This window comes from Castor canadensis, chromosome 14 (assembly GCF_047511655.1).
Source record: "Castor canadensis chromosome 14, mCasCan1.hap1v2, whole genome shotgun sequence".
In the NCBI taxonomy this organism is placed as follows: domain Eukaryota; kingdom Metazoa; phylum Chordata; class Mammalia; order Rodentia; family Castoridae; genus Castor; species Castor canadensis.
This window is the reverse complement of record NC_133399.1, coordinates 60256740-61410172: the sequence shown is the minus strand read 5'-3', so window position 1 is coordinate 61410172 and position 1153433 is coordinate 60256740. Positions and strand designations below refer to the sequence as shown.

Here is a 1153433-nt window from a genome sequence, read left to right as displayed (position 1 = left end):
AACAGAAAACAACAAACAGAAGATTAATCTCAGAACTTGAAGATGAAATGGCAATTAAAAGAAAAACTGAAGAACTATTAGGTAAACAACTCAAGACTTGTGAAAAGAAAATGCAAGAACTCACTTACTATGTCAAAAGAACAAACCTGAAAATAATGGGCATTGAAAAAGGAGAATAGGTGAAAGCAAAAGGAATGTGTAATATATTCAACAAAATAATAACAAAAAATTTCCCAAATCTAGAGAAAACAATGCCCATTCAGGTACAGGAAACCTCCAGAACACCAAACAGACTAAATTCCACCATCAAAAGACACTGATTGGCAAGCTGGATTCAAAAGGAAGATCCAGACATCTGCTGCCTAGGAGACCCACCTCATCAACAGAAATAAGCACTGGCTGACAATGAAAAGCTGGAAGAAGATTTACCAAAGCAATGGTTCCCAAAAACAAGCAGGGGTAGCAATACTTATTTTGGACAAAGTAGACTTCAAACTTACATTGATCACACAAGATAAAGAAGGACACTCCATACTAATAAAAGGGGAAATACACCAAAAGGAAATAACAATTATCAACCTATATGCACCCAACGTCAATGCACCCAATTTCATCAAACATACTGTGAAGGTCCTAAAACCATATATAAACTCCAACACAGTGGTAGTGGGAGACCTTAATACCCCCTATTACCAATAGATAGGTCATCCAAACAAAAAAATCAATAAAGAAATCCTAGAACTAAATCATACCATAGATGAAATGGACCTAGCTGATGTCTACAGAGTATTTCATCCAACTTCTGCACAGTAAACATTCTTCTCAGCAGCCCATGGAACCTTCTCCAAAATTGACCATATCTTAGGGCACAAAGCAAGCCTCAGAACATATAAGAAAATAGAAATAATTCCATACATTCTATCTGACCACAATGAATTAAAAAACTAGAATTCAAACAGAAAAACAACAGTAAAAAACATGAAAACTATTAGAAGTTGAACAACACATGGTTCAATGATCAATGGGTCATTGTTGAAATAAAAGAGGAAATTAAAAGTTTCCTAGAAGTTAATGAAAATGAAAACATGACCTACCAGAACCTATGGGACAAGCAAAAGCAGTCCTAAGAGAAAAGTTTATAGCCATGAGTGCATATATTAAAAGGACAAAAAGATCCCAAATCAATGACCTAACAATACAGCTCAAACTCCTAGAAAAACAAGAACAAGCAAATCCCAAAACAAGCAGAAGGAAAGAAATAATTAAAATAAGAGCTGAAATCAATGAAATCGAAACCAAAAAAAACCATACAAAGAATCAATGAAACAAAAAGCTGGTTCTTTGAAAAAATCAATAAGATTAACAGACCCCTGGCAAACCTGACTAAAATGAGGAGAGAAAAAAATCCAAATCAGTAAAATCTGAAATGCAAAAGGGAAGATAACAACAAACACCATGGAAATCCAGGAAATCATCAGAGACTACTTTGAGAACCTATATTCTAATAAATTTGAAAATCTTGAAGAAACGGACAGATTTCTAGAAACTTACAACCACCTATAAATGAAATGAGAAGATATTACTCACCTGAATAGATCTATAACACAAAAAGAAATTGAAACAGCAATCAAGAGTCTCCCAAAAAAGAAAAGTCCAGGACCTGATGGATTCACTGTTAAATTCCATAAGACTTTTAAGGAAGAACTAATAATCCAACCCTCCTTAAATTGTTCCACAAAATAGAAAGGGAAGGAAAACTGCCTAACATATTTTATGAAGCCAGTATTACACTTATCCCAAAACCAGGCAAAGGCACCTCCAAAAAACAGAACTATAGGCCAATCTTCTTAATGAACATTGATGCAAAAATCCTTAATACAATAATGGCAAACTAAATTCAACAACACAACAAAAAGATCATTCATCATGACCAAGTAGGCTTCATCCCAGGAATGCAGGGGTGGTTCAACATATGAAAATCAATAAATGTAATACACCACATTAACAGAAGCAAAGACAAAAACCACTTGATCAATTCAAGATGCAGAAAAAACCTTTGATAAGATCCAACACCATTTCATGATAAAAGCTCTAAGGAAACTAGGAATACAAGGAAAGTACCTCAAATTATAAAATCTATATATGAGAAACCTACAGCCAGCATTATACTTAATGGAGAAAAACTGAAACCATTCCCTCTAAAATCAGGAACTAGACAAGGGTGCCCACTGTCCCCACTCCTATTCAACATAGTACTGGAATTCCTAGCCAGAGCAATTAGGCAAGAAGAAGGAATAAAAGGAATACAATAATAGGTAAAGAAACTGTCAAAATATCCCTATTTGCACAAGATATCATCCTATACTTTAAGGACCCAAAAAATTCTACACAAAAGCTCCTAGACACCATCAATAGCTATAGGAAGGTAGTAGGATATAAAATCAACATAGAAAAATCATTAACATTTCTATACACTAATAATGAACAAACTGAGAAAGAATATATGAAAACAATTCCATTTACAACAGCCTCAAAAAAAAATCAATACCTAGTAGTAAACTTAACAAAAGATGTGAACGACCTATACAAGGCAAACTATAAACTCCCGAAGAAAGAGATTGAGGGAAATTATAGAAAGTGGAGAGATCTCCCATGCTCATGGATTGGTAGAATCAACATAGTAAAAATGGCTATACTACCAAAAGCAATGTACATGTTTAATGCAATTCCCATTAAAATTCCAATGATATTCATGAAAGAGATTGAAAAATCTACTGTTAAATTTATATGGAAACACAAGAGGCCATGAATAGCCAAGGCAATTCTCAGTCAAAAGAACAATGCTGGAGGTATCACGATACCTGACTTCGAACTATATTACAAAGCAATAATGACAAAAACAGCATGGTACTGGCACAAAAACAGACATGAAGACCAGTGGAACAGAATAGAGGACACAGATATGAAGCATACAACTATAACCAACTTGTCTTTGACAAAGGAGCTAAAAATATACAATGGAGAAATAGCAGCCTCTTCAACAAAAACTGCTGGGAAAACTGGTTAGCAGTCTGCAAAAAACTGAAACTAGATCCATGTATATCACCTTATACCAATATTAACTCAAAATGGATCAAGGATCTCAATATCAGACCCCAAACTCTAAAGTTGATACAGGAAAGAGTAGGAAATACTCTGGAGTTAGAAGGTATAGTTAAGAACTTTCTCAATGAAACCCCAGCAGCACAGCAACTAAGAGATAGCATAGATAAATGGGACCTCATAAAACTAAAAAGCTTCTGTTCATCAAAAGAAATGGTCTCTAAACTGAAGAGAACACCCACAGAGTGGGAGAAAATATTTGCCAGCTACACATCAGACAAAGGACTGATAACCAGAAAATATAGGGAACTTAAAAAACTAAATTCTCCCAAAACTAATGAACCAATAAAGAAATGGGCATGTGAACTAAACAGAACTTCCTCAAAAGAAGAAATTCAAATGGCCAAAAAACACATGAAAAAATGCTCACAGGATTCCAAGATGGTGGATAGAGGTAGGAAGCAGAAAGCGAGCATCCTATACTGAAATCTTGGAGAGATGCTGGAGACACACTTTGCAGGCATAATCACTGAGAAAAGGCATAACTTTGACCTCTCCACACCTCCAGCCGGTGCAGAGAATCTCCACTTCACGTTAAACGGAGAAACGAGAAGGGCCCCCAGGGCCGCCAGTGGCCGGTGCCCATACGGCTTGGGAAGACGCAGACCAGGTGAGCTTCGCGGTACCACGGTACTCCCACAGACAAGCCTGGGCCAGAGCAGCACAGCCCCCTGGAAAGACTGACCTCCACCCAGGGAAAAAAAAAGAGAAACTGAGTAATAAGCAATAAGAACATTAAGACATGCTGGAAAGAGGGTGGGGCGACCTGAGCGCTGAAGATTGGGGGAAGGGAATCCTTCCCGGGACTGTAAATAAACAAGTCGGGCGGGCCGGAGAGCCTCTGGCAGGAGCGGGGCATGCACCCAGCAACCAGGAGCGGGGAAGCTTGTGAGAGTGGAGGAGGGAAAAAAACTCCACAGGAGAGGAGGGAAGACCCACTTCCCACGTGAACTGTAAATAAACATGGTGGCTGGCAGTAGCAGCAGCACCGCCCAGTAAGCAGGAGCAGGAAAGCTTGTGAAAGTGGCAGTGGGAGGAAAACTGCACAGGAGAGGGGGGAAGACCCACCTCCCACATGAACTGTAAATAAACACATAGGCCTGACAATGCGGGGGCAGTGTCACCTTTCCCAGTGCTTGGAAAGGGGAAAGCCTGTAGCAGAGGCTCCCGCACAGGAGAACTCTGAACAAACAAACCCTGTGGGACCAGGTGAGTGCTAAGCTCACCCCAGAGATCTGCATAAATAATGCCGCCAGCTACAGCAGGCTGACAGCAGCAGGCAGGCAAGCCACAGTTGCAGATACCACTCTCAGAACTGTCTCCAGACTATTTTTTTTTTCTTTTTCTCACTACCTTTGATGAAAGAACAACTGAATTACACCTGCAAGCCGAAAAACTTACTGAAACTGTATTGCATTTGAACTGGGGACACTTGGTGGGGCTGTTTTGTTTTGTTTTGTTTTGTTTGTGTGTGTGTGTGTGTGTGTGTGTGTGTGTGTGAGTGTGTAGTTTTGTTCTACTTTATGCATCCCCTTTGATGAGACAACTACAGAACAAAATCTGAGGCACCAACTCCAGGAATGGAGATTGAGACAGACACCCAAATTATTAAGACTGAAACTGCATTGCATATAAACTTGGAAGTTTTTTGGTTTTTTTGTTTTGTTTTGTTTTGTTTTTTAATTTTCTATTTTCCATTTTATTTTAATTCATTTTTATATATAGATATTACTTTCATTTACTTATTTTTTATTTTTTTATCTTTGATTTTCAATCCTCTCTCTGTCTCTCTAATGTCTGTTCAGCTTACTGTCGATTAATACACTAACACTCCCTGTTTATACCTTTGAAACTCTCTTGTCTGATACCTTGTTCTGCTTTCTCCCTCTTGTCTGTATATTTGTTTTCCCCTTTTCTTTAACTTCTTGCTTTCCATCTCAACTCACCCTTCCATTCTAAATATTATCATTATTATTATTACAAGCTAGAAAATACTTAATTGCACACAGTACAGGGATAGTAACAACACCAAAGACAATGACGGGAAGACAGAAAAAACAGGGAAATCAGTTTCCCCACAGCAAAAAATTAGTACAGGAACCAGAGGGGAATGAAGAGAACAGAAACTCAGATCCAGACTCCATCAAAATGAAGATAAACTATGCCAAAGGACCCAATGAAGCCCACAAGAATAATTTAAAAGAAGACATACTACAAGTACTCAATGAGAATTTTATAGAGATGATACTGGATAGGGTCAACCAAAATGTACAAGAGACACTCAAGAAATTCCAAGACAACAAAAATAGAGAATTTGAAAAAGCAAAAGAAGAAATAAAGGAAACCATAGAAGCACTGTATAAACACCAAAGTGAAAGAGAGAACACAATGAATAAATGGGTAAATGAACTCAGGACAAAAATAGACAACATTAAGGAGGAAAACTGCCAGGATATGGAAAACCTCAGAAAAAAGAACGAAACAGAACTGCAAAACAAAACGGAAGGCCAATCCAGCAGAAGAGAACAAACAGAAGACAGAATCTCAGAACTTGAAGATGAAATGGTAATTAAAGGAAAAACCGAAGAACTATTAATTAAACAACTCAAGACCTGTGAAAAGAAAATGCAAGAACTCACTGACTCCATCAAAAGACAAACATGAGAATCATGGGCATCGAAGAAGAAGAAGAGGTGCAAGCGAAGGGAATGCGTAATATATTCAACAAAATAATAACGGAAAATTTCCCAAATCTAGAGAAAGATATTCCCATACAGATGCAAGAGGCCTCCAGGACACCAAACAGACCAGATCAAAATAGAACTACTCCATGACATATCATCATTAAAACAACAAGTTCAGAAACTAAGGAAAGAATATTGAAGACTGTAAGAGAGAAAAAACAAGTAACATACAAAGGTAAACCCATCAAAATCACAGCAGACTTCTCAACAGAAACATTAAAAGCAAGAAGAGCGTGGGGTGAGATCTTCCGGGCACTGAATGAAAATAACTTCAACCCCAAGATACTCTACCCAGCAAAGCTATCATTCAAAATAGATGGAGCAATAAAAGTCTTCCATGATAAGCAGAAACTAAAACAATATGTGACCACAAAGCCACCATTACAAAAGATTCTGCAAGGGATTCTGAACACAGAAAGTGATACCCAATTTAACCATGAAAAGGCAGGCAGCACCAAACCACAGGAAAAGAAAAAGCAAGACAGTAGAGAGTAACATCAAGTTAGGTACACACAATCAAACCTTCAAACAACTAAGACAACTAAATGGCAGGAATCACCACATACCTATCAGTACTAACAATTAATGTTAATGGACTTAATTCACTCATCAAAAGACACCGTTTGAAAAAATGAATTAAAAAAGAAGATCCAACAATTTGTTGCTTACAGGAGACTCATCTCACGGACAGAAACAAGCACATGCTTCGGAAGAAAGGCTGGAAGAAGATTTACCAAGCCAATGGCCCCCCAAAACAGGCAGGAGTAGCAATACTTACCTCTGACAAAGTAGACTTCAAACCTACATTGATCAAATGAGATAAAGAAGGACATTCCATACTAATAAAAGGGGAAATAGACCAAAAGGAAATAATAATCATCAACCTGTACGCACCCAATGTCAACACACCCAATTTCATCAAACATACCCTGAAAGACCTAAAAGCATATATAACCACCAACACAGTGGTTGTGGGAGACTTCAACACTCCATTATCATCAATAGATAGGTCATCCAAACAAAAACTCAATAAAGAAATCCAAGATCTAAAATATGGAATAGATCAAGTGGACCTAGTAGATGTCTACAGAACATTTCATCCAACCTCTACACAATATACATTCTTCTTAGCAGCCCATGGAACCTTCTCCAAAATAGATCATATCCTAAGGCACAAAGCAAGCCTCAGCAAATATAAGAAAATAGAAATAATACCGTGCATACTGTCTGATCACAATGCAGTAAAAGTAGAACTCAACAACAAAAGTAAAGACAAAAAACATGCAAACAGCTGGAAACTAAATAACTCATTACTTAATGAAGAATGGATCATTGATGAAATAAAAGAGGAAATTAAAAAGTTCCTGGAAGTCAATGAAAATGAAAACACAACCTACCGGAATCTATGGGACACAGCTAAGGCAGTCTTGAGAGGAAAGTTTATAGCCATGAGTGCATATAGTAAAAAGATTGAAAGATCCCAAATCAATGACCTAATGATACATCTCAAACTCCTAGAAAAACAAGAACAAGCAAATCCCAAAACAAATTGAAGGAGAGAAATAATAAAAATAAGAGCTGAAATCAATGAAATAGAAACCAAAAAAACCATACAAAGAATTAATGAAACAAAAAGTTGGTTCTTTGAAAAAATAAACAAGATCGATAGACCCCTGGCAAACCTGACTAAAATGAGGAGAGAAAAAACCCAAATTAGTAGAATTAGGAATGCAAAAGGGGAGATAACAACAAACACCATGGAAGTCCAGGAAATCATCAGAGACTACTTTGAGAACCTATATTCAAATAAATTTGAAAATCTAAAAGAAATGGACAGATTTCTAGATACATATGATCATGCAAAACTGAACCAAGAGGAAATTAATCACCTGAATAGACCTATAACACAAAATGAAATTGAAGCAGCAATCAAGAGTCTCCCCAAAAAGAAAAGTCCAGGACCTGAAGTCTATCAGACGTTTAAAGAAGAACTGATACCAACCCTCCTTAAACTGTTCTACAAAATAGAAAGGGAAGGAAAACTGCCAAACACATTTTATGAAGCCAGTATTACACTTATCCCAAAACCAGGCAGAGACACCTCCAAAAAGGAGAACTATAGGCCAATCTCCTTAATGAACATTGATGCAAAAATCCTCAACAAAATAATGACAAACCGAATTCAGCAACACATCAAAAAGATTATTCACCACGACCAAGTAGGCTTCATCCCAGGGATGCAGGGGTGGTTCAAAATACGAAAATCAATAAACGTAATAAACCACATTAACAGAAGCAAAGACAAAAACCACTTGATCATTTCAATAGATACAGAAAAAGCCTTTGATAAGATCCAACATCATTTCATGATAAAAGCTCTAAGAAAACTAGGAATAGAAGGAAAGTTCCTCAACATTATAAAAGCTATATATGACAAACCTACAGCCAGCATTATACTTAACGGAGAAAAACTGAAACCATTCCCTCTAAAATCAGGAACCAGACAATGATGCCCACTATCCCCACTCCTATTCAACATAGTACTGGAATTCCTAGCCAGAGCAATTAGGCAAGAAGAAGGAATAAAAGGAATACAAATAGGTAAAGAAACTGTCAAAATATCCCTATTTGAAGACGACATGATCCTATACCTTAAAGACCCAAAAAACTCTACTCAGAAGCTTCTAAACATCATCAATAGCTATAGCAAGGTAGAAGGATATAAAATCAACATAGAAAAATCATTAGCATTTCTATACACTAACAATGAGCAAATGGAAAAAGAATGTATGAAAACAATTCCATTTACAACAGCCTCAAAAAAAATCAAATACCTAGGTGTAATCCTAACAAAAGATGTGAAAGACCTCTACAAGGAAAACTATACACTTCTGAAGAAAGAGATTGAGGAGGACTATAGAAAGTGGAGAGATCTCCCATGCTCATGGATTGGTAGAATCAACATAGTAAAAATGTCAATACTCCCAAAAGTAGTCTACATGTTTAATGCAATTCCCATCAAAATTCCAATGACATTCATTAAAGAGATTGAAAAATCTACTGTTAAATTTATATGGAAACACAAGAGGCCATGAATAGCCAAGGCAATACTCAGTCAAAGAACAATGCAGGAGGTATCACAATACCTGACTTCAAACTATATTACAAAGCAATAATGACAAAAACAGCATGGTACTGGCACAAAAACAGACATGAAGACTAGTGGAACAGAATAGAGGATTCAGATATGAAGCCACACAACTATAACCAACTTATCTTTGACAAAGGAGCTAAAAATATACAATGGAGAAATAGCAGCCTCTTCAACAAAAACTGCTGGGAAAACTGGTTAGCAGTCTGCAAAAAACTGAAACTAGATCCATGTATATCACTCTATACCAAGATCAACTCAAAATGGATCAAGGATCTTAATATCAGACCACAAACTCTTAAACTGATACAGGAAAGAGTAGGAAATACTCTGGAGCTAGTAGGTTTAGGTAAGAACTTTCCAATGATACCCCAGCAGCACAGCAACTAAGAGATAGCATAGATAAATGGGACCTCATGAAGCTAAAAAGCTTCTGTTCATCAAAAGAAATGGTCTCTAAACTGAAGAGAACACCCACAGAGTGGGAGAAAATATTTGCCAATTATACATCAGACAAAGGACTGATAACCAGAATATATAGGGAACTTAAAAAACTAAATTCTCCCAAAACTAATGAACCAATAAAGAAACGGGCAAGTGAACTAAACAGAACTTTCTCAAAAGAAGAAATTCAAATGGCCAGAAAACACATGAAAAAATGCTCACCATCTCTAGCAATAAAGGAAATGCAAATTAAAACCACGCTACGCACACCCATGTTTATTGTGGCACTATTCACAATAGCCAAGTAATGGAAACAACCAAGGTGCCCCACTACTGATGAATGGATCGAGAAAATGTGGTACTTGTACACAATGGAATTTTACTCAGCCATGAAGAAGAATGAAATCTTATCATTTGCAGGTAAGTGGATGGAACTGGAGAACATCATTGTGAACGAGGTCAGCCAGGCTCAGAATACTAAGAATCGTATGTTCTCCCTCATATGCGGACTTTAGATCTAGGGCAAATGCAGCAATGTTGTTGGACTTGGATCACATGACAAGGGGAGAGTATATACAGGAGATACAGGAATAGGCAGAAAACCCAAAACATGAAAGTATTTGATGTCCCTACTCCAGAGAAGCTAATACAGAAACCTTAAGGTGACAAAGGTTAACATGAAAAGGGGATCAGGAACAAGTGTAAAGATCATTTAGAGATGAATCAACATAGGTCATAACACATGAGTAAATGAAAGCAATGCTAGGAATATTTCTGTATAGCTATTCTTAACTCAACTAGCAAAAACAGTTTGTCTTCCTTATTATGCTTATGTCTTTTCTTCAACAAAATTAGAGATAAGGGCAGAACAGATTCTGCCTGGAAGTGAAGCAGGGGAAGGGGGGAGGGAGACTGGGGAGACATGACCCACACAATGTATGCACATGTGAACAAATAATAAAAAAAAAATCTTAAAGAAATAAAATAAAATAATTCAGGTTACAAAAAAAAAAAAAACATGGGACAGTGCAAGTCAAAGCACTGAGATTCAAGAGTTATGCTAATGCAGTTTTTAGAGTTCGTACATGATCTCAAAAAGAAATAAAGGAATAGGAAAGAACAGAAAAGAAGTAAATGCTCAATTCCCATCAAAATTCCAATGACATTCATTAAAGAGATTGAAAAATCTACTGTTAAATTTATAAGGAAACACAAGAGGCCACGAATAGCCAAGGCAATACTCAGTCAAAAGAACAATGCAGGAGGTATCACAATACCTGACTTCAAACTATATTACAAAGCAATAACAATAAAAACAGCATGGTACTGGCACAAAAACAGACATGAAGACCAGTGGAACAGAATAGAGGATCCAGATATGAAGCCACACAACTATGAGCAACTTATCTTTGACAAAGGAGCTAAAAATATACGATGGAGAAATAGCAGCCTCTTCAACAAAAACTGCTGGGAAAACTGGTTAGCAGTCTGCAAAAAACTGAAACTAGATCCATGTATATCACCCTATACCAAGATTAACTCAAAATGGATCAAGGATCTTAATATCAGACCCCAAACTCTTAAGTTGATACAAGAAAGAGTAGGAAATACTCTGGAGTTAGTAGGTATAGGTAAGAACTTTCTCAATGAAACCCCAGCAGCACAGCAACTAAGAGATAGCACAGATAAATGGGACCTCATAAAACTAAAAAGCTTCTGTTCATCAAAAGAAATGGTCTCTAAACTGAAGAGAACACCCACAGAGTGGGAGAAAATATTTGCCAATTATACATCAGACAAAGGACTGATAACCAGAATATACAGGGAACTTAAAAAACTAAATTCTCCCAAAACTAATGAACCAATAAAGAAATGGGCAAGTGAACTAAACAGAACTTTCTCAAAAGAAGAAATTCAAATGGCCAGAAAACACATGAAAAAATGCTCACCATCTCTAGCAATAAAGGAAATGCAAATTAAAACCACGCTAAGATTCCACCTCACCCCTGTTAGAATAGCCATCATCAGCAACACCGCCAACAACAGGTGTTGGCGAGGATGCGGGGAAAAAGGAACCCTCTTACACTGTTGGTGGGAATGTAAACTAGTACAACCACTCTGGAAAAAAATTTGGAGGCTACTTAAAAAGCTGGACATCGATCTACCATTTGATCCAGTAATACCACTCTTGGGGATATACCCAAAAGACTGTTACTCCAGAGGCACCTGCACATCCATGTTTATTGCGGCACTATTCACAATAGCCAAGTTATGGAAACAGCCAAGATGCCCCAGCACAGACGAATGGATTAAGAAAATGTGGTATCTATACACAATGGAATTCTATGCAGCCATGAAGAAGAACGAAATGTTATCATTCGCTGGTAAATGGATGGAACTGGAGAACATCATTCTGAGTGAGGTTAGCCTGGCCCAAAAGACCAAAAATCGTATGTTCTCCCTCATATGTGGACATTGGATCAAGGGCAAACACAACAAGTGGATTGGACTATGAGCACATGATAAACGCGAGAGTACACAAGGGAGGGGTGAGGATAGGTAAGACACCTAAAAAACTAGCTAGCATTTGTTGCCCTTAATGCAGAGAAACTAAAGCAGATACCTTAAAAGCAACTGAGGCCAATAGGAAAAGGGGAACAGGTACTAGAGAAAAGGTTAGATCAAAAAGAATTAACCTAGAAGGTAACACCCACGCACAGGAAATCAATGTGAGTCAATGCCCTGTATAGCTATCCTTATCTCAACCAGCAAAACCCCTTGTTCCTTCCTATTAATGCTTATACTGTCTCTACAACAAAATTAGAGATAAGGGGAAAATAGTTTCTGCTGGGTATTGAGGGGGGGGAGTGGGAGGGGGTGGAGTGGGTGGTAAGGGAGGGGGTGGGGGCAGGGGGGAGAAATGAACCAAGCCTTGTATGCACATATGAATAATAAAAGAAAAAAAATAAAAAATAAAAAATAAAAAAATAAATTAAAAAAAAAAAAAAGAAGTAAATGCTGCTGTGGTGTGTCTCCATCTGAGCACCCAGCCCACCTAACCCCAGCTTTCTGCATGTTTGTCTTCTGTCTTTTGTTCTTTCTGCAAGCTCGAGAGTGGTCTAGGTAGAATAATACATGTAGATGGAGTCTCTCTCTCTCTCTCTTTCTCTCCCTCTCTCCTCCCTCCCTTTATGCCCTGCCTTATTCCACCAGGGAGGGGGGATGTGGCAAAGGGGAGAAGAGGTATGAGGTGCAGGGGCTACAGGGTAACAAGGCCATAATGTGTGTAAAGTTGTAGTCTAATCGTTTGGAGGGAGGGTGTCACTGTCAGGAATTGCAGAGGGATAGGAAGGATGTAGATAATGTGTAAAGTTGGTATAACTTGCCAGTGAGTGGTGAGTTTGGAGAAGGTAGGGATAGTGGGGGGAAAGGGAGGGTGTGGAGAGGAAGATAAGGAGAAGAAAGAAAGAGAGAAAATAAATGAAAAAATGGAGGTTTAAGCAAGATATTTGGACAGAATGGAAGAGGGAGCTAGGTAACAACAAATTTGAAAAACTTAAAAATTAAAATACTAGTATATATGTATAAAATATTGTCCAAATTTCTTCCTTGTTACTGAAAGGAATGCATTCCCTCTCAATTCAGTGTGTGTTCTGGACTCTTTCCTGTGATTTTTAATCCAGGTGCTGACACTTTTGACAGGGGCTTTTTCTGTTTCTCTGCTCCTTCTTAAGGTTGGTATGCTAGGCTGTGTGGCAGTGGATGGTGTCCTCCCTATTGGACAGCATTGGCGGGGGATTGCTCAGGGTGTTTGATCCCAGGGTTTTCTTGGTGGGATGGGCCATCTGGTATAGGTAGGTTGTTTAAAGTGGTTCTAGTGAGGAGCTGGGATGTGAGTAGTCACCACCCCCTACTGCCCACAGGGCAAGCCTGGGAGTTAGAATTGAGCTTTTTGGTCAACTGTTTTTCTCTTGGAAGTCTGTCAGTTTTGGCTCACTGCCAGCTTTTCCAAGGTGGTGGAATATTTTGTTTTCACCAGACTGTGGCTGAGTCACCCACCTCCACCCAGCCTGGAGTGTGGAGCTCCACTGAGCCTGGAGCTCAGTGTTCTGCCCCACCCCCATGAGGAAGAAGTGAAATTTTCCCTTCATTTATGGCCACTAGTTTTTTTGGGAGAAGGAGGGGGTACAATCTACCCACCAGCTGCATTGGACTATGTGGTTCCCTCCAGAGCAGATGATGTGTCACACTCACCTGGCAGTGTTGCAGTTACACTCAGTGAAATCAAGTCAGCTCCAAGATGGCTCACACAGACAGCAGTCTGTGCATGACTTATGGTGGGTCCAGGACATCCCAGCATAACTCCTTCTGAAATTCTCTGCATTGTCGTTTTGAAAGAGAAAAGAAGCGCCCCCCCCAAAAGAAAAATGGTAGGCATGCTACTGCCAGTCCATAGCATCCAGGCTTTTGGGGCTTTATGTGTTATTAAAAGCTACTTTAAGGGTCAGTTGTTGTATTTTATGAGCATCCTATGTATTGGTGGTATCAGTTGGCAAAAAAAATCTGAGTTACCTGATCCTTGCTACCATGAAACTGAAGTATTCTTTTGAAATCGTGGAGTTCAGAGTCCCAGCATCCTTCAGCTATCAGCCATCTTGGTATTAAAAAGATGGAAATTCAACTTTAATTATGCATTCTGTGGGAGTCTACACAGTTGATTAATCCTTCCTGAGTCCTTGGAGCCTCCATTGTTAAAAGTTGTACACTCTGTAACTCGTCATGAAGCACACAGAATGATACAAATTATTGAAGAATATTGGTGCAGTGGCTGTTCTAAAATTGACAAGATATATCATAATCAAATATTTGGTTTTCCAAAATCATCCATGGATGATTTTGATAATGTCTGCTACCTGATGGGTCATTTAAGTGTTTACAGAATAATTTTATTTAGTCACCACCTTCCTGGGGAATGTAAGATATGAATATGTTCTTGCAATAGTCTGTGTTTTGTGGTTGTTATAGAAAGCTAATACTGTAACAGTAGAAAAAAGTTAGTCAATAATGTCTGTCTTTCATGGACAATTCCTGGAGAAATCTCCATCAGAAATATCTATTTTACTGGACAAATTATAAAGTGATTAAATAAATAGCACAATTGTAATGTCATTAACCATACCACTCTCAGTTTTCTGGAAAGGTTGACTAATGGATTAATGGAATTTTTAAAACTGAAAATGAAACCAGGCGGTGGTGGCTCATGCCTGTAATCCTAGCTACTCAGGAGGCAGAGATCAAGAAGATTGTGATTCAATGCCAGTCTGGGGAAATAGTTCATGAGACCCTATCTTGAAAAAACCATCACAAAAATAGGGCTGGTGGAGTGACTCATGATATAGGCCCTGAGTTCAAACCCCAGTACCACAAAAAATAAAAAAAACCTGAAATTGTCAAAGGTGACTGAAATGTTTGGATGGATTACCATAACTAAAGGTTGTGCCACTGTCCTTGACTGTATGGTGATGAGAAAACTCTCCCTAAACCGTCTGAGATTTTAATAGTCTATGAAATAAACTGACAGTAGTCAGATTAACAACAGAAAAGGTAAACAAATGTATTGTAAGCACAGGGGCATTTCATGAAGAACAAGTGTATAACCCCAAACCCAGTGAGATCCAGCTTCATATACCTTCTTCACTAAAGACAGGGGTGGAAGTTTGTAGGCAATTTATGGGAGAGTAAGTGATTTGGGGTTAAGATGAGCAGGCCTTAAGAGAAGAGGCTGATTACCTGTGACTAAGTTTGTCACTGTGTAGTGTCAACTTCCAGTCTCCTTTCCTGTGATCTGAGCTAATCTTCCCTGCTTGATGGGATTCCTGGGGAAATGACCAACAGTGATTCACAGTGGAGTTCCTTTTGAAGGATCTGTTTTTATGTAGAAAGGGGGAGCTGAGATAACACCTCTGCCTGCATTTTCTGCTTCCCATGTGCCCTGAATTCAAAGTAATCATCATACTAAAGTGTCATATTTTGGTGTGGAATTTTCTGATTTTCTTTCATGACAACCACATAGTTCCAGTATAAAATATAATATAACCTCTTATGAAATAGTTTATGGCTTATGCTCCTTTTTTAAAAAGTTTTGGCTTTAACTAAGACTTATGCTTTAGCAAAAACAAAAACAAAGCATTGCAGTTGTTGGGTTTATGAAGATAAGTTAGTTTCTGTTGATGAAAGATTCCAGTGGGGTTCCTGAAGGCTCAATCTTGAGGATAGTGGAGTACCAGTAGTAGGAAATTTGAAACTAATCCATAAATTGTAGGAAATCTTGAACTTTGTGGCCAAGACTTCTCATGGGTTACAAATGGCAAAACTCACCCTCCAAACGGTGATGGTAATATTCATGTTCAACACAAAGGTTCATTGGAACATCATGTAGCTTTAGGTCCCTACTTTATTTATTTTAAGGACACATGTAAGGTATTTAATAAAAGTGAATGTTTTACATCTCTTTCTCCTGATTTTGCTACTAGAGAAAGCTTACATAAACGGTAGCTGAGATGGGTATATTGTTAGACACTGACACGGAATACATTAAGGAAATTTCTCCAGAAAGAACACAAGATATGTTTATGGAGCAGCCTACAGTTGATTTTTAGATACCACAAGTGATGAATGACAAGTTGGCTCTTCCAAATCTTTTTTTTTTTTTCCTTAGAGGTACTGAGATTTGATCTCAGCGTCTCAGTTAAGAAGTTCCTCAGTCCACTGAGATAATATCGACCTCCTGGTAGTCATCATTATAGCCCTTTGGTGAACCATATTTTCTAAAGTCTGAAATGTTTGTAGGCAGCCATCCATTGGACATTGAATCATTTCATTTTAACTGGATTAGCTAAAACATAAAAAATGATTCAGCCACTGTGACATCTTGACTTGTAAATTCCATACTAAGATCAAATAAGTTTATTATAGTGACAGAGAATGGCATCAATGTCCAAGGTTCTGGTCAATTTCAAAATGGAGAGGCTGACCACATGTGGGGAACAGTTAAATTAATCTAAATTTGGCCTGAAGAGACCTCTGCATTTTAAATCCTCCTGTAATGAAGTGCAACGTAACTTAGCACATAAGCTAGTTGAAAACCTAATGCAAAATTATGCCTTTGAAATAAACCACATGTCTCAGCTACATATAGCAGTCAGTCACAGACAGCCAACCAATCAGGTCATGTTCAAAGGAGGCACATGCCAAGTTGTAACCAATCAAATTATTTCTGTCTCACTTTCATTTTCTGTCCATAAATACTATTTATTCACATTGTGAGACAAAGCTCTCTAAATATCTGTTGTTCTCAAGGCTGTCAAATTCACAAATCTTTCTTTGCTCAATGAAATTATGATAAATTTAATTATTCTAAGGTTTCAACCTTAACATAGTTATAACCTTATATTCTTGCAGCTGATTTCTACAAATAGTGACAATAGTATCATTAATTGGGGTCAACAGTAAAACAACTACACATATAATTTTCTTTTATAAAATATCAGCCTTAAAAATGTAATGATCAATAAGAGAATTGGAAAATATTTTGTTTAGAATCTTTAATAGGCTAATATCAGCTGATGAAGAGGAATAAAGGTTTCCTTTGTTTTTTTTTTTTAATAATATATTCTACAATGGATTATGCAAAGCACATCATTTTCATGGAGTTGATGAAAGGTAAATAAATTAGTGAAGATGTGTGTACTTCAATCAGGAAGACTAGTACTTGGACAGGTGTAAAGGCAGAAAGTCAACCCCACATTTTTATTTCCTTAAGTTTTCTACTAATTGTGCAAATAGATGAATATTGTCAGCACCTAGTTAGAAAATGACTTTGACTTTACAAAGTTCAGGACAGTAGACCTGATTGATGAAGCAAGGGAAAACTAGATCCTCTGTGTTCGGTAGTATTTGTACTTTCACATTATTCCCCCCCAGGTGTGTGGGCCAACCAAGGCCTTTGGTTTCTCCTACACATTGTTCTAATACCTGACATTTTGTGGTTTTAAGATTTATAATAAAATTTAAGTAGAATAAAATTCCTGGAGTTCTTAATATATTTCTGTGTTGACAAATTTTATTTCTATTACTTGCTAATCATGTTAAACCTGTTTGAGTAATCTCTTGCTCTTTGATATGCTCTGAGGATAGAAGTGATATCAGAGCATCAGTAACCTGTTGATAATGAGTTAGAGGAGAAACTGGTCCTTAAGGACCACAAGGAAAATTTACATTTTAATGATAGTTATTGCATTTTCCTAATTTTAAAGATATTAATTATTCCTCTGAAAAACAATATGATCTTTAACTGTAATTGTTCATATTCCTACTTTATAGGTAACTTGATACTTTGATTCAACAAGTCTGAGTTGGGTCAAGGACTTTTGTGACTTTAATAAATTCTCCAGGTGATATTGAAGCATAACAGTTTTCAGAACCAATTTTGAATAATACATGCTTTCTTGTTATAATGTGTGTGTATATATATATATAATGTGTATATATATATACACACACATATATACACACACATATATACATACACATGCATACATTTTAATAGAATATTTTGGAGCATATTCTTAAGTTAAAAAATAACTCTTTGAAAGCATGATTATCAATGTTCTTTCAATTTCCCATGATATGAATAGATCATAGAGTATAAAATAGTTCTTTATGTTTAATATATATCTATTTTAATTTTACTATTACAAATTATGTGACAATAAACATTTCCTATAAAGCCCTTTTGACCTTCTGATACATTTCTTCAAATAAATTCCTTGAAATAATATTACTAATTTTTTTTTCATTTTTAAAGTCTTAAAGCATGTTGTAAATTATTTTCTAGGAAAGTTTTAGTAGTTTATACTAATAGTTATAATATTGCTCTTCTGACCCTACTTCACCAATTTTAAATGTTATAATTATTTTTATCATTGCTAATTTGACAGCTAAAATCTTATTTCCCGTGTTCTTAATTTGCATGTATTTGCCTATAAAGGTTAACATTTTTTCCTATGTTTATGGACTTGTGGTATTTTTTCTTTAGTATGCTGTCTGCTTGGATACCTTTTCAAGGCAGAGTTAAAGGTCCTCTGATAACTACAGATTGCAGCGATTTTTAAATCCCACCAGCGCATCTAACTCTTCTCCTTCCTCTCACCTTTTAGATCTAACTAATGAATGCAAATGGGTTCCCAGGCAGTCATGCCAAGGTTACAACTGAGAAGGTGTTCTCCAACTCAAAAATGTTAGAAAGGAATCAGCTCTCATTTTCAGTGCCCTTCTCTTTGCCTTGCACTGCCACAGGCAGGAGAGAAGCCAGGGCCCTAACACTGTGCACTCCTGGTGAGTCTCTATCACTTATGCGACACTTCAGCTCACCACCATTGAAGGTGAAGACCATCAAGATGAATCTCCTTAATCCTCTGTCCTCTTCTGTGACGACCAGAAACTCAAGACTCCCTCCTCCTCTGAACTCTGTCTGTGCCACCTTCCCTAATCTAAAGCCAATCTTCTGCTCTTTCTCAGCTTCTGACGCCTGTTCAGTGAACCTCCTAAACTGTGTCCCTTCCTGCCCCCAGCCATTTCTCTTATTTTCATGTCCTCTGAATGCTCTGGTTTCTGTTTGCCTGTGTGGCTCAACAGGAAGAGCAAAGCTGTTCTTTTACCCAGTTTGGTGTCCACTTTTACTCTCCCACACTGTACAATCTTTCATTCTCCTCCAAATTCCCAGTCTCTCCATCAGTTGTGAAAACTCTTAGCTATGAAGCTTATGGCAGTCCTTCAGGCCTCCTCATTGTGGAGGTCATGGACATTGTTGAGTGAGTTTGCTTACTCTCACACCCTAATTATTTGGGCTTATGGCTTGCTCAATACTAGTCATGATTAATTTTGGTGATTTCAATACTTTTTTAACCTTATCTCACATACTCTTGACTTTCTCACTTCAGTGACGTTGCTCTGCTCCTAAACTTAGCTACTTTCTCTGAATTACTTAAATCTCAATTTTACTAATAACTACATTCTCTCCATTTCCTCTATTTCAAGAATATCAACTTCTGATTTTTACCTTCTACATTTCTAGTTCACTCCATCTATGCAAGCTGATTAACCATTCCTAGAAACCTTGAAACATACAACTCATTGAACTTACAGAATTTTCACAGAAATTTATACCCTTAATGTCAACAATTCCTTCTTTATTCAGTTTAAATTCTATATTCTAGTGCTGTCTAGTGCTATAATGTGTGTTTGTGCTTACTCTAGCTTAGATGTGCCAACCCCCACATTCATACCTGCAGAGTCATGAATGTAATGCTCATTGACACAGATCACTGAAATGAAGTAATCATTTTGCCATACATAAAGTATTACTGGGCCCATAGCTCCTTCTACTCTATGTATAAGCTGTGCTGTTTACAGTCATCCCTTTTTGTACACATTAGATCCCAAGTCTAACAATCACTTGATCTTCCCAGCAGCTGTCAACTCTGTGTCTTGCAATACCAAGTTTTCCTTCTCATCTGAATCATTTCCATGCTTAACTTTTATTTTTGTAGTATTGGAGATCAAAAGCAGGCCCTCATGCATGCTAGGCAAGCACTGTACCACTGAGCTACCTCTCCAGTCCTTGGTTTTTTTGAATCAGAGGCTTACTATGTAGCTCAGGCTAGACTCACACAATCTTCTTGTTTCCACCCCTCAGAGAAGGATTATAAATGTGCATCACCACACCTGAAACTATTTCTTTTATTGGTTCTCAGGACACTGAACAGCAGCCCAATGTGCTGACCTCTTGCCCACACTCTTTGCCACTTTTGCATATTGGTTATTTTGAGACATAAGAAGAGCTCTCTGCTAGGTGTACAGAAGGATTCTTAATCACCAGAGACAATTTTAGAGCCTTAGGTGTCTGAAAACAGCATCAGATGAATCTACACAAACCACCTAAGTATCCTTTATCTGTCATTAGTTTCCCCATTTATTTGTGTTCTCACAATTTGCTCTTTCTAAATACTCTTAATCCTCTTTCTTTTTCTTGTTCTCTCTCTATAAAGTTATTGTTCTTTGCTAAGATGCTATATAAACTCACATTCCAACCACCCCTTTAAGATAATCATCACTGAGGGATCCCATGTGTATATGTTGTATTCATAAACTTCTTCCTGCTTTTCTCTTGTTAATCTATCTTTTGTCAGTTTAATTTGAAGGTCCATAGCCAATGAGCCTAAGACGAGTAATGGGAAATAATGGAAAAGTCTTTTTATTCTTCACTACAACACTCATTCTTAGTTTTCCTCCAATCTTCACTGACCATCTCTTTTACTGGCTCCTTCCCATCACGCCAACCTGTTACTTTGGATCCTGTAATGCTCAGACTTTGGCTTGCTTCTCTCTTCTACATATACATGTTATTAGACCCCAAAATTATTTCTTCAGCCAGATATTATGCCTAAACAAAGGAATCAGCAGTTTAACTCCCTAACTGAACTGCCAATATCGAAAACACTTCATTTGTGGTTCAGATTCCCATTTATGCTGTCTCTCCTATAGTTCCCACCTTTCCAGTAATAAAAGCAAATTCAAAAATAAGGATAGGTATTAGAGGATAAAAATTTCATGTTTTTAAATCAAGTAAAAGTTCAAAAATAAAAAAATTAAAAGCCCACTAAAATTAAAAGGTTAAGAGTTAATAATAAAAAAGATGAAAAAGATGAGATTTAGAATAAGAGATAAAGAGTAGGAAGCCAATGAGATAAAAGGTTAAACACATAAAAGAAGAGAAAATAAAAAATTAAGATAAAAGGCTAAAGCCCATGAGAGAAAAAGTTAAAAGATGTAAAAGAAAAATAGATTAAGGATTAAGAATGGAACAAGGAACTTAAAATGTAAAGTTGAAAAATGTTAAACTCAAAAGGTAATGAGCATTAGGAGAAAAATGTTTTTAAGTAAAAATGAAGCTGGGAAGTTTGAATATTACAGAAACAGGTAGCAGTTGGCCTAGCACAAGAATTTGCTGTAACATGTTTCATAGGCATTCCTAAGCACAACCCTTTAAACCAACAGCTGCCCTCCTGAGTCTTATGTACAAAAAGCTGCACAACTCAGTAAAGCAGTTCTCATAGTACAAACTGAGTCTTATTTACATAAAGTAACAGTGGGGCTGAGCTTTGAGTTGTCATAGTAGCACAGTTTGTCTCCTGGAACATTCTAGAGTTAAAAAAATGTATGAACTCAATATTCATCACCCACATTTGTCTTTTGTGTTTATTTTGAAAAGTATTTTTGCATTTATTATTTCTCTTTGACCTTTCTTTATACATGAAGTAGGTACAGACAATTTACATCTTCAAGAGAAAACAGGTTTCCAGAGCTTGGATGCTAACAGAGTTGGCAAGCATGGAGTCCTGGAGCATCATCCTATGAGGAAAGAGCACTAAATGAGAACCTAGTGCTTCTGAAACTGAGAGACATAAAACCATGTGTGTTAACACTCAAAAAACAATAGCAGGACTCAGAGTAGCTAAAAGGAAGCCTTTCACAATGTTTACAACAAAGCCCATGTGCTCGACCTGTGTTGGAGGACTCTGTGAAGTGCTTTAGCAAGAAAGAAGACTGTAAGGTCCTCCATGCCATTTCAATATAATCCCTTTCCTATTTTCTGCTTGCCTTGCCATATGCAATCTATCCCATAGCCATTTGTGCAGACACCCAGTGACCTTGCCACTGCAGGTAAGAAATGAGAAATTTTGAGGGCAGCTGCACTCCCAGGATTTTCATGGCCTTGGCATAAAAATATTAAGTGCAATTGCTTCCTGAGCAGTGAACTGGTGAGGAAGGTTTGCAGAGTGCTATGAGCCACAAAATCACCTTCCTGCCTACAAGGGGCTATACCAGCCTCAGAGGTCACCATAGTCTGTAAGTACCAAGGATGGCAAAAGAAGAATTATCACTTCCTGAAGCATCATTAGAGAGTATCCTCCCTTCTGGGCTTTCCAGACTTCATGTGTGAGAAAGAGAGAGAGAGAGACACACACAGAGAGAGAGAGAGAGAGAGAGAAAGAGAGAGATTGTCTAGTTTCTACTGACCTTTGAAAGGTACATTTTATTACAAAAACATGACTTTAGAAACCACTTTAAATTTGAAAGAAGTATCATTCATTGGCAAACCAGGGTGTTTGATATTGGAAAGTTTCTGGAAGGAGTAGACCAGGATAAGCATGTAATCTCCAGCCTATACTTCTAACAATTACAAATTTCCTTAATATACTGATTTAATTTTTCTTGCTTTGGAAGTGTTAGAAGACAGAAGTGTCTGGGTATGAATGGGAAAAGCTAACAAGGGCAGCAAAATAAAGACAGCAAGACCTTATAGTTAATAGAGGAAGACACATAGGCATTGATAGAGAAACAAGAATGTCATAGAACCTAAAATGTCTCTCTTGTAGCTCTTGTATAGTGGACTTAAGTTCCTTCTGACCTTTTCTTTTTCCATCTCTTTTTATTTTCTGGCCTTTAAAAAGTTACACTCATAGCTTCCTTCTAGCTGTCAGGTAGTAGCAGGAGGGTATGACCATTCATTCATATGTCTTTCATTTAATAGATATTATTTAGTGCCTGTTATATGCCACCCTAGACACAATTACAATAGAGATCTCCAATTACAATAAATATAAATATTGCTGTGTTATAATAAGTCAAGTATGATAGAAAGGAAATGTAGCACCTTCTCAGAGAAATGCTGGCCCAAGCTTCCTTTGTTAAGATAACATCTGTAGCTGTTAGTTGACTACAAAGCCAACCAGTATTATCCCCTTTCACTTTGCAGGGGGAAAGATGTTCGAATAGTTCTTGTTCATCACTTTTTGTCAGTTTCTTATTCACTTAAATATTGGCTCTGTTAGCAGAAAAGTTGCAACTGACATTTCCTCTGTCCAATGTTAATCTATGGATGACCTCTATGTTTAAAGGAAAAGATAATATATAGTAAGAAGTGACCACATGAAGCAATTCATAATTCATGTCAAATAAAATATAAAAACAAAAAGATTTGCTCTAAATCCTGTGCTTTTAAATGAAACTCGTTCTGCTATTGAACCACGTTACAGAGGCTCGGGATTTACACTATAGGACAGTAAATTGTGAAATTTTGACACCAGAATATTGTCATGGTGTGTGAGCCTGGACTAAATGACAGATGTTAAAAGAAATCCAAGAGATGAGTTGGTCTACCATTTCAGAAGACATCACAAAGAATACCCAGGGATGTACACATTCACCAAGATGGGGACACCTCCAGAAATGTCAAAGAAACCCACATGAAGGGGAGAAGAACCGGAGGAGTTCTCCGCATAGCTTTCCCTGCATTTAGTTTCTATTGTGAGAAGATACATGCTGAAAAACAATCCTGGTAGGAAATTTGAATTCTACAGGCCTCTCAGGAGCCTTAGTTGCTATTCTCAAGAAAAGGAGAACATACAAACTATATGGGAGATTATAATTTTTTGATATAAGAGTTGTTATGTTTCAAATGTCTCTATGACATAGACATTGATCAATTTGGTTGGAACTGCAGTTCTTTTTTTAGGGAGGAGAGACTCAAATATAGCTTTGGTGCCTGATTATTTGTGTTCAGAATGCCAGACAAAAAAGACAGACAATGAGAACCTTTGGCTTTAACATGAATCTAACCTTGTCCTTTAAAAGGATCTCTAGCCCATGCCTTCATAAATGAGAACCTGCTGGTGAACAAATAGAAAAAATGTTAGTATTATAGGACAGGCCTTTTTTTTTTTTTTTGCCAAGTAGAACTAAGGAAAAGACTATTTGAGCCAACCCTTTCATACATCAGATATACTTTTGTCATCTACTTCCAAGTTCAGCAAACCAAGGATAGAAGTCAAGAACTAATGAAGTAAACAAATTAGTTCTAATGAGACTATCACCTTATTTACAACCTGATTTGAAGCAAAAGTAATTGATATAACACCTAAGAATTAGGAAAGGCTCAGAATACTATTTATGTCTCACTGGTTTCAAAAAAAATATGTATATGTAATGACAAAAGAAACACGGTTTGGCTTAATCAGGAGACTTTTGTTGTTCTTTCACAGTCTTTTCTCAAGTGTTACAAGGACAGGTTCTGAAGGTTTAATTAGAGGAGGGACTCAGCATGACATATTTGTGTCTTAGTTGGATGCAAAATCTCACCTAATTCCCAACATTGTTTGATAATAAATATTTAACATGAAGCCATGCAGAGATGGAAAGTAGTCAACTCAGGAGAAGATGTGGCATACCAGACCAATAGTTAAACCAAATTACTACATCTTGCAATTTGAGGCAGCAAATTTATAAATGAACTGACAGAAACATGGAACTACCACACAATGAGCAGTGAGGCTGGAAAATACCCATCTGCAGGCTGAAATTATTTTCATTTCAACATGTATCACATGCATTTTCACTTAGGGAGGCATTTTCCTTGAAATATGTGAAAGCATTTTATTTAAACATAGCTCACACTTAATCATGTATAAATGTATATGACATTACAAGAAATAAGTCCAGATAACAGGGATTGGCTTTTAAAGTAAGGGCTGTTTGTGTCATACCTGACACAGGTAAAAGGACATGTCAAACAAGATGAAACTCCCTTGGGGACTCCCATGCTCTTGGTGAGTCTTTGGCTCTTGTTCAGAATCTTCTCAAATGCGGGTCTTATCCAATTCCGTCTTGCTGTCATGGCTCATTCAGAAATTTGAAGATAGGAGTCAGGATTATACAGGGTTCTAATTACCATTCTCCAAAAGACAAACTTGTAAATAAGTTAATAAATAATTAAGGGAGATTTCTTGAAAAGCTATTTGCTTACCATTTGTCATGCCATTTGAGTTCTCTTTTCAGTATACTAAAAGAGCCTCTAACTTTAAGGCCAGGCATGTCTTTAATTCCTAAAAAGCAAAGATAGTCCTGTATCTGTGTGGTATATGGCATTTCCACTCATTGAATTTCCTGAAGCAAGGAAATCATAAATACATACCAATTATAAGACCGGTTATGATGTTTTGCAAGGATCCAAGCTATTCCTGCTTCTGCTAGCTTTTTCTCTTTCATCCCTTTGCCCTTTCTCTTTAAACCTTTCTCCATAAAAGGAGACTGAGTCTGATCTCTTGGGGTGATTATTCTTTCTAATGACAAAGGAAAAGACAGCAGCATCCAGTCTCCTTCCCACCCTGTCCCCCACCTCCTTATTGTTCATGTCCCATGAGGGATCTAATTGTCTAACATGATTCAGTTATGAATCCACTAAGGGAGAGCTTAGGGAAGGCTGCCTCTTTCTACTTAAAATTCCTCAGCTACACACACATTCTGGCAGACTCTTGTGAAATAGAGCAGATTCAATTCATTTAAATTAGAGTCTTTCTCCTTCCCTCCTATAAAAAATAAATAAATAAAGGCAAAGTCACTCAATGTAAGTGACATTTAGCTAATAGTGACCATGACTACTTAAACCTTTGTAAGCTACCAACACTATTCTTTTTAGTTTTAAACACGGGTTTAAAGATCAGTCAGTACACACAATTTATGTTGGAAAGATTTAATACTTTTTGCAGCATCTAAATAATGCAGAGGAAAATTAACAGTAATAATAATAACAGGAGGTGACATACTGGGTCAGACATTTTCTAAAAACTTTACCTACAAGTCACCTGATATTCACAACCATCCTGGGTGATGCATCACATCATCCCCATTTAACACAGAAGGAAATTGAGAAATGTTGAGTTACTTGTCTGGGTGTGGTACAGGCAGTGTGTGAACTCTGGTGGAAGTCTCTAGAATCTGAGCCTAAAATGAAATGAAGAAAATGAAAACATCTTTGAGGGAGAACAGAAAATGTATCTATCAGATTGGGCAATAATTAAACAAATAAGTACACAACTGCCTATTTTTCATTACTGGAAAAGAGATGGCCAAGATAAACACCATCCAGAGTCCAGGTTTCTCCCTTCCAGACTTAGTGGAACATTATATGTGTGTGTGTGTAGGGGAGAGTTCTGGTGTTTAAGACAGGGTATCCAGAATCCAGAGAAGGAATGAAAAGAGCATGAAGCAAGGTGGCTTCCTGTAATAGAGATGAGCTTATGCAGAATTAATTCAAGCTGAGAGTCAAATTCATAGACAGCCTAGCAGAGCAATAGAAAACAATACCTAGAAAATCCCAGAAAGGAAAAGGGAATAGCATGCTGGGATCTTCCCAATATGCTGATAAGTGGGAGGAAGGCCTTCTTCCACAGTAAACCTGACCTTTGACTAGAGCGATTTGGGAGAGATAGGTTCAGCTGCATCCACAATTGTGAGCTACCAAGGTTCAGGCTACAATAAAGAGGATGAACCAACTCAGGTTGTAATACATATATACATGGAAATGTCACAAGGAAACTCCCTGTCTAGCTAGCTTAAACAAGCAAAAATGCTATTTTTTTTCATTTACAAAACTGGAGAACAGGAGGACAGAACAGGACCTACCTGGTGGTTGGTGCCAGTGAGAGTGGGGAGGAGGCAGGGAAAAGGTGTGGGAGGGTGAATATAGTACAGATACTGTGTGCACATGTACATAAATGGAAAAATGATACCTGTAAAAACTATTCCAGGAATGGGGGGAGGTGGAATAAAGGAGGGGGTGAATGCAATTATGACTTCTTTGATATATTGTAAGTACATTTCTAAGTGCCACAATGTACCCCCATGCAGAACAACAACAACAACAAAAGATTCAGGCTTCACTATTCCCAGAGTGTTTTTCTCTGCTGCCTATTGTCAACAGAAGTCTGAGTCATTCTATTCAAATGTAAATCAGAACTTGTGACTTTCCTGCTCCAATTCCTCCAAGGGCTTCCACTCTGGTGTACTTATTGTACTCCAATACGCCACAAATCTGTTTGTCTCAGGGCCTTTGCACCTTCTGTACAACTTGCTTTGAATTCTGTTCCTTGAAATATTAGCAATACTTATTTTCTCTCCTCTTTACAGTCTCTGCTCAAATGCCCCCTTGATTTGAGGCTTTCCTCCTAAAGTAGTCTCTTTTGTCTGCTATGTGTTGTCCATACATATTACACTTGGTACATTGTCTATTTATTTTCGTTGTTTCTTCCCACCTGAACACAAGACTCATAATGACAGTCACTTTATGGTCTTTATTGCTGTATCTCAAGCACGCAGTAAGCACTCAGTAGTAATTGATGACTGAGCAAATGTATCAGGAATTGCTGAGACATTTCAGTCATGGGCAATGAAACTCAAAGGTAGAGAAAGACTCGTTTTATTAGCTTAGCAGTAGAACACTGAAAGCCCTTGGGCTGAATTCAGTCCTTTGCCATTGTTGGTTTTATTTGCACAGCAATTTTCCAACAATATCCCTTCTCCAGCAGACCATTCACCCACAGCTATGTCCCCCAAATCAAGGCCAAGTGTTAGTTGCCATGTATCATTGTTACTACAATGTTGTATAAATTAAGACAGAGATCTATTCCTCTGTATCCATGTCTCTGTCAACAGCAGGGAAACAAAAGATTAAGTGCACCTCATGATTCAAGAAAAATGAGAGAGAGAACATATTTCTTTGTAGAAGTGAAGACATTGCTGATGTCTAAAATGCCAGCATTGGGCCACCTGTGTCATGTATATTACTTATCTGATACCCAAACCCAACAAGACAAGGGGAAACAGTTCAATGACCTTAGGTTAAGGAATCTTGGTTGAGTACTGGTGTCAAGATTTTTTCTTTTGCATTCACTTCTTTTTTGTTATTTTTCATCCTCATTTCCTAGAAAAATGTCTATGGAAAGAACTCTATCCCATTTAACAGAAGGAAATTTGTAACTGACCACTAAGCGCTATGTGCTTTGAGCAATGTTAAATGTCTTATACTTATTAGCTAACTCAATCTTCCCAACAAACCTACACAATGATAATAATTATTACTCCATTCCATATTAAGGAATTCCATATTGAGGCACAGCTATAAAAAAATTAACTTTTCAAAAGCAACAAAATTAGAAAATGGCAGAGCCAGAATCTAAAACCAGGACTCTCTAGATCCAATCTCCCTTCTTTTAATCACCTAATTTAATTGCCTTCACTATAACGTTACTGCAGAGTATCCCAACCCAGCTGGGCACTATTGACATACAGAAAGGAGGTAAGGCAGTTGGTGGGTGCAGTGGAGGTGTCCTATACTGGTAGGATGTTGAGCAGCATCCCTGCTCTCCGCTCACTAGATGCCAGTAGTCCTCCCCTTTACCCAATTGTGTCAACCAAAAATTTCTCCAAACATAGCCAAATGTTCCCTGGGGAACAAAGCAGCCCTTGTTTGAGAAACTAAGATCTGTTTGTCATGTCTTGGCCAATCTAATTACAAGACTCAGGGCCAAAAGCAAAGGTAGCAGTAACATTTTATAAAAATTTGTGTATAAATTTTTTTGAGAAATAATTTAGGACAGTCCCCAAATGTGGCCTATGACAAGGAATAAACTGAGAGAGAAGGGGGTAGGGGGACAATAGTGATTGTCAATCCATTCTCATCATGAATTTCCTCCTCTCAGGCAATCGTGATGTACTCTCGAACAGAAGCACTCACAGTACTAATCTTGATTTCAGTACGAGCCACAGGCAAAGATTACTTGGAAAGCTAATAGGGAAAAAAAAAAAAAGCAAAAAATACTAAAATAGCCTAGCAATGCGCTCGACATTTACTTGGCTTTTTAAACACATGTATTAATTGAGAAACTTTTTGGTTTGGTTTTTAAATAGAATTAAAACATGCATTTTAAAATTTCACTTTAGGAAGGATGTTTTTCTGACATCAAAAAACTTGTAAGCAAAAGAATAAAAAACCAAAATTCTGACCCTTCCTGCCTAGCTTCCCTTCTGTATGACTACTGCTTAAGTGCCTGTACTTAGAACTGCAATTGTATGGTGACCTTCGTCATGGAATAAGTGCACCATGTTTTTCAAGTGTTTGGCTCAGCAATAACTCAAGGTAATAAGTGTTATTTCAGTTTGATTGAGCAATGGTGGCTTCTGGATTTAGTGTTAGTTGTAAGAATTAGATTCAGTAGTATATTTATATTTCATAAAAATAAATATTTATTGAAATACCTTAAGGAGGTTTCTAGCTATACAACAAGGAGAAAGCAATTGGTAGAGAACATTGAAATATAGCTAGGGTGCCTTTTGTGTATATTTGAGTATGCCTTGCCTTTACTAAGGGAAAAATAATAGCATAATATGGTTTAGCAAAATAATATTTATTATTTCACAACTGCTTGACAGGTAGCATATGTGCAAGAGTGCTAATGGGAGACACAGTGGCTTAGAAAAAGCCTTTGCTTATAAGTAACAGAGGCCATCTCAAACTGGCCTCATAAAGGACATTTATTAGAACTGTTCTCAGGTGCTGCACAAAGTCCAAGGGTACTATTAATAACCAAGACTCAGGAAGATGGAGGCCAGAGTAGTATTGGGATCCTGACAGCTTGAGTCCAGCACCTTTCCTGGAACTCTTATGCTTGTGTGACTTAGCCCCCAGTTTCTAGGTCTGGGAATCTCATTGGCCTTTCTGGGGTCAAGGTCTAATGCTTGGGGAAATTAGCCCCATGAAAGAGGTCCTTAGTAGAAAGGAAGCTTTGTGGGACAGACTGCTGGAATATAAGATGGCTCTTCGGGAATAAAGTCCAAATATATGGTGAAATATACATCTGGGATTATGATTTTTGAGATAGAGGACAAAATGAATGTGATAAGGGAAGACAGGGACTCAGAACCATGAGAACACAACATCATGGTAAAGATCAGGATCTCTGAAGCAAATCTCTGAATTCAAATCCCAACTCTGCTGTATGCTTGTTAAGCAACATTAAGCAAGTCACTTGGCCATGCTTCAGTTTCTTCATCTGTAAAAGGACATTGGTACTATCTGACAGAGTAACTGTGACAATTAGATAAGTTAGTATATCAAAAGTGTTTAAAATGCTGACTCATCATAAATGCTGGATAAGTGTTTGCTAGTGTTGACATGTTGAAGATGTGACCCAGTTGTGGCCAATACTGTACATAACCTTAGGTCTTGATCCTTGCTCAACTTTAGCTCTTATTAAGCCCAATTTTGAGTGTTCTTCCCAAAATTTCAAAACTGCACTCTGAATAAACCAGATGAAGAATTGATGGTTGGATGGAGATAGATAGGAGGTAGATAGATAAATGATAGATAGATGATAGATAGATAGATAGATACAGAAGAAGCTTTCATGACAAGGCAAAGTATATACATAATGTAATATATATAAATTAATAAAGTCATTGTTAGGCATCTCTGATCTTTCCTCTACTTCCTCTACAGTTTCAAAGTTCTTCCTCCTCCCATGCATGTTTTGAAGATCTTTCTAATGGCTCTAGCAATTCAACTTGACTCCAAGTTTGCACTCTGCAAAGGGTATAAAAATTAAAAACACAACTGTTACACAGACTCACACTCTACCCCATGGGGCCTATCCAAGTATCCATATACTAATAAAATATGTCAAGTTTTGTACTGGGCTCAGAGAGAGGAAAGGGGCAGAATGCTGGGGAGGAGAGATTTTGCAGTTGTAGAAAGCTAAATTTTTCTTCATATTATTTCAGTTTTGTGGATATATAAAACCTTGAGTGGAGAAAGCTGGCATAGATATTTGGAGTATCCCTGAATTAGGGTAAGGGAAAGGGTGAGTGTTAGGAGGGTCCACTGGAATATAACACCCACTGTGCTGGCTAAAAGGAGACAATAAAGAATGGAATTGAGCACTCAAGTTTTGGCATGTTACAGGATCCTTTTTAACTGCAGTTTTAGCTGTAAAGTAGGAATGAATAACATACACCTCATGGTGTTGTTTTGAGCATTAAATAATGCAATACATGTGCAGTACTCAGAACAATGCTTGCACATCACAAGAACAAGCTACATATAACGCTGATGATTCATTATGATTACTATTATGTTCCCTAGAATTAATGTGCCTGTCTATGAAGCAAAAGCTCTAGGGGCCTGGGTAATGGGAGATGTGGTATATAAGCTTATTAAAATTCTAAAATGGTGTAGGCAATAGGTATTCTTATCTGATATTTACAGTTATGAAATTGTAAGCCTATATATAGATTCCTGTGATTGCAAAAAGATGTAATAAGAGGTAATTTTTTACCTGAAGTGATAAAGAGATGAAAAAATATAAGAGGTGGTGTGGTTTGAGGAATAATCCCAATATTCTGCTCTTTCATACACAGTGGCCTCAGACTACTGGAACTCAGGGCATCAAATTCTGCTTACAAAAGCATTTAAGGGACCCAGTGAAAGGTGAGCCATAGGTTAAAACCATACATGATGCCTCCTGAGCACAGCAGTGGTCTCATCTTCATCATCATCCCAATCCACTCCCTGACTTCAGTGCTTACCTGCTGAGTAGCTCTGGGCACATTGATTTAATAAAATACCAGATGCTAGAGTCAGCATTTCATCCTCTCAACCTTGTGAAGGGTGTATTATCATCCGCATGTACTGACAATAGAACTGGAGCTCAGAGAGATATGTGCTCCTCCTAGATCACACAACTGAGCAGTAAAAACATGATTTAAGCTCTGAACTTTCTTCCATCATAATATTTTCAACATTGTTTTTTCTGGGGAGACAATAAACAAGAAAAAGAAAAACCTCCTAGTGCTTCTCATTGCGGAGAAGTCATTAGATTGGCATTTCAGTTCCTGCAAAGATCTCATACCTATTCCCCTTTCAAACTTCTTTCCCACTTGTTTTTTATGATTGTCTTATCTCTGGTCCAGTCAGAATCCTCTGTCTGGGTCTCTGAACTTGCTACATGTTTGGCCCTTGATCTTATTTCCATACCTAGAATAACTTCTCACTGCCACATCTCCCCAATCAAATCTTTTCTCACTTCCAAACAGGAATAAGTTTTTTCCTCCTCTTAGTCACTGTGGCATATTCTTTGTGTTTCCTTAAAAAATTTTTAATTTATTAGTTATAAAATAACAGTTGATGTGTCTATATTATCCATGAAAACTTTTTTATTTTTGGCAGAACTGGGGTTTGAACTCAGGGCCTCATTCTTGGTAGGCAGGCACTCTTACCACTTGAGCCACTCTGCAAGTCCCCCATGAAAACTTCTTAAGAGGGAATCCCACCTTATAAGTCTCTACAATGCTTAAGATATGTAGTTTCTGAAGCCTATAACAGTCTCAGATATAAGGTCAGTCACTGATTGCCTTTGTCATTGACTGAGAAAATGGGCATAGAGATCACTTCCAGAGGCAGAGTGGTAAAAGAGTCAAATATACTATTGAATACTCAGTTATGGTACCACCTGGGTTACTCTACACTTGCAGGGCTAGGTGATGTTCTTCAGGCATGATCTGAGTTCAGCTAGTACACAGGGAGGGTGCCAGGTCTGGGAACCCAAGAATGGAAAGGAGAGTGGCTCTTCTTACTGACATCTGGCAACCAACTAGAAGTTATTGGATTCCCATGGTCAGTACATTGGATTCTTCTTATTTGTATATAATATCAAGGTGACATAATAAGAGTTTCATTGACCTGAAGGTTAAGATTGACAAATGGTCACTTTGGGGTCCTCATGTACTGAACCAATAGCCAAGGAGTTGCTAATATATTTTCTATTGTGGCATTTACAAAAGTTATTACAATATAACAAATATATCACACTTGAATTTGCCCCTGATCATCAGGGGAAAGAGTTACTATTCCACAGCAGGGCATAAAACATGACTGGAACCCAAGAGATTCTCTGGGGAACCTCTTAGTAACCTTATATCCCTTAGTAGAAGTGTAACACACCCAAAGCTATGCAGTCATGGTTTCATGATTGGTTACAAAACTGAGAATTGGATTATTTACATTTTTTCATTGCATCAGTATACACACACAAGTCATTTTCTATCTGAAATCACTTATGTGTATAGTAGTTAACTCTGTAACTCAGATTTAGGTTGAAGAATATCAAAAAGATTGTGACTTATCCATCCCATCCTCCCCTAGGCGGGGACAGTGCTGATGTCCCACTCCAGGGGCCACACTCCATGTTAATTCACTACCAACAGGAGATTATGAGATGGCAACTAGAGGGAGGAAGCAGAAAGCATGCTTCCTAAAGTAAAATCTTGGAGAGATGCTGGAGATACACCTTGCAGGAAAAAAACACCAAGAAGAGGCAAAACTCTGACACCTACACACACCCAGCCTGCTCATAGCATCCCCACTCCATGTCAAATGCAGAAACCAGGAGGGCTCCTGTGACACCAGACACCAGCGCCTAACCTGCTTGCAAGAAACAGACCACCAGGTGAGCTAAGCAGTATGTGGTACTCCCACAAACAGCCCTGGGCCAGATCAGCATAGCGCCCTGGAAAGACTGACCCCCACCCAGGGAAAAAAAGAGAAAACAACAAACTGAATAATAAACAAGCAGCTGAAAAAAAAAAAAAGACACATAGCAAAGAGGGTGGAGCGCTTGGAGCTCCAGAGAGTGGGGAGGGCCGCTCCCTAATGGAACTTGAACAAACAAGCAGGCCAGAGAAGGTGGGTGTGGCACCACCTCCCCCAGTGTGCTTGGCGAGGGGAAGGTTTCCAATGGTGGCTAAAGTGTGGCATGCTCCACAAAAGAGTGGGGAAGGGCACCTCCCCACATGAACTCTAAATAAAAATAAAGACTGCAATTGCAAAAGGCAGGTAGGGCTGTATACTGGAGAAAACAAAAGGGGCATGTGTCCAGGAGAACTCTAAATAAACAAAGCCTGCAGCAGCAGATGGCTGACAGTAGGAGGCAGGTGAGCCATAGCCTCAGATAGACATTCACAAAACTGTCTCCAGACTCCCATGTTTTGTTTTTTTTTTCTCTCTCTTCCCTTGATGAGACAACAACACTGGATGCTGAAGGACTAACTGAAACTGTTTTGCATTTGAACTTGGGATTTTGTTTGTTTGTTTGTTTTGTTTTTTTATTTTTCCCCTTTAATGAGAAAATGACAGAACTACTTCTCAGACACTGAGAAGTCTTCAGGACTGGAGACTGAAGGACTAACACCAAAATTATTAAAACTGAAACTTTATTGCATTTGAATCTGGGGATTTTTTAAAAAATTATTATCCTCTCTCTGTCTCTCTAATGCCTGGATACTGTTGATTAGTACACTATCTCTCCCTGCTTATTTCTTTGACTCTGTTTTTTTATGTTTGTTTGGTTGGGTTTTTTTGTTTGGTTGGTTTGGTTTTTTCCCTTTTTCTTTACATTCTTTGCTTTCCCTCTCCTCTCACTCTTCCATTCTAGATATCACCATTGTTATTATTACAACATGACAATACTGAATTACACACAGTACAGGGACAGTAACAATAGCAAGAGCAATGATGGGAAGATGGAAAAAAGAGGGAAACCATTTTCCAACCAATAATAAATTAGTACAGGAACCAGAGGGAAATGAAGAAATCAGATACCCAGATCCAGACTCCAACAAAACAAAGATAAACTATGCCAAAGAACCTAATGAAGCCCACAAGAACACACAGAAAAAAGAAATCCTGCAAATAATCAATGAGAATTTTCTAGAGATGATACTGCTTTTGGTCAACCAAAATGTACAGGAGACACTCAAGAAATTCCAAGACAACAAAAATAGAGAATTTGAGAAGGCACAAGAACAAATAAAAGGAACTATAGAAGCATTGTATAAACACCAAAATGAAACAAAGAAAATGATAAATAAAGAGATAAGTGAACTCAGGATGAAAATAGACAATATTAAAGAGGAAGGGACTCAGGATATGGAAAACCTCAGAAAAAAGAATGAAACAGAAATGCAAAAAAAAATGGAAGGCCAATCCAGCAGACTAGAACAAGCAGAAGACAGAATCTCAGAACTTGAAGATGAAATGGTGATTAAAGGAAAAACCAAAGAACTATTAGTTAAACAACTCAAGACCTGAGAAAAGAAAATGCAAGAACTTACTGACTCCATCAAAAGACCAAACCTGAGAATCATGGGCATTAAAGGAGAAGAGGAGGTGCAAGGAAAAGGAATGCATAATATATTCAACAAAATAATTACAGAAAATTTCCCAAATCTAGAAAAAACTATTCCCATACAGATATAGGAAGCCTCCAGAACTCCAAACAGACCTGACCAAAATAGAACTACTCCATGACATAGTATCATTAAAACAAGTACAGAGACCCAACAAAGAATATTGAAGGCTATAAGACAAAAAACAAATAACATACAAAGGTAAACCCATCAAAATCACAGCAGACTTCTCAACAGAAACATTAAAAACTAGAAGAGCTTGGGGTGAGATCTTCTGAGCAATGAATGAAAATAAATTCAACCCCAGGATACTCTACCCAGCAAAACTATCATTCAAAATAGAGGGAGCAAAAAAGTCTTCCATGATAAGCAGAAACTAAAACAATATATGACCACAAAGCCACCACTACAAAAGATTCTGCAAGGGATTCTGCACACAGAAAGTGAAACCCAACATAACCAGGAAAGGACAGGCAGTACCAAATTACAGGAAAAGAAAAAGCAAGAAAGCAGAGAGTAACATCGATTTAGCTACACAAATCAAACCCTCAAACAACTAAGACAACTAAATAACAGGAATCACCACATGCCTATCAATACTAACGCTTAATGTTAATGGACTTAATTCCCCCAACAAAAGGCATCATTCGACAAACTGGATTAAAAAAGAAGATCCAACAATTTGTTGTTTACAGGAGACCCATCTCATCAATAGAAATAAACATAGGCTTAGGATGAAAGGCTGGAAGAAGATTTACCAAGTCAATGGCCCCTGAAAACAGGCAGGAGTAGCAATACCTACCTCAGACAAAGTAGAATTCAAACCTACCTTGATCAAATGAGATAAAGAAGGACATTCCATACTAATAAAAGGGGAAATACACCAAAAGGAAATATCAATTATTAACCTATGTGCACCCAATGTCAACGCACCCAATTTCATCAAACATATCCTGAAGGACCTAAAAGCGTATATTAACTCCAACACAATAGTCATGGGTGATTTTAACACCCCACTATCCTCAATAGATAGGTCAACCAAACAAAAAATCAATAAAGAAATCCAAGATCTAAAACATACCATAGATCAAATGGACCTAATTGATGGCTACAGAAAATTTCATCCAACTTCTACACAATATACATTCTTCTCAGCAGCCCACAGAACCTTCTCCAAAATAGATCATATCCTAGGACACAAAGCAAGCCTCAGCAAATATAAGAAAATAGAAATTATACCATGCATTCTTTCTGATCACAATGCAATAAAACTAGAATTCAACAACAAAAATAAAGACAAAAAACATGCAAACAGATGGAAACTGAATAATTCATTGCTTAATGAACAATGGGTCATTGATGAAAGAAAAGAGGAAATAAAAGGTCCCTGGAAGTTAATAAAAATGAAAACACAACTTACCAGAACCTATGGGACACAGCAAAGGGAGTCCTGAGAGGAAAGTTTATAGCCATGAGTGCATATATTAAAAAGACTGAAAGGTCCCAAATCAATGACCTAATGATACATCTCAAACTCCTAGAAAAACAAGAACAAGCAAATCCCAAAACAAATAGGAGAGAAATAATAAAACTAAGAGCTGAAATCAATGAAATAGAAACAAAAAAAAATACAAAGAATTAATGAAAAAAAAAAGTTGGTTCTTTGAAAAAATAAACAAGATTGATAGACCCCTGGCAAACCTGAGAAAAATGAGGAGAGAAAAACCCCAAATTAGTAAAATCAAAAATGCAAAAGGGAAGATAACAACAAACACCATGGAAGTCCAGGAAATCATCAGAGACTACTTTGAGAACCTATATTCAAATAAATTTGAAAATCTAAAAGAAATGGACAGATTTCTAGATACATATGATCATCCAAAACTGAACCAAGAGGAAATTAATCACCTGAATAGACCTATAACACAAAATGAAATTGAAGCAGCAATCAAGAGTCTCCCCAAAAAGAAAAGTCCAGGACCTGATGGATTCTCTGCTGAATTCTATCAGACCTTTAAAGAAGACCTGATACCAACCCTCCTTAAACTGTTCCATGAAATAAAAAGGGAAGGAAAACTGCCAAACACATTTTATGAAGCCAGTATTACACTTATCCCAAAACCAGGCAAAGACACCTCCAAAAGGAGAACTATAGGCCAATCTCCTTAATGAACATTGATGCAAAAATCCTCAACAAAATAATGGCAAATCGAATTCAGCAACACATCAAAAAGATTATTCACCACGACCAGGTAGGCTTCATCCCAGGGATGCAGGGGTGGTTCAACATACGAAAATCAATAAACGTAATAAACCACATTAACAGAAGCAAAGACAAAAACCACTTGATCATCTCAATAGATGCAGAAAAAGCCTTTGATAAGATCCAACATCATTTCATGATAAAAGCTCTAAGAAAACTAGGAATAGAAGGAAAGTTCCTCAACATTATAAAAGCTATATATGACAAACCTACAGCCAGCATTATACTTAATGGAGAAAAACTGAAACCATTCCCTCTAAAATCAGGAACCAGACAAGGATGCCCACTATCTCAACTCCTATTCAACATAGTACTGGAATTCCTAGATAGAGCAATTAGGCAAGAAGAAGGAATAAAAGGAATACAAATAGGTAAAGAAACTGTCAAAATATCCCTATTTGCAGATGATATGATCCTATAACTTAAGGACCAAAAAAACTCTACTCAAAATCTCCTAGACACCATCAAGAGCAATAGCAAGGTAGCAGGATATAAAATCAACATAGAAAAATCATTAGCATTTCTATACACTAATAATGAACAAACTGAAAAAGAATATATGAAAACAATCCCATTTACAATAGCCTCAAAAAAAATCAAATACCTACATGTAAGCCTAACAAAAGATGTGAATGACCTCTACAAGGAAAACTATAAACTTCTGAAGAAAGAGATTGAGGAAGATTGTAGGAAGTGGAGAGATCTCCCATGCTCATGGATTGGTAGAATCAACATAGTAAAAATGGCTAAACTGCCAAAAGCAATCCACATGTTTAATGCAATTCCCATAAAAATTGCAATGACAATCATCAAAGAGATTGTAAAATCTACCATTAAATTTATGTGGAAACACAAGAGGCCACAAATAGCCAAGGCAATTCTCAGTCAAAAGAACAATGCTGTTGACAATACCCAACCTCAAACTACATTACAAAGCAATAGCAATAAAAACAGTATGGTACTGGCATAAAAACAGAGATGAAGACCAGTGGAACAGAATAGAGAACCCGGATATGAAGCCACACAACTATAACCAACTTATCTTTGACAAAGGCACTAAAAATATATGATGGAGAAAAGACAGCCTCTTCAACAAAAACTGCTGGGAAAACTGGTTAGCAGTCTGTAAAAAACTGAAACTAGATCCATGATTATCACCCTATACCAATATTAACTCAAAATGGATCAAGGATCTTAATGTCAGACCCCAAACTCTAAAGTTGCTACAGGAAAGAGTAGGAAATACTCTGGAGTTAGAAGGTATAGGTAAGAACTTTCTCAACGAAACTCCAGCAGCACAGCAACTAAGAGATAGCATAGATAAATGGGACCTCATGAAGCTAAAAAGCTTCTGTTCATCAAAAGAAATGGTCTCTAAACTGAAGAGAACACCCACAGAGTGGGAGAAAATATTTGCCAACTATGCCTCAGACAAAGGACTGATAACCAGAATATATAGGGAACTTAAAACACTAAATTCTCCCAAAAGTAATGAACCAATAAAGAAATGGGCAAGTGAACTAAACAGAACTTTCTCAAAAGAAGAAATTCAAATGGCCAAAAAACACATGAAAAAATGCTCACCATCTCTAGCAATAAAGGAAATGCAAATTAAAACCACACTAAGATTCCACCTCACCCCTGTTAGAACAGCCAACACAGCAGGTGTTGGTGAGGATGCGGGGAAAAAGGAACCCTCTTACACCGCTGGTGGGAATGTAAACTAGTACAACCACTCTGGAAAAAAATTTGGAGGCTTCTTAAAAATCTAAACATAGATCTGCCATATGATCCAGCAATCCCACTCTTGGGGATATAACCAAAAGAATGTGACACAGGTTACTCTAGAGGCACTTGCACTCCCATGTTTATTGCAGCACTATTTACAATAGCCAAGTTATGGAAACAGCCAAGATGCTCCACTACTGATGAACAGATTAAGAAAATGTGGTAATTATACAGAATGGAATTTTATGCAGACATGAAGAAGAATGAAATGTTGTCATTCGCAAGTAAATGGATGGAACTGGAGAACACCATTATGAGTGAGGTTAGCCTGGCCCAAAAGACCAAAAATCATATGTTCTCCCTCATATGAGGACATTAGATCAAGGGCAAACACAACAAGGGGATTGGACTTTGATCACATGATAAAGCGAGCACACACAAGGAAGGTATGAGGATAGGTAAGACACCCAAGAAACTAGCTAGCATTTTTTGCCCTCAATGCAGAGAAACTAAAGCAGATACTTTAAAGCAACTGAGGCCAATAGGAGAAGGGGACCAGGAACTAGAGAAAAGGTTAGATCAAGAAGAATTAATTTAGAAGGTAACACACATGCACAGGAAATCAATGCGAGACAACTCCCTGTATAGCAATCCTTATCTCAACCAGCAAAAACCCCTGGTCCTTCCTATTATTGCTTATGCTCTCTCTTAACAGAATTAGAGATAAGGGCAAAATAGTTTCTGCCGGGCAGCGAAGGGCTGGGGGAGGGCAAGCGAGGGGCTGGGGGAAGGGGGGAGAAATGACCCAAACATTGTATGCACATACGAATAAAAGAAAAAAAAAGATTGTGACTTCATAAGAAAATTGAATATCACCCAATGTGGATACACAATCATCACGTTGGCAGTAAGACCACTCTTCCTAGATGCTGCTTCCAGCCAATGTCTAATCATAGCAGAAACATAGGCAGGTGTCTCTGAGAGACATGGGATTCCTCCAATGACCAGTCTTGGCTTGATGTTTCCCTGACACCAGGGTAAACATTCTTTAGACTGCAAGGTGATGTACATCATTTCCGCCAAACCTTGCTTTCCTCTGTTCCTTTAATATTGACCAGAATAGCAACATGCTCTAGTGAGTCCTTCAACCATCCGCAGCACCGTCTCTATTTTCTCTAATTAAAAAACGCACATTTACTTTCATCCTGGAATCCATTTCTTATAGGACCTGGACTGATATATTCCCAATTCTAAAATTTCTGTAATGCAGAGTGGAAGCCAGGGGCTACCTATCCAAGATGGGCCCTCCCTGCATTGGTCTGGGTTAGAGTTTACCTAGGTAAGTAACTTGCATTGCATTTGGGAGGCTGAATTGAGGGGATTTCACTGTACTTTTGAGGTCATAATAGGTACATGCAAGGACTTCAAAATCTTCTCTGTGAGCTCCTTTTGCAGGAAAATAGGGGGATTTTTCCCAAAGAACTAAAATTTGCAGTGGTTTATCAAATTATTCCAAAAAACAACTAATTTATTGTTTCAAGGATAGAAGAGAATGTGCACAAACAGCTCATTTTTGTTTCCCTAGAAAACAACTTAATGACTTATCAAAAGAAGAGATCATATAAGATAGGATAGGGGGAAGGAATCACAAGGAAGTTAAAACATATTCATATCTTTAGGGAATTCAAATTAATTTTATATGAAAGTAAATCCGTGAAAGCAAATAAAGTTTTAAAATATAGGGACAAAATTCATAGTCTGAATTAAACTCATAAAACGTCAGGAAGCACCATATGGTGCTATAACCAGATTTATTTGTCTTAGGACAGTGGTATAGGACCATCAGATGAAGAAATGTGACTCTCTCCAAGTTGTTCCCCCATGTGTACACTTCTCTCTTTCTAATGATTTATAAATTAAATATGCATACACATGCTTTAAGAGAAGATTCTTATACTTCTTTCTTTGATGTGAATCATTTTATTCCATGTCAAAGAAAAATACAGTATCTATTCCATTGCTAATTTAGGACAAGGCAGTATTTGAGAAAAGAATAATACTTACAGCTATGTTGGAAATCTAAACAAGCAAAAAGTTACCTTTGGAAACCTTCATTGCTGGGAAATGGATTATATTTATGTTTCATGCTTCATTTTTTTTCCTCCCAACTGAAACATTAGGAAATTTCTCCAAACAATCTGCCCTGTTATTCTAAAAACACTTCAATGCTTGATACATCATTCTTCAGACCTTGACCTCAGAAAAATCTCTTCCTTTTTCTTTTCTTTAACTTTTCACTTCAAAACAGGTTAATATTACCAAGGAAAACAGTTTTAACTTAAAAACTCAGTATTTAATAGGTTTGGTGAATTATATTACATATAGTACTGGGCATCTACTACTCAGAAGATGTTTGTTTCTCATGAAACCCTCTTGGGGGTGTTTCAGAGATTAATGTCATCATCATGGACTTCAAAGATGCAGAAGTATGAAATTTATAACTCATTTAGCTAACTGTTTTCCTGGTACAAAACCCATGCTGTTTAAATAGTAAATGTCGATTGTGATAAGTTTAGTCACTTGGTAAGCCTATGGAGGCTATAGTTCCAAAGGAGGGATCTACTATCACAAATCACATAGGTCCCAGTGCCAGATATGCAGATATAGATTGAATAAGTGCTTTCTTTTCAGTCTACTTCAGCAAAGATAATCCAAAGCAGTTTACGTTCAAGAGGCAGGGACAGCCATTCACCTTAGAGATTTGTGATCTCTTTAGTTCATTGTCTGGAGGAGATTGAAAATTCTAGATAACCTGCAGGACCACGTTCATTAATTTAGGAACAGTTTTCTTCATTTATCTTGCTTATTTCCTGCTATTACCTTCTTTGCCTACATAAGACACATTCATGCAGAAGATAAGAGAATCCTGATGAACATCCAGAGCTTATTGCATTGCTAAAGCTTCTGATGGCCCACTGGTAGCAGACAGATCAGAAATGTCCTTCTACAGGGAAACAAATCTCTGTATCTGTACTATCCACCCAAACAAAGAGGCACAAAATTTGAGAAGTCTTTTTGGATTCTGAAAGACAACATAAACATCATTTGAATGCATTGGTCTAACCAATGCTCTGGATGATCTAAAACCCTACCTGTTTTGAGTGGAGTCTGGAGTAAAAAGAGGTTGCTGTAGGATCATACAACAGTGCAAGTATCCTGACACTAGAATCTTATGACCCAATAAGCCCAAAGATATTAGAAGTTACATACAGGTGATTTACAGAGTTCCTAGAAATTTAGAGAGTTCCTAGGCTTTTAAAGAGTCACACTGTTTGTTCCTAGAGATATATCTTCTTTGGGCCCTGATAGAGAATGAACACTTGACCGTGGGTACTTAGTGACTCTCAAGTCTAAACTTCTCTTCAAGGACTGGAAGCAAATGGATACCAGGCATCATGAATTCACAGTACATGATGAAGCAATTTTCAATTCATAAATAGAAATTGCATATATAAAACCAAATCCAAGATTGATCAAAGTTACAAATCAAGTACAATAGCAGGTGGATCAAATCCTCTTGGCACCTATTTCTTCTCTGTTATTACCTATCCCTTGACCCTCACATATGACCAGTTAATAGAAGTGGAAGATGCTTTGACGTGGCTTATGGACAGGTATGAAGAATATGCTGGAAACAGTTAGAAGAGATGGTTGCTTCATTAGCTCCACATAAAAGGTTGTCTCTAAAATGCTAAAAGGAAATCCTCGCAGTATGAAGAATGTTGAATGGGAATGGTCTGAGTGTTTATTTTATTAAAGAATATATTTAATATTTTGTATCTTCATATTGAGCAAATCTCCCCAATATCTTTTTAATAGAATGAATTTTGATTGATGAGCAATAACTCATATTTTCTATTTTCAGAGATCTGGAACAAGATTGATTGGTTGCTGATATAAAAGACTTAGGGAGAGGAATATATTTAGGTTTCTTCAAATGAGCAGAGAATGAAAAGATATTTGTATCTTATGCAAATGCCCACCAGAAGGGATCTGTTGCAGAGGAGGTGGCCAACATGACCCATTTGCTAAATGTAAGCTGGAGTCTTTCCCTAACTACCCTATATAGTCCTCAAAGTATCCATTTTAAAAGTAGCCATATTGATGGATATAGAGGTTGATCTTGAGTACAACAAAATGGACTTCACTGAGGTTTATCACATTACGGACAACACTGACTGCCAAAAAGCTGCCAACATCAGGAGCAAATCTCACACCCTAATACTGTATTACTGTCTAGAAAAAGCAGCCATATACCAGATGACAGATTACATAGGCTCTATTTCCATCATGGAAGATAGGCAGTAACTTATCTCTAATCAAATTCAAGCTGAAGGTGTTATTCTAAATGATGTCGAGTATGTCTTAAATGTGTAGACAATGTATAGTTATGTCAAAGTGAATAGGTCTCAGAATCAGGAGATACCAAAGGAAGAAGTCATACTCATTGTAACACCTAACACTAAAAAGATTTCTATGTCCTTTCCTCATTTTTGCATGCAATGTGTTGGGAGTACCTATTATCCAAGAAAGAAATGCTTCCCCTTGGAAACAAGTCATATTTCTACTAAATTGAAAACCGAAATTGTCTTGTGGCCATTCTTTGCCATCTTTCTACTTGACTAGTAGGTAGCAAAGGTTATCCCTTTTACTGTGGGATGATTCATTCAGATTACTGAGAGAATTAGATAAATTATAGACTCCATTGAAATTCATCAGATTCATTTGGATGTTCTTAACCAATCATACTAGCCAAAAAGAAATTGAACCCAGAAAAATCAAGATCTCCAAGGACACAGCTTTTGTGAAAATTCTATTTTGATTCACCCCATCTGGTAAAGAATTCCATTTAAAAAAACTCTAGACAGATAGCAAAGTGATTGTGAAATTTAAAACCTCCTGACAGATAATGAAGTGATCATGAAATTAGTGACAGAAAAAGCAAACTTTGATCTTCAACATTGGTCTTAAGAGCAACTGTAGAAACGAGGACTATTGCATGTATATTTTATTTCAATTAGTTGATTTTTCAGTGGCTCTTCCTTTCTCATTCTTTTGCACAACACACAGCAGACTAGTGCGGGATAACATTTTAAGCTTCATGTGGAGATTATTATACTAATCTGTGCTGATGTATTAAAAGATAAAACCTCTTCTTGCCATCTCTTGATTCTTGGATCTACTCAGTTTGACTATGGGTTGAAATAACTAAACATTGACCATATACTTAAGTTAAAGGAAATCCTAAACTCAAGAATAACTTAGGCCCATTAAAACTTCAAAGCATTTGTTTGAGCAGACAGATATCATGAAGCAGGCAGCTCCAGATTGCAGGCAGCTTGGGACTCCACCAAAAGTGTGAAGTTTTGTATAAAACACAACAAAACATTTGGTTGTTTAAAGGAGAGCAGTACCCTTATTTGGTTTGTTCCAATGGAAAGTCACTAGTTAGAGGTCAACTGGTAGTGAAAGCTTAAGTTTTCTTTTGCCATTTACATAGAAGTCCCTGTGGGGTAACTTGTAAGGGAACTCATGAACTCCTCAGTTCAATGGCCTCCGAATTGACTAATTTAGTGTTCAATGGCTTATGGGGGTTTGTTTCCTCTTTGAGGGACACACAATGTCATCAAGATAAAATAACAAGAATTGGTAGAGAGGAGACAAAATGGATGGACAAGGCTAAATAATCTCATTTTGCCACCCTACCTATTCACCCTATCAATTTCATTCTTCATCATTTCTACTCTGCTCATTGCTCAAGAAGGTTAAACTCTATGAACAGACTGAGCTCTTTTGCCTCTGATTGTGTTCAACCAATCATAGATAACTACAGGACATCACAGGGCAGGTGATGATTTATGCTCTAGATATTTTACCATCACGCAGGGGACTGGTAGAAGCTGCATTCTTCAAAAGAAGACTACATTGCCTTCTAGGCATAAATCCTCACCCAGTTTTGGTAACCACTCACTATCTATTCTTATTCAGTTGAGATGATAACTACTTAATCAATGCAAACTACTTCATCAATGCCTCATGGTTTTCATTAACCCTCTCAACATGTTTGCAAATTGTTTTCCTTAAATTATCTTTAATTATGCCTTTTCAATGTGCCATTTATTTTCTGTTGTAATTCCAACTAGAATAAATTCCATGCTTCATCCATTCTGGAATTCTTTGTTTATTTTCAGTTCTTTCTCTGTCTTAGCTCTATAGTTTGCTTAGGCTTTTCGTTTTGCCTGAAAGATTATCCTCCAAATCACACAATTAATATTAAGTACACTGTAATTGCATATCTGTCCATAAACTAAGCTCCATATGCAAAATGAGTACATCCATCTTACCTATCCTCATATCCCCAGCATATCCCACAAAGCTTGCCTTAAAACAGGTATTCAATCAATATCTGTAGTTATTGCTTTCATTCTCTGCACTACTCCAGCTAGAAAATGTTATCTTATAACATTTTTAATAAAAGAGTTTTGCAAAGAGAAAGTGTTGACAAATCATTTATGTAATCTATCCTGTTTTCATACAACATATTCTCAATTCGACTGAATTTCACCCTATTTGCACCTGAGATAAATGCTTCCCTGCTTCTAATACTAACTGAAGCTTTCATAGTAAATGGAGTATGTGATGATGCACAGCATACAGATCAGGATTGGAAGGTTTGGGGCACCCAAATAAGAAATAAAAAGGAGTAGGTTGACTTCCGGCTTCAGCTTTAAATGTAAAGATCATAAAAATTGTTAGTCCTGTCTTTTACAATTAAAAACTGACCAAATGGAAAAGCAATGACTTTTCTTAATCCAATCAGAGAGCTAAATTTATAAGACAAACTTTCAACCTAAAATCTGGAGAAACAGGCATCACAAGAGATTTACAGAGATCTGTAGAACCAAACACTAGTAAGAATTCAGAAAGTGAGAAACTCCTGGGAATTGCAGTTCTAAGAGAGCTCCCAGAATTTTCATGGGATTTACCTCCAGAAACCTATTAGTTTCTATGGTGAATATCTAAGAAAAAAGTTTCTTTCAGTATGAGGGGAAAAGTATTTATTTGAAATATGCTCAAAAATATTCTCCATAACTACTCTTCATGGAAAGACTTTTCCAAACCTTTATTCTATATGGAGAAGGGCATTATTTTCACTGTAAGCCATTTTATTTTCCTTTATTACTTAAGCGGGGAATAAAGCTATACCAATAGAGAAATACTTGTGAAGATTACAATCCAAAGACACAGGAACATTGAAAGCCTGAGATTAAATTATAATATTATAGAATATGTTCTCTCTCTTACTTACAAGCACACCAATTCATGATTAAAAAACAAAAACAAAACAGAACAAAAACTCCTTACAACATGGTACTAAAAGTCCTAGCCAGAGAAATTAGTCAAGAGAAAGAAAGAGCACCCAAATTCCAAAAGAAGTCAAACTATTCCTTTTTGCAAATGAAATGTTCTTCTATATAGAAAAACCTAAAGACTCCACCAAAAAAAAAAATAACTGTTAAAGTAACTCAGTAAAGTTGCAAGATTCAATATCACATACAAAAATCAGTAGTATTGCTACATACTAATAGTGAACAATCTGAAAAACAAATCAAGAATGCAACCCCATTTATAATAACTCCAAAAAATGGTGCCTAAGAAAAAAATTTAACCAGAAAATAAAAAAACAACCTCTAGAAACTTATAAAACACTAATGAAAGAATTATGAGAGGACACAAAAAGATGAAAAGACATCTCATCTTTATTGGAAGAATTATATTGCTAAATGTACCCACAGTAATCTACAAACTCAAAACAATCTCTGTCAAAATACTAATGACAATCTTCACAGAAACAGGAAAATGAAATCCCCTAAAATTTGTAGGGAAACACAGAAGACCCTGAAGTAGTCAGAGTAATCCTGAACAGAAAGAATTAAGCTGAAAGCATCACAGTATTTACCTTACAAACATGCTCCAAAGTTGTAGTAACAAAAAGTGTAGTATGCAAAAAAACAGATATATAGGTCATTAGAACAGAACACAGAAATGCAGAAATAAATTCAATAAATTCATGTATTTTAAGCCAGCATATTTTCAATGAAGTCACCAAGAACATCTACTAGGTGGGCTTGTAGAGTGGCTCAAGTGGTAGAGCATCTGCCTAGAAAGTATGAGGCCCTGAGTTCAAACCCTAGCAAAAAAAAAAAAACCAATATCCACTGATAAAAATACTGTTTCTTCAACAAAACTGGGGAAAAGAAACTTGGGAAACTGAATATTTATATACAGAAAGTTAATCTAGATTCCCATCTTTCAATAGATACAAAATCAACTCAAAATGGATCAAAGACTTAAACTTAACACCTAACACTATGAAAATACTGTAAAAAAATACAAGGGAAATGCTTCATTGGTCTGAGCAAAGATATTTTTTAGCTACCACCCCAAAGGCATAAGCAGTGAAAACAGAAATACACAAATGAGATTAAAACAAATGAAAAAGCTTCTGTGTGCATAGCACAGGAAACAATCAACAGAGTGAAGGAATAGCCTATATGGTGGGAGAAAATAACTGTAAACTATTTATCCTTCTAGGGACTAATATCCAGAATATTTAAGAAACAACTGTGAAAACATGAATAATTCAATTTAAAAATTGGCAAATGATCAGAATAGACCTTTTTCAAAAGAAACTAAATAACAATGGCCAATAAGTATATGAAAAAATGTTTAAAATCACTAATCATTAGGGAAAGGAAAATCAAAACCCCAATGAAATAATGTCTCAAGTTAGAATGGCTACTATCAAAAATTACAACAAATGCTGATGAGGGTATGGAGAAAGCAGCATTCTCATTCACTGTTGGTGGGAATGTAAATGAGTACAAGCATGTGGAAAACAGGATGAAGATAATGTTTATAAGAAAACTAGAAATAGAACTATCATGTGATCTAATAATTCTACTACTACCTATGTATCCAAGGAAAGAACATCAGTAATATCAGAGATATCTGCACTCCCACATTTATGCAGCACTATTTACATAGCCAAGATATGGAATCAACCTAGCTGACCACGGATGGATAAAGAAAATGTAGTACATGTAACAATGAGCTATTATTCAGACACAACAAAGAATGAAATTGAGTCAACTGTGGCAACATGGATGAAACTGGAGGATGTCTTATTAAGGAAAATAAGCCAGGCACATAAAGAAAAATAATGTTCACACTTGCTTATGGAAGCTAAAGAAGCTGTGATCTAATAGAAATAGAGAATAGAATAATGAGTACAGAGGCTGGGAAGAGGGGAGAGAGGAATGGAGGAAGGATGGCTAACAGATCTAGGAGTGCAGCTGGACAGGAGGAGTAACTTTCAATGTTCTGTAATACAGTAGGATAACTCTGGCTGACAACATCAAGTCATGTATTTCAAAATATCTAGTAAAGAGGATTTTGAATGTTCCCAACATGACAAAATGATAAATATTTTAGGTGATCAATACACCAATTATCCTAATCTAATGACTGCATGCTGTATATGTGTATTGACATATCACACTAAATCCTATAAATATGTACAACTTTATGTATCAATTAACATATTTTAAATATTTTTCAAATCTCCCAATATCCACAAACATCCTACAGCTTGTGTCATACTCAGTATTGTTGAGATACTAACTTTATCATCTAAAATCATTAACAAGACAATGACATCCTTTCTTGTCATTCCAATTCAACAAAGTATTTAAAGGCCTAGTTATTTCCATTAAACAAGAAAAGGAAATAAAGAATGGCAAGGATGAAATAAAATGTCATTGTTTCCAAATGATAAGATTGTCTATGTAGAAAATCTCAAAGAATTATCAAGACTACTCATGGAACTAATAAGTGTGACAAGGTTGCAGGACACATATAAATATGCTAAAGTCAATGGTTTTACTATGCACCCTAATAAACAATTAGAACTTCAAATAAAAGAAAAATACCATTTACAAAGCACAAAATTAAGTGCATTAGTACAAATCTAATCAAATATGTAAATTTTGATGTCAAATCTATAAGACTGATTAAAAAATCAAAGACTATCTGAATAAATGGAGAGAGATTTTGTGTTCATGAGTTGGAATAATCAGTATTATTAAGATGTCATTTTTTCATAACTTGATTTAGGAATTTAATGCAATCCATCAAAATCCCTGGATTGTGTTTAAAACTGATTTTAAAGTTTATATGGGAAGACAAGAGACTTGAAACAACTAATAAAGTAGTGACTAGGAAGAATAAAAGTGGAATACTCACACTGCCTGATTTCACATACCATAAAGCTACAGTCCTCAACATAGTGTGGTTTTTGGTCAAAGAATACAGATAAATCAATGAAACAGAATGGAGATGGAAATGCACCCAAATATAGTCAATTAATGTTTAACAAAGGAGGACAAACAATTCAATGAGAAAGGACAGTCTTTTCAACAAGGTGCTGGAATTATAGAAAACTCATATGCAAAAAACAAAAATCTAGAAAAATCTAGGGGAGAGACGATGGGGGGGCAACGTAACTAATGTACAATGTGAGTCTAGTCATAATTGTCACTATGAACCCCCTCCACTACATAATGAATATATCCTAATAAAAATTACATTAAAAGTATCTAGGAAAAGATCTAACATCACTCACAAAAATTAACTCAAAAGTTTGGTAACAGCTCCAGTGCAGTCTGAGATCAGTAGACTTTCAAATTCTTTGTGTCCCACAGGGAAGAATCCATTGCAGGATACACAGGTGTAAGTGGAGTTAATTAAAAGTTAGGAAAAGGAAATACAAAAGGGAGCATTGTGGGCTTAGGTGGACTCTGTAGGCAGAGAGTGCTGCTTCTCTTCACTAGGTGCTTTTAAAACTTATGCTAATCTAGGGAAAGTGAAGAACCAGGTGATTTTCATCCAATAATCAATCAGCAGGGCAGGGCATGGATGGTTCCCTGCTCGGCCAGGTGAGGGCGGTCCCTGAGCCAAAGCATGGTTAATGTGAGTTGTAATATTTTTTTTATGAGTCCCTAACTTTCCCTAATTTTAGCTTGCCTCAAATTCATAAACCTAAATGTGAAATGCAATATATGTAATCACTAGAATAAAGTAGGAAATCTAGAATATTTTGGGATTGATGATGACTTTCTAGACATAACATCAAAAGCAAGATCCAAAACCAAAAGTAAGTTGGACTTTATTAAAATAAAATCTTCTGCTGTATAAAAGATGATGTTAAGAGAATAGAAACATACCCATAGACTAAAAGTAAACATTTTCAAAATATATAGCTAACAAAAGGACTTGTATCTGAAATTTACAAAGAACTCTTAAAAGTCAACAGTAAGAAAACAAACAACCCAATTTAAAAATGGGCAAAAGTCCTAAGCAGACACATCACAAAAGATATACAGGTGGCAAATAAACATATGAAAAGATGTTCCCCATCATTTTGTTTGGGAATTGCAAATTAGAACAACAATGCAATACCACTAACACCTATTAGAATGGCTAAAATCCCAAACACAAAAATGGACAATATCAACTACCAGGAAAAGCTTGGAGAAAGCAACTCTCATTTAATACTAGTGGAAATGTAAAGTTCTACAGTCACTTTGGAAGAGTTTGGCAATTTCTTACAAATCTAAGCATAGTCTTACACATAAGATCCTGCAACCATGCTCCTAGATATTTGCCCAGCTGATATGAAAACTCATTCCTGCTCTAAAACCTGTGCTTGAATCTGTATACCAGCTTTACTCATGATCACCGAATGTGCTTCAGTGCATGAATAGACCCACCAACTGGTACAGCTATACAATTGAATATTATTCAGCAATAAAAAGATATAAGCTATCAACCCATTAAAAAAAAAGCAAGTGAATAAAGTCAGTCTGAAAAGGCTATATGCGCTATGATTTTAATTATATGACATTCTGGAAAAAGTAAACCCAGCAAAGACAAAAAAGCAAGAAAGGATTTTTAAAAATCAGTAGTCCCAGGATTTTGGGGGGAAAGAGGAGAAAGATTGGATAGGTGAAGCCCAGGAGATCTTTTTAGGGCAGTGAAACTATTCAGTATAACACTGTGATGGTGAATAAATGACACTATGTATGTTGACACCTATAGAATTTTGCAACACTTGAGGTGTGCAAATTAAACAGGTAACACTTAGGAGGTTGGGAAAATTCCAGGATGGAATGTACCTGTGACCAGAAAAAAAAAAACCAGCTGTATTGCAAATGTATCAAATGGCTTCCGGTAGAAGATAGAAAAAGTGCTGACAAGTAACTCTGGAAATGACAGAAATTTGTAGAACAAAGTCAGAGGAGACTAAATATAAGAATTGAATTCTGGTTGACGATGTTGTTCCACAGAGATAAGGATTAGTGATTGCAATGCTTCTTTCTCCATGTCTGCCAGAATCAAATGATTAAATAAATTCATGTTGAATAGTAAAAACCAGGTTTCTCACCTTCTGATTGGGAAGTTACCGACCCAATGGGACAATTTATGTGGCAATGGATTAGCACTGGAGACACCAGTATGCACTCACATTTAGCTCAGTATAGACACAGATAGTTGTGTATTTATACATATGTATATGTCTATGCCTACACACCTGTAATTCTCTTTCTGTTAGCTGACAGGCTGTCAAAGCAAGGACATCAGTAGCAAAGAGCCCTCCGAGTGCCTGGACCTTGATTTCTGAAACCACTCTCCAATTAAAGGAATAAGACCAACTGTGACAAGTGGCTGAATCTAGAATCAGGTTCGAAAGTAGATAACATGAATTCCAGGTAACTAATGTAGATATCCTGTTCCCCAGGAGATGGGGTCCAATTTCCTCTCCTTGGGTTCAGGTTGTGCATACTTGCTTCCTTCCAAGAAGTGAAGTATGGAGCAGAGGAGAGGTGAAAACTTTGCAGTGAGAAGCCTGGCAGACACTGCCACAGGCAGGTGACATGCTCAGCCTCAGCAGGAAATGCTGTGTTGCCTGTGCATTCACTCCACAGGATGCAATGACGAAGACACTTTATCTCAGGGGTCTTCTCAAGAACACATATGCTAGTTCAGTCTTGGGGAAAACATCAGACAAATCCCAGTTAAGACAGATCTATAAAATACAAATACCTGATCACTGCTCCTCAAATCTACCAAGGTCATCAAACACAAGGAAAACCTGAGGACCTCTTGCAAGGAGAGCAGCATGGAAACATAACGACTAAACAGTATGAATAGTATGTGGGGTCCAGGACTGATTCCTGGAACAGAAAGGAACACATTTGGAAAAGACTAAGGAAATTTGATTAAAGTATGGACTGGCCAAATTAATACAAAATAAGCCAATGATTAATTATTAATTATCAACAAATGTAATAAATTTCACTTTCAAGTCTTTATTCATAGTAATGTACTAATATGAAATACTGTAGTTTTCTTCTTCTGTAATTTTAAGTTCTTTCTTTAAAGTTAAGACTCATCCTTTTAACCAATCCTGGTCCTACTATTTTTTTTTTTAATTACTAGGGTTTGAACTCTGGGCCCACACTTACTAGACAGGTGCTCTATCACTTAAGCCACACCCTCAGCCCTTTTTTGATTTTTAGATATTTTTTGGACAGGTTTCATGCTTTTTTGCAAAGGGTAGATCTAAAACTGAAGTTCTCCTACCTAGGCCTCCCACATAGCTGGAATTACAAGTGCGTACCACTATACCCAGCTTGCTTGTTGTGATCTCACTAACTTTTTCTCAGGCTGGCTTGGAACCACAATCCTCCCAATTTCTTCCTAGCTAGTAGCTTGGGTTACAGGCATGCACTACCATACCCAGTGTTCTTACTATTGTAAATCACAGTGACCTCTCACTCTAAGGATTCAGTGATAGATTAGTTGCCACTATGTACATGTTATTACTTTCTCTCCATTCTCTTTGTGTCTATCTTAGCTCTCTGAAATGATCTCAAGGATTGTAAACTTTGTAAACTTGTCTTTGTGAACTTACTTTATCTAGCAATTGTCTTTCAATATAAGTCCTGACTCAAGGTTTGAAGCAATTGAAATTTGTTAATTAATTTTAAAAATCATAAGTTATGTGCCCCAAGAAACCATTTCAGGCTCACGAGTATGTCTATCATCAGATCCTGTTTCTTCAGTGTATGACTTACTGGTTTTGAGATTTATCGAACTGGCAAAGATGAATTAATCTTTTCTTTCAAAGGACTTCACAGTTGCAATATGATTGAAATACAAAAGCTCAACTCCAGTCCCTTCACAGGCCAAATTCTGCTAATCATTTCAGTCTTGTCTCCTGACGTTCTTCCACATTGATCTCATGCTTGAAACAAAAGAAATAGCTTGGTTTTTTGGGGAGGTGGAGAGGACAAGGTAGATCTCCATGCTCTTCCTTAGCACTATGTGAACTTCACTTGGCTCAAACTGCTTCCTCAATGAAGCCACTTCCAACCCTTTACTTCCTTCCCCTAGTAATAGACACATTTTCCCAGTGTCTCTGTTTTTATGCACCTTACCACACTATTTCAAAGCAACCATTATCATATACATTATGTTGATGTAATTGTATTTACTTATGTATCTTTCCTACATTGTGAGATTCTATATTTCTTTATCTTCCTAGCTAATCACATAGTAGAAGCCACATAGTACACCTTTAAATAAGGATTTATTTATTAGGAAAATGAATTAATGAATATGAACATAGTTTGTACAGTAAAAAGTATATTCCGTCAGGAATGATTCCCAATGGCCCCAAATCTATGGGAAGTTAACATTGTTATTTTCTGTAACATTCCAGAAAATGCCAATTTTCCTGAGAAATGCTTCAGGGAAACTCCAACTGACCTTCTCTTTGGAGGATCTGACACCTGAAGCATATATTCCATGGATATTAAGTGGTGGATATGGCCTTTTTTCATTGCTTTACCTTGTAATTTCTTCGTTACTTTATTACTTTATGCTTTCTATGAGTATTTTATATTCTATAATTCACCTGTGCTGAATCAGCATCTCATCCTACTCTCTGCACAAATTCTGAACAAACTTCAGTTTGAAGCACAGATTCTTTCTTTCAGTTTCAAGCTCCCTTTGACATTCTGTATTTTACAAGAATTTGAACTACCACCTGAGAAAGTGGACTTATTTCTCACATGCTTCCAACCTAGCAAATGGAATTTGCAAACACATTGGTCAAGTGGTTGACAGCTGGTCTAGACACACATATGAGCAGATAATTACTTTCAAGAGGTGATTTGGTATCACAGAAAGGCAAATCTGCATTTAGCACACACTTGGAGGGCACACAGACTGTGTGCAGGTGTCACTCTAAGCTCTGGGACTTCACAGCACCTGCCCAACACTTTCATTTCACACAAGGGAAAGCAGAGATCTAGATGGGTAACTTAATTCTCCCTAATCATCAGGCTAATTTACTGAAAGAGGAAAGACTAGAAAGTTAGTTCTCCAAGATCAGCCCATCACTGTGCTTTCTCAATGTGAAGTGTCTCATAAAGTTCTCTAAAAGGAAAAGCCTACTCTTTGCAGAACTGTCCTTGGTACTGTAATGCCACCATCCAATCCTTAAGCTAAAGTCCCTCTTCTTTCTCCAATTCTCCTGTGAGAAGTAAGAAAATAAAATTAAAATCTATAATACCCTAGAATAAACTATAGGAAGACAACTGGAACAGCATAGAAAAACTGGGCACCTGGAAGAGAAACAGATAATAAAAAGTGAGACTAGGGAGCAAAAAGGAGCAACCTAGGTGATGCACTGAGGCAGATATATGCCAACTGCCTTGCAACTTTGCCTGGGGCCAACATGGCTTGTGTTAGAATGAGGCAATTAGCTGGCTGAAGTCTGAGCTCTTGGTTCCTCTGTGGGAATATTTCCCTAAGGTTTAGATATTTCATATTTCTTCTTTTAGCAGGTAGACTTCATAAAAAACTCACCTGTGACCCCAAGTTTGCTGCTGATTAATAAGAGCATCCACTCTGGAGTCCAAAAACAGTGTTTCAAGTGTTGATTGCAAAGCTCTCCTTTGCATAGTCAGAAACATCAGCAGGAAGAACACTTAAGAAGTCTTTTTAAATTGTCAGAAGAAATATGAATAAGTGAAAAAGCTTCTGTTAATAGACATCCAAAAAACAGCTTAGCCTAGCTGCCTGAATTCTTTGCCCATAAATTGATAAGGAATTCTAAGCAGACCGTGGGTCATCAGAGAAAAGAAGCATTCTGGAAGAGCTAAAGGTCATACTTTATAGGACAGTGCTTGGCAGGTGGCCACATGGCCGACCACATGGTAGTTAGCAAAGAATATGTGAGAGAAGGGACCGAAATGCTCATACAATGCACTTTAGAAAGAGGTCATTTTCCTCCCACTGATGTTTTCATAGAAACATCAGCTACTAAAATAAGGACCACAAATGGTGAGACTGGACCCTGTAAACTCAGCTTACAGAAAGTCCCATGAGCATCAGTGCACAGTAGCTGCTGCTAATGACTCTTACTCAAAGCATTTGGCATCAGACCATGGTGGCAGAAAAGGCTTTGGTGGTGAAAGAGGTTGACAAATTAATCCTGTGTTGTTTGCTCTGTCGTACTCCCTCAGAGTCCCTGCTTCAGTTCTGAATGAGCCCTTCTCTGAAAGAGTCTGGGTACATTCAGAAGCTCAGTTTACAAGAGGACAAGAAAGATGAATCGGATACCATTTGGTACCATTTCAGTTAGAAATGCAAACTTGTCTCCCAAGGGAGAATTACTTGTCAAAAAAAGAGGGGAGAAGATTTATTCTCTGAACTGCAGTCTGTGTACATATTAGGAGTTTTCATTAGAAATATAACACTGGACAATTCTGAATTAAAAATAAACCTGCAAGATGTTTGGTATTCTGCTGAAGCTAAACCTATATTTAGTTTCACTTACTTGTGTATTTATTTCTTTAAACTGTTAATTGTAGAAGCATTCAAACAGAACACCTAAAAAAGAGTACAACAAGGGACAAAAATAGCTATTGTTATCAATCTTATTTCAGCTTTTTTCTCCTGTGACTCTTCTGATCTCCACTGGGTTGTTTTAAATCAAACCTCAGGCATCGCATCATTTTGTAATAAATGATTTGTCTTTGCATAACCTCTGTCTCCTAAGGTGTGTTTAGATGGCATGGAATGTTGTGGCCGGCTCTGCTATGGATCAGATGTGTGTCATTAGATAGAGCATCCTCTTCTCTGTGCCTTTCCTTTCTTGACAGGGACTTGCCTAAGAACTTCTGATTTGGAAGCTTAGGAGCACAGAGACAAGAAGAGAAACCAGGTGATGGCTGGTGCCTGTTTTCTTCCCACGACTGAATTGGTATCTCTTGTGTTTGATTAAAAAAAGAAAATATATTGTACAATTTTCATTCCAGACTTCATGTGGCTGTATATGGGTTAAGAGCTAATGCCTAGAGTTGTTGGGGAACATCAAGAACACTGAGCTCTTACAGGCCTACAACAAATGCAGCAAAATTATAGGACATGAATCACTAAGGGGAGGCCATGCATAAGAGGGATAAGGCAAGGGAAGGAAACCAAAAACTTGAATGTGGTTGATGTACCCATGGTACAGGAGTGAATATAGAAATCTTAAATTGGCTGGGGCCACCATGGAAAGGGTAGTAGGAAGGAGTGAAGAAGACTGGTAGAGATGAACCATTTGGGGCTGTAATACATATATGCATAGAAAAAACATAAGGAATCTCCCTGTGTAACTATCTTTATCTCAAACTAGCAAAAATGTCATGTTTTTGTAATTATGTTTTATGTTTTTTCTTCTACAAAATCAGAGAACAAGAGAGCGAAACAGTTCTGCCTGGGGTAGGTGGGATTGGCACTACTGATTACTAGTAGGAGTAGGAAGGAGGTGAGGAAAGGGGCAGGAGGGTGAATATGGTGCAAATAATGAATATGTGTGGATGTAAATGCAAAAATGATACCTGTTGAAACTGTTCCAAGAATTAGGGGAAGGGAGGATAAGAGAGCAGTGGAGGGGGTGAATTTAAGTATGATATATTTGATACATTGCAAGAACCTTTGTAAATGCTATAGTGTACCCATACCCAGCACAATAATAAGAAGAAATGAACACTAAGCTCAAGTCCTTAATATAAAATGGCACAGCATTTGCCCATAACTTATACACATCCTCCCACATATTTGAAATCATTCCTAGATTACTTTCAATACCTAATATGATATAAACGCTATGTAAACAGTTGTCATACTGTACTGTTAGGGACTAATGACAAGAAATAAATGTTCAAGGTAGACAAAATTTTTGTGCAAATATTTTTAATCTGTAGTTATTTGAATCCATGGATAGAGAAAGCAGAGAGCCAACTATACTGCTTTGGGGCTACTGTGTGATATGAGGCTTAGAAGAAAGTACTCTTCTGATTTTTGAATGGAACTCAGCACTACTCTGACACTGAGATTGATATAAAATCTAGAAATAACTTCCACGGCATGACTTAGGAATTTATACATGGGGCACTTTGAGCTTTGGCAAAAAAAAAAAAAGGAATTAATTTTCTGATTTACTGATTACTTCATTTATCATTCAGTTCCTGATTCTTTTATATGTAAGAAATTGTTTTAAGTCCTTACTATGGGCCAGGTTCTGTTCATGTTACTGGAATCATTGCAGAAATAAAACTAAAACAATGTTTTGCTCTTATTTTTATAGAGAAAAACAACATGTCCTAACTATGTAGTATAATGCCAGGTAGATCAATGCTATAAAACTCAAAGTAAGCAAAATTAAGAGGATAATAGACAGTCAGAGGGTGGTCTTTTATGCAGAGTATATATGCAAGGCCTCTATGAGAAGAAAAAGCCTGAACAAAATGTGGGGAAAGACATGCACAGGTATGGGTGAAGAATATCTGTATGAAAAGAACAGCAAATGCAAACTCTGACGTTTAGTGAACCTAAGTATGTCCAAGAAAAGAAAGGTCAGTGTGATAATGATGTAGTGATCAAAAAGGAGAATGATGGAAGGTGAAACCAAAGAGGCAGGCAGATTCCATCTGTGGGTCTCAGGAGGCCACAATAGCAAATTCCTTATTTGTGTTCTGTGCAAGGCCTCCACACTGCATACCAACATTCATTTCCCAGTCCACACAGTGGTTAGTGCATTCTGAATGGTCGTGGACTATGGGTTCAGGCTGGAAGTTTTGAACAAGGGAATAACAATATTTTTCTGGAATTTTTTGGGGGGGAACTTGGGTTTGAACTCAGGGCTTCACATTTGCAAAGCATGCACCATACCAGTTGAGCCACATCTCCTGTATATTTTGTTCTGGTTATTTTGAAGATGTTTTGCAAACTATTTGCCCAGGCTGATTTCAAGCCATGATCCTCCCAATCTCAGTCTCCCAGGTATCTAGGATTACAGAAGCCACCAGCCCCCAGTCCTGTTCAGATTTCTAAAAGGAGACTATGGATTCTATGTTGTGAACTGATTGCAGGATCAGACAATGAAAACATACAAACTTTATTCAAAGCCACTGGAATAAATCAGCAAGAGATGAGGGAGCTAAGCCTAACCAAAAGAGAGTGAGATCTGATTGAAATTAAGCTCCTTAAACATACAGATCCAGTAAGACTTGTTGACAGATCAGGTGGATATCAGGTGTGAGGGAGAGAAACCCTGGTATTTGGGGTCTGGCCAACTGGTAAATAGCAGTGCCCTTTACCAAGATGAAGAAAAGTTGATTTGGAAATAATGCAGACACTTTTAATAGCTACCAAACCATCATTACTTTTCCTATTTCTTCTTCATCATCTATTTATGCCTCTATAGAGATCTTTTCTATAAGTAAGCAAAGGTATAATATCATTCCCCATATCCTATTTTCTTCTATCATATCTTTTCCTTAGACCTTCCTGACTCTACATGGTCTGGATTTCCCAAACTGCCTTTCTTATGCTCTGATATCAGAGCTTCAGCTGGATTTTGAAATGGGCAGAGACTGGAGCATAAGAGGAAGGAAAATCGTTATGTTCCTTCCAAGCTCTCTGTCTTAGGTGGCATCTCTGAAAGAATCAAGGACTGAGCACTTCAGCATGAGGACTCTACTTAGTTCAACAAGGGAAGATGGGTCCAGAAAAATGGACTGAGATGGAAAATTCAGAGAAAAGGAGGAACCCCAAAAGAGTATGTTGTATCTTAAATCAAAACAAAAAGCTTTTGCAAGAGAGAATGGTTAACTATGTCATAGGCTGAGCTGAGAATTGAAGTGAGAAAATAAGAACGATCTATTATGTTTCATGTTGGTTGCAAGAACAGCATGAGTGGATTGGAGATAAAAGCCCAATTGGGAAACATTGGGGAAAGCTGTAAGATGTAGAAAAAAAGAGTTGGTAAGTTTTAAGGGAAACAGAAATGTAGCATGGCTTGAGAGGAGTATAATATTTGAAGCAAGAATTTTCTAAAGATGGAAGATATATTAGAAATCTCTCCAAGTATATAAAACAGGGGTACTTTCTTCAATAGTTTGGGGTTTTCATTGTAGAGGCCTTTTACTTCCTTTAATAAGTCTATTTCTATACATTTTTTGAAGTTATTGGAAATGGAAGTATTTCCCTATATTCTTTCTCAGTCTGTTCATTGTTGAGATATACATATATATAGAAAGGCTACTAATTTTGTACATTGATTTTGTATCCTGCTACTTTGCTGAAGGTATTTATGATGTCTAGGAGTTTTGGGGTGGAGTTTTCTGTCTCTTCAGTAGAAGATCATGTAATCTACAAATATGGATAGTTTGAATTCTTCCTTTCCTATTTGAATTCTTTTATTTGTTCTTCCTGACTTATTGCTCTGGCTAGGATTTCCTAGACTATGTGGAATAAGAGTGGGGAGAGTATGCATCCTTGTCTCATTCCTGACTTTAGAGGAAATGATTTCTGTTTTTCCTCATTTAGTTTGATGTTGGCTATAGGCTTGTCATATATAGCCTTTACTATGTTGAGGTACATTCCTTCTATTCCTGGTTCCATCAGTGCTTTCATCATGAAAAGGTGTTGAATTTTGTAGAAGGTTTTTTCTGCATCTATTAAGATGATCATGTGTTTTTTGTCTTTGCTTCTGTTAATATACTGTATTACATTTAATGGTTTCAGTATGTTGAACCATCCCTGCATTACTGGGATGAAACTAACTCGATCGTGGTGTATGATCTTTTTGATAGTTGTTGAATTTGGTTTTCCAGTATTTTATTAAGGATTTTTACATCTAAGTTCATTAAAGAGATTGGCCTATAATTCTCACTTTTAGTTGTGTCCTTGTCTGGTATTGGGATGAGTATAATACTGGCTTCATATAATGAGTTTGGCAATGTTCCTTCCTTTTCTATTTCATGGAAAAAATTTGAGGAGTGTTGGTTCTTCTTTAACAGTGCTGTAGAATTCAGCAGTGAATCCATCAGGTCATGGAATTTTCTTTTTTTGGGAGACTCTTTATTGCTGCTTCAATTTCATTGCTTGTTTTAGATCTATTTAGATAATTTATATACTCAGAATATGTTTGGTGTACTTTCTGTATAAGAATGAACATAGAATTTTTAAATCTGTTGAAATCACCAAAAGAAGAGGACTAAGATACAGAGGAGAAAAATAGAGGGGATAAACCAATCCAGGTTATAATACATATACATGGAAAGGTTACAATGAAACTCCTTGTATAGCTATTTTAACTCAACAAAAATGCCTTTTTTCAAAAATGGAGAAGAGGAGGGTAAAACAGGTCCTGTCTGGAAGTTGGTACCAGTGGTGGTGGTGGGGGTGGATATATAAGGAAAGTTTGTAGGAGGGTGAATGTAGTGGAAATATTAGGTACTCATGTATGAAAAAGGAATAATGAGAAATACTGAAACTATTCTAGGAATGAGAAGTAGGGGTGGGACAAAGGAGAATGATGGAGGGGGTGAATTCAACTATGATATATTATAAGAACTTTTGTAAATATCACAATGTATCCCCAGTACAACAATAAAGAATAAATTAATTTTTAAAAAAAGTGAAGGCACTCATAAGTTACATTGTTTGGGCCAACTACTTTCTTCTTCCTTCTCAATAAACACAAAGGAAAGGCAGCTATTACTAGAACCCAAGTTTGTGGTCACTTGTAGAACTGGACCTGTAGTAGTTATACCTTTGTTAGAGTGGACCCCAACAGACCTAGCCTCTACTTGATATGGCCATTATTTTAGATTCTTCTAGCTGCTGCCTCAATATTGAGTTGGGAAATCTTGCACTGATCAGTGATTTTCACTATCTCTATATATGTGCTACTGTTTAGATGGTTCATGTACTTCAAAGGCCCAGGTGTTTAAGACTTGATCTTTTGGGTGGCACTTTTGGGAAGTTGTAGAACTTTGGTAGGTAGGACCTAGTGGGAGGTCTCCAGGATCTTGGAGGTATGCCTTTGAAATGGGCTGTGAGAACCCATCCTCTTCTTTCTTTTTTGTTTCCTGGCCATGAGATTAGCATTTTGCTCCACCATGTGCTTACCGCCATTATAATCCAGCACCTCATCAGAAGCCCAAAACAATGAGTCTGTCTGATCTTGGATTGGAGCCTCCAAATTTGGAAGCTGAAATAAATCTCCTCTCCGTGTAAGTTAATTATCTCTAGTATTTCATTATAGTAATGGAAAACGGACTAACACAATATGAGTCAACCCTAGGAACCCTTAAAAAATACTGGTGCTTAGACTATATCCCAAACTGATGAAATCATAATTTCTAAAGCAGGGAGCAAGGCATTGGAATTTTTCTAAAAAGACCCATCCAAAATTCTAAACTATAGCCAAGGTTGAGAACCACTGATCAAATTTGCATTGCAAATAGAGCTGAAATTCTCATTGTAAAAACTGCCTTGAATCTAAACCTAAGTTATCCATCATAACAACAAATGGTGAATGCCCCAAACCTCTCTGTACTATTGAATTAATTTCCTTAATGAAATAGGCTGCCTGTAAGCCCTATCTCTTTAATGCTGTTTTGAGGTTATGAAAACAAAAGATGAAAAGCCCAGAAGCAAAATTCTCCTCACTTCCCTTACCACAAACAGAGTAATTAAGTGATGCAGTTAGCCACATGGTATTGAGAGACATATTTTCCAGGATACCATAGGTCAGAACTGAGGGGAGGTAAAGAGATATATGCTAGGCACATAGAGTGAGGAATTAACACATCTGATCTCTTTTCAAACCACTAAAATATCCTTCAGAGCAGCTAATGTTTGCCTTTCTCTGATTTGGCTTATATCATGTACCTCATAATTAGAAAGTCTCCCTTCCTTGGAGCCTGAAACATTTGTCACTTTTAGGGAATCAAAATCTTGAGTCTGTGGATCAGAAATAAGCCCCTGGTCTTTTACTGAGAATCCTGCATTCCGGGTAAGTAATTTCTTGAAGCAGCTGGGATTTAGTCAGTGTTCTTAGTTATAATTAAATGATAAATCTTCATGTGGAAGGCATCCAATACCAAATATGTCAGTTCCATCGAAGCAGAATAGAGCTCAAGATACATTTACCTAGGAAAATGATTCCACTTTGGAAAACTATATTCTCCCGTCAGAAGCCAGATGACAAGCCATTGCCTCCAAAGAGTCAATAAGAAAAAGGCTCCTTAGTGGCTGCTAATGCATCTTTCACTCCCTGCATCCATGCACTTTTCCAGAAATAATGAGTGGCTCCTTCTTGTGTAGCATTTCTTTACTGACAGCAATATCCCTGGTGTCCACAGTGGCTTAGTCCTCAGTGCTCAGTTAGGGATGGCCATCCAGAGTGCTTGGCTGGAATGTGAAGCACTTCCTGTGGCACATAGATCATTCTTCCTTTCACAACTGTCACGTATGCTCTTACCAAATCATTTCGCTAAATATTTATTAAATGCCCACCATGAGCTGGGAATGTGGGAGTTACAACCCTGACTGTACCCTTTTGGTTCACTTGTCCATCAGGCATTGGGAGTTCATTAAGATGAGGAGAGGTTAGAGTGAGTGATTCAAATGCTTCTTTCCAAATTGAAAATGATATGTGTGTTAATATGTTTATATAGAATTCTGTTCAACTCACTTCTGTACCCTATGTGTACTAGCACAAAGTACTATAAATACATATGCTCCTTAGCTTTTAATGAGGTTGTATCCTAATAATCCCATCCTAAGTTGAACAATACCCTAAATTGAAATGCATTTAATATGTTTAACCTATAGAGCATCATGTCTTAGCAACACAGTCCACTGGGGAGTCAGATGTTTACCCTTATGAGGGAGTGGATACCCCAGCCCAGCATCATGAGACAATATATTAGTGTGTATCACCAGCGAAGGGAAGGATCAAAGCTTGATTACAGTTTTTACTGAATGCATTTTACTTTCATACCATCATAAGGTATAAAAACTTTAAATTGAGCTGTTGTAAGTTAAGGACAGTCTATGGGAAGGTTCCATAAGCAAACATATTCCCATGAATAAAATAATTAACTGTGGTCATTGAAAATGCATGACTTAAAAGTTAAAAATACTAACACATGATTTCTTCCTGTGTACAGAACACTACATAAATAATTTAGTCCTCACAATAAATAAGTTCTAAATATTAAAGTTTTCATTTTTTCAGGTAAAAAACTTGAAGGCATATCGAGACCAAGTAACTCATCAAAGCAGCCACAGCTAGTAAGGAGCAAAGTGAGGGCCCATCCATAGGCTCTCTAGGTTCAGTGTTACTCCACAAACCTTGCAGTCTTGCAGGACTAGCAAGCTAGGGTTTGATTTGAACTAGCACTGTTCTTAGTAAGGCAACATGGGCTCCTAGAGAGTTTTGTCTTTGGGGTCTGATAGGTCTAGCTGTAGCACTTGTAGTTTTGTGACCATGGGCAACTTCATGGGCCTATCAAAGTCTCAATTCCTGACAAAGACTGTAATAGGCCTATTTTGTAAATGAAAAAACTGGTGCCTGTCCCCATCACGGAGAAAGCCACTTACCCCATACGTGCAATTCTGAAAAAGAGTCATAAAAGATCTAAGTACCTCATAAGGTTGTAAGGGTAAATTGTATACAAATGTCTCTCATTATATCTGTATCTTTTTATCTATCTCTCTCTTTCTTTATACATATATATATACATACATATGTGTATATAGATACATATATACATCTGTCTATCTATCTATATATACATATACATATTATATATATCTTTATGTATAGTATATATATTTATATATAATGCCCAATATTCAATAAGTACTATATCAGTGTAGGTTATTATATTGCTATAGATGATAACATTATTATTGAGCTTTTCTACACATTAAATGTTTTTAATCCTGTCTCAGGCCCACTCTTTGTTCTAACAATAACTTATACCTTCTGTTGTCTACCCAAGGGTTCATTCCAAAAATTCCTCATTATTTGTCCTACATCCATCTTTCTACTGATTGTTTTAATCAGCATTCAAAGATGCTGTTATTTCTCATATTTAAATTTTTTTTACTTTATCGTTTTTATATTTACTCACCTGTGTATACATTGTTTGGGCCATCTCCCCCATACCCCCTGCATTTCTCACATGTTAAAGGAACAATTTTTCCCATTTTCATCCCAGTTCACCTCTTCTTTCTGCTTTTGTTATAGCAACATTTTTTTTTAAAGTTCTCTGTGTTCATTGTTGCCAGTTTTTCTCCTACTGTCGTTCTTCTTTATTTTCAAATATTTTATTGTGGTAAAATACACACACAACAAAATTTACCATTTTAGCCACTTGAAGTGTATATTTCAATAATATTACGTACATTCATAGTGTTGTACAACCATCATCACAATCCATCAGCAAAAAGTTCTCATCTTGCAAGACTGAAACTTTATCACCATTAATAATAACTCTGTATTTCCTTTGAGCCCTAGAGCTGGAAAGAACCATTCTTCTTTCTGTCTCTATGATTTTGATTACTATGGTTTTACTACCTCATATAAATGAAATCATATGGTATTTGTTGATTTGTGATGACTTTTCTTCACAATGTTCATCCATGTTGTAGCCATGTCAGCTTCTTATATTTGATGGTTTGTTATTAGGTACATAAATGTTTATGGATATTATATCTTCTTATAGTATTGAATTTTTTGTTCATTTATTATGTCCTTTGTCTCTTATAACTTCTTTTCATCCAAGTATATTTTGTCTGATACTAGTATAGTCAGCCCTGCTCTCATTTGGTTACTATTTGCATGGAATATTCTTTTCCATCCTTTCATTTTGACAGTGTTTTGGTTTTCAATCTAAAGTAGGTTTTTTATAGTCAGCAGATGGTTGGATGGTGGTTTTGTTTGTCTTTGTTTTGCTGTGTATCCCAGGCTGGCCTCAGACTCATGATTCCCCAGGTCTCAGTCTCCCAAGTGCTGGGATCACAGGCCTCTGCCGTCATGCCTGACTTGGATAATGTTATTTTATCCACCTGGCCCATGTTTATGTCTTCATTGGAGAGCTTAGTACATTAATGTTTAATCACTGTTAAGGAAAGGGCTGCCTCTGTAACTTTATTATTGTTTTCTTTGTATCTTGTGTATACCTGTTCTTCGTCCCTCATTTCCCACATTATTACCTTCTTTCGTATTTGCTGTTTTTTTCAGCGAAACGTTTGCATTCTATTCTCATTCTTTTTGCTTATATTTTTTGCTGTCACCATGGAGGTTACATTTAATATTCTGAAGTTTTAACCCTCTAAATGGAATTTATATCAGCTTAATTTTTGTGTGTTTGTGATACTGTGCATTGAATCCAGGGCCTTGTTTGTACTAGACAGGTATTCTGTGAGCCCTTTTGCTTGTCTTTTGTGTTTGTGATAGGGTCTTTCTAACTTTGACTAACCTGTCCTGGAACTTGTGATCCTCCTGCCTCTGCCTCCCAAGTAGGTGGAATTATAGGCATATCCTCCACACCTGGCTTATATCAGTTTAATTTCAGTAATGTATAAAACTTCTGCTCTTGTACAGCTCTGTATCTACCACTTTTGGTTATTGATGTCACAAAATTACATATTTATGCATTACATGTCCAAAATAAACTAATCACTGTTTTTATAATGTATTAGTTTCTTCAATTATGTAAAACATAAAATGTGTAGTTATAAAACAAAGTTACAATAATAGACTAATATTTTTAACGTATTTGATGCTGAGACATGTTGAAAATAAAAAAATGAAGATATAAACCTTTTTTTTACAAAAAACTAATTTTTATAATTGCTTCCATGTTTATCCTTGCAGAGACATTAGTTATTCATATGACTTTGAGTTACTGCCTAATGTCCTTTCTTTTAAATCCCTAGGACACCTTTTAGGATTTCTTTCAGGGCAAGGCTACTGGTAACAAACTCCTTTAGCTTTTTATTATCTGGGAATTTAATTTCTTCCTCTCTTTTGGTGGTTGTGGGGTTTGAACTCAGGGCTTTGCACTTGCTAGGCAGGTGCTCTATCACTACAGCCATGCCTCCAGCTCGCCCTCACTTTTGAAAGAAAGTTTTATTGGATATAGGATTCTTGGTTGGAAGCTTTGTTTTTCTTATTACTTTAAATATAGAATCCACTTCCTTATGGACTCCAAACTTTCTGATGGGAGATCTGGTGATAATCTTATTAAGAAGCTGTTTTTTTGTAATGGGTCACATCTCTCTTGCTGCTCTCAAGAGTTTCTCTTAAGGTTTTGGTTTTCAACAGCTGAATACAATCCATGTCAGTGTGAGTTCATCCAATTAAAGTTCTTTGAACTTCTTGAATGTTTATATTCATGTCTTTTATCAAACCTGTGAAGTTTTCAGCTACTATTTCTTCAAATAATTGAAATTGAATATCTTTTATGTGCTCTTGTTATTTTGGTGGTACTAGGATTTGTACTCAGGGCTTCACACTTGCTAGACAAGTGATCTACCACTTGAGCCACACTCTTAGTCCAAGAAGCCTGGACCATGATAGTGAAAGTGCCAAATCCTTGACCACCAGGAAGCATCTTCCATGTGTGGTAAAGTATCAATCAAAATCTTTGCTCATTTATTATTTGGCTGCTGTTCACCTCAAGGCAGTCACAAAACAGACAGGAAGGGACTAGAGCAAGATACACCTTCAAAGGCATGTCCCCACTTCCTCCAACTAGGCCTGACCTTCCACAGTTCTACCACCCTCCAATAGTCTATTCAAATTTTGAATCCATCCATTATCCATTAATTAGTTCAGAGCCTTTGTGTGCTAATTATCTCTTTAAATGCCCTCACAGATCCACCCAAAAGTGTGCTTTACTAATCTCCTAGAGGTATCTCAATCCAATAAAGTTGAAAACCAAGATTAACTATTATAGACTGTTAGTTCATTCTTACTGAATTTTGAGAGCTCTTTGTATATTTAAGACAATAGCCTTATAGCAGATATGAGGTTAGCAAATATTAGTTCTCCCAATTTATGATGTTTTTTATTTTCTTAATGGGTCTCTTGAAAAGAAATATTTCATTTAAATGAGTCTAATGTGTTGATTTTTTTTTATGATTTGTGCTGTTACCATTTAAGAAATTTTTCTTAGCCAAGGTAACAAAAATTTTCTAAGTTCTCTTCTAGAAAATTTGTAATGTTAAATTTTATGTTTAGAACTATGATTCATTTTGAGTTAATTAGGTAATTAGTATCATCTTAAAATTCTGTTTCCTTTGCCAAAACTCAGTGATAATATGAATTTGGATCAACTTCCAGATCTGTTATGTCCTAGAAATCTATGTCTCTTTGTTTCTAGCGATAGGATCCAATTGTTGCATAGCAGAAAGCCTTAATATCAAATAGTGTGTAAATCTCCTAATGCTTTTCTTCTTTTAAAAAAGTTCTTTCAATCCAATTAAATAGTTTGTCCCCACAGTCATAATAATCTCAGAGAAAATGAAAAAATTAATAACTCATAATAATACTAAAATGATTAATTCATACTAACAAATCTAATAAGAAAGATTTAGAATTTAGATGCAAAAAAGTATAAAATATAAGGACAAAATGAGAATCCTGAACTATGTAGAGATAAACTATTGTCCCAAATTTGAATATTTTTAAATTATATTATTGTTGTACTGGGAGTACATTGTGACATTTACAAAAGTTCTTACAATATATCATCATTGAATTCACCCCCTCCATCATTGTCCTTTATCACACCCAATCCCCATTCTTAGAATAGTTTCAACATGTCTCATTTTCCATTTTCATACATAAGTATATAATATTTCCACTGCATTCAACATCCTTCACCCTTTCCTTATGTCTCCCTGCCCCTCCCACTGGTACCAACCCCAGACAGGACTTTTTTACCTTCCTGTTCTCTGTTTTTCAAAAAAAGTCTTTTTGTTTGCTTAAGATTGCTCAGTTTTATAAGTCACAAATATCTAAATTTGAATGCATTTCAAATTTCACTGACTCTGAGTGAGTAGAGGGAAAAATTGATGACATTTGGGGGATAGTATTGGGGATGGTGAAGGCCTTACAGCTGCTAGCAGTCATTCTACCTCTTGAACCATGTCCCCAGTCCTTTCTGTTTTAGTTTGTATTTAAGACTGGGTCTCATGCTTTTGCCCAGGCTGACCTCAGAATGCAATCCTCCTACATCTGTCTCCCAAATAACTGAAATTATAGGAATGAACCACCATGTCTATGTTGTTTATGAGTTAGAGTTTCACTAACTTTTGCTTGGGCTGGTCTTGAACCTCAATTCTCCTATCCTTGCCTCTCTAGAAGCTGGATTTACAGATGCACCCCACCACTTCTTGCCCCTCAATTAAATATTCCTGATGTTCCAGTAATAGCCAAAGATATTGCAAAAAATAATTGTGTTTGTATAATGATATCTGTGTATATACATGTTTATAATTTGCTAGAAACTAAAACTTATTGTGAAGTAATTGTTAAAGTTTTTTCAGCCATTTTAGTTTCTTTTTTTTCCATATAAATTTTAGAATCAAATTGTCTACAAAAAAATCTATTGAGAATGTGTAAATCAATAAATAAATTAGGAGGTTGACATTGTAACACTACTGAATCTTCTAATGCATAGTATATCTTTCCATTTATTTAGATCTCATTTAATAACTCCCAGCAATGTTTGGCAGTTTTCAGCATATTGATCTTGTCCATATTTTATTGGACTTATACCTCAGCTATAGTGACGTTTAGTGATATTGTAAAAGGTACCTCTTAAGTTTCCAATTTTTATTGTTAGTATGTAAAATTGAAATGATTGTTGCCTATTAACCTACAATTCTGCATATTTGCAAAACTCATTGGCTAGTTCAAGTATGTTATTTTGTCTTCATGGGGCAATTACATTGTGCATGAATAGAAGTTGTTTTATTTCCTCATTCACTATTTGTATTGCTTTTATTTCTTTTTCTTGTCAATACTTCATTAGAAAAGAAACAGGCAAATTAAATGAACAAAGTTTTTTCAAAGGAAGAAGTCCAATAGCCAAAAAAAAAAAAAAAACCACAGGGTTGCTCAACAACCCTGGCAATAAAAGAAATGCAAATCACAACCACACTAAGATTTCACCTCACTGCTGTTAGAATGACTACCATCACGTACACAAACAACAACCAGTGTTGGTAAGTCTACAAGGGAAAAGGAACCCTCATACTCTGTTCTGAGGAATGTAAATTAGTACAACTACTATGGAAAACAGTATGGAGTTTCAACAAACTAAAAATAGAACTGCCCTGTAGTCCAGTAATTCCACTTCTAAGGATATACCCAAAGGAATGTAAGCCAGGTTACAATAAAGGCACCTACACACCTATGTTTATTGTAGCATTATTCACAATAGTTAAGTTGAGGAAATAGCCAAGATGCCCCACCACTGATGAATGGATTAAGAAAATGTAGTATTTATATACAATGGAATTTTATTCAACCATAAAAAAAATGAACTCTTGTCATTTGTGGGTAAATGGATGGAACTGAAGAACATTATCTTAAGTAAAGTTAGCCAGGCACAGAAAACCAAAGACTATTTCTTTTCTCTCATATGTAGAATATAAACCTAATATAAATATAAATAATATTATGAAAAACAGGTTACCACAAGGGGAAGTCACATACAAGAGAAGGAGGGAAAAGAAGGAAGTTGAGAAAGTGAATATAGTTGATGTACTACCTATATAAAAATGAATATAGAATGTTTAAAACTGTTGAAATTACCACAAGAAGGCAACTAAGGTAGAAGGGAGAAAGCTAGAGGGCATGAACCAATTTGGATTATAATACATATATACATGGAAATGTCACAACGAAACATCCTGTATAATTATCTTAAATAAACAAAAATGTCACTGTTTTTTATAAAAGTAGAGAATAGGAAGGCAAAATAGGTCTTATCTTGGGGGGGTAAGTATCAGTGGGGGGGAAGAAATAAGGAAGGTGAACAAGTGGAAACATTATGTACATGTGTATGTAAATGGAAAAACGAGACCTATTGAAACTATTCCAGGAATGGGGGAAGGAGGAATAAAGAAGAATGATGGAAAAGGTGAATTCAGCTGTTATATATGATAAGAAACTTTATAAATGTTACAGTGTACCCCCCATACAACAATAATAAAAATAAATTATAAAAGAAATAATGTCAAATTTTATTAAAGGATTTATCTCTATCTATTGACATGATAATTTTTGAAGTTACCAAACTATTCTTTGATTTTTGGATAGACTTTCTATACACAATGCTGAAGGATATCTAAGTTCTATCTGATTTTGTAGCCTCTCAGTGAACATATCTTTTTTCCTTCTTTTCTGTATTTATACAGGATATAATTTTTTCCATTCTTATTAAAGTTACATAGAGAATTAGTACATTTTGACATTGTCATTTTGTTATTATTTGTGTAAGTTGCAGTATTGATTAATTTATATAACTGAATTCTCCAAAAAATACATTTCATTGGATATGACCTCTAACATTAACTTAGAATAGTGTTGCTTGAGGGATTCCAAGATGGTGACTAGAGGGAGGAAGCAGAAAGTGTGCTCCCTAAAGTAAAACCTTGGAGAGATGCTGGAGATATACCTTACAGGAAAAACCACCAAGAAGAGGCAAAACTTTGACTCCTCCACACCCCCAGCCCACACATAGCATTCCCACTCCAAATTAAACGGAGAAACCAGGAGGGCTCCCATGCCACCAGACGCCAGCAACCAGACCGCTTGGGAGACGCAGACCACAAGGTGAGCTAAGAGGCACACGGTACTCTCACAGACAATCCTGGGCCAGATCAGCATAGCCCCCTGGACAGACCGACCCCCACCCAGGGAAAAAAGAGAAACTGAGTAATAAGCAATAAGAACAATAAAGACACATTGCAAAGAGGGTGGGGTGCACTGAGCACCATGCAACTGTAAATAAACAAGCTGGCCAGAGAAGAGAGGAGTGGAGACACCTGCCCAGCAACCAGGAGCAGGAAAGCTTGTAAAAGCGCTGGTGGGAGGAAAACTCCACAGGAGAGGGGGGAAGGCCCACTTCCCATGTGAACTGTAAATAAACATGCCGGCCTGAGAAAGCGAGTGTAGCGTCACCTCCCCCAGTGTGCTTGGAAAGGGGAAAGCTTGTAACAGTGGTGGTCATGCCCAGGAAACTCTAAATAAACAAAGCCTGAGGGGCTAGGTGAGTGCTAAGCTCACTCCTGAGATTTTCATAAATAAAGCCTCCAGAAACAGCAGGCTGACAGCAGCAAGCAGGTGAGCCACAGCCTCAGATAGCCATTCACAGACCTGTCTCCAGACTCTCTTTTTTTTTTCCTCTCTCTCTTCCTTTGATGAGACAACAACTGAACTACACCCACATGCTGAAAAACTTACTGAAACTGTATTGCATTTGAACTTGGGACATTTTGTGGGGTTTTGGTTTTCTTATTTTTTTTGTTTTTTGGGGGTTTTTTTGGTTTTTTTCCCCTTTGATGAAAAAAACAACAGAACTACTTCTGTGACACCATCTCCAGGATTGGAAGCTGAGGGACTAACACCAAAATTATTAAGACTGAAACTTTATTGCATTTGAACTTGGAGGTTTTTTAATTTAATTTTACTTTATTTTATTTTTCAATCCTCTCTCTGTCTCTCTAATGCCTGTTTAGCTTACTATTGATTAGTATACTATCTCCCCATTTATATCTTTGAAACTTTTTTGTTTATTTGTTTGTTTTGTTTTCTTACTTGTTTGTTTATTTGTTTTTCCCTTTTTCTTTAACTTCTTTGCTTTCCCTCTCCTCTCACTTTTCCATTCAAAATATCACCATTGTTATTATTACAAGCTAGAAAATACTTACTTGCACACAGTACAGGGACAATAACAATACCAAGGGCACTGATGGGAAAACAGTTTCCACACAGCTAAAAATTAGTACAGGAACCAGAGGGAAATGAAGAGAACAGAAACTCAGATCCAGACTCCAACAAAATAAAGACAAACTATGCCAAAGAACCCAGTAAAGCCCACAAGAATAACCTAAAAGAGTAAATCCTACAGGTAATCAATGAGAATTTTATAGAGATGATACTGGATATGGTCAACCAAAATGTACAGGAGACACTCAAGAAATTCCAAGACAACAAAAAGAGAGAATTTGAGAAAGCACAAAAAGAAATTAAAGAAACCATAGATGCACTGTATAAATACCAAAGTGAAACAAAGAACACAATTAATAAAGAGATAAATGAACTCAGGAAGAAAATAGACAACATTGAAGAGGAAGGAACTCAGGATATGGAAAACCTCAGAAAAAAGAACAAAACAGAATTGCAAAACAAAATGGAAGGCCAATCCATCAGAATAGAACAAACAGAAGACAGAATCACAGAACTCGAAGATGAAAAGGTAATTAAAGGAAAAATCAAAGATCTATTAGTTAAACAACTCAAGACCTGTGAAAAGAAAATGCAAGAACTGACTGACTCCATCAAAAGACCAAACCTGAGAATCATGGGCATTGAACAAGAAGAAGAGGTGCAAGCAAAGAGAATGTGTAATATATTCAACAAAATAATAACAGAAAATTTCTCAAATCTAGAGAAAACTATTCCCATACAGATGCAAGAGGCCTGAAGAACACCAAACAGATCAGACCAAAATAGAAATACCTCACAGCATATTATCATTAAAACAACAAGTACAGAGACCTGACAAAGAATATTGAAGGCTGTAAGAGAGAAAAAACAAATAACATACAAAGGTGAGCCCATCAAAATCAGAGCAGACTCCTCAACAGAAACATTAAAAGCAAGAAGAGCTTGGAGTGAGATCTTCAGGGCACTGAATGAAAATAACTTCACTCCTAGGATACTCTACCCAGCAAAACTATCATTCAAAATAGATGGAGCAATAAAAGTCTTCCATGATAAGCAGAAACTAAAACAATATGTGACCACAAAGCCACCATTACAAAAGATTCTTTTCTGCACACAGAACATGAAACCCAACTTAACCATGAAAGGGCAGGCAGCACAAAACTACAGGAAAAGAAAAAGCAAGAAAGTAGAGAGTAACCTCAACATAGGTACACACAATCAAACCTTCAAACAACTAAGACAACTAAATGACAGGAATCACCACATACCTATCAGTACTAACAATTAATGTTAATGGACTTAATTCCCCCATCAAAAGGCACAATTTGATGAACTGGATTAAAAAGGAAGATCCAAAAATTTGTTGCTTACAGCAGACCCATCTCACTGACAGAAATAAGCAAAGGCTTAGGATGAAAGGCTGGAAGAAGATTTACCAAGTCAATGGCCCCCCAAAACAGGCAGAAGTAGCAATACTTCTCTCTGACAAAGTAGACTTCAAACCTACATTGATCAGACTAGATAAAGTAGGACATTCTGTACTAATAAAAGGGGAAATAGACCAAAAGGAAATAATAATTATCAACCTGTATGCACCCAATGTCAACACACCCAATTTCATCAAACATACCCTGAAGGACCTAAAAGCATATATTAACTCCAACACAGTGGTTGTGGGAGACTTTAACACCCCATTATCATCAATGGATAGGTCATCCAAACAAAAAAATCAATAAAGAAATACTAGATCTAAAATATACCATAGATCAAATGGACCTAGTTGATGTCTACACAACATATCATCCAACTTCTACACAATATACATTCTTCTCAGCAGCCCACGGAACCTTCTCCAAAATAGATCATATCCTAGGGCACAAAGCAAGCCTCAGCAAATATAAGAAAATAGAAATTATACCATGCATTCTTTCTGATCACAATGCAATAACACTAGAATTCAACAACAAAAATAAAGACAAAAAACATGCAAACAGACCAGTGGAACAGAATAGAGGACCCAGATATGAACCCACACAACTATAAACAACTTATCTTTGACAAGGCGCTAAAGATATACAATGGAAAAAAAACAGCCTCTTCAACAAAAACTGCTGGGAAAACTGGTTAGCTGTCTGTAAAAAACTGAAACTGGATCCATGTATATCACCCTATACCAAGATCAACTCAAAATGGATCAAGGATCTTAATATCAGACCCCAAACACTAAAGTTGATACAGGAAAGAGTAGGAAATACTTTGGAACCAATAGGTTTAGGTAAGGACTTTCTCAATGTAACCCCAGCAGCTCAGCAACTAAGAGATAGCATAGATAAATGGGACTTCATAAAACTAAAAAGCTTCTGCTCCACAAAAGAAATGAGCTCTAAACTGAAGAATCCACCCACAGAGTGGGAGAAAATATTTGCCAGCTACACATCAAAGGACTAATAACCAGAATACATAGGGACTTAAAAAACAAAATTCTCCCAAAACTAAGGAACCAATAAAGAAATGGGCAAGTGAACTAACCAGAACTTTCTCAAAAGAAGAAATTCAAATGGCCAAAAAACACATGAAAAAATGCTCACCATCTCTAGCAATAAAGGAAATGCAAATTAAAACCATACTAAGATTCCACCTCACCCCTGTTAGAATAGCCATCATTAGCAACACCACTAACAACAGGTATTGGCGAGGATGCAGGGAAAAAGGAACTCTCTTACACTGCTGGTGGGAATGTAAACTAGTACAACCACTCTGGAAAAAAATTTGGAGGCTACTTAAAAAGCTGGACATCGATCTACCATTTGATCCAGCAATACCACTCTTGGGGATATACCCAAAAGACTGTGACCCAGGTTATTCCAGAGGCACCTGCACACCCATGTTTATTGCAGCACTATCCACAATAGCCAAGTTATAGAAACAGCCAAGATGCCCCACCACTGACAAATGGATTAAGAAAGTGTGGTATCTATACACAGTGGAATTTTATGCAGACATGAAGAAGAATGAAATGTTATCATTCGCAGGTAAATGGATGGAATTAGAGAACATCATTCTGAGTGAGGTTAGCCTGGCCCAAAAGACCAAAAATCGTATGTTCTCCCCTATATGTGGACATTAGATCAAGGGCAAACACAACAAGAGAAGTGAACTTTGATCACATGATAAAGCGAGAGCACACAAAGGAGGTATGAGGATAGGTAAGACACCTAAAAAAAACTAGATAGCATTTGTTGCCCTCAATGCTGAGAAACTAGAGCAGATACTTTAAAGAAATTGAGGCCAATAAGAGAAGGGAACCAGAAACTAGAGAAAAGGTTAGTTCAAGAAGAATTAATTTAGAAGGGAACACACATGTACAGGAAATCAATGTGAATCAACTCCCTGTATAGCCATCCTTATCTCAACTAGCAAAAACCCTTGATCCTTCCTATTATTGTTTATACTCTCTCTTCAACATAATTAGAGATAAGGACAAAATAGTTTCTGCTGGGTAGCGAGGGATAAAGGGGAGTAAGGGAAGGAGCAGGGTGGGGGGTGGGGGGAGAAATGACCCAAACATTGTATGCACATATGAAAAAAATAAAAATTAAAAAAAAAGAATAGTGTTACTTAACAGGTATTTTCTTACTTTATACCCAGTGTTAAAGACAAAATATTGAATCTTACACTATTAATAATTCATTTTTATATTTTTCAACAATTTTTCTTTACTCATTGTTTTCTGGGAGTTTTTATCATGAATCAGTATTAAGTTTTAATTTTTTGCATCTACTGACTTTAGTTATGTCTTTGTTCTTCAGGATCTGGAGTTTTCTTTGTGTAGATGCTTTTCAACTTATGATGGGGTTACATCCTGATAAATCTATCATAAGCTAAAAATATCATGAGTTATTTAATACATCTAATCAACTCAACAGCCTACCTTAACAACACAGTACCCTGCAGAGTATCAGCTGTTCATCCTCACAATGATGTGATCAGCTGAGAACTGTGGCTTGCTGCCCCTACCCAACATCACAGGAAGTATCAAACCACATACTATCAGCTCAGGAATAGATGAAAAATTGAAAGTATCACAATCATTTAATTTGTCTTTTACATGAAAAATTAAAGCATACCCCCCAACAAAAAGATTTATACACTAATATTCACAATAGTTTTATTCAGAACACACAATCTGGAGACCTCTCTTTTGTCATCAGTAAGTGAATAGTTGAATAGTAAATAGTTGAATAGTTGAATAAGAGATACTAACATATGTTAATCTCAAAAACATTAAACTGTAAAAATGTTTTATTAAACAGTACATGAGGTATAAACTTCTAGAACAGACAAAACTAATCTGTGGTGGAGAAAAATCAGATCAGTGATTGTACATCAAGGAAAGAATGTAGATATTGATGAGGAAGATACATGAAAAAACATTCCAGGGGAATAAAAATTGTCTGTATCATGAAAGGGATTTGTCTTTCAGAGATATATGCATCTCTTACCCCATTACCTGGTATACTAAACTTTCGGGCATTTCATTATATAAAATTTTTACCTTAAACACTATAAACAAATGTTGAGCACTAGTTAATGATAAGCACACTCAGGTATTTAGAGGAACCTAAATGTTATAACATGCATATCAATAATTAGTTTAATATTTACTCAGTATACAACCAATTTTAAAGCACATCAATAAATTTAGATAGATTTGGGGATAAACCATGGAACAGATAGATGGATAGCTATATGAGAAAGAAAATATATTTACTTATGGAACCTATATGGTGAATATATGCATGTTTTTATACACTTCTATATTGCTCTATGCTTAAAACTTTTTTATAGAATAAGAAAAAATGTAAATAGAATAATTATTTTTTAAAGATCTCCCTATTCATTCAACATAATTGACCTGTTTTTGGTAAAATTGGAATCCCATTTTCTTTACTAACTTATAATAATACATATAGTGTCTACAAAGAAATTTTTATGTATCTCTTTAAATTACATTTCTTATTATGCAGCAGATGCAAACTGTAGTAAGGACCAAAGCATTACTTATAAGGAAGTCCACATGATTATTTCCTTCCACCAAGCATGAAAGTGGGCATCCTACAGAAATGCTCATGGAGCTCCTACTTTCCTGCATAAACTGTGTTGTTACGTCTGTTGGCTATTAGAACTCTAGCCATAGGATCTAAACACCTTATATTGAAATGTTTTTAGCAAAGCATCCTTTGCATCATGGAATTCTCCAGTTGAAGGGCTCTGAGTTCTTCAAGTAGAAGGGAAGTGATACCAATTAACACTTTAGTCTGATCCCTGGTTGTAAAACGAAGTGCTGACATTATACTTCAAGTTTGATTGCAATTTGTAACAACTGATCAGTGATTTTTCAAAGTAAGTCTTGTGAAAAGAAATAGAAAATTTTCTTTTTAACTTCCCAATGACAAATTCAGACGTGAAATGAAAAGATTACCCATGTTGGAATAAATTACATTATGCTGATAACTGCACTAATTGTGAACTTTGTGGGTACTCCCCATTATCTTCCAAGGACATTCCAAGGGAATGCCTTCTTGTAATATGGAAGCCTTCTGGATTCTATTCTACTTTTTCTTCTCTCTATTATCCAACTTCTACTATGTCCTCAGTGTGATACACAGAGTAATGCACAAGAACATGGCTTGGTAATATTGAAAAGTAGTTTCCACTAATAATATATCAATGCCCTTTCATTCACATAGTGCCTTACTATTTCAATGTGCTTCTGAAATATGCATTATACTAAAACTTGATAAGCTGACCCTGCCTGAAGCACTAGTTCTCAAATCGTTCAAACACAGCTGCATGAAAATCATCTTCATTGCTAACATTAAAATTTATGCCATCTACTCAAACAGAAATTTGCAAAATGGTGCTCAGAATCATTATCCATCTATCAATGGATAAATTAATCAGTCAAAAATATAAATATCTAACCCAGGTACAGTAACTCAAGTCTGTAATCCTAGCTAGAGGGGAGGCTGAGTTTGGGAGGATCATGTTAGAGGCTAGCCCAGAGAAAAATTTCATGAGACCCCATCTCAACCAATGACTGAGCATGATGGCACACACCTGTCATCCCAGTTACATGGGAAGCACAATTAGGAGAACTGTGGTCCATGCTGATCTGAGGATAAAGTGAGACCCTATCTCAAACATAACCAACATCAAAAGGGCTGGCGGAGTGGCTCAAATGATAGAGCACCTGCCTAGCATGTGCAAGGCCTTGAATACAAACCCCATTATCATTTATATTATATATATATGTATGTATATATACATATAAACTTAAAGTGATCTCACTCAATGAAGTTTAAGAATCATGGTGTTCTTGCTAATTCTGCATATTCTTGGCATGAGAATCTTGGTAGAAAGTTATAACTAGGTTCCACCTGGTTGAAAATGCGATTCACAAAAATGCATAGGGAACCTTTGAACTTTGGAATTGATAGGCATCAAAAAGGATTAATGGAAACATTGTAATATCCAGAATAGTATGACTTTATTGGAGTATGTGCCTATGGAAACGAGAGAGATTAGAGTGAAAATCAAGATAAAGATAAGCAATAGTTAAAGTAAAATCTAACATGATCTGGTTAAAAGTCCAAATTCCTTCTTCCTAGAAATTGTAACAGTTCTAACCAAATGAAATCTTTTGTTTGGTCAAGGGCTTTCTTTTCTATGCATTCTGGGATCACACTTCGTTCTCTCTGATTTTCAAAGAATAGTGGCTTTTATTATATCAGCTATGAAATTCCAGTGTTGGAAAATAATTCTCCATAGTTCTCTTATGTTTCTACATATCTTGCAGCAAATGCAATAACTGTTTTCATTCTGAGCTATATTTGCAAGAAGTTTTCTATAGCACACGTCCTCAAAAAATAGAAAGTATGTCTTCCTCGTTAGTGAAGGGCAGGTTTGCTTAGAGCCCAGAATACACTTAGGTTTTCCAAACTCATTATCTCTCTCCTGTAATAAAACCCACAGCATATATGGGTGTCACCTGGCTCTCTTCACATCACCTGAGAGAACTAGGGATGGGAATTCTAGTGCAGGAAAAGGTCAGTACTCTGGCTACAACTAGCACTGTAATTAACTGCTTTTTGTCTCTAGCCTAGGTCACATGCCTTCTAGCACCTTCTATGAGTCTGTGGCAGGCTAATTAATTAGCTTGGAAGTTGGGTGAAATCTCAGCTGCTTCACAGTTTTTGACAGTCTGTTGTACAACATTTTTAAGTTCCTCTACTTACTAAAAGTTTGGACTAAGCAGAAAGCCAACAACTTTATCTGTAAAACTCTAGTTATCTCTGCTGGTAATTTATGGAATTCCAAGAGGCTCCAACTGCTTCAAAGAAACACTCTGAAAAATCCCTTCTCCGGGTAATTTGTAAAAGCCAAACTTGGCACCATCTCTCTTTTCACTAGGTCTACATTACCTCTCCTGAGAGTCCTGATATGTGTTCTTCTGAAGAAAAACACTGGCGTTTTCTTCCAACATAGCCTCTGAATATGCAGCAGCTTCTAGATTGAAGCTGAACAGAATCATGTTCTCCCATTGATTTTAGAACTGACTTCCTCAATTTCTAATAAATCTGATCTCAGCTGTTTATGTAATTTGGAGAAGGAGGAGGAAAGTAGGGATTCCTGACCAATTTCATTTCTGTGGTCTCTATTTAGAAGTTCTGAATACATTTGTTTTATTTTATTCCTTATTTTTATGTAAATCTAGTATTACAGGCTTAAACAGTTTTAAAGTTGAAAAAGATCTTAGAAGTTATTTATTATGCACAACCTCCCACACAAAGCAGGTATATGCTCTACACAAACTATAAACAGCCATTGTAAGTATTGTACAGTGGTGGGAGCTTGTGGGGTTCATTTATTGGAATTAAATTGAATTTTAAGCTGTTTAGCAGTACCTGTTCATACTCATAATAAGTCCTGTATCCCAATCATCTCAACCCATTTAGTCCCAGACCTCCTTCTGGAGCCAACACTGATTTAATCTATTCCTTTTTTGGTAACATAAGCAATATCCTCCCTGACTTAAACTTATCAAATTATAACAATTTTTTAAAAATAATATGGCTTCAAAATATTTGGTTTTTTTCTGACAAAATCCATACTAAAATTCACTTTGCACTTTTTTAGTCTACAATAGCTATTCAGTGGAACTTACTACAGCATTAGCCTTTTTCTGCAGATATTCCATAGTGTTGATTTATATTACATTCACAGTTAACCAGAACTGCCAGCTCTTTTTCACATGAATTTCTAACATCCAGGTTCATTATATTTTAAATTCACACAATCGATTTTTTTTCTTTTTTCTAAAGTAATCTAAACACATTGTGCTGTTAGTTCACTCGATTTTACTCCATATTTCTATCTTCATAAAATTCTTTTTGAATGGTCTTTCTGTAATCAAAGTTATTGGCACCTTTCCCAAGTTTTATCATTTAGAAATCTGAAACAAATGCCTTTTGAACCTCTATCTAGTCATTGATTACAACATCAGATAGAACTGGGCCAGTTAAAAAATACCCTTTGATGTTCAACTTTAAACTTCTCTTAGTTGACATTATTGTAAACATCTATATTTTCTATGTGTAGTTACATAAAAGGCTTCAAATTTATCTTATTATATAGTCAAGTAGGATTCATTTATTTATCTTACTCAAAAACTACAATGATTTGAGGTACTTTAATCAGTTTGGCTGAAATTTGAAAAAGTTGATTTTTTTAATTTTAAGAATTATATTTATTGTAGAAAGGTTCAAGTACAAACACAAAATACTGCTAGTTCACCCAAGTACAAAGCTTGTCTAAATCAGAATTAGTCTATTATAGTCTGCAAAATAATGTACAGAGAAAGAAGCTCAGATAAAGCACACGGCTTCAGCACTATAAGAAAATAGATAACACAACTGGCCTTTAATCAACTGCACAGAGAGGAGTCAACACTAACTACCAACAAGCTGCTATTATCCTTCTCATCATTTCTAAATATTGTATGTAGACAACAGGGCTAAGTCTGCAAAGAGTCCATGGAAAAGAGAACACAGGACACACAGTAAGCAAGCAAAAATCACCACTGAAAGAAAATTCCAACATGGAACACAAGTCTGAAACCTGACACTTGAACGACCCAGCTATAATTAAAGAATATAAAAATATACAAGTCTGAGATGGAAATTTTGGATAAATATTAATTCTGGGGGAAGAAAGAAGGCAAGTAGAAAGGGGAGGGACATATTTTATAAGCTGTAATAGTAAAGGCAAAGAAGGAATTAGGAGAAAAATTATGGCTTTTGAAGGAATGAAAACAAGCAACAAAGTGCATGGATCTGTTCTTTCTACTATACCCACCAACATCAGTTTTCCATTTAAAAAGTAACTTCATTAAATTAACAAAAAAGTGTGCTTCTGAAATAACAACACTATTCATAAAATGAACAAAATAAAATTAGCCTATCTCCATATAAATCTACTATAAGATAAAAATAGAAAATAATCAGCAGTGAGTCTGATGAAACTCCTCCAGAAATAATTTTAAAGCCAAAGAAAACTAACAGAAAACAGAAAACAATATTCTAAAAGAAGCATTTTAAGGTAGTACTTATATAATAAATCTAACATTTAAGAAAAAACTTAATAAAATAACAAGAAAGGAAGTAGGTTGATCTCAATCAACAAAGAAATTAAAGAAAAAGACATAAAGGAGGATTAAGGTAAAAGACAATTAAGTAAGAATGGAATTAAATGAAAATTTAACAAGGGAATTAAATAGGAACAGATTAAGAAACAATGAAAAAGAGACAAATATTTTAAATGTGTCAGAAAGAATGTGATTAAAATGGAATACAAGGCAAGGAAGATCTAACATAAAGATAACTGAAGTCCCTGAAGAAGATTCTCAAACAATATGACAGAAGCTAAGTATAAACTCTAATCCAGAGAGTTCTAATTTTGGCCACAATGAAGTAAGCAAGGACCTGTCTTGACACCTAGAATACAGTAAAATATATACCACAGCTATTTGCCTATATTGGAGCTCATGTAGTAAAGGACTATAACCCATGAGAGTAGATTGCTCCGTATTGGTGTTCCAGCAAAGCTTTGTGGTCTCCAGTGGTCCTAGTTCCTTTGCTTATCACCACTTATAAAACACACACAAGGAAACCTGGTTTAAAAGCATGAGAGGGAAATCTTAAGAGCAAAATTGAAGCACCATTTTTTTGTTGAGACAGGGTGTCCCTACATAACCCAGACTGACTTTGAATTCACAATACTCCTGCCTCAAACACCTGAGAGCTGGGATTACAGGCATATATCTGACAAAACATCAGTATTTCAGAACGTAAGGGAGACAATTTTTTTCATGGGTCCAGACATACTGTCTATGAGACTAAAAAGACATTATTCCTCTGAAGAAGACAGTAGAACTTACAATCATCTTAGCTACAATGTCCACTTAACAATGAAAAATTATAAGGCATACAAAAAAATAAAACCCAAAGTGCAACCCATACAGAGGAATAAGGGTAGTCGATGAAGACATTATGGATGGAAGCAGATGTTGGACATAGTAGACAAAGACTTGAAAGTTTCTATTACAAATATGTTCAAAGAATTAAAAGAAAATAAAGAATTAGAGTGAAGATGATAAAAGTGAGTAAGAAGTACAAAAAGACAAAAAACTTTTAATAGAATACAAATCATTTAATTATAAAATCCAATAACAGAAATTAAAACTCACTAATTGGTGATCTTACACTACTTGATTTTGCCATAGAAATAGAGAGTAAGGTTCAGTCTAAGTAAATATATTAAGGACAATGAAACAGAAAAGAGACTATTGAAGTAAACCTACACTTTTATGAGCATTAAATCAAACTCTCAAGACCAACTGATCTGTGAAATAGAAGGGTTTACCAAGCCCATTCAAATGCCAGCCAGGAAAAGGACCAGGTCCGGGAATAAGCGCCCCATCTACCAGAAGCAGGGCTAGGTAGCAGCTGAAACCAAGTGGAACTAAGATCCAAGAGCATACTTACAATAAAATTTGAGGAAGGAACACACCAATTTTTTACCCTGAGTTTTTGTTGGCTATAGATGTGTACAGTGGTCTATGTGAAATAGGGATAGTCCATACAGAAGAGTACTTGTAATTTCTGGATTGGTTGAGGGTAGTAGTCTGAAAAGTACTTTTGTAACCTTCAGTAGCATGGGCCCTGAGTCAAGATTTAACATATAATTGAAACATGGAAAAGTATTTTTGTTTCGTTTTGTTTTTGTTTGGTTGTGGCACTGGAGTTTGAACTCAGGGTCTTATACTTGCTAAACAGGTGCTCTTATCACTGGAGCCACTCCACCAGCCTTTTTGTTTTGCTTTGCTTTGTTTTGTTTCAGGTCAGAACAGTTAACTGATTAACTTCTGTCTCTTTGTCCAAGACACAAAGATAATTCCATGACAGAAAGGATGATCTTCCAGCCAAAAATGCTTAGACAACTGGAACTAAGGACAACCTAAGCGTCACATCATACATCAACTTAATTAAGAATAATAGATTTTTGCAAAAATGAAAACTGAAAAACTTCTAGAAGGTAACAACAAAGATAACCTTTGTGACCATGGGTTAGGCAGAATTCAGACTCCTCAGACACAACTCAGAAAACAGAAGGATAAAATTAAAAATAGATTAATTAGATTTCATCAAATTTTAAAATGACTGCTAGTCAATATAAGCCAAAGTGAATGGGGTAAGCCACCACAAAAAAAGAAAAAAAATCACAATGCATATATGTAAGAAAGGAGTTGTATTCTGAAAACATTTGTTTTAAATTTTATACCTCAATAATATAAAATACAATTGGACCCCTGAAAGTTGGCAACAGATTTGAACAGAAACTTCAGGGATGAAAAGCTGAATTATTGATTGAACAATAATTACGATAAAAGGCATTCAACATCACTAATGATCAGGAAAATTCAAAATAGAATGACAATTAGAAAACACTATACACCTACTATAATGGCTTAAGAAAAAGGGTGGGGGGGGGCAAATCTGGAAATATAAAGTGTTGCTGAGGAGGCAGTGAACCCATACTCTGTTGCTGATAACAAAATGCTTCAAGAGCTTTGTGAGTTTAATAGTTTCTTATAAAGTTAAATGTATGCTCACTGCATGATACAGCAATTTCCCTCTAATTTTTCCAAGGGAAACAAAAACATGTTCACACTAAGACTTGTCCAAAATATTCACAGAAGGCTGATCTAATAGCTAAAATGGTAAGCAACACAAAATGTCTATCAATGGGTAGATTCTCAAACTCACTACACGCAAAATGGAATATGATTTGTCAGTGAAAAGGACAAATAAACTAAGGACACATGCAACAGTATGGAAAAACAGAACCATGCTGAGAAAGACAACTAAGACCAACTAGAATCTAGAAATGGTATAGCTCATATCACATGACTGAATGTGTATGAAATTCCAGAAAAGTCAAGTCTAACCTATCGCAAGAGAAATGAAATCAGTTGTTGCTTGCAGCTAGGGAATGGGGTGGTGAGAAGGTGGGAGTGTGCTGGGGGAAAGCCATCACCTGAAAGGGGGTGTGGGGAGCTTCCTTGAGCTTTGAACTCCTACCACTGGATTGTGGCACTGAATGGCTCATGAGTTACACAAACATATACGCTTACCAGAAGTCATCTCTTCATATTGTTTTTACTGTTGTGCTAGGTGTGGGTACATTGTGGCATTTACAAAAGTTCTCACAATATATCAAACATGTCATACTTGAATGCATGCCCTCCGCTATTCTCCTTCATACCCTTATCCCGCATTCCTGGAATACAAACTCCTCATTTTTAATGGTTGAATTTTAATGTATGTAAATTATTTCTCAGTACAGTTCAGTTAGAGAAACAAATCAAGAAAAATTTCTTGAAATAAAAGACTTGCACTTAAACAATAGAAGGCTCACTAAGTCTGTGGAAAAATTGGGTTTGAATTTTCTGAACTCTGTGACATATCCTCGTAATGTTATTATAAATTAAAGACAATGAAAAAAGTCTCAGAATTTGCACCCTGAAAGAACAAGATAAGAGAACATAACATGGGCGTAAACTCCTCAAAATCAACTTAAGAAACAAGGCAACAGTGAAGCAGCATTTTTAAGAAATTTAAAGAAAGAGTGAGCCAAAATGTAATCCCCAACTACATTGCTGTTCAAATACCAAGGCTACAGATAATGAGTTTATGACAGAAAGGACCTGGCCTGCTCTTCTGAGACTTTCTAGAGGAAACTACCTGAGAATGATTTCATCTAATTGAAAAAGAATGTGGAATTTTGGGCAAAATACTGATGGTAAATATTTAATATGTTCAATTATAAATGTATTTCCAAAACAAGGATAAGGAGGCTGGATGCAGTGGTTTATGCCTATACTGCTAGCTAGTGGGAGATTGGGAGGATTGCTGTTGGAGTCCAACCTTGGCAAAAAGTTGGCAAGACCCTATCTCAACAAACATGCTAGGCATGGTGGTATACGCCTATGATGTCAGCTATGCAGGAGGCTGTAGGTAGGAGAATCACAGACTGAATGCAGCCCCAAGCAAAAGTGTAATAAGGCCCTTCCTGAAAAATAACTAAAGCACAAAAGAACTGGGCACGTGGCTCAAGTTGTACATCATCTGCCTAGCAAGCGAGGCCATGAGCTCAAACCCTAGTACCAAAAACAAAGATAGAGAAAAGGATGGAAGAATAGTACATAACATATAACTCCATAAAGTATAAAGGATTCATCTTAAAAATGGAAAAAGGGAGATGAAAACGAAAAAAGTAAAATAAATGTATTAATTCCTGGGTAGAAAATCAATCATGTAAAACTGACAAACTGAATAATAAAAGATAAAATAAGACAAGGAGGAAATAAGGGTATTAAAAAAGGTAAAACTGAACAAAACACTTCTAATAGACTACAGTAAGCTTTTTTGAAAAAAGACCAGAGAAGATTATATGAAAATAATACTCATGTTTTAATTTCCAGGAAATAGTCAATGGTCCAATGTTAACTAGAATTCTTTCCAACTCTTCTTTCTCTCTCTTCCTCCCTCTCAGTCTCCTCCTTCTCCTCCATCTCTTCTTCTCTCTTTTCATCTTTCTTTTTTCTCTTTAAAGTACTCACTCTCTATACATATTATCGGCACATTTCAATTATTGAAATATGCTACCAAATATTCACTAAAAACACGACTTTTAGTAAATAATCCACACAACAGATACATTGATATATTAGTTCTAAAATCCTGTCGGCTCATTCTGTTTTGATAAGCAAATATGCATGCATGTACTCATTCATTTAACATGCCTTAGTTGCAAAGCACACATCTAGGAGCAGGGCAGAAGTTTCCCTACCTAGGAGGGCAGGTAAGCAAATAATGATGTGTGATTAATGTTAATGTGAAAGTTGAGAGAACATAGGAGCAGGCTACAAGGCAATTTCTCTCAATCTTGAGTTTGAGCCTAGTTTAGGCATCCCTGTAGAAGGAAGTAAAATTTTAAAATGAGGTATGAATAATGTGAAATAGCCGTGAGAATAGGAAATTGGACCATCCAATTATACTTCTGAAGTTCTCCTTTTTTCTATCACTTCTAATGGTACCATATTTCTTTGACTTTTTTCCTCTCTCCAAAGGGGAATATGTATTCACTTTTTAATTTTACAGGTTTTGAAGCTTTTTCAAAGCATGTTAAGCCTATTTTTTTGTCGAATGATCACTGGCAAGGATGGTAATGGTGTCATATTTCCCTTATGTTAAGATAAGAAAGTATCTTTTATTCTTTTTTGTTACTCCTCTTTTTGAGTTTTCTTGTTGTAAACTGGAACTTTAGATTCCTATATTGTAAAGAATAATTTTTTTCATCATATATCTTCTTTACTGAATTGTTTTGGACAGTTTGTACATTTTATAAGCATTTTAATGACTATTAGCTCTATGTGTAACTCCATTGTTGATAACATCAGGTGTTTTATACTATGACTTGTCCATTTTTGTGTCTTATGTTGACTAGCTTTTTATTTGGCTGCAGTGTTTTAAATTTTTTTTCCAGAAAAGTGGTGTCTTTATTGATACTTTATATATATATAGAAAGGGAGATTATAGTAATTTTATCAACAAAAAAATCTGGGTTTTGGCAAGATTTGTTCTTGAAAAATATGAAAGGGGGATGAGGAAGAACAATAAAGGGGGTAAATCTAGCTTAGATATATTGTGAGCACATATGTAAATATCACAATGTACAACTATTATATGCTAATAATAAAGGAATCAGTTTAAATCAGTCCAGAATAGGCAAAAAATTAGAGTGGTAGAAGGATAATTTCTGGTTCCCCCAAGGATGCAACACTAGAGAACGAGGGGTGAGGCTGAAGGATATGGTGTGGGCATTCGGTTTGAGATAATGAAAATATTGCAAAATGTATAGAGGTGATGGCAACACAAATTTGTAAATAAACCAAAAAGCCATTGAAGTGTACACTAAATGAATGGTGTCACTTTTGATTTCTATCACAATAAGGTTGTTTAAAAAAAGAATTGGCACATTCTTTTTACTGTTCAGTAGTCAATTTTCTAAAGTGTATCTTCTTTCACTGAAACTAGAGACATCCTTTTACTTATCTCCAGGCTTTTGACATCTCTTCTCTTCATCCTGATTTCAAACTCAAAGTATGAACGAGATTAAAATCACATTTCACTCCGACCTAGCTGGAGAAATGAAGATTGTGAGATCATTTCCAAAATTTACTCCTTGTTTGACTTTGCTTTTATCTGCATTGCTCATGTCTGATGTCATGCTCTCTCCACCCTCCCACTCCTCAGCCAAACAAGCTCTTAGGAATGGATCTGACCAACTAATTCATGTTCTTGTATAAAGGCTTATCTTATGACCCCCAGGAAACATCACATTCTACAGACACTTGATTACAATAGCCAAACCCTTAGTCCAAAAACTTAAAGTTAAAAGAAAAAGTTCTAATAGTGGAATTTAAGGCAACCTAAGAGATCGGAGAAAAGTTTGAAAATACAAGGAAATTTTCAAGTAGCCTGAAATCAGGACACACATGTAGCTGCCAGTTACGCCTCCTGCCAAGGCTGGTTCTTCCCTGCCTGGGTTTTTACTTCCACCCTCTGCATTATAAATCCAGGGCTGTTGTTTCTCCAGAGAGCTCCTCCTTCCTAACCTGGGTAGCTAAATGGCACCTTTATATTTAGGTGGCTTTTCATCCTCTCCCTCATGGGCCTCTCCTCTACAAATTATAGATGAAAGTTGTTTAAGGCCAGCAATAAGAGGAAGGCAATAAGTTCAAATAATTCCTTTTTCATTTGTCTTACTTTATTGAAACCTTTTATGAACTTTGGTATTTTTCTTCTTTTTGACTAAAAGAAGGCTAAGAATACTTAAAATTTCACACAAGAGCTGGATGTGGGGTGCAAACTTGTGAGTGTAGCACTCTGAAGATTACAGCAAGAAGACTGAACTGTATAATGAGACCCTGTCTCAAAAACAGAAAGGAAAAAGAAAAAAAAAAGCAAACTATTCAGACAAGAAGCCTTAGAAAGAAAACTATCACTGAAAGAAACATGCTTTAAAAAATAAGATTACTAGTATTCTAAGAACATTTCTAAGTCACTAGAAGGAAGAAGGACAAAAACCCACGTGAAGATGTCTTTAAATTACCTCACCATGAAATTAATGTGAATGATGCCATGCAGCCAGCATCATCCTAAAAGGGAAAAATGAAAAAAGTGAGCAAGTGACCATGAGCTTCAGAGGAGCCATTGCCCCAAATCCAATGCCAGGGCTGCATCAGTACAAACCATCAATACCACTAGTGAAGAACCATTTGGAGGAAAAATGACTCTAACTCCTGGTAAACTGCTGCTGTCTAACCACTAAAAATGTAATCTTCAGCATTTTTTGGTCTATCCTAATACTCCTTTGCATCAATAAGGGAACCTTCTTGTTTTTTGTGTTCCTCCTCTTCCTCCAGTCAGTGTTGTTCTGGGCATCAGTGTTGTTTACTGTGGTGTCTCACACTCAACAGTATATCTTCCTGCTTCCTTTGTCTTTGTCACGTTTTAGGTGGGTATCAGAAAGTTCTCTAAGACTTTTACTTCTAACTCATATCCTCTCCTAGTGGCAAATATTCCCACAGGACCCTCTCCCAGACTTTCTCTGGTGATGCTGTTGAATGGAGTGGCTACTTCCCTGCCTCCACTGAACAGGTGGTCCACCACACCCCCAGGGTCTTTCTCCCTCTCAATTGCACACAACTCCTCCTGTGCTGATAAAGTTTAGCTTAACTGCCTAAGAAGAACCTTAGCTTTGTTTCCCTGCCCTTCTGCAGTTTTTCAGGGAGGCACAAGTGTCAGCTGTTGAGACGGATTTTAATTATTGACTCATCAGGCTTGGCCTTCCCAAGAGAAAGGGAATCTACTTTTTCACATTTGTGCTATTGAGGGCAATGTCTATGATATGATAAATAAATAACAGCACATGATGAATGGCTGATCCTCTGTAGGCCACAAGAGAAAACTTCTGTCAAACCAGCTATGCTTTTTCCCCCTTTAACAAGGTACGGTCTCTGTAGCAGCCACAGCTTCTGCTAGGGAACAGGAAGCAAGGGCTTAAAGCACCCATTTATTCCTACACTCTGAAGAGGAGGGTGGCAGGCTTAATAAATCCTAAATTGTAGGGCTTGTCTATTTTCCTCCTTTTTCTGGACAAAGAACGAAAGTGAGATTCCCTCTACAAACTTAGATCCGTGACCTTGCTTCATCATTGCAGGACTCCTGGCATCCCACTGTCTCCGTTCTTTCTATTTCCTTATCTATAAAACAGACATAATTACCTCATTCTGCCTGTACTATATCAGTTATGAGGCCCCATAAAATAATGTTTGAAAAATGTAAGAACATAAATGTTAGTTAGCATCAGTATTAGCAAGTATTTTCTCTTTTCTCATTCTTTTATTTGACCTGTTTTCTTTTCCTTTTTTTTTTTTTTTTAAGGCTTTCTGAAAGCTGGGGTTGTGTTTGCTAACTGCTGCGTTCCCAGTCCCTAAAACAGTGAACACATGCTGAACTCTCATTAAATCTTTAAGAAATAAAGAAGGGGAGATTCCAAGATGGCGGCTAGAGGTAGGAAGCAGAAAGCGACCCTCCTATAGTGAAATCTTGGAGAGACGCTGGAGACACACTTTGCAGGCATAATCACCGAGAAAAGGCATAACTTTGACTCCTCCACATCTCCAGCCGGCGCAGAGAATCTCCACTTCACGTTAAACGGAGAACCGAGGAGGCCCCCGGGGCCGCCAGTGGCCGGCGCCCATACGGCTTGGGAAGACGCGGACCAGGTGAGCTTCGCGGTACCGCGGTTCCCCCACAGACAAGCCTGGGCCAGAGCAGCATAGCCCCCTGGACAGACTGACCTCCACCCGGGAAAAAAAGAGAAACTGAGTACTAAGCAATAAGAACAGTTAAGACACGCTGGAAAGAGGGTGGGGCGCCCTGAGCGCTGAAGATTGGGGGAAGGGAAGCCTTCCCGGGACTGTAAAGAAACCAGCCGGGCAGGCCGGAGACGCTCTGGCGGGAGCGGGGCGCGCCAGCAACCAGGAGCGGGGACGCTTGTGAGAGGAGGGAAGACCCACTTCCCACGTGAACTGTAAATAAACACGCAGGCCTGACAACGCGGGGCAGTGTCGCCTTTCCCAGTGCTTGGAAAGGGAAAAGCCTGTAGCAGAGGCCCCCCTCCCCCGCACAGGAGAACTCTGAGCAAACAAAGCCTGTGGGACCAGGTGAGCGCTAAGCTCACCCCAGAGATCTGCATAAATAACACTGCCAGCTACAGGCTGAGAGCAGCAGGCAGGCAAGCCACAGTTGCAGATACCACTCTCAGAACTGCCTCCAGACGCTTTTTTTTCTTTTTCTCCCTACCTTTGATGAGAGAACAACCGAATTACACCTGCAAGCCGAAAAACTTACTGAAACTGTATTGCATTTGAACTGGGGACACTTGGTGGGGCTTTTTTTTTTTTTTTTCTTCTGTGTGTGTGGGAGTGTAGTTTTGTTCTACTTTATGCATCCCCTTTGATGAGACAACTACAGAACAACATCTGAGGCACCAACTCCAGGACTGGAGATTGAGACGGACATCCAAATTATTAAGACTGAAATTGCATTGCATATAAACTTGGAAGTTTTTTGGTTTTTTGGTTTTTTTTTTAATTTCCTATTTTCCATTTTATTTTAATTCATTTTTATAAATAGATATTACTTTCATATACTTATTTTTTATTTTTTTTATCTTTGATTTTCAATCCTCTCTCTGTCTCTCTATTGTCTGTTCAGCTTACTGTCGATTAGTACACTAACACTCCCTGTTTATACCTTTGAAACTCTCTTGTCTGATACCTTGTTCTGCTTTCTACCTCTTGTCTGTATATTTGTTTTCCCCTTTTCTTTAACTTCTTGCTTTCCATCTCAGCTCACTCTTCCGTTCTCAATATTACCATTGTTATTATTACAAGCTAGAAAATACTTAATTACACACAGTACAGGGACAGTAACAACACCAAGGACAATGACAGGAAGACAGAAAAAACAAGGAAACCAGTTTCCCCACAGCAAAAAATTAGTACAGGAACCAGAGGGGAATGAAGAGAACAGAAACTCAGAGCCAGACTCCAACAAAATGAAGATAAACTATGCCAAAGGACCCAATGAAGCCCACAAGAATAATTTAAAAGAAGACATACTACAAGTACTCAATGAGAATTTTATAGAGATGATACTGGATAGGGTCAACCAAAATGTACAGGAGACACTCAAGAAATTCCAAGACAATAAAAATAGAGAATTTGAAAAAGCAAAAGAAGAAATAAAGGAAACCATAGAAGCACTGTATAAACACCAAAGTGAAAGAGAGAACACAATGAATAAATGGATAAATGAACTCAGGACAAAAATAGACAACAATAAAGAAGAAAACAGCCAGGATATGGAAAACCTCAGAAAAAAGAACGAAACAGAACTGCAAAACAAAACGGAAAGCCAATCCAGCAGAATAGAACAAACAGAAGACAGAATCTCAGAACTTGAAGATGAAATGGTAATTAAAGGAAAAACTGAAGAACTATTAATTAAACAACTCAAGACCTGTGAAAGGAAAATGCAAGAACTCACCGACTCCATCAAAAGACCAAACTTGAGAATCATGGGCATCGAAGAAGGAGAAGAGGTGCAAGCGAAGGGAATGCGTAATATATTCAACAAAATAATAATGGAAAATTTCCCAAATCTAGAGAAAGATATTCCCATACAAATGCAAGAGGCCTCCAGGACACCAAACAGACCAGATCAAAATAGAACTACTCCACGACATATCATCATTAAAACAACAAGTTCAGAAACTAAGGAAAGAATATTGAAGGCTGCAAGAGAGAAAAAACAAGTAACATACAAAGGTAAACCCATCAAAATCACAGCAGACTTCTCAACAGAAACATTAAAAGCAAGAAGAGCATGGGGTGAGATCTTCCGGGCACTGAATGAAAATAACTTCAACCCCAGGATACTCTACCCAGCAAAGCTATCATTCAAAATAGATGGAGCAATAAAAGTCTTCCATGATAAGCAGAAACTAAAACAATATGTGACCACAAAGCCACCATTACAAAAGATTCTGCAAGGGATCCTGCACACAGAAAGTGACACCCAACTTAACCATGAAAAGGCAGGCAGCACCAAACCACAGGATAAGAAAAAGCAAGACAGTAGAGAGTAACATCAAGTTAGGTACACACAATCAAACCTTCAAACAACTAAGATAACTAAATGGCAGGAATCACCACATACCTATCAGTACTAACACTTAATGTCAATGGACTTAATTCACCCATCAAAAGACACCGTTTGACAAAATGGATTAAAAAAGAAGATCCAACAATTTGTTGCTTACAGGAGACTCATCTCACCGACAGAAATAAGCATATGCTTAGGATGAAAGGCTGGAAGAAGATTTACCAAGCTAATGGCCCCCGAAAACAAGCAGGAGTAGCAATACTTATCTCTGACAAAGTAGACTTCAAACCTACATTGATCAAACGAGACAAAGAAGGACATTCCATACTAATAAAAGGGGAAATAGACCAAAAGGAAATAATAATCATCAATCTGTACGCACCCAATGTCAACGCACCCAATTTCATCAAACATACCCTAAAAGACCTAAAAGCATATATAAACGCCAACACAGTGGTTGTGGGAGACTTTAACACTCCATTATCATCAATAGATAGGTCATCCAAACAAAAACTCAATAAAGAAATCCAAGATCTAAAATATGCAATAGATCAAGTGGACCTAGTAGATGTCTATAGAACATTTCATCCAACCTCTACACAATATACATTCTTCTCAGCAGCCCATGGAACCTTCTCCAAAATAGATCATATCCTAGGGCACAAAGCAAGCCTCAGCAAATATAAGAAAATAGAAATAATACCGTGCATACTATCTGACCACAATGCAGTAAAAGTAGAACTCAACAACAAAAGTAAAGACAAAAAACATGCAAACAGCTGGAAACTAAATAACTCATTACTTAATGAAGAATGGATCATCGATGCAATAAAAGAGGAAATTAAAAAGTTCCTAGAAGTCAATGAAAATGAAAACACAACCTACCGGAACCTATGGGACACAGCTAAGGCAGTCTTGAGAGGAAAGTTTATAGCCATGAGTGCATATATTAAAAAGATTGAAAGATCCCAAATCAATGACCTAATGATACATCTCAAACTCCTAGAAAAACAAGAACAAGCAAATCCCAAAACAAATAGAAGGAGAGAAATAATAAAAATAAGAGCTGAAATCAACGAAATAGAAACCAGAAAAACCATACAAAGAATTAATGAAACAAAAAGTTGGTTCTTTGAAAAAATAAACAAGATCGATAGACCCCTGGCAAACCTGACTAAAATGAGGAGAGAAAAAACCCAAATTAGTAGAATCAGGAATGCAAAAGGGGAGATAACAACAAACACCATGGAAATCCAGGAAATCATCAGAGACTACTTTGAGAACCTATATTCAAATAAATTTGAAAATCTAAAAGAAATGGACAGATTTCTAGATACATATGATCATCCAAAACTGAACCAAGAGGAAATTAATCACCTGAATAGACCTATAACACAAAATGAAATTGAAGCAGCAATCAAGAGTCTCCCCAAAAAGAAAAGTCCAGGACCTGATGGATTCTCTGCTGAATTCTATCAGACCTTTAAAGAAGAACTGATACCAACCCTCCTTAAACTGTTCCATGAAATAGAAAGGGAAGGAAAACTGCCAAACACATTTTATGAAGCCACTATTACACTTATCCCAAAACCAGGCAAAGACACCTCCAAAAAGGAGAACTATAGGCCAATCTCCTTAATGAACATTGATGCAAAAATCCTCAACAAAATAATGGCAAACCGAATTCAGCAACACATCAAAAAGATTATTCACCACGACCAGGTAGGCTTCATCTCAGGGAAGCAGGGGTGGTTCAACATACGAAAATCAATAAACGTAATAAACCACATTAACAGAAGCAAAGACAAAAACCACTTGATCATCTCAATAGACGCAGAAAAAGCCTTTGATAAGATCCAACATCATTTCATGATAAAAGCTCTAAGAAAACTAGGAATAGAAGGAAATTTCCTCAACATTATAAAAGCTATATATGACAAACCTACAGCCAGCATTATACTTAACGGAGAAAAATTAAAACCGTTCCCTCTAAAATCAGGAACCAGACAAGGATGCCCACTATCTCCACTCCTATTCAACATAGTACTAGAATTCCTAGCCAGAGCAATTAGGCAAGAAGAAGGAATAAAAGGAATACAAATAGGTAAAGAAACTGTCAAAATATCCCTATTTGCAGACGACATGATCCTATACCTTAAAGACCCAAAAAACTCTACTCAGAAGCTTCTAGACATCATCAATAGCTATAGCAAAGTAGCAGGATATAAAATCAACATAGAAAAATCATTAGCATTTCTATACACTAACAATGAGCAAACGGAAAAAGAATGTATGAAAACAATTCCATTTACAATAGCCTCAAAAAAAATCAAATACCTAGGTGTAAACCTAACAAAAGATGTGAAAGACCTCTACAAGGAAAACTATACACTTCTGAAGAAAGAGATTGAGGAAGACTATAGAAAGTGGAGAGATCTCCCATGCTCATGGATTGGTAGAATCAACATAGTAAAAATGTCGATACTCCCCAAAGTAATCTACATGTTTAATGCAATTCCCATCAAAATTCCAATGACATTCATTAAAGAGATTGAAAAATCTACTGTGAAATTTATATGGAAACACAAGAGGCCACGAATAGCCAAGGCAATACTCAGTCAAAAGAACAATGCAGGAGGTATCACAATACCTGACTTCAAACTATATTACAAAGCAATAACAATAAAAACAGCATGGTACTGGCACAAAAACAGACATGAAGACCAGTGGAACAGAATAGAGGATCCAGATATGAAGCCACACAACTATGAGCAACTTATCTTTGACAAAGGAGCTAAAAATATACGATGGAGAAATAGCAGCCTCTTCAACAAAAACTGCTGGGAAAACTGGTTAGCAGTCTGCAAAAAACTGAAACTAGATCCATGTATATCACCCTATACCAAGATTAACTCAAAATGGATCAAGGATCTTAATATCAGACCCCAAACTCTTAAGTTGATACAAGAAAGAGTAGGAAATACTCTGGAGTTAGTAGGTATAGGTAAAAACTTTCTCAATGAAACCCCAGCAGCACAGCAACTAAGAGATAGCATAGATAAATGGGACCTCATAAAACTAAAAAGCTTCTGTTCATCAAAAGAAATGGTCTCTAAACTGAAGAGAACACCCACAGAGTGGGAGAAAATATTTGCCAATTATACATCAGACAAAGGACTGATAACCAGAATATACAGGGAACTTAAAAAACTAAATTCTCCCAAAACTAATGAACCAATAAAGAAATGGGCATGTGAACTAAACAGAACTTTCTCAAAAGAAGAAATTCAAATGGCCAGAAAACACATGAAAAAATGCTCACCATCTCTAGCAATAAAGGAAATGCAAATTATAACCACACTAAGATTCCACCTCACCCCTGTTAGAATAGCCATCATCAGCAACACCACCAACAACAGGTGTTGGCGAGGATGCGGGGAAAAAGGAACCCTTTTACACTGTTGGTGGGAATGTAGACTAGTACAACCACTCTGGAAAAAAATTTGGAGGCTACTTAAAAAGCTGGACATCGATCTACCATTTGATCCAGCAATACCACTCTTGGGGATATACCCAAAAGACTGTTACTCCAGAGGCACCTGCACATCCATGTTTATTGCGGCACTATTCACAATAGCCAAGTTATGGAAACAGCCAAGATGCCCCAGCACTGACGAATGGATTAAGAAAATGTGGTATCTATACACAATGGAATTTTATGCAGCCATGAAGAAGAACGAAATGTTATCATTCGCTGGTAAATGGATGGAATTGGAGAACATCATTCTGAGTGAGGTTAGCCTGGCTCAAAAGACCAAAAATCGTATGTTCTCCCTCATATGTGGACATTAGATCAAGGGCAAACACAACAAGGGGATTGGACTATGAGCACATGATAAAAGCGAGAGCACACAAGGGAGGGGTGAGGATAGGTAAGACACCTAAAAAACTAGCTAGCATTTGTTGCCCTTAACGCAGAGAAACTAAAGCAGATACCTTAAAGCAACTGAGGCCAATAGGAAAAGGGGACCAGGAACTAGAGAAAAGGTTAGATCAAAAAGAATTAACCTAGAAGGTAACACCCACACACAGGAAATCAATGTGAGTCAATGCCCTGTACAGCTATCCTTATCTCAACCAGCAAAACCCCTTGTTCCTTCCTATTATTGCTTATACTCTCTCTACAACAAAATTAGAGATAAGGGCAAAATAGTTTCTGCTGGGTATTGAGGGGGGGAGCGGGAGGGGGTGGAGTGGGTGGTAAGGGAGGGGGTGGGGGCAGGGGGGAGAAATGAACCAAGCCTTGTATGCACACATGAATAATAAAAGAAAAATGAAAAAAAAAAAAAGAAATGGAAAAAAAGGCAGGGGGATACTAGTGGGGAGGGAGGGTGAAGGAAGGAGATTAAGGTGGACAGTATATGGTTGATGAAACAGATCTAAGAAACCTTGTATTGCAATTGCTTTGGGTGGGGTGGGGAGGGGACTGAGGGGAGAGATAAGGGGGGAAATGCAAATAATGTACAATATAAGTCTGATTGGAATTGTCACTTTGAATCCCCCATGTATAATGAATGTATCCTAATAAAAAATTTTATAAAAAAAGAAAAAAAAAAAATAAGAAATAAAGAAGGAAGTAATAAAAATATGAACTATGTGTCTATCCCACCCTCACATACTGTGGTTGACACTGAATATTGTACAGGTGAATAAAATAGGCATCAACTCTACTTTTGTGAAATTTACAATTTCATGGAACATAAAGAATGCTTAGAGTACAGATTCCAAGTTTCCCTTAAGTTGGACAGGATTAGAAGAGATAAGAGAAAAGAAAAAAATATAACACAGTCAAGATCCAAAATGAAGTGAAGTTTTGAAGCAGGTGTCAGAATCCAGCTTTCTCTTTTAAGTTTAAAATCCTCCTCTTCTTTCCTTTCTTGTCTACTGGTCTCCTTCTGATTGTCCCCCCAATGTCAGTTCTGCTCCTCCCTGATTTGCAAACTTATGCCAGTGACTCTCCTAATACTAATGCACTTCTTAAACTAGTATTTTTGGAGTTGATAATATGCATTTCAAGAAAAGTAGATTTTGATGTTCCCTGAGTGTGTAAAATACTCAGTTAAATAATGTTAAGCAGGATGGCATTGAATCTGTAGATAAGTTCTGTATGAATTGAGCACAAAGTCTTCCCATCCATGACTATGTCTGTCTCTCCACTTCCTTAAGTCTGTTTAATTTCATTTGGCAATGTTTTGTAGCTTTTACTACAATCATGTACTAAATGTATCTGTTAAATGTATTTATAAATACATTGTATTTCATGCTGTTTAAAATATTTAATTAAATTTTCAAGTTTACTAGTGTTTAGGTAATTTTGTATATTGACATTTTATTTTCTGATTTTGACAAATGTATTTATAATTGTTTTTATAAGTCCTTTAAGATTTTGTATTATCATGTCATCTAAGAATAAAGTAAATTTATTTCTTCAGTAAATATGACTGTCGTTTCCCTCACATTGGCTCAGAAGCCAATAAAGTAGCTTCCTTCTAGCCCTAGTTTAGTGAGTTTCTACTGAAATAACTGATGCATTGTACTAATTTCTATTCTGCATCTTATGGGATGGCCATATATTTTTCCTTATTCTGTCAATATGTTGAAGTACATTGTCTTTCAACATACCTATATGTCATATATATGTATATATATAAAACGAGAAGAAAAAGACATTTCATAATGATGAACATATCAGTTCTCCAAAAAGACACACCAATCATAAATATGTATGTGACTAATATAAATTTTGTAGATATATGCTATGTAATATATAACAGATGAGAATCTATTGTATATATATATTTGTATTATATATATGTATATTGATGAGTTAAATTTGCAAGTATATTTTCAAAGTTTGGTGTTTATATTCATGGTGAATATTTGTGTGGAATGTGTTTATTTTGGGGATATCATTGTCAGGCTTTGTTATCAGCATTTTGATACCATAATTAAACAACTTGGTGTTGTCTACTGTATTTTCTCAAAATACTAGTCTAAGATTGATAGCATTACTTTCTTAAGTATTTGATAAAATTTATCACTAAAGCAATCTGGACCTGGAATTTTCTCTGTAAGACAATTTTTTACTTAAAAATTTTTAAACTCACCAAAATGAATACAAAATTAAACAAAATCTTCAGTCATATACCCACTAGAATTTTTCTCTTGGTTTTATTTTTGCTTGTTTTTTAAGATAGGGTCTCACTACTTGGCTTACACTGGCCTGGAACTCATGACCCTCAGCGCTCCACCTGAGTGCTTGGATTGCCAACCACCAAGCTCAGTTCAGTAAATTTTAAATTTTAAGAAATTCTTTAGTCTGAGCTGCAAAATTTAATGATATATAATTATTTCTCATATTCTCTTAGTACCTTTTAATATCTGTATACATATTCTGATATACCATACTACTAGTAGGAAGTAGTTTTGAAGAAACAACTTTTAGCATTGCAATTTTCTCATTTTTTTTCAATTTCACTGATATCTTTCATGTTTCTAATTGCTTTGTATTTACTCTGCTCTTCTTCTAGCTTCTTTAAGTGTACCTATGGATCTTGATATTAGACCCTTTCTATCTTCAAATGTAAACATGGAATTCTACAAGATTTCTTCTAAGCATCTACTACTCATTTGAATATTGCAAATTTTCATTTCAATTTAATAAACTTATTCCTAATATTTCGTATGGTTTATTCCCTGGTCTCGTTATTACTAATTTGTAATTTAATCCCATTATAATCAGAGAATACACATGACAAAATTTCAGTGTTTTAGCCATATTAAAATATTCAACTTTTTTGCCATATAGAAATACCTAAATGTTTTTTGACATATTGACCCTTCTTTTATAACTCAGAATATAGTGTATTTTGATTAATATATTAAGTAAACTTGAATAGAACATATATTCAGAGGGGTATGTAGTGTTCTTCAGAGCATTTGTAGCCTCCTGATTCTTTGTCCAGTTCTAGACATTACAGAGATGGATATTAATATTTCTAACTGAATATATGGATTTTTTTCTCTTTTTAATGCAGTCAGTATGTACATGGTGTATTTTTAAACTGTTATTTCATATACATATTCACGATTGCCATGTCTTCCTGGAGAATTGATATATTCATCGTTACGAAATGCCCTTTTCTTCTCTTATAATATTCTTTATCTCAATCTACATTATCTGATGTTAATTCAGCCACTCTAGCTTTCTTAAGATTACTGGCATGCTCACACAGTATCTAATATAGCCACTCTACCTTTCATATTGCTAACATTGCATGTTTTTCCATTATTTTTTAACCTCTCATATTCCTCATCTCTAAGTGTGTTGTGTATTGCTGGTGACTTGGAATGAGACCTGATTACTTTTCAACTGGGACAATATCTTCTTTTAGTTGAAAGTTTAGTTTATCTCCATGCAGTATAATTACTGATACAAATGAAATTTTTTATTTGTTCTCTCTTTTTCCCATTTTTGAAACTTTGTCCCCATTTCCTGCCTTTTTTGGTTAACTCAATATATTTTAGAGTTCTATTTTCATATGCCTATTAACCTTTAATTCTATACTTTTTTCATTTTATTTTTAGTGATTATGATTTAGAGAACACAATCCAAATCATTAATTTTTCAGATCACTTAGAGAACATTTTTAAGTAACCATTTAAATTGTATAAAAATTGAGAGGAAAAACTAATCTTATATTTACACACATATTCACCATTTTCAAATTATTTCTTTCTGAAGATGGAAGTTTACAACACTCTAGATTTCTCTCAGGCTAAAGAATTGCTTTTACATTCCTTTTTTCCTTTGTATTTAAATTTTTAATTGCAATAATATTTGTCCTTATTTATGGGTTTCAGCATTATAATTTGACACATGTACATAATGTGCATACTCAAATCAGGTAATTAGTGTTTACATTTGCTTATCTCTAAGATACTTAAATATTAAGAATGAACCCTCTCACTACCTAATATCCTCTAAGGTAGAGATCTAATTTTACTGGGAATTAAGCAAGTTTAAATAAGTCAAATTATTATTTTTTTGGTGGGGCTGGGGTTTGAACTCAGGACTTTGAGCTTACAAAGCAGGTGCTCTACCACTTGAACTATACCTCCAGTCAATTTTTCTCTGGTTATTTTGAAGATGGAGCTCTCTCAAACTATTTACCCAGGCTGGTCTTGAATCTCGATCCTCCCCATGTTAGCCTCCCAAGTAGCTAGGATTACTGGTACGAGCCACCCACCAGTACATGGCTAATAAATCAAATTATTTTTCTGGCTAAATGTAGTTAACTAGTAGGAGTTCACTCTCAGGATAACTGACATTTCATTTTTATCTGTTCTTTTATTCCAATGGAAAATTCAACTTTTAGATGTTGGGAAATTATAAGTTATCCCTACTTTATCTTTTGTATCTTAAACAAGGTCAAAAATAAACAATGTTTTTAATGTTTACTTGTTATTTCTTAGTTATTATGTCATTGTTTATCAAAGGCTATGAACTTCCTCTGACAATCTTGATCTTTTGAGGGGTTCACCACAAGGTCTAATCAAAATTTAACCTCTCACCAATGCTCAATAAATACTCATTGTTTTATTAAGTCCAGATTAAAATATTGAAATCAATTTTATTGCTAACAAAATGATAAACATTCACCAATAGCATTTTTCTCTATGTCTCTTTCTAAAAGGCACAGCACCTTGCTGAGAGTTTTTGCAAAGATGAGGTGCTGGGTTCACAATGGAGGTAATCTCAGGCTTAGGGACTTACTCTCTCAGGGAGACAAACCACCTTTTCTTTGAGACAAAGTTGAGAAAGAGGAAGCCAAGCAAGATAACTGCCAAATGAGATCCTATTGTGATTTTCTGCTCACAGACATACCAGTTGAATAGCTATTCATGCACAAAACTACCTTCAGGAGAACTAAGGAAATCAGGTGAGACCATATGCCTGTGTTTAGTATAACAAAATGAAAATGCACATTGTAGGAAGGAGGAGAGTTACTGTGTCACCTCTCCCCTGAGTCCAGCAGTCCAGCAGGGAGCGAGCAGCCCTTAGACTTGAAACCCAGTACCAGCCTCTGCACAGTGATGCCCAGTGCTGGGCAAAGCCCCTAAACCCCTACTGCCAGGCCAATAACCAGGTACCTAACTGTGTTAGACATTAGGTCAGCTGACTGTACACACCATCCCTCACCTTATCTCAGGTGTTAGAGCAAGGAGCAAGACCCCCCCACCTCGGGGGAGCAAGAGGCAGAGATAGCATTGGGCTTTGCCTCAAAGCTCAGTACTGTTAGGTGTCAGCTGTTAGGACCAGATCCCCTTCCCCTTGCAGGTGGCTCACTGGAAACTCCCCACCTGACCCAAAGAATGACAAAGGAACAGTTTTAACCTTTATCTCCAAGCACCAAGGACAGTTGAACAAGTGACTAACCATAGCTTATCTTCCTTAGTTGCCCACCAATGGCATTCCTTAGTGACCCACAAGAAAATTTTCCCACCCAGCAACCTTCTTGATACTTTTCTTCCAGCTTTCCTTGTATCTACCCCCGGTCTGTAAGTGGCAATGGGCTCTAGCTTCTGCTAGAGACCCAGCTCCACAGGCTCTCTTTTCCGAATAAAACCTGCGCTGATGTTAAGCTGACTTCCACCTGTCCTTCCATGATTCTCTTCAGCCTAACAAGTACCAGGTCTGTGATCATGAGACCAGCACTGGTAGAAACAGAAGACCCTGCACAAAGGCTAGAACTCACAGACAGCATGTCTAAACCAGCCCCAGCCTCAGGCCAGGGTGCTGATAGGACAGACTCATGTTTTGGCCCACATGAGTTCCAGCCTTGGATTAGGGCTGGGGCATACCCATCCACCTCCCAGTACTGGCAGACCCTGTGCCTGTGAGACTCAGAGCAACTCAGTTTAGTGCCAGCAATGCTGGATTGTCTCTACCACCCATCCCCCAACCTTGGGCAGGAACAGCTGTTACCAAGCCAGTGCTCGAAGATAGGGCTCTGGCACTGCCCTGATGTCAGGCAGAGACCTGCATCCCAGTGAGACAGAACTTTTTTTGTGCATGTGTGTTACTAGGGTTTGAACTCAGGGTGGTCCACTACTTATACCACATCCCCAGCCCTTTTTTTCTTTTAATTATTTTTTTATAGAGTCTCATATTTTTGTCTTAGAGTGAAATTCTCCTACCTATAACATCCCATGTAGCTGGGATTACACAATTGAACTACCATGCCCAGTTTGTTAATTGAGATAGGGTCTTGTCAACTTTTGTGTGCGTGTGTGTGTGTGTGTGTGTGTGCATGTGTGTGTGTCTAGTCTTACCTGGAACCATAATCCTCCCTAATCTCTTTCTCCTGAGTAGTTGCAATTATAGGCATTCATCAGCAGGGACAGATCCATATTTACTCTTCATCACCACCAGTTGTCACATGGGCCTTGTGTCTGTAAGACCCAGGTGAGAACAGCTTAGCATCAGACTAGATGGCAATGGGACTGTCTTCACCAACACTACCCCAACCTCAGGCAGCACAGCATAGTGCAACAGCACATTTGCTAGGGGTGGGTCAAGGTAACAAGCATAAGACTTTTCCCTAGAACTTAGTGCAGAGTTGGTGAAACCTAACTGGGCAAATCCTGAGGATCCCTATCCCTAGGCCGGCCTGCTAATGAAGCCTCCAGAAAAGCTCATGTGCCAGGGGATAATACACTGCCCATCTATCAATCTGGTATTCTACTGGCATCACATGTGGGTGGTTGCAGTGGTCTTTAGCCATGAAACCATAGCAGTGCTGTGCTGGTCTTGGCAGCCTATGGGCTCAGGTTGTGATAGAGATTGGTGGCCACAGGTGTGACATAGGAGTTTGGAGGTGGCCCACCTACAATGAACCTGTCTAGAGCTGGAAAGAATCTTGCAGTGTCAGACCACAGGCTGGTAACTGTAAACAAGGAATCACTTCCACTCTAGCCCCAAGGTGTGGCTTATGAAGACAGACTACTCTTTTGAGGTACTCCTGTTTTGTTTTATTTTTTTCTGAATAATACACTACAGTGCATTTGTTTTATTTTTTTCTGAATAATACACTACAGTGCATTTACTCCTGGTAAGTGTGGACACCTATGTTCCTATAGGTGCTGAAATAAGGGAAGTGACTATAGGCAGCCAAGTAGCCTGCTCAGAATTTCTGAAAAGGCAAGCACAAACAAAGCCAGATTAGGAAGACTTGATAAATGCCTAATCCTTCAATGCCCAGTCAATGTTGCACACCAGAAAGTATCAAGGGCTTTCAGGAAACCATGACCTTACCTAATACTCAAAATAAGTATGAAAGAACTCTCAGAGAATTAAAACAAGAAACTGAAGAAGCATAAAGAAAACACAGATAAATGTTTCAATACTCTAATGTAAAAACTTAATGTGGAAACAATTTTTAAAACTCAAACAAAAATCCTTTAGCTGAAAAATACACTTAAGGAAATTTAAAATGTGATAGAAGTTATTGATAGCATGATAACTCAAACAGAAGGAATTAGTGAGTTTGATTTGAAAATACACAGTTGGAAGAGAAAAAAGAGAATGAAAAGGAGCAAATAAAGCTTATAGGAACTTTGCAACAGTATTAAAAGAGCAAATAGGTAGAGATTAGGTTCCAAGAAGGACTTGGAATGTCAAAGGGGTACAAAGTTTATTCAAAGAAATAATAACAGAAAACATCCCACACTTACAGAAGCATATAAATATACAAGTACAGCAAGGTCAAAAGTCACCATCTAAATTTAACTCAACCATGTCTAGCCCAAGGCATCTTATAATCAAGTTTCCAAAGATGAAATGAAAAGAAAATTATTCAAAGCTGCACAAGAAAAGAAACAAGTAAACATAGAGGTGTCTTGATTCTCCTGACAGACTTCTCAGAAGAAACCCTACAGGCCAGAAGAGAATGGCAAGAGCTTTTCACAGTACTGAAGAGAGAAAAGTAAACTGAGACTACTGGACCCAGCAAAGCTATTCTTTAGCAATGATGAAGGAATAAAATCATTCTCAGGAATCAGAAGTTGACAGAATATATTTCTAAAAGAAGTTCTTTGAGCTGAAGAAATGACACATTAATAAGTAAGAAAAAATAGAAAGGTATAAAACTCACTGATAAGAGTAATTATGCAAAATTAAGAATGCTTTACTATTATAAGTGTGGTGTATAAACTGTTCATATCTTAAGTATGAAGACTAAAAATCTAACACAAATAATAACATACATTAATATGTTAAAAGTTAAGTAATATAGAAAGATATGAAATGGAGTATTCAAAATGTGGGAAGGGATGGAGTACAAGTGAAGAGTTTTCTTATTAACATATTTTATCTTGGTCTTTTGCTTGTGATCTTTATAATGATGTTAAGTTGCTATCACTTAAAAATAACTTGTTATAATCAAAGATGTATTCTAACTCTCATGGTAACCCCAAAGCAAAAATCTTAAACAGATAAACCAAATATAATAAAGGGATCACAACTTTGTGTTTAATTCACTTAATTCACTTAAACACAAAGAAAGACACTAAAAATTACTAAAATTACAGGGCTGAGGGTGTGGCTCAAGGTAGAACACCTGCCTGGCAAGAACAAGGCCCTGAGTTCAAGCTCCAGTACAGAAAAAAAGGAAAAAGTCATTCAATGGCTATAGTATGACCATACCTATCAATAATTAGTTGGAATGAGATTGGATTAAATTCTTCAATGAAAAGATATAGAATGACTGAATGGATCAAACTATATATTGCCTACAAAAAACTCACTTCACATATAAGGAGACACATAGACTGAAAGTAAAGGGATGGAAGAAGATAATCCATGCAAATACAATTCAAAAGAAAAGCAGACAAGTGGCCACATTTCTATCAGATAAAATAGACTTAAAATTGATAAGAATAAAATAGCCATCTCAAGCAACTAGAAAAACAAGAAAGAAACAAATTCAAAATTAGAAGGAGGGAAGAAATTGTGAAGCTTTGAGAAGAAAAAAAATGGAATGGAGACAAACTCTTAGATAGACGTTTTTTAAAAAGCATAGGGAAGACTCAAATAAAATCAGAGATGAAAAGGGAAACACTACAACTGACACCATAGAAATACTAAAGATCATTAGAGATTATTGTAAACAATTGCATGCCAACAAATTTGATAATCAGAATAGAAGACAAACTCTCAGGCATACACACCTTATCAAGATGGAATAATGATGAGATAGTATATTTGAACAAAACAAAATAAATAATGAGATTAAATCAGAAAAAAATCCTTTATTATAACTAATAAAAATCCTCTATTATAACTATAACTATAATAGAGGGTTTGTCACACTTTCAGAACTGTGACAAAATATCTGACCTAAAAACTTAGGAGAGGAAAGGTTTACTTTTGGCTCGTGATTTTAGATCATCATGAAATTACCATAGCAGAGAGAGTATGGCAGAACAGCTCACATAGAAGCAGTCAGGAAGCAAAGAGAGAATGTCTTTCTCATTTTACTTCTTTTATTACATCCAGGCTCCCACCCTATGGGATGGTGCCCTTCCCATTCAGGGCAGGTCTTCCCTCCTTACTTAATCTTCTCTGGAAAAACCCTCACAGAGGTGATATTACTAATTTCCTGGAAACTTCTCAATCCAATCAAGTTCACAATGAAGATTAACCATCGCATTCCCCCATCAAAGAAAGAAGCAGATGGTTTAGCTGCCAAATTCTGCCAAACATTTAAGGAATTAATACCAATTCTACTTAAATTATTCCACAAAACAAAAAGAGGCCAGCATTACCCCTGATACTAGATAAGGATAAAACAAAAGAAAAAATAATTAACATATATGCAAATATCCTCAAAAAGTACTATCATCTAAATCCAACAGGACATTAAAAAGCTTATTAACTAAAATTGAAACACAATGCATCTGTATGTGAAGATAATATAACACAAGGCACTGCAAGCTATTGAATAATAGGGGAGCAGGGCAATAGAGAAAGCATAAGTAATAGGGGGGTTAATCTGATTAAAACAAATACACATATTAATAACCGAGGAGAAAATCCCTGGAACAATAAATATACACTTAAAAAATGAAGAACAGGAAAGTAAAACAGGTCCTGTTCATGGGTGGGGGGTAAGTATGAGTGGGAGGGGGAGAGTAAAGGAGGGCAAATATGGGGATGCATTTTGTGTTTATGTATGAAAACAGAACAATGAAACTTGTTAAAATTGTTCTAAGAAGGAGGGATGAGGGAGAATGATGGAGGAGATGTATCTAATTAAGATACATTGTAAGCACACATAAATGTCACAATGTATCCCCCCTTTGCAGCTATTATATGCTAATAAGAAAAGAAAAAGAAAGAAAATGGGATTTGTTACCACATTTGTGTTGGACATATTTTTTATTATAATATAACCACCATGCTAAATGTCTCTCAATACAAACCTCGATTTGGGATATCTGTAAAAAAATAAATATACAGATAGATAAATAAGTAAAACAGTAAAGATAAGAAAAATTTATTCACTGTGACTAAGTGTGATTCATCCCAGGGAAGTAAGGATGGTTCAATATATATAAATCAATAAATGTGATAGCATACATCAACACAATGAAGGACAAAAACCATATGTTCATCTCAGTTGATACAGAAAGGCATTCAATAAAATAAACTTCAACATGCTTTCATGATAAAAGTGCTGAACAAATCAGGCAATGGTTACTCACATCTATAATCCTAGCTATCTGAGAAGCTGAAATTGGGAGAATTGACATTTGAGGCCAACCAAGACAGAAAGTTTGTGAGACCCATCTCAACAGAAAAAAAGTTGAACATAGTGGGATCCTCCTAGACAGGAACAGGCAAAAAGTGAGCTCCTATCTTAAAAATAACCTGAGAAAAAAGGGCCAGAGTTGTGGCTCAAGAGTTACAGTGCCTACTTACTAAGCACAAAGCCCTGGGTTCAAAGCTCACTACCACCAAAAAAAAAAAAAAACTGAGCAAATTAGGCATATAAGTAATGTATCTCAACATAATAAAGGCCATGTATAATAAGCCAAAAGCTAACATTACACTGAATGGGGAAAAGCAGAAAGTTTTCTTTCTAAGATCTAGAACAACATAGGATGCCCACTTTCACCTGTTCAGAGCAATCAGGCAAGAGAAAGAGATTTTTAAGAATTGGGTAGAAAGCCCAATTGTTAGTGTTTGCAGATGTCATGTTCTTATATATGTAGAAAATGTAAAAAGAAAAAGAAAAACTCCACCAAGAAAAACCGTTAGAGCAAATAAATGAATTTAGCAATGCTGTAGGATATAAAATCAAACATGCAAAGTTAGTGTTGCTATATGCCAGTTGCTGAATTACCTGAATTAAAAACCATGAAAGCAACCACAACCTTATTTACAATAGCTTACAAAAAATACCTATGAATAAATTTAGTCAGAGGTGAAAAATCTCTATAATGAAATTTCTAAAGCAAAAACAGACAAACAAATGGGATTACATTGAAATAAAAGCTTCTGCACAGCAAAGGAAACAATCAACAGTACAGAGAAAGCCTACAGAATAAGACAAAATATTTTCAAACTACACGTCTGACAAAAGGTTGATATACAAAATTTGTAAGGAACTCTAAAACACTCAACAATAAAAAAGCAATCCAATTTCAATTGGGCAATAGATCTAAATAGATATTCCTCAAAAGAAAACATACAAATGACCAAAGGATCCGTGAAAAAAATTAATGCCTAATGTTACTTATCAAATCAAAATCATAATGAGAAATCCCCTCACCTCAGTAAGAGTGGCAATTATCAAGAGGACTAAAAATAGCAAGTGCTGGAAAGAATACGGAGAAAGAGGAACCTCTGTACACTGTTGTGGAAATGTAAATTAGTACAGCCATTTTGGAAAACAGTATAGAAATTCCTCAAAACATTAAAAATAGAACTATAATATTATCCACTAATCTCACTCTTGAGTACATATCCAAAGGAAATGAAATTGGTATGTGGAAGAGACAATTACACGCCCATATTTATTAAAGCACTATTCACAACTGTCAAGAAATGGAAACCTAAAGTGTCCATCAACTGATGAATGGATAAAGAAAATGTGGTACTCATACACAATACAATAATATTTAGCCATGAAACACTCCTATTTCTGACAACATGGATGGAATTGGAGGTCACTACAGTAAGTGAAATAAACGAAGCACAGAAAGACAAGTACTGCATGATCTCAATCATATGTAGATTGCAAAAAAGTCAATCTTAGAGAAGTGAAATGTAGAATGGTGGTTAACAGAGGCTGGGGGGAGTGGGAAGGGTTAGAGAAAGGTTGGTAAATGGGTACAAAGTTACAGTTAGATAGGAGTAGGAAGTTCTGATATTCTGTTGCACTGTAGGATAAATAGGATAATGAGTATGCACTGTACATTACAAAAAGCTAGAAGAAATAATTTTGAAAGTTTTCACTATAAATAATAAATGTTTGAGGAGATAAATGTGTTTAACATGATTTCAATTATCCAAAAATATTTATGTATCAAACATTACATAGTACAACATTGATATGCACAACTTTTATGTTTTTATGTTTTCAGTTAAAAATAAACTTTAAAAATTTTGAATCTTACCTGGTTTTGAAAAAAGGATAAGCCCACCAAACAGAGGTAGGAGAGGAAAGATCAATTAGAATTCAGTATGAGTCCTAAAAATACATGTTGAAAAAGGAACAAGGCATTTAAATAAAAATTGAACTATTGAACCATGTAAGGGGCCCAGACTCTCAGTCCTGACTGGATCTTGGAAGAAAGTCCATTTTTTCACTAAGCAGAGTTTCAGAAGCCAAAACAAATAAAGCTTACTCATTCCTTCTTAACTCTCATTCCACCATCAGGACTGGACCTTCCTTGGGCTCTTCCTCAAGATAGGGATCTCACTGGTCCATTTTCCTATCAGAAGTCAACCCTTCCCTAAACACCCTTTCGCTTTATCTAGTTCATTAGCATTCAAGGCAATCAGAAGGTTAAATTACACAGAACAAACAGCAGTGACTGGTGCACATGTAAAAGGAGGAAGAAGTATCCCTGAAGGGCAGAGATGGCAGGGCTGGTAATTTTGTGAATTGTATCATTAATAAAATATATTTTATTCTATTTGATGTTGACTTAGGAAGGTTCCTATGTGATGATTACATTTTTAAGCATTCAATTTTTTTATGGCTTTACCGAAGGCTAAAAAGAAATCTAATACAAGATTCAAAAAGACTTAGGTGAAATGCACATTAAAATTTTAGTTGTGTCCTTTTAGGAGTTTTTAGGAGTAATAAATTTAAAGCTACCAAAGACAGATAAAAACATAACTATTAAACTATTGCATAACTCATAATGGGAAACAAACCAAAGAAAAGTGTGATGGTTCTATATTTTAAATTCAAATTCATTTTAGAAATCTTTATTTCCTCTATTGATAAAATTTAAAGAAGATTTGTGTTCAAGAAAAAAGACAACCACTTTATTATTGGCAATTGAGAGACAAGTTTATATCGTCTTTTTATAACTCACAAACCTACAAGAGTTCTTTGCCATAAATTAATTATGAAGTCCTTAATCTGCATAATTACAGCTTTGTTGTACCTTTTATTTTTGAGAATACTGTAGAAAACTGTATACTAAACATTTGGAAGAAGGTAAACTTGGCATCAGTCTGAGAAATATTGTCTATAACTCCAAGTGTGCAAAGGATTCTAAGGATGAATTGAAAGGAACAGGATGGAAATTGGACAGCTGCCCTTCTGTTCTAAAATCAGACCTCCAAAATGCAAAATTGCTATTTTAATTCCAAACAATTACAAACCTGTCACATATTTGTTTTTCTATTTCATAATCCCACATTTAATGAGTTCCCTCCATGTGCAAGATCCTATTTTGAGTAAGATATACGCAAAAATAACAAGACAGTTATCTCTAGTTGGTAATCTATAGGTTAAATAAAGAACATTTGTGCATATAGGCTAAATAAAGAACATTTGTGCACAAATGTCTATGCTATCACATGGAATGGAATGTTGCACTAGCAAATAGCAAAACTCAAAAGGATTTCCTAGTAGAAAAATGGACCCTATGTCAAACATGAATGTTGTGGATACAAAAATGCCTGGATTCAAATACTCAATCTGCCAACATGCTGTTTGAATTTGGGGAAATTACTTATCTTTTCTTACTTTAGTTTTTTCAACTGCAATATTTGGGAAGAACAGTTTTATCAATATAGGTTGTTGTGAGGATTAAAGAATATATGCACATAAAACTTAATCTAGAGCATGGTATGCTATAAATTTTCAATAAATAATGGATATTTTAATTATTAAGCACGAAGTGTATCATTATTCACACATCAGACACACCTTCCATTAGGTAGAAAAATCAGTAGAAGGCCAATAAAATATATTAATGCTGTATGCATGAATAGAATGAACATGGATCTCCCTATTGATGGAACTTAGTAAAAGGAGAAAGAAAATATATACATGTGCACATACACACATTCACACACACACAGATGAAAATTTATGGAAGAGGATAAATTCCAAAAATAAAAATAAGGGAAGGTAATTAAAGACATGGAAGATTACAATTCTGAATGATCATGGGAAACATCACTGATGATGCATTTCAATAAATACCAGAAGTAAGAAAGAAAGCAAAGTGTATATCTGTTAGGTGAAGTATTCAAGGAACTAGAAACAGAATGTACAAGAAGTCAGGTATGGCTAAAGCAGAACAGGTGAAAGAGAAGTAGCAGGAGGTGAGATCTGAGAGGCAATGTTGAGACTAATTGTGTAGGACCTTCTAGTCTCTTGAAAGTCTCTTGTTTGCTTTGAGTTGGATGGCTCTTAAGTTGGATGGGAAGCTATGAGAGAGTTGGGAGCATAGAAGCGACAGGATCTGACCTACATTTTAACAGCCTCATTCTGGTTACATATTAAGAATAGATTTAGGTTGGACAAAGAAAGAAAGAGGGAGACAAGTTATCAGGATAAAGTAATAATTCAGGGAAAAGAAAATAGATACTTGGGCAAGAGACTATCCAAGGGACTACTACAATAATGGAGGATTCTGAATATATTTTGTAATACAAGTTCCCTGACAGATTTCTGTAAGCAAATGGAGGCATGCAGTCACTATTAACTGAGACAGAGAAGAGAACAAGTAAAGTATGTTTGGTTTGGGTCAAGTTAAAATATGAAATACCTATTTCCCCAACTGGAGAACCAGGTTTCTGGATAATATCATTAAATAAGTGTGGATACACTGGAGTAATAGTCCACCTAAAAGGCAAAAAGATGAAGTAGGAGGTTAGGTAAAGAAGAAACAAAGAATTGTGATACCTGGGAGTTAGGTAAGGAACATATTTCCAAGCAGAAAGACTAATTGATTGTATTAAATACTACTATTACATCAGGTAAGGTAGCCAGGAGTTGATAATTAGATCTAGCAACATGGAGGACTTGGGTGAATTTGATAAGAGCAATTTCAGTGAAGTGTTACAGTGAAACACACTACTTGAATGGATCTAAGAGGAAATGGGAGGATCCTAGTTGAGGCAAAGGAAAAGCCTCTTTCAGCACTTTTTTAAGTAAAAAAAAATACAGAGGATAGCTGAAATAGCTAAAAGGGATGTTGAATTAAGAAATTTATGAGAGTTGGAAGGATGCATTAAAAAGAAAATTATTAATGATGGGTGTGAGGGGAAATTACTTTAGTGGTGTTCTTAGGAAGAGAGGATGAATTCTAATTCTAGGAGTGCATAGCCTGGTAAAAGAGTTTGGAAAACATTACGAAAACTTTATTTTGATTATTTCTATATTCTCAAAAATTAGGAAGAAACTGGAAACTGAGAATGTTTAAGACAGAGGAAGTTATAAAACATCTTCTAGAAGGGTGCTACTTTTTCCTAATCTTTAGCAGCTATAATGAGCTGTCTAGTGTTGTAGGAACTGTCTGCCAAGCAAGCTTGTTATCTAGTTATTTCAAGTTGACATTCTCTCTGTTGGCTGAGATGGCTCAAAATCTTATTCTTGCCACTGCAATGTTTGTTGATAATAAAGATCATGGTTTCATATCCTTGGCTCCTATCCGCAGTGTCTGGTTTACAGTGGACATTTAATCGATACTTACTAAATTAATAGATATTATAGGAAATTATTGTATTAGCTGACCTTTAAAATATATATGTGTGTGCTGGAGGTGTGTATCATACTGGTTCCTGAAGCCCTCCTAGCAGTACATATCCAGTGATATCCAAAATACTGTCTATCTCCTAAACTTGAAAATTATGCTGCTTATTAGGGAATATTGTAACAGTCCACCCTCTATGATCATTTAGATTTGGAAATAGTCTTTTTATTGATCTGTATCCTAGGGCAGAGATTTCAATAGTTCCTAGTCTACTATCATTATGAATACTTTTGATGCAGAAAAAAGACCACACTATTTGAAGTCAGAGAGATTGTACTTAGAAATTGAGTCTTATTTGGAAAATTATTTGAGCATTCACATAAACTGTGGCTCCAGGCTGTGATTATGTATTAAATGAAATATTATGGCCCAGATCAAGGTTAGTACATAGTGAGCATTCAATAACTTATAGCTTAGTGACCTATTGCTTAGACATGATTTTTAAGACAAGTTGTTATCATTAAAAGTGGATAACTTAGAGACCAAAAATTACCTTAGACTATATTTTGAGTGAGTATTGTTTTATATAAATGTAAGATTCACATGCATCCAGTGACCTAGGGGGAAAAGATTGTAATCAGACGTTGAATAAGGCCAGCCAACATCAATGGATGGGATTAAGCAAGTAGGTAAACTAAAGAACCCCAAAGAGGAAACGGCTTCTCACCATCAAAAACCACAGAGGCTTCTGCAGGTATTTGGAACAGAAAGAAAATTATGTCAATGAAAGGTAGCTATAGACTGGTTGAACCAATATTTTAATGGTTCAAAGTATACAAAGCAGTGATAGAAACCTGTAGTGGGGTGACTATATTTCCTCTTCCTTTGTCATGATGCTTCGTTGGTTTCCTAGACAATTCTGCCAAATTCAAGTTAGTTTTAATCTGAAAATTTAAAAAACAAGAAACAAATTAATCTTATTTTATGTTAGCTTTTGAATTAGGTCCTGATAATATTACACTAATGTTACCCACATATAATCTATTAGGAACTCAAAGAGAAAAACCAATATCCCACTGTCTCTTTTAACTGACTCCTTTGAGTGCTCAAAGTTTCAATGAAGCTCTTTGTCCTAAAGAAACCAACCAAGATCAAACTTCTGACCCAATTTCAATGAATTTTCAGTTAATGCTTTTTTATTGTTTTGGAGGTATTGGGGTTTGAACTCAGAGCCTAACGTTTGTTAAGCAGGTGTTCTGCCACTTGAGTCACGCCTCCAGCCCTTTTTACTTTAGTTATTTTCTTGAATAGGGTTTCCCATTTATGCTCAGGTAAGCCTGGACTATGATCCTCCTAATTATACTTTGTGTGTAGCTGTGAATAACAGGTACCCTGATTTTTATTTGTTGAGATGGGGTCTTGCTGTTTGTCCGGGTTGGCCTTGAACCACAATTCTCCCAATCTCTGCCTCCTAAGGAGCTAGGACTATAAGTGTTCCACTTGTGTAATACTTGCACCGAGCTTTTTCCCCAGAATAATCTATAAAGAAAATAATAGCTGATATTTTTATTCCCTCTTTGGAAAAAAATGCTACCCTTGCTCATCTTCCTAGAAAACCTGTAAGTTCTTCTTAGATTAGTACTGTTTTCTGCATGTTTTATGCTTTTTCATAACACTCAGTGCAGTGAGTAGACTGATGATTGATGGATTGATTAGTTACCCCCAAAATCCCACATTTTATAGTGAGCAGTGACCCCAGAATGAAGATCCATCTGTCACAGGTAGACTTCCCATGTCCCTGTGGCACTAAGCATGGCATTTCTATTTTACTTATTTGACATATCAATTTCTTATCAGCCTTATTGGTATAGTAGTATACCAATACTACTATTGGTATTTCATTGTCCTTCACATTAGCTTTTCTTGCCCTTACTTAGAAACTTTAGAAGTGATTTTTGTTTGTTTGTTTGGTTGGTTGGTTTTGGTTGAAAATGCCCAGTCTGTAAAAATTTAAATTTTATACAAAACAAAAAAAGGCACTTGGCATAAAAACTTTACTTGACATCTCTTTCCCTCTACTATTAGCATCACCTCATCTGTTCTATAACAGTTATTGTGTTCTATAACAGCAACTATATTTAGGGTCTTGGATTATTTCCACTCTTAAAAGTAAAGAAAATGCTAACTGTGCCAAAGGCTAAGCATCATTTAATTACACTTTTTAAAAAATGTTATAGGCATTAAAAATACTTAAACCATAAGGTGAACTTCAGGAAAGCAGCAAGATTAGGCAGCACAGTGTTCCAATTCAATGAGCAGCAGCCTGGGTTTAAAGAATATAAGTGAATGAAGAGAATATGTGATTAAAATGTCAGCCCTGCGAATGGTCAATTACTTTTCCAAAAAATATACTAATAGAGTTTCTCAAGCACTTTATTGTGCCTCTTATCTTCATAATCGCCTTTCTTTGGAGGCTAGTAAATTCTTCAATGTGGTTTCCCAAGTAGTTTATTACTATTGAAATAGAGGTAAGCCTTCAAAAATCATGTAATTATTATTTGAAAACCAAAAGGTTGAATCTGCTGTTCTGGTTTTTCTTCCTAATAGGAAATTTCAGTTCTAAGAATTTCAGCATGCTATTTTCTGCCCTAGAAGCTTAATAGACTAAAAAAAATGGTGTGGAAAACTGGGAAAGTGGGGTAGAAATGACTCAAATGTATTGGTTCTATACTGAGTGAAGTAAAAGTAGATACACAGATTAAGCCCAAGCTTCAAAGAGCTCACTACCATATCTTTTCTTAAGTTTTTCTGGTATCAAGCTCCCCAGCATCACTCACCACCCCTATCCATCTGTTCCAATGAACTACTTCTGAGTTAGTGTTTTTAAGACTTTGATTTTATTAGCTATCAGTTCAACCACTGAAAATATATATATACCTAATACCACCAGTGAGTCAGTTATTGTGCTACAGAAAAGGAATAGAGATGTGAAGTAATACATGATAGTTTTCCTAAAACAAATACAACAGAGCCCTGGATCAAGGAACACCTGACTCTATCCAGAGAAGCCATCAAAAGCAACATAGATAAAGACACTTGGATTTCTACATAAGAAATGAGCAAGAGAGAATTCCAAGATGGCGGCTAGAGGTAGGAAGCAGAAAGCGACCCTCCTATAGCGAAATCTTGGAGAGACGCTGGAGACACACTTTGCAGGCATAATCACCGAGAAAAGGCATAACTTTGACCCCTCCACATCTCCAGCTGGTGCAGAGAATCTCCACTTCACGTTAAACAGAGAAACGAGGAGGGCCCCCGGGTCCGCCAGTAGTCGGTGCCCATACAGCTTGGGAAGACGTGGACCAGGTGAGCTTCACGGTACTGCGGTTCTCCCACAGACAAGCCTGGGCCAGAGCAGCATAGCCCCCTGGACAGACTGACCTCCACCCGGGGAAAAAAGAGAAACTGAGTAATAAGCAATAAGAACAGTTAAGACACGCTGGAAAGAGGGTGGGGCGCCCTGAGCGCTGAAGGTTGGGGGAAGGGAATCCTTCCCGGGACTGTAAATAAACAAGCCGGGCGGTCCAGAGAGCCTCTGGCGGGAGCGGGGCGCACACCCAACAGCCAGGAGATGGGAAGCTTGTGAGAGGAGGGAAGACCCACTTCCCACGTGAACTGTAAACAAACATGGCGGCCGGCAGGAGCAGCAGCACCGCCCAGTAAGCAGGAGCAGGAAAGCTTCTGAAAGTGGCAGTGGGAGGAAAACTTCAGAGGAGAGGGGGGAAGACCCACCTCCCACATGAACTGTAAATAAACACGCAGGCCTGACAACGCGGGGGCAGTGTCACCTTTCCCAGTGCTTGGAAAGGGGAAAGCCTGTAGCAAAGGCTCCCGCACAGGAGAACTCTGAACAAACAAAGCCTGTGCGACCAGGTGAGTGCTAGCTCACCCCAGAGATCTGCATAAATAACACCAACAGCTACAGGCTGAGAGCAGCAGGCAGGCAAGCCACAGTTGCAGATACCACTCTCAGAACTGCCTCCAGACGCTTTTTTTTCTTTTTCTCCCTACCTTTGATGAGAGAACAACCGAATTACACCTGCAAGCCGAAAAACTTACTGAAACTGTATTGCATTTGAACTGGGGACACTTGGTGGGGCTTTTTTTTTTTTTCTTGTGTGTGTGTGTGTGTAGTTTTGTTCTACTTTATGCATCACCTTTGATGTGACAACTACAGAACAACATCTGAGGCACCAACTCCAGGACTGGAGATTGAGACGGACATCGAAACTATTAAGACTGAAACTGCATTGCATATAAACTTGGAAGTTTTTTGGTTTGTTTTTTTTTTTTTAATTTTCTATTTTCCATTTTATTTTAATTCATTTTTATATATAGATATTACTTTCATTTACTTATTTTTTTTTATCTTTGATTTTCAATCCTCTCTCTGTCTCTCTATTGTCTGTGCAGCTTACTGTCAATTAGTACACTAACACTCCCTGTTTATACCTTTGAAACTCTCTTGTCTGATACCTTGTTCTGCTTTCTCCCTCTTGTCTGTATATTTGTTTTCCCCTTTTCTTTAACTTCTTGCTTTCCATCTCAGCTCACTCTTCCATTCTCAATATTACCATTGTTGTTATTACAAGCTAGAAAATACTTAATTACACACAGTACAGGGACAGTAACAACACCAAGGACAATGACGGGAAGACAGAAAAAACAGGGAAACCAGTTTCCCCACAGCAAAAAATTAGTACAGGAACCAGAGGGGAATGAAGAGAACAGAAACCCAGATCCAGACTCCAACAAAATGAAGATAAACTATGCCAAAGGACACAATGAACCCCACAAGAATAATTTAAAAGAAGACATACTACAAGTACTCAATGAGAATTTTATAGAGATGATACTGGATAGGGTCAATCAAAATGTACAGGAGACACTCAAGAAATTCCAAGACAATAAAAATAGAGAATTTGAAAAAGCAAAAGAAGAAATAAAGGAAAGCATAGAAGCACTGTATAAACACCAAAGTGAAAGAGAGAACACAATGAATAAATGGATAAATGAACTCAGGACAAAAATAGACAACAATAAAGAAGAAAACTGCCAGGATATGGAAAACCTCAGAAAAAAGAACGAAACAGAACTGCAAAACAAAACGGAAGGCCAATCCAGCAGAATAGAACAAACAGAAGACAGAATCTCAGAACTTGAAGATGAAATGTTAATTAAAGGAAAAACCGAAGAACTATTAATTAAACAACTCAAGACCTGTGAAAAGAAAATGCAAGAACTCACTGACTCCATCAAAAGACAAACTTGAGAATCATGGGCATCGAAGAAGGAGAAGAGGTGCAAGCGAAGGGAATGCGTAATATATTCAACAAAATAATAACGGAAAATTTCCCAAATCTAGAGAAAGATATTCCCATACAGATGCAAGAGGCCTCCAGGACACCAAACAGACCAGATCAAAATAGAACTACTCCACAACATATCATCATTAAAACAACAAGTTCAGAAACTAAGGAAAGAATATTGAAGGCTGTAAGAGAGAAAAAACAAGTAACATACAAAGGTAAACCCATCAAAATCACAGCAGACTTCTCAATAGAAACATTAAAAGCAAGAAGAGCGTGGGGTGAGATCTTCCGGGCACTGAATGAAAATAACTTCAACCCCAGGATACTCTACCCAGCAAAGCTATCATTCAAAATAGATGGAGCAATAAAAGTCTTCCATGATAAGCAGAAACTAAAACAATATGTGACCACAAAGCCACCATTACAAAAGATTCTGCAAGGGATCCTGCACACAGAAAGTGACACCCAACTTAACCATGAAAAGGCAGGCAGCACCAAACCACAGGATAAGAAAAAGCAAGACAGTAGAGAGTAACATCAAGCTAGGTACACACAATCAAACCTTCAAACAACTAAGACAACTAAATGGCAGGAATCACCACATACCTATCAGTACTAACACTTAATGTAATGGACTTAATTCACCCATCAAAAGACACCGTTTGACAAAATGGATTAAAAAAGAAGACCCAACAATTTGTTGCTTACAGGAGACTCATCTCACCAACAGAAATAAGCATATGCTTAGGATGAAAGGCTGGAAGAAGATTTACCAAGCCAATGGCCCCCGAAAACAAGCAGGAGTAGCAATACTTATCTCTGACAAAGTAGACTTCAAACCTACATTGATCAAATGAGATAAAGAAGGACATTCCATACTAATAAAAGGGGAAATAGACCAAAAGGAAATAATAATCATCAATCTGTATGCCCCCAATGTCAACGCACCCAATTTCATCAAACATACCCTGAAAGACCTAAAAGCATATATAAACGCCAACACAGTGGTTGTGGGAGACTTCAACACTCCATTATCATCAATAGATAGGTCATCCAAACAAAAACTCAATAAAGAAATCCAAGATCTAAAATATGGAATAGATCAAGTGGACCTAGTAGATGTCTACAGAACATTTCATCCAACCTCTACACAATATACATTCTTCTCAGCAGCCCATGGAACCTTCTCCAAAATAGATCATATCCTAGGGCACAAAGCAAGCCTCAGCAAATATAAGAAAATAGAAATAATACCATGCATACTATCTGACCACAATGCAGTAAAAGTAGAACTCAACAACAAAAGTAAAGACAAAAAGCATGCAAACAGCTGGAAACTAAATAACTCATTACTTAATGAAGAATGGATAATTGATACAATAAAAGAGGAAATTAAAAAGTTCCTGGAAGTCAATGAAAATGAAAACACAACCTACCAGAACCTATGGGACACAGCTAAGGCAGTCTTGAGAGGAAAGTTTATAGCCATGACTGCATATATTAAAAAGATTGAAAGATCCCAAATCAATGACCTAATGATACATCTCAAACTCCTAGAAAAACAAGAACAAGCAAATCCCAAAACAAATAGAAGGAGAGAAATAACAAAAATAAGAGCTGAAATCAACGAAATAGAAACCAAAAAAACCATACAAAGAATTAATGAAACAAAAAGTTGGTTCTTTGAAAAAATAAACAAGATCGATAGACCCCTGGCAAACCTGACTAAAATGAGGAGAGAAAAAACCCAAATTAGTAGAATTAGGAATGCAAAAGGGGAGATAACAACAAACACCATGGAAGTCCAGGAAATCATCAGAGACTACTTTGAGAACCTATATTCAAATAAATTTGAAAATCTAAAAGAAATGGACAGATTTCTAGATACATATGATCATCCAAAACTGAACCAAGAGGAAATTAATCACCTGAATAGACCTCTAACACAAAATGAAATTGAAGCAGCAATCAAGAGTCTCCCCAAAAAGAAAAGTCCAGGACCTGATGGATTCTCTGCTGAATTCTATCAGAACCAACACCAACCCTCCTTAAACTGTTCCACGAAATAGAAAGGGAAGGAAAACTGCCAAACACATTTTATGAAGCCAGTATTACACTTATCCCAAAACCAGGCAAAGACACCTCCAAAAAGGAGAACTATAGGCCAATCTCCTCAATGAACATTGATGCAAAAATCCTCAACAAAATAATGGCAAACTGAATTCAGCAACACATCAAAAAGATTATTTACCACGACCAGGTAGGCTTCATCCCAGGGATGCAGGGGTGGTTCAACATACGAAAATCAATAAACGTAATAAACCACATTAACAGAAGCAAAGACAAAAACCACTTGATCATCTCAATAGATGCAGAAAAAGCCTTTGATAAGATCCAACATCATTTCATGATAAAAGCTCTAAGAAAACTAGGAATAGAAGGAAAGTTCCTCAACATTATAAAAGCTATATATGACAAACCTACAGCCAGCATTATACTTAACGGAGAAAAATTAAAACATTCCCTCTAAAATCAGGAACCAGACAAGGATGCCCACTATCTCCACTCCTATTCAACATAGTACTGGAATTCCTAGCCAGAGCAATTAGGCAAGAAGAAGGAATAAAAGGAAAACAAATAGGTAAAGAAACTGTCAAAATAACCCTATTTGCAGACGACATGATCCTATACCTTAAAGACCCAAAAAACTCTACTCAGAAGCTTCTAGACATCATGAATAGCTATAGCAAGGTAGCAGGATATAAAATCAACATAGAAAAATCATTAGCATTTCTATACACTAACAATGAGCAAACGGAAAAAGAATGTATGAAAACAATTCCATTTACAATAGCCTCAAACAAAATCAAATACCTAGGTGTAAACCTAACAAAAGATGTGAAAGACCTCTACAAGGAAAACTATACACTTCTGAAGAAAGAGATTGAGGAAGACTATAGAAAGTGGAGAGATCTCCCATGCTCATGGATTGGTAGAATCAACATAGTAAAAATGTCTATACTCCCCAAAGTAATCTACATGTTTAATGCAATTCCCATCAAAATTCCAATGACATTCATTAAAGAGACTGAAAAATCTACTGTGAAATTTATATGGAAACACAAGAGGCCACAAATAGCCAAGGCAATACTCAGTCAAAAGAACAATGCAGGAGGTATCACAATACCTGACTTCAAACTATATTACAAAGCAATAACAATAAAAACAGCATGGTACTGGCACAAAAACAGACATGAAGACCAGTGGAACAGAATAGAGGATCCAAATATGAAGCCACACAACTATGAGCAACTTATCTTTGACAAAGGAGCTAAAACTATATGATGGAGAAATAGCAGCCTCTTCAACAAAAACTGCTGGGAAAATTGGTTAGCAGTCTGCAAAAAACTGAAACTAGATCCATGTATATCACCCTATACCAAGATTAACTCAAAATGGATCAAGGATCTTAATATCAGACCCCAAACTCTTAAGTTGATACAAGAAAGAGTAGGAAATACTCTGGAGTTAGTAGGTATAGGTAAGAACTTTCTCAATGAAACCCCAGCAGCACAGCAACTAAGAGATAGCATAGATAAATGGGACCTCATAAAACTAAAAAGCTTCTGTTCATCAAAAGAAATGGTCTCTAAACTGAAGAGAACACCCACAGAGTGGGAGAAAATATTTGCCAATTATATATCAGACAAAGGACTGATAACCAGAATATACAGGGAACTTAAAAAACTAAATTCTCCCAAAACTAATGAACCAATAAAGAAATGGGCACGTGAACTAAACAGAACTTTCTCAAAAGAAGAAATTCAAATGGCCAAAAAACACATGAAAAAATGCTCACCATCTCTAGCAATAAAGGAAATGCAAATTAAAACCACACTAAGATTCCACCTCACCCCTGTTAGAATAGCCATCATCAGCAACACCACCACCAACAGGTGTTGGCGAGGATGCGGGGAAAAAGGAACCCTCTTACACTGTTGGTGGGAATGTAGACTAGTACAACCACTCTGGAAAAAAATTTGGAGGCTACTTAAAAAGCTGGACATCAATCTACCATTTGATCCAGCAATACCACTCTTGGGGATATACCCAAAAGACTGTTACTCCAGAGGCACCTGCACATCCATGTTTATTGCGGCACTATTCACAATAGCCAAGTTATGGAAACAGCCAAGATGCCCCAGCACTGACGAATGGATTAAGAAAATGTGGTATCTATACACAATGGAATTTTATGCAGCCATGAAGAAGAACGAAATGTTATCATTCGCTGGTAAATGGATGGAATTGGAGAACATCATTCTGAGTGAGGTTAGCCTGGCCCAAAAGACCAAAAATCGTATGTTCTCCCTCATATGTGGACATTAGATCAAGGGCAAACACGACAAGGGGATTGGACTATGAGCACAGGATAAAAGCGAGAGCACACAAGGGAGGGGTGAGGATAGGTAAGACACCTAAAAAACTAGCTAGCATTTGTTGCCCTTAATGCAGAGAAACTAAGCAGATACCTTAAAGCAACTGAGGCCAATAGGAAAAGGGGAACATGTACTAGAGAAAAGGTTAGATCAAAAAGAATTAACCTGGAAGGTAACACCCACGCACAGGAAATCAATGTGAGTCAATGCCCTGTATAGCTATCCTTATCTCAACCAGCAAAAACCCTTGTCCCTTCCTGTTATTGCTTATACTCTCTCTACAACAAAATTAGAGATAAGGGCAAAATAGTTTCTGCTGGGTATTGAGGGGGGGGAGTGGGAGGGGGCAGAGCCGGTGGTAAAGGAGGGGGTAGGGGCAGGGGGGAGAAATGAACCAAGCCTTGTATGCACATATGAATAATAAAAGAAAAATGAAAAAAAAAAAAAAAAGAAATGAGCAAGAAGGGTAAGGCGCCCCTTTAGAGAGAACAGCAACAACAAATGCACAAGGCATGAAAGAAAATCGTGCATCATGCATGGCAGGGTGCATAGGGGAAGGATAGGGATTAAAACAAATAAAAAATATGACCTAGCTACAGGTTGAATTTTGTGGAGAAAATGATGTGAACACTTACTCTCATGGGCAACTGTAGGTAATAATAGAGTGAAGGAAATAAATTAGAAAGCCGTCAATATGTTTGAAAAGAGATGATATAGGCCTTTGTGAAGGCAATGGAAAAGATAATATGAAGAGGAAAGGGATCAAAAAGATAATAGTTAAGTTCACAGAGTCGAGTTATACTGGGAGATAAAAAAGAAGGACACCAGGGGGGCTCTCTAGTTTCAAGCGTAGACTTCTGGGTCACATAAAGTGCCTTTAATAAAATTGAGACTGTAGAAGAAAGAGCATGCCTGAGAAAAAGATATTGCTCAGATTTAAACATGGTTGTTTTGAGTTATTTGTGGAGTATTTCAAGCTTTGATACCTGGCTGCAATTAAATATATATGCCAATAATTCAAGAAAAAGCTCTGATGTGGAAACTTAGATTCTTGGAGCGTTAAGACAAGGTACTAATCAGGGCTGAGTGTTTATATATGAGGCATTCAGGGTCTACAATAGTTTGGATCTTGAATGTCCCTCAAAGCCCCATATAATAAGACTTGGTCCCCAAGGTGTTGGAACTTTTTAGAGGTGGGGCCTAATGGAAGGTCCTTAGGTCATTGGGGGTATACACTGGAGGGCAATTGTGGGTATCCATCTCCTTTCTCTTTTTTTTTTTTTGTCCTCTGTACAACTCCACCATGGTCTTCTGTCATGTGCTGCCTTAGTATAAACCTAAATGACCCTCCAAAACTGTGAGCCAAAATAAACCTTTATCTCTATAAGTTTATCACCTCAGATATTTTGTAATAGTGATGAAAAATTGACTAACAAAAGGCCCTTGCCAACACTCCTCAAACTACAATTCTTCCATTATCTATGATTATGGTCCAATCAATTCATTTCCTACAGAACATATTCTTTTCACTATCTCAATGCAAAACTTACACATTTTCCTTCATGTTCTTCTTCATACTTTTGCCACCTCTTTTCTGAAAACTTGGTGTATACTAGATTGTATACAGTATAATGACATTTCCATACATGCACCTAACATGCACAGATCATACCCATCCCCTTTATTACTCTTTCTTATTGCTTCTACTCCCTCCTCCTTTTCCTTTCCCCTTCCACTTCCATACTAGCCCCCTTTTACTTTCATGACTTTGATTGTTCAGCTTTGCTTTGTTTCCCCCTCACTTCCAAAAATGAGAGAAAGTATGTAGTGCTTGCATTTGTGGGATTGCTACTACCACCTTTTAAAAAATACTCTTCCTCTTTTGACTCTCAACAAAAAGTATTCTATAATGCTAATAATCCTTTAAAATAATTCTGTGTCACTCTTGGTTTGGGAACATTTTCATGGTTAGTTCAATCACATTAATACTCAAGCCTTCTTTGGAATTCAAGTAGGTTACACTGTCTATCTCAACTATTAGTTATTTATTTCTTAATGAACATTAGTTCACAATTTTATACTAATTTATATTGATGCATAAATTTAATGTACATGTTTGTAATATGTGTAGAAATATTTTTATCAATTTTCCAAGATTATTATTTTTAAAGCCAGTGATTCATATACACTATAGTATAATTATATTATATATAATGTACTTAATCACTTACATATCAGTTAGGCAACAAATACTTGCTACCAGCTTTGTGATAAATATATTTCAATAAATATAATATTAATGATATCTGTGATGCCTCTTTAAAGATCTGTTGGGATGTTCAAATGAAATAATTTATGAAAAGTACTTTGTAATTACAAAGTGATTAATAAATGTAAGAATATCATGATGTCAATGAAACAATAAGTATGTAAGCATCACATGTGTTATAATATCCTCTATGCACAATGAATGATTATAAGACATTGTGGAATTACCTTATGAAACATTACAGGACATGAGGAACAGTGCTTCAGAGGCTTCCACTCTTTGCTTTTAAGAGCAAGAAGTCTATTTTACAAAGTGGTGGAAACTTTTGTGTTCTGAACTAACAAATCAGAAGAAAAAAATCAATGTCAGGATTACAGTCATCCTGAAGAGTGCCATGTGAATTATTCCCTCCTCAGAATTATGTTTAAAAAAAGAGGCTCCACTTGTAAACATTCTTTAGAGAATAGAAATGGCTGTATAAAATGATTTTGAAAAATAAGAAAGTTGAAAGTTTATACTCCCTGACTTCTAGATTTATTATAAAATTTTAGTAATGACTATACTGTGGTATTGGCATACTATAAGAGAAAATATTTGGAACTGAATAGATCATCCAAAAATATACTCACACTCACGTGGTCAAGTAAGTTAATATGCTAATACACTTTTTGGAATAGTTTTCAACAAATGTGCTGCAATAATTGTACACCATATGTAGGAAAAGAACCACATATTTTGTACCACATAGTTTGTGCTGAAATTAAATTAAATTGAAATTCATCACTGGCTTAAATGTAAGAATTAAAAGTCTCAAACTACTACAAAAAAACAGGAAAATATCACAACATTTTAAGATAGGATGCAAAAGCCATGAATTATAAGTGTAATAATTAAATATCGGGATTAATCAAAATTAAACACACTTTTGCTCTTCAAAAGACATTACTATGAAAGTGAACTGCCAAGCTACACTCTCAGAGAAAACATTTGCAAAACATTTCTGATGAATGTCTTAAATCTAAAATGTAGAATTCTTATAAATTATTAAGAAGATAAAAAACCCAATCTAAAAACTGGGTAGAAAATGAATATATCACATACATTTCCATATATCACAAAGATATTGGTGATGAACAATTACAAGAAAATATACTTAGTATAATAGGTCATTAGGAAAATACAAGTTCTTATCACAACAAAATATTGCTACATACTTACAGAAATGGCTAAAATTTAAAATGCCTTACAAATTCCTGGGAAAGCAACTGGACTCACATCAATTGCAGAATGTAAAATGGTGTAATTGTTATGGAAAAATGTTTAATGGTTTCTTAAAGAGTTAAAATTAGACATAATATAAAATCAATTTATTCCATTCCTACGTATTTGCACAAAAGAAATGAAAGTACATGCCCAAGCAAAAGACTTGTACATGTCCATATTTGTAACATGAAAAAAACTAAAAACAATGTGCCAATCAATACATGAATGGATAAACCATTTTCTACATATCTATATATCTATATGATGACTAGTCAGCAATACAAAGGAACAAAATATTGATACATATCACAACATTAATTTTTCTCAGGATGACTAACCTGAGTGAAAGAAACCAGGTATTAAAGAGTTCATATTATATAGAGAAAAACCCAAAGTACCCTGTAGGGACAGAAAGAAGATTAGTTGTTGCCTGGCATTAGGAGTTGGTTAGATAATAAGAAGAAAAGAGTTACAAAGAGGCATAGGAAATTTCAAAAGGATGATAGATACATTCATTACCTTGACTATAATGTGAATATACATATCAAAGCTGATCTCATTATGCAGTTATATACACTTTGCTTATCAAGTATCAACTATATACCAACAAAACCATTAAAAATATTAAAAGCTAAATCACAATACTTTTTTTAGTTTTTAAGAAAGTGGGAACTGCCAAAAGAATTTCTTCTGCGTTTATAAGCCACCTACTTTGCTTCATATTTCACTTTCATATTCCGTATTGTGTTGGGTCACTGAGTGAGGAGAGCCAATACATTATCTAGAGACCAGGCAGGGCATGAACTTATCTCTCTAGCTCCATACACTATGGCCCAGGATGGGACTGTGCTTGGGTGAGGAGCCAAGAATTCATTTCTGTCAATAAGTCAGAAAGCATTACTATCAGTATTGATCATGTACTTTCACTGGCAAAGTCCTTTTTGAACAAACCACATTTTTACTAGAATATATTAGAAGCCATTTCTTGCCACAGGCTCACCATGGTACACTTTTTCCAGCCCCTTTACAAAGGGAAACCTGAACTTTTCCTGCCATCTGTAACTTCATTTTCTGATATGTGTGTGTTCAGGTGCATCAATAAATTACAGAGTCAGGTGCATCAATAAATTACAAAGATGTATCATATAGACCATAATAAGAGGTATAGCAATCACTTACAAAGGTAACCTGAGCCATTTCAGTACTAAGCAGTATCACTGGAATTCAGTTGAAGATGGAAGGTTCTATATGTCCAAGAATGAAGGAACTTAGTTCCCAGAGGAGAAAAAAGAGGCTTATCAAATAGGAGTCTCACTGGCTCCTTATCATCACCGGGCCTTCTTATCCTCATGCTTTGGGAAGATCACCTTTAGCCTCAGCCATGAGTCAATCCTTACCATGTGTAGCAGTCTTTCAGGGGATATCCCACCAGAAAGGAGCAGTGTGTCTTAAATTTATTTTTTCTGCATTAAACCTTGTATCAACATTAAGCACTTAGGTAATTACTGAGTTTTAGGGCCCCACCATTTGAGTTGCTATGTGTTAAGTCCTATGATTTAATTTTCTGGATTATCTGATTATGTTTCAATTCACTTCTGTGAATATTCACCAAACCCTACTCTACACTTTAAACTAAAGAATCAGCTGGAATTTTATCAGTTCATGAAAATAGCAATCTAGGAAATACATTAGCCTTGATCTCGATGAACTCATTTCTATTTTTTTTTCATTTTTCTTTTATTATTCATATGTGCGTACAAGGCTTGGTTCATTTCTCCCCCCTGCCCCCACCCCCTCCCTTACCACCCACTCCACCCCCTCCCGCTCCCCCCCCAATACCCAGCAGAAACTATTTTGCCCTTATCTCTAATTTTGTTGTAGAGAGAGTATAAGCAATAATAGGAAGGAACAAGGGGTTTTGCTGGTTGAGATAAGGATAGCTATACAGGGCATTGACTCACATTGATTTCCTGTGCGTGGGTGTTACCTTCTAGGTTAATTCCTTTTGATCTAACCTTTTCTCTAGTTCCTGGTCCCCTTTTCCTATTGGCCTCAGTTGCTTTAAGGTATCTGCTTAGTTTCTCTGCATTAAGGGCAACAAATGCTACCTAGTTTTTTAGGTGTCTTACCTATCCTCACCCCTCCCTTGTGTGCTCTCGCTTTTATCATGTGCTCATAGTCCAATCCCCTTGTCGTGTTTGCCCTTGATCTAATGTCCACATATGAGGGAGAACATGCGATTTTTGGTCTTTTGGGCCAGGCTAACCTCACTCAGAATGATGTTCTCCAATTCCATCCATTTACCAGCGAATGATAACATTTCGTTCTTCTTCATGGCTGCATAAAATTCCATTGTGTATAGATACCACATTTTCTTAATCCATTCGTCAGTGCTGGGGCATCTTGGCTGTTTCCATAACTTGGCTATTGTGAATAGTGCCGCAATAAACATGGATGTGCAGGTGCCTCTGGAGTAACAGTCTTTTGGGTATATCCCCAAGAGTGGTATTGCTGGATCAAATGGTAGATTGATGTCCAGCTTTTTAAGTAGCCTCCAAATTTTTTTCCAGAGTGGTTGTACTAGTCTACATTCCCACCAACAGTGTAAGAGGGTTCCTTTTTCCCCGCATCCTCGCCAACACCTGTTGTTGGTGGTTCGATGAACTCATTTCTAAAATGGGAGACTCATCACCATCTTCTTACTAATGCTTGTCCAGTACCTGATTATTGTTTGGCTCTAAGCAACTCCTCCAGGGGCCAGGCTCTGCTATTGCCCCCAAATTCTTGCTACCATACTAGAGATCAATTAGACTCCCTTGGGCACTGATCCATAGTGTGTGTGTGTTCCTAAAGCTTGGACATTTGGTGTGGATGATTGGTAACCCAACTTGGGGTCTTATCTTCAGTTAGTTGTCCATCCCTGCCTTCTTTATCCTCCCTAACAGCTTGTCATAAATGTTCCATAATTCTTTGCATCTAATCATCTATGGCTATGAAACTCTAAACATTATTAACTCACTATGATATCATTTTGGCTCATTTTGATATTAAAGTACTGTTCTTGACTTGGCACAAAATCAGGAAGAGCATCCAAAGTAACTGTAAATATCAAGGACTAAGAACTTGAATCCTGGGAAGAAGCAAAACAGACTACGATTTTTACTCAAATATAAAAATAGAAAGAAACTGGACACTGGCACCTCATGTCTGTAATCCTAGCTACTTGGGAGGCTGAGATTGGGAGGATTATGGTTTGAGGGCAGTGCTGGCAAATAGTCGCAAGACCCCATCTCCAAAATAACCAGAGAAAAATGGACTGGAGGTGTGGCTCTAGTGGTAGAATGCCTGCTTTGCAATCACAAAGCCCTAAGTTCAAAACCCTAATCACCACAAAAAAAGAAAAATACTGTTTTATAAAATTGTAGAATCTGGTCTTGCTCATTGAAAGAAAAAGAAAGGAAATCATAGAAAAGGAGAGTTTGAAAATGCTGAAGGATAGCATTAATCTGTGGAAGTTATTCCTAAAGAAAGAGAAAGGATTATGATCAAGTGCATAGGAAAAGCACTGGCAAAGATGAGGAACACAATTTTATGTAATACTGGGACAGGTAGAGAAAAGAACAGGAAGAACCTTGATACCTTCTGAGATGCTGAAGAAGGTACTGGAAGTCAAGTCAGAGGTTTTGATTCTGCCAGCCTAAGAGGTCTCGTTAGGGCCTTCAAATGACTTGTGGAGGAGTTGGGAATCTAGGAAGTTAACCACAGAGTAATGTAGAATAGTTTCTGTAGAAGTTTTCTGTCATCTCACCCAGATATGTTTAGAAATTCTCCCTTATATGAAGTTTAGCTGTCCACTGTCTCAGATACAGCTAATCAATTTTACTTAAAAAATATTAAATCACAAATTCCAGAAATAACCAATACATGTTTTAAATGGCACGCCATTCTAAGCAGCATGATGAAATTACTCACCACCACTCTATCCTTTGTCCAGAGTATCTATGCTGTGTATGTTATCTGCCTAGTAGTCACTTAGTAGGTATCTTAGTTATACATTGACTATTCCAGCATGGGAACACTTGTGTTCAAGTTACTGTATTTCACTTAATAATGGGTTCAAAGTACAGGAAAAATGATGCTGGCAATTCGGATATACAAAAGTCATCCAGTGCTTCCTTTTAATTGAAAAGGTGAAAGTTTCTAACTTAATGTAGAAAAAAAAAGTTGTACACTGAGGTTGGTGAGAGCTACAATATGATGACATATTTTTTAAGTGAAAGACGCTAATCACAAACTTTTTAACTGTATGTTGTTATAATTGATCTATTATTGTTAGTTTTTGTTAATTTCATTCTGTATCTAATTTCTAAATTAAAGTTTATCTTAGGTATGTCCATATAGAAAAAATAGTGTGTGTGTATGTACACATACATTCAGTACTACTGAAGTTCCAGGCATTCAGCAGGGAGGGTCTTAGATCATATCACTTATCCATAACTATTGCAGATGGATAAATTGAGGGATTTCTGAGCAGCAGAGAAGACCGGACTCTGTTTGCTTAGCATGAAATTGCAGTGGACCCAATTATCTTAGTTTTGTGACTGTTTTTGTCTACTGCTGACAACCCAGTTGGAGGAGAAGAGGCAATGTTTGATGAGGTTATCCAAGGTTAGGGATCTAGAAAGTAAACTCAGCAGAAGGTTGGGAGTGGCAGTGGGAGATTCTAAGGTCCTAATGAGGTGTCACTGAATTGTCTGGTCAGGAATTTCTTGTTTTGGAACCTGCAACTACCTGCTACTGGGAGAGTGTTAGGGATTAGAAATTATGAAGTCAGTGAAAAGCATGTCAACAAGAACAATGGATTAGATAAGGACTTGACAAGAAGGTGACAGAACAAAGAAGCATCTTATTAATCCTAAACTGAACCATGATAAGGTCTCTTGGGAATTCTATTATATGGCTAAGTGGAAGGAATATGAAAACCAAGACATTGGCAAAAAACAGAATTGAGAGCAAAGTCTTAGGAGAGACATTATAGTCATGGAAGAAGATGGAGAAATGCTCTGGATATAGAAAGATGAACATAGTCAGTCACCTAAGGATGCTAAAGCAAATGGCACAAACCTCAAAGATAGGCAAGTTACCAAGTGAAACCATAGTCTGGAAGAATCCACAGCAATGAGGGACTTTTTAAAATTCTGATTCCATCACCTTTGCCACAGAGTTGTCAAGAAATGACAAAGAAGATTTCATTGGTAAGGAATTCAGAAAAAATAATGTCATTGGAGGTAGCCAATTGTCAATTAAAGCAAAGAGAGGAAGGACAATAATGGAAAAGTTTTGAATCATAAGGAAATTTCCACATAATACAATTTAAAGAAGATCCAGAAGAGAAGGAAAATGTAGAGCATTCCTAAGGCTAAAAGAATTTAACGTGAAAGAAAGAAATGGAATGCAGAAGGCAGGAAAAGAAGATTTGCAAGCAAGACGGTAAGTGATGATTATTGACATGAGGGTGAAGGGAGTGAACAGAAAACATGCTGGAGAAAATGTCCCCTAGATGTTTAAGATTTCACTATCTTAACAGAGTACATTGGTTTAACATGTTGGTAGTCCCAGCTACTCAGGAGGCCCAGGCAAGAGAGAGGATGAATCAGGAAGATCACTTGAGCCCAGGAGTTCCAGAACAATCTAGGCAGCATAGTATGACACCCAATTCCTGTCTCCAAAATTAAACCAAGGAGGAGGAAGAAAAGAGGAGGAGGAAAGGGGGGGTAAGAGGGATAGAGTGAAGGAAGGAAAGAAGGGAGGGAGGGAGAAAAGGGAGAAAGGAAGGAAGGGAAGGAGGGCGGGAGGAAAGAAGGAAGGAAGAGTTTAATTCTACTTAACTCTTCTTCACTGAACCATGACTTTTTGACATTACTACTTGCAGATAAGACTTCATGACTGAAAAATCAAAGATATCATCAAATGTTAGTGGAGAAGAAAAAGGTTTAAGATTTTTAAAGTAAAATGAGAAAGAAATTTAAAATTCAATCAATTTTTATAGAAAGGACACTGAACATAATACAGTTAAATAACTTGTCCAAACTTCCTCAGCTTGGAAACAGAGTTTATGTCTTTCAGTCATAACACCCCTAATTAACTGTCCATCCAATGACTCGTATTTTTAAATGACTCACATTTTAGCCACACCTCTACTACACTAGCATTCTTTATTTTTAAACACTAATTGCCTATATCACAAAAAGGCAGGGAGTGTGAATTTTTCTGTGCCTCTTGTGAAAGGGTAACTTAATCTGGGGTTGTATCCTAGTAATACAGCATGAGGCCTCGTTTCTTTTACTGAGTAAAATAATGGAGTGAATCTTTGATTTGAATTTAAGATTCTTACATTGTTCACTGGCAATTTTTATCAAAATCTTAATGTTTCAAACAACTATGGTTTTCTCTCTTAACTGCTCTTTTTCTTTTATTTCTTACATTCCCTATAGAATACTATGCAAATCATAGACTGAGTTGGCCAATTATCAAGGTAGTTCCTCTTTCTGAGTCTTTAGGTCATTTATATGTGAAATTTAGACATGCTACACTATTGCTTAAATCTAAAGGGAATGTAAGAGTTTGCTATGAAATATTTTGTCTTTCCTATTCTCTACCCTTTTCCAAAAGTTCAAAATGTAATAATTTCCCTCACCAATGTGAGTTTAGAAGTCTATTAGTTCTGAAATGTGTAGCAGATAAAATTTATCTTAAGGTCATACTACAGTAACAAATAACCCCAAACAGCAATTTATTTTTAGTACAAGTTACTCAAAGTCCACTATATGTCTGGATGATCTTGAGGACTTTCTTCTATGGAAAGCTTAGCATTTCAGACTACTCTGGTCCACAGCATCTCTGCATCAGCTATGTGATCAAGATCTCTGGGTGAACCAGAAATTTAAGCACTAGAAATGAAATGCTTTGCAGAAAGTGGTGTGCAATACTTTCCCTCACATTATATAAGCTAGACAAGTCCTATGGAACTACAGAATGTCAAGGAGTAGAAAAGTGGAACTCTTCTACATCTCTTGATAAAAGAGCTAGTTAATGGGGAGTAGCTGAATTACCCACCATGGATGGAAACATAGCATTTATATTCCATTTTTTTCCATTTTAGGTGCTCATAATAACTGGTAATAATTCAATCATCTAGCCTTTCTTATATTAACATGCTATTAAAATATTTGCAATAATACACAGCTGCTCTTATTTTGGCTTAAATGTTAGCTAAGGGGAATTTGTTGCATTTCAAATTGTTGTAAACAGAGAATATGTAAGGTTCATATTCTCTGCATATACTTTCAAATTCCTATGGCTCTACTCTTCATGGGGTTGAGTTTATCTATTGTTTTTTCATTGATTTGATTTTTTTTCTTTGATTTTTCTTTTAAAGCATATATAGGTTCTAAAAGTCATTTATCCAATGTGAGAATTTGTTGTATTGCATTATATATATTAAAATAATTTAAAAATATTATTCTTATCTAGCCTGTTGCTCCATGCTGTATTTAGGAAAAGGCTCTGGTCAGTTTTATTTCAAAAAGAAAGCAGAAATGAACATCAAGAATAAAAATCACACACTAAATATTTTAATTGCTCACCATCCATGTGACAAAATTAACCAAAATTTAATCAAAATTAGTAAAGCTGGGATAGGATTTTTGCAATTATGCCTTGGGATTTCCCTGAAGATGCATCTTATCACTGTTTCCTTGCTTCTTATTTATTTGCAGTTTACCTAAGGATAGATAGAGACATACACCAGAAGCCTGCCAAGGTATAAGGGGAGTTTTCCCAGCATGCTTCATACTAAAGTTAGCAGATAAAATAATTAATCTACATGTCCTCTCCAGGCCCTTTTTCATACAGTATGCTCATTGCTAAGTGAACAAGTGGGATCCATGATTCTGGACCTTTGGGCACAGTGGATTTGATAAGGAACCGAAGGGATAAGGGACCAAGTGACCTTGAAGACAATAAGACTGAATATCTGTCTGCCATGGAAATGTTGATGGCTTTCTAAGTCTTACTCTAGAACACTCTGAATACCAGCTGTATTCCCCTTTCTGGGTCGATAAATTCTGCTTTAACTTTTAAATACATGATTTTTTTTCATGTTTGTTTTGATTATGGTATTTTCCAAATACTCCTGATGGAAACACTACAAATGTGCTTGGCAAACAGTATTTACAATAGCTAGTAACAATTTTGAAGATTTACCAGGCTTCAGAAACTATCTTAAGGGCTTCATATACACATCTACACATGAGTTTTTCAATTGTCACAACTACCTAAGATAGTTGCTAATTTATCTCCAAATTAAAGATAAATAAGCCAAAATACAGACTGGTTAAATTGCCTGACAAATCTCACAGAGCTAGTAAGTCAAAAAGCCAAACATCACCAAACATATGAAGTCTGGCTCTAGAGTAAGTGCTTTAGCCACTGTGACATAGTGCCCAGGTGGGAAGTAATGCACAGTGTCTCTCTGCTTCGATTTATGTGCAAGAAGACTGGAAGCAGAAAATGGTACTTCAGAGAAGTTCCAAGTGGAAAAACACCCAGAGTAACAGTTTTGGGAAAGAGAAAGTGTCAAGTTCTGGAGATACCAGGGATCCGTGTTCAGAGGCCAGAATTCTCCATCTATTATTTATTATTCTCCATGAAATAAAGTAGATTTAGATAACTAGAACTATATCCTTTATATTATTAGTAAACTCTGAGTGTCATAGTTACTGGCAAAGATTAGATAGATGATAGACAGGCAGATAGTTGATGATAGATAGATAGACAGATGGATAGATAGATAGATAGATAGATAGATAGATAGATAGATAGAGTTTTATCACCAGCTTACTTCAACTTGAATTAATCTCTACCACTTCATTACCAGAACTGAACACACTAAGCGTCCTTCTATGTGAGCAGATTTCTACAAAAATATTGCCACAAGTCATGCTTCTAATTTCCTCCTCCTTGAAAAGAAGCATCAGATATATTGTAAAGTGTGGATGATTTTAAGCAAAGCACCTTTTGTTACTTCAATCATAGTCTGTTCCTTTGGGGGAAACACTTAGCATGACTCATAGTACCTGCTGGTGCTGATTACCTTGGGCTATATAGGAGGTAAAATAAAAATGATCAGATTTATAGGGCCATAAATAAAAAGGATGCAGAAAGAAAATCATCTGGAATAAATGGCTAAATGAGGACATGGCAAATGCCCAGTAGTGATGTGTTGAAGCTCAGCAGTGCTTCCAGGTGTATACTTCTCATGAAAGTAAAACAAAATGTCCTACATTCTAGGCAGCAGGAAACAAATCAGTGACCCTGCAGGGAGAAATGATTGTGATTGCTCTGGTACTTAGGTCTAGAAGTGACAGGTGAGTCAAAACCATTACAGGATGTTGAAAATGCCTTAATATTAGCAGATACACATAAAGTTTGGCACCCAGCTTGGAATAAAGAAGACAATATTAAAGTGTGCATGTACAAAGTCTTCATAGAAGACTACTGAGAAATATAATTCATTTTTCCTTCTACCAGTGAAATCAGCATGCTTTTTTTTTATTGGAGACTGGAATCGTGGACAACTAGTCGTGCAACAAGTGTCACTCTTTTTGTACCTCCAGGACTCCATATACTTTGTACTCCAGTTTGGGAATTTCTTAAACACCATAACCCTATAGTAACCCTTATTGCAATAATGTCCCTTCTTCATCAAATTGAAATTTTGTTGAGGCAAATTTAAAGGATTGTCTGTCAATTTCACTGGAAGGGGAATAGATATATTATCCTATACTATTTCATAATCTGTAATTTCCTCATTTGTTAGATTCTTCCATTATTAATCTAGGTTAGGGATTTCCAACATTAGGAATATAAGATTCACTTGGAGAGATAAAACTTTTATACAAATTTAAAGAACTGTCTCCAGTACCTTTGAGTGGAGTATAGGAATCTTAATTTTTTAACCATGATTTAGCTAATTTCTATGCAGGCTCCCAAGGATTGACTTTGGGACTCCCCAGAAGTCACCATATTTGCTGGTGTCCATTGCTTAGGAATAACCCTAGTCTGGGTTCTACTTACAACCAGCTTGGATTTTGATTCAGAGAATACCTTGAGAAAAAAACAATGGAACAACAGAAGTATACATATCAGGCCAACGATGTATTCATCACCATCCATGGGTTGGCTGTCCTTACATTGGGAAGCAAGTCTCCCTTCAATCTGTAGAGAATATTAAGAACAAGTTCCTAGGAAGATGGGGTTTCTTTGATGGCTAACAATGACCCTTGTTCTAAGTGCAAATTCTTCATACATCTTAAATACACTTATTCTAGTGGTGAGAATATCACTTATTTACAATTAGAGAGCCAAGATTCTTTAAGGAAGTAAGTTGCAAATGGTACATATTTTGTTTATGGCCTGGAAGTCACAGAGAAAAGTTATCTTTCATTGATGCTATTGCTTATTTATGCTAGACATACCAACACATTACAATATATTTTTGTTGTTGTTCCTATCAAGTCTCATACAGTTCCACTTTTGGGGTGCATATGATCTAAATCTCAAAAGGAAACTTGTAAGAGTTCAGTCAATTGTCAAACAACTATATATCATTTGGCTGAACTTGCTCTCTGTGTCCATATTATTTTTTGAGACCAGAATTTTCACCCTAGTACATATGAAAACATAGATCTACTACAAAACTACTATTTTATAAATATTTCATAGTAAAATGGATGAGGTGAACTAATACACAGAATTTCAACTAAAAATTTCCCTATTTTTCTAAAATCTTATAAAACCCTCAATTTACACAATCAGGTAAAAAGTGACCTCCTAATGCTAGGGGTTAGGGGAATCAAACCATGTCGGAAACTCATAAATACCCCCAGTGAAGTGAGGAAGGTCTCTTTTAAGACCTTTTGAATAGAGAACGATAGGTCATCAACAATATCGAAATACGTAACATTTGTGAAGGTGGAGGATATAACAATATGTATTGAAAGTTGTCAAATAATGGGGGATGGTAGGGAAGAAGCAAGGGAGAGTAATGGAAGGGGTTGAACTAACCAAAGTAAAGTACACTTACAAGCAGGGATACATCAAGAAACCCCTTTGAACAGTGACTTAGAAATTTATAATGAAAGACAGGGGAGTAAATTAGGTACAGCGTAAAGGCACACTTGTGGGAAGGGGTGGGGAGGGGGAATGGAGGAGATGTATGTGAGGGAATATGGTTGATAGATTTCATATACATATATGAAATAGAACAATGAAACCTCTTGCAATTTCTTTAAGTGGGGCAGGGAGGGAGTTGAGGTGAGAGATGGTGGGGACAATATAACCAATGTTTAATATAAGCCTATTTGGAATTGCCACAGTGAATCTCCCCTTACAATGAATATATCCTAATAAATAAAAATAGAAAGTAGATATTCTGTCTGGTTAAGTTTTTAATCTCTGACTGACAATAGGTGATAGATGATAGATAGATAGATAGATGATAGACAAAGGATCCAAAATAAATCAAAGAGGAAATATTTTTAGCTCTTAAATTGATTGTTTGGCCAACATTTAAAGTAAGTATCTGTTAGGACCTTTGGGAGCAATTTTTAAAAATAAATACTTAAATATTGCTTCCTATTTGTCTAAAGTGATCTTTCACCTTAAAGTGTAGTGAGGTTCCTGAATGTCAGTGCTAGTTCTTTGATGGGCAACAATGACCCTTGCCTCTTCCATTTAGATGATATTCCCCAGTAATACATCACATCTGACACTTAAGCCTTTACAAGTCAATAGAAATACAGGCCAGTGGGAAAAACAAATATGCAAAGAATGCAATCACTCTGGATTAAGGAAAGATCAAGTCTTTTTTAAAAACATTTTTATTAGTCTATAATATTTACACAGGGATTCCCATCTATGTATTTCTCTGCTCTTTATCTTTTCCTTTGAGCAAGTTGTAACATTTCACCAGTTCTCTTATTAGTAATGAGTTAAATAAAATGTTTTCATGTATTTAAAAAAAACAGTTATACAGAGAGTATCATTGGGACAATTCCTATACACATATCTTATACCCTGATTAGGTTCATCCCCTCCATTGTTCTCCCTCCTACCCCACAGGGAAGTCTAAGTCTTCACATAGCCTGACGTTTAACATTTGCCCAAAGCTTATAAGTCAGAGTGGATATACCATCAGTATATTGCCTATAATAAACTTTAATGACACTGTTTTTTGCAGAATAGTGGGATACTTCATGCAATTGACTTTCTTGTACACCAAATATGGGGTACAAAACAGAATCTTGGAGTATGAGAGTATATTAGGAATTTGTAGATAATGGTCTCTGATATTCCCAGTCTATAGCTGAAGAAAATAGATCCAGAGAGGATTGTCACTCTGCAAATACAACACGATTTAGAGATTCTGTTGTCCTACCACTACATGGAACTTTCAGTTCTCTTTGTTCCAGCTAAGCAGCTTCTATATTCTCTAAGCACCAACTCACAAGCTGCATACTAACAAGACTTTGTTCTCATGATGCACTGTGTATGTATACAATAGACTAACAGTATGAAATAATTGGTAACAGAAGCACTGCCTTAAATATCTTTTAATTGCAACTATAATGCATTGTAGACAGAAGTCACTCACAAAAAAATCATTCAAATGATTTGCCCAACATCTGCAGCTAGCCATGAGGAGAACCACTGATTCATTTGTTCAACTCTCTCCAACTTGTATTCTTTATTCTTCATGATATTTGCTCAGAGATTGTGGAATTGCCTCTGTCTATTATACTTTTCTTAGTATAAGAATATATCTAGAAAATGTATAAAGTATTGAAAAGACTTTGCACCATGTATACTTTGTTTTTAGTGACACTGAATCTCATTTTTATGTAAAAGATAACAAGGCCTTGTGATTTAGACAGCATAGGATTAAAATGCTGGTTCTGCCTGTCTACTTATGAAATTATTCCGTTTATTTAATTCTTGAATGAGATTATGTTCGAAAAGCATGGACAAAGAGTAGGCATTTTGTGACATTTAGTCTTCTCCTGTAATTAAATGCTTCATAATTTCCAGTTTTGTAGCACACATTATTTTGTTTGAGTCTTAATACAGCTCTGTTAGGTGGGCAAGAGAGATATTATTGTCTAATCATAAACAAAGAAAAGTGTATGCTTGAGACATGTTTCTGAGTAAGTAAAATCTGTCACTTTGTGCATCTATCAACACATTCTTCATCCAGTGTCAAGAATCAAAGTTAGATTTTTTCCATGTGCTTAAGTATGAAATAAACACAAGCATTCCTTTCTATGGATATCCACCGATTGTCCCCAAAGCATTTGGATATCTTGTGGAACATTCCTCATGTAGTAAGAAGATGGTAGTAATAATACTAAAGAGCAATGTTTCTGAAGATTCCTTTAAGCAAAGTCTGTAGTGAGGGAGAATTACATTCACCTTTAAACAAGGCACAAAACTAGGAACCGGCCACAGATCTTTAAATGGGCTTTCATGAAAATGGGGGGGGGGGGGTTGTGAATAAATACATGTTTGACTAAAGCTAGAACAGAACAGAGACTACAGTTCCATAACCCAATTTTCATTCCTTTAATTGGTACCCACATAGAAGAGGTATGCTCTTGCTACATGGGTATGGATGAACCCCTAAACTCACAGCCATCCCTGAGTGAAACTGCATTCTCCAGGAAGTCTCTATTTCACAAAGGTGTGGCTAGTATACACATGAACGTGACTCTAGAATTGACCAATAATGGTGGTACTTTGTCAACCAAACGGAGTATTATAGGATGCCTCTGAATCCCCATTTCCTCTGTGAATATGGTAATTGTTTGACCTTCCCAAAAGGTGCTCATAGCAAAAGAATCTCAGTTGTTTTTTGAGAACATAACATGGGCTTCTCCATTAACCCCTTGTTATTCTTTCTTCTTAATTTCACCTTTTTTTAAAAAAACAAAATCCTACATTCCTTCTTTCCAAGCCTTGGAATAAAATGTATTTGGCTTAAATAACATATTTAGACTTCGATCATTTAAGACTTAGATCATTTAAGCATGATCCTGGAAACCCCTAAAGTCTTCTCCAAATGCTAAAGTTCATAGAATCTATCACTTTATAATTGCTCTGCCATTGTTTCTTCTCCATTTATCTTCTATACCCAGAGGTTTTGGATATCTGGAGTAAAAAACAGAGTGGCTATGACAGCACTGGTCTACTGGGAGCTTCTGGTCTTAGGGAGCAAGGTTTCTGCTATTTGGAATATGATCCTAAAATAAAGTCAATTTAGATGTACAACTTCCTTATATCCTTTTATCAAAAGTAAATTTCTCATTTTATAATATTTTTAGATTTGTAGAAAAATTGCAAAGATAGTTCAGTGACTTTTCATATACCCCAAACTCAATTCCCCTATTATTAATATCCTACATTATTATTTCAAATTTGTCACAAATAATGAACTAATGTTGATACAATTAACTACTGATATAAATTATACTAAATCAACATAAATTGGTATTCATATAAAATTTAAAAGTCATCAAGAAAATATTTGAAAATTGAATACAACATATTAAAAAGATCATACATCATGTTCAAGTTGGATTCATTTCCCAGAATGCAGAGATGCTCCAACATAGCAAACTGATAAATGCAATATACCATATAAGCAGAATTAAGGACAAAAATCACATAATCATTTCAAAAGACACAAAAAAAGTCCTTTGTGAAATTCCGACATCTCTTCATGATAAAGATTTTGAAGAAACATAATAAAAGCTATATATGATAGGCTTATAGTCAATACTAGACTGAATGGGGAAAAACTGGAAGCATTTCTTCTAAAATTAGGAATGCTACAAAGTTGTCCTGTATTACCTATCTTATTTAATATAGTGCCTAAAAGCTTAGCCATGGCAATAAGGCAAGAGAAAGAAATAAAAGGGATGGGTTGATGGAGTGGCTCAAGTGGTACAGCAACTGCCTAAGAAAGCATGTGGCCCTGAGTTCAAACCCCTCAAAAAGTTAAAGAAAGCAAGAGAAAGAAAAGAGAGGAAAGAGAGGAAGGAAGACAGGAAGGGAGGGAGGAGAGAGGAAGGAACAGAAGGAGGTAGGGAGGAATGGAGGGAGGGAGGAAAAGAATCAAATTGTTCTTGTGTGAGATAATATGATATTATACTTATAAAACCCTAAGACTCCACCAGAAGACTCTTAGATCTGAGAAACACATTCAGCAAAGTAGCAGGATACAAAATCAATACATAGCAATCAATAGCTTTTGTATACAGCAAAAACGAGTTCACTGAAAAAAGAAATAAAGAAAAAAAAAACTCTACTCACAATAGTCTCAAAAAATAAAATACCTAGGCACAAACTTAACCAATGATTTTAAAGGCAATAAAAAATTTTAAAGCAAAGGGATTAAGGTAAAAAGAAATAAAACAGAGAAGATAAACCAATTCAGGTTATATTATATGCATACACGGAAATGTCACAGGAAAACTCCCTGTGTAGGTATCTTAAACAAATAAAAAAGTCATTTTTTTTTTTTATTTACAAAATCAGAGAACAGGGAGGCTGAATAGGTCCTGCCTGGGAGGGATGGTACGGTGGAGGGGAGGAAGGGCATGGGGCAGGGGGTGAATATAGTGCAAATTCTGTGTACACATGTAGGTAAATGGGAAAATGGTATCTGTCAAAACTATTCCAGGAATGGTATGGGAGGAGGGGAGACAGGAGAATGAGGGAGGAGGTGAATTCAAGTATGATATATTTGATATACTGTAAGAACATTTGTAAATACCACAATGTGCCCACACTGAGCACAACAATAAAAAATAATTAATTAATTAATTAAAAACTTTAAAACACTAAAGAAAGAAATTGTAAAAGACACCAGAAGAGGGAAAGACTTCCTTTGTTCATGGGGCAACAGAATAAATATTGTTAAAATAGCCACATTATCAAAAGTTATTTAGAAATTTAATGCAACCCCCATTGAAATTCCAATAAAATTCTTTACAGAAATAGAAAATAATCCAAAAATTTATGTGGAAACACAACAGGCCCCAAGTAGCCAAAGTAATGCTGAGCAAAAGAGCAATGTTGGAAGTTCCACAATACTTCAAGCTATACTACAGAAACTTAGTGACAAAAACAGAATGGTACTGAAACAAAAACAAATTTGTAGATAGACCAACTGGATTTTATGGAATATTTATGGTACTTGGGGATATATTCCAATACTACATTATTTTCTTGTCCAAGTTGTTCCAGCTTTGGCAATTTCTCATATTTTAAAATAAAATTTTCTATAAATATTTGTAGAATATCTACTATGTATAAATATTATGCAAAGACCAAAGAGATATAAATTGAATTATTGATTTTGTCTTCAAAGAACTAGAATCTGTTAAAGGGAAGGAATCTCATACAACTAGCCTTCATGAAAGCAAGATATTGGCAATCCTAAACTTGAACCCTAGATTTACAAATTAATAGCCTTGTGACACTGGAAAAGTCATGCAGTCTTTGTAAGATGAAGAATATCCTTAAAACCAAAAATTTACTTCATATGAGTGCTTAGAAGCCCAAGTCAAAATCAAGTTAAATTGAAAGATGGTGGTAGGTTATCAAGTTAAGAACTTGACTTGGGAGTCAAACTGCCTTGAATCATGCCCTGTATTTCCCACTACTGGCCCTGAGACAAGCTAGTGACCCTCTGAGTCTTAAGTTTTCATCAACAATGAATTAAGAAAATGGGAAAAACAGAAGTTTGCATAGCTTGTGGAGTTATTGAGGAGTCTGACATGTTCACTCTAAGTTTCTTATTTCTTCTAGAATATTAAGAGGCACTATTGGAGGAAGAATTTGTATCTGGAGATGTCACAGGCATATTTGTGATATTTAAAGTTAGTGTCAGAGGTAAGGCCAAAGTTCTGAAGAAGAAGTGAGAACTTATCAGGAGCCGGTATTTGTAAGGCTTTGTGTAGTGATTGCTTGAGCTCTACAAAGCCTAGATTCTCCTTAGCATATGAAAACTCACATTCTGAGACTCCAGAAGTAGAAATGCAGAAGCGGCAAAAGGTTGTAGGAAACTCTGTTCTATCTCCGCTCTCAAAGCACAGGGAGCTAGCATGAAATAGCTGTTGCTGTAAGGGTCTGTCTCTCCATGAAATCTAAGCTTCTTGAAGATAGGCTCTGTATGATGATAGCCTGAGCTCCTAACATCAAATAGAGTAGACACTTAAAAAATTTTTGCTTAACAATGAATGACACATAACAGATTTTTTAGTGTTTACTGAAATTTAATGTCCAATACATAAGGTTCTTTACAATGAAGCAACGAACATTGACATCAAATGACTTTCATTCATTATTGAAGACTCAGAGGTGCAATGTTGAACACTTAAAAAGCAAATTGACTTAGATACCTGTTTCTCTGGATTCCGGTCTCATCAGTTTCTTTTCTTGCAACAATTAGGGCTATTTGATCCTTATTCAAATGCAGTCCTATCTGGGGTTTTGGGTGAGACTGATGCGGTCTTTACTGAAATGGAGAAACTTAAGGAGTTAGGAGACAGATGACTCAATGGAGTACCTTTTCCACCTGACTACTGGACATTTTCTGAGCTTGAAGCCTAACTTTAATCATAGGAATTCTGCCTGATTCTTGAAGCTCAAACCAAATCTTTTCTGGTTTTAGACACTGGGTCCCTGATTTACTATTTCTTTATCCAGTAATAAAGTTATTTTAGGACCAGGATTGCTTAAATCACATCAACATGTAGAATTAGAATATTACTCTACTAAAGTAAACCTGAGTCTGAGACATGCATTCCACATCTCTTTGAAAGTGAGCAGTAACCTATGAGATAGTCTAGATCCACATAAAAGAACAGTTCCAAAATTCTTGGACACAAACTTTAGATCTCAGTCCACAGAGATCTGCTTATTAACTCTGGAAACACACGAATGGGCTTCCTTTTACTTCTTGCATCTGAAGAACCTAATTTGCCTGTCCCATTATGGAACTGTTTGTCTGCCTCTTCTCTTGCATATCTGCAATGTTATAATCACCCCACTCCCTTTATATAGAGACGTGACACAAATTGCAGGAGCTCAAGGTCCTAGTTCTGACACTGTCTAGTTTTAAACTTTGGTCATATTCACTGTCTCTCCTTTCTGGACCTCATTTTACTCATCTTAAAAAATTAAGCAGATGGACTGGCTTACCTTGGTTTTCTTAGATTTCATCCTTCTTGGACATGTATGTTTCACTGCCCTAAAAACCTATTAATTCCAATAAATAGGACTTCCTCACCTTAAGCCCACCTCTCCTTGTGCTGTAACTACTTTCTATACAGTTTTGAGGATCCACCCAAGACTCTTAGTAATTACATTAAAAATAAATTTCTCAAAATGTTATTGGTTAATGCTACATTAGTAGTGTCTTCTCAAAATAGGAATTTGACAAATAAAATTTCTTTCATTTATTTTCTCCATGTAAAAATAGTCTCTACTTTTCCACTGGGGGAGATATTTTTTCTATGCAAATATAATTTACAAACTATTAGTAACTTCAAACAGGTCTTTCTATCCACCAGAAGCCGAATGTAGAAGTGAGAATCTTTGAGATTTCCTTCTTTGCAATAGAGTTCTCTTTTCCCAAAGGCTAATAAAAAAGTTTAAGTAGCAATAAATTCCATTCTCTTAGGAGAAATTAATAGTCAATTGTGACCAAAAACATTGTTTGAAAATGCTAAAATATACTCAGATATTTGTTACTAGGAATCTTTTGCCCAAAATTTGAATACTACTTAGCATGGACTTCAAGAGACTTGATCAGTTCTCCTTGGAACTGCATGGACTTGGCTTTCTATTAAGATTTAGTTATATAAATTATTATGAAGCTACACAGAGAATATAACAAAAGAGAATTGAACTTGGTAACCTCACAGCCATGCCCTCATTTCTGAGAGGTTGAGCATGTGTGGCAATTGTGGGATGAGAATGACAGGACACAGAGTGGGTGTTACTGTTGTTGCTGTAAATCTCCTTTTTTTCTTTTTCTTTTCCTTTCTTTTCTTCATTTCTTCTCCTATGGAAATGGAAGAAGACCAATCAAATAAGAAAAGCGAAGACTCTTTTTTTGCACAATAAGAGATTTATTGGGCCTTACAAAAGAAATCAGTGTCGGTGCATATTTTGAGAAATGAAGTAAAGGCTCTTAGTGACTCACCATCGGTGCTCAACCTGTTACATCCTAAATGGTAAGCACTCTGGAGGCAGGGATTGTGTCTCGTTCTTTGTAGAGCTGGAAATATAGTAGGCTTTCAGTAAATACTAAGCAAAGACTCTTTATTCAGAGCTTGCTATGCCAAGGGAATCAGCTACCATCACTAGTTTTTGTCAGCAGAAAGGCAAGAAAGCTTTTAGTTAGGAGAAAGGTATGTAATGATTGGAGTTGTTGCCATGGAGAAGATGGAGATGGGTTAACTGGAAACAGGACATCTTATGTTATTGATTACTGAGTGCATATTTGGCCTTCTCTGATTGGTCTTAGGTTAGAAGTAGAGGCAAAAATTAGGGAAATGAACACTTATTAATCAAGTCCTGGCCATTTTTAATGGATTGTTACAGCATTTATTGTCTAGCTTTCTGGATTGTTACTAGAGACAGCAATCTGGCTTCCTACAAGTCTGATTTGTAGTAGGCTGGCTTCCTGGGCTGTTCATTACAGATAAGGTAAGTTTCCTGAGCAGGTTATTGCAGCCTGTCAGCCAAAGTTCTGTTTTCATGTATAATCTAGTCATTGTTCATTTCTATATTCAACCTGTCTATTCCCTTCAACTTTGTTTTATCTCATTTACTCCAAATCTTTGTCTCATTTTTTCCTTTTTATCTTCTTTACGTTGGTGTTTTCTTGCAGAGCCCAATACAGATTGGGAAAGGAAAATGTAGAATGTAGCCAAGGTTCAATGTGTAAGAAAACAGATTTTGTTAATTCACATCAAGCTCTGAACAGCTCTTGTCTTAAATAAAGGATGGAAAATTTGGACAATTTAGTGATTCAAAATGTGCAATAAAGTTTGCTTTTATGATCAAATATTAAATGCCATGTTGCTATTTGGCTATATTCAAATATAACATTAAAATGCTTTTCTATGTAAGTTTCCCAGAAAATAGAAATTTTAAATTTGATTCAGTATCTTTTGGAGGTGAAAATGAGCTGAACATGCTTGCTTCTCTTTTCTAAGCCTTGTCAATGCAGGGAACTATTTTGAGATACGACAACAGAAAAAATTAGCACAGCCTCCAACATGACTTCCAAAACATTTAATCTTATTCATTTTAGGGACTATGAATTGAGATTAAATGTGACCAGTCAGCCTAACAATGCTTCCTCTTTGAAGATGTATTCAGATCCAAACAATTAAGTTCTAAAGAAAGTGGATATTTTCTATTTTCTTGGAATGTCATCAAATGGAGCAATAAGCCTAAGAGTTCATGAAATCATGAGAAACTCATTTAAATTAAGAACTAGAACTAAAATTTTCATAGGAGATCTATTCCTATGTGCTAAAGACCTATAATTAAGCTACCAGGAATATATAACTATTTAATGCTTATTGTAGTCTTGCTAGGTTTGTGGGTCAGATTTTATTGTGTGAAGTTTATTGTCAATGGGATTCTTCCTCTCTTCTTGATGTTTTAAAAGCCATTTGGGCATAGATGCCTTTAATAGTAAACACCTGTGGTATCTTCTTCCATATGTTCTATACCCAACAAGCACAGTATTTTTCCAAGAGAAGTGAATGTTGCTATGGGTCTCCATACTCAAGGAGAAGGCAGATAGGTGAGGCACCATATCACAACAGCCTCCTTCTGAACAAATGTACCCAAGAACAGCATTTTTGAAGGTGATCCAGCTGTGCAAGCTGAATCACAGTAATTTTACTAATGCATCCTGTCCTGAATTTTAAAAGCCTGGTGAGTCACCCCTTATGGCCAATTGCTTATATTATCAAGCAGAACAGAAATGTATTTACATATATTGGCAAGACCCATTGCTATATGTACCAAACTAACAACCCTTCAAACTTCACATGGACAAAAGAAATGCACATATATCCAATTTTTTCCAAATTTGTGCTGGAAAATACAAAATTAAAATGTTGACAGTTGGTTTCTATCTCTTATTTTGTGTCTGTTTTGTTCTTCCATGAAAGAAGTTAACTAATACCCATGAATGTGAAGGTGAGCCAAGAATGTGGCTAAGTTGTGTGATATATTAAAATACTATACACATGAAAATATGAGACATTATCTTTGCACAGCTTACAAAGAAAATGTCATTCCATTAATTCACAAGAGATGGGGAGTGGACTAAATTCTCTCTGGACTGTACAGTGAGTCTAGAAAGTTTTCAACTATATGAGAGCCAGATTTATATGAGACAACTTAGTGTCCATTATAAAAAAATAGCAATGTTATTGTGTTTGAAAAGAGAAAGTATTTTTTTCCAGGAAACAATTGCATCTCTGTTCCCATGGCCATTCTGTACTGTTACCTTCATCACTCATCATTTATAGTACACGGTACTTTTTATCTTCAGAACATTTGGTGCATTTTATCAAATTTCCTACACATCGCTAGAAGGGAATGGCCTATAACATACTGGATGCTACACAGCACTTTTGAAAAGTATCTTGGGATTTCATTTAATGGTCATCAATTAATTAGAATAGAACATTTATATTTATCATCATCTCATGACCAAGACTCAAAAGTATTTGCTTATAATAAAATCCAAGGAATGGATGTGATTTTTTTCTTATACTCTGCTTCTTTGAGGCATGCCGTATTTCCTCATGATGCCCTTTATATGTTTGCTCTGTGCCCACAGCATCTTTGGGTATAGTCATCAAACACCTAATATAGTGTCTGAACACTTCGCACTAAGTGTCCATAAGGCAATGGTTCTGCATAAACAACATGACTAAAATGAAATGTTAGATAATGTTTTCAGTGTCAGACAATCCAAGAGCTGGGGAATCTTCAGGAGCTACAGATTTAAATAATGTACTCTTTTGGCACATGTTTGAACACTTCCATCAATACATAGTTTGTCAATGCAGATTATAAATTCCAAATACCCAATCCTGAATGCCATAATCCTGAATGTTTAAATCCTGAAAGATGAAATTTTTGAAAACTTCAATTTCCATAAAAAATGCTGTAGATGAATAGAACTTAGACTCTGGAGGAAAGGCTGGCCATGCAACAAACAATGACAAAAACTTCAGTATCAATATGTCATTTTTCTGAATTAGCATTCTTTCCAGCTGATAAAATTCTAGAAGCTTTGACTTGAACCAAAGCCATATGGACCTGGAGAATTCAATAAAGTTACTCATTGGCTCAAAATAATTATGTGCTGTAGGATGAGAAGACCTGCAACAGTGCTGCTGTTTGATCGCCAGTATTGCTACCTCCCAATTTTGATCTATGTATGGAATGCAGAATGGATTTCTGTCTGCCCAAGGACACCATGAAAGCAAAGCACAGGACACAAGAAATCTTAGTAGGGAAGGCTTATGTCAGTGTAAATTATAGAATAATCTCAAAAAGACCTGAACCACTTAAAAATGTAAATGTATTTTTCAATGATAGCTATACCCTATGATTTAAAAAGCAACTATGCATCATAATGCAAGACCTCAAAATATAATTAATGATGATAAAAGTCTGTCAGTTTTTATGAACTACCTCTACTCTGTCGCCCATAGTCTATCCCTCTGATACAAGTTTTCATACACTGAATGATTTTTTTTTATTGCTGTGCTGAGTTGGGGTACATTGTGGCATCTACAAAATTCTTACAATAGAGCAAATATATGGTACTTGAATTCACCTCCTCCATCATTCTCCTTAATCCCTCCTCCCCCCATTCCTGGAATAGTTTCAACAGGTATCATTTTTGCATTTACATACGTGTGTACACAGAATTTCCATCCTATTCATCTTCCCACAACCTTTCCTCACTTCGTACCCCCTCCCACTGGTATCAACCCCCCAAGATAGGACTTGTTTTGCCCTCCTCCTGTTTTCTGACTTTATAAAAAACCAAAAAGAGGGGGAATAACATTTTTGCTTATTTAAGATAGTTTTGCAGAATGTTTCCTTATGACATTTCCATGTATATATGTATTATAACCTGAATTGGTTCATCTCCTCTGTTTTTCTTCTTTCTACCTTAGTCCTCCTTCTTATGGTGATCTCAACAGGATTAAAAATTCTACATTCATTCTCATATAGAAAGTACATCAACCATATTCACCTTAACTTCCATCTTTTACCATCACTCTCTTGTATGTGATCTCCCTTTAGCGTGACCTGTTTTTCATAACATTTCTGTATTTGTATTAGGTCAATATTCCACATACGAGAGAAAACATTAACATTCTGAACCTGGCTAATATTACCTGGCTAAGTTGATGTGCTCCAGTTCCATCCATTTACCTGCAAATGACAAAATTGTGTTCTTCTTTGTGACTGGATAAAATTCTATTATATATAGATATCACATTTTCTTAATTCATTCATCAGTAGTGGGATATCTTGGCTGCTTTCATAACTTAGCTGTTGTGAGTAGTGCTGTAATAAACATGGGTGTGCAGGTGCCTTTATTGTAACTTGACTTACATTCCTTCAAGCATAACCCCAGGGGTGGTATTGCTGGATCATATGGCAGTTCTATCTTTAGTTTTTTGAGGAGCCTGTATATTGTTTTCCATAGTGGTTGTACTAACTTACATTCCTACCAACAGTGTATAAAAGTTCCTTTCGCCCCACAATCTCACCAATATTTGCTGTTATTTATATTCTTGATGGTAGCCATTCTGACAGAAGTGAGGTAGAATTTACATGGTTTTGATTTTTATTTCCCTTATGGCCAGGAATGTTAGCATTTCTTCAAGTGTTTTATAGCCATTTGGACTTTTTCCTTTGCTAAAGGTCTGTTCAGTTCATTCTCACATTTCTTTGTTGGGTCATTGATTTTTTTTATGAGTTTAGTTTTTTTTGAGCTCCCTATATATTCTGGTAATTAATCCCTTGTCAGATATATAGCTGCCAAAGTTTTCCTCCCATTCTGTAGGCTGCCTCTTCAATTTAATGACCCTTTCTTTTGTTGTACAGAAGTTTTTAATTTCATGTAATCCCATATTTGTCAGTCCTTTCTCTTAGTTGCTGAGCCATTTGCCTATGCCTATTTTTTAGGAAGTTACTGCCTATGCCTATTAATTCCAGTGTGCTTCCTGCTCACTCCTGCACTAGCATAAAGTTTCAGGTCTTATATTAAGGTCCTGAATTCACTTTGGGTTGATACTTGCACCAGGTGAAAGACATGGATCAAGTTTGAGTTTCCAATTTTCCTAGCAACATTTGTTGAAAAGGTTGCCTTTTCTCCATTATATGTTTTTGGCACTTTTGTCAAATAATGAGAAGAGAAATTACCCAAATTAATAAAATTAGAAATGAAAAAGGGGAGATAACAACAAACACCAAGGAAATCCAGGGGATCATTAGAGACTACTTTGAAAACCTATATTCAAATAAATTGAAAATCTAGAAGAAATGAAAAAATTTCTAGACACATTTCACCATTCAAAGTTGAACCAAGATGATATTAATCACCTAAACAGATCAATATCAGGCAATGAAATTGAGGCAGCAATAAAAAATCTCCCAAAAAATGAAAGTCTAGAACCTGACAGATTCACCACTGAATTTTACCCAGACCTTTAAAGAGGAAATAATACCAACACTCCTCAAACTTTTTCATGAAATAGACACTGCCAAACTCATTATATGAAGGCTGTATTATGTCATCCCCAAACTGAACAAGGAAACAAAAAAAAGAATTATAGGTGAATCTCTTTAATAAACATAGATGCAAAAATCCTCAATGAAATTTTGGCAAACCAAATTCAACAGCATATCATACACCATGATCAAGTCTGTTTCATTCCTGGGATGCAGAGATGGTTCAATATGTGCAAATCATTAAATGTAATACAGCATATTATCAGAAGCAAAGACAAAAACATCATGAAATTTCAATAGCTACAGAAAAAACCTTTTACAAAATTCAACATCCTTTCATGGTGAAAGCACTGATGGAACTAGGAATAGAAGGAATGTACCTCAACATAGTAAAGACTATATATGACAAGCCTACAGCCAAAATCAAACTAAATAGGGAAGAACTGAAACCATTTCCTCTAAAGTCAGGAATGAGGCAAGGGTATCTCTAGTCTTATTCAACATAGCCTCAGAATTCCTAGCTAGAGAAATAAAACAGGAAGAAGAAATAAAAATTGGAAAGGAAGTAGTCATACTATCCCTATTGGCAGATGACATAATCTTGTACCCAAAAGACCTAAATAACTCCATCAAAAAAACTCCTAGAAACCATAAGTCTCACTGTAACAGGATACGAAATCAATTTACAAAAATCAGTAGTCTTTCTATAGATCAACGATGAACAGACTGAGAAAAAATATAAGAAAATAATTCCATCTACAACAGTCTCAAAAAAATGAATACCTAGAAGTAAACTTAACAAAGGATGTGAACGTCCTCTACAAACAAAACTATAAACCATTGAAGAAAGAAATCAAAGAAGACTACCGAAGATGGAAAGATCTAATATTACGAAAATGGTTATATTACCAAAGCAATCTGCATGTTCAATACAATTTCCATCAAAATTCCAATGGCATACACCATAGAGATTGAAAAATTAACCCTAAAGTTCATTTGGAAGCACAAAAGACCTCAAATAGCCAAGGCAATACTGAACAAAAAGAGCAATGCTGGAGGTATCACAATACCTGACTTCAAATTATACTACAGAGCAATAGCAATAAAAACAACATGGTATTGCACCAAAACAGATATGAAGACTAATGGAGCGGAAAAGAGGACCCAGATACGAATCCACACAGCTACACCCACTTGATTTTTGACAAAGGTACCAAAATATATGATGTGTTTGTTTTATTGTTTTTTCTTGTTTTATTATCATATTATTATTGTAGTGGGGGTACATTGTGACATTTACAAAAGTTCTTAAAATATATCATAGTTGAGTTCTTTCCCATCCATTCTCCTTTATTCCTTCTCTTCCCATTCCTGGAACAGTTTCGACAGGTCTCATTTTTCCTTGTTCATACATGTGTACATACTATTTTCACCATATTCACCCTCCTACACCCTTTCCCACTGCTACCAGTCCCCAGACAGGACCTGGTTTACCCTCCTGTTGAAAAAAAAAAGACATTTTTGTTTGTTTGTTTTAGATACTTATAGAGGGTGTTTCATTGTGACATTTCCATGTATATATGTATTAAAATCTGAATTGATTCATCCCCTCCATTTTTCTCCTTTCTACCTTAGTCCTCTTCTTATGGTGATTTCAACAGGATTAAAATTCTATATTCATTCTTTTATAGAAAGTTGGGGTTTTTTATTTGTTAATCTTTTCCACTGTTTGATATTTAACACTATTTTTAATTAGTTTTTACTACTTTAACTATAGAAATTATGAGGTGTAGTATAATGATTCAACTGTTGTATGTAATGAATACTGATCAAGTCAAGGTAATGGTTCTTTCTTTATCATTAATTTCTGACTGGAGCCAGTGAGTTTCTTCTTTAATTGATTAACAAAAAAGATATTGGGTTATTGTAAAGTATAGTCACCATACTTTACTGTAAAACACTAGAATTTATTCCTTCTATCCAGCTGTATTCTAGAATACATTATCCAATCTCCCTTCCCCTCTCCCCAGCCCTTCTCAACCTCTAAGAATGCCTATTTTATATTCAGCATGTGATTAGTCACTTTTCCCAGCACAACTTATTGAATAGGCTGTCCTTTCTCCAGTATGTGTTTTCATCAACTTTGTCAAAAGACAGCTGGCTGTACTTGCATTGTCACTTTGAGCACCTGCTTTTGTTCTATTGGCTTATGTCCTTTATGCCAATACAATGCTGTTTTTATTACTATTCTTTTGCAGTCTATTTGAAAAATCAGTAGTGTGATACCTCCATTGTTGCTCTTTTTGTTCAGGATACCTTTAGCTATTCATGGTCTGTTGTGCTTCCATAATAATTTTAGGATTATTTTTGTACTGTGAAGAATTTTATTGGAATTTTGATAAGGATTGCATGGAATCTGTAAGTCATGTTGTATACAATGGACATTTTAATAATATTAATTCTTCTTTTTGTATTATCTTCAATTTTCTTCATCAGTTTTTTAATTTGGGCTTTTCATTTTTTTTGTTACATTTATTCCTAGGTGGGGGGATGGTTTTATTTTTTGTTTGTTTGTTTGTTTTTGTTTGTGACAGGGTCTCGCTACATTTCTCAGGTTGGACTCAAACTAGCAATTCTCCTGCTTCAACCTCCAGAAAGGTGGAATTGAAGGGTTCACCTATGTGCCTAATTCCTGACAATTTTTTGTAGCTATTACAAATGGAATTGCTCTCCTGATTTCTTTCTTAGTGCTATTATTATTTGTTTACAAAATGCTGATTTACATATCCTAATATAGCCTGCAATTTTGCTGAATTTGTTTATCAGTTCTAATAATCTTATGGGGGGATTAAGTTTTTCTATATAGAAGGTAATATTTTCCTCAAAAAGATATAATTTAACTAATTTAACTTCCTTCCTTCCTACTTCTATGCCATATCTATGCTATATATATATATTTGTGACACTGGAGAAGGGCTTCACTCTTGCTTGGAAAGCACACCACCACTTCAGCCAATCCCCTAGCCTTGTTTTTGTTTTTGAGGCAGTGTCTGGCTAACTTTACTCGGTCTGACCTCTAACCACAATCTTCCTGCCTCTGCCTCCCAGGTAGCTGGGATTATAGAAAGGCACTATTATTCTCATCCTTTTATTTGTTTATCTTGCTTAATTTTTCTGGCTAAGACTTCTAGTTCTATATTGAATAACAGCAGGAAGAGTAGATGTCCTTGTCTTGTTCTAGATTTTAGAGAGAAAGACATCAGCTTCTCCTCATTTAATATGAACCTGGCTGTAAGTTTATCATATATATTTATTATGCTAGGGCATGTTCTTTCTATTTCTAATCTGTTTAGACTTTTTACATGAAAGGATGTTGAATTTTATCAAATATCTTTCTTCTTCTACTGAGATAATCATATGATTTTTGTCTTTGGGTTGATATAATGTGTTTATTGGTTTCTATATGTTGAACCACCACTACAAATAATCAAAGGATCAATTCAATAAGAATTGGGTGCTAATTCTAAAGCACCCAATTTCATAAAACAAACATTATCATATCTGAAGGAAGAAATAAAAATCCAATACAAAAAATTGTGACTTCAATACTGGACTTCCATCAATATACAAATAATCAGAGTCAAATTATACTGCAGACCTGCAGACACTTCATTTCACCCAAGAGCTACCTAATGCACATTCTTTTCATCAGCAAAGGAACTAGAACAGACCATTTATTAAGCTACAAATTAAAGGTCAACAAGTTTTCAAAATTGAAATCATGTCCATCTTCTTTGACTACATTAAATAGAGAATTAAAAAATAAAAGAAACTGTAGAAATTATGTAAATCCATGAAAACTGAGCAACATGTTACTGAATGAGCAATGGGTGAGAAATGAAAAGGAAAACTTAAAAATTCATGAAACAAATGCAAATGAAAACTCAGTATACCATAAATTATGGGATACAGTAAAAGCAGTACTGAGTGGGAAGTTTATAGCAACAAAACATTTTTCAAACACTTAAAAATTAAATAACCTATGGATCCAAGATGAAGTACTTATGGGAATCCAAAAGTACATAGGATGAAATTAAAATGGAATTAAAACGTATCAACATTTATGGGACACAGTAAAACCAGTGCATAATCATGGAAATTAATGAAATCAAAACAGTAAAACAATTCAGTAAGTAGCTGGTTATTTGAAGATTAATGAAATTGACAAACCTCTAAGAATAATATCAGAGTTTATCAGAAGAATAAGAAAACATTAATTGCCAATATTAGGAATGAAACAGTGGACATAACTACAGACTGTTTTGATATCAAAAAGGATAATGGAATATTATGAGTAATTCTACACATATGAAAGCTTAGATAAAATGAACCAATTCCTCAAAAAAGCATAAGCAATTCTAAATTGGCTACACAAAATAGAAAATCTGAATATCCATATTGAATAAGGATACTGAATTTGTCATCCAAAAACTCCTCTGAAAGGAATTTCCATGCTCCAAATGATTTCTTTGGAGAATTTTGACATTTCTAAGGAAGAAATGACACCAATTCTACTCAATCTTTTTCAGAAAATAGAGTAGGATGAAACACTTTTCTATTCATCTTATGAATCTACTGTTTTCTTAAATTCAAAACCAGACAAAAATCACAAGAAAATTGTAGCCCACATCTTTCATGAATATAAACGCAGCGATCCTTAGAAATATTAATAAATGGATTTTTAAAATACATAAAAATAATTATACAACCAAGTTAGATTGCTATGCTGTTTTAATGTTTGAAAATAAATCAAATCAGTTAGCATACTTATGATTAAAGGAGAAAAATTACATTGTCATATCAATCATTTACAAAATGCAACACCAATTCATGTTAAAATATGTCAGAAAGAACAATGGGATTGGACTATGAGCACATGATAAAAGCAAGAGCACACAAGGAAGGGGTGAGGATAGGTAAGACACCTAAAAAATTAGCTAGCATTTGATGCCCTTAATGCAGAGAAACTAAAGCAGATACCTTAAAAGCAACTGAGGACAATAGGAAAAGGGGACCAGGAACTAGAGAAAAGGTTAGATCAAAAAGAATTAACCTAGAAGGTAACACACATGCACAGGAAATCAATGTGAGTCGATGCCCTGTATAGCTATCCTTATCTCAACCAGCAAAAACCCTTGTTCCTTCCTATTATTGCTTATACTCTCTCTACAACAAAATTAGAAATAAGGGCAAAATAGTTTCTGCTGGGTATTGAGGGGGTGGGGGGAGAGGGAGGTGGCAGAGTGGGTGGTAAGGGAGGGGGTGGGGGCAGGGGGGAGAAATGAACCAAGCCTTGTATGCACATATGAATAATAAAAGAAAAAAAAATATGTCAGAAAGCTAGGAATAGAAGAAAACTTTCTCAATGATTGTCTCTGTAAAATATGACAAGGAATTTACAATAAAATCTTACAGAATTGATAAATGAATTCCATAAGTTTGTAGATAAATAGTAAACATACATAACTCAATTATGTTTCCATAATTGAGTATTCCATAATACTAGCAATGACTACGTGAACATCAAGATGATAAAATCCAATGTCATTTATAATTACACATGAAAGATAAAATTAGTGTTAGTAGTTATAACTCACACTATAACTACTCTGAAAACTACAAAGCATAAGTTTTTAAAAATCAAAGGAGTCATAAATGGGCCTAATACAACAGTGATATCAATTCTCTACAAATTAACATTCAGGTGTAACACAATGTCCGCCAAAATGCCAGAATTTTTTTTGTAAATATAAACTAGATCATTCTAAAAGTTAATGAAGAGGTAAAGGCACCAAATAGCTAAGTCAGCGTGGTAAAGACCATAGTGGGGGACTCAACATACCCAATTTAAAATTTTCAATATTCTTTAAAAATTATAGAACAGGTAGTATGGGTGGAGAGACATCACAAACCAATGAGTTAGAATATACAATCCAGAATTAGACTCACACAAATACACCCATTTGATTTTTGAGAATGGTGGTAAAACAATTTAATAGAGGAAAGATTGAGTTCTTGAAAAATGGTTTTGGAGAAATTGAACATCTATAGACAAATAAAAAATGAACCTGACCTGTCTCTCTATATTTACATATTATCTCAAAATTGATTGTGTACTTAAATGTAAAACTGTAAAACATTTAGGGGAAAACAGAAAATCTTTAGTATCTAGGGCTAAGGGGAAAAGTTTTTACACTAAACACCAGATTTATTGTCAACCAACGGAAACAGTAATGAATTTGACTTCATAAAAACTAAAACTTTTTGGGCTGGGGTGCAGCTCACGTGGTATAATATGCCTCCCTAAACAAGTATAAGGCCCTGAGCTCAAACCCCAGAACTGCCAAAAAGTACAATCAGAACCATAAGCTCTGTGAGAAACCCTATTGAAAGGTTTAAGAGACAAGTAACAGAGGGAATAAATATTTACTATATCTCATACAATATTGCTATCTAAAATACATACAGAGCTCTCAACTCAACAGTTCTGAGATAAATGATAGCAAAAATCTATTTAGAAAATTAGTCAAAGCCATGATGAGATATTTCATCAAAGCAGACATGTAAATGGCAAATAAGCAGAGTAAGATGTTTAAGATTATTGTCCATTAAAGAAATGGAAGCTAAAATTACAATCAAATATCACTACATATCTACCAAAAATCTAGTAAGTGTGTACTTGCTAATAAAAACATATGCTAATAAGGATCCATAGAAACTACATCACTATGCATTCCTGGGAGGAATATACAATTATATAGACAGATTGGAAAACACTTTGACATTTTCTTTAAAAACTACACATAGAGCTACCATGCAGCTCATCAGTTGCATTCCTGGACATTAACATCAGAGAAATAAAGATACGTCCATAAAAAATTATTTACAATTGCCCAGTTCTGAAAACGAATATGTAATTCCACTTATATAACATTCTCTGAGTGACAAAATTCTGGCTTTCTTATGGTTATTCTTTCCATAGACATCTTTTCTCATCTTTCTGCTTTCAACATATGTGTATATATGAGTTAAACTGTCTCTTGAAAAGCAGAACATAGTTCATATTTTTAATTCAATCTGACAATCTGTGTATTATGAAATTACTGATATGCTTGGGCTCAAATCTGTCACATTATTGTTTGATTTTTTTGTTTTAGTTTTCATCTGTTTTCTTGCTACTTTTTTCCTGTGAGTTGTTTGAATTTTTTTAGAATTCCATTTTTATTGCTCTATGTAGTAGTTTCAGCATATTTCTTCTTATAACTTCAACTGTTACATTATATATACTTAACTTCTTAGTCTACAAATGTTACTATTTTACTAAGTTTGAGTAGAACGTATGAATCAAACATCAATATATTTTCCTTTTATAATATAATTGTCAGCTATTTCTTCTATGTCTATTTACATCCACATCAAATAGGTTCCTTTGTCATTGCCTTTCTGTTTAGAGTTCCTTTAGCAATTCATTTAAAATAGGACCAACAGCAAAAAGTTCTCTTAATTTTCCTTCATGTGAGGAAGTCTTGAGTTTCACCTCATTCTTAAGAAAATATTTTCACTGAATACAGAATTTGGGTTAGAATTCCTTTTCTTTTCATACTTGAAAACTTTGTTCCCCATGTATCTGGCCTTCTTTCTGACGAGCAAGCTGAATTGTTTTCTCCTTTCAATAGATAAATTTTTTTCTCATTGTTTTTAAGATTTCCTCTTTGCCTTCAGTTTTTAGAATTATCATATAGCTTTTAAATTTTTATTTTATTTTTAATAGGCGATTAATTATATATATATTTATGGGATACAATATGTTTCTTGCTGTTGATTTCACACTATTAGAGTTTTCTCAACCTCTCAAATCTATGAGTTATGTGCTCTGCCATATTTGGAAGTTCTCCTTCCTTCCTTCTTTCCTTCCTTCCTTCTTTCCTTCCTTCTTCCCTTACTTCCTTTCTCCCTCCCTCCCTTCCTTCCATCCTTCCTTCCTTCCTTTCTTCTTCCCTCCCTTTCTTCTCCTCCCCCTCCTCCTCTTCCTCCTCTCTTTCTCTCCATCCTTCCCTTCAGTCCACTCTTTCTTCTTTTATTATGTTTTGGTAATTTCAATTGTTCTGCCTTCAAGTGTACTACCTTCCTCCACCTCTTCATTCTTCTATTAAGGTCATCTATTGAAATTTTATTTGAATTATCATATTTTAGGTACATGTTTTCCCATTTAGTTATTTTTATTTCTTTATTCAGATTTTCTATTCCTTTGTTCAACATTCCATTTTTTCATCTGTTTTCAGCATTTTTATAATTGTTTCTTAAAGCTCATTGATGGTTGCTTGTCATGGTAAGATCACTTAACTCTATCATCTCAAATTTGGTGTCTATTGATTGTGTTTTTATGCAAGTTGAAGTCCTTAATTTTTATCATTGAAAGCTGAAGAGCATTTCCATATTATGTTATAAGACTTTAGCTATTATCTAAAAGTTCTATTCCGCTTTCTATGGTATTGCTCTGGCAAAGAAAGATGGGGAGAATATAACATGGCTACCAGATAGGATGGATGGAAATTTCTTTACCTGGAAAACATTGACATGCAGGTAGAGAATGGGGCCCTACATTACTGATAGGTGGGGGTAGGAGTTCTAGTTCCCCACTAGGGCTCCATTGATACCACCCAGACTGGGGCAGGAATAGTGCTTTAGTGTGGCCTCTCTTGTAGTCTGCACTAATATGACAATGGTGACTTTATAAGTCTATGGTGATAAAAGTCCTGAATTTCTACTAGGACTTCTAATAACATCTGAGCAGGAAAAGAGTAAGATGACTCATTCTTTCTGTGTGAGAGGGTAGAGGAAAAAAATATATCCATTCTCCCCATGTGGCCTCTGATGACCTTGATCATCTTGTCTTCATCTTATTATAATTTACCACTTGAAGATAAAAGCCCAACTTTCTACTCAACATTTTTTAACACCACAGTACTTAAGGGATGGGTTACCACATTTCAGCTTAATGATGATAGAAGTTTAGGATTTCCATTCGACACGTTGTTGGCTTGGATCATAAGGAAGCCATAGTGATTTTTCTGATGTTTGAATAGTGATTATGTCTACAAATTTTCAGTCTTGTTATGCTGTTTCTTTCCAGTCATTTGGCTGGAGAGAAAGCTTTTCTTGAGCCTTTTTGCTTTTGTCTGTCTGCTTTCTGAAAGTTGCTGATCCAAGTCTAGGTCTATGGAACAAAAGAAAAATTAGAGAATTCACCATTGTGTTGTTTACTAGGTAGAGATTCCTAGATACTCAGCTTGTCCCCCAAACTACGAGGGCTTTTGTATGTTTGCTTTGTACATTATGCCCACTGTGTTTTTGGTTGTTCTCAGTAGGAGTGATGGGAAAAGCATGTCTGCTCTATTTGCTTGTCAATGGGAATTCTTTAAATTTCTTTTTTAATCTTCTTAAAGTGCATATAGCCAAGAGAAATGAATATGTATAGAGGAGCTTGGTATTCTTTTATAGTCTACTTACCAAAGTTGGACTTTCATTCTGTTTTTAAAATATAACACGTTTTGTCCATAGAGTAATATTCACAATGGAGAAGGCTGAAGAAAAAAATTAATCTTTACTTTTATTATTAAATCAGTATTATGGTGTTGACAAATTCCTGTATCTCCTGGACAACAGGATTATTCTTTCTTTGGTCTTCTGTTTTAAGGTAATTTTCAATACATAAATTTACTTTTTGTTAGCATTTTAGGGATTTCATGTGTTTCAATCTTATTTATAGTATTCTTCATTTTTAAAAATTTTTAAATTTTACATTAACATTTCTTCAGTGTCCTCACGCATTCTGCCTACTGATTATAGCTTTACCAAGTTATTATACCATTATTAATTTTAAAATGATGTGAAGATTGATTTTAGATTTAGGTATTCATAAAACATTTATTTATAAAATACAGTGAAGACACAGAAAAAAGATAATGAAAAACTTCATAGGTTTTGGAGTCTAATAAAAGAGAGAAACAAGAAGAAAGTAAATGAATGAAAGTAAATACTAACTACTTATTTCAGTGAATGTTTTATATGATTTTAAAATATAGAATAGTTGAGAATTAAAGGGTAAATTGACCTGGGAAGTTATCGAGGAAGACTTTACAAAGAAGCAACACTTAAACTAGGACCTAAAGGAAAAATAGAAGTCAACTATCACCCTCCATCAGGGAAATCCTCATAAAAACCACAGAGAGATGCTATACACCCCAGTTAGAATGTGTGTTATCAAAAATGACTACATATACCAAGTACTATCCAGCATGTAGAGAGCAGGGAGCAAGTGAACACTGTTGGTGGGAATGTAAATTGACATAGGCATTTATGGAAAATAATATGGTTCCTGAAAAAAGCAAAAAATAAAACTTTGATAAGATCCAACATCCTACTTCTGGGTATATACCCAAGGAAATGAAATCAGCATGTTAAAAAAGATACTTGTACTCCCATATTTATTGCAGCACTCACGATAACCAGGCTAGGAAATAAAACTAAATGCCCACCAACAGACAAATAAAGAAAATGTGGCATATATGCACAATGGAATACTATTCACGAAAGGTATGAAATCCTGCCATTTGTGACAACATGGATGGACCTGGAGGATACTATGTTAAGAGAAATAAGTCAGGCACAGAAAAACAAATACTGCATGATCTCACTCATATGTGAAATCTATAACAGTTGATCTCACAGAAATTGAGAATAAAATGATTGAATTGGAGTAAATTACACTCACAGCATTCTGATACTCCCTTCCAGGGAATGTTTTCAGTTTGTTTTTCTTCATCTTTTCAAGATAGTGTTCATTACCAGAAGCTGGGAAGATTACGGACAGAGGAGATGATGTGTCGACAGGTGCAATGTTACAGTTAGGAGTATAAATGTTGGTGCTCTATAATTATAATACTATATAAAATAATAAATTATATATTTCAAAACAGTTAGAAGAAAGGGTTTTGACTGTACTTACCATAAAGAAATGATAAAAGTTTAAGGTGATGAATATATTAATTACCTTGAGTTGATCATTATCTAATATATACATAAATCAAAACATCACATTGCACTTCATAAATATGTGCAAATATTATGTGTTGATCAGAAAATAAACAAGGAGTCAATCTTGCAAAGAGCCAGCTGAGAGTGTTCCAGGCAATGAAAGACAAGAGAAAAAGGACAATAGATCATAAATGACATTGAACTGGAGTAAATGATCCCACGCATTCTGATATCCTTTCCAGGGACCTTCTCAGTTTGTCTTTCTTCATCTTTTCAAGACTGTGCCTCAGTTTAGCATCATGTGCTAATGTGCAGAATATGACCAAGCACCAGGATTTGACAATGCCACTTTCCCTGCTATTACAGAGGCCTCTGACCAATGGCTGACAATTCATGCCAAGAGGCCTCTGACCAATGGCTGACAATTCATGCCATCTGAAGTAAAAAACCTGAAAACAGCAACAGTTTCTAGCTTATCCAGTCTCCAAAGCACAAGGCCCAAAGAAACTAAATGAAAAAGGAGTATTATGGTGAAACATTTACAGCTTAGAAACCAAATGCTAGACTTCTGGTCCAATTCTGACATGCCTCAATTTCGTATATGTACAGCTCTTGTCTTTACTTGGGAAATCATTATTTTCTCCCAGGAAAGTCAAAAACCTTAGAGGTAGCAAAGGCCTTTGAAATTCATAATGCAGCTCTCTTAGCTTCCATCCTCAGACAGCTACGACGCCTCACAACTGTTATACTTCATACCTGCCCTGTCTATGCTCCCTGAAATTCAAGCTAGAATAAATGCTAACTAATTAGTCTACATGTCTACATATAGTATTTGTAAACATAATAAACATGCACTGTTTAAAAATGCAACTGAAAATTGTTGTGTAAGTGCTTTGATTTCCTCAGAAAGCTATGCATATGCCAGGAAATGATAATGTTACATAAGATGAAGTCAAATAGTTACAGCTTCTCTACCTCGGGGAACACCTCTGCTGAAGTCAGAATTAAGCAGCACTTGCCTCTAGAAAATAAGACATAGAGAGCATTTTCATCTTCATAAAGCTGAGCATCTTTCCAAAGAGGAATAAGACTTGACAAGAGGGAAAGCATGGAAGAGATTTGTGTTTAAGTGATCCAAACACCAACTGTCAGCCTCAAAGGAAAATAGTATGAAAGACAGAAATAAAAATGAATGATGACTTAATCAGGACGTTATTAGTAAGGGCACTGAAAATTTTAACTATACTATTCATAATTTTTTCTCTTTTCCAGAACCAACACAAACTCTATAGTCAAACATATGGATCTTAGAAGAATTCAAATTGACTTTGTATCTCTGAGACTGTTTTTAATTTTTTGACTTTGGCAAGAAACAAATAACTTGACACAGCTTCTAGCAAGCCCATTTGGCCTTTCACTCTCTCTCTCTCTCTCTCTCTCTCTCTTTCTTTCCTCCTCTTCTCTCTCTAAACATATCCCAAAACATGTTATGTGAGTTCCATGAAAAGTTAAAGACATCTCCAGGGACAAAAAAGATTTTTTGTTAAGTTAAATGGAAAGTATTGAGTGAAACAAAATTTCATGTAGCTTTTCCTACAGTGAGCTTGGGCCCAGCCCCACTTGACTAGAGAGTATCTGGAGGCAACCAGGGTTCTTGAAGCATAACACACCCAGAACACCAGGCACTTTAGTCAAGCTGCAAAATCAAGTCACAATTCCTGAAAACCTGTGAGAACAAGAAAATTCACTTTATTTCTCCTTTCATGTTACAAAAATATTCCACAAAATGTTAGTCCGATATCCTTTACCAGCTTGGGTGCCCAGCTTTGTGCTCTGGTCACTTTCAGAAGCAAGGATGACCTATTCTTTCTTCTCTTTTAAGCTCCTACAAAGCATGTACACTACAAAATGATAACCTAATAGACTTTTCCTTTAGCTCATTTATTCACATGTGCATACATTGTTTGGGTCATTTCTCTCTCCTGCCTCCACCCCCCTGCCCCCTCTCTTCCAGGCAGAACCTGTTCTGCACTTTTCTCCAGTTCCATTTGAAGAGTAGAGATAAGCAATAATAAGAAAGACATAGCATTTTTTCTAGTTGAGATAAGGATAGCTATACAGAGAGATTCCTAGCATTGCTTCCATGTACAAATGTGTTACAACCCAGGTTGATTCATCTCTAACTAATCTTTATACCGGTTTCTGATCCCCTTCTGTTGACCTCTGTTGCTTTAAGGTTCTGTATTAATTCCTCTGGAGTGGGGACATCAAACGCTTTCATGTTTTGGGTTTTCTATCTAACCCTATACCTCCCCAATATGTTCTCCCTTTGTCATGTAGTCCAAGTACTACCTAATTGCTGCATTTGCCCTAGATCTAAAGTCTGCTTATGAGGGAGAACATAGGATTTTTGGTCTTCTAAGTCTGGTTAACCTCGCTCAGAATGATGTTCTCCAGTTCCATCCATTTACTTGCAAATGATAAGATTTCCTTTTTCTTCATGGCTGAGTAAAATTCCATTGTGTATAAATACCACATTTTCTTGATCCATTCATCAGTAGTGGGTCATCTTGGCTTTTTCCATAACGTGGAATAGCACTGCAATAAACATTGGTGTGCAGGTGCTTTTGGAGTAACCTGTGTCAAATTCCTTTAGGTATATCTCCAGGAGTGGGATTGCTGGATCATATGGCAGATCTATGTTTATATTTTTAAGAAGTCTCCAAATTTTTTTCCAGAGTGGTTGCACCAGCTTGCATTCTTACCAGCAGTGTACCAAGTTCCTTTTTAACCCACATCCTCATCAACACATATTGTTAGTGGTGTTTTTGATGATAGCTATTCTAACAGGGTGAGGTGGAATATTAGTGTGGTTTTGATTTGCATTTCCTTTATGGATAGAGATGGTGAGCATTTTTTTCATGTGTATTTGGCCATTTGAATTTCTTTTTTTTTGAGAAAGTTCTGTTTACTTCAGTTGCCATTTCTTTATTGGTTCATTGATTTTGGGAGAGTTTAGTTTCTTAAGTTCCCTGTATATTCTGGTTATCAGTCCTTTGTCTGATGTATAGCTGGCAAATATTTTCCCCCACTCTGTGGATTGTCTGTTCATTTTATAGACCATTTCTTTTGTTCTACAGAAGCTTTTCAATTTTATGAAGTCCCATTTGTCCATTCTTTCTCTTAGTTGCTGGGTTGCTGGGTTCTATTGAGAAAGCCCTTGCATATAACTATTACTTCCAGAGTGTTTCCTGCTCCTTCCCACACTAACTTCAGAGTTTCTGGTCTGATATGAAGGTCCTTGATCCATTTTGAGTTGATACTAGTACAGGGTGATAAACATGGATCTAGTTTCAGTTTCTTGCAGAAGGATAACCACTTTCCCCAGCAACATTTGTTGAAGAGGCTGTCTTTTCTCCACCATATATTGTTGGCACCTTTGTCAAAAATAAGGTGAGTATACTTATATGGTTTCATATCCGGGTCTTCTATTTTGTTCCACTGGTCTTCATATTTATTTTTGTACCAGTACCATGCTGTTGTTATTGCTATTACTTTGTAATATAATTTGAAGTCAGGTATTGTGAAACCTGAGTATTGCCTTGGCTATTCATATATGGAATTGTTTCCATATACTCCTTCTCAGTTTGTTTGTTGTTGGTGTATAGAAATGCTAATGATTTCTGTAAGCTGATTTTGTATCCTGCTACCTTGCTATAGCCGTTTATGGTGTCTAGGAGTTTTTGGGTAGACTTTTTTAGATCTTAAAGTGTAGGATCTTATCATCTGCAAATATGGATATTTTGACAGTTCCTTTACCTATTTCTATTCCTTTTATTTCTTCTTCTTGCCAAATTGTTCTGGCTAGAAATTCCAGTACTATGTTGAGTAGGAGTGGGGATAGGGGGCACCATTGTCTAGTTCCTGATTTTAGGGGAAATGGTTTCAGTTTTTCACCATTAAGTATGATGTTGGCTGTAGTTTTGTCATATATAGCCTTTACAATGTTGAGGTACATTCCTTCTATTACTAGTTTTCTTAGAGCTTTTATCATGAAATGGTGATGGATCTTGTCAAAGGCTTTTTCTGCATCTCTTGAGATTATCAAGTGGTTTTTGTCTTTTCTTCTATTAATGTGCTGTATTACACTTATAGATTTGCATATGTTGAACCACCCCTGCATCCCTGGGATGAAGCTGACTTGGTCATCATGGTGGATGATCTTTCTGATGTGTTGTTGGATTTGGTTTGCCATTATTTTATTAAGGAATTTTGCAACGATGTTCACTAAGGAAATTGGCCTATAGTTCTCCTTTGTAAAGGTGTCTTTGCCTGGTTTTGGCATAAGTGTAATACTGGCTTCATAAAATGAGTTAGATAGTTTTCCTTCCCTTTCTATTTCATGGAACAATAAGGAGGGTTGGTGTTGGTTCTTCTTTAAACGTCTGATAGAATTCAGCAGAGAATCCATTGGGTCCTGGACTTTTCTTTTTGGGAGGCTCTTGATTGCTGCTTCAATTTGTTTTTGTGTTATAGATCTATTCAGGTGATTAATACCCTCTTGGTTCAGTTTTGGATGTTCATAAGTATCTGGAAATCTGTCTATTTCTTCAAGAGTTTCAAATTTATTGAAGTATAGGTTCTCAAAGTAGTCACTGATGATTTCTTGGATTTCCGTGGTGTTTGTTATCTCCCCCTTTGCTTTTCTGATTTTACTGATTTGGGTTTTTTCTCTTCTCATTTTAGTCAGGTTTGCCAGGGGTCTGTCAATCTTATTTATTTTTTCAAAGAACCAGCTTTTTGTTTCATTGATTCTTTGTATGGTTCTTTTTTGTTTCTATTTCATTGACTTCAGCCCTTATTTTTATTATTTCTCCCTTTCTACTTATTTTAGGATTTGCTTGTTCTTGTTTTTCTAGGAGTTTGAGAGATAGCATTATTCATTGATTTGAGATCTTTCTGACCTTTTAATATGTGCACTCATGGCTATGAACTTTCCTCTTGAGACAGTCTTTGCTGTGTCCCTTATGCTCTGGTAGGTCATGCTTTCATTTTCATTATCTTCCAGGAAACTTTTTATTTTCTCTTTTATTTCATCAGTGACCCATTGATCATTGAGCAATGCGTTGTTCAGCTTTTAATTGTTTGCATGTTTTTTACTATTATTTTTGTTGATTTCTAGTTTTAGTGCATTATGATTGGTAGAATGCATGGGATTATTTCTATTTTCTTATATTTGCTGAGGCTTGCTTTGTGCCCTAAGATATGATCAATTTTGGAGAAGGTTCCATGGGTTGCTGAGAAGAATGCATATGGTGCAGAAGTTGGATGAAATATTCTGTAGACATCAGCTAGGTCCATTTCATCTATGGTGTGATTTAGTTCTAGAATTTCTTTATTGATTTTTTGTTTGAATGACCTATATATTGCTGTGATAGGGGGTTATTAAAGTCTCCCACTACCACTGTCTTGGAGTGTATATATGTTTTTAGGTCCTTCAGAGTATGTTTGATGAAATTGGGTACATTGACATTGGGTGCATATAAGTTGATAATTGTTATTTCCTTTTGGTGTATTTCCCCTTTTATTAGTATGGAGTGTCCTTCTTTATCTCATTTGATCAATGTAAATTTGAATTCTGTTTTGTCCAAGACAAGTATTACTTCCCCTGCCTGTTTTCAGGGGCCACTGGCTTGGTAAATCTTCTTTCAGCCTTTACACTAAGCCAGTGTTTATTTCTGTCGATGAGGTGGGTCTCCCATAGGCAACAGATTGTTGGATCTTCCTTTTTAATCCAGTTTGTCAAAGGTGTCTTTTGATGGGGGAATTAAGTCTGTTAACATTCAGTGTTAGTATTGATAGGTATGTTGTGATTCCTGTCAGTTAGTTTTCTTTGTTGTTTAATGGTTTGATTGTGTGCAGCTGAATCAGTGTTACTCTCTACTTTCTTGCCTTTTCTTCCCTGTGGTTTAGTTTTGCCTCCCCTTTCATGGTTTTGTTTGCTTTCACTTTCTGTGTGCAGAATGCCTTGAAGAATCTTTTGTGGTGGCTTAGTGGTCATATATTGTTTTAGTTTCTGCTTATCATGGAAAGCTTTTATTGCTTCATCTATTTTGAATGATAGTTTTGCTGGGTAGAGTATCCTAGGGTTGAAGTTATTTTCATTCAGTGCCCAGAAGATTCCATGATCTTCTTGCTTTTAAGGTTTCCATTGAGAAATCTGCTGTGATTTTGAGATGTTTACCTTTGTATTTTTTTTCTCTCTTACAGCCTTCAGTATTCTATCTCTATTCTGTATTTGTTGTTTTAATGATAATATGTCATAGTTCTATGGGGTAGTTCTATTTTGGTCAAGTCTGTTTGGTGTCCTGGAGGCTTCCAGGTACCTGAATGGGCAAAGTTTTCTCTAGATTTGGAAAATTTTCTGTTATTATTTTGTTGAATACATTACTAATTCCTTTTGCTTGGACCTCTTCTCTTTCTTCAATGTCCATGATTCTCAGGTTTGGTCTTTTGATGGAGTCAGTGAGTTCTTGCATATTCCTTTCACTGGACTTGAGTTGCCTGACTAGTAGTTCTTCAGTTTTTCCTTTAATTACTACTTCATCTTCAAGTTCTGAAATTCTGTCTTCTGCTTGCTCTAGTCTGCTGGAGTGGCCTTCCATTTTGTTTTGTATTTCTGTTTCATTCTTTGTTCTGAGGTTTTCCTTTTCATGGGTCACTTCCTCTTTAATATTGTCATTTATCTCTGTATTTATGGTATTTTCTGTTTCACTTTGGTGTTTATTTAGGACTCCTATGATTTCATTTATTTGTTTTTGTGTTTTCTCATATTCTTTACTTTTGTTGTCTTGGAATTTCTTGAGTGCTGCTGTACATTTTTGTTGACCATGTCTATGAAATTCTCATTGATTACTTGCAGAATTTCTTCTTTCAGAGTATTCTTGTAGGCTTCTTTGGGTTCCTTGGTATAGTTTATCTTTCTTTTTTGGATTGTGGACCTGGATATCCATTTTCTTCATTTCCCTCTGAATCCTGTACTAATTTATTTTGGGGGGGAGAATGGTTTCCATCCCTTTTTCGTCTTCTCATCTTTCCACATGGTATTGTTTCTGTCCCTGGTCATTGTGTAACTTAGTATTAGCTAACTTACAACAGTAAAATTAACAAAACCAAGAAAGAAGGAGAAAAAAGAACAAGAAAAAGAAACAAAAAAATACCTGGTTCAGGAACAGTAGAATTTTAGTCTTAGTAGCTCTGGTGTTCTTTAGCATCCAGTCTTGCATCGCCTAGGCAGGTTTGGAGCCAGCATCTGGTGGTGCTGGAACCCTCTTGTGGCAAGTGGTGGCCTGGTGGTCCTGCATGGCAGGGGTCCATTGGGCCAGCGGGCAGCGGTCTGGCGGGCCTGTGGGATAGGGGCCTGGCAGTGCAGTGACCTGGCAGGCCAGTAGGTGGTGGCTCAGAGGGCCTGCAGGACAAAGGCCAGCAGAGCAGTGGCCTGTGGACCACAAGCGGTAGTCTGGCAGGGCTGTAGGGCAGGGGCCTGGTAGACCAGCAGGCAGTGGCCTGGCAGGCTTTTGGACAGGTAGTAGCCCACTTTTTCTTTCAATGCATCATGGAGTGGAGAAGCTAGGAGTTCAGGGTGCCAAAGTTTCAGCTCTTCCTGGTGCTTTACCTCAGCCAAGTGTGTCTCCAGCATCTCACCAAGCTCCCCGATTCCCAGAGCTCATGCAGTCAGCGTCTGTGTCCCAGTCACCATTTTGGATCCTCTCCCCTAATAGACTTTTGAATACCTTAGAGAAAGTATGAGGGATCTGACCTTCAATACTCTTTGAATTCTTTTTTCTTTTTAAAAACTATGATTAGCAAAGCTATGCTCATTGTGAAAAATTCACAAAATTACGAGATGAATATTAAAATCATATAACTTGATATTGTATATAATTATCTTTTTTGTGGTACTGGGGTTTGAACTCAGGGCCTTCACCTTAAACCACTCCACCAGTCCTGTTTTTGTGATTTTTTTTTTCAAAATAATTTCTCATGAGCTACTTGCCCAGACTGGCTTCGAACTGTGATCCTCCTGATCTCTACCTCTTGAGTAGCTAGTATTATAGGTGTTGCCACTGGCACCCAGCATAAAATTATGTTAAAGTTTATATTATGTCACAAATGATTAGCAATATTCCAGAAAGCCATGAAAGAGAAGAACAGATATGAAGATGATGTAGGAATTTGCCTTACAGACACAATAATTTAAAATTCACTGTAGTATAATCAACATAATAATGGATTAGATAAGACATAAAGATTATTGGAGCCAAATAGAAAATCCAAAATATATCCAAGAAAATAAAATAATTTAATATCTGACAATGGAATATTGTAACTCAGTGGGAAAGATATTTATTTGATAAATATCTATTTACTAAAGACCGAAATATCTATTTCTGTCTCTACAGATTTCACTATACTGGACATTTCAAATAAATAAAATCATATCATATGTGGACTTTTGTAACTGACTCTTTCACTTAGCATATTACTTTCAAGCTTATGAACATTATAGCTTGTATCAGTACTGCATTAATATACATAAATAAATATAATATACCCTGTCTTATGCATCAGTTAGTGGACATGAAAGCTGTTTCAATTTTAATATCAATATCATAACATTGGATATCTCAATAGTTTCTTAGATATGGCCACAAATCACAAGTAACAAAAGGGGAAAATTAGATACTTTGGGCTTCACCAAAATTAAAAACTTTGTTCTTTATAGGATACAGCCAGGAAAATAAATAGATGTCACATAGAATGGGAAAAATATACGTAAATCATACATCTGAGAAGGGATTTGAGTATAGGATATGAAAACAGTCTTTCAACTCAACAATAAAAAGATAATTCAATTAAAAATGGGCAAAGGATCTATTTGGACATTTTTTCCCATGAAGGCATATAAATGGACAAGAAGCATATGAAAATATGTCAACATGATTAAACATTAAGAAAATGAAAATGAAAATCACAGTAAGGTACTAGTTCTATTTGAAAATTGTTTTGGCTATTTTGAGTTCTTGCATTTCCATATGGATTTTAGGATCATCTTTTGAATTTCTACAAAGAATCCACCTGGATTCTTAAGGTATTGTCTTAAATCTATAGATCATTTTGAACAGTCTGCTACCTTAACAACATTAAGTTTCCCAATCCATAAATGTGGGTTTTTTTTCAATTTATTTAGACTTTCTTTAATATATTTTTTCAGGCTCTAAATCTGACACATATTTTATGAAATTTATTCTTGAATATTTTATTACTGTTGATGCTTTCATAAATGGAATTATTTCTCAATTTCAATTTCATATTCTTCATTGCAACAGTATAGATGTATTATTGATTTTTTTTGTTGGGTTTGTTTCCTGCAATCTTTCTGAACTTGTTAATTCAAGCAGATTTTTAGTGAATTTCTTAAAATTTTCTAGTTACATGACTGTGTTGTCTATGAATAGTTTTACTTCTTCACTTCAAATTCTGTTTATTGCCTAGTTGCCCTAAACAGAACCTCCAGTATAAAGTTGAATATAAGTAATGAGAGTAAATATCCTTGTCTTGCCCTGATCTTATGGGTAAAGCATCTAGAATTTCTCCATCAGTGTGCGGTTGCCTATGGGTTTTTTTTTTCATTTTTCTTTTATTATTCATATGTGCATACAAGGCTTGGTTCATTTCTCCCCCCTGCCCCCACCCGCTCCCTTACCACCCACTCCGCCCCCTCCCTCTCCCCCCCCAATACCCAGCAGAAACTATTTTGCCCTTATCTCTAATTTTGTTGTAGAGAGAGTATAAGCAATAACAGGAAGGGACAAGGGTTTTTGCTGGTTGAGATAAGGATAGCTATACAGGGCATTGACTCACATTGATTTCCTGTGCATGGGTGTTACCTTCTAGGTTAAATCTTTTTGATCTAACCTTTTCTCTAGTACCTGTTCCCCTTTTCCTATTGGCCTCAGTCACTTTAAGGTATCTGCTTTAGTTTCTCTGCGTTAAGGGCAACAAATGCTAGCTAGTTTTTTAGGTGTCTTACCTATCCTCACCCCTTCCTTGTGTGCTCTCGCTTTTATCATGTGCTCATAGTCCAATCCCATTGTTGTATTTGCCCTTGATCTAATGTCCACATATGAGGGAGAACATACAATTTTTGGTCTTTTGGGCCAGGCTAACCTCATTCGGAGTGATGTTCTCCAATTCCATCCATTTACCAGCGAATGATAACATTTCGTTCTTCTTCATGGCTGCATAAAATTCCATTGTGTATAGATACCACATTTTCTTAATCCATTCGTCAGTGCTGGGGCATCTTGGCTGTTTCCATAACTTGGCTATTGTGAATAGTGCCGCAATAAACATGGATGTGCAGGTGCCTCTGGAGTAACAGTCTTTTGGGTATATCCCCAAGAGTGGTATTGCTGGATCAAATGGTAGATCGATGTCCAGCTTTTTAAGTAGCCTCCAAATTTTTTTCCAGAGTGGTTGTACTAGTCTACATTCCCACCAACAGTGTAAGAGGGTTCCTTTTTCCCCGCATCCTCGCCAACATCTGTTGTTGGTGGTGTTGCTGATGATGGCTATTCTAACAGGGGTGAGGTGGAATCTTAGCGTGGATTTAATTTCCATTTCCTTTATTGCTAGAGATGGTGAGCCTTTTTCATGTGTTTTCTGGCCATTTGAATTTCTTCTTTTGAGAAAGTTCTGTTTAGTTCACCTGCCCATTTCTTTATTGGTTCATTAGTTTTGGGAGAATTTAGTTTTTTAAGTTCCCTATATATTCTGGTTATCAGTCCTTTGTCTGATGTATAGTTGGCAAATATTTTCTCCCACTCTGTGGGTGTTCTCTTCAGTTTAGAGACCATTTCTTTTGATGAACAGAAGCTTTTTAGTTTTATGAGGTCCCATTTATCTATGCTATCTCTTAGTTGCTGTGCTGCTGGGGTTTCATTGAGAAAGTTCTTACCTATACCTACTAACTCCAGAGTATTTCCTACTCTTTCTTGTATCAACTTAACAGTTTGGGGTCTGATATTAAGATCCTTGATCCATTTTGAGTTAATCTTGGTATAAGGTGATATACATGGATCTATTTTCAGTTTTTTGCAGACTGCTAACCAGTTTTCCCAGCAGTTTTTGTTGAAGAGGCTGCTATTTCTCCATCGTATATTTTTAGATCCTTTGTCGAAGATAAGCTGCTTATAGTTGTGTGGCTTCATATCTGGGTCCTCTATTCTGTTCCACTGGTCTTCATGTCTGTTTTTGTGCCAGTACCATGCTGGTTTTTTTGTTATTGCTTTGTAATATAGTTTGAAGTCAGGTATTGTGATACCTCCTGCATTGTTCTTTTGACTGAGTATTGCCTTGGCTATTCATGGCCTCTTGTGTTTCCATATAAATTTAACGGTAGATTTTTCAATCTCTTTCATGAATGTCATTGGAATTTTGATGGGAATTGCATTAAACATGTAGATTACTTTGGGGAGTATCGACATTTTTACTATGTTGATTCTACCAATCCATGAGCATGGGAGATCTCTCCACTTTCTATAGTCTTCCTCAATCTCTTTCTTCAGAAGTGTATAGTTTTCCTTGTAGAGGTCTTTCACATCTTTTGTTAGGTTTACACCTAGGTATTTGATTTTTTTTGAGGCTATTGTAAATGGAATTGTTTTCATACATTCTTTTTCCATTTGTTCATTGTTAGTGTATAGAAATGCTAATGATTTTTCTATGTTGATTTTATATCCTGCTACCTTGCTATAGCTATTGATGATGTCTAGAAGCTTCTGAGTAGAGTTTTTTGGGTCTTTAAGGTATAAGATCATGTCGTCTGCAAATAGGGTTATTTTGACAGTTTCTTTACCTATTTGTATTCCTTTTATTCCTTCTTCTTGCCTAATTGCTCTGGCTAGGAATTCCAGTACTATGTTGAATAGGAGTGGAGATAGTGGGCATCCTTGTTTGATTCCTGATTTTAGAGGGAATGGTTTCAGTTTTTCTCCGTTAAGTATAACGCTGGCTGTAGGTTTGTCATATATAGCTTTTATAATGTTGAGGAATTTTCCTTCTATTCCTCGTTTTCTTAGAGCTTTTATCATGAAATGATGTTGGATCTTATCAAAGGCTTTTTCTGCATCTATTGAGATGATCAAGTGGTTTTTGTCTTTGCTTCTGTTAATGTGGTTTATTACGTTTATTGATTTTCGTATGTTGAACCACCCCTGCATCCCTGGGATGAAGCGTACTTGGTCGTGGTTAATAGTCTTTTTGATGTGTTGCTGAATTCTGTTTGCCATTATTTTGTTGAGGATTTTTGCATCAATGTTCATTAAGGAGATTGGCCTATAGTTCTCCTTTTTGGAGGTGTCTTTGCCTGGTTTTGGGATAAGTGTAATACTGGCTTCATAAAATGTGTTTGGCAGTTTTCCTTCCCTTTCTATTTCATGGAACAGTTTAAGGAGGGTTGGTATCAGTTCTTCTTTAAAGGTCTGATAGAATTCAGCAGAGAATCCATCAGGTCCTGGACTTTTCTTTTTGGGGAGACTCTTGATTGCTGCTTCAATTTCATTTTGTGTTAGAGGTCTATTCAGGTGATTAATTTCCTCTTGGTTCAGTTTTGGATGATCATATGTATCTAGAAATCTGTCCATTTCTTTTAGATTTTCAAATTTATTTGAATATAGGTTCTCAAAGTAGTCTCTGATGATTTCCTGGACTTCCATGGTGTTTGTTGTTATCTCCCCTTTTGCATTCCTAATTCTACTAATTTGGGTTTTTTCTCTCCTCATTTTAGTCAGGTTTGCCAGGGGTCTATCGATCTTGTTTATTTTTTCAAAGAACCAACTTTTTGTTTCATTAATTCTTTGTATGGTTTTTCTGGTTTCTATTTCGTTGATTTCAGCTCTTATTTTTATTATTTCTCTCCTTCTATTTGTTTTGAGATTTGCTTGTTCTTGTTTTTCTAGGAGTTTGAGATGTATCATTAGGTCATTGATTTGGGATCTTTCAATCTTTTTAATATATGCACTCATGGCTATAAACTTTCCTCTCAAGACTGCCTTAGCTGTGTCCCATAGGTTCCGGTAGGTTGTGTTTTCATTTTCATTGACTTCCAGGAACTTTTTAATTTCCTCTTTTATTGTATCAATTATCCATTCTTCATTAAGTAATGAGTTATTTAGTTTCCAGCTGTTTGCATGTTTTTTGTCTTTACTTTTGTTGTTGAGTTCTACTTTTACTGCATTGTGGTCAGATAGTATGCACGGTATTATTTCTATTTTCTTATATTTGCTGAGGCTTGCTTTGTGCCCTAGGATATGATCTATTTTGGAGAAGGTTCCATGGGCTGCTGAGAAGAATGTATATTGTGTAGAGGTTGGATGAAATGTTCTGTAGACATCTACTAGGTCCACTTGATCTATTGCATATTTTAGATCTTGGATTTCTTTATTGAGTTTTTGTTTGGATGACCTATCTATTGACGATAATGGAGTATTGAAGTCTCCCACAACCACTGTGTTGGTGTTTATATATGCTTTTAGGTCTTTCAGGGTATGTTTGATGAAATTGGGTGCGTTGACATTGGGGGCATACAGATTGATGATTATTATTTCCTTTTGGTCTATTTCCCTTTTTATTAGTATGGAATGTCCTTCTTTATCTCGTTTGATCAATGTAGGTTTGAAGTCTACTTTGTCAGAGATAAGTATTGCTACTCCTGCTTGTTTTCGGGGGCCATTGGCTTGGTAAATCTTCTTCCAGCCTTTCATCCTAAGCATATGCTTATTTCTGTTGGTGAGATGAGTCTCCTGTAAGCAACAAATTGTTGGATCTTCTTTTTTGATCCATTTTGTCAAACGGTGTCTTTTGATGTGTGAATTAAGTCCATTACATTAAGCGTTAGTACTGATAGGTATGTGGTGATTTTTGCCATTTAGTTGTCTTAGTTGTTTGAAGGTTTGATTGTGTGTACCTAACTTGATGTTACTCTCTACTGTCTTGCTTTTTCTTATCCTGTGGTTTGGTGCTGCCTGCCTTTTCATGGTTAAGTTGGGTGTCATTTCTGTGTGCAGGATCCCTTGCAGAATCTTTTGTAATGGTGGCTTTGTGGTCACATATTGTTTTAGTTTCTGCTTATCATGGAAGACTTTTATTGCTCCATCTATTTTGAATGATAGCTTTGCTGGGTAGAGTATCCTGGGGTTGAAGTTATTTTCATTCAGTGCCCAGAAGAACTCACCCACGATCTTCTTGCTTTTAATGTTTCTGTTGAGAAGTCTGCTGTGATTTTGATGGGTTTACCTTTGTATGTTACTTGTTTTTTCTCTCTTACAGCCTTCAATATTCTTTCCTTAGTTTCTGAACTTGTTGTTTTAATGATGATATGTCATGGAGTAGTTCTATTTTGATCTGGTCTGTTTGGTGTCCTGGAGGCCTCTTGCATCTGTATGGGAATATCTCTCTCTAGATTTGGGAAATTTTCTGTTATTATTTTGTTGAATATATTACGCATTCCCTTCGCTTGCACTTCTTCTCCTTCTTCGATGCCCATGATTCTCAAGTTTGGTCTTTTGATGGAGTCAGTGAGTTCTTGCATTTTCTTTTCACAGGTCTTGAGTTGTTTAATTAATAGTTCTTCGGTTTTTCCTTTAATTACCATTTCATCTTCAAGTTCTGAGATTCTGTCTTCTGTTTGTTCTATTCTGCTGGATTGGCCTTCCGTTTTGTTTTGCAGTTCTGTTTCGTTCTTTTTTCTGAGGTTTTCCATTTCCTGGCAGTTTTCTTCTTTATTGTTGTCTATTTTTGTCCTGAGTTCATTTATCCATTTATTCATTGTGTTCTCTCTTTCACTTTGGTGTTTATACAGTGCTTCTATGCTTTCCTTTATTTCTTCTTTTGCTTTTTCAAATTCTCTATTTTTATTGTCTTGGAATTTCTTGAGTGTCTCCTGTACATTTTGGTTGACCCTATCCAGTATCATCTCTATAAAATTCTCATTGAGTACTTGTAGTATGTCTTCTTTTAAATTATTCTTGTGGGGTTCATTGGGTCCTTTGGCATAGTTTATCTTCATTTTGTTGGAGTCTGGATCTGAGTTTCTGTTCTCTTCATTCCCCTCTGGTTCCTGTACTAATTTTTTGCTGTGGGGAAACTGGTTTCCCTGTTTTTTCTGTCTTCCCGTCATTGTCCTTGGTGTTGTTACTGTCCCTGTACTGTGTGTAATTAAGTATTTTCTAGCTTGTAATAATAACAATGGTAATATTGAGAATGGAAGGGTGAGCTGAGATGGAAAGCAAGAAGTTAAAGAAAAGGGGAAAACAAATATACAGACAAGAGGGAGAAAGCAGAACAAGGTATCAGACAAGAGAGTTTCAAAGGTATAAACAGGGAGCGTTAGTGTACTAATCAACAGTAAGCTGAACAGACAATAGAGAGACAGAAAGAGGATTGAAAATCAAAGATAAAAAAAATAAAAAGTAAATGAAAGAAATATCTATATATAAAATTGAATTAAAATAAAATGGAAAATAGAAAATTAAAAAAAAAAAAAACTTCCAAGTTTATATGCAATGCAGTTTCAGTCTTAATAATTTGGGTGTCCATCTCAATCTCCAGTCCTGGAGTTGGTGCCTCAGATGTTGTTCTGTAGTTGTCTCATCAAAGGGGATGCATAAAGTAGAACAAAACTACACACTCATACACACACACACACAAACACACACACACACACACACACACACAAAAGCCCCACCAAGTGTCCCAAGTTCAAATGCAATACAGTTTCAGTAAGTTTTTCGGCTTGCAGGTGTAATTCGGTTGTTCTCTCATCAAAGGTAGGGAGAAAAAGAAAAAAAAGCGTCTGGAGACAGTTCTGAGAGTGGTATCTGCAACTGTGGCTTGCCTGCCTGCTGCTCTCAGCCTGTAGCTGGTGGCGTTATTTATGCAGATCTCTGGGGTGAGCTAGCACTCACCTGGTCCCACAGGCTTTGTTTGCTCAGAGTTCTCCTGTGCGGGGGCCTCTGCTACAGGCTTTCCCCTTTCCAAGCACTGGGAAAGGTGACACGGCCCCCGCGTTGTCAGGCCTGCGTGTTTTATTTACAGTTCTTGTGGGAGGTGGGTCTTCCCCCCTCTCCTCTGAAGTTTTCCTCCCACTGCCACTTTCAGAAGCTTTCCTGCTCCTGCTTACTGGGCGGTGCTGCTGCTCCTGCCTGCCGCCATGTTTGTTTACAGTTCACGTGGGTAGTGGGTCTTCCCTCCTCTCACAAGCTTCCCTGCTCCTGGTTGCTGGGTACGCGCCCCGCTCTCGCCAGAGGCTCTCCGGCCCGCCCAGCTTGTTTATTTACAGTCCCGGGAAGGATTCCCTTCCCCCAATCTTCAGTGCTCAGGGCACCCCACCCTCTTTCCAGCGTGTCTTAACTGTTCTTATTGCTTATTACTCAGTTTCTCTTTTTTTCCCCGGGTGGAGGTCAGTCTGTCCAGGGGGCTATGCTGCTCTGGCCCAGGCTTGTCTGTGGGGGTACCACAGTACCGCAAAACTCACCTGGTCTGCGTCTTCCCAAGCCGTATGGGCGCCGGCCACTGGCGGCCCCGGGGGCCCTCCTCGGTTCTCCGTTTAACGTGAAGTGGAGATTCTCTGCACCGGCTGGAGATGTGGAGGGGTCAAAATTATGCCTTTTCTCGGTGATTATGCCTGCAAAGTGTGTCTCCAGCGTCTCTCCAAGATTTCACTATAGGAGGGTTGCTTTCTGCTTCCTACCTCTAGCCGCCATCTTGGAATCCACCTATGGGTTTTTCACAGATGACTTTTTGACAGGTTAAGGAAATTCCCTTCTAATCTTATTATGTGAAATTGGTTTATACTGAAAAAGTGCTGGATTTTTATCAACTACTTTTTTTGTGTTTGGTGGGATGATAATATGAGCTTTGCTTTTTATTCTACTACTAGAATATATCAATTTTCAACTGTTAAAACAACCTTGCATTTGTTGGTTAAGTCTCACTTGGTCATGGTGCATAATCTCTTTTATAGTCTTCCTTATTTCATTTGCTAGTATATTGTTGAGGATATTTATATCAATATTTATAAGACAATTTTTTGAACCTAGGATTTCACGTTTGCTAGGTAGGCACCCTACCACTTGAGCCACTCCACCAGCCACACAAGAGGTTTTTTTATACTTTTCCTTTTTTCTTTTGCAGGAATATCAGATAATAAGTTTACATAAATAGGTATCAGATTATAAATTTAGAAGTGTTGTTTCCTGTTCTATTTTTTGGAATAGTTCATGAACATTGGTGTTTATTTTTCCTTAAATGTTTGCTAGAACTCTAAAGAGTATTGCAGCCTTTCATGCAGTAAAAGTGGCCATAGTAAAAACAGACTCAAACTCAGCTTAAGTCTACAATGTTTTTACTAAATCACCCACAGGAATGACTTGACAAAAGAAATATGCCCATTTCCAGGTGTAAATGCTTCTTAACAGGGTCTCTACTGTTCTCTAACATTAAGCCAAATATTACATTACACACAGAAAAGGCAAGAAAACACAACCTATTTGTCAAACTAAAATGCAACCAGAGAACCAGACAGAGATGACACAGTTTGCAACTATTAGGCAGTGACTTAATAATAAAAACTCCAATAAGTATGTAAGAGAATAATTATTAAAACTATAAAAATATGTCTAAAAAGGGTTAACTTGGGCAGAAAAAGAACAGCTGCTAGACAAAATACAATAAAATACCTACTAGTTAAGAAGAAAAAAAAGTACTACTAGAGATAAAAAATACCTTTGATGAAAAAAGTCAAATAAAGAATCATTCACTTTGAAGACAGACCCATAAAGGATAGTGCTGAAACAATTGGCCATTGGTATCTATGCCGCATACGATACATGAGAAGTAATTTGAAATTGCTTATAGACCTAAGTTTGAAAGCTAAAACTAGTCAAATTCTAGAAGAAAATATTGGGAAACCTTTATGATCTTGGGGCTCTTATGTTGGACAGAAAAAGCATGAAAAATAAAAGAAAATATTGATAAAATAAACATCATCAAAATTATACATTTTACTGTTTGAAAGACATTATTAAAAAACATGAAGGACAAACCACAGAAAGAGAAAAAAATACTTGCAGAACACAAAGAACCAACAGCTATAACAGATAAGGAAGGTTCATAATTCAATTGTAAAAAAAGATGGCGGCTAGAGGTAGGAAGCAGAAAGCGCCCCTCCTATAGTGAAATCTTGGAGAGACGCTGGAGACACACTTTGCAGGCATAATCACCAAGAAAAGGCATAACTTTGACTCCTCCACATCTCCAGCCGGCGCAGAGAATCTCCACTTCACGTTAAACGGAGAACCGAGGAGGCCCCCGGGCCGCCAGTGGCCGGCGCCCATACGGCTTGGGAAGACGCGGACCAGGTGAGCTTCGCGGTACCGCGGTTCCCCCACAGACAAGCCTGGGCCAGAGCAGCATAGCCCCCTGGACAGACTGACCTCCACCCGGGAAAAAAAGAGAAACTGAGTACTAAGCAATAAGAACAGTTAAGACACGCTGGAAAGAGGGTGGGGCGCCCTGAGCGCTGAAGATTGGGGGAAGGGAACCCTTCCCGGGACTCTAAATAAACGAGCCGGGCGGTCCGGAGAGGCTCTGGCGGGAGTGGGGCGCGCCAGCAACCAGGAGCGGGGATGCTTGTGAGAGGAGGGAAGACCCACTTCCCACGTGAACTGTAAATAAACACGCAGGCTTGACAACGCGGGGCAGTGTCGCCTTTCCCAGTGCTTGGAAAGGGAAAAGCCTGTAGCAGAGGCCCCCCTCCCCCGCACAGGAGAACTCTGAGCAAACAAAGCCTGTGGGACCAGGTGAGTGCTAAGCTCACCCCAGAGATCTGCATAAATAACGCCGCCAGCTACAGGCTGAGAGCAGCAGGCAGGCAAGCCACAGTTGCAGATACCACTCTCAGAACTGCCTCCAGACGCTTTTTTTTTCTTTTTCTCCCTACCTTTGATGAGAGAACAACCGAATTACACCTGCAAGCCGAAAAACTTACTGAAACTGTATTGCATTTGAACTGGGGACACTTGGTGGGGCTTTTTTTTTTCTCTTCTGTGTGTGTATGAGTGTAGTTTTGTTCTACTTTATGCATCCCCTTTGATGAGACAACTACAGAACAACATCTGAGGCACCAACTCCAGGACTGGAGATTGAGACGGACATCCAAATTATTAAGACTGAAATTGCATTGCATATAAACTTGGAAGTTTTTTGGTTTTTTGGTTTTTTTTGTTTTTTTTAATTTTCTATTTTCCATTTTATTTTAATTCATTTTTATAAATAGATATTACTTTCATATACTTATTTTTTATTTTTTTATCTTTGATTTTCAATCCTCTCTCTGTCACTCTATTGTCTGTTCAGCTTACTGTCGATTAGTACACTAACACTCCCTGTTTATACCTTTGAAACTCTCTTGTCTGATACCTTGTTCTGCTTTCTCCCTCTTGTCTGTATATTTGTTTTCCCCTTTTCTTTAACTTCTTGCTTTCCATCTCAGCTCACTCTTCCATTCTCAATATTACCATTGTTATTATTACAAGCTAGAAAATACTTAATTACACACAGTACAGGGACAGTAACAACACCAAGGACAATGACAGGAAGACAGAAAAAACAAGGAAACCATTTTCCCCACAGCAAAAAATTAGTACAGGAACCAGAGGGGAATGAAGAGAACAGAAACTCAGAGCCAGACTCCAACAAAATGAAGATAAACTATGCCAAAGGACCCAATGAAGCCTACAAGAATAATTTAAAAGAAGACATACTACAAGTACTCAATGAGAATTTTATAGAGATGATACTGGATAGGGTCAACCAAAATGTACAGGAGACACTCAAGAAATTCCAAGACAACAAAAATAGAGAATTTGAAAAAGCAAAAGAAGAAATAAAGGAAAGCATAGAAGCACTGTATAAACACCAAAGTGAAAGAGAGAACACAATGAATAAATGGATAAATGAACTCAGGACAAAAATAGACAACAATAAAGAAGAAAACAGCCAGGATATGGAAAACCTCAGAAAAAAGAACGAAACAGAACTGCAAAACAAAACGGAAGGCCAATCCAGCAGAATAGAACAAACAGAAGACAGAATCTCAGAACTTGAAGATGAAATGGTAATTAAAGGAAAAACTGAAGAACTACTAATTAAACAACTCAAGACCTGTGAAAAGAAAATGCAAGAACTCACTGACTCCATCAAAAGACCAAACTTGAGAATCATGGGCATCGAAGAAGGAGAAGAAGTGCAAGCGAAGGGAATGCGTAATATATTCAACAAAATAATAACAGAAAATTTCCCAAATCTAGAGAGAGATATTCCCATACAAATGCAAGAGGCCTCCAGGACACCAAACAGACCAGATCAAAATAGAACTACTCCACGACATATCATCATTAAAACAACAAGTTCAGAAACTAAGGAAAGAATATTGAAGGCTGCAAGAGAGAAAAAACAAGTAACATACAAAGGTAAACCCATCAAAATCACAGCAGACTTCTCAACAGAAACATTAAAAGCAAGAAGAGCGTGGGTGAGATCTTCTGGGCACTGAATGAAAATAACTTCAACCCCAGGATACTCTACCCAGCAAAGCTATCATTCAAAATAGATGGAGCAATAAAAGTCTTCCATGATAAGCAGAAACTAAAACAATATGTGACCACAAAGCCACCATTACAAAAGATTCTGCAAGGGATCCTGCACACAGAAAGTGACACCCAACTTAACCATGAAAAGGCAGGCAGCACCAAACCACAGGATAAGAAATAGCAAGACAGTAGAGAGTAACATCAAGTTAGGTACACACAATCAAACCTTCAAACAACTAAGATAACTAAATGGCAGGAATCACCACATACCTATCAGTACTAACACTTAATGTTAATGGACTTAATTCACCCATCAAAAGACACCGTTTGACAAAATGGATTAAAAAAGAAGATCCAACAATTTGTTGCTTACAGGAGACTCATCTCACCAACAGAAATAAGCATATGCTTAGGATGAAAGGCTGGAAGAAGATTTACCAAGCCAATGGCCCCCGAAAACAAGCAGGAGTAGCAATACTTATCTCTGACAAAGTAGACTTCAAACCTACATTGATCAAACGAGATAAAGAAGGACATTCCATACTAATAAAAGGGAAAATACACCAAAAGGAAATAATAATCATCAATCTGTATGCACCCAATGTCAACGCACCCAATTTCATCAAACATACCCTGAAAGACCTAAAAGCATATATAAACGCCAACACAGTGGTTATGGGAGACTTTAACACTCCATTATCATCAATAGATAGATCATCCAAACAAAAACTCAATAAAGAAATCCAAGATCTAAAATATGCAATAGATCAAGTGGACCTAGTAGATGTCTACAGAACATTTCATCCAACCTCTACACAATATACATTCTTCTCAGCAGCCCATGGAACCTTCTCCAAAATAGATCATATCCTAGGGCACAAAGCAAGCCTCAGCAAATATAAGAAAATAGAAATAATACCGTGCATACTATCTGACCACAATGCAGTAAAAGTAGAACTCAACAACAAAAGTAAAGACAAAAAACATGCAAACAGCTGGAAACTAAATAACTCATTACTTAATGAAGAATGGATAATTGATACAATAAAAGAGGAAATTAAAAAGTTCCTGGAAGTCAATGAAAATGAAAACACAACCTACCGGAACCTATGGGACACAGCTAAGGCAGTCTTGAGAGGAAAGTTTATAGCCATGAGTGCATATATTAAAAAGATTGAAAGATCCCAAATCAATGACCTAATGATACATCTCAAACTCCTAGAAAAACAAGAACAAGCAAATCTCAAAACAAATAGAAGGAGAGAAATAATAAAAATAAGAGCTGAAATCAACGAAATAGAAACCAGAAAAACCATACAAAGAATTAATGAAACAAAAAGTTGGTTCTTTGAAAAAATAAACAAGATCGATAGACCCCTGGCAAACCTGACTAAAATGAGGAGAGAAAAAACCCAAATTAGTAGAATTAGGAATGCAAAAGGGGAGATAACAACAAACACCATGGAAGTCCAGGAAATCATCAGAGACTACTTTGAGAACCTATATTCAAATAAATTTGAAAATCTAAAAGAAATGGACAGATTTCTAGATACATATGATCATCCAAAACTGAACCAAGAGGAAATTAATCACCTGAATAGACCTCTAACACAAAATGAAATTGAAGCAGCAATCAAGAGTCTCCCCAAAAAGAAAAGTCCAGGACCTGATGGATTCTCTGCTGAATTCTATCAGACCTTTAAAGAAGAACTGATACCAACCCTCCTTAAACTGTTCCATGAAATAGAAAGGGAAGGAAAACTGCCAAACACATTTTATGAAGCCACTATTACACTTATCCCAAAACCAGGCAAAGACACCTCCAAAAAGGAGAACTATAGGCCAATCTCCTTAATGAACCTTGATGCAAAAATCCTCAACAAAATAATGGCAAACCAAATTCAGCAACACATCAAAAAGATTATTCACCACGACCAGGTAGGCTTCATCCCAGGGATGCAGGGGTGGTTCAACATACGAAAATCAATAAACGTAATAAACCACATTAACAGAAGCAAAGACAAAAACCACTTGATCATCTCAATAGTTGCAGAAAAAGCCTTTGATAAGATCCAACATCATTTCATGATAAAAGCTCTAAGAAAGCTAGGAATAGAAGGAAAGTTCCTCAACATTATAAAAGCTATATATGACAAACCTACAGCCAGCATTATACTTAACGGAGAAAAATTAAAACCATTCCCTCTAAAATCAGGAACCAGACAAGGATGCCCACTATCTCCACTCCTATTCAACATAGTACTGGAATTCCTAGCCAGAGCAATTAGGCAAGAAGAAGGAATAAAAGGAATACAAATAGGTAAAGAAACTGTCAAAATAACCCTATTTGCAGACGACATGATCCTATACCTTAAAGACCCAAAAAACTCTACTCAGAAGCTTCTAGACATCATCAATAGCTATAGCAAGGTAGCAGGATATAAAATCAACATAGAAAAATCATTAGCATTTCTATACACTAACAATGAGCAAACGGAAAAAGAATGTATGAAAACAATTCCATTTACAATAGCCTCAAACAAAATCAAATACCTAGGTGTAAACCTAACAAAAGATGTGAAAGACCTCTACAAGGAAAACTATACACTTCTGAAGAAAGAGATTGAGGAAGACTATAGAAAGTGGAGAGATCTCCCATGCTCATGGATTGGTAGAATCAACATAGTAAAAATGTCCATACTCCCAAAAGTAATCTACATGTTTAATGCAATTCCCATCAAAATTCCAATGACATTCATTAAAGAGATTGAAAAATCTACTGTTAAATTTATATGGAAACACAAGAGGCCACGAATAGCCAAGGCAATACTCAGTCAAAAGAACAATGCAGGAGGTATCACAATACCTGACTTCAAACTATATTACAAAGCAATAACAACAAAAACAGCATGGTACTGGCACAAAAACAGACATGAAGACCAGTGGAACAGAATAGAGGACCCAGATATGAAGCCACACAACTATGAGCAACTTATCTTTGACAAAGGAGCTAAAAATATACGATGGAGAAATAGCAGCATCTTCAACAAAAACTGCTGGGAAAACTGGATAGCAGTCTGCAAAAAACTGAAACTAGATCCATGTATATCACCCTATACCAAGATTAACTCAAAATGGATCAAGGATCTTAATATCAGACCCCAAACTGTTAAGTTGATACAAGAAAGAGTAAGAAATACTCTGGAGTTAGTAGGTATAGGTAAGAACTTTCTCAATGAAACCCCAGCAGCACAGCAACTAAGAGATAGCATAGATAAATGGGACCTCATAAAACTAAAAAGCTTCTGTTCATCAAAAGAAATGGTCTCTAAACTGAAGAGAACACCCACAGAGTGGGAGAAAATATTTGCCAACTATACATCAGACAAAGGACTGATAACCAGAATATACAGGGAACTTAAAAAACTAAATTCTCCCAAAACTAATGAACCAATAAAGAAATGGGCAGGTGAACTAAACAGAACTTTCTCAAAAGAAGAAATTCAAATGGCCAGAAAACACATGAAAAAATGCTCACCATCTCTAGCAATAAAGGAAATGCAAATTAAAACCACACTAAGATTCCACCTCACCCCTGTTAGAATAGCCATCATCAGCAACACCACCAACAACAGGTGTTGGCGAGGATGCCGGGAAAAAGGAACCCTCTTACACTGTTGGTGGGAATGTAGACTAGTACAACCACTCTGGAAAAAAATTTGGAGGCTACTTAAAAAGCTGGACATCGATCTACCATTTGATCCAGCAATACCACTCTTGGGGATATACCCAAAAGACTGTTACTCCAGAGGCACCTGCACATCCATGTTTATTGCGGCACTATTCACAATAGCCAAGTTATGGAAACAGCCAAGATGCCCCAGCACTGACGAATGGATTAAGAAAATGTGGTATCTATACACAATGGAATTTTATGTAGCCATGAAGAAGAACGAAATGTTATTCGCTGGTAAATGGATGGAATTGGAGAACATCATTCTGAGTGAGGTTAGCCTGTCTCAAAAAACCAAAAATCGTATGTTCTCCCTCATATGTGGACATTAGATCAAGGGCAAACACAACAATGGGATTGGACTATGAGCACATGATAAAAGCGAGAGCACACAAGCGAGGGGTGAGGATAGGTAAGACACCTAAAAAACTAGCTAGCATTTGTTGCCCTTAATGCAGAGAAACTAAAGCAGATACCTTAAAGCAACTGAGGCCAATACGAAAAGGGGAACAGGTACTAGAGAAAAGGTTAGATCAAAAAGAATTAACCTAGAAGGTAGCACCCACGCACAGGAAATCAATGTGAGTCAATGCCCTGTATAGCTATCCTTATCTCAACCAGCAAAACCCCTTGTTCCTTCCTATTATTGCTTATACTCTCTCTACAACAAAATTAGAGATAAGGGCAAAATAGTTTCTGCTGGGTATTGAGGCGGGGGAGAGAGAGGGGGCGGAGTGGGTGGTAAGGGAGGGGGTGGGGGCAGGGAGGAGAAATGAACCAAGCCTTGTATGCACATATGAATAATAAAAGAAAAATAAAAAATAAATAAATAAATAAATAAAAATAAAATGTCAATCCTATCAGGTCACTGAAAAAGTCCCCTTCCTATATTCTAATGTAAAGAGTAATCCTCTTAGGGTATCTTCTTTTTATGGCTTACTTTTGCACATAACTCTTTTAATTCCATCTAAACATAAGTTACAGAGTCTGTTTTTCTTCTAGTTAAATGTCATCAATTCAGTTCTTAGTAAAATTTCTCAACATATTTATTTGTGATGCCAGTTTTGTCATACAATAAATCCATTATACCATTATCTATTTTTTAACTATTTACTGTGAAATCAGTCTTTCTGTTCATTTGCAGGCCATTATCACATTGTTTGTTTTATTATTATTGATTTCTCATTATGATTTGTAGTATATTACAGTACCTGGTATTATAAATCTTCCCTGATAACTTTCATTATTGAAAAAATCTTGAACATTGCATAAAAATTGTGCAAGATTCTCAGCCTTCTTATTTTCATAGAAATATTCTTTATTCATACTTTCAATGCCACAGCAGACATTGTGAGATTTTTCAAGGCCCTTGCATTTAAACATAGTGTAAATGAAGTTGGCATCTTTAAAATATTTGGTCATCGTGTCTAAGAATGAAGTGGGTTTATTTAATTAATTCCTGACCATTTCGATATCACATCAATGTTATTTCTAACAGAGTGGTTCTCACTAACTTGATCTTCTCTCTTCCAGTGACCTTACCTTCCTCCCTGTGTCAGTAACAACCAGTTGTACCATAGGCCTTCCATCCCAACAATGACATCTCTTCTATATCCACAGTTTTAAGCACTCCCTCCCCTCTTTTCAATTCATGCTTTTAACACAGCAACACCAAAGGTCTTTTTTAAATTTAGTTTTATTTTTTAATGAGCATATATTAATAATATGAGAGGGTTTCCTTGTGATAATTCCATACATGCATACAGTGTACTTTGAACATGCTCACCCCCTCTATTAGATCCCCATTCTTGTCCTCTCTTCTCCCCTTTTAAAAAAGTGTTGGTGGCAAAGTTAGAGATAAGGGCAAAATAGTTCCTACCTGGTAGCGAGGGGGTGGGGGGGAAAGGGAGAGGGCAGGATAGGTAAGGGAGGGGGTGGGGGAAGGGGGAAGAAATGACCCAAACATTGTATGCACATATGAATAAAAGAAAAAAAATTTTTTTAATGAATAAAGAAATAAATAAATAAAATGAAAAAAAATAAAATTAAATTAACAAGTATTGGTGGGTTGCATTATGTTGTCTTCATACATTATGTATATGAATGTATGTGTATATGTGCATATATGTGTGTGTGTAAATATATACACATATGTATACGTAACATACTTCAATCTTCTTCACCCCTCAGTAGATCCTTAACCCCATCACCTTTTCACTTTCCTCTACCCTCCTAACATCATCACTTTCACTTTTGTGCAGTTTAGATACTACATTTACTTTGTTTTATTATTATTCTCTTATATTGATGTACTCAATTCATTTGCTTCTCTCTACACTCATCCTATCCACCTGGAAACCCTAACCCTGATTAATTTCATTTTTCTTCTTGCTCATACCAGCACTCATGCTGCAGGGCATGTTTGAGGAAAGCATATACTGGCCAATTATCCAAATCTAAATTCACAATCACCATTCTCAAAGGGCCTAGTGTCACTTGGCAATCCTACTTTATTTCCCTGGTCCATTTAATCCCCAACTCACCTCATCATTTATTTCACAAATCTCTTTCAATTCCAATGTATCTTCTCTTTCTTCCTTACTTTCGGTCAATGATTTGGCTTTCTTTTTCAAAAAGAAGAGAGGAAAAATTAGAAAAGGTCTTCCACATGCTTCTATCTGTACAACATCACCTGCATTTGTACCAATATTCTGTCTTCCACTCTGTCATTCAAGCAAACTATGTGTGGTTTTCTAAAATCATCTCTTTTAACTATAAACTCAATTCTATCTCCTCTTGCCTACACAAGGACATTGATCCACTCATTGTCTCCATCTCTCTTGCATCACAAAATTCCTCCTTTCTTTTTCATTCAAATCAGTATATGTACTGTTAAAATGTTATATATTATAACATGTTATATAAAAAATTTTAAGCATTTTTTTAAAATGTTATATTAACTTCAGTTCCTCTTTCACCAAAAACTTCATTTATCTACTCCTATTTATGATCTTGAATTTTCCTCCCCTCCATTCTGCTTGGAACTACTCCAATTCTGCTTTAACTCCTACATTCAATCAAGGAAAGGAGATCTTATCAAGGCCACCAAGGACCCCCATATTGTTAAATTGCATACTCAATTATCTTACCCAGTCTATCACCAGAATATTACTGAATGACCACATTCACCACGCTGATTCTTCATGCTTTTTAAGTTGGTTTTCAATTTAGCACAGGTCCTTTTTAGAGCACAGGCTTATTTTTTATCTACCCCTCAAAATACAAGTTCTTCATCATGTTTTAGCCATGTTCAGTTCCCTTCCTTGGTTCTCTTCTTTATCTATACTTTCAACCTTGATAATCCCCTAGTTTCAAAGCTTCTTAATAGGATGAAACATATAAAATTGCTGTTGTTTTTAATAAAAAAAATCATCAAGTGTTATCAGTTGCGTGTAGTTTCACCTATATCCCATCTACATGTTGCCAAATGCCATTCAGAGGTCCTTCTAAATCCCAGGCTACACAGCCAAATGCCTACTTTACATCTCCCTTCGCTGTTGAATAGGTTTCTCCACCATCCATAACTGAACCTGCTCCTTTCCACCAAACCACTCCTTCCTCAGGCTAGTTCAAATAAATTGATGGGCATTCCAAACTTTTAGTTTTCCAAAACAAAAAACTGAGTCATCCCTCATTGCTCTCATGCTCTCCTTCCCTAGGCTGCCAAAATAAAAAAAAAGAAAAGACAGAAAGTTTTATTGCTTTCAAACTATATCCAGAATTCAACTCTCACTCCTCATGTATTAATCTGAGCTTCCATCATCTCTGTCCTGGGCCATACACCTCCCTCCTAAGAGGGAGTAGTAGTCTTACTCCCTACAGTGTGCTCTCAACAGAGAAGCCAGTCAACTTTTTAGAACATAAGTTAGACTATTTCATGTCCTTTCTCCAAACTGCTGTTGACCTCTCACATTTGTCAGAACAAAAGCTACCTTCAGTGTATTGATCTTTAGCACCCAACCATCATGGTTTCCCAAGACTTTACCTCCTGACTCTATTCCCCCTCCCTCATTGGGTTCCAGCTGTTACAGTTCTTCAGCCTGGAATGCTCTTCCATTTTGGTCAAGAGGTAAACTCCAGCACATACTTCAAACACCTTTCTTAAATGTTACCTTCACAGTGAGGCCCACTCATTCCACCAACCCACCCTCCAAATTCACCATGACATTCCCAATCTTTGTGATTCTATTGAACTTTTTTCATTATACCATCGTGCTAGTCACCTTCTAACACACTACCCAATGTCCACTTTCATTATAGTTATGACTTAGTTTTTAACCTCCTCATATAAAAATTCATAATCCCAAGACTTTTATGCTTTGGTTATTATTGTATCTTAAGTACAAAGAATGTCTGGCATAGGCTAGGCATGGTGACGCTTGCCCGTGATCCTGACTATGTGGGAGATATAGAGAGGAAGATCTTGGTCTGAGGCCCACCCCAGGTAAAGCTTCAAGATTCTATCCAAAAACTAACTAGAGCAAGAAAGGGTTGGGAGTGTGGTTCAAATGGTAAAGTACCTACCTGCCTAGCAAGCACAAGGCCCTGAGTTCAAATCCCTGTACTGCCAAAAAATGTCTGACACACAGTAAGCAGATAATAAATAAATATTTGCTATCACAATAATGCATTTTTTCTTTCATTTTAAAAATTTTTACCAACATATTAGAAAAATCTATTCAACCTTACTTCCTGGCTTGCTTGACAAAAACTATACTGTCCATATAAAATTGAAGATTTTGGGCTGGGGTATGATTCAGTGGTAGAGCACTTGCCTGACATGCATATGGTCCCTAGGTTCAATCTTCAGCACTACAAAAAAAAAAAGTGACAGTTTTGTTTCTCCAATTAACACCCATAATTTTTGAGGGGGGGGGGTTACTGAGGATTGAACTCAGGGTCTCACACTTGAGCACTGTACCACTTGAGCTAAACCCTCAGTCCTCTGTGTTTCAGATAAGGTCTCATACTAACTTCACCCAGAATGGCCTTAGACCCTGATCCTCTTACCTCTGCCTCCAGAGAAGCAGGGACCACAGGTGTGCACCACCACACTCAACCAATCTTCACTTATATGTATATTTTCCTTTCATGCGTCTTTGCTTTTTGTCTTTGGAACCAAAATGCTTGTCCTATATCTGAGCCATCAGCTGTGTTTTTGTTTTGTTCTGTTGGTTTTATGAGACTGTTTTGCCATGTCTCCTGCATGAGGCATGATCTCACTATGTAGCCCAGGCTAGCTTCAAACTGATGCTCCTCCTGCCTTTGCATACAGGCAGGTACCCACTGCATTGCCACTCACATTTAAACTAAAATTGTAACCATGTTTATGGTGACAATTCATAATACAAAGTTTCTCTAATAACCACAGGTTCCCTAAATCCAGCTTTATCAGAGATGAAATTACTTTAACTGTTGTTTTTTCTCTCCTCTTAAACTTTTTAGCTGACATACTAAATTGATGCAGGTCACATGATTCACTGGAATATGAATTCGCCATCCATCTTGATACATCCCAATTCAATGTGTCAGCTGAATTCATTTTCAAAAGCCCTGCAGCTTAGCAAAATTGCAGCGTGGCCCAGGTTGGATGCTAACTTTCTAGCTATTACAAGGAAAGGGCTGGGCCCCTCACCACCAAGCGCTGAATGCCATCCCTTACAATAGCACTCACCATTCTACAGTGAATATGGCTCCTCCATCCAAGACCTCTTCCAGTTTCTGTTTCTACAGTAACCACAAAAAACCTCATATTATAAAGTGACCTCATACAATTTGCCTTCTCACTCACAGACCTCAAGACTGGCGAAGAATGCAGCATTTATGCGTGCCAGGAAACTCTGGTTCTCTTCTACTTCAAGAAACAGCATTTTCTCTAGACATCCAAAATGAAAGATGTGTAGCTAATAGAGTGCTTTTCTGTAAGAAAAGCAGATATTGCATCTGAAATGGTCACCTACTGACTCCAGATTTACACACAAAAGGTCAGTGTCTCTTTGCAACAACAGCAAAAATTACTTTAAAGAACAATTTTTATGATGTGATGTCTAATTATATGTATTAACTTGGCTATGCCATAGTACTCAGATATTTGGTCAAGCACTAGTCTAGATGTCACAGTGAAGGTGTTTTTTTAGATTAGATTAACATTTAAGTAATCAGGTTGCCTTCCATAAGGTGGGTGAGCGTCAACCAATCAGTAAATGACCTTAAGAGAAAAAAGAACATCCATTCTCAGAGAGAATTCTGCCTATTGTCTGCGTTTGGACTCAACCTACAAAATCAACACTTCCCAGGTCTCCAGCCTCCCAGCTTTTCCTGCAGTCTGAATTTGCTAGTCTTGCCAGCCTCCACATTCATGCAAGTCAATGAACGTTCAAAATCAGAGAGCTGTCTCTCTCTGATATACATCGTGTCAGTTTTGTTTCTCTGAAGAACCCTGACTAACATACATGATCACTAAGAAAAAGCTTCAGGTTTGGGAATCAAGATGATGGGGTCGATCTAACCAATGTATAATGTAAGCCTATTCAAAATTATCATAATGAATCCCCCCTTACAATGAATATGTCCTAATAAAAATAAAAATAAAGAAAATGCTTCAAAGTTTGTGTGAAGAAAAGTTAAAATGTGTTATTTTCTGTTGTCTTTTCATAGAATGAAGTAAATTTTGTGTTCATGAACCTTGCTTTCATATTACATCACATTTTTTCATGTTATTAGCACAGTATCTTCTTGTAGACGAATGGGCATTAAATAGCTTTGCTCTCATTTTACTTTGGTTTCTTTTAGGTTTTCTTTTCAGTTGTGTTGTTTTCTTGATATTCCTTTTGTCTAATGATAAGGAAAAACTGAAGTTCACATCTGGATAGTATAAATACATAAAAATAAAACATCCATTAAACAATTCCTTCCTAAATAAATTAATTCTGAGTTTTTAGCCCATATTGCTGATATTGTCTCCTTAATGCTTAAGATTAAACTATATTTGTATCCTTCCCCAACTATAAGGGAAAAATAAATCTTCATCTTATTCCCCCAGTTTCGTTTTTATGTAAGGTAGTTGCCATATGGACATGTTAAAAATCACATCTAAAATTATATGCATGCAGATGTTGCACAAATACTGACTTTAAAGAAATATATTTTTCTGAAAATCTGGAACATCAGACATGTCCCATCTTTATTTAATGGAACAGTCTAAACCCTGCTAAAATTATGACTTTCATGATTGATTATATTGTTGATCAAACCAAAGCTATTCTGGCATTAACATCTGTTAATCAACCAGATGTTCTCTGTGGTCTCTGACTGAAGAAGACTCTTTCCCTGCTAGTCATGAACTAATGCGAAACAGGGTTTTCTTGCTGTTGTTGCAAGGAACTCTTCTCAGAACTGAATAATGAACAATATAAATTCAAATAAATGAACGATAGATCTCTTTATATTTATACTGTGGTATACTAGAGTTGAACACACAAAACCTGTGTTTGTCCTTGGATTAATAAGTATGAGTCACTTTGTGACATCAATTCCAGTCTTATTTTAAGGAAGCATATTTGACTCTCTTTCAGTGACACATCTGCAACACAAAAAAGCAAACTGTTTGTAAAGCACAGCTCTTTACCTATTTTATAATTCAATCTCTTACTCACTCTTGGCTTATCCAAATAAAATGTCAACATGTAAATTTGCCTGACATTAATGCCAAACTCTCACCAGGTGACTCATAATCAAAATCTCATTTTTTATATTCATGCAATTTTTTCTAAAAAATGCTCCAACAAACTTATCCTTATACCCTTGAATAAAAGAGAAAAGAGATTGAAGAAATGAAAGAGCAAAGAGAAAAAGGAAAGGGTGTGGTAGAAAGGAGGGAAGAGGAGAAGAGATGGAGGGAGGAAGAGAAGGAGGGAGGGAGAGAGGGAGGAAAAAAGAGAAGGAAACCATAATCGTTGATTTGTTCTTATACCTAAGGATATCTTAAATCAATCTAGGGCCCAAAGTTTTTCCTAAGTGTGAGGTTAGAAAAGTATTTGCATTTTTGCTATCTTCCCTTATGCCTCAATACATTTGTAAAGTGCACCTGTGTTCTGCTTTAGATATACCTACAGGAACGCTGGAAGTCAGCATAAGCTGCAGAGCAGTTAGACTTAGAAGTCTAAAGGGAAAAGAGTAATGGGCAATGCCAAGGACTGGCCTTAGAGTTATGGGAAGGCTAGGAGGTAGTTGCTCACTCTTTATCCCTGAATTACTTTGCCAGTAAGGAGCACACCAGCCTGCACTCACTGCTCATCTTCCATTCCAGTCCACTCCCTACATCTGAAACCTTATCCAGATTGAACAGCCCAGACAAGGGCAAAGCAGGACTGATTGTGCCCCCCCAAGACAGATCATGTAGTGTGTTGTTAATACCACACTACAACTGCACTGTTCTTGATACCATGTTCTTGTCTTTATATTGTCTCATTTTCATCCTCACATCAAACTTGTAAGCTAAGCATTGCAACATTGACTTCATAGCCAAGGGAGCTAGGACTCAGAACAGTCAAGAGACCACACCAAAAGCTGACATTTTACAAGGAAGTTATAACTCTAACCTGGGACTTCAAATCTCAAATTAGAGGATTTCTTTCTCTATTCTCCAGAGCAAAAGAGGTGTTTCATGGAAACAACCATGAAAAGCAAGAAGGGATGAGAGATGAAGAAGCTGCCATTTCTTCCTATGTATCACATACTCTGAGACTAAAATACACAGACTCATAGACTTACACTCTATGCTCACAAATCCAAGATGCTGGGTCCCTGATTTGGAGTAGGAGGGTAGATGTCTCCAGAGACAGTAGTATGGCCATTTCACAGTTGTTTGTCTCTTGTATTCATGGAGAATGAAGGACAAATGATGGATTTTTACACATGAAACAACTGTTGAAAAAAGAAAAGGCCAAAACAGTTTCAATTTGTGCATAAGTCTTGCCCTTTGGGACAATTACTGACCTTTTCTGAAGCCACTCACAGTGTTGAGCTGTGTGCAGCTGTGCTTCACCTCAGAAAATCACAATGAGGACTAATAACAGGTTTCTTAGTGGTAGGGGGCTGGAGAAACTTTGATTTTGCAGCAGGGACCTGGCAGACTGTTTCCATTCCTGACTATTTCTTGCCTTGTGCCATGGCACAATATTCCAGGGTTAGAAAAATCTAGCTTTTCAAGTGAGTACTCAGGGAGAAATCTTTTCCTTTCCTATCTAAATAAGTCTCTAGCTCCATCCAAACCAACTGGGTACCTGTCACATTGTCCTTTTCACAAGAAGACCCTAGATTTATATTATAATAAAAGATCAAGGTGTTTGGACCATAATTCCAAAAGACACACTCCTGAATGTCATCATCCTGAAAGTTGAAATCCTGATAGATGAAAATCCCTAAAATCTAAAATCTGGAAATATCAAAATCCCCAAAATACAATTCTTGAAAAAATTCTTTCAAAGACATTTCTGTACATTTTAAAGGTGATTTATCTGAAAAACATGCCCCAAAGCAAAATCTATAAATTCATGTTACTCTGATTGGTAATTGTGCGCACTCAGCTTTATAATTTCTGTAATCTCAAATACCATGACCATCAACCTAAGCCATTTGACCAGATTTATCAAAAAACATGATGGGACCAGGAACAGTGGCTCACGCCTGCCTATAAGCTCAGCTGTTTGGGGCAGAGATAAGAAGATTATGGTTCAAAGCCAATCCCAGACCAAAAAAAAAACCATGAGACAGTAGAAAACATAACTAAAGCAAAAAGAGTTTGGTGTGTGGTGATAAGTGCCTGCCTAGCAAGTTGAGGCCCTGAGTTCAAACCTCAGTTTTGAAAAAAAAAGATGACAGATCACCACAACCCACACAATCACCCAAAGCATCAAGAGTTCGAGAAATTTCATCTTTCACAAATGTAAATATATAAAAATGATGTCTCTTCATTTACTGAAAAATTTTCAACATTTTACATACATGCACAATGTATTCAAAGTGACACTTTCACATTCAAATTTGCAAAAAGTACATAAAACAAATAAGATTTCTTTAAAAACTTTTTACATAATCTATACCTCCCTTATCAGAAACTATGCAAAGATGAAATACACAACATAGTGAACTGTAAAAAAAAAATCATGCTGGTGATTTTAAAAAGTGGGAAAAAACTGAAAGAAGAAGAAAAGAAACAAAACAAAGTTGAAAGGAAAATTCAACATATGAAAAGTATATTACAGGGATCATGAGGAATCACACCTAGGTAGTTGTGAGAGCTGGCCAACTTTCAAAATCATTTACTACCTTTTGAAGTCTTGCATTGTGATGAATACTTCCTTTTTTTCCCTTCTTTTTATTTTTCTTCTGAGGGCTTGGATCTCCTCAGAGATAGTTCACACTGATTTTCTGAGTGGCAGATCTCCCCCACCTCATCTACTCAGACTCACACTGTGTTATCCTCTGAAAATACCCTTGCAGACACACCCAAAATAATGTTTCCAAGGTCTCTAAATATTCGTTCCCCCTACATGATGCAATTCCCTGGAAAAACTGAAGAGACACTAATCAATCCCCCAAAATTTGGCTTCTTATCTCTCTTTCATAGCCTTTTTTTCAATGGGAATTGTGATTTTTGGAATTTGGGGTTTCAGGATTTCAACATTTGAAATATTTCAGAATTTCGATATGGGAATTTAAACTAGAGATTTTGATCTTGTGAAATTTTAACATTCATGATGATAGCATTCAGAATTGTGCTTCAGATTATGATTTGTACCAAGGAGAAAGGTAATCCAGGAGGTCATCTGGTCTATCCCACAGTTGAGAAATGAAGAATTTCTCTAGTTCACAGTCTGGCCTCTGATACCTTCCTACATTCTACCTACTGTGATAAAAATTCTTCAGCCAAGTTGCCACACAAAGAAACTCATTTCATTTTTCTAATCCCCTTAAAACTTTAGTTTGGACAGATACTATGGAAATTCTGAAAAGCAAACTCAGCTAATTTTTTAACAAGGTTCAGCCCACTCTTAGACTTAGTCCCTCCAAGATTAATATACTTTGGGGCCCCTTTCTTACAGCATCCTGATAAGCTACATAGCTTTGTGATTATGAAGTATGTTGCCTGGGGATATAAGAATTTTTGTTCAAATACAACTTTAGCACTTATTAACCAAAATTTTGTTGTTGTTTTAATGAGGATAAGTTTAACTAACATTTAGGGAAATTGTAAAGATTGGAAGAGTAACATATGCACGTAGCCTAGCACAGACCAAGTGTTTAATCAATGGAAACTAAAAGTATAGGAATGTAGGTATACTATGTACACTACAAAGAAAATTAAGGAATAAATTCCATATACTTAAAAAATGAAATGAAAAAAATCTTCTAAAAAAGAATTCCACTGCAATGATTTGTTTTCAAAATTCTTTCTTAAATGTAAATGGTGTTAGAAATGTTAATATGGCTAAAATATTGCATTCCTAGTGTACTTGCATGTCTTCGGTCTCTCAGCTCCCATCCCTGACCTTGATGTTAACTATTCTAATTGAACTTCGGAATGGTTGCTATCGTTTGATCTTGAGCATCCCTCAAAGGCCTGTATGTTAAAGGCTTGGTTCCCAGGGTGGTAGAACTTTTAAGAGGCAGAGTTTATTGGTAGTTCTTTAGGTCTTTGGGAGCATGACCTTGAAGGGGATTTTCAGAATTAAGACCTTTCCTCTCGCAGTCTTTTGCTCCCTGGTTTTTTATGTAAGTGGTTTACTCCACAGATTGCTCCCACTATGATGTGTTGCCTCATCACAGGCCTAAAAGCCCAATCATAGACTGTAGCCTCCTCAACCATAAGCCAAAATAAACCTTTACTTTTCTGTAAGTTAATTATCTCCAATATTTTGATATAGTGATAGAAAACTGACTCACAAAATGTAATTGGCTTGAAGGAACAAGGTAGAAGCCAATCAGGACATGGAAAGCAAAGCTCTCTTCACACAGAGCTTCAAAATTTAAAGAACTTGCATTCTTGTATACTCAATGTGCAATTCAGAGCAATGTCAGGTTGATTTCCCAAAGGGTAGAATTCAGTGTTCTAATCATCACGCATATGGAACACAGACTCAAGTATTTGAAAAAGAGAGCAAGGCTAGAATGTATTCCTTGTTGGAAGTTAATTAAAGTCGTAGTGAAACAGGCCATAAAACACTGTCTGCAGTCAACTAATTCTTCTAGAGCAAGTGTGTTGATTTATCTTGCTTCAGGTGCATATATTTTTTCAAGCTTATTTTTCTCCTTGAATTAAGAGAGAAAACAATTCTGCTACTCAAGTAAACAAGAGAGGCTTTTTCTGTGAAAACTTATCAGGGACATTAAAAATTGGAAGTTTCAGTGTATACTGTTGGTCTTTTTCAGTGTGCCCACTTCAGGCTACAGATAAATGGAACAAAACAATTTTCCTCTATTTTATTTAGCCTGTGCAGTTTAGTAAGGCTCTGGTTATTAAATGCTCACACAGTCATTTATAGAACAAAATCATTCTCCATTTATTTAAGGCATCTAGGACACAAGCTAGATGTGAGTTAGGTGGTTTATACGGGTTTAAATACACAAGCCAGGTATTCCCTGTTCACAATCTCTTTTCCTCTCTGCACCAACAACAAAGTCTGACTGACAATGAGTTCTGAACGTTTGCTGAAAGAATGCACAAAATTTCATTGTCATTTTCTAAACTGTTTGTGCTAGGTTTTTCTCTTAGTATTTTCAGTAAGACTCAAGCAACAACTAGATGCTCCAAGCTGATTTTTCTTTTTCCAAAGTTTCATGCAAAGAGCTTCCTCTGAGTCCACACTTCACATATATCTGTCTTAATCACCTGACTGCTCTTCTGTTGTCTAACTAGCATTCACATGTACAGATAATTCACTATGTGTCCCCGTGTGTTTTATAATCAATAATGATTTTTAAATCTTAAAAGAGTGCTAGGATGTAGGTACTAACATTATCCTCATTTTATGAATGAGGAAATAAAGTTTGGTGAATTTTAAATATTTGATGAGAGGAGAAATAAGGCAGAGCTCATTTCTTTTTTTTTTCAGCTTTATTGCAGTATGATTGATAAATAAAAATTGTATATGTTTAAAATGTGCAATATGATATTTTAATATTGTGAACATTGTAAAATAATTCCCACTATCAAGATAATTGATTCACCCATCACCTTACACAGTTACTTTGTTTTAATATAGAGAAAACACTTGAGAACTATTTATTGTCTTAGAAAATTTCAAGTATATAGTGCAGTATTTTCCCTGATGTGCAGGGGACATGTTCCAAGACCACAGTGGCTGTTTTAAACCCCAAATGGTGCCAAATCCTGTAACTTAAGCCTTTTCCATCAAGTACTCAAACTTAAACCTCCAAAACTGTTGCTGTAACTTTTGCAGCAACAAAACTAGCATTGATTTCTTTTATCTTCTTCACAACTTCATGGACATTGGTATCATCATTAATGTGGTCTTAGCAACTTCAGTGTATCAATCAGTTTTCCATTGCTGTGACAAAATACCTGAGAAGACAATTTACACAGAGAAAAGATTTATTTCATCTCACGGTTTCAGAAGTTTGAAGCCATGGTTGGTTAATTGGCCCTGCTGCTTTTGGTCCTGTGGTGAGGCAAAACATTATGGCAGAGGTAATGTGTGGCAGGGGAGGCTTCTCACCTCTTGGTAGTCAGGAAACAAGAAAGAGAGATTGGAGGAAGGGTTTGGTAACAAGACAGAGCTCACAAAGGCATGCCCCTGAGGACAAACTCCATTCAACTAGGTCCTATTTCCTAAGTTTCTGTCACCTCCCAATAGCCCATTATATTATGAACTCATTACTGGATTAATCCATTGATAAGGTCAGAGCCCTCATGATCCAGACACATCCCAAAAGCCCCACCTCTGAACACTGTTGCACGTGAACCTTTGGGAGACATTTCACATTCAAATTTTTCACTTAAAAGAAGCATTTTATGGTTTTTTTCAGTGCATACAAATTTCTAACATCATTACCCTTGCTCTTCTGGACCATTATTAAGTAAAATAAAGATAATGACAAGGACTGTGATACTATAACAGTAGATATGATAACTGAGATGACTATTAAATGACTAATAGGAGGGTAACATTACAATGTGGATATTCTAGCATTTCATTATAGTGACACAAAGCTGACTAATACAATATACCAATGTATTTGAAGTTAATAATAACTTCAATCATATACATACTTTTACTCCTTCCTTATATCTTATTTTTGGATATAGCAGTTTATAAATTATAAAATTTATAACCATGTATCTATCAATAAGTTATTGCAGGTATATAGTTAATTTCAATATTTTTATCCTTTAACCATATGCTAGAGTTATAAATTATATACTATCATTACAACTATCATTATCTTAATTTGACTGTGCATTACCTTTACCAGTGAGTTTTATTCTTTCATATCTTCTTAAGTTACTAATTAACAGTCTTTTGTTTCAGCTTAAAGAACTCTTTATTAGCATTTCTTATAAAGCAAATTTACTTCTTAAGCGTCTCTTTATCTAAGGAAGTTTTTATATCTTCCTCAGTTCCTTTATCTAAGGAAGTTTTTATAGCTTCCTCAGTTCTGAAGGACAGATTTACCATGTAAAGTATTCTTGATTGGCAGGTTATTTTCTGTTTATTTGCTCTTTCAGAGATTTGAATGTGTTTTCCAACTCTCTCTTAGTCTATAAGATTTCTAATGAGAGATCCTCTAATACACTTACTTCATTTCTCTTGTATGTGATACACTTCTTTTCTTTTGTTGCCTGCAAAATTGTCTTTGTCTTTCATTTTCAACAGTTTGATTATAATGTGTATGATGAAATCTTCTTTGATGGAATCTAAATGGAAATCTTTGAATTTTGCACACTTCTATGTCCACTTTTTCCCAAGATTTAGGAAGTTATCAGCCATTATTGAAATAAGAGTTCTGCCCCTTTCTCTCCCACAAAGCAAATTTTTATTTTTATGATGTTCCATAAATAGAATAGGTCTTCATTCCTTTTCCTCCTACAATTGGATGATTTAGTATAACCTATTACTGAATTCACTTCCTTCTTCTGTTTGATTACGTTTGCTACTGAAGCTCTCTATTGCACTTTTGGTTTAGTCATTGTGTTTTTCAGCTCCAAAATTTCTGTATGGTTCTTATGTTTTTATCTTTGCTGAGCTTATCATTTCATTCTTGGACTTTTTATATAATTAAATTATCTGTGTTCTGTTCTGACTTGCTGTGCTACTTTTGAACAATTATTTTGAATTCTTTATCTAACAACTCATGAATCTCCAAATCTTAAATGTTGGTTACTGGAAGTTCATTGTGCTGCTTTTGTGGTGTCATATTTCTCAGATTTTTTAAAAACACCCTGGTAACCTTATACAGGTGTCCATATATTTGAACAAGAAATCTCCAACTCCAGACTATTGAATAGGTTTGGTAAGGAAAGACCTTTACCTATCATGGAGAGGTGTAGTGGCTGGAGCCACAATGGCCCTGGAATTAGTGACACAGAGCGCCATGTACAGAAACGTGCAATAGCTCTTGCTCCGGGTAAACACTGTGTCTCAGCACAGTATTTGGAGCTGAGGTCCATGACATCACACATAGTTCTTTGTGACATGATGTGACATGGTGGCTTTGAGAGACATTGAGGTCTTCAGTGGCACCTCTGGCTTCAGTATTAAGGTACAAAAGCAGACAATAACAGAGAGTGGGGCCTGTTACACACACAGATTTGGCTACAGTGGCTAGCTACAGACATACACATGGCAGCAGGGCTGGCTATAATGATGAGCGTGATTGCAAGGGCTAAGACCACAGAAGAGCCAACTGCAGGATCATGCCACATGATAAGGGCTAGTAGCACATATGCTCAAGGCTGTAGAAGTTGAGACTACATATATGCACCTGCAGCTGCAGGGGCCAGTTGTAGTAGCAAGCACAATGGTTGGTGCAGCTCACAAAGCAAAAGGACAACTGCCAGAATGCATGCAGCAGTGGGTGCTGGGTGATGTGGATTATATGGATGCCAGTGCATGCTCACTTGCAGGGAGTGAGTTACCATTGTGGGGGCCAGCTGTAAATGAAAGAGTGGCAATGTGAAGTCAGCTACATGAGTCGCAGCCACCAATTTGCTCACACACACTGCAGAGACCTGCAACAGAAGTGAGGACAGTGGGGAAATCAGAAATGCAGACCAGGGTCTGCTGCATATGCACACATAGCTGCATGTTCATATACAGGTGCACACAGAGTGTAGAGACTGATCTGCAATGTGGACTCGAACCATTTGTAGGAATATACATGCTATCTTCACCAAATCCCTGACTAGGGATGCTATTGAGGCAGAGTTTGGGTAACTACAGGAAGAGAAATGGCTTATGGTTAGTGGTTCAGACAGCTAGAGATTCAGAAGGCAGAAAAAAATGGAGCTTTCAATGGAAAAGTTGGGGGGAAGGTGGTCTACTGCTGCTGTACTGGTTGTTGGTTTGCTCAGAGACAAAAGCACTGGATTCTTCTGTGGATCAGGCTTCTAGAGTCTGCAATGACTACATGTGGAATCTTTAGCAAGAAGAGCAGCAGGGGATACACAAAAGCTATCACAGATACTGGAGTCATCAGCAGAGAAGACTGGCAGGTCCTCTGAGGACCTGGTGCCTCCAACCACATGACTGATAGTGACAGCCCCAGTCTTTCTTTGTCTCCAGCTGTTTTCATCCACTTTGTGCTACTATTGCAGAATGCAGCAGAGTGGATAATTTCTGAACAACTGAAGTCCATTTTGGATGCTTAGAAGTTCAAGATCAAGAGGCTCCATCTGAATACAGGTCATTTTGCTGTATCATAATGTCACAGAAGGTACCATGCAAAAGAGAGAGAGAGAAAGAGAGGCCAAATTCATGCTTTTATCAGGAACCCAGTCCTTTGATAGGCAGTTATTCCTGTCATAATAACATTAATCCAGTTGGAAGGGCAGAGCCTTCATAATCTCTTCAATGCCCAACCTCTTAAATGTCCCACTTCTCAATGTTAGTGCATTGAGGATTATGTTTCTAATGCATGTAGTTTGGAAGATGCAGTCAAATCAAGGTACCAGCTGTCTCCAGATGTCTCAGTTATGTCAGTCTCCCCAATTGTCTGGGTGCAATTAAACTGACATGGACCATTCAAGAGGTGCCCCCAAAAGACTGAAGAAGCTGGAGTTTCCAACTCACTCTCCTTCCCTATAAGGGGAACTAAAAGCCAAGAATTTCCCTGTCCACACACTGATAGTACTGCCTTAGGAGATGGGATAATGGAGGTGAAATGAGCCTGTTTTCCTTACTTTCCATGAGTCATTATTCCCACGGGCGGGGGGCTCTTAATTAGCCTCCTAAACTCTCCCCTAGACCTACTTGTATTTATGGATAACGGTTCAATTGCTCTCATTGGAAGCGATGACATCTTCTGATGAGACTCCTCATTTCTTCATTATTATACTATGTTACTGTCACTAATAACATGACTGTTATTAGTGAAGAGAAGAGGGATCTGGAAAACACTGAGTCAAACTTCTTTGCTTCACATATTGGGAAAATAAATCAGATTAAATGTTTAGTCCAAAGTTCTGGGTATAGACTGATTTAAATTAGAAAGAAGATCATCGGAGATTCCAAGATGGCGGCTAGAGGTAGGAAGCAGAAAGCGACCCTCCTATAGTGAAATCTTGGAGAGACGCTGGAGACACACTTTGCAGGCATAATCACCGAGAAAAGGCATAACTTTGACTCCTCCACACCTCCAGCCGGCGCAGAGAATCTCCACGTCACGTTAAACGGAGAACCGAGGAGGCCCCCGGGCCGCCAGTGGCCGGCGCCCATACGGCTTGGGAAGACGCGGACCAGGTGAGCTTCACGGTACCGCGGTTCCCCCACAGACAAGCCTGGGCCAGAGCAGCATAGCCCCCTGGACAGACTGACCTCCACCCGGGAAAAAAAGAGAAACTGAGTACTAAGCAATAAGAACAGTTAAGACACGCTGGAAAGAGGGTGGGGCGCCCTGAGCGCTGAAGATTGGGGGAAGGGAATCCTTCCCAGGACTGTAAATAAACGAGCCGGGCGGGCTGGAGAGGCTCTGGCGGGAGCGGGGCGCGCCAGCAACCAGGAGCGGGACGCTTGTGAGAGGAGGGAAGACCCACTTCCCACGTGAACTGTAAATAAACACGCAGGCCTGACAACGCGGGGCAGTGTCGCCTTTCCCAGTGCTTGGAAAGGGGAAAGCCTGTAGCAGAGGCCCCCCTCCCCCGCACAGGAGAACTCTGAGCAAACAAAGCCTGTGGGACCAGGTGAGTGCTAAGCTCACCCCAGAGATCTGCATAAATAACGCCGCCAGCTACAGGCTGAGAGCAGCAGGCAGGCAAGCCACAGTTGCAGATACCACTCTCAGAACTGCCTCCAGACGCTTTTTTTTTTTTTCTCCCTACCTTTGATGAGAGAACAACCGAATTACACCTGCAAGCCGAAAAACTTACTGAAACTGTATTGCATTTGAACTGGGGACACTTGGTGGGGCTTTTTTTTTTTTCTTCTGTGTGTGTATGAGTGTAGTTTTGTTCTACTTTATGCATCCCCTTTGATGAGACAACTACAGAACAACATCTGAGGCACCAACTCCAGGACTGGAGATTGAGACGGACATCCAAATTATTAAGACTGAAATTGCATTGCATATAAACTTGGAAGTTTTTTGGTTTTTTGGGTTTTTTTTGTTTTTTTTAATTTTCTATTTTCCATTTTATTTTAATTCATTTTTATAAATAGATATTACTTTCATATACTTATTTTTTATTTTTTTTATTTTTGATTTTCAATCCTCTCTCTGTCTCTCTATTGTCTGTTCAGCTTACTGTCGATTAGTACACTAACACTCCCTGTTTATACCTTTGAAACTTTCTTGTCTGATACCTTGTTCTGCTTTCTCCCTCTTGTCTGTATATTTGTTTTCCCCTTTTCTTTAACTTCTTGCTTTCCATCTCAGCTCACTCTTCCATTCTCAATATTACCATTGTTATTATTACAAGCTAGAAAATACTTAATTACACACAGTACAGGGACAGTAACAACACCAAGGACAATGACAGGAAGACAGAAAAAACAAGGAAACCATTTTCCCCACAGCAAAAAATTAGTACAAGAACCAGAGGGGAATGAAGAGAACAGAAACTCAGAGCCAGACTCCAACAAAATGAAGATAAACTATGCCAAAGGACCCAATGAAGCCTACAAGAATAATTTAAAAGAAGACATACTACAAGTACTCAATGAGAATTTTATAGAGATGATACTGGATAGGGTCAACCAAAATGTACAGGAGACACTCAAGAAATTCCAAGACAATAAAAATAGAGAATTTGAAAAAGCAAAAGAAGAAATAAAGGAAACCATAGAAGCACTGTATAAACACCAAAGTGAAAGAGGGAACACAATGAATAAATGGATAAATGAACTCAGGACAAAAATAGACAACAATAAAGAAGAAAACAGCCAGGATATGGAAAACCTCAGAAAAAAGAACGAAACAGAACTGCAAAACAAAACGGAAGGCCAATCCAGCAGAATAGAACAAACAGAAGACAGAATCTCAGAACTTGAAGATGAAATGGTAATTAAAGGAAAAACTGAAGAACTACTAATTAAACAACTCAAGACCTGTGAAAAGAAAATGCAAGAACTCACCGACTCCATCAAAAGACCAAACTTGAGAATCATGGGCATCGAAGAAGGAGAAGAGGTGCAAGCGAAGGGAATGTGTAATATATTCAACAAAATAATAACGGAAAATTTCCCAAATCTAGAGAGAGATATTCCCATACAAATGCAAGAGGCCTCCAGGACACCAAACAGACCAGATCAAAATAGAACTACTCCACGACATATCATCATTAAAACAACAAGTTCAGAAATTAAGGAAAGAATATTGAAGTCTGCAAGAGAGAAAAAACAAGTAACATACAAAGGTAAACCCATCAAAATCACAGCAGACTTCTCAACAGAAACATTAAAAGCAAGAAGAGCGTGGGGTGAGATCTTCCGGGCACTGAATGAAAATAACTTCAACCCCAGGATACTCTACCCAGCAAAGCTATCATTCAAAATAGATGGAGCAATAAAAGTCTTCCATGATAAGCAGAAACTAAAACAATATGTGACCACAAAGCCACCATTACAAAAGATTCTGCAAGGGATCCTGCACACAGAAAGTGAAACCCAACTTAACCATAAAAAGGCAGGCAGCACCAAACCACAGGATAAGAAAAAGCAAGACAGTAGAGAGTAACATCAAGTTAGGTACACACAATCAAACCTTCAAACAACTAAGATAACTAAATGGCAGGAATCACCACATACCTATCAGTACTAACACTTAATGTTAATGGACTTAATTCACCCATCAAAAGACGCCTTTTGACAAAATGGATTAAAAAAGAAGATCCAACAATTTGTTGCTTACAGGAGACTCATCTCACCGACAGAAATAAGCATATGCTTAGGATGAAAGGCTGGAAGAAGATTTACCAAGCCAATGGCCCCCGAAAACAAGCAGGAGTAGCAATACTTATCTCTGACAAAGTAGACTTCAAACCTACATTGATCAAACGAGATAAAGAAGGACATTCCATACTAATAAAAGGGGAAATAGACCAAAAGGAAATAATAATCATCAATCTGTACGCACCCAATGTCAACACACCCAATTTCATCAAACATACCCTGAAAGACCTAAAAGCATATATAAACGCCAACACAGTGGTTGTGGGAGACTTTAACACTCCATTATCATCAATAGATAGGTCATCCAAACAAAAACTCAATAAAGAAATCCAAGATCTAAAATATGCAATAGATCAAGTGGACCTAGTAGATGTCTACAGAACATTTCATCCAACCTCTACACAATATACATTCTTCTCAGCAGCCCATGGAACCTTCTCCAAAATAGATCATATCCTAGGGCACAAAGCAAGCCTCAGCAAATATAAGAAAATAGAAATAATACCGTGCATACTATCTGACCACAATGCAGTAAAAGTAGAACTCAACAACAAAAGTAAAGACAAAAAACATGCAAACAGCTGGAAATTAAATAACTCATTACTTAATGAAGAATGGATCATCGATGCAATAAAAGAGGAAATTAAAAAGTTCCTAGAAGTCAATGAAAATGAAAACACAACCTACCAGAACCTATGGGACACAGCTAAGGCAGTCTTGAGAGGAAAGTTTATAGCCATGAGTGCATATATTAAAAAGATTGAAAGATCCCAAATCAATGACCTAATGATACATCTCAAACTCCTAGAAAAACAAGAACAAGCAAATCCCAAAACAAATAGAAGGAGAGAAATAATAAAAATAAGAGCTGAAATCAATGAAATAGAAACCGAAAAAACCATACAAAGAATTAATGAAACAAAAAGTTGGTTCTTTGAAAAAATAAACAAGATCGATAGACCCCTGGCAAACCTGACTAAAATGAGGAGAGAAAAAACCCAAATTAGTAGAATCAGGAATGCAAAAGGGGAGATAACAACAAACACCATGGAAGTCCAGGAAATCATCAGAGACTACTTTGAGAACCTATATTCAAATAAATTTGAAAATCTAAAAGAAATGGACAGATTTCTAGATACATATGATCATCCAAAACTGAACCAAGAGGAAATTAATCACCTGAATAGACCTCTAACACAAAATGAAATTGAAGCAGCAATCAAGAGTCTCCCCAAAAAGAAAAGTCCAGGACCTGATGGATTCTCTGCTGAATTCTATCAGACCTTTAAAGAAGAACTGATACCAACCCTCCTTAAACTGTTCCATGAAATAGAAAGGGAAGGAAAACTGCCAAACACATTTTATGAAGCCACTATTACACTTATCCCAAAACCAGGCAAAGACACCTCCAAAAAGGAGAACTATAGGCCAATCTCCTTAATGAACATTGATGCAAAAATCCTCAACAAAATACTGGCAAATCGAATTCAGCAACACATCAAAAAGATTATTCACCACGACCAGGTAGGCTTCATCCCAGGGATGCAGGGGTGGTTCAACATACGAAAATCAATAAACGTAATAAACCACATTAACAGAAGCAAAGACAAAAACCACTTGATCATCTCAATAGATGCAGAAAAAGCCTTTGATAAGATCCAACATCATTTCATGATAAAAGCTCTAAGAAAACTAGGAATAGAAGGAAAGTTCCTCAACATTATAAAAGCTATATATGACAAACCTACAGCCAGCATTATACTTAACGGAGAAAAATTAAAACCATTCCCTCTAAAATCAGGAACCAGACAAGGATGCCCACTATCTCCACTCCTATTCAACATAGTACTGGAATTCCTAGCCAGAGCAATTAGGCAAGAAGAAGGAATAAAAGGAATACAAATAGGTAAAGAAACTGTCAAAATATCCCTATTTGCAGACGACATGATCCTATACCTTAAAGACCCAAAAAACTCTACTCAGAAGCTTCTAGACATCATCAATAGCTATAGCAAGGTAGCAGGATATAAAATCAACATAGAAAAATCATTAGCATTTCTATACACTAACAATGAGCAAACGGAAAAAGAATGTATGAAAACAATTCCATTTACAATAGCCTCAAAAAAAATCAAATACCTAGGTGTAAACCTAACAAAAGATGTGAAAGACCTCTACAAGGAAAACTATACACTTCTGAAGAAAGAGATTGAGGAAGACTATAGAAAGTGGAGAGATCTCCCATGCTCATGGATTGGTAAAATCAACATAGTAAAAATGTCGATACTCCCAAAAGTAATGTACATGTTTAATGCAATTCCCATCAAAATTCCAATGACATTCATCAAAGAGATTGAAAAATCTACTGTTAAATTTATATGGAAACACAAGAGGCCACGACTAGCCAAGGCAATACTCAGTCAAAAGAACAATGCAGGAGGTATCACAATACCTGACTTCAAACTATATTACAAAGCAATAATAATAAAAACAGCATGGTACTGGCACAAAAACAGACATGAAGACCAGTGGAACAGAATAGAGGATCCAGATATGAAGCCACACAACTATAAGCAACTTATCTTTGACAAAGGAGCTAAAAATATACGATGGAGAAATAGCAGCCTCTTCAACAAAAACTGCTGGGAAAACTGGTTAGCAGTCTGCAAAAAACTGAAACTAGATCCATGTATATCACCCTATACCAAGATTAACTCAAAATGGATCAAGGATCTTAATATCAGACCCCAAACTCTTAAGTTGATACAAGAAAGAGTAGGAAATACTCTGGAGTTAGTAGGTATAGGTAAGAACTTTCTCAATGAAACCCCAGCAGCACAGCAACTAAGAGATAGCATAGATAAATGGGACCTCATAAAACTAAAAAGCTTCTGTTCATCAAAAGAAATGGTCTCTAAACTGAAGAGAACACCCACAGAGTGGGAGAAAATATTTGCCAACTATACATCAGACAAAGGACTGATAACCAGAATATACAGGGAACTTAAAAAACTAAATTCTCCCAAAACTAATGAACCAATAAAGAAATGGGCAGGTGAACTAAACAGAACTTTCTCAAAAGAAGAAATTCAAATGGCCAGAAAACACATGAAAAAATGCTCACCATCTCTAGCAATAAAGGAAATGCAAATTAAAACCACACTAAGATTCCACCTCACCCCTGTTAGAATAGCCATCATCAGCAACACCACCAACAACAGGTGTTGGCGAGGATGCGGGGAAAAAGGAACCCTCTTACACTGTTGGTGGGAATGTAGACTAGTACAACCACTCTGGAAAAAAATTTGGAGGCTACTTAAAAAGCTGGACATCGATCTACCATTTGATCCAGCAATACCACTCTTGGGGATATACCCAAAAGACTGTTACTCCAGAGGCACCTGCACATCCATGTTTATTGCGGCACTATTCACAATAGCCAAGTTATGGAAACAGCCAAGATGCCCCAGCACTGACGAATGGATTAAGAAAATGTGGTATCTATACACAATGGAATTTTATGCAGCCATGAAGAAGAACGAAATGTTATCATTCGCTGGTAAATGGATGGAATTGGAGAACATCATTCTGAGTGAGGTTAGCCTGGCTCAAAAGACCAAAAATCGTATGTTCTCCCTCATATGTGGACATTAGATCAAGGGCAAACACAACAAGGGGATTGGACTATGAGCACATGATAAAAGCGAGAGCACACAAGGGAGGGGTGAGGATAGGTAAGACACCTAAAAAACTAGCTAGCATTTGTTGCCCTTAATGCAGAGAAACTAAAGCAGATACCTTAAAGCAACTGAGGCCAATAGGAAAAGGGGACCAGGAACTGGAGAAAAGGTTAGATTAAAAAGAATTAACCTAGAAGGTAACACCCACGCACAGGAAATCAATGTGAGTCAATGCCCTGTATACCTATCCTTATCTCAACCAGCAAAACCCCTTGTTCCTTCCTATTATTGCTTATACTCTCTCTACAACAAAATTAGAGATAAGGGCAAAATAGTTTCTGCTGGGTATTGGGGGGGGAGCGGGAGGGGGTGGAGTGGGTGGTAAGGGAGGGGGTGGGGGCAGGGGGGAGAAATAAACCAAGCCTTGTATGCACATATGAATAATAAAAGAAAAATGAAAAAAAAAAAAAAAAAAGAAAGAAGATCATCCAAATTCAAGTCTATTGATTTTTGACATATGTATAATTAATAATCTATGATGTAATGAAGTTTTAAAAAACTGTTCTTTGCTAATGCAAGTTCCATTTTTTTCCTATTCTCCTGACCCTTTACCTCTCCTGCTCTTCTCAATCAGAGCAAATATTTCTGTATCTCCATCAGACTTCATTTTCTCACCCTTCTTTCTTTAACCTCTCCCCTGCAGTATTTGAGGGTTTTGACCTTTCCTTCTTCACGCTTTGCTCTACTGTGGCTCCCTAAACTGTCTTTTCTCCAGATTTTTTTGCATATATGTATCCTACTTCTATCTCCCTTGCTTCTTTTTCCTTTGCCACTCCTGATTTTATCTTGGCACCCTAGGGTTCATCTTTGTCTCTTCTATTCTCTCTGTCACAACCTCGTTTTTACTACCTCCTTTCTACTTCCACATAATTAACTCCACACTGATTTTCAAACTCAGATTTACCACTACCTGTAGAATATTTCAACCAGGACGAGATACACATATAACAGTGACTCAGCATGCCCAATGTTGCACTTTTTTTTCTCTTTCCCATCAGACTTGTTTTTTAGTTTTCGTTTCTGATTCACAGCATTAACCTCTAATGACAATTGCAGCAGAAACTGGCTAATTGTCTACCAACATCTAAGTTCTCTTCCTTGCTATCGCACTGCTAGACTTGATTTTCTAACTCCCTGGAAAGTTATAGATATGGATATGGATCATATGACTGGCCTCCGTCCAGTGGAAAATGTAAAGGCAATGTACATCCCTTTTTGGGACTGAGTCTAAAGCCTTGTGGAATATTCTAGTCTGTATTTCTCTGCTTTATCTCATTTGTTGGCCAGACACAGAGGTTCCAGTACAGTAATTCAAAACTGCTCAAGGTTGTAGAACACAAAGCAGAAGAAGTCAAATCCCTGAGTGACTCTATAGAACAAAGCTGGACACTCCTCCATCACCCCTCATTAGACTGTGATTGTGGAAGAAATAAATCCTTCCTGTGTTCAGTCACTGATTTTTTTTTTTTTTTTTTTGGTGGAGGGAGATTAATCATGAGAGAAATTAGCTTACTCTGGCCCAACACCATCACATAGGCAAGCAACTTTAGTTATTCAAAATTCTCAATGGTTCTGCCTTTGTATCAGTATTTTTAAGTTTCTCCATTCTGCCACTATTTTCCCAGAATATTTGCTCCAATTTTAAACTCATGTTCTCCTACCTTTTGTTAGGACTAATGAAATTTGTTTCATGTGTTCAGTGTTTCAAATATTTTGTCTGATTTAACTCTTTCCTCTACTGTCTTACCTTACCAAACAGAAGTCAACACCTAAAATCATTTCATGGCCTTATACCACTGCTATAGGAGGAAAATCCAAATTCTCTAATATGACATTCAAGGTTTTTTGACAATCTTCTTTTCTACATTTTTAAGTTTCAAAACATTTACCATTTTACTTAAGATATTGACTTTTTCCACAACTTTATATATTCTGTTTATGAGCACATATTTATAAACAATTATGACTTTTTTCTGCTATCAAAACTCTTCATTTTCAAGGTTCAGTGTCATACAGTGACATTCCAAGGTCAGAATTGATTCCTATATAGAATAGCTACATACAATATTCTGTCACATTGTTTACCTTAGCTCTGAATATGTTTGTCTTACCATTATTTTGAGACGGTTTTTAAGCTCAGTACCAAAGTCTTTTTCTGGTGTTTATTTCATTCTTCGTTAGATCAAGATTTGTACTTAGAGGAAGTACCAAATAAACATTTGGCAAATGGTTGAGGAAATGAAAGAATACACACACGCAGTGTCAAATGCATTTTATATATAAGACATGTTGCTAGGCACTGGTGTTTACAAAAATGACTCACAGTATAGTCTCTACTTTCAAAACAAAGTCTAATGGTTACTCAGAGTATATTTCAACTGATCAAAGATTTATTGTTGTTTTTCTACAGCTGTTCATTTATCTCAACTCTTTGAAGAGGTTGGAGTTCAAAGCTGCCTTTTACTTTTTTCATAGTTTATGACATATTTTAAGCTTTTCTGAAATTAAGATGCATAAAACCACTTACCTTTGAAAATGTGTAAGAGATCAAAGTAATATATCTCTAGAGAGTACACTTAAGAATAAAGGGCAGAACTATTACCATATAATCATTTCAGTTGCATCTCTCTTTGAAAACCAAAGGAATCTTTCTTTGCTTTCCAGACTATTAGTGTACCACCAGTGTACCACTCACTTATCAATTAGTTGCTGCCTCATTTAACATTCTCTGTTGCTGCCTACCAATGTTATTTGTGCTTCTGTTATCTAATTTCAATATGCATATATTTTCTCTACTTGCTAGATTTTTAAATTCCTTATGCATAAATTTTTCCTTAGAAATTAGCATTCTGCTCCATATAGCATACAAACAATAATTTAATTTTTTACTTTGTTTTAAATTTTAGGATACACAGTGAAATACATGTTTCTTGTATTTTCTTCAGGAGAGGAAGGAGAGGAGTGTCATTTTCTTGCTTAGTTTGGTTAATTTAACTCTATTTTATGTTTGCTGCTCCTTACTCCTTTAATCAAGGTACTTGACTGTAGTAAGCCTTACTTGATATATTTTGATTGAATAAGGCCATTTAGTGGGTAAAAGGAATCATCTTGTGATTCATAGTATTTTGCTCAGAACTTGAGTAGTTTAGCATGCATGGTTCTAGAATTGGTTCTAAGGAACAATAAAGAGGAGAAGAAAAGATTCATTCTGTATTAATAGTAATAGAGTTTAAAGCCAAGTCTGATTTAAAATCAGAACTTTTTACTGCTCTGTGTGAGGGTATAGTCCACTATTATTTTATCATCATTAGTTATTAGACAGTGAGGTTAACTGTCTATCCTGTAAGAAAGTAATTTGTTTCCTTCTTGTCTATCTTCTTGCCTTAGATTCTTAGAGTCATATGTGATTTCAGTGAGGAAGAGTAAGCAAATGGGGGGGCTCCTGTTGGATCCTTGAGCTTATTTAGTTATAAATAAATAATATATAATATAATAATATAATAATGAGAATTATATTTCTATGGTGGCAATAAACCTGTTCCAACTTGCATGTGAGTGCACTAACAAGAAAAGAAGAAATGACTCTATGTAGATCTTACTTGGAACCCCAAAATGATCCATCTGTCTTCCTCTCCACTCATTTTGAATTTGGGGAGAAAAGGAGACATGGCCAATGGGAAGCAGTGGCGAAATGAGAACAACAATGTGGTTAAGTATTTCTCTTTCTCTTCTCTCCCATCACAAAGACAAATGCAGCAACTCCAATCATATTTGCAATGAAGAATCAAGGAAATATTGATATTCAGTGTTCTGACTTTTCAGTTCAATTCAATTCTGATTTTTTTTGTAAAGCAGCTCCGTTCCAACACGAATGCCTTCTGAACATCCACTAAAAATCCAAGTATCCCACTAGCATCATCCTGCTGAAGACGTGTGGGTGGACAGTTTTATATTTTGGAATGTCTGTAGGCAACCTGCTCATTAGGCCTCTGAAATCCCCAAACCAGGAAGAGTTTGCAGAAAGGAGCTCCTTAATGGAATGTTCAAAGCTCATTACTTTTAAGGAGGTCCTTCCCATAACCACTTGGCAGATAAAAAAGGGAAAAGGCTACTGAGAGGGCTTCCAATGAGTACACATCTTTGTTAGTATTTATTAGTAGCATGAAGGTTGAAATCAGCAACCATTTCTCTTCATTTCACCTGCAAATCCTCTCATGGTCTTTTTGTGTGTGAGAGTTAATTTCTAGAGCCAGCACTAAGCTAACGCACAATGACAACTTCTCCCTCAGCTCTGCTTGGGGACCATGCAGTGTCGGGCTCAAAATGACATTCTCATGTCCTATTGCCTTTTTTGCAGTGAGGAGCAATATAGCCAAACTTACTGAAATCTGCCTCGAAGGCAATTTGCATTGGTCGGTCCCCTGCTGCTTGTTACCGATAGGTGGAGCTGCTGCAAAGCAGATTAATGCACAGCGCTGCAGGATGGCTCTGCAGAGAGCTGAGGGACCTGTCTGCTCTCCAGCATGCTGGCCCAACCAAACTGTCACCCTAAAGACGTTCCTCACTAAGCAGGGGACTCACACATAAATTATAACAGCATATTTGCACAGGACCAAGCTTGACATATATTTCAGTACATTTAGACCTCTTTAAAATCATTTCCGGATTCTTTTCCTTAAGTGAATTTCACTATGCTTTACCTCCCCAAAATATTTTCAAATATTCCTTACATTTATAATTCCTTCAGCAAATTCTACTGTTTAGCATTCTTGTTGACTGTCTTATTATATGAGAAACAATGCTTCACTTTTTTCTCCACTTCCTTCTCCTTGTCTGGGCATTGTACTTTTTGGCTTTGAGAATAAAACTATCTAAACACAGTTTCTGCAGCAAAGAATAAAAAAATCAAAACTATACAAAGTGTGTGTATATATATATGTATATATATAATCTGTTCAGGTTTTAGTCATTATATGACTTTTTCTGTCTTAACAGAGGAAATAAAGTCATTTTATTGAGATGATGTGCATAAAGGGAAGTCAAATTGGCAGCAACAAGTTGACCTTCAGGCCTTTTCATCAGGATGGGTTGGTTGATGCTACAGGGAAGCAGGGAGAAAATAAATGCTAAATAAGACTCCTTACCTGTCCTCTTTGGTTGTCCACCAATTGTGGGGATTCATGTAGTGGGTGATGTTGGGATTCAGCTTCCTGGAATTGTGATGCCATGGGAAAAACAATACAGACCTGTACAAACTTCCAAACTTACAAGACATCTCTGAAATTGCGTCTTAGAAAAATGACTCAGAGCCTTCCAACATTGGTCTTAAGGAGTTTTTCTTATACTTCTGACATCAATTTCCAATGACACCCAGTGCAACTTCTCCCTTAATTCCCTTCCTCAAGAAGCTACTAAACTGAACTACTCCAGACATAAGCCATATGCTTTCTACATGATTAAATGAAAATAGTCAAATGTTAGTTTCATTTCAGGGAGGACAATAAAAACTGGGCACTGAGCATACTTTGACAGCACAGGTCCATACTGAAGTTATCACAGCTCACTTGGTCTCAACTTGTTTTATTCCAGGGGAGTTTGTTTATTGCTGCCACACCCAGCTTTTATAAGAAGGATTATCCTCTCAGAAATAGCAAGCACATGCAATTCAGTGTTCTGTGCATTTGCACAGACACTCTTTTTTTTATTTTTTTTATTTTTTGGATGATACTGGAGTTTGAACTCAGGTTTTGTACTTCACTCAACTGCTTGAGCCATGCTTTCAGCCCACAAGCACTCTTCAAGTATTCAAAATTAACCAAATTTTCATAATTACTATTTTATAATATCTAGTTTCAGGAAGTTTGCCTTTTCCTATATTAGGTAAATAATGCATTTCCATATAAGAGAAATGTGAAGGCATCAGGGAAATGGCTCTGCACCCATGGCCCCCATCCCAATGGAAAATTATTGAACTGTAAATCCAGTTCAATCCTAAATCTCCTACAGCTACACCCTAAGTTCAGTTTTGTTCCCATGCATGGTACTATCTGTCTCTCCATATAATGCTTTTTAAACTAATTCATATTTTTTTCAAGAAAGTGTTATTTTATCTACCATTTCTGAAGATAAAGAATACTTGATACCCAATTGAATTATTTTTTTCTAAATGGTACAAACATTTTTTAAAGACACTTTCCAGTACACTTTTCATAGCCACAGAGAATTTCCCTTTGTTTTTTCCCTTTTTCTCTTCTGTCTTCTTCTGTTCCTTTATTCTTCATTTGCCTCATCAGAAAAGCGAGATGGATGTTTGAGCCCACTCCAACAGGTTCTTGTACACTTGCTGGTCAGGCAAGAGACTTTATAACCTGAGAGCCAGTGAAAGACTGCAGCTTTCTTAAAATCTTATTTTCTTTGAACAACACATTCCAAAGTATTGCTTCAAAATTGTTCTCATGATTTCTGTTCAGTTCTTAGTAGGGCATATTAAATTTTAAGGTAGTGGTTATCAAACAAACTCTTCAAAATGTTTCGCCTCAATCACAGAACAATAGTCTTAATAATATCTATTACTCTCTAAAATTATCTTAATTATTTGTAACATGTTTATGTTCTCTTTCCTACAACTAAATGGAATTTATATATATTTTTAAAAACACTAAAATAATGCTTGAGACATAGTAGGGACTCAAAAAAATAATTATGATAGATAGTAAATTGGAAAAACATTATCCCACACAATCTGGCATTGTAGGTAGAAATCATATAAAGATTTAATTAACTACCATTTATTATTGGCACTAATGCAAAGTGGTATAGCCACTTTGGAAACCAGTTTTCCAGTTTCTTGTGAAGAGAAGCAAACACTTAAACCATGTGTGGCACCTAACAATCCCACTTCTAGGTAAGTATTCAAGCAAACTGAAAAAAAAAAAAACTTTTGTAAATTTTTAGCATGTTAATTCATAATTATACAAAACTGGAAAACATCAAGATGTCCTTCAGCAGTTGAAGGAACAAGTAAACTGACACATCCAAACAATGGAATACTACTCAACAATAAAAAGGAATGTACTATTGTTTATTCAGTTCACACTGCTAAATGAAAGAAACCATACTCAAAAGGTTATACATTGTACATTCCACTTATGTGACATTCTTGAGAAGCCAAAACTGAAGTTGTTTGAGGGATTTAAAGAATAGAGTGGTTGACTCCAAGGTCATACCCAGGGATTTTTAGGGAGATATGATTATTCTATCTGGTCCTGCATGATTCTATGTATTTGGCAAACCTGTGGAGTTATAGTCCACAAACAGTAAACTTCACCCCATGAAAATGAAAGCAGGCAAGCTCAAAGGGACAAGGGGATTCAAACTGAGAAATGAATCTGAAAATATTGCAAATATGTGAGGAAACCTCATACAAGGAAGTGGGACAAAAAGTGAGCTGACCTAAATAGGTTTGGTAAATAGCATTTTTAACTGGAAACTATAAGACTAAAGACAAAAAAAAAGAACTTATATAAACACCATAGTGTGACTGGAGTGAGTCATTATGTGTGTGTGTGTGTGTGTGTGTGTGTTACTGGAGTTTGAATTCAGGGCCTTGCCCTTGCCAGGCAGGTGCTCTATCACTTAAGCCACACACTTACGTCCTTCTTTGCTTTAGTTATTTTTCAGGTAGGGTCTTATGTTTTTGCCCACCTCAGCCTCAGATCCCTCATCATCCCACCTAGAGCCTCCCACCTACCAGGGGTGACAGGTGCACACCACTACTCAGCTTGTTGGTTGAGATGGGGTCTTGTGAACTTTTTGTGTAGGCTGACCTTGAACTGCCACCCTCCCAATTTTCATCTCCCAGGGACCTGTGATTACTTGAACCACCACACCTGACCTCCTGTGTTGATTATTTTTTTTAAGAATGCAGGTGAACTCTGGAAAAAAATTTGGAGGCTACTTAAAAAGCTAAACATTGATCTACCATTTGATCCAGCAATACCACTCTTGGGGATATACCCAAAAGACTGTGACACAGGTTACTCCAGAGGCATCTGCACACCCATGTTTATTGCGGCACTATTCACAATAGCCAAGTTATGGAAACAGCCAAGATGCCCCACCACTGACGAATGGATTAAGAAAATGTGGTATCTATACACAATGGAATTTTATGCAGCCATGAAGAAGAATGAAATGTTATCATTCGCTGGTAAATGGATGGAATTGGAGAACATTATTCTGAGTGAGGTTAGCCTGGCCCAAAAGACCAAAAATCGTATGTTCTCCCTCATATGTGGACATTAGACCAAAGGCAAACACAACAAGGGGATTAGACTATGAGCACATGATAAAAGCCAGAGCACACAAGGGAGGGGTGAGGATAGGTAAGACACCTAAAAAATTAGCCAGCATTTGTTGCCCTTAATGCAGAGAAGCTAAAGCAGATACTTTAAAAGCAACTGAGGCCAATAGGAAAAGAGGACCAGGAACTAGAGAAAAGGTTAGATCAAAAAGAATTAACCTAGAAGGTAAGACACATGCACAGGAAATTAATGTGAGTCAACTTCCTGTATAGCTATCCTTATCTCAACCAGCAAAACCCCTTGTTCCTTCCTATTATTGCTTATACTCTCTCTACAACAAAATTAGAAATAAGGGCAAAATAGTTTCTGCTGGGTATTGAGGGGGTGGGGGGAGAGGGAGGGGGCAAGAGTGGGGGGTAAGGGAGGGGGTGGGAGCAGGGGGGAGTAATGACCCAAGCCTTGTATGCACATATGAATAATAAAACAATTTAAAAAAAAGAATGCAGGTTAAAATCCTAAAACTAAAGTCATGTACCCCAAGATAAACATTTTGGTCAAGGATAGACCACAAATACAATGCTGATCCCAGAAGACTGCATCGCCTTTTGACATTATGGCCTATGTTAGTCTGCAAGGACACTCTGTGATGGTCACACCAGGACCAAATGGGTAGAGAAGTCAAAACTGACAGTGGATAGCACTGTGAGCGAGGACATTATGAAGAGGTAGTAGATTACAAACTGAGGGCTGAAAGGTGCTCCAAATTTGGAGGTCTAGAATGTAAAAGTGCAACATGAACGGAGTTGTGGCAGCAGAAATCCACAAATGGGGTTAAGTGAGCCGAGAGCAAACCAGTCCACTGAGTCTTGGGCTCAGAAGGAGAGTTAGTAGAGCCAGGTTGCAATATAGACAGTTAGTGATTTAGTTATTATAATACTTATTTCCTAAATGAAGCTATACATTAACCTCATATAAAAGAGTGAGCTCCTTTCATTAATCTAGACATTATGTCATCAAATCAGGTAATTACTAAAAACATAGGGTTTGCTTACATTTGGTTAGGGTTTTTTTTTTTTTTTTTTTTTGCACTACAGCTAACTGTCTTAAGTTTTTTCTAAAACAGTTTTAGAAACATCAGTGTTAGAAGGGAAGGCTAGATGAGGAAGCTGTAGTCAATGAGTCTGATTAAACTCTTATTACTTGGTGTAAGAACACCAAATAGTGTGGGTTTCACTGGATTGCTGTTTTGTTGTCTTTACATTTTACTCTTTTTAAAATTTTTATTATTATTATTGCTGTGCTGGGGTTACATTGTGGCATTCACAAAAGTTCTTACAATATATCATAGTTGAATTCACCCCCTCCATCGTTCTTCTTTATCTTCTTTCTCCCCATTCCTGGAATAGTTTCAACATGTCTCACTTTTCCATTTACATACATGTATACACAATTTTTGAACCACATTCATCCTCCTCCACCCTCTCCCCACAACCTCTCCCCTCCCACTGGTACTAAACCCCCAGATAGGATAGGACCTGTTCTGTCCTCCTATTTCCTGTTTTTAATTGTCAGTCAGACTCTTCCAAGTACTCCAGGACCACTATCCTCAGATACTGGCTACTCTTCTCTCAAGCTAGCTCCCACCCCAAAGACTTTTTTCTCTCTTTGTGAATGAGGGATTTGAGCCGTCTTTACTGGACATGTGACTAGTATTTTCCATATGGTTTAAACTTATTTTTGTTATTGTGTCTGCCTAGAATGACAAAGGCATGGTGTCTTTCATGTCTCTTTATCCTGTCTAGAGAGCTTCCTATGGTACTCAGAAGCCCTCTGTGGTGTTCTTCAGTGAGCAGTGTTATTTCCCCTTCGACATTTTATGAGAGAATCACAAGCTAAGTCCTCTGGGGGGCTAGTTAGTTGAAGTTAGACTAATGATAGGAACTACAGATGAAGCAAGGAAGCTAATTCCCTTCACACTCTTTGTTTCATTGACAATCATTAAATGCTTCTGGCAAAGTGTTTCCAAGTATCAATCCTGCCATCCAAATGCAAACACAGTTAACCCTCCTCATTGCCCTTAGTCCTTAGGCGCACACACACACACACACACACACACACACACAATACAATTCACCTTCGATTACTGAAGAATCAAGCCTAGAAACAATTGTCTGGTTTTGGAGAGGAAAATTATTTCTTTCCTGCTGGTAATAAAATGTGCAAAAATATGCCTAAAAATCTGTCTTCTAGAATTCAAAGTTGCTCAAGCCAGGGTCTCTGCTAGTAACAAATTACTAGAAGGTGCCAAGCTCAGGTGGAATTTTCCACAGTTTAAGGTAGGCCAGAGAAGTGTCCTATTCAAACTCTATACTAACGTCTGGACAGTAATTCACGAAGTAATCATGGAAAGTATTTATTTTACCACTACCACCTTGCAATGTGACTAAATCTGGATTCCTTTTAATGTTTTGTTCTTAAAATTAATTCTGGGCAGCTCAGAGAGCAGTAAAGATTAACTCCTGCCTGACAAGAGTGTCTTATTGTCGAGTTTGGCAGGAAAAAATTCCCTAGTGTATGGACTTAATTACATGGAAAATACAGACTGTTAAGGTTTAAGCCTTAGAATCAGTTTGGTTTAATCCAGCAAGAAAAAATAAATGCCATTTAATCCACACAAAACTAACAGCATGCAAGAATGTGAATTTGGTGTCAAAGAGGGATCCCTGCCTGAGTCCCAGAGGATATAGGGGAAGCCCAGGTTACTATAAACTGAGAGCTGTCATCATCTTCTGCATCCCCTGCCAGAGACCATGACCCTTTTCCAGAGGCACTCCATCCCCTTTACAGAGCAGTGCAAAGCCCCAGTCAGGGCTTAGTCCTAGAGAGTCAAAGGCTTGTTTACAAAAGTGGTTTTCATCCTGTGGACACCTCAGCTTCTGAAGGGGAAAGGACTGTGTCTAGTGTTGATTTTCCCTTGCTTTGCTGTGCTGATCAATTCACCTGCATGAATTCTCTTAGCTATCCCCATGCTCCCAAATTCTTTCTCCCTGGCACACACACACACACAACACCTGCAACCTACTGGAACTAAGTCCCTTAAAAAAGTAAGACAGCTGCCTCTTTCTTTTGCACAGTACAGGAAAACTGCCTGCTCCTTCTCATAAATTCTGTTTCATTTCAACAAGAAAGTGCACTTTCTCTCTGACTCTGTCTCACACACACACACACACAGACATTTTCATACTTTCAGCCTGTGATCAATAGGAGGGCACTCTTCTTAGAAAAGTTGCAGAATTGGTCTCCCAAGCCTAGGAGGCAAGGGAAACTGGCAAAGCTTTTCCCGGAAGACCCATCAGGGTGAACAGCATGAAGTCTGGTTTCAGTCACTGAGAAAGCCAGGGAGCCTGTCTGAGTGGAGCCTCACGGTCACTGCACCAGCTGAACTTGTTACAAGTTGTCTTGACATGATAGCTTGACATTAGATAAATAGATAACCAGGACAAAAAAATCACCAAGCAAAATAATTGCAGCTGACAGAGAAGAATAGTGTGACATTTCTGCATCCCCCAAACTCCTTTTCTAAGAAATCACTCTGTGCCAGCAAAAAAGTCTCAAAATTAAAGACTGATAAGGTTACAGGACTTTATTTTCTCCGGGGAAAAAGGAAAACAGTCAAACAAAAATGTTTACTAGGAAAACAATACTGTAGTTTCTTTCACACCTCAAATGAGAAACTCCAAGATCAATTTACAAAGAAAATCTTGCTTTTCTTGTGAATTAAGAACTCTATAGATGAAAAAAATCCTTTTGATTTCAATGTCTTCATAGATATGAGAAGCAGCTGACATTCTGGAAGGCTCCACCTGTTGGGGATATATTCTGTCCAATTTCTTTGGGTAAAATGATCTCTTCCTTTTTTATACATGCCCCGTCCATTTTCTCCTCCCTCATGCTTCAGCAAATACAAGCAGTATTCTGTTATCTGGCTCTGCTTCAACTTCTCCTTTGTCATCTGGCTCTTCTTCAACTTCATGTCCAGTTCTAACCTGAACAACGTCTAATCCTACATATTGAAATCATGTTCTTCGCTTAAAAATAAAAGGAGTATTAAACATTGAAATACGATAATTCCTATAACTCTGCTCATTACAATTATCCTTTATAGACTCAATAATCGCCTTCTTTCACCCTGTTAATTTTCTTTTCTTTCTTGGGCTATAGCTCAAGAATTCACAGAAGTCAGAAGAAATAGAGTTCCTGCCTTCTTGGGAGAAATGTGTTCTTGGATCTTTCTTTCATTGTGGGTCCTCTCATCCTTCCTACCTGGCTCTCTTTACTTGATGGCTTTCTCCTCTCTGGTGCTCTCCTATTGAAAGAAAGATGTTTGTCCTAAAATGAAAGGGTGATCTCCAAAATCAGATGTTATCTGATAAAGGCAGAGAAGAGCACTTATGCTACGTAATGCACTAATTTTTTCCCTTGTAATAAGCATATGACACACATCATTGACTTTAAGTCACCAGCAAGAAAGTTGGGGTACCAGTCTTTATGGAACTCATACACTGCTGAGAGGAGAGATTGACCCCACACAAATTCTTTTTTTTTTTCATTTTTCTTTTATTATTCATATGTGCATACAAGGCTTGGTTCATTTCTCCCCCCTGCCCCCACCCCCTCCCTTACCACCCACTCCGCCCCCTCCCTCTCCCCCCCTCAATACCCAGCAGAAACTATTTTGCTCTTATCTCTAATTTTGTTGAAGAGAGAGTATAAGCAATAATAGGAAGGAACAAGGGTTTTTGCTGGCTGAGAAAAGGATAGCTATACAGGGCATTGACTCACATTGATTTCCTGTGCGTGGGTGTTACCTTCTAGGTTAATTCTTTTTGATCTAACCTTTTCTCTAGTACCTGTTCCCCTTTTCCTATTAGCCTCAGTTGCTTTAAGGTATCTGCTTTAGCTTCTCTGCATTAAGGGCAACAAATGCTAGCTAGTTTTTTAGGTGTCTTACCTATCCTCACCCCTTACTTGTGTGCTCTTGCTTTTATCATGTGCTCATAGTCCAATCCCCTTGTTGTGTTTGCCCTTGATCTAATGTCCACATATGAGGGAGAACATACGATTTTTGGTTTTTTGAGCCAGGCTAACCTCATTCAGAATGATGTTCTCCAATTCCATCCATTTACCAGCGAATGATAACATTTCGTTCTTCTTCATGGCTGCATAAAATTCCATTGTGTATAAATACCACATTTTCTTAATCCATTCGTCAGTGGTGGGGCATCTTGGCTGTTTCCATAACTTGGCTATTGTGAATAGTGCCGCAATAAACATGGGTGTGCAGGTGCCTCTGGAGTAACCTGTGTCACAGTCTTTTGGGTATATCCCCAAGAGCCCACACAAATTCTTGTTACTACCAGGCCTCCTCCCTCTGCTCCACTGCGCTTCCTCCTAAGGTTAATAAATGGGTGGTAAAGTCTAGTAGGAAAGATCTAGGAAATATGAAACTGGAAATTTTTATTTTGTTTCCCTTTTTAAATCCTTAAAAACTGCATTTATATTGTTTAAGCTTCAGTATTTAATGTGATGTTGAAATAACAATAGTGGAAATGAGTTGTGTAAAACAATCTCTAGAAACTAATACATGTATTTTTTAATTATAAGAAAAATAGGGAGAAATTTACTCCTCTTTAATCATCATCTTGATTTGTTTTGTCTAATGCCACAATAAAGAAAAATGACCATGCTGAAAGTCAGAAACTTAATAAAAAAGGAAACATGAATCCAGCCCTTTAATTACAAAAGTAAATGGAATTTTAAAGGTATACCATGGATGATGAAAATCTTTCCTGTTGGGAAAAGAAACCTAGTATACATTAGTAATAAGAACAAGAAATATTCTTAAACTCTTAACTCTGTTTTTGTATAGTCCATCTACAAATACACATAGACAAAAAGACAAAGATTTATCACCTACACAATCATACAATTATACAACTCAATTCATTCATAATGTGGATTAAAATCATGTCTATAGAAGAAGAATCTTAAGAATCATATACAATAAAATCTATATAATAATCAACACATAACATCTAACTTAATTCTCTTGTTATTTGCTTATTATTTTTATTACAATATTTTTCATAGATAATAAGAATCTGTTAAAGGGAGGAGGCAAGAGTGGATTAAGAACGTAGTATAGATGGGTGATTTGATCAAAGTATATTATACTATGTATATAAATATCACAATGAAACCTCTTTGTACAATTAATTTATTCTAGTAAAAACTTTTAAATAATCTGAGAGTTCATACAAAGACCAGATGAATACCTACCACAGCAGTATTATAAATAAATTCTATAAAAAGTAGAAAGGAAATAGTCATTTATTGCATAAATATGTATATATGTGTTTGTGTCTGAGTACATGTGTACAGCCTTTATATCAGGGATTGCCTAACTACATATAAGGGCTAAATCCAGCCTACTGCCCATTTTGTTAATAAAATTTTATTGGAACACTATCAAACTCATTTGTTTACATATTGTCTTTGGCACACACAATAGCGGAGTTAAATAATTGCAAAAGGGGCCATCTGACCTATTAAAAGCCTAAACTATTTACTATTTGACCCTTTATAGAAAAAATGATACATAACATACAACTATCAGTTTTTGTAGGACTGAGTTTCATTAAGGATCTCTCCTGAAATTATTACAACAAATTATGGAGTTAATCCTATAAATTGATAAGCAGGTAAATGCATATGCTTAAATAACTTCTGTGACTATATTTCTGTTCATGTCACAACTGAGAAATTAGTACATACATATATATAACCTTATAAGATGGACATGTGTGTCCATCTCTGAGAGATGGTGTGATAGCCTTTTAAATAGAGAGGACGTCAAGTCATTGTCAGGAGATTGGCTTTGCTACCTGGACAAATAGTATGTAAAGCAATTACATGTTGCTTTATCAATGTGCCAACTACCTGAAGTGCAGATTCTTCTCAAAGCAGAATCTAGATTATCTCTTCGAAACTCATGAAAAAGAGTAGGAATGATTGGAATCGCCGCAGGTAGCATAAGGCAGGGCTCATCATCCATTCTTTCTCCAGTCTATATTCTATCAAGTACACTCATAAGGAGAACAGAAAATTTAGGTTGTATTTGTTTCATGCCCCATCAGTTTAGCAATTACCAGAGAACATCTTTTTTTTATTCATGTGTGCATACAATGTTTGGGTCATTTCTCCCCCTTCCCCCCACCCCCTTCCTTACCCCCTCTCCCTCCCTTACCCCCCCTTATCTCTAATTTTGTTGAAAGAGAGTATAAGCAATAATAGGAAGGACCAACTGTTTTTGCTAGTTGAGATAAGGATAGCTATACAAGGAGTTGACTTGCATTGATTTTCTGTACATGTGTGTTACCTTCTAAGTTAATTCTTCTCAAACTAACCTTTTCTCTAGTGCCTGGTCCCCTTCTCCTATTGGCCTCAGTTGCTTTAAAGTACCTGCTTTAGTTTCTCTGTGTTGAGGGCAATAAATGCTGTCTAGTTTTTTGGGTGTCTTACTTATCCTCATACCTCCCTGGTGTGCTCTCGCTTTATCATGTGATCAAAGTCCAATCTCCTCGTTGTGTTTGCCCTTAATGTCCACTTGTGAGGGAAAACATATGATTTTTGGTCTTTTGGGCCAGGCTAACCTCACTCAGAATGATGTTCTCCAATTCCATCCATTTACTTGCGAATGATAACATTTCATTCTTCTTCATGGCTGCATAAAATTCCATTGTGTATAAATACCACATTTTCTTAATCCATTCGTCAGTAGTGGGACATCTTGGCTGTTTCCATAAATTGGCTATTGTGAATAGTGTTGCAATAAGCATGAGTATGCAGGTGCCTCTGGAGTAACCTGTGTCACAGTCTTTTGAGTATATCCCCAAGAGTGGTATTGCTGGATCATATGGTAGATCAATGTTTAGATTTTTAAGTAGCCTCCAAATTTTTTTCCAGAGTGGTTGTACTAGTTTACATTCCCACCAGCAGTGTAAGAGGGTTCCTTTTTCCCCACATCCTCACCAACAACTGTTGTCAGTGGTGTTGCTAATGATGGCTATTCTAACAGGGGGGAGGTGGAATCTTAGTGTGGTTTTAATTTACATTTCCTTTATTGCTAGGGATGGTGAGCATTTTTTCATGTGTTTTTTGGCCATTTGAATTTCTTCTTTTGAGAAAGTTCTGTTTAGTTCACTTGCCCATTTCTTTATTGGTTAATTAGTTTTGGGAGAATTTAGTTTTTTAAGTTCCCTATATATATTCTGGTTATCAGTCCTTTGTCTGATGTGTAGCTGGCAAATATTTTCTCCCACTCTGTGGGTGGTCTTCAGTTTAGAGACCATTTCTTTGTTGAACAGAAGCTTTTTAGTTTTATGAAGTCCCATTTATCTATGCTAACCAGAGAACATCTTTAGGGCATCAAGGATTACTAAACCAGTCCAACAGAGAATTGGTCTGGATTGGGGGCTTTGCCCACCTGATGACATTTGGAGTCTACTTCTTTTCTGTACTTGCTTGCCTTGTCAGCTCAGTCTGGTTTTCACGTTACTGGTCCTCATGATGGTTTCAAGGCTTTTCTTTCTTATACAGCTTTTGTCATCTTCTATATATTACACTATCTTGGTATTTCAACTCCTCTTCAACCTCATTACAGGGACTGAATGAGATTAATTCTCACTGCTTCTCCAGAGAAGCCACTCACCACTAGCTCCTGCCAGTCTTCAGCCCTTTGCTGGTATCACACCAAATATGTTAAACTTTTTTCACTAAATTAAAATTTAACACTACATTCTTATTTTTACTTAGGGTCAATGGAATAAATGTCCTCATGAAACAGGTTTCTGCATTTCCTTGAAAGGTTGCTTTTGAAGGAATTGTTCATTTGTTAATTTGGAACTATAATAACAGGATTTGGTATAGGTTGTTGTTCAAAGAAATTAGTATCAGAAATAGAGAAATTTTAACCTTTCTGACTTGTTTGTTTGTTTGATCTTGTTTCATATCTGGAAACTCAACATTAAATATAACATTTCAGGGTAATTACAGCCAAGGCCACATATCTACGAGAAATTTTGCTTATTTTTCTACAAAAATCACACATCTAAGAGAAGCATGAAAACAACCCCAAACTGCCTATTTCTTATTATGAGATCTTTCTGACATTTTTTGTACTTATGATTTATAGATAAATTAGACTTAGAATTGACATATCGCATGCTATCAAAAACTATCACTATTTTTATAAGCATGTGATTGCAACTCTAAACATGTTTGAAAAAAGATTACATGTTTGTGAAAATCATGGAGATAAAACCAAGTGCTTTGAAATCTATGTATTGTTACAGAGATTCAAGGACATGGTATATTGGTATTTTGGTTTAATAAAGATATAAAAATGAAAAAAGTAGTCCACCTATAACTTATGGCTATTGTATGAGGTAGGGGTTAGATCCTGCATGCAATAAACAGTGTTTGTTTGAAAGAAACTGGAATCTTTTCTGTGCTTTAATATAAAATTCACTATCGTTCCTTATGGTTGTGGCCACTGAGTGGTACCACCTACGTGCTTCACTTGGGGTCTGTTATGGGATTATAGTCAAGTGGCAATGACCAGAGGCTTTTTCCTTCCATGTGTGGTACCCAGCTTGGGCTGGCTGCACTGCTTGAGCATGTCTTCTCTCTTGCTCACCCTTTGCATGCAAACTCACCATGGTGTCTCCTTCACAGCATGGCAGTTTCAGAGTTGTAACTTCTCATGTGGCTACTAGCTTCCTCCACACAAGTGTAACAAGAACTTAAAATTTTTGAAGTGATTTAAAGAGTAATAATAATAGTTCAATGAGCATTTATTCTCATGCCAGATACTATAAATACAATTCCTCATGACAATAGTGATATCCTGAAAATAGAGTGCACTATTCCTACCTAAAGGTGAAGAAACCAAAGTTCAGCCTAATTGAACCTGTTGATGTAGCTTAAAATGGGCAATCTGAAGTGTTCTTCCTCTAAAACCCATATCCTTTCTCTTACAGTGAACCATCTCTCATTAAAACATGAAAAGTTAGAGGAAAATACAACTGGCAAATAGCAAAACAATAACAATAAAGTAGCCAGGAATGCATTATGCATTACACCATATGTGATTAATAGTCACATTAAAATATAGCCAAATACTGTAGAAGTACTATGAGAAAAAATTTCTTTCATGATCCAGCATTTCTAAGGATCCTTCTTATAGGAAGATGAGTGTTCTAAGTTCTAAAAAGACTTAAGATAATTCAGCAAGGCATACCCTTTAGCATTTGTTTAGCAGAAATTTTTGCTTACTTCAAAATTCTGTTAAATATATTTTCCCTCATATAGATATTAAAATTCCAGATCTGCATGAGGCAGAGCAGATAGAAATTTTTAAGTGGCTTGGGTAATAACTCTTCATCATCTAGATATTTTTGCTGATTTCCTTTTACTGTATTAGATTATAGGACCATTATTATTTAATTCTAAAAGAGAGTCCAATCATCTGATTAAAGCAGAAAGGAAGGATTATTTCATTACAAGAGGCAGTTGTACTTTCCTTCATAGGGATAATGATGCTCACAATGCTAAATTGACTGAGTATTTTCTCTGCTGGTTGCAGACAAAGAGAGATGAGTTTTGTGCAACCCTAAAATGCACTTCCAACTTTGCCTCATGTTTGCCAAATATGTTACTACCAAGTTGAAAGAGAGAGACAGAGAGACAGAAAGAGAGAAATGAGGTGAGCTTCTGTGGGACAATCAGTAAATTCACCTTCATGGATTGACCAAATCAAGCAAAGAGGGCCCATGACAAACCAGGTAACAGAGCCTTGTGATGGGTTTGCAAATTGGAATCCCATAGGACTTTTGATTGTGTATAAATCTAGAGTTTACACCATTTGCCAGAACTGAGGGAATAACATTGAGTGGATTACAACTTCCTTAAGATTTCTATGGCATCAATGATTTGGCTCAGCAGAAGGAATAATTCCATGATACTTTCAGGTACCTAGATTCTCAGCTCTTGAGGGCAGGGATATAGTGAAGACCATGGCATCCTTCTAGGTTTCTAAGTTAGTGCTTATTCAAATTGTGTTTGCTTCAGAAATGGCACATTATTGGAGGAGAAAACAAGAGAATAAAGAGGGAATTCAAAAAACAAAAACAGTTAACCTGAAAAAGTGCACACTATAGACATCTTCCCGCTGTACACTTCCCTCTATTAATAGCCCACTCTTGCAGTTGGCTTTACCCCAAGTCATGCTCTGAACTTGCTTATGTTCTTTTCACTGCCATTTTGTTTAGTGGTACTGAGGTTTGAAATCAGGACTTTGTGCTTGCTAGACAGGTGCTCTACCACCCAAACCATGCCTTCAGTCATTTTTACTCTGGTTATTTTAGAGATAGGGTCTCCCCTTTGCACAGGCAGGCATGGATCGCAATTCCCTCCACAGCTGGGATGACAGGCCGTGCCATCATGCCCACTTGCTTTTCATTGAGATGGGGGTCTCACAAACTGTTTTGCTTGGACTGGCAGAGAATTGTGATCCTCCTGATCTCAGCCTCCCACATAACTTGAAATGACAGGCATGAGCCCCCAGCACTTGGCTTTTCCCTGCCCAACTCATCTGTCTTCCTCCAGGAAGACTTCTTAAATCTCTCATGCACTCTGTTTACAGTTCCATCATCTTACTGGAATGGTCTTTTGGAGACATCGCTTTGTTACATTTGGCTCAATGTGCTCATTAAGAAAAAAGATTATTCTTATTTCTCTGTTAACCTGAATTTACATCATATACTTTGAACTCAGTACTATTTTTTTTAACTGAAGAGAAAAAATAGGGATGAAAACTGAACTGAAAAGTGAGAATGGATCCCCATGAAGAAAACAAGAGTGCTGGATGTCCCAGGATGTACAGTCTACATCCCTTGGGAATGGTTTCTTGCATAGGGATTTGTTCAACACACCTTCATGTTGCCTCAGGAAAGCATGGCTGTATTTTTTGAGCTTTATAAAGTTCAAAAATCCTATAAGACATAATTGGGATTCCCATAAATAATTGAATCTGTCTCACTTCTCCTAGGAGTCACAGGAAGAGGCAAGAGGAAAGAGGTAGAAACTGATACAAACAGAAGACTTCCTCAGGTCTCAGTGCTAGCGTGGGAGTTTCTGGTTATCACCAGAGAAGCATGAAATCCAGAAAAGCAGACAGAATGGTCTGACACCAAACTGAAGTGATGTGCTATTCTGGCACAGGGGGAAAGAGAACAAGCCGGAGAGGTTCAGTATAAATGGAAAGGAATCCAAGTTAATTTCCTAGAAGAACAGACAGGATTTGAGATTTGCTTGGATGGGCCAGACCAGAAACAGTTACAGGCTGAATGGGTAGTAAGCTGGCTGCCAGGCTCTGGTTTCCAGAGATGGCCAACATACGCTGATACAGAAATGGCAGAACAGAAATGATGAAGCCCAGCATGCTGGCTGCTCCTATGAATGATCTCAACACTGATCTGTAGATCACAAATTTACTGAAGACCAGCAGGAAACAAAATGGGTATCAAAGCCCCCCTAAGGTTATCTGATCAATTCAGAAGGCAGGGAAGCAATGGGATGCAGTTGATAGTGCTCCAAAATCAGTGAACCATTATTTGCTTCTCCTGGGGGAAGAGGAGATGGTGCCAACATGAAAGGATGGGAAGGCATTTCCTTCACTCTCAAGCTGTGAAGCCATAAGGAGCCCAGTTCCAGCCTTGCTGCTCCTATGTTATTAGCATTAGGTCTGCAGCAGTAGATGGTGCTGATGCTTCCTGTTGACTTGAAAGAAAAAAGTCAAAGAATTGCATCATCTTTCTTAGCTTCATCATTAGTGAACCTGGATTAAGTGAGGTTTCGGTTTCTTTAAGTCAAAGATTATCCAAGGGAGCTAGGCATGTGTCTGGCTTGCCCTGAACTGTTGAGAGAAGCTCCTGAACAGAAGAGAACAATGAATTGCAGTTCCCAACTGCACAGTGAATGTTTCCTATTAGCTCACTATCCTTTGCAGTAAATCAGCTTACTCTCCATTACAATAGATGGCAATAGTGCATTACTTGTCAGCAGCATACTGCAATAATAAGGCTCTTTCAGAAAGCCTCTCAAATACAGATAGTGATGTCTATGGAGTAATAGCATTGCTCTTAAAGAGAATTTGAGCAAGCACTCCACAATAAGGCCAGATCCAGTATTTCAACAGGAGGTTCCCTGAATTTTTTAGCATTGTGACAAGAAGTGTATTGAAAAAAGCATAACAAGAATTCATGATTTAATTAAAAACTCTTTAAGAAAGAGGGGTTCTATTAATTCTGCAACAGAAATATAGTCTCCAAATTTTTTGATGCCTTCAAAAACTGCAAATTATCAGGTTGAGTCTAGTACTAACTACAATGCCTGGCTTCAAAGTCGGTCTCTACAGTTTACCAGCTATGTTGCCACAGGTAGGTTACTTACCCCCGTCAGTACTACAGGTTTGTAATGAAGGTGATAATGGTACTCTCTACACAGGATTGTGGGTTAAATGAAACAATACCAACATCCGAACATTCTCACAACAATGCCAGTAACACAACTATCTGGTAAGTGCTTTTTGTGGTCTTATGCCCAACCTTCTAAGTTTCTGACATTGTAGAGCCAGATGCTCCATTGAATTCAGACTACTTATGGGACTATCTGCTCCTTGGTTCTTGCCCTTCCCCTCATGCCCATGTAGATTTTAATGCTCAGAAAATATTCCAGGTGGATTGAATTTTGAGCTTCCCAAAGAAAGAAAGAAAGAGACCAAAGTCAGCTTGTCCCCACCGGGTTGGCAAAGATCTGAGGTAGCTCTAAGGCATCGCAGAGAACAGTTGAAAATCACATTGTCAGCCTGAAATACATCAAAGGTCTTTGCTGGCTTGAGCCCCCCTGGAGAGAATCCCCATTCAGCTCAGACTCTGCAAAGTCAAGCTTGTCCCTGTTAGGAAGGGAACTCACTCACCATTCCATATGACAGTTTGTAGTAGGCCCTTAATAAGAAAGAAACCATGACAGTAATAACTCCTCTTCACCCACAAATAGTGTTCTGTTAAGGACATCTGTCACCATCATCATCATTGAGACAAATTCTGATGTTACTTTGTGCTGTGGAAAACCCAACAAAGCTTTTCCCTTTGCAGCTAATCGGTGGATATCTCACTTAAGTTGTGGACATTGAGGAAGTCCACCAGCAGTAACAAGCTCTCCTGCCCCTGTGCTCTGTGGGTGTTGCTAAGTGTGGAGAAAGAACCGAGTCACGCACTTCGAGTTATACTTCTTGTGTTTAATTATATTTCATTAACCAGAACCATGCCTGTTTAAAATCCACATTCAGTAACATCCTTATTATTCCTCTTAGATGGGTGATTAATGTGTCCTCTCCTTCCCCAAAGGACCCTGCAGACTTTGAGGCTGTGACTGACCTCTCCTTGTTCCATGGCTGCATCAAACCACTCCTGATATATATCATCCCACAAGCTTTGAATAATTCAGCTTGTTAGTGACCAGGGGCAGTGGCTTCTAAAAATATGAAGTTTCATTATGTTTTCTCATTGATGTCAGACCATGCTATGGGGCAGGGTATTTTTACACAGAAAGAAACAGGTTGATAACAGAAGATGGGTTTCTAAAGCCTTCAGAATTGACAAAGGTCAAACCAAATGGAGCCTTTTCTTCCTTATGATTTCTCAGTAGATCTCAATATTCTGATTAGCTAGGAAGAAACAAAATTTCTATGCCTGATTACTCCAAAGCAATGAGCAAGTTAAAATGAAATCTTCAATCAAGCCAAGCATGATTCCCAGTATAAATGATAAGTGCCAAAACTCTGCCTCTACTTGCATTGGTGTTTATGCCTATAGATTGGTTACTATCACTAGTATGATATGCCTCATATCTTCATCACACTGCAGAAAAAGATTGGATCAATGGTAAAATGTTCAGAGTCATTAAACCAGCCAGAAATTTTCTAATTAGATCTATCCACTTGATGGTGCACACCTATAATCCTAGCTATACATAGGAGGACCCTGGTCCAGCCCAGCCCTGGGCAAAAAACACAAGATCCTATCCGAAAAACAACTTTATAAGTAAACAAGGACTGTTGATGTGGCTCAAGTGATAGAGGCCTGCCTAGCAAGCACAAAGTCCTGAGTTCAAATCTTAGCACCATATAATAATGATAACATAAATGAACCCAATTCCATGAAAAACTGATATATAGATATTATGTATCACACATATTCAATATATATAAAGGGGTCAAAAGGTCGATGTTCTGAAGGCCTGAAAATAAGAACAGAAACTTAGATGAGTAGGTAGACTTGTTGACAATTAATAGCTGAGTTTCATACCCTATCATCTATCTGCTTGTGTTCACTGAGCCTCCACCACCACTTCACTTCTTCAAGCCTCCATTTCTCACCTCTACAATGACACTAATAATATTTGTATCTCACAGGTTGTCCTAAGAATTAAATGAACTAATCCACAAGTGACATTTACCCTAGTATCTATCAAACATTAAAGCCTTAATGAGTGATGTGATGATGGTGGTTCTTATTTTATTAAACATTTCCATATATGAGATTTCCTTCTCCATTTCCTTGCTCTTGTTCCTCATCTCTAAAAGGACAGAAATATTTTAGAAATAGGTCACTACCAGCAAGAATAAGCTTCCATTGTCTAAAGTCTCCACTCTAGAAAGAGTTAGTATTCAGGGCAAGAGACAAAACTTTCCACAGAGGATGAAAAAAGAAAAGCAAGAGGTGAATGAAGGCTCTATTTATTAAAAGGAGTAGAAAAGGAAGGGGAAGTCTTAACTGGGGGTAGAGTGCCAGGAACACAGAGCTGCCTGTCTCTGGACCTATGAGAGATGAACTTGTTTATCACCAAATGGAGACCCAAGGAAAATGATAAAGATCATATTCATCTCACTTCCTGGACGGACTCTAATTGACTTCCTGTAAGAATGGATTCTTTGGGTAATGGAACAAGGCAATACCGTTTGGGTATGAAGGACACAAGATTACGTAAAGTGTCTTAGTTGATTGCCATTGTCACACCCTGAGGTATCTAACGTTATCCTCCACATTTAGTAGGTAAAGTAGTGGTTAATTCATATTGTTTTGAGGCCACATTCATTTCTGAGTCTCCAATGAAGCTCTCATCTTCTCCCTAGGAAAGGTCTTAGGCATGTAGAATGTCATAATGAACAATTTATGGAGGCCTGGCTATAAAGTTCACTTAGGAATAATACAAAGAATCAGTATTGCTCCAGAGAGTAGAGTATGCTCTCCTTGTATACACTTAGTATGTCTTTCTTATTCAACTGGAGGTGTTTTCCAATGGAAAAATAAATACATCTCTGCTCTGGGTCAAGTATCGTACAAACATTATCTCAGCTAATCTTTATAACATCCTAGAAGAAGAATTGTGATCCACAATTTACATATGAAACAGATAAAGTAGAATTATGTTACCCTTCCCAAGATCTCAGAGCTTGTGATTACAAACCCAGAATCTGAACACAGGCTGTCTGGCTTAACTCCTGTGTGCTCGCTCCTTCACTCTCATAGACAGCTTGAGCTGCCATAGCAAAACACCACAGACTGAGTGACTTAAACAATAGAAACTCATCCCTCAAAGTTCTAGGGGCTGAGAAGTCCACAATCAAGGCACCGACTGATTTACTGCCGGCTCAGGGCTCCCTTCCTGGCTAGCTGAGGGCCACCTTCATACAGTGTCCTCCTGAAATGAAGAGAGAGCTCTTGTTATTCCTCTTCTTACAAGAGCACCAACCTTCTCAGATTAGGGATCTTCCTTGTGACCTCACTTAATCTTTATTACCTCCTCATAAGCCCTTTCTACAAATACAGCCATATTGGAGGCCAGGGCTAGAGTTTTCCACATATGAAATAAGTCCATAACATACACCATTCCTCATCTAAACAGAAGTGTGAGATTGATATCATTTGCACCAATATGTCAGAGACAGTAGATTTTTTTTATGTTGTTCAACTGCAGAGAGGCATCTTTGCAGGTAACTTTTGCAATCCTAAGTGGCTGATTTCCCATCAAAAGAAACCCCATGCTAAATTAGTAGCATCCTCTGGACCTACAAGAGTGATTTTCTTGCTTCAAGTCAGCATGTGGTTTCCATAGGCTGGGGCTCCTGACATACTGGGAATCTTATGTCAACATTGATATATTATAGAACCTTCAATGTCTAGGTCTCATTGGGTAAGTGAAGTCTTGTATTTCTATTCCAGGGGAACTAACTAGTCTTTACAGGCTGGAAGTTGAGAGTCTATGCTCTTGGGATTTTCAGGTACCTTTTGATTATATTAAGAATCAGCTTCATGAGAGACAGAAGGTAGAAACAGGTGGGCCCATTTTGTACCTACCTTTCCACCTTCACCCACCCAAAGAGGCTTCAGTTGAATAAATAACAGGAAACCTTTGACCTCTCCTCTTTGCATTAATCTTTCCTGACATGTGAGCTCAGCAATCATTAACATTTCAAGAGATCCTCTTCATCTGTTCAATCGGTGGATGTGATGAGAGCCACCATGCCTCCCTCTGTGACTTCTGAAATGCTGACCAGCCTCACTCACTTTTCCAGTTATTTTACCATAAGCCAGAAAAGGATCCCTAAATAACCTCCACTCTCCCATCTTGTTTTGTAAAAGATATAGAATATATGAATGCACTTAGCAACTTGTATTTTAGTATTTATTTTGTTAACTTATATTTTATTATTTATTCCCTGGCAGAGATACAAATTGATACATACTCTAGGAATTATGTGATTATTGAAATATTGAGGTGATTTATCCCATGCTTATTCTACTATCATGTTTTATTAATAAACCTAAAAATGATGGGACCTAATATTTATTTTGTCCTTACTATATGCCAGTATTATATTTAAGTGCCTAAAATGGCTTATAAAACCTTTGATACTTGTAACAGCTGAATATGGCATATACCATTGTTATCCCCTTAAATGGATGAAGAAAATGAGGTTAAGAGTTGCAATGACTTGCCCTGTAATAGACAGCAAGAGGTGGCAAAATCAGGATTTGAATCTAGATGGGTCCAACTCCAGACTCTATGCCTGTGGTCACCAGATTCACATAATCCACTGATCTAACATCTTTCCTTTCACAACTTCCTTTTTACTTTTTTCCCCTTTTTGTACATTATAGTAGTGTTGGTGATTGTGACCTATTGAAGCACTGAGGCGTTCATTTATTGAACCAATATTTATTATGACTCATGATTGTATAAAAACAATTTCAACTAGTAGAGAAGAAAGAAAGAAAAAAGTGGGTATATGAATATTTCTAAATTCTCCCAAATTATTTCTTTCTCCACATCTTATATGTTAAGTGTAATCTATGTGCTATCTTCAATAGAGATTGTAGTTTTTTCTTATCAACCCGTTTTAAACTATGTAGTGCTGTGCAAAACAGTGAATAAGATGTTTTAAAGACCACCTTGGGTAACTTTCCTATAATGTGTGAATCTAAAATATTCCCCACTAAACCCACAATTTTCAATATAACCAAGCTGTTAAATTGCCTCTCTGGGAGTCAAAAATTACTATTGATTTGATTTCCTTTGTTTTCTTAAGCAAGTATAAAATATTGCTGCTTTCTGTTTAATCCTTCCACTATTGCCATAGCTCCCTCCTCACTTCTAAAACTACACAATTTTCAACCACAACTACTCGCAGAAACATTAACTTTCAAAGTGTGGGTAAAAGTTACATATTCTAGTATTTAAACTGGGATCCTTAACTCTATTTGGGAGCTTTCCAGCCACAGGTTAAAACAAAACAATAGCAATAAGCAAGCAATGGTAAAGTTTCTGCCTGGTAGCGAGGGGGTAGGGGGGAGAGGGAGGAGGTAGGGGGGATAAGGCAGGGGGGAAGGGGGGAGAAATGACCCAAACATTGTATGTGCATACGAATAAAAGAAAAATAAAGAGCCAAGAGCCATTCTCTTCATCTTCTTTTCATGACTATATATTTATCTGTCAAGCAGTTATTCTGACATTGCCTTAAATGATAGAAACCAGAGACTGATTTTTTTTAAAGTTTTTTTATATCTGAATAAGACAATATGAAAAAAGGCAAACCTTTGTGTTATGAAAATTTGTCATAGAAGTAACACTCATTTGGAAGAAGTTGGAATTGAGATCTCCCTTTCCATATTATGTCAGAGTTACTTAAAATTAGAAGTGAGCAAGTTCTTAATGATGAGAGTTTCTTCCCCTGAACATAGATCATGACACAGCTAAGTCAAGGGAATATCAAGTGGAGATAATTCCTCTCCATTGCACAGCAAGTAAAGTATTATAAGGATTTATAACACTTCTTAAATAACTGAGTCTGATAGTTCAAGAGATTGAGTTTGATTAAGTACTTAGAGTCTTAGATATGTACTTGCTGAAAAAATGCAGTGATTTGATCAAAAGTTTCTCCTTGAGATTTGGTCAGTTTTGAATGTCTGCATTGCTTTGTTTTAGATTATTCTTCTATTGTCTCTCAGAGTTGGTTTAGACATATACTAGCATGGCTTTGTTCTGTATGGTTTTACAAATGCAAAGCAAGTGACTTCATCATAGTTGACATGAACTATACATTACTAAATGAAAGCACATGCAATTCCAGTGATGAAAAATAAAAAGTTACTCAGAAACTTCTGACATAAATACATTCACTTAAAACTCACATTCTCACAACACAACCTAAACTTGAAATATAAAGTAAATTGATGGATACAGAAAACTTTGACTTTATTCATATCGAATGAGATTAAGAGACTTAAACTAAAAAGGACTAGCACCTACTTTTCAAAGTGATTCTTTAACCCAAAATATTTTCACTGAGCTTTATATGCCTGAAATTATTTTCATATTGAGATAAATCGGAGCACTTGAATAAGTAATGAGTTGAATAGTGGTAACCATGATATTTTGTGGAGAATTTTAGACTTTAGATGATACTTATGTGGATGTTTATAACTATGAAACATAGCCAGGGAAATTAATTTGCCTTCTTTTTATGAAGACATCTTTATTATTGTATACATGTGATGGGATGGAATGTGAATGACCTGCGGTTGATGAAGAGGGCTTTAGGTTAAGGCTGAAGTTCTAAGACAGTCACAGCATCATGTTACCATTTCAGCAAGGTTTCATGGCCATTTTAGAATCTCTCTCCACCCCACGAACTTCTGCCTTTTCTGTTATACTAATTCTTAATCTTGATACTTCCATCTTTCTTTCTTCTCCTCCATTTTTAAACCTTCTAGCTTCTAAGTCAAGAATATTTCTTTCCTATTATCTCCTAAACTACCTATCAATTAGACTGTCTAAGAAAATATGTATTTATCATTTTTAGCTTCCTACTATCCCACAGCAGGTGATTACAAATAACTTTTGAAATGCCCAGCATTACAAGGAGTGATTTCTACTTACTTTGCAGAGAAATTCCAGCTCATTCAGCATTAATTCTTAGCTTCATTTCCTTTTTACTTGAAAACAAATGCTTTCAATCATCTTAGTGTTTTAGCCTGCCTGCGTGTCACCATAACCCCTCCTCCCTCCTGTCTTGGAGGATGGGTATTGTTGACCCCATAGTCTTTTGCATCTCTCAAGAGTCTGTTTCTTTACTTTTACAGTTTTATTGAGACAAAAATAGCCCATAAAATTGTATATATTTATAGTGTACAGTGTGATGTGTTGATATACACACACATTGTGAAATAATTATAATAATCAAATTAATTAACATATCCATCACCTCACATAGTTATCTTTTGGGGTATATATACTGACAGCAAATTTCAGATATGCAGTACAGTATTAGGTATATTTACTGTGCTTCACACCAGATCCCACTCATTCTCCCTAACTGAATCTTCATACCCTTTGACCAACATCTCTCCACTACCCTCATCCCCAGCCCCTAGCAGTGACCATTTGTCCTCTCTGCTTCAACAAGTTCCACTTTTTAAGATTCCACATATATGTGAGATTGTGCAGTATTTGTGCTTCTCTGCCTGGCTTCTTTCACTTAGTATAATGTCCTCTAGGTTCATCCATATTGTCACAAATGACAAGATTTGCTTTTCTTTTAAAAGCAAAATAGTTTTCCATTGTGTATCTGTGTATGCAGGCTGTGTGTGTCACATCTTCCTTGTCCTCTCATCCCTCAATGGATACTTTGGATATTTGGGTTGATAATCTCTCTATGTTGAATAATGGGAGTTCAGATCTCTTTGAAGTATTGGTTTCATTTCTTTCACACATATACCCAGTAGTAGTATTGTTGGATCATATTGCAACTATATTTATAACAATTTGAGAGACTTTCATACTATTTTCCTTAATGGCTGTACCAATTTAATTTCTACCAACAGTATACAGGGTCTCCCCTTTATCTACATCCTTTCCATTGCTTGTTACTTTTTGCTTTTTAAAAATTTCTGTTGGCATTTGTATGTCTTCTGTATGTCTTCTTTGGAGAAATATTCTCATCTTTTTCATATTGCTATTTCCTTGCTATTGAGTTGTTTAACTTATATATTTTGGATATCAACCCCTTATTAGATTATCATTTGCAAATATTTTCTCCAATTCTGTAGATTGCCTCTTTGCTCTGCTGATTGCTTCCTTTGTTGTGCAGAAGCATTTAGTTTGATACAATTCCATTTATCTATTTTTACTTATATTGATTGTGTTTAGGGAGCTCATATCCAAAATAATCATTGCCCAGACCAATGTTAAGAAGATTACTCCTATGATTTCTTTCAGTAGTTTTGGAGTTTCAGTTCTTAACATTTAAATCTTTTACCCATTTTTCAGTTAATTTTCATATGTGATATGTGTAAAACTCCAATTTCATTTTTCTGAATGTGAATATCCAGTTTTTCAAACAGCATTTATTGAAGAATCTGATTTTGGCCATTATATATCCTTTACACCTTTGTCTAAGATCAACTGACTGTAAATGCATGGATGTATTTCTAGATCTCTATTCTGTTCCATTGGTCTGTATTCTAGTTTTATGCCAGTACCATGTTTTGATTACTATAGCTTTGCAGTATATTTTGGAATCAGGTAGTGTGATGTCTCCATTTTGTTCCAACTTAAAGTGGAACAAGAAAACACAAGCCTCGGGGACAGGTGCAACCTTGTAAGAGACCTGACCTGGTAGTTGGTATGAGGAGCAGCAGTGAGCAAGTAAGTGAAATGGCAAAAGGTCTGGGTGAAGAAGGTACCAGAAAGCACTACAAAAATGTTCTTCCTGAGGTTAAAGTCTGTATCCTAAGGTCTAGAAGCTGAAACACAGCTGGGCAAATGCAGAAGACTCAGCAAATGGAAAACAGGAACATGTCTCCCAGCTGTTCACAAAGTGAGTCAAGCAGCCTGCTTATATAGACAGAAGAGGGAAGGACAAGGATGTCTACACCAGTCATGACATTCCCCTCATGTTTGTAACAATTATTATACTGTCCACTATGCAAATGAAGGATTATGTTTATATCAATCACAGGTCTTCTGTTGAGCCAAAGTGCCCTCCTCCTCTGCCTTGGGTAGAAGTGATGGTTATGGTGGCAAAAGTCAACATAAACTGCATGCTTCTGGAGCTAGAGTAGTTCTTTGGGTCTTAACACGAGGCAGTCCAGCTTACTGCTTGGCAGTCCTTTGTTCAAGTTAGTCCAGTCTGGAGAAGGGTATAGCAGCTGTCAACTAGGGACTTACATGTTCCCAGATCCCAACATCTCAGCATATTTAAAAGAAAAATACTTTCAGAAGGATGCGTACAACAAAGGCTTAATCAGAAACCGTGATTTAACAGTGCCCCAGGAAGAGGTGGGTTCCTACCATCTGTTTCACCAAGAAAAGTTACAGAAAGGGCTCAGGAATTTGGCTGATATGTAAAGGCATTTTGTGAAATATCTGTGAAACAGGTCCCATGAAAACAGCCACCTGTGCTTTAAGAGTTGGTGACAGAAACCCTCCTGTATCACACTTATTTAAAGGGAGAAGTGTGTTGAAAAGTCATGTACAACTGTTATACTAAGAGTAAATAGACTGTTTCTCTGGCAGCAAAAGATAGAAACGTAAGTTGTAAATATTTCTGCTTGCCTCCTACATCCCCATTCCCGTCCATCACCAAAACCTCCTACAAATAGGTGATCCAGAAAAGTCTAATCCATTTAACCTTGAGTCATAAAAGAACAGTGGTGCAGAGTCCACATGAAAGTACTATTAAAGATGTGTGGAAAACCAGTAAAACTTTCCAACAAGAAAAAAGTACTCGAAAAATATTGCCAAGTTGTAGCTGAAGATTTAGTCAACAATCCCACCATGAAAATGAGTTATGAAGCAATCACTACAAGAAGGAAGACCACAAAGCAGAAAAATAAGAGCTCAAGGGGAAAATGGCCACACAATAGAGACTAGTGAAACATGAGCTGACAAAATTCAGAGAAGGGAGAGAAAGAAGGCAAAGGAATTACAGAAATGAAGACTGTGGGGAAAGAAGGAGAGCAGCTTCTGCAACTGCCAATAGACAACATAAAGGGAAAAAGTAGACAGAAATTAAGAAATGACACACAAAATAAAAATAAAGATTTATAATGAATATAGAGAACTCAGGAAAAGGAGCCACGAGCTCTGAGCTCTTAGGTGTCTATTTTCTTGAGGCCTACATACTCATATTTGGACTTCTTAAAAGCAAATAACAAAGGAAATGGAAAAAAGCAAAGTTTTAAAATGTAATTCAACATTTTTTTTTCTGAAAATAAAAAAGCTTTGAGCTTATGTTTTTTTCTCAGAGAAAACTGACCAGAACATTCAAAAACATGATGCATACTGTTAAAATTATCGAATGCTTAAAGATAATGAAGCAGTTCTTCAAAAAATAATAAAGTCATGTCTATGAAAAAGAAGTCTCCATAAGATCGAGCTACCACGATATTTCTCTCTCTACTCCTATAACCAGTGCCAGTAGACATTGAAGCCGAACTTAGACATACTAGAGGTAAAAAGACTGTGAGTCAAGGATTTTATATATAGCCAAGAATAAAAATATTAGAAAATCATATATAAAATCTATAGACAAGTAGTTTAAAATGGAAAAACTCCGAGAATACTTTTTCCATAAATTCTACTTGAAGGAGTAGTTATAGGAATTTTATCCAAACAAGAAATAACTGAGGAAAGCTTAGCAAAAGACTGGCACTGAGCAATTAACACATGTTGCTACAACTATGGAGGAGAGTATACTGGAATAGTATGAAAACACAAAGTGGCTTAATACCATAGAAATAAAACAAGCAACAAAATGAAGACCAGAAAAGGGGTTAAGAGGATATATGTGAAGCAAAATTGCCAATGTCTCATCTTTAGTAGCTAAGATTCACAGAGCAAGGGGCCAGGTATGCCTGTAAACCCAACTACTCAGAAGGTATAGGTAGGAGGACTGTGGTCCAAGGCTGCCTTAGGCAAAAGATGGAGACCCTCTCTGAAAAATAAACAAAAGCAAAAAGGGCTGGAGGCATGGCTCAAGTAGTAGAAAGTTTGCCTAGCAAGCATGAGGTCCTGAGTTCAAAACCCCATACCACCAAAAAAAAAGGATCAAAGAGTAATTAAAGCTGGCAAATCAAATAGAAAAATAAGCACAGTTAAAATTATGGCAGTAAATACTGAGGAAAATCAGTGTTGAGGGAATTGGGTGGATCAGAGTACAAAGAAGACAGGAGAAGGTAGAAAGAAAACAGATGATGCTCTAAGTTTTCTACCACTCACAATGGGTGGTTTGTGGTACTAGGTATGACTATAGTATGAACTGCCTGAAAATGCAGACTTTTAAAATACAGGGGATATCTAATTTTTAAATATGCACAATGAATGACAAATATGCATATTTGCTTATATTTGCCTAAGGAAAAATCAGGAAAAGACCACAGGAATTTGATGCACATAAACTCCAAACCAGAGAAAATGGGCTTGTCCTGGTGGAACATCCCACTTTTATCTTGGTCCCCCCAAATATATGATCAGTAAAATTTTATTTTCATTTTCAAAATAGAAATTTAAATACTTAAAATAATTGCAATCCAAATGCAAAATATCCTCAGAAAACTGCTCTTTTGTATCTTCACACTACCATTCTGCTCCTTTTCCACATAACTTAAACTTTATCATTAATAAAAGTACCAATAAATTCCATCAGCTTTCTCTACTTCCTCACTATCTTTTGCTTAACACATATCAGCAATTCATCTCCCAAGGTCACCAGTGATCTCATGAGGACAAAGCTATAAAGATTAACATTATTAATTCATCTACTTTTACTTAACGATTACGCACAATGCCGCAGTCAAATCAAACATTGGTGAATCAACTTCTTTTTTTTTTGAGACAGGGTATTGATATGCAGCCCAGGCTGGCCTCAAACTTGTGATTCTCCTGCCTCAGACCCTGCTAGTGCTGGGGGTACAGGCACACACCACCACACCAGTTCTAATTGACTTCATTTTTGACAATGTTATGGAGGCTTGATGTTTAAAGAAAGCTAGAATTAAAACATTTTTTTTTAGTAAATGATAATTTATATTTCTTTTTTACTGTTCATTATGTTTTGATTTTTGGTAGTTTGTTAATATTAAATTGACTTTTTATTTACTTGTTTATTTAGTAGTAACAGAGTTATAATTCAGGGACTCACATTTGCTAGGCAGGCACACTACCACTTGAACCCTTTTTTGCTTTTAGTTATTTTTCCAATAGGGTCTCACATTTTTGCCCAAGGCCATTTTCACACCATGACTTTCTACCTATGCCTCCCACATAACTGGGATTACAGATGTACACCATCAGACTAAGCTTATTTGTTGATATGGGATCTTACTAAAGTTCTGCCTAGGCAAACCACAATCCTCCTAATCTTCCCCTTCTGAGTACCTGTGATTACAGGCATGAGCCAATGTACCCAGTCTGAATAATTTTGAATTTTGAAATCTGTTTTTAATAAGAATATTATTTTTTGATTCTATTTTTTTTACAAAGTTTATAAGTATAAATGAGATGTATGGTTACACAAGGCTTCGTAAAGTTTCTATGCCCCAATTGAAGTGTAGCAGTTAACATACTGTAATTCAACCACCCCTATTCTTACCACACGGTGTCTGCTTATGGGGGTTCCTTAATCCTTCATCCCACGTTCTCTTCTTATGTCCTCACCGCCCAAACACCCACCAGCTTTGAAAGTGTTTGCTGTTGAATGAGCAAGCAAAGATCATTGGTATGACCTCTGGCTAAAGCCAATTCCATTTCTAGATTTAGTTGATCAAAGAGAACCCGAACTTGTATTTTGTCAAGGGAACACTCATTTTCATGACAGAATTGAAATATAATGTGTTTTATAAATAAAAAGAACATATAACCTGCAAAATGGCCTTTGTGTTCCTGTCAGAACCAGATCTTACCTCATCATGTTAATTCCAGAGCAGAGGCAAAAGAAAACAGACTTAAAATGTGCTATAATCCATAGTGAAATTACTAATCCAGCTTCTTTTATTATTGACTCTGCTAAATGCAAAAAGTAGTACAGTCAATTGAAAACAACAATGCTTTACATTGCTAATATATGCTAAAAGCAAGATGATACACATGATACCTTTATCATGTGGTGTAAGGGATGTGTGTGCAAGTGGAGGTTTTGCAAACTGTCCTTTAAACAGCCAGTGTGAAACTCTACTAGAATTCAGAAGAGTAATCTTTCACTCAGGTAAATCAAAAAATCATTTTAATCTGGCAAAACCAGTCACAAACAAAGAAGAACAAGTAAATAGCCTGCAATCCCAGCTACATGGGAGGTGAAGATCTGGAGGATTTTGGTTTGAGACCAACCCCAGCAAAAAAGATCCTATCACAGCAAACAAGCCAGCGTAGTGGTCATGCCTATAAACCCAGCTACATGGGAGATATACAGAAGAGTCCTGGTTCGAAGCCAGCCCCAGAAAAAAAGCAGGAGATACCCTATTGGAAACAATAACTGAAGCAAAAAAATGAGCTAGGGGCATGGCTCAGGTGATAGAGCACTTGACTAGCAGGCACAAGGTCCTGAGTTCAAACTCTAGTATGGAGCACAAAATCACTAGGAAAAACCATAAAACAACACAATCACTGTGTAATGAACTTCAGTTGTACTTACCAGATACTTCACATCCGTGCATTTTGGGCACTTTCCCAACAGGAGATCCTGGCATGACAGATTGTCTTCCTGGGTTCATGAAAGAGGGGTTCTCCACAGGACTATCACTTATCTAAGGAAGAGGAAAGTACATGTTTGTGTGTGTGAATGTATATGCATATATACATGTCATGCACATGTATTTGTGTATTGATCAAGCTAAATTTTTTGAATATTTCTTGTATAACCTAGATTTTAAAATCATCTGTATATATCATGTAATTATAAAACAAAATTAAACTTTTAAAAATAAATAATTACAACATGAAGTTCTTTTTTTTTTTTTTTTTTTTTTGGTGTTAGGCTCAAACCCATGGCCAAGCAAATGCTAAGCAGGTTCTCTACCACTGAGGTATACCCCAGCCCTGTAATTCAATTTTTGACATAACCATTCAGAGAGGAAATATTTCAAGGAACTTTAAAGCCCAGTAATTTGTTGTATCTCCATAGTTGGATAGATCCTAAGGGAAACAAACTGTAAGATAAAAAAAAGTTGCTCTTTTCAGTAATCATATCACTGGTGGTAATGTTATATTATTATGAGGCCATTGTGTGTGGTGTGAAATAAATGAATGATTATGTTGGTATTTTTGAGAAGTAAAATTTGGGCATGGGATGAAAGGAACAGTGATGAAAGATCAACAGTAAGTAAAATCTCTGTCCTCCTGATTTTTGATTGAAAGTATCAGCATAAACTCAATGCATTTTATCTTTTAGAAAATAGATGTTTCCTAGCTCTGCCTATTCAAAAGGCTCAAAAACCATGAATGGATAATGGTAGATAATTCCTGTAGTACCCAATTTTCTTGACACATTAACACCAATGGAAAAGAGCCAGGGTTTCTTGGAAAAGGAACTGCTACCAAGCTAGAAGATATGTTTTGGATGATCTTCAAAATAATCAGGGAGGTTAGCTAAGAAAGTGGGTGGGGCCTAAAGGATACAAATTGTAGAGCATTTCTACACTAGAAAACAAGGATGCTGTGTGAGATGACTGTTCTGTGTCAGAAGAACCTGGGCTCCAACAGGAACAGGTACTCAGTGGTAGAAATTGAGGCAATTTGACCATGAATAAAGATGGGAACTATAGTGGATTGAAAAATATTGAACCATTTAAATCCATGAGTCCATAATGATACTCAAAAGTCAGTTATCACCTTTGTAAAATATTAAGACTCATTATTTTGAACACTTAGATCAAAGAAAACAATCAAGCATTTAACCATTAAAAAATATTCCTTAGTGTAACCAACTACTTGGAGTTTAGATTTCCTTTATAGAAGTATTCATACTACCAATGAAGGATGGAATGACAGCAGGAGGATATCTCACTTCTGCAACCTCAAAGAATTGGTGCAACCAATTGGTGATTTTTTACATCAGGTTTCTCTACCTCCTCACCATCCTCTACTTACCAAATAAATATTTGCAACTGATCTCCCAAGGTCACTAATGATCTCATCAGACAAAGCTACAAAGATTAATTTTGTTAGTGTACCTACCTTTATTTAACAGCTATGCCCAATGCAATAGCTACATCAAATGGTGATGAGAAAGGAAACTGGAGGTTATGGGCCTCCTACTGGAAGAACATACCACCATCTATGAAGTCATCTGGCAAAAAAAAAAAAAAATCCAACCTAACTATGATAATTAGCAATGTACATGAAATACAGAGACCAACAAAACATAAGACAACTTTACAGAGACAAATTCTAAAGGAAAAAATTATCGAACTCTAGACTAACAATAACAAAAATAGGAAAACAGGCAAGAAAAAAGAGGGACAATAAGTGACTCAAAAATTGTAAGAGATATTAGATGTGTATTGACCTGCACAATTTAAGAGCCTTGTTTGGATTCTGATTCAATAAACAATGACTGAAAATAACATAGACGATGTAAAAAGTGAGTTGTGTATCAGAGGCTGACGGTTTGTATGAACATTCACTCCACCTATCACAGAAGTCAGAGCAAACTCTTCTCCAGGCTGCAAAGATTTCCTAAGTTCTGTCTGAGGACATTTCTGTCCCTGGTAACAGACTAGAAGCCTCAGGAAGATAGTTCTCAATCCATGAAGTGCATCAGTCAGAGGACACTGTCCACTACCTTGGTCTTCTGCAGAGTAATTCTAACATGTGCCCTACACAGTGTCTCCAAGCATCCCCAGTGGGACTGTGTCCCACTGCGCAGAACACATTCTCTGCACTACCATTCCCTTCACTTGCTCTCTTTCCTCCTTTCTTAAAATGCTCTGTGTCACCTCCCAAGGTGGTGTATAATGGCATCGAAATGTTTGTCTCAGAGTCTTTTTTTTATGGGTGACCCAGGAAAAAGCACTGGGATCTTTATCATTATAAACTTTTATTTTCCAGAAGTGATTATAGTGTTGATGGTATGTTTTAAAAGAGAACTCCTTTTAGAGATCCTTTCTTAAATATTTACAGATAAAATTACATTGAATCTGAGATTTATTTCAAAGTAATGTGTGAAAAGGTGACTGAAAAATTGGGTGGAGTTATACAGGTGCAAAATTAACTGTGATTTGATAATTGATGGGATGGTTACACAAAGGTTCATTATACTGTTATTGCTACTTGTACATTTCACGTTTTTAATAAAAATTTTTATAAAATTAAGTCTACAATAAAGGAATCTCTGGATGGAGTTCAAGAAAGTAATAATAATAGTTGCTTCCAGGAAGAGCCACTAGCGGCAGGGAGAATATGGTGGAAAGCAAATTTTTCATGGTGCAATTTAAAAAATTTTTTGGAAGTTTGACTAAGAGAAAGTGTTACATTTTAAAAAGGAAGAAAAAACTCTCTTTTTTTCTCATTTTTTATTATAATTTTGCATTAATTAGAAGTCAGTCTTTAATATATTACTACCTAACTCTAATCTATTATATAATTTTTAAAATTTTTTATTATTATTGTTATGCTGGGTGGGGGTACACTGTAACATTTACAAAGCTTCTGACACTGTATCAAATACATCATACTTGAATTCACCCCCTCCACTACTCTCTCATCCCCCTCTCTCCTAATTCCTGGAACAGTTTCAACAGGTATCATTTTGCATTTACATACATCTGTATTCATTATTTGCACCATATTCACCCTCCTTCCTCTTTCCCCACCATCTCCCCCTTTCCACTGGTGCCAACCCTCCCCCAAGGTAGAACCTGTTCCACCCTCTTGTTCTCTGATTTTGTAGAAGAAAAAACATAAAACATAATTACAGAAACATGGCACTTTTGCTAGTTTGAGAGCCTATTGGCAAGAGGCTATCACCAAAACCTTTTAACACATCCTTAAAGTTCCTATAGAATCTGGTCTACATCTACCTCTCAAGTCCTAGCTCTTTATAAGTTGGCTCAAGCACAATGTTGTTGTTTTTGTTCTTTGTTATTGGCAATCTCTCTCCTCAAAGCCTTCGTACTAACTAGCCCTTCGTCCTTAGGGAAGCATTCTCTAATCCCAGACCTAAGTTCTCATTTCACATACACTAATGGGATTTTGTTCCACTGATGATCACAATTGTGGTTTCATTGCTGCTATATGACAACATGAATAGCAGCTACAATTTTAGTCTACAAATACAGCTGTGTAAGAAACATGTCTTTTTACAATGTCTCTCTCCCTGATTAAAACTTCGTCTTAGTCAGTTACTTAATAAGTTACTTGATTTTAATAAGGTACTCTATTTGCCATGTTTACTTTGGAAACTCCAGAAATGGTAGACATTCACTTGATATTTATTTGATGGAGAACAATGAATGGATGGACAGACAGACTGATAAAAGATTAAATAAGTAAGTGAATGGATGCATTCATGAGAGGAATCTTTATAATTCTGGCCACCATTTTTATTGACCAGCTGAAGGTATAATTAACACAATTGCTCTGAGTGCTATAAGTAATAACATGTCTAAGTGATTTATAAATACCGAGAATATTTGAAATCTACATCTGTACTTTAAGTCAGGTAAAAGTTAAAATAAACATGGAAGCCATGCAAGAAATTTTGTCACAAGAGGTAAAATGCAGACTACAGAATGTTCATGGAAGAGGAAGACTGTGTTGCCTTGGAAGTCCAGAGGCCTTCGTTTGGCAAGTGAATTCTCCTACATCAATACATCTTTCACTCCAGGATCTGTCTATCCACTTGAAATGTAGCCTTCTCTGGGTTCAAGATGAGATGCTCATAAGTGAACTATTCATATTTGCAGTTCATTTATTCTGTGCTTGTTCAAAGTCAGGAATGTTTTCAGGAATTTGAGCCCCTCTGATACTGATTTGCACTACTTCAGCTTTCAGAGGAAATATATGTGTCACCAAGAGCGTCATTCTTCTTGTACCTGGAAGGAAGCAACTTTGTTTATTTTACTTTATTTTGTTTTACTTTATTTTATGTCTTACTCGGTAACCCAAGCTGGCGTTGAACTCACTATATAGCCCAGGCTGCCCTCAAACTCATGATGTTCCTGCCTCAGCCTCCTGAGTGCTGGCATTACAGGAATATATCACCATGCCTGGCAATTTTAGAATGAATAAAAATAGGCTTCAGACCTGTGTGTGTGTGTGTGTGTGTGTGTGTGTGTGTGTGTGTGAGAGAGAGAGAGAGAGAGATCATACACACCCACGTTGCATATGTCCATCATTTCTTTTTCAAATTGCCATGAAAGACTAGGTCTGTTTCACCAGGCAGGGTTAATTAAAAGAAAAGTGATGGGCTCTCCACTCACATAATTCCACAATAAACCTTCCTGGGCATAGACACTCAATGTAGGCTGGCATTCCCAAGAAGAGTTTTCCTGCACTATGGCTTCCCTCTTCACAGGACAACCCAGACATCTCACACTACAAGCGATATGGATCTGGGTGCCAGCAGTTTGCAGAAATTGCCTGGAAATACTTGCTGCCCAGAACCCAGAACTCTTGAGAAGATGCATTGCCTCTGAAGAAATTCCATGAATCCCGTAAGAATCTGACCTTGGGTGTAGTCCCTCTAGCTTGGAAAAAGACCCAAAAAGACCCTATCTTAACCTACTCAAGCTAGTTCCTTGTCCAGACCACATGAAGGAATCATTTTTAAATAACCTTGCTTCTTGTGTCACACAAAACAGCACTAGTATATCTGCCCCAAGTCATCCCAAGTTGACAGGGACATTAAATAGAGAAAACTAACAACAGGCCTACTTATACTACCAAAATCAACTAAAAAATATAAGTTGACTGAAAAATACGCTTATATAACAGAATCTCCCTAGGCTTTTCGTACCTATGGATTTCAGTTCAACATAACCTAAAATTCTCTGGTTTTTCTCATACTTATATAATACCATTGAAGATATATGTATTTGCCTGACCATGAAATATTCTCTCATTTTTATATAGAAAAGAGAAGCAGGGTGCTTAGAAGTGAATGAAGACTTTGAAACAAAGAGTACCAGAATGAAACAAAATGCCAGCAGGAGGTCATTCTGAAAATGAGGTTGATGCAGGCTGGTCTGTTGAGAGCTAGAACATGGAAACTAGTGTGTGACATGTGAAGGCAGATATGTCTTATTCCGAACTAGAAGTGATTGGCATAGGACTTGCAGTCCAGAGTCAGCAAGATGAGTGAGTTCTTTTCCCTGAGGGCTTGCCACTCTGCCTTTAGATGTAGCAAAAGGAACATTTCTTCATTGGTAGCCCTTTACAGAAGCAAAATTATCACAAAAGCACAGAAGCAGCATAGACATTGTAAGCATTTAAGGAGGGTCTTTTAAGTTCTAAGAAAAGACTTTGTGAAAAGTTCTTGGTGCAAAAAAATATATTATGTGCTTATGAAAGCTATTTTCTATTAATAAGAACTTTACCTACTTTTTTTTATCCTTATAGTAGGTATAAGTTGATCCTCACATGCCAAGCTGTATTTTAACTTTATTAAACAGAAAACAAACAAAAGCACCTTTCTGATGAGATAAAATGTGTCATTTCCCCTCTTAGCGCATTGCAATGATGTGCAGAATCCTTTTTCTCTTTTCCTACCAGGCAACCACACTCCTGACTCAGCTACCAAAAATCAGTTGATTTGCCAAGCTGAACTCTGCTTTCAAAGATGATCCAGAAGTACTACTGGAAGTTCTGTGTCTTATGATGTGTTCTTAAAATGCTTAAACCCAGACTTTCTGCCTATGATTACACTAATGCTTTCATTCTCATATTCATCTACATCTGCTTATTTATTCAAATAAGAATACTGATCTTATTTGATCTTATGATTAAAATGAAGCCTTCTTTAAATTTTGTCATCTTCAACTGTCAATTCCAAACCAAAATAGACCTATTCCATCTTCTTCCCCAAATAACCAGTTCTGATTCTTCAATTATATATTCTCATAGTATATAGTGGTTCTATTGTGCACTAAAAATCATCATTAAATCTTTTAAATGTAATTTTGAAAGGTCCTCCTCCTTCCAATTAGAACATAAGTTGAGGTGTTAAAGAGTTACTTCTGTTGCACCTAGGATAGTGTTTGATGCAAAATATATATTTAATAAATATCTCTTGTGTGAGAAAGTAGATTACATAAACTTCAAGTGCAGTTCTTCACGTTTCTGCTCACACTTAATCATGGCTTAGAGGGAAGTAGTTGCCAAATTGTGCCTGATTGAATTTCTTGCCTTTTATTCAGTCATTCAGGCACAAGTATTGTGAGCTTGGTGTTTGAAACATTAAGAGTTGCACAGTCATTGAATTCTATAATCCTCCATTATACAAAGGGATAAGCAGAGCTGTCATTGTGTTTGTGGTTCTTCTTCACACATGATCCACATGTATGGAGAGATTTTTCTATGGGGAAAACCTGTAACCAAAGCATGAACATGAAGCTGTTAACTGAATCCAAACAAGGCCCAGTCACATTCCCATCATGGTGAACACCTGCTGGAGTTACCCCCACAACAGTCAAAGGCAGATCTTTTTAGCAGTGATATTACCATCTACTTCATTCCCACTCTCCATCTGAGTTGGATCGTTTATCATCTTGACAAGTTTTACACCAGCAATTGTGCCTGCTCACTAGAGAACATGCACGCTCATGAATTATTATCATATCAGTGAGTACCAATGCAAAAGGGCAGTACTAAATGATGATTTGACTCAAAGTAGACATTTTTTAGGCCCTTGTTACTCTGAGGTCCTAACTCAAGGTAGCAGTCTACTAATGCAAAGCTTGTCCTTTCTGCTGCATGAAGGAAGAAGAAACATTGTAGATACAATTTTCCTTTCATATATATATATATATATACATATATATATATAAAACCTATACTATATACAAATTATAACACATATATAAAATATCTACATATAAATATAAAATACCTATATACAAGTCCTAACATATATACACATCTATATTTATATATTCTGGTGATGAATTTCAAATAGCCAATCAGTAGGCTTATGTTTTTTATTCGATTGCTCAATTCTGTAACTGAGCACCTTGGAATGCTTTGCATCATTTAATTACATGCTGGTAATTAAATAACTACATTCAGGGAGGAAAAAAACACCAAGCAGATGTCTTATACTCAAGGAATGTCATATTTGCACTGCAGATTAAAAACAACTGTATTAGCTTAAAGTAGAAGATATATGTTTAGCAAAATCTTTCCCATGCTGTGTTTATGCTTTTCCTCAAACTTTACATACTCTGTGCCAGAAGTGTTTTTCTATTTCACGCCTAAAACCTCTTCTAAGCTGTCAGTAAATAATCGCCTTTTCTTTGTAGATAGCATGGTGGCTGCGTATCCGAAATGAATAGGTCACTTCATAACCACTACCCAACCACCCTTATTCCCTCCTCATATGGTGATTTGCAGTTCACACTTCTCAAGAAACAGAATCCACTTACACAAAGACTCACACATAATACAAATCAGTTAAATTATTTTTACCACAAGGCTTTGCTCTGACTTGTTTCTCCACATTTGAAATTCTGCCCTTATATTTATTTTTGTGAGTGTGTTTTATTTATGTCATGGATATCATGAAAAACACTAGATGATAGGGACACTGCCTGCCTTGTGGGATTTTGTTGTTGTTGTTTGGTTTTGGTTTTGGTTTTTTGGTGGTACTGGCATTTGAACTCAGGGACTCACGCTTGTACCACTTGAGCCACTCTGCCAGCTCCTACCTTATGGTTAAAGTTTCCAATGTATTTTCTATACCACACCAACAGCAATGTTGGAAAGTAGGAAAGGCTGTGGCAAGTTAAATGCTGTTATGCGCCATCATGTTCATTCTTTGACAGAATATTTAATCAATGAGCAATCTAAGTGCTTTAAGTTGTGATGTGATAAACACATTGACAACATGAAAACCAAGAGCATGTAGTTCATTGTTGAAATAAAATTAAATAAAATACCACTGTAGTGTACAGTGCTTTGGTATAAGCCCTAATTATAGTTTTCTTTAATGGATATAATTGATATAGGTATATTTTTATATACAATAGTCTCCTTGAGGCAGGATTAAGGGAATCTCCATCTCCACTTAGAAATTTAGGTATAAAGTTGAAAAACATTCTATGCTAGCATTTTAACTTGAGAGAGTCAACATATATTTGTGATTGATTAGTCATTATAAGAAATCTTTAATAAGAAAATAGTTCAACTCTGGGTGATGAGATTAGAGGTATCTTTGAAATCATTTTATGTATACATTATTTGGGAGTGTGATGCCATCATGATTTTCAATGATTCAACAAGAACTAAGAAAATGAATCTGAAATAAAAAGAATTTGCCGATGCATTTTCATGTCCTGTAGCACCCAGGATAGAGGATGTTTCTATTGGCCCCCTAGTTACATTGACGAAACAACCTAGAATGAAGAATGGAAATTTATTATGTGATAATAATGTATTTCAGGTATCTCTCAAGGTCTCCCTCCTCAATTCTCTGCCATTAAAACAAATACTGACTATAGAATAGGGTCTACTAACCAGAACTCTCTCACAAACTGTGCATCACCATCCCACAACAACAAGTAAAATTATTTATTTAGCTATCCCTATTATCTCATTGTAGTAATTAAGTATTCTTGTCTGAAAATTTCATGCAGTTTGATGAAATAATAAATTCTTTAAAATACCAAGGTAAGTCAAGATTTTGTCTAGCTCTGACAATAATAAAGTAGAGATTATTTTTGTAGCCATGCCATATGTTGGATGTCAACTTCTTTCCATCCAATTTAGCAAAATTATTATTTAGTCTCATGCTTGTTAGTAAGAACATAATCAAAATGCTTATAAATAACAGGGTCTTTACCAAGGCAGATTTTAGTTTCTGTATCTTCAACTCATTTGTTCTAAACTTCAGAGTCAATATTCAAAAATTTCTCTAATACTTCCAGGTACAGAGGCCCATGCCTGTAATCCTCACTACTCAAAAGACTGAGGAAAATAGTTCTCAAGACCACATCTCAACCAATAAAATCTGGGTATGGTGGCACATGCCCAACATCTCAGCACAAAGTATAAATAGGAGGATCCCTGTCTACCCACGTGTAAACATGAACCCTATAAAAAAAGAAATGTTCTAATACCAAGCATTTCTTCATGATGAGATTCATCATAAAAATCAGCATCTTTGCATTTCTGTACACAACACGGACATCTCACAATGAAACAGGTAAAAAAAAACACCCATGTCTGTAGAGCCCTCTTTATAGGAGTGGAATCAGGGCAGTGTTAATTCTAACAGAATGACTATAAATTCAATGGGGGATAATTTACCACATGATACAGCCTCAAAAAAAATTTTTTGTTGTTGTTATTTACATCAAAAATACCATTTTACAAATGAGTTAAAAACAAAGCCTAAGTTATACATTCAGTATATTCTTCATTATTTGGCCTAAGTGTGATAGGGTACCCTCCATCATCTGAGATTCTGGCACTGTTTGCCAGTAAACTTTTTGTCATGTAGTCTATGTCCATATCTTGTAGGGTTTGGTTTTGTTTTTTTTTTTTTTGGCAATACTGAGGTTTGAACTCAGGGCTTTGTGCTTGCTAAGAGGGTGCTCTCCACTTGTGTTATGCCCCCCAACACTTTTTGCTTCAGTTATTTTTTAGAAAGGGTAATGGACTGTGATTCTCCTATCTATAACTACAACGTAGCTAACATCATTGGTGTATGCCACCAATACAGCTTGTTCTTTGGGATAGGGTCTCACAAACCTATTTTCCTCAAACAGTAATCCTCCCATTTCTGCCTCCCAAAGAGCTGTGTAAGCCACCACATCTGGCTAATATCTATACTTTTTAAGTACCTAGATAATTACCTGCATCTAAGCATGAAAGATATCCTTGCCTTCAGGAAAGATGTGGTGAGGCCTTGTTAGGCACATACTAGTTTTAGCATTAAAGATTTAATTCCTGGTCTGGTGGCTCATGCCCATAACCCCAGCTACTTGGGAGGAGAGGAAGATCGCAGTCCAAGGCTGGCCCAGGGAAAAAGTGTGAGAGCTTGTGTGAAAAATAACCAAACCAAAACAAAAAGGACTGGTGCCATGATGCACCTGTTAAAGCACTTGCCTAGCAAGCACAAGGCACTCCCTGGGTTCAAATGCCAGTACCACCAAAAGAAAAAGAAATTTTTTTTTTAAATAATAAATGTTTTACCTCAATGTATTGACCCATGGAAGAAGCATCTAGAAAATCTGGTCATTTGTGAGATAATAGAAATATGTGCATGATTCAAATTTATGATTTCACAGATTTAGAGAGCTGAAATTTAATATTAGTGTTATTTAACATAATATCCTATCATTAATCTTTAAGCATTGCTCATTGATCTGGAGCATTGATCATGTTATTAAAATACCAACTTGAATTATTTTCACTGTATGTAATAAAAAAGTCATTCTGAGACCAGAAAAGAGGTTTGCAATTGAGACTTAGATTTACCTGCCAACAAGTAGGATACCAGAGGAGTAGGGAGGAACTGGACCAAACCACCAAATAATTTTGGAGAAAACCCATAAGATCTCAGACTACTTGGTTTCTCTGTGAAAACAGATAAAGGCAATATCCATATCTGTTTCTGAATGCTTTATTTGAAATTAAAAGTAAAATCATTTTGATGTTCAAATATGAAAAATTCAAAAATATGTAAAATTAAGATGTATGTAGGAAAAATGATTTAGTACATAAGCTCTAAAATCAAGGAAATAACTTGCTACTATTCAAATTATTAACAAGTTTTTAACTTCTAATAATAAACTTAAGCTTTTAGAAATTCAATTTAGTCTTTTAATTTATAGTTTGCATAGCACAATGTGTACTTATAAAATTCAGTCATTTTAAGAAGGCTTATGGAATAGTGCAACCATCATGGCAATCTAGTTCTGAAGCAATTTCAAAATGTCAGGCTCTTACCACATGTGCGTTTATAGGCATGCCTTGCTTCCACCCCTAGCTCCAGGAAAGCACTGAGAAAAGACATCTTGAAGGATGATTGCTAGGTTGTATGTTTAAAACTTGCTAAACTTTTGAGAAAAATGTCAAAGTGTGCTTCAAAATAGCTGTATCTCCCAGGAGAATAGGAAAGTTCCAGTTTCTCCATATTGCTACCAACATTTGATAGCAGCAATCCTTTTACATTGTATCCATTATAATGGTTATTCAATGGTGTTTCATTGTGGTTTTAACTTTCATTAACACTCAATACACTTCTGTGTGCTTATTGGTCATTTTTAAATATGTGTGTGTAAACATTTAAAAATGGGAAATGGTTTGATCACTTATCACCATACATTTGACTCACAACCTCTGCAATAATGAGTTCATGAAGCTAAACCTATGCACAGCTTCTGTAGCAATTGGCCCAGAAAGATCAGGAATTGGTCATGGTTGCCAGTTGTCTTCATTTTTGCCTGTGCTGTCAAGTCAGTACCAAATAGAGAAAGCCAGATATGCTCCCAAACCTGTGACATTGTGTGCCTCATTTCCAGTGAGTACATTAGTCACTTTCTCATTGCTGTGACAGAATACTAGAGAGAAACAATTTAGAAGGAAAGATTTATTTGGTTAATGGTTTTGGAGGTTTCAGTCCATGTGCTTGGGCCCGTGATGAGGTGAAACACAATATGGCAGGACTACCTAGCCAGAGGCTGCTCCTCTCCCGGGTCTGAAAACAGAGAGACAGAAAGGGGCCCTCGGCAAGATAATCTCCCAAGGGTATGACCCAGTGAACTGCTTCCTCCATGTTGGCCCCACCATCTAAAGTTTCCAGAAAACTCTAAAAAGAGCACCATTAGCAGGGAACTAAATCTGCAATACATGAGCCTTCTTGGGGACGCATTACTTATATACCTGACCAGCACACCTCCATCTTCTCCATGCCAATAATCTCTCATAAAGCATACCTGAAAACTTTTCTTTCTCCAATGTAAAGATTTCACAGTCCTCTACTTGTCTTTCAGTCTCAGTCAAACTCATCTGATGGTGGTTGACTCTCTTGCTATAGATAACTCTCAATAAAGTCTGGGGTTTTTTTATTGTCTTTCTTTTTGTTTTTGAGTTGACTAAGTAACTTCAAATTTTCATACACTTGTTTTTTAATCTGATTATTCTGTGTTCCTTATTGTGGATATAAGTTTACAATCAAATACATGGTTTGGAAGTACTATATCACAGTAACATATTTAATTTTCTAATGGTGTCTTTTGAAAACTTAAAGTTTTAAAATTTGACAAAGAGCAGTTTGGCTATTTTTTCATTAATGGGTCAGACTTTTGGTGCTATATAATAGAATCTTTGCTTAACCCAAAGTTAAATAATTCTCTATATTCTTTTAGAAATGTTAGAATTTTAGTCCTCATACTTATTTTTACAATTTATTTTGAGTTAATTTTTATGTATTGTGCTAGGTGATGAACCAAGTTGTTTTGGAGGGTGTTAGGTTTTTTTCTATGTATGACTATTCAATTATTACAAAGCATTCATTGAATTATCATCTTTTGCTTATTTAATCTTACCAAAACTCAATTGGCCACAAATGTATCATTCCGTACACATTGTAGAACTAACTTGTTAGTTTTTACAAATAAATTTATTGGAATTTTAGAGGGTTAAATATATAGAGAGATTTGGAGATAATTTTATTGTGTAGATTGTTCACTGTCTGTGTATAAAAATACAGTTTTTAGGAGGGTTGGGGATTTAGCTCAGTAGAAGAGCACTTGCCTGGCAAGTGTAAGGCCCAGAGTTTGGTCCCCAGCACCGAAAAAAAAAAAAAAGACAGTTTTTAGTATGGTCATATGTACTATAATCCTGTAGATTTGTGGATAATTTCATTGGCAAATTGTTTACTGGCAACATATAAAATATAATTTTTAATATGCACATACTGTTGACTTACTATACTCACTTATAAGTTCTAGTTACATTTTCTCAATAGAATCTGTATTTTTTTGTATATAAAATCATACCATTGAGATGATCTATCCTTTGCAATGAGTTTTTATTTTTTATTTCACTAACTATAACCTTAATTACATTATTAAATATAAATGATAAAATTGGATATCCTTTCTGGGCACAGTGGTACAGATCTGGAATCCCAATATTTGGGAGACTAAGACAGAAGAATTGGGAGTTTGGGCTAATAGTGAGAACTGACTGAAAGAAAGAAAGGAAGAGAGAAAGAGAGAGACACAGAGAGAGAGAGGAAGGTAATTTCCTTGCACTTTTCCTTATTGTAAGAGAACAGAGCTGGATCTAAACCTGTAGTGTGTGATGATGGTGTGGTTTTGTTTTTACAGCTGTCTTCCAACAGTTTGAGGAGATTCTCTGCTATTCCTAGAGTATTGAGATGTTTCATTGTGAATAAATGTTTGTTCTGATTTCAATTTTAAATGTCCCCTAAAGCCGTTGGTTCTATTGGAGTGGGACCTCATGGGAGGAATTTAGATTCCCTTGAAGGGGATATTGGAACTCCAGACCCTTCCTTAACTGCGAGGTGAGAAGCTTCCTCTGCCACCGGCTCCCAGAATGGTGTACTGGCTGCCTGAAGGCCCTGAAGCAACAGGGTCCTCAAATCTGGACTGAAAAATCCAAAACCATCAACTAAAATAAACCTTTTCTCTGTATAAGCTGATTAACTAGGAGATTTTTTTGATGGTAACGAAAGCTGATAATGAAGGACTTTATAAAGTGCTTTCTTTCTGTTTTGGTAAAATACACAAAACAGGAAATTTACCATTTTTGGTGCACAGTTCAGTTGCATTAAGGATATTCACATTCTTATGTAATCATTACCACCATCCTTCTCCAGGACTGAAACTTCTCTAACTGAAACTTCATACTAATTTTAAAAATAATTCTCCATTTCATTGTTTTCTCAGCCTATGACAACAAGTATTTTATTTTTACCTGTGTGACTTTTACTACTGTAGGTACCTCATGTAAATGGAAATACAAAATATTTGTCCCCTTGTTTCTGGCTAATTTTATTAGAAAATGTCTTCAAGGTTCATCCATGCTGTAGCATCTGTCAGAAACACATTTATTTTTAAAAGCTAAATAATATTCCACTCTGTGTATCTACCACATTTGGTTTATCCATTCATCTCACAGACATTTGGATTTCTTTCACCTGGTGGCTACTGTGGATAAAGTTGATATGACCAAGGGTGTGCAGATATCTGTTTGAGTGCGGTTTTAATTCTTTGGGTATACACCCAGAAGTAGAACTTCCGAATCATATGATAATGCTATTTTAATTTTTTTGAAGAGTAACCATAATGTTTTCAATAACAGCTGCAACGTTTTGCATTCCCACCAGCTATGCACAAAGCTTCTAATTATTCCACATCCTCCCCAACAATTGTTATTTTTTGGTATACACATCTGTGTATATTTAATAATAGTTATCTTAATGAGTGTGAAGGACTATTTCATTGTGATTTTGATCTCCATTCTCTATTAATGATATTGAGCTCTTTTTTATGTGCTTATTGGTTATCTGTACACCTTCCCTGGAGAAATGTCAGTTCAAGTCCTTTACCCCTTTTTTTGTATTCTGCTTATGACATATAATTGTATAATTTTCTGTATTCTTTTTTCTGTTATTCTGTTTATGATATATATAATTTATATATTTCTCTCTAGTCTGCTTATGATATATGTAAATTGCAAATATTTTCTCTCATTCCAGAAATTTCTGTTATACTTTGTTGATAGTGGGTTGGTGAATAAAAGTTTTTAATTTGGATGAAGTCCAATTACTACTCCTCTTTTGTTGCAATATCAAATAAATCATTGCCAAATCGAATACCATGAAACATTCCTCGTATGTCTCAGTTTTATAATTTTATGTCTGATGCTTATATCTTTGATCTATTTTGTGTTGATTTTTCATGTCCTGTAAGATTAGGGTCAAAGTTCACTCTGTTGCATGTTGCTGTCCAGTTTTCCCAACACCATTTGTCAAAAAGTCTGTGCCTTTGCCTTTGAATTATCTTGGAAACTTTTCCTGAAAATCACTTATCTACACATGTGAGGATTTATTTCTAGGTCCTTCATTCTACTTTATTGTACTATATTGTTTGACCTTTGACAATACCACACTGTATTAATTCATGTAACTTTATAGTAAATTTGGAAATCAGGAAGTGTGAAAATATATTTCTTTAAGATTATTTTGACTCTTTGGGGCTCCTTCAGATTCCACTAAAATTTTACAAAGGATTTTCCATTTCCTATTGCAAAAATGTCAATGAAATCTTGAGTAGGATGTCAATAATTTTGCAGGCTACTTTGAGTAGTATTGACAACATAATATTAAGTCTTCTGATGAACGAACATGAGATGTCTTTTCTATTTGTGTCTCCTATCATTTTTTTCAGTAATGTTTTGTAAGTTGGAGTATACAATTTTTTCCCCTTTAGTTTTTATTGTCTGGTGCTTTTTGATACTGTTATAAACTGAATGGTATTATTATTTTCCTTTTTTCATTTTTTACTTTTAGTGTACAGGAACAGAACTTCTTTTGTGTTTTTTATCCTGAAAATTTTCTGAGTTTGATAATTAGTTCTGTCAGTTTTTTGTGGAACATTTAGGATTTTCCACATATTAAATTATGTCATTTATGAATTATGATAATTTTATTTCTTGCTTTTCAATTTGGTACATTTTTTCTTTTTCTTGCTTAATTGCTCTAGCTAGAATTATTTAATTATGTTGAATTAAAGTGGTAAAAGCAAGCAACTTTATCTGATTTTAGAAGACTTTCACCATTTCATTGTGATGTTGAGAGTGAGTTTTTTATATATGGCCATGGCCTAGAAGGAACTCTCTTTCATTTGTTTCATCTCATTGTCTGCAATTACTTTTGTTGAGTGTTTTTTTTTTAAATCACAAAAGGACTTTGAGTTTTGTCAAATGAGTTTATTAGATCAATTGAGATGATCATGTCTCATGTCCTGCACGAGTTTGTTATAGAATCCTAACTGGGGGCAATGGGAGATGCTGGAAAAGACAACAGACAGAAGACAAAACATTCATAAAGCTGGGGCCAGGTAGGCTGGGTGCTCTGATGGAGACACACCAGCCCCCATTACCTCCAGTGAGTATTATATACAGTTGCAACACCAGGTGGAGAGACAGGTCTGGGGTGTGACATTATAATCCTCGGGAACAAGAGAAAACTGAACGTAAACATTTTAGGAAAAATAGCTGCATCTTCCCCACTTCTGCAGCTGAGGCTGTGCCAATTCAAGCATGCAATTTATTGGGCATAACTATGCTTGCTCCCTTCTGTGATTTGGGGCTATGCTAAACTCAAACCCACAGCTTACTCTATACACCTGTCAGCTCCCAACAATCATGTGTCTTTTTGTTCTCCTTCATTCTGTAAATATGTCATAAATACTGATTTTTGTAAGTTGAATCATCCATGCATGGCAGAAATAAATTCCACTTGAAAATGCTAATCCTTTTAGTATGCCATGGATTCAGATTGCTGGTATTTTATTAAGGATTCTTAAGCAATATTTTCAAGGCATTATTGATCTATGGTTTTCTTGGAGCGTCTTTGTCATGCTTTGGCACCATATAGATGCAGGATTCATATAATGAGTTAGGAAAATATTCCCTCCTTTTCCACTTTTTGGAAATGTTGGTGAAGGATTGATGTGCATTAATTGAATATTTGTTAAAATGTACCAGTGAAGCTACATGGTCCTGAGCTTTTCTTTGTTGAGAACTTTCAGATTATTACCTCAGTGTCCTTACCAGCTATATGTATTTTCAGATTTTCTGTTTCTTCATGATTCAGTCATAATAAGTTGTGTGCTTTTCTCTCACATATTCCTTTGTTATTTTTTGTGAAATTGGAAATTTTTTCCTCACGTTCATTTCTGATTTAACTGATTTGAGTGTTTTTGTTTTCTTATTCATTTTAGCTAAAAATCTGCCAATTAAAAAATATATTTTCAAAGAACCATCTCTTTGTTTTACAATTTTTAATTGGTTATCTGTTGTCTATTTTGTTAATCTCTGCTTTGTCTCCTAATTTTTATTAATGTTACAACTATAAAATTTCCCCTTAGTATTATTTTTGCTAATTCCTGTGAATTTTGGCGTATTATGTTTTATTTTCTTTCATCATAAGATATTTTCTAATTTTGGTTAACATTGTTTCTTTAGCTCATGCCTAGGAGAGAGTTCTTTAATTTCCACATATTTATAATTTTCCTGTTTTCTATCTGTTATGATTCTTATTTTTATTTTGGTGAAATTTTAAATTACATTTTGTAGGATTTTAATATTCTGACATTTCTTGAACTTGGTTTGATGCCTAACCTAGTATTTATCCTGGAAATGTTCCCATGCACTTGAGAATAATATTCTACTATTGAAAGGAGGAATGCTTTGTTGAACTGTATTAGATACAATTGGTCAGTAGTATTGCTCAAGTCCCTTATTTTTTTACTGATCTTGGATCCAGTTGTAATATTCATTATTGTAAGTGGCATACTGAAGTCTTCTACTATTATTGTAGAACATTTCTCACTGCAAATCTGTCAATATTTACTCCATATATTTAGTGCTCCAATATTTGGTACATATATGTTTATAATTGTTAAAAATTCTTGCTGAGTTCATTTTGTTAATATATATAATGTCCTTTATCTACCGTTACACCTTTTTGAGTTGATGTCTCTTTTGACTCACATAAATACAACCTTCCCTCCTATCTTTTGCTTATCATTTCCATGAACTACCTTAATTTGTTCTCCAATGTTTGCACTTTCAACTTAGATACAAAGTATCTTGTAGACTATATAAAGTTTAATTCTATTTTAATATCATTCTGCTAATCAATTTATTTGATTGGGGAGTTTTACTCATTCACATGAAAGCTATTTTTATATAGAATATTTACTTTTGTCATTTTGCTATTCATTTTATGTGTCTTTCAGCTTTATTTTCTTAATTATATTTTCAGTAGGCTCTTTTTCTAGTTTAGTTTTATTTCTGCTTTTGCATTCAACTCCTCCATTACTGAGACAGTTTATTGTATTTGATTTCCTTTTTTCAAACATAGTTGTCTTCAATTCTTTGAATAATTTCATAAACTACTTTGAAAGCTTAGTCTGCTAACTCCTACCTCTGGGACCAATAAGAGTCAGTTTCTATTAACTTTTTTTTTTCTTAGTATAAGTCACACTTTTCTGTTTAATTCATGCTTCCTAAATTTTGATTAAAAATTGGACCTTTAAAATATATTGTAGTAACATCTCTTATTTTTCTGTTTTCTTTCTTCTCTTTTGTTTATTTTGTTTTTAATGTGCTGTTTTGAATTAAGCTGTGAAATATGTCTTCCACTTACTGCAGCTGATATTTCTGCTAGCTTTATTCTTCATACTGGTTCCTAAACATTTGCTCCTGGGTCTGCACAGCTAAGTGATCAGCCAGTATTTTTTGTGTGTGTGTGTGGGGATTATACTCCAACACCTACATTTTGATATTGTACTCCAGTACTCTGCAATTGAGTCTATTTTGTGGTTTGAGGAAACTATTAAAATTTAGAAGGAGTTCTCACTGGGCTCTAATTTTTCCTAGATTCTCTTGGGTCTTCTTAACTCATATGTATAGATTCTCAGTCAGTTAGGTATATGTAGAAAACTGATTTCAGTATTTCATTGTCCCCACATTTCCAGAATCTACCATTAATTTCTGGGTGGTTGTGTTTGCTGCACTTAGGATCTCAATCTCAGGATGTTAAGAGTTGAGTTGCAGAAGTTTCCTATTCACTTCCTACAAAGTTTGCCTCTTAAAGCTGATAATGGTCCAAGATTTTGCCTCTTCCAAAAATTGGCTTTGCCAATCTGGGAGCAAAGCTGTTAGGACTTTTGTTCAGTTTTATACCTGTAGAGTTACCATTCCTGCCCTTCAAGATGGGGAAGGTGTAGGAGAATTCCCAGGCAAGAAGTCCACTGTTTCACACCCTAACTCTTCAGAATTTTTCTTTTCATGTTGACTCACTTTTCCCCATTTTCAGAACTCTTAAATGAATCACTTTGTTCAATTTTAAACTTTCTTTTTAAAGATAGGACTCACTGCAAAGGCAGAAGTTTGTCTTCTGTGGCAACTGTTGAATTCTTTCAGATTTTTTTTGAATTTTATAGCCCACCAAAGTAAGGTAGATAAAACATTATTTCTATGGGTTATACTCCGTTTTAGTTCTTACTTCCATTTTTAGAAATACAGCCAAGCAAGCTTCTATAAACCTCTGCTTTTGGGCAGCTATGTTAACTACAAACTTTTTCTGAATGGCCCCCTTTTACTAATTTTGCCCTGGATTATAGGCACATGGAGGAGACTATAACATTCTGCTAACAACAGAACACTGTGCAACCTTTCTGAGGAAAATGATCCATTCAGTCTTATTTCATGTTTATGTTGGTTTTTGTCTCCCAGCTTTTTTTTTCTTGTTTCATGTTTTCAATTATTTTCAATTTTGAAATATTGTTAAAGACTTATTTAAATTTTATAAACAAAAACTATAGTATCTGAAGTTCTCAGTTACTGTCATTTGTAGCTGGTTAATTTGTTGATTCTCACCACATGTGGTTTATTTCCAGGCATTTGTCATACTAGATTTTATGTTGGAAAACCCAGAGTGCAAACATTAGCACTCAAAAGAAGACATACTTTTTCTTCTGTCATATATTCTGGGACACTGCCCATTTACTACAAGTTAATTTCATGGTTTCAGTTTTCCTGTAACCATGCAGGTAATATAATTTTGACTTCAAATCCTATAGTCAAGAAGGTCTCTTTAAAAATTCTCCATGTGTTGACTCTGCAGATAAGTAGAAAATTCTAGCTCTCATCTTCAGTAATATTCTACTACTCTAGTAACCATATTCACATGCATATCTTGTTATATTCCTCCCCTTTCTGAAGACCCACAAATATGCCTTGGTCTCCAGAGTTAGCATTCAAACACAAGCCTGTAAGTTATGGAGTTTGTCAAATCCCTTAGAACTTTACAGCTTCACAGTAAGCTTAACTTTCTGATTTCCAGATCTTTATTTTTGGCCCCTGAATTTTCTCCTTGATTTTAAAGACACTAGACACGCATCAAATGTGCTTATAATATTTTATGTAGCATTTCTAGCATTTTTCTTTCTGTGCTACAAAGAGAAGTCTTCAGATTAGATTTAATAATTTTTAATGTTGAGTTCTGGGATTTTCTAAGTAGAAAATTATGGATGTGTAAATAATGTTTATTCCCTGGTCTAATTTCTGATAACTATAAATTTTTAAATTATGTATTACATTATCTGAATCATTCAGAGTCTTGTTAAGTAGTTAAGAGTGATCATATTCTAGCTCATTCACAATTTTAATGAAAATGACATATTTTGCTTTGTAACTTTGGCTCTGGTTTGGAACAGTTATCAATCATAAGAATGTTCTATTTTTTATAGTTGAATAATTTTTAGTAACAAATAAGTGCAAAATGTAGCAAATATCTTTTGGCACCTCTTAAAATGACTGCAAAGTTGCAGATATTAAAGTGGTAAAGTATTTTTGCTGATAAAGTGACACCTGTTATTACCTCAGGGGAGAAGCTTCATGCTAATAGAAGCTGTGCTCCCAGTATGTCAAACCATGACATGGCTTTGGTTTACCAAGAGATACAGCTCACACAGACTGTGGATGGATTAGACAATTCTCAGAGAAGAAACAGAAGATTAGCTTCAATGGTGGATAGCAATACCCATGACCTGCAAGTTTTTGTCCTACAACTTATCAAGATGTGATCTGCTTAGATCCCCCTCTTGCTGTAAACAAAATAACATGGGATCTTGAAGTACTGAAATCTGGGAGTGTGCCTGAGAACCATATGATGCATGTTTCTAAGCAGAACAAAAAGCACAAATCTGTAACAGGGAGTCATATGGCCAAACAAGAAAATATGCCCAACATAGTATGTGAGGGCTCCTTATCTTCCTATAAGGAAAAGACCCAGCCCTGAGGTTACTCCTATACACAAATATATATATACATAATGCATCTGATTTAGAGCTTGTGTCTATATGTAGTACTTATATGGTATATATATTATACATCTAAGTATTTGAATTATGCTGGTGTTATAACTGGAATTTTTTAAAAATTTGTAATAGAATATTGAATGTAAAAGAAATTCAGCTCATTTTTTAAAATTGTTTTATTATTCATATGTGCATACAATGCCTGGGTCATTTCTCCCCTGTGCCCCCACCTCCTCCCTTACCACCCATCCCGCCCCCTCCCTCTTCCCCCCACCTCCTCTATACCTGGCAGAAACTATTTTGCCCTTATTTCTAATTTTGTTGAAGAGAGAGTATAAGCAATAATAGGAAGGAATAAGGGTTTTTGCTAGTTGAGATAAGGATAGCTATACAGGGAGTTGACTCACATTGATTTCCTGTGCATGTGTCTTACCTTCTAGGTTAATTCTTTTTGATCTAACCTTTTCTCGACTTCCTGGTTCCCTTTTCCTATTGGCCTCAGTTGCTTTTAAGGTATCTACTTTAGTTTCTCTGCGTTAAGGGCAGCAAATGCTAGCTAATTTTTTAGGTGTCTTACCTATCCTCACACCTTCCTTGTGTGCTCTCACTTTTATCATGTGCTCAAAGTCCAATCCCCTTGTTGTGTTTGCCCTTGATCTAATGTCTGCATATGAGGGAGAACATAGGATTTTTGGTCTTTTGAGCCAGCTAACCTCACTCAGAATGATGTTCTCCAATTCCATCCATTTACCAGCGAATGATAACATTTCGTTCTTCTTCATGGCTGCATAAAATTCCATTGTGTATAGATACCACATTTTCTTGATCCATTCATCAGTAGTGGGGCATCTTGGCTGTTTCCATAACTTGGCTATTGTGAACAGTGCTGCAATAAACATGGGTGTGCAGGTGCCTCTGGAGTAACCTGTGTCATAGTCTTTTGGGTATATCTCAGGCTCATTTTATTTATTGGAAAGATGTAAACATGAATAAAGTTGGTAATCTCTTCCTATTTACAACTTTTTTCCATTGTATTCCCATACCTTTTATACTTATAAAAATATACATATATTTTACATATTTAATTTGTTTTATTATTTTTGTTAAAATGGGATCACTCCATATTATTCATGACTTAAGTTTCTTTAATTAATAATATAATATGTATATCCCTTCAAATATTTCTCTATATACACATACACATATTTATATATAGATAGATGGTGGATAGATAAATGATTGATAGAGTCCATCAAAGATATTTAATAATTATATAACAATATGGACAAGAAAGTGCAATTTATTCAAATTTTACTCAGGAATTTATTCATATGTGTTTATAAGTCTTTTGTTTAATTTTTATTTATTCTTTAAAGCAGTAGATATATTTGTGTATATTAATTATATACAAGTTGGTTTACATTTATAGGATAAACTTATAAAAATAGGAGTTACTTTAATATGTATCCCTATGAAATTTTTGGTAAGATTACAGCAATTCAAACTCCCAGAAGTAAAATAGAAATGACCATTTCTTTATGTTATCTTCATTACTATATCATTGTATTATGGGTGAAACAGTGTAGTAATGTAAAATGTAATAGCCATTTCCTAATAAAAATTGTAGAATATGATGTAACTAATGAGATTGATCACTTTTTCATGTGTTTTTTGTTCTTTTTTGATAATTGCCTTTTTTAAACTAACTTTATCATATTATTTTGCCATGCAAGTTGCCAAAATTTGTGTGTTTTGAAGTTATGATGTTTTGATATAATTTGTAAAATAGTCATTATATTGAAGTATAATTTATATATTGAAAAGTAAATAAACTTTCATTTTACAGTTGCTTTCTCAAAAAGTGAGCACAGTCATTGAAGCCATGAGTCAGATTAAGAAACAGATCAACAACAGCAGCTAAGAAAAACTATCTACTCCCTTTCTTTATTCACTGTGCCTTTCCCCATGACTGAAGATAAACTCACTTTTTACATCATGGACTAGTACAGTTGGTTTTTAAAGTTTATGCATATATGTATATTTAAATATATATCCATGTATACATTGGACACATATTGTTGTATGTCATCAATGCACACAGCAGTTGTACATTCATCTTACTAAATATGTCATCTTTTCATTGCTTTTTTTGCCTATTTTATATTTATCCAAATTTGTACTTCCATTAATTTGGATCTTTTGATCAATTTCCTTTGTTTATATGAAAATGTTTATTTTGATGAAAACTTTCCTTTAGTATAGAATTTAAGTTGCCATTTTCTTCAGTTTTTGGATATACTCTTCCATTGCTTTCAGACCCTCATAATTTTGTTGAGATTTCAGCAGTTTTACTATCATCTACCATTTGTTTTCACTACTTCCTTAAAACTGTTAATTTCTGTTCTCTTTTTACTTAACAATTTCACTTGAAATTCATAGGTGTGGCTTTCATTTCCATCCTGTTTCATCTTTATAACAATTTTCAAATCTTTTTCTTAATGCATTCCATTGATTATAGAGAAATTTTAGGTACTATCTCTTCAAATATTCCACTTGCCCTAATCTTTTCTTTTCTCCTGGTTTCAACATTACAAATTTAAACCTTTAAAATCTAATATGTATCTTTTACTGTTTTCTCTATTTCTTTTTGTTTGTTTGCTTGTTTCTCAAGACTTTATTCTGTATAGTTCTTCTAGCCTATCATCCACATCACCATTTATGTCTTCATCTGTTTATTATAATTTTACCTGTTCAGTACATTTTTACTTTCAATTATTTTTTTAGAATCTACATCTCAGATTATTTTTATTGTTCCTGTTTAAAATAATCATATTAAGAACACATTTATATGTGCTTGGTAAAGCATATTAATCTTTTGTGTGTGGAAAATTCTTTTAAATGTTCCTACTATAGATTTAATTGGATAAATTTTATATTGGTGGTTGATGCATATGAATACTCCACAGTCTTAAGCTATCCATAATGACAACATGAAATCTGTTGTCATCTGTATCTTTCTAAGCATTATATACTTTTCAAAACAAAGCAGATAATTTTATTTTTTTTTTTTTTTTTTTTATGATACATATCTTTTAATACAACGAAACAATCAAAGCAGATAATTTTAATCTTTGATATTGTCATATCACTATGATGTATCAAGATGTGAACTTATTTTTACCTAATGTAGTTAATAACTTGAGTGTATATTTCAGTTACATAAATATCTGCCTATTTTTTGCTTTTCTACTTTATAAAAATATTTTATTGTTACTTTGATAAATGGGAATTTTTTATGAGTTTTTTTCTTAGTAAGCCATGATCTTTTTTTTTTAAATCAAGTGTTCAAACCTCCTGACAACTTTGATAATTTCCCTCCCCAGAATTAAATCTAAACTGGTGGTTTTTAAAATTAGCATATATTACTTGTCCAGGTGGGATTCATTGTTACATTTACACATGTGTTTACACTGTATCTTAATTAGTTTCACCCCCTCCATCATTATCCCTCATCCCCCCTCACCTACCCTTTTAGAATAATTTCAACAGATATCATTGTTCTACTTTCATATATGTATACAAAGTACATCAACCATATTCACCCTTCTTCACCTTCTCTTTTTATCTTCCCCCCTCCCACCGATACCTACCCCTGGACAGGACCTGTTTTACCTTCCTGTTCATCTTTTTTTTTATATGTACGTTAATTTTTCAAGGGATTTTTGCCTTGGTATTTTGCACATGTATATACCATACTTTAATCAGATTAAGCCCCTCTATTTCTTACTCTTTCTCTATCACCCAATTGAAATTAAATTATACTGGAATACACTGAACGTATGTATAAAGATAGTATAATGAAATGCATTGAAAGATGTTGACTAATAGGGGAGCAAGGCAATACCTATGTCTTTAATCTTGGATATTTTTCTATCCCTTAAAATTATTCCTCCATCATTCCTTTTATTTTATTTTTAAAGTTCCTATTGAATGTTTATTAGAGCATCTTAATCTAGTCTCAAATGCTCTTAAATGTTTTAAATCATGCTTGCATTTTTCTTCTATTCTGAGGTCTTGGTCAGTATTATCTTCAGATTACTAATTCTCTTTTCATCTTTGCCAGCCTCCAGCATTGTGTTTATTATTTTCAAAGATAGCATTATCCACTCAAGATTTCCACTTTTTCTTATTTCCAATATTTGTTTCATTTCAGTTTGCTTAGCTTTAATTTTTATTTACTCTTTATACAGTAAATGTAGTTATTCTATTTACATTTAGAGCAATCCAAAGAAATACATTTTAAAAATCTATGATTTTTTTCATGAAGAGTGAATTGCCATTCAAATTCTAATCTTATTTTTCTCAATTTTTAACTTTATATTGTATTACATTTAGGATATTGATTAGTATGACTATTCTGGGGTAGAGAATTCTTTTTCTGCTCCCCTCCCTTCATCTCCATTATCTTTCTCCTTATGTGATTAACATTCTCTGGAGTGCAGATTTGTGGCTGCCTTAATATAGACCCAAAGCCCAAAGACTAAAATTAGGCTTTATAAAAGTCATTCAGGACTACTGAGTTGTCCTTATTCCTTGAGGAACAATTATTTAATAAACACACAGGTTCTTTTTTTTTTTCTTTCTTTTATTATTCATATGTGCATACAAGGCTTGGGTCATTTCTCCCCCTTGCCCCCACCCCCTCCCTTACCACCCACTCCACCCCTCCCTCTCCCCCCCACCTCCTCAATACCCAGCAGAAATTATTTTGCCCTTATTTCTAATTTTGTTGTAGAGAGAGTATAAGCAATAATAGGAAGGAACAAGGGTTTTTGCTGGTTGAGATAAGGATAGCTATACAGGGAGTTGACTCACATTAATTTCCTGTGCGTGTGTGTTACCTTCTAGGTTAATTCTTTTTGATCTCACCTTTTCTCTAGTTCCAACACACAGGTTCTAGAGAGACTATTTCAAATTATAATTTGAAACTGTTAGATATTATCTATAGCTAGGTATCTTAGTACAATCAAAATGCTATAACAAAATACCATAAATAGATAGTTTATAACAGAATTTTTTTGCTCATAGTTCTGGAGGCTGTGAAGCCCAAGATCAAAGCACTAGCAGATTTGTTGTCTGCTGAGAACCTATTTCCATAGATTGGCTGAAGTTTTTTCAGGGTCTACTCTTGAACTGTATAATTCTACTTCAATTTTTGCTTCAAATTGTACAACTGGACCTGGTATGCCATTTGCATAGAACCATTTATTCCTGTGTCAGTGTATTTTGCCTTCTTTTCTCAGCAGAGTAATACATTGTCAGCAGTTTGAGTATAGGAGAATAAAATGAGTTCTACCTTTATTTTCTGTTTGGATTGGCTTCTCACTGAAGCACCAATGACGATCCTGGCCTTTTAATGATTCCCATCATTTACTCTAGAACTGATCATCTTTCTCTAGGGAAGTTGGTTCTTGAATTCGGATGAAGTCATCCTAACACCTGATAAGATGACTACATTATGTGGTTGAATCAAATTTCAAATGGAATTCTCTTAAATTTTATTTTCAGTAAAATACTTCTTAACACGTAAAACAGATCTTTTCTTCTTCAACAGGCATGGCAGCCATTTACTAATGAATGCTCTTAAATCTACTGCCTGAGCCTTAAGACAACAAATTATAAATTTTTTTCATATAATGATAGAGAAAAAGGAAATAGGTATAACAGGATTTGAGCAAGAAAAGTAAAACCTTATTTAAAAATTGAAAAAGATTTTGTTTGTTAAGCTAGCTTCTTCTATTTGTACATCTTCAATTAGAATTGAGTTAACAGTTACTTAACAGTCCCTGCTTTGAGGAACTACTGAATAAGTCATCCTTTCCTTAGTCACAGGGATTAATTTGTAATATCTTACTTCAGAAGAGATGTTAACTGAAGAGAAGAAGGAAAAGAAGAAAATGAAACATAATGGAAAGGGAACTTGTATTGCTTGTCTCTTTTGCTTTAATTTCACAGAGCTATTCTTTTCTCTGCTTGGTGATTTCTAGATGGTACTTTCACAAGTGGCATGTTATAACTAAAGTCTGTTAGATAAACTCTTATAACTATATATCAAACTTCCTTAAATTGGGTATCCTACCATCCTATTTGTTGCATTTTGTCCTAGAGGTCAAATCTCTCTTTTTTCTTTTGGTTCTGGTATTCCAAACAGGCAATATCGTCCCTGTTCTGGTCTTTAACTTTGATGGTCAGATAATCTCTGACAGCACACATTTGTTGTTTAGCTCTTGATTTGGCATAAGATGGGTAGTGTTATAAAAATATGTTTGTTGGACTATTCACTTCACAAACTGGAAAGTAACATCTAACCCTACCCTTTTCCAACAGTTTGCTCTGAGTAGTTTTCGTTTCAGACAAGCATTCTTTTATCTCATACTTTTAAAGAATGGAGTTGTTGGAATGTGAATTTGTTCCACTTGTCAGATTTTTGCCTCTTTCTTCTATTCCTGACCAGAACCCACAGGGTGGTTCTACTTGGAGAGAGCTGTGTGGCTCATCTGTGTGGTCTAGTGGAGGTTACATTGTAGCCACATGGCCTTTATGGCTTCAAAATTCTCTTTAATTATCTTTGATGTCTCTTTGCTTGTCCTCTCTACCCATCATCAGGCACAATGCCTAACAAGAGGGACAAATGAAAGAATGAGTGAGCTAAATGAATGAATACTGCCCCAAGATGAGATGAAAAAGGACAGAGACAAGACTAAGAAGTAAAACCTCAACATAAACACACATATCCAAAAGGTTTGGCAGTTTTCATTTGACAGTAAGAATAGAAAGTTATTGGGCTATTCTTGAGCTACCACAAATACCACCAAGTGCTGGAATGTGGAAGTTGTTACACTTCTAATGCTAAAGGCCAAGGTGATGTCACTCAAGGGTTACATGTTCTGCTGTCGTCAGAGGCTGCATCTTTTATGAGTTATCATATCATCTTTTCTCATCACAGTCAGTATATTATTTTGTAAGCACTAACACATTAATTTTACTGCCAAACAATTGTGTTTCTTTTTATTATTTTTAAAGTTCTTTCATTCATCTGTGTCAGCAGTTGTAGCTGAAATTTGGAGATGCCTGATTTCAGGAAGAATTCCCAGGGTACAAAAGGGGAAGGCACACTTGCCATGTCAGGAAAAACCCATTTAGTTAGAGCCTTATCTTGGTACCCTGCTGCCCTTTTAAAACAAATGTATTGGATTTTTGCACTTTATTGCTGCTTCATAGCCCAATCTCTAAAATAGACCTCTCTAATTTTGTCTCTGTGTGAGAGAGTTTACTTAACAAGCAATCCCATATTGCCTTTAACACAGAAGGTTGTTAACCTGGATTATTGTACACACAGAGAACATCACGTGTGAACTACTCACAGCTCCCTAGCTTTCAACATCCGTTTTATTCCTTCTGCTTCCAGCAGGTTCATGAATCATGAGCTGGGCCATGAGCACACAGTGGTGAATAAAATTCAGCGTGCTTGCAGTAAGTTGCATGCGTTTGTGAAATGTGCTGCTCTGATTGAACAAGACTGTCCTGGGGAAATGACTGGCACAGAGTATTCCCAGTGGAAAAATCACTTGTAAAATATCTCATTTAATTGTGTTGCCAGTTCACCAATTGAAATTGCCAGCTCCTGCCCTTTCGTTCAGTTGATTTTTGGTCTTTGCTATTTTTTATTATAATCACACAATTAATAGAGACAGTGGGGTTTTTTTTAATCAGAAACATCTAGAAATTGCAGAATTAGAAATAGATTATTAGTTGGGTCTTCAGTAGTAGAGACAGGCTCAGGGAAAAGAAAGGCCACAGTGCTAGCATTTTAAATAGGGAAGATTACCCCTCCATGATCCATGACCAGGGGAAGAATTGTGTATTCACATTAAAATTCCTAGAAATATTAATTCTCAAAGCAGTTATAACTAATATTCTTCACTCAAACCACAAGGTTAGGTCAGTTAGGATGCAGCAACGTATTGTGGAGTTATTTTCACCTCTTCTTCCACTAAATCTTTCAATGGTCCCAAGCCCATGTCTTCTCCTTTTCACCTACATCTGTATTCTATTCCCAAGGGTTGTGAGCTCACTGGCTTCTAACATTTTGCTCTTGTTGATATTTTATTTTATTATTTTTTGGCAGCATTGGGATTTGAATTCAGGGCCTCATGCTTGCTGGGCAAGCGCTCTATTGCTGGAGCCACTCCTCTAGCCCTTGTTCATATTTTAAATGAGGCGCTTACTGCTCCCATGGTTTAGGGCAGTGAAAAGACTTATTTCTTTTTTGAACGATTTCAAGCCTAAGATCCTTTCTTCTGAGTGTCTGTTTTATTTTCAGTAATGTTGACTCAAAAATGCAACCTCTTTGCCATTTTTCATAAAGAAGTCACTCACCTCTGTAAGATTAATAATGATTTGGAACTCCAAGGAGGAAGGCCAATCTTAGTCGGCAAGTCTTTCCATGCACTCCAAAGCTCCCCTCCAACTTCCTCATCAGCTAGAATGAGTTCTTTCCCCTGCTCATGTAGAATATTTCTACCTTTTGAAAAACTTTCCCTGGAGTTTTACCACTTATGCCAAACTTTTTTTTCTAGGTAAATATAGAACTCTTAAGTATAGTAAACCACCTTTGAAAAAATACTCTACTCTGAAGTGCAATCTCTCCAGATTCAAACTCTATCTTCCCTCCAGTTTTGACTCAAATGTTTTCTACTTTTTGTGACTGATTGGGCTACAGATGATTAAAAGGCAACGCAGGTAGAAACTTTCCCCTCTTTTCTTTATGGAGAAAGTATTAGAAAATTGACATAGTTGATTCAAACGAGAGAGAGAGAGAGAGAGAGAGAGAGAGAGAGAGAGAGAGAGAGACAGACTGGCTTTACCAAGGCCATGCTATTAAATTAATATTACCTGGTTCTATGATCTGAGTGTTCATGTCCCCCAAAATTCATATGCTAACACCTAATCACCAAGGTGACAGCATGAAGTCCTCATGAATGGGATTAGTGCCCTTATAAAAGAGGCCTCAGACAGCTGTCTTCTCTTTTCCACTATGTGAGGACACAGTGTCAAGCACCATCTGTGAATCAGGAAATAGGTTATCAGCAGACAACAAATCTGCTAGTGCCTTGATCTTGGACTTCACAGCCTCCATGAGCAAAGAATTTCTGTTGTAAACTATCTGTTTATGGTATTTTGTTATAGCATTTTGATTGTACTAAGATACCTAGCTACAGATAATACTTAAGAGTTTCAAATTATAATTTGAAATAGGCTCTCTAGAACATGTGTGTTTATTAAGTAATTGTTCCAATTCCAGAAGAGATGGTATAATTTCCTATTTAGTTGACTAATTTGAGTATTCAAAGTCATCACACGCTATAGTTAAAAGTGATGATTCGTAAATGGGATTGATCTTAAAGTTAGCTAGTCAAACACTCTCAGTTTACAGAGATGTTTACAGAGTGTTACAAGTGTTGATTTACATTATATCAGAAAACCAGCCCCTGGCAGTGTGAGGACCCAGCTCCCAGTCCTGATGCTCAGGTCAGTTCTTGCAGTCTATGATGCTGTTACTTGGCCAAAGTTAATAAATAATCCTGGGTGGCAACTACTTGATTTATTTCTCCAAATAGATATGCATATTTCTCAAAGTAGAAAAAAGTACAATTCATACATGTTTTAAAAATAGCCAGAACTAAATTAATGCAGGGTATATTAATATGTACAACATAATTAATTGATACAGGGAATATAATACATAGGGGTAATACTGAAGATCTAACGTCTCTCACCCAGTTGTTAAACAGCTCAGAGGAGGATGAGATGGAAAACCTGATTGAATGGACAGGACCCCAGCCTTCCTCAGAGGTTAGATTATTCTTGATGTTGAATTATTTATATGCCTTGGACAATTCGCTTCTAAACTCAACCTGACTTTCCTCACCTGCTAAAAGTGACACTAGTACCTACCTTGCAAGGTTTGTTTCTCAAAAACAATATGTAAGAAAGACCAATTCCTTGAGCATAAGATTTACTCAAAGGTTATTCATTTTCCTCTTTCTCTTTCATTTGCCTTTGTAATTTTACCTGAATCATTGGCTTGAAATTACTCTTCTATTTCTTAGATCTCTTTTCAAAATAAAACTGATTTTACTTTTGCCCCCTGTGGGGACAGTAGCAAGATTTAAATATGATCTTGGAAGCATAACTTTTTTTTTTTAATACTCATTTATAAGAGAAGTGCCACATAGTCTTGAAGAATAAGGAAAGTCAGGCGATGAATGACTATTTTCCAGGCGACAGGTAAAGCATATTTGGTAGATTAATTCTCAATTCACCTTCTCAGAGGAAAAGGACAAAACCCTCATTTACCAAGATTCTAAAGAGATTTCTGGGCAGGTCCCTTGCCAGACCCACATCAGTCTTTGCTTTGAGGCATCCATTCCCCAGAGCTTGGTTTTCTTGACCAGGTCCCAAACCTTTTATTGAGCTGCAAGAAGACTGGAGGAAACAATTGGCTCCTTGCTCTGACATTCACATGCCTGGTGGCCCTCAGGAGAGGGATGGCCGCATGTGCTTATCAGGGAATCAATCTTTCTGCCTATCATTCTGCTTTTCTTTAGAAGAAAGGGAGTTAGTGCAATTACCTCATCCAGAACAATTACCTCACCTTAAACCGTTTATTCTCCAGAGAAAGGCGTTTGGGAGCAGGTAGCACTTGCCAAGACAAGTGTATTTTTAAAAAGTGCTTGTATGGGGCGTGAGCATGGGCAGTGGGGAACAGTAGGGAAGAGTGTCTTTCAAGCCAGGCCTTCGTTTTCTGTTGAGGCTAACCAAGCAAAAGGAGACAGACACACATTCTGACCAGCTGAGTGTGGTATCATTTTCTGGGCTCCCTAGTGGGCAAAGAAAGGTCTGACTATGGGGCCTTAGACCTGAAGCCAACTCCCCGAGGCTTTTCATTGCCCTGAAACAGAGTGGTCTACCGCAGAGGGAAGAAGGGGAGGCAGCCTCGAGGTATTTTCTAAAGCAGTTAAATAAAGATCTGGTGATCTTTATTTTAAGCCAGTCTTAAAAAAACGAGGTCTTCAGGCTGCGGGTGTGGTTCAAGTGGTAGAGTGCTTTTCTAGCAAGCTGAAATCCCTGAGTTCAAACCCTACACCTCCAACAACAACAGAAACCAAACCAAACCAAAAAAAAAAAAAAAAAAAAAATCCAGCTCTTCTTCTGTTCTCTAGAGACTCAGTGCACCTCTCCTTTCCTTGATGTTGACCAGAAAGGCAATTTCCAGGGCCTAAATTAAATATAGAAGCCACCAAGGACAAAGGTGCTTCTGAGAAATCTGGGGATTCCGGAGTGATTGGAAGAACGGAAAAGGGAAACAGAAAAAAAAAAAAGAAGTAACCATTGATGATATGCCTCAATGCACTAATTTTAATGCTCTACTTCTTTATTTGTATGCAGACATACTTAGGCAGTGGCAACAACAGACTTATTTCGTTGTTATTTTAAGTCCTTATTTTTCAGGAGTGATGTCTGATCTAATGGTAAACAGTGGAAGTAGGAGAGGCAGGACTTTGCAAGGGCTCAAAGTTAATATGCAATTTCCCTGTAGCAGCTGCCCTGGAGTTAGCAACTAAGATGCCCACAGCTTTCTGACAAGCATTTGCCTCCAAGAGGCCAGGATGCCTCCCTGCCGCCGGGCTCCCGGCCTGTGGCCTTCCTTGGAGCCGGGACTATTTGCCAAGCGTGGAGGAACCCACCGCACGTGAACCCGGCGGCGGACTCACCTGCGCCTCCCGCCCCGCCCCGCCCCGCCCCGTTCGGGCCAGCACCGCCCCTCCCACCACCCCGCCCCGGCCCGGCTCATTGGCTGCCGCTCGGAGGGGAGGAGCCGGAGTGGCCGCGGGGGTCTCATTAGCAATGCGGACTCGCAGCTGCGCTCGCTAGTCCGGGACCGGTAGCTGAGCTGGGGCTGCGAGCGGCGCGGCGGGGACGGAGGGCGACCGGTAGCACAGCGACTGCTGCGCCGCTGGAGGCTATGGGGATGCGCGCTTGGTCTGGGCGCCCTGGCAGCGGCGGCTCCGTGCGCCCTGCCCCGCGGCTTTAGGGAGCGGCGGTGGAGCAGACTCACTCGCGGAAGACCCCCCCCCCTCCGGGACCCATTCATCTCTGCCCTTGTGTCGTCGTGCCTCTTACTCCTGGGGCGTGGAAGAGAAGCCGGACTCTGGAGAGGGGCGCGGAACATGGGGACAACGGCGGCCGCAGGAGGCGGCGGTGGCCCGGCGCGCTGGTGGCTCTCTTGGCTGGGGCTGTGCTTTTGGGCGGCGGGGGCTGCGGCTGCCCGAGGTAAGCGCTGGGTAGAGGGCGAGAGCGAAGGGGAGTCGTAAGACTGAGCGGGACCCGCACCTCTGTGTGGCGTTGGCTCTCCAAGTTGCGCCGGGCATCTCTCCTCGCGCCGAGCCAGACGGGTGGGAGTCGGATGTAGGACCTCCAAGGGGACCACTGCCTTCCAACCCAAGTTTGCTATCTGCCGCAATCCTACAGGTTGCTTTGACCCGGGCCCCTACCCTTTGCTCTCATCGCCTGCTCCATTTTCCAAGCCCTCCCCAATTGCTGCAGACTAAAGTAGCCCGTCTTCACTCCATCCTCGCTCTCTCCACTTCGTTCCTAGGCGTGATCACTCAGGGGTGGGCGCCCACAGTGAGGTCCGAGAGTTTCTAGGGAAAAGGAAGCGGGTGGGTGGACCCCAATAGAGACGGCGCCTTTCCCTCTCCGGGATCAGCATCCAAGCTGAAGTCACCTCGCTATGCGCCAAACTTGGTACCTCTGGGGCAACCCTGGGTCGTAGCCAGCACTGGACTTTTCCTTCACCGCGGCCGCGTGTGTGCGAGAGCCCAGTGTGGGGGGGAGGGGCGGCGGGGTGGGGGGGTGGGGAGCTGTGAGCCCTGTCCGGGTTTAACTGCGCTTGCAGTGCCGAGCCCGGAGAAGCAGTTGGCCCCAGGCTGCTCTCCCCGCCCCTCCTTTCCCTACCGGGTGCTTCTTCTGGCTAGGAAGCGCGAGCCTCACTGAGCAGCAGGGAAGTCTTTGCTTCTCCCCGATTTAGAAGCGTACACCCCATTTTCCCTGGATCCTCTGCACTCCAGCAGAGTAAAATTTTGCAACTGATTTCAGCTCCACCTTGAGCGAGGACAGGAAGCATCAACTTAAAGATAAATCCCACCGATTTGTTTTGAAGATGATCACCAGCAGTTTTAGACATAGCTCCAGTACTGTGGCTTTACCTTTGAAATAATCCGGGAGCTTCTCCTTCCTGCTCTTCTTTGCCTTGGTCTTTCCCTGTGTGCCATCCAGTAGGTTTAGCATATGTAATTGCAATAAATGATTTCCCTAACGCTTATCTGATGAGAGGTGGGACCAAGCTAACCACCTTAGCTTCTGCTCTGCTGTCTTCTGAACATATTCTAGTAGCGGGAAGGGTTGAGGACCACCACAAAAGAACCAGTGTAATCTAATTTTTGTAAAAGCTAACGGTGTGTTAAAAGCAGTCATACTGCCTGGAAAGAAGAATGGAAAAATAAAAAAAGGAGGATGGAGACTTTCTGTTTTATGATCCTGTTCTGTGCCTATTTGCATTTCATTTCCTGAAAAGTTTTTTTTTTTTTTTTTTTAGTGGTGCAGGCTTTTTAAAAAGCAGGAAAGGTTTAAAAATGAGCCTTTGCTTCCACACACTGTGATACAGTGAAGCCTACCTCGTTCTCTTGCTGGAAGAAGCACAGCTTCAGCCATTTAATTTACTACGGAGACTGGGGGAACGTCTCATTGCAAAGTCAGCTCTGAGTTGTTTTTAATACACTGTTGGGTGGAAAGTGGGCCCTTTTTTCCTCTCCTAAATCTAGATTTGAAGTTCTGAGTTTCCACTTACGCTTCGGTGTGGGATACCTAACTGTGACTGACTCCAGGCACTGACCCTTGGAATTTGACTGGTGGAGTTGTCTGAAAGCCAGCTCAAGACAAGAGGTGGGGACATGCCAAAAGCCTCTTGGATGGAGTTTTGCTGGCTGTGAAACTAAGGCTAGCACCTCTTGTCTGCAAGCTGTTCTTTAAAGGTCTTCTGGAAAACATACTGTACATTCTGCAGGCTTATTTACAAAAAAATGTCTTGCACAGATCATAGTAATGTTCAAGACACATGGAGGGGGGCATAAATTTGACTAATATTTCTTTTGTCATATTTTACTTTCTGGGGCATGAAGCCCATTACCTTTAGCAGCTGTCAGAAATTCCTCAAGAAATGAGCATTAAGTGGGCTGTAAAATCTGAATCCACATGCACCTCACTTTGGACAGGTGAACAAACTGAAGTTTTCAGATCAAAGGTGTGTATCCATGTTACTCAAGTTCTCCCACCCCAGGAAGGTGCCTGTTCATTAAAACGAAGGTAAGGTTCACTCAGATGGCATCCTTGCTCGCTGGTCCTTACCATACTGTGTAGGGTTGTCCCTAGGTATTTTCTGTTTATCCAAGTAAGTAGTTTTTGTTCTCCATGACTTTGGTCTTTTCTTTTCTTTTTCAGTCCTGGGTAATCCAACACAGGCAGCATCTTGCACATGGCTAGGCAAGTGCTCTACCACTGAGCTACACAACTGAGCCCCCTCAACAACTTTTCTTGTCAATTTAATCAAAGATATTTTCCTACTTTCCCTCTTCACTGCAGAATTATGCCATTTATTTTGAGAGTATGAGAATATTTGACAATTCAGTAGGGTTTTTTTTTTCTTTTTTTACAATATTCATCATGTATCTGTTTTCACAATGATGATACCAGCTTCTTTTTTTCTAAATTTTCTTTCCCTCCACACTTAATGTGAAAACCTGAAAATCAGAGGACAATTATAGATGATTGACTTTGAATACACTAAGGAGGAAGATAGTTGGGACAAGAGACTGGACATGGAGTAACATTCTGTTTTCTTCCTTTCTAAGCAGTGCTTACTTATTCAGAATTTTATTCCTGCCTGTCAGTACAGTGGAAGGAAGGCTCTTTGGTGCCATGATTACTGTATGTTTTAACACTTTCCAACTTAGAAGAAGGTTGTTTAAAAGTTTGTGACCTGCCAAGTGCTAATTTGTTTTTGTTCTTGGGAAAAATGGAGTGCTGCAGTGAATCTGGTTGTGATTTCCACATTAGATACTGTTCATAGATAACTAGTGGTTAAAGGCTGTGAGGAGGCTACCCTTGCATAAGCCGAACGTTCACCTAATTCCTTGCGTAAAAAAATTTCTTGGCTGATGAAATCATCCTCGCAGCAACTGGAGTAATGCATTAACGGCAAGAGAAGTCCACATTTATTATAGACATGTTAGGGTCATAGGATAAACATGTACTTAAAACCACTTATCTCTTAAGTTCACACACTTTTTGAACTATGGTCATGAGTTCCTGTATGAATGTTATTAGGAATCTTCCCATCTCCCTCTCCTCATCCTAAAAATGTGGTCCCTTCACAGGACTGAGAAAAGAGTCTTTCACCCAATTTCCTTCTGGGCTTGTCTTTTTCTGATGCTTAGGTTTTACTCTTACCTTGAGCAGCCCAGTGGCATCTTAAGCATCTCAGTTCTTAAAAGGAGATTGTTTTGACTTGGCACTGAAAGGACAGCACTTGTCATCTCTTTTACGCTTCCTCACTCTTTGAATGACCCATCTGTGGGTCTGGGGTTTTTAAAGTAGTATTCCATGAATGAGCTCTTCAGGACTCTGAATCTGTCAGGTGATTCTAGACCAGCCTGTCTTATTAGTGAGGGAACCACTTTGCTGCTCTTTTTGTAGTGGTTTGTAAGCTTGACTTTTATTTTTCTTTCCCACCAGATATGGTACCTAATTTTAGACATTGCCAAGTTTGAGAGGTTTATGAAGGAGTTAATTTCATGAGAGATGGTGACTGATACCCTGCCTTTTTGGTTTTTGTTTGTTTTTCAAAAATTAGGCTAGAGTTTCAGGCTATGTGCATTTAAATTGATTCTGAAGACAGATATCCAAAGACTTCCTCCATAGTACCCTTTGAGGAAATGGTAGCGGTGCAGGGTGCCTTCTTGATGGACATGCATATGCCTCCATCAAGAGGAGCACTGGTGTATCTTCCTTGATTACACCTTTGCTATTAATCTTTATTGACCCTTACTCCAGGCAATGACACTTCTTCAGCAGTGTCATCATTTTCTCCTTCTTACGCTTGCATGAATTAACAGCACAACAGAGTAGCCATACAAACTTTTCTTATGTCACATATTCTTTTCTAAGCATGTAAAGACACCTGCTCGCCGCTTCCTTTTCTAAATAGCCATTGTTTGCCTGACAACTGCCATCGTGGTCTTACCACTCTTTGTGTCATGTCTTTCCTTAAAAGAAGGCTTCTTTTTGTAGCTTTATTTGGATATGAAATAATAATTATATTCATTGTGTGCCATTCGTTTTTCTAAATACTTCACCTATATTAACTTGATGAGATAAGTACTGTTAACTTTCTTCATTTGTAAGATAGGAAAAGAGGACCATGCAGGCTTAGATATTTGCCACAGGTCTGTAATTAATATACGGTAGAACGTGGACTTGAACCTAATTGATCTGACTCTACAGTCAGTACAATTTTCTAAATTCTGCTGAAAATAAGTGGACCTTTGTATTTTGGAAAAAAGTACTGAAATGCTATGCTCTTAACTGTAAAAGAATTTAGAGTAGCCGTACTCAGATAAATCTAAGAGATTTATGCTGTATGAAAACAAGCACCCTCTCACATTCAGCTTAGTATACTCTGGGGTTGGATTCACACTTAAAATGCTGAATACCAGTTTCTATTCTGATAGCTTCCTTTTTTTTTCACTTTTGAATTTCGATGGGAAATATTACTCTGATTGAGTACGCTGTCCGTGGAGCGGCAGATCCCAAGAGACTGTTTGTTTAATGTCTTGTATTTTTAGCCTTGTTTGCTGGGGAAATGTGGAGCATGAGATTTGAGAATAGATTGTTAACACCAGAGGCTGCTGTTTCTGCTGTTTTGGGTTCTCCTGCTGCTGCTTTTACGAGGCAGATGGCTAGATTCATTTATAGAAAATAGATATTCGTTCTATTTTGCATTTCCACTTTGAAAAGAACTTTTAATTATTTGTGCCACATTGCATCGTATGGCCCTATTGTATGCATACACATGCTGTGGGTAGATAATTTTCAGAATTAGGCGGATGTTAATGTATTCAGTTTGGGCGACGTTATCTGAAATCCACGGCTAACTCTGTTGAGCTTTTGGAATTTTCTTTTGAAAGTGGGTATGTTTGTAGTACAATGTGTGCCAAGTGTTTTCTGCTCAAACTGCTGCTACTCTCTGCCTTGCCTCCACTTCATTGAACTAGAATTCAGTGATAAAAATGTTAGGGGTGCTTAAGGGCTAATGTGGAAACAATAGGCAAGAACAGGCTCAGTTTCCCTTATGCAAAAGGCTTGGGACCAGAAGGGTTTTGATTTTGGATGTTTTGGGTTTTTAAATATTTGTACTTACATAAATAAGATATTTTAGAATAGGACCCAAGGGTAAGCATGACATGCATTTATGTTTCTTGTACACTTAGTTGGGAAGTAGTTTCATACAATATTCTTAGTGTGCCTGAGTTTTAATTGAGACCCATCACATGAGGTAAGGGGTGGAAGTTTTCACTTGTGTCGTCCTGTGGATGCTCATAAAGTTGCACATATTGGAGCATTTTGGATTTGGATATTTGGATTAAGGATGCTCAACCAGTATTACATTTTCCACATTACATCAGGCCACTCCAGGACATAAAATATTTTCAAATATTGTTTGTAATAGTACAAGAGTAAGTCCAATCCTATATTATTCTTATTTGATTGGCTTCTTATATGTTTTTATAAGTAAGAACATGGAAAATTCAAGAACTGTCTTCCAAGTGAGGTCAGTAATGACTTTATTTGGTGCAGATACAGTCAAACCCAAGGATATTAGAACCCAAGGATGCTCAGAGTCTGTAAGTGGTACAGTATTTGCATATAACCTACACATATCCTCCTTTAGACTTTTAAACCATCTCTAGATTATTTAAAATATCTAATGCAGTGTAGGTGCTATGAAAATAGTTGTGGTACCATTGTTGTAATAGTTTTGTCATATTGGTTAAGGACAAATAATAATAAGAAAAATCTGTTCATGTTAGTAGAAGTAGCTTTTTTCCTAATATTTTTGATCTACAGTTCATTGAACTATTGATGCTGAACTCATGGGATATGGAGGGCAGACTGTATTGACTTCCTGCCCCAAATTTCTGGTTCATAAAGTGTAAAAGAGCCTTCATTCCCAGAAAAAGACTGGAGTGTTTATCCCAGCACTTCAACCCTGCATCATGGGGATGGGAGATGTCGGGGAAAACTATCATGGCATCATTGTGGAATGTGAGTAAGGATGGACTTTACGGATGATTTGTTGTCACCTAAATTGAATGCTGTGATTTCTCAATCAGGGAAGTCAGAGAGGAAATGACACCCCTCATAGACACTCCAGAAGGTAGGTAATAGGCAGGCAGGCCTAGGAAGCAGGGAAACCCCAAACGCCTCACTGAGGAAATCATCTTGACTATTTGAGGGCTCACCTAACAGTGGGAAGACTTTATTTTGTGTATATCATCTACAGATTTTGGTAACTCACTACACAGCAAGTTAATTTGCTAAATATTGGATGAGAAGATTTGTCTCTAAATAAATTTATGGTAGTTGCTTAGAGTTGTTTGGAAATCTTCTGCTAGGAATGGTACTTACTTAGTAGTTATCTTCTTTATTTGAATTTAATTTTATAAGCCTGCTGGGGGAGAAGGGAAATCCAAATGATCATGGGTTATGGAAGCTAGCTGGTGATGTTTGAAACTCACAAATCAGTGCTTTTCAAATGTTAATGTGCATTTGAGTCTCTGCAAATCTTGTTAAAATGCACATTCTGATTTATTAAATCTGAGGAGGGGCCTGAAAGTCTGTATTTCTCATAAGTTCCCAGACGGTACCATCCATGGCCATAGATGATGGAAATTCAAGATTTTGATTTTCAATATTGTTTTTCACTTTGTAAGCCAATATAACTTGAGTTCAATATAAGACCATTTAAAAAATGCCAGTAAAAGAATAGGCAAACACAAATGTCAGTTTTTACACAGACAGACGTGTAACTGCATATAAAGCTAAAACATTCACAGAACACTATTCTAAGTATTAAGTTTTATTTTGATATAATCAAGCATCTTATGTCTGTATCTCATTAATTTCTTATAATAAAGAGCAAATTCAGTTTTCCAGAGTTTGAACAGTTTGCCCAAAGTCAGATTTTTGTTAAGTAAGAGGCCTTTCTAGCCCTCTTCAGCAGTTCTTCAATTTATTGTACTCTCTTGACTTAATTTCTCCACACTTAAGAAGGATCTGGAATTCAGGATAATTAGAGAATGAGGCTATAGTTTAATAAGAGAGAACAGTTAAAAAGAACAACTCAAAGCAGTATTCCCATGGGGTACCCAAAAGGTCAGAATGCTGTTGGCCCAGTGGGTGGGAACTTGAGATTGGGTCCTTCTGCCTTTGTTTTAGGCTGGTGTTGCTCACAGTTACTTCCTATGGCCTGTCAGTTCTTGTCCCATAGCACCTGCTGAACAATATTTGTTACTCTAGCTTTATTGTGTTAAAGTAAAAATAATACCTAGACTAAAACATCTAAAATCATTCAATATTGTGATAACACCCTCAGGACAACTTAATGGCAACAGTAAGGATGGAATAACCTTAAGAGGGTTTTAGGTCCCCCTCTGTGAACAGATTGTAAAGTGTACATTTTTAGACAACTAAGAAAGATGACTCAGTGTAAGATGTGACACTGTCACAAATGTCTGCTTTGAGGAATAATTTATATGGAATTCGAAATTTTGTTTCTGATTAGCATGAAATCATTGCATACATTTATGGGGTACAACACATATGTGTTTAGTATGTACGATGAAGTCAGGGTAATTAGCATTTCTGTTTTATCATTTCTGTTTGGATCCTGCATATTCTTTCTTCCAGTTATTCATCATATAATAATAGGGAATTGTGAACTGTGGCTACCCCAGTGTGCGTAGAATACCAGAATTTACTGCTTCTATCTAGCTGTGTTTTGGTACCTATTTTTAAGGTACTTTCACAGTTTTGATCACTTTGTATCTTCACATCTGCCCTGATATTGAATAAATGACAAAAATTAAAATTCAGAGATTTTTGAACTAAAGCCAGACAGGTTGTGAGAAACAGCCCTGGGATTAGAAGCCAAGTTTTCAAATGGTTCCAGAGCCTTTTCAACTACATTATTATGCAATTCTATTTTATTCCCAAATTGATTGATTATACTTTAGTTAATCTGGTGATAGAATACTTCCACTCGTGTTATAATCGAAAAAGCTATGCCGGCATGTGAGCACTGAGAGAGTAATATATGAATAAAAGTTCATTCAAATGCCCTTCTTGCCTTCTTGGTCTGCGTGGTATTTCCCTTGGTTTTAAGCAGGAATGCCCTTGTCTGAGGATAGAGGAGGGCAATAGGCAGGGTGTCAGGAGTGACTGGAGGAAAGTGAAATTATGAATATATAAGAATATCATACTCCAGTATAGACTAAGTGGCATATAAGAATTATCTGAGGAACCTGGTGAGCAATAACGTCTTAAATATCAGGAGAATCAGGACTGAGGATATTATTCAGTGGTTGAGCACTTGACTAGGATGCACAAGGTCCTGGGTCCCATCCTCAGCACTGAAAAAATAACAATAAACAAAAACAAAAAAAAATAAGAGAATTAAAGTAGTTTGTGAAGCAAAACTGTAAATAAGTTCTTCAGAGATTTTATTTTAAAAAAGGCATTATATACTAAAATTCTTACAATAGTAGTTTCTCAATTTGCATGGCTTTCTAAATATCTTGTCTTTATTATTAATTTTGAACATATGTGCTTTATTTTTTCTTTTCTGTGTTCTATCACATAAGGAGATCAAAGACTTCTAATTTGCATTTGAAAGCAATTTAGTGGCACAATGCAATTGGACTTTCAATAATAGTTTTCATAATGTATCTTTAAGAATGATCTGACCTATTTTAAAAGAAGATAGGGAAAAATGAAGACCCCCAAAATAAAATTCTGTGCCAGAGGAATGTTAGCTTATATTGCAAGTCTATTGAAGGGAACTGCATAAAGTGTCTGTCCTTTGTCTAAGTAGCCAATCCTTGTTTCTCCAGTGGTCTTGGGAACAGAGGTCACAACAGTCCTTATCAGGACATTTCCAAAGCTGTTTGCCTTAAAAAAGGCAATCAGGAGGTTCACAGATTTTGTTAGTGTGAGGTGTGTGGGTGGGATGTAAGTGTTTGGGGTTTGCTTTAAAGATTTGTCATTAAATTTTTTTTTCACTTTGGAGCAAAAAAAAAAAAAATCCATCTGATGTTTTCTGTTTTAGCAGCTAGCTTCAGATGCACATCAACCCCTGGGATTTCAGTGTGAAAAGACAGCTCTACCATATCATGGGCTGCAGCAGTGAAGATGATTCTACAACCAATTATTAATAATTGTCAAGGTGATAAGTGCTGTAATGCATGAGTATCTATGCATGTATTAGACATTACAGACTGTTATATATCATCATTATATCAAGCTTATATCATTAAAATTCTATGCCATTAGTTTAAATGGCATTAATAACACTTAAGCTTGAGATGCAGTCACAATTTTGACTTGAAAGTCGGCGTCTTAATTCTGGTACTCCCACTTTCCCTCTATGGTATGAGAGATCATTTAGCCCTCAACCCCCTGTCTTTCTTGCCCTCTTTACTTTTCTTCAAGTTCAAACTTCCTTCCCATGGGCACAATGTGGCAGGCTGGAAAGGTCAAGACTATGTTGCCTGTTATGGTTTGGATATGGAGCGTTCACCCAAAAGGCTCACATGTTGAAGACTTGGTTTCCAATGCAATGTGTAGAGGTGGGGCTTTGGGAATGCTTGGATCAGAGACTGTGACCTAACCAATAGATTAATGCTTTCATGGATTCATAGTTCAGTGTACTGTGGGAAGTTGGTGGAAGTATGTAAGGTGCAGTTTGAATGGAGGAAGTGGGTAGGTAGGGTGTACCTTTGAAGGGTATATCTTGTCCCTGGCTGCTGCTGCTTTCTGTCTCTCCCTGCTTTCTGGCAGCTGTGAGGTGAGCAGCTTCTTCTGCCACGTGCTTCCAGCACCATGATGTTCTGCCTTACCACAGACCCAAAGCAGTGGAGCCAGCTGACCATAGATTGAAACCTCTGGAATGAGGAGCCCAAATAAATCTTTCCTCCTGTAAGTTGTTTTTGTCAGGTATTTCGTCACACCAACAAAAAGTGCCTAACACAGTGCCCTTCAATGTGTCACTTTTTCTCTGCTTTTTATTTACAAATTTAATACAAAATGAGAAGAAATGACTAAATTATCTTAAGTTCCTTCCTGTTCTACCATTCCACAATGTTGTTCTTTGTTTCTAGTGCCACTTATTCACAGTATTTTCATCATTTCAGGAGGCATTCCTTGGCATCTTTAGTATATATCAAAACCTTCAATGAAGGGATAATACCCTGGAAGTAGAATTTGCAAGACAAGTTAATGGGCTGTTATAAAAGATGCTATGAATCTTTTGATATGTGCATTTTTATAAATGTACTAGCAATAAAAGAAATTTAATCTTATGTTTTGAATTCTCCAAAGTTGGTGATTGTAAGTAAATGCAAAATCCCAAATCTGAAATGCTCCAAAATATGAAACTTTGAATTTTTTGTTAATTAGGATATATTTGTTGTATGGAGGGGAATTCATTGTGTCAATTCCTAGTAGACTTACGTTGTACATCGGTTAGAACACCCTCACTATCTCTCTCCCTCAGCTCCCTTCCCACCCCACTTAAAGTAATTACAAGAGGTTTCATTGTCCTATTTCATGTAAGTGCACGAAGCACATCATCCATATACCCTCACCTTCATTTCCTCGGTTCTCCCTCCCCCTCCCACAAGTATCCCCCACTGTACCTATTTTACCATCCTATCTTTTGTTATTAATTCCTAAGTCAATGTTCAAAGGAGTTTCTCAGTGTATCTCTCCTCTGAGTATACTTTACTTTGGTCCTTTCAACCCCTTCCCTTTCTCTCCATTGCCCCTCCCCTCCCACCTTCTGTTATTCAACAACTTTGAGTTACCTATTGTTATATCCTCTTCCTTCACAGATGTTATGTATTTTTATATTGTGGTGCTCTATCACATTTTTCCTTTCCCTTCTTCCTTGAGTTTCATAGAGTAGCTCCACAATTACAAACATGTTCTACATATAAGTTTGTATATGATCATGTTTATTTTTGTATCTATGTTTATCTTTTGGATCTGTTTTCCACATATGACAGGAAACATGCAGTCTTTGTCTTTCTGAACCTGGCTTACTTCACTTAACATTACGTCCTCCAGTTGTATCCATTTATCTTCAAACCACATGGTGCCATTCTTTATGGCTGAAAAAAACTGAATAAAACTCCACGCAATCTTTAATTTTTTGTATATATTTATGTTATGTGTATATGTAATTTTGAATTTTTGTATTAGGGATGCTCAACTAGTAAAGTATTTGCAAATACCTTCAAATCTGAAAATCTCTGAGATCTGAAGTACTGTTTTTGGCCATAGCATATAGATAACTTGGTCCGAAGTATTTTGGATAACAGCTAGAAGTGGGCTGATTAGAAACTAACTGGAGAAGTTTTCTTCTAGAGCTCTTGCCACTCTATCGAGTATATGGGCCAATGCTTGCTAGAATGACTTTTCCTCCTTTGGAGGAAACCAGATACATGAAGTTTCATATTAAATTTCCTTATGCCAGGTCTTCTCAAATTACTTGAACAAGTGCCTTGACTCAAAACTCATAGGATACAGCAGCACTCAGCCTGTCTGTCGCCAATCCATGACCTTACATTTATAAAAGAGATTGAAAGGACAAGGAAACCAACTGGTCCTCATTTTCAATAATTGCATGCCCATAGGGACATGTAATACTTTTTCTAGATTTATGGACTACATTGTCTACTAGGAGATATAAAACACTGCAGTGGTCTTTTAATTTTTTGTGTGTGTATGTGTTTTCCTGGGGATGGAGCTCATGGCTTCATGCATGCTAGCAAGTATTCTACCACTGAGTTGCACCCTAGCCCTGGCATGTTCTTTACTTAACAATTAGTAAGCACAAATTTGATCACTGAGTTTTTATATATTCCCCTGACAATTCCAAAAATAAGTCATAAAATTGTGTTCTTGAAAAGAACCCTAAAATTTGTAGGACAAGGCCCAGATCTATACTTGAACAAACAAGGTGTAGGAAAAGGAAGTTGCTTGCCTATTTTTTTGAGGTCATGGCTGTCAGCACTTGCCCATGAATCCAGACCTTCATTTTCTCAATGTTGTCCTTGCTTCCTTTCCTTTTCAGACTCATAATAACAAAAGTAATCAATAGAGGCACAAAGGATTCAAAAGAATGACACCAGCAGACTAAAGACTATTGATCATTTTACCCTTGTGTCAAAGGATGTTTTCATTTTATTTAACATGCTTATATTTTCTTGAATATCTGTGAAATAAGATAGATTTTCTTCTTTGACTCTGGTTGGAATCACTGAATGCTGGCACCATTACTCAAGTTAGTTCCATGTAGCAGGGCTAATAAATATCGTAAAAAACATTTGCATTATAGATTGCTTTGTGTTTGGGTGAAATTTAAGGTGAGTCTTAAGCTTTTGTTTGAATTTTTAACTTCTGGTTTAGTATGAGTCTACTAGTAGATCCTAAATATTTTCTAAATATTGCTGTAATTAAAAACTATAGTCACAGGGAAGAACATATTCACTTAATTCCCACTGATAATATGTGATGTTAATGCTGTGAGTTAGAATAGAAAAGCTTATAGCTTACCCAAAGGAAGTAATTGTAGAATGGTGTTTGCTACAAGCCAGTAATTCTTGTCAGGATATGTTTTTTACTTATACTTTCTAATTATACTCTTTGAATCTGCATTTTCCCATGTGGTGAGAAGGTAGAAGTTCTAGTTTGGGTGGCTACCAGAGCCTATGGTTTTGAGGTAGTGCCACTTCCATGAGTGCAGTGGTTGGCCATTCAGAAAACACTAGGTAGAGCACATTTTTAATGTGCAGCTTGTGTGTTTTAGAAGAAAGTTTGGGATGTTGGCAGCAACATATTAATGATACCTCTCAAAAGCCATAGATCTGCATGCAAAGAGATGGGGTAGCTGGGTATTGTTTTAAAAATTTCAGTGACTTCTCATGCACTGCTTATTGTCTTGATTTTAAGGTAAACTCTGCATCCCTGACAGCCAGAATAACTTAAAAAAGTCACCGCTATGTTGGTCTGGAGCTTACAGACTCTGATGTCATGATTATTATTCATGTCGATGCCACCTTGCTGGGAAAGTGTTAGACACATGGGGTGTTGAAAACTTCTGATTCTTAGAGATTAGGTGTCAAAATATTCAGAGTTTGGCTATATTTAGCATTTATCAGTGGAGGATCTTGCTGCCAGAAATGGCACCCAGGTTTTATATCGATAGATCTCTGGTCATCACCCAAAGCTATTTTTTCAAACTCTGCAGGAAGTTAGGTGAGAAAATCACACAGGTGCCTTGAATGTGTAGGCATTTGCCTTTGTTCTTTAATCTTAACTCTTATATTTAGTACTTCAAAGTATGTTTAAACAGTTTTATTTAAACATACTACACTGAAAGATGAGCACTGAAAGTTTAATATAATCTTTTCTCTAGAAATATACATGTGTGTATTTTAGATTCTGTCAAGAAACAATTAATTCTGAAGTTCTCAGTCAGCTGATTCCACAGCCTGAATCTCAGAGGAATTATGTTAGAATCTCACTGGGGAGAAGCCCCCCACCCCCTGTGTCCATTTACCCTCTCCCTACAGTTTTTTTTCTTAAGTTCCTCAGGTAACTCTCAGTTTGGGAACCCACCATGGAAAGCCGCTGATTTAATGTGTACAGGTAGAAACTCAGTGTGTATAAAGTAGGATCTGATCTTTTTTGAGATTTGGAGGACACATTTGACATTCCCATCACAGCATAAATGTAAGGGATGTAAGTGACTGTTCACGACTCACCCTTGGCTCCATTAGGCCTTCTCTGTCTATACTGGATCTCCAATGACTTGGGTGGGTGAACTTGAATCATGTCATTGAATGAGGCCTAGATATTTCTTGTTAGATATTTTTAAAACAATGAGAGTATTAGAGATTATACAATATGAGAGGAGACTTAAGAGCACAGGATTGGCGATGGTACTGTAGATTTCTGTACAAGAGCACAGGGTCCACAAATAGACTACTTATTTTCCTCTAACCCTCATCTAATGAGTCTTGGGGCCATATGCTAGTCAGATTTTCATTTCTGTAATGAAATATTTGAGATAACTTATAAAGAGAAACTATTTTTTTTTGACTCAGTTTTGGAGTTCTAGTGTGCGATAAGTTGTCACCATTGTTTTGCCTGTGGTGAGGCAGCATGTCTCATCAGAAGCAGAAAAAACCACTTATCTCATAGACCAGGGAGCAAAGAGAGGAAGAGGAAGGGGATGGGGTTCCATAATACCCTTCAGGAGCACATCCCAGTGACCTCCTAGTTGGCCCCACCACTCAGATTCCAGAACCAGGATCTTAACACATGGGCCTTTGGGAAACATTAAAGATCTAACGTTTAACAGCCCAGGATATAAATAATAAGAAATCATATTTGAGTGGCTTACAATATGTATACTGCTCTTAGTATCCAAAGGATATAGGTGATGTATGTCCTGTAGTGCAAGGTCCTGGTCACTACCCTTTGGTGATGAAGACGGGGAAGGAACAGCTGGGCATCTCTACATGGGAATTCTTCCTAAGGCAAGCTTTTCTGTTATTACTCACCTGCTCAGGACTGCCAGTCGTTATTTATCTGTGAAATCAAATAAAAACTATGTAAAACATTTCATTATTTATTAATTGTTGCATATGAAGAAATACAGTTTTTTAAAACTATTAAACCAAACTGGGTATCTGAATTTACCACCATACTTAAAAATAAGGAGGTTGTCAACATCTTCCACTCATCTGTCAACTCTGACCCACCCCTCTGGTTATCCTTGGAAATAATCACTGATGAATTTTGTGCTTCTTCCCTTCTTTTTAAAAATAATTTTAACAAATAGGAATGTACTCCTAAACATAGGTTACTTTGTGTTTTTTTGAGATACATTAATTTTATTACAAAATGTAGTCTACCTTCAGCAGTTTTTTTTTCCTAATATGTCTCCTTTTTGTTATTGCTTGTACTATGGCTGATTCACTTCTCTGAAGTCCAATATCCAACTATACAACTCTACTACAATTTACTTATTTTTCTCTTAGTGAAATTTTGGTGGCTATTAGGTATTTTCTGTTATGAAAAAATTCTACTAGGACATTCACCACACATTTTCAGGTGTTTCTCATATGACTGAAAAGATTACTTGGACCTGGAACATGAATGTGTTAACTTTTCTAGATAATAACAATCAATTTCCATTTTCTTGTTTACTAACTAACTTAAGCATCTTTTTAATTTCTTTGATTGCAATTATATATATTATATATGTGTATATATATTTATTTTTTTGGTGGGACTGGGATTTGAACTCAGGGCCTCATGTTTCTAAGATAGGCTCTCTACCACTTAAGTCACATCCCAGCTCTCCAGTTTATTTATTTGTTTGATTATTTTTGGTGGCACTGGGGTTTGAACTCAGGGCCTCACACTTTCTAGGCAGGCACTCAACCACTTGAGCCACTCCACCAGCCCTTCCATTTTATATTTCCTTTGTAAAACACCTAATCAAACTTTCTGGTTTTTTCCAGTGGATTACAGAAGTTTAAATTGTGTGTGGAGATATGTGTGTTTGTTTATATCAGTGCTCCTGAACTTACGATGGTATGACATCTGATAAACCCATCACAAGTTGAAAATACCATATTTTGAAAATGCATTTAACGTACCAGATGTTGTAACTTAGCATTACAAAGAGCTGTAGATTGATACTTACCCTTGTGATCATGTGACTGGCATCATGGGAGAGTTTTGCAATTTAAATCACTGGTCCAAGATAACACCAAAATTCATAAATTACAGTGACAGTTTCTACTGAATGAGTGTCACTTCATATTCTTTTAAAGTGGAAGAATCCTATCTTGAACCCTCCTAAGTCTGGGATTGCCTCTGTGTGTGTGTGTGTGTGTGTGTATGTGTGTATCCTTAGTGTGCTCTATGTGATTGGAATTATTGGAATTTCTTCTGCCAGTTTGTTTTAGATATTTTATGATGAAATGGAATTATGGTATCTTCTTATGGATTAGAATTTTTAATTTTAATGTAATCAATGTTATTAATAATTTTATATTTAGCTGTTTTGTGTCACGCTTAGGAAAGCTTTCCTAAATTTCATTAAAAATACTGTCCTGCATTTTTTTTCTAAAATCTTACATTTTGGTCTTTAATATTTATGCCTTCAATCCATCTGGAATAGATTTTTTTTCTGTGTATAGTTTGAGTTAGGGATTTAATTTCTTCTTTTCATGTGAATGAGCCATTTATTGAAGAGACCCCTCTTTTCTAGTGATCACAGTGTCATCTTGCCTAATTTATGAGAGTCTCATATGCCTGGGAATTCATTCTGGCATTACATGTTCTTTAAAACTGTTTCAGCAACATCCCCCCCCCCCTTAATTATTTCTGGTTTTCTTTCCTACTGTCCTGCTTAAAGTACCCTCTACTCAGCTGGGCTTTGTATTGAGTCTCAAAACCACTCCACAATTTCCTTTTTCTTGTGCATTGTCTGCTTTCCTCTCTCATATTCTGACTTGTGCTGTCATTTCACAGTTATTTCTTTCTCTTTTGTGCCCTATTTTATCGTAAACTTTTGAAACAGGGCATGATACTTTGTTTATCATTGATACCCATAAATAGAGTGTAGTGTGTTTTATGTAGGATATATTTCATAAATCATTGAATTGGAATTAAAATAATTTTGAAATTATCTAACTTGTCTTATTATATTTGCTTACCCATAGTTGCTAAAATTTATAGAGTTTAAATGCAGGGCCCAGACTCATATAACTTCGTGGGTCCAGAAGTATGAGCCAGTGTGAAGATGCTGAAAATAAGTAGAGATACACTTCAGGTCTTGTTCTTCTTACCTTTACGGAATGCTCACTTTCTGATAACAGGTGCTAAGTACCTTCCATGTAATATTATATATCTTCAAAGCTTTGGTTTTGCAATGTTGCATACTTATTGTTAGCAGCAACTGGCCAGAGCTAGTGACTCACCCATTGTGGTGTTCCAGACTATGGCAGCAAGCTCTCTACAAAAGTTTAGAGTAATACTTTGTGGTAAGTGAACTAATAAGAGACACAGACATACATCATTTTTTTTTTTAATCTCTCCAGCTAAGGCTAGAGTGTGATTGAATTACCACTATTGATATTCAGAAGAAGGGTTTTGCTTGTGTGTTTTAAACTTTCCCAAGACAACTTTGAAGCATGGTTTTCCTTCTTTGGATGTGTTACCATGCATGACTTTTGTCTCAGCAGAAGAGGGAATCTGATGTTGGGTAGCATTAGCTCTTGTGACTGCTTTGGACATACTGAAATTGGGACATATTTATCTAGAATATCTAGTGTCCTTACGTGCATGGAGGTTTTCTTAGTGTGGTAAAGCGCAATCTCTGGTTGACTAAGAGCAATGATATCATCATGTATACTTTCTTGGAGTTAGATAGAAATAAACAAGTATATAATTTTTTATCGGCAAAGCTAATTAATATTAGCACCATCAGTCTTTGCCAAGTCCCCTTCCTACAATCTTCTTAAACTGATTTATTAATAAAATGTATCTGAAGTAATTAGGACATAGAAAATAAAATCCGAAGACTCTATTTTTTTTGAAAATCATGACAATATGAAGGCTCTCAATTTGTCTATCTCTCCACCCCCAGCATTCCTTGCAAAGTACTTGCCTCTAAACTGACGGTGTCTCCAGTTCTTTATTGACAAAAGCTTCCCCTCTCTGCCCCCCGCCCCATGTGTATATTTCCTCAAATAAAGCATCTTGAGGATAGGGGCTTGCTTTTTGAATCTTTGTATATTTGTTGTTTGGGACATTTTCAACAGTTCAGGGAATAAATGGATAGATGAATGGATGGATGTAGTTTCCAAATACAAGGGATATTGTGTGTTAACTGAGGTCTGCCTCGATAATTATATATGATCAAGTGAGTGTCTGCTGTGTGCCATTCACTATGTTAGATGCTAAACAAATAAATGCTTTAATTCTTACCATAACTCTATAGGGTGAAATTATTATGAGTTTTATTTAAAAAGGAAGTTGAAACTCACATACTTTGCCAGGTTCATACTTCTAGTAAGTGGGGGAGTAGGGATTGGAACCCAGGGCAACCTAACTTCAACACATGCAATACATTTCCTACCATCCTGTCATAGTGCCTTCTGACTTTATATGAGGGGGTGGGAGTGAGTTCCAGGCTTCTTCATGTCTGTAATACCCTTGTAGAGCCAGTCATAGTCAATTTTCCAAAGTAGCTTTTCTCAGGCTCTTCTTAATCACCAGGTAGGATAAGAACTTCCCTGAGCAAATGTAAACTGGAATCCATCATGGCAGTTTATAGTTTATAATTTTTCTTAATGCATAACCATTCTCTAGTATAGGTTCTGATTTTCCCCTTTGGTTCCGAATAGCACAGAAATGATGAAGTCTGACTCTCTGAATCCTGGTCTGCTGGCAGATCCATCCAGCTGCTCTTATGTTGGTTGGTGGCTGGACTCCAGTTCTCACAGTCCTTATGTTTCAGGGCCTCATGTTTCCTGAACATCCAGAGGACCAAGTTTAAAATTGCAGGTGGACGACCTGTTCCACGGAGTGGGTATTATGTATGACGCCACCTTGCTTTGGGCAAAGATTGTGTGTGCATTGATGTACGAATAGTTGGGAGTATGAATTATAGGCCAAATCATCACCTCTGGTAAAATTAGTAACCTGCATTTCTAACTGGGCTTTTATAATTTGAAAATTTGTTGTGAGTTTTAACCCCATTGGTGAGTATTAGAGCAGGGAAACTGCTATATTTAACATACATGTTACTATGTCAGCTGGATTGCAGATTCTTTTTGTTAGTCTTAGATGGGAGGAAACTAAGATTGGTAAGAATAATATAAAATTGAAAAGCATTAACTAACTTTTCCTAGGGCTTAACAGGTTGTAAGTGATGGATCTGAGTTTTTTTTAGCAAATCAACCAAAAAGCACTTACTGAATAAACTTGTGTTTTATTCCCTTCCCACTGCTGTAACTGCTGTGGTTTGCATAAGTGTCCACAAGGCTTGGCTCTCAGCTTGATGGTATTGGAAGGTGATGGAAACATTCAGAGGTGGGGTCTAGTGGGGCTTCAGGGCCTCAAGGGAACTGTGCCTTAAAGGAGACTGGGGGACTCTGGTCTCTTCCTCTCCCTTTTCACTTCTGGCTATGATGAGGTGAGCAGCTTGCTCCAACATGTGCTCTCTGCTGTGATGTGCTGCCTTGCCACAGGCCCCATGGGAATAGGGCCAAGTGACCATGGACTGCAACTCCAAAATTGTTTGATTATCTCAGGTGTTTTGTTAATAGTAACAGAAAACGCCTTCTTACTGTATCCCCATGTGGAGGAAGGGACAGGCGTGTATCCTTACATGGCAGAATGGCAAGCCAGACGCACTTGCTCCCTTAAGCTCTGATCCCACCAATTAGGGCAGAGCTCTCTTAACATTATTGCATTGAGGATTAAGATTCGAAATGAATTTTGGAGGGACATGAAACATCCAAGCCGTAGTAATCTGTTAGTTTTGAAAAAGAGTGATAAAGTGCACACTGTGGGAGTCAGACCACTCAAGTTAGTATTGAGTTTTGTTGTTCTTAATAGCTATGCGACTATAGGAAAATTACTTCTCTGTGTTTCCTCATTTGTAAAATGGGGATAAATAACAGTAAATATCCCATTGGAGTACTATGAAGAATTATTGAATTAATATGTACAAAGTTCTAATGCATAGTGTCTTATCTGTATTTATTACTACTGCTGTAGTTGAGGCACTGTGCTAGTAACTGGGAGCTAGAAATAAAAGCTACTGTAGCTGCCATCAAAGATGTCAGTCTAATGAGGAAGATGCCAGCAGGCAGATACCAGTGGCAGCACAGCTAATTGCCCTCCTCCAGTGCTTGGAAGTGAGAGTTTAGCCAGAGGGGGAGTGATAGCTGAGGTGAAGGGTGAAATTTGAGAGGAAATTATGCAGGGTGGAATGGGAGACAGAGGACACTGAAGGCGTCAGATAAGAGTCAAGCCCCTACTTGAGGAAAAGCTCTTCTCCTGGCTGACTGGAGAGCTAGGGTTATGTTTTCTCAAAGATAACCTTTTTTTCCATGGAGAAGGGAAGGCATGAACATTCTTGGGAGAAGTGATTGCTTCTTTGTTTTTAGAGTTAACTTCGGACACCTAAGCCTATCTTTCTCTAAAGTCATTCCTTATGAAGAATTGAGAGAAGAGGAGCCAGTGCCCTGCAGAAAAGACCTTAGGCTTGATAGGAGAGAGAAGCCCTTTCAGAGCAGGGAGGGCCCAGGGCTGGCTGGTGGGAAGGAAGGAAGACAGAGGGCAGGGAAGGAACACAGATCTTGGCCATAATATAATATTATCCAGAAGTGAATGCTGGCCATATGTTCTTCATTATGATTGTAGCTTGCAAAGAAATTGGTTCCATTAGAAACAGGACCCATGCAGATGAACACCTGAGCGATGCCTGGTGTTGTTTTGCAGCTGTGTACTGCAGAGTGGTATCTGTATTATTCCAGGTAACTCCCCATCACACTGGTAGTTTATTTTTACCTTTTCCAAGTGAACACTTTAGGCTGACGGATTTCCTTTTCTTCCTCCTCTCTGAAATATAGGAGTGCTCTTTAGCACTTTTACCCTTTGAAAATATAAAATCACTCAAGGGCTTTCATATTTTCAAAGGGCAGAAGCAACTTTAGCGAGAGAGAAGAGTGCAAAAAGCTGACTGATCTTTTTTTTAAAGTGCTATAATGAAAACATGTAGAAGACGTCTCCTCGGGGCCGGTCTGTGTGGATGCTGGGAAGAAGGTGGACGAGGCAGGGAGGGCATGAGGGCCAGGATGAGTGCATATTTGGAAAGCAAAACAGCTCCTTTGTTGCTGGGATTTTATTTTTTCTTTTTTAACTCACCAGAGAAGAAACTACTATGTAGCGTTTTTCCCAGGCTCTTGCTGGGATAAAAATAAGAGGCACCCCATAAAATTTTAATGAAGGAAACAAATGCTTCTCATCTTGGCATTGATTTGCTAAATTTTGGGCTCCTAAGAATGAAATCATAGCCATCAGGAACTTGCCAGTGTTATTCTGAATGAATTTTGCCTTTGGAGTGACAGGTATACTTATGTGTACTTGGAAATCCGGAGAGAATGGGTTACCTGTCAGGTAAGAAACAAATAACTGAACCACCAGCCAGGCCCATTATCTCAGTCCAGCACCACACCTGTTATACAGCAGACATCTCTAGAGTGGTCCATCATTTGAAAGGACCATATTTTACCCAATGAGGTGCTTACTATGAGCAGCTATAGAAATGATCTACTGAGTCTGGCTTCATGGTAGCACTAGACAAGGGCATTCTGTGTGATGGGCAGGTTGCCTCCTCCACAAAGCACACACAGCACAGTATCATCTGAAGAAGGGTTTATTTGTTTATGGTTACTACTAAATATAAACATGACATATGAAGTGTCTGGATGGCTGTGATCCTTAAGTGCCATTTTCTAGAAATACTGTCTTTTTTGGGAGGACTCCAGTGGTTGTAGCTTAAACTATTGCTGAGAAATCGCACCAGACCTGGTTCCAAGAAGACAGCCAGGGCACTGCAGGCTTTTTCCAGAAGGAGTCAGATTGGGATTTGCTTGAGTCTAATTTGATAAGGAACGGTCTTTGCTATTTCAATGCCTCACTGGTATTATATTCAATCTCAGTCCTTCTCTGTCATATTCTTTCTTACTCTCTTTTTTCTATCGTATTCTCTCTTTCTCTTAAACTCTTTTTCTCTCTTATTCTCTTATTCTCTCTCTCATCTTCCCTCCTTCCCTCCCTCCCCCTGTTCTTTCACAGTTTGCAGTGCTGTGGTCCAGGCCACGGGTAATCTTCTGATAGTTATTCTCTTCTTTGACTTCACAGCAGAGAGCGATTAATTGTAAACTATATAAGAGTTTATGGCACTGCTTTAGATGGGCTGGCCCATCTAAGGGCCACTTAAAATTCATGCACAGTAGCAACTATGAAGGAATACCTAAGACTCATAAATAAGGCAAACCTATCTTAATTTATTGCCAGTACCTTCTATACCCACATTGAGCTGTTCAGAACCCTGCACAATTGATGTTTCTTTCCTCCAGTTATTTCAGTAAAAAATGAACTCTATTTTATACCACACAAGCATACTAATAAACCAGTGTTTTGTTGCTTATAAAGGCAAACTGTCACCTGTTAAAATATGTAACTGTCATAGAAAGATAAAAAAAGGATCATTTAATAATGATGAACAGTGTGCATGTGGTATAAATAGAATCCAAAAGGTAAACAGTAGTTTATTATGGTAGAGCCTGCCAAGCCATTTCTCAGTGGAGGGTTCTCGGAGCTCATCTCTGTGCGCATCCTCTTTAGGGAAGCATAGTCTGGCTTTAGAAGGGTGAGTGTGTGTGTTTCACAGAAGCTCATAAGTGGCTCTGAGTATGAACTGTTGCTGTTTAATGGAGGGAAAATGGTTTCCAGGCATGTTTTTCTAAATTCTGATGAGAACAATGTAAGCTCTCTTTGGTATGCTTCCTAGTTTTTTATAATTGGGATTGTTTAGAAGTTACATTGTCCTAGTAGGTTTGGGAAGGAGGTTGCTTTTCATTGAGCTTTTAAGGTGCTTTTCCTACTGTTTGAAGGCAAATATATCTTTAGCACGAATATGTCTGATGTTACTGATAAATCCAAAGCGGGCAAAATACTGAGATGGATTATAGTAGTTGTCTGGTTTCTCAGTCTCTCATTATTGACCTGTAGGAATGATGCCTTGAAGGGACAGGGTGAAAAACCTTCCAGATTTCCTTCAAGATGTGAGAGGAAGAATCTGGGCCATAGGATAGTGTTAAATTTGGATACCTGCACACATTTTAACAGTCATGGGGGGTTCTTTGGTTTTGTTGCAACTAATAGATTATAATACTTCAGTTGTAGCATAAACTTCAGGGAGCTAAAATCCAGAGCCATCATCACAATAAGAGCTTCTTCTCTTCTAGTGTCATTTCTCCCCATTTCTAGGTATCGTACATTTCTATTGACTGATGTCTTTGGAAACTACAGTTATGCTTGTCTGAATAAATACTGGATGTTTTAAAGATGTAAATATTTGCCCAGTAGAAAGACTGGCTTTTTAAATATTTGGCTTTTCATGTGATGTTCAACTTGAAATGACTTCAGAGCTTACTTAACTATTGAACACAACCAGAGTAGCTTAAAGCAATGACAATAATAAGATTTTTACATGTAGTTCAATGTAATGCCATGTGTGTAGTAGGAAACAGACCATCCCAAGTAAGGGGAGATGACAGATTGAAGAAGGGCTTTATTGGAGGGTCACAGTGGCTTTGTTTCTGGGGCTGGCAGTTGGAGTGGCTTGGGTCCCAGCTCCATTACCTGCTGAAACATTCTCTTCACATTGAGGTTTATTCATCTGGAAACTTCATTTCGCAGCAAGGTGCTTAAAATAATGGTGATGTTTCTCAAAGTGATTTATAGACAGGAAAACAATTACTTCCCAAATTCAGGTGGAATCCTATAATATTAGGTACTTGAACAAGATTTGGTTACTTTTCCTGTGTTAGTCAGATTTCTGTTGCTGTGACCAAATACCTGAGAAAATCAACTTAAGGAAAGAAAGACTTATTTTGGCTCATGGTTTCAGAGGTTTTAGTCCATGGCTGCTTGCCCTATTGCTTTGGCATAGTACATCGTGGCTCGAGCATGTTGTGGAGGCCTTTTCATCTCATAGTAGCTGGGAAGCAAAGAAAGAGGAGGGACTGAGGTTCTAATATCCCCTTCAAGGGCTCAACCCCAGTGACCTAATTTCCTTCCATTAGACACCATCTCCTAAAGGTCCTGCTACCTCCCAATAACACTGTGCCTGGGGACCAAGTCTTCATCACATAGGCCTTTGGAGGATATTTCACATCCAAACTATTGCATTTCTCATATCTCATGGTCCAGTTCATCTTCAAGACCAGAAATGTATTTCTAAAACCCTGTTATTTTATTACTCCCTGAAAATCAAAAGTAGTTTGTTTTTGCCTTTAAGATTAAGTGCAAACTCCTTGATAAGGTAATTTTGAACCTAATCTACCATTCTAGATTCATCCCTTAACCCACTTTCCATTTTACACATCTAGCACAAAATCCTGTCATGAACATCTCTTAACTGTACCTTTGCATGTGCTTTTTTTCTATGATACAAAGATACTTCATCTGTGAGGTGGACACTCACCTACTTGCCTTTTAAGTTCATTTCAAAGGTGAGCATCATTACAAACTCTTACAATATTTACACTGAACAGAAGTCTCTTCCCTTTGAAGTCAGTTATTAAAAGAAGACATTTCTTATTTCTGTACCATGTTACTAAATTTTAGGGAACTGTGTTTATTCATTTGGGTGTAGTTCATTATGCTCAACAAAGATTAATAATGTACTTTTTTACTCAAACTAGTGATAATAAATATTTATATCTGTACCTTTGTATCCAAACACTGAGACACTAGGCTTTCAACAGTATATGAATAGTTAAGCCTTGATAATGGTGCAATAGATATGAAAATATAAATGGAGCCAGTAACTTGTCCTTAAGAATTGGAATTAGGTGGTTTAGATTTTCAGTTCTTCCAAACCTTCTGAATGACCCTCATTTCATCTCCCCACTGACTTGCCTTGTAGCTATCAGCAAATTTCTAAGCTGTCAACTTTTGAAAAACGAGAGTGCCTACTATACTGGATGCAAACTCTAGTGTTATAAAATTGTCACAAATGTATCACATAATTTCACATTTTTTTTGCCATAATTAATACTGTTTTTGGTAGATTTTCTGTGGTGGGGAGGGGAGAGTCCAAAAAAACCTTAAGCTTCGTGGGTCACCCTTTGTTTGGTCCAAGTAAAAACATAGATTAAGGCCATGTAATTTATAAGATACAGTAGCAGTTGGAGGATGAAAACATGTGCTCAAGTACCTACCCATTGAATTTAAAGAGCAAATTTTCAGCACAAGTTGGAGTTTATCAATTCATTGATCTGTTTGCTCAGTCACTGTAGAGGTTGTATGTGCAAACAAATAATATGGTAAAACAACTTCACAGCTCTTCAAAGTGGGGCAATAGGATCTTTTTTGGTGTGGGAGCAAAATACCTTTTTGTATGAAATGTTTCAAGTATATGAAAAGATGCAGAGAATACTTTGTAATGATTATTCATATGCCTGCAACAAACTTTATTAAACACCTAACATTTTATGTGGAAGACAGTAAAAGGCATTAATCTTTTAAAAAAATAATAAATACAACTTGACTTTTGTGCTGGTTCAGGCTATTGGCTAGACCATCCTGTGGCCCCCTGAGGTATCCTGAGAGAGGAGCAGAGTTGACACAATTCAGAGGGCTTGAACTGGATAGCCAGAGGATGTCTGGTCACCTCTGAACTGTGTAAGATGGGCAGATGGTTCATAAATATTCCTGCAAACACCTTGAAAACAGTCCCAATAATGAAACACAGATGAAACCAGAAGCAATGGAAGGGATCTGTCTTTCCAGATCTGAGTGCTTGCTCTCTCTTCTCTATTGGGAGGAAAAACTAACAATTAAATCAGGTTTGACAAGCAGTCAGATTTTCAGAGTGAAACTGTCATTAGCAATAAATCCTACCCATAGTTCATATTAAGACTATTGATAATATTATGAGGCTATGAACTAGTCATACTACAGAATCTAGGTAAGGAGCTATAATGAGTAGCAAGCCATTGTTAGGCTTTGCAGTTTTTATGTTCTACATTGTAGCTGTTAAACTCTTCTAGGGGATGCAGCTTTAGCTCTGTTTTTGAATGAATGTTATTGTGTTCCAATAAAACTTTATAAAAGCAGGCAGCAGGCTGTATTTGACCTGAGGGGTGTAATTTGCTGACATGGTTTCAAGAAGCAGGTAGAAATGCTTATGAAGTGTCTTAGGAATTAGTATCACTATACTCTGAATGATGGAAAACGTTGGAGATGATATAGAGGAGAAAAGATAAGCTCTGTGTTGATAATTGTTGAAGTTAGGCAATAAGAACATGAGTGTTAATTTTATATTTCTAACTATGTTCAGCGTTTCCAAAATGAAAACAAGCCTCCAGAATATCAGTTCTCTAATTTTTCTCAATGTTTAAAATCAGCATTCACTTTACTACTTAACAGAATTTCACAAAATTTAATGATAAATGATTATAAGTTTATTTGAGGGTTTTTATACGAAAAGATTATTGGTCACAGACCTTTGGAAGAAAAGTTTATTCCTCTTTTTTTTTTAAGAGGAACTCGAATCTATATTTTTATTTATTTATTTAATTTATTTTGGAGGTGGCTATGGATTGAATCCAGAGCCTTGCATAAATTGATGTTTTATACATTAATTTTTTTATTATTCATATGTGCATACAGTGCTTGGGTCATTTCTCCCCCCTGCCCCCCACCCCCTCCCTTACCACCCACTCCGCCCCTTCCCTCTCCCCCCCACCCCCTTGATACCCAGCAGAAACTATTTTGCCCATATCTCTAATTTTGTTGAAGAGAGAGTATAAGCAATAATAGGAAGGAACAAGGGTTTTTGCTGGTTGAGATAAGGATAGCTATACAGGGCGTTGACTCACATTGATTTCCTGTGCGTGTGTGTTACCTTCTTGGTTAATTCTTTTTGATCTAACCTTTTCTCTAGTTCCTGGTCCCCTTCTTCTATTGTCCTCAGTTGCTTTTAAGGTATCTGCTTTAGTTTCTCTGCGTCAAGGGCAACAAATGCTAGCTAATTTTTTAGGTGTCTTACCTATCCTCATACCTCCCTTGTGTTCTCTTGCTTTTATCATGTGCTCAAAGTCCAATCCCCTTGTTGTGTTTGCCCTTGATCTGGTGTCCTCATATGCGGGAGAACATACAATTTTTGGTCTTTTGGGCCAGGCTAACCTCACTCAGAATGATGTTCTCCAATTCCATCCATTTACCAGCGCTTATTCCTCTTTCCTTAGTGAAAGTGACTGAAATCATATATACATGAAAACATTATGGCATTCAATTGAAATGTGTTATTTTGTCAACAGATACTGTTGGGAAAATACAGTAAGTGCAGTTGAAGACTTAAAGGATAAACTGTTCTGCTTGGGAGTGTGTCAAATAGTTGGACAAAAGTTCAGAAATCTGAACATCTCAGAGCTCGTGATGTTAGGTTACATGAGTGAAGTACATAAAGATATATTCCAGTTAAATTGTTGCATGTTTAATAAACTCTCCCAGTTCAGTGGCTGAAGATAACCATTTTTATTATACTCTTGGATTCGGTGGGTCAGGAGTGTAATAGGTGTAAATGGCTTGTCTTTGCCCCAAGATATCTGGGGTCTCCACAGGGAAGACTTGAATGTTTGGAAGTGACTGGAAGGTGGTGGAGAACTCAAAAAGAACTTACTTCCTCATATACCTGATATCTTAGTGACATATGTGAGAGTGAGGCTTAGCTGAGATGGTCATCACAAAACTTATATGACCCATTTACACAGGTTGCTCTCAGCATGGCGAGTAGGTTCTGAGAGGAAGCATCTCAAAATGGAATTCCTGAAAGTGAGTATTCTAAGACAACTAGACAGAAGGCAGAAAACCAGATCTAATAAAGAACTCAGCGTCAGTAGTAACTTCTTCCATACTGTAATAGATTGAAGCTCTCTTAAACCCAGGCAGATTGTAAGGAAGGAGACACAGCTCACCTCTCCATGGGAAAGGTCAATGTGTTGGGCCATATATAAAACTTCCATGAGGACTAAATTTTTCTTACATTGAGCCATTAAGGGAAAGTTATACCAGAGAAGATAAATCTCAATTCTAAACAATAAATAAATTAGAGGTGTAATTGCCAATGGATAGGTCTTTCAATGAAGATAAAAAGAATTTTCTAGGGTTTGGTTAATGAGAAACTGCCTCAGATAAAGTTTATTTCTCCATCATTCATGATTAAACTGTTCAAAGGCTTAGAAACTTAAGCCAGATAGGCACAAAGGGTAGCATGTTGTATTAAATTAGATAATATTAGAGAAAAATTAGACTTTTAAATTATTGCACAATCTTGTCAATATTTTGTATTGAGTTGAGAAATAACCATGAATGTTTTCTGAACCATATAGAAGTTTTCTGTCTTAGGCAAAGTTATTGAACTTATAAATGAATAACATAATTTCTTCCAAATTTTTTTTCTAGGTTTACTGATGTTTTTATGTAGTTGTGAGTACCACTGGATTTGTATTCTAATTAACAAAGTTTTACAAAATCACATTTATTTATTTATTTGTTTAGGCAGTCCTGGGATTTTTGAACTCAGGGCCTTGTGTTTGCTACACAAGTGCCCCAAGCCTTTTTCTTTTGCCTGTTTTTGAGATAGGGTCTTGCATTTATGACCAGGTCAACCTGGATCTTGATCCTCTTTTTATGCTTCCCATGTAGTTGGGATGACAGGCATGTGTCACCATACCCAGCTTTTATTGCTTGAGATGAGTTGTGAACTTTGTGCCCAAGCTCATCACAAACCATGATCCTCCTGATCTTTGCCTCCTGAGTGTAGCTAGGATTACAGGCTTGAGCAACCATGCCTGGTTGGAAAATTGTATTTTGAAATTTCTTATCATTATAAAGATTAGTGGAAACATAAGTGACTTTCAAAATAAAGTCCTATAATAGTGCACACATTTTGTGAAAGAAACTTTGGAAATGACTGTATTAATTTACAATTTTGTTGCCAAATACTATTTATGTTTCTTACAAATTTTCATATCTGTTCACTTAGAAAACTTAGAAAGAGGATTTTATAAACCTATTTGAAAGTACTTTAAATGACAAAATTTTACTTGCTTTCAACCTGCAGTCAGATATATGGATGGAGATGCATTGTGAACAACATACTTTCGGATGATTTCATTAGTGTGTGGACCTCACAGAGTGCGCTTACCCAAACTAAGATGGCCACAGCACCAGGTACCGTGTGTACCACGTGTACCTTCATTTTTGTTTCCACTGGTTGGCAATAATACTGACACAATCTACTGCCTCTGCTGCTGTGTTGACACTACTTCTCCCACCCTTGGTTTGTATATAAGGCAGTGTGGCCAGTATGTTAATGAATTATTTCATTCAGTCTGAACAGCAACCCAATGACACAGGTCCTGCAGAACACTGAATGGAAGTACACTGAATGGAATGAGTCCAAGGTCACACAGGTAGGTAAAGCCGAAGGGCAGCTCTGACCTAAAATTCTGTGTTGAGTACACTTCCCAATCACCAAAGTCTGAGAAGTCTTCAGTGACAGTAGGATTTGAAGATTTGGAGGAAGATAATGATTTAGTTCATTTTCTGTTGCTATGTAATAAAACACCTGATCCTGACTGATACATAAAGAAAAGGGGTTTATTTATCAGTTTGGGAGATACCAGAGCAGGGTGACTCTGGCTGCAGTATACATCACATGATGTCATGGTGGGAGTTTGTAAGAGAGGGAGAGATCACAAAGTGAGATAAGAAGCAAGAGAGACATTCAAGATAGCTTAATGTCCTTAATAACAACCCATTCTTGTGAGAATAAATCCAGTCTCAGGAGTCTTTTATTAATCCCTTCCACCTAGGTTCAGGGAACCCCATGACCTGATCACTACCCATTGGGTTCTGCTTCTCAAATGTTCCACCACTTCTCAATGTCTGCACACTGGGGGCAAACCTCTAAGCACGTGATCCTTTGGGGGACACAGTGAAACCATATCTAAGCCAGAGCAGAAAATAAGAGCCACTCTATTCTTTTGTTTGGATGTTTCTTTTGTTGTTTGGTTAAAATGAGGAAATTGAGAAGGAAGGGCAAGAAATGAAAGAATCTGAGACATGATGAACTTTTCTTTCTACCAGGCCTGGGATTTAGGGCAGTATCAATTGATCTAAAATTCTCCTTATTTTCCTCATGTATTCTCCTGTTTCATTTCAAGTAATTATCTACTGGATGCTGAGAGTGGCCTGGTAAACTCATTATGTAGTGTGCAGTCCATTTCTCTGGCTTTATATATAGGATTGTATGTGGTTGTAGCTATTGTTTATAGAATTTGGGGTTAGATACCGTCAGACCTACTGCACTCAGTCATTCATTTAATTAAAGCAGTGACCATCTTATCTTTACATGGAATCATTCCCTAATGCTTGTCTCGAACTTTATAAGAAACTCCTTTTCTGATTCTGATTATATTGCATTAATTGTGAACCTTATTTACCTAGCTTTTTCTCTCTATTTTTTTTATTGTTTGGAATAGCCTTTAAAGCAACAAAAATAGTAATACAACACACTGTCTTTCCTAATTAGTTATTATGGCAAATTGATAGACTGTGCAGTTATCTTTATAGTAGTGGTTGGTGGAGTTTAGTGTATTCTTGAAATGAAAAGTAAAACCTTGCATGCTATCGGATCTTAAATTATAAGATCTAACACAGAGTTTCACCATTTATTTATATTTTTGTGAACTTCTTAGCTTTACACAAGTCTCTGGCAAACACCTGCTTCACAGCCATTTAAAACAGTGGCTCATAGCATACAGTAAATTTATAGGCAGTCATTTCTTCCAGTTGCCAACTTTCGGCACTGCACTTATGGCTGCAATTAAAAAAAACTTTCTTTAATTTTAAACATTGAATTGTGTCCCTCTGGTACATTATGAGTATTGCAGTATTACTGGGGACAGCCTCCCCCATTTCTCGTCAGCAAGAGCACATCTGTTTGGGTGAGCTATGTTCTTAAAATGCATACATGTCATAATAACCATGATTGATATTTTAAGAGAAATTAATGAATTCTGTCTTGTAGTTGTATTGCAGGAAGATTACCATCCTTAAAGAGAATAGAGAAACTGAGTTTCTAATATTTTTTTCTATTCATGCTGTCTCTCTCTCTATATATATACATGTATGACCAACCAATATCTGTATAAGATTAAGGCATACACTCATATATAAATCTGTGTGTCCCTGTCATTTGCTAGTCACTGCAGTAGGCACTGGGGTAAGATGGATCCTCATGGGGCTTCCATTTGAATTGATATGTTTCAAAGAAATTGTGTACTTGTCCAACATTTATGAAGCCTAGAACACACACACACAAAGTGTACTCTAAGGGTGGCTTTTTAGAAGCCTCATGTCACTACTACAGATGGGAATATCATTACAAACACAGTTAAGGCTGGAAGCTGCTCCTAGATGCGCGTGCAGCATAGCCTTAGTTAGGTATACCATATGGACAATGTACCCACCACTAAAATAAAACTCCAGAGAACACACCAGCTGTGGAATGGAATTAATGCTATGCTGTTTTTGAAATTGTTGGATTTTCACAGAAAAAAGTGAGGTTGAATTGCTGAATGTTTATGCAGTCCCAAACAAAACTGCAAGATGATGTTTAAAAAATAAATGTTGCTTAAACTATATGTTCAGCTGAATAGCTAGAGAATGTAACGATTTTTTTCATTTTTTAGTTTTCATTTGGAGCAGCCAGCATTGGTTGGGTCCCTGGGATATGGATTTGGAGATGTAGACAGAGTAGTTCACTGGGGCAAGTCCTGGGCATCAGCTTTGGGGAAGAGAAGCAGCAGGGCTGGCAGAGGGGGAAGTTTAGCTGCAATGTCCTTACTCCACAGGCCTCAGCTGCACAGGCCTCAGCTGCTTCTGGAGGGAGCTGTGACACAGTAGTGGCCCTTTAGAGTTGTCCCTAATCAAGACAAGTGCCTCAGACTCTAAACATACTGCTTTGTCCTATTTCCATGCCCAGCAGTCACCTGACCAGACTGTCCATGAGCAGAGGGTGGCTTTGAGTGTGCTCACCCTCTTCAACCCATGACTGGTTTCCAAAGTACTGGGTGCCCTGTGGTCCCTAAGTAGACTCATAGGGTTGATGCAGGACTCTGCAGAAACTTGTAGCTCAGGGTCGCTCATGTTTCCATGTTGGATCACTATTTCTCTTTCAAAGCCAGGCATTTAGTAGTCATTGTGATTAAAAACAAACAAACAAACAAACAAACAAAAGCAGTGCCATGTGAACATCAGTGTGAAGCAGAAAATGAGGCAGTATTTATTCTTCCATGGTTTGAAAATTGTGAGTACTACATTATTAGGACTTGAACACTTATTATTTGACTACTTATTAAAGGATAGGCTAACAATCTTTTTAAATTTAAATCCTGAGAAAGGCTTCCAGAACTGATAACGTTTGGGACACTCTGGCCTACTGCATGTAGTCAGTTGTTTGGAGGGAGGACTCAAGAGCAGCTGAGAGCTGGCAGCCACCAGTATTCCATAGGTAATGGAGGGAGTACTCCTGTCCTAAAGACTAAAGATGGGTTATGGAGAAGTTCAGCAGTCTTCCTGCCAGACACAAGTCTTAAAATCCTATAGACACAAAACCAAACAGTATTACTTGCCAAATTAACCAAGTAGAGCCAATTAAAACAGGAGAGTGTGCAATGTCTTAGGATCATTCTGTTGTCTATCCTGGTAACACACATGCATAGTTGTGAGAAAACAGCTAGGTATTCAAGATGAAATCGGATGGTATGGTTTAAGTACTGAAGGATCTTGTCTCACATTTGTGCTTTGGGTCTTTACATTGGATCTTGCTCGAATAAAAAAGCTTAAAGCAAGACCTGTTTAGTGCTTAAGTAGTCAATTATTCTGTGTCTGTCTGAATTCCGTCATGAAGCAGTGGTAGAGTTTCCTCTATGTATGGGAAGCTGTCTAAAAGGTTATTTTCAGAAATATTGCTTCCTGGGAAAGTTAGAGTACAATAATGGCTGAAATTCAGCGAAAACATACTCAGTTTAATTTTGGTATTTTTACTTTCATAACTTCTTAAGGATGGTAAGATTTGAAAACTTACTACTTGACTGATGGGTGTTTATTGGCTTAATGTAAATCTAGTTCCTTTTTCATTGTAAGTTTGGGTCAGAAAACTTCCTAAGTATCCACAGAGCCTGGAAAAGTTTGTTAAATATAAATTTAACATCCTCCCCCATAAATTTTATTTATAACCCTGGGAGAAGCACAGGCTTAACAACCCAAAGCATTTCATTTTCTCGTGTGTCCTAGTATCATTTTTATGCCTTTTATGGAAATTATATTAATATCAATTCAATTTTTGGTTGTTTTAAAATTTTTGTCTCAGGAGTGAGGATTCATTTGTCTACTTCAACTGACTGAGCATAATTGTGGTTTGAATGGCACTCATTTTAACATTTGAGAATCTCAAATCTTGTCTCTGTAAAGTTCAAAAGAGCTTGCTGGTTACCAGGTGGCATTTAAGGGGATCTTTTCTTAGTCATCATAATATATAGTTTCCTCCTATTATGTTGTGAATGCAAGTGTTTAAAGATACACAGTGGAAAAGAACTGTCAGGGTGAGAAGCCAAGAGTGAAATGGTTTCTTGAGATTATTTAGTGAAGCTCCAGAGTTAAGAACTGGCTGTGGAAGTTAAGCATAGCAGCTATCACATCCTAAGAAACTAAACTGTCTCAGAAGGGAGAGAAAATGTTCTCCAGCTGGATTGAATTGTGACTTATTTACCTAGAAAATACTGGATGAAGATTGGCACCTTTGTGTGTGAGCAGGCTTGTGTGTGGGAGCATATGCATGTACACACCTATGTGTCCAGCTTAGAAAATAATGCCCTGTGGATTCATGCCAAGTATTTATGTCAGCCTGAAGAGGACCTTCTCCTCTCATGTGATGTGCTACATTTTGTCCTTTGGTGGCAGAGTTTGAGAACAATATTAATTCATTATTTATTTTCCCTCAACACAGTTGTGCTCTCCAGTTCTACTACTTAAAAGTTGGGGTTTATATCTGAAACATTGAAAATGCATTGCAATCATAGTCAACCCTAGTAGAAATTTTAGTAGTCAACACAAGTTAATACACAATTGAGAGTATGTTAAAATTTCATCAACTCTAAAAGTCTATTTTCTGGTTATGAAATAGGAATGACAGGAAGCTGCCTTCTTCCCATCTTTGGCTCTTTCCACTTGGACCACTTCACTGCCTCCTGGTTTTCCTATCACCTCTGCTGCCAAAGACCTAGGGTAGAAGAAATATGATATTTGGGATCAAAAGTTTGCGACATAGTCACCATCTGTTGTAAATGAATGTGTCCTAATTTCAAGCAAAATGTGTTGGAAAAACTAGTTTCATAAATACAAATCAATGTCATTGTGACAAATCGATTTGTCAAATATGTCTTTCATATGGAGAAAATTGACCTTTTCGTTTTTCTGGGCAATGTAACTAAAAATCCGTATTTTTCTACATTCTTTTCCTTCTTCATATTTCGGTTCCATTAAATTATGCTTGTTTAATTTGTCTTAAGTATTTGTGGAAGCTGGGTGGGTGGTGTTTTGGCAAGAAGTATGAGCTTCCAGTCTGGTGTGTGTGGAATCTAGTCTCACCCTCACCATTTACCCTCTGTATGACCTGGAGGTAATGACCACGCCAGAGTTTTCTTGTCTGTGTAATGAGTGTTACAAAACTTACGTCCTGGGGCTTGAAAGAACACAGTGGTAACGTGCTATTGATTTGCTTCTAATTACTTAACTTTTTTTGTATCTACTCTAGACAGACTTATTCACAGTTTTTTTTTAATCATTTTAGCACTTCCTTTTGGTAACAGTGATTTACAATTTCTAGTTGATATGGGCCATTGGCCTAGAAACATTGGTTATGTCCATTTTCTGATTCCCTTTTTGGAGAGAAATGTAATAAGAGTTTCTTGGTGGTTAATTTATGATTAGTTTCTTGTTAATGATTCATGGAAATCGAGGATAAAATGTGTATGTTTTATTTGTATAGATTTCAGACTACGTATATTTAATCACTGCTTTTAATAAATTCTTCAAATCCTTTGAATAAGTTGTCAGTACAGGAGGTTATTCTGATTGGCCTCATAGCAGTGGTATCATGATGACTGTAAGCAGCCCTGTGAGTGTTGAATGCAATATTGATGTATATTAGATCAGTAGATCAAAGTTTGGATATGTGGATGCTTCCTTTTTCTAAAGTTGGAATTGCTTCTAGGCCAACAAAATTAGACTTGAAGCTGATGATTGCGTTAGCACAGCTAATAAATTACCCATCAAAGTGTCAGTCAGATTCCCAGTGGATAGACATATGTCAAGGAGCCCCACATGACCAGTGCTAGTGCAAATACTGTCCAAGGTAGGGGTGCTGTTGCTAGTGGGTATCAAGCATTTTTGAGGCATTAGTATGGCTATACACATTTTCAGATGGTAATACAGCTGCCTTAAGCTGATATCATTAGTTTTGCTTGTTCATCTCTTTGTACTTGTTGTGATTCCACATTCACTAAGCAATCTTCTGAGCTGTGATATAGTTTCCCATGTAGGTCTCTATATAAGAAGTAGTCATGTGAGTTGTAGACAATATATAATGTCTGGTATCCTCTATCACTGTGACTTAATGAATTAGCATTGAAATCACTGGATTGCCACTTGGCAGGAATATATCCTTTGGATATTTAAAAAATTTTACTATTTTTTTGTGGTACTGAAGGTTTTATGCTGTCTGGGCAAGTACTCTATCTTGAGCTTTACATCCAGCCCTAAAATTTTATTTTTTGGCAGAACTGGGGTTTGAACTCAGAGCTGTGTGCTCACTAGACAGATGCTTTACCATTTGAAAGAGACTGCCAGCTCTTTTTATTTTATTTATTTTTTGAATAGGGTCTCAATTTTATGCCTGAGCAGCCTGGACCATCTTACTATTTATGTTTCCAATGTAGTTGGAATGACAGGTATGTACCACTGTGCCCAGCTTTTATTGGCTGAAATAAGGGGGTCTCAGCAAATTTTGGGTTGGGCTGGCCTCAAACCATGATTCTCCCAATGACCCCTTCCAAGTAACTAACATTACAGGGAAGAGCCACTACTTCTGGCTACGGACATTTTTCTTAAAGCCCATTGTACAGATTGCTTATTTTCAGAGCTTTTTCTCAGATAAAGAGAATTTTCAGTCATATTTCTCTGATAATTCTTCTTCCATGTCTTCTCTGTTCTGTGTGGTGTTCCTGTAATACATACCAGCTATCCTGTAATACATACCAGCTATCCTGTAATACATACCAGCTATTTTGTGTTTGTCTTCATTGTCATCTAACTTTTCTTTTTTTAATCCTCATATTTTTATCCTTGCTGCTGAGTGATGGGAGACTTTTCTCAAGAGTTTACTGAGTAGATTTATTCAAAGTTCTGACTGCTGTTCACTGCTTTCATTGTGATCACTAATTATGTAGGCTGAGCTTTGTATCTTTCCTGTTTTCTGCTTCTTTTCATGACCCTCTGCTTTCCTTTCAAAGATAAAGTGTCCTTTTGAGTTCTATTTAAAGAATAAAATAAGTTCTCCCATGCCTTGTTCTCTTTCTTAGGAAGACAATTATTTTGCTTCTTCAAAATTTTGCTTATAGGTGGGGGAAACACTTGTCCTTTTCAATGGGTGGCAATTACAATGTGTTCTTTCAGAGATGTTATTGGCTGCTTTTCAAATTGCTAAGTCTTTAATGAAAAAGAAGATGGGAAAAATTGAGAGAGTCAAAAGCTTGGGCAAGGATGTCCAGAACCAAAGGAAGTACCCCAGGCTGCTTGACCTATTTCTATACTTAATGTGGTATGGGGCTGTTAGTCAGACCAATGTCTCCTCCTTTTCCTGGTCTGTTCTAAGTAGCTGCCAGTCAGGACTGTGCTCCATTTGTCCTGCCCCATGAAAGGCAGCTTAATCCAGCAGCAAGTTCTCACCCCCTCTCCATGCTTAGCAGGCTCTCAGCCTTGGTGGCCCCCAGATGCACTGGGAAAGTCGCGGGTGCCTCTGGCTACCTCCTGGCCACATTCCTCTCCAGCCCTGCCAATGTTGCCTAATGGCTGCAACAACATTAATTTTCTAGGATTATTTCCATCACTTTCTAAGGTATATGCCCTTCACATTTATGATATCTTTGTCTGGGTGTGCTTCCCTCAATCTGATCCCATTTTTCTTAATTTTTATAGCAAAAAGTCCTGATGGGAGAGGGGTAGACCATATAATCAGATTATTAAAAAAAACTCTACTCTAGTTGTTGGTCACTGCAGTAGATACCTGATGTAGGATGATTGAGTTTCATGTGTTGAAGTTATATTACCTTGAGAATTAAATAACTTTTTTTGGTATTATTGGATTTAAATTATAATTACCTTAAAATAAAAATAATGTCTATTTCATGTGTACAGCTTGATGACTTGGTAGACGTACGTAGTAAAATGATTACTATAGCCTGGCAAATGAACATATCCATCCCCTCAGAGTTACCTGTTTGTGCATGTGATAACATCTGAAATCTACTTTCTTAGCAAATTTCCAGTATTTAATGGAGTCATTGTACTGCTCATTAGGTCTCTAGATATACTCTTCCTATATTTATCTTACAGAGCTTTAGTGGCCTGATGAAAAACTTCCCATTTCTCCCACTCTTGACTCTTGGTATCCAAATATATTTAAAAAAAATAGTATATTTTTTACATGTATTGGAATGCCACACAGTACCTAGTGAATATATATAATTACAATGAGCCATTTAAAAATAAAAACTTTATTTAAGAAAAAAATAAAAACAGTTCACTAAATGTTAAGTTTGGTTCAGTATGATGGGTTCTACTTATTATCACCCGTGTTGAGTGACTATCTGCCTCATGAAAGATCCAGGATTCACAGCTTTGAAGAAATCCAATTTGTGCCCTATCACAGGCTCCCTGCTTGATCTCCAGCCCAGGAGACTCCAGTGTCCTTGCAGAATCTTTCTCACCCTGCTCAGATCTCTGAGACCAACGAGGAACATGTGCCACCTTCTAATGATGATTTGTGGACTTGTGCCGTGTACCTAGTTACTTTGTAAATAGTGTCTGATGCTTACAGAGGCGAGTGAAGGCATCTTCTCCAGGTGTTTCTGAAAAAGGAAGGTAAATAAAAGAAACTCAAAAGAGTATTTGGAACCTCACTCAGTCTTCCACCTATAACTTGGTGTGTGTGTGTATTTACAGTGTGAAGAGAACAGCCATTTCTAAGATACAGTGATGAACTTGAACAATATTCAGAGAACATAAAAATAACTTAAATTTAATGTGGGTGGCAAATTGCTCCCAAGCTGACTGACCTTTTGCAAGGAAGAGAACATCTCTCAGCATTGTGATTTTTGTTGTAGGTCTCAGAGGTGATTAATGAACACAGATCCCAAATATAAAATGGAGAGGAATTAGCCCCCCATGGGCAGTTGATAATCAGGTCCACTATTGCTATCAACCTCATGGGACCATGGTGGCTTCCTTCCCCTTTCATCCTCACTGCCATCACATACATGTGTGTAATGATTTGATAATGAACGTATGCGAAGTCATTTTGATTTAGACAGACATTGGAGGAGAGACAAGCTCAGGCTGCAGATGCCACCATCTCCCCACAGGCAGAAGATCCCCAGCTTCCAATTAGCAGAGCGAAGTTGAACCAAAACAGAAACAGAAAACAGGGTCTATAGTCTCAACCTTATATAATCAAGGAGAATTCAGGATGCTGATAGTGTTACAGTAGAAATAGAGCATAGTGCCTTTAATCTCACAGGTAACAGCCAACCAGTACCAGTACTTACAAAGAAATGCTATCTTTTCTTTATGGAGGTCGTCCTATAATTTCTCCACTCTGTCTCTTTGAGAAGACAGCCATCATTTGGTATTTAGTGCTTTGTGTCCCATGTTATGCATTAGATCCAGAGTTAAATTTACTAGTGTTTTTCTATGTATTGGTATTGATCTGTGAAATTCAGCATGTGTATGAGTGGTATGTGTGTGCGTGTGTGTGTGAGATTGATTGTGGTGAGTTTGTTACCCCTTCAAACAAATTATATGCAAATTTAGAAATACTCAAATTCTTGGTCACTCCTGGTTCTTCTTTTCTTTCACCCTGATCTCAGTGTTGCCTGTTTTTCTCTTGCCTGGAAGACTGATTTAAGGACTCCTCTATCACTTGCATCTTTCATCATCAATTCATTCCTTCATAGGTAGCCAGATTAATCTTTCCGGGGCTCTGCCCTAATACCTTCTCTCTCCTCCTCTGTTCCTTCTGTGTTTCCAACTTGCTTAGCAGATAGAGTTCCAAAATTATACTTGTTTAAAGCATATGTGAGCCTGCCTCCTAACTCATTACAGCTCTCAGCTTGATTCCTCTTACCCATCACTGTACCACAAAACCTTCTCTTTCTGCTCTCTTTGCTGCCAGGACTCAGCTCATCCTTACCTCACCAGGTGTTGCTGTGCCTCAGATCTCTATTCTGTGATCCCATGTCTGTGTATCTTCTCCCTAGGGGCATTCTTCTCTACACTGAATCCCTTTTTCTATATCGTCCCTCTAAGTCTTTGCCCTTATGAAAATTGAGGAGATGTCCTGACAGTGCTTTTTTTTCTCAGTTCTTTGCTCTCAGTGCTCTAGTTCAAGGCAGGAGAATTTTGATGGCTGTCTCCATACCTGCGTGGGCTGCAGGAGGGGCACCACTGATCAGAGGTCCACATCTATGTCCCTGAGAGTGACAGGACTTGTTTTCTGAATGAGCAATCAGTGAATACCTACTGCAAACTACTCTCGTGTTTAAAACACTAACATGGCCATGCCATTGTTTTCCCTGAAGACAGTCTTCGAGGCCGTGTGTAATATTCCTGTGAGTACACCTTGTGACTGAAGTCTAGGACCGCCTCATCCCCTATCCCCTGCAGTCAGCATCTTTATTATAATGGAAAGTAAGCCTGCCTGTCAAGCCTTGGACACATCTTAGTGGGTGTTACTTTCTCTCTTTGGTGGCCTACTTCCTTCATTTTGTTTGCTGAATGGTGTTATGATACTATTTTGCATCCAGGTATCCTTCACACTTTTACATTCTCTGTTTTATGAGTTACTTTTATATTACTTTTTGAATATCTCCATTTAATGATCTGTGGCCTCATGTATACTTAGTTATTTGTTTAGGTACTAAAATACTGTATTTCCATCACTTATTATCCATCTAAATGATTTCAAAGGCTCACTGCAATTTGCAGTGGCAGGAATTTGATCTGAATCTTTTATTTTTTTTGTGCTGTACTGGGGTTTGAACTGTTTTCCTTAAAATAGGTGGAAAAGAAGCTGGTCATAGTTCATTTCTTTTTAAAGTGCCTCAAGAACAGAGGCTACTCTCTGAATGCTGCTCTGGTTCAACCACAGGACAGCATGCTCCGAGCTGGTTGGCTGGCTACCAGTGTTTTTAAACCACTTCTTTGTGTAGTTTTCCTTTCTTTATACTTGTTTACTGCTAAAATTTAGTTGCAAATGAAGTGAAAGTAATACAGCAGCCTTTCCATATATAAACAACAAACCAGACTTAAACTAAATAATCCCATTACCCCCTTTGCATAATACCAATTTTGATCACCTCTATAATAGGAATTTCAGAAATTTTTCTCACATGCAAGATCTCTTCAACAGGGAGGTGGGGGTTGTGAGGGAGATGATAGGATTTCTAGATTTTTGTCCCATGTCTGTAACTGCATAAATAGCTCTATGCTATTGAAATTCATATTGAATACAGTTTATAACATAATCTCTGAGGTAAGAATGTTTCTCATGGTTGTTAAAATGCGTTATTTCTTGTTCAACACCTTTAGCCGTAAAGGAAACAAAAATCAAAATGGCTGAGATTCCATCTCACCCCCCTCAGAATGGTTATCACCAAGAAAACAAATAAGAAATGCTGGCTAAGATGGGGAAGGGGGAAGGAATCCCACTGTTGGTGGGAATGTAAATTAGTGCACCCGCTGTGGGAATCAATATGGAGGTTCTTCAAAAAAACTCAAAATGGAACTGCCCTATGATCCCTCTGTACTACCCCTGGACATGTATCTGAAGGAGTGTAAGTCAGCATACAGTACCTGCACAGTATGTTTATCACAGCATTACTCATAATAGCCAAGTTATGGGATGAGCTTAGGTGCACATCAGTCAATAAAGTGATAAACAAAATGTGGGTGTAAATAATACTCCAAATATACACTATTATTCAACTATAAAGAAGATCGAAATTACATCATTTGTAGGAAAATGGAGGGAATTGGAGATCATCATATTAGGGAAAATAAGCCAGACTTACAGAGACAAATACAGTCTGTTTTCTGTCAGGCAGAAGCTACATCCAAAGAATAAAATGTACATGAACATAAATGGGGGAGTATTAGTGGGACGACCAGAGGAAGGGGGGAAGGGATAAAAGAGGGTTAGGTGGTAAGAATATGATTGAGTACATTATGTATATTTATGAAAAGATCATAATGAAGCACATTTTAAAAAGTTGATAAAAGAATGAAAAAGAGTGAAAAAAGTAATAGAAGAGGGTGAGTTTGATCAAAATGTGCATGCATGGAGATACTACAATGAATACCCTATTGTACAGTTAATATCATTAAAAAAAAATTGGAAATAGTGTGTTATTTCTTAACTATGTTTTGCTTCTCTGATAAGTCATTTAAAAACAAGTAGGTTTGAGAGTTGTAAAGAGTGTGATGGGGAGAGATGGTCAAAGTAAATTATATATATGTATGAGACTAACATAAAGCTCATTTAAAATTGTTAAAAAGGGGGAGGAGGGAGAAGGTTAAGAAAGACTAAAGTATGTTACAAATACATAAATATATAAACATAGCATAATGAACCCCAATACTGTTGGAAAAGTGGGGCAAGAAGGGAGGGGGGCTCAGAGAATATAACAGAGGCAGTGAACTTGTTCAAGGTATACTGTACACATCTGTGGAATTATCACATGAAACCCCTTTGTACTATCGATATATACTAATAAAAATAGATAAAAGGTAATATAGGTACGTTAAATTTGACCAAGGAAAATTATACGCATGTATGCAAATATCACAGTGAAACTCGTACAATTTATGTTAGTAAAGTTCTTAGCAAAACAACATAACAAAAATTAAGGCATGGTGGTGTTCATGTAATCCCAGCTGCATGGGAAGCATAGGTGGGGGAGATCACTTTGCAGGTTAGGCTGGGCAAAAACATGAGACCATCTCTGAAAAATAAAGCAAAAAAGTACTGGGGGTATGGTTAGAGAGGCATAGTGCCTGCTTAGCAAGAGCAAGAGGAAGGCCCTGAATTCAAACCCTAGTATCACTAAAAAAATTTTTTTTGCCCTATCTGGGATAATAATATTCACCAGTGAACACATAGTCAACTACTGGAACTAAAAACTCATGGAACTTCCTTTTTATTTTTTGGCAGTATTAGAATTTGAACTCAGGGCCACACTTGCTGGGCAGGCACTTTATCACTTGAACCAGTGCACCAGCCCTTTTTTGTGTTAGGTATTTTTGAGATAGGGTCTTCTGAACTATTGAGTTCCTTGAACTGAGTTCCTCCTGATCTCCGTCTCCTGAGTAGCTAGGATTACAAGTGTGAGCCACTGGCACCTGACCTGATGGAACTATCTAAATACATTGATTATGGTGTGTTAGTTTTCTAACTCAAAATGAAGAACCTTACAAAGGACTCCTTCTTTTGGGATCAAGTCTTTTATTAGATGGAAAATCAGTGTTTATCTTAATAGACTTTTAGCCTGGACTAATACTTTAATGCTTAATTTTTTGCATGAACTCCCAGATTGAGCAAACCTCATACTAGCAGTTGACACATCAATCTACATGAACATTATTTATTTGATGATCAGCTCTTGGAAGGTTACTTTGGGTAGTTTTCAACTTTGAGACTGTCAATGGTAAAGAATTAGGAACTCATTCTCACAAGGGAGGAGAATGGTCTGCAGTTAAGGAATGACCAAGGCATAGGGTAAGACCAAGTTGTGAGTTTCTTTTTCCTGAAAACTTATTTGAAAACAATGTTGAACTTCTGAATATGAATTCCAATATTTGAGGAAAAGTGTTAATTCTAACACATTGAAGCAAAAGTACATCATGTACAAAGGAGAAAAAATTTTAATTTGAGAAAAATTTGCTCTTGTATGATTATTACTTTTTTTTAACAGAACATGGTCTTGGCTTCCTTTGTCCCCAGTATACAAATATAAGGACTGGCTTCTGACTTCATGGCACACTCAGTGACCATGACAGCAGCTTTCAGCAGACTATTTGTAAGGTCTGTGCTGGGAGGTAGAATGTGAAGATCTCTTAGTGCCATGTGCCAGCCGGGTCACAGGTCAGCCTGTGACAGAGGAGCTCAGATGTGGACTGTAATCACCTGGGAAGTGTTAAAATGCTGATTACTAGACATGGCACCAGAGATTCTTTTTGAGTTGGACAAGAATGGGGACTAGGCATCAGTATTTCCTAAAAGTCCCCAGATAATTCGAGGACTGCCAAGGTCAAGAACTTATTTTATCAAGACTTATTCAGTACCTAGACTTTTTTTTGTTTTTGTTTTTACAGAATCCTGGGGTTTGAAGTTAGGGCCACTTGAGCTATGTCACTAGCCCTTTTTGTTTTAGGTTATTTTTTCAGATAGGGTCTCATTATTTCTCCCAGACCAGTCTGGGAGCTCAATCTTCCTACCTATGCCTCACACATAGCCTGGCTCACAGACATACATCACCACCCTGGCTTGTTTGTTGAGATGGGGTCTCATTAACATTTTGCCTGGGCTTACCTCAAACCATAGTTCTCTTGATCTCTGCCTCCCTAATAGCTGGGATTATATGTGTGAGCTGCATGCTTGGCCCCTCAGTACCTAGACTCTTATAAGATAAATCTTGAAAGCTTTTAAAAAAGTTATCTTTATTTTTTAAATTTTATTTCAGTTTTGAATTAGCATATGTTAATAATATGAGGGAATTTTATTGTGCTAATTCCTTATAGTATACTTAAAGTATACTGTACCTTGAAAAAGTTCACTCCTTTCATTATATTTCCATTCCCCTTGACCTTCCCCCTTCTCAAATAGTGTTTGGTGAGTTTCTTTCATAAACTCATCTTTTCCATCTCCTCTTCTCCTTCCACTGAAAGCTTTTTAACTGGAATAATTTCTAAAGGTATAATTTTTAGAATGGATTCATTTTAAGTTGGGGAAAGATTTAATAAGAATTCAAGTAGAGAACCTTGGTTTTGGTCAGTTCTGTGAATAAATAGAAAAAGATAAAGACTATGTGAAAGCATATTAAATTGTATTATGCTCGTGTATATTTTTTGATAAAGTAATCATACAGACTTTAGAAATTATGCCTATAAAATAACTGCAGACTCATAGTCTGCATAATGGCTTTTTATTAAACTTATAACAAATGTTTATTTCTTTAAAACATACAGGTTACAAGACCCTCTTTTAAATTAAATGTTTAATAAATTTTCTCCTTTTGGCAAAACAAAATTATATTGGCACAGGAATGACAAAAATAGCACCTTCCTTCCCCGCTGCCAGTACCACCTATCTAAATCCCAGGTTTAATGCCATGGATTGGAGCTGTATTGCCTACTGACACTTTTAGAGTTATCTGTTAATTATCACTGACAAATAAACCATATCTATTTTCTGATTTGGCAGTAGGAAAACCTGGAAAAATACTTTAAAATAGTGTATTTTTTCTAGAATCAACAGAATTCTCTGAGTTATAGAATAAAAAAATTATTTTAATCTGTTTGCCTCTTTTTACCTGTGTTTTTTTTTTTTTTTCCCTATTAGAGCCATTCCTGACCAATGATTTGAAATGGACTTGTTCTAGTTTGCTTTGAGGTAGATATTAATGGCTAAATCATACACTCACTAAACAGTCATACTTGTTCTTGAAAAAAATTTATGCTGTCATACAATAGCACTAACTGTAAGTCATAAGATTTTCACCTGAACAAACAAACTCCACAGTGTAGCACACAGAAGTGACACTGCTGGGCAGCATGGATGGTCTTATTGTTAGGTACAGGATGAGGAAAAGGCCTGTGAGTTCTCCCACTCCTGCTCTGCAGGGTGAGGCCAATTTACTTTCAGGTGGACACCAGTCCTACGTCTTCCTGGGAGGGTTAGCAATTCATGCCAGGACACTGTACCACAGGAAAGGTAACTATTATTTGGAATGCTTGGCTACACTTGTGGTAATGGGTCTGTGTGAGTACTGTTTCTAGCATTCTGTGAATCTGTAAATAACATTTTATCTATAGAAGATGATAGATGAATCTGGGTAACATTTAATTTGCTGTTATATGAAATAAAGGGAAATCAGTTAATAGATTCTACAGAAACACTGAAAGCATGGCATGGTAAAGAAAATCATGGCCTCATGATCCCAGGGAAGGGCATTGCACTGGGAGGAAAGCTGGCTTGCCCTCACCAAGGAAGCCACAGGTCTCTTTCCTTATCTCATCTGATCTGATGATGGTGGTATCTGACAACGCTGTAAATCGCTTCACTTCTGTCTAGCTACATTCTGGAGTTGGTAGGCACAAAGGTAAAAGTCTTGTGATGGTAACTTCTATGACAGTATAAACATGAAAAATAACATTAGAAACACAAGCATTAGAAATGTATAATGTATGGGATTAACCAAACCAGGGTACATTGTGTACATATATGGAAATGTCACAATGAAATCCCCTGTACAACAATTATGTACTAGTAAAAGCATTAAAAAAAAGCAATGTAAGAAAGAATTTTGTGGATGTGTCATTCTTAAGAAAAATGAAAATAATAACTATTCATGGGACCCCAAAGTTTTATATAAAATGAGAAAGCTATTTGGGAGTTATGTGTTACTATAGCCTTCTGTTAAATAAGTCTTGACAACTGTTAAAAAGACATTATCATCAGAAATAGGTCAGCATTCACTGTCTGTCAAATATAGCCAACACATAGGACTTTAAGAAGGTGTGACTTGAGGTGTGTCAGAGCAATTATTGGAAGAGAGAACCAATGGTCAGCTTCTGGCACTCCTGGGAGAGAGGGTTTGAAGTGAAAATTTCCCAAACCAATACCAAGAACCCAAGTGAAAACTGAGCAGAATTATCATTCATAAGCTGGGAACAAATAGTGTGTAAGAATTTGAAATCACTGCCTTGTCTTGTATAAGTCAGCCAGCCAGCTACTCTGGCAGTAAATACCATCAAGGAAATTCTGCGCCCAGCTCCAGGATGCCCTTTAGTGTTTGTGTGCACTGCAGCCTATCCATGGGACTCTGGAGCTACCATCTCCCATTTTTATTAGCATACATTAATTGTACAGTGGGGTTTCATTGTGACATTTCTGAATAGCCTTGCATTGAACATTGGTTGTATTTGCCCCTGCCATTTCTCGCTTTCATCTCTCTTCCCGCCACACCCAAAACAGTTGCAGAAGGTTTCATTGTTTTATATCATATATGTATACAAAGCACATTGACCATATTCATCCTTTTTCATCTCCATTCACCCTCCTCTTCCTAGAAATACCCCTCCCCCACAGGACCTATTTTACCAACCTGTCCATCATTTTTTAATTCCAAGGTCAGTGTATAAAGGCGTTTCTTGATGTATCTCTGCTGTGAATATGCTGTATTTGGTCAGTTCAGTCCCCTCTATTACCCTCCCTTACCCTTTCCTTCCCACTCCCTATTATTCAACACCTTTCAGTACAAATCGTTGTCCTCTACCTGCACAGATGCAATGTATCTGGATATTGTTGACTCTCTGTTATTCTCTTTTCTTTCCCTCTTCCCCCGAGTTCCTTAGAGTAGTTGCACTGTTACATGTTCTACATATAAATGTGTATATGATCATGTTTGTTTTTGTGTATATGTTTATCTTTTGGACCTATTTTCCACATGGGACTCTGGAGCTACTTTTGGGAAACCAAGCCTGATTCTCTAAGGCTGGGGGGAGAAGTGAAAACACTGGGGCTCTGTTTATTTATACTTAAAGTAGGTGGTATATTATATTCTTTAAGACTATTGCACCCGTGGTAGCCCTTGACTTTTCTTTTTGTTTCTTTGGTTTTTGGGGTGTTGCTTAGTCAAATGACTTTCCCTCAGAGGTACTGGAGCTTGAACTCAGGACCTCACAGTTGCTAGGCAAGCTAGAGCACTGGCCCCTTGATCCATATCCCTAACTCTTTTTGCCTTAGTTTACTTTTCACATGGGGTCTAGCAGTTATGCCCTGACTGGCCTCAGACTGTGATTTACCTACTTACTCCTCTTGAGGTTATAGGCATGAATCACCACGGTCAGCCTGTTCAAACAGTTTTAATGAAAATCATAAGCAGTCAGAATGCGTATCTCAATGTTGAAACTGTTTTTCACTGTTGTTACTTGTAAGATGTTGAGATGGAAACTACTCCTGAATCTTCCTCTACTTACTTACTCCTTGGTAGAGTAAGGTGCTAACCATCTTGGAGTGGAGTGCCACTTATGTCAAATGTGTGGTTTGTCCAGTTTAGTAGGAGCAGGTGGTTTTATTGCTGGAGTGTCATCCATCCTACAGTGAAGCCAGTGATGCTAGTGAGGAGGCACACTGCTACCCACATCTCATTCATTTCAGTCTCAACATTGCTTGTTGTCCTTACAATAATTGTTTCCATATGTGTTCTCCCCTGCTAATGTGCCCTCACTCACATCACTGCCCTGAAGGAAACTCCTAGGTGGAGGAGTCCATAGCTGCTGACTTGCAGCAGTCAGTTCTTCAGGATTCACAGCAACTCCATCTTCTGCCCTCAACTCTAAACTCCACTTCAACACCATTCTTCCATTTCTACCGTGGTGTTGTGGGTGTCGGTTATGCATATACAGATGCAGCTCAGAGAGACACATTTCTCCAAAGATGAGTTCCATCTGAAATTATCTTGGTATTTATTTTTGATGTGAATCAAATTTATTCTTCATATCTGAAAAGAAACTTGCACTTCCTTGAATTTATTGCCCTTAGTTATGCAAAGTGATTTGAACAGTGGTGTCAAAATGGATACATCTCCAATATGTTCATCCACTGATTTTCTTTTAGGTCCTGACCATTAATGCTCTCCCTCTCCCATCTCCTGTTTTGGCAGTCTACCCTATAGTTAGGTACTTTCTGAAATGGAGAGATTAATTTATTGTAAGCTGGCCAGTTTCTTGGAGATTTTGGAAAATTAAGATAGCTAGGATAAATTCTAACAATGCTAAAGTCCCAAATCCCTGTGTGGTTGATACAGCTTGATTTGTCCTTATCCTCTTGAATTGTTGCATTTCTTTCCTTCACTAGTTTCCCCATTTCTGAAGAAGGAACTAAAGTGTCCAAATTGCATTCAGGGCATTTAAAAAGAATTTGTTCTGCATCTCTAATTACCTTTATCTAATATGTGAGGATTTTACTCACTTTGCCAAATTGCATTGCTACAAAACCCATTAGGGATTTTAAGAACCAGGATTAGTGCACTCTGCATATTCAGAACTTCAGTTATTAATTCATTTGTAGTGGAAAAATTTTGTCCTAATTATGGTAACGTTGCAATATTGGACATTGGTCAAAGCTCTCAGATGGTAATAAAAAAACTTGAATTAATTTTTACTCCTATTATTCTTTCCCCAGATTTATTGAGGTATAATTGACAAAATAGTATCTATTTAAGGAATAACTGGGATTTGATATGTGTGTGTTTATCTAATCTATCATCTTATTTATCTATACAACACACACATACATATTGTGAAATGATTACCACAATCAAGTTAATTAATGCACCCATCACATCTTGTAATGTTCAATTGTATGTGTGTGTTCAGAACACTTATGAGCTACTCTGAGCAATTTTTGAGTATATAATACAGAGTTATTGACTAATGTGTAATGTCACCATTCTGGACATTAGATCTCAAGAACTTTGCTCATACCCCTTTAACCAACACCCTCCTATTTCTCCTTTCTTTTTATCCTCTGTAAACTATAATTCTCCTTTCTGTTTCTAAAAGTTTAATACTAAGGTTCCATATGTAAGTGAGCTCATACAGAATTTGTCTTTCTTTTTCTGGATATTTCACTTAGCATATGCCCTCTGGCTTTACCCATGTTGTCACAGATGGCTAGGTATCTTTTTATATGGCAGAATAATATTCCATTGTCTAAATGTACCATATTTTCCTTATTTATTCATTCATTCATCCAATGATAGAACTTAGGTTGCTTCCACATCTTGGCTTTGTAAATAATTCTGTAGTGAACATGGGAGTGCGGATGTGTTTTTGAGACACTAATTCCATTTCTTTTAGCTATATTCTTAGAAGAGAGATTGCTGGATTACATGGAGTTGTACTTTTTACGTTTGGAGGAGCTTCCATACTGTTTTCTCTAGTGGTCATAACAATTCACATTCAGCAGCCCTTTTCTCCATCCTTGCCAACACCTATCATGTCTTGTCTTTTTGACAATAGCTGCCCTAACAGGTGTTAGATGATAGCTCATTGTGGTTTTGCTCTGCATTTCCCTAATGATTTGGTGATGTTACATATATTTTTGTACATCTGTTGGGCATTTGTATTTATATTAAAACAAATCAGTTGACTACATTCTGCTGGTAGAAATAAAAACACCACTCCACTGCCTCACATACCACACTGTATTCATATTTGTATCATATATTCTAAGGGCATTTAACAAATAATGTCATGTCAATTTGTAGTGTTCAAACTCAACCACATAATAATATTGATATTAATAGAATCCTTAAGGTTGGAACTCCTAAATATAATACCAGTTAAGAATACTTATGCAAAAAGACTTTTGAAAGTCATGGGTGAACCAGATTTCTTAGATAATGACCATCAGTAGGTTCCTTTGCATTCAGATGAGCACAGCAGGTTTACCCAGTTAAACTGACAAGGTGTGTCCGTACTGCTTCTCTGTTTGAGTGCTTTTCTCCTGTCTTCCAGCCATGAGTAGTTGATATTTCTGCAATCTTCCTACTAAGAATACCCCCATAGGCATTCATAAAGATTTTCAGTGATGTATAGGCATCTAGATATCAGAAAATATTTGTGTAGGAGTTTGGAGAGGATTCCGAAGAGATGTGTGTCTAGTTCTTGGACTTCTTTTCCAATGATTGTTCTAACAGAGGACAGAAGTATTTAAGTGATGGAATCTCATCCATTTAGGAGATTATTCTCCTTGGTCAGCTGAGGCCACGTCACACATTAAAACAGCCAGAGGAATCTTTATTTCACTTAGTAGTTCTCGGATCCTTCCACTAGGACACAGGCCCAGCTTGTCCTCTACTATCCCTAATCTGAACTCCCTTCCTAACTACATAGAGGACTTAGTGGTGAACATGTAGGAAGTGGCAGTTCCTGTTGTCTGGGCATTTAATAGGTTAGATCTGTTGAGTGGTTGGAATCGTGTTTCCTAGAACTCACCAGTAAGATGCCATAAGGTTTATTTTATTTTTAAAAATTTAGTGAGTTAAATGAGACTCAGTTTCTACACTGGGCAGAAATTTACAAATAATAAGATCCCAGACTCACTCAGCGTTGTCAGAATCCATGACTTCCTTTGGGTGGGGTTACAAATTGGATGGTTTCTTTGGTGTCTCCCAGTTGGAGCTCTGGTGTCTTCAGTCAGTGGGGTATCTCTTCCCTGACAATCAGCATTCTTGTTCTTTCTTGACACTCTCAGGGGGCTTACAGGGACACCCTCCCAGGAGTCCTCTTTGCTGACCAGAGGCCCAGCCACAAGAACCTCATACTGCTCTGGGTAGTGGAACTCTTGAAAGGAGCATCTGGTGACCTTATAGAGCCCTTTCCAAGGATCTAGGCTCTGCACACAAGGAGGATCTGGGCTCAGTTACCCATAAACACCCTCACATCCTGGTGTTTTCTAGCCTCAGGGAAACCACCTTTTTCTCCCTGATTGAGTCATTTTAGTCTCCTCCCACCCATAGGCATTCCTTATCATTTTACTCCTAAAAATTGGCTCTGTGACCTCTTTGGATGCGTGTTTTTATCCATTCTACTTTGGAAAACAGAGAGTTCATTTCACTTTAGTCAAAGGCTTAGATACTGTCTTGAGTGTGTATTTGTTGGGGATTGGGGGTGGTGAAGGATCATATAGATCAGAACAAAGTACAAATTAATATCTCAGTAGATTTTACTGTTCCCTAACACTTCATTAGAATGAAGAATAATTACTTCACCTTTTAATATTTTTTTATTGACCTAGTTTCTTTGGCTATTATAAGGAGGAAAGGAGTGCTGACATATGATGTTCCTTGAACATCTATGTTCAGGGGTTGCAGAATATCCTAAGAAAGAAAGCAAAAAAAAAAAAAAGGAAAATTTTAAGTAATGTCAAGAGGAAATGTGTTGGATAGACGTGTTGGATGGATATATATTTGGCAGTATTAGACATAAGTGTTGGCTCCTACTCTATCAAAGTATTTGTTAAGGAGAAGTGGTACTTGAACATTAAGAGAGCTACGAGACTAGGAGAAGTAGGAGAAGAGTGTGCTTTTCAATAAAGAGTGATGCTGTTTTTGTGTATTGAAAACATTTTCAATAAAATATAAAATAAAATAAAATTTTCATAAAAATTTTTCATTTTTATCCATTTGAAAACATGCACCTGCAGTACTATGGGAACTTCAAAGTTGAGTAGGATAATTTCTCCAAAGTCAAAGATTGAACATTTGGGCAATGGAGTCAGGTTTGCCTGGAGCCAAGAATATCACAGTGGGTTCCATGCAGACAAGATGGTGTGTATGAAGAACTTGTATAGCAACAAGGTGTATAACCTCTTGTGAAGAACTAGGGCTGACATTTGAGCTTGAGCGTCAAATGGCCCTGAGGTATACAGGGTGAGTTATGATGGGGGGGTTGTGGAATTGCAGGCTAAAGCAACATGGTGAACTGACCATGGAATTTTTGAGGTGTGGCTGGTCCCCTATTAGGAATGACTTGAGAAGGTGGCTGAAGATGAGGTGAGCCTTACAGCCACCTGGAAAGAGACTCACAGTGTAGTTCAGTGGTGTGCATACACCATTTCCAAGTCAGTAGGCAGTAGTGGTTATTGCTAGAGAGCAATGTGTTCAGTCCTCAGGGTCAACTTCCTTCTTTCTTTTCTTTCTATTTGATGATTTCTGTGCTCTGTAGATGATGTGTTAGTTTAAAAGTGTAAAAAAAAAAAACCCAAACTGTAACCCAGCAACTGTCACCCATTGGTTGTGGGAATGCGAGCTGGGATTACCTTTCTGGAGAAGAAGTTGTCAATACATTGGCAATAGGAAACAAAACTTCATCTAAGCACTTACCTTTTGACTCAGAATTCAACTTCAGGACTTTATGCAAAAGATCCACAATGTGGAAACTTGAATAAGATTGTTTTTGGCAGTATTGTTTATAATTGCAAAATATTAGAAACAATGTAAATATCCCTACATAGGAGAGTAGTTACGTGAACTATGTACAGTACATCCATACAGTGGAGCACATTCGACGGTAAACGGTGCTAAGAGGGAAGATTACTGTGAATTGATTGCTATTTACTCATTTTCAGGAGGCATTGTTAAGTGGCAAAGAAAACTGCAAAGGGGTATCTACTCTTCATCCAACATAAGATAAAGGATATACAAAAATACACATGTACGGTTGGGTGTGGTGGTGTGCACCTGTAATCCCATCTGTTTGGGAGGTGTAGGGAGGAGCATCTTGGTCTGAGGCCAGCAAGGTAAAAGGTATGAGACCCTATTCGAAAAATCACTTTTGTAAATGCCACGATGTACTCCAGTACAACAATAATATGATAACAAAAAGCATTGTAAAAAAGGCAATCAGAATAAAATAAATGACATAAATGTGAAAAAAAATAACTAAAGCAAATAAAGGACTGGAGGCCTGGATCAAGTGGTAGAGTAGCAATTGTGAGACCCTAAGTTCAAACCCCAGTTCCTCCCAAAGTCAACCAAAAAAGCATATATCTTTCTAATTTGACTTACTAACAATACGTCAGAAACTATTGAGATAAATTATCTCAATGAAAGGGTAAGGAAGAAGTAAAAGAGGGAAGCAGGACAGACAGTTGAGTAAAGGTAACATTGCTTCTGTAATTATTTGAGCAAATAAATGAAGAAATAATGGCAACATTGCATTAGAACCCATAGGGTAACTGTGAATCCAAACCAGCACACATGTTGAAAGAAAAGCTGTAGACATGTTAAATTTAAGAGTTTATTTGGAAAAAGAGAAAAACAAAAAACCAAAAAAGCAATGTCTGCATCAGGGACTACTCAGAACCAGAAGAGATGCCCAGAGCTCCAAGGAACATCCCGAGCAGTGAGCTATTCTGGTCGAATACAAAGCAAAGTAGAGAAGCCATCTGATTGGCTGCACTTAGGCAGTGCCTTATTTGGACCTTTGCCTTGTTTAAGCACTGTGATGAATTGGCTGCCTGTGATTGGCTGAAAATCAACTGTTTGTTGCACAAAATATGCTAAAGCTAGATATTGGTTTGTGGGCTGAAGTTAGGATACACTAACTTTGCTAAATAGAAACTCAAACTACAGCCCCTCAAGCCATGACCTCCAGTTTTTTTAACTTAATATAAATACTTGAATAAGAGAAAGCCTGACTTTTTAGGAGAATTCTGTAATAAATGTAGAAAGAGTGTGGGCAATAGAAAATCAGCTGGATAAATGATAGAATTGATGCAAGATTACTGGATGAAAATTTTAGTTGAAACAGGGTATTTGCAAAGTCTCTGATTTTCTCCTCCAGTGTATGTACTAATTAGATGGGTGGAAATAGAAAACCATCAGTGGTGAAAGCCTGTAGACACCACTTTCTGGGATTGCTCAATGTTAACATCAGCAATAAGAAGACACATGGGTGTCACATTTCCCCTAATGTGAGCATCCTCTTGAGAGGGATCCAGCCTCTATTGTGTAATAGTGTTCTAGCAAAAACTCATAACCTCCAACCTAGTCTTGAGAGGACATCAGACAAGTACAAATTGAGGGAAATTCTACAAAAGTTACTGAGCAGTTTGCTTTTTTTAACCTAGTTCATGAAATACCAGAAAAGACTGAGGAACCATTATAGAAGGGAGGAAACTAAAGAAATATGACAACTTCATGCAACATGGAGTCTTATAAAGAACATGGAGTGGAAACTGGCAAAATTCTAATGATATATAATTCTCACAAGATTAAGAAATAATCTGATTGACAGATTAACATAGTACTGATGTTTATTTTCTGGTCTTCAAAATGATGTGATGGTTTTATACAAAGGTACCATTAACAGACAGATGGGTGAAGTTGAGGATATACTCTTGGTTCAATGCATGTCAAAAGAAGAGAGAGACAGGAGAGGGAGAGAGGGGCATCCTAGGAGATGACTCAAGAAATTCTGCAATGGTGAGAAAGCCATAGGTTTGAAAAACAAACTTTGGGAGCTGGAGGTGTAGCTCAGTGGTAGAGCTTTTGCCTGCCATGTAGAAGACCTAATCCCTGTACTGCCAAAATAAATAAGTAGAATTTCTTTGCAAGTTTCCATATTTGTATTGAATAGTTTTTATTTTTAATTGATAAATTGATTGCATGTATTTGTTTGTGTAAAGGGTATTTCAATATGTTTGTATACAAAGTATGTTGGAGAAATAGAGTTTTGTGTCTGATTAAAAGGGTGGAAGATAGTGGAGGCCTTGAGAAGCTAGAACAGGTAGGATTTAATTCTTGTCAATCTACTTTGTATAAATTCATCAGTTTACCCTTGTATCTGAAATATTTATTTAGCATTGAGCCCTTGCTTGGTGCCAGTGGCTTTCAACCAATGAGAGACGCTCTGAATCTCCAAATGGAGATGGGCCATGAGCCAAGTCTGGAAATCTTTCATGGGAGATATTTAATCTCTGTACTGTTTCTTCAAGATTTTGGATGCATCCTGCATTATAAAAGTGGAAGGCTAAACCAAATGCAACAAAAAAGCTGTACAACAAAGACCTTATTACAAAGGAAAGAATTGTAGGCACTCTCCATGTTTTCTTGTGCTGCATTGGGTCTTTTAGGAGATTTTCAGAGGCTGCTTTCAAGAACTTCCTTCTGTGATTAGATACTGGTAGAAATGTGTGTATCCAGAGTAGAATGAAGAGAGGGGTGCTCACTGAAGGCAGGATGAAATAAGAGTTAATTTTATTTTTAATTTCTTTGAAGAATACATGTAAAGTATTCATGAAGATATTTTAATGAAAAATAATAGCAAGGAAGGAAAAGTGCTTCAGGGTTCAGAGAGCTTTCAAGAATTGTAAGATATTGAATGTTGCTAAAGGTAAGTAAGCCATCCTCTGCATTAAGTAAAATAGTATTAATAAAAATGACCCTTCATTTTATAGTATGCCAGACCCTGAAGGATATGATTTGTATATGTACATTTTGATTTTTATAAAACCCTGCAATGTAGCTAATATGCTTCCATTTTATAGATATGGAAACTAAGATTCAGAGCTGCATTGTCTAAAAGAAATATAATGTAAGTCACAAACATACATAATCTAAAATCTCCTGAAGGCTCATTAAAAAAAGGAAGAAATAAATAGGTGAAATGAATTTGAAAAATATGTATTATTCAATACAGCTTATCCAAAATATTATTTCAACCAATAATCAATATAAAACACCTTTAATGAGATATCTTACATTCTTTTACATTCTTTCTTTTTTTGGGGGTAGTAAGTCTTTGAAATTAGTGGCCATTTTACCCAGAGAACATCTCAATTTGGATGCTAATCTTTCATTGAACATACTTGAGCTGTAATTTAGTGGGAATATTGTTTATATAGAAAATTTGTTCCAGCGTGTTTAAAAGTTTTTCTGATAACTGAATACACTGTTGAAAACTTAAATGTAATTGAATAAAATGAAATAAAATTTAAAATTCAGCTGGCCATATTTGAGTGCACAGTAGCAATGTATGGATGATGTTGGGCCATGCAAGGTTAGAGACTCAAAATTAATTCCCCACGTCACAGCTCACAAGAGCTAGGACTTACACTTGGGTTAACACAAAAACTTTTAATTCTGGTGCTCAGCAGAAGGGGTGTAGTAATGAGAGTTTATTTGGTTGGGTGTATGCTCTCCTCTGCTTTTTGGTAAGTATTCTTCTATTCTTAAGTTTGAACACTTACCATTAGTTGTTCACCAAGAGGCATCTTGTTTATAAGCCTGGTGGAGAAGTAGGCCTTCTGAGAGCAGCAAGCCAACACATTTTCACAGGCAAAATGCTAATGTAGCTCTTAGTTAATCTTAGTCATTACCACAGTGTGATGGGAACAAAATGCAAATGGTCAGCTAAAGTCATTTTACTCTGGAGGCTCTTTCTGTTTTAGCAGGGGTCCCTAGTTGTACTTCATTAACACTCTGAGTTGTTTGTCCTTGTCATAGTGCTTTTGAATTTTGTTTTTTACCTTTTGGGGCTCTTTCATGTTAAAAAACAAAGGCTATTACACTGCTTTTCTCAAGGGACTCACATTGATCTCCCCATGAGGAGATCTGACTTCTAAAACAAGGGAAGTCTAGACAAAATCCTTTGATTGGCAGGGAAAATTGCTGTGGACTTGACTTCTTTTTCCCCTTCAGCATCACTAGAAATCATTTTGATGTTTCTTATTTTTCACTAATAATAGTATTTTACAAACCACAAATACATTGGTTTCATTTCTTAGTTCTGGCTGGTCTCAGTTACAGATGTGGTTCCCAGGGAGGGGACTTTCTTGTTATTGATTTGCATTTTTGACAGAAGGTTTTTCTGTACTTAGAAAAAAAATGTACTGGGCTCTATCTGTTGAAAGCAGAAATTCTGTTTCTTGGCTCTGAGCATTCTTCAGAAGCTGGCCAGTTGTTTTTGTATAGGGAGAAGGAAAAGAGGAAAAAGAAGAATTGAATGACATAGCAGCAATTTTAGTTAATTTCATAATAACTTAATCTATGTCAGACAAAGTAAAATGAATCCCAACCTAAAAGGAAATGACTTTTTAATGAAAATTGTTCAGGCATGTTATTTACTGTAGTATGTGTTTCCTATTTCCAACAGAAAAGCTGTTTAACAGAAATAAAAAATAAGAAGAGCGATTATTAAAAGGCTGTAGTAATTTTGTAAGCCAGTGTTATGGTTTTCTCTTTAGTGTTCTATATGAACTGTTGGATGCAAATTATACAGGATAAAAATAATTGTTCTGTCCCTGAACTGCAGTCACAGTGTGACCTATTGGGTTTGCTCTATTTACTGTGTCTGCAGCATAATTATGAAGACTTAGCTGCTCTCCCAAATAGTTACAGATGTGGGAGAAAAATAAATTACTTTTGCATGCTAGCCCTGGAAGTCGTGCTGTTGTAATATAATGTAATCGGCCATGAACAAAAGGAAGTTATTATATTCATTTATTTTAGTTTGAAAGCCACAGAAATATATTATATTGTTTTAGACTGAAGAATTTGAAACAGTGCCATGGATGGCTTTTTTTTTCCCATGATCAACTGGCTTCACTCTGAAGGTCATCTTTAAGAAATGGGAATAATTTGAGTCTTTTCATTTTATCTACGATAGAACCAAATCATGATACTTGTCATCAAATATTTGAAGATGTGGAAAGAGGGGTTAGATTTATTCTGTATGACTTCGAGTGAGAGAAATAGCAGTGTTGGATAAGATGGATGTTGAATATAGTGAAGAAATGATCGTTGCAGAACTATCTAAAGACAGCATCGAATTCCTTGAGAGCTGATGAGTTCTAAGTCTCACCTGTAGGACCCTTCCCTTTAAGTCCAGAGATTCTCTTACATCAGATAGATAGGGTTAAAAAGAGAGAGAGAGAGGGAATTGAAAGTCCTTTCTCTTCTAACTAGAAACCCATGAAATCAACTTTCTGGAGGGAACCTGGGTTTGTAGTAACATGAAACTGTGAATGAACCACTCAAATACCATGACTGGAAGTTCTCCCTGCCACTATTTTCATATATGTGTGTGTGTAGGGGGGTGGGTATAAGTGTCATGTGTAAATGTGTACGTGCCTATGCATATTATATGTATTTCTGTGTATGTATTCTGAAAGGCTAGTGATACTTTCTCAGTCAACATGCAGAAATCTGATTAGGTTGTTTCAGCTTTCTGTACTTTATTAATCTGTTTGCTGATCTTTACATATGTAAACAATATTTTAAAGATAGCATGAGTTATTCTTCACCTAAAATGTGAAAAGAATAAGAGGAAGTTGATTTAAACTACACAGAGAGTAAATAAATGATTTAATTAAAATAAAAATATAAAGTGATGAACTTTGGAATGAGCTACAAATTTTCTTGTGTTCATTTTGTTTTCATTTATGAGATTGCTTAAGTATGTTCTCACCTAACAAGACCTGCTTGAAAATACTCACTGCATTCTTTCACAGTTTTTCAAAATTACCAATTATATTTTCAGGTTTCAAATATAACTTCCTAAGTATAACTTCAGTTGCTTTTAAAAGGGAGAAATGTTATAAATCATGACATGTTAAAATTTTCCATGCCTTCACCTGAATGTTACAAAAAAGTATTCATTGAGAATGAGCCAGAGTAAGTGAGTGAGAGAGCGAGCAGGCTATATTTTCCAAAAGTAGTTATTTTGAGTAAACTTTCTTAATTAACTAGGTGAAGAAAGAAGACCTTCTCAGCCATGCCCTTGTGGCTTATGCCTATAGCCTTGGCCACTTAGGAAACTGAGATTGGGAGGATCATGGTTCCAGGATAGCCTAGATAAAAAGGTTTGTAAGACTCTGTCTCAACAGAAAAAAACTGGGCATGGTGGCATACACTTGTCATCCTAACTCTAGTGAGACGTCTAAAATAGAAGAGTCACAGGTCATGCTGGTGTAAGCAAAAAGCAAGACTCCATCTCAGAAATAACCAGACAAAAAGGGTGAAGGTATGGCTCAAGTGGTAGAGTACCTACTTAGCAGTTCTGGAGCCCTGAGTTCAAACCTCAGTATTGCCAAAAAAGAAAGTTTTCTCCCATAAAATCATTACCCTAATGAATTATCTCTGAAACATGACCTGATTTTTCACAAATAGTATCTGCTGAAGTTGAAATGTACTTTGGGGATGGCTAGACATTTTTGGAAATCTAAATTTCCATTTATATTTGGGATGGTGCAGCTGGAAATTTGAAACATCATCGATCAGATTCATTCTGTTTTGATGCTATTTTTATTGTATCAAAATGTCATTTGAAATTTCCAGTTGAAAGACAGTTTGGTAAATCTCAGATTTCATTAGTACAATGTACTCACAGTTAGAAAATAAAAGTGATGCTCGGTCCTGTATGGTAGTTTAGAATTTAAGCACAGGACTTGTTTAGAGGTAAATAATGTCCTTTGCAGTGACTTATTACCACTTGTAACTGATTACAGGGCATTTGGGCAAGGATCTTTATCTGTGTGATGTTCTTTAATCTAGTTTTTGGGCTTTCCCACGCAGCTCTGGGGAGGGGGCCTCATTAATCCAAGCAGCAGGTATTCTTCACAATTCCATGAGGTGGTTGTGATGCTGTCCTTTGTCATTACTAATGGAACAATGTGAAGACTCAAAGTTATTCTTTGTTGGGTGAAGAAGACTTCAAGACAGAGTGAAAACTGATGGATAGGGGAAAAAAGTCTTGAGTTAGTGTAAAATCATTTAAATTGCCTTAGCTTTAAATGATAGAGTTTGAAACAGGAAAGAAAGGCAGGCAATGCATCATCATTTGCAGTGTACCTGGTTTAATTAACCTTGCATTTCCACTTGTGTAGTCTTTTGGGTAGATGAGGAAAAAATGCTGTGGGATAAAATTGACCTTGCCTTCCTACACATGCATATGGAAATGCCATGCAGGGACTGTACAATTAATATTGATTCAATGTCAGAAGTGCTACATTGATTGCAATGGAAAAGACTGTGGGGGAGAACCTCCTGAAATTTTCATTTGGAATGTATAAAAGTGCAAGCCCTAATTATTGACTTATGTCAAGATATTGAGGGTATGTGCTGAGGCCTGGGATAATCCACTTCTCATTTGTTACAGAGGCAGCTTTTTCATACCACTTTGATGATGCTGTATATATTTTTTACTAAAAAGAAGGAAATGGGTTTGATATAAACAATAGAGATACCTGTTTTAAGCTTTTCTCATGTAAGATGTGCATGCATCTGCAAATTTAAGCTTAGAGGGTGGGCAGCCTTTTTTAAGCACATGATTTTTGTGTATCATGAGTCTCTGTCAAAAGGGCATTCTGTGAGCAAGAAATTTATCAAAACCTTACTTTGAATAGGCACAACCAAATTCTTATTAATTAACATAATGCTGTTCTCACCCAGGACACAATTTTGTGACATGAATCCAAGGACACTCTTGCAGTAAAACAACAGACATGTATACATTTTATGACCAACCAGTTGCAGGTTAACAACTACCAGAGGGAAGTCCAATTAACAAATTTGTTCATTGGGGTCCTGTTTACACTTCTGCTGTCAACTCTACTTACATATTTTTAAAATGAAAACTTTGGCCTTCATGATGATCTCCAGGGCCTGTCAGTGAATGATAATCTGTTTGAATCTCTTCAGTTATGTTAGAATTTCACAGGTCTGCCATCTGGTAGTAGGAACCAAAGCTCAATCAATATTTATACATACAGAATGACAATTTCTGGGATGAGGTGGCTTCAACTTAAGTGAACACACAGTTAATGTTTACACTAGAATTACAAATGTGACCATGATTTCTGAATCGATGATTCCAAGCTATGGGTGTTTCAGTATTTTCATTATGCTATACTACTTATAGTGAAACCTGTGTTTTTGCTGATTAAAGGGGAAGAGAGGCAATGTGGATAGATGAGAGAGACAGTATTGGTAACAGCCACATCTTCTTACCACTTCCTTTATGCATACCTTCCAGAAAAACTGCTTTGCACAAAAATACTGACTGAGTGCTGATCCCTGCTCAACTGGACCCTCAGTGTCCTTTGAGGTTTGAATGCTTGTGAAACCCTGGTATTTTTTTGGTATTGATGAGCAATAATGCTGCCAATAACAGAGTGCCATTTCAGCCTACAGACTTTTTTTTAACAATGATTTTTATTTTTATTTATTTATTTTTTTATTCATAGGTGCATACAATATTTGGGTCATTTCTCCTCCCTTCCCCCACCCCCTCCCCTTATCTCCCCACCCCTTCTCTGTGCCCCCCACCCCCTCACTACCAGGCAGAAACTATTTTGCCCTTATCTCTAATTTTGTTGAAGAGAGAGTATAAGCAATAATAGGAAGGAACAAGGGTTTTTGCTAGTTGAGATAAGGATAGCTATACAGGGCATTGACTCACATTGATTTCCTGTGGGTGTGTGTTACCTTCTAGGTTAATTCTTTTTGATCTAACCTTTTCTCTAGTTCTTGGTCCCCTTTTCCTATTGGCCTCAGTTGCTTTTAAGGTATCTGCTTTAGTTTCTCTGCGTTAAGGGCAACAAATGCTAGCTAATTTTTTAGGTGTCTTACCTATCCTCACCCCTCCCTTGTGTGCTCTCGCTTTTATCATGTGCTCAAACTCCAATCCCCTTGCTGTGTTTGCCCTTGATCTAATGTCCGCATATGAGGGAGAACATAGGATTTTTGGTCTTTTGGGCCAGGCTAACCTCACTCAGCCTACAGACTTAAAAACTGAAGCATGGCTCATATTAATGACAGTGCTGTCAAGGGTCACATGCTTGCAGAGAAGCAGGAACTGCAGTGATTTCTACCTCTGCATGCTCCTGTTGCAGGTGCAACACTGCAGTACAAAGGAGTCAAGCCCAGCACCACGTGACCTGGTCATGGCATCACTTGCTTAGGTACAAAGCCCAAAATCATTGATTATCTATCTTGCCTTTCCCTCTTAACTCATGCACATTCTTTTTAGCTTCTTAGTGTCTTTGACACATGTGTGAAGAATAAATTTTCTTGTTCACTATAAATATTGGTTAATATGAGTCCCTTTGAAACAAACCAAGAATAGCAAAAAGAAATGTTAATCCAAATAGCTAATGGTAGTTCTTAATATTGGCTTTCACAAATAATATTTTCTATATCCAAATACCAGAAATTTCTATCACATTTCTCTCACATATTTGCCCATGAAAGTTACTGTGGTTTTACCTGGTAATTTAGAATTTTTCAAACTAAAAAGATACAGACCTCTTTTAAGAAGCTTATGTGAGATGCAGATTGTAAGATTGTGGCATCCAGAGATTGCCATTCTCTATTTCTGTGAAGGGGTCCAAGAAAGTGCACCTTAAGCATTCCAGGTTTTTCTATTACAGATAATAATCAAAAGACATTTGAGACTCATGAATTCTGTCTAATTTTAAATTTTGGTCATTGTTTCCACAGTATTATCTTTAAATAAAACATTTGTTTCTATGGTTTTAGTGTTATTCCAGATTTGTCGCTTCTTGGCTTCTATTTTGATAACTTGATTTTTATACTTAGATACTTTATTCAAATATTTCTTGAAAGTTTTTTTTATAAAGAAAGATCACAATTCCACAGAATTAGCATTTAACTTTCTTTACTTAGCTTATGTTTTAATATGTAATCCAGCATGGAAGTGACATTCTGTTTGCTTTTTTCTTTTTAGAAAATCTCCCAAAAGAGAATGTTAGAAAGTATTGAAACATTCTATCTATGTATGAAGATAACATAACATGATCTGTTGTAAATTGTTAAATAATTGGAGAGCAGGGCAATAGAAAAAGACTAAGTAGTAGGATGGTTAATTTGGTTAAAGCTTGATATGTACATATCTGCAATGCCAAGACAACCCCCCCCCCCGAACTATCTGTGTCCAGTTAACAAAATGAAGGACAGGAAGGTAAAATGGATCCCTTCTGGGGTGGGTAGCAGTGGGAGTGGGGAGTACATAAGGAAAAGGGTGAAGGAGGGCAAATATGGTGGATGTATTCTGTGTTCATGCATGAAAGTAGAATAATGAAACCTTTAATTGTTCTAAGAAGTTGGGGGAGGAAGGATGAGGAAGAATGATGGAGCGTGTGAATCTAATTAAGAGATATTGTAAGCAGATATGTAAATATAAAAATGCATCCACTCTGTAAAACTATTATATGCTAATAAAATAAAAAATGATTCAAAATGCTAAAACATCTCTCAATAAATGAATAGATGAAAGGAAGGAATAGAGAGGGTGCTACGCATAAATGATATGAATTATTAGGCCTTCCAGAATGTACAAGTTACTACAGTGCTATGTAAGACAAACAGTATTTCAGATACAACTATGTCCTCTCCTTACATTTTCTCTGTGTGGCACCCTGGTGGCTCTTCCTCTTACTAGGATACTAGTCCTAATGGATTAGCCTTAATCACTTTTTTAAAGGCCATATATTCAAATACAGTCACACTTGGGGGTTAGGAGCCCAGCAAGCTAGTTTTTGGGAGATACAATTCAGTGATAATGATTGATAAATAGGTCATAGTAAGACAGAATTATTCTTCAGACACAATTTCCTGGACTAAGAGGGCTAAAGATAGTGTCCATTCTGATGTGGCAAATAATATGATAAATATAATAGAGTTCATAAAACCTAGAGAAGTACAAAGTTGTAGTAGGACCCTATGGGAAAATCATGGAAATTTTATTTGCAATAGATCTTGGAGCTGAATACAGTTTTGTACAAGAGGGGGAGAGATGGGGGAATTGTGTGTGACATAGGAGTTGCATATTTGGGTGTCTATAGATAGATGTGGTAGTAGCAGGAATATGTATAGGGAAATAGTGAGTCATGAAGCTGAAAGATTATAGATTACAGTCGTGCATCACTTAACAGCAGGTATGTTTGGAGAAAGGTGGTGTTAGGCAATTTCATCATCATCATTGTGTACATATCCTAGGGTATACTTAAACTGAGATAGGTACTACTGTGGCTGATCCGTTTTGTATGAAGGAGTGAATTATACATTGATATAGTTACTATTGATTTTGAGTATCCTCCAAAGATCTATGTGTTAAAGGCTTGTGCTTTTTCAGAGATGATGGAAACTTTAAGCAGTGGGGCTTACCTAGTGGTAGGTCTTAGGTTATTGGAGGTGTGCCCTTCAAGGGATAGTGGAAACCCAGCCCATTCCTATCTGTCTGTTTCACTTCCTGGCTGCCATGAGGTAAGAAGCTTTGCTCTACCACGTGTTCCTGCCATGGTGTGTTGTCTCTCCACAGGCCCAAAACTAATAGGACTAACTGATCATGGACTGATGCCTCCAAAACCATGATCCAAAATAAACCTTTTCTCTTTACAAGCTGATTATCTCAGGTATTATCATATTTGTCAAAATTTTATACTCAGATGCTGGGACTTTTGTATGATCTTGGTTAGGCAAATTACTTAAATTCAGAAAACCTTTGATGCCTCATTTCTAGAATAGGAATAGCAATATCCAGTTCTTCCTAGGCCTGTTTTGAGAACAAATGAACTAATGAACTAATGCATGAAAAATTCTTGCCACAGGACCAGTAGGCCTAATGTTCGGACTATGGTTTGAAAATGTTCAAATGACTCAAACTGATTAGAATTTAAATCACCTCAGCACCAATGTGCAAGGCAAGTAGTTTGAGGAGTCAGGCAGAGTAAGAGGAGAGAAAAGGCCTTGGAGACAGAGGAAAGATCAAAGCAGTTTTACAAATACAGGGAAAATAACTTTATATTAGGTCTCCCATGAATATTATTATGGGATGTATCTTAATTTGTCATATTTGCAGTCCTTCTATCAACACTCCTGGACCAATGTTAGTTTAATGTATTTCCATGTGGTTCCTGGAGTAATGAAAAAAATGCTCCTACATTTTTAAAAAAACATTAATTCCCTTGTTCTATTTAATTCTGGGCTTTTATGCTAGGGCTGAACTTCATTCAATCAGTGTTTCATCCTCTGAGGTAAAGTCATGTTTCCCAAACTAACATTGTTTTTCAATTAATTAAAATCAGTTAAGAACAATTTAATTGAATACTGTCACAAGCAACATAAATCATTGTGATACCTTGCTGTCATCCCCTGGCTCTGGAAAAATACCTCTGTGACAGGATCCGACACAGCTAGGGTAATATCCAAAATGTTTAACCAGGGTGACTTCGTTGTCAAATATGTAATTGTGCTTTTCCTGCCTCTAGTGTGCTCTGTTATTTGAAAATGTCAGAAATTATGACTGTAGACAAGTCAGACATTTAAATGTATGTGTCCAAGAGATATTCACTGTCAAGATTTAAAAAAAAAATCACTTCCTGTTGGTGATGTTAAAGTTTAATGTTCTAGTATCAGTAAGTGACTTGCTGTATGTTCTTACTACATATCAGGTTTGGGAAGAATACAGGGTAGCCTGGCTTTGTCTGTGCAACTAAGAATTATTAGGTATGGAAATTGCGTACAAGAATCTATTGAAGAGAGCGAGGATGGGTTTGTCACACTGAGTAATATGTTAAAATAAATTTTGACATATTCAATAGGCTTCTTAACAACTGATTAGCATCTCAGAATACTTATGTACTCCCATGACACCAGCTGTCTTAGAAGGGACATCAGACCACAGCATAGATTCATTGATATCAAAGGAAGTGTTGAATTTGTGTGGAAATTTCCCCTCTGTCTTAGTACTCCACAGTGTAAACTCTCACTAAGTCATCAATGTTGTTTAGCATTTATATAATTTAAGTTGTCAAGTTAATCTTCCCTTGCCTGTGTCCTCTCCCACCAGTTGGGTAGCTGACTGTGTCAGTATACTTGTACAGGATGGCTCTGTGTTAGGTGGCAGGACAGTTACTTGTTGTACAGCTGGGTGACCACACTGAAATAATCCGACAAGTTGTTGAAAGGAACAATCAGCTCAAATTTAGTGGACATTTCTTCTTAAAGGTAGGGAGCATAACTGTCACCTTTGGAACAGGGATTACTCCATAGGTATTTTGTTAGAATCCATCCGAGGTGTTATTATAAACTATGTGTTTCTTAAAATACAGGGACCATAAGGTTATATTAAAATGATGCATCAGTTCAAATGTTTACTCAGAAAGATACAGTTCTCAGAAATCTTTCCTTTGTCATTTAGTATAATGGTCTTTCATAGCATTGTGCTTTTTCCAGTGCTCCTGTATTTGGCTAAGCTGCCATATAGAAAACATTTGAGCATACTATAGACTGCTCATCAAATTCTCTTCCTCGAAATGAAACAAAACCAGTCCCAAGTGATAAAAAATTACTATAATTATCCCATTCCACATGGAAGTTTGTGATTATTTACAGGAAGTAAAGCTAACAACCTTTCAAGACAGAGACAGGCAGACTCTCTCAGTGGTCTGACATGGACATTACTTTCAAATGGATAACACAGGGTGACCTGTTGATCACACCGGTCATTTGAGACTTATTTGAGATGCCTGTTTTGGTTGCCCCAATAAGAATATGGACACAGGACAGGACGGCCCAGGTCCAAATCCTGGCTCTCCCATTTAGGAGCCATGTGACTTTGCAAATTACAGTCTTTTTCATACTTCAGATTCTTTATCTGTTACATGGACATAGTAATAATACAACCCTAGTAAGATTATTTTTAAGATTGAATGGGTTTATCTACCTAATAAGCTTAGAGTAGTATCTGACACATAGTTAAAGGTCAGGAAGCTTGGCTATTATTATTATTTTAACTTTTGATAATATGAATTGATGTGTCAAAGTTAAGTACTATTAGATTTTTTGAATGCTTCATTGAGCAAAAGAACTATGTCAGGACAATGGAATTGGTATTCTAATTTTCAAAATTGATGGAACATTTGGATTGTGAAAATAATAGATTGTTATAGTTTCTCCTTCAAAAATTGTAGTCAAAATTGCTAAACAGATGGCTTTTGAGCACTGAGAAAAAAACCTTTGTGGTCACTAAACCATCATAATGTGTTAATGAAAGCAAGTCATTTCAAAGGAGCCCAGTCTAATTTTTGGAAAGAGTTATTGGGTTGTTGGAATAGGAGATGCCTTATTTGAGTATATGTGTATTTTCTTTAAATATTTTGATCAAAATAAAGAAGTATGAGTTTGATCAAGTTGAGTTACTGTTTCATATCAAAAGCATGACTGTTGGTCTAGGATGTTCTTTGATACCCTACAAAAGTACACTTACTTTGTAAACTCTACTCCATACTTGTAACACCTGAGGACAGAGAAACATAGCTGTCATGAGTGACCTGCTTTTAAAGAGGGAGCTAATGTTAATGATGGCTGTGTATTTCAAAAAACAAAAGCAAAACCGTAAGACACTAAAAAATTAATAGTAGTGGTTGAAATGAATTTACTAATATTTATTAGAGAAATGTGTAAAGTCATATTAATTTATTCTTAAAATATCACGATAGCGAAGAGGTCTGTGAGTAAAACACAAGTGTCAACTAATTTTGTTCTGGATGATCAACTGTTACTGATTGGATAACATTGACTTAAATAAATATCATGCTTAAGAGTGGAAGATAAAACAGCAGCCAAAACCTGAAAGCGACATAGCCTATACCTTTAAGGAGCATGTAAGATAATGCGGGGGATAAACCTATAGGGCTGAACAGTACAGCCTAGAAATGTTACAATAGGGTTAGCTTAGAGTTCTTGAGAATTCAGCACAGTGACATTAAATACAATACAATGGTATCACAAGACGACCCTCAGAAGGGGCTATAGTTTAGCTGAGAAGATTATCATTTGTCTAGCGAGGGTAAGGGCAATAATATTCCACATTGATAAAGTTTAGAAAGACCTAGAGATGTGGAAACATCACAGATACTGGGATTGTAAGCAACCAATTGCCCAAGAACGAACTGAATGTGAGATGGTAATAGTTTATATTTACAGAATGCAAAGAATTTTTAAAGTGATTTACATAAATTTGCTCATATAGTTGTATTGTGTCTGTTAACTTTACTGCATAACAGATAAGTCCATAACTTAGTAGTTTAAAGAATCATTTACTGTTGCTCATGAGTCTGGGATCAATCACCAAGGTGATTCTTCTTGTGTGGGTCTATCTTGGATTATTTTGGCTGCATTTGCTCATTTATCTGTGATCAGCTGGCTGTTCTAGATGTGCTAAGATGGCCTCATTTGTGTGTCTAGCAATTGCTTTTGTTTGTTTTTGAATTTTTTGATTGTGTATATTGATTGTACAAAGTGAGGGATTTCATTAGGATATTTCCATACATGCATGTAATGCACTTTGATCTTATTCATCCCCTCTATTACTCTTTCTTATCCCCTCCCAACCTCTCTACTTTTAAAATTTGCTTGCAAGTTTTTTTCAATGGGTTGCATTATTACCTTTCAATACTTTGAGCATTCCCCCACCCCTTTTCCCCTCAACCTTTTTTTCTGGTTTCCACCTCCTACTGGTTCCCTGCCTATACACCATAGCTCCCCTTTTATATATTCATGTCCTTTCTGGCATTTGTTTTGCCCTTGTCTGGGCCATGTGCTTCTGGTCATTCAGTGGGTAAGCCCAAGCTTATTCAGGTGACAGTCAAGATCAGCAGGAGGAGAAATCTCAATGTTCAAGCACCTTCTAAGCTTTTGTGAAGCTCCCTTTGGTGAAACCCAGTCACACGGTCAATACAGATTAGAGTATGTGAGAAATTACTTCCATCTTGAGGGGAGTGAAAACACACACACACACACACACACACACACACACACACACACAGCCTGCTGTGTAACCTGTGTAACATATTACAAGTGAGGTAGGTGCTGTTGTTGTCAATCCTAGTTCCCTCTGAGGTATAGATAGATTTTTTTCACCTATTCAGATTCTATAGCTAGAAAGTGACAGAGCTGGGATTTTTGCAGCAAGGCTGTCTAACTTTGGAGTCTGATTCTTGTCTACTACGTCCAGTTAACTCCTTAGTGGGGAGGTAAAAATAGGTACAGACCACAATGAACATTGTTTTCTATTATAATGTCTCTTCACTTTGTTGATTGTTTCCTTTACTGTGCAGAAGCCTTTTAGTTTTATGCAGTTCTTTCAATTCATGATTTATCTTCTGAGTTATTAGAGTCCTATTCAAGAAGTATTTGTCTATGCCAATGTCTTAAAGTATTTCTCCTGTGTTTTACTCTAGTATTTTCAGTTTCAGGTCTTAGATTCATTTTCAGTGAAGTCTAAAATGACCTTTCATCCATTTTGAGTTGATTGTATACAAGGTAAGAAATAAATACCTAGTTTCTTTCTTCTACATATGGATGTCCAGTTTTCCCAGCATCATTTTTTGAAGAAATTCTTTTCTGGAAGCCACACAACTATGAGCAACTTATCTTTGACAAAGGAGCTAAAAATATACGATGGAGAAATAGCAGCCTCTTCAACAAAAACTGCTGGGAAAACTGGTTAGCAGTCTGCAAAAAACTGAAACTAGATCCATGTATATCACCCTATACTAAGATTAACTCAAAATGGATCAAGGATCTTAATATCAGACCGCAAACTCTTAAGTTGATACAAGAAAGAATTAGGAAATACTCTGGAGTTAGTAGGTATAGGTAAGAACTTTCTCAATGAAACCCCAGCAGCACAGCAACTAAGAGATAGCATAGATAAATGGGACCTCATAAAACTAAAAAGCTTCTGTTCATCAAAAGAAATGGTCTCTAAACTGAAGAGAACACCCACAGAGTGGGAGAAAATATTTGCCAATTATACATCAGACAAAGGACTGATAACCAGAATATACAGGGAACTTAAAAAACTAAATTCTCCCAAAACTAACGAACCAATAAAGAAATGGGCATGTGAACTAAACAGAACTTTCTCAAAAGAAGAAATTCAAATGGCCAGAAAACACATGAAAAAATGCTCATCATCTTTAGCAATAAAGGAAATGCAAATTAAAACCACACTAAGATTCCACCTCACCCCTGTTAGAATAGCCATCATCAGCAACACCACCAACAACAGGTGTTGGCGAGGATGCGGGGAAAAAGGAACCCTCTTACACTGTTGGTGGGAATGTAGACTGGTACAACCACTCTGGAAAAAAATTTGGAGGCTGCTTAAAAAGCTGGACATCGATCTACCATTTGATCCAGCAATACCACTCTTGGGGATATACCCAAAAGACTGTTACTCCAGAGGCACCTGCACATCCATGTTTATTGCGGCACTATTCACAATAGCCAAGTTATGGAAACAGCCAAGATGCCCCAGCACAGATGAATGGATTAAGAAAATGTGGTATCTATACACAATGGAATTTTATGCAGCCATGAAGAAGAACGAAATGTTATCATTCGCTGGTAAATGGATGGAATTGGAGAACATCATTCTGAGTGAGGTTAGCCTGGCCCAAAAGACCAAAAATCCTATGTTCTCCCTCATATGTGGACATTAGATCAAGGGCAAACACAACAAGGGGATTGGACTATGAGCACATGATAAAAGCGAGAGCACACAAGGGAGGGGTGAGGATAGGTAAGACACCTAAAAAACTAGCTAGCATTTGTTGCCCTTAATGCAGAGAAACTAAAGCAGATACCTTAAAGCAACTGAGGCCAATAGGAAAAGGGGAACAGGTACCAGAGAAAAGGTTAGATCAAAAAGAATTAACCTGGAAGGTAACACCCACGCACAGGAAATCAATGTGAGTCAATGCCCTGTATAGCTATCCTTATCTCAACCAGCAAAACCCCTTGTTCCTTCCTATTATTGCTTATACTCTCTCTACAACAAAATTAGAGATAAGGGCAAAATAGTTTCTGATGGGTATTGAGTGGGGGGAGCGGGAGGGGGTGGAGTGGGTGGTAAGGGAGGGGGTGGGGGCAGGGGGGAGAAATGAACCAAGCCTTGTATGCACATATGAATAATAAAAGAAAAATGAAAAAAAAAAAAAAAAGAAATTCTTTTCTGTAGTATATGTTTTTGGCCCCTTTGTGTAGAATCAGATGGTTGTAGCTATGTGGGTTATTTCTTGGTCCTGCATTCTATTCTATTGATCCACATGTCAGTTTTTATGCTAATGCTATACTTTTTTGTTACCATGGCTTTCTAGTATATTTTGAAACCCGGTATAGTAATCTTTCTGAGATGTTCAAGATTGTATTGGCTATTCAGGGTCTTTTATGCTTTCATATGAATTTTAGGATTATTTTGCTAGTTTTGAGAAGAATGCCATTGGGATTTTGATGAGTATTGCAGTGAATTTTTGTATTGCTTTTGGTAGAATGGCCATTTTAACAATATTCTCCTAATCTATGAATGTGAGTGGTCTTTCCATCTTCAAATGTAGTATTCAGTTTTTTCCTTCAGTGTTTCATAGTTTTCAATGTATAGGTATTTCACCTCCTTGTCTATGTTTATTTCTAAATATTTTATTTTTGAGGGGTTGTTGCAAATGGGATTATTTTCTGTTTTCTTTATCAGTGAGTTTGTTATTAGCGTATTGAAAAACTACTCATTTTTGGATGTTTATTATTGTGTCCTGCTACTTTGCTGAATTTGTTCATCAGTTCTAAGGGTCTTTTGGTGAAGTATTTAGGGCCTTAGAATCATTATCACTGTAAAGATAATTTTACTTCCTTCTTTCCTATTTGTATCACTTTTATTTCTTTCTCTTGCCTAATTGCTCCGGATAAGAATTCAAGCACTATACTGAATAAGAGTGATGAGCTTGGAAATTCTATCTCCTCCTTGACTTTAGAGGAAAAGCTCAGTTTTTTTCCATTTGAAAAGATGTTGGCTTTGGGTTTGTTGTACACAGTCCTTAGCATGTGCAGGTCCCTTTTCTACCTAGTTTCCTCAGATTTTTAAAAAATTAAAAAGTTTCTATACAGCAAAGGACACATTAGACTGACAGCCTACAGAATGGAAAAAATCTTTCAGTAGAATCTTTGTCACCTATTCATCTGATAGACTATGTAAGGAACTCAAAAAATGTAACACAAAAAGAAAAAGTAATTTAGTCATTAAACGGACACGACAAACTTAAGCATTTCTTCAAAGAAGTACAAATAAATGGTGAATAATGACACAAAAAAGTATTCAACATCGTTAACTGTCATGGAAATGCAAGTTAAAAGTACCTTGAGATTCTGTCTCACCCCAAGTCAGAAGAAAACAAAAAACAGCAAATGCTGGTAAGGATTTGGAGAAAAAAGAATCTTTATACAATGCTGGTGAGAATGCAAATTAGTCCAGTCACTATGGAAAATCAGTATGGAGGTTCCTCAAAAAACTAAAAATAGTCTGCCTGGAACTGAGGGGGGAAGGGGGGAGAAGGTGGGGGAGGGGGACAGGAGGAGAGAAATGACCCAAACAATGTAAGCACATGTGAATAAATGAATACAAAGAAAAAAAAAGAAAAAAATCAGAAAAAAACCCTAAAAATAGAATTACCATATGATTTAGCTATACTGTTCCTGGATATATATCCAAAGTGAATCAAAATCAGGATACAGTAGAGATATCTACACAATATTTATCATGGCACTCTTCACAATAGCTAAGTTATGGAATTATATTTAAAATGAAATTTTATTCAGCCATAACAAAGAATGAAATTATGTCATTTTTAAGGAAAATGATGGAACTGGAGATCATTGTGGTAAGCAAAATAAGCCAAACTCAGAAAGAAAAATATTCCATGTTTTCTCTTAAATTCAGAATCTGGAGAGAAAGAAAAGATGACATGAAGGAAGAAGGATGGTGATTAAAGAAGAGGAAGAGAACCAGGGGGAAGGGTAGGGAGGGTTAGAAAGGGTAATGGGAGAATGATGAAAGTACATTAAATTGCATGTTTGAAAATGTCACAATAAAGCCCATTATTTTGTTCTATTTAGACACAGTAATAAAAAAAGAAGAGAGAGAAAAAAAGTTGGGATTTTATCTTGAGGGACCTGGAGAAACATTGAAGCATGGTGACCAGAAGATTGATGTTATCACCTTACAGCTTAAGAGGACAGTTGATTGGAAATATGCTGGCCAGCCAACTGAAGATATACTGCAGGAATCCTGACCTAAGGGAGCAGAAGTTGAGTCACTACACAGCTTTATATAAATTAAGGAAACATATTAATATTAACATATTAAGTTTTTTCATAAAATATCTTATTGACAGGGTGTTAGGGTAGCTTAAGGAAACTAGGACTGTGTGTATATAGTACATTTAGGGAAGTATAATCACCTTATCATTCTTACTCAAAAATGAGTAATGAGGGCAGATGATTTTATTTGATATAAATAAATGGTTGGAGTTGTCAATGGGCTTTGAAAAGGATTTTAATAAATATATTTGCTAATTGGTTGTGTAAAGATGGCAGTCCCCATTCTGTTTCTATTACCCAAATGTGTAGATGGTACTTATTCAGTGAACACAAAAGTCCTTTGTGATTGTCTGTCTGCCACAGTAGCTCACAAGGTGTGGAAATATATTTTTATAGAATACTGACTTAGCATCTTAAGAAAATCAGAAACATTGTCCTAACTACTCAGAGATGAAAGGGAGATTTTTTTTAATTTGATGTAGTGATTTTGAGGCTCCTCATATGAGCCTGAATGAAAATGATTACAGATTTAATCAAAAGTGTAATTATTTTAGCTAAATTTTTATTCAGCCTGCGTTTCTGTGTGATGAGTGAGTGAGGTCACAGATAATGCAGAGACTGTGGAGATCAGTTTCCTTCATTCCTTATATCACTTTGCATTTTCAGGAAATATACTATCTGATGGGTTAGCAATATTAGGGGCCACCAGAGGACATTCATTTAATCACTGAGAGCAACTTTGACAGCCAGGAGCCAATATTTGAAAGAAATGGAGTCATTTCAGTACAAAATAAATGTTCTGACTTTTAGAGGATGAGCTAACATCTCAACCTAAAATGAGAGAATGCTAGAGGTTTGGAAGCACCTTAGACAGCATATATTTCAGTTTCTCCATTTTATGGATAAAGGTATTGAGGCTTAGAACAGTCAAGAGATTGTTCCAAGGTTATATGGCTAATTAGCTGCAGAGTTATGGAAATAACCCAACTTTCTAGTTCCTGTACAATATATCGTCTATCATCATTTGCTGTTTCAGTGCCCCATAATAGTTATGATTAATTTATCCCCAAATATTATGTGTCATAGAATATTAGGATACCCGTTGTTGCTAAAATAAAGAACTTTGTTTGTTGCTATGTAATACCTTTTCTCAAAAAGTTAAATAGGGCTTATAAATTTTTTTGAAGAAGAACATTTGGTCAGTTAATAAGCAGCTGACTTCCCTGGCTACAACAGTTGTTATGACATTATCTTTGTAAATTTATCATGGTCAAAGGTACAATTTTAAGCTTACCAGTCTAAAAATTAAATCATAACAGTATATCAGGATGTGTTCAACTAAGGGTGCTGAATCACATTAGCTGAGCTTGAAAGACACTAACAGAAAGCAGAGTGCCCATCAGTTTATAATGGGAAATGTCACCATCTGTCAAAGTAGGTCGATTCCCATCGACCTGTTGTGTATACTCTTTCCTCCTCCACTGACCTGGGAAGCCAGGCATCTGAACGAACTCAGAGTTCAACTTAGAGTAAGTGTATTAGTCGAGGTTTTCCAGACAGACAACCGATGGGATATTCATACGTAGATGTAACAGAGGTGATTACATAGGGAATTGGCTTGTGTGATCATGGAAGGTGAGAAGTCCCATGGTAGGCATCTTTAGACCCCAGGATGCCAGTATTAGGGCTCATTCCAAGTTCCAAAACCTCTGAACCAGTGGTGCAAATGTCAGTGAGGGGCATAAGGCCTGAGGATCCTGGGGGCCACTGATGTGAGTTTTGGAGTTCAAAATGCCGGAAAGCCTGGAGTTCTGAGAAAAGTGTTTCCAGTTTCAAGAGAGAGAGGAGGGAGTGGAGAGGAAGGGAGAAAAAGAGGAAAGGAAGTGGAGGAAAAAAGAAGGGAGAGGAAAGAGGGACTTTTTGGTCAGTGTTAGGACAGGCACTTCCTATCCTTGTTCTCCTGACTGTCTTACTGTTTGCCATTTGATTATCCTCTCTTCTGCTTGATGCCCCACCCCTACCACTCAAACCATGTGATGATACCTTTTCAAGTGTTGGTGGTATAAGAGATATTATTTCTCTGAAAAGGACTTTACATGTCTCTGCTTTGATTTTACTGTTCAATTCTGAGCAAACAACCTTGTTTACCTCTTTGTTTTTGAGAGGTATCACCTTACTGTTATTTCCATGTGCTGCCTCCAATCCTACCCTGGTTGCAGTCCAAATTCTACATCAAGGTCATATTACTTTGATAAGTGTTCCTGATGCTAGTACAGCTCTAAAATGTCAGTTCTCATTCACCTACCCTTAGTAGGAACAAAACTACAGGTTATATCTCTTGTGAACCTATGATAAATACATGAATCTCTAAGCTAGCTAGAAAAGGGCTAAGTTTGGAAGGTCAGACACAACAGCCTTCACTTCTTAGCACCTCTGTGATCTGGGACAGGTACCTTTCTGTCTGATTCTATTTTATCATCCATATCATTTTAGTGCTACTTGTTTCTTATAGGGTTGGATAGCAGTTGTATTCATTTAATGCCTATCAACGTGACTGCCACATAGTGCTCAGCAATTATGTCTTTTCTCTTCTGAGATCTATCAGTTGGTGACATAAAAAATGTAGAGAAGATAATTCTTACTGGGTAAGACTATTAAGTACAGTGAAAACACCTGCTGTGCAGCACTTCCTCAGTAAAAGCATAAATTTTGGCCAGAGACCCTTGGATAATGTAGCTACAAATGTGTGGTTTATGAACTCAGCTGTGTTTAGACTATATTTGAAAGCACATCCTTATAATACATAAAAAATAGTACTGTCTTAGGAGTTCCACATAAAAGAAAAATCTGCCCAACTGCTAGAATCTTAGAGAAGGAGCTTGCCAATGTTCTTAAACTGCAGCTATGTACGTTCTTCCCTCAGGTCTTTATGAAAAGAAAGGATTCTATGATCATCCATGGTAGCATTTTATAATCATATGTTGTTTGTGTGAAGTGTGTTTAGCTGACAAGGTATCTTTGAGCTCAGCCGCACAAGTATGGTGATGATGTCTGGATTTTTTCCCTCTCTGTGAACTGTACAATCACATGATAATTTCCTACTAAAATAGACCCTTCAGGCTAACTTAGTCTTCACTGTTTATCTTCTTCTGCCCCTCACTGGCCTTGACCTTGTTGACTTGATAAAGGTTCACACTGCATTTTTAAATAGTTCTACTGCTTGTTAGGAATGGACCACATTCTGCTTTCTTTGTTGCTTGAGATGCAGCCAAGAACATTTAAGGGCTGCATGAGAGGCTGTCTAAATCCTCGATCCAATGTACGCTTGGATAAAGGTCAGATTAGTGTGTATCCTTAATAGGATTGTCTATTTCCCTATGTTATAATAGGTTCTTGTCTCCCTGGGCATGTATTTCAGTCTTTGTGCTTCTGCCTTTTCAGTTTTAAAATGATGGTGAGCTAAGAGAATCACTGGCCTGAGATACATTGATTTCAATTTACCTTTCAAGGAAGCCATACAGGAGCTAGACTATATTTTCACCTTTAGTTTCTGATGTCCTTGAGACTTGTAAAGTAACCAATATGGTTCTTTAGAGCTGCCATATTCTTTTGGGAAATATCAGTAGCATTTAGGGCCAAAGGGAAAGGGGACTATATATCCTTTGCACTGCAACCTTCTTTTGGATAATGAGCTCTAATGATACTACGTCTTACCCAAAATTTTGTTGAACACACAAACATTTGGTTGCAAGCAAACATTTGAACTATTTGTAAACTTACTGAGGATCATGACTGAAGCAAACATTGGGCATGGAAGATTAGCTGTAGCAGACTTAATTACATGATGAAAACAAGCCCAGCAAATAGTATATAGGTAGATGGGGCCATGTATTCCTTGAAGTTGGTGGTCCCTTGGTCTCCAGGGCTCCATATTACAAGTACTGCAGGTGAAGTTTGCTTTCTATATCTTGATCACCCTTCTTTTCACCATCTCTTGTGCTTATTAACAAACTCTGTGAGGCAAATTAAAAAAGAAAAAAATCTGTGAAATAGATATCTTTATCCCCCTTTTGCAGTCACGAAACTGAAACCCATAGTCCGTATTTCACAGTTTTGCTGTGAGGAATGTATTATAAACTTACATGTGAAATCCTTAGCCCAGTGCCTTGAATAGGTATAGATGTTAGCTTTTATTATTACTTACACAATCAAGAATTGATAATAGAAGGAAAATGTTTCTTGTGAGTTCTATAAAAGATGTGCACAGTATCATTGTGTAAGATCTGGTGTTAACAGTCCAGTGCATAGTATAAAGCAAAATGTAAAAAACTCAAAACAGTGGGACTAAGGTAAACTCATCCATGACAGAGCTGTGGTTGGTTATAGGCATTCATGGAATTCTTAACCACTGAAAAATGACATCAAGCCGGTAACCCACACCCTTCTCCAAAGTACCCCTGGTACAACTATTACCAGTAAGCTCTTCTGTTCCAGAATGTGCTTGAGTCCTAGTTGGAATCATACTTTCAATGAAAATCTAAGATACTGAGCCACCAAGGTTTTTAGACTTTAAATGATCATCTGATTTTAATTAAATCTTTCTTTACAATAAGAGGAAAAGGAACCCTCTTACACTGTTGGTGGGAATGTAAACTAGTACAACCACTCTGGAAAAAAATTTGGAGGTTACTTAAAAAGCTAGACATCGATCTACCATTTGATCCAGCAATACCACTCTTGGGGATATACCCAAAAGACTGTGACACAGGTTATTCCAGAGGCACCTGCACACCCATGTTTATTGTGGCACTATTCACAATAGCCAAGTTATGGAAACAGCCAAGATGCCCCACATTAAGAAAATCTGGTATCTATACACAATGGAATTTTATGCAGCCATGAAGAAGAACGAAATGTTATCATTCGCTGGTAAATGGATGGAATTGGAGAACATCATTCTGAGTGAGGTTAGCCTGGCCCAAAAGACCAAAAATCCTATGTTCTCCCTCATATGTGGACATTAGATCAAGGGCAAACACAACAATGGGATTGGACTTTGAGCACATGATAAAAGCGAGAGCACACAAGGGAGGGGTGAGGATAGGTAAGACACCTAAAAAACTAGCTAGCATTTGTTGCCCTTAACGCAGAGAAACTAAAGCAGATACCTTAAAGCAACTGAGGCCAATAGGAAAAGGGGAACAGGTACTAGAGAAAAGGTTAGAGCAAAAAGAATTAACCTAGAAGGTAACACCCACGCACAGGAAATCAATGGGAGTCAATGCCCTGTATAGCTATCCTTATCTCAACCAGCAAAAACCCTTGTTCCTTCCTATTATTGCTTATACTCTCTCTACAACAAAATTAGAAATAAGGACAAAATAGTTTCTGCTGGGTATTGAGGGGGGGAGGGAGAGGGAGGGGGCAGAGTGGGTGGTAAGGGAGGGGGTGGAGGCAGGGGGGAGAATTGACCCAAGCCTTGTATGCACATATGAGTAATAAAAGAAAGAAAAAAAAAAAAAAGAGGAAAATCTCCAAAGTATAACTAAGTGTGATGTTTACCTTTTTAACTCATTATAAATGAAAATAAAATCTAAATCAGTATACATAAAAAAGAATTTAGTTTTATTGAAAGAGATATTTATGTCCTTGGTCAAAGATTTCTTATTTTAAAAGTGACATGTATTTATTACCTGCATTTCTCAGACTTGATAAAACCCTAAAGATTTAATTTAATGTTTTTTAATTCCTTACATACTTTTTTTTTAAGACAGGCTTTTTTCTTGTTTTTTAAATTAAGACAGTAGTTTTTCTGCAAGAGTATCTGCTATGTTTACAAAGACAAAATGTATAGTCTTCATTTTGTGAACTCGCCTCCTTGGCTTCTTGGGATTAACATCTGCTTTGGGTACATCTCTTTACTTGTCTCATATTCCTTGTTTCAATTTGTTTCTGCCATATAATACATTTTTTGATTCCCTCAGGGTATTAAATGAAACTGTGCTTTAATCCCTTCTTCAACCCTGCCTTCTCCAGAGGACTTCATAATGATGTGAGTAGGGAATAAGTATATGCGAATGTCCCTCATTTGCAATGCATGTTGTATCTGCCTCTTTAAATGAAGTAAAGGTTAATATGTTGATTTCCTATTTATAGGTAACTTAATGCTTCTAATTTTTCCTAATCATGGCACAACGTTTTGGCTCAGTACCTCCGATTTCTTAAATGATCTTTCTAAATCGTTGTAATGATTTGATGAGTTTACTACCCTTGGAAGAGGCTGGATTGACAGGTTTAAAGAGACAAGACATACAGTACATTTTTTTTGGTCCCATAATAGGTAGTTATAGCAGCAGTCCTTTCCATTAAGCAAGCTGTATTTCTTGGTGAGATATCTTTTTGGCTTTTTTATTTTAGCTCAGGCATTTCTGTGCTGACAGTCCATTTTTAAGAGGTAATATGACCTTCTCATGTATCAGAATAGAATCAGACAACATTTAGGCAAAAGGGTGAACTAGGAGTACCTAAGAGAAGGTAGATGTTTCTTACATCATTTCCATTTCTGTCATAGGAAAAAAACCTTGTCATTTTAGTGTTTTCCTACTTTTCTTCTTTATATAAACTGAAAAAGAAAAACCTTTTTTCAGCGGTTATGGGATCTAGACCATTATGAAGTAATGAAGACTGAGCTTTGCCTCAATAGACTGGTATGTGTTCCCTAAAAAGGAATGGTCTACCTATCTGGTATCTTTAGCTTTATCTTTAGTTGAGTGTACTTGAAACATCTAGACCATTATGAAGTAATGAAGACTGAGCTTTGCCTCAGTAGAGTGGTATGTGTTCCCTAAAAAGGAATGGTCTACCTATCTGGTATCTTTAGCTTTATCTTTAGTTGAGTGTACTTGAAACATCTTTACTCTGCGTCTAAGTAAATGCGATCTACTGTCTTTAATAAGTTGCAAAACCACCTGTCTTCCCTCCTTATAGTCTGCCTTTTACTGTTTTAGTAATTATAGAGATGACAAACTATTAAAAAATGCATTTTTTCTAGGTAGAAACGAGTCTGAAGGTTCCCTTCATCTATTCAGCAAGTGTTATTTTAGTAGCTATGTGTTCCAAATACCGTGTTTGGCAATGAAAATATTACTATTACTAATGAATCCAAACACGTCAATGGCACTTATACTGTAGGGATTAATATTATTATGCACATTAACAGAATTTCCCTTAAAGCAATTGCATGGGCAGGTATTCTAATCTCTATTTTAATGATGAATAAATTGAAGGACAGCAAGTTACTTACCCAGGATGCTACTAAGTGGTGGAAAAGAATCTGCTTCCAAACAGTATTTCTCCAAACCCATCCCATTAAACTCTAAATATTTTAAACCTCTGATGCAAAGATGATTGATAGCACAGTCCTTTCCATCATTTGGGCTGGCAGGTTTGTTATCCTTTTTTGTTCAGTGCTCTTGAAAGGATGCCCTATATACACAGGTTCTGGGCAAACCTGAGAACGATGAGGAGTCATTCTGTCAATTCTTTAAATGGTGTTTATGGAGAACTTATTGTGTGCCAACTAGCATGCAAGATACTTGAAGACAAAAAGAGGAATAATAATAGTCCTTTCTTACTTTCATTTGCTATGAAACGAGCTTTCCATAAATTCTAAAACTGTACAAATATTAGTTTTTGGTTTTATTATTACTTGTTTTATTGGACAACTTTTATGTGTACTTCTCATAGGTAACTTCAGTCATTCATTAATTTTACTTATATCCTGTCTTAATGACAAACTGGTATTTGTGATTATTAAGTAAAAGACATTAAACCAATTAAATTTTCAAAACTAATATTCAGTACATGATGAAAGTGTTGTTAAATGAAAATGAATATTATATGATGAAAGGAAGCTGCACATTTACTTGGATTTTTTTCCTATCAAATTAGCAACTTGCTTTTTACAGAAAATGAAGGCTAATTAGTTCTCTGGGCTGAGAAAGGCAGCCCACACCTGTCCCAGGACCATGTGTGTGCAGCAGGCTTCCTTCTCTTAGTACTGTTCTTGGCTTTTATCCCTTGTGCTGACATGAAAGAGAAGGAGTGAGGGAGGATTAGCAACACTGGCACATGCCAGGAAGTCTACTGAATCATACTACCTCATTTATTAGCACAACTAAAGTCCAGATAGTCCTGTTTCACAAAGGAGAAGCAAACCTTGGAAAGACTAAAAGCTCCAGATTAAAAAAAAAAAGCCAAAATTGATAATGGCCTCAGAGGTGAGAGACCCTTGGAATCAGTAAGGAAATGACAAAGCAGTTCTTATGCATGAGTAAGGAACTCAGATCTTCAGTTTTAATAGTTGACCAGTTAATTTTCATAACCAGTCTTTAAAGCACTCTATTAAGAGACTATGGGTTAGAGATGAAATATTTTTCTGGTGCTTATTTTAGAAGGGGCTTAACTTGATAGTGCACCTTAAATGTCTCTAGGGTGAAAATCCTAAAATCACCAGTGAAAATTTATGAGGATCATAAATGGTTTTGTAACAAAGGAAGAAATGTAGGATTGAGAAAGACTTCAGAACAACTTGGCAGGTAGGTGGAGCCGAAAGGAGAATTGGGCAGTCATCGGTGTTGACAGATTGGGAATCAGCCATGTGAGTTCATAAAGGGAATGTGGAGTATATTATTAGAAATGTTGTTAATATCAAAGGGTGATAATTGTATACACTGGCCAGAAGTCAACGTGAGGCAACACATGCCATTCTGGGAACCATGTTAAAAATAGAATTAATTAGAACATAGTTAAGGGAGAATTGTCAGAAAGCATGGTAGACCTGTACACATCAGAGACTGGTTCTCCTGGGAAGAAGAGGAATGGAAAGAAAGGAACATTTACCTAATATCCACTATATTCTAGGTCCTGTAAGACATACTAAAATACTACAGTTCATCTTCACTCAAAGAATCATGTCATGGTCCTTAGTGTACACTTGAGAAAATGAGGCTCATAGAGGCTGGAGATGATGCATAAGGCTACACAGCAAATACCATGGTGGTATGGTGATCATAACTGGAATCCTTTGGTCTTCAGTGTCTATATTAAGATCTCCATTTTCTTCTTTCCTGAGAGTTAGAAATGGAACCAACGAGGAGAAACTTTAATGACTTAGACTCAGAATTTTGAATACTTTTCATCAAATGCTGATAGTATAGAAAAGGTTTTGAAGGGACATCTCATTACAGAGCTTTCCAGGCCTAGCAGGATGGGCTCTTGGTAGGCAGGTTATAGAGGTGGTTGTGGATGTGCCTCAGCTGCCCTTCCAGCCTGTACGTATGTGTTCCCTTTAACTGTGGAATATTGAATGTCACAGGGCAGGAGCATGTCACAAGATGAACAGGGAAATTGAAGGTACACAGAGCAGGGAGACGTCAAAGCAGGTGGTCAGAAAGTAGAAGCACATTGTAAAAGACAAGGTGGTGGCAGCCCAATTTGTTGTAAAGAAGCAAAAGATCTATGGGAGCACAGAGAGCAGAGTTTCAAGTAGTTGAAAGATCACCTTCAAGGCATTATGAAAATATTGCACCATTAGTGCAGAGATGAAGTCCTGCAAAGTCAGGAATCCCCAGAGAATGTGCACCACAGTGGGATGTATGCAGTACAGAGTCTGTGGGTGTGGCAAAGACTATAGGCATTTGATTTGAAAGGGAAGGATAAACCCCAGGAGTAGCATCATATTTAATTTTTTTAAAGTTCAGCTGTGGTGGAGTTATAATGAGCATTGCCCCCTACTGGATGACTTGTTGGGAAGAAATTTGTCTGAATTAGTGGAAATGGTCAGCCATGTATTTCTAAGAAGGGCAAGGCGTGCAGTGCACATTACCATGGCAGAAAGATGAACAGGAGGAATCTGTTAAAATTAGATGCCCACTGAGTTCTGCACTATGCACTCATAATGATATTTCCTAAACCATGTTTCCCAAAGGATATTTCAGTGATGAACATGCAGTTCACTCACTTGCAACTATGTAAATCATATCAGTTAATTTTTACAAGGACTAAATGGTCTTTCCAAATGATTATAGCAATGCTGTTTGCACTGGAATAGTTTTTCTGCATGTCTGCCTCCCCATTGTCTGTTTTCTGGCCCATTCCATCGGTGACCTATGAATACAACTGGTGTTAGTCTCCTCTTTAGGAGAATTCCCAGTGTATGACATATGTCACACAGTCTGTGTCTGGCAGGAGGACCATCACTCTGCTCTTAGTACAGACTTCTGTGACCATAGGGAGGATGGGCAGCGCTTGTCTGATTGGAAAGTGTTTGAACTTTCTTTTTTCATTTGTTCCTTTACTGTATAAGTGCCCCTTTGAACAAGATGCTTCTAGGTTGCAGGGGAACCTGGGTAGTTGATCCCTAAACTGCTTAATTGACTGCAACTGCTCTTTCTGACGCTGGCATGAGCCATTGTTGCATAGGTAAGACTCTCTTCTGGTCCATGGTAATGGATTGAAGGTGACAGCTTAGTTAAAGTTCTGAACTCCCAGCAGATCAGTTGATTTCACAAGTACAGTGTCACAAGAGTCATTTATCAGAAGTGAATCCAGAGATTTGGATGCTGGAAATGGTAGCTGCTGAACAACTACTTAGAGAAATAGCTCACAGATTAAGATAACAAGATCTGTGCAAGATGGTAGTCCATTCATGGACTCATTTGTTAATTTCTGGGAAAATGGAATAAGAAAAGCTCTTAATGGACGTTTCTACTATTTAAATGCCTGGATAGTTTCCTTCATTTGAATGCAATAACACCAGCAATGATCTTCATAATTCCTCTACCTTAAAAACTCAGTTGGTGCAAACCTTATATAATGTCTGTGGATGTATTTGCATAGGAATTTTGAATCTTGAAGGAAAAATACCTTTGGAATATCTTTTAGCAGTAATTTACTTATTTTATTTTCTGCATAATGCTGTATTAGTGGGGTTGGATAATCCTTTTGAAAAGTCACAAATAATAATGGGTTAAATCCTTTTAATCACAGACTATAAAGTCAGTGACAAGTATGTTCTTTAGACAACACTTCTTTCTAATCTTCCCTGAGAAGTTAAATCATTATTTATGGTGCTATTTGGATTTTTATTTTCAAGTCTAAACATTGGCTTAATAAGATTTTTGACATTCATTTCTAGACAGGAACCTATACTCAGTTTATAGTTTATGAACAACTTACTCTAGTCACCATAGTATAAACACAAACTTTTTTTCTTCTTATCATGATTATCTAAATTATACTTCAAAAATTTTTCTATAAACCTCCTTCCTTATAAACTTTAGTTGATATTGAGCTTCCTAATGTAACATAGCAATTCTCAAGGCAGTTAAGACTTGAATTTGAGAGAAAATTTTAATGATCCAGCTTAGCCATCATATATAAACTTAATAAAGTTAGATTTGCCCAAAGTGTGAGTTCCTTCTTCCAAGGCAGTCAGTCTATATCAAGAGCTACATTTGGTTTTTGAGAACACAGGAGTATCATTTAGCATATTACCGCTGAGGTGAATGGTTTCTTTAATAATATATTTTGGAGGTAGTCTATTTTTGTTTATTCCCCAAACACACACGTATATTCATTACTCTCTCTGTGTATCATTCTCTCTCAAATCTATCTGCCCCAAATCCTTGTTTTAAAACACACTACTGAATATAATCACAATCATGTTTTCTGAGAGAGATAAAGATAGCATAAAGAAACCCACCAAACACTACTTGAAAAAGAGAGTATGGGAAGGGGAGGGGGCCCTGGAAATATAATAGAGGGGGTGACCTTGCTTAAAGAATACTGTACACTCCAAGGAATTATCACAATGAATTGTACTATTAATATATGCTAATTAAAAAGAAAATCTAATTGAACTGTAAAGTTAAAAATTGTGAAGTCTTTTAAAAATCACTCTTTAATTTTCACTTGTGTAGCATCTTCTAACCCTCACTTTATGGGATCCATAAAGTAGATAGTATTACTTTTGTCTTGTACAGGAAATTACAGTCAGAGAGGTTAAATAATTTGCTCAAAGTAAGCCAAAATTTGATTCTGAAATTTTCCATTTCTCATGCCCTGTTTTTTCCTGTCATGCTGTGGTCTGCTCTTTTTCTCCATGTAGAATACTTGTTTCTGGTTTAAAACTAAGACATCTTTTAACATATGAAATTAATAATGTATGGAGAGAATATTCCCAATTGCCTAATTTTTTTGGACTGGCTTATATCTAGATGAAAAATAACAAAAAATTAGATGTCAACCTTAAAAACAATAAATTAGATTGGTGTTGAATAAGACCAGAGAATAGACAAGCAGCAGAAAAATGCTGATGCTGTGGTTAACTTCAATTCCTGGTTATTTCAGTTGTTTTCCTTTCTTTCCTCCTTTCTGACTTCTTTCCATGTATGGGGGCATGACTAGGTTTGCTATAAAGCTAAACCATAAATAAATAGAAAAATAAAAGGCACAATCTGTATTGGGTGTCCAGGGTACTCCCACCAGAAGACATATCAGTGGCTTCACCTGATTCCCTACTCCAGCCCTTTGCACGTGCCTCTTATGCTGAGCTAATTCTCTTGTCATCCATGACTTCTTTGCTTCCCTCTAGACTGGTAGTTTCTAGAACTTGAACAATGCTTTATTCAACTTGTTATCATAATAATAGCTACCACTTAATGAATTCCTACAAATTCCAGGGACCCTGCTGAGTACGTCAATCACATTATCTCATTTAATCCTCATATGTCTCCTGGGAGGTAAGTATGTGTTTACCAGTTACTCACACTTAGAAAGGAGAAAACGAATTAACATGGGAAATTCAGTATCTTGTCTGAGGTTTCCCAGCTGCTACGAACTTGGTCCAAAGGCACAGAGCTAGTTAAATGGTGAAGCTGGATTCAAACTTGTAATTCCTCTGATTCCATATCCCTGGTCTTAACCTTAGTTCCATTATCTACTGCAATATTTGTCACACATTATTTGCTCAATAAATGCTTCTTGAATTGAAAAATAAGAGACTCTATTCTATTAAAAATGAAAGACTTACAATTAGAGCACAACAGTGCCAATTACATTCATGCCACATTTAGCTTTCTCCTCTTGGTCACCTCTCTGCGTTCCATTTTCTTCATTTGTACAATGAAGGGGAATGGGTTAAATGAGCACTATGATCTCTTCTAAACTCTGGTGCATAAAACCAGAGGTGGTGACTAGAAAAAGAATTCAAAACTGCTAGCGGATGCACCACAGTTATTGGGCAAATAGCTATTGCATTATTCCAGTTGATCTTCAGCTGCACCATAGTGGTATAATTCCATTTAGATCCAATCTAGATACGTTTTTGCTCTATCATTTTTCAGAATGTTTGAAAACAAAATACACTTAGGCTTCTAACCCCGAGTTCAGAAATCTGAAATATACATAAGATGATACGAACGAGGCTGACTTTGATTACCATATAGCGGCATAGCTGGGGGCTGCCATAAGAAAACCTATAAAATTGAACTCGATATGAACCATGACAGGCCTCCTTAATGTGCGGATGCCTTGGCTTTCAAGTATATTCTTTCTCTGTATTATACAAAATGTGGATAAAGTGATAACTGAATTTAAATGTGATGGTGTAAGTGAAGTTCACTGTCACACTGTAAAGCATTTTACCCCAGAGGGACCAAAAATATAATGCAGCCTCATTTCCTTTCTTTTAAGTGTATTTTTTAGGGCTGTGTAGAGTTGCTATGGATGAGTTTGTTTGTTGGTTGCTAAGTTAAGATAATCTTAGTCTGATTTTCTTTTTCTTGAGGAATTCTTATCTAAAGGGGAATTTCTTGAGAGGCAGAAATAAAGGCAGAGAAAACAAAGAAGAGGTAGAGAAATAGGAAGATGTGTGTGTGTTTGTGTATGAGAGAGAGAAAATGGGAGAGAGAATGGGAGAGAGAGAGACAATGAGAGAGAGAGAGAGAACCATTACATACTCAAAAGAGTTTAAAGGATGTTGGGTTTGCTTTAAGTCCAGTGATCCAATAGAATGAAAATAACGTGGCCTGATGACTGCGCCAGCTTCATTCTGTAGTAGTTTAGGGCTCCTGGGCATTGATAAGGTTTCTCTGTAGCCACAGTGAGTTGAGCATCAGATGTGCAGGTGGCAGTGACCACAGAGCTCCAAATGGTGTTCTGAAGACTAAAGGAGATGAGCACTGCATCCTCTTGTCTCATCCTCTTCTTCAACATCATTGGCCTATTTATCTGTTGGGTTAGTGGTTACCAAGAGAGAAGTCAGTGAATCCTACATTACCAGTCAGTGCAATGTTGGTCAGCTTTCTGTCGCAGTGATAAAATACCTGAGATAAACAACTTTTAAAGGAGGAAAGGTTTATTTTGGCTCATAGTTTTGGAAGTTTCAGTCCATGGTCAGTTTGATTCATTGCTTTTGACACTATGATGAGGCAAAGCATCATGGCAGGAAACAAAGCTGCTCACGTCATAGCATCTAGGAAGCAAAAGACAGACAAAAAAGGGTCAGGGTCTCACTATCTCCCTCAAGGGCTTGTTCCCTGTGATGTAACATCTTCCCACTAGGTCCCACTTCCTCAAGGTTCCACCATCTCCCCGCAGTACCATCAGCTGGGGGACCAAGTCTTCAGCACAAAAGAATTTGGGGACATTCCAGATCCAAAGCATAGCACAAGTTTTTAAGGATAGGCCAACGTTTAAGGGCTTCTCTGACCTACATCCAGTCTTTTTACTGTTTCTCATCATGAATCAGTTCTCTTGAGAACGAATTGAAAATGAATTGAACAGAGTCAGTCCCTGACAGAGTCAAGGGAGAATGGGTCTTGGAGTCTGCCTCGAACTCTGCCTCTGCCACTAGGAACTATAGGACGTTTGCCAGTCACTTTTTCTTCATACTTCATGTGAAAAAGAGAAAATGTTCCTTTGCTGGCATCTCAGCAGAGGTGGTGGCAGTGCACAGAAAGCACAGTTCCAAGCCTGTAGAGTGTTCAATATTTGATAGTCATCATTGTGATTTTCATTTCACTTGTTTTCTCTCTTGCTTAAAGGCAGCAAACTCTTTTTCTTATGTAAGGGTGCCTTACATTCCACCCACCCTTATGTCCAGGCCTTGCTCTGGCAAGGACCTTCTACTGTGGAATAAAAACTATAAACTTTCAGATTGGGCCTAGACCTGTTAAAATTAAAGTTGTGATGATGCTAAGGTTTTCACCAATCTAGGAGTTTTCTTATGCTTGGTGTAGGTTTAGTTTTCAGTTCATGGGCTCAATCTGTATGTGTTTTTGGAGGCTTTTACTGTTCTGCTGTAATGCAACAGAATAGGTTTATTGAAAGATCACTTTCAAAGTTCTTGATCTAATATTCTCAAATACAAATCATCCAGGCTCCAGTGTGAATAGCAGTAGTGGCAACAAGCAAAACCATTTAATTTTTAGTAATATCTCTCATAACATACTGCTCAGAATGAAACAGTTTCATCTGAAATTCCAGCTGAATTTAGACAGCTGTTTTATTTTCATTGTTACAATTAAAATACTAAGTTCTGATTCCCAGTTCTGGGAATCAGAACATCATCTTCAAGAGTTTTCATTCAGAGAAAATACTGGTAACTGAACAATCTGATTATACAAATCAATCATGAATACATCAGGGTAGACCAGTCATGGTGAAGAGAGTGCATGGTTCTAGACATTTCATTTCTGGGCTAAGGAGTTTGGTAGTTGGACCACAGTTGATTCGTGCTAAATGCTTGCCTCATATTCCCCACCCCCAACCACCACCACCACCACTACCACACACAAACACAATTCCTGCAGTGGGTTTGGAAGGAGATGGACCTACTTAGATATCTTGGGGTTTAGGTGCTGGGGACCCATAAGAACAAGAAGAGAAGACCAGGTCCCCACCCCAGCATAACTGTGCACACACAGGTACCTCTCAAAGTCCCAGGTCTCACTGGGAGAGGTAAACATACAGTTCTTATCAAGTACTTATTATATATACTTTCGGCCAGTGTGGAGAACTGACAGTGTCTCAGGTTTGACATCCTCATGAATAAGCTCAGAGGTTGATTTCCCACGAAGCTAAAGATATTTGAACTTTAAACTCCTTACTTATGTGAGCCCTTTCCAAATCTTAATTTTACATTTTTTTATAGAATTTTTCTGAAAGTGACTTCAAATTGTATAACCTAGTTTTCTCAGAAGTTGAAAAATTATTTTTGGTTTTAATCATGATCTGGGGTACATCTATTACCAGAAGTTCAGTTTAGCATATAAGGTTCTTTACTGTGATATTTTAAAATGTTAATAGAATAACATGTTATTAGTCACCTACCGCGTAGTGTTCAGATCTGGGAAACTTGGGAGAGTTGCAAACTTAGCCCAAAGTAATCAAAGTGAATTAACCATCAACATCCATAAAAATAATCCTATTAGAGCATTTTACTGTGTAGGCAAGATACAGTAAAAGCCTGCCTTCAGCACACAACCTTTTTGATAATATTTTTACTTAACTTTATATATTATGTATGCTTATCATTTTTATGTAACTTCTCAACCCAAGGGGCTGAAGTAGCAGACAGGTGAAAATAGATGAAAAGAATAGATTAAAAACAGACCCACCTCAGCAAGCAAAAAGTAATTACAGTGATCAGAGAGAGCTGAGAAAAGGTAGAGCAGCTTCATTGAACCCAGTTCTGCTTGTTGAGACTGTTCAGTGTGGGGCAAAGTGATCAAAACTCAAATTGTCTCTAAGGACTCCTCTGCAGGGAGGTAACAAAATCACTAATTAGAATAACATCAATTGGCTTTTATATTTTATACAGTGGAATAAGTGTATAGAGTAAAAGGAGCATCAATTGTGCCTTTATGTCCTATACAGTAAAATAAGTGATGTTGCATTAAAGTATGTTGAATTAAAATCAATATGCTATTTTTCCTGAGTATGACCTTTTATAATATCTGAGGCCACAAACTCTTGGTGTTTAAAGGAAGAAGCTTTTGAGTTGAACTGCTGAGATTTTTAAAAAATTTAAGTACAATGAATGTACACGAATCTGCACATTTAAAAGTACACAGTTTGATGAATTTTGGGCAGGATAGTCACCTGTGAAACCATCATTGTAATTAAGAAAATGGACATATCCCTCATCCTCAAATTTCCTTAGCCTCCCCTTTTGGTTTTGGTTCATTTTTAAAATCATATTACTGTTGCTCTGGGGGTACACCAAAGTGCTTACAATGTATCATAGTTAAATTCACCCCCTCTGTCATTCACCTTTCTCCTCCCTCCCTCCATTCTTAAAATAGTTTCAACAGGTCTTATTTTTCTTTTTTCAACACTACTATACAGTATTTCCACTATATTCAATCTGCTACACTCTTTCCTTATATCCTCCTCCTCCCCACCACCTACTCCCAGACAGGACCTGTTTTCCTTTCCTATTCTCTTTTTTTTTTTTTTTTTTTTTTAAAAAAAGAGACATTTGTGTTTGTTAAGAAGTCTACAGAGGGAGTTTTATTATGACATTTACATGTATATATGTATTATATTTACAGATTAGTCCATGCCCTCCATTTTTCTCCTTTCTACCTTAGTCCCTTCTTATCACCATAATTTTCAACAGGCTTAAAAATTCTATATTCATTCTTATATAGAAAGTACATCAACTGTATTCACCTTCTTTATATCCTTCTTTTACCCTCCATCTCCCATTAGTGCCCTTCCCTTAGCATGACCTGTTTTTCTTTCTTGTCCTTTGTTATTTAGGTGTCTGTTTGTTGTTCAGTGGGATTTTTGCCTTGGTATTATATCTGTGCATGCATTCTACTTAAGTCAATGTAACCCTCCTCTGCTGCACTCCTTATCCCTCTCCTGTGTTATTAAAATTTTCGGTGTGTTTCCTTGTGTATTGTTCCTACACAGATGTGATATACTTCATAATTATTCACTACCTTTCTTTCTTTCTTTTCCTCCTTCCTCTTCCTCTACCAGTCACATTTTTGGATACATGTTCTACGTATATTTCTATGTATATATAATATTTCTTGTATTTGTATTGGGCCTATATTTCACAGATGAGAGAAAACATGTGGCCTTTGGCTTTCTGAACCTGGCTGGCTTCACTGAGGATGATGTTCTCCAGTTCCATTCATTTCCTCAGGCCCCTTTTTAATCCCTCCCTCCCACATTTCCCTTTCTAGGCAGTGCATTGATCTGCCTTAAGTTACTTGTAGATTAGTTTGCATTTTCTAGAATTTTATGCAAGTAAAATAAAAACATATATGCTTTTATTTTGTCAAAATTCTCTCACTTCTTTTTACTCTGTTTGTATATTGGTAACAAATAATAGGTTTTTTTTTTTTTTTTTTTTTTTTTTACTGAGTAGCCTTCTATTGTGAATATATGTGATAATGGTATCCATTGAGTGACATTTATATTGTTTGACATGTGGTCATGTTTTCAGTCTCCTGGATAAATACCCAGGAGTAGTTGAATGGCTGGGAATGTGCTATTTGTATGTTACTCCCTGAGTTTAACTTTTTTGTGTACTGCCTACTAGCTTATAACATTGAGTTTGTCACTTGACTTGTTAGATAATGCTAAGGCACATACTTTTTATGAGGATTAAATAATTTGGTTTATGTTAAGTAGTTAGCACTGTACCTAGTTAATAGTGGCCACTTGAAATTTCAACTGTAATTATTTTTAAGTTTAACAATTTGAAAACTTTAGAAAATTTCAGTGTTGAAATGTCTAAGCGTTACTTCTCAGGAAAATACATTCCTTTGAAAAATGATATTTCATCATGCTGTTGAATGGTGGGTCAAATAAATATGTATATAAGACATATATTTACATGTAACGTGAGCTGTGTGCATGGTGACTTTTTAATGAAGTGCATAGAATGGTGAGAACTCAGCATTTGAAATGCTAGATTGAAATACGAGGCTTTAATTTTTAAGAATATTTATATATTAAAATGCATAGTGCACATAATCAGTTTAGTAAGAGTTAGTGATAAATACTCATTTTGTATACGGAGAGTCAATGACAGAAGAGGTAAGATAATGAAAATGCAGCCCAGAGGCTGGGTCTTTGGTGCACAGTAATTGAGAAGTGACCTTTAGGTTGAGAGCTAAAAACACGTAACTTATTAGCTTTGTTGCTTTGGGGACATTGTGTAACCTCTCTGCCACTTAGAACAATTGGCCTCCAGCTCAGAAGTTCCTTGATTTGAATACACGTTGTGTGATGAGATTACTTCCTTAACCATTCTAGTGCTCCCTACATCTAACAGTGAGTGAAAATCATTGGTAATTATGCCCACAGAGCAGTTTTTTGATTGCTTAAGGAGAGGGGTAGCTTTTTAATGTTTTTGTGCAGAAGTCTTCAGTGAGTTTCTGGATTCACTGCTGTTGCCTTTTTGATCTCAAAGGTGAAAGACAGCCAGGAATACAGGGGACACAGCTAAGCTCTCGGGCTGTTGCCACTGACCAAACAGAGCATAGCAGCCATTCTCCACCATGGCTGACTGGGGCCCAGATCTGTGGAGCAGTGCTTGGAGAAAGGATCCAGGACACGGTAGTTTTTTCCTTCCACTTGTAGTTGTGCTGTTTTGGGTTTTGTTTTCTTCTTACCATTGCCTGATGTGAAATTAACCGTAATGATGCACTTGTCACCTACTTTCTGAGTCTTGAACTAGCAGCTGGATTCACCAGATACCATCGTGCAATACTGTCCAGTAACACCTCCGTCAAACTATTTTGTCAGGACTGTCATTTGCATTTTTCATATTTATTTATTTATATGTATAGCCAGTTTTCCTTGAGTAATATTCAAAGTGCTGACCCCATCATAATGATTTAGAAATACTACAGTGGCTATAAATTGCGATATCATATATCATATACTTCAGCTGCTGAATGGTTTTAATTTTGTCTTTTACACACTTGAGGAGACATTGGTGTCTTCAGTAACTTCATCTTGCCACCCCACCAAACTATGGGGAGATTATATTTGGAAAGGTGTCTCCAAGATGGTTGCTAAGCTTTTTAAATTAAAAAATTGATTATTTTCTTTGAGGATTCTCAGAGACAGGGAAACTTATTCAGATCTTGCCTTTTAAGTGAATGTTTTCTTTCCAGTCTGACATAGCAAAATAGTATTTGGTCAGTACTGACGTTTTACTTATGTGTTTAGCCTATTCAGTGGGTCTGCCAGGACAGTACACATGTTTGGACTTCAGCTTGCCACCATCAAGAAAGCAGTCAGGTTTTCCTTCTGAATTAAGAGAATATGCCCCATCTGTGGGTGATTCTTCTTAACATTCTGGTGTGGTGCACAGCATTCACTAAATTTGTTCCCTTCAGTAAGTCACTAGAATGCTTTCTCTCAAAGAAACTTGACTTGTGATCTTTGTTAGAAAAACTATAGAAAAGCCTCATGCTATGCAAATATAGATATTCTCTAATCTTTCCCTTTTCAAAGAAAAGAAAAACCAAAACCAAAAACCAAATCAGATAGCCAGTAAGTCCATTGTTGGTTTAACTTCAGCATTTCCAATTAGGTAATCATATTTTTAGTTATTACTGTTGAATCCATCAATTATTCACTGTTTGTGTTTGGGATATAATTTCACTTCTACATTATCCAAATTGATTGGCATACAGTAAAAGATTAATTTGCCTTTGCTTTTCATTGCTTTAAAATATTTACAGAATGTAAATTATTATATTAAAATTATTGTACAGAATTCATGATCTGCTTCACAGTTTTAAAGGAGCTGATTCTCCATGCTCTGTAATCCCAGTACTCAGGAGGTTGAAGCAGGAAGATTGTAAGTATGAGGTCAGCCTGGACTGTACATAGTAAGACTCTGCCTCAAAAAAAGGAAAAAAGAAAAAAAAGGGTGTGTGTGTGTGTGTGTGTGTGTGTGTGTAGAGGAAAGGAATGTCACTCAAATAGCAGAGCACCTGCTAAATCACAAGACCCTGAGTTCAAACTCCAGTACCACAAAAACAAAAAAGGTGTTATTTTGTTTTATTTTTTTGGTGCTTGCTATGGAACCCAGGGCCTTGCACGTGCTAGGCAAACATGCTACCACTGAGCTATACCCCAAACCTCACACAAAGCTCTTAAAGCAAAGTTAAGGTGGAACCTCCTAACTTCTGTTCTGTAGATGTGTTGCTTGTGTGTGTGTGCTTTCGCTTATGTTGTTTCTGGGGAGGTAGGTAACTAACACAAAGTTAGTGCACTTATCCTTAGGATGTAGAAGTTTCTAGCACTCATCTCGCAGGATAAGTTGCCAAATGCCAGTCTTCCTAAAGGAAACTTTGTCCCAGTTGCAAATTTATTATCATTTAGGTTTTTTTCCTCTTTTATGGTGGTAAATATGACTATATCTAAAATACAATGATTTCTTTAGTAGTGTTCATTGTAACCAATGCTGTTTGCATTGTTGGGTGTGGTATCTATGGAAACAAGTGATTTTCCAGAACACAGTGTTTGATTCCCTAAGATGGACAGGAGCACCAGATCATCCTAGCCAAATAACAGTGTGTGTGTGTGTGTGTGTGTGTGTGTGTGTGTGTGTGTCTCTCTCCTATTCAGCTTTTCCAGCAGCCATGGAGATTTTCTGTAAGAACCCATGTTCCTAAAGATCCATGGCAGAATTGAATTAGGCCAGGCAGGTAGTGAGACTGGAGGGTGAGAGGTTCTGTCCCCTTTGACTTCAGACAGCTTTTCTTCCTGGATCTACTTTCATTTTATTTTATTGTTGTGCCAGGTGGGGGTACACTGTAGCATTTGCAGAAATTCTTACATCAAATAATCATAACTTGAATTTACTCCCTCCACCATTCACTTTCATCCCCTCTTCCCCTAGTCCTGGAATAGATTCAACAGATACCGTTTTTCCGTTTAAATACATGTGTACAAAGTGTATGCACCATATTCACCCTCCTTCACCATTTCCCCACCTCCTCCCCCTTCTCACTAGTACCAACCCCCCAACCCCCCCAGGCAGGACCTGTTCTGCTCCTGGATATTTTACCCCTTCTGGTTACCCTCCTCCTGGCTTTTTGGCCTCTGACCTAGCCCATTTTTCTCTGCCCTGCCATAGTAAATACACTCTGACCTATTTCTATCCTGACCATGTTCCCCATCTTCAAAGGATCAGCTCCTTTTAGGTCCTACTGTAGTTCCCCTGGACAGAAATCTTTGTGCACTTTGGGGCTGGCACAGTTTATTGCATCACACTTTTTATACCTGCTTTCATGACTTAAGTACTTTCTGATAACTTGCAAAGAAGAAATTAAGAAAATGACAAGAGCCTCCAATAGTTTGAAATAGTAAAAAGCATATTGCCACCAGACTGTAACTCTACTTTGAATTACATGCTTGTGTCCTTCAATACTTATTGAGGGTCAAATGTATGCCTAATAGTGTCTTAGATCCAGGAGTGAAAAAGAAAAGAGAACATTTACTCTCTCAATATCAGCTACTGCTGGGAGTTCATAACATAGTGGGGAAGACAGAGAACTAGGCACATAGTTACTGTCTCTAGCATGCCCAGTTCCCATGGTATGCCAGCATGTACATGGTCGTACTTACTATAACAGAAAATGGCAGGAATCCTTATTTCCTATGCATGTTCACAGAGAATATGATGTTTGATTTGGAATTTGAAAGATAAGGAAGGACTCTCCAGAGGAGAGGGAAACAGAATTCTAGGAGGAAGAAAGGGAATGTGCAAAGGCAAGGAAGAGTGAATGGCACAGAGGGCTTAAGCAACCTGGAGTAGCCGGTGCTGAGAAGAATGAGTGCACCCAGGCTCAGAATTCATTGCTCCCTTCTCTGCAGTGTATTGGGTCTTTGGAGATGTATAATGGGAAGAAAAAACTGAAAAAACTGAATATGTATACCTTAGTGTTCAGAACATGAAGAACAAATATTAGGATTTTAATTTGATGACCTTAGAGTTGACATTTAATGGCTACAAAAGGGAACATAAAGAATTGTTTACTTATTCCCTGTTCATGCAGCTCAGAGGCCAAAACTTTAAAACCTGGTATTAGGTGGATGGAAAGTATTTTGGCTAAAAAAAAAAACAAAAAAACCAAAAAACTATTCTTTTGATTTTTCTCTATCTGAAAGTAAAACATAATTTCAGGAAAATGATTTTCTGAATCTAACCTTCCACACCTTAAAAGTAGTTATTTTCAGAGCCTGGGAATACCCTGGCTTGTGAATATTGGAATAGCAGTTATCTGTGATATTCACCTACTATGTTCTATACTGATGAACAATTAAATTGCAAATGTTTTATTCAATTTTCAGAAGCTATAGATTCAGAAAAATCTATGATATTTTCTACAAGGAAGGTCATCGTAGGATAATTCAGAATTTTCCATTGTAATCTAGAATTGATTTTTATCAGCACTGAAAAGTATGTCAATTTTAAGAAAATTACTAACCTACTTTTATGTATACTTAAGAGGGTGGAAGGGGAGGCAGAGATTACTTAAATAATTTTCTTCTAGTGGAGTTGCATGTTGCATAGATTTTCTTTCTTTTCCATTTTTTTCTTTTTCTTTTCTGTTTGACCAGGCAAGTGCTTACCATTGAGCTATACCCTCAGTCCTTGATTTTTTTCTTGTCTTGTTCTTCAGTTATGCTTGCAGGTAGTAAGGTATTAAGCAGAACAACCAAAACCAGAATGGGGGCTGGGAGAGAGCTTTTGTTTTTAGAAGGGATGAATTTAAAGTTGACTAAGCTGGTCGCTTAATGACTTAATGTTCTAACAGTCATTGAATCTACTTCTTCCTCTTCCTTTTTGCCGTTTTGAAATATCTTCAGTCTGTTATCTTGATAAAACCTTTACACAGGTATTCAGAAGAAAATTGAGATGCTTAATGATCATGCAAATTAGATAGGAAAAATACATTTTTAATAAGGAGGAATTACTAATGGCAAAACATCTTATTAACAAATGACCAGAGATGTGAAAAATATTTTATGTAAATGGAATTGATAGTGAAACACGCAGCAGCAAGCTAATATTTTTTTAAATGAAACAGTCACAGGTAAAAATGTTATAAGTTAAAAGTATTAAAACAAATGTTTTTAACAACATGGTTTGTACAATAACTATGTGACTTTTTTCAACAGTTTTATTTTTGGGGGAAATAAGACAAAATGTCAAGTACTGGAATCCCATACTAATCTAAATGGCATATTTCACACAATCAATACTGAGGAATATAGGTTTTCTTTTCCCTCACTTTTTTCAAGGCTCTTTGCTATCATTCTTGTAACATTCTGAAAATTTTAAGATACCTTTGATGCATTGAAGTAATTTCTCCCCTAGGTTACTTACTGTCTGAGAAGCCCTTCATGGAATTTTTAAGGCCCAGTGGAGATCACAGATAGGAAACTTGTAAATAATATGAAATTCAGTGAGTCAGTTCTATGAGTTCTGACCTTTCCTTGTGACCACAGAATCTCAGCTCTATCAGAACTAACCTTGTGGATAGCAAGAACAATACTTGTTCCTGTTTCTTATGTGGGACTTGGCCCTCCATTGAGTGATCACATAATGACTTTACAAAATTGCTTGCCGTGTTACCTTCAAATTGATAAGTTGTTGGATATGTTCTTCTGTGATTTATGTAGGAAAACAATCATCAAGAATATTGTTGGGAATCTACTGTTGTAGATAATGGAAATGTAGATGAAACTCCATTGGTTTAGTCTTTCAAATGTAAGAAGTGTTCATAAGTTATGAGCAAGATGTCTGTTCTGCTATGCCATAATTTACCAAGAAATAATGAATACTTCTAGAGTAGTAGATCTAAAATTGATGCAAATCGTCAGACTCATGAAAACCCAAGATACTTACTCAAACCCAGATTCCCAGGCATAGATCCATTATGGTAGACTTTCCTTTTATATTCACAATGGGTAATGTTGACCAGCTTTTCTTTCTATTTCTGCATGTATCTAATGTGATGGCGATGTGGTGATGTTATTACTATTTATACTACTTAAAAGTAAACTGCAGACATTAATGAACTTCATCTCTACCTGCTACATTACAAGACATTTTAAATAGTGCCTCTAAAGGTACATTGTATACAAGCAACAGTTTGAAAGTAATCTGCTTGCTGAACAGTGGTTTTAAGCTTTAGCATAATAAGAATCCATCCCCTGGAGGTCCTCTTAGACAACATTCCAGTGCCACACCTGGAGTTTCTGACTCAGGTGTGGAGGGATTCCAGATGAAACAGATGTTGCTGGTTTGGAGACCATGTTTGGAGAATGTCTGCTGTAGTGTATGAAGATACAAAATATTTTTTTTTAGTGAGGAGTCAAAAATACAGTCTGTTCCTTGTCTCTGCTTATTTTCTTTCCTGTCTCTGATTTCTACAATAGAAGGAAAGGGGGTGCATACTTTGAATGAAACCACCTGTGAGGTGTGCGTCTTACTGCATTCGTTTTTCTTGTTGGTTATTAAGTTCAATAAGCAAGAACTAAATATCCTGGATAAGAGCACATTGAGACTAAGTGAAATGGATAATGTTCTTGTAGTGGGTAGTTCTCCAAGGGTTTGCATCCTAAAGGTACTAGCAGTGGCACCCGGATTTTACTCTCTTGTAACACTTGACTTAAATGCCTACAACAATGAGGGAGTGGTAGGGAGAGGATGGGACTTCCAGAATAATGTATGCCATTATTACCATGTATCTGCTTCCAACTTGCACACAAAAAATAGGGGCCTTCTAGCTGTTCTGCTCATGTGGGCTTTCTCTGGTTGACCATGCTGGATCTAAGGACAAGGTATGCCAGAAACTTGATGGGAGTTACTGAAAAGGACTTGGTGGATAAGTACCTGAAACAGGGACAACTCTAAAAGCATTTACAGCATCTCCCAGAGGTCTCCTGCAGTATTGGGTCCCCTGGTTCATTCAGGTCTATGTCTAGTAGTAGCTTCCTTCCCTTCTCTGTTTCCTTTTGATCTCTTTGTATATCTACAGTCACTCCCAGTGCTTCCTAGCAAGACCTGCCAAATAAACCAGCTATATTAGCTTTTCATTATTATAACAAAACTGGAGGTGAGCTACTTTATAAAGAAAACAGTTTTATTGGCTCATAGTTGTGTAGATACAAGGTCCAAATAATATGGCACAGGTTGAGGTCAGGGTCCCCTTGGGCAACATCACATCATGTCAGGAGTGCATGTATTTATGTGTGATCTTTCTCCCTCTCCTTATAAAACCATCAGGATTCAATCATGGTGGCTCCACCATAATGACCTAATTTAATCACTTCTCCCAAGCCCCACCTCTAAACCCCATATTTAAAATAAGTTTCATCCTCTTAATATCATCAATATAAGATTTTAGCAATTAAACTCCTGTAGGAATTTAGGTGACATGTCATATTCTTACCATAGTACTTGTACTTAAATCTCTATTTCATGGGTTTGTCTTGCCAGTGGAGAGGAAATACAACTTGTCCTACTGCACTTTAAGTACCACTGGGAAAATGAAATGAATATCCAGGAAGCATTTATACAACAATGCCGGGTCTTTATGTCTCTTTGTGAAGTGTATTTTATATTATATTCTGTAAGCAGTGGATGCTCACTGTAGAAGAATTAGATAATTCAAATAAGCAAAACTAGATGTATAAGTCATCCAGCATCTAGAGATAAATGCTGGAATAAATAATGTACAACACACCCACCTTGCCCTGACCTGCAGGGACAGAGCAGTGTTGTTTTCAAAAGAGCCCACTGAGAGGAAATTCAAAGGCGCACAGATTCTTTTTATTTCTTAGAGCATTTTAAAGGTTAAGGATTTGAAACATGGTAATTCATCTCTAACATGTCCTTGTCTGTCCTGTCCATGCCCATCGTGTGTTGTTGTGACTCCTGTGTAGTTTTTATACAATTTCTCCTAAATTAAAACTCCCTTCTGAAAAACTATCCAGCACTAGATTCGGTTCCCTCATCCTTTGACCCTTTCCTTTTTTCTTTAAAAGTTTACCTGAGATTAGAAGTCTAAAAGAAAATGCATTACAAACTGCTTCCCTCCTTGGAAGGCCTAGAAGGGAAAGAGACCACATAGGCTGATCCCCAGTGGCCTTTTATCAGGAGGAGGTTGTATGTGAGGGACAGAAATCCTGAGGACTAATTAATGAATAATGTGTGCCCTGTCACTCAGGTGTTTATAGTATCCCTTAGTTTCTGTGACTGTTTTAACTTGGCATTGCATTATGTTTTTCTTTTTAATAATTGTATATGTTAGTCATTATTCTTGGATTTCATAGATTCAGCTAAAAACTATAGTTTGTTGTCTTCTACTACTAGATAATATAGTATTTCTTTTTTCTTCTGTAAGGTACTGTGCATACATGTTTATTTACTAATTTGATCATTTTCTCAGAATAATTCTTAGAAGTAGAATTATTAGGACAGTCAGTAGTTGTAAGTTTGAAATATTTTGATACATGTTACCAAGTTATCTTCTACCTATGTAAGTGATTTTGTAAGAACCTCAAAATTATTTGAGGTCATTATACTATTTCAATCTTTGCTAATCTGGTAGGTAAATAAAAATATCTTGTAAATGCTTTGGTATTTCCAAGTACTGTTAGTATTGAGCACTTTTCTTGTATGATCTTTATATTTGGTGAATTATATGTAGCTTAGTATTTAAGAAGTAAAGAAAGTTATCCATTTATGTGAGAAATACTTCCCAGTCTTGCATTTTCTTTGTAACATATTAATCTTTCATAAATTTGCTACTTGAAAAATTACAGTTAATGAACAAATTAAAAATCTTTGCCAATTGAGTTCCCATTGCCTTGTTCCAGACATACTCTGTGTGGTATTGTGGTGTCCGTGATTCCGTCATTTCTTCTTCAGAGCCTCCAAGACAAGGAGGCATGTCACATAAGTCTGTAGCATGGCTGTATTGACCATAAAGGAATTTGTTTTGAAATTCTACGTAAGGACTGCTTTTTTTTAATCATTCTCACAGCTTAAAATTATTAAACTACATAAGAATTTAATGAAGTATTTATCTGAAAATTATATAAGATTGTCTGTCAAAGTGGTGATACCACCTGATGCTGGAAATTCCAGGGAGGCTTTGACCAGTGTCAGCTAGTAGAGTTCTTCTAGTGGGCAGCAGTGACTTGAAATGTCTCTGTTGGGATTTAAGTGAGTGGAGAGGGGGAAAAACACAAGTCTAGGTCAGATTCTCTTTTCTCATGGGTAGGAAATGCCTCTTTCAACACAAAGCAAATCAAGAAAAATGGATGGCACTGCCAGGGCCTGGGCCACATGCTTTGCTAAAATTGAGTTGCCTGGTAGCAAGATGCTGTTGCACACATAAGGCCTGGCTCACCTGGGCTATGCATCACACGCAAAGCAATGCTGGCTTTCAAAGCCAGGTCAAATTGGGCAGTAAAATTACATGATCTCCATGAGTCTTCTTTGAGAGAATTTTGCCCCTTTCAATAGCTTTATCTCAGGTTCACATACATTGGCACAGGTAATCGTACTGTGTGACTATAGAAGACTATAAGTGATATTCCTTGATATACTGAAATGCTGTGCAAGAATATAAATGATATTTATGAGGAAGTTGGGAGTGCTTTAAATATTGTGAAAATGCTGACTTTGACACATTGAGGATAATGATGCAGAAACAGTAGGCTCTTTGTAAACTGTTTAATGGCAACAATTTTCTAAATCAAAGCAATCTACACTTCCCCATTTACAACTTCATCTGCAACTGCTTCTGTCTCTCAGAGAGGTTTACTGCATTGGCTTGTGTGCTTTTCTGAGTTTATCTAGCACTCTGGGGCTGCAAAACATTTCTGTTTTATCTTTCAGAATCATAGAAATGCGCCCACCATGGGGGATGAAGGAATATTTCATTTAGGCCCAAACTATAACACCAGTAACAGATACAAAATTTATTTAAGAAGCACACATTTAAGACATGTGAGTTGATCTCCTTGTTGTTTTACTGTTTAGCAACTTAGAAAAGAATACTTACATAAGTGGGTTTACAGGCTTCTATATATAGAAATAATATAATACTAATCTACACGTGCCTCTTGCTTACTGGGTAACAGGTTTCAAGTAGAGAATGCAAAGAAGGATTACAATTCAATTCCCTTCAATGTTTCAAATATGGCAAAGTTTATATATTAACTTTTGCATTTGCTAAATCATAGACATTCACTGAAAAATACGCATTTTTCTCTATGTGTGAGCTCAATTGAATGCTTGTAATCTAATTATATTTGATTGTAGCTGGTGCTGTTTGCATTTCATAATGCCTACATTTATTTCTGACCTGTTGTATCTTCATTTAATGAGTTTCTTCAGAAATTTTCCATGACCCTCTTTGCTTGCATCAGAAGAAAATATGTTAACATAAAATAGCAGAGGTGTGAGAGAAAAGTACTTATTGGAAAAAAATGTGGGCTTTTCCAAGGAAACCCAGAAAGAGAAGCTTCTTCTTGTGCGGTGCTCCGTGTCTGTGGTGCAGTTCTACACGGGGAAGTTCTGCTGTGCTGTGCTTCCAGAGCATTTGGGTGGCTCATTCTAGTGTCCGTCAACTTTCTCAGACGTCACTTTCCCATTGATTGTAGATGAGGGACTTCTGTTACTCAGGAAAGTAATTGTCGTCTACAGCAGCGGTAGGCAACAGGAAGAAGAGTTAAAATGCTATGTGCTCTGAAACCCATAAACTTTTATTTTAAATGTTCTGTGTGCTCACAAAAATTTAGAGGATATGAAACACGTATTAGATTTTTTAAAGTCTGAAATACTGAATAAAAACTCATGCATGAAAGTGCCTAATAAAATGGATAATGTCCAATGTCAGGAATAGAGATTTTATGATTCTAGTAGAGACCTGACTGAAAAAAAAATTTAAGTTGAAAGGGAGAGTCATTTCTTTGTGAGGAGCATCACCAACCAGTTGAAAGATAAAGATTTGTGTGCTTAATTGCTGGTGGCCTTTAGCATCTATGAATCGCTGTCCTGACCTCCTGGGTCATGTACATCTTTTCTCTGGAGGAATCTCAGCCATTTTTAGCATGCTGAAATTCTAAAAAGAGAAAGCAAGGAGAAAAAAAAAAAAAACTCACCAAGTTAGAAAATCCTTTGCTTTACTAGCTGCTTGTTTCTATAGTCCCTTGGGAAAAGAGATGTGAACTCTGACTTAGGGTCAATAGGCCAATCTGTGAGTGGAGACCATGTTATGGAGATGACTTAGATTAGCAGGGTCCCACAGCGAGCTCTGTGGAAACAGTGGTTTTCTCTGTGGACTTGTATATTGGCTTATAGACTGTAAACAGTGACTAAAACTTAGATATATATTTATGTAAAAGCAGTGAGAACTGATTAGACCACAAAACCTTTTTCCATGAATAGTTGGAAGAGTGGGTGTAAGCCATTGGTGATGTACAGAATTTCAAGGTGCTTTCTCATTTTTAAATATGGTTGTAGAGTCAATATGCAGATTACAGTTGGAACAGGCTAAGTTGTTAAAAGAAAATGTAAAAATCTCACGGCCAGTGTGAGCAGGTCCCTTGACCTGACTGGGAGTGACTGGGGATTGAGAAAAAAGACACAAAGACAGGCATGTATAAAAGCTTGGGACCCGGTGGAACTCCTGATGAGAGATGCCGGTGACCCCCTCCGCCTACAAGTGCATTTATTTATACAGCAGGTGTGGGAAAGCAGGGTGAAATGCAGGTCGAGTTCTCATGGGTCCAGTCGCATAGGCAGCAAGAATAGCACAGCTGTGGTATGTTGTTATTTACTGCAGACTATCCTGACTAGGTCAACATGCCCTATTTTCCCTGCAAGGCGGCCTTGCTGAACCTTGCCTCCCCTTGGCTGGGTCAGTGCCTATCAGCCAAGAGGCCCTTGACAGAGCTGTGCTCATGCCAAAGTCTATCTCTACTGTTTCAGTCTCCCTACTTGTAGGGCAGCCTTGCTGAACCTTGCTCACTTCCTTCATGCCGGGGCCTTGCCTTCTCAGCACAAAGGTCTCTGACACGGCCTTTCACGTGTCAGAGTTCTTTCTAAGTCTATTTAGTTACTGGTCTCCCACAGAAAAATAATACAAAAGAGAAGAAATTTCAATAAACATCTTCAGAAAAAGACATGAAATAAAATTAGCACTAAATATCTATATATTCTACTTATACCTGGATATATCTATATCTATCTACTACATTTCTATATAGTTCTACATATAGATATATATAGAGAGAGATACATAGTTCCTGTATAGATAGTTTTACATGTCATCTATATCTATATGTAGGTATATAGTTTTGTATAAATCTGTAGTTCTATATGCACAAACATAATAGCATGTATAAATGTATCTTTAACCAATAATTTTAAATTCACATGTGCAGTATTTGATACAACTAAAAATTACAAACATTTGTATCATGGCCTTGAATATACAGTGCAATCAGTTGTTTATTTTGACTTTAGGTAGTGGAATGTCACTATTGTCAATATTAATCACATTATTTGAATGTGACTGTTCTGATTGGTAGTGAGGCTTCACTAGTTAATATACCCATTTTTTTCTTGTAATGATTCTGCATGTCAGATGTTGGCATTCACAGCAATGATCTTCTCTTTTTGTGTTTGTTTCTGTAATACCACCGTGGACCTCCATAGAGGAGCACAATGCATCAATGCAGACAAGAAAATTTACACTAGAGCACAATTGCCATTATTCTTTAGTTTGGGTTAATTGAAGATTGGCAAAAGTTGAAATAAAATCACACAAATAAAAGAAAGAAATGCTCACCACCATTGAAATGACAGTGAAGAACAACTTAATGGTTTGGAAAATGACCTTTGTATCTTGTAATGTAAATGTGGTCAATGGATTGCATTAATTGACAAGCTAAAATAATTGGTTCATTTGGAGCCAGAACTAGGTTCTTGGTGGCAGGGTGCCCAAACAGAGGCCAATCTTATGAGCAGTAGTTGAGGCAGGCAGTCCATGAGCAATATTCTACCCATACAGTAGGCTTTGTAGGGTGTGTATTTTTCCATTCTTTTTTAGAGGATTTGTAACCTCAGCCACACTTTTTTGTCATATTTTGAGAAGGGTGTTGCTTATATGTGTAATGCACACATGGTCTCCATCAGTCATATGTGGTCTATACTGAATATAAAAAACCACAATGATCTGTTACTAAACATTGAGGTATGTTGTTTGAAATGGTTATTAGGCACTTTTGTTGTTGAGTGAGCGTCATGGAGTGTCTTTACACAGATCTCCATGAGCGGCCTAACAACACATAGGCGAGATTGTATACAGAGAGGGTGATCTGGCCTCCAGATCCTGCTCTTTGCACAGGATGTATGATTGCATTCCTAATTACTGATATCTGTATGATGCTGCACTTTCTAGAGTTTACTTGAAATTTATGCTGTGTAGTCAGAAATGTCACATGAAGAAGGATGACTTAAAGACTTAAGAAGGGTAGGGGCTTGTTTTGTTTTCAGTAATAGGGATTGAAGTTGGCCTCAAGCTCAAGTGCTCTGAAACTTGATCCATGCCCTCAGTCCTATTGCTTCTTCTAGTTTGTTTTTTCAGATAAGATCTTGTATTAACTTTGCCCCACCTGGCCTTGACCCATGATCCTCCTACCTCTGCCTCATGAGTAGCTAGAATTAAAGATACAAGGCACCATGCCCTGCCCTGAAGTTTTCTAAAGACAGATGAGGGTCTAAGAGAAGCAGAACTGAGAATACCTTCTGTTTGAGAACTAAGTGCAAAGGAGAAATATTCAATTTTATTTCATATGTCTTTATTTGGAGTTCTTCAGATTACAAAATACTTTAGTTTTATCAAATGAAACAAAGCAGCACAAAGTAGTATAAAGGCAAAACTGATTATCTCACTTCCTCCTTACCTTACTTCTACCTCACCTCTAAAGTGTCCAATACTGACATTTTGTTGTCTGTATTTCTTATACAAATACATTAAAGTATATTGAAATTTCTATGTCATTGGTGATGTTTTCACCAAAAACAAATTCCGCACATATGAGTTTGTAATTTTCCCTTTTTTTACTTAAAATATATCAAGGAAAGAACCAGGTGTGGTCACACAACATGGATAGAGGGAGCAAAAGTGGGGTGTCTGGAACATTGGCAGGCACAATTGGGAAAGAAACTCATTCATTTCTTACAGAATTGGTCTATCATGTCATGGGGGATAAGGTGCATGCATGAAGCATTAGCAAGTAGAATTTCACCACTTCCTTCCTACTAATCAAAGATGTAGAAATGTTATTTGGAACTTTTCTTCAAGCTGGGAAAATCACTACAGATTATACTGAGTGAAAAAAGGACTTTTAAGACTATAAAGAAACATTTTTGGCAACCAGAATATCCAGTATTCAAACTTCTGATAATTCTAAAACTTGAACATTTTCACTCATTGCTTGAAGTAAATTCAGAAAATTTTTTTTAATATCTAATAAAACTGAAGATGTGTACATCTTAAATCCAGTGCTTCCATATCAAAATGTACTTTATAACTGAGGAACTCAAATAATTTTATCTCAGGACCACTTTAGAGTCATAAAAATTATTGCGAACTCCGAAGGGCATTTGTTTAAATCAGTTTTGTACATTGCTATTTACCAGTATTAGATATTAAAGTTCAGATGACTTAAAAGTGTTTAGCTGTTTATAGTGGAGGGAGTGAATTCAAGTATGATATATTTGCTACATTTAAGAACCTTTGTAAATGCTACAATGTACCCATACCCAGCACAACAATAAAAAATAAACAAATAAACAAATGTTTAGCTATTTAGACACAATAAATTAAACTTATTGTATGTTAGCATAACTAGCATATTTTATGGAAAATAGCTATTTTTTCCAAAAGAAAAATTTGCTGAAAAACACAATTTTAAAAAAAGTTCTATAATCCCTTGAAATTTGGCTCAAAAGGAGTCAGTTGATTTTCATGTCTGCTGTATCCAGTCTGTTACAGTGTGCCATTTTTGGTTCCAGTATATCAAGAAAATCTGGCCCCACCGTGATGTGCATTTGACAAAGGAAGGAGTGTTTTAATAACCTTTCCAAGGTATTTTTGACACTGTTTTTGATACTGCACCAAAACTTCACAAGTGGTACTTTCTTCAAGTGCAGTAGCAATATTGAATTTGAAACTATGGGGAAGAACTTTTATGCCCTCTCTGTTTGATTAGCCTGCATTTTGTGTTCATCTTTATCCATGCATAGTTGCATGAATATCAATGCATAAGCTTTGCCATATCAAGCAGTAGTTAGTCAGAAAGTATTGGTTCTCTTGGTTATGCATATTGTCTAAATGCTGAACATTTCATGATGCAATATGGAAATTACTGTCATAAATATTACTACTGATTTCCTCTGAAAGTTTTTGCAGAATCAGGAAACTCTGAAGTTCAGAGTGGTAGGTAAAGGTTTTTAAAAATTCTAATTTTTCAATTAAAAGCACACATTTTATCATTAGCAGTGATAAATGTGGGTTTTTTGGGGTTTTTTCCTGAAATGATAGTCTTTATTTTTTGTAGTGCTGGGATGGATCATGTGCTAAACACATGCTCTGCCATGGAGCTGTCCCCCAGCCCTTTTATTTATTTTTGAGAAAAATGTCTGCTAAATACTTGATTGAATAATTATGATTTTTCAGTCATTCTTTCAAGTAAAAGATCATGTTCCATGAAAAACAAACAAAAAAGCCTACAACCATTTCACAACTTGATCATCCAGCAAGTTTTCCACACACCATTGTGTTTTAAGTATGCAATAGAATGGCTTTCTGCTGAATTTTTGTTATTAAAATATATACCTAAGAGTGCAGATATAAAAAAAGAGCATTTTTTGACTGTCATCTTATACCTCAACCTTTGACTGCTGTGATTGTGTAGCAGTAAGGATATATGATTTTTAGTAGTTTGCTGTTGTGATTTCTGTTGTGTTAAGGTTCTGTGTGCTGAGGTGCTAGAGATTTTAAATACTATTGATTTTTTTATAGTATCAGTCAATGAAAATGCAGAGGGAAAAAAGCACAGCACATTTTGTATTATCAATAAATTGATTTTTATTTTCTAGATCCCCTGAAAGAGTGTAGGAACCTCCAGGATTTTGGAGAGCACATTCTCAAAAACATCGCTTTAGAAAAACTTGCATGCGTGCACCAAATTACACGTACAGGAATGTTTACAATTCTATTATGTATAATAGAAGAATGCTTGGCAGTAAGTCAGATAGCCATTAACTTCAGGATGGATCCATTGTAGTGTAGTCATGAAATAGGGTGCTGTCTCTAGAACATACTGTTAGGTGTAAAAAGAAAAGTGCAAAACTTTACAGCAGTTTGCTGCCCACTAAAACAGTTTTCCTTGAGAATGGTATCTTTGTTTATATTAGTCATGTTTGTATTAAAAGTGCCCAGCACCATGGTAGACACTAGTATGCTTAATGAGAGATTTCCATTATATATTCAAGAACACTAAGTGAATAATAAGCTCTTTCAACCCTCCTTATTTTTCTTCATTTCAAAATTTGCTTTTAGCTTTAAAATTTACTTCAAAAATTAGTTTATACTTATCAAAATGACTTGCAGTATAACTACTTAGAAACAGTCAAATCTCCAGTCCTTCATTCTTCCTTCTAAGTCTCAATGGAAGTGAGAAAGCGTTATGTTTAGAAAAATGTGCACAGGCGTGCTGTCTTAATGTTGTTGAGTTTATTTTGACTTCCAATCTGTGCACCCTTTTTCCTGACCATCAAGGGCTTGCAGATTGTTGCTTGTTTTGCTGTCTTCAGCAAATCCCTTCTATTCATTAAGTAGACAATGTTTATGTTTCATTAAATGGGAAAGAGTCCAAAAATTAATCTAGAAAAGTTGTTTCAAATAGAAATTTCTTGAGTGTTTGTGATATTTCTAGTGAGGTTCTTTCTTTTGCTTTTAAACAGCAGTGTGTGTGTTTGTGTGTGTGTGTTTAAACTGTGCAAGCTGCCTAGTTGAAAACAGTAGCGTAAATATGCCTGAGCCTTTCATGCTGAAAATTTGATGCAGGATTCCCTATGCGTGCCAGTACTTTTAACAGAGGCCCCATTTCCAAATCCTTGAAACTCTGCAAATTGTTTTTTTCTTCCTTCCTTGCTTGCTTCCTTCCTTCCTTCCTTCCTTCCTTCCTTCCTTCCTTCCTTCCTTCCTTTCTCCCTTCATTCCTCCCTCCCTCCCTCCTTCCCTCCCTCTTTCCGTCCCTCCGTCCCTCCCTCACTCTCCTTCTTTCTTTCCCTTCCTTCCTTCCTTCCTTCCTTCCTTCCTTCCTTCCTTCCTTCCTTCCTTCCTCCCTCCCTCCCTCCCTCCCACCATTTCTGTACTGGGGCTTGAACTCAGGGCCTAAACCTTGAGCCACCCCACCAGCCCATTTTTGTTTGGTATTTCTGAGATAGGGTCTCGTGAACTATTTGCCCAGGCTGGCTTTGAACTGTGATCCTCCTGATCTCTGCCTCCTAAGTAGCTAGGATTACAGGCATGAGCCACCATTGCCTGGCTTCCTTTTTTCTTGCTTGTACCTACCTGGTCCTCTACATGTTATGAACTTTTAAACACTGGAACTTTGGAGACGGAGGTGATTTTATTCAGGTATTTCTGCTAAGATTCCTAACAGTGGTTTGTAAAGCAACTGAGATGAAATATATCTATGCACTTCTATGGCATTTTATAAAGGCAGGTGGATTGAACAATGCGAGAGTGAATGTTTTTAAGGCTTAAGTATGAAGGAGAACTGTGCTTTTTTGGTGGTATCTTTCTTGCCTCTAAATTATCGTCAGTGCCATCCTACCCATGGTATTCCTAAAGATTATGGAACCATGCAAGGTTTCCTCTATACATGAACAGTGAGGATTTTTATTCTTGAGCAGGGGAAAGAGTTTTAATGTTAAATAACCACAACAACAAAAAAAATGGTGACATATACTAATTTCATTGTCCCAAGCTTTACAGACAGTAATTAGGCTAATGCCTGCTATGGCAAATGGTTTATGTTTGTAAGATTTTAAATGATAAGGGCTTAATTTTATTTTTAAAATTATTAATAATAATACAACAATTCAAGCTAAATTCTGTGATTACTAAAGTGTTAGGTTTGGTAATGACTAGTGCTGGAGTTGTATGTTGTGGAGCATAGATAGGTGTACACTGTACACTGGTACCAGTTTTCCTGGATGCAATATATCACCCAGCACCAGCCTCTTAAAAGTGATCCACATATTCCAATTATTGCAATTTTTTAAGGCACTGATGAGAACAGTGCAAGTACACAAATATGTATTTGCATAAGGACATATTGAAATATTTTTAATTTTTAAAAATATTATAAACTGCAGCCCAAATATCGAACCTCAGGGTAAGGTCAGAAAGAGGTTATTTTCTAATTTCACTGTCTGCAGATCTACAGACATTTGGCTGTTGTCCTAACCCTTTGTTAATATTAAAAGGAGGATAAAATAGTACTTTCATATTTTAGCCTTCATTTTGTATTGTTATCAACAATTTAAAAAATTAAACCTTTATAATTTTTAATTCTGCTAATAAAAACCATCCATCAGAGTAAGCACTAGCTTAATGACTACGTATAAGGCTCTCCACAGTGAAACAAGTAAATTTCACCTTTTTTGCAGGTGGTGGTTGTTTAATGCTATAAACTTTTTCCTAATACTGTTTTCATTAGGGTGTTAGATAACTGTTAAAAGATGAATGTAGTTCCATAGTTTATTGATACAGAAGGCCGCTCTTATAATGTTAAAATGAAACAGTCAAGCTCAATTTTTGATTAAATATAGTGGAAGGGATGAACTTGTTCGACATATACTGTATACATGTGTAAAATTATCAGAATGAAATCTTGTGTCATTAATATGTACTCCTTCAAGAATAAAATTTTTAAAAAGTTATATATGTAAATGCATGCTAAAACAAAATAGCAATAGTTGTGGTCCCGCATAGAGGAATTTGCAATGATTTTAACTCAATTTGATGTTCCTTATTGTCTTTTCATAACAATTATTTATTGTCTATGTGACTTTAAAAGTAAAGAAAAGCTACAATATAAAAAATTATAACTAAAATTCTACTGTTTAGTGAAAAGCAAGACATTGTCTCCTTTTGTATTGTACTATAGTTACATTGATTCAAGTGTTGCTGGCAATAGCTTATTCATTAATGAGATCTCAAAAGACATTTTTCATCATATAAATAATTTCTAAGTGATAGTATTTCTTAGTAATGACACTTGACCAATACTTTTTTGCTTTATGTGGCGCTCATAGTACACATATTAAAAAGTAAATCAGTAAAGTAGTGTTCACAATTATGGTCCTAAATGTAGAACCCATTGAAGAAAAGCTTGATAAATTTAATCCCGCTTAAAAAATTATTGTGACAGAAAGCTACCATCAGTTCTAGAATGTTGAGCAAATTCAGTAGCCTGATGCAATTTGGGAAAATAATTTATGGAACTCCTATCACAGCTAAAGGATTGATTTCTTTAAAATAAAGAATTCCTAAGAAAACCAAGAGGGCAAAGAGCAATAATTAAGGAGAAAAATAGACACAGAATATAAGCCAGGAGTTCACAAAACAAGAAGCACAAATGGCTTTTAATCATAAACAGTGAATAAGAAAATTACATAAAGCAAAGCCAAATACCAGTTTTTCCTCTTATCATTCTGGCAAAGGTCTCACTTTTTAACAGAATTGTTCTCATGCCTGTGAATGAAATCAACCATTGCCTTTGGGATTGTAACTTTGTAAGTATTTACGTACATTGGCAGTGATTGTTTAAATTATGAACACATACTCTCTTTGACTCAGAACTTTCATATTTTGGAAATGCTGGCTGTATTGCATGGTAGGAAGTGTTGTATGCAAGAGTGAAGTCATGATGGTACTGTTGATAATGAACAAAGATTGCAGGCATCCTAAGGCTTATCAATAGGATTCTGGTTCAATATAGGGCAGTGTGTTTTGTGTAATATTTTAAAAATAAATAAGCTATCTCCATATGTATTAATATGGAAGATTCTCTAAGAAATATAATATTGAAAATCTCCAAAAAATATATCAGGAAAAGGAAGGTGCAGGACATCATATAATGATGATGTACGAAAGGGATTAAAATACCCACGTAAACATACACAAAAATTTATGTAAAACATGGCTGCCTATATAAACAAATGCTATTTACATGAAAGCACATTTCACTTCCTTAAATTCAATATTACTAGAAAAATTCTCCCGAAATTGATAATATTTGTTGACTCCAGGGGAGAGCACTGAGTGACTGGAGATGAGGTTGGGAAGTTGACTGAACTCTCTGCTCTTTCCAAAGCTTGGCGTTTGAATAATGTAAATATGTTACTTTGTCTGAAAGTAAATGAAATATATATTTAAAGTATAATATTTAAAATATCTTAATATGACTGCACACAGTACTTTGTTTTGTGTATGTGCAGTAGTTTTTTGTAAAAAGGTTAGACTGAACACAGGAAAATTTATTGAAATTACAGAGAATACTGTTTTTTTCACCCGTCTTAAACTCTTCATCCAATGCAGAAAAGGTAAGGCAAGTGGATCATTTCTTTCAAAATCGTTATATTGTTTTTCTTTCTCCTCCTCTTGCTTTATCTGTCTTATCTATTAGGCAAAAACAGAGACAATGCTCAAATATGAGTGACAGCCATTACAAAAGTTCATTTGGGAATTTTTGAGTTTATGACATCTTTGTTAATAAGTACTTAGATTTACATCTTATAAGATGTCAGCAGAGAGATCCTGTGAACTCCAGTACATCTTGAGCTGTTTCATAGGCATGTGTTTTCAAGGTAACTGAGCTTTTCCTTTGCATTGGACATAAATCATTTCATTTTGCTTAGTCTATGTATTACATACCATCATTAACCTAGTCTCTTTCTCTGTTTACTCTCCTGAAGTGTGGGGGAGATGCACTCTTAAAATCAGAAAAAACACTCTTTGAGAGCTCTCAAAGAGTGGCCTTGTTTTCTTAGTTTATTTGCAATTTTGTTCTAGTTGTTTGTTGTTGCATTAGGAACTACCTGGAAGCTTAGTTAACTAAAATTATCACAGTTTTCTGGGTAGGATGTTGGGAAGGACTCACCTTGGTGGTTTGTATTTGATCCACAGCTGGGGCTGAAAGATCCTCTCCCTGGCTGGCTTCTTTTCTCATATCTGTGGAATCTCAATACTCCATGGCTTCTCTCTCCACATGGCATCTTATCTTGCCTGGTCTTCCTGTGTGGCTTGGGCTTCTCACTGCATGGCAGCATCAGGGTACCCATACTTCCTCCGTGGCAGCTGGTTTCCGCAAATGCGTGTTCCAAGGGAGGAAAGTAGAACAACAGTCTCTTTGGGACCCTATAGGACCCTGGCATGGAGTCACTTCTGTTGTCTTACATTGGTCAGTGCTGTCTAGAGTCTGCTCAGAATTAAAGGGAGGGGACAGAGACCTTTCTCTAGATGATGAGAGATGTGTCAAAAATGTTCTGGACAGTTTGAATCAATCTTAACTCCTTTCTTTGGAAAATCCAAAAAAGAATGTATTGGGAAGTCTTTAGATACCAGAAATCATCATTTATCTCAAAACCCAAAGTATAATTTCCCTTTTTATATTCTTGGAGGTATTGGAGATTAACTCATGGCCTTGAGTTTGCCACTTGAGCCATACCCTTAGTTCTTTTTCTTCTAGTTTGTTTTTCATACTGAATCTTATGCTGACTTTGCCCTGGCTAACTTAAGCTGATATCCTCCTACTTCTGCCTCTGGAACAGTCATACACCACCATGCCCAGCCATTCTTGCTAGCAGTTTACTTGTAGTTCTGTGCCAAGATCAATCAACTTCATTTTACCTTATTAGGAAATATCTGTTGAGGAAGGAAACTGTCTATTGGAGCAGCCTCTAATCTTTCTCTTAGTTCTATGAGCCTTTAATATGATCCACCCCCCCCCCCGCCTCCACTGCCCTATCCCAAAGTTTTGCTTATTCTTTCTTCCACAAAAGCCTATTAAAGTAGCTCTCTTGGTCTACCATCTTGGTGTGTCAAGCATTTTGAAGCAGTCTCTGAGAACCTTGTCACTACAACCGGAGTACTCCTTGCCCAAAGTGCTCAGTCCCAGTGTCAAAGGAGACGGACAGCAAGTTCTTGGTCTCACCCAGGAAGGAATTCAGGGGTGGAACAGAGAAGAGTCTTTATCAGGGCAAACTTATTCAAGCAGAAGCAATAAGACAGAATTGATTATAAGGTGATAGTATAACTCCAAAGGAAACTGAGGGTGGGCAACTTGACCAAGCAGACAAGTTCCTAGAGTTCCCAGTCTTAGAACTTTTATGGATAGGATTTGATGTTTATGCTAAGGGAATAGACATAATTGTGTAGTTTTCCAAGAAATGGGAGGTCATTGCCAAGAACCAGGCAATGGGAAGTGACTTATCTAATAAGGTAGCCTCAGAGCCGAGATGGCGATTTCAGGGGAGGTGTGGACATGAAACTGCAGTTATAATGAGATATAAATGAGGCCTGGAGTTGGAAAAGTCACAGTTGGGGTCATTGTGGGGAACCATTGGCCTCTGTACTGAAAAGTAGCCTAAATCATAGTCAACCGTTACTCTAGGATATGGTGGAACAGAATGTTTGGCAAAAAGGACCTTGATGTGGTGCTGCACCGATTCTCTGGCTCCTTTGTTTTATTGTTATTCCCTTTCTACCTGCCTACTCTATCTCACTGGAAGTATTTCAGATTTCTGAATTTTTGGGCTTTTTGAATATTTGCATAACCCTTTGTAGGTTGAGCATTCTTAATACAAAAAATCTAAAGTGCCCCACAATCCAGAACTCTCACCTCTGGAAAAGTTTCACGTTTTGGAGCATGTTGGATTTTGGTGTTATCTATTAGGGAGGCTCAGCCTGTATTAACAACAAAAGAAAGAGATTTGCTTCTTAGTCTCCAGTGTGATAATATTGAGAAGTAGGTGATTAAATCATAAGGGTGGAGGCTTCATGAGTGACTTTTTAAAATGGCTGGTGGTGTGGCTCAGTGCTAGAGGCTCTGTCTAGCAAGTACAGGCCCTGAGTTCAAATCCCAGTACTGCCAAAAACAAACAATAAAACCCCCAGACGACTGGAGGGAACTAGCAGGCTCCATTTGTCCTCCTATCTCTTCTACTATTTGAAGACATGGTGCATACTGGAGCATACAAAATTCAAGGTGCCACGTTGGAAGCAGACACTGGGCTCTCACCAGACACTTAATATGTGGTGCCTTGATCTTAGACTTCCTAGCCTTCAGAACGCTGAAATAAATTTCTGTTTATAAATTACCCATTCTCAGTGTTTTGTTATGGTAGCCCAAATGGACTGAGATCTTGCCATTCAAGCAACGTTTGAGGTCAGCTTCTTCATCTCATTTGTTTCTGTTTCTCAGGAGCAACTTTAGGAATAAGAATCAGTGCTGGGTGTATTAGCTATGGAAGTGGATAAAATTATCCTGTCTTTAATTTTTTTTGGGTGGGGGTGGTAGTGAGTATTGGACTTAGGGCCTGGCACTTTCAATGCAAGCACTCTACCACTGGAGTCATGTTCCAAGTCCTTTTGCTTTTAGTTTCTTTTTCAGATAGGGACTTTCTAACTTTTTGCCCAGGCTGGCCTTGAACCATGATCCTCCTGCTCCTGCCTCCTGAGTAGCTGGGTTTACACATCTTTAAGTTCTTATGAACCTCTCAACCTTTTTATCTATCTCCTTTACTACTACCTCCTGTTTTGAATCTGATTAATTTATGTCTTGTTCATCTGGAGGCTCCTAATAGATTTCCATGATACAATGTTCTCCCTTTCATTTTCCACATTACAGCTGAAGTGATCATCATAAAATAAAAAAAAATCCAATAAAGTGGTTTTTCCTACTGAAGTTTCTTTAATTACTGGATCTGTTGCCTCCAGAATAAAGTTACATAGCTTACAAGTCTGTGGGTGATGGATTGTTACTTTATTGTAGCCTCATTTTGACCTATTCTCTTTCCCATATGATATTCCAACTGTGTGGAGTACTTTTGTTCCATAATAAGCTTTTCTTATTGTTATTATTGTCATCTTTGTGTCTTTGTATGTCATGAGCTTTCTGCCTACATTATTATTCTTTCTTTTTCTGTCTCTCAAACCTCTACGGCTTTGTAGGTCTTAGTTTGGAGGACAGTTCCTATCAGGGCTGTCAACTCAATAAGGATGAGCAATTTTACTTTTATGTGTTCCTGTTCTACCCTCTTATTTCATCCCTGGTAAATGTTACTGAATATTGCTATATTGATCTGCTTGTTTGCTGGTCTGTCTTCTCTTAGACTGGAGGCTTGAGGAATAGAAGCTGGTGTTATTTGAGTGCTGTATTGCCAAAACCTAGAACAGTACATGGTACATTCTCGGCCGCACACAAGGATCACTTGTGTCAATAAGTAAACCTAATGGTATATATACTTTGACTAATGGCTCTTTGAATAAAGATATTTTACATATTTTCATTGACAGCATTTTTTTTTCTTTTTGACAGTCCTGGGATTTGAACTCAGGGCTTCATACTTGTTAGGCAGGAGCTCTACCACATCAGCCACTCCGCCAGCCTGTCAACATGCTTTTTTGCTAGCTAGAAGGTAGCCTCTCCTTCCTCTTTTGTTCTCTCCTCCCTCCCTTTCTCCCTCCTTTCCTCCTTTCTTTCTTCCTTCTACTGATTATTACCTTCTTAGTAATGTTTTAATCTAGGCAATTGAGATTTTTATATGAGTGACTCCTAGATCAATGGTTAGTATAATTTATAATTTATAAAAGCATCTTCCTTTCCCAAATTTATATCAAATTTGAAGAACTGCAGTTTCTCTTGACCTAATATTTTTCTTACTGTCCAGATATTTTGAGCCATAGCTCTGTTTCTATCTGCCGTGTCTTATATTTAAATTATAGTTCAGTGCCCATCATTCTTTCAAGAAGTGCTAGAAACCTTGAGACATTTTATTCCCATTTTCTCTCTTAGGAACTGTTTTTGTATTTGTGATGCATACAGTTGTGCCCATTAACAGTCATCATGTTGTCCTATTTACAAGTCTTTAGGAGCTGGTATTATTTCCATCTTTTAGTATTCCTGTAGCGCCAGTATCACAGTAAGTCTTTATTGGGTTAAGTGGAAGGCTGAGTTTTTATATGGATGAATTGAGAATTAGCCTATTTTAAGCCAGACGCGTTTGCTTATGCCTATAATCCTAGCTACTCAGGTGGTAAAGACTGGGCAGATTGTGGTTTAAGGCCAGCCCCAGCATAAAATCCATGAAACTCCATTTCAACAAATTAGAAATGAAAAAAGCCAGTTGCAGTGGTACACACCTGTCATCTCAGCTATGTAGGAAGTATAAATAGAAGGATCACCCTTCAGGTTTGAAAGTGAGACCCTATTCAAAAAATAACAAAAGCAAAAAAGTCTGGGCCTGGCTCAAGTGGTAGAGCACCTGATTAGGAAGCTCAAACTGCTCAGTTCAAACTCAGAATCACCAAAAAAAAAAAAAAAAAAAAATTAGCCTGTTTCAAATCATGATTTGCTATGAATAGATAAAGCATGGTTGCATAATGACCATAGAGATTATAAGTATTTAAGAAGAAATGTTAGATTTGCACATAATTTTGCTTTACATTTATTTGTCTATTTATTTTTGTGTTACTGGGGTTTGACCTCAGAGCTTTACACCTGCTAGGCAGGTGCTCTACCACGTGAGCCTTAATCCCAGCCCGTTTTACTTTATATATTTTTTGAATAGAGTTACATTTTTGCCTGACTGTCTTGGACCACAGTCCCCTTTTTAATGCTTTCTGTGTAGCTGGTACGACAGGTGCAAACCATTACGCCAAGCTTTCATGGTTGAGATGGGGTTTACTTTTTGTTCAGGGTGGCTTTGGGAGACTTTAATTATTTATTTATTTTGAGACTAGGCCTTAGTATTTACCCCAGGCTGGCCTCAAACTTGTGATTTTCCTGCCCCAGGATTACAGGAGTATACAATGATGCCTGGGTTATTTTACATTCTTGCTTAACAAAGGCCTGAACGCCTTTGTGATGCTTTGGCTTCTTGATCTTCTTTGTATATGGACTTTCAACTCTCTCAAAATAAAAGTCTTTACTCAGGTTCCATGTGATTACCAAACCATGTGATGAGAAGATGTCACATTTTAGAAGATTCAAAAACATCAAAGTCCCTTTGGGTAGTGTGGCTTTCAATACATTCACATAAGTGAACTCTAAGAATCTTTGACATGAGACAAATGCTGATTAGTTTAATGCCCTGAAAACTAAAGACACCATAAATGGATTACCTCATTTTGAAAAGTTCAGTATAATATCACTAAATGTATCTTTTCTTTTAATATCTATATCATGACACTTATTTTTCTAGCCCTTCAGTATAGAGTACCATGTCTTTTCAAACTATATCCTACATCACATTCACAAATTGATATATTTTTGAGTCACATCCTAATATGATTAAAAATGGTACTGGTATGAATACCAATTACCATTATACCTTAAGAGCTTGAAGTGAATGTTAATGGAGAATTTCTCTCCATTAACTGACTCTAATGATCTGTTTCCATTTTTTCCCTAAATTAATTCAGATTATTCTAGTTAGTGTGCAAACTCAACTAATAATGCAGTAGACATCTGGTCTGTTCTTGAGGATATATTCATGACCCTGTGCTATAAAGAATTTCTTTCCCTGTCCTCAAAGGCTCTATCTGCAGTCTGTTTATCAAGCTCCAATCTCATGCTGGGATTTCTCTCACCCTCCCTGCTGTAAGGGTTATGTCCAGTTCTTCTCTTGTGCAAAATGTGAATCGCCCTTTCAGAAGGTTGTAACATGTTGAATTCCTGTAATCCATACCAGAAGTTTTCATGTCTGTAGGGAGTGCTTTAATTAGAGAATCTCTGAATCTTAAATTTTGTCAAATTCTTCCTTCCTTTTAAGCAGCTTTGGTGAGCATCAATAAATCAGAGTTATGGAAGATGTGGTCTCTGATCTTGAGCTTTGCTGAGCTGCTGATTAGTTTGATGTGCAGCTCGGCATATTCTCTAGAATGCTGAGTGTGTTGCAGAATTCTATAATCTGTCTTGTTTAGTGCACTGTCTATAGGTTACCAGTCATTACTTGGAAAGAAAATTGTCTTCTGTTCCATGTATTTGAATTTCAACTGCAGCTGTGTTATAAGTCAAGCGTGTGCATGTCTGAATTCAATCTATTAATTTCTGCCCTTTGAGTACATCTTTTAGGAGCCTGGCAGACTATGATGATAGGTACAGATTGTGACTACACTCATATAAATATATATTTCAAGAGCTGACATGAAATTGGTAATATAGTTAAAAAAAAAACTCAAGCTATAGCTACTGACAGTGTGTGTAGTTTAAAATTCCTACTGTGTTTTTTGCTTGGTTTCCCCAGATGGGAGAGTGGTCATGATTGGAACAGTATCACAAACTTGCTGTTTCCTTAGGTAGTTTTATTTTTATTCAAGGTTTCTTTTTTAAAAAAAAAGATTTTTAAAAGTAATTTACCCTCAAACATGAAAATCACATTTTGGCTAAGTTTTTAAAGAAGGAAAATAAATGTACTACCTGAAAATAAGCATGCTTGTGAGGATTCTGATGGTGGTTTATGGGTGAGGTGAGAGTTTCAGGGTGGTTGCCAGTATTAAACAAGATTCAGTCCTCTGCACAGCAAAGCGGGAAGAGTTCTAAAACAGGAGCTAAGAGACCTGGTTTATGACTGGGCTCTGCTGTACCTCCCTTTCCTGGATTTTAAGTGCCACTGAACAAATAAGTCAGCAAATAGGGTGAGTATAACTTCAAAGACTGTGCAACCCATTAACTAGCCACAAAATTGTTAGCCCAGTCTCCCTCTTTCACGTCTTTACATTCATTATTTGACAAAGAAAAAAATTGTAATGACTTTTAAAAAGAAACAAACATGGCTGTGCAGCCTCTACTGAACAGCAAACATAAAGGTCACAAAACACGAGTGTCTTCATGATATCAGTGCTGAATGCTGAGATATCTCTCTTTAGTGGTCAGTTTCTTTCAGGTGGTATATTGACTGTTAGGTGTAGCATAGTAGACACTAATTGAAAAGAGGTTGTGAGGTGATTAGCTGGGTCAACAGAGTCACTTTGTCATTCCTCAAAGCTGAAAATTTCCACTCAGTCCCAGCACTGTGAGTGTTAGCACCAGCTTTACCTGGCCATCTGCTTTAGTCAGTAATTTCTTTGTAATTCAGGCCTAGAAGGAATATCATTCTAGTTAGAACAACCCAGATTGTTAAAAGGCACTACCAAAAATACATTGAACCTATATTGAGTGTAGGCTATTTATTGCATCTTAATCAAAGGGACTCATTTGCACTTTAATGTCTCTGAATTTGGAAGTATTTATAATCAATGACATCTTCCAGTTAAAACTGACAACCATTTTTCTCATAGTGGTAAATAAAATACTGGCTTCTTTTTGTGATACTGGAGATTGAAATCACTGTTTCCCCTTTGCTAGACAACTGCCCTTCAACTTGAGCCAAGCACCCAGTTGTTTTGCTTTTTAGTTTATTTTTCCGATATGGTCTTCTGCTAGGCTGGCTTCCAATTGCAATCTTCCCATCTCTCCTTTCAGGTAGATGAGACCACAGGGGTGCTCTGCCATGCCTGGCTTGTTTTCCAGATAGGGTCTTGCTAACTATTGCTGGGCCTGGCTTTAAAGTGTGATCTTCCTATCTCTGTCTCCTAAGTAGATGAGATTACAGGTGTATACCACTATGCCTGGCCTGGTGCATCTTAAACTTAATGGTATTTTTTATTCGATGGGTTATAATGTTAATCTGCATTATAAGACATGACTTAAATCCCCTTTTCTTGACAGTATACATAATAGACATGAAGCCTCCATCCATCCAACATAGTTGACCTGTTGGGATTTTGCTTAAAATAATCCTTTCACAAGTTGCAGTTCACAGTTGAGTCATCTGTCTCTTGCTACTCTGTAGCCCTGGTTTGATCACTGCACTAGGTAGTAAAGAGTGTTTTTATGGAATGAGAACTCTTTAAGTAAATGGATTTTCCTCCTTGCAAATGCACATCCTTACAAGAAAATAGGTGTAAAGCACTTAGCCCAGAGCCTGACACAGAATAAATGGTAACCATAAAGTAACTTCTAGGTAGAGTACTTTTTGGCTAAGTGCATGGATTTTGCATTTCCATATTTAACCGTCCGAGGGTAGCCGTCTCTCACCAGGGCAGTGAAGAGGCAGCCAAGTGTGGTAAGCCAAGGATGCATCCAGCTTACAAATGTCTGGACCACTCAGACAATCAAAAACACATAGACTCTAAGGCACAGAGGAATTAATGTTTTTCATTTTCAAATATTTCCAGAACAACAAAACAGTTGCAAGACCACAATTGCTTGCAAAATTTTCTAAACTAACGTTCTTCAGAACTATTATCAACAGCATGACATTAATCTTGATGCTGTACTGTTTTTGAATTCAGAGGTAAGTGCACCTTTTCTTTAATGGGCCAGAGAATGAATATTCTTGACGTTGTTGGCTATAAAATCTCTGTAACTGCTGCTCATCTCTGTCTTTGTACTATAAGAACAGCTATAGAAGATAGTTAAATGAATGACTCTGCTTGTGCCATAAAAATAGATGACCAGCCAGTCTGTGTTTGCTGACTTCTGAAATCTACAAACCATGTTCATACTTTCACAGGTTTCCCATTTCTCCCTTTCTGTGGTCTAGAGTCTAATCCCAGATCTTATGTTGAATGGAATTATTATATCTTCCTAGTCTTTAATATGGAACTGTTTCTCAATCTTGTTTTTTTTTTTTTTTAAAAACGTTAATGTCTTTAAAAGTTTTGAAGCATATTTGCCAATTATTTTGTAGGCTGTATATCAGTTAGGGCTTTTCTGATAATTCTTCCTGAATTCATGTTTAGTTTGTGCATTTTCATTAAGCATATCTCAGGGATGGTGTCGTGACCCTCTCTGTGCATGCTTAGGGGACACATTTGTCCTGCTATTGATGATGCTAACATGGGTCTTTCCATTCGTGTCTCATTCTCCAGGCTTTCCCACTGTACAGTTTTCTTTTTTCCATTTGTAATTTAGAGGTTACTATTCCCTTTGTCATGAGCACATAGTGAAAAACTTTAGAATACCTTATTTGCCTTCATACATTTACCCATTCCTTTTAGTGCCCTTGGATTATATTTTTTTCTTAAACAGTTAATAGTGGGTTGTTTGCCAAATGGTGATGTTTTTGTTACATTTTTTTCCTACATTTATCAGTTAGAATTCTATTGAAAGGACATGCTTTTTCTTATTCTTTGTTTTAGTTTGAGCTTATAGATTCTGATCTCATACTTTTGGTTAAACGTATTATTGTTTATCATTATTTGTTCTGCTTCTCGATACTAGCCTCCCTACTGGGAAGGCCCTGCAGTTAACCGCTATATTATTTTGAATGCTTCTGTCATTTTTAAAATACTTTTTTATATTTTATCCTATCACTAGAGATGCCAAGCTTGCTCTGCCCCTGAAATCAGGGTATTCTTACCATGGCTGTCTGGTCATTTCATTACAGCATATTGTGTGTTATTTAGAAACCATGATTGGAAGAGTTAGGCTTCTTACTGTTACTGGGGAACCATGCTTCCAGACACTGTCAGTGAACAGAACGAGAAGGTACAAGCATGGGCAAACATTGCATCTATCTCAGTATCTATCAGTATATGTATTAAATTCCAGAAGTTCATACCACTACCTTATATTCAGTCCAGTATAATGGGAATCTACATTTCTCTTTTTTGTATTTATTCTCTTCCAATAAGACAGTTGACTTCTGTTATCCATAATATGCTTACTTATTTATTTGTTCATTAAAGGAATTTAAAAAAAGGTGATGTTCAAATTTGTAATTCATACCCCATGAATACAAACCTACCGTTTGAATGCAGTTCTGTATTTAGCCTTAGGTCATATATAATCCAAGGTTATTATGTTTGTCAGATTTTCATCACTGTGATAAAATACCTAAGATAAAAGAACTTTAAGGAGGGAATGTTTATTTTGGGTCACAGTGTCAGAGGTTTCAGTCTATGGCTGCTTGTATGCTCCTTCATCTGTGTCAACACAGTACAACCTGACAGGAGCATAGGTTAGAGGAAGTCTGTTCACCTCATGGCATCCAGGAAACAGAGATAGAGTGAATTGACTGGTGTTATTCTAATGTCACCTTCAAGGGCAAATCCCCAATAACCCAACTTCTTCCACTAGGCCCTACCTCCTTAAGGACCTTCAGGAGACATTTAATATTCAAATTATAGTTGTAGCCAAGGTTACCATCCCATTTCAAGGCAGTACAGCTACTCAGAGTACAGATACTTTTCACTTGCTAGTGGTTGTATGCCACTGTCCTATCCTTAATTATTTACTGCATAATACATGACACATTACCATAGTTCTAAAGTCAGAAATACATGAAAAGTTATCCTTAGAGAAATCTCATTCTCCCATTTCCCTCATGCTTTCTGCCCTAGTCCTATTCAGTCATTATTTCCATTCAGTTCCCATTTTTCTTTTGGGTGTGAAACAGTCTCATTAAAGTCTCCTATATCTTTCCTGTGTTTCATTTTGTGAGCTGATAACGTTGATTTTTTTTTTTATTCTACAAATTGAACTCAGGGTCTCACAAATGTTAAGTGCTTATTATACCACTGAGCTACGTCCCAAAGGGTATTTTTATATACTCTTCTGTCTCCAGCACAAGGAAATTAATGTGTATAGTGTTTTTAAATTGTGGCAGTGTTTACAATCACAGGATATTGGAAGCAACCTAAATGCCCACACATAGAAGAGAGGCTGAATTAACTATTGCACATCCACACAATGGAGTGTTATGTAGCCATAACAAAGAATGAAAAAGGACTCTGTGTGTTTCTGTGGAGATCATTCTAGAAGATATTGCTATCTGCAGGAAAAAAATACCTAAATTACAGCTTTAAGGAAAAGTTTCATTTGAAAAGTGCTGTAACATTTGCTCTACACATTTTTTCATATAATAACTTTTAATAAAAATAAATGAACAAAAAACAAATATAAAAAAGTTTCAGGTCCTATAATAAGGTCTTTAATCCACTTTGAATTGATATTTGTACAGGGTGAAAGACAAGGATCTAGTTTCAGTTTTCTGCATGCAGATATCCAGTTTTCCAGCATCACTTGTTGAAGAGGGTATCATTTCTTCATCGTATGTTTTGGACTCCTTTGTCAAAAATCAGGTGGACATAGCTACTGGATTCATATTTGGGTCCTCTATTCTGTTCACTGACCTTCATATCTGTTTGGGGCCAGTACCATGCTGTTTTTATTGCTGTGGCTTTGTAGTATAGTTTGAAGTCAGATATTGATATCTCCAGCATTGCTCTTTTTGCTCAGTATTGCCTTGGCTATTGACAGTTTTTTGTGCTTCCAAATGAACTTTAGGATTGATTTTTCAATCTCTGTGATTAATGTCATTGGAATTTTGATGAGGAATGTATTGAACATGTATACTACTGTTGGTAATATGGCCATTTTCACGGTATTGATTCTGCCAGTCCATGGGCATGGGAGATCTTTCCATCTTCTATAGTCTTCGATTCCTTTCTTCAGTGTTTTCTAGTTTTCATTGTAGAGGTCTTTTACAGCCTTTGTTAAGTTTATTCCTAGGTGTTTCTTTGAGGCTATTGCAAATGGAATTGTTTTCCTATATTCTTTCTCAGTCTGTTCACTGTTGGTGTATAGAAAATCTACTAATGTTTTTATGTTGGTTTTGTAATCCTGTTACTTTGCTGAAGCTGTTTATGATGTGTAGGAGATCTTTGGTGGAGTTTTTCAGGTGTTTTAGGTGTAAGATCATATCATCTGCAAATAGGAATAGTTTGACTTCTTCCTTTCCTATTTGTATTCCTTATATTTCTTCTTCCTGTCTTACTGCTCTGGCTAGGACTTCCAAGACTGTGTTAAATAGGAGTGGAGATTGTGGGCACCCTTGTCTTGTTCCTGACTTTAGAGAAAATGGTTTAATTTCTTCATCATTTAATATGATGTTGGGTATGGGCTTGTCATATGTAGCCTTTATTATGTTGAGGTACATTCCTTCTACCTAGTTTCATCAGAGCTTTTGTCATGAAAGGATGTTGAATTTTATTAGGGATTTTTTCTGGATCTATTGAGATGATCATGTAGTTTTAGTCTTTGCTTCTGTTAATATTCTGTATTACATTTAATGGTTTGCGTATGTTGAACCATCCCTGTGTCCTTGGAATGAAACTGATTTGATCATGGTATATGATCTTTTTTGAGATGCTGTTGAATTTGTTTTGCCGGTATTTTATTGAGGATTTTTGTATCCTCATTAAAGAGATTGGCTTATAACTCTCTTTTTTTGCTATGTCCTTGTCTGGTTTTTGAATGAGTGTAATACTGGCTTCAAAGAATGAGTTGGGCAGTGTTCCTTCCCTTTCTCTTTCATGGAAAAGTTTGAGGAGTATTGTTATTAGTTCTTCTTTAATGGTCTGGTAGAATTCAGCAGTGAATCTAACAGGTCATGAACCTTTCTTTTTTGGGAGACTCTTTATTGCTGCTTCAATTCCATTGCTTGTTATAAATCTATTTAGGTGATTTAGATCCTCTTGGTTCAGTTTTGGATGGTCATAGTGTCTAGAAGTCTCCCCATTTCTTCCAAATTTTCCCATTTATTTGAATATAGGTTTTCAAAGTAGTCCCTAATGATTCCCTGAATTTCCTTGGTGTTTGAAGAAAAAGTAGCAGTGTAGGAGCCTGATTTTGTTTGTTTTTTGTTTGAAATTTTATTAATTTGTGTATTTTCCCTCCTCATTTTAGTCAGATTTGCCAAGGGTTTATCTAACTTACTCATCTTTTCAAAGAACCAACTTTGTGTTCTCATGATTTTTTTGGTATCTATTTTGTCCATTTCTGTTGTTTTTAATATTTCTCTACTTCTGCTTGTTTTGGCTTTTGCTTGTTCTTATTTTTCAAGGGGTTTGAGATGTAGCATCAGGTTGCTTATTTGAGATCTTTCTGTGTTTTTAATATATGTGCTCATGGCTATAAACTTTCCCATGAGCACTGCCTTTGCTGTGTTCCATACATTCTGATAGGTTTTCATTAAATTCCAGGAACTTTCAGCAATGACTTACTGATCATGGAACAATATGCTTCACACAGTTTTTCCCTACCATTGTTTGACCCAGAATTCTCTCACTGGAGGATTGTCATTATAGGCTTTCAGTTTTTAGTCTCTCTCCTCTGCCTTTGTCATGGCTAAAAGAGCAGGTGTGAGGTATAGCACAGTTATAGTCATTGTCAGGAGAAATGAAGGGCTGGCAAACATCTGTGGTTCAAGATGGCAGGAATAATTCCTGCAGACACTAGGCACAGGGAGACATGAAGAAATATCACTCAGGGGAATAGAATCCTAGTAATAAGTAGAATTGATAGGTTTTCTTTCACTAGACCACCTCAATTTAGATCTAGTCAATGCTTTGAGTGTACCTTACTGTGGGGAAATGAGAGTTTGAAGAAAAAGGAGCAGTGTAGGAGCCTGATTTAAAGCTTTCAGGTATAGTTTATATTATCTAGGCAGGGAAAGAACCATATGTGGCTTTGGAGGAACAAAACAGAAGAATAAGTAAGTCATAATGTATAAGAACTGCATCTAGCAATAATAAGCAAAGTAATAACCAAATTTCAGCTCCAATTTTCACCTTACTCCATATCTGCAAAATGTTATGAGCAAGAAAAGAAGAGGTAATTCCATATGGGCTAATGGGATGCTTGGCCAAAATGTACTTATGGTCGCAATTAAACCCCATCTAAATAAATTAATCGCATATTTTTTCTAAACCAGACCTTCTTGTGTTGCCTGAGGTCACACATGTTCATGTTATTTTCTCTCTCTTTTTCCTTTGTCCTTGCCCAGAAGCGATTCTAGTGAATTTCTTCCATTTTCCCTGCATCTCTCTCTTGCCACATGCTTTTGCGCTTACACCTCACCTGGACCCCCCCACCCCACCTGCACACAGGCACGTAACTTCCCTTATTTGGCTAATTACCCTTGGTCTTCAGGTCTTGGTTTAGATATAGTTTCTCAGGCAATTTTTCCCTTATCTCCCAGAACTGATGAAAATTTTGTGTTTTGTATTTACTTTGTCAGTGCATCTAGCAAGCTGTACTGTATTTGCTTACATACTTGCCCCCTTATCTACCTCTGAGGTCTTCTGAGTGCAACAGGTACCTAGGACTGTCATGTACATCACTGCCTACACCTCAAGCATTGGTTAGCATTCACAACATGCCTGCTCAGTGAATAGCTCTACCAACAGCCAGTAGCAAATTAGGATGCTAGATAATTTTGAAACCTCAATCCTCCTTTCCCCAAGTAATTTAGAGATGCTAGATATAATTGGAAATGTATTGAAAAACAGTAAAAGAGGATTATTATAGCACAATTGCCATTCTTTAAGATATATTACATATTTTTGTCACATGATAGACTGCTTGATAAAAAGCCTAATCACCTAACATTAATGGAAATTATTTTCTTAGCTTATGTCATAATAGAGATTATCATTCTAGTGCAATCTCCTTTATAGAGCTCCGAGTGGGATAAGATTAATAAAATAATTTGAAATATGTAGCTATGTGACATGTCTGTAGTGGTTATAATTTAGTTAGTGAAAGTAACAACAGCCTTGACTTAAAATGGTACAGCAATTTGTTGCTGCAGAAGTTAGAACCTGTCATGTACCTCCTACTCTTCATTGTCAGTGTCTCTGAGGATTCAGTATGCAGCCTTTCCAAAACGATTATGAGGCACTTTAATTTCTTCCAACAATGGCACATCTTCTAGTACAAGTCTCTTTACTCTCTCTTTGTCCACTGAGAGAACGATTAGTGTGTTGTTTCCTCGCTTTCTGGCTTTCATGATCTTCCGCAATTCCTGTCTGCCTTTACACTTCCTTTTTGTTTTTCAATTTCTCTTTTTCTTCAGGTAGAAAGGAAGGAAGGAAGGGAGATTCAGATAGACTTTGGCCATAGCAGGAGCCTTAGTCCTCCTCAGACAATAACTTGATTACAGAAGCAGCATGTTGGGGACCAGTGCATTGGTGTGTATTGGTGTATTGTAGGTGGGACTGTCTCTTTACATTTTTGACTGAGGGGGGAAACATTTGTAATTATGAGAGAACACAGAACTCTTGAATGTGCATATCTCAGTTTCGTGAACTCTAAAATACTTCAGTTCTTTTTTTTATAGTGGTTGAAAACAGCAAATATGAACAGAATAGTATCAAAAATTAAAACAAAAGTATGCCATTGATCAGAGACATACATGAAACAAGATAGGCAAGAAATTGAATTTATGATGACAGTGTTTTGGGCTGCAGGAGCCAAACCAGTTAATCATTCTGTTGTGTGGCATGGGGCAGAACAGAAAGGTTGCCAGTCCGTAAGTCATTTACAGTGCCCTTTGTGCCTTTCTTTCTCTCTACCTCATTTGTTTCCTTCCTGTCTCTCTCCTCTTCTGTATACTTCCCTGGGTTTTAATTTATTAGGAAGCAGGTTTCCTGTGAAGTATGCCTGTGCACACAGGTGTCACCCGCCCTTGTTTTTAATTGGAAGAAGTGGTTTAATGTGGTGAAGTTCTGTCCATTAAGTGACATTTCCAAGTGGCTATCAGAGAAAGAAAGAGACTTTAAAAGTGACACAACTATAATACCAATGTCATTTAAAATGAAAACATCGTTTCAGTTAATTTACTGTTAAAATTTTCAAGCCTATTGAGAAACTGAAAGATCAGAACAACAGAATCTTGTCAAGTGCCTCATTCAAGTTTTACCAATTAAATTTTTGTATTATTTAATCCCCCCAAACACACACAGTCTCACACACACACACACACACACACACACACACACACACACTCTCTCTCTCTCTCTCTCTCTCTCTCTCTCTCTCTCTCTCTCTCTTTCTCTCTCTCTCATACTCATTGTTTAAAACTATACTACTCTACTCTAATGGTCGTTCTCTTTACAGTTCATTTCTGAGTTTGTTAGTCAGTGTTTCCAGCCGAAAATAAAGGTAGTGCTATAAAACCACATCTCACACTCAGGAAATTTAGTGTAAACTAATACAATTAGTATAGGTCTAAGTCAATTTAGGGATGTACTATAATCCCAGCTACTTGGGAGGCAGAGATTGAGAGGATTGTGGTTTCAGGCTAGCCTGGACAAAAAGTTAGCAAGATCCCATCTCAAACAAAAGCTGGGCTGGGCGGTATGTATAATCCCAACTATGCAAAACGTGTAAGTAGGAGGATCATGTTCTGATGCTAGCCCTGAGCAAAAAAGCACGAGATCCTATCTCATAAATTACTAAAGCAAAACCTTGGGCTGTGGTTCAAGTGGTAGAGCACCAGCTGCCTACCAAGCGCAAGGCCCTGAGTTCAAACCCCAGTACCAACTCAAATTAATAAAAACAAAAGCAAATTTAATATGGAAAATATATTTATAATGCAATTATATATAATACATAAATGATATACTTAATGAACCTATGTTATGGACTGAATGTTTGGGTTCCTTTCCCCCCATTCATCCCTGTGATGTGGAGGGCATCACATGACAAAGACAAGCAAGCCTGTTAACTTTAGTTGTTTTCCCTCTTCTTAGGAAAGTTGTGAATGCAGTCATAAAGTTGCTCCCTTGTGACCTCATCTAGTCCTAATTATGTCCCCAAGAGTTAACTGTGGGTTAAGTATCAGCATGAAATTTGGAGGGTGCACACTGTCAGGCTGCCTTGAATCTTCAGCATCACAGTGTCAGTGCTGTAAGGAATGGAGAATTACCATATCCAGTTATACCCTGGGTTACTCTTTTCTGATTTTGCTTTAAATTTGTGATGGTTCTCCTTCCTAGCTTTTTTCCCACTCTTGGGAATATTACAAGTGAGTTTCCCTTAATCTTTATGTTTCTTATAACTGAAGGCCAATTTATCCATGAACTTTTCATATATAATCTCTAAGTATGTAACACAACTATAATGGGAAGGCTTTGTCTAATTAAATGATATCTGTGGTCTTCCTAATTTCAACCTGGCGAAATATGACTGATAATTTATAATACTAAATAAATAGTATGTATTAACCATGGCTACACACTTCAAAGGAGAGGTTTTCAAATGGGAAATAAAAAAACCCAAAAGACTTGTGTGCTCTGCCATGGCATATGGCAATGTGAAAAAAAAAAAGAAAAAATACAGTTTATAGTGACAGATGGATTTGAACCACACTTGAATCTTTTGAATACTTTTTAATATTTAATTTATAATGAATCTTTAATATAACATTTAACTAAGTCTTCTGTCATATTCCTTTGAAATGTATAAAGCCTTCTCAATGTAATTGTGTCTAGGAGTTTTCATATGAATACCAAGTGTTTCAAATTAAAACTGTTGTTGGAAAAAATGGTAAGCTTCCTGAGATCTTATAATTGTAGTGTTTAGGACACATACACACATACACACACACATATATATGTATGTATGTGTATATATTTTTAATAGTCTGTCAGACCTTTTATTTCCTGTTAGCTGAAAAAAAATGGAACCAAATAATGAAGGTAACTTTTAGCCATGGAAGTGAAACACATGTGAAAGCCACATAAAAGGTGATGAATCTATTCTGTGTCCTGGTAAAGAGTCAATTGCTACTAAGTTAGCTAACAGTAAAGAGGACATGGTCACAGTTGTGGTTATGGTCTTTGATGGAGAGGGGCTAAATAAATGAAGTCACTAGGTAATCGACTTGTGAGCGATATCTGAAGAATTACTTACAATGTACTTGTTAAAATATTTTATAAAATTTTTATTGTTATTTTTTAACAAAAGCGTCTGGAAGCTGGGGGTGTGGCTTAAGTGGTGGAGCACTTGCCTAGCAAGTGCAGAGCTCTGAGTTCAAACTCAGTGTTCCCCCCACCAGAGTAAATAAATAAAACCCAATAAAGTGTGTAAAATTGTCAAGTTGGAGAACATAGCAGTTAAGATGTGTTTTGATTTATATGCAGTGCTACTTTGCCTTTGGATTGCAAAGTCTTTATCATGATTATTAACACTTGGGTTTCATTAATATAGTAGAGAAAAATGTAAAACAATGTTCCTGCTTCCAGGCCAGGACTTATTATTAAATAGTTCCTTCCTTTGCCTTTGATGAATTTGGCACATTTTGGACTGAAATTATCATTTTGCAAAAATATAGGGGATAAGAATGTGTTGACAGCCAAAGCTCATCAAGGTTATGGATGAAAGTCAAGCTGTTGTCTAGTAAACACCTGCTATGGCAGGCGGTAACATTGACTGAGGTAAGTTTTTCTGGGTTTGGTAAGAGGAACTTGAACCAAGTTATAGTTTAATATGCATTCATAGCTGTTATCACTTCAGAAGTCTCACTGGCAAAAAATTGGTCTAGGTAATAGTTCTTATAGTCTTTGTCCCTGGCAATTTCCTATGCATCTTTTTATGATCCTATGCTTTAGGGGTAATTGGTTTGTTTTTAGTTTTGTTTGCTTCATTGTGTATTATGGAATTTCCACACAGTGGAGTAGATTTTTAGAGTTCGAAACAGTTCCATAATCCTTCCATTTAATTAGCACCTGTGGGTTTATGTTCCTTTTGAACAGAACTGAACAAGTATGATTTAATGAGCAGTTGTCTAATTGGTACAGTATTATAGAGTTAGGGCAACTAACTATTTCATATTATCTACTCATATTATCTACTCTTTGGATCTTTGGTCTTAGCCTTGAATCTGAGACTAGTTATTCCTTTCACTTTCTCTCCTGCCTCACTGTAATAATTGCTCTGTGTGACACATTTTTTTTATTTGGCTCATCAGCATATTTGTGGCTCTTTGATAGTAGATTAACCTTGGACGTTTCTAGGGGTTATTACACTTTTACAGATAGGCAAATAGACTTTTCTACCATAGCCATTATTTCTTATTTGAGACTGAAGTTTAGGATGAAAACATGTACTCTATTTAATAATGGGTCAAATGATAAGATATTTTAATTCACTCAGCCCACACATATTTCCTCTCAGTGAATGGTCTCTTTGTTCACCTTAGTGAGTGCCAAAAAATTAGCCTGTGGTTTGGTTTATTTTGGAGTCAGTGTAAACAGAATATCAGTTCCCTCTGCCTGCATCTCTCCATTCTCACACATTGACTAACCTGGATGTCCTTTCCTCTTGCATTTCTTCTGTGGCTTCATATGTAAGAAAGAGTAACTTCTTTGGAACTCAGCCCATCCTGGTTCTGAAGGACATCAAGTGGCAGTTTTACATTTCAATATAGTTTTTCTTTTTAAACAAATCAGAGTGAAAAGTAAAATATATTGTGAGTTATTGGTGCCCCATTGCTTAGTGACATTACTGCACCATATGGTGCTCACTGAATGATTTCAAACATATGGGGAAATGTTACCTACGCCACAGAACAGTAGAAAATTCTTTTAAAAATGCATGTAGCAATAAAACATGGACTTAGTTATCCTTCTTTTCTCCTGTCAGGAATAGTCTTTTGACACAGCTTTTATTTTCTAGTTAATAATATGAGACTGCATGCTTGTTGTTCTTGCACTGGGACACGTGCATGAGCTGATGAAGAGTTTAATTACTATCTCTGGTGCAATAAAGCTGACGATTCATGCAGCTGAGGGGCCCCCTGTTACGGCAGATGATGTTATTATTTTGAATCTGTGCTGTCTTGAGAACATTTCAGCAGTGCACTTAGCATGGCTTACACTGGAAAGGGACCAGGAGCTGAGAGATGCCATCAGAATCAAGCTATCTTGAAAGTTTAAGGCCCAGAGGTAACTCAGAATTCAGAAATCCAAACTCATCTTCACATTTTTTGTTATTATAGAAAAAATAATGTTGATGAATACATCAGTACTGATGTTTCCTTATCTCATTGGAGCACCAGAGTTCTGAAGACCAAACTGTTCTTTCTTTCTTTGGTGTGCTTTATTTTTCAAAATCAGCTGGGAATCATTTTGTGTTCCAGGAAGGAATAGCCAGGTGAGTGAATAATGTGAATTTAAAGGGCTACTTTTTACAGGGTGGATTCACCTTAAAAAAATACCATGAACTTTGCAGAGAAATCGTATGTTTTTTGTGACATACTAGTAATTTTATGTGCATCCTAAATGTATATTGATGATATTGCATTTCAGTTGAAGAAATTACCACTGTATCTTTCCTTTAACCAGAAACTGTTCCTTTGCTGTTTAGTGCAAGCAGTAATTCACTTCAATGATGACAGAAAATTCACGTTTTTAAATAGTTTGTCTTGTGTTCCTAGCCAGCTGTCCAAAGATGATGATGTGATGTTGGAGTTTAAAGTTGTGCTGGTTAAAAGAAGTTCGAGGCAGGAAGCATCATGGAAAATAATTTTTCCAAGTTTTCTCAGCAATTTCGGATGAGGATGAAAAGTTACTAAGAAAGCTGTCTTCTGAGAGGTAGATGTCAGCTTACAGAATGTGCAGAACTTTGAGTACATACAAAAAGTGAGCTAAGTATGGTACAGGGAGGTTTCGTTCACGAGAGGGCAGAACAAAGTCAGCTATTTGGAATCTTCATTTTCCCGTACCCACATTCACGTCCTATGTCCGGCATCAGTGAGCACCCAAATGCTTATATACTTCTCTTTCAGGAGGACACAGTAAACTCCCATTTCATTTATGTTTCATCTTCCTCTGTCTTCTAAAAGAGATTGTGGATACGCATCCAGAATCTCCATTGGTTTAGATCCTTTGTGAGGGAGCAGAAGTGGTGGCAGTTTAAAAAGAGCATTTTAAAAAACAAAGCATAATTATGGCTGTGTAATACATGGAGAATTACATGCTCAGTTTTACCTGAGAGTCTTTGAGGCTCTGTTTAATGGGTAAGACTAGTTTTACCTAGATCAAATTTTCACACATATGTGGCTCTTCAACAAAGAACAAAATTAATATTATTATGAGTAGTTAAATGTTGCTTTCACAACCCTTTGTATATTATTTATTTTTATAGTGGATTTTTTTTTTGTGGTGCTGAGGACTGAACCCAAGGTCTTGTACATACTAGGCTATATATTCGATCACAAGGTTATATTCCTGGCCCTTTATTGATGATTTTTTAAATTACATACAGTAAGAAGGAGACTTCAGCTAAGGCTTTGTGTTCAAATTATTCATTAAAGCTAGAGATGAACAGTAGGGATTAGTTTGTTCATAGGGGAAATATCTTAAATATAATTATAAATATTATAATTAAATATAATTTGGAGTGGGGAAAATTTTCATTTACATATAGCTTCATTCCATCTCTTTCACATGGAATGGCGTGGGGAAAAATCTCTGAGTTAGCTCTCTGAATAGGAGTCCGTTCACAGTGGAATCACAAAGTATTTGAAGTATTAAGTGTTTGTTACCAACACTTTGTTAAAGGGACCAAGGTAATTAGCATGAGTCACTGAAGTATGCCTTCCTAATATGCCACACCGTGATAATTGCTACACTTTCTGGTGCTGGGGAAGGAGAGAGAGGAAAAAGAAAGAATGAGTAACAAATTCCACATATGGAAATCAGAGATGGTTAATGCTTTTATCTAATGAAAAAGACAACGTGCACACAAAAAATAAGCATGAGTTACAGTTCAGACCATGTTCAATGATGGCAAACCAATCCTCATACATTAACAATAGCAGCAAATAAGATTAATGATGGTGGCTTTACAATCTATATTTAATTTTAACAGTGGAATTCCATTTGTTACAAATCACTGGCATTTTAGAGAAAGCAATGGAATAAATAAAGGTTATTGAGAATTTTCTTCTGTAATCCAAACTATTGATTCAGCTGAATTTCATGGAGTCTGCAGTTTTTAAAGCTATGGAGGAATTGCTGGGCAATTGAATTTGTCCCATTAGTTCAATTGCATTTTTGAAAAGAGGAATTATATTTTTAATCCCTATAGAGCAGGAACCAAGAAGGTATTTGGAATTTCAAATGCTGATCATTTTTACATTTGCTTTCTATATGAAAACTCCAGGTATACACAACCTCTTTGTACTCTCTTACCTCCTGACTCAAGGAAGAAATTTGAAACATTCCTGGAAATTGGTTTGGGCCAATTATAGTCTGTGTCTCATTGTTTTGAAGGAAATTCTTATATTGTATATTTTTGTCACACAGAAAAATACTTGCCATTTTCTATCCCAAGTAAAATTGTGGTTATAAAGATGAATTAAAGCATGTTTTTATGGAACTATATAAAAAACAAGCTGAGCATATTGAATATCGTCTTCTAGAGGGAACCCTTGGATCAGTTGTCCCGAGAATTTTCTCCTTGCCCTAGTAATCATGTAAATACCAGGTACAGTCGTGAAGAGAGGCACATGAGAATTCTAAGCCTCTCCTGAAAGATGTTTACCTAAAAGGAGGACTTATCATAACTTCTGACTGTAGAATGAAGTACAAACATCCCTTGGCATCTGCTGGTTACTGGTTGTAGAAGACCAGTGGATACCAGAATCTGTAAATGTTCAAGTCTCTTATGGAACCTGTGTACATCCTCCCATATATTGTAACTCGCTTTTAGTATATTTATGTTACCTAAAACAATATAAATGCTGCTTAAATAATTGTTATGTTGTATTGTTTGGGGAATAATAATAAGAAAAAAGATTGTATGTGTTCAGTACAGTTGTAATTTTTAAAAATATTTTGATTCAATGTTGGGTTGGTCTTTGGATGCAGTGTGTGACTGTATTTGGTGAAGGAGTTATAGTATAGGTTTATGAGGGCAAGACACAAGACATCATGGTGAATAAGTTAAACCATGTAAATGGTCACTGATTTGATTGCTTGGGAAGAACTCTGGGTTTAAAGCTCAGGTTATGTATAAGAGTAACCATGTCTATTTGAGAGCAGATTCCTTTCAACATCAATACTTCCCTATACTGGCTCTGTTTTCTTAAACAACCCACTGAGTATGGTGCTATGCTGTCCATTTCTTTTTTTCTTTTTTGTGGTAGTGGGGATCAAACCTAGCACCTTATGCATTCTAGGCAAACATTCAACCACCAAGCTACATCCCCAACCCCAGGAGCAGATTCCTTTTCACAAGTGTATGCTATTAATATAAAGAGAAACTTGAAAATGTTTGGGAAGACGTATCAATGGCTCATCTCTCCGACTCCAATCTATTCAGTGGTTCCTCATACCTTGGAAATAGAGCATGTTCCATGCCTTCTCCACTTGCATTTTAATCCCCTCAACAATATCCATTGTATTCCAACATAGTATCTGAATCATAGCCAGCCACCCTGTTTAGCATCCCATTATCCAGGAACAGTCACTTCCACCCACCATCATCACATCCTCGAAGGATCAGTTTTGACCGGCTCATCTTCTGTGCTTCCCCTTACCTACTTGCCTTTGGTAAACCAGTTGTCCTTCCTTGGCCCACCTCTCCTTGTGCATTTATTGTATGTATGTAAATTCCATCTTCTCCAAGTGGATCTGGGGCACTTCTACAGAGGCAGCAGGTAGTGATCACTTTGTCTCCTTCTCAGGTCACCATGTGCCTTGTGCAGCAAATTTTTTGTGTGTGTGTGTGTGGTTTTCTGGATTACTGCAGACCTTCATCGCAAATCTATTTTTAGATATCTAACCTGGGGCACCCTAGTTGCCTCACCTTTGTAGCAGGGTAAGGATTTCTAGTAGGAGTGACTGTTGTCCTGTTTTGTGGCAGTACAGATGTCCTATCTGCATTTTAAACCTTCCAGGAGCCTCTGAACCTAGCTCCTGCTGAGCATGGCTTCCAGCAGGGCATAGCAGGTGGCACAAGGGCAAGAGGGTGAGTGGTGTCTCTGTAGGTCCCAGGTTTGCAGCTATTAAAGCATAGTGTCTCTAATTGCAGCTCTGTGGGGAAGCTCTCCATGCCACCTTCCAGTTTGCTGACCCCAGTTTCCTGCTGAGCAACCTAGGAATATATTAGTAACCTGTGATTTGACAACAGGGACAGCGTGAGGTCCTTTGATTCATCTGTCCTTGTTCCTCTGCTTTATCTGTGTTTACATAGAAGGGTGATGATATGTGTTAAAGGAATTTCTGAGTGATACAAGAGGAGGGCAAGTATATGCAGGGATACTATTGGATTCCTATAGTGTCTGGGGTCACTTTTTCTGAATGATTTAGCAAAATGGTCCTGTCTGGACTTTTAAAAAATATACTGTTCTGAGTCTGCCCGTGTGCTTTGAACTCACAGTTTCCCTCCTGAGAGATATTGTCCATTTGAATAGGGCACACTTTCTTTCTGTTTTTTCTTGTTTTGAGGAGATTCATCTTTTATTCTCACCATATTGTAAACATTCCAGTTTCATCAGCACTGTTGCTGCCTCTGTGCCTCCCCTCCCAGATAACTCATAAAGTTGACGCTCTGTGATTGCATGATGACAAGCCACTCTGGGTACTGTGTTCTCCATTCCCTCAACTCCTGTCCATCTGTGCCCCTAAATCCTTACTGTGTTTTGAAACTACGGTGAGATGGTCAGTGTGCTGCGCCTACGTCCTGCCTCCTATTTCCTTGACTGCAATGCCATCCTAACAAGTATTGTGTTCATGTGCTCCTTAACTACATCTCCTTTCAGATTCATAAACCTCTATTTAGAGTGGACTTTTCTACCCAAACAGGCAGCATTCCTCTCCAACTCATTTTTTTACCAGGTTTTATTCCCTACCTCCCCCACCAGTTGTCTTGTGTATTTCTCTGGAATATCCAGCCTCCTCTGTGGGTTCCAGATAGAGCAAAGGACTTGAAGAAGTCAGTCCATTCTAAAGATTTTGGCAAGTCTTCTAAGTCACCTCTCAGTACAAAAAGATTACTTAAAGTGACATTTAAAGCAGAGTCTCCTACACTCTGGAATCACTGGCCACTGCGTGGTGTGCTGCTTATTGTAGAGTGTTTTGCCTGCCCATCCCTGTGATCTAGGCTATTGCCTGACCCTTCTGGTTGAGACTGACTCTAGCCTGTGCCTTTGGACCACAAGATTGGTGTCAAGAGGTTTGACCCCTTTAGTTTTCCCTGGGTTCAAGAAAACCCTACCCTGTGGGCTTGCCACATTTGAACATCTCCTGGTAAAAGTGTGAGTCAGTCATCTCTCCTTCAGCCATTGAGTACAGCTTCTGGCTGTCTCTGGTGGATCCTGGCTTGGTCTTTGGTTTCTACCACTCCTGTAGAGTCCGTAACTATGAAGGACATTGTACCTACACCATCAGCTCCTTAGTTTTGAAATTCATTTTGCCACAGTGGCTATGGAAGCTAAAGTGAGAGAGAATTGAAAATTTTTGAGCATTTCTGTTTTTACAGTGGGGTGTAAAGGTGCTGGGAATAATAGGAAGCTGTGGCAGGAAGGATGAGGAATGGAGCAGCTGTAGCCTGGAATTGTAGTGGAGGGAGGGGAGGTTCCCATAGTGGCCCCAGTCATATTATCTTCTTATTGCACTTCACTTACACTACTAAAAAGCCAAAAACAAAGCACCTGTTTTTTTTTCAGGTACAGGTGTGAAGGTGATTTAGCAGGTGTCCTTGATTATTGGGAAAGTGCTAGAAAAAAAGGTAGCAGAAAACTGTCCAATCTTATTTTTAGAGCCACCAGCCATTTGAGAAGGATAGAAATTTCTTTTGATTTCCTATATTGTTGATTGGGAAAATGGGAGTGATAACATTAGAGGTATTCTCTTGAGCCATGAAAAGGATAAAAGTCATCTTATTCAGTGTGCTCATTTGACAGGTGCTAACAGAAGCCTAGATAATTTGTGTGCCCTATGAAGGTCACACATGGCTCAGTGAGGTCACCTGACTCCCCCACCAGTGTTCTTTTCATTCACTACGACTCTACGAAATGCAGTGTCATTTTAGTTCATTTCCCATAAATCCCATGTCCACCTTGGTCTTTGCAAAACACTTTGAATAAGTGACATGCCAGCTGTTCCTCCATCTTCCAAGGGTAGAGGTCTTAACATCACAGTCATCCTTTATTTTCTACCCTAAGAAGTGAAGCCACCAAGCCTGGTTGATCAAACCACATATTTAACTATATATGTTCTGTCCCTTCCATTGTCTTAGTATTCTTTGTCCTTGACACTTAGGTCTGCATGACCTTTCCCTAGAACAATTGCATTTGCCCTTTCCTGACTTTCCTGACTTTCCTGGGGTATCTTGCTGGACCAAGTGTCTCTGTACTGCTGTGCCCCCTATCTTCTATGTCTTCCAGAACTGTGATGTCTGAGAACCCAAGTTCGGGAAACTGGAATCTTAATGGGAAAGAGCAAAACCTATGGCTCACATTTACATAAAGAGACAAAAAGGAAGTATTGATACATCATAAAGTTTGCTTTTCCTTTGACTAATTGCCTAAACAATACACATTTTGATGTGTAAGACTGCCATTTTATAAACATTATGTACAGTCATATGCTGTCCAGTGATGTTTCAGTCAATAAAAAACTACATATACAACAGTAGTTCCATAAGGTTTTTTTTTTTTTGGTTGTATGAATAAAGCTTTATTGGAACACAGTCATTCCTGTTCACTTACACATTGCTTGTGTCAGCTTTCATGCTGCAACAGTGGAGGTGCTCAGCTACAACAGGGAATGCATGCTTCATAAAATCAAAAACCTTCACCATCTGTTCCTTTAGAGGAAGAGTTTCCTGACCATTGGTTTATTTATTTATTTTTTTTTTTTTCAAGATTTTAAATTCCTTTATTTTTTCGATTTTTTAAAATTATTCATATGTGCATACAAGGCTTGGGTCATTTCTCCCCCCTGCCCCCACCACCTCTATTACCACCCACTCCGCCCCCTCCCTCTCCCCCCTACCCCCTCAATACCCAGCAGAAACTATTTTGCCCTTATTTCTAATTTTGTTGTAGAGAGAGTATAAGCCATAATAGGAAGGAACAAGGGTTTTTGCTGGTTGAGATAAGGATAGCTATACAGGGAGTTGACTCACATTAATTCCCTGTGCGTGTGTCTTACCTTCTAGGTTAATTCTTTTTGATCTAACCTTTTCTCTAGTTCCTGGTCCCCTTCTCCTATTGGCCTCAGTTGCGTTTAAGGTATCTGCTTTAGTTTCTCTGCGTTAAGGGCAACAAATGCTAGCTAATTTTTTAGGTGTCTTACCTATCCTAACCCCTCCCTTGTGTGCTCTCGCTTTTATCATGTGCTCATAGTCCAATCCCCTTGTTGTGTTTGCCCTTGATCTAATGTCCACATATGAAGGAGAACATACGATTTTTGGTGTTTTGGGCCAGGCTAACCTCACTCAGAATGATGTTCTCCAATTCCATCCATTTACCAGCGAATGTTAACATTTCATTCTTCTTCATGGCTGCATAGAATTCCATTGTGTGTAGATACCACATTTTCTTAATCCATTCATCAGTAGTGGGGCATCTTGGCTGTTTCCATAACTTGGCTATTGTGAATAGTGCCACAATAAACATGGATGTGCAGGTGCCTCTGGAGTAACAGTCTTTTGGGTATATCCCCAAGAGTGGTATTACTGGATCAAATGGTAGATCGATGTCTAGCTTTTTAAGTAGCCTCCAAATTTTTTTCCAGAGTGGTTGTACTAGTCTACATTCCCACCAACAGTGTAAGAGGGTTCCTTTTTCCCCCGCATCCTCGCCAACACCTGTTGTTGGTTGTGTTGCTGATGATGGCTGTTCTAACAGGGGTGAGGTGGAATCTTTGCGTGGTTTTAATTTGCATTTCCTTTATTGCTAGAGATGGTGAGCATTTTTTCATGTGTTTTCTGGCCATTTGAATTTCTTCTTTTGAGAAAGTTCTGTTTAGTTCACTTGCCCATTTCTTTATTAGTTCATTAGTTTTGGGAGAATTTAGTTTTTTAAGTTCCCTATATATTCTGGTTATCAGTCCTTTGTCTAATGTATAGCTGGCAAATATTTTCTCCCATTCTGTGGGTGTTCTCTTCAGTTTAGAGCCCATTTCTTTTGATGAACAGAAGCTTTCTAGTTTTATGAGGTCCCATTTATCTATGCTATCTCTTAGTTGCTGTGCTGCTGTGGTTTTTTTGAGAAAGTTCTTACCTATACCTACTAACTCCAGAGTATTTCCTACTCTTTCCTGTATCAACTTTAGAGTTTGTGGTCTGATATTAAGATCCTTGATCCATTTTGAATTAATCTTGGTATAGAGTGATATACATGGATCTAGTTTCAGTTTTTTGCAGACTGCTAACCAGTTTTCCCAGCAGTTTTTGTTGAAGAGGCTGCTATTTCTCCATCATATATTTTTAGCTCCTTTGTCAAAGACAAGTTGGTTATAGTTGTGTGGCTTCATATCTGGGTCCTCTATTCTGTTCCACTGGTATTCATGTCTGTTTTTATGCCAGTACCATGCTGTTTTTATTGTTATTGCTTTGTAATATAGTTTGAAGTCAGGTATCGTGATACCTCCTGCATTGTTCTTTTGACTGAGTATTGCCTTGGCTAGTCGTGGCTTCCTGTGTTTCCATATAAATTTCACGGTAGATTTTTCGATCTCTTTAATGAATGTCATTGGAATTTTGATAGGAATTGCATTAAACATATAGATTACTTTTGGGAGTATCGACATTTTTACTATGTTGATTCTACCAATCCATGAGCATGGGAGATCTCTCCACTTTCTATAGTCTTCCTCTCCATAAGGTTATATCATACAGTAACAGCAGAGCTGCCTTGGGTGTGTAAGGACAGTTTGTGATATTTGCATAGTAACAAAATCACCTAACAATGCCTTTCTCAGAGTGAATACTGATTATTAAGTCACACGTGAAGGTACACTGAGGGTACTTATATACATTTCTACATGTTCTCTTCATTTTCGTGGGCTGATGTTAGCATAATACCATAGACTGGGTTACCTAAACAAAAGACATTCATTTCCTGTAGATCTGGAGGCTGGGAAGTCCAAGATAAAGACACCAAGAAGGTAAGTTTTGTCCTGAGGCCATCAGGCATCATTTCTTATTTGTGTGTGTTTAAGGAATTAAAGGAGAAGGAGGGAGGGAGAGAATTAACTTTCTGCTGTCTTTTTTAGTGTCCGTCCCACCAAGAGGACTCTGTGCTCATGAGCTCATTTAAACCCAGTCATGACACAAAGGCCATAAGTGTTAATGCCTTCAAATGGGGACCAGCACATGGTTCTGGGGAGTCCCAGACATTCAGTCCATAATATATATGCGTACACACAAATCTATCCATAAATGCACTTATATATTTGAATATGTTATAATATGGGAGACGTCAACTCTATCATATTTGAAAGAAAGATATTATTTTTTCTAAGATATCTTTTATAGAAATGGTAATATCTTTTCATGAAATATTTCTGTGTCTGATTTTTGATAACATTGATTGTATTTTTATTATAATTTCACGCTATTAAGATTCTGGCTTCCAGATTGAAAGTTGAAAGTAATTCTTAATTGGACTGGATCTCTTACAGCATGGGCAGCGAAAAGTTTGGTGTGAAAGTACAAATTAGAGGACAGCAGAAGATCTTTGGGTTTTATACAATTAGGAGTCGTATTTCCTGACAATTAAAACTGTATTTTAGTTAATTGATGTATATTATTCTCAAACTGGTATTGGATATGCATTGAATCCAGTGTGTATACTTTAAAAAGAAATAAAGGCTAATGAAAGACTGATTTGTTTGATACCATAGTCTCCAGGACCCAACCAGCTGCTTCTCTCTTGCTCAAGGTTCCAAATGTTACCTTCTAATCAACCAAAAAATGTTCACTGAATAATGAGTAGAAGGAAGGGATTGTGTCAAATTGTGGATGGATGAAAAGGGGTGTGTGCATATGAGAGAGAGAGAAAGACACACAGAGAGACAGACAGACAGAGATTCTGCCAGAAAGAAGTATTGATCTAGTAAAATACATAAGGTAGTTAAATTGGTATGAGAGCTAGCATTAAAAATCTGTTTCTTCAGTGTTTCAAATGAATGGAAATGAAAACGCCTAGGAATTTGAATAAGATCCATGTGGGTCGATTGAGATGATCATGAAAGATTTTATGGAGCAAATGACACTTAAATTTTTGCCTTTAGAGTCCAGATAATTTATCTTGTTCTTTTTACTACCACATCTTCTAGGGCCCTGAATTCTGGATGATTTATAACCCAGGCTCTCCCTTTGGAGAATTGCTGGGCTCTGCCTACACTGGCTGTGTTAACACATCCCTTCCAGTGACTGCGTCATTCAAGTCCCTACTCAGTGATCGGCCTCTGTGAAACTGGACACAATCACCAGCTCTGCTGCAGAATCTTCCTTGAGACTTGGCTGTGGGCTGTGATTATGTGTTTTAACCATTCTTTTTTTTTTTTTTTTTCATTTTTCTTTTATTATTCATATGTGCATACAAGGCTTGGTTTATTTCTCCCCCCTGCCCCCACCCCCTCCCTTACCACCCACTCCACCCCCTCCCGCTCCCCCCCTCAATACCCAGCAGAAACTATTTTGCCCTTATCTCTAATTTTGTTGTAGAGAGAGTATAAGCAATAATAGGAAGGAACAAGGGGTTTTGCTGGTTGAGATAAGGATAGCTATACAGGGCATTGACTCACATTGATTTCCTGTGCGTGGGTGTTACCTTCTAGGTTAATTCTTTTTGATCTAACCTTTTCTCTAGTTCCTGGTCTCCTTTTCCTATTGGCTTCAGTTGCTTTAAGGTATCTGCTTTAGTTTCTCTGCATTAAGGGCAACAAATGCTAGCTAGTTTTTTAGGTGTCTTACCTATCCTCACCCCTCCCTTGTGTGCTCTCGCTTTTATCATGTGCTCATAGTCCAATCCCCTTGTTGTGTTTGCCCTTGATCTAATGTCCACATATGAGGGAGAACATAAGATTTTTGGTCTTTTGAGCCAGGCTAACCTCACTCAGAATGATGTTCTCCAATTCCATCCATTTACCAGCGAATGATAACATTTCGTTCTTCTTCATGGCTGCATAAAATTCCATTGTGTATAGATACCACATTTTCTTAATCCATTCGTCAGTGCTGGGGCATCTTGGCTGTTTCCATAACTTGGCTATTGTGAATAGTGCCGCAATAAACATGGATGTGCAGGTGCCTCTGGAGTAACAGTCTTTTGGGTATATCCCCAAGAGTGGTATTGCTGGATCAAATGGTAGATCGATGTCCAGCTTTATAAGTAGCCTCCAAATTTTTTTCCAGAGTGGTTGTACTAGTCTACATTCCCACCAATAGTGTAAGAGGGTTCCTTTTTCCCCGCATCCTCGCCAACACCTGTTGTTGGTGGTGGTGCTGATGATGGCTATTCTAACAGGGGTGAGGTGGAATCTTAGTGTGGTTTTAATTTGCATTTCCTTTATTGCTAGAGATGGTGAGCATTTTTTCATGTGTTTTCTGGCCATTTGAATTTCTTCTTTTGAGAAAGTTCTGTTTAGTTCACCTGCCCATTTCTTTATTGGTTCATTAGTTTTGGGAGAATTTAGTTTTTTAAGTTCCCTGTATATTCTGGTTATCAGTCCTTTGTCTGATGTATAGTTGGCAAATATTTTCTCCCACTCTGTGGGTGTTCTCTTCAGTTTAGAGACCATTTCTTTTGATGAACAGAAGCTTTTTAGTTTTATGAGGTCCCATTTATCTATGCTATCTCTTAGTTGCTGTGCTGCTGGGGTTTCATTGAGAAAGTTCTTACCTATACCTACTAACTCCAGAGTATTTCCTACTCTTTCTTGTATCAACTTAAGAGTTTGGGGTCTGATATTAAGATCCTTGATCCATTTTGAGTTAATCTTGGTATAGGGTGATATACATGGATCTAGTTTCAGTTTTTTGCAGACTGCTAACCAGTTTTCCCAGCAGTTTTTGTTGAAGAGGCTGCTATTTCTCCATCGTATATTTTTAGCTCCTTTGTCAAAGATAAGTTGCTTATAGTTGTGTGGCTTCATATCTGCATCCTCTATTCTGTTCCACTGGTCTTCATGTCTGTTTTTGTGCCAGTACCATGCTGTTTTTATTATTATTGCTTTGTAATATAGTTTGAAGTCAGGTATTGTGATACCTCCTGCATTGTTCTTTTGACTGAGTATTGCCTTGGCTAGTCGTGGCCTCTTGTGTTTCCATATAAATTTAACAGTAGATTTTTCAATCTCTTTGATGAATGTCATTGGAATTTTGATGGGAATTGCATTAAACATGTAGATTACTTTTGGGAGTATCGACATTTTTACTATGTTGATTCTACCAATCCATGAGCATGGGAGATCTCTCCACTTTCTATAGTCTTCCTCAATCTCTTTCTTCAGAAGTGTATAGTTTTCCTTGTAGAGGTCTTTCACATCTTTTGTTAGGTTTACACCTAGGTATTTGATTTTTTTTGAGGCTATTGTAAATGGAATTGTTTTCATACATTCTTTTTCCGTTTGCTCACTGTTAGTGTATAGAAATGCTAATGATTTTTCTATGTTGATTTTATATCCTGCTACTTTGCTATAGCTATTGATGATGTCTAGAAGCTTCTGAGTAGAGTTTTTTGGGTCTTTAAGGTATAGGATCATGTCATCTACAAATAGGGATATTTTGACAGTTTCTTTACCTATTTGTATTCCTTTTATTCCTTCTTCTTGCCTAATTGCTCTGGCTAGGAATTCCAGTACTCTGTTGAATAGGAGTGGAGATAGTGGGCATCCTTGTCTGGTTCCTGATTTTAGAGGGAATGGTTTTAATTTTTCTCCGTTAAGTATAATGCTGGCTGTAGGTTTGTCATATATAGCTTTTATAATGTTGAGGTACTTTCCATCTATTCCTAGTTTTCTTAGAGCTTTTATCATGAAATGATGTTGGATCTTATCAAAGGCTTTTTCTGCATCTATTGAGATGATCAAGTGGTTTTTGTCTTTGCTTCTGTTAATGTGGTTTATTACGTTTATTGATTTTCGTATGTTGAACCACCCCTGCATCCCTGGGATGAAGCCTACCTGGTCGTGGTGAATAATCTTTTTGATGTGTTGCTGAATTCGATTTGCCATTATTTTGTTGAGGATTTTCGCATCAATGTTCATTAAGGAGATTGGCCTATAGTTCTCCTTTTTGGAGGTGTCTTTGCCTGGTTTTGGGATAAGTGTAATAGTGGCTTCATAAAATGTGTTTGGCAGTTTTCCTTCCCTTTCTATTTCATGGAACAGTTTAAGGAGTGTTGGTATCAGTTCTTCTTTAAAGGTCTGGTAGAATTCAGCAGAGAATCCATCAGGTCCTGGACTTTTCTTTTTGGGGAGACTCTTGATTGCTGCTTCAATTTCATTTTGTGTTATAGGTCTATTCAGGTGATTAATTTCCTCTTGGTTCAGTTTTGGATGATCATATGTATCTAGAAATCTGTCCATTTCTTTTAGATTTTCAAATTTATTTGAATATAGGTGCTCAAAGTAGTCTCTGGTGATTTCCTGGACTTCCATGGTGTTTGTTGTTATCTCCCCTTTTGCATTCCTGATTCTTCTAATTTGGGTTTTTTCTCTCCTCATTTTAGTCAGGTTTGCCAGGGGTCTATCGATCTTGTTTATTTTTTCAAATAACCAACTTTTTGTTTCATTAATTCTTTGTATGGTTTTTTTGGTTTCTATTTCGTTGATTTCAGCTCTTATTTTTATTATTTCTCTCCTTCTATTTGTTTTGGGATTTGCTTGTTCTTGTTTTTCTAGGAGTTTGAGATGTATCATTAGGTCATTGATATGGGATCTTTCAATCTTTTTAATATATGCACTCATGGCTATAAACTTTCCTCTCAAGACTGCCTTAGCTGTGTCCCATAGGTTCTGGTAGGTTGTGTTTTCATTTTCATTGACTTCCAGGAACTTTTTAATTTCCTCTTTTATTGCATCGATGATCCATTCTTCAGTAAGTAATGAGTTATTTAGTTTCCAGCTGTTTGCATGTTTTTTGTCTTTACTTTTGTTGTTGAGTTCTACTTTTACTGCATTGTGGTCAGATAGTATGCATGGTATTATTTCTATTTTCTTATATTTGCTGAGGCTTGCTTTGTGCCCTAGGATATGATCTATTTTGGAGAAGGTTCCATGGGCTGCTGAGAAGAATGTATATTGTGTAGAGGTTGGATGAAATGTTCTGTAGACATCTACTAGGTCCACTTGATCTATTGCATATTTTAGATCTTGGATTTCTTTATTGAGTTTTTGTTTGGATGACCTATCTATTGATGATAATGGAGTGTTAAAGTCTCCCACAACCACTGTGTTGGCGTTTATATATGCTTTTAGGTCTTTCAGGGTGTGTTTGATGAAATTGGGTGCGTTGACATTGGGTGCGTACAGATTGATGATTATTATTTCCTTTTGGTCTATTTCCCCTTTTATTAGTATGGAATGTCCTTCTTTATCTCGTTTGATCAATGTAGGTTTGAAGTCTACTTTGTCAGAGATAAGTATTGCTACTCCTGCTTGTTTTCGGGGGCCATTGGCTTGGTAAATCTTCTTCCAGCCTTTCATCCTAAGCATATGCTTATTTCTGTTGGTGAGATGAGTCTCCTGTAAGCAACAAATTGTTGGATCTTCTTTTTTAATCCATTTTGTCAAAAGGTGTCTTTTGATGGGTGAATTAAGTCCATTAACATTAAGTGTTAGTACTGATAGGTATGTGGTGATTCCTGCCATTTAGTTATCTTAGTTGTTTGAAGGTTTGATTGTGTGTACCTAACTTGATGTTACTCTCTACTGTCTTGCTTTTTCTTATCCTGTGGTTTGGTGCTGCCTGCCTTTTCATGGTTAAGTTGGGTGTCACTTTCTGTGTGCAGGATCCCTTGCAGAATCTTTTGTAATGGTGGCTTTGTGGTCACATATTGTTTTAGTTTCTGCTTATCATGGAAGACTTTTATTGCTCCATCTGTTTTGAATGATAGCTTTGCTGGGTAGAGTATCCTGGGGTTGAAGTTATTTTCATTCAGTGCCCGGAAGATCTCACCCCACACTCTTCTTGCTTTTAATGTTTCTGTTGAGAAGTCTGCTGTGATTTTGATGGGTTTACCTTTGTATGTTACTTGTTTTTTCTCTCTTGCAGCCTTCAATATTCTTTCCTTAGTTTCTGAACTTGTTGTTTTAATGATGATATGTCGTGGAGTAGTTCTATTTTGATCTGGTCTGTTTGGTGTCCTGGAGGCCTCTTGCATTTGTATGGGAATATCTTTCTCTAGATTTGGGAAATTTTCCGTTATTATTTTGTTGAATATATTACGCATTCCCTTGGCTTGCACCTCTTCTCCTTCTTCGATGCCCATGATTCTCAAGTTTGGTCTTTTGATGGAGTCGGTGAGTTCTTGCATTTTCTTTTCACAGGTCTTGAGTTGTTTAATTAGTAGTTCTTCAGTTTTTCCTTTAATTACCATTTCATCTTCAAGTTCTGAGATTCTGTCTTCTGTTTGTTTTATTCTGCTGGATTGGCCTTCCGTTTTGTTTTGCAGTTCTGTTTCGTTCTTTTTTCTGAGGTTTTCCATATCCTGGCTGTTTTCTTCTTTATTGTTGTCTATTTTTGTCCTGAGTTCATTTATCCATTTATTCATTGTGTTCTCTCTTTCATTTTGGTGTTTATACAGTGCTTCTATGGTTTCCTTTATTTCTTCTTTTGCTTTTTCAAATTCTCTATTTTTATTGTCTTGGAATTTCTTGAGTGTCTCCTGTACATTTTGGTTGACCCTATCCAGTATCATCTCTATAAAATTCTCATTGAGTACTTGTAGTATGTCTTCTTTTAAATTATTCTTGTAGGCTTCATTGGGTCCTTTGGCATAGTTTATCTTCATTTTGTTGGAGTCTGGATCTGAGTTTCTGTTCTCTTCATTCCCCTCTGGTTCCTGTACTAATTTTTTGCTGTGGGGAAACTGGTTTCCTTGTTTTTTCTGTCTTCCTGTCATTGTCCTTGGTGTTGTTACTGTCCCTGTACTGTGTGTAATTAAGTATTTTCTAGCTTGTAATAATAACAATGGTAATATTGAGAATGGAAGAGTGAGCTGAGATGGAAAGCAAGAAGTTAAAGAAAAGGGGAAAACAAATATACAGACAAGAGGGCGAAAGCAGAACAAGGTATCAGACAAGAGAGTTTCAAAGGTATAAACAGGGAGTGTTAGTGTACTAATCGACAGTAAGCTGAACAGACAATAGAGTGACAGAGAGAGGATTGAAAATCAAAGATAAAAAAAATAAAAAATAAGTATATGAAAGTAATATCTATTTATAAAAATGAATTAAAATAAAATGGAAAATAGAAAATTAAAAAAAACAAAAAAGACCAAAAAACCAAAAAGCTTCCAAGTTTATATGCAATGCAATTTCAGTCTTAATAATTTGGATGTCCGTCTCAATCTCCAGTCCTGGAGTTGGTGCCTCAGATGTTGTTCTGTAGTTGTCTCATCAAAGGGGATGCATAAAGTAGAACAAAACTACACTCACACACACACAGAAGAAAAAAAAAAAAGCCCCACCAAGTGTCCCCAGTTCAAATGCAATACAGTTTCAGTAAGTTTTTCGGCTTGCAGGTGTAATTTGGTTGTTCTCTCATCAAAGGTAGGGAGAAAAAGAAAAAAAAAGCGTCTGGAGGCAGTTCTGAGAGTGGTATCTGCAACTGTGGCTTGCCTGCCTGCTGCTCTCAGCCTGTAGCTGGCGGTGTTATTTATGCAGATCTCTGGGGTGAGCTTAGCACTCACCTGGTCCCACAGGCTTTGTTTGCTCAGAGTTCTCCTGTGCGGGGGAGGGGGGCCTCTGCTACAGGCTTTTCCCTTTCCAAGCACTGGGAAAGGCGACACTGCCCCGCGTTGTCAGGCCTGCGTGTTTATTTACAGTTCACGTGGGAAGTGGGTCTTCCCTCCTCTCACAAGCGTCCCCGCTCCTGGTTGCTGGAGCGCCCCGCTCCCGCCAGAGCCTCTCCGGCCCGCCCGGCTCGTTTATTTACAGTCCCGGGAAGGATTCCCTTCCCCCAATCTTCAGCGCTCAGGGCGCCCCACCCTCTTTCCAGCGTGTCTTAACTGTTCTTATTGCTTAGTACTCAGTTTCTCTTTTTTTCCCGGGTGGAGGTCAGTCTGTCCAGGGGGCTATGCTGCTCTGGCCCAGGCTTGTCTGTGGGGGAACCGCGGTACCGCGAAGCTCACCTGGTCCGCGTCTTTCCAAGTCGTATGGGCGCGGGCCACTGGCGGCCCCGGGGGCCTCCTCGGTTCTCCGTTTAACGTGAAGTGGAGATTCTCTGCGCCGGCTGGAGATGTGGAGGAGTCAAAGTTATGCCTTTTCTCGGTGTTTATGTCTGCAAAGTGTGTCTCCAGCGTCTCTCCAAGATTTCACTATAGGAGGGTCGCTTTCTGCTTCCTACCTCTAGCCGCCATCTTGGAATTCTCCTAACCATTCTTATTTAGAGCGAGTAATTTGATTCAAGAGAAGACGTTCCACATTCTTGTAAGTTTCACTAAATAGTCATTAGAATGCTTAATGTCAGGCATCTTTCTTCTACCAGTCTGAAGCACCACCGTTAGTTTATATAGCACTTATTAAATTTCTAGCCCTGCCAAACCCCATGGTAATATGAAATACTGAAGTTTTGTTGCTTTGATTCTAGCATAAAGTCTCCAAGACAAGCATGTAAGTTGCCCTTGTGTTTTGCATGTGTATACTGGCTGGATGTACAGCACAGGTACTACTTCTTCTCTTTCTGCTTCTTGCCATCATTTCTGTTGCCTTTGAGTTTTCATTTCATATGAAGTCTTTGTTAACTGAAAAGGTGTGTGGCTAGAACATGGTAGCACTATTTGGAGAACCTGCTTGAAAGTTGGATGTCATGTTGGAAGTGAGTGTAGCATTCTGTTGAAAGCATTCATTTGCTTTTTGAGATTCCAAAACAGCTTTGTAATTATGCATTATTTCAGTGCAAATTTAAATAAAAAATATTCCCAATTCCTGACACAATAGATCTTGCACAAGCAATCTCAAATAACCTTGAGGAAAGAGTTCTTTGCAGTTCTGCAGAGATGAAGATAAAATCCATCAAGGTGAATTGAAAGGCACCACAAAGCTGGAGTTGGAGGCTCTGTTTTCCCCTATAGTGCTTGATGACAGTTTTTGATATGTAACTCAGGCCAGACAATTGTATTTCTTATCCTCCTTTAGGTGTCTGTGATGTCCTTAACCAAATAAGAAAAGACCAGTTGAGAGATTTTCGGAATTGGCTTGAGTCACTTTTTCTAGGAGAAATCTGCAGTTGTTCAGGGTCCTAAGCTTGCACAGTTGTGAACAGAAATGTCCACTTTTAAAATGTTTTGATTAAAACAATGTAATACTTTCTTCTGCCGATTTGGGATTTAAAAATATATTATTTATAAAAAATACAATTTTTTGTTCACTTTAAAGTTTACTGGCTAAAGTACTTTATCTTTTGCATTGTCTTGAGACTGGGCTTTAATATTTCATTGGTAATAAATTCTAAAAGATGAATAAGAATTGCAAAGGAGGCTTTTGCTTTGTAGATTTATAGTGGCTTTGTCTGGACTCAGCTCCTACTGTCACATCTCAAGAAGGGCATTACCACCCCCATTCTATATTGCTTTTTTATGGATCCCTGTGTGATGGTGATGTTCTCTCTGCCCCTAGACTTGCAGCCATGTCTGTGATGCTTCTTGGAAATTTGTGTTTCATTTTTGTATTCTTAATCACAATTTTTCTCTAGTTTATAGATATTAGGAACCATTTGTTAATGTTGTCATTATCTACTTTTAACTGAAAGCCCCAGGAATTTTGTGTCACAACACCATACAGCCTTTGTAAACCTCAGGTGTTAGATGCAAGCTGTCTTAAAATACTCTCTGATGCAGTGTGAGAAAAGAGAAGAATGTGTTTGGTGATGATTTAACAGACCGTTACAGTTTAAAGAACACTGTCATATCAGCGTCATGTTTAAACAATAAGAGGGCAATTTACTATCAACTTGATTTTATTAGAGCCAAAGAAACTTCATCCTGGTGATGAAATAGTTTGTCCAGTAGTCTGCCATTGCTAAAACTAGAGACCAGGCCAGAAGACTTGCTTTATTATTCCTGGACCAGTTACTTTCACTACCCTGTGTACCTATCACAGACAAGTGTTCCAATTAGATGTCCTGTGAAGAGTTAGGAAGAGCTATACACAAAATATGGCAGTGAGCTCCTAACTGTGAGAAGCCCACTGTTATGTGGAGGGAATGACAACTACGAGACTGCATGAGAAGTGTTACTACAATTAGATAATTATATACCTATTCCTTTGAGTTCATAAAGCAACGACTAACTGATGTTATCTGAGAGGTTTCGGGGTGGGGGTGGTTCTTTCATTAGGGGCTTAAAGGATAAATAAGTAGGCAAAGACCTTCTAGCAAAGGTGGATAACACATCCAAAAGCATGGCAACCTGACTGAGTGTGGTGAGTGCGGTCTGTGAAGTTATAGATCAAAGCTTGGCTTCCAGTTTATGACCCTGTTTTCCAATTGAAAAGCTCTTATTTAAATAAATAAATAAAGCTAAGTCCATTGAGTGTGTGTGTGTGTGTGTGTGTGTGAGAATGATTGAAAAAAATCTAACATTTAAAATACTACGCTTTGAGAAAACGATGGGTGTTTTTATTAATTAACTCCATTTGACAGTGTGTAGCACAGGTTGTGCACATGGAATAAGGGTTCAAGGAACACTTGGCTTGATACATGACATTCACTCTAAATAATGGGCCCACTCAGATGTGTGCCGTCAAACATGTTATGTCTTACGTCTCAGTTTCTTCCTCCTTATTCCCTGTGTAACTTGGAAGTCATTTGTGTCTTTGAAGTCCGTGTTGAGGAGCCATCCCTCTAAATGAGCCTTCTACTGCTGTTGCCTGTTTATGTGGTAGGGTGTTGCTGCTGCTTTCCCTAAGCATTTTCTGCTGCCTTATGAAATGTAGGGCTCTTAGTCAAAGTTACAGACAGTGGCAATTACAGAAACCCAAACTGGGACAAAGGGAAGAAAGGGATGAGCTGCTGACCTACATTTAGGGATTGTGCTAATCAATTGGGCAAAAGTTTCAAGTTTATTTCTTTTAATTTTTTAGGTCTGTGAGATGATAGCAGGCTGGTAGGAGTGTCCAGTCACTCTGGAATCTGATGAAAGGGCAATAATGTGGGAGAGTCCCTGAAGTTAAGGTGACAAACCACATCCAGCTCCTTCATGGCTTATGTTGAAAACGTGCTTCAAGTTGTGTACTGAGAATGCCACACTTGCTGCACAGTTTTCTTGGTGTTGGTAATTCTGTGAAATTCTAGAAATTAAGATGGAAAGGACTATTTGATCCCACATGTTACCATCTGGGCCTCTCTTGGCAGCATGGGGATTCCTCCTAACTGTGGAATCTCTAGTTCGTTGTCCAGTTCACTTTTAAATGACACGAGTGATAAGGTATTGATTCTCCCCAGGCCTGAATTTGTTTTGATTTGTTCAGGCTGTCATTCTCCACAGGAATTCTTGTAGTGCATTGTTAAGATTCTGACACTATCTGAATCCCGCATGCCTCCAATCCGTCCACAGGGGTGGTTCCTCTCTTAAACAGGGCCACACTTGTTTCTTTGTCTTCATATCCTCTAAGACATCTGTAGAGATGCTCTTAAGATACACTTAGCTAAAATGATGGGGACTGAGGTGGTGATTGCCTAAGTTGAATTTTTTTCTCATGTTTCACAATAATTTCTTACATCTCTAACTATATACATGACAAGGTTGTATTTGGGTGTGTTTGGCTCAGTTTCTTTTGTACATATGATCTTATGCTATCTGTTCTTTGTTGATTACATTAATTCACATCTCAGGCATGTCCAGTGGCACAGAATAATTGCTATACATAATCAAAATGCAAAGATTAGTCTCCATTTGAAATGTCAACACTCATGCCTAAATTACTATTATTTTTTTTCTCATCAGTTTCTGTTTTAATCAGAAAACTTCATAAGGGGAAGAGGTATAAGAAAGTCAGCTGTTGTGCATTTTAGAGCCACTTTACCAAACTCTGTCAGGGCATCATGTGTTGAAATTTAAGGGCGATCTTTCCAGTAAGGAACTATTAAAATTGTTGGCTAAGAGCAGAAAACATATGCTTCTTTCTTTAGAGATGTGTGCACACTCATACACACACACACACACACACACACACACAATTTAAATAGGGAAATCACTCAGACCTGAGAGCCTGTAAATCAGTTGCTTGCCTTTCTAACAACACTACCTCATTGTTTTTAACTGGAAGATTGAATGATTTCTCCTGTTAATTATTCCTTTTTTGTAAAGGGAGGCTCAGTGCTGTGAAAGGGAAATCGACTAAAAGCCTGGTGTGGAAAAACAAAAACCTGCCTAGGTTGTAATTTTCAAAGAGTTATTGCTGTATTGTTAACCAAACTCTGCGTATGCTAGGTGCACGGAATCTCTGACCTATGAAAAATTGTTTGGATTCCCCCCATTTGTCTTGTTTGAGCAGTAAAGAAAATATAATTGAAGAAATGGCATTGAAGAGTATCCTGGGTTATTTGTTATCAAAAGTGAGTGCAGGAGGCTTTCCACATTAAATTTAAACAGAAGAGATGGCTAAATTTGGGTTTTCCTTTCCTTTTCAAAGGTCTGATAGAAAATGATATAGACAGAGTCAATTTTTTTCTTTCACTTAAACTCTTTTCTGAAGACAGCGGGGGAGGAGGTGGAAGGTTGAACTTGAGAAATGACTTATGTTCATACACTAATGAAGTGTGATTACTGCAATTTGCAAATGATGAATTCAGAGACAGAAGTCCTCCTCTGCTGTAGGGCCAATATCAGTATCACCACAGTGCTTGTTAGATAGAAATGCAAATTCTCGGACCTTCTCTCTCCATCTGATGCACACTAAAATGCGAGAACCCCAGACTGAGCAGCTTCCTTAGGTAAGCTCTTTCTTCCCTCTTCACCTCTCAGAATGCTTTTCCCTGTTTGCTAAGGCTGGATATTTCTTTAACATTGAGTAAACTTTCAGCAAATTAAAGAGAGCAGAGAGACATACAGAGTTGAGATTCCAAAGGAGGATCCTTTTCCTGCATGTGACTCTGAGCTAGGGTGTTGGGTGGCTGTGCAACATTGAATGGGTTCCTTAGCATCTTTGATCTTCATTTCTTTATGTGTAGCTTGAGGATAGTGCAGGGATCATCATATTATCCACCTCAGTAGGTTTTGTGCGCATATGTGTTTAGAGACAGTGCCCAGAACTTAACAAGTATGCAATTAGAATTAGCTGTTATTCTAATTATAAATGTATTAGTCAGCTTTCTGTTATCTTACAAAGAGGAATGGTTTATTTTTGGCTCATGGCTCCAGATTTCTAGTCCATGATTAGTTGATCCTATTGCTTTGGACTTACTGGGAGGCAGCACAGTGTGGCACAGAACTCTTCCATGCATGGCTGGGAAGCAAAAAGAGAAAAAAAGAGGAAGGGATGTCCCCTATCCCTTCTGAAGTCATGCCATCAATGACCTGAAGACTTCTCACTAGGCCCCACCACTTAAAGGTTCCATGACTCTCCCAGTACTTCTGAATTAGAGACCAAGCTTTTAACATGTTGGTCTTTGGGGGACATTTCTGACCCAAACTATAGCAATGACCTACAATAAATACAGTTTTGGAGAGTGCTTCTATGTATTTAACGTCATGACAGTATGTAAGTCAATGTGATTTTCTCTCCTCTGAGAGGGGACTTCAGTGAGATAAGCAATTAAGATAGAGTTCCAAAAGAGCAGCACACAGAAGAATGAAGGAAAGGCCAAGAATGTGGTAACACTGAAGAGGAATTTCCTCAAATTTTGTGAAAGAATGAGATTTCAAGTAAGGAAAAAGATAGTGAAAATGGAATCTAGTCCACATGGCCTAAACACTGGTTCCTTTTTCCTGAGTCACAGAGGGCCCAGTCTTCAGTCCACTGTATGGAGCATGTTCACCCTAAGTTGTAGAGGCAGGGGGCCTCATTGTTTGCACCATGGTACAATGTCCTGCCATCCAGCAGTAGTATCCTGAATAAGGGGATGGTAAGGCAAAATGATCACGGGCAGGTGTGTGGCAGGAATATACACTTTTGACTGGGATTAGAGATAATACGCATTTAAAGGTATATTTTCAGTCAATTCAGTTAAAGTCAAATGTCCATTCTATGGGTAATTCGTATGCTTGGTTTTGTGGACATGGAGAAGTGAGTCTAAAATGCTGTTTTCCTAAAGAGTTGTTATGTTTTGTTTTGTTTTGAATTGAGAAGGGTTGACTTGTTTCAGACTGCATATGAGTGAACTATCTTTAAAGGTAAAATTAGGGCATTGGTAAGGGAGATGGAAAAATACAGCTTTCACATTAGGTGCCCAAGATTCCCTAGCGTTATGAAAAATGAGTAAGGCACTTTTTTTTCCCAAGGGAATTAGAGTCTCTTAGAGTGAACAGAGTGATTTTTCTTACTGAAACCATTCTGAGTTCATTATGGTTGCCTTCTATGTTTCTTTCATTAACTTGTGAGTTGACAAATGATTTGAGAATCATTTGAGGGGTGCAGGCACAGTACCTTCCTAATTGGCTGGAAACAAGCTTCTTCGCACCTTGTTTTTCTACTTTGGCTCATGCATCCGACCCATTTCTGTAAGTTTTAAGAAAGTAAAATGCCTGAGACCCATTTCTAGAGGTTCTGGATTCACAGGTCACGTATGCCCTGGTGTCTGATGGACTCTAGGTTTGTGAAGTACCACGTTATCCTCAGGTCCTGTTACTTGAGCCTTTTCAAACTGTGAGAGAGAAAACTGGGTCATTCCACTCAGATCAACCTGGGATCTTGTTAAAAAGGGGTGGAGCAGGGGCTCTGCATTTCTGAAAGGTTCAAGGCTATGCAGAGGTGCAGGTTTTGAGACCATGCTTCCAGTGGCGAAGACGGAGATCGTGAGTTGTTTGGAAAACAGTATCATACCATGACTACCACTCATGAGAGTTTGGATGCTGCTGTTTTACCAGTTTCTCTCACGTTTTCCCGTTCTGTTTTATAATACACTGAAAAGAATATTGCATCTTGCTAAATACCTTGCCTTTTCTCTTTTGGCGTAATTAAATATGTGTACGAAGGCCAAAAACAACTTTGCAGTATAGAAAGGGCTTTGCAACTACGGTTCACCTCCTTGATGGACTTGTAGAAGTTAATGTTCTGACGGATAATGGCAACAGATAGGAGCAGTGAGAAGTGTGTGTGGACATCCAGATGCTGCCGTATCTACGTAATCGTCAGCAGTGTCTAGCAAGAGAAGAGCACCTGTCATAACTACTTGTTAAGAGAATTAAAACAGAATGAAAAAGCCTTGTAAATAAATAGGTCATCAGTAAATTATAGTTGTTAGGATCATTGTTGGTATTGATGTTAATGTTATGAAAGGTCATTTTCTGTTAAGATCCTTTTAAGACAGGTTTCTCAGTGCTGGTTACAATGTAAGAAGAAAATATGGAGTGAAATTCTAAGAGAGAAGCAAAATCTTTATGCGATAGAATAGAATTTTTTAAGAACTCTTTTTGGAAGCAAAATTGTTCCTTTTCTTAAATAAACACATCCAAAAGAGATACTTTTCCTGTTTATTGATAAGCCTCTGGCATTTCATCAGTCTAGCAGTCTCTTTAAACTTATTGATGCTTATATTTCATTTTTTCAAATGCATATTATTTTATTTGCCAGCTAAATATTTTAAAATAAAATAGCAACAGCAAAAGAAAATCCATAAAATTTAAATTTTGAAAAAATAAAGTTTTGCTTGAATATCATTGGCTGGAATCACATTACATGATCACCTCAGGCTAGAAGCAGGATAAAGAGGATGGAGTTGGATTTGGGGTTGGGCACCTGTGTCTGCCACATCAAGGAACCATCTTATTCTCAGTCTTCCAAAAGGTCAGCCAATGCCTGTGTTCTGGAATACCCAGTGTGCTTCCTGGTGAGCTTAATTCTGCCCATGCATGAACATATCCCAGAGCCAGGCAGGCCAATGAGCTCCTCTCCTGTAGACTCATTCTTGCCTTGTATGGTAATTAAGGGTGCCATCTTTGAATCCAGACTTTGGGAGTTTGAATCCCAGCTCCTCTTATGACTGGTGGGAGTTTGGACAAATTATGTGTTCCCTGTGTCTGAACTTTTTCATATACAAATATAGATTAAAAGTGGTTCTCACTTTGTCAGGTTTTGTGGGGATTAGCCTAGGAGCTTAACAGATGTAAAAACAGAACAGTGCTCAAGCCACTGTAAACATTCAATAAATGCTAGTAATTATTCTTTAAAGTTCAGGTGTTTACATGGTTGCCCTTATTACCAGGTTTATTTGAAATACCTTTCATTGCCATTCTACTTCTTCAACTGGTATTTGAACTCAGGGCCTTGCGTTTACTAGATAGGTGCTCTACCACTTGAAGCACACCCTCAACCCATTTTCCTTGGTTATTTTTGAAATAGGTTCTCACTTTATGCCCTTGCTGGCCTAGACTCGATCCACCTATTTACTCTGTGTAGCCAGGATGACAGGCATGAGCCACCATCCCCAGCATTTATTTGGTTGAGATGGGGTCTTGCTAACTTTTGGTTCAGGCTAGCCTCAATCCATGGTCCTCCTGATCTTCCTCCCAAGAAGGTAGGATTACAGGAATGAGTCACTGCACCAGCTCCATTTAAAAATATCTCATTTATTCTTCTTTATAGATTAAATGCTCACACTCACTAATGACAACTCCAGTTTAATGGATAGGTGTAATTTGGAAGTAACAGATTATAATTCTTCTTTATTGTCATCTGAATGTGTAAAACTAATGCATCAATATACTGTCCTTTTATTTCGAGAGAGTTAAAAAACAATAACCACAAAAGCAAAAACTGAGTTCCATGTGCAGAATGGTCATTGACTTTGAGTGGCCAAATACATGTGCTTCTAGGTGTCCTATGAACCTTTTTGTTTTTTGTGGAGTTGGAACTTGCATAGGGTTGAGTGTCTCCTTTCATCTGTGACTAGTAACCAGGCAAGTAATGGGGGGAAGAGAATCTGGGCAAGGCATGAAGGATGTCCTGTGGCTTAGGTATGGGTGGAGCAATCTTGCTAACAGCATTGGGGAAGAAGCCAGAGCAGATTCTGTTAAGGTAAAATGTATGTGAGCCCTAATGTTGTGTAGCACAAGGTCGGGGGGGAATCCATGCTGTGTGGTTTTCCTAGTTAGTTCCCAGAATTAGTCTTTCTGTCATTGTCGCCAGTTCTACATTGAATTCTTTATTTCTGTGTAGCATAAGCCAAGCAAATTGTTTTTGAGAGATTGTCTTATCTTACTACAGAGAACAAACACATCTAAATATATGTAAATAACTTAATAAAGAGCAAAAAATGTTGTATATAATCTACGTAATTTTTTTCTTTTGGGCAATACTAGGGTTTCAATTCAGAGCCTCATGCTTGCTTAACAGGTACTTGATCAATTAAGCTATACCGAGTGCTTTTTGCTTTAGTTTGTTTTTTCTCTGGGAGGGCCTTGGTCTGTGATCCTCTCATCTCTGCATTCCAAATAGCTGGTATTACAGTCATTGATCCACCACACCAGGCTTGTTTTTTAAGGTTTAGTCAGACTAATTCCTGCCCCTTTCCCTCTCCCAGCTATAAACCACTATCCTTTAGTCTCTACCTCCCACGTATCTGGGATTAAAGGTGTGAGCCACCATGCTTGGCCCTCAATGTGCAGTTTTATTCTTGTAATTCCAGTTACATTTTTCCATCTTTAGATTAGTAGGAGTCTAAAGTGTAATGGTCTGGCTTATGTTCTTTGGCTTTCACAACTATATGAAGAAATTTTCGGTTATGCCAGTGGAAGAAATCTCCTGTGTTGTGTGTGACCTCCCCTCAAATGCAAAAACTACTCATGGTTCAAAGCTTAGTTCATTAGATTGTTGTAGAAGAGAATACCAGTGTGAAGAATCTTAGAGACTTTTTGAAAGGAGGAAAATGAAGGAGGATCTTTGCAAGCAGGAAGCCTGGGTCGGGTGATTTGGGGGTAGGATTTGCAAAGTGAGGAGCTGGTCAGGATTGGGCAGTTCTTGGCTTAAAAACTTTTGTCCAGCAGTTATAGTGAGATGAGGATCTGGATGGGAGTATTATTATATGGATTATTTATTTGTTTTGCTGGCAAATAATCTGTTGTACCTGGTTTATTTTCTTCTCTTCCCAAGATGAAAACTATTTCCTTTTTGTGTAGCCCCAGTATTCTTTAGCACAGGGATTGGAGGATTAATCATTTTAGTTTCTAAACTTAATGAGGAAAAAAGGGTATGTATTACTGTCCTGTTGCTGCCATAACACATAACCACAATCTTAGTGGCTTAAAAGAACAGATTTCGTTTCCAGTTCTGAAAGTTAAAAGCCCAGTGTCTTTTGGGCTACATTCTGGTTTAGAGGTTTCCAGGGAAGAATTCACTTCCTTGAACTTTTCAACATCTAGGGGTTGTCTACATTCCTTGGTGAGTCTCTTTCCATCTTTAACGCCTCCCAAATTGCACCTCTCTAACCATTTTTCTGAAAGTCACACCTGTCTCCCACTTCTAAAGAATCATGTGATTATGTTGGACCACCTGGATAATTCGAGATATTCCCCCTTCCCCATTACATGGCCAAATCTGTAAAATCCATTTGCCAAGTATTCACAATTTCTGGAAATTAGCATAAAGACATCTAGGAATGTGGGTGGGAGAAAGGTGACGTTATTTGGCTTTCCACATAGAAAATTGGAAAGCGTTGTCTTTCTGCAAGCATTGGGTACCAGAATCACCCCTTGGTACAGGCAATTCCTTGATACTCATTAGTCAGTTAGCATTTTGTTGTGTTCATAAAAAGCAAGAATTATGCAGCCTCTCCTTGGAATAAAGATAGATCTTAAAGAACTCTAATAAAATTCATATGTTTTGTTCTTTTCAAAAAATTCTTTCTATGGTGAGTTTTTAGTAAACCACCATTCTATTCATTGTGTGATAGTTGGCCCCAAGAGCACATGGAAAACCCATTTCAGGTGATTATGCAAATGTGACTAAATATCAGAATACCAATCCTATTTTTTATCTTCTGTAATGTTTCCCTTGATATAATACTATTTCAGGTTATCTTCTGTGAGAAATGACTTGGGTTTAGCTTTTTGATATCACACTGTCTTGTAGATCATCCTTAGTAATACTTTACATAAACTAGGAATCCTCCCTTTTTTCATGCATACTGCACTGCACTGCAGATAGTCCTCACCAATGAAAGACGTCAGCAGGATAGTCTTTATAATTGGAAAAGCACCAATGACTGCCCTGCTCCAGTTACTGGGGATGAAAAGGCACCTATGATTCTGGGGAGCCACCTTCCTTCTCCTCTGCTCATTACCATAAGGTCTCTCAGCCATGAAAGATATTCTCACCACCCACCAACCACCTCATTACTATTTGTGGCTCCTATGTGAGCCATGATTTAAGGAAAGGGGAAAGCACCTGCTTTGTAACTGTCAAAACAGGCATTTTTCTATAGTCATTGTTAATTAGATTGGAATAACCCACTGTTGATCTTAAATAAAGATGAGTTTAGTTTTAAACTTTTGTGTGGCTGAAAAAGTAAAAAGGAATAAATATATACCTGGTATAGGAATTTCTTTCTCTTCCTTCTTCTTTCTCCCTTCCTGCCTTTCCTCTCCTTCCTTCCCCTACCACCCATCCTCCCTCTCATCTGCCTTTGGTCTTTCTTTTTCACTTATTACCCTTGGAGTTTAAAGTGACATTTATTGTAATCAAACCATATAGCCACTCTGCTATGGAGTCAATAAGGTTATTCTTCCAAAGAAGAAGAAAATGATACATATGAGGATGATTGTCATATGATTCTTCAGGTGATAAAAAGGTAGAAATTTCCTGAATGTCCATGAAATAGAGTTAAATATTTTATGAAAAGGATGCAATGCTAGGAAGATATGCTGACATGAATTGCGTAATAGTAAAATTCACTTTGTGGTAGTTTATGTTCTCTATTCTGGGAGGTAATTACAGAGATATTTAAATACAGTTGTGCACTGATTACATGTGTTTTGGGTATATGTTTATATTATTTTAAATAGTATTCAAAATGTCTCTGCATTTGTACTATGGAGAAGGATATGAAAGAATCTATTAAAGATGTAATGTTTGGAATACCATTGTCATTTTTGTGCCCCCCCTTTATGTACATTTAGGTAATTTGACTTTTATGATCATTTATTTTTATTGTCTACAAAACAAAATTAGAAAGACTGCTGAATTTGTGGTATATAAAATAGACACCAATAAAGAACTTCAAACAAACACAAAAGTAACAACTATAGTGAAATACGTCTTCCAAAATTATGGAGTACATGAATTCTTGCGTCCCTTGCATCTGTGTGATTCATGTTATCTGAGCATTCAGGAAACAGGAGAAGGGTTTCTGGGTAAATATGGGGAGAGCTTCTTGCTCCTATCATAAGATACCTTGTCAGTTTAACTGCCAGGTCACATTAGTAGTGAGAAAGGTACAAAGAACAGTTTTTAGATCAGGTGATGTACATTGGATTCTGTACTCTTTCTGTGTCACTAGTACCTGATGCTTGTCACTTAAGGCATTTGTTGGATAAGTAGATGGATTGAGCCATGGGAATAACTGAGCCTTCCTCAGCTTTCTTGGGCAAATATTTATTTGTTTTTCCTTTTAAAATACTTTAGATAGTTATGTTTGAAATAATATATAGGGTTCTTCTTTTTTCATAGATCTAGTGGAAAATTACATGAGTAATGTATGTTGAGTGCTTTCGGAACCTCTGGTCAACAGGGAGAACTTTTATTCAATTCAGTGTGTTTTGCAAAGTTAAAATCTAGAAAAGCAAGGTCTAGTTCTATTTTCAGTGCTTTCTGCTAGTATCTAGCACTTTAATTTTAATATTTGGATAGTTTATGCTATTGGATCATAAAATAAAGAGACAAATACCATTTTCCCCTGAAGATGTGCCTGTCAGAGACAGAGAACTTGATCAGATAAGGTATTTGCAAATCATTGCAAGACACCACCATTGAACAGTCTTTTCAACATCATAGGAAAAAATATGAGATAATTACCCAAAAGTTTGCTTGGATTCTCTTTGGCCTGTACTGTTAGAATTGTTATTTTATAGTTTAAGATTTTTTTTCTGAAGTACTTCTTTTTATATTTAGTACTGGAGAGTAAATCACTTGCAATACTAAAGAGGTCATGAATAATCAACATGTCACTCCAAGCTGCTCAGAATTCATGTCTGTGTGTTTAGTGCCAGCACAGGTTCATCCAGAGCTCTATTTCCACAAGATGAGGTATCCACTTTTATCTAGCAAAATATATCTGCCAGCCCTTCCTCAGCCCCAGACCATATCTTCCTCAGATGGTTTCGGGTCCCAGTCTCGGCTCTGTCTTAGTCCCCATGTGTTCTGCAGGGCCAATGAGTGCACAATTTCAGACTGGATTGTTTGGCACAGGGCAGTGTCTGTTCCTGCTCCAGAGATTTATCTTTCTGAGAATGGAAAGGAAAATACACCCTAGAGTATGAACCATGTAAAGACCAATTTGGGTAGCATTTCCCATTTGGTATTAATTGGACTAAGTGGATTCTCCATTAATCTACATCTTCCCCAGATATTTACCCTATCTGCTCCCTTCTTTTATCTCCAGTTGTATTTTAGCTCTGAAATCTGTATTTTCCAGTTTCGTCATTTTGTCATGGGCTCCCAAGACCATCCTCGGGCTGGCTGATTTCATTGGGAGGACCCTCAGGGGCCCGCTCAGTGGATTTGATGGTTATGATGTGTTACTGTGAAAAGTTGCAGTGCACAGTCAGCAAGGGAAGAGGCCTGCGGGCACAATCCAGGGGAAACCAGGTGCCCACACTCACCGGTCTGCCCACTGGATCACAGAGTGCACAGAATCCCTTTAGCCCTTGTGAAGTGCTGCCAACCAGGGAAGCTTGCTGGGGACTCTGAGCATCGGGATTTTTGAGGGGTTGGTAACAAGATTCCAGAATCATCTAAGAGAGGCACATGTTACTAATTGTGTAAGAAATTGAGGCACAGTGAGACTCTGACAGTTGTGGGAATGGTGGAAACCCTTACTAAATTGGAGTCCCCAGAAGCCAAGCTAGCTAACCTTGTAGGCTGTCCTTTCAAAGTGTTGCAATCTTGCCAGAGCTAACCTTGTTCTGCATGGCTAGGTGGTAATCAACAATCCTTTCTACTTGTTTTCCAGACATGTAATCCCATAGACAGCCCTCCTCGTACCAAACGTCAGGTCAGCACCTAGAGGTGCTTTTCAGATGCTCTTCTTCCCTTATCCTCACATCTATCACCTGTCAAGTTCTATAATTTGTCCTGAGCTGCCCAGCATCTTTCTGTCCCTGGCACAGAGCCTAGTTGAAACCGAACTCCTCTGGATCCTGGATTGCTGCAGTGGTGTTCACAGTGGCCTCTTGGGTCAGTATTTGAGGCCTTCTATTTTGTTCTCCAACAGGCAGCCAGTGAGTCTTTCCTAAGACTTCAAACTGGGTAATGCTATTCCTTTAAACTCTTTTATGACTTTATCTTGAGTCCTGAAATATGACATTAGCCAGCCTGAGCCTTCCAGCCCCATCTAGAGCCACCCTGACTGGTTTTTTGCGGCCATGGTGGTCTTCTGATATTTCTTCTCATTCCTCAGGCTTCAACAGAGGCTTTGAAGCAGCCCTTACGTACACCGAGCTGGGCTGCTTCTTATTGTGCTAACGTCTAGTGATTCTTCTGTACCTACTTGAAAGGTAAGGCCACCACATAATTTATCATACACAGCAGGGTACTATTATTAAAAAGGTGATAGTATTACAGTATTTTAGATCAACCCGGGAAATATACTCATCTTACTCATAGGGCCGTGCTTTCTCCAAGGCCTTTCTTTTTTTTTTGGTGTGTGGTGGGGTGCAGTACCGGGGTTTGAACTCAGGGCCTTGAGCTTGTTAGGCAGGTGCTGTCTCTTGAATCGTGCACGTGGCCCTTTTTCACTTCAGTTGTTTTATGGAAAGGGTCATAGATTTTTGCCTAGGGCCTACCTCAACTGGGATCCTACCACTTAAACCTCCTGCATAGCTGCATTGCAGGCATACACCACCACACCCAGATTTGTTGAGATGCAGTCTTACTAACTTTATGCCAGGGCTGGTCTTGAACTGTGATTCTCCCAATCTTTACCTCCTGAGGAGCTGGAATTACAGGTGTGAGCTACTGTGCCTGCCCCTCCAAGATCTTTCTTGATCCCCTCTGTCTAGTTAGATCAATCTCAATGAGTCATTCTCCTCTCCTTCCCTTCCTTTCTCCCTCCCTATTATTTTCCTTCACCTCGTCATCATTAATTACATAGTAACTTATGTGATCATTCGTCCTGCATCTTCACCCTCACTGTGCTGCTTTTCACAAGTTCATATTCTCTCTAGCCAGCATCCAGCTGTACTAGTAGGCATTTCAGGAATATTCTCTCAGTTAACAGCTAGAAAATAGCAGTGATTATTAGTAGTGTGGTTTTTGGACCTGCTTCCTCAGTGTAGTTTCTTCATCCCCTGACACCTGAAGTTGACTTTGGGAAGCTCTTTATTAAGTACCTCAGTTTATCTTCAGTTGTCTCACTCAATGTATGAGGAAATAATTTATTTATCACTTGAAAATTTAGTGGTGGAATGTTTCATTTCTGCTTAAAGAAAATATTTTGATAGTGAGTTGGGTACATTTTAAATAAAATGGGCATGCTACTAATTTCATTTCATTCCTTAAAAAAAATAAGAGTGATGACCAAGTGTGGTGGTACACACCTATAATCCCAGCTATGACGGATGAGTAGGTTGGAGAATTGTGGCTTAAAGCTAGCCTGGGCAAAATAGTTAGCAATGCCATATCTGAAAAAAACAAACCAAGTGTGGTGGTATGCACCAGTAATTCCAGCTATACAGGAGGCTTAAGTAGGAGAATCATGGACTGAGGCCAAACCTTGGCAAAAGTGCAAGACCCTCTCTGAAAAATGAAACTGAAACAAAAAGTCTGGGAGCATGACTCAAGTGGTAGAGCACCTGCCTAGTAAGTGTGAGGCCCTGAGTTCAAACCCTTGTACCGCCCAACTAAATAATAAATAAATAGAAGTGTTCTTCAGTAGAAAATAGTTACATTTCAATTAATTCATCCCCCTCTTGTAGGATAAGCTTGCTCTGCCCCTTGGAAGGGGTCAAATACTACACAGATTGATAGGAGCAAGACAGGGAAGTCCCAGTGCTAGGAGTCAGTGCCGTACCCAGTCCCATGGGTGCTGAGGCTGACAGTGCCACCTGGGCGTCAAAGGCCCAAACCAGCCAAGCACCTCTGCGAGCTGTGGGTGAAATGAGCCTGGACCTTCCTGCTGTCAGCCTGCTCTTCTCGACCCCTATGTGCAAAGAGAGGAGGTTGCTTGTCAACTTTCCAGCCAAATATTTTTTACCATCTTTGAAGACTTGTCTATGAGCCAGATTCTACATCTGGGCATCACAAATTGATGTGCACGTGGTTATTAACACTTAGTGTATGAAACATTTGCGTCTCTTGAAGGTGTAAGGAAAAATGGCAAATAGGAATTGAGGCTGTTTTAATTACAGAACAAAGGCTTTTCATTGATCTTAATACAAGAAGTTAAATTTTATGGGTACCGACATAGTTGATTGCCTCCCACTAGGATTCAGAACTGTCCTTAGCTGCAGGATACCAACTTCTAGCAAGTAGCAGACAGGCATATGGCACAACGGCTGGGATCCAAGAGGAAGTAGGACAACAAGAGCCTGAGTACAGTCAGTGAAGAATGTCTGGACATGTTTCCCTCATGATTAAACCAGCTGTGTGAGGAGATACTACTTTTGAGTAAGGGTAATAAGGAAGTGATGCCTGGAGCAATGGCAACCATATTTCGACCATGAAGAGCCACACCTAGTGATGGCTGAGGGGAGACATGACAAGTGTTGGGTCTTTTATGACACTACTGGGGATTCGTACTTGCCTTGGAAGATTCAGCACCTGTCCATGTGAAATAATATGTATTCTTATACTTTAAGCCATTTTCATATGAGATTCAGCTTTTTATGGACAAAAACAAAAACCTATGCAGATACATTGTGAAAACTTAATTTATAAGTCTAAGTGCATTTTGCATAAATATGCCTTGAAGATGCCCTTTGTGAGTGAATGTTTATTTGCAAATTTTGGTGCTGTATTTTCCTTAGTATCTGACATGTACAGAAGCTATTCTACCACTCTACTTAATAATCAAGCTCCCTGTTATCCAGGGTTATACAAACAGCAATCAGGAAAAACTTTGTCAGAGAAGGTATTTTCTTCTTTCCTGCCCTTTTCCTTTTCTTCTTTATAGGTCCAGTCACAGATGTAGGTTCTATTTTTTGGTTAATAAAACCCTTGACTCACATGTCCCTGCTGTGTTTTCCTTCAGGTCTTGAGAGTAACAAAGAAGCCAGCAAGGTGGCTTGGGTTCTTATCAGACTGACCCAGAGGCACCGTTTGAATAGTTGATGAAATACATTTTGACAACTTTTTATAGAAATTCCATTTCCCTCCCAATCTCCAACCCCCCCCCCCCACCGCACGCCCAGAATTGACTACAGTTACTTTGGTTTTTAGCCCCTCCCCATTGGACTGCAGTGTGGGAAGAGGCAGAAGCAGGAAGGAGAGCCCTGACTGCCACCATTATCTTACTGCACAGGCAGTGCTGTGATTTGTTGGGCCGCGTGTGTGTGGTGAAGGGCTCTGTGTATAACTGATGTCCACAGCTGTCACCCACTCATCAGCACTGGAGCCTGCAGCCAGCAGTCAGCCCCATGGTGTCACAGCGTGGTCAGTATCAGGCCACATGCTTTCATAATATTCTCTAAAACTGCCAGAAATAAACACCAGGAGTATTTAATTTTAGTAACACCAGCATAAACCAGATAGAGCCCTCTTGTATGAGAAAGCAAAATACTTATAATTTAAAAGGCAATAGAGGCCATTTAGCAAAGATACTGGTAAAAAAAATGAAAGAAGCCAGGAGAGAAATATCAGGTGGTGGTTGTGAGAGAGAAAGACCCTTGCTTCTGCTTGCTAACCTCCCACTACAGCCACCCTGGCCTCAGAGATTTAAAAAAAAAAAAAAAAGTGAGAGGAGGGCACCCTGCTTGTCCAGTCCACCTTGTTCCTGCCTTGACCAGAACTGAAAGGTGCTATGGCAGGCATTGGGCTAGAATAAAACAGTGTCTTACAAAACCCCTGTGCAGGCTCAGATCCACAGGGCTTGTTTTCTAAAACAAATTGGAGGGAAAACATGTCTAATGTTTATGGCTCTTCTAGAATATACTGCTTTGGAAGAAGATACACAGCCAAGACCCTTTCGGAAGCTTCAGTAGAAACATCAAGGTCAGCGTTATCCTATGCAAATCCTGCTATCCTTCACACTTACGCTCAGTGCCTGGACTGTACTCTTAGTGGAGTGTGAGGAATATCGATTTTCATTTTGCCTCGTAAATAATGGATTCACCCTGGAAAGCTTTTCCTCACATGCATACCCCTGGACTCTCTGGGCAGACTCTGTACAGTTACTTTTCTGCTCAGCTATTCTTGTTCCAGGTGAGCCACAGAAGGGCCCCACACTTTGGGACATTAAAACATAATCTGGAAGGAGTCAGTGTATGTTATGTTGGGTGGCTTACAGAAAACTAACTTTATCTGTTTGACTAACATTATTCCCTTATGCCACAACTTGAAGTTTATGCAAAAATCTGTGCCCTCATGACACTCTAGAATTTTGGTTCCCTTGGGCCATTCACCAACTTGATGACCAGCTCAGGTGTCTGATAATAGCTTCTCATTTTGACCTTCAAATGTCAAAGGCATTAGGATTCTGCATTAAGATCTTGATTATTCTTTTTCTCTACTACTTATTCTTCTAACCATTACTATTACTGCCCCCCCCACTTTGTACTTATTTGCCCCCCAAAGAATAGTGAAAAGCTGAGTACTATGACCCTTAAGGGGTTGGGGAAGGTTGATATGCTTCAAATCATTGCATCTTATTCTTAGCTTACTTAAGCATTCTCTATACTTTTTCCCACCTCAGTCTAATGTTCATTCAGAGTTCATTGGAGTGCTGCCGTCACCTTGGAAGTACTCATTTCACCTCATAGATAGTCTTTCCAGTGTTACAGTCAAATCCTTTTAGGTTGTTGTGAGTCAGGACTGCCAGGTCCTGGGAGTTGGGGAGTGCATGAGCTCACCTTTACCAGTTTGTGCTAATTCTGCTTCCTGCCACCTGTGCTTATTAATTAGGCTGAGCGATCACATTACACTATGTAAATCACGGTAGTGAAAGCATGGGTGATTTGTCATTTTCTATCCTTGCTGAAGCTTTGGTCTGCAGTCCCACGTCACTGGGTCACATTTATGGAAGGTGGAGTCAGTACATCACCTCCTCCGAAAAGTTGTTCACACCTTCGTGTGTCTGCCTGCTCTGAGCATGCAGGATGCTGGAGTATAGTATCTCTGTACCCTTCAGCCTTCCGTGATCCATCATGTCACATCTTCTGTTTGTAAGGCACTGATATAGGCATTGCTGATCTGACGAGCCTTAAGAGGCAGGTCAAGGAGAAGAAAGTGCAAATGCTTCACTGCCTGGATTTCACCCACACTGAGACAATTCTGCTGATGTGGAGATTGCCAAAAGGATTATCATCTTTCTGTTCCATCCTCTGAGTAGTTAGGCCAGGTGGAATCCAGACAGTCACTCCTGCAGGGACAGAATCCTCTGTCCCTTGTACCAGATTCTCTCTGACCATCTTCCCTTCCATTGCCTCCGCTGACACTCTCCATTCCTCCCACCAAGTCTTATCTCCTGCCACTGCTCTGGGTTGCTCCTGTGGAGATAATGGTGTGGGTGTCTACATATTCTGCCTGCACTTGTTCAGCCTGAGGTCCTGCAGATGGTGTTTCCTTCTCCAGCCAGGACTTCCTAGCACCCAAGACAGCCTGCTACAGGACAGGAAGTCCCCATGCCTTGTCTTGTGTTGAAAACAGAAGACAGTCCTTCTGCCATCTGGTAACTTCTTCAAGTCCACCAGAAAAGAGGAGAGCATGTGGAGATGGGCTGGAAGAGGCAATTTATCCAGTACGGTTAGCTTTCTCTGGGGAATTGGCCCCTTCATGATTTGGGAAGAGGCCAAGAAAGCTGTTAATGACTGAGTCCCATATGTGAGTTACCCAGGAGCAGGTCTGAGAAGGATGATAAGGAATAGGTATGGGTGGTGCTTGATCTTAGACGAAGACTTGGGTTCAAATGTTGTCTTTACTTTTGCAGAGTTGATATCACCTGGTAGATTATTAAAATTACATGTTATGTGGCTCCACTCCAGAACTGTACTGAATTAGAATCTGCATTTTAGTAAGATTTCCCATGTGATTCTTACATTAAGTTCAATAAGCATTCTTCTGTATTAATGGTGAGTAATGTGACTTTGTATGTTAGGCTCTTGGTGCCCCTATATCCTTGCCTACACAATGTAGATTTTATTAAGTACCTCATTATCCTTACACATATCTTAATAACAATAATAATGTACTTGAAATCACTTAGGAAACCATAAATCATTGATAAATCAATATGTGGAAAAGCTGTAGAAACCCAGAGTAAAGAGACTTCCTACAACCCTCATCCACTGTTGGTAGGTATATAAATTAGTACAACCATTATGGAAAGCAGTATGGTGTTCCTCAAAAAACTAAAAATAGAACTATCATATGATCCAGCAATACCACTCCTAGGCATACATCCAAAGGAACGTAAATCAGGATACAATAAAGATACTTGCAAACCCTTGTTTTTTTGTTGCAGAGTATTCATAATAACCAAGCTATGGAAATAGCCCCAATGCCCTAAAACTGATAAATATGATAGATTAAGAATTGTGACACACACACACACATGATAGAGTATTAATCGGCTATAAGGAAAAATGAAATTATGTTGTTTGCAAGTAAATAGATGGAACTAGAGATTATCATATTAAGCAAAGTAAGCCAGATTAAAAAAGACAAAGGTTGCATGGTTTTTCTCATGTGAAGCATAGATCCAAAAGACAAATGTATGCACAAATACAAACATCATATGCACAGAGAGAGAGGGAGGGAGATGGAGAGGGAGAAAGAGAGAGAGAGAGAGAATGTTTGCAATAGCATTAGTGGGACTGTTTGAGGAGAATAAAGGAAGGAGGGAGAGAAAAAGAACGATAGAAAGTGAGTAATATTGGAATATATAAACACATTGCATCTGTGTTGGAAGAAGGCATAACAAAACACACTGAAAACTGTTGAATAATAAAGAGTAGGGAGGAAAGGGAAGGAAGAGTAGGGAGTTAGACTGATTGAAGTACAGTATATTAACAGGTTTTGAAAAAAACTTGGTGAAACCCCTTTGAACAATGAATGTACACATAAATAATGAAGGACAGGAATATTAAACAGGTTGTGTTAGGGGGAGTGGGAAGGGGAGGCCAAATGGAGAAGATAAAGGAAGGTGAGTAAAGTCCATATACTTTGTATATTTGTATGAAAATAGAACCTTGAAACCTATCAATTATTTCAAGTAGGGGGGAGGAGGATGAGGAATAGTGATGGTGAGGATGAACCTAACCAAGGTACTTTGTATGCATATATGGAAATGTCACAATACAATTCCCTGTAGAACTATTTTATCCTAATAAAATGATTGGTTTTAAAAGACAGACTTCCTAGAAAGACTTTCAAGTTCAACACTAGCAGCAATATTGTACCAAGTCATGGTGGCTGCCTTTATCAATGAGAAATAATGAAAAGACTGATAGGGAGTGGGGGAAGTTAGTGAAAGTGTGAATAATAGAAATCAGGTGGACTATAAGAAGAGCATATTGGCTCCCAGTGAAAATAAACCAGTTCCCCTATTAATATTGCATTGTTCTAAAATTCTACAGCTAGATCAAATCCCAGAGGTAGATACTTGTGGATTCCCTCTGAGCCTGTAGCTCACACTTTACCTCGTGTGGGATTCTACCAAATGACTTAAATTACATAGAACGTTGACCCGACAATGGTAGTGTACATTTGGTGAGAATGGAAATAATTAACCAGCGCTAAATGTGAAAGTGGTATAAAAATACTCCCCTCCCCATTTCGATCAAGATGAGTGTTCATTTAGTAATAAGTTCGCCTGGTGGTAAACTGTTTTCAGGAGTTGACATTCTCTATTCCCAACTTCTTTTTCACAGGTTCTGAAATCACATTATCACATGGATTCATCTTTCTAATTTTCATCTTCATTTTGAGTTCCAACTCTGACCAACTTTTAGCACTTCTTTCCTGTAGGAAAATATTGCACGTGGCCATGTATTTCTTTTTGGTGAGTGGAGCTGGAGTGTGTAAAATAAGATATATGTGAATAGAATTCTTTTGAGTTTAGAATCCTGGCATATGTCACTCAAAAATTTAACTGTAGTCTAGGTTTGCAGAGTTAAATGTACTAAAACAAAGGAAAATACAAAATTAAATGTTTCTGAGAATCCTAAACTTATTAACATAGTATTGCTTGAGATTAATTATGGAGTACAAATAACTTAATGTGTTTAAGTGTTTTATGAAAATTCTTTTTCTTTTGTATTTTCATCATATTTCAGGCTTGATGGTGAACTCATTTCTCAAACAGGAGAACTGAATAAAAAAACATGATCATCCAGATTATAATTCCTTTTAATATTTTTTAAATAATAGCATCTTCTTCAGTAGTATATGTTGAATGCTGTACCCAAAAAATCACAAGAATTACTAAGCCTTAATTATTTTCACTACTTGCATACTGAGGTATTAATAAATTATCAACATTTCTAAGAATTATAGGTCATAATACTTTTCAAGGAGGCTTTTTCTTAAAAACTATTTTTGATGAAAATGAATTCTTGTATGACTTGCTATGATACTTAGTGGTAGAAAACACCCTGCCATCTTCTCAGACCATGATAAAACTTACGTACAGTAACTTTTAGTGACTGTACTTTATCCCAGTCATATTAGACCTTGAAAAACTGACATAGAGTCATTAAGTATAAAGAAGTCTTAGGAGCGAAAGAAAGTAGATTTTCTACAGAGATTCTGGTAATGAGATTCTGGTTACAGTAAGTATCAGGATGGGCTTAAGTTCATTTTAACAACTTCCCCCAGACTTTGATAAAATGGTCCTCTGGATTTAAGAACCCGAAGGCTAAGAGGAGGATGTCCTGTTCACCACTCCATTGCTACTTGATAGCACAGTTATGAGTATAATCTCCTAGTTTATTGGTTTTGCATTTCAGTATTGTTTTTATTAAACTATAAATGAGACCTGTTGAAACTGTTCCAGGAATGGAGGGAGGGAGGATAAAGGAGAATGATGGAGAGGGTGAATTCAACTATGATATATTGTAAGAAATTTGGTAAATGTCACAATGTACCCTCCAGTACAACAGAAATAAAAAAGATAAAAAATTAAAATAAATAAAAATAAACTTGCACATACTGAAGAATTTCACATACAGGTTTGTGAACATATGTTTTTATTTTTCTGGGTGTATATCTAAGAGTGGAAATGTTGGGTCATGTGTTAAGTTTATGTTAACTTTAGAAACAATTTCCAAATTGTTTTACAAAGCTTATAAAGTAAGACTTATATCCTACTTCCTATACACTTCCATCAGCAGTGTCCAGGAGTTTCACTTCCTCCCCGTCCTTTTGCTTTTGTTGTAGTTTTCTAGTACATGGATAGTGACATGTTTTGACATTAATTTATGTTTTCCTGATAACTTTTAAAAATTTTTATTGTTTTACTATTCATATGTGCATACAATGCTTGGGTCATTTCTCCCCCCTGCCCCCACCCCCTCCCTTACTACCCACTCCCCCCCTCCCCTCCACCCCCTCGATACCCGGCAGAAACTATTTTGCCCTTATCTCTTAATTTTGTTGAAGAGAGAGTATAAGCAATAATAGGAAGGAACAAGGGTTTTTGCTAGTTGAGATAAGGATAGCTATACAGGGAGTTGACTCACATTAATTTCCTGTGCATGTGAGGTTAATTCTTCTTGATCTAACCTTTTCTCTAGTTCCTGGTCCCCTTTTCCTATTGGCCTCAGTTGCTTTTAAGGTATGTGCTTTAGTTTCTCTGCATTGAGGACAATAAATGCTAGCTAGTTTTTTAGGTGTCTTACCTGTCCTCACCCCTCCCTTGTGTGCTCTTGGTTTATCATGTGCTCAAAGTCCAATCCCCTTGTCGTGTTTGCCCTTGATCTAATGTCCACATATGAGGGAGAACATACGATTTTTGGTCTTTTGGGCCAGGCTAACCTCACTCAGAATGATGTTCTCCAATTCCATCCATTTACCAGAGAATGATAACATTTCGTTCTTCTTCATGGCTGCATAAAATTCCATTGTGTATAGATACCACATTTTCTTGATCCATTCGTCAGTGGTGGGGCATCTTGGATGTTTCCATAACTTGGCTATTGTGAATAGTGCCGCAATAAACATGGGTGTGCAGGTGCCTCTGGAGTAAGCTGTATCACAGTGTTTTGGGTATATCCCCAAGAGTGGTATTGCTGGATCAAATGGTAGTGTTGAGAATGCTTTGGTATGCTTATTTGACATCTCCTTATCTTCTGTGGCGATGCATCTGTTCAAATTCTCCAGCCATTTTGAAACAGGGCTCTTTGTTTGCTTATTGTTGAGTTATGAAAGTTCTTCATATAACCTGAATGTAAGTGTTTTCATTGTGTATGTGATTTGAAAATATTTTCTCCAAGTTCATTGGCTGGTCTTTTCATTCTCTTAACGTTATATTTTGCAGAGAAAAAGTTGTTAATTTTGACAAATCTGAATTATCAAGCTTTTCTTGTATGGTCATGCTTTCCCTGTCACATCCAAACCTAGCATCATCAAACCCAACATCACACAAATTTTCCCTTATATTTTTTCTAATATTATTTATAGTTTTACACTTTGTGTACATTTCTATAATCTGTTTTGAAGTAATTTTTGTATAAATGTGATTTATGTGTCTTAACTTCATTTTTCTTACTTAGATATCCAGTTGTTAATGCATCATTTGTTTCTCCATTCCACTGCATTTTTCACCTCTGCCAAAAATTTGTTGCTAGCATGATATATTTGATATATTGTAAGAACATTTATAAATGCCACAATGTACCCCTGTCCAGAACAACAATAAACATAAAATAAAATGTACTTAGTAAGCCAAAAAAATTTGTTGCTGCTGGGGACTTAGCCTAGTGACTGAGCATTTGTGTGGGTCAGCCATACAAGGCCTTGGTTCCATTTCCCAGCACCACAGGAACAAAGTCTGTTGCTATATTTATGTGGTTTTATTTCTTGCTTCTTTTTTGTGTTCCATTGGTCCATATCTTTGTCATTCCACAAATTCTCCATTCTCTTGACTTGGTATTTTATAGTAAATCTCAAAACTTGGTTGTTTGTTTTCCAACTTCATTCTTCTTCAGATTTGTTGACTATTTTGTTCCTTTGGCTTTCCATATAAATTTTAGAAACAGCTTGTCAACATCCACAGAAAACTTGCTGTGATTGTGATTGTGATTGGATTATCATTGATTCTATAAAATTGAGGTGATATGGCCATTTAAACCAATGAAGAAAGTGTCCTTTCATTTAGCTCAGTTGAAGAGTGTGTGCTTTGCAAGTATAAGGCTCAATGTTTGACTGTTGGGGTGAGGGTGGAGGGAGCTGAGCCTGTTGCTGATTGGTACATTGTTTGCCTAGCATTCCCAAAGTTTTGACTTTGATTCCCAGTACTGGAAAAAACAAAACTAAACAGAAAACTTACTGATAAAAATGAATCTTCTACTTTATGACCATGGTAACTGTCTTTTTTGTTTAGATCTTAGATATGCATTTAATTAAAGATTGTTCTCTAACTTGAGAAAAACCTAACTATAAGAGCAACTAGTATCTGGAAAGTATCAGACATTCAGTAAAATTTTTTTCAAGAATGTAGGAGCTTAGCAATGTAACTATTGATTGTGTCTTTTCTCTTTCGACACTTTTGGCAAGGGAAACCTTCAGGGGTTCCCTTCAGGTGAGGGGTGAAGTCCACATATTTCTTGGAAAAAAGACAAAACCTTTGGGAGACTCACTACATTGGTTACTGAACTCATGCCAAAAGGAAGCTCAGATTGATCATGGGAGGATTTGTTTCTTTTTTGAAATGAGGGAGGAGCAGCAAGTGGCTCTGTAAAGAGTTTGTTTTTGAAAAAGTTCTCCTCCTTCCCCTCCCCTTTCACCACCATTGAAGTCCAAGAGAGAGTTTTCAGTTCTTATTAGTGATCTTGGAATTGTGTAATAGAAGATTCAGAGAACATCTTCCAGCAGTTATCACAAACTTTTTTTTTTTTTTTAAAATCAGGGCACCTGTTTTTCAAATGAAATGTTACCCAGAAATACTGTCAAACCAGGTAACGGTAGAGCTGTTCAGGTTGAATTGAACTCTGCAGAGGTATTTGCCTGATACCCTGACTGCAGTGTTGAGCAAACAGTCCCAAAGAGATGGTGTAACTTGCCAAAGGTCACACAACAGATTGGTGTGGAAGCAAAAATAGAGCCTCTGTCTTCTGTTTCTTAGGTCGAAGCTTTGAATGATGGTCATTTCAGATCTTCCCCAAGCTGGATTATATGTTTCTGTGGGAACTGTGTTTTATTTCCTTTGTATGCTGTCCTTCTAACATCTCAGTGTGCATGGAAGACCATTCTGAGATTTACACATTGACTTGTGAGATTAAACCTGTTGTGTTTCTAATCCCTAGAACATGTAAATTAAACATACGAAGAAAGAAGAAAACTCCAAGCATAATTGAATGTCTTACTTAAGACTATAATCACTATTTCTAATCTCAGTGTGGCAGCTTTCTAATTTCAGTGTGGCAGTATATCTCTTTCCTATCCCTAAATATTTTCTATGGAATGGAGGCTTTATGAACAGACATTTACTAAGATGTGCAGATTGCCTGGAACAGGGTCAGGTAGATAGTAGACACTGATTAGATTTTGCATGCCCTGATTGAATGAATGAATGAATGAATGAAATAGTTCTTACTTAAGTGGCTGTTTGAATATCAACTGTTTGCTGAAATCCACCCAGGCCATCTTACTTATAAACACAGTCTGCCCTTTAAGAGGGACATTAGCCAAGTTTATTTTCTTTGAATTTTATAGCACTGGCATTGTGTTACACACACACACACACACACACACACACCCTCTTCTGACCTATAATAACCAGGATTTCAATTACAAATACATATTTTCAATACTTAGAATGGTCCTAGACATGTTGTATAAAAAGGTGTCTACTAGCTGTTCTTCGATGAATTAAGTGATTCTCACTTGCTTGGAATGTTTCTACTCAAAATGAAAGAGAACATCATATGTCAGTTTCTGTTCTTTTCTATCCCTGTGACGCAAGGAAATTCTTAAAGAGGAGAAGAAGGTAGTCTTTCATAATGAACACAAGATCTTTTTTTTTTACCTTCATATCCATGTTTTTTTTCTTTATTATTAATTTATTCATATGTGCATACATTATTGGGGCCATTTCTCCCCTCTGCCTCCTGCCCCTTCCATCTCCCCTCAACACCCCTCGCTTCCAGGCAGAACTGGTTCTGCCCTTTTCTCCAATTTTGTTGAAGCAATAATAAGAATAAGTAAATAAAATAATATTATTATAAGAAATATTATAATAAATAAAATAATAAGAAAAAACAAAGCATTTTTGCTAGTTGAGATAAGGATAGCTATACAGAAAGATTCCTAGCATTGCTTCTATGTACAAGTATATTAAAATCCAGATAGATTCATCTCTACTTGACCTCTTCACTGTTTCCCGGTCACCTTCCCAAATTGACCTCTGTCATTTAAGGTTACTATATTAGGCCTCTGCAGTGGGGACATCAGACACTTTCAGGTTTTGTGTTTCCTACCTATCCTCATTCCTCCCATATGTGCTGTCCCCTTGGCGTACGACCCAAGTCCAGCAACATTGCTGCATTTGTCCTAGATCTAACGTCCGCATATGAGGGAGAACATACGATTTTTGGTCTTCTGAGCCTGGCTAATCTTGCTCAAGATGATGTTCTCCAGTTCCATCCATTTTCTTGCAAATGATAAGATTTCTTTCTTCTTCATGGCTGAGTAAAATTCCATTGTGTATAAATACCACATTTTCTTTACCCATTTGTCAGCAGTGGGGCGTCTTGGCTGCACACAAGATCTTTTATTGAAGAAAAGTTTCTTATGTACTGTTATTCATCTCCTTGTTTTTCCTGAGTTTTAAAAAAATCTCTCTGATACTTTACTTGTGTGTAAGCCATCTCTGGTAAATTCTGGAGTTCTGCTTTTTGTCTTCTTCAGTATAAATGCTTCAAGTGTAGCTTGAATGCAGAGCCCCTGATACCCATTCTATTTTTAGAACCCTTGGTGGGACACCAGGGTTCGTAGAAAGATACTTAGATTACCCACACTGCCAGTAATGGGGATAAAATGTTCTGCATAGATTGGTCTGACCTGATATGCTAAAAATACAAGCACTATTGCATTGAACAAAAACAGATGATTTGACAAAGGCTTCAGATAGGCCCCATGGCTGAGGATGCTTACTGTTTATATTGCCTGGATCTCTTTCTTCTTGTATGTACCAACAGAAAAAAAGACATTGAACCATGAATCAGAAAGATCTGACTTTTATCACCTGGTAACTTGGGTTCATTAGGACCTAAGGCAACTTCTGTTTTCCCTGCTATTTTTTTTTTTCCGTCTTTAATGTGATAATAGTGTCTTTTTTTTAGGGACAGAAGTCTTGAAAAAAAGAATCAACACATGTACATAGTTTCCCTAAGCCTTTCAGAAAAGAAGTTCTCACAGTGTGATAAGCCACTGGGAGATTTGCCTTTCTGCTCACCATCCTAAAGAGCCTTTCCACTGAGTAGGCTGCTTGGTATCCAGTGTGGGAACTGCTCCGGCACACTCCTGTTTATCATGCACAACTAGTTAGATGTTTGTTCCACCTCCCAAGATTTGTAATGTAGAAACTGGACTGAACTCTCATTCCATTGAGGACTGCAGAAAGCTCTGTTGAGAGGAAGAAAGGTATGCAGGCAGTATACAGAGAAAGGTGTTTGATAGCACATGTATGGGTCTCTCTGGATTCCTTTTCAGCATGTAAAATCCCTGCTTCTATTGAATTTCACTGTCAAGGTAGTTTCTTGTTTACATGGAATGGCTGCAAATGTATCATGTATCGTATTAATGTTAGGAGCTGCATAGTTTGCCAGGCTGGTTTGTTTACTCTGAGGAGCAATTAGGAATTTTATTGTGACGTCAATGCAAAATGACTGTGCTCAAACTATGCTATGTTCCTTGTTCCCCCTCCCCCATCTTAGATTTCTGAAAATCCCTCTCTCAGATTTCCTGATTAGGTATTTTGCCTCTTTGTGTGTGTGTGCATGTGTGCATGAGTATGGGTCTGTATTGTGTTTTCCATCTTTGCTGTTTTGGGCAGTTAGAAATAGACATCTGGAGATTAAGGTCTGAACAGACTTTGCAGAAAAGGAAAAACACCACATTCAGCTGTTCGTTCTGTGCCCTGTTAAACTAATTAAGAATATAGCCAGTGGCTGGTGGAGTGGCTCAAGTTGTAGAGCACCTGCCTAGCAACTGTGAGGTTCTTAGTTCAAGGCCCAGTACCATATATATATGGATATAGCCAGAAGCCTGATGCTAGCAGGATGTTTTGACTGCACCATTGTCAGTATGAGAATAGCAGCTGTCACTGTGAGCTGCTGACAGGTGCTTATTAAATGGACTGATGATGAGAACTGTGATGATAGTAGCAATGATGATTGCCCTTTGACATTCTGTCACCATCCGAGTCCCATGACAAAATGTAAAAGTAGACAATTCCATCTTGATGAAATGGTCTCTGTACTCGGGGAATTTGTGATAGTGTGCAAAGCCCCAAATACTTATTCCAAATTGCTCAAATCATCCATTCAACTTAGAGAATGGTTATGTTCTTTATAAATGCCACGTGAAAGTAGTGAGACTAGCCTAAGAAATCATAGCAAGTGAAGGAATGAAGTGACACTTCAATTCATTCAGATTTATTTTTCCCTTTTAGTAGAATAGGTCTTCAAATTTTCTCTAGCGTACAGTTTTTAAGTATAGATTCTTCTTCAGTGGGATTTCATGTTTAGCACACATGAGAATTGTCGTAAAAGCATTTAAAAAATACCTACGTCCTAGACCCACTAGAACCATCCTCCAGTTCTTGACTTGTATAGGACCCAACTACTAATGTGCTATTTGTTGTTTTTGTTCTACGGGTTGCTCTGAAGTGTTGCTTAGATTGAGAACTAGCTGTTGTAACATTAATTGATTGCCACCAGCTCCATTTTTCCTTGTCCCTATTAATCTTTCCAGAGGTTTGCACTCAAGATTGGCTATTATTGGCATCTAAGAAGAAGCTGTGATTATGAGTTACTCATGGACAGAAACTATGCCTTAACTGTGTCCTCTTGCATATTTATTTTGTTGTGCTTATGCAGGAATGTAGTCGTTACTAACTGCAATAAACATTTGAAATTTACAGTGATACTTTGTTGGTATTTACTTAAACATGTTCTCTCCACCTGTTCTACAGCTTTCCTTTTCTACCTTTGATCAATTCTTCATATACCTTTAATTTTCCTTACTGAAAAATTGACAACCTTATCTTTAGTTCAACACAGGTCTCACAATTCCTTATTTATAAATCTAAAATTGTATTGAAAACCAGAAACTGATCTATAATAATAATTGCATTTTTCAAAAAGGGGTATTTAATTATCAAAACATTAATTTTTTTCCAATTCTATTCTATTTATTTATTGTACTGGGGGAATATTGTGAATTTTATAAAAATTTTTACAATATATCATAGTTGAATTCACCCCCTCCATCATTCTTCTTTACCACCCTCCCATTCCTTGATGAGTTTCAACAGGTCTCATTTTTCCATTTACATCCATGAGTACACAATATTTGCATCATATCCACCCCCTAGACCCTCTTCCCATGTCCTCACTTCTCCCACTTGTACCAACACCTCCAGGCAGGACCTGTACTGCCCTACTGTTCTCTGTTTTTTGTCAAAAAATATGACATTTTTGTTTGTTTAAGATAGCTATACAGGAGTTTCCTTGTGACATTTCAGCAAAAGACCATAATTTCAAAGGAAGTTGAACTTCTTGAAAGATAATACATTGTTTTGTCATATCTTACCACAAATTGATACAAATTCTCACTTGGACAGAGGTTTTAGAATTTATCTTGGAAGAAATTCTGTTTTCTGCTCTCCCTGGTTATTTTATTTGTTCCTAGATTTCTTTGAACATTTTAAGGGCCTCTCTTCCAAACCATAACAGACAATCTCTTCTCCATTTGCAATATTAAAAATAGCAATGTGCACAGGTCCTGAACGCGAAGACTCATGTCAATTAATAGAAATATTCTCCAATAATGTTGCTTAATGGAAGCCTAAGGAACTTCTATAGTATGTACCCATGGCTAAACCTAACCTCAGGCTCACCAATCAGAACTTTGTTGTAGAAGAGGGGATTTGGCACCTAGGTGACTATATTATAACAAAACTATCTAGGAGTTCTGCTTAGATTTTGAATCTCCCAAGATTCAAACAAAAATCAAACAGACTTCCTTCTGTTATTTTAAGCTTATTTTTTGTTCCCAAATCTTTGATCATAGAAGGCATAGTTGTATGATTGTATTCTGATAAACTAAGGGATTTAACTTTTTTCCCTCTAAATGTACAATGACTCAGCCTGAATAGGTGATTCTTATGTGAAATCATGGCTGGAAATTAAATTTCCAGATGCTCTTGAACAGTGCAGTTCATCTGCATTATTTTTTTTAATTTTATTTATTTATTAAATAAGCAATAAATGCATACCACATAATATTTGAAATTACTTCCTAGACATTTAGTTTTCCTCTACCTCCCAAAGTACCCACTCTGGTTTCTTTTTTTTTTTATTCATATGTGCATACAAGGCTTGGTTCATTTCTCCCCCCTGCCCCCACCCCCTCCCTTACCACCCACTCCACCCCCTCCTTCTCCCCCCCACCCCCTCAATACCCAGCAGAAACTGTTTTGCCCTTATCTCTAATTTTGTGGTAGAGAGAGTATAAGCAATAATAGGAAGGAACAAGGGTTTTTGCTGGTTGAGATAAGGATAGCTATACAGGGCATTGACTCACATTGATTTCCTGTGCGTGTGTGTTACCTTCTAGGTTAATTCTTTTTGATCTAACCTTTTCTCTAGTTCCTGGTCCCCTTTTCCTATTGGCCTCAGTTGCTTTTAAGGTATCTGCTTTAGTTTCTCTGCGTTAAGGGCAACAAATGCTAGCTAATTTTTTAGGTGTCTTACCTATCCTCATACCTCCCTTGTGTACTCTCGCTTTTATCATGTGCTCATAGTCCAATCCCATTGTTGTGTTTGCCCTTGATCTAATGTCCACATATGAGGGAGAACATACGATTTTTGGTCTTTTGGGCCAGGCTAACCTCAGAATGATGTTCTCCAATTCCATCCATTTACCAGCGAATAATAACATTTCGTTCTTCTTCATGGCTGCATAAAATTCCATTGTGTATAGATACCACATTTTCTTAATCCATTCGTCAGTAGTGGGGCATCTTCACTGTTTCCATAACTTGGCTATCGTGAATAGTGCCGCAGTAAACATGGGTGTGCAGGTGCCTCTGGAGTAACCTGTATCACAGTCTTTTGGGTATATTCCCAAGAGTGATATTGCTGGATCAAATGGTAGATCAATGTCTAGCTTTTTAAGTAGCCTCCAAATTTTTTTCCAGCCCACTCTGGTTTCTTGAATATAGTCCATCTGAGTCCTTTTCTACTAGGCAGCTATATATGTTTGTTACAAACTGACCAAGGAAGGTGCATCAGTACCCCCTGACTTGCTAATGGCAAATTATCCAGGTAGCTACTTTGAATTTCTGATTATCACCTGTTTCTGTTACTTCCCTGATTTTTGTGTCCTTTTTTAGTTACTCCATTTTTAGCACTGTTTTAAAAAATAGAACAGTTATGAAGGCCATGATACTTCCTGCTCAAACTTTATCTTCCTATTCTAAACTGTATAAGCTACAGAAAAGCCGGAATTATTTTATAGATCATAAAAGTGAAATGCACTGGAGTAGTGCTGTTGTTTGAGTATGGATTGTCTTCTCTAAAAAACTCAAATGGAAATTTCATCCCAGTTATGAGATATTAAGAGGTGAGTAGGTTTTTGCTGTAATGAATGGCTTAATCCATTCATTTGCATAATGGATTAATGGACAGTTGGGTTATCTGCAGAGTGGGTCTGCTGTGAAAGCCAATTTTGTTAGGGCTCTTATGTACTCTCTGTTTCTTTCTAGCTATATTATGCCCTGTGCTGACTTGATTCTCTGCCAGCAGAAAGGCCATCACCAGATGCAGGCCTATGTACCAGAACCATGAACCAAAATAAACCTGCTTTCTTATAACTTACCCAATCTATGCTATTGTGTTATTAGCAACAGACAGTGAACTAAGACAAGAAGATAACTGAGCCTGTATCCAAAAAATCTGGGAATGTACCTGCAAACTATAAAATGCAAGCCAAAATGGATTTGTGTTATTGCTGCTGCTATTTGTATTGTGTTTGTATGATGCAAGGTACCAAGATACCAAGAAGGGGCAGAAAGAACTCTAGGAGGGCTAATTTCGTCAAGGGGTCATACCTGTTGAGTATACTGTTAAACTATTTCTGTGGTTTGGATAAGTGTCACATAAAGGCTTCCATATTAGAGTCTTGGTCCTGAGTGTGTGTTGGAGTTGGGAGGTGGTAGAGCCTCTAGGAGGTGGGGCCTGGTGGGTGGTTTTGGGTCATTTAGCATTTAGGGCATGCCTTTGAAGGAGATTATAGGACTCTAGCTTCTTTTTCTGCTTTTGCATCCTGACCATGAGTGAGTGATTTTGCCATGCACTGTTGGATGTTGCGTTGCCTTGCCATAGACCCAAAGGAATGGGGCCACTTGATAGTAGACAGAAGTCTCAAAAAAAAAAGGAATCAGAATAACCCTTTTTTCTTTGTAAGTTAATTTTCTCAGGTATTGGTTACATTAATGGGAAATTAGGAAAGGAAATCTGGGTATCAGATATAAAAAAGACATGCAGAGAACAAGGTTCATATTATGCTGCATTGATTTTTTTTACACTTGAAAAATGAGTAACCAGGAAGACATTTAAGTGTGACCTTTGAAGGTGGAATTTGGGAGAATTGCAGTTTGAGACATGCTCAGGTAAAAATCTCACAAGACCCCATCTCATCCCGTATGTGGGTGCAGTGGTATGTGCCTGTGATCCCAGCTACACGGAAAACATAACTAGGAGGAACATGGTGCAGGCCAGTCTGGGCATGAAGCAAGGCTCTCTTTCAAAAATAACTGAAGCAAAAAGGGCCTGGGGAGTGGCTCAAGTGGTAGAGTGCCTACCTAGCAAGCTGAAGCCCTGAGTTCAAACCCCAGTACTGCCATAAATAAATAAATGAATAAATGTTACATTTCTTTTTATCAGTATTCTACAAATAAGTTGATCTGTACAATCATGGACCATGTAAATAAAAAATAGCTGTTAAATTGATGGGGACATGGCTCAAGAGGTACTGTGCTTGCTTAACAGGTAAGAGGCCCTGAGTTCAGTCTTCAGTACTGTGAAAACTGTTTAACAAACTAAAAAAAGACAAAAGAAAATAGTAAATTTTGGCCTGGCACAGTGGTTCATGCCTGTAAGGCTACCTTTTTGGGATGAGAGGATGCAATCTAATGCTGTCTCCAAAGCTATAGATCCTATCTGCAAAAAAGTGCTGGAGGCGTGACTCAAGTGGTAGAATACTTTCCTAGCAGGAGCAAGGCCCTGAATTCAAAACCCAGTATCTCTAAAGAAAAGTTATTAAATCATGAGAGATAAAATTGAGAATGACCTTCAAATACCTAATTGAATAACTGTGAAGGAAATGGAGGTTGTCTTGCTGCCTTTTCTTGCAATATGTTTTAGCAATAACTTGACGTTACGATGTTCTCCTTTCTCATAAGAGTAAGTGCTAGAATTTTCAAACTGGAAGAGAAGAACATGCCGTGGCCGTGGGTACCTGATGTAATGTTCCACATAGAGTGGTACTTCAGTTGCTGACAAACTTAATCTGAACAGCCGCACATACCTACATTATAGTAACTGTATAGTATTTATCATCCATGATTGCACAGCAAGCTTAGTTATTGCAGTGGTACTTGCTGCTTGAGGGTTCTTTACCATGAACCATTTGAATGTATCTGCAATTAGAAGTTCACACCCAGACACTGGATGTACAAAGTGATTTTCACATCAAATCCAGTAGGCAAGATGAGTTTGTGTTCTTGAGTTAGGTTGGATATACATTTTAAATAGGATTGATGTGGCTAAGGAGTGAGCTGTACAGATGATTTATTTTCTCCAACAAAGTCATTTGAAAAAAGTTAGCGTGCAGAAAAGCAATATAACATGGAATGAATCAGCCTGTGTAGCAAGCACTTCATTCTTATTTTCCTTGAAGTAGCAGGTCAAATGTATAGGTTTTTATAAAATGACATGAGTTTAGGTGGTAGGCAAATAAATTTTCTCTTTTAAACATGCTAATGTCTTTTCATTTGCTTATTTATCATGACATGGACTCATCTTTTGGTAACTAAATTTCCCTGTTAAAATGGAAACCGTCTCTTCATTTTAAAAGTAATTACCAGAAAGACACCCTGGATATGTTGTATTTCTGCTTCCATATTTCTAAGCAGAACAACAAAAGAATCATTATCCCAGATCCACAGATGTGACTGAGGCACAGTATGTGTGTCACACAGCCAATCAGTGGGCCAAAGACAATGGGACTTTTGACTCCCGTTTCCGGATTTTAACTATGCTCATTTTCAACCTCACTGAGCAGTGCTTAGGTGAGCTAGCTTAAGTCAGGTGAGTGCATTCATTTCTTGTTGAAAGCTATAAGCTGTCCTTCTTCCAGACCCTGAGTCCACTGCAGAGTGAGGACTAAGTTTTGAAAATAGAGATGGGAGACAGAGCTCACTTGGAGCTAATTGGTTTTAAGTATTGTTTTTATTTAATTAAAGAAATTTCACCCTGTTCCTTTTTGCCTCTTGCTGCCCAGGGTTCTTCTTGGTAGTAATCCCAGCTGTTATTATATAACCCCTGCCTCCTTTGGTTTGTTCACAGCAATCTCACAGTCTCCAGAGAGCGGTTGTTATCAGAGACTCAGCCTATTCCCTTGCGATCTACAGAGTGGTTGCCAGTTTTTCATTTCACTTCACTTCCATTTGCAGGTGCCAGAAGCTTGCTTCATACTTGACATGTAAAGGCATTTTGAGCATATTGTTGTTAATCCAAGTGTCTGTTAACGATGGTTTTAAAGACCTTGTAGCCCTTCTTTTCCATAGGATAGAGATAACTGGTGCAGGCTCACTGAATGAGGAAGTGCCTCTGTTGTTTTGGACTCTAACGTTATGGCTCTTAGTCTTTAGACAGAGTGAACTCTAAGCTGGAGGTGCAGTTCAGTCGTAGAGCTTGTGCTTTACATGAAGCCCTTGGTTCCATTCCCTGCACCAAATAAAAGATAGGTCAAATGCCCTTCCAGCTGAGTGTGGTGGTGTCCACCTGTAATCACAGCACTCAGAAGTGGAGGTATGAGATCCCAAATTGGAGGCCATCCTGGGCTACATAGTGAGACCTTGGCTCAAAAACCAGAAAAGGTGAAATTAATTGAAGAACCTTATAAAGGAAAGCCTCACCCCCATGCCCACTCCCTTCCCCTATGTCATCAGTAGCATTCACACTAACAGGGTAGAATGGGCTCAGTCTCACCTGCAGACGCTGGCACATTCCACTCTTTTCTCTGTTTTGCATAAATCCCTTGAATCCTTATTGTTAAGTTGGTGAAATGTGTTGACTGTTAGAAGACGAAGTGACAGAGGAGTGTATTAACGTTTTAATGTTTGGTTATATGTGAAACAGCTTGAGAATCCACAGAATGGTCACTCACTTCTGCTAGGCATTCGGACTCTGAAAATCTGAACCAACTGTTTGGGTACAGTAGTAGAAGTCACAGCTCTACATGGTTTCCAAAATACAGCCCTCAGTAGCACAACAAGCAGACTCATTAGCACTTACTTTGAAACCACTGCACTTAAGTGACATCATTGCCTTGCAGTAAGTGTGGCACAAATTGCATGTGGATTTCTGTGCAGCGAGAAGGTGCTGGCATCACCAGTCATGGCAATTAAGAAACTGACTGGACTTCCCACAGGGAGGAATCCTTCGCATCTTTGTGACCAACTAATGAAGAATCATTTCGGCAACTAGTTTTCTTTTCCTTTTTTTGACATAAGAGAATGTGTAATGAAAGAAGCTGCCTATAGAAGCAATTGAGTTTTTAATAATATACATAGAATTTAATAGCATTCACAAACCTTGAAAACAACTGGTACATTTGATTAGAGATTGAAGAACAAGATCTGACCTTCTAGACAACATTACAATTAACCAACACAGCTTTTTCTCTTCCTACTTATTTCCCCTGCACTGATGCCTTTCTGGGTGTCCATAAAGGTAGTTACCCATGTGGTACTATGAGCAGCCATACATGGAAATGGAACTTAGGCTGAGTGCTTGTTACCACCATTAACTTGAATCCGTTTTTGTCTGGAATCTGTGGAAACCACACCCAAGAACAGAGCCAACAAATGTATTTGTGAAGACTCTCGATTCCCCCGTAGGGAGGCAGATGAGTCCTCTGTCCATCCCTTCCTCCTTTAATGGCCTACAGCTTATGATGTAAGTGAATGGGGAACTCATACTGATACCTTATTAATTGAGTGGCACTAATACCATGTGTTTTTCTAGATAGATTGCTAGTACTTCGGTACTTTGGAAGAGTATATATTTCTCTCACGCCTTAGTGTAGTAAGAGTAGACCCAGGAGAGCTATAAAAATCATCATTATATAAAGTGTCTGACAAGTCAAGCAGGATACAGGTCAGAAATGATGTGTGACTACTTTGTTCTGGCATAACCAGAGACGTTGACTAAAGTTATAGGTTGGTTGCTGTGATCTTTCTTTGCAAGCCTGGCCCTTGGCTAAATTGTGAAGGTAGAACATGTCCCTTTTTTCTACTCTCTGTTGTGTCCTCTCCCTCTCCCTCCATTTAGGGACTTTTGCCACTTATAGCTGCCTTTTCCACCCCATTTGCTCTCAGGAAAGGTTATGCCATTAATCAGAATGTGTTTCAGTGGCTCATTGTCTCAAAAGTACAGTTGGAATAGGTAAGGAACTTTGTCATTTGGGACCACCCATGGCTTCTCCATACATCTGCCATGGCACAGGCTGAGGCGGCCTTCTCTGTTCCCCTGAGACTGGGTGGAGACAGGCCCCCTTCTGCTGGCATTGCTTGGGGCTCTTGCCTTCAGACCTCATCTCATAAATGTGTTGGGAAGGGGAGGAGAGAACCCTCAGCATTGGAGAATAAACACAATTCAGGAAGGAAGGCTCTTACATTATTGACAAATATATATCCCATCCCTACTGATGAGATTTGGAGAAAAGTAAAGCTTCCATTTCTAGAGACCATTAAATTACTCTTTAATAATGGCAATTATTTGTAAGTCAGCGATTTATTATTTGGCAGTAGTGTTGTAAAAAACTGGTTTTATAATGCATAATGATTTAGTATTGATTGTATTCTGTACTTACTATAAACATGTATTTTTATAGTCATAAAATACTTATGCTTCAAATATATACATGTTTATGTGTGTGATGTATAATGCATGTATACACACAACTATATCAATATAGAAGTTCTTGAAAATAGAAATAGTAAACCTGAAAAGCCCCACCTTCTTGGTTTAAGATTACTCTTGACTAGTTTAAACTTTTTTTTATACTATCATTTAGCTTATAAAAATGGCTTACAAGAAAATTTCAAGTTGGCATATCTATCTACATATTCTGCAGCAGGCCTGTATAAACAAAAGAATTTTTATTGATGTCATCCTGCAAGACACAGGACAAAAACCAAACTTGAGGAGAATATTAAATATTATTCCTTCTACTTTTTTAATGCCATTAAAGTAGGCGTTTTCCTAACAGTTACTTTTTGATTAATTTAAATTTTGCAATGATTTTTGGTTTATGTTTGTTTGTTTATTTATTTATTGTGATTTTGAAGAATAAACCCATGGCTTTCTGCATGCTAGACAAGCACTCTTCTCCAGTCTTGCACTCTTTGTTTTGTGGTACTTGAGTTTGAACTCAGGGCCTTGTATTTGCAAGATAAGCACTCTACCACTTGAGCCAAGCCTCCAACCCTTTTTGCTTTTAGTTATTCCTCAGACAGCATCTCACACTTTTCTCCAGGGCTGACCTCACACAATGACCCTATTACTTCCACCTCCCCAGTAGCTGGATTGCACATGTGGCCACTATACCTGTAGCAATATTTTGCACGTGGAGAACAGAGTAGACATGCATTTGCATTATGTTGTGTTTGAAACACAACTGAGTGAGCCCTGGTGTTCTCAAATTTGCAGCAGGTTGCAATATAGCCACTTTCCTATGAGCTTATGGCAGCAGTAATGGCAACGGTTGCATTGCTGTACATGGGCCTCTCTAGAAATGGCAAACCAGAAGAGCATGCTAACAAAAATGCCTCATATTTAGAAAGTGCTTGGGAAGGTCTGTGATTCAATAGGAAATCATGTTCTCAGTCTTTGCCTGGTTGTACCAAGTGTATTTGAATCAATCCTGGTGTGAGAGTTTGATAGTTCTCTAAAGGGACATTCTTCCTTTGTCATGGAAGGTCTGGAGTCATCTCACTGAGTTCAGTCACTGCTAAGCACAGGATTTTCCTCCACAAAATGTAATGGCAAAAGCAGAAGATGACATCTCTTCCATGAATGCCAAAGTTGTGTTTCCTCATAGATTCCAGTGTCATGCACCCAATTCTTTTTTCTTCCTGGACCAAAAACCAATGCACATTTTACATGCATGAAAATTTGGATGTATTCAACACCACTTAAAATAATAATGAAGGGGAAAAGAGACCCATCATTATTGAGTTCCTAGTATGTGCAAGGTGCTCTATTGAAATAATCCCCTTTAACTTTCATGGCAAGCTTATGAGGTATAAATTTGGAAAGTAGGACTGAAAAAATATTATTTTAATAATCCATCTCCAAAGTCCATGCTCCATTCAGTATGCCACATGGTGATCTGTATTAGTCTATTTTCTGTTAATATAGCAAAGTACATGAGGCTGGGTACATTATTAAGAAAAGATGTTTATTTACCTTACAATTTTGGAGGCTCAAAGTCCAAACCAGGCATTCTCCTGGTTGTGTCACCCACATCTTGGTGGGTGGATTCCACTAACCAGGGATTCCACTAGGACTACATTAATCCCTTCTGAGTACAGTACCCCAGTGAGCCCCAACTAGTCTCTACCTCTTGACAGTCTCTACCTGTCACATTGCCACACTGGGGACCAAGCTTCCAACACACGAACCACCATACCACAGTCATAGTGGTTAAAGTGATAGCATTGGTGAGTACTGTATTTGAGGCTCCCAAAGAAGAGGACACAAAACCTCCAGGTGCTTTACCGACTGACCTCAGGTTATACAATATTACTTGAAATGTTGGTGCTGGATTCTAGGTCTTAAACTGACTGCCACCATGTCAAAATTACCCATTTTCTTTTGAGAAGCAGCTGCAGTGCATCTTAGCCTCTGGATTAGTGCTCAATGATAAAGTGTGTTTGTGTGTGTGTGTGTGTGCTTGTGTGCCTGTAACAGTGCTTAAAGTTAGCTTGTATCCAGCAACCCATCTCCTCACACGTGGACAGACCTACAGTGGTCTAACCCCAAGCACCACGTTGAGTGTCCTGAGCACCTCCTCTGCAGAGCCAGGTGGGCCATGCTGCGTCCTGTGGATTCCCTCCATGACATTTCTCTTTGAAATGCCTTCCAGTTGGTTGTCTCTTATATACATAAGAAGGGCTCTTTTTCCTTGATAAATTGATTTTCTTCTGGTGAGAAACTGAGTTTTATATTATTTCTTTCCTGCAGTTGATTCATAGACAGCTGGGCTTAGAAATTTACCATATTTTCACTAATCAGTGGAGCAGGAAAGTTAAACTTTAACTGTAACCACTTTTGGCAAGGCAAGTACTGATTGATTATTAAATTTGTAATTAGAATTGTACTATAATGTTAATATTTTGAAGATCAAGTCATTGGAAAATACCTTGAAGAACAAAAACATGAGGTAGTATCATTTCTCCAGAAAGTCTGAAGGGTAACTGTTATTGACTTAAATTGGGGCTAAAGGGTTTGAAATTGAAGTGAGTTCAGATGCAAGGTAAAAGTAGGGGGTTTACAGCTTGGGAAAAGTTAATGTGGAGTCCCTAATTCTGAGGGAGCTTGAGCAATTGTCTTCTGACCTTTTAGGTGGGTAATGAGGCAAACATGGGAATGTATGGGACAACATAGGCTCTCAAAACAGGAATGTCTGTAGAATTGGAAGGCATAACATCTATAAGTCACTATATAAAATTACTAATTTTTTTACTTACATTAAAAATAAAAGAAACAAGAAACTAATTTTAATTATGTATTTTATTTACATGATATATCTAAAATATCTTACCATGTAATTAGTATTTTACATTCTCTTTTGAGAACTAGTATTGGAAATCTAGTGTGGATTTAGTATCTACAACACATATCAGTTTAAAGTAGGCACATTTCATATTGAACAAGGCAGAGCCAAACTCTCGGTCTAGAAATGAGCAACAAAGTCAGTGATTTTTATGTGAGCTTCAGAAGAATCTATAAAGCACTAAAAAAAAACAAGGTTCCTTGGATGGCATTCCTTGACTTCGTAAGTCTGGGTTGAGGTGTTAGCATCTCCATTTATGAAGCTCTCTAGGTAATTTTGAAGGGGTAAAAAGTTGAGGTTTACCTTCTCACACTAGCCTGTCTAGGTCTAGGGCTTGACTTATACCCCTGGGAAATAGGAAAGAATGCCAAGAAATCCAGAGGCCTTCCTGGATACTAACCACCTCCAATTCAAACTGATCTGCTTTTTAGGAAGTAAGTCAGCATGTCACACATTTCTAGAAGTAAGTGCAGGAGTTGGCATGTAAGAGGTTGAAACTTAAATGGTGAATTCTGTAGGACTGCTGACTTGACCTCTCCATCGAACATAGTGCCAGAGTTTGTTCATGTGTGGGTAGTCAAGTGAGGAGATGAAATTGTCCCTCCTGTAGCAAAGGTGAGTTCCAGGGAAATGACATTCTCCCTCTTTGTTTTTTTGTCTCGCTCTAATGGCTGTTACTTGTTAACGCTGTGTGTGTAGAGACAGTAAAAAGGCAGAAATCTGGGAAGGTTCTGTGTCAGCCCCTGGCTAAATGCATTATTCTCTTAGCTTTCCTTTTAGCTTCTTAGTGCTTCTGTTTATCCAGCCACAAAATGTAGTAAATGCTGATGTATACACCCTGTGAGACCCCAGGTTACAGCACTGCTGTGCTCATATACCGTGTCACCTCAGGATTACAGGAAGCTCTGCAGCATGCCCCTGAGTTAAGTAAGTGTTTATAGAAATGTGAACAAAGCTGTACTTTGGAAGGTCAAATTGACTTGCTCAAGGACAATTTGTTTCTCAAGAGCCCTGATTCTCCCCTCAGAACCAATTGGCTTTCTCCTGGTTGCTTCTCTACAAAGTCATCTGGCTTCTCTTCTGCCAGCTCTGTCTACCCCTGCCCTTCAGAGGGGATATACAGGCCGCTTTTGAGTTTGTGGGGGCTTGGGGTTTTTTTTTTTGTTAAATAACAATGACCTCTTTTCTAACCCTCTGAGAGTTAGGAGGAGCCTACAATCTGTCTAGTTTAAGCCCTAAGATGATCTCTGAATATTGTTTTAAATAGCCTGATATTTAACACTCCAGTTCATTTTGCAATACCACAAGTGAAAGGAATTTCACTGACTCCTGTGGCAGCCTGTGTCATGTTTAAACAGTTCATTTGTCTCTTTAACTCAACCAAGATGTTTATTCCTCTAACTTCCACCTTTATGACTGCACAGGCCATCCAAAATACAGCAAATATTTGAAAATGAGAATCAGCTATGATTCCTGCTCGTCCATCAATAGTCCATCAATAGGTCCCACCTGCATTCTCTCCCACAGACGAGGACTCACAGGCCTTCCAGATGTTGCATGTGAAACATGGTTCTACATTTCCTTGTTCTCCTTTCCACAGAATTGGTGGATTAGTCACGAAATGTATTATTAAATATATTCTGATCAGCATAATTCATAACAGATGGGAGAGAAAAGGAAAATAAAGGTGTAAAAATCACTTCTAGGAAAGTCTCCTTTTTTCCTGAGAATAATTGTACTATCACCCCACCTTTTTGAATTCCTGAGTGAAACCAAGTTACAGGAAAGTGAGTATCTTGTCTTTGTTAGGAAATATAATCAGTAAAATATCTTGCAGTTGACTTATGCAGACATCTTTATACTTGTGTTATTTAACTTGAAAGCCTGTATCTCTTGTTTGTATAGTTACCTTGCTTAAAACCATTACAGAGGTGATATTTTTAACTTCAAAGTTTTGTTCCCCCCACATGCCCCTTTTTAATGTTTGAAATTTAACAGTGGGGAGATTTAGGCTGAATGTTCCTGGACCATTACAGTGAGCTAGACCTCTGAGAGGCATTCAGCTTCACAGAGCTAACAGAGTACTTAATCCACGTCAGTGCTTGGACTCTAGGGTGTGCGCCCAGTGGAAGGCATTTATTTACCAAATTAAAAGCATAGCAAGTAGAAGCCAAGGTATTATTTAAGCACATTTATTGACTCCTATTCTGCTACTATTTACTAAATTTCTCAGTGATGGAAGATGATGAACGAGTTGATTCTTGCAATCACTTGGCTCCACTAAGGGTGAAATACATCTTCCTTGATTTATTCCTTTCGCATTGACAAGACAGCTTTTGTTGGAATTGGAGGGTATCCAGCTCCATCAAGATAGAGTATGCAGAATTCAGTTGTTTTTTCTTTTCTTTTGAATTATTCTGTCAAATGTGCTATGTAAAATCACCTAATAAAGAGATGCTGACGTGTTTGGGATTCACTGCCAGTTTTTACCTTTGGTTGCCTAAGTCCCTTCTTTTTCTTCAAGTCATGGTTTGCAAACACATGGGGGGTACACGTGCATGTTTGCCTGAACAGATAAACGCTCATCATTACACATCTTCCTGTGGCTACTTTGGGCAACATCTGCACGGGATGGAAAGGAGAATGAGGAGGCCAGGGAGTTTTCAGGCTATTGCTGTATGAAATTATACTTGCTCAACTACTTTTGTCATCAAAGAACTTTTTCTGCATCTTGTCAGGATGGATGGCAAAAATAGCCAGACATCTTTGTTCGTTATCAGCCCTGAGAGACAAAGGATTTACACTGTTTTTTAAAGAATGAGAAGTGGTGTAAGATATGATGATACTGAAATGTGGGTACTGTAGGAAGACGTAGTTTATCGCAGATGATTTCACTGTAGATCTTTCCTGCTCTATGATCCTGAGAGAGTCCTGTTATTCCTGCCCTTTCCTGACACTGATCAGGCTAAAGTTACTTATCCCTGGCTCTGTCTGACAGTTTTACCCTCACTGATAATCTCTAGAATGAAGTCAACTGAATCAAACTAAGGTTTTCATTGGAATGTTCATTCATCAGATACAAACTTCTGGGGTATATTTGTTTTTTCCTGTTGATAGAACTGCATGGCAGTCTATCTCAGGAGAAGTGAGAATGCATGCATTTAAAATTCATTGATGTAATGGAGCTGGTGAATGCATCAGAGATTGGGGTCAACACTTTTCAGTTGCAATTTTTATTTCAAACTAACTTTTAGGAAAGCCCAGAATTTGGTATAGATAAATGAAGTGCTTCTCAGATTGAACTTGGATGGGTACTTCCATATCCACAAGGCACTGGTAAGCTAGGAAGCTTGCTTAAGTGGTTCATTCCTCATTCACTCACACAAGTCTAAGAGACTCAAGGGTATGTCAGGTCATATTTTTATCCTACTTTCTTGAGAAAAAATGGATTGTACCTCTCCTTGGATCTCCTAGGCACCTCCCTGCCCCAGGACACACTTTTTTCTCATGCAACATGAGGCTCCTGCACACAGATGTTCAGAAACTGTAATACACACACACACACACACACACACACACACACATACATAGTACTCTTGTGGGGTATTCATGTGTCTTACTGAGTAGCCAAGTGTAATCAAGAAGTTACTGTTGAATGTTTAATTAGCAAAGACTTATTCATCAGAGTTTTTTTAAATATAGTTTAAGTGGGGCCAACCCCTCCCCCACAAAAAAAAATCTGTATTAATGACAGTCAGAAACCTTAGAAACAAAAGCAGCACCAACCCACCTCGCTGGAGGGATGGTGGCTACTTTTCTGACTGTTTTTATTCTGTGTGAAAGCCTTGACTGCCTTCAAATAACAGTAAATAAGCTGTGGAGAGGAGGCAATCTGCAAAGAAATCTAATATGTTAATTGATGAGTCACTGAGAAAATGGGAGATGTTGCTAAGCTGTAGTAAATCCATCTCTTAAAAGCCTTTGCCTCAGTTTGCTGGTTAAATGGGAAATATGGTAGTAATGAAAGTGAAATCTGTTGGCTATTTTATGCTTCATTTCCATTGTATAAAGCACGCACCACAGATGATTATCAGCATGAAAATGAACTGTTTTCAAAAGCTGCATTCATCCCTTTTTATCCCCTTCTTTGATAACTCAGAACTGAGGGGCAATGGAGGTTAGTTTCTTTGAGATGTCAGGTAGTGTGGTAGAGCCAGAAATTCTGAGCTACAGGTTTTACAAAACAATAGCAATGAATTAAGATTATAAATTAATTACTTAGATTTTTTTCCCATGAAACCTTTTCTTTCTCTATGCAAATTATAGTGGATAATTGCAGTACCGCTAACTTTGGGTTTTGTCTTTGTAGTTGAGACCCTAACTCAATTGCAATTGTTATGTACAGTGTCAGTCTGAAGCTCCCCAAAATTCTGTTCTTTCTTTAGCAGCACTGGGATTTGGACTCAGGGCCTCACACTTGCTAGGCAGGCACTCTTACTGCTTGAGCCACTCCACCAGCATTATATATTTATTTAGTAGTACTGGGGCTTGAACTCAGGGCCCCACACTTGGTAGGAAGGTGCTCTACCACTTGAGCCACTCCGTCAGTCCATATGTAAATGGAAATGTCACAATGAAACTCTGTAGAGCTATCTTAAACAAACTATGGCGTTTCTTTTTTCCCCAAAAAATGGAGAACAGGAAGGCAATATAGGTCCTGTCTGGGGGAATTGGTACCAGTGGGTTTGGGGGAGGATATAAGGAAAGGGTGTAGGAAGATGAATGTGGTGGAAATATATGGAAATGGAAAAATGAGACCTATTGAAACTGTTCCAGGAACTGAGGGAGGAGAGAATAAAGAAGATAGGGTGAATTTAACTAAGATATATTGTAAACACTTTTGTAATTGTCACAGTTTATCCCCAGTACAACAATAATATGATAATAAAAGTATAAAATAAAAAACAACAACAAAACAATGACAGTGTAAATATTTTATATATGTATACCAGAACATTTCTATTATCTTGAATCTAAATCTGTCTTGAATTTATTTTATATCATCATTATTCTTATTATTTAGCCTTTCAGGTTGAAAATGTTGCTTGGGGAAATAAGATTCATAAGCTTTTTCTACAAGGCAAAAAACAATACTTCTTTTCCACTCTATCAGTTTTGTTACAGTATAATTCCTACGTTATAAACTACTTTTCTTTATTTGATACAGTTGACACAACAGCAATAAGGATACAGAATATTTTCATCACTTCCCCAAAGTTTCTTAGTACCCTCTTTGTGGCCATTCTTTGGCCTAGTCCCCAGCCCACAAAACCACTGATCGTTTCTTTTTCACTATAGAGTCTAATATTTTTTTCCTCATTGGCCCTCGAACACCTTTTTTATATTTCAAGAGCCAGTATGTTTTCATTTCTGTATCCTTAGTGTATTTCCTTAGTGTATATCCTTATGTATTTCTTTTCTGTATCCTTAGTGTTTCTTTAGATTTTTGTCAATAATCCCTTTTAGCTTTGGTTCTCACAAGAGATTTAAGATCTTCCTCAAAGCCCAGCATAATCAGAGTGACAGATGCAGCACCTTGGTGACCGATAACACCTTGTATATATATTTTGTTCTTGTACATATGCATATATATTGTACATCTATATATTTCTAACTATATTTTTAAGTCTCACGTAGATACAGAACTTTGAAAACTGTCATGGGCACATGATGTGGAAAAGTTGGAGAAAATATTATTAATTACCTCTGCAGTTTTGAAACTGTCACTTAACCTCTTTAGGTACCTGTATCCCTATACATAAGGTGAAAAGTTTAGAATAAATTAAATACTCATCAGTTTTTCCCAAACTATTGGCTAAAAATATAAACCAGGACAGTTTCTGTTTCTCTCTCTCACATCTATCTATCCTTGCTTCTGTTTCTGTTTTTAAAAGCTCAGGGAAGAAAATAGTTTCTTAACTATTATCCTGTGAATGAAAGACCCTTAGTGTCTTCACTAGTGATGGCAGGTGAAGTTTGTTTGTGGATGCCTATGACAAGTTACTCAGTCACTCATCTAACCACCACCTCCTGCAGTGGTGGTTTTGAATAATGCACAATTTTATATTGAATTATTTATTATTCAACTCAAGTTAATCATATACATAGAATAAAAATTAGGAACAAAAAATGGCTTTATCAAAAATTATTTGAAACATAATTCTAGAAATTTATCTCAACACTTTACTGTCGTTTGGATTTTGAATGTCCCAGTAAAGCCCAAGTGTTGAAGACTTGTTTCCTAGGGTGGAGCCTTGAAGAGGTGGCACTAGCTGGGAAGTGTTAGGTCATGAGGGATGTGCCTTGGTAAAGGGCTGTGCATCCCCAGCTCCTTCCTTGCTCCCTTTCACATGTGGTCACGTGTCCAACAGTTTTTCTCTGTGCTCCTGCGTGATGTGCTTCCTCATTGATGAAAAGCAACAGGAACAACTGATCATGGGCTGGAAACTCCAAAACTATGAGCCTTTCTCTTTATAAGTCAATTGCCTGAAGTATTTCATTGTAGTGATAGAAATCTGACTGGGGATGAAGAATGATAGGGGAGGTGAATTCATGTATGATATTTTTGATACATTGTAAGAACCTATGTAAATGCCACAGTGTACCCCTAACCTTCACAACAATGAAGGGAAAAAAATTAAAATTAGAAAAAAGAATTAAGTAGGGGGGAAAAAAAAGAAAATGATCTTTACCTTATTTTCCAGACCCATTAAGCCAGGGCTAGCTTGGACCATGATCCTCCTAACTCCACCTCCCACATAGTTCGTATTACAAATATGTATCACCATGCCTGAATTGTTTATGAGATAGTGTCTTGATGACTATTTTATGTAGGCTGGCTGCAAGTCAGAGTGTTCCCATCTCCACTTCCTGGGTAACTAGAATTATAGGTGTGCTCTACCATGCCTGGCCCTGAAAGATGATTTTTTTCTACAAAATATTATTGGTCTAAAATACAATAAATTTGAATATTAGATAAGAGAAGCAGTTTTATCCTTTTTTTTTTTTTTTAGCAGTACTGGGGATTTAAATTATGTCCATGTGGCTGCCAGGCAGGTGCTCTATCATTTGTGCCATTCCCCTACTCTTTTTGCTTTTAGTTTGTTTTTCAGCTAGAGTCTCATGCTTTTGCCTGGTCAACCTTAGATCATAATACTCCTGCTTCTGCCTCCAGAGTAGCTGGGATTGCCAGCATGAACAACCACACCCGGATTATCTTTGTTCACTTGTTTTGGTGCCACTAGGATTTAAACTCAGGGCCTTGGGCTTGCTAGGCAGGTGCTGTCCCACTTGAGTCACTCTCCTAGCTTTCTTTGCTTCATTTATTTTTTGAATCAGTTCTTGTGTTTTTGCCTAGGCCCCGCTTCACAGTATATTACATCTACCGATGCTTTCATATCATGCACCATCAAGTATGATTTATTGGTTGGGATGGGTGTCTCGCTAACTCTTTTCCCAGGCTGGCCTTGAACCTTGATTCTCCTATCTCTCCCTCCTGAGTCACTTGGACTACAGGTATGTACCACGACACTTGGCTAATTTTGTACAACTTTGACACCATAGTACACAGGTTTCAGTCTTTTTTTTTTATTGTTTTATTATTCATATGTGCATATAACACTTGGGTCATTTCTCCCCCCTGCCCCCACCCCCTCCTTTACCACCCACTCCACCCCCTCCCTCTCCCCCCCACCCCCTCAATACCCAGCAGAAACTATTTTGCCCTTACTTCTAATTTTGTTGTAGAGAGGGTATAAGCAATAATAGGAAGGAATAAGGGTTTTTGCTGGTTGAGATAAGGATAGCTATACAGGGAGTTGACTCACATTAATTTCCTGTGCGTGTGTGTTACCTTCTAGGTTAATTCTTTTTGATCTAACCTTTTCTCTAGTTCCTGGTCCCCTTTTCCTATTGGCCTCAGTTGTTTTTAAGGTATCTGCTTTAGTTTCTCTGCGTTAAGGGCAACAAATACTAGCTAATTTTGTAGGTGTCTTACCTATCCTCACCCCTCCCTTGTGTGCTCTCGCTTTTATCATGTGCTCATAGTCCAATCCCCTTATTGTGTTTGCCCTTGATCTAATGTCCGCATATGAGGGAGAACATACGATTTTTGGTCTTTTGGGCCAGGCTAACCTCACTCAGAATGATGTTCTCCAATTCCATCCATTTACCAGTGAATGATAACATTTCGTTCTTCTTCATGGTTGCATAAAATTCCATTGTGTATAGATACCACATTTTCTTAATTCATTCGTCAGTGTTGGGGCATCTTGGCTGTTTCCATAACTTGGCTATTGTGAATAGTGTTTCAGTCTTTATTGTGATAATGTTTATGTAAGTTTTTCAAACCTACCACAAGGTGCCATTTAATTGAAAATAAATTATACTTTACCTCAAGTAATAGAGTAATAGTAAATTACTATTAAATTATGTAGCATAGACACTTGAGTGGAAGAAAGTAAGCAGTTGCCTTTGTCAGTTACAGTTAACTAGTAGAGTATTAAAATGAACTTTATGATGTAATCTTTAAAAGCATATTGATTTTAATTTGACCTTCCTCTTTATTGTGCCACAGAGGTGTGGTTAAGGCACAGGCTCTGGAGTCAGTTGAATGGCTTGGAAACCTGTATCTGTAGAAAACGCACTAGCATTTAACCTCAGCTTACTTTTCTATAAAACAGGGAAAGGAATAGTGCTTATATATATCATAGTGTCTGTGTGATACAGTAAGTTTTTCTATGGGAAATATTTAAAATAGCACTAGGCATAGCAGATGTCTTACCCACCTCCCAATAGTTAATTTAACTTTCCCTGTTTTCATGAGATAATGTGTTATTGTGGGAGTGATCTACAAATCAGAAAGTCAAATGAAGTACTCAACTATAAGACCTCTAATTTACATTCTCCTGGTTTATGAACTATTTTGCTTGCTTGACTCTGTGGTACTGTCCCAGGTGCTGAAAAGGGTTACTCTTACCCTTTATACTAAATATTTTAACTTTAACCAGAATCAGTTGTATTAAGAGTATCTTAGGGGTAATTCATACTTCTTTAAACTTAGCATTGTCTGCCTGGTTGTGGGAAAGGAAGGAGAAAGTGTTTGTTGGTGGAAAGTCCTGGAAAGTGGGTCATTCATCAGCTGAATAACAAACCATCTCTTATCTCACTTGCATTGAAATCACATTTTTTGCAGTTTTCATATTTGCATAGGAATAAAAATTCCAGTTCCTTAATTCCATTTGCCAAACAGTTGGCTGTCCTGCTTGAGTACTTTTGATTTGCAAACACTTTTCAAGGCCAAGGCAGCCTTTGTTTAGTGCCAGGAACAATTATTTTCTTGAGAATCTAATCAAGAATGTTTCACTTTGTTACATAGGTAAATAGTGAGTTTGTAGTTAAATAGACAAACACAAAGGATATTCAGAAGTAACTTGTGAGATTTCAGGAGGGCAGGGCTCATGTCTTAAACATCATCATATCCTTGACAATTAATACAGCGTGGTACATATTATGCACATAAATTCTTTTGTAATGGTATTGAATACTTACCTGATTTCAGTCTGAAAACAAACACATTCATCTTCATGGGCTGTTTTCTTTGCATGAAGACTTGGATGACAAATTTCTCTAAACAGAACAAAAATGAAATTGTTCCTTCCATAAACTAATCCAATAGTGGGAGCCCAAGACGAGATGGATCCACCTGGTCAGTAATGATAGTCACCTTGGGATCTTATCTTTCATCTCAAAATGTTTATGCCCTTGGTCCACCTGTTAAAGATTATCATATTGAGTTCCAAATTATGTATATTTCCTTTCTGGACTCTCTCAAATTTCTTCCTTGATTTAGGATGGGAGTCATTTATGGGAAGAAAAACTCACTAGTGAACTCCAAAAGAAAGAAATGTTAGTTTGTACAAGTTTAAATGGACTCATTTGTGTTGGCCCCCAACAAAAACATAAGAATGAAAATTTTCTCAATTCTGTTGTGAAATGACTACTATTAAAAATAGTTGTACATATTATTAGTGCAGAATATCAACAAATGAGTAGAACACGAACAGCAAATTTGTATTTAATTCTCATATCTTTTTAATTGTTTTATAACCATCAATGCTCAGAGGCCATAGGAATAAAGAAAAAAAAATCTATTGTAAAATATTATAAGGTAATTCATGACTTCATGCTAATGAAGTGGGAGATTTTCACTGACAGTCGCTTCGTATTCTAATTTATACCAGTGAAACTTTATCAGTTAGATTATTGTCTTTATCATTTATTTTTTTCTGGCTTTCTTTGTGACAGTGCTTGCATGTATTCTATTATTCTCACCTTACTTACAACATATTTTACTTTCACAACTAGCAATTTTTTAGAAACTAAGGAAATGGAACTTATAGCATAATAAATCTTGGGGTGAAACACAATCTATTACTTGATTTGGGAAAGTAAGACTGTTAAGATTTATTGAAAAGTTTGATGAAATTTAAGATATCTTAATATAAAATTGACAGCTTATTAAATCTAATCAATTTCATGTGGATTCTACTTCTTAGCTCATCCATAAAACTGAAACATGGAAATAAATATGGTAGCATTTTTGTGAAAATGTAGCAAATTTCACTAATCAGAATCCATGGGCCAATTTTAGATTTTACAAGCATCTATTGTTGCCTTACAAATTTTCTGAAATGAAAATGTTTTTATTTGGGGAGAACATTGAAAGTTAAAGGAAGTGATTTTAAAACATTTTTTATTTTATGTAATAACTGCGTAACAACAGAAATAATCTTTTTTAAAACCTCTCATCTAGAAATGTAAAATGTTTTCTTTCGGCTTTTTTGCATGATATTAAATTTTCTATATGAAACTGTTTTCCGGAGTAAATTAAGATGACCATCTTTTCTCATTCCTCTTCCTTATCTTCTCTTCCACCTCTTACTCCTGTGTAAGGAATGATTCTGTCAATTGTTAATGAAAGCAGGTAAATCAGTCCTTCGTCTTTTACCCAAGTTATATGTGTGTGTGTATAAGTGTGTATGTGTGGATTTTGTTTGTTCTTCCAGCCATATCCTTATCTGTATACTTCATGAACTCCTTTTTACATTAGCTAGAACTAAACTTCAAAAAAATTTTAAGTTCCTTGGAACTGGAAGGACTGGGGGGCATTATATTTCTAAAGGAAGTTCACTGGGATTTAAAAAGCCTTTATTTTGCATTGTCTTTTAATTATTCTCTCTGTTTTACATATGACCACTGACACGGTAGATCTTTAACTTTATTTAAAAATATTTTACCCACTATGAACAGATTAATCCAACAGTTCTTATGAACCATTAAATATAATTCACATATAAATGCAGATATTAAGAATTGTGTTTCACTTTTGGAATAACAGAAATATCATTTTATAACAGTATCAAAATATTTCTGTCTTTTCTCTTAATTTCTAACCATTTCTTCCATGCATTTCCCCGGCAGACCGAAAAATAAACATGCTGGTTCAGATATGATTGACTTGACGGTACAGTTTTTAAGAACTGGAGATTTTAGGGAGTGTGTTGGTTAGCTTTTCATTGTTGTACAAAATACCTAAGAGAAACAAATTAAAGGAGGAATAATTTACTTTTGCTCAGTTTCAGAGCTTTCAGTTTATAGTTGGCTGGCTCCATTGCATTGAGGCTGAGGCAAGGCAAAATTGTCATGGCAGGGAGCATGGGTTGGTGCATAACAGCTCACCACATGATAGACAGGAAGCAGAAAGAGAGACCTGAAAATATCATTGAAAGACATACCTTCAATGACCTGCTTCCTCCAACCAGGTCCTACCTCATAACATCCTGTTCAGTATAATCTCCTTAATGAATTAAGTCATTGATACAGTTAGCACCCTCATGATCTCAACAGAACCACCAGCTGAGGACCGGACCTTCCACTCATGAGCCTTTTTTGGTGACACTTTATGTCTAAACTACACAGGTAGATAATCTTGGAATTTGTGTTCACACAGTATAGTAGAGCCATGTGTGGTAACTATTATTCAATTTGGCATATCATTCTAGTATTTCTAAGCATTTGAAACAATTGAAGATTTCATATGAGAAAAATTTCAAAAATGTTGGAGATAAAATGAAAATATATTTTAAAGACCAGAACAATTTAAAGTCCAGTAGTTTGATTAATTGTAAGACTCACATTTCATATGTTGGATACCATGTCCAATTGGATTATAGCATCACTGACATGGAAACTATAAATAGTGTTTGGGGGTAACTGCCTGAGGGTAACTGTCAGGAATGCAGACAACCTCTTAACTTCACTTTCTGGCTGTTTTGTGAGATGTAGAACACTAAAAAATTGATGGCAAAATTATGACAAGTTACATTGTGGGACCAGAAGTAATTATTCACTTGACAGTAGACTTTGTCAACCCCCTCGAAAGTTTCAGCATTTGCATAGGAGGCCTTGATATGTTATTCATATTTATCTAAGGAGGGAATTTTAGGACTTGCAATGCTTCACAATATTTAAACTATTAGAAAAATACATTTTTCTGATTCCAATTTGAAAATTTTTATTTGAGTAATTAAGTTAGAACCTGTGTAAGTTGAATCTTAATAAGCTTGTAAACATTATCAGAGCACTTAATTTATAAATTTTGCATTTTCTTCACATTATACTTTAACTCTGATTCTAGCGATAATTTGATTACTCACTAAAGTCTCTCAGTACACCTATTAAAGTATTCAAAATATCAAATATATAAATGGAGTTTAAAATGTTTGAAGGTGTTTAAGTTTGCAGTGGAAACAAACATTAGTCAGTATGCCCTTAAAAAAATAGGTCTATTAGATTTTTATGAATTTAAGAATTCATAAATTCTTATAATTTAAAAAAAATATATAGAAACTAAAGCTCCAGACAGTCTTTTCTGTTTTTGTTCTCTCTCTGTATCTCTCTCAATCTCTCTCTTTCTCTCTGTCTGTCTCTCTCTCAATCTCTCTCAGTATGTCTCTCTACCTCTAATTTTCTATCTCTCTCAGTGCTGGAGATTGAACCCAGGGCCTTATACATGCTAGACTAATATTTTACTACTCAGATACTCTGTAGTCCACCCAGACTACTCTTGAGGGCACCAAAAAGCATGTTTATATGATAAAGTTTGTAGTATTTTCAAAAATTGACATTTAGTTGAGTTGAATCATAGTGTCATCCTTAGTATTAAGACTATATCTCCCTATTAATATGAATAAAAAATCCACATTCTGTCAAAATAGGAAAAAATTTTAATGTATGGATTGATAAACAAAAACTTTCCCCAGACTCTGGAGGGATTGAAATTCAGCACTACTGTGTCTCAGTTAAAAAACAAACAAACAACTCACAGGCACATGAAGGCCTAGAAATTATTTGTTTCAGGAAATATTTCGTGTTAATTGGTATATTCTACATTTGGGGAATGAAATGGCTGTATCTAGAAACTATTATGTATATGTTTAATAGCAATACTTTATGATACTAAATTTATTACTGTATTTATTATAATAGAAATTCATTAAAATATCTCATTTTCATAGTGGCTACTCTAAGGGACAAATATAATGAATGTCCTTAGGATGGATATTGCACATACCATTCTCATTATAAAATCTAAATGTATGATGGGATTATAGGTATTTTCCTAGAAACTTCATATTTTCTCTAAATCATTGACTTCTTGATTTGTTGGTGTATTAAATTTTCTCTCTAGCATGGAATGACTAGGTTGTACACCTGTAAGATAAGTGAAATGAAGACAAATAAGTTATTCTTTTGATCTCATATAATGGCTAGTAATGTTCTTTTTCTGGTGGTAGACAGTTCTTTGCAGTATCTATCAAATATTCAGTTGAATGAAACATCTGTGGATGATTGCCTAATGAATGTCTGTTAAATTCTCTAAAGCAGTAAATGTGCTAATAAGCACCCAAGGATTAAGCCCAACCAACATTCCTTTTTCTTTCCCTTATTGTTGCCATGGGTTGGGGTACATACATTGTGGCATATATTCAGGTTCTTACAATGTAGCAAATGTATTATACATGAATTCACCTCCTCTACCGTTCTCCCTCATCCTCCTATCCTGATTCCTGGAGTAGTTTTAGCAGGTATCATTTTTGCATTTGCATACATGTGTACACATTTTTTTGTAGCATATTTGCCCTCCAACCAACATTCTTTTATCTTAATGGTATTTTTTTTGGCTTCCTGTAAAGTCAGTCCCGTGACTCCTACCTGCTTGTTGAGTCAATTGTACACATGCTTTTATGATCTTTGCCCATAGGATTACAGTGACTTTTTTATAAGTCCCCTTAAGGGGAAATAGTTTGCTTCTCTTTGGATTTAGTATCAGGAACAGTTGGGGTTCTCTCTGAGAAGCTGATGTGTTTTCTCTCCTATTGATTTTGGTTTTTAAAAAAAATTTTTTTAGACTGATTAGCTTTCTTTTTCTCAAGTAACAATATTGAATCTTACATTAAATAATTTGATACTACTATTGTATCTGGCTCCTTTTCAGGTCCTTTATTTTTCATATTTTATTCCCAATTCCTCAGATTTATGTTTTTTCAGTACATTTTGTATCTAATTGGAAGCCATTTTACATCCATTTTGGAACAGGTAGAGCAACCTATTGATTGCTAAACAGATGTTCTAGTGACACTAACATAACCTTGCTGGATATAGTATGATAGAGTGAGAAGGCTACTTGGGACCTGACTCTAGACTCATCTGGCTTTGAATTCTTCCTCCATTTTGAAGTAACGTGGTTTTGGAATCAAATATTTCAACCTGTCACATTTTTATTTAACTCATTGGATAATGAAAATAAAATTAGCTACATTTGTAAAGTAATGTGAAAATTTTTTTAAAAGATTACATTTTGAGAAGGCTTTGTGGTACCTCAGAGTGTACAGGTTTGATACAACCTTAAATCTTATAATTCAGACTCAGTTCTGAGAGTTTACTGGGACACTATTAATTTTTATACTAAGAGACCTGGCATAAAATAGGGTCTTTCCTAAAAGAAAATGCTTGTTCACCTGTATATAAGAAACTGTAAATGCCTTTTACATATACTCCATCTCTGTATTACATATCACCTTATCTGTCTGTGAGAGAGAGAGAGAGTGAGAGAGTGTGTGTTTCTTTTAGTAAAGTCTGCAGCAAGACTTCAAATATAATGTTCAGTTCAGGTTAAAACTTTAGTTAATGATCAAGAACATACAAAGCAGAGACCTAAAGCTAGAGAATTTGGGATATCAGTTTTTCCAAGAACAGAGAACATTTATCAGAGACCCATTTACCAGGATTAGGGCATGAGGTTATACGCAATATAATGATAATTCTGAGGACAGGTCTGGGTTTAGAGATGGCAAGGCTAATCCCAATAAGTGGGGATAAAAGAACCCTGATCTTGGAAAGGTGGATGCTGGGCCTGGATATCTGACCTGATAAATAAGGCAGCTCTGGCTCAAAAATTGATTTTGCCAGCCTGCGTGACCTTGGGCAAGTTATTTAAACTTCTCAGTCCCTTTCTAGATCTTATAATGTGGATGATAATACTGATCTCACAGATTGCTTTATAAATTTGAAAAGTACTTAAAACAATGTCTGCTGTCCACCAAGCTCTCAATAAACGGTAATCATCTTCCTGTCCCAGGAGACCATCAGCAGCCAGCAAACTGAGCCAGCTTGTGCCACTGTCAAGAAACTAATATGATAGGAGCCTCTTCTTAATTTCCAGGACTCTAAATTTGGTCAGGATATTCACAATTGACAGTTTGCACTCTTTGATGTTTACTGCTGCTAGTCTGCCAGTGGGCGGCAACAGATGACAAAACAAGGGAATGAGCAGTATCAATAATTCATGCCATCATTCCCAAATCAACAAATTCCAAGTGTTTAACTATTTGGGCAAGTTTAGGATCTAATGTCTGATTTGAAACACTGTCTTTGTAACATAAGAAATGATTGTTTTAACAGAAGTCTCTTTAACCATGGAGCAGGCTAATTTCTTAGGCTTCATTTTGTCTACCTGCTAAAGGATTGATTAGACTGAAATACATCTGAGTTCTGTCACTCCCAGGAAGGGCATCATTTTCTAGACACAGAAGTGTCTTTTCCTAGGTCACTTCTTCCATGCGTCTGCAACTTTACTGGATTCCTATCTGAGCGCAAGTGTCAAAATCTTCCTGGGCTGGCATAATTGACATTTTAAAGGTAAACTGAAGGAGATAGGGAAATTGTTTTCAATTGGAAGAAGGCATACACAGTAGTATTCCATAGAGATATAAAGGTCACAAAGTGAGTACATTCAGATTCAGTGTGCCCCTCCTACCACCACCTCAATGTTTTCTTAGCATAGTTGTCCTCAAGTTCAACTCTATCACTCTGGTGACCTGTAGTGGTAAGCAGTAGCAATCGGCCCCTGGAGGTTCTAACTAACTCCGTCCTTTTGTTGCAGAGAAATGTTTCTTCATAGGTAAGAAACTAAGCATCTCCATCTGGGCTTATCTGAGATCCTAAAAGCCCTCTGAATGTGTGTTGATGGTCTCATTTTAAAGTCCCCAGTGCATCACTGAAGCATATCACAGGAACACAAATCACTGTTAGTAAGTGCATTCTTCCAAACTCAGTCAGCCTGTGTCTCTCAGAAAATGCATCCACTTTTGGCAGGTTTTCATGAAGCCTATTTTAAAGGGGAGAAAACATGAATTTTAAGTTTTTGTGTTCTCTGTTGTAATTTCTTTAGAACTTTGAGCTCATATCCAACCAGGCAAATAGATCTGTGCCTGCTTCTGTTAGGGCCTTCCTGATAGATTTGGTCCCTTTTTTAGTCACCCACCTATGTTTGAAACAAGGGTTTTGCATCAAATCTCCTTCCAGAAACCTTCCATGGCGCCTCTCTTCCTTTGTTATAGACAAGGAATACTAATGCATGTGGAAGTGCTATGCAAATGTTAGCTGCCATGGTCAATTTTTATCTCCTCTGCACAGCTCTGCCATATAAAACATTTGTCCAAGTTAATTCATATATGTTCATTGATTACTAGTACAATTTTTATCCCTCTCGCATTGTTCTTGAGTCATATATTCTCATATATATTGATCAGTGATTCGTCTGTGGTGATCTTGTGTCCAAGACTAGATGGTAAATGTTCTGGGACCAGATTTTTATCTGTTCCTTTACAGAATATTAAATAAGAGTTTTTACACATTTGCTAAAACTTTGAGTGGTGGAAGATTTCTGGTCTTGGGGGACACCCCATTTTTGGCTAGGATCATTTGGTTCATGTACCTTGATCTGAAATGCCATAAGATTGGATCTGGGGCTTATTGATTGTTCTTCATTGTTGTAGTTTCAAATATAGTCAAAAGATAGAGGAACTCAGAGCATAGTTTACTTTGGTTTTTCTCCCCCTTTTATCCCCTTTCTGTTGGTACTTTGAATTGTGAATTTTAGAATGTCCTAGAACACAAGTAGATCAGGATGTTACTTGAAAAACTCAGTGTGTTGCCTTTTGAAGGTCTTCCTGCATAACCTTGCTTCCATATATGAATGTATATTTTTGACCAAATATTGTTACAAATGCAAATATTTATTAGAAAATCAAAATTAGTCATACACCATACTGTTAAACAATAATACCCAGCCCTCTGTTCTTTAAAGGTTCTGCCCATAACTTGTATGAAAGATTGACTGTAGTGGACATATAGTTATTCTACAGCAAAAGTACTTCATTTTTATAACTAACATTGGTAACTAGAATTTTCTGAAAATCTGGCTGGATTCAAGACTCTTAAAAACTGAATTTCACGTCATATTTCAAATGCCCAGTCTTTGTATAACCTGTTCATGCCAAAATATGTGCAGGCGAGCATTGCTAATACAAAAATCTGAAGTGCTCTGGAGTCTAAAAATCTTTGAGTGCTTTCTGTGACATACAAAATGTTTTGGATTTTAGGGCATTTTCATTTTTATGAAGAAAGATGTTCAACTGATAAGCCTCTGCAAATATTACCAAATCTAAAAAACTCTAAAATCAGAAAGGCTTCTGGTACCAAGCATTTCCGTAGTTGTATGTATAACTGGTATGTTTAACCAGTCTCTAGAATTTGAACACCACAAAATTACCAATGAGAATCCATTTCAAAACTGTTATGTTATTTGTTGAAACTTGTCTTGTTGAGAAGAGAGAAAAATAGCCCAAAATGTTTGTTGTAGGTACTATAAGTTTTAGATTATGACAGCCAACACAGTTCAGGAAATATCTTTGATTGCAAACTAAAACTCTACTGCTCACATATTCACACACATGCACATGTATACACCACACCCTTATGCTCAAGTGAAATCAAAAGTAAGTTATAAACATCACAACACCATTTAAAGGTGAGGAATAACAGGCTCACGTAGGCTAGCAACCCTGCCTCTAAGTTTACAACTAGCAATTAGGAGAGGAAAGAATGGATCCCATGGCTTTGAACTCCATGTCCAACATATCTATGCCTGTCCTTTATTCTCTGCATTATGAAAATGTATCTCAGGTGCTGAAACCCAAGTAACTTTATTTTACTGAGAATGGTGTACTCATTTTATCACAAAGGGTAGTCTAAGAGCTCTCGTTACATATGTACCTACTGTGCTCGCTATGTTAGAGCATACAGAGGATTCTGTAGCACAGAGTGTGTTTGTTCTGTATGATAATGAGGTCTATTGTCCAGACAAAGATCATGGAGATGGTTTGGAGTCACTGTTGTAGCCAGTTGTTCAATTAGTGTAGGAAGCCAGCCACAGAAGCTGGCATGCTGAGAGGAAAAGAAGTGAGATGAATGGGGAGGATAAACTTGCACTTGGACATGGAACACAGGTGGCATGTCTGGCTTCATCTTGATACAGCTTGGTACAAATGATGTTGGTAGGCTTAGTTCTGCAGTGATTCTCCAAATGTAGATTATGATTCCAGTGAATATTTGGTAAATATTTAGTTCTAGACTGGGAGGAAGGTACTGCATTATTTCTGTTTCAGATCTTTGCCTGATGATGGTAGTAGCTTCACACTACAAAGGATTCTCATTTTTTAAAAATTGTAATTACAAGCTTGAATTTTTTTAATGAACTTTCCTAACTTATTCCCTGGAGGTCTGACTGTTGTCATAGAATAAATGCCTGGGATGTAATATATAATTGGATTTTCATATAAAACTTAATTTGTAAATGTATCTGAGGGTGATATATTAGATAGCAGCATGTTATCTTTTTTTAATAAGAATAGAATCAGGAATTACCTTTCTGTATAAGTCCTCTTAGAAGAGACATGGGTAGGATCTCTTCTAATATAGAAATTGTTGATATTTATTGTAACATATTTTCTCACGCATTCTTTTTATTACCATACATTCTTTAAATGCATTTTTTTCCTTCAAGTTATTTTTTCTTCCGAACAGTACTGGGGTTTTAACTCCAGGCCTTACACAATCAGACAGGCAAGTTCTACACTTGGGCCATGTTCCCAGCTCTTGTTCTTTGTTTTTGGGGGATGGGAGTTCTCGCTAACTTTTTTGCCCAGGCTGGCATCAAACTGCAATGCTCCTACTCTGCCTTTCAGGTAGCTAGGATTACAGATGTGATCCACCATGCCTGGCCTTTTAAATCCATTTTCATTGAAAAACTATTTGATATAGAGTAGTACTACAATTTTAATATTATTCATCAATTATTAAAGCCATTTTCACCCATCTTTGACTGTTCATCCTGCAGATAGAAGTGACTGAGTTTGACATCAGTACTGGAAGAATCATCAACTTCCTCCCTCTCTTTTCTGCCCTGCTGAAATGTGAATGTGTTATATCTCCTCTTCCCGTTCTTCCTGTGAACTGTGAGGAGCTGTTTGGGAATCTTGGCCAATTTCAGTTTGGAAACATATTACGACTAATATTACTCAGAATATTTAAAGAATGTTTACCTTCTAGAAATTAATCACTTTATTGTAGATATTTTTGTCTTTATGGAAGGGCGTGATTTTCTTTTTTCCTTTCAAAGAAACACATGGAATTAGTGAGTGTGTATGTGTGTGTGTATGCATGTTCCTATACTCACTATTCACACATACACTTTCCCCAACTTCCCTCATCTAATGAAATCAAACCAGAGGAGAAGAAAGTCTTGTCTTAAGCCATGCTGGCCTTAGAAAGACAATGGCAGCAAAAACTTAATATGTGAATACATGGTGGCTATTTCTGGCTAGGTCTAATAACCACTCTGAACAAAGAACTCTTCTTCCCAGACCTCTATTCTTTCAACAGCCCTATGGTTTCTTCTAACTCTATCATACTCCCAGGTACCATATTGACACAATAAGAATTATCCTTGTTGAGAACAGGAGAAAAATTTTATTTCATAATTTTGATGTTAAAAAGGAGGACACTTGATAGAAATGTATCATTTGTGCCTTTTGACCCATCTTAATTGTTTATAGTACTTCTCTCCATCCATTTTTAAAGTGTCCCAGTGTGGATGATAAACTGTACTATTACCATTGCTATAGATTATGATGTTTTCATCCTGGGGTCAAATTTTATCATTTAAATGTAAATTATCTCACTTGGCCAAGTGGTGTGAACCTCAATCCTTATTAATTTCTTCTGTTGGGTTCAGAGGATACTCCTACCCCAGTGCTATGTATCTCTTCCCACCCCTCCAGTAATTAATAGGTCCAGTACTCAACTGTCCCTTCCTTTTGCTGCATCCACTCCTTGTCCTTCAGTAAACATAGAAGTCTGTTTTTGAGAATTCTCAAAGATTTGATGGCAGAAGAATTAGAAAAGAAGTTAACAAATATGAGTAAGTTGTATAATGTGATAAAAATCCTCCCACTATTAGTATGCGCAATGCTAGGTCTTCATTCCTACTAAAATTATACATAGAGCATTTACTATTAAATAATTGCTATTCTGAGTTCCTTATAAATTTTCATTATTTTAAGTCTCATATCAGTCCTAAAGGGTAGGTGGTATTATGTGCTATGACTATTCTTATTTTACAGATGAAGAAACCAAAATCAAAGATAGTTCATTTATTAGCAAAATCTTATAAAACACTATGTACCTGGCATTATATGAAATCTTTTATTAATACATTTAGTCCTGACAATTTTCCAAAGTGGTGTACACTATTGTCTCAGTTTTACAAGTGGAGGAACTAGCACAGACAGGTAGAATGCCTTGTCCAAAGTTGCATAGCAAATAAGCTATTGACCTATAGTAGCTTCCAATAGTAGATAAATCACCCTGAACTTTTAATTTCTTCACACTCCGAATCACAGGCCATGTTGTAGCTCTGAATCTTCTGTTTGTACCAGAGGATCTAGGTCCTGCTAAGTATTTCTTATGTCCTGTTGCTAAATATAGATAGATTTGTACTGGGTGCAGAAAGTCTCTAGCTCTATCACTGTAGGGTTGTGTGTCTTTGGTTTTTCTGGTAGTTGAGTTCCCACCTCAAGTTCACACTGCTCTACACACCCTGAAGCTGGGAGAAGAAATGGAAGTCCACTTCTGGGAGTTTTACTCTTGCTTGGATGCTGTACTAAAATAGAGCTTTTTTCCGTGTAGACCCCTGCACTTCCAGTGAACTCTCTTTCCTACCTTGCACCCCACTCCAGCAATATGCAGTAGTTTATTCAGCACATCTGTTTAATTAAAAAGTGATATAAATGACTTCTACCTATAAAACAAGCTCTTTGTAGGCAATGCAGTACCTTTGAATTGACAGTGTTCAGTACCTGGTGCAGTGTAACCACTTAAATATTTGATGGGATTGTATGTGACTCAACAGTGAGTTACAAGTGAGCCACACTAAGCACCTAATCATACATAATGTCCTAGTGACCACACAAATTTGTCTAAAAAGGGACATAGTAGCTTTCTCTGAATCCCTGTGATTTAAACTGCAAAAACAATGGTACTGGTGAATTTGCACAAGATATGCAGACAAACAAGGGCATTACATAGAAAAATAAATGGATATTACTGGCTACTGTTCCCTATGTCACAGGTATTTATTGTCCAAATGGACTTATGTGAAAGGTTTCTAATGGAAAGATAACAGACTTACGGCCTCTTTAGATGAAAGCATTAGTATTCTGATCCAAGAGGATCAGGGAGGATGCATTAGTTTACTTTATTTTCATATCTTTTTTACTACAGGGGCCTTTAGTACTGTAACAAATTGATGTCTAGCGTCCAGAAAACCTGTTTAGTGTGTGATAGTGGGAAATTAACTAATACATTTATCCTGCAGGTTTTTGGTTTATATACCTATGCAAAATCAACCTCCTTTTTGAATGCCCATGGAAAGTAAGGAAATCTATTTAATGATTGACCTCAAATGAATAAGGATGGAGGTGCATTTTTATATTTGAATTTCTGTTCCTGCTACCAGTAGCATTCTGTAACACTGAGAATAGTGAATTGTCATCCCAGAATTCCAGAGTTCTTTTTTAGTCATTACAAATGTGCCCATCTGTACACCAACGCCATCAAAAAGGAGATTTAGAATTTTTAAATGGAATGTATTGTATTTTGAGGGCCTTGAAAAATAGATTTGCTAAAAAGGAAATGTAAGGCAATTAATGTGGAAGTCTGTTGTAATTCCCAAGAAAGTTCAAGCTTCTGTCATCCCATGGTGACACCATCTAAATAAGTAAAATATGATGCCCACAGTTTGACCAGAGACTCCTAAAAGCAGGTAGGACATCAACAAATCAGAGGATAATTTTGATTCTTTAACATTTAGTTTTACATGTGCATGAAAGGAAAGGGAATCAGTGAAAAGAAGAGAAAATCCTCTGGCATTTTCTCAGTTAATTTCTTTTCCTAATTACTGTTTGGCCTAGTTCTTTTTTTGTCTGTGTTCAATCCTTGCAGGCCTCTTTGCTGCTTTGCATCTCAAGGGGGTAGGAGATTCAGGACTCTGCTTTAAAACACGTGTTCCTAAAAGGCAGAGTAAGACATCTGCCACCCGCCCACTTTCCTGCCTAGCAGGACATTCCTCATCTTCCTTTAGCTTAAGTGTAAAATTAACCTTCTGCCCACACTCAGTAGGAAGGGCTGCCTTTTCTTTTTCTAAATCATCTTTTCCTTTCCTTAAAAATTTTTTTTTCATGACTCTTCTAATGGCAGAAAAATATAGACTCAGAATGATAGAAGAAAGCATAAAAGAAAATATTAATAGTGGACTTGCTCCTTTTTATTTGCCTACCACATCTTATTACCCATTGAACTTGGATCTTGGGACTTGGATTTGTGGCCTAACATATTGGCCTCAGTTACTCTATGTTGTGAAAATAGGAGTGAAAAGAGAAGGATAAAACTATGGCTATGGCTGTTGCAATAATGGTTCTCAAACTGCTCAACTGGAGCATAGAAATTGCAGATCTTAAAAGAGATCACAAACAGGAGCACACTAGTGGAAGAGAACCAGCACAGTGAGGCATTCACCTGACTTGAGATCCAGGAGTGTATAGAGAAAGGGATCAGAGTAGGCCAACCCCAAACATGCTACTTTGACCTAAGGATTATTTTGAGTTGAAGGCAATGAATGGAAAGCAAACACAGGAATGGTTCTCTGCCTCCTATCTCTATAAAAGCATAAATTTTGCTTTGTGAAGATGTCTTTCTCTCTTCTCCTGGATCAGGCAGAGAACAGCCCTTATCATCAAAGACTGGGAACCATGCACTGAGATGAGTCTGCACAAACCTTGTTAAAATAATCCTTATCACCCATAGTGTCCCCACCATTACCTACTTTCCCATAGTTTATTGTCCCCTTTTTTCTTGGTCTACTCATTTCTTGGTCTGCATTTCAAGGGCAATGTATTTCCCTTGGTTAAAATACTTTATAAGCTCTCATACCTAACCACTTCTTTCAACTGTCTTTCTTTCTTTCTTTTTTTTATTTTTCTGTTAATAAACGTAAAAATTTAAAACAATAGCCAGACACTGGTGGCTCATGCCTGTAATCCTAGCTACTCAGGAGGCAGAGATCAGGAGGATCAGAGTTCAAGCCCTGGGAAAATAGTATGCAAGACCCTATCTTGATAATACCCAACACAAAAAGGGGCTGGTGGAGTGGTTCAAATGGTAAAGTGCCTGCCTAGCAAAGCATGAGGCCACAAGTTCAAATCCCAGTACCACCAAGAAAAAAAATTTTAACAATAAGATTTGTATGCCTTTTCTTCAGTTTAATACGTGTTTGTGAGTTTTACTTGCAGACCCCGTTTAAATAACCTAATAGTGTAGAATTAAAAAATTTCCTAACTATCCTTCACTGGTGAGAAATTGTTTGTCATTGGCAGCTTCCCCTTTCTTTCCTGGCTTAGGAAAAATTCTTTAGAATATATTTGTAAGACTGAGTCCCAAATGAAAAATATTCCTATTGTGGTTTTCATTCTTTCATCTGACAAACATTTGTTGAGCACACTCACAAATAAAGCTTACTTATTCTCATATAGTTGACAATCTGGAAGCAGTATCTTTTTAAGGGTCTGCAGACATAGAATTATGTAGACAGAAGATACCTTGGATTGTATCAGTCTGTTATCTCTCTGCTTATGTTTTTCTGATTGTAGATATAAGGTGACGATAGTTCATAAAGTATTTTTGTCCTTACTACTATAATATTCTATAAAATAAAATTTTTAAACTTTTTGATTAGCATATTATTGTGACATTTACATAAGTGCTAACAATGTATCTTTTTTGTGGGCTTTTTGATAGGACTGGAGTTTGAACTCAGGGCTTTGCTAACAATGTATCTTAATTAGCCTTATGCCTTCCATCTTTCTCTTTTATTCCCCTCCCCTACTTCTTAGAACAATTTCAGCAGGTTTCATTGTTCTATTTTCATACACGAATACAAAATATTTCCACCATATTCACCCTCCTTCACCCTTTCCTTATGCCCTCCTCCCCTCCACTATACATTTTCATGTATACATGTATTGTGCACTGATTTGTTTCATCCCTTCCATTATGCCCCCTCTTCACCAACTCCCCTTCTTATACTGACTTCAACAGGCTTTAATGTTCCATATTTATACTTGTATAGAAAGTACATAAACCATATTCACCCCCTTTAGAAATGAATACTCTAATGCCACGTACACTGTGCAAAATGTACATGAAAACAAATATATAAAACAAACAGGTATATAGAGGTTGTGTTTCCTACCTATGAAGTTAGACCTTCTGGCCTGTATAATTCAGACATTTTATTTTAAGCAAAGGAGCCCATCTATCAGAAGAGACAAGCATGTTTCTAATTCTACATTCTAGAAGGAATGCCATTATTTCCTGACATTGCAATTCAATGGAGCTACTCGTTCTTTCCCTCCTGTATAAAGCCTGGTTTATTGGGTTTGTTCTTTTAGGTGGTTCTCAAATTTGAAAGTGTGGTATAGTTACCTGGAGGGCTTGTTACATATGAATTGCTGGGTCTCCCCCTCAGAATTTCTGGCTCTGGGTCTGGGATACACCTAAGAATTTGTATTTCTCGAGAATGTGGATGGCACTGGTTGGTGGACCTTGCACTGGGAGAACCACAATGCAAGGACACAGGAAGCCCCAGTAATTAACTTTGGATATAATTAGCTCCTGTTTGAGGAATCTGATCTTCATTTCTCCCTCACACTTGGCATTGTGCCCAAAGCACTGTGAGAATGTAGGGGTGACGCCCTCCCAGCAAGCTTTTCTGTCATAGCCTTGTCATAGCATTGCTTTGCCTAAAAAGTGAAGCAAGACCCACCTGATCTCAGAAGGCAGTGGGAGAAGGAATTCTGGCTTTGTCTACCAGAATATCTATTAAAAATCAAATGTTGTTAAATCCAATAGTGTTTCACCCTATTCCATAGGAACCTGGACCTTTTTGCTGCACTTCTTGGCACTGTAAGTCTGAGTTTCAAATGTAAAACATGCCTTGTTTGGATTCCTTTGACTTTGGAGTAAAGGACTGTGGAAAGCATACTGAGTATTAGAGTATTTTCTGAGGAATTGTAAGACCACATCCATTAAACATGCATCTCCCCTTTCCTTTACCTTCTTAGCAGCATAATCTATGTATTGCTTGGAATCTCTACCTATATTACTTAGTATACATTTTCACAAGGTTTTGGGTCTTGACTCAGAAATTTATTAATGCATGTCCTTGAATAGTTTTCTTATTGTCTCTGACTAGGCTTCATTTTCCTCCTCAATTAAGAGGATAATAATACCTGCCATTAATTAGGTTTGATTTGAAAATTAAATCAGCCTGTAAAATGACTGGCATGTAATAGATACTTAATTCTTCCCTTTCTCTTTTTTATGTCATTTGCTTAATGTTAAAAAATTATAAGTTAATTGATGTCTCCTAATTCCAGACATGATAGGAAAGATTCTTTGATACCATGTTTCAGACTTTTTCTAGGGGCAGACTGGATATTACCCATCTCAGAAGATGACCATAGCTAGAGCTACCTGTTGACAAATACTGTGGGCTTTTATCATAGCATTTATCATTCCCAAAGATAGCAAGTTGAAATGGTTTTATAGTCCTGATAGGTCCTGATAACCTTTCCAGTTCCATCATGATAAAAGCAAGTATTCTCCTATTGCCTGAGTCACTCAGGTTGTGTACATCGGTTTGGCTTCCACCTACACACAGGGATGTGGAGCTTGATTCTAGTGGGTGTGCTGAAGAAGGATTGAAATAGGGTCCTAATATCTCGAATTACTGGGGAGGGATCTGAACTGAGGGCGGTTCTCTGTTGTTTGTACGAATTTCCAGAGAGCTTATTCCCAATGGAAGAATCTGCTTGAAGAAGCTGACTGGATCTCATTTAGTCTATTTTTTCCCATAAGGGCTCAACAATTACTTTTGAATGAAGGAGCTTATTAAAATAGCACTGCATCCTTGGAACTTCTGCACAATCCCAGGTGATCTAACAATGTCATGAAAGGTTGGCAAGCAAGGACATACATTAATAAATTGCTTTTTCTGAAGACCTATTCTAATTTGCTGTAAAGCATGGAGCATCCTATAAAGATGAAGACCTTGTGAAACTATATTGGTTGGCCAGCTTTATGGTGAACTGAGGGTCAATCCTTGTGGTGATTGCTCTTTGCTCTGCACAATAGTAATGTGGTTACTGAGGAGTCCCAAGCTCGCAGAATAGAGTGTTAGAGGAGTGCCTGGAGATTGTCTTCATGCAGTGACAACCCTCTCTTTTTATACAGGAGGAAATTCTCTTACTGCATAGATACACCGTGCTTTCACATAGATATACCTATGCCTTTCCATCCCTTGTAATGAACCAACTTGGCCACAAGTTCTGTAATTTAGCACAAATGATTGCTAGGATAGTTCCACAGAGGGGCCTCTAAAGACCCTGTCACTTGCTTGCTGCTAAGGGCTCACCATGATTGGTACTTGGATAGCACTACTATTTTCTGGGGCTGCCAGTACTGACCTGTTAACAGGCCGTGGGATTCACTACCTCTTCACTCCAACATGGAATCTTTAATTAATAGCATTCAAAAGAAAACAAATAAGAGAACATGACTGACAAGGAAAGTCCTCACGTATGCCACTAAGGAAAACCAAGATGCTGATCTTAAATAATGAGACACAGGCAGATGGATGAAAACAGGTGCACAGAGATCAGAGCCCAGGGGTACTGGAAGTGCTTGGTAGACATTCAAGGTCAGAAAGATGCTCCAAAGGAAAGTAGTGAAATAAGACAGTGCATTTGGCCTTTCTAAAGACCAAGGTAGCTTCATGCAAACTTCATAGTTTATCATATTTTCCTGTCATTTTTTTGTTCTTATCTAATTAAGCAGCATTTTCATTGTCTTTTTGAAATTTGTATTTAGTTGTTAAATTTAAATTTATTTTAACTAATACATAAAAGCATAGGAACTATACATATTAATGGTATTCCTCGTGGTTTTTTTTCCTTTTCCTTTTCTTTAACTTCTTTTTTTGTGGTCCTGGGGCACTCTACCACTTGAGCCATGTCCCCCAGCTGTACCTGTGATTTATATATATATATATATATATATATATATGGTTAAACATATTTAACAGCTTAAATATTTATCACTCTTTCTGGTGAAATCATTCAGAATCCTTTCCTATAGCTTTTTGAGATATGTAGTACACAATTGTAATGTATAATTACTCCACTGTTCAATAGCACACCAGACCTCCTCACTCCTGACAGCAAGACAGTCCCCATTTATTCATTTTCATTATCAAAATATAAAAACTGTCCCCCTTTTTTATTTCTCTCTCTCTCTCTCTCCCTCTCTCTCTCTCTCTGTGTGTGTGTCTCCCCCCACCCCCCCTTGGCCTGCCCTGCCATACGTGTGGGGAAACTTTTCAGAAGATCCATGAGCTAGTAGGTTATCTCAATTAAAGTGAGTGACTTATCTGTTAATAACTTACTTCCCCTCATTTTTTCTTAGGCTGTGGGCATGAAAAGAGAGAGGATTTTATTGGAGAGGCTAAATTCATCCAATCTCAGATTAGCCCCGATTCTCAATAAAGGACACCCACCCTTTGGTTCCCCAGTGCATAAAAGAGACAATGTAACTATCCATTTGGGACATCTTCCTCAGTTAGGGTAAGACTGAAGAATTTCAAATAAGAATCCTGAACCTCTAACCTTAAATGATAGTATTGCCAATAACAAGGGAAGGGAAGCTAATAACATTTCAATTTTTAAATTCATGACCACATTTTTCTTCCATGTTGAAATGTTATTGAAGTATAGCTGCTTGTTGAACACACATTAATTCTGGAACTTGTGGTGAATCCAATCACACATAGCTGAATTTGCTGGGCTGAGCGCACAAGCCTTTTGACACTGGACGCCAGTGTTCAAATCAGAAAGCTGAAGGAAGGTTGGGCAAGTATTAGACAGGATAGAATTAAGAAGATTTCAGCACAGTTCTTATAATCTCTCAATATCCCCAATGCATTATTCATCAGATTAGGTGAAGGGAATGTTTGTTTGTTTCTTTGTTTTTAAACAGGGTTTAGTTATATGGAGGGTGGAGTCAACTTGTACTTTTTGTCAAATGAGGAAGCATCTTGATTCAATTTGGACCTTTTCTATTGCACTAATGAGCCTCCTGTTTGATTTCTAACATGTTGTTGTATATATTTTTAGCTTGATTTGGTGGCATTGGGCAGCCTTTCTATAACTGAAAAACAGTTGCAAAAACATGGCTCATTAAGTATTTTTAGATCTGCCATGGCCTTTAGACAAGTGTAACTAAACTGAAAGATTCTGTTCTGCAGGATTCGGCTCCATAACTCATCACCATTGAAGATTATCAGAGCAACTGATGAGTGACAGCCATCACACCTAAGCAGAAGACCTGGTCCTTAAATGATGTGGAAGTTTGGGGTGAGGGAAAATGAAATAAGCCGGTTTTTATGCGCACAAGCCCTGAATTTACTAACTTGAGTTATCACATTTTATTTAATCCCAGAAACATTAAAAGACAATTAATTGGGCAGTGAGATGCCAGATCCTGGCTCTGCTGGTTGCTGAGCAATAGAGAGGGAAGAAGTGTCTTTTTCATAAGGTTCCTGAGGCTTCCTTTCCCTGCAGGAGGTTATAATCTCCCCCAGGGAGACTTTCTTGACAATTTGAGAGACACCAGAATGGAGCAACTCAAGATTCCTCATGGAAATGTAGATGAAAACAAACTCCACATCAGGAACTATTCCAGATTCTGCAACATGAAATACAAAACCTGAACTTGTTAACTTGAAATTACACCAGGACCACAAAACCTCGGAAGCACACAAGGCTTCATTGAATGACTCAAAATCCCCTGGGTTTAAACTCAAGGTTTAAACCAAGGAAGTTCAGTGGCTACCCCGCTAACCACCCGCCAATTAATTTCTATTCATTGATTTTTGAGGGTATGTTTTATTTATCATGCCTGTATTTTTTCCCCTTTTGTTGAGAGTGTGATGCTGAGTTCTTTAAAGCTGCTTAAAGCCTTTGCATGCATATTGGAGACAATTTTCCTTATGTGCTCCTGGCTGTTTTGTTCTTTTTTTTGCTCCATTCAGTGCATATGCCCTTCAGGCTAGTTTGGATCACCCTGCCCTTCGGTGCATTTAGAAGATTCATTTTTCCTCACCATCAGCAACAGTGAATCATTCTATTTACATTTTTCTGACTTTGTCCATCTAGTAGTCCTATTTATTTGGAAAGCAAAACATGAAAAACAGTTAGTATGATTTTCTTTATTAGCTCATGAGCAGATCTCTGCCTTTTTATTATTACGTGTTCACATTTGGGCAAATGAATATTAGATTGTTCTAGGGATTGCTGTATGTGACACTGTGGTGAGCATGAAATTTGGTGGTTCTGAGAACATAGACTGCCAAATGGATGCTGCAGTGTCATTGACAGGGGAGTCAGCTACCTGAGCAGGTGGCAGAAAGTTATAGTATGCTAGTCTTCAACAGGAGTGGTGATGGGTGAGGTGGTTACAGAGTAGACACTTTGTGACAAGTATTTTTTTTTAATTCCATATCTATTGTTTCTGTAGATGAACTGGGGCATTTTTGTTACTGAGTTCTCCATCTGGGTTTATACCTCACACTTCTGCATTGCTGATTTCAGGATTCCCTACGTGGATGCTAGCCTCTGATGAAAAGAGGAAGGTTAGAATCATGTGTTCAGGGTTCCAGAAACTGAAGGAAAGTGGAGCTGTGTGCAGTGGTACAGGGTCATTTATCACCTGGAATAGATGAACAAAATCCAATATACAGGACCATTAATGGATCGGAACACATAATAATAGCAGTTTCATCCCAGCTAGAGAAGAGCTACATCCATTCCACCCTGTGAACATTGTTCACACATTCCTTTTAGCACTGCAAGCACAAACAAAGAAACAGAGAGTTGTTACAAGAATACCTTGTGGAGATGAGGTGTATAAACACAGCTTCATTAGTCCCCAGGGCACCCCAGTGAGGAACCCAACTGCTGGGAAATCTGCTTCTCCTGGGTTAAGGGCAGATAACAGAACTGGGAACACAACTCACTTAAGGTCATAACAGTGGATCTGTGATAAGAATCAAAATTAGACTAGCTTGGCCTTTGTAGAAGACTGAAAATAAGACCAGAGATGAATAACAAACTGCCCAGCAGGCGAGACAAGGCCTTCAGAAGTTAGAACTGGAGGGGTTTGGGGTGCAGGGTTCCTTTAATCCATGCTTTTCATAATAGATGAGGAAACAGCATCCTGGCTAGTGGCATTCTATCTGTGTGAACTTCTTGATGTCCTTAAAAGTGGCTTTGGTTCTTAGAAAAGATTATTGAAAGGCTACTTTCATTTTGAATATTAATATTCAATTTATTAAAATTGCAAATTTGAACACCCAGTTCTTTCTTTAGCCTTTAAATTCAGTTTAGAAATCTAATTATTTTACTAAATCTTGTAACTTTAGTAATCACTTTTAAAGGATTTTTTAACAACCTAGTTAATTAAATCACTTAAATATTTTAAACTGCACTTATAAATTTAATATATTCTATTTTCTTTGTAAGTACTTAAACTGCCTAACAAATAGACTTACTCATGGGCTTAAATAATACTTATAAATCTCATAAATTAAAATGATAAATATGGCTTATCTTAATTCTAAATAGTATAATATTATTTACAAATTTAGAAAAAATCTTACTGTTACTGAATTAAAATTGAAGTTTTAAAAATTATTCAATTATGTATCATTTTATACTTGGATAACAAAGATAGTTTATGTTGAACTCTTAGTACAAATAGTATATTTAAAATACTAATAATATTTTAAATCTATAAAAGTAAAATATTCTGAGCCTGACTGATTTCATTATTTCTGTACTTCACTCTGAAATTACCTGGGATTAAATGACATTGTCTCCCATTAAGGGAAAAGAAATGTCACACCAAGAGAAATGGGGTCTCTCCTAGCATTTGATGAGTTAATGGACCCAGAAGAATAGCATGGAACAAACATCTTACTTCTTGCCAAACACACTGCCCTGGTGTAGGTGCAAAGAAGCTGGGATTCCAGAAGTTACAAAGGGATTTTTGTCTCATTTCTCCAACCTGTGATTTAAATAATCTGGAACTGAGTTTATAGGTCTCTTCTGATAAAGTTGTAACCATCTCTAACTCTCTAATTCAATGGATTCTTCATCGTCAGTGAAGGGGACAGCTTCCCCTCTGGATCATACTCTTATGTAATGCTTGGAATACTTCTTTCAATTAGATCCAGGTTAGATCTGTATTCTGGACAAATGTCTCCTTCCTGGCAGGACTGCAACTTTCATAGTTATTCAAAGCATCTCCAATTGGATTTGTATCTGTCACAGCATTGCCTGGATGTGTTCCCACAAACTGAAATTATGTCCCATTTCTACCACATAGAGCACATCCGTCCTCTATGCTGCCACTTGCTGAGTCCCAGGATGTGTTTCCTTTATTGCTATAGCTATCATACTTTTGAAAAATTACTTACAAGAGAGAAAGTGAGAAGCCAAATATGAGCATTTATGCAAATCTGGTAAGTCTCTAAAACTAGAAGGGAAATACAATTATTTTTAAAAGTCTGTTTGTTATGCATCACTTTTTCAAAGTGTGTAGTGATTGTTGTCGTGAGATACAGTATCTGCAGAGGCTGTACAAATCCAGGATACCTGGTTTGCCTCTTGCCCTACCTCTTATGGCTTTGTGGGCTTACAGAATTTAGTGCTGGCTGCTTCCTAAGTAGCTCATCTGCAGCATAATTGCAATGGGCCGTTCTTCTTTCGATGATTGTGTGGAGTAAATCCAGTAGAATGGAAACTTTGTAAAGACACCAGTTTCACACTATTCAGTATCTTTAGTATCTTTAGTATTGTATATGTTCAGAAAATGTTGCTATAACGCAACTAAATGAAAAGAGTTCAAATAGTGACTAGAGTGTAGGAAATGTCCCATAAAAAGTGGTTTATTGTTCTTTGGTGACAATTTGGCCACACTTTTAGATTCCTAATCTTATACTGACATATTAGAAAATAGATGAGTAATGATTTGCATGCTATTACTTTCATGCATGTGTTCTTATTTGTGATACATGGTTTCGTTTACACCCAGAGGTAAACACCCAGAGGTACAACTGAATTTCATTAGCATTTGAGTACCCAGGTTATTTGTAATTTTCTGAGATTGTAGGTCTTCTTTAATATCCAGTCGGGTTATCTACAGCTTTAATTTCTCACTCTTCCTTCCTCCCTCCCTTCCTTTCTTGCTCTGTCCCTCCTTCCCTTCTTTTCATCCATCCATCCATCCATCCATCCATTTTGTTCCTAATCTTCTTGATTCTCTTAGTCATCTTCTTTGTTTTTTTCCTTTCCTTTCCTTGCCCTTTAAATGGAGGCAGCCTTTGAAGATCAGTCCTGTTTACTTTCATATTTCATCTAGTCTTTCTGCCTAAGGTTATTGACTCCAATTACTTTAAGTAAACCCACCTTTATCCTTATGCCTGACCATTTCCCAAGTTGTAGACCCTCCAGTTAGACAATATTCACTGTGTTTTCAAACTGATGACATAACACTTTTTTCACATTTGAAATTTGAATGATCTTAAAAATCCTCTTTCTGTACTCTACAACCTGACAGCAACCGGTCTTACCTATTCCTCCTCAATAGTATTTTCCACAATTGACGTTTTTATTGTACAATCAACAAATGAGTTTGGACACATCAGTAATCACCTGGCTATTGATCATCTTCTACTTGGTCTCCTCCTTGGAGCAGATACCTCTTCGAATCTACCATATTTACTGTTGTCAGGGTTCTTTATAGCAGGATCAAGTAAACTTTGTCTGTGTTCAGAAGCCATGGAATGGTCTCAGTTCTGTGATAACCAATTTTATCTCCCCTTAGGTCCTTCCCATGGGACCTTGTGTATTTATGTGAAGACTGGTATACCTACCATTTTCTTAATATGATCTTGTCTCATAAAAAGAATAACGCTCCCCCAAAGATGTCCTAATCCCTGAAACCTGATGATACTAGGTTTCAGGGAAAAGAGGTAAAACTGCAGATAGGAAAAACATCCTGATTGCTTAGGAAGACCCAATATAACCAGAAGAGTCCTTAAAAATGGAACAAGGAAGCAAAGGACAGTCCCAAGAGGATCTTCCTTTAGGCAAAGATGCGTGCTAAGTAACCCTAGAAGTTCTCAATCCACTGATACTGGTTTAAAGATGGAGAAAGCAGACCCTAGGGCATGGAATGTGGTAGCTTCTACAGTTTCAAAAAGGCAAAGAAATGGGTTTTCCCTTAGAGGTTCCAGAAAGGAACAAAACTTTACTAACATCTTGATTTACCCCAGGATACCCATTTCAGGCTTCTAAACTACGGAACAATAATAAATTTATGAGTGAAAATCACTAAACTTGTTGCAGCAGCAATAGGAAACTACCCACCTTCATTTTTTTTCAAGCTGATTTTATTCACACTGACTTGCTGAAGTCCAGTAAAGACTTGAGGGTCCAAAAGATTAATCTCACATATCCCAAGTCTTCTCAGATTCTTACAGTCAAAATTTATCTCGAGACCTTCTACCATACTTACCTAAACCTTTATGACTTCTATTAGTAATTTCTGTCTTTTGTTGATACCTGTGTGTATGTGTGTCTGTCCTTTGTTTGTGAGTGCCTAAGAAATAGAATCATGTATGACTTTTACTTACATCCTTCTACAATATTTAGTACAAAAGCCTTACATTCAAGCCAATTCATTTTGAAGCAAGTTGGAAAAGATGCAACACACCGGAAGTAGTGTTAAATTTAAGAGTCCCAAATGCCCACAAGATGGAGATGTTTCCTTTAAAACATAGTTCAGTTGTCCCATGAGATCCTTTCTTGTTGACCCCTTTGAAAAATGGAAATTTGATTTTTAGTTTGAAATGAGAAATTTTGAAATTCAACAATCCTTTATGACTTCTATTAGGAGCTTCTCTCTTTTGTTGATACCTGTGTGTATGTGTGTCTATCCTTTGTTTGTGAGTGCTTAGGAAATAGAATCATGTATGACTTTTACTTACATCCTTCTACAATATTTAATACAAAAGCCTTACATTCAAGCCAATGCATTTTGAAGCAAATTGTAAAAACTGCAACACACCAGAAGTAGTGTCATAATATAGGATTTTTTCAGATTTTTATATGTGAAACTTGACTGATCATTTAAAAATACAAGGAGGTATGCACATATATTAGAATAAAAGCAATATATTTGCCTCATAAGAATTTTTTGAATAAGGCAACTGTATGTTCTCAAGAACAGTGTAGCCAATGATGGATTGTATTTCATAGAGCATAGTTCTATTGTTTATTTTCTGAGTTCTCTTCAGCAAAAGTTCAGAAGAAAGTGGGGAATTGTCTGCCTTGCTGCAGTTTAATTTTATTTTTTCTACTGCAATAAACAAGTCAAGGATGCTATGTCCAAGAGCCTCTGAAGAGGGGTGAAAGGCCAGGTTTTGTGAACATGGATGGATATAAAATTAGCATGGGAAGACTTTGATGTCTTCTGAAGCTTTTTCATGTAGGCATGTTTCAAGTGTTTAAATTCAGAAATTCATGTGCCTTTACCAGTTTTTCCATAAAGGACTGCCTTAAAATTGGCCCCTAGCTCAGGTGCCAGTTGTCTTTACATTAGGTGTAGTGGATGGGTAGTTTGTGGTTCCCAATGTCCTTTCCTGAGAACTCTGCTGAAGCTACTTGTTCTCTTCCTAAGACTCAGTTCATCACAAAATGGATTTCTGGGAGGATGAGAAGAGGTAGTGGGAGGTGTGTAGACACACTGAGTTAGCTGGTTTTAAAGTAGGTGGATTGACAGTTTGAAGGCACAAATTAAGCTATGAAGGCAGGGAGGAAGATGATTTAAATTCAGCTGAAATACATGAGATTGTCGTATTCCTCCTCTTAGCTATGCAGCATTACTGTTCAGAGTAATCCAGGGCCATCATTTTATATCTGAAGGCATCCATGCCATAATGAATCTATGACAGGCAAAAAAGAAATTCAGACTTGTTTGAGAAACCTATCAATAACTGTCTCCAAATATTTAAAAAACTTTCAGATAGAAGAAAAGATCTCATTCACTGTGCATGATAGGGCAGATGTTAGGAGGTGGGAATGCAGTTTGTGCATGGTCATGAAGTATTATCCCACACGAGCTGTGTAATCAGCCCACACTTCTAATGACTAAAGGCTTTCACAAAATGTCTGAATGATCACTTTTTAGTGAAAGGTTGATAAGTAGTATTGAATGACCTTGGTAATTTTTTTCTGTGACATCCAAAGGATGTGTACAGAGCCAGGCATGGCAGCTACATGTAATCCCATCATTTAAGAGGCTGAGGCAAGAGCATCTAGGCCATTCTGGACTACAAAGTACAGCCTTTATTTAAAAAAAAAAAAAAATATATATATATATATATATATATATATGCATTCACTTTATGAATTCTTTAAATTTCTTTAAAAGAAATCCAGAAATGTGCCAGGTTATTCCTTAAGAGCATTAACACAAGTTTAAGTTATTATCAGGGCAGGTGTTTACCTGCTGTTGCCTGTAGTCAGATCCGTTCCTCAACATTAAACCAAGATAGCACTCGGAATGCAACAGTTGATGAAACATAATCTGGAAGCACATTTATGGTATAGGAATTGCCTAATAATGGAGTGATAAATATTAAGAACTCTTGCAAAATGAAGACTCAGGTCAATGAAGATAGAAAATGCTTTTGGCCAGTCGCAAAGACAAAGGTAACTAGCACTTTACTAACCAGTATTTTCCTGAGCTCCAGGAAACCAAAGTCATTCTTTAGGACTGGGTCAAATAGCTCATTATGATAAGAGTTGGATTTCAGTGCCTTTTGTTTTTCCTATGAAGGAGAAATGAATTGTGAAATTTGAATATTATGTTAGATGCTTCATGTTATTGTAATGAAATACTCAAGGCAATTATCTTACAAATAGGAAAGGTTTAATCTGGTTTATAGTCCTGGAGCTTCTGAAGTATAAGATCAGTTGTCCCCTTTGACTTGGGCTTCTGGCAAGGGCAGTACATGGTGAAACAGAGTAAAAGACTGATTGGGATCCCACAATCCCTTTCAAGAGCATGCCTCCAATGACCTGAATACCTCCTAAAGTCCAGCTCTTAAGGATTCTTTCACTTCCCAGTTGTGCCACCCAGGGGACCCATATTTAACACATGGAATCATAGCAAGTACTAAGTCCCCAGTTTTCCTTACACAGCAGCAGTCCCTATATTGGCCGTGTTATTTTCTGTGGCCTCTGTCACCTCCCACTCATAGATTTATCTGTAATTGTGGAAGTCAGGATTCTCCATTCTTTAAAATTATTTCTGAACCTGGAATGGTTTCCAGTACTAAATGGCTTATCAACTAGCCAGTGGCAACAAACTGCTCTGGGACTTTTAATCTTGCAAAGTGATTGGAGCCACATTTTGCTATCATTCCTGAATAGCAACACATGGCATCATTGAATACACCTCCCGGCAAAGAAAGTGTGATTTCCATGGGACAGTGCTGATGACTTTTTAATTAGGATTCTTCTCCACAGTGTGCTGCAATAACAGGTGTGCTAGAACAAAAGTGAGGGTATGGGAGTGCTTGGGAAATGGGAGAGCCTTTGCTAATTGAAGTCAGAAATGGAGAAAAGTGTTCAGAAAGCTTCTGTAGAAGGAAAAAAAAAATGAAGAAAACCCTCGTGCCACGTGGAAGGTGGGAGTTAGAGAGGGTGGTAGCTGGTGATATGAAATAATCTGTTACTGCACCTTCCTTAGCAAGTTAAAAGCCCTGTAGAAATGTGACAGGAGTGATTAGCCTATTCTGGTCAAAGAGGAAGCAAGTTTGGGGAACATCATTCGCTATATCAGACCTATGTAGATTAAAGCCTCTAATTATCCAGAGCTACATACACTCATTGCTAAAATTGAGGGACAAATAGATTGACTTACACATAGGCAATTCATTTATGTTCACTAAGTCTCATGTTCTTCACCTTTAAAGTGGGAGCAATAGTACTTCTCTAATAACATTGTCGTGCAGTGCTACTTAAGTAAATGAGATAATGCAAAGAAAGCCTTGTATTAAATATTCTATAGAGAGTACTTAATAAATAGGAGTGAATAGTAATTTCAGAACCAAAGCTAAGGAGCACATAGGTTAGCCAAAACACTGTCACTACTTAACTGTGACAGTCTGTGATCATGTAAGTGTGGGGGTGTGGTGTGGAAGGGAGCACTCAGCTTTGATTTAATAACTCACTTTAATATAGCTATTTCATATAATTTCTGTGCCTTGATTTCTCCATCTTTGTAGGAGCTTGATAGCATTTATCTTGCAGAGCAGTGAGAAATATACATAATAATTTCATTTGACCAGAGAAGGGCATTTAAAGGAAATTGTGATGCATTTTCCAAAGAGGATCAAAATGGTCAATATGAAGTTTTCAGCTCACAATCAGATCTCCGGACCCTATTATCACATTTGTGCCTGACACATATCACAGTTTTTGCACCTTACAACAGGAGGAAATTTCAAAATATCCTAGGAGATCTTAGGTATATGGCAGAGGCACTTCCTTGGCTCTGTGGGAATGAAGAAAAACATGCTGGTGTGTCTTACATTTCTGGAGTGCATGCTATTTAATCAGTCAGCCATACCTTGTCCTTTGAGTATGATCAAAATGCTGGTCATTGGTCTCAGAAAGTACTTTTAAATTTTGATTTTGAATAAATTACCAGCAGAATCATAAGCAAACATTCAGTCATAAACTAAGGGCAAGAAGTAAAAACAAACAACTATTAGTCGAGGAGACAAGCATGTATTCAAATAATTACAGTGAACTGAGACATATACTAACATGAACCTATCTAAAATAGTTTGGAAACATTACAGTATAGCATTGTGGATTTGGAGAAAGATTCCTCTTCTAAATATTTTTGGGCCATAACAGAACATGACAAAATTCTATGCAATTATTCATTAATATAACAAGCATATATTGAGCATTCTTTCTTTTAATCATGGTACCTGGTTCATCTGTGGGAAATTGATCCAAGATCTTGATATTAAGGACATTATGGTTCATGTAGTGAAAGAAGACAAATCCACATGTACTTAATGTAAAGAATTAATACAGAGTTGGAGTGTCACCCAGTGGTAAAGCACAACCATTAATTGAGAACACCACCACCAAGAGTGGGCGTTTTTTATTGGGTGCATCATTAAAACACACTTTCACAGAGATTATGTGTCTTAAGCTTTGCAACAATGGTATGGAATTGAGTTCCCATTTTGTAACCATGAAACTTGACTCAAAGAGGTTTAAAGGTTCATCTTTACTTTACCCCCCAAGCTATTAGAAATTTCAGCATTTGAACCCGATTTCCTGATTTTAATACCACAGGGCTGTGTCTTTGATCAAGCTGTCCACTCAAGCCCTACCCCTCATCCTGGGCTGGTGCATAGGAAGGGATATTCTGTGACCTTGCCCTGCAAGTGAAGGGGTCAGATAACCTTTTACCAGCTCCCAGCACTGTCATCTCACATTCATTTCAACTCTCTAATAAACAAGGAGTGAGCATTCTAAGAAACTCCTTAAGTAGATAAATATCTCAATTTACTTATGTCATGGAAGGTTTTATTTAAAGATTTCACTGAGATAGACAATTAAGGAATTAGACAAAATATATCCACATCCCTGCAAGTATTCAATGAAGTCTTTTGTAATTAAAATGAATCACAGTACCTGTAAACGAACATATTGGAAAACAACATTGGAAAAAAAAACATTAAAACTTTTTTTTTTAGTGTATTAATTCAATTCCCCCAGTGGACCTTAAAGAAATTAATTCAAAATTAAAGTAGTAAAACACATCCAAATTTTAGCAGGTTCTTTTGTTTTACATCTTTTTCTTGTTAGGGTCTTTCCTTGGTCTTTTCCTCCTTCATGGTAAAAACAATTGATATTCTAAGATCTGGCAGTGTTATTGTGATCGGTAGACTACAACCACTTGTTTTATGTTTTTCTTAATGAATTAAACTAACTCATGGATAGAGATATCTTTTGCCTGATGGCTGTAATAGAACGTGGTGCTTGGTAAGTATTTAAAGACCCGTTGAGTTATTATAAGAGGAAGCTGCCATTATGATGAGATATATTGATGCCTTTTTGTGCTTTACTGCCAGCCATTTAATGGCTATATAAATTAAAGCAAAACAAAATGAGCAGACATCTCAGTGTTTTCTATGTGATTTAGTACTGGGCAGGTAGAGCTGTTGAATTTTCTTAAGCCTCTATTTAAGGAGTTAAAACAGTAAGAATAAAAGGAAAGATAGTTCTCAAAATGTAGAGTTTAAATAAAGTTTTAGTCGGGTAAAAACTAGAAGTCAAATCTTTTATAAGAAGGCAAAAGGAGACTCAAGATTTGTGTACTTAGATGAAAAGAGCCCTCAAAAATTTTATTATTCCCATAGATCAGGAAAAAAATGTGGTGGAGGACAGTGTGTGTGCAAGGGTTATGGGGCATAGTCGGAAACCCCATCCTGAAAAAGGAGAGGGAGTAGGTGAGATTAGCTTGGGTGAGCAGTCCACAAATAAATAAAGGCGTGATGAGTAATTCCTAGGATAATATGGATTGGCAAGATGAGCAGTAAATTGGTAAGTGCCCTTAACCTGAAATGAATGGTGATGTGGGAGGAAGTTAGGAAAGGGACCATTTAGGAAAACTTCAAAAAACTGGTAAGCTTTTCATTTTAATGCAGAATGCCCTTATAAGCAGCCAGATAGCTCTGACCTTTCATTGTACTGGAAATCAAGACCAGTCTCACAAGTATTATGGGAAGGGATGGGGGTGGGAGTGGATTCGTTCTGGAGAAAAAAATACAATGGGCATGCAGTCTCTATCACCTTAGAGCTCCTTGTTAAATAGGAGGGGAAAATGTTCTTTGCTTATAATCTCTGAACCAAGAATTCTTTGGAAGCACAACAGAGGTAAAATGACTTGTGTAAAATCACAAAAGGATTCAGATACCAAGATGGGTACAGAAACCAGGTATCCTCTGTCCATTTCTCTGAAGTATCACTTGCCCCAATGTGGAGACTCGTGAGTAGCGAGTGAGCAAGAATGAGAGATGAAAAGTAAAGATCCTGGGAAGAAAGGCCTAGAATAAAGCTGTAGTATTGGAACCAGTGTTTCCACAGGGATTCAGTGGCACAGGGTGGGAGTAACAAAGCAAATCCTAGTGGTAGACCAGAGTCCTGGTCTTCCTAGGCTCCCTGAGCAGTGAATGAAGCAAAAGAGAACATGAAAGTAATATTCAGATTGTCAGTTGTAGACTGTAATGTCTCCTTAGCCAGGATCACCCTGACAGTAGGTGAGAGAATGTGCCAGAAACAGTGAACTGATGACCTCCATAGAAGGAAGGTGTCATCTTTCATTGTCAACATGGGAAGAAGGAGAGAGTGTAATATTTGAAAATAGGACTATGAAGATTATTTGGAGGTCAGGAGCAGGGTTGGGAAGACTAAATGAACCAACTGAAAAAAAATATAAACTAGAGAATCCAGATTTGTTTAGAAGGTAAATTCCTTGAAGACAGGTATTTTTTAAGCCTTACTCATTGCTGTATCATCAGTATTCATAATGGTGTCAGCACATGATAAGCATTTAGGAGATGCATGGGTGTTGAAAGAATTACTCACATACTTGTTCCCAACCATTCAACATTAATTAATACTCAGAATTATAAAGTACATCTTGCACTAATTTTTTTTGCAGTACTGGAGTTTGAACTCAGGGCCTCATGCTTGCTAGGCAGATGCTCTACCACTTTGAGCCGCTCCACCAGCCATCAGGTACATCTTAAAAGGACTTTTTCTATAAGCTGAAAGAATTTTCTTTTTAGGCTGACGAGCCCTCTGGGTTTCCAAGGGTGATGTGAATGGCACCTAATCGTTCCCCTTCTTCATAAGTCACTATTTTCAAATGATGATGTGAATGGTGGAAGGTAGAAACCCCCAGGGTAATTATTAGAGTTTATTTGTTTGGAGACATTAAATTAGAGCCCACCACGTATACACAAAATTGATGGTATATTGATAATGTTTGGGGGCTGTGTATGTACGTGAATGGGAATGCTAACCTTCCGAAACAGATCTGTGTAATGTGTTCATCAGATACATTATCAATTGTAATTTCCCCTTCAAATTCTACTTATAGCTTTCCTGTTTACCCATTGTTTCTGAACCTTGTCTGCTCTCTGATCTTTAAATATACAAAGACAAAAGAAAAAAGAGTTCTTTTTTTGTTTGTTTATTTTTAATGATTTTCAATTTATCCAGATACCTAGTTAAAACATCGGAAGAGAATATTTCTTGTTACCCAAAATATGAACTACAACCATTGAGATGTAGACTGTCTGAATAAGAGGAGAAAAAACCTTCCAGATATGTTATATATGCTGATTATTATTATAGCTAAGTAATAATTATGGAATTACCACTTTAGGGAAGACTCTGTGTATTCTAAATATTCCTCAATGTCCCTGTTCTCATCCCTCTTGCAATTAGGGTAACATTGAAGGATCAATTCTAGCACTGCACAAAGTGTGATACGTTACTTTTGGGAGGACATAGTTGAAAGCCAGTATGATGCCTCACGTCTCTCCCTGCCTCAGCAACCGGGAAGGCCTCATTTGGCAATGGTGACATCACGAAAAGGAAGGATATTGGGTCCCTGACTCATGTATGGAGAAGTCCCATTGGCCTTCTAGGCCTTTATGAGCAAGGAATAACCCTCTTTGTATAAGGTCACTGAGATTCCATGCTTGGAGCAGTAGCTAAGTCAAATTACCTGACTGATTAGGTTTATGTGAGTCCTCAGGGAAGGGGCCAGTGGTGGTTAAGACCCACCAGAGAAGAGAGTCAGAAAGGGCTCCTTAGGGCATGGAGTTGATAACTATGGGAGTCTCAGTTGGCGAAGTCTTTCCTGATGTGTATCTCTTGAACTGTGCGAAACTGTGATGAAGAAATAGAGATTCAATGCAGTGTCCTCTCCAGAGGGATCTCTGGGGCTTACTCTGGACTTTTCAAACTTGAGGGAGTAGGAAAAAATTTACCCTGGAGAAAGAAAAAGAATGTTTCTGATTGCTTGGTTTTTGTTTTTTTCATATTTTTTTCCCTAGAGTTTAACAAAATTGTTAAAGAAAAAGGAACTGAGGAAGGGATAATGAAACTGTGGTATATATATATACAGTGGAGTATTATTGTATTATTCAGCCATAGAAGACAATGAAATTATGTCATTTTGCAGGAAAATAGATGACACTGGAGATCATCATGTTAAGCAAGAGAAGCCAAACTCAGAAGGACAAACATTGCCTTCTTAGTTCTATGTTCTATGAGGAACATAGAACTAAAAAATAAAAATAGGGCATGATTGTAAAAGGGGCACTGTTGGGGGAGGGGGCAACCAGCAGATGAGGGGAGGGGAAAGGAGAGGGTGATGGGAGTGAATATTATACATTATGTAGATGTATGAACATAGCATATTGAAACCCACCAAAAACGGTTATATAGGAAGGGGTAGAAGAGAGTGATAGAGGAAGTAGAATTACGAAAGAGTAATATAGACAGTGAATTTGATCAAAGTATATTATATGCATGTTGTAAATATCACAACGAAACCCTTTTGTACAATTAAATTATGGTGATAAAAATTAAAAACAAAAACAAACAAGAAAAGGAGCTTTAATTTAGGAGTCCAGACTTGATGTCATCAGTAATGGAGGGGGAGTGAGGCAGGCGGGAGAGATTGTCCAAACAATGTATACACATTTGAATAAATGTATAAACAATTAAAATAAAATAATGTGACCCATGGAGGGGAAAAGACCCCTGATTAGACTGAGTTGGAGGACAGCATGCCTAGGACTACTGTGCATGCCTGCCCTGTTCTGCTACACAAGGCTTGACAGAGCCACATTTAGGTACAGAGGTGACTTTAGAGCAACCAGCACAGCCATCCAGAGTCCCTTGGCCACCTCTTGGGTCGTGCTGACCCTGCACTTGTGCATGAACTTCAGCCTTTTGAAGTCCTCAGGCTTACCCTGTGCCTTAAGCTTTGAGCCTCTCACCTTTCCCAGTGTTTCCCCAGAAGAGTCCAGTCACCACACAGCTGCTTTGGCTAGGCCTGGCTCCTCCCAACAGGTGTGTGGGAGAACAGGGTGGGAGGCAAATCTGGACACCACTTCCAGAATTATTCATCCCCCAAACCTTCTGACTCTTTTGCATTTTGTTTTCACAGAAGTGGGGAGAAGTTGGTCCAGATCTAATTATTTCTTGTTTTAGTGTACTTTGTAAGAATGACAGCATAGATACATGTTATTGACACTTGACTTATGACCAAAATGGTCCATCTATGTTTCTATTCTGTGTATCTGGGGAATTTGCAACCCATGTTATACCCAGAGAGGCAGGATTTCTTTCTACTGCTGAGCATCTGCAAAGCACCAGCTGACAGGCTCAAACATTATCATTTTCAAGTACTGTTTAGAGTGCACACTAGGTGCTTTGACAGAAATCAGACATGCAGTTATAGACTGAAAGTTCTTTGAGGGCAGTGCTTTTGTGGTTGCTGACTCAGCATCATCCTGTGCAGGCTGTACACAGAAACTTCAGCGAACATTTCTTGCTCTGAATTGAAGGCCTTGTGCTATGTGGAAGTTGGAGTGGTTGCTCTTTCTGACTCAGGCCTGCTTGCTGTGTCTTGCTGTTGGGGTAAGGCTGTTGTTTCTATAATTGCCTTTTAATAAGCTTCAATTGACTGCTGCAAACAAAAGTTGGAGAACCTCTGAGTTGGACCACGGACTCTCATAATCATACTGGATTAGGCTAAATACCCTCACTGTGTGTCACTTTTTTTTCCAGCTATGAAAATACCCTACTAAATGCTGATAAAATTTGCTTCTCATGCTAAAATTTGATGAATCTCTGGATCTTTCCCTTCATCTCATCACTTTCCCAAGGCAGTGTTGTCTAGTGTCATGCATGAGGACTGATAAAGAAGACATTTGTCTTCTGTTATATTCTTGAGAAAATGAAGAACAGTTCAGAGTCTGGTCTTGACTCTGAACTTCACAACCCATGATCAGAGCAGTATGTATACAACCTTACTACCCCCAATAGTAAGTATCTTCCCTTCACTTATTTCTAAGCCAAGTTCCCCTTCTCCATTATCTGCGCCCTACCTCTGCAAGCCAGTGTCTAGATTATTCAGGCCACTCTTGAAAATAAGGCAGTTGCCGCCTACAGCAACTCTGTGCTGTTTACTTTTCTCCTCAAAGCTCAGGCTGGAAAAATATATGAGGGATTATGCATATGTATCTTTTCATTTCTTTCAAGCTTCACAGCCCAGGCTCTGGACATTGTGTGTGATGCTTTGATCACCCATTCTGTCATTAATATTGATTCCCATTCTGCTTCATCCTCTGTTTCGTTTTCCCTCTGACTCTTGGAATCAGGCCCCTCTCTCCAGTGCCTGCATCTCATTCCTTCTCAGATGGTTTTAAGCAGGGCATTCATTTGAATGTTTATCAGTGTCCACTGCATTTACCAGGTGGCCCCCCTTTTGGGTCCTTCTGGCTTATCTGATGTGCTGCACTTTAAAGAGACACTCCTGGTAATCTTCATAGGTAATTTTCTTTGTGCTTTAAAAGCCATTTGCCTGCTTTCGTGTTCCATTTCACTTAATTTTGAAATTATTCTAGGACCTGATTTTAATGTGTTCAAACCTTGGAACTAGCCTTTTTCTCTTTCCCTGTCTTTGACTAGCTTAAAGATTTCCTTTTCATTTTCCATGGTAATTATTTCTACTGTACATATTTCTTCTATAAGCCTGAGACTCATAGTAGTTTATCTTATCTTTTATATTTTCATCTTCATCTTTTTTCTTCTTTTTGTTAGTCTTTTCTTTCTCATCCATTATATATCATTTGGGTATTTACCTGCATAATTTCAAAGTCTACATCACAGCCTTTACAATCAATCATTTTTATGATCCATGTTGTTTAGCAAAGTCTTTACTAATGATATTTTTGGTATCAGGAAACTTATTCTTGAATTTTTGCATGCAGAGAAAATTTGGATGGAGCTACATATAGGCCACTCTGACATCCTATCAAAGACAATCATTTGTGGTTGGTAAGCAACATGGAAAGGAAAAAAGTAGTAAAAACTAAAATTCATCTTGAGTTTCATTGCCTAATAAGGTAGTGCATTTTTATTCTGTGGTTTTTATCAAACACACATTAATTAACACTCAGAGGTTATATCTGGATACACAGTGCAACTTTATAAAAAATATGTAATTCTACGTCTTGAATGCTTGCTGGTGATCACAACAGACAAAAACAATTACCACTTTTATTGAGCTTCTGTTTCTGTTTTTATTTCCAATTCTGGTGACTTAAGTAGGAAGAAAGTCATTGAGCATGATCCTTTGGTAAATAAAAGTAAATATTTATAAGGAATTTTGAATTCTGTCCTAGAGAGCTGACATAACTAATGAAGATGGACAGAAGGCCTTATATTAATCAACAGATTATTTCATTTTAAGCAAGGAACTATATGCAGATTCATAATTCATGCATTTACCAATTCTATTCCTTTTCATTGCCATTAGATACTGACATACTATGTCAATGTGCAGCATCTTTATGGTGAAAGTAGATAAAAATCCAAACTACTCAACACAGAAGGACTTCCCTCTTCAAACTCTTTGAATTTTTATTTAGCTTTTTTCATAGTGTGAACTCAAGTGAGAAAGTCAACAGTAACTTTACCTGTTGATATACCAGCTCTGCTCTTTTAAAGGTTGAGGACTAAACAATCTTTAACAAAACTTCTGCACATGAAAATGTAACTGATACAAAAAGTGACCTCTGGTCATAAAAAAAGCTGCAAAAGTGTGCATTATAGTCTGGATGAAAGCATGCAAGCAAATTTAGCTTTCAATATGTGTTCTCACTAAGATTCTGATTTCAAAATCCTGTCTTCCCCAGTCCTCACTGACTTGGGGAGTCAGTGGGAATAATAAAGATATTATTCCTAAGGGAATTGAACCAGATTTCAATCATAAGACCAACCGTGTTTTCCTTACAGTAGAATATCTGTCTCTTTACAAGAGAGCTATGCACTAAGTTCTCATTCTTAATTTGGATTTTATTTTAAATGCTTTTGAATATTAGATCTAAAACTGATGGTATTGAAATCTGTTAATAACATTAAACATCCTATGCTTTTTGATCAAGTGTGAGGTATCTGAGGAAGCAAAAAAGTCAAGTACAACATTCTTTAACTTGCTTTTAATTAGATCATTAGGGATTTTAGGCTCTATTGGTTGAATTACACTGGAGCTCCTTACTCTTAGCTATTGAGTTTATTTAAATTACATTTCAAACTTGGCATTGTAGAAGAAGGTTGCAGAAAATTTTCTAAGTGAAATAAAGGGCAAGTCTTTAGAGAATATGATGTCTTTTTAGAATGGGAGACAGAAATTTTATTTGTCTTTGGAGTTTAGAAATATGAGTATAATTTATAGAAACATCTTCATGACTGGATTGCTGCATTTTCTGTGTGTAACTGGCACTGTTATCTCAGAAAAGCTTTGGGAAGCTTTATGCTTACCTGTTGGTGGTATGGAAAGCCTACTTGCCACAAACCAGAGGCAGAAAGCCACCTAGAATTTCTAATAAATTGCTAACATTTAGGAGGCCTTGATTCTTTATTAAGGCAATTTTCTTTTATTAGAGAAGGAATCTAAAGGAATCAGAAGTCAGTGATTGCTCTTTTCCACATCTGATAACTGGGGCAAAGCTATCAATCCTGTGATTATGGCGCCTCCATTAACAAATGTACATTGGAACACATGGCCCCATCCCTCAGTCCTCTGGAATGCAGGGTTAACTGTCTCCCGCCAACATGTCACCATGTTCTCTTCTGAGCTCCCAATGAAATGTGAAAAATATATTCAAAATCATTTTAGTCTCCAGTATTTTATTGTGTTGTATTTCAGTAATAAATTACTGATTTGGATATTGAATATTGAATCATAAATTAGTGGTTTACATGTAGAATATGGAGCATATGACCTTTATAGGTGGTGTGTTGCCCTTTATTTCCTCTTAACAGTATGTGCTTCACAGTCATAACCCTGTTTTCTGAAGAAGAGGGAAAATAAAGTTATTAGCAGCAATACATATATTGTCACTTATAAATACATGAGAACTCTATTTGATTAAGGAAAACAATCTAAATAAAATATATATATTTTTAAAACCAAGACATACTGTCTTGTCTAGAGGAAGAAAGACTGCTTTGTTAGAAGACTCATCAGTGAGGTTAGGAGCTCATGCTGGATTTCTAGGAGTATTTGGTTTTGGTAGTCCAGTGATCTGATCCTTTTTCTTCATGGAGTTCTGAATAGGTTTCTGGCAGGAAGAGAAACATAAAATATTTTTCATTGTTCAGTCCTCATTAGTGTGGTAAAATGAAATAAATCATCATTAATAATATTTATTGAGGATATAAACTACATGAGGGTATGTTCTGGCTTCCTAGGATACATTAGTGATGAGTATTGACCATGATCTCTGCTCCTGTGCGGCTTATATTCTAGCAAGGGGAGAGAAGAAAATAAGGTATGAGGTAATAAAGTAATAAATCTCATAAATGAATTAAAGAGAAGGCTAGAAGGTGATAAATACTATGGAAAATAAACAGGGGAAGATAAAAGAGATAGGAGAGGTTTCCATTTATAAGGAATAATTAGGGCTGGTGGAGTGGCTCAAGTGGTAGAGCATCTTCCTAGTAAGTGTGAGACCTTGCATTCAAACCCCAGTACTACCCCTACCCCCCCCAAAATAGGGCTGGCCTTGTTGTGAAGGCATCCTTGGAAATTGAAATGGGGAGAGGGCAGTGAATGTACTTATCAAGAAAGCACAATCACATTCAAGGCAGAGGGAAATGCTGAAGCCAGTGTCCACCATGGGAGAAGTCAATAGGGTATAGTGAATGGATGTATAGTTGGACTGGACAAGATACAGCAATGAGGAATCATTCACAGTAATTCCACACTTCTTTGTCTGGCAACCTACAAGATTGTCCCTTCACTGAAATGATGAAAATTTGGTGGTGTGTGTTTGAGTGGAGGTGGGAATAAGGAGCTCAGTATTGGATATGTGTGGTTTAAGGTGAGAATTAGACTTCCACATGGAGAGAGGCCAAGTGGAGACACAGAGTTGTGTATAAATATTGGCAATTTGGTAACTAAATGAGAACCTGGGACGTTAATAGATTCTTTTAAAATGTCACTGTGGCAAAATTTCTTGCTTGATCCTGTGGATGAAATTTTGGTTGAAGCCGACTGACTTTATTTGCTTTTTAACATGTAAAGCTGTGCACATATTTTGGGGGGCAACCATCCTACCAGAAGAGATTGACCTTTACCATTGAATGAAGTGCTCCCAGTCCAGCTGATGGCCAAGGATTATAGTAGAGGGCAGAAAGGTAATGCTGTTCCTCTTCCTAACAGAGATTAGGCAGTGTGGATTAGCACACTGGAAAATAACCACACAAACATAAGAATGAAAGCAGAAATTACCCCACCATACAATAGGAGTTTCTATTAGCTCTCTGACCCCCCCCCCACATATTCATTTGTTGTCTATATTATGTAGCATTAATCTCAAAATAAATACTCTATTAACCTTATTGCATGCAGGTATAAAGCAGACAGTAGAGTCTTTTAAAAAATGTAGTATTGTGGACATTAGATCAAGGGCAAACACAACAGTGGGACTGGACTTTGAGCACATGATAAAAGCGAGAGCACACAAGGGAGAGGTGAGGATAGGTAAGACACCTAAAAAACTAGCTAGGATTTGATGCCCTTAATGCAGAGAAACTAAAGCAGATACCTTAAAAGCAACTGAGGCCAATAGGAAAAGGGGACCAGGAACTAGAGAAAGGGTTAGATCAAAAAGAATTAACCTAGAAGGTAACACCCACGCACAGGAAATTAATGTGAGTCAACTCCCTGTATAGCTATCCTTATCTCAACCAGCAAAAACCCTTGTTCCTTCCTGTTATTGCTTATACTCTCTCTACAACAAAATTAGAAATAAGGGCAAAATAGTTTCTGCTGGGTATTGAGGGGGTGGGGGGGGAGAGGGAGGAGGCGGAGTGGGTGGTAAGGGAGGGGGTGGGGGCAGGAAGGAGAAATGACCCAAGTGTTGTATGCACATATGAATAATAAAATAAAATAAGAATAAATAAATAAATAAGTATTTGTAAAAAAAAAAAAAACAAAAATGTAGTATTGAAAAATGGTTACAACAATGAATAACTAAGATTAAAACTCTTCTCAATCCCATTATCTTATTTAATCAATTGTTTCATTAAGAACTATTACCTCCTAATTATTGTCTATATGTAAACTTCGTAACTGGATTTTTCAATAAAATTATGGATAGAATTTTATATTGTATATTTTTTAAACTTTATAATAGGCTAGAGGTTTTTTTGTTTGGTTGGTTGGTTTTTGGTTTGGGTTGTTTTTAAATATCCCACTCCAGTGCACTCTGCTTTCTAGTGTAACAGTCTGATGATTTAGTCCTCCACACATTTACTTATGGTGTTTGGTGTATATTAAAGAGAAAGCCAGAAGGATTTCTGAAGTGTTAGATTTGAAGGGTAAGAGAAATATATAGATAGATGATACATAGTTTAAATATAATTTGTAGTTCTTTTTTAATTTTCTTGAAGTAAGATCAAGCTATAGAAATTTTCTGCAGCTAGGTTGAATGGTGAAGATGTTTCCAGGTCTGCAGCTGCAGGTCAGATATAAGTATTGCTTGTAGCACCCAGACAGTGCTCCATTTTATATTATCATAGTTTTTAATTGTTCCCTTATGGATGGGCAATATTTTCTCTACTAACTGCAGTGCTCATAAAGCACTTTATGCAGTGTTTGAAACAGAATAACTACACAATAAATGCTAGCTGTTATTATCAACAAATTTGACAAAGATAATAAGTACTAGTTTTCCCTTTGCACTGCCAGTGGGCTCTGCCTTCTTCCTCTTTCTCTTGTCCTTTTTCTGAAGCATAACTTTAATGCTTACTGAGTCCCAAGCTCCTTCTTGGATCTGAGACCACAGTCTCACCTCATGATGAATGTGCACACACACGTATGAATACACACACAACACATTTCATACCAAACATTTATTTTCAAAATTAGACTTGAGTTTTTCCTCTAACGGTAGTTCTTTCCTATGTTTATAAAACTTCTATCCCTATCAGCAACATTCTTTTACTCACTGGTAAACTTGATTATCCTCCTGTACCTTAACACCTTCATTCCCACCAGTTAATCACAAGAACATGGAGTTGGTTTATTCCTCCCATATCCTACAAATTCTCCTTCTTATTTATACTCACTTTTACCATCCCGGTTAAAATATTTATGACTTCAAACCTAAGTTCATGCTTTTGTCTTTGTCCCATCAAATGCCTCCCTCCATATGCCATGTCAATCTGTTTGGATATGCTTGGTATATGTTATTATCTAAAACAAACAAGCCATAATGCATGCTTTTATTCTCTAGAAGGAAGTCAGTGAGAGCTGACACTTAAGGAGCAGGAACATGAATCTAGCTCAAGGCATCTTCTCTGTACCATTTTGGGGCTGGAATTTGGAGCCATCTATTAGTGGTATCTGTACTTCTTCCCAAAGTAGAGGTTTACTTTTTTAAGTAGTTCAGACTGTAAGCATGTTCTTCCTAAATGTGAGGTTAAATGTCCCTTTCGTTGCTTTCTGTACATTTTTCTTGACTTTGCCTTTTGAAGATCCAGATTATGTCTAATTTCTTTTATGCACCATAATATGCAGATTAATTAAGGGCAATGTGCTAATTTCATAGCAATCCTAGATTCAGTTGCCTACTTTTAGTTGCTAATATAACAAACTTTCTGGTCACTTTGCCATTGTGGCCAACCTATTCTACATACACTGAAAATCCTTTTGAAACATGTGCCGTGGAATTGAAATCAGTTGTCAAAATAAGGCCCAATAAAGAAGAATTCATTAATTTAACTGATACTTTTTAATTACCACTAGCTCTAGATCCAGTAATAGATACCAGCCAAATAATAAGGAAGGAAACAGGCACAGATTCTGACCTCATAAAACTTGGGAAACACTAGAGGCAAACATTAACAAATCTAAAAATAAATATATTTTGGCAGGTAACAATTTTTTTATTGTTTCACTAAAGAGATCCTTTTAATTGTTTAGTGGTACTGTTCAAACTCACACAAGCAAAGGCATTTGGTCCTGGGGAGTTTTGAATTTGGGTGGGCTGGCTTCCTGTGCTCAGGTTAGTTGTTAACAGTACAAGGTGAACAGAATCTCTCCTAATTGTGGGAACAAATACAGTTCTGAAGACTCCTGCTTTCTAAAATCAGAGTAACATTTAAAACTGTCTACTGGTGGTGGTTAAATTTTATGAATTGGTATATATCAAAGTTTACTCGGAGGGAAGAGTCAGGATGTTCTATCTGAACCACCCCACTCATCAGATGGAGGTATGTGTGTGAAAGAGGTGGTCATAGACTTTGTTTTATACCTGGCAAGTTTCATGAGGGACATTTTAGATTGGATCATTCATTAGGGTGGCTTTTGTTGGGGGAATTTGGCTGGAAAGATGAAAAGTTATATCGAAACAGAGCAGTTTTATGTACTTCATTTCTTGTAAATAGAACATGGTTCTTCTTCCAATAGTGGGCTCCCAACTAACAGAGTGACCCAGTAGTTTATATTCCTCCATTTATCATAACAGATAAGTGTCAAGGCACAAAGCAACTAAGGGTTTTTCTCTACTCACTCCCATTATCCATGGGACCTAGCAGGTATTATTGATTTAAAAATACCATCCCCAGGAGCAATGGTTAAATCAGTGTATTAGCTTAGGATGAATCACAAGAACAGATAAAAACATTTTAATTATTTTATTTCTTTAGGCAGCCCCTTAGACTGCTGTTCTGACATCAGGAGCTCAGAGTGTGGTTAAAACAGGGCTGCTAAGTAGCGATTCTAGACAGAAAATGTGTGCTGTGTGCAAATGTGGGGAGACTAGGAGGGGCTTGTGAACTGGCCAATCGATTGGCTGCCTCCAGAGATCTGGCTCCAATTTATAATGCAATCATATCTAGATAATGACCCATAAGGGGAAGCTGAGTTCTTTTATCACTGTCTGTAATGAATTAAGCATAGTTATATTCTATCAGCACGACATCAATGTCAAGCTCATTGTCAAAAGACTGTTAAAGGAAATAAATGGATTAAAAAATAGATAAGTAAGAAAGGAAGTCAACAACAACTGCACCTCCACATAACCTCTCTGCTATATTTTGTCCAAATCTTCTGAAAAAGCCAAGGCCAGTGTTGGTTTTGCTCACCACTTTGGTTTTTGCTCAGGTTGGCTGGCCAACTATTAAAGTCAAAATCTCCAGTTTTTCTTATTTTCTTTTCCTCATCCTATCTGAGGCTATCAGTGAATTTTATCACTTACCGTCTAACGTGTCTGGGTTTCACTTTCCCCATTGCCATAATCAGTCCCCATTCCAGGCACATTTTCATCTCTCCTGTTGCAGCCACAGCTTCCTAACTGGTCTCCCTACTGTCACATTAGGACCAAGGAAAACCATTCTTTTCTTCATGTAAAATTAAAAATAGAACTACCACATCCAGCCATACCACTCTTGGGCACATACTCAAGGAATCAAACTCAACATACAATACAGATACCTGTACCCCCATGTTCATGGAGGCACTATCTACAGTAGTGAGATTATGGAATCAGACTAGATGTACATCAACAGATGAATGGATAAAGAAAATGTGGTATATATACATAAAGGAGCTTTACTCAGTCATTAAGAAGAATGAAATCATTTCATTTGCTGGAAAATGATGGAACTGGAGATCATCATGTTAAGTGAAATAAGCCAGTCTTACAAAGACGTATTGAATAATTTTTCTCATTTGTAGAAGCTACTAGAAAGCAAAACCAACCAACCAAACAACTACAGTGACAAAAAGTAAGGTCATGAAAGCAAGAGGGGGACTCCTGGGGAGGTGGAAAAGGGAAGGGGAAAGGAGGGACAGGGGATAAGAAAGAGTAAGAGAGTGGGTGAATATGATCCAAGAACTTTAAATGTATGTATGGAAATGTCATGATGAAAGTCTAAATACAATTTAATATATGACTATACCAATTCCACTGCTGGGCCAAGCACATGTAAAACATGACATAAGAGGTTGAAAACAAAGGAAGTCGATGAAAATGAAAACACAACCTACCACAACCTATGGGACACAGCTAAGGCAGTCCTGAGAGGAAAGTTTATAGCCATGAGTGCATATATTAAAAAGAGTGAAAGATCCCAAATCAATGACCTAATGATACATCTCAAACTCCTAGAAAAACAAGAACAAGCAAATCCCAAAACAAATAGAAGGAGAGAAATAATAAAAATAAGAGCTGAAATCAATGAAATAGAAACCAAAAAAACCATACAAAGAATGAATGAAACAAAAAGTTGGTTCTTTGAAAAAATAAACAAGATCGATAGACCCCTGGCAAACCTGACTAAAATGAGGAGAGAAAAAACCCAAATTAGGAGAATCAGGAATGCAAAAGGGGAGATATCAACAAACACCATGGAAGTCCAGGAAATCATCAGAGACTACTTTGAGAACCTATCTTCAAATAAATTTGAAACTCTTAAAAAATGGACAGATTTCTAGATACATATGATCATCCAAAACTGAACCAAGAGGAAATTAATCACCTGAATAGACCTATAACACAAAATGAAATTGAAACAGCAATCAAGAGTCTCCCAAAAAAGAAAAGTCCAGGACCTGATGGATTCTCTGCTGAATTCTATCAGACCTTTAAAGAAGAACTGATACCAACCCTCCTTAAACTGTTCCATGAAATAGAAAGGGAAGGAAAACTGCCTAACATATTTTATGAAGCCAGTATTACACTTATCCCAAGACCAGGCAAAGACACCTCCAAAAAGGAGAACTATAGGCCAATCTCCTTAATGAACATTGATGCAGAAATCCTCAACAAAATAAAGGCAAATCGAATTCAACAACACATCAAAAAGATTATTCACCACAACCAAGCAGGCTTCATCCCAGGGATGCAGGGGTGGTTCAACATATGAAAATCAATAAACGTAATAAACCACATTAACAGAAGCAAAGACAAAAACCACTTGATCATCTCAATAGATGTAGAAAAAGCCTTTAATAAGATCCAACACCATTTCATGATAAAAGCTCTAAGAAAACTAGGAATAGAAGGAAAGTACCTCGACATTATAAAAGCTATATATGACAAACGTACAGCCAGCGTTATACTTAACGGAGAAAAACTGAAACCATTCCCTCTAAAATCAGGAACCAGACAAGGATGCCCACTATCCCCACTCCTATTCAACATAGTACTGGAATTCCTAGCCAGAGCAATTAGGCAAGAAGAAGGAATAAAAGGAATACAAATAGGTAAAGAAACTGTCAAAATATCCTTATTTGCAGACGACGTGATCCTATACCTTAAAGACCTAAAAAGCTCTACTCAGAAGCTTCTAGACATCATCAATAGCTATAGCAAGGTAGCAGGATATAAAATCAACATAGAAAAATCATTAGCATTTCTATACACTCACAATGAGCAAACTGAAAAAGAATGTGTGAGAACAATTCCATTTACAATAGCCTCAAAAAAAATCAAATACCTAGGTGTAAACCTAACAAAAGATGTGAAAGACCTCTACAAGGAAAACTATACATTTCTGGAGAAAGAGATTGAGGAAGACTATAGAAAGTGGAGAGATCTCCCATGCTCATGGATTGGTAGAATCAACATGGTAAAAATGTCGATACTCCCAAAAGTAATCTACATGTTTAATGCAATTCCCATCAAAATTCCAATGACATTCATTAAAGAGATTGAAAACTCTACCGTTAAATTTATATGTAAACACAAGTGGCCACGAATAGCCAAGGCAATACTCAGTCAAAAGAACAATGCAGGAGGTATCACAATACCTGACTTCAAACTATATTACAAAGCAATAACAATAAAAACAGCATGGTACTGGCACAAAAACAGACATGAAGACCAGTGGAACAGAATAGAGGACCCAGATATGAAGCCACACAACTACAACCAACTTGTCTTTGACAAAGGAGCTAAAAATACACGATGGAGAAATAGCAGCCTCTTCAACAAAAACTGCTGGGAAAACTGGTTAGCAGTCTGCAAAAAACTGAAACTAGATCCATGTATATCACCCTATACCAATATTAACTCAAAATGGATCAAGGATCTTAATATCAGACCACAAACTCTAAAGTTGATACAGGAAATAGTAGGAAATACTCTGGAGTTAGTATGTATAGGTAAGAACTTTCTCAATGAAACCCCAGCAGCACAGCAACTAAGAGATAGCATAGATAAATGGGACCTCATAAAACTAAAAAGGTTCTGTTCATCAAAAGAAATGGTCTGTAAACTGAAGAGAACACCCACAGAGTGGGAGAAAATATTTGCCAACTATACATCAAAGGACTGATAACCAGAATATATAGGGAACTTAAAAAACTAAATTCTCCCAAAACTAATGAACCAATAAAGAAATGGGCAAGTGAACTAAACAGAACTTTCTCAAAAGAAGAAATTCAAATGACGAAAAACCACATGAAAAAATGCTCACCATCTCTAGCAATAAAGGAAATGCAAATTAAAACCACACTAAGATTCCACCTCACCCCTGTTAGAATAGCCATCATCAGCAACACCACCAACAACAGGTGTTGGCGAGGATGCGGGGAAAAAGGAACCCTCTTACACTGTTGGTGGGAATGTAGACTAGTACAACCACTCTGGAAAAAAGTTTGGAGGCTACTTAAAAAGCTAGACATTGATCTCCCATTTGATCCAGCAATACCACTCTTGGGGATATACCCAAAATACTGTGACACAGGTTACTCCAGAGGCACCTGCACACCCATGTTTATTGCGGCACTATTCACAATAGCCAAGTTATGGAAACAGCCAAGATGCCCCACTACTGACGAATGATTAAGAAAATGTGGTATCTATACACAATGGAATTTTATGCATCCATGAAAAAGAACGAAATGTTGTCATTTGCTGGTAAATGGATAGAATTGGAGAACATCATTCTGAGTGAGGTGAGCCTGGCCCAAAACACCAAAAATCGTATGTTCTCCCTGATATGTGGACATTAGATCAAGAGCAAACACAACAAGGGGATTGGACTTTGAGCACATGATAAAAGCGAGAGCACACAAGGGAGGGGTGAGGATAGGTTAGACACCTAAAAATCTAGCTAGCATTTGTTGCCCTTAACGCAGAGAAACTAAAGCAGATACCTTAAAAGCAACTGAGGCCAATAGGAAAAACGGAACAGGTACTAGAGAAAAGGTGAGATCAAAAAGAATTAACCTAGAAGGTAACACACACGCACAGGAAATCAATGTGAGTCAATGCCCTGTGTAGCTATCCTTATCTCAACCAGCAAAAACCCTTGTTCCTTCCTATTATTGCTTATACTCTCTCTACAACAAAATTAGAGATAAGTGCAAAATAGTTTATGCTGGGTATTGAGGGGGTGTGGGGGAGGGGAACGGGGAGGAGTGGGTGGTAAGGGAGGGGGTGGGTGCAGGGGGGAGAAATGACCCAAGCCTTGTATGCACATATGAATAATAAAACAATAAAAAAAAAAAAGATACTGTGCTGTTTAAGTCACCAGCATAATATCTTACATATTCTCATTGGGTTGCTCTCCTTTATGACAGGTGAAATCCTAAAGCTCACAACTGATGAACGCTTAGTAGGAAACTATAAGCAGGCATAGGCATAAACTATATGACAGGCATAATGATGAAAGACTAATAGCATCTACGTCACTATTTCATTTCAGGGCTGCTACTGATGATCAGAATAATAATCATTGCTCCTACAATGGCAGGGCTGTACCAATACTGACTTTAGAAATGCCATTGGTATCACCTGACTGAGAGATAGACAGGAACACTAGTGCACATTTCTCGGATGTATTAAGAATTCAGAGTGAGTGTGAGGAAGAGACCTTCTGGTTTCTCGTTTCCTTCCTGTTTCTACATGCTGTGACCTCATTTGATGAGCATTTCATTTCATCTCCAGAACATTACTGGGGAGGGTAAATACTACTCTATCATGTGGTACAAACTGATGCATAGAAGACTTTTGTGATTTTATATATCAGAGGCTGTATTCATATCCAAGCGGATAAGATACTCTGCTGCTGTGCAATATTCCCCCTCAAACACCCTCAACCCCCCGAGTAGCTCACGCATTATGGGGCAGTAAAAAATGACGTAAGCTTTAAGGTCAGGCAGACATACTTTTCAGTCATGTCTCCCCCTTTTCCTACTGCTGAGCCCCTGAGCATGGTTTTAAATTTGCTGAGTTTAGTTTCTGATCTCCAAAATAGACATGATCAGAACTTCAACATTAGTATAAGAACCAAATGAAATAACATCTGTAAAACCATGATAGCCTTGGGGGGGTGGGGCTTGATCAGAGACTGTTTCCTCACCAGAGTCCTCTTGTTTGCACTGATGTCTCAGGAATGAGTGGCACCTGACCTCCCTTGGCCCCAGCCCTCTGTGTGCTAATTTCATTTATACTTTTCTGAAGCTTGGGGATTGGGGGACTAGCTGACTGTTTCTCAATGCTTTAAATGTCGTAGTGCTTTTTTTTCCAGGCAATAATTTACCTTTGACAGTGATGAATTATTATCCAGCTTTTTGATTCATAGCAGGGTTGCCATATAAGGAGAGAGTGGCATATCAATGAGGAGCGCTGCTGTTTTAAATATGGGAAATATTTTCAGTAATTTCCCAATTAGCATGAGTGGATATAAAATCCATTTCTAGGCTCTGTGAGGAGCACGTCCAGGTTCCTGTTATACATATGTGTGGCTAATGCCTTCTGCAATCACAGTTCCTCCAGCACATGCCCTCTGATGGGCTCCATCCCTGAATCATGTAACTCAGCACGATGACTTTGAGCCAAAAGGAGTTCAGGGCCAATGCTGATGCTGATTCAGAGGGGCCCAAAGAAGCAAAATCTTAGTCTGAGCTTCCCTCTTTTGATAATTGTGAAAATGATCTTTGATCTTTTCCACTCCTTAGGAAATCTAAGAGGATTTGAATCTCAAAAAACTTTGAGTCAAACTATAATAAAAATTATTACTATTATTTAACTTGAATTTATTTTAATCCTCATGCCTTACTGGTTTGCTCCATTAGATCAAAGTCAGTGCTAGTCAGAATATATATAGTTTGTCACAAGGGAGTCAAGTAAAAAGTGCTATTAATGAATATGCCTATCTTTAAAACTAGAAAAAATGCAAAGTGATTGCCTGCTTCAGTGAATTAAGTATCATTATCGCATATATGAAAGTATCACAGGAATTTTCAACTAAAGGAGGACCTGGAGATACTGGAGAAACTACTCTGAATATTGGCATTTTAAAAATAAGGAAGCCTTGCCTTATCATATACACTCTGAGCATTCAGGAAACCGAGGCTCAGAGATGTGATGTGGCTTTCTCTGGGCTGTACAACTAACTAATTTCTCATGAGATCGAACTTTGTCTTCAAACTCCCAGAATGGCATCCTTGACCTAGACAGAGGCCATACTAGCCAAACCCTAGGCCACAATGCCACAACTAAAATTTAGTGGATGGTTTTTGCTGTGCTCAGCATTTTTAGTTCAGTTACTCTTCTTAGAAGGTAAAATTCATTAGTCTTTGGCATCTTGCCATTACTACTGATGTTGTAGCAAAATATAGCACACTACTTGATGCATAAGCCTTATGAAATTGAAATAATATTTGACACATGGGTTAATTTTATATGTAACTTGGCTGGGGATTGGTACCCAGCCATGGTAGCTTGGATTTTGGGGAAGGTGTTTTATGGGTGAGATTGACTTTTTAATCAATTTTAAATTGATTAAAAATTACCTTCCATTATGTGAGTCAACCTATCCAAACAGTTGAAGATCTTAATAGAACAAATACTAACTTTCCTTAAGCAAGCAGGAAGTGTTCTAGTAGCTTGCCCATGGACTTCAATTGCAATTCTTCTCTCTCTCTCTCCTTCTCTCTCTCTCTCCCCCTCCTTCTCTCTCTCTCTCTCTCTCTCTCTGTCTCTCTCTCTCTCTCTCTCTCTCTCCTTCCCTTCCTCCTTCCCTCTTTCTCTGTCTCTCTCTCTCCCCCCTTTTCTTCTCTTTCTCTTCTCTCTTCCCTTCCCTTCCCTTCTCATACCTCATATGTGTGTATAGCCTACTAGTTCTATTCTCTGGAGAACACCGATTCATATAAATTTTGGCACTAGGAAGTGGGTTCTGCAATAACAGATAGCTGAAAAATGGATGTGGAGGCCAGGCATGGTAGCACATGTCTATAATCCCAGCAATTCACAGTTCAAGGTCATCCCAAACAAAAAGCAAGACCCCCCTTATCAACTAATAAGCTGGGCATTGCGGTATTCATCTGTAACCCCATCTATATGGGAGGCATGCATAGGACGATAGGATTATCAATGTCTGAGGCTAGCCATGGGTAAATCTGAAAGTCTCTATCAGAAAAATAACTAAAGCTAAAAGGACTGGGAGTGGGGCTTAAGTGTTAGAGCCCTCATCTAACAAGGGCAAAGCCCTGAGTTCAAACCTCAATACTACCAAAAAAAAAAAAAAAAGTGGACATAGTTCTGGAACCAAGTGAGGTCTTTCTTTCTGGATGAAACCTGTAATGTGGAACGTGTTATTGGACACAGGAGCAGAGACTGTCGTTGTTATAAGTTGGTGAAGAATGGATGAACATGTTACAGTGTTTTCTGGCTGATAGAACTTGTAATGATGAACTTGGATATTTAAGTGTTCTCAGGAATGTGCTGAAGGTGTGGATTTGTTTTACCCTGCTGTTTGAGTAAAATGTGAAAAAAGAATGTGTTGAGGAGGAACTGTGCAGTGAAAAGGAAGTAGGACTTGAAGATTTAGAGTACTCTGAACCTATCCATGTTGCAAAAATCGAGAAAATGGTACTAGAGAGGGTGCCTGGGGCATGGTCCGGCAGGAGCTGTTGCAGTCAGGAGACTGTGGATGAGGGCTCAGGGTGGTAGAGAGCTTGCCTCACTGGAGCAGGGTCCCAGGTTTAATCCTCAGAGCTAAGAGAGAGAGAGAGGGAATGGCTGAACATCACACATACATCTAAATACGTGTAATCATAATCATACATACATCCCAGAAGACAGTAATAGAGTTGGGGTTCTGCCAGCAGAAACACTGTCAGCTTAGGCTAAATTTGATAGAGATGTGACAAAATGAAAGAAGGGTATTGCATTTTGGTAAGTGTATGTGAAAGAGCCATATAACTCTCTAGCTACAAATATGTGTTCTCTTTAAAGAAAAAGGACACATGGCACTGAAGGTGATTCAGAAGCAGGAAGGTTGCCACTGCCACCATGAGTCAGGGGCAACGTCTGGAGGCCAAGGCCGTGTCTACTGCAGTTCACCTCCTTGGCTTTCACAAGTCCGGTGGCCTCCCAGAACTCTGGGGTCCAGGCTGCTGCCCAGGGTCACAGGTACAGTGCTGCCACTCGTGGGCACCCAGGGAAAGAGCATCAAGCCCAAGGTGATTGTTAAGATTTAACAGCTTGCCCTGCTAGATCTCAGACTGGCTTGCAGTGGACACTTTCTGCTTTCCTGTTTCTCCTCTCAGAAGAGGAATGTCTTTCTGATGCCTATTTTGGAAACAGATAACTTGTCTGGTTTCACAGATACACAGCTGGAGAGGAATTTTGCCTCTGAATGAATCATACCTCAGTTCTCACCCATGCTTGAATTAGATGATATTTACATGAGAGTTGAGATTCAGAGTTGATGCTGAAATTGGTCAAGACATTTGGGGTTGGGGGTTGCACACATGTTACATGTGAGAAGAATCTGAATTTGGGGGGCAGGGCAGAGGGAGAAACATTTTGTACTGACTTAGATCTCCCCATAATTCGTATATTGAAATTCTGGCATTGAGTACCCCAGAATGTAATTGTATTTTGAGATAGAGCATTTAAAGTGGTGATGAAATTCAAATGAGCCTGTTGGACTGTGCTTAACTTTAATTGGACTGCTGTCCTGACAGGTATAAGTAGAAATTTGGACACACTGAAAGACACTAAAGATGGCTACACACAGGCCACAGGAAGGTGACTGTACACCAAGGAGCCTCAGGGAAAAAAACAAATAAACACAGACTTGCCAAGAATTTGATCATGGGCTTTGAGCCCCCAAACTGTGAGAAAATAAATTGCTGTTAAGTTACCCAAACTTATTTTGTTATAGCAGCACTAGAAAACCAAGAAACTGGGCAAACTTTTCCAATTATGTCATTCTGAACTGATGACTTATTGAAGTCAGCTGCATCCACACTGTCCCTTCCTATAAACAGGATGTTCTCAGTTATTGCAAAAGTACAAGCATTGCAGCCTGGGGTGTTCCAACAAAACTGAAACACCTAGGCACAAGCTGAGAGAGAGCCATCCAGAGAGATCTGTGCTTGCTTACCTGAACATTCAGCTTTGATTGGTCAAAGATAAGTTTTTAGTTTTCACACTTAATGTTGCCTTAGAGAAAGAGAGAGGGGGAGAGGCAGAAAGAGATTCACATGCATACCTTGATTCACTCAAAATAACCTACTGGAAAGAATATGTTGTAAAGATATACATCCTACTTATGTTTTAGCCTTAAAATTATTAGTTTTGTGAGTTTTTTTAATAACTGGCAATTTCCTTCTTATTTAGCAATTCCATTTTCTGTCTTTCAGTAGGCACCAGAAACACAAGTACAGAAATCCCTTATTTATATTGCTTTCTTAAGAATTTAGAGGCTCATGCAAGGAAATCAGATAGCCTTGGTTTCCTTTCACATACGGCATGGTCCGGGGTAGAAATGTCTTTAAGCACACAGTGTGGTTCTTTAGCTTGGTACGTAACACAGTGGACAGACAGGGAATCTTTTGGGTGATTAGAGGACTCCACTACCAATATTATATTTCTACTGGCCACTGGACGACGAAGGGAGGTCAGAAGCTACTAAAGGATTTAATGCTCATTGTTGCTTGTTGTGTCACCGTCTTCACATTGTTCTCTATCTTGGGAATTATTTTACATTTAATATTTCTGGGCATTTATTTTCCTTTCATTCACTCATCTATAGAATTCCTTTCTCTTTTCCTTACTTGCTTTTTTGTCTTTTCAGTCCTGAGGCTTGAACTCAGGGCCTTCACTTTGAGCCAGTCCACAACTCCTACTTTTGTAAAGGGTTTTTCGAGATAGGGTCTTGCGAACTAGTTGCCCAGGCTGGCTTGGAGCTGTCATCCTCCTGATCTCTGCCTCCTGAGTAGCTAGGATTACAGGCTTGAGCCGCCGGCACCTGGCCTACCTCTTTTTTCTTTAATTTGCCTCTGTTTTCCAGCAATTGAGTTGATAGCAGTTGTGGCTAATGTAAGCACACACGGGGTGTGGTTATTGTTTGGTCCTATTTCTGTGGCCAGGGCTCTGGGTGTGAAAGATTTCACAAAGGCTAGAGTTAAAGCAGAAACAAAATTTGATTTACTTCCCAAAGGAGGAAAGGGCCAACTACCATACGTAGTAGCTGGCTTGGTGAAGCTAGTGACAAAAGACAGCTTGCTTTGTACCTAAGCATCCCTTCTTCCTTCTGAAACTGGAAGGCACCTCACCATCTCACTGCCAGCAAGTGTCTGGTTGTGTATGTTGTGAGACCTTGTGTCACAACTTCCCATATGTTGTTGCTCCTTTGTCTTCAATTTCTGAGTTTGTTTTCCTAGTTGGCAAGTAATTTAAAGGTGCATTTGGGTTATTTGGATCTCAAGACAAAAAATGCAAACAAATAAAAACCCAAACCCCCAATCAGGATTAAGACAACAAGAGTTGTTGATGTTACAAATGTAAAAGAAAAAATATGTAATACTGAATTGAACATTAGTGATTAAAAAAACTGATCTGAAGATCTGAATTCTATTGGTTTTCTATCCAGTTTGGTTTATATACAAACTTTTTAGCCAGTGCTGGGATTTGAAATCAGTGCCTGGCACTTTCTAGGTAGGCGCCCTGTGTCATTTGAGCCATGACCTCAGTCCTCTTGCTTTATTTATTTTTTCCAACAGGGTCTCATGTTTTTGCCCAGTGTTGGCCTTAGACTGTGATCCTCCTACTTACACTGTCTGCACAGTGGAGATTACACATTTGTACCACCACACTGGGCACATTTGTTGACTTTTTTCCTAGTCTGGTCTTGAACCATGATCCTCGTGACCTTCGTTCCCTGGTGGTTGGAATTACAGGTGTGGGTCATTGCACCAAGCCTGTAGAATTCTTTATAACAAGCTTTAGTGGGTACTCTGTTTCCTTTCTGTACTTGATAAACTGTCATCTTCATTTCTAGACATAAGGGACCCTAACCTTTCTAAGTGTTCCTAGACTGTATCAGAGAAGAAAATGACTGAAATTGATGAATTTTTCTTTTAAGTAAATATGTGAAAATATTTAGAAGTTAATTTGATTCTTAGTTTTTTTATTTCAAAAAACTAACATGTGAATAATCAGGAAGATACTTTTTACTAATACATGGATATATTTGATAAAACTGATGCCAAATGAAGAATCACATCCCCAAATGACCTTTCTTATCTTTCCTATCTTCCCAAAATTTAGTGATTTCATTTTATGTGGTTTTCTTCTTCTGAACTTTACTTATTATTTGGTGGTACTGGGGTTTGAACTCAAGGCCTCACACTTGGTAGGCAAGCACTCTACCACATGAGCCACTCTGCCAGCCTTTTTTTTGTGTTGGATTTTTTCTAGATAGGATCTCGAGGACTATTTGGCCAGGCTGGCTTTGAACCATAATCCTCCTGATCTATGCCTTATGAGTAGCTAGCATTACCAGCATGAGCCACGGGCACCAACTCTGAACTGTAGTTAAATATATAATTTACCTTTTCTGAAATATTATTGACAATATTATTTTTAAATATAAAATTATACAGTTTCCGAGTATCTAATTAAATCTTTGGCATCTTTTCAGAGCAATTCTAAGAGTTTAATTCAAAATGTTTCTTTAAAAAATGAAACAATTTTCTATGTGCTTCTATTCTTCAATTACTTTTCATTACAATGAATTTTTATTTACATTAGAATTACATCCTCTTACATGCCCCAGCATCAGGAGTATGATCTGATATCTCTTTCCTGGAACTTCTAGTACATTTACAATATTTTTGTTACTCTTCAGAACATACTGTGAGAACACCAGCTATTATATTCATTTTACAGATAGAAAATCAATAATCTCCAGAAAGAATTGATTTCCTGAGAATTATAGATAGCGACCAAGATGAGAAACAGTACTTCCTGTTCACTACTTGCTATTCAAGCCATTTATACACATGGGCAGAATCCTAATTCTTAAAACCCGAGATCTGTAAAGGTTCAGTCAAGTCTTTGAAATACTTATTCCTATGTAATTGCCAAAAATAATTCTAACACAGCAAAATTTTGCCCCCTCCTATAGCAGTAATATTTGCCAGCCATAATTTTTGTGGTTTTAGCTTATCTTTCAAGTATTATTTCATTTCTGTTTTCCAAAAAGGGACTTTCTTGTGCCCTGCTTTAATTGTATAGTTAAAGAACTACTTATCTTCAGTGTCTGTGCTAGACGACTGTTAGAAACATGGTTTTGGCACCTTTTCTTCCCAGGCTTCCAATCTCTTTCTCCTCAGTGTGGTCTGGAAGGGCTCTGGATTTTGGGTTATGAGCTGGGTCTGGGGGGATGGGCAAGCTCCCTCCCAGAACACTGATCCACTGAGGCTCTGCCTTGGACTGCTCACCTTGTTGTCGAGTGATGACTGAAAGTGTCCTTTTAATCACAGGAAAAAGAGAGACTGAGGACTCTGGACTTGCCAGAGTGCTGTCATGCCTCAGAATGGCGGCACTGGGAGAAGCCAGTTTATGTGGAGATAAGAGAATAATGTCAAAATACCTTTCTCCTAGCAGGATTTTGGAGGAGTGTGAACATTTCTATTTGGCTGGCAGAAGTTCTTCTATTGAATAGGAGGAAAAGCGTGATTTAGAGGCCAACCTTGAGGTATTTCTGCCCAATTTACAGGAAGGTGGAGCCTCCCTGCATTTCCATCCTGATGCTCCTCACCAGGCCTCTCCTACACTAACTGAATTCATTTCAGTCCTCAGTTTACTTAGGTTCAACAGGGATGAAGAAGTTGACTGTGTATATGTGTGTGAATAAAAATTTCATAGAAATTCCAAATAATAGCAGCAAGTGCTCTATCCTTTGATTCTTCCTATCAGGGAAAAAAATTTCTTTCTTCTGTCATCCATCCTCACTGCAGGGAATTGATCCCAGGGCCTGTGCATGCTAGGCAAGCATTCTACCACTAAACTACATCTGAAGCTCAGGGAAATAATTTCTGATTTATTAATAAAAAGAATGTATTGATGTTTCACTATTCCTAGCAGAAACATTATTCTTTAAATGATTATTTGAGGTCAGGTTCTAGTCGAGGTGCCAAAGATACAGAAGCAAACACACTAGCACAGGGACATGCTCTCCCTACTCTCGTGAAGCCTACATGGCAGGAGGGAGGCACCCATATGAACCCAATCCACACAGCATGGTATGTATAAGGACACTGGAATTTGTTTTCTGAAGGCAAGAAATATGATTGTCTAAGAGCAATAACCAATAAGGCTGGCTTAGACTAGGGGTCAGGGTAATTTCTCTCCCAGTAATTCTCAGGCTGTTACCATCGATGGAGTAGGGATTGAGAGGTAAAGTTGAGGAGGGTCATAGCAGACAGAGACAAGTAGCTGAGAAGCAGAGGAAGGGAAGATGGGTCCCCTGACAGGGGACTCTGGGCCTGTTAGGTCAGTTCAAGGAATGCAATCATCCCCTAAAGCCTTTTGGAAGCCAATACAAAGTTTGAGGCAGAAAGAAGTCAGAAAGACTATAGCATGAAGGACAGTTTGTTGTGGTGCCAGAACTGAAGAGAAAAACTTTGGGAAAGCTATTACAGTGGTCACGGAAAGATGATGCTAATTTACATTAAAGAGGAGGAAGAGGGAGAGAAATGAGTAACTGGAGAAATATTTTGGAAGTCTTGTTAGTGGAACTCATGGATGAGTTAAAAACAGAGGGTAAGGACAAAAGGGAAGGAGTCAAATATGGATCCAGCCTGAGCAACTTTTATAGCAGCTTTATTAAGGTACAACTTGTTGCCAGAACATTCTCCATGTTTAAGTGTACAACTCAATAAATTTTAGTACATTTTTAGAGTTGCGTTTGTCATCATTACAGTCTAATCTTGAAGCATTTCCAACCCCTAAAAGGAGCCTGGTCATGCTTGCTCCCTGATGCTAGGAAGCAGCTAATGCCAGATGTGCATCCTCTGGGCATTTCATATAAATGGAATCTTATGTGTTCTTTTTTTGCATGGCTTCTTTCACTCAGCACAGTGTTTAAGGAACATCTGTAGGTGAGGAGAATATATTTTCCTCACACATCCTTTCTCATGGTTGAAGCTCCTATTAGAAAAGATAGATAATCCAGGTATGGTGGTACACATCTATAATCTGAGCTACTTGGGAGATGGAGGTAGGAGGATCATAGTCTGAAGCCAGCCCCGACATAAGGGTAAGACCTATTTGAAAAACAAACTAAAACCAAAAGGGCTGGGGCATAGCTGAAGTGGCAGAGCAATTGCCTAGCAAGCATAAGGCCCTAAGATCAACTCCCCATCCAAAAAAATAAAAAAGGTAGACTAGCAAACAAAAGCACACTCATGTATTTAAATGTTATTCATGATGCAGGAGCCTTCGTAAGGAAGTGAGTATCTGAAGAAATAGTTAAGCTTGTGTAGTTTTAACTGAGGTTTAATGAACAGGCAGATAGATGGTCATGAAGAAACAGGCTTAGATAAAAGACTATGATACAGTGATAACACATGAAGGGAAACGTAGCAAGTCCTATTTGGCCAAGTCTTCTGTGTCCTGTGTCTTCAGAGAGTAGGATGTTTCTTTTCTCCAGGTATAGGAAGGGTCCCCTTCCGAATGAGAGTCTTATTACCTGCTTCAAGAGAAGTTCCTAAAATTCATCCTACACCTGATGACTTGCTTCGGATGAGAAGTGGGGAAGATGAGAAGGATCCTCCTGTTTCTGCTGTGTCCTCTTTTGGAGTAGTAGAACTGTGCAATTTGAAGCCTGATGGTGCCTTTGTCTTAGAGAAATGATATTAGAAAAGACAGGGTTGGAAGTGACAAGGAGAGCAATGCTGAATTAGGTTTTGGACATGTCAAGTGTGAGATGCCTTTATCCCTAGTGGGAATAGCAGATTGATAAATGGCAGTTAACACTCTGGGCAGAATACAAAGACAGAGGGAAAACAATGATGGCTTGGGACTGGGCCTTGTAAAACTCTGACCTTTGTCAATGGTTGAACAAAGGATAGATTTAAAAGAAAAGGTGAAGAAATATCCATTGAGGTAAGATGAAAAGCAAGAAGAAAGTTGAGAGAATACTTCATTCAAGAAAAGGGAAATTGCTAAATGTGTCAAATGATGCAGATATGTCCATTACGCCAAGGGCCGGACTGGGGGCAAGTGGTATAGGGCCTGCCTAGCAAAAAGCCTAGAGCTGGAAAATTTCCATTGAAGTTATTGACATGGGAGCCATTGGTAATGTTGGAAGGAACTGTGTTGGTAGATAGAAATTGTGTTGAGTACTTCTAGATTAGAGTTGGTTAAACATTGGATGACAGAGGAAATAAGAATTTTGAGTGCAGGCCACTCTTCACTAACAAGGAAAAAAAGACAATGGAGTATAGGCCTGAATGCTGATTTTAGAAATGTGGTAGTGAATTGAGCAGAGCTAAATATTGTCCAGAAGGATCAGGACAGAGAACCTGGAAAGCCGTGTATAGAAAAGAGAAGCAAACATGAAGGTGAATGTCCTGGAGATGCAGAATCTGGTGCTCTGGAATGCGTAGGAAGATGGATGCTTCCACAGGAAATCACAGAACTAGGCAGCTTGTGTTTGGTTTTAGGACATGGTTTTAGTCATATGTCCTATTTGCATTGATGTGGCTGCCCTATTCCTCCAAAAATAGTTGACTGGATTGAGCCATCAGCCATGAGCACAGAGCCATGGTCAATGTATAGAGGATCCACAAACCTGGCTTCATTGCCTCACACTATGGAGTACATGTCACCATAGTTGGCAAAGCTTTTGTTTTCCAGAAATTACCCTATATGTTTTCATTACTTTTATACTTAGGGTCTTCTTTCCCTGATGCTTGTTTCCAAACAGTCAGCAAGGTTTGAAAATGTCCTTACTTAGAAACAGGAAGTCAACCAGCCCCATCTCAAGCAGGACACAAATAACATTGCAGAGAGAGCTCCTGTACCATCGGAATCTGCAGTTGGCTCCTGGGAATCTCTTCACCTTAATCACCACAGTCGATCAGCAAATCAAGTTGAGGGAAGAGCTTGGAGACTGGCTCAGAGGACAGCTTCAGTAAACGAAATGCTCTCACTAAGAATAAGCAGCACACCTCAGACCTGAGGCCTGAGAAGTCTCCACATTACATCCATGATTGTGCTTGGGAGGAAACTTGGTTTTACTCATCCTTTCTGGAAGATTAGGGGTTCACCTTGCTATCAGTTAGTTCTCCCTCATGTAAGAACATGTCTTTGATTCATCTTAATTTAACTGACCAAATGTCAGATACTTTCCCACCAAACCAACCACATGTGACTCAGTGACTACTCTGAGTTCAGTTGCCCAGGAAACTTTGTTCTCTGGGGTAAAGACTTTTAAACAAATTCTGTGACTATAGTTTAATTATGTCTTCTCTGGTATCATTTATCCAGAAGTAGCATTTTTTGAGGAGTTCATTTAATCTCCCTTTGAAAGTTTTGATTTTAATATTGACAAGCTTTTGAGAAGAGCAGTGTAAAGGGAGGAATGAGGCAAGGGAGAACTAGTGGAGCACTACAAGTTGCTTACGAGCTGCAGAGAAAGGCCTATCATCATTCCCAAGTTGAGCGCTAAGAAGCATGTTAACAGTAATACCCTGTATTGCTTCTCAGCTCTTGCTCATTAACAGGAATGTCACATGGTATAGAAAGACACCTGTGAGTCATGTAGGCTGAAATGGTTCACTTTCTCCCATCCCACCCTCGCAACAGTTTATTAATGCTTATACTGGGAATGTAAAATAGCTGATATTCTAATTGGATTTCGTGCAAGTGAAAATATCAAATTGGAAATAGGTACACATGTTGCACCACTCAAACCCAAGACAGCATAAACACAACAGAACTAAATGCCCGCCATCACCTTTCATTTTAAATAATTGATTTCCTTTTGAACTACATTAAGCCATGTATTCTATTAGAATTAATTAGTTTTCAAGGAAAAATGTCTTTTTCTCTTTTATTGGCAAACGTAAATGCTTCCATTAAATCCCTTGTGTTCCTACCAAGCTGTCTACGCATGAACCAATAAGTTAAATATTTCCCTCTCTGTGGATGGCATGCCTGATATCTTTCTTCCTGAACTTCTGGTGACACTTTGTATAAATTGTATTCATGCTGCTGTTAAAGAAAAAATAATTGTTCACTGATATTTGTTAAAGCACAGTAAGGAAGGATGACGGTGATGGGTATGGAGAGAAATGCAGTACAGACTTAGGATGGAATGGTTGGGCTCAACTCTGAGTGCTGCATGGCCAAGGCCAGGGTGGGCATCAGTGGGTTGGAAAGCTGCTCAAAGGCAACATCAGGGGTGATGGGACTTCTGGCTCAACTCACCTAACAAGGTTCTTACTAAGGATAGCCCTGGGTTATCAGACATGACCTGGGAGATATTAGAGGGTGAGGAATCCGATCAGACATGGAAGGTGATCCAATTGGAGGGTGAGGTGGGGGTGGCTAAACTGACTTAGCAGGGTTAATTGCTAAAACTGGACTTTATAGAGAAGTGCTCAGATGGGCGTGGAACAAGGTTCAGAAGTCTAACTGGAGTTTGTCCAAATAAAGAGACTTTGAGACTACTCATCATATTTTAGCCCACTGAAATTGTTTCCATCTTGCTTTGTTGAGCTGTGACCATCTTGAGGCCTGGCTATCCCCTTATACTTAAAGTCTTGCACAACCCGTGGCTATGCAGTACAGACTGGTATTTAATGCATATGTATGAACACATGACTTAAGTAGAGGATCCACTGTGAAATTCACTCTATTCCACAGTGAAAGAGGGAGAGGATGACAAGTATGCTGTTTTAAAAATGGGTTAGTTAAAAATAAAATCCAAAAGCTCTATAGTAGGGGTTCAGAAATTGTTAAAGTTGTAAATTAGATGGAAGAATAAAGTAGCATTTTGAGTACCATAATTCTTAGCAGAGGACCTCTGGGTGCTTTATGATTAACTAGATGATGTCAGGGAACTTGTCTCACTTGCTCACCAAGGCCAAGCCTAGCATGTGGTATGCAGAAGTTGCTCAATAAATATCTCATGTTCGACAGACTAAAGACTCTGCCTAGACAGTCAGACATGAAATTGCTCTATGGAAAAGTTTACACAGCTCAGGAAATGTGATTACTGAGACAGTCAAAATAAGCCCATCTATATAGAGAGGCTTAGTGTCAGAAATAAATTCTCCTAAGAGCTCCATCACTTCCAGGAGCTGCCTGACCAAGGTTAAAAGCTGAGCGAGCCTTCACTGGCTAGCTTGCAGTGGGTTGTCCCTAGGCTTTGCTTTTGTGGTTCTCATTTATGTTTCAATTCTAGAGATCTCAGGGACGGGCTGCTCAAATGGAGATCACAGGGGACAGAAACTGTGAAGGGAGGAAGCTTGTGCTGTGAGAGACAGAGATAAGCTCCTCTTTGGGGGAATGTCTGTCATACCACCCAGACCCAAGGCGTAACTGCCTCTTTCTTGGGTTTTGAAATCTCTGTGCAAGGGCAGAAGGTCACATGTTGTAAAAACGGAAGTCAGGAAATCTCCCTAACTCTGAGTAGTTGGAATCTTAAAAAAAGAAAGAAGTAAACATTTAAAATAAATAAATGATTTGAATTAGCTCACCCTGGTTTTACTACCATTAGAACAGGTTTAGTGAATGTAGAATTCCCATGAGCTTTACAGACTTGCTCTGGAATTTTACCTCAGAGCAAGTACTGTTAGAGGCTTTATTTGATGTGTTAACAAATAGAACTTTCTGTGTGTTTGAGGGACAGGTATCTGTTGATTGTGGTTTTCTTTACCTCAGCTTTAAGTAAATGTGGAAGAGATAGTTATCTGTGAGAACTTGAATTCCACTGAATATTTAAAATGGGGTATTTTGTAAATATACATAAATAAAATATGAATTGACAATAAAGGAGACTGAAAGAGGATGGCACATTTTTTTCAGAGGCTGAAACTAGTGTTTTCTGAGCATATTAATCCTCATCGGAAGATATAAATGTGTTAGTCTCCTACAGCCGATTACAAGCATGTTTTATGGAATGCTTTTCTCTTAATTTCTGCAGAGGCTCACTGAGGAAGAATGTCATGATATTGTGTACCTATGGCACTCAGGTACTGGTAGGAATAAACTTAGAAATGTGGTTGCCCACTAAGCTTTTCCTTCCTACAAATCAAAGTGGTGTGGGGTTTTTGTTGTTGTTTAACAAAGAATCTGTACTATTCAGATCTCTCTGTACCTGGTGTAGTCTTCCCAGATACCCACAGAAGTTGGTTCTAGGACCCACCATGCGTACCAAAATCGGAGGATGTACAATTGTGTTTTATAAAATGATGTTCTCCATCTTGTATAGTCTAAATCATCTCTAGGTTACTTTTAACACCTGGGAGTAGTAAATGCTGTGTAAATGATTATTAAAGTGTATTGTTTGGAGCCGGGTGTCAGTGACTCACACCTATAATTCTAGCTACTCAGGAGGCAGAGATCAGGAGGGATCACAGTTTGAAGCCAGCCCTGGAAAATAGTTCACGAAAATCTATCTCGAAAAACCCGTCACAAAAATAGGGCTGGTGGAGTGGCTTAAGGTGAAAGCCCTGAGTTCAAGCCCCAGTACCGCAAAAGATATATCTATAGATATATAGATATAGATATAGATTTTTTTTTTGTGTGGGGAGATTGACGGCAAGAAAGGAAGTCTTTACATGTTTAGGGCAGATTCAGCCTTCTTTCATAAATATCTTCAATCCCTGGTTGAGTGAGCACAGATGTGCAACCTGTGGATATTGAAGACTAACTGGGTAGCATTGTCTCATTTCATCCATACAAAACTCTGTAATGTACACACCATTAGTTTCACTTTTCTAATAAACAAAAAAACTGTGCTTAACCTCCTTGCCACTGAAAATGCATCAGTATCACTTTGGAATTTACTAGAAATACAAAATATCATGTCCTGTGCCCCACTCATTCACAAACCTTCATTTCAACAAAATTCCCAGGTGATGTGAGGCACTGCCCAAATTCACACAGCAAATGACTTATCACAGCAGGGACAAAAAGGTATAGCATAGCCAGTGCCCAGGAGAGTGTGGTACCCAGGATCTCAGAGTTGGCAATTGTCAACTTGCCCCTGTGCTCATTTAGAACTGTGTGTGTTTCACTCCGTGGAGCATTTGCCCTGCATTCTCTCAAGGAGAAACTAAGAGTAATTAGTAACATGTTTGTTAATTAGAATGGTTAAGCACTGTGCTGGAAGGTTGCTTAATGGGAAGGGAGTCGGATTTTTAATTCCCACTCCTGTTGCTGCTCCCAGTGACTCATCCTTACTGAGGAGGGTCCACAGTGCATCCTCATATCTGGTGCTGTCTTGAAATCTAAGGAAAGAGACTGGGACCATAAAAAGAACAGGAAATACAGCAACCTAGTACATCCACTGGGTGAGAGTGTGGCACCGAGCTTATTGGCATTTAATATAGATGATTTCAATTGCCAGAAACAAACAGGAAAGCAGATCTCCCATGCCTTTTACCCTTGAAACTGTTGCCAGGTTTGGCTGACCTCAGTTAGCTACAGGCCTTGAAGGATGGATAGGAGCCAGGAGGGTAAGGAAGATCTGAGTCTATTCCAGACAAGGGACGCTATAAGAAAAGCTGAAAAGGAGGGAGTGACCCCTAGTCAGCAGACTGTGTGGTTGCCATGCAGCTGATCCTGTTGCTAACTGCTCACTCAGTCCTGGCATTACAGTGCTGTTGTGGAGGAGTGTCTACTCCGAAGCCATGCACCCATGCCCAATCCTGGATCAGCCCTGACCAGCTGTGTGACCCACTACAAGGCATAAACCTTTTTGTTTTTATCTTGTAACAGGGAAAAATAACAGTACCAGAGCCTTGTAAGGCCAATTCAAAGAATTCTATATGTAAGTAGTTAAGCGTCACCTCTTCTCATGACTGTTCTTGTTACCTCGTTATTTTCAAGCCCCTTTGGGAATATCAAGAAGTATTAGATACAGAGTCTATAAAACTGTCAGGCCAATGACCTACTTGTGAAGGGTGGAGAAGTCTTGAGATGGAAAGGGAGGAATGCAGCAGAAGGGAGCAAAGGAAGGGAAGAGCAAGCAGGCACTTTTACTCCAGACATAAATACCAGGTGAAGAGGCCTAGCCTCTGCCCCATTGGCTCCACTGTTCTCTGTTATATGGGTAGTGTCAGAACCATTGTAGGAGCACTTCACAATGCATATCCCCAAGCTTTTTCCCTAAAATTGTAGTATTCTAATAAGTCCCTACTCTGATGAACGGTGGCTCGGTGATGGCTTTTCTTCCCTCATGGTGAGACAGAATCCCCTTTTGCACCACCGTGCACCTCTCTACCTCCACCCTCAAGTTCTATCTGCAAATGGAGGAATAACCAAACCAGATGCCCCCATGTACCCAAGATCAAAAACCCATTGTTCTAAGCTAGGCAGAATTATGGTCATGTGAACTTATTCAGGATAACTGGATCAAATTACACAAATACAGATGTTAGATAATTATGGAACTATTTTGAGATAAGAAGGACAAAGCAGGTCCTAGTACAATTGAATGATTAGAAGCTTCTCTGCTACTTTGGCTTGAAGAAACTAAATCAGCTCTCTAGAAAATAACTGGAGACTGTGAGGGATGGCTGGAAGCATCAGTGGCTCATACAGAAAAAAGCTCACCTGGAGGACCAGGTGAAGTGGGGCTTATTTGAGACCAAATCTGCAGAAGGGGTGGAAATGATCAAGATTTAATTAGGTGCAGTTGTGGAGAGACATTGGGAGGATAAGACTAGAAAATTACAGTGGGTGGGGGATGTCTGACATTATAGGAAGCAGATAGAAAACATCACCATTAATGCAAAATTATCATCACTTTTTAAATTCCTGAAACTTTTTATTAGAGACTTCTAGATGGCTTTATTTTAAAACCAGCAGGGAGCTGACTGAGTGACTAGAATGTTAGCCTGCCTACCTAGCAAGTGTATGGCCCTGAGTTCAAATACCAGTACCTCAAAAATAAATAAATACATAAATAAAACTAGAATTAAAATCCATTGATAGGAGAGTGGATTAAAAATGGTGGTATATATGTGCATCTATGGAATTGTCACAGTAAAACTCTCTTGTACTATTAATGAATACTAATAAAAAGCTTTTTGCTAGAATTAAAAGTAGACAAGCAGTGAGAGCATGCAGGGAGGGGTGAGGATAGGTAAGACACCTAAAAAATTAGCTAGCATTTGTTGCCCTTAACACAGAGAAACTAAAGCAGATACCTTAAAAGCAACTGAGGCCAGTAGGAAAAGGGGACCAGGAACTAGAGAAAAGGTTAGATCAAAAAGAATTAACCTAGAAGGTAACACACACGCACAGGAAATCAACGTGAGTCAACGCCCTGTATAGCTATCCTTATCTCAACCAGCAAAAACCCTGTTCCTTCCTATTATTGACTATACTCTCTCTTCAACAAAATTAGAAATAAGGGCAAAATAGTTTCTGCTGGGTATTGAGGGGGTGGAGTGGGTGGTAAGAGAGGGGGTGGGGGCAGGGGGGAGAAATGACCCAAGCCTTGTATGCACATATGAATAATAAAACAATTTTAAAAAAAGTAGACAAGCTCCAGTAGCTCACAACTGTAATCCTAGCTATTTGGGAGGCTAAGATTAGGAGGATCATGGTTGAAGACCAGCTTGAGCAAGTCGTTCCTAAGATCCCATCTCCAAAATAACCAGAGAAAAATGGACTGAATGTGTGGCTTAAGTGGTAGAGCACCTGCTTTGCAAGTCCAAAGCCTTGACTTATATATAATTTTTTTTTTCTGTAATCCTCGCTTGAAATAGTGAGGATAGCAAAGCAATTCTGCCTAGGGATTTGCTCTGGAGTCAAACTGCCTTTGTTCAAATGCCATCTTCATTCTGTGTTATTCCCTGATAGCTTCAGAGGGTTTTTGTGATACTCAAGTTAATATGCTAAAATGTTTCACATTGGAAAATTTCTTGATTAGTGTAGGTGTTAGTAAGTAGGTGTTTCTGTTACTATTAACAAATACCTAAGATAAGCTGCTTATAAAGAGAAAATGGTTATTTTGGGTCACAATTTTTGAGATTCTAGCCTATGACTGTTGGCCCCACTGCTTTTGGGCCTGAAGCAAGACAGCACACCGTGGTGGTGAGAGCACGGGAGAGCAAGCTGCTTACCTGTTGGTGACTGGAAATCAAAGAGAGAGAGGAAGAGTAGGGGGTCAGGATCCCAATATCTCTTGTAAGGAAATACCCCCAGTGACCTAACTTTCTCCCACTAGGCCCCAACTCTTAAAAGTTCTACTATCTCCTCATAGCATCACAGCCTGAGGACTAAGCCTTCAGCAGACATTCAAGATCCAGGCTAGTTTTCATTATTTTCAATTATGATGCTTTCTTCCAGCTTTAAGTGGAAAAAAAAAAAACCTTGACTCAGGTGGTCTAAAATGATAAGAAAATTTATTACTTGATGAAATATAAGTTATTAATTCAGAATTTCAACCAGGATATAATAAACTCATGTACTTTTGACCTTTGTACTCTGTGATCCTCAGTGGATTGAATATTTACTCAGGCTGCCTTTACTCATGGTATCAAGATGGTAATGATAGTTCTTTCCATAACGTTCAGACACAGCATGGTCCAGCAGAAGAAAAGAAAGGCCTTTCTTCTTGAGCACATCATTTTAAGTCTTGACGTTCTCCGACATATTTCATCTAATTCACATCTCAATGGCCAAAATTGGCTTCTCTCCGTATTCTTGAATAACAAATAGAATTGGAATTATTCTGATTGGTACACAAAAGTGAAGGGCCTTGTAAAGGAGGGCGCTAAATAAAAGGGTTCTAGTCGAGCAGAGGAGGAAGTGAGCAAACACGACTATCCACTAGAGGTTTGGATATAACCCCTTCAGTATCAGAGACAAAGAATCTGAGGGTTAAAGATAGAAATGGCCTAAGGTGACACAGTTAGGAAAATTGTGCACCAATTTTTGAACTGAAGTGTTTCTGATTTTGAAGCTCATAGAACCTGTACTTTGTGATATGATTCAAAGACTCATTTGCTTTGGGTGGAGCCCTCATCTGTTCAGGAGGCAGAAAGCATTGATGGCATCATGTTAGGGAATGTAATGGAAGGACCTATTCAGAACAGGTCTGGTGAGGGCCTCATGGTAGATAGTATCACGATGGGTGCATGTGCAAGAGTAAGAGATTGCTTGGCCAGAAAGGAAGTGAGGGACCAGGAAGGGGCACTCTTGCTCTTTGCAGGAACACTTATGCTTTTAACAATTCACTCACTCTTGAGACTTAGCATCATCTCATCTAGGGCAGTCCCCAAATGACCTAATCACCTTCCTTCATGCCTCAACTCTTAAAGGTCCCACCACTTTCCAATATCACCATACTGGGGACCCAGTCCTCCAGCACATGACTGCTTGGGGGATGAACCTTAGTCAAACCATAACTCTGTCCTTGACTCCTGTAAGTAAAATTAGCTTCATGGGAAAGGATTGGGAGGCCCTGACAACACAGCCTGGAAGATGAAGAAATATTCATAGATTTTGGTTAATGATGAAAGAGCCAAGAGTTAAAAATAAAATAAAATAAAATAAGGAAGGGAGAAAGGAAGGAAGAAAAGGTGGGAAAGAAATCTTGTTTTTGGAATGCAGTAGTTTGCTAGGACTATGGTTTTCCTGGAACCATGCAGGGCCTAAAGTCAGAAGCCCTGAGTCTTTCACTTACTAGTCCTAAGACAAGAGTCATGAAACTTAAATTTTCTTCCTCAATAAAGCTAGAGATAATGATGTAAATCCCACAGCAATTACAAGAAATAAACAGGTTAATACGTTTGGGCATCTGAGACCTTCCTGGAATTCTGATATTTGGTTCCCTCACTATTTGGACTTCAGTGAATTCTTAATAAAATCCTTAGTTATTTTTAGGTATAGCTGGGAAGAAAAGTTAAAACTCTGACCTAGGGCTAGCTCATTTTAATTTTTAAAAAGTTACCCTTCTCTGCTGAGGGCCTGACATTTTGACTTCATGAAAAAGCATGTAGGATTTTCTAGTGAGCAAAATTGTATTTCCCTTCAGACACTAATGAGTGACAAAGACAGGGATCCTAGCACCAAGCAACTGTTTTGGAATCTTCTCTTGAAATTGGTAAATAGTCAAATCAAGAGTGAGCCCTCCAAAATGACAAGTTGCACAGTTTTTGGAGTACCACTGGGAAGAAGAAACTGGTTTCATGTCTTTGCCAACTTCCTCCTTAAAAAGAGGATTTCAGAGAGGGAAATAGCAGAATAGCATAAAACAAATTCAGACAGATTGGGAGGCTGCAGTAGAGCAGGGGCTGTGCCTCTTGAAATGCCAGCTAAGCACTAAACCCCTTAATTACACACATTGGTGAAAAGTTTCAGCAGCATTGAAAGGGAGAACTGGAAAATAAAGATGTAGAGCTTTGTTTGCAGTCTAGAAATGAACTGGAAGTATTTTCAGAATTCTAGCATCTTTAGAAAATGAAATTTAGCATTTTACATGCCTGAAGTTTGATTTAGTGATCATATTTTGGAAACTTAAAAAAGTAGTTTGAATTTATTAATAATAACAAATATAGTGAAAATTATTCTCTTTGATTTTTGCTACTTCTCTCCAAGGGCAAACTTACATAAAGTCTTAGGGAAACTAAGAAACTTAATTATGCATGGTCAAGTATGCCTGACTACTAACTGTTCACTTCCTCACTATTTTCTGCTGTATCATAAGATAGAAATCTATGCTCAGAAGTTATATAGACACAGGCAAAGAATGTAAGGTGGGATTCAGAGCCAAAGGGAGCATCGGAATCCAGGAAAAGTACAAATTCTTCATTTGTGTATCAGTCAAGAAAACAGTTGTGTTATTGCAGCAGAATTGTAGGGATAAGGGCAAGAGGCCTGGCCTTAGCCTTTACGGGATACATGGAGATACACCAGGGCAAGAAGTCAGGTGTTTGTGTGTGTGTGTGTTTGTGGTGGGGGGGTGGGAGGGTGGAGGCAGGGGTGTTCTGGGAAAGGTTACAAATACTACAACCATGCAGTCATGAAAAACACAAGACCAAGTATAGGTCTCTGTAATGATTTTTAGCTTGTCTGCCTTGCTAGGCAAACAAAAATTTTTTGTTGTTATTAAGAGTCTAGCACTGCATGCTAGACTTCTTCCTTTGTGTTCTTCCCTGCCATAGGTGCTCAGCCACATAAGACTACCCCCATGTTAGATATCAGTTGAAAGACTAGGCTGCCTGTATTGACCCACGGACTGTAAACTGAGGTTCCTGTGACCCCGTTCCTCAGATTCTGTCAGTTTGCTAGAATGATTCATATTGCTTAGGAAAACACATGTATTTACTGGTTGATTAGAAAGCATGTGGCAGAGGATATAGATGAACACAATATGGTAGAGGCATAGGGTGAAAGGTGCAGAGCCTCCATACCTCCTCGGGGTCCACTATTCTCCAGCACTTCCTAGTGCTCAGTAACGTGGAAGCTAATGGAACTTAGTCCTTTGGGGGTTATGTGGAAGCTTCATTGTGTAGATATAGCTGATTACATAATTAGTCACTAGTGATCAGTTTACCCTTCAATCCACTCTTATTCCTTGGTCTTTCTGGTGATCAGCCTCTCTCCTGAAGCCACCTCTGAGCTGCCAGCCACTGGTTTACTCATTAGCATACAAAAAGGCACATAGCACTTTGAAATTCCAAGAATTTTAGAAGTTGTATGCCAGGTGACAAGGAAGACCAAACATATACAGTATTTCACCATATCACACTTGTTACCTTCTGTGTTGACATAGGTTTCATCACATCTATGTGTGCTTGCACACTTTTATACCTGTGACTAGTTAGTACCAGATAACTATGACTTTTTTTAGAAAAAATAAGGATTTCTTGTTCAGGTTGCAACCAATGTCCTCTTACAAACTCTGCCCCACGAAGTTGCCGTAGGCCAATATCCTCCACCACCATATCCTCTCCAGTTAGCTCAGGGGCCATCGGGAAGCTTCACACAAGCTTGGTATTTGAGCTGCATCACACAGTTTGACCCAGCCTATGAGGTGGAATCAGTCTGCTTGCTTTTTTGGAAACTTCTCACACTTTTTCCCTGGATGCTTCACAGGGGTACCAAAGATCCTCTGGAGCTCCTTGCCTGCTACTGTGTGTTCTTGCCACTGCTGAGGACTTAAGAGGAAAATTGACGCTGTTACAGATGACACACATAAATCAATGTCTGGTATTTATTTAATGTCACACCTAAATTATTAATTTTCTCTTGACAGGAACAAATGTACAGTAACATTTACTAATTTGGGCTAATTGTGGGAAAGGCCAATTATATAGCAAAGTCTCCCTTAATTGGAATCCAACTAACAAAACCTCAATCAATTTTTTGGTCTTCCTTGGTATGTAAGAGATTTATGACTCAGGAAAATCAAGCTTTAAGGACTTTCTCTCTCAGAAATGATTTCTAGATTCTACAATAGGGTCACTACGAGAGCAGCTCCTCTTACACTGATCTTTTCTACCAGGCAATGCTGCAAAAGCCTGAGACACCAAGATAATACTGACGTGAAGTCAGGTGTAGATACAATGAATTTTCTTTTTGGCTGACTCTTAGTAGTCTAGGACCAATGTGCACAGCCATGGTAGTACTAGCAGCTCTCTGTGAAGTTTTGAAGTAAGTATCTTACGTGGATTAAGTCTTAAATTTTGCAACTATCCCAGGAAAGAAGTCCCATATTTAATCCTATATGACATGTAAGAAAGTAGACGTTTAGGGAGGTGAAGTAGATTGCTAATATGGTAGTAGGAGGGATCAAAATCCAAGAAGCATGACTCCAAAGCATCCATTTAACCCCTGCCAGAACCTTCTGAGCTTCTGACCATTCGAAAGTTGCTGAGGCAAGGAGTGTCTGGTCATCAGATGTGGTCAGGCAGGGATGAGCAATATGCCAGTAGAATTCAAAAATCTAAAGGCATTAAGGTATTTAAATTTTATTTCAGCTCTGAGATAGATACTCTTATTCTAACCAGTAAAAACACCCAACCAAAACTTGTCACCCACTTAGAATATCAATTACTGGAGGTTATGCTGTAGTATAACACATTTAAAATGTAAGTATAGATGTAAAATGTTACTTTCCCTTCTGTATAGTCATGTAAAGAAAGTCCAGTTATCTAGTAGATGACTTCATGGAGATCCTTGAATTCTGTGTAGAATGGAGACTTCTGACATCTTAGAAAACAGGAATCTTTCAACAAGATCCCTGTCTTCTTTTCCTTCAGTCTTGTTTATATTTTTTAACTTATTAAACAACCCTCTTTTAGAGAATACAGGAGATCTACCAGTCTAAGATGCAATAATATCTACTTATTAGGGTATAAATTAAAGAGATTTTGTTATAAAAATGCACATGTCCATTAAAATATTGAGACCAAGTTGTAGTGTGTCTGTGCGAGGTACCAGGTTATACCATCCATGCTGAGAACCATTAACCAAAGATGCATACCCACACAGAAGCAATAAACAGAGGGGGAGGCCTCTGTCTCCATGCATTTAGACAGCCAACGTGATCAGGCATACAGTTGGTTACTTTATTACTTACCTTCATATATTTTCATTGGTTCTTAGAAAATTGTGCCATTATCCATAAGGAGACTAATTAGATCAGCTAAGGAGAATTTAAATTACATCTCTTCTCTTGGAAATTATTAGGTAGGATTCTTACAATCTGACCAAGAGCAATTTCTTGAACTTTGGAGGTTTTGGCAAATAAATTATGTTAATTTTGTTCTCATACTGACTCATTTATGGTGAGGACTTTCAATTTCAGTCCACTCCCTTCTTTTGTTTTACAAAAACCTTGGACAATTAAAAAGCTACTCTTTTTTTTTTAGTACCTCTTCCTCAAAATTTCCCTTTGTCATTTAAAGTACAGACCCTTCCTAGAGCTGTATGGAAATGGTTCACAATGGCTACTGAGCACCCACTAAGTGCCAGGGGCACCCCTACAAGCTTGAGATTCCTCAGTGAGCAAACTGGAAATGAACCCCTCCCTTTGTATGTCTGGAATCGTAGTAGAGGAGACAGGACATAAACAGTATGTAGTAGAAACAAGTGTGTAATCTAGAAAGTTAGAATGTAAAGGTACAGTGAAAAAGGCAAAACAAATAGATAAGGCTTTGAGAAATTGGGAAACAAAGCGGGGCACAGAAAATAGGGTTATCAGGGAACACCTAAGTGAATAAGTAATGTGTGTGCTGATGTGAAGGTAGTGGCATCACCAACCACTGCCCAGAGCCTCCAAGGTTTCATCCTCCCACTCAAACTCAAACTTGAACTCCCATGTCCTGTGAGGCACGACTTATGGACTGCCTCCTCACCCTCCATTCTCAGTTCTTCCTGTGTGTACCCCCTCACCCTTACCTCATATATACCTTGTGCCATGCTTACTTGCTTCCCTTGCTTCCTCCAGGAGTCCAGGTAGAACTCCCACCTCTGGGCCTTTGTACTTGCTTAACAAGTTTTCCGCTACATATCCATGTGCATTTTTTCTGGGGCTCTTCTAAACCAATTTCCTCTCACCAACAACATTCCTAATCCTCCTTCTATGCTTTATTTTTCTCTATAGCACTTATCATCTAATGCACTAAATATATACTTATTCAAAATGTGTGCACTGTTGCAAAAATGTCGGCCATTTGATAAGCTGGGATTTTTTTTTCCTCCTTTGCTGAATATTCCCAGCTTTATCACAGGGTCTAGCACATAGAAGTCACCTAAAAGGTTGTGGGGAATGTGAATTGTGTACAATGATTGTTTACCTATTAAATAAACTCTTTTAAAGATCCACGAAGTTTGCTTTGTTCTTGGTGGTACTGGGGATTGAACTCGGGCCTTGCACTTACTAAACAAATGCTCTACTGCTTGAGCCATACCCCCAGTTCTTTGCTTTTCAGTTTTATTGTTGGATAAGGTCTACTAACTGCCGATGCTGGTCTTGGATCTAGATCCTCCTGCCTCTGCCTCCTAAGTAGCTGCCTCCTAAGTTGCTCCACCATACCCAGTCCTAAGAGTTTGCTTTTTAAAACCAATGCATTAAGCCAGCTATTTTGTTTAAATCATTTATTTGATTAACATTCATAAGCTGTTGCAAAAATATACTCTATCAATGGATTTTATAAAAGTTCAACTAAGTAAGTTGTCCACAATTGTTTATCTACATTATACACACAATCCACATGAGAAAGTATTGGTGAAAAGGAGGGGGAAAATTCCTCCAAAAGAAAAAAGGAAGGTAGATTTAATTTGTTTGCTGTGGTGTTTCAATATTAGAATCCTTGTTCCCCACTAGTCCCTCAGTGGGATCTGTTACACCCTGTGATCCCTGACATCCAGAAGCCCATGCAGGAAAGAATGGTTGAGCAGTTCGTGTGCAAGACAGCAAATCCACCTGACTTGTGTGCAGTCTTCTTTCTATCACTAACTTGCTGCACAACCTTTTAGCCGCCCCAAGCCATCACTTGCCCATCTGCCAGACTCTTACACAGTGAGGGAGTGAGCAAATGAGAGCTTTTGAGAGAATCCGTGAAACAAAAACATTATCAGGAATGCCAGAGTGATTCATCTCTGCATCTGTGAGCAGATAGAAGTCGCTACAACCAACCAAGAAGAATCAAAGCCCAATGCACATTTCCAGGTCAACTTGTGCATAGCATCCTAATCTAAGGGGATGATCTTTTGTTTGTTAGAACAGAGGTAATGATGGAGAATGGTCTTCAGGACCTTGCATTCTGACCTGAGAGATGCTACTAGCCAGGAACAGCTTTCAACATGGCTTTTACTTTGTTAGAATTTAGCATTTCTCTGGCATTTTATGTCTGGATATATTTTCTCTTTCCTCAGTGGCAATTCGAACACAAAGAGAAATCAACATTTTAAAATTCAGATAAGCAGGAGTTAGTTTACAGTTAGAGATTTTGAGCACACTGCCTTTGTGTGATAATATTTGAAATTTATTTCCACAAGTTATTGCACATTCATTTCTGAAGTTTTCATTGCAGAAAATTGCCAGAAGGAATGGATTTTGTCTTCCTCAGCTGGCAGAACAATTTTCCACCTGTCGCCCAAATATTTGATGAGGAGGATTATGTTGCTGGCTCTGAAAGTTTTTACTGTGGATACTTCCGAAGTGAGAGGGTCTAATGAAACTACTACCTGATAGCAGAGTCCAGCTTGCTAAAGTGTCTGAAGCTGTGGATGGATTTCCGGTGGTTAGGGCAATTTCCAAAAGACTAGCTCCGATGACACAAACACATACGCACCCCGTTCTGAACCTGAAGCATACAAATGATGTTTTTCATCTTGTACGTGGTAACTGTGTTCTATTCAGCAGAGCTCTTCTGGCCTTGCTGAAGATCTTAACTAATTGCCTGAAATTATTCTTATTCATCTTCTAGGTAAAGGGAACCAAAAGCAAGCATTGTTGCATGGGGTGTAGATGAAATTGTCATTTGGTTTCAGGTTCAAGTAATTTACTGTCCCCACTGAGTTTTCATTTCTCTGAAGTTTGTTAGGTGTGTAGAAAACATACTCAAATACAATCAACAAAAAACAGATTTTGAAAACCCATGCATAATGGCAGCAACCTTTTAAACTGTCAGAATAAATATATATGGTTTTCCCTGTTTCTTTGAATGGTCTGTGGCCATCATAATTAATAATATTTCAGCTATTAGAAGGATTTTTCTAAAACATAGATTTTACCATGCCACATCTGGAACTGTTGGCTCAGAAGAAGTACTGAAGTCTTTTACTGGTATTCACGTCCCTCAATAACAAGAGCTCTTCTTTGCTTTTCTAATTTTCTGCTACCTCAAGTACTTTACAAACAGTCCAACTACACTGTTGTCCCCTGCTTATCCCTTACAAATTATTTACTCTCCCATTTTTCTTCTTTCCTTGTCTCACCCTGCTTATTGATCAAATTTAAATTTTGCCTACTATCATAACCTCTGATTTTAATCTCTTGTAAAGGCCTTCCATAAAACACACAAAGAATTAAAGTCTTATTTTCTGAGATTAGACTACTTCAGAGACATAGTTTATGGAATTTTTTTTGAAATATAGAAAAAGCAAACACTTGTGTATCCATTTTTTATATTGATGACTATTAATTTTTATTTAAGTATTGAATAGCATTGTTTTCCATATCTGCTTGATATACTTTTAACTAGAGATAATAGTAGTGCAGATAACATTGAAGTGCTTTTTCTTCTGTGTCACTTTCCATCTTCCTTCCCCTTCTCATCTTCCCCAAAACAGCCCCCCTCAGTGGTTTAATATCCTTCCACTTTATCTTATATTTTAGCATACATTTATGGACTTCTGAATAGTACATGTCGCATTGCTATATGGTTGATTCATAAACACTTAGAAAAATGTAATCCTGCAGACTTGTACCCTTCTGCAATTTTTTTCATGCATCATAAATTGAGACTTACCTGTGCTGGCAGATGGGTCAATGTTCCTTTTTTACTCCAGTTTTCTATAAATATGCCTTTTTGTTTTATTTGTTCTACTATTAGTAGGCAGGTATATTGATTAAGCTCAATAGAAAGCATCTAGAACATAAGTATGCATGCTTTCTTTGATTCATGCCCTGGTGGAAATTTCTGTATGTCTTCAGTTATTAGGAGGCATTGGGAGAATTATCATTTAACAAATGCCATTTGGCAGGCAGATTCCTTTAAAACATGTGCTTCTAAGGAAGATATAGTCAAAGGAATGGACGCCAATGACCCAGATGCACATCTCTGCCTGTGATCATGGCTAAATTTAACTCATGCTAGAAGTTTTCTCTCTACACTTTGAAAAAATATCAGAGTAAGTGTCCACAAATCCCTTTGATTTGTGTGTGTGCATGTGTGTGTCTCAGAACACTGGAATAGAGAAATTTTAAACAACATTTGACCTAAAACCCTCCTCCTATAAATAAAGTACTCTTCACTTTTGCTGTTCCCCAGAAGTCTGAAGATCTGTTCATTTCCACTCTTTTTTTTTTTATTCTTTTTACATTTATTTACATGTGTATACATTGTTTGGGTCACTTCCCCATTCCCCTCACCCCCTACCCCCACTTCCAGGCAGAACCTGTGCCCTCTTGTTCTCTGATTTTGTTGAAGAGAAAACATAAGAAGTAATAAGAAAGACATAGTGTTTTGCTGGTTTGAGATAAAGATAGCTATACAAAGAGATTCCTAGTGTTGCTTCCATGCACACGTGTATTGTGATCCACATTGGCTCACCTCTGGTCTTTGGCCAGACCTCTTTACTACTTTCTGGTCCCCTTCCCATAGTGGCCTCTGTATACTATATTCAGTCCACTACAGTGAACACTTCAACCACATTCAAGTTTTAGGTTTCCTTCCCTTTCCTTATTCCTCCCATGTAAGCTAGTGTGTGGATTTTAAAGCTTTTTCCATTTAGCTGCCTTTCTTCCTCTAAGTCACATATATAGTTCTAGTCAAGGATGTCTCAGACTTTTCTATATCTCATTTAGTTTTTAGAACTTAAAACTAAAAACCACATGATATTATAATGGCATTCCTTATACAAATCTGTGACAGGGTTACCTCACAGTTTTTGTATGTGATTTTCCGTATTTCCACTTATGATACAAATATATATATGTATCTCTTTATTTTAGAAGGACATGTGATACTATGCCCTTTCTGGTAGTGGGCCTCATATGTTTAGAATGTGCTCACATATGTGTACAAACAGTACTGGGTGGGGATAAAGTAAACCAGAAGACATGTAAAGAATGTTCATAGTCAGATTATTTCCAAATGCAAAGCAGAACAAAAAGTAAACAACCTAAAAGTCCATTGACAGAATGAATAAAAGTCATGGCATATTCACACAATAAAATGTTATAATGAAAATGCATTGAGTCCATTGGTGAGGCTGAGTTTTCAAAGCAATGTTGAATTTTTAAAAAAGCAATCAAAAGAATATGAATGGCCAATAAACGTATGAAAAGATGCTCAACAAAATTAGCCATTAGGGAAATACAAATCAAAACTGTTATGAGTTCACATACTGTAGGATGTCACAATAAAAAAGACAGATAATAATAAGTGTTAGGAGAATGTGGAGAAAAATGAGCCCTCATACACTACTGGTAGGAATGTTAAGTTGTGCAGCCACTTTGGGAGAGTTTGGCTGTTCCCCAAAGTTAAGCATAAAGCTACCATATGACCCACCAGTTTCACTTCTAAGTTATATGCCTAAGAGAGTTGAAAACACATGTTCACACACACACATACACACACACACACCAGGAAAAAAACAAAAACTTGTTCATGAGTATTGACAGCAGCATTACTGGTAATAGTACAAATGTCCCAAATGTCCATCAACTGATAAATGGGTAAACTATGGCATACCTACACAATGGAATACTCCTTGACAATAAAAGGGAATAAAGCAATAAGGCATGCTGTAAATTGGATGGACCTTGAAACTATTATGCTAAGTGAAAGAAGACAGTCACAAATGATCACACTTTATATGATTCCATTTATATAAAGTGCCCAGAATAGGCAAATTCATAGAGCAGATTAATGATTTCCAGAGGCTGGTATTGGGGGGGGGGGCGGTCAACTGATTGTAGCCTCAGGATTTCTTTTGGAGGTAATGGAACTGTTCTAAACTTAGATTGTATTTGTAGTTGCACAACTCTGTGAATACACTAAGTCCATTAATCGTATTTTAAATTGGTGTATTTCATTGCATTTGAATTATACATTTTAAAGCATTCAAATGAATGCATGTATTTTGTTACACTTCTGATGAGGCTCACAAAAAAAATAATCTAAACAATATGTTGTCTAGGGTTTTATATCTATATGATAAAACCATAAACATTATGGAGGGAATGATCTGAAAATAGAAAAAATCTAGCATAAAGTTGTGGTCATGAACACTGAGATTCAGACAAGGGATCATAAGAGAGAGCATTAGAGTGTGGTGTTGGGAATGTCCTGTTCTCTTGGCTTGTATGATGAAATCCTTTTATCATTGGGCTTCATTTCTAACATTCACAATCTGTACATTGTTTTAATCAACGGTTAGTACTAAAAAGCTTATAAGCATTAAATACTTCATCTGAATACAGTTTCTCTACCTTTTGAGATGATGGTGCCTTCTCTAGTAATGGAACAATCTATGCTTATGCTGGTCCTGTCCCCTCAGAGAAGCAGGGACAAAGTGTTGTACCAGGAAGAAGATGGCCCATTGCTTAGCTAGTACATTAATGAGTCGTTGACTGTACCAATCCAAATTGCTTTGTGCTAGAAAATAGAGAAGATGCAATTTTGTTTTCTAAAAATAAGGATTGGTTTCCTTCTTTGACAGAGTGGACAGAGGAAGAATAGGTGAGGGTAAGAGGTGAGAGAAAATGACAAAACTACCTGGTGAAGTGGACAAATTACATTTATGAATGTTAATATCTGGTAGCCCATTTAAATTATGTTTTCCTACAATGCAAATGCCTTCCAGCTCTGAGGACATTAATTATATCTGCTATCCAAAAAAGACATGTGCAGTCAGTTGGAAGATTTTTACTTTTAGAAAATCCTGAAAAGGACTATCTTCTAGGATTGGTTGGTGTGACGGAAGAGTAATGGCACAAATGACATAGAGATGGTTACAAAATGGAACTAACAGTAGAGAGAATGGGAACTAAAAGAATGCTCAGTTTTCCAGTCTTCTGCCCCATAAACTCCCTGTGAGATTACCAGCAGTTGTTGATCCTAGTGCTGTGCCTTCCAGCCCCATAGATGCTTTGGTTGCTGGGAATTCCGTTGAACCCTTTTGAATCTTAAAAGATGGTATGCCCCTTAGTTACAAGATTATTCCATCTAATGTGCCCCTGATGACTTCTTTTCTGTATCTTTCCTGTTTTTATATGCCCAGTTTTCAAAATTATAAAAGTTACATGGTATTTTAAGCAGCTGCTCTTAGGGTATTATGCGCTTATCTAAATTGGGTCTCATCACCATCATCACCTTAATGAACAAACTCTCTATACCCCAGCCTTAATCAGAATGTTTAAAAATTAGAGCAGTGATCAGCTAGCAGGCTCTGTGTGCGTTCCTCAGATGTTAAACCTAAGATCCTCTGAGAAACAATGCACGATTGTTTATACATCCAAAGTCCTAGACGTCCTGACACAATTCTCTCCTGCAGGTATGTTCACAGAGCTCCTGGCTTGTCCTCCTGTCCTCCTACATCATCTGCTAATTCTGAAATTACCTTTTAGCTGGGGGCATGGCTTGAGTGGTAGAGCCCTTCCCTTGCAAGTGTAAGCTCCTGGATTCAATCCCCAATACCACACTCAGAAAATGATAATAATTATAATAATAAGATAGCATTTAAAATGTTTTGTATTTTGGAGATAAATTCTGTAGTGATGCATGAGATAACTGGTGTTGTATTTGGTTGTCTAAGATTTGATTTTAGAAATCACTTATCTACTCAGTCATGCACCCAGTTGGCAGTAATTTGATCCAAAACTCAATTCTCCTTAGTCTTTGATGAACTCTCCTGTGGAGTCAAATCTAAATTTCTCCAAAGAGAAATGCTTCCCTTGACCTTTCTCTGATCAGTGGCACCCTCACAGAGTTCCAAGAGCTTCTGAAGGTGACTACCTTGAACTTGTCATCTCAACCGATTCCTGAAATGCCTTGGGGTATTTTTACCCTGTGAGCTGCTTATGCAGAGCGGAAGTTTCATCTAGAATGAAAGAAATAGTTTAAGGCAATTTTGGGTTTAAATGTCAGATTTTTTCACTTGCATCGTAGTGTTTTATGGTAGAAAGGACTCTATTAGGAAATATGCTTTTAATCCTCTAACTTCACCTCTTAACTAGTTGAGTAAAGGTACAAGCTTTGTGGATTCTGTGCTTGGCACTTTACTTACCACCTCTTCTAGTATTAATATATAGTGTTTTCCAAGATAGGACTGGAGTAATGAGTTCCTTTCTGCTTTTCCCACAGCAAATATATCCCAAATGTCCTTCTAAAGCCTTTTTCTTAAGCAATTTTTTTTCAAAATGCAGCCTAATATTGACTTGTACCCTTGCTCTGAAAACTTGCTTGAATAAATCTGATTAACAATATTCACCAACCCATGAGTACCTTTAAAATCTACCAACTTAATATAATAAACTATATTAAGTATACCTATATAAGTATTTCATTTTCCAAGGCTTTTGTGATTTAAGACCTAGTTTTACTCAGAATTACAATGGTACTGCTGTATTTTCTTAACTGGAACATTAAGTCACAATCCAAAAAAAGCAGCTATGAAAAGATACATTGTATAAGTAGATAATTTTCAAGAAATGGCAGATTTGATTATTCACTAGAAGGTCACGTGGGTAAAATGTAGTTAGAATTTCGGAGCAACTTAAAATTCCTTTTGGAACCTCTGAAATTAAGAATGTGTTTGTTCGACTCTAACTTTTTTGTTTTAATTGGGCAGAAAAGCAATGTGTTACTTCAAAGGTATTTAGTTATCGTGAAATGCAGTTCAGCTATTTAAAAAGAATATCTTTTTTCTCTCCCTGCCCTGAAGTGTTCATAAAGAGTCTACAAATACAGTCTGTTATTTTGTGGGTTTCCCAAATATAACTGGCATAATTATCTTCATATTTGGCTCATTAAGCATTACATGCTTTTCTGAATCACTGCCTTGTGACAATGGCCCTGCAGTGGAACAGTTCCTGAGACAGAGCGAGAAAGCTTGAATCTGTTCTAGTAGTTTTTCCTTTAAGTCTGCCATCAATTGAGAACATTGCTTTGATGTATAATTAATCTAACTGAAGTCTGGTGTTTTCCACCCTCTAATAGAAGACTAGTAATCTGCATTTGTGACAGGTCCAGACCTTCAACTAAACCCAGAGCCCACATTTATCTTGGAGGTTGGTGTTGTTCCTGCAGTCACTGGAAGAGCCGCACATTCTTCAGAAAGTGGCTCCCTGAGTCCTTGGATGCTGGAGCTGTAATAAGGCAGGAGCTCCCTCATCAATCTCGTGAGCTTCCTAATGCAGATGCTGGCTCACAAGCACTCTGTATCCTGGAAGCCAAGTAGATTCCTGCATCCTTGAACTCTAATGCCACAGACGTTGCTGTGGTTGTTATAATTATTTTATTTGGATGTGAGTAGGGGGCTACCTTCACAGGTAAAGTGGAAAATGAGTGAGTTATTCTGTTTTTTTTTTTTTTACAATGTTGACATTTTAGTCTCTATTGAACTATTTCCAAGAACTTTAATTATTGAGAGATGAAAGATTAATTTTTCCCCATATGAAGAAAATCTTTCTAGTTTTTGCCATGTAAGAAAAGAGGATTAACCAGGAGGGATAAATGCTGTCACACACATACCGGTTTTCTTTGGGTATTTAGATACCCTCCCCCACATATAGACACTGGCACGTGCATGACCAGTTGGCCTGTCATGTGGTCTGTCAGCATATCTGATCTTCCAACATCCCCTGTAGCTCCCTGAGTCCCGGGCACAATGCCTTTCTCCCCATCTCTGTCAGGGAAAGAATGTGCTTATGACTATTTGTATTCATCATGGGTCAAAATTTTCTATGCCTTTGCTTCAGCTCTGATCACATTTTATAATAGATTTCATTCTGTAATGGACTGTCACCTAGAAAGAGGATTTTTTTTTTTAAGAAATAAAAAAACACTTATAAGTTGTACTCTGATGCACTGAAAAGTGAAAATAGTTGGTGGGCTCCTTGGTTACATTTTTCAGTATTCCAAATTGATCCTGTTAGGATAGTTCCTTACTCCTTTACCTCACATACCTCAGAGCCTTTCCTTTTCTTGCCGATGGCATTACAGCAGGTGAACCAGTAGGGCTTGTTCTGATTTGAATCACTTGTATGTGATGGTGGTTATTGTACTCCAGAGATTTCTTCCGAAAAGATGGATGCTACTTCTGTAGTGAATTTGGGTTGATAAAAATTGCATAGACTGAGTGGCTTATACAATGGAAATGTATTGCAGAAACTTCTGAAGGCTGAAAGTCCAAGAGCAGGGTGTCAGAAGATTCAGTGTCTGGTTCTACTGCTTTGCCTTGTTTGAAAATGGTCATCCTCTCCTTGTTTCCTGACATGGTGGAAAGCAGAGACAGACAGGAAGCTCTCCTATCTCCTCTATGAGGACACTCATCCCATTTATGAGATCTTCACCCACATTACCTAGTCGCTGCCCAAAGGTCCCACCTCCTAACAGCACACTATTGGGTATTAAGCTTCCAGACTATAACTGGGTAAGAGGTGTTGGGATTCAGTTAGTAATCCCCAATCATGTTTACTATGACTTCTGGAAACAAAAGCTTATCTTCATACTTTACATAACGTAATTATCCATCTAGTCAAAAAAAAAAAAAAAAACTAGATAAGCCTCAGTTTACCTTTTCAGTTTTTCACACCCCAGAAATTTATAATAGAGATGAGCTGTTAACATCTTCCTAGGGACTTTTCCAGTGAGTACTTGTTCTTGTCAGCTTTCTTGGATGCTGTTGCAACACTGTCTACATCACACACTGTCTAAACACTGATTCTTAGTGTCTTGACATTATATACTAAGTGCACTTATTGCTGATTTTCACTTAAGATGTTAAATCCTACGCCAAATGTGAAATCTAATATGAATTCTGTCATTGTCCTCCTCTTTGACAGACCCCAGGTTGATGGTTCTGGATTTACATAAAGATAAATGCAAATGAATTTTATTTCTTATAAATGTTTATACATTTATAATATATAAACATATATTATATAATCTATGTATATTATATATGTACATTTATAATATATAAACATTTATATAAAATCATATCTGAAAAGTATCCCATCTTTTTTTTTTTTTTTTTTTTTTAGTACTGGAGGTTGAACTCAGGGCCTTCTGTGCTCTGCCACTTGAGCCAGGGTAAGGTCTTGCTTTATTCCCTGAACAGTGTGGGCCTCAGTTCTCCTATTTATGTTTCCCTACATAACTGGGATGACAGATACATGCCACTGTACCCAGTCATTGATGAAATGGAGTCTCATGAACTTTTTTGCCCGGGCTGCCCTCAAACCACAGTCGTCTGAATCTCTACCTCCCAAATAGGTAGGACTACAGGCTTGAGTCCATTTTTAAGTAAAGACACCAAAAAAAAAATATCCTTCTTAGAATTTTGCAGTGTCATTGTTTCTCTAATATTTGGAATGGCTACGGAAACTGTATTTGACTAAGAGAGCCTTGGAATCAACCTTGTTTTAATATATATTCAAAACACACACACACACACACGCAAAACCTGAGAGACAGGAGAAAAAAATATATATTAGTGTAATCACTTTATTTTTTTTCCCTTCCTATCTGTACTTTAACTAACCAGAAAATTTTGGTGCTCACTGAACTTACCAAGTATTTGCTCTAGAAGTCACCTCCAGATGTTAGTGAATGTTTTATTCCCCTTAGGGCATATTGACCCATTTGATTGATGGTTTAATATCTTCACCCAAAGTACCAACTAGTGCTGGTTGTTTCTTTTAATTTCAAAATCTGTTTAGTAGTAATACAGATCATTACTAATCTCCTGACCCAGACTCTGGGTGCCAACAAAATTAAGTGCTTGCTTTGACCCATAGATATCTGCAAGCTATCAATCTATTGATGATAAATAGCAAACTATAATGGCCTAGCAACATGCTCATGATTGTCTGCTTCATATTCAATTGTATGTGGAAGTAGGGTACTGAGATAGCTAAATAATTAAATCACATAATGCAATTAAATTTACTCCATTAGAGTGCTCCCCCCCTCCATTTTTCTTGCATGCATATCAGGCTTCACCCCAGTGCTATTAAGCTGATTAGGTAATACTAACTTACTCAAAGATGTAGTAGGCTTTTTCATTGTTGTTGCTTTTTGTTTTAATGTCCTGTAAGTCAAATGCCAAATTATCAAGGTACAACTGCAGGTCTTCAAACAATGCATATAGAGCTTTTTACTGATAGCATTATAGAGATGGTGAGTGGCTTAATTCTTTAAGAACATCTGGGTCCCCAGAGTTGGTCACTGAGTTCTCAGCTTAGATATTGCCTTGAATGGAAAAGAGGTATAAAATTTTCAGGCATTTCCTAATTGCTGCTGAGTAAACTAGGTCTAGTAGTTTCTTCCTCACAAACAAAAGTAGTATATAAGATGTAACTCTGTTTCTGTGCTTCATCCTTCACCATTTATCCATCTCAATTAATCTTTGATAATTAATATGCTAACAATAATTCCTATCAGAAGCATAGCATATAATATCCTCGTTCACATACACGATGATCTGTAGTGCTATGTAATTCTCTTTTTACCTGGAAGACTACCTAGGGGCTATGGTAGGTTAGATATCTCACCTAAGATCACAAAACTAGTCAGTAAGATTGTCTGGATTTGACTGTAGCTCCAACTCCAAAGCCCACAGTTTTTCTCCTACCAGGCTGCCTCTTGATCAAAAAGATATTAGGATGAGCAATGTTTTGCACTTCCAATACAACTTGGTATAAATCTGTTTCTGACAGTGTCTAGCATCTTCTCTAAGGAGGATAAAGAAATTAAGCCCTTTCCATTGTACAAGTTCCACATCCCAATCAGATAACTGTCAAATCAAATTAGGACATAGCTTCTATTGCTGGACACTACTGCCATGTGGTGTATTGTCAGTCTTTACTAAATACCACATCCCAGCAAGCTCAACTAAATCTGTGTATTAGGAAAAAATAACAGAGGTATTAAAGTATTTCATATGAGCACCAAAACTTCATCCTCCTATTTGCATCTTTGGTGATTTTCAGAAGAAGAACTTTGTTGTGCAAAGAAAGTCATCTCATTAAGAAATGCAAGACAAATGCTGTTCCTTTTGCCTTTCTTTATGAATTGTCCATATAAAATATTGATTTTTCCTCTTAAAAAGAGATGTATGTTCTTCTTTTGTCTGGTTAACATTCTGTTGCAATAGAAGAGTGCAACTGATCTCTGCAACCTAAGGCTCTTTTTTAAATATGTGATAATGGATGAATACTGAATTGGAAGAAATAACATGAAAAGCAAGGTCTAACTGATATAATTTGAGCACTTACTGCTATAACAATGGAATCCATACATTCATACTATATTTTAGTTATTTTTAGCTTTTATATAACTGCATATTTTTAAACCTCTGAAAACATAACATTTAAGTTATCAAAAATGTACATAGCAATTCAAATGGTAAGTGAAAACAGTTGATACACACATTTTAATATTTAACATTGCTCTTAATCAAGAAGTGTCTATTAAACTATTAATATTCCTTTTATGTATTAATTAACACATATCCCAAAAAGATCATGCTTACAGGTGGTAAGGATGAGGAGAATTAGAAGATTCCTATGATGCTGGTACCTTTGGGAATTTGCACACTCCTTTTTAAAATAAATTGAGCAGTATGTTCTTTGCTCTTAAATACATTTTATTGCAAAGATGAAGGTCACAGAGTTTTATCACAGCTTCATTTATTTATTTATTTTTTATTTTTAAATTTATTCAACAAACTTGTATTGAGCCTCAGATTTTTTTTGGCCACTGGGGATATAAATAATGAACAAGATTCTCACATCTTTTGTCATGGAACCTGCATTCTAGAGGAAGGTGAATTGATAGACATGAATAATGAAATAGTAGAACAAAGTATTATGGAAGGACGAAGAAGAAGAATGTACCCAACCAAGAATTTTTGAGGTTCAGGTGGGGCTTCACATAAGATATATCACAGCTGAGCTGATACAAAAGAAGGGGGGATTAGTATTATAGTCATAAAGAAAACATATGTGCAGGCTGCAAGTGAAGAGTGCTCAGACCCCTGAAAGAACTAAGAGACAGTCCCTAGGCTCGTACATGGTGAATTAATGATGAAGCTAGAGATGTAATCATTAGGCATGAAGCTAGAGGTATTAGCAGTACCTGATTGTGGAAGCCTGGTCAGTCATGTTGAAAAATAAGGATGATATCCCAAGTATAGTGGCATTTTAAGACAGAAGGGCATGTTTGAATTGCATTTTGCAAAGCTTATGCTGTTTTGCAGTGTGTAGAAAGTATTGAAGGAGGGCAAGCAAGAAGGATGGCAGAAGGCAATTAGGACCAGTTGCAGTAATATGGTGGTGAGAAGAACAAGCATAGTAGGGACATGGTTGAAGAGCTGATAACTGAGTTTGAAAAATACTTAGAAGACAGAATTAAGTTTCTTGAGTGATGGATCAAATATAGAGGCTCGATGGGGTAAAATAGATGATAACCAGATTCTACCTTAGAGAACTTAGTGAATGCTGAGCCAATCTTTCATTTATGGAACCTAGGCCAAAGTACAGGTCTGGGGGGCAGGCTAAACAATAAGTTTTTCAACCATATGAAGTTTGAGACTCTTTGGGACCTGTAGGTGAGTATACATAGAGACAATTTGATGTAAAGTTTTTGAGCTCCTGACACAAGACTGGGCTGACATATATGATCAAGATGTAGACAATAGGTGGAGAATTATATATCTATAAATCTAAAACTTGGGTACAACTAAACATTAAATAATAAGGAACTAGCTAAATCATTACTGATATACTTACTCTTATACAATCATTTAGAATCATATGAGAAGTTAATAATACTGTGACAAAATGATTACCTGTAACAACAAACTTGTGTCCCCAAGTATACAAGGCAAAATATTAAATATGCACCTGAAAAAGATGTTAAATTGTATCAAATTATTAATATCATTAATTTGGGGGAAATTGTTGACAATGGATAAAAATTTGAAGGGAAGGTTGTTTCATTGTTTTTGGTTTTTATTTTATTTGAGACAGAGTCTCACTAGGTTGCCCAGCTTGGGCAACATTCTGTATAGTCCAGGAATAGTCCCAAACTCTTGAGTCTGAGATTAGAAAAGTGAAACACCACACTTAGCATAACAATGTTTTTCAAGTATGTATTTTGTACTTTTTGTGTAATTTAGTGTCTTATAATAGGTTATAATTTTCTATATGAAAATATTTAATCAATAGTAAAGACTATATTTTTATTTGATTTTACTGTAATGTTTGCAAGGTACAAAGTTATCCAAAAAGGGATTTTTTTGTCACTTTTTTGGCAGTATTGGGGTTCCTAAAAAGAGATTTTCTGAGATTGTTTTCTGGTAAAATTTGTGAATATTAGTTGCAAATGTAATATTTAGTATCACGCCAAAACAAAAGCAGCATTGTGCTGTTTCTGGTGTCAGTAGAGAGGATTTGACCCAGGGTCTGCACTTCAGAACTCTGACAACTGCACCACTTCTGTGGGCCCAGGTGACTTATAAAATAAGGCAGTTCCAGGTGTCAGCTGAGGGGACCACCCACTATGTTTTGCCTGTGTCCACATCACACACAAAAAGTTCTATCATACCATGTTCCTGTCAGTTCACTCCATATTTAATTTTTGAGATATATGACTAACTGGTCACAGTCAGAGTTTTGAAGATGTGACCTGACATCTCATAGGAGTGTGTTTATTTCAAAGGGAATTTAGTATTTGTTTCTTATACTTTCGTTTTCCCCCTTTCATTTCTTCTTTGTGTCATAAAAAGATTGAATGTCCCTGCTGTATTAGTGTGCTGAACATAAAACACAAAGTTCTTCCTGAAAGGTAATTTTCCAGGAATGAAAAATATGAGAATGGTGTTTGATTGTTTGGTTTTCTGTCATTCAATGTTGCATTAAAACAATCATTTTTCCATAACTATGAATTGCCTCAGTCTTGAAAACTGTCAGTTACAAATGAAAAGCGATAACACCTTGAAAACAAAACCTTCCCCAAACCGCACTGGGTTTTCAGATGAATGTAAACAGTAGCAGTGGTACACATTGATACACAATGTATCCTTTTTTGGGAAAAATTAAACAATTTATAAAATTCATCTACCTAGTCTTCTCAGCAAAATACCACTCTTTTTCATTTTTAAAATGATAATTCTTATAAATCTTTTGACATGTAACTCTTTTCTATTTTTTCATAAGGACACATTTATTTAACCACTGATTCATGGACTTTAGAACCCTAAATTACCATTAATGTTCTCATCACAGTTCTGTAATTACCCGTCTCTATTTTTGGTGAGGTCCTTGTGCATGGTAACTGTCTGAATCATGTTTGAATCCCCAGAACACAGAAAAATCATCTAATCTTAGTAGGCATCCATGCATATCTATTCAAAAGCTATATTATTGAAATGTATTAAGGTAAATTATGAAAATTTAGGAAGTGATAAATATGATTTTGTTAGCTGTACTCAAATTTGAAGTTCTTTGTTTCAGGAACTAATAATGGCACCTCCTGATTTCTTTGAATGTGTTGTTAAGCATTGCTTACCATCTTTCACTTTGCAGAATCTAAGATTCTGCAAATTTATTTCCAATGAAATAATATCTAAGGCTGACAGTATATAATATCAGTATAGGTGAGGTGAACTATGAAAATGCAGTGATATAAACCATTTCCATTTTTATTAGAGGTTGGGAACAAGACAAAATCATTTCCAAGTTAAAAAATAAAAATAATAAACTCCTTTATTGGGGCCAAGGGAGTCTGTTTCATAAATTGCATTAAGTATTTGTTATATAAAATTCCGCTGTTGTTCTGCATTGAACGGGTACAGTGCATCCCCTATCTAATTAGGTAACCATATGTAGACCAGTCACATTTACATAAACAAAAGCAGACAATCCAGCTCTATTGTGTGGTCTCTCAGATGATGTAACTGCTTTCCCTGGTTTGGCTTTTGGCTCTGAGTTGCATGTTGCCCTGGACCAAAATGCTCACAGGCCATGAATGGAATTTAAAGATCTATTGCTACAGTGCCTTACTTCAGATTACAGAAAGTGGGGCTCTGGGATATTGTGAAATCTCTTTATGTTTAGTTACTAAACATATTAAACTATTGTCTAGGAAAGCCAATAGTTTTGGGATCTGGTCAATAGGAAATCCACTGTGTTTTATCACCTTGCTTTTCAGGACAGCCATGTACCCGGTGTATGGTGTGCCATTCACTCCATATTTACTGAATAAATGCTTCAGAGTGTATCTGCAGGTGTCTTACGTATAAGAATTTTACTAACATACATCTGGGGCACAGACAGTAAAGAAATGATATAAGCAACAGTTTGTATCGTGAGCACTCTCAGATGAAAATGGCAGTAGTATTCATAAAATTGAAATAAGTATTAGGTCAATAAGTTGGGGAGCTGAAATCATAGAGATTGTAATTTTAATTCTCTTTCCCATTCATGCCATTATTTATGATGGTGGTGGTAGTGGTGACATAATATTTACAAAACATTGAATCATTTACTGTATTTCTTACATGTTAGTATTTTACTATCACAAAACACTAAGAGATTTTAATCATCCATTTTTATGCATGAGAAAAATAGAACCTCAGAGCGAAATGGCACATGCAAGGCCACAGAGTCAACCCAGAACTGCTGAGGTGATTTGATCTGCAGTTCTCTTTTTTCCCACTGGATTTAGTCTTTGCCTTATGATAGGATCAGTAGTTGCACTATGAAACAAATACCAATGAAGTGAAAAGATGCATAGGGCCAAGGATGGTGGTACATACCTATAATCCCAGCTACTTGGGAGGTAGAGATGGGAGAAATGCAGTTTGAAGACAGCATGGATAAAAAGTCAGTGTTTGCCTAGCAAGTCCAAGGCCCTGTGTTCAAGTTCAAGCCTTAGCAACGCAAAAAAAAAAAAGCATACTTTTGAGCTAAGAGAAAAATATGAAAGATATTTAAGTGTAATGTCCTCTCCAGAAAAAGATCTATGAATTATTTAGAATTTCTCAAAACCTCTTGAAGCTCAATTTATACTATAACTCCATGAGTGATAATCCAGGATGTTATGAATCCCAGTTTGGAATAACTTTGGCCGGCAGTATACCTGATCCCATCATGAATTTAACATGTCAAACTGTCAAGCGTCAGCATTTTGGGGTGGTTAAAGCTAATAGAATTGGCAATGTCTTTCCTTATAACCCTTGTGTTTGAATTGGAGCTTTGGTTGTTAAATATTCCTACTTAGAAGGGAATATTTGTTTGCAAAGGACACAGCGCAAAGTTCTTTTCATCATTTTATTCTCAAAGGGCAAACATTTACTTTTCTGGAGGGGAAGAGGAAAAGATACCTGCTGGAGATGGGATGCAGGACCCTGTCCATGCCAGGCAAGTGCTTTACCACTGAGCTACAGCCCCTGACTTCTTTATTTCTAACTTAGGTGGGGATGCCTCTTTAGTCATGTATGGTGGGATGAGTACCTACTGTTCTCCCCAAAATTTTTGTTTTCTGAAGACCTTCTCGGGGATGTGTCTCTAGCAGCCATCCTTGCATTCACAGTCCAGCTGGTAGGATAACTTGAATGATCTTTAAGATAAACATCATTCTTAATGGAAATGATGAGGTTGCCACACAGATAATGTGTCCTTTTGTATCAGCTCCTTTAGCTTTTATGAACTGCAAACTATTCCCTTTAGGCAGGTACTCACTAAGTGACAGTATCAAACTTGCAAGTGTTCAGTCATCTGAACTGAAATGGAATTGTGAGCTAGCTCCTGTGTTCAGATTCTGAGTCCACCATTTACAGCTGTATGGCCTTACACAAGAAATGTAATCCAAGCATTTCTTCAAATGCAAAATGGGATACTTTGTGCACATAGGACCCACCTGGGAGAACTGTCATGAAGCTTAAATGATTTAATCCAAGCAGAAGGCTTATTACCATAACCTGTATCATGCAGTAAATGGCAGCTCTTATTTTTGCTTTCTACTAACATAATTGTCACATTTCTTAGCTCACCAATACTCTTCCCTTAACTGCTGATGGCACTGAGAATTATAAAGGGAAGTCTGGAACTCTGTTTTGTTTTGTTTTGTTTTTTTAAGAGGGACGATTCAACTATATCAATAAGGAATATTTTCTGCCATAGATAACAGAAAAGCTGACTATCCGTAGCTGTAAATAAGTAGAGACTTTTAAAAAGATACACCTGATATCTTGGGGTGGGTGTCTCCTGGTATTGGTCAGGGGTGTCAGCCATGTCATTGTGAGGATTCTGTGTTCCTCTTCAATTTTTCCTCATGGTCTTCCCCAACTGAGGGAAAGAAGAGAGGGGATGGTACCAGCCACATTTTTACTCATAAGATAAAAGCTTTTGAAGAAGTGTCTGTTTATGAATCCCTGGCTAGACCAATGTCACTTTATCATGCCCACCCTCCAGAGTGTCACCTGAGACCCATGACTTTTCCAGTCTATTACTATGAAAGTGATGTAGAGGAAGACAGTTGGCTGGCATTTGTCTCCAGCATTTATCACAGCAGACCTTAACATTTTTTCTCTGAAATATAAAGTGGCAGAAAATGTACTGAGATTACAAGCAAATTTACCTTGAAGCAAAAAGGCATTCATGCAGGCTTCCATAAATTATTTATTACAGTAAATGACTTTCCCCTTGCCCCTCCAGAACAGAATCCACCAGCAACTTCGAAGCCCTGAAAATAGTTCCCTCTTCCTTGAAACTTTCCTGAGGATTTCAGTTCCAGCCACTGGGTAGGGCTGAGCACAGTGAGTGTGCGCAGTGGGGAAGGTGTCCTGGAGCTGTAGGGCAGGAAGGGTGTCCTCTTGGAAAAGCACCTGATGGGGTGCCAGCCTTCTGCCTGTGAAGAGGCCAGCCCCATAGCAGGGGCTGCCCTCCGAGGACCAGAGCCTGACCCAGGGAGGAACTGGGCATGGGGAGGAGGGAAGTAAGGGGTAGGTAGCTCAAACATCACTCCCAACTCTTCACTGCACAAAGCCAAAACAAAGGGAACTAACTCCTACTCCATTTCCACGTCTCTCATTTGTTTGTTGGAAGGCTGCAGGAAAATGGTAATGTGCACAAATGCGCACCTACGATCTCTCACCTTCCGGCTAAGAAATCACTTGTTCCTGTTTCTCATTTTTATGGATCGCAACCTGTTTTTTTTGTTGGCTTGTTTGCTTGTGTGAGTGCATGATTTTGGCATTGTTTCAGTAATAATTAAGACAATGTTACATGGTACCCTTTTTCTCTCCTGAACAGTGATTTTTTTTTTAAAGTTAGGGTACACTGTACAACATGAGTTCATATTCATAAGAGTGAATATAATACCTTGATTATATTCACTTCCATTGCCCTTTCTCAACACTGCGTACCTCCTCTTTGTCCCCTTTCTCCCCTCAAGTAGTCCCCCTTCTTCTTCCTTATCTTTTGTTCTTTAATCTAGAAACCACATATGAGAAAACACGTGGTATCTGTGTTTCTGAGTCTGGCTTATTTTGCTTACATCCATTTTCCCGCAAAGCACATGCTTTCGTTTCTCTTTATGACTGACATTGTGTATATGCGCCACATTTTCTGTATCCATTCATTCCTTGATGGGCACCTAGGTTTATTCCAAAACTTGGCTATTGTGAGATCGATTTTTTTTGAGTGTGAAGGACTTTGAGATAGGGTCTCTCTCTCTCATGGGGGCTGGTGGAGTGGCTCAAACCATAAGAGTGACTGCCTAGCAAGTGTGAGGCCCTGAGTTCAAACCCCAGTGCTGCCAAAAAAAAAAAAAGAGATAGGGTCTCTCAAACTATTTGCCCGGGCTGGCTGCCAACCGATCATGGTCCTCCTACTATCTGCCTCCTGAGTAGTTAGGATTACAGGCGTGAGCCACCAGCTCCTGACATGAGATTGATTCTTAAGGGAGGTCGTTGGACAGCCAGGACATTTACCCTCTGACTTCTTTTCATTCCACACTCCTGCTCTGTGTTTGTGATACAGGCTGAACTGGTTTCTTTATTTTAAGAGCATTTGTTAAAATGGCAGGAAGGAAACTTAATTTCTTTTAGATCTCCCTATGCTTTGTGAGTCAGTGAAAACTTGATTTATTGTATAATCTCCTGCCTTTAATTTTTGACATTTTATAACAGATAAGTACGGTCTCGCTGTTTACATAGAACTTGTGGCTAGCTCCCTCTCCAGCCCCTCCCCCATGTCACTTGGTTACTTCAGACAGGGTCATACATTTTGCCAGTGAAGCAAAAAGGCATCAATCAAAATGTATATCTGTGCCTGTTCACTCAGACTATCGCCAGGTTTGGGAAGACTGTATTCTTTATCAGGTGACCCTTTTATGCAATGATGAATTACTCTAGACAGAGTGTGAGCATTTATGGTCCATATAAAATCTTTTAATACCTTTGTCATTTCCTCTAATGCATGGATTTACAAAATCCTTTAGGGACATGGTATTTATTGAAGATGGAAATTGACATGAGCAGTCAGTAGTAAAATAAGTTAATATCTCAAAATGTTTTATGAAGTCCACTGTAAATATAATTTAGTACATTAAACACACACATACATACATACACACGTAAGATTCTGTCCTGAAACTGCTTACTCCCTATGACATATACACATTTTATTAATCTGAGTGACTTTGTCATAGATGCCATGAAATAAACTGTTTGCCCTTACTTTTTAAAGTACCTGTTTTGTGATGGTTTTGATACTTCCAATGGCTTACACCTGGTTAGCTTTTCCATTAACATTGTGCAATGCTTATCATACCTTATGCTCTTTGTTATATGATGAGACTGGCTTTCCTCAATAACTTGATGTATTTAACAGAAAAACAGTCTTGTTCAGGAGAATCAAGCTGCTATTGTGCTTAATTCCTTGCAGTGGCAGATCTTGCTATTCACAGTGGTAAGGATTCATTCTCATTACTCACTGTCTTTTATTTTCTTCCTTATATAAAATACTTTGTTGTCTGTTCCTCTCCCTACTTCATGTTTTTTTTTTTTTAATATCTGAGAATTCCTCTTCAAGTTTCTTAAAACAAACATCTCTACTGTTAATCATTTTGTTTACCTTTGACAATGCTTACTGATTTGGGTTGTTGACTTAGGGGTGAATAAGAAAAAGAAGCTCTGTTCAAAATTGATGGTATATAGAAAGCCAGACTAGGCTGTCGGTTTCCCCTCCCCCATCCCCAGTCTATCTCCCTGGAGTTGCATCTCATGGGTAGAATTGCTCTTTAATTGTTCAGGACTTCTTTTTCCTCAGTTCAGTCTTAAAGTCCTCTTTTATCCCAATGGGAACAACCCTTTTCAGGTCATCCTTGATCTTGATATTGAAACCTATGCTTTCTTTGTTCTTTCAGTGGAATGGTCTTTGGAATTCACAAAATCCCTCTCCATCCAGCCATGTCTTGCTTGCTCAGCATTCACACCTCGTAGCCCTTTGATATTGTGGTATTTTTTCAGGACCTAAGACTTTGCTAAATGTAGAAAGAGGCAGAGAAGCACATTCTTTGCTCTGACTTTTTCTTTTTTAAATGTTTCATCAGTTCCCTTAGGATAGGGGAGTACCCTAACTATTCTTTCCCTTTGAGCAGATGTCATTCTAGCTTCACACTGTGCTCTCAGAGTTACAGTAGTGATTCATTCTCAGTCTTGGTAGTGTAATCCATAGCATACAATGGAAAAGTGAGTGAGCCAAAAGGAAGGAGCTCCTATTCCTTTTTAGGGATGGTAAATTGGTGAATTGTCAAAAGTAGAATGCCAATCTCCAATTTTGTAGGTTAAAAACAAACAAACAAACAAAACAATTGGGAGCTTTGGTGACTATCTATGACTGAACACCACGTCTATGGGAGAACCACATCTATTCTCTCCATTCATTCAGCCCCACAGATACTCAGATTCAAACTAAGTCTAAAGGGTCTCATATTCATTATTTTCATTTGTCAAACAAACCAAAGGTGTGTCCCCCTGGAGGATCCATATTATGCAAGTTTGGCTTCAAGAAAACAATTCCTCCTCTTCACAGATTTTACAAGCATGCTTCATTAACATGACAAAGAATTTTCTTGCTTGGATTCTTAGTGTGAGTTTGGGATTGTGTTCTGATTTATGAGTCATAGGTGTAGGCTCTGTTCTGATGTCCTCTTCCATTTCACAGGAACCGACAATGGAGAAGCTCTTCCTGAGTCCATCCCATCAGCTCCAGGGACACTGCCACACTTCATAGAGGAGCCAGATGATGCTTACATCATCAAGAGTAACCCTATTGCCCTCAGGTGCAAAGCAAGACCAGCCATGCAGATCTTCTTCAAATGCAATGGTGAATGGGTCCATCAGAATGAGCATGTCTCTGAGGAGAGTCTGGATGAGAGTTCAGGTAAGAGGAGGAGCAGAGAGCAGTCAACAAAAGCAGTGGTAGCTCCCCAGTTTCTGACCTGTCTGGGAAAGGCTGGAAACCACTTGCCATCACCATATTTAAATGAGGTTATAGCTGTATCATCCTAGGCATATAAGATGCAATCTTATCTTTAAATGACCCTACAGCTCTGTTGGTAGTCTACTCCACATAGTATAGAAGGATATTTCTTGCTCTATGTAACTTTAAGCACTTAACATTGTATGGCAGCTAATATTCTCCTTGGAAATAAAACCATACAGGTGTGTTTTCATTATCTAAATACTAAATATTTTTGAGTCAAATACTAAATCTTTCATCAAAGACCATCTCAAGCAGCATTATTTCAATTGCTTTAATCTCTTCATCTAGATGTTACCCTTGTGTGCTTTATTCTCCACAGCTGATGGTTTCTTGAATCATCTTGAATTTTTTTTTGATTATTGTATAGTGACACCATATTCTAAAATAGATCACCATATTCTAGCAGGATCTCCAATGTGAAAGAATTTCAGGGCTACCTTTATTATTAGTTTGACTAATTTGGCTGATAAGAAGTGATGATGAGAATTAGGACCACCAGCTACGGTTTATTTAGCTCTCATGATGTACAAGGCCTTATCTAAACATTTGCCAGACATTAATTCACTCAGTCTTTCCGGCAGCCCATTAAATAAAACTATTATAGTCTTCTTACAGATAAGAAAATTGAGGCTCAAAGAAATTAAGTAAAATAAATGTTTGTGCTGTATCTCAGTGTAAGACCTTTCTACTCAAAAACCTTCAAAATATAACATTTTAGCCCATAACAAAAAGAGTTTATGTTTTTGAACTTTGGTTCCTCAAACTAGATCCAATCTGATCTCACCCTTCATTGTTGATTTGATTAGTCCTGATTTGGTCAATTCACTAGATGTTAGACTTTGAAAAAAGTCAGAAAACCTTAGAAAGTTTCAAGTGAGGTAAATGTATTAACACTATCCCAAAGATAATATACTATGCTAGGCCTTTCCATAGTATTCAAAGATAGGCAAGATAGAACTCATATAGGGGGGCTTTAAATCTATACAAAGTAATAAGACAAGTATTCCAATGAATGTAGTATAAATGCAGTTAGGATGTTTGAAGTGAGGTGTATGATACTGTGGAGGACTAATAGAAAAGGTCATGTCCTAACAGGACTGTTGGGAAAGATGAAAGTGATAGCATTTGAAAGGGACATTGATAGATATGGAACCCAAATAGGCATATCTGATACTGCACTCTGTGGAAGGGAGAGGAGACTTGGTGGTTGAAAGCCCACAAACATTAGCTAATGAAAGAAAGCTTCATATGTGTTCAGCAATAGGGCTGGTTTGATTGAGATATAAAAGGAATGTAGCAGTATGGCTGCTGATAACTATAACATTTAGTTCAATCAGGAAGGCCTCAGTGCCAAAGTGAAGAGTTCTTTACTGAATTCTGTGGATGGGTTGGTGGTAGCAGTATTGACTATGTTGGTATGTGGGAGTACAATTGTTGGAGTTGTGCTTCAAAGGATGAACCTGGCAGAAGGCTTTGGAATGCTTAGGAGAAGGAAGAATGGGAGACACTGGGTAATTCAGTAGAGAAAAAGGGCAGTATGGCTCTGGAATAATGACCACAGAAATAAGAACTAGATGTCAAGTATAATAAGTACTTTAATAAATATTAATGTTGGCCATTTCATAATATAGGACTTTATAGCTGACAGAATGAAAAAGATGGAAGAGTAAAAATTCAACCTTTTACTGAAAAAGTAGTGCAATTAATACAAATAGCATAAAGAAGGAGAAAAATCTCAGATCATCATTTGGGCAACTTGAATTTAGTGTTTATGGGATCTAATGAAGAGACATAGATCTGAAACTTGGCTGAATTCCATGATAGAAGAGTACACTTGGTTATCAGTAAAGAATAAATCTGTGGAGATGGAGGAGTTGTTAAAAAAGAAGGGGTCATATGAAAAAAAAAAAGCATCTGGAGGCATGTCTTCAGGAGCCAGGGGGAGGAAGATCTGTATCCAACAAAGAAGTGACTAGAGTACATTGTGTTCCAAAGCAAAAGAGAAATCAGCTCAAAAAGATCTTCAGGTAGTATTCTATCTCTGCCTAGGAATTGGTAAAGAAAGGGATAAAGAATTAAACATTACACACACACACACACACACACCCCAGTACTCATCATTATACAGTTGTGAACTAACTTAGGGTTGCAGTAAAAATGGCAGAACTTCAAAAGGTAGAGAAATACCTAAAACCTCTTATCACAATTCCTTATTCATTCTAGGTTGGAATGTCAGTAGTATGAGGAGAGGGATACAGGGGGTCTGTCTTGGAAATGTTCTTCAGACATAATCTGCTTTGAATTCTGGAATCTAAATGTGAGAACTTGAAGGGATTTTGCAGATAATCTAACAGCCATATTTTATACATTAAAAATTCTAAGATCCAAGAGGTACAACTAGTACAATGCACAATTAGAACCATATCTTCTTCTGTTATCTACTACCTGCATATCTACCTCAGGTATCTTCTTCCCCAATACAAGCCACTTTGCCCTCAGATCCATGTGTTCTCCCTGCCAATCAAAACATGCACACGTTCTTTTGCTGAGACAAGGATGGATTCCACCATGGTTCATCACTTCCCATCATGAATTTGTTTACAGTTTCAATCCTGAATGTGTAGAACCCTACATATACTCCATTGAAATTTGTTATTCCTGAGCAACTCTGCTATTTCTGTAGGGGTCAATCCCTTATTCTAGGTCATGTTTCTTGCATTGTTAGACAAAGTTTATAACACTCAAAGATGTAGAGACATTTCTAGGATTGTAGACATAGTTTTCTTCTTGGAGAAGGATTTGGCATAATCAAGGAAAAAAAGGAAAACAACTTAAGTCTTGATGTCAGGCAAGTTTCTTATTTTGTGCTCCCAAGCTTGGAATCTAGGAGAGACCTAGGTCAATAAACATGGTGTTGAGAGAGGTTGAATCAGAGACAATAGCAGCCTCATTTAGCTTGAAAAATTCATAGGAGGTTTCTGAAATTTGGGAAAGGGTAGAAAATATAATCACATGTACCATGAAATTCTACAAAATTATGGTAGAATATGAAAGGTTTAAATATATTATACTCAATTAGTCCATCTAAAAAGGATTCAAATACCAGTGGCTCAGTGGAGCTGTATGATGTAGTCTCAGATGTCTCTGTCCTAGATTTTGTCTAATCATGAACTCAAAATAGCAGAATCCCATTGGGTAGACTGCTCCAAATGAAAGAAAGAATCATTGAAAAATGATCAGCCATTTTTTATACCACTGCTAGAGAATCTTATATCCATTCTCATTTAAAAGTCTTTTGATAAGTATTTCAGGCCAATTTAATAGTATACCCACTTGTAATTTCTCAACATTCTGTTTTGTTACTATTTTCCCCTTTTAATTCCCCTGGCATTGCTAGGCAACTCCATGTCCTACAGAGAACATAGTTGATTACATTCTCTACCTCTAAGTAAAAGTCTCTCCTCCACTTCCTTTTTTAAAAGGTCAATAGAAGTTACACATTTCAAAGGAATTGGGCAGTACAAAAATTCATAAATGACAAAATCAGAAGAGATTATATACTACTTTTTTTAAATACTGTTGAGAAAGAATTCTAAGTTACTTATTTGAAAAGAATTTAATAAGCACAACCTTTTCTTCCAAGTCATTTTGATTGAATCAATAGGGAAGAAATGTCTCTCCCTAAACAGTGTTCTTCTGTGCAGTTAATGAAAATTGCTGTCTACCACACACTGCAATTATGTTTGCTAAGCTCTGTATTAATAGTGGAATAGAGGAAATAGGAGCAAGATGAGTGCAGATATTTTACTCCAAACCAATACATAAGTGCAATTAAGGTTGGAAACAAAATGGCCTCAGGTATTGAAAAATAGATGCATTACCTCCCTTGGGTTCTCCATTGCAGCTGGAGAACAGTGCTTGACTGCCTTTACAGGCTTAATGGCTTTTGATTGGATCTGTAAAATAACTCCTGCCAGTCCAATAGGACTGAGTGACACTAAGAAGCCAAGGACAGTAGAACTACATTTGGCCAGAGAGAGAATTAAGAATAGTCCATTTTTTTTCAAGTCCTGTCGAAAGTTACTCTTACATATCTTTGGACAACATATTCTCCATTTCTGAAATATCAGAGACTTTGATATACTATACTTATGGACTTTCTTTATGCACAGATATAATGGGAAATGCATAGGACCTAGGAGTACTTGGAGAAGACACAGAATTCATTGTGTTTCCAAATTGGAAGCAGTAAGTCCTTTCAGTTGTTAAAGGCTGCAAACTGCCTTTGGTCTTTCTGGTAATTTGGCCCCGTCATCTAACAGTCCAAATAAGAAGAAAAAGGATTGTGTGTTTTCATGCAATTTAGCTTAGAAAACCCTGAGCTAAAGGTCTTTCCTGCAAAAAGTACAATATATTTGACATGAATTACTGCATTTGCACAGACACGGCTATACCTCTTAGTAATGTACACTTTCCGTTCTCTGCCCAAGCCAAGGGCTCCTCTTTGATTTGTTCTGCCTCATTTCACTTAGAAACATGGGAACTCTTCCACCTTGTGCTTTGCCTCTGTTAACATCTGGAAGCTTAGAACTGAGAGGTGATCCCAACCCAGGAATCATGCTCTTGTGAAAGTGTGAAGTATTCAGTAACACAGAAATTAAGAGCTTTAATATAACAGGCAGACACACACTTATTCATGCAAAATAAGAACAAACAACAACCACAAACCAGACACATCTTGACAATCAAGATTATGCTGCCTGTGGGAAGCTTGAGTTATCAATAAGCTAAACCACTTCTTTATTGTTCAATAAAAACCAGAGTTCCCTTAACAACACTCCATGGCTCTTATCTTATTCTACCTCAGAGATATTGAACTCTAATGAGTGAAATAATGTGTATTCCAATGTGTTATGGGAAAAGTCTCAACTCCAGTAAACTAATATTTTTCTTTTTAAAGAATATCATTTCAGGAGCTTCATTGCATGTGATTTCCTTTTTGAAAAAAACTACAGCCTCCCTCTGAGGATAAAAGGTTAATGGATTATGTTGAGAAAAGGGAGAAGAGTAGAAATAAAAATGTATTAAATCTTTAAAGTGTATATCTCAGAATTTTGCTGTGCTAGTGATGAGTATTTGAATATAGTATCTTCCAGAAAACCATTAATTTGAGGTTGCCTTCAGTGATTCACAAATCACCAAGGCACATTTGGGAAGCCTATATTTTAGACCACAGAGCATAGAAATAATCAATCTCTCAAATGTTCCATTGACAGCTTGTGGGTTTAAAACTCACTTTTATAGAAACATCTTCACTCCTTACTCTAGATTTCATCTTGTTCATCACTCTGCTTCTCAGAGAAAACTGACAAATTCTTAAAAGGTTTGCAGGGGACGTTATGAATTCTCTACATAACCTGTGGCAGAGTATGAAGGCCATGCCTCTGGTGTCTAATTTAACCTTTCCTACAACAACAAAAAAGTTTGGAGTCCATTTACTCCTGTTCCATCCTTAGCAATGATAGAGAGCAACTCATCACTTTGATAGTGACCAGAGATTTGTTCTAAACCCTAAAGTTTGAGCAACTGACTTTGGATGTTTTTTCAGTCTTCTCTGGGGAATTATGAAAATCTAAAACCAAATGAAACAAAGAGCCTGAAGGTTGTCTAGTGAGGGAGAACGTGGGTATTGATGTTAGAGGGTGCCATGTTTGAAATGCAGCTCTCCATTAGGGTAGATGTGTCAGTTAACTTACTTTTACCTCAGTTTCCCCACATGTAAAATGGCAGTATAGAGGTATCTGTCTTCACTGTTTTGAGAGGTTTTAAAACCTAATGTACATGGCATACTTAGCTCTAGATCTGGTGTATAGTAAGCACCCTGTCAAGGTTAGCCTTCAAAATGAATAATAGAAATTTGCTATTTCATTATTTTTTAAATGAAGCAAGTGCCTGCTGATCATGATTCAAAAGCAAATCCATCACTCCACGCTTTTACCATTCCAAAAAGATAAAAGGACTAATGTTATTAATGGGTAACTATTTGACCTTCATTGAATAACATTCTCTTATTTGCGTGTGATTCATTCATACACTGTACATTTAGTCCTTATGTTATTTTCAGAGTCCACAGTAACACTATGGGTGGGGCACATTCTGTGATACACCCCGACCTCAGACCACAGCCTGCTATCAGGAGTTGCTTTCAGTAGCTATAGGAATGGAAACCATTGACTAAGACAAATGGCTAGAAATATGATCCTGTTCTCCAAAACGTTGCATGACACGGAAGTGAGTCATACACGGAATGCTGTCCTCTAAGTAGTGCCACTGTGTCCACTTCTGCGTGACTTTCCCTTCTTGCCATTATCAGGCAACACTATCAAGTTAATTTGCTTTCCTCTGCCAGACTCCTCTGAGCTGATTAATTCTAATCTCTGGTGTGGAAGAAACTGGAGAGCTTGGGTGTGTTCTTTGTTTCTGTACTTAAGTCTGAACTGGTGGTGCTTCTGATGCATACACGAAGTGCTTATTATCCTGGGAGACTAAAGAGTGTTCATTAAGCGTACTGCACATGCACATTCAAAGGATGACTACGTTTTTGTCAGAATACATTTAAATCTTGTTGCTAGGATGAAGAGGCAAAAGACATTTATCCCTAATTAATCATCTGCCAGTAAAATGAAATACAGTTCTACCTTTTAATTATCTATATTTAATTTACTATTTTCAGTAGCATGCTGGCCTGAAGACATCTAGGCTCCCTCAATATACGGAGGTGCAGTTCCATGACAGTTTTTCCCTGTATCTCAGAGTTTGGGGATTGCAAACATATGGGAGATTCACGAGCTTTACCCTAGAAACCAGATAAGTACTGGATGACTTCAAAATCGTCATATCTTAGGTAGAATGGCATCCAATCCCATGAAGCTTTTCCTGACCCCATGGAGAGGTTAGTATCCCCTCTTGCCTAATCTTGTAGTATCCTGTGCTTCTGCCATAGTAGCAGATGTCGCTCTGCATTGGCGGGGCAGGGTGAAGTGTCTTCCTATCTCACCTGGGACCCTTGAAACCTGTTGGTCAAAGAACTCACATCACCTATTACAGGAGCAGGCAAGTACGAGTCACTCAATACATGTCTTTTTCAAATGAACGTGTCACAAACCTTATGACATCTTTGTTCTATTTCTTACGTTATGGGATTCGTAGCAAAATTGTAATAATAAAAACAAAAATGATAGTAACATGGTGTTGAGTTGAAATAAGATAATGGATGCAAAGGTGTTAATAAAAGAAAAGGGCCATACAAATGTTATGATATTAATAATCATATTAACAATATGTGATTATTCAAGTTTCCCATTGTTCAAGCATGTTTTCAAGATTGTAAGCTTGAACTAGGATGAGATAAATGGAAACCATTGTTTTATGTAAGTGCCAACTCACTTATTCCAACTGAATAGACTCTTTTCTTTCTGCTGAGCAAACAGAGGAGTAAAGAAGGGCCACTGTAGAGTGAAATACAGCATCAGAGAGGTTGAGACATTTAGAAGAGGATATTCCAGCAGAGAAGAAAGCTCTTGAACACCAGAGACCAATGTTTTTCACCAGAAGCTTGATTTTTTTTTTTTCCCCTCAAAGAACTGAGCAAGGCCCTGTGTTGCTCATGAAGTTGTATTGCAATGGTTCTTTGGAGCTTTGTGTACAAAAACCTAAGTACTCTTTCCGTCAGTTAGTCCCCAAACAATTACGAAGCATTACACTGTGGAAAATGAGGCCCAAGAAAGCAGACACAGAGATTAAGATGAGGAGACAATTCCACCCAAACCCAGTTTGCTAGTCTCCTGCTGCTTCTGTGTGGTTTGAGATATGGAAAACATCTTACAGTAGAAATGTAGCTATTCAGTTTAGTAAGCTGAGCATCCTGCTACAGAGAACTTCTAGGTGACTGAAAACACAAAGCTGTGAGGGGAGGTAAACATCTGAGAACTGTGTCAAATCCCACCCCAAGCACACAACTATCGCCAGGTGTATTTGAGAACTGGCTGGCAGCAATGCTTACGGCAGGAGCTGCTGCTGGGCGTTGTGGAAGTGTGATAATGAGCAAAAGATAAAAGGCATGGGGACAGCTGTTGTAGGCACCGGACTGACGTTGGAATGGTACTGAATGTTAAATACTATTGCAGAATTCTTTATATTCCACAGAACAAGTTGAGAATCATACACTAAGACTGTGTGGCCCTTTTTATTTAAAATTGACTAGAAATAAATTTATTTTAATTCTTTTTTCTGTTCCTTCTTACTTGTACATTTCTCTTCCTTGAGCAGTGAAGCATATACCTTCAATTAGTTTGAAAATTCTCTAACTTTTAGTCTCCCAACAGGATTAGACCTGCTAAGAGTAACTAGTGTTTTCTATCTGACAAATAAGGGGATTACAGCAATAACTGCTGTCAGCATTTTTCTCATTTAAACAAATAAAGCTGACAAATGATGAAGTTCTATGCTGCTCTGTTATGTTTAGTACATGCAGAGCAATTATTCATCTGCTGCCAGCATTAGTCTATCTACAACTAAACCATCAAACAGCTTAGAAAGCTTATTAGCATATCAGTACCATACTCATATTTTTATATTATGTAAGACTCTACTCCATAACAAAGGCTGATGGGTATAATTTGCACAATAATTTAAAGGGTTGGACTTTTCCATGCTTATTAGAGTTATGAAAGTTATCAGGTACGATGCTACTCTTACTTATGAGATGCTACCTTTTATTTGCCTGGAATTTCTGCACCACTGTAGCAGTTGCTATGACCAAGTTTGCTGCCGTCTCTGGAGATAGAGAAGTAGATAGCTATCTCTACGTGCAGCAGTGCCAGGTGAACTTCGGTGGAGGAGGAGGTGGTGGGAGCAATTTCCTTAAATACAGCTGCTTTTCTTGGATGTTTCTCATGTGTGGATATATGTATACACATGCACATACATTCATATATGTACTACATACACCGAATATTCATATTTGCACATGCGCATATATATCACAAAAGAAGTGAAGATTTGAGAAAGAATGTACTGTTTTTTAATACCGCCTTATTCAATTAGAGCTATTTTTGTTTTTGTGGGGGGAAAAGAATATTAGATATAAGGCATTCAAAACTCCAAATATTTTTCCAAAAGGGACCATTTGACAAAGCCAAAGACCTTGTGTTAGTAGAAGGCCTAATCAAGAGAGACATGTACTTTTATGGGATGGTAATGTCATTTGTGACCTGCCACCTTGATGCTACCAGTAGGGAAAATGCATCAGGAGCAGCTAGATTTATGTTCACTTTGCTTTGCCAACCCAAGAGGGATCTTCTGCAATGGACAAAATTGTGACTTCAGAATTTTCTTCCCAATCATGACTAGTCAGAAAGAGGTGTGGCAAAGAATGACAAAAATGGTATGAGATTGGTTCTGGCTTGTTCACACTTTTCTAATAATTATCAAGTTTTCTAGTTGGGGCCTTGTTGACTCTATGGGGACTGCCCTAATCAAGTCCGTTAATTACCAGAGTTGGCAAAGAACTTGCCTATGCTCTTGCCTTTTGTGAGCAAACCACCCAACCCATAGCATAAATACCTCCTTTATGCAGCTTCTATACTCCAGGTCACTGATCTGCTGCCCTAACCCTAGCACCATGTAGCAGATAACTATGGCTGAGTATTATGCCCAGAGTCCACTGTCATTATTCAAACTAGCCAATCCTAAGCTTATCTACCTGCCTTTCCTGTTACCTGTCATGAGAACCACCATGGAAAGGCTCTTGCCTCATTCCTCTTGCTCCTCTGCCTCCTGACAACCCTTAGATTTCCACATGGTCCTGGTGCCACGCTATCTGTTTCTAGGTATTTGGGAATGTAAATGTCTTCTGTGACAGTCATTTTCACATCTGAATGTCTAACTACACTTGATTAAAATAAATCCTGGGTGCCCCTAAAACACCATGGTGTCATGACTTAATCAGCAGGTTTGGAGGTTTGGATGTGCTTGCTCCTTGAGTTCTAGTTTGGACCTGAAAACCCTCTGGGACATTTTGAGATGGTCTTTATCTTCATTTCTGACTTAGAGGAAATTGGTAGCTCAGATAGCCTTGCAAGATGGAGAGAGTGAGAAAATGGAGGTGTTTTCCATTAGCTTGTCCCCATTTTGAACCTTTCAAATCTTATCACATGCTTCTTTGGTAAGGCTCTTCTTCCAAAAGGGTGGGTGTGCCCTGCCTAAATATGTCTCCCTATCCTGCAGCTGGGCCATGGCTGCTCATGCTGCTTCAACTCCTACCTGGATGCACTGGTTTGCTGCCTGTCTCCCCCATTTTACTCTTCAAAGTAGAGAGATGACCATATGCTATTTACCTCAAATCAAAGAGGAAAACGTACAGCCTTGCTCCTCATTGCCACCTCTTCCACTTCATTTTCCAGTAGGAGTGCTCCACTCCAGTCTGCTTTCTATCCAAACAAAGTTTTAAAAGTCATGCTTTATTTCCCCTTTTTGTGATACTCTCCTTTCTGCTTTGCCTGCTAACTCTCCTTTTTTACTTGATTTTGGGTGTGTGTGTGTGTGTGTTTGTTTTTTGCCGAGCTGCCTCTCATCACACTCCTTAAATAACATTTTATTTGGTGGAAGGGGTGTTTACCCAACCTGACTAATCATTCACCTCACATTCTTAGTCTTTAATTATTGCCCCCACCCAAGACAAAATCATGTTCCACCACCTCCACCCAGTCACCAGCTCATTTTGATCATAATGATGTTCCGTCCCCTGAATTCCTTTTGATCTTAAAGGAAAAAAATCACAGGTGCTTAATTTTTCTTTAACTGCCCCATGTGTTAATCTTCTTTCCACAATTAGAAATAAGTGAAATCCAGGAACAGCACAGAATTGTGGAGAGGCACCTGAGCATAGTGCTGGTTTTGGTGTAAGGCAGAAACAGGGTCAAACTCCATTTTCAAACTCTGTCTTCTCATCTGTACTCTGAGGATACACTAGCATGTGCTGCCTCTGTGTATGGTGGGAATGTAGTGAGTGAAGAGGTTAAAGACTGACCTCAATGCTGAGCACTTGGGTAGAATGTAATGAACCAAGGGTCTTTTGTTTCCACACTGCCCATCCTATAGCAAGACTGGTGACAGTGAGTGTTTGCTGGACAGAGAGGACATGGTGACTGTGAAGGCTGCTACCCTGTCTGTGGTGAGTTAGCTGATCTGGCTAGTGAGGAATGTCCCTTTTCATCCTTGGCACTTGATGAAGGGTGACTGTCTTTCCCAAAGAAAGACTGATGGTCTTTGGTCAGAAGTAGGAAGATAGATGCTCCAAGCAAATTTTCTAATTCTTAGAAGGAGAGTTCAAAGTGGTACAAATCACATTAGAAGCTAAAAGTCTTACTAGCTTTATCTCTGTTCACATATGTGTCCTTTGTACCTGTCTCTCTTTTTTTTTTTTCCACCACATCCTACCATTGCTAGGAGGATTTTGCTGGATTCTCCTCTCAGAGACATAAGACTTAATTCAACTTGTCTGCTCCACAATCCCTTTCTTTTGGATCCCATTGGTCTTGATGTTCTGAGCCATTGATACTGGTGTTTTGGTCATTCCTTGGATTCTTAGCCTGTTCCCACACACTCATTGTTCTTGTTCTTCTAAGCCACACTGTTACAGTGACTCTCCATGAGTGCCACAACTTAGAGGGGTATTTAGAACCACCTGAAACTGTGTTTCTGAGGCTCAAATGTTAAGGCCTCTTTACCTTCTAGAATTCCAGCAATTAACTTGAGCACTACGCTCTTCACAATAGATTTCATACAAAGAAAAACAAAGATGAAGCACCAAGTCAAGTACTGTGAAAACGATTATATTGCATGGGAGCTGCATTGGTTGGCAATACTTTCCATGTGCGCTTTCCAGCCTCCTCAGCTGGTGGGATTTAATTAGCAGTAATATATTATTGTCAAGGTAATTAAAACTTTGCCTTGATTAAAAACAGAATTGTTTAATTAAAAAGAAAAGGTTTGGCTAACCTTAACGTTCTCTTTGAAAAGCACAGTGGTCTCAGCTGATTTTCTCTGTCTCCCCTTTCAGGCTTGAAGGTCCGGGAGGTGTTTATCAATGTCACCAGGCAGCAGGTAGAGGACTTCCATGGGCCAGAGGACTATTGGTGCCAATGTGTGGCATGGAGCCACCTGGGAACCTCTAAGAGCAGGAAGGCCTCTGTGCGCATAGCCTGTAAGTACATTCTGGGTGACCTTGTCCTGTAGCAACATGAACAAGAGTTAAGTAGAGCCGAAGAGGGACTGTGGAGATGTCATGTGTGGCTGCAGAATGTTGATCAGAGGACAGCAAGAATCCATCAGAACTGCCCTAACTCACTACATTTACTCTTTTAAAATTGCTTTAAGTGTTTGATAATTTCCTCTAGAGGACAATCAGCAAATCAGTTTGGCTAAGAGATTCTGCCTAGATTGTCAGAATGCAGGTGTCTCAACAATGCCAGGAAAAGATGTTCCTAGGAACAAGAAACCCACACAAATGGATTCTGCGGCTCTCCATCAATGACAAAGTTCGGGGGGCACTGATGGGAAGAGGTGAGCAATGACTGTTTACTGTACTTTCCAGCAAATCTGCAAAAATAAAACATTAAGGACATTAAAGGATTTTTATAGCCTACTATTAAATCTTCTTTCTGAATCTGAAAATATGGAAATGGGTTTTAAAACTGCATTTGTTTGACCTGCATAGAGCTAAAAAAAAAAAATCTAAAATGTACACTTAAAAAATAATGAATAAGAAAAGAAGAAAATTACTTTTCCAGAGAGTCCAACATTTCTTTATCATATTTCAGGATCAGTGTTTTTAATAATCTAAAAAAGATTTAAAAATGCACAAACTTCTCCTCCTTGAAAATGTCTTCATCCCACCCATTCCCATTTTTTCCACCTCCATAAATTCCCCATAAACCTCCCTGTGTGCTCAGGAGTGTAAAGGCCCCTCCAGAAGGAAATTGGGAGGTGGAGGGCAGAGATGGTTATTGTTGTTTTATTCAAATACTGCCTTTTGAGAGTACCATAAAGAATATGGGACCAGAGGGATTTATTTGCAGACTCAAGGAATTCTTCATAGCAGATGTTGATGGTTTAAGGATTAAGAATAGGAGTGAATTGCTATTTGCAGAGACATTTATGTTTCCTGGGAAATGAAATCTTCCTCTTAAAATATGCATTTCACCTTCATGTTACTGGTGATTTGGGAGGCCTCTCCTGAATGCTGTGTGGGCCCTCATAGGCCAGGGAGAACAGGTCACCTCATAAGCTGTGCTCTCAATGTGAAAGCCATGGGAGATATTTCTCCTGTAGTTATTTAGTTAATTAATTTTAGCCAACCAATATTTTATGACTTTAAAGTAGCAGGTCAGCTGAGAAAGGGAATATATTTGCATATTCTTCCTATAATAAATGTAGCCTTATGCTCCTGCATAGCCTTAGTCAGGCCAGCCAGGGTTTTTGGCCCTGGTCAAGCCAAAGCTGGTATCTGCTGGTCTTGATCCAGAAAGGCAAAACAGCTTGAGGAATTTCAACACAGGTTCACCAGTTCCTTACTCCTCAGTCTTAGTTTTCCCCTTCCTCTTCGTCCTCTACTTCTCTGAGGCCCATCTGGCCTATTCTTTGAACTATTATAAATAATATATCCCTGGTCTCTCTGCCTCTGGTGTCATCCACCTCCATTATTGTTCAATTAATTCCTGATTGCTGCTTGCCTGCTAGAAAGCTTTCCACATTTGCTTGCAAAGTTTACCAAAGCCTGGCTCAACCCCACCTTTATTAATTTCTCATCACTTTGATCATACACACTACACTGTATCCTTCCAAACGCTCGGTCATTCTGCATGCTCCACTTGCCTCTCTGACATGTGCCTTTGCTCCTGCAGTATCCAGTTTCACATGTGTTGGCATGGTGGTGAGGAGGCCAGACTTGGGTGTCCCAAGTGGTTTTTAGTTTCTACCCTACTCCAGCTTGGTTTTGTGCTGGTAGATGATTTATTTCATTTTTCTTTGTCTTACTGTCTTCATCAGTGAATGGGAACCTACTTCATAGAGTTATTGCAAGAATTACAGGTATTGATAATTATTAATTGTTTAAAACTGTGCCTTGCACAGTTAGCACTTACCTACCATCAGCTGCTATTTTATGACATATTTGATCCTCCATAACAATAACATCTATGTTAATCCTTGCTGAAGCTAATGGAATTGGATGAGTATTTTAGTGTTTTAATAATTTTTCTGAAAATTATGTTATGGAGTTTTTATAAAATTCCATTCTAGATCAACTTAGCTATACTACTCTTCCAAATATTATAGAATCAGAGAATATTAATAATGGATAATTTTTTGTTCTATCACTTTCTACTTTTTTATAGTCATGAGATACTTTCATAGTAATGATCTTGTAAAGCTCTGCAGAGATTAAAAATAATCATTTTGTCCTTATAAATGATATACACATTTGTGTATAATAAAGGTGTGATTTTTTTAAGTAAAAACAGTATCAATACCATTAAAGCCTGTTATTTTGCAATTCACTTAATATATTTTCTATTAGTGTTTGCAACATATTTTTAATTTCTTCCCACATCCAGCAAGTGAGAGGTTCTTCAATTTATTTAAAATTATTTATGCAAGCTAAGGCATGATTTGTCATTAAACATTGCATTTGACTTGGGGACCAATGTACATTAAAATGTAAATTGAAATTTAACTAGTATAATAGAATCAAAAGGATGGGGGAAGGCTGCCTTCAAGACCTTACTTGGAAATTTTTTTATTTGCTTGCAGGGAAAAAATTCACTTTACAAAAATAATTTTCATGTTTTATTAGCATTTCTGGCTGTTGTTTATAAGCATTTTCCAGCAGATAATACATTGCACATGAGGATAGTTTTTACTCCCAATAAATGAAAAGCCAAATTGGATATAATTGTCACTATGATTCTTCTTTTTAATACTGGTTTTTTTAAGTGTGGGAGATGATAGGTGGATGTAGTTTATGAATCTGATGACAATCATCTTGAGGGACTTGACAAAATTACTATCATTTTTATATTACTCATTAAATTGTTCCAGTTCAACGTCAGAGCTCCTTATGCTTTCTACATTTAACCAATGATCCATTAAGAATTTAACAATTTTTAAATTGCATCGAGCAAAACTGCGAAGGCATCTGGGACGTTCAGTTGAAGAATGTATTGACTAGAGTGTCTTGAGCTTGCTGGCTGGTGTCACTTAGAGATCATTTTATTTGAAAGGGAAGCAATATAAACAGAATTATCTTATTTGTATGACTGAATGGACCCTCCAGGGGCAGAGCATAGTTAAATATGCAGAATCCTGGCTTTTACCCCAGATCTTCTGGATCAGACTCTGGAAGAATGGAAGCTAAGTTTGTATTAAGTTAACCAGGTGATCAAGCATCTTTGGAATACTTTGCCCATAATGAATATTTCTCAATCTTCAACATGCTTGCAAATCAGTTATGGTTCCAATATAATACTGTGATTCAGTTAAAATAATTCAATGAATCTAGTCTAAGATCTATAATTTCATATTTCTAATGAGTTCCCTGGGTGTTACTTTGAGTAACAAGGTCCTAGAATACCTTCTGAAGCACTAGTTGAGAAATATTGATTTAATCCATTGAAATTTTTCTACACCTTCCTCATCGTGTTCCAAAAGGTTTGAGGACTTGACCAAAGGGCATGTAGTTGATGGCAGACATGGTACCTGATCTGTCCTTTTACCCATACTGAAATGATCCAGTTGCTTGCTAACTTCCATTAAATGGAAGTTTGAGATCCTTAACAGAAAAGTTCATGGTCATTTGAGTTTTTCCTTAAGGAAAGTAGCAATTGCTTCCCTTTCTTATTCCATTTATGAGTAAATTGCAATCTTCCTCATGGTTAAGTTCTAGTGTATACACATACATACTTTGTTTTAGGAGGCAAAGTTCCTATCATCGTAGACTATTGTTTTCTCTTAGTGACTCACTCAATGTCAGGGAGACATCTGCTGCCTGTCCAACTGCCTGAGGCAGGAAATAGCTGAGACTCAACGTGATTTTGTAAAGGTAAAAATAAATAAATAAAGCCAAGCCACATTTACCCCACCAAGCTGGTAGAAGTGTGTCTCTAGGGAACGACTCCCACAGACCCTCCCGCATCCATCTGGTTCAGCTGGGTTGGAGGTAGATGGCATGCTGTGGCATCTGCTGCATCAGCTGCTGGATAGTTGTCAAAACCAGGAATATTCAATTATTCGTAGTTGTTTGTTTTCATAGCTGAACATGTGGTGGTTTAGTTCTTTCTTTTATTCTTTTTTCTTTCTCTTCTTCATCTGTTTATAAAATTTTGTGCCTATATCATTAACACTTGGGACAGGCAAATCCTTCTTGGCACTTGTGTCTTCTCTCTAATATGGGAGTTAGGACAGAGAAATAAAAGAAACATTTTCATGTTATAGTCAACCCTGTTATACCAAGTTGGACACTTGGGAGAAAACATAGCAAGAAACCACTGTTTTGTTCTTTTGAAAAAATATTAAAAATTGGATATGTGTTGAATAAAATTTAAATATGCTGCTTATTTGAGATACTCCTAATATATCTGTTCCTAAAATATCTGTGCATTTGTGCCAAGGATGCATGTAGAAATTAGAAAAGAATCATATTTAAAAGCCATGGAACTGCCTACTTTTACAAGCCCATAGTAAAAAACAGAATTATTTTTGTTGCTTTGGGGGGATGATATCTTTTTGAAAACTAAGAAACAAAGATCTCCAATTAAGCCTCCATTGTAGATCTTGGCTTCTTGGCTTTGACAAGTAATCTCATCTGTTAATAATTGCCAATGGTCCCCTCTTCTTGCCTGCAAAATTAAATGTAAAAATAAATCCAGGTTCATCTGCCTGACATTCAAATTCATCTTTAACCTACAAAATTTCCAGTCCTCCATGCCATCCTAACAGACATGCTGTGGGACTTGGTTTCCCCTTCCTTGCTTGGCTATATTCTTTCTCCTCTCTGGAGCATCTTCTACTTATCTCCTCCTACCTAATGGTCCAAGGCCCATATTATATACTGTCTTCTTCATCACAAAATCCAGTTTAGCAAATCTCTTCATCCCTCACATACCAACTAAGCCATTGAAAAGGTTCTCTTCAGCACCCGCAGCCGCCAAATTCCATAAATTTAAGTGTTCATTTCTGAGTTCTCATAGCACTTAGTACTTCTCTCACAATACTAACAAACTTTTCCAGCATTATTATTTTGAAGTTATTTATAGATTCATTCCCTTGTTGCAGAGTAAATTGCTTCAAGATTTCAACCCATTATTACCCTCATTCTCTTGACTTCTCAGACTAATACAGACCTAAAATATCACCTTTGTATTGTAAATGCATGTTTTGTTGAAAAGCACCCACCCTTACAAGACATGGCTCCATGAAAGGGCACTTGTTAGCTGTACCTTATGATTGTGCCATGGGGCTAACATGGCTTCTGGCTTCCTAACAAATCCATAGCTCATAAAGACATGTAAGAATCATCATTGTCCACTGTTGTTTGCATACCACACAGTACCACAGAGGTCAAAGTGGGAAGTAGAAGTGATGAAGTTACAACCCCTTGACCCTGTGATGCGCAGTTCATAGCTCTGAATGAGCCCTGGGCTGCCACCTCTGCCTGCTTTTCTCCAGTCCTCTCTGTTGAGATTCTGGAACACATTCCCAATGTGTGAAAACCAATATTAAGAACAATCCTCAGTACCTGGTACAAATTGCACAAAAGCTTAAACCTCTGCTTTCCAGCTCCATGGAAGAATGTGTCAAAGATGAGTCCTTTCCTGTAGGCTGAAATTAATTTTATAGGAATATTATTGAAATATATGAGAGTCCTTGCCTCTGGATAAACTTGTACACTGCATAAGGACATCCAGTCAAGCATGAGAAGCAAATGCAGCCATAGTCCTTTAGCCAAGATAAACATCCTGGAATATGTTTGACTCTACCCAAAGGCACTAGGTGTTGTTTTCTAAGCAACCTGTGTGTTTATGGGTATCTAGTAAGTTTACAGAAGTTGCCACATAGGCTTGTAGGTGCCACATAGGCTTGTGCACCAAGACTGAGAACGTAATTTGCAGAACCCCCAGTTCCTTGTTCAAAAATTAAAGAGTTTCAGTTGATTAATAGGAGGATATTAAGTCAAGCAGGGGACTCTATGCAACCATATGGAACACACACCTATGATGTCAGCTTGAGTAATCACTTCGTATGTGTAATAATTATAGAATAAGGAAATCATTGGCCTAGAAAACCTAGGGACACATTGAAATTGTCTTGTATAAAATATGGGACAGAATTATTCTCTTTCGTGCAAAGCCAGATTCAGAATCACAGGAACTAAGTATTCAGGTGGCATATTGGGGGTAGAACTCACAACTAGACACATGCAATAGCGTAACATTCTTTCTGTAGCTGCACCTCCTGGCACACAGCATGCAGGCAATCAGGGAGGTGTGTCTGGCAGTGATACTGGAGAAAGAATTACTCCATTAGATAGGTAGGAAGGTAGGGACTAATCTTTTTTTTAAATTTTGACATAATATCAGATTTTGTAATATAAAGAATTCCCTTAAGCCCTTTGCTGAGAATCTTCACATGTTAACATTTTACCATATTTACTTTAGCATTACTGCTCTTTCTGTGTTTACCTATATAGCCATGCCCCACTTAACAGTGGGATACATCTGAGCAATACATCATTAGGCAACTTTGTACTTACACAGACCTAAATAGTGTATATCATTGCTTGTTGATGCAATTAAGAGACATGAGAGACATGAGATGTCTACCAGCCTAATCTGCATACTGTTCTACTGTGAACTTTTTTTTTTACAAGTAGAAGTACACTTTAAAATTATAATAAAAAGTACAATGGCCTAGAAAATACAAAACTAGTAACAGCCGTTTATTAACACTAGCAAATATTATGTACCTTGCATAATTTGATGTGCTATATGTTTACATGACTGGCAGAGCAGTAGTTTTGTTTACACCAGTATCACCACAAATATGTGAATAATATATTGAGCTATGATGTTATGTCAGCTGTGATGTCATTAAGCAACAGGAAAATTTTCAGCTCCATTATAATTTTATTATTAGGTATAATGTATGCTTAGTCTGTTGTTGATCTAAATGTGCACAGCACATGACTATATGTATATTTGAATGCAGAGAATTATGGGTATTTATGTAGAGACAATTTATGTCTGAATTAAGTTGCAGACATGACAGCCCCTTCCCCCTAAAAACTGTATTGGTTATGTTTTTTAAAGCCAAGTTTATTTTCTGACATAGATCTAGTATAATGATCAAGAAATTAACATTAATACAATACAATTATGCAATTTAGAGCCCTTACTCGTATTTTATCCATTATCCAAAAATGTCCTTTAGTAACAAATAAAATCCTACTTGAAGTTTGTGATGGTTAATTTTCATTGTCAACTTGTCCAGATTGAGAAACACCCAAGGAATTTGTAAAGCACACCTCTGAGTGTGTCTGTGATGGCATTTCCATAGATGACTAGATCATGAGGGCCCTAACCTAATGAATGAATTAATCCCTTCATAGATTCATAATACAATGTATTATTGGAAGGTGGTGAAAATGGAAGGTGGGCCTTATTGGAGGAATTAGGTCCCTGGGGGTGTATGTTGGGGGCACCTTGGCAGCGGTACCTTGCCCTGGTTCCATCCTGTATTCCTCTCTCTGCTTCCTGTCTACTGTGAGAACAGCTCTCCTCTGCCACATGCTTCTGCAACCAGGCTCTTCTGCCAAGTGGGGCTAAGGGACCATGGACGAACCCTTTGAAATTGTGAGCCAACATAATCCCTTCCTTTATGTCAAGCATCCTGTCCCAGGAACAAGAAAAACCAACTTGTTACCTTTAGTTCTGAGGTCTCCTTTGCCTCCTTTAGTCTGAGTAGTTTCTCAATCATCTTTTACCTTTTGTGACATTGAGTTTTGTATAATGTCCCTCAATGAAAACATGTAATAAAGGAAGAGCAGCTCCCCCTATGAGGCTCCCTTAGCCAAATCTAGCATGATTTGAGCATCAAAGTAAATGAAAGTAAAGGACTATAATTCATTAAATAAGAATCTATACTGGTATTTTTACAAAGAAATGAATGATTGTAAATAAGGGGAAAGAGTTCTTCCTTATCATAGAATAAAGATGTCTATAATATTAGTTGATTTCAAACAGGCAGCATTGTGGAAACTAAAGCTAGTGGGTGATAATTTCAGGAGTAGTAGGATGTTTACACAATCTCAGATTATCTCTGAGATATTACAAAGAAGAAGCCAGTAACTTAACACGGACAGTCCCAAATAATCACAGTAAATATCACCAGCAATGGGAGAAATCAACACTGTGTTTCCTGATTTGATGAGCTGAGAAGACTAAATCAATGTTATTCCTTCTAAAAGTCTATCATCTGTTTTTAACCATGAGATGACATTGGACAAGCTACATTAAAGGAACATTTTGTGTAACTTGTCTTTTTAACTGTGTATTTCTTAAAATGTTATCTGCGTGTAGAACATTTGAGATGAGGAAACCACAAGCTAGAGATGCAACTTATTTCTGAAACCCTTAGTATCCAAAGGGGATTGGTTCCAGGTCCCTGTACTACGAACACCAAAATGCATGCCCTATATAAAATGGCATAGCATTCATATATATCCTAGCTAGTCCTCCCATGTCCTTCAGATCATTTCTGGATCACGTATAATACCTAATATACAGTGAGCATCCCTTATCTGAAATGCTTGGAACCAGATTATACTTTGTTATATTTTGGAATTTTGAATATACTTCACTGATAAATCATGACCAACCCAAACGTCCAAAATGAGAAATGTTCCAAAATTCCAAAACTTTCTATACTGCTAACAGTATAGAAAATACTGTTTTTTTGGTTTTTTGGTTTTTTTACAGTACTGGGGTTTAAACGAAGGGCTTCACACTTGGTAGGCAGGCACTATACCACTTGAGCCACTCCTCCAGCCAGTTTTGCCTTCGTTATTTTTTTAGCTAGGATCTTGCATTTTTCCCAGGGCAACCTTAGACTGCAGTCCTCCTTTGTATGCCTCCCATGTAGATTGGATGACATGCATGCACCACCACATCTGGTATATTTGTTGAGATGGGATTCTCACTGACTTTTTGCCCATCCTGGCCTTGATTCATGATCCTCTCAATCTCAGCCTCCCAAGTACCTGAGATTACAGACACGAACCACCATATCCAGCCTAAATTTCAAAGTTTTGAGTATAGATGCTAAACCCATAAAATGTAAATTGTTATACTATATTGTTTAGGAAATAATGACAAGGAAAAAAGTCTATATGTATTCAATATAGACACAGGGTTTTTTTCTTAATATTTTCAATCTGAGGTGGGTTGAATTCTCACATGTGAAACCCACAGCTCCAGAGTGTACTATATTCCTCTTTAGGTCAGTAAAAGTGAACATGAAGAGAATGGAGTAGAATGCTCCATTCCAATGAATTTTGAAGATTTGTGCTTGCCACCCAAGGTGCCTATGGATATGATTTTTTTTCCCCTCCACCAGTAGGGCTCTTCAACAGAGTGTAAGAAATAACTAACTACAAGAAAACTGTGGTTCTGTGATCAGAGTGGAATGATTTGCACAGAATTAATATAAGTGCACATTTGATGATGCTAGTCTTGAAGATGGGGATGACTGATGCAGGAGCACATCAGTATTGTAAAATGTTACAACATATCTTACCACAGATGTGAAAAAAGATTTGAACAAATAATATTTCTCCATGCTGTTTGTTGCCCAATCATTATTTACCAAAAAGAATTTTTAGAAATATAGTCACCACCTTTGTAGGAGATCACAGCTTAATTTAATTTCCTATTCTTTTGGTGGAATTCCTGGACAAGGACCATTTCAGTGAAAACCTCAATAACTAAGTTTATCAGGAAAGAAAATATAGATTTTATTGCAATTCATTTCTGACTTTACCATTAAGTAAACCTTCTGACAATAGTGCTGACAGCTGACAAAACAAAAACTTGGGGTAAGTTTAAAGGTAAGGTAACTTAAAGGCTAATCTTTGAGGGCTCTTTGAGCCTACTGAGGTTCTTCTTAGATTAGTTTCACATTTTTCTGTCAGAGTAAGGGCATATTCCAGAAATTGGTTGCAGAGTAATGATAAGGGGAAGAAGTGTCCAGCATTTGTGAATATTTTAAGTATCTAACAGAAAATAGTTAAAAATCATGTTCTAGACAGCACAATAATAAAATACTGTCCCTTCTTTTGAAGAGTTTATAGACTAATGAGTGAAATACACTTACAAACAAGTATATTTTCAATGGAGTATGATACTGGTAGTGTGTGTTTAGAGCCCACGAGAGAGGCAACCTGCTGATCCTGGAGGCCCAAGATGCACTTCCTGAGTTAATATCTGAGGTAATTCCTGAGGAAGAATGAGGATTTACAGTGTAAGGTACGTGCATCCAAGTTCAAAAGGAGGCTACATGAGTACAAAAGGATAAAACCACATGGCCTCTGTGGGAAAACAAGCTGCATGTACAGGTTGAGTATCACTTATCTGAAATGCTTGGGACCAGAAGGATTTCAGAGTTTAAGGTTTTTCAGGTTTTGGAATATTTGCAGACTTTACTGGTTGACATCCTTAATCCAAAACCTGCAATCCTCCCAAATCCAAAACTATTTTGAGGACTGGGTGCTTTGATTAAGGATGCTTAAATGGTGCTAATAGTGAATAAAGCACAAGGTGGCGGGAGATGGTGCCACCAGAAAGAAGTAGAAAGATCAGGTACTGGAAGTGTTTGAACCCTCAGCTAAAATTCAGATTCATCCAGGATGAATCCACATGATTTGGGGTCATTAGGGTGTCATGTGCAGGACAATCATGAGGTCATGGTTTTGACCATGGCTCACCCATTCCCTGCATTCAGAGAATTTAAGGGGAGCATGATCAAGGCCACAATCTGAGACTGCTGATGGAATCAGAATTTTTACAGGAATGGTAAAAAAAAAGTTCAAGAGGAAGGAGCAAATTTGAGGCTGTAAGAAGGTAAAATTAATAAAAACTTGTGTCTGCTGAAATGTGGGGCTAAGAGGAAGTAAGGTAGGGATTTCAGGATCCCTCTAGGTTTGGGGCTTTCTAGGTTTCTGTTTTAAGTGACTGAATCGATAGTGATTTAATTTAGTGTGATTATGAACAGAGTGAAAGAAACTAGTTTTGGGGAGAAAGTGCTAAGTTTAGTTTTTGATCATGGTATGTGAAAATATTTATGACCATGAGATATTCAGTGGACTGTTTTTTATTATGCAGCTGTATTTATGATTCCTGAAGCTCAGGTATGTAAGGTCAGTATCAAAATACAGAATTGAGAGTCATTGGCAAATAGGTGGTAGTTAGGATAGTGGCTTTTTTTTAATTCATTTATTCATATGTGCATACATTGTTTGGGCCATCTCTCCCCACTGCCCCCTGCCCTCTCCCTCTACCCCCTCACTCACCTTTGCTTCTAGGCAGAACCTGCTCTGCTCTCTTCTCTAATTTTGTTAAAGAGAAGACATAAGCAATAATAAGAACGACATAGCATTTTTGCTAGTTTGAGGTAAGGATAGCTATGCAGAGAGATTCCTAGCATTGCTTCCATGCACTTGTGTATTACAACCCAAATTAATTCAGCTGTACCAGACCTCTTCACTACTTCCCGGTCACCTTCCCATAGTGACCTCTGTCAGTCTAAGATTAGTATATTAGCTCCTCTACAGTGGGCATATCACACACTTTCAAGTTTTGGGTTTCCTACCTTTCCTTATTCCTCCTGTGTGTGTTCTCCCCTTAGCATGTGACCCATGTCCAATAATATTACTGCATTTCTTTTAGATCTAAAGTCCACATATGAGAGGGAACATATGATTTTGGGGCCTTCTGAGCTTAACTAACTTCACTTAAGATGATGTTCTCCAATTCCATTAGGATAGTAGCTTTCTATTAGGAAGAGGATCAGGCTTTATCATAAACACCTGAGATGTTTGTCCATACTATGCATTGTCTCCCCAGTTCCAGCTCTCAAACTGCTGGTGAGGATGAAAGAGCAGCAGGCCATGAGTGAAATCCCATCACTGGTTAAGGGGCAAACAGAGGAGAAGGAGACACAGGGAAACAAATGCAGGAGAGACATTAGGAGATCCAAGATGGAATGAGAATGTTTACAAAGGAGTAAATGGTCAATGTGATCTAAAGATTAGGGTAAGAAGTAAGAAGTTTCCATTACATTTGACAATATGAAGGCCTCTCTTGACCTGGGAAAGCAGTATAATGAGAGAGGTGTGTGAGATTACTATAGATCTCAGAATCTATAGGAGTTGAAAAAGCAGATATAGTATATATGACTCGTCCCAAAAATTTAACTAAAGAGAGGGCAGCTGGAGCGGTAGCTGGAGTTATCCATTTCAGGACTGGGTGATGATTTCATGCAAGCATAAGGAATAGACAGGCTCATATTTTAAAGAGAGAAAGAACAGAAGTAGCAGAAGAGTGAAGAAGTCAAAGTCAGATTTGAGCTCTGGGTTCAATTCAGAAGCTTTGCACCTATTCCTAAAACCTACTGCATAGGACAGTCATGCAGGGAAATGAAAGGTCAGGTCACTGAGCCTCATTCTAGACGTTTAGCGTTTAGAATCGAATCATAATCTCTGAAAGTAGGGCCCAGGCATACTTTTGTGGTTTTGCTATCTTCCAGTTTTCCTCCTTCCCACCGACCACACTGGAGTGTCCTGTGTGGATTCTTCTCATGCCACCTCTAAACATTATAGTATTCTAGGTCTTCCTTCTGGAGCCTCTTCTTTTCTGCAGCCACAGATACTCCTGAAAAATCATTCTCTCCACTTCTTTCTGAATTGTGAATGTGCTCATTACCCTCAGCCTTTCATTGTACTTCTTCACCTACCATCAGCATGAAATACCTTCTTGGATATCCAGTGGGCATTTCAAACTTAATGTGTCCCAAAGATCACTTTCCTGTGGATGGGAACCCCACTAATACTACTACTAGCATGTTCACGCTACCCCCAGTCTTCCCTGGTGCAGTTTTGGGTCCCTCAGACAGAACCCATGGTAAGACCAGGAAGTCATCCTTGATTCCTCTTTGCTCCCATCACATTCCAATTCAGCAACATATCTGGCTGAATCTGCCTCATAGTACATTCTAGATCTGTTCAGTTCTCTCCACCTCATATAATCTCTGTTGCCCTTTCGTGTGTCTCTTCCCTGCCTCCACTCTGAGTGCTTTCAAATCCATCCTGCACACAGCAGCCCTGATGACTATTTTTTTGTGTGTGTGGTACTGGGGCTTGAACTCAGGGCCTTCACCTTGAGCCACTCCACTGGCCCAGTTTTTTTGTGATAGAGTTTTTCGAGATAGGGTTTTGCAAACTATTTGCCCAGGCTACCTTTAAGCTGTGATCCTCCTGATCTCTGCTTCCTGAGTAGATAGGATTATAGGTGTGAGCCACTGACAATCTGGTGATGATTATGTTTTTAACATGCAAGCCAGATTATGCTCTTTCCCAATGGCTCTCCAAACTCCTATACTGGCTCCATAGGAATTAACCAACACTCCTTACTTTTCTCTTTAGCTTTGGCTATTGTAGCTGCTTTTCTTCTTTGAATTCCCACATTACTCCTGTTTCAGAGTCTATCGTTATTTTTTCCTGGATAGAGTGGCTCTTTCTTGTCAGCTCTAATTTCATCTGCATTGTTTTTTAGGTTTCCTTATAAGATTTAACATAAATGTGGATTTGATTAACAACTTTTGTCCAAAGTGATCTCTTGGATCAATCCTGTTCTGGCGAGATTGGAATGAAGTAAAGAAAATGCAGCCTACCTTCCTTCCACTCAGGTATTCCATGGGGCCAAGCAGGAGACAGGAGGTGGCATGTTCCAGTGTTTATGTGCTTATGACACTGGCTGCATCTTGTCCTGATTGACCTCTGACTTCAGGGGGTCCTGAGGTTAGGGAAAAAAATCAAAAACACTACAATGCATTTAAAATATATTTCTTTTTTGCTGCTGGGTTGACTCTTTTCTCCCCCTTTTCTTTTCCATTCCTCTGCAGTTATGGTACTGAATTATAACAAGTTGGCGAGCTTTGGAAACTTGAGGTTATTTTTAGGTCATTTCTTTTTAAACTCATTGCTAGTTCATAGCCCTCTAATTTCCTGTGAAGGGCTGGAAAGTCAAGGATGATTCTTCACGTCTATACTGTTCTCAAACCTTTGTTCCAGCAACCATGGTGTTCATTTTGTATTGGAATGGTTATCAGAATGCTGAGCTGCAGACCAGCTCTTTGTAGGAGATGTGAGAATAAAGCAACATCAAGACAGAGAATCCTGACAGTAACAAGATGAACACCAGAACTTTTCCACATACTGTTTAGGAACTGAGCAACCTAGTATAGTCAGTGGCTACTGGAACTGTATTTGTTTGTTTGTTTGTTTGTTTCACCAAATGCACTTTGATTTGGTGACTATTTCTGTTGACCTAAGACTTAATTTTCCCATTAGTACCGTAAGAATAATACACTACTCAAACATGGGCTGGAGGCGTAACTCAAGTGGAAGAGTGCTTGTTTAGTAAGCTTAAAGCCCTGAGTTCAAACCTCATATGGGCAAATACATACAGAATTTGAAATTACAGATATTTTGTCACTATAGCGTGCCATGGAATGTGATATAAAGATAGAACATGTGTTATTGCTATACTTTTATATTGTTTAATATCTTAAAAAAACATGGGAACAGAACTTATGTATTTTTGCCTAATGACTTTCAAATATTATTAAAATGTTCTGTGAAAGATAATTCAAGATTGTTAAGATCTGTATAGTTCAAACTTCAACTGTCCTGTCTGTGTTGACACAGCCAAGTCAATATGATCAACACATAGAAAGTGCCTTCTATGGAACCTGGAGGCAATGCAAACCTCAGAAATCCTTCTACATGTATGGTCTCCTTATTCAGCGCTCCCAGCTGAAGCTCCTTGCTGAGGGAAGTGGTGCTGAGAGCGGGATCTCAAGCACAGTGGTCATACTGTGTCACGTGGACACCACTTGTCATGTCTAGTGGACCATGAATGCATATCTGGACTGGCCAGTGCCATGAGCTGACCCAGTATGGAGACTTGCTCGAGAAGGACTGAAGGGATCCTACACTTGCGCATTCTTGCTTGTCTGAGTCTGACCTGACCCTCAGAGAAAATCAGCAATTGACAGTGACAGCAGAAGGTGAAAAGCATAAGAACATAAGCCAGGTTGCTGTGACCCTGAGATGCCAGCAACCATAAATGATAGTCTTGGCCATTAAGACAGAATAGTGAGAGGGGATTGGTTGAGGACAGAAGTGCCAGACTGGTGTGTATGCCAAAAGGACCGTGAAATAACCCCACAAATGGAGTTTACAATGCATCTCCTCGTCCCTGTGTTTGGCCCTGTTAACCTCCTTAGCACACACTTGAATTAGGACTCAGATTCTTTCATTGACTTCAGGTCTTATGGTGTTTCTTGCTTTCCTATCAGTCCTAGACTCTCAATTAAGATTTTTGTCTTCCTAATTTTCAATAAATTTCTCAATTTCTTGATGGTCTCTGAATGCACTTATTTTGTCCTTGTAAACAAAAGAGCCCAAACACAATGGCATTTATTGTGCTGGAAGGAACTCAATAGAAAACAGGTTAAATTCATCCCCAAAGCACTTTAGGAAAAATGCAGCTGTCTCTGCCCACCAAAATATGTCCCTACTGCTCACAGAATCAGAGCTAACCTCTTGGTACCACCCCTGCTACCTAGCAGACTGTGCCACTTGTGAACAGAATAATGACACACAGTGCTGGTTGTACAATGTTTTATGGATAACAGTAGTCTCCCAGCGGAGGGATTGCAGAGCACAGGGAATTTCACAAGACTCTGAAATTATTTTATGGTCCTGGAGGTAACTTTGAAGCACTTCTGCATGACAATACCCTGTGCATCAACCAAATCCCATGCTGTCTCAGTAAGCTGGCTGTGCTCATAGCCTGGCACCAAGGGGGGAGCGAATGTGGAGAGTTCCATGGCAAATCATCTGTGATGGCCCTCCTTCATTATTGCTATGTAGTTGATTCAGCAGACTGAGAGCTGCAATGCTTAGGAATTTTAGAATAGAGAAGATGTCATAACTGTCGCTGGCATATGGGAAACTGCATGTGGAGTTGTGTCCTAGTGCCAGTGTTTCTCAAAGAACCATGGTTTAAATCAGAACTGGAAGATCCATTACAAAGACATGAAATAAAAGGTGAGAACAACCCTATATCAGTAAAGAGCCACAGGTCAAGAAATTGCTGAATCATAGATCTAAGGAAACCAGATGGGTTTTAGCTAGCCTGGTAAAAGAAGCATCTATCATGTGCCCAATTCAGGACACTGTCACAACATGCAAAGAATTTACCTGACAAAAAGCCATTATATATTTCTCCTGGGAACTGCAGTTGGTAACTGACTTCTTAGGCCATAACTATTTAGGGTCAGAGAAGTGAGGCAGAACCAAGTGGAGGCACTGGGTCTTGACTTCCATTTTGCTGGTGGGCATCTGTTACGTGTTTGAAGTAGTCCTTTTATTGCAACAAATGATCTGTGTTTGGCTAAGTTACAAATTCCTTTTATGTATGACAAATGTGGTTTGTTGTTCGTTCAGAAAAATGTGGGTAGAAAAGAATCAAAACTGATTTGAATACCAGTGTAGTTGAGCCACTAATGGGACATTGTGTCATCTCCTGCAATCTTAACAAATGGCTATGACTATGACCATTAAAAAAAAGTCTATGATTTTTCACTGGCTGATTTGGTTTGAATGAGTAAATTATTTTTATTTCATTGCATTAACTGCCAGAACATTGAATGAGCTGATAACTCCCTGGTGTTGCCGAGCTGCAAAGAACTATTATTCGGAATTGAATTTTTATTGATTTTCTTGTGCTACAATGACTTTTCTAACATAGTAGCATGAAAGGAAAATGAGAAAAAGGCCAAATAGGGCATGGGGTGAGGAAGGGGAGGTCCTGCTTCCTGTGGTCCAACCTCAAAAGGGCTGCTTATCAGCAGGTGCTGCTGACTCTGGATGAGGCTGTGGCTGATTATATGATTTACAGGTGAGCCATGTACCTGCCTTCCTCACCTCTCCCACTTCTCTACTGCTGTCTTTGCATCTCATCATCTTGGGCCTTATTGGCCTTCTGTAGCAGGACCTAACAGGGTGACTGGATGAAGAAGGAACAGAAGTAGAGTAATGTACCAAAACTATCTATGCTGATGAGTGCTAGTAACACGCACATACACACCACATATACACATGAGCACACATTCACATCACATGCCACATACACGCACATATACACCCATGTACACACACACCCCACACACAGCAAATATGTTATTTTAACATCATTGTGGTGTCTATTGCATTTCTCTATACATGGCTTTCCTTTTCCTGGTCATCTGAACTCTCAGAGACTTAGTTGCATATTAGTTCATAATAGTTATGCAGATGAGCTGAAATGTGAACTCATATCACTTATTCTTTTATTCAACCAATATTCATTCATCAATGACGGCTATATTCCTTGCTAGGTACTAGAGATTTTACAATAAAGAAAACAGGTATAAAATTCTGCCCTTCATGACCCATGACTAAAATAAAATCTGAGAAGAATATGTGTGAATTCAGAGCTCACTAAAGTTTGAAGATTATGATTATTTTTGTTCCTTCTCTTATAGACATCATAGGAGTGAATACAATAAAGCAAAACAAAGTGTACTTCTCCCTTGACTTACATTCAGTTTGCTGTAGTTTGCAGACTTTTCACAACTCATCAGAATGTGGGATGTTTTTAGACTTTATTTTTGTGTTTTTAAAAGTAATCAGTGTTAATCACAGAAATTTTGAAAAATACAGAGACATGAGGAAGATAATTAATATATTCATAATCATCCAGTGGCAAATCTTTGAGATGTGGAGTAATTTCTTTCTAGGTTTTTTCCCATTATACATATAGTAATCTCAAACCATTTGCTATTTTCAGATGATAGAGTTTTATATTTTTATACCATAGTTTAAAATGTTCAGTCTTTATGCATCTGTATGCAGTTTGGCTCATTTCCTTTATGTAAAATAATGTGACAATTACTGTTTTTCTTCCTTAAATAGACCACGTGTACATGGTTATGAGTGAGATCATGGTTATGGGCATCAGAGAGATGCCCACCCCAAACAAGAAAGTGGGCATCTATCTCTATGTACCTATCTCTCTCTCTCTCTCTCTCCATATATATATATATATAGATAGATATAGATATAGATATATACACATATATATGCATACATATGTGTATGTATTTATATATATGAATAGAAGAGAAGTTTAATAGAAGAGTATCCATATGTGATATGACTTAGTGCAAGAAAGGTAGCCAGGTAGACATTTTGCAGACTCTTGTGAGAAAGCAGAGACAGAGACAGAGAAATTTGAAACTAAATGAGATCTGTTGTATGTTCCTTCTGCCTGTGAGATTCTCTTCCTCAGCTTGGATAACTCTCTGAGAAATTTCCCTGACATCGCTCCACTAAGTTCCACTGGGCTATGTTTATAAGGAACTTCTTACATCTGCCTCATCACTCATCCTTGTGCCTACTAATTACATGCTTAATGTCTTTCCTTCCTGCCCAAGCATGTGGCAAGGGAGGGCTGGGATGGTCCATGCCATGTCTGGTAATGTATCCCCCCTGTCTGGCAATGTTTCGTCCATGGTCAACCATGTGAGTGAATGAAGGAGACTTGCACATTTACTGAATACTGAAGGCACAGTAGGGGAGGGGTACCACCCCAAACAAGTTTTTAGTGTAGATATACCTATTTTATATGGAAGTTGATTATTCCACAACAATACAATTTTAGTGTGGATATACCTATTTTATATGGAATATTTTATATAACTATTCTATATGGAAGTTGATTATTCCACAGTACAATTTGGAGAATAATTTTTACCTACTAAATATATACATGTATAAATGATGGTATCATCCATGTTACACTATTTTATTTAGTAATTTATTATTTTAATGTATGAAGGCACCAAAAAATGGTAACTATTCCTATATTATTAGCTATTTAGGTTGTTAGCAATTGTCAGCATTATAGAACGTGATTTGAGCAATATGATTTTGCATACACTTTTCTTTGTAGCTCTAATCATTTTCTTAGAACACTGCAAGTATGGAATTATTTAAATAGTAGCTTTATTAAGCTATATATACCATGCAATTCACTTATTTAATGTACAGAATTCAATAGTTTTTAGTATACTCACAGAGTTGCACAACCATCACTAGAGTCGATATTAAAATATTTTTGTAACACCAAAAGAAAAAATTTGTTATCAGTTCTTTTCCCCTACTCAATTTCAACTCCAAGCAACCACTAATCTATGATCTATTTGGAATTACCTATTCTGAACATTCCTTATAAATGGAGTTGTGCAGTGTGTAGTTTTATGAGAATGCCTTCTTTCATTAGCAATGTTTTTAAAAATTCACCCATATTGTAGCATTTATCAATACTTTATTGCTTGGATATAATTTTTCATGGATTTGCCACATATTACTTATCCAATCCTTGATAATACCCATATAGATGGACTTTCTAAGTAACTTTGATACATTTTACAACTGGCTTCTCATGTATACCCGCTCTCACTTTGGGCAACATTTAAGACTATCTAGTTGTCAAACTATTTCTAACCCTGTAAATTATTATTTAAAACAAAGAAACAAAACTAGACTACTGAGAGAAGGAAAGAGATATGTTGATATTTATTAAATTGACATTTTTTAAATAATTAATGATACTGTTCTTTTTGATATCTTTAGTCATTTGTTTCTCTTCTTTTGTAGCTTCTATTTTTAATGAACCTTTGTCTCATCTTAGGGTATTTAACATTTTCATTTTGCTTCATAAGTGCTTTTTATATATTAAGACTTTTAATTCTATGCACAATATTTTGTAATGTTTTAGTAAAAGAAATTTTTAATTTTGACAAAACAATATCTACCAATCCTACCAATCCTTCTTCAATTTTAAGTTTAGAAAGCCATTCTTCCTAATGTCCAATAGATATTTTATTTTATTCCTGCTGCAGTTTCATGTAAAAATATTTCTTATTACTATGGGATTTATTTTGGTATAAAGTAAGACATAGATCTAATTTTATTTGTTCTTCAAAAGAGCAATTAGTCATCCTAATACCTTTTCCTACTTAATTTATGAATCACTTTTATCATATACTAAATTATTCTTTTTGAGTGCCTCTGAAAAATGTTCTAGTTTATAATTAATTTGCATCTGATTTATGACATAGTCACCCCATGTTAATCATCACAGCTTTATAACAGGATTTAGTAATATGTGTGACCTTCGATGAGGCCTGCCATGCACATAGTGCTCTTAGAAGAACTTAAAATAGAGTAGCATTTAATCTTTACAAAAGCTATATGTCATAGGAATCGCTGTCTTCATATTACAGATGAGGAAACTGAGGCAAAGACAGACTAAACATTCCAATTGACTCAAGGTGCTAGTAGATGGTAGAACCAGAATTTGTACACTCAGCTGCAGCACCCACCTTCTTCACTGTCCACATCGTGAGTAATAATATCATGTTTATGGATATGCATTATGGGTAGGTTTATGCATGTCTCTTTCCTGAGTTTTTGGCTATTTACCTGGATGTTTTAGTTAACTTATAAAAAGGGTTTAGATTTAAATTATGTAAACAATTTTATTGCCCACTACTGACTTTTTAAGTCAGCTTCCAAATACTCAATTTATTACTTTGAAGGTTTTTTTTTCCTGTTAGTTTATTTTAAAAGATAGTATTTCAGAAAGAGTATGTGCTTCATTATAATCTTTTAGCCCTGTGATATCTGATACTACATTTTGTTAGTTCATGAAAAATAAACTGTTTTGCAATAGAAAAATAGCATTAACACTCTTTTCCTTTAAAATTCATAGAATTTGATTAATTTTATTAACCTGGCATATAATAATATAGGGGAAATTTCTGGACACGACCTGATTTTTTGTTCCAGTTTTAGCTACTTCTTTTTTGCTTATTTCTTCAAATACATTTGTAAAATAGTTGCTTTCATACTTTTATTAATTTTGTTAAAATTCAAAATTTCAACTAGAATGTATATGTCTAGGTACTTTTTCGTGAAGTTATCTTGCTTTGTGTGCAGTGAACCTTTTTGTAAACTCAGGTCTGTTTTCATCTCAGAAAATTGTCATTTATTAAGTTGAGTTTTGTTTATCATTTTTCAGCTTGTATCCTTTTGAAATTCCTACTATATTTAATATTATAGTCCTCTACTGCAACATTATCTTTGTCATTTACTTTATCCTTTTTCTGCCAATGTCACTGTCACTTTCCTTCTAGCTCATTTATTCACCAGGTATTTATTTATTAAGGACCTGCCTGGTATTAAAGTTTGCAATAGGTACTGAAAATAAAGGGGTGAACATCTTAGACATGGAACTCACCTTCATAAAACTGATGAACTAAGGAGACAAACAAATAGGAAACAAGGATTGTAAGAGCACTGCTAGAGGTCATTTCTTAAATTGAGTTGCTTTGGTTACCAACACAATGGTCTCCCCCTGATCTGTAATTTGTGAAGCTGGGGCTGGGACTCTTTTGCCAGATCCTGGCTCCTCATAAGTTTGCAGCAATAGGAGTGACAAAGGAGACTGAGTATGAGGAAAGGGGAGAAATACTTCCTGTTCATTTTCCGTCACTGTCCACATCGCCCCAGCAGTTTCTTCATCCTCCAAATGATAGTCCCTGCTCCCTTGCTGTTTTGTTTTTCCTATCCTCCCCAAACCAGCTTCATTACATCCCTCAGAGATGCCATGGTGGATCTGCCACATCAAGGTCTGGGTCTGAACTCTGTTAGTCCTTCTTTCAAGTTCCTAAGGTGCCAGCACCAATTGCACAGTGCCCCTCCAAGGGCATTTGGGCTCCCTTTAGGCTTTGAAGTTAATGTCCCCAACCTCTTCCTTGTGTCCTTCCATGCCATTCCCTGGGGTGTGGCCTGCCTTGGCTTCCTGCTGCTCTCCCTTTGCCTTGTTAATCCTCCAGTTCCTTGTAATAAGATTTCTGTTACAATAACTGGCTTGCTTTCTGTTTTCCTGGCTGCATCCTTGACAGATCTTTTGTTTCACTGGGTTTGTTTCCTGCAGTATTCAATATGCAGATTGTGTGTATTTATCCCTAACCCTGACACACATATATTTCTAACTCAGCTGTTATATTTTTCTTTTATAGTGGCAGTTTCTTGATCTCAGATATTATCCTATTCATAACTCCCTACTTTAGCTTCTCAGTTGCTATTTTCTTTTGACTTTAAAGAACTTGAATTAGAAATTGTCATGGAAAAAAATATTCTTGTCTTTATAGAAGAAAACATTTAATTTCATTTCTATGGTTTGTCTCCTTACTTTGTAATGTAATTCTTTTTTATATGGCTGAAGATGTTCTCCCTACTACTAGAGGTTGCATAGGTTCCTGTCTTAATCTTCCAAGCCTTGGAAGGAACACTTTTCAGAAACTTACCGGGTTGGGTGACCAGTTGTGAGAGCCATAGGTAAAACTGCAAGCATTGTGTCTAACAAGTTGTGTCCATAATTTTGAGTCTATTCAGTAACTAGCTGGAATTTGTTTACCCTTCTTAGAATTCAGGAATTCACCCTTATCAGGAGTCTGTGTTAGGCACTCATATCAGAAGCAGATCAGATTCTTGAGTTTCTCATTTGGCATGATATCTGGTACCTGATCAGCTGCCAGTTATCACTGATGGCTTCAAATATATGAGACCCTGCTTGTTCCCTGATCCTCCACCATGCCCTTTAGTCTTCAGTCTTTTCATCTGCACACTGGGTAGTGATAATGTGCTTCCTGTCAGGACTCTCCAGGGATTCCAAATGTCAAAGAGATAGGGTAGCAAGTTGTGTTGGTCCTTCTCTGAGGCTAATTCTTCCTGAGCTAGATCTACTAGAAGTTCCCCAGGTTTTCTGGTTTGTAGGTAATCCACTTTCCCAGTCTTAGTGTCCATACAGGGTTTTCTTTTTCACATGCATATTTAATTATCTGTTTCACTGAGCTGTCTTTTCAGCTGCTAATGTAGTTAGTGTGAAGTGTTTTGATAACCACAGAGGAAGCATTTAGTACCTTTTCTGTTTCTACTGAGCAAAGAAAGGAAATAGCATTAGAAGATGCATAGAAAGTTCCCCATTTGATTTTTGTACCTCATCTGGTTGAATACAGGTTATTTGGTGTTGTCAAAATTGCCATCTCATTGCCCAGCACTGACTGGGTGAGACATCCTTTATAAATCAAAGCAACCAAGGAAAAATGTGGGGGGTGGGAGGGCGGCAAACAAACCAAACGTGCCAGAAAAAAAACACAATTCTTTCCATTAGCAAGCTGGTATCTCTGGTATTACAGTAACTCTAACTCTGTTTTGCAAGTTGTGATTTAGTTCTGAACAGCCAGGTCCTACCTACCAAAAAGGACGTTCTAGGGCAGCAGAGGAGGATTTGCAATCAAATTATGCGAAAACACAGGATTCTGTGAGGGTCACTCACAGTTCATTCACTTGCAGTTTTCTGGTCACTTGCAGTCAACAGTTCTTAATCATAGGATGTGACGATTTACAGGCTGAGGATCTACACTTTGGGGGACAGCAGAAAAGTGAGAGAATGTATCCTTTCACCTGCCTGCATTTCAAGTCCTCCTGAGAGCTTTTGCCTTCCATGTACCCATGAAACCTCCGAATAGATAGCAGTGGTAGTCACAGAAGGCCTCTAGGAGGAAAAACATTAAAAGTAAAATTCATAGGAGTGAGAATCCACGGATGACTGTGCTTGTTATTCATTGAGGGTTTTTTGACTTGCTAAAAGCAAGTTTAATGTATTTATACAATTTATAAAGATGTAACTGATTCTGGAGCTCTGCTCTTTACAGGGAACATATTTCATGTTATTGTAAGCAGTGAAGAAAATTAAATCAATAAATCCACAGCCCATAATTTGAGATACTCAATTTGAAGAAAAATACATTGTCAGGGAGGGAGGGGGAAATCTTTTAAGTTGAGGAAGACTTGTTAACAACCCATCTTGGCTCTACTGCCCCATGCATTCAGGTGACAGCAAGAAGTACCTTATGCTGTAAGATTATCACAGTGTTGTTCTGACACCCAGGAAACAAAGGCCATCTCTCCACCTTTTCTAATGAACCATATGCTCAAGTGTAAAGTAGTGCAGATGAATCTCTTTCTGTTCTCTCTCTTTCCTTTCCTTCTTCCTTGTCTACCTCCTTCTTTTCTCCTCTCTCTCTGGCTGAACTATCCATCTGTGTTCTTTTCCCTGGTCAGCTTGGCTGGTTGGGAATCAGGTTGCTTAGTGAATTTTCCTCTCCAGTATTGATGCTTTCTATGACCACTGGCAAGCCAATTAACTTCTCCAAGTGTCATTCTTCCGTGTGTAAAAGGTTAATAGTGCAGCTTGTTTGCAAAATGCTTGGAGCCTCTATGAAAGGCACTACCCAAATACCCAATCTTGCTGTTTGAGGGTATCGTATTGTTTAATTACATATTTGGTTGGATAGGTTATAGATTTTGTTGTGGCCCCTTCTCCCTGGTTACAAATAAAAGGGCTAATAGGTAATCTCGCTCTATTACCATCTTCTCTAGCTCCCCCAGAGGGTTAAGGGAATGACAGAGGTTATAGATTAATAATGCACTCTGTAGTGAAAAAATAAAAAGTCATGGGCATCTCAGCTGCATTAAGAGTTGTGGATGGCAATTTATTAAACTAAGTGTTTCATCAGATGCTAAGCAGATAATGCTGGCAAAGACTCACAAAATTGTGAGGGGTTTTTTTCTCTGCTCCCCCAGTAATTTTTTTCTAGAACACTAGTAACAGTTTTGTTAAGATGTATTCCAATGTGTTTATGAATATTTGGAAAAATGATTCTCTTGTTCTGAAACTCCTGAAAGTGACTTGTTTGTATGTACCTGAATTATAACATTAAACTCCCTCTCTTGTTGCAGTGGCACCAGCCAGATATGAGTGGTACCAGTCCTAGAATAAAGCATCACACATCTGTACTTCTTTTCAGATTTACGGAAGAACTTTGAGCAAGATCCACAAGGCAGGGAGGTTCCCATTGAAGGCATGATTGTGCTGCACTGCCGCCCACCTGAGGGAGTCCCTGCAGCCGAGGTAAGACAGACTCACTGGGCACCAGGCCCTGTCAGAACTAGGCCTGTCCTGAGGGTGGAGGTGGAGCTGTGTGACTGCAACTGAGGTTAAAGAGCCTGTGTTTGGTATGTTTGCTGTCTGGACTCAGTTGCTAGAGACTATGAAGGGGATAAGCTAGGAAAGGATCTACCTCCATCTACTTTCTGGCCGACACAAAGCTCCTACTGGGCAGACCAGTAGAATTTGGTCTGTGACCTTGCTTTGGTGGCCTCAGATGTGTGTGCTCAGTTGGGGCCCCCGACTTGCACCTGGCATGTGGATTAAATCTGAGCATTAAGAACAGTGCTGCATAGTAAAGTGGCCAAGTAAGGAGGTAAGGCCTGATCCTGGGTTGCACTGATGGTTATGAGTCTTCACTTGCTGATGGAACAAGCATCCCCTGGATCTTTGTTATGTTGTAAGCTCTGTCTGTGCTGGTGTTAAGGATATAAAATGTGATAGAGCCACAGGTCTCTGATCTGTTATCCTTCCTTCCCAGTGAGGCATCTAGTATCCAGAGTCACTTTGGGGTTTTGCTCCTGACATGTTTTCTGGAATGTCTACCATATTATTATAATATAATTATAACTGAAAATACACTATGGCCATAGTGAAAGCTTTCTGATTCTTTTGGTCACTATTGGAAGATGTTCAGATGGACTAGTAATATACTTAAACTTCGGGAGAAAAACTCTGAAGTAAGAGCATGCTTAGAGCCAAGTGCCTGTGGCTCACACCTGTAATCCTAAGTACTCAGGAGGCAGAGGCTCACAGGTTTAAGCCAGCCTGGGCAAAAGGTTTACAAGAACCCTATCTCAAAAAAAAAAAAAAAAAAAAAAAACACCCCAAAAAAAGGGCTGGTGAAGTGACTCAAGGTGTAGGCCCTGAGTTCAAGCTCCAGTACCACAAAAAAAACAAACAAACCATGATTAGTATAGTATTAGACCTGACTATAGCAATAAGTATGAAGCTAGGAGGCTGTCTTTGGAGCTATAGTTTATTCACTGAGAAGCAGCAGTACTTAAAACAAACAAACAAAAAAGCTTTTGCCTTATGTTTTAGCTAACATATCTAAGGTATTTGTAATTAGGAGGATTAAAGAAGAGAAAAGAAATGGAAACTCATACACACTTTCACAGTTATATAGAAACCATGCTGGCTGGACACTATTCAAAGCTCAAATGGTTCACAGAAATGAAGTAAATGGACTTGAAAATTGAAGTGAACACTCCATGCATGATATGAAATGATTAGAAAGGAAATGGTTATTTTTAGATATTTACTTAATGTGGAACAAAAATATATTGATCTTCTTTTGCTGCCTTCTTGCTCCCTACAAACAGTGTGTCCCCATTTCCCAAGCAAGGTGTCACATTCAAAGAGACTGTGTTGTTCTGGTTTACAATGTCCCACATGTTCACAGGGTCTACCTGAAATACCATCTTCTATCCAGTCCCTTCTTCATCTCTCAAAACTTCACCTTACTAACGGTTCAGCACAAAAAATATGCAGCCTTTGCCATATGGTCTGGGTGAAGCAGTCCCCTGATCTATGCAACATTTCCTTCTGATTCAGTGCTAGGTCACAACTGCCAACCAAAGAGACAGAGGGGTCAGGAGGGAAAGAAGCTAATTTTTTTATTAACAACCTGCCTGTGGGAACCTACTAAACTCTAGATGTCTAGAAATCAATGTTTACAGCTGGAGGAGAGCTTAGATATTTACCTGGCACAACCTTTGCATTTTACAGGCAGGAAAACTGATGTTCAGATCAATGACCTACCAAAGGCCTTGCAGCCCTGTAAGGGCTTTCTTCAAAATCTCCAACAGTACCTCAGGCACTCAGGCTTAACATGTGTTTTCTTCTGTATCTTACAAGGCCCAACACAATCTGGCTTGTTGTTTTCTCCTCTGCATGTGACCCCACTTCAGCCACATTGTCTTCCTCATTCTTTCTTAGATGCACCAACTAGGCTCCTACCTCAGGTTCTTTGAATGTGCTGGCCTTTGCTAGAACGTTCTTCCCCAGCTTTTTTATAATGCACTGTCCTTCTTCCTTCAAGGCTTGCTAAAATATCACCTGCTCATTGAGGCCTGCTCTGGACACTCTTGAAAATGTCACTTCCCTACTCCATACCTATACTTAAAGCCATTCCCCTGCTTTCTTTTTTTTCTCTTTATTGCTTATCACAAGCATACTGCATTTGCATTGCTTTTTGTCTGCATACCCAACTCAAATTATTTTCCATAAAGGGGGGTTTTGTTTATTCATCAGTATCCTCTGAACATGAAACTGTGCTTCTCATGGGTGTTATCAATAAGATCAAAGATGCTGGGTACTGATGGCTCCCACTTGTAATCCTAGCTACCTGGGAGGCTGAGATCAGGAGGATTGCTGTCCAGGCCAGCCCAGGAAAATAGTTCATGAGACCCCCATCTCCAAAATAATCAGAGCAAAATGGATTGGAGGTGTGGCTAAAGTGGAAGAGCAGCTGCTTTGCACATGCAAAGTCCTGAGTTCAAACCCCAGTTTCACAAAAAAAAAAAGGAAGATAACAAGTGTTGGTAATGAGTGGAGGAAAGGGAACACTTGTACACTGTATGTGGGAGTGTAAATTAGCTCAACCATTATGGAACATTATGGAAAACAGTATGGAGGTTTTTCAAAAAACTAGAAATAAAGCTACCATATAATCTAGCAACTGTACTGTTGGGTATATAACCAAGAAAATAAAGTCATGGTGCATTTCTGCACCACCATACTCACTGTAGCACTAAACAATAGCCAAAATATGGACTGAACCTCTTATCCATCAGCAAGTGAATGGAGAAAGAAAATGTACATGTCAACCTTTAAAAAGTCATTGATTTCATCCTTTCATTGATGACATTGATGTCATCCTTTCCTTGATGACAATAAGGTTGAACCTATAATATATTATGTCAAATCAAATAAGCTAAGCATAGAGTGCTTATACCATCTTGTTAAGTGTAGAAACTGAAAAAGCAGAACTCATAGAAGTAGAGAATAGAATATGGTAAACCTGCTTTATTCATAGATTTATTACATATAATTTTGACCAAGCATGATCAAAATAATTAATTAGAAAATTATTAGTGGTTCACACCTGCAATCCTAGCTACTCAGGAGGAACAGATAAGAAGGATCATGGTTCAAAGCCAGCCCTGGACAAATAGTTCATGAGACTCTAATTCAAAAAAACCATTACAAAAAAAGGCTGGCATAGTGGCTCAAGAAATAAGAGCTCCTGCCTAGCCAATGTGAGGCCCTGAGTTCAAACCCCAGTGCCACCAAAAAAAAAAAAAAAAAGAAAAGAAATTTCAAAAACAAAACTTTTAAATCCCTGTGCTCATGTTACACAGCTCAGTAGATGAGGAGAAGCTCTGGGTCAACCGCACATTATTGTCAGTTGAGTTTATAGTGTTGTGTGACCAGCTGAGTGTTGCCCTGCCCTTAATTTTGTGAACATCTGCCTCCCCCAAAGCAAATGGTACCCCAAAAGCAGGGTAAAAGTTAATGTGCTTAATTGAAGTGATAAAGTGACAATTTTAGATAAGTTGAAAGATGGCATGTCTGTAGCAGGAGTTGGGTAGTGTTGTGGGAAAAATTAATCGAGCCTCTGCAGCATAACCCTGGACTCTGTGTGCTGTAAGCACATGTGTTTTTAATTCAACACTGGCCTCCTTAGAGCCAGATACCAGTGGGTACCAAGGGTCTGCTGTATGTAGTGGATAGCAAGAGCTGAGGGTGTGGGTCAAAGGATACAGAATCTAAGTAAAGAGGAATAAGTTTGAGAGCTGGTAAGTATAGCTACAACAATGTAGCTATCCTTAATGACAACAATTGTATTATTAAAAATTGATGACAATGGATTTTTAGTGTTCTCACCACAAAAACTGATAAGCAACACATATACTGGCTAGGTCATTTTACCCATTCCATAATATATTCCATAATAATATAACTTACTTCAAAACAATATGTTGTGCACAAAAAAATACCCATAATTTTTATCAAAAAAATTAAGATAAATACAAAAGTGCTTCTCACATCAAGATTATCGATAAAATATTTGTCAAATATAAATGACAACTAATTTCCTGAGTCTGTTGATGAATATTTGAGGTTGTACCAGGATTAGTTCCATGTAAAACCTAAAATCTATTAGACTTTGGTTTGTTTTCATCTCATTACTAGCTACTAGCAATTGAAAACATTCCCCACCTGCTCTTTGAAGACAAATTTGAAAAAGGAAAGAGTAAAGGATGTACAATCTTATAAGACAATAGCCAAAAGCAAAAATATTACCTTGACCATGAACCTGTGTACTACCACCACCCATCCCACTCCTACACATTGAAGCATCTTCTGAGATGCCCATGAACAAGGAATGGAGGAACACCATACAGACTTCAGAAAGAGGGTGCATTTTATTTTCTGTACCTACTCTTCTGCCACATTTGAAAACTATAGACATTAACATCCCAGGACTCCTAAGACATAACTACAAACACAGGAGCTTACAACAATACAGATTTATTCTATCACAATTCTGGAGGTTGTGAGACTGAAATCAAGAGTACTCTGAAACAGAATCTGTCCTAGGCTTTCCTCCTGCCTTCTTGTAGTGGCTGACAATCCTTAGTGTCCCTTGGCTAATACACACATTGCTGCAGTCTTCACATGGCATTCTCCTTTCTGTATCTGTGTGTCTGAATTTTCCTCTTATGAGGATACCAGCCATTGTGTCCTCAAATTGAACTGGTCTGTCCCAATCCAGTGTAGCTTTATCTTATTTATTACTATAATCACAAACATTGGAAACACTCAATTTCCAAATAAGGTCACTTGCACCAGTTCCAGGTAGACATGAATTTTGAGGGATAGGGAATTCAGCCCAATACACTTCCTATTCTGTCTTTGATATCATATTACCCTTTATTTTAATAGTATGTATACTTTAAAAAATAAATTTCAGAGTTAAATGGAGGTCCATTTGAAGGAGTAGATGGGACTGAAGGGTGATTTAAAACAAATTCTGAGCTGAGAGGAGTCTTTGGACTTTGTTTTCTCAATTCTATATTATAAATGGATATGGAGAAAGGTTTCTGCCGCAATGTGGGTTAGTGGACTGTTGTAAAGCCCTAATAATCATTTATAGCCTCATCTTAAATTAGCAGGAGAGGGTCCCATTTTCAAACACTTGAGTTATTTTAGAATTTCAGTGGCCTGCTGCACTACTCTTCAATATTCCATCCTTAGGAATTCTAGATTTGCTGTGTTCTGTGTCTCTGTTTGAAACAGGTAACCTGATAATAAAACTAAGATCAGACACTGAATGAGTCTCTGAAGATGAAGGACAGGACGTCTTGAGAACCTTCTCTCCTCCCAAAGGCAGAGAGGTTGGTTTTGATGCTATTCTCGGAGATAGAAGGGAATTTGGATGCCCAAAGTTACCTAGAAGAGGTGTGTGGGAGAAGAAATGCAGGGAAATAAAGGAGAAGAGAGAATAGCAAGAGGAATCTCTGTCCTCATTAGAGTTTTTCCTATGTTTGGCCATGGCTCTGACAGATGACATCATAATAAAGAGCCTCAGATTTCCTCTGATGAGTACACTGTGAAGTCTGTATTACAAGGTTATTTCTATGGAAATATTATTCATCAGTGGGCTAAGAAGTGGTAGAACAGAACCAAGGACTGACTGTCAGAACAAAGTAGTGGTTTCGCTGGGAAGCACATGAACATTTTGGAGTCACAGATGTGGACTCACATCCTGCCTGGGACATCTCAGAGCTGCTCCCTATGGCAAATTACAGATATCCTGAACCTCAGTTTCCTCATCAGAAAGATTATTTCCTTGTAGGATTGCTTTGAGGCAAAGCAGAGAAAAGCCAAAAATATGTAAAACATTTAGCACGGTTTCTAATACTAAATAAACTGTAAACATTGATCTTTGCTATTCTTTACCCTCCTCATTTTTAAAATTTCAGAAATCTTTGATTCTCAGAGAAAGAGGTAATTTAATATGGTTTCCACTCTCGTGTGCTAGGAACCAGATTAAAACCAAAAACTCTTGCAATATGTAACATGTTTCCAACCTTGAACCCTGGCCTCTCCTAACCATAGCCCTCTATTCTTGTCTGTCAAGCATATCGGAGGACTAGGACGCTTACCAAAAACTTCCTACCTCCCCCTCTTAACATAGCACATGGAGAAATTAAATGGTTATTGATGGAGGTGACATGTCTTACTAATGGTACTATTGTTACTCTGGTGTGAGCTTGAAGGTTCTCACCAGAATGGTTTGTATGAAATTACTATTTCGTTGGTCATACCCACTTTTCACAAAATACCCGAAATGTGGTAAAATGTGGATTGATGATAACTAAAGCTTTGCAAAGCTTCTTGAGGTCATCCTTATAGCTGAATATATTAAAACATACTTGTCACTTACAGTCACTTTTAACCTTAACCTTGGGGCAATTCTAACTAAAGATAGCAACTTTACAGTTTGACACTTGTTGTTTAGCTAAAACCAATTTGCTCTTTTCAAAACAATTCATTATCCCACACTGCACTTTTTTATTTTCCCCAATTAAATGGAAAATCTATCTTTCATAAAAGTTAGAAATTATGTCCAATGAAAATCCGACATTTTAATGGTTTTCTACAGATTAAAATTGTAGCGTTCTCAATAAACCCTGATTTACTGATGTTGGCTGTAAAATGGTTATTGCTGTTAATAAAGCCTGTAAATCTTAACAGGTTATATTTGCCTTGGACAATAAAACTTGCCATAAAGGCTTAGTGTCTAAGGCTAATTCTGCTCACATCAAGGTAAACAGCCTGCTCAAAATAACTCAATGTCTTTGAGAATTAAGGCCCTAAAGCTAAACAAGAGGCAGATTCTAGCCTTGAGCCATTACATGTCAGGCTCTATTCACATTTTCAATCTTACCAAGGAGTCAGAATGGTACTGGAATTAGAAAATTCAAGGTCAAGGACCTAAGGGCAGAGTGACTAAGGAGAACGCTCTCTTCTGCTCAGCAGAGTCTGGTTTGTCATTGATCACTAGAAGCAGAATGGAAGCATATATTTTCTGTTCATAAAGTATTTCAGAGTAATACAAGTATTAGAAGCCAAATTATGGGGTGAGAAGTAGAGATAGAGTGTTTAGAGGAGATCACTTTCCTTGTTACCCATCTGGAAACCAGGGGTGTTTCAAGAAACCCTTATTGATTTTAATACACAGACATTTTTCTTGTTTTTCCCCCTGATTTTCAGGGAATTTCATTTGAAATTTAAAAAGTGACTTGCCCAGTCACTTTTGTGGTTAATGCTATCCACTCAGGCATTCTTGTGCAAGATGGGATGGAGAAGATGGCCATGAAGGTGCCCCGCTCTTCAGGCAGCTAGAATAATGGGCATCTCTCCCAGGTCTCCTGGCTCTGACCTGTATCATGCTTTTGTACTACTAGGGATTGCCAAGTGTACCTTTCTCTATGGTGTGATTGAACATTATTTCTGGCTGCCTAGCAACGCAGTCTGGCTAGCCCTCCTGGAGGTTCTGAGCAGTGCTAATATTCTTAATAAAATCCATTCCTGCATAAACCAGCCAAAGCAGAGTTTAATGTTCACAACTAAGAACCCCGACATTCAGTGTCATTGCCACGTTTTACTTCTTTAAGGATTACTTTGATAAGCATCTGAAAGTAACCTTTGGAACAATGCAAGTCACCACAAGCTAAAGGCTATTTATTGAGTAGCAATCTCTCTTTGATGATAAAATAAGGAGTGGGGAGACTAGAAAGCCCCTGTAGCCTCTTTCATTTCTCTCATTATTCCTGATACATAGGCAAGAGAATCTGCTTAATATCTATGATTTGCCCATTGTCTTAATAATTCTGCCCAGACTGGTACCGGCACTTTTCAAGTCAGAAGCCCTTTGTCCTTCTCCCTGTGAAGGTATTCTCATCGAAAGGTTCATTTGTTTCAAATGTGTGCTTCAGAGTAAAGCCCAGGAGAGAATCTTATGACATTGGACTGTTTAATACATGGATCATCAGACTATTGTGTTTAACCTCAATCAAACAGACTATGAAATGAGGATTTTATTTAAAAAATAAGATTCTTAATAATTCACTAGAGAAAAGTTAAGTGAGGTGCCCAGGTTCTAAAGCAGTAGGCCTGAGGTATAAGTAATTAATCTAATTTGGTGGAGCCAAAGCAGAGAGATTGTCTAATAGTCCAGATAAACTTTGCTTTGAGGAGACTGACAATGAGGACCTTTTCAAAAACTACACATTTGATTGGAACGTGTAATACTGTAATAGAAACCTAATGGACTCTAAAGGAAAAGGAATGTTGAATTGGTTAAATACTAGTAATAAAGTACCAGCAAATTACTCCTCTGAAAACATTCCTGCAAAAAAATTTGCTATCATGAGAGAGAAATGGGAAAATAAGGTTAATATAAGTTATTTAAAAAGTGAATGACTACAGCCCAAATACCCTCATCCTTAATATAGGTCCTTAACTGAATCTTATTAATGTACTGACTTGTCACATTCTTAGCCAGGAATCTGTTTCCTTAATAAGGAAGATAGAAGACATCTGACACTTGTTGGTTTGTATTTATTTTCCTTTTCTCTCTTGTTCTGAATTGCTAGAAGGTCTGAAACATAGATGAAATACAGTTTTCACAACCAAGGGAAAAATCCAGAGTTAGGACAAAGCTTGCCTAGTTTCTAGTCTTTGTCCCACCTCTCCTTTTGTTCTACATATGTTCAAATTAGCTCCACGCAGTCAACCTTCTTTTTTTCAATGCATTTGTCTCCAGTGATGCTATTTACAGTGCTATCTTGGTGTCCCACTCATGTCTCCTTGCTCTCAGCGTCTTTGTCATTGTCCATCTGTCTCTGGTTTATACCATCTTGGAGGATCAGCTATAACCCACCTGGCCTCTGAGGTCTTCTCTCCCATCCCAGTTGACTCCATGTGTTAGTCAGCTTTTCATCACTGTGACAAAATACCTGATACAAACAACTTCAAAGAAGGAAGGATTTATTTTGGCTCACATTTTCAGAGGTTTTGGTCCATGACCCACTATTTCCATAGCAATGGGCCTGAAGTGAGACAAAACATCATGGCAGCAGGAACATGTGACAGAGGAGACTTCACCTCATGGTGGTCAGGAAGCAGAGAGAGACACAGAGAAGAAGAGTACAGTGACAAGATATACCCTTCAGAGGCCTGCCCCCAGTACCCTATTTCCTCTAGACAGGCCTTATCTTCCAGTTTCCACCACTTCCCAATAGTCCAATAAATTATGAACCTATCAATGGGTTAACCCACTGATTAGGTCAGAGCCTCCTTTTCCAGTCACTTTCCAAAAAGTCTCACATCTGAATACTGCATTGGGAAGAAAGCCTTCAGTTTGTGAGCCATGGGGGAAAGTACTTCATATCCAAATAGTAACAGTTTGATTTCCATTTCTTAGAAATACATAATTTAACTGGTATGAGGTACTCAGGAGACAGCATTTCCTCTCCCCATCCTCCATCTTCAGGTTTTTATAGTATATTACTTTGAATATTTTTCTTTTTTTAATTTTCTATTGTCATGTTTCTTCAAGGTAATTCCCTTCAGGACAGGAAATGCAAATGATTCTTTTCAGTATCACCTTCCACCCACTCTGTAAATAACACAAATGCACTTGGAAACATGGTGGATATAGGGGAAGCATATGTAGCTGAGTGGATGAATCTTCACACAACTGCTGAGTGGCGCACATCGTAATAAACTTGTAATTTGAATATCACTTTTAACTTACAAAGATTTTTATTTTATATTGACATGATACTTAAAGCTATCATTTGTAACTAGGGACATACAGCAATATTTCTATTTTGTAAAACCATTTATTTAGTGTATACAGGTTGAATATCCCTTATCTGAAATGCTTGAAACCAGAAATGTTTAAGATTTCAGTTACTTTTTGGATTTGCAAGTATTTGCATATATACATAGTAAAATATCTTGGGGAGGGGACCCAAAACTAAACCTGAAATCCATATATGTTTCATATTTGGCTTATACACCGTAGCCTAGAAGTAATGTTATACTACATTTTAAATAATTTTATTCATAAGTTTTCCACTTGTTAATCATGCTGGTGCTCAAAAAGTTTTGTGTTTTGGAGCATTTTAGATTTTAGATTTTTGGATTAAGGACACTCAACCTGCATGCTTATTGAGAAACTACGATCTAGCTACCATTTATTGCATGTGTACTCTGTACCACGCATGTTCACTGAATCCTCCCAACAACCCTCTGGGCTAGGTAGCTGCCAGGTTTTTTAATAAGGAAACAGGTGTGGAGAGGCTAAACAGCTTAGTCAGACACAGTTGTTGAGTGATTGTGCCAATACTTGAATCTAAACAACCTAACCTGAAAAGAGTGTGTTCTTTACAATTCTACCTGACCAAGCCTTTTATATGTCAAGAGCTGCATTGTGAACACCAGCTAGGTCAGATGGCATGACTATCCTCAACTAGCTGGCCATCCTTTCTCATCCATGTATATAGCTAAGCGTAATATGGTGATGATGGTGTTTGGTTGTCTCTCCTCATCCACTGGGCTAGATTCCCAAATCCCCAGTGGATGCCAGAGCCACAGACAGCACCACACTCTATGAATATAATGAAAAAGTTTAATCTAAAAATAGGCACAGTAAGAGGGTAACAACAATAACTGAAAAAAAAATAGGACAATTGTAATGGCATTCTGTTAAAAAGTTATGTAACTGTCTCTCTCTCAAAATGTCTTGTTTTACCATAGATCTTAGTAACCTCAGCATATGGTTTTTTTCTTTCTGTTATGAAGTTGAAAATTTTTACCTTTCACTTAAAGATAGTAATTTATGCCTTCTCTTTGGCTTATCCAATTCCTAGCACCACTATCCTGTTCTTTGCAGCTAATATTAAATAATAGCTTGAATACAAGCACTGTGATACCTCAGTAGTCAATGTGATAACTAAGATGGCTACTAAGTGACAAATGAGCAGGTAGCATTTACAGCATTGGATATGCTGGACAAGAAATAATTCACATACTGTTGGGACAAAGCAGAACACTGTGAGTTTTCATCATGTAAACAGTTTAAAAGTTAGGTATTATGTCAAGTGTGGTGGTTCATGCCTATAATCCCAGCTATTTGGGAGCTGGAGATAGGAGATCATAGTTTGATGTCAGCCTGGGCAAAAAGTTAGTGAGACCCTACTTCTAAAACAAGCCAGGTATAGGTGCATACCTATAATCCCAGCTACTTGGGAGGTAGAGGTTTGGGGCCAGCCTGGACAAAAGTGTGAGACCCTATCTGAGAAACAAACTGAAAACAAAAGGATTGGGGACATGGGTCAAGTGAAAAAAATTAGAAATTATTCACTTAGGAAATTTTCCATTTAATATTTTTATTAAATGGACTATAATTGACTATGGGGAAATGAATCCATGTAAAGTGAAATTCCAGGTCAGGGGGACCACTGTGTGTGTGTGCCACTTTCCCTTAATTTTATTGTGTTGGGGATATAGTTCAGTAGTGGAATGCTTGCCCGGTATGTACTACGTCCTGGGTTTAATCCATAATGTCACAACAAAGAAAAAAACAAAATTTCTCTTTCTCCATTCTCTTGCTTATATATACAGTCCTAGGTAATTTGAAATCACTCCCACTTGTAATCAATTGGATAGCAATAAATTTGCATTGCATTTGGATTCTGGAGGTAGGGTGGCAGGGCCCAGGACCATGTGGAGCAGGCTTTGATGGAGAAACACTGTGGACAGAATCTCTCTTCATCCTCCTCCCTCTCTTCACCAATTATTTTTTTCATCATATAAGCATATATCCTTCAGCATGTTTTTCAAAAACACACAACTTTTGTCTTGTGCTTAAGGATTCTCAATTTGGAAGGAAAAGCAAATGGATCTGGAGGAAAGGCAGTCTGCAAGAAAAATCAGAATGCTTGCCACCAATCAATCAACAGTAAATTTTTTTTAAAAACCACCCATAAGGGAAGGGAATGTATGATTTCTAAATTAACATAATGAAGGAATAGAGCTGTTTCTCTGTCCTATGACTTCTTTCACCATTTAATGGCAATAAACAGTCTTTATATCTTGAATTATGCAGAAGTAAAAGCAACCGGGGAGCCCCCACAGACAGAGCTGCACTTCTGTAACTCAGCAGTAATGTTCCATAGGCATGAATCAAGAATTCTGTCCTGATCCTGCTGAGGCAGCATGGGTTTTAATGTTTCTAGGAAGCACAGCACATACTATACTGATTTCCTTAGCAAATGCAGGCTGCCTTTGTTCCTCAGGCAGAGCTTATTAAAATGGAAATAAACAACGATCACAGCCACAAGAGCAACAGCTTCTCTTTTTCATCCCTTGCCAAGGTCTCCTAATCTTGATTGCTCTGTGTAATCTATTAGGGAAGAAATGACACCTTCTCAAAATGCCTTTTGCTTTCAGTTCATCTTAATCAACTACAATGTGTACTGACTCTGTGGACTATTTCTCACGTAACTGTTAGTAAATTAGACTGTGCCCATTTCTCCTTCCTGGGTGGTTTAGAGACCTGCAGAATAAGTACCTACCTACAGCTACAAATGAGATACACCCAGCTGGTCTTACTGCAGTTTGGCTATAATTCTACAATCTGTACCTGGTGAAGGGATCTGCAGTGGCCTCTTTCATTGCACTGCATAGCTCTCAAGCTTCTGACTCTGTAAAATATTAAGGAGCTGTTGTGATCTTCCCTGGGAGCCACCTTAGATTCAGCACAGTAAGTGCATGGAGTGAAAGAGTCACTTACTGCAAGTTCCAGAGCTTTGGTTGAACAAATTACAGTGGTTTCCATCCACAGGCTACTGGCCTGCCACCCTCACTCAGCAGTGTGCAGCTCACCTCTCACACAACTTGGGCTCACGGTTCTATCAGCTAAGCTTCCAAGAAAAACATCCCACACTCAGAGCTGAACAGCTGATAATCCCCTGCTGTGGTGAATTTTGATTGAAATATAACTGAGTGTCTCTTGGCACTGGCTGAACTGAATTGGAACTGTTCTTTTAATTGTTGATTCAGTATTGGCTTACAGATCTGGCTGTCAGTCCTCCCAATACATTCTTTCTATAGGTGAATTTAGTAATCATGTGCAGTATTACTGATCCCCACAGGCTGCCAGCCAGTACTAGCCCTTGCTAGTCACAAGTGATAGCTTAAACCTTGATTACTGTGCATGGGAAGTGTCAGGCTGACTGCATGCTGGCACAACAGTTTCATTTGAAGGTTGCTACTAGGGGCAGCTCTGGTATGCCGCTGTAGAGAAATAGAACTGATCTGTGTAGCATCACCACCATCTGGCAGGAGTCGTCACTATAGTGTGTATATGAAGCCAGGTATTCAGTTTAGTCTTTCCTTTGATGTTGGCATTGCTGTGCTGTTCGAAGTGCCTGAGTGACTGTATCTGGTTGTCTTTAGGAGTGGAGTATGACATGGTAATAGGTGTTGTAACTTTGGATGGGAAAGTTTGTCTCATTAGAACTCACACTCTTATTAATGCATTCAAATAATAATGAAATGGTGCTATGGAAGGAAAGTGGGATTAGTGGATAAAGAAAAAGAATAACAAAGCCAGTGTGAAGAAAAGACTTTGGCATAGAGATGGGAGCTGATAAGACTGGAATTGTTTATATGTCTTTTCATTCAGTGTTGAGCTCTGCCCACATGATGGAATCCTCACTAATAATCGTCATCGTTAGTCACATGCAATGCTTTCTATTAGGCACTTAACATATGTCATCCTATTTTATTCTCTGAGCCAATTTACATATTGCGTTTAGTTTTCATTTTACAGATGTGGTAATTGAGGCTGAGGTTAACCATGTAACTTTCTCTAAGCCCTGCAGATGGTAGGGGACCTAGTTCTCTTTGATTTTGAAGCCTAGATCTTGGTGCAGCCTGACACTGTCTGTTGTTACCCATGAAATGCCATGAATTTGCTAAGTGAAGAAAGAGAGAGTCAAAAGGGGGTGGATTTGATTCCAGTGTCAGTCATTTCTGTTCTATCAAACCACCTGTCCATCAATGCTGGGTCAGCTTTGTCATACCCAGTCACAGAGCTGGTTCAAAGACAACTCATGGTCAGTCTCTTACTTGGTCTTTACAGCTTTAATCTCTTATTACCACGATTTCAATTTATTTAATAATTGGCTGCTTGGCCCTGAAGCCTACAGCAATAAATGAGACATGGTCTCTATTCCTGGGAAGTTCAAGCATCCAATAAATGAAATAAATATGTAAATAAGCATATAACAGAGCACATGCTACCTGTAATAATAGAACCAATAAAGTAGAAGAGATTTGATTATTTCTGATGGCCAGCGTGGCCAGACAAGACTTTGCAGAATATCAGCCCCATGAGGATTTTTAAAGAATGAGTAAGAGGTCATTGTGGTAGAAGGATATGGGGAGTACACAGGAAGCAAGGCCAGCTTAGACAAAGATGCAGGTCTGAGATAGCACACGTTGCCAGGAAGGACTGTTATTTTTGTTAGTTTCATTTTGAGAGAGCCTAGGGGTGGCTGGAGTAGAGATTGTAGGGTGTAGACAGGTGCCAGATCACAAATGGTCTCCTCTGCCACCCTGGAAAACTTGGATTTTCCACTCACAAGTGGTGAAGCAACAATGAAGGATTTGCATCAGAGAAATGTCAGTCAAATTTGTATCTTTGTTTCAATGTCCATATTATTTTTCCAAGGACCCAACAGATTGCAAGTGGCAAGCCAGTAGGAAGTTTTAAATAGATTTGGATGACCCCATATCATTGTTATAACTAACGTTTTAAACCATTTCTTTGTAAATAATTTCACATTTACATGAAAGTCTCAAGGGTGAGGATAAAAATGAGTATAACAAGAGCGAACTTCCAATATCCCTGCCAGATGCTATGGCCACCATCTCTGTTACTGGTCCTGTGGCAGCAAGCTGATGGAAGGCAGTGTAGATGGTGCACATGTTTGTATACCTGACCTGGGGCAGTGTGATCCAGCCCCAGCCCTGCTGCCACCACTTCTGAGCATCAGTGTCTGGACTCCACTTCATCTGCTCTGCTTTTCTACTGGGCGCCCTCCTCTCCCCGATTCAGAACAAAAGTAGAAACTGATGAGAGGACAAAGGTCTTTATGTCATTAGGTGCTCCTGCACTAATCCTTCCCCTCTGAATTCACCTGGCCTCCCTGAACTATTTTTCAAAGCCTTTGTAGGTGTCCCTTTCTTCCTTTGTACTTGCCGGGCATTCTCCATGAAAGACGCCAGGCTCTTCCTACTTCCCATTGACTTTGATCCCATCAGAAGCACTTTCCACTAAAGCCTGAATTCAGGACAGACAACTGATGATGGGGTGTTGTCATTATTGTTTCCACGTGGCAAGACACTTTCATTCAGATCATGTGAACATCATCTCAAAGGTCCTTTGCTGCTACTACCCTGGAAGGACCTTTTTTGTTCTCTCGAATGAGCCTTGGGTCTCATCGTGTGAACTGAGTTTCTACTCACATCAGACCTTCACCCATTGCCTCAGTTACCCTGTGGATTTGCTTTAACCTGGATGTGTTTGTTCTTTGGGTTTGCTCCATCAAGTCACCATTACGCTGTTGTATCTTACCTGACCACCTGCATTTAAACTGCTGGGACCTTTACTCCTTTCATTTGCCTGCATTAAAATGTGAACTTTAGCTCTAATTCACTTCTGTACCTAGACCTACTCATGCTCTTATTGTTGTTTTCATTCCTCCGTTTCCTGGTTTCTTTTGCCTTCCTGGCTCCCAAAAGCAGGAATCGAGGACAGTTGAGGCAATTGAGGACAGCTTCTATCAAAGATTATCTCCTTCCTCTTTCTACCACTGGCTGGTGGACACTTGACACTGACTGGGACATGACAGAACGTAAGATAGCACAAAAGTTCTCAACCTTAAATAACACTACATTGGCATTTGGGATTGGACACTCCTTTTCATGGGGGTTTGTCCTGTTAAATGCACATCCTGGGCCTCTACCCTTTGGGTGCTATTAAGCCTACACACTCTTCCTATCTCCAGTTGTAGCTACCAAAAAAAATTTTTAAATCCTGCACACATTGCTAAATATGCCTGGTTGACATTCATGACACAATCTTTGCAAAAGAAAAAAAAGGGTAAGATAATATACCCTGTACCTAATTCAGTGACTTCCATATAACAGGTACTCAATACTTTTTGTTGAACTGAGCCTGCCATCAACTAATTGTCTTTAACATAATCCACTGGTCTGTGATCACATTGAAGTCTGGATATTCACCTCTTTATAGGCTGCCCTTAGCTTTTACCAGAGTACCTAGCAGATAATAGAAACTCAGACAATATACATTGAGGAAATGAGTAGATGAAAGTGATTGTGTTAGGTTTGCTAATTCATCAAGGAATTACATGTATTGGGTGGGCATAAGCTAGACTGCAAAGGATAAAATAGATCCATAAATGAGATTAATAAAGAGGAAATGAGTGATGGGTCAGTGGCCATGGCTCAAGTAGTGAAGCACTTGCCTTGCAAGTATAAAGTCCTCAGTTCAAACCCCAGTACAAAAAAATAAAAAAGAGGAAATGAATAAGAAACATGGTAGGGAATCAGGAAGGTATAATTCCTGACTATTCCCCCCAAACAATATACTCTGTCTCTACTCCCCAGGTGGCCCAATTGGCCTCACATGAAAATAAACCAAAAAGTACATTGCTTGGGCTAGTGCAGTGGTTCAAGTGGTAGCGTGCCTGCCTAGGAAAGACTATAGACTCTTAATTCAAACTCCAGTACTGAAAAAAAATGTTTGTTGCATAGCTGTACACTGCTGCTCTTGCCTCATATTGGACGGTCAAAATTGCTGTGGAACTGCCCTACAGAGGAAGTCACCTCAGAATGGAGACCCTATTGCATCATATCAGAGTTCCAAAAGATACGCAGTGGAGTGTACAGCATGTCTGGAGCGTATGCCTTGGCCTCCCCTAAGATGGTCCTTGAAAAATCCAAGATGAACAGGCTATCCAGTGGATCCACTTCATGAGTGTGCCTAGGACACGTGACATGTTAAAGGCAGGAGACCTGTGTTCCAGATCCCTCTTCAGTGTCAGAACTAGGAAAGTTAAAATTCATTAAGTGGAAGTATTACTTTTTTTTAAAAGTCAGGGGCTACAAAAGACAATTGGAGCCTCTTAAAATCCTTAAGGAGGCATCACTTATTATAAGCATATATTTAAGAGCATGACTCTTTACTTGGGTACAATGGTATTTACCTGTAGTACTAGCTATTCAGGAGTCTGAGGCAGGAGACTCACTTGAGTCCAGGCGTTCAAGACCATCCTGGACAATAGACTCAGACTCAAAAAAAAAAAGAGCATGGATCTTAGAATCACACACCAGACAGATGGGGTACAATCCAATCTCCTCCTTTTATTAGCTATTTATGAGCTGTGTGATCTTGGGTTAATGCTATATCCTCTCTGAAATTAAGGGTCCTCATATGAAAAATGGATTAAAAATGTATGCGAAAGAGATAACGTCTTTATAACATTTTCCTTGGCTCCTAGCATATCAAATATTTGTTACTAGGTATAGTAGTAGTTAGGGCTTTTATTTGTTTATTGCAGTGCTAGGGATGGAACCCAGTGCCTTGTGCATGTAGGCCAAGCATACTCCACCCTCAGCCCAAGGCTTTTCCTATACTTCACTGTTTGTCCACAGCATTGCACTGGCACATGTGAGGCAATTGCTCTGCCTTTGTGCTATTCTCACCATGTATTGTTTAGTTGAAGTTAGGCTGTGTTTTGGTTTGCATTCATTTTTCCCTCTTCCTCCAATTATTTGGCCCACCTTCATACCTGCCTCACTTAAGGTGCAATAGCTCATCACATTCCTGTCAGGGCTAATGCATTCCTTACAAGTGATCATGATCTCTTGGCTTTAGGGATGGAGCAACTTCTGTAGGCATGTTTTCTCGGTGACAAATCCATTTACTTTCAAAGTAAAACAATGAAGAATGTGAACAACTTGATTTTGTCATTGGAAGTGCTCTATAGCAGTCAAGGTGGAAGATCTAGAATCAATATGACTAATGGATCCCAGGCTCAAGTGATAGAGTCAGCAAAAAAGAATAAATTATTGCTTCTCCCTGCTCTGGGATGGTAATTTCTTCTCACTGTCTGATGTGATAGACATCATGGTGTTCCCCATAGCAGCTGTCAGACCAATCACAAGCCAAGCCTGGGAAGCACTTGGTCAATACATCCAGTGTGTCAAGCTTTGAGTCATTTTTATGTTTGTTTGTTCTCCTTATTACTTTCCTTGGCTGAGTAAAATCTCTATTACTTTGGACTCAGGAACAGAGAATGTGTTATGAACACCCGAGGCGTACATTTTATTTTATTTTTATTATTTTTTGTGATGACTTCATTATTCCCTTATGCCAGAGTTTTTGCCAAAATTGTTTTCCTCTTTCTTCAGCATCCTCCTCTTTGCCTTCTCCATTTATTTATTCCAGCTACACAGAAGTAAGTTTATACGATTGTTTGCCCTTTTTTTCTTCTGTGTAGTGAATGGCTCCCAGACTTCTGGATGTCACAGTCCAGTAAAATTACTTCCCTCTCACCTCCCTAAGAGAAGGGACTAGCCAAGTGTTGTCAACTTTTAGTGTTTTTATTTGTTCCAGGAAAGAACATATCTGCCATGTTCTATAACCATTTCATTGAGAATAGGACATCTAAAAACAGCATAGAGTAATCCCATAATTATAAATTTTAAATAAATTTAGCTTTATAATAAATATATTGAATTGTCTCACTTTTCCTATTTCTCTGCAAAGCTGAAAGAGTCATCATAGTCATGTATGTTGGGAATGAATGATACATGACATCTATCATTTTCATTCAGGTAACAATGTTGGATCAGAGATAAGAATAGTGTTATCTGACATCTACAGTAGAGACAGCAATCTCTTTAGTTCTTTAATCAATTTCTGTGTATAATTCTAATTTTCAAGAATTGTTTTCCTCACACTTTGCATGTGTGTTTGTAATGAAATCAGTACTGTCTAGAAGAGAACTTACTTTACATTTCCATTCAAGCTACAGTAGTGAATAAAGCACTACATAGATATCTGATGGGACATTGAAGTTGTCCCGTCAAGTGCAGTCCTCTGTTCAACACTGGAGTTGCCCAAGTGAAGATTCTTGGCCTTTCAGATTGATGTCAATCATTTGTTCACAACAGGAATGACTTCTCATCATGGTTGTAGTTTTGCGTTGGACTTATACACTCATTCACAAGAGGCCTGTGCTCTGAATCAACAGACAAAGACTCCAAACTCTACTTCTGACCTCATTGCCTTCATGGTCTTGGACAAGTTCTTCCCTCTAAGCTGATTTCCTCCTTTGCAGTAATTAAAGTGACTGTAATGCCCAGTCTCTGGATTATTCTAAAATCTTTGTGAAAGGAGGTATATATGAATGCCTGGCACACTGCACTGTACAGTCTACTTTCCCTTACTCCTTTTCACTTAACTCTACCACAGTTTTTAAGGGACAATCTAAAGGAAGATCTCAAACTCATTCACAGTATCTCTCTAAATTAACAAATGGCTATGGTTTTTTTTCCTCTGTCCACTGTAAGCCAGCTATATTGAATCACATTCCATATGGTAGTTGACTATATAAACCACCTTGTTAATTTAGTCTTTAAATAGAGCTTTTTCAATTATAGGGATGTTAATTATTATTTATCACCCCTTAATTATTGTAATCTACTGCATGCTTATTTTGAATGTGCATGCGTGCTTGTGTTTGTGTCTTACCCCAGCAGTCTATGAACTTCAGCAGTCTCTGCAGGCTTTTATCTGTTTTCCAATATCACCGTTTCATTCTCAGCCCTGACAGGACATTCCATTGTGATGAGCTGTACAGCTGCTTTACTGACAAACATAAACTTCACTTGATTTTTGAGTGCTCTGCGGAGGTTGGTACAGTATTATAAAATATCTTTAAAACTCTATCACTTGAAAAAAAGTGTTAGAAATGTGCCTTATAGGTACTCTTTTATCAAATGTTTAACACAGGGTTTGGCATTTTAATGGGCTCCCCTCGATGTTCTGGTGGATATCTACTTAAACTCTGATGGTTTATTTACTACTGTAGCTTTTAATGGAAATGTAAAATAATTTCTCTTCTGGGCAGTACCGATTTCATTGCAAACACATCAACAAAATGCGAAATTCACATAAAATGCAAAGTTGCAAGTATCACTAAAGCTGGGAGAGTCATTGCTGCATATTTTAGATGGGCTAGTGTATTTATGGTTCTTGTACACATACTGTAAAATGTAATGTGGCAGGATTGCTATATTGTAATAAAACAATGTGCTGCTTGCAGAAGAAAAAAGGGGCCGGTGAATTATTACAGTCATTGTACCTTGTTTCCCGTTATTGAAAATGGAGTATGATTATTAAATGCAGGCAGTGTGCATTTTACACACTTAGTTATAGATCTTGGTTTTTATGTGTGCCTGGAATATCAATATTTGCTTTACTTTTAAGGAACATTAGTTACAAATACAATAAGTGTGTTTCATTTTTCATTTAAGACACACCAACTTCAATGCTTAAGTCAGAGTGTGCAATATATGTCTCAATGATTATTGATCTAAAGACCCCGCTGAAAGTAAGCAAGACTGGTTTTGCAATAAGCAAACACGAGTGCTGCTGCTGCTGCTGCTCTCTGAAACCCATGAAACTGGAGGGAATAGCAATAAATAAGAGTTTAATTAAATCGCTCCTTGGCAGATAACAGGGCTGTCTTTCATCTGGGCTTTAGAACCTGTGGGGTCTTTTTTTCCTCTTGATGTATGTGTAGCATTCTCATTAATGCTAATGGGAAGTGTATGCAGTAAAGGGGCAGCTGACCTCATGTTCCATTGTGTCTGCAAAATACCACATGGATTTTTCTCCTTGGGGCTACTCAGACTTTTATTTTTGAGGCAAAGACAGAAATGTTAGTGTCTAAGGAAGTTTCAATGTATAAACTCTAGATTATTCTCAAAGTGTCTTACAAATGCTAGAGTAATAATCATGGTATCTTAGAAACTCATAAAAATATTCACCTATGTTTTGTTTAGGACTTAGTTTCAGATTGTAATTATAACCAAACGATTAAAATATAGCCTCCCCTTGGAATTCAACTCTCTGATTAGCTATATGCATATATGTGATTATGGTGCTTGGTAAACCATGGAAACCATGCTCCTAGGCTAGAAATGAATGAAAATGATTAATTAGATTCTGTAAGGTGTTGAGTTTATAGCAGGGCACATGTAGCCTTCAGCTCATTTGGGTTCAAAGCTGTCTGCAAGATAGGAGTGCTTGAAAATGATTAAAGCAGAGCTGGCAAGGTACAATTTCCACTTGCTGTGTTGCTATTACTTCCCTGGAGCACAGGCTGGGAATATGTATTATCCAGGCATCCTCAGAACTCTAGCAAAAGAGATCTTTACTTATTTCTTTGTATGAGCTCAAACATTTTCTGGATAATACTATCAGGCAAGCCTACATATACACGTGCCGCCCGAATCTCTATATGAAACTGCCTTGCTGATTTGTGATAACTTGAGCTTTCTCCTAGACATCTGATTTGTTGGTACAGGAGTTATATCTCATTGTGAAAATCTCGAGACTGGCTCTGATGCTGCCGGCAATGGGGGAAGTAGTCACTGACCCCAAGAGGAAGTGTCTCTCTAACTGCATTTTGGTGAACACTCAGTATTAATAATTAATATTTAATAATAAGAAATTAGTATGTGCTAACTCTATGTCCATAGAAACTGATTCCATTAACACCCATCTACTAAGAAATTGTTCAAAAGGCAATGGCTTCATTTATCTCGCCAAATTAAGCACAGATGTGAACAAAACTTATTCCTGTATGTTTAAACTTAGACCAGGAAAAGGTGAGAAAAAGCTTTCCCTGAATTCCACTGGCTCTTCTTCCCTTTTCATACACAAGTTTTGGAGTAACACCCAGTGACCTTTAAGAAAGAGTTATGAATTCAGAACAGTAATGTTCAGATGTAGTCACCTGGCATAATTACTCTAATAATTTCTGCCTGATTTGTATGATCCAGCATTGCCCAGGGACTGGATGCAGGGCTACAACGTCTTAGAGCACTCAAGGCATCTTTATTATGTTAATTTGTCATCATTTCCTTCATAGCAGCCCTGTGGTCTTTCCCCTGCTAAATAATTTATACCATGTGGGTCTTCTCTGTCTGAGAATACAGACAGCGTTACATAGCAAAATTCAGCTCTTTTGTTTCTATGGAAAATGACCCAAGATTTTCAAGTATTCATCAGTGCAGAAAATTCCAAATGCCTCTTTCTCCAGTTGAAAGTACTGTCAGTACTTTAATAAAACTAACACTCTTTTTCTTGCAGTTCCTTTCACTGCCCACTGTCTATTTTTTTGCTGTTGTTGAAGAGAGGCATGCATTGGTCTATATGTGACAGATAATACCATTTTTCATAGACTTCAAGAGGACATCAATTATAAAAATACCAGTTTTTGTACCTCATCCTGATTTGAAAGATGTTAATGGGAAAACTGTATATTTTGTTTTTGAATCAGAAAAATAAGTACTGTCTCTACTCGTTTCCATTGACTTTTCTTTCTGTTTCTTTAGTATTGAAACTTAAGACCTTGCAACACAACAAACAATTGTATTTTTAAAAATACTCTGAAATTAATGTTTTCAGAAATGATTAGACATTCCATTGCTAGGTACCATATAATCCTAGATAAAATAAGGTAGGTTTATGGAGGGGATAAAGAAAAGCTTGTTATCAAGACACTCTGAGGAGCCAGCTCAACACCTATCGTGGCATGAGTCACACTCATTGATATAATAACTGGTGATTTCTTCTAGAATATTAGTGCCCCATGCTTTTTCATTTCCTCATCTTATTAAAATTAGTTAATAGAATCCTTTTGTTAAGTCTGGCAACCTTTTTTGCTTTACCTTGAAAAGTGTTTTATGGATATGTACATGTAGGAAAAGCTTTGTTTTGGTCATTTATTTTCTTAACTGAAATTGATTAATTCAATGAAATAAATTCAACAAATTGCCTCCCTGACAATAGATAAACTCTAGATTCTTATACTAAACTTTATTTATTTGCTTTACTTTTTTAGGAGATGCTATGATAGTGGAATTACTTGGAAAAGATTATATTTAAGCACATATATGGATCATATACAAATACTCCATTATCCACTGATACTTTTTCTTTTTTTTGCTTACAATTGCTTCATATAACCACTGTATTACCAGAGGTTTATTCTCAGCATTTGAATTCTAAGCTGTCTGATCTCAGAACTTGAGGCTCATGGATGGACAATTTCCTGTCTCTGACACTGACTTGGTTCTACACACTGGCTGTCCCTGATGGAACAGGAAAAGGCATGTTAAATCTTGCTAGCACCCCAACTAGCAGCAGGGGTATACTTCTGTGTTTCACCTTCATGTCAAACTTTTATTTTACCTACTATATTGAATGGCAGGGACCACATTGCATATTCTTAGCTCAAATAAGTCCCAGAGTTTTCTCCAAAAGTTTAGGACCTTACCATCTGATCAAATTCCCTCTCACATTTAGTGATTCCCAGGGGAAAAAACGTGCTTATTTAAATCTTCCCCTGTCTAATATGTTTAAGCACTAGCAAAGCTATTAATCCAGAACCAGAATAATTTACCATGGGGAAAAAACGCCACCAGAAGATTGTAAATTTCATCCTTAATTTAAGCTGACCTTCTCACAGGGCATAATTTGATACTTCAAGGATTCAAGATAGAACATTGATGGCTGTGGTCACAGCTACCATTATTTAGATGGTGGGTCTGTGGCCTCTGCACTGTAGAAACTCAGAATGTTTGCACTAAAAGGAGTCTTAGAAATCACTTGGCCTGGCTGCACCATTTTTTGGAAGATGACATGAAACCCAGAGAGGCCTGATAATTTACCCAAAGTCACAGAGCTTGGCACAGCTCTTATGAGTCCTGGTCAGAGGTTCTTTCAACTGCACTATGCTCTGCTAGGCGGCTCCAACTGGCCATTGTTAGAAAGTTGTTGCCCCAGTTCTCTCACATCATTAGCTGTCAAGCCTCATTTGTCTTGTCACTACAGCTCATGTACAGACAAAGGGAATTAGAGTTTATTGAAGCAGAAAAAGGCCTAAAATGTTCACTCCTGCAGCAAGTAGTCTGAACAGAGCAGGTGAATAAAGAATTGATTCCAGTACTGCTTATCCCTCTCATACAATGTGCTTTGCCTTCCTGGAACTCAGGTTCTTTGCCTATAATATGAGGCCATTGACCATGATAATGCTTGGTCCTGATATATGATTATGGGCAGGAATCACCAGCAGATGTCATAGAGCTTTGTAATCTGTATCACATCATTCTTGCCCTTTCTCCAAAGTCTATTTTTAACATTACTTTGACTTACTTATTTTGTTATTTATTGTGATTTTTATATTAGCCAGAAAAATTAATTGTCTACATCATTTATCCAAAACCCAAATAACAAGATGGATTTCGAACTGGGGTCCCTATAAACATTTGCACTCTGCATGTGTCTTGCATTGCTCAGCATCCTTCAGGCTGCTGATAAAAGCCTTGCCATTCTTCCCAGCTCAAGCACAAAGATCCACTGCATTCCCACAGAGCAATCAGAGTCTCTTGCACTTAAAACCAAGAACCAGCTATAACCAACCTACTGACATCTGCATCTGTGACATGATGCCAGTGTCAAATTTGTAAACCTGCCGTCACCGGACCTGCATTCATTTGAGGCAGAAAACTTTCCATTTTCCCTCTTCGGGGTGAAATTCATGCTTCTTTTTTACTCATGCTTCCTTGTTGAAGAAATTCTGCAGTATTTGGAAATGCATCTCTTTAACAAGGCATTGATTCTGCTCAGAACCTGGAACTAAAAGACTAGCTGCTTTTATTTTACCTATTATATGTGATGGCATGGAAATTCCTCCTTTGTGACCAACAGTGATCATCATGGTTATGAAGGCTGAGGAAGGGGCTTGGGATTCCTGAAGCTTGAATGTCATTTGACCTCAAGTCTATCTCATTGTCTTCTGGTTCAGGTCACCCTTTTTCTAATGGAATAAAAGAGCATTCAACCAGCCAGGGCCTCATCTCTTGCTGATGCAGCTGCATTCAGACGTAAGGGGAAGCAATGAAATCCTCCCCAGAAGATCACATCCCTGATCACATCCCACATTCTCTTTCTGTGCAGGACCATGCACATGGCCAATCCAAGGTCAATCTTTGACCTTGCTGTGCTTACCCACATTTGCAGAGTTATTGTATGGTTCTCTGTTGTTTTTACCTTCAAGGCCAGAGGGGCTGAGGCAAGGACAGAGACTAAATTGACTCATGAAAGCAGGTGTGGCCTGGCCTGCTGCACTCAGCTGCATCAGCTATTGATGGATAGTGCTTTCTTTGGGGGTCCTTCTTAATCCTAATTGCCTTTAATATCTCATGTTCCTACAACAGCCTATCCTTGAGTTATCTCCTTCTTTGGGCTCTAGCTTTAATATTCAGCCCTTCTCTTCCAGAACAGCAGTTGGTTGTCAGGTAATAACTGTATTTCTAATACTCTGGGAACCAGGTACAGTTGTCTTTCAGTATTTGTGGAGGGTTGGTTCCAGGAATCCTCAAGATACCAAACTCTTCAGATGCTCAAGTTCCTTATGTGAAAGAGTACAGTATTTGCATATAACCTATGCACATCCTCCTGTACACTTTAAATGATCTCTAGGTCACTAATAATACTTGCTGCAATGTAGATGCTATATATATCATTGTTATGTTATGTTTTTAGGGAATAATGACCAGAACAAAGTCTGTACAGACCCAGTCCAGGTTCAGTTTTTCTTGAATATTTTTGATTCAGCGTTAATTGAATCTATGGACTCAGAACAGAACCAGCAGACCAACTGTAACTTTCTACAAGTTAGGGGTTTGAAGTTGCCTCCATAAGGCTCTCCTTCTCCTTTCAGTAATGCCCATTCCAGTAAGCCCCTAACCTCGCTGCCTGCTCTTTCAGTTTCCTTGACCTTCTGTTCATCCTTAGGATATGACTCCATGTGTAAAACATTGTATTCCAACTGCACAATGTTTACACAAATCAGCAATGGATTTCCCTATGCTCGTTAACTTGCCACCAGGTTAAAAATCTAAATACTCCCTTGGAGGTACTTTCTTGTGTCCCATTCTTTTCTAATTTACAGTGATCTTTCCCTAAATCACAGCCCATAATTTTAGAGACATGTACACCTTCCAGTCTAATATTGAACAATTTCTTTCATCCTTTTTTGTTTCCTGTGATGAAAAACCCCTTTGGTGCTTCGATCCCAAGAATAACTTATAATAAGTCTGGTCAAAATGACTAGTGCTGCAGTTCCTAGTGTCAAATACAAACTTCCAGTCCTGTGAAAGCTGAAAGCAGTTAGTCCAGGCAGGAATGTGGTATCACAGAACCTGGGTTAGACAGGAGGCAGAAAGCTCCTTACCTCCAAACCAGCAAAGCCTGTAGAACTCAGAAAGGGTGTGAAACCTACAAGCTTAAGCTAGATCACATCCAGTAGCTGGTCCACACAGTCAACCATTAGAATTTAAAGAAAAGATCACAGCTGGGTAGTCAAAACAATAATAACAACAACACATGCGTGTGTGTGTGTGTGTGTGTGTGTGTGTATGTACATACACACAATCCTGGCATTTGATTTTAACTCTGCCACTTATGTATGATCCTAAGGTTTCTGAACCTCAGTCCAGATCATACCTGTCTTCCTAAGTGGTTTTTAAAATTTTAAATCAGTATTCTTTGGAAAATGCTTTGTCAACTCCTAAGTGAGATGGAAACATTGCCATTTTGTTTGTGTTATGCTCTTAAGCACGTTTTCAGAGTCACATAGAATTTCCATTCAATCAAGGCAAGTGAACATGGCAGTCATTTTCCCTGAGAAACAAAAGCTTGCACATTTTTAGTTCTTTGTTAAACTATAAAGTAAACAAGGCAATACACAAAGGAGTAGCAAAGGTGACAGAATAGAAACAATGGAGCAAAACACAACTACTAATGGGAACTTCTGCTCAAATGAGAAAGATTTTCATGGCGAGGTGGTCTGGCTTTGACTATCTGACTAGATAGCAGTTAGAGCTCTGTGAATTCATTTTCTGGGCCTCTGGTGACCTAAATGGATCTATTTGATAGAATTAAGAGCATTTAGAAGAATTATATGGAGTTCTAAGGAACAGAGAGACAAGTTATTTAGTTTTGAAAGGTTATAAATACTGATACGGGGGAAAAATAGATGCTGTGATGGTGCCTATTGATTTTGAAGTACTTTTTTTTTTACAATTATAAGGTAAATAAGGGAACAATTCATATGGATGTTTTTCTCCCTCTGGATTTTTCTACAAAGTCACAAATCACAAACTACTTCTTAAGAGAATCCACTAATTTTTTCTGTATCCTTTGGCACCATAATATTCAGCCTGTTGTAGAGAGGCTCTGCCCCCCACTCTTTTCCTTCCTCTGACTGTCTCCTTCTCAGTCTCTGGTATCTCACTTTAAGTTTTTGCATCCTTTGGGCTTCAGTGGTAGAGTGATACCTCTGCTGCTATCAATCCACACAATTTTTTGACTTTGAAAGGGATGCATAATTTATTTTAACCCATTATATGTTTGTCTTTTTTTCTGTCACTCATCCAAGGTCTCTTCCCTACCCAGGAAGCCAGCCCTGGTTCTGAGGCAGCTCAGCTCTTAATAAGAAGTTGAATAGAAGTTCTAATAACTCATTGCCTCTCCTGCTTGGAAAACATGATAATGTTCCTTAGTTGTAAGAAATCATTTTAACAACACTGACTGGTGGCAGTTCATTGATGAAGGCTATGTGAAGCCTGCTATAAATAGCACATGATGCGTGTAGTAAAGGGTTCTTCGGTGTGGCATTTATTTATTTGTAATTTATACCCTGCCTACTTTCACAAAAGGATTTGAGCTGGCTAACAATAAAAGACACATATGCAATAAGGTTGTTATGCATGTAGAAATTGAAGATCAAAAATCATACGGAAATAGGAAAGGAAAAGAGTTATGTGTGTGGTTTGTTCCTCCCCATCAAGGCAATGGAGGGATGTTATGTTGTAGCCTTCCCACTCTCCAGCTCACTAAGGTGTGCTGAAGAGAAGGCATGCAATTCCTCCCTCACAGAAAATTATGGTGGACACAGTGGGAAGGGGACTGTATTTAGAGAGAAGAAAGTAGAAATCTTGAAAGATCTTGATTTTGTCTGAGAGACAGTGTAGAAGAAAGCCATAGAATAAGCAAAACTACAGAGTGACTATGTCTTCTAATCATTTACAGTTCTGATCACTTATTGCCCAATTCTGTATTGCACTTGCCTAGGATTATGCAAGAGCTATTGATTTGTTCTATACTCATTTGTGTAAATCAATTTCATAGAAAGGAAGAAAAAAGTCGATAGGGTATAACAGTGGGTTTTGTGCCTATCAGGAACAGTTTTTAGTAAATGACTGTTTATTGCGAAGGAGATAGTAAGTGATGTAAAATTAAGCAAGTATTGGGTGCCGTCTTTTAATTCAGTTGTTTCTCTCAATCTCAGCATATATATCGGGCCAAAAAGTTCTTTGTTTTCTATTTTTTCTTCTGGTGGTTCTGTGGATTTGGGGATTGACCTCAGGGCCTTGTGGACACTAGTCAACTGCACTGCAACTTGAGCCACATCTCTGGCCCTTTTGTTTATATTTTGTTTTTGAGATAGGGTCTCCCTAACTTTGCCTCTGGCCCACCTTAAACTCTGAGGTTCTCTTGCCTCCCTAGGATTACAAGCATGTGCCATGTCTCCTGGCTGGAACCAATAATTCTTTCACACGGGAGCAATCACAAGTGTTATAGGTTGCTTTGTGGCATCCCTGGGCTCCACCCACATAATGCCAGGTGAGCTCTCTCTGCCTCCAGCCTCAGTTGTACCCAGACACTGACACATGTGCTTCCCTGGAGTGAAGGCAGTGTCATCCCTAGGACAACCACTGATTTAGATGAAGAGTATGAGAAAGTACATGGATGCAGACTACCGCACAGAGCAGGCGACACCATAGAATCCTCTCTGACGTCCTCCACAGGTTCACGTGTTAAAGGCTTCGTTCCAGCTGATGGGCTTTGGAAAGTTATTGGATAATGAGGACTTCCATCTCCTCCGTGGATCAATCCACTGATGGATTCATAATTTAATTGCATTTTTGGGAGGTGCAATAACTAGACATTGGGGCCTAGTTGGAGGAAGTAGGTCACTCGGTGTTGAAGGGTGTATTTCCCAGCCTCCATGAGGTAAGCAGCTCTGCTCTGCCATATGTCCCCCCACCGCAATATTTCAGCCTTACCTCAGGCCCACAGCAGTGGAATTAGCCAACAATGCACTGAAACCTCAGAAATTGTGAGCCAAAATAAATCTTTCCTCCTTTAGTTGACTTTCTCAAGTATTTTCTACAGCAACAGAAAAGAGACTAAAACATCCCCAGTGAGGGAAGCCATCTGCCTCAGAAAGCGCTTGATCATGCCTGCTCCCATAGAGCTTCAGAATCACACCCTTCCATGCTATTCCCAGGAGGGCTTTGTGCATCCTCTCCATCCAGCCATTTTGGAGAATCTGACTACATTCCTGCTAACTCAACAGAAGCGAGTGACCCAGTCACATTCACAATAACCCCAGCAACATTCCTGTTTACTCTGACAGTGGGTAAATTAAAAGTCAGCTTGGCAGCTCTGTTACATAGAGAGACCAGGCCTTCCTGTCTGCGTGAAGTGTGCCCTGCAGTCATTCTGACTTCCACTGAATGACTCTAATAAACCATTCCTAATTCAGCCAGAGGAAGAAATGCTGGAAACATAGAGAGTGGAATTTTAGTATGATCATGTCAGAGCACATAGTACAATAGATTTCTGTTGGTTCTCCAAGTAGAGGTCCAATCACTGATTTCCTAATGTGATTGTGAATCATCAGCACACACTAATTACATGTCCAATTTACAAGTGGGTTGATAGCCCTGAAGGATTCATTTTTTTTTTATAGTCACACATTTTCTTTGTGGTTGGGTTACAGACATACTCTAGCTTACCCAGGGTCACACCAATCAAAAATTATATTCTTGGGCATCAGATACAGCTCAGTGGCAGAACACTTGCCTAGCATGCACATAACCCTGAGTTCAGTCCCCAGCACCACAAATAAAATCAATAATAACATTATCATTATTATTATTATCTAGGTATAATGTGGAAGCTAAGCCTTCCAGGTACATAGAATAAATTAGTTTATGTATAGTTCTACTTCACTTTCCACCTGAAATCTCCTGCGTACTTACATTGTACCCTTTTATCTTTATAATATCTCTGTCATATTAGAGGGAGCTGGTGATAATGAACCATTTTAGAAACGGAGATGAGCAGTGGCCTCTCAAATTGGTCTGGTAGTCTTGGATTAGACAGTACCATTGTACTAAAACCTAGATGATGAAATAAACACATGGTAAAAATATCTTAACAAGAGAATTGAGCCTACTCTGTTGGCATTGGTGTCTCTCAGGGATAATTGGGATTTTTTTTCACATGTGTAAGTCAAAGGGAGGACAATGGTATGTTCTATTTCGAAGGAGAGGGCACTTCTTCATGCTTGCCTGGAAATGAGAATGCTTATAAGAAACAGTCAGCCTCTGGTAATATTCAAGAGCTGCTTTTTAAACTGAGAGCTTTGCTGACCCTGCTTTATAGTCTCCACCCACCAGCCAAGGTACAGTAGGAGAGACCAGGGCAGCCTACTGTGCTTCTGATTCCCAACCAGATGTTGCTCTCAGCCCTCACCACAGAGCAGCCATCTCTGAGACAATGTCCTCTGTATCTTGAGAAGGATGGAAAGGAAAAAGTAAAAAACTCTGTGGTCTGTTTTCCTACAGAATCTTTTTATCATAGATTTTTTTATTTCAAGAGCTCATGTGTACCAATTAAATGCTTTTTTTCCACCTTTAAGAAAAGACAATTATTTGTAATTATTTTTCTTAATTCACAGCAATGAGAGAAGACATTTCACCTACATTTTTGCATGCGTTTTTTAGAACAAACACTTGTCTCATAGCAATTAAATCATAATGTATAGTAGGTTAAATGCAATGCTTTCAGAAAGACAGTAATGGGACTCAACTAAAACTGGCATGGCATAGACATGCAAAGACTTGCTTAGGTCCAAAAATCACTCCCTGAATAAGAATTCAAAGCCCGTAACAGTGTCTTGCACTTAATAGAGTTTCAGTTTGGCTACATGAATGACAGCTAGAACAATGAACTATAACATTTATATCTTTTATTTTTATTATTTTTATCTATGATTGTTTGTCCTCTAAAAAGTAAGGATTAAAATTGAATTTAATTCATTCAGAGACTAGCTTTAGTCACAATATCAAGAGTAGGTCAAAAAAAAACCATGATGAACACTTATTAGTTAATATTAAATGTTAATTAAAATTAATTAAAAGTTTAGACTTTGGTAGAAGCAAACACTGGCAGATCAGCTGTACCAACTTTGGTCCATTTTTCTAACTAACATTTGTTAAGTGTCCTGCAGCCCCATTTCAGAAGTGCTGTGCACGCCATCATAAATACAACTCTCCCACTTGGAATTGTTTACTTTGGCAAAGCAGACCTCAAGTGTAAGGTAAAATAAAAATTTTTCAAACGTGCTTTGGAGCTAATGTAAGGGAGAAGTGAATGGAATTCTGAGCATTATGGTGAATGAGCTCCCAGGGCTGAGACTGATCAAGGTCTGTGCAGCAGGCCTGGAATGCAGGTATCCCTGATGGGAAATGAGTGCCAGGGAGGTCCACAGAGAAGAAAGTGGAACTGATAGGCTTCCTAACACATTCGCTCATGTTGACAGGGTTCAATAGTTCTTCTGGAGATTTGAAAGAAAACTTACCCCCATAAAAATGAATGAAATTATTATTAACTGTAGAAAATAAAAGGTCATCAAGAAAGAAACTAACAAACTAAGACATTTAAATGCAAACAGTGCTGAATGGTCGTAACACTGTAAGCCCCGAATATGGTATTAGTCGGCTTTGTGTTGCTCTGACAAAATACCTGAGATAAGCAACCTAAAAGGAGGAAAGATTTATTTTGGTTCTCAACTTCAGAGGTATCAGTCCTTGGTTGCTTAGTCCAGTTGATTATAGGCCTGTGGTTAGGCAGTACATCATAGCCAGAACCACATAGCAGGGGAAAACTGCTTGCCACATAGCAGCCAGAAAACAAAGAGACAAGGAAGAAGGGTCTGGGGACAAAATATACCCTTGAACTGCACACTCCCAATGACCTGGTTCCTCCAATTAGGCCTCCCCTCCTAAAATTTCCTCCACCTCTCAATATCCCATTAAGTTATGAATTAAGAAGTGGATTAATCCATTCACGTGGTCAGACCTCATGATCCAATCACTTTCCAAAAACCTCACTCCTAACACTGCTGCACTGGGGACCAAGCCTTCAGTTCATGAGCATTTGGAGGATGTTTAGGAGGCAAACTAGAACAAATATTAGTTTAATCAAATGTGTGTTTATTATATTAGGATGGTAATAAGGAAATGTGTAGCTGAGGGATAGTATACTAACTCTTCATCTTCAATATGGGGAACAGATCATTGCTAAGATCTAAAATCCAATTAATAGCTATAAAAACACATTACTTAAAATATTTACATAAATTCTGAAAGATAAAATTCAAAAGTAGGGAAACAAGGGGGACTTACAGTTTTACATTACGAGTCAAGTAAAAGCTTTTAGCCTTTTTTTTTTTTTTTTTTGGCAGTACTGGGGTTTAAAGTCAGGGCCACATGTTCACTAGGCAGCTGTTCTACACTTGAGCCACAGATCTTTTTGATTTTTAGTTATTTTCAAGTAGAGTCTCACTTTTGCCTGGGTTTTGCTTACAATCCTCCTACTTATGACTTGTATATCTGGGAGTACAGGTGTATGCCACTATCCCTGGCTCACTTTAAATTATGTAATAGACGTGGTTTATTAAATTTATTTGAAGAATATTGAAAATACTTCATATAGGCCTTCATAAAAATGTGAAAAGAGTGATTTCTACCAATTCAAGAGCCTAGTTTTAGTTACATTAATTCCTACTTCTGTGTAACAGTATTAAACCCAAGCCAGGTCAAATATTTTTCCTCTCCCCAAATTCCTCAGTTACACAAAATGGGGGTTCCATTCACTACCTGGTTTTAACTTTTCATATCCTGATCAAATTATATCTGTCCACTCAGCACTGTGCAATGAACTCACACAGCCGTTTTAGGAATTCATGTAACCAAAAGACTATAAGTCAGAGTTAGCATGTGGTCCAAACTATAGTTTACTTTCTGCATATTATATTTTTTGGACAAGAGTATCTTCAGTTTAGAGGTTGGAGTTTGATCTTTGGTGCATGACAGAAGGCTGCCATCATGACTTTACATGAGCAAAAAGCTTTGGTATTGGTCACTAGCATACCCCATTATCACAGACCTGTCTGTGACAGGTAACTGGGGAGGACATTGCTGTTGAAGGTTAAAGTGAAGATTTTGCTCTGATTCCAAATAATTGTGGCTTCCAAAATTGGAAGTCCCTGAAAATTCACAGATGCTTCTCACCCTTGGTAGCTTAACTATCATGTCTTTTGAATTCTGATCTGTTTAACAGTTCCTATTTAATAGACTATAAATTTTAAAATGTGCCCAAGTGCCTCTATATAATGAAAATGAATATTTTCTCTGAAATAGACTTTTTAGAAAAATTTTCCTTGGCAGTGTTTCTTAGTCCCTTAAGCATTATCTCTACCTCTCTCCATTCCATTCCCTCTCCTCTCCTCCCTCTCCTCTTTCCCTCCCCTTCTTCATTTCATCTCTTAAACATAACTTTCACCCCCTAGAGCATGTCCTTTCTCATGTCTTTTTTTCCTTCCACTTAGAAGATACCTTTTTCGAGATAGGCAATTAGATTAGATTTGAGCCCCATCAAAGCCTAGAACTATAAATTTATTAGAGACATTCCCAAAATATAAGTTAGAGATTAGAAAGTTTCCTAAAGAGACAAGTATCTCCCACTTCTGGGAGTTGTATATCTATGAATATGAATGACAAGGAAAATATTTTCCAGTATTCATATGCATCTATTAAGCTGCCCAAAGCTCCCAAACATTCAATTGCCTTTCAGTTTTAATCCACCAGAGTTGTGGCTGTATGACATATCTCAGTGCCAACCAAGGGAGAAAAAATCTATACAACTTGAAGAGTCAGAGGCCTCTGAATGGAGAACATGATCGGGATCAGTATTGTGGTTGATGGACTATGGACATGATAATAGTTCCCTTAGTGAGAACACATATTGCCTTGATTTTAAAAGCAGTGTTAGCCTTCATTAGAGATTGAGTCATATTCCATAATTTTTAATATTTTATGACAGCTATCAAATATGACTATGGTATCCATCAATCATAAAACATGAAATGATTCCCACTCTGCATCATTTCTCAAATGGAAAGAAATGAAAGGAGAAACTGGGACTCAAATTCTTGGGGTCCATTTGCAGATCCTGTCAGAAAATACTATTTCCAGGTACCATGGGAAAAGCAGAGTGCAGGCCCTCTAAGTAACAGGCTTTGGAAACAGCATATTTATTTCAAACTCCAGGCTCACAGATCTCAATTTCAACAGCCATCTCAAGATTTTTATAATTTAAATATGAAGGACTGACATGGTTTCATAGAGAACTCATTCTCTAGATCTTTGCCTGATACTTATTGACACCTGCTCACCCTGAACATTCTCTAAACACTGTAAGACACATCGTTAAGACAGCACCAGAATACCTCTGTGAGCCCCATTTGCAGTGAGTTGGTTTACATTTTCAGACTGAGACGCTCACTTTCTCAGGCTCACTGACCTCAAAAATCATAGCTTCTCTCCTCCAAGCTCTGACCTTAATCTTAGAGTTTATTTTCTACTTGCTGATCTACAAAAGTGGCAAATCTTGAAGCAGAATTCTCATGTTAATATGAAAGGAATTAACAGAGTGTTCTGCTTCTCACCTCATTTTATGATTGTTAAATTAGTCACATTATCCATGGGGGTCTCGTCTAGGTATTAATGAGAGCAGTGGCTTGATCTCAGGTCCTAGCATCAAAAGATTTATAGTTCTTTGGTTTTATTTATCGTAGCTTTTCTCTTTGCCCCTGTTTTACTAGTAGTATGTTTGATATCATATTTCTTGAGTTTTTCCTGTCTTTTGTTACAAAAGCAATAGAAACAATACCAGACTATCTTTTGAAGGGTTTCTAACTTCTACTTTACCCCATTCTGGACACTTGGACAAGCCTTACTTAGACATCTAGGTTTCAATTTAGGCTTTAAGTAGTTGTCTCCACCTTCCCTGATAAACCAAGCAGCACAGGTTAGTGGTACTCTTCTGCACCTAAATCAGCTGAGAGTACTTGAAATTAGTCAGGGCAGGAAGCATATCAACAGATTGCTTTCTTAGCTTGGTTCCTGGCATTTGCTGTATTTAATTAGTACATACTCCAAAGATTACTGGAAAGTACTGTTTTTTGGCAGGTACAGGTTGAATTTTAATGAGACATTAAGCACCTACAAGACATTTTGATGATGCTGGAGGCACACTGAAGGTACACTTTTGCATTAGTTACAAAATGGCCCCCACCATCTTATCTTTCAAGGAAGTATTTTCCTGTTCTCCCTTACTATTCAAATCTGGTAAAGTAAGTGACCTTCATTAAACAGTGTTAACACCCACTGATCAGGCAAATATCTCAGGCTTAGAAATAATGGAGGAGGCACGCTTAGCAAAAAGGACAAGGTAATAGCTGATCATCTGCTATTTCTTATTTGCGGAAGTGAGAGTTACCAGCCTCCATGATTGAGGGTTACTCTGTGTCTGCACTGTTGACATTTGCAGCCAGATAAGTCAGATAATGTCCCCTGGGGGGCAAAACCAAAACTGTTCTAACTCCATCCTGATCTACTGACGCTCCACATTCATGCAGGTCATCTCTGTTTTAAAAGCTCAGGAGTTAAGATTTAAGAATCAGATGGGTCCTTTCTTGACTTCAGAATCACCTCATGGGGTCTTACATATGCAAAAATATTTTAGAGCATTACTGGTTCTAGAAAGAGAATGGGGCAGAGAGTGATAGCTGAAGAGGTTGCATCATTGCTGGAATTCAACTGTATTAGCAAAAGTAGAAATACAGTAAAGAACAAAGCCCTGGTCATCACAGCATGTGGTATTCAGCATACCTATCTTCCCAGCTACTTGGGAGTTGGAACTAGGAGGATCATGGATCAAGACGAGCCCAGGCAAAAGAGCCTATCCGAAAAATAACTAAAGCAAAAAGCACTAGGGGCATGGTTCAGGTGGTTACTTGCCTAACAAGTAACACTCCCTGAGTTCAAACTCCAGCACCTAAAAAAAAAAAACAGAACAAAACCCTTCTTGTCATCAGGTTAGTGACCTAAGATCTTCACCCTTCCCTAAAGTCAAATGAAGCCCATGGCTCATGGCTTTCCTCATCATACCTATATGAAACAAGCTGAGAACGTAGGTTGTTTGATCTTTGAGCTGCTTCTCACCAGCTTAATCTCCTGCCCATAGCTTTACTATGCACGTTTCAAATTTGTCCCTCCACAAAATTATAGATTACATTGTATCATGGACATGTGAAATTGCTACCAAATAGTCAATCTAGACTGCTCTTGAAATTAAGATTTGTATAGGTTTAGTGTGTTTGATGTCCTGATCTTTCTAAGCACAGAAAAAGAATTGAGATATAATTTGTTAACAGAGAAGTAGAAAACAAGAATCTCCATAGGAAAGTTGAAGATATGCCTATGACCATGTTTGGAGCCTTTAAAGAAAGACTTTTAAATAAAGTTAATGATTTCTCATTAACACAGCTGAAGTCACTAATTTATCATTGGGGAACCAAAAGTTTGTCATCACTGTAGCTATGTTGATTTGTGCTGATTCCACATCTTCCCTCTTCCTTTACTCACCCAGATATTTATAAGCCCTTGATAATTAAAGATCAGTGTGGTCCTCAGGATGGAAACCTCCTCACACCTAGATCCTGGGTTCATAGTCTAAAACCATTTTGATCAGTTTTAAAGTTCTCTGGGCTGATTATATCAGACAGAACCCAATTGAGCACCAAGAGGGTTGGCTCTATAGCTCTCATGTGCAGTATCTGCCCTCATCAATTAAGAACATCTCAGATTATGTTTCAAAAACCCATAGCATTTTCTTCCTCCATGAGATGGTTCTTCTCTACTCCTTTTGAAAGGATGTGGCTTGTCACACTTGTGCCCAGCCAGTAGGGAGACCTTATGAAATCCCTGAAAGAGGGAGTCAATGGAATTTCCATTGACATAGACACATACCAGTGAGATTTGGAGCAGCTGCTCACTAATGGAATTCCAGGGATAATTCTTTTCACTCTAGCTGATATAAATGTGATCATGTCTAAAGAGAATGAAAGAGGTCTTTGTCTCTGTATGCCATGGATCTAATTTGAGCACTCTAAGAAACCGGGCAGTCAAACTAACATTTGGGCAGGGTGGTTGCAATAACTCCTAGCTGTGTCTCTGACCTCCATCCTCTGGCACTTCGACAGTTCACATACATACACCTCAACCTGCTCACCTACCCACCTCTTCTTTCTGTGCAAGTCTGATTTTTCTTTCTTTTTTCTTTTTTGGAGACAAGGTCTGGCTATGTAGCCCAGGGTAGCCTGGAACTCACTGTATAGCTCAGGATAGCCTCAAACTCCACTCTTCTTCCCAAGTGCTGAGATTACAGGCATATACCACCACACCCAGATTTACTGCCTTTATATAAGTGTCTCTTTCAGGCATCTTGGAACCCTTGGACAAACATCCCTTAACTAGATGCATAGGAGAAGTTTCCCTGAATGGGTGACAGAGCCCTTATTTGGCCTTAATTTACTGTTTTTGAGGAAGCTGAAGCAGCAGCCTGGTTTGTAATTAATCAGTTATTGAATCTATTGGGCATGCATTGTGTTCTGCTAGAAAGATGCATGCATGCTGCCTGGTTTGCAGTTTTAGCCTCTAGATGACCCTTTCACAGTAATGAAAGACAGTAGAAGAAAAATGCATGCAAACTATGAGATTTCTTCAATCTACTTGTGACATTTTCCTATCAAAAAAAAATTACTTTCAAGTGAATTCTCACTTGTTTCTAGTACTTCCACTCTTCTTTTCAACATATATAATCTAAGTGAAGTGTTTTTCCTGGGCAGAAAATTGGAGTCTCACTTCCTTGCAATAGCATTATGTAAGGGTCTTTCAACTAGGACACATTCAAGTAGGTATGGCTATTCTTCAGAAAATCTGAAATGGCAGAGCAAAAGAAACACTTTATTAAGTTGGTGGTTTTGTTCTCTTTTCCCTCTTCCTACACTGTTATGGACAAGATCAAGATAGATGAGAAATATACATCAAAGGATGATAAGACTTAGACCCAGAACACTTTGTCTTGAGCCCACTGGCCCTTGATAAGAAAAACAGCAGTGTTCTCCTGGATAATGCACAACACACACTCAAGCATGCACACACGCTTCTTGAGTATGACGGTGATACATTCTGATGAACCCGTCATAGGCCAAAAATATCCCAAGTTGGAAATACACTTAATACACTTAACCTACCGAATGAAACATCACAGCTCAACCTCCACCTAGTCTACCTTAAACATGCCCAGAACACTTAGCCTCACCTGCAGTTGGGCAAAACCACCTAACTCAAAGCCTGTTTATGATAAAGTACTGAGCATCTTATTCAGTTTCCTGAACACATTATTGTCACAATCACATGGCTGACATGTACACAGCATCACAAGAAAGGGTCCTGTTTATTGCCAGCCTTGGAAAAGACTGAAATACAAAGGTTGAAGTACAGTTTCTATTGAATGTATATGCTTTCACACCATCATAAGATTAAAAAATAATATGTCAAACCATCGTAAATTGAGGACTGTGTATATGCACAGATCCATTTACTCAAAACATTACGCTAAGGATTCCCAAAGTAAACTAATACTTCTTGCTGTTGAGTTCAGCAGACACTATGGACCCAGGAAATAATCCAAAAAACCTAAAAATAAGAGTAGAATAATATCAGTTACTATAATGCAGGGCACTGACATACTGTTTAGTACATTATCATTTTCTGAGAACTTACAGCCTATCAGGCAATATGTTAGGGTTGAGAAAAGCAGATAAAACATAATCTGTGCTTTAAATTTGCAGATTACAAGGGGGAAGGTAAAACTGAGAAGCAGGAGTTACCTACTTAGGGAGAAATCAAAGGGGCACACATGTCCTTTTCTACAGGGTTAAAACATTCTTTACAAGAGTGTGAGTTTTCAGCAATTTGAATCTCAATGACTATGATAGAAAGCTCAGGGAAACCACTGTCATGGCCCAGTTCAAACCAGCTCGCCATTGGCCTGTCTTGTTTTTCCTGGTGTCATCTTTATAGGAGACATTTTTTTGGTTCAACCCAGTCATGAAATAAAAGTTGAATATCCTTTATCTGAAATTCTTGGGACCAGAGATGTTTCAATTTTGAGTTTCTGGATTTAGGAACACTTGCAAAGACATTAATGATTGAGCATCCTTAATGTGAAAATCTAAAATGTTCCAAAATCCAAAATGTTTTGAGCATTGGCACTCAAAATGTTTGGATTTTGTATTTTTGATTATGGATTCTCAACTTGTACTCAGGTTATAAAATCAGGGAATTCCATGTCACATTTGCTATTTATCAGTTATATTCTAGGAGGAAATTTTAAATGATAGCTTTGTAGTTATTAAAGACTATATCTATATATACCTTTCTTATACTCCAAATATGTGGACACAAATGCATATAAACAAGTTCATGAATATGTAATAGATGATATAAACACTAAAATTATAGCCATAATTATCTCTGAATGGTGGAATCATTGATGATTATTTGGTTTTCTTCTTTATTTTCCACATTTCTTGCAATAAACACGTCTTCAGTGAAAAAGAGAAGCATTAATCTAAAAAGAATAACTCTGACTTGATAAATATATTTAGCATAAGAATATAAATGTATATTTGCTTAGGTGAAAATGGAATGTTGCCATTGATGTACTGTATTTTTCTAGCATAACAGACCCATTGTTTGCTTGTTCATAGTTAGTATTCATCCAGTCTTTCCACCTAAATGTAACACATTTGTTAACAAATAATTGTATTTCTTCAAACATAGATGCAGCATTGAGTTCAAACACTTATTCCCAGTGCAAATAAGAGGATGATTCATTAGCAGATCTTAATGATGCTTCTATCTTTTTGGCTTCACCTGCATCTTAAAAACAAGCAAACAAAAAATGTACTATATGATAGTAAATGTTTATCAAAAGAAAATGTCTGTATGTGAGTTTTCCTGGGTAGCTATAACTCTGAGTATAATCACACATAGTCTGCATTACTTTTCCACACAGTGCAAAATGTTCAAGTTGCTGCTGTAATCAAGAATAAGGACCACACAATCCAGCAGTGAAAGCAGTTTGTTTCTTTGGGTCATAGTACATTTATCAAGACTTTGTTATCATTTTTTTTTTAAATCCAGGTTTTAAGCTCCAGTGCGCGCGTGCGTGTGTATGTGTGTGTGTGTGTGTGTGTGTGTGTGTGTGTTTAATTACGAGTCGTTAGGAACCTTTAACATTATTCCATTACCACATGTATTTCTTAATTTTATTCAGTCTGTTTAATGCTTAATCTTTATACTAGGGAATAAGAGATATGTGAGGAGGAGATTATTGGTTCATGGCATTAGTTTTCTATGATTATTGTCTTGATTCTAATCTTTGAAATGAGTGCCGGAGAGACAAATGCCATTTTAGTAGATTATATAAAAACACAATCCTTCGTATCCTTATCTACAATTGTCCTTTGCGCAGTTTATCTCTTGGCAGTGTGCAGGCATTTCCTGGTTAATTATAAATGAAGACAAAGTAGAAATAAGACAGTGGTTTTGGACTTCTTTTATCTTTTGATCTAAATTCACTAAATCTGCTCATACAGTGTTATAGAAAGGAAGCCTGAGTGTTTTTCTAATCTTTACTTTCCAAGTTAACAAGATAAAGTAGCTTCCAAAAACAACCCAGATAGTTTGCTGCTCTCGATGCCACCGACTGTAGTCAAGGGATCCAGAGTTTCAGCAATACTCAGGTCATTTATTTCTTACTAGAGAATAATTGAAATCAGCTGATTCCTATGCTGTGCATCACATAAAGTGCACCACATACATCTGCAAACTCAGAGTCCTGTAAACAGTGAGTTTCAGTGCAGCATCTTCAGGAAGGAAGAGATGAGTGGGTGTTCCAATTAAAACAGAAATAAACAAACCAAATATCTCTCCTTAACATAATGTGGTCTTTCATTATGCATTTTAACTCATCTTTAAAGTACAAAATTATTATGCAATTATGTTGCCTAAATCTAAAATCTGAACCCTGCAACAGTGGTCAGGGTTATGGTTGTTGACATCTTTTAACAAGGGGAAAAAAGGTACCCCTGCTCTCACAATATCCTCACAGACCTGAATTCTCCAAGAAATTGAATATCCTCAATTCTTCTATAGCCAACAGTGAGACAGGTTGCAGAGAACAAGAGTTAAAGTGTTAGTGTTAAATCTTGGCAATATTCAGACTGGGATCTGATACTGTAGTCATGTCATTGACAAATGGAGTTCATTATGCTTTGAGATGATGTTGTACCAAGGAAGTCTAATGGACAAGTTATTGTCCAGAGATTATAATCTGAAATACATAATACTGATTTAGGCATCCATAAAAAGTACAAGCAATGACATAGGTTCTAGTAAGGTACTACAATGTCAAAAACAAAAGTAATTAGAAGGAGATGATATTGCATTTTTGTCACATACTAAGATTTGATGAGTCTTTGAGCCTAAATTCTTACAGAAGAAAAAAAAAAAAAGAATTTTTGTCACATTTCCATAATCCCATTTGTAAATCAGATTTCAAGAATTGACAGATAAGGATATTTCTTGAATAGGGGAAATTTCTCAAAATAATGTGTAAAGGAATTATTATAGTAAATACGCAAGGAAAGTTACAAACCTTCAACTCAGACCATGAATGCCAAAGTTAAGAAAAGCAGCCATTTCACACATAGCTGAAAAATAACTCCATAGCACCAGGAGTAGAGAGTAGTTGATGTTTGAGGATCTGACTTCCATTTCATCACTTTGAGGTAATATTAACTTCCTGGGGGTGTCAGGAGCCTCTGTTAGCCCTGATGAAGCAGTTTCTAGTATGATAGCTGGTATAGAGTAGAAGTATTTTACTCTTCTTTAACGATCACTACTTTGAATTACACAGTGGAAACACTATGGAGAAGAACTCTGTTCTCTTGATGAAGTTGTAGACCGGAAGTTACAGCAAAGAAGCCAGCGAGGGCTGGAGGTGCAGCTCATGTGGTAGAATATCTGACTAGTTTGGCTCTGTGGCCATGTGGCAGGGTTAGCTTATGAAAGGACCCTTACATATCTACCAGGGATAAGTGAAGTGCTCATGTGTTTAGGTAACCTGCTCTCCCTCTCCCATGCTATGACATGATACAGCTGAGTCAGGGTGATTGAAAAATATGGCCACAGGTAGGGAGCTAGATAGGCAATATTTTCTTCTCTGCTGTCTGTATGCACTTATCCTTCATAATCCATGAGTAATTAGTTCTAGGGCACGTGCGCGCACACACACACACGAACACAAGTGACACAAAAATCCAAAGATGTTCAAGATCCTTATATAAAATTTTCAGTATTTGCATATAACCTACACACATCCTCTCCTATCTCTACATAACTTATACCAAGTACAATGTAATCACTGCATAAATAGTTGATGTACTATGTTGTTTAGAGAATGATGAAAAAACCTGTACATGTTCAGCACAGATGCAATTTTTAGGGTGACTGAAGTATATAACACTATTATATATTTTATAAAGAAATAGTAGAGAGGAATTTGAAAGCTCCCAACATAAAGAAATAACAAATTTTTAGGAAGATGCAAATGTTAATTACTGTGATTTGATAATTATATATGGTATACAGTTATCAAATTATCTCACTATAAATATGTAGAATATTTATGTGTTAATTAAAATTGTAAAAAAAAAAAACCCTAATTTCAAAGAGGTATTACAAATAAATAAATAAATAAATAAATAAATAAATAAAATCAAAAAATGCAAAGAAAAATTAAAACCATGAGATTCTGGTTCTCAAAAGTGATGGATTAACTTGTTGAACTAACATTCTCACAGATTAACAATGATAAGATCTGCATAAAATAATACATAGAGTTATATAGAAGCACATCTATACATACATAACATATGTGGATATAAGAACGAAACAAGGATTTCAACTGTTCCCACTCAAGGGGAGTCAGTGATTGAGGTTTGAGTCTAGTCCCATTAATTCCTTCAAAAAATAGCAACACTCTTCAAAGGCATACAACAGAATCTAGTCTGTTTATCATTTACAGGTTCTAGTACACCAAGATATGTATAAAGAAACATGAAAATATAATGTAGTAACAGCTATCTCCAAATGTCCAACATGCTGTAATCTCAGACAAGGTACTGAAAGCAGTTTATGATTTTTTTGAACATTTCAATCTACCATTGGTAAATTCACAAGGTGGAACCCACAAATGTGGAGAGTCAACTATATAAATTGGGTCAACCTGAGTGGTACATTTTCCCTGCGAACAGTATATAGGAACAGGAATTTTCCAGGGACAGATCAGACAGGAAGGTAGTATATAAATATATGAAACCAATGAAGAAAAAGAAAAGTGTGACTGGAAGGAGTCAGAGTTCCGAGGTAGTAGTCACCATCAGAGGTGAAAGGATGGAGGAGATAACAGAAGCAGGAAGTGGGTAAAAGGTGAAAGAGTGGACATGGTTGAGAGAGCACGGCAGGGAACAAGGTCTGAGAGGCTGAGAGCAGACAGTTTGTGAAATCTTAAATTCTGGACATGTAGCCTGAACTAGGCAATGCTTTATTTTTTTTTTTTTAAAGGGCATATGTAACTTCTTCTTTCAGCGTTAAGAGTAAAAAAACACTCACCAAACAGCTTACAAAATGAATCTGCAGTATGATTACTGCCTCTTGCAGCCTCTCCTCTCTCCCCTCTCACCAGGAACTGGGAAATTGGGGCCGATCATTCTTTTACTTTTCTGTAGTTTTTCTACTCTTACCATATCGATACTTTCCTAAACATTATTACTGAGCTTTGTCTAGTGTGAGATTTTGTATAAGTGAAATTGTACTACCAGATGTCATGTTTATTTCATGAAATTGTGTAAGTTTGAGATTCAAACATGATGATGAATATAACTATAATTCATTCATGCTATCTGCTGGGTGCATTCTTGCTCTATGAATCTATCACAGACATGCAGTCATTTTCCTATTCAAGAACCTTTGGTTTGGGCTGGGGTGTAGCTCACTGGTAGAGCACTTACTTTGTACATACAAGATCCTGAGTTCAATCCTCTGCACAAGGGCAGGGAAAGTGGACAAAACTTTGGTTTTTATGCAGGCTTTGGACTGGTTCATACAGTTCTGCTCCTTCTTATGCGTATTTTTCCTGGTGCAGATGTGCAGGAGTTTCTCTAGGGAACATACAGATGAATGTGTTAGAAACAGAGTTTGCACATACCCATTTTTGCATGGAGTGCCAAATTGCTTTTTTTTTTTTTCTTTTTGGATTTTTGGGTGGTTTTTCTTCTTTTCTTTTCTTTCTTTTTTTTTTTTTATTGTTTTGTTTTGCTTTTTGAGACAGGTTCTTGCTGTGTACCTTAGGCTAGCCTCAAACCCATGATGCTCCTGCTTCAGCCTCCCAGGTGCTGGGACTACAGGAGCACACTGCCATGGCAGGCTCCTAATTGTTTTTAGACATATGATAAACAAGCATGCTCACCAGCATTAACTGATCCTTATCTAAGTGACACTTCATAGTATTTTCAAAGTTTCAACTTTTTGCCAGTGAGCAGGGAGATAAAATGGTATCTTACAAAAGTTAAACATGTTTGAATTTAAAGAGTCAACTAGTTCAAGAAAGCTTGCTTTAAAAAAATTAAGACATCCACTGAGTTGCAGAGTTAGCTACTTAAAATCATTGTAGCAAAAAAAAAACTGTTATATTTTTATATCAGTCTTTGCTACAATTACATTGTCTTAATTTCTCCACATTGAGAAAGGCCTCACTCAGAAATCAGGCATTACGGCATTACTCTCACTCTCACCCTTATTCCCCACAGGTGCACATCCAGCCCATCTTCTGAATACAACAACCTTACGCTTTCGTTACATCATTGTGACACTTATACCAGTATGACTATGAATGCTAATTACAGATAAGCAAAGTACATCATGATTACAATATTTTGTTTTCCCTTGGTCGTCAGTATTAGCAAATTTTTTTTTTTGGTCATTTTCTTAGTTTTCTATGTGATTGTCACTCATTGAAGCCCTAACGTTTTTTTCAGGCATGAAATTCTCTACTGTATATATCCAAGCATGGTAGATGTTAAGTGTTTAGTGTGTGTTGTCATGTTAAATCTTCCCTCTGCCCTTGTCATCTTCTCTTACTTGGTCTGACTTCTCTGTAGGGAAGGCTATATTTTCAGGAACTCTAGTGACTAACCTGAATTTCTTCCATGGATAGTTTTAAGATCTTACTGTTGTCTTTGGTGTCTTTATGGTCACTTTGAGTGATTATTTTTATTTGTCCATGTGGGATGGGAGCCATTGAGCCACTTAAAATGTGTGTTCTTCAGTTTAATATGTTGAAACTATCTTATATTCTATACTTTAGTTAATTATAATGTCATCAGTCCTTGCAAATCTCATACTTTGTCCATGTTTCTGAACATTTAGAGTACTTGTTTCCTTAAGTACTTGGTGATTTTCTTTTAAAAGTAAGCTCAAGGTTTATTGAGATTCATCTGCAGAAATTCTTTTAATCTGTGCTTGCTTATACCCCCATTTCTCTGGAGATACTCATTTGTAAGGTATTTCTGCTAGGAATGTAGGGACAGTGCTCATTTGATACTTTAATTTTTTTCTTGAGTGTTTTCCTATTTAGAAAATGGACTGACCTCACTTTTTGGAAAATGAACTTTTGGTGAAGTACTCTCAAGAGAAACTTCTGGTTTTCACTGTTTTGCTTAATATCAACTCCAAGAAAAGGTAGGATTTCTGAAAAGTGCTTATTTCTAGCTCATCTTCTATTAGTTAGTGCCCTAATTTGACCTCCCACTGTTCTTAAGTGTCAGAATTTGTTCCCTGTCCTTTGTTCATGACCTACTACCCTGAAGAGTAGAAGGCATGCCAATGGAAAACACGGGCTCTCAAGCTCACTGACCCAGATAACTCCTTGAGATGATAGGCTTCTGGCTCTTTAACTTATCACCTGCCTAGCTATGCTTGTGAAGTTGTATATATTTTATCTAGGATTTAGTTATTCTGTACTAAGATTTTTCTGCATATCTACTCTACCACACTGCCACATCCAATGTGCCCAAATACTTCTTTTTTTCTTTCTTTCTCTAACAGACCTTGGTGTATATTTCCATGGTACATCTGGCTAACTTCAGTTAATATGTCAGAGAGAAATTACAAATTAGCTGTGTGATTTCAAGTAACTTGTGTTATTCCTTCACTCCAGTTTTTCTCTGGTGGAAAGCAAAGGAATTGAGGTAGATGCAACCTGAGTCCCTTCTATTTCCAAAGTCCTCTAAGTAAGGATGATAAAAATGACACACAAAGGCCTTCATTCTAAGGCAGAAGATAGATGAACCTAGAGAATATACCAGCCCATTCAACATAAATAAGTGTCTCGGTATAAAATTCCTGCTCCTGACATTCAACCATTTATATTTTTATTTTTACTATTAAGAAAAATCATATCATAAAACTTTCTTCTAACCTGCTTTATAGAGGAAATTTTTTAGGGTTTATTGGATTATAAATTGTTTCACATGGATCCTAAAAATTCTCAAGCCATCATTCTCTCTATAATTAAGTTTTTCATAATCATCTGGTTTTAGCCAATTATCACATGGGTATTAGCCAAAAATACTGTCATCTTGTCTTCTTGAAATGAACGTTTCCTCGTTATATAGCAAGTATTCGTACACATTGTATTCTCAGTTGGTGACATTGGGTGAATGCCCATTTCTTTAGAGTATAATTGGTAGCTAAGGAGTCATACATAGAGATAAAGGGCTCTAAACTATCTCACTGGCACCTTTTGTGTTTCAACTGCTCTATTAGAGTGACATTGACAACGTCTGCATTTATTCATAAGTAAAAGCAATATGGCCATCATTTTAATAATAAATATTTCATGATAAACATAAATAGTAATAGAGATTTGCAGAGTTAGATTTCATTTCTTTAAGGAGTTTCCAATCTAGTTGAGGAGCCAGAGTATGAAAGAGTAATAACAGAAGATAGAAGATGCTTAGTCCTACATTTGGGCTAGAGGTAATAAGTCTTTTAGAAATTTTGAGAAGATAGGGCTGGAGGCATGGCTCAAGTGGTAGAACGATTGTGTCACAAGCATGAGCCCCTCAGTTCAGTCCTGGGTACTAAAAAAATAAAAAAGGAAGAAAGGAGGGAGGGAAGGGGAGAGAGAGAGAAAGAGAAGAGAATTTTTGAGAAGAAAGGTAAAAAATAGTTAAAGGCAAATAAATGACTCAGAGGGCCATCCCTTCAGACAGAATGGCATAAATAAGAAAAAGAATGATGCCAACAGCTAAATTAGAATAAGCAGCTATAACAACAGGCATTTGTCTAGAATTCACCAATTTTGCTAAATGTAACTTTATATTCTAAATTGGGATAAGGTAAAGTTGAACCCTACTTCAGTCACACGTTTATATAAAACTGTGTGGGTTTGCACAGGGTGATATTCAGATTGGATACTACTGGTATCAAACCTTTCTTTGTTCAGCTAGAAGAGCATGTTAGTTTTCAGTTATGCTTATGGAAACCATGCATCAGCCTCCAGCCTCCAGCCTCCAGAATTGCCTTCTTCCTATTTGGGAAGACTCTGGCTCACACCCATGTCTGAGCCATCTGCTTCTGGCTGATTGGCAGTGTTCCTTCTCCAGCGCAGACCACGGCTTGTTTTGTTCTTGGCTTTTCAAGACTCTTGCAGTACAGGTGACTTCAATGGAGGGCAGGTGTGTTTAGCAGCACACACCTCTCTCCACTGCCTTTATTATTCCCCATATAACCAGACAAAGCTACCCGGAATATCAAGTTTGAGAAGTTTTCAGTTAATGGAAAGAGAATTTAAGCATAGAAAGCAAAAAAATTCAGTGGTGTAGCTTAAATAGGATCTTCCTCATCATTCGAGGGAAAAGCAGTGAAGTGTTAAACATTCCCAGAGTGTCCCCTCCTGAATATTCCATTCCTATCTTTCCTTGTTCTCGTCCCTCCCTGTCATCCTCTCAGACCTTTGAACCTCCATAATGCAAGCTGTAATCCTCTGGAGTGAGCTACCCTCCTCACTAGAGGGTTTGGTCCTAATCCAAGCTTTCTCTGCCTCCCCTTACTTTCAATATCCCAGGAACATCAATACCAATAGCAGGGCATTTCCCAAAGTCTGAATCATTCACTCTAGACCACACGCAGAGGAACATTAGTGATACATTAGAGTGCAATTTGGTGCTTTAATGTTTTCAGTCTTTATCTTCTAACAATTTTTTGGGTTTTAGGGGTATTTTGTTGTTGTTGTTATTGTTGTTGTCGTGTTGAGACTGGTTCTCACTGTGTTGCCCAGGCTGGTCTCAAAATTACTGGGCTCAAATGATCTATCCTCCTGCCCCAGCTTCCTGAGTAGGCAGTACTACAGGAATGTGCTGCCATATCCAGCTTTTCAGCAGTTTTCTTTTTTGGCAGTGTACACATAAATACATACATCCCCCACCAAATAAGTGTTTATTTTCAGGTACAGTAATCTAGAACCATATTCATCACTTTATCATAATATATAAATACATATTACATTATATATTTATATATAAAGCATTTTATATAATATACATAGAGAAAAAAATATGTATATATATATAATAGAACCATTGTCGTTTGACTATTTCTGTTTACCCAAAGACCTGGCTGAAAGTTTGAAATTGCTAAGAATTGTTTGTTTGTTGATTGTTTTGGACACCACTGGTCAGATCACATTCTAAAGGACATTGTATAATTACACTCTTCTCCATTTGCACAGGGGAGTTGTTATGAAGGGTTAGAGTCCTCAGAGTCAAAAACCAGGAGGGGCAAAGTTCTAGCTAAAAATTAGAACTCCACAGCTGTTAGAGTGGCTCAAGTGGTAGCACCTGCCTAGCAAGCCTGAGAGCCCCTGAGTTCAAAGCCCAGTACTGCCAAAAAAAAAAAAAAAAGAACTGAGGCTCATTACCCATTTTAGCTGATATGGTATTGTGACCTTTTCGTAGTGTTTTAATATTAGCAAATCATCTACAAATTTGAAATTGAGAGCAGGTTTTTTTTTAATCTTTAAGGAATTATTGGATCAACCAGACACACAATCATAACTGCCTAAGTAAAATAAAAATTGAAGTGAAGCTTTGGAAAAGCCAGGCAACAAAAACAAAGATTTTTTTTTAAATGTGCTCTTTATCTTGTAGACATGACTATGTTCGTGTTACCCAGGAAAGTGTTGAAGTATTACACGTGAGCTAACAAATGTGTTTTTAATCTTTCTAATCCTTAATAGAACTCACAGATCCCTAGGCTAATTTCATTTCTCTTTGGAGTTGAAACATTTATTGTGTGGCTTCAGAGATATTTTAAGGGTCAACATGTTTAAAAATATTGAGAAACAGCTTCTTTTTGTTTCTGTAAGAAACAATTAGTTTTAAATGCCTTTCAAGTATTTAAATAGAAGTGCATTATGTGAGGAATGCACATAGGTATTTGTTGAGGAATGTCCATTCATTATAGATATGCCCCCCAATTATATAACAATATTCACATAACCTCTTAATTTGCATTAAAATTATACTCTTTTTTTCCTTAAATGCATTGTATCAACTTCTAAATGTGGGGTTATGTGGGCTATTCTTTCCCAAACTTTTTTTTTTTTTTTGGTCAATCTGAGGTTTAAACTCAAGGCTTCAAGTTTCCAAAGCAGGAGGTGGCAAAGCAGGCCATGCCTTCAGTCCATTTTGCTCTGGTTATTTGAAGATGGGTTCTCGCCAACTATTTGCCCAGGGTGGGTTCAAATCATTATCCTCCTAATCTCAACCTTCCAAGTAGCTAGCATTACAGGCATGGACAAAGTACAAGGCATGTTTAAGTTGCCTCATAAATAGATATGTTGGTAGCCCATGAGTACCCAGATAGTGCATGTTATTTAAAACAAAAAAAATAGGTGACATGATTACATGTGGAAAAGTTAGGAAGTGAGCTTTTGAAATGATTCATGAGTGACATGTTTATATAGTGTCTGAATGCATGCAAAAATGGAACTCAGCATGATAAGTCCATGCACAGCGGAACTAGGATAAATCAACAATGAGAACAAGAAGTGGAGTGGGAAGGCAGCCCTTCTGAATGGCTGAAATAATTTTATGCTATGCATTTTTATCACACTTTGTTGCTATGTTTTTCCTTCTTGTGCTTTAGAAATAGAAGTAGAAGCTGATTTATGACATGAGAGTCAGTGCAGAGTGTCAGATTTCTGTAATAAGATTATATATTAAATCTAATGAAGGGAAAATATGCTTACCCAAACCAAATGACAGCACCATGATTAAACGACTCAAGATCCCTCAAAGGATTTGTTTAGACAATACAGCAGGTAAAGTGACCTCCTCTTTGCTTAGGTTTGTGATCAATTCCATGAAATGAAGATTTATGTCTTCTATTATTCTGATGACACAACAATATGATTGTAGAGGCAAACATGAGCAAGATGGAGCTAGTACACCAAGTGATGTGCTGTGAGTATGGTGGAGGCTTGTTTAGATTAATCACTTATGTTACAGTTAGTGGTGGCAACTGACTTCCTCACAACAACTCAGTTATGCTGTTGTTTATTCTTTAACTTGAATCTTCAAAGTCCATTGGTGCAAGAATGTGTGTGCACACGTGCACACATGTCCTCAGAAGCATGACTTTTGTGCCCCATCTTGAAAGTGATAGCAATCTAATTGGGCCTTGCAAGTATGTATTTTAACGAGAATGGCTTCTAAATGGCCCCTCCACCTGGCTGGTGTTGTAGCTGGAGCCATGAAGAGAATATTTTAAATGGCATTGGTAGTAACTTAACTTGGTTAGAATCAAGCCTTGAAAAGTTTACTATACCCAAGCTGTAAGCAACTTCTCCCCCCTCACCATCACCCCTCATTCCTAGAAAGGAAAAGAATGAGTTAGAGTAGCCTTTAGCCCTGTGTTAAAGAACTGGCTTGGAGAGAACAATTTATAAAGAATGATTTGAAAGCTTTTATTTCCCCAAGTGTCCATGTAATTCCACCTAGTCTTCATTTCCCTGTTTTCGCCTGCAACTCCACTGTTGGTGGGACTGGTCTTAGATCCAATTTTTTGTCCCAATTAAAATGCAAATATTCAGGGGCAATGTCATCTATATAGCCTCCAAATAATTACTTTTAGGTCCCATCTCAGTTGGCAGAACATGATGGAAATGTAATGATTAAGAAGCCTGGGGAGACGGGAGAAATGGTAGAATGATGAATCTAGAAGAAAAGGTTTTATCTATTATAATTTGCCTAGAGCTAGTCCTGTGAAAGGAAAGAAACCAATGAATGTGATTTTTTTCACCCCTACTGGCTTCTTCCACTCTCCCTTGGTTGCTTCTCTGCTGTTTCTTCTTTAATATTCATGCATTTGAAGTCTGTGATCTGTAACCAAAACTTCACAGTATTTAGCCTTGCCACATGCAGATACTTTTAAGAACAACTCCATTAAAGATCGTTTTCTCCTGGAGCACTCTGCACTCTCGCTGGTGTTTATCACCCAGAATTTAGTTGTGATCCCAGTAATGTATGCAGAACCAAAGATCCCCCTTCATCATTCTGATTCTGCTGGGAGTTAGTTTATGTTGTAAAACAGGGGAAATGGGAGGGAAGGGAGCCAGAGGGGAACAGAGTTGCATGCATATGCTAATCTATCTAGATAAAATAAGCCAGGGGACCAGTCAACTAGGGAGGAGGTATGGTTAATAGATGGATCCTCTCCCTTGGGGCTATCTATTTACAGCAAACTCTACCTGACATCAACCAACCCCTTAATGCCCAACTTTGCTCCCTTCTAATTTGTCCTCTTCCATGAACTGAGCTTAGAAGAAGCCACCACTCTTCCTCTCTCCACAAATATCTGGGCCTAAGACATACATTTCGGAGTTCTTGTCACTAGGTAAGGGTTCTAGATAAATATGGACAATAAAAAATTGCCTTCTCTCCCTCTGTCAGTCCCTTCAACTGAAACACTACAAGGCACAGCGATGTCCAGAGTTGCCTCAAACAAGAAATATTTAAGAGCTTCTTTATTGTACAGAGGTGCTTACTTAAAAGGCACTGGCATAGTAGATCCATTGCCCATTTCTAGTGGTTGAACTTAATGAGCCCTTCCTTGGTAAGAACAGAGAATACAGGTTTGGAATCTGGTTTTGTGTTAGGCAAATCAGTTCTAATGTCTCCCTTGTTTGTGGTTTCATTTTAGGTTGGCCTTGTCAGGAGGGATGTTGTGAGGAAGGAGGGCACTATTTTAGTGGATTTTGATGGGAAGAAACCACAGAAATAGAGAAATCAACTGCTTTGACCTTCGCACACACAATGGTTAGCTTTCCTTCCTGCCCTTGGACTGCTTTCAGATTATGTACTCTCTTCTTCTGGGTTGATCCTTGGGTCAGATTCTGAAGTCAGTTCTCTGCAGGACTGGGTATATCTCAGTCATCTGTCTGTCATGCTAGGAACATCAGCCCTCCTGTAAGAAAAGAGACCAGCTGACCTCTGGTTACCTGTCACTATCTTGTAATATTTTAGCAGTTTCCTATACCCATGCTCAGTCACAGGTAAAGGATATATTATTTAATAAACAAATAGTCAACCTAAAATATATCTACTGCATTTCTAAATTACTGTCTCTGCAGATTTCTTGCCTGGGGCTCCGGAGTGGGCCCCATCAATGAAACCAGAGATTTCCCTGGTGGGTGCGTTCCACTTACTTCCTATTTCATGTGCTTCCCTCCAGCTGCTCCAGGTTCTCTGACTGAGGACCTAACATTATTTTTCCAATGTTATCTTTGGGTGGGAGAAAGGGCAATGGATTGTGAAGCACATTTTTCCACTGCCAGGGCAGATTACTCTCATGAACGTGTATCAATTCCATCACTTTCCCTGTACTAAATGCATAGGCAGTGTGCTTCTTTGCATCCCTTGTGTTTAATCAAATCAAAAGGGAGCAAAACAAAAGCTGAAAAATGGTACACAGACTTTTAGACTGATTTAAGTTAATCTGGACCCATAATAAGATGCAGTCTGGCAGCCCATCTGTAGTTAGACTTGTAGACTAGACTGGAATAGTACAAACAGGCACTGTGCTTTATTGATGTCACAGTAGTTTGTAAAGCAGGCAATGCCTCTGGTGATATTGCATTATGGCCGTGGATGATAGGGACTGCTGGCAGATGTGTGGATGAGAAAAGGAACAAGTCCACTCAGCCTGTGATTTGTGTAAAACATCTGAGCTGTAAGAAATGACTCTTGGTTTAAAGCAAAATAAACACTGGGAAGGGAAAGGACCATTCAGCTCCAGGGCCATGCGGGAGAGAAGAAGAGCAGGTAATAGCAAGTCCTCCCTAGGTAAGTTTATGACACCCCTGCTAATATTTTTACATAAGCATATCCAGGCTAAAAATGAACAGTTCTGAAATGGAAAAGAAGTCATAATGGTCAATCTACAGTTGCAAGTTTGCTGGATAGGAGATGCACTTACCATGCATTTCCTTTAGGGCATCATGAAGGGGAGTTACTTATTACCAGCCAAAGCATGCAGAGACTGCCAGCAATGGATGCACTGGAGAAGATACTGATGTATGCCATACACATCGCTCAAGTCAGGGAAAACAGCTGACACCTTCCTGGTCTTTCGGCGGCCCAAAGCCTGGTAGAAAATGATTATCGGATCTTTATAGCACTTCCTGGCCAAACATCCTTTCTGACCGTATTGCAATTTATTGGACTTTAAAAACAGATCCAATCAGCTCACATTTCTGTGGTCTTAGACACTAGATTGATTGACACCAATGATTGCAGTGGCACAGTAGTGAGTTTGATGCCTTGAGCGTTTGGGCCTACAGGTAATGTGAGTATTCAGAACAAGCTAAAATTTCTCAGGAAAATAAGGAAGGTACTTCTTTTCAGTAATCAGGTCTGTAAGTCTATCTGGCACACTGATTCTGGTGATAATGGTGTGAGGGTGGTTACAATGATTATGTGTAAATGTGGGGGAGAGGGAGAGAAAAGAAGGGAGAGGGAAAGACAATGTTTTACAAAATAGGAGAAAAAAATTTATCATAATTATGCAGCACACTTATTTCTGCCTCAGGTACCATGTACTTAGTGAAATGATTAAAAGAAGTACTGAGTGGTTATTTATTTCCATGTGCTCTAGTTGCATCAAAAAAATGCAAATGAAAGGTAGTTAGTTTGAAAATACAGGGTAGAGAGCATCCTGTTAACTTTTTTTTTTTTTAAACAAGAGCATGGTTTATAAACTGAGAACAGAAGAAAATGAGTTGTGACCACCAGTCAGATGTTGACCTTTTTATTTTAAACTGGCTGCAGTTTTACCTTTTTTTTTTTCAGTACTGGGGCTTAAACTCAAGGACTACACCTTGAGCCACTCCACCAGCCCTTTGTTCTGATGTATTTTTTTGAGACAGGGTCTCTTGAACTATTTGCCCAGGCTGATTTCAAATCATGATCTTCCTGATCACTGCCTCCTGAGTAGCTAGGATTACAGGCATGAACCATGAGCTCCCAGCTAGTTTTATCTTGCATTCGGAAACAACTGATGGCTTGTGTCCAGGAGTGCTGACATGCAGGATGTGATACATCTGATGTTTGTGTTCTCCACTTATTGACCACAATGGAAAATCAGATATACTTAAAGGGCAGAATAGCCTCATCTTAACTGAAGGGCTGCAAAGTTATTTTGTAGTTTGACCTATAAATTTGCCACACCAACCTGAAGCTCACAAACAAGCACTGCTTCCATTGAAGATTCCCCTGTAGATCTGGTATAAAATAAATGTGCTCTATTCTCAAACCAAAAACAGTTTGCTACATGTCCCTTGGATGTCTGTTTTAGTTTGGCTAGGTATTAAGTCTACCGCTTAAATCAATGATCAGCTCTTAAAAATGTTCCACAATACCTCAGTAATAGCAGGTATAAAAAAAGGCCCTTGACTTTGTAAATCTGGACCTTCTTAAATTGCCCAAGATGGTAACTTTTGAGTCATACTTGTTTTCTAGGCTTCATTTGATAGTCTTTCTTCTCTCCCTCCCTCCTTTCCTTCTGACAAAGTTTGGTTGTGTAGCCCAGGTTGGCCTTGAACTCAAGATCTTCCTGTTTCAGCCTCATCACTGCTGAGATTACAAGGGTGCACCAGGGCTTGTGGGGTTTTTTTTGTTATTTATTTCTTGTACTGGGGATGGAACCCAAGGTAACCTATATTCCCAGTCCTCTTTCTTTCATAATTATCACTAGTTATCAACTCTGCCTATTCTGCATTATGTCAACTCCATTCTTAACCATACTGTGCTATTCTGGCTTCATCATTTTTCTCCCTTACTAGAAGAATGTCTTTCTGTCTGGTCACTAAGCCCCAGTGTTACCTGTTACCATCTATGTTGCTGCCAGAAGATTTTTCCTAATCAGAACTACTCTGTTCCTCCTTTGGCTGCATCATTGGCTGGCTCTTCAGTGCCTTCAGGGTGGAGTTTAAACTCCTTGAGTGGCATGGACATTCATCCCCATCTCTCTGAACTATTGACATTGTAGCCTAGGTGAAGCCATGTGAGACTATGGGCTCCTGGAGTCTGCTGCCACTGTACATTATTTTATTGCTTTACACTTTTACAAAAGGTGTTTCATCAACAGTTGTGTTTTCAAACTCCCAAAATTCCCAGGGGTTAGGAAAGAAAAGGTGCCATTTTTCTCATTTTGCAAAGGAAGAATAAATATTGTTGACTCCATACTGATTCAAGAAGTAAGTGCTACACAGAATCAGCTCTTAGTCATCTCTCTGAATTCTAGAATTTGAATTATCAGTGACAATGTACAATATATACCTTCATGCTGTAGCATTCTACTTACTGTCTCTTGACCAAATCTTATATTCAGTTGAGTCTATAAACTACACACTCACTTAATATATCCATAGGTACATTTATTTTGGCTAAAATAATCAAATAGTGAATTCCACAATGATTATATTTTTCTTCTTTGACTATTTTGATCATGGTTTTCCTTTGTTGGTTGGATTATTAAGAGCTGATTCTCCAAGTGTTGTGAGATAATATTGTAATGATCCTCATCCAAACAACAGCTTAAGGTGGAGCAAGAGTTGAATGGGAATTTTATTTATTTTCTGTAAATGCACACCTATATACTAAGAAATAAATAATATGATAAAACTTATCTGTACATTGCATAGGAACCCAGAGTCTCCCCTTAGTGATATTAATGAAATATTGTGAACTCATTTTAGTACCAAAATTTAAATTAAAAAGGAAGGAGGTGGTGCAGAGTGAAGGCTGTTGAGAAATCTCATTTTCAGGAGGTAAAAAAAAAAAAAGGAAATCACGAAGGCAATTTAGTTTATTTTTTAAAGATTCCCTGTAGTGTTGTGAAGCCCAAAAAGTAGCTTTGAGACAGTTCATAAAAACCAGAACACAGCAAGGAGGAAGATAAACTGGATGGAAACAAATAGGAAACTGTCCAATTTAATTGACCAGGCTGATTAAAATGAGAAACGTAAACTCCCTCCCCAAATGAGACAGTATTGGATATTCAAAGTCACTTCTTTCTAGATATTTCTTGGAATATTTGTAACCCAGGAAACTACCTGTGTTATTTAAACAATAAAAACAGAAGTGAAAAACTCAATCTTGTTAATGAAATTGTATGGTCAACTGAAGTACCTATGACATGGTAAAGGAAATGTAATGAATTACTGTGTGGCTATATAAGATTTTACAAAAATCAAGGAGTTGTCTGAAATCACCAGCTAAGGATAGCTAAGAAGGTAAAATGCAGTGCGGAACAGTCATTTAGTCTTCTAGTCATCTAGAATGCATTGCTGTCTAGTTAATGTATTAGCTTATACAACAGAAGGATATGCAATTTCAGATAATTTATTTACTTTTTAGAGACCAGGAGTAATAGAAACTTGTTTCCAAACTTGGGACCATGTATTTGTTTGTTTAATGAAAATGGCTTTTTTCCTGTTTATAAACATCACATAGATTGTAGAAAATAGGATAGACTAGATTATGATAAAGTAACAAACAGTCTAGTGATCTCAGGGCCTTCAGGCAACAAATAACTATTTCTTTCTTATAGTTCATGGCCATCACACGTTAGCTGAGTGCCCTGTCTCATGACACTCTTTCTATAGTTTTAAGGTGGGTTAGTCACTCTCCAAAAATCTTCGAGCTGTTGTGGCAGAGGGAGAAAAATTAAGTCTGGAAGAATGCAGTACACAAAATTAAATACTCTGTCCAGGAACTAAAAAGTCACTTCTGCCAGCTCACTGGCCAGAACTAGTCACATGGCCCTGCCAAACTGCAAAAGAGCCTGAAAGTCCAATAAATAGAAAGCAGAAGTCTTCATGACTTGCTCATGTAGAGAATTGCAGCAATTGCCAAGCATGGTAGTTACCCATCTGCTTGGGACAGGAGACAGGAGGATTGGAAGTTCCAGGCCAGTCCAGACAAAGTTAGAGAGACACTATCTCAAAAACAAAATACAAACAAAAGTATTGGGGGCATGGTGTAAGTGGTAGAGCACTTGCCTCACATGTGGGAGGCTTTGGGTTCAACCTCCAGTATCCCACAAAAAAGGAAAATTACAGCAATCTATAAGCCTACAAAAAGGAAATTTTCAGTTAACAAAAATTCCATACATTTGCTAAGCTGCCCTCCAGATACTTATATGTATGTGTTTAAATGTAGAGAAAATAAAAAATACAGTTTGATGATCTGCTTTCTACACTCAATATTGTTTCATAAGATTTTTCCTCATTCTGTTAAAATAGAAATGCATCATTCTTTTTGATGATTGCGTTGTGTTCCATTGAGTAAGTGTGCCATGGCTGTTTTCTAGTTGCTTCATTATTATTCACAAGTTGGATTTTTACTAATGTTATTCTATAGGAACTAAAAGGATTTTTACATAGTATCATACAAATATTTTTAGTACCTGTAAAAAATTGAAAGACTGGTCTGTACATGGAATGTGCTACTTGAGACTATCACCAATGATTGAATTTAAGTTCTTTTTCTTTACAACTTTTACAATCTTAAAAAGATTCAATACTTTCTATTTTAATGGATTTACAATAATATCTCATTTTCATTATTGAAAATGAGAAAATTTAAAAAAAAGTAGCTTCTCATTTGTTAGTTCTCCGTTTATATTTTTCTTCTCTAAGTAATCTCTTCAAAACATACTTTAGAATATTAATTTCTTGTTGATTATATGGTGCTGTTTGGATGTTAGAGGCCAGGCTGATAACTCAGTTATTACATGATGGAACTACAAACTGACCAGCATCTATTTTTACTGAATGTAAAATAAATTCATTATCTCCCTTGATTTTGATTCTAACAATACTTTATTATATGTTGCAAATACTTTTAAAACTTTTTTTCATATTTTTGCTTCTTTATGGCATCTTTTTACCATATTGAACTCTAAAATTTTAATCGTCAGTCTTTACAGTTTCTGGCTTTCCTATCAGACAGGAACTCCTCATTCCAATATTACAAAAATATTCATGGATGCTTTCATGAGGTACCTTTGTGGCTATGCCTTTATGTTTTAATCTTTTGTATGTACCAGGCTTGTTTAGTTGTATGGAGAAAGAGAGAGAAGGAGGAGAGAGACAGAGATGAGCCACTTTACTTTTCATTTTAGTGAATATGGCAGTCCCCCTATCTATGTGAGATGTTTTTAAGAACCCCAGTAGATACTAGACACTGCATGTAGCACTAAACCCTATACACAGTGCTGCAGCACTGGAACCATGGGTCTGAAAACACACACAGAGAGTGACTGACAGGCAGGTAGTATATAAAGCAAAGATATACTAGGCACAAGGATGGTTCACATCCAAGGTAAGATGGAGCCAGATGGTGAAAGATGTCATCATACTAGTCAGAAAGGCATATAATTTAAAACTTTGAAGTTGTTCATCCCTGGAATTTTCCATTGGATATTTTTTGACCATTAACTGGAACCCTGCAAAGCGAAGCCTCTGGAAAGAGGACAGAGTATACTTTTTTATAGTCCTCATTAAGTGACAAGAGTGGCGCCCTCCATGCTGGTGTGAGTGAGCATGGTGCTGACAGAGAAGCCCTGGGCTGAGTGGGAGCCTGGGATTCCCCTCTTCTCACTTTGTACTTCACTGGTGACTTTCGATATTTTAAATGCATTTCTCTGTTGGTTTCCCTAATACACATTTATGATTCATGGCTTACCTCATGATTGGCAACATATTTCTGCAGCTTCCTCTTACATTTCCTGGTCTAAAAATGATTTTTTTTCAGAATTTTGTATTAAACCCTTTTTTCTTTTTCTATCTTGTACTTTTGCATGCTTTTATATATGCCTGTAGCTTTAGAAATAATCTGTGCTGAAGATGGAGTAAATCTGTTCAAACAATTAGTTTATTATATGGACCTGGAGCTCATGAGATGGTTTTATGGAAGATACAAAGGCAATAAATTTCAGTGCCTTATTGAAACCTAACTGATCCCTGAATTGATTATTCACTTAACCCATTTTTATGTTGTCATGCTCAGTTCTTTCTCTCTCTCTGTCTCTGTCGCTCTCTCTCTCTCTCTCCATTCCCTTCCTTTCTATTGATTTCTGGGTGCCCTTTAGATACTAAAGACCAAGATGATAGTCAGTAGATACCTGTTCAGCCCAAATTTTGTTTCCCAGCTTCTTTAATCTTTTCATCAAATCAGACACAGATTTCTACTCTGTTTTCTACCCTAACTTCAGGTCAAGGCTCTTTACTATGTACACACCATGACTCTTGAAGCTCACATTCTGATTTCTTCCCAGCCTCCTAATGATTTTTCTGATGCTAGCTTTGTCTTCTTATCCCAGCTGTGCTATACATTGTATCAAAAGTGATTTTTCTCATGTGAATTCATTGTCAGCAACCCTCTTCATTTTCCAATGAATCTTTATTTTCAGATGAAAAGTTTCAAATAAATATTTTAATGCCAGAAAGGTAAAGATGTCATTTCTTTGCTTCTTAGTCCTACAACAACAGAAAAACATCCAAGTCCAGTTTGACATGCTAAGCTCGAAATACCTTTGAGACACACAAAAGCAGACACAGAGTGTGAGCCTCAGAGTTGAAGAGGCTGTGGCCTGTGAGGGGAGGTAAAATAAAAGGTATCAATTTGGGCTTAAATGACACATGAGTCTGGAAGAGATCACTATGGAGACTTTGTATGATGTAGTATGAAGAAGGGTCTAGCAGCACTTCATGTGGAAAAGGGGAAACCAGCCAAAGAGAGAGCAGGAGTGTCCAGAGAGGAGGGAGAGAATGTGGTGTTACAAAAGCCAGTGCGGAAACAAATGCAAGAGTGGTCATTATTATGCTAAAAGTCAAGAAAGGAGACAGAATGATCAGCTATAAATACATGATTTCCATGAAATTATCCGTGACTTTAGCAGAAATTGTCTCAGTGAGCAGATGGGGTGGAAACCACACTAAAATAGGGTGATGGGGAATATTTGGTAAAGAATTCATGAGTATGGCAATGAAGGATAAATGAGGGATTCTGTTTTATTTATTTTTTTAAGATGACAGATCTTTGAACATGTTTGAATATTTAAGTTCTTTGATATCCAGTTGTTTTTAACTATAAAAATGTGATTAACAGTACCTGGAGTATTCTGCTACATAGTGGGCACCCATATAAGTAAAATACTAATCTCCTTTCCCTTTTCCTTTTCCTTTCCCCATTCCAGCTCCACCAAGCCCACCACTCTTTGTAATGCTAAAACCATTCACTGAGGTTCAGGAGAAATATGTTTTTATCTCTCATATTAATCTGTGACTTCTTGTGTAGCTTATGTTTGTGTGCTTAATTGCTGGGCACATTCTGATGAATACATATAATATATATACATTTATATATTATATATTTTTATATGATTTTAGCTAATTAAAAGGAATTGTGATTTTTAGCTATTGGAGGCCAAACCGTTGCCTCCTTTTAAAACACTTTGAAATGCACTCTGCTGGTTGCAGATTGTTCGTAGCTAACAAGGCAGCAGTTTCTATTTGTAGTGGGGAGACATGAAAATAAACAAAATGTACAGCAGTGGATCTGGTCTGTCTTTGCAAGACAGCACCACATTTCTTCACAAAGAACTTTTATTCTAAGTAGGCAATTCAGGCTTAGTCACAGTACTTTTTCTAGTCAATATTTTGGAGAGAACACAGGAAGCAATGTGAATTCTGTCTAAAATTTAAAAATAACATTGAACCACTGATGTAGACAGCTTATCCATCTAAGACTCAAGAGTTGGAATTTGGCTGTTTAGAAGTTGTATTAGTATATGAAGCGTGATTTCTTTCTTCTTTCATGACAACTTTGTGTCTTTTGGATCAAAGAAAACTTCTATGGACTGTCCTACTGTACAGTGCCCAGGGAAGAGCTGAGAAATGAATGTGCATAGAACCCTTTTTTTTAAAGTGCGATTAAACTCAGTGGCAGGTATCTGGAATGCAGGTGTACTTCACAGATTTCACTCTGATAATGCTGCAACCTGCTCTCTGATCACTGCCTTCTGTAATTGAAGCAAATTTAAATTATGCTAAGTCATTCTTAGCCTCCCAATACAGAGAAGCTGAGCTAATCCATACCTGTCCCTACGTTTCACTTGTAGGATCAACGTGTGGCTAGTCTTTCATTGTGGGTGATGGAAACAAATTGTTTTATTTTAACAGATTTAATTTCTCAAATAGTGTATATATGCACTGTGATACATGTTTGTGTGTAATCATCTAATTGTACATAATGTAGATACCAGCTTTTAAAACTAGTTCATATAACATGGGTATTTTCTTACCACTGGAGTGTATGTTATATACAGAGAAAGAAAAGAAGGCGAGGAACTTCTACTCCCTCACTGCCGCCTTCAAACCTCACTGACATCTGAGTGAATAGAGCAATGTGAACACAGAAACAATTTTGAGTCTCCCCGAAAACCAGCTCTTTGTATTCTTGTTAGAAAGTTCCTCCTCCCAAAATCATATTTTACAATGAAACCAGGCACAATGACTCACATTTGTAATCTCCACTACTTAGGAGAAGGAAGAGATTGGGAAGATCACAGTTTGAGGTCAGTCCTGGCAAAAAGTTAGCAAGACACAATGTCAACAAACAAGACAGGCATGGTGCACCCTATTAGCTATGTGCAGGTGTAGGTAGGAGGATTATTGTCAGAGGCTGGTCTGGGCAAAACATGTGAGGCCCTATCTGAAAAAAATAAATAAACCAAAAAGAACTGGGGGGGCATGGCTCATGTGATAGAGCATCTGTCTAGCAAACACACTGGACCTTAATTCAAGCCCCAGTACTGTCAAAAAAAGAAGGGGAAAAAATGCAAAAGCACATTATAGTATGCTTTACAGCACTAGGGAGATGAAGCTTTGGAACCCTGTCCTAGGGGTTGATCATCAGAGATGCAAAAGCAGAATTCTTTCTCCTCTCACAGATGGCAATGGGCAAAAGTAGAATCAGAGAAACACTGGGGAAACAGGTAAAGAGGCAACCGGTAGCCCATACCACCCTACACTTCACCTCTCCGCTGCGTCTGTCCCATGCTTGTATTTGGGTTCCATCTGTTTGATGTTCTCCTTGCCTCTGATCATCATTCTTGTGAGTGCTTTGCATTGAGGCACACACACTTCATTCTCTACACGTGATGACAGTATAGTCCCCATAAACAGCAAATGAGGATGCTCACTTCCCAGAGACCATTCACTTGTCAAAATAAATTTTAAAAATAGCATCAGGGCACACCTGACTTTCGTAACTGAAATGGGGAAGTGAGAGGACAATGCAGATCTGACAGGAGACACAATGTCAGAGCATGAAGTTCCGTGATGAGAATTCGGGCTTCTGTGCAGCTGCTTGCATCTGTCATTTCATTGAGCATTGGTGAGTTGATTCTGTGAGTTGAATCTGACGGTTTCTATCATTTGCTGGTTCTGCTATGGTGGCTTCACAATTAAGTCAGATTTCTGCTTCCTTTTGTGATGCGTAATCAGATAAGTGGAGTTAAACTGAAGAAACTGCAGTGTAAGTGGCTTTAAAATCAATCTATAGGGTCTAGAAAGAAAAGCAGACAAAGGGAGAAACAGGATAGCACTGTTATAAATAACTGCAGGGAAATATTATCAAGGAGACAGGAGAGGATAGGTGACATCTAATCTGAAAGTGGCTAAGCAAGTAATGGCCCCCACTGACATTAGAGGCTGATCTGCTCCCCTGAGGGCAAAGAAGGTGCTCTGTGCATTCATCCCAGGTAAGTTGTATAGGGCAGTGCCAAGCCAGAGGATGGGAAATGGTAAGGAGCAGAACCTCACATGGTCAGTAAGAGGCCTAACAGGAAACAACATATTAAGACAGCTCCTAATTTTTACTGGACCATTTCCCATACATGTAGCCTTAGGCAAATCATGCAATCAGTAGAATGGAAAGGAGGGTTTTTCTTTGCAACTTTGGGTTAGTTGAGGATTGAACAGGTTAATGTGTCACATAGCAATGTAAACACATTGCAAAGGGTAAAGGTAGTAACAGTTATGTCTCTGCTTTCCTTGCCTTTTCCTTATGATCCAAGAGAGCCACCATTGCTTCAGAATCACATTCCTGTCTTACATAAACAAAAGAACAGAAATTCTTGACCCTTTTCTCTCAGGAAAACAAGTATATTCTTATAAATCACCCTTTTGACTTAGATACAACTGGTTACTTAACTATTCTAAGACCGCAGACTGTGTCATCACCAGATGTCATAGGCTACTTCCTGTACTTATTTCTATTCATTGCCAAAAAGCAAAATCAAATGCCACCTACCCTGAAGAGGGCTGGCATAACTTTTCATGAGATATGCATGGACAGACAGTAGGTTTGAGTGACGTTTTTATGTCAAAATAATCCAGGTCACCTTCTGAACATGCTGGCACATTAGTGTAGCATAGCTGGGCTGCATGTGTTCACTTGAGCTGCCCTGTGAAATATTATACTTATTCTACAATGTTGCCTTTACTCAGACATTTTGTTTAATTTTTCCCAAGTCTGTTTTGAAAGTTATCTTCAAAGGTGGCAAACCTCTGTATTTCAGGGTAATTTTGCAAAAAGCCTATGGTCCTTCCACTCAATCTTGATGACTGATGGTGGTGAAAAGCAGGAAGCAAACGTTCATTCCAATTCAGGCTCTACCATTAACTACATATATTACTTTGGACAAAGTATCAAAATCTCTCATTTTTTATCTTTACAATAGAGGTGATAAAAATGCTATTCACTCATAGAGATGTTTTAAAAATTAAGTCATTCAATGCAAGTGTTGGGCTTAGAAGAATACTGGGCCAGTCAGAAGTCTGCCACCAGGCTTGGAAACAGTTTCTTTCACCAAAACTCACAGTGTAAATTAAAGTGAATGATACAATTATTGATGAAACTAAATCCTTAGGGTGCAAAAGTCTAGAGGCCTTCCCTTGTTTCCTAAGATATCTATGCTTACTTCTTGGCCTGCTCTGTCCCCATTTGTGTCCCTGTGTGAGTCTCGGCTCAACTGAAGAGCTATACTGGTGCCTTATCCTCTTCTCTGTGTTTTCAAAGAAATCCAATCTTACGTGTTGTCTGTAGAATGATGGCTTCATAAAAGATTTGCGAGGTGTTGTGGAAAATGGCCACATTTGGGAACTAAATGTACGTAGCTCTGTCTCCATTCTGTATCACCAGCCAGGGTAGTCTTCCCAGGTCATCTTTGGCTGCGGTGTGAAAGAAACATTTATTCTTATATAGCCCATATCTTGAGTGAATAAATAAAATTCTCTATGAAACAGTAGTGGCTTCCAAAATATATTTAAAAATAAATGGGGGGGAAGGCCCAAACAATGTATACACATGTGAGTAAATGTAAAAATGATAAAATTTTTTTAAAAATAAAATAAATTTTAAAAAGCAAAAAGAATGAGTATGCTATACCTATCCCTTTTCTAGCTCGTACCTATGCTCAACTCAGGGACCTAAACAAAGAATTATATCCCCTGCCTTGGCCCTGAGGTTTCTTTTCCACATTCTTAAGGAGCTTGCCAATGATTATAGAAGAAAGAAAATGATCATAGGCCATGAGTAGAAGAATTTGAAAGCTTCAAATCCATAATGGTAAGGTAACATCTACAATATATGTGAGCAACTCCAGTGGACATTGACTCTGGCAAATCCTGAGAGAAGTTGGAATTGAGGAATGGGGAACTCTTGTTAGATGACATCAGTGACTGGTCCTGTGACCAGTATCTAGGTTGATACTGTCTGGAATTTAAAGGTCAGAAGAATTGGGATTCTGCATAAGAGGGAAGCTGGCCTAGTAAAGTGGTTTTTTCTTCTTTCTACACTGGGTGTTTTGTGGTTTTGTTTTCCATTTCTAAAAGTTATTATCAACACTCCCTTCCTTATTCTCTTCTGGAACATTAAGAAGAACAGTGGACGGGAGGTATGACTCAGGTGGTAGAGCACCTAGTGTGAGGCCCTCAGTTCAATCCCTAGCACCAAGAAAAACCAAAACAAACCAACAAACAAAAAATAGGGAAAAAGAAGAACAGGAGCATAGGAATGACGATATTCTTTCTGATGGCTTCAAACATTCAGGTGTAGATTTTACACACATATATCACAGTTGTGTTTGATGAAAGGTCAGAATAAGTGAAAAGTTAGGGTACATGCAAATTCTTTGTATTTTACTTCGTCTCAGATAAGACAGTCTTCTGCCAAGCATCCTTACACTCCTCTTTCAGAGCAGTCTTCTGGTAACTATGCCTGTTGGTAAGAGAAGCTGGGTGGGGTGGGGAGGTTCTCAGTTACATTAATTCTGTCTCCAGCTACCTGGAATGGCTGATTGGGAATATGTTCTCTGGCAGGAAATCTAATTGTCTTGGATGGTCTGTGTTTCCAGATTTGTTTATAAACTGAAGAAATCTACAAATTACAGACCATCTGCACAGAACAATGTGCTAAAAAATGCAAACATCCTGTGAATCTGTGCACTTGTTACCTCTAAGAAACTAGTTTCCTCACATGCTTCTGCCTGGAATTACCCATCTGAACCAAGGAAGTGTAAAGTGGATGAAGCGCCTTTTGTTTCTCTGCAGGGCAAATGCCACCAACAACCTTCAGAAACATTAAGCTTCTCTGTCAAGGAGATGACCTGTTGGCATGAGGTCATTGGGATCAGTGATAGAAATGTCTGTTGGCCCCAGGGTAGTCAATGTATTGACTCATAATGCTAATTAGACAATTCCTACTGCTTCCCTTAAGACCATAATTAGGGATTTCCAGAGTTGATGACATCTTGTAGAATAATTTCTGAACTCAACATGCATATACACTTTTCTCATATTTGCACAAAATGAAATATAGTGTCCTGAGCTTTCAGATGCTTGCTGGTGACCCCATGAGAAAGCCATGACAGTGACAATGACACCTACACCCATTGGTACCTGGAGATTGAGTTCACATCAGGAAAGGAGTTGAGCTTCTCCTCACAACAGCATTGACTAGGGATCAGAAAGCTGCTACGGAGTTCACAGAGTGAAGGGGACAAATCCACCTTTACTCTCATGGGAATGTGTTATCTGGCCCTCACAATTTATTTTGTAATGTGTATATTACGTGGGAACCATACATCCTTGGCTTCTCATGAGAAGTAGCAGCTGTGATCCCAGTGGGCCTGCATCTTCTCCTGCCAACTGGGGGACCCCACCTAGTGCCGAACCATTCACACAGGTCTCTCCTCAGTCACCACTTGCCGTCATTCCTGACGCTGAGCCAAAATAGTCTAAATTTGAAGACCAGTTCAGTATATCAAAAGCAGGGAAGATTTCTAGGCAAAAATGAGTGCATTAATTTTCATGGTACTAGCATGATTTTTGTAAGAAAGGCCCATGCCTCTCTCAGAAGTGAGAAAACAAAAGGAGACAGAAAGTGCCACATTTTTTAAGAAAAATGAGCATGAGTTCATCCCTCCATGGAAAAAAAGGGCAGTATCTTGTCTTTAGTATGCAGGTGATGCCCATGCATGTCTCACACCCAGTGCCACAGCACTAATTTATGATAGCTCCCTAGTCCTGGGAAGACTGGAGTTCACAACTGCTGGTGTAGAGAGAGAGAGAGGGAGAGAATGTGTGTGTGCGTGTGTGTGTGTGTCTTATGTCTTATTTATTACACTATTCTACATTGGGAGCACTTAGCTCATCAAAAATGTTTTAAAGTTTCTCTAAGTGACAAAAGCATAAATCTAAGAACAATTTGTCACTTTTATCAGCCCAGAAAATACCAAACTTATGTCCTCATAAAACTCCTGCTAGCAGTTAAATGGATAAACTATTAGGTTACAAATAGAAAACAGCCCGTGAGAAGTCTGCTAACATCCCGATTGTTTATCCACAGCATTGAATTGGTAGACCTCAATCATGACACCATAAACACCAAGTGTACAGAACATGCATGGAGACCTGGAAGCGATCGTGATCTATGTTCATAGCACCTGTGGGTGAATAGGGGCTGGACAGTAAAGCAGGTCAGCTCATATGGTAGCACAGGTTGTGCACTGAGCCTCTCCAGGGACATCCATGGCACACCCAGAGGAAGCTATGAGTGGTCTTCTCTGGGTTATGGGTACAGTGCACCTGGGCGTGGCCAAGCCTACATGGCTTGGGGTCCCTCACTCCTGCTTCTATCTGAAAAGTTTCCTTGTTTATCCATTTTTCATTTTGGAATTTCAGATAAGCTTTGAATTGAAGAAACATTCTGTGGTTAAGTATAAATTTGAAAACACTGTGCTACATGAAAAATACAATCGATTTTTTTAAGCTAACGTGATTTTTTTTTCAGATTACAAATGCTTTTCCTTGAATATGCCAATTAACTAGGAAGAAAAGAACAATTACCTCTAAGGTCACTATAAACACAGTGTGTTTTCTTCCAATCTACTTTTGGGTTTTTTGTTTTTTTTTTGCTGGGGTTTGAACTCAGCACCTCACACTTGCTAGGCAGGTACTCTACCACTTGAACTTCACCCACAGCCCTTTTTTACTTTAGTTATATTTCAGATAGGGTCTCACATGTTTTTCCCAGGGCCAGCCTTGAACCAAAATCTTCCTAACTATGCCTCCTGTGCTTATAGGTGCTGTAGCTGTGCTTACAAGCATGTACCACCATGCCTTGCTTTTTTATTGACATGGAGTCTTGCTAAATTTTTGTACAGGCTGGCCTTCAACCATGATCCTTCCAATCTCTGCCTCCAAAAATCTGAGAATATAGGCATATCAAAACATACCTATCTCTTCCAATCTTCTTAAGCACATGTTTGTGATTTTTTTGTTTTACAAATTTGTGCTAACATTAAACATTACAATTTTGTAATTTGACTTTTATGAGCATTCTCTGTGTTTTCACTAGTCTACTGAATCCTGAAGCATATTATTGAGTCATGATTTATTTCAACAAGGCTCAATTATTTGGCTCTATTATGTAGCTTTAATATGCTTTTCCCTTCCTTCCTTCCTTCCTTCCTTCCTTCCTTCCTTCCTTCCTTCCTTCCTTCCTTCCTTCCTTCCTTCCTTCCTTTGTTCTTTTTCCTTCCAAAGTAATTGAATGTAGTTAAATCCTCATTTGCATCCCTAATACTTTCTTTTGGTAAATTCCTGGGATCACAATGACAAAAATGTCCTATAGCTAATAGGTATAATAACCCAGTGGGTATTGCTATCTTTAAGACAATCAAATAGAGATAAATATTAGGAAAAATGTTAAAACAAGGTGGGGGGAATGAAGGTGCTTCCTAGTTCAGGAGGTGTTGCTAGGCAAGGCCTCTCTGAGGTAGCATCTGATCTGTGTCCAGAATGCAAAGTGGAGCGAGCCAGGGGCCCTCTTACGGGAGGGGCCTTTGGACAGCATTACCAGCTGGTATTGAGGCCCTGGTGTTGGAACTTGCTTTGAACTTTCTAATAGAGGAAGGAGCCCAGTAGAGCTGGCTAATGATGATTTTCATTGTCTAAATTCTCAGCAGTGTGGGGGTGGGAGGTGCTTGGGGTAAATATTGAGCATCATGATAGGTTTTCTTCTAATAAAATCCTTTTTTTATAGGGACCTCCACATCTCCATTATACCAAATTGTTTTATAGCAGATGCTACTTGTTTATTGATGATAAATTAGAATGCTGTAGATTTAAACACAAAATAAAATAAGGCATCTTGCTCTAAATCCAAGTTTCAATTATCTGTGCTAATGGTCGGCAGAGTGATGAAAAACCCCTGCTTATGCTACTGAGCAGCATCTCTTTGGCACAGTCACTGCCATTGCTTTCTACGGTAAATTACAGTTTTATGTGTCTATTAAGTAACTGTGGTTAAAGTATGCTGCTAACTAGAGCTAAATGGTTATTGTCAAAGAAGAAATTCCTAGTGCCACCGAGATGGCACTGCAGAGAGGATGTGGATTGGATGTGGAAGCAGAGATCAAATGCAGAAGGAACATGGTTGCATCAGGGGTGAGTGGAGTGTTCGACAATACAGGTGCTAAGGGTGGAGCTCATGCACGTGGGGAAGACGGGAAATGGGGGCGCAGAAGGTTCCCATCCATGTCATCCTCAGGTGACAAAGGAAATGGAAGTTTATTAAAGATAAGATGGAAATGAACCAAGCCTTGTATGCACATATGAATAATAAAAGAAAAATGAAAAAAAAAATAAAGAAACCAAAGGAACCAGAGGAAAAAAAAAAAAAAGATAAGATGGTATTCAGGTGGAGTGGAAAGAGGAGACAAGGCTCTCCAGGAGCAAGCTAAGAGAAACAAATCTGAGGTTTGTGCTCAGATGATGGCGAAGATGGCTCCTTCAGAAGAGAAGCTGAGCCTTGAATGTACCAGGTTCAAATCCAGAGCCTAAATGGGCTCTGTTAAATCATTGGGTGAGTAGCATAAATGATCACTAAAGAAATGGACATACAAATCTTAAGAACACTGAGGATGAATTTAATTTCTGTGCCTATGATTGCTCCAATATGAAGTCTTTCTACATTCTCAAACCTTCATTAAAGCTTGTTTAAATGCAAACATATTGACTCAAAACCTTGCCCAATGATACAATATTCTCTCAGCACAAAGTACGAGTTCAGCATATGTGTTGATTTTCTGAGCCTCATTGTCATCCCCATTGTAATGAAATGAAATTACCTAATTGCAGTCACCTTGTTTCTCTCTCCCATCGCATTTTTGGAAAATAGGCCAAAGTCAGTCAGATATTTGTGTTCTTTTTCCACTTTCAGTTTAATAACTTGAATATCCATTTCCTGAACATAATCAATTTTACTAAATAAAAGTGTTAGGATATGGAATAAAGAAAAAAGTCAGAGCTGAGCAATAGTGAATCATGCCTGTAATCCTACCTGTTTGGGTGGCTGATTGGGAGGATAGTGGTTTGAGGCCAGCACAGGCAAATACTTTGAGAGATATCATCTCCAAAATAACCAGAGCAAAATGGACTAGAGATATATCTTCAGTAGTAGAGTATCTGCTTTGCAAGCCTGAAGTCCTGAGTTAAAATCCCAGTCCTACCAAAAAGAAAAAAATTATTGCTTTTGCAATATATGTTAGGTATATCTCTCTCCCACATACCAGAACAGCTCACTTTCCAATTCTAGAAAAGAAGTATTTTTTTAATGACTTACAGACATTGTTTTCTTCCTGTAGGTGGAATGGCTGAAAAATGAGGAGCCCATTGACTCTGAGCAAGATGAGAACATTGACACCAGGGCTGACCATAACCTGATCATCAGGCAGGCTCGGCTTTCGGACTCAGGGAATTACACCTGCATGGCAGCCAACATAGTGGCAAAGAGGAGAAGCCTGTCAGCCACCGTGGTGGTCTATGGTAAGACCAGCCCAAAGGCCAGGAATGAGAGGGAGGGCAGAAAGCAGAGATGTAGAGAAGTGTGTGTTTTATTAAAACTCTCCATGTGCAGAGCTGAAAGGACCCAAAGGGTCATCCACTGCAGTACTGTCCTGCCTTCCGCATTTGGCAGGCGATCGCTATTAATGTGTTTGCTGTTCCATTCAAAATTGGACTTCTGTGAGATAGTCAGTGGCATTTTCAATCTCTCTCTTTAAAAAAATAATAAAAGTTGTTTATTTTCTTCCATTGTGTTTGTATTTGAAAAGCACTGAGGTGGGCAACTTCTGCCTCCCATCCCACCCAAACCCAACATCCTCCCACAGCTATTTCCTCTGCTACCATATGAAATCCACCAAAAACAAACATTACTATTTGCTGACTATCTCAGGTATTATACAAAGGAAGTTCCCAGCCATTTAAGTGAAGTCATTCCTTTTCCAAAATAGAAGAGCTCTGGGATTTATTTTTTAAGCACTTAAAGTAATGGAAATTCAAATGCTGATATTTTCTTCTCATATGCTGGATTTTCAAGTGCTTTAGAGATCTGTTGATGAGTTCTTCCTGGTTTTAATAATTTCCCTGCAAAGCAAACTCTCTAGGTCCTTCCTGTTACAGAGGAGTAGATCAAGGGGAAGATGAGATGAGGTCTACTGTTGCCTCACAAGGGCGCAATCAGTGGGACTCTGTACCATCTTTTCATCCCTGGATGCCCAGCTCACAACACCTGGCACAGTGGCTTGCACATAGTAGGCAGTCAGTAAAAACCTCTCTCCTTTTTTTTTCTCTCCTCCCCATTTTTGTCTCTCAGTGAATGGAGGCTGGTCTTCCTGGACAGAGTGGTCAGCCTGCAATGTTCGTTGTGGTAGAGGATGGCAGAAACGTTCCCGGACCTGCACCAACCCAGCTCCTCTCAATGGTGGGGCCTTTTGTGAGGGAATGTCAGTGCAGAAAATAACCTGCACTTCTCTTTGTCCTGGTGAGATATATGCAGATTCCCTTCTCCTTCTGATCCACCAACACTGTTATGCCGGTGTGAAACAATCAATATGACCTTCCTTTCCAAAAACACCCTGGTCCCAGATCTTAGACTAGAGCCTCTGTCCAAGGTGCTGATATGAAACTCATTGTAATGACAGAAACACGGGTGAAATACCTCTGTGCAATGTTTATCATACCAGCATTTGGTTGGGCTGACCCGCTCCCTTCCCTCTTTGGGTTCTCCCATATTGTGGCATGTATTTGTATATAGTAAGCAAAGTTTAGATGAGTTATCTTCAAGCACAAAAGTGCAGGTACCAAAACTTGACTCTGTCAGCTTTGGCCTTGTAGTTATTTACAATACAATTGGCATAGATTATACACTGTCACAGCAGTGTGTATTTTACATTTGGCCTATGCTTGCCTTTCTTTCTGAACAGAGAGAGACCTCACTTACTAAATATGTCGTGTATCAGTTCTTCTGTTCATCTCTTCCTGGCTGTAACCCCATTTATACAATGAGAAATAGCTGAGATGGAAGATAGCTTTCTTTATGGAAAGCATATCCTCCCACTGAGAAATAAATTGATCCTGCATCTCACATACACTACAGAACATTAACTCCAAGGACACTGGACCACAACCTCATGTTTGTAAAATTTCAAATGTAATTTCACTCAAAGTTAAGGTGAAGCTCTGCCCAGCAGCATACTCTTGGAGTTTTATTTTGGACTCATATTCCATAAACATTTATTGAGTGCTTACTATGTGCCAGGTACTATGCAGGATAATTACACATAATATCATTTAACTCTGAGTTGTGAGTTTTATTACCCCCAGTTAATGAAAAGGATAAAATGAGGCTATGTGACTTACTCAAGGTTGTTCTACTGATAAGTTGACTGCACTAAGACAAGGACTCAGACATTTTGCTTCAAGTTCAGTATTTTTGTATTAACTTTCTCTTGACTAATTGCTTTAGATTAAAATGTGCACTATCTTAACCCACATAAGCATGGTTAGACTATTCCTAGGAGGTAATGGAGCAGTTGCCTCAAACATCTGCCCTAAGCTCTAGGGTTGATTTTTAATGGAATTAAGTTCAGTTTGTTCATTTCTACATACAGCAGCAATCCATGACCCATTTATGTATGTCCTGCCATTTTGGGGTTTGACTGACCTGTTTTAGTTTAACACTATGGGTATATTTGAGTTTAGCTTTTTACTGTTTAGGATCTTTTATGACAGTTCATTCTACCCTCTTTTCTAAACTGTCAGTCCACACAGCAGTGGCAGATCTTCTATGGTTATTACATAGAGTTTACCTGTCCATCGAAGATGCACTTGGGCTTGAAAGACTGGGAAAGAATGGATAATGAGATTATAATCCAACCCAAAGGTGCTGGTTATTCAAATGCTTGCCTAAATTCAGTAATCAGTCTTCTCTTGAAATAGCAAGAGAATGACACAACTGCTTATGCTAGGAAAGAAACCAGGGAGAGAGGATACCCTTATCTATTGTTTTGGTTTGGTAGTAATTTCTCTAAAATCCAATTGTCAGGATCCAGGATGAGTCTCCTGCTTAATTCCTGCTAAAGATTGTCTCTGTTGTTTTCCTTTCAAGTGGATGGGAGCTGGGAAGTGTGGAGTGAATGGTCAGTCTGCAGCCCAGAGTGTGAGCATCTTCGGATCCGGGAGTGCACAGCTCCACCTCCAAGAAATGGGGGCAAATTCTGTGAAGGTCTCAGTCAGGAATCTGAAAACTGCACCGATGGTCTCTGCATTCTAGGTAATACCTGCTCAACATCTTCAGTGTTTATTTTTGATGTTCCTACATTCATACATATCAGAAAAGAATGACCAAGCTATTAATTGGCTTAAATAAGTCAACCAAAAGACCAATCATAGGCAGCAAAAAGGAAATATGTGAAAAGTAAATGGGATATGTTTTTACTAGAGATGGGGTGATTTAAAATATGTTGTCACAATCTACTCAATGTTTTAAAAGAAAGAATTTCAGAAAATATATAAGACTTTCAAGAACTAACACTTAAAAGTGTGGTGAAGTTATATTGGTCATTGTGGGCTTATATACTTCCTAAGAATTTTGCAGAACTATCAGGCATTTAATAAATCTTCAGAAGCCAAGATTTTTAAATGAGCAATATGTGTTAAAATTGTATTTCACAAATGGTGGGGCAGGGAGAATGATCCCTGAGGAAGCAGGTGCTTTGTCCTCATTGGTCTGGCAAAGCAGGAAATGGAACATTCATTTCTACACTCCCAAGTCTTTGCTTTGTTCCTGAATGCAATCCAAGCAACTGCCTGCCTGGGTTAGAAGGTATGGGAGGATCAAATAAAGCCAAGGAGAGATGGTTTTTAATTTGGTACTCTCCTTTGTTTGCATTGTGACCCTGGCGAAGTTGCTTACTTTCTCTGAATGTAAGTAACAAAAGTGATAGCCACTTTCAGTTATTGTCAAGGCTAAATGATAAAAGAATATTTTTGTATCCTTTGATAAATATTAATTCCTTGTCCACTCGCCCACTTGGATCAGCTAAGCTGTATTGATTTTGCTTAGGTCCTTAAAAAAAAAAGGAGACTGAGACATCCATATTCTCTACAATGTGGTTGTCTACGTCAAAAATTCCTTGGGTGATATCCAGCAAAAAATGCCATAGCTCAGTAGTTGGAGATCTCTTCAGAGCAATGTGTGTTGCTCTTTATTAGGGAAATGACAATGCAGACGAGATACTTCTTGATTTATTTTCATGCATCCATATGACTGGGTACCTTTGAATGGCAAGCGCATGCTAACTGTTGTGCTTTAAGAATAAATCTGTATGGTTCCTACATTTTTTTAAATGGTTAATACATCAAAATAAGGACTTATTAATCACCCATAGTGCCTTTATTTGCCAGTACAATTACTAAGCACCTGCACCTGCAATAGAAAACAGAGAAGCCACCAGTCTCAGTGATGAAAGGGCTATGCTCACCAAAAAATGCATACCAACCACTTGCCTTCTTCAAAGTGTCTCCCCTTTCCTAAGTGGAAGGAAACTGAACACAAACTCAATAGCAAGACACTTAAGAAAATGTTTCTGACAACCCTTGAGTGCCACCAGATTTTTTCTGAAACATACCTCTGATATATGACTATTTTTACCAATGTAGCCATGTTTTTAAATTGGTGTGGTTAGGGCTGTGAATTTGGTTACTGGTGGAATTTTAGATAATAATAGTAATAACATTTGCTATCAACCACATATTGGACTTGTACTTAGGGAAAAACCTATGAATATCTGACTTTAGCCTTAATTGACTAAGTCTTAGTCTGATAGTCACTGATTGAAGATAGACAATGGCTATCTCTTAATGTAAGAAAGAATTGTTAGTGTATGCTTGAATATTATTTATTTGCACTTGTGATATGAAGTCATTTACCAGTCAAGTAAGAGTTCTGTTTAGGGCTGAAAGAAATTGTTAGCACTGAAAGTATACTGTCAAATAAAGAACTTCCAAAATTAGGATACTCCAGAAAAGCAGAACCAGTAGGAAGAGAGAGAGGGAGAGAAAGAGGGAGAGAGAGAGAGAGAAAATACAGGGTGGAGAGATATTCAGGGATACTTATTGTAAGAAATTGGTCCACACAATTATGAAAGCTGGCAAGTCCCAATCTGTGGAGCCAATGTCCCAGTTCAAGTCCAAAGGTTGACAGACTGCCACAGAACCAAGAAGACCTAATGTCCCAGGGATTCATAGGCTGACAAGCAAGATAAGCTGATGTTCTACTTCTGAGATAGTCAGGGAGGAGAATGCTGTCATTCAGGATAGAGTTAGACTTTATTCTTTACAGGTCTTCAACTGATTGAATGATGCCCACACACATTATAGAGTTCAATTTGCGTTACTTACTCGCTGATTTAAATATTAATCACCCAAAAACATTCTCATGCAAATATACCTAGATAATATATAACCAAGTATCATGGGTACTCCATGATCCAGTCAAGTTGACACATAAAATTGTATGAGCTTGTGAAGTTCAAAAAGTTTAGCCTTTCCTTCAAGCCACTCATAGTTCAAGCAGTACCTTTAAGTAATTCATTGATGTACTAAACAAAAAACTTCCTTAGGACATTGGCCACATGTGGTTTTAATCACATAAGTAGCTTCCTGAACATTCTGTTTGTGTTTTCCTATAGTGGAAATAAAATAGCTAGGAAGACATTGAGGCTTGGAATATGTTCAGCATGGGAGGTGGGATCTCTGTTAAATCTACCAATTGTTGAAGATGCAATATGAGCTGTTTTTTTATTTTCTATTCAGTCTATTCATTCCTTCTCTTTCCATTTAAGCATGGCTTTTCTAGCATTCTTTACCTGCATACTGTATGTGGTAGGGTAGCTATGAAATATAATCAAGACTTTAAGGACTATAGCAACTAAACTTTTTTGAGAGAGAAAGGGTAAAGTTTATGAAATCATAGAAGTGAGTGAGATATAATTACATATCAGTGGGAAAGGGGTGTTTATAATACCAGTATTCTGTCTTTCTAGACAGAAGGTGGCTATCAGTGTCCACAAAACCAAGTACCATTACGCTGTCTATGCAGGAAGCAGTGAGCAGCAATCCAGTTAAGTGGAATCAGTGGTACTCCACATTTTCATGATACTCTCATGATTTCTGGGTGAAATACTGTGCTCTCAGGATAGCTTCAGTGAAGACTGCCTTTGATTAAAATAGCATTTGGCAACAGCTTTCTAGAGCAGCGACTTTCCTGAAAGATCTAGGTCATGTTACAATTTGGGAATTTCCTTTATCCTAGTTTTTCCTCTTTATGCCAAACATGACCCTACAGCAATTCCTCTCTTCCCACTTTCTCTTGGAGGTTTGACAATGACCTTGCTTGGCTCTCAGATGACCTACAATACTTAGATTTTATTTAGTCTTCAAGAAAGCATTTGGATTTCCTTTCTTGTCCCTGAGGGCTGTGTATCTCCTCAAGTTGAAGCTGCCAGCTCTGAAGGATGGCTTTAATATATGGGTGTGATTGTTGCTTGGTCACTTGTGACTGAGCACAGAACCTCAGTGAGATGCCATCACAGATGCCGTACCTAAATGCTCTCAACAAGAAAATAAATACGTGGAGACTGGGAAGAGTAAGATTGGATCGTTTTGCCAATAGCAATGAGGTTACTGACCCAAATTGCAGGCACAAATTAAGTGTCCAGTGTCTTGTGCCTGAACTTTGCTATCGCAGAAAAGAAAGATGATTATGGGGTGTGACTGTCAAAAAGCAAGGACTGTGCATGCATGTTTTCTGAACCTGACCATTGTCCTTTCACCTTACTGAGCTGCTTCTGTGCTCGGAGAATCACAGCCAGGCTTAAGTCACCTGTGTATGCCTCATGGACAGGAAAAGAAAGGTGAAAATGGTGGGTTTGGTTTGATCCTGAGTAATAGGAGACATCTTCTACCTCTCTCTTTATTCCAGTAGAAAAAAAACTGAGGACTTTGGCTTGAGAAGATGAAATGGATCTGCTTCCAAAGGGATTAGGAGATGTATGGTATGACTAAAGCCAGAGAAATGCCACAGGGGCCTGAAAGTCAGGAAATCTTCAAGGCTGAGCTACCTAAGAATTAATCTGTCCTTTTGTCAGTATATACCATAGGTCAATTTAACACTGATAGTTGAGAAACTAAAATATTAGTTAGATGGTGGTTTGTTTTCATTTCTGATGGGTATGTAAAAAAAGTTGAATTCACACTTTGGAAACCACATCAAGGCTAGTGACAGCTATACAATAGCAGGTTCAAGTAAATATCCCCCAGCTACATCTAATAATCTAACCACATTGTCTGTTGAACATCTACTTGAATGACCTAGAGAAGGCACCTAAAGACAAGAACCTGTAATCACATGAAAAGAATGGTTGCTTTGTTAAGCATTTTCTTTCCGACCATTCTAAGCATCATTGTTATCTATTACAGTAATTACAGGCATCCTTCCACTACATTTCCAAGGCACCAAATGAGACATTTTATACTAGAAGTACTCAGAGTATCTGAAGCAATTGTGCTACTTTTGCTGGTGACTTTATGGAATACATATTTTGTATAGAGGATTATAATAGATGAGTGTCCCTTTGCCAAAATAAAATCCATCATACCTTTTCTTTGGACAAAAATTCAGGAATCATACTTGACTTGTACTTAAACTTTTTGTTGGGTAATTTCACATGTCAGAATAGGCTATACTGTACAATTACTTCACACAAGCCCTATATAGCAAAGAAATGAGAATAACAGTGCATTCTTGCCTTGTCATGAAATGACCTGCTGCTCGTGAATGCTCTCAAATGGTTTTAATATTAATAACCTATGCCCATTCCATTTATAGTGCATAGTAGGTTTTCCTTTTATATAAAGATTTTTCCTAGAAACACACAATGGCTTGCCTTTCTGCATTACAAACAACTGATTAATTCAGAGTTGCCTTCATGTAAGCATTCTTTAAATTCTACAAAGCTGACACTATCTTTTCCTTTTTCTTTTGGTTTATGATAAAAACACTTGCACTAAAGTGCCATATTCTGGGTGGAGTTGAGCATAATGAGGCAAAGAATAAAACATATAAACAAATTGCCTTAGCTTTTCTCCCCTTTGTCACCCATCCACTATAGACTTTTCTATTTTTATGGTGTGTTAATAAAAAGATAAAGATATCTGATTATTTTTTAACATAATCTCCTTTCCAAATAGAAACTGGTCTTCATCCATTGGTCCATGATTGATGTGTGTTTCATAAGCTTTTTAAAGTCTACGGCCTTTTTATCAACCAGCTATGAAACACTTAAGATGCCTTTTGTCATCCAGGACATTTTCCACTTATCAGTCTTTGGTTTTTTGTCTTCCCTTTATTTCCTCACAGGTCTGTGCTATATATGTACAGTAGTCATGACAGAGTAACCTAGGTGATAATTGCTTTCTTGGGTAAGAGATATCAAACAATTATTCTGCCTTCTCTCTCTTGCTCTCCTTCTACCCTCTTTTTCCTGTTCCTTTCCACTCCACACCCCTTTCTGCATACGCACATATTTCAATATCTTCTTTGCGTGTATCCTTCTGGTGGAATTAGACAGGAAGTGCTATGTTGTACTTTAGAAACAATGTCTGGAAGGTTGTTTGCCTCAGGTCCTTCTTGTTAACTTTGTTCATTTTATGAAACAAATGAAAATAAAACCTCCACTGTAAAGAGGAAGGACTAACTAAATTTTGGCATCTGGAGAGCAGGGTGCGTGTACCTCGGTATTACATTACTTAGAGAGGAAAAGACAAAAACCGGTAAAATGTAACATAAAACCCAAGAAAACTAAACAAACAACAACAGGTCCCTGTTACAAGTGAGCTGAAGACGTAAAACACTAAGAAAGCTTAAAAACATTTCTTAGGGAAGTGAAATGTTAATTATAGAACCCAAGAGTTGATGGAATGCAAATGCTTTGAAAGAGAAGACAAAGATTTTGAGATGGGGTCCCTGGAAACACTGGCAGAAGTGGCCTCAAAGTCGGGAATGTGGAAAGGGATAGTTTCCATAGGCCTACTCTGTGCTAGAGTTGATTTGGCATTCAGAGCAAAACTAAGTAACCTGCCATAGTCCTCTGTGATCCTTAGATGAGCCTGGTTGTTCTTTTTTTAAAAGATTAGAAGTGGACATGAAGCTAGAATTGGGAAAAATGAAAGAATGGAGCCCAGTGGACTTGAACATCCAACTCTTGTGGAGAGGACTGATTTTTTTTTTTTAACTTCTTTTTTAATTTTAGTGGGTTTTTTTGCAGTACTGGGGCTTGAACATAGGGCCTGGCACTTGCTAAGCAGGCACTCCACCACTTGAGCAACTCCACCAACCATGAACTTTCTTAAATAGCCTTCTAAACAGTATAAAAGCATCTTTTTTTTATTGGGTAAAGGGCAGATTGAGGAATCAGAACTCTGGTCAGATTGAGGAATCAGAACTCTGGTCAGATTGCGTGAGTTTTAATTATGATAACAATACTATGAGTAGGAACACCCTCAACCTCTTCCTTAATTTCTTGAAGTCTAAATTTGTTCATACATAAAATTGAAATTATAATAGCATCTGTTATCTAGATGTCTTTTTATAAATGAGTTAATCCATATTAAATACTTGTCATCCATAATAAGTTCTTCATTTGTATAAATTTTAGTAATACTATCATGTATCTGTGTATGTGTATATTCTAATAAAAGGATTCTTGTGGCAGAGAAAAATATCTTTTTCATTTCTGCAAAAGTATCAGTGGTGTGAAGATTTAGATATTTTAATAAAATACTTACTAATATATCTGGTTGATATAGTGTCTAATGAAATAAATTGCATATGTCATTAAAATATATTGGAGATACAAATTATATTCTTTATGCAAACAGATTCTGAGCAGTAATGTGAGAAATACTGGCAGCTATATAGACAAAAAAGAGTTTAGGAGAACCCTAATAATCTTAAGAATTCTTATAACTTCCTATCAGACAGAAGCTTTAATGCTTTAATATCCTTTACTTGCACTTCTGATAAGTAGATGAATGAATAACTCTCAATTTTCCAACATGTAGGATTTGATCCCTAGAAATAGATAAGTCAGATGACCTATAAGGTCACAACAAGCTCTAAAATTCTACAGTTCTAACCAGCTGTGAAAAAATAACTCAAGGGGAGACTCAAGTGAGGTGAGGGAAGACCAAGAAGTCTGGGTGATGCACAGGTAAGAAAATCAGTCCTCCCCACAAGAGTTGGATGTACAAATTTCCCTCATCAATATGGAATACATGCATTCTGATGCCCTTGGCAGAAAATTCTTTTTTTAATTTTAGTGTTTTTTTTTTTTGCAGTACTGGGGCTTGAACATAGGGCCTGGAACTTGCTAAGCAGGTACTCCACCACTTGAGCAACTCTACCAACCATGAACTTTCTTAAATAGCCTTCTAAACAGTATAGAAGCATCTTTTTTTTATTGCTTATTCATTTATTCATATGTGTATACATTGTTTGGGTCATCTCTCCCCTCAACCCCCCATTCCTTTCCCCTCCTCCCTCACCCCCCTCACTTCCAGGCAGAACCTGCTCTGCCCTCTTCTCTAATTTTGTTGAAGAGAAGACATAAGCGATAATAAGAAAGACAAAGTGTTTTTGCTAGCTTGAGATAAAGATAGCTACACAGAGAGATTCCTAGCATTGCTTCCATGCACATGTGTATAACAACCCAAACTGATTCATCTATACCAGACCTCTTCACTACTTCCTGGTCACCTTCCCATATTGACCTCTGTCAATTTAAGATTACTTTATTAGCTCCTCTACAGTGGGCACATCAAACACTTTCAAGTTTTTCGTTCCCTTCCCTTTCCCTATTCCTCCTGTATGCATTCTCCCCTTAGCATGTTACCCATGCCCAATAATATTATTGCAATTGTTTTAGTTCTAAAGTCCTCATATGAGGGAGAACATACAATTTTTGGTCTTCCGAGCCTGGCCAACTTTGCTTAAGATGATGTTCTCCAGTTCCATTCATTTACTTGCAAATCACAAAATTTCATTCTTCTTTGTGGCTGTTTAAAATTCCATTGTATATAAATACCACATTTTCTAATCCATTCATCAGAGTGGGGCATCTTGTCTGTTTCCATAACTTGGCTATTGTGACTAGCACTGCAGTAAACATGGGTGTGCAGGTGCTTTTGGAATAACCTGAGTCACACTCCTAGCATATATCCCTAGGAGTGGGATTGCTGGATCATATGGCAGATCTATGTTTAGTTTTTTAAGAAGTCTCCATTTTGTTTTCCAAAGTGGTTGTGTTAGCTTGCATTCCCATCAGCAGTATATGAGGGGTTCCTTCTCTCCCCCACCCCCCACCCGCATCCTTGCCAACATTTGTTGTTGTTGGTATTTTTGATGATAGCTATTCTAACAGGAGTGAGGTGGAATCTTAGTGTGGTTTTGATTTGCATTTCCTTTATGGCCAGGATGGTGAACATTTTTTCATGTGTTTTTGGCCATTTGGGTTTCTTCCTTTGAAAAAGTTCTGTTTAGTTCACTTACCCACTTTATTGGTTCATTGATTTTGGGGGAGTTTAGTTTGTTGAGCTCCTTGTATATTCAGTTATCAGTCCTTTGTCTGATGTATAACCAGAGAATATTTTCTCCCACTCTGTGGGTGGTCTCTTCATTTAGAGACCATTTCTTTTGTGGTGCAGAAGCTTTTTAATTTTATGAAGTCCCTTTTGTCCATCCTTTCTCTTAGTTGCTCAGCTGCTGGGGTTCTATTGAGGAAGTTCTTGCCTATACCTTTTGCTTTCAGAGTATTCCCTGCTCTTTCCTGTACTAACTTCAGAGTTTCAGATCTGATATTAAGGTTCTTAATCCACTTTGAGTTGATACTAGTACAGGGTAATAGACATGGATCTAATTTCAGTTTTCTGCAGGCAAATAACCACTTTTTCCAGCAACATTTGTTGAAGAGGCTGTCTATTCTCCCTCGTATGTTTTTGGTGCCTTTGTCAAAAAATAAGGTGGGCATAGCTGTTTGGATTCATATCAAGGTGTTCAATTCTGTTCCACTTGTCTTTATATCTGTTTTTGTGCCAGTACCATGCTGTTTTTATTGCTATGACTCTGTAATATAGTTTGAAGTCGAGTATTGTGATACCTCCAGCATTGATCTTTTTGCTGAGTATTGCCTTGGCTATTCTCAGTCTCTTGTGTTTCCAAATGAACTTTATGGTAGATTTTTCAATCTCTGTGATGAATGTCATTGGAATTTTGATGGGAATCCCGTTGAACACATAGATTGTTTTTGGTAGTATAGCCATTTTTACTATGTTGATTCCATTAATCCATGAGCACGGGAGATCTTTACATCTTCTGTAGTCTCCCTGAATCTCTTTCTTCAGAAGTTTGTAGTTCTCCTTGTAGAGGTCATTCATGTCCTTTGTTAAGTTTACTCCTAGGTATTTGATTTTTTTTAAGGCTATTGTAAATGGAATTGGTTTCATATATTCTTTCTCAATTGGTTCATTGTTGGTGTATAGAAAAACAACTGAATTTTGTAAGTTGATTTTGTATCCTGCCACATTGCTGAAGCTGTTTATGATGTCTGGGAGTTTTGGGGTAGAGTTTTTTGGGTCTTTGATGTATGGGATCATTTCATCTGCAAATAGAGATACATTGACAGTTTCTTTATCTATTTGTACTCTTTTTATTACTTCTTCTTGCCTTATTGCTCTGGCTAGGAAGTCCAGAACTATGTTGAATAGGAGTGGGGAGAGTGGGCATCCTTGTCTCATTCCTGATTTTAGGGGAAATGGTTTCAGTTTTTCTCCATTATGTATGATGTTGGCTATAGTTTTGTCATACATAGCATTTACAATGTTGAGGTAAATTCCTTCTGCTCCTAGTTTTCTTAGAGCTTTTGTCATGAAGTGGTGTTGAATCTTATCAAAGGCTTTTTCTGTATCTGTTGAGATGATCAAGTCATTTTTGTCTTTGCTTCTATTAATGTGCTGTTTTACATTTACAGATTTGCATATGTTGAACCACCCCTGCATCCCTGGGATGAAGCTGACTTGGTCATGGTGAATGATCTTTCTGATACATTGTTGGATTCAGTTTGCCATTATTTTATTGAGGATTTTTGCATCAATGTTCATTAAGGAGATTGGCCTATAGTTCTCCTTTTTGGGTGTGTCTTTGTCTGGTTTTGGCATGAGTGTAATATTGGCTTCATAGAAAGACTTAGGCAGTGTTCCTTCCCTTTCTATTTTGTGAAAGAGTTTAAGGAGAGTTGATATTAGTTCTTCTTTAAAGGTCTGATAGAATTCAGCAGAGAATCCATCAGGTCCTGGACTTTTCTTTTTTTGGGAGACTCTTTATTGCTGCTTCAGTTGGCAGAAAATAATTCTAAGCAAATCCTAATTTGACAACACAAGTTCAAAAGTTCTTTTGTATGAGGAAGAAGGTGGCAAACTCAATAAGGTACACACACACTAGACTTCAGAGCAACCTACAGGTCTAAGGAGTTTCCTTCCATTGCTAACCATTCTTGGAAAATGAATTATATGTCTAGAACTTCTCTTATTCCACATTTCAAGTCCCCAGAATTAGCAATCTTGTCATTTTTAAGTGATTAATAGGTTTGGCTGTCAGTAATTACTGATATCCAAGGCCCCTGCCTTGAGGAAGTTTCCATCATTTAGTCTTTGTCAAATATAGCATTAATTTCATGAATTATAATTCTACAATTGCTGTGTAATTAGTTCAGTATTCAACAGTACAAAACTCTGGTTAAGAAATATTAGTTTGGACTAGTGAGAGATTTAATGTCTGAGATCATAGAGTGGTTTGGCTATAAAAGAAATGAAATGGCAAGAACCCAATCAGGGAAGTGATTTAAAACTGAGTAATCTACTCTTGTAAAAAATTCAGTGGCCTCTGGGGTGTGCTGAACAAAGAGAATTTTAATAGAGATAGAGGAAAGCTTATTTAGAAAAATATTTTGGATATTTATGGATAGGAAAACTCTCTGAGTAAGGGTCAGAAGTCATAATTTAGATGTTTAGTTATCTACCACGTGACCATGGGCAAATCTCACGCATCTTGTGTAAAATGGGGAATGTGAGAAAAATGATCTCCAAGTTTCATCCAAGCCTGACACTTGAAATTATTACACTTTCATATTGTCAGTATAGCTTTCATATATGTGTTTGTGAATATGTGTGCACAAACAGTCACATAGCACACACACACACACACACACACACACACATGCATAATGTGGAAATAATGCCACTGGCTTAACAGTGCTTTCAGATGATGTGGTTTTTAAATAGTTTATCTAGTCAGTCACTGCTATCATTAACCATTTGAGTGATGGTTACCCAGAGGGAGGGGCAACTATTACATATGGAATAAATTACCCAACAAAAGAGGTCACCAGCCTCCCCTGGGTGCCGACACCAAATCTCACCTCTTCAGCATTCCCCAAAAACCCTTTCATTGAGCAGTCACAGTGTCTAGATCATGGGAAATTTGTGGACTGTGCCTCTGTTCTACTTGTGATGGAAATGACATACAAAGCTTAACACTGGTTCTTTCCACAAATATTACAGAGTACCTACAATATTCCCATTTCCTGTTCTGAACAAGTAGCGTGGTCTGTGAGGTTAGGTGAATGTGTGGCTGGCTGAGGACTAAAGAAGCTTAAAGAACAAGTTGGAAGTCAATTCCTCAGTTCACAGTTCCTCCTGAAACTGTTCTTATAAGCCAGGCTTGATAGCCTGTCCAGAGCTATCAAGCAGGTGTTTCCTTAGCAGTTGGTAAACAGCCATTGTAACAATCACCCTCACTCCTACTATCTGTTCCCTCCCCAGACTTCCCTATGTCCTGCAACTAAAGGGTCACCCCTTAACACAGCAGCAAGCCACCATGACCCAGTGTCAAGGCTGGCACTGGCAGATAGTGTTCCTTTTTTCCAACTTTATTAAGGTGTAAGTGATAGTTAAAAATCGTATGTATGTACATTGTATAACTTGATTTGCTATGTGTATACTTTTGACATGTTCAGCACAACTAAATCAGCATGCCCATCACCTTGAGTAGCTTCCATTTCTTTGAGTGTGGAGTAAGAACACTTAAGATCTGCTAGCAAATTTCAAATGTATAATATAATATTAACTATGGTCACATCACTGTGTATCCCATCTCCAGGGCTTCTTCTCTTGCTAAAATGAAACTTTGTATCCTTTCACATCATCTTCCCCTATTCCTTACAGTACCAGCAGAAACCACCATTCCAAGTTTCTGAATTTGGCATTTTAGATTCCACATATAAGTGAGGTCACAAAGTATTTGTCCGTCTGCATGTGGCTTGTTTCACTCCAGTTCTTATGTGTTATATTACAAATGGCAAGATGTCCTCTTTTTAAAGTCTGAATAGCATTTCATAATATATATTATACATTTTCTTTATTTGTTCATTCATCAATGGACATTTAAGTTTTTTCCATATCTTGGTTATTGTGAACCATGCTGACTTAATTTGGGAGTATAGGTATCTCTTCAATAGAATGATTTTATTTTGATAGAATATTTTTAAATAATTTAAAATGTTTTCGATATCAGTTTTCCCTTAAAATAAGTGATTATGACAATAACCAATAAGTGATTCCTTTAAGCTTTAAGGATGAACTCGGGACATTTTTGTTCGGTTTTGATTCAGTTCTTTTGCAGATGAAAGCTTAGGGAATCAAAGTAAAAGAATTCATAGGAGTTAAAAAGAATTTTAATATGCATCTTCCCTTAGAACAGAGTTGAAAATATTGTGTTTTATCATTTTGAGGCCTCTTTCTGATAAGAAAGTCTTGCAGACATGGTTAAAAATGTTTGCAGCAACCCAAGAACATGCATACTCTGTATACCCATCTAAGAAACAAACTCCAACACAGAATTTGTATTTGTACATGTGAATGAGATCTGTGCCTGGCTTATTTCAGTGAACGTAATGATCTCCAAATCCATTTGTGTTCTTGCAAATGATAGGATTTATTCTTTTATGGTTGAGTAGTATCCCATTGTTCCCAGAGGCTGAGGAGAATAGGGAGCAGGGAGTATGGGGAGAGCTTGATCAATGGATATAATACTAGAGTTAGATAGGAGGAAAAAACATTGGTGCTCTGTTGACTTCCTGTTAACTACAACCCCACAAAGAAATGATAAATGCTTAAGGTAATGGATGTACTAACTACCTTGACTCAGTTATAACACAAGATATGCACATATTGAAGCATCGCACAGTACTGCATAAATATGTATAACTAAGTGTCAATCAAAAAGAAAAATTAAAAAGATAATGTTGATATGAAGTCTAGAAATTTAAATTAGCTCACAAATAAATATGCAAATACCACTTATGAGACTAGTCATTGGAAACTCTACAGCTCCTGAATGCACACTCACTCTGCACTTTGACTCAGGGTAATGCTGGAAGGTCATTGTCATCAGCAGTTAGTGACATGGCTGAACCCTCTGTTGTGGTATGTTCCTGACTTCACCTGATTAATATGATAGGATCTTAAAACAATTCTTAGGTGGAAGATGTCAGCAGAACTGTTTTCCACTTATTGATAAACATGAGTTTTTATTCAGGTAGATGTTCTCACCACCTAGCCTTTAAATTCTAGTAGTCACCCAGATTTCTCTAGGGAAGCCAATAATTTCTTTAAGGGGCATCGCCAACTGGAAACTTGTGGGAGGGATCTCTACAAAATTCCTGTCCTCTGGACATGCCCAGATGACATTTACAGGGATAATAGGTCTTGTGATGTCTGTGCAGTCTGGGAAGCTGGGGGTCTTTGGTGAGAGTGAGGAGGGAAGAATTTAACCACTGTCCTAAGGTGGTATAAAGTGGTCTCTGAAGAATCATGTCTGAGCATGATCTTTAAAAATGAACTGACTGAAAAATACAATGAGGAATTTAAACTCTATAAAGTAGAAACTACAGATGCACTATGTTTTATGCTCTCAATTTTTCTGCATTTTTGCTCCCTGGAATGGTTTGGGTATACATAAGGGCTGGTGGTTTTGTTTCTGCATGTTTACTCTACTGCTGAAATGGACATTCAACACCTAGAGAAGAACAGATTCCCTACCTGTCTTCAGTGTCTGTCTGACATACTCAGGCACAGTGCTGTTGCCTATGCAAAGCAGGCCTTGTGTTTGTCTAATTGTCCTCAGGTGCTAACCCAAGATCACTTTGCCAGGCTCTGGGACATCCTGCAGCCTTGGCTACTATGCCAAGGGCATAACACCAACTCGTAATTATTTCTTGCTATGGGGGAAGAGTGAAAGTATGAATAAACGAGACAGAGATAATCAATAACCTCAGCCTCTTTTCTATCAATCAGCAAACAACAAAGCAAAAAACTTTTAATTTTATTCTCTCCCTGTTTTTCTTGCTTGTGACTCTGGTACAATGTCACATGAATGAATCACTTACATATGATATATATTGGGGACCCATAACTGACAATGATTATAAAAGTATAAAACATATCAAAAGAACATTTACAAAGTAATTAATTTTTTAAAACAAGTTCCACCTGTTATTTTGGTGATTATAAGAAAGAGAAATTATCCAGAGAGAGGAGTGTTATATGCCAATGGACAGAAAGACTGAATTATTTATCAGGCTTCAGAATCAAGTCCTGTACAATTTTAAGAATTCAAAGAATGTGGAAAATAAATTCATATAAAACAATTAAAATATATTTTGGGGTAGGGTGGGAAAGGTTTCAAGGAATTTGATCTATAAGAAAGGAAATAATAAAAGTGGTGTCCAAAAATAAAATGAAGTAAAAGAACAGTAAACATTGACTATAATGACATTTGAATTTCTTCCTGAGAAGAGAGCAGCCATCCTGGTGGGTATTTAGTAACCCTATATCTGAATTCTAAAAGCCACATAAACCCTAGGATCAAACAAATCTGGGCATTGCTCAAAACTGATGGGAGCACCTTTCAAATCATCACAACCCAGCTTTAGGCAGTTGCCCCCTGCTGTGTGGGATGGAGCTGGAACCTGTCTGTCCATGTGAGCCTTCTCTCCTCAGGCCTTCTCTCAGGTCCCCAGGATGTGGGCTTCATGCAGCAGCCACATTTGTTCCCCAGTAGATGCTGGATGTGGGTGGGTGGGTAGGGGTGCAGTTATAAATAGTTCCTAAGAACAATGGATTCCATGGAAATGCTTTGAAAGCATGGAATGTAAAACAAAGAGGCAAAAATTGAAGAAAGAAAGGTAGAAAGGGATGAACCATTGCCAGATAAAAGGCAACTTCCCCCCAATACATAGATGCATATATACCTCTACACACACACACATAGGCTGACACAAAGCAGTATTTTCACTGCAGTAATTAACAACAAAAGCAGACTGAAGAACAATATATAAAAGACAATTATATGGTTTCATAGGTTAGTATGAAAAATGGCTGGTAATTTCATATAGATTCATGGTAATATATATATCAACATGTATGCACATATTTAACATGTAGATAAAATCATAGGAAAAGCCTAGGCATATATATATCACTTAATTAACAGTGGTGTCTCTTGGTGGTGCATTATATTTTTTTCTTTGTGCTTATCTGCTTTTTTTTAATGTAATAATTGCCTATTAACTGTAAATAGTAAAAATGATTTCCAAAGAAAATATGACAATTTAAAGCACTATTAAAAACCATTTATGAATCTTTATCTTACAAATACACAAAAAGATTCTAAGATGGAGTTATACTTACTTATCATCAATTCCCCTCCACCCAGATGCTGTCTCTCAGTATAAGGTAGACCTTGGGACAACTTGTGATTTTCTGTATACCACAACTACTGCTGTATACCATAGCTACCCCAAGACTCCTCAGGGAGGCAGAGACTAACTGGAGTTGACCACACAGAGTCCCACATTTCTTGCCAGGAAGTGATTATAATCACAAAAACACAAACCCCAATTAATTGAGATCTCTTGGAGCAGGGCCCAGGCATGGGTATTTATTTTAAATGGGTATTTATTTTAAAAGCTCCCCAGGTGATTCTAATGTACAGCCAACATTAGGCGCCATGGCCCTAATGGATTCATTTACTAAGGGGTCATTTGAATATGGCCTTTGGAGAGAGGTAAAATTAAAGTGGAGAGGATTTGGTTGACCAAGGCCAAGTTCTTGCATGGCATTGAGCCCTGTGAGGAAATAACTATGCAGACAGAATAAAAGAAGCCTGAGTGTGGAGTAGGCAGTGCTTGCAAAGTTAGCAGGTCAGCGGGTAGCAACTTCCTAGTGCTCATTGTTGAATAATCTCGGATCAGATGTTTCCTGTTGGGAAAATGCTGTGTGATGGCAGCTTGCTGTCAAGTTTCTATTATTTCACAAAATACAACACAACCAATTTTGATGCTGATGCCAGGGGACTCAAACTCTCTTGGGCCCCAGAGTCTTCCAGCCTTTTCCATCAGGGGGTGCATGGTGGACTTCAGCATAACAGGTCCCTTCATACAGCAGTGGCCCTTTGAATGGTTTTTAGTGGACTTTAGGAAATCATTTTGAATGGGTTTCTGTGGCACTGTCTGATTGCTGTCCTCCCAATTAACAGTGGGTGAAGGCAAGGGAGCCCCACTCTGCCTTCTTGTTCCTTGACTTATTCACATATTAGGAAACTGAAGTTTTGTTTTGCCTTGGTCTCATAATAGCAGAGGCACAAGCATAAATTCCATTTAGCTACCCGCCAAATTCACTAGAATTTCTGATTTGGGCTGTGACTTATCTCTAAGCAGTAGTACAAGTAGACATTTGAATGCACGTGTTGAATTATATTGCATTTACTGATGCAATATAATGCTATTCCTATGCTCTGTGGCTTCACGTTTATCATGCTCAATTCTCAGTAGCAGCCTCCAAGGAAATTTTTATTCCCATTCTATCGTGGAGAACACTGAGGTCACATAAGCAGAACACAGACAATTTGAGGTTTAAATCTGCATAGGGCCACATTCATTGCCATGGCCTTGATATCTCAGCTGGCTCAGAGGGAGAAGTACTCCTCCCATGTCCTCTGTGCCCTTGTGGGCACGTTTCTTTGTCTTGGGACCTTAACCCTGGGCTTTGGCCCCATGCACTTTCTTTTTTCAGAGCTACACCCAGTAGAACGCTACTGCCCCAAGTTTTCATAGCCTGGCTATATTTGATGTATTCTTCTAGGGAGCTGTTTCATATCTCACCTGTTTTTAATGGAGTTTCATTTTGCTGCCTGGCATAATCTCCATTCCTGTGGTTCGGAAGGAAGAAAATACTGTTAAGCTCAGCCAGAGTTCTAAACAGATGTTCTGCACGTCTCCTTGTGTGGTTGTAGCAATGCATCACTTTCAGACATCTTAGCCTGGGCCTGCCAGCTTCACTGTGCCTACGCCAAGTGCTTTCAGATGCCATGTGATAAGCAAAAACTGAAGCTCGGTTAAATCCACCAAAGTCATTTCGTTCTAATTCTTGAGTGCATTAGCATCTGGACTTCAGGACATGCCACCTGCTCTTGGGAAATCCGGTGGTGTTGAATCTATGCAGTGAATGGAATGCAAGTGTTCTGTGGGCGAAGTCTGGCTATGTGTGATCAGACCAATGTACATAAATTGCTGTCTTGATGGGGATTTTCCATTTAAAAAAAAAAAGATATGCCAGGCCAGACAGAGTGGCTCACACCTGAAATCTTAGCTACTTGGGAGGCAGAGATAAGGAGGGTTGCAGTTCGAGGTCAGCCCAGGCAAACAGTTCATGAGATCCCATCTAAACTAATACTTGGACATGGTGATGTGCACCTGTCATCTCAGCGACGCAGGAGGCATAAGTAGGATCCAAGTCCAGGCTGGCTTGAGCATAAATGCAAGCTCCCATTAGAAAAATAACTAAAGCTTGGGGGCATGGCTCAAGTGGGAGAGCCCCTGCCTCGCAAGCACTGGGTCCTGAGTTCAAACCCTAGTACTGCCCAAAAAAAATAATAAAAGTCAGAAATTACCCTTTGCCAGCTCATTTTGCTTTTCTGTTTTTTTTTTAAAAGGCCCATTTGCAAAAGTATGATTTACACTTGTAAAAGCTGCCCTATAACTCATCAAATGGCAAAACATTCAAGCCACATATAAAACATGGCACTTAGATATTGTAAGGGCTTTCTCTTAGTATTGGTATTAAATGCAGGAATGGGTTAGGGTAAGAAATTCCATGGAGAGCTGTGAATGCAGCAGTTTGTCTTTCTGGGAGGGCCTACAGTGCAGTCAGTCAGATAATATTTATGAATTTCTCAAATGTGTAGTGTGCTAGCTTTGATTCAGTTTAAAACATAATCCACAATGACAGTCTCACTCCGGGTGGCTCACCTTCGGGCAAACAGAGATGGGGACTGTGTAAGGTGACCTTTCATTGTGTGAATGATCAGCAACAGCCTGGGTCCTTGTTGTCTGATAACATTCCATCTAAGCCCTGGGAAAAGACTGATGCAGATTCGTGCAAACTTCTGGATATTGGCATCCAGTCTGAAGAGTAGTGGTTTCTGGCTTCTGCAGTGTGTCAGTCATGATGTCCTGAGATGGGACCAGGGGCAGGAAGAAAAGGGAGTGAGAGGACTGTGGTATGATGCTTCGGTTGAGCGTGGACTCCAAGGGTCCTACTGAATGTCTTTTCTGTTATTCACCTCATCTGATGGGTATGTTGCTAATTCCTACTCGGATAAAATGACACCTTTTCCATTGAGAGAGTTAGTACACATTTTAACAGATAATGGAGACATGAAACAAACAGAAAAACAGTGACATGTTTTTTGAGGGGGAGGGAGCAGTACTTCATGCTTGCTTTGTAGGCACTCTGCCACTTGAGCAAAATAATTCAAAGCCCTTTTTGCTGTAGTTATTTTTCATGCAGGGTCTTGATTTTGCACTAGGCCAACCTTGGATCACCATCCACCTATCTACAGCTTTGCATATTGCTAGGATCATAGGCACACAACACCACACCCAGATTGTTTGTTGAGATGGGGGTCTTGCTAACTTTTTGCCAGGTCTGGCCTTGAACTACAGCCCTCCCAATCTGTACTTCCTCCGGCCCCAGTAGCCAATCTCATAATACTGTACCCATAGCCCAAAGAAATGGATAAACAGGCACAGGCAGAGTTTGGAACTTTTTATCAGGACCATGATTATTGCAAACTGATGCAGAATCCCTTTAAATATTTATTCACAGGTTCATTTTATATATCATCATATATAGTGAACTGGGACCTCCTACCTGAGCAGGCTTCTCGTTGTATATAAAAAAAGGGACAGGCAGCAAGTTCCCCACTTTTATCATGCAGATAAGAGTCTAGTGAAGGCAACAGAGAATAGCACTAGTAAACCAGAGAGAGAGAGTAAATTTAAAAAAAAATCATCTTAGAAAGATGACTTCAAAAGACCCAATAAAAAATAGAATGAAAAAGAAAAACATAAACAACATAATCAATATTGTCTGCAAAAATGGAGAAAATGTATCATTTCTAGAGGTGGATACACAGTGATACAGGAATATATCTGCACCATGTAAATTTATTAAATGCAACTTTCTTTTTCTCTTTCTTTCTTTTAGATAAAAAACCTCTTCATGAAATAAAACCCCAAAGTAAGTTCTTTTTCCTCTTGTGAATATAATTTATTCTCATACTTGCTACCTTACTGTTGTATTTGTTTAGGAACCAAGCAGAATTGAAGTTCCTATGAAAGATCCCGGACTTTTGGGGATTTCTCATTGAGTTTAGACTCGCGTATCAGAGGCTTAAATCAAAAAGAAGTATGCACAGCCCTCCCTCCCTCAGAGCAAAAGTAAATCTCTCCTTTTGATTCTTTCTGCCTATAAGTCCATTTCTCTGCAAATGTCATCTGGGATTCTTATTTCTGGAGAGATTTATAGCATTAAAATTAATAAATATTTGTCAGTACACTTTCATGGAGCAGCCTTTTGGGCAAAAACCTGGCTCCACGCCTCTCAAGAAAGAGGAGGAGGTGCTGGAGAATGCAAACTAGAATCTCACCTGCTGTGTCATCCAGGGCAACTGGGTAGATGAGGAGCCAGAATTCCACAGTGAAATCATTCTGAACTCAACGTTGGTGTTGGTGCCAGCTGGAGCTCCCTGGATCCAGGCTTGCTTCCTAAAGGAGCCTTTGCATTATTTCCATTTTTGCATCTAGTAGATTTAGAGAAAAGGAGTATGGCTTATATGGTTGGCAGCTTGGCATTTGACTCTGTGCTTCTCAGTTTTGACTGCACTTTAGAATCACCAGGAAAGCTTTAAAAAATTCCATTTTTCAGGCTGTACAGTGAAGCCAGGAATTTAGGATTGGGGGCATTAGAACCCTGAAATTCCTATTTTTCATGGCTCCCCAAGGAATCCCAATGCTCAACTCAGGCTGAGAACCACTTCTTACAAAATCATCTTTCAAAAAAGTGGATGGGAGACCACATACATCAGAATTATGGGGTATTATAGGAGCTTATTAAATATGCCCAACCTCAGGAAAGAAGAGATGAATTAGAATCCCAGCCAGGCATCGCTCCTAAGAATCTACATGTTAACGTGTTCTTCATATCATTGGCATGTAGTCAGAAATAGGTTAATCAATCTAGGAAACATTAAGATATCAGGCATCAGCAGTACACCTCTTATCAATAAAAGAATTGCACATCTGCTTGGCCGGTTTGGTTTGCGAAACTTGTAAAAGATGTCTCTGCCCAGTTTTTCTCATTTAATATAAGATGAATGACTTTTGATCTTTTAAATCCTAGGGCATAAAATTTCAAAGAGCTGGAAAGAGTTAATAGCTTTTATTAGCTAACTTCTTTGAAAGAATTAAGACCCTGTAAAGATAGACAGAAATAAGTACCTTGGAACAGGCATCAGGAGACATGAGAAAAAGATCCAGAAAAGCCATTCTGTTCACACTTCCTTGTGTCGCTTTTAGACAAGCTAGAGATATAGATGCCACTACTTGAAGTCTGGGTGAGAATTTTATAAAGTAACAAAAACAAAATTTAACTTCTTTCTCTACTGTCAGCTGCTTATAAAGGAATCTTTGGTCCTTGTGTAGTGGCCTTCTGATATCACCTGTGTTTGATCTTAAAGTCATAGGAAGATTGAGTTTGGAGGAACCTGGCTGTGTAGGTGTGTGTTTATATATGTGTGTGGACATATATATGTGTCCACACACATATATAAAGAAAGAAACAGGCCACTGAATATGTGTTGTGTGCCTGTACTAAGACCCTTGTGGTGACAGCAGGGGTGAGTAGACGCTCAGCTTGCTTTGCTGTTGGTCCAATTTGCATCCCATCCGCTGGTCCTGTGTACAGTGCAAGCAGGATTATGGGTGTCCATGTGGTGACCACTGTAAGAGTTACTTAGAAATGCATGTGTGTGTTTTTAAAATTAATTTCACGCTTAGTTTGTGAGTCCTGTGCCACTCTAATTTGGTTACATCTGTACTTCCAGCCATAAACCCCACAGAAGCGCTCTCAATTCCTTAGGGGGTCTTGAATTCATTTTTTGCTTGGGGTTCTTGCTCCTGAGCACCATACTTAATTGCTGGATACTGCGATGGAATTGCTTAAACCATTTTAATTTGTGATTTCCCTAAAAATAAAACCTTAACAGAATCAATGTGATTGCAGAAGGCTCCCAGAGGAATCCAGTCGGGGTTCTGTAAGCTGCATGGTTAGGTATGTGTTCTACAAATTCAAGCTCCACCATTCAGTGGAAGTGGGGCTTAGTTTAAGACTACATGAATCATCACTGATGCAAAATCAAAGTCAATTATGAAGATAATTGAGAAACAACCTGTTCCTATTTATAGCTGTATACATGATCCTTCCCAAGGCCTGGTGGATAGAAAACATCACTCGGTGCCTTGCACATAGTTATCCAAGAACAGGCGGGCAGAGGAACCAGCTTTGATTTGCAGGAAGGTGCAGAAAGAAAGTGAAGTCTTAAGATATGTGTTAGCAAATCATAATGACAAACTGGGGGAAATATGTGCAGTGCATAGCTCATGAAAGCACTTATTGTAAATGAGATAATTTAATCAATTACGTTTCCTAATGTACTAAACCGAATGTTTCATTTTCTGCTTCTGCACATCTTAAATTATCTTCAGGTGCTTTATGAGATTTAATCATAGTTAATAGAAACTTCATTACCATCAAATGTGCTTTCAATAAATGTTGTGTAACAATGTCAGGAGGTGCAGTAAAATATAGTAGGTTCTGAATGGCAAGCACGCACCCCCAGAGTCAGACTGAGAAATGGTTGCATTCAGACAATGAGGCTCCTTGGAAGCTTGGAGAATGCAGTTTCTGAACGATTTTGAGTTCCTGAGGAGTGGCTGGATTGTTAAACTCACCTGAGGAGTGAACTAGCAGGATTTAGCTTTCCCCTGGAAATAAGTCAGCATTGCACATTCTTCATCACCTTTCCCCATACTTGCTCTGTAGCAAACAGAGATAAATACTCAGCCTAAGTCCAATTAATAATCCCAGAGTCAGCTGCCTTCAAGACATCTTCAGTTGAATATCTCCCAATAACCTTAATCTCAACTTCAAAATTGAATTTGGCCTTCTTTTTCCCTGCCCTGAATCCATTCCTCTTCCTATCTTCTCTATTTCAGTTAATCATCAATTCAATGGTCTGGGTGAGAAAGTTGGACAGCCTCCTAGTCCTCCCTGTCTTCTTCTTCTCCCTTCTCCTGCTCAGTGCCAATAACTCATCACAGTCTGACTCTTCTACCACTGAAACAGACCTCAGGTTTATCTGCTTCTCTCTAATTCTACTCTACTCAAATTCTTCCCTCCTTCATTCTTGAGTGTTTGCTGGGTGCTAAGAGATGTTCTGGAGCCCTAAGCAAAACCCAGGTGATTTCTGATTCCATAAAGCTCACAGTTTTAGTGAGGGGAAGATGGAATAAATAAACAAGCCAGAAAATAATATTGTGCTAAGACATATGGAGATGGTGTGAAGTATTATAAAGAGAAGTAAAGTAGGGTGAGAGGTTTAGGCAGGTTTTGAGGAAGGTTGCTTTTTGGTATAAGGTATAAAATTATATTTCAGGAAAGATCTGAAAAAAAGATAAGGAAACGGTTTCTGGGTATCTGGGTTTTGAGCATTCAAGGCAAAGGACATAGGTGTGTGCAAGGCTATGAGTGAGAACTTGCTTGAAGGCTCTGAGGGACCAGGCTGTCTGCAACAAAGTGACAAGGGGAAGAACAGTAATAGCTAAGGTCATAGGAGTGGGATGGGGAGTGGGGCTTGGGTTTTTATTCTGGGTGACATGACCTCATATTGTTAAGGATAAAGTCTAACTGCTGTGTTGAGTATAAGCCTGAAGGGAACTAGAGCAGAAACAGGGAGATCTGTTACATTGGTCTATTATAACAATAATCTATTATAATACCTAGGCTGTTAGAATAATCTAGATTCAAGGCTATTGTGGCTTAGGCCGATAGGCAGCAATGTCAGTTGTAAAAAAAATATATGTCATTTTGAGGCCACAAAAGGATTTGCTGATAGATTAGGTAGAGTATGACAAAAAGAAAAATGTTCTGAATGATTTCAGAATTTTGGCTATGCAACAGACAGATGGAGTTGCCATTCTGATAAGGTGAAAGCATGGTGTGGCAACTCTGGGAGGAGAATTAATACATTTTGAGGTACCCATTAAGCACTAAACGGAGAGGTTAAATATATGAGTCTGAAAGCAGAGGACTGTTCTGCTGGGTGGCATAAATCTGAGGCTTGTCAGTGTCCGGATGATATTTAAAATCATTGGGTTAGATGAGATCACTTGATAAAGAGTGTGAATAAAGAAAAGATCTGAGCCTGGAAGAACTACAACACATAGATATGGAGGAGGTCAGAAGTCACTGCAGAGAAGAAAGAAAACTAGCAGTTATAGGAATAAGAGAAAATAAGGGTCCTAGAAGAAAAGTGTAACAGCTCAAGCCATCTTCCTAACCAGGGTGTCTACAGTTGCCTCCCTGTTATCCAGTCTTGCCCTACATCAGTTTATCTAATCTTTCCAGAACATAAATTCTCATCACATCACCTTCCTGTTTAAACCTCTTCCATGGCTGACCACTGTTCTTAGGTAACATCCAAAGCACTTTGTCTATGATGTGGTCCTGACCTCTTCTCTCAGTCATGTCACCTTAGCCACTGGATCTTTTCCTTCCTGGCTCTCACAATTGCTACGCTCTTCAGCTGACCTAAGCTTCTTACAGTTTTAATACCTCCTGGTGTTTTGGCTTATTGATGCCTTATATGTACTATTATTTCTGCCTAAAACCTGTTTCCTTTTGCCTTAACTCTTTAACTTGCTCTGTTTATTCTTTCCAAGTTTTCAGCTTAGGCGTCACTTCTGCCAGGCCTTTACTTCTCTGGCCACCCAAATCTGGGTTAGTTTCCCTGTTATTCTCCCAAGATCAAACTTTTCCCCACTTCTATACTACATTTTCTTTGTCTTTTTATTCATTTGGAATCCCCATTAGTAGATGTCACCTGGTATTTAGTGTACAGTCTTCTTTTTTCAATTTATTAAGAAAACTGCACTTTAATGTAGCACTTGATAAAAACAATTTTAAATTAAGAAACTAAAGAAGCCTCTCTTACTGTTTCTGCCCAAATGGTTGCCTTATATTATAGATCAATGAAAGTCAAATAAAATATCATGAACAATAAAGCAGAAAACAAAACCAACTATCCATTCAGATTTACTAAAAGAGGGTAGAATATGAAAATCAAAAACTTTTGGCAGATAAAAATACTCTGAGAGTATTAACCTAGGAAAATTATTTAATGCAAATTAGTGTACAGTCTTTCTTCATTTTACTCACTGCATTTACCCCAGAGCCTAGTTTAGAGTAGATTTTCAGCAAATGTTTGTTAAGTTATGGTGTCAATTCTTCCTGTTAATTCCTTACTGAACCTTTACTGTTGAGGTGAATAATCAAGAATATTTACTTCTATATAGCAACCTTTATCATTTGTGTTGTAGCTGTGTATGGTACAGTTGAGTTATTTAAGTGGCTGTAGCTCAGGGAAATGTGAAGGAAAAAAGAAAAAAATAAAATACAAGGCAGAAGATAAGTGATTTGAGAAAAGATGGAGTAAGAAAACAAATTTGAATGATGGTCTGCTCCATATAAGGCATTAGGATAAAGCCCAAAATGAATGCATATTGAGGTCGTTTTTACCAAAGAATGGCCTGAATGTATCCCTAAAGTCTGAAAACTAAGTATGTTCTTCTCACTGAAGGCAATTCCACTCCGTCTTTTCCCACACTGGCTCTATACATAGTACAGTAATGTTGACCCCTGTTTCTATGGTCTTCATAAAGTAGTAGACAGAAGATGCCTGGGCTGCACTTGCAACTTGGACATTTCCTCAGGCTGTGTAGATATGAGCAGGACCTTCAATCCACATAACTGGCTTTGAGTCATTCCTTTAAATTCTCAACATACTTCTAGACCCTTCTAAGCATTCTCTGAAACACTCCCCTCCCCCCTTATTTTGTCCATCATTTTTCCTCATCTTGTGCTGATTATTATCAATTACCTAAGTACAGCACTTTCCAAAAATTGTGTGATTTGCTTTGTCCTTCTGAATCATTCCTCTTTGAGTCAATTCAACCAATAGCTACGTGCAACACTTGTCATTTTTTTTACTATCTTCATTTTTTTATAATCTGATTTTTAGCACATCTCCCGTACATGCCTTTTCTTACTAACCTTTTCAGGGATTTCACTGACTTTGCCCTTAATGGACATAGTGGAATTTTGTTCACTAAATGCCTTAGAACAAGTACAGACACAGGGAATAGGTGTGCTGTTTGCATAAAGATAATCCAGGGTACTTGTTACAAATAAGAATACACAAGTCCCTTCTCTCCAACTCATGCAATTCAGAGTTTATAGAATTTATACCTTCAGTGGTCAGAATAATTAAGTTAAATAAAATGAAGTAATTTGCTTAGAGGCTAGAGTTCAAATCCTGATCTTTTTGACTCTGTCCCATGTTTTAACTTGTCTCCCCACCTGGTAGGTCAAAACACAGTTCTACAGTTCAAAGGCAGAATTTCCAGGTAAAATTCAGGACCCTTAGTTAAATTCTAATTTCAGATAAAAACTGAATAAATAAAATTTTAGTGTAAAATACGTCCCAGAGTTTGGCACAGGAAATTCTTACACTATTCATTATCAATTTGTTATTGATCTGAAAATTTAGGTTTAGCCTTTTTTTATTTGTAACTTCTGACATTCTTACTAAGGGTAGGTCTAAAACATGTTTGAATATGCACTATTAAGAAATATTTTATAAAAACAGATGATTTTTATTGCTAGTCTTAGAAGAGTTGAAGCAAATATTAGAAGAATGAGCCTTTCTATAAGAATAAAAATCAGAGACAAAAACTGTCTACAGATTTGGTTATAGAGAAGCATCTATATTAGATGAAAGTGGGTTTAGGGTAGGGCAAAACATGAGATTTTTCTGAGCAGTAAAATATGACATCCACCTGGGAATATACTTAGTACATTCTTGCCTGTCATTGGAAGGTTTGGGAGTACCAGCAACAGACAGTGTTTTACATTTGTATGTAAAAAGGAGCAGAGTGATCAAAGACAGGTGTCTGTACCAGGCAGAGTAGACTGCAATGTGGGCATTTGCAGGATGTTTGTCCTTGAAATTGAGATGCAACAGGCACTGGAAATACAATTGGTGAGGCTCACAAGTGCTTGGGGGATGGAGCTGATAGAAACAAAAGTAAAGATGATGCTTGTGGTTCAAGCCTGGTCGTCTGATCCTTGTATTACCAGAAAAAGGGAATTCAGGAGGAAAAAATTTTTGAGGAGGTAAGAACAGCAAAGCCATAAGATAGATGACAAATTTGAAAAGTTAGGACACAATGAAGGTGGTTTTGTTCAACAAACAAGAAGGAAATGTAGAATCAGATCTTCAGAGAGATGAAGCGGGAGGTGTTCATCTGAGATAGGGCAAGGGCCAGAGTGTTGTTGGCACTGTCTCTGTGTGAGTGATTATCCAATTAGATGAGACTAGAGAAACGAAAAGGGGCCAAGAATTGAACTTTAAAGGCTGTATTTAGAATTGAGAGGACAAAGGGTAGTTACTAAACAATAAGAGCAGGTCAGATAATAGGGAGAATCAAATTTAAGGGACAGTTTTATATCTGAAAGGAGGGCTGGTTCTTGTCTCTTGCTGCAAAGCAGTGCTAAAGAATAAAACAGAGAACATTACTGTTGATCCAGTCACAAACGACCTTCAAAAAGGAACAAGGATTTGGGCAGTGACTTTAGGGAGAAGAGAAACCACATGATAAGGCAAAGGGAACTAATTCAACTATAATACAACCTAACTCTGAGCTGGAAAAATATGATACGGAGGAAATAGGCATGGAGGTTCTTTTTTTTTTTTTTTTTTTTTTTTTTTTGAGAGGGGCAGTGCTAGGGCTTGAACTCATAGCCTACACCATGAGCCACTCCACTAACCCTATTTTTGTGGTGGGTTTTTCAGTATAAGGTCTCGAGAACTATTTGCCTGGGGTGACTTCAAACCCGCGATCCTCCTGATCTCTGCCTCCTGAGTAGCTAGGATTACAGGCATGGCCCACTGGCTCCCATCTGCATGTAGGTTATGAAAAGGAACTTCCTATTAAATATCTTACTTTAAAAATAAAAAAAGAAAATATGGCCTGGGCACAGTGGCTTGCAATTATAATTCTAGCTACTCCTGAGCTGAGATTAGGAGGATTGAGATTCCAGGCCAGCCCAGGCAGAAAGTTCATGAGACCTTTGTCTCTACCAGTAACTGGGAACATTCATCTCATCTCAGCTAAAGGTAAGCAAAAATAGAAAGATTGCCGTCCAGGCCAGCATGAAAAAAAAGCAAGACCCTGTCCCAAAAATAACTCAAGCAAAAAGGGTTGGGCATGACTCAAGTGGTAGAGTACCTGCCTATCAAGTGCAAGGCCCTTGATACCACCAAAAATACATAGTACCTAAATATAATGAAATATGTATGCATATGTGTACAGATATGTGTGTATATATATAGGAAAATACAGTATATATAGGAAAATATAGAAAATGAAGCATAATATGCAGTCTTTAAGGTAAAGAAAAAGATGAAAATGAATGGACATTGACTTATTTTGAAAGGACTCAAAGGATACCGTAAAATGGCTGTTAAGGGAGGAGAAGTAATTGAAGGAAAAGCTTTTTCTTTATGTAGTATACCTTTTTATACTTCCTAAACAATTTTCTAATCTTACACATGTGTTGCTTCTATTTATCTATTTATTTTAACAGTGACAAGAGTTAACTGGCTGGACAGATTATGGAATATATATTGAGAGATATTTAATGTTTAAAAGTTCTTAGAGGTCTTTTTAACAAAGAGCTAGGAACTCAAATAGATTCAAGGAAAGTAGACTGCATGTCTGAGAAGCTGATCAGAAAATAAGTTGAGGAGAGGATTTGGGTAGAGGTGATCAGAGAAACTAGACTGTAGGCAGAGGGCAAAACTCAGGTGTGGAGTTTCAAACTTGAAGAGGCAAAACCAAAAGAGAATAACCAATGAGGCATGTCCCCATGGAGACAGAAAGGGTTGGATCAGCACAGGCCTGGCATAGAAAGGCAGCTCTTCAGGGAACAGAGCAAAGGAAAAGAAAAAGGTATGGAGGAACAGAGGATTTTCAAGTTGTAAGGGCACCAGAGAGCTCACATAGGATAGCCTCCATGTTTTCGAAAAGAGGGGGCAGGTGAGAAACAGGGGTCTTATTGAAAGGGAAAAGAGTTCAGAGTAACCATTGTGATGAAAAACATTATTTGGCCATGGATCATGAATAAAGTAATGATTGAGCTCCAATGAGGGCCCAAATGAGGCTGCACAGAATCAGCCAGTATAGTCTCTGACGTCCTTCAGCAGAGCAGGTTAACCCACTGGCAGAGAAGAGATATGAAAAAGGAACACAGAGAGATGGTTAAATAGTTTGGAGTTGAAGATGGCTGTGTGTTCAGACCCTAACTTTGCCATTTTCTAATTGTGCAGCCTTGGGTAAGTTGCTCACTTACTGAGCCTATTTGTAAAATGGGAGATAGAAGGGCCTGTCTCATAGATTTTTGTCATGAGGATGAGCCTAAGGTCACATCTGCAGTCCTCAGAGAGTGAGCCTATGGTTAGTGCCGAACATTGCATTACTCCTGTTACTTAGAGGGAATCAGGCAACATGGTGAGGCAGACAAAGAGAGGTTAACAGCTGGATGGAGATTGATTCTGCATTGATTCTGCAGACAGAGCAACAGACCACTTGGGATTGATTCTTAAATATGCTACTGAACAGTCATGAGGCTTTGTGCAAGGCAAGACATTTTACACGTTTAAATGAGGAAGTTTTTGCGAGTTTGTTGAAAGAAGCAAATGCTGTTAGTTATGGTAAAATACTAGAACAATGCCTAGTGTATATAGTAAGTGCTACTTAAGACTTGACTGTTGTCATTAATTACAACAATAAAACAACAACAGCACAGTAACAATAATGAAGGTTTGGAAGATGGAAAATTGGAAAGGTAGAGATATTAATTGGTGGTTAAGGGATTAGGGGAATTCTAAGGATTGCAAATAGAATTGTAATCAGTTACTGTAGTTGACCACTTAAAAGCTATTTTCTGATGGGTTAAAGAAAAAAAACCATATCGCTTCTTGATGGTAGCAAATATAAATATCCCAAATGATAACTCCTGTTATATCATATTACAGTGTGCAGTGAAATATTTTGGTAGGTTACTTTGTTAACAGCACTGTTTGTGCTTAGAGTACTTCCTAGGATGGCTGTTGGTTGACCTTCAATGGGATTCCAGCTCAGCTTTGGCTCCAGTCTTCCATTTGGCATCTCACAGGCCTCTCTTTATAAGTATTCATCATGTATATTCCTTACTAATTCATGGCGTCTGATATTGCGTGCCCATTCAAAAATGGCAACAATGGTCATTCTACAATACCTAATAGAGTTAAAACAAAATATCATATGTTTTGGAAGGTACTCACTATGCTTCTTTGTTCATTCTCTGCAGCTTGAGTCCTGCAAAATTGATTCCATCTGCTATATGTTAAATTCATAACATGGGAATTAAGTTAAAGTTCCATTACCAGAGGCATAGTATGTCTTTCACCTGGGCCTCATGTAAAAAGAGGGAGGCAAATGAAGTCAACAGCCCTTCGCTGGAGCCCTTCGGGAACATTGGTCACTACAAATGACTGGAGATGATTATAATTCACAGTCATCAGACTTGTTAATACCTTTTCCTAGAACTATGAAATTCAAAGGGGCTTTGAAAGGTCATTTACTCCTTCCCACCAACTCTGATCAAAAAACTAAAATAAAATAATTGCAGACTATTACAAAGCCATGCTGGTTTTTAGAGACTTTCTGAAGGAGATTTCACAATCTCCCTCAGAAATACACTTGGGGTTTTTTAACAGCTCTCATTGTAGGAAAGGTCATTTTAATATCTATCCAGAGTCCCAACTGCTATAATAAAAGGCCACGTCCTCCTTTCTTGCTTCTTGTTAGAGATGGCGGAAGAGTTGGTTACTCTCTTCATCGTAAATGAGCGGTCATTGAGTGCCAACCAGAGGCCTAGGCTCTCTGCATTCTGATCGCCAGGAGTCACTTCACAGCTCTCTTCTTTCTGGCCAAATGAATCCATAAACTCTTCCTGTCCAGATGTTTGTTTCCAACTCCCTGTTGATCTTTGCTGCCTTTCTCTGCAGATGCTCTGCACACTTTCAGCAGGGGGCACATCCTTTCTGGTGGATTTAGAATTCAACAGATTTCAATGCAGTCAGATCTTTGGGTTGCTTTTGTTTTGTTTTGGATATACTTGTAGATTATACACAAGAATTTTTTTCTCTATGACATGTTGAATCCTTCTAAGCCTTTCCTAAAGCTTTTATAACTTTAAGATAGAAGAAAATAGGGACGAAGGGAACAGAAAAGACATCAGAAACACATTGATAGAGAAAGCCTAGCTTATGAAACAGAAAGTCAAAAAAGTATCCTATATCCATAAAAAAAGGTAGAGTAGCCTGCTCAGTCAGCACTTTTGCTCAGAATTACTTTTAGCCAACAACCCGGCAATGCTCTGTGTCTGTGTGAGGACTGACAGTTATGAACACAAGTGTTTGCAAATGGAAATGAAACAAGAGTCCTACAAGAGTTCTACAATCAACCCAAGCTTTTGGTTCCTTTACTACTTCTTTCCTCACAGTTTGAGGCTAGGCAAGCAATCAATAAATGGTTGTGCAAATGGTTTACAAGGTTCTATGGGAAATTATAGAGATAGTGTTTATGAGGAGTTTAAATCAGTGAAGGAGAATAAACCAAGTCACTGTCATTCAGGTAGTGTGACCTGCCAGGTATGGTGGTGCACATCTATAATCCCAGCTTCTTGGCAGGCAGAGATCAGGAGGAATGTGGTTCAAGACCAGCTCAGACTTTTTGTCTGAACTCAACCAACAGGCCAGGCATGGTGGTACATATCTATAATCCTAGCTATGTAAGAGGTATAGGTAGGCATCCCTGGGAAAACAAAATGAAGACCCTATCCATCAAAAATAAAATAACTACAGCAAAGGCAGGAGGGCGGCTCAAGTGGTAGAAATAGCATAAGGCCCTGAGTTCAAACCTAGAATGGCAAAAAGAAAGAAAGAAATGTATGAACCAAAATCAGTTTTAGGAACCCTAAGCAACGTAAATTCTAAAGACCACAGGTTTGAAGAGTCATCATGGGGGAGAGAGATCTTGCACTGGCACCTGACAGGGGGGTAACTAAAGATGGGTGGGTCCTGGATGAAGTGGAGAAGGCATATGACACTGACCACTACACAGGGACTTTTGCTACCTGGCATCCATCTGGCAGCTCAATGATCACAATTGAATTTGGGATCAAAGTGCAGCAAAGGACTAAAACATGGGGAACAGGAGTGACATGGAGGCAGCTGCATGCCCTGTGAAGTGGCTTTGCTGTGAAGTATGTGACCAGAGCAATTCACCTAGGAAGGAGTGACTGTGGTTCTCCCCAGCCAGTCTGATATTCAGTTGACATGAGTATATCCCAAGTGCTTGACTGAACATATGCCTGCACTTATGATTCTACAAAGGTACCATCCATGTGTACCTGTGCTCACAGATACACATGCACAACTCTCTCCTCCTAAGAAGGCAGCATAGAAAAGGCAGAACTAATTTTTCAGGTGTCTTACCTATCCTCACCCCTCCCTTGTGTGCTCTTGCTTTTATCATGTGCTCAAAGTCCAATCCCCTTGTTGTGTTTGCCCTTGAGCTAATGTCCACATATGAGGAGGAACATACGATTTTTGGTCTGTTGAGCCAGGCTAACCTCACTCAGAATGATGTTCTCCAATTCCATCCATCTACCAGCGAATGATAACATTTCGTTCTTCTTTGTGGCTGCGTAAAATTCCATTGTGTATAGATACCACATTTTCTTAATCCATTCGTCAGTGGTGGGGCATCTTGGCTGTTTCCATAACTTGGCTATTGTGAATAGTGCCGCAATAAACATGGGTGTGCAGGTGCCTCTGGAGTAACCTGTGTCAAAGTCTTTTGGGTATATCCCCAAGAATAGTATTGCTGGATCAAATGGTAAATCAAAGTTTAGCTTTTTAAGTAGCCTCAGCTAGCTAGCATTTGTTGCCCTTAATGCAGAGAAACTAAAGCAGATACCTTAAAAGCAACTGAGGCCAATAGGAAAAGGGGACCAGGAACTAGAGAAAAGGTTAGATCCAAAAGAATTAACCTAGAAGGTAACACACACACACAAAAAATTAATGTGAGTCAACTCCCTGTATAGCTATCCTTATCTCAACCAGCAAAAACCCTTGTTCCTTCCTATTATTGCTTATACTCTGTCTTCAACAAAATTAGAAGTAAGGGCAAGATAGTTTCTGCCGGGTATTGAGGGGGTGGGGGAGAGAGGGAGGGGGCAGGGTGGGTGGTAAGGGAGGGGGTGGGGGCAGGGGGGAGAAATGACCCAAGCCTTGTATGCACATATGAATAATAAAACAATAAAAAAAAAAACTATAAAAAAAAAGAAAAGGCAGAACTAAAGCTTGGCTCCTTGTTGGGCTGGTCCACAACACACATGAAAGAGATTTGCTACTTTTATGAACACACAAAAATCCTTATAGGGAAAGGCACTCTATGCTCTTGGAAAGCAAGATTAGAAAATAGTGGGGGAAGAGGGGAACAAAGAAAAAGAAAGAATAAGGTGATGTGCCAGAAGGTAGGTAGAGAAAAGAAGAACAAACACAGAAGAGACAGAAGAAAGAAGCATGGTATTTCAACTGTAGAAGAATTTGAGCTGTGAGTAAGGAAGTCTCATTAAATCCCTTGAGGGTAACATGTAGCTGCACCTGGAACGCCAGGATCTCATCACTGTATCCTTTAGACAAGGAATTACTGAGGTTCTGGACCACGTGCGAACTCATCCATCCATCTTCATTTCTGTCACATTTGGTCCTCAACAAATGTTTGTTGAATTAAAGAAATTATTATATCCTGGACTTTGTAATTTCTGGACAGATTATTCTTGTAAAATCAATACCAGTTTGTTTATCTTCTATAGGAATCCCTCTCCACGGGCTCCTAGCTCTACCAAGTGTCAGAATGACCTAATGGGAAGCCAGTGCTCACCATTCAGGCCTCTCTCCCTTCTCTCCCTCCCCCAAAGTCCCTCTACTCATTTTAAAATTTTTATAGTATAATATTTTATTCTCTTGACATAAGTCAAATGTATTCTTCAAATTTTCCTAGGAAAAAAAATGCAGTGAGCCATATCAAACATTTATACCTTGGTCTGAAGGTATATGGCAGGTCCTTTCCTAAAAACAGGACTTGTGTTCTGGAAGGAAATGAAAATTCTGATTATCTGAGTAGCCAGAGAATGAGGCACATAAAAGACACAATGGGACCCCAGGACAACAGAGACAACTTGTTCCTGCTCCTCTGTGTTGTGTCATTATGTTCCTGCCCAGTGGTATCCATTTTGAGCTCAGGCGTTTTGCCCTGGTCATCCTCCTGGCTTCTGGACTTTCATGTTTTGGCACCTGGAAAGCTAAGGATGACTTTGCCTCTGCTTTGCCAGCTCAGCAGTAGAGCAGCTGTGTTTAGTGCACTGCCGGGCTGTTTCTCTGTATGTGCTCATTTTCTGAGCAGGTGTGTTCTCCAGATACACCTTTTCAGGTGGTAAGTATCATCAGTCAGCAATGCCCAAGGAGCCAGAGGAGAGGGAGGGAAAGGGCTCATTAGTCTCAATCCAAAGTTCCCTCACTGTACCTGGAATCCTGGCATGATGCATCTGTCCCCTTTTGTACGCTCTCTGTTCTGGGTGTCATTATTCCCACCAAGAAACTTCATGGAGGGAGAAGGAGGGTAGGAAGGTAAGTATATTGTTGGCTGCTCTCTCTCTCTCCAAATGGCACAGATATACTTCAGAACTCTGGAGTAGACGTTAGTCATTGTGTGTATGGATGGTTCTGGGTAGTCAGAGAAGTAGGCGTCCATCCCCTTCCTCATCCCCTGATTGGACCATCGGGAAACTGCAACTACAGTCTGCATCACACCCTGTTTCTCAGTACCCCTCATATTGTCCTGGTTATTAAATGTGTCTGATAAACCTCTGACCTTTCAGCTTTGATTCTTCCCGATGGTTGTGCTCTCCTTTGCACATTATTTTTATGTATTTACTGCCCTATTACTGACCTGGTTCTGCTTCATTTCCTTGTTCACTCTTTAATTTGGTAGCACTTTATTTTACGGTCCACTAACTTTGTTGAAAATAAATTCACTTTACTTGTGTGGTTAGTATTACTCATTTGATAACATAAGTACCATATTAGGGTGCAGTGAATGCATAGTAAGTGTTGTGCAATTACAAGGTAAATATATGATGGGTTTATTTTATCCTCACGGCCCAACACAGGGTGACATTGTAATTACTTTGGACCCATTAAGTGTACTTACCACATAATCGTCGGAAAATTAATTACCTAGTTAGCTTCTGCCACCTTCCATTTCCACACACTTTGAGATTACACCTCTTTTAGGATTAAGTTGTCCTGGATAAATCTCCTATGGTGAATCTCAGTAGCCATTATGAATCTGTTTCAGGGATGAACCACACCCAATGCATATCTGAAAAGAGTTGAAAATCAACTATAGCACATCTTGGGGGCTGGGGAGACAGCCACATTCTAAGTTCGAACTAACGCTTTTATTTTTGCTTTGCCCATGCATTCAATAGGATGGAGTAGGAGAGGTATGGGAGAATCAGCATGTGTCCTTTTAGTGACCAGCCCTCTTCCACAACAAAATGTTAGAGTCTAGCATTTAATCAGTGTCAGAAAATATTTACCAGGGACATAAGAGCCCTGGAACCAAGATCTTCAGATCTCACTGTAAAAATAGTCTCATCATGGTAATTGGGGTTACCATTGTTCTCTGCATCTGAATGATTTGTGTCAAAGCTAACATTCATATTTGTGAACTCTGATCTTCTCTTTCTTGACTCATTCACCATGGATTAGCCTCTCCCTAGATTGCTCTGTGGGGATGCATGTACCCCAGGTCTTGTATGAGCAGAGCAGTCACCCATTTTTCTTTTTTTTTTATCATTTGTGTGATTCTGTTCTCCCTGAAATAAAAGTAAAATGTAAAAATACTTTGCAGGTAAATATGACTTCCCAAAGTAAGTTAAGGAGCTGGAGTTGCCTGTTTTTACTTGAAAAATTTTATGTTCTTTGCAAAATTGATTCTCTGCAAGAGTCTATTACATGGTAAGCTACCATAATGCAGTTAAGATATTTGACTAGCATCACTTTGATTTATACAAGGCATTTTAGAAACATGATTATTGTGCAAATGAGAGTATTACTTGTGGCTAATTGCAGATGTCATTTTCTTTGAGCAGTAGCTCCAAAAATCCAATAGCATTTCATTTTGTGCCCAGGGAGGCTCTTTGGCTTTGCGCCCATGTTAGCCACTTAGGATTTCTCTTGTGTCTTTCAGGCATTGAGAATGCCAGTGACATTGCTTTGTACTCCGGCTTGGGCGCTGCAGTCGTGGCTGTTGCAGTCCTGGTCATTGGTGTCACCATCTATAGACGGAGCCAGAGTGACTATGGCGTGGACGTCATTGACTCTTCTGCATTGACAGGTGGCTTCCAGACCTTCAACTTCAAAACAGTCCGTCAAGGTCAGCGGCGTAGGTCCCCCAACACCTCTTCCTCAGGACCCGACTGCATTCACACGGGAGCCCCAGTGTTCTCCTCGGTCCTGTGTGAAAGTAGCCGTTGGCCCTAGGAGCCGCTACCAATTGTTTGCACACATCAGGACAGCAGACTCAACCAAGCGTCCTATTTCAGTCCTTGGCTACTGCAAGGACAAATGCATTTCAGTTTACTGTTAGCAACATTTTAAGTGAGGCAATTCCATCTTTGATGTACAATGAGCTTAACAAGTTGCATATCTCAAATTATCCAACTTTCTTTTTTATGGATATATATTTAATTTAGTTAACTAAAATACTGATTATTTGAGACTGAAGACCAACCTTCCAAGCATATTTATTATACTATTTTTGGTTTCTTCTATTTTAAATAAGTAAAAAGACTTTAGAGGATAGACAATGGGTCAGTTAGCCAGGAAAAAAAATGAAATCCAAACCTAAATGACCCTGAGCTATTGCCAAGCCCAAGCAACCTTTTGTTGTAAGGGAAGGAAAATTTATCGTGTCAAACTTCAGCAATACCCATTTTCAAAACAGTTATTTAATTCTCTTATTTGAATCAAATCTATTCCTGACAGCAGAGTGGGGATGAGACATACCTGGCTTTAATTTTTAAAAAGATAAAACCATCTCTCCTCAGAGATGAAGTTTTCTCCCTTGACTCTTATTTTCCATATTGTCTCCTTTATTTCTGTTTATTGTGTGAAGATAGTGCTTTTGGCATAGATCCAGAAGTCTCAGGGCTTAGCATCGATTGGGGTAGATGGACCACTGACATGTCACCCCAAGCCCACTAGAATAAAACAATTGAGAGATAGCCGAAGAGAGAAGGTTGCTCCTGTCACCTTTAATTTCTAGGCTCCTTAGGTGTCCAGTAGGGATCTACTCCACAGATTTGTATATAGTTTAGTACATGTGACTTTAAATTAGAGACAAATCCAGTGAAGAACTTATTTTTATTCTACATATGAAACTGAGCATATATTTCCATCAAATAAGGTGTCCATATCTTCAACTATGGACTATGGACTGTATCATCTATATCTATCTGTCTATCTATATGTGTGTATACATGTATCTGAGGTGCTCTCTATTTCTCTCTCTCTCTCTCTCTCTCTCTCTCTCTGTGCATGTGTGTGTGTGTGTGTGTGTGTGTGTGTGTGTGTGTGTGTGTGGGTGTGCTGGGCAAGCACCGTACCACTGAGCTATATACCCAGCCTTGTACATAGTTTTATAATAAAGGCCTTTTTCATGTCTGTGCTGTCTAACTTTAGGAAATACTTTTTGTTTCTTTGCTTTATGTTAGCTAGGAGGATCTTTTAAGAGTAGCCAAAAATGAAGCTTCAGAAACTGAAGGGTTGTAATCAAATAGTCAGGAGACTTAGGGATATGATTTTTGAGGTCTCTATGGAAACTTCTATTCCACACTCTTTTTCATGAGGGATGTTCTTCAGTCCTTCTTGCTCAGGTTAAGACCAAAGTCTTAACCTATAGAACCCAGTGTGGTTCTGTTAAAAAGCAAAGTTCTTGATGGTGGCTGTCTTGGTGTAGCAGCTCCAAATGTGAAAAAGACATCATCAAGAAGCCATTAGATCTACATTATTTTATCTCATTTGTGTATTTTCTCGTGATTCTAGATTCTTAGAGCATCCAAGAAGAGGTGGGAAAAGCCAGGGTTATAGATTTCTGCTGGCATTGTTACAAATTACAAAAGTGGAAAAACAATAGAGGCTAATACAATATGCCCAGAATTGCAAAACTTTCAAAAATATCACACTTTAAACATTTTTATCAGGCCCCAAAGGAAAACTGTTTAATATGGTTTGGGTTTCAATTTGAGATGTCACATTGATGGACTGATATGGGTGGGAGGCTTGGGAATGAGGGTTATTTTGTTATTTACTAATAAATGAGATTACTTCATCACAAGAAAATATCACAGCATTTCTTTTGGTTGGTGAGCCTTGACAGATGACAAAGTCCAATTTCTCGTGTTTTTATACAGAATGTTTTTTTCATTTGTTTTGAGACAGAAAGGAGACCATGGTGGGCTGCTCCCCACATAAAATCTGGGTTGCCCTCTGTCCCTGTGTGGAGCATTTTTCCCTCTGAGTGACATGTGTGATATTGTCTACACAGATGCAGAGACACTCATGAGGTCTCCATTTGCTCCAAGGACACATCACTTCCTCCCCCAGCTTCAGAAACTGCCCAGAATTCCACAAGAAATGTTCTGGAACCGACACATCTTTTTTATAAACAGCACTACCTAGTCACCATGCTGTATCATCTCTTGCCATTTAAAATGAACAGATGTTATTTTTGCTCCAAACTGAATTGCAAAACATTTTTCTTTTCCTTTTTTTAAGCTCTTCTTTGCTAGTTAAAATAATCACATAAATAGCAATACCTGAGTTAGTTAACTGACCCAGTACCAGAAATACTTGTCTTAAAAAGATGGCATGTAAACCTCTCAGGAAATGAAGGCTTTGGGCTGCAACATTCAGAAAATGGTCTAGGAAAGACAGAGCTGCTGATTCCAAGGCACTGGTCACTAAAAACCAATGTATTACAGCTGCTGTACCTGCTCAGGGTAGGCCTGGAGAGCTGGCTCTGACCAGAGCAGCTGGCAGCATTCAGGTTAGTAGAGGCAGCTGTGAAAAGGGAATGGCGATGTCCTTTAGTTTCTGAGTGACAGATCCATTTTTTTTTTCCAGGTAACTCCCTGCTCCTGAATTCTGCCATGCAACCAGACCTGACAGTGAGCCGTACATACAGTGGTCCCATCTGTCTACAGGACCCTCTGGACAAGGAACTCATGACAGAGTCCTCGCTCTTTAACCCTTTATCTGACATCAAAGTCAAAGTTCAGAGCTCATTCATGGTTTCCCTGGGAGTGTCTGAGAGAGCAGAGTACCATGGCAAGAATCACTCTGGGACTTTTCCCCATGGAAACAACCGAGGCTTTAGTACAATGCATCCCAGAAACAAAACACCCTTTATCCAAAACCTGTCATCACTCCCCACAAGGACGGAACTGAGGACAACTGGTGTCTTTGGCCATTTAGGGGGACGCTTAGTAATGCCAAATACAGGTGGGTGGTAAGTGTGTATTTGTATATTTTTCTGTGTTTTTTTAAATACTTTACATTTATGCAGTTACATCTCATTTTACAAATTTCACCATCCCTTCTCAGAGCAACAAACACCATGGCTGTACCAGTCTACTTGATGCACACAGCAAACCAGAAGCTAAGCTGCAACTACACTTTGCTGTCTTCATTTCAATGTGGATTGAATGCTCTTTTAGATGCCCTGTGAAGTTGATAGCCATATTTGTGTAAAAGGTCTGGAGTTTACGTCCCTCAGAATGCATTATATGATTGATCAGAAAGCACTGAGAACACTCTTTGACTTGGACTGTGTATATACACATGCATGGTTTATGCACTGACAGATAAGCGACTGCAATGACATTCAGTCAAATTTCACCAGTAACTGACCTAATAAACACTCTCAATGTCCATCAACCTTATTGTTATTTCATGATAAGCAATGATGAGGAATCCTTTGAATTCAAACTTCAGTTCCAGAGTTGTTCAATAAGCACAATTACTTGCCAAGTATTTTCCCCCTATTGTGTTGGAAGAGAGATATTCATGATGTTCTGACAGAATCCTTCAGGTGTCCAGCTCACATCACTTTTTTTTTTTTTTTGAGGTACAGGGGTTTTAATTCAAGGCCTTATGCTTGCAAATGTTCTACCACTTGAGCCATTCCCAGTCCTTTTTGCTTTTGCTTTATTTTTTCAGTTAGAGTCTCAAGCATTTTGCCCAGAGCTCTCCTTGGACCATGATCCTCCCATCTCCACCATCTATGTAGCTGAGATTACAGACATGTATCTCCATGCCCAGCCTCAGCCCAGGTCACGTTTACAATGGCATCCTATCCATTGACTAGTCTTCAGAGATGCTGCCTGAGACCTAAGTAGCTGACAGAAGAGGACAATTTCTCATTTGAGTTCTGAGCCATGAGAATTAGATATTGTTCTAAAATCTGCAGTCTCTGTTCACTTCTGAGAGGAACGAGTCCATTGGATCTGCAGATGTTATTACACAGAAGGTTAGCATCCAGTCAGAGCTTTGACAAGTTTCCCTCAAAGCTGGAGCTAGCCAACATTTATCTAATGAAATGAAATCTGTAACAGAGCTAGTCTCAGGCTACTATCCAGCTAACTGACCCCTCTAGTAGTTTAGTGACTTAAGTTTATGGGTGTAGTCTTATTCTCTACTAGATCAGTTGTGTTCTTTAAAATATAATTTCAAAACATTTTATTTCTTAAAAATAGCCCTCCTATGCATCCCTAATAATGATTATGTTTTCTTACCTTCCAGTTTTCTAAATCTTCCTTGGTCAGGGTTCTAGGACATGAAGGGACCTTCATCCAAATATGTATGCATGTCAGCATATAGGTGTCTATGTGTGATGTGATTCTTCCTATTGGTAATTGGTAGAGTGTTCTGATTTGTGGCTCTGGAATTATGAGAACTGGCAGATAGGAGACTCAATGAGAAATGAAGTAGTGAACCACATGAAGTAATTACTCTCTGTATAAAAATTCATTACAAGTCCTGGAAAAAGAAAAGTAAAACACACAACCACTGTCATCTCACAGAATAATATGTGAACATTAGAGTAATATGAAGTGACCATTGAGTCATTATGTCTTTATTTTAGCCCCTCTTTCAAGGCCCTGCTTGACCCTCATCGTCATCCATATGTGTTTGTGTTTGTGTGGGTGTGCATACATGTATGTACACATGTTGAAGGGGTACCAAAACCCACCCATACATTGCCTACATTGGTTTAATGTTCCTCAAATAAAGAAGGAAATTATGATAAACCAGAGAGTTTTCTTTTCCTTCTTCTCTGATGTGAGAGGCATTCATGGTGAAAACAAAAACTCTGATAGCACTGCCAATGATTTCCACCCATTTCCTCTGTGAAAGGGATGTTTTCAAAGCTCCATACAGGAAGTCCTGGACAAAATCAAAGTTGTTCATTGCAAATGAGTTTGAGCAGAAATAAGTGTAGGGAACTGAAACATTCCCTGTTATTTGTAAGACATAAATGCAAAATATGCCCTGGGGAGCTAAAGTATAAAGAAAGCGTGGCACAGAAATTAGATTGTTCTAATGCCATCGCCCCCAATTGTCATATGATGCACTCTGGAAGTCATTTATTATGTGACATATGAAATGGAAAACTCAGACAAGTGGTTCTGTTGTCATATCACATAAAAGGCTGTCAGGGGAGCAAGGTGGAGTTTGGGAGCAAAATATCTTTGTTTAATCAGAGATAACTGGTGAATGACATATTGAAAATGGATACTTCTTCAAGAGACCATAGGAAAGTGATAAGAGCCCCTGCCTAGCAACCATGAGGCCCTGAGTTCAAACCCCACACCACCAAAACAAAACAAAACAAAACGAACAAGCAAACAAAAAAACCCAAGAGACCATAGGCATAAAGTTTCACACGGTGCCTCTCATTCCTCATGATATATATCTTGCCACCAACACTACCACTCCCTATGACCCTTGTCTCTGTAGTTTACTGTCTTTGGTCTCCACATGTAATTTGCTTGTTTAGGTAGGAAGACAGAAGTATGGTTGAAGGATAGTAATACAATTTCTGATTGAAGGAGAGAGAAAAATAGTTTAAAGCTCCAATGATCCTGTAGAATCACATTGGATTTAGGAATACCATGAATAATGTTTCAATCTAAACACAGGGAATGAAGCCAATTTAAAAGGAATGAGATATGATGTGCTCAACAAACAGCTCTTTCTCAAATGTCTCATACTTATTTCTTCTCATTGGATCTGGAAGTGTATCATCAAGCCATGGTGATCTGTATAAAAAGAATGACTGAGAGCCTAGCTTGTTCACTGAGAATTTTGAATCCTATGCTATACATTCATGATATGTGTACTGGGTACCCACTACACACCACACGTTGTGCTAAGTGTTGATGTAATGTAACATATTGCTTGACAACAGGTTAGTGCACTTATATATATGACGAATAGGGTCTTACATGTGTCTTCATCATCATGGCATAGAGAGTATGAAGGAGAGGCAGCAGGCAGAAAATGCTATGTCAAACTAAGACATGGCAGAATGACTAGGGCAGGTATTCAGGTTGCTGTCCAAACACGCTGAATATCCTCAGTATTATAATCTGTGTTCAACAGCAGGAAAGAATACAATGGAGGGCACTTCATTTGGCAATTACATTTAAGGAAGAATAGAAAACGGAAGATGGCACCCAATTGGAGATCCCTAAGTATAGCAATTACAGTTCTCTGACTATTGACATGAAGGTCTAGAATATAAATGTATCTCCTTACTGAAAGGCTGTGAGCAAGATTTAAATGTGCCTCAATCTTACTGCTACTGAAAGATGCTGATGATAACTAGCATGTTACTGAATAATGCTTCTAAATGTGAATCACAAATAGCTTGTTTTGCAATGAGTCTTGTATTCCTTGACTCTCTAGCTTCTAACAGGCACATAGACAAATAGGAAGCCTGCCATCTCTAGACTTAAATTATCATCAGCAACTTGAAAGCTTTCTGTACGATTAACTCTAATGAAAGGAAAAAAGGTGAGAGCTGCATTATGCACAAAATAGGATACCCTCCGAGTTCATTTTGTAAAGATCCTACTGTTTCTCTGTTTCATTCCTTGTTATAAACAAGAAACTACATTAAAGCGAGTCCCAGTTCTCTCTAGATGTCTCTCATGGCCAATGTGAAATATTTTTCTCATAGCATTCAAGAAGGAAAGAAGGGACATTTAAAATTCGGTGTGATGTGGCTTCCTGTTCTTTCCTTTCTACAATGTATGATTTCACTGATGTAAGTCTGCTGAGTTCTTGCAATTTGAAATTGACATTGATATGGTTAGATTACTTTAGCCTTAACTCTTTTTAGCAAATTTAAAGACTATTATTTGATAAAAGATTATTATGAATATCAGGTGCTTTTACTTTTTTGTAGTTTTCTTGACATAATGTAGTAGTCCAAGGTCAGGAGTGGTGGCTCATGTCTTATAATTCCAGTATTCAGGAAGCTGAGGCTGGATGATCGTGAATTCAAGGCCAGTCTGGGCTGCATAGCAAGTTCTAGGCCAACTTCAACTACATGGCAAGACCCTGTCTCAAAAAACAATCACTGAAACAAAACAAAACTTTGCCAGTCAGCTGAGCACCACCCTCAACTCCAGATGCACAATTTGTAAGACAGTTTCATACCAGGTTCAAGCAAAGTATTAGGTCACCGATCATTCCAGGTAACTTTTCTGGAAACCAATGGATACAAATAGCATATAAAGATACATTTTTTAAGTTTGGAGCAGATTAACTGATGCGCTGACAAATTCTTATCTTTCAAAAGAACTAAACAACCAGGAAAGCTTTAAAAATTAAAGAAAAAAAAATTTATTTAAGTGTCCAGTTGAAAAATATGCCCTTCTTTGTGTCATTGTTATAAAATAGTGCTTTTTCCCTTATTATTTTGACTTTTTAATTTTTCCAAGGATTGGAATTTAACACATTACCATGAGAAGGTCCTTTCTTGTGGACATGTATAAGGCACTTAAGAGTCACACTTCAAAATAATTGGAATGTCTGTGAATAACCTCTTGGCTTTTTCTGTTTTAGGGGTAAGTTTACTCATACCTCATGGCGCCATCTCTGAGGAGAATTCTTGGGAGATTTATATGTCCATCAACCAAGGTGAACCCAGGTGAGAGCCAGACAAGCATGGTGTATTAGCAATTTCATAAATATGGGCTGGAACTTCCATGGGAAATCTGAAGTTACTAAGATAATGAAATAAGGAGATACAAAGATGAGGGAGTAAGCCACTTGGCTCTACAGAGGGAAAAGCCCGTTGTAAAACCATTGGCCAAAGTAAAAACCTGCATCTCCTGTTTAGCATCTAAACAGGAGACACCATGTGGGAAACAGTGAGTTGGTAGATAGGTCATAAATAACCATAAACAGTGGCTGCCTCACAGAGTCTTCCTCTCAAAAGGAAATGAAATTACCCCTGGAGATGATCTTTGGTGCTAAACATTATGCTGATTCATCCAATGATTGACTCATGACCCTTTCAAGGTCAGCAGAAGACCTGCTATATATAGTCTGAGAAACAATTTCTTAGGCAGTTTTCCTCAATGTAAAAAATACAGTCTAAACTTCAATAGCTTTCAAGTCTGACAAATTTCAGCAGCATTAGATTCAATTACACGAACAAATACAAATCTTGTCACATACACTTTTAATGAAAGTAGTTGGTTATTTTCTTAGTGCAACTATAATATTTGTAGAAATGTTGCCTTCCTCCACAAGATAAAGCTAACTCCTCGTTAGAAAGCAATTTCTCTTATAAACTGGATATATACCTCTGGCATTTTCAGTCATAACATCTTGGTTATGTTAGAATAGATTTTTTTGTTGTTAGCAAAGAATACATGAAAGAAAAACACTGGAAAGAAAAACAAGGCAGAAAAACAGATGGTTTAAACAATTTTTGATAGCTATTTCTATGAAAGGATTTGAGCATGCCCAACAGTTCTAGCTTTCTGCTATACTGAACTTGAGAAGAATGGAAGAAAAAGGTCTTCTTGGTCATTGGTGAGGCTCGTAGAGGATTTGTATGTTGCTGTGCTAGGTTGAACATTCATCTTATTTCCTCAATCCTATAAACCTGAAAATGTGCTGGTGTCTAAATAACTCCATTTGACAAATGGGAAAAACTGAGACTCAGAGATTTCTTTTGGTTGTTTGGCTTGGTTTTTAAATTTTTTTTCTGTTTGTGGGGTGCTAGGGATAGCACCAGATCTTCATGAATACTAGGTAAACACGCCTCCACTGAGCCACACTCCTCAGCCCAAGATGCAAAGAGTTTTAAAGACTTAACATCAAAATCTTAGCTAAGTCAATTTAGCAGACCTAAAGTCTGAGTTGTTTGGGTGGAAGTCATATCTTGTTTATCCTTTGCTTTACTTAAGAAATCACACCTGCTTAGACCAATTATAGATAGGTATGCTTTTAAGCACATCATCTTACAAACATCTAGTACAATCATCCGTCAGCATCCACAGGGGTTCCAGGACTTTTCAAGGACAGCAAAATCTGCAGATTCTCATGTCCCTTATATAAAATGGCATAGTACTTGCATATAACCTATGTACTTCCTTCTGTACACTTTAAATCTTCTCTATATTGCTTCTAATACTTAGTACAATATAAATGCTGCATAAAGGGTTGTAATGTATTGTGTGGGGAACGATGACAAGACAAATGTTTGGATATGTTCAGTATCGATGCAATGTTTTTTCAAATAGTTTTTATCTGAAGTTGATTGGATCTGTGGATGTCAGACCTGAGGATACAGAGAGCTGACTGTGTAAAGAAGAATCCAGTCAGTCTTTCCTGTCATCCTCCATCTCTGAATCACCTCCCTTCACTGTAATTGATCCACCAAGTCTGTGTTCAACTTGTTCCTCTCAAAGCCATCCCCAGTGTCTTCTACCTCATTACATGAGAACCAACCTAGGGCTACTTCACATTTTTCCAAGACACCTAATTTACAACTTACTTCAATCCCTGTCTCTTACTATAAGCTGCCTCTTCTTAAGAGGCTAGAATTAGGATGTGCCAACAGATATCAAATGTATAAGGACTTAAATAAAATGGCTGGAAAATATCAGAAAGGAATATTACTTGGGACATCCTGTGATTTTAAGATAAGAAGAAATAGCTATGAACTTATAGAGTCTAAAGTTCTCAAAAGACAGGTTGGCTTATGGAGGCCATTCTCTGGGCCACTTTTAACTTTGTAAGTTCCATGTAACCAGTTTGCTTTATCCATTTGTGTCAAGGGTATGAGTTCATTGCTGCTGTCTAGGGAAGTGGATAGAAACAAGAATAATCTATCCAAGACTTTACATCTGTGAAGTGTGCATTTCCTACCTATTAATTGGAAGAAATAAAATTGTAAGAAGCATACATTTTCTTTCAGGTTGATGAAATCTTCCCAGATGTTCCTGTCTCCTGAGGGAAGGAGCAGTCTCTGGGCTGCAGGCCATTTTGCTTCCTTGGCAATCCTTATTCCCCTTTGAGTGGCACCACACTGGTTATCAAAACACTAAAAATAACAAATGCCTTTCTGCTCCTTTTTTTTCTTTTTCTTTAAGGTGAGATTAATTTTTTCTGTCTGTGCCAAGAGGCTCTCTGTTCTTCAAATTTTGATCTTGTGAATAATCAGAAAGTGACCAGTGTATCATCTTCTCTTTGCAATATCACCTGAAATTCTGTTTTTAGTTTATGCCGACTGTCATCCTAAACATTTCTCAAAGTCCAGAGAGGCGAATGCATTGCTCTGATTCTTTCATCATTACCTCTAAAGCTGTCACTGTCCCCTCCCTTTTTATTAAATTGTCCTGGTTCCATACAGGACACAGTAGGATCTTCCAAACAACATCTTGATGTGGTATATAGCTTGAAGTTAGCTCCATCTTCCTTCTGACAAGGCATTTCTGTTGCCCCTTTCTGAGCAACATCCCCAGTGCAGCAAGGTTGTGACTTACTGGAAGTGTAACTGATAATAATTAATCCAAATTCTGTACCTGATTCCCAGAAACATGGCTGTGTGGAAGAAATCAAAGGCACAAAACAGTATCCTGTATTTAACTAATTATACATAGATAGCTTTGCTTTCATGTTTTCATAAATTTAAAGTTTAGTTGCTCTTTGTCTGAATTAAACATATTCTGTATCTCTTGGGAGGTTCCATTTGCATTCCTGGTCAGCCTTCACAATGACACTGTACTTTCCAGTAAGAAAAACAATCACTTTCCCTCCTCAGCATCACTGCTCTTCTGTATTTTCAGATGTTAACAACTACCTTAATGAATCTTTTCTAACTTTCTCCAGCAGTGTGGAGCTTTGGTTAGTGCCATAGTTTCTATCTTAAATGTCCCCCACAGGCCCATGTGTTAAAGACTTGGTTGCCAGTCTATGGCACTGTTGAAAGGTGGTGGAATTTTCTGCTTGTAGTGTCAAGTCATCATTCAACGAGTTTCAGAATTTGGGGCATTTCAGGTTTTGGATTTTCAGATTAGGATTTTTTGACCTCTACCACTGTAATAAAACACTTCGCAGAAAGTAATGGGAAAATAGAGCAGGATCCTTAATTAAGGATAGACTTAAGTAGGGACTTCTGGAGATGTTATCTGAACTCAGTCTTAAAAGAGGAGAAGTAATTGGTCAGATAAAGAGGAGTAAGGGCCTCAGTGATTTCTGTCTCCTAAGGTACATTTTCCTACTTCTCCATATAGGGCAATAGGTGTGTGCATGGGGGATGGGGAAGGGAGGTTCCTTAAGAGTGGCTAAATCCAGAGGGTTTCCCCTGCTTACAGCCACTCTAATGTCAGAACATTGCCGTAAATATCTTCCCTCCTTCCACCTCTACCCCAGGCCTTGCCACAAAATGCAAAGAGCTAGGTTTCATGCACTGCACCATCTCAAAATGGAGGAAAGTTAGTGACATTGCAGTACAGGGAGTGGAGTGGCCTCACAGAAAAGCAATGGTATGAAATTGGAGCTACCAAAAGTACTTACTGGTGAGAAGCCTTGGGGTTCTCCTGGACAGGGGATGTGTGAGCAACTGGCTCAAAGCCAAAAGTGGCCACCTGCTCAAAGACTTCATGCAGGGGAGGAAAGCTGCAGCTATTCCAAAAACAAACAAGCAAAAAAGGCTGTCTCATTTTCCAAATTTCAGCTTGAAAGATTTAGGGTCTTTTTTAGTTTGGGTTGTTTTGAATGTTGAACTTGTGTTTTGCGTTTGCTCAGAAATGTTTTTCTTGGAGGAGGGGTAGATTTCATTCTTTCCACTTTTACCAGGTTGCAATCATTTTGTTATAAAATTAAACTGAGGCAATTTAAACAATAAGCTCTGTCTCTTCTAATATCCCTTCCCTCTCATACAATAAGAATGTGTTATGGATGTTGCACCATCTTCCCCTTCCCTTCCCTGCCCAGCAGTCTCTCTCTCTCTCTCTCTCTCTCTCTCTCTCTCTGTCTCTCTCTCTCTCTCTCCTCTCTCTCTCTCTCTCCAACCTGCCCCACCCCAGGGTTGGAGAGTAGAGAACTGGACCAGAAAATTATTATAGGGAGCTTTCTTCTGAGAAGCAATAAAATGGAACCAAAGGCAAACATTCATTTCTCTTCCAATTACAGTCATGTGGATATTCCTGACCAAATGCTCAGACTAACGTCAGAAGTGTTGTAAGTGATCTTTCTGAAGGATTTGCAAAAGGACACATTATCTGGAGTTTGGACTTAGCCAGATAGGGTATTTCAACCACTTTTGTCTCTGCTTTTTGCTATCAAGTCATGTGGTCTGCCCAACAGGTACCTTGGGGTAAAGAGTGGGAAGGAAGAGGTGATGATAAAAAACATGATTTTTCAGAAATATGCTTAGCTGGTGCAATCATTTTAATAGAGAAATGTAAAATAACATCAAATCCTAGACTAGGAAGAAAGGAAAAATAGTTCTGGAGAATGGAGTTTCTTTTCCAGTGATGGGCTCACAAACACTGCAGCATAGGCAGCTCCAATGGAATAGCCTCATGTTTGTTTGTTTGTTTTTCATAGCAGCAACACACACAATTATAGACACAATGGCACATACCTCCTCCTGTATCGTGCCTGACAGAGGTTAGCACTCAGAAATCTCCTTAGATTATTTGGAAGGCCCTCATTTCTAGGAGAATAAAAAGAAAATGAATAAATACATCTTTTATCAATGACATTAAAAGACTAGCCAGCTGGCCATTTTATTGATAGAAATGGAGTTTTATGGTATTAATATGTATATAGGTTTTTTTTCTATGTCAAAGCAGACATTTGAGGCCTTTCTTTTTTTTTTCTTTATATCTTTTTTTTTCCCCATCATTATTCTTTTTTTTTTTTTATTCATATGTGCATACAAGGCTTGGGTCATTTCTCCCCCCTGCCCCCACCCCCTCCCTTACCACCCCCCCACTCTCTCTCCCCCAACCCCCTCAATACTGACAGAAACTATTTTGCCCTTATCTCTAATTTTTTTTTTCTCTTGCAATTGCTTTATTTTTTTTTCCTATTCTTCTTTTTTTTTCATTTTTCTTTTATTATTCATATGTGCATACAAGGCTTGGTTCATTTCTCCCCCCTGCCCCCACCCCCTCCCTTACCACCCACTCCACCCCCTCCCTCTCCGCCCCCCTCAATACCCAGCAGAAACTATTTTGCCCTTATTTCTAATTTTGTTGTAGAGAGAGTATAAGCAATAATATGAAGGAACAAGTGTTTTTGCTGGTTGAGATAGGGATAGCTATACAGGGAGTTGACTCACATTGATTTCCTGTGCATGTGTGTTACCTTCTAGGTTAATTCTTTTTGATCTAACCTTTTCTCTAGTACCTGTTCCCCTTTTCCTATTGGCCTCAGTTGCTTTTAAGGTATCTGCTTTAGTTTCTCTGCGTTAAGGGCAACAAATGCTAGCTAATTTTTTAGGTGTCTTACCTATCCTCACCCCTCCCTTGTGTGCTAAAGCTTTTATCATGTGCTCAAAGTCCAATCCCCTTGTTGTGTTTGCCCTTGATCTAATGTCCGCATATGAGGGAGAACATACGATTTTTGGTCTTTTGGGCTAGACTAACCTCACTCAGAATGATGTTCTCCAATTCCATTCATTTACCAGCGAATGATAACATTTCGTTCTTCTTCATGGCTGCATAAAATTCCATTGTGTATAGATACCACATTTTCTTATCCACTCGTCAGTGGTGGGGCATCTTGGCTGTTTCCATAACTTGGCTATTGTGAATAGTGCTGCAATAAACACGGGTGTGCATGTGCCTCTGGAGTAACCTGTGTCACAGTCTTTTGGGTATATCCCCAAGAGTGGTATTGCTGGATCAAATGGTAGATCAATGTTTAGCTTTTTAAGTAGCCTCCAAATATTTTTCCAGAGTGGTTGTACTAGTTTACATTCCCACCAACAGTGTAAGAGGGTTCCTTTTTCTCCGCATCCTCGCCAAAACCTGTTGTTGGTGGTGTTGCTGATGATGGCTATTCTAACAGGGGTGAGGTGGAATTTTAGTGTGGTTTTAATTTGCATTTCCTTTATGGCTAGAGATGGTGAGCATTTTTTCATGTGTGTTTTGGCCATTTGAATTTCTTCTTTTGAGAAACTTCTGTTTAGTTGACTTGCTCATTTCTTTATTGGTTCATTAGTTTTGGGAGAATTTAGTTTTTTAAGTTCCCTATATATTCTGGTTATCAGTCCTTTGATGTGTAGCTGACAAATATTTTTTCCCACTCTGTGGGTGTTCTCTTCAGTTTAGAGACCATTTCTTTTGATGAACAGAAGCTTTTTAGTTTTATGAGGTCCCATTTATCTATGCTATCTCTTAGTTGCTGTGCTGCTGGGGTTTCGTTGAGAAAGTTCTTACCTATACCTACTAATTCCAGAGTATTTCCTATTCTTTCCTGTATCAACTTTAGAGTTTGTGGTCTGATATTAAGATCCTTGATCCATTTTGAGTTAATCTTGGTATAGGGTGATATACATGGATCTAGTTTCAGTTTTTTGCAGACTGCTAACCAGTTTTCCCAGCAGTTTTTGTTGAAGAGGCTGCTATTTCTCCATTGTATACTTTTAGCTCCTTTGTCAAAGACGAGTTGGTTATAGTTGTGTGGCTTCATATCTGGGTCCTCTATTCTGTTCCACTGGTCTTCATGTCTGTTTTTGTGCTAGTACCATGCTGTTTTTATTGTTATTGTTTTGTAATATAGTTTGAAGTCAGGTATCGTGATACCTCCTGCATTGTTCTTTTGACTGAGTATTGCCTTAGCTATTCATGGCCTTTTGTGTTTCCATATAAATTTAACGGTAGAGTTTTCAATCTCTTTAATGAATGTCATTGGAATTTTGATGGGAATTGCATTAAACATGTAGATTACTTTTGGGAGTATCGACATTTTTACTATGTTGATTCTACCAATCCATGAGCATGGGAGATCTCTCCACTTTCTATAGTCTTCCTCAATCTCTTTCTTCAGAAGTGTATAGTTTTCCTTGTAGAGGTCTTTCACATCTTTTGCTAGGTTTACACCTAGGTATTTGATTTTTTTTGAGGCTATTGTAACTGGAATTGTTTTCATACATTCTTTTTCAGTTTGCTCATTATTAGTGTATAGAAATGCTAATGATTTTTCTATGTTGATTTTATATCCTGCTACCTTGCTATAGCTATTGATGATGTCTAGAAGCTTCTGAGTAGAGTTTTTTGGGTCTTTAAGGTATAGGATCATGTCGTCTGCAAATAGGGTTTATTTTGACAGTTTCTTTACCTATTTGTATTCCTTTTATTCCTTCTTCTTGTCTAATTTCTCTGGCTAGGAATTCCAGTGCTATGTTGAATAGGAGTGGAGATAGTGGGCATCCTTGTCTGGTTCCTGATTTTAGGGGGAATGGTTTCAGTTTTTCACCATTAAGTATGATGTTGGCTGTAGGTTTGTCATAGCTTTTATAATGTTGAGGTACTTTCCTTCTATTCCTAGTTTCCTTAGAGCTTTTATCATGAAATGGTGTTGGATCTTATCAAAGGCTTTTTCTGCATCTATTGAGATGATCAAGTGGTTTTTTTCTTTGCTTCTGTTAATGATATAATAATCTCCCATCCCAGTACAAGATGAAACTGCATGTGTTATTGTGGGGCCTCTGATTCCCCAGAAGATGAGAAAACCCTGCTGCCAGGCTACTACAGGTAGCATAGTGATTCCCAGGCAAAAATCTTCCTCTTGAGCTCAGAATAAGAGCACTTGCTTTTGACAGTAGGCTGACCCCACCTAACAAGTCAAGACACTGCTGCAGGGAGGGAAGCCTTTCTAAACCCACATGGGTTTGCATTTCTGTACACCTTCCAGGCATGGAGGACGTACCCATAATGTCTGTCTCAAGCCATCCCTCTGCCAGGAAAAGAACATTGCACCTTCCCATTGTAAAAGCTGTAGACTTATAGTTTTCATGACTAGTAGTAGGAGCTCAATTCAGTGAATAATCACTATTAAAGTGCCAAATGTATTCAGTACTGGAAACTAAGAAGAATATGATTCCATATACAGGAGGTTGAGGGGGAAGGTTGTATTTATGTAGAAGGGTAGTATGCAGGACTCAGTGGACGTTTATCTATATTCATAGAATTGATAAAACTTAAAGCTGATTGGTGGGGGGAAGGAGGAGGAGGGAAGGGAGAGGGAGAAGGAGGAAGAGAATAATCAAGTGCTCCAACATTTTGATTTCAGAGATTTGCCAGATATTATGACAAGGCCAGTTTCCCACCTCCCTGTAGAACCCACTGAGCAGTGGACACTACCACCCCCCCACACCCACTCACACACTGAGCCCTCTTTCTCCCTGTTTAGATGAGTGGGACTTGAAAGGAAAATAAAGAAAACCACCTTTTCAAAGAATACCAAAGTCCATAATAGCTATTCCCTGCCCTCACCAAAGCCTGAGAGAGGACCCCCAGAGAATTAGCCATAGGATTTGGTCATTTATAGGAAGTGGCACTGCTACCTTATGGCTTATGGCCTCTCAGTTTGTTGACTTACTTCCTTCAACTAGAGAATGAGGGAAAAAACAACTTGGAGAGGATAGGGCATGGTAGCAAAACCAGTGAGAGAGGAGGCAAAGAGCACTTCCATATTCCCACAAACTAGAGAGGATGAATGCTGGCCATAGTTGTAGGCTAGAGAGGATGACATTAAAACACCACAGTTCTGCCTGGGACCACTGCAATGTGAGGTGAAGATGTTACCTGTTAGGGCTGCTGCCAGCTCGGGGGCAGCTGGCAGATGTAACTGAAACTCATAGGGACTACTGGTGCTTAGGGGAAACTGTTAGCAATCTGGCCACATGCACATGCTATCATTGGGAACTTTTAGAGCCACCAGAATCTATACTGAATCCTTTAAAGGTTATCTTATCTCTCAAATCTTTTAAGTTGTCCAAGGAAAAGAACAAAAAGATCACCACCTTGCCACATGTAGTTAAGTAAGAAAAAGATGAGTGTTTTCCTTTTCCTTCCTTCCTACAACAGTACTCAGGGAGACTTTCATAGAAGAAGGAACACATGGAGAAACAGACCACCAATCCCTCCCATGACCAAGCAGCTGGGCCTTGCCCAAATGTGCTATAAACATGCTCATGGATCCTGGGGGCAGAGGTGAAATTTTGAATCAGATGTAAGATTACAGTTTTAAAATAAACAAAAATGAGTCTTAAAACCAAATTAAATTTTTAATGACTAGATGTTATTGAAAAATTACAGAAAGAAAATGAAATGTGTTCAGAGGACCCTGCTAAGATGAGTGAGTCTACCAAGCACAATAGTTCGTGGTGGGTAGGAAAACTAAAATCATCCAATACCATAATAAAGACCCAGCAGCAAACTTGGTTACTTAAGTCAGCAATGATAATGCAATATGGTACATGTGGTGAAAAAGATATACAAATGTTAACTAGGAGTAAGGAGGGGTCCTAAAGTCTTGGGGAGGATTTCAGAGAGGAACAATTGACTTATACACTAAAAAAGTAAAAGGCATTCCAGTCAAGTCAAGAGGTACAGTATATGCAAAGGTATAGAGGTAGAAATAGCCTCAAGTATTTTGGAGACTAAGGAAAACAGGATAAGGTATGAAAGATGGAGTGACAAGGAGGAGGCTGAAGCATAAAGTCTACCTCAAGTGGTGTTTGCTCCCTAGAGGAGGCTGAAGTTTATGTGTTGGAAAGAATTGATGAGGCTGAAGATTTGGGAGACCTACCTAGTGTATTCACTTCAGAGTTGTCTTCTGCCTCATCTCCACCTGCACAGTTCACACCTGCATACTAAAGTACTCTCCTTTGCAGCACAGTGAAAATGGGTCTCGTTTTGCTTGGCAGCAGCATTAAAGTGTTCCTTTTCTCCCTTCAAAAGTATGTCAAATGAGACAATAAATTATGGTCACTCTACTTTTCAGTGTCCTTGTCTCTACTATTAAACATTTTAAAATCCATTCCTTAATCCCAACATTGCTATCCGTGGGGAGTTTTGAATTTTGAGACAGACTTGAGAAAGTATATAGCAAGATGTATGCAGGGGTGTGTGTGTGTGTGTGAGTTAGAGAGAGAGAGAGAGAGAGAGAGAAACAGAGAGAAAGACAGACAGAGAGAGACAGAGAGGAGAGAGAGACAGAGAGAGAGAGAGAGAGAATGTGGGGAAAGGAGTTAAGGTAATACCCAGAATTCTGGCTTGGGAACTGATGATTAATTAGTAGAGAAAGATTTGCCAGCTGAAGGTCACTTGAGAGTGTGTGATAACAGTTGCTCAGGGAGCAACTTTGGATTTCTTTCCAGGGAATAAACACAGCTCTTTGGCTTACAAGAAAATAGGGTAGGCAGAATTGATTAAAGAATAAATAAACAAATGGAAACATAATATTTATAACCAAAAACTAAAATAACTAGAAAGTACTGAATGGAAACCTTGTATCCGGCTTTTGACCAGAGGGTTTGATAAAATCTGACTTAATAGCACCAGGTCAGGATGTGGGGTCAGGACATGCTCCATCCAGGAAGAAATCTCCTGCCTTCCTAAGAAAGAATCTACCCACTGATTCTGGAGCTCACTGAAGTGAATCAGTGGCACACCTACTTGACAGGAGGTTATTGCCAGCTTAGGCCTTGGCATTGCATGAGAAATAAAGAATTATCAGAAATGAGATGAGATGGTAGAGTAAGGGGTACACAGGATTGCAATATGTTATTTGATCAATTGTCTTTCAGGATTTGGGTGAGGGCAACACAATGGTGCATCATATCTAAGAAGTCCAATGCAAATTACAAAGTGGTTTTTTGTTTTTTTGTTTTTTTGTTTTTTTTTTTTTTTCTGTAGTACCAGAGATCAAACCCAGGGCCTTGAGCATGCTAGGCAAATCCTGTACTACTAAGCCATACTAGGCAAATCCTCTACTACTAAGCCATACCCCCAGCCACTGAAGTGACACTTAAATGCAGCATTTTGATATCATCCTATTTTTTCTATGTTTAGTTTTTTAATTTCATAAATAACAGTCACTGCCTTCTGCTTTAGCTGTGCCAGTGGCATAGGGGTGTTCCCTTCTTACTGCCACATTTCTATACTCAGAGGGAAGTATCTTCAGTCACAGCAAATATGTTAGTGGTTCAATGTAAAATAAAGACCCTTATGAAGATACAAATGTCTTTGAGTCTACTGCTGTCTCTCATAACATGCTTGGCTATGATTTGTAATTTAAAGATCATAGTATGAGTCCAAGCAGTGGATCCCAGGTGTCTGATGTTTAGATTAGGGAATAAGTAAGACAGCACAGGTGGTTTAAGATGCCCAAACAAACTTTGTCCCTGTCCATTTCTGGGCATTCCTTGCTAGGTAGTGATGTATAGAAATGAATGGGTTAGGGCTAGAGGCATGGCTCCAGTGGCAGAGCACCTGCCTAATGAACACAAGGCTCTGAGTTCAAACCCCAGTTCCACCAAGAAAAAAAGAAATGAATGGTTTGTCCTTGTCGCCATTTCTTTCAGATGATCTGTGAGTTTGAATTCAGTGTATCGCTTTAAGTAAGTTTTAGATTTTATTGGAAGCATAAATTGATAACATATGCTCATCCCTTCCAAGAGATTTGGCATCAATTAACTCTATAACAGGCCGAGGAAGCTGCTGCGGAAAGGTGCTTCCTAAGTAGCAAAACAAAAACGGACTCTCCATGGGTGCCAGCAGAGTAAATTGCTGCCATTTGGGAGCTACATTAATTCTTCCAGGCTACTGGCACCACGCAGCGTAATAAAAGGGGCAATTTATCAAATGGTATCTTAATGGCCGAGAAGAGTTAATGTGCCTTTAGTGGAAGATTATACTCTTTTCCCCAGTAAAATCATGGTGATTTCTTCACAAAGCCATTTAGGTTAGAATATAATGCCATTACTCCCAAAAAGTAAGAGGAAGAGAGAGAGAAAGAGGCAGAGAAAGAAAAACGAGAAAGAGTAAGACCTGCTTTTTTGAGAAAAATTTCCCCAAACCATGTCCTTTGCTTTCCCCTCTACTTCACTCACACCCCTTCGGCCCACAAGCACACCTAAGTAAAAATTGCCATCACTTTAATCACAGTGCATTTGAAGCCCAGGTGAGCACACAATGGGACGTGATTAGAGTGGTCTGGAGGAGTCTTTAATTAAAGGTGCCATTGACAAGATAACAATGGTTTTGAATGTTGTTAATAGGTTTGAATGGAAGGTACACCTTAATTCAATAAGGGGAAAGTCATTGGTTCATGGGTTTGATTGCACATTGTAAACGGGCACCACATACTGTAATTATTTTTATTTGTATGTGCCATCTCTTTTATTACCTATGCTGAAAGTAGAAATAACCTGTCCTATTAAGATATTTAATATATATCATCCTTTCTACTTCGCTTAGTTATAGTCTAATAAAAATGCCAGGAGAAGACACCAGCCCACAGTGAGGCTGCCTCCAGTCCACACAGCCCTTTGAAAGCCTGGACAATCAGCTTCCTCACTGTCCTGGTTATAATCTTTAAGTTAACCATAATAAGTTTTCAGACTGCATAAGCTTATACTCAGATGCAGAGTGTCACTCTCCTTGGGGGTCTAGAAGCCAACACATTGAAGATAGTCCAAAAATGAACAAGACACCTTGATCAGGTTGCATGGTATTTGGGAGACACAGTGGACAGGGAGGCAGCAGCAGAGGGTCTGAAGGCCTGGTAATAGGTGGAACAACTCCCCAAAGGTGTCCTCATACTCCCCACCGCCACCACCCCCACACCAGGAACATACATATATTCATTACCTTCCAAAGGCACTCAGTTCTGCCTCAAAGTTGAGGTGTGTGACTGGCCATATATGTCTCTTTTCCCTCTTCCATTCATCTAAGCAGTGAAGGTTTTAGGCCTGATTACCCCTAGGTCCTTCCTTGACCTAGAATGAAATGTTTCCATGAAACAGGATTCACATTTTTATCCAGAGAGGGCTGTTTACCCCATTCAAAATGTAAATGAATAAACAACTTACTAGTTATTAAAAACTGTCACAGCACATGATGTTCAGATCCACTGCATCCCCTTTCCCCTCACTCTCTTTCACAAGGAGCTATCATTTCACTTCTGCAAAACAAGCTTAAGCACGCCCAACACTGCATGAAAGATGAGCCTTAAATTGTGTCTAGGAATTGGTGATTTGCACATGATTTGTGATTCCTTTAGTATATTAATTGGTAAACACCCTACAAATGTGTGTATAAACTAAAACCGTTTAACATATGCAAACACTTTAATCTCTCAGGATGGTGTTGCTCCAATTTCAGCAAGCTCAGATACTCATTCCGCCGTGCATCTCTTTCCCCTCCTACCCCAGCCTCCCTTGCATTATCTCTGTTGTTGCGATCCTATTTGAGAATAATACCGTGTGGGTGACCCACTTCTCTAAACCTTCTAATAGTGGAGACATATGCTTCCATCCTCAGTGAATTGCGCATGTTGCTTGTTGTAATCCTCTGGTCTAACTGCTCCTTTCCCTGCCACAACTACTGGAATATAATCGTTTTCAGTTGCTGCTAGTCAACCTCCAACCTGACATCCTTGCTTGCAAATAGGCATGTTGCTTAGAGGAAGGTGATGTTGGGGAACAGTCCCTCTGCAGTTGAATTTTCTACTATAGCAGCGTCAGCCAAGGCCTTAACATTGAGCATTTAAACTCCACCAGCATCCAAATTCCAAAGCCTACCCACCATATGTCAGAACCCCAAGCCCCTGCTTGAGGGATTGCTTTGGGATATTTTCCTAAGAACAACACAATTCTCAAATATTAGTGCCAGGGCCATATTTCTTGGAGGGAATGCAAGTAAAAAGGGCAGGTTTCTTCAATTCCAGAAATCCTGAATCAAAACCTTCATTGGTGGTGTCCAGGAAGATAATGTAAGTAAGGTGCCCAAGGAATTCTGAATTGCATTCTAGTGGTAGAACCTCTTGAAGATGAAAAGCAAGGAGCCTGTTATAAAAAGGAGATTTTGCTCCCTTTCACTCTTTGTCCTCTGTTCTGCTCCTCATGCCCTACTCTCCCTTTCCAGAGTCTGTTTTCTTAAACATACATAGGAGTTATCAGAATGCATGTCCTCTGGGCATGCAGTTGCAGTATTAGAATAGACTGGTGAGAAAAGCTAGCCTTAAGGGCCCAGGTCTCCTGGCGAGTTTTGATATCATTTTCTTAGGGTTCATCTGAAATCTCTGTTCAGAGTAAGAAAAACAAAAGAAATAAATCCAGAAACCTTGGGTTTTTTACTCGTAGTGATTTTAGCACTCTTGGTCAAAATCTTATGATTTTAATGAAAAGAGGAAGAAGAAAATGAAAATAGTTAAAACTATGTGTCTTCTTGGTTAAAAACTGCAGGAGGCTGGAGTTACTTTGCTTTCTGAACTCTAATTTTAAGACTACAGCTTCCATCTACCTACCTTTTATGTCTATTCCATTAAAATATGATTTAATTATGTATCAACCCAAGGCCTGGCATAGTAAAACTATCATTGCTGTCCTGCCTCGATTCTTGAATGATACTGTGGGTAAAGGTGATCAAACCTACATTAATCTGTAACAGAGACTATAAGGAGAAAGCAGGGCATGATAATTACTGGCACAGCATGGCAGACAACAACAATGAAAACCTCATCTCAAAACATGAAACTGGTTTTTTTGCTTGAGGAAAATGACGTTTTACATGTCTAGCATCAGGTCAGGAAGTATTAAGCGCAAAAGCAAAATGTGCGGAGCAAATCCTCCAGACCCAGCACAATGGCAGTTGCTGCATTGCTGCTGACTTCCTTCCATGTCCATTTCTTGGCCTTGGTGTGCAGGTGGGTGCAGGAGAACATGAGCCACTGCACTGGGCTCACTGCTTAGCTGCAGCAAATCCATCTCTCTCTAGTGTACACTTTATACAATAGCCAATGGTCTTGCTATTTTCATCATAAGAATCTGGAAAAATTCTCCCTGGGTATCTGTCTTCATGAATCATCAAATTTGTTTATTTTTATTTATTTAGCAGTATTGGGGATTTTGCAAGCTAAGCAAGCAGTTGGCTACTTGACCACCATGCCCCCAAGTCTTTTGTTTTTATTTTGCCTAGGCTGGCCCTGAATTCTCAATCCTCATGCCTCTGCCTCCAAGTAACTGGGATTATAGGTATGTTTCACCATGTCTTACTAACAAATTTATTTTTTAATTTTAAGAAATTCAAACTTAATGAAAAGTTTCAAGACTAGTAGAAAGAATTCCTATCTCCTACACTTAACTCTTAAGTGCTAATATTTTCTTGTGTTTGCTGTATTCTCTCTTTGTGTGTGTATATACACAAATAGGTAAAATATATATATACAACTTAGCCATGGTGAACAAGATGCCCCTTTATCCCTAGATACTTCAGCAGATATAACCCCCAAACAAGAAATTATCATATAGAACAACAGCATAATTATCAAAACCAGATAACTAGCATTAACAAAGTACTGTTACCTATTCCACAGATTTTACCTTTTATTCCAATAAGTCCTTTACAGCAGATGAAAGTCCAATACCATTCATTCTGTACAGTTGTCATGTGTCTTAAGTCTCCTTTAATCTGGAACAGTTCCTAAATCTGTCGTTGGAGTTCCAGTTTTTTTAAGTTTGTAGATGAGGTTTTTTTTGTTTGTTTTTTTTGTTTTGGGGGGATTTTTTTGGTGGTTCTAGGATTTGAACTTGCCCTACACTTTGAGTCACTCCATCAGCCCTTTTTTGTGATGTGTTTTTTTAAGATAGGGTCTCTCAAACTATTTGCCCAGGCTGGCTTCAAACCATGATCCTCCTGATAGGTAGGATTACAGGCATGAGCCATCGGCACCCGGCTAGATCAGTTAATTTGCAAAATGTCTCTGAAGCTGAGCTTGGCAGATGTTTCCTTATGATGAGACTCAAGTTGTGTTCTTGGGCAGGAATGTCATAGCAGGGATGCTGAGTTCTCTTGGCTGCATCCTATCAGGAGCTATAGTCTTATCCATTCATCCCACTGGGAGCAATGTTAAGTCTGATAATTTGTGTTAGGTGGCACCCACCAAAGTTATTAATGAAGTGATATTTTATTTTTTCTAATTAGCAAGTACCTTGTGGCAAGATGCTTTGAGGCCATGTACATAGTTCTTTTTTATTCTTCAAACTTTTAGGCCATCCATTAGCATTATTTATGATTCTTGACTGAATTCTTGATTGGCTGTGAAATGATGGCTTTCTACATTTTTTTAGTTGGTTTCTTATTGTATGGAAGTTTTCCCTTCTTATACATTCATTTATTTCAATATACTTTCTGAGTTCTTATGTTGTTCAGTGTGTTACAATACTTTATACCATTATTTATTTGATTCTCAAAATGTTCCAGATTTGGTAAGTGGGAACTACTTCAAACTGGCACAATTTGGGGTGCTTACAACCAGCACATAGCAGATACTAAGCATGAGATAATGACAAAACATTTTTTTTTAATCCTTCACCTCATGGAGCTTACATTCTAATTTGAAGGACACAAAAAAGAATAAATAAGTAATGGTATAGTACACTAGAAAACAGTAAGTTTTGCAGGGAGAAAAGCAAAATCAGCTGTAGAGAATGTTGCAATTAGTAAATAGTGTGCAGGGACAAGCCTCATCAATTTGAGTTACATGCACAGAGGGAGGACAGGAGGGTGCTAGATCGCGTGATCCTCTGCAGGGAAAGTCTTCCAGGCAGCACCCAGCATTCCAGAGCAGCAGAACAAGAGCAATTCCTTGAGGCAAGACCAAGCTGGCAGTTTTAGCTGGTGACTGAGTTCACTGAATTGAAGACACACTTGGAAGCAAGGACAAAAGGAGGCAGATCGGTGTCATTGTCAAAGTGCCTCAAATTCACATAGCACATATTCCTGAGGCCTCGAAAATTTTGTTAAAATATATATTGATATTATGACAATTTATTGAATAAATTAGCCACCTCAGGTTTTAGAGATCTATAGAAATAAAACCTGGCTTTTAAATTATGCATCTTCTCTGCGTACACAGAATTCAAACAGCAGGTGTAGCCATATGGACATACAAATGTGAGTTTATGCATGTGTATTAAATAGAGAACAATGAGAAAGTTAAGTAACAAAAGTCCCATGCCACAGGCTTTTCAATCTTCAGACCCCATTAGGGTGTTCAATGCACCCAAGTGGTGCATATTATGGTCCTGAAATCAATGCTGTTATTAGTCATTGTTATTATTAACTCACAGCAATTTCAGAAAAATATTTTGCCTTTTTCCCAGCAGGGACATGAATACTGCCTTGCCATGTATTACATAATGTGAGAAAATTTAAATGACATCTATGCTTTCCTTGCAAAGCTTCCATTTTCTTTTTTTTTTGTTGGTGTTTTTGTTTTTGGTCCATATCTGATTAAAGGCTTCTCTCCCCAGCCCTCTCTCCTCAAATGTCCTGGATCTATATCTATATCTTGACTTTTCATAGATCATTCCCTATCCCCATCTTTCCTTGGGATGTCACAAGAGCTAGCAATTTGGCCAGAAATCCCCTGATGGTAACAGAGAAGAAAAGTACAATCTGGTCACAGCCAGCAGGAGCCTTTAAGTCAGAAATTTAGGTTGATTTCCTGCCATGCCTTTGATTGACTTCCGATGACCTTACACTGCTCACGCCTGCCTCCACAGGTGTGTGAAGAGTTTAATTAATATTTGTAAATCTCCCTGATTGCCACATATAGAAGGTGGCAGAAAAAGGTAATTTATTATTAATCAGGGGGGAAAAATGGAGAGATTGCTTTGTTCCTTCACTACAGAGAGCTCTGTACCCACGATGAGCTGTAATTCTTGCTTTACTTTCTTTGCACTTATGGAAATGCACAGTGCTGCTAATGCAAAGCTCCTACACTGTGCTCCCCCGAATGCCCAGTAAACACTGCGTCCTGGTGCTGTTCCCGTAGTTACTGAAAGGAGTCTTGCTATTCACAATGAGTGTGAGGGTTCATCTAATTAGCTGATTTCAGTTCATTTGACATTAAATAATTCCCCAAATTCCCATATGTTTGAACAATATGTTCAACAAAGGGGATGATTCTCTGAAAGCAATTAAATAGTTATTTTAGGAGAGCTTGTCATCGGTCACTCATAAGCATTGCTGCTATTCCTGTGCATGATGAATACAGGTGACAATTATAAAGGAAAGAGTTTAACCCTCTCTAATGGCCATTGGCAGTCATCCACATGTGGACTGTGCTGTGTGCTAGTGGTAATGGTGCACACTTGAATTTAATGTTATTTTTCAAACCTTGAGTACATCGTTATAGGCTTTTCTTAGATTATTTGCTATTACTAATACATTGCTTTCTAATTCCTTGCTTAAAAGTAAATGCAAATATGTTTTCAAGTTAACATATACTTTACTTATGGAGGGAGAATTGTCAATCTTAGATTTTTCTGGAAGATTTGTTTTTGTTGTTGTTCTTTGGTTGGTACGAGGCCTTATGCTTGCTAGGCAAACACTCTATTGAGCCATGCCCTGAACCCTTTTCTGCTTTAGTTATTTTTCATGTAGGGTCTCATGCTTTGTCCCTGGCCAGCCTCAGACTGTGATCCTCCTACCTACACCTCCCATACAGCATGTGCCATCATGTGCAGCCAGATTGAACTTCTTGAAGACATCTCTTCAGTGCTTCTTGGGGAGGAAGGGAGACTGTAATAGTGTTCAGGTCTATCTTTGATACAGCAAACAAAAGATGCCCCTACTCAGTCTTATTCCCTGACTTTATTGTAGCAGCAAATGGTAGGTAATGACCTCAAGTGTGACTACAACTTGAGAGAAACAGGGGATGCCAACAAAAGCAATTCATAAATTAATAACCTGTGAGATACACTCATAGGAAACTGCTTATACCAGATCGTAGAATAGGTGCTATCTTTTAGAACAAACTTTCAACCTTATGTTGCCCAAGGGGTTGCTCTTTGGATCAGGGATGACATTATTTAAATGCCCTTGCTTTGGTAATAATATCAATCATAGATCTCATATAGCATTGTTCATCAGTGAGTCTTAAATTGCTTTATTGACTGTGTTCATTATTACTATACTTCTTACAAGTGAAAATCCAGAAAGCAATAAAAGATCAAATAACTTGTTCAAGATCATAAAGGCAGTTGGGTGAGCATTTGGGACTCTTGAGTTCTTTTCACTGATTACTGTTCTATAAACTAACTCTTCTTACAGTTTGTGCTGAGATTTAAAACAAAAGTCATGGACTGGGGTGCAGCTCAGTGGTAGAGCACTTGCCTAGCATGCGAGATGCCCTGGGTTCCATCCCCAGAATCACAAAAAGAAAAAGGAATAAAACCACAAAAATGAAAAGGAGACACTCAATGAGATGTTATTATTCCTTTAGTTAAATTTCACTGTCTACTGTCTGTTTCATGGCTACATTTCCATTATAAATAACTCACAGTACAGAAAAATGTGAACACCCAGTTTGGGTGGAATGAATTTAAATTTAGATGTGAAATAGGAACAAGTTGAAATATATATGTGTGTGTATATATATATATATATATATATATATATATATATATATATGTATTTTATATATTTGTGTGTATATATATATATTTGGTATTTTATTATGTACATTTGTAACTGTCTGTTGTACTATCACTGTATAACCTATGTATTTGTGCATTGGCAGAAGATAAATGTTTTCAAAACCCAGAATAAACATACTCAATCTGTGTAGATTTGAAGTACTGTTTTGCTCCATAATAATTTGTTTTAACATTTACTAGCATTAAAAAATATTGCTGAATAAGTTGTTGGGGAAAAGGAATTTGATGATAATAAGATTACCAGATCAATCATTTATATAAAGTTCTTGCCTTTTGTCATTGATATTGTTATCAAAAAGAGTAGGGATTCAGCAGCTGGTGTTTGACTCATGAACCAGGTCTTTGAGATCTTCTATCCCATACTGTATCTCCAAAGAAGCATTTGTTGGTCAAAACTTAGATTTGAGATGGAGGCTTAAATTCAGTCTGTGTACCTGAGCAGCTAGAGCCAACACCTGTTCTCTAGGCACTACCCAGAAGGCATTCCTGGGCAAATATTTTGCCCAACCTGTAGAATACCCCAGTCTATAACTAAATCCTCACTCGAAATTCCTCATCCTTTACATGTTTCTCTCTCTTCTCTTTTGCCACCCTGTGAAGCTTGCAGTCAGATGGGTCTGAGGTGCTCCTGAGCCCTGAAGTTACCTGTGGTCCTCCTGATATGATTGTCACCACTCCCTTTGCACTAACTATTCCACACTGTGCAGATGTCAGCTCAGAGCACTGGAACATCCACTTAAAGAAGAGAACACAGCAAGGCAAATGGGAGGTGAGATCCTATTATTCTTTTTTGAAAAATGGGATTTGGGTTCTACTGATAGGATAGATTAAACTTTAACCTCTCTTACACAATAAGTCAACCATAAAATTTTTAAGTATTTTTCTTGTTGTCAGGGGTTTGTGGCATGCATTTATAACATCCTCAAAGTATTGGTCAGTCTTTTCCTATCAGAATGGAAAGAGAGGCAAATAATGATCTAGAGCTCTAATACAGGAGTAATTATCCGCACAGGCATGTACATTTATGCCTGTGTACAGGTCTCATTGACTCTCTTCACTCTCCTTTAAATTGACATTATTCTGTGGAGGTGAGAAGGAGGCTCAGGAGAGGCAGGTGTGCTTAGAAAAACAAAATCACTGTATGTGTATCTGTTTTTGTACCATTGTAGGGATTATAACATAACTAGGTGTATACAGGAACATGGTAGATGCTTAATATATACTGTGGAATTAATAAAATGTATCAGTGATTACTAGTGTCTGCTTCCCTCTGTATGTGAGTACATGTAAAGAGGTATAGCACAAGTACAGAACTGAGAGACTACAAAAAAGAGTGCGGACACATAATAGGAGGTTTAACAGCCAGGGAGATGCCACAGCAAAGAAAGACTGCAGTTGAATTATTATTTTAAGTGGAAGCTTTGATTTATCTGTCTGAAAGGAATTCCTTTATGTCCAACTGAAGTCAGTTTGCATGAAATCAGGTGAATTATCTTGTTGGAACACAATGACCCACACCAGCTAGTCCTGGGATCTTGTCTCCCAGGAGGTGCTGTAGGCAAAAAAAGTAAAAGGAAAATCATGTTTCTTTAGGAAAAGTAAATTCCCAGTTGCTGAAATGGATTGCATTTACCCTGCTCGGCTATGTCTTGAAACTACTCTATTTTCTTTGTTCCAGAATGCATTCTGCTATTTATTTGGTCCTGGTACTATGACAGGCAAATTTCTTGGGGCATACGGTTCATAGATGGGCTATGTTTTGGTCTCTTTCCCATTATGTTTTGCTTTGCCTTGATTTTTACCACTTAATGTTCTTCTTCTTTGCACTTCCTCACAATCTTCTACATCCAGATGGTGTTATATTTATGCTCCACCAAACCAATCATACATACCTAAGTTCTTATCAGAGAAGGTAAAATTTTCTAGTGCATCTTATCCAAATCATTTATTTAATGATCCCTGGTGCATGATTTCAGTAGAATGAGAGAGAATAAAATGTTTGAGAGAAAATAAACATTACCTTAAGGATACTTAAAGAGGTTTTCAGAAAAAGATCTCTGCAAAAAAAAAAAAACAGTAGAATAAAATAATTTTGCTTATTGATGTTAATGTTCAACATTTTTAATACAACATTGAACTAGAGGTGGAACTTTCAAAACAGTTTTTATTATAATCCATAAAAGTAGAATTATAGCACACTGAATATAACCCTTTCTTGAGTTCTTGATAGAAGCAGTTATTTGAATGAAAAATATTTAACATCAAGACAATTAAGGCAATAAAAGTGTTCTTAAAAATGTATTCTTTTGTATTTGTTTATTGCTTATGGCCTTATAACTGTTAGGTCCCATCTTACTTTCAAGTTGAGAGAATTTAATGCATCTTTCCCCAATAGGAAGTGATGTCAGTGGAAGATGAGTCCACATCCTGTTACTGCCTATTGGACCCCTTTGCATGTCACGTACTGCTTGATAGCTTTGGGACATATGCCCTCACTGGAGAGCCAATCACAGACTGTGCCGTGAAGCAGCTCAAGGTGGCTGTCTTTGGCTGCATGTCCTGTAACTCCCTGGATTACAACTTGAGAGTTTACTGTGTGGATAACACCCCTTGCGCATTTCAGGTCAGTCTTTTTTCTGTAATTCTTTATGTGATGTTGTGAAAGTAGGAGGCTTCCTAAATGCCCATATCAATGGCGGATTATATTGGTGAGAGTTTGGAAAATGAACCACACCACTGATTTGATCAGCATACCTGTTCTGAAGCAAGAGCCATGACCACTATGTGTTTACAACAATTCAAGAGGATCTGAGGTACTTGTCACTCAAGAACAGACAAGAGTTAAATTAATGCACATAGAGGACTCTACCAAATTATAAAACCAATTAGTAGTATAGCTATAATTCAGAAAACAGGCACAAATATGGTAGAGGATTTGGAAGAGGGTTTGTGAGAACCTTTTGCAAACCTTCATGGACAGATAATGCTTAGGAGCAAAAGACAAAGGGATACTATATCAAGGAAGGAAAATGGCATGAGGCACAAAAGAGAAAGTTATTTGATGTGCAGAGGGCAGTGAGAAAATTGCTCAAATCAACTAGAAGGTGTAGCTAGGAAATAACGATGATAAATCCTATCTATCACCAGGCCATCATATTACATACTGGACATATAGTCTATTAATTGTCAGGGCTTCTTGGGCAGAGATGGTTCAAGGTTCCTTTCCATTCTAGGTACTTTTAATCACGTAAGATTCATTTTAAATTAGCTACTCATGAAGAGTGCAGCTTATTAATAGCAGCAAGGATAATGCAGAACTGCCTGTGTAAGCTTTGCTCATATATAAATAGCATAGCTCTCCTGACACACCTCATTCCAGATCCCTGCTATTCCAGTCCTGGATCATTAAGTCCATTATGCAGAGCATTTCCTCAGTAACTAGATTTTAAGACACTGAGCTGGAAAACTCATGTTTACCAATAGAAAAGAGACAACGACCTGAATCCTGAACATAAGCCAGTAAAGGTGACACGGTGGTAGCCTGCATTCCCAAACCTTGCCTGGTTATCTCATATCTAACACAGGTCTTATGAAGGACATACTTAATCTTTGGCTGCTCTCAGAAGGGGTTTCTTTTTTATTTTTTATTCATATGTGCATACAATGTTTGGGTCATTTTTCTCCCCTTTCCTCCACTCCCTCCCTTACCTACCCCACCCCCTCCCTCTCCCCCCCACCCCCTCGCTATCAGGCAGAAACTATTTTGCTCTCAGAAGGGGTTTCTTGCCATAGGTGTGATATTTTGAAAAAAACTTCAGTGTAAGAATTAAACTTCATCCTGTGATTGTCATTTTATATTCTTCATCTGGTACTCCCACCCTCAACCCAAAGGAGAATTTCTCCAAGAAAAACTACGTAATGGACATTTAATAAACAAAAATAAAGAGCAAATGGCTAAATAGAAGGGTTTACCTTAGGGTCACTGCTTGTATTAAATAGTTATGTAAAATGCACCAATGACTGCAATTGTTTAATTAGTAACTCAGCCAGGTTTCAAAGGCCGAGGAAACTGGAATAGCCATGGAGGATTTCCAGTCTCCTGGCTCACATGAATAATCCACTGCTCACTGCTGTCACGGGGGAGGGGGAGGGAATTATTCATACACTGCCTTGGAAATCAGCCTACAACCACCTTGGACTGTCCTTGGAATAATGGTCTTACTGCTTATGTTATATACCAGCAAGACAGACATTTGCCTAAAGAGTTTACCCTCCATATCTGTCAGGTAATATATTTTTATTCCTGTTGATGCCACCAGATTCTACAACTCAAATGTTCATAGACAAATATGCATTACAGGGGAAGTCATGAAAACAAGGCCCTAAACATAACTTACCAAGCCACTCTCTGCTCCTACTGGCAATTTGCCCTTCTTAGTCAATGCCTGGGAAAATGCTGCTCTCCGTGTAGTGGAATTCAAGTATCTTTCATTACTGCTATGACTTAAATTAGTGAAACTTTCACTGTGCTTTAGAGAAATGTTTTCCAGTGAGGATAACTTTGAACCCCATTTATTTTAATCTGTTCACTGCGTGATTCTTTTTCCTATTATGTTACATAAAACAGATTTTGAAGTTGCATTTGGCTGTACTTGTTATTGACAGGATGTATGTGACAGCTGTCATGAGCAGCAGAGGCCATACCTCCCCTCTGGGATTCTGGGAGATCATCCACCTTGGTTGAATAACTTTTCTGTCTCACAGATAGATTATAATATAACTTGTAGCTTTTCCGAACACAGACTTCATAGTCCAGGAAATAACTATTTACCTTCTAGTCTTAATATGTCATTTTTGTTTCTGAAAGAATATTGCTTTTGGAATTTCCTCTTTGGCAAGTGAATGTGTTCAGAACCTTCAGCAGCGAATCATTGTGCACAACTAAAGATCTCAAATCGTCTGTGTCATATTTGTGTGACTTTATATATGGTACTTATCATAGGGGAAAATGTATAATAACTATCCCACATTAAAATAATCTGAAAAAAAGCCTCAGCAACAATCTATATTTTGAGCCTTTGAAAAACTTCACAGTTAAAATTAGCCCCAGCTTGGGTGGTATGAACTGAAAATATGTGTTTGCTTATTTTCTGTAACCCTCTCAGAATACTTCTTTATCAAAAGTAGTATGTAGTTTTTCATGGAGCATTTGTCCAGGACTTGCCCATCTTGGGCTAGGCATGGTGGTGTAAACCTGGACTGTCAGCACTCAGGAGGCTAAGGGAGGAGGATTGTGAGTTCAAGGCCAGATCAAGCCATGTAGTGAATTTGAGGCCAGCATGGGCTACATAGCAAGACCCTATATCAAACCTCCTCCCCCCACAAAAATAAATAAATAAATCAAAAGAAAGAAATTGCCCGCCTTGGAATTTCTTTCAACTATAACTTTAATGAAATGTTTGTCATGGTTAGTAAAAAGACAAGCATGGTTATAACAGCTGTTGAATTAATTATAGCTCAAAGAATTGATGACAAATAGATACTCAACTAGAGTTTTGCTCTTACCCAAGAAGGAAGATTGGTTGAAGAGCATGTTTGCATCTTTCATTTCATTCATATCGCACTTAAATACTTAAATAACCATTAAATACTTAAATAACCACTTTTTCACTGGAAGACAGAACTGGGCAGGGACCAAGCAACATAATAGCCTCACCAAAGAATGTTTCTTTAAAGAATTTTGGAAAACTAAATTGAAACCTTCTGTATTGAAACATCCTTCCCCTATACCTTTTCTACAGGTATGCTTGCTTCTCATGTGTTCCACAATGACCTATCTGAGTAACAGTACAGCATTTTTTAATGACAAAAGCAAAATGTTTCACCTAGCTAGCTTACACATAATTAATGTAGGCTCAGATTTTTGAAGCTCTGTTATGATAAGTACATCTAAAAGTGTCTTGATGGAAAATTAAATCAACCCAGATCTGTTGCTAAAAAATAAAAATGTCACCTGTCTGGAGGTGAGAGAAGGGTGAGAAGAGAAAGGCCGCTGACTTCCTGCTTCTGCATCTGTCACACTGAGAGCGGCCATTTTGTGTTTGTGGGTTTGACATTTCCTCCTCTGAAACATTCAAACCACGGGGTGAGAATTGGTGATATATTTTAGAAGTAGTAACATTTTAAGACCTGTTTCTTGCTGTTGTGTTTTATGAAACAATGACATACACACAGCTCAAACAAACCTTGACATAGAGAATGCAAGGAATTAAGCACTTGCCCTACCTTATCTTAGAAAAGAAAAGATAACTTGTTTTTTCCTCCATCACTCCCAGCTCCCCTATTCAGTACCTCTCAGTACTCATTACTTACTTGGCATTAATGTGGATTTAGAATCTAATTTCAAAGGATTTCCTCCAGATGTAGTTCTTGTGTTTATCAATACTGCAACCTTGGGAAATATTGTTCATGTAAAGCATTTAAAGGAAAACAGCACAGCAACATAATTTGTGTGTGTGTGTGTGTGTGTGTGAGTTCAAACAGTTTTGTCTCATAAATATGTAAACTCAGCCTGCCTGCTTTATAGCCCTGAAGCACACCTGAATATTGCTGCCTGTCTCATTAAATCAACATAAAGAGCTTGGTGAGCCTCAAAGCACAAGTTTCTTCTGGTCACAGCTTGGAGGACTGAATGGCTTGCAACCCCCAATGTGAAATGAAGAAGTCAAGGGCCTAGTAAAACCACCATCCAGAGCTTTTAAGTACATTTTATGTACAAGAATCCACCAGACCCTATTTCCTAGTTTCATTATCATAGATATCAATTAAACAATAGAAGCAGAGATTCATCAGGCAGTCCTGGCACATCAGAGACACACAGGAAAAATCAACTGACTATCAGGCCTCACTTTCGGGGTGGTACATCCATGCGAGTGATTCAGAACTACTCAGGAGAATTGTTGGCATCACTGATTCCCAAACCTGGCCAACAGTGTTGGAAAACTATTTAAAAATACAGATGTCCAGCCAGACATGGTGGTGCCCACCTATAATCATAGCATTCAGGAGGTGGAGATAGTAAGATTGCAAGTTCAAAGCAAACCTAGGAGGACTAGAGGAATGGCTCAAGTAGTATGAAGCTGTGAGTTCAAGCCCCAGTGTCCCTAAAAGAAGGGACACTTAGCCTGGGCTACATAGCAAGTTTCAGGCCAGTCTGGCTACATAATGAGACCCTGTTTTAGAAAATAAGCAATTAAAAACAATGAAAACAAACAAACAAAAAAACACATCCAGGCCCAGCCACTGAGAGTAATATACTAAGCCAAGGGAAGTTCTGCACTGTGTGTGTTAAATGCATTTCATTCTATTTTAAAGTTTGTACTTTAGGAGTTTATTTCTTTAATTCCAAAGCCAACTGTGCCTTTGCAAATATTTAAATGCAGTGCTTAGTTCATTATTGAGTTTTTTCATTGTAACAATTAATTGTTTTGTTATAGAATTACTATAATTGCTTAATATTTTGTGCAAGACTAAGAGCTACTGCTAATTGTATAGAGTTGGTTCAACACGTGTAGGTTAAAGTAGTAAGGTTAAACAAAACAAAAAAAAAGCAAAAACTGAATCGTGGTTGTGTTTAAATTGAGGTCCCTAAAGCAGAACTTTTTAAAAGATACTCTTTTCCTCCATGGTAACTTTAAGTAGATAAAATCTTTTAAATTCTAACATCCTCCATTCTGCATTTCAAGGAATGTTTAGACAGTGTTTGTAACTCTAGGGCAAATACAGAGGACTTATGTCATCTTATACATACATCTTGCACCTGTGAGAAATTATTTCTGGGCTAAAAGTAGTAACAATTTGACCTTCCCAAAACTCTTTAAGAAAATAGCAAGCATAGTATCAGAGAAGCAAAGCAATCAGTAGAAAAACAGTTGACTATGATCACTTTGCACAATACTAGTCTTTGCCAATAACCATGAGACTTCGAGTAAGTAACCTTCTTGGGGAGGCCTCCATGTTTTCTTCTGTAAATAAGGTGCTTACTGATCTAAATAGTCATTAATCTCCCTCTTAATATGACAATTCTGTACAGTTTCTAAATATTAAAATAGCCCAGTACTCCACTAAGTAATGCATGTTCTTGAACCAGTCATCACCATCTCCTGATGACAGTTTATTTCCTTATACATTTAGGTGGTTAAACTGAAAGGAAAGGGGGATACTTCAAAGAGCCTAGATCAAATGTGCTTTAATGACTCAACACTGTTCTTATACTGTGGCTTTACCATGTTTTTAATAATCTCATCTCTTATTCATACCTGTCTCTAACCTTGTACCAGTATTGCAAGAAGGTTAATATACTATCATGCTTATTATTATAAACCAAGGTAAGCAAAAGAGGCCTAAAGAAAATAAGTAATTTGACAGAAACCACATAAAAATATTATTAGAATTCTGTACTTCCATCTTTTATAAGGTTAGTAGTCTTTTTGAGTATATGTGGCCTCCCAGCACATTCACATATACCTTGAAACCTAAGCAACATGCTCTAAAATAAAATACAGCCTTTTAGCATGACAAAGAAGAAGTTATGATGACCCCCTGTCCTATATTTTTATCATCTCCAGCCACATTCTTTTACCCTAACCTTCTCTCCCAGCTGGGTCTGGCCACCGTGTCTTTGTACACTCACACTCCCCACTGCCAACTTCTACACCTGATATTGCCTGCGCTGTTATGATCATCCCCTCTAATGCCTTCTTGGCTTCTTCCTTAGCCTCCCAGGCAAACACATATCATGGTACTCAAGGACGATATTGTAATCACATGTCTACTATTCCAACGTCACCAGGTGTGAGCTCCTTGTACCCCCAGTGCACCCCTCAAGCATAGCTCTTCTGGACACTCACTAAATCTCAAAAGAAGGAACCATGGGGCTATATGTATGGTTTAAACTATAGAGTGCTTGCTTTGCAAGCACAGAGCCCTGAGTTCAAACCCCAGTCCCACCATAAAAATAATTAATTAGCAAACAAATAAATAAATATGTATTTTTCTTAAAAGATGGAGCCAGTGATCTAAACGATAAGAGACCTAATGTCTCACCAAGTAGGCATAGAGAATCTATTCTCTTTCTTCCCCAACCCTGCCACTTTGCTTCTACTCTTTCATGTAGACACTGGCTACCGTGTTCTTATGTTCCACTCAGGAATCCACAGTGTTGTGAATTATCTGCCCAGTACAGTAATCACTAACATATATGCACGTTTAAATTTAAATTAGATAAAATAATTTAGTTGTGTAGTTACTCTAGCCACAGCTAATAGCACTGTGGTTAGTGGTTACTACATTGGACACCATGGATAGAGAACACTTTTATCATCATAGGAAGTTCACTGCTGGCCTAAAAATCCTAAAAGTTACCTTCTGTTCTGGAAGACCAAAGAGCTAGATAAAAGGACCTTGAAATTCAGTCATTTTATCCTGAGAAAATACACTGGCAACATATGAGCACATATGTTATAAAAACACTTAAAGAAGTGTTTTTATTAATGTTATTAGATAAACCTAGAGTTATGGCACACACCTATAATCCCAGTTCTTAGGAGGCTGACACAGGAGGATTGTGATTTTGAGGCCAGCCTGGCCCACTTAGCAAGACCCTGTCTCAAAATAAAATTGAAAAAAAAAAAGGTTGGTGCTAGGATGTAGCTTCATGATAGAGTACTTGCCAAGTATGTCCAAGGCCCTGGGTTCAATCCCAAAAAATGTGTCATTATATATTTAGACGAGATAGATAAGAAAAGCGGTAAGGCTGATTTTATCCACATAATTGTCATGCAAATTTATTGTATTTATAAACATATTTACCTTATTTCTTACAACCTTTTGTAGAATCTGAGGAGGTTATAGGCATGAAGAATGTTCACTGTTGTATTCATCCTATCTCTGCAAGGAAATTTTAAGTCACTTAATGGTAATTTTTTTTAAATGGATTTCAGGTGATCTCTTATCTCCAGCCACACTGAAAGTCTTACTTGCACAGTAATTTAATATTTTACAGAATACATATTTGTCCAATACATTTCTAGCTACCACAAATTTAGAACCAATTAAATGTTTGCTCAATAGAATCTGTGTTAGTTATGTCTGTATTAGGTATAATTACAAAGATCTCTCAGTGAAACATGCATGAGTATTTACCTCAGAAATTCAATTTCTTCTTTCTGAAGTCAAGCTAACTTGATAAAGAACTTATTTTTTCTTGGCCTTTTAGTATAATAACTTTTATGAGTATTACTACAAATAAACATGCACTGTGGATCATTTATTTTGAGCCCAAAAAATAAATATCAGATAATGCCTGTGTTAGTGAAGAATAGCTAGAGCTGAGTGGAGAGGGCCATTCTACTTTTATTGTGACATATGATGTGTCATCCAGTGTACAAATATATCCCTTGGTTATGGTCATATCAGAATGAAAATTGTATAGTCGTGGTAACTCAACTGTATTAGCGTCTGCTTGAAGGCAGGAAGGTCTTCTAGTTTTAAGGAAAGGTACAGTGTGTGTCTCTTATTTGTGCCTCTACAGCACAAATAAGAAAGGACAACTGCCTCTTGCTGACCAAATCTTATTGTTCATCAGCTCTTAGACAGACCTTCATCCTGAATTGGAGGGATATGGAAATGTAAAAGAAGTGTGTGTGTGTCTTATGCTGATTGTCCATTTCTGGGAAACATGGTAGTGAGCATTCAGAACATGGAAGAAATGTATGTGAAGCTGTATACCTCATTGCTGTGCCTCTTTGTTGTTGTTGTTCCTATAGGAAGTGGTTTCAGATGAAAGACATCAAGGTGGACAGCTACTGGAAGAACCAAAGTTGCTGCATTTCAAAGGGAATACCTTCAGTCTTCAGATCTCTGTCCTTGATATCCCTCCATTCCTCTGGAGAATTAAACCATTCACTGCCTGCCAGGTACTGGCCAAATGGACTCCTCACAGAAAACAGCTTTGCTGGAAGCAGCAAGCATGTCACAGACCCTAGGGATGATCCTCTTCCTGCTCCCCCTCCTTTAAAGTATGGATTTCATCTTCATACTGTCACAGAGAAATAACAGTGTGGGCCACACACAGGGAATGAAACATGCTGTCATAAATTCACAGGTTTCTAACAGGTGGGAAAAAAAGGTGGTAGCATGTCAGGTAATGTGGTATTTCTCCTCTCCTGTTTGAATTGATGATTGAAGATGGCAATTTAACAACTTAAGAGCAAGGTTTGTGTGCTGGGTTTTTATTAAAATCAATCATTATGAGACATCGCTTTAGCAGTTTCCGCAGTAAGTAAGCAGCTGAATGTTTTAGGGTGATGATGTTCAGTTACAGAGAACTGTAGTTGGCTGTGAACAAGAGATGTTGCCCTTCCTATGTGACATGCTGGCTGCCAAAAGAATTGAGCAAATGAGAAGGAATTCCAAATCGAAAAGCAAAGATGGTGGAATAATGTCTCTTGATAGTTCTTATATAAATATATATAAAGATATCTACGTATTAGTGTCCATATGTCTCTTAATAGAGGTTTTTGGTTTTTTTTAACATTACAAGGTAACTGTGTCTGTAGGTATTTTGAGTACATGCTTAGCATGAAAAGATCTCTTACCAGCTTGTGATGCTACCACTGGAATATATGCTATTTCCATTGGAAACAGCCAGCAAGCCACCATAGTTTCTTAAGCCACCATCACCTGCACGTCAATGTGACAGGACATTTCCTTACCTCTAGAAAAGCTTCTGGTGGACTCACATTGACCTAGAATCACAGGACATTTTTAAGAGCCCTGTGTTTTTTTTTTTTTAACCTTTCCATTCTTACAGTATTCATTTAAAAAATACAAAATCTATACACAGGTATATGGCTTGTTGGAATAGCAGTGAACCAAATCACAAACAGGAAATGTTGACAGTTTCATGATAGTTAGCAAAAAAAAAAAAAGTTTAACTACCAATCCTTCCCACTTCTAAAATTCAGAAATTTCAAATTGGACAAGGCGGTATCTTTCCATTTACCGTTCAGACTTCTCATTACCTTGGGAACTGTCTATCCTGTATCGTTTTAGTTCATTCAGATAACATAAACATCTCTTAGAGCTTCCCGAACAGGATTTCCCCCGCTTGGGTTTGACACATTCAGCAGTTTTCCTTGTGGAGAGGGGTTTTCTACAAATAAATGTGTTGTTTATGACATTCAAGACCTAGGTGTCTTTGCTTTCCAGTAAGCAGTATTCAAAGTTTTTAGTCCAAATTGAACTTCAGAGTATTATTAAAACAGGTCCTAACAGTCATGCAAATTCTTCTTATTAATCTTTATAGGTTATCAGGGCCTCATTTCACTGGATCTAATGCAAGTGACTCAGTCCAAAGTAACTATTAAGTTTAATGCTTGAAGTTGAAAAATGGGATGAAAAAGCCATTACCTTGCAGCAGCTCTTAAACAGTAATTCTAACGTCAGAGATACCAAAAAGCAGCCCTAAGCCAGAGAGGCTGAGGGAGCTAGTGTCTGTTGTCCTCAGAGGATGCAACAGGGCCAGCCGAAGCCAAGGGGCATTGGCTCACAAGGAATCCCAACAAGCTTTACTGCTGGGATGAGCTGGAGCCCATGGAAGTTGTGAACATGTATCAATATTTGCCTTTTGTAATTGAGCATAATTTGAAAGAGTCTTGGAAGGCTGAGAAACAATTTAATTTTCTCTGCATCAGGAAGCTTACCACTGAGTTTTCATTTCCACTTCATTTTTCTTACCCAAAATGGCTTTCTGCTCTATTCCACCCTTCTCTTCACCACCCCTGCCCACCAATTTCCATTCCCCTTTCTTCTCTGGAATCCCTAGCCTGTGTGAACGCATATGGGGCTTGGCCTATAGCTATGCTGTGTTTGTCCCAGGCACTAAATGTAAGCAATTTGGGGAAGGTTTGTGTTCAGCCTGCTTGAACCATGTATAGAACATCATGTGTACTCAGACACGGTGTGGATAACAGAGAATGGGTTTTCATTTGAACCTAGTGGCTAGGAACAAATGGTCCTTTTTCTTGTTATCTCAGAGATATTGTAGAGACAGAAAATCACATATCCTGACATCATGTGTAGGTCTCTGCTTCAACTGGTAAATCATCCTGTCATCTTCTAACTCAGTGCTTAGAAAACCTCAGGTACTATTGTCATCTTTCTCTTTCTCTAACTCCAAATCAGGAATCTAAGAATTAATATTGCAATTGACACCAAACTTTACTCTTCTAAGACACCTTCCTGTTTTCTTCTGGGAATAGAATTTCCAAGGAAAGAACAGGCTGGGGAGATGCCCAGTACACAGAATTGTTTGCTCATCTGATGCCAACGAACTGCATGACAAAACTTTTTAGAACAATGTGAGCTCAGATTGTGTCCCAAGCTAAGTAAAGAAGGCCTATATATGTAAGGACTACATAGGTTTAAAATCTTATTGATTTAGATTCTGAAGGATTACAGTTTATGGAATATCATACAATTGCCCTTATTGCTTATGAAGCTAGGTATGATCAGTAAGAGGAAGGAAGGGCTGTGGGAGTTCTTCAGAGATCTGGATGCATTGACTTTAGTTCAAAGAAAAACTGAAGGGCTGGGATCTGGCTCAGGTGGTAGAGCACCTGCCTAGCAAGTGTGAGGCCTAGAATGCAGTCTACCATACTGCCAAAGGAAACTGAGGCCCAAAATAATTCATCATTCCCCATTTTCTTCTTAAACTTTCAGTCTTACACAATTAGAGATATACTACTATTGCCTACTTAGCCCTGTCCTTGTCCCCAACAGAATTAGCAACACTCCTAGAGGCTCCTATCCTCAGTAGGTTAATGAGATCTCAGAGCTACTTCATCATGGTGTCCTTTATTCCTTGCTGGCTGTGGGGTGGGAAAGCTGTAATAAACAGTTTACAATCAATTATTTATTTATTTTTAAAATCCATCCAAACACAAAGTCGGGTTGACACATTCCTAGGATAAAGGCAGCTGTCTTTTCAGCATGCCATGAATCTTGGAGAACTCAGTGTCTGTCTCCTGCTAGGATGTGATTTACATTCTCTCCATCTGCTAGGAACCTAATTATAATGAGAATCAAAATAAAAACATTTCCAGAATTCTTTAAACACCCATAACTTTGCCATGCTTTGTCCTCCATATTATATTCTGCATAATTATTCTCAGCTTGATAAGCATTGTTGGTGATTTTGTTTTTGTTTTGTTTGAGGGAGAGGGGGTTCTCTTTCTTTCTTTTTTTCTTTTTCTTTATTTTTGAAAAATAAAAACAAAGATGACTGTCCTGAAAGAAGACTAATCACAGTACTTCTGTTTCTTTTTTCTTTTCACAATAGAAATAATATTGTAGAAAAACAAGATGCAGTTCAGAAGTCAGTATACAGAGACATTGGTGTCTTTATGCTCTAAAAATAACTCATATTTGGAAAGTAATGAAGAGTGCCTTAATTCGTTTCATCTCCTTTCACAGTGTTCACTCAGTTGTTTATTCTTTTTTTTTTTACGTTGTACATTGGTTAGATTGCCCCCACCATCTTCCCCCTAACCTCCTCCCTGCCACACTTAAAGCATTTCTAAGAGGTTTCATGGTTCTATTTCATGTATGTATATGAAACCCATCAACCATATTCCCTCGCCTTCATTCACCCTCCTCCCTACCACGAGTACCTCCCCCCATACACTGTACCTATTTTACAGTTTTTAATTCTAAAGCCAATACTCAAAAGGGTTTTTCAGTGTATCCCTGCTGTGAATATGCTTAACTTTGATTTTTATATGTTTTGTTGAGCACTATTGGCAGCTGCTACTCAAGTCAACAATAAAATTATTCCTTTGATACAGTCTTAAAATCAAATTTTTTAATGTTTTGCTGTGTGCAGTGGCAGGAAAAAACAAAAGAGAGGATTTTTTTTTTCCATACTGACTCTCATGTCTTTTTGCAAGGAAAGATTGTCTCTGCAGTGGGCATTGCTCTCTTACCTTTCTTCCAGTGTGTTCAGGAGAAAATATAGCAGGAGATACCAGAGAAGACACTTTTAAATAAATGCCAAGTGCCATTTCTTTTTATAAAAGGTAAGAATTACCAAGAATTCATAGCCACTGCAGAAAATATAGGTTTGCTTAAGAGCTGGACCTTCAGCTAGGCCCCCTCTAGCCCTGAAGTCCAAGTGCCTATATTATTATACTGCAATGAATTAAATTTCAGTTTAGAAAACAAAAACTTCCTCAATTAGCCAAAACACCCATTCACCTCAGAGCCCTATGTCATAGGTTCTTTCACTGAAGGGAATGGTGCAAAGAAACACTATAAAAATTGATTTGGAGAAAAAAGTTCTCATAAGCGCCAACAAAAATGACAATGGAAAGACCAAGTCAGGGCAACAGATGATGGAGGTCCTGGAAGGCCAGGTAGGGGACTAAATGTACAATCACAGCCTTAGGAAGCCACTGTGATCCCCAAAGCAAAGGATCATGTGGTGATGGCCAAGGTCCTAGGTAATCTGATCATGTCAGTGTTTCCCACCCATGATGAAAGGTAAAAAAGAGACCATACTATTACTTCCTGAAGAATACCAACCAAGGGCTTTCTGTTTCCCTCAGTTGTCAAGTTCCTCCTCCCTTGTTAGCTCTGTCTAGTAGAGACTGAAGGCAAGAAGAATGGTGAGTAGATTACTACAGTCAGCTATAATGAGGTATAATGGAGAGAGAAAGTTGGAAAAGAATCACAATGGGAGACAGATGGTGATAACCACTTTTCAAAAGGTAAAGTTTCCAGAGAGGTAAAAGTCAAATCAAATTATTTTGAGTGCTTAGAAGTGCAATGCCAGGGATTGATGGTAATGAGATAAATACCAGAGATGTTATTAGAGCCCTCTGCAGAGAGACGGCAGTTGGTCATGTGTGAGCAGATGGGATCTTGAGGAGTTCAGCAGGCAGAGAGAGAAGTGTAGGAGTCTGAAATGTGAAGAGTTACCCATGGGTTGAAAAAACAGAGCGGACTGAGGAGAAGCAGGGATGCAACAAGGAGAAATGGCAGAACTCTCATATTCCCCCAAACTGGCTCTCCACTCTTTAAGCATACTTCATTCTAAAACCAACCCTTCCTTGCCGGTTCTCCCCAGAAGTATCCAAAATCAGGATCTGTGAGACTTCTTGTAGAGAAAAATTAGGAAACAAGTTATATGAGCAAGTGTGAATGTTAGAGCTCAAGAATAAGTAGGTCACTCATAGTTACTCAAAGTGAATAATTTTAATTAAGGCCCTTGGTCTTCTAACACCTGCCAGCTTCATCACCACCCAGCCTTCAGAGTCCCAAACTTCCAAACTTCATGCAGCTTTTGCCACCTTCAGCTTTGGTATCACAGAAAATTATCTTTCTCACAACAGATAAGGGAGCAAATTAATGAGATGAGCAAAAAAGTGAGAAGGATAATTACTAGAGGGTGGACATGCATGGCCATTGTCAAGGGCTCCAGCCACATTTGAGAAGAAAGGAGACAGCTTTTAGTACATGGGAAAATATCAAGGACATACTGTAAAGTCACAGGCCTGAGCACAGTCTCCTTGGTGGCATGCACTGGCTCATATTAGAAAAAAGGAAGAATTTCCCTCCTCAGTAAAAATTGTATTTGTCACTCAACTGTCTATAAGTCCCTTGAGAATGAGAGCCAAACCTAATTTGTTATTATGTCTTGCTTATCTAGTACAGGATCTGGCCATTAGCAAGCACCTTACACATAACTGTGGAGTGGATGAATTGAACAGTGGGGAATTGGCAAACTAGGTCACTATGGGGTGGCCCAGTCTCTCTCTGGGATGTGTGGATGTCTGCACAGTTTTGCAGTAGGTCTCAACTATTATGCTGGATACATTGTCCACACAGTCCTGCAATGAATTTGTAGCATGGGTGATAAATTCTGGTCAGTCAGTACCTCAGCGTAATTTTCATTTAAATGAGAAGATATCATCCTAACCCAGGCTTAGAATGAAGGATGGACTAGAGTAGTTGTAAAACAGGAAATAATTTTTAGTGGAAAAATGATGATTAATTTTTTGATAGTATTTTCTCTACTTGTGTGTGTCACCAAGTGAAATCTGAGCTCTTGCAGTGTGGTTTTGGAACTCAAATGTTATCAATTGGAATTGACATTAATTACTTCTGTGTTGCTTGGCATATGCTGGAACATTATTTCTACAATTCCACCAAAGTCTCCTAGGCAATTATCTCTGCTGCAATCATCGTTGTCATGATAATAATTATTGCGATTAAGTCTCCATTTTCTGTTCATTGCAGCCGGGTTCTGCACACTATACCTCTCTCGTATCCTTTCTGTCCCCTGCAGGAAGTCCCATTCTCCCGTGTGTGGAGCAGCAACCGGCAGCCCCTGCACTGTGCCTTCTCCCTGGAGCGCTACACGCCCACCACTACCCAGCTGTCTTGCAAAATCTGCATCCGGCAGCTCAAAGGCCATGAACAGATCCTCCAAGTGCAGACATCCATTCTGGAGGTGAGTCCTTGGACTACCCTTTTGAAGGGACAATAAAAAAAAATAATGTCATGCCTTCTCAGCTGTGCTAATCAGGTTTGGAAGAGCTTCAGAGTGTACAAAGCCTTTTCATCCTCTTTATTGATATGGGAAAAGAAACTTCCTCAGTCTGAGGATTGAGCTGAGCTTCGCAGAAGGTAGGGAAATTCAACCCATCAGAGAGCCAAGTGCCTGTGGGGGGACCTTTGGGAAGGAGCAAGCACAGATCTTTTTGTACACAAAATGACAATCCATTTCCATGGTCCATAGTAGACTTGGGGTGCTTGCTGTGATGTGTTATAGGCCAGATCCAAATGGTAGAGACACATGCCATGAAGAGGCACGAAGTTTCCACTGGGCTGGTTTTCGGCTGGTCTGACTAGGTTTTTAGAAGTCTGTTGCCTCGTGTGTATTTCATCTTTGGAGCCTGGAATCCTTGTCGTCTTTACAATATCTCATGTCCTCCAGGCACAGAGTTCTATCTATATAGCCACATTTCCATTAAACCTAGATTCCTCAAAATAATGCAGTCAGTGCCACAGTATCCATGGGTTCTGCTTTCACAGATTCAGTCAGCCACCTCTAGAGAATATTTGAGGGGAAAAAAAAGCTGCATTTATACTGAACACATTACAGGCTTTCTCTGTCATTATTCCCTAAATAATACACTATAACAACTATTTACATAGCATTTACATTTTATTAAGTGTTATAAATAATCTAAAGATTACTAATAATATACAGGACTTACATACAAATACTATGCCATTTTATATAAGAAACTTGAGCATCCTCAAATTGTGGTATCCCCACGGGGACCTGAAGCCACTCCCCTGAGCATACCTAGGGCAAGAGATAACAGTATAGGATGAACAAGGTATATGTTAATCCCATTCTGTGAAATGGGGAAATGGAAATACAAATAACAAAGGACCTTGTCCAGGTCATATTGTTGCAGAAGGGTAGAGTTAAAAAATGAGTCAAAGGAGAATTCACTTGGGAACATTTGCAAAATGACCCCTGATTTCTGCCAGTCTCTTATTTGCCCTGAACTATGGAATGACTCCAAAGCTTTGAACAATAGCATATTCTTCTGAATTGTTATTTAGCGGCAGCAGGAGAGAGTTAGCAGAGGGATGTGATCTTTCTACTTAGCAGTTTTAAGATAATTCCTGACTAGTGTAAGAAAACACATGGTTGACCTGTACAATAAATCAAAAGGTATACAGATACATATTTATCAATATATAAATAATATGTATCTCTTAATTTAGTCTTGACAAAATGTTTAACACATTTATACACGTACAACTCAATTTCAAGTTTTTTCCTTTGACTATTTGTAGCTATACAGCATTATTGCTTCTTTTCATTCTCATTTCAATTCATTGTTTATGCAAAGTGAATATTGCTAATTCCCCAAATAGTTTTTCTGAGGAGCGGATGGCTTTCCAAAGAATTGTGCCTTAAAATTGATAGCTGTCTTAACTGACATGTTTATGTAGTATTTGCATTTATTACTGCCAATTAGCATTTTTGTGTGAAGGAGTTTTGATGGGGAAGGTAGATCCAGAAACCTGGGGTAGGATATTTTTAGAGCCTCTTTCTTGAACAGTCCTGGCATATTTAACACAATACATTTCAAAGTAAAATAAAAAATTGTAGGAAAGCTTTAAAGTTAAAAACAAAAAGAAGATCCAAAAAGAACTTGTTTTCAGAAGCAATCAGAAAAAGCAGAATGTAAAGATGCCTCTGATCCAAATTGTGCTACTCCTCTGGTAACAGATCCACAGAAGAATTCCAGGTTTATAAGTTTTTGTGTTTTAGGCACATGGATAGTGGAAATCAACTTCTGCTATTACAGGCTGTTTATGTAAGAGCAATAGAATAGTGTTTGTACACTCGTGATGCCTTTGCTCTTTGCTTAAATAAATTCTTGAAGTCCACTGAAGGAATATTAGCTAATAAACACAATCTACTGTTTGCCTCCAATTCCTTTTCTAATGCTTCACAAGTCACTTTGAAATGTCTTAAAGAAGGTGATGTCACTTTCTTCAAAATAGGAGGCAAGTATCCGAATAATATTCAGATATTCATTGTTGAGCTACAGCCATTGGTTTCTAGGCTACTGCTTTTGGAAGACTTATTAGCCCTTTGATCCTGCCAGGAGCACTTTATTAATTGCTTCAAGTGTAAGTGTTACTGCAGGAATTTGACACAGTGCATCTCATCTCCAAGTACATCTTAGACAAGTCTGATTTGTTAACATTTCTTATGTCACAAAGAAGACAAATAACTTTTGAAACCCATTATATTGTGGTACCTTTCCATTTGCTTTCACATTTGTCATATAACTATCACTATGTTGTGGATTAATTATTACTGCTATCACAATGCTACATGACATAAAAATCTCAAAGAAGTCAACCATCTTGTCCAAGGTCATTAAACTAATAAAATGGGAGTCAGAGTATAAACTAAAAGACGACTACAGGATCAAAGTTTGGCCTCCACTCTACATTACTTCAGGACACCAAACCAGGCATGAGTCTGTATCGGTATGGGTTAGGGATCATAGATCAGTTTTGAAAGTCTGAGCAAGGTGGTGTGGATATCAGCATTTACATGATGGACTAGAACAAATTTCACTCTATGATCTTCAAGAATAGAACAGATATCTACATGTAGACTTGCTGCAAATGGTCTTGATTGAATGATTCCTCAAAGTCTTCCCACCTCGGGGGCCTGACTCCTGGGAAAAGCATACATCTGATGATACATCTGATTAAAAAAAAAAAAAAACTGTCTTCTTTTCCCTAAAAATGACTTTTCTATTAAATGGTTGAAGCAAAAGGGAAGATTGGAAAGTGCCCAGAAAGGGTGATTACCTGGGGAAGAAGAAGGATGCATTCTAGACAGGAGTCTATATCAGTCAGTGAGTTAGAAGTCATGAGTCGGTTTTGAGGGTGCATCATACTTCATGGTTGTCTCCAGGCTGAAAAAGCCTACATTTAGTTGGTTTTAGTAACTTAGTAACTAGACTTTTATTGATGAAAATTAATCACAATATGGAACCACAGATGTTCAAAAACATCTTTGAATAAATTTTCTTTTGAATACCTCACTCCCTGCCCAAAGGTCCCATTTCTTATATTACTTGCATGGATTATCTTAGAGTTTTGCTTCCTATATTTAACAACAAAACCATGAAGGTGAAGGGTATCTCTTGTGTGTATATGGGTGCTTATTTATTTTAAATGTCTGAATCAATGCAATGATCATCCTCATTGAAGGGATTTGTTTCTTTATGTATAGATAAATAAATGTATAGATGTGTAGTATCACATCTATCATATCTTTTCATGCCTGTTAATCTAAATAGTTTTCCAAATAAATGCAATCCTTGTTATCATACTCAAAACTAAAAATTACTTTAGTAACCAAGATACTGCATCTCTTGGCTTTGTAGAGTGGCCAATATTGTATCTGTAGAAACTGTTCCCCTAGAATTTACCCCTTTGAATTACCTAATATTATTGCCAATTGATACTCTTCAAAGCAACACTATCTCCCACCTAAAAATTGTAGACTAGAACAAAACATTTTTGCTCACTCTGAGAAGGGAAGCACCCCCAAGTAATTTATTTCATCTTTCCTTATTAATATATTTTTGAAGACTTTTTCTTGGTAGAAATGACTTAAATGGGAATCTTACATGTTACAATTTTCCCTTTAAGCAATTCTCTTATCTTTCCTCCCAAAGTGGTGGAAGTTGGGGATAATTTGTCTGTTATAAAATAGAACACTAGGAATCTTGCATTGATTTACAACTCCCTAAACTAACCAGGTAGCAACCGCTTATCTCAGATGTGCAGAGCATGAAAATCTACTGTTCCTCTGCCTATTTAAATTAAACAATCAGAAAATGTGATGTATCTACAGGATTCTTATTACTTGGTCCAGATGTCTTTTAGAATACGTCATAAATGTTATATAGAGTATCATCCTTGTGCATGGAAAATATTTAAACTTGGAAACTTTAAGAGGGAAATGAAGCCCACTTATTAAAGTGTAGTAAATAGAAAACCTACTTATTTTCAGACTCAGTCCTATATAATACCTTAATACTTTATTCATTTTTAAAGATCACTTTCTCCAGATTTATTTTATGAATCAAAGTGGTCTTTCTTTTGCCAACAATCAAGGCAAAGCCTGGTCAATAATTCTCAGGTGCCATGAAGACTTCTAGAAACCAATTCTGTGTCTAGAAATTCTGTCAGTTTCAAGCCACATTTTCCCAGGTTACCATCCTTTGGTCCCATTTTACGGTGACAACTACCATGTTAGCTTGCATGGATTTCTCTCTCTCTCTCTCTCTCTCCTTCTCTATTTCCCTTCCTCTGTAGTTTCAATCATAATCTTTAAGTCAGAAAATACATAAGGAAGCCATTCGTATTTGATTTGCATTTTTAGAGGCTAAGAGAAATTTTACAAACCATGATAAAAAAATGATGTATCTTGTAACTTATTTTATGCAGTAAGAAGTTGAGTTGGTTTATTTTATAACCATTCAATATATCAGCACAGAATTGTCCACTTTGCTTGGAATAAGTACCTATGCACCCAAAATCTGTTCAGTGGCTGTCTACCAATCCTCCAAGAACAACTCAGCCACTTCCTCTGTGAAGTCTTTCCTCCTATAAATTCTTGAAGCATAATACTAACATGTTTTTCTTAACCATTCTACTCTGCGTATTTCATAAAACTTGATTTGAAGCAGTGAAATGTGTGCTCATATAGTTATCAGGGTATCCAAATTCTAATTTCAGCTATGTCCCAAACTATCTCAGTGACTTTTGGCAACTTTCATAACCTCTGTGAAGCCTATAAAACTTGCAAAAGGGCTGATTAGGAAATTGGGACTGAGAGAGGTCAGATACCATCCAGAGTCACAAGCTAGGGAGTGCAGAGTCTCACTCCAAAGCAGGATCTTTCTGATTCTTCAAGTCATTTTTATGCTATTAGAACATATTAACTGCAAATACTGGAAGGGTTTCTATGAGAATTGTTCTGTAACATATAAGGGAACAGAACTGAAACCAGAAGGTACAATCTATTATGATAACATATACTTTGAGTTTCCAAGAGGGAGATGTAAGAGGCAGCACTTTTCACATGCATTTGACCATGATGCTGCTCTGACTTGGAACATCTGAGGTACCAAACACAGCCTTAAACCTGTATCTGGATCCAATGACTACAGAAAGAGAGAAAGCACTGTCCATCATTCATAAAATTTCTGCATCACCCAGCTTCCTCACTTAAAAGATTCTTGAAGATTCACCACGTCTGATGGTTTATAATTGTGTGAGCATAGGTGCTAGCTGAGAAGAGACACCACAGTTATGGTTCAGGAAGGCATGTAAAAATTGAAAGTCCCGGGAAGATTACGGCAGAATAGGGCATGGTGGTGCACACCCATAATCTCAGCTACTCTGGAAGTAGAGATGGGAGGATCATAGATCAAGAACAGCCTGGGTAGAAAAGTTAGTTAGACCCCAAGCCAGACATGGTGGTATACATCTGTAATCCCAGCTACGTAGGAGACATAGGTAGGAAAATAAAAGTCTGAGACCAGCCCAGGGTAAAAAACAAGAAACCTAATCTGAAAAAAATAAAGCAATAAAAGGGGGACGGGGTTGGAGGTATGCCCCAAGTGGTACAGCACCTACCTTGCAAGTGTGAGGCTCTGAGTTCTATTCCCAATATTGCTCCCACCTTCCCCCTATCCAGAAAAGATTAGAGCGGGACTCAGGATCATTCAGAAAGGGCATGTGTTGATTTGAAGGAGGACATAACAGACAAGTTCCTAATGCAAAGTTTACCTTCTTGGGGTCTAAACTGTACATTTATGACATTTATTATGTCACAAGTCCAGCTGTGGTATAACTAGGTTCTTTGGCCAGGATCTCATAGGCTGAAATCAAGATATTGGCTAAGAACCTATTCTTATTTGGTGCTGAGAGTCCAAGCTTATTTAAGTTGTTGGCACAGATCAGTTCCTTGTGGCTATAGGAACTTTCTGGCCTTTGCCAGGAGTATAGGAGCCATTATCAGCTCCTTGCCACACATGTTCACTGCTTGCTTTCTCTAGGCCAGGAGAAGGGATGCCTCCAGGGCTGGGGGTGCAGTTTAGTCATAAAGCTAGATTCTGTCCCCAGTACGGAAGAGTGAGAGAGGGAGAGAAGAGAAGAGAGGGTGCAAGGGGGAGAGAGAGAGAGACAGAGAAACAAAGAGTCAGAGAGAATGAACACTCCCCAGACAAGAATTATCTCTTCACCCTTTTGAGGGCCTCCTGATCAGGTCAGGAAAATCCTTCTTAAGTCACTCAAAGGAACTGATTCTGATTAGGGACTTTAATTGCTTCAGCAGAATCCTTTGTTTTTTTGCATATAATAAACATAGGTGTGATTCCATCAGATATGTTTTAGTCCTTAAAATTCTGCGAGTCCACGTCAGTAGGTACTGAAACATTGTAAATTTCCATGTGATTTCATTTTGGCCATGATGACCTCATCTGTGTGTTATACTGAAATGACAGAGCCTCACTGGACAGCTGCAAATTAGAAGCAGGGAGGGAAGACAGCGAGAAGAAGCTTTCCAGCCTGTGCACTGCACAAAGATAATCTGCCTGTTGTCTCTAACCCATGACTGGGTCTTCTTTCATCAAAGGGATTTAATTCTGAAACAAGACCAAGATGTTTATCATAGAGTCATATGGCTAGGACTGGGGTGCAGGACAAACTTTTCTATGAGTCACATCCAACCCGTTCCCCTTGTAGCTTCCCTGACCAGACCCTCCCCAGCCAGCTGTTCTGATCAGCACATCTGTCTTTGGATATGATAACTATCAGAAGGTCATTCCTCATACTGAACCCAAATCTGTCACTTGGTAGTTTCTTTCTACTAATTCTACATCTATCCCTGAGAGCCTAGCTTTGAAAGAGGAAGAAAGATCTAATTTTGCTCTCACCTGACAGCTCTTTGGATGTGGGAAGCTGGTGTCTGTGACTCTCCCAAGGGAGAGAAGCTATTGTAAATCTGTAGGACATAATTTATTAGGCCACTAGAGAAGTTCTTTACTATTTGAGAGGAGAAGGGAACTTGTCAATGTATTTTATAGAGTCCACTACGACAGACAAGCATTTTGTGCATGTGTGTTAACACAGATTTTCAGAAATAAAAATGTCCATCGAATCCAGTCATGCTTTCTTTATTTTGTTTATAGAGTGAACGCGAAACCATCACTTTCTTCGCACAAGAGGACAGCGCCTTCCCTGCACAGACTGGCCCCAAAGCCTTCAAAATCCCTTACTCCATCAGACAGCGGATTTGTGCTACCTTCGATACCCCCAATGCCAAAGGCAAAGACTGGCAGATGTTAGCACAGAAAAACAGCATCAACAGGTAAATGTGGCCAACTTCTGAAAGATGATTTGGCTAAGAGAAATTTAAAAAAAAAAAAAATTAAGTGTCCTAAGAGTAGCCACAAGGCCCTGATATCTCCAAGGACTCCTCTGGCACTGTCACATATGGGGTCCTGCTAAGGTAACACTGTGTGTGTCATTTCCAGCCATGCCCACTCTGCCTTTGGGGAGATTATGGGATAGCCCTACTTTTAGGTTTTTAGGTTTGCTAGTTAGGTCAGTCAAATAGAAGCTTAGACTATATCACCTTGGTTCATGAGAATGATCAGAGCATAGATTAGACTGGTAATACAGACACAAAGCAACCAATGACTCACACATCTTCTCCACCATTAGGTAGCCCTAAGTGTTATTTAGCCCCTAACAAGGACAGGCTCTGCCTGCAAAAGTGGGTACCTGGGTACAAGGAACTTTGAAGATAACACTCAGATTGTTCAAGGACAAAGGGCCTTAAATAAGCCAGGGTTACCTGAACACTGTGAATGGGTATGCTGCTAAAAGTGACACTACTCATTGCTGCACTAACACCGCAGGTGAGTTGAGAGTTGCTTCGCTGAGCAACACAGATGGCCAGGCAGGTTTTGGCTCATCTTGAGGGATGAGGCAGTGACAAATGAAACTGCTTCTCTCTCTAACCCCCTTCTACATTCCCCAGAATGAATAGAAAAGAGAACAAGTTTTGCCAGAGCCATTTTATTTCCCTTTCCATTGGTACTATTTTTTTTTCTTTTCAGACAAAGCCTTATTTTCTTACTATTTGACTTGCTCTGTCATTTTTATTTTTTGTTCTTTATTTTCACAGACATCCTATCTGACTCTTTCTTCTTTGAAAGGAGGGCAGTTATCTGCCAAGAAAGGATGGTGTGCTATTCCTTGTTTCAGAACGGATTCAGAATCCAAGAGCACAGGGCCAAACTAGAAAGCAGTGGGAGGCATTGCTGACAGCAAAAACTAAATTCACAGATAGGCAGGCCCAAGAAAAATAGATACATTCTTGAAAAGGCATATATTGAAAATGAAAGAATACAAAAATATAAGTGTACAAGCAAAAAATTAGGTTCAATATTTTGCAGCAACTTTGAAGGAAGATGAGATGTCTCAATTGTGACCCATGAGCACCACAATTATGTCATGTACACTTTCTGATTGATGATTGATATGAATAAAGAATCAAAAAGTAATGCAAATAACTTCATTTGGTAGGGAGTGGGGAAAGAAAGAGAGAGAAAGAAAACTGGTCTGGGACTCAAAACTTCTGCACAGCAGCCATGGTCCCAGTCACTACTGCCTCATGTTTCTCTTTCTGGAAATGTAATTCATAGAATTGGAAACATATGAAGACTTTAATCCATCCTCACTCTAAAAGTTTACGATTTTTAACCTACCATTTAGAGAAACAGTAATTGCCCTCTAGAGCATTTAGGTTTTCATGCATGCTGTCATTAATTTACAGAATGGGCATGTGAGTGTTCCTGCCTTTTCCATTTAATTCTCCATTTACAGTATCCATAAGACCTACAATGTGTGTCTCCAAAGTCATCCATTTCTGACCTTGCATAGAAGGGAAGTTGCATTTCAAGCTGGGTGACTAAGGTATACAGCCTTGTGGGGGGAAGGGGACTAATGAGCAGCCACCATCTATGCTGCAGCAAGACACCCCCTCCTGATTTTAAGGACATAAAGCTTGAACCCTTGGTGTACTTGTTGGTTTGCTTGATTTTCCGTAAGACCCAATCTCCAGGAAAGCCTAAATTCCTTGACGTATGTTATTCAAATGCCTATTTCATGAAAATTTTCCAACACGGTGCCGAGAATATATGGAATCTCAACAAATGTTAGTTGTTTCTTTTGACAATGTCACAATGAATCCCAAATGATAATAGTGTAAATAAGTATAATCTATTTGAAATCTTCTGTAGTGAATATATTCAGTAAGAGGCATTTCATAACTTCCTCTTTGTTCTCTAGCTTTGCTCTTCAAATGAAGCCTAACTCTAGAGTGAGAATGATTTAAATGAGGGCTCAGCAAATTTTTTTTCTATAAAGAATCAGATAGTAAATAGTTTAGTAAATATAATGTATATAGTAGGCTGTGTTGCCACTGCTCACGAACTGTCAACTCTGTCTCTGGAGCATGAAAATGGCCAGAAAACACAACAAAAACGAACTAGAAAACCACCACATACACAAAGACGCATGGCTGTGTTCTAGTAAACTGTTTACAGAAACAGGCAATAGTCAGAATTTGGCTACAGTCCTAGTGTGCTGACCCCTGGCTTAAAGGAGTCTGCCCTCATTCTTTAAAACTTCCCTAGGACTTTTTTGCTTCCCTCAGGATAATACCTGGAGCTGAGGATTCCCGTTCAGCTCTGCATCCAAGCACCTTCAGGAAGGAAGAGGCGGGTGTGGTTTCGGCAGAGATGACCACCAACATATTTGAAGAAGCAGAATAGGAGAAGGACTACTCAAAATCACCTTGTACCCTGTTAGCTAATTCTCATTCTCATTTTGCAGAAATTCTCAAGTTCTTTTTATATTTTCATTTACTATAGCAAAATATATATTCTCCTTCATGGACATATGCACATGTGACAGAGATGGAAGGGTTTTTCAGATGTAACCCATTACAATTTCTTATTGTATAATCCCAAACTACTAGTTTTGCTTTCTTATGACTAGAAATAATATAGTATGGAACTAATAAATTTAAAACATCCATCTAATATTGTTAATATGGATATATCATAGGGTAAGAAAGCTATTTCAACAGCTTGGGATTTCATTAACTTGGAGGTCACAACAGAAAGATGATCACAACACATGTTCTTTCTATTAGGGAATTCACCTTCATCTTGTAATGACACTTTTTACCTGGCTCTTCCCCTTTTCAGCTTCCAGAAATGTTAAAAAGCTTGCAAGGCAACAGCCATCAAATCATGAAGGAAGAATTGTCAAAGGGAGTAGAGGAAGACATTTGCTTTTATTTTGTTATCAGTGAAAATATTCTCTTGCCCTCCTCTGGTAAACATAAATATAAATGTCACTGATGATAATCTGCCTTTTTGCCAAATAAGCTTAGATCTGAATAGGAAAGAACAGCCAGGGAGTAAAGTTAAAGGCTTAGCAATGATGAGAATGAGACAGGACCATAGAGTTCTTGCTAAGGCTGGCAACATAGTGGCCTTGCAACTTGCCTAGCATATAGGTCACACTAAATAAGCTACACTACCTGGCAAAAAATGTCATAGGTAACAGCTGCCATTATAGATTGCATGAACAAATATTGACTGCTACTCAGCATCCTTACTTGCTGCATTTCAAAGCTGGAGTTGCATATTTAGTCTGGAAATTCAGCTACAGCAGCACTATATATTTCTTGACCACCTGTGTTTGGTGGGTATGTGGTTGGGAATAGTTTGCTGATGATTTAGCAAATTAAATAATATCTGAAACTACCTATTTCAGCCAGCAGTATTCCCCCCACATGTGAATTTATCTAGCATTTTGTATTATGATATCTTTAAATTGCAGTTAAGCATATATGGATAGGTCCATCTGCTTTGGGGAAGTTCAATGAATATTTCTTGAATTAATGAGGGGAACATTTTCATAGGATACTTGACCCTAAAAATTTGCCTACTCATAAATATACAGGTATAAACATGTAGCAAGCTAGTCTTAAAAGAAAACAGGCTCTATGCCAGTGGTACAGAAGACTTCTGTCTTTTCCCTCAGATCTTAGTACCCAAAGTTCTACTATTAGGTCTTTCTTCCTTAAGGTTTCATGCTTCAAGAAACTTGTGAAAACATAACCAGCTTCGCCATGTTGCTATGGGAACAGATGCAGGAGATATGGGTGTATGAGTAGAGGGGAAGCAGCCAAAATGGAAGAAAGCATTCCAAAATGGAAAGTAGTAGATAAATTACATCTTATTAGCAGTTTTTCCCAAGGCCCTCCCTAATAGGATACTTGTCTGAAAATTTGTAAGCCCTGCCAAGGGAACGTATTTCTTACAGTCTTTATATAGGTCCTCAGAGACAAAATATGACTAGTTAAAACAGACTTGACATATTTCAGGAGTTGGGTTAATGGGTGATGTTGTAAAAATTGTGAGCTAATGAAAACCTCAAACCTCATGGGCAGCAAATGGTGCTGTAACAACTTGTTTTCCACCAAATCCTCTATTAGGACCTTTAATGAGAAGCAGAATCTTCTCGCAGTGAGGTCATATCTTTTCATTCCATCCTTATAATTGGATGCAGAGGAGCAGGGAGATGGCCAGAGGGCAGTGGGAAAGGACAGTGGAAGGTCACAAGACAATGTATTAATCTAGTTCCCAATAGCTGTTCAGAATTCACTGGAGGTATAGCAGTCCCAGAACCAGGCTTCCAAATGAAGAAGAAAGGAACTGAGAGAAGGGAAAGATGGGTACAAGATGCATACCAAATGCCTGTTCATTTTCATTCCTGTGTTTGGGAATTTACTATTATTACACCAAACTCAGCTTTCTTGGTTCTGCAGGCTGAAGTCTATAAAATGTATCCTAATCTTTAAGTAATAAAAGTGGGTGCAAAGATGGCCATTTCCAAAACAAAAACAAAAAAAAAATCTTCATGGCTCTTCTAAGGAGAATTAATACACAGAGCAAGAGCTCTTGCAGACAAAATACAATCATGCTTAAATCAGATTTTCTGATTCTGACCCAGTGGACTTTTGCAGGGGCTGAGATTTGAAAAGTCCTTACAGTGAAGCCTGAGGAACCCAACACAGCAAAGTGCTGAGTGTGTATGTTTTTTTCCCCTGAATCAATGACACATGAAACTAACTACCCTGCTAATAAGGAGCTGAAAAGAGACAGCCCTGGGCTGAGTTTAGCCATGAACAAGCTGTATGTGGTTTGTAAGTAGCAGGTGTCCATCATAAAGGCAACATGAAAAAAAAGCTTTTTATGTTCCTTTTAGAGAACTAAAGTTAAATTCCCACTGATGGCTCAAGGAGTTATGAGGGGTGTTGGCGTTTTCTTCTAGGCAATGGTGAATTTGTGCTGGTCTCTGAAAGAATCCATTTTCTTCAACTAAGCTAATGTAGATTTCAGAAAAGATGGACCTGCCAAAGCCCTGTGATATCCTAAATGACCTCCCTGTACAAGCCATTTCAAACAGTCCTAAAAAAAGCTGACAGTGTCAGGATACGTGCAGGTGATGTCTTCACAATTTGAGGAAATAAAATTATAGTTAAGATTTTACCTATTAGAGTGCTCTTTAAAGGACTATCTCTTTTCAATTATTGAAACTCATACTGACTAGTTTGCAAAGTGAGAGTTATAAATATTTAGCCCTTCACCTCTTAAGGATTAGCACTGTGTTATTTTATCTTAGAAAAAATGGTAGACATTCTGCTTCACCCTTAGGATTCTCAAAAATGTTTCAAGGTGATTGAAGAGGAAAACTAAGTTTAATTTGAATTATGTTTTCTATGATATATCCCAGTTTAAAGAAAAGTAGGTTCTGATTTGGTGTTTTTCTTTGCCTTTTCATTTCCTAAATTGAGAAATTGTCATAGGCTTATCCCATGAGGAATAAAACTGGAGAATTGAAAACAGACTAGAGTTGGCTTTATTCTCATTTGGCAACTCAGAGTCTTCCAGGCTGCAGGGCTTTAATACATTTTTCCAAAGAAGGAAGCCTCTTATTCCCCTTCAACAACTAGATAATGGAATAGGCAAAAGGATAACTATGAGGAGGGTTCTGTTGGCAAATTAATTGGCCTGAAAGAATTGATGCTCTACTCTTGGGCAGGGCAGGAGCAAAGTAGAACCCAGCATGCCTTCAATTGCTTTCAATTGAAGTTTTTCCTTTGGGTTCTCTAGGCATCTGCCATTCCTGTGGAGGGACAGGTGGATCCTAGTCCTGTCTCTTGCCTACCCTTTAGTAAATGAAGCAGTGACTTTATCCTGAAGGCTGCCTGGAGTACTGCTAGGATGAAGTTTGAGGGATGAAAGCTTGATAAGTGGGCCAAATGCTTATGGTTTGTCCAATTACTGCTATTCAGTAAAAATGATTTTTCTTTCTTATTTGCATTTAAAGAACCTCATGGAGGGTTGCTTTGAGTCACATAAGAGGCTTTCATTAAATGAGACAATTAGGATGATAGCAGAGATATTAATATTGTTTCATTATGACTATGATTCAATTCCCTATTTGATACTATACAGTAGAATCGTGCACTATTCTAGTAATGATGTTTCCTAATTTATTATAGGCAACTCAACTTAGTTTTTACTTTGTATCCTGACAGCTACTCAGAAAGAAGATATTTCTAAAATACGCTTTTTAAAAATAAAGTTGAATTACATATAAATGACAACAGTTTCTAGAATATAAACAAATAAACTTGCTGCCCTCAATGTTATGCTTGCAACCGGTTCCTTTTATTTGATAGTGTTGGACAAAAGGCCAAATTCTAAATAAAATTAGGGCCTGTACTTGGTATGGGGTACATCTTTCTATGCTAAGGATGTTAGACAGCAATTCAAATGAGATTCCCTACTGTATTTTAGTATGCAGTTTATTCTCACAGTTAGTCACAGGAAGAGCTACAGCTTGCAAATAGGTATATTGGCCCCCTGGTAGCATAGTTCTAAGTAACTAAAAGAAAAGCTTTGTTATCTGGAACTTAGAAAGAAAGGGTCCCTCATAGGCCACATATACAGTGTGCCCTTGGTAGTTCTTCAGTACTGTTCCCCAGGGCAAAGATACAGCCTCAGTCCTGTGCCTTTCTCTCCATTACTGTTATCTCCTCCTTTGTTAACTGATTGAGGATTTAGATGTTAGAGCCCTGGAGGCATTTGCATTTGAATACTGCAGGGATTCTGTCAGACCTGAAAGCTTCCACAAAACTAAAGAGAGGGTGGTATCTCTAGCTAGTTTCCTTTTCATGGAATTAACCCTGTGTTACATTTATAAAGGCCCTACAAGGCAGAATTTTATCCCAGTCAGTCCATCAATTATCCTCTCTGCCTCTCACCTTAAGCCCCCCAGTAAAACAGAAGGTACACTAAGTATTTCTAAAAATCCTTAAATCTCATCTAAATTCCGTTAGCAGTTTAACACAGTTATTAGTTTGAAGATATATTTGAAAACTAAGATTTTGTGTAAAAAATTCGGCTTTGTAAATTGGGCCTTAACTAGTTAATGAAATTCTGTCCTGGCTTCCACATAAAGCATGGGGTTTTAACTGGGGGTTTGGGATCAGGATAGAAAGGTCTCTAAAAAGATGAAATTACTCATAGTAACAAAACATAGAAAGCATGTAAGCTCAACAAAACAAAATTAAATTTGATAAACCATTAGCACTCAATGAACTTATATGGATAAATGTATTTATCTTAGCATCAACTTTGATCTGCTTGCTTTTCTTTATCTTATATTTTATCTGTATTCATTCAGCAGCAGTTCCAACAGAGAAGATAAAGTCATTGTCTTCATATAAAGGGTAGGGCAAATAAACTGGTTCAAGCTGAAACCGAAGTTTTGGATCTAAACCAAACTCCTGAGATTCCATATACTAGGTCCTGCATCTGCCCCTAAATGCCAAATATAGAGGCACGGTGAAGGCAGAGAAAGGAGGTTTATTACACTGCTCAGGACATGCCTTGGGAAGAGGCAGAGTAAGCACTCAGCTCATCTTTAACCATTTTTGGAGTACAGACATGAGCTATAAGTTTAAGTAAACAAAAGAACTGGGGGCAGGGAACAAAGGTATGCATAGTTTAACAGTCCTAGTCACAGGTGTGGTCTGATTGGTCTCATGACTGGTAGGTCAGGCAGGTGGTCTGATCCAGTTTTGGGAAGTTATCACCTGGAGAATGTAATCTGTCTCCTGTTTGAGAGGATTACTCTGGCTTGGATGTGAATTGTTCTCACTGAGAGGGTGGCAGCTCCAGGTGGCTCTGGTTCCTTGTCATAAACATGTTATCAGTTCTGTCTTTTCTGGAATCCAAGGTGATTACAAAGTGACAATAAAGATAATGACTTAGAGCAAAGACAGATACAAAATGGACACAGGGATGCCAAACTTCTGCTTTTAGTTAATTTGTGGGAACAAGTAACTGCAAAAGCAGTTTGAGAGCCTCTTACAAAGACATAGAATGATTTTAAAGTAAACTAAAATTCAGAGATTAGATAATCTTACCAGCATAGTATGTGACATCTTTATGATACCACAAAAAATAAATCTTAATTTTCTAAACTAATCTTAGTTGATTGAAATTTGAGAAAGCTATGACACAAGGTGTCCTGAAGTTCAACACATAAAAATGTAACAATTTGAAGTGTCTCAGATAAGTGTAATAAACATTTACATCTTTAAAAATGTTCACAGAGAACAAAAACTTATTTTCAGATATCTACCTGAATATTCAGGATTACTGTTTTTTTGATAGTGTTCAGGTTTCATTTGGAGAGCTAGCTGGATGGAAATGAATGAAAGAAAAAGAAAGACACCCCCAAAATTGCTTCAACTTGCTATGACTTGTATTTGTAGTAGTAACAATGTTCCCTGAGTTTTATCTACATGTCCTGGCAAAATTTACATATGTTTACCTGGAATCCAAATGTACCAGTACTGTTATGAAGAGAAATGGGTACCAGAATAATTTCAAAAGTGTGGTATGGAGGTGACCAAATTGAATCTATGGCAAACCAATTTTCAAAAACTTATATTGCATTTGCATATGTGTTCCGGCAAAATCATGCACCTACTTTTGTGGAATAGCTTATTCTAGGTTTTTATATATTAATTTTTCTTTTCTACACAGGTAATATCTATTAATTACAAAGCTGATTGCCTTCTATGTATCTACTCAAAATAGTGGAGTTTGAAATTTGTATGTGTTATGCTGCGTGTGCTTGTGTAAATTCAAAAAATAAATCTAAAACTTGTTTGAGAAGCAATTTCACTTGCTACAATATGTTCAGAGACCTGTGCCAAGTAAGAGTTTTATTTCTGTGTCTTTGATCATTTAGCTTTCTTAAGCCCTTGGTATCTCTTCCACAAGTCAGGACATTTGCAGGACTTTTCAGAACCATGTGGCTGGCAGGAATCATTCTCCAGCTTTCTCTAGGTTAGAAGGTACCAGAATACCTTGTGCCTCCCCACCCCCACCCCTTGGGTTTGTGAATATTTTAATATTGTGTTGAGACAAAGATTCATCACCCCCTGCAAAAATTCTTTACGCCTCTCTCACAGCTTTCTTATTACACTTTTTATGACCAGGTCTTCCTGAGATGTCTTGAAAAATCAAAGATCCCTAAACATTAAAAAGAATAAAGTTCTGAGTACTTTAGGGAAACTACATCAGGCAATAATCAGCAACTTTGGGCATGTAGGTTCTTATTTTCAAATGTTGCACAAAGCAACATCTCCCCCCCGCAATACCCAGCAGAAACTATTTTGCCCTTATCTCTAATTTTGTTGTAGAGAGAGTATAAGCAATAATAGGAAGGAACAAGGGTTTTTGCTGGTTGAGATAAGGATAGCTATACAGGGCATTGACTCACATTGATTTCCTGTGCGTGGGTGTTACCTTCTAGGTTAATTCTTTTTGATCTAACCTTTTCTCTAGTACCTGTTCCCCTTTTCCTATTGGCCTCAGTTGCTTTAAGGTATCTGCTTTAGTTTCTCTGCGTTAAGGGCAACAAATGCTAGCTAGTTTTTTAGGTGTCTTACCTATCCTCACCCCTCCCTTGTGTGCTCTCGCTTTTATCATGTGCTCGTACTCCAATCCCCTTGTTGTGTTTGCCCTTGATCTAATGTCCACATATGAGGGAGAACATACGATTTTTGGTCTTTTGAGCCAGGCTAACCTCACTCAGAATGATGTTCTCCAATTCCATCCATTTACCAGCGAATGATAACATTTCGTTCTTCATGGCTGCATAAAATTCCATTGTGTATAGATACCACATTTTCTTAATCCATTCGTCAGTGGTGGGACATCTTGGCTGTTTCCATAACTTGGCTATTGTGAATAGTGCCGCAATAAACATGGATGTGCAGGTGCCTCTGGAGTAACAGTCTTTTGGGTATATCCCCAAGAGTGGTATTGCTGGATCAAATGGTAGATCGATGTCTAGCTTTTTAAGTAGCCTCCAAATTTTTTTCCAGAGTGGTTGTACTAGTGTAAAAATGGAGCTGACTCCAGAGGGGAAAACTTGACAACTGGAAGGAAGAAAATCATTTCCTGGGATGGCCACTATTCTCTGTAACCTGAGATCCTGGTTCCTTGATCTTCCATTAATTCACTGCGTAATCCTAGGCTTCCCTGTGGGACACAATCTCCTTACATCTAAAATACGAAGGCTGAACTGGGACACACTTACAATTATGTCCACATGTAAAAGTCAATGCTACCAATAAACTTGGTGTTAAACTCATATCAAAATTTAAATTCTACCAGAATCTAAATTCTAGATTCTATGAGAGACTAAAATTTCATAGGAGAATAAGTCAATACCTAAAAGCCAAGGGAGAATGGAATTGGAACAAAAAATATCTAGGATAAACTTTACTGGCTTTAGAGTTTCAGCAGTTCTGACACTTACTACTCAATTTGAGAAATACTTCAACAACTAATGGAAAATATGTCCAAAGTGATATGGGTTATGATGACCTAAAGGACCGAACACAATAATCATTGGGGTAATCTGATTGAGATGTAAAACAGAGAGAAGACTCTGATAGGAGAGTTACAACATGTTTTGAAATTATGGAGTGTCAAAATAAGACCAGTCCTCTTCAAAACTGACATGGTTTCTTCTGTTTTTCCATGCATGATCCCTTAGAGAGCTGGCACAGCCTTTGGTCAATCCATGTTAATACAATTCCACAAGAATTTTCTGCAGATATATGGAAAGTACTTGTTTATCTCCTTTCTTTAACCACCCTAATCTAGCAGCATTCCTGGAGCTAACTGAGCTCCAGGATGGACAATCTGGTTGTATTGCTCTCTCAATGTAAATATGTAACATGGAAATAGCATGCAATGATAATCATGGTGCATTTTGTAGTACACCAAAATGTGTTCGTGTTTGAAATCAAAATTTTGGATACTTCATCCACATGAATCAAGGTCACATTCTAGCACTGGGATCATCATCCCTGTATGCTATGAGTGACAGCCAGTAACCACAGTCCTTCCCAGAACCGCAGGTGGTTTCCATCTCTACCATCTTTTCCCTAGTTCCCTGAGTTATCTTTATCCTCCAGGCTTCCCTCATAGTCCTCTTTTAAAGACACAAAGGAAATGATATTAAATTCTTATTTTCAATGTCATCTCTCTTTTCTTCTGCCCATAGTCATCATAGTTTACTCTTCCTGCTTCCTAAGCACCTTTTCCTCAGTTGGTCTTCTAATCCCCATTATTCCTAGAACATAACCTTATATTTAATGCCACTATGTGGTAAAATAAGACACTTAATTTTTTTTTTCATTTTTCTTTTATTATTAATATGTGTATACAAGGCTTGGTTCATTTCTCCCCCCTGCCCCCACCCCCTCCCTTACCACCCACTCCACCCCCTCCCGCTCCCCCCTCAATGCCCAGCAGAAACTATTTTGCCCTTATCTCTAATTTTGTTGTAGAGAGAGTATAAGCAATAATAGGAAGGAACAAGGGGTTTTGCTGGTTGAGATAAGGATAGCTATACAGGGCATTGACTCACATTGATTTCCTGTGCGTGGGTGTTACCTTCTAGGTTAATTCTTTTTGATCTAACCTTTTCTCTAGTTCCTGGTCGCCTTTTCCTATTGGCCTCAGTTGCTTTAAGGTATCTGCTTTAGTTTCTCTGCATTAAGGGCAACAAATGCTAGCTAGTTTTTTAGGTGTCTTACCTATCCTCACCCCTCCCTTGTGTGCTCTCACTTTTATCATGTGCTCATAGTCCAATCCCCTTGTTGTGTTTGCCCTTGATCTAATGTCCACATATGAGGGAGAACATAAGATTTTTGGTCTTTTGAGCCAGGCTAACCTCACTCAGAATGATGTTCTCCAATTCCATCCATTTACCAGCGAATTATAACATTTCATTCTTCTTCATGGCTGCATAAAATTCCATTGTGTATAGATACCACATTTTCTTAATCCATTCGTCAGTGCTGGGGCATCTTGGCTGTTTCCATAACTTGGCTATTGTGAATAGTGCCGCAATAAACATGGATGTGCAGGTGCCTCTGGAGTAACAGTCTTTTGGGTATATCCCCAAGAGTGGTATTGCTGGATCAAATGGTAGATCGATGTCCAGCTTTTTAAGTAGCCTCCAAATTTTTTTCCAGAGTGGTTGTACTAGTCTACATTCCCACAAACAGTGTAAGAGGGTTCCTTTTTCCCCGCATCCTCGCCAACACCTGTTGTTGGTGGTGTTGCTGATGATGGCTATTCTAACAGGGGTGAGGTGGAATCTTAGCGTGGTTTTAATTTGCATTTCCTTTATTGCTAGAGATGGTGAGCATTTTTTCATGTGTTTTCTGGCCATTTGAATTTCTTCTTTTGAGAAAGTTCTGTTTAGTTCACGTGCCCATTTCTTTATTGGTTCATTAGTTTTGGGAGAATTTAGTTTTTTAAGTTCCCTGTATATTCTGGTTATCAGTCCTTTGTCTGATGTATAGTTGGCAAATATTTTCTCCCACTCTGTGGGTGTTCTCTTCAGTTTAGAGACCATTTCTTTTGATGAACAGAAGCTTTTTAGTTTTATGAGGTCCCATTTATCTATGCTATCTCTTAGTTGCTGTGCTGCTGGGGTTTCATTGAGAAAGTTCTTACCTATACCTACTAACTCCAGAGTACTTCTACTCTTTCTTGTATCAACTTAAGAGTTTGTGGTCTGATATTAAGATCCTTGATCCATTTTGAGTTAATCTTGGTATAGGGTGATATACATGGATCTAGTTTCAGTTTTTTGCAGACTGCTAACCAGTTTTCCCAGCAGTTTTTGTTGAAGAGGCTGCTATTTCTCCATCGTATATTTTTAGCTCCTTTGTCAAAGATAAGCTGCTTATAGTTGTGTGGCTTCATATCTGGATCCTCTATTCTGTTCCACTGGTCTTCATGTCTGTTTTTGTGCCAGTACCATTCTGTTTTTATTGTTATTGCTTTGTAATACAGTTTGAAGTCAGGTATTGTGATACCTCCTGCATTGTTCTTTTGACTGAGTATTGCCTTGGCTATTCGTGGCCTCTTGTGTTTCCATATAAATTTAACGGTAGAGTTTTCAATCTCTTTAATGAATGTCATTGGAATTTTGATGGGAATTGCATTAAACATGTAGATTACTTTGGGGAGTATCGACATTTTTACTATGTTGATTCTACCAATCCATGAGCATGGGAGATCTCTCCACTTTCTATAGTCTTCCTCAATCTCTTTCTTCAGAAGTGTATAGTTTTCCTTGTAGAGGTCTTTCACATCTTTTGTTAGGTTTACACCTAGGTATTTGATTTTTTTTGAGGCTATTGTACATGGAATTGTTTTCATATACTCTTTTTCAGTTTGTTCATTATTAGTGTATAGAAATGCTAATGATTTTTCTATGTTGATTTTATATCCTGCTACCTTGCTATAGCTATTGATGATGTCTAGAAGCTTCTGAGTAGAGTTTTTTGTGTCTTTAAGGTATAGGATCATGTCGTCTGCAAATAGCGATATTTTGACGGTTTCTTTACCTATTTGTATTCCTTTTATTCCTTCTTCTTGCCTAATTGCTCTGGCTAGGAATTCCAGTACTATGTTGAATAGGAGTGGAGATAGTGGGCATCCTTGTCTGGTTCCTGATTTTAGAGGGAATGGTTTTAATTTTTCTCTGTTAAGTATAATGCTGGCTGTAGGTTTGTCATATATAGCTTTTATAATGTTGAGGAACTTTCCTTCTATTCCTAGTTTTCTTAGAGCTTTTATCATGAAATGATGTTGGATCTTATCAAAGGCTTTTTCTGCATCTATTGAGATGATCAAGTGGTTTCTGTCTTTGCTTCTGTTAATGTGGTTTATTACATTTATTGATTTTCGTATGTTGAACCACCCCTGCATCCCTGGGATGAAGCCTACTTGGTCGTGGTGAATAGTCTTTTTGATGTGTTGCTGAATTCGGTTTGCCATTATTTTGTTGAGGATTTTTGCATCAATGTTCATTAAGGAGATTGGCCTATAGTTCTCCTTTTTGGAGGTGTCTTTGCCTGGTTTTGGGATAAGTGTAATACTGGCTTCATAAAATGTGTTTGGCAGTTTTCCTTCCCTTTCAATTTCATGGAACAGTTTAAGGAGGGTTGGTATCAGTTCTTCTTTAAAGGTCTGATAGAATTCAGCAGAGAATCCATCAGGTCCTGGACTTTTCTTTTTGGGGAGACTCTTGATTGCTGCTTCAATTTCATTTTGTGTTATAGGTCTATTCAGGTGATTAATTTCCTCTTGGTTCAGTTTTGGATGATCATATGTATCTAGAAATCTGTCCATTTCTTTAAGATTTTCAAATTTATTTGAATATAGGTTCTCAAAGTAGTCTCTGATGATTTCCTGGACTTCCATGGTGTTTGTTGTTATCTCCCCTTTTGCATTCCTAATTCTACTAATTTGGGTTTTTTCTCTCCTCATTTTAGTCAGGTTTGCCAGGTGTCTATCGATCTTGTTTATTTTTTCAAAGAACCAACTTTTTGTTTCATTAATTCTTTGGTTTTTTTGGTTTCTATTTCATTGATTTCAGCTCTTATTTTTATTATTTCTCTCCTTCTATTTGTTTTGGGATTTGCTTGTTCTTGTTTTTCTAGGAGTTTGAGATGTATCATTAGGTCATTGATTTGGGATCTTTCAATCTTTTTAATATATGCACTCATGGCTATAAACTTTCCTCTCAAGACTGCCTTAGCTGTGTCCCATAGGTTCCGGTAGGTTGTGTTTTCATTTTCATTGACTTCCAGGAACTTTTTAATTTCCTCTTTTATTGCATCGATGATCCACTCTTCATTAAGTAATGAGTTATTTAGTTTCCACCTGTTTGCATGTATTTTGTCTTTACTTTTGTTGTTGAGTTCTACTTTTACTGCATTGTGGTCAGATAGTATGCATGGTATTATTTCTATTTTCTTATATTTGCTGAGGCTTGCTTTGTGCCCTAGGATATGATCTATTTTGGAGAAGGTTCCATGGGCTGCTGAGAAGAATGTATATTGTGTAGAGGTTGGATGAAATGTTCTGTAGACATCTACTAGGTCCATTTGATCTATTGCGTATTTTAGATCTTGGATTTCTTTATTGAGTTTTTGTTTGGATGACCTATCTATTGATGATAATGGAGTGTTAAAGTCTCCCACAACCACTGTGTTAGCGTTTTTATATGCTTTTAGGTCTTTCAGGGTATGTTTGATGAAATTGGGTGCGTTGACATTGGGTGCGTACAGATTGATGATTATTATTTCCTTTTGGTCTATTTCCCCTTTTATTAGTATGGAATGTCCTTCTTTATCTCATTTGATCAATGTAGGTTTGAAGTCTACTTTGTCAGAGATAAGTATTGCTACTCCTGCTTGTTTTCGGGGGCCATTGGCTTGGTAAATCTTCTTCCAGCCTTTCATCCTAAGCATATGCTTATTTCTGTCAGTGAGATGAGTCTCCTGTAAGCAACAAATTGTTGGATCTTCTTTTTTAATCCATTTTGTCAAATGGTGTCCTTTGATGGGTGAATTAAGTCCATTAACATTAAGTGTTAGTACTGATAGGTATGTGGTGATTCCTGCCATTTAGTTGTCTTAGTTATTTGAAGGTTTGATTGTGTGTACCTAACTTGATGTTACTCTCTACTGTCTTGCTTTTTCTTATCCTGTGGTTTGGTGCTGCCTGCCTTTTCATGGTTACGTTGGGTTTCACTTTCTGTGTGCAGGATCCCTTGCAGAATCTTTTGTAATGGTGGCTTTGTGGTCACATATTGTTTTAGTTTCTGCTTATCATGGAAGACTTTTATGCTCCATCTATTTTGAATGATAGCTTTGCTGGGTAGAGTATCCTGGGGTTAAAGTTATTTTCATTCAGTGCCCGGAAGATCTCACCCCACGCTCTTCTTGCTTTTAATGTTTCTGTTGAGAAGTCTGCTGTGATTTTGATGGGTTTACCTTTGTATGTTACTTGTTTTTTCTCTCTTACAGCCTTCAATATTCTTTCCTTAGTTTCTGAATTTGTTGTTTTAATGATGATATGTCGTGGAGTAGTTCTATTTTGATCTGATCTGTTTGGTGTCCTGGAGGCCTCTTGCATCTGTATGGGAATATCTTTCTCTAGATTTGGGAAATTTTCCGTTATTATTTTGTTGAATATATTACACATTCCCTTCGCTTGCACCTCTTCTCCTTCTTCAATGCCCATGATTCTCAAGTTTGGTCTTTTGATGGAGTTAGTGAGTTCTTGCATTTTCTTTTCACAGGTCTTGAGTTGTTTAATTAATAGTTCTTCGGTTTTTCCTTTAATTACCATTTCATCTTCAAGTTCTGAGATTCTGTCTTCTGTTTGTTCTATTCTGCTGGATTGGCCTTCCGTTTTGTTTTGCCGTTCTGTTTCGTTCTTTTTTCTGAGGTTTTCCATATCCTGGCAGTTTTCTTCTTTATTGTTGTCTATTTTTGTCCTGAGTTCATTTATCCATTTATTCATTGTGTTCTCTCTTTCACTTTGGTGTTTATACAGTGCTTCTATGGTTTCCTTTATTTCTTCTTTTGCTTTTTCAAATTCTCTATTTTTATTGTCTTGGAATTTCTTGAGTGTCTCCTGTACATTTTGGTTGACCCTATCCAGTATCATCTCTGTAAAATTCTCATTGAGTACTTGTAGTATGTCTTCTTTTAAATTATTCTTGTGGGCTTCATTGGGTCCTTTGGCATAGTTTATCTTCATTTTGTTGGAGTCTGGATCTGAGTTTCTGTTGTATTCATTCCCCTCTGGTTCCTGTACTCATTTTTTGCTGTGGGGAAACTGGTTTCCCTGTTTTTTCTGTCTTCCCGTCATTGTCCTTGGTGTTGTTACTGTCCCTGTACTGTGTGTAATTAAGTATTTTCTAGCTTGTAATAATAACAATGGTAATATTGAGAATGGAAGAGTGAGCTGAGATGGAAAGCAAGAAGTTAAAGAAAAGGGGAAAACAAATACACAGACAAGAGGGAGAAAGCAGAACAAGGTATCAGACAAGAGAGTTTCAAAGGTATAAACAGGGAGTGTTAGTGTACTAACCGACAGTAAGCTGAACAGACATTAGAGAGACAGAGAGAGGATTGAAAATCAAAGATAAAAAAAATAAAAAATAAGTAAATGAAAGTAATATCTATATATAAAAATGAATTAAAATAAAATGGAAAATAGAAAATTAAAAAAAAAAAAAAAAAGACCAAAAAACTTCCAAGTTTATATGCACTGCAGTTTCAGTCTTAATAATTTGGGTGTCCGTCTCAATCTCCAGTCCTGGAGTTGGTGCCTCAGATGTTGTTCTGTAGTTGTCTCATCAAAGGGTATGCATAAAGTAGAACAAAACTACACACTCACACACACACACACACACACACACACACACACACAAAAGCCCCACCAAGTGTTCCCAGTTCAAATGCAATACAGTTTCAGTAAGTTTTTCGGCTTGCAGGTATAATTCGGTTGTTCTCTCATCAAAGGTAGGGAGAAAAAGAAAAAAAAGCATCTGGAGGCAGTTCTGAGAGTGGTATCTGCAACTGTGGCTTGCCTGCCTGCTGCTCTCAGCCTGTAGCTGGCTGCGTTATTTATGCAGATCTCTGGGGTGAGCTAGCACTCACCTGGTCCCACAGGCTTTGTTTGCTCAGAGTTCTCCTGTGCGGGAGCCCCTGCTACAGGCTTTCCCCTTTCCAAGCACTGGGAAAGGTGACACTGCCCCGTGTTGTCAGGCCTGCGTGTTTTATTTACAGTTCTTGTGGGAGGTGGGTCTTCCCCCCTCTCCTCTGAAGTTTTCCTCCCACTGCCACTTTCAGCAGCTTTCCTGCTCCTGCTTACTGGGCAGTGCTGCTGCTCCTGCCGGCCGCCATGTTTGTTTACAGTTCACGTGGGAAGTGGGTCTTCTCTGCTCTCCTGTGGAGTTTTCCTCCCTCCGCCACTCTCACAATCTTCCCCGTTCCTGGTTGCTGGTCACGCCCCGCTTCCGCCAGAGGCTCTCTGGCCCCCTGGGCTTGTTTATTTACAGTCCCAGGAAGGATTCCCTTCCCCCAATCTTCAGCGCTCAGGGCGCCCCACCCTCTTTCCAGCGTGTCTTAACTGTTCATATTGCTTATTACTCAGTTTCTCTTTTTTTCCCGGGTGGAGGTCAGTCTGTCCAGGGGGCTATGCTGCTCTGGCCCAGGCTTGTCTGTGGGGCTACCGCGGTACCACGAAGCTCACCTGGTCCGCGTCTTCCCACGCCATATGGGCACCGGCCACTGGTGGCCCCGGGGGCACTCCTCGTTTCTCCGTTTAACGTGAAGTGGAGATTCTCTGCACCGGCTGGAGATGTGGAGGGGTCAAAGTTATGCCTTTTCTCAGTGATTATGCCTGCAAAGTGTGTCTCCAGTGTCTCTCCAAGATTTCACTATAGGAGGGTCGCTTTCTGCTTCCTACCTCTAGCCGCCATCTTGGAATCCCCCTCTGTGGACCTTTCTGAGTGCCTCTTTCCTGACTAATCCTTCAGTTTGTGTCCTGCCTGAATGGTAGTGAGGGTGTTTGTGGGGAGGTACAGCAACTTCGCCACAAACATCTACACACCAGGAAGAAATGCAATATTCAAAACAAAATTCTTAAATAAAAGGAACCAGATCCCTTCAATTACTCAAGCAGGGTTTGTTTGCCATTTCTTTTAAGGTGGAAATGAATACCATCTTTTCAAACATGGAAGGAAGGAAGGAAGGAAAGAAAAGATAAAAAGAAACTAAGGAAACATTCTTTTTCCTTTAAGGAGTGATATGGAGTGGAATGTAAATGTAGTACCCCCTTGGGAAAAAATAGCATTTTGTTGCTTGTAAGTGGGTATATACCATTAAAAGCTTGTCTCCTCTTCCAAGTGCTTCTCTATACAAATCTACTTCATGTGCTGGGTGTGGTAGTGGAAAGTGGTACTATCTTCAAAACAGGAACTGTTCTGCAAAATCTTTTCAACTCATCAGAATTTCACCAGGGGTGACATTTCTGTCCTTGCTATGAAAGTCCCTGTGAAAAACAGTGACCTTCAGTCCTTTGTGTTGTCATAGTCTTCTTCATAGCAAAGTTATTGTCCAAAAGGTTACCATTATTTCCTCTGAAGATACTATATCTTCTAAAAAAGGCTTGTAGAAATCAATTACTCAGCTAATGGATGTTAAATAAATACCTGTCATAGTATTATGATAAATGTTGTGGCAGATTCAGAAAATTACTACATATGATCCTTAGCTCTCAGATATTTGTGCTCAAATTGAGAAGACAAAGTTCACACACACACAGACACACACAAAATATATAAGCATCCTAGTCACATGAATATTTAATCACAGTGTAAAATCAACACAGTCAGGACATAAATCATTGTAAAGAAAAAAGAAATAAGAATTGAACCACACATTGTAGGAGTGTATGATTCTGGAAACCAGATCCAAGAAAGGAAGTGAGCTTCTTTAGGGAATAGAATATGGTAAATGAAAGCAAGTAGCAGCAGAGTATTACGCAAGTCAGGGTTAGGAGTTCAAGGAACAAAAGAAGACTAGATACGTGTGTGTGTGTGTGTGTGTGTGTGTGTGTGTGTGTGTGTGTGTGTGTGTGTCCATACCTACCTAGAGGCCAGACCAAGAAAGGGAGGCACTGAAAACAAGTAGCATAGATATCTTACAATTGAGGGAATAGAATGCTGCATATATATAAGATAGGTTTGGAGACAGAGCTCCGATGGTTTTGCTATGATTTTGGCCATAAAATGATTATGCAGAAGCAAAGTGAAGCTGATAAGTATGTCAGAAGGAAGAATCAACATAAGGGGAAGGATCAAAAACAAAAGTCCTAGTGTCAGAGGCTGAAAAAGGAGCTATGAACACTGAGATACTTGCAGTTAGAAAGGAGACCAATTTGGAGTCATGGAGATGATAATGATTTCTGATGCACTGATTTGTAGAGATGGAGGGGCTCTTGATTGGAACAACCCTAAGGACATTTACAGACATGTAACTAGCTCACATTAACTTTTAAGATTGAAGGTACAGACTTAGCATGGAGGAAGGAAAGAAGAACAAGAAAAAAAGAAAAACAAGATAAATCCTTGGTATTCCATATATTTACCAAGGGACAGAGATGTCACATATTTTTTGAGGGGAAAAGGGAGATTCTCTCTCTGTCTCTCTCTGTCTCTCTCTCTTTCACACACATGTACACACACACACACACACACACTATATATATATACAGGCACAAGTCAAGGAAGATGAGGACTAAGGCAAGACTTGGAAGATAAGAAGGCCACTAGTAACATTCCACAATGGTTGTTCCAGACCTGCTTATGGTGACTTTTCACCCTGTTGTAATAATACCTACTAAAGTTCATTTGAATTCCTTTAAGGTGATATTTCTTTGTTTCTATATGTTCATTTTTGTTTTCTGTTTAATTCTGTCTAGGAATTTATCTTATTTTGCTACACAAAGTAGCCCATCTGCTGTCATTTTGAACCTGTGGGAAGCTCGACATCAGCACGATGGTGACCTTGACTCTCTAGCCTGTGCCCTTGAAGAGATTGGGAGGACACATACAAAACTCTCAAACATTACGGAATCCCAGCTTGATGAAGCTGACTTCAACTACAGCAGGCAGAATGGACTCTAGTCTACTTCATCGCATGAGGCAGAGTGATGGCCAGCTTTGGGACATTTGCTTTAAATGGGAAAGAAAGAGGCAGCTTTCTGCCCAGTGGCATTTGGGGAATTCAGCCTGTATTTATAATCAGTGAGATTCCCTGGTTGAAGAAACTGAATTTAATATAGGGAAAACATGTTAACAGGGAAAGGCATAAGCTCTCTTAGACACAAGGGGGCTCTACTGTCTCCTCTGAATCCACATGCAGGTTAACATTGGATGCACTCCTCAGACTTGGAGTAGGAAGGGCACAGCGAGGGCATAACTAGATAGAGGTAGTAGTGAAGAGATGAGCTACAGTAAAACTGGAAAGACTGAGATTGATTAAGTGCATGTTTTGAAACAGGTTTTTAATGATGTGCCCCACAGGGTCAATTGATTCTGGTACCAGATTGTCAGAGTTTTCTACCAAATGGCACCTGGATGTCAGGAATCATTGTAAAAGTGGCTTTTAGAAATGAAACAGGGTTGCCAGCCCATTTGTATGACTTCACCAATGTCAAGGAGGGCATTTAGAATTTAGAATCTGGGTATATCACACCAGCACCAATTTCCTGTCTATACTAGCCACTTAATGGAGACAAGACTGAAAAGTGAGATTGACCACAAACTAGTTCTTTTAGTGTACCTCACCCTCATTTGTTTCAAAAGAACATAATTAGACTTTTCAATATGAAAATTTATTTCTTCTAACTCAACAAAGCAGGACTATCTCTGTTCCCATCTAAGCCACAAATCACAGAGTGCTATGAGAACACAGCTTATTCCATGATATGGAGACAGGTCAGGTCTAAGGACACATATGATCTGCAGATGACACAGGACTCAAATAAGCTGTAATTTTAGAAGGTGGGTGTTAATCCACTTCTCCAAAATTTTTGTTATAAGGGAATGATGAGTTTTATTGTGCTTTTCTATCCAGATTCTGGAAATGTTCTAACCTTTTGTTACTGTTATCATCACAATCTCTCTCAGTAGGGCTATAGAACATCCTCATTTAGCCTTCAGGAAGTTAGCAGATGGTCTTTGCTCTAAGTGATACCTGAGTTAGTAAACATGAGGAATTCCTCTACCACAAGGTCCCAGAAACCACACACTTTCATGGAGACCTCTGCTCTGATTGGCCAACCTCACCAAGTATGCTTTCTCCATAGAACCATTAACTCATGGCTATTATTTTATGATTCTTTTAAAAAAAAAAATGGAAGGCAATGATAGTGTAGAGAAATGAAATCCCCAGATAATTCATGACCTTCATCTTAACACTTCACTCCACCTTTTTTATCCTATTCAGTCATTTTTGACAAGAAATTCTGGTAGGTGAAAGATAAACAGTTATGCTCTATCTTCTGGTAGATATTTTCATTAGCTGTTCACAATCAGAACAACTAAATCAAGGATCTAGATTGACCACAAAGTAGCTAATCAGCTACTTAAGAGACTTGGTTACATTAGAATGAAAGTAGTCAGGGACTAGGAGAGGCAGGAATATTTGGCAACTGAGATGTGATCTATTTTTTTTTTTTTTTAAGTTTTTGGAGATCCCTTGTAAGAGAAAAAATATTGTGAATCTCCTCCCAAGTGGAAAAGACCTAAACACAGTCTAAACTTAGGATACCATGGAGAAGGCTCTGAAGAACTCTTGAACATATTGGCCATTTTCTCTAACTAATGTGTGGTACATATGGTCCCCTGTCTTAGACAGAAGGCCTTGCTACATGTACTTCAAAAGCATCTTGCTTTTATCAGGAACCAAAGGCTTATTACATAGAACAAACAAATCATCTTAGACTGCCCAACATATTTTCAAAATACCGTATCTGGATCAGGAAAGCACTGTGTGTGTGTGTGTGTGTGTGTGTGTGTGTGTGTGTGTGTGTGTGTGTGTGTGTGTGTGTGTGTGTTACTGGGGCTTACACTCAGGGCCTTCACCTTGAGCCACTCTGCCAGCCCTTTTTTGTGATGGATATTTTCAAGATAGGGTCTCATTTGTCTGGGCTGGCTTTGAACTGTGATCCTCCTGATCTCTGCCTCCTGAGTAGCTAGGATTTACAGGCGTGAGCCACCACCGCCAGCAGGAAAGCACTCTTTTCCTAGTGTGTTCATCGTGTTTATTCCTCCTAGGGAACAAGAGAGAGCATGAAAACATAAATCATTTGACATCACTGATACAGTTTTTGAGAGAAAGAGGTAGAAGTAGATGGTCAATCACTCACAATAAAGTGGAATGTTGATTGATTGGCATGGTTGGATGCAGAAGGAATCTGCATTGACTGCCGGGTAATTAACTGTTTCAAACACATTGTAGAGCTTATATTAATCTCCATTTTGGACGATTTCTGTTTTAAATCATCCTACACTATTTTTCCTCTTCCCTTCCATCGGCCTTATAATCAGTTCATTTTTTCTGTGAATCCACACATCCTTTGTCGATTTTTTTAATAGATCTTTTATATTTTAAAACAGATGAAAAATTTAAGTGAGTTTCTCTCACACCTATCTAGATTATTTTAAGATGAGATGAGAGTAATGTTGATCTTTGAATGTCTGCATTTTCCTCTCTTTTTTTTTTATTTTTTTTTCCTTGTTTGTTTTCTTTTGTTGGCCTGGGTTTATGAATACACTTGAACATCATATCACACACAGTGGTGTTAACATGATCCACCTAGGATTTCAGCCCAAGGTTCAATCATTCATCTTCACTTCATTTTGTCCCCTTCTTTGCATTTCTCTCTTATTTTTGTTAAGATGTCTCATAGGCATCTTATGAATATATAAAATTCTATAGTCATTATATGTCAGGATTGTGTAGTACCTTACAATGGAATTTCAAAGAGAACCCATGTTTGTGAGACTTATAGACCAAGGTGTGTATGTAGGGGGAAAAGATTGTAGGTTGCATAAGGTCTTAGCTCACACTTGAACTTGTGGTTTTCAGTGTGACTTAAACTTTTTCCATATAACACAACACAAATGCTTAGTCATCAGACTAAGCACTTAATTTGGAAATCTGTCCTACTACAAAATGAAGCCAAAATTAAAAGTGGCCTTAAATACTTAGTAGGTTACTTAAAACTACAGAATATCCCACATAATGCCAGATCTCTCTATGTTCAAAAACATTAAAGACTAATAGTTGCACTTTAAACATGATTTAAAATTTATGCCACCAAAATAGTACAATTCACAGCTTCACCAGACTGTAGTATCATAAAGTTAATTTACAGTCCCTACAGCATTGCTTGTGCAGTCTTACTGGTTTACATTAAAATCCTTTAAGCCAAAAGGAAGGTTGTTCTATGGATTTCAATGCAAACTTCATTACTGGTGCAGGAAGTCTCATAAAACTCAGATGTGCTCCCACAAAAAATTTTATTGGCCTTTTTGTAAGAGATGAAAAGGAGTCAACACAGTTCTCTTTAAAACAGGGGAACTTTCCCTTTTATTATTTTTATCTCAAACTGCAGAGGTGTTATCCTGTGCTGTGGTCCCTATATTTTTCCCTCAGTTCTCTTTGACAGGGAATATTAAATCATATCACTAACATGCGATTCTCTTTGTATTAAATGTTCTGGATTTATGTTCCTCGACAAAAGTCTCAACATCGGAATTGATAAGCAAAGGTAGAAAATTAAAATAGCATCATTGGGTTTAGATCATAGTCTCCACTTGCCGACTGCTGGCAAATCTACCTGTGAATTTCAAAATGTTATAAAACATCTTTCGATGTGCTTTTGTTTTTCCTTTTAGCCATTTTCTCTTCAATTTCTTAGTCTCTGCCCTCTGTAAATGTGTTGAACAATAGAGCTATCAGATGTGTTAAAGGTAATGTTCTCTGAGATCTTTGTTTCAGCTCTGTAAAGGTCACAGGAACCAGGAAGGAGCTGAGAAATGTCCTCTCTGGCCCACTGTGTGGCCCATTTTCATTATGTTTCCTCATGAAACATTGCAAAGTTTCAATCCTTAGTCACTCCCATTGACTGGACTACAGGTGACAGCCACAGCAAATGGGAGAGCAAAATGTTGACTTACAGATGGTGACAAAATTTTATTAGCCTTTTGGTGTTTGTTGCCATAGCACTGTATTTAAAAATTGATGCTTTCACCAAAAGCTGAATGGCCACTGTTTCCGTAGTTTCCACTGTTTTGTCTGCATAGAATTTTCCTGAACTACAAGCAAAAATGTATTTTGTCAAATGTCACAAGAGTGAAAATGTTACTAATCTTAGATGTGTTGCATATTTTGTGTTTTTCCTTTCCAACTCTCAAAAGCTGCAGTTACAAAGCTGTTTGGCTGTATTGACAGCATGTGGTGTTTTTTGCAAAAGCAATTCTAGGAGAGCCAGTGTCTACCATGGACTCCTCCCATCCCCACTTCAGGGTCATCAACAAAACTGAAATGGCAATTTGTATGCTATAATTTTTCAAAAGATGAAAGGGGATGGAAACCAGACCTGGCCATTAGTCACTAGTGTGTAGTAATGTGATCTGAAGTAGGAAATTTAACTCACATAGAATAATTGTGGTTTTTGAAGCAGCTACTCATTGCTTTTTCCTTTTGCTGTGAAGATCATGGATTTAGAATGTCTTCATGAGGTGGGCCTAAGACAATAACATTTAAGCTTTATGTCTTCAAACCCACACTCCATCTGAACCCAAAGATAAAAAGGCAGTAAGCTTCATGGATAGGCCTGAGCTTAAAAATTTCCTTGCCCCACCCCCAATTTTGAGTCCAGTAAGGGTCACACCTTCTGTACAGAATGTTATAGCTTGGAATTGTAGAATAGATCACTAAATTTGGCAATGTAGTTCTTTGCATGAACAGAAATATATGTCAAAATACTTTAACAAAATCCATGATTACCATGAAAATGCCTTTAATTCTCCTACCCCTAAAAAAAGCATTTCACTTACATTAAGTATTATTGATACCCAAATTCCAAAATGGGGTAGATTATACAATTCCATTAAAATTTAATATGTATAGGAGGTAAAGATTTAATTGTGGCTCTGGTGAATCATAAAAGAGGAGATGATATTGATGGGAATATATAAAAGGGACATCATGCCTTATGACCCCTTTACTGAAATACAGACATTACAATCAGAATTAGATCCAAAAATTCTAATCTCCAGGGTTCAACAATCATCAGAGAGAACTGAAAACCAAAATCAGAAACATTCATGAAAGCTCATCCTGGGTGCAGCCTGTTCCCACAGAAAAACTTCTTTATAAGAAGGTGAGAAAACACAAACTGTTGGAATGTGGAATGTTCCAGTCAGGAAAGTGATTTTCTGTTTTTCTAAACTGAAAGAAAGAGTTTCCATTCTTCATAATTGTATCTAATTAGTCCGTGCCCCTCAGTAAGTCTTGACCTAGAAATATTGCAAACATTAGCAGGTAGAGGAAAACTGGCTTCTCCTATCCCAAACTCAAAAAACATGAGTAGTTGTTTACCTCCATTTCTGTATGGAAGAATTTAAAACAGATTTCATTTTGTTCTGTTTATTTTGGGAAGGTACATGGGGGCGTTCTTTCAAGTGATTCATATATCAAACCCATACCACTCTCAACTTTTATTTGATGTGTTCAAAGCCAAAAAAAAATAATAATTCAAAAGCAGGGCTGAACACTAAATTCAACATGAAGCTGATGGAGCGAGCAAGCCAGAGAAAAGTTAGAATAAAGCATGGCCTTGGCTTCATACCACACTTTTTGTGCCTTGTATTATCAATGTAAATTCTGAATGTTGTACAGTAAATCCTTGGATGGACTTCTTAGAGAAGGCTGCACTGGCTTCTTTCTCAGCACATGTACATATTTATAAATATATATACATATATATTTGGTAATGCCAAACAGCTGTGTTATATTGTATTGAACAAAATGGACGGTTTGGATGTTTTATGTAGAGTTTGCAAAAAAAAAAAAATACTGGATGGTTACTGACTTTTCAAGATAAATGTACAGACGTAAATTACTGCATATCAGTTATTTATGAATAAAGAGTCTTTTATTGACATTTTAGGATACTTCATGAGTGGAACTTTGAAATCTCAATAAGAATCCCCTTCATATACCACCTGTCTCACCCTAGCAGGAGTTGAGATGTTCTCCACAAGGACAGCTTCCAATACCTGTTAATATAGCAAACCTAGTTTCTCACTCTGACCCCAAGAGTGAGATGATATGAGCTATGGAAAGCAAAGAGATTGTCTTCTAACATTCCCTCCCCACTTAAACACATGCACACCTTTCCTTGGGGTACAGTTTTAGATACTGAGGTAATCATAGCCACACCATAGCTGGGATACCTTCCACTTATTCCTCAAATGGGTTATTTTTAAGACTGTTTAGAACATTTTCTGCCTCTCCATGGGAAAATATTAAGAAAGTAAGTACAATGTTATACATTTCTATATATCCTGACTAATTGACTCTGTTTTATGCTTTTTTTTTTTTTTTTTTGCCAGCACTAGGGTTTGAACTCAGGGCCTCATGCTTGTTAGGCAAGCAGTTTTACCACTTGAGCCATTCCACCAGCCCTTTTTTTGTCATGAGTTTTTTTCGAGATAGGGTCTTGAAAACTATTTGTTCTGGGCTGCCTTTGAACCCTGATCCTCCTGATCACTATGTCCTGAGTAGCTAGGACTACAGGCATGAGCCACAGGCGCCCAACTTAAATGGTTTTTTAAATGCTGAGCACTCTTTCTGATCATCTAATCATAAGAACTTAGAGAAATATAATTTCCCCAAATGAACTAGGTCATTGTAATTTAAAAGAAGGTCAAAAATTGGTTTAAATCAGTATTTTTCTAAAGCTGCTTCAAAAAAAAAAAAAACATGAATTAGTATATGCGCACTCACACACAAGCACACACAAAGCCAAAATATTGGTTTCGTAGAAAGATAACAGGTTTTTTATTGTTTTAAAAACTAAGTTTGAATAACCTAGATTTCTGAAAACCTTCATGTGTATGACGGGTCTAATGCATATGATGAATCTCTAAAATGGGAATATTTGTAGCATTTCCTAAACATTTTGGACCACGTATTCCTTTTTCTTGGATCATCTTATGGAACTTCATTCATTAAGGACAGGAATGAATATCCACCAAGTGGCTGTGAGTAGTTCCAAAAGTTCTTTCTGACCACTTTAAAATTTAGACAGAGCTTTAAGGCTGATGAAAAATATTTAAATTATTGGCCTTCAACTCTGAGTCAAGAGATCAAATACCGTCAAATAGTAGGTGTTAAGAAAGAGGGAAGCTCATATGCGGACATTAGATCAAGGGCAAACACAACAAGGGGATTGGACTATGAGCACATGATAAAAGTGAGAGCACACAAGGGAGGGGTGAGGATAGGAAAGACACCTAAAAAACTAGCTAGCATTTGTTGCCCTTAACGCAGAGAAACTAAAGCAGATACCTTAAAAGCAACTGAGGCCAATAGGGAAAGGGGACCAGGAACTAGAGAAAAGGTTAGATCAAAAAGAATTAACCTAGAAGGTAACACACACGCACAGGAAATCAATGTGAGTCAATGCCCTGTATAGCTATCCTTATCTCAACCAGCAAAAACCCTTGTTCCTTCCTATTATTGCTTATACTCTCTCTACAACAAAATTAGAGATAAGGGCAAAATAGTTTCTGCTGGGTATTGAGGGGGTGGGGGGGAGAGGGAGGGGCGGGGTGGGTGGTAAGGGAGGGGGTGGGGCGGGGGGAGAAGTGACCCAAGCCTTGTATGCACATATGAGTAATAAAGAAAAGAAAGAAAGAGGGAAGTGCAGCTCATTCAGGAAGCCTAGAGGAAGAGTGCTAAGAGCAGCTTATGTTGAGAGAAGGAAAGTTACGTGGAGAAGTTACCACTCAACTCAGACTTAAAGATGAGCTGCTAATTTATCTACTTATATAATAACACTGTATAACAAAGTATAATCTGTAGCTTATTATAACCATCATGTATTACTCGTACAAATGTATAGGTCCTCATGATCTAAGCCGGATATGGCTGACCTCTGATGGGCTCATTCATGTGTCTGCAGGTAACTGAAGGATTGGCTGAGCTGTCTCTTAGTGACCAAGCTCCTTACATGAATTGGGCATTGGTTAGAACAACAGGACTGACTAAGCTCTGCTCCTTATGCCTTGTGGTCCAATCTGTTAGGCTGGGTGTGGCAACGACTGAGAAAGAGAAGTATGCAGAGTCTTTGGAATTCTAGCCTTGGAGCATCATCTTTTGTGCAATATTCTAATAGTCAATATAACTCACAAGATAAGCCCATTCAGGGGTAAGAAGTAGAATTCACCTCTTGATAGGGAATTGCTGAAAAATTACATTGCAGAGGACATGGATGCAAGAAAGCCTGGAGAATTGGGGCCACGGTTTTAATTTCTCCCTCAGAAATGAGGAAGACTTTGTCAGGCAAAAATAAAAGAGGAAGAGAATTCAAAGAAAAAGATTAGCATTGATAAATATATTAAGTATTTTGTTTAGATGAGGCTGCCATATTCCTCTTCATGCGTCTGGTCCTTATGACCCCTTGGGTTTTCTACAATAGCACATCCCGAGCTTCTATACTATTCCTGATCCCATGGTTAGCCACCTACGGGAAAAGCTGAGCTAGTCCCATTTACAGAGGTCTCTTCATGGTGAGACCTCTCAAAAGTAGTCTCTAAATACATTCCATACTCTAGGTGCTTTACATGGATTCACTCATGTAATTCTCTAGCAATCATTACTATTATTACCCTATTATAGAGTAACCAACACTATTATTAGTTCTATCCTGTAAGTAGGGAAACAGAAAAAGCATACTAATGTTCATTTTTAATCACTCGGTCAAGGCTACTGTTTATAGCATTTTTCAAATATTTTATCAACTAACTCCTACTTAATGAGCATGTAGTGACATCTCAAAGTTCACATTTGCAGATTTATTTTTTTCTGAAGATGCTTAAAAGATAAATTGTGTCCTCCGTCCTAAATTAATCTAGTCTAGATTGTCTTCAATTTCTGGTTTCTCATCTATCCACCCCATTTCTTTGCACTTTGCAATATTTCATATCTCTAAACATAAAAGCCCATAGTAACACTTTTAGCATTTTAAGTTTTGCCCAGGAATGCTTGATATAACCACATTTCTCTATAGCTCATTAGAATACATCCTTAATACTGATAGGAATGAGTAATAAATATTTTGCTAAACCTTATAAAGACTATCTCTTTAAAATAAAAAGCTGGAGGCATCTTTACAAGCAATTAAATGACTTGTGTCAAATAACCTTGCTCTCTCTAGACTAAGAGCAAAATTCAATTATCCTTTCTTTCAAGGGGATGTTGGATGTCTATCAATAAGATGTTATGCAGTCAAATGGAAAGAAACCAGACTAGGGAAAAAAAGGCACATATTCTAATCTGTGCTCTCATTCCCACCAGTGGAATCTCAGACAATTCATTTTACATTTTGAATCTTAGTTTCCACATCTGTAAAATCAGTGTCATTGATATCCTGTCCCACTTCCCATATACAGCTGAGGCAGAGATTGGATGAAAAAAACTTGGTATTCTAGTAAGTGTTATGCAGGTGTTTTTAAATTAGAATTGCACATTGACTGTCAATGTATAAACAAGAAATCAGAATTTAATTATTTTAGGCCAAATTGTTAGTAATACACACAAAAACTTTGAAGTGACCATGATTGTTTCTTGACATCCTCTCATCCCAGAGATGAGAGTACCCAGCGAAACAGAGACGGTTTCTTTTCCTAACACCATGTCCCTAAAACTCCAAATACTTTGAGAAAAACCCTCAATATATGTATGTTCTTAGCAATGTCATAAGTGAAAAATTATACAAAAATCCTAGAGTCAACTGTATATTTATTATCACTGGAAACGATGAATGTTGACACTTCCATTCTAAGCTCTTATGGGCCTAAGCTGACATTTCTTTTTACCATCCTTTAAATTCTAGGCAAACAAAGACACTCAATCCACCATTTAATTGTGCCTTCTGTTGTCTCTCTGCTTTTAAAAATAATATTTGAATATCTACACAATAAATATTAGGGGATGTTCTATACAGGGAATACAGTAGTGAAGGAAATCAAAATACCCCAGTCTCATAGAGATTTTATTCTTATGTGAAGAGACAGAGTGAGGACTAAATGAGTGAAATGTAGTGAGATACAGGAACTAGGAAGTCAGTTTCTGAGGTGAGAGTCAATTTGTATTTTAAAATAGGGTTATAGGACAGGTTTCATTGAAACTGTGGCTTTAGACTATGTGAAGGAAATAAAGTATTTAAGAAGATGCCTAGAAGAAAGACACTCAATGTTAAGGGAACTGGTAAGGTGGACACAGTCTGGTCTTATTCAGGAAATAGCAAGGAGATCAATGTGGGTAGAGTGGTATGAGTGAGAGGTGAGAGTCACAGGCAATGGGCCTGGAAGAATAAAATACACAGCTCATATGTCATCTTACAGGGCTTTGGCTCGTGCTGTGTCAGGTGAGGAGACAGTGGTGGAATTGGAATGGCTTTGTGTGATGCAGTAGAGGAAGGGTGGAGACAGATCGCCATGTCGTAATTCACAGGAGAAGATGACTGTGGGTTTGGTTCAGGGCAGTTGCAGTAATGGTGACTAGAGGTGTCTGAATCATGGATATATTCTAAAGGTAGAGCTGGAAAATTCTGGTGATGTAGTGGATGCACATTGTGAAAGGAAGCAAAGAAATTGATGATAATGGCTAGTGTGAGCAACCAAAAATAAAGAGATGTTTACTGAGATAGAGTTTAGGGGAATGCAGGTTTGGAGAAAGGCAAGAACCAGGAGTTCAGTTTCATGTTAGACATGTATGTGGAAATTTGGGATACATAGTTGGATATGACAGTCTGCTGCTCAAGGGAGAGGTATATATTTAGCAGTTGCCAAAAGATAGATGGTATTTAAAATCATGAGTCTGCATCAAGCTCTGGGGCACTTGGCAATTAAGACCTTCGGGAGATCAGAAGAAATCCAAGGGGACAGGGAAAGTGACTCCTGAGGAAAGGGAAGTGAGAAGAGTAGGGACCAAGAAACTAAAGAAGCATGACTAAGAAGCAGGTGTGAGAGACTAGGTCAGGTGGTGCTGAGCTGTCCATCTAGGCCAGGTTAAGGATTGGCCTTTGGACTTAACAACACGAACATTCCTTATGATCGTTACAAGACCAGTTAAATGGAACAATGAGATGGAAGGTCTATTTAAAGTGAGTGAAGAAAAAAATGGAAAGGGCCAAGAAAGACAGCAAGTATAGTCCATTGTTATCTCACTCCCCTGTGCCCACCAACTCACACCTCTTTGATGCTAAGGATCAAATCCAGGGTCTTGTGCATACTAAGCAAGCTCTCTACCTCTAAGCTACTGTCTCAGCCCTATCATCCTTTTTTTTTTTTTTTAATTTTTTTTTGAGAAGCTTTGGTATAAAGGGAAGATATTTTCTTTCTTTTCTCTTTCTTTCTTTCTGATGGCCTTATTTGTTGTGAACAACAAGGTCTACAAGGGAAGGCTTTTATTCTCAGCCCTGTTGATAGTCTTTGATAGTCTTTGTTATGTGGGACTGCCCTGTGCTCTGTAGGATATTTGCCAGCAATGGCCTACATCCATCCAATGCCAGTAGCCTCTACCAGCTATGCAACCAAAAACATCTCCTGACACTCCCAATGTTCTCTTGTGAGAAAGACTGCTGTGAGAGTCACTGGTCTATAATATGATGACAGTAAGTGAGTGAAAGTCAAATCATTTCAGAATCAGAATTCAAGTAATAGAGCAGGGAGGTAGAAGAATCAAATGTATATTGAAATCTGCAAAAACTAACAAGTGTAATGAATATAGTGTCAGTGAGCCAGACGATAACTGCTCACAAACAAGGGGCCATGAAGTATTAGTAGATGATGGAAACTAGGGGAGGCAGTAGGTGGTATTACCTCAAAATTGAAGTGGAAAATATTATGGAGAAGAAGGAAGGATGGTCTGGAAATAGCAATGAGGAAGAAGCAGAACTCATATCCCTCCTCCAGTTGTAGAAAAAAATATGAGAGGAAATAGAAACCACCTAAAAGGCCCATAGAGGAAGTCGTTTCTGTAACGAAGAGTCAGTTTCAGTAACCACAATAAGGACACATCCACAGAAATGACTGAGGTTAAAAAGCACTTTGCTGATTCTTGGAGGCACTAGAAAAGGGTTTCACAAATTGGGAAGCATGGGAGATGGTTCAGAAATAGATTCTTACAAGGATTATAGTCCAAGGGGTGGGAATGGCCTGGGGGGACAGGGGTATCTTTTGGTGATTGACCTCATCATGGATAAAGGACAAAATATGAAAGGGAATAAATTAATCAAGAAATTGATCGAGTAAGAATTTATTAGGTTTATTCACTATTCATACATTTAAGTACTTATCTGTTTTATGTCTAGAGACTTTCTTCAAATCCTTCAGACACAGATAATATGTGTATTTAATAAAACAGAAATAGAAAAGAGAAATGAAGTACTTAGTCAAAGATTACAAAGCTAGTTAATGGCAGAATTTAAACCAGGTCTACTTATGAGGTGCTATTTCTCTGTTTAAAAATTGATGTTTTTCATCCATAACATATGTAGAAGAGAAAGTATTCCTAATCCAAGAGCAGAATTTAGGGGGTTCTATTAAGATGGGCTACCAAGGCACAAAGAGTTTAAACCAGCTGCAGCTTTTTGGAGCTTTGCAAGTATGCCAGGAACAATCAGAGTCACTACAGTTGGTGAAGACATGTTAGAGTCTTCTCCAGACTTCCTTCCTGGTGCAATCAGAAGACATGAGTGCATAAAAAAGTACTTGGAAAACAAACCTATTCTTACATCTAAAAATTTTTGTAGCAAACATTTAAACAATCTCCGTATTATTTAAAATTTTTTTTTCTCAAAGATTTAAAAACAAAACTCACATAAAGTACATAGTGGATATATGCTAGAGCTTTACTCTAACTCCTTAAGAAGGTGATAAGATGTTAAAATCGGTTCAGAGAAGAATTTGAATAAATCATGTATCAGCACACACATGTAAATACATATATGTATATGTAATTTGGGATTCTGCAGTGAATTTACTAATTAGAGGCAAACCTTGTTAATTCTCAAGATACAAAATTGGTCAGTAACCTATATGGTAATGTTAATTTGCGTGTTAATATCTCACAGGGCCACATAAATGCACTATTTGGGGCTATCTTTCCTAAGAGTGGAAATCAATTGCATTATCTCAAAATTCATTTGCATGGCTCTAGACAAAAATCCTTTGCAGTACTTCCAGTTTCTACAGTTTACCTTCTGCTCCTACTGAAGTACAGGTAACCAAGTCAATAGAGGTCAGTCAGAGGAACACATAGCTATGGAGTCAGGCATCCATCCCCAGGTCATCTAGACACATCCAATATTTCACTGAAAAGAAAGTACTTTCTTTAAGCAAGTCTTCCACAACTTAGTCAGTACTTAGGGTGTTTCTGAAATCTGTTGGGAGGCTTTTGCTTGTATATCAGCTCTCAACAACTTTCCAAGACACTTTGAGATAGGAAAAGGGAGAAGACAAGGAAGAGAAAACAGAAAAGCAAGAAAAATGTTAAACCTTTCCCAGAGTGACGCCACAGAATACCATAAAACAGCTCTATCAAAACATGTACTGAACCTTAAAAAAAACATTGTTAAGTATCACTGACAACATCAAACATATTCCTGCAGAACAACAGAAAATTATTATATGCCCTTTAATTTGATCTTCTCACTGTTTGAAGTCACACAGCACAAGGACAGGCATTCTCATACCATTAGATAAGACAGGAATCTCAGATATCTAAGAGTCTACTAATATAGTAAACATAAATAATTGATTAGCCAAATGGTCAATACAAAGAAAGCCAATATAGATCCGAATCTCAAGAATATAGTCCAAAACATGTGGTAAGTCTCTTTTGTACCCTCACTTTACTCTTTTCTTGCTTGTTAATAAATCTGCTCAAATATTATATCTGGCTGTCCTTGAATTCATTTCTGTGGCAAAGTCAAGGACTCAACAACCTGAGTTTAAAAGGTCTGTTTGTTTGTCTGTCTGTCTCTGGACCTCCTCAGGACCCTGTACCATGGTGACAAATTTAGTGGTGTTTTTAATTTTGTTTCTCCAAGAATTGGCAAGCCTGTTTCCCTTTTCTGCTACCAGCATCAGTAACTCCATGTCAGAAGACACTAAGGGAAGATCCTACTATCTTCATCCTTGTCCCAATCTAAGCAATCGCCAATCCTGCATTTGCAGAAGGATCAGTTTTCGCAGTTATTGTAAAGTGGTTAGTCTGTGAAAAGTAAAAAAAAAAAACTCTGTTTCGTCGTGTGAGGCTTCATCCATCACTCACATGTACCAATTCCCCTTTTTCTTTCTTTCCTATTTTTCCCCACTTTCAGTATAATTAGACTCAGGAGGACTTGATATTTGTCTTCAGATATTCGAAAGTCTGTCACATGGAAGACAAATTAGACCTGTCCTATCTTGTCCCAAGTGATAGAACTAAGACCAATTCTATAGAAATCACAGGGAGATCTTTCTCCCTGTGTATAGGGAGCATGATGTTCATAGAACTGTCCGAAATTGGAATGAGCTTTTAAAGAATCATAAAAGTTTTGGGAAGTTTTCATCCATGACTTTCATTGAAATACAGATAGTGAGTGCTAAGTTCTCTTTTTTGACACTTTGTCAGTTTTTGACAAATCCTTTCCTCTCAACACCCCTTAGATTTCCCTCCTTTCCTTCAAATTCAGATTCTTCGATCCTCCTACATAATGGGTCTTCATTCTCTAGTTCAGGCTTAAGCAAATTGTTTTGGTAAAGTCCACTAGTAAACATTTCAGGCGTTGTGGACCACGTGGTCTCTGCTAAAACTATTCAAGTATCCTGTGTTAACAAGAGACCAACCATAGATCATTTGCAAACAGACAGGGATGGTTGTGCTGCACTAATTGAAGAACACTGAAATTTGATTTTCATGTAGTTTTATAAATTTATAATATCACTCTTTTGCCTCAACCATTAAAAATGCAAAAACTAACCTCTCAAGGAATCAACAATTACTGAGTAAATGAGCAAATGAAAATTCTCAAAAGAAGAAATCAAATGGCTAATAAATACATGAATTAATGTTCAACCTCCTTGACCATAAAGGAAATGCAAATCAAATGACATTGGGATTCTACCTCACCCCAGTGAAAATGACTATCATCAATAACACAACACAACAAATGCTGGTGACAATGTAAAGAAAAAGGAACATTTCTACACTGTTAGTGGTGATGTAAATCAGTGCAATCACTATGGAAAGCAGCATGGAGGTCCCTCAAAAAACAAAAAGAAAACTATCATATGATCCAGCAATACCACTCCTGAGCATATAAATGGAGGAATGTAAGCCAGGATACCACAGAGCCACCTGCACACCCATGTTTATTGCAGCACTATTTACAATAGCCAAGCTTTGGAAGCAGCCCAGATGCCCCACAACTGATAAATGGATTAAGAAAATGTGGTATAGATGCACAATGGAATTTTATTCAGCAATAAGAAGAATGAAATTATGTTGTTTGCAGGTAAATGGGTGGAATTGGAGAGCATCATATCAAGTGAAGTGAGCCAGGCTCAAAAAGTCAAAGGTTGCATGTTTCCCCTTATATGTGAATGCTAGACCTCTAAGTTTAATATATATATACATATACACACACACACACACATATATATATATATATATACACACACAAATATGTATATCTGTATCATATATAAAAATACATATATGATCATATATATACATGTATACATAATGTACACATAGTGAGAGAGAGCAAGATTATATTAGTGGTACTTTCTGAAGGGACTATGTGAGGCAGGAGAGGAAAGAAAATGTTTTAGAATGAAAAATATTGAACATCTCATCTATATATGAATATAACACAATGCACTGTAATCTGATGAATATTAGGGGAACATAGTGATAGAGAAAGAGTAAGTAATGGGGTGGGGGGTCACTGGTGGTGCCTATAATCCTAGCTATTCAAGAGGGTCAGAGTTCAAAGCCAACCTTGGACAAATAGTTCTTGAGACCCTTTATCGAAAAATAGGGCTGGTAGAATGGCTCAAGTGGTAGAGTGCCTGCCTAGCAAGGCATGAAGCCCAGAGCTCAAACCCCAGTTACACACACACACACACACACACACACACACACACACACACACAAAAATAATTAGGGGGTTAATTTGATTAAAGCATGATGTATACAAGCCTTAAATGCCAAGGCAAAACCCTCTTGGACTATCAATATACACTTCTTAAAAAAAATGAAAGGAGGGTAAAACAGATCTTTTCCAGTTTGGGTACCAATGGGATGGGTGAGCATAAGGAAAGAGTGAATGAGGGTGAATATGGTAGATGTATTTTATATTTATATATGAAAGTAGAAGAATGAAACCTGTTGAATTTATTCTAAGGGAGAATGATGGAGGGGGTAAATCTAACTAAGATATATTGTAAGCACATATATAAATATCACAATGCATCTCCCTGTACAACTATTATATGCTAATTTAAAAAAAAAAAGAAAAAAACATAAAAATTAGCCAAGCACTGGTGGCTCACACCTGTAATCTTGGTTACTTGGAAGGCTGAGATCAGGAGAATCGCTGTTCAAGGCCAGCCCAGACAAACAGCTCATGAGACCCCATCTCCAAAAAAATAACCAGAACAATATAGACTGGAGGTGCCTTCTTTATAAGAGCAAAGACCTGAGTTCAAATCTCAGTCCCACCAAAGAAACCATTCATGAATAGGTTGCAGGTTGAATATGGACAAAATCCAGTTTTCTGATGCTTACCCTAGAGTTATTGACATCTCATAGGAGACTGCAGGCTCAGAATCTACTGCAATTTGACCCACTGCAATCACCTACAACAGGAAATGTAAACAGGAGAATAATAGTCTAGACCAGACTGGGCAAAAAGTGAGACACTATCTCAAAAATAACTTGAGCAAAAAGGGCTGGAGTCATGACTCAAGTGGTAGAGTGCCTGCCCTGAGTCCAAACCTCAGTAACACCAAGGGGATGGGGGAGAAGATACAAAATATGTGTGTGTTTCAACACAATGCCTAGAGTAACAGTCAAAAAGTAGGAAGCAGAAGTATGTTGGCTAACCAAATCTTTCTGAGACTGGACAGACCCCTAGACAGTAGCAGTTCCACATGGTTAGAGAGAACTTTCTTGAGATAAACTACTCTGCAGTCTGCCTCTCAATAAAGTTTGACTGCTCAGTCATCGCATTATTGCCTTGTAAAACCAGAGGCATCCCCTTCTATTATCCATTCACGCTTAAAGTATAATAGATTACAATAAAGACGCTCTTTACAAGATATGTTTAAAGATTATTTCCCAGTCCATTTGGTAGCACTTATGTTAATACCATCAAGGCAGGTCCCCAAATAGTAGTAACAGAAAATTTCCTCAAAGGGAGGTTCCAGTGATAGCTTTTTATTTTGGAGGAACTAGTGGAAAGCAAAGTTCTAAGTACTTATCTCTGCATCTACTTATTTCAATATGTGAGGTTTCATCCATCACTAACTTGTACCAATTCCCTTTCTTTTCTTTCTATTCTACTTTTTTTTTTCCGTTTTCAATATAATTAGACTCATGGGAACTTGATATTTGTCTTCTAATATTTGGAAGTCTGTCATATGGAAGAGGGATTAGACTTGTTTTGTCTGTCCCAAGTGGAAGAATCAGGACCAATTCTGCAAAAACTACAGGGAGATATTTTTCCTTTATAGTTAGCATAATTTTCACAGAGTTGTCCAAAACTAGGATGAACTTTCTTAGAATTTAGGTCACTGAAAGTGTTTAGGCAGAGACCAGAGTAGTATTTGAAGAGGATTTTGAAAAGAGAATTCAAACATCCTAAAATAATTGGACTATAAGTTTTGAGATTCTATGAGCCCTTGAGTTGTTCACTGTTATATGATACAATGATAGTCACAGCTCCATTTTTTGATGATTTACTATTGTCAAAAACTGTAATGAAGTGTGCCCACTGATCTCAGTACCCACAAAAAACACTATGGTCTCTATTACTAGCTTATAAATTTTATAAATATGAGACCATGGCCTAGGAGGTTAAGTAACTTGTACTAAATTACAGTCAGTAAATGGAAGATTCTGGATTTGAATCCAGGTCCAGGATTTTGACATAGATTCCAAGCTCTTAAAACTATGCTGCTTCTTTGTGGCAATGAAATATAATGAGCTTTAAGAACCTGATTTGTACTCATTAATAGCTTTAATCCAATATGGAAAAAAAATAAAGCATGTAGAATAGATGCACAGGATGCCTTATAAATATTAAATTGTTTTTATCCACATTTACATATGAAGTATTCTGTGTGAAATAAATTTGCAGAAGAATATGTTTAATATGTCACTATTTATAGAGTTTCAAAAATATAAAGTGAAACCACAAGCTACTTAGAGCTACATACATGTACAATAAAATATAAACATAGATGGGGATAAGACATACAAATAAGCAGAGGTAATTACCTCTGAGGAGTGAGAAACAAGAATGAATCTATCGCCATACCACCCTGAAAGTGCCCAATCTCATCTGAGCTCTGAAGCAAAGCAGGGTCAGCCTGGTTAGTACTTGGATGGGAGGAAAAAGAGTGAAATTGAAGGTAAAAGAGACTGCCTGAGCATCTTTGGTATTTTGGTTCTTTAAAAATAACATATACAGGGAGGGGGCAGAGTGGATGGCAAGGGAGGGTGTGGGGGCAGGGGGGAGAAATGACCCAAGCCTTGTATGCACATATGAATAATTAAAAAAAAAAAAGATATACACAGAGAGGTAGAGATGAAGCAAAGCTGACTAAAATGATCAGATTTTTTTCCAAAGCAGAGATGGATACTTATCTTTTTATATTTTTTCTCCATGCTAAATATTTAATATATATAATTATGACAAAAATTCAAGCAGAATCTTTGTTTAGCACTGTGGATTGAATCAGGGATTCTCATATGCTAGGCAAGTGCTCCACCACTGGAGCTACATCTCCAGCCCTTTTGCTTGTATTTTGTTTTCAAGATAGTGTCTTGCTAACTTTTCCCAGATTGTCCTTGAACTCAAGATTCTTATGCTTCTGCCTGCCTCCCAAACACTGGAATTACAGATGTGTACCACAATGTTGGCCATGCGGTGCAGTCTGTGATCGGAAGACTTCCAAATTCTTTATCTCACCAGGAAGAATCCATGGCAGGACATGTGGGTGTAAATGGAATTTATTAAAAGTTAGGGAAGGGAAATACAAAAGGGAGCAGGGTGGTTCCCAGGTGGAATCTGAAGGCAGAGAGAGTATGCTTCTCTTCTCCAGTTGCTTTTAAAACCTACGTTAACCTATGGGACGGGAAGAACCAGGTGATAATAATAATCAGGACTGGGGAGAGGCACGAGGCATGGATGGTTGCCAGTCCAGGTGAGAGCATGTCATTATCTGGCTCCATTGATCTTTGAGCCAGGAGGAGGAGCTGGGCAGACTCCTGTATATACCTATGTTAATTCTCAGGTGCCCTACATATGAGGGAGGAAGTTCCCATTTTTTCTAACTTACTGTAATTAAAATGGAGCTCTTCAGTTGAGTCAGGGAGGGGTCTCAACCTCAAACTTTCCCTAATTCTAACCTGCCTCAACTATACCTGGCTAAAGCAGAAAATCTTGTATGTGTCTCTGTGGACAGATTAACTTTCTATGTTTGCTGTCCCAAATGCTAACAAAAAGTGACAGCAAAGGAACAAACAGGCTAGCCCACAAAGATGAGAACAGGAAAAGATTAGAATGCAGCCAGAAGAATTTGGTCTGACTAGAGGAGCAGTAACTGAAAAATCATACTGTGAACACTGAGCCCTAGATTCAACGGGTTGGGTTGGAGGCAACAATGAAATAAAAAATGCTTAGCAATCAGAGGCAAAAACAATGAAGTCGTTTATTTATTAGTTCAACAAATGCATCCCTGGAATTATTTTAAATTTTGATGTCATGTTTTTACGTTCTCCAAGCTTGCTTTTGTTTTTAGACACCTCTTTAACAGTCTTTTTCATGTTTTATAGATGCCTTTCTTATCCAGCTAAGAATATTAATTATAGATAATTTTAAAGCTCTTTTTGGCTTTCCAGTTTTAGTCTAACTTTCTTCTCCTTTTATTGTGTTTATTCCCTTACCTCCTTTTATTCTTTTTCAGTTCTGATAGCCTTTTTTTTTTTTTTTTTTTTACATTAGAAGACTCTTCATTGGTCTCCACTGAGTTTCCTTTTATATTTAAAATGAAGCACCAAAAACCAAACGGAAAGTCCTACTCCAAAGCTCTCTGAATGGGCATGACTTACAAAAGAGGAAGCACTATGGTTGGGTAATCAGGTTGTCCTTGCTTGTTTTGTTTGAGGATCTCCAAATATCAGTATCCAGAGTTGTTTTCTTTGGGATTGTTCATTTCACCCACAGAAGAATCCAACAGTTTCTTGCCTGAGTGACATAATTTTGATTGATAGGAGACAAGCAGGGTTGGGAGCATCCCCCCAAAAAAAGTAGAACAAAAGATATAAAAATTGATGAGAAAAATGCAAGGAAATTTAAGAATGAAATTTAGACATTGGTATCTCCAGAGAGAAAAGAAAAGAAGATTTTTTAAAAGCTTGAAAAGGTGGAGGGGCTCAAATGCCAATGAAAAAATTACGTTGAAATTTCAGAATTCCAAATATTTAAAATAGCAGGGAGGTGAGCGTAGAGGATCTCATTGGACTTCTTTATTCTAAGGGAAGTGATTCACAACCTGGAATTCTATACTGGCCAAGCTATCACCAAATTAAGTGGCTAGAAGACAGCCATTTTCAGATAAGAAAGGTCTCACTGTTTCCTTTGCTTAAGGAATGCTAGGAGAATATGCTTATAAAAACAAGAGAGAAAACTAGAAAGAAAAGAAAAACAGGAATAGAAAACATGAATTTGTTTTCCCATAACTTAGATCAGCTTCATGACATCTTAGCTGTGACCTGGGAGAAGTGGAGGAATCAGCTCAGCCAGAGGAGCAGGAGGTACAGGAGGCCCTCCCACACCAAGAATGGACCTATAGGATTCCACTATGAGCTGTTCTTTAGGTTAAGGCAGAGACTTATATATATATATATGTAATATATATATGTTATATATATATACGTTATATATATATGTATATATATATACACATATATATACATATATATATGTATATGTATATGTATATATATATAACGTATATGTATATATACATACATATATATACGTATATGTATATATACATATACGTAATATATGTACATATATGTATATATATATACGTATATGTATATATATAACGTATATATATATACATATACGTATATATATAACGTATATATATATATAACATATATATATTACATATATATATATATATATATATATATATATATATATATATATATCCCCCACTCCAACGCTCAGTGGGCACCAAGTTACCGGACCCCGCTGTGTGCCTCTCTGCTTAGCCTTTCTCTAGCAGTAAAATTCCTTTCCTGCCTGTAACTCTGGTGCTCCAGCCTCTAATTCTTGAGAGTGTTCTGAGAGCAAAAACCCTCTAGCGCTTCCATAGACTCCCCTGTAACATCTTGCACACATGACAAATTCAAAACAAAAGAGAAGCATGCAAAACCTCAAAGCAAAAAGAATTCCCAGGATATATTTAATTACATTCAGGGGATATCTGAAAATCTGTTAAGGAATCTGAAGATCAGTTTAGGATTGATACACAGATAACTAAGCAAAATTAAAATGAAGTCGAGAGAATAGAGCATTTGTGAGCAACTGTGGTTGTATTACATGTGCATGTCCTTATATGTGTGTGGGGTATGAGTGGGTGTGTTTTGAAGTATTTAAGGCAACTACATTTTTATTCTCCAGTAGGCATCCAAGGGAGAACAATATAAAGCTAAAAAATTTCCAAGAAAATGTATAGGAATAGTATTTACAAATATAGAAGTAAATATAAAAGAATAGCTAAAAAAGTTGACAAGGCTTTCCTCAGAGAACAAAGAATTAAAATTCAATAGGACAGAGAAGAAAAAAATGCTATATTTCAGTAAAATCATAAAAGTACCATTTAACTTAAAATTTTTTAGAGTTATATTTTCCTGTGACAAATGGTATAAAAAGAAAAGCTAAATATGCACTAGACAATGAGGCATTTCCATTAACAAAAAAAAAAAAAGATTTCCATGGTAAGAGCAATTCTTGGCATAAGAAATAATGTGAGCTTAATTGATGTAGAATGCCCTTATGCATCTATTTGCACATTTCAAACTGAAGAATGGTGGGGGGTAGAGGAAGAGCCATCACCAATCATAAATATCAATACTTTTTAAAATCCTCACTAAGTGAAGCAGAAACCAGCATAGGCCAAAGGTTAACTGTGAGGTCCTCTTTGCTTTGAGGTTTTGCATGGTTCTCCCACCACACTCAGTGTCAAATAGACTTTTACAGATGCAATTAAAATTTAATCCTCCTCAGCCTGCATGGTGTACTTGGAGATTGTAATGTGTACTAAGTTTGACTGAAATCATACCATGGGTAAATGCCTTTTTCTGACACATGAAGATTCAGTCCAAGTCAGATCAATGATGCAACATTACTTCAGGCTGTGGGAGCTGAGATAGGTCAGCTCTGAAGTAGCAGCAAGAAAGATAAATTGCCTAAAATCATAAGGAACTGTAAAGCAGAAATACAAGCAACCAAGTATCCCATCGTATACCAAACCTCTCTGTTCTGAATTTTTAAAAAGTGCTTTGAGCTTCAGAAGGTGAATACTAGGATTGTCTGATCAAGAGACATGAGCTATGCAAGGAATTAGATCATTCAGTAAAATCACCTATGTTCTTTGTACTGCTCTAGATTCTTCATGAAACAGAGGGAAGATAAGCTGTGGTTCCTGATTTCAGTAGGCTTGCAGTCTAGCTGAGGAGTTACCATTAGCATACATGAAATATAAAAATGGATTTGGAGATCTTACAGGAATAATGACAGCTAACATCAAAGGTAAATGTAAATGGCACAGAGCTCAGAGCAAGGGAAATAGGAACAAGTGGACTCATGAAGAAAGTTGCCGTGAGTGAGATCCCGGGAATGGTAAGGGTTTGGGCAGGTGACTAGAAGAGTTTTAAACTATTTGTAGTCAGAAAATTGGGTTGGAAATAATCACATTGTGTTGTGGTAGGGTGGAAGTTAGACAGAGGAGTGAATGGAATTGAGTCTGAAATATTTTCCTTTTACCAATTTACTCTAGCTTCTGGGGGTATTTCCTGGCCTTCAGCTGTTTCTTTGTCCACATCAATTTCTAGATATCTACCAGCTGTCACATTGTAAAAATATTTGTCAATAATATCTTACTTTTCAATTTCTTTCATTGCAAGAGTAATTTTTAATGTGAAAGTCATATGCCTAGAAAAATTATTACTCACTATAAACAGTCTTTATTTATTTATTTATTTATTTTTTTGTGGTACTGGGGCTTGAACACAGGGCCTTCACCTTGAGCCACTCCACCAGCCCTACTTTTTGTAAAGGGTTTTTCGAGATAAGGTCTCTTGAAATATTTTCCTGGGCTGGCTTTGAACCGTGATCCTCCTGATCTTTGCCTCCGGAGTAGCTAGGATTATAGGCGTGGGCCACAGGTGCCCAGCATAAACACAGTCTTCAACACACCATTGAATGGTTCATTGAGTAGAAAGTTGGGGGTCAGGGAGTGATGAATACATGTGTAAGTGACTGACCATTAATTTTAAACAAAATAGGGAGAAACCAGCCACAAGTTGGGAGTTTCACTTCTTCAAGGCCAAGCCCTTTCCAAAGCCACTACTTCCCCTGGGGTCTTTTGGAAACTGGTAACTGTAAAAGCTAAATCTTTAAGACAGTGTCCAGTGCCAATGGGACATCATGACATCCCCAAATTCCCACTGCTCACCTTTAGAGGTGGCTAGGGGAAATAATGGAGATCAAATCAAGTAAACCATGGGTAGCTACAACCTGAGATTAATCAGATAAGCTGAGTCAAGAGAGAAAGGGGTATGTTTCTCTTTACCCTTACTTGGTTTTTGACATACACGGTTTGTTAAAACTGCCTGTTCTTAGTTAACAAATGCGCTGTGGCTAAAAAAAAAAAAAGTTTAATCTTTACTAATTTGATATTAGTCTAAAAGTAATAGAGATTCAGATTTCTACCCTCTGTCACATCCAATTTTACAAGATATTGCAAGGATTAGTCAAATGAAATTAGTGAAGTGGTAAAATAAAATAGACTCACATAACTTTCTGGTTGCCTGGAAATGATTGGCACTGAACAGAGGCATCCTGTACTCTACCTTATTCATCTGGGTAAGCACGTCTTAGATGTATGGAGCACTTGCCTAGAATTTGTTGCTCTTGTTCTAAGAATTATTTTAATTTTATTTAACTGAAAGTTCCCAAAACTGCTTTTTGGGGTATGGATTTCCTCCTCTCTCTTTCCCCAGACAAAGTTAGTCATATAATTTAGGAAAAAGCCTTTAAGGCCTATTTAGTTTGCTGACCGCTTTAAAACATAATCACGGGCATTAAACCTCCCCTCCTAAAAGGGGGAGGTCAGTGCACAAGTAGTTCCTTCAATTGTAAATCTGTTATTACTAGGATTCTTAGGCTAGGATGGTGATTATTATTTTAATTATTTAATTAGTTTTGAGGTGCTGAAAGGCAGATGAGAGAGAGGAACAAGGAGTTTTCTAAACATTTTGACAATGTGTTACACCTGATAGCCAAAATTCAGACATACAAACTGCCTGAGCAAAGCATCTGCTGGACATGGTAGCTTATACCTGTAACCCCTGTACTTGGGAGGTTGAGGCAGAATGATTACAGTTTCAGGCCAAGCTGGGGTGCATAGTGAGATTCTATCTCAAAAACAATAGCAAAAAGAGTGACTGTCAATGAAGGCTAAGGAGGCCAATTCACCAACAAAATGCCCAACCAGAAAGGATAAAGTGAATAGATCACCATAGTGCAATGGTTAATCACAACTGTCATCTTGACTGGCTAGAGAATCACCCAAGAGAGAAATAAAGCCCACCTCTGAATGTGACTGTGAGGATGATTCCAGAGATGATTAGGTCATGAGGGTTCTGAACTAATGAATGGTTTAATCTATTGATGGATTCACAATATGATGCTATTATTAGGAGATGTGAAAGACAAGAAGTGACGTCTCCTTGGAGGAGGAAGTGGTTCACTCAGGCATGTCCTCGAGGGCTCTATCTTGCCTAGCCTCTTCCTATATACCCTTTCTCTGCTTCCTGGCCACCATGATGTGAACTGTTTTGCTCTACCATACCCTCCCTACCATGATGCACTGATATCTCTGGAACCATGAACCAAAATAAATCTTTCCTTCTTTGAGTTGCTCTACTTGGATATTTGGTCACAGCACACAAAAGCCTGACTAATAAATACACTTAATGACAGTTTAGTGGAAATAGTTCATAGTAGGGTAAATTTAATATAAATGAGGAGGTAGTAGAAGTAATAAGTCCAGGAAAGTTTGCAAGACATAAAATTACCATACAAAAACACTAGCATTTATGTAAGAGCTCAAACAACTCAATAGCAAGAAAATAACCTGAAACACTAATAACAGATAATGAAAAAATGTTAAATTGCCTTTAGGACACCTCAAAAAAAAAAAAAAACACAAACCAAAGAAATGAATCAAAAACGATAAAACATTGATAGATGAAATTTAGAAGATACAAATTAATGGAAAGATATCCTATATTCATGGTTTGGAAGAACTAGTACTGTGTAAATGTTTATACTACTCAAGGCAGTCTATAAACACAACTAAATCCCTATCAACTTTGGAATGATATTTTTCAAAGAAGTAGAAAAACATCCTAAAGTTTGTGTGGAATCATAAAGATGCTGATGAACAAAAGCAGACTTGAACAAGAAGAATGAAGATGTAGGCATCCCACCACCTGATTTCAAAATATACTACAAAGCTATAGTAATCAAAATAGCATGATGTTGGCATAAGGACAGATACACTGACCAATGGAACACAAGGGAGCTCAGAGATAAATCCATTTATTTACACCTTTGATTTCTGACAAAGATGCCAATAACACAAAATGAGGAAATAACAACAAATGGTGTTGAAAAAATGATATTCACATTCAGAAGATAACTAAGTTGGGCCCTTATCTCACACCACATACAAAAATGAATTCTGAATGGATTAAAGAATTAAAATAAAAACTGACATGGTAACATTACCAGGAGAAAGCATAGTGGAAAAACTCCATTGCATTGGTCCTGGCAATGATATTTTAGATGTGGTCCTAAAAGCACAGGCAACAAAAACAAAAATTGACAAATAGGATTACATTAAACCAAAAAGTTGCTGCACAACTGAATGAAGAGAAAACCTATAGTGTGAGAGAAAATATTTGCAAATCACTTATTACTAGATAGGGAGTTATTACCTAAAACAAATAAAGGACTCAACTCAAAAACAATAATATAAATAACCCAATTTAAAATGGGCAAAGCATAGAAATGGACGTTTCTCAAAGGAAGACACACAAATGACCAACAGGCACACGAAAAATGCTCAAAGCCACTAATCATCAGGGAAATGCAAATTAAAACCACAATGAACGATATTGCTTCATATGTACTTAAGGTTCCTACAGTTATAAAGACAAAATATAGCAAGTGTTGGCAAGGATGAGGAGAGGGAACACTTGTACATTGATGATGAAAGTATAAATTAGAACACCATTATGGGAACAAGTATGAAGGCTTCTAAAAAAGTTAAAAATAGGACTACCATATGATCAAGCCATATCACTACTGAGTGTCCCAGGGAAACCAAGTCATTACGTCAAAGAGACGTCTTATACTCTTATGCTTCTTGCAGCACTATTCACAAAAATTGACAAATGGAAGCAACACAAATATCCCTTACCTGATGAATGGATAAAAATTTGGTACATATATGCATAGCGTACTATTCAGTCATTAAAAGTAAGTGAAATTCTGTCATTTGTGACAACATGGATGACACTAGAGGACTTTATGTTAAATGAAATAAACCAGGTTCAGAAATGCAAATACCACTGATCTCACTTGTATGTTGAATCTAAGAACATTGATTTCATACAAGATGAAGTAGAACAGTGATTATTACCAGTGTCTGGGGGAGAGGACCGGGCAGTGTTGGCTGGGGGCAAGGTTGGTCAAAGGATACAAAATTACACTTAGACAAGAGAATATGTTCAATGATCTACTGCATAAAATGGTAACTATAATTCATAAAAATGTATCTGTGTACTTAAAAATCCATTAAGAGAGTAGATTTTAAGTATTTTCAGCAAAAAGTACACAAAGTTATGTATATGTTAATTCACTTGTTTTATTCATTCCAGGTATTTCAAAACATCAAGTTGTACCCCATAAATATATAATTATCATTTATAAATTGAAAATAAACAAATAAATTAATTAAAAGGGAGGGTCTAGAAATGTAGCTCAGTTGTTGAACACTTGCAGAAAAAAAAAGAAATTGCTTAGTTTATAGTTGTCTCTGGAGAGGCAAGTTTTCAAACATGAAAAGGTGCTTTTATTTATAGTATATCCTTTTTTATGATTTGAAATGTTTAATATGAATGACACCCTATATTACTTTCCTAATTTGAAATATATATTAAGAGAGTCTTGTGGATTAACACATGTAATCCAAGTATTTTAAGCTATAAACTAATAACTACTTTGGTTTTTTTTTTAAATTAGGATATAGTCATTGTACAGGTGGGGATTCACTGTGACAAATAGGCTTATGTTATACATTGGTTAGATCACCCCACCATCTCTTGCCCTCATTCCCCTCCCTACCCCACTTAAAACAATTGCAAGTTTCATTGTAATGTTTGAAACCTCAACAAGCTACCCAAACCTTCTTTATATCATTACTCTTCTACAAGTTATTGAAACTCCTCAGTAGGTAAGAAACCTCCAATACTCAAAAGTCAAGTGCCTAGAAGATTTTTTTCCAAAAAGGAATGCAGTTATTTATAATACATGATGCAGCAAAAGCAAACCAAGAGACCTTTAAAGCAGAATCATTGACACAGCATATTGTTTTTAGCATTTCATTGGATTCCTCTCTGCCTAGAAAAATACCACCTTCTGATACAGATGGTTGATGGTGTCTGAAATGTGATTTTCTGGTGATTATAACCAATATCGATATTAAATGGGGTGGGGTACAATGATATGAATCAAGGGGGGAGGGAGTGAGAAAGTGGGGGCAGGGGCAGGAGGGAGAAATGACCCAAACAATGTATGCACATGTGAATAAATGAATTAAAAAAAAGTTTTACATTTGAGAGCAATTTAATCTACCAAGCTATCCCTTGGGAAACTGAAATAAATCTGTAACTGTCCCTAAGGTGGCCCAAATTCTAAGTGGCACCATTCCCACAAGAGATAGATTTAAAATGGCTATCAATAACTCCTTGAAAGTGTTAATAGCGATATGCAGCAGAAGATACACCTGCATAATAATAACCTGACCTTTCAGAAAATGGAGGGTCATTATTGCTAACAGCAATATTTTCTAGCCATTGAACATTCCTGTGCAGAGGCTCTGGGATTCCCAAATCTAGCAGCATCACTCATCCAATATTAGTTGTAAAATTAGCTCCTTCAAGAGCTCAGGTATTCTCCAGGCAGTTTTAAAAAACACTGCATCATTATTTCACTTAATCTTAAAAGCAACCCCATGGTAAAAATAATACAACGAATGCTAAACATTTATTGGATAATAATTCTGTGCTAGGGGTTCTGAAACAAATGTTACATTAATTATATAACTTGATCTTCATAACAGTTTTATAAATTCGGGATGATGGTTATTTCTTCTTTCATGTTACAAATGAGAAAATTGATTATTACAGTCTCTAAATTATTCAATAGCTATTGAGTGATGGAGACACAATACAGGGTTATGTATTGATTTCCCAAGATTGGAGCTACCCAAACTTTGAGTGTGTTATCAAAATTGTACCTTACTTCAGTTAGCCGTCAGGCACAGTTTCAAGTTAGCACTGCCCGGCTATATTTGAGTCTACAGGATGGCTTTCACACAGGAATGCTGAGGACAGATGGATAGGTTGCCTACTTCATTAGATTATACATGAGACAGTGTGTGAAGCCCCGGAACTATCTGCATCACACTACACTACAAGTACAATCACACTGAACAGATCCACCCCTTCAGAAAGTATGTCTTCTGGCAGAGAATTATCATGAAAGTTGTGCTGGGAAGAGTCAAGACTTAAGTACCTCAAGTAATTGGTTGTAACTAAAACCATAGGACTGTTTAACTTACAGCTACTGAGAACTGAACCATCACTAGCAAAGCAGATACCTTTTCTAAAAATTAAATGTACACAGTCCTACAAGTGTTAAGTGCATGATGCTTTCTCTTCATCACGAGAACATGCCAAAGGGACACAGACATTGTATCCTGATGTGCTCACAATGAGAAGGTCCCAATGCGTCCTGTGCCTTTCAGCTTTCCTCTCCTGACTGAAACTGAAAAGGACCTTAAGAAAACTGTTTGTGTGCAATGGATGCTTTGGGCTGACCACACAGCTGGTTCTGCTCTGTTCTTCCTGGCAGAGCTTCCATGCTGTTTGACTGCTCTTCCTCCAGCACCCATGTGACTCAGGTTTAAAGTCTGATTGTTCTAAGTTAATCGATTTCTTTTGAGGGGTTGTTTTAAGGGTCGGTATTTGAGTCAGGCATAGACACTAGGCTGTGAGAGGAGACTTGCCCAATGCCTTCTGGGAGAGGGCTCCTGGTTCCTAAAGGAAAATACATGGAAAACAGTTCCTTTTCTTCCATTGGTCTGAATTCCTGAAACTAAAACTTCCTTTGCAAGCCTGAGAACCTTTGTGTTCCTTGTCCTGAGGCTTTTAGAAAACTAAATTTAGCTTTTCTTTTTATCAAAATGCAGCTGTGTACTTGAGGAAGATGTGTACTTGTTGCTGGGCACTGGCAGCTCATGCCTGAAATCCTAGCTACTCAGGAGGTAGCGATCAGGAGGATCTCATTTCAAAGCCAGTCTGGGCAAATAGTTCATGAGACCCTATATCAAAAAACCCTCCACAAAAATGGGACTGGTGGAGTGGCTCAAGGTGAAGGCCCTGAGTTCAAGCACCAGTACCCAAAAAAAGAAGAAGAGGTACTTGGACCTCTAACTTATTTTGTTGATAAGAGAGCTCTCTGTCTCACCTGTTCCCATCCAAGGCATTCAACACAGGGAAATTTAACTCAGATGACATCTACATGATGGACACTGCCACCACCTCTATTCTCCCAATATATTTATTAACTGAATATCCAATGCTTATAGTTCAGACAAGTGGGGACATATACGTATTCTCTTCTTGTGCCATTTTTTTATTTGCCTGGAGTTCATAATTGCCTCAATATTTTCCTTTGTATAGTTATGTTGAAAGATATATCATATTTATCTCTAAGTTGCCTGCCAGTCATGGAAGAGTTGTCTCAGTCTGCTCCTATGCACAGTCCATCAGCTCCACTTTCTGTTTGCTGGATCTCCATGTTGGCAAAGGAAATGGTGGTTTCCATGGTGGAATTTGAAGGAATGACATGTCTCTCTATGCCCCTATAAACATCTATCCTGTTGTCTTTATTGATATTCTGGATTTTACTTTTAATACTTCATTTCCTTCTGTCAGCTATTTGGTCTTCTTGATGACCTTCTTTGAAAGTGTGTGCATGTTTAATAAAAGGATCTTGTTAGGACACAATATGATGGTGAGCCTGGGTATCATATGTTTCTTCCACTATGGTGGAAGGAAGGAGTTGACATGGAAAAGCTAAGGAAAGCACTGACAGCCTCAGTGGAGAAGTTGGTTCTTCTTCTCTTACAGATTGATTCTGTCTGGCTCTGAAGCAGTATTCTCTGCACACTGTTGAAGCACATAACAAAGGCAAGAACACTGGGTCAGATTGGAAGTGGTAACTTTTGTAGCCTCTCATCCCTTGGAATGCACAAATGGCCTTGTCTTTAAAGGCCTTTATCGTTAGTCTAATCTCTGAAGGTTTTCTTCCACAGGTGAAAGGTAATGATGATCCGTGCACACAAATCTACCTGTACACACAGAAAGGCACCTAGAGAGGACTTGACGGTTTGAGCCTGCTGAGTATAAACCCTTCAGGCATCCTGTTTTCTCTTTCTGCAGCAGTGTTTATTTCCAGTAGTGAGTAGAATAAATAAAGCAAAAAGAGACTAACAGGAAAATGGTCTTGCTTTCCTGGCACCTATACAAGCACCTTCAGACTTTTGAACTGCAAGTGATATACAGAACACACAACCAGATATCCCTTGCTCTCATTTTTTGGTGAAATAGCTAACAAATGTGAGAACCCACTATCTCTACGGTCAATATTGACATGATCATTAGGCTAAGGTTTAACATCATGCAGCTAATGCTTATAATGTTCCCCCGTTTAGCTTGGATCTTAGCGTATTAGTTAGCAAATGTCCAGATGAATCAGTTAATCTCAGGGCTAGCTGGTTCCAGACTCACTTGCTCTTTTCATTTGCTTTTCCTCTAATCCCTCTGCCCATCTGGTTGTGGTTCCAACTGGATACAGCTCAATCCTGGACATGCTGGAGTGAGTGGTTAAAAAAACAAATATTCATTTTTTTTAAACCCTCACCACTGGGAATAGCCACATTCCATGATTTAGCTGGGACTGAGAAGCCAGTGAGTAAGAACATAAAAGTGGACCGTGGATGGAAATTAGGCTACAGGGAGGGATGGCAGGACTTTTTGAAAAGCATCTCCAGATGGAAAGAAGCATCCTGGCTCAGTAACAGATATGTGTTGCCCTAAAACTTAGTCCCAAGTACACAGAACCTATGATTATGTGTACCCCAAAAGCAGCCCCAGAGGGCAACTCAGTTCCATGGGGGACAGAAATCTAGGTACTAAATTTTAATAATTGTACTTTTCAGAGTAGTGGTCAGTACCTGGCAGGGGAGGTGCGTACTGCAGGAACTGGCTCCCCACACCCAATGCCAGAGAAGAGGGAGGAAGCAGCTTTCCTACAAACCAGAGGGAGATAAACAGAAGACATGTGGAGTAAGAGGTGAGAATTTCAAAGAGTAAAGAGACACCCAGAGGTCTATGAACAGCGTCCTGGGGAAATGGAAGGTAAAGAAGGGTCAGCATTACCCACCTTGAGCAGGTGTAGGTGGCATCAACTGGGGGAAGTGCTGAAGTCTGGTAGGCTGGCAGGTAAAGATAAGGTGCTGTCTAGCACCCAAAATAAATGCAAAACAAATTCCATCTCTGTTTACACCTCTCTAGGGAGTACCTGGAGCAATATAATGAGGTCCCTCCATTTCTCAAGAGGACATTGTCAAAACTATGCATGTAGGATCTGATAACTCTAGGAATCTGAGTTGGGACCTACAGCTGGTAAGTTTAGGGATGCGCAAGTAGTATATTTATACAAACATATCACACAAAACAAATAAATATTAGCTATATTTCATATGCAATAAATCTGTTACTTTAAATGAGCTTCATCTAAAACAAAGGCTAATGTGTGCTGTACAACTAAAACACAGATATTTGAGATATGGTAATTCATGTAGTCACATAAATATAAAATAGATTTTTTTCTTCTACAAATGAATCGTATCCAAGAGGCACCCAAATGTATATATTTCTTAAATGGAAGATGTAGAGATACCTTTTCTCTGGCGATATTCATAGAGTATGGTCCTCATAGCACATATTAAATAACAATATTGTGATGGAGAATTGTGGTTTGGCACTGACACCCCCCACTCCAGGTGATATGGCTTTGGGTTTCTCTGTCAAATAGCTCCCACCATATGGGAGTGTTATTTCCATTTCTATGCGGAGCATACAAAAAACTGATAAACACACTAAAAGTCTAAATAGCTGACAATTCATTAGTTTTAATCATGTCTGGGTCACCAGCATGAACTCCTGGGTTCTCTTCCCAGGCATAGGCTTGGGGATCTGAGGGCTGCTAGTTATTCCCATGGGGCTGCTTTCTGGCTGCACTGCCACCAGACACCTCAAAAGCTGGGAGTCTGTCCCTCCTGTGTATGCACGGCCTTCCCTTTGTAATCGGGTGCATCTTGAGAAAAGCTGTGAAGCTTGGATGACAGCTTCCCCTTCCCCTTTGGTGAGAAAAACCAGCTCATTAAATCTAAACACGAAGGGCATTTTATTATGAAGAGTCAGAGCCGAAGATTTACTTGTCCATTTTTCACCTGCTTTCCCTCTGCTTATTCCTTTGTATTCACTAATGGCCTTTCTGTACGTTATATAATCCTGCCATGGGTATAAAAATATCACTTCAAGGCTGCTCATTTGGCCTAAATCATTCAGCTGTTAGCAATGACAGAGCAGGTATATGAAGTACACTGGAGGCAGGAGGACAGCTGTCCCCCCTCTCTATTCATTGTCACTGGGCTAAGAAATGCTGAGATTTTAATAAGATCATAAAGTCGAGTGACATGGCCTGGCATGATAGGTAGTTTTCATTAGCATTCAGAATGCTTGGGATAATAAATTAGAGCAATTGAGCAGAAATGGGCAATTTGATTATTCAACATTTTTCAACACCAGCCCAAGCAGCTGGACCCGGAGCAGTTCTGCTGACTTCTCCCCATGCAATCAGGCTGGTGGGGCACAGGTGAATGCACAGCAATCATTTTCTCCCACCCAGATTCTGGGAGTGAGGGCTTGGACAGAATCTTACATGGTTGGTGAGTGGGAATTGATGATCAGGAGGAGAAGGTCTTCATAGATCTTGGCAGCAGAGGTGGCAAAGTTTGACTGACTGACTTCCTTTTATTGCAACAGGCCGATGCTTACTGAGAACACTGTGCAGAGGAATATGAGGAGCGCCCTTACACACTTGGCAATTTACATGGTGGGCAAGGACTCTCACTCAACTTGCTTTTCCTGTGGAAACTCTAACAGTGTGACACTAGCCTTCAATTTATGCACTCTGGCTAAGGGGCCAACTTTTCCAGAACTGTTATCAAATCTTATTATGTAACATATGATACATGTATATCTTATGTATAAATTGATTAGATAAGGAAGTATCATAAAGCAATCATAGAATTTTATCTTCGACAACAGATCACTTTAACGATTATAAAATTCTGGCTGTTTTTTTTAATTCCTTTTTTATTTTTGGTATTCCATTAAAAGTAACTAAACATTTTGTCAGTGATGCAGTTCATCAGAATTGATGAATGTAGAATGATTTACTCAGATATTTTCACAGGTATCTTTGAGGAAGTTTGATTTTAGGTTCAGAACCACATCATGGCTTTGGGAGTATCTGATCTGCAAAGTCCTGTTCTAACATCTTAAGCAATATTGAAGTAAAAATGCAGTAAAGATGGCCATTAAATATCATGTGTTTCTATGCTTTTAGGTTTCTTGGCTTGTCATGTCATTAATGTTAGGCACTGGGCCTTCTATCCTAATGTTATGTCAGGGTCTTATACTATTAGCTTAAATAACAGAAAAACTCCAAGATATTCAATGCTGAAACTGGTTCTGCTATGATACCTTTTAAAACTTTCTGATTTGGCCACATCTCTATATTGCTGTACAGTGGAGGGTTGTTATCACCCCTCAGTGCTTTTGGGGGTATGGTATCTGTATATATGTGCATGCATACACACAAGTATAGACATGCAAAATAATTTTGCCTTTGAAATAGCTTAATTTCAAGACCATCCACCTATTCAGTGATCATGTGAACACATTTGGAATGGCACTTCAAGTCCTGTCTTAAACATTAGCATTGATGCTATGTAAGATAGCATCCTATATTAACTAAATGTTTGTTTCCTATTTTTTTTCCAGATCTCCTTATTTTAGTTGATTTCTGCTTCCTTTCACCCTCTCAGTTCCTTGGCCAACAAGTCTAAAGAGTATCCCAGAAGGTGTGTACTGAGTGGAGCAGAACAAAAGCCAAGTAACCCAGAAAGAACCTGGGGAGTGGGGTTCTGAGAACAGCAAGCTTTGAAAGTCCTGCCTGAGGCTGCAAAACAGGAAAGAATTTACAAAGCAATAGCATGGATGGTTTATTTTGGGATATTAAAGAGATGTTCTCTGAAGTTCAAAGTCAAGTTCAAGTCCTGACTTGAGTACTCTTGCATTGCAACTCTTGACTAAGTTGACTTGTGAGCACTGTTTTTCTCATTTATAGAGAAGGGATAATAATTTAGTCACATCATATGGGATTACTGTGAGGATTAATTTTGTGTGAAAGCACGGAACGTGACCCAAAGTAGGAATTCAGACTCTTCTCTCCTGAATTTACATTCACTCCCTTGGGGACCACATGTAATAAGTGGACATCAAGTACTAACTGTATTCTGATGAAGTTTGTGTCTTTATCAGATCTCTCCCCTGAACTCCAGCCTCGTCTATCAAACTATCTACTGGACATCTCCTCTGGGATGTCTAACAGGCATGTAAAATGTAACATATCCCAAACTGATATGGTCATCTCTGTCCCTCTGAACCTTTCTCCTTTTGTAGTGACCTCATTGAAGGCAAGCCCACTTTCTCACTTCTCAGGCTAAAACCCTTGGAGGCACTTGTGGTAACTCCTTTCATTCTCTCAAATCCCAAATCCAGTTCATTTTTAATCCTTCTGGGTCTCTCTTCAAAATAACTCTAGAATTCAGTCACTTCCTATTATCTCCTCCACTATCACCTTGGCACAGTTTACACTTCAAGAATAATTCACCAAACAACAGAATATACATGCTGCCCGATCTCTCCTGAAGCATTTACCATAATAGACCATGCACCAAGACATAAAATACATGTGACCCCCATTTCTTCACCCCAACAGGATAAATAGCTTCCATGTGCCCCTTCTTATCCATTATCCATCGTACCTTTTATCTTGTGGCTTGGATGTAAACTGGTGTGAGCTATGTCAAGCATCAGTCAGCAAACCTTAGCTGTAAAGAGCAGATATTCGAGATTCAGAGCTTTGCAAGACAAATGGTTTTTGATGCAACTATTTAACTCTGCCATTGTGTTGTGACAGGAGCTGTAGATGATAAGAAAATAAATGAATGAGCATTGATGTGATTCAATAAAATTTCTTTGTAGACACAGGCAGCAGGTGAAGTGCAAGGATCTAAGTGGACTATGACAGGGATTTTCCATGGAGTCAGTCAATAAGGAACGTTAACACAACATTAAAGGGAGTAAGGAGGGAAAGTTGGAGTATTTATTCCCCAGGCACCTGCAGGGTCTCTGCAGCCTGGCTGTGTCCCTCAACCAGAGGTCTCAGGCTCTGCACTGTCTGCCCTGCACTCCCCATTGGGTCTCAATTTCTCTCTTCTACACCCACTTGTCACCTGTTACTGGAACACATCAGCTTATCCCTGCCTCAGGGCCTTGGCCCTGGCAGGTCCTGCTGCTGGAAATGGCCTCCTACATACCCACAGTGCTTCTTCCGCCATTGGCTCCAAGTCAGTGCATCCTTCTCAGGCTGCACCATTTGGTTCTATAGCCCTCTGCTCCTTCCTTCCCCAATCTGCTTTCCTAACTCTATTTTATTTAAATAATACAGGATAAGCATCCTTTATTCTAAATGACTGGGAACAGAAGAGTTTCAGATTTTGGATTTTGGAATATTTGCATGTACATAATGAGATTCTGGGAATTTGACCCAAGCCTAAATATGAAATTCATTTATATTTCATGTATACCTTAAACATGTAGCCTGAAGCTGATTTTATAGGATATTTTTCGTGTGCCTGAATTTTGACTGCAATCCATCATATGAAGTCAGGTGTGGCAACCAGGATAATGTTCAAAATGTTTGAATTTCAGAGCATTTTGTATTTGGAGTATTTGGATTTTTTTATTAGGGGTGCACAGATTGCTACTTATTTACTGTCCCACTCCCTATTCCTATGTCTCTCCCTACTATAAGGCAAACTCCATGTTGGTAGAGATATTTGACTCTTAAGTACATGGGTATATTCTCAGCAGGGGACCTAGTACCTCCCAACTGAAGGAATATTAGTTCTTTGTGAAAAGTATTCTAGACATAGAAATGGGAATTCTGGGGTGGCCAGGCTTAGCACTTGGTGTGCACCATGCTTCTAGGAGACTAGAAGCTAGCCTTCCAGGGCTAACTCAGGTGAAATGGAGCCACTATGGTCCTGAATTCAGGGACCCTCTAATTGACAAAAACATTACCATAGACCTCTCACCAAGGAGGAGAAACAAGAGTAGGAGCTCAAGAAAACTCAGCTCATCAAAGCTGCTTCAGTGACTGGGTCTGTGTTTGCAGACACAGTGATCAGTAAGTTTACCAACATGATGATGAAAGGATGGAACAAAATACTGGCCAGGTTCCTCATGATCCAGATTCTGGAAGCTGTGAAAAGGAAGCAGTTTGAGAAGTACCATGGTGCTTCAGCAATGGGACAAGCAACTATCAAATACAACCCCTATACCATGGCCCACCAGGCACTGAAAAACTGTGAGCCCATAATTGGGCTGGTACCCATTCTCAGAGGTGGCCACTTCTACCAGGTTCCTGTGCCCTAGCTGACCAACATCACCAGTTCGTGGTTATGAAGTGGATGATCACTGAGTGCAAAGAACTTAAACATTGGTGGACACTGATGCCAGAGAAGCTTTCACATGAGCTGCTGGACGCTTCTTATAACCAGGGCCCAGTGATCAAGAGGAAGTATGACATGCACAAGATGGCTGAGGCCAATCGTGCCATGGCCCACTACCGCTGATGGTAGATGGAAATGAGAAGATCTGGGAGGAGCCCAGGGCTCTGCTGCAGGAAACCACGTGAGCCATTGTCCCACTGAAAAGTACGGTTAGTTAAGGATAACTTTCTTTTTAAGCAAGGATGGAGTGGCATGTTTGTTGCCCATTACTCCTTCAGGACTAGACCTGGTTTCCCTAGCCCATCTCCTTATAGAGGGAACATACCCATTTGGCAATTGACTCCAAGAAACTCAGGCCCAGTCTTCTTTTCCCTCAGCTGGGGGTAGATCTTTAGATGCTGTTGAAAGGACACAGTTTCAATATAAGGAAAGATTTATTAGAAAATCCTTACCTTGACCTGGTGAAGCACATGATACAGAGCTATCATTCATTACAATTGACTGGAGGCTTATCTCCACAGCTGTCCCTGTGCAAAGTGTAGAAAATGCAATTTCTGTTGTGAAAAAAAAAATTGGGAAATCTGGCTGGGAACTAAGGTTCCACGTCACTTTTTCCATTATCCCTTTCATTCGTCCCTTCCTCCCTCCCTTTCTTTCTCTAAAAGCCCTTTGAAATAAATGCTTGTTTTCAGAATAGCTTAAGAAAATTTATAGAAAGCAAAACAATTTTAAATCAACCTTCTCAACTTTCCACAATGCTTTTCCTATCCCATGTTCCTTTACAATCATTTTTCATATGCAGATACCGTCTTAAATTTACAAACATAACATAGATACTACTTCTATATTTTACTTTTTGGCTTAATTTTTCCACAATGAAAATGGTATCTCCCCCTGACTATACATACATGCTTACTGAAACATTAATGAACAGTGTACAGTATATAAAAATAAATATAACATCTTACCATCTAAGATACCATCATCAGCATGCTTATGTACTTATGACCATCCTCATTTGCATCTCTATCCATATACATGCCTGTATGTCTGTCAGTCTGCCTTTCTCTTTATATATAACAACAATAACAACAACAACAACAAAACCAAAAAAAATCCTTCATGATAAATTCTGTTTTTATGATTGGATCTATTTAAATACACAAAAAAGCAGTTCTTTATCCAGGGTATTTACCTGGTGTATGATATTTATTTTATCATAACTTTCCCCAGTTTGCTTCATTTAAAGTTGAAATTCCAATATTTGTTTTTCTCTAAAGAAGGAGGCAGTATGCTAAAATGCGATCTCCTTCAAAGTCGAGTATTTATGGACAATTTTAAAGTAAAAATGAATTATGCTGAATTCTGACCACTATTTTGTTAAAACGTTACTTAATATTTATTAACATATAACTTAGTATATTGCTTATGTTTGTAACTCTCATGTAAATCCAAAGCAAGCTTATAAATTACATATAAAAATAGCACTGCAAAATCAATAAAATTCAAAATAACATTAATTTAATACGATGCATGATACTACTTTGATGAAACTAAATTTCTAATGTTTGACTTAATGATTGAACAACACATCCCCAAGTTTGGACCTATATTTAATCTTTCTCAACATTTTTGCTTCATTAATATAGAAAATGTTAATTCATAATCATGGTTTATAAATTAGTATTAATAACTTTAAGCCAGTGTCAACTAGTTCATGTTGATCGTACTGCATACTTAATCAAAACTGCTACCAATCAATTCATGATTGCAAATTTTAATGAAGCTTCATCCTGTAAAGTTGCCTTATTCAATTAAAGATAACTAGTAATCTTTGCATTGCTGCATTATTGAAATCTACTTACAGTCAGTTAGTGGTAGAATTAGTTATCATTTTATTTTTACTACTATTTTACTGTCATTGTACCAATACAAAAAGATGGGCTTTCTGCAGAATATCACCTGACTGTGGTGTGACTTCAATTGTATGAAGTGGCAGGCCATCGAATGGCTCAATTTTCTTAATCCTTTTGTCTGGTGTTCTGTACATTATTTGGTTATCGTTTAGAAGGAATATGCTGTGAGAGATGCTTAAACTGCTTTTGCTGAAAAGCACTGACTCCTTACTCCCACAATTAAGTAAAAGCAGGAGAAAGGCTTAGCATCTCTCCTTCATTTTGTATTTGTCTTTGCTCTGTGTCATTCTCTCTGCAAAAGAGAGATTCTAGAAAAGACAGAAATGCTAACATCTTTATGACAAAGGACTGAAACTACCTCTAACAGGAGAGATTCCTCAGGATAGATCACCTGCCAGGGGACAATGACTCTGGATAACAACTTCTCCGGGAACTCCTGAAAAATAAGGTCACATCTGTGACTGAGACTGTTTAACTATGCATACCTTTTGTGATTCTTTGTCTATTTAAAGATAAAGCTCATGCCTGTACCCAAAAGATGACTAAAGACAGGCTAAAGTGCTTACTTTGCCTCTTCCCAGGGCATGTCACTGCCATGGAATAAATCTCCTTTCTCTGTACTTCACTACTGTCGCTTTATTTGGTATATAGAGGCAAGTGGCTAGACCTGACATGTGAAAGCCTAGGAGTTTGGGCCTGGGATCCAAAACTAACACAAACTTCAACTTTTAAGTTACATGATTATCATGTGGTTATTAAATTTGGCCAAAATGATGAAAAGGGTTTTTAAGGCCAAAATGATGAAAAGGGTGATTCTATTTTTCATATAGAGAATTCATATTTAGTTATAGCAATAATCAAATCTTATTAGAGGCCCTTGCCCAAGCAAATAGGAATCCTTCACTCCAAATTGAAAGCACTGTTAAAATAGGGTTAAGAATCCAGTTGGTCTTGGGTTCAAATGATAGCTTTGTAACTTCATAAGCTATATAAATTTGGACAATTTATTTAACCTTTCTGCTAATATTTGGAGCTTAAGTTTCTCCAGAAGGTCCATGTGTTACATGCTTAGCCCCCAGCACAGAGCTATCAGGAGGAGGTAGAGCCTTTAGGAAGTGAGGCTTAGTAGGTCTTCAGATCATTAGGAGCAGGCCCTCAAAGGGGATTGTGGGATCCCAGCCCCTTCCTCTCTCTACTTCACTTCCCTGTCATGAGGTGAGCAGTTTTGCTTCTCCAAGTGCTTCTTCCATGCTGCACTTTCTTACTGCAGGTCCAAAAAGCAACAGTGCCAATTGATCATGGACCAGAACCTCCAAAACTGTGAGCCAAAACAAACCTTTCCTCTTTATCTGTTAATTATTTCAGATAATTGTTATAACAGTAGAAAGCTGACAAGCAACATTTTCTCAAGCTCGTTTTTCCTTGTTTGTAAAATGACTGTTATTCCTCATTGCTCATCTGAGAAGATTGACACTGCAGAGTGTAGAGAGGACTTAATGAATTGATCCATGCCAAGTGCCTGGCAATATCTCTGTGTTACCAAACTTTTAGTTGCCATTACAAGCAGTACAGCTGGTGGAACCTCTAGCACCAGGGAAAAACCCTGCACAGAATCAACAGTTCATTTACTGAGTCCCTAAATCACTCCTCAGAGTGGGTGATTATAGACTTAATCACCAGCTGGATATTAAGACCCAGTTTTACAACCACAACATTACATAACTTCCAAGAAGCAAGGGGATAATCTTTTTGCAAATGACCTGTCTGGGATCTAATAGAAGCATTCTTCTCTAAGGTTAAGACCCAAACTCAGTCCAAAGACAGCAGGCCAATTGACTATGCGTTTGAATTAGAAGCAACACTCTTATGGAGCAGTGTCAGGGCAGAGAATAGAAGGCAATTAAAAAATTTTTGTGGATGATTAATTGTTCACACACATATTGTGAACAGTTTTCTATACTGGACGACAGTAAGAACTAGGATAGATTGTGAGAGCTTCCATCTAAAGAGAAGTTTTTAATTCATTCAGCAGATATGTATAGGATAGGTAAGACACCTACAAAACTAGCTAGCATTTGTTGCCCTTAACGCAGAGAAACTAAAGCAGATACCTTAAAGCAACTGAGGCCAATAGGAAAAGGGGAACAGGTACTAGAGAAAAGGTTAGATCAAAAAGAATTAACCTAGAAGGTAACACCCACGCACAGGAAATCAATGTGAGTCAATGCCCTGTATAGCTATCCTTATCTCAACCAGCAAAAACCCTGTTCCTTCCTATTATTGCTTATACTCTCGCTACAACAAAATTAGAGATAAGGGCAAAATAGTTTCTGCCGGGTATCAAGGGGTTGGGGGGAGAGGGGGTTGGGGGGGTAAAGGAGAGGGTGGGGGTGGGGGGGTAAAGGAGAGGGTGGGAGGAGGGGGGAGAAATGACCCAAACATTATATGCACATATGAATAAAAAATAAATACATAAAATAAATTAAAAACAAAAACCAAAAAACAAAAACCAAAGCTTTTTTTCCTTCTTCTTTTTTGTATTTCAGGCACTTGGAATTCTCTGGAGGAGGGAATAGGTGGTCTACTAGGAAGGACACGTGCAGACACACGAGCACAACACAGTACAAGAGGAGCTGGACTACTGATACCTACTTAATACTGTGGAAGGACTGTGAGTAATTCTATCTGTGGATCTGAAGTAAATCTTTACAGATAAAGCAAGAAGCAGAAGCCTAAGTACCTTCTCAGTCCACTTGCCTTTTCTCTAGAGTCAAAAGCCAGGTGCATAATTACCTTAAGGTGACATTCAAGATGATGTCCTGTAAGATTTAAATGTACACAGTCAACTGTGCTGCAAAAAGTGTGTAGTAACCCAGTAACACTGAGCTGGGAAGGAAGCTACTCTCTTGGCATGACAACAGAAGTTTGCTTTTGTGATGGATGCGTACCTCCTGAGTCAGCGCAGGGCCTGACTTGCTAAAAAATAGTGTCTAGTAGGTGGATTAGAAAAAAAAAATAGAGGGAGGATGAGAGAGCTGAATATAAATTGCCAGGGGAGTCTGGAAGGAACTGATGCTCACTGTATCATCCATGTAATAACAGGGGCCTCTAAGCTTGGCATCAACCGACATCAGTATGCTGTGAGCCAGGGATTAGATCCAGCACCACAGCAAAGAAATATTCCTTTCTCTCCCCACTACAGCCCTTGCCACCTACTGTCATTATTTCCATTATCTCTTCTTCCATGAGGCCACCTTGCTACTGCCAAGCTTTTCTCAGCTGACTGTTGATTGTGTTTATTCAAAGTCCTCTGTGTGTCTCCCTCTGCCTCTGCATCCCCCCCCACTGGACTGTGTAGGGCTGAGGTGCTGTATAACTTTCCATTCAACAGCTGGCAGCTACAAATTAACTTTTTGACTTCATTAGGCTAATATGCTGAATTATCCCTCATTTGGAGCACCTGAAGCACTCCCCTCCACCTTCCTCTCCCCTGGAGCCACCTTCTCTCATCAATCAGGAGCTGAGTAGCAGTGAAGCAGCATATGGAACAGCAGGCAGGCCTGGTCAGAGTCCTAAGTTTGTTTTTCCATCCCTGCTGTACCACTGGACTCGGACTATTCCAATCAACACATTCTTTCTCTGCAGTCAGGGCTGGTGTGAAATGCAAGATGCCTCTGCCTTTGCAAGGGTGAAAATGATCAGAGACCAATCATGTCTTTGCCCTTAGACATGTGCAGTTTCCATTCTGGGTAGTCTAAGTCAGAGCTGCCTTTGGGGCATTGCAACCTTTGTTTTCCTCCAGCTTTTCCAGAAAGTTAGAACAAAGAACCACATTGTTGGAAAGCTGTCACTTCCCTTACACAATCATAAGAAATGGGAAAAGACAGTTGTATATGCCTTCTCAGAATCACACCTTCATCTACTGACAGGTGATCCAGGCCCATTCCCTTTCACGTGGATATTCTTAAAACCCCTAAGTACTTTCACACACTTTATAAAGTTGCACAGAATCTTTGTTACTATCCTGTCAAGCTCAAGTGCTAATTTTCTTCCCAGAGAATTTTCCCTAGAGGCTGCTGAAGGAAATGCAGCCCAAACACAACTCTTCAAAAATCTCTCTGGATCCATGATGTACTGCTCCCTGTAGTGTTAGTGGATAAAGCTCTTTTCGTCATATGGCCTTCCTGGAACCTCCCCTCCATGATAGCTTGGCCTGGAGAATGAGGCTAGGGAGCTGGGAAAGGCAGATAAACAAGATTTGCTGGAACAAAGAAGCCCAAACATCCCTGACTTAAATCTTGTAAGGGGAGTTACAGTTTATAAAAGCAATTCAGATGCACTTTCTACATGGAGCATAAGTGGAAATAGTTTCTTAGAGATAGAATTGGAGCATCCAAAGTGAACATCGATTCCAGAAACTTAAATTGGATATTGCTTAATTTTGGTAGGTTTTGTTTTCTGTAAACTTTTATTTGTATGGTTTACAGTCCAGCCAACCACATGTGCTAACTTTTCCTAGTATAATCCTCATTTCCATTTGCTGGCATGACATAATTTTTAACAGAGTTTTCTACTTTCAAAAATATTTCCATTAGGACAAAAAGTTATAGGGTCAACCTATTTGCTGTTAACTCTCAAATCACACATTTGCCTCATCTTCCAACCTCAAGGTGAGAGGCAGATTGGATCAGCTGCTTTTTGAGAATTTACATTAATGATATGAGTGGGAAAAGTAGCATTTCAAGTCTCATTTTCACTCTGCTACATTTTCCCCCTCACTAGAGGAAAAAGAGTGATTGAGAAGCAGGGTTGGAAAGCACGTGGAATTTAGAGAGATATAGGCTTGAGTTTTGTCACAGCTCTTGAGTGCTTCCTTCTCCTTATTGACTTCACCTGATAAATGAAGTTAATGATAAGTTGAGGAGTAGGAAACATGGGGAGCTTTTCCAGAATAAAAAGTAAGTCCTCTCATCCCAGCCTCCTGCCTTGACTTCATCATAGAAGGAGTTTGGTAGTCCTAGTGAAATCAGGAGACCACAGCAGATAATTTTGAATCTTTGATCAGCCCAAGGGTGCCTAGCACTGGTCCATTTAACAGAGATAACAGGGGCATATGTATTATTTGTCCCACTCTTAGACACACAGTCCATTACTTACACCTAGCATCATTCCTAAATGGCATATCCCCACTCTTTAGAATTAGACCAATGGATTCCAAAGTCTACCTTGTAGTCTGTTTTTCAGCATTCCTTTTCAACTGCCTCTGACAATTAGCACTTTAGTTGAATACAAGGCCTGGGTGAAGCAAAAAAGAAATCGGCTGTAGACAGGAATCATTTTTCTCTCTTTTTAAAATGCATACACACTTATTTTTACAAATCAGGAATTAGGAGTAGCAAAAGGATGTTGTTCTCCAAAAGAATGAGATTTTTACATTCTTAATCCAGCTGTGATGAAATTATGGAATGTAACTCCATCAATTGGCCTGAACATTTTAAGTTTGCAGTTCTGAAATCTGCTGACATCCTTTATGTCTCCAGACAACATAACATACATATAAAAACTAAGAGTTAAAAATAATAAAAATAAGATTTGAACAATCACATTGTCAGCAGTGGTTCCATTTTTATGTGTCAAGATTAATATTTCACACATACCAGCTCATTAAAAAAAGTAACCTTGGAACACTGTGTCAGGTGGAGATATTTTTTAAAGATGTGCTGGAAATTATGAAGCCATAAAGAGCCTTCTCACTAATTACCTTGGCACTCATGTTATGCTGACCAGTTTGTCACCAAGTTGGGGGTGGCAGAGCAGAACACCCCCTCTATGCTGTCTCATGTATTGTTTTGCTCCATTTTTCTCTAAGATTCATTTATTTGATGTTCATATTTGTGTAAAGGAGGGTAATGAGGTAGCCAAAGGTTCCAGGGGCTTGCAAAGGGCTTTTGGATGATGAGAGCATCAGTAACTAGGGAGGCCAGCCTTAGGCTGTCTGAAATTGAAATTTGGGGCTAAATTAATGACTCAACTTGAGCACACACAGTTTTATAGTAAGGCTTCTCTAGGGTTGAAGCTATATAGTTTGACATAAAAGATCCTTTAGAAATTCTAGTAAAAACAAAGTTCAAGATTATCCCATTGTAAGAAGCACATTTGTGAAGGCAACTAGAAAGGGAATTGTGGGCACCCATTCTTGCAACTCTCCCCACTGTGTGCTTTTATGTTCTCTTTTTTTTTTTTGTGGTACTGGGGTTTGAACTCAGGGCCTCATGATTGCTAGACAGGTGCTCTACCACTTGAGCCACTCCACCAGCCCTTTTAAGTTTTCATGTAAGAACTTGTACCCTGTATGTAGTCTTAAGGATCAGTGGTCTTGCAAATAGTCACACGTGCAAGCAGACACACATCTATGCTATGCTTTCTCTCCTCGTGAATCAGTGTCGTCAATGTCTAGGGCAAGCTAAGGAGTAGAGCAAGATGTTGACTAGGCTCATGCTTGTATTTTTCCTTAATTTCCTTGCATTTCAGGAACAGGAAGCTGAATAATTTCTAGAAGTCTGGGTAGAGATGTGGTAGGGTACTGATTTAAGTTTTTCAGGGTAGGCATGTCCAAAGGAGTACTTCAAGAAAAAAAAAAATAAGAAAGAATGACAGCAAATAAACCAGACAAAGATATCTGGGAGACATCAGAAATTGGTGCCTGGAGACAGCAGTCCACAGTCATTCTATAGACTTACAGGGGATAATGATGCTAGACTTTAGAGAAATATCAGCATGAAAACATAAAGCACAATCCTGCCTTTCCTTTCCACTGCCGGATTCTGTACATGATTATGTTTCTAAGTAGCTATGCATCTTGATAAGATCAAGAGGACACTAAATTGATTAGAAAGATCAAGAGGTTGCTGTAAGATAGCCAACTAAAATTCTTTGACCCATATAGTATGGAAAGTCATGGTTAAAAATGACTGATTGGAGATGGAAGTAATGATTTAATAATACTTGCAATTTAAAATACTCAAACATTGGACAAATCAAAGGATACCTTTGTACATATGGAAGAAGAAAAGATTTTAGTGATCTTTTGAATGTTAGACTGAAGCAGAACTAGAGCCCGGGTGTCATGCACACTAGTGAGGGTTTTCCCTTCCCAGCTGTGTCTCTGTGACCTGTGATAGGAGGTAAATTAATGAAATGGACTCTATGTTTTGTCCCAGCGATCTGTTGTTATGGTGCTACCTGATCATCTGTGATGGGCCATTGATAAGGGCCAGTTCTGTCAACTGATAACACAGAGACTGTCAGGTGGTTTATGTCCTTTGTAAGAAATAGATATTCTGTGAAAAGAATTTATTCTCTTAACAATCTAGAAGCACTACAAAGAGAAAAAGATCTCTTCTTCCTTAGCACATTCAAAAAGAATAAAGGTATTTTAAGAAAAGGAGTCTCTTCTGTTTAAGTTTTTAAAAAAGTAGTTGATGGCTGAAATGTTCCTTTTTCCTACTCCTCCAATAAAGCAGCCAGAAGCCAAAGGGCAGGCCTGCTGAGTTTTTACAACCAACACTGCCTACATTTTGGCCCCAGTTTCTACTCCCAACCTAATTTCCTGTGACTTAAACCCTAAGCCAAACTGAACTGTATTTTTCTTTCTAGAAATGCCTATTTTCTCACTCTTCAATCTTTGATAGCATTCTAAGTTCCTAACTTTCATTTTTTTTTTTGCCAGGGGAAAATTATCTGTCCTGCAGCTTCACAGAGAAATAAAACCATGGGTGCAAGCTTAACTTACCACTGCCACACTACCAAACCCTACACTTAGGTTCCTCTTCTCTTGCTTCTCTGATTACCTAAGGTTATTCATGTCCTCTGGAGACCCTTCCCTTCTTTCTTTTATGGGACATTATCCTTCTAGGCATTTGCTTTCATTTGTATCTTAATCTCATCTTTGAGATCCCTACTCTCAAGTTTAGAACAACCCCAAGGACTGGTTGGAGTGCTTAAATGGTAAAACACCTGCATAGCAAGTGTGAGGCCCTTAGCTCAAAGCCCAGTACTGCCAAAAAAAAAAGAAAAATTAGAACACTTTCAGATTTTACCCACTATAAAAATACAACCTCTCTGTCTGATTCTACTCTCCTGACAACATTCATCTTAACTAAAGAATTATAGTTACAAAATTAATATTGTATCTTTATAGTGATAAGCAAGTAATAATTACATAATTATTTAATGTTTTCCTTTCCTCTTAATAAAAGAGTTACAGAGCAGGAATTGAGATTACTCACTCCTAAATATCCAGTGCCTAGCACAGTGTCTAATCCATAGTAAGGAGGCATTGGATAAAGTTTTGAAGACCGATTAGCAAGTGAATTAATGAATTTAGGAATTATGTTCTTTCTTTGAATCTTTGCTCATATGGTTCCTTCCCTACAACAGTATGCTCTTCCCCATCTCCTCTTTTTCTTATCCAAATCCCACATATCATCTGTTGATATTCAAATGTAAGGAATTGTGCTGTCCACCTTCCCCCACACCAGAAGGATTCCCTGATGTCTGCAAGTAAAAATAGCTGCTTCCTCCTCAGAGCTCCTGTTATTAGAATCTTTTGGTAATTATACTTTAGTAATTTTGTGTGCTTGGTGCTTCTCCAGTAAAGTACTGAATGCTCATTGAGGACAGGCTCCAGGATAGTGACATCCCTACATCATCTGTCCTCCACCAACACGCTTTGCGCAGAGAAAGTGCTCATTAAATGGTGAACTAAAGATTCTTTTGTTTGTTCATTCACTCAAGAACCATTTTTTGAGCACCCACCCACCAAGGTCCAGGCCAGGAATAAAATGGCATATAATCCCTAATCTTGGATTGTGGGGCATAGCTCAGTGGAGAGGCCACTTGTCCAGTATACTTGAGGTCCTGGGTGCAATCCCCAGCACTATGAAACAAAGAAACACAACAAAGAAAAGCAGCAACAACCACAAACAATCCCAACTTACAGCAGGTGATGTAGGAAAAATTAGCAAGTAATCATTTAATTCAGTAAGTATTTGGGAAGGAGAACTGCAGAGGGAAGGCGTGTGAGGACATTCCTATTGGGTCCAGGAAAGGCTTCTCAGAGGAAGGGATACTTGAGTCCTGAAAGATGAGTAGAAATTAGCCAGGCTAAGGAAGCAGAGAAAACATCCATAAAAAGTCCCAAAGATGAGTCAGAACATGGCAAAGTCAGGGGTCAAAAAGGGTATGATAAGGAGGCAGGTGGAGGAGAAGCCAGAGCTGGAACATCTAGGGCTTTATTCAAAGGCAAAAAGGAGCCACCAAAGTGGAGAATTATATGACTGGGTTTGTGTTTTAGTAAGATCTTTCTGGCTGGAAAAAGGAACACACAAATAAATGGCTATGTGTATGTATAAATGTTGACTTGAAGTGTATATTATATATACACATACATGAACTATGTATGTATGTGTGTGTGTGTGTGTGTGTGTGTGAAATAAGGGCATTCATGGGAGAAAGTGAAAGTTAAATTTGGTTCTCAGCTTATATATTTTCTGGGATTTACATTTACCCCTGAGGTAAAATGTATTGTGCATCTTGTCCTTTGGTCATTTTTTTCTGTAACACTTTAATAGTCTTCTCAGGTAGTTTAGAATTAATGAGGCAAATGTCCTCAATCAAGAAACAATTTAAGAACATGCTGCTAATTTCAATGAGTTCTGTAAATGAACTAATTTAACACCAGTTGACCTTTTTATTTGGGGAGAATGATTTGTGACTGTGTTTTCCTGATTTGGGCCCACAAGCATTGGCAATCTGAATGGGCATTTTGAGCCCAGGGTTAAACATTGATCATACTACAAGGATGGTGTTCTTCTAAGTGGAACATGGGATATTTACCTCTGTAAGCAAATGGAGGGTGTCTTTCTAACATCACATTTGCTAAAACTGAAAGCTTCTTTGGTTATACAGACCATGTAGAAAAATGTTGAATGATATTATGAGATTTTAAACACAGCCTAGAGACTTTGCTGCCCTACTTTTTATTTTTTTTTAATCTGTATAGAGCTGGGATGGTAGCAATTATTTTTTAATTTCTTTGTTAGCATACAGGAAAATATCACTTCCTGAACAAAAGTAAATCACACTCAATGATACTTTAATGATCTTACCATTTCTCCTGTCTTTTACCACTTCGTCTAGTAAAGAGCCAGGGATTCTGCGGCATTTTCTCTAAAATCAAGCTATCAGTAGAAATGTGTCTTTTACTGATGATTTTCTATGAAGGCTTTTGCCTTAAAACAGCAAATCCACAGGTCTACAAGCAATGAGAACATTTTGCAATGCCATCATGCCGATAAAAGGATGAAATATTATTTCTGCCACTGAACCAGTTTCCATTTAATGGGAAAGTATTGTTCTAAGTATGGTTTAGCATTGGCTAATCAAGGCTGAATCAGCAGCTTTCAAGCCTGGTAAACTCAATCTTCTTTGAAAACGGGGGAGGGAGAAATGAACTGATAAATATCAGGGTAAGGTAGAATTTCTTTTTAAGGGAGGAAAAAAGCACTAACCATAAAGGAAATTATTAATAAAATGACTATTAAAAATAAAAACTCCTATTCATAAAAAAGACCCTTCATAGGACAAAAAGACAAGCCAAAGAGAAGAAAAGGTATTGCCATACACATATGCCAAAGGACTTGTATCAAGAATAAAAATGGAATTCCTACAACCCTACAGGGAAAAATGGCCAAAAGACTTGAACAAACACTTTTAGAAGGAGGAAATTCAATGGTCAATGAATATTTGAAAAGAGGCCCAGGTGTCTTAGCAATAAGGACAATGGAAATCAAACTAACCATTTAGATGCCTATAGACCCTAAGGACTGAAATTAACAGCCCTAGCATTGTCTCCTGATTAGTCTGAACCAAGGAAAACAGGAATTCTCTTAAGATGCTGAGTGCATGTTAAGAAGTCCTTCAACTGCTTTGGTTGAAAAGAACTGACTTCTTACTTGGGCCCTTGAATGAACTGAAAGCAGGCTAAAAGCTTAGCATCTCAGAATCCATTTTGTATCTGTGTGCTTTCCTCCAGCCATTCTCTCTTGCAATCATTTTACAGTCATCTTGCAATTCAGGAAAGACAGGACAGGAGACAAAGACAATGTGCCTGGCAGGAATGACTCTTCTTGTAACAAGGTCCCCCATGACCAATCCTGAGACAATGAAGTGCCAGATCATTTCTTATCACACCTCTTACCACATGAACACAGCAGTGACTGAGACTGTGTAGGGACCTCTCCCCCATACCCCCAATTCTTCCTCTTATTTAAACCTAAAGCAATGTCTATATTGGGAAGATTGGCTGAAATGCTATCTTTCTTCTTCCTGTGGCGGGCCCATGCCAAGTAATAAACCTCCTTTTTCTGCTCTTTATCAATTCTTGTATTTTTATTTGGCATTTTGGGGCAAGTGGTTGGACCTGACCTATGGATCCCAGAAATTTAGAGCTGTAGCTTAAAATCTCTTATAACAGTAGGAGGGAAAAAAAATGTTAAAATCCTGTTGGAAGACAATTTGGCCTTAAATAAAAAAGGGAAGACACACATACTCTGTGTTAGGAAAAACTCTACTCACAAAGAAAGCTCACAAGAAAAGTCTCACGTCCAAAAGCAAAGTTTAACAGCAGGCTCGAACCACCAGGCTGGCTGGGGAAAGATGGTGCAGCACAGACTCTGGGCCAGGTGTGGCTTTTATAGAAGGGGGAGGTTAAGGAAGCCAGTGCATGCATGGTAGTCTCTGGTAGGGGTGGGGCTGTCTTAGAGCACGGGAACTTCTGTTAAGAGGTGGGGCTGCCATTTTGCTACTGATTCACAAATGGCGACATTAGTACTCTATCATTCCCCCATTTTTTGTTTAATAATGATGAGGGTAGAGGCTGGGGATTGGGAATTGGGGTGAAGTGTCAGCCTCTTAGCTACTTCCTGCTGGCAGGTGCTGCTGTATGGGGCAAGATCCTCAGACTCCTGTGGCATCTTGGTAGGGGCCCTCATGCAGTAATCTGGACAGTTTTGGAGAGGTTGATATTCCTGGAGGTACAACTGGTTAAACTTTTGATTAGCAATAGCAGACATGTGGTATGATACAAGGGAGGAAGCTTAAGAATAGAAGAGCAAGAAACATAGGCATTAGGATGGGCATTAGCCAGGAGAACCACTGTGAAATGTTCCCTAGAGGATTCCAAGAGTCCTCCACCTTCCTTCTCCATTTTTCTAACTGTTTCTTGAGAGGTGTCGCCACTGGGGGATCTCATTGAGCTTGACAGTAGTCGGTGTTGTGAGAATGACCAGATGTGGGCTGGTCCACTGAAGTCCTAATGGAGAGGGTAGAAGATCCTTTAGGAGAACAAGATCCTCTGGTTTAACAGAAATTGTTATAGGGTGGGACAGGAGCTGGTCTGCATGCTCTCTGAAAAGTTCCCTGAGAAGGTTAAGATAAGGTAGATAGTCAGCCAGAGGAACAAGGTCTGTTGGAGGCAAGTTTATTAGAAGGAGCATAAAAGGTGTCTGCTAAAGGACTGCATATCTAAGGATACAGGTTCTGCAAAATCCTGTAACTCCCAAGAAAGCTCTAAGCTGCCTTATGGTATGGGGTGGGGGAGGGAAATGGAAGATTGGGTTGATGCACTCATGACTCAGAGAGTGAGTCTGTCCCTTTAAGGCCACACCTAGGTAGGTGACCTGTGGGTGGCAGGGGCTGTCGGGATTTAAATGTAACACTCTTAGATAAAAGAGAGTTCTAGCTCATTTTTATATAACTTTGTAAATGTTTGTACAATATTTAGATAAAGTATAGACACAAAACTGTTACAAGGTGGTCATTTAAGACACATAAGCAAATATGTAAATGAACTCTGATTTAGTAGTACTTAAAGCTTGACAAGATCAGCAGAAAACACAAATAATTTCTTTGATAAAATCTTTCTCTGTAATGGTTATTTGTAGGTGTTACTCAGAGCAGAACAATATTAAGATAACCTTGTTATTTTATAGATATAGAGAATTTGATTTTAGTTTGACATAAAAATCTTTTAGGCAACTCTTAGATTATAGTCAACTTTAACTTTATCACATACCAAAGCTTTTTATTATACACTTTTAAAACTTACTCAGACCTTCATATAACATACTAAACCCTTTGATGGCTTGTCTTTATCCCTTCTATTTGAAACAATCTTTAAGACAAACCCTTCTTTACAAAATCCTTTCTCACTCAAAAACATTCTTTTTTCCTTTAACTTCTCAAAAAATACATTCACTACCTATCTATATCTTTTCCATTTGTTTACTTCGTAACTTGTATTTTAAAATTAACTTTTATAAGAATTTTAAATTTATTATAGTGGTTGAAGCAACTAATTAGTAGCCCTTGTTGTTTTAAGGAATTTATGATAGGCATAAAGTCTCATCATCTCTCAGGCTTGAGGGGTTATTGTTTTGGGTGTGGAAACTGTGAGGGATCTTTGAGTTTTATTTTAATAGGGAAGGCCATCTTGGCTCACCCTACACTTATCTCTTCAGTCCACACTGTGGAATCTATTTGTTCCTAAAGGAGGGGGCAGCAGAAATAGCTGCCTGAAGGGAGGAGAATTTGAATTTTTAGTTGAGATAGTAAATCCCATACCAGCAGTCACTGGAGTTTCAGGAACTATGAGGAAAGAATGATAGAAGAGGAGGTCTCCCAAAGGGCAGGCCAGAGGCCAGGTAAAATAGCACTCTAGGGGCTGGCCAGATTTGCCCCAAATGATAACTTTTGTCATTGGACTGGGGACTGGGAGAGAAAGGTAAAACAGAGAAATGAGCTCCACTGTCTAGAAGGAAAATGATCTTTTGTTTTTCTGCCATGATGGCTACCCCAAACCTCCTCAACATCAATTCCAAGAAGTGGAGAATGGACAGGAGGCTGGGACCCATCAATTCATAAGAGGTGGCACCTCACCTTCCATCTGGAGGCAGGGACACTTAGACCTCCAGTGGTTACCTTTGCAGAGAGGACAGGGTCCCAGTTGGGGGCGGGGCTAACTCCTGGGCTGTCCCCCCCTTAAGCATTCTCTGCTGAAATGCCCCTCCTGTCCCCATGGTAACAGGTTCAGGATACAGGCCCCAGTCAGGTGGGGCCCTCTCTGAGAGCAGCAATGAGGCCATGGTGTCTCTTATCTTTTTCTCTCCTGTTAGTAATGTCCCAGTTATAATATACGGACATGGCTAGTTGTATTACTAGTTGATCCAGTGACCTTTCTCCTTCAGCCACAGACTGAGTTTTCTACAAATATCTGGGGCTGACTGTTAGAAATTTATCTTTGAGGAGAACCTCTCTCACCTGTGACTCTGGGTCCACCATGGTATGCTTTCTGATAGTGTCCTCAAGATGCTGCAGAAAGGTAAGGGGGTTTTCTTCAGGGCATTGCTGTAAAGCAAAGTTGTTATTTTACATTGACACCTGACACTCTGGAGAGCAGGTCTCTGAACTGTTCTGGGCCTCAGTTTCCTCACTTGAAGAATGAGGGATCTGGTCTAGGTTAAACTACTTTCTTCCGCTATGAGATGGCTGAAGTGACATTAACGCCACTTATATTCCTCACCATTTTTTTTTTTTATTTAGTAATGCTGGAGAATTGAACCCAGGGCCTTGCACATGCTGGGCAGACACTCTTCCACTGAGCTACATCCTTATCCCCCAATATTTTTTTCTCTTTCCTTTGGCTGTACTGGGGCTTGAACCCAGGACTTTATGCCTGCAAAGCAGCACTCTACTGCTTGAGCCATATCACCAGTCCCTTTTGGTGTGTATCTGTCAAGGGGATGGCCTGTGTCCCTGTAGGTAGGCACATTTATTCCCTCATTTCCAGGTGCCACTAGTATTGGGGCTCATTGTAAATGGTAATCATTTCCAACCTGAATGGCCTGGGCCAGAACCCATTGCATTTCTAATGAGGAAAGAATCTGTTCTAATAGAAGCATAATATCCTTCCATGTCAATTGAAAGGTTTGGATCACAGAGATAAAGGCTTGAATGTATTTGTCTTGGCATCAGTATAGCTGTCCAGATGTTTTTTAATTTCCCTTAGATCTGATAGCTGGAAGGGGACATAGACTCACCCTCTTGGGACCTTAGTTCACTTTTTTCCTTTTATAGAAAAGGTCTAATTAGAGTATGGTATTACAATTTAAGGAATCCTATGAAGGCCACTTCTCTTGGTCACCCAAGGCATACTAAGGCTGACCTCAGTACAAAGCTTCCAACATCTACAAGCCAGAAGACTGGAAGGTGCAGGTCCCATCTAGAAAGAACAAAACACTAGGATCCTGTCTTTTACCTAACAGCAGGCAGCCTCTTTAATAAAGACTACATTTTTAACAAAGGAATAAGTTGCCTGTAAAGTTAGAGAAGGGCATTCAGAGGGCATCCCAGGCCAATAACAGTACCATACTGTCCATTTTGTGATTTCTGGGACTATAACCTTGAGCTAAAATTGGCTTACAAGGGCTGAGTCCGGTGCCCCGAGGTGTGAGATGGGGCTGGGAGCAGGGCGTGTGCAAGGCACTGACCCCCTCCACACACACACACACCCGGGACAAGTGAGCCTGACTGCCTAGGCCTGATCCTGCGGCCTGTTGCCACTTCCCCCTTCCTGTGTACTCTGTGTGTGTTTATTCTAGGGGAAGTGGCAGCGGGCTGCAGCCACTGCCATGTGTGGCTGGTGGCCTAGGATGTGTGTTGGGTTGGCCTATGGATTCTCTTAGCTATGGCAGGCATTCCTGCCATGCACAAGCATACCTATTTGCTTTCCCTCCTACCCTTGTTGGGGCGGAGTTAGGGTGTTAGTGTGGCAGTCAGGTTTTTGTAAGTGCTTTTGCCTCACTGGATGTGTAGCAGTTAATTTAAAGTTACTTTAAACTGAGAGGCCTGGAAAACTAGTTGGAATAGCTTAAGTCATAAAGTACCATGTTACAAATTTTTTATGGGAGGCAGGGTCCCAGTAGGCCCAGGGAGGGAAAGGCAGACAGAAACAAAGGACACATGGTGAGACCATGGAGGAAGCAGAAAAGGTGTCCTGACATCTTAGGTAAGGGAGGGGAAGGCAGAGCCTGGAGGCATGACACACGCCTGAGGGACTAGCCATCACCTGTGCCTCTAGGTCGCTCCCATTGACTGGTACTGGAACACTTTCAGCAACATGAAACCTCTACTGTCCAGTCACTGAATAAACCCCAGGCTTGGTCTCAGCCCACAGGGAGGGAGCATGAGCTCTCCCAGAGCTGGAATCACCTTGAGGCCAGGGTTAGCAAGGAGTGGCTGGACACCATGATGGGAAAGTCCCTCAGGAAGATAGGAAGAGACAGGCAGTGTGAGCAGCACAAGAAGTCTGCTTACATGGGGGAGGAGGAGGTTCGGGAGAAGATTTGGTTTGCTTAGAAGCTGGTTTAGAGGCTAATAGAACCTGAGCTGGGAACAGGAGGTACAGAGGGAGGGTTTGGTGTGGAGCTAGGAGAAGGATTGGGCATAGGGTATTTCCTTCCATTCACCAGCACACTCACAGAAATTGTATAAATCCCTTAAAATACTGGGATTGAAAATGCCATTAAGTGGCCATTTGGAGGCATTGTCTAATGGATATTGGGGCCATGCCTGATTACAGAGAAAAATGAGCTTTCGTGGCTTAAGATCAGGTGTTAGGCAGAGGGGCCTAAGGTTGGCCAGGAGAAATCCCAATGGTGAGTCTGAAGGAATTTGGGATGATCCAATCTCCATGGTGAGGCCTGACCTGAGGAGAGATATGACAGGTGTCCCTGAAATAACAGTTCCTCAGAAGAGAGTAGTTGTGGAACACCCAGGAAGGACGTCTTCATCACAGGGGTCCACAGTCCTAGGGAACCTGGTTCCCAGGGATGGGAGCAAGCTGAGACCTAGTGCTAGCATTTTGAGGAAATGAGAAAGAGATCACAGCTCTGTGTGCGAGGAGTACTCACTGAGAGAGGACCTTGAGGGAAGATTGGCCAGTGGTGGATGGCAATTGGAGGCACACTGGGGTGGAGGAAATTTCCTGTGAGCAAGTGAGGGAGCGGCACTTTCTAAGATTGGGGGTTCCAGCAAAGCAGCTCAGATTCCGGAAGAAGGGAATGGGAGTTGAGAGAGAGAGAGAGCGGGATGGGGTGGGGGAGGCCAGGAGAGCAAGGTCAGTGTCAGGAACGCACCCGATCCAAGTCATAGCACCAAAATGTTAGGAAAAATGCCGCTCACAAAGAAAGCTCATAAGAAAAGTCTCACGTCCAAGAGGAAAGTTTAATAGCAGGCTTGAACTGCCAGGCTGGCAGGGGAAAGATGGCACAGCACAGACTCTGGGCCAGGCATGGCTTTTATAGAAGGGGGAGGTTAAGGAAGTTAGTATATGCACAGTAGTCTCTGATAGGGGTGGGGCCATCTTAGAGCATGGGAATTTCTGTTAAGGGATGGGGCTGCCATTTTGCCGCCAATTCACAAAATGGCGACATTATTACTCTATCACTCTGCAATCCAGAATTTCCACTCTAAAGTCAAAAAGTAATGCACATATTTATACACGTCATTACAATTTTAAAAATCCAGAAGAGAGCTTTGTTTTTGTTGAATTTTGATGCTCTCCAAAGGTAATTTCCTTTAATGTTTATGAGCTACAACTGGGATAAAGAATTTCTTAAACTAGATGTTTTGGCCTGATAAACTAATGCCGCAAATGGGAAAGAATAGATGGAACCACTCTAATTCATTTTGGATTATAAGGAAAAAATGAAGCTAACATTTATTTCATACTTATTATGTTCTTATGTGTGCTATAAAACCTTCTATATGTAAAAAAAAAAACCAAACAACTCATGTAATTACCATCTTAGATAAATTCTTACCATAACTTCAAATATAATACTACAACTAAACTTTATAAAGTACTGAACAAGTAGGCTAGGCAGTTAACTGAAATTAGACAGTATAGCTAGACAGAAGGATCCCTGGAAACCTCCATTATGACCTCCCTGTGACCTTAAAGGATAGAAAGAAGGAAAAGCAGGATAGAACAAAATAACATCAGTAGGAGGACTACAGTATGACCAATCAAAACATTGCAGGTACAGCCAGTGCTCTTTTCTGCACACCTTATTAACATAGAGATTGAGCAAGACCCTGGAAAAAATGGATTAGAACCTCTGACACTGTCACTTCTCTGGTACCCTCTCTTGGGACTCTCCCAGCTCTGGGAGCTGTACTCTTTGCTATTTTTCTATCTCAATAAACTCTCTGGTCTTACTCACTTTAGTTGCCTGTGATTTTCATTCTTTGAAATATCAGTATCATTCTTATTTTGTAAAAAATAGTGCCAAAGAAAAGCAGAGTTACCAAGGATTATAAAGTTTGTAGATGGTAGAACACAAATTCAAATCTAGATTATCCATGGTTTGTACATAAAACATACAGGTGGACACAGTATTTCTTACATGTGTTAGGCAAATTTAGCCAGAATACTCTAAATCCTAGGTTCTCCTGGAAAGTCAGAAAACCTCTACCACAATTGTGACTTGCAGGAGTGATTGTTCTTGTGCCTTACCAGAACTACCTATCGTCTAAATCATTATTTTTGCCTGTGGAGGAAAATGAAAGGAAAGGAGCAGCTGGTTCAGCCCTCTTTCCCTTCTGCCTATGAGTCCAGCTTTTATTCCTTCACCCTTTGTGCTTCCCCAGGTGCAGCAGAAATGCAAGTGGCATTCATCACTGTCAAGCTGAGTAGCTCACCTTCAGAAAGTGGAGATATTTACTGAGGTGGGTAAGTCAGGTCAACACAGAATTTCCTGAGTTTAAAGATGGGTTATACAAAGATAGAAATAGGTACCAATGCTCATTGACTTACCATGATGTCATATTCTCAATAAATCTATTATAAATTGAAAATATTGTAAGGTGAAACTAACAGGTAGCAGGTAGACATAAGAGAAGCCAGCAAAAAAATAAATAAATAAATAATAATTTTAATTCAACTTCCCAACTCCACTAATCTCTATTTAAGATCAGGTATCCAGAGCCCAAGGGCTATCACAGGATGCTTTTGTGAGAAAAATATCTTTTCTATCAAAGTATTTGTTACCCTCTTAGATTACTTAAAAATTCCTCAGGTCACCATCTTAGGTGACTTGCATATTTAAAGGATCCTTGCTTCCTGTACAACTCCATTGCCCGCCAACTGCATGCCCTAACCCATCTCCTAACCCTTTTAGCCAATGGAGGGAGATTGTGAACCTTTGACCTGGACAAATCCCAGGTGAGGGGCAGGTACAACTGCGTCAGGGATATAAGGAGGAGCCACTGTCAGCCATCTTGTGCTTGAGTGTTGCTTAGCGGGAATAAGCACATGCTTGTACCCTCTTGATCAAGAGAAATTGCCTTGTCAAGATTTTCTGTTTCTTGTGTGTCTGTTTTCAGCACCGGAGGGTTATTAACTCCAACACTTTGAAGTTAGCCACTATTCTAAAGCTTAATTCACTCCTTACCCAAGAGTAACCCATACCCTAAACATCAAGACCTAAGAGCTAGGTAAGGCAAAGGTTAGGAAGTTCAACAGAAATTCTCTATCTAGAGCAGGAACTGGTAGATTACTCAATGTCTTTCTTAACAAGACAATTACCCAAATCCAGGAAATCATCCCAGAGGCCAAAATGAAACTTTACTGTTACTTGTACTAAATCTTTTTGTCTTGCATGAATTCTTCTCCTGCCAGACACAAGAACCCAGGTAATTTTCAAGGCCATTTTTCTGGCAACAAATTGTATTTAATGTATTTGACCTGCTGGACATCACAGTTTAGTGACACAGCACATTGTGGAGTGTTGGCTGTTTCCCCTGGTGATAGTTCTAAGTAGCAGTTAGGCATGAGTGATGAATGAGGCAGGATAAATAGATGAGGAAATGGGGAAATTATATAATTTTAATAAATATCTAAAGGACCAAACTCAAACATTGAAACAAAGAAGTAAAAACTAAAAAGCCAGAGCAACTAGCTCCTTCCATCTGTTTTAGATGTTTAAGATACATGACCAGGGCTTCTACATTTCAGGGCTGTCTGCATCTACCTTTGTCTTTCAAATGTTAACAAGCTCCAACAAAAAGAATGACACACTTAACAAATGGAAGTCCTAAAACACAGCTTTTGTCACTGTGATTTGAATATGCCTCCTTGTTTTAGCCCCCAGATCTTATATCTTAATGACCAGGTGTATTCCTCTGGATTGGAAAGTGTAAGTCTAAGAGATGGGGGGCCACCATTTTCAGTCTTTACTCCTATTTCCTGCATGGGGAGCAGGACATGCATCTTCCTTTTCCCCCCACTTTTATCCTGTTATACTAAATTCCTTTCCTAATAAACTTTACTATTACTTTTACTACACTTTCATGTCTTTCCTGAATTCTTGTGGGACACAAGAACCCACGTATTCACCAGCGCTAATCTTTCTGGTAATAGAACACAGAGCCCAAGTTTGGTGGGTTTTTTGAGGAAAGATTTTACCTCATTGGTAGCATAAATAGAAACTTTTCAGGGGAAATTCACTAATTCTTGTCTTAATGTTCTTTGACTATTCATGTTGATTCTGAATGACACAAATACAGAAATATTTATTACTTATGTTCACCAACTCTTGAGGAAAGTATTGCAAGCACACATACTCTATAGCTGGTACCATAAACAGCAAAAGCAAAGGAGTATAAGAATAAAAAGTATAATGCATATTTTATTCTGGGATCTTAGTATAGTTTTCTTGGGGCCTGAGATTTTCATTAAAGGTAGTTTCATAAGGAAAATAGAAAATAATACATGAGTGACCTTATTATTTTTATCTTTATTCAATTTTTATTAAGGTATCCAAGGTCCAGGTGATTCCTATTCCCTCAAATTCTGCTTTTGTTCTCTGTCTTTTCCTAGCCATGAACTTATTTTCTATTTCACTGATCTCCAAGCAAAAAGAGTGATAGCTATTTTTCCAATCTCCAAGAAATTATGAATGTCAATGATGTAACAGAATTACTCTATAAACTCTTTTTTTTAAAGCTTAGACTGGAAATTTAGCTTTTCTATATCTTTATGATAAACCTATCAAAATGCTTATAATGCACCTATATGTAGTATGCTTTGCGACATTCTGAATATTTGTCACCTTTTCTTGATGTGGGGGAGAAAACTCAGGGAACAGTTAGTTGGCAGTGGACGGCCATCTGGTGTTGATGGGGAGTTACTGCGGGCTTCAATGGAAGTTTAAGAAATGTTTGCCAGTCTGCTGTTTTTGAATACATGTTAGGACACATCCAGATAAGCCCTACCACCAGCTCTTCTTTATCTCTGAAAATTGAGAACAGCCATGGTAACTTTTTGGTATTGTTTTTATGTGATGGTATAATTTTTATAAGGTTTATACATGACTCCAGAATGTGTTTGAACTGTCATTGGACTATGGGTTGGTAATTTAACATTTTTATATTACAGCAATACTATACAAAGTCCTCTCACAGAAGACTCTAGTAAGTTTTTTTCCATTTTCCTGCTGACTCCTTTTGTTTATCTCTTCTCTTACATTCCAGTTCATACCATGTAGAAACATCTCTGAGATTAATATAAAGCTCTCCTTCTACCTTATTCTTGCCAGAAGAACTCTGTCACTTCTAGATTCAGGCAGCCACAACTATGTCACTTGGAACACAGGTTCTTTCCAATTCATTTTGGCCAAAATGAAGAAAGAAAATTTAAAAAATTGTGTCTAAACTTCAAGTGATTGCAATATGCATTTAAGGACCTAAATGCAGTCATTATTATAAGGTGACAATGTAATGATTATTTTACAGATTTTTATATGGTCAATTCAGTAGACATAGAAGAGGTAAATGTCTTCCTTTACTGTTGGTTCAAAGTTCTAAAAATAAAAATTCTGGAAATGATTACCATAGAAGTTTTTTTTTTTTTAAATCATATTCGATTATTTAAAGTGGGAACAAATGGACTCACTCAGTTACTCTCATCTCATTTCATTTGTTTGTTTATAAATCCAAAAGGACCCACTCAGGATAGATTTCTATAAAGAAGTGAGTTAGAACTTAAATAGATCTGAAATTAACGTTGTTCTCTTTGGCAATTGCTTTCTCTCACACAGAATAATGGATGATGTTGTCAATGATTCATTCAGTTTGAGGAAATAACTTTTGTCACCTCACCTGTTCTTTCAAATGGTTTCTGTTTCAGGCTCATGAATACTGAAAGGAAAAAGGAAATGCCTAGTGAGAAGAGACTGGATTTGGGGCCATCTCTCTTTGTTCTTAGTCCTCTTACTGAGAGTTTTGGGAACTCTGGGTAGATGGATTTTCCTGTGGGTAATTTCAGATGTAAGACAGACAAAATTAGTGGGGATTGAGGGTCTGACAGCTCCCTCTTTGGATGATCTCATTATTTAAACCTCTTAATGCCTCAGAGATAAGATGGGAAGTGAGCAAATGATAAAATATTTTTTAAAAATTGTGGCTACTCTGTAATGGCTTGTGCTGCACAAGTGAAGCATTGTGCTATGAAAATGGATGGGATGCTTTCTGCTTTGCTGGAATGTCAAGAAGTGTAATTCATTAGTGGATTGAAAAGTGCTTTGAGCTAATGGAATAAAAGGCACTGGAGAATTTCGAACTAATATTATTAAAAATGAAAAATCTCAAAGAGAAACTTCTTTCCCCCTGAAACACAGACATCAATTTCAAGTCTAATAAAGCCCAAACAACTAGTAGGAAAGAGAAAACACCGGTTGTTTATTTGGACATTTCATCTACATGTTTCCAAATTACCAATTTGACTGATTTTGTTTTCCCACTGAGTGATATAAATTCAGTTCTTTTCTGAGAGATGAGATTCATGTTCACAAGTGGGTATAGCAGATCTAAGTTTATATTATATGGTGTAAATTCTTCAATTATACCATCTTGTTATTTCCACTATCTCATCCTGTAAGGATCACATGTATTTTCTTAGCCTCTCCTCTTACCACTCTTGAAAATCCTATTTCAAGTCAACAGTTTCTTCATCATCTTCAGAGGACTTGAATTCATTATACTGTCAAAGTAATTAAGATGGGAAATTCTGAAGGAAAGGTAATGGATAGCAAGCATTTGTGAATATGAGGTAGATGATTGCTTTGTTCACATTTAGTTTTCCCACAATAATGTTGGCTGGGAATTAACAACACAATTAGGGCTTTTTGATATGGTAAACCTTTGAAACTATTCATTATTCTGTTAACAGAACTTTGCTAATTTTCTTCTAAATTAATGTTCTCCTGTTGTGATGTAGATTATATTTTATAATGCAACTCAGTTGGCTTTCTCTCTGTTTCCCTCCTTTGTTCATTGATTTTAGTTTCTTTGTTCATCCTATCATTCAGATGGGTAGTAAACTAGAATAACTTGCAATAATCTTTTTTGGGGGGAAGAGATATACTTTATCTTAGTGATAATTGCTTATCATTGCATCTCTTTAAATATATCATCCAAATGCAAAGACCAAAAATTTAATGTATTTTTTTAAATGCACTAAAGCCTTTTTGAAATAGTAAGTAAAGAGTGTCCTAATTCCATTTTTTCTTTGAAAATTATACTTCATGTCCTCTGCCAAAGGTCTTAATACAACTCATATATTGTCATTACTTTGTAATGTGATGTTAAGTGCCAACAGCAACTACAGAAAGTGAGCATTAGAACGTCTGGACATATTTTATATTGATGCTTCTGGCCTAATTACCAAACAATTTACATGGGGAATGGAAGGGAGTAAAGGTTAAGTGGTTGCCTTTCAATAAATTTTAAACCTGGATGGGCTGCACTATACCTTAATACAAAAGCAGTGTTGGCTCATGCTAACTCACAAATATATGTGTTGACAATATTTCACTTTGGGTACTATTATTTGTCATCTGTAGAGGAAAGAATCTTTTTCTCATTAATAGAACTGAAAATCAGAATTGCAGTGAACTCAGGAAATGACTACTTCAGTTGTCAGCCCAGTGGGAGATGGAGTTGATGGCTTCTACTTGGTCTTTCCTGGAGACATTTCTCATCTCACTCTTTTTGATTTTTTTAACGGTTTACCCACTGGCATTTACTTTGCCTCTTTACTTCTATTTTTGTTTTGGCTTTTTCCTTCCCCTCCCTTCATGCTTTCCTTCCTTCCATCTTCTTTCCCCGTGGGCAAAAAGAAAACACCACCAAAGTATTTGACACATGAGAATCTACATAAATGTAGGAAGTAAAAATGCCAAGTTCAAATCTTGAGAAATCTTGTCAGAATTCCCTCTGCATAGTTTACAGCTAGATTCTGTGTATGTGTGTCCATCCATTTTAGGCAGCTTTAATGCCCTGGGATCTCCTATGCTTAATCGAATTGAAGTTCAGCCTCACAGAAAAGTCCACAGAGAATTAAGTTTAATGTACTATAATAGGTAACTTAGCTTTTGTTAGTGCACATTTCACAATGTGACTCTTAGTAAGGACCCAGCAAATTAAGTTTGCAAGCATCTTGGAACATTTCCTCATGGCCTTTTGCATTTATTCTTTTTTTGTGGTGATATCCAAAGAGACCATATGACTACTGGAAATACCAAGTGAAGAGTTAGAGAAGGCAGAGAGGAAAAGAGACTTTGAAGCTTGGTGTTTCAAAACTGTTGTTTCAAGAGGCTGATGGTGAGATTAAATTGAATTGATTTACACAAAATTGGATACAGAGTACCAAGTAAAATGTCAAATGCAAGGGAAGAATTACAAAATCTGTAAGCACAACAATTATACAAAAGAATAATAATGGTTTTCACAGCAAGGGGCTAAGTGTGTCTGACTTTAGCTTATTCACCTCTGTGGCAGAACAGAAACTAAGGGCCAGTGAGGGAAATGTGTCACCTTATATTTGATAGTCTGAACCAGAACTGTGCTAAGCAAAGAAGGCAACAGGCTGTGGAGAAATAATTGTAATGATAGCCTGAATGCATTTAGAATTTTACACTTTGCAGAGCACTTTCACTTCCATATTTTTAATTAATGTGCCCAATCACTTCATCTGTTGAAATGGGTAATGCAGGTCTCCCAACTCAACTGATGAAAATAACAACAACAACAAAAAAAATCATCAGAGCAAGTACAATATTTTTCCCCTGCTTTTTCAATACAACAGCATAACTGTGTTCTTTAGCCTTACTGTTCAGGAGTTTTATCTTGAAACTTCAGGCAATGGGGACCACTGAAGTTTTCTGAGTAGGTAAATATCACGTTGAGAGTTGCATTAGGGTGGGGAGAGAATATCCAGAATGGTTTGGAGGAGGTCATTATGGTGGTCCCTGGGAGGGACAGGAGAGTGTACTAATGGGTACTGGTTGGAAAAGACTAAATTGGAAACTGGAGAGCAGGCTACTTGGTCGAAGGGGTGAATCAGCACTGGGGAAAGTAGGTAGAGCTCAGGGCGGGTTGGTAGGAACACCACTGGTTTTGCAGGTATCTATATGTTCAAACTCATTCTTCACAAATTCAGAAGTTAATGCTTACTTGTTATTTATTGTCTCGATGCAATTTGAGCTCTCATCCTCCAGATACAAAGCATCTTAGAGATGGTATACATACTCAAAAAAATTCTAGTTCCATTAATTTGAAAGCTAAGATCATTTGAATAGGGTCTATTAGTTGGAAATTCCATACCATCTGTAGAAAATAATTATTCCTTTGGCACTTTACTAAGGAAGACAGACCAAGCATTGTCCTCAAAATCTAAAGGAAATTAATTGTTTTCCTGTACTCTGAAACTACTTGAACAACAGTCACTGGCATACGATTAATACTAAAAATATAAAGGCTTCATTAATTTTACAAATACAGCGTTTCACAGCCTCCTGTTGGAAATAGTTTGATTAGATAACACATTATATATGTGCTTAAAATAATGTTTTGACAGTTCTATATTCTGGATATTTCACCTCTGCCTTATTATTCTAAATTAATGTGAGCTTACTGAAGTTGATTATCTATATATCAAATCCATAGAATATTTTTATTTGTCCCAATGTTCCACACAGTCAAGCAGTCATGCATTTAAGCATAGTTAAACAAGTTTAAACAAGTTTAGACAGGTTCCAAAAGGTTTTAATAGACTTCGAATTATATAGACATATTGTATATTATAGGATGATATGGAAAGAAAGTAAACCACCATGCTTATCTATAAGGTTGTTTAATTCATTTCACCAGACCCCCACTCCTCAAATTAAATGCAGTTCCCACTGAACACTAAGGCTTTATGGATTTGACTTATCATGGTGGGGCTTGTGGAGGTTTGGCTGCTTAGGTGTAGCAGCAAATCACACTGGGGGTTCCCCACTAGGCTTCTTCCTGGATTCACATCGTGTACTGTAGGATTAGGTTGCAGTAGACATCAGAAGCTGCCAAGCTGAGGCTACATGGAGTAAGAAGTCCACTGTTTTGCTCAGCATTGCTGGCAGGGCACATGGGCTAATTTTATACATGTGTTGTAAGAAGGATTTGAAAGGCAGCTCGCTCTTCCAGTGATCCCCAAGGTGGTGGCCCCAATTCACCATGCCCATCACCACATTCTTAATTTAACCATTCATAATCTCTGCTATGGTTGTATTGAGTAACACGATGCAGTCAGTTTCTGCACTGGAGGGGTAGGACATTCTGTATTCATACAAATAATGTTGAGTCAGACATGGAGGTGAGTATCTATAATCCCGGCACTCAGGAAGCTAAGGCAGGAGGATGACAAGGGCAGCCTGGGCTACATCGTGAGACCCTGTCTCAAACAAACAAAACAGGGCAATAAAAAAGAAACTTGACCTGATTCTTCCTGTGTATAATCAGCTTTTTGACTGCTATTCTTATACCACAGAAACACTCAAACTTCTGTTTGCTAAGGTATTATAGAACAGTTATATTTTTATATATTCATTGCAAGTTTTATTTTTGTCTACCTCCTTTGGTGTGTTCCTGAGAATGTGTGGTATATATGATTATGTGGATGTTCACATTAGATGTTGATTTTTCTGTGGAGAGTTTAAAGTGGAATTATCCATTTCTGGTGGCTTAGCTTTTTGCCTTATCTTAATTGTACTCAGGAATTTTTATGAAATCATGTCATGTTGTCAGAAATGGCCTTCATATTGAACTTTGCCTTGTCAAAATAATTTTATCATTCATAAATATTTCAGTGAAAACCAAAGACTATTTATAAATGATTGATTTGGTAGGGTTCATTGACCTTTTCTGTGACGGCTATTATTAAAATTAGAGTATCTCATCCTAAATCTGACCATTAATTGTTAATAATGTGCTGATTCAAGCCTAGGTTTCTCTAAAACATGAGAAATTAAATTGGTAGTTATAATGATACATTGAAATTAAGAAGGGTCATCACAGTTCAAGGAAACTCAAACTCAACCTTAGCACTAACATGCATTCTGGGTTCTAAATTAAACCAGGCAAGCTTCGTACCTGGAGGTATTCTATATTATCTGGAGAGGCCCAGAACCAGCAGACAAAGAATGCTTGAGAGACTGGACATTAACATGAGTGGGCTATTTGTGTCACCTATAAATCATACTATTTCTTTTATTTTTTGAAATATGACATTGTTATGTCAGTTGGATAAAAAAAAATAATTAGCACATAAGTAACCAATCACCAAGTTGTTTAAAAGTTGAAATTTCTGCTTCATATAGATTATGTCATGGGCACAGGACTAAATTTGAGTTTTAAGAAGTTACCTGTTTCCTTGCTTTTCCATTGTAAGAATAGTATACTTAAAGCATTATTTCTTTTATACTTTGAAAATTCTCTATAAGGACACAAATCATTTGTATAAAAAAGTTAAATGAAAGCAAACAAAACAAAACACCCCCCCCAAAGAAAACCATTCTAATAATCATAGATACCATTTTTAAACATTGTGTTTCTTTTAATTATTTGCCATACTTAACTACCACAGGCATTTTTTTTTAACAAATTGAAGATCTGTGGCAATCTGCATTATACAAATCTATCAGTGCCATTTTTTTCAACAACTCAGGTGATCATTAGCATTTTTAGCAATAAAGTATTTTTTAAATTAAAGCACATTTTTAGGTATATGTTATTGGATACTTAATAGGCCAAGTTGCAGTCTCAACATAACTTTTATATGCATTGGGAAACCAAAATATTTGCATGACTAGCTTTATTGCAATATTTAATCTCAATGTATCATTGTAACTATTGCAGTGGTCTATAACTGAACCCACAATGTCTCTGAAGTATGCCTGTATTTGTAGAAAGCTCTTGTATGCTGGGGCCTGAGAGTAGAAGAGAATAGTAAGATGGAGGCTCTGTTCTGCAAAAACTTACAACATAGTTAGGAAACCAAGTCATCCATCATCTTGTAGAATCAGAAAAGGTACAATAAGTTCTGAATAGGTGGTAGAGACAATGCTGTCTTGGGAAGAGTCTGAAAGAGATGAAGAAGCTCAGGTGTGGAGATCAGGACAGCCTCATGGAGGTAATAGGCCTAAGTCAGCTTTAAAGTATTCAGGTTTGGGTTTTTCTCCAGTGACTCCCTGCTTAATGTGGCAATCTGCAGCAGGTGTTCATAACACATCACAAGGCCCTTGAACCTTCTGGGTACACCATCAGAGATTAAGAAATTAGCTGCTCTTAGTGACCCCATTCATCCTCTGTCTTCAACATTTCCATGTAAACTGTCTGACTTTACACATCATGGCCTGAAGACAATCTCTTGCCATCCCAGTCTGCTCTGCCTACCCTTAGTCTAAGCCAGAAATACTGGTGAGCTGATACCTCAGAGGAATCTGTATTCAATAACTGATGTCATTGGATACTCTATTCTCATACAGAATCTCTGTAGAGCATAACCAGGAAATCTATTTGTAGATATGTACAGCATAATCTATTTTTCAGAATTCCCCAGTGGGATTAGGGACTAGTTTACAACCATGGTTATAAATAATAATCAGACTTCTCAGCACATTTTCACTGAATTTTTCCCTTATCACTCTTACTTCTTTATAATTCTATGATTTTTCCTGTTGAGGTCATGAGTAGCCTTCCAGGTAAACATCTTGCAGTTGAATCTCTAACTAAGGGTGAACAATGGAGAATGCAAAAGCAACAGTGACTTTACTAACTTCCTACTGCCTATTTGTTACATTAACTAATTAATTAATTAATTGTAGTATAAAGTGTGCTGAAGAAAATTCTAAAGATGTGGGTTCATAACATTCAGCATCATTCCTATCTGCAAAATCAGCTTTCAGGGATGGAAGGCATGTTGGAAGTCATCAAATCTAATCACCATCTAGCAGATGCTGTCTGTTCCCTGCCTGCATTCCCCTTTGGTCCACCCTGGAGGCAGTTCTGTGCTGGGATGGTTTCCTACAGCTCTCTGCCTGAGGGTGTGCTCTGGCTGTGGAAGCATGTTCAGTCCTCTTGGGATAGGCCTAAGTATCCCAGAGGCAACTGACAAGCAATAAGTGACAAATGCTGATGAACAAATACCCTGATAGACAACTCTGAGAAAGGATCATCTCACAGGCCTCCAGTAGGATTTATCTTCAACTTTGCACAGAGCCAACTCAAGGATTCCTGCCATTTTTATTTTCTAGGTCTCACTTCCCACAGTATTCACTGTGTTTCCAGAAGTCACTGCCCTAATAAACTCCTTTGATCAGGGTATGCCCTGGAGGGACTCAAACTTTGTGAGATGGTAGAGATTGTGGTATACATGCAGTTTGAATCATGGTTTTGTCACTTCAATATTTTTCAAATGGTTGAACTGAAGTAAATATTTAAAATTTATTCATCATAGAAAAGAATTCTGATTTACTTAACCAAGTCTTTAATGTTGCACATTTGGCTTGATTCATCAATCAACAGAACTGTGGAAACACACAGAGAAATACCTTTAGAGAAATACCTTGAGGGAGAAAAACAGTCAATTCCACCTGATATAGAGGACATTTTTTGATTGCATTTATAACTGCTGAAGTCCACCCTTGTCTCTCTGTATTTATGAATACCAGATGGGCTTTTAAAAAAAATGATAGCACAGTGAAATAATAGCAGCCATTAAGGTCATTAAGGGAAGACTGGAATTTATGATCAGTGGGCTGCCATTTATGCAACCAACTTGGATCCATAAACTGCAAGATAATCTGACAGTGATTTGATTTCTAATCTGAGTGAATGCATAGGAACCTCTACATCTGTAGACATGGAGTGTTTTCTAAACTTTTTTCCAATACTGTCCATTTTTGTCCCATTGATTATCATTTCCACTGCATTATTCAAGGATAAAATTAATCGCTAACTGCAAGGTTTCCTGAGTGTAGTCATTTAATGCATAAGCCTGATTACTACATGCCAGATGGCTCGTTACTTAGAAAGGGACAGATATTGATAAAACAGTGTCTTCTGTGCAAAACTGTGCCACCAAATAGTTCTGTACAATAGGCGTCTGAAGCAAGGGGATTTAGAGAAAAGAATATCTTCCCAGATGATTTTTGTGAAACACGATTAGGCTTCCAAATCCCTCATTCTTTAGCCCTGAAGTTCTGTATGGCAAGAAGGATGGTTTTCTTCAACATGTTTAAAATGGGTCCTACTCTTATTGAGAGAATGAGGAATAAAAGGGATGGTTCCAGGAAGTTGGCAAAATGGTGAGTAGTCAGGGCAGTTGCAGATGGACACCTGGAGATATTTTTATCCATAGCCCCAGCAATTTTTGGTGTTTTCAGCACTTGGAAGTTGCATGCTCTTCTGAGAACTCCTGCCCAGAAATCATTATCTTCTGAAGCTGCTTTTCCATGTTTTTACAGGGATATCTGCACCTTTCATGGGACATATTGACAGAAAGGCACTTACCTGGCAATGCTGTCAGAGTGACAAATACATCTAGACTTCTGCTAGTTGTGCTGCCAGGAGCTGGTGAGTTTGTCCAGGGGCCCTCACCTGAGCAGTGTGCTTTGCTGCTCAAGGTGTATGAGCCATTGCAGAATCATTTTGAGAAGCTGGTTATTGATTTTTTCATCTTTCAAGAAAGAAAAGCTAGAATGAAATTGCTCTTCCTGCAAGTGGCTGGATATGAGGCTGTCTGTGAACTAGACTGGAGCTCTATTAAAATCAACAAACACCATCTTGAGAAAGCTAGGTCTCTCTCTTAGCATAAAGCCCTAGAAACTCTGGCAAAAAAATGCAAGTATGTAAACATGTTGCCTGAGAGGGAGAACACATTAAACTCTTATAAACCATTAACATGTGCATGCAAATTAGATTATTACAATCACTTTAGCATTGTAGCAAGATGTTTTGGGACTAGAAAAGAAGGGAAGCAGAACGCATCGGGAGTTCCAGCAGGTTCTGTGTAGTAGTGGGAAGGTGGACAGCATTGCTCATGTGTGTGTGGGGAGACACTAGTCAGGGTAGATCTGGGGCAGAAATGGAGGGTCCCTAAGTGCACACTTTACTTCTTCCGTAACACTTCCCTTACAAGAATTGTTTTTATTTTATTTTTTTTCTGCATCACCAACAAGATTCTGCTTGCTATCTCAAGAGTTATAGATGTGTGTATGAATATTGATGAATGAGGATGAAGCAGGTATAAAATGATACAGGGTCTCTGGGGAGATTCAGAGAGCCATTTCTTGATCAGATTTGGATATAAGATGCCTATTAACATTACCACTTTGGAATTACCTTATAGACAAAACATCAGCATTTATTTAAAATGTAGGTTAGATTCCTGCATTTATAAATCGAATGGTTCTTCTAACTCAGGAACTAAAAGAAAAATTGTCATATTTCAGGTACTAATTAAAGAAATGTTGATAGGTGTAACTTTCAACAGTCTAACTTTTTTCTTAACAGTTCTGCTGAACTGGGCACTTGAAATCCATCTACATTCAAAGGATTGATTGCAGAGCATTAGTTTCATCAATACAAGCCCAATAGTTGAAGGAGAGGGTTGAGTTAAATGTGCACAGGGCTTGTAGTTATGATATTTGAAAAGTGAGTGAAATTCTGTTCATTCTCCTTCCTTTCCCCCTTCTCTTCTCTCTCTTCCTCCTTTTCTTTATTCTTTCCACTGACAAGTTACAGCTTTTCCTGACCACACCAAGCTTTCCTTTCATGCTTCCTGTTTCTCATGCATAAAAATTCCTTTTGAAGAAAGATGACAAAGGATTTGCTTGATTACTAGAAATGGCTACTAAGAAGAATTGACTATTATTTTTGTTTTAGTGATAAATCTAAGTATTGCAGCTACCTTGAAATTGTTTACATGCTATCTTAAAAATCTGATTTTAGGGAAAAAAAATCATTGTCAAAATACAAGCCTACAGATTTGACTGGAAAAAAAAAAACAAACCTTGAGTCTTTCAACATGAGGTAATACTTTCAAAGTGTAACAAATGAGAGTTGAATCAAGCAAACAGTCTTTATTGCTTTGCACGTTTTATTGTTTTTCAGGATCCCTGAAAAGTCAGCCAGTTCTATCTGTCGTGTATAATAGTGGCAGAGGATGGGGCCAGCTGCTCCAAGCTGGATATCACATGTCTGGTCTTCCTTTTCATACCTCCCTATTGTAAAAGCTGGCTTTTCAGAGGTGGAAGTTTCTCCAATCACTTCCCTGAAGAGGTGCCAGAGAGTTTCAGTTGACCTCACCAACTTAAGTGAAGGAAAAACCACAGTGGAGTTTGGGAATAAAGTGAAAAATACTAAATTGGTAGGTAACATTAAAGAACAACAGTTTCATTTTTAAATTCAGTAAATTCTTGCTGTTTCAGGACCAGAGAAATTGATTCTTAATTTGTCTATGGTACTATACTTCTTCATTATACTTCCTGCAACTAAATAAATGTCAAAGGGGTGCTAGTTGGTAATGATGAGGGTCACTAACTGACAATTGTATCATGTCCTAGTGATTATATTTACCTTGATTAGCTATGTATATGTAAAAGGTTTGTTCTTGAGACTTGACGGTAAAAAACATTTCAGCCTGTAACCAGCCAAAAATCTAGGAATAAATATGCTTATAAAGAGTCCAATCATTTTTGTTCTGCCTGGGAGTTGGCCAGTGGGAGAGGGAAGAACGTAAGAAAAGGGTGTAGGAGAGTGAATAAGGTAGAAATATCATGTATTCATGAATGAAGATGTAAAAATGAGACCTGCTGAAACTGTTCTAAGAATGGAGGGGAAGGAGGTAAAGAATGATGGAGGGGATGAATCTAACTAAGATATATTATAAGCACTTTTGTAAATGTCACAATGCACCCCGGTACAGCTATAATATGATAGTAAAAAATAAAAAGAGTTCAATCTTTGGATTATGGGAGTTTTAAAAATATCACAGTTTTAAGCTGTTAAAGCATTCATATCAGTACACATGTATTTTGATTTCCAACCAATGGTGAATAAAATGCAAGACACAGTTTCTAGTATTCTAGGCTATATTTTCCTAGTTAAGAGAAACACAGGTTTGATGATATTAAGAAGCTTAAACCAGGTGACTGGGGTTGACAATGAGTAGAAGTCATGTCTCTCTAGTAGTTATTCTTTCTGGGGGGCTTTGAGAAGCATGAAAGGGGAAATGAGTTATTTTCTTAAGAACTATGTTAAAATTTTCTACCTCCAGAAAAAGCTTAGTCTTATGCTACTGATAGTTTCTTTGAGATCTGGGATTCTGTTCCAATGTTGAATATCTAATGTCTTAAATATATTCACAAATGATATAAATTGGGGAGAAGAAAAAAAAGAAGGAAAGAATTAGCATGTTTTGAACAATCTTCCAAAATAACAAATGAGTTCTTAGAGCAGTACCTTAGAATTGGTATTACCATTAGTATCTGGCCGATAAGGAGAGACTGAGGCTTAGAGAGGCTCAGGTAAACTCTGTGTGTCCGAGCCAGGGTATGAAACCATGGTGTCTTTCTGTTACATCGTCGGTAATGAGCAACTAACATCGTAGATAGTGATGCTAGTCATCCTGCATACCTGTGTCAGATCCACCTCGATGTCCTTATTGCTACTTGATTGTGTGTGGAATGAAGCATGAGGATATGTCCTATAAAAAATATAAGGAGAGGAAGGAACAGATGTAAGGGGCAGATATTCCTTGCAACATATGAAACTAGAATTAGAATGCATCAGTCTGAGATTCTCCAGTGTGAGTGCTGGATTGAGCTGCAAACCCTTCCAATGTGGTTCTACTCCTGTTTATTTAGTTCTGTAAGTCTTTAGGGCCAGAAAGAAATATAAAATATTTCTGGGTCATGATACATCTCTTTAGAAGAAAAGAAGGAGTTAGAATAGAGTTGAGGCAGAAAATATTTCCATTACTGACATTAGACAGAAAAACATCTAAGATGGGAAATGGAAAAAAGAGGATTTCAATCCAAACAAATTTCATATTTTGTCCTTGGTAAAATGGGCAAACATGATTTTAGAGAAGAAGTTCTTTGAATGTTACTGACTTTCCCAGCTGATTTAATGTATTATGAATATACTTTTCCAGATCTCTGGTTTGGTAGGAGTGAATAAATAGACAAATACCATTTTATCACGAAGTTACAATTCTTTGAGCATAGGAAATTTTGATCAAAACTGACAATCCTGAGGTTCATCAATGTCTTCTAGGCTGAATTGCAAAAACCAGGGGAAAGATGCAAGTACTAGTGATAAGTGACAGAATCTTTTCTTTAGCCTTAGAAAATAAGGAGAGAAAGGGAGGAAAAGGAAATAGTGCTGTTGCCATGTTACAGATTGTGGCTGACATGGAGAACACAGTCTTGCAATACAGACATTAAGTTGCAGGGATCAGAGGCAAGGTTCATGTATTTTACAGAATGGCTTAGTTCAGTCAGTGAATCAACACACTCCCTTAAGACACAGAACAGTTGACAGATGAAGCATGCTCTTTGTTGCTGTTTTTTTGCTTGTAGCGCTCATGGTAATCTTGTCAACAATGTAAGTATAACAAATTGCATCTGCTTATTTCTGCTGTTTTCTAAAGGTAAGTGAAGATATTAAATTCGAGGTCCATCCTTGCTTCCTGGCTCAACCTGCAAACTGTTTCTGCATAGTTCTCAGATTAAGGCACTTACAGAAGGGCCTCACATTGCAAAATGTGTTGGCAAAGAAATTGGGTCTCTCAGAAGATAGTGGTAGTAAAAAACAAGTGAGTGGAGAAAACATGAATGTAGATCCTTTCAGATGGGCAAAAGGATTGGTGTTGCAATTTCTGTCTGTATATCACCTTTCAAGTGTGTGTTAGAGTGTGTATTCTATTATTATTATTGTCATTATTATTACTTGGTGCTGGGGATTGAAGTGTGTGTTTTAACTGAATACCACATTAAGGAATTAATTCCCACCTTCCCCCCTGCTCTGGGGGTCTCCAGCCAGTTATAAATGGCATACCACTTCTCTCAAAGTCACAGTTAGCCTTGACCCCTACATGATTCAGCAGATGTTAAGGAAAGAGAGATAGATGATAAAGAAGGCAGGAAGCAGGAATATTTCAATTTGTCAGCAGGAAGTTTTTGAAGAAAATTAGAATTAACTGTAGGAAATGAGCACTGTTATGGAAAAAGATGTAAACACAGTAAAAGGACAGAATAAGTATTTCCAACAGAAAGTATAACCAAAAAGAAGGGAGTGGGGACTCAGAGAGCACTAATACCTTCCCAGTCAAACAATGCCTTTGTGAGAAATTACAAAATTACATGACCTGGCTGGCTGGGCTGGTGGTTCCTTCCACTCTGCTAGACCACAGCATTTTAGAGCTGAAAGAAATGAAAGGAAATCTGTGTGAAAGTTATGAATGTTTTTGACTCTTCCTGGATGCCTGAAAGGTGTACTCCTGGAATGACAGTGGCTTACTGGTTATGGCAGTAATGTCTGTGTGTGTGTGTGTGTGTGTGTGTGTGTGTGTGTGTGTGTGTGTGTGTGTTTGTTCAGGAGAGAATATGGAAGGCCTAAAAGGACATTTCAGAATACCTGATGTTTGGAGAAATGTGATCTGAAAATATTCTCCAAGTACTGGATGATGATTTTTCTACTCAACTCCTCAAGAAATAGTGTTCAGTAGTTTTCAGATCTGGGGTGTATCAGAATCATGACGGAGGGTTTGCTAAGATTGCTGGCCTCCCTTCCTGGAGTTTCTGATTCAGTGATTCCAAGTGGAGCCTCAGAGTCTACATTTCTGTTAAGAAATGTGTGAAATTCTAATCTGTCCACATCGTTGCCTTGTTTTGATAACCAGCCTAGAGGGTGTGAAGTGGTATGTCATTGTGATTTTGAGTCACATTTTCTTAATGGCTAATGATGCTGAAACACCATTTTAAGTGTTTATTGATCATTTATACATCATCATGGGAGAAATGCCCAATCAGGGGCTTAACCGCCTTTTAAATTTGGTTTCTTTATCCTTTTATGACTGAGTCATAGGAGTTCTTTATATATTTTGTGTACATTTCCCCTATTGGACACATGATCGCAAGCATTTTTTCCTATTTTATAAGTTGCCTTTTCACATTCTTGATAGTTATTTTCACTTTCCTGGAAGCACATATGAATGATTATATGTTTATTGATTATTTTGGTTGTTGTTTTCAGAGAGGGCTTCTGTATGTAGCCCAGGCAGGCTTTGAACTCAGAATTCCCTGCCTCTTCCACTCAAGTGCTGGGATTACAGAGGTGAGTGACCATATCCTGCCACATGTTCTTATTTTCTTTTTTAACTTTTTTATTGTTGTTATACTGGTACATTGGAGTATTTGAAGTTTGAGTATGAAGTTTGGGTATTCTCAGTTTTTAAGCTATGCAGAAGGAATGTTATTGTGTTGACTTTCTTTCACTTTTTATTATTCTGAAGCAAATACTGGGGCATGGAAAGGTAGGTAGCCACCTTAGTCTTCAGATACCTGGGAGTTTTTAGAGGGTTTATCAAAACATAATTAAAATATATTTCTGATTACTTAAATACTCTTAGAGTTTCTGACTCAGGAGGTCTAGGGTAGAACTAAGGAATTTGCATTTCTAACAAGTTTCTAGTTGACATTGAATACTGCTGATCTAGAAACCACACATTGAAAACCACTTTGCATGCCAGGCACAGGTGGCTCACGCCTGTAATCCTAGCTCCTCAGGAAGCGGCGATCAGGAGGACCATGGTTTGAAGCCAGCCCAGGCAAATAGTTTTCGAGACCCTACCTTGAAAATACCCATCTAAGGGCTTGTGGAGTGGCCCAAGTGATGGAGTGCCTGCTTAACAAGTGTGAGGCCCTGAGTTCAAATCCCAGTGTCACCCAAGAAAGCTACTTTGCTAGTGCAAAACCAGCCATTGGGAAGATGAAGTCAGAGGAATTGATTGTCTCCCATTTCATAGGGTATGCACCTGACCTAAGGTTAGATGATACTTAAGCTGATTGCTTTCTTCCTACATGGTTTCAGAAAACAAAATGGCAATCAAATTATTTCAGGAACTTATGCTATGAAATTATGGCAAGAGTTGCTGAAACTGAAATCATAGCTAGAGATGGAGTCATGGTTACAAGGCCATGACAGAAATGAGATGTTAAAATGGCTCAAAGTTTGAGGAAACACATATTCAGATATAAAGGAGACAATGGGAGATGAAAACAAGTACCAGTTTCAAAATAATGATTAAAAACTATGAAAGTTACATGATTGAAAGTAAGTGGTAGAAGGAGGGTTGGGCAGTGGGTAGACCCTTGGGATCTGCATAAACAGGAAAAAATTTTTTTAAGGAGGCAATATTTGAGCTGAGTTTCAAATAATGAGCAGCAATCAAAATCTTTGCAAGATATAAAGGGAAGAGATTTTCAGAGGGAATTCCAAGTACACTTGGAATCCCAAAGTGGAAACGGAAATAGTAAAAATGAGAGCTTTGAATCTAATCTTCATAGCCCTACAACTAACAGTCTGAATGCCTCTGCTCTACTGGTTCTTGCCTGAGTGATCTGGCTTGGTCTATGTGCTCATCACTAAACTATTATACCCAAAGAACCCCCCTGTGCTCAACAGAAAGAGGAGTCTAGGAAACAACCACTGAGGGTGAGTTGGAGCAAGATAGTCACCCAATTGATTCTACTACATTGTCAAAGTGTCTCAATGCACACGCAAATGTATGCAAATACATGACACACTTTCCTGTACACACAATTTGAAAACTGTCCTTGCTTATCATAATATCATGCTTCTTAAGTAAATGCAAACATACTGATTTTCCCTAGTGAAGAAAAAAATCTAATTTTTTCTACTTACTGCATTCACGTTCAAATGTACACAGATCCATATGTATTTCTCATGATTTTGCAACCTTTGTGCAACCATTAATACTTCTGATTTACCAGATATGGAAATGGTAGAATCTTTTTTATTTTCTTTTTTTGATGGGGCTTGGGTTTCAACTCAGGGCTTTGTACTTGCAAAGCAGATGCTATACTGCTTTAGCAACACTTCCAGTCCATTTTTGCTATGGTTATTTTGAAGATGGGGATCTCACAAACTATTTGCCTGGATTGGCCTCGAGCCTCCCAATTTCAGCATCCCCTGAAGCTTGGATTCCATGTGTAAACCACCAAAGCTCCGCTCAAAGAGGTAGAATCTTCTTAATGTGTTTACAGGTGCAGATTTCTGGGGCTCATGGCTCACTAAACAAAAGGAAATTTTTGGAGCTGAAGACAGAATTTGGCATTGAACTTTCTCCTCTTAGGTAGTTATGATGGACAGACTGAATTGGAGCTATTGCTCTCAATATGACCCAGTTGGCCTCAAAATCTCTCTGCACTAAGTGTCTTTTAATATCCTAGCTCAATGCTTCTCAAAATGGCATGCAGCATAATCACTGGGGTGAGAGGGGTGGGCTTGATAAAATACAAGTGATGGGTCCAATTCCTAGTTTCTGACTTAAGAGTTCAGGCGTGGAACCCCACAATTTGCATATCTAAATTCCAGGAGATACTGATGCTTCTGGTCAGGGTATCACACTTTGAGGATCACTGCTGTGGCCCTTAGCTAAGCCAGGCCTATTCCATGAGGTATAAGTGGGCACGCACACATTCTGTAGAGAACCATGGAAAATTTTAGCTTGCAGCTGAGTGTGGTAGCTCGTGCCTGTAATTCCAACTACTTTGGAGGTAGAGATAGGAGGATCAATCCGGTCAAAGACCCTGACTTAACAAAATAAGCCAGGCATCATGACATGTGCCTGTGGTATTAGCTATTTGGGAGGTGCAGGTAGAAGGATTGCTGTCTGAGGTCAAACTCAGACAAAAACACGATACCTTACCTAAAAGCAAAAAAGGGCTAGGGGCATAGCTCAAGAGTACCTGCTTAGCAGGTGTGAGGCCCTAAATTCAAACCCTAGTATCATATGAAAAACAGATTTTCTGCTTGGGAGAATCCTTGGGATCATTTCCTAAACATTTCATTTACAGTTGAAATAAATCAAAGACCAAAAACCTGAAATAAGTTGACAAGGTCACAGCTAAAGACAGTGAGTCCTTTTGAGCACAGTCCCATAAGTTCTGTATTGTTTCCAATTATTAGGAGAAGGAAAAGAATTTTTGCTCCCTAATGAGTTTAAATACAACAGCCTTACTAAGAAGTGATTATTACTAAATAATGAGTTAATAATAGTAGCTGTCATTTAATGAATACCTGCTAATGTTAGACACTGTGTTTTAGATACATCATCACAGCAGAAACTAAAACAAGGCCTATCAAGTCAGGCACTATCCTAAGTGGATATTAATCCATTTAATCTTCATAGCTCTGAGCTAAAGCAATACTAACATTCACACCTACGAGATGAAGAGCAGAAGCAGAGGAGGTTAAGTGACTTGTTCAAGTCACACGTTCAAGCACTGGCCTCCGTCACACTGTTCTCCACTTCCTTCTGATTTAATCCTCACAACAATCTCATAAACTCATTATTATTATCTCTTATTTTATACATGGCAGAGCAGGTCAGAGAGTATACAAAGTTGCTTATAACACTTGCTTCCTAATCAAGTGAAGAGAATGGTTGAAGCCAGGGCTGACTAATATCAAAATCTGACTGTTCTTACAAAGCCAAGTCCACGATCTGTACACACACACACATTACAGTTTGTATAAGGCAGGTTATACCAAACCAAGGAATTGAGCAAGCTGGACTTGTCTGTTCATCTTTGGACATAAGTGCTAGGATCTCACCTATCTATTTCTAGTAGTGATTGCACTGGAAGGTGATGTGATTAGAGTACTGAGGTTAAATTCTTTCCCTTCCCTTCCTTTCGTTTTTTTTCAGTACTGGGGTTTGAACTCAGGGCCTTGTGTTTGCTAGGCAGGCAATCTACCACTTGAGCCACTCCAGCCCTTTTGATTATTTGAGATAGAATGTCCCTTTTTGCCCAAGCTGATCTAGAGCCATGATCCTCCTGATCTCTGTCTCCCAAGTAGCTAGGATTACAGGTGTGAGCCATTGGCACCCAGGTCCCTACACCTCTTCATTAAGCTTTTCCTAATGTCCCAGACATCTCTCCTCTTCAGATTCTATGGCCATGCAATTGACACAGCTAGTGGGTGAGTCACATTGATATGACAACTTTGTTTTGTTTCCAACTTCCTTAACTAAGATTGGGCTATCATTACTTACTTAACAGTGTTTATTAAATGGCAACTATATTCCTGGTACTGTGTTAAACACCACTAAGACAAAATATTAAGATATTGTCTATATTTATGATCTAGTTTTCTGGTTGAGAAACAAAGAGAAATTAATAACAAAATAGCTATAAACAGAACAATAAAAACAACTAGAGGGTTAGATAATCTATTGAATGTTCAGTATAGAAAATAGGTTAAGGGGTGTTTGAATTGAGAGATAATATATTGGAGTTATCTGGGATTGATAAAATAGCTTAAATAAACCAGGAGTTGGTGGCTCACTCCTGTAATCCTAGCTACTCAGGAGGCAGAGATCAGGAGGATTGTGGTTCGAAGCCAGTCTGGGCAAATAATTCTACAAGACCTTATCTCAAAAAAATCCTTCACAAAAAGGGCTGGTGGAAGTGCAGGAAGGTGCAGGCCCTGACTTCAAGGCCTAGTACAGCAAAACAAACAAACAAACAAACAAAAAACATTGGCTTATATAAATAGTGTCAATAATTATGATCTTTGAAAGAGAAAGGAAACAAAGGGAGGGTGGGGGAAGAAGAGGTCTTTCAGGAAGGAAATTCGGGAGCAAAGTGGTGGGCTAAGGTAAGTATTTTATGCAATATGGGTTAAATATTAAGTAGGTTTTTTTGGAGATACATAAAAGAGAAAAAAGATCAACAAATATTGTGTAAGTCTCTGTATCTTATTGCCATTTGGTGGAGAAGCAGGCTTTCTGTTTTTATAAGAATCTAAGACTCTACCAGCAAAGGAAAAACAGACTTAATTTTGCACTCCCTTGTTTTGTTAGACAATTCGTTAGGTGTCTTTTGCATTTCTGCACATCTCGCAAAATGACACATTGACTTTCCTAGGCTCAAGCTATCTTCTTAAGGATGTTAATATAGGAAATAGCTTTAGGTGATCTAGAGTCTACCTCTATAGTAAAAGACGTGTTTGGTGAAAGATTTGAAAAGTAAAAAGTGTTTCTTTCTAGAGTAGAGAGTAAATGTGCTTATTCTTGTTATAAAAGATAGGACTCCCAAACCTCTGTTTGTATCTCCTGGAGTGCAATCCACTATATGTGAGATGCCATCTGTCTGTCCTCATGTCACCCCATGGGCTAAGTGGGCTAGCATGAATGTTGTTACTCTGACTAGGGAGTGACTAACTGTCCCCATCTCTAATCTCAACATCTCTTCTACCAGAAACCCATGAAAATGGAGCAAGCTAACTTGTTAGCTTATAAGTAAAGTGAAATCCCAGACCCTTCACAGTTCTAGAGATATGCCTAGACATGATCATGAAAGAAGTGAAATTCTTAGCCACTGTGGCCAGATCCACGCAAATTGTTAGCACAGTGGCTGATGTCCTTGGGAGAAAGAGAGCAGGACATGAAAGGCTTGTGAAAGAAGAAAGGTAGTCACTGGACTTTTATGCTTATTCCTTCCTACAGCCTATTGTACCATCATTAGATGCATTTGAAGTTGACAATGAAAGGTCTTCATATTTTTGGTAGTGGAGTTTGGCAGGGATGAGGGAGTTTAGCCTCGTTGGGGAGATTTCCCTGAAAAGGCCAAAGTCCCTGGAAAACAACACATGAAATAATGAATATTTGGATTCTTGCTGCCCCAGAATGGGTTTCCATGATGATGAAAGTGACCCATTAGAGAAAGAGAAACTCCCAAAGAAGTTTAAGATGTTGAGAGCAACCCTACCGTCTTAGGGAAACTCCCTTATTCCTTATGTAGAAAGCAAGCAACAATTCTTGAGGTGTCTCCAGGACCATAGGCAGTAAATGCTCAAAATTAAGGTGGACTCCTTAAAAAAAAGAAGGTGGCCAGCACCAGTGGCTCATATCTGTAATCCTAGCTACTTGTGAGCAGAGATCAGGAGGTTTGCAGTTGGAAGCCAACCTGAGACAAATAGTTCTTGAGACCCTATCTGGAAAAACCCAATACAAAACAGAGCTGGTAGAGTGCCTCAAGTGATAGGGTGCCTGCCTAGCAGGACTAGTAAGCCATTAAGTCCAGACAAGTGTGAGGCCCTGAGTTCAAATCTCAATACAATAAAAAAAAAAAGAAGATGCTTGTTGTTGGGGCATAAGCAAGTCTAGAAACTACCTTAACATTTATGGTCAATTGATTTTCGACACCATGTTGAAAAAGACAAACTTTAGACAATTTAAATTTAAGAGAGTTTAATTGAGCAAAGAACAATTTATAAATTGGGCAGTCCCCAGAAACACAATAAGTTCAGAAAGACTCCATGGCTGCCTATTCCATGGCTACCATTAACAGTCAGGAAAAGGGAAGTGATGTATAGAAAACAGAACTGAGGTACAGAGACAACTCTGATTGTTAAAGCTTAGCACTTGCCTTATTGAACCTCATTTGAGACTCTCTTATTTTATTTTATTTTTTTACAAAGACAAATCTCTTAGTTGGGTTTTCAGTTTGTTATGCATTGAGTTAGGTTGCAGTTCAGTATGTAAGGGCCGGAGTGTGGGTGTGTGGAGGCTTTGTCAGGCCAAAGTTAGATAGATTTAACAAAGGACACCGGCACAGTTCATAAAGGATAGAATAGTCTTTTCTTTTGGTGGTATTGGGGTTTGCTAGCAAGTGCTCTACCACTTAAGCCACACCCTCAGCAGGAATAGTTTTTTTCAACAACTGCTGAGACAACTGTTATTTGCTTGCAAAAAAGTGAAGTTGTGCCCTTTCAATACAGAGGAACAAAGATTAACTAAAAATTGATTAAAAGACTTATAAAAGGTAGAATTATAACCTCTTAAAGAATCATAGCAACAAGTCTTTGAGTTCTTGGATTTGGCAAAGACTTCTTACATATGATATCAAAACCAACAACAGGAAAAAAAGATGAACTGGACTTCATCAAAATTAAAATCTTTCATGCTTCTAAGAACATCATCAAATGAAAACACAACCCACAGATATATGCAAATCATGTATCTGATAAAAGAATTGCATCTGCATATATAAAGAATATCTGTAACTCAATAATAAAAGGATCAATATTCCAATTAAAAGTTGGACAAAGGATATAAAGATACATGAGTGCACAGTCACATGAAATAATGCTCAAAGTCATTATTCAGAAAACATAAATAGAATACCCAATGATATACTACTTTATACCGTCTAGATTCATTATAACCAAAAAAGATATCTAATGATAAGGTGAGGATATGGAAAATTGGAACCTTCATATAGAATATAAAACATTAAAGTGTATTAGAACTTTCACATAAAATAATGCAGTACAGTTTGAAAACAGTTTTGGGGCTCCTTCAAAAACTAAACATTTAAGTTATGATATGACCATTCCTAGGTATGTCCCTGTTTTAGTCCATTTATGCTACTCTAACAAAATTACTAGGTAGTGTGTAAAGAATAAAACTGGAGTTCTCATAATTCGAGAGGTCAAGAAGTTTAAGATCCAGCAAAGCTCCAGCATTTGGTGTGTGGTAAGAGCTGTTCTCTGCTTCACAGATGATGCTTTGTTGCTGTGTCCTCATAGAGCAGAGGGGACGAATGTTGTGTCTTCCAGTGGTAGTAAAGCTGAGGAGCAATAAGGGGCTGAACACTGTGTGAGAGGCCTTAAACCCACACACAAGAGCTCTGCCCTCATGATTAAGTCACCTCCTAAAGTCCTTATCTTCTCAATGTTATCACATTGGCGATTAAGTTTCAACACATGAATTTTGGGGACATTCAGACCATAGCAATAATCAAGAAAATTGAAAACATATGTTCACACAAAAACTTATACATGAATATTCACAGAAGCCTCATTTGCAATAGGTGAAAAGTAGACACAGTTGAAGTGTCCATTGTCTGATGAATGGACAAACTATGTTCTCATAGTGGAACATTTGACCACAAAAAGGAGTGGAAGAACTGGAATGTGCTATTGCATCAATGAATCTTGCCAGGGTCAAGGGGAGTAAGAAATTGGGAGTCTGATAAGTATTTGGTTTCCCTCTAGAGCAACTGAAATGTTTTGGAATTAGGGAGTAGTGATGGATGTACAACGTTGTGAAGACACTAAAAACCACTGAATTGAGTACATTTGAAAATGGTGAATTTTGTGTTGTGTGAATTATGTTTCAATAATAAAAAAAATTGCAAAAAAACATGTGGATGGACCTTGAAACCATTATGATAAGTGAAAGAAGCCAGACTCAAAATGCCAAAATCTGCGTAATTCTGTATATGAAATGTCTAGCATAGGGAAATCCACAGAATGAGAAAGTAGACTAGTGGTTGTTGAAGGGTGGGCTACTGGCTTAATGGGGCTCATGATTCATAGGGTTTTGGCTTAGTTAATTGGTTATGTGGTAAAGTTAAAATCTGATGATACAAATTTGTTCTCACACAACTGCCCAATGCCTGTTTTAATGAATTTAGTATGTTTTATTGATTCTTGAATTATTTTCAATGGTCTAGCTATTTACTCTGCTACCTGGAAAATTAGAGACCTGCAGATTAAGCACACTTTTGGGGGAAGATTAGAGAAATCCTTTGGAAAGACCTGTCTGAGGCTGTGCATAGAACCAGGTGTGTTACTCATGTAGATACCCACGGTGAGCGTCTGTTCTTTGAAGAGATCAACCGTGATAACCCTGCTCACAAACATCCACTACATACATTGACACATTTCTGCCTGCATCCTTCATTATGGCAAGACTGAACAGAACAAGATCTTGATCATAATAGACTGGGCACAAAAGACACCATGTTGCTCACACTAGTCCTATCAGCTGTCTGTATGTATGTCCTATCAGTATGTTATGGCCTGACATACTAAGCATGCCTTGTTTGCGGCTTGTTGTTCATGTTCAGATTGAAAATGTGGAACAGTGGTGTAGAACTGATTGCAACAACCACTCAACAATAGGCTGATACTAAAGGTATTTGATGGACCTTCCACATTCCTTATCATCTGCTTTATTGAGGTTAGAATGGTCTCCCCAACATTAGCTCAAAAAGGGATCATCTTCTCTCAGATACTTCCTGCTAATGATCAGGATGGAAGGAGCAGGAAGTTATACAGACTTTTTTCATTTTTGAATTTGGGATTCTCCTCTATGTATTCCTAAGCATGATGCTGTTTTTCTTTTCCCAAATAACAACCCCAGGCCAATCCAGGTGACACATGTTTGAATGACACTTCAAGCATGTCAAATTCAAAATTCAGTCAAAAAAATCTCCGTTAAGGAGTTTCAAATTCAGTTCTGCCTCAGGTTCTGAAATTCTCTTGATTGATTGTTGGGGTCCAAGATTTGAATATACTGCTTGCAGAGTCCCCCTGTGGAGACAAATGTGGGCCAACGTTGGTAGGCACTGCAGGTCTCTGTAAGACTTATGAAGTTCCTTTGTCCCTTTAGCATTTGATCCTTCTAGACAAAAATTCCTCCCATGTAGAAAATAGGCCACATTTTGTAGCAGTGAGATGGAAATTTGCAACACGTGGGAACCAGAATACCTTTGGCTCTGGGGGTATAGCAGAGGAGGAGGATCACCTTTCTTTACAATCTCACTGACAAGTCTATCAGAAACAGCAGAGAGTGGCCCAGCTTCCACCTGCCATTACCTCCTGATGTCTTTGCCCACCCTTTCTAGTCACCCTATGAGGCAGAAGAAACTACCTGGCATATGGTATAGGTAAACAAGATTTGCACAGTAAATATCCTTGGAAGATATAGTGTTTCCTCAACAAAGGACAGGTTTATTTGTAGCCTGGAAATATGTATTGTCTTCCTTTGGAACAAAGGGTAGAAAGGCTTTCTGATCTTTATAAAAGATTCTACTTCCTGAAGCTCAGTACTCCTCTTTTGCAAGTGGGTGGTTTTAACGTCTGTGTATGTTGAGGAAACAACATAGATGATAGTGTTGACACATACTATTGCTGTGACTGGTGAATATAATTCACAAGGCACCTTGTATTTTCCATTTGCATCCATGAAACTATGGCAGGCTTACTTGTTAGCTTGCAAGTAGAGTAAAACGTCACAGTTCTCAATACTGTTTAGAATAGTTACACACCTGTAACTAGAAATAGCACTGCTCATAGTAGAGACCATACAGCGTATGGAGACCTTAGCAGGAATTTCTCTGGCTGGTCTGGAAGAGGAATTATTGAGCAACATAGAACAAATCCATAGAGAAAACAGGAAGTTGTCTACATTGGGCTAGTGCTAAAGAGAACCGACATTAGTGACAAGGGAACTCATGAAGATCTTTATATCTGAAAAAGTATGATGAAAGCAGTTTTTTTAGGTACATTAACTTGAAAACCTAGTGTCTTGTATAATGGACCGTGAATCAATGAAAATTCAGCTAGTGTATCGAACACATACTAGGTACACAGCCAACATATTAGTCTCTGTAAATGATGCAGAGATGAGTAAGATGAGAAATAATGAAAAATTGCTACTTTGGTTGGAAAAAAATTGTATAAAATCAGATACTTGTTTGAATAAAGCAAGGGAATTGTACAAATGCTATAAAATTGAGGTGAAAGTAATAAGGGATTAGACATTTAAAGGAAGTCAGGTGAGTTTGTTCTATTTTATCATGGCTTCCCATGTGTGAATTCCATATCCCTAGTCAGTCTGCAACATACCAATGGAAAGTTAATGGATGAGCTTCTTCATAAAGAAGGCCAGAGCAGGCACCTGAGAGAACCTTCATTAAAGGAGCTGCTAACCTTCACCAAACCTTCATGACATGGACCTGGATTTATCCACCTTAGGTCTCAGAGCAGGCTCACTCATCATTCATTGAGGAAAACATCAGTTGAGATGAGGAGAGAGCAAAAGATGATGGATTTAAGGAAAAGAGGAGACATATAAAGAATAATATTCTTCACCTCCTGATGTTTGGATCTACTCCTGTGGTTTATGTTAACAATTCACAAAGATCCAGACATAGGATTCCTCCTTACATCTCCATGGCTGCACATGGCAGCACAAAAGCATTTCAGAAAAATTCCTTCACTAGCTTACCCCATAATGTTTTTTTCCTCATATACCTGTACACATAGGATATGCAAAGAAAGCCTATGATAAAGAAGTGATTATAATTTTTACACTTTTGAATGATTAGTTGAGGTACCTTTACCTGCTAGCAACTTTGAAAGTCACAGTTTATATCTTCATTTTAGCAATATACTTGATTGGAATCAGGTGTAGGATGGTTGTCAGGATTAACCAGAGTCAATATGTGTTAAAACACTTGACCAACAGAAAAATGGTAGACAAATTTAAGAATTACTTATTTATTCCCAGTCTTGCTCTAGAAACAAGGTAAAGCCTATTACATATATTTAAATTAGCAGCTGGGCATCTGCCTTTTGGCTAGAAACTCAGATACTATCTTAAAAACTTAAAGAGAGTGTCAGTACTTACTGAAGACTCCTTCCTTCAGAATGTAGATGTACCTTTGAGAAAACTTAAAAAATATGCATGCACCTACTATGTATATATGTGTGTTTTTATATATGCACATGTATGTGAATAGTATAGCATATGCTTATTGTTACTTTTTCAGGTAGAACTTTTCTGTTTCAGTATACTTAGAAAGGGAAAAACAGCTGGAAAAATGAAAATTACCTCCAGAAATAACCATTGTTGACTTTATTATACATTCTTAGAATCATTTTTTCCTGAAGATCATATACATTGAGTTCTTAAATTTTTTCACTTAACATATATTATCAGAATGTTCTCATGTTAATAAAATTCCTCAGGATCAAAAATTTAAATTACATATTATTGCACTAGTGTTTCATTTGGAGATAGCATCTTTGGTTTGCTTAGTTGATGTTGTTTGTTAAGATAGTTTAAAATTTTTCATGTAATGAGTTAAATATATACCTACCACATGACACATCCATAATACTGCTTACATATTTACTAAAGAGAAACATCACTTCATAGGAAATTTTGTAAGTGAATAACTTACATCAACTTTATTTGTAATAATTTATAAATAAAAAATGTGGCCCAAATATCCACCAGCAAGTATATGAACAAACAAAATATCTACCTTTACAATGCAATACTCCTTAGCAATAAAAAGAAATAAACTCTAGCTATATATACTACATGGATGAATCTCAAAATAACAGATGGAGAAAATTCAGACACAAAATAGCATGTACTACATTATCCACTTATATAAAACTCGATAGAACACAAAGTACTTTACAGTGACCATGACTGCCTATAGAAGTGGATGGCTAAAGGGCCATGAGGAAATCTTTAGAGGTGATGAAAATGTTCAGTATCCTTAGTTTTCTGATGATTTCATGGGCAGATACGTAAATCAAAATTCAATGAGTTGAAAAAAAAATTCAATGAGTTGTATACTTTAAATATGTGTTGTTTACTGTACATAAATGATACTTCAATGAGTTAAAAACTCCACAATTTGGTATAAAACACTGTTGTTATGTGATTTTTAACTGAGTTCATAAATCTATTTGTACAACCTCCATTTCTTTTAATATTTTTCTAGAGGCCATGTTCCTGAGAAAAATGGCATGAAGTTTTTTGGCTTTGGGCACATATTATAAAATTGCCCTTCAGATAGACCTCAATATTTAGGGTCCCACGAGCAGTGTAAGTATACGCTTGCTTTTGGTCAATTGGGAAGCTACTTTTATTCATGTATCATTTTATACTAAGAGGAGTTAAACTCACTTTGTATCTTAAATAATTTATTTCTGGGTAAATTAATAGGGATATAAGAATCAATTCATTCCTAAATTGGACACAGTCTGATTCTGGAAATCTGTGTCTATGGGACTAATGCCAAGAGAAATGACTCATGAGTAGGATTATCAGTTATTCACCATTAGTTGGGACTGAGCAAATGGAATCCTCATTGAGTTTTCTAAATTGTTATCCTACTCAAACTACCCAATCTCATGGGTGGATCAGGAATGTGAACACATATCCACAGTCCAGGGAGCCTGCCATGGAGATCAGGAGAAGACTTTCATTTGCAATTGGTCATGTAAAGTGGCTGAGATTCAGAATGTAGGATGAGGTTCAGCAGATCCCACAGTTCATGAGCTCCTGCCTCCTGCTTTGCACCACTGACCTTACTAACATCATCATTTGGGGACTGAAACCTGCTACCTTGTAGCTCTTCAGCAGCAATATAGGTTTTTATTACTGCAGATTATGTCTGTTACATATAATGATTTGTGTGATTTCATAGAGCACAGGTGTGAGAACTGGTTTTCTATATGTGACTTGGTACAAATGACTTCATTTCCGAGGCTTAAAGGAGTTAGTATATGTAAAACATTGCCACAATGCCTGGTACAGTGTTAGGTAAATATTAGCTCCCTTCCCAGTTACAAAAAAGAAAGTGAACACATATAAGTCTTGTTTCCCTAAATAGATTGTTACTGTATCTTATCTACTGTGTAGCTGGAAGGAAAATTGGACATCTGTGAATATGTTTCGTAAACTATTGAGTGCTTTCCTTAGCTAAGACACCATTGTTAACTTTCCTTTTGCACCCTATCTGGATCAGAAATAGATAAAGTCTGTGTTGGTTGATTGATAAAAGACAAAGAGTGTAGGGTGGACAGGATTAAAGCAAGATAAATGCATGTTTGGAAATGTTAGAGTGAAACCCATCAATCTGTATAATTCATATGACTGAATAATTATAAAAAAAATAAGAGGGCTGGTGGAGTGGCTCAAGTGGTAGCACGTGCCTCGTAAGTGTGAGACCCCAAGTTCAAACTTCGTATCACTAAAATAAATAAATAAATAAACTTCAACTGATACCAGGATACCAAAGTACTGTATCTACTAAAACAAGAAAAGCCCTAAACTGACTACACTTATTGATAATTACCATGGTTGCCAGAGGTTTTGAAACAGTGTGAAAAAACTGGAATGGAGCCAGGCAATTTTATTTAAGAAAGGAAGGTTGTTGGATGAAATATATTCACAAAATCCGCAATGGGTATGGCTTCTAACAAAGGAGAGACTTAAAAAAAAAAAAAAAAAACAGGCTTGCAAAAAAGCATTTTCTTACCCTTGATAACGAGGTCTATGTTGATAGTGACTGTGAATTTGTAACAGCTGACCTGCTGTTAACAAAATGCTTACATGGACTGCAAAGCTGGGAAGAAAAACAGATAGCCTTGTTTCCTAAGGGGCGGTGAACATGCCAACACGTTCTATCCAAACCTTATAACAGCTTGGGAAATCTCTGAAGTTACCTTGTATTTTTGGAAAATGGAAAGCCAGAAAAAAAAAATTCCTGGGAATCCATCCAAGTTTTAAAAACATCTTCTCTCTTCATGGCCCTCCTGCTGTGATTTCAACTCTCAGCAAAGAAGGACAATCAATAGTTATTTTTAGATATTTAACACACCATGAGATTGGTAATTAACCAAGCCAATGTTTCTGAGAATAGTTTGTTTCTATAGAATAAGCTGGAAACATTTGGATAAGGTACCCCTCAAAGCAAGTGTTTATTAGCCAATTGCAGAATTTAATCCCTGCCAACCATGTACAAAGGTCATGATTATCTGTCATGCTGTAAAGTGCTTGCCTACCTTGTGCCCAACCCGATATAGCAGAATGAAAGAGAAAGGACCAGAAAACCTGAGTCAGTGGAGTGGCTAAAGGTGTCTAGCATCACCAGACCATTACATTCCTCTTTTGGAATAAGAAGACGGATGATGAAGTAAAATAAAAATGACTGAGAAATTTGTAGTAGAAAAAAAGAGATTATATTTGGTAAGCTGTTCTGATAGAATGTGAAAGAAAAATCAGATAAATTCATGAGTTTATTACATTTAGGAAAAGAATATAAGACAGATCTCTCAAGCAAGTAAACCACACTTTTTAAATTTTAAATAAGCCTATAGAAAAAAACAGAGGTGGGTACCCAATGTTTAATAAGCAGCAGGCTAAAACCTTGTTTCTCTTCCCTTTGAAGTTGCAATCTTTTAAGTGATTTTTTTCTTTTTCCACTAAGAGCAGGAAGAAGACACAGCATGTAGACACTACCTGTTCTCGGCTGGAAGTGCCCCGTTTCCTTGTAATTGCAAGATCCTCTTCAGAGGCATGAAATCTATGGGCTAGGGATACCAGGACATTAGCACATTGTGAGCATATGACCCCTGATTTGGGGAAATGATGAAAAATTAATGGGTGCAGATGTGCCCATCCTGCAAGGGACAGATGTTCACTTTATACATCATTTAGAATTCCCCAGTGTGTCTGACTATGGGATGATGAATATAACAGCTAAATGGTACAGGGATAAGCAAAAGTGTTAGAAAGATAAAAGTCTACACTAAGCCGTAAGAACACTGTTCTCCATCAATCAGTGTGAGTGCAACTAGGAGCGCACTGTATGGATGGAGATATGCTCATCATGGAGAGAAGTCACACTCACAATGTCTGGGAATATTGTGATCAGTCCATAGCCTCATCAGAGGACAAGTCACTTGTAAATGTCTAGCTGGAGTCTAGGGTAAATGAACATTGTATTTAATTTGGTTACTTCTGGCTATCTTCCACTGACATGCTCTTGGATTTTTTTCAGCATGAATAGATATTGTGTAGTATCTAATAAACATGCAATAATCAAATATGTTTTTTCTTGTATAAATTTAAAGATTAGTTTATATAATAATTTTTGAGCAGGAAAAATTCTTCCGTGAGACTATTTGGTTAATCCCAACCCAACAGAGGTTTCAAAAAAATGTACAACATTGAAACTTTTTCTATTCAGTATGGTGAATATGTACATGCTAAGGAATGCACTGAGGATAATAGTAGTAATACGTAACAGACAACATCTAATATGTGATGTGTAACGCAGTATGTATTACCCAAACCTGTATTTTTGTGCTCATATGTAGCTTCATGGCTGGTATTTATAGTTTCTCTGGGTCTTCAATCCCTAGCTATGTATCAGAATTTTCATAGTGGGCTGCTGGAATGGCTCAAGTGGTGGAATGCCTGCCTAGCAAGCACAACACCTGAGTTCAAACCACAGTACCGCCAACAAACAAACAAACAAACAATAAAAACATATATACATAGCTATATATGAATAAACTAAAAGTGAAATCTGGGTAATAATCATAATAGTATTTCAGGAGAAAGGAAACAAATATGGTTTGAATAGGTGGCAAATAGTTTCATGGAAGAAGAAGGCACAGAGAAATGAGACAGAGTATGAAAAATAGCCGTCTTTGGGGAGACTTCATGGGTGATTGGAGGTCAGGGGAGCATGGGCAATGAGAGGCTATTTGATATTTTAGGTAATGAAGTAAAATGATAAAGACAGTTTTGAAGAATCATTTCTCCAATTCAAACATAAATCTATTAATATATTGTGTTAGTCAGTCTTTTTGTTGTTCTGACAAAATATCAAGCATAAGAGAGGAACAATTTATATTGACTCATGGTTTCAGAGTCTCAGTGTATGGTTAGCTGAATCCATTGTTTTGGGCCTGAGGTGAAGCAGAATATCATGGTGGTGGGAGCATGTGGCAGAGTCTGCTCACCTCATGGCAGCCAAGAAGCAGGGAAGAGTAACAGGAAGGGACCAGGGCCAACTATGTGCTTCACAGGCACATCCCTAGTGACCCTCTTGTTCCGATTAGGCCTCACCTTCCATAGTTCCACCACCTCTCAATCATCTATTCACACTTTGGATCCATCAATGGGTTATACTATTGATTAGGCCAAAGCCTTCATGACCTAATCATCTCTGGAAATGCCCTCACAGACACACCTAGAAGTGTTCTTTGCTAATCTTCTAGCTGTCTCTGAATCCAATCAAGTTGACCTTCATACATATCAAGGGAGGCAAATAGATTAAATTCAGTATATGCAGTAATTCTTGTATCAGAAGTCTTGGATATGATCATTTTCTTGGATTGAGCAATCACTTGTATCTCTCTCTAGATTGCTGAACCTTGCATACTGAGTTTGGCTCAAGAATTACACGTCCTTAATTTGCCCAAATAAAGCTCTTTTATATAGCCAGAAAGAATACTAGAGATGTCCTGGAAGAGGTCACTTTAGAAAACTCAAAGCATGGAAAAGAGTGCCAATATTTAGCAATAAAAATAACAACAAACATACCTATCTGAAGAACACAGGGTTTGCTGATGAGATAATAATAGTTTTTAGACCCTCTACTCAAGTGGAAAGAGAATAGATGCTTAAATTAAGCAATTCAAGAAGTTGAATGGAAGCAGAAACATGACTAGTCATGACTAAAGACTAGAACCCTAGAATGTAATAAAAATATTTGCAATCAATTTCCTTTTACCTAGGACAGACATGATTCTAAATGAAATAGTTTATTAGCCATCCCATGTTAAGACAAAGACTGCAATGAATTAGATCTTTGGAGATTCTTGCCAGAAATGGGATCTTATGAGACTAAGAACAAGGCAATTAGTAAAGCCCACATTATAGTTATTTCTTATAACATCTCTTCTTAAATCACAGCTATTATGGTAAATCTCTAATTATCTTGTTTATTTTGTTTCATTACTGGCATAGTGTCTTCCCTCATAAGAAGGTGTGATCAAGGAGGACAGAGACCTTCACAGGTTAGTGCCTTGCTTTGTACATAGTACAAGCTCACCAAGTACATGTGGGAAATAACACTAGTATGCACTGCTAAAGTGATGGGGTAGATGAGGTAGCATAGAATGAGAAAATAGGATCCTGTCTTTTAGTGTCTAAACTGTTCACTGCAAAAGAGTGTTTGGGAATCACTTCAATTTTTTGCAGCTTTTTGTAATAAGATAGTAGTAGCAAAAATTCCTCTGACTGAAAACTCAGGCCCTGTGTAGGCTAGCCTCTTCTCAGGCTTCTTGAAGATCATTAGGCATCTCCTGGTCTGATCCTTTTTGCTCGAGGAGTTGGCTGCTGTTCCCGAAATTATTTTTTTTTTTCTCTTCTATTATGCTTGTCCGATGTGGCACTTATACTTTAATGCCTTATAGATAAAATGGTCTCTGTCAGTCTTCACTTCTCATGCCTGGAGAAAGTTTTACTGCTTCATAAAATCCTGTAATGCCCCAGTGTTTAAAAAAGATCTATCACTCTATCACTGGGTCTTTATGGGCTCTGTGTACATTTTTTTCCCTTTTTTCTTTGCAATGCAAGGTTGGTTCCTGAAGCAAAAAAAGGACAGAGACAAATGGATGAATGTGTGTTAAAGAATGTCAAGAATCCAGCTCAATTTATATTGAGGTGATATTAAATAGCTAAAGCAAATTATAGAATATCTCTCAGGCAACAGCATTAAACACCAGGAAGGAACTGTAACTGTAAGAATTCCCTTTCATAGGCAGTTGTAGGAAGACTACTATGCTATTCACTGGTTTGTGTTAAAGAATCTTGACAGTTGCTGTGTTTTAATTTTCTCTCACTTGACAGACACTTAGAAACCTGATGCCTGTTGAGTTTAGTTGGTGGTCAGGGGACACTGAGCACAACCTGCTTCCTGCTACCTGTTCTATACCAAGCATCTCTGTGTGGGCTATAAATCTTTAGAATGAATGCATCTTTTAGAGATGTAAATTGAAGGGGAATCTCTCAGATTATAGGCAGGAAACATATTTCCCTCATCTGTTATCTAAGGATTGCTATAAACAGCAGATTCTGTGTGTGTGTATGTGTGTGTATGTGTGTGTGTGTGTGTGTGTGTGTGTGTGTGCATTTATGTACATAGGTGTGTGTGCATGGGGTCTGTGTCTATACAGGTGTGGATAACCCAAAGTGATCCAGTGCAGAAGTGAGTTACATAGTGGGAGGAATCTCAAGTTACTGCTTCTCTCTGTAGTGGTGCTACGTAACCACAACAATGTGCTGTGGCTTTGATGTGGGCAGTAACTATGTCTCCCACAACCTTAGGCATTTGCAGGGAGAAGAAGAAAACAGCATCACCTGTCCTGTGACCAGGTAGGCTGGAATGATCCAATTACCTGTTGGCAGGTACTCTGACCCGATAGACATTGAACTTTGTCCCCCTCTCTACATGGCACTCTAGAATCCTATTTTCAGAAGCTTTTAGCGAGTAAAGGAGTATCTGTTTCCACACTGCTGAACAATTTGTTGTGTTAGCCTTAGAAAGTATTTACTAAGTAGTTTATTTATGCTCTGTGCTTTGATAGCAATGATGATGAATAAACATACAGCAAGAGTAACCAAAAAATGGGAGCTGATGTAGGTATACATGGGCAATTTAAGTGAAATAATGCAAACAAATAACACAGAAAGCTGGCAAATAGAAAACAGGCAGTCTCCAAGGATGTGCCTTTAAAATAGAACCCATTGTACAAAACTCTGCATTTCTGCAGCTGGCCAGAATGTGTCAAGAAAATGCATATGGAGTGATCCCTGCATGTCCTCCTCAGGGTAGGAGATCAAAACCACAAAGCATACCAGTATACACTTAAAAAAATGAAGGGCGGGGGGGGGGCAAAATAGATCTTTTCTGGGGGTGGATACCAGTAGGAGGGAGATGGTCATAAGGAAAGGGGGAATGAGTGTGAATATGGTGGATGTACTTTGTATACACATATGAAAATAGAAGAATGAAATCTGTTGTAATTGCTCTAAGCGGGGGAGGGGTGGGAAAAGAGAATGATGTGGGTGGTAAATCTAACTAAGGTATATGGTAAGCACATATATAAATATCACAATGTATCCCTCTATACAACTATGATATGCTAATAAATTTTAAAAAACTGAAAAAACCTAAACAAAACAGAAAAGCATGAAACACAGTTGCCTGTCACAAAAGTGTTTATTTCTGACAAAGATATGATTTTAAAATGGAAGGAGAAGGAATGGTGTCAAGATGGTGAGAAGGTCCCCTCCTAGTCCTGCTTGCAACCTTACAACACATGTCCACTTAAAAGGGCAGGAGCGTGGGAGCGAGAAAGCAATAGTAACAGGGGAGGTGGTGGAGAAGAGGGTGCATACAAGGAAAGGCACAGATGCTGGCCATACACCTTCCATACTTTGTGTTGTGTGACTGTTTTCTTTAAGTGTTAGGTTCCTTTTATGGGGAAAAAAAAAGTGTGTGTGGGTTAATGGAAAGCATGAAATGTGTACTTCTCAGGGTTATAGAGTCAAGAATCATGCTATGCATCCAAAGGTTTTGTAAGATGAGCAGTGCTTGGGAGTCATTATTCGTAGCATGTGAGATGTGGGCTCAATGACAGATGGCCAGTGGATTCAGGTAAGTGATGCTCACAGGAAATGTGCTGAGAAGGAAAATCTTCCCGTGAGCATGTATGACTTGGTCTTCATGCTCTTTGCTTCCCTACTCCACAAACCCCAAGCATTGACCAGCACCCAATAAAAGGTAACTTTATTACTATTTTTCATATAATTAACATTGAAATTCTAATCAAAACAATGTAACCTCTCAGGAGCAGTACTGGATCCCAAGCAGAGGTTCACTTAGAACCAATGACTTTGGAATAATGAAGGGCAGGAAATGATAGAGGTGACTTTGGTATAAACACATCATTTTACAGGACTACAGGCACAATCTACTTGAAGGAGGGTACAAACTAAAAAACACAAAACTTTGGATGTGGGCAGGGCTCTTCCTTACTTGTGGTAATGAGTCCCATTGTGGTTGTTTCATGTGGAGCCATGCCTTGTCTGAGGACAAACTGTCACAAAGGAGGACCAGGAATCTGCTGTGTTGAGTCTGAGTCAGTAAATGCTGACTCTGCCATCCTGTTACAATGGGTTTGATTAATCTGCTGCTGAGAGAGAGGCGTTCCAGGGCCAGCCCTTCCGTCTTCTCCCCCTGGAGGGGTCCAAGTCCCATTTCTGAGTTCTGGTCCTGGGTCCTGACTGCACACTGGCTCACTTGAGTGCCTGGAGTCCAGTTCAGTCCTAAGATTTGACTCTTCTCTCACTATCTGCAAGGGGCAAGTCCTATTCATAGTACTTTCCACTCCATTGGGGGTCCAGCTTGAGTTACAGAATTCTCTACAAAGCAAGGTGATCCTGTTCTGGGTTTTGATGTCTGATTCTGAGTTCATGATGTGTAAACACTGAGCATTTTTTGCTTAAATTCTTCAAGAGAATGTGAATGTTTGAATTTGTATTTTCTGCATGACTAAAAGACTCATTTATTATAGAGTTCTCCCAAACAAAGATTCTTTGCTCAAATAATGATGTTTAAGGATTCTGATCCTTAAAGAGAGACAGAAAATGGAAATTGTGAGCAGATCATGTTCTGTTAGGAAGGGCTGAAGGAGGAGGAGGGAAATGAACACCTAACTCCAGTTCTTATTCTGATCTACTGGACTGGTTTAGGATCTCTAAAACTAAGAGACAAAGTCTGTTCACTGTAAAACTATTTGTGGGAAAAGGTGTGGGTCTCTATTCTTCATCAAAGTGCCATGTAGCTGACAAAATTTGACAGAAAAAGAAAGATGCTCTCTTTGCTTCTGTCGAGGGCTCAGATCTGTGTTGGCTACCTGAGAAATGGCAGCTTTTGGATGGACCATCTGAGACTGCCTCATGTATTGAGGTTCTCGTGATATCACTGTGAGAAGTGGTAGGATGTGATAAGTAGAAGCCAAAGCAGAAGAGGGAGAAGAGGATATATATATATCATGTGATGACATATATCTGACTGACTTTTGGGTACTTATGAGGTACCACTTTGAGAACCACTGAAGGAAAAGAAAAACTAATAACACTTATCAGAGAAGATAGATGTAGTGCTATTATGCATTTGGGTACAACTGGGCCAAGAGAACATGAGTTGCATCCGGAGCCACAGTTCTGTTCCATATTGGATAAAGAGGGATTGCTGTTGGTGGTTCCTGGTGCTCATCAGATAGGACATTCAGATGATCAGTACCAATTTCTATCCACCTGGAACGCTCCTTGGGCATTAGTTAGGCCTGCTGATAAGCATGTCTACAAGATTAATTCTTTGAACCCCAGAACAAACTTAGCTCCTTTTCTGGTGTTAAAACCTACAGATAAATAATGTGAGGAAAATTATGTGAGACTCTGGAATGCTTGAGTGATTATAGGTTTGGGAGTCAGCCATGTGAAAGGAGATAAATGGTGGGGAGACTTAAATATAGTGATAAGGCAAAATGTGAGATGATGTATCTATGAAAAACAAGATGCATAGACAAGATGGACATATTTAACCAAAGAATAGACTAAAAGAACTAGGGAACTTCATTTAAAAATGAAAAAAAGACAAAAGGAAATGGAAAATAAATGTTTCACCACCATCTCAACATAAGAAAACACATAATTTTTAAAACTTTGTGTAATGCTTTTAGCCACTATTTTTTGACAGTTTTGAAAATATTTTTTAAATATTTTGCAGTAATGAGAAGTTTATGATCCCAGCATATCCATCACTTCTACAGTTGATAATGTGCACAATGACTGTTTTCCCCCTATATTTCCTACTGCCATTGACTTGGACATGATTTTGGTAGCATAAACAATAGAAGGAATCAGTGCTGGTGTTTACAATATCTTGGATTGTTTTTTGAGTACTAAGCTAATAATGTATGAACTTCACATTATAACCTTTAAAATAGCAAGTGAATTAACTTTTGTGAGTCGAGTCTGTTGCAATAGACTAAAGCCCTATAGAGATGGGTGGAAACACATTGGCTACATTAATTTAACTGGTTAACTCCTCAAATATACTTATGAACTTCCCAGAAAAAATGTTTTTAGCATATTAGAAATGTTGGAAATTCAGCCTCACAAGTATCTATTGATCCACTAATGTCTTCCAGGTCTATGGTGAACACCAAAATTTAGAGTTGAATATGATGGGGCCCTGCTTATATACTTTGTAGAAAAAGATACGCAGTAGTGTTTTCATCCTCCCATTGAGTGAGTTGTCTAATTTTCCCTCTAGGAATTCAGAGATACAAATTTGATATTCCTGGCACTTAAGGAAATGTTATTAAATGTCTCACTTCCAAGTCCCAGTCTACTCTTCCAGTGCCATTACCTCATGGCAGCCATAGCATCTGGGCTGCTATAGTTGCTGCTTAAAACACATCGGAGCTGAATTCCTTTATGGAGTGGGGTGGGGAATTTGAGATGCAGAAAAGGGAAAGGATAAGAGGAACTGTCCCCTTTTAGGGAAGAAAGATGAAAAGAAGGACGAAGGAATGGAGGGAGGGAGGGAGGATGGAAAAAAAGAAAGAAGGGAGAGAGGGAGGAAGAAAGGGAAGAAAGAAAGAGGAAGGGAGGAAGGAAGGAGACAACAAAAAGGCAAAGAAACTTGATATTCTTCACACTGCATACATTTGGAGTTTTGGCAAGTCTTGTTTAATGAGGATAACCTTCAGACCTTCTTATGTTTGTTTTAAAAATCAAAAGCCAATTTAGTTGATAGTCCTAAAATGGAGCATCTGTCCTCGATTTTGAAAAGTAATCTGACGTGATGACTAAGAGTACCAACAAAAGTAATACAGTTAATATCTAAAATATTATGAATGCATTTCCTAATTTAAAATGTGCTAAGAGGAAATATGTTTGTAGTCAAGAGTAGCATGCATAAAAGGAAATTCTGCCACATTTCTAGTAAACTTAGTTAATATCTTGAGTACCATTTGAGATGCAGTTCTCAGAACAATATATATTAGAATTCAATAAAATTAAACCAGTTTCTCTTTAAGTCAATACTCTTATGTAATATATAGAAAATTATTTAAAAGAGAGGAGAACAGTGAAGTTGAGAAGAGGTCAGAGACAGGACTGATGATTAACCATTCTTGGGGTGTTTGTATTAGTTCCAATTGAGACAATAGCTAAAAGTTCCCATTATTTCCTAGGGCTGTAATAACTTAGCCAAGAGAGAAGGAAGGTGAGTTTCTATTGTTAATAATATGCCTGTCTCTTGGGAGGAAATGGAATAGCTTTAGTGTTTTCTAAATGGAGGGAGTTCTATGTTATCCCTATGAGTAATTCCTAGAGCCTCTGCAAGCTGTAACTTGCTGAGTGGTAATATGTGATATCTGCTTTAGCACTGGAATAATACTTCTCTGGAATACACAGCCAGTCAATTAAAGAACTCTTTAGTGCCAGCTCATTCTCCCTTGCTCTTCCCTTTTTACCCCCAGTCTGGGTGCACAAACTCACTTCTATGTTCTGAAAATTATTTTTTGAGGACCATCATAAAATTCAGGTATAGCTGGCTGGAAAAGTCAATTGGCGGCCAAGCATATCTCAGCTAAAGAAATCTTTTATACACATGCACCCCATTTCATCTTGTTCAGAAGAAGGATGGAGCTGGATTCTGTACAAACCAAGACACTCAGGGTGTTCTGCTTTGATGTCATGTCAGAATCCCTCTTATTCCCTTTTCCACAGTCATGTTAGAGGATTGGCGACAGCCTAGGCAATGTGAGGAAGCCTAGGCTTTTGATCTGGATAAACCTTCCTGAGTTCCAACACCAAACAAAGTGGATCTAAGTCATTTGCTTAGCCTCCCAAGGTCTCTAAAAATAAGGTTCACAGCACCAATCTTACTTAATCATGAAGATTAAATGGAATAACATGTGGAACATTGGAATGAATGAAAACATTCAACGAATGATAACTTCAGTATCTCCTTTCCTATGTGAGACAAATATTAATAACCTATAGGAGATATGTATGTATGTATATATATATATATATTTAACAAATTGCTGAGCCCCTTGATTTTCTGCAAAGCTTATCATAGGGAGAAACCAGTTTTTTACATGTATGTTCTTACACAGCAATTTTGAAAACGACACAGATTAGCACGGGACCCAGCTTTGTCACTAAATACAGTATGGGCCCAATCATGCCTCACCCAGCAGGCATTCACCAGGACTCAGACCACAAACCACTCAAAGAGTACCAGTGCTGGCGAATTTTGCTGAAAGGGCTCAATCAACATTAATCCTTGAACAGTACTTAGAGTTTATAGAGAAGAAAATGTGATTAATCCACACAAAAAGGGAAAAATACTCTGCTTCTCAACTGAGGGAGAAAATTCCTTTGAGCATAAACAGATTGCACTATTTATACATGAAATATTTTCTGCATCCATAAACTTACCATGCTCAAGTATTCTAATTAATCATGGTGGTTGCCAGGGAAACCAAACTAACTCAATTATAGGTCTGTGGGAAGGTGCAGTGTATTTATGACTAGGAAGCAGGTAGTTTTCTGTGCAAAACTTGAAGATTTTAAATGTCTACAGAACACAGTGTTATCTTGATAGATTTCCTTAAAGTGTCTCTTGATTTTCTTCTTTTATAGCAACTTCATTTGGAAACATGGACAAGAAATGTGATATGTTAAGAAGAGGTTAAGAGGAACACCATCAGCAATTAAACCACAGGAAATGACTGAATGAGGAGCTGGTGAGTCCCACAGGAAGAGTCGTAATTTCCTACACCATTTGTACTTAGTTATCTTATTATCTAAATATCCAAGGTCCAAATACTGTAAGAACTAAGATGGAAACATTCATCAAGAAAACAAATAATAAAAACAGAACCAGTAAGTTTAGATAAAGTAACTGTTAGAAGAAATTATGAGAAATTGAAGACATTTGGCTGTTGGACCCAGGAATGTCCACACCTGCCCTTCCAGTGACCTCTTTTAGGATCTTCTTATGAAGATACTAAAAAGATATATACAGTACAAATCTGTGGGTTTGCTTTTTGAAGTTTCAGTCCCTCAAGATCAACTATGTCTGAAAATATTAAACAGAAAACTGCAGAAATAAATGCTTTATAAGTTTTCAGTTGCATACTGTTCTGAGTATCATGATTAAATCTTCAATTACTCTGCTCCTTCCTACTCAGGATATGAATGATCACTTTGTGCAGAGTACCCAGGCTGTGTATACTACCTGTACCTGTCCATTAGGTACTTAGTATAACTGAGTTATTACAATGACTGTTGCGGTTTCACAGGGCTTATCTTCAAGTAATCCTCATTTTAGCCAGTAATGGCTTCAGAATGGAGGAGTAATGACACCTGAAATTTTATTGCAATATTTTAATATAATTCTGTCTTATTAGTTGTTGTTAATCTCTTACCATGCATAATTTATAAATTAAACTTTATCATAGGTATGTATGGATAGGAAAAAAACCATAGTGTATATGGGGTTCAATACTATCTGTAGTTTTATGCGTCCACTGAGGTGCCGGAATGTATTCTCCATGGATGAGGTGGGGGACTGCTGTACAAAGAACTAGTAGCAAATTAAGTCCATGGAAGGTGAGGGGAGAAGTTTGATCAGGTTTGAGAAAGTTTCTGACATAGCATTTTCATTAATTATATATACTAAAACTTATTGTTTTACTTCTATAACCTAGATGACCCTGATACTTCTTTACTTTACTAATAATATTTTTATTAGAGTTTCAAGCAAATTATGTACTCATTGTCCAGAAACAGGATAATCTTATTTATCTCGTAAACAAAATAGACTGCTTTTCCAAAGACCAGACCATCTGTCCATCCACCAATCCACATATTTAGTCAATTAAAAACTATGAATTATCCTGCTTTGCCCTTATTCCTATGTAGATTGTGGATATACAACAAAGACTGGAATTTCTATCCTGAGTGAGTTTATAATATGGTCAGAAAGACAAAACATAAACTGCTAATTATAGAAACAAACTTTTAATGAAATGCTGCATTTAGCATTAATCTCATTATTTATAGTAATGTTCCTTGCTTTGAAGTCCACTTTTTTATTGATCTGCTATAGTTTTCTTTTGTTTAGGGTTACAATATTTCTATTTTTTTTTAATTTAAAGTTTGTGTCTTACAAGTAGTATGATCAAATGTATTCTAAAATCCAACCTGATCATTAATTTTTAAAATAAGACTATTTATTCTATGTAGATTTAATATGATTACGAGTGCATTTTTTTCCGGTGCTGGGAGTTAAGCCCAGAGCCTCGTGCATGCTAGGCAAGTGTTCTGATACTGAGCTGATGCCCAGTATGTATTTGGCTACTATTTATTTATTTTTATTATTCCTTGTCCTTTTATTCTCCTCATCTTTTTTGGAACAACTATTTTTTTCCTATTCAGTCTTCTCAGTCTACTAGTTTGCAAGTTACACACATCATTAGTGTGTATACTAACTCTTCCTCTTCATTTGCCCTGCACTCCCAGGTCTCCACCTGGGAGCATTTTCCTCTGGTCTGAACTACTTGCTTTAATAGATCTTGTTATGTAAGTCTATTGGTGAAAAACATTTCTTGGTTTTATTTTTGGTTGTTTAAAAGCATTTATTTTTTGGTATTCATGAAGTATGTAAGTATACAGTCACTAGAAACAGTTCTAGATTTGACCCTGAGCCCCATCTTTTTCAATACTCCTTTTTATTGCTTTCTGTTTTGCATCTTTTTGGTGGTACTGGGATTTGAACTCTGGGCCTCATGCTTGGTAGGCTGGTGCTTTACCACTTAAACCACCCTGTCAGCCCTTTTTTGTGTTGGGTATTTTCAAGATAGTGTCTTGCAAACTATTTGCCCAGACTGGTTTCAAACCACGATCTCTGCCTCGTGAATAGCAGGAATACAGGCATGAGCCACCTGCACTAGGTGACCTTTATGTATGTATGTGTTCATTTATAGACAGGGTCTGGTTATATAGCCCAAACTGGCCTTGAACTTGTGATCCTCCTCCCTCAGCTTCCCAAGAGCTGGGATTATAGTATGTGCCATCACACTCAGCTGCTGTCTTCCATCTATGTTGCTTCTGTAAAGATGCACATATTTTTTCTACTTTGGTTGCTTATGAGATTTTCCATTTTGTCTTTGGTCCTCAGGAGTTTCACTATGATATGACTAAGTGTGGGTTTTTTTTTTTTTTTTTTGCTTTAATCTATTTAAGGTTACAAAGAGCTTTTATGGCTTGATTTTTTTTCAAACTCAGTTTTGGAAAAATCTTGGTTATCATGTAGTTTTCTCCTCTCCATTTACATACATATCACAGCTGTCTTTTACATCCTTTCTTTTTTTTTTCTAGGTGATTCTCTTGACCTATCCCTCATCTCTTCTCCTGTGTTTACTATATACAAAACCATCTATTAAATTCTAAATTTAATTTATTTTTCTTTTAATATTTTCCCTGTTTTATGTTGCAATTCTCTTCTATGATCTTGAACATATTTTCTATCTTATTTCTGATATCTTTGATATCTTATTTATTTATAAATTATAATTTATAGTTATACCTTATATTCTTATTTCTTATATATTATTTCTTATTTCTGATCTCTCAATCTCCTAAGAATTTACCTGTATCTATTATTTTTTACCTTATTTTTTCACATGGTGTTAGTGGGGTTTGAACCAGGGTCTTATGCATATTAGGTAGGTATTCTTGCCATACGTGCTATGCCCCAGTCCTGTTTTTTTTTGTGATTTGGTACATCTGCCTGCCATATCTACTATTTTTGGACTGTGGGTGGACATTGCCATTTTAAAGCATGTAGATATTTTCAGGATCTGGCTCGGGCTGCCACTGTCTAGAGAAGATTTACTTTGTTCGGGACAAGTTATTACAGTTCAGGTCTGAGCTATTTCTGGTTTGGAATTTAGATTTTTACGACACTAGGTCTAGTTCTGGCTGTCCTTACTCCTAAGATGGATCCCGTCTGGGTCTTAACTAGCAGTCTGAGATAATTACCAGGGCCCCTCTGTCTTTGTAGGCCTTGAAGTATATTTTTGTTACTTCATTTCCATGAAATAGTCAAAAGTTCTGCCAAGTTTCCTAGCGTCTTAGCCACTGACTTCTCCTTGGGTTTTGTTTTTCTGTCTTGTGCCCTTGACAAAAGTTTTAAAGGGAAAACACTCATCTCAATCATCTTCCCTCTGGAACCATAAGCCTCCAAATCCTGACTGTCATGGTAATTCTGCCATGCCTTCAAACACAATTTTTAAAAACTGTCTAGCATTTCTAGTCTTTGACAAATGGACAGTCAGTTTGCAACAAATATCCCCATTACCAGAAGGGAAAATTCATTATTATTTTATTTTCATTTCCCTAAATTTTCACATTTATTTAAGCTTCACTGACAAATCAGAATCGTAGGCATTTTTCCCTCCTTTGCATCCTCGACTTATTCTGAATTATTTCTTTCAATAAACAGAAGAATTTCTTATTCTCCTTGTGTTTTTTTTTTGTGTGTGTGTGGATTTATCATTCACTAGTCTGCTGGCAAAAAGACTTTTGTCAGTCTTTATTCATTCCCTTATTAGGTGGTTTCTTGATAATCTTCATAGTGAGATAATTCATTGCTTGGAACAGTAATTTTGGTAATAGCTTTCAAATGGAGAGCTCTTTTTTGTTTGCTTGTTTTGTTTCATTTGAGACAAGGTCTTGCTATTTAGCTCAGGATTTCTTTGTTTTTTTTTTTTTTTTTTCTTTTATTATTCATATGTGCATACAAGGCTTGGTTCATTTCTCCCCCCTGCCCCCACCCCCTCCCTTACCACCCACTCCAGCCCCCTCCCTCTCCCCCCCACCCCCTCAATACCCAGCAGAAACTATTTTGCCCTTATCTCTAATTTTGTTGTAGAGAGAGTATAAGCAATAATAGGAAGGAACAAGGGGTTTTGCTGGTTGAGATAAGGATAGCTATACAGGGCATTGACTCACATTGATTTCCTGTGCCTGGGTGTTACCTTCTAGGTTAATTCTTTTTGATCTAACCTTTTCTCTAGTTCCTGGTCCCCTTCTCCTATTGGCCTCAGTTGCTTTAAGGTATCTGCTTTAGTTTCTCTGCATTAAGGGCAACAAATGCTAGCTAGTTTTTTAAGTGTCTTACCTATCCTTACCCCTCCCTTGTGTGCTCTCGCTTTTATCATGTGCTCATAGTCCAATCCCCTTGTTGTGTTTGCCCTTGATCTAATGTCCACATATGAGGGAGAACATACGATTTTTGGTCTTTTGGGCCAGGCTAACCTCACTCAGAATGATGTTCTCCAAGTCCATCCATTTACCAGCGAATGATACATTTCGTTCTTCTTCATGGCTGCATAGAATTTCATTGTGTATAGATACCACATTTTCTTAATCCATTCGTCAGTGCTGGGGCATCTTGGCTGTTTCCATAACTTGGCTATTGTGAATAGTGCCGCAATAAACATGGATGTGCAGGTGCCTCTGGAGTAACAGTCTTTTGGGTATATCCCCAAGAGTGGTATTGCTGGATCAAATGGTAGATCGATGTCCAGCTTTTTAAGTAGCCTCCAAATATTTTTCCAGAGTGGTTGTACTCGTCTACATTCCCACCAACAGTGTAAGAGGGTTCCTTTTTCCCCGCATCCTCGCCAACACCTGTTGTTGGTAGTGTTGCTGATGATGGCTATTCTAACAGGGGTGAGGTGGAATCTTAGTGTGGTTTTAATTTGCATTTCCTTTATTGCTAGAGATGGTGAGCATTTTTTCATGTGTTTTCTGGCCATTTGAATTTCTTCTTTTGAGAAAGTTCTGTTTAGTTCACATGCCCATTTCTTTATTGGTTCATTAGTTTTGGGAGAATTTAGTTTTTTAAGTTCCCTGTATATTCTGGTTATCAGTCCTTTGTCTGATGTATAATTGGCAAATATTTTCTCCCACTCTGTGGGTGTTCTCTTCAGTTTAGAGACCATTTCTTTTGATGAACAGAAGCTTTTTAGTTTTATGAGGTCCCACTTATCTATGCTATCTCTTAGTTGCTGTGCTGCTGGGGTTTCATTGAGAAAGTTCTTACCTATACCTACTAACTCCAGAGTATTTCCTACTCTTTCTTGTATCTACTTAAGAGTTTGGGGTCTAATATTAAGATCCTTGATCCATTTTGTAGCTCAGGATTTCTTTGAATTTATGATCCACCTGCCTCAGCATTCTGTGTGCTGGCATTACAGGTGTGTGCCATCATGGCTAGCCATGGCGGTTCTTATACAAACTATTTCTGTTCCTCTTGACTCTCTTATCCTGAAACACCTCAGTTCTACCACTCCCACCCAAGCAGATCACTGCAGACTATGGAAGGTCATTCTTGATGAATGTCTGAACCCACCTACTTGCAGGAGAGTTTTCTATTGTACAGCTGCCTTACTTGAAAAACAAGTGAATTACTCAATGGGAAAACTGAAAGCCAAGTCTTAGCAACTTCTCTGGTGCTTGCCTCTCTACAGTTACTGGAAGGGTCTCTCTGGTGACTTATATCAAGAGTGATAAGATGAATCCTGGACAAGTAAGTGCCTATGAGCTGCTACTTTTTCCAAGAATAGCATCCAGGAAGGAGACTGTTCTGCGCTGTTTGACCAACCTGGCTGACAGCATATTACATAGTGCCTTTGACAGCACCGAGGATTGGAAAATGGAATTGCAACTATCAGCCTGCGAGTTATGTTTTAACATTTAGTTATAAAGGCCATGTCATGCCCTCTGAGATGCAGCAGGAGTATTAGGCCTGACATTTTGAATTTCAAATGCAAATTGGAAAGTCCACCCTAAACTAGGAAAGGACATTGTGTATGGTTTGACTAAGTTCAGTATTCAGAAATGGCTCCTGGGTTAGTGTAATCAAGTCTCCCAAAGACTCCTGTTTTATTCTCTCACTCACATAAATGAAGAAAAGTTCCAATTAATCCATCCAGTAATATCCACAGAGTACCACTTGACTATCTTATTTGCCTGTTAATAAGACCTATCCATGTGATACAATAAATTATGCCACAGTAAATAGTTTGCTCTACTAGATTATTTCACAAATTATTTTAACTGATATCAAACCCTTCCAGTAATTCTACCCATATTTGTATTTTTTAAAGCCCAACCTGTTATCAACAATGTTTTTTCAGAGTTGTTAAGTGATTTGTCCATAATTTCACTGTGAAGAAGTAATAGAGTTGAGACTAGAATGGAATTGTTTGATTTCAACTTCACTGGTCTTGCTCTGACTTTAGCACAGAGTATGGCTGAATGCCACAAATAAAACAGTTATGAGTAATGAAGAAAACTCATAGGTTAGTTGAAACATGAATCCAAGTTGAAAATATATGTAAGTCCAAGTATAAAAATTAACCAATAGACACAGGGCTTTAATAGTAGTCCAAGAAACTTACTATGTCCTCAATGTTCATTCTGAAACACAAATTTAATGAAATTGTTTCCCTGCTTAAAACCCTTTAATGGCTCCTGACTGCCTGGGGTAAAGTCCAGCTTCCTTTGTGCAGCTTACAACTGGTTGCCAAAACTTTATGATCCCTTGAATGCTCCATGCCTTCTTTGTAGCTGGTTTTGCAGTTTTGCTGGCCTGTCTATGAAACTCTCCTTTCCTTCTACTCTTTGCCAGACTTTCATCCATCTGGGTTCGGCTGGTGCCACTCTCTGTAAGATATATTATGTGTGTCCCAGATCTAAATTAGATTCACCTCCCATAGTTTCAGGTCCCAGTACTTGTCTTATCTCTGGCATCATAGCAGGCATTGTAATTGCCCATTTGTTGGTTTTTATTATCCATTGTTCTCTATACACCATGTGTGCAGGATCCATGTCTGTCTTGTTCTTCATTATATTTCTGGCATTTAGCATCTTGTCTGGCATATAGCCATCACTCTATATATCTGTAGAATGAATGAATAAATACATTCTAACTCTTTCAGAACAGCTTTCAGTGGGCAAAGGGCTTCCTTCTCCAAGGACACATGTCACACTGATTTAAAATCTACTACATACAGCTATTTTCTATAAATTAACTCAGAGTTATTTTTATGAAGAAACATTTTTTAAAGAAATCAAAGATCTCATGACAGATTGTTTTAGCATTCACCGATATTTAGTGGTCCACAGTGTCCTATCGAACTCAGGTATGGTCAAGGGACTTCCTTACCAATGAAATGGGAGTAGAAATGGCATGCATGACTTTTGCACACTAGATGTGTGAACCAGCTCTTGGTGGTTTGCAATGGACTTGATGATTGATAAGTTTCAAAAATTATCTTTGACCTCAGATGCTATGAAACTGAACCCAACAACTTGAGCTGGGCATGCAGCATAAGTGATACCACTCACACACGTGTGTGTGTGTGTGTTCACGTGTGCATGTGCGTGTGCGTGTGTGTGTGTGTGTGTGTGTGTGGTGTTGGCACAGTGTGCTCTATTCTTGCCTGATAGAGTTTCATTCAAGTGAAGGGAAGTTTTGGGAAAGGAGTTAGTAGGATATGGACATCTTAAATTAGAACACTCAGGATTCATTGGAAGGAAACTAAGAAGTCAGGAACTGGGGCTACTGTTCTCATATCTTAGCTACATTTTTGCTTTTCTCTGCTTACCTGTTACTCTCCTCCCATTGAATAAACTTTATATACTTATTAATCATAAGTGTCGCAGAATGGGGATGGTCCCCACCTTTGTCTCCATTGGATCTTATAGCTCAGAATTCTCTACTAACTACCCTCACTCTCTGAGTCTCTTGCTTTATTTTTTTGAGAGATATAGTTATGGCTCTATTGCCTCTGTCTAGATCAATCAAAAACTAGATGTTATGGCTAGTCTGTGCTTCTGGTTACTGGTCTTAAGTTTGTCCATTCAGTTGTGCCTCAGTGTGATTATGTTGGCGGGGGGAGTGTGAATGGTTCGATTGTTTGTTTTAGTTAGAGAAAAATCTACACAGTGAAATATACACACTTAAGTATACTATTTCATGAGTTTTCACTAATATATAAACCTCTGTAACCTGACTTCTTCATAAGAATATCACTGTCACTCAGAAAATTCTCTCCTACCCTTTTGCACATTGCCATTAGTCTTATACCCCCTACAGATAATGAGTGACTTTGCCAGGTTCACACCTCTGTGCAAATTGAATGCAGTCAACCTCTGACTAAATGAGAGTGTGGCTTACAATTTTTTAACTTTACAAAGATGTAAAAATGAAAGACCTTCAGTAGAACTCATATTTTGGATTTTGCTATTTTCCTGCCTAGTAATTTGATGTTCTGTGTCAAAGTTGGGCAGCAGTGAGTCATAGCTTCCATGTAATTCCAAGGGCAAATGATGGACGCACTGCAGTGAGCCATATTGCTCAACTATGGCTTTTGGGAGGTTAGATTGGTATATCCACTACATTTTGACCTACCTTATGATGGGGTTTATTGGGATGTAGCTCCATTGTAAGTAGAGGAGCATCTGTGAAATGGTCTGTGTAGTGCTGTATAAAGCTTCCTTCACTTGAATGGTTTTCAAATGCAGCCTTACTAGTGTTTATATAAGCAGCTTGTTCCTTTTTACCAAGCAAGGAGATTGGAGGAATTATATTAGACAAATACCTTAATTTTTTGTTTCTTCACCTTATCAGTCTTAAGCAATAACTTGCTTGAGTCTTACCTGTATTTCTGTAGTATAGGATACACTACCTATGGAGTAGATATTTGGAATCTACTTTCAGAGTTACCATATCCCATAGTATCAATGTACCACAGTTTCCATTCTATGGACAGAATGTGGGTTTTGCCCATTGGAGTTATTATGAATTAAACTCTTTATTAACATTCTTATTCTGGCTGGGGATGTGGCTTAGTGGTAGAACACAAGACCTTGGGGTCCATCCTCAGCACTAAAAAATAAAATCTTTTTCAATTCCTTTTGTGAATGTAGGTTTCCATTTATCTTCAGTAAATACCTGGGAGTGAAATGACTGAGTCACAGGGTGAGTGATTGTTTAGTTTTATAAGAAATTACCAGGCCTTTTTATAAAGTACTTGTATCATTTTGAACTCTCACCAACGATGTATGAAAGTTCTGGTTTCTCTGCATTCTCACCAACATTTGGTGTTTTTAGTCTCTTTACTTTTAGCTCCTCTGGTGGGTGTGTGCTATCTTTAACTTTCATCTTTGATGACTAATGATGTTGGGTACTTCTTTTGAGTGCTTCTTCACCATTTGTATATCTACCTAGGTAAATTTTTCATTTAAATGTTCTTCCCGTTTTTTAATTGGGTGGTTTGTCTCTTTGTTATTCAGTTCTAGAAGTTCTTTTTTTTGTCCTGGATATTAAATCTTGTTTTGCTAATATTTTCTCCTACTCTGTGACCTGCTTATTTCTTTTCTTTTTTTTTTTTTGGTGGGTCTGGTTATTTTCTAAATGATGTCTTTCAATGAAGATTCTTCTACCTCCACTTCCTAACAAGCTGGGATTACAGGCTTGTATCACCACACTCAGAAGAGAGTAATTTTTTCCATAAGAACATTCAGCTTCTGTAGTATTATTTGTTGCAATGTCTTTCCTTTTCTCTGTTAGATTGCTTTGGCTTCTTTGTGAAAAGTTAAATTGTCCTTCATATGTGGGTCTATTGGTAGGCAGTATTCTCTTCTACTGATTTATCTGTCCTTACACTAATACTACACTGTCTTGATTGCATCTTTAATAACAAGTCTTGAACTATGCATACGTATGGAATTATCACCATGAAATCCCTTACATCCTGTGACTTTCTTCAAGATTGCTTGAGCTATAACTCCCTTTTATCCTTTATGGGTCAAATTATGCCCCCTAAAGATATCCACATCCTAGTCCATGGTATCTTATCTTGCAGATGTGATTAGGTAAGGATCCTTCCAGAGCAAATGCATATCAGGCCACATACATAGTACCAACAAAGTAAATAGCTCCACCAAAATCATGATAGAATTTTCTAGACTTATTACCTCATACTGTACTATGGCATCATACTCTAGGTTTGCATTTGAGCCTCTAGATTTGGTGTCAAAGTCCTTCCAATGACTGGTTCCTCTTACCTAGCCTTCTTGTTGATTCACTCATTGTACTTTCTTTGCAAATTTGTGGTTTTCTTTTTAAAATCCCTTTAAAAGCAAACACTCGATAAAGGCATAGGAAGTCTTTCTGACCAGTATGAAGTCCCAATTGCAGAGGACAGAGTTGATGGGTCCTTTTACATTATACCCCAGACATTGTGAGTCATGTTCTTTATTTTTTACTTCTGCTTCTTAGGGGCATCATCATATCATGATGTCGTAACTGCTTTAGGCACCTCAAAAGTGTTACTCGATAAATGCATTCTTTGTACCAGATGTGCCTCTTTCTCATCAGCAGTTATAGATGCTATTTTTAATCAGAGCTGAGTTTTATCTTTCTCCAGCAGGGCTGTTGCTTCAATTTCTTTGATTTTTATTTTGCTTCCATTTGTTTTTAAAAAAATGACTCATTTCAAAAAATTTCCAAAGATGCCTTTAGCAAATTTCAATGCTATTTCTTCTTGTTACCCAAATAGAACAGCCCAGAGAATGTAGCCTTTAGACACTCTCTTAAAGGTTGGTATTTGATTTGGGGAAAACAATCTGAACTGTAGTGATTTGAAGTAAAAAAAAAAAAAACCTTCTAAGGATTGAATATTTTTATTTGAAAAGGCAAGAAATAAGTGCTAAAAAGGCAATGGGAAATGAAAATTATAAATACAAAGTTCCTCATGTAAATGAAACTTGACTTCTGCAGCAAATGTATGCTAATGTTAAAATAATTCTTTTGATCTATCTCATCCCATAGGAAGCTGCAAGTGATAGAGGGTAAAAGCAGTACAGGACAGTTTCCAGTATCCCTTTCAAATCCACCCTCCAATGTTCCTACCCTGCTTTGTGCTTGGGCTCTTGCTGTGAAGGACTATCATTGGAGGCTTCCTTGTCCTCTGTCCTGAGCTTGGGTTTGGCTAATGGGAGGCATCAGCAGGAGACAGGGGGCAAGAGGAGGCTGAGGTATGGGTATCACTTTTCAGGTCCTTTTCCCATGGACTGCCTCTAAATGACTACATCTCTTTACTGACAGACACACCTTCTGTTGTGCAGCTCTATCTTACAGATACTTTCTTTGTATTCTGGTGTCTGATCCCTTCCTCACTCCATCAGGAATAGGGATAACAGCTTCTGCTGTTTCTGGTCCCTGGGTATTGCTCCATTTTTATTGGCTCACTCAATCTTCCTCATAGTTTAAATTTACCTAAGCTTCCTCATTTGACTTTTCTGAGTCATACTGGGACCCTAATACAGAAAAATTTAATTATATTTATTTACTAATTTTCTCACTCATTTATTTATTCCCTAATTGTTTATTCAGCAAATATTAAATATCTCTCCTATGCTCTCCTGGGCTTTAGGAATACAAACAGTGAACAAAACAGGGAGAAATCTCAGACTTATGGCATTTAGGTCAATTTAAAAGAGACAGATAATATAAGAAACAAGTAGCTAAATTAGTACAGACAGTCTTCCATATCAATGGGGCCTGCATCCACAGAGTCAACCATCTGCAAGTAGAAAATGTTTGAAAAAAATTGCATCTGTACTATATAAACTTTTTCTTGTTATTATTCTCAGAACAATACAGAATAACAAGTATTTGCATATAATTTATATTGTATTAGATATTCTGAATAATGTAGAGATAGTTAAAAGTCTATAAGATGACATGCATAGGTTATATACAAATTTTATGCTACTTTATATAAGGTATTTAAGCATACACAGATTTTTATATCCATGGGGATCCTGGAGAAGTTCCCACAAATACCAAGTGCCATCTTGGTATTTGAAGAAAGAATAAAGGAAGGAAGAGGGATAGGAAGCATGTGTACAGATTGTGGCAGTATGTGATCAGAGAGGTACTCACAGAGAAGGTGACATTTGAGTAAAAATCTGTAGGAAATGAGAGAAAAAAGCAGGTATCTAAGAGGAAGACTCAGAGGCTGAATATTTAAACTGCAAAGTCCTGAAGTGGAGGATATTTAATCTTTGCATGAATGTTTGAGGACAACATGGTTAAAATAAAATAACAAGAGTGACATTCTGAGAGATGAGTTCAGAGAGCTAAGGGGATGTGAGCAAGCAGGCATTTAGTAGACTTTTGTTTCTATCTTGGGTAGTCTGGGAGCCACTGGAAGGTATTCAAAAGATGAGTAATATGACGGAGCCTCTGTTTTAGAAGGATTACTTTGGATTTTTACTAAGAACAGACTGTGAGGAAGTAAGACATGGAATGAGGAGAAAAACGAGTTGGTATTGCACTAAGAGGAGAGAAATGGTGGCTTAGATTTGGGAGAGGGCAGAGGAGATGGGAAATGGTTAAATACTGTACACTGAACAAAACACTTAGAAGATATACTGAGAGGTTGTTTGTAGTATGTGAATGAGTACATCCAAAGATAATTCTAGGATTTAAAAAATTTATTAGTATACATTAATTGTACAAGGGGATTCCATTGTGATATTTCCATAGATGCATACAATGTACTTTGAACAATTTTACTCCTGCTATTATACTCCCATAACACCCTTTTCCCCTCCCATAGTCAAGCATTATTTATATGCTACACCCCCCCATGATGTACTGTACATATATGTATATATAAAATGTACTTTGATCATGATCACCCTAAAAGCTCTCCTTTCCCCCACCCCTCCCACTGATTCCCCCCGGAATCTCTCTTCTATACTCCTGTTCTATTATTATTATTATTTTAGTTCTAGATTCCACATATGACTACAAACATGCAATATTTGGCTTTTTGAGCTTGACTTATCTTGTTCAACCTGATGATCTCCAGTTTTATCCATTTTCTAGCAAACAACATAATTTCATTCTTCTTTATGGATGAATAATACTGCACTGTGTAGATTTACCACATTTACTTTATCCATTCGTCACTTGTTGGGCCCCTAGAATGATTCCATAGATTGGCTATTGTGAATAGTGCTGCCATAAACATGGTTGTGCAGGTATCTCCTTATATGTTAATTTACACTCCTGCAGCTATATGCCAAAGAGTGGTTTATCAGTATAAGGTAGTTCTATTTTTAGATTTTTTGAGGTCCTCCATATTGACCTCCGTAGTAGTTATGCTAATTTACATTCCCATCAACAGTGCATAAATGTTCCTTTTCCCCTGCATTCTTGGCAGCTTTGTTGTTGCATTTCTTTTATGGGCAAGGATGTTGAATATTTCTTCTTGTACTCATTAGCCATTCTTCTGAGAACTGTCTGTTCCAATAATTTGCCCATTTATTAATTGGATTATTTGTTCTTTTGGTGTTTAGTTTTTCGAGCACTTGCATATTCTGGATGTTAATCCTTCATTCAACAGATAGCTGGCAAAGATTTTCTCCCACTCTCTGGGTTGTATCTTCATTTTGGCAACAATTCCCTTTGATGTGCAGGAGCTTTTTAATTTCATTGACTCTTCATTTATCAATTCTTGCTCTTATTTCCTGGATAATTAGAGTCTTATTCATTAACTAGTTACCTTTTCTTCAAGTGTTTCCTCTTCTTTTGTCTATTGTAGTTTCCAAGTTTCAGATCTTAAATGAAAATCCTTGATCCATTTTGGATAGATTTTTGTATAGCATGGGAGATAGGGGTCTAGTTTCAGTCTTTTGTGTGTAGATACCCAGTTTTCTCAGTATCATTTGCTGAAGAGGCTTCTTTTTCTCAGTGTATATTTTTGGATTCTTTGTCAAAACTCGGATGGCTGGAACTCTTGTTTTGTTTCTGGATCTTTTATTCTATTGTTTGTTTGTTTATTTTGTGTGTGTGTGTGTGTGTGTGTGTGTGTGTGTGTGTGTATACTATGGTGAATTTGTTACTGTAGATTAATTTAAAGTCTGATATTGTGGTACCTCCAGCATTGCTCTTTTGGCTCAGGATTACTTTTGCTATTTGGGGTCTTTCATGTTTGAATTTTAGGATTGTTTTTTCTATTTCTCTAAAGAATGACATTGGAATTTCGAAGGGAATTGTGTTGAATCTGTAGATTCTTTTCAGTAGCACAGAAATTTTCATACTATTAAATCTGCCATTTCATAAACTTGGGAGATCTTTGCATCTTGTCTTCTTCAATTCCTTTCTTTAAGAATTTATAGTTTTCATTTTGTTTATTATTTTTTAAATAATTTTTTTAGGATATAGTTATGATATGGGGGGTTGCCTAGAGACAATTCCAATTAGACTTATATTGTACATTGGTTACATTGCCCCTATCATCTCTCTCCCTCATCCCTCTCCCCATCCCACTTAAACAAATTGCAAGAGGTTTTCTAGTTCTGTTTCACATAGGTATATGATGTCCATCTACTATATCGTCACCTTAATCTCCTTAGTTCACTCTCTCCCCTCTCACTAATACCCCCACCCCCACACACAGTGTGCCTATTTTACAGTCCTGGTTTTAATAATTAATATTTAAGTTCATGTTCAGATCAGTGTATGCACTCTATGTGTGTGCTTTACTTTGGTTGGTTCAATCCCTTAGAATACTCTCCCTTACCCCTTTACATCTCACTCCTCATTTTTTCAACATCCTTTAATACACACAGTCTTATATCCTCTACACTCACATGTTGTGGTATGTGATATTACTGTTGTTCTATCATTCTCTCTTTCTCCAAGTTACACTGTTCCAAACATGTTCTACAACTGAGTTTGTATATGATCATGTTTATTTTTGTGTATATGTTTATCTTTGGAGCTATCTTCCATGTATGAGAAAACGTGTCTTTTGTGTTTCTGATCCTAGCTAACTTCACTTAACATGATGTCCTCCAATTGCATCCATTTACCTTCAAACCCTGTGTCATTATTCCTTGTGGCTAAGTAATATTCCATTGTGTAGGTATCATAATTTCATGACCCATTCATCAGTTGTAGGGCATCTGGGTTGTTTCCAGAGCTTAACTATTGTGAATAGTGCTGCTATGAATATCAGTGTACAGGTGTCTCTACTGTACCCTGTTATATGTTCTTTTAGGTAGATGCCCAGGAGTGGTATCACTGGATTGTATGGCAGTTTTATCTCTAGTTTTTTGAGAAATCTCCATATTGTTTTCCATAGTGGTTGTACTAATTTGCATTCCCACCAGCAGTGCATAAGAGTTCCTGTTTCACCACATGCTTGCCAGCATTTGTTGTTGTTATTACCCTTGATTCTGGCCATTCTAACTGGGGTGAGATGAAATCTAATGGTTTTGATTCCCATCTCTTTTATAACCAGTGAATTTGAATACATCTTCATGTATTTACTGGCCATTTTTACCTCTTCCTTTGAGAATTCCCTGTTTAATTCATGTGCCCATTTCTTCATTGGAGTGTTGATTCTTTGGAGACTGAGTTTTTTGAGTTTCCTGTAGATTCTGGATATTAGACCCTTGTTAGATGAGTAGCTGGCAAAGATTTTCTCCCATACTGTGGGCTGTCTCTTGAGTCTGGTGATTGTTTCTTTTGCTGGGCAGAAGCTCTTTAGTTTGATGCAGTCCTATTTGTTCATTGTTTCTTTTAGATGCTGAACCTTTGGAGTTCTGTTTAGGAAGTCATTTCCTATACCTATCTGTTCTAGTGTATTTCCTACTGTTTCTTGGAGTTGTGTCAAAGTTTCAGGCCTTATATTAAGGTCTTTGATCCACTTTGAATTGATTTTGGTGCAGGGTAAAAGAGGGGGATCTAGTTTCAGTCTTCTGCATGTTTTCCCAGCAGCATTTGTTGAAGTGGCTATCTTTTCTCCATCATGTGTTTTGACTCCTTTGTTGTAGATCAGCTGGCTATAGATGTGTGGGCTTATGTCTGGATCTTCTATTCTGATCCATTGGTCTTCTGTCTGTTTTTGTGCCAATCCCATGCTGTTTTTATTGTTATGGCTCTGTAGTATAGTTTGAGGTCGGGTATTATGGTGCCTCCAGCATTGGACTTTTTGCTCAGAATTGCTTTGGCTATTTGAAGTCTTTTATGTTTCCATATGTACTTTATGATTGCCTTTTCTTTTTCTGTGCAGAATATCATTGGAATTTTGATAGGGATTGCATTGAACATGTGGGTTGCTTTTGGTAGTGTGCCCTTTTTCACAAAGCTGAGTCTACCAATCCATGAGCAACTTATGTAGTCTTCTTCAATTTCTCTCTTCAGTGGTTTTATAGTTTTCATTAAACTTTGATTTCTTTTGTTAAATTTATTCAGAGGTACTTTATTGTTTTTAATGCTGTTGTAAATGGGATTGTTTCCCTGATTTCTTTCTCAGTCTGTGTGTTGTTGGTATATATAAAAGCTACTGATTTCTGTAGGTTAATTTTGTATTCTGCTACTTTGCTGAAAGAGTTTATGATTTCTAATAGTTTCTTGTAGAATTTTTGGGGTCTCTTAGATAAAGGATCATGTCATCTACAAATAGAGATAGTTTGACTTCTTCCTTCTCCATTTGAATCCCTTTTCTTTCTTTCTCATTTTCTTGCTCTGGCTAGGAATTTCAAAACTATATTGAATAGGAGTAGAGAAAGCAGATAGCCCTGTCTCATTCCTGACTTTAAGGGGAAATGGTTTTAATTGTTCTCCATTTAGTATGGTGCTGGCTCTAGGTTTGTTATATATAGCCTTTATTATGTTGAGGAAGAAACTATTCCTAGTTTCTTCAGAGCTTTTATCATGAAAGTGTGTTGGATTTTGTCAAAGGCTTTTTCTGCATCTATTGAGAGATCATGTCATTTTTGTTCTTGAATCTGTTTATGTACTATATTACATTTATGGATTTATGTATATTGAACCATCCTTGCATCCCTGGAATGAAACCAACTTGGCCATGGTGTATGATCTTTTTGACGTGTTGTTGAATTCTGTTTACCAGTATTTTGTTGAGAATCTTTGCATCTATATTCATTAAAGATAGTGGTCTATAATTCTCTTTTCTGATTATGTATTTATTAGGTTTTGGAATGAGTGTAATGCTGACTTCATAGAATGAGTTTTGTAGTGTTCCTTCTCTTTCTATTTTCTGGAAAAGTTTGAAGAATATTGGTGCTCATTCTTGTTTAAAGGTTTGGTAAAATTCAGCCATCAATCAATCAGGTCCTGGGCTCTTCTTTGTAGTTATAGTTTTTATTACTCTTTTAATTTCAGTGCATGTAATAGGATTATTTAGGTGGTTAATATCATCTTGGTTCAATTTTGGTTGGTTGCATGTGTCTAGGAATTTACCCATTTCATCTAGATTTTCCAGTTCACTTGAATATAAGTTTTCAAAGTACTCTCTAATTATTTCCTGGATTTCATTGGTATTTGTAGTTATGTCACCTTTTCATCTCTGATTTTATTAACTTGGGTCTTCTCCCTCCTCTATTTTGCCTTGTTGGATGAGAGTTTGTCTATCTTATTAATCTTTTCAAAGAACCAACTTTTTGTTTCATTGATTCTTTGTATAGATTTTTGGTTTTGATTTCATTAATCTCGACTCTGATCTTTGTTATTTCTATCTGCTGGCTTTGGGATTGGTTTGTTCTTGTTTTTCTAGGAGCTTAAGGTGCATCATTAGATTGTTTATTTGAGAGGTCTCTATTTTTTTAATGTAGACACTTATAGCTATAAAATTTCCCCTTAGCATGGCCTTTGCTTTGTCCCACAGATTCTGGTATGTTGTACTTTCATTTTCATTGGATTCTAGGAATATTTTGAAATCTTCCCTTATGACTTAGTCACCCACTGGTTTTTTTTTTTTTAGCAGTATTTTGTTCAGTTTCCCTGTGTTTGAGTATTTTCTGGGGATTCTTTTGTTGTTGAGGTCTAGTTTTATTCTGTTGTGACCTGATATGCTGCAGGAAGTTATTTTGATTTTCTTGAATTTGTTAAGGCTTGCATTGTGTCCTAAAATATGATCTATTTTGGAGAAAGTTCCATGAACTGCAGAAAATAATGTATATTCCCTAATTTTTGTGTGAAATATTCTGTAGATGTCAACCAAGGTGGTCAAATGTGTGTAGTAGCTCTGAAGTTTCTTTGTTTATTGTTTGTCTGGATGATCTATTTATTGGTGATAGTGGGGTATTCAGGTCTCCCACTATTACTGTGTTAGTGTCTATCTGTGCTTGTAGGGCTGTAAGAGTTTTTTTTAAAATGTAGATGGGTGCCCCTGTATTTGGTGCATATATGTTAAGCATTGATATTTTCTTTTGATGAATTGTTCTTTTCATTAATATGAAGTGACCTTCATTGTGTCTTCTGATTGATTTTGGCCTAAAGTCTACTTTGTCAGATATGAGTATAGCTACTCCTGCTTGTTTATGGGGCTCATTTGCTTGGAAAACTTTTTTCCATTCTTTGACTCTGAGCCAGTGTTTATTTTTATCAGTTAGATGAGTCTATGGTAAGCAATATATGGTTGGGTCTTCTTTTTAAATCCAATTTGAAATTCTATGTTTCCTGATTGGGGCATTGAGGCCATTTACATTCAGTGTTAGTATTGAGAAGTGCCTATTGTTTCCAGTCGTTCTTGTTTCCCCATTGTTTAGTTTTACTTATTTCTTGTTTATTGGTTTGCTTGCTCTAAAGGGTTTGTTCTTTCTTGAGTCTACTTGTCTCACTCTAGTTTCTTCTTCTATATGTAAAAGTCCTTTAAGTATCTTCTGTAGTGCTGACTTGGTGGTAGCAAGGTCCTGCAGTTTTTCCTTGCTGTGGAAGGTTTTAGTTTCTCCTTCAATTAGGAAGGATAGTTTTTCTGGGTAAACTAGTCTGGGTTGATAATTGCTTTCTTACAGGGCCTGGATTATGTCTTTCCATGACCTTCTTGCATTTAGACTTTGAGTTGAGAAATCTGCTTTTATTCTAATAGGTTTGTCATTATATGTGATCTGTCTTCTCTTTTGTAGCTTTCAGAATTATTTTTTTATTCTGTGTGCTGAGTGTTTTGATTATGATGTGTCTGGTGGGTATTTCTTTTTTGGTCCTGATGGTTTGGTGTTCTGTATGCTTCCTGCACTTGAGTGACTCTCTCTTTCTCAAGGTTAGAGAAGTTTTCTGCTATTATTCTATTAAATAGGTTGTCATTTGTATCTCCTCTCCTTCTACACCCACAATTCATATGTTTGATCTTTTCATGGTATCCCAGGTATCTTGCATGTTCCATTAATATTTTCTTAGCATTTGTCTTTAGTTCCTGATGCTCTACTTTCAGCTTATCTATTCTGTTTGCCAAGCTTTTCATTGTGATATTTATTTAGGATATTGAGTTGTATATTTCAGATTGGTTAATTTTCAGGGTTTCCATATGTTTATTGATTTCCTCTTTCATATCCTGGATAGTCTGCTTAATTTCATTTGTATATTTGTTTGTATTTTCTTTGAGCTCATTTAATTGTTTAGTCACATTGTCTTCGAGGTCAAATACTAACTTTTGTGTTTCTTCTTTGAGGTCATTAATCATTTTTACTATTTTTTTAAATTCATTATTTGATAGCTGTTACTCTACACAGGTGTTTGGATCCTCAGTAGTGGAATTGGCTTTTGATGGGGAGTGGTTGGTTGTCTTGCTGTTTCATTCTGTGTTGAGATTTATGCATCTGGAGTGTTTCTGGTTATGGTTTTAATCTCTTGTGCCCCTGTAGTTGGTGTTTTGAGTTGTTTTTCCTCCTGGAGCTCCAGCAGTGTTCCTCAGAGAGTGGTATTCTAGATAAACTACCCTTTACAGAGTTCTTGTTGTGGCCAATTGCCTCTTTTCTCCCCTCAGTGAGGGGGCTGGAGTTCCTGCTCTTTGATGGGGGAACAGGAGCTCTCCTGCAGTCATGGTAGAGAGCACTGGGTCTCTATGCACTGTGGGGGGAGGGAGTAGGCCTCCCAGCACCATCAGGGTAGTGAATTGCCACCCAGTGGAGGAGATGGGATTCAGCTCTTGGACAGGAGAGATGTGATTCTCTTGCAGGGAGGTGTAGTATGAGGTGCTCAGCTTCCATGTGCCTTGGGAGAACAGAGCTTCTGGTACCACTGTAAAGTAGCAGGTTCTATCTTTCCTCCTTTTGGTGGTGAATCTGGTATTCTTGCTCTTCGAGGGGGGAGTAAGGGCTCTCTTGCTGTCAGGGACAGTGGGGGAGTGCTGGGCCTCAGTGCTCTGTGGGAAGGGAAGCCTCCTGGCACCAGCAGATTAACAAGGCCTGGAGCCTGGGATTCACTTGGGTGTATGGTAGCAGGCTTCTGGCACTGTGTAGCAAGTTGGGAGTATCCATGGGGCAGCAAGGCTGGTGGGCTTGAATCATCTGGTGTCCACCAGGCAGCAGCAGCCTGAGGTCTACTTGCATTGGTGTGTGGGCTTTCAGGAGTCACAATGGCTGCTGCTAGCTTAGAAGAACAAAATCTGCAGGCAGTGGGCATTCCAGGGCCTGATTTCCCACATGGGCCTCAGGGAGTAGAGTTCTGTGGGGCTGCTACCCACTTAGAAGAACCAAGCAGGCAGTGGGAGTTTGGGGGCCTGATTTCTCACATGGGCTTCTGGAAGTTTAGGCCAATGGCACTGCTGCCGGGTTAGGAGAACAGAGCCTGCAGGTAGAGGGTATTCCAGGGCCTGATTTCCCACATGGGCCTCAGGAAGTGCAGTTCTGTGGGACTGCTGCCCACTTGGGAAAACTGAGCCAGCAGGCTGTGGGAGTTTGGGGGCTTGATTTCTTACACGGGCTTTTGGAAACTTAGGTTCTCGGTGTTGCTGCTGGCTTAGGAGAACAGAGCCTGCATGCAGCTGGAGTTCTGGAGCCTGAGTTCAGTTCTGTAGCACTGTTGCTGGGGGAACTGAGCCTACTGGCTTGCACCTTCAGGTACCCACGGAGCAATGGGAGCCTTGGGACCTGGTTAGACAAGGCTGTTGGTTTCCCTGGCGTTTCAGGGTGAAGGTAGCAAGTTGTATATTGTGGGGCAGCATGGAGCACCAAGTTCCTGTGCATGCTGGGCAGTGGGACTTATTGCCCAGTAATGGAGCCCAGAGCTGTGTGGTGGCTTCAGGGGCTAGGGATCAAGAGTGTTGAGCCGTGGGTTGGTCTTTCCATTCTTCCTGTAATTAGTTGTTCCTCTATTTGTAGATTCAGAGAGAGTTGTTTCCCACTGGTTATGGAACCCTGTGGGTGCCTTTTGGGGTCCTCTGTTATTCCTTTTTTGGGGTTGTTAGTTGCCACTAGGTTATAGGAATGTTAAATGTCTGCCATCTTAATCTTAGCTCCTATAATTTTCATTTTAGAGATCTTTTACTTCCTTAGTTAAGTTTATTCCTAGATATTTTAAAAAGTACTAATATCTTTATTATATAGTATAAGGCAGTATTTTATACATTAACTCATTTTATGTGCAACTGCTGAGAAACCACTACACAAATTGCTAACATAAAAATGAGTTGTAATTTAAAGTCCATTGAGTTGTTCGATGCATACATTGGAAAATATTTTCCCTATAAAAAATAGTAAAAATGATAACATTTCCCATGCGTGCCCTATAAATCCATTTAAACCAAAGAGTAGCTGAATTATACAAGTAAGTATAGTTTAAAATCTGGGCCTTGAAGAAACATTAGCTTCATTTGTTGAAAATGCCATTTAAAAAAAAATAAGCCAGTGAAATTCTTGTTGTTCTTCCCTCTCACTCTAGATTTATACCTTTTTTCCTTGATCATTTCACTTTAGGCTATTCTGCAGTCCACATCTAGGTTTTAGCTGTTCCTTCCAAAATGGCAGCTGCCATCTCCTGTTAATCTGCTTGGGAAGGTACCCATTCCTATCCAAATCATGGAAGGTTTTAGTTATTACTAAAGCATGCCAAGTATTTGGGCAAAAACAGTTCCTAGCTATTTTTTTTTGAGGCTATTGCAAATGCAATTATTTTCTTGATTTATTCCTCAGCCTGTTGATGTCTGGTATATACAAAAACAACTGATTTTTGTGTGTTGATTTTGTATACTGCTACTTTGTCAAAAGTACTTTATCAAATCTAGTAGTATTTTTTGTGAAGTCTTTGGAGTCTTTTAGGTATAGCCTCATATCATTACAAATAGGGATAATTTGACTCTTTCTTCCTTATTTGAATTCCCTTTATTTCTTTCTCTTATCATATTGTCCTGGCCAAGAATTCAAGCACTATATTGAATAGTGGGAAGAATGGATATCCTTTTCTTTTCCCTGAATTTAGAAGAAAATATTTCAGTTTTTCCCTTTCTATTGTGATGTCTGCTATATAGCCTTTATTATGTTGAGGTGTGTTCCTTCTATTCTAAGTTTCTTCAAAGCTTTTATCACAGAATTTTGTCAAAGGCCTTTTCTGTATCTATTGAGATGATTATGTAATTTTTATCTTTGATTCTGTTTATGAGCTGTATTACGTCAGTTGATTTGTATATGTTGAACTATCCTTGCATCCCTGCTTGAGACCAACTTGATTTTAATGTGTTGTGGAATCCAGTTTGCAAGTATTTTATTAGGAATTTTTGCATCCATTTTCATCAAGGAAATTGATATAATTTTCCCTTTTTGTTGTGTTTATCTAGTTTTGGCAGGAAGGTAATTCTAACTTCATAGAATGACTTTGGCAGTGTTCCTTCTCTTTCTATTTCATAGAATATTTTGAGGAGTATTTCTGTTAGTTATTCTTTAAAGGTCTGTTAGAATTAGGCAGTGAATACAACAGTCCTAGGCTCTTCTTTGTTGGGAGACTCTTTATTATTGTATCAACCTCAGTGCTTGTTGCAGATCTTAAATTTAGGTGCTTTATATACTCTTGGTTCAATTTTGGTATGTCAAGTTCATCTAGAAATTTATCTATTTATTCTAGATTTTCCAGTTTATTGGAATATGTTTTCAAAGTATTCCCTAATGATCCTCTAGATATCATTGGCATGTGTTATGATATCCCCTTTTTATTTTTAATTTGATTAATGTGAGTTTTCTCCCTCCTTCTTTTGGTTAGTTTGGCTAAGGATTTATCAGTCTTGATTGAATTTTCAGATAACCTACTTTTTGTTTGATTGATTATTTGCATTTTTTATTGTTCCTTCCATTAATTTCTGCCCTAATTTTTATTATTTATTTCCACCTACTAATTTTGGGTTTGATTTTGTTCTTGTTTTTCTAGAAACTTGAGGTTATTTGAAATCTTTTTAAAATGAAGACTGTCATAGTTATAAACTTTGTTCTTAGCACTGCCTTTGTTATATCTCAAAGGTTCTGTTAAGTGGTGTTTTTTCATTTTCATTCAATTCTATGAACTTTTAATTTCCCCTCTTATTTTTTGATGACCCACTGGTTTTTTCAAAGGTTTATGTTCAGTATCCATTGTGCTTTAATGTTTTCTGTAGTTTTTTGTGCTGTTCATTTCTAGTTTTAGTCCACTGTAGACAGATAGAATACAGGGGGTTTATTTCTTATATTTGTTAAGAATTATTTTATGTCCTAAAATATGATATGTTTTGGGTAGAGTTTTATGGTCTACTGAGAAGAATGTGTATTGTGTAGCTGCTTTATTTAATAGATTTTAGATGTGTATTAAGTCCATTTGGTCTACAGTATCATTCAATTCTGAAATATTTTTGTTGATCTTTTATCTGGATGATCTATATATGGGTGGGAGTGGGGTATTGAAGCCTCTCACTATATTTTACTTGCTTCTATATCCACTTGTGTTTATTTTATGAAATTGGGTGTGTCAATATTTGGTGCATATATGGTAATAATTACTATCTTCTCCAGAAGGATTACTCCATTTATCAACATGAAGTGTTGTTTGTCTCTTTTGATTAAGTTTGGCTTGAAGTCCATTTTGTCAAAAATGAGTTTAGCTACTCCTGCCTGTTTTGGGGTCTGTTTGCTTGGAAAAATTTTTTCCATCCTTTCACACTAAACCAGTGTTTTTCTTTGTCAGTAAGATACATTTCTTGTATGCAACAAATAGTTGGTTCTTCTTTTTTTTAAAATCTAACCCACCATTTTAAGTCTTTTGATTTTAGAATTAAGACTGTTATCATTAAATGTTATTATCAAAAGTTATATAGTATTTCCTATCATTTTGTTTTATTTGTTATGCTTGCTTCTTTCCTAATCTTGATTTGCAATTACTTGTCTATGAGATTTATTCTTTCTTGCATTTTCCTGCTTGCATTTATCCTCCCCTCCTCTGTGTAGCTATCCTTTAAGTATCTTTTGCAAGGCTGGTTTAATGGTCATAAATTCCTTATTTTTTTTTTAGCATAGAAGGTTTTTATTGAGGATTTCTTTGCCAGATGCAGTAATCTAGATTGAGGTATTTTTCTTTCAAGGCTTGGAATATATCATTGTATGCCCCATTGCTTTTAGGGTTTCTGTTGAGAAATCTATTATTCTGGTGGGTTTGCCTTTATTTATGACTTGGTGCTCCTACCTCATTGCTTTCAGTATTCTTCTGTATATTTAGTGTTTTAACTCTAATACGTCTAGTGGTGTTTCTTTTCTGATCTTTCTTTTTGGTGATCTGAAAGCCTGCTGTACCTAGATAATGCTCTCTGTCAAGATTAGGCAAGTTTTCTGCTATTATTTTATTGAATATATTTCTATGCCTATAGTTTGTGTCTCTTCTTCTTCTGTACCCTTGATTCGTAGCTTTGACTTTTAATAGTGTCCCATTGGTCTTGGATGTACCATTTATATTTTCTTGGCATTTTTCTTTGTATTTGTCTAATTGTTTTAATTCTTCTATTTTATCTTCAATCTCTGATATTCTATCTTCAACTTGTTCCATTCTATAAACAGGACTTTCACCTGAGGTTTTTTTTAAAAGAATTTTTAAATGGGTTATTGAGCATTTCATTTTCAGAATTTCACTTTTATTTTTTTCAGGATTTCTATAACTTTATTGAGTTCTTCTGTTATATCATCATTGCCTTATTTCATTCAACTGTTTATTTGAATTCTTTTTATGGTCACTCAGTTGTTTATTTGTATTGTCTTTGAATTTTTCAGGTACTTACACATGTCCTCTGTAATTGTGCTGATCATTCTTATCATTGTTCTCTTAAATCTTTATCTGTTTCACTACAATTCAACTTCCTTTTTGTGAAATTGTTTACTTTTGAAGGAGTCATGTTGAGTATCTTTTTCATATTACTTATGTTTCTACATTGGGATTTGTGCATCTAAGGTCAAGTTTTTGTTGGAGGTTTTAATTTCCTGTGTTCTTTCACTTGATGTATTCACAATGTTTAGGCCAGACTAAGTAGTGACAGAGTTTTGGTGTGTTTTATCATGACTGAATTGGGGGGAATGTGACTCAGTGGCCAAACATTTGATTAGCTTGTTCATGATACTGTGCCTGGCCCATTACTTCACTCAGGGAGAGGAAGGTTAGCTGCAGAAGCAATCACAGTTGACAGATATGTACGATGAAAACTCAGCAATTTCTGATGAAGAACAACCACTCCCATGGCTGCAGGATCTCTAGAGGAATAAAGAAGAAAAGATAAAACTTTGTGAACAATAAAGACCTTAGTTAATAAGGGTAGTATTGGAAAGAATATAAGAGAGATAATGCTAATGAATAGTACATGATGTATGGTGCTATAAGGCTGTAAGAAGAAGCTGCTAAGGTTAATATAGGGGGATGATGAGAAAGCAAAATGAGATAGGTAGAAAAGATCTAGCTATAGTGTATTGAGAAAGAAAAGGAGAAACAGAAAAGCAGAAAAACAAACAAAAACAATCTGTAAGTCTAACTGTCTGTTAAAAATAAAGGCAACAAAGGATTGTGAATGGGGTATAGAAAGAGAAGAAAAAAAGCAAATGGACTACTCAAATGTATGTAGAAGTGGGGAAGGCAATAGGAAAGAGGGAGAAGATATGGTTAGAAATTGAATGTTAAAGATGAGTATGTGGCTTACATATAATGACTGCAAAAAAGGAAGGGAGAAAAAGTAGAAATAAAAAGTTAGCAAGAAAGAGAAAAAAAAATACCTAAAGCAAGCAAACAAAAAAAAAATCAAAAGACAAAGACAAAAGCAAATAGCATTTTCTACATTGCTCTCTGGAGCAAATGTTTTCCTTTTTCTAAAGTCTAAACCAATGAATTAAGTAAGAATTGCCTGGTTTGGAGGCTTAGCTCAGTGGGAAAGTGGCTGCTCAAAATTCTGAGTTAGTTCTCTAGGACAGAAAAAATTCCTTCATCAGGCTTACTATCTACTGCCCATGGAGTCTGTGTGTGCTTTACACTGCTAGTCCACACTAAGGGTGCCCACCAATGAACTCATAAAATGCTGGCAAAATCAAATCTGCTATGCTGCCAGTACTGACTTCCTTAGAAGTTCTGCAGGGAGTTGGTGTGGAAATAATTATTATTGTGTTCAATAAGGTGTATTCATGAAGAGAGAGACTGGTTGATGTCACTCAGCTGTCATCTTGTTCCTCATGAAGGGTTTTTGGATTGAGAAAATGGTGTAGCCATTAATAGAGGTATGAGGGACTATAGAAGGTGAAGGTTTGGGAATGCTAGACTGGGTATTAGGTTTGGAAAGTTTGAAATTATGTTAGTCATTCAAGTATAGAAGTTGCAAAGGCAGTTTCATATATGAGTCTATATTTTTTTTACCCAGAACTTTCCTCTAGTCAAAAAACATAATGTGGTAACCACTGGTTTTTATATTATTTGGAGTCATAAGATTGCATAAAATTTTCAAGGAATGGAAGTATCCATGGAGAAGAAAGAAGAGGTCAGAGGACTGATTCCTAGACTACTCCAAGAATATAATGTTCTGAATATGAGAGAAATCATAGAGTAGGTAAAGACAGTGTCTAATGAGGTAGAAGGATATCTAGGATTGTGCAGAATCCTGGAAGCCCAGTAAATAACATGTATTAAGCAAGAGAGGATAATTAACCATATCAAATACTCTGACTGTACACATGAGGATTTAGAATTGTCTGTTAGATTTGGTAATATGGTGGTCATTGATGACCTTGAAAAGGATAGTTTCAGAAGTCAATTGCTTTATTGTAGTGAGCTCCAATGTAAATAGTGTAGAGGAAAGAATTGAGAAAAGAATATAGACAACTCTTTTGAATATCTTTACCTAAAAGAAGAGCAAAAAAATGAGGGCAGTGACTAGATAAAATAGTGTCAAGAGGGAAGAAAAAAAGGATCATGTTTTTGTGTGGATAGGGAATGTCTATTTTACTTTTTTCATTTTTGGTGGTACTGGGGTTTGAACTCAGAGCCTCATGCTTGCTAGGCAGGCACTCTACCCCCTAAACCACACCACTAGCCTTGGACACATAATATCAAATAGAGGGGCAAAGCAGTATTATCTATGTCAGTGAAGTAAGAAAGTCTATAGTAATGTCTATAAGGAAAGATTTTGCTTGTGTAGGAAATAAGCCCTTGCCAGTTGCACAAATGCTATAATAGTAATCCTTCAGGATTCCAGATTGTCCCTTTTCCTGGGAAATCTGTAAAATTGCTAGGATAGACTTCTGCCTCTGTTGGTATGACTGGTCTTGAGGCTGTAACTGATTGATAATAACATTCATCATTCTCTGTTTCCTTCTGTAGACCATTGGTACCCTTAACTAGTACCTCTGGTAGTCTTTATGGCTAACCTAGCATTGTCTAACTCCTGGTTGCCATGCCCCTCAGGGGCTATGACCAATGCATCTGTTCACTTACTGTGAAAAGATAGAAAGAAAGTACTGTGGATCCTAAGGTGGTCAACAATGATTCCTCCTTCCTTATGTTTATGGCCTTGGGTAATACTCTCCTCAAGAGTATGGGTGAGAGGACTGGAGGTATGGCTCAAGTGTTAGACACCTGCCTGGCAAATGAGAAGCCTTTAGTTCAAATCTTAGTCACAGCAGAAAAAAAAGAAGAATATGGGCGGGGCCTCTCGTATGCTTTTAACCAACAGAATATGGCAAAGGTGATGGGATGTCACTTTGTGATAACATGAGAATTCTTAATCACACTCTAAAAGACACATTCTTGCCCTTTTGATGGACTTGACAGTTTAAGCTTCTACAAATCTGTGGACACATGCCAGGGAGCTATGGATCTCCTCCAGTAGCTAAGAGCAGCCTCTGGCTGGTTAAAAAATAAAAAAAGCTCTCAGTCCCACATTCACAAGGAAATAAATTCTGCCAATAATCTTAGTGAGCTTAGAATTGATTCTTCTCCAGTTAATCAGGGTGAGAGCCTTTCACAGAAAGGATAGGGCCACATCTGTCACCCTAGAGTGTTCAAGGATATCTGGGCATTCAAAAAATTCATGTGAGCCAGGCTCACAACCATAATCCTAGCTACTTGGCAGGTTGAGATCTGGAGGATCACAGTTCAAGGCCAGCCTGTAACACATCTCTAAAATAACCAGAGCAAAATTGAGTAGAGGTGTGGCTCAAGGGGTAGAGTGCCTTGTTTATAAGAATGAACACCTAAGTCTAACCCTAGTCCCACCCCCTCAAAAAAAATTTAAATGCCTGAATGTTCCCATCACAAATCTCAAAATCACAGTATTTCCCACCTAAAACCCTCGGCTTGGCGTTGCAGACTTGCCAGGTTTCAGTAGTCAACCTTATATGATGCTGAATTATTGGTTAGCTCCTGGGCTTGATCTGCTTTTTCTTTTCTCCAGCTCCATTAGATGAAAGACTCTTTGCATGCAGCTAAGGAAACTTTCAACTGTTCGTCTTAAACTGATGATTAATCACTGTTGTCCTCTCATTATCCTTCTAAGATGCTTTAATAACCTTCAGCAAGAGCCATCAAATTCTACAATTCTTACAATTGGTATCTTCCTATATCTCTCAAATGCTTGAGTCATTGTACCTGCCAGGATACTCTCTTCCATGGATATCCCATCTCAGTTTACTACAAATGGTAGATTTATAATCACACTGCAACATGCCAGGAGTTATAATAACCCCACCTCCCACCAGTGATGCCGTACTCTGCCAGCTTGGAGACAGATGATCCAATTCCAAAATCTGACTTTAAAATTTGCTTTCTGGCATATCTTTGTATGCTAACTACTTAAGACTCATTTCCAGCCAAAAAGACTCTGAACTGGAGATTTGTGTGCAAGTGTTTTATAGGCAGCAATCTTGGGGATAAGCCTGCAAGGCATTGAGGGTAGTCGGGTCATGCAGAGGAAGAGGCTGAAATGCCATGTGGTTGCAACAGAGCACAGTCCTTACCTGATCTCACTGGGAGAACAGAGCTGGGATAGCTCCTTGGAGATGTACCTAACTCTGGAAAACATCTGGGCTTTTGAATGGTCACATCAACCAATTGCTGGATGTAAGCTCTTCTGGAGAGGAGGTGAAATCTTGGGCAAGTTGGCTGTCATTGGTGGAGAGAAATTCCTACAGAAGAGACTCATTTGTAAACTTACTGCATCTATGTGAGTGAATGCCTCTGACCTGAAGGGGGCTTCTAGGTGGCACACTAAAGCAAAAAGGTAAAGCTGGAGAGACCATGGAATTTAGGTGAGGAGGAAAAGGAGGACATAGAGGGGGAAGAAGTAGTAGAACAAATGAACTTTAAGTTCTAAGGATGTCAATTGTTGGAGTCAGTGAACCAGAGGTAATATGCTAGAAAACATAAAAGATGATATTTAGAGATTGGGATGATTACGGTTGAGATTTTGGATTGCTTCATTCTCAGATCCTTACTTATTTACCATTTATTCTAAAGATTGAATCACTCAATCACAAAGTCTTAACGTACATCCAATTACCTGGCAAATGAAAACTTTTATACATATGCCACTGTACAATTCTATTAGAATTATACCTATTGAAACACACCCACATATAAAATCTTAAGAGTGTGAAGACCACAGTCATTTTTGCTGTAATAATGGTAACAAAGTATACTGAGAAGTTTGGTGACAACTAGTTGAGCAGTTTTCAAGTTATCAATGGAAATAAATGGTGTTTTTGCATCAGAAGAAGCTATCACTACACCATCCTTCATCTACTTTAAAAGTGTATATTAAAACACAAGTAATCGAATATTCCACCTTGTCTACCTATATTTCAAAAGCCAATTCTCTTACCTTCCAGCCTCTGAAATTCTTTTAATCACAATTGAAGTGCAGGAGTTTCTCGGCAAGGAAAAGTTTGCAAAAGAAAAGAAGTTTTCAGACTTTTAAACTTTAACCAGAATGTCCTTCACTAGGAACTTTCATTTTTTTCGTTCATTTTCAGAAGAAATTTTCTGTCCTCCACTAAATATTAGAGGCTGCCAGAATAATTCAGGATAGAATGGCTACTTGCACATAGATAGAAGGCAGTGATGTGAACTTCAATCAAAATTAGATATTGAAAAGAATATTCAAATTATTCCTTCCCTAGGGAGAGATATTCCCTACAGTACATTAAACTTTCATTTTAAAAAAGCTACCTCTAATTCTACAGCCACACTTGTATAAGTATGCACATTTCTATATGAATAGCTCAATTCTAGATATAACTAATTACAACCTAACTGCTTGACTTTTTTTCCAGAGCCCCATAAACGCTTTTCATTGATAATTATGGCTGATTTTAATTTGTGTTGAGTTAGTTATTATGTATTTCATAGGGTTGTAGATGGCATGACAACAAAGGGTAGTTAGTCTCACAAATGTGTATTGAGTACTGAGTAGGTAAGAAGGATAAAAAGGGAATCTGGCTGGGAGCTGCTCATGACTGTAATTTTAGCTACTTGGGAAGCTGAGATGTCAACCTATAAGTGGGCATGGTGGCATAGCTGTCATCCCAAGCTATTCAGGAGGCTGAGGTCAAGAAGATCATGGTTCCAGGTCATTCCAGGCAAAAAAAATTTTTGCAGAAACCCTATCTCAATGGAAAAAAGCAGGACATGGTGGTGCCAAAGCATGAGTCCTGAAATAGGAGGATCCTGGTCCAGGCCAGTCTAGGCAAAAAGTGAGATCCTATCTCCAGAAAAACCAGAACAATAAAGGCTGGAGGCGAGGCTTAAATGGCATTGTGCCTGCTTAGCAAACACAGAGCCGAGTTCAAATCCCAATACTTCCAAACAACAACAAAAATCTGTATAAACGGAAAAACTTATAATGAGAAAATTATTAAAGTAAGCAAGTTAACTATTCTAGATACATGGTATAATTTTATCTTTGTAGACTCTTTGCCTAAGGATGGTTGGGTGGCTTGGATCCAAGTGAATAGACAATTAGATCACTTTGAGATTAGTTTTGTATCTCCTCTCATCTTTAAGATAAAATATTCAAAGACTGTTTGATTGTTTTTAGTAGATTCTGATTAAACCAGCACATTAAAGTTATTTTTATGAAAAATTGACTGGCATAATGGATAAAAAAGAAACTACACTTTGATTTTATTTTTATAAAAGAAAGACAAACTTGTATCCAGTTAGGGAGCACTCAAATCTATAAAGAATGTTTTCTATAGCTCCCCAAATGAGATTGGGATAGAAGGAAGGATAAGCAGGGTCTTCAATTGCAGTTTTCTAGTTATTTAAAAATATCAAAAGGAAGGCTATTTCATTATTAACATAGCATTTCACAAAGCTTGGTGATGTCTGTATGTTTACATTAGTTCATAATAACATGTAAGGGAAGATGCTTCTGTAAATAATTATAATATTAGTGGGAGTTTATGGAATTAATTGTATTAATTAAAATGCAAAAAAATGATGATTTCATTTGATTCAACTTAATAGCATAGAAATTTGAAATATTCCTTCCCTGCAACTGTTGCTGGGAATAACAGTTTGGACAGTGTAGTCCGAACAAGGAGAATTTCTCATGTTTACAAGGTTATATGTTACATTACTATTCCTTTCTCCTAGAGTCATACTTATTTTGTAACCAAAAGCTATAGTACATCTGTATTGCTCTAAATAGAAAAATCTTATGATATATGTCAATTCTGTTCCTTGATAGTGATGTTAAATACTCAAAATGGTTCTATTTGTTTGTTTGTTTTGAGAAAGCTGGACTCTTCCAAAAAATCAAATGAAAAGAAAAGCATTTCAAGTGTATGGTAGGCTCACTAATGGCCCTGTAAAGATGTATATCTTGTAATATTTCCATCTTATTCACCTCAAAGAACTCCCTTTAGCATGCCTTGTAGGACAGGTCTGGATGTGATAAGTTCTTTCAGGTTTTGTTTGTCTGGAAATATTTTCATCTCTTCATTTTTAGAGTATAGCTTTGCTAGGTACAATATTTTTTTTCAGAATTTTTTTCCCTTCAGTACTGTGAATATCATATTCCATTCTTTTCTGGTCTATAACTTTTCTTTTTGCTTGCTTATTTGTTTGAGACAAGTGTCTTGCCCAGGCTGGCTCAGGCTGGCCTCAAACTTGAAATCCTCCTGTCTCATCCACTTGAGTGCTAGGATTATAGGCATGCACCAACCACACTTAGTCTCTGGCCTGGAGAATTTTTGCTTGAGGAATATGTTCTCAGACAAAATGGAACACCCTCACGTGTTGTTTCTTTTCTTTTACTACTTTGAGAATCCTGTTTTGTTTGTTTAATTACAATGTGTCTTGGGGTAGATTTGGTTGAATTGAGTCTGATTGGTGATCTTTGACCTTCCAGTATGTAAATAATTGTATCCCTCTCTAAATTTGGAATTTATTCTGTTCTCATCTCTTTGAATATGCTCTCTACCACTTTGGCATTCTCAAGTCCTTTTTTATCCTCAATAACCTGAATATTTACTCTTTTAACAGTGTCCAAAGTACCCATAAACATTCCTCATTCTCCGTCGTATTATTTTTTTCTCTTTCAACTGTGTATTTCCAAAATAGTCTGATTTTGATCTCACTTATTCTTTCTTCTGTTTGATATATTCTGCTAGTGATGCCTAGAATTACAGTTCTTCATTTCATTTGGTGTACTTTCTATCTCAAGAAAAACTTTTAGAAAATCACTTCACTCTTACTAGTAAGTTTCTGATAGAGTCCTGAACTGTTTCTGTTTTCTTGACATTCATTGAGTTTTCTCAAAACAGCTATTTAAAATTCTTTGTCCAAGAGTCCTCACATATCAGTTACTATATGACCAATTTCTAGTGCTGTATTTTGTCTGTGAGGTGAGATCATGGTTTACCGTCTTATGATGATGTCTGAAAACTGAAAGATTTGGTATTTATTCCAATCTTTTTTTTGGTGGTATTTGAGTTTAACTCAGGGGTCTCGTGTTTGTTATGTGGGAATGTACTGCTTGAACCCCATCACCAACCATATTCCAATCTTTGAAATCTGTTTTTTTCTAGAGCCTATCAGTGGCACAATTTATACACTAGATGGTGCAGTAAATCCAGGTTTTCTATGAGTCCATGGTTGGTGTATTGTCACTGTTTCAGCACTAGAAGGTAGACTAGGTCCTAGGTTGTCTCAAATCTAGAGTTGGCATGTTATTCAGCATGGACTGGGAGAGTGCCTAAAATGGTAGTCAACTCTCACAACACTTCATGGAGGTACAGGTGCCATGGAATTCTGCTTGATATTAAGCATCGTTATGGAGGGACCAGTCCTAGGTTTGTATGTAATGAGACCTACGTTTTTCTTCTTCCAACCAGACAATAATTCTCTTTGTGTTGTGCTGCCTGGGGTTTGGTGAGAAACACAAATGCCACAAGGCTGGATCACACCCAGAATTCCTAGCCCACTGAGTCTAGCACAGTAACAGAGGCAGGATCTCAGCCCAGGTTGGTATGGCCTCCCTGCTTCTGTGGTATATTTGTAGTACAAGTCTGCTGCAGCCAGCTGTAGGTGGTGCCCCGTATACAAACCTGTCTGACTAGGACTTGGGTTTTTGCCTGGCAACAGGGTGGGTCCAGAGTCTCCATTCTACAGGTACTGTCCTGTGGACAGGGACACTGGTGTCCCCATCCTCCCTACCCTATCCTCCCAAATAAAAAGCAAGAAAAGTACCTCAAGAGGTAATTCCTTGGTCACCAGACTATTGTGGATCCAGTCTGCAGACTGGCCTGAAGGCAGAAGTTGTGAGACTCACTTGGTGCCAGGTTACCCTCCTATTCAACCAGACAAGTGGCATACCTCCCCACATAGCACTACTAAGACATGGGGAAGGGGTGACACAGGCAAGTCTTTTCTTCCTGCCTTCTTCAATACATTGTCTCTTATTTTACTAAAATCATGTACTATGATCCCTATCCTGAGTTCCTTAGCTCCTGTGAAGGAAGTTCCATGTATGAATAGCAGTTCAAATTGGTGTTTGTTTGGGGTGATGATCACTGGAAGGTCTTGCTGTGTTGCCATTTTGTTCCACTTGCTAAGGTGTTCTGCCAGCATCAATGGAGATGGAAACTGAAGGAACATTAGCTCTGTAGAGATCACCTACAGGATTGCTGCCAGAACCAGTTTCCATGAGTAGGAAGAGTCATTGTAAAAGACTAAAAAGTATTCTCCAGAGCCTACTCCTCTTTCCATGAAAGTAGTCTGACTCCTAATGTATTCTCTAAGAAAGTAGAGATGAAAATACCTTAAGAATTAATGACAGTTTCTTAATGACATCTGACTCAATCAATATGTTAACTAACTATGTATGACAGAGTTACTTGACAAGGCACTGAGGGAGAATGTCTGCAATCCTTAAATTGTTGGCTTAGTATACAAGAGAATATACACCGGCCTCAGGGCCTAGCTTTGCTACTTAAAAGAATCATGCTTCTGGGAAATTTCAAGTCAGGGGCAAAATAATGCAACTCTTGTTCATAGTAGGGGAAACTCTCAGTTCTCCCATTTCCCCCCTTTTTTGACTATGAAGAATAAAATAAATACATGTTGTTGAAAAAGCCACATTCCAATATTTATGCTTGTAGCCAAGAAATAATGATAAAAGAAAGCTAATGATAAACACCATTTACTTATCTTCTAAATGGATCAACCTAAAATCAACTTTGTCTATTGGTGAACATTTTGTAAGGAGCTGGTATTTTATTATTTGTAAGGAAGAGAGAACTAGAACTTCAAAGTCTTTAGTGAAAGCAAAGAACAAATTCACAATATACACCTCAGGAATTGCCATCCTGCCTGAAACAACCAAAATATGAACAAATAAAACAACAGCTTCACTTGGTTTTCAGGCCAAGGTACTAAAGGGAAAATTCAGACTAAGGCTGGGAGGATTCCTGAATTACAGAGGCAGAGCCTCAAGGCTGGCAGAATAAAAGAAATTAGGTGCCATGGGGCAGAGAAACATAGAGTAGAAAAATACCCAGAAAAATAACCCCAGAGAGATGCAAAGAAGTTCCCTCAAGTATTTAGTAGAATACTAAAAAACTTGTGTTTCTAGGAACAAGTCTGGGGAAAGAACAACCTGAAAGATGAGAAAGAATAGTGCCTGGCACTCATTGCCAGAAATAGGGCCCATTTCAGAATTGCTTAATACACATTGTCACTGTGGAGGATATTCAAAAACCTCTATCCTCATTAGTGGAGCATAATTAATCCTATACTGAATAATGCTCTTGTCCAGTCTTACAAATCTTATGATCAATACAGAAAGGATTACAATGATTCCAAATAAGTTAAATGCATTTTAGAGCAAGGCATAAAAATATTTGTAGTAATATAAAAATATCTAGCATGCAAAATATTCATTGTCTAGGTTCTAATATAGCATTACTAGACATGCAAGAACAACCAGAAAATGTAAACTATTCGCTCAAAACCAACCCAAACACACATAATTTTAGAATTAGCACAATAGAATTTTAAAAATCATAATTACATTCCGTATGTTCAAAGAATTACAGAGTCATGCTTCCATGATACTTCCAGATACAACAGATACTTACATTGAAATTTTAGATTGAAAACTTCAGTGTGTGAGATAAAAGATGCATAACTTCTAGCAGACCAACTACATATAATTAAAGCCCTTCAAAGAGAGCAGATTGGTGGGTAGGTAAGTAAAAAGTAATTAAAGAAATAATAGCCTAAGTTTGCAGGTTTTTACAAAAACTATAGACTCACAGATCGAAGCAGTTTAATGACTATCAAGCATAAGAAATACAGAAAAAAACAACTCCAAGACAGATCATGATCAAATAGCACAAAACTAGTGACAAAGAAAAAAATCTTAAAAAGTTTCAGAAGGAAAAAATAACTTACATAAAGAAGGAAGGAAGATGGAAATAAAAGAGAAATCCTTCAACTTAGAATTACATGTGCCACACAATTTTATTTCAATATAATGGTCAAACAAAACCTTTTGGTTTCAGTGTTGGAGATTGACCCCAACTCTGTGCAACTCTGAATGAAAAGTCAAGTTTACATACTACTTAACATACTACTTAAGCACTCTACTACTGATCTACATCTCCAGCCCCCCCACAAACCAACATTTTTTAAGCATACAAAAGTTTAAAGAATTTACCACAGAGGGAGGCATGAGAAGATGATAATAATAATTTTAGTGAGATACACTTGTGAAAGGGAGACTATCAGAGGGGGTCAGAAAGATAGTGGAAGGGGAAAGGAGATATATGTAACATATATTTATATATACATATATGTTATATATATGATATCTTACATATCATATATATCTTATAAATCATATATATAAGATAGCATGATGAAACCCACCAAACACTGAAAACTGAAGGGAGGGTTTTAATGGAACACAATTTAGAGGATGAACTTATTCAGAGTACACTGAATTTATGTAATTGTCATGATGAAATCTCCTTGTATTATTAATGTGTGCTAGTAAAAAGACTAAAAAATCAGAGGAAAATATAGTAGTAATTATAAATTATGGTGATGTTTATCATTATAATCTCACTAAGGAAAACTATAATTAAACACAGCCTCAATTCTTTTAATAAAAATGGACATTTGACTTTAGGAAAAGAATTTGCCACAGACTACTACTAGAAGATATTTTAAAGAAAGTACCTCAGGCAGAAGGAAAATGAAAGGCAATGGAAACATAGGATTTCCAAAAGAGAATAAAGAATGCTAGAAAATGTAGCTATATAGTTTAATATAAAACATTTTATTGTACTTTTATTTTTTAAAGTAATACCTTTTTAAAAAAGCAATACCTTTTCTAAAAAGGCAATTTAAAAAGTAATTTAAAAGATAATTCTAAATGTCTTAAACAAAATAACAATAGTGTCTAATTTATATATATCCTTAATAGTTAAAAATTCAAGAAAGGAGAAATTGAATGCAATTAAATCTTATAATGTCACCTGAAAATAGACTTTGATACATTAGATTGTATACTATAAACTTTATAAAATGCTAAAATAAAAAGCCAAGTTATAGATAAGCCAAAAATATAAATGAAATAAAAAATACAATTAATCCAAAAGGAGAGATATAATAGGGGGAACGTGAACAAAGATTAGAATACAATCAGCAAAACATCAGATTTAACTCACCTATATAGTTAATTATATAGAATGTAAATGGTGTAAATACTCAAATTAAAAAGCAAAGATTATTAAGATTTTAAAAAGCAAGAGCCAATGATTTTCTGCCTAGAAGAAACATAATTATAAAATAAAGACACAAATAGTACAAAATAAAGGATATAAAAATGGGTATCATCTTAACACTAAATAAAGAAGTATATGACTTCTAGGGTAAGATGGGAGATTAAAAGCTTCCTCTGTGCTACTCTGAATGAAAAGTCAGAGTTACATAGGACAGACTATACCCAGAAGACAGAAAGAGGAAGTGCATCTGGAGTCATGAAAAAGGTGACAAGATAGCTAAAAAGCTTGGAGAAACAAAAACATAAGTAGACAAAAATAGGATAGAGCTTGTATTTCCAACCTAGGTTCTCTGGAGGGTTGGTGGAGACAAAACCACAATCACAAGGTAAGCAAGGCAGGTCTGGTGACAACTGTCCAGCAGTCTTACCCACAGAAAAAGCCCACAACCTTAAATCCACTGCAGAGATTTTGTGTGACAGAGACTCCTCCTCTATGGCAGGCCATCCCTGAAAAAGAAATTAATTTTGTTGTTTCCCATGTCTTGGAGATCTACAGCCAGGTGCCATCTTGAGTAGAAGCCTGTTGTTTGAGCTTGGGCTACTATGGAGACCTAAAAACAAAGAATAATCAAGTCAGGGAGTCTGGGGTCACTCTCCTGAGGTTCTGGATGGGAACAACCAAAAATGGCAATAGTGGACACATGGAGGGTCAGACATGGATCCACTAAGAAGTTTAAGCAAGGATCTTGGGCTATGAAGGGTGTGGTGGTTGGTGGCCCTGCCCTTGGCAGCCAGGAGGGAACCCCATTGCTTGTGGATCACCTCCAAGCTTGTGGCTCACCTCCAAGATTGATAGCTTTGAAATCATGGACAGTAGATTACTTGGTCTATGGAGCTACCTCTCTGCTGTATGTAGTTTGGTACTGGGTGGGACTGAGAGTTCTGAGGTGAGGTCCAGCTAATTACTCTATTTCCCTAACTGCCTCCTACCCACAGTCTGATTTAGTGATAGGTGGGATCTGAAAGCACTGAGACAGCAGGTAGAGTGCTGGGTTCTTCCTCTTCCAGTGCAGAATTCAGTTTTCTTTTTGCTTCCCCCATTCTCCCACAAATTAGAAGTATACTCCTAGGGATGGACATTTGCTACTAGTGGATGCACAAACTGGAGGACCACTGAACAACTGGGAACCTGTCCAGCCCACAGGACACAAAACTCATTGTGGCCAGCAATGGATCCTGGTATGCAAAGAGGGGAAGCTTCTAAAGTGAATGCATCCCTGAAGATGACAGCTGACCCTTGACTGGTCTGGCCCTCGGCCAATATACAGCACCAGCTTAGTGTAGTTTCTGTTACCGCAGTTTGTTTTCTCCTTTCTAGGTGTATCTCAATATATCATCAAGACCAAAATATCAACAAAGAAACATCAGAATGAAGCCACACCATAGATCAAATGGACTTAACAGATATCTGCACAATATTTCATCCACAGCTGAAAGATTCATATTCTTCTCAGCATCTCATGAAACTTTCTCCAAAACATCACATTTTAGGTTAGAAAGCAAGTTTCCAAAAATACAAAGTTGAAATAACTTCTTGTATCTGATCAGATCATAATGGAATAAAATTACAAATCAATAGAAAAAGAAGCTATAAAAACTATACAAACATGGAGATCAAGCAAGACACTTTTGAAAGATTAGTGGGTCATTGAAGAAATCAGGGAGGAAATTAAAAATTTCCAAGATTTAAATGAAAATGAAAACACAACTTACTAGAACCATTGGAATATGGTAATGGTTGTTCTAAGAGGGAAATTTAGAGCTGTGAGTGCCTACATTAAATAAAAAACATAGAGAAATCTCAAATAAATAACTTAATGATGCACCTCAAGGTCATAGACAAACAAGAACAAGCTGAACTCAAATTAGTAGACAGAATGACATTCTGATGATCAGTGCAGAAACTAATGAAATGGAGACTTAAAAAATACAAAGGATCAATGAAACAGAGTTGGTTCTTTGAAAAGATAAATAAGATTGAGAGACGCTTACCCAAACTGGAGAGAGAAGACCTAAATTAACAAAATTAGAGATGAAAAGAGGGATATTATAACCTCTATCATTGAAATCCAGAGGATCGTTAGGGAATATTTTGAAAATTTATATTCCAATAAATTGGAATATGGAAGAAATATCTAAATTTCTGGATGCACATGACCTAACAATATTGAACCAAGAAGATATAAACAATCTAAACAGATATATAAAAAACAGTGAGATTGAAGTAGTAATTAAGAATTTCTTAACAAAGACAGATTCACTACTGAATTCTACCAGACCTTTAAAGAATAGATAATACTAATGCTCCTCAAACTACTCCATGAATTAGAAATGGAAGGAATGCTTCCAAACTCATTCTGTGAAGCCAATATTTCCCTGAAACCAAAACCAGGTAAGGACACAATAAAAAAAGAAAATTATAGAACAAGTTTTTTGATGAACAGAGGCACAAAAATATACAATAAAATATTTACAAACCAAATTCAACAGTACAATAAAAATATCATACACCATGATCATGTTATTTTCATTCAGGAATGCAGCATATGCAACTTAGTAACTATAATATAGCATATAAATAAAATAAAGAACAAGAATCACATGATCATCTCAGCAGATGCCAAAAATGTATTAGACAAAATTCAACATCCTTTTATGATAAAAACTCTAAAGAAACTAGGAACAGAAGAAGAGTACCTCAATATAATAAAGTCTATATAGGTTAACTTATAGCCAACATTGTACTAGATGGGAAAAAATGGAAGCATTTCTTCTAGAATAAGGAACAGTATAAGGGTTTTTAATCTCTCCACTCTTGTTCAATATAGTGCTTCAATTCTTAGCCAGAGCAATAAGGTAAGAAAAAGAAATACAAGAGATAGAAATAAAAAAGGAAGGAGCCAAATTATCCCTATTTGTAAATGGTAAGATCCTATACTTAAAAGACACTAAAAACTCTACCAGAAAACTCTTAGAGTGAACACTTTCATAATGTAGCAGAATATGAAATCAACATATAAAACTCAGTAACTCTTCTATATACCAACAATGAACATGCTGAAAAAGAAACTGAGAAAATGATGCCATTCACGACAGCCTAAAATAAAAATAGTGTACTTAGAAATAAATAAGTTGAATGACCTCTACAATGAAAACTATAAAACACTGAAGAAGGAAATTAAAGACACTGGAAGAAAGAGCTCCCATGCTCATGAATTGTCAGAATTAATATAAAAATTGCTATATTTTTAAGATCACAAAAGTGATCTTCCTTGTAAATGTAAGCCCAATCAAGTTTCTAATGATATTTTTTCACAGAAACAGAGAAATAGTCCTAAAAAACACAAAAGACTTTGAATAATCAAAGGAACTGTGAACAAAATGAGCAATTCTGTAGGTATCACAGTATCTGACTTCAAATTATATGGTATACAGTCATAGCAACAAAACAACTGGTAATGGCACAGAACCAAACATGAAGATCAACAGAATAGAAGAGGACACAGAAATAAACCATGCAGCTGGAGCCACAAAAATATACATTGGTGAAAAGCAAACTTTTCAACAAATGGTCCTGGGAAAACTAGATATCCACAGGTAGAAGAATGAAAGCACATCCCTATCTTCTACCCTATATAAAAATCAATTCAAAATGGATCAAAGACCTTAATGTAAGACCTGAAACTTTGAAACTACTACAGAGAAACACTTCAAGATGTAGGCATAGGTAATAGCTCAGAAAATAATAGCAGGAATAAAGGCTGCTCTCTCAAGTGAGAGTCCCTGCCTACCAAGAATGAGGCTCTGAGTTCTCACACCCCAGTACTGTCAACCATAACAACAAACAAGAATAGTAAACGTCTTCACACCAAAGGAAACAATTACCAGAATGAAGAGAGAGTTACCAAGAGTGAGAAAGTCTTTGTTAGTTATTTGTCTGACAGGGATTAATATCCAGAATATACAAAGATATAAAAAAAAAACAGGCACAAAATAGCAAATAACTCAATCAGTTATGGGCAAATTAATTGGACAGTCCTCAAAAGAAGGATAAATGGTCAATAAATACAAGAAAAAGTGTTCAACATTTTTTGATGTCATGGAAATGCAAATCAAGACTACAATGAGATTTTTCTGCAGCCCAGTCAGAATGGCTGTCATCAAAAAAACAAACAATAGCAAATGGTGGTGAGAATGTGGGGGAAAAGGAACCCTTATACACTATTGGTGGGATTGTAAATTAGTCAAGTCACTATGAAAATCAGTATGGAAGTTCTTCTCAAAACTAAAAGTGGGATCATATGATCCTGCTAGACCACTCTTGAGCGAATACCCAAAGGAATCAAAGTCAGCATACAAAAGAGATATTTGCACACATGTTTATCCCAGCACTATTCACAATAGCTAAACTATGGAATCAGCCTAAGTGCCCATCGACAGATAGATGGAAAATAAATTGGTATATACACAATGGAGTTTTATGCAGCCATAAAGAAGAACAAAATTATGTCATTTGGAGGAAAATATATAGAACTGAAGTTCATCTTATTACATAAAGTATGTAAAACTCACACAGATAAAGATCTCATAATTTCTCTCATATACAGAATCCAGGTTTTAAATGACATGAAAGTAGAAAGGGTATTATGTGGGAAAAGGAAGGAACCAGCGGGTGGGACGGGGGAAACGGTAATATGGGAGGTGAGCATGGTCAGAGAGGATTGTATACATGTATGAAACGTCATAATGAAACCTATGAAACTGTTATTTTTAAACAGAAATGCATACATACATATAAACCATGACTGTAATTGAGAGACCGTCTTGGGGTATAAGGGGTAGGGGAAGGGAAAGAGAGTGATAGGGGAACAATGCTGGAATCGATGCTTTCTGTGCAAGATGGTGGCACAAGGCAACACTGAAAGCTTTTGAAAAACGGGAAGAGGAAAAAAGGCAGCAAAAGAGGGGGTTAATTTGATCAAAGCGCAATATATGCACATGTGGAAACACCATTGTGTACAATTAACACCTCAGTGCAATTAACATATATTAATTAAAAAAAGAAATGTGGTTGGGTGTGGTGGCTCATACCTGTCATTCCACTCAGGAGGCAGAGATTGAGAAAATTACAGTTTGGGGCAGACTAGGCAAAATTTAGCAGGACCCTATCTCAACAAATAAGCCAGGTGTGGTAATTACTGCCTGTGATTCCAGCTGTGTGGGAGGCTATGGGTAGGAGGATTGCAGTCTGAGACCCATCCCCAGGCCAAATTTGAGATTCTACCAGAAAAGCAACCTAAAAAAGCAAGAAGAGTTGGGGGCTTGGAGCAAGTGCTTCAGTGCCTGTCTAGAAGCATGAGACCCTGAGTTCACATCCCAGTACCACCAAAAAAACAAGTAGTGTGGAGCATCCGTACTAATATCACTTAAAGAAGCTATCAGGGAAAAGAATACTGCTAAAGACAGAGAAAGTTATTTCATAATGATCGAGGGGTCGGTCAGTTTACTGTTGGGATAATGTTCTTAAATGCTTGTTTAACAACTGAGCCATGAAGTTTGTGAAGGAAAAACAGCTACATCTTCAATGAGAAATAGAAAAACTTACAGTTATAGTGGGAGATTTTAATAGCCCCCCTTGGTGATTTATAGAACAAGTAGACAAAAAAATCAATATAAATATAGATTTGACAAGCCTGCAGGCAGCGCTATCGCAGTGGGTTATAAAGAGACTTCCCTCAGAAGAATGTGCATACTGTCCTTCTATGATCAGGAAACTTTCATCAAGGTAGACAATGGTCTGAGCAATAAAGTAAATTTCACCAAATTTAAAATAATTCAAATCATGCAAATCATGCTTTCTCACCAAAACAGAATTAAGTTGTAAGTCAATCATAGAGGTAGCATCTTGATTCTAAGAACTCATGTGGGAACATAGGAACACAAAAGATTTAGAATTGCCAAAACAGCTTTTCAAAAGAACAAAGGAAGAAGACTAACCTTGCCTGATTTTAAGAGTTATTATAAAGCCACAGTAGTCAAAACAGTGTGGTGTTGGTATAAAAATAGACACAGAGATCTACAAAACAGAATGAAATCACACACACATATAAGGATAATTAATTCCCAAGAAAGTTACAAAAGTAATTCAATAGAGAAATGAAACTTTTAGTGTCTTAAAATTGGTATGCAAAAAAAGAAAAAGAAAAAGAACATTGATTCATATCTCACATTAGACCTAAAAAATTAACTGAAAATGAATTCTAAAGTAAGATGTAAGACCCCAAACCAAAACAATAAAGCTTTTAAAATAAAACTTTTGTGAACTTGAATTATACAATTTTTTAGATATGACATAAAAGGCATTATCCATAAAGTGATAAATTAATATATTAGATTTCATCAAAATTTAAGTCTTGTTCTCTGGAAAAACATATTAAGAGAATGAAAATACAAACTGAACAAGATATTTTATGAATATTTTCAAATTATATAATCTGAAGGACTTGTATCTAAACTGTGTAAAGATTTCTCAAAATTTAGTAATAAGAAAACCAAAGGCCAATTATGAGTTAGGCAAAAGATATGAATAGATTCCCCAAAAGACACAGGGAAATAATTATACAAAATATTATTAGTCTTTGGGAAATACAAATTAAAATCACAATGAGGTGCCAGCCCGTATCTATTAGAATGTCAACAACGACTGATTATATTGAAAGTTAGCAGTGACATAAATGGTGGGAATGTTTTTTTAAAGTATTACCTTGGAAAAAGGTATTTTCTAAAACCATCAGCCATATATCTAAAATATGACCAGCTATTGGTAGGCATTTTTCCTAAGGAGAATGAAAGCATGCATCCACACAACTTTATTTGTAATAGACAAAAACCAGAGAAGATCCAAATGTCCATCAACAAGTGAAAAACCCATGGTATTCACATATGATGGAATATCTCTATCCAACAATAAAGAGAAACAAACTATAGGCACTGTATCAGCATTCATGAATCTTAAAATAATTATATGGAGTGAAAGAAGCTGGACAACAGAGAGTATACACAATATGATTCTATTTATATAAAATTTCTAGGAAATTCAAACTAATCTGCCATGACAGAGAGATCATCATTTGTCTGGAGGAAGGCAAGTTGGGAAGGCTGGAAAGCAAGAATTAGAGAGGGATATAAGGAAATTTAGGGTGGTAGTGGATGTATATTCATATATCTGGATATATGTCCATTATGTAACATGGATATATATATGTTAAAAATTATCAAATATATGCAAATATACTTTAAAGTATACATAGGATTGGGGGAGGAGGGGTGAAAGAGATGGTGGAGAGGATGAATTCAGGTATCATATATGATACATTTGATATATTGTAAAAACTTCTATAAATGCCACAATGAACCTTCACCCAGCACAACAATAAAAAACAAAAGTATACGCAGTTTATTCTGTATTAAGAAAAACCTTTCAAACTAAAAAAAATACCCTTCCAACCACACATGTCTCTTTGTCATAAAGGATAAATGTCTAAACACTACAACAGTATTATCAAATTATCTTCCTTTAATGCTTTTCATCATATACAACACATGGAAGATTATAAAATTTTCATATAGTTCATTTAATCTTCAAAACAAATCAGAGATTATATACATCCATTTTCCAACTCCTACTCGTTCTAAACCTCATAAATGTACACAAAACTTGAAAATAGGATATTCGTCTGAGCAATGGCTTCCAAATGGGCATGTTAACAGATCAAAGCAAAGGCATGCAAAATTCGCCTTTAGAATATGAAATGTTTCCAGGAAGCAACACTTGGTTGAGATGTAAAATTATCAATTTGATTGAGTTTGTTGAGGAAAGAAAATGTCAATTCTGAAGAACTTTAGTCACTAAGAGAAGCCTAGGCAAAGGAAGAGAATTGAAATGACCTCTGTGACACATAAGGACTATTCAGAAAAGAACAGGCCCAAGAACTTGATGGAACCAATCTGTGTGGCATATGCTTCCTTGCTGTGAGGATGGGTTTTCAGGTCTGAGTGTGTTGTAGTCAGATGTCTGGTATCAGACAATTATGTGTTCTGCATATACAGAATGCATCCTTCTGGCTTTTCATAGATCTGCCTCTGGAGATAGACAGCATGCTGGTCAGAGGACCAGTGTACTTTGGTATTTCTACTTTTCATTTTAAACTAGAAATTGGCCCTCAGGAGTTATGCCTCGTATCCGTGTGGAAAGCTGAGGCTATGCATCATGGAAAGACCACATTGTTCTCCTTGAGCTTGCAAATCATGTTGAGCCTGCAACATAGAGATTGAGAGCAAGTCTATGACACACTTCTTACAGTATAACCCTGTGGGGACTGGGCTGTGACCTTGTGGAAGGCTTTTCTATAAAAATTTGCTTGGCTATTTTTCTCTTCTTTAAGAACTTCTATAATTAGGTATTGTTAAAGCCATTTTCACAGATGAGGAAACTGAGTCCCAGTAAACCCTTGCTTAAGTTCACCAAACTTGTGAAGGATAAAACTGAAACTACTACCCAAGACTTCTGACTCCAAAGGGGAAAAAAATCTCTCTTTCTCTCCTTATTCTCTTTCTTTTTTTTTTTGGATACAGGGTCTCTACTAGCCCAGGTTGGCCTTGGACTCATGATCCTGCTGTATAAGCTTCTCAAGCACTGGGAGTACCATCGTGCCCGGTGCAACCCTCTCTTTATTTCTTCCGGAAAGTAAAATATGGTCCATACCGAGAGACTAAGCTGGTATCTGCAAGATCTCTGTAGATGCTGGTGAAAGGCCTTGTGGTTGATGATGGGTGACTGAAATGGAACCGGAAGAAAATATTTCTTAAAATGTATCTAGCAAGTGCAATGAAGACATTTGAATCTTAAGTTGTCAGCCTAAATCCTTTCTAGCTCAGTGTAAGCATCCATTTCCAAGATCCAGCCTCCAGCATTTATTGACTTGGTCAGTCAGCACCTCTCTGCTTTGATCCAGGAATAACACATATGCACGTGTATATTCTGTCTGAGCTATGTATTTAGGTGTGTGCAATGTGTGTATGGGGGGTTGCTGTCTGATTGTCTTTAGACACTTCTGGTAACTGGAAAGGATTTGACTCCAGCAGTGAATGCTGAGTAGAAGCTGACTGGAATTCCTCCATGCTTCGCTAGCATGGGAAGTCTCCAGGGCTGGGATTATCAGGCTTAGTTTAGCAGCTAGTTCCATTACAGTTCATTATACATGACTGGATGTCTCCAGAGTCTGGAGAGGCCTGCTAAGGCATTCAGATGAGATCAGCCTGCATGGCTTATATGTGAGAAAGGGGGAGGCACTTTTTCTTCCTTGTGGTAAAGCTGAGGTAATTAAAGATGACACAGCTAATCTGTTGTTGGGATCAGTATGGCGGATGGTTATTTCTGCACATTCAAGGATGGCAGCCTCACCTCAGGCTGTCTTCTTCCCAAATGAAACAGTCAACACTTACCTATCTTGCTCAATAAACTGCTCTGTATAGATCCACAATCAATTCACTAGGGGAGGGTTTGAGGGGGGTGCATTTTGTAAAGAACTGGGAAAGTAAGAACTAGAATTTCCAAGTTTTTAGTGAAAGTGAAGAATGAGCCTCCAATCTAATCGACATTTATGGAGGATTTGGTTTTAAATTCTTTGACGCACACTTGTCATTTGTGTGTCATTGAATAGTACTAGTATACAGCAAGTACCTGATTAGATATTTGCAGCATTTCATTGAACTGTGATTTGAAAAAGAAAGCCAACTCCTAATTCGGAGTTATTAAAAGTGTATTTCATGAATTTGTCTCAATACTGTTAACTGTACCCTGCCTCCCTGATACTCAGTATATACAGGGATATTGAATTTTCAATGGTAAGCTCATTCTTAGTGACTATTTATTTGTGCATACTTGTTATATCTTATTTTTATATTTATTTTAAGTCTACTTTATATGCGTTTATATATTAATGTGTACATTTGTATTGGATTTATATGGTAATGAGTGAGACCATGCAAATGAAAGGGAAATCTGTCCTAGAAGGATCACTTTTGGCTTTTCAGCAGTCTTGAAATATTGTACAATTAGTACCAACTTGCTGAAATAGTTTTTTGTTTCTAAGACCATACGACTGGTTTACTGACTTTGGCCTTATTTCAAAATCCTATGAAAACCCAAAACATGAAGCATTTGATGCCCCCACTCCAGAGGAACTAACACAGAAACCTTAAAGCGACAGAGGTTAACATGAGAAGGGCATCAGGAACCAGTGTAAAGATCAGTTAGAGATGAATCAACTTGGCTTGTAACACATTTGTACATGAAAGCAATGCTAGGAATCTTTCTGTATAGTTATCCTTAACTAGCAAAATCTCTTTGTCTTCCTTATTATACTTATGTCTTCTCTTCAACAAAATTAGGGATAAGGGCAGAACAGTTTCTTCCTGGAAGTGAGGGGGAAGGGGAAAGAAGGGCAGAGGGGAGAAATGACCTAAACAATGTATGCACATGTGAATAAATAAATAATAATAATAAATCCTATACAACAAGCAAATAGAAAGTGTTTTATTTTTTCCCATGAAGTAAGTATTATTTAATTTTTAGGTAAACAAGCAAACAGATACATGGAGATTACTTATTGGTCACACCTTTTAAAAAATTTTTTCTTCTTCCATCCTCAGACTGTACCTATTTTACAGTCTTGATTTTTGTGATTAATATTTAAGTTGATATTCAAGGGGGTGTCTCAATGTATGCCCACTGAGGGTGTGTTTTATTTTAGTCTGTTCAACCCCTTCTATTACTCTCCCTTACCCCTTTACCTCCCACCCCCTGTTTTTCAACAGCTTTCAATACACATCGTTAAATCCTCAATCTTCCCACGTTATGTTATGTGATATTACTGATGCTCTATCACTCTCTTTTCCTTTCCCTCTTTCCCCGAGTTCCATACAGTAGTTCCACGGTTATAAACATGTACTACATCTAAGTTCGTATAAGATCATGCTTGTTTTTGTGTATATGTTTATCTTTGGATCTATCTTCCACATATGAGAGAAAACATGCATCTTTTGTGTTTCTGATCCTGGCTTACTTCATTTAACATGATGTCTTCCAATTATATCCATTTACTTTCAAGCCACATGTCATTATTCCTTATAGCTGAGTAATACTCCATTGTGTATATATAACACAATTTCTTGATCCATTCATCAGTTGTAGGGCACCTGGGTTGTTTCCAAAGCTTGGCTATTGTGAATAGTGCTGAAGTCAGCTATAATCTGAGGTTTGAACCCAGGACCTGGCACTTTCTAAGTTGGTGCTCCACCATTTGAGCCATGCCCCCAAAACATACAAATAAAACTTAAACCCCCTAGTCTTCTTAACTTTTTGGCTTAGCAATTTGTTATTCTTACATTTATGCCACTTTCATAATATTTTAGTATCTTGCTTCAAGTTTTACTTTTAAAAATAATTCTTCCAATGCACATTATTTTACCTGAGCATTCGTTTTGTTACATTTTTGTATTCTTGCACTAATCATTACTATTAACTATAATTATGTGCTATATATCTAAGCTATTTATGAAGTCTATGTAATCTTAATATTTTTTACATTTTAGAATGTTTACAAATTAGTGAGTTGTGATACTTTAAATATTAGAATATGTATGACCATATATGCACACAGGTACAAACATGAATATAAATACATTCATACTGACTTTGGAGTCAGATGGACTACTGTTGCACCAAGAGGTCTCTCAACACTTACTTTGAAACAAACATATGTGTGTGGTTGTGTATGTGCATATGTATGCATGCATAAAAATTTTTCTTAGTGCTTGGTATCCAACCCAGGATCTTGCACATGCTAGGCAAGTGCTCTGCCAGCTTCCTTTGAAACAAATTATCTGGAGGAATTAAAGTTTTGACAGTTGCTGTAAAGATTTGAATATGAGATTCCAGGGACATAGACTACATTTCAGAGGATAAAGTATCTTCAAGAACAATACCTTATTTTTCAGATACTTCAGAGACAGAGAAACCAAATAATTTTGTTCCTGTGTTTGTACTGCTAAAAAATGAAAGACACATATCAAGTGTATATTTGCACCTGGAGGCAACAAAATCTCTAAAAATATTGTGGTGAAGGTTTTTAAAATTTTCTCTTAATTAATCCATCAGTCAATACATTTATCAAACATCAATTATGTGGGAACCACTGTGCTAGGCAGAATAAATAAAGGGCATATTATCTGTCTTTCGAAGGTTTATAGTTTATTTGAAGAAATATTTTGATGTGAAAAACTTTATTTACACGACCCTGTAGAAGGATGCGTTTGGTGTTATGATGCCTATAAAAAAGATTAAAACACAGACCTCCACACTCAAGAGGCTTATTGTTTAGGAGGACAGATAAAAGCAGCATACAAACCATTGAATGATGGATGGAGCAAAGCATGAAATATGTTATGAAAGAGAGCTAAATAAAGTGTTATGGACTTGAAAGGCAGAGAGCACCTGTGATGTCAAGGGTTTCACTGAGCTGGTGGCCTTTTGAATAAAGTTTGACAGACATAAAATTCCAATTGCTTTCCAGTCACCTTCAATATTTCTAAGACACCAAAGGCAGTGTGAAAGTTTCCCCATTTCTCTTAATAGTTGTAATTCCAGATGGCTCAAGAGAGAACCATGATTGAATACAATGTGTGTACATGGGGTGGGAGGCATGGAGAAATGTAACCTTATAGGATACCTACAGATGCAATCTATAGATACTTTTGCAATATCGTCCATTAGCATGACTTCAAATAGGTACATATATATCAAAGACCACCTGGCCTGTTTCATTAGCCCAGACTGCTCTGAGCTCCTAGTCCTACAAAGGCAATAGCTTAGTTGTCACATTGCTTTGGATAGTTCAAAGACATAATGAACTCTACATGTCTACAAATGAACTCTTGATCTTCCTCCAAGCCTCATGGTAATAGTGCTGCTTCATTAGTGCTATTTCTGGACCTTATAAGATTGATCTTCTCTGCACCCTTGAAGTTTGGTGTGGTGTCTGTCTTATTAAGTGATATCTACTACCTCCAAATCAGAAACTCTGAAATTACTCTTGATACTAGTCTCCATCTCATTCCTCATAGCCAGTTATCCACAACTCCTGTGAACTTTAATTTCTGGATATTTCTTGCATTTGTCTATTTTGGTATCTTTTGTTTTTTATCACTGTCATTCAAGTTACTGCGACATGAACTCACATTTCTTCTAGAGTTTCCAAATTCTTCAAAGACAGTAATCTTCAGGGTTTGAGAATGAGACATCAGAATTCTCAAAAGTTCTTTGAAAATACTGAAATTGTTCTGCCTTCCATAACACTGTCTATGCTTTTTTAGAGAACACTGATGAAGAATTTAAAAAATATTCACATATTTAACAAGGAGTAGTCATAACCATAACTAGTGTGTAATTTTTCTGTGACACAAAATATATTAAAAGTTTTGGAGGTATCTTGTAACAATATAATAATAAATGCATATTTCTATCACTAACATATGTGATAGAAATCTGTATTTCAATAACATTCAAACACTGATTTCTGCCTGGTAAAAATATTTAGTAACAAAAAACATTAAGCAGAATATTAACAAAAAGTAAACTCCAAGTAAAAATCATTTAAAAAATGAAATATGAAGCTATAAATATTTAATAATGCAAAGTTATCCTTGAAATGAAATTTAAAAACTTAAAAGCATTAGCTCTCCTATCTACTTGCTTTGGCTTTTCTTTGATGACAAATATTGCAGAGGTAGAAAAATTTCTCATTTGTGGTTAAGTTTTTAAGAGTTCATCTAGAATCATTTTGATGCTGCCCTTAGATATATAATACTTCATATAAGCACATTTTATATTTATCAGTGAAAGTGTTCTGTTCACTTGTCCTGCTGTTGCTTTTGCCATGAAATCCCATTGCTGTGCTGATTGAGATCTTTGACTGGTTTATGATCTTTTGGCTGAAATGTTCCATAATGCCTTCTCTTCTTCTCTTTGTACATCTTCTGTTGATGTGTGTACACTGAACCACAGCCCACAGCAAATATTAAAACACTAGAAAATGCCAGTGAATAATTTATTTGAAAATATTCAAATAACATGACTTCAGATCTCCTAACAAGGCTGATAATACTGCTCACAAAGATGTGCCACAATTGCTCATTTAAAGACTTCTGCATATAAATCTTGTTATTTTTTGGAACATCACCCACAGAACTCTACATCTATACATTTGTTAATAGCTGTTATTTGTGAGAACAACTCACCTTTACCAGCAGACAGGACCAAGAGGCACACTTAGAATGTGACAAGAGCTACAAGTAAGACAGACAGATTAGACCGTGACAGCTTCTCTCCTATGGGCTGCTGCCCATTTTAGAAACATCAACCTTCAGCTTTCCGGCTCTGGCTTGTCATTTGATGCCACGGAGTCCTCCAAACCAGCCATCTCTACATTGGTGGCAGAGCTTTAATTCTCATAGGAGGATTACGGTACTTTTTTGTTTGTTTGTTTTACTGAATTCTTGACTGAGTTTTCTTGGTATTTAGAAAAGCAAAAATCTTGAGAAATGTTGCAGTAACTCTTACAATAAACTCCCTATATCTAGTCAAACTTTCCTTCAGTCTTTTACCATATCACATTCAGAATCATTTTCTAAAAACACAAATCTGATGAGGTCTTCCCTTTTGCTTAAATGTCTTTAATGAATTCCCCTTTGTTCTGAGGATAAAGGCCAAATCTTTAAAATGTTCTGTAAGGCACCTGTAAACCTCTCTGGTCTCCTATACCACTATTCTTCCTCCCAGCTCTGGGTTCCATTTGAGACACATAGCTCTGCTTGTAGTTCCATGCTCTTCCCACTTTAGGGCTTTTGCACTTAAGTTTCCTGCATCTGATTTTTTTTTTTCTTTCTCTTTTTCTTCTTCTCCTCCACTTCCTTCTCCTCCTTTTTTTTTTTTTTTTTAACAGTACTGGGGATTGAACCTCATGCATGCTGAGCAAGTACTCTACCACTGAATCATGCCTTTAACCCTTATTGTTTTTGTATTATGCTTTTCAGATAGGGCTCACTAACATTGCTTAGCTGGCCTTGAACTCCCTTGAACTGCCACTGCCTCCCAAGTAGCTGGGATTATAAGCATGTACCACCAGCCTTGGCTTAAAATTCCTTTAATTAAGTTTAGCCTATTTCAAATGTCTTTTAAGCATTCACCAAATCTATCTTTTTTCCTCCAAAGCACTTAGCTCCACTCATGTAATAATTTACTTAGGGTTATCTGATTAATGTCTTTCTCTGTATTTCTATAAGTTCTATGAAAGCAAAGCCATGTGTTCTTTTGCTTACCAAAGTATCTCTGATGCCTACCGATATGCATAACACACCACAGACACTTAAAAACATATGCTGAGTGAATGTTCGGTGAATAAAATAATGGTTAACACAAATATATTTACATAATATGTAAAATTTATGGTCCTTGTCAGCCACGAAATAAAAAAGTCCTATAATCAATATTTAACAATATAATTAAGTACCTATTATATATAGTCACTGTGTTAATTGCTGTAATATAAGAGTGAACAAATCAACAAAAAATGCCTATCTCCATTATAGCATGTATAATCTCATGGGCGGAGACAGCCATATGCAAAATTAGTTATCTCCATATACCAGATGGAGATAAGTGCTATGGGGAAAAATAGGGGAGGTAAGTGGGATAACAAACTGGGGAAGGAGGGGAAGTTTACACATTTATAAAGATTGCCCAGAAAGCCTCACTGCAGTTTAATGCAAAGACCTAAAAGAGGCGAGTGTGCTGGATAGCATTTGGGAGAGGAGTAATTCCCAAATGAGCAGATTGCCTAGCATGTTTAAGGATTTACAAGGAAGCTAACAAGGTTGGAAGATAGTGAATGAGAAGTCGAGTAGGAGGAGCTAGGTTTAGAGGGGAAAGGGAGAGGTGACAGTAGTGCAGGACCTGTAGGCTACTGCTAGGTTTTTGGCTTTTACCAGAAGTGAGACAGGAAAACATAGGAGAGTTTTGCGCAGAGTTCAACATGACTTGACTTATATTTTAACAGGATAATGCTGGCTACTTGGCTGAGAACAGACACTAGTGGTTTAAGAACAGAAGCAGGGGGCTAGAAGGTAATTGTAGTAATCTCAGTAATAGCTCCTGGTAAATGGTACAAAGATCAGGATGGGAGCAGAGTTGAGATTCTGGAGATATTTTGAAGTTGAACCAATAGGAGTTGCTTATAGATGGGACATAGGCTGTGAGGAAAAGGGAAGAATCAAGAGTGATTCCACATTTATAGGTCTTCATTAGATAAATGAAGGTTCTGTTAAATCAACAGGGTGGCAGGGAAATTGTGACACTGTAGGTTTGGACTAGTAGAGAGGATCAAGAATGTAGGTTAGGACTTGTTAAGAATGAGGTGCCAAGAATGAGAATGAATCCAGATGAAGATGCTGAGTAGGGAATAGAATAAATCTGAAGATCAGGGTTGTAGATAGTAATTTGGGAGTTACCAGTGTATAGATTGTCGTTTTAGTCATGAGATGAGATTATGCACCCAAGAGAATGACTACCATTAGAAGAAGAGACTCAAGGCCTGAGTCCCAGGCTTTGTAATTACAGGTATTATGGAGAAGAAAAGAAAACCAGCCTATGAAGCTGGAAAGTGGATGGTACTCTTACTTTGAGAGTAGATGATTTTTTTTTTTTTAATCTTAGCTAGTTGGCAAAGAAGCAGTCTTTTTTTTAGTTTCCTTTATTCATATGTGCATACAATGATTAGGTCATTATTCCCCCCTTTCCTCCGTCCTCTCCCTTTCCCCTCATCCCCCTCCCTCTCTCCCCCACCCCCTCAAAAGTCGCAGTCTTATGTTAAGTACACAGTCTCCTTGATTCCTGATGATAGAAGTTCCAGGGCTGACAGAGGCTTGGTGCCTCTTGAGTATACAAAGTTCCCATTTGACTCCTAATGACAGAATTAGGAAGGCAGCAGAGCTCTGAGATTTTGGGTTGCTCTTTTTGAGGTCTGTTGATGAGGGTATCAAGGCTAACCAAGAGGTGGTCTTATTTAATATGAAAAATAAATAGATATTTCTATGAATGAAAAAATACGACTTGCAAGAGAATTCTTGAACACAAATCTTCTTACTTTATGTTGATTAGAAAACACCTTTTTTAGGTAACCTTTTTTTTGGGGAATAAAGAAAGCAATTAGGACATTGAGTCCTGACCAAAAAACTCTTGTTACTGGTGCTGACTGGTAATATCACACAATAGTGGATAGGTTAAATTCTGATTCTAGCTGCCTCCTCTTAAAGGGCTTTGTATCCCATAGGATAATTTTCTATGGCTTTCAGATTTTATTTTTCAGATGTTTTTGTATTAAATAAACTATGATCATTTGTTTGATCTCATCTTAAAATGAGAAGGAGTTATAGATTCTAGCTTCCTTTTCATTAAAGACAAAACTGAATTATTCTAGAGGCATGATGATATTAGTCTACAGCTGTTAAAATGGAGTATCTCTCTCTCTCTCCCTCTCTCCTTTTTTATGTTTGGGAATTGAACTCATGGTAGGCAAGTGCTTTACCACCATAGATGGTTTTATGTGTCAGCTCTATCAGACCAATACCCTCAACTGAACACACTAGTTTTCCTTAAGACATTTGGGAACCTAGTGGCAAGCTAAGTTCAAATCCTGACCCAGACACTTAGATATGAATTACTTTGTGCAACTGCATGAAGATCTCTGAGCCTTGGTCACTATTTCTATAATAGGACAACATCTCCCTCATCAATTTACTTGGGGATTAAAGGAAACACCCTATGTGAATTCACCTAGCATAAAGTTACTCAATGAAGTTGAATATGTGGGTAAAGAGATCTGGTCATATTTGTGTTAAAAAAGAAAAAACAAAGAGAGAATCAGCTCAAGATTTAGAAGACTTAAGAAAATAGTTAAGGAAGAAAAAGTTAAGGGAGTATTTAATTCTGTGATTTCATAGTAAGTCACTTCCTGGAGGGGTGGCAGAGCCACACATGAACCACAATGAAGGAAAAACCAGATGGGGCCTGGCGGCAGGTTTATGGAAAGCACATGAGGATGCCAACCCACAGGAGATATTTCTAACTGGAAATGAGAAATAACAGTAATGGCAAGTAACAGTCATTCAGAAAGCTCCCTTCATTGTAATTACCCCATTTTGAATGTGCTATTGTCCTCATTTCACAGATGAAGAAAGTCAAATACAGTGTTTAAATGACTTAATCAAGGCCACTGAAGGAAAAAACAGTAGAGATGGTTGTGGAATCTCAGAAGGGCTTACATGTTTTCTTTTAGAGTTGATTTTTTTGAGAAATGAAAAAAGAATACCATTAAAAGGAGAAGAATGCAAAGTTGAAACTTGATAACTGAAAAAGCAGAGTAGCTCAGGAATATATAAACATTTCTTGCAGAATAGTTGAAAATATGTTAAAATCACAAGGTCATTTTTAGCTGGCATCAACAGCAAAAGTAATTTAGAAAAAGGGTACAGTAACCACCAAGGCCTGTGGGATGATTAGCACTTGTTTGCCTCTTGAAGAACAGAGGGTATGGAAATGGTTTAGAGTAAAATCTATTGCATTTGTATGAAATGTTTTGGGTCTAGTGTCCAAAAAAAAAAAAAAAAAGTCTGTGATTGAATCATTGAATCATTTTCAGGTTTCTAAAACTGCACGTGTTCATCTTTATTTTTCCCCTAGACATCTATGAAATGAAGGATTTTGACCAAATAGTCTCTATGTATCTTTATAGTTCTTAAATTTCATGATTCTATTCAATTTTTAGTTGAGAAGGGGAGGAAAATACTAACTTTTAGTAGGCAATTTCATTTGATCAGAAAGATACAATAACATGTCCTTGATTTACTAATTCTCCATATAACATAGCTTTCTTTTTGTACTTAATGCTTACTATATCAGTAAAAATAAATAAATAAACAAACAACTAAATAAATATTTTAAAAAATTTATTTCAGGCTGGATGGAAGCAGAAGTATTATAAGCACAGAAGACAGAATGTTGAGTGTAGGACGTTGCATTAATTTTTAGGTCTTTAGGGCAGGGAGCACCCGCCCCCCAGCTCCATTTATAGAAAGGAAAGGACATGTGTAAGCAGAACTCAGGGGCACATGCTGTTTTTCTTCAGGTTCATATCCCATAAAGAGCAAAGAGCCTGTGACTGACTCTTGCCAGAAAAGAGAACAAAGACAGGGAGGGTTCTGAGAGCCTAGGAACCACACACACACAAAAGAAAGCCATATGCTATTCATATACCCTAGTCCCAAATTGAACTTCACCAGATAAGGAGACGGGAGAAGAGAAAGGACAGCATGGGAGGGACCTTGTTGAGGACTTTCTTCTGAGTTCAGAACTTGACGTCTGGGGACTTAAGTCAAGCCCAGTGCTAACCTCATTGATATTTAACCTCATAGTTAAAGGGGACCACTAAAAAATGTACATTTCCCACACCTGATTAACATACTCATCTGGACAATACCCTCTTCAATTAAATAAATATCCGTAGACCGAGCAGAGTCCCTGGCATCCTGTTCAGGACCCCTCCCTCTCCCATTTTGTCCTTCAGCTTAATAAACTTCTTGCCTGTGCTCACCCTCTGTTGTCCATGGACTGCATTCTTCATGTTCACGAGACAAAAGAACTTTTGGAACTCTCTGTGGCTGGGCTGAAATTGCTGTGACCTAGCCACTGCAGCAAGACCCTAATCTCACAAGAAGACGCCAGTTGCAGTGTATACACTCAGAACCCTAATTCTAAATTGGAAGGATCTATAAGCCTAATTTAAAGTTAGGAACCAATGAAAGTTTCTGCATAATCAAAATTACCAAACCTTATCATCTTGACTGACCTGTTTAATCTGGCTCTTCTAATGGTCAGTTAGGTGAGAGAATAGGCTGATTGTATTGAAGAATTAATCAACACATTTTCTATATTGAATCTGTTAATAAAAGTAAATTCTTATCACATTGTCAATGGAAGCTTGAAGTCATATAAATATTTTAGTGGCAATATACATTACCATTGAAATATTAAAAAGCCCAGGACAAGCTCATCCTATGAAATGCTTAGCTTCTGGGTCATCTCAAATTTGTACTATTTTGTTAAAATAGTTTCACCTTACAGAGGAACCACAGAAAATTGAATAGAACATAAAATATGCTAGAGAATTCCCATTACAAAGGCACAAGTGACATGTGCTGTTGGCTGTTGATGATGTTATCAGGCTAATCAAAAATTATCACCAATAAGAATGTAGCTACTCTACATTCTGACACAACTGAAAACAGATTTATCCAATATTGGTTCAACAGATATAGAATGGTATTAATGTGACAAGTTTTCTAATATAGTTCTGACATACTATTTTGGGTAAATTATTAGGTTTCTGGGACTCAATTTCTTGGTCTGTAAAAGAAGTCTGGATCATATTAATTATTCTCAGACAATGAGGACTATAAATATAAATACAGGAATTATGCTAACAGCTTTTACATGCATAATTTCATTGGGCCTTTAAAATAAAGTTATGAAGTAGTTACTAATACTTCAATTCTTAGTTTTACAAATCATAAAACTGAGGTAGAGAGTGTGAAAAATTTGCTTAGGATCTCATAACTATCAAATGTGATAAGTGGGAATGTGACATCAGGTCATCCATTACTACAGCCCATGGTCTTAAGCACAGCACCCACCATACTGCTTCTCTTTCAGAGAACTTATTCTGTTATGTTCTCTGTGCTTACTTGAAAGCATTTCCTATGAAGGGCAGAACAACGTGCATGCCCTAATCTGGGTTAGAGTACCTGTGAGGTCCTTTTAGTTCTGAGACCATACACATATATAATATGCATTTTCCAGTTACATTTGATGAATTCATGTCCTAATAGGGAGTCTTTAAGATGATGCTTTACAAATAGCTCTCATAGGATGCAGGAAAAAAGAACCTTCATATACTGTTGGTGGAAATGTAAACTGGTGCAGCCACTATGGAGTATGGAGATTCCTCAAAAACACTAAAAATAGACCTTCCTTGTGACCTGGCCATACCACCCCTGGGCATCTGTCTGAAGGAATGTAAATCAACACACAAGAGAGATACCTGCATACCTGTGTTTGTCGCAGTTCTGTTTATAATGGTTAAACCATGAAATCAGCAAAATGCCCAACAACTGATGAATGGATAAATAAAATTATACACACACCATGGGGCTTTATTCAGACATAAAGAAAAGTGAAATTATGTCATTTGCAGATAAATGGTTGGAACTGGAGGTCATCATGTTGAGTAAAATAAGCCAAGTTCACTTGTTCTCACTCATTTTTGGAACCTAGACCTAAAATAATGAGGAGGTTGATGGTGGATAATGGTGATAGGACACAAATGAGCATATACGTATATGCTCAAAGACAGCATGATGAAACCCACCAAACACTATATGAAAAAGAAGGGGAGAGGGAGAGGGAAATAGGATTATAGTGGGGAGGGGAGCTTATTCAAAGTACATCATACACATATATGGAATCACCACAATGAACCTCCACATATTATTAATGTATAATAATTGAAAAATATAATAAAACTATTAAGAAACCAAAAATCTGAAATGGCTCTAATAAAACAAAGCAGCTATACCTTTGAGGTAATACATAAAACTTACAAAAATCTGAGTAATGTTGACTCTAGGGTTAATATTTTTCATATTGAATATGCTCTGTAGAATTATTTAGCAAAAGTTTCAACCTAAAGAAACAGGTAAATGAGTTTCTTTTAGAGTTTATAAATTAGAGAACTCTGAACTACAGTCAGATTCTATTTGATGACAGTCTTAATTTGCCATGTGAATATATTTGAGAAAACCTACTTTCTTTTTAAAATACCATTTTCTTGTGCCAGGAAGAGTTAGTCACAAGCACTAATATTTCTGATTCAGTGTTTAGAATTGGTGTGTGCAAGGATGTCTCTAACAACCTAAGATGACTTATCAGAATCAAAGTAGACATGTATGGTTTTTACCAAAGGCGAGATGAAAGAGGTAAAGATGACTAGCTGATTGAGGTAGTTTCAATGTCTGTCATCCCTAAGCAAAATCTGAGCTGTGATATAAAAAGGAGATTTTAAAATAGAGGATTATGCTACATTCACAGATGAAAAAAAGCCTATGTGTATAGTTCTTTGCATAATCATTTGATGAGCTCTCTGATATTTGAAAATTTCAGAAAATTCAGAGCTGTTCTTATGGCAATATTTAGCTAACAAAACTGATTTTGATATTGTCTTATATTTATGTTGCATATGAAGGCATTTTTCTCCCTTACCTTCTGGGATATCAGAAGGAAGTTCAGAAATGAATTAATTGGAAAACTCTTTGAGAGATACATTCAGGAGCATATAAATTACAATGTTTTATAATGGAAGGTAGCTAAATCTCAGTGGAGCTTTTTAAAAAATTTCTAACATCTTAGGATTTCCAGTCCATGTGGAAAAGTGGATTCCATTTCCTAAAGAGAATATAATAACTGTGTGAGTATTTGAACAGAGTTGCTTATGTAGCTCAGCTTGTTTTTCCTGGAACTTATTACTGTACAAGTCAAAAATGATTGCATGCCTTTTACAAAAACATTGTGTTGTGGTGAAGCAGCATCTTCTATCAGAGGTGTGGGGTTAGGAAGCTCATTTTTGTGCATGAACAGTTGTTTGTGAAACAGGAATTTATAAAGTGCAAGTTGTATAATTGCAAAGGAGCAAAACAGTAGTTCAGAAAAAAGGAAATGAATATGGTTTCTCAAGGATCTATTTAGACAAGCAAGACATGAATATATGCAAGAGATGGAAGAAAATGGAGCACAGAGGCAAGTGAATAGTAACCTAATCTGGGCCCAGGCCAGGAGTGCCCTGGAGATTCTAAGTGAGGAATATCAGTGTAAAGCTCAGTTGGTGACAAGAGGCTTCTTGGGTGATGAACCTGTGGAAATTAACTCAGAATTTATATGGTCTGTGGAAGCAAAGAAGAACATTCCAGAAAGATGAAGAAGAAGGAATAAATGGGTACTCATTGAATGATGGCTGTATGTCAAAAATAGTGCTAGATACAAATAATGCAGCACTACATAAAACATTAAAAATCCTATCATATATAATATTCTGTAAGAATAAGTAAAATGAGTCGTTTGTTCAGTTTTGACAATTACTATGGAAAAAATAAAGCAAAAGAAGGATGATTTGGGTCTATCAGGGAAACAACCTTAAATAAAGTAATTAGGGTAGTTCTCGCTTAGAATGTGACACTAAAATCAGATCTGAAGGGGGTTAGGAGGTAAATCACAGGGAGAGCAAGAGAAGAGTATTTGGGGCAGGATCAGTGCCTGCATGGTGTGTCTGAACAAGAGTGGCAGGGAAATGTGGCTGGAGCAGGATGATCAAAAGCAGGATTACGGGGTGAGGTCAGAGAAGAGACAAAAAGCAGACAGTGTAGGACTTCCTGAGTCTCTTTTAAGGACTAGGCTTTTCCTCTGAGTGAAAGTTAAAGTAGAGGAGCAAAACGAACCTGTTTATGTTTAACAGGACCACTCTGCATGATGTACTGAGAATATAGTTCATGGAGCAAATGTGGAAGGGAACATAGGTGGGCATCCAGAAAGCTGCAGTAATAATCCAGGAGACAGAAAGTGGTGGCCTGGACTACTATAGTGATTGTGTAGTTTGTAAAATGTAGTCAATTATCTTATTTTTTAGGAAGAACTAACAGATTTTGCTAAGGCATTAAAAGTATAAGGAAGGTAAGAAAAGGAAAGAAGGAAGGAGAGGGAAAGAGGAATAAAGGTAAGAAGGAGAGAAAAGGTGAATGAGGATGAATTCTGATCAACTGGTAATATGGAGTTGCTAATGGAAAGGGGAAGGTTGTAGGAAGAGCAAGTTTGAGGTACAGATCAATGCTTAGCTTAGGGCATGTTAAACTGATGACACCTCCTAGCTGTGGTTGGATGTGAGTCTAGAGTTCAGGGAAGAGTTACATGAGGGAGATTCATATTTGGCATTTATGATATGAGTACAGGTTGTATTCAAAGACTTGGGATTATAAAAGTCTCTTATCAAGAGACCAAATACATATAAAAAAGAGGTTCAAGCCATAAACTCTAGGATATTCATTACAATGTTTTGGGGTTGAGCAAGGAAGAGAAATTGGGGCATAAGTTTGAAACCAAGGTACCAGGAGAGAGGTCAGGAGGATGTGGTGTCTTGGAAGCCAAATAAATCAGTGTTTCCAGGAGGAAAGGAAATCAGCTGTGTACAATGTTGCTGAAAGGTTAATGTGAGAACTAAGAGTTTTGCATTAGATTAAGTAATGTGGAGTTTCATGGTAGCTGAAATACTTGGTGAATTCTGACTATATTGATGTGGTCATCATTTTTCTGTTGTCTTAGCTTCCTGGGGCTCCAACATAGTTTCTTTTTTAAAAAATTTCCTTTATTTATATGTGCATACAATGATTGGGTCATAGTTTTAATATCAATAATAAAAGTTTTAGTCCTTTAGTGGTTTAAAAATATGAACACCAATTCTTTGATATACCCTTCCAGAAGGTGGGGCTTAATTCTCTTCCTCTGGAAGGAGGCTGAGCTTACTGACTTTCTTCATGCATTATAAAAGTAGAAGTGTGTGACCTCAATTGGGGTATCACAATGGGAGCTTCCTTCTGAACTTGGTTCTAAACTCACGAGATACTGTAAGCCTGAACCAACCCGACAAGCTATGCTTGAATTAATGACCCACAGAAACATGAGTTTTGGGATAATTTGTTTTGTGGAAATAGATAGCTAGCAAAATTTGGTACCTGGGAGCAAGATGTGGTCATAGAAAATACATAAAAATGTGAAGTGGCTTTGGGATTAAATAATGTGCAGAAACTATATAGAATTTCAAGAGTCAAAGCTAATGTACCTTGAACAGATTGTCAGTAGAAGGCAGGACTTTGGAGAAACTGTAAGTTAGACTCAAAGGAAAGCAAGGAACATTTCACTGGAAATGGGAGGAAAGGTATCCTTGTGTGGTGGCAGGTACATTGGCAACACTGTCGCCTACAGTGTTTCTATGTAAAGTAGAAAATGTACTGAATACACTGGATAGACAAGCTAAGGTAATTCGCACGGAACATGAAGATGCTGCTTACTTGCTTCTTTCTGCTTATACTAAAATTGAGAGAAAAGGTAATATTATAGAAGAACCCTATCTTTCTAGGTGGCAACTGATGCTGAAAGCAACAAATAAGCTTCCGATTAACTATCAGACCAAGGACTCTGCCTGGTACAATAAAGCTGAAGGTGTAGCCATAAAATCTCTTATTAAAGCATCAGAAAGTCATCTAGTCAGAAACACGGCCTTCAAAAGATCTCTATGTTCCAGAACATCCCTTAGTCAAACAAAATGGCTTCCAAGTAGCATAAATACATTTGTCAAAAAAGTCCCAGGTAGAGACGTGCTTATCTTGATATGGCTAATGAATTAGATTCTAATCATATGACAAGGAACTCTCAAAGTTTATGAAAGAATTACATCAACAAAAACACACGCCAGCTTGAACTGAGAGAAACAGAGACAGTACTAAATAAAATGAGGCCTTTGAATCTTCTAAAATTGGACTAATAGGAAGCAGGCTCAGACAATCACTCACCTAGAAACACATGTTGCCTTTCATGAAAAAGGAAGAATGCCTGAAAGCAGACACAAGCACTTTAGAGAATTATTCTCAGGCCCTGAGTCCCAATAAAGAAACAACCTATGCCAGAATGGATTTCAGAATTGGTATAGGCCAGTGACTCCTATACGTCTCTCATGTTCACTTATCTGAACAGGTATGTCTAAGGCAGTAACCTTGTGCCTATAATCACAGGTTACTGGAAGAGGGCAAGAACTTGTCTCTTTAGTTCATAGGACTTCAGATCAAGAAAACTGTATGTAAGGAGTTGTATGTAAAGAAATATATCTGAGATACTTTATTCACCTCATCAATCTCATTTATATGAGTACATTCTGGATTTCAAGATAATAGTACTTTGAATGTGGGAAAATATAAATAAATTAATGTATTTTGGATGTAGGAAAGTTATAAATAAATTATGGCCAGAAGGCAAATTATCATGGCTTAAATTAAGTATGCCTATGTATTTTTTGATATCACTCTTTTTAGGAAGTAGAACTTAATGTCTCTCTCCTTGAATGTGGGTTGGACTTTCTCATTTCTAATGAACAGAATATGGCAGAAGTGGCAGAAGGTTGGCCCTCTGACTGCCAACTCTTCAAATAAGGTGCCTGTACACCTGTCCTTCTAGCATCCATCTTATCTACAAATAGACGTAAGGACGCAAAAGGAACTGTCTCTTCCTCCTTTATGTCAGGATTGTTTGCCTAGGGAAAGGCAATTGCCATATTATAAGAACATTTTAGCAGCTCTATAGAGGTGCATGTGTAAGGAGGTGCTGGGGCCTCCAGTCAGATTGCAAGTGAGTTTAGAAGCAGATCATCAGTCTTTACTCAAGACTTCAGGTGGCTGAAGCCTCAATGATACTTTTTGAACCTCGTGAGAGACACTGAATCAGAACCATTGAAATTCATCATCTATAGAAACCATGTCGTTTTATGCCACAATTTCTTTTGAGAAAAATGTTACATGGTAATAAATAATCAATAACTAAAGCTCAGGGCCCTGCAGTGCAGTCACTGGAAGCCTGGCCTCTAAATTCTCAGTTCTGCTTCAAGAGGATAGTGATGGGGGTGTGCATGTGTGGCAGGGGATAGAGCCGAAGCCCTTATGCTTCCATCTGGTTTTCCTCTTCTAGTCATGGGAGGTCACCTCCTCTGCCATATACCAACTCTCCTTGTGCTGAGCTGGACAAGGAGGAAGAAAGTATAATTCTTCCTTCTTCCTCATACTGTGCTATAGTCTGTCATTAAGGCTACAGAAAAGAATGCTTTCACATCCTTAGCTTCTAGCCAGGTCTCTAAGATTGCCATTTATTTGCCTGCTTTGGTCTCAGTGCCTTTGCTCCTCAAGGGCCAGGCTGCCAGGCAAGGTGGAAGACAACACACCCTTGAGCACTCAGCCTCTTCTCTGCCCTCTGACTGCCAACCACTGAAGATCAGGTGCCTGTATACCTGTCCTCCTAGGCATCCAACTTATCTACAAACTTGATGTATGCACAACATGACTATGACAGTGAAGATAGATTCTTAAAGTTTGAGAACTTAATGAACAGATACGATCTAAAATATCTTAGACATTGGCCTAGCAAGTGTGAGGCCCTGAATTCAAACTCAGTACCACTAAAAACACCCAACTAATATAGACACTGTGATAACTGTTCTAGTCTCTTCTTGACTATATCTTTCCAAAATAAATTCTCATATATAACTATGTACTTTAAAATAAATAAATAAAATATCTTAGATGATTTTGTCATAAGGTGGATACATTTAACATGCCCTAAAGGTAGTAATAATGATACAGAAAGTCCTTTCTCAATAGAACTGTCCCCAAGGGGCCAGAAGGCCAATACTCACTCAACCTTTCATCGATATTTCTTCGATAACAATCCCCAAGTCGTATAAGCAATATAAAAGCCCTTTAATTGTCCCAGACAAAATGACTTAAAGTGATTACAAATGCACATTGTCAAACTTTAGGCCCCTTGACCTGGCCATGCTGACCACCAAGGGTTATGTTAGGGGGCTGAAATTCAGCCACAGGCAATCACTTGTGGGGGCTGCCCAGAGGTCTGCGAGGGACTTGAGTGAGAAAACTGCTTTATACTGGACTATAACTGTAAATTCTAAAACAGAATCTAACTTCATCAGTTAACTCTGGGACACAGAGAAAGATCATAGAGTGCCAAAGAAGACATACATGTAGAAAAAGAACAGAGAATTGTACAGCAGAACATTTGGCACTTGCAGAGTAAAAGCAGAGCTGCGAGCAGTCAGAAAGACAGAAAAACTCTATGGGAAGACAGCTTCACAGTGTCTCAAAATTCTAATTCTCCATCAGGCTCTCGAGAAATACCAAGGAGAGTGATTTCCCTTTTTTTTTTTTTTTTTCACTTCCTGCATGGCTTTGCACTAAAATCCTATCACTAGATACAACTTGAGCATCTGGTTATTTTAGAAAATTTGATCAAGCCCAGTGGTCTTTTCTTTTTTAGGGCTGGTTATTAACTACATTGTGTCTATTTGGTCTTCCCATGTGCTTCCTCAAGGCCTCACAAAAAATGATCCGTCTGGAGAACTTTCTCTACCTCCACATCCAAATTTAGATGACCCTCCTCTTACAATGGGATGTCCTGACTTCCCCATTGTAAGTGGAAATTATCACTGTTCAAGTGCATTGAATCTACCTAACTTACCTTAATGTGCTCAGAACATGCACATCCCCTATAACTGGACAGCACGCACAAGAGTATCTGACTGTATATTACTAGTGTGAGGAAAGATCAAAATTCAAAACTTGAGGTACAGTTTCTACTAAATGCATGCCACTTTCCAACCATTGTAAAGTCAAAAAATCATTAAGTTGAACCATTGCAAATTGGGGAATTGGGGGCCATTTATTCAGAGAGATACTGTATTTTTTTTTTAACATACATCATCCCAGACCCCTACATAGACTTGAGAGTTTCATTCACTGAGGTGACACGTGCTTATTTTAAGGTTTAGGATCCTTATTTTAAAAATGAAGACATTAAAGTTCAAAATAACTTGAACTGACCCAAGGTCACATAGCTAATGACTTCCAGAGCTGAGATTCAAACTAAGCATGAACTGTCTCCAACCATCCACTAAACCTGTACTTTCCAAAGGAAATGAGGAGGATTTAGTCATTCAGCTAGTAAATAGTAAGCAACAGACGTGTACCAGGAACTGGTCTCAGCACTGAGGATTCAACAATGGATACAACAAACCAAAATCTCTGAAGTCTCAGCCTATATCCTAAAAGATGGAGATGACAAATGAAATGGTAACTGGGGGCTGGGGGGGGGTGCTTAAAAACAAAAATTCTCAGGTGTTAGCACCAAAGATGGTGCTTTTGTAGGGCAAGGGTTGGGCTATGAAACATGTATTTTTAGCAAGGTCACCAGGTAGCATTTTGATTGTTCGGTCTTGGTTTGACTCCACTGCACTAAAGTCTGTAGATTCCTTCTGACCACATCTTTACATAGTGTTTTCTTAAGGTTAAATTTTAGAAGAAATGTTAAACATCTCTTAAAATTAGAGATTAGCCCTGGATAGTGCAATATATGCTAAGTGATCATAAGAATTGTGCACACACACACACACACACACACATTTCTAAATATCAGATTAGTACTGGAGAGAGACTTTGAGACCCTTTAAAACTTCCTAGTAAGAAAAGCACTGATTTTAAAGTAATAATCCTGAGCTTTATAAAAAAAATTCTCCACTGGAATACTATTTGTAATTTAGATTGTTGTAGGTCCAATACCTAAGAAGGAATGTTGAGATTGGAGGTTTTATCTAGGAAACCCTAAGTCTCTAGTTAGAACATGGGATGAAGCAAGAGGGACGCTTGAGTCCACTGACTAGGACAGAAGGCAAGTCTCAGGGAGGGGAAGGGAGAGGAGTAGGACAAGTGTGAACATAGGCCCTCAGATCCTGACACATGCTTTGATTTAATATGGGGAGTGATAGAGAGCTATTTCATTCCAAACTGGGAAGGAGGAAATAGGCAATTAGAGACTGTGGCTGGTCTGGGAAGAAGAGTAGCAACTGCCAAATTAACTCATTTGCTCAGGGAACAAGGGGCCACTGGTGAGTCACTGGCTCTAAGGACTTGCTTTGTTGCAAAGAGACAATTTTAAGGCCTAGAATTGAAGTCAGAGAAATGTTGGGAATAACCCCACTCATCATCTAATATGGTTTCATCACTATTCTGGGTTTCTGGCCTTCCCTGAGTGGCCTGGTGCCATACAAATGTGCTTAGTCTATTCAAACTGTGACCTGTTTTTGGGGTGCTTACACTGAGATGTTCAAATTAGGCCAGTGTTGTGGAAAGAATATTCTCAAACCCAGAGACTAAAAGACAAGCTGCATTTCTCATTGTTTTCCTTTCCTTCAGCCGGGACTCCAGAGTACATGTTGAATAATAACCATGCAAGAAATTACCAGCATGAGTCAGTCTTATTACAGATGAACAGTTCATCACTAATGTATTTAACTCAAGTTCTTCTTGATCTAATGAATTAACTGCACTTAAGTGGCCTGCAGCTGAGAACTTGTTTGGGAAAAATGGCTTGGATACAAATCCCATCTGTAATCACCCTTTGAAAACACTTCATACTTGTGCAATATTTAAATCAAGGCTTCTTTCCAATTCCATTGTCAGAGCATCTTAAAGGAACGTAAACAACTTGTGGTTTTTTAAATATAGCAATCTGCAATGCATGTGGCAGACCATTAGAGATAAGTAAAAGTAAATGTGAAAAGCCCCTGTAACAGGGATCTCACAGCCTTTAGGCTGTGATTGCTATACTCCTCAGCAGCTTAATTACTTTGCTGAGAACATTGCAGCTGATGACTGCATCTACAAGACACAAAATCACATTGTAGATCAATTCCAAATTCTGTAAAGTCAAATAACCATTATTTGATTTACCCACAGTTTGGAGAAAGGAGATTCACATGTCTAAAGTGATTCCTTAGCTTTAATATCAGAAGTGCCATTAGAGCATCTAATGTGCAGTCCACCATGTAGCACTGGGGAACCTCATGTCACTTCACTGAAGAAGAGCCTATAAATAAACACTGCTTAAAGTGCTTTGCCTATGAGCCAACAATGTCAGCAATGTCTAGATAGCTAAAAATGCTCTCAGAACCCACACCCACTTCCTTTGGTCAGCAAGCAAAGAAACAGTTCTTACTTGCACTGTTCTGATTTTAAGAGGCTCAGCCAGGCTACACTTGAGCTACACTTGAGCATGAAAGGATTCTCTGTCAATAGCTCTGAAGTTTTAATAAGACACAGAAACATAAATGCTATTCAAAATTGGCCAAGACCTTAAAAGCACATTGTACCAATTTTAATTGGTGTATCAAAAGAGATGTCTGGAAATTGGATGGAGTCCAGACCAGAAAATAAGAAAGATGATTAAAGGTATGGGAAATAATAGTTTCTTGAAAAGTCCAAAAAGATTGAGATTCTTTTTTTACTCTGATGAAGATGGAAGCTGTGTAGTCTTTAAAAGTCATTTTCCTTTCCATGACAATGTATTCTAAAGTTAGATTGAGAAGTTGCACATGGTGATGGCACTTAATACACACATGTAGGTAAATGTAGAATAGGGAAAATATGTTCTCTGATTTGAAGATTTTCCAAATGCAAGAAAAGGAGACTAAGGGCATTGAAAAATGCCTTGTTCTCTATTTGAAAATCATGGTATCAGAGGCTGGACTGGCAACCACTAGGTCATTTCTGCAATTAATTTCCAGTCTGATTTCAGTCTTAGTTTTTTTCCTTGCAGACATTTATTAATGTTCCCCACCAGAGACTTTCTAACCATGACAACTTTTTTTCCTAATCCTGTCTGGGGAACTATTTTTTTCTACTAGTTTTTCATCTACTTAATACATTAAAACATCTGATGCAGTCTACTAAAGCAGAGTACTCTAAAATTCTTCAATCTATATTTTCTCAGTCCAAATCACACATATCTGAACACCAACCTCCTTCATTTTATAAACTGCAGTCTAGCAAAAGAAGTAGCTTTAACTTGCTGGCTCACTCAATTTCCATTCTGCCTACTCTTGCTGTGGAGATAGATATGCAGGCTGTAAAAATATTAGTGATTAATTTTGCCTACCCTACATAATTGAATTCTCACGTAGGTAAAGGTCTTTTGATAAGGCCATTATATAATGTAATTAGTCAAATAGTTTTTATAAGTGGGGAAGGGAAGGGATTGATTTATCTCTTTGAGTGAAAGATGTGTCAAGATTATGCTGAATAAAACTTTATTATCTATGTAAATACATATATAAAACATTTGTGGAATGAATGAGTGAATGGATCTTTTTTAAAAATAGTGATTTCAATACACAGATTACCCTCAAACCACATACAGTGGTTAAAAGTTCTTATTGGCTATTGTCCTGGCTTTGTTCTTTTTTTGAGTAGGTCAGCAGAGTATTTTAGTTCAATAGAGATATGTTTTTCCATCATAAATTGGTAATCAACTCCACCTTCTCTCTTCCCATACCCATGAGCCATAGCAGAAAAGAATAAATGTTTACCATTAAAAAATCACTGTGGATCATGAGTTCAAGTATGATTCTATAAATAATGAATCAAAGATTCCACTCCATTCCTGTAACTTATTGAATCACTGTAAATGTTCTGTGGTGTGTTTAACAAATCTTTAGGCATGTCCCAAAGTGTTACTCTTGATTTAGTGTGAAACACTTAGCAATTTCATGAAGTTTTGAATTCTGGCTCCAATGTGAACTTTTAGAACAGAATTGAAAATTTAAATGTGTTTTATGTAAGTAGAAGTAATATGAATTCCTACAATACTAAATGCTTTCATAGTTCTTTCCATTTAATGCTGTCCTCGTGGCCATTAATTTATGTTGTAACCAACAGATATTAAGCCTTTTCTTTCTACTTTATAATGAAGTTTATAGATATGATAAAATAAAATAAGATGCTTTCATACAGATCTATTTAGTGTCCTGGGATGTGTGAATGCTACCTTGCAGGGACAGAATTCAGAATGCAAAGGAACCTGCACTGTCATTGCTGGCTGGCTAGGCAAGTTCCATACTGGTTGACAAGACAAATTATTTTAGGGGAGAGGATAAATGCCCAAAGTCATCATAAAATTATGTGTGTCTATCAAAGCAGCCACTGAGCTGATTCTCTCCTGTCTTTCCTTCAACCTTGTTTCCCTTTCTACCACCTTCTTTTTCCATTCTCCTCCTCCACTTCTTCAACAAACTTCACATTTCCCCCAAAGCCTAGTCTCCTTCCCTGAGGTGTTGATTGTCAGCAGATCCAGCCCTTCTGGCTGGACGCACCTGTTCCTTTTGTTTCTGCACCATGCAGACAGGTTGACTAAGGAGGAGTAGGAATAATGAGAATTATGACTGAGATCCGTCCCATTGTTCCATATTCATCTACTGCACAGCTTGCTGCTCATGCTCTAATCTACAATCTTAATTTAGAAGCCATCTCATATTTGTTCCTGTGAGTGAAAGTTTAAAGTAATCGGAAATACTGTAAAACTTTTTAAAATAGCATTGTATCCAAGGTCTATTAAAATACTTTGTTGTCTTAACAAAAGCTGGTATATTTAATATAGCCTATTAGTTCTCTATCAATGTATAACAGCTTATATTTATCGTCCCTTGGGTCAGGAGCCTAGTCATGGCTTAGCTAGACCTCTGTTTAGGATCTCACAAGGCTACAGTCAAGGTGTCAGCCAGGAATGGGGTCTTAATTGTGACTTGGTGTCCTTTTCTAGGCTCATGTGGTGTTCAACAGAATTCATCTCCTTGGGGTCATAGAAACAAGGCTCTCAGGACCTCAGAACTTCTCTCCACATTGAATATAGAGGTAAGGGCAAAATAGTGTCTGCCGGGTATTGAGGGGGTGGGGGCGAGAGGGAGGGGGCGGAGTGGGTGGTAAGGGAGGGGGTGGGGGCAGGGGGGAGAAATGACCCAAGCATTGTATGCATATATGAATAATAAAAAAAAAAATTAAAAAAATAAAGAATATTAGAAATACAGCTCTTGGATCCTTAAGGTCCAGCAGAGGTTCTTCTATGACCTTTGTGAAGGTTAAACTTGATGGTCAACTTGGTAGGATTAAGAAGTGCCTAGTAGATTAGTAAAGCACACTTCTGAGTGTGTCTGTGAGGACGTTTAGAGAGAAGAATAACTGAGGGGGGAAGACCCATCCTGAATGTGAAAGGCATCATCTCATAGTCTGGGGCTTGAATGGGATTAAAGAGGGAAAAGGAGGAAGGCCATATAGCACAGCAGGAGCTCTCTCTCTCTGCTTCCAGGCTGCTATGTTGTCAGTTGGTTCACTCTACAACACCCTGCTCCCACCATGATGAACTGAAACCTTGAACCAAAATAAATAATTGCTTCCCTCTAAGTTCTTTTTCTCAGGTATTTGTCACAGAGATAGAAAACTGAATTAACACATCTTTCACCCCTGATCCATATCCTTTTTTAAAGGCTCACCTAAAAAAGTCATCATCGACCCAGAATAAGATTCTTTATTAAATTTTAAAGTTAACTGATTAACTTAATTATATCTGAAAAATGCCTTACCCTTGCCATACAATGTAACATAATCATTGGAATGTTGGAATGATATACAATATATATATATATATATATATATATATATATATATATATATATTTTTTTTTTTTTTTTGCAGTACTGGGGTTTGAACTCAGGGCCTACACTTTGAGCCATTCCACCAGCCCCTTTCTCTTTCTCCTGAGCTAGGATTGTAGGTGTGAGCCACCAGTGCCCAGCAACAATCACTTCTTATATAGGGTTGGTTAGAGGAAGTTATAAGTTCCACCCATACTCAAGGGGTAGGAAATTCTTCAAAGGTATGACTCAGCCAACCATACCTCAGAATCAATAAGTTCAGGAATTTTCTTTTGCTTTGATAGCTCTCCTTGCAGTAATTACCCCTTCCCTGGAAGACATATCAATTAATGCTATCTTCTCCATTACCAAGAATGACTTCAGTGTCCATTTCCACAACTAATTCCAATATGCTATCCTTAAATTTCTTTCATTTGTTCAACTCTAAAGATTTCCCACTCAAGCTGTATACTTTTCTTCTCCCAACCATCCTCGTCATTCAGAAATCAGAACTATATCCTATCGGAGACTTTAAATGCAAATCTGCTGCTCTTAAATCTCAAACTCTCATCCGTCATGGTCTTTCTGCCCTCATTCCAACTGTTCTTTGATGATAGCTCCATTGTCTTCCAGATTATCAGCTCACTCATTTCCTTGACTAGCCCACACTACTTAGTTATTAAACCAATCACACTCTCACCAACATCTGCAATTACTTTGAGCCCCAGTACTTCCACTTTTCCTGCCCTTCATCACTCCAACCTTGTATTTCTTTCAATCCTCTAGGATTAAGAGTGGTGAAGATAAATCAACCAAATGCGTTTTTTAACGTCCTTACAAATTCACAGCAGGCAAGGCTCTCAATTAACTTTTACTTGTTCTGTTTTCTACTTCCCTCAGAGACTCCATGTATTTGGCATTCTATTCAAGTCTCCTGCCCAACCCCCATGTCCTTTAATCTAAGCCAACATCCCGTATTTCACACAGAAAGTTAAAGCATTCTCAAATAGCCTGATCCTTTCACTATCTACAAAACACAAACAAAATAAGTATCTTTAATTATACTTATTGCCTGGCATGTCCCCTAAGGTCAATCAGTATACTTTCTCTTTAATATAATTACCTTCCTTCTTAATTTTTTGTCCTATAAACATTTTGTCTGTTCAGTAAGAATAGAACACCCCCACTCCCATCTTTACCTATTAACTAGAACTCTAATTCATGACCTTACCATCATTCATTGAATCTGTGGAAATAACCTCCGAACGGGTCTCCCCATATTTACCACTGCCAGAATCCTGCATAAGAACTCTGAGAAAGAGAGAAAAGAATTAAGTGTAGAGATCAAGCCATATACTGATCATATGCATAACACTTTAATATGAACGAAGTGATCTCTGATTTGTCTGTTCCTATACTTCTATAAGTTTGTAATTCATTTCTGGAGAGCAAGAATCTTGCTATTAATTTATGTATTCTAAAAGAACCTAGTACCTGGTCTTGTTCATGACAGATATTCAATAAGTGGTATATTTAGTTGGTTTATATCATGGAGTGTAGTAGAATGTGTATTTGCCATTAATTATTTACTTGTGTGTTCATTTGTAGTCTCCCACGAATAGAAGTTGGATTCCATGAATGAAGGAAGTCTGTGTGCTTTGTTTGCTGTATATCATTACTTCTTTGAACAGTTTCTGGTACTTAATGGATAAATGAATAAATAACATAAACATCTGACATGTAATAGTCATTTAATAAATTAAAAATACATTTTTGGAACATATGAGGTTCACTTTAACCTTCATTTCCTTTCAAATCAGCCTCTCTTCCCATTTTAGAGAAGAACATTTTATATGGGAATATATTTTAGGTTTTGAGAAACATTCATCAGAATAGTTCCACAGACATTATTATTTCTCTTTGGCTTTTAAAAAAATCTAAAGCAGTATAAAAAAAACATGTCTTGTTGAATGACACAAAGCATTATCCAAAGCTCAGCGAGTGTCTGAGCAGGTAGGTTTAGTCATATTGTAATATGATTACATTGTTTTGAAGTTTCATTACTTTTCATCTGAATGAATATGAAACCTAGAATATTAATACAATGAAGATTGGCAGTTGATGACCCCATAGAGGCTGCTCTAAGTTGCTGATAAAACATGGACTGTGGTACCTCCAAATCTCAGAGTCATTTGTAGGTGTCTTGTATGTAATCAAGATTTGCAAGTGATTTTGCATGCGCTGTTCTCCAGCCATTGTTATTCAATGCCATCACCTACCATTGTCTGCAGTCTTAAATGGGCTGTCTCATCAATCAAACCTTTCCTTTCCTATGCCCACAGTATCTGGAGGATCAACAAAGTGTAAAATCAGCACATCATTCAGTCCTTGAGAGGATGCTGTTTTGCCATGAGGAGAATCCCTCCCTTCCACACAGTTCCCCATGACAATTTATAGCCCCTTCTGTACTTTCCCTCAGACATAAGGAGGTTCCCTGGGGTTGAAAGTTGAGAAGGGGTTCTGAGGAATGCCATTTCCTTTTTTGATGCCTTAGTGCCAGAGTGCCATGTGGAAGATTTAACACCAATTCTATTCCTCTGATGCATATGACAATATAATATCCTCTAATTGCATCTGTTATGTCTTTGTACAAAGAGGAAAAATATTCCTTACAGCAAAATGACAAAATTACACACATTACAACTGAATATTCAGGTATGAAAATAGGTTTTCTTGCTTGTTAGGATAGAAAGAAAGTAAGTTGTTTTTGTTTTTATTTGGTGTCTCATACTACATGGAGCTGAAGGAGGTGGGTTGGGTAATTTTACAGGTGTTTTGAAATACATGGCTTATGGATACTTGATAGGAGTACCTCAGCATGGTGATGCAAAAGTTCCTTCAAGCAAACAATGGATAAATCCATGTCACATCATTATTAATGATGGTAGAGGAAAGTTAAAGGATGAATGAATTGCTTAGTTTTCTTTTAATAGCGTCTATTTTGTTTTTAACCACTTTCGGTCAACCAAAGTTGACTAAAGCTATGATCAATCCATGCAATATTTTCTTAAGGGCATTTGGTAAGTACACAAAACTCTGGCTTCATTTCTGTCCATATTTGATATCTGTATTTCGAAGATAGGAGCTATGCCATTTGCAAAACACCAGGCACTCCATGGCCACTAAATAAATGTAAACTAAATGCAACTGAAAATGACTCTCAATCATTAAAAGAAATCATTTGCTAAGCATTTGCTTATCTTTCCACTGTGGTATGTCTCATTTTTTAATCCCTACTTTTAAAGAATAATTTTCAGTAACCAATGGCGTGGAGCAACTGATAAATGGCAAGAGAACATATAAATAAATAAATACTTTTAAAAAATGTAAATATGGTGCTGCCATGGTCATTGAGGTATGGCATAACTCAAATTTTCTTGTAGAAAGGTAGGGAGTAACACTCATACTTAGATATCTAAAGCAGAATATTGTCCCTATAAATCAGGTACTCCAGATGAGAAAGGAGATTCACCATTTTGGTCTTACAAAAATATTTTGAATTAATAGACCCAGTAGTCTCTAATTTTTTCCTTACCCACTAAAGTTCCTAAAATTCTTTCATCATATCATACAAGAAGTCTATAAGTTATGTCTTTGAATCAAGGATACAATTTAAAATATAACATAAACACAGTAAAAATAATAATTTATAGAAATATGTATTTTCTCTTTGTCATTGGGTTTACTAACACTCTTAGAATTACAAAGAAACACATACTATCCTTGAGAAAGGGGATGTATAGTTTTGTTTATTTCCCTCTTCTTGGTCCCATCAGAGTTTATCAGTAATGGCACATGCAGAGCTCCACAGAGTCTTTTGGACTTGATATGAAGTATCAGGATAGACTAAGTGACAGAAAGAAATGCAAAATGTAACAAGTTTTTCAAGTAATAATTAAAATCATGGTGATCTGTGATAAGTGAGAACACCAATTAATACTCTCAGAGATAACAAAGTGCAATGACTTTACTTCTCCTTAGTCCTTTCCCTTGCCATAACTAAAAAGCAATTAGATAGTGCGAATTAAGAGATTTCATACTCAAAATCAATAGTTCACACTGATATGCAGTTGACTTTAGATTATTGGAAAATTCAGAGGTCTGCCTGTAATCACTCTTGTCAAACTGTATCTATGATATTTAAAGGAAATGCTATGTCACCATGTAAAACTCTTCCATGTTTTCCCCAGGCCTCAAAAATAAATGTACATCTCTTGTGTGATATACAAGCCCTTTATAATACATATTTCTATCTGAACCCACCTTTTTACTGTTGACTTTGTTGCTCTGTGAAATAAATGCAAAGAATGAGGTTCAGGCCTCAAGTTTTCATGTTTCCCAAGATGATCAGATCCAGATAACATAATCAAGTAAACTCAGTGTGTTATCTTCAGTATGTCCTTGTTGCTTTCTCTCTTTCCAGAATCTCATTTTAGATATTTTTCCCAAAACTAGGTTCACTTGTTCACTAAGAAAATCCTCACTTTTAACTACCAATTTTCTACAATGACAAGGTAATAAAGGAATCATAGTTTTTTAGACCCAGAGAAATTAGAGACTACCAGGGTCCTTATTTCCAGATGAAATTATTGAAGTCAAAAGAGCCAATGACAGATAGTAGTAGAATCGAGATTAGAAAACTGTGTCCTTACTTCATGATCAATATGGCAACTCTTAAACCATGAAGTTTCAAATGACCCAATATGACAGCAAACTAAATGCTTCTACTTATTTTACCAAGTCAAAAGGACTTAGCATTTACCTTTGTTCTCTTCTAGGTTATATAGCTAAAGCCCATCTGCATCTGTCTTCAGAATATTAAAACATTCCATTCTGTTAATATACCTTTGAATTGCCCACCAGCTGCTTCATTTATTCAATTAATATATAACCAATACCTATTGGAAATTGTTCTGGCCACTTAAACAAAGTGCATACTTACTCCATCCTCTGAAATAGGCCAGAAGAAAACAGGATGAGAATTACTTTAGATAAATTTGGAGCTAAAGAGGAGGACACTGAAAGAATACACATCTGATGGAATCTATTGCACTGTTTCTATTTTTTATCCTCAATAGAAAAGATGTGATCATATGTTGAGCATAAGGTGATGAGATATGGGAGGAGGTTTAAAGGAAGAGGAAACTTTGTTTTGAAGAATGAAAAGGGTACATTAGGCATTAGAGGTGAATTAAAAGATTAACAAGCAGAGCTGAGATTCTAGCTGTGCTCTCAACACTGGAACAGCACAGGAGGAAAAGAACAAGTCATTATAAAATCTATTACATTGATCTTCTAAGTCCAAGTACGTTGTGAAGCTAAGTCTTATATACAGTCATATAACAAAGGAATTTTTAAAAAGCTTGTGAGTGCATTGAAATATTTAGTCATGAGTTAGTCATTTAGATCATGAGCAGATGAGAGAGAAAATAAAATTTAGGAGGTTTGTCCTGAAATGGAAGAAAAAGGAATCAAGGGTATATAAATCAATAAGAGTGTTAAAGAAAAAATTCAAAAGGAATTAGAGAGGAGTGTGATAGAAAGAAAGACATTTGTGATCTATAAGAGGAGGATATTAGAAGTTTGAGATGATGGCAAATTATGACTTTGAGAATGGCTCACCGAAATGGAATATATTTCAGGAGAAAAATTCAAGGAACTGTTCAATAGGGTACTGAATAGGCCATTAATGTGACCTGGTTATACCTTCAGAGAATTAGGAGCACAATGAGTGATCAGGAAGGGGGTAGATATCAACCAGGAGGACAAGAAGAGAGTACATTTATAGTTTAGTTATATATCAGGTACTGTGTTAGCCACTGGAATATGAAGTAAATGAGAATCTTACATTCTAGCTATAAATAAGTACATGAACAAAATATCTTAGGTAGTGATAACTGCTACAAAAGCAAGGTGATGCAGTGGAGAGTGACTGGAGGAGGGACACACTGGTGCTGAAACACCTCCTTAAGGAGGGAGCATTTGAACTGTGCAATGAGGAGAAGATAGCCATGTTAAGATCTGGACTCCACATGCTAGGTAGACAGAGGTAAAATGTAGACAAAATCCCAGAGTCAGGAAAGAGTTTGGTGCAATTCAGAAAGACAACCATCATGGCTGAAATGTAATAAATGAGGCAGTCACTGAGAGGAAGTAAGATGAGGGAGGAGTAAGGGTCAGACCTCTGGGGCATTCTTGTCCATGAGAAGGAATTTAAATGCCATTCTAGGGACAATCAGAAACCAGTGGCTTCAAGTGATGTCAAAGTGGCAAGGATTATTTAAGCAGAAATAAAAAGTCACATTCTCAAAATGACAGAGCCAAAAGAAGGCTAAGAGTTCTATGCCTTCTTCTACCGGTCCGTTAATACGAAAGGAGGAAAAATGGAAGAAGTAGGAAGACACAGGAGAATTAAGAGTCAATATTACTTTCCCACAGCCTTTGACATTGAGCGTTTGGGCATTGAAGGTATCAAGGCAGCAAATGAGGACAACAAACCAAATTAAGAGTAGTGATCAAGCCTTTCTTCATTTATTGCAAGAGTAGCAGCAAGAGACAAAAATAAACAAACAAATAAATAAATGAGGAAATGAGGTGCCAGCTCCATTTCTCCTGTGGCACAGCACCAGGAAAGGAGTAGTTGGGCACAGCACTGATGAGGAAAATCATCATACTAAGTCAAAGTGGACAAAGTACCTCAGCCCAGGCCTCTGGCAAGTGACCTTCACATGAAAGACCCCAGGCTAGGATTGCAGAAGTGCAAGAATATAGCTGAGCCAAAGCAGGGGCTGGTTGTGAAGTGTGTCCTTGATGACAAATATCTCTAGAAAACTGTTTTACAGGTTATGTACCAAGTCAGGACTGGAGAGGGCAGCTTCTTCCTATGGGGCCTGATTGACAAGACCTTGGCTGGGCCTAAAAGAAGACTCAGAGGACTTTGGATGCAACAGGAATCTTCAGAGATGAATCTATCATTTGGTTAAGATAGAAAGGTAGGAAGAATATTCTGGGGAAAATCTGAGACATGAAAATGTGAAGGGAGGAAGAAAATATCTAACATAAGTTGACATCAAGCAAGCCCTTTTTGAGAACAGAAAAAGAATTGTTCACATAAAGCAGGTCTACTCAGGCCCTAGGTTTTCTGTAACAACCCCAGTGCCTTTCTAGCTTTTGAGGAAGGGACTTCATCTTTGTTTCTCTGGCATTAACCCAGGTCATGAAAAATACTCAATTCAATTAAGTGAATCAATGAATTATGGCTGGCTTCTGTGACATGCTCTACTGAACAGTTCTTGCAATAACATTAGCAGGGTTCCAACTTAAATGCCTTCAACAACCAGGTGGCCAGGGAAGGTAAATGTGTCAGCTAGTCAAGGTAAAGACACGAAGATGGAATTGGTAGCATCCATGACCTGCCAATAGACATTCAAATTCAATGAAAAGAAAAATAAAAATCATACTGTGTTGACAAAGACAGTTCTGCTGACCTTTGAGAAGTGAGGCTATTTGCCACTAGCCACGATGGGGGAGATTTCAGTGGAGCAATTTAGGAAAGAAGATAAGGCATTCAGTTTAGTGCCTTATAAATTTGGGCATTCATATGGCCTTCTGTGACAGGATGACTCTGTAGTGATGTAGCCTGATCACTGGACTGCAGCTAGCACGTAGCACTCAAAGCCAGTACACAAGGTTATCTACTGTGACTTATGTCATTGTATCCCAGAGTCCCATATCAATCTCCTCACCCGGAAGAATGTTTACTGTACCCCCACTGCTTTCCTATGGCTGAATGAACAGGCTAATCCTTGTCACACAAATGTGATGCTTATACCTGAATTTTTTTGATGTAAATCTTACTAAGAACTTAAAAATTCTTTTTTCATATATGTAAGTTCATTCTCTATGATGTTAATATGCACTGAGTGTACATGGGCTTTGTCCAACACCTCTATCCTAACCCTCCCTGCAAGTGAGCAGCTTCAAGGACATAGGTGATGCGTTGGTGTTTAGAAGCACAAAAACATTATCTTCAAGGTGGTGAAGATATGGCTTCTTTCCTCACACCACCAAGAAGTCTGGGCTGTGGTTGAGACCATGGAGCTGGTAAACAGGATAGAACATTTTTGAGATGTTAGAAGATTGTACTAGGATGCACCAAATATTAAAGCATCAATGCCTTATGCCATACTGTTTGAAACTTTGACTATTATATTCTTTCATGTAATAGCTCCCCAAACTGTGTTAATGGGGACAGACAGACAGTAGTCCCATTTTATAGATAAAAAAACTGAAACTCTGAACTTGGCCTAAGACTACTCAATCTGGTCAGGATATATGAAACCATCTGTTCTAACAAACCTCCAAATCCAAGTGGCCTAACAAAAGTTTCACACTCAGACAGATTCTAGGATATATGTTTGTAATCAGGGGATCCATTCTATTATCCGGGTCTAGTACTTTTCCATCTTGCAGCTGTCCCCTTCTTTAGGTGACATTTATAATGTTGTATTCATTCAGCCAGCAAATGGGGAATGCAGTGGTTCATTCTTGTTGTTCAGGCATGACAGTGGTGACGGTCATGTCCACATTGACCAGCACTCAGGAGCATGCCCACACCTAACTGCAAAGGAAGCTGACAAGTGGAGTCTAGCTGGACAAGAATGAGACCAGTTTTGACAAACAAATGACAGTCTCCACCTCAGTCAGAAACAGATCACAGGATATGTCACCATTTGGGTGCTTTTTTCCATTAGACTGCTTCACTTTTGCTAGTGGTCACACATAGTCCCAATTTTAGAATTATTTTGTTCAATTTCTCAGCATAGGGAACATTCTAGAAGAGAGGGTGTACTCATAAATTCCATTTATTTCACATCCACCAAGTCATTCTAAAAGTCACAGCTCTCTCAAGAGGATTTAGGAAACAGTCAGATAACAGAGCAGCAAAATGAGTTTTGACCATATCTGGGAATTTGAATGCTGACAGGGACATCTCAATGCCATGAGTTTGTCATTACTCTATTAAGTTTTGTGATAATGACTTAACACAAATTCTAGCAAGGTAGTTTGCTGGTTCTGTGATTTGCAGATAGGAGGTCTAGTAGGTGAAAAAATAAAAAGTACCTCTTTGCCATTTTGACCCCTAAACTCCCTTTCTGCCAGGATATGTAGAGAACCCACAAAAGCAGTCCCAGAGTTCCTGTTCATCAGGTTTTTCACTTTTCATGGCTTTCTGTGCTCATGGCTCTCCTCCAAGCTGGAGAGCTTCCTCCTTGGGCACCCTCCTTAGATTTCCAGTTCCAGTTCTCAGGTATATGTAATTTTACCTACAGCTTTCTCTAAGCAGAACTTTCTCCTAATTTGTGGCTTGGCAAACTTAGTGTTTCCTTTCCACTGCTTTTTAAGGAGCTCTGAGGTTCAAAGAATAAAGTAGGATATGCAGATGAGGCAGAAGAACAAGCCAGAGGGCAAAAGCTCACACATATAAGTAATTTTTAGGATGAACCATCTTGCCTTTACTATAGGCTAGGACCATTTTAATTTTCACCAGCCTTTAGCACATTGGCAAGTGATTATCTGCAAAGTCAGATAAGGTTTAAGGATGCTGGCCTTTTCTTTTTTGTGTGGAGCCCTGAGCCTAGCTCTGGCATTTATTCTCTGTTGTAAAAGTAAAGGGGAGCAATATTTTCCTTCTGCTATCCTCCATGACACAAAGGGAGTCAATGACTGCTCTTAGGGTCATGGTTTTTATGGGGTCTCTCAGGCTGTTTCGGTTTTGACTGATTAAAATGACAACATTCCTTATTTTTATAAACAGCAACACTCTTAAAACATTTGAGTTATTTTTCCATTACTCCTAGGATTTCCTTTCCCTAAAATGGCAATCTTTATCCATTTACAGGCCATATATTGAATCCTTTCTTTATGCCTGACATGTTTCTTTGGACTAAAAGAAACTGTTAAGGTGAGTAGGGGTCATTCCTAACTGTGAATACCCGAAAGTCTACTGAGAGAAAGGGCAGACTTTGGAACCATTATGTGCAAAGTATCTGGAGAAAATGTCATGGTTCTCCAAAGAACAGAGAGACCAGTACAACTTATTTTTCCTGGTGGTTCCCTGTTGAGCTGGGAATGCAGCAATGAGTATGTGGGACAAGGGAAGAGTTACAAGTGAAGAGGGTGAGATACTCAGGAGAGAAATGTAAAACCCCATCTTCTAACAAGCCCCACTCAACAAAATACATTTTCTTTAATACAGACCAGAGGTTCTCAATATTATTTTACAGCTGAGGAACACCTGAGAGGTGGCATGTGTGATCACTGGTAATGGTAACCCTATGATTTGCAGCACATCAGAGTCTATCTGCATCTCTGCAGGAAGAATCATCATGGGCCATAGTTTTTTAAAAGCCTCAGGAGTGATTCTGACTCTGGTTAAGAATCGCAGGCACATATGCACCCAGGGAAGGGAGAATGATGTCTTACCTTTCCTTGCTAAATTTATAACAATACAAAAACACAGTGTGATAAAATAGAAACAAACGTTTCAAAGCAATAAAAGAAGTCTTTTCAGGAGGTGGAGGAACAGGGATAGTTATGTTCTCACGCTGTTGAAAATATACTCATATAAGTACACAGGGACTTATTCAGCAGTCCCTATGCAGAAATTTTTTAAAAAAGATTTAGCTTCAAAATTCATTCTTTTGAATAACATCTTTAAAAAATTGTAGCATGAACAATGGGGATTGGAAATCTTTTTAAGGTAAGTTATACTCCTAACAAAGTAAAGGATAAAGTAGCAGCAATATTCTTCACTCTCAATTGAAGTGAGGATTTTCTCTCATTAACTTCAACTCTGAATAAAAAAAAAAATTGTGCACCTTCCCCAGGAGATTCATTGCCATATGGAAGAGTCAGGGCAGAGGGACTAGTTAAAGTAGGATAGATGAAGATGTTCCAAAAATATGAAGGTCTCTGGAACAGTACTTTTTTATGTTGTCTCATGGCACAATGAGTGTAGTGCTACAAAGTGATCAGATGGTAAATTTAAAGCCAATAAAAAGGAGACACTTCACAGGGGATGTAACTTGTTTCTGGGTATCTCTGACATGGAAGGTCAAGGAATTAAATGCTGGAGTTGGATTTATACTAGAGCTGACTGTTTTTATGGGCAATATAACATTTATTGGTATGCTAAGATAAAGTTAATCAAGACTTGGGCTTCATGGGGGGAAGCAAAGATTTCCTTGCCAGAGTCAGGAAGGAATCCCTCCCACAACAGCATGACATGTACACGATCATTTAGCTAGCTTTCTCTCCTTTCTGGAGGCTGCTAGAAGTTCAGGTAACGTTTGATAAACACATGGGCTCTTAAAAAAACTGAACATCTCTCTAAAGTTGTCATATTTTGAAGGTGCACTGTCCAAGCATTTTTCATTTGAAAGTAATTTATCAAAAGGCAGAATTTAAACCTGATTCTTTTTGTAGTAAAAAGGTAACATCCCAAGTTATCTTTTTGGACTTCATTTGTATTTTCCAATCTGGAATGTAATATATTTTAGAGGTGGATAGGTGATTAGATTAATAAGAGTAGTTTATACTCTCTTGTTCTGAATGTGTATCTTGTAGTCTAGTCCTCAATTGTTAGTGACCATCTTCGAGGGTAGAACTAGTGCAGTGTTATGCTGAAAATCTGAGGTACCTTTAGGTCATTGTTTGAGGAAGACACAACCAATTTATGGTTTGGATTTTCATGAACATGAAAAAGGCAGCACAACATGATTAATTACTATTTTCAGGCCAAGATTTCAGAGTTTGGCTTAACTGGGTTAGAAACATGAGAAAGGCTGACCAGTTATAAGTTATCCCCTAAGGAGCTGCTTAGCACCCTGAAAAAATATCACTAGAGTTCAAATCCTGGTTCTGCCACTTAGTGTCTAGGTGACCTTGGGCAGTCATTCAACTTTTCTCAATCTTAGTAACTTCCTTGATAGAGGGGATATGAAAAGTTATCTTGAAGTTCTGTGGGTAAGATTATAATTAACGGATGATTCTCAATTGGGGAAGTTTAGTCCCTAAGAGGGAATTTGACAATGTTTGCAGTTTTGGTTGTTACTATGTGGGGAAGAAGTGCTACTGGCATCTAACATGTAGAAGCCAGGGATGATACTAGATATATTACAATATTCAGGACAGCCTCCCAAGTCCACCCCAGAAAGAGCTATCTGGTATAAAATGTCTATAGCTTGAGTTTGAGAGACCCTGAGCTTAAATTTATATAAAGTGATTAGAATCACACATGGCAAAAAAAAAAAAAAAAAGATTGGTCATTGTCATGGCTGAATTGTGTCTCCCTAAATTCCTATGTTGAAGGAAGTCCTAGTCCACAGTACCTCAGAATATATAACTGTATTTGCAGATAAGGTCTCTAAAGCGGTGACTGAGTTGAAATGAACCCTTAAGGCAGGCCTAATCCAATAGGATTTCTGTCCTTATAAGAAGAGACACATTTGGACACAGATAGAAACACAAGAAGCACTTGTAACAAAGGAAAGACAATATACAGACACAGATAAAGCCAGTCACCTACAAGACAGAGACAAATCCAAAAGAAACCAAATCTGCTGATATCTTGATCTTGAAATTCCAGCCTCCAGAACTGGAAAAAAATAAGGCTCTGTTGTTTGAGTCATCTCCTATATTTTCCTTTGGCAGCTTTGGCAAGCAATTTCAGTGACAGTTATTAGTATCAACACTATTAAAAAGTATTTGATTTTGGAAACATTACCACAAAACTTAGCACAATCATACCAACACTTTACTGGTATTCTAATAGCCTAAAGCCTTGTTACCAAAAGCCTAATGAGATGGTAAGAGCAAATTATAAAATGGAAATACATAACCCATGAATGATGCAAAGTTCAACATTAGTAAGGATCAGAGTTGTAAGGATTTATCAAAAAGAATTTATCTCAAGCACAGATTTACTTATACTTCTTGGGCCCCAATTTGCCAAAACTGGCCACGGTGAACCTGCTAAGTATCTGCTAATATCACAAATTCCTGAGATCTGCATAGGGCACAAAGCCAGAAAATGAATAGTCTTATTAAAGGTCTCTGGACCCAAACACTATGTGGAAACCCAATTCTGAGGTGCCTGACTGGGCATTTGCTGGGCACAGGGCTTCTTACACCTTGCTGTTATGCGGCATCCAACCAAAAATAGGACTAGTCATGCTCTTCTCCTGAGCCTAGAGATTCATCTGGAATGCTAAAGCCTTATTCCTCTGATGATGATAAATTGCAAGAAGAGACAAGCCTTGCAAAGAGTGTTTCTCGTGATGCCTGCAGCAGAGCTTGTCTGACTGATGTCCCTCTAAACATTCCCCCTAGCCTTCTCTTGACTTATTCCTTCAAGACATCAGGTATACAGGGAGGGTATGTCACTAAAAATTAGTGAACATCAGGTAATGCTTTTATAAGGATGAGGCATGGCTACTGTCACCACGTGCTTGTCCTCAATTAAAAGGATATGATAATTATGTTAATCCACAGTTCAAGAGAACAGCATAAAACCTGTGCAGGTCTCACTTCTATTTTTCTAGAGACCGTGAGAGACCATTAAGAGCAATATCAAGACTGGCCTCATGGCAATTAAGAGAATTTAAAAAAGTATCCCCTTTGTCAGGCACATGGGACAGTCATATTCTTATTAAGAGCTGACATATTGAGGACTGGTAAAGGTAAAACTTTGTTCTAGAAGACAAAGCCTAGTACAGTGGACTGATAAATTTCAGCCCAAAGTCCCTTCCTTCAGATGCCCTTGTGCAATGAAAAAGTTTGGATTATTTTACATCCAAGGATGTTTACAATTCTAACAACCTTAGTTTATAAGTGTAACATTGAGGGTTGGAGAAGTGACAGGATGTATCAACTGCAGACAACTTGTCAGTCACCAGGGCTTCAGGATGCAAATGTTCTGATTTCTTGACATGGCTCTCTGCATTCTCCATATGCAAGGCACTCAGGGGAGGATCTTTCCAGGAGAGAGTGAAGATTCAGGAAGCCACCTATTCTAGAGGATTCATTATCTCTTTGTTCTCTTCCTACTAATTATATCTGACTGTCTTTTGTATACCTCTCTTCCTTTCCACTCCTCCCCCCAAGTTTCTACTGTGTTAGCCAAGATGGAAAAATAGTCATGAATTTTTTTTTTTGGGGGGTGGTAGTGCTGGGGACTGAACCCAGGGACTTACACAAGCTAAGCATAAACTCTACCATTGACCTATACCCCCAGCCCAAGAATTATTTTTAAATTAAGTAAATCCATATTACAGACTACAATTTAGGTTTTATTTAAGGAATCTAAAATGTTCAGTTTTAGTCTTGACAAAATCCAGCAACTCCCAAATTTTCCTGTTATTAGAGAAAAGTGGAATAATTGAAACAGATGCAGTTAACAAGACCTAATGAGATTTTCAACAGAAAAAGAGAAAAAAAGATACTAGGTTTTGATAAGAGAATTTAACACGATTAGCAACTATGAAAATAGAAAAATATATGAAAGCAAAGGGGAAAAGGTTTGGGTCACACAAACCCTGGTCCATCTTCTTATAACTTAGGGTCTTAGACAAGTCACTTGTGTCTCTAAACTGCAGTTTCTTCAACCCTAAAATGAGAAAGTGATATTTCACTTACTGAGCTCTTGTAAAAACTGGTGAAATGTGTGTAAAGACCAAATGTGTATTAATTAGTGAATCAATGCAAACTTGACCATTCTTTACATTTATACCCCTTTCAAGGTCACTATGTAGCTCTTCCCAGGATCACGGAGTCTAATTCTCCACCTAATGAATTGAGCAGAGCTTAAACAAAACATATTTGGTCACAAGAATATTTGTGCTAGTCTGCTGGAAGATGAAAGAAATGTAGTCTCACAATCCATCTACCTGTCTCGTCCCTGGTAGCAGGCCTGCCTTGCTGACATGCATTTGACTACACAGGATGTCCAAACAAGATCAGAAGAACTACAAGATAAAACCAGCCTAAACCATTAATGTACAGAAATATAAACTAAATTAATGGGTGTTGCTTTATTCACCAAGATTTGGGATCATTACACAGCAATAATAAACTGATTTAAGTAGTATTTCTATTATAGTGTTTCAATATCGAGATCTCTAAGTTGAAGCAATCTCAGATCTCATAATTTCCCTAAATACATAATGAATATCTGCAGAATTTTTTCACAGGACAGAAGTAACCTCACTCAAAATTTTTAATTTGGCTCTGGAAATACTGTTTTTTTCTGAAAGACCAGGAAGTAGCTTCAATAAATGATTAATATAGAGCAAGTATAAATGATAGAAAAACAGACTGGAAGTCCTTGTTTGTTGCAAAAATACCTCTTCTAAAAAGACTTTAAAAAGCAGTTGAAGGAGTAGGGAAATCGTTGTAAAATGTTTTGTTGAAATCTGTACGTTTTGGTTATTAATTACACACTCATTCTCTCCTTCTTTCCCCCATCTCTTCTGCCCCATCTCTCTCTCTCTCTTTCTCTCTCTCTCCACACACACACACACACACACAAAGTCATTCTTTCTCCCTGCAATGTTCTTTCCAAGGGCGATCTATAGACTGCTATGCTTCCTGCCCCTCTTCTCCAGAAAACAGAAACAGCCTCAGGCCACCCATTGTCCCCAAAATGTTCTTTGTTTAGTCCTTCTGTCAGAAACAAGTCCATTTATCCCAACTGACTCTGACCTCTCATCTTCAGATGAGTTCTGACAGAGTACAGCTTGGCCCCGGTCTTAGATTGCAGGTCCAGGAGGAAGCTGTGCTGTGTTCCCCATGCCAGATGTCTGCCTAATGGACAAACTGGGTATGGTTTGCAAACAGACAGAGATGGAGACTCTTGAAAGCGGCTTGGTTTGGCTCTTGCTGGGAAACAAGGTCCAGACATCACAGAGAATTGGAAAATCGGGTCACATGCAATGGGAACTTGAACAGAAGCAACTGTTGCTTTTTATATCTGCATTTATAGATTTTTTTTCTGTACAAATAGTTTTGAAGAGCAGCAGGCTTGAGAAAGTTTGGCAGAAGAGAAAGTTTCTTATTTCTTTTCAGCAAATTGCTCTTGGATATATCTTTGGCTGGATGCTGGACAAAGGACACCTGCCAATTCCACCTAAGGTTTTGATAAAGTAATTGAGTTATGAAAGAGAGTGTGGTATCATACATCATCCAAAACTCAAATCCAAGTAATCCACACAGAGAGATCAAAGGGAATGGTTTGGTTTTTTATTATTATACATAGTTACGAGGATTCACTACAAATTAAGTTTAGTTTGAGGGGGCGAAATATACAATGAAATTAGAGAAAAAGCATTTAAGCAATTGAGTACATCTTGAATATCTTAATGTTTAGCAGATTAAGAAACTGGGGTCCAAATAACTGAAGGTGAGAGCAAGTACTTGCCCCCAGAAAAAGAGGTAAATATTGAGACCTGGGATTGGTCAGAGTACATTATGCAAATTGGGAGTGACTTAATTTCCTCACTAAATTCTTAGAAAAATTGGCAAATGAATTTTCTAAACTGTAGCAATAGCATCTAAATTTTCTCTCTTCCCCAGCTTTTCATTTTTAACAACAATGTTTAAATATTTTTGGAGATCTCAACACTAATTCTAAATTAACTCTAGTTATTGCAGAAACCAACCCATATATTTTATACATTGAAGATAAAAATGTGTATTTCACTAGGCCCTCCCTTACAAAGTTGAAATTCTTCAATTATTTGAAAGAATAACTCATTAAGTACTTCTAATATCATTTCTTTAGAAGTGGTACAAGACTATTCCTGGTAATTATCTTCCATCCCCACAAAATGAGCACAAAAGAGCTGATCCTCATAGTGTCTTTACCTCTATCCCCAACCTTATACTTTACCAATTTGTCCCAGCAACTCTGGCCTCATTTCAATTCCCAGAGTTCATCAAACCAAACTCTCTGGTCCTTTCCACTTGCTGTTCTTGCAACCTTCAAAGATCCTCAGCAGCCTCATTAGCAGGCTGGCTGCTTCACATTCTTTAGGTACCAGCTCACCTGTCTTCTCTTGGAGTGCTTTTCTCAGATAGCCCTCTAGCCCTCTCTAAATCTTCCTCACCCAATATTTTCTGCCACAGTGACCTGTTATTTTACTTTTTAGTCCTTAATACTCTGCTTCTAAACCTGGAGTGATATCCATCCAGCCCTAAAGTATATTTGGCAATATCTGGATATATTTAGGTTGTCACAGCAGTGGGCAGGGGAGTGCTTGCTACTGGGATCTGATCCAGCAGAGGCCATGGATGTCAGCAAATATCCTACAATGCACAGAATGGCCTCCACAATAAGGAATTGCTTTGTCCATGTTACATTACTTTATTTGCCCATTTCCTTATTTATTATATTATCTTACTAATTTGCAAGCTGCAAGAGGCCAAAGATAATATTTTTTATTCACCATTGTATACTTTACACTTCATCTAATACATGACATGTAGCAGAAAATTAATAAGTACTTTCAACCAACATGTAAGGACTAAGCTATGGCAGACAGCCTTTTGAAGTACAAATAGGAAAAGGCCATAGAGAAAACATACATTACAAATTTAGCAGAAGGGAGTAGTCAATGTGTTATTAAAGAAATACGTTTTCTCATTAAGGTCAGGAGGCTTTCTCTAAGATTTGATACATAATTTGTTCTGGTCAAGGACAAGTGGACAAAATGGTAAGTAGGTCAGTATCACTGGAGAGACAGAAGGGTCAGGGTGGCTTGGTGTGACTCAGCCTCAAAAGCCAACATACCTGGAATGTTCACAAAACCAGAAAGAAATTAAAGTGTGACTACTCAAAGTTTCACCCTATATACTTTTTTGATCGTTGATATATGTCATTCCATTTTTGATTATTTACCCCAATAAATACATAGACATTTATTAATAAGTTATGTGCATATAGTACTGGTATTAGTTTACATCACAAAGAATGCAAATGTTAGGCAGGCTGGAGTTCATTAAGGGATACAACTAAATTGCATTCATTAACAGTGATCACAAATCCACCTTCCAAAAGTTTTTCTGGAAAATTTATAAAAATTCTGGTAACTTCTTATGAGCCTGATCACAAGGTCATTTTTTTCCCCTTGTAAAACTTGCAAAGAGAAGAGGCAAAAAAGGTAGATGATCATCTCTATCAATATTTTGCTCCGTTGTACTTGTTTTGTTATCTTTAATTGGTAGAATTTTTACTCGGGAATATATTAAGCCAGATGTGCATTTTGAGGGTTAATCATATCTAGAAAATACACTTTATAAATTCACTTAAGTGGGCAAATGTAAACGGCACAATATTGGGGCACTGTAAGGGCAAATGAGGATGCCACATAACTGTGGCGTGATCTGTCTCAGTGGCAAAACTCCCACCTTTCTTCTAGGCATCTCACATGCTATGTGTAACATGATCCCTAGAAAGTAAGGAAAAATGAGAAAGTGCTAATGAGATTGTATACATAATTTCCTTCCCTTCCCTACTCCAGAGGATCATCCTCCACAATCTGGGAGGTGTCTGCACCTCTGGTTGGGCATCTCTGACTTGGAGGACAGGTAGGATTACCATTGTGCTCTTGGACCAAGGGCTGAGGTTCTTAGGGAGCAGAACTCAAGCATAGTCCTGGTCTTACACAGAATACCATACACCCTGGAAGTGATCTATTTTGAAATCTTTGAGAGTAAGGAAAATATCCCATCACTTTTTGAGGCTGGGGAATCTGGCCCAAAAGGAGTTCAATTAATACTTCCTAAATGAGTAAATACATGACTATACTGAGAGAAAAAGTGTGAAGTACCTCTATAAAGATAGAAAAGGAACAGAATTCTCTCATAGAGGAGTAGCAAAACCTCGTAAGATGGTCATCAGGCTTCAGGTACAAGCTTCTGCTTGCTCAATCCTATCTGCAGTTAGCAACTTTTGAGGTCTAGTAAATATGGACCCAAAAGAAGAACAAGACAAATCAGTATAGGAAGAAAGAGAAGTTCTAGAACTTGGGTTATGTTTTTCTACTTACGCCTACCTGTCTCTGCCTATACATATGGTTTCTATAAGTCTAACTGAGAACATCTCACATTGAAAATGAAAAAAAATATTCTAACTTTAACCTCCTTATCAACAGCAAGAACTATAGTAGAACAAAATAGCAAATTAGAAAAAAAACAGCCTTGTGAATTCTAGTAAGTCTCAAAATATTTTTCTTTCTAGAATAGTTACTTAAGTGTGTTTCTTTAGTCAAGATAAACCAGTAATTAGGTCCTTGTTAATTTTAAGAGTAAATAAACAAATGAACCTTCACATTGTGCTTCTGAGTTTAGCAATCCTAAAGAAGAGGGGCCAGTGCTATAGGCTCGATTTTGGGTGGACAGGGATACTGAGAGAATGTACCTTAGCTGTAAGATGGAATCAATGAGGATGGAAAAAAATTATGTGTTTTTTTTTTTCTCATAGTACCTTAAGATTCTGATTTATCTTTGCTTTTGTTTTTGGAAAATGTCTCATCAAAAACCCAGCACAATCATGTCATATTCCAGAGAGATTATTACTTTAGAATTGGCTACCAACCACATCTATCTCAAGGAAACACATAAGCAATCTGTCCTAGGGTCTTCTTGGAGGAAAGAGGATTAGGCAGTTGGTGCCACTTCACCTTTGCCCATTGCTGCCCATCAAATAAGCCTCTTTGCCCTGTTGTAAGAGTCCAGTGTTACTGGTGCTCAATATGACTGGTCAATGTTGACAAGACCTAGAGCAATGTGAAAAGAAATTCCCTTGTCTTCGTACTAATTCATAGCCATTCTGGACATTATGTAAACTATTATAAGCACTTAAAGACCCTACAAAGCCTGTTTTCCTTTATTTGTAAATAATTCATTTCCGCACCTTGCTCAAGCATCAAGATAAAGTACTTATTCATATATTTTAAGTTAGAATTTCTTTGACTTGGAGGACTTAACCCACCCTAATAAGGCCTAGGGTAATAGCCATTCAGGGATTGGTAAACAAGTATAATTGTGACAGAAGTGACTGCCCTTTAGTTCTAGAACAGACCTGTCATGGATTGGTTAGCACCTATTGGTTTCTGATCTGAGGGGAAGTTATGAGTCCTTTAAGCAACACCTGTGCTGTGTACAGAAGACTTAGAGTCTTGATCATTGATGATCCACAGATGCTCTGAAATTCAGTCCTCAGGAGGTGATTCCTATTATTCTGCAAATTGAAATTGTCATACACAGGATCATTAAAACCCATAAAGGATATGATTCAGTGAACTATCACTGAGAGAAATAGGAATGTATGTATGATGGTTGGGGGAGCAGGGAGAGTATAATGTAGGAATCTTAAATCTAAGGAAATGACAGCAATTTCTGTTTTAACCTCTTCAGCTCTGGTTGCTAAGTTACCATGACATACTACTGTGTGTGCATTTCAGTTTTTGGTCTTGGACCTGACAGTTTGATTAATTCTCTGGAGTGCAAAAATTTTCACACTGAATATTTAAATATTACACACATATGCACACAGATGTACACCTACTCATCCAGCACCCCATTATTGCTTCTGATTTATACAATCTGTTTTCTAATTAAATTGACATATGTAGGTGGAAACCTAAAATGACATTTCATTTTGAGGAGAGAAAATCCTCTACTCAGTGATGTTTCTTGAAATTTTTGAAAGTTTCCTTAAATACACCACAGTTCCCAACAGCAGGCATTTCTTCTCCTCAATGTGTTCATTTAACCCTTGACTTTGTGTCTAAGAAATATGGAGAAATAAAGCAAGTATTATTTAGTAGTCATCATTGCTTTTCTTTCTTCTGTATGTCTTTCTTCTTTTCTGCTTGAGTTCAGAGGTGTCCATAAATATTACTATAAGTTGGTGGCTGGTGAACTGGAGGCTGTCAGATATATCTATAAGAAGATATGTCTGTGCCAACAGTCTAAACTAGCCAGCCTCAGAATCCCTGGGCATTGCACTGAAGATGATGTAAAAAGGTGCATTTTAAGAAGTAAACTGAAAATGGATCCTAAGTTTTGCTGTTGTCTTGTTCTTCATCATTTTGGAGCAGGGTTCTGTATTCAATAGCAAATGTGTTCCTCTCTCAGTCTGTGTGTGTATTTCCATATTTTTAGACTTTTCAAACCAAAGAGTGACAACTTCAATTTTTTATCACAAAAACAAAATGAGTTTTTGCAGCAGTTTAAGAAAGGATTCTCACAGTGGGTATACACTATGTGGGGGAAATCCAAACAAACCTAATTCAGATGCTGAACAGAATTGACCATTTACTACCACTGTTGCCTTGTTGACTGAAGTCTGGCATCCGACCTCCAGAATGCAGCTAGAGAATTCACAATCCATGTTTCTGTTGACCAGGCAACAAGGAGAAGTCTTTTGACTTTGTTATTTCATTTTTGCATAATTAGGATATAGTTGCCCTTGTGATGGCTGACCTGAGCATGTGATGGACTCTTCTCCAACTGTTAACATAAGGAGGAATTTGATAAAGTCAGAAACTGATCTACATTTGTTCTGTAAGGCTACAAACTCAACTGTGTTCACTTATTTTCCTCAGTCTTCCTACAATAATAGCTTAAGTTTCTCTCCTATTAACAAAATCCCATTCCTTATTTGTTTTTTGAACCTCATTTCTTCTTAGTGTCCCAGGAATCACTTTTGTAGAAAGTCTCTTTTTGGATTAATTGGTAGTCTATTTTATCTGCACTAAAACATTATTATCAATAGATAAACATGCTCGAGAATCTTCCATTTAAAAAAAAACCTTTTATTTTCTGCTTTTCTTGAGATATTGTCACATTCCTTTGCCTCCTTGAATGCCAAAGCTTTTTTTTTTTTTTAACTTTTACTTTACTTTTAATTGACAAGTAATTGTATGCACTTGTGGGATACCATGTGATATTTAAATACATTTATACACTGTGGAATGATGAAAATACATTGGTATTAACTATAAAAATAAGGCACCATCCTGTGCACTAGAACAGCAGAAAATATTTTTCCTGCCCAACTATAACTTTGTATCTGTTGATCAAAACCCTCTGATTCCTAATTTACCCCCACCCAAAGCTCTTGAAACAACTGTCTCCACATACTGTCTCCACTTGCTCAGTCGACATTCACTATTTCATCCCTCTTCATTTAAAATTAACTTTGACATGTTTTTCAACTTCTTTTCATTATAGTCCAATCCCACCATTCAAACAAAATTGCACTTGTCAACATCACTACCGGCTTTTGTGGCTACAAATTCTGTAGACATCATCTTCCCCAACCTCTCAGCAGCTCCAACACAAATGACTGTTCCCCCTTTCTGACATCTTTCTTCTTTTGGCTTTCATGTAGTGATACTATTTTTCTTTTTACCTCATGGGCCTCTCCTTTGAGTCTCGTTTGCAGGTTCTTTCTCTTCCACTCAACTTCTAACTATTAGAGTTGTTGAAAGTTTACCATGTCTTCTTACATGTTTTCTCTCACGTATTTAAATTTTATGTACAGTATGTCTGTCTTATTCAAGGATTTAATACACATGGTTTTGACCAAGTGCAGTCAAAAATAAAAAATAAAAAATTAAAATTCCTGCATTCACTCTAAATGCCTTGGTTGATGCAGAGAAGTTCTCAGTCAGTCCCATGTGATTCTCAGGTGTGTTTAAATCATCACGTGATCTGTTGAGTGTTTCCCTGCTCTTAATTTTGTGAAAATCCACCTCTCAAAAAGTAAATGGTGCCCCAAAAGCAAGGTAAAAGTGAATGGAATTAAGTGATAAAGTAATAATTTGAGATTGTTGAAAAGTGTTACGTTTTTAGAGGAAGTGGGATGGCATTTTGGGGAAAGTGAATCAAGCATGTACATTGCGTAGCGTACAGTACAGAACTCTGCACATCCTGAACAGATGCGGTTTTCCTCAATAGTGGTTTCCTTGCAGCTATATACTACCTGTGAATACCAAGGGTCTACTGTATCCAAAGGTTTTATCTCTAGTAGTCCAATATCTAGAATGAATTCCAGGCACATATATTCCACTAGATGGTTTGATTAAAAGACTTCCCAAAAGCATCAGGAGCAAATACAGCTCTTTTTTTTCTCTGTCCTCTGTAATTATTCCTTTCCTGATCTTCCACACCTTAATAAAAGATATTGTCATCCACTCATTTGTACAAGCACAAATATTAAATGCATCCCTGATTGCTTCTTGTACTCTATATCCTACATCTAAAGTAGTGGAACCTATCAGTGCTACCTCTGAAATATATTTCAAATGTGCCCACTCCTGGTGTGGATACTTCAAAAACATAAACGATCTTCCTTCTACCACTCTTGCTGTGTACTTCCCCAATCCATTCCTCATTCCAGAATCATAGGTTTGAAATATACCATATTATTCCCTATTTAAAATGTTGTATTACTCCCTATTTAAAATTCTAAAGTGGTATCACATAGCATTTCAAATTGATTCCATATTCATTATCTTCAAAATGTACATGCTTTGGTTTATGCCTACCTCTCCAAACCTCATGCTCTGACTCCATTTCTGCTATCCTCCAATCACTCTCCTGACCTCCACCTCAGAGTCTTTCCACTTCAACTCTGCCAAAGGCAGTCATTCTCATACCACTTCATAAAACAGGCTTCTTCTCATTCTTCTCGATGTGAGCAGAGGAATCTCTAGCTACTTTTATTTAAATCAGTACTCTAGGTATTTTCAATCACAACTCACAGTTTATTCTCTTCATAAGTATTGAAACAAATTTTAACAATATTTCTTACCTTTTTTTTTCCTTTGGTACTGGGATTTGAACTTGCTCTACTACTTGAATCATGCCCCAGCCTTTTTTGCTTTAATTATTTTTTAATAGGGTCTTGCATTTTTTTTTGCCAGGACCATTCTGAACTGTGATCTCCATATTCATGTTTCCAATGTAGCTGAGATGACAGGTGCACACTACCACATCTAGCTTTTTTCGGGGTCTGGCTAGTTTTTGCCTGGGCTGATCTTGAACCAGCATTTTCCTGATCCCCACCTCCTTAGTACCTTGGATTTTAGGAGTGAGCCATCATGTCCAGCTTATCAATATTTCTTTTATTGTTTATTTACTCATTTACTTGCTTACTAACTGTCCTGTCGTCAGACTATACATTCTATAAGAGCAGAGTATTTATTACTTATCAGTTTTCCAGTGTTTAATACAGAACCTGGTAAAATATTTTTTTGATTTGTTTACATTTTTATTAGCATATATTCATTGTACAGGGTGGGATTTGTTGTGACACTTCTGAATAACCTTACATTGTACATGGTTAAATAACTTCCTCTGTCTCCTCCTGCCACCCTGCCCCATCCCACTTAAAGCAATTAAAAGAGGTTTCATCATTGTTTCCTTTATGTATATGAAGTCTATTGATCCTATTACTTCATTGTCATCTCCTCCATTCACCTCCTCCCCTTCCCACAGTATTTTTTGACCAAATGAATTACTGCTGTTGCTAACAGACATGATAAATACGGGAGAGGTGAAAGGGATATGCACTGACGCTAATCAGCCAGGGAAGAAGAGCTTCAGTTAAACAATGAATCCCTCTTTGAATTCCTGAGAGTTGCTGAGGCAACACTCAATTAATTGTAAATATGAGCCTGTTTCCCTTTGAAGGGAGAGGTGTGTTCCTAGAGCAAAGAGAATTGGTACAAATGTGTATATTGACTTGACCATGGTTTTGGGATCACTGTGTGTGGCAAACTTAAGGATGTCTAATTTGTCTTCCACCTAACTTCATCTTGTCACTAAGAAAACATAACACAGTTTGCAAATTTTCAGAATAGTGGTCTGGGTCTCTGACTCTAGGATATATATCATTTAATAAGGAATTTCCATGTACCATAGCTCAGATAAAGTCCTGGAACAGATGACATGCCCCCATGGAGAAAATGCTGATAGGGCTCAACCCATCAAAACCTTGTATAAACATATCTCATGGAAAAGAGATCTTTTGTTTCAAAGGGAAGAAAGGTAATTCATATTGATCAGGACTGATTCAGTGTTCTTCTTATCTCACTTTTGACAGGATTCTACTAAGCATTTTTAAGTAGAAAATGTAGTTGTCATCTACAATGGAAAGAGGATTTTTTAAAAAACAAATTAGACCTCCAACTTTTTTTTTTTTTTTTGCAGTACTGGAGCTTGATCTCAAGGCATACATGTTGGGCCACTCCACCAGCCCGATTTTGTGAAGGTTTTTTTTTTTTTTGAGATAGGATTTCACAGAGCTATTTGCCAGGGTTGGCTTCAAACCGCAATCCTCCTGATTTCTGCCTCCTGAGTAATTAGGATTTTAGATGTAAGCCACCAGTGCCTGGCCAAGTTTTTTTTTTAAGGGCTGAAAGTTTAGGAGAATTATACATAGGGAGCTATATTCAGAGTGTACAAATTAGAATGCTCTTAATATTTCAAGTAGAATAGAAATGACTGTTCAGACTAGCCATTTAAATAAGACTATCACATATTTGACATTGAATGTGGAATTGTGCATCTTACATAGGTCTATGTTTTATGACTTAAAAGGAGTTAGAAAGCACTCAATAATGAAAACCAACTAGAAGACACTCCCCTGTTTAGGTGAATGAATCTACCATTCTTAGAGGAAGGAAGGAAGCAATAAAGAAAAGAAGAGAAAAAGAACTCTATAAAATATACTGCAAAATAATACATGAGAATATAAACTGCAGAAGACAAAATTATTTTTTAAAAAGGATTCACAACTGGATACAGAAGTAAATTAAATTAATGAGTATGTGGTTTATAGTCTCAAGAAAATTCAAAAAACTGACTTAAAAATAATAGGTGAGTGTTGAATAAAACACAAAAAACCTGAAAATTAAAAGGTGGTGACTCAAAAACAAGCATAAATAAAATGAGAACAGAAAAAGAGAAAGTAATACTGTGCACAAGTATAAATTCAATAGAATAATAAAGTCAGTATTAATTGTAGGGAATGGTAGAAACAATTCTAGGTGATACTGAATTGTGGATGACATACTAAAGACATTCTTCCAAAATGTGGAGAGAAAAGAAACAGTAAAGAGAGAGTAAAGCATGGAAAACAAAGATTGGAGACAAAAGATGCAGATAACTGATTATTATAGCTGGAGGAAGTAGATCACTGGGGGCATCCCTTTAGAGGGTGCCTTGTCCCTGGATCCTTCCTGTTTCCTCTCTCTGCCTCTTGTCCATCATGAGGTAGGCCACTTTAACCCACATGCTCTCTGCTTTGATGTCTAGCCAAAGAAGGACAAGAGTAACAGAGAAAAATAACCATGATCCGAAACCATGAGCCAAAACAAATTTTCTTCAGCATTTTGTCACAACAAGGAAAAGTGACTAGTACACTGACATTCAATAAGAAGATACCAGAACATATAAAAGTGAAGAAATAAAGACATACTGAAGTTTAGGAAAGACTTAAAACAGAAAATCAAAATAGCTAAGCAAAACTAACAAAATGGAATATGTAGGTAAACATACCATTCTATATCAAACTTAAAAGCCACCAGCCTTTAACTACACCCCCAACATACCAATATTTCCTCTCTAAAACTCACCTGTTATCACCATGCCTCTCTCCTTCACCTCCTTGTCATTCCTCTTTCATCAATTACATGAAGACCACATTAAATGAGGTTGCAAGTATCATATTTTCTTTAGTTGTTTAGGAGAGTTGATTTTTTCCAAGTCAATAAAGCCTTATCTCTTCTTTTGTAATTAATTTTTATTTTTAGAACATTATAGTGAGAAATTCTTACCTGAATAGTAATCAAATATTTGTTTTCGCCATTTATCTTCATTTGAGATACTTTCCCCATAATTCTTAAAATGCACTATATCCTCCAGAGAGCACAAATATATGCATGTGTGCTCTTTATGCAAACCCTTAATATGCATTTTTATGGACAAGCTCTCCCATACACATTCAGCTCCAAAGTTACAACTGCTCTATTTCTCATTTTCACTAGTGCATCCTTAGATCCCGGCACCAGGCCAGGCATACTCAAGAACTATTCATTGCTAAATTAATCATTACTTTGATTTCTCCCTCTTCTCTAAATGATCTGTCAAAAACTAAAAAATGTATTAAAAATTCCCAATTATTATTGTTCTGTCAAATTTTCTTTGCAAGTTTAAAAACACTCATTGGGTATACTTATTCTATATTATTTGGTACATCAAGGTTCATGGGTGTTTTTGTTCACTGTGGATTTTTCCATCAAAATGAAATTATCATTCTTGTCCATTTATTGCCTCTTGGAATTGATTTCTATTTTGAGGCATTTGACAGTACTTGTGGTTCTTTTCTGTTGGTAATGCTTGATATATCTTTGTCTGAGTTTTTTTTAATTTCTTTTATTCATATAAAACAAATAAATGCATGCAATGTTTGGGTCATTTCTCCCCCCTTCCCCCCGCTTCCCCTGCCCCCTCCCTTTCCATCACCCCCTCCCTCTCCCTCCTACCCCCTTGCTACCAGGCAGAATATACAGCTTCCAAGCAGTCAAAGTCAGTGTACTTTCTGATGTTTCCTAGTCCATCTGTCTGAAAAAGGTGCCCTGATACTGTGGGGGAGGTGCTAATTTGGTTGCCAAAACACTAGAAGTATAAAAGCAGCTAAAAAAGGAACAGAAAAAATGTCAACATCTGTTGGAGTAGGCCAAATCAGAAAGGTGGTGTGGTGAGACATTCAAGCTGGCAGAGCAAAAATCTCAGAAACATAAACAGTCAAGGACTGGAAATGAGTTGTTGCAATCTGACAGCTCAGCTCTTCATAAACACTGAAACATCAAGAAGGGAGACTGAGAAGACCCTAGCAAATGAACCAATGAACCATTGTACAAAGAAGAGTGTCCTTCTGTATCTAAGCTTACCAAACCCAGTTAATCTCATCTCAAAAAATAATAGTCTCCCCATGGGTAAAGCAAAACTCTCATACAGGAGCCAAATACAGTGGTGGTGGAAAAACACTTCCCATTTTGTAGTCAGAGGAAGAGGCAGCTTTAAGAGAAAGGAGGAAAAAGAGGAAAAAATAAGATCCCAGGAGAGGAAACAATCAAAGGCCACTGAAAGGAATTTGAAGGAAGTATTCAAAAAGCAATGGGAACCCAGATTTGTAGTCTTGTCAAAGGAACTTGAGGAAAATCTGATTACTTCAAGCAGAAGAGAGTGGATTAGGAATGTAAAAACAAGGTAAGAGAATGCACAGAACAGGACTCTGCTTGTGCTCAGTATCTCAGAACATTCTAGCATTCTAGAGATGTCCTTTCCTATATGGTAGCCACTACACACATGTAGGTATCTAAATGTAAGTTATTTATTTAATTAAAATTAAATAGGATTACTTTGCAGTGGCTGACTTTGCTTGGAAGTCATATGTGGCTGATCACTTCTGTAGCTACTGATAGGACAGTACAGATAGAGGATATTTCTATCATCACAGAAAGTTCTATTTGATAGATCTATCTTAGAGTAAATCAGCCCTCTCTCTAGATAATAGAAATTAAAATTCTGCATGAATTCTGGCAAAAAAGTAAGTAGAAAGGAACAAAGTCTGGCTTCAGACTTATAAATCTGAAGATCAGAAGATATGTCAACTGTAGTTCACCTGAAAGGAAAAGGAAGAATTGTCATAGTGACACAATCAGAAAAGTATACTATATATACATACATACATACATATTATATAAATATATATATATTTATATCTTCCTATGGAAGCAAATATTTAAACATGTTTTGAGGTAGCTTAAAAATAAATGAAAATTGTAGTATAAAAGCTTGTGTAAACCTTGAAACTAATTAAACTTACAAGTAAGACTAAAGACAAAAGTATTGATGAGATCAAAATAACTATGTCAGGAATAATTCTTAACAAAGAAGATGTATAATATAAGTGACATTACTATATATAATTGGCTCAACAATATCAGATTTTTTTTTTCTGAAATGTGTATAGGGAATTGGTAGAAAAGGTCCTGGGAGAATAAAAGCATGCCTTTTTCCAAATTTAATACAGACAGGGAGCAGTAAGTTGATTCCTTTATTACACTGATGTATTACATTGATGTACTATAGAAACACAGTCTATTTTTCTACCTTATTACAGAAGTAGAGAAAAGCAAACAAAAGATATTTATAAGCATCTTATACTAAAAAAAATGGAAGCATAAAAACCAGAAGCATAAGAAATATTTATGACATATCACTATGTGGAGGTCAAAGTTTCATATTAATTAAAACAGCCAAAACACAAAACTTAAATTGCTTTTGAAAGAAAAAACTACAAAAGAATTTCAATTAAAAGTTAAAAACTCAAAGATATATCAAGCATTACCAACAGAAAAGAACTACAAGTACTGTCAAATGCCTCAAAATAGAAATCAATTCCAAGAGGTAATAAATGGACAAGAATGATAATTTCATTTTGATGGAAAAATCCACAGTGAACAAAAACACCCATGAACCTTGATGTACCAAATAATATAGAATAAGTATACCCAATGAGTGTTTTTAAACTTGCAAAGAAAATTTGACAGAACAATAATAATTGGGAATTTTTAATACATTTTTTAGTTTTTGACAGATCATTTAGAGAAGAGGGAGAAATCAAAGTAATGATTAATTTAGCAATGAATAGTTCTTGAGTATGCCTGGTCTGGTGCCGGGATCTAAGGATGCACTAGTGAAAATGAGAAATAGAGCAGTTGTAACTTTGGAGCTGAATGTGTATGGGAGAGCTTATCCATAAAAATGCATATTAAGGGTTTGCATAAAGAGCACACATGCATATATTTGTGCTCTCTGGAGGATATAGTGCATTTTAAGAATTATGGGGAAAGTATCTCAAATGAAGATAAATGGCGAAAACAAATATTTGATTACTATTCAGGTAAGAATTTCTCACTATAATGTTCTAAAAATAAAAATTAATTACAAAAGAAGAGATAAGGCTTTATTGACTTGGAAAAAATCAACTCTCCTAAACAACTAAAGTAAAATACGATAATTGCAACCTAATATTATTTAAGAATTAAGGACAATGAGAGCTCTATGTTCTGTATGAGAATTATAGCATATGTTCAAAACTGTACCCAGAGGAAAATATATACTCTAAACGCTGATTAAAAATAAATGAGCCAAGTTTGGTATGGTGGTTCACATCTATAATCTCAGCCACTCATGAGATGGGGACAGGAGAAAGGTGAGTTTGAGGACAGACTAGGAAAAGTTAGCAAGACTCCGTCTCAACAACCAAATGAAAGCGAAAAAGGGCTAGAGGCATGGCTCAAGTGGCTGAGTGCTTTGAGACTCTGGTTTAATCCCCAGTACCACAAAAATTAAATAAGCAGGTGAATGATACATACACACATAAATAAGGTAATCATTTTGTTCTAAACACTAGAATGAGATCAAGAAAATGTACCAGAAACTTTAAAGTTAAAAATAGAAAATAGTGGCCAGGAGAGGTGGCTCAAGCCCATTTCCAGCTACTTGAGAGGCAGAGATTGGGAGGAGTCAAGTTAAAGTGTAGCCTGGGGAAAAAGTTAGCAAGACCTCAGCTCAACAAACAAGAAGGGCATTTGATCTTTGTCTGTGGACCCAGCTACACAGGAGGCATAGGTAGGAGGACTATGGGCTGAGGCTGGCCTGAGCAAAAAAGCAAGACCTTATCCAAAAAATAATTAAAACAAAAAGGACTGGGGGTGTGGCTCAAGTATCAGAGCACCTGCTTAGCAAGAGTGAGGCCCAGAGTTCAAATCCAGTACCACCTAAAATAATACCCCTCCACACACACAGATACCTAGATAAAAATCTTATAAATATGTATCAAGGAATACCTTCTTATATATTACTTAGAAATAAACAGAACAAGTGACATATATTGTCTATATGAATAAAGGTACAAAACATCTAAACCATGATGTTTAGAAGTAGAGAGATTTATTGCGTTTATGGAAAGGAAAACTCAATATTGGAAAAATGCCAGTTCTCAGTATTCTATACTGTTAGGAAAATGAAAGCATCCTCAAGATTGAGTGGGGGCAGATTGGGAACTATCAGTGAGGTTATTTTAGATTCACCTAAGAACAAATTGATGAGAAAGTGTGCTAGGTCCCCACTCTAATGTTATCGTGATTATAGTCACTGCACTATAGTTGAGCCAGTTGAGTTTACTGATCATTGTATCATGGGAGATTGTGCTGCCTGGGGATGGAGGGGCAGCTTGTTCAGAGGTTATTAAGGACTAATTACTGAATTTGAGTTTTTCTTGGGCAGTTTGGGGGAGAGTCTCAGAAAAGAGAGGTTTATTGTGAATTTAGTGCTATAAAAATGGGGTATTTTCATAATTGGATATCTTAACAAATCTTAGCTCTAGAGAGAACAGGCTAGAGTAAGGCAAAAGTTATGAGCTGGTTAAGAAAGTTTGGTATTTTGTGATGTGTACAGTGAGAGTGACTGTGCTTCGCTAATATGCAGAGGTCTTGTTTTGCCTTACTTTGTCATGGTCTCATAGTGACGTTGTCTGAAGTTGGTGTTCTGTGAGATTATTTAAGTCCAACAAGAAAACAGCGTTACTCTGGCCTTGAATGCCAGCCCTACTCTCATAACTCCATGGCCTCGCTGTTTGGGAGCTCAGTTCCTGGATCTCAGGGGTTGTGTATTTTCCTTCTTGCAATCATATTTGAATTTAGTGCTATTACATTATTTTTTGCCACTTAAAGCTACTTTTTAAATTCTTGTTTTTCTACTTTTCTGTTTTCATGTTGAAATAATATATCTTTGTGCTTTTGTTGTTGTTGTTTTGTATTTTGAAACAGAGTCTTCGTCTCCCAGGCCAGGCTGGGACTACAAAGGTATCCACCATTCCTAGCTCAAAATTTCCCCTAACCCTGTGAGTTGTGCATGAGTTCTGGAAGTTTTAAACTCGTATTTACACTCATTTCCCATGCTATTTCTTCTACTATTTTAGTTTCATCTTATTTTTAGATACAACAAAGTAGGTCGTTAGTAATGTTGTGAATATTTGATCTTCATTTAAATTCTACTAACGTATTTTCTAATTCTTTATTCACATTTATTTTTTGTATCCCCTTGCTTGCTTCTGGTTCCATTTTCTTTCCTATTAAATGAAATAGTTCCTTTTAGAAGTTCTTTTACGTGGGGTTCATAAATGTGCCAATTATCTTGTTTGTGTCTTGGAAAATGCTTTTTACTTTGCTCTCTACTCCTGTGTGATAACCTATCTGGGTTCAGAATTTCAGATTGAAAGCAATTTTTTTCCCCAGCAGACTGCACATAGCATTCTATTGTCTCCATGACACCATCAGTGCTGATGTGAGTCTGCTACACAGGAAAAGTGATGTTCTGTCTTTGGTTTGCTTTTATGATTTTCTTCATTTTTGAGTTCTCATTAAATTGTTCAGGTGAATGTTAAAAATTTGCGAAGTTTGATAGATTTTATAATATGCTAGCAAACCAAAGTGGTCCCAAAATTTGTGCATTTATTGCTCCAACAAAATTTTCATTAAAAACCAACTACTTGCCATGTATAAACTATCATATATGAAACAGGTTAGCACCACCTACTTTCTAGGTGTTTGGCACCAAAAAGCTGAGAACTATTGTTGCTTAATGATCTCTGCAAGGCTGGTTTCTTGACTCCCAGTTTATCAATTATCTCCACATTTTGTAAAATAAGGTTAAGAATTTATTAGAAAGTTGAAGATTAGCAAATAATATATCCTTAGAGAGTTGTCAAGGTTTTCAAGGTTCCTGGGGAAGTGACTCAAAAGGTTCTCAGAATAATTGATACGCTCACTCGAATTTAGGGGATTCAGAGACTCATGGGCCACATTTATGAAAGTTTAAAAATTATGAATCAGCCAGTGTGGGCTCTCACTGCTCCATGAGAAGAAGAGGGAGGTTCAAAAAGTAGTTAGCAAACACAGCTTTCACTGACAGCAGGAGGCAAGGTTATTACGCTATCGGTGGGCGAGATGGTGAATCATACTTCAAACATACTCCAGTCTTCCAGTCCAATTGTCTTTCTTTCACCTTCCTCATAATAGTATAGCGAAGGGTTAATGACTTGCTACTGAGTCCCACACTGCTGTCAAGTAATATTGCCAATCTTCAGAATACCACAGAGCTCCCACTTCTGACCACAGTAGAGCAATTGTGACAAGGTTTACCTTCTTGCTGAAAACAGGTAAATACCAGGCAAAAGAAGTAAGACAATACTTTTTTAAAATATCAAGTTAAAGGACAATGACTGTTAAGAGAGGGAAATCAATGAGATAAACATTACAATCATACTTGATCAGTGCCTGGAGACTCAGTTCCAGGCAGCCACACTATCCTGTGAGCAAAATCAATGAGTTTGAAGTATCAGCAGAAATGTCATTCAGAACCTTTTATTGACTCCCATAAGTGGGCCACAGTTCAGGCTCTTGGAATTTTTGGAGCAAATCTCTACTACTCTTTGTGGACAACTATTTTCCATTTCAGAAACAGAGTTGTCCTGCTCCTGGGTCTTAATAAAGACAAATGATTAACCATGGGCCACCAAATTGCCAAGCTACTTGAGCTACCCATCATGAACTGGATGTTTTCTTACCCACCAAGTCATAAAGTTTGGGCAGGCATAGTAACATTTTGTTATCAAATAGCAGTGATAGGCCAACTAGGTCAGTATGTTTCAGGAAGAAGTGACCAACATGTTCTTTGTCCTCACTCCTTCTATACTACTTTCTCCCTCCTAGCTCACCCCTAACACCTGTGGGAGTTCCTTACCATCAGTTGAGTTCAATGTCTTTGGGTTCATCAGGATCTTCCCATATGCCTCCATTCCAGTTTTCAGGATCCCACTCATTTCTTATCAGTGTCCTCCTTTAATAGTATACTGAGAGGCTGGAAATTCAATTTGTGTTGTAATTTAGGCGCTTGCCTGAGGAGATTCTGGGTTTGGTCTTTAGCAGTGTCAGCTCTGCAGCTGTAGGTGATTAGAGTCTGTTTTCAGGGCAGACAGAAGGTTTCAATTCATTTATATAGCACATGGGCTAAAAATTTGAATCTCTGAGCTCAACTGTTCTTTTCCCACTCTGTCCAGTGAAATTAGGAGCAACGAGCCAATCTCATCTTATAGTTCTCAGCTGATAAAACATCCAAAGGTATCATGTACTTAGACACCCCAGAATTTTATTTGTAAGTATTTGATTAGGAGTATCTAATAGCACTATGTCCTATATCCTACTGCCACATGCTGCTATAGACTGCGCCCCCCCTTACTACTGGAAATAGAGTCACTGGTGCATTTAACTCTAACCAGATGAGAGAATCAATCTATTCTATTTGTGTTGGGATCCCAGAAACCCCAGAATCAACTCAAAAGACCCATCTTTAAGATTCTGTTCCTCTAAATCCTCTCTTATTGTCAAAATCTATATTAAATTTCTGTACCAAAATCTCTATTCTAGAGAAACAGGACCAAGAGGATGTATGTATATGCAATAGTGCATGTGTGTGTGTATGTACATGCAATCACGCACCATTAGACAACATTTCAAGCACTATATGATGGTGATCCCAAAGGGTTATAATGAAGCTGAAAAATTCCTATTGCATTATGGTATCATAGCCATGCTAATGTCATAGCACAATGCATTAATCATGTTTGTGCTGATGCTGATAAAACAAACCTGTTTTGCTGCCAGTTATATAAAAGTACCATACAATTACGTATGGTATATAGCATTTCTGTCTTTTATAACATTGTTTTATTTAGGTGCACTCTCATTTATTTTACTATTCCCCTTTTATTTTCATTTGAGCTTTTCTCTTGTAAAAGTAAATCAAATGCTCACTTTGAGAGTAATACAATCTGTATTATTCCATTTTTTGTTACTAATAACACCATACCACAGATTGGGTAAATTATAAAGAGGTTTATTTTTGCTTTTAACTTTGGTCCAAAGGGGCCACATCTACTGGAGGCTTTCTTGCTGGGTGCAGGGTATCACATGGTGAAAGGCCAAGAACACGTGATAGTGCCATCCCATAAATTTATCTAATCCAATCATCTCCCAAAGATCTCACCTCTGACCACATAGTTGGATTAAGTATTTGCCCTCTTACTACCTCATAGTGGGGATTAAATTTTAACACACAAAGACTTTGGGAACACAAACAAACCATATCCAAACTACAGCACAATCTAATGGTTTCAATTTAAAACCATAGCCCATTTCCAGTCCTAGTGATGATTTTGTCTGACAGCTACGCTCTAGAAAGGTATTTATAACTTTTCACCTTGTAATTATCATAGTGAATTCCAGGATATCTTAAGCCTGCTAACTAAGAAACAGATCTTAGTTGGAAATAGGTGAGAAGGAAACAAAATTCTGTCTTCAATGTCAGAAAGGACATGCTGTCCTAAAACCTGAACATACTGAACACCTAGCATGGTTATAACACTCATATCCTTTATATTTAGCTAAAATTGCTATATATCTATTTCTGCATTGAGCTTTGTTCTTAGCTAGACATTTAGTAAAAAAATTTCGATTGTTTTTATTCTGTCTGAACTCTTTTAAAGGGAGAAAGTCCAGAAGACACTTTGTCTAGTTGAGCTATGTGTTGCTGGATGAGCTAATGACATAAGAGATTTTCACTGAAATTGAAATAAGTTTTTTCCATTTTTAATTGACACATAAAAATGTACATGTTTCTGGGGTACCATGTAATGTATCAATATATATGTAGATATATACACACACACATTGTATAATGCCCCAATCAGGTTAAACTGTCTCCTTAAACATTTATCATTTCTTTAAGGTGAAAACACTCAAAATGTTCTTCTAACTCTTTGAAAAGTACAACACATCATCATTATTTAGACTTCCCCTACTGTGCGATTACTCAGCAGAGCTTCTTGCTCCTATCTACCTATAACTTAGTACACCCAATGACCAGCCTTTCCTCATCCCCCCTCGCCCAACTCTCCCAGCCTCTGGGAGCCTCTGTGCTTCTCTCATCTTGGATGAGATCAGCTTTGTTAGATCTCATGTGAGTGAGAACATGTGCTGCTTGTCTTTTTGCAAGAACAAAAGTTTTCACAATATATCAAAAATAAGTTCAATGAAAAAGCTCATAAAAAAACCGACATAAATATTTTTGTACAAGTGCACATGTGCTTGTATTAAACTAAGTGTTGTTAGAAAGTCAAAAAGTTAAAAAATGTTTAAAAGTCCATGAAATAAAAAAGTTTAGCTACTATATAGTTAATTTATTATTGAAGAACTTAGTGCAGGCCAAGTGAGAGTGTTGATGAAGTCAACAGTAACACAGTGTTCTGGGTCTTCATGCCCTTGCACCCCCACCCTGCTCGTTGCCTCACCTAGAGCAACTTCCAGCTCTTCAAGTGCTTGGTAAGTACTCAGGACATGTGCACCTTTTTTTTTTTTGGGGGGGTAATGGGGCTTAAACTCAGGATCTTCACCTTCAGCCACTCCACCAGCCTTATTTTTGAGAAGGGTTTATTCGAGATAGGGTCTTGCAAACTTTTTTTGCCTGGGCTGACTAAGAACCATGATCCTCCTGATCTCTGCCTCCTGAGTAGCTAGGATTACAGGCGTCAGCCACTGGCGCCCTGCATTTTTTAAATCTTTTATACCACATTTTATTGTGCCTTTTCTGTATTTAGATACACAAATACTTACATTTGTGTTATAATTACCTATAGTATTCAGTACAGGAACATGCTGTACAGGTTTGTAGCCTAGTTTTGCAGTAGGCTCTACCATCTAAGTTTGTGTAAGTGCTCTGTGAGGTTCACACAGTGATGAATTTGCCTAGTGATGCATTTCTCAGAACATGTTCCTATTGTTAAGCAATCTATGACTATAATGTGCGTGTGGGGAGAGAGACAGAGAGAGAGAGAGAGAGAGAGAGAGAGAGAGAGAGAGAAAGAGAGAGAGAGAGAAGATGATTGAGATGATTGAGAAAGCAGGCAAGTTGGTTGCAGTCCAGGGAAGAACTGATGTCGCTTGAGTCCAAACAAAACCAGTCTGCTTGCAGAAGCTCCCTTTCCTCAGAGGAGGTGAAACCTTCTCTACTCAGGACTTCACTGACTGGTTGAGACCAATCCGTACTATGAGGTTATTCCGCTTTACTGAAAAATCTATTGATTCAAATATTAAATTCATGTAAAAATACCTTCACAGTAACATGTAGAATACTCTTTCACCAAATACCTGTGTACCATGGCCCAGTCAAATAGATACATAAACTTGAACTTAAATTCTGGTTAGTACATGCAAAGACATGGTACACTAATAACTGGTTTCTAGATGTGTAGTGTCATTTTCAGGAAAGCCCTTTGTGTGTATTTTGAAGCAAATTACTTTTTATGTGAAAAACAAATGAAGATGGATGTGCATTTCTCGGTGTCATTTGTTTCTTTTTAAGTGGATTTTTCTACAAGAGATCTAAATTCATACTTCAGGAATCCAAAATAGAAACTTTATTTTTATTCCATTTTCCAGTGAGGCTTCAGAAAGATAGTTACAGTTATACTCGCTTTCATTTTTTATTCTTAGCTACACCACATGCAGAATCCTGCCATTTCCTCAGTGAGGCACTTTATTGAATTTTTCCGTTTGCAGGGAGTAATGGCGGTGGATGTTTCAACTCTATATTATGCCAAATTTCATTTCTGCAAATTGCAGTGATAAGTTGAATTTTAAAAAATAACTCTTTTCCCATTTTACTTTTGGATCTGTTCTGTATGCGAACAGCCCAATAACTTTTGCAGAAGGAAAACCACCATGCTGATTTGAAATAACCACTTGGTATCTTCACTACTTTGGCTAACTTGTGTGCAGTTCACTCTAAACTTGCTAGATTGTTTCAGTTTTACCTCTGATTTCCTAACTCTTGCTATTTGTGCTCTGGTTCCACCCCTCCGCAGTGATTTGTAATCTCTGAACGATGACTGCTTGGGTAATGTACTAGTTAGCACATTGCATGAATGGTAGTGACTTTTAATAGTGATTTTTGTAATTAAACTTGTTATTTGAAAAATTAAAGGTAACATACATTTGTAAGAAATATGCAGAACGTTCCTTCTATGAATCCTTTACCTAGAGTGAAAACCCATAGTGCATTAGGACTAAGATGTACACATTGACTCAGTCAAGATGGCGAACATTTCCATTGCTACTTCTCCCTCAACCACTGGCAACCACTAGAATGTCCTCCATTTCTACAATTTTGTCCTTCTAAGAATGTTATATGATGGACTCATACTGCATAAGGGATTGGATTTTTTTTTTTGTGCCTAGCATAATTCTCTGAAGATTTTTCTGGGTGATCGTGTGTATTAACAATTTGTTCCTTTTTATTTCTGAGCAGTATTTCTTGCTATAATAATTTAACTATTCAGTTATGAAAGAACATTTTCACTATTTCCAATTTGAAGCTATTATAATTAAAACTGCTGTAAACATTTGTGTTCAAGTTTTTGTATGGTGATGCATTTTTATTTGTCTGAATAAATGCCCAGGAGTGTAACTGATGGTTTTCATGGTAGATGAAAATTTCTTTTTTAGAGAAACTACCAAACTGCTTTCCAGAGTGGCTGTAGTATTTTATGTTGCTATGAACAATGTAGGAATGATACAGTTTCTCTACGTCTTTGCCAGCATTTTGTGTAGTCACTAGATTATACTTTATCCTTTTGAGAGGCATGTAATGATTTCTCATTGTAATCTTAATTTGCATATCTTTAATGGCTAAGGGATGTTGAACATACTTTTGTGTGTTTGTCATCTGCATATCCATTTTAATGGACTATCTTTTCTTTTACCCATCTTTCCTAATGGGCTATTGATTATTTTATGTTGAGTTTTACATTTTTAAATAAATTCTAGATAGTAGTTCTTTGTCAGATATATCGGGCCCAAATATTTTCTCTCAGCTTGTTTCATTCTCCTAACAGTTAATTTCACAAAATAAAAATTGTGAATTTTGCTGAAGCCTAGTTCATTGGTATTTCCTGTTGTGGACTGTACTTTTGATGTGAACTTTAAGAATACTATGCTCCTGGAAATTTTCTCCTACATATATTTTCTAAAAGTTCTACAGTTTTGCATTTAATTATATGATCCATTTTAACTCAATTTTTGATTGAGGTGTGATACTTTAAAGGTCAAGATTCTTTTATTCATCATCTCATGTTGGGATGTCCAATTTATTCAGCACAATTTGTTGAAATAGCTGTTCTTCTTCCATTGATTTCTTCGACACCTTTGCCAAAGATCGGCAAAGCATGTATGTGTGTGCATCTATGGATTATCATTCAGTTCCATTATCTGTGTGACTGTCCTCCACCATCACCACACAGTTTTAATACTGTGTTTATATAGTAAATCTTGAAATTAGATTATTAATTACTGGCACTTTACTTTTCTTTCTCAAAATTGGTTCAACTTTTTGAGTTCCTTTGCTTTTCTGTTTAAATTTTAGAAACACAGTGTTGCTCAGATTTGTATAGAAATTGCAGTAAACCTGTATATCATTTTTGGAAGAAATAATATCTTTATTATATTGAATCTTCTAATTCATAAACTTTGTACATATCCCCACTCATTTAGATTTTCTTTTATTCCTTTCATTAACATTGAAAAATTTCCTGCAAAAAGCTCTTCACGTTTTATTAGTTTACCCTCTGCATTTCACTTTAAAAATAAATCACAAATGATATTATATTCTACAATTTAGTATCCATGTATTTTTTTGCTTATGTACAAAATGCAATTGATTTTTTGTATGTTTAGCTCATATTTTGCAATGTTGATATTCTAGGACACTTTTGTAGATTCCCTGGGATTTTTGTCAGTATATAGTTCCAGTCTTTGAAAATAAATCTCTAATTTCAACATCAAGTTCTATCAATTTTCCTCTTAGCACTAATTTGTGTACCCCCAAAAGTTGATGTATTGTATTTTCACTTTCATTCAATTCAACCCATTTTATAGTTTTCCTTGAGATTTCTTCTCTCATGCATAGACTGTGAGTGTGTTGTTTAGGTTCCAAGTTTTGGATATGTTCCTATTATATATCTTAGATTCCACTGTGGTCAGAATGCACTCTATATATTTTCAGTTATTTTTCAAAGTTGAGGCTTGTTTTATGGCCCAGATTATGGTCTGCATGGAGGTATGCTCATAGAAGAATGTGTGTTATACAGTTGTTGTTGGTCCTGTTATTGATGAGGTTAGTTCTTTCATCTTGTTGCCAATTTACTGTCTAATTTTCCACTCAGTTGCTGAAAGTAGGGTGTTAGAGTCTCCAACACTTAATTGCTAATTTGCTTCTCCTTTCAGTTCCATCATGTTTTTCTTCACATACATTTCATCTCTGTTGTTGTGTGTATGCATTAGAATTGCTATGTTTGTTTGATAGAATGATTTTTTAAAATCATTACATGATGTCCTTTTTTCTCCTGTTGAAGTAGTCACTGTGCTAGGAACTATGTTATTCAATATTAATAGTAATTCTTGCTCTATTTTGATTATTTTTATTATATCAACCCTCTACTTACAACTTAACTTTTGGTTATATGTGAAGTCCTTTTTTATGCACAGTATATAGTTGAGTCATGCTTTTATGTTTGTTTTTGGTTTTTGAGACAGGGACTTGCCATGTAGCCCAGACTGGTCCTGAACTCAGGATCTTTCTGCCTCAACTTCCTGAATGCTGAGATTATAAGTGTGTACCACCATGCCTGTTTTAAGTCATGTTTTTAACCTACTGTGCCAATCTGTCTTTTTTGTTGTTATTGGCAGTACTAGGGATTGAACTCAGGGCCTTGTGCTTGCTAGGCAGATGCACAAGTCCTTTTGCTTTTAGTGTTTATTAGTTAAGGTCTCACACTTTTGCCCCAGGGCCAGCATGAGACTGAAGTCTTCCTACCTTTGTATTCTGAGTAGCTAGAATTACAGATGTGCACCAACATGCCTGACCTTCCAATCTGTCTTTTATTTAGTATGTTTAGACAAGCTATATTTAATAGACCTATTGATAATGTTAAGGCTTAATTCACCAATGTTTTTTGTTTTCTCTCATTCTTGTTCATTTCTTTGTTTTCTGTAGCTGCCTATAAATTACTTGAGTGGTTAAAAGAATCACGATCTCAAAAGAGAAGGAAAACACATGGAATTCAGGATAGTGTTACTGTTCCCATGGTTCTTTCTTACGATAATCCAAGATTCATTCAATCATATCTTTTCTGTTTAGAGAATTACCTTTAGCTATTTTTTTAGGTTAAGTCTGCTAGTGACAAACTATCTTAGTTTTTTTCTCCCTTCAAAAATTTAATTTCCCCTTTTCCTGAAAGGTATTTCACAGGATATAGAATGCTATATTGATTGTTATTTTCTTAAAACTCTTGAAAAATGTACCACTTCCTCATGGTCTTCAAAATTTTGGATGAGAAATCTGCTGTCATTCTAATAGTTTCTCCCTGTGCCCCCCATAAAAACCTCCATTTATAGGGAATGTGTTTTCCTCTTGTTATTTTTAAAGATTTTTTTTTTTCCTGGGTTTTTAGTTTCCAGAAATAATGATGTATCTTCATAGAGATTTTTTTTCTTTTGGTAGAACTGGGGTTTGAACTCAGATCCATGCTTGTTAGGCAAGTGCTTTACCACTTGAGCCTGCCCCCAGCCCCCTTTTTGCTTGTTACTTTTTTTGGATAGGGTCTCACATTTTTTCCAGGTCTTACCCTAGAATGCAATGCTAGAACCCACCTATGGCCTCCCATGTAGCTAGGACCATTGGTGTGTGTGCCACCATGCTTAGCTTGCTTGTTGAAATGGGATCCTGCTAACTTTTTGTCCAGACTGGCCTTGAACCATGATTCTCCTGATTTTTGTCTCTTGAGTAGCTGGAATTACAGATGTGAGCCACTGTGCCTGGTTTTCATATAGACATTTTTGGGTATATTCTGTGTGGTGTTTTCTCAGCTTCTTAGGTTTATATCTTTTGTCAAATTTGGGATTTTCAGTTAGTATTTATTTTCAGTTTTTCCCTCTTTCCTTTCTTTCTGGAGCTCTGCTGACATAAGTGTTAAGTATTTGTTAGAGATCAACAGGTTCTTTTGTTTTTTTTTCCTCAGTATAATTTTTCTCTGATGTTCAAATTGAGCAATTTCTATTGCTGTAGAATGGAGTTCACTAGTTCTTTCCACTGCTGTCCCTATTCTGCTACTGAGTCCTGCTACAGACTGAGTTGTCCACCCCTGAATTTATACATTGAAGCCCTAGTCCCCAAAGTGATAGTTTTTGGAGATGGACCTTGGAAAGTAATTAGGTTTAGAGGAGTTTATGAGGGCATGTTGGAATTATTCCTCTTAGAAGAAGAATAAAAGAGCAATATTGCATTCTTTGTCCATGTTCAGGCAACTGAGAAAAGGTGCTGTGAGTTCAGAGAGAGGAGGTGGCTATCTGCAAACCAGAAGGAAAGCTTTTACCAGAAACCAACTATGCTGGCACTCTGCTTTGACATCCAGACAGCAGAACTGTGAGAAAACAAATGTCTGTTGTTTAAGCTGCCCAGTCTGGCATTTTTATTTATGGCAGACCAAACTGACTAAGGCAACTTCTACTGAGTTTTTTATTTTAGCTATTGTATTTTCAGTTCTAAAAATTCCATCTAAATATGTTATGTTATAAATTATATAGTACATTTCTTTGATGAGCTGTTGCATTTTTTTTTCTTTTTGATGGGACCAGGGTTTGAACTCAGGGCTTCACACTTACAAAGCATGTACACTCCTGCTTGAGGCACACCTCCAGTTCATTTTTGCTCTGGTTATTTTGGAGATGGGGGTCTCACAAACTATTTTCCCCAGCTGACCTTGAATTTTGATTCTCCCGACCTCAGCCTCGCAAGTAGCTAGGATTGTAGGCATGAGCCACCAGCACTAGGCTGAGATATTGCATTTCTTTGACAAGACTTTCTAGTATTTCATTTGTTTCAGGCATGTTTGTAGTTGCTCATTGAAGCATTTCTATGATGTGTACTTTAAAATTTTTGCTGATAATTCTAACAATTCTAGCTTCTCTGTCATCTAACTAGTGACATCTATTGATTTTTCTTTTCTGTAAGTTGGCATGTTCTGGATTCTTGGTATATCAAGTGATTTTGTTGTTGCTGTTGTTTGGCCATTTGGGGTATTATATTATAAGATTCTGAATCTTATTTAAACCTTTTATCTTTGCTAACTCCCCCTGATACTCTCCAATAGGGAAAGAATGAGAGGACTGCACTGTACAGTTGGGTGGGAGTAAAATCCAGTTCTACACTGCCCTTTGTGACAGCCACTGCAGTGAAGAAATCCTCATTGTTTTGGCCTAGAGGAAGGAGTTCTGGCTTTCCACTAGACCTCTATAGATACCCTCTGGTGGAGAGGAGATGGAGAACCTTGTTATCGCTCCCCATGTTCACTGACACCATGGGAGGACAGTCTCAACACTGTCAGGTGGCAGAAAAAAATTCCAGTCTACCAAGGTCTTTTCTAGTATCACTTCAGTGAGGGGGAGAAGGAATGTCTAATTTCCTTCTGGGCGAGGGAAGTCTGTGAAACCCATATGATACCATGGGGTGGGGCTTGTTATTGCCGTGCAGTGATGAAAGTTCTGCTTCCTCCTTGGTTTGCCTGACATCATGCTTGTAGGGTTTTGGGCATCTTTCAATTATGTCACTTGAGTGGGATTCTTTGCTTCTCCTTGGCCTTTACTGATATGGATAGGAGGGTTGTTTATGTTTATTTTTTTAAAGTATTTTGACTGGAGTAGAGAATAAACAGTCTGAATGTTTTCTTTTGTGCGATGTCCGCCTGATACTTTGGGTACAAGGCTAGAGAGAACAGGATTTCTTGTGTGTGGGGTGGTTTAGACCTGGTTTTTTAGCTATATATTTGGGATATATGAGGCAAATAGAAAACACATGAAATTCACCACCATGTTGCTCCTCAGGTCCTGATATTCCTATCTATCTTTTAGAATGTTCTTATGCTTGCTTTACATATAATTCTAGAGTTTTTCAGTTGTACTTAGTGGGTAGAATTGGGAAAATTATATTTAGTCAATGTCTCCAGAAGTAAAAGTGGTGCTATTTTTAAAAAAATCTCTAAAACATCACATCAAAGTGTCATAATTCCTCTCTTTTTTGTTTCGTCTCCCAATTTTTAAACAAAAGAAACATTCTACCAATCAAATTACCATCCTTAATTTTAGTCAGATTTGTTCTTTACTATCTTACTTTCCCCTAAGCATATATAAATCTTCCTCTCTAAGGCAAATGTGGTTAGTGAAACAGCATTAATCTCATAACTCAAGCTGCCTTCCCATTGTATTCCATGGTGCTTGCTTCACTGTTGAACCCAGGAAAATCTATAAAACTTGCTTGGCTGGTTAAGGAGGGGCACAAATGCAAGAGTCTTAATAATAAGCTTTGTAATCTTGAGATGGAAGCCATGACACCATTTTTAAAGAGCAAAAACAATTGTAACTTCTGGGGCAATTAGTATTAGTGTTCTCAGGTTCTTTTGTTGTGATTGAAAAACACCAATAGGGCTTTCTTGCCTCCACGTTCATGGTCACTTCCTCATTTATAGCCTTAAGGAAACATAGTAAAGAATGTGAACTCATTCCTCCTGGTTTTTCTTTTTTCCAGAGTAGGTACCAGTGAGCACTATTTAAAAGAAGGAACATGTAGCAAATTTGGACAAACTTCTCCGAAAATTGACTGTGGAATAGAGGGCCATAATGGCATCTTTTCTTTATCTCCCTTCATGTATCCCCCAAATCACTTTACATTTCTTTGATAATGTAGAAAATGTTGCTACTTCATAAGGTTTCTTGCAAATGCTGAGTGCTATAATTGTGACTGGGAAAGAATTAAAGAGGATGCCTGAATCTCTCTATCTCTGTATTCACATCAGTAATCTAGAGAATCTGTATTGAACACCTCAGTTCAGAGGCTCTTTACCACTACGTCTCCAAGCCAGAAATATGAGCTTGTTTTTTGTTTGCTTTTTTGCTTTCTGTGTTTCAGAGTAGGAATGAATAACATTTACCAAAGGTGTTTCTGCACCTTAGTCCAAGTTGAGTTTCAAATATGTGTTGAGGATAAGATTGCATGCAAATTCTTTTTTTTTTGTTTTTGGAAGGGAAGGACTGGGGTTTGAACTCAGGCCCTTGTTCTTGCAAAGCAGGTGCTCTACCACTTGAGCCACACTGTCAGTATATTTTGCTCTGGTTATTTTAGAGTTGGAGTCTTACAAACTACTTGCCTGGGCTGGCCTCAAACCACAGTCTTCCTGAACTCAGCCTCTTAGATAGCTATGATTACAGGCATAAGCCACTGGTGCCTGACTTCATGCAAATTCTTGATGCTGTCTTGAGTGTCTCTGATAAGTAGAAATACAGATTTTGCATAAGCATCATTTCTCCATGATTCAGGATAATGTAATTGAAGCTTACACAAGAGTCCTCTGTCAGAAAAATAAATTAAAAAATAAGCTTTAAAGTTAATATTTATTTGCAATTAGCAGAGATACCATGGCAAAGTTAATCACAATAATAATTATTGTTATTATCAATGCTTTCATCTATTGTGGTTGATAAATATCTTTTTTGTGAATAAGGGTTTATAAAAATTCTAATTTTTTTTAACTTAACAATTCATTATTAGTGATGTCATAAATTTTTAATGGTATAGCTAAAATTTTAGAAACCTCTATCTAGTTTCATTCATTTATGAATTAGGTGCATAATAATTGCTATTTGTAGATATTTACAGTACTCTTTTAGTTTTGTGCTCTACATTAATGGGAACTTTGGTAAATTCTATTTTGCATGATTTATATGCAAAAATAAAACTGTATGGTGCTTTTTCAATTTTATATGTTGCATTATTGACTATAATTCTGTTTTGACAAGCCACCAGTAGGAGTTGAGCTATCTGTATTAGACTCACATGTCTAATGTTTGAAAGAACCTTTGTACAGATAAGCTGGTATTTGAATACTTTGTTTTTACTCTACTACTTACAGTTTACCAGACATATTTATATGGACAAAGCCTCTAATTCTGTGTCATAATGCTAGAGCGGTGGTTGAGTGAGCAAAGTGGCCAGAAATAGAATTCCTGAAGGTTTTTCTTCTGAAATTATTAACGTTAAGTTACTTTTACTCAGAAATAATTAGAAACAACATCAATATATTCTGGTAAATTAAAACTAAATGAATGCCCAGCTCATCTTCTCTTAGCCATATGCCAAAGAATGCCCACAGCCACTTCAATTCTTCTCGTCAGAACAGAAAATTGATAGAGGAGAAGTGACAATAGAAACAGATATGTGTTTTGCTTTTTACAAATTTACAAACACATATGATTTCCTTTTGGTGGCTCTGGGGGCTGAACTCAGCCTTGTGCTTGGTAGGCAGGCAATCTACAACTTGAGCTATGCCCCTAGGCCTTTTTTTCTGTTGATTACTTTTGAGATAGGGTCTTATTTTATGTCCAGGCTGGGCTGGACCACAATATTATTTCTGCTTCCTTATGAAACTGAAATGATAGGTATGTGCCACTGCACCCAGCCATTGGTTGAGATGGAGATCTTCTAAACTTTTTCCCTGGGCTGGCCTCTAAATGCAAACCTTCCTACCTCAGGCTCTCAAGTAGCTAGGATTACAGTTTTGAGTCACTGAGCCTGGCTAACACATATGAAGTTATGCACACATTTCTTATGTTGCTTTCAGGACTCTGAAAGGAGCATATAAAAGAGAGGGCTTCTGCAGCATGAGCTTCATGAATTCATAGGAAACCCATTGCTGCCATCACTAAATTGACCATTTTAACTATTTTCAGTGTTCAGTTTTTTGACTGAAAGTATATTCATACTGTTGTATGAATGGTTGTATTCATACAACCATCTCTGTAACAGATGAACAGAAAAACAAAATATGATATATACATAAAATGAAATATTTTTCAGTTCTAAAAAGAAAGGAAATTTAACACATGTCACAATATAGATGAACTTAAAGATATACTAAGTGAAACAACTAGTAATAAAACGACAAATATTGCATGAGGTTTCTAGAGTATGCAGTCAAATGTACAGAAATAGAAAATAAAATGGTAGTTTCTAGGGTCTTGGGAGGTATGGAAATGAGGACTTGTTGTTTAATAAGAACAGAGTTTCAGTTTGGGAAGATAAAAAGTTCTAGAGATCCATGGTAGTGAAGATTGCACAACAATATAAATGTACTTAACACCAGGGGAGGGATCCAAGATGGCGACTATGGAGCAGAAGCAGACAGAGTGAGCTCCATGAATCAAAAACCTTGCTGAGATGCTGGAGCCACACTTTGCAGAAATAAAGAACTAAGAAGAATCAGAACTTCAACACCCTGAACCCCTAACCCACAGAAAGCTTCTCCACATCACATTACACTAAAAAAACAGGAGGGCTCCCAGCTGTCAGATAACAGCTCCAAACCTGCTTGGGAGACATTCAGCATACCAAACAGGTGAGCACCAAGCATCACATAATATTCCCCTAGCCACCCCTGGGATAAACCAGCATAGCTCCCTGGGCAGACTGACCCCCCCCACTCCTGGCAAAGATAAAACAAAACAAAAACTGAACAATAAACAGTGAACTGAAAACTAGCACACAGCAGAGGGGGTGGAATGCTGAAAGCACACCAGAGAAGCGGGGAGGGGCAAGGAGCCAATCTCCAGGTGAACTTTCAGTAAACAAAGGCTGGAAAGGTAGAAGGGACTACAGTGGGTGGGTGATAAGCCGCTGCCTGATATAGGCCAGGTAGAGGTCCATATAGCTCATCTCCTGAGCCAGTGAGCAACATCCAAAGTCAAATGACTTTTGGGTTTTGGTTTTGTTGTTGTTTGTTTGTTTTTTTGTGTGTGTGTGTTTTTTTTTTTTTTTTGGTTTTTTTGGTCAGTTTTACTATTGTGAACTAGTTAATAATAAATTACACCCAGACCATGGACAGAAATAGCACACACACACTTAACTAAAAGCCCAATACAGCCACAAAACAAATTTAAACCAAGGGAAAATAAAACAGCTTACTGAAACCACCAACTAGCCTATCAAGAACATAGTTGCACAGTGGAGTGATGGGAAGAAGAAAAAGGATGGAAACCATTCTCCCCTCAAAAATAATTTAATACAGGATTCAGTGGAAAATGAACAAAACAGATAACCAGTTCCAGACTCCAATAAAACAAAGCTAAATGATGCCAAGGAACTCAATGTTGCCCACAAGAACTTCCTCAAAGAAGAAATCTTGCAAGTAATCACTGAGAATTTTGTGGACATGTTACTAGACATGATTAAGCAAAATGTGTAAGAGGCACTCAAGAAATTTCAAGACACCAAAAATAAAGAATATGAGAAAACACAGAAACAAATAAATGAACTCATAGGAACCCTAAATAAACATCAAAGTGAAACAGAGAACACTTTAAACAGAGAGATAAATGAATTAAAGATGAAAATAGACAATATTAATGAGGAAGTGACCCAGGATATGAAAACCTCAGAAAAAAAGATGAAACAAAAATACAAAACACAATGGAAGGCCTCTCCAGAAGATCAGAACAAGCTGAAGACAGAATCTCAGGACTTGAAGATAAAATGGAAATTAAAGGAAAAACTAAAAGAGCTGTTAGTGGAACAACTCAAGACCTGTGAAAAGAAAATGCAAGAACTCACTGACTCCATCAAAATACCAAACCTGAGAATCATGGGCACTGAAGAAAGAGAAGAGGTGCAAGCAAAAGGGTTCATAATATATTCAACAAAATAATAACAGAAAATTTCCCAAATCTAGAGAAAGCTATGCCCATTCACATATGGGAAGCACCCAAGACACCAAACAGACTTGACCAAAATGGAACTACCCCACGACATATTATCATTAAAACAACAAGCACAGAGAATAGAGAAAGACTATTAAAGCGTCTAAGAGAGAAAAAACAAATAACATACAAAGGTAAACCCATCAAAATCACAGCAGATTTCTCAATAGGAGCCTTAAAAGCAAAAAAAATGGAGCGAGGTATTCCAGGCACTGAATGAAAATAACTTCAACCCTAGGATACTCTACCCAGGAAACTATCATTCAAATTAGATGTGCAATAAAAGCCTTCCACAAGAAGCAGAAACTAAAACAATATATGACCACCAAGCCACCACTACAAAAGAATCTTCAAGGAATTTTGTACACAAAAAATGAAAGCAAACAAAACCATGAGAGGACAGGCAGCACCAAACCACAGGAGAAGAAGAGACAAGGAATCAGAGAGTGATATTAACTCAGCACATACACACTCCAACACAGTGGTAGTGGGAGACTTTAATACCCCCCTATCACCAATAGATAGGTCATCCAAATAAAAAAATCAATAAAGAAATTCTAGAACTAAATCACACCATAGATCAAATGGACCTAGCTGATGTCTACAGAATATTTCATCCAACTTTTGCTAATATACATTCTTCTCAGCAGCCCACAGAACTTTCTCCAAAACTGATCATATCTTAGGGCACAAAGCAAGCCTCAGCAAATATAAGAAAATAGAAATAATCCCATGCATTCTATCTGATCATAGTGCATTAAAACTAGAACTCAACAACAAAAACAACAGTAGAAAACAATTGGAAGCTGCACAACACATTGCTCAATGGTCAGTGGGTCATTGATGAAATAAAAGAAGAAATTAAAAGGTTCCTGGAAGTTAATGAAAATGAAAACACGACCTATCAGAACCTATGGGATACAGCAAAGGCAGTCCTGAGAGGAAAGTTTGTAGCCATGAGTGCATATATTAAAAAGACTAAAAAATTTCAAATCAATGATCTAATGCTACATCTCAAACTCCTAGAAAAACAAGAACAAGCAAATCCCAAAACAAGCAGAAGGAGAAAAATAATAAAAATAAGGGCAGAAATTAATGAAATAGAAACAAACAAAATACAAAGAATCAATGAGGCAAAAACCTGATTCTTTGAAAAAATAAACAAGATTGACAGACACCTAGCAAACCTGACTAAAATGAGGAGAGAAAAAAACCAAATCAGTAAAATCAGAAATGCAAAAGGGACAATAACAACAAACACCATGGAAATCCAGGGAATCATCAGAGACCACCTTGAGAACCTATATTCCAATAAATTTGAAAATCTTGAAGAAATGGACAAATTTCTAGATACTTATGACCACCCAAAATTGAGCCAAGAGGGTATTAATCACCTGAATAGATCTATAACACAAAATGAAATTGAAACAGCAATCAAGAGTCTCCCAAACAAGAGAAGTCCAGGACTTGATGGATTCTCAGCTGAATTCTATCAGATCTTTAAAGAAGAACTAATACCAACTCTCCTTAAACTTTTCTACAAAATAGAAAGGGAAGGAACACAGCCTAACTAATTGTATGAAGCCAGTATTACACTTATCCCCAAACTAGACAAAGATACCTCCAAAAAGGAGAATCTCCTGAATGAACATCAATGCAAAACTCCTCAATAAAATAATGGCAAACTGAATCCAAGAACACATCAGAAAGATCATTCACCACAACCAAGTTGGCTTCATCCCAGGGATGCAGGGGTGGTTCAACATACACAAATCTATAAATGTAACAGCATAGTAATAGAAGCAAAGACAAAAACCACTTGATCATCTCAATAAATGCAGAAAAAGCCTTTGATAGGCTCCAACACCACTTCATGAAAAAACCTCTAAGAAAACTAGGAATAGAAGGGATATGCCTAAATATTGTAAAGACTATGTATGACAAACCTATAGCCAACATCATATTTAATGTAGAAAAACTGAAACCATTCCCCTACAATCAGGAATGAGACAAGGGTACCCACTATCCCCACTCCTAGTCAATACAGTCCTGGAATTCCTAGTCAGAGCAATTAGGGAAGAAGAAGAAATAAAAGGAATACAAATAGGTAAAGAAACTGTCAAAATATCCCTATTTGCAGATGACATGATCCTATATCTTAAAGACCTAAAAAACTCTACCCAAAACCTCCTAGACCCCATAAACAGCTACAGAAAAGTGGTAAGATACAAAATCAACTTACAAAAATCATTAGCTTTTCTACACACCATCAACGAGCACAGTGAGAAAGAATATATGGAAACAAATCCATTTACAATAGCCTTCAAAAAAAAAATCAAATATCTAGAAGTAAACTTAACAAAGGATGTGAATGACCTTTACAAGGAGAACTACAAACCCCTGAAGAAAGAGATCGAGGAAGCCTACAGAAGGTGGAGAGATCTCTGGTGCTCATGGATTGGTACAATCAACATAGTAAAAATGGCTATACTACCGAAAGCAATCTACGTGTTTAATGCAATTCCCATCAAAATCCCAATGGCAATCATCACAGAGATTGAAAAATCTACCCTAAAGTTCATTTGGAAACACAAGAGACTGCAAATAGCCAAGTCTATACTCAGCCAAAAGAGCAATGCTAGAGGTATCACAATGCCCAATTTCAAACTACATTACAAAGCAACAGCAATAAAAACAGCATGGTACTGGCACAAAGACAGATATGAAGGCCAGTGGAACAGAATAGAGGACCCAGATATGAATCCACACAGCTATGCCCACCTTATTTTTGACAAAGGTGCCAAAAACATATGATGGAGAAAAGACAGCCTCTTCAACAAATGGTGCTGGGAAAAGTGGCTATCTGCCTGGAGAAAACTGAAACTAGAACCATGTTTATCACCCTGTACTGGTATCAACTCAAAATGGATCAAGAACCTTAATATCAGACCAGAAACTCTGAAGTTAATACAGGAAAGAGCAGGGAATACTCTGGAAGCAATAGGTATAGGCAAGGACTTCCTTAATAGAACCCTAGTAGCCCAGCAACTAAGACAAAGGAGGGACAAATGGGACTACATAAAATTAAAAAGCTTCTGCATGAAAAAAGAAATGATCTCTAAATTGAAGAGACCACCCACAGAGTGGGAGAAAATATTTGCCAGCTACACATCAAACAAAGGACTGATAACCTGAATATATAGGGTGCTCAAAAAACTAAACTCTCCTAAAATCAATGAGCCAATAAAGAAGTAGGCAACTGAAGTAAACAGAACCTTCTCAAAAGAAGAAATTCAAATGGCCAAAAATCACATGAGAAAATGCTCACCACCTCTAGTCATAAAGGAAATGCAAATCCAAACCACACTAAGATTCCACCTCACTCTTGTTAGAATAGCTATCATCAAAAACAACACCAAGAACAGGTTTTGGTGAGGATGTGGGGAAAACGGAACCTTCATACACTGCTGGTGGGAATGAAAGCTAGTGGAACCACTTGGAAAAGAATATGGAGGCTTCTTATAAAACTAAACATAGAGCTGCCATACGATCCAACAATCTTACTCCTAGGGATATACCCAAAGGAATGTGACTCAGGTTACTCCAGAGGCACCTGCACACCCATGCTTATTGCAGCACTATTCACAATAGCCAAGTTATGGAAACAGCCAAGATGCCCCACTACTAATGAATGGATTAAGAAAATGTGGTATTTATACACAATGAAATTTTACTCAGCCATGAAAAAGAATGAAATCTTATCATTTGCAAGTAAATGGATGGAAGTGGAGAACATCATTCTGAGTGAGATTAGCCAGGCTCGGAAGACCAAAAAGCGTATGTTCGCCCTCATATTCAGACTTTAGATCTAGGGAAAAGGCAGTTATGTTGTTGGACTTGGGTCACATGCTAAGGGGAGAGCACATTCGGAAGGAATGGGGATAGGTAGGAAACCCAAAACTTGAAAGTGTTTGATGTCCCCACTGCAGAGAAGCTAATACAGTAACTTTAAAGTGACAGGGGTCAATATGGGATGGCGACCAGGAAATAGTGAAGAGGTCAGGTAAAGATGAATCAATTTGGGATATAATACACTTTTGGAAGCAATGCTAGGAATCTCTCTGTATAGCTGTCCTTATCTGAACTAGCAAAAATGCTTTGTCTTTCTTATTATTGCTTATGTCTTCTCTTCAACAAAATTAGAGATAAGGGCAGAACAGGTTCTGCCTGGAAGCCAAGGGGGTGGGGAGGGAGAGGTAGGGGGCAGGAAGCAGGGGGAGAAATTATCCAAACAATGTATGCACATATGAATAAATGAATAAAGAGAAAAAATGTACTTAGGGACAGTATTGTGCACTTAAATAGGGTTACATGGGTAAATTTCTATGTATATTTTACTGCAATAAAAATGTACAAAAAGTTCACAAAGGCTTGGGCGAATTGAGAGCAGGCATTATTAATATTGTGAATAATTTCTAAGTCGAGGAAAGTTCAAGTCAGAGACAAGTTAAAAATCTTGTGCAATAGTATACAATTAATCAGTATAGGACTGAGTCTCAAACTCATGTATCCTAATCAAAAGTCAGTTTCTTTTCTTTTTCTTTCTTTTATTTTATCATTTTTACATTTACTTGCTTACATGTGAACACATTGTTTGGGCCACCTCTCCCCCCACCTCAGGGCAGAACCTCTTCCACCATCTTCTTCAATTTTTTTGAAGAGAAAACATAAGAGATAATAAGAAAGACATAGTGTTTTTGCTAGTTTGAGATAAAGATAGCTGTACAGAGAGATTACTAGCTTTGCTTCCATGCACATGTGTATTGCAACCCATGTTGGTTCATCTCTGCCAGTCCTCTTTGTTACTTGCTGATCCCCTTCCCATAGCGGCCTCTGCCAGTTTAAGGTTACTTTATTTGCTCCTCTACAGTGAGCATATCAAACATACTCAAATTTTAGGTTTTCTTTCCCTATTTCTCCCATGCCTGTTCTCCCCTTAGTGTGTGACCCATGTCCAATGGTATTACTGCATTTGTTCTAGGTCTATAATCTGCATATGAGGGAGAAGATGGGATTTTTGGCTTTCTGAGCCTAGCTAACTTTGCTTAAGATGATGTTCTCCAGTTCCATCCATTTACTTGTGAATGACAAAATTTCATTCTTTTTTGTGGCTGAGTAAAATTCCATTGTGCGTAAATACCACATTTTCTTAATCCACTCATCAGTAGTGGGCCATCTTGGCTGTTTCCACAGATTGGCTATTGTAAGTAGTACTGCGGTAAACATGGATGTGCAGGTGCCTTTATAATAACCTGAGTCACATTCCTTTGGGTATATCCCTAGGAGTGGGATTGCTGGATCATATGGCAGATCTATGTTTAATTTTTTAAGAAGCTTCCATATTGTTTTCCAGAGTGGTTGCACTAGCTTTCATTCCCACCAGCAGTGTATGAGGGTTCCTTTTCCCTCGCATCCTTGCCAACATTTGTTGTTGTTGGTGTTCTTGATGCTAGGTATTCTAACAGGAGTGAGGTTGAATCTTAGTGTGGATTTGATTTGAATTTCCTTTATGGCCAGGGATGGTGATCATTGTTTTATGTGGTTTTTGGCCATTTGGATTTCTTCCTTTCTGTTTAGCTTAGTTGCCCACTTCTCTGTTGGTTCATTAATTTTTGGGGAGTTTAGTTTTTTGAGGTCCCAGTATATTCAGGTTATCAGTTCTTTGTCTGATGTATAGCTAGCAAATATTTTCTCCCACTCTGTGGGTGGTCTCTTCAATTTAGAGACCATTTCTTTTCTCATGCAGAAGCTTTTCAATTTCATGTAGTCCTATTTGTTTTTCCTTTCTCTTAGTTGCTGGGCTGCTGGAGTCCTACTTAGGGCGTCCTTGCTTATATCTAATGCTTCCAAGGTATCCCCTGCTCTTTCATGTACAAACTGCAAGGTTTTGGGTCTGATATGAAGGCTCTTAATCCACTTTTCATTGATACTATTACAGGTGACAGGCATGGATCTAGTTTCAGTTTTCTCCAGGCAGATAGCCACTTTTCCCAGCAACATTTTTTGGAGAAACTGTCTTTTCTCCATAGTATATTTTTGGTACCTTTGTTAAAAATAAGGTGGGTGTAGTTATGAGGATTCATACACAGGTCCTCTTTTCTGTCCCAGTGGTCTTCATATCTGTTTTTGTGGCAGTACCATGCTGTTTTTATTGCTATGGCTCTGTAGTACAGTTTAAAGTTGAGTATTGTGATACCTCTAGCATTGCTCTTTGTGCTCAGGATTTCCTTGGCTATTCGCAGTCCCTTGTGTTTCCAAATGAACTTTAAGGTGTATGTTTTCATCTCTGTGATGAATGTCATTGGGATTTTGATGGGAATTGCCTTGAACATGTAGATTGCTTTTGGTAGTATAGCCATTTTTATTATGTTGATTCTGCCAATCCATGAGTATGGGAGATCTTTCCATCTTCTGTAGTCTTCCTCAATCTCTTTCTTCAGTGCTTTATAGTTTTCCTTGTAGAGGTCATTTGTATCCTTTGTTGAGTTTATTCTTAGGTATTTGATTTGGGAGGGCTACTATAAATAGAATTGTTTCTCTATATTCTTTCTTTGTTGGTATATGGAAAGACTACTGATTTTTGTAAGTTGATTTTGTATCCTGCTACATTGCTGCTACATTGCTGAGCCTGTTTATGTGTCTAGGAGTTTTGGGGAGGAATTTTTTGGGTCTTTGAGGTCATCTGCAAATAGGAATACTTGAGTATTTCTTTACCTATTTGAATTTGTTTTATTTCTTCTTCTTGCCTTACTGCTCTGGCTAGAAATTCCAGGACTATGTTCAATAGGAGTGGGGAGAGTGGGCATCCTTGACTTGTTCCTGAGTTTAGGGGAAATGGTTTCAGTTTTTCCCCATTAAGTATGATGTTGGCTATAGGTTTGTCATATATAGCCTTTATAATGTTGAGGTACACTCTTTTCTAGTCCTAGTTTTCTTAGAGCTTTTGTCATGAAGTGGTGTTGAATCATATCAAAGGCTTTTTCTGCATCTATTGAGATGATCAAGTGGTTTTTGTCTTTGCTTCTATTGATATGCTATATTACACTTATTGAAAAAATCAGTTTATTTTCTAGAAATAAAAAACATTTTATAAATCCACCCCAGGACCAAAAATGATCCCATTTATCATTCTGTAAGGTCACTGAATAAGGCAGTTGACGGTTAAATGAAACAAATCAAATCCATTTCTATGAACAAGTAATGTATTTGTCAAAAACTTGCTAATTGACAAAATCTATACTCCTCTAAGGTAACTAAGAATGATATGATGAATAGTATTTGTTTCTCATTAAACTATAATGTTAGTTTTCTGATACGATCTTGGTAGTTTTCAGTACTGAGATCTGCAGTTCTGGAGGTTTCTTCCATCATTGCCAAAGTTACAAAAAACAGAGGACTTGCTCTTGCATTTTTCCCTGTTTTTAAAATTCACCTTTTGTTTAAAATAGAACAACCTGAAAGAGAGGGGGGACAGAGAGGGCACTGGGGGGCAGGGGGCAGAGATGGCCCAAACAATGTGTGCACATATGAATAAATGAATAATAAAAAAATAGAACATATTTATCCAGGCATGCGTGTGTGTGTGTAAAGACAGAGAAATGAAGGAGGGTGAGTATACTGGGTCAGTTTTGATTTGAGAGTTTTCTCACATAGGCCTTAGACTGCAGCTGACTAGGGAAAGACTGATAAATATTCACAGAAAGCAAGAAAAATAAGGAAATAGATTGTTTATCCTTCAGTTAAAAAGGAATATATTTTCTTAGTTTAAATATAAATTTATGTGCTGTTAATCAGTATTTCAGATATAACTTGTTGGCTGGATTATTGGATAAATTCCTGCCATTCAAATACCTCTGTAAAAAACCTCAAGGTTTTCCTTGACAAAGGGCGTGGCACAACCCAAGGCAAAACATTCTCTTATTGAACAAAGAGTTATCCTTGTTAGGGATCAAGTTTATATATCTATTGTCAAAATTAATAGTTTTTCCTATGCAGATATTAACTTGAGAATGAAATGTTAACAACTAATCAGGCAAAATAGTTACACAATAAGGAAATCAATTCAAGTCAAATCAGCTTGCAATATGGATACCACTGGGAGAGCCTGTCAATTAATCCTATAGGCTTCAATTTTAAGTAATGTATTTAGCAGCCATTTATAAGCTCAGCCTTAGTTCCTTAGGCTTGTTAGACATAACACAGAACCCAGAGATCAAACAAATGAAAGAGTGAGACAGGAATGAATCCTGATTTTATTCAAATGTTGATTTCTACAGTTACTCTTAAGGTTAGGGATTTTATTGCTTTTTCTCTCCATGCCCAGTTCCAAATAGACACTCAGTAAACATTTGGAAGGGATGAATAAGAATTTAAGTTGAGAAATTGGCTCATGTGAGACAGGAAAGTAGGTTATGTCATGCAGAGCAATAAGATAAAAACAAACAGGGTGCTGGCATATTTGGAGACTTACGACAAGTATTGGGAAAATTAAAATACAAAGCCACTGGCATACAGGAGATCAAGGTAAAAACTTAATTATTATAAATTTGGAGTGCAGCCACTGAGAACCTTATTACTAAGGTCAAAAAGATTCAGTTGTAAGGCTGGCCTTGAAGTTGAACTAGTGAAGTATCGACACACTTAAGTATTTATATATGTCCCTTGTATGGGGTGAAGATTCCCAGAGTCTGGCTAACAGCTGGCTCTCTTGGCAACTTTTAAGTAATCATATTGAGGTTATAATTGCAGAAAAGGAAAGCTGGATGGAAGTTATAAATGCTGGAAAAAGAAAACGAGCTCATTTTCAGGTAATCTCATTTGGTTGCAGTTCGGTTTGTTATTTTTGAAATTCCAGATTTTCAAACGTGATTCCCTGCCTTTCTGGGTTGCTGTTTCAGATTTTAGCTGAGATGGGGGAGTGAGTTTGTAGCTTTCTGGAGCTTTCTGTAGATACTCAGGGAGCACACTTGTCCAGGAAAAAAATAGAGATCTTCCAATGTTAATTTGTAAGATTGAAAATGTCTGGATGTCTATTTCCTTGCTTGACTATTAATTTTCTGTGGCTTCTCTGGAGTGTTTATTTAGGTCTCCTCCTCACGCCTATTTCTCACATATTCTAGCTTGCTTTTGCCCGTTTCAAGTCAGTGTTAGCCCCTGAACTTGTGGGTATTTATTCAAATCTGATATGTGAACATTTGGAGGTCTACTCATGAGTCCCTTCACTGAAACCTTCTTTTCTGGGCACTGATTTGGGCTGAATACACAAAGTACCAGTTAGCTTTTGAGACAAAGATGCCAAGCTGAGGCTGATAAAAGATTTACTGTAGAGTGGTTTTAGAATCACTGAGCTTTGTTATGGAATTATTATAGCCTTTCCCAGTGGGATGCAATGATTTATATTCTAGTGATAGACAGAGTGTTTAACTTTGTTCCATTAATTGAACAATTTAGTTTCTGCTTTGTGTTCACACCTGCTCTTGATCAAAGCTGCTTCCTATTCTGCTCTTGGCTATTGCATGAAACCATATTAATGGTTTATTGGTTCCACTGTGCCTATAACACAGTAGAATTTAAAATGTTTAATAAAATGACATGTCTAAATACTCTCTTGGTTTTAAATTGTCTTTTTATCAAATTAATATCATGATGTGGGTTTTCCTTGTACTTTGGGGTTGCAAATTTTCACAATACATCACACAACACTTTAAATATTCTAACAGTTTTCTTGCAATATGTGCAAGGGGAAAATGTGCTTTGTTTCCTTTGATACTTATGGCCCCTATGCTTCAGGCAGCTTGGGAACTCCACTAGGGTTCTCTTGGACCTAGGTGCATGAAGAAAATTTTAGGCACATTCTATTCCTCTTTCTCCATGAAATAAGGAACTTGTAGGCGATAGTGAAGGGTGTTGCATTTTAAGAAGTACTCTAGGGAAGTCAGCGATGTTTAAGAGTATTTTTTTAATACTATATATATTATTATATATAAATACAAATTTATATATATTTGTATATATATTACATATATATATACAAATATATATATAAATACAAATAGTATTGCATCCTATGCAAACACAAAGCGAAAAGAAATCCCATGGTATCTGAATTAGGTTGGAATGTCTTTTATTAGTATTGGTATTCGAAGCCACCCAAGAGGTGGCTTACTACACTCTGTATCACTACACCATTGTAACTTTAGTGATAGCAAACACTGATTGAAGACTTTCTACAGACAGCGTATCATGTTGGATATGAGCATGTGTTCTGGAGGAGGCGGGATATTTGAGTTAAAATTCAAACAAATGTTTGGCATGTTAAGCCTTAGATTCTTCTGTAAATTGGGTAAAAAAATCTAGTCCAGGTTGTTGTAAGGCTTAAGTAAGCTAAAGTTAGCAAAGCTCTTCACATAGTGCTTGACATTTACTAAGCATTCTGCAAATGTTAGTAGTTATTATTATCGTAATAACATTAAGACAGAGGAATAGTTTAACTCTGTTTCAGAGATGAAGGGCATAGTACCTGGTACATAGAAGCAGGGAAGTGGGAACGGTCACTACACAGTACTGGTAGTTTCTTTAGTGACCGATTAGGTCAGGTTACTTTTTTGGTATATCTTATCAAGGAGGTCAGTCAATTAGATTATGCAGACAAAGATTACAGTTCTACCCTTGGCAAAAAGCTCTGTAAATGTGTGCTTGAAGGAGAAAAGAGATTAGGTCATTGTCAGTGGAAAAACAAACTTTGCAAAACATAGACTCTGCTGATGAAAATCATATTCAAGTACAAAGAACTTCACGATTTCTAATCATAGGAATATAATGTCAAACAAACAAACCAATAGAAGAGTGGATAATGTCAAGTACATGTTTTTCTCCCTTCCTGGAGTGTTCTTACTCTTCCTTCGAAATGGCTGAGTCTTATTTGTCCTTAGCTTAAATGTCACTTCATCCAAGTGGCCTCATCTGACTTTCTTTGAAAAGTTTACCTTCCTTTCTCACAGTCTTCATTAGTCCACATGGTGCCTTTGGGCAAGTTGGGGGTGGGGGAAGACGGTCCTTCACCAACACCCTTCACTTAACATCTCTCAGAAGATAATCTTAACCTACAAGTTTGTTTGAACAAGACACTTTACTGCCATCTGTTGGAAAACTTTTGCAATAAACATGCAATGTCCATACATGAATGAGCCTCCTATGGTTGCCTTGGACAAAGATGTGTGAGTATACACAGCACTCCCATGATCCTTTACTCTTCATGACAGCATCTGGTTTGTTTCATTCATAGTACTTGCTGTTATTTTGAAATTATTTGTTGTTTGTTTACATCTTATTCTGTGCTACTTTAGAAATTCTGAGAGGGCCAGGACCCTTAGTCACTGCTGTAGTCTCAAAACCCAAACTGTGATATTTCATTGAGAATGCCTGAAATATATTTAAGTAACTGAATAAATGGTAAAATAAATGCTTATACCTGCTTAATATTTTGGTTTAGTTTATTTGTTCATATAGCTGAATACAGTGTACAGTAGGAAATCTGATTTAAAGTCTGGTTGACAATAGCAGTATAAAGCATAGTGTGTCATGTAAAGTAGAAAATTAATAGCATAAGTATGTGTTGACTGAAATTGAAAACATTTTTCCAGTATCTATGAGGATTATGAATCGCATAAAACATGGGTCTTGATGGGTGTTTGTGGCTCACTATTATAATCCAAGCTATTTGTGAAGTTGAGATCTGGAGGATCATGGTTTTAGGACAGCCCTGGCAAACAGTTCATGTGCACCTGTCATCCCAATGTCAACAGGAAGTGTAAAATAGGGGATCACAGTTTAGGCCATCCTGGACAAAAATCAAGACCCTATCTCCAAAATAACCAGACCCAAAAGGGATGGAAATATGTTTCAAGTGGTAAAGCACCTGTGTAGCAAGCACAAAGCCCCAAGTTCAAACCCCAGTACTGCTGAGAACAAAACAAAACAACAAAAAATGGGTTTTGCCATTATGAATTAAATTCTATTAATTTAATTCTATTAATTATGAATTAAAATCTATTGTGAATGATTACATCTCTCTTTGGTTATCAGGATTAGAATGGGGGATATTAGAGAACTAATTATAAGAAGATATTTGAATTCTTAATTTGATGGGAGTGTGGTTTTAGAAGTCAAGAGTTGCAAGTCTTTTAAGCCTATCCTTTGACCATTGGCAAGCTATTTAATGTTTTTAGGTCTCAGTTTATCCATTTATAAAATAAGATATTTGGCTGATAATTTTTAACGTATTTTGGCCAGTGACCTTCGAGAATATATATTTTTTGATTGTGTTATTTCTTGGTGGTGCTGGAGATCAAATGCAGGGCAAGCACACTACCTCTAAGCCACACCCTAAATCCTTCAGTACTTTTTGGATCAAATACTAAGGCAGGTTCCACACACTTCCTTGAATCAAGAACCCTGCTCAAGAGTACAGTATCTGTCCAGATCCATTCAACCATAACAGTCTATGAATACGACTTTGCTGTGACTCAGTTTTTGCATCTATTAAAAGGGAAGTGATGCTTGCTGCATGATTTTCTTTACCTTGTTATGAATTCAGAAGATATATGTGATGACATGCTATGCAATCTTGAGCGTCTATGGCTAATTTAAATGACAGTAATTACCAGATCTAAGATCTGTTGATTGTGTCAAATAAGAGAATTGGCCTCTTATTCCTGTGACATTAATGAAATAATCAACTTATGCTTGTATGAGTAATCTTAAATACAGAGAGTTACATTAATCAGGATCTATTCAGCAAACAGTATTTAGAGAGAGTAAAATGCAGGCAAGTGGTTATATGGATGATAGGAACTGAGAGATCAAAAATTGGAAGTAAGGCCATTCAAAAAGCAGTCAAGAATAGAGGAAGGAAGTGGCATTACTGGAGGCAAGAATGTAGTGGTCCCATTAGGATTTTCAAACCCTGATGGATATGTTATGGAAAAGTTGGAATGATGAAGGAGATGAAATTGTTTTTAAACAAGCTGCTTGAAGAAGAAAGGGAAAAAAAGGAATAACATGCATATTCTGTTTTGTGCACTCCTCGGTCTTCTGCCAGGTCCTCCCACTGTTAAAATAGCTGGCAGCAGGGCTTCATTATTTGCAATAGAAGCAGAGCACAAATAATGGATCTGAGGTCAAATGGGATTGGCACTGGCTCAAATATCTCTAGTCCATTATCTAATATAAATAAAGAGTTATCTAAGCCTAAGAAATTCAATGAGAATGGACTTTGTCTCAAATGGAACAAGGTATGCTTCTCTCAAGTATCATTTTCTTGTGATTAAATTTGACATTAGAGCTAGACAGCTAAATATATAAACCTTGATGTATGATCCATTCTGCAATGATCAAAACTGCAGAATATTTGCAGTTTTCGACTCAATCAACTCAATCAATTACTGTGGCCAGCCACTAAGAAGGATGCAGCATGAAATTGGTCATGCCATGATGAGTAGGAAAGCACCATGTTGACCTGGTGTAAATCTGGATGAGTGCTAACAGTCTGAACGATAAGGGAAAACCTCAACTTGATCTGAAATGTACTATGAAGGAGCGCTCCTTTATGACAAGTTCTGAACTGTTGAACAAAAACTAAAGCCAGAATAAGAAGCATTATAAATAAAAAAAAGCTACTGGGATGGGGAGATGGGAGTGGCACTTGCCTAACCTAGCAAACAAACTAAAGTGCCATGCAGTATTTCATTTTATGAACTATCATCTCTGAAAATAAAGTGAAAATGAGAGTTAAAGGCAATGAGCTTGAAATATTATGTTGCTTTGACCTGACCTTCAGCTGATGAAATTTTCTGTACATTTTTGGGTATATTTCAATACTTTGCTCCTTTCTTTCCTTCCTCAACTGAAAGTTATCCTACAGCAATTCATTTTAGTTATGTGATGACATTTATTATGTCAGACTTTTTAATAATGTTGTTATGTGTTTATAATCTCTTCTATATTGTAAATTCCTTGAATAAAGACATTGTGGTAATTCATTTGGGCATCCATCATGATGGATGTTCAATTGCCTACAGGAATGTATATTCATCTTTCATTCACTCCATAGACATCTAAACATTTGCTGCTGCTCCCCACACTGGAAGCTCATATGTGGATCTTTGGAGTGATTGCTAGCTTGGAATTCCTTAATGATTTAGGCTGCTTTAAATTTATTTAACAAGTTATCAGTTTATTTAACATTTTATTGGAATATGCATGCAGAGAAGATCCCCTGTTATAAGCATTCAGCTTTCATCTTGATGACAAACTGAACACAACTACAGGACCAGGCTCAGGTATAAAAACAATGTTACAATACCACAGAGGCCGTTTTCTTTCTCTTCCATTCACTATCTTCCTCTGCCCACCACCATCCTGACTTAAATAAAATAGACTGATTTATATTGGCTTGTTTTACTCAACATTAAGTTTTGTTTCTTTTTAGACTTTTCAGTATAGGTACTATTGCCTAAATTATTCATTCACAATACCATATAGTTTTAAATCATGATACTATTAAAATACATTCCATCTCTATCAAAAACTTTGATAATTTGGGACTATTACTAATATTTTTAAGTATTCTATGTACCTGTATTTTTGTGGTTTTCTAACTAAAAGTAGAATCTTTGTGTCCACAGGTATGCATATTATATTTCTGGATTTTGTTCTTTTTTCATTGGTCACTTCTGTTCTTCCTTCTCCAAATTTTATTTTGGATCTTGTTGTTTGGTAGATATATGCCGTTCAGCTTTACCTGGCATTCTTAGGCCTTTGCATCTCTATCTGAATTTTAAAAATCAGCTTTGTAAGTTTCACAAAAAACTGCTTTTTTTTTTTTTTTAAAAAAAGATGAATTACGTGGAGGTTAATTTTGGGGAAAACTAATATCTTTATGACACAAGGCTTCTTTTTCATTAATGTTATGTATTCTCCTAATTATGTAGAACTTTTAAGTTTTCCCCAAAAAATATTTTACATTTTTCAGTTTACAAGTTCTGCATAACTTTTAGAAGATATTCTTCTAGGCATTTATGGTATTTTGATATTTTTAATAAATATTATACTAAAATTATTTTAAATTATTGGCTTAAAATATTGACCTAGATCTTGATCTTGCTTAATTCACCAATTAAATGTAGTAGCTTTTGAAAACCTTTTGTGTTGGGCAAGTTTATATACATGATCATATAATCTGCCAGTACTGACAGATTTATTGCTCCCTTTATAATCATTTTGCCTTTTTTCCTTTTCCTAACATATCACACTGTCTAGGACCTCAAGTACAATGGTGAATGGTACGGTGTGCTGTAGAGTGATTTGCAGATAGCATCCTTGTCTTGTACCTAATCCAATATGTAAAGTTTCCTGTATTTCATTGTTGAGCATATTTCCTAGGTACTTTATAAAAAGATATTCTTTAATACTGGTTTATTAAAAGTGTTTTTGCTTTATATAATGATAAGGAGTTTTGATTACATCTATTCCTTACATCGGCTTCTGTCTCCCAGGTACTTCTTAGAACAGTGGGCAGTGTGAACCTTAGATTCTGGTAATAGTTCTACCATGGAATATTATTCTCAATTGAAAAATTATTTGCTTACCTTCAAAAGAAAGATTTTTTTCAAAATCTCACTTTCCTTCTTTTGAAAAATATTTTGTTGATATTTTCCCTCTTTTGGATAACTCTCCCTTTTGAAAATATTTTAAACATTTTAACTGTTCTGTCACATTCAAAATATGGTACAGATATTTTCTGTGGAGAATTGTGTTACAAAATTTTCCACTTTAAGAAATAAGAAGCCCAGTACAAGTGACTCACTTCTGTCATCCTAGCTACTTGGGAGACTGAGATCAGGAAGATGGGAAGATCATGGTTCAAGGCCAGCCCCAGCAAAAAGATCACAAGACCCCCATCTCCAAAATAACCAGAGCAAAATGGACTGGAGGTATGGCTCAAGTGGTAGAGTGCTTGCTTTGCAAGTGCAAAGTCCTGAGTTCAAACCCCAGTGATTAAAAAGAAAGCCCCATAAAACCAAATTATGTAGCCTAAAAATAAAGTGAAATAGAAAAATATACAATCATGATAGGTGTTGAAGTTTGTTAGTTTTCCTCTGTGTTTATCTGGATAATCCTGATTATCTCGTTTGTCCTGTTAATAAGTCAAATGGTTTAATTTTTAAATTTTATAACACCTTGCAGTCCTGGCATACCCCGGTTGGTTCTGATATATTATCTTTTTAAAAACATGTGCATATATACTGACACATGTGTGCATGTGCATATGTACTGTTAGATTTGATTTGCCAATGAGTTTTGCAAGATTTATGAAAGTTCAGGAGAGTGGGTTATGTGTGAGGACAAAAGAATGAAAAGACTTTAAATCTGTTAGAAAATTCTTTTACTCAAGTGACCTAGAGGATAAATATGTATTTATTATTCTTTAACTCATGTATATATAAAAATTTTACATATATTATAGATTATCACAATAAATATAAAATTAATAAGTTCATCCATTCTTCTTGTATTACTTATAACTCTACTAACATCCTTTTTCTATTAGGCTGTGACCTCTACAAGGGGAGGGGCCTGTTTTGGCTTTTGTTGCTCACTCTTGTTCCATGTCCCCATGTCCATCCCTTGGCAAGTGATGCATCAACAACCAGACTTCTCATCTTGCACCCCAGCACCAAGCAATCTGGCCTGCTGACCCTATCTGCAGAGTTGTGTTTGAACCATGTGGGGCACAAAATGGAGACCAGCCCTGGCCTGCTGCATAGAAGGAGCACCATGCTCCTCACTGTGGGTCTGCACAGCCTAAGCTCTTTAGGGCCTCCTCTTCTCCATACCCCTAGATCATGATGGTCCCTTGAGCATAGGAATCATACCTGAGTCATCTCTCTGTGGCCATCACTTGTCAGTGCTTGACACTGGACCGGGCTCTGCCCAACACCTACACAAGGGACCATATCTTTGGGACAGATCCTGGTTGGGATCCTGGCTCTGCCAATTCATAGCTTGGCCAAGTTCCTTTCTCACTCTTAGCTTGCTGCTAAAATGGTCTATTGAGTCCACAAATGAATTTATTATCTACCTGACTTTGTTGCCAGGAACAGTCATTATTCTTTAGCCCCAGAGAGAATGGGACAGGATAGACTTTTTAATATCTGGTACCAGGTCTAGGTATCTGGGCTAGGTAGGGAGGTGGAGAAGTTACAGTGGGGTTTTTCCTCCCCTGTCCTAGTCTAATCTCCTTTCATCCTCAAGCCACCAAGAAAACAGGAATAAAACAAGAACCAAACTTTGGTATTTTATTTGGGATGTCCAAACCCAAGGCACTAGGAGTGAGAAAATGGAAGTGAAGAAAGAGAGAATGGGAGGTAATATTTTTCAAGCTGGGCACTGCTTCATGCATGACCAGCCCTGAAGAGGCATAGCAGGTGTGTCCATTGGCTACTTGGGAGATTTCTCCATAAACTATATTGTTGGAGAGAAAAAACATGTCTTGCAATAATTCACAGAAGGAAGAAAAGAAGGCACAATTTTTGTGCCTGACTCTGTCCTATCTCCCATTTCCCATTAGTTAAATTTTACCCCTTGAGTATGAATTCCCCCCACCCACATTTCTAAGTTACTGTGGGTACATAGTATGCAGAACCTATGCACTCTGTTGAGGTGTTCCATTCAAGTTTTGTGGGAAGAGACAGAAACCCTTGTCATGCAGGTAGTCAGTGCCAAGGAGAATCTGATGTGGTACATATGACATGTCCAGTACAGCCCAAAACAGTATTTCTTATTTTCTAGATGATACAATAAGCCATAATGATCAAAGATCTTTCCAAAAGTCACATGGAGAGTGAATGGAAGTTAATATTTTTACATATCTGGCTCTGGGTACTGTGAAGGACCAGAATAAAGAATTTGGATTTTGGGGTGGGATGTAGTTCAGTGGTAGAGCACTTGCCTATTTTGTGCAAGGCTCTGGGTTTTTTTTTTTTTTTTTAATCCAAAGGAGAAAACTGGAGCTTCTTTTTTTTTTCTTTTATTCATATATGCATACAATGTTTGGGTTTGGGTCATTTCTCCCCCCTTCCTCCCCCCTTTACCCCTGACCCCTTTCCTCTCCCCCCCACCCCCTCGCTACCCGGCAGAAACTGTTTTGCCCTTATCTCTAATTTTGTTGTAGAGAGAGTACAAGCAATAATAGGAAGGACCAAGGGGTTTTGCTAGTTGAGATAAGGATAGCTATACAGGGAGTTGACTCACATTGCTTTCCTGTATATGTGTGTTACCTTTTAAATTAATTCTTCTCGAACTAACCTTTTCTCTAGTAAGGCCTGGGATTTGATCACTTCTACTGGGGGAAAAATAATTTGTAATTTATGTGGAAGGCAAAGGAGAGTCACTCAAGAGTCTCAGGTGGCGGTGATCCTGAGATGAGAGCTTTTAAGTAAAGTTCTCAATCCTTGTGCTCCATCTGGCTAAAGGCAGTTGGTGGCTCCAGGGAAGTTAGGGCATCTGAAACAGTTCTGGAGGGTTTTTAGGAGCACCTGACAGGGATTCATTTGGGATTCAACACTACTTTCTAATCTTCCTCCATCTCCATCTAAGCCAACACCTACCAAAGAGACAAACTGAAAGGCAGGATCTAGGTAGAGAAACCAAATTAAGAGGAAGAGGAGATGTACTTAAATGCCAGGGGCAAGAGGACTGTCCATGTGTTGCCTGGGGATCCTGGCATCTGCTGAAGAATCCTTTAGCATTACCTAAGATTGTCAAATCTCATCAATTGTTGACCTCACTGTTCAAATCTATGTGGTGTATCATCCAAGCTCATCAGAATAGAAGAAAGACTACATACAGCCATCCCAACTACATCTACAGGGCTTCTCACTTTGTGTTTGCCCAGTAACTCACTTGGTGTAGGCTTTTCCACAGTTGTCATACTTGAAGAAGTAAAACCTTGAAACTGAGGATTTCCTCCCAGGTGCACCTTCCTGGACCCTGGAGTTCTTTGGTCTCTATGGAGCCAGTGTAGGCTTCTCAGGTAGGAAGGGGCCTTGTTAGGAATATGACTGGCTCACAAGAGAGCCTTGGCTTTCTAAAGTCAGCAATACTTGGGGCCCACCTGGGGGCATCCCAAGGTCATAGGGATCTCTGAGGTCAACCTCTGAGCCACAGTGGGGAGCATAGCCTGGAAGGCATGGTTGGTACCAGTAACATTTTAAGTATCACAAAGGCTCTGGTGTACGAAGGTACTTGTGGGTTACCAGAATAAAAGCGTTGTGGGGGCTTTGGTGACACTGAGATTCCACTGGGAGCCAAGTCTGGCAGCACCCTGGTGGCATCCTTAGACTCTCACGGGAGGTCATGGGTACTGTTCAAGGCATCATCTGGGGCTCTTGCAAATCATCATCCCTGGTTGGAAGGCAGACCCTCCCTGACGGTGAGTCTGGGAAGGAGTGGCTATTGCTTAGGGGTAGAAGCTCACATGAATACATTCTGCTTGGTGCTCAACCTCTCTGTGTCCCCAGGAGGGAAGTGTTGAATATCTAGTGGGCCAGGGTTCTAAGAGGCAGCACTCCACAGCTTCCAGAAGATGAAGACATATCTAAAATGGACAATGGCATCTTGCCAGCAACCAGCTGTACATTGGGACTGCGGGGGTCTAGACCTACTTCAGATTAGAAGGGAGGCCATCTCTTTTCTTCTTTTTAAAGGCTAAATAATATTCCATTGCATATATACATTCCATTCCATTTTCCTTTTTTCTCATTTTTTATATAGCACATATATATGTTGATTGTACAAATGGGTTTCATTGTAACATTTTTACACATGCATTTAACATACTTGGGTCATATTCACCCCTTATGATCCTCTTTTCTCTTCCTTCCTCCTCCCTTTGATCGCTTCCTTTTCCCTAATAGTCATCTTACTTTGTCTTTTGTTTCTAGATTCTACATATGAGAGAAAATATGAGACACTTGTTTTCTGAGTCCAACTTATTTCGCTTAATATGATGATTTCCAAGTCTATCTATTATCCTGAAAATGATAGATTTTTGTTCTTACTTATGGCCAAAACAATACTCCATTGTGTATATAGATAACATTTTCTTTGGGCAATTAGGCTGATTCTATAACCCTGCTATTGTGAATAATGCTGCAATAAACATATATGGGTGGGAACTTCTGTGTCAGTTGACTTTGATTACTTCAGGTATATACCCAAGTGGTATATACCCAGCAGTGGTATTCTGGATCATATGGCAGACCAATTTTCAAATTTTTTGAGGAGTCTCCATATGGCTTTCCATAGTGGTTAATTTTCATTCCCACCAAAAGTATAAACATTCCTTTTCCCCTGTATCCTCCAGAATTTGTTATTTATTGATTTTTTTTTAATGACAGACATTCTGACTGGGTTCAGAGGGAATCTTAATGTAGTGTTTTGGGTTTGGGGGGTATTTTAGGCTATATTGGTATTGACCTCAGGGCTAGGCAAGCACTTTACCTCTTGAACCACGCCACCCAGCCCTTTTTGCTGTTTAGTTAGTTTACTTTTCACATAGGATCTCATGCTGTTGTCTAGGGCAAGCCTCAGACTGTGATCCTCCAAACTCTCTCCCATGTAGCTGGAATTAGAGACAGGAAACACCATGCTTAGTTTGTCTTTTGAGATAGGGCCTAACTTTTTTTGTCCAGGCTCACCTCAAACTGTAATTCTCCCATCCCTGACTCTTGGTTTCCCTCCATAGCTGAAATGATAGGTTAGTGCTAGTTCACCCAGCCATTGGTTGAGATGGAGCTCAACCAATCTGGGGCCAGGGTTGGCCTGAACTTGTGATCCTCCCAATCTCTGCCTTTTAAGTAGCTAGGATTACAGATGTGAGCCACCATGCCAGGCCTCAATGTAATTTTGATTTGCATTTCCCTAATGGCTAAAGGTGTTAAACAATTTTTCATGTATTTATTTGCCATTTACACTTCTGTTTTTGGAATGCATCTGTTCAGTTCATTTGCCTATTTGATTGATTACTTGTTTATTTGGTATTTAATTTATTTGAGTTCTTTGTGTATTCTGGATATCAATCTTTTTTTGGATGAATAGATGGCACATATTTTCTCCCATTCTCTTAGCTGTCTCTTCAGCTAAGAGACAGTTTCCTCTCCCTAACAGCTAAGACTATTTCCTCTCCCTGTGGAAGCTTTTTAGTTTAATGCAATCACACTTGTGAATTCTTGCCATTATTTCCTGAGGCACTGTACCTGTATTCAGAACGTCGTTACTTATGCACAGATCTTGAATTGTTCTCCCTATGCTTCCTCCAGTATCTTCAAAGTTTCAGGTCTTACAGTAAGGTCTTTAATCCATTTTGAGTTGATTTTTGCAAAAGATGAGAGAGAGGAATCTAGTTTCAGTCTTCCACATGTGGATATCCAGTTACATTTGCAATGTCTGTTTTTGGCACTTTTGTCAAGGGTCTGATGGCTGTGTACACTTGGGTTTATTTCTGGATGCTATATTCTGTTCCATTGGTCTTTGTGTCTGTTTTTATGCCAGTAACATGCTGTTTCTATTACACTGGCTCTATAGGATAATTTGAAATTGGGTATTGTGACATCTCCAGCATTGCTCTTTTTACTCAGGATTGTTTTTGCTAGTCAAGGTTGTTTGTGCTTCCATATGAAGAATTTTTTTCTAGTCTGTGAAAAATTCCATTTGAATTTTGATGCAGATTGCATTGAATTTGTAGATTGCTTTTGGTAATATGGCTACTTTCACAACATTCATTTTGCCAACCCATAAGCACAGTAGGTCCTTCCATCTTCTGGTGTCTTCTTCAGATTCTTTCTTTGGTGTTTTATAGCTTTCACTGTAGAAGCCTTTCATTTCCTTGGTTATGTTTATTTATAGATATTTTATTCCCTTGGAGGTTATTGTGAATGGGATTGTTTTTTCCTAAATTTTTTGCTGTGGGTTAGTTACTGGTGTATAGAAAAGATACTAAGCTCTATATGTTGATATTTTTATTCTGAAACTTTCCAAAAGTGTTTATCAGATCTAATTTTTTTTGGTAAAATCTTTAGTGTCTTCTAAGTATAGGATCACATCATCTGCAGGTAAGAATAATTTGACTTCTTTCTCTCCTTTTTTTTTCCTTTTTATTTCCTTTTAATTGCTTTATCACCCTGGCTAAAATTTCGAGAACTATATTGAATAAGGGTAGAAAGCATGGACATTCTTCCCATGTTCCAGATTTTACAGGAAAAGCTTTCTGTTTTCCCCATTCATATGACTATGGGTTGATCATTGGTTCTGGGTTTGTCAGTCATATAGAGCCATTGCTATGCTGAGGTTTGATACTTCAATTCTAGTTTTGTCAGGACTTTTATCATGAAGGGGTTTTAAATTTTTGCAAAGACTTTTTCTATGTCTATTGAGATGATTGTGTGACTTCTTTCCTTGATTCTAATTATGTGTTGTTATATTTATGGATTTGAATATATGTATAAAATGTATAGTATATAGTAATTATACAGGGGTATATAGTGTAGTGTTTACATATGTGCTTGCAACATATCATAGTTACATTTACCCCCTCCATAAGTCTCTCTTTCCTCTCTCCCCTTCTTAGAACAATTTCATCAAGTTTTATTTTTGTATTTTCATATATGAATACAAAATACATCCACCATATGTGTTCTCATTCTCCTTTCCTTTTGCCCCACCCCACACTGGTACCCATCCCTAGAAAATACCTATTTTATCCTTCTGCCCTTCTTTTTTTTATGCATATATCGATAGTCCAAGAAAGTTTCACCTTGGTGCTTCTGGCCTGTGTATATCATGCTTTAATCAAACTAACCCCCATCATGATGCTCCCCTAATACTAGACAGACAGCTTATAGTGTACAGTGGATTGTACTGATAAGTTGTTTCAATATTTTTCATTCTCTAACATTTTCTTTCCCTCTCCCACTTCTGGTATATCCCATAGACAGACTCACTAATACAATTTTGTTCTTTCTCACTGTGTATATATGTATATATGAGCATATATGTATCTATATATACATTTAACTTATAGGTCTAACTTCCACATATAAGGGAAAACATGCAACTTTTGACTTTTTGATCCCAGCTTACTTCACTTAACATGAAGTTTTCCAGTTCCATACATTTACCTGCAAATAACATATTTTCATTCTTTATAGCTGAACAAAACTCCATTCATACATATATATATATATATATATATATATGTATGTGTATATACATATACACATACACATTTTCTTAATCTGTTTATCAGTCCTGGGGCATTTGGGTTGCTTCCAAAGCTTAGGTATTATAAATAGTGCTGCAGTAAACATGGGTGTGCAAGTGGCTTCATCCTATCATGGAAAATATTCCTTCAGATACATGCCAAGGAGTGGTATTGCTAGATCATATGAAAATTCTATTTTTAATTTTTGCTTTTCATAGTGGCAGCAGCAATTTATACTCCCACCAACAGTGTGGAAGTGTTCCTTTTTCCCTACATGCTTGCCAGCAGTTTTTTGTTGTTTGTTTATTGATGATAGACAGTCTACAGAATGGGAAAATGTTTGACAGTTATATATCTGACAAGGGATTAATAATCAGAATATACAGGGAACTAAAAAAATTAACCTCATAAAGAATCAACAACCCACTGAATAAATGGCAAATGAACTGAACAGACAATTTTCAAAAGTAGCAGCACAAATGGCCAAACATATGAAGAAATGCTCAACATCCTAGGGCATAAAGGAAATGCAAATCAAAACTACATTGAGATTCTACCTCGCCCCAGTCAAAATGGCTACCATCAATAACACAAACAACAACAAATGATTTGGATATATTGAACCATACTTGCATTCCTGGAATGAAACCAATGAGATCATGGTGTATGATCTTTTAATGTGTTGTTAAATTTAGCTTACACATATTTTATTGAGGATTTTTGTGATTATGTTCATTAAGGTTATCGATCTATAATTTTCTATTTTGTTTGTGTCTTAGTTGGTTTGGGTATTAAGGGAAGAATAGCTTCATAGAAAGAGTGTGAAAGCATTCTTTCCCTTTCCATTTAATGGAATATTTTGGGGATCATTGCTGATAGTTCTTGAGAGGTCTGCTAAAATTCAGCAGTGAAACTGTCTTGACTTGGGATATTCTTGTTGGAAGACTTTTATTAGTGCATCAATCTCATTATTATTGATAAGTTTCTATGTCTTCTTGGTTCAATTTAGGTAGGTCATCTATATCTAGAAGTTTATCCATTTCTTCTAGATTCTCCAATTTATAGGACCATATGTTTTCAAGATAATCCTCAATGATTCTGTGAATTCCAGCAGTATCTGTTTTAATATCTTCCTTTTCATTCCTAGTCTATCAGTTTGGGTCTTATCTCTCTTTTGGTTGATTTGCCTAAGGGTTTGTCAATATTTTTTGTCTTTTCAATGAACCAGCTCTTTGTTTCATTGATCTTTTGTATTGTTCTTTTAGAATCTATTTCATTACTTTCGTCTCTGATCTTTATTATTTTTTCATTTTACTGTTTTGGGGTTGGGATTGTTCTGGTTTTTCTAAAATCTTGAGTTTTATCATTAGATTATGTGAGATAGTTCTGATTTTTTAATGTAAACACTCCACTCTTCCCCCTACAATTGCTTTTGGTGTATTCCACAGATTTTAATATTCTATGTCCATTTTCATTTTCTCCTAGGAATTTTCAATTTAACCTCTGATTTCTTAAAAAACACATTCAGTATATTGTTCAATCTCCAAGTGTTCATATAGTTTCTCTTGCTGTTGATTTGTAGTTTTATTCCATTATGATCTGATAAGATGCAGGAAATTATTTCACCTATTTTGGTATTTGTTTAGACTTTCTTTGTGATCTAAAATATGGAGAAAGTTCCATGAACTGATGAATAGAATGTGTATTAGACAGCTGTGGGCTAAATATTCTGTAGATATCTATTCGGTCCATTTAATCTATAGTGTAGTCTAATTATGAAGTTTCTTTTTAGATTTATTGTCTGGATGACATCTATTTGTGTCTGGAGTATTGAAGTCACTTATTAGTATTGTATTGGGTCTATCTATCCATTTGTGTCCAGTAATGTTTGTTTCATGAAATTGAGTGCACTGATATTTGGTAAATATATAATAGTTACATCTTCTTGATATGTTGTTCCCTTTTCCAATGTGAGGTGACCTTTATCTCCTCTAACTTATTGTTGGATATGAGTATCTTTACTCCTGTGTGCTTCTGGATTCCATTTATTTAAAATATAATTTTCCATTCCTTCACTTTCAGTCTGTGTATGTCTTGGTTTGTGAGGTGTTTTTCTTTTTGGTAGCAAAGAGTTGGATCTTGTTTTATGTATTTATTTATCTATTTGTTTCATAATCTAATCAACCAGTCTGTGTGTTTTAACTGGAAAATTAAGACCATTTATATTTAAAGATGTGAACTAATTCCTGTCATTTTATTGTTTTTCTAATGTTTGATCCTTTTCTCGTTCTTACTGCTTATCTACTGTGGGATTAAGTTAAGTGGGATTTATTCCCTCCTTTGCTCTGATGGCTATATTTATCTTTCTCTTGTGTGTGAGGGATTCCTTTCAATATGTATCCACAACTCTAGCAACAATACAAAATGGTACAATACAAAAATGGTGGGAACAAAAATAATATAAGCCAAAATAATTTAAAAGATTATAAGAAAAGGAAGAACACAAATTAAGAAAGAAGAACTGGGAGATAGAAAGCAAAAAAAAAAAAATTCAAAAGTGAAAAGGGAGAAAACAGGAGAAATGTGGAAAATGAAGGCCATAATTTTGAGAAAGAGAGATCATGTAAGCAAGAGGGCTATTCATCACCCATGCCAGTCTGCACATCTTGTCTTCTTGGGCTAGGCTTCCATGGGGAGAACAAAGGTGGAGGTAGGGAGGGGGACAGTTATCCTTTCCTTTTTTGTGTGTTGCTCCCCATTCAGTCAGTGGGAATGGTTTGGGACATAAGCTGGTTGCAATAGCTTAGTTTCCCTGCTCACAAGGACCCAAACTTCTTTTGGCTAGAGTTCACCTCTCTCTGTTTTCTGACTGTTTTGCTTCCAAGTGGTGGAGAAGCTGGAAAGTGCTGCTTGCTTCTAATATGCCATCTTGGCTCCTTCCACTTTTTTTTTTTTCCCATTTGTTATTATATGACACCTGGTTTCTGTATCTTGGCTCTTTGATATATTGATTTAATTTCTTTTTGATATATGGTTGAGTCATATGGTAGTTTTAATTTTATTTTTTGAGAAAATTCTGTAGTGTTTTCCATAATGGACAAATTTACATTCCACCCCTTCCAATAGTATATTAGGCTTCCCTTTTTTTCTACATCTCTGCCAGCACTTGTTCTTTACCTTTTTTAAAATTCAGTGCTGGGATCAAACCCATGCACTCACACATGCTAGGCAAGTGTTCTACCACTGAGCTTGTGCCCAGCCTTCTTTTTGCCTTTTTGGTAGTACCTAACTGAAATGTGGTTATATTTCATTATGCTTTTGATTTGCATTTCCTAATGACTAGGAATGCTGAGCATATTTACATAACCTGGTGCCTACTGGTGCATCTTCTTTGGACAAATGTATAGTCAGGTCCTTTGCCCATTTTTTATTTGGAGCTTTTGTTTTGTATATTAATCAATTTATCAGGTATATGGCGTTTAATTATTTTCTCTTATTCCACTGGTGGCCTTTTCATTCTACTGAGTGGTTCCCTAGTTGTGCAAAAATTTTTTTTTTTTTTTTCATTTTTCTTTTATTATTCATATGTGCATACAAGGCTTGGTTCATTTCTCCCCCCTGCCCCCACCCCCTCCCTTACCACCCACTCCACCCCCTCCCGCTCCCCCCCTCAATACCCAGCAGAAACTATTTTGCCCTTATCTCTAATTTTGTTGTAGAGAGAGTATAAGCAATAATAGGAAGGAACAAGGGGTTTTGCTGGTTGAGATAAGGATAGCTATACAGGGCATTGACTCACATTGATTTCCTGTGTGTGGGTGTTACCTTCTAGGTTAATTCTTTTTGATCTAACCTTTTCTCTAGTTCCTGGTCCCCTTTTCCTATTGGCCTCAGTTGCTTTAAGGTATCTGCTTTAGTTTCTCTGCGTTAAGGGCAACAAATGCTAGCTAGTTTTTTAGGTGTCTTACCTATCCTCACCCCTCCCTTGTGTGCTCTCGCTTTTATCATGTGCTCATAGTCCAATCCCCTTGTTGTGTTTGCCCTTGATCTAATGTCCACATATGAGGGAGAACATACGATTTTTGGTCTTTTGAGCCAGGCTAACCTCACTCAGAATGATGTTCTCCAATTCCATCCATTTACCAGCGAATGATAACATTTCGTTCTTCTTCATGGCTGCATAAAATTCCATTGTGTATAGATACCACATTTTCTTAATCCATTCGTCAGTGGTGGGGCATCTTGGCTGTTTCCATAACTTGGCTATTGTGAATAGTGCCGCAATAAACATGGATGTGCAGGTGCCTCTGGAGTAACAGTCTTTTGGGTATATCCCCAAGAGTGGTATTGCTGGATCAAATGGTAGATCGATGTCCAGCTTTTTAAGTAGCCTCCAAATTTTTTTCCAGAGTGGTTGTACTAGTCTACATTCCCACCAACAGTGTAAAAGGGTTCCTTTTTCCCCGCATCCTCGCCAACACCTGTTGGTGGTGGTGTTGCTGATGATGGCTATTCTAACAGGGGTGAGGTGGAATCTTAGTGTGGTTTTAATTTGCATTTCCTTTATTGCTAGAGATGGTGAGCATTTTTTCATGTGTTTTCTGGCCATTTGAATTTCTTCTTTTGAGAAAGTTCTGTTTAGTTCACATGCCCATTTCTTTATTGGTTCATTAGTTTTGAGAGAATTTAGTTTTTTAAGTTCCCTGTATATTCTGGTTATCAGTCCTTTGTCTGATGTATAATTGGCAAATATTTTCTCCCACTCTGTGGGTGTTCTCTTCAGTTTAGAGACCATTTCTTTTGATGAACAGAAGCTTTTTAGTTTTATGAGGTCCCATTTATCTATGCTATCTCTTAGTTGCTGTGCTGCTGGGGTTTCATTGAGAAAGTTTTTACCTATACCTACTAACTCCAGAGTATTTCCTACTCTTTCTTGTATCAACTTAAGAGTTTGGGGTCTGATATTAAGATCCTTGATCCATTTTGAGTTAATCTTGGTATAGGGTGATATACATGGATCTAGTTTCAGTTTTTTGCAGACTGCTAACCAGTTTTCCCAGCAGTTTTTGTTGAAGAGGCTGCTATTTCTCCATTGTATATTTTTAGCTCCTTTGTCAAAGATAAGTTGCTCATAGTTGTGTGGCTTCATATCTGGATCCTCTATTCTGTTCCACTGGTCTTCATGTCTGTTTTTGTGCCAGTACCATGCTGTTTTTATTGTTATTGCTTTGTAATATAGTTTGAAGTCAGGTATTGTGATACCTCCTGCATTGTTCTTTTGACTGAGTATTGCCTTGGCTATTCGTGGCCTCTTGTGTTTCCATATAAATTTCACAGTAGATTTTTCAATCTCTTTAATGAATGTCATTGGAATTTTGATGGGAATTGCATTAAACATGTAGATTACTTTGGGGAGTATCGACATTTTTACTATGTTGATTCTACCAATCCATGAGCATGGGAGATCTCTCCACTTTCTATAGTCTTCCTCAATCTCTTTCTTCAGAAGTGTATAGTTTTCCTTGTAGAGGTCTTTCACATCTTTTGTTAGGTTTACACCTAGGTATTTGATTTTTTTTGAGGCTATTGTAAATGGAATTGTTTTCATACATTCTTTTTCCGTTTGCTCATTGTTAGTGTATAGAAAGTGCAAAAACTTTTAGTTTGATACAATCCCATTTGTCTATTTTTGCTTTTGGTGTCATACCCAACACAGAGATTTTGGGTATTTTGTGGTCTGAAATCTTACTTTTACATCTTTATTTTGGGTTGATTTTTATATATAATGTTAGATAACAGTCTAAAAGAATGATAATTCTTTTTAAGTGGATATTCATTTTTCCCAACATCATTTATTAAAGAGATTATCCTTCCCCCATTGTGTGTTCTTGTTACCTTTGTTAAATATCAGTTTACCATAAATGTGTGGGTTTATTTCTGGGCTCCTTATTCTGTTCAGTTGACCTATATATCTACTTTTATACTGTTACCATACTATTCCTATTACTGTAGCTTTTTAACATATTTTGGCATCAGGAATTGTGACATTTTTACCTTTGCACTGAAATGCCTTCAGTACTTGAGGTCTTTTGTGGTTCTATATGAACCTTATGATTAGTTTTTCAGCTCCCGAAAAGAATGCCATTGGGATTTTGGTAGAGATTGCATTAAAATTGTAGGTCCCTTTGGCTGGCATGTACATTTTTATGGTATTAATTCTTCCATTACATGAACACGGCATATATTTCCATTTATCTGTGACTTTTTGATTTCCCTCTTTAACAATTTTCAGTGTATAAATCTTTCACTTCTTTAAGTTTATTTCTAAGTATTTTATTTTTTGTTTTTGCTATTATAAATGGGATTTCCCCCTTAATTTTCATTTTAGTATGTTGTTAGTGTATAGAAGCACAACTGATTTTTTTTTGAGGTGCTGGGGTTGAACTTAGGTCTTCCTGCATACTAGGCAAGTGTTCTACCACTAAACTATACTTCAGACCTCATAACTGATTTTTGTTTCCTAACATTGTATCCTGCAACCTTACTGAAGTTGTTGATCAGTCTGACAGTCATTTTTTTAATTGATTTTTTAGGGGTTTTCAGGTATATGATCATGTCATCTGCAAACAGAGATATTTTGCTTCTTCTTTTTCCATTTGAGTTATCCCCCCTCATACTCCATTTTGTTGTCTAATTGCTCTGGCTAGGACTTCCAGTGCCATGTTGAATAGAAGTGGTGTAACTGGGCATGTCTTGTACCATGTGCTAGAGGAAAAGTTTTCAGGTTCCCCTAGTGATCAAGATGTTAGCTGCTAACTTTTCAAATATGTCTTTCAATGTGTTCAGATAAGTTCCTTGTGTGCATGTGTGCCTATCTTGACAGTTATTTTTTTTTATGAATGGCTATTGAATTTTTTCCAATGCTTTTTATGCATCTATTGAAACGATCATGTCATGTTTGTCTTTCATCTTGTTAATATGATGTATCACATTGATTGATTTATATATGTTGAACCATCCATGTATCTTAGGGAAAATATCTATAATTTTTATGTAATATTGAATTCAATTCACTACCTTTTTTTTTTTTTTTTGAGGTACTGAGGGTTGAACTAAGGCTTCAAGCTTGCTAGACAGGCATGCTAAGACTTAAGCCACACCTTCTTTAAACCTTTCTGCATTGGTTATTTTTGAGATCGGGTCTCACTTTATGCCTAGGCCAGTCTGGACCGTGATCCTCCTATTTGTGCTTCCTGGTGAAGCTGGGATGACAGCTACACCCAGCCATTGCTTGAGATGAGGTCTCCTGAACTTTTGGCTGGGCTGGCAAGCTGCCATGTTCTTGATCTCTGTCTCTCAACTAGCTAGGATGAAAGATTTGATCTTCCGGCCCAGTCCAATTTGCTAGTATTTTATTGAAATTTTTTTTGGGAGGGCATACTGGACTTTGAACTTAGGGCTTCATGCTTACAAAGCAGGTGCTCTATTGTTTAAGCCAAACCTCAAGTCCTAAAGATTTTATTTTATTTCTTAATGTATACTCATCAGGGATACTTCTCTGGAGTTTTCTTTCCTTCTGGCCTCATAAAAATGAGGAGCTTGGTCTGGGTCCCCGTGGCTCACACTTGTAATCTTAGCTACTTGGGAGGCTGAGACAAGAAAGATTGCAGTTTGAAGGCCAGCTTGGACAAATCATTCATGAGACCTCATCTCTAAAATAATCAGGGCAAAATGGATTGGTGGAGTGGCTCAAGTGGTAGAAAAGTCTGCATTACAAGCATAAATCCCTGAGTTCAAATCTTATTCCCACCCCCACAAAAGTGAGTTTGGAAGTGGTCCTTTTTTGTGCAAAGTTTAATAAGATTAATATTATTTTTTTCTCTGAGTATTTGTACAATTCAACTGTGAAATTATCTGATCTTGGGTTTTTCTTTTGGGTAGGTGTTTGACAATGGATTCAGTCCCCTTACTGTTAGTATTTTAAGGCTTTCTATTTGTTCTGTATTAGCCTTAGTAGGTTGGCTGTTTGTAGGAAATTACCCATTTTTGCTTGGTTATTTAATTTGTTGGTGCATAATTATTCATAATAGTCTCTTAAAATCCATTTAATTTCTGAGGCACAAATTATAATATTTCTGTTTTCATTTCTTACTTATTTTTGTCTTCTCTCTTTTTCCTAAGTTTGCTAAAGGTTTGTCAATTTTGTCTATCTTTTCAAAAAACCAACTGTGCTTGCTTGTCCCACTTGGTCTATAGTCTTGTTCAAGTCAGCTATTTACCAATTTTCTGCCTGAATGTTCTATCCACATTAAAAGTGACTTACTGAAGTAACAATCACTTAATTCTGAAGGCTCATATTGGGTTTTCTTTCACTTTTGTTGATTAGCTATTCTTAGAAGTTTATCAATTTTAGGATTTATTTTAAAGAACTTAATTCTGTGTTTTGTGACTTCTGTTGTATAATGTCTGCTGCTTCATTGATTTCTCCTCTTATGTTTGTCTTTCTTTTTTTAGAGTATCACTAAGAATGTTTTGATTTATACTGCTTTGTCTAGATTCATGATCAAAACTTTATTCAATTTTCAACTCTTTAAAATTATATGACTTTGAAGGGTATAAATGTTTCTCTTATCACTTTAACTGCAACTCACAAGTTTGAATATTTTTTGTCTTTATTTCATGCATTTCAAAATACTTCCTATTTTTTATTTTTATTATGGATTTAAAACTAACAATGTGTTTTTAATTCTCAAAAATGTTTTACATTAATTTTTTATTAGAATGTGTTCATTGTACAGGGGGAATTCATTGGGACAATTCCATCTAAGCTTATATTGTACATTGGTTAGATCACCCCCACCATCTCTCCCCTCACCCCCCTCCTGGCCCCACTTAAAACTATTGAAAGAAGTTTCTTTCTTCTATTTCATAGAAGTGTTTGAAGTCCATCAAACATATTCCATCACCTTAATCTCCTTCATTCACCCTTCCCACATGAGTAATGCCCCCCACACTGCACCTATTTTACAGTCCTGTTCTTCATTATTAGTATCTGAGTCAATGTTCAAGGGGTTTTTCAATGTGTCCCTGCTGTGAGAATACTTTGCTTTGATCCATTCAACCCCTTCTAACCTTTTAGATGTTATATTTTTGTCTCCAGAGAATACATTGAGAATAATAATATTTTGAATTGTGTTGAGCCCCTTTTCATAAATCAGTCCCACAGTAAGGGTCTATGTGTACTTGAAGAGCATATCAGTATTGGGGGCAGAGCTCTATGTGACAATTCAGTTTGTTGATTTTATTATTCATATTTCTGTATTTACTTTGATTTTCTTTACATTGTATGCTTTTTATATCAGCTAGTTAGAAGGATATGCTAAAGTCTCCCATAGGTCATTTTTTTTTATGAATAATGGTGCTTCGAACATTTATCTACCAAATTTTAAGTGGACATATATTTTCATTTTCATGGACCCAGTCATATTTTAAATCTATGTTTAACCTGTAAGAACTTCCAGACTATTTTGTCATTCTTTATTTTTAATACAATTCCTCATAAAGGTCCTTTATCTGATACTAAATTTTTTCCTTGCTCATGTTTGCAATGGAATTTTGGTATATAGATTTTTCTAATTTTTCTTTCTTATATTTAAGTTATATTTTGTTTATTCTCTATTCTGATAATTTTATTTTGTATTTTAATTGAAGTAATATATTTAAAATATAATGTAATTACTGATATAATTACATTTATATTTATCTTCTTATAATTATTTTTCTATGTGGATCATTTTATTTTCTTTTTAAAATCCTTTCCCGCCTTCTTTGACTAATCAATATTTTTATGTTCTTGCTAGTTATACATTCTTTTATTAGTTTTTTGTAGATTTCAATGAGCATCTTTGACTATTACAGCATACTGAATGATTACTTTTTCCATATTGTGAACGCTATGAAGATATCAGAAAATTTATTTATTTATTTATTTATTTATTTATTGTTCATTTATTCACATGTGCATACATTGTTTGGGTCATTTCTCCCCTCTGCCCCTCTCCCCCACCCTCTCTCCTTTTCCCCCTCAGTTCTAGGCAGGCCGTGTTCTGCCTTTATCACTAGTTGAAGAAAAGAGACAAGCATAATAAGGAAGACAAAGAGTTTTTATCCAGAAATATTCCTAGCATTGCTTTCATGTACATGTGTTATGACCCATGTTGATTCATCTCTAACTGATCTTTACCCTGGTTACTGATCCCCTTCTCATGATAACCTCTGTTGCTTTAAGGTTTCTGTATTATCTCCTCCGGAGTGGGGACATAAATGCTTTCATGTTTTGGGTTTTCTACCTATTTCTATATCACCCATATGTGCTCTCCCCTTGTCATGTGATCCCAGTCTAACCACATTGCTTCATTTGCCCTAGATCTAAAGTTTGCATATGAGAGAGAACATATGATTTTTGGTCTTCTGAGCTTGGCTGACCTCACTCAGAATGATGTTCTCTAGTTCCATCCATTTACCTGCAAATGATAAGATTTCATTCTTCTTCATGGCTGAGCAAAATTCCATTATGTACTAGTACCACATTTTCTTGATCCATTTATAAATAGTGGGGCATCTTGGCTGCTTCCATAACTTGGCTATTGTGAATAGTGCTGCAATAAACATGGGTGTGCAGGTGCCTCTGGAGTAACCTGTGCTGCATTCCTTTGGGTATATCCCCAAGGATCTCAGAAAATTTAAATTCCATTTAACACTCCCACATATTGTCAATATATTTTAATTCTACATATAACTTAAATTCCATGAAATGTTAAGACTATTGTTCTTTGAAAACAATATTCTGGGGTGAAATGCCAGCCTGGCAAGCATGAAACTCCAAGTTTAAACCCTAGTGCTGCAAAAAAAAAAAGAGGGAATGAGAGAGAGAACAATATTCATTTGTATTTATAATGCCCAACATTCTTCATTTCCTCTTGCATGTTAACTTTTCTATCTGGGACCAGTTAATATACACCTGAAGAATTCCCTTAGTAAAGATTAGATGGCAAAAAAATATTTTTTGTCTTTGAAAACAGCTTTATTTTGCCCTAATTTTTGAAGACTATTTCTGCTAGGTGTAACATTCTATCTTAGTAGCAATTGTTTTTTAAAATGAAAAATTTAAAATATCTTGTTTATTTTTAATATTTCTTTCCGGAAATCACACATCACTCTTATTGCTATTCTTTCACATGTAATATATCTTTTTTTAAATCTCTCCTTTCACTGCTTTTCAGACTTTCTCTTTGCTTGTGATTTTCATTTGTTTCCAGAAAACTCTTAGCTGTGGTGATGTCTGAATATGGTTCTGTCCATACTCTTTCCTTCCTTTTTTGAGTCCTGGGCATACATATTTACTAGCTTTTTTGAGCCTATCACTTGAATCTCTTAGGCTGATTTATTCCTAGCCTTTGTTAGTTAACTTTGCTTCAATTTGTACATTGTATTTACTTGTTCACTAATTAACTGATTAGCACCCTAATCAGTTACCCATTCAGTCCCAGATATTGTATTTTCAGTTTTCTACTGCACATTTGACTCTGTTTTATAGATTCCCTTCTCAATTGAAATTCTCTAATCTTCACCCATTTAGCCAAATATTGCCTTCTAATGTTCAACATATTGCTATTTTACAGTCCCTGACTTCTAATTTCAATATCTAGATCATCGGTACAGGTCTCCACTTATCGTTGTTTTTTCATAGTTTCTTCCTTCTTTTGTTCCACACTAATTTTAAGTACATTCTAGTCATTGTGTTTAATGGGGTTGTAGATGCTTCAGACGGAACTGTATTGTATTCCTTCACAAAAAGTCAACCATTCTAATCTAGTCAAAAAAGAACTGAGTCAAGATTCGTTTTATGCTTTTAATCAGATCAGACTACTACTGACCATCCTAAGTGCCACATCTAAGTCTCTGGATATTCAGAGGTCAAGTTTTACCCTTCATGGTTCCCATTTCAGCTCCTCAATTTCTCATTCTAATTAGGTTTAAAATTTGAAAACTATTTGCAGTGTGTTTAGGGCAGGCCCTCTTCTTGGAAAGTCCTTCATGGTGCTTAGGAGCTATGCAGCACTGACAATTTTCCTCTGTGTTTCAGAAGCTTTCACCCCAGTTTCCTAACTACCTACTTGGCACCAAATTTTAGTGAGTTTCTCATAGGAAAAACTTGCCATGCATTCTTACTCCCTCAAACTTCCCAATTGTTAGTTTATCAGCATAAAACCTCTACAAAATTTTGTGTTTCTCGTTATTCTAAGAAGAGGTTCTCAGACAGTACTAACGCTAGGTCATGCCCAGGATTGGCAAGTGCTGCTAGATATGGACACCTAGTTGTGATCAGGTCGTCCTGCAAATGTTCTTCTCTTCTGGAGTTTTGTATCATCTAACCATCATTGCTGCTATAGCTCTCTGATGCCTTAAAATGTGCAATTTTTTGTAATGTAGCTGATTTTTCTGGTTGTTACTGTGGAAGTGCTGACTAGCCATAATATTTTTTTTTTGTCTTTCTCATGTTTATAAATGCCATTCACTGATTTTTTTAAAATTCAGAAATTAGTTATTATTAACATTACATATAAGTTAGTCATTGTGCTTTTGTAAATTTCCATACTGGGTTGGAGTAAGAGTTGCCTTTGCTCTTCTTTAAAACTCTGAATGATTAGAGGCCTGGGAATCTTAATTTTCATATACTTCCCTGGCAATTCTGATGCGCCCCATCAACATGAAGATATTTTGAAACCACTGAACTAAGCATGACGTGATTAAAAAGTAATTTTCTGAGTCACTATTTTTAAGATGGAATGCAGGAAATTTCATGGACTATAAATAGGAGCGAAGATCAATTTTTAGTTTCTACTCCTAGTAGGTGTGGAAATAAAGATCTAAAGAAAGTTTAAAACCATGTCCCAACACGACAGCATATAAAAATCAAAGTAGAGGCAAGAGAAAGAAAGTAAAAGCTAGAACTAAAGAATTTTGTTCCTGGAAAAAGAGTGCTATCTCCACCTCAGGCTGTGGTAAGTTCTCAGAGACTGAAATGCAATTTCAAGGATTATTTAGAAAAGACCAAGAATTTGTGTGATTAGTTAATAAAGGCCCTGAAATAAAAGCAAATATTTCTGAGCAGCCCAGATTTTATGGCATAAGAGCAATGTGTATCACACAGAAGTGGGCCCACACTGGACCAAAACTGCTCTTATAGCCCCAAGATGTGATTATAACCAATATTTTAATGAAAACAAAATAGAAGCTGATGTTAAAACATAGCCATTTTAAGTAATTATTTATACACAATTTATTTCTATGTGACCTCAGTTCAGAATATAGGTTTGGTTATTTCAATAAATCCTTTTAATGTGTCATAGTTTCAAGTTTCAGAACTGCAACTATGGTTTTTTTTAAATACACTTGGTGATGTTCCCTATTTACTGAAATCAAGACTGGTCCCCAGAAATGGAAAAAGAAGAAGGTTAAACTAATCTTTACCAGTTTCTCTCTAAATGAAACTTGCTCATACTAGGTGACATCCTGGAGAGGCAGTCATTGATTCAAAGAGTTACAGGACCAACAAGTGTACTTGATACAGTGTAACAAGTGTGATTGGTTGTGAATATATATAGGTTGGACACTGAGTGAAGTGAGGAAAGAGAATGCCTAATTCTGATTTTTGAAGGAAGTAGGGCCAAGGAAGCTCCACTGAGATACGACCTTTAACATATTATAAGTGTGTGGTACACAGAGACTCAGGTTCAGGAGACAACATGTAGCAGGAAATGCCATAGCATGGTATGGGCTCAGAAGTTTCATAGTCACTTAACTACGATTGGATATTAGTTAAGGTAATGATCAGAAATGAGTTTGGTAGTTAAAAGTTAAAAGCTATTTGACTTCAAATGACATTTTAAATAATGCGAATAAATTTGGGCTTTATTTGAAGTTGAATTAGAGTCATTGGATGATTTTACATAAAAGAATGGTAAGAATGGAGTTTAAAAGTAGATAATTTGGGCAGTGTGCAAAATGGTTAGGGAGGGGATCCTTAAGTGGAATGAGATTAGACTTACTTGCTAAGACTGCAGTTCTGCATGTGCAGAGAAATGGTTTTTAAAGACATTAAAGATAGACTCTACAAAACTTGATCACTGATTACCTAGGGCGAGGTACCAAAGAAAGAAGAGTTGTGAGTGGCCTTATTTTTCTGGCTTCATTATGATAGAAACAACCTTCATTAGTATTATGATAGAAATAACCAAGACAGAAACTACTTGAGAAGAAACAGATTTGTAGGAGAAAATAAGCTTAGATATGAGCTTGAGAAGTCTGAAATTTCTACTGCATATACACGTAGATGGAAATAGCCTGACAAATGCATTACATTAAGTTTCTAATAGAAGACTCATTTGCCAATAAAGGCAAATAAAGTCATTAGCATACATGTAGTAATTACAAACATGAATGGAACATCTACAACTCGTAAGCAATATGAAAAGGGACAGGAGGTCCAAAGACAGACCTCTGGAGAAGATCAACTTTGGCCATGAAAAGAAGGAAGGAAGCTACTACATTAGAAGTAGCAGAACTAAACAAAGTGGCCACTAAGTAAGGAGATCAATGAGACAAATAATATTGATGGGTTGAGTAAGTTGCTTGGCAGTCGAGAAGTATGTCACATATTGATAATTATCAGCCATTTTGGATTGCTTTGTAGTCTTGTGAATGGTAAGTGTGGTAGCAGAGCCTTTGATCTTCCGAAACTGTGTCCCCAAACGTGCCATGGAGCAACCCTGTTATACTGGCCTTGTATTTCTCATGTGAAGACTTTATCTTTAATAATCAATATATTTCTATGTCATTTATGCCTTTTTGTTTTGGGATTTTAATGCAGGCTGCTGTTGAGCCTAATCTTTACTGATATGAACTCATTAATGAATTTTGTTGGAGTACTTTTCATAAAAATACAGTAGATGGCATATTAGTAAGTAAATGTAGAAAGTGTTAAACACCTTTCCAAGAAGTGTGATGGCAAAACCATGGAATAGCTTCTCTCCATTGTGCAATCATTTAAAATAATGCTTAATAATGGAAAATTACTTATGATGCAGTGTTATTTGAATTGGCAAGGTATAAAATTGGACATACCACTGGAATACAATAACATGAAATTACCCTATTCACTGAGGGAAATGTGCCTAGAAGAATACATCTTGTAAGATAGTGGTTCTTGAAAAAGCGACTATAGATAATTTTTGTTTATTTTGTTCATAATATTGTTTCTGAAATTTTATTTAATCACACTATTTTAAAATTTGAAGTGGAGTAGCTATTGAAGATATTGGGAGAGAAAGTATTTTTATTTTTTTTTAAAAATCTTTTCTAGTGATGCTGAGGCTGACAGCTGAGGCATGAATGTTTAGGGCTGCCATCTGACATCATTCTGCTACCCTAGGGTAGGAACAGAGAAGTCGGGGTGAGGATGACCAGGTCTGTGGGTTTGGAGGAGGTTATGGTGGAAAGGGCAAGGGAAGAGGAAGTTATGACTGAAATAATGGAAATTTAGGATTTGATTGGGCCAGGAAGGAAGGAAATCAGAGAACTGATGGACCTCTATGTGACTCTAACTCCTCTGAGTCTAAGATTAGATATGATATAGGCAAAGAGGCAAGATATTGGAAGAGTTGTAATGATAAAAAATTAAGTATTCAACTTTAAGATTTCAAAGGTGTAAGAGTTCAGATGATTGAATTTGATGGATATGACTATGGGCTGGAATGCTGAAGTGGAGTTCTGTGTTAGACTAGAAATCCGTTAAGTCTGTTAACTTAATGGTTAGTGATAAAGTTGCAAAGAGGTTTGCAATTTCTTTAACTTAATAGGAATCTAAATGGAATATAGCATCACAAAAAATGAAGGGATACTTAAGAATAGGTATAATATTCAATAACATTCAGAATGTTATGTTCATTGCAATCCCCGTTGAGAGTGCACCACCAATTACCTAAAGACCTCCTGCCAGGCCCCACCTCTGAAAGTTTCTACCTCTTCCCAATAGTGCCAAGCTGAGGGCCAAGCCTTTAACACACAGGCCTTTGGAGGATATTCCATATCCAAACTATAATACTTAATAAGTTGTTATTATGTCATTGATTGGAAATGGAAACAGATTCTTTAATTATGAAATTTTTAAAAAAAAAGTTGGAAAATGGTCATAAAAGAAAACTGCAAGTACATAACGAAAAGGATGTGAAAATTCCAACTTTCAAATTGCATTCGTACCTTTAGGCAATCTTACTCTCTTCTGTGTTCTAAAAGTATCTGTACTTTTCTGCTTAGCATAAATGAAATATAAGTGAATACATATTTTCTCTTAAGCAGATTGTGAAATCCTTGACTGTAGAGTTTTCCTTTATACTGATGAAATATTACAGTGTTTGGCACAATACATGTGCTCAATACATTGCTGTTATGGGCATATTTTTCCTGACATTATGCTGAAATATATATATTCTTGCAGCCTGTGATCTGAGAATCAGTCAAATAGACTGATGGATTTATATTTTCAATCAAAAAACAAAAGAGCTTATAGTTTCAATCAATAAGATGTTCAAGTATAAGTGCTGGTATCACTATTTGGAAATGGAAAAGGCACAATGACGACAGGTTGGGAACATAAAGTTTTTTTCTGTTTCTTTTAAGCCTGTGGATTCTATGAGTAACTCATCATTTGCTTATCTTTCTGTGTTAATAATATATCATGGCTTGAACTCCTCTCCTGGACATGGGAGAGATAGAAAGCATATCAATTACCAACAGTATATCTTAGTATAAAATTATAGATCCCTGGGGTTTAAAGGAACATTAAGTATTCCTTCATCCACAGCCTGTTTGAAAATACCAAGTTATATAAGAAAAACTCCAGGTAAGCCATACTTCTCAATTTCTTCACTTTCCTTTCAGCATTGTTAGGGTCCTCTGGTCCTTACCAATAGCTCTTTTTAAAATCCCTTCCTACATTCATAAGATCTTGAGGTGAAAACAGCAAACAAATGGGGATAAGAATGATAACATTGCACATTGGAAGCAATAGCTTTCCATGTGCATTCATAATGAATATCATATTACTCACCTTTTAACTTTGTCCTCAAGACTGAAGGACTTTGAAAAGACTAAAGCCTGGCTTGTAAATGTTTCTGATGGCAGGGAGCATTACCAAATGCATTCTCACTGCAGTTAAGGCAGATGTGAAGAGGCTGAGTTGAGCATGTTCGGGGTCTTCTTCCAATACACCCATGACATGAGTATTGTCTGCTCTTTGGGGAAAAAGGGGTGAGAGAATTCTTCCCATACTTCTCTACTGTGAGAAGTAGGAATCCCCTCCCATTATAAACATTACTCTTCTCCCTAGTGATCAGGTGTTGTCCTAAGTGAAAAAGACTCTCAGGGGATCACTCCGTCTTTGCTAAACATGTCCCATGGTCTCCCCCTTTCTCTCTTATTCCTCTTTTTCTTACAGTTCAGCTCCATGTGATACCAATGCAAATAGTTTATCTGTATTTTGGGTAGTGTGTTCCACTCTTCACAAATAACATGGTATAGTTTATGTCTGAAGATCTTCCTACAAGACTTTATGAGAGATTGTTAGGGAAGAATGCAAGTGTCATGATAAATTCCCTCTGCTCATTCTTTGAGGAAGTAGATGTCATAGGAATCAGCCCAACAAACAAGATGCTCTTTGATTACTTGTCCAGCCTTGCTGCAACATGTTTATTAAGAAGACTCTACCCAAGGAATTTTTTTTCTGTCCCAAATAATAGATAACTCTGTGTGACTGTAAGTTCCTACATTTTTCCATATCACCTCATGTTTCTATTGACTTCCTGGTCTCTCACACTTGTTTGAGATCACTATGCATCCCTCAGATATCACAAACTCAAATACCTCTAGAATTCAAGAAAATAATGTAAATTAGCAAGTGGAAAGGGTGAAATTTATGAGCAAATGATAGGGAATGTGGAAAACAATACTTGCAGAGGCATTTGTTACACCGTTTTATGGTTTGCTGTGATTTTACACGTAAACTATCAAGCAATTTTTAAAGAGAAGCCAAAAAGCTCAGGCTTTTATGATAAATATGTAGAATATAAACTATTTAAAACTAATTCAAAATTAAAAACAAATGACTTCTACAAAAGTAATATAAGACAAAAAACAAAATAAAATAAAATTCTAAACTAAAATACCCAGATTGCATCTGGCTCATAAACTATACAATGGTAGCTGTGGTGTTTTAATTCATTTGACTCTTGACCCACCTGCTTTCTTTCCACCTGATCAAGTCCACAAAGGCCTCCCCCATGCCCCTAGCACCCATGTTATTACAACCCCAGCCCATAAATGAGAATTGTACTTCAGATTCAATCTGCCCTTCTTGCTCATTCTCAGAGTTCCAGAGTCAGAAATGTCTTTTTTCAAATTAGAGATTGACTTTTAAGGAGAACATATATTTTCATTATATTAGCCATGGAATACCAACTTCAAATTTATTTTTTTTATGTTGGACCTGACACAGTCAAGGAAGGAAGACTTCAGGTGAGCTTTGAGAGTGTGAAATAGTGAGCAAATCCTTGATGAAAAGTCTCATAAACAAAGCTTCTAATCTCATCTCTGACATTTCTTTATGGCTTGATCTTGTTCAAGTCCCTTAGATCCATTTGGTTTTCATTTTCTCATATGCAAAATGCAGATGCTGGTAAAGGGGTATTATGAAGATTAAATGGGACAGCATATAAGAAAGGACCAAGGAAACCAGCGATATTAACACTTAGGACATTATTATGATTGGTGCTTTTAATATTTAAATTCAAACTTGAATTTGAATGTTTTGTTTCATTGACATTTCTTATTTTTCTTTTTTTAAACACATAGACTGGAATTAACAAAAGGCCCTGTATAAAAGAATAACTAAATCTCAAAATGGAGTCAGATTTTAATTGGATATATCGATCTGATCTAATATTTTGTTCAATATTTCACACTTAGAATATATGTTTATTGAGCATATTCTGGGAACTGAGACTATAGAGATGAATAGGATCAGCAAAGAATCTGGAACTTATGGAACCTCATGGAACTTATATTTCTAATTATGGATACAGATCATAAACACATAAGCAAATTGACACACAGTTGAATGGGACTTAAATGTTTCATAATAAAACTTGGAACTAGTGAATGACAGTAGGAGAGAGAGGAGCTCATTTGAAGAGCTGAGTCAAGGAAACTCAGAGAAAAGGCATTTGGGCAAACAGGACTGAGCCGCAAGAATAAGATCCACAGGGGCATGGAGTTAAGTGTTTAACACAGAAGAAATAAGAAGTGCAAATTACCAAAATCAGGAATAAGTTGCTATAGTTAATGAAAAAAAAAAACAACAACCCACTGTTACAAAGTGAGGGAGTAAAAAGAGGTAGGGAATAAGGTCTGAGTTGGGAAGGGTGGAATCATATGGAGTTCCATGGATTATAGAAATGGAACAAATCTATGTGTGGATTTGGTTCTGAACATCTTTAGGTTTTAGCTGCAGTAAGATCACTTCTGCTACTAAGTAAGAGGGAACTGATTTTATGTGGATAAGAGAGACAGAAGGGAGAGAGCTGTAAGAGAGCTGTACCAATGGCTGTAACTAGAGCTGTGATAGTGGAGGCCATTTTATGTGTGGGTGGGAAGCATCAGGGGTGATTTCTAGGTTTAGAGTCCCAGTTACTGGGTCAAGGCTATTGTCATTTAAGGGCATGGGAAAAACCATGAAAAGAACTGATGGAATAGGGACAGGGAATGAAACAAAAAGATCTGTTTTATACATGTACCAGGTTAAATTTGAGATTGAGCACATGATAAAAGCGAGAGCACACAAGGGAGGTTATGAGAATAGGTAAGACACCTAAAAAACTAGCTAGCATTTGTTGCCCTCAACTCAAAGAAACTAAAGCAGATGCTTTAAAGCAACTGAGGCCAATAGGAGAAGGGGACCAGGAACTAGAGAAAAGGTTAGATCAAGAAGAATTAACCTAGAAGGTAACACACATGCACAGGAAATCAGTGTGAGTCAATGCCCTGTATAGCTATCCTTATCTCAACCAGCAAAAACCCTTGTTCCTTCCTATTATTCCTTATACTCTCTCTTCAATAAAATTAGAGATAAGGGCAAAATAGTTTCTGCTGGGTATTGAGGGGGTGGGGGGGAAAGGGAGGGGGCGGGGGGTAAGGAAGGAGGTGGGAAAAGGGGGGAGAAATGACCCAAACATTGAATTATATATGAATACTAAAAAAAAAAAAGAAACTAAAAAAAAATTTGAGATTGCTATTACACATCCAAGAAGAGTTATCAGTGAAAGCTGGATGCTTACATCTAGATGTGAGAAGCAAAGATAGAGGTGGTAATGCAGATGGTGTTTAAAACTACAGGACTGGGTGAAATTATGTAGGGAGCAAATGAAAAGAAAAGAGCTAAAGATACTTGGGGACTGCAGTGCTGGGTGGTTAAGAAGAGGAGGAGCCGGCAAAGGAAATAGAGAATGAGTAGTCAGGGTGAGAAGAAAAAGCAGAAAAGTAGGCTGTCTAAAAAGCAAAAACTAAGGAATATTTAGATGTGCCAATTACTTCTCATAGTTGAAGTAAGATTTGTGCCTGAAACTTAATCATTGCCTAAACAAAACAGAGTTGAAGAGACCTTTGAAGAGGAGTTTTGATTAAGTGCTGGTGCAACATTCTGGTTGAAGTACGACAAAAAGAATACATGTGAGAAAGAAATGGTCACAGTGACTACAGAAAACTCATTGGGAGGGTTTTTTTCCCTTTCCTCTAAAGATGAGCAGAGAAATAGGCAAGAAGGTAAGTTGTGCTTATGATAGTTCTATTTATGTGACTACCAAGGATTAGTAAGGGAGGAAGGGGACTACCTTAAAGATGTGATGACATGACGAGCAAGAGTTATGACCAATATTTTAGCACACGTGGGTATTTTCATGAGACTATGTTTATAAGCAAAAGGCACTTAATTTATTTCAAACTGAAATGGAACATTTGAGTGCTTCCTCCATGATCATGTAGTCTGAATGATAATTACACTTGCTTGAAGTTTTATCCAAGTCCTTGCTTATTCCTGAATTTAGGGGAAAGCAGTCACATCTTTCACCATTAAGTGTGTTGTTACTTGCAAGTTTTTGTAGATGGCTTTTTTTTTTCTGGTTGAAAATTTTCCTTTCTATCACTAGTTTGCCAAGAAATTGTTTTTTCTTAAAATGCGTTGAATTCTGCCAAGTACTTTTCAATCATCTATTGAGATAATTGTAAGAGTCTACTCTTTGAGATTTAATACTGTGAATACTTAATATAGTGATTTTAGTTTTAATATCATGAATATTTAATACAGTGACTTTTTCAATTGATTTTTTTAAGTTGCAAATAGAAAGTTTAATTTTAGAAACCAAGTCCAGTATATACTAAAGTATAGTCCACACAAATTTAGATTGAGCATAGGTACTGTATTTCAACAAAACAACTTTTCTTTAAAAGGTCATAAGCAAGTGAGTGACTTGTCTCACTCAGAATATTTGATTTATTTGAAATGAGAAAACTAACCTTTTTTAGATGTTAAAGCAAAAACTCTGAAGACACTGCTAAAAGAACCTAACAACTGCTATTTCATTCTGATGCCCTTGGGACTCTGCAATACCCCAGTGATGGCTGAGTCTTCCCTGTCATAGAAAAAAATCTAAATGGCCGTCCTCAGAGCAGTGATGCTATGAAGCCATCTCCTGAAAAAAGAATTTTCTCTGTAATTTGATCAAACTGGGGGGCAGCACACACATTTAACGGAGTAGCTTTATAGCGTAGGTGCTAAGTCAGAGGCATGGAAATTTCTGAACTGATTTTAAAGCAACCTTACATTGCTGTCATAAATCCTTTTTGGATATAACCCATTATTATTTTTATGAATTATTGTCATTGATTTGGTAAAATTTATTAAGTATTTTCCAACTTATGTTTGTGAGGGATTTGGATGGAAAGTTTTCTTCCTTGTAGTATCTTGTCTGGATTTGGTATCAGAGAAGGATGACATAGAATGAATTTACAAATTATTTTTTCCTTTTAAATATTTTTTCTGGAAAAATGTTATGTAGAGTTACATTACTTGTTTCTTAAATTTTTGGTAGAACCCTCCAGTGGAGCCATGTAGGTCTTCAGCTTTCTTTAAAAGAAGATTTTTAGTATAAATTGAATTTTTAGACTAGATACAGAACTATTCAAATTACTTGTGTCTTCTGGAAGTAAACTGTTAGGGTACAAACGTTAGGGTACCTTTGAGGCTTGCAGCCCACTCAGCCTGAAACCCGCCATGGCTAACATGACCCAAGCCACCACTTACTGGAACAAAGGGAGGTGGGACGGTTTCTGGGAACAGGGACTGTTTCTGGTTAATCTTGCTAAAACAGTATGTGAGTCAATGAGTTGAGACACCTGGTGTTTACCAAATTCCTGATAAATAATCTTCAAGTAATCTGGCCCCACCACCAGGATGTGGGAGATATCAGAAATATGTGACCCCAGGGACCATAAAAATTGCTGTGTAACCATGACTAATGTCTAAAAAAATATAAAAGCAGCCTGAATTTTGTATTCGGGGTCCGTGTTGAAACCCACTGCGATGGGCGGATACCCGGACCCCAGCTGGCTGGAAATAAACCTCGCTTTGTGGCTTACATTATTGTGAGTGTCTTTTTGTTCCTCTGAGGGGTGGTCAACTCTGGACCCCAACAAAACTTTGCTAGCACAGGTTTTTCTGACATTTGGCTTTTCATTTAAGCTGCTAATTTATTGTATGTATTTTTCACAATATTCCCTTTGTATCCTTTGAATATATGAAGAATCTGTAGTAATGCCATCTTTCTCATTGATGGTAATAACTTTGATTTCTCTTTTTATCATTTTTCTTGATCATTTATATTGATTGCCAATAATCAAGTTTTAGTTTCATTGGTTTTCTGATGTGTGTTTTTCTATTTTATGTTGGTTTTTGCACATATATTTATTATTTCCTTTTCCTGCTAACTTACTTTGAATTTGGTGTTTTTCAAGGCATTTTTTTACTGTGAAAGCTAAAAGTGTTTATTCCTCTTTTCTCATATAGTTGAGAAGCTATAAATTTCCCTCTATATGCTGTTTTATATGCATCCCACATATTTTGATATGCTGTGTTTTCATTTTCTCTTTGAGGAAATGTTTTTTAATTTCCTTATTGATACTTGTCTGACAGATTATCAATTTTCCAAATATCTCTTAGGATGTTTTTGAATCACTTCTATTTTGGTTAGCTTCATCTTGTAAATAGGTAACACGAGGCTCAGAGAATGTGCTACTACTGCTGGGTCTGGAGACCTAGTGCAGATGAGTGAGCATCCCAAACCCCTGAGAGCGCTATCATTCCTGCATCCTGACACCTGCATTCCTGCATCCTGGAAAGAGTTGTAAATCTTCATTCCTGCATTCTGAGAGGGAGTTGTAAATCTGCATTGCTGCATCCTGAAGAGGACATACATGGTCTGATAAGTCTGCCACAGGGCCGATGAGCAAAATGCTTATCAAGATTGTTTCCTCTTCCCCAATAAGGGGCAAACAGACCCGTTCATTTAGGAAAGCCCACGAATCCACGGCCAATGAAAAGAGCCCACCTAACCCTTACCCAAACCCAGAGTTTAAGCATCTATAAAAGCCCAGCCTTCACCTGAGCAGCAAGCTACCGGTTTCCGGGCTCTAGCTGTATGTAGCCTTTCCTTTCTCTCTAAAATCCCACTTCCTATACTGGCTTTGGCTCATCCATAAACTGCCTTATAAGCCAATTCTCTGGCCTGTAAAGGCAAGGACCCTTGACACTGGCCAGCAACACTTCAACCCAGCATGTCTTTCTTTCATTCCGCATGTCTAATCCCTGGTCTCCACTTTAATTTGTGCCTTGGAAGACTACCTACAGATTGCATCAGTGGGCTCTCTTTTGCCTTTGCATTTGCCTTTGCTTTGCTTTCAGTTCTTCAGTGGAGAGCCCTGCCAGGAAATGGGAGGGGAGGAGGCATTTGTGGTCAGTTAGGCATGCTACTTTTAGATGTCCCTTTGTTAACTTGTACTACTGGCATGCATTTGCTGCTTCTGACAATATGACTGCCCTCTCTTCTTGCCTTTTAGGACTAGCCAGGTAATCAACCCTATAATTGTTAACCTCTGCACACTTTTACAAGTTGCAAATAATTCCTTTATTATTAATCCATCTTCTTCCCCCTTAAACCCTGACTGATACAGAAAAGTCAGGGTGGTAGAGCTACTCTCAAAGAGCTTCTAATCTAATCATCTATATCCTAACGTTAATTAGCCTTAATATGGTTGTAAATGTCGAATATATAAAACAAACATTAATCACTACAGGGGCTTCAGCATGGGGAAAAGGATTCCAAATCACAAATCCAGTTTAAGTCCCTGCCAGATTTTAGAATACCTTCCCATAATTCATCAACAGATTATGAAATCTTAAACAAAATGTGGATTGAGTTGTTCACATTTCCCATAAGAGGTGGCATTCAATCGAGTAGTTAAAGCTTAGCATATCTGAATATGCAGAAATGTGGCATGAAGTCACGTGCAAACTTGAATTGTTTTCTAAATACTTAATGTGTATGCTTTGTTTCCTCCAACCTGTGTATTTTTCAAAGGCCTATACCAATGATATTTGGTATATTCTTTCCATTAGTCTGTTGGGAAAGTCAGCCATGTGAACGATGCTGGGGTAGGATGCTTTGGCTCCACCAAAGAGTAATTATAACTTCAGGTGATGCAAAGAGTCATGCTGAAGAAAAGGATTTAAATCAACAGACAAGAGATAAAACTTCAAGGAAGAGCCCAGAAGAGCTGTAATAGATTAGGAAATAGAGTACCTGGTACAGTGAATCAAAAGAATTTATGACATGGGTCTAAGAAAATAAAAACTTTTGAGTCCTTGTTCTATCTAGGAAGCCTTGAAGGCTACATCAATCAGTGGAGTAGTCGAGGAATGGAGCCATGAATGTTTCCATGGGCAATGTGAAAAATTCTACCTAGAAAACACTAGGGCTGCTGTGAATTAATGTACTCAGGCTCTCAGGTAATGAGACTACAAAGACTTAAATTTCGTAAGTGAAGAGAGAAATACGTATGTCAGGGATGGACAGATTTCTTAGAAATGCACTTAAGTGGGGGCTCAAGAAAATGATTCAGGTCTTTATCAGCCACTGTGAGGCAAAAGCAAACCAGGATATATGAGTGCTTCGGATAAGTGAATCACGTTGAATTCTTTGAAACTTAGTTGACATTTCTTGGAAAAAGAGGACCTGACTGCTGGAAACAGCTCTCACTTTTGCCTCATGGAGTTCCACTTTGCTCTTAAATTGCATATCACACTCATCAATCCAAAAGCTTCCAGTTAACTAGAGTTATCCTTCTTGAAAAGGAACTAGGCATGGCTCTGCCTGTTGTCACTGAAGCACGTCCCTTAGAGACCTTGACCAAGCTTCCTTACGGCATTCACTTCTCCCCAAAATAAAGATGTCTGAGAGCATGTTCTTAATGAAGACAAATCTGGAAGCTTTGAAATAACACTTCAATCAACAGCAATTGATTACATCAATGAATTAAACTAATTTCCACCTCCATTATAAGCAACTGCTTTTTCTGCTTCTGTTATAACAATTCCTTCTTTCACATTGATCAACTATGCCATTTTTGTCATCTTTCAATGTTTCATTTTTGTGTTGCCATTCCTATGAGCTACATCCTGTACCATTTGTCAATTTGTCTCTTCTTGCCTTAATACACTGTATTATGTGCATTATGTGTTTGATAATACTTGAATATATTGATACAAGTTAATTTAATTTTTAGTGCAAATCCTGATTTAAGACAAGACATGTCTCCTCCACTAACTGCATTTAAAAATGTCCTGGGTATTGCTGATCCTTTATATTTCCATAATAACCATCCTCATATAAAGCCCAATTCGGACTTGATTGGAGTTGCATTGTGTCTGTAGATCAATGTGGAGTGAACTGACATTTTCATCATCAGGTTTTACCACAAACACAATCTTCCCTCCAATTACATAGGCTCCTTTCTGTGTAGTTCAGTGAAATTTTATAACTTTTTTGCTCTCAGGACTGTACATGTTTCATTAGATTTGTTCCTAAATACTTTGTAGTTTTGCTTGCTGTGTGACTATTCAAATATTTATAATTTTTTATTATTTATTACTTATACATGGGAATACAAATAGACTTTTATATATTCATTTAAAATGCATCAACTCTATTATTTATAATTATAATATATATAATATATTCTGTAATATATTTTTTATAATCATTCTCTGTTGATTCCTTAGGGCTCTCTATGTGAGCAATCATATCATCTGCAAATAATGACAGTTTTATTTCTTTCTTTCATAGTATTATACCTTACCTACTTATCTTATTCTGCTGCTTAGGAAATTGGATATCTATTTCACATCATGTAAAACAACTTCTGATGCACTGAGGACTCAATATCAAAAGTAAAATATTAAAATTTTGGTAGATAGTACAGATAATATAGGGGTAGGAAACTTTTTCTTAAACAAGATATCAGAAGTAATAACCGTAAAGAGAAAGACAGATAAATTTGTTTATATTAAAATGGAAAGTCTTGCTAATCAAAATACAGCTTGAGGAAAATGGGAAAATGAAAATATAAGCTATAAGTAGGAAAGAGTGTATTTGTAACACATACAATTGGCAAATTATAGGTCTTTAGGGAATAAAGACCTTTGAAAGATAATATTAAAATGAAAACGTTATTTCACAAAGAAAATATTTGTGGTTGATTACCATATTTAACTACAGAGTAGAGCGTAAGGATGAAGAGGAAAGATAAGTGCTTTAGTGAGAAGTCTCACGGAACTGCACTGATACCTGGATAAATACACTTCTCACGCTTACTGGAGGACATGCTTTTCTTGTCACTGTTGGGGTAAGATTAAGTCAAAATGATCTATTTTCTATTCAGAGATACACAGATTTGACTGTTAATGTGAACCTTAGATTTCATCAATTCCATGATTCAAAAGAGTCCTATTTTTTTAATGGCTGCTTGAATTATAGGATTATTTCCTTTCACCTAGCTATTACAGTAGTCAGCTTTCCCTGCTTCCCACCCCTGGCCCAGGTATTGGTCTTAAGGAGACGTTTTAAGTTAGGGATGTGATAGTACTGCTTTATGGATTACCTTGTGAATTTTATCAGCAAATTTCATCACCTGGCATACTTTCTTTGAAAATGTATAATACCACTTTCTCTACCCCCTTGCAAAGTACTTGCCAAGCTATCTCAGCAGGAGCAGGGAAGAGGGCAGGGCACAGGGCAGAAGGTCAAGGGGGATTTGGGGAAGACAGTGTTTGAGAGATTTTGCAAATGAGAAAATCAAACAGTGAGATGAAAATGATTGCTTATTATCACTCAGTTAATGAATGAATGAATTAAAGGGATATTTATTGTGGCCAGTGGCAGAGCTAAAACCAGAACTCATTTCTCCTTGCTCTGGACTGTGGCACTTCCTGTTTCACCATGCTGGTCTTCACCTACCCCATGGGCCCAGATAAGAAGTCATTTTTCCCGTCCCATGTAATACCTACAAGTTTCTAATTATACCCTGTTAATACCTGAGATTACATTCCACATGAGGCATCAGATTACTTCCAAATCTCTTTTTAAAAGAAATAGGTATCAATCCTTGATGTAAAGAGACACAAGAATGGTTGTCACCAGGTGTCATACACAGGGTTCCAAAGGAGCTCTCTGAGGCCCTGCTGAGGGCTAGGACAGAGGTGTGAGTGGTAGACAAAATACATCTGTAGAATTGTGTAGAACGTGGGAGTCCTGTGGTGCCCTTAGTGAGCCTTCTTGTCTTCCTTTAAGAGGCAGAGAAAATGGATGACCTAGTATATTTAATTTTATCACATAGTCACTTGAACTTGTTTCTTTGAACTGCGCCTTCCTTCTAGTTGGTTTCTTTGCAGCCTGCCTTTTAATTAAACTCCTAATATATCTATTTAAGACCTCCCCAGACTAATTAATCAAGTGCCACCAGGAAACTGAAATTCCATCATAAAACAGTTACTAATGTGTGAGGGGGGATTATTAAATTGCTGTTTTATTGCCCAAATTGACAAAGATCAGTGATGAAGAGTGAGCATGCTGGAGTCGCGTGGCAACGAGCTCATCTAATTAATGAAATGACAGTTTTATGCTGTGAAGTGGCAAAAGGACTTGACAAGACTCATGGCTTTTCTCATTGACTCTAACAGCTGGAATGATGTTTCTTAACGTTCTCACAAGGTTTGGCAGTAATATATTACCCTTGTCACACTTAAAGAAAGAGGGAGGGACAATTAAATTTTTTTCCCACTGTCAGTGAAACCCAATAGAAAGACATTGCTGAGAGCTGAATATTCCCCTACTCCTTACCTAGTTGAGCTATCCACACCCACCCCCATCCCACCACATACCACAATCATATATCGCTAGTGTGAGTCTTCCTGCTCTTTTGGTATCTTTGCTGGGTGAAGACTGAGAAAGCAGCAGGTACTAACATTAATTTTCCAGGGGAGAAAAGGAAGTAAAAGCTTAAGGCATTGACACGCAGTTCATTAATGATTCTGAAATCAAGCCAGTGGCTTCTAAAACAGAAAGCTGGGACTTATTCTGAATTAATAGACATGAATAATATCGATGAGTGTTTTCAGTGACAATGGTGAGACTGTCTTTATCAGAAGGAAAGGCAGGTGACTTACTCTGTATTTTTAGTGTTTTTCTTTTTTAAGTATCTGTTCCCTGGCTACTTCTGTTGATTGGCCAAATATTTGGGCCTTTGTGTGTTTTGATTCTGCTCAGATAGACAATAAGGATCAGAATTATGTCTCTCTTGAGTCTCCGTGAGTCCTCTGGAGATCAGATGAATCTGATCGGCTCATTTCTGGGCTTATAAAGTTCCAGAAAGCAGTTACATGGGACTGCGAAGCAGTTTTGCTTCTGATATTTTAGCTGTTCTGTTCTTTCATTATATCCCTTCCAAATGTCCTTTGTTAAATTAAAAAGGAGGAAGAATCTTACATGGGCTTCCTTAGTTGATGCTAGCAGGTCTAGCCACAGGTCTAACCCAAAGGTTCTGTGTGGGAACATGGTTCTGAAAAATTAACGTTTTTTGAGGGTAGATGATTATAAATGTAAATTTCAACTCCCTGTGGGGCTGCTTGGCTGAGGATTTCTGGGCTTGGCACAGCTCTGTGGTAATTATCTAGACTTGAACACAGTTTTTGTTTCAAGGGGAAAGACACTTGGCAACAGTTCTTGCAGGCTCTAAAAGGCCACATCATTTTGTTCCCAGGGATGCCAGAACCTCTAATTTCCAGATATAAAATGTTAATGCCTTTCTCTCAACCATATCCTGGTTCTCACCAGCTTTGAGGGACAGGTAAAGCTTTTCCTGGAAGACTGTCATCACAGGAAGTTATAGAGCTTATATCCTGGAAGAATTTCTTTCAGCACCAGTGAATCATTTGGGCCAGACCATGTGGGATGGCTTTCAAATTTCCACAGCCAAGCATGTGTTTCACTCGAAAGGATAGACCAGAGTCACTCAAGCAAATGACACCTAAGCTTTTTGTACAATCCACTTACAAGATCCATCTCTTTTTCATTTTGAGTAGCAAGAGGGGCAACAAAAATACTACGTGCCAAGTGCGGTGCTGACCAATAAAGTCAGCCCCCATGCCAGAAGATACAGCTCTTTATTTTCAAAGGTCTGAGATCTGTTTGGGTAAGAACACATGCCCAAAACCAGAAGCGTATGATTTCAAGGTCCTACAAAAGGAATAAAAAACTAGCGTGTGTGTGCGCACTAGAGAGAGAGAGAGAGAATGGAATGGCATAATGTTAATTTATATCATTCAACACACACTGGACTTGTCTCTCAGCATGCAGAGATGGTTGATTACTATCCTCACCCTTCAGGAGCACGCAGATGATGGAGAACACATTGGACAAATACATCATTCACTATTCATTGCATAAATATTTATTACTCCTATATGTCTGGCCCTATGTCTATGTCATAATGCTAACAGACTAGCTAGCTATGGTCCCTTCTCTTATGGGGTTTATGATCATGGACTTATTCAGGTTAACAGTTCACGGTGCAAAGTAGAAAACTGTGCAGGGGCTTTGGAGAAAAACCATCCTCCTTTCAAATTTTAGCTATTCACTGTACTATCTATGGCTGAACACATTACTAAACCTCTATAGGCCTTGTTTTCCTGTTCTGGAAAATGGACATAAGAGTACATGCTACACAGGAGATACAGTGGTTAAAAGAAGTAACAAAAGCACAGCACCTACTATAGTATCTGGTAATAGAAAGTCCTCAATGAGTAGTAGTTATTTGTAGATATAAGTGGCCAAGCAATGGTAGTATGTTGATGGGAAATTCAAGTTAGACTAGGATTTGGGTGATGTGAAATGAGTTTGAAGATGTGTGCAAAGGTTCAGAGGTATGAGGAAGCTGGATATTACACTACAGCTAGAATCCAGTACTAGGGATAGAGGAATGTAATGGAGAAGGAATAAGGTAGACAGGAAAACCTGGCCATGAATGGCCTGGTATGTCAAATGGTGAAGTCTGGATTTTTATTGGAAGGTAAATGCAAACCACTGGGCAGTAATTATAGGAACGTTTCTTGAAGATTCAGACAGTGGAGACAGAGGCTCAGGGAGAAGCAGAGGGACACTGTCATAGGTAGAAGGGAGCTCAACTCATATAAGACCTGATTGGCTAAAAGGAGGAGTTGTAGCATAGTCTTTCTTGGAACAATCCTAGGAGGCCACTGTTTGAACTGATAATTCCAGAAGGTTCTGGGGTTTGAGTTGCTAAAGCATGACTCGGATAAGTCCTAGAACATTTCCTTCCTTCGATTGTTTATAATCATGTGGGCATCTGTCCTTGAACACCTATTAAATAGTTTTGAAATAAGGATGACTCATTTGCTGATTATTATTTTAGTTGCAATGGATCATATTTGCCTGTAGAATCTTCAGCGCTTCTATCTATTACAGTGAGCATGTCGTTTTGATAACTCTCCCCACACTGAATATAGATGTATATTGATGCTTCCTAAACTCAAAACCAATCACAGTTTAATATGTCCAGTAGTCTCATGGAAGCAACCACAGGGTTGCCTGCTTAAGGCCAGGCTGGGTGGGGGTGCAGGGGCAGATGCTCCTTCTTGTGGATGTTTCACCAGGTCACCACCATGTGGGGGAAGCCAGCCATGTACCAAGGCCTCAGCTAGAAAAGCTGCAACTTGACTCAGCTTCAAACCCCTTGTCTCTTGCAGCAGAAAGAGTTTGCCTTAAAACTCAATTCAAATATAGGTCAGTTTAGGCAGAACTTTTAAAAACTGTTATCTTTTGATTTGTTTCAGTGTTGTAAATTTCCTGTCATCTTTCTAGTAAGCATATACCCTCAACAACTTATTCTGCTCTCTACATTGCCCTGAGCACCTCTGAACACCCTTTACCATTGGCATGGTATGTCTTTCTTAATAAGGGTGCTTGTCAAACGTGAGAGTAGGAAGTCTCAGCTACTCAAAAGGCTGAGGCAGGAGGATGGCTCGAGGCCAGGAATTCATGACCAGCCTGGGAAACAGTGAGGTTTTGTCTCGCTAAATAAATACATACATACATGTTGCAAGATTGTAAATATGAATTTACAGCAGGGGGCTGGACAGGGTGACTGAAAGTCCACTTCGTAAGACACAGATTTCTGTTAATCTTGTTTCATTTCACTTCCCACCACAGCCATTGGAGCATCTGGGAGTCCAGTCCCCTGAGTTTTCCTATTGTTCTTTGCTCCATCTATTTGGGGCTTGGGATCTTCCTCCTCAGCCACTTAGGATCCGGATCTCTCTGCTGTGGCAAGGCTGCCACCACTCAGCCACTGTTTTCCATTTTTCAGAATCGTGTTTTCTTCTCCCACTGTCTTTGTCTTTGTGGGTGTGACAATGGACACAAAGAAGGAAGAGAGATAAATGCATTTCTGTGATTTACCTTGTACAAGTAAAAGAGCATTATTTTAAAAGGATTTAGAAATATTTTGGTTTAAAATTATTGATTGCTTGTACAGAAAGATACTCAGCATCTCAAAATAGAGAAAATATGATTACGTGAAAAGTACCAGAAATTTTCTCTTTGTGGTTCAAAAGTTGCGTTGGGGAATTTTATTTCGGATAGTTTTCTTTTTTTTCAGGCAGGTTGGTTAAGGATTAAACTCAGGGCCTGTGTGTGCAGTTTACCACTTCAGCCAAGTTCTCAGCCCTTTTTGCTTTATTTATTTTTCAGATAGGGTCTTGAACTTTTTGCCCAGGACTGGGCTTAGAACAGGATCCTCCTACCTTTGTCTCTGTTTAGCTGGGATTATAGGCACATGCCATCACACCCAGCTTGTTTGTTGAGATAGTCTCATTAACTTTTGATCAGGCTGGCCTCAAACCATGATCTTCCTATTTCTGCCTCCCAAGTAGGTGGGATGTTTTCTTTCTCTCTCCTTTATTCTGCTAATTTTGGTTGGGTTTCTCGATCACAAAGTGTTTCATGTTGTGTTTAGCATAGCTCTAAATATTTTGAAGTAACCCAGATGTAAAGGAATTTATTCATTCATTCACTCAGAGTTCAACCCTTCATTCATTGAGCTGTTCACTTGCTGATATATATTTAACAAATTTTTAGTGAATTCCACTCCATATCCTGCCCCATGACAGGCTCTACAAGCAACACAGGGAAGGAGGCAGATGAGATGGTTTCCTATCTCATATGTGTTAATAACAACGTAAAAGGCTGTGTGAAGAGGTTGGAGGATGCTATTGTATTAAAGCAGTGGTTCATCTCTGAGTGTGGGATTCTGACTATCAGCATCACCAACACCTGGCAATTTGTTGAAAATGCAAATTCTCAGGCCCTACTTCTATACTGAACCAGAAACTGTGCAGATGGGCTCAGCCATCTTTCTTTAAAAAGTCCTTCAGGCCTTTGGGGGTGGGGAGAGGATAAACAGAGAAGGTGAAGGAGGGGAATATGGTGGATGTACTTTGTATATATGTATAAAAATAGAACAATGAAACCTGATGAAACTGTTATAAATGGGGGAGAGGGGATAAAAGAGAATGAGGGAGGTATGAATCTAATTAAGATACACTATAAGCACATTATGTAAATGTCACAATGAACACCCTTCCCCATATAACTAATACGTGCAAATGAAAAGAAAACCCCTTCAGGTATCCAGATGCCAGTGGCTCACACCTGTGATTCTAGTTACTTGGGAAGCTGAAATCCAGAGGATCATGGTTTGAAGCCAGCCAAGGGAAAAAGGCAGTAAGACTCTATCTCAAACAATAGCTGGCACAGTGTGCATGCCTGTTATCACAAGCTATGTGGGAGGCTGAGATCAGGAGGATCACAGTTTCAAGCCAGCCTGGGCGAAAAATTTTGAGACCCTAGCTCAACGGAAAAAATGCTGGGTATGGTGGTGTGTGCCTGTCATCTCAGAGACAATAGGAAGTGTAAGAACTGCTGTCCAAGTCAGCCTGAGCGAAAAGAGAGACTCTATCTCCAAAATACGTAAAGCAGAAAAAGTTGGAGGCATGGCTTAAGTGGTAGAGTGCCTGTCTAGCAAGTGCAAAGCCCTGAATTCAAAGTTCAAACCATAGTAACCCACACACACACCAAACAAAGCCTAACCTTAGAAACCCTTCAGGTTATTCTGATGCACAATGAAGTTTAAGAACCACAGCTCCATATTATAAATAAGAAGCCAAAAGTTCCTGTATATGAATTGTGAAATAAGGTTGTAGAACATTCTGGGTCTGCAGAAAAGAGAAAAGGACGTGTGAAATTTTGGAATTTCCAAAGATAATTTTTTTAAAAAGCAGCTTCTAATATGTTTGGATTTTGTTTTCCAAAAACAAGGATGCATTTTCTATTACGTGTCTTATTGAAGATGAGGAGGTTTGCCTTATTTTATGTGCTTTTGAATGCGTTTTCTGGTTGGATAGGAGGGTAAGATATTAATGTTATGGTATTTAAGTTAAAACTATAGTTTGAGAGGTAGCAGCACCAGCAGACCAGTTGTGTCCATATCACCGTTAGGTATGTCAATGTCAGTATTCTTGTTACCTTTGCCAATGCCTTGGCCAGAGTCAATACTGCTGTCATTGTCATAGTGACAATTTTATTAGAAGTCATCACATAGCTTTTAATTTCCCTGAGATGTGGGTGTCATTAGTGAGAACTGGACTGGGTATAGCATTAGTGAGCACCTAATATTTTCAGTTTTACCCAATCCTTTCCATGAGGGTTTAGTGTGTATGAATTGATTTCTCTGTACCTCCATTTCCCTTCCTTTTTGTCATATTATTTCCTCTACACCTCTTTGAATGGATACCTGGGCAATGGCCAGAGATGACTTTGTGTTTGGATTAAGGCTGTCATTCTGTTACATCGATCACTCTTTGGGGTTTATTAATTCCACTCAGTGATAGCAGATGAAACAAATGCCTCTTCTACCTTTTTGCTTGGGGAGGCATTGTGGCACAATTGACAGACATTGGACTTAGTGCCAGAACTGGATTTAATGTCTCCATTTCCAGAAAACCTACTGAATGAGGAAAAAACTGTCATCTCTCATTGCCATTTTTGCAAACTTTTGGTATTATCTGATTTCTAAGGGCCTTCCTTTTCTAACACCCAATGGTTCTCTGATACAGAGATCACAATTTATACACGAACATTATTCTTGGGATTTCAACCACGACTATCATATTTATTAATAGGTGTGAGTGGGTTTAGAAGACTGGGAGGAAGTTGGAAAGGGGAGATTTAAGGTCAGTTATTCACCCCTTACATCCCAGTTTTCTAGCAATTCAGTTCCTGAAAAAAATATCCCTTATGGCATGCCTATCTCTCACAGTCAAGCTCAATGTTAATATAGAAGAGTTGGGGTTGCTGTGTTTCTGCTCTATGGTGAATTCAAATATATCTTCAGCCACTCAGATTTTCCTGGTCAGTACAATTCTTCCATTTGCATTCATCCATTCTTCAGATGCAATGTTTTTCCTCATGTATACCTGCAAACATATTCCTGAAAACATTTATTACATGTATGCTTGTCTTCTCTCACATATGGAGGTCCTGTCATAGACACTGAACCTTGCTCATTTTGGGAGAATCTGTCCCTGACATATGCCAAGTACTTTCTAAATTAAAGCAAAAATCCATTTATTAATAAAAGATTTGGATATTAGCCTGCAGGCTGGTGCCAGTTCATGAATTTCTTGTGATTAATCCATAAAAAGAGAAGTACAAAAATTGAAAACAAGCGTTAGAAACTGTTACAGCAATTTGATATTGTGGCAGCAGCACTAAAATCTGTGATTTATTCTGCTGAATAGTGTATATAATACCTTTTTGATATTGGCCTATGTCCCACTGTTCTTTTATCATTTCTACTTGTTTTTTTGGTACATTTATTGGGATTGTAAGTACTCAGTTGTGACATTGGCGAAGAAAAAGTTTTTCTTCCTTTCTTATCTGTGTAATTTTGCTTTTCTTTTTTCACAGTCTTAAGACCTCCAGGATAATTTTGAATAGAAGTGATAAGAAAGGTGTCCTTTCCTCATTCTCCATGTAAAGAGGAAACATTCAGTCTTTCACCACTGACCATGATGTTAGCTGTATGTTTTGCCATAGATACCCTATAGCGGATTGAGGATGTTCTCTTCCATTCCAAGTTTACTAAAACTTACTATTACAATGCTTGTTGAATTTTATCAAATGCTTTCTCTGGAAATCATCATACCATTGCTCTTTTTCTTTGGTTGTCAAAATAGTGAATCACATCAATTGATTTCTAAACATTAACATTAAGACAACTTTGTGCCACTTGGTTAAGCCCCCAAATGGTTATGTAGCATATATTGCTGGATTTGATTTGCTAAAAGTGAGCTAGGGACTTGTGTCTCTATATTCACAAAGGACATTGGTCTGTAATTTTCTTTGTGGAACTTTGTAAGCTGTGATTTTAATTTTTAAAGCTAAATACAGCTCTATTCATTTATTTCTTTTTTTAGTGAGTTTTCTACCAAAAACTTCTTGGTACCTTGTGTCTTGTACAGAATTTTTACTAATCATCAATGACATCTACATTTTCTTCATAAAGTGATTCATAAAAGCCCTTTATATTTTAAATATTTATAAAATCTGTAGTGGTGGCCTCTTTTACATTCTTGGCCATAATTATGTTTTCTCTATTTTCTTGCTCAATCTGGTTAGAGAGCTTTCATTTGTTAATTGTTTCAAAGAAGCAGCATACAGTTGGATTGATATTCTCTATTGATTTTGTTTTGTTATTTTATAAAAATCCTCCTATTTTCCTGTGGATTTCTGCTATTTCCTTATTAGTTTCTTTTCTACTATTGTCTCCTTTGCTCTGTTTTTTCTTTCTCAGTGGTTGCTGTATATATCTTTAACTTATCATAGTCTACTGGCAAATAAAATTACACCACTTCAAGTATAATCAAGAAATTTGGTCAAAGTCCAGTACCATTAAAAATAAAAAAAGAAAAGAAAATTGGGAGATAGAGGTATGGCTAATTTAAAATATGCCTAGACTATGTTTAAACAGACATACTTTCTATCCCGTGATGTATTATTACCTGATTTTGTTTAAGCTGTTAGTTACCTTTCAAAGAGATTAAAATTTTGAGAAACTTTTAAAGATACTTACATTTCTGATACTCTTTTCTTTTTAAGCAGATTCAGATTTATATCTGCCATTATTTTTTTGTGTATGTGTGCTTGAAAACAATTCTTTATCATTTCTTTATTTCCTAGAAACTTACAAGGAGTGTATAATTTAATTTCCACACATATTCATTATTTTACAGTTTTATTTTTCATTAGGAGAACTGACTCTCAGATGGGCTCAGTGAACTGCCTAAAGCCATGAACAGAAGAAAGATGAGCTTTGTTTGGGACTATGTCAGGATGCCCCATTTTCTTTTTTTTTAAATTTGTATTCATTTATTCACATGTGCATACATTGTTTGAGTCCCCTCACCTGCTCTCTCTCCCCCTCCACACCCCCTCGCTTCCAGGAAGAATCTGTTCTGTCCATACATCTAATTTTGTTGGAGAGAAAAAAAAAAGCAATAATAAGAGAGACAAAGCATTTTTGCTACTTGAGGTAAGGATAGCTATACAGAGAGATTCCTAGCATTGCAAGTGTATTACAACCCAAGTTGATTCATCTCTTACTGACCTTTTCACTAGTTCCTGATCTCCTTCTCATGTTGAGCTCTGTCACTTTAAGGTTTCTGTATTAGTTCCTCTGCAGTGGGGACATCAAATACTTCAATGTTTTGGGTTTCTTACCTATCCCCATACTTCCTGTGAGTGTTCACCCCTTATGTGACCCAAGTCCAACTACATTGCTGCACTTGCTCTAGATCTAAAGTCCACATATGAGGGAGAACATACGATTTTTGGTTTTCTGAGCCTGGCTAACTTCGCTCAAGGTGATGTTCTCTAGTTCCATCCATTTAATTGAGAATGACAAATTTCATTCTTCTTCATGGCTGAGTAATACTCCATTGTACATAAATACCACATTTTCTTAATCCATTCATCAGTAGTGGGGCATCTTGGCTGTTTCCATATCTTAGCTATTGTGAATAGTGCTGCAATAAACATGGATGTGTAGGTGCCCCTGGAGTAACCTGTGTCGCATTTCTTTGGGCATATCCCCAAATGTGGGGATTGCTGGATCATATGGCAGACCTATGTTTAGATTTTTAAGAAGTCTCCATATTCCAGAGGGATTGCACAAGCTTGCATTCCCACCAGAAGTGTACCAGGTTCCTTTTTCCCCACATCCTCGCCAATACCTGTTGTTGTTGGTGTTTTTGATGATGGCTATTCTAACGGGGGTGAGATGGAATCTTAGTGTGGTTTTGATTTGCATTTCCTTTATGGCCAGAGATGGTGAGAATTTTTTCATGTGTTTTTTGGACATTTGAATTTCTTCTTTTCAGAAAGTTTTGTTTAGTTCAGTTGCCCATTTCTTTATTGGTTCATTGATTTTGGGGAGTTCCATTTTTTGAGCTCCCTGTATATTCTGATTATTAGTCCTTTGTCTGATGTATATCTGGTAAATAAATACTTCCCCCACTCTGTGGGTGGTCTTTTCAGTTTAGAGACCATTTCTTTTGTTGCTCAGAAGCTTTTTCGTTTTATGAGGTCCCATTTGTCCATCCTTTCTCATAGTTGCTGAGCTGCTGGGTTTCTATTGAGGAAGTCCTTGCCCATACCTATTACTTCCAGGGTGTTTCTTACTCTTTCCTGAATCAACTTCAGAGTTTCTGGTCTGATATTTAGGTCCTTGATCCATTTTGAGTTGATACTAGTGCAGGGTGATAAACATGGATCTAGTTTTAGCTTTTTGCAGATGGATAACCACTTTTCCCAGCAACATTTGTTGCTGGGAAACAACAAATGTTGTTGTCTTTTCTCCATAGTATATTTTTAGAGCCTTTGACAAAGATAAGTTGGGTATAGCTGTGTGGATTCATATCTGGGTCCTCTATTCTGTTGCACTGGTCTTCATGTCTGTTTTTGTGCCAGTACCATGCTGTTTTTATTGCTATTGCTTTGTAATATAGTTTGAAGTCAGGTATCATGATACCTCCAGCATTGCTCTTTTTGCTGAGTATTGCCTTGGCTATCTGCATCTTTATCATTTCTGGAGATAAATTTTTTCAGCTTTTGTTTGTCCAAAAAACTTTATTTCACTTTCATTTTAAAGCTATTTTTGCATGGTGTAGAATTCTGTGCAGTCCACATTTTTCTTCCAGGATTTAAAAATGTTACAGCATTGTCTTCTACCTTGTGTGTTTTTTTTTTTTTTCATTAGATGTCTAGTTAAATTCTTCTGTTTGTACTTTTTTACTTAATGTTTCATTTCTTTTCTCTGAATGATTTTAAGATTTTTTTCTGTGTATCACAGATTTTCAGCAATGTGATTTTTTTTTCTTTACTCATATATTCATATGTGCATACATTGTTTGGGTCATTTCTTCTCCCCTATCCCCTGTCCCCTCCCTCTCCCCTCTACCCTCATCACTTCCAGGCGGAACCTATTTTGCCCTTTTCTCTAATTTTGTTGAAGAGAAGTCATAAGCAATAATAAGAAAGACAAAGCATTTTTGGTAGTTGAGATAAGGATAGCTATACAGAGAGATTCCTAGCATTGCTTCCATGTACAAGTGTACTACAACCCAAACTGATTCATCTCTACATGACCTCTTCACTACTTCCCAGTCACCTTCCCATATTGACCTCTGTCATTTTAAGGTTACTCTATTAGCTTCTCTGCAGTGGGGACATCAAACACTTTCAAGTTTTGGGTTTCCTACCTATCCCCATTCCTCTGGAATGTGCTCTCCCCTTAGCATGTGATCCAAGTCCAACAACATAACTGCCTTTTCCCTAGATCTAAAGTCTGTATATGAGGGAGAACATACGATTTTTGGTCTTCCGAGCCTGGCTAACCTCGCTCAGAATGATGTTCTCCACTTCCATCCATTTACTTGCAAATGATAAGATTTCATTCTTCTTCATGGCTGAGTAAAATTTCATTATGTATAAATACATTTTTTTAATCCATTCATTAGTAGTGGGGCATCTTGGCTGTTTCCATAACTTGGCTATTGTGAATAGTGCTGCAATAAACATGGGTATGCAGGTGCCTATGGAATAACCTGAGTCACATTCCTTTGGGTATATCCCTAGGAGTGAGATTGCTGGATCATATGGCAGCTCTATGTTTAGTTTTATAAGAACCCTCCATATTGTTTTCCAAGTGGTTCCACTAGCTTGCATTCCCACCAGCAATGTATGAAGGTTCCTTTTTCCCCACGTCCTAGCCAATACCTGTTGGTGGTGGTATTTTTGATGATAGCTATTTGAAAAGGGGTGAGGTGGAATCTCAGTGTGGTTTGGATTTGCATTTCCTTTATGGCTAGAGATGGTAAGCATTTTCTCATGTGATTTTTGGCCATTTGAATTTCTTCTTTTGAGAAGGTTCTGTTTACTTCAGTTGCCCACTTCTTTATTGGTTCATTGATTTTAGGAGAGTTTAGTTTTTAGAGCACCCTGTATATTCCAGTTATCAGTCCTTTGTCTGATGTATAGCTGGTAAGTATTTTCTCCCACTCTGTGGGTGGTCATCTCAATTTAGAGACTATTTCTTTTCTCATGCAGAAGCTTTTTAATTTTATGTAGTCCCATTTGTCCATTCTTTCTCTTAGCTGCTGGGCTGGGTGTGCAGGTGCCTCTGAAGTAACCTGAGTCACATTGCTTTGGGTATATCCCTAAGAATAGGATTGCTGGATCATATGGCAGATCTATGTTTAGTTTTTTAAGAAGCCTCCATATTGTTTTCCATAGTGGTTGCACAAGCTTGCATTCCCTCCAGCAGTGGGTTAGGATTTTTTCCCCACATCCTTGCCAACACCTATTGTTGTTGGTTGTTTTTTTTTTTTTTTCCATTTTTCTTTTGTTATTCATATGTGCATACAAGGCTTGGTTCATTTCTCCCCCCTGCCCCCACCTTCTCCCTTACCACCCACTCCGCCCCCTCCCTCTCCCCCCCTCTCAATACCCAGCAGAAACTATTTTGCCCTTATTTCTAATTTTGTTGTAGAGAGAGTATAAGCAATAATAGGAAGGAACAAGGGTTTTTGCTGGTTGAGATAAGGATAGCTATACAGGGCATTGACTCACATTGATTTCCTGTGCGTGGGTGTTACCTTCTAGGTTAATTCTTTTTGATCTAACCTTTTCTCTAGTACCTGTTCCCCTTCTCCTATTGGCCTCAGTTGCTTTAAGGTATCTGCTTTAGTTTCTCTGCGTTAAGGGCAACAAATGCTAGCTAGTTTTTTAGGTGTCTTACCTATCCTCACCCCTCCCTTGTGTGCTCTCGCTTTTATCATGTGCTCATAGTCCAATCCCCTTGTTGTGTTTGCCCTTGATCTAATGTCCACATATGAGGGAGAACATACGATTTTTGGTTTTTTGAGCCAGGCTAACCTCACTCAGAATGATGTTCTCCAATTCCATCCATTTACCAGCGAATGATAACATTTCGTTCTTCTTCATGGCTGCATAAAATTCCATTGTGTATAGATACCACATTTTCTTAATCCATTCGTCAGTGCTGGGGCATCTTGGCTGTTTCCATAACTTGGCTATTGTGAATAGTGCCGTAATAAACATGGATGTGCAGGTGCCTCTGGAGTAACAGTCTTTTGGGTATATCCCCAAGAGTGGTATTGCTGGATCAAATGGTAGATCGATGTCCAGCTTTTTAAGTAGCCTCCAAATTTTTTTCCAGAGTGGTTGTACTAGTCTACATTCCCACCAACAGTGTAAGAGGGTTCCTTTTCCCCCGCATCCTCGCCAACACCTGTTGTTGGTGGTGTTGCTGATGATGGTATTCAAACAGGGGTGAGGTGAAATCTTAGTGTGGTTTTAATTTGCATTTCCTTTATTGCTAGAGATGGTGAGCATTTTTTCATGTGTTTTTTGGCCATTTGAATTTCTTCTTTTGACAAAGTTCTGTTTAGTTCACTTGCCCATTTCTTTATTGGTTCATTAGTTTTGGGAGAATTTAGTTTTTTAAGTTCCCTATATATTCTGGTTATCAGTCCTTTGTCTGATGTATAGTTGGCAAATATTTTCTCCCACTCTGTGGGTGTTCTTTTCAGTTTAAAGACCATTTCTTTTGATGAACAGAAGCTTTTTAGCTTTATGAGGTCCCATTTATCTATGCTATCTCTTAGTTGCTGTGCTGCTGGGGTTTCATTGAGAAAATTTTTACCTATACCTACTAATTCCAGAGTATTTCCTACTCTTTCCTGTATCAACTTTAGAGTTTGTGGTCTGATATTAAGATCCTTGATCCATTTTGAGTTAATCTTGGTATAGGGTGATATACATGGATCTAGTTTCAGTTTTTTGCAGACTGCTATCCAGTTTTCCCAGCAGTTTTTGTTGAAGAGGCTGCTATTTCTCCATCGTATATTTTTAGCTCCTTTGTCAAAGACAAGTTGGTTATAGTTGTGTGGCTTCATATCTGGGTCCTCTATTCTGTTCCACTGGTCTTCATGTCTGTTTTTGTGCCAGTACCATGCTGTTTTTATTGTTATTGCTTTGTAATACAGTTTGAAGTCAGGTATTGTGATACCTCCTGCATTGTTCTTCTGACTGAGTATTGCCTTGGCTATTCGTGGCCTCTTGTGTTTCCATATAAATTTCACAGTAGATTTTTCAATCTCTTTAATGAATGTCATTGGAATTTTGATGGGAATTGCATTAAACATGTAGATTACTTTGGGGAGTATCGACATTTTTACTATGTTGATTCTACCAATCCATGAGCATGGGAGATCTCGCCACTTTCTATAGTCTTCCTCAATCTCTTTCTTCAGAAGTGTATAGTTTTCCTTGTAGAGGTCTTTTACATCTTTTGTTAGGTTTACACCTAGGTATTTAATTTTTTTTGAGGCTATTGTAAATGGAATTGTTTTCATACATTCTTTTTCAGTTTGCTCATTGTTAGTGTATAGAAATGCTAATGATTTTTCTATGTTGATTTTATATCCTGCTACCTTGCTATAGCTATTGATGATGTCTAGAAGCTTCTGAGTAGAGTTTTTTGGGTCTTTAAGGTATAGGATCATGTCGTCTGCAAGAGCTGCTGAGTTTCTATTGAGGAAGTCCTTCTCTATATCTATTGCTTCCGGAGTATTCCCTGCTCTTTCCTGTACTAACTTCAGAGTTTCTGGTCTGATATTAAGGTCATTGATCCATTTTGAGTTGATACTAGTACAGGAAGATAGGCATGGATCTAGTTTCAGTTTTTTGTAGGCAGAAAACCACTTTTCCCAGCAACCTTTGTTGAAGAGGCTGTCTTTTCTACATTGTATGTCTTTGGCGCCTTTGTCAAAAATAAGGTGGGCTTAGCTGTGTGGATTCATATCCAGGTCCTCTATTCTATTCCACTGGTCTTTATGTCTGTTTTTGTGCCAGTACCATGCTGTTTTTATCTGCAATGTGATTATGATGTGTGTTGATGTACTCTTATTGTGATTATCTTGTTTTGTATTTATTGATATTCTTAGTTTAGTGGACTCTAAGTATTCATCAAATTTGAAAAAAGAATGGCTGGTATTTTGTCCTTCACTTTTCCTACTTAGAGTCCAAATACATCAATCTTAAATCACTTGATATGGCCCCATGTCACTGATCTGTTCATTTTGTTCTTTCAGTCTTTCTATGTGTCTGTTTACTTAACTTTGGATAAATTCCATTGCTTTCTTCAAATTCACTAGTCTTGTCTTCTGCACTGTACAACGTGCTATTAATTCCATAATGAAATTTTTTTTTTGAAATTTAATTTGTCAGCTGTAGGTGTTTCACTTGTGTTATTTTTATATATTCCATTTACCTGAATATCACATTCCTGTCTTCAGGGAAATGTATAAAAAAACTTTCATAAATATATACCTTATGACACATATGTGTCCATTAATTCTATTACATATGCTATTTGGTACTCTGCTTTAATTGATTGATTTTGTACTGGATTTTAGATTATATTCTTTTGCTCCTTGACATACCTGATGATATTTTTAGTTGAAAAAATTGTTTATATTTATTGTGTACACTGTGTTCTAAAATATGCACTCATTATGTATGGAATGGCTAAGTTGAGCTAATTAACATGTATTCCCTCACATGCTTCTCATTTTGCTGATGAGAACACAAAATCTTGTTATCAACTAGAGTCACCATGTTGTATTCATGTCCTATAGCAGTGTTCTTGAACTCTTCCCGTCTAACTGAAATCTTATATTCTTTGAACAACATCTCTTTAGTCTCTGGTAATTCCCTTCTACTCGATACTGCTATGAGTTTATCTTTTTTGATTCCACATATAAGTGAGATCACTTAGCACTTGTCTTTCTATGTCTGGTTGTTTCATAACATCCTACAGGTTCATAGATGATTGTCACAAATGACAGTGTATTATTCTTTCAAAGTATCCAATAGTATTCTCTTATGTATATGTTATATGATTTCATAATCTATTCATCCATTGATGGACATTTAGGTTGATATTTTGTCTATTTTAATACCTGATGGTACTTAGCAAAATGTCAGATATTATAAAATTTTATGATTTGGAGAGTAAGATTTTCTTGAATTTCTTTAAATGTCATTGTATGTTGTTCTGGTACATCGTTAAATTACTTAGGAGGAGGCTAATCTTTTTCGTGATTGCTTTTCAGCTTTGTGATGGTGGGTCCAGAGCATTTTTTAGTCTTAGTCTAACTTATACCCACTACTAAGGTGACATCATTCTGAGGATTCTACCTAATGTGTATTATGGGGGCTTGTTTTTTCCCCACTCTGGGTCCTAATAAATATACTTAACCTACCAATGTCATAGTTTAGCAACACAGTACACTGTGGAGTGTCAGTCATTTACCTTCCAGATCCCATGACTGATTGGGAGCTGTGGCTCACTGCCATTGCCAGTATCACAAGAGAGAATTGTTCCACATATTGCTAGGCTGGGAAAAGATCAAAGTCTGGTTTCCTACTGAATGCACATGACTTTCAGACCATTTGAAAGTATATAAAAAAAATTAAGTGAAAGTAATGTAAGGAACTCTCTGTGCTGTGTCTCCTCTACAGAAGCCCATGGAGACTTCTAGGCTATTTGGGGGTTTTTCTTCCCTGAGGTCTAGAAACTGTCTCTAAACATAAGTTGAGTTAATTGTAGAATTTAGCTTTATTTGACGTTTTCAGAGGCCAAGTTCACTGTATTGCCTCATTTCAAATCTTGAAAACCTAAGACATTTCATATTATTCTTCAGTTTTGTAGTGGTTTATTATCACAGGATAAATATCCAAAAAAATTCATTTGGGATGATTGTAAAAATAAAATAATGAAAACATCAACAATAATTTCAATAATAATTGGATCTACACCATTGAGCAATCTGTTAGTAGAATTTTCTGAGATGGTATGTTCTATAGCTTCCCTGTTTTCCACAACAGCCATGAGTGGGCAAAGCAATTCCAAGGCATATCAAGCACTTGAGATATGGCTAGTCTGTCTGAGAAACTGCATATTTAATTATATTTAATTTTAACAAATTTAAATAATCACATGTGGCTAGTAGCTACTCAACTGGAAATTCAGATCTAAAGTTTATAGAAAAATGTTAGCATATCTGTACCAGAAGGAATGTCAATAGAGGAGAACAAAGACTGTGAACAAAGAACAAATGCTTTTCATTTTTGAAGAGTGAAGGTGTGCTGTTTAAGGTTTGTTTAAGAAGATAGGACAAGTAGAGAAGACATTAAGACGGTACGACGAGGGTTAAGTCAACTGTATACAAATGCGCTTTGAAAAAGACAATGAGGGATTCATTTGTCTGTCATTGCTGCTAGTATTTTTTTTCTAGTAATCAGATGTTAAGGGGAGCAACTGGAGAACAGATTCAACAAATGAGTAGGATATATAAGTCAATTCCAGCCTTCCGTGCCACTTAGCTCTCATAGAAATTTTCAACCCAAATGGAACAGGATGAATTATGGTGTTTCTGTTGTGCTCCCTAAGAAACTAATAGATAAATCGATCTAGGACAACTCCTCTTCCAGTATATTAAGAGACTTGGCACTTTTTGAAGGGAAGAGGTAGCTGCCTACTGAACTTACCTTTTTCAGTAACCATCTATAATAGAGAGCCTATTACTGAAGCTCGAATACTGAGATATCAGTATGTCAGGAACCCTCTTTGAGTGGAATCTTCATGTTAGTAAATAGCTTCTGGATTTGGGAAGTGTGAGGGGTTTCCCAGTAAGTTGTATATGCATGAAATGGCTTTAGGTTAAAGAAGAGATAAAAAGTTCATTCTTCTTTTTCAATGCTGAATTATATTTGAGTGTCTACATAGAGACTTTTTTTCCAGGTTATCATTCTACCTTTTATTAAAATGCTTCTTCATGATTTACCTCTTTTTATGGGCCAGATCCTTAAAGAAATAAGAGACAAATTGTATTTTTTGGTGATCTGTATATACAGTACAGCACATATAATTCACCAAAAGATATATTGGGAGTCAAACTTCTATTAATCACTGTAAGGATATGAGACAGCTTTTCTTGCTTCTTCCTGGTCCACCATAAGTTCTAATCTGAAACATGGTACAATTTGGAAAATGCTTGTCTTTAACACATAATAAGCTGGACAGCAGATGTTGGCTACTATGTTATGAGAGAACAGCAGACATTCCAGAGAATACAGTGGCTAGTAGAGGAAGGATAGAGCACTGCAGTATATGCATTCAAGACAGAACCCAAGTCATGTGGGAAGCATAGTGGTTACATGCTCAGAGCATGGGACTTGGACACAGGGTCAATTCCTGATGTTTGGTTACTGGTTCCATGATGCTGGGTTGCCACCCAAAAATGAAAACTGGAAGCAATAGTTTTATCCTCTTGTAGCTTGGTGAAATTCAAATAAATCAAATAAGAATCTGAGTATGGTGGCACATGCCTGTGATTCTACCACTCACAAGGTTAAAGCAGGAGGATCCTGAGTCTAAGACCACCCTGAGCTACATATCAGACTTTGTCTCAAAAAAAAATTGGGGCTAGGGGGCATGGCTCAAGTGGTAGAGCACTTGTCTAGGAAGTGCAAGGCTGTGAGTTCATACCCTGTTACCACCAAAAAATAATAAATAAAAATAAAATGAGGTAAAATTTGTGAAAAGAAGAAAAGAATGATAAGGAGTAAATAATGTTGAAATACATCACATCTATGTAGGAACAAGACACAATGAAATGCACTGACAACTGTTTGACAATACACAGTAGTGGGGAAAGGATAAGGAAGAGTGGACTGATTAAAGTACAATATATTTACAGGTAAAGTACCAAGGCAACCCCCCTTCCCCCACCAAACAATGACCAGACCTTAAAACAATGAAGGTCAGGAATGTAAGACAGGCCATGTTAAAGGAATGGTAACAGTGAGAGGGTGAGGGTAAATGCAGAGGGCAAAGGAGGTTGAGTATGGTTGAGGAACATTGAAACCTGTTGAAGTCATTTCAAGAAAAGAATGGGAGAAGAGGGAGAATAATAGAGGGATGAACCAAACTGGGGTGTATTATGGAACACACACATATATATGTATATATATGGAAATGTCACCATGGCGCCTCCTGTATAATTATCATTTACTAATAAAAACATTTAAAGAAAAAAGTTTGGGTAAACACTGGCCTATAAATTCAGATTTGTATTCAGATATAGCAGGTAGGCAAATGAAGATAGAGAAACTTCAGGAGGGGGAGGATGGTAGCTTGGTCTAAGGCAATGGAGAAGCCTGGTAGGCAAATTTTATATTTAAGGTCAAGATGGAAGTGTTGGAGTTGGGATGTAATTTCAGGACCATATATTACCTGTCCGTTATATGGATTTATTTAGTGTCTTAGGACATGGGCTATTTTGGCAAAGGAAAGTCTAAACAGTAGTTTTACTACATGAATACAGAGAATATAAGATCCGCTTTGTTTGCAGCTGTGTGTTGTGTTTCTGCCAAGGAACTGTGTAGATTCCTACTGGAACATAATATGATGCAGAAAAACATATAGCTTGATTAGGGAGGCAGAACAATAGTGTATGGAAACTCCAAAAGGATGTCATGCTGGGATGGTTTCACAGCTTGCATAACATCACTTAAATTAGTGGTGATAAAAGGTAATTTTCAGTAGCTGCAATAAAAGAGAAGGAAAATAGTGGACACCACTTGACAACTGTGAAGATGTTCATTAGCAGATGTGAAACATCCCTGTAGGATGTCCAGAATTAATTCTGGGGGAGGGATTTTGTTGATATCTAGGTTTCCCATCATAATGGGAGAGGGCACATGTTTGCTCCAGTTTTTAAATGCAGACTAATAAAGCCTGGAAAATATGAGACCATAAAAGGGTCTGGCAGCATGGTGCCAGCTATGGAGTGAAGATTCAGTAATTATCGCCTTTCTCCTTTCTCTTCTTCCTGGAGACACATAACATGGGCAGTAAAGACAGAGGCAGAGGCATTTTCTTTTCATTTCTGCACTGTTGCTTAAGCTCCCTACCCCCAAGATCTCTCTTCAAGGATTCGTAAGTATTTACTCTTGTCTGTCTAAGAAGTTGCCAAATTAAAGCAAACAAACAAGCCAAGGTAGCTGAGAAAGGGTGGTAAGAGTGAAGTGGCGCTGGGAGTCTTGGGCCTTTCTTTTACCATTATCTACTTGTATGACTTTGAATAAGTTATATACTCTTTCAGGACTCAGTTTTTTTTGCTTGTGAAAGAGGTTGAAGTGATCTCCAAGGTCTCCTTTCATCTTGTCATTCTGTAAGTTCTTCAAAGTTCTCAGTTCTTTGATTCTGTCCATGTTTCTCAGCACATGCCAGAGGGAATGAAGGTGTCAGTGACTGCTGCAGTGATCACCAAATATTCTTATACTACTTGGATAATGAGTTGGGGGCAGCAATCTTTAGCAGATACTAAGTAAACCAGTTTGACTAAAATTGAGTGTTCTTTGGAGTGTTAGTAAGATATAACTCCAAAAATGTAAGCCAGAGTTCAAAAGTGATTCAGGCCAGGTAAAGACTCTTCCCTTTTTTGATTTCTTTCAGGTTAATCTAACAGGCTGGGATTCAGGCTTTTGAGAAGCAGTCTGCTTCCAACTTTAAGACTAATTAAGCAGTGACTGCACATATTTTACTTTGGTATATAGAACATATTTAGCATTTCTATAGAAATATAATAATACTAATAATTATCATTTATTGAGTGCTTGCCCAAGCTAGTCACACTCCAAAATACTTCATATTCTTATTTAATTTTCCTAATACCTTACAAAGTAGGATTCATTACTTTATCCATTTTACACATGCTTAAATCACAGCTCAGGGATATTTAATATCGAAATTTACACAACTGGTAAGTAATGGAGCCAGGATTCTCATCTAAATTGGGTTTGACTCCCATTACTGGGCTTTTATGTTGACTCCTTCAAAGTGTCTGCATAGCAAATCCACTGGTGGGCCACACAGTACAGAACACATCAAAGTCTTTGGGTAGTTTAATGGTAAATGAATTAATCAAAAATAATTAAACATCTCAAGCACATTAAATACAAAATAACTAGGACATGGTTGGATCTCCACATGAATTCCTCCTGATGAAGCACTTTCTGCTATGACAGAAATAAAATAAAGCCTCTCTGTAATTCAAAGCATATACAGCAATTAATTCTACATTTATATGGTCTTTTTTTTGGAACTGTATTTTAATTTTTTAAAGAACCATTTTAATATCTGCGCTGTAACTGATAATTATTTTGGGAAGGGGAGAGGAGCAAGGGGATTTTAGTGACAGCACGAACAATTTTTAATACAACAGCTGCAAGGCTTAAATCAACCGTGTGTCAAGAGCCCTGTAGCCTGTCAGAGAGAAGATAGTCTGTAGCCGGTGCCTCCTACTTCAAGGTCGCTAGTGTGAATCTAGCCAAATCTGATTGTGGCTTAAGGTCACCTTCCCTTGATGGCTCCTTGGTGGCCTCAGTAAATGAGACAGTAGACCTATCCAATTTCTTCCTGGGCAACCACCCAGGACTAATTCCAGATTCTTTCACTGCTGTGGGAGAACCAATCCTAACTTAGACACTCATCATTGTGTCCCCTCAAGGTCTAAGCGATGTCTGATGATGATAACAACGATTATTATTGTTGTTGTTAGTATTAGACATTCTTTTAGAAGCATCTAGTAGAATACCAATTTGGAAAAAGCAAACATATTAGCTTCAGTTACTGTTGAATGGTAGGAGTCATGGGTGAAATTCATCCCCCTATTCTACCCTTCTTCTAATCATCTTAGGCCTCAGCCTACCACACAGCTGTTCAGGACTGGTAGGCCCATAATGTCTCACGAATTCTAATTGCCTCTGCTATTTATGCATCCTCTTTTGGCTCATTATCACTCATGACTTCGAATTGTGTTGTACATTCATTTAGGATGCTCAAGTGGGAAATAGCAAGCAGGACATTAAAATCTTCCATTGGTTTGTTGACTCATGAACCTTGGCTTAATAGGAACCCTCAGATGTCCTTGTTTGAACAACATGGTTTCCTCCAAGGAGCCCTCTTAAGTCCTCCTTAATATATAAAGTCTAAAAGTTACCTGGAGTAGCCACATACCTCCTGAATAAATAAAGCACTACATAAGAGGTGAATATGTACTCCTTTAGGCTACCTCTTGAACTTCCTTACCCTAGTAGTACCTTTGCATTTCTATGCTATTTGTAGAAAGAGGTAGAACATTAATTAATTAGCTAATTAACTTATTTAAATCTGTAATTCTCTTGGGCACATAAAGCTATTTATATCTTTTAATTCTAAATAGACATTTGCTTTTTTGTTATGGCTTTGGTCCTGATTTTCAGCTGCTCTTTCTCAAATATGAATGCCTGGACCCAAGTGGGTAGTGAAGTTCTGTGGTTTATTTGACCACAGACCTCTCCTGTTAAGGCATTTCTCCTACAAGTGACTCTTCAGTATGTGACAGTTGTTCTTATAAGAGGCACCTGCATAGCCTGTGAGTCCATGGGCAACAACACTCTGTCATCACCATAGAAGAGTTAATGGTGCTTAATGAATATTTGTGGGATCAATTGAATAAGTTAATTACCCTGCAGTGTTTCTGCCAGCCGTTCCCTCCATTCTTTCCCTTTTTGACTCACCAGGCCCATAAGGAATCCCAGGTTACTAAGAACTCTAACCTCACAAGCTTACTGAAGAAGATAAAGACTTGTGATTCAACCACCTGGTCCTGGGCTTAAAACCACCTGCCTACTAGTTACTTCAGTGATACAAACAGAAGCTCTTAGCTGCTTGTATAGTACATATAATTTTCTACCTCTGCATCTTGCTATAAGAAATGCCACATTGTTTAATTTTTGTAAATCAAATTAGTTCTGACTTTGCCCCTACAAGCGTCATAGTTAGAAGAAATTCAAACTCAGTTGTATTTTTAGAGACAGTTAGTTTACAGAAGTATCTAGAAACTGAGGAAATATTCTCTAATCTTCAGTCTACTATGATTGCATCGGACATATACATGTACATGATCTATGTAAAATATGCAAGCTTATTAGTGCTCAATCTGGGATGCAGAGGTCTTAATGTAATCTGGGTCCTTATTACCTAGCATTCAACCCCAGTAGAAAAGATTAGGCAGGTCCAGAGTGTTGTGAGGGAATTATTTCCTCCCTAAACCCTTCTTTCTTTCCAATCTTTATGATTCTTTTCCTTTAGGGCCAGTCATTTGTCTTTATAGGTACATTTCTCTATTCCTTCCCTTTAAGGAAGATCTTGTCAGGTAGGTGACTGCATGATGTTACATCCAAAAGAGGACACATATTAGGGTGAGTGAGACCATTATTATAGGAAAACAGGTATAAACCAGAATGTATGATTAGCTTATGAGTAGGTGTGATATTAAACTACAATAATATATATATTTGATATTTGCTCTTGGTTCCTGCATATAGCTGCTAAATCCCTTGGAATCTCCAGAGAAGTAATAAGTGTGTCCTTTGTATGCTTGTGGCTGATGGGCCCTGAATAGCTTAAGGATGGGGGCTGGTCATCCGAAAGACCAATGCATGGTAGAGAGTTAGGGCCATTTAACCTTACCTCCTGACATTCAGGGAAGAGAAGAGGGACTAAAGGTTGAGTTGATTACTCATGGCTAATGATTTAGTCAACAATGGCTAACTTCCACAAAATACCAAAGGGATCTGGTTCAGAGAGTTTCCAGACTGTTGAACACATGGAGCTTCCTAGAGAGTGGTGTGTCCATAGAGGGTATGACTGTTCCTGTCATACCTTGTCCTACGCATCAATTCATATAGCTGTGCACCTGTATCCTTGCAATAACCTTTAGAATAAATGAATGATCATAAGTAAAGCATTTCCCTGACATCTGTGCTTTCCTAGCTAATTAAGTGAACTTCGGGAAGGGTTGTAGGATTCCTGGTTTACAGCCAGTTGGTCAGAAGTATAAGTCTTGTGAATGGCATCTGAACTTGGAGACAGTCTTGTGACACTGAGTCCTGAACTTGTGGGATCTGATGCTAACTGTAGGTAGATGGTGTATGAATTAAATCGAATTATAGGACATCTAACGGATATCTGTGTTGCATTGAGTGATAGGATAGGAGAAACACTTTGGTGTTTCCTACTTCCTTCAGAGTATGTCTTGTAAATGGGTCTTTAGAAACACAATGTTGACTCCTTTTCCTGGAGGTAAAAGCAAGGAAAGAAAGTACTGCCATTTTTTATTCTTGCTATCAAGTCATCCTATTACCTATGTAGACACAGATCAAGAGAGCAGATCTCCTGCTAGGAAACTTATTCTCTCTGGCAATGCAGGAGTAACAGGAAGAATGTCCACACCCTCTTGGCCTCCACAATCTACCAAACCTACCTTAGAGGACGTTGGAAAAAGTCTGTCAACCAGGAGCAATTTTGTATAATCTGAACATGTCAGTTTATCATGCCAAATGGCTACCATTTCCCTTTGCTTTATGCTACAAATATAGAATTCAAATTAGTGGTGGTGGCACTCCATAGTAAAGCTGTTGCTTAAGTGTGAGTCCAGATAAGAGCTCGGTCTGGATGCTTTCAGATCCCGAGCTTTCCCAGGCAGGGAATATGGAAGGCCTCCTCTTCCAAAAGCCACAGAGGGAGAACTGCCTGCTCTTGTATTTTCACTTTAATGCCAAAAAGCCTCCATCTGAGGAGCTTAAGGCATCTCCAAGGTGAACTGAGGAAGGTGGCAGAAGTGTAGCTATTATTACAGCAATTTGTTTCCTACAAACAGCAGCCCCCTGGTGGAGAATGTGAGTAGTTAATTTTCTTGTTTTTTCTCCTAGATTATTTTTTCTCTGAGTCCCCATGGCACCACCTCAGAGAGGACAGAATGGACTTTCCCTGTCCTCTTGTCATGCAGGATTCAGCCCAACATCTATTGGGCACTGCAAGGTCTGGCGTCTCCCCAATGGACAATTAGACATTTAGAGAGCAGAGGATGACAATCCTCCATCAAACGACACAGAAAAACCCAATTATCACTCAAAGGGAACAGAAGAAAAAGCTATCCTGTCCCAGCCTCCCATGTTTACAGAGGAACCATTTCTGATCCATTCAGGCAACACCTGTGCAGAGTTGATTCTGTGGCTTTTATGAGCTAGATTTTTTTTTTAAATCTTTTAGGGCTCTGAGAATATGGCTGCACTTACTTTGTTTGCAAACAGGAAAAAAATCCCAGGTATCTTCCTATCATGCCTAAGAGATGAAAAATACATTTTGTTTTTCCTTTTAATATCCAGGTGTCCAAAAAAATCATATTTTCACTGGTTTCATATTCAGCGGCTTCTTCCCCCTGCCCCATTTCTAACTGAGGAGAAAATGTAAAGTATGTTAAGAGGAAAATTTTCACTTCTTTTTAATTAAATATATTCCAGAAGAATTTTCCATATTTCAGGGAAAGAATGTTAAATCTGAGCTAGGAGGCTGGGCTTTATTTCCCCAGCTTGTAAAAAGGAGTATGAAAAATATCGATTTGCTCCTGAGAGATGCTAGAGCAACTTAATTAAAGTTGTTTAAGTACTTTGGAATCCTTTGATGGAAGGGAACATATAAACGTGTAATGTGCTTTCATTTGATGTGAAGTTTGCAGAAACCAGAAGGAAGACTTTCCAACCTCTACCTGGTTTAAAATACTATGCTTGCAAAGATCTCTTTTCCATACCATGTGTATTTGATTGTGATAAATATAGTCTCTGACCTTTAACAGATGTAAAAGTGAAAACACAAAGAAATTGGACATGCAGTGATGGCTATTGCCTGTTTCACAGCCTCTCAGCATATTGATTGGCTGGGAGACACTTCTGAGAGGTGGTATGTGACTCTTAATAAATCCTCTCCACTATGGGAGGGATGTATGGGCTTCTGAGACCCTGTACAAGCTAAGTCACATGAAAGAAAGACTGGATAGTCAATAAAGGTGACCTTGTGACAAGAGGCCAGAAGACACTCTTGAAGGGGGCATCCCTCCCCTCTCGGTTTCCTACATAGTAGAAAGCACCAGCATCCCCCTGATTAAAAGCTCTGAAGCAGGGATCTTTGCTGGTGCCTCCAGGAGCAAGCTGGTCTTCTGTCAACAAACTCAGTATGAAATTCACCTGGAAAGGCCTTGGTTGCTTTCCATCATCCTGTCATGGACTGACTGATTCACCTTTCCCTCTTGCATCCTCCCAGAGTTCTCTCTCTGGCATGCATCTGCTTAATAAAGTTGTTGAAGCTGTGTCTTTTAACCTTTTCTAGAAACTTGGCAGGGAGGATATTTTCCTGGGGTACCTCAAAATCATTCAATTGCCCTGTGAAGAGCTTTGTGAATGGAGTCATCTTCATGAACTTGGGGTCCATGTAAATTTAATCTACTGCCTTTATCAGTCTTTCCTCAACTGTAGCCCCTTCCCTCATTTTGGAATTTCAATCTTGGATTTCCCCCAATTAATGGGATTTGGTGGTCTTCTATTCGTGGTGCCTCTGGTTTTCTCATGAGTATCTTATCCCAGATTTTTCTCGTCAAAACCTGTACTAACCTCCCCAGTGGGCACTCCATGGCAATCCTCTATTGAAAAGAATTCATGTGAGCAGGTGAGAATTGGAATTAATGCCATTGTGATGGCTGTGGACACTTAAATGTGCAGCAGGCATGTCTTCTCTTGATTCTGCCATGCTAGTTCATGCAAGACAACTGCTAGCATTTTGGCTCTCCAAGTACTAGTGAAAACTTCCCTGAACACCAGGCAGCTGGAAACCAGCCTACTACTTCCTATGTGTTAGGGGTCTTCTAATTAATTTCTTGCAGAAGCTGGGTGGTTCTAGTTCAAATTGATGTTCTTATAATTTCTGATTATCAATTCACAATACAGACATATTATAACTTATTTCCTCTTCTACTGATATTAGGATACTTCTGACTTTTCCCATTATAGAATTATATTATGAATATTCTTTTTTTTTTTTTTGCTGGGACTGGGGTTTGAACTCAGTTCGCACTTGCAAAGCAGGTACTCATGCTTGAGCCACACTTCCAGTCCATTTTGCTTTGGTTATTTTGGAGATGGGGTCTTGAGAACTATTTGCCCCGACTGGCCTTAAACTGTGATCCTCCTGATCTCAGACTCCCAAGTACCTAGGATTACAGGTGTAAGTCACCAGCACTCAGCATGTGAGTGCTCAGAATATTCTCATATGTATCTTTTTGTGCACTATTTCAATTGGAGTTTAACCAACTGGGTTGTAAGGTATGAATATTCTGACAGATACCACCAGATGGCCTTTCTAAAAGGTCATATCAGTCCAGCTGCCAAAAAACCTATCAGGAGAATCCTGGAATTTGTACTTGCTGTTCTATCACTTGTAATCCCTTTACCCATCTGTTGTCAGGCTGCCTTCTTCTTCTCCTTCAGATCTCAGCTAAACTGTGACCCTTTCTAGGCCACCTCTTCTCATCCCTGTCTTTCTTTCTCTCAGTTTAACATGCCATGTCTTCTCCATAGCATTTATCAGTACCTAAAACTATCTAACTAAATTACATCACTTTATGTACAAGTTTCTCCCTGTCTTTCTCTCTCCCCATTAGAGCACATATTCCCAGAGGGAAGGGTTCAGCTTCATACCCTGAACACTTAGAAAAGGGGCTGGTACATGGAAAGTGATCAGAAAACAATGGACATAACCATTCTCTCCATGCCCTTGATAACACTAGTTTTATTTATTTTTTACTTATTTACCAAATAGATCAAGGCACCTACTATTGACTAGGTACTTTACCCATATTAACTAATTTTATAATCACATCAATCCTATAAGGCAAGTACCATTATTCTCCTCATTTATGGATTGGTAAACAGACCTAAAGAGGTTAAGTAACTTTTCCAGGATTTAATAGCTAGACATATTTGGAAATGGGATTCAAATTTAGGTAGAATCATTCCAGAGTCTGTGCACTTCACCATTACACTCTCCTCTTTCTCTAACTTAGTAGAAGAAAAATTATTAATGATATTGGGGCTCATTAATAGTTTATTGACCATTCTAAGTTCATTTTTTGTGAACTGGCTGTTTGAGGTTTGCCAGTGTGTATGTGTGTGTATGTGTGTTTGTATGTGAGTGTGCATGAATTTGTGTGTGAGTATGTGCGTGTGTTTATGTTTTGTTTTATTAACCTTTTCCTCCTTTCTTTTGTCCTTTGTCCCATTTGTTATTGTTGTATAGGAACAGAAACTTAAAGATTCTTTGTAGGCTGAATTTGTATCAACAAAGACTACAATAGTTGAAAGCAACTTGAGGCAGGTAGAGAAAGAATCAGCAAGGAATTCTTCAGGGTTATTCTAGTTCTAGTGAGGCCCGGATGTTAAGCTAAGAACCAAAAGGCTTTCCACTGGGCCCTTTGTGGTAGAGTGAGATGCTGAGGGATAGGTAGCCTCATGCAGGAACGAAACAAGGGTAGGACATAGGTTCAAGGAGAGCAGCAAGAACACTGAGCATGGTGATGTCACCAAGCCCTGCAGTGCCAAGAAGCATGAGGTTAAATGCAGACACTGGCAGAAGGTACATACTTCAGGTGACAGTGCACATCTGGAGGCTCTTTTGAAGCCAGAAAGAACCCTCCTCTCTAGTGTCACACAGTTGTTAAGATCCTTCTCACTTCTCAAATGCCATATGAGGAGCTAGGGAAGAGGAAAATCTGAAAGATTGAGCGAACCTCTTATAGAATAAATAATGAGTTGTTTCTAGTGAAACTATTTAAATTATTGGGTCATCTTGCATTTTGAATTAAATGTACTGACTTAAACACCTCACTTTCTGCTACTTATTAGTTTTAAGCTTAAAGAGAAGTCAAAGGAAAGTTTGGATAATGAAGAAAACATGAGACAATTTGCTAACCTCCTGTACTAGGAACCTTCTAAGCACTTTAAAGTGTGATGGTTTCTCAAAAATACTTCTAGACAAATTTGGGTTGATGTCTTCTATTCATATATTGTTATAAAATTTTACAGAGAATTGGAATTGAATATCTTTAAGAAATATCTTTTAGCTTCTATGATTTTTTTCTTCATAAGTTTCTGTAATGAGATTTATCAATGTATTATCTAATGACCAAGCAGCTTTACATTCTTGAAATACTTCTCCTAAAATACCAAATAACATTATTTTTAATGAGTTGACCTAAAATCACCTGCTTTTTTCTTCCTGGAATTACTTAAAATTGTCCCTAGCATGGTTTCTTGGTTACTAATGCTAGTTAAGTAGTTGAAATTTATTATTACTTTTTTTTTCCTAAAATTATTTTTATTAGTGTGTATTAATTATACAAAATGAGAGGTTTCAGTGTGATATTTCCAAATATGCAAACTATGAACTTGGACCACATTTTCCTCCTCTATTACTCTTTCTTAACTCCTCTCCTCAAGACCCCTCTTTTAATTTTCTTGCAAATATTTTTAAATAGGTTTCATTATGATCTTTTCATATTACCATGCAATGTATTTTGATTATATTCTTTCCAGTCACCCTGTTTTTTCCTACTCCCACTTCCCAGTGGTTCTCCCTCAAATTGTCTCCCTTTTATGTTCATATCTTTTTAAATCTAGATTCTGCACATAAGAGAAAGTGTGGTATTTGTCTTTCTGAGTCTGGCTCATTTTACTTATTATGACAATCACCAGTTGCATCCACTTTCCTGCAAATGACATAATTTTGTTTTTCTTTATGGCTGAGTTATACTCCATGGGGTATATATACCATGTTTTCTTTAACCACTCATCTGTTGATAGACATCTAAGCTGATTCCATGACCTGGTTATTGTGAACAGTGAAGAGTGCTGCTATAAACATGTACAGGTATCTCTATTGTATGGATATAGGCTCTGGAATGGCAAAGCACAATCATATGCTAGTTCTCTTTTTACTTTGCTGTAAAAATAATTTACATTGCCATCAACAGTATATGAAGTTTCCTATATCCCCACATTCTCACCATCATTTCTTTGTTTTCTTGATGATAGTCATTCTGCCTGGGGATGGAATAGAAATGATTATTCTTTGTGGCAGTATTGGGGTTTGAACTCGGGTCTTATACTTGCTAGGCAAGTGTTTTACTACTTGAGCCATGCCTGCGGCTATTTGCTTCAGTTTTGTTTCTTTTAGACAGGGTCCTGTGCTTTTGCCTGGGCTGGCCTTGAAATGAGATCCTCCTATCTCTGCCTCCTGAGTAGCTCAGATTATAGATATGGGCCACCATGCCCAGAAAAATGTTTTGATTTGCATTTCCTTATTGACTAAGGATGCGACATTTCTTCATGTGTTTACTACCTGTTTGTACTTCTTTTGCTTATTTATTAATTGGATTATTTGTTCTTTATTTTTTAATTTTTGGGCTCTCTCTTCTATACATACATACATACACACATATATATATTTACATATATACATATATATAATTGTGGTACTGGGATTTGTACTCTGGATCTTGCATTTGCTAGGTAGGCTCTCTATCACTGAGTCATGCACCCAGCCCTTTTTACTTTAGTTATTTTTTGAATAGGGTCTTGTGCTTGGTAGAGCCTTCTTTCTTTCTTTTTTTTTACGGAGTAGTTTGAGGAGCATTTGGTGTTAGCTCTTTAAAGGTCTGGTAGAATTCCTCAGTGAATCCATCTTGCCCTAGACTTTTTCTCTTTATAGGGATACTATTAATTACTACTTAAAATCTCATTGCTTGTTAAATATCAATTTAAGTTGTTTATATCCTCTTGGTTCTTTATTTCTCCACTGATTTTAAAGGATAACTTTGCTGAATATAGTAATCTTGGTTGACATTTACTTCCAGAGTTTGAAATATATCATTCCATGCTTTTCTCACTTTTAGGGTTTCTGCTGATTGCTTTGCCTTTGTAACTAAGTTGGAGTTTTTCTTTTGCAGCTTTCAATAGTCTTTCTTTGTCCTGTATTCTTAGCATCTCAACTCTACTATGACCTAAAGATGATTTATTCTCATTGTGTCCATTTGGGGTTCTTTATGCCTCCTGTACTTGGATATCCACATGGTTCCTTAGATTTGGGAAATTTTCTGCTGTAATTTCATTGAATATGTTTTTTGCACATTTTGTTTATATCTCAGTTCCTTCTTCTACCCCACTGAATTCCTAGATTTGGTCTCTTGTTATTTTTGTTTTCTTTAGATGTTTTTGGTGGCACTGGGGTTTGAACTTCTAACCTCACACTTGCTAGGCAGGCACTCTACCACTTGAGCCACTCTACCAACCCTAGTTTGGTCTCTTGATCATGTCCTAGAGTTCTTGAAAGTTGTGAACATGCTTCTTTATTTTTTTCTTAATTGCTTTCTGAATGTAATATTTCCTTAATTTTGTCTTCAATCCCTGATATTCTTTCTTCTGCTTGGTCTAGTTTATTGGTGATTCTTTCCCTGTGTTTCTCATTTTATTTACTGAGTTTTGCATTTCCAACATTTCTGTAAGTTTTTTCCCCCAGAATCTCAATATTCTTGCTGAATTTCTCATCCATGCTTACTCTCTTGTCCAGATCTCGAATTGACTTCCACATTTCATTCATCTGCTTATTTGAATCCTCTTTCATGTAACTGTTTATTTTTAAAAGTAGACTTTTAAATTTTTTGTCTGATATTTCAGTATGTTTAGATTCAGTTCCTTGGGAGTTATAAAATTTCTGCAGGAGTGAAGCGAGCTTTTTCACGCTCCTGTTACTACTGAACCTAACTGGACCTAACTGGGGATGATGGGAGATGCAGAAAGGACAAAGGATAGACAGACAGACATGGAGAAAGTTGGGGCCAGCTGTGTTGGGCACTAGGATGGAGATGAACAACAGTCTTGCTACTTTTTTACTTCTCTTTACTCTGCTTCTTTTCTTCTCCATTCTTTAAGGCCTTGTCTTTCTTTAAAACTGCTTCTAAAGTCTTCTTTTCTGTCTTTAAAGTCTCTTTCCTAAGACTCACTCTGTCTCATTTTTCTCTTAGCTTTTCTTTGGCATAATCTCTTTTAGTCTTTTCCCTCAGACTTTCAGACAAATAACAGCAGCAGTGTCAGAAAAATGCATTAGCATAACTCTTAAAGCCTTGACAGTCAGACTTGCACCGTCCCATGTTCTCTCTTTAGCTTTCTTAAGGTCTCAGTGCTCAGACTTGCAAACAACAGCAGCTGCATCTAAAAACTGCACGTAGATAGCTCTTAAAGTCTCAGTCCTTAGACTTGCACTGTCCCATGTTCTCTTTAGCTTAGCTCTTCTAAAGCCCATGTATAAAGTTCTCGGTGCAGAAAGCTGCTCTGGTGGAGACACACCAGCCAGCAACAGTGGCAGCCAATCAGAATCCCCCATCAAAAAGCCTCATCCTACTTCAGCAAGTCTTTTATATCCAGTGGCAAACAAGGAGGTGGAGCAACAGTTCTTGGGGAGTGGTGTGACATTGTAACAACAGAAACCCATGTTCCACTTCTCTGAATGTAAACAATTTAGGAAAAACAGCTGTGCTGCATCTTGACTCTTGCTCTCTTCAAGTTCTCATAGACTTCTCACAATCTGCTCCACAACAGGAGTAATATTGTTCTACTTTTCCATATATTTTGTGTCTCTAAGTTGTAGTTGTGTATATTTTGGGATGGATATCTCTTCCAACTTTATTCAGTCCATTTAGTGTTCACTAAATGAGCCTTTTCTTGAAGGCTCAATCTCCAGTACCACCCAAAGAGGAGCAAATAATCTGCCACAACAGCAACTACTGTGTCAGGTTGGTCCTGCATGTGGGCTGAAGACTGGGCTAGTGAAAGGTCAGTTGTCTGTTTCAAGGCTGCATTCACTTTAGAGGCTTCCCTTCTTTGCATACATGGAGTTGCTGCTGGTGCAATAAACTTTGCAGACTGGGCTAGGCAGCTTCCCTCTCACTACACTCTATAGTTTGTGCTCCTAGGGGTGTCAAATGTCCAAGCCTAGGAGTTTCTTCTGAGTGTGTAAGAGAGTTGGGGAAACAAGCAGAGACCTTGATGGGAATAACTAAGGAAACACAGTAATATGCCTGCCAATCTTAGAGCTTTCCTAACCCACCCAGTAGTAAATCACCTGTAGGAGAGAGAAAGATGGGTAAATAGTGAAATATACTGAACCTGGGTTCAGAGCTCTTGGTCCCACCTGACAGCAACACACCCAGCAGGAAGACAGCTCCAGAAGCTGAAGAGTCCTTTGGCTTTAGGCTCTGGCTTGGATCTATCAGTACCAGTGGCGATATGCATGTGATGGGGCTTGCTCCTGACCACAGAGGTGGAGATAACAACCACTTCACAACCTGAGCTCCCCACTGACCAGACTGCTCAGTGGTTCAGAGGTCTAATTCTCTATCTTCTCACAACCACCTCTCTTGGTTATGTTCCTCTCAAACACTGTAGGAAATGTCTGCAGGTTCCCTGACTTGTGATTGTTTCTGGTTTTCAATTCCCCAGAGTAGCTCAGTTTGAGATAGTAGGTCCTCTCTCAATATGGCACCGGGCTATAGCTCTCCAAGATACAGGAAGAAACACAATGCTGGCCTGTCATGCAGGAAGAGTCACTCTTGCTTCAAATTCCAGCATTGGATTTAAGATTTGCAAAAACTGTTGCCTTCTCCTGTGGCTATGACTATCAGTCTGTCCTCAGACTGTGGGCTGTTTCCCACTTCTCTCTGGGTGGCCATTATGTTTTTCAGCTGTCTTATTGCCTCTTTTGTGATTCTTAATGCTCTTCCTCTCTTTGAAATAAAGTTTGTTCTTTGTCACCCTGACTCTTCTCATTCATGGAATAACACAGAAGAAGCTTTCATTCTGCTATCTTACCCTGGACCCATTCTTATTTTTCATATTTTTTTGTTCATTTCCGGAGATTTTCTGTATTTACAGAAACTACCATCTTCATTAATATCCTATCTATTTTAACACATAAATAACATTTTCCCCTTAAGTTACTAACATTGACATTCTGAGAAGGTATTCCATGGTTATCTTCTAAGTAACAGACTTTTATTGGTGCATTTTCTTTTTCTTTTTTTGTGGTATCAGGGTTTGAGCTCAGGGCTTCTTGCTTGCTAAGAAGGTGCTCTACTGTCTGAGTTATGCCTTCAGCCCTTTTTGCTCTGGTTGTTTTTGAGATACAGTCTTGCTTTTTATACAAGTTGGCTTTGACTGTGATTTTCCTGTTTTATGTTTCCTAATATCATTGGGATGACAGGTGTGCACCATCACACCTAGTTTTATTCCATTGAGATGGGTTCTCACAAATGTTTTTGCCCAGGCTGGCCTTGAACTCTGATCCTTCGGATCTCAGCCTCCCACATAGCTTGTAATGACAGATGCAAATCACCATGCCGAGCTATTGGTTGAGATGGGTTCTTGCAAATTTTTATTGCCTAGGCTAGCCTTGAACTGTCATTCTCTTGATCTCAGCTTTCCAAGTAGTGGGGATTACAGGCATGAGCAACCAGTACGTGGCTGGTGCATTTTCTTTATTCATAATTGTTTCTCAGAGAACATCATTCTTTTCCATCCCCAATGACACATCAGAAACCATGGATTCATGACCCCATGTCTTGCTGACCCCAGCCAATACTAGATAATTGTGTGGGCATAAACATCTGACCCTTGAGTTCCTTTCCAATCTTCTCCACCTTGAGAACTTTAATCAGTGGTTGATTTCTGGCTATCTTTGGAGATGGAAGTTTGCTTAAACACTGATTTCAGAGTGGCCATTTTTGGATCATGTATGCTGGTGAGCAGGCAAGGTGATCTCTTGTTTTCCTGGGGAAAACAGCTAGCTGTAGAGGACCAACTTGACCTTGCATATTCTATGATAAGTCTCACCTACAGTTTTTCTCAATGACGTTCTTGTTTTATAAAATCCCAAGTTTCCTCCTTCTTTTTTGAGATATTCCTTATTAATAGATGTCTCCCTTTTGCAATATCCTAAATAAAATCATCTTAGTGGTCCCGTGCATTTTGTTTTGTACCCAGGAAAACAGAACAAATGAATAGAGAAACATGACGATATAAGCAGCCTGGTGAAGTAAGAGACCTAAAGTGACCTGGAGCAGAACTTTCTTGACAACTTTTAAGAGACTTGGCCTACCTCTTTGGGAGGCACTACTGTGCTTCCTGCTTTGGCATTCCGTGCCTTACTTCTGTATCCATACAATAAGCTCCCCCTATGTAAGCCAGATTAAGATGATTTTTGAGTCTTGTACCAAGTCACTACTTCCTAAGACTGTTGATTTGCATGTGACTGGTGCATTGAATCCAAAAAAGCATGAACATAACAGAAAAAATAATGAAGAAAGGTGGATTACCTGGGTTAAATTAAATCTGCTTCACTTCAGAAAGCAAAATTATTCTTGAAAGCTGTATTTATTAGCTTATTTTAGAATTGTCCTCTTTTCTAATTAATTTTTATAAAATACCTTAATATTAATAATAGACAATGATTGAGCTTTTCATATTTTAATTCACAGGGTCTAAAATGTGCGTAGCACATAGGAGGCTCTTAGAAGAATTGGTGGAATAATCAATGATTGAAGTGTAATAGAAAAAGACTATTGATCCTCTTAGTTGCCTTAATCTACCTATCTGCTCTTACCTAGGTCCCTTTGTGTCTCTCAGTTGCTTTTTACATGCTTAATTCCCTCATGAATTCTTGTAAGGATCAAGATAAATATGACATCAAGGAAATACTTTCAAAACGTAGTGCTACAGAAACTTGGGTAAAAGTTATTATATTAAAGCTTGTTAGATAATTTAATCTTTTTCTATTATAAGACAGGTACAACCATAATCCAGTACATAGCCACATTGGGATTTGAGTTTTTTAAAAAAAAGACTTTATATGGAGAATCTTAGTTTTCTCGGTCAGAAGTTAACATAATAAGGTTCCAATTCACAGTGGAAAAGGTGTTTTTTCATTGAGAAAGACCCAGCCCCTTTGGTACATAGCAGGCAATGCCAGAAAGGGTGTGTGCAGCTGAACCCCACTCTGAGGTTTCCCAGATGTTTCAGTGCACAGAATCAATCAGTAGGTTTGCTTTTGTGTGACCTTTCTGGGTCAATAAACAAACACAAATCTGGAAGCAGATCCTGTCAGTAAATCTACTCAATTTTGATGTAAATTGATGGAAACCATTAATAAAAAATATAAAATGTGGCAAGGAAAGCAAACATTATTTGATTTTAAAAATTAGTTATTTGTTGCTGCTCAAGCCATAATTTAATCTCTTTCTTGCAGAATTGTTGCATTTTCTTCTCAGTTAATATCATAAGTAAATGGAACAATTGTTATCTCTTGGGATTTGAAATCTGTGAACATATATTAGACTTACCATAAGCTGAGAAAAGAAAAGTAAAACAAAACAAAAAAGCAAGTAAACAAAACTCAGGAACTTTCGTATGAGCAAACAGGATATTATTTGTATGAGATGTAATAATTTAATGTTCAAAACAAAGAAATCAGATATTTGGGAAAAAAGTAATTATCAGAAAGCAAACAAATATTTCTATTATTATCTACTATAGAGAAAATGTTTTTTTATAAATTCCATTTATCTTGAATCTCATCCCTTTACATATGTACCCTCAATTATTGAGTATAGACTGCTTAACATGTGCTACGCTGTATGCCTAGGACACAAAAATGGGTCAGATGTTAAGCATATATAAATTTCAGTACACAAACTGGGAGGATAACAAGTAGAGCATTTAAAATTTTTCTCTAAATTAATTTAATTTCTCTTCTGAGTCATATTTTTGCTGAATTGGCAAGAAATTCAGGCTCAATATGTCTGGGGATTTCCCCTATCCTGTTCCCACAAATCTTTCCATAAACAATTCTAAGGCATCCATAATTAGGAGGGGCTGGAGGGAACCCCAATCTGTGAGATACCTGGGATAATGATATATCTCTTCCATGATTGCAGGATGCCTTGAAGTCTTTTTCAGCTATGAATAGAGGGAAGGAATCGCAGAGGCTGGGGACTCTGGGGCCTGTGTGCTTGTCTTGGACCATGCAGTCAGGCCTCTGTGAGGCCAAGGCTCCACAAATGCGACAGCCACCAACTTCTAGTTTCCAGAGGAATATCTTTTATAGTCTGGACAATTATATCTCTCCCTTTTTCTGTTTCTTGCACACTCTGCTTTCCCTTACCAGTTACTCCCTGCAAAGTTTATAAGGTATTCTATGGGGTTAAGCTGTTAGAAACAAAAACAGAAATTTCTAGTCTACTCTGCGTCTTGGCCCAACCATGCTTCCTTTTGAGGCCATGATAATGGGTCCCCTCTGCTCCATTCCCATGGTCCTAATTCAGACCAGCTTAGTGTTTCAGGAACAATTATAATTACTTTCTAATTTTACTTCTCTTTCTTTGTGCACTCTAAAGACTTCTATACACAGCAACCAAATTCCCCTTGTCTGGGGGTAGCTCTGACCTTGTGAACTCTGGCCCAAAAATCTTTGCTAGTTTTCCAGTGTCAATAAAACCAAGTTTCACATCTTAAATACTTTAAACCTTTCAAGTTGGCCCTAACATTCCTTAAAATTTCTCACCCACCTTTCTCCTTTATATTCCTGTTTGAACCAAAGTGCAAAACAGCATACCTTCTTTCTCCTTTTCTGTCTTGGTTCATGATGTTCCTTCTGCAAGAAATGCCCTGTCCTCCCTTCACACTAATTTCTACATTACTAAATTGCATTATCTTGAAGGACCAAATGTGATAAAACTTAATTCATGAAGTCTTCCTGGATTCTCAGTGAAAACTATCGTAGGAAAAGGAATATAAAACCTTATAAAAGAAACCAAAACTGAGATGAGTCTCTAAGGCTAGTACCAAAAGAGCAAAATGGAAAATTAGTCTGGAATAAAGATAAACAAGTAGCGCGAAGCCATAATCCTGTAACAGATATCAGGATGTGATAGGAAGTACATGCAGGGTCACCTGAGACTCAGTGGTAGACTGAGCCTGTTGGGCCCTGCAGTGGGAACAGTGAGCGTCGTCTGCTCCACAGTCAGGTGAGGCTCTAAGGAAGACATTATGACTCATCCGCTCTGTGGTGCTGACTGACACCAGAGATCTCTTCAAGTCCAAATTTAGGACACGTTTTTGCTCAGTTTAGAGGTATTCGTTTCCACATACGTCTTGGTGTGGAACTTACCTGAACTCTTGATTTACTTTCTTTATCTCTCTTATAATGCTGAAGTTAAAATAAAAGGTCATTATTTACCTTTCCTATCTTCAGTGCTGCATTATAGCTTCCTCAAAGGCAGGGCTCTAATCTCCTTTCTAGAACACCAGGCCATTACCAAATCTGAGACCATCCATTTTTTAAAATGAGAGAATCAAGGCATTGACACCAGAGTGGTGTTGGTTCCATTAAGCACGACCACATTAGTATATTCCTTTTACTTAGAAGTCTCCAGATGGAATGGCAGTGTTCTAAAGCTACCATATCTTACTTATTAATGCAGTGTATGTCAACTAGACAGTTAGTCCAATTTTTTTTCATTCTGAGTGCACCTTGACACTTACAGATAATTATGCCAATCTGAGAGGTACAACTCTTGGCATATCATACCAGCATCTGCAGATGTGATTAGCATGAGACCAGAAATCCCAGGAGACCCAAATCATCCCTACTAGGAATAAGTAGGGTCATTATGCTTAATAAAAGAAGAGCATGATGAAAAATAGTATTGCTGTTTTGTGTTCAGTAATGTAACAGACTAGAGTCTATTGCATTTATCTTTAATGAAGTAGAAGAAACTTCCTGATCAGCTAACCTGGGAATAATCATGATTTACTTTATAAAAAAGACATTGGGGTAGATCTGGACAGAAGAAGCACCATGAGGGAAGTAGCTCTGTTATTTTTCAGAAATTATTTAGCTATTTTTTAATTTGTTTTTTTTGTTGATACTTTCCCTGTCAGGGCTTCTATATGTATTCATAAAAGGATACATAGAGATCCTGAAGATCTTTCAGGTATGGACTACTTCTAAATATTGTTTCTGCTCAAGTATGCTTTTATGGAATGTCTAGAAAACCCACTTGTAGAATTTTTCCTTTTCTCTTATGGTGTTTTCATGTTTTGTTTTGCAGTCCTGGGAACTGAACCCAGTGTCTTGTTCATGCTAGCCAAGTGCTCTACAACTTGATCCACACCTCCAACTTCTTATGGTGTTCTAAGAGGCACTGGGATTTAAATTTGCTCTTATTCTGTCTTTTGTGCATGTGCCTATGTGTATTTGTGTGTGTGTGTGTGTGTGTGCTTATGTGTGTGGCACTGGGGATTGAACATAAGGCTTCACGCTTGGCTTGCTAGGAAGGAATTCTACCATTTGAGCCATGTCTCCAACCTGTCATTCTATCTTTTAATAAAATGTTTTTCCTTGGAAAAGTTGTTCCATTCTTTTTAGATATCAGGGATCCTAGCAGTCTTCATAAGTCATTTGTACATCTAACTGAATTAAAGAATAAATGTTTCAATCCTTTAATATGATCCCTTCCACTATCTAACCCTATCCTCCAGTCTGAAAAACCTGAAGGAAAAGAGAGACTTGAATGAGAGGACAGTTCAGTAATGCATTCTGTTTGCTTTCCTGACTTCTCTTGGGCTAAACGCTACATTGACTGTAGCACTTGAAGTGTTGCCATGTTCAGCAAAACAAGCTTCACATGATTTGATATTTAACTTGTGGGAAAGGAGCCCAGCTCTTTCTCTACCTCTTTTATCTTCCTGTGTGTTTACTGAAATAGGAAGTGTCATAACCAGTTTCTTTATTTACTTTCAGTCATTGTTTTAGGAAGAATAAGGACAAAACTGACTAGCATTCAAAAACAGCAGTCAAGAAAAGCGTACGTCTTCTTTCCTCTCATATATCAACTTGTTTAATCAGAGCATTTGTATTTTGTTGTATTATTTTTACTTCTCTCTATGGGAATTGATTTGTAATGTTACCTAATCAGTGTGGTTCCAATTTTAATCTGAGAGCTGAGTAACAAATATAAGACATTAATTTCTATAAGCCATATATATTTGAAAGTTTCATTTACATAGTCAACAATTTAGGCCTATAAATTCTAATGTGTTTCTATTTCTTTTGGGTTACTGTTTGCATAACCTTTTTATAGCTCTGGCAAACCATAGTGCTGCCCAATGCTGACAAATTTCTCACTGTTGTTCAGTGCATACAAATGTATTTTAAGTTACTCTCCTGCACTCCCTCAGTAATTTTTCTTCTTTCTTTTGCAGTCACTATTGAGGGTAATTCTCTTTTAGGAGCTGAAAAATTTCATTTCTTTCCCCTAGCACTTTTAGCATTTCATTTGCCACTTTTCTCTAGTCTCATATACTACCAATATAACCCTACTTATCCCAGACAGGACTCCTCAACTTTGGGAAAGTGCAGACTCAGCTATAATACCATCCTTGTCTCTAGGAGGTTGGGACCATGAGACTTGAGTATAACTGAGTACACTTAACCTGAACACTTTTCAAGGGATTGAACCGATTCAAGAGAACTGATTGCAGATGTTAAGTGGTTCATCCTACTGTAGAAAAATATCTATGTGTGTGTGCATATATACACATACATATATATCTGTGCATGTATGTGTGTATGTATATCTCTCCATATATTACATGTAGAGAGATGTTTAACACTGAAGAAATGCATTTAACTCCTGACCATTCATCTTTAGCAGTTCCTACAGCTTAAAGTTTCAAATATTTCAAATTTTTGCTTTCTATGGAAAACTAATTTGTGCCTAATATAATCCAGGTATAAATATGTACTTTCATACATATACTAGTATTGATCTTTACAATATTTGTATAAGGCATTACTGATTCATGTTAAATATAAGAAATTTAAGGGCCAGGGATTACTATATTATTGTTGACTAGAAGGGACTATTATAAGAACACAGTAGAGGTTCTGGGTTGGTCCAGCCTTTCGAACCTAAGGAATATGACTTACAGTCCAGGCAGAAGTGTACTGGCTGGCGCTCTAACTGCTCTCTCTTGTGATTCCATTCAAACAGTGTTCTCTGAATCTAGTCCAGGTGAGTAGCGAACCAAAATCATTAGCTGCTGATTCACAAACAAGGTAAAATAAATCAGGGTCTCAGCTCAGTTCCTAAAAACAAGACTCCATTCCACCCTCCCCACCTGTGCTCTGTTAGGAGTCTTAATGGTCAAAGATTAATTGGTACATGGAAAGCATGCTCACCGCTCTCCTGACAGTCAGATAAGTGGATACTGAAGAGGACAGTGGCTCCACGTTGTAGACATTAGCTGAGGTAGAGCAGCTCAGAGGGTGACAGCAAAAGGCTTCCAGAAGACTTCCAAGTTGCAGTCTGCTCAGGGCCCTGCCGCAGGCATTGCTGACTCAGTGTGCTTCTCTGTGTGAACTGCAGGGAGGATGTGGACCAGATGTATCTGGGTTGCAATCTTTCTGATGCTCCGTTTACCAGCATTGGGAGCTAGGGCATGCTACTTAACCTCTAATTCTCAGCATGGAAGGTTGTTGAGTATTAACTTTGTAATAATTTTCTTCTGCTATATAACAAATTACCACCAGCGTGGCAGCTTAAAGTCACATTTATTTATTGTCTTACAGTTTCCGTAGGCAAGAAGTCCAGGCACAACATGTTTGGTTTGTCCACCGGGGACTTCCCAGAACCTAACACAAGGTGTTGGCCTGGCTGTGGGTGTTATCTGGATCTTGAAATCATCTTCCATGGTCAGAGGCTAAGAGCAGAATTCAGCAGTGAGGTCCTCTATTTCCTGCTAACTTTTGGGCAAAAGCTGCTCTTGGTGCCCAGAGGGTGCTCTGTGGTCTTTTGCTCCATGGACGGTTCACAAGATGGATGATGCACTTTACCAGGAAAGCTCAGCATGTCTCCCCTCAAAGATTAAATCTAGGGCTTATTTAGATTTAAGATTTCTAAATTCTTGCTTCTTGGGGAGTGTGTGTTTATGTGTGTTTCTGAGAGGAAAGATTATGCAAAAGGAAGAAATATTTATAAGTAGTGTCTTGAGTGTAAACTCACAACAGATTTAATTACTAGCAAATGGTAACACACATGCATGCACATGTGTGTACATCTATGTGATTGGTGCACGTATCCATTTATTCACGTTTTATTTCAATGATATTCACATCATCAGATGTGAACTTAACTTTTTTTGTGGTCACATAACAAAACTCCACTGTCCTCTATTTCAGCTTTGTCCTTCCCTAAACCAATATTTCTTTTTGAATTGAGAAGAGCAGAGAGAAAGCTCAAGGAATGGCTGCATTAATCACACTTACCATTTTCTAGATGTTATGATTCTTCCACATCTCAGAGCCTTTGCTGGCCTAGGAGAGATGGTTCCTCTCAGGACCAGCTAATTCCTGGAGATAGCAGATGGCTTCCTCTTAGCATGCTTTCATATTAAAAGCAATTAAGCCAGAGTCCCTATTTCTAGCCAATTCCTTTACACAACTCTCACATAAGAAGCCATTATTTCCCCTGCCCTAAATCTCCCCAGGCTCAACTAGAGACTATCCCTGTAGCTGAGAGCTTTCTGAAATTGCTCCAACTATCTAGTACTTGACTTGCTGAAATTTCCCTACTATATTGTCTGTTGCTTCCCAAGGAAATCCCATGAAGGCTATGGGCCACGCTTTCTCCATCATTCCTTCTGCCTCCTGTTGAACTGGCCGTTTTCCTATGTGGAAAACTGGCTGTTTTCCTTCATGGTGTGTCTCTTCTGGGGATCCATGAGTAATAAATCTTAAAAAAAAAAAAGAAAGGACTTGACCTTGTGTCATCACTTAGTCACTTCATAAATTAAATCAAGATAATGACTCACTATAGGTAAAATAAGAGCTAGTAATGAGTCCTTGAATAATTTGACTAACTTTATCAGAATTCTGCATGCTGCTTTCCCTCAAGTATTACCTGTAATAGTAATCAAACCAGAAAAATCAAGAATTGCTTGTAAAATTAATCACACTAGAAGGCAGGGAGCTATGAGGAAAAGAAACAGAAGAATTCCCTAGGAAGCAGCAATATGTGTTCACATCATTCTCTGTAACAATACTTTGGACAAAAATCCATTTAACTTGCTTTCAGCCATCATAGTTATTTTCCTGAATCATAAAATTCCCATTATGAAAAAAATCCTGACATCAACTTAATTAGTATGAGCATAAATCTGAACAGCAGCATGCATGCTTGAAACCGAAGTCTTTCAGGCCACAATTATAAATTCTATTACTTCCACTACTACTGAAGTAATTAAATATTATTTCAATGCACTGCCAATTGGCAGTATTTTTTTTAAAAAACATGTAAAAGGATTATTGGTTTAAAACTATTAACAAAGTTTTTAGAGTTCAGTAGTAATACGTTAAGTACTAATTTTACTGACTAATTTTAAAACTTACTTCAAATAAATGAAAATTACCCATAGTCTTGACTGTATATACTATATATGTATACATATGTATATACACATGCATACATTCTATATTCTCATTAACAAATATTTTTTTTAACCTTTACAGTCATTGACATATCTATGTAGAGATATTTAGGTATATTATGTAGATATGTTTTTAAGGGTAGCTTTCTATTCTGAAATAAAAGCTTGGTAATGAAGACTTTTCTTTGAAGCACATTTTTGTAGATAGAATTTAGGTAAATATTCATCAATAGCCTGATGTTTAATGGACTGGTGCCAAAAGATGCTCTGTGGGCATTAGTTCAGAGCACAAGTTTAGAATTCAGTCCTTTGTAACTTGCTGAGTCTTATTGCTGAAAGTAAGGTAACTTCTTGCTGATAACCATGTACAGATGATAGCAGAACTCAGAATCTTTACTCACAGAGAACCCCCCCCCCGTGGTGGGCCAACATTGATCCTGAATTGGATTTATTATGAATTATGAATTATGAATTGGATTTATCATTATTGGATTTATTATTTATTATGAATTATGAATTGGATTTATTATGAATTTATTCATATGTGCATACATTGTTTGGGTCATTTCTCCACCCTGCTCCCCTCCCCCACCCTTCCCCCTTTCCCCCCTCAGTTCCAGGCAGGTCCTGTTCTGCTCTTATCACTAATTTTGTTGAAGAAAAGACACAAGCATAATAAGGAAGACAAAGTGTTTTTGCTGGTTGAGTTAAGGGTAGCTATACAGAGAGATTCCTAACATTGCTTTCGTGCACCCATGTGTTGCGACCCATGTTGATTTTGGGTGGGCTTATATCTGTTACTTGACCTCCATAATCCTTAGCTTTATCATCTATAATGTGAGAGTTTAAAATTAAAAATTTAAGGTGATTTCAACTGCTAACCTGACAAAAATATAGAATTAGGGAATTGCATAACATAAATATCGAGGTCATACACATAACTAACAGAGAAGTTAACTATTTGCTGTGTTGTTCAGACACATTCATTCACTAATTTATTCTTCCAGTCCCTCATTCAACAAATACTATACTGGTGCTAGAGCTAAAAGAAAAATGAGAAGGATGCCTTGCTTCTGGGATGACTGCTCTACCCCCATCAGAAGCTCATCAAAAAAATACCATTTTGATCTTTGCTCTGGCCAATTACTCACTCTGAATTCCAGCTCATTAGATAAACACATGCAGAGAAACTAAAGCAGATACCTTAAAAGCAACTGAGGCCAATAGGAAAAGGGGAACAGGTACTAGAGAAAAGGTTAGATCAAAAAGAATTAACCTAGAAGGTAACACCCACGCACAGGAAATCAATGTGAGTCAATGCCCTGTATAGCTATCCTTATCTCAACCAGCAAAACCCCTTGTTCCTTCCTATTATTGCTTATACTGTCTCTACAACAAAATTAGAGATAAGGGGAAAATAGTTTCTGCTGGGTATTGAGGGGGGGAGCGGGAGGGGGCGGAGTGGGTGGTAAGGGAGGGGGTGGGGGCAGGGGGGAGAAATGAACCAAGCCTTGTATGCACATATGAATAATAAAAGAAAAAAAAAAAAGATATTATTGACCATCTTGGTGGGATTAGAAAAGTTATTTTGTTTGTTACTTGATATTAAAAATCATCTTTTAGATATTATTATTCAACTTAATTGTCTTGAAAAGCACAACCATGTGAATTAAACAGTGAAGTGAATATGTTTTAAATATTATTTTTATGTAGAATTGTTTTTGAGGTTAAGATGGCTGAACAATTGAATGGGATTCCACATTAATGATCAAATCTTTTATTGATATTGCAAAAGCAGATTAGATTGTCCATGATGTGAAGTAATGTGAAAGAGGATCTGATCTCATAAAACATATCATAAGAATCAAGTGATCAGGCTTAAAATAATAATAATGATAAAAAGAGTAATATGCATCTTGGTCCTACCAAAACAGGTATACCATAATCCAAAATCAGTTCACAGGTATAGTTCTAACCAATGTAAAGAACTAGGAGGGGAAACTAATAAAATCTTATTTGTGAACCACAAACACAGATTTCTCAGAAACTCCATTGTTACTCTCCAAGAAGAGCTATCCTTTAGCAACTCCCTTTAAAGATTAAATATCAACATTGAAATGGCCTGAAAACAACTCTATTGCTATCCATTCTTCTGGAAGTTGTTCCTCTGTCACATTTCTTTGCTGTTCACACACACACACACACACACACGCACACGCACACGCACACACACACACACACACATACACACACAGGAGGCCAGGTATAAATTATGCAGAGTGTGGCTTGCTGTTGCCCATTAAGACATGTCAAAGGCCTGCAGCAGAACGTGCAAGAGAGAGAAGTCTAAACAAACAGACTAAATATTCAATGTAGTCCAAAATCCTGATCATCAGGACAAGAGCTAGAATAGCTAATGCACAAGCAGGCTCAATTAACCCTAATTAGTTCAGAGTCAGGCTACAAAAGACTTAATTAGCAGTTATTAGGTGCTGCTCAGAAAAGGAGCATAAATAATGGTTGGTAGCAAGCTGTGTTTAAGAGTCTCCTGGCTGAGTGACATCAAATTTTAAAAAAGGTAAAATCAATGTTTTTTTATTGGGGATTAAATATAAAATAATGATACAGGTCTTGACTTAAGTTTCATTTATTTGTAGTGGATTGTTAGTATAATTTTTTTTGTGTGTGTGGCAACTCAGATGCTTCAGGAAATGAATTTGAAAGTTTTGTTCAACAATGTGACGGTTGCAGTCTATCCAAGAGAAGAATTATCTGCTCTTGGGATGCTGAGTGACCATCACAGTTCAGAGGAATAAATGAAAAGTTTTCCTTGAGGGTTTCAAGCATCAATCTTTGGAGGTCTCACATTGAAGATTCCAGTACAAATCCTTCCTTCTTGATTGCCACATTTATTCTCCAACACTGTTTCTCACAGAAGCCAAAAGCTAAATATCTTCATCTGATTTCACAGTAAAATGATTCTTATTTAAAATACATAATTATCAGATTAGGATTGAAAACAAAGGAAAAATTGACATGATACACTTTTTGCTAAGTCTCTTTCTGTATCTCTGTGTGTTTGTCTCTGTCTCTCTGACATTTCCTTAGAGTAAATACAAGCTTCAGAGATATAGAATATTATATCTTTAGGGCTGGCGATAGCTCAGCGGTAGAATGCTTATGTAGCAGGTTTTGGTTCCCAGAATTGCAAAAACAAAACAAAAATTGGACTATTATAATATTTTTTAAAGTTTCTCTTAAGTTTTTTAATATCCTCATCAAACACGTCTTGATATGAGTGAGACTAGAATTTGTTTTTAGGATACTACAAGGTTAATGTAGTATTTAATCTGTCCTTTATTATCTTTATTTAACATAACTATGAATGTTATCACTCATAAAACTATTCAGCCTTGTCATCAATTATTTCATGGAGAAATACTGTTTGTAGGTTTATCTAAACATGGTTTAAGAGTTCACTTTAACCATTAACTGCCTTCCTCTTTAGAAAATAATAACAAGGTCAAAGGACAGCTTAGAAAAATGAAGATGTGTTAGTTTGTATTACTATATAACAAATAAACAAACTGAGTTGCTTAATACAGTGTTCATTTATTAGCTTACCAATTCTATCAGTCAGACTTGAGTGGGCTCAGAAGGTCACAATCAAGGTCAGACTGGGTTCTTACCTTCATGCTCTGGGGGAAAATTCTTTTCGAAGATTATTCAGATTGTTTTTAACATCCAATTCCTTGTGGTGATAGGCTGGGGTCCTTCTTCCTTTGCTACTTGTTAGATGGGGGCCACTCTCTGCTCTTGCAAGCTGCCTGAATTCCTTCTTGTGTGCCCCTGCCATTTTCAATGTACCAATGACACATCAAGTCCACATTCTTCAAATGTCTGTGACTTCTGTTCCCAGCCAGACAAGACTCACTGCTTTTTAAAAGTTCCATGCAATTGTGGATCCCACTTGAATAATCTCCTTTCGTAATTACTCAAAGTCTACTGATTAGTTGGCTTAATTACCTCTCAAAATCCCTTTTGCCATACAACATGACATAATCACAGGCAGTGTATTTCACAATATTCATCGTTTTAGAGATTAAGGCTCAATCTTCCCTATACCTAGCCTTATGCTAAGGGCAGAGGGTGGAGTGGTCACTGGGCAGGAGCACGAGAGGGAGGCCAGTTGAATACCAAAGCATCAGGAGGCTGGAGAACATGTGGCTGAATATCTGCTCTGGAGACAGAGAGAAACATCAGGAAAGGAGGACTACATATGAACTTGGACTCCAATCCTCTAGCACAGGCTCCATTGTCCCTTTGGATTTTATTTTAAATAAAATGAAGTTGCTAAGGATTTCAAGATGACAACTACAGAATATTAAGTCCTACCTGAGGGGTCCCTTCCCAATGTGGGGCCTCTCAAGACTTCCCTGATCAAATAGCCATGAAGCTGACCCTGGGAGTAAGAACCAAAAGTGTTTCTAATTATATTTTTAGTAGTAGCAGTACTAATAGTATTTGTAGCTGTCAGACACTTAGCAAAAATGCTTAGGTGCTTTAAAACACCTGTTCTATTTTCATTTCATACAGAGTGATCTAAAAATCAGGCTTCTTACACTCAATGAAACTCTTCCAAACAGCTATACATAAGAACTCCAGACCATCGATGTACAAGTATTTCTTTTTACAGTGGAGGTGATATTGATATTTTTCATAATATATGTAAACTCTATTTTTCTTTTAGTTTTTCTGTTTTTTGGGGTATTGTCTTAATTCCCAAGCTACAAATTTGGCTGACATTAATTAAAAAAAATCAAATTGAACTTACATTCACTTTAGTTTTTTAGTTTACCACACAATTCAAGTTCAATTTTATTACAGAATAAGTTATGAAAATTTCACATAGTTTTCCCAAGTTTTTCTTTCTTTGCTGTCAAAACTACTATAGATGGTACAGGCTTAATCCCAAGGAAACTAATAAAGTGAATTGTTCACGCAATTACGTATTATTTTCTTGTTATGAACAATTCTCTCTGGGCACCCACTGCTCAGTGATTGACTCATCTGTGAAGTCAGAGTCCTGTCAGATTTTGAGCTTTGAGTATTCAACCATCTCTAAATTTTTGACAAGGCCATTGAAAGAGTAGAGTGATTGAGTCTTAAAACCACTCAGGAAACTACAACATATGCTTCGTTCTGTGTGGAGAAAAAAATCTCATCATCCAGAAAAAGAAGAAGAAGAAAAAAAAACAAGAGACACAAAATTCTTTAAGAGTGGTGAGCTGAGGCAAAGATAATACATATTGGAAGAAAGAGAGATGGACCCGGGCTCTTGGCTAATATAAAATGATAAATCAAACTGCCGCAGTGACAGCAGTCAGTTGGTCTAATTATCTCCAGAGGGGGGCATTACGATGTTCGGACTCCAGCTGTCAAGCAGCTGTAAACTTCTCCAGGCTATAGTTTTCAGACTGCAATAGGAAACTGGAATTTCACCAGAAGACCATGGTGTCAATGCACAGCCAAGCCAAGAGTACTCCTTAGGTGCCAGGAGACTTGCTTAAACAAATATGCACCTTTTCAGATGCATGGCTCAATTCTAAAGCCATGCATCAAATTCTAAAGTATTTGCCCTGATACCTTTGATAATTCCAAAGAAAGTAAGCAGGTTCTGGTACCAATACTTGTGAAATGGTTGATCAACAACATTGCATTTAATTCACTCACATTTGCAGAGTACCTGATATGGGGCAAAACTTATGTGAAAGAGTATCATACGGTAATTAACATCTAGACTTTTCCAGCTATGTGACTGTGGGCAAGGAGCCAAATCGGTCTAAGCAAGGGGTTCTTTTATGCATCATGGAAAGAATAACCATCTAGATGTATTTGTCTTATTTTGTCTTTCTCTGGGGGCAGGCCCCAAAATAAGGAGTGAGTACAAATAGTTTGCTTGCAAGATGATTCCAGGAAATACTGGTAAAGAAGAAGAGGGAGGGAAAGAAAGGATACAGTGAGGGATAAGCTAAGCACATTAGCTTTGTGACACCAGGAACAGGGAGAATCATGAGTGTGGTTCATGGTTGACCAAAAGCAGCCTCATTCAAGCTATAGTTAGAAATGCAGGTTCTCAGACCAATTGAGTCTCAGTTGACCCAGTGTTCTGCTATAATCAACCCTCCATGTGCTTTTGATGCATACTCAAATTTAAGAACTGATGAGCTAGGGAATGCCAGGAAGCACTGCAGAACAGATGATTCAGAGTTATCCACTGGAGGAAAAAAAGTAGCTGGGATACACACCAACTCCCACCAGTCATTATGGAGGACTGTTGGGGGGAAGGTGTTCAAAGAAAACATTAGTTGTTCAGCAGTTTAGCCTTTGGTGCCCAAGGATGATCCCAGAGTAAGCCCTTGGCAAAGAAATGCTGGTAGGCAACTGAAAGTCCTAGGAGTTTTACAGTGGCCAGTATAGTCACAGAGTATATGCATAGCTCTCTGAACACGTTGTCATAGTGAGAACTAGGTGCTACTTCAGATGATACAAGTCGTCGCCATTTTATGTCAGCAGTATAAGTCAACATTTTGTCACTTTACTTGGAACTGAGCTACTTAATGTACAGTGTAATTCCAGTTATAAAATTTTAAACAGGATACAAATTTTATTCTTCTTTCTCTTATGGATCCTCATAAAAATATTCCCTGTGCTGTTAATGAAATTTCTAACTCAACCAAAGTATGCAATATGCAACACTGCCTGTCATGCAAATTTAGCTCTTGTAAGTACAATAAGAGACTCACCATCCACACGCAGACAACACTAATGTGTTGCTAAACCTAGAAAAAGAATACAAATTATACATAGTGCTCCCCCTTCTCTTTTATGTCCTGTCACTTATATTTGGTTATCGTGATGACGATGGCAAATGGAGCTAGTGTCATCTGAAAGCTCAACAGGGCTGGAAGTCCCTGTCACTCCCTAAGTCACAGGGGCCTGTCAGGGAAGCCTGGAACAGCTGCAGTTGGCTGGGAATTCTCTCTGTTTATGCAGTTTCTCTATGTGGCTACTTATTTGGGGCTTTCTTATAGCAGGGAGGTCTCAAGATAGACTTTTTAACAGGGTACCTGGTTTTCCCCTGGTCACGTAGTCCAAGATGACAATGTAGAAACTGTATAGCATTTTATGACCTAGTTTTGAAATTGTCATGGTGCTACTATACACAAGAACTGATTACTATGAAGCCTGCTTCATTAGCAGTCCATTTTTGGAGACTAATGACTGCATGTGTCATGTATACCTTATTGCAATATGATGATGTCTGGCTTTGGTAGACTCTTATCATACCCACATCAGTCAGCCAATAAGAATTCAGGATCCATGTTCAAAAGAGTATGTAGCATAATAATTTAAAATCTGCATCAGAGTTTGTCACTTTAACAAGTTTTTTTTATTATTATTGTTATGCTTGGTGGGGGTACATTTTGTACTTTTACAAAAGTTCTTACAATGTATCAAATATAGCAAATTATTTAATTAATGAATATAATTAATTTCCTGCTATGAGTCTGTGCTGGACACTAGCAAATTCTAACAGATAGCAGGATAGATACATGAGGACATGGAGCTCAAAAGGGGTGGACTGACTTCTCTTAGGCCAGCAGGCCAGTCAGGTGCCTACACAATGTGTGGCCCTGGGAATTCTTGCTGACATAAGAATCAAGACAAAAAGAAACACAATACCCTCCTTGCACTGCATTTTGATGAATAAGATGAAAAGCATGTGCCACACTATACACACTTTTACAATGAAAGTTTTAGCAATGGAGTTGTTATCAGTAGTGAAAAAAAAATCAACATTACCTGAGGGATGATTAAAACAGGTCGATCACACTAGATCTTTTTTTTTTCTTTTATTATTCATATGTGCATACAAGGCTTGGTTCATTTCTCCCCACTGCCCCCACCCCCTCCCTTACCACCCACTCCGCCCCCTCCCTCCCCCCCTCAATACCCAGCAGAAACTATTTTGCCCTTATCTCTAATTTTGTTGTAGAGAGAGTATAAGCAATAATAGAAAGGAACAAGGGTTTTTGCTGGTTGAGATAAGGATAGCTATACAAGGCATTGACTCACATTGATTTCCTGTGCATGGGTGTTACCTTCTAGGTTAATTCTTCTTGATCTAACCTTTTCTCTAGTTCCTGTTCCCCTTTTCCTATTGGCCTCAGTTGCTTTAAGGTATCTGCTTTAGTTTCTCTGCGTTGAGGGCAACAAATGCTAGCTAGTTTTTAGGTGTCTTACCTATCCTCACCCCTTCCTTCACACTAGATCTTGAGTGGGGTCCAAGATTAATGTTTCTATGAAATTCCCACCCTGTGCTGTTGCTGCTGGTAAGAAGACCCTACTTTGAGAACCACTGCTAAAGATAAATGATGTAAAAGAAAAACAGAGCCAGACAAGTTAAAGCAGTGTAGAACTGGGCTCAATTCCAAATACGATCGCAAGAAGTAAGGATTTATACCAAAGAAGCAAGTTGGTGGTGAGGGGGGTGAGGACACTGGTGGCTGGAAACTTATTAGGAGCAGATGTCAAATGCAAGGAGATTCTGACTGAACTGGCAGGATTCTTATTGAAACCAGGCCAGGGTGATCACAATCACCTGGGAGGAGGGGTGTATACTGGGGATGAGGAATTTGACCAGATATCAAATATCAAAAGAAGGGTTTTTTTTTTTTTTTTTTTTTTTTTTCTGAACAGACTTAGCAGGACTCTTGCCAAAACTGGGCTCTACAAGGAAACACTCATATGGGTCTTGCTGGGACAGGGTTCAGGGGAGCCTCTCTGAAGTTTGGCCAAGCAAAGAATATTTGTCAATGGTTAGCCCCAAAGTAGAACACAGAATAGTGGTTAAAAGCTTAGCTGCAAAGTCAGACAAGACTTGGAGTGAGTCTACAGCATGTTATTTAATCTTTCCAGCTTATTCTCCTGATCTTTATAAGGTAGGTAATTAATATTAACTACCTTATAGGATTATTATGTGAATGAAATGATATATATTAAGAGCTCAGTAAAGAATCACTACAAACCTGTAAGAGACATGGTTCAATTTTCATGTGCAGAGGGGTTTATTGCATGCATTATGTTAAGGACATCTGTTTGCTTGGATTCCTGCAAACGCTTTCTAGACTGCATACTTGCCCTATGAGTGCTTGTGCCTGTCCCTGCCCACTTTGTAATGGGAAGAAGCAGAAGAACTCTATGATTATCTTCCTCATCCCTTATATACACTGCAGAAAATCTAGCAACTGAGTATTTAAAATAATCTACAGACTCAAAAATAAATCTTGCTGTTTTCCAGTTAAACTCCTCCTGGAGTTGGTATTAAAGAAGAATTAGGTTTGCATTAGTTAAGCTTTGCAGGACGCCCTGATAATGCTTCAGCAATCAAATGCAATTATAAAATAGGGATGTTAAAACTGCAGAATATGTTTTTTCTTATGTGGTATGAACTGTAACAGTCAAACATGGGTGCATTAAGGTGAAGATAAAGTTCCAAATCACTGATCAAGCTGTGTGGTTAAAAGTAGGGCAGTAGTTAACAGTAACAACAAAATGCCCAATAATAAATAAATCACAGCATATTTCTTGGCTCTCCTGAAATGTCATAACCTCACTGAAAGACCAGACTTTCTTCTCCAATCTCATGATCCTTGCTGTGGGGCTGCTGGGTGTAAATGGGATGGAAATGTAATGTCCTCCCCTTCTTTTCACAGCACCACTGATTCACCCATTGGGCTACATCCCCTTCCTTTCTATGTTAATCCACAGTAGATTAACATTTAGGGAGGGACAATACTGGGGTTTGAACTCAAGGCCTCACATTTGCTAAACTGCTGTACCACGTGAGTCCGGTCGATAGCCCCTAGATTAACATTTTTGTACATGATTTTTTTTTTTTTTGTAGAACAACAGTAAAGTGAGATGTTTAATAGAAAAATTTCTCTATATTTAAAAAGAGTTCAGGAAACTGCAAGCTCTATGTTGTTCTGTGAGTCAAGACACACATTAGCATTTGACAGAATCCTTATGGTGAAGAAACCAGTATTTCTCAGTTATGCTAGACACTGGATATTTCTTAGCAACTGAATTTCCATGACTACACTTCTTTTGGGGCTGCTGTCTTTTGGGGTTTCTTTTCTGAGATCTGCTTGCTTTTCACTTAGTAGATTATAGAAGTTTACGAATTGTCAATCAATGATTCTTTTTCCTGCAAAACTATCATGCAAAAATAAGGCAAAATAAAGGTATTCCTGATAAACAAAAATGAAGCAATTTCTTATTAGCTCATCTGTCCTATAAGACATGCCTTTAGATTAAAAGAAAATAACACAATATGTGGACTCATATACACAAGAAGGAAGGGCAAAGAAATGACAAATATATAGGTAAGTGTAAAATTCTCTCTCTCTCTTTCTCCCACCTTCCCTCCTTCTGTCTTTCTTTATATATCTATTACTTTGTTTTCTCTTAATTTCTTAAAAATACCCATAAGGTTGTTTAACACAATACTTTTAACACCATATTGCTATGTTTACAGCACATATATGTATATGCATATATATATATATATATGTATATATATATGATAGTGATAGTACAAAGAGGGGAGTGGAGAAATGTTTTAACAGAATTATGTTAGTATTAGTCTGAAGTAGATTGTGATAAACTCAAGATGCATGATCAAAACCCTAGTGCACATCACTCTTACAGTTAAAGAATAGTGGCCAAAAATCTCAACAGAATAATTCAAATTAGTGACCATAACATATAGATTTAGCACCCAAAAAGCAGTGAAGGAAGATCAGTGGTAAAAAAACAAAACTTCGTGAAACATACTAGACAAAGTAGGAAAATGACAGACATAATCCACCCATATTAATAATTCTATTAAATATAAATGCACTAAAAATTCCAATCCAAATGCTCAGACCTTTAGACAAGGTGTTATTTATGTAGATTTCTATTCTATCATGTTTTATTTTTTTGAGACAGGGTCTCACTGTGTATCCCAGGCTGACCTTGAACTTACTATGTATGCCTAGTTGATCTTGAACTCACCATTTTTCTGTTTAAGCCTCATGAGTGCTGGGTTTGCAGGCAGGCACCACCATGCCCACCTTCTTATTTTATACTTTTTTGTAGTGCTGGAGATCAAACCCAGGGCCTTACACATGCTAGGAAAGCACTCTACCACTAAGCTACATGTACAGCACCAGACTGGATTTTAAAAAGCAGAATTTAATTATATGTTCTGTACAAAAGTCATGGTTTAGATTCAAAGACAGAGTGATAGTTAAAAAAATGAAAAAAAGTATATGGGACCCAAACAGTATCCAGAAGAGGGCTGAAGTACTTATATTAAAAGGCAATAGAATAGATCTTTAAGAAAAAAAATCTATGTGGCCCACACCTATAATCCCAACACTCAGGAGGTAGAGGCAGGAGGATCATGAATTTGAGGCCAGCATGGGTTGCATAATGAGACCTTTCCTCAAAAAATAAATCTATGTTTATAAAATAAAAAAGTACATATCTTCATAAATATTTAAAGCCAACATCTTGTCTTAATAAGTACAAGGGGATACAATATTTTTCAAAAATTGTTTTAGAGGCACTAGAAGTAAAAATGCTTGAAGTCTGCTTTTCTACACACATTCTCTCATTGTGTAAATAAACCAACTTTCGTGGGGATGTGAGTTACCCAAATTCACATTTTGTATCAAAGTCAATATTAGAAGTTCCCTAGTCTTTTTAGGTCCTTTATTTCTTGCCCGTTTTAAGGAAGTGCTATAAGATAATGATTAATTTCATGAATTTTGGAGAGCATTTTTATAATCCTGACTCCAACACTTGTTACTTGTGTGACTTTGCAGATTTTTTTTATCTCTCTGCCTCAATGACCTTATCAAGAAAATGGGAACAATAATGGCATACACCTTCTAAATTTTGTGAAGTAATGCATGCAGCATTCTTAAAAAATACTTGGTACATAAATACTCCATAAATGTGAGCTGTTTATCTTCAGGACTCTGGAATATTGAAATAACCATGCTCCACACAAATCATTACCACATCTGCCAACATGTTTTCACAGTGCAGGCACAGATTTCAGAGCTCCTGACTCAGACGTTGAGCATGCATCTGGACATCAAGTCATTTTAGCAGTCAGCATTACAGAGACTGAGTTGCAAAGAGGCGGTGCTGAAGGGAAAACCTTGCTAACAAGATAATATGTGCTGAACTCAGCAGCTTTGGTTGTTACTGCTAATGAAGGAGAGACAGTGTGAAATACGAGGTGTGGGACACACAAGGGAAAGTCACTTTGATGCACACGATCTATTGCTAGCAGGAAGACCACAAGTGGTCAACAAGCAGGCCAGGTGGGAGCTCACTGACCCTAGAAATTCTTAGTAAAGGATAGCCTTTGTTTCCAGCCTTCTGCCTCTCTCATCACTGAACCCCATGTACCTGGCCCAGCGTTCCCCAGAGAAGCAGTGGTCTCTTGCAACTGAGCCTTTGCTCATTTGTCCTGGAATACCTTCAGTCTCTCACTGTTCACAGTCTGGTACAGAGTCCAAGTCATTCTACAGAGGACTTAATATGCCTTGAAACCTGGGCTGTGCATTTTGGATGCAAACTCATACCACGTTAGAATCAAGAGTGATACCTTGCCACACTGTCTTGATTGCTCACATCTAGGTAGGCACAAGTGTTCTGTGGACCCACATCAGGTATTACTAGCCTAGGGCTCACCAGCTGTCCTTCCTGAGTGGCTTAGCAGGTTTTAGTTAGTGCTATAAATAAAGAACCAAAGGTAACACCAGGTACAGGGGCAGAGGGGAAACACACATTTGGGCACTTGGTGGGAAAAAGAACCTAAATGAAGCTGAAAAAGTGAGGATGGGTCAGATAATGAAAGAGCATAAAATAACAAAAGTCTCGCTAAGGAATTTGATTTCATTGTGACTGTCATGGAAAGCTGTTAAAGAATTTTAAGTAGTACAATAATTTGATCGGATGTACATTTCAAAAAGATAGGTTTGGCAGAGTATGAGGAACAAATAGATTAAAAGAATGGGGAAAGAAGGGAGCAGTCGTTTATTTAGGGGGTTATTGCAAAACATCAACAGAGGGGAGAAAGAGAAAAAGGAATCAGTTTGAGATACTCTCAGAAATCGGTGTGTCCTGAGATCTACTTGGACATGTGAGATGGGGTAGAGAGTGAAATATAGGATCCCGCAAGTTGTTGGCTTCAGTATGGCATAGGTGGTGCTATCCCTCTTCTGAGGGTGTATGACAAGTGGAATAAGTCATAGGACTATACTTGGACATGTTAAATTCCAGATTTATTTATTTATTTGTTCAAAAACATTAGCAGAGAATCTACTGGATGCCAGAGACTAGCATACATACTGGGCACACAGCCAGTATAAAACAAACAAATTGCTGCCCTCCAGGAGCTTATTCTAGTCGGTATCAATGAATGCCCACTGTGTGCTTGAATTCCTTCTGAAGGCTAGAGGAAAGAATTACAGATCCAAGAAAGAAGAAATTATAGGTAATAGTAGAAACTAGGGTCAGAAGATGTTTCTGTACTTTAAAAATTTTAGTGTATAAATGAAATTTAGCAAAATCATTTAGTTTGGCAGAAGTATTTAGGCTAACGTGTATAAGAATAAAAATAATATCAAAAAGACAACATATGCTGGTGCAGTGGCTCAAGTGGTAGAGCGCTTGCCTAGCAAGCGTGAGACCCTGTGTTCAATCCCCAGTGCCTCCAAAAACAAAAAAAAGACAAAAATAGAGGACATCTAGTACTAGATTTTAGGAGATTGTCTACTGTGGGCCTAGGGAAGGCTGTACACTACACTTTATGTGAAATACAGACAACACTGTGAGGGTGGAAGAACTCAGAAATGTGCCTACTGACAAGGGCTTAGTGTGGTAGAGGTGCTTAGTCTGCAAAACTGAGCACAACAGTGGTCTTTATATGGCTCATCCTGGTGCAGCTAGGAGGGGATGTCTATAGCAAGATCACTGCTATGTCATGCATACCCTAAGATACCAGTCTCAGACTTGTGATATATTAGTTAGGGTTCTCTAGAGAAACAGAGTCAATAAGAGACATATCTACATAGAAAGAGATACCCCATAGGGAATTGGCTGTCATGATTATGGAGACTGGCAAGTCACCATAAACTGGTCACCTAAGAGACTCAGTGGTGTTCCATTTTAAAGATCAGAAGGCTGAGATCCTGGAGGGGCTCTAAGTCTCTGTTCAAATCCAAAGGCAAAAGAAAGTCAATATCCTAGTTTGGAGGCTTTCAGGCAGGATGAATTCTCTCTTAGGTAAGAGTCGTCCATTTTGTTCTATTCAGGCCTACAAATGCTTACATGAGGCATAGCTGTGTTAGGGAGAGCAATCTTCTTTACTCCATCTATGATTTAAATGATAATTTCATTAAAAAAACACTCCCTAAGAAATACCTAGAATAATGTTCCACCAACAATTTAGCTGTTTCATGGCCCAGTCAGATTGACACAAAAAAATTAACCATCACAACTGAGAATCATTTCTGCTCCAGGATTGATTGGTCTTAATCTAGGAATAAACAGCTTAGTCAGGATTTATAGTCAAACTTAAAAAAAAAATCACCAACCTGGGTGGTTATTCAGAGGCTTAGTTCAAACAATCTCCAGATTCTTGAAAATGAAGTCTCACTGTGCTCACAAATCTCTCTCTCCTCTTCAGAGCATGAAGCCCAGGCAACCATGCCATAATTGGCGGAGATTAGAAACAGTGCACTGCATTTCACAATAGGTTCTAAACCACTTCCCAAAACAAGAGTTATCAGCAAAGGCAAATTCCCATCAGCTCAAATTTGACTTGCCTTTTTTTTTTCTTTTAATCTTTCCTACTGTTTGTTCTTATGGATTAGTCTCAGCAAACAGAGAAGAAAATAAAATGTGACCATTGAAAATGTATTTTTAATTAGAGGACTTTTATGGGATCCAAGGCACTGTAAAACTCCAAGCTCTGACAGTGCCCTCACTCCCATATTTAATCTTCATTTCTCCATTTCTCATCAGCTGTGTGTGCAGATGCTAAAATCTTGTTTGCTTATCATGGGGCCAAGAAGATTTATGGTTGGGTGCATGTTCGGCTGCCTTCCCCACTCTCTTGGCACAGTTCCTGAACCACACAGCACGGGGGACACTTAAACATGTTTAATGGGGAAGTCAATCCCACATGTTCCCCGCAGTTCTCATCTGCTTAGTTTTCAGCTTCTGCTTTGGCTGAAGTTAAGGTAATTACAAAGTTATTATTTGTCATTTCCATTATCTTTGGGGTCAGAAAGACATCTGTTGAAAGTTAGCATCATCTATCATTTATGCCAGCTGGTGGTCAGAACCTGAGTGGACTTAAAAAAATGAGTGAAAGGGTTGGGGTCCATGCAAGCCATCGCTGTGTGTGTGTGCATTTGTGTGTATGTGTAAAAGAACCCAGTCCCGCAGTGAAGAAGTCTGTGCCTCCTTGCCACAGCAGTTATGATGAGCTGTAAAAAAATATGGAATGCTGCTGTCTGTGATAGCCCAGACTTTTCAAGTCAGTCATGTGGAGAAAAGTAATGGAGTCAGATGAACTATTCTGCATTTCCTTCCTGCTGGGCTATTTATTTTCTTCCCTAATATGTTGCACATAGTTTTCAGAGTGAAAATGAGAAAATGGTCTAGAGTTTGAAATGCTGTTTTATTCAATGAAGAAATATATATATGCCAAATATATATATTATATTTATATTTATATATTTATATATATATAGTTGGCATTGGCTTTTTGAGTCCACAAACACCTTGATGTTTGCAAATCCAAAGTTATCAGTTGATCCTTCAGTTCAGAGTTAAAATTTTTTTCCATATAATGTCAGACAGGAAATAATTTAGGTTTTGTGGGCCATGGGTGTCTGTTGTAACTACTCAAATCTGCTATTGCAGCCACAAAGCAGCCATCAGCAATGTGTAAATAAGTATATGTGGCTGTGTTCTAGTAAAACTTTACAAAAACAGGCAGTGGGCCAGATTTGACTTATGGGCCATAGTTTGCTGACCCTGGTTTTCACTGACATTAACTATAAGCTTGACCCTGAGCAAATAGGCCATAAAACAAAGGTTTAAAATGGGATTTTAGAGCCAGAAGTGAGAAAAGCAAATAGTATGTTAAACTGTATGGTTCCCTTAGCATTGGACTTGTTGCTGAGCCCCAAATTCTCTCTAAAACATATTTACCCAACATCCTTTCCTAAAGCTTCTATCTACTGATGCAGACCAGCCTCCCTTTAGGATTATGTTCCACAAATCCCATCTTGTTTTATATACTCTGAGTAACTAGAATTTTGGTACATGAATATATGGGTGATGTTCGAAATTCTCTAGTGCTGAGTGTTCAGATGCTTAGAAAATGACAAGTGTCTGAGCATTAACCATGGGTTGTTATTGTTTTCAGATCACATCATTTACCAAAAGGAAAGTGAGCAATTGCAGGAAAGCAAGCAACTGTTAATAGCCCGCTCCTTTGTTAAATGAGAAAAATTCCACCTAATCGTCAAAGAGGGAAATGAAATTTTTATAGATCAGTGAAGTTAGTCCAAATGTCCATTCAGAGAATGATAATACGCTAGGCTGAAGACCAGAGCTGAGCCTTTAGTGTGTTGAGCATTCACCAGGACTTAGAATGTGGGGGATTGCCTTTTAGTTCAGTTCCACAAATGCCTTTACCTTTTCTCATAGGTTCATTTAAAATCTGATAAGGTTGGAGGATCTTATTCTGTTCTTTTATCTGTTCTACCAAGGAGGTTCTTAAAATGAGTAAGAAATGAAGACCCATTTGAACTTCATAAAGAAATTAAACTACAACCAAAGAAGTTTACTTGGACTTTAAAAATTATAAGGCAAAACTCAAGACTGAAACTAAAGATGGTCCATTTTTAGTGTGCACATCTTTTTCCTTCACTAAGAAATCATTTGTGAAAATCTTCCTTTTGCTCTGAGGTCAGAAAGAGAAGAACTCAAAAGATCCACAGTAGGATCCTTTACATAAATACCACCAACTAATATGTTTGTATTAATGCCACTATTTTTTTTAGTGTTTGAAGGTTTATGTGAACGAGCCAGGAAAGTTTCTTCAATGTTCTGATGAACATCTGTTACCTTCCAAAAGTAGCCAGTCATCATGAAGGTTGTGGACAAGCTAAAAAAGATTATAATAGCAACAATGATCCTTGTCCACTGGAGACTGGAAATAAATTACTTTAGAAAGGACAAAATGTGTTCAGTTTATATGAATCAGGAAAAAAGAGAAATACATGTATTTGGGGGAACTAAAAATCCCTTAACAAGCTCCTTAAATGTATTACCTTTAACACCAATTAGTTTTATTTATTACAAGCCAATAAAAGTGATTCATTATTTTAAAAACTACACTATAACTCTGAACATATTCCCTCAGAAAGCATTTCAATAAGTTGCACATAGAGATGGATATTGATGAGGCATTGAAAATGTAAGTAGAAATGTAACTTCTACTTAGACATCTGGATCTAGGTGGTAGTTGATTGATTGATACAGACAAGTAATTGGTATAAACATTCTATATTGGCATCAATTTTGATCCTATATAAAACTGTTGATTTAAAATAAAAACTTGAAATAATGAAAAGGTGAAAAAGATCAGACATTTTGGAATTTGAACAATTTATCCAAATTATATTACATCAAATTGTCTCTTTGTTATACTAAAATTAAAATAATTGACAGAAACTACTTTTATGGATTTGCATTTTAAAAAATCACCATTTTAGGAAAAAAATAATAAAATGAATGATTTAGTGTGTCTTCACTACTGGGAATAATTATAGTTATCAACAGGCATAAATATTCTAAACAATGTCACCTCAGAGATATCTGTTTCTTCAATTGTAAGATAAATAGAAGCCATCCAGCCATTGGGTTCAATTTTTAGTTTTCAGGGTTTATTATCAAAAGCATAAAGACACTGACAGAAATGCAAAAATAATTATAAGATTTCTAACATAGAATTTTCATTGTGGAGTAATTATAATGTACATACTTAAATAATTACAGGTTGAAACAGCAGCAAAGACAAAATGCTGTATTGATAATTAATTTGTTAAACAGTGATTGCTTGCTTAATGTTTATTTATGCATGCTGCATTGTTCTGGGAGCTGTGAACGTCAACAGTAAAATATGTTAGGGCACTGCTTTATCAACAAGAACTGGGACTTACTCATCTTTATATCATCCATAATGACTGGAATATCTTAGGAATAACTAGTAGCACTAATAAAGTATTACTTAATAGCCATTTATCCAATGTATAGACTCTATTGGGAACATGCCAGGTATAGATAAAAAAGAAATGACCCTACAGCACTAACATTAGAATGAGCTACTGACTTGTGAAATGTGAAATTAGGCTACAGAATATGTATAATCAAGTGATATGCTTACTAGGCTTGACCTCTGAAACCAGAGATTTTTGTAATGTTTTACATACAAGTTTATCAATAAATCATTCACATCTTAAAGACAATAGGAAAATGTGCTACATGTCTCTCCCAAAAGAAACAATATACATTACTGTTTATTGTTTTGTAACAGTTCTCATATTCCTAACTACAAGAATAATTTTTTTACCTTTATTCATGTGCACTCAAGTACCCATATTCTGTATCTATGTGGTTTAAAGACATATCTAAAAGGAAGATGAAAAACTAAGAAACATCTTGGAAGTGATAAGCCATGTAAACAAATTACCCAGTAGATTTTCTAAGCATAAAAAAGGCACAACTAATATTTTTTGTATAACCTAAGCCCTACCTTGCTTGAGGAAATGGCTCTTCACTGTTTCCTTTGTCATTTTGAAGAAAACTGAATTTCTCTCACTTTCATCTTTTTCATGGCAAGGCTTCAAAGTCCTGCATAAATACAAATGCATATAACTGTGGGACACTCCACATATTCAGACTCTGGGAACAAAGGGCATATTTTCTCATTTCTATGCCCATGAAGGCTGCATGCCCTAGAATGTCAGAGAAAAGGCAGAGTGGTGTAATGGCTGGGTTAGAGACCCAGGCATCAACATTTGTATTCCAGTGTTAGCCTTTCTGCTAAATATCTTTGGACATTAAACAAATCCCTTAACATTTCTAAGCTTCAGTTATGTAGTCTATAAAATGATGTCATTGCCAGCACTTGGATCTAGGTTTCTAATACCATTCTCCAATAAAAAAAGGTAGGGTTAGTTAGAAAAATGGCTGATCCAAATTGAGAGAGAGAGAATATACCAGATGAGAATGGAATGTCTTGTAGCAACAGAAAGTAAGAAAGAGCCTAAAAAGCATTATTATAGAATGCAAGTAGTAACCAAAATAGCTACCAATGGCTAAAGCTAGAACTATGGTATAGATTGATAAGTGGCAGATAGATAAATAAGTAGACAGACAGATAGATAGATAGATATAGATATATAGATGTAGTGTCATATTGGATTATAATCCAAAGTGTCAGTTAAGTGAGGCAGGTGCTTTTAGGAGCAAATTCTTACACGTAGAAAGCAGAAAGCTGCTGCCCCTTTAAAAGACTGTTAACATACCTTCAAAGTTATTTATTTTCTTTTTGTTTTAGCTAAGAGTCTTTGCAGAAACTTACAAGAAACCAGCCAAGGTCACCAAGGCATTCTGACTCATTCTTTTAGGTGACCTAGAATAAACTTTGCTTACTATAGTGCTCAGTTCGCTGCCCGACAGGATTTGTGCCTGCCATCTTCCTTCTTGACCTTTTGATTTGTGATCTTGAACTGAGTATGCTCAGGAATGTGCCTAATCCTACATATGACTTCCTATATTAAAACAAGGACTGGTAGGGTGCTTTTCCTAAAAAAGCAAAACAAAAAATCCTAACTCTTGGGGCCTTTGAATGCCCAATGGATAACTAAAAGCAGGATAAATGCACAACATCTTTGATTTCTTGTTTTAACTCTACATATAAGCATGTTAATCATTTCTAAAGTGTACATCTACAGTGGTGATTCCTTCCCTTCAAGGCTGAAGATAAGAGTGACTAAGGTATGTTCAAGACTTGCTGGGACATCATAATCTACAGATTGCCATCCACCAGCTTCTACGACATCCTGTCCCATAACACCTGAGCCCCTGAACAGCACCTGGAAGTCCATGGGATCTGAGGCTGTCCCCATAACAAATGTAATGACCTCATGATGGAAACAAAATTGTTCCTTCAAGTGGTAAGACTTCCCTGGAATGTCATAGAACCAGACCTCAGATAATAATTAACCAGACCACAGTTTGGCCAAGACAGATTAATTATGCACATCTCTTGCCCATGCTCCCAATCATCTTTTGTTTAAACCTGAAGCTCATGTATGTACTTCCAAGACAGGGCCCAGAACACTGGTCTCCTTGTCTTCCCACTGTGGCCATACTGCATATTAAATTCTTTTTTTTTTTCTAATTTTCACCACTACTTTTTGTGTTTGATGTTGAAGTGAGTGGTCAGACATGGTTGGGGCACTCTAAATTCAGTCCTCCATCTGGTCTAGGACTCAATAACAGTATGAATATACATCAGTTCTGCAATAAAATTCTATTGCTTTGTTTCTTTACAAATAACTACAGTGCACTTAATTTCTCCCAGTTCTTTCTTCTTCTGGTTGGTTCACTGGCTTTGCACTCACCAAGAGGAGAATACATTGCATTAAGTGAATGAAGTATAAAATATTTTTCCATGATTTTATATTGATATAAATAATTGAGTAAATAAATAAATAACTAGGGAAGATGAGACAAATCTACTATATGAAAGGATTCCTAATAATTTATGTAGATCCCCCCTCTCAAGGAAGTGGGGCACAACTATTTCCCCCATAAATATGAGGTACATTTTGCAACTTGCTCCTAAGAAGTGCTGTATGGAATGTGGAACAAAGACATAACTGTACAGAAGAGAGATCTGCAAACACTACTAGGTGTAAGCAAGGGTAAGATCATTGTGACAAGTTATGATGGTGGCAGCTACCTTTGAGAGGACATAATGAGAAAAGCATTTAACCTTTGTAGTGATAGGGAAAAGAAAAATAATTTTCTCCTCTACTCTTCATTAGTTCTTAACTAATGCTTCCTATAACAAAAGGCAAACTAATAGGAGAAAAAGCAGGTTTAATAACATGTGTACCTCCTGTACACATGGGAGATGACCACAGAAATGAGTATATCTCTAGAGTAGATGTCAAAGACACCTTTTTCATGAAATTAAGTAGGGTGTGGGGACAAGTTTTATTAACCTTAAATCAAGTGTAAGGTTTGTTAGGCAGATTTAAGTCAATGCCTTTTCCATTGTGATTTAACCATCCTTCTCTTCTCAGTACACAGTGGTAGACATTCTCACAAAGAGATTTCTTTTATAAATGTAAATTTCTCTTACAAAAGTGTGACTCCTCAGGGTTTCTTCTGTGTCTGCAGTTTTTCAAAATGACAGATCAAAATAATTCTTAACTTAAAGAGGCATATTTTGTGGAAGCATGTTCTGAGCCCCATCAAAGCCTTTCTTCCACCAAACTCATGACCCCTGGTTAATCATGAGCAACCCTAGTTGAGAGATACATTCCTCACAACCATCAGGGCTGGCTGTGAAAAATGACCAAAGTATGAGCGATAGTTACAGCCAAGAGGAGCCAAAGAAGAACAAGAAATAAATTCAATATTCAGTGTGGTATATTGGGTGGGATCTTGGAACAAAAAAAGGAGATTAGGGAAGCAGTAATGAAATCCAAATCATAAATGAAGTTTAAGAGTTGGGCATACACTTAACGCAAAGAAACTAAAGCAGATACCTTAAAAGCAACTGAGGCCAATAGGAAAAGGGGACCAGGAACTAGAGAAAAGGTTAGATCAAAAAGAATTAATATAGAAGGTAACACACACGCACAGGAAATTAATGTGAATCAACTCCCTGTTTGGCTATCCTTATCTCAACCAGCAAAAACCCTTGTTCCTTCCTATTATTGCTTATATTCTCTCTACAACAAAATTAGAAATAAGGGCAAAATAGTTTCTGCTGGGTATTGAGGGGTTGGGGGGAGAGGGAGGGGGTGGAGTGGATGGTAAGGGAGGGGGTGGGGGCAGGGGGGAGAAATGACCCAAGCCTTGTATGCACATATGAATAATAAAACAATTAAAAAAAAGAAGAATTAACTTAGAAGGTAACACACATGCACAGGAAATTAATGTGAGTCAACTCCCTGTATAGCTATCCTTATCTCAACTAGCAAAACCCCTTGTTCCTTCCTATTATTGCTTATACTCTCTCTTCAATAAAATTAAAGATAAGGGCAAAATAGTTTCTGCCTGGTAGTGAGGGGTAAGGGGAGTAAGGGAGGGATGGGGGAGAGGGGTAAGGGAGGGGGTGGGGGGGAATGGGGGAGAAATGACCCAAACATTGTATGCACATATGAATAAAATAAAAATTTTTTAAAAAATAAAATAAAATAAAATATTTGGGCTGAAAAAAAAAGAGTTGGGCATACATAAAGGAAATGCAAATCAAAACCACACTAAGATTCCACCTCACCCCTATTAGAATAGCCATCATCAAAAACACCACCAACAACGGGTGTTGGTGAGGATGTGGGGAAAGGAACCCTCTTACACTGCTGGTGGGAATGCAAGCTGGTGCAACCACTCTGGAAAAAATTTTGGAGACTTCTTAAAAATCTAAACATAGACCTGCCATATGATCCAGCAATCCCACTCCTGGGGACATACCCAGAGAAATGCAACACAGGTTGCTCCAGAGGCACCTGCACACCCATTTATTGCAGCTGTATTCACAATAGCTAAGTTATGGAAACAACCAAGATGCGCCATTACTGATGACTGGATCAAGAAAATGTGGTATTTGTACACAATGGAAGTTTACTCAGCCATGAAGAAGAATGAAATCTTATCATTTGCAAGTGAATGGATGGAACTGGAGACCAAAAATCGTATGTTCTCCCTCATATGCAGACTTTAGATCTAGGGCAAATGCAGCAATGTGGTTGGTTGGACTTGGGTCACATGACAAGGGGAGAGCACATACGGGAGATATAGGAATAGGTAGAAAACCCAAAACATGAAAGCGTTTGATGTCCCCACTCCAGAGGAACTAATACAGAAACCTTAAAACAACAAAGGTTATTGTGAGCAGGGGAACAGGAACCAATGTAAAGATCAGTTAGAGTTGAATCAACATGGGTTGTAATGCATGGATACATGAAAGCAATGTTAGGAATCTCTCTGTATAGCTATCCTTTACTCACCTAGCAAGAACACTTTGTCTTTCTTATTATGCATATGTTTTTTCTTCAACAGAATTAGTGATAAGGGCAGAACAGGACCTGCCTGGAACTGAGCGTGGAGAAAGGGTGGGGGAGGGAGGCAGGGTAGAGAAATGACCCAAACAATGTATACACATGTGAATAAATGAACAACAACAAAAAAAAGAATTGGGCATAGGGTACATATCTGTAATCCCAGCTCCTGGGGTAGTGGAGGTAGAGAATCACAGTCCTAGGCCAGCCTGGGCAAAAGAGCAACATCCTATCTGAAAAAAACCAAACTAAAGCAAGAAGGACTGGATGCATGGCTCAAGTGGTAGAGCTCTGCCTAGCCAAAAAGAAAAGGAAAAAGAAAGAATGTTTAGTGACTAAAAGTGAATCAATATCAGTAGCAGTTTGTGGTAAGTGGACTATAGATCTTAACATATGCCATCCCAAAATATATTCTTTTGGCCTATTCCAAGATAGGAATAAGTTCTGAAAAAACATAGATATATTTATTAACTCTTAAGGAATGCCATTTTATGAAATAAATTTACATAAACAGTCTCCTTTTTATTTTTTACCTTATATCTTCCTTCCTGCTTTGGAAAGATACTTTCTCAGAAAGAAGAGAGTGGGGATTTGACACCTGGCTGTTATCTGAGAGGCTTTATCTAGATAACAAAACCTCCTTTATTCTGCTGTGCAATCCTTCTCTCAATTCTCCCATAGTCCTCACCTTCCCAGGTACCTCAAGCCCTTCCTTATCTAAGCCACCATCCTTTCTAGCAGAGGAAGTTAGTAAATGCCTCAGGGAAACTCACACTTTGTATATGACTCCATGCTGTACTGACAGCACTCAGTATGATCCCTTGTGCACATTAATAATTGTGTGTACCTTTGCTCCTACTGATCTGCCTGTGTGAGCCTATTGAGAGTGAAGGAAAGCCATTTCTTTGGCATCTACAGGATCACAGTTATATAAGATGTTAACAATAGAGAAAGTTAGGTATAAGGTATATAGAAAATCTTTGTACTATCATTTCATCTTTTCTGTAAACTTAAAATTATTCTAAAATTAAAAGGTTATATAAATATAAAAAGGGACACGGTTGAGCTACATTGTTCACACTGTGTTTTAATTGTTATATGACTTTAGTAATTGATGTTAAAAAAAGTATTATTCTTTTGTGAGTTTAGGTCAGAAGAAATCTGCTTGATCTAGCATAGTCCATTATAGAGGAAAAGGAGCAATCTGTATTCACTATTGCCTTCGTTAGTCTTCTTATCCCAAACACTAAATTCTCAATACATGGTGATTACATGAAAAAGTTGATCATGATTTTGTTTTCCTCAATAAATAAGCAACATGTTCTCATTCGGGAATGAAAAGTCATCATGTTTTTTGTAAGAATTAAGTATATTCTTTTAATTCTTAAGAACCTCCCCAAACAAGCTCAAAGTTTTTGATTGGTGTTAGCACCCACCTTATAAAGACTATCAAAATTTTTCTTTGTGATGATTTCTTATCTCTACTGTATACATTACATCCATAACTAATTTGCAGTGCCAAAATGTAAGCAAATTCATTCCTCCTTTTAGTTTGGTACCAAGAAGTTCAGCCTAGGAAGCAGTGGTTTGTAAAGTGTAAATTTTCTGCAAGTCCTGGCATCAGGGTTTCTTTAAGGGTTAATCTAGGTAGAGATCTGCCATAGCAGATGGAATGGCTCTGCTGCTTCAGAAATCCAGCAAGGGAAAGGACTGGAGATGGGCTTCTCACATACCTGGGGAAAACAATTCACCAACTTACAAGTGCTAAAATGTGGCTGTCCCTTTCAGTCCCTAAATAATTATGGATGGAGAGAGGATTTTAGAAATAACGTATTAAGAAGTCCCCTTGACAATATTCAGTATTTCTGATTTCTTATGGTAGCTTTCCTTTGTGACACTCCATTGTGCTGACATTTCTTATTTTAATATCCACATAGATCTCAAATTTCTCTACTCTAGGGCATGATTGGACAAACCCAGTCTTCTCTGTAGAAGTGATACAAGGATGAGTAAATGAGGATCAGTTAGGAGCCTTGTGAGATATTATCTATTTAAATGCGAGGATATTACTGAAATTGTCATCACATGGTTGGCAAAATCTCAGAGCAGCAGGCTGTGTTGCCAGTCATTTCAGAGAAATTGAAATATGCTTCCCAGTGAAGCAGGACACTTGATTTAACTAAGAGATGAGAGCAGAAAACAGAAGCTTGAGAAAGGATGGCACTTCCTTCACTGATTCTGGAAGAAATATTATGATGGAAAGATAAAAAGAATATTTAAGGCACATATTAATTTCTTTGCTTACACTTACCTTTGTGGGAGCCTTTGTAATCAAATTTTTGTTTCTTTTAGTTAATACTTTTCTTTAGTAAATTTGTTATATCATACTACATTGATTCAGAATTGGTGACAAATTGAATAAGACTAGTTGTAATTCCTGTATTCCCTGTATTTTTCACTTGCTTCCAAAAAAATCAATATATCTTCATTAAATGGTACCAAATGGCCCAAACTATTCGAGAGAATATTTTTGTAAGAAGTACAAAAAGATTTTGAAACGCCTATGACTAATCTTAATTTTAGATTGTTGTGTTGAATTTTTAAACTTTACCTTAAAGATTTTTACTGGCAACATTTCAACCTTATAACCCACATTGTTATAACTACTAGAGCATAATAAAATTATATCAATTTGACAATACTCCAAAGTCAGTCCTCTTAATACTTCAAATTCACCTTGTCCCAAAGTATTTCTTTCTCTTCTCTTCTCTCTCTCTTTCTTGCTCTCTCTCCCCCTTCTCCCGTGTGTATGTATGTTTTGAATGGTACAATGTGGTAGGTTATGTTTTGAACCTTTTGAATTCCTAGGGCCATGCTGTTAATGTTTGGAGTAGTAATAGGCAAAAAAATTTTGCTGCAATAAATATGGTTTTTATCAACCCTTTTCCTATACCTGAGTCTGCATATGTTATCACCTGACCCTTCCTGGAGTTATCTGTGTTGGTTAAAGAAAGTAAAGCAAAACTTTGAACTTCAAAGAGTCTGTATGTACTTGGAATAATAGAGGATGGGAGAAAGTGTCCTTACTGGTCACCTACATCTTTATTGATAAAATCTAGACTCAACAGGAGCAAATGTCTTGTCCATACCCACCAGAATTTTCGGGTGCACATGCCTCAGGTTTCCCCCAAACATGCGTTTGCATAGCGTAGTGCTTCTGATTAATTCTGCTGGGGACATCCCACAGGCTCTTCCTCGACATTAAGGCCTGTGACTTTGTGCCACTATTTAAAAGGCCCCTGTAAATGGTAAGTCACTATCAGAATACTATCTTCCTCTGGAGTCTTTTAATAGAATAAAAAGAACTATTTAATATTAGGAAACTCCAGTTCACTTTAATTTTATCCCCAGTCCAGACTGAGCATGTGCCAAAGCCATCCTATTATTTTTGTCTCTGGATGCACCTAAGGACTTCTCTCATGAGGTTGCCCTAACTTGTGGTACAGCCACTTCATCCCCACATGAGGAGCAAAGACTGGAGAAAAATTTTCCATGTAAGCAAATTCCACATCTTTGTTTTTAATAAAGTCCTACCCTCATTTTGCTTGTGTCCTTCTACATTTCTGCTATGGTCTGAAAGTCATCTCTTTATGTCACTTTAGAAAGATAACCTTTGAGGCTGAGGATGTAGTTCAGTGGTAAAACACTTGCATAGCATGCAGAAGGCCCTGAGTTCAATCCTTAGCACTGCAAAGAACAACAACAAAACTCCACCAAACCTTGCATCTATAAGGTTAGATTATGAGAAATATTGGTACTTAGAGAAACATCAAGGATATATTCAAGTTGTCCTAATTTAGACTAAACTAATATAAAAATTAAATGATTTTAAAAGCAAAGAATCAATGGGTCCAGAGTATTCTTTTATGGCTACATTCCCAAATGTATTGCTCAGTTCATTCCTAGAGCCACTGTTTTATTGATTCCTCATGTGGTTCCTTCCCAAAGCAGAAAGCTTGGTCAAAGATGATGACCTTTTCTTTATGGACGGGAACTATATGTAGTTAGAATATAAATGTAGTTTCAATTGCCCGCTAGAGCCTCCACACCAGTAGCTAAATGCCATGTATTGAAGTTCATAGGAAACACATCGAGCTGAGAAATTTTTAGATCTATATTAATACACTCAATTCTCATTTATATGCAGTAAATTTATAAACTTTGAGAAACAATGAAAAATAATTCTATTAGAAATATATACAGTCTGATTTTGCAATGCTATGCTTTAAATTGCCCCCAAACTTTTTTTTTTCTTTTCCCATAGGCAGCATGTTCTAAGGTTACAGAATTTGATCAAGTAAATTCTTCTCAAACATTTTGCAAGTTAATATCCAGGCTAGCAACTGCCCTCCTGATTGATTAGCAATATGGTGTTTTACAGTGGCTCTGAGAGTATACCCTGTGGTCCTATGCATGTATTGAGCTGGGCTTCTTTGTTATCTTTTAAGTGAAATAAAGATTAGGAAACATTGATTTATAGCAGGGTGGCTACTGGACAAAGAAGCAGCAATGTGCAATCATCATTGGTGTGAAAATTGAGCTGATTAGCCACCTTGGAAAAGACTTTATTAGCACAAACAGTGCTTTATTCACAACTCAGTGAAAGAAGTCATTGACACTGATGATCATAGCAAAGCATTAAAGACATAGCTAATTCAGGACCATCACTATGATGATAAGGGCATGGCCCAATATTATTACATGGAGATACTGTTTTTTGGAAATTTTTTATTGGTTAGCAATCCATATGTTACTTTCCTCTGTAGTATTTCCACTATTAAAGGAAGTTAAACCATAAGGATTATGGCCCCAGAGAAAGGAATAATAATATCAAAAAGTATTGAAGTTGAAAATTAGGACATACGGGACTGAAGGTCTGGCTGCACAGGGAGAGGAAAGAAAGAGCTTCCCATGGTGAAGGGGAAATAAGGAAAGATAGTTAATGCAAGGAACAAGAGGTTAGACTTGAGTTTTGCCTTGGGATCAAAGTTCTTTGATACAAAGGGAACAAAAACACCCAGATGGCCTTGAGACAGTCCCAGTAGATGATCTTACTTCTCAGTGTATGTAAATTTGAGAGCTGGATAAAGCCAATGATATAAAATAAAGGAAGGCTTAACATCACCATCAATTTCATTTGAGTTGAAATATAGTCATTTCAACCTTGCTGTGTTCTTCAGCGAATATCATAAGAGAAAAAACAAAGCTAACAGTATGCCAGCAACTCGTTTGGATGTTACTGATGATTCCTTTGGTCTATTTTATGGATAATTTAAAAAATATATATTTGCTCCTCCCCCCCCAAAAAATTATGTATTATATGATTTAAATGATACATGGCAAAAAATAACACAAATGAACATTTTCACTTGAGATGACCTTTGAATTTTTATGTTTTTAAGGATTTTTTAAGTCTCTGACATGAATTTAAAGCTAGGCACATCTATAAATACTTTTTTTTGGTTGTACTTAGGTTTCAACACATGACTACCCACTTGCTAGGCAGGTGCTCTATTCACATGAACCATATGTCCCGCCCCAGGTCTTTTTGCTTTAGTTATTTTTCAGGTGGTCTTGTGTTTTTGCCTGGGCTGACCTGGCCTGCACTATAATCTCTGCTTTTGCCTCTAGAGTAGAAGGGATTACAGGCTTGTAGTACTGTCAGGTCCTTTTTGCTTTTAGTTCATCTTTGAGACCTGATCTTGAGCTATTTCCTAGGGAAGGCTTCAGATTATGATCCTCTTACCTCCACCTCCCAAATAGTTGGGATTATAGGTGTGAGCTGCCAAGCTGGTCCCTATACTTTTAAATTAATATACTTATTATGGAGAGTCTACAAGAGAATCTCTTTCTAGCCTGAGGCTCTGCCAAAAGGGAGCTATGACATTTGTTTATGGTTTGACATCTGCTCATCTGTGAGCTAGCTTAGTCCCACCATGCACCGGGAATGGGGTAGCCAGCGTAGGCAGGGGCCCCAGAAGGAAAAGGAGCAAGAGCTTGGGAGGATGGGTGGGATGATGGTAAGCAGAAAAAATTGAGGCAGTAAACTTTCTGGGAACCATTGTAGCTCCCAGCAAGGAAGATAATTTGAGGAATAGTGTATGATATTATTACCGGGAGGTCAGATGGAGGATGTGGCTGAGAATCAGAGGAATCACAAGATCCAAGGGGACTTTCTGAACTAGAGTCTTTCCCCCGCAGGACCTATTGATGCCCCACTCATCCATGTATCAATACACTGGGATGGTTGCTATGAGCAACTGAATGTTTTATTTGCTCAAGAGAAACACACAGCAGTATTTTCTCTGTTTCTTATTCCTGTCTTCATGCTGGAAGTGTAGTTGCACAAAGGAAAGTGTATATGTGTGTGAGTGTGCATGACGAGTATGCATGTGCAAGACACATTAGAGAGTGAAGCATGTAGAGCTGCAGGAAAGCCCTGAATTGGCCAGTCGCCCTCATGCCCGGTGGTGGGGGAGGGGTTGGGGAGGAGCATGTTTGAATCAGTTATGGCAATAATGATTTTTTTAATGAGTAGAACTGTTTTAGAAGCCAAACATAATTGAAGATTATGAAATCAGACTTGATTTTCATTAAGAAAACTTACTCTTCAAGAAAGGAGA

The 1153433-nt window shown here is 37.5% G+C and overlaps 1 protein-coding gene, 1 long non-coding RNA gene and 1 pseudogene across 12 annotated transcripts; all 3 read left to right on the top strand.

The window, feature by feature from the left end:
- The first annotated feature begins 281883 nt into the window (after positions 1 to 281883).
- Unc5d (unc-5 netrin receptor D) lies at positions 281884 to 810062 on the top strand. Of its 11 annotated transcripts, none has more exons than XM_074054651.1 (17): positions 281885 to 282320; positions 581382 to 581600; positions 593824 to 593967; positions 619140 to 619243; positions 690998 to 691178; positions 692008 to 692175; positions 693802 to 693966; positions 713415 to 713447; positions 729974 to 730120; positions 732910 to 733287; positions 737920 to 738004; positions 758660 to 758828; positions 760455 to 760682; positions 768886 to 769035; positions 775467 to 775631; positions 782938 to 783116; positions 803797 to 810062. In XM_074054651.1, the coding sequence occupies exons 1-17, from the start codon at positions 282218 to 282220 to the stop codon at positions 803999 to 804001; spliced, it is 2823 nt and encodes a 940-aa protein (XP_073910752.1). In that variant the 5' UTR covers positions 281885 to 282217; the 3' UTR covers positions 804002 to 810062. The 11 variants fall into 11 exon arrangements, with proteins under 11 accessions (XP_073910757.1, XP_073910759.1, XP_073910752.1 ...); XM_074054653.1 differs by lacking the exon at positions 803797 to 810062 and adding an exon at positions 785472 to 792039 and having other exon boundaries at positions 729974 to 730159; XM_074054649.1 differs by having other exon boundaries at positions 281886 to 282320; positions 729974 to 730159.
- A 31345-nt stretch (positions 810063 to 841407) lies between these two features.
- Positions 841408 to 842107, top strand: LOC109678188 (small ribosomal subunit protein uS7m pseudogene; annotated as a pseudogene).
- Positions 842108 to 906056: 63949 nt separating this feature from the next.
- Positions 906057 to 980387, top strand: LOC141416430 (uncharacterized). The gene is made up of 3 exons (XR_012441156.1): positions 906057 to 906162; positions 977783 to 977874; positions 980259 to 980387. It is a non-coding gene; the product is annotated as an uncharacterized lncRNA (long non-coding RNA).
- The last annotated feature ends 173046 nt before the right edge of the window (positions 980388 to 1153433 follow it).

What these genes read in the sequence shown, in the direction of transcription:
- Unc5d (XM_074054649.1), top strand. Translation starts at nt 282,218, where the DNA reads ATGGGGACAACGGCGGCCGCAGGAGGCGGCGGTGGCCCGGCGCGCTGG. An exon ending in ACACCCCTTGCGCATTTCAG is followed by an intron (nt 760,683 to 768,885) that starts GTCAGTCTTTTT and finishes TTGTTCCTATAG; the next exon opens with GAAGTGGTTTCAGATGAAAG. An exon ending in TGCAGACATCCATTCTGGAG is followed by an intron (nt 775,632 to 782,937) that starts GTGAGTCCTTGG and finishes TTTTGTTTATAG; the next exon opens with AGTGAACGCGAAACCATCAC.